Genomic DNA, 1,153,433 nt, shown 5'->3' with positions numbered 1-1,153,433 from the left:
AACGGAATCACTAATTAAACATACCAAGATGCAGCTGACTGATCAAAAATCACTAAGAACTGAGATATCATGAAGGCCCTATTGTGATGCATTTAGCTATATAACTTGTGACTGTGGATGTGCACTGCACATTAAATCTCTAAAGACTGTTTTAGAGACTAGCCAGACTCCAGCGAGAAACTGTTGAATTGGAATTCATTTGCAAATTGGATACAATTAACTTAGGCTTGAATAGAGGCTGGGAGTGGCTAAGTCATTATGCAAGGTAACCTATTTCCCCTTGTTTTTTCCAACCCCCCTCCCCCCATCCCCGCCGCCGCCTCAGACGTTCTTGTTAAACCCTGGATTTGTGCTGGAAATGGCCCACCTTGATTATCATGCACATTGTAAGGAGACTGGTCACTTTAGATAAGCTATTACCAGCAGGAGAGTGGGTCTGTGGGGGGGGGGGGGTGAGAAAACCTGGATTTGTGCTGGAAATGGCCCAACTTGATTATCATACACATTGTAAGGAGAGTGATCACTTTAGATAAGCTATTACCAGCAGGAGAGTGGGGTGGGGGGAGGTATTTTTCATGCTTTGTGTGTATAAAAAGATCTTCTACACTTTCCACAGTATGCATCCGATGAAGTGAGCTGTAGCTCACGAAAGCTTATGCTCAAATAAATTGGTTAGTCTCTAAGGTGCCACAAGTACTCCTTTTCTTTTTGCGAATACAGACTAACACGGCTGTTACTCTGAAACCTAGCAGCCATTTTGTGTTCAGTCTTGTGCAGGCTGTTATAGAAGAGACACACACTTCACTCTCATGGCAGTCTTTACATTAGTTCTTTCTTGCTTTGTTCTGCTAGGGCTCATCTACACTAAACAAATGATTTGCTGGTATAGCTATACAAACAGAGCCCCCTAGTGCAAATTCAGAAGTAAACCAACAGAAGGAGTGTTTCTGCCTGTACAGCTAAACTACCACCTGAATGACATTAGCTATGCCAACAGAAGCCCTCTTCTGTCAGCATAGTTTTGTCCATACTGGGGTTTTTTGCCAGCATAGCTGTCTCTGTTGGCCAGGGGTGTGATTTTTTCACATTCTTAGCTAACATAGCTATGCCTCAAAATGTTGTAGTATAGACTAAGCCTATATTTAAAATAATTAATTCAGACTGAAAGTAGCTGTTTGCCTTTTGTGTATAAAGAAGCAAGTTGCTTCAAGCAACACGTGTTATTAATACTTTTATTAGCAAAGAGACAAATCTTGAAGTCTCTGTTTAGGATCTTGTGCAACATGCTGAACACCCTCCACTTCTGTTGATTTCACTTTTCACTATGTGAGAATCTTAATGTATCAGGCCCTCAGTCCTTAAATGGGCAAAATTCCCTTTGATTTCAATTCAGTAGAATTTTGTCCGAGTAATGATACAGCCTGCCCCTGTGGAAATCAATGGTAAAACTGCCATTGATTTAAACAAGTACAGGAGGGTCCCAGAGTAAGTTCTTCAGGATTTCACCCATAGGTATTAGCAATTTAAAAGTTACTCAACAGTTATAAAGTGAAAAGAGGGGGCTAAAAACACCACGTGGCCATTTGTGCCTTTTAAAATCTCCATCAAAGCTCTTACTCAAATTTTACTCAGCCTTTATGCCACCAGAATTCGCACTGAACTCAACTGGAGTTTTACCAGAGGAGTCAGTCAAAACTAAGCGAGGACTTTAGGATGTGGCTGAGATTTTATATATGTTTGCATGTGTGTTTACATGATTTTATACATTATTATCCATACCCATTCAATTAGGAAAAAATTGAGATATACTAGAGTTTCGTTTTAAGAGAACAACCATGATTTGCATTAATACGGGCAGTAATCTTCACTCTCCAGTTCTGAGAACAACCAGATGGTAAATTTGGAACAGTTAGTAACAGAAAATGTGACCATCCCAAATTCAGGGAGCCTCTTAAAAGAGGATTTGGAAGCTGGAACACCACATACGGATACAATCCCAAAGCAGATCTCACTCTCACGGAAGAAGTGGCTGTGGATAGTATGCACTGCATTAATAGGAAGGCACATGAAGGTCTCTGCCCTGGCATTATTTGGCTCAATTCAGTTCCTGGAAGGAGGAAGAAAAAAAATCTAATCTAAATATGTATAGTGGGGATTTTGAAGAAAATACTGAATCAATGCAAGAGTTGGCTTAATAGATGAAAAAACAAATCACTACATGCAAGAGCCTTGAACACAGTAAATCAGTGTTTTAGGATAAAGACTAAGCAGGTTTATTGGATATATCCGGGAGTCAATCTAAAATTCCCAAAGTGTCCCGTTCCATCATGCCTTAGATCTTATGTAAAGTTTAGGGTGGTGGTTTGTGAGAGTTGTCTTCACTCTGGTTGTTGCAAAGACTGGTTAAGAATTCTGGGCCTGATTTTCCACTACACTGCACCTTGGATAGTCATTTATACCAGTGCAAAGTGAGTGTAAAATGCTACCAAATCAGCATTCTCCACTGCTTTACACTACTTGGTGGTATTTTACAACTACACTTTGCACAACTGAGCTTGTAAATGACCAAACAAGATCAAAGACAGTAGAGAACTGTACATATGGAGTGGATGTTTGTAGGTCTTTAGACTCAGAAAGAAATGGCTAATGGTTGATCCTTCTAGAGATTGGCAAGATTTGAGAAAGAACAGCAAGCAGACTCAGTTGGATATATGTGAATATAAAATACAACCATCTTATGGAATCCTATGTAAATTGGGATTTCCAACTAATATCAAAATTTCCCTGTGCAGCTCAGTGAATGCAGCAAATGAAAGACTTGTGCATAACAACAGCACTAAGGAGTTCTGAACATGTGTGTCAAAAGGAGAAATTAGACCAAATTCTGCTGTTATATTACTATTAAACTGGAATAATTCCATGGGTTTTGGTAGAGTTATTCTGGTTTCATGCATGTGTAAATGAAAAGTGAATTTTGTAAAGTCACTGAAGTCACTGGAAATCAATGATTGTGTTACTGAAAAAAATAACATTTGCATTTCAAGAAGGACAATAGAAGCCACAAAAGGCAAACAACTCCTATAAAGAAGAATGGAAAGGTATTCAAAATATAAAGAAAGCACTAGGAGATGGCAAATTGGATGATTGGATATATCATTAAAAAAAAAAAAGTGAACACAAATATAAAAAAGTAACAGAGAAAACCAAACTTCCCCTTCCAAAATAATACATGCTGAAACATTGTGGTTTGGCACAGAATTTCGCAGCTAAGGCCCAGATCCCATGGAGACCCAATGACTTCACTGAAGGTCTACTGCTCTGCAGTGAGTTACAGAACTCAGGTCTGTAGACTGTATGACTTTAGTAGGCTGTAGGAAATATATTGGCATTTCTTATAAGGAACTAGATGAAGCACCATACGGCTTTATTTAATTCATCTTTAGCGATGAAGGAGGAGTAAATTTTCTTTTACAGGAGTTTCTCCCTCAGCAGAAACTGTACCTCTGCCCTGTAATGACACCATGCTAAAACACATTAGATTTGTCCCCCTTCCCTCACCTACATCATAGTGCCACAATAAGGTAGAATTAAGGTTGTCTGGGATATAATTAATAAAGACAGAAGATGGCAAATTAATAACCTAGGTAGATAAAGTAATACAGGTGTGACGTTAGGGTCCTGATAAGAAATCGATCTCTTTCTTGGCCCCAGTCACGTAAAATATGGGTTGGGGATTACAAAAGGTTTGTACCACATGGCATGGGTACTCCAGTGGCTGCTGCTGCACACGACATCAGAAACTTTCCTTGAAATATGAGATGGCCAGAATCTGATCTCAACTACTCTCGTATAATTTCTCTGGCTGCAGTGGAGTTGCGTTGTATTGATATGATCTCAGAAATTTGACCTGAGGCTTACAAAGGACAAAGCACTAGGTCTTCTATCTGACAAACCCCACAGAGCACTAAACGGAATGGCTGTAAGAAGTAAAGAAGCTTTGGTGGATGTTTTCACAAGTTTATTGAGTGCAAAGAGGTCTCCAAGGAAAAGGGATGACTAATACATAATGACAGTACTTTAAAAGAGACTCTGTCGGGACACACTAGGAAACTACATACTAGTCAGTTTGACATGAATTGTGAGCAAAAGCCTTTGAAATTATTTTAAGAGTCAAATGGGAGAACATTTGGAAAAGCACAGATTGTCTGAAAAGAGCCAACATGGTTTCAGGAAGGGAAGGTCATCATGCCTCACTGGCTTTGTGGCATTCTTCACAGATATTACTGCTGTGCTAGACAAGGGGGATACAGTGTTCGTCACATTGAGTGCTGGGAGTTTCTGAAAGTGGTTTGACAAGTTTCACAGTGGAAATTAATACGCAAGGTGTGGACTTTATGGAATCGGAGAAGACCAGCCCATTTGAATGGAAACAGGCTAAAAGAAAGATTACAGAAAAGATGACCTAAAATGGAAACATTTTAAAGCTGAAAGGAGGTTTGTCATAAGAGAACTGCACAGATTACTGAAGGAACTCTATCTTGGTTTTTAAAAAAAAAAGTAAGAGAGAAAGGAAGCACTTATTAATCCAACAGCACAAACAATATTGCCATATGTTTTCATTAGAATATGTTACAATTATACTTTAAAATCCTGAAATAAAAGATTCTATAAAGAACTTGACAAATATTAAGCCTCACAACACCTCTGCAAGCTTGGAAAGCACACATGGGGAACATGAGATACAGCATTATTAAATAAATAAACTGGTTAGTCTCTAAGGTGCCACAAGTACTCCTTTTCTTTTTACGAATACAGACTAACACGGCTGTTACTCTGAAACCTAGCACTATTAATGACCTTCCCAAGCTCACACACACACTACTTTAGATGTTTGTAATGCCAATAACCCTTGTAGGGGAAATGCAGAGCCTTGCAATCAGGTCTTGTTAGGTATATAAAAGAAGAAATTATTTTTCAATATTTTAAGATGCATTTACTTGAAGTTTTTAGGCCAGATCTTCAGCTGATATAAATCAGCATCAGAGCCAGCTCCATTGATGCCAATGGAACTGTGCTGATTTTCACCAGCTGAGGATTCAGCTCTTGAAGTCAGCCTAGAGGTTCTGTTTGAGCCTGATCCTACAAGGCACTTAGCACCTTCAACTCTCATTGAAATCATTTGGAGTTGAGAGCAGCTCTCACCTCCTCATAGTATCAGGGCTTGAGCAACTGTGTTTATTAACAAGCCCTTTAAATAAAACATAAATACAACTTTCAATTTGGCTTTTGAAATTATACATAGAAGTGATGTTTTGCCAGGGGAGCACCATAGCTACTGACCAGTCAGAAAGCCTGATTCATTTGAAAGGTAATCTTTTGGGAGTGAAGCGCACTCACACTTATTATTATCATCACATTGTTGAAAGGAGTGGCTGCATGTTTCACCCTTTAATTTTGTTATTATCCTACTGCAGTCACTAAAGCCCATGCCTCCAAGCTGCAATTGCAGTAAGCAATGCTATAGCAATTGCCCTTGGTTTTCTGAAGACAGGAGAAGCTTTTGGTGCTGCTGAGTGAGCTGTGTGATGTTTTTCAGACAGTTTGTAATCCTGCCGTCGGTGCATCAGGAAAGAAATGATATCAACCCCTTCCAAGGAGGACTCAACTGTTTTCAGAAATGGCCTGCATTTAAACCCCAAGTTCTGTCACTCGTGAAAGACCATAATCTCGGAGTGTTTTGAAATCACCACTAGGCCAAGTGGCAATGTCATAAACACTAAGAAGCTGGAGTTGCTTATCCCTCCCAAGCTAAGTTAAATCTCTCCTGTGAGTAATGAATCACAGAGTCACAAATTTCACTGTTCATCCTTTTCTGGGATTCTCTTGAGGCTGATTGTAACTGTCCCTTATAGGAGCCATTACTTTCCTCAGACTGCCTATGGTTTTCTTTTTCCCTTCCTCCCTCCCTTTTCTGATGCTTCTTTACCCTGTCTTAATTTTGCTAATTAGCTTTGCTGGAAGAGTTTCACACGAAGATGATAAGAAGGCGGTACTTACACTGTACAGTTGTTTGTCTTCTTCTTCTTCTCTCTCTCTTTTAAGACTTCTGAAGGTCTGACTGAGTTTTCTGTTTGAACCATTAATTGAGGAGCTATAGGGGCATCTGACTGAAATGCTCTGGGCAGTCAAGCAAGGAAATTTAAAAGAAATCCATCTGAAATGCAATAAAACAAATATTTGGAGGGATTTTTGAGGAATTCCAGTATACCCTTTTGCTTTATTAGCTTCATCAGGGCTTGATGAGGCAGGTACATTCTCCAAGTAACTGACAAAACCCTCTTTTATATCATTATTTAAGAGAGAACTCATGGCAACATGATTGCTGCTAACCCACTAGAAAGATTTTGTGTAATGGCTTGTACTGACATTTTCAATTCCCTCTCTTTGGGAGGAGACACATTAAAATATAAACAAGAAATCAGAGTTATCCCTTAAATTGCTAACTTCTGGAACCAGCTATTTGTAGCTAGGAGACAACACAATAAATACCATTAAACTAGGGGGATTTTTTTTTTAATATAACATTGTTCCCATGACTGCCCATGTCTTTCTTTTATGACAAACACCCAGTCACTTTCAAGCCTTGCATCCTGTGAGTTTGATTCCAGTTTAGCAATATACTCACCAGAATGAATAATTGCCAGCAGTGCTGACTGGATTTGTGTACATGTATGACAGAATGCATAACAGTGAGGTGTGGCCAGGTAAAGAAGTTTTACTGGCTCTCATCCGAGATAGCTACAATGCTTGCAAGTTAACCCACGCTACAGTTAACCCAAGGTAACACAATGTGGCTCTTTGTCACCCCCTAGTGGCTAGATCACATGTAGAGTTTGTGCTTTTCCTTCCAGAGGTTGCCAGATTCACTGCTCAGAGATGACCAAACCAAAGGGTACTGTTACAAGCATGGCTTGGAACAGCTATGCTATATTGGTACCTCTCTGAAGATACTCTCTGTTCTCCAGAATCTCAGCTTTCATTTTAAAAAAAGTCTCTCGGGGTTGCAGTTGTGAAGAAAACCTCAAAAAAGTGAAACACGTCCCTGTATAACCAAGGCAGAGATGAGTCTGAGGGCTAATCGACGCTAGAATTGCTGCAGCGGCGCAGCTGTACCAATGAAGCTGTGCCACTGTAGTACCGCTAGTGCAGATGCTCTGTGGTGATGGGAGAAAGCTCCTCCGTTGGCATAACGACTCCACCTCCCTGAGCAGTGGTAGCTACGTCAGCGGGAGAGTGTCTCCCACTGACATAGTGCTGTCCACACCAGCACTTAGGTCAGTGTAACTTACATCGCTAAGGGGGGTGGCTTTTCCACCCCCATGAGCAACTTAAGTTATACTGAAGTAAGCACTAGTGTGTACAAGCCCTGAGAGAGCCAGGAACCATAGCTCTGAGAGGTGCTAACTTGCCCCATTCATCTCATATATGTGTTAACTCAGATACCCAGTGATGCTAATTTAAATGTGGATATTGTTGACTATTCTATTCTTCGTGTAAGAACGTCGGGGAAGATTTGACAATTTACCATGAATGACCTTTCATTTGGTGACACAAGTGGGTGGAGTTTAAAAGATACCACTTCTTATTTTTTTCCCCAGTCAGTAAAGAGTCCAGCAAGCCTAGCAGAGCCCATGTGCATATTTAAACCTCACCAATGGGAAGCAAAACATTACACACAATCATATTTTGAACATCTGCACAATCTACTGTGAGCAGCATCTTATTTTGGCAACTCACATGGGCGGAGCTTATTTTGTGGGTGGACCTTAGAAGAGTACGAACATCTTTTATTCCCAATCCAATTCCTGGTTAAAAGTGGTGGCTTGTACAGGGATTTGAACTACTGTGGACCTCTGAAGTTTGGGATGAGTTTCCCAGACAGAGGTAGTATATAACCTATGCTATGCAGTCTGTGGTTTTTTGTCCCCCTTTTGTGTACCAAAGTACTAAGGGACTTATCTCAGAAGCAGTAGAAGATTAAAATTTGTTCAAGCAACAGAAGCTAATGTTTTTAGATCCTGAGGTCTCAGGTTCAATCCCTGGAGATGACCCAAACAGAAGACTTGTTCCATATACATGGCATACCAAATGCAAGCCAATAAATCTGGACAGTGCTATGTCAGCTGGGAAATAGCCTAGCAGAAGATCTAGAGTTAGGTAAGAACAGGAACATGTTTACTCAGGTATAACACTCACACAGGAGACACTCCTTGCCTTCCACCTGGCTTCCCAGAGTAACTTTATACACTTATAGAGTTGAAGAAGGTTACAGAAAAATCTGGTTCTAAAAAGACATACAGATACCCCACATAAGATACATAAGCAGACTTTCGTTGCATATACCACAGTGCACCATCATGATTCTGTATATACCATATATGTAAATATAATTTAAAAAGCTATTTTAGAAAACTTTAGAGAACTTTAATTTTTTTTAAAGTTACTAATGCAGTTAGGAACTTCTGGATCTGAAGTGGCTCTTTTACACATAGAAATAATGTGAGTTTAAGAGATCCATCCATCCATCTTTATATGTATTTTTATACCATGCTCATCCTCATGGTATCTGAGTGCCTACAAAAGTGGGTCTGAATCACATAATAGAACCAAATACCCCAAATTTTAGGGAAAGTCAAATCTGGAACCAGTTTCAAACTCTGAAAATGAACAAAAATCCCGTATATTAAGAGCCCCCAAAACATTAGGAATGTCTAGAACTGAACCAGAACGTAACAGTGTGGGCCCATTTTCACTTCTGTGCAATCTATCCTTCATTATTAGCCGACATATAGGTGCTGTAATCTCTGTCTAAAAGCGACTTATGGACAAAATAGACAGCTAATGACAATTTCTGTAGATTCTGCTTTCTTCATTGCAATGCATCTTCCACGTGCACTGCTGATATTATGCAACTTAATTAATTCAAGATCACATAGCTGCCTTTAAAAAAAGGGAGGGAAATAAGAAAATGGATGTGTGATCAGCATTTCTGTGGGAAACGGGCTGCATAGTTTTGAACGCATAATATTTCCTGCAGAATCAAAGTATAATCTTTCATGGGACTTTTCCCATTCAATCCCAACCCCTTTTCGTAAGCATTGCTGGAGGAGAAGAGAACCTTATTGATCTGTCTCTAATTAGGGTGGATTTTTGCTATAAGCAAATAAGAAGTCTTCTTTAGTTTTTGAATTAATTTTATTATGCGCAACTGTAGGTAAGTCTAAAGAACCTGCATAGTATGTACAGGTAATGACTGGTTCTGGAAGAACACAGCAGATTGCATTCAGTAGAGAAGAGCTCAAGCAGCAAAATTCAATTCAAGTTTTCAAGCACTCTAGTACTTAGGGGTCTGGACTTACGGTGCTGGCCAGTCCATTATAAGGAAAGGTGCTAATTGCAAAATTCAGATCTGGACCCAGGTTAAGACTTTTGAGCACTCCAAAAGTTCAGTGTTGTTTGGAATTAAGCTTTGGCTTTGAGTTCACATCTAAATTTTAGTTAAAAATGTAGTGTAATTTATTAAATGACCTCCTTGTTCAACAGGGCTGGTTATCCCCTCTTTTCCCTAAGGTGCTTGGTAGTGTGTTTCAGAGGAGTTCATGACGGACTTTGATTTATAATTTTGCCTGAAAATCATGTGATGCTCACGGTTTCAGTAACTGGAAAAAAAGGGGAAGGGAATCAGTCAAATCTCACTCAGAAGGTTTGTGGGCTGTAGTGAGGCTTCTGAAAAGTCATCGCAGAGTTTTTATTTGTAACAAAGTTCAAACCCTGTGTTTTTTTCAGGTTTTGGTCCACACAGCTCTATAGATCTCTCAAGAAGATTTGGTGCAAAGGGTTGGGATTGAACCAGAACTGACCTTACTATGTCATACTGGCAGTTTTCTGATGGACCTTGCCAGTTTCTGCATATTTTAAGCTTTCATTGAAAAAACTTGAGTTTCTTGCACTTACAGCTGTAGAAGAAAACTTCCAAACATGCTCCCAGGATAGTGCTGCCTTACTGAATCTGCAGATGAACAACTGTCTGACACATTAACCATGCAAGGTGAGAACTGCTCCCTCAATTTGGCCCTAACTCTGAAGCCTGAGGGAAAAGAACAATTTAAATCAACTGCTTCACTGCTGACATTTAGTAGAAATATCTGGCTATTCTGGGATTGTTGGGAGAGATTGGGTAGGGCATCACCACTTTCCACACATACAATTATCCTCGTTTTCTGCAAAGGCAAGGTAGAGGTAGTGAGAAAAAGAGAATACCCAAAATGAAGAAAAGCAAAAGGGCAGACTTTGATAGTCCTAGCACAGGTCTTTGTGCTAAGGACTGCATACATTCTCTTTGTGTTCTGCCCAGTGTTTTTGAACTCCCTCCCACTCATTCACTTAGCTGGTATAACCTTGAGGAGATGCAACAAAAGGGGGAAATATTTGTATGGAACCTAAACATTTACATTGCAAGAAATAAGACAAGAAACTGATTCCGCGGTGACTCTGGACAGACCGACTGAAATGAAAAACATTCACTGAATGACTGAAAAGATTCAAATAAAGTAAGGTAGACATTAATGAATTACTATAGTTTGAATTGAAACACGATTCACTATGTGCTAATAAAAGATGAATTACAGTTTTGTCTGGCTAAGACTGAACTCTTATTTCCACATCCAACTCTCACCTTCTTTAATCTAATGTACATAGATTGAAACACATCTTGAAAATTACAGCGAGGATCCAAAGCTCACCGCATCATCCTCTCATTGGAGTCTGAAAGAGTCATTATTTCCTCCTGAGGCAATAAGAAGAGAGGTAACTGTGCAGACAGATGAAATCTTAGCCTCTAGGCTCACACATGCTGGATTAGCAGGCCTATCTATTCAGAAGATAACTCCACAACAAATACAGTGTAACACAATACACAACATAACAAACACGGGATGGAGAAAGTCATGCAATTGGTCAATCCAAAAGATGCTTCAAGAGAGGCCGGAGGTCTGAGTGGCATGCCATTAAAACACATGCACTTTAAAATAGAATCAGGATATCCATCAATCATATTCTACAGCCAGCCATGTAGGAGACTCAGGTTCATTTGCCATTCCTGATCGGCTGCTAATTAGGGGGTGCTGCCAAAGGTTGCAAGCACTGTGATGCCAGTTACCACAGGCCTTGTCAACACTCTTTGACCACCGGTTTAATGGTTAGTAAGGAATCGAAGGAAGCAAAATTGAACAGAGCACTCTGACTCCAAAGTAAGGATGCACTGATTTCATGAGACAAACTACGTGCTGACCAGCTCATATAGCCCTTGCGGGGGATGAGACTATCTTGCAGTACTTAATGTATCTGGACGTGGGAATTGCTGCAAAATTAAAACAAACATTTTGAGCAAACCTGGGCAGATATACCGTTCTGCATCAAAAGTATGCAAAAGTCAGTTTAACATGGTTGCTGCCTTCTGGCAAAGGAAATAAGAAGAAAATAAGGAAAGCCGTCCTACCGCTAACACTACTCTGCCTGTCTCAGCACCATTGCAGAGGTTCTGTCTAGAATCTTGCCTAGACCCTGACCACAGACTGATCCAGACTGCCTGCTACAGATTTAAAGACACAATACACATACCTTGATAGTTCCCACATGACATCAGGGATATTTCAACATTTTATGAAGGAGTTTTAGTTAAAGACAGAACCCATGTGAAATGAAATAGGATCAAATGCTTGCAGTAGTCACTGGGAAGCAAAAGTTTTAACACAAGTTCTAAACAGATACTCCTTTGGTTGTTAAGGAGTAAAATTAACGACGTTTGAAATGATTCCCATCCCCATCCAATTCTCCTTCAGTGAAGAATGTAAAGCAAGGCAACAAAATGGGGGTAGAAATTTAGGGTAAAAACAAAATTAACATGTAATTGAAACATGTAAATTGTCTTTAGTGGCTCACACTGTATTCTAAGATTTCACAAGCAGTTGTCTTTCACACCCCCAGGCTTTTAAGGAGTTGCCCACACTGTTCCCTCTAAGCTGTGCGCGTGTGCACACAGACCCTAAACCCCCCACACACGGCGAAACACCATGCACACAAAAATTTGCATAGAAGAAATTTTTTGTGCACATGGCCTGTCAAAAATTAAAGGGAACACTGGATGAAATACAACCATTACTGAACACAGTTGTCAGCAATGAGTGTAGCTGAAGTGGTTCTGAACATGATTTAGTTGTAAGAGTAAACAAGAACAAACTACGTTCGCCTTTGGGTCAGCTGCAATGACCTTGGTCAACCATGTTCAGCAATGGCTGTATTTTATAATGAAGACAAGGCCCAAATGGACACACTGCATTCTATAATAGTCAACATCGGTGACCAAAAGCACCCCGGAATTCACACCCTACACATTGCTGTAATAATCATTGTGCAAAATATGCCTTGTGAGGTATCAATTAAAAACTCACTGATCATCAATATTCTTTTGTAATGTATGTGCAAATGCATATTAAGAGTTGTGAACATAGGATAAAATTATTACTACAATGTGTTTACAAGTCTGGGGCAGGGGTAAACTAGTTTCTCAGAGATAAAGGCCAAGCTGTTGCCTCTAGACACATGTCAAAGTTGATTGGCAATCACCTGCCAAATGGCCATTCTTTGTCAAAGAAGTGGGGGCGGAAACAGATCAACCCACATTTTAGCAAACAGCATGTAAACTCTTTCACCATGAGACTCCATATCTGCTTCCTCACAGCTAGCATTCACCTTACCTAGGAGTAACCCTCAGGAAAATGCATTTTGAAGGGTGAGTAGATTATAAAAAGTAAGAGGCAAAAGCACCCCAAGTCATCTCTTTCTTTCACCTAAGATGACAAAAGAACCCAGCCCTTTGGCTTTGAGGGGAGCTCCTGACTGTGAACTTGGTCAACCATGTTGCTAGGACCACTTGGTAAGATTTGACCTTGAACCAAGTCTAGCTTGTTAAGTTTTAGCTACTAGAAAGCATTTTTTCTTTATTTGTCTTGTAACCATTTCTGACTTTAATACCAGATACTTAATTCACTTTAAATCCTACCTTTTGTTGATAAATGTATTTTATTTTTAATCTAAATTAATACAATCTTGTATTTAAACTGAACTGTTTGGTAACTCCATTAAAGTAGCCAACTATTGAATATTGACTTTTTACAGGGGCATTAGACCTTTAATGTCTGAACTTCCCAGGAAAGGGCTAGACAGTGCAGAACACGCGTTTTTGGGAAAATTTGAGCTGGGAGTGTGTTGGGAACACTGCAAGTAGTAACCAAGGCTGGTGGAAGCCAGTGTGATTGGAGTGTTGCGGACAACCTGCTGGGTCAGAGTTGCTGGATCATTATATTCACATACAGCACCTAGCATAATCAGACCCTGATTGTTGATGGGGGCTTCTATGTACTACTGCACATGAGTAAATATGAATAATAAGTAATAAGTCTAGGAACCATAAGAACTGAAAACCATTAACAATTTTATCCTAAAAAGTGTAACTGCAGATGATATTCCTATTCCAACCAATATTATCTCATTGTTTCTTTGTATTTCCCTGTCTGCCTGTCTTTTCAAAAAGAAAAGGAGTACTTATGGCACCTTAGAGACTAACCAATTTATTTGAGCATAAGCTTTCGTGAGCTACAGCTCACTAGCTCAAATAAATTGGTTAGTCTCTAAGGTGCCACAAGTACTCCTTTTCTTTTTGCGAATACAGACTAACACGGCTGTTACTCTGAAACCTGCCTGTCTTTTGTTATCTCTTGACTTCTACTTAGATTGTAAGCTCTTTGGATCAGGGACTCCCAGACACTGTGGTGATACAAATAATAAATCACTGTAATAATACTATTAAAGTCTATTTTTTTTAAAAAAAACTTACTAAGCTATAGTGGGTACATATGAAATTGAATGAACTTTTTATTTTAGAGGTTTTTCCTGTGCAATTAAGGAATATTGTTGGAGCCAGTAATATCTCAATAACGGGAATTACTTTTTTGAGCCTGATTCTCCATTACTATGTGCCTTGCATTATCATTTATAGCAATTCAAAGAGAGTGTACAAGGATACTGCATCAGAATGTCTGCATTTTGCACCTACTTTGCATGAGGGTATAAGTGACAACACACGATGTAGGGTAGTGAAGAATCAAGCCCTAAATTGCAGAATTTGATTTTTATTTTTTTACAATTTCAATGGATAATGTCAATGTTTATTTTTAAGCATTATATTTTATTGATTTAAATTTTTACAGTTGTGCACAATTATGGGTTTTAAACATGCTCTCAATTTGTATTTACATTTTCACATTTAATCCTAAGCACCCCTATTTTCACACCCTACTCACTACTGAAATAATATTTATTCACAATATATGTTGTGAGGTATCATATGAAAGCTAATACAGTAGTTATTAATATCACTTTAAAATGAAGGTGTTAATCTTATATGTGAAGTTATGAATTCCCTCTGTAAGAAGTTACAAAAAAATATTTGAACAAGACAAGTATGCGAGTGGATAAACAGTTTTTTTTCCAGACAAAGGAGCCAGCGCCTCCATCCAAGTGCAATCATAGTCAAGGGGCTTTTCATAGGCATATTGGAGGCTGCAGAGACAAACCAATTTGCATTGTAGAAACCACCCATGGGGAAGCAACCAATGGGGAACCTTCTCCATCATCTTTCCTCACAGCAGGGGGACTCAAGTTTGAGAATGATCCCTTTCAAAAGTTCATTGGACTATAAAAGAAAGTGGCAAAGAATCCAAAGCTATCTTTCACCTGAGATGACAAAGGAATTGAGCACTTTCTACTTTGTGGGAGATCCTCTCCAGTGGGGTAGTCAGCCACCTTGCTGGAAGGAAGCGTGGTAAGAATCTTAACAAAACTATAGTGTTTTTCATTTGTATTTTTATAATCATTTCTGACTTTATCCTTATTCTTGAACTCACTTAAAACGTACCTTGTTTGAGTAAATAAACATTGCTTTACTTTTATTCTAAATCAACCCAGTGCTGTTTGTGTTTGGCTTGAAGTGATTATGAACTCCAGTTGAAGCAACAAGCTGCTGTGCTTTTGTTTCTTCATAGGAGCAACGGACCTTATTACGCCTCTGAATGTTCCAGAAGAGGGCTGGACATTTCAGGGCAGACAGTTTTTGGGGAAATTCGGGACTGGGGGTATGCTGGAGTAACTTGGCTAGTAGTAACCAAGGCTGGTGGAGACCAGAGTGTGACTGTGGTGTGACAAGCAGGCTACTGGAGTCAGAACTACTGAACCAGAGCTGGTCAACACAGACACTCAGTGCATGCATATATGCTGGTTGGGAGCCTCCAGAGATGGAGCTACAGCAGCAGAGCATTTTATGGCACTTAAGGTTACAGGACAAGCACTGACACAACCTCTCACTGGTATAAATTGCATCCAGAATGTGGCAGTTAGACACAGGGGGCATGTCAGATAATATTTATTTATTGACAGTAGACGAGATTTAAAAAGTTAATTGTCAACATCACATGGCAAAGTATACACAGTAAATATCCTTAAATCAAACTCTAATACATTATTAAGCAGCATTTTTCTTATCTGTATATTTTGATTATTATTGATGGAAATATTTTGTCCCCTGTGTGTACAGTGAATTGATGTTTGCCAACATCTACATATAAAAATCGAATCCTTCCAAGGGTACCTATATGTTCACCACCGTATTCTCCTCAGAAATAATATCCTGCAGAACTGGCTTTCCAATGGATAATTATGCACTGAATATATAAGTATCTTTTTATTAATTTTAAATTTCTTGGGGCATATCCTGTAGCTGGTATAAATCAGCATAGCTCTATTGAGCAGTCATTGAAGTTAATTGAGCTATGCCTATTTACATCAACGGAGGATGTGGCTCAAGGCTGTCCTCTTAATTTAATGAGTGTCGTCTGCTTTGTATCTCCAAAAAAGGGTAAACAGAAGCACCCAATTGGTACTAGCCACTATATTATATACCTCTCTCACATCTCATCGTACTTCTCATCCTTCCACATGAAATAATCCTAGGGCTTAATTGTTGCACTGAAAATGAGTCCTCAGTAGATGATCATGCAGGCATTTCAGATGGATGCTTCAGACAAGCACAATGTTTCCGGGGAGCATGGCAGTTGTACCATGCTTCAAGAGGAGCAGCATGTGCTTCCTCTCTGTGGAAGGGCAGAAGGGCTGGGACTCTGGACGCTTCTCCTTTTTGAGACGCTAGGACTGCTGTTGTCACTAACTTGGAGCACTCCATGTGAGGGCTGGGCAAAATCTTTCCTATGGAAGCTGCTCCCTCACCTGCACACATCATTAATATTTTCCTTCTCTAGACTTTTCCTACTGGGGCTGTGTCCTTTATTAGCCTAAAGTCGCCAAAAATGAGCACAGCATCCCAAGTCACACGCTGTCTTACCTAATGGTATTATAATATTTTCCATATTATTCTCTACTCCTTTCTTAACATCTTACTTGCTTTTATATTTATTTATTTGTGGACTGCCACTGTATATTTAGCTCAGTAAAGATATCTGCTATCTAATATGAAGCCTAGACGTCTGTTTTCTTCTGACCGCAGGAGAAGCTATGTAACATAATCAACATTCTGTTAAGGAATGGTAGCCCTTTCTCTCTGCAAGGTATCCACAAGCCAACCCCAGTTTTCCCAAATTTGTTCATTATTCATAAACTGTTTAAGAGAACAAATTATAGCCTATGGATAACCCACGCATTGAGCACTATGACGGTTCAGCAAATATGCTGTTTGTGAAAATTTGCATGAACAAAATTCCTGTCATACTAATGCTCACAAACAACAGACCTTAAAAGGGTCAAAAAGCCTGACTCACACCCGAGATTCTTATTTGATCAGAGTTGTTTATGAGCAGGTTTTTATGCTATTCCACCAGCAATAGTTATAATTAATTCGGAACTCAGCAACAGTTATGAATAGTTTAAATAGTTCTTTGCAGCGGGCATTACCTTGCACTTGAATACTCTGTTCTGAACTCCATGATATTGCACAATGTCATAGGAGGATAGGCTCCATGTCTAGTTGGCAGCCGGTATCAAGCGGAGTGCCCCAAGGGTCGGTCTTGTGGCCGGTTTTGTTCATTATCTTCATAAATGATCTGGAGGATGGTGTGGATTGCACCCTCAGCAAGTTTGCAGATGACACTAAACTGGGAGGAGAGGTAGATACGCTGGAGGATAGGGATAGGATACAGAGGGACCTAGACAAATTAGAGGATTGGGCCAAAAGAAATCTGATGAGGTTCAACAAGGACAAGTGCAGAGTCCTGCACTTAGGACGGAAGAATCCAATGCACCGCTACAGACTAGGGACCGAATGGCTAGGCAGCAGTTCTGCAGAAAAGGACCTAGGGGTTACAGTGGACGAGAAGCTGGATATGAGTCAACAGTGTGCCCTTGTTGCCAAGAAGGCCAATGGCATTTTGGGATGTATAAGTAGGGGCATTGCCAGCAGATCGAGGGACGTGATCGTTCCCCTCTATTCGACATTGGTGAGGCCTCATCTGGAGTATTGTGTCCAGTTTTGGGCCCCACACTACAAGAAGGATGTGGAAAAATTGGAAAGTCCAACGGAGGGCAACAAAAATGATTAGGGGACTGGAACACATGACTTATGAGGAGAGGCTGAGGGAACTGGGGATGTTTAGTCTACGGAAGAGAAGAATGAGGGGGGATTTGATAGCTGCTTTCAACTACCTGAAAGGGGGTTCCAAAGAGGATGGATCTAGACTGTTCTCAGTGGTAGCAGATGACAGAGTAATGGTCTCAAGTTGCAGTGCGGGAGATTTAGGTTGGATATTAGGAAAAACTTTTTCACTAGGAGGGTGGTGAAACACTGGAATGCGTTACCTAGGGAGGTGGTGGAATCTCCTTCCTTAGAAGTTTTTAAGGTCAGGCTTGACAAAGCCCTGGCTGGGATGATTTAATTGGGGATTGGTCCTGCTTTGAGCAGGGGGTTGGACTAGATGATCTCCTGAGGTCCCTTCCAACCCTGATATTCTATGATTCTATGAATTACCAGACTAGATCACACCAGCAGTACACCTATGGGAGTATCCTCTATAGAAGCTAGTTCTAGATGCTTTAAAGGAAGATATAAAAATCCACATAATGGACAATTATGGAATAACTTCCTGTGACAGGGCAGCTGCCCCTCATTGGCTGTCAAAGGGTTAATAGCAACCCTTGGAGTGGCTGTGCAGAGGAAGCTTAGAAACAGCCAATCAGGGCCAGGCCGGGCCCTATGAGAAGGGCTGCAGGACAGAGAGGAGGGCAGGCTCTCCCTGGAGGGCAAAGGGAGAAGACCTGGCTCTTAGAGAAGTTCCTGGGACAGAGCAGTGCTGGCAGGGTCAGGGGACCAAGTGGAGCTCCAGCCTCGCTGGCTCCCAGACTGTGGCCTTCATACAGGGGCCGAGTAGGTGCTGGGGCTACAGGGAAGTGGCCCAGGGAAAGCAGGTAGTGACAGAGGGGAAGGAGAGGCAATAAGCTAGCTTTAGGGTCCCTGGGTCAGGGCCCAGAGTAGTGGGAGGGCCTGTGCCACCACCCTTGCCCCGCTGGCGGCTGAGGGAAGTGGCCAAACAAAGGACTGCAGTTTGCCCCTGAGCAAAGGGCTGGAATAGGGGGCTGAAGTTTGCCATTGTGGCGAGAGGCTGGGCGAAGGACTGCCGGTTCCCCCAGAAGGGAGGAGACAGAGTTGGGGCACAGCCGGAGGGCCATGCCCCGAAGAGGACACCATGGTCCGGGAGTGACACAGGTCCCCACAGACAGCAAAGACGGTGGAGAAGCAGTGATGGAGAATGAGGCACCACAAGAGGAGGGGGCCCTACTGATGGACAGAGCTAGTTCCTGGAGCAAACAGGAGGCGCCATCGTGGTGAGCACAACTCATTTTACTTCCTCAGAGAGGAAGTGACTTCTTAACACTGAGCACTTAATGGTTGCCTTTTGTCCTGTAATATGAGAGTTTGCCTTTTTTTTAATCTTGTCTGATATAATGGTGGATGTTCTTTTTATCCATATAAGTGTCAAATCCTGATAAATTCTCAGCCTCACTGAGAAGCAGTAAAACAAGATAAATATTGGCCAAGCAAAGCAAGACTCTCCACTCAACTTGATGGCGTTTCTCTGTCTGGATGTAATGTGATAACTATTAAATGCAGGATCCGATCAATTCCAAAATAGAAGTAAACCCAAAGCCAAACCCTAATTCCAAACAGCCCTGAACTTTGGGAGTGCTCGAAGTCAAAACTTGGATCCAGATCTGAATTTTGCAAATGGCATTCATCCTTATATTGGGCCAGCCAGCATTGTAGTGCCCAACACCCCTATGCTTTAGAGCACTTGAAAACTTTGGACCTGAATTTTGCTGCTTCAGCCCATCTCCGCTGCACAAAAACGAACTGTTTTCTGCTCGAGCCAATCATTACCTGCACAAACTATGCCAACTTCTCTAGACTTAACAGTTAAGCATGATAAAACAAATTCAAAGACTTCTCCTTTTGCTAATAGCAAGAATCCACCCCTATTACTGAGAGGTCAATAAGATCTTTGTCTCTTCCCATAGTGCTACGGAAAAGTTTGGGACTCAGTGGGAAATGCTACTTGAGAACGTATTAGAGTTTAATTTAAAGATGTTTACTTTACATATTTTGACATTTGATGTTGATAATTTGTGTTTTAATGGTTATACAACTTTAACTTTTTGAATCTCAGTGTCTACTGTCATTAAAAGATTGTCAGACACCCACCCCATAATTTTGTGCAACTGTGAAAATTTAAAAGGTTTACAAATAATCAGATCTGTTGAAATAAAAAGAATAAAAATCGAATTCTGCCAAGACTACTATAGATTTTGATGAAAGTCTGAAAACCAAAAAGCGGAACATGGACACATGAAGCCACTGGCAGCTGGTCAGCTGACCGATCAGTTCAACCAGGTCTGTAATTATCTATAGATCAAAGAGACAGCGTCACAGCCATTAACACCTTCCAGAATAACACCTGTCTCAGATCTGCTTATCTTAACAGTTTAAATGTTGATACCATGAATGACTTCCCTCCCAGACAGAAAAGAAATAATAATGGTGGGAAAAAGGGGGAGTGTACACAGAGCCCCTGGCATGGGGGTGAGGAAAAAGGGGAACCTGGTATGGAGGAAGAGGAAAAGGGGAGTACACACACTCCCTTATATGGGATAGAGAGAGGCATAAAGAGCCCCTTTCGTTGTGGGGCAGAATAGGGAACAGTACTATGGTGAGGGGGCCATAGGGGACTCACACAGGCCCCTGTGTATTTGGTAAGAGAGGATTAGGGGGAAAATGGGGGACAGTGGTGTGGCAAAAGGGGAAAATGAAGGATGCAGAGCCCTGGCACATGGCAGAGGGGGAAAAGGGGGCACACACAGCTGCTGGCATGGGGAGCAAATGGGGGACCCTGGCATTGGAGGGGGGGGAATAGGAATCACACACAACGCTTTGAATGGGCAGAGATGCAATGGGGACACATTCACAGCTTGAGGAAGGTGGATGGGAGAGTGGTACACAGGAAGGGTGGAATTAAGGGATGCAAGGAGCCGCTGGTGTGTGCAGTGTGCTTTGCCTATATAGAGGCAGCAAAGCATGCAACCCTTTAGCTTCATATAACTAAAAACTGGAAGTGAATCCAAAGCCAAACCTTAATTCCAAACAGCCCTGAATTTTGGGAGTGCTCAAAGTCAAAACTTGGATCCAGATCTGAATTTTGCAAATGGCATTCATCCTTATATTTGGCCAGCCCGCACTGTAGAGCCAAACACCCCTAAGCTTTAGAGCACTTGAAAACTGGACCTGAATTTTGCTGTTTCAGCCCATCTCCACTGCACATAATCAACTTTTTTGCCAGAGCCAATCATTACCTGTACATACTATGCCAACCTCTCTAGACTTAACAGTTAAGCATGATAAAAAAAATTCGAAAACTTCTCCTTTTGCTAATATTTCTGAGAGGTCAATAAAATCTTTGTCTCTTCTCATTGTGCTACCAAAAAGTCTGGGACTCAGTGGGAAAATCCCATGAAAGTCTTTACTTTGATTCCAGAGAAAATATTATGGATTCGAAACTATAAAAATTTTGCAAATGGCACCTGTCCTTAGAATGGGCCAACCAACACAAACACCCCTAAGCTTTAGGTTGCTGGAAACTAGACCTAAAGTTTGCTGCTTCAGCCCTTCCCTATTAATCATGTGAACCTCTAGTTAGAGTGGTTCAGAAAATGAAATTTTGGAAATTCCAATATTTCTTTTCATTCCAAACTGGGACAGAAAGTCAAAATATCAAACATTTTCACAGACAGAAAAGTTCCAAAAATTTTCATTTCAGGAATGTCAAAACAAAAGAAAATTGATGTTTGATTGAAGGAAAACATTTAATTTTGAAATATCTATACAAAACAAACATTTCAAAATGTTTAATATTTGCTTCTAATTTTCCTTTTAAAAAAGTCCCTGAAATCATTATCTTCTCACTAAAAAAAAAGGGTCTGATGAAATTCCGTATTTCATCAAGAAAATGTTCGACCCGATTTTAAATTTTTCAACTAATTATTGTGTTGTATAAAATTTCCTTCAGTTTACATATCTTTATCATCTCCTTTTCTTCACCTCCTCTCTTCAGTCCTAATCTTTTCAGTCTGTCCTCCCATGGGACTCTGTCTCTAATCATTTTCTTCACTCATCTCTGCACCCCCCTCTATTTCTGATATATCCTTTTTTAAGAGGGGGTGATCCGCAATGAACAGAGTATTCCAGTTAAGAGAGCATCATCAATTTATATAATGGCATTATAAGAGCAATCAGAAAATTTTGCCAAAAACAAAATTTCAGTGAATAAAAGGAAACTAACATTTAACAAAATTTGGTTGTATTTCCCATTAAGAATTTGAGCTTCAGGTTTGAACCAACAAAAAATTGAATTCAGAGAAGGTAGACCATGTGAAATAAAACAGAAAAATATTTACACTTCCTGTAAGATATCTAAACCCTTTAGTGATTTGTAACTTGGCTTGAACGTTTCAAGAATTTTGTATTTTACAAATGCTTTAAAAGTTCAAATAGATAAGCATTGCCAGGGTAGGAATCTTTTTGTTCTCCTATAGCCTAAAAACTCTTGGGTTTTTAAGCTCTCTTTTTTTATTAAATTGAGCACAATAAAATATGACTGAATCCACAAATCAAGCATTAACATTCGGCACAAACAGTCCAGCATGTTTTCTCATATTTATATGGTAATTCGCTCGTGGTTTCAGGTCATTGCCACAATCAGTCTTCATCCAGCTTCATTGGGTTAACACATAGAAGCTTCTGTTTACTTCACTCTTATACTAACAATAGTTAAAAGGCAAGGACACACTATAAAACACACATGATCATGGAATACACATAACACTAAAGGATATTGGGGACTCTAGAACAGACAGAAGGTATTCAGCAGCCACAATTCATAAAACACTAACAGTATCCTTATTTATTTTCATTAATATAGGGTATTAATCAGGAATGCAGATTACTTATAGAAACAAGCTTGTATAGAAACAAGCACAGCATGGGTATTAACAGATAAATAATAGTTAGAGAGTTCCTGCCCAACAGATTACAACCTAAGAGAGATACATCAAAGCCAGGACACACTGGGAAATTTAGAGGTGGATGATGGCAGCTCATTTATTAGGAATAATAACCAAACTAAGAGTTTGTTAGTGCAAAGAGTTCCAAGTACTCCAATCAGGATCTGGGCACCATTGTACTATGTGCTCCACAAACACAGGTAAAGACAGCATAGAAAAATGTGAGATGGAAATAAACAGGTCATTGAGGCTGGTATTTTTAGTGCAGTAGAGGGATCAAGGTGAGGGGACATGATATGAGACCAGGTCTTAGACATCATTTGGTATTTTCTTCTCCCTCACAGGAAGGGTAGTTCTAAGATGGTGGAAAGAGAAAATAAATTACAGGGAGTGAAGCTGAGGAAGAGGCTCTAAAGAGTCAATAGGGAAAAAGACACCCCAAAGTTCTCTTTTAGATGCTAGTGACTATGAATTCTTTAGCTAAATACCTTGATTGCTGTAGTACCTTTTATTTCTGATTTTCTTCTCTTTTGTTTTTATTCCCTCCACTTGACATTTCTGACTTGTTAAGAACGGTCACTTCATGTTGCTTCATGAAGATTCTCTCCTAGTTTCTTCCAGGATCACTTTCTCTCTCTTTTCCACTAGTGTCACTGATTCAGGCACCTGGACTCAGTCTACACACATGTTGTTACTGCGTTAGCTAGAATCATGTTTGAACACAGTTCTGGTTAACAGGGCTCTCACTCAGTTTCCCTAGCCAGCGCATAAAGGATTGACCCATGATAGCATAATTTAACAATAATTTATAACAACTAGAACTGGGCATGTGTTTTTGGCAAAGCCAGTTCTAGTGTTCTGAACCAAAGCCCAATAGCATTATTTCCAATTACTTCAATGGGCTTTGCAACAGGCCCTAAATGGGGATCTGCTTGCGTTCTTGAATCATAGACTATTAGGGTTGGAAGAGACCTCAAGAGGTCATCTAGTCAAAGCAGGACCAACACCAAATAAATAATCCCAGTCAGGGCTTTGTCAAGCTGGGCCTTAAAAACCTGTAAGGGTGGAGATTCCATCACCTCCCTAGGTAACCTATTCCAGTGCTTCACCACCCTCCTAGTGAAACAGTGTTTCCTAATATTCAACCTAGACATCCCCCACTGCAATTTGAGACCATTGCTTCTTGTTCCGTCATTTGCCACCACTGAGAACAGCTGAGCTCCATTCTCTTTGGAATCCCCCTCAGATAGTTGAGGACTGCTATCAAATCTCCCCTCACTCTTCTCTTCTACAGACTAAATAACCCCAGTTCCCTTAGCCTCTCCTTGTAAGTCATGTGCCCCAGCCCCCTGTGCTAGAGATCTCACACAACCCATACAGGGATGCCAAATCCTTGTTAAAACACACATTGTGGTGTATTCATTTGTTAGAACTGTTTGCTCTGCTCTGTACCTTTACATTTCAAAAAATTCTATCAACTGGGGCAGCTGCCATTTCACAAGGTAGAGTCGATGCAGCATGTTATTTAGAATATACACTGTGCGCTCCTTTCTTGTTCTGTGATTTCCCTTAATCTAAAATACAAGACATTCTGAGAGAAAGGATACGGTTGCTCACTTCATAAGGAAATATAACAAGTATGTGCTATACTAATTTTCATACTGCGTGGAGAGCTTAGGTGATTTCTCAGCCTCTCATGAACTTCACCCCCTCTCTAGATACTGCTAAATCATCCCAGCTAGCTATGACTCTTAACCTCAGGGCTCATAAATATATTTCTGAGGAACAATATTTTATCTTTGGAATGTGTCTGATTACACCAAATCAAAAGAATCTTCAAACCATGCTCCCTGTGGAAGATACCCTCACATGTGCTTCATTTTCTCCTCCATCATTGTTGCCCCGAAGCATTCCTCTCCTCATTAACCCCATACAGCAGCCACTAGCCCCTCAGTTTGATGATATGAGGAGCCTGCATCACCAGCCAAAAGGGCAGGAAGAAATAGCCCTATGGTGTTAAGCGTGGAGGTAAAAAGCCACAGAGAGAGACATTTCCAGTGCACAATAGGTTTTATTGGACTTTCAAAACTCAGGAACAATGCCACATATTCCCTGAGCACCATCTACTGACACCTTAACTATTAATATATAGGCAGACATCTCTTATAACATATGATCCCCCGGAGGGTGCTGATCTAGGAGCTCTTCTTCCTGCCCTGCATGTTTCAGCAGGAGCATAGAGCACGTCATACAAGTTTGTTTGCCAAGTTGTGTTGCCTTCTTTCTTGGCTCTGTAATTTTATGAGTAATTGATCTTAAATGGTGGGAAATGAATAGATTCCCCAGTCCCTCAGCCCTATTTCTCTGCCCAGCTGCCCCTGAGATACTTGATCTAAGTATAGGCCAAGAGGGGGCATTTTTGTAGTAGCCCCTTTGTTAAAATATTGACAGCACATCACTAGTTAAGAATGCCCCAGTGTTAAATAGGAGTAACTCCAAGCCAATGGAATTATTCCAGTGCAAAACTTGTACAAGTGAGGGCACAATCAGTCCTATAAATTCCAAAGTGGGTTAGTCTTTTTATCATCTTGTCTAAGGTACTGAATCCCCTTCCCTCCCCTCCCCATTTTCAAACTCCATAATGAGGGGTTGTAGAACTGCCCAGGACATGGCTGCCACCCTGTAGCTCAGCTGCTCATTGCTCTTGACAGTACTAGCTCACATCTAGCGACATGCACAGAACTCCTGTAACCCTAACACAGGAGTAATTCCTCTGCATGGACCCAGTCTCCTATCAAATAGGGCACACTGTAAAGCAAGTTACTTAAGAGCTTGTAAAGGGGAAATTTCTGTCCTCACCCCTCATTCTGCTTCGGGGTCTCCAACATGGGAGGAATCTCATTTGGGGGAAAATCCCCTCTCTCCAAGTCACTGTTTAAGGTTGACCTCCCTGGATAAGATCACGGGCTAAGGATGGACGATCAGACCGTCTATCATCAGCTTTTATCACATTTCTATTAATTATATGTAGATTTTGCAAAAGCAGACACTAGAAAATCCACATTATTTTTGCCACTTCCTTCTAAACTCAGACCTGCTCAGTATAAAGGTTGTGTGCAGTTCATCTTGCAAATGGCAGCATGGAGAGGATCAGCTTTAACAACATATCAGTACTCAGTGAAGGTTGGTGCAATACAGTGACCAGATGAAAGTCTAGATTTTTTTTTAAAAAAATAATACCACTGGATTTTGCAATTAGGACAAGTAGGTAGAAATCTCCTGCACAGATTTGAAAAGATATTGCTCTGCCATGTCCTTTAAGCCCTGAAGTGCTGTCAATAATAGTTACCACTGGTGAGTCACCCTGCTTATTTACTGCACACTCAAAGAGAGCTGAATTGCTTTGCTCAAGTGAACTAGGCACAAAATGCTAACTTCCAAGTACAGTACACTATGTTTCAGAAGTAGTAAAAAAGGAAAGGGATGTGTGGAACCTACCTATGGTACCTACAATAGCTGTTTTTACTTCTATAGGGCCCCAGCCCTGATTCAGTCTTTACTAAGGCAAACTCCCACTGAGTTCAATAGGACCAAGATTTTGCCCAGAGTTATGACTGCACAGGTGTGAAGAGCACAGTGCAAATGAATTAAACAGAAGTGTGCTCTGTTGTACTGCATTGTGTGTATGTGTGTGAGAGAACATGCAGAAGAGAGAACAAGCGCTTTGAGATCTACTGATGAAAAGCAATATAAGAGCTATGTATTATTTTTGAGTGTCTCTGTATATGTATTTTCTGTAGAGTGTAAAAATCTTATATGGTGTCCATAACTGTGCTTCCAAAGAATGTGAGTGTGAGAGAGAGAAATGTGTTTTGTTTGTGTATGTAGGTGGAAGAAAGAACACATATTTGTGCATATTTTCCAGAGTGTTTTCTGTGAGTCTTTGTATATATGGCCAAAATACTGGATTTGACTAATATCTCAGGTGAAGGATGAGCGCTAAATAATGAATTTGTAAGATTCAGAACAATGTAGAGAATATGCAGGGGACCACAGAAGAAGCTTTCAATACAAAACTTTCATAAATCCACATTTTTTCTTATTTAAACACTACTGAATGAAAGAGTGGCATTTTTTTTTAAATGAGACTGCAACAACAAACAGTTTAGAAGATGTGCTATTCATATAAAAGCCAGAAACAATGTCCCCTTTTAGCTCATACAGCTGTTAAACCATCCAGCTTTTCTACACTCATCCACAACTAAAAGTGTTGAGGGGGGAAGCTTTTGCACAACTTTTCGATCACAAAGCCTGCCCTTTATGTTACTCTCCCACTTTGCTGAATAAACTAAAAACAAGACTTCAAAAAAAGGCGCAACAGCAAATTACTGAGCTGAGAAGCCATAATTAGAAAGGAAATGAAGAAAATGGACAGTGGGGTGCTGTAATGTGAAATGTGACATTGATAAATCAAAGGAAACCTGGAATTTGAGTAGTAGATATTTCAACTGATTACAGACGATAGCTTGCATTCTTTGTTAGCGTAGACAATCTTACATGTTCTTAGAGAGATGAAAAGGAGCAAGGGCTGCTATACCATTGAAAACATAATACCCACACAAATAAATAGATTTTCTTTTTAATTCCTGCTAAAAGGAAAAACAGCTTTAAACATAGGTTTGTGCCAAGTGTTGTTTAGGAGCAGTCCAAGGGATCTTTGTGCCTGGTAACTGAACAATTACTTAATTAGGTCTTCCAGAGCTATTTTTTCTGTGGAGGCTAGCACATTTAAGGGCATACCAGTAGCTCAGAAACGAGATGGACTTTAAACAGCAAAGAAAATTAAACAGCTAAACACATGCTGGGCAAAGTTAAAACACTTTCAGCTAAAAAGTGCCTTAGTTAGTATAAACCAGTAGTCATGTAACTTTATGGGGTATGAGTAGAATAATTCGCTGTACACCTTGTTCTGTTGTTTCAATAGCACACTGTTTATTGATACTGCATTTTTCCATCTCGCACAGTTTTAGAAAGTGAAGTGCCTTTATGTACAAAATGTAATATTTGAGTGTGATGTGTCGGTGGGGGGACATGTACCACACCTCCTGAAATGATAAAATACCATAAGATGTCATGGGTGTAGTTTTGGGAGGTGGGGGGGGCATTGCTCCTCCAAACTGCAAGCCTCAAGCAGGCACAGCATTTGCCCTCATATGCAACCCCATTGGTCTGACTGGAGCTACCCCCCCAAATATAGAAGTCAAACTACGCCTATGGATGCGGTTTAACAAACAGGCAAGGCCAACCAAAAACTCTTATTGCCTGACAGAGATGCCAATCTGTGCCAAAAGGGGGCTGCCTTTAAAAACAGTTACTGTACAATGGCATCTGAGAATTGGGAAAAGTTTGTCCTACCTGTGAATTTTTTTCTAGGCCCCTCCATGACGGCGTGTCTTCACAGTGGGCATTCCCCATCTCCATGACAAATGGAGACGGATCAAATCTTTGCTCTGAGCCTGAGCTTAGGGCCACCCTCGGGAAGAACTCACTTAGAACAATAGCTTCCAAAGTTGAAAAAATACTAACTGTGTACAAGTTTAAAAGTGCTACTCAACTCAAAAGGGAGGCCAAAGCCAAATATTTTCTGAGTTTAGCATTCTGAGGAAAAAAAACCTTGAAGCCAGTGAAGAACTTGACACATTTCAATAAAAACCTTTTTGCTCTGTCTCAAATGGAGAGCTGCAGTGTGCCATGTGTGCAGCTGGAAGGCAGAAATGTATGGGGAGTGGTTCCAGAGAGGCAACCCTAAGCCCAGGCCTAGTTTTATTTGCCATAGAGATGAGGAACACCTATTGGACACTTTCTGAAAGGGACAGAACCGAGAAATTACGTATTCCCCTACATTTAGATACCATTGTGTGGAAACCAAACAATTACATTTAATGGCAACGACTATATGGTATCTCTCATTATGACTGCTTACGATTATTGCTATGTGACATGGTAAAGAATCACGGAAAGACTGATTTTCTTTTAACACTGATCAAGGAAGTTTCCTCGGATGAAAGCAAACAGCTTTCATAAAGCTAGCCCCTCAGTTTTACCATAGAGCTTCTAACCAGACCCTTCCCCACTCTCTCTCCTGCCTTGCTCCCTGATACAGATTTAAAAAGACAGTACACTTACTGTATCCTCACATTTACTACAGCATTCTAAAATAATGACCCCAAACATTACACAATTTGCCATGTTAATCCAGTTTTTAGGGCTCCTATGTCTGAAAAGGAGAGGGGGAAAGGAACTCAATGTTTAGCTTTAGCTCCATTTACCTCACTTTGAGTATAAACATCTTGAAGTCTTCAGGACCAGGTAGGAGCCCTCTTACAGATCCAGCTACTTCACCTCAAGCTTTACGTAACTGGTGGGTAAACAGGCTGAAACAAAGGCTATCTGGGAATACACTGCTCATTTTAGAAATGCAGTCTTTGGGAAAATGGCTTCAAATAAGACAAAGCCCAATTTATTGATAGGAAATGTAAAATTTAAACTTTGATTGGGGGAAAAATACATTTTTTCTGCGTTTCCATCATTTCAGACAAAACCGATTCTCTTTAGTTGGCACTAATTGCAAATGGCCTACCGGCCAACACAGAAAAGCTCAAGTTGGAATGAGTGCTTTTATGAAAGCCTCCTGCAGACCTTTACAGAGCACCTCTTGAATGTGTAGGTTGTTCTCAGAGGGCTGAAAATGACTAATATGGTATGGACATGTATTTAGAAAACATTTTAAAAGAGTAATAATAACGCAGAGCATTAGTGAAATATGGGATGCCATGGACCAAAAAGAATGGAAGAAACTAAGGGAAAAATTGTAAGAATGTGGTTTCTCATATGCTCCACTAGATTGAAGAGGAAGAAGATGCAGTCTGACATGCAACAGGAGCAATGATTTACAATCAATAATTAATTCAATTAAATTCTCCTCCTTTTTGTACTTAAATTATCTGTCAATGGACTGCAATGATTTCATTTTCTAATGTTATTCACAAAATAATGTCAGTGAAAAATTTGTGGTCAGTAGCTGGTTTGCAAATACTTCTTTAAACATATTTTATCATTTGATGTCTTTAGATTGTAAGCCCTACCGGATACATATTATCTCTTTTCTTTGTCTTTACAGTTCCCAGCATAATCCGAATGGTTGGTCACTACGAAATAAAATAAAATAATTTTGAAATTCAATCTGTTTAGACTGGAGACATAGGCCATATAATATGTTTTTGTATCCAAACTGTATGGGTGTAGCACTTACAATCAGAATTCCAAAGCAAACATTCACAAATACAATTTTGAAATTTGCTTGCCATGAATTTGGCAATATTTGTTTAAAATGTGCTGTTTCGGTGATCATTCCTACCACTGATCTCATTTGCTAGAATACTTACAGAAAGCAACAAAGGGTACAACACATGAAGTTGAAACAAATGTAATTTTAAAAAATTATTGCAGTATTTGCCAGCTCTGTGCTGAACCTAATCAGATGCAGCATGAGCACGTACCTGAGTTCATGCTATGAATGAAAGAGCAAGAACCTCCTTCTCCTTCCTCACAGTACTACCAGTTGAACTATTCTAGATAGCTAGCCTTCTAATCAACTTGGACTGCCTCTACTCAGCCACAGCCCTGCCTACTTTCCAGTGCAAGGAACTCTCATCCAACTTCACACAGCAAAAATCAACTGAATTCAAAACAGTATCTAGCTCCAAGAATGACGAAGTGGAACAAAAGAAATGATCTTCATGCCAGCTTCTTCGATGGGCCCTGGCCAACTTTTCTTCACTGAGAAATGGGGTCAACCCAAACTTATGCCTATATAACCTTTATATCACCCCACACCAACACATACTTTTACTCTTTCACAATGTGTACAAAGAAAAGACAAATCGCAATAATTCAGTGAGGAAAAAAATACCCTGCATCCAGGAAGAGTCTTACAGAGGGTCACATTACAAGACCAGAGTTTAAATCTGTCAGTTTTATTTCGTGAAGTACCCATGCTGTGTTCTGAACATACACTTGTGCAACAATATGTAAAGAAATATATATTGTGAGTCAACTCTCCACCTTAATGAAAGGATGGGAATGGATTGCCTTGTTTTTACAGCATATGAAAATGAAACAAAAAGGAGTGAGACACAGGAAATGCATTTTATCAGACTACAAAAATAATAAAATGCACAACCATTTAGGAACCCCCCTGCCTGATTCTGGAAAGTCCTCTAAGATTTTGCATCAAGGAACTTGTGAAAGAGCAGTTCAAATCTCTCAGTGGCTGCCATCCTGGATCTTTTCATTTGAACACTAACCATGCTCAGTGAAGTATTAACTACAAATGGACACAGCTTTCAAAACTTCGGAAGTGGCTATTGAGATCCCTCAGTGGGGCTCTGCATAGCTCAGAAATCTACACTGCAAAGTGACCTGCTAGCATCAGGGCCTCAAGCATTTATAGTGCAAGCCTCCCAAGCAACTTCCAAATGTATCAGCAAAAACTGGTTGCCTATTAGAAGTAAAATTACAATAGAATTCTACTGGAAACCTCCTATCTATTTAGAGGATAAGCTCTTCAGGACACGTATGGTTTTTAACTATGTGTTTGTACCATGCCTAATACAATGATTTCAGTTGCAGCCTATAGTAACTACTGTAATACAAATAATAACCTGTGCGACATTTAAAGAGGCCAGTTAAGACAGTGAATTACGTATTATTAGAGGTGATCCTTAGGGCAACTTGCCACTGTTTCCTACATGTTTCTTTACCTAGGTGTAATGTACTTCATATACACTTTTGTTATATACTGTATATTTTCACATTAGAGGATCATAATTAGTTGATGGGCCAAGACCCACTCAGTTACACAAAGGTAATTCTGGTATAAATCCATTAGCTTGAATGGAGTTACTCTGGAATCATATTGGTGTAACTGAGTGGAATTTCACCTGATGTAAATCATTTCCATGCATGATATATGTTTCAACAGAAGAATTATGACCAGATGTCTCTTCAGATTTCAGCAATTTACTCTGAAAAATGGAGTCGGGGGGGGGGGGGTGTTGCTTTTCTCTGATATCTCAGACAATAGACCATTTTTTCCACTCTCATCCTCAGCCCTTTCCCATACATTCAACAGCTAATAAGTTACAAGGAGTCCACTCAACAAGCATCTAATGCAATTTAAAATTGAAAAACCTGGCAAGGAATTAGGTAACAGGTGTCTGGTATCCATCTATCATGTATTTACAGTTGGAAGCATTACAAGTTCAGTCTTTCTAAAAAAGGTTTGAAACTCAATGACTGAAGGAATGTTAGAAAGAGATCCATTCCTTAGTTTGGACAGAATCTGTTTGCCAGTGGCTGCAACTAGAAATGAGAGGGGGCGGGGGGAGGGGAGAACAGTAAATTGCACTTTTAGATTGGTAATCCCGGGACTTTCCAGGCTTGGGAAGCCTCCAGAAAAGCCTTTCAGGCTTACCAACGTCTTCAGGTTTTATAATAAAAAACCTGAACATGATTTTCTTTAAATACTCAGTGTCCCTTTACCCTAGCTGTTGCTGAAAGCAAAAAGAACCCCTCACATCAGATTCAGGAATGTTAGCACTAGTCATTTAGATAAATCAGAGTCTGATTGATAATCACAGCTCTTACTTGTAACTGAATTAATTTATCAGGACATAAACCCTGCATGAACACACACTGAGAGATGGGTAGAATCTCTCCCTGGAGATATTTGCAGAAGTTAAACTGAAGATCTTACATATTTATTACACTGCTTATTCTCTAAAATTAAAAAAATATGTTGCACATAAATAACAGCAGCAGTGGAGGATAGATTTTTTAGAGGTAAAGATATTAACTCTGAACAGAGCCTGGTCAAAACTCCAATTCCAGACACCCCTGACCTTGGATCAAGATTTGATCTGAACTTTGCCACCAAACTCTCTTTATATAATAATCTGAACTAAACCTCTGGATTTGAACAAGCCCAAACTTTTAGCTCTGTCCCTTTTGTGTCTCTGAAGCCTTCCAATCTGCAGTCAGCTGAAGAAGGCCAAATCCTGAACCCCATTATTAAACAAAATTCTCGTTGACTTCAATGTTTGGGTTGCTTGAGAGCACGTGAGTAAGGATTTGTATTAGCCTAAGGAAGGTAGGAATCAGCATGCTTGGAATAGCACAGATAGTACTTGTTCTGGTGGATGACCTCCTCCTTTCCACAGAGATGTAAGTTCTTTGGGACAGAGACTGTCTTTTCATGATGTATATCTACCACAATGATGCCTCAGAGACCAAACCAAGGGCAACTGTTCCTCCACTGTCAGAGTTCTCTTCTATGGCGTCCCAAGGTTCAATCTGCACTCGCCAATTATTTCCACCAATCCCAACAGCACATGTAGGTATGAGAGACAACAATAGCTGAAATGCCATCAGTGCATCGATGGCACCATATTTTACATCTTCTTGATATCAAACACAAACAGCACCACTTCCCAGCTTTCTCCATGCCTAACTTAAATCAGCACCTGGAAAAGCAGCTGGTTAAAGCTGAACACAGCAAGACTGAGGTGACGCTAATGGGGACAGGAAAGCCTTTTGAAGAATTTGTCCACCCAGTGCTGCCCTTCTCTGGATTTCAAAGGGAGCCTCACAATATTTGGTCATGACTGCACAATAGATTGCATCCCATCTTATCATACACAGATTTGGAATGGGTGATCTATACAGTCACATGGCTTGGTCACTGAAATTCATTGTGCATAAAATGTTCAAAAGCACATAAGTGACTTACCCAGCTGCAGTTCCATTGATTCAGTGGAATGAAATCCAGGATCCTAAATAAGCTCTAACAGGTACAAAGCGCAGCAGCCCACCTGCTTAACAAACATATCATTCCTCTGCTCCAAACTCTGAACTGACTCTCCATGATATGGTGTTCAGTGCCTTCCACAAAACTGTCCCTACATTCCTGAAAGACTGCATCTCCTTCCATAATGGCGACTTCGCATGAGAGCTACATTCCACTGGAACCAAGATGGTCAGGGATGCACACCCATGCTACCAGAAGTTGGGAATGGAAGACAGGGGTGGATCACACTATAATTGTCCTGTTTTGTACACTCCTGCTTGAGCTCAGGTACAGGCTACTGTCAGAGACAGGATACTGGGCGAGATAGACTATGGTCTGACCCAGTATGGCATGCTAACCACCACTTGGCCCTGTGAAGGAGTCTACTTCCAGCTTGTGCCACCTAGTGGTCAAGCAAGGCTGTCTGTCTTGTCAACCCTGTTGATAGTCACTCCAACCCTGTACTGTCCCTTTCTGTGGGTATGACTACACTACAAACCTAAGTCGATCTAGGTCAATTAACAGCCACCACAGTAATTACTGTGGCGGTGCATGACCATACTACCCTCCCTGGGTCGGTGATGTGCATTCTCACCAGGAGCACTTGCACTGACCTAAGAGGGGCAGTGTGGGGAGCTGAGAGCCCGGTGTCTCAGCTCTGCTGGCAGCTCCCTGCTTGGAGCCTAGTTGCCCCAGAGGCTCCCGGCAGGCTCCCCACACTCTGCTCCCCATTCCATGCAGGGAGTGAATGAAGCCCAGGGCTTCTTGCCCCTACTGAGCAGGGTCCAGGTGCCCTGGCTTCTTGACCCCCCTCACTCACTCCCTGCCAGGAGCCCGGCAGCCTTGTCAATTTCATGACTCACTAGTGTGAGTGTGAAATACACTCATGCTTCTCACTCCAGCTCCCAGCCCCCCATAGATGTCCCATCCCAGCTCCCAGCCAGGAACAGGGTCCCATCACTCAGCTCTTCAGGACAGTGGCGGGCAGCTGGGCTCTAGCTGCCTGGCTTTCTTGTCAACTCCATGGCTTCTGCCGTGAAATTGACAAGACAACTGTAGTAAGGGACGCAGTGTCTCCATAGACACTGCATCACCCTCAGTACACCAACATAAGCCTTGTCTCTCTCATGGAGATGGAATTATTATGCCAGTGTAGTAGGGCACTGTAACAGGGCACATGCTGTGCCTCTCCGGTTCAGCCCTTCTCCCGCTCCTCTTAGAGACTCAGGGACACTTCAGGTGGCTGCCACAACCGTGCTCTTTATTTGTGATCAAGTCCCCACCACCAGTTTCCAACTATATACAGTACAGGCTTTTTACAACAGCTTGGTCTACCACAGGCCTGGTCAGCAACAGACTAGGAGACTACCGACTCCCACCTCCCTCTGAGTCTCACTTTCCCCTCCTGGTCTCCACCCCCCCTTTTGCTCTCACTTCCTCTCAGCCTTATAGCTCCTGCTAAGGAGGTTGGCAGGTGTGGTCAGTCACCAGGCAAGCATCAGGCTATCCCCCTGATTGGGGCTGGAGTGGAAGGAGCTGATTAAGGCCCCTCTAGCAGCACCCTGCCACAGGCACTTATATCAGTGGGAGGAAGGCTGTAGTGTAAACACCGACATAATTAGGTTGACATAAGCTGCCTTATGTTGACCTAACTGTGTAGTGTAGACCAGCCCTGTGACTTGGCCCTCCATTGGGGTCACAAATTGCGTCACTCCCTCCAGCATATGTAAAGAGTCCAACAAATGCTAGTTCTGCTGCCCAGCAAGGGGTTTCAGGCTTTACCTGACCAAAGTCCCAGAGTTGGGACTCTCTGGGATATGGAGTCTTCCGAGTCCTGAGTCTCTACCATATGTGCCGACCCTGCAGCGTGGGGCATGGGTCACTTGCTAGAGGATTCTCTGCACCTCGAAGTCTTTAAACCACGATTTGAGGACTTCAATAGCTCAGACATAGGTGAGAGGTTTCTCGCAGCAGTTGGTGGGTGAGATTCTGTGGCCTGCGTTGTGCGGGAGGTCAGACTAGATGATCATAATGGTCCTTTCTGACCTTAAAGTCTATGAGACTCCACAGTAGCTCTGGGGCTTGAGCACCTATGGAAAAAAAAATAGTGGGTGCTCAGCACCCACCAGCAACCACCTGCTGATCAGCTCCTTCCCCTCCTGCCCCAGCATCTCTCACCCACCACCGATCAGCTGTTTGGCGTCAGGTGGGAGGTGCTGGGGGGAGGAGTGGGGACAGGAAGAGGTGGAGTGAGGGTACAGCACACTCAGGGGAGCAAGTAGAGCCCTGGGAGAGGAAGTAAAGCGGGGGTGGGAAGAGGTGGAATAGGGGAGGGGTCTTTGAGCCAAGCAGGAGTGGAACACTCCCAGGGAAAGCTGAAAGTCGGCGCCTGTGGTCTCTACTATCAAGGACAGGCTTTTTGCCTCCATCTCTGGCATGGGGTGGATGGAGGAAGCCAAGTTCAGACTCTTTACCAGGTTCCAAGCCAGGGCCCAAAAGGTAGGCATCTGAGTTCTGTACCCTGGAGTGCTATGCGGCTGCCTCCCTGGATCACATCCACCAGCCTCCCTAAGCAAGATGGAAAAGCAAAAAACTGGTAAGAAGTCTTTGACCTTGCAAATGCCCAGAATCCTTTTCCCTAAGCAGCATTCCTGGCAGGTCGTGTAGACCATCAATGGACAGGTGGACCTCTCAGTGTTTCTTCTGCAGAGATCCAGAGTATAGGTCTGCTCACCTCCACTGGCTGCCTGCATGTGAGCTACTCAGTTCCCCTTTTAAGCTCCTCCTCCAGCCTGTGCATGCATTGCAGGCAGGGTGTGGCCCAGCTGCCTTGGCCCACACCTGCCTGCCTGAGAGAAACTTCTTTACCCCTTCCATTCCAGTGTAGGGTTTGTACACCCCATTACATCACCCTAAAACTCCTGTAACACACTTTGCGTGTGCACATAGAAATGCTTCCAGTGGAGGACAGGTGTTCCAGTTACTATTTGGATTAGATTGCACAGAGCAAGGTTAATTGCGGTGTTGTCCTCTACCGTACCAATCTCATTGGGGCAGTGCCAGAGTGGATAGGGTTTACTAGTATAATAGTCTCCATGGCAAAAATATTACTCCCACTACCATCCCACAGTGCATTAGTCTCAGGTTAGCTATTCCACCAGGTCTACTTTCTGAACACAATTACATGGGGCAAATTTTGCCAGAAGCCCTTTACTCAGACAAATAGTGGTCTACACACCACGGAGCAAAGTTTAATTGCTATTTTCCCAGCAATCAACTTTTTCCACAATTTCTTTGATTTCATTCTGATTCTGTCATTAGCATGTCTCAGAAGAGACCATCGTATGAGCATGCTCCCAGAAGACTTGAGACCAATGCATGAGCCCTGGAAAGTCAGGGCTTATTTACACATCATTTGTGTACTGATTTCATTAAATTAGTTTAGAAACCAGTTAAATAAGTGTAACCCCCGATAGTAGGCACTCGTAAACTGGTTTAAGAAAAACAAAACAAGAACGACCCATACACACACTTTTCATCAAAAATATTTCAAGAAACTCTAATTTTAGTGCTTGTGAAATGTGTCGGATTGAAAGGCCTAAAACAGAAGTTCAGTCAATCTTTATCAGGGTCAATCAGCAGGGGTTTAGGTAGTGCAATAATTAGTATGCTATATAGTCACCAACTGCCTCAATTCTGACCTGGAAGAAGATCAACACCTAGAATTGAGAAGTTAGCTCAGTTTCCATGCCCATTCAGACTTTGGCCTCACTGTTGAGATTGATCTGGCAATCAGTGCCCATTGTGTTAGTATTTTTTGTAATATGACCCATTGTCCACCTTGAATTGGACTAATGTCACTAAGTTCCATTTCAACAGACACCAGACTAAAAAAAATGTTTTCATTATTACCAACCAAGGCTGGATTCCAATTTGTTATCTAGAAGTGACAGTCTCTTTGAGCCTGATCCAAAGCCTATTTAAATCAATGGAAGTTTTTCTATTGACATGAATGGGCTTTGGATGAGGCCTTATAACCCACTACTGTTTTCTCCTTTCAAAATCATGGATGAACATCACACTCACAGCACTGAGTGTGAAGTGTCCTGTTAACTAAAAGCACACAGTGTCCCTCTGTAGCCTTCCTCTGAACCAGTCCATTCTAAGCTCCAAGAAGAATCTGTTTACAAGAGTGTAGCTGGCAGTGTACTACGCTGGGAGGAAGAAGTCACTGTGTTGACTCCCAAACTCAAATTATCTTGAGTCATGTTCTGGCATGCTGGCTTGTCTAAATCAACACTGTCACATCTATATTACATCAAATTATAATGCCATCCTAGCCAAACAATAAGGAACAGAGGGCTGGGCGGCTGTGCATTAGACCGTCACCCCCAGATAACATGGTTCAAATTTGGGCTAGGTCACATGTGAAAATAAATTCAGTGATATTTTGGCAGCTTGTGGTTGCATGTCATGTAAGCTTATAGTACAGATATTGGCCAGGGCAACTGTGAACACTAGAACTTTGGACCCTCCCAAGAACACTGAAAGATTAATTTTCTCTTCTAAAGTTTGCTTGTGATAGTATGCAGGATTTCGGAGTTTGAGGGTGGAAAATGGTAAGCTATCCCTGCAAATGGAATGCAAAAAAGCTCAGTTTCTCCTTCTGCCACAGGAGGCACTGATTTATTGTTGAAATGCCTAGTCCACCTGGGAAACTACACTGAAGTCTTGGATTTGTGTGACTAATTCCCATAGAGAGAGAAATAATCCAAAACCCAGATGGGAATATTCATGCAATGGGAGGGAGAAACCCTGTGAGTAGAGATAGAGGTGATATTGGAAAGTAAATTACATATGAGAGTCCTACTGCAGTCGCACTAGAGAGTAATACAGTAAAACAGTTTTAGGTTATATCAGCAAAACATTATTGGGCAAGCAGAAAATAGCCCTTTCCTGTATGACATCTGGAAAAGTGCGTTAATTTCTGGGGACCTCATTACTAGAAAAATTGACAAACAGGAGGGAATTCTGAGAACAGCATTATAATTATTGAGGACAGATAAGGAAAGATTAGTCAAGATAATTCTTTTAAACACTTTTTGGGGGGTGGCAGGGTGAACAAGACAAGAGTCTACAAATATCTGAAGGATGTAAACACCAAGTAGAAAGAGGAATTGTTTTGGACAGTACCAGGCCATATCAGTAAAAGCAATGGGATGAGATTAAGAAAGGGAACCTGTGAGATAAATTTCATTGAAAACTTCCTGATGGTGGACTATATTAGGTTGTGGAATAATTTGCCATGGAAAGACCCATCACTTGAAACATTTAAGACCAGACTGGATAAAATATGAGTAAAAAGTACAGTGCAAAAATCCCTGCATTGATGGGGATTTGGGCTAGACACCCAGTTGGTCTTTTCTATCTCTAACCTGTATGATTCTGTGATTCATAATATATTTGGCAAATGATCACGCAAATCACAAAAAGATATTGGGGTAGATCCTCAGCTAGTGTAAATGGTCACAGGCTCATTTAATTCAATTTACACAAGGTGAGGGTCTCCCCCATTCTATATAGAAGAAGAAAGGAAATATGTTACACTTCCTAGAAATGGTTGAACATATTAAGCAGGGACGATATAATTTAGAGAGGTAGAACATCCCTGACTGTCCTTATAAATAAATCACTGTCAGAATCTTCTGTATGATTAAGCAATTACATTACTCATGAACCAGTATTTCCCTACAAAACAAACTGCAACAGGACCATGGTCTATAAAGGAGAAATTTTAAAATGTGTCTAAACTCTGATTTAGTGCATTTCCAGTAGAGATTTAAATGTAACATTGAGGGGCGGGGGGGAACAAACAGCAAAAAGAAGTTAAATTAGCCCTTACTCTCCCATCTCCTCCCAAAGGCAGGAAATTGGAATTAAGACTAAGCCTGATTCTCATTTATGCTAAGGTAGCATAAAGGAATCATAACAGTCATAACTGTAAATTTACACAAATTTTAGGGACTCTTTACACTGCTAGAGCACCGTAGAGGATACTTACTCTAAATAAGAATCATGCTTTCATCTGTCATTAATCCTTTCACAATGAGAGTTTCCAATGTATCTTTCATCAACAATCTGAGCCTGGGTACAAAGGAGCTAATTTATTCTACTATGACTAGGGAATGTACCTCATACTGTGCTATAGCAGGGAACCTCAGAACCATTAGAAATCTCACCTACCAAAAAGTAAAAGATGCAAAATCTAAGGTCCAAAGAGTATGGTTAAAGGCAGAGTTTTAGCCTGAACTCTCAATTTCTTAGATCTTGTTAGCTTTCCTGATCACTACAGTTATTTTAACTTAGCATTGTGTGTGTGAATATCAGTCTTCAACATAGTTTGCAAGGCAAATCTCAGCTGTGGGGCTTTAACATGATCCCATCTTGGAAGGATGAATGTGACTAGAGCTGGACGTTTAAGAAGTGTGACTCAGACGCAGATGCTGGTAAACACAGTTAGTTTCTACTGCTCCAGTCCAAAGCTGGGATAACTTGGGCTTGTTAACTCTTGAGTTTATTATTTTATGAATTCACATTTTACACTGTCAAAAGTCATACTCCTAGCTTCAGGAGACATGATTTTGGATGTACTGAGCTTTATAACTAAAAAAAGATGTGAAGATGACCTTCAAACCGACTTCTGGAACTTGTTTAATTTTCATTCCATGCCACTTTAAGAACACACACACACTAATTACATACACACACACTTAATGTCATCTACTGATTCCGCGCCCCCCCCCCCAAAAAAACAACCCAAAAATAATTCTATTTGCTGTTTAAAGAATAATTAATCATCCAGTGAAAAGCCTTACCACAATTCCTGACTGTATCAAATCACTGCAGTAAGCCATTTTTCATCACCATCTCTCTGTATTTAGTCATTTACCTTAAAAAGATAAAATGATGCCTGTTGAAAACATTTTTACATCTTGTACAATATGCCACTGCTCAGTAGCTCCTGTTACAGGACTCATGAACAAATTAATCTTGCACATTTAGGGGATTAATTTTTTATATGTAATATTTTACTAATCTACTATTTTATGCTATCTGGAGATGGAAGGAAGTCTTGGCTAGTTGTTACAGTTGAAGCCTAGGGGGTCAAGATTTCTCATTTATATTCCTGACGGAGACACTGATCCTGATACTGACCCCATATAGGATCACTGTGGAGCTCAGTGCAGAATTGGGGCCTTACTGCATAACCCTGGGATAGTTACTTGAATTCTCTGTGCCCTAGTTTCTAAGAAGTGAACAGTGAAACTTAACTGTTCTGGTTTTAATGTGACCTCAATAAAATTTGAAATGAAAAAAAAAAAAAAAAGCGCTGTTGGGAGGGAAGGAGTGCAATAAATAGGAGACAGGTCTGGGAGTCTGTGGAACAGGCTTCTAGTCTCAGATCTGCCTCAGACTCTGCCGGTAAATAATTTAATGGCTCTGTGCCTCAGTTCCCCCCCCCGAGGTAAAATGGAGAGGATACCCACCCACAGGAAGCCCTTTGAGGTAAAAAGCATTATATTAAGTGCTCAGCATTAACAATACCATTACTAGAACTACTAATAATTGTAAAGCACTTTTATATCCTCAGATGAAAGTTTGTTATAAGTGTAAAGTATTATTTTTCTTCCCAGCTAAAAGGGCAGGTTGTCCTCCCTGAGGATGATCCAGCAACATTTACAATGATTTCATAGGTCAATGTGACAGTTGCCCAAATCACTGCAGAAATCTAGGAATATCTTTCTTAAGCAACTAATGGAGGCTTCCTTTCAAGCCCATGTGGCTTTTAAGCTCTGAAAAAAATCTTATTAGCCAGATGAAAAAAATTAGGAACCAATTCTGCGAATCTAGCAGCTTGTAAAGAGCAGAAACACACATTAAGATGCTGAGCTGCACAGCCAAAAGTTTAACACATCAGACCCAGTGTGCTCTAACACACTTAGTCTAACTCTGACTTGCTGAGCTGCTTTAAGCTCTCTGTCAAACTGGCGTGAGCCTTAGTGATTCATTTCACAACCACAAGACACCAGTGGAGGGCAAAGCCAATGCAAGCTGGGAGTAGCTGGATCAGTGAGATATGACTCTTATGTCTAAACAGGGCTTTGGGCTGAGCAGAGTTGGCTGAAAGCAACTCTCTCATAACAAAACAGAATGGATAAGACGAAGCAGCTAAAGCACTTTCTCTGACCCTTTTGTCCTTAGTTGCAAGGGGAACAAATACACTCCACTTTCTTTGTAATGCCCTTCTCATATGTCAGCACAGTAAATGCCAAAAAATATTAGCACTAAAAATCCTTAAAAAAACATAGCAATCTAAACAATCCTGAGAATTGTGTCTTCAAAATTATAAAGTTTTATTAGGAAGCTGTTTTTTCTCCAAAAGTCTCTTTATGGAAATAGGCCTAAAGATTTGGTAACTATTCAAAAATCCCAGTAGTGCCTTTTAAAAAAAAGGCTAGTACAGCACATGCTCTATTTCCTGAACACAATATACATGTTAAGTAGTTCAGTTTAAAATTGAAAGATCGTCTCCCAAGAAGCAGTAATATAAACAAAAATTAACATTATGGAATGCTGGCAATCTTGGGTCTAAATCTGCTTTAAAATACACTAATGTAAATCCCGACTAACCCCAATTAAATCAATGGTGTTACAGTGGATTTACACCACTGTATTTTAGGGCAGAATCTAGCCCATTATTTCAGTAAGAAGTTTAACTTAATAGGCTGGAAGGTTAAAGTACAAAAGCTGGGAGTCTGGAGATCCAATTTGTTTTTCATATCGTGTTCTTGGGCTCTTGACCTCCTTTTGTACAGAGGTGTTGGGATTCTTAATTCCTTAACGTTTTTATAAAGATCCTTGGACGTGAAGAATGAGTGTAATGCAAGATATTAACTGGGAGCCTGGTGGCAATCCAAAATCTGTCTTAGTATTTTGGGGTATATCTGCAAAGCAATTTTAGCACTTGGCCCAGTGATCATCCTTCTGTGCATGAGGCATGCTTGAGTATGTTAGGGAGGATCAATTAGATGATTCTTAGACCACCGTCAGGTTTTCTTTGCTTCAGAATAAGTGTAGTGTGATGTGGTAAGCACCAGGGAGAGAGAAGAACTTTTTAAACGAAAAGGACAATGTTGGCACAAAACAGATGGGTATAAACTGGCCACAAATAAATTTAGGCTGGAAACTAGAAGAAGGTTTCTAACCATCAGAAGAATGAGGTTTCGAAACAGCCTTCTACAGAAGTAGCAGAGGACTGGACTTGATGATTCAGAAGTTCCCTTCCAGTTCTCAGAGTAGCAGCCATGTTAGTCTGTATCCGCAAAAAGAATAGGAGTACTTGTGGCACCTTAGAGACTAACAAATTTATTTGAGCATAAGCTTTCGTGGGCTACAGCCCACTTCATCAGACGCATAGAATGGAGCATATAGTAAGAGGATATATACACACACACACACAGAATATGAAAAGCTGGAAGTTGCCAGACCAACACTAAGAGGCTAATTAATTAAGATGAGCTACCAGCAGGAGAAAAAAAAAACTTTTGTAGTGATAATCAAGATGGCCCATTTCAGACAGTTGACAAGAGGTGTGAGGATGCTTAAAATGGGGTTAGCTTTTTTTAAAGCTACATCTCCATGTATAGTTACTCTGATTGCACATGTAAATGACTAGTTCAGTGCCCAAATAGCCAGTTTACACACAACACTGTAGTTATTGCATGGACAGATATAGGTGTGCAATTATGTAGAGAGACCTCAGGCATCTTTTTCTAAAAATGTACAGCTTCAGGGGTGGCACCACTGGGGAGGCAGAGGAAGCCAAGTGCCTATACAATGGAAGTATTGTGGGGGCTTTGCCCCAGCATAAACTCACGCACATCTGGGGTGGGGGTGGGGTGGGGTGCGGGCGTGCCCCAGTAGAGAAGAGAGCAAGACCCAGAGGGGCTTGAGTAGCCACCGTGGGTTCAGGATTAAGCTGGGGAGCATGGAGCGGTTCCCAGAGGAGCTGGAATGGGTCCAGGCATATGTAGGAACTCCTGGCACCCTCCTTCCAAGCCTGGAGTTGGCTACTCCTCCCCCCACCACACATTTCAATATCTCCCCTCACTACCCCTCCCATCCCTTCATGCCCTCCCCCAGCATTTGCAGGGCACTTCCATCCCCGCCCCATACAGCTTCATGCATTAGCAGCATCCAAGGAATAAAGCATTTCCATCTACTCATTATCTTGGCCACTGTTATCCTGTAAATACCAAGCTAGTGCCAATATTTTGAAACATCTTTTTCCTAAGGGGGAAATTTAATAGTCTGCATTTAGGGCCAAATGCTACCCTCATTATACACATATAGCTTACGTTGATTTCAATGGCTCCTTGCCCTGAATGTCTAACTGCATTTGGATTTGAAGAGCTTAGTTTATTTACAGAGGTTAACATGTTTCACGCTTCAGGTGTGTACTTTACAAATGTAAATTCCTTGACTGACTATTTTTGGGGTGGAGGATGTGGTGATTTATTGTTTTTGAAGGTTAATTTTGAACTGGCTTGTAATTGTAGCACATGGTACTATATTCTTTCCACCTCTGTCTCTCAGTGGGTGGGATGCTGTGAGGTTCCAGGCTCTTCCTGCAGCATGCTGCGCATTCTCAACTGCTGTTGAAATCAACAGGAGCAAAGTATACTACTCAGCACTGCAGGATCAGTCCCTTGTTATTAATTATTCATTAATTATTATTAGTATCATGGCATTGCCTAGGGGATTAATCATGAATCAAGAGCCCCATTGTGCTAGGTGCTGTACAAACACAGAACAAAGTGATGATCCCTACCCCCAAAGAGTTTACAATTTAAGTATTTAGCTGTAGGAAGAGTTCAGGAAGCTTGGGGAGGGATTTCAGGCAGGGGGATGAGCACTTGTTTTCATACCAGTAAGAAACCCCAAGTCTGGGGCTGATAGAAAAGGGGTTGTTGACATATGTGCACGGGCTTTTGTGTTACTGACCAGTTAAACCAGGTTCACAGATACTTTGTGTTGCCAGAGCAGGCACAAGGCAGTCAGAGCATTCTGGCAAATCCATCTCCCTATGTTTTCTGTCACCTGTAGCAGACATCCAATTTTTACTTTAACATTCAAGAAAGCTCTCTGGTTATATGAAAATTGTAATTGATATGAAGAAATTTCCTGGGAGGTGGCAGGTCCCATTCTGTACACTGAAGTCAATAGGGGCTTTGCCACTGAGATCAATGAGAACAGGATCAGGCCAAAATTTGTCCATGTTTTGTACATGGCTCTAACTTACAATTATATTAAGAAAAGGTTTTTCTGGCAGTGAGATCCTAAAGCATTTCCCCCCTGCAAAAAAGTGAGGTGAAACCATAATTCTTGCTTGGAGTAGTAACAAGTGTGTAATAAGGATGTAGTACATTGCATCTGTAGATCTCAAAGAGCTTTGCAAGGTAGGGAGGAGGCACAGAGAGGTGAAAGTGACTTACCAAAGCTCATCCAGCAGGCCTGTGGCAGGATTAGGAGTGGAATATGTCCCCTGAGTCCCAGTCCAGGGGACTTGCCCACTAGGCCACTCAGCTCCTCTCTGGAACAGAGCTCTAAGTTATCTCATTTTCTCTGAGGTAACAAATGTTCTACTACACATGTAAAAAAAAAAGTCAAAATTATTACAACAAAAAAAAAAAAATCACAACAACAGTCATCTGGGAAAAAAATCTGTTGACTTTACATTTCCATCACATTTTTATAACTAACACTTTTGGGCTGATTCCCCCAATACATACTTGTCATGAACAGTATTAGGTACCAACGTGAAGCAAATTTGGATTTTGAACAAGGACTAGTATCAACAGTTTAAACTCAATGGACCAAATTCTGGCATACCTTGCACAGAGATGAACATACCATAAATCCACCCTTGCTGTTTCTGGAGCTTACAGTGGAAGATGGCTGCCACAATTCTGAAATTTCCTGAAAACCACATGAAAAGCCTTCTCCATTGAGCTGCTACAACAGAACACAAAAGAGCACATTGGGTATGTGCAGGTGGAAGAAGTGATCCTCCCAGCCCAGGTAGACAAATTCGCCGTAGTGGGGCGTGAGCTAAGAATAGCAGGGTGGATGTTGTGACTCCAATAGAGACTCAAGCTAGCCAGCTGAGCCCTGCAGATCTGTCAGGCCAGGCTGGGAGCCTGCTCCCAGCTGCAGTGTAGACATACTCACGGGTTGGGTGGATTTGAGAGCCCAGGCCTGAGCTGCCACCCTAGCCACAATGTCCATTTTATTTTTAGAGCTCTACCTCAAGCTCTGCTAATGTAAAAAAGTAATTTGCTTTCTCACTTATACTTAAAAAAAACCTTTATGCAATGGGGAAAAAAAAAAAAAAAAAACAAACAAGTGCAAGAAAGTGATTTTTTTTCTCACTAACTTTTTTACCCTCCTTCCACCACCACCCTGCCTTTTTCCAGCAAAAAAAGGGGGAAGTAAAAAACTGAGATGAAAAAGGTTGAATATATTTTTTGCATTTTTGAAACATTTTTAAATTTGTTTTGAAATTGTTTTAAAATGGGAATTTTCCTATTTCAAAACAAATTTAAACATGTTTCAAAAATGCAAAAAATATATTCAACCTTTTTCATTTGAGAAAAAAAATAATCAAAATAGTTTTTTTATTAAAAGTTTTATTTTTGACAAAACTTTTTTCATCAGCTTTTTTTCGTCAAAAAATATTGAAACCAACAGTAGTTTAATGGTACTTTTCTCTTGTATTGTACTTGCCAAAAACTAACAATATTTTTTTAATTTTTCATACAAAAGTTTGCACGTTATATACAACCCACAAAATCATAGATACTTTAACAATTCAAGACCGACTGAATATCATCCATTTATATACATTAGTTTCCTCAACAATACCCATTACACTAGGGCATAAGTAGGGCCCTACCAAATTATGGTCCATTTTGGTCTATTTCACGGTCATAGGATTTTAAATATAGTAAATTTCATGATTTCCGATATTCAGCTGTTGTCACTCTAGGGTTCCTGGCCCAAAAGCAGGTTGTGGGGGGGGGGGGGCGCGTTGCAGTATTGCCACCCTTACTTCTGCACTGCCTTCAGAGCTGGGCAGCCAGAGCGTGGCGGCTGCTGGCCGAGAGCCCCGCTCTGAAAGCGCCACTGCTGCCCGCAGCAGCGCAGAAGTAAGGATGGCAATACCAAGACCCCTTAACACTAACCTTGCGACACCCATCCACCCCCACAACCACCTTTTGATTTGGAACCCCCAGTTTGAGAAATATTGGTCTCCACCATAAAATCTTTATCGTATAGCGCAGGGATCAGCAACCTCTGGCACGAGGTCCATCATAGGACCATCACAGGATCCATCACCAAAAGACCAGATTTCACAGTCCATGATGTGTTTTTCATGGCCATGAATTTGGTAGGGCCCTACGCATAAGTAAATATAAAAGTGTTACATGACAAACTTTGCAGTGTTAGTAGAAATGTTTAAGATCAATAGGGTTACTAAACCAAATAATTTAATTTTATTAAATATAAATAGCAACTTATGATTTAGGTTTTAGAATAATCCACAGGTGAGTTATTGTTCAAATCTCTACTTTCTGTAGTTTATTTGCTAGAGGGACCTGAAAAAAAGTGAGACTCACCAAAACCCAGCAACAGATCATGGAAGGTTAATTTTAATTGCTTATCATTTGAAAAATTAAGATATTTGCTTATAAATTCATAGAGAAGTAACATTTCACTCTTAAGCAAGTGCTCTAAATTTGGAGAGAATGCACTATTACTTTCATACAAAAAAGTAGAGATTTAATCCCTGTTTTAAATATAAATCTCAATGCAACATTAACTATGGAGGTTCAATAATAAACAATTCACAACAGTCACTGTATACATGTCCCAAATAGACCACAGACAGAAATAAAAAAAAAGAAAATCCATCATTACTGTATCTTGTAAATTGAATACTGTAAGGGGACACTGACCCTGTCATGTCACTGGGGGGCAGGAAATAAAGAATTTTTAAAAGCAATTTATTTTCTTTTCCTCCAGTAAATAACAGAATGCCAATATATCCAAAATTAAAAAAAAAAAAAAAGAAAAAAGCCCTTAAACCTTGCCTTGAAGTCTGTCAGAGTAATTATGATGTAAAGAGCGTCATCCTAAAGTATCATGCACAAGGAGAGAATCAACTACAGTATGAAGATCATTATATATGTCTACCAGTGAGAAAGTGAAGACTCAGTTATGAGAAAAAGCTGAGGCACAATAGCTGCCCAAATGAGAGGTGGGCCATAAGCAAAACTTCAAATCCAAACCCTTTCAAGTTTTGAAGCAGGGAGAGATATGAATTAAAATACTGGCTGGATCTGAACTGCCACCTATGATTTTGGTTCTATGTTGGATCCAGTACCTCTTATCTGGTTCTGTGGCCAATATCTCTCTAGAACAGCTTTTTTGTTAAGGTGTTTGTTATTTTTTACCTTGAAGTTCCAGAAATCTCAGGTGAACTAGCTTCATTTATGAAATTTCTGCAGTTTGAGGCTAAAATCTAACAAAACCAGCACTCAAGAATTTTGCACCATGCAGTCCAAACTCTAGTCTAAAATAATCCAGATCCAGAACCTCCCTAGACCATTGTCCAGTCAAAACATTATAAAAGTAATATACAAATGAAAATGATCTCTAGCTTTCTGTAACCAAATAAAAAACTACTCAAAAGATAAATAGAAAAGAAATAAAATGGACAGTTCAGAAATCTAACTCAAAAGTGGAGTTGATTTTACAACAAAAATTAGTATTTGAAATCTAAAATTTATCTTTAAAAACTCATCTTAAACTGTTAACGATGCTATAATAAGATTTGGAAGGTTTCTGGCATTTTGGTGCAGCTCCTATTTCAGCACACCTTTTTAATATTTGTTTCAGCACCACTGGCTCTACTCAATGTTTTAAAGGTAATTAATGAGCCAATGCTCTAAAAACCCAGACACTTCTCATCTGCCAGTAATAACAATATTTTTTATTTAGGAAATTATACTGTTATTTATAACTCACCATTCAAAACAAAAAAAGTGTAAAATATGTTATTGGCTAAAAAAGGTAATTAAATGGTTGTACATCTGATTACTTTCTGACCTAGAGTTTAATCATTTCTGTGGGCATCATGTTCAATGCCTAGTTATCTGAATGTGGAAAGGCCCACAAAATAAGAGATGGTTCCCAATGAAAACTCTGGATCAGAAGCAACCCTCCTCTCAACATTTGGAGTAATTTGGATCCAGAACCAAACTTTATGGCTTAGGCCAACATCTAGTTATTAGAGTGGGTTGGGACAAAAAGGATTTTTGACAGAAAAAGCAGTTTCCACAAAATCTTTTTGATTTTCTCTCAGGAATGTTTTGTTATGGTTCAGTTCAACATTAAACTGCATCTGCCTACAATGCCTCAAGGGATCTGTAATTTGGGTGTTTCCAGTGATGAGCTGCCAAAATCTTAACCGGTTCCCTATAAAAAGTTCTGATTTAAGGGATGTGCCCCAGTATGTATTTTTTGTACCAACAGGCTTACCATACGTCCGTATTGTCCCGGATGACGATTTAAGAATCAAAGAGCCTGACCTGTCCGGGACAATACGGATGTATGGTAACCCTGCCTTAAGTTTTTTTTTTAAAAAGATGGGCCTGAATTAGAAATGAGCTCCGTTGCACATGTGTGGGTCCCCACCGCTCCCTGGGGGTGTGCTAGGGTGACCAGATGTCCTGATCTTATAGGGACAGTCCCGATTTTCGGGTCTTTTTCTTATATAAGCTCCTATTACCCCCAACCCCTGTCCTGATTTTTCACACTTGCTGTCTGGTCACCCTAGGGTGTGCACATGTGTGGGTCCCAGCTGCTCCATGCCCCCCTCATTGAAGCAGGTGTGCAGGGTTACTGCCCTGGGAACTGCAGGGCACCAGTGGATGTGGGGCCAGCTGCAGACAGGGGTGTGGGGCAGGCCTAGCTGGAGGCAAGGGGGTGCGGGGCTGGCTGCAGGCAGGGCAGGGGGTGTGTGCAGCAGGGGTTGGCTGGATACAGGGCAGGGGGTGCAGCAGGGCCTGGCTGGAGACAGGAGGGTGCAGGGCTGGCTGGAGACAGGAGGGTGCAGGGCTGGCTGGAGACAGGAGGGTGCAGGGCTGGCTGGAGACAGGAGGGTGCAGGGCTGGCTGGAGACAGGAGGGTGCAGGGCTGGCTGGAAGTAGGGCAGGGAGGTGCGGCAGGGGCTGGAGACGGGCTGGCTGTGGGCAGAGCAGGGGGTGTGTGCAGCGGGGGGGCTGGACACAGGGCAGGGGGTGCAGGCAGCAAGGCAGGGCAGGGGCTGGGGGTGCAGGGGGGGCTGGCGGCAAGGCAGGGCAGGGGCTGGGGGTGCTCACGGGGAGAGTGGCTTGGAGCAGCAGGACGCAGCCCAGGCCCAGCAGGGCAGCCGGGGACCCATCAGGCAGCAGCGGGCACCCCAGGGGTCGGGGGAGCAGCAGCAGCAACAGGGCTCGTGCCCAGGGCAAGGTGGCAGCCCACATGGCTCCTGCAGCACAGTGCCCCCAGTGGCCAGAGGAGGAATTGCATCACTTCCCAGCCGGAGCCCATCAAAGCCTCAGTGCCATCTGCAGGGAAGCGGGTTAACAACCAGTTCTAAAACTGCTTCAAAGTTTAACAACCGGTTCGCGGGAACCGATGCAAACCAGCTCCAGCTCACCACCAGGTGTTTCACACCCCCAGTCTGCTATCGGTAGGGGATCCCTGGCTAGGCTACATCTCCCATGGTGCCCTGAAGTTTCCCCTCTAATCAAGCTTGGTGGTGCACCATGGGAGATGTAGTCCAGCCAGGGAGTTCAGCCCATAGGGAAAAATAAGGGTATGAGGGAACTGAATTATAACTCGCATGAGGCAGTGTAGCACCTTTGGAAGATACAGTTTAATGTCCAAGCGACTCAAAACAAAATCCATAAATGTTTCTTAATCTTCTTATTCTGTGGGGAAAAAAAAGATTTCATCTTTTCATCTCGATAGTGATGGACATTCCAATTTTTGCTCAACGCTGTCAGTAAAAGGAAAGAAAACACTGGACGTAAAATCCTCTTCTGTTTTGTTTCCACCAGTAGTGCCCACTTTGCAAAGGTGGGTCAAATCAAACTTCCTTGAGGGAAAGCCTCAAATGTAAACTCTGACTGGACAATTTGAGATGGAGTACTAGCTTTGTTTTCTGTCAGATAACAGTAAACATACAGAAGTATTTTGATACGTGGAAGCATAATTTTAAAAGGCTTTTGATAAGTCAGAAGCGCTTCACTAGAATGGCCTTGGTTCATGTCAACCCTGGATAATAATCCTGTTCCAGCCATGGTTCAGTGCAACTAAAAGAACATTTTGTGAAGACACAAAAAGCCCATGCCCCTGTCAGTTTCAGGGCTAACTGCACTTCTGTCTCTTTTCTGGACTCTGAGCGCACCCCCTCAGATGGCAGGCCTTGTGGGAGGACTGCGGAATTCCACCCCACCTCTCGCAGATTTGTACTGTGCTTTGACAGGGTACAAGGGCACTCCCTAACCACACCCCAAAGGGTTAATGTAGCAGCCAGTGAACCCTGACATATTAGAGGGAACCACTGAAATATACAGGGCTGCCTGGGAGGCAGGAGAACAGCTGGGTGGGAGCTGGAGTCACACCCCCAAGTCTGTATGACTGTAGATTGAAGTGGCCGTTCTTGGTTTGCTACTGCTGTTTTATTCCCTTGGGACTCTTCGTAAGTGCTCATAAAGGTGACCCTGGGAAGACGGGACCACAACTAGCTGAAGCTGTCTGTTTTATTTTTGAGCTGGGAAGTCACAGCACCACACGTGCATTATACCATATCTAAATGAATTTATGAAGACCATGATGGTGGCTTCTAGTCTGGGATCTTTTTAGCAGGTGTAAATAATAAGTCCTAAAAGAATAGGGATATATATAAAAAAAATCTTTGGCGCATTGCAAAATGAACCCCTATAGCACAAAGTGTAAAAGCACTTTGTATTCCTCAGATGAAAAAAGCTACAGAAGTGCAACACATTATTATAATTATTACTCAATCAGCAAGGCTAGAATAAAGCATGAAACTACTACCAGAGCAATTGTGGTGAGGTGGGGGCAGGGGCGAAAGAGAGGATGGAACAGCAGCTGGCATTCTCATTTGCTGCCATTAGTGTGGATCGCATGTCCGTACGTGGAGAATCATTTTCTAATTCTATCTTGGAAAGAGTAAGGGGGGAGTTGAGGGAGAGAAGAGAAAGGGGTATTCATTCCATGTCATTCAGAAAAGACCTATTTATCATGCTGCTGTCTTCAGGGAGTTTGCTTTGGGGTTTTGATTTCAACTATGATACACTAACTACTGAAGGAAAACAAGTTCCTGAATCAGTGCTCTCCCTTTCCCCTCCCAACTCTGAATTTCATGTTAAACGATATTATCCTCTCTCTTTCTCCCTTCTACTCTCAGCCTCAAAACACACCCACATGCCAACAAGTACATTTCTGAGAAACTCTGAAGGTGCTGATCTTAAGAATCGTGAAAGTGTAAGATGGCCTTGATTCTGACTAGAAAGGCTTTAAAGGAATCCCTTTTATTTCTCCAGTTGTAAGCTCGTATTTAGATCAAAATTCAGCTTTACCCCGCCCCCGCTCAATCATTTCAAATGGAAATGTGGAGTTAAAACGTGACAATTTGTTATGGAACTATACTCATTAACAGTAGCTGAGGCGCTGGGCTAATAGCTTTAAACTAACGAACAATGGTGCGCTGCAACTGCCCTTGAATTTATAATTTATGTATCTTTGTTATCTAATAAAAGTATGTACAAAATTTTTTAAAAAAAACAAACATTACTTGTTTACATGCTGTAGACAGGGCCATCTGAAGAGTGACAAGGGTTTGACACTTCCATATGACACAGCAACAGATAACATTTCAGTATGACCACATGGTAGCTTTGTCCCTGGCACAGCCATGTGTCAACTGTGTTTGTCTGCCCCTGCTGCACCATCATGTTTGTATGAGTGCAAGTGGACCAGGCAGCCTCAGCTGCCAGTGTCAGAGGACTGTAGGCCCTTTTCAACAAGTGCCTCTCCAGTGATTAGACAAAAAAAATCTCAGAATTCCATGCAATGTCAAGGTCCATCAGCCTCAGACTTACAGATGGAAGCATTTTCAAGTACATTGGCCTGTTCATTTATTCAAAGTTCAGTGCCTTTTGGCATAGTTACTTTTCTGCTTGATTACCTTGGTGCTGAGGAGCCAGAAATGCTGGTGGAAGACCTGGTGATCTAAAGTCATTCTATCTGATAGGTTAAGGAAAATATATGTTTCTAGGGGCAGAAGATCATCATAGATCAGCTTGTCAAAAATGGAGCAACACTAATTTGCAAGTCAATAGAGCTATGGTGACTTACACCAGCTGAGGATCTGGTCCTATGTTTTTCTAGCTTGTTGACTGGAACCTTGTTAAGGTGCAACTCTAGACCAAGACCAGCTCTTCTCTACTAGTAGAGTAATATTTTTGTGCAGTGGATTGACTTTGAGATACAGGTGCATCAATTTCACACACAAAATCATGCACAATGGTTGTAAATGCAAACGATGAGTTAGCCTCAAATTGCCAATGGCATGTGTAATTATACAATTTTAGCTTGCAATTGTGGAAAATGGACTCACAAGTCAGGTATACAATTGCTATTTTAGTAAACTGAATACGGATCAGAATTACTATATAGTTTTGTGGAGGCTGGTGAAAGAGGTAAATAGTGACCTCTAATTCTGCCCCCATTTACATCTTGTCATCCCCATTGACCCACTGTTCCATGCTGCTTGACTGCTGTACACATGACTTCAGTGGGATTTCACAGGTGTAACTAAGGGCAGACTTTGGCCCTGAATATCTAATTACTGATGAATATGGGCAACTGCCTGTTTCTTACACCCTTATGTACCAGCTGCATAGGATCATCCAATGTCATCACTGTTCCTCCGCTCCCTCCTCTCCTTACTGTATCACTTTTCTTTAAAAGCGAACAGCAAATGCAAAAGAATGTGCCACAAGGACTGGACTTGGTGACTGAAAAATGGTTATGTTTTGCCCAGTATTCTTGTCCTGCTGCATTATCTCCTCTATCCTGCCTTTCAGCACAAGCATGAAACAAAAAACAGAGTTACACATAAAACATAGGCAGGAAGTGGAAATAAAACAGAAGTGCCAGGAGAAAGAAGGGGTTTAAATGTAATATTTTATAAGATATAAATCAGTTCTACAGAGTTTCCCCTTAGAAGGCCATTATAGTACATTAATTGTGATTTTATGCACTAAGTGACAGGGTATATTCCTCCTTGGCATTGAATTTATGAATAAAAGAGTAGCGTCAGTCTGTGTTAAACTCTGGTGATGGCATTTAGCTGAAGCCTTTGGCTACAGAATTTCATTTTTTTAGTTTTATTCAGATTCAAATTTCACGTTCATAACTCAGTACTCCTTAACTAAAGGAAGAAAGGACACTTCGGCCTGATTCTGCTCTCAGTTATGTTGCTGGTACTCCAGAGTAACCCCACAAAAGTCAATGACATGCACCAGTGTAAAAAAAAAAAAAAAAAAAAAAAAAAAAAAAAAAAACAGTAAGAGATCAGAATAGAGTCCACAGACTGTCTAGACTACAGGTTTCTCAAACTGCTGGGAAGACCCCCCCCCCGTGGTGTGTATGCAAACTGTTCTTGCGGGGGGGGGGGGGAGGGTGGTACACATTTTACTCACAGCAATGAACAACTAGCACAACTGATTCCTCCAGACATATCTGGTCCTCATATGGTGCTGTGCATTTTGACGGATTTCTGATAAGGACACAGCAAACCAGTGGTAGAAGCAGAACACACATACACACGACTCATCTCTGTACTCATTCCTCCTGGTGGAGTCGATTCCTCATGCATGTCATTCGTAGCACAGTAAGGTAGTTTACACAGCACCATATGAGGACCAGCTATGTCTGGAGGAATCAGCTTTGCTAGTTATTCATTGCTGTGGGTAAATAAAGTGACCCTACACAGTGGTCTATGCCAAAATACTTGCATAGGAGATGATTCTTCTAAACAGTGAGCCTTATTTCCTTAAGATACTCTCAGAAAAAACTGCCTTAAGCCACCAAAGAAACAAAAACTAATTTAAACAGTAATTAAATTGAAAATCATGAATTTGGAGGCTCGTTATAATAATAGCATGATGTATCATTGTGTCAAATAAGCAATACTCTGAACCTAAATCAAAAATACCCTGCTTTTTAAAAAAAAAAAAAAAAAAAAGCAGAAATCTCTAGCTAACTCAGTTTGTTCATTTCCCCCACATAATTAGCTATCGAATCACTCTCACTTCATTTAAAGTAGCTACTCTTATCCTATTTGCAGGTACTGTGCACTCAGGATAATCACACACTGTATATTCCACAACAATGCAGTGGGAGAGATTGAATACAGGGTCAAAAATTTTTCCACATCCTGTGCTTCCGATATAACAAAAACTTGATACAGATTAGTGTCAAAATACAGTGTTATCTGGTGGGTTTCTTCACCTGACAAAGGACCTGATCCTGCACCATTGACATTAATGGGAGCTTTGCCATTGACTTCAGAAGGCACAGGATCATGGCCTTGTTGCTTTGGTGATCAATTCCTCCATAAGATTCTGTAGCCCTTATTTCGACTATTGTGTATGAAGTTGCAAGTTGTACATTGTTTGCAGCATGAGGCACATTAAGCGCCAGAGGTGTTTGCTGGCATTAAATAGATGTCCCAGCATGGGGCTAAATTGTCACAGCCCTTCTTCAGCCATGCCCACTTCTCCCCTGGCTCCTGTTGCCACCCTGTGCTGAAAGGAGCAGAGATCTCCCTGCTATGAGCAAGTGAGTGGGGAGGAGACAGAGAGACTGAGATGGGGAGGAGCCTTCTTTCTGTCCCCCATTCCCTTGGTCACAATAGCTGGCTGGGCACACAGAGGGGGTAATTTACCCCACCAAAAGGGGTAAATATTACCCCCTTTATGAGGCCACCTGATGTACTGGGATACCGCTGAGCCCACCTGTTCTGCCAGCCTGGGCCCCTTTATCCTGTCTTGCTGAGCCAGGCTCTTAAGCCTCCTCTAGCACACACACTGCAGCTGGATGTAGCCCTGCCTAAGACACAGACATGGAGATCAGCTCTGGGAAGACTCAGCTTAAGGGACTTGCCCCAGCACTCAGGTGCCCACCTCCCTTGGAGTGCAGACCCAAAGGTCTATTGTGAAATCCGCCCCCTCCCACAATGTGGAGGAGGCTACGCACAGCCTCCCCCATTATGAATTGTACAAACTGGGTTTTAGAACAAAAAAGTTTAACTAGAAAAAGAGTAGATTTTGCGTATAAGAGCAAATAGAACAAAGCAGATTACTAAGCAAATAAAACAAAATATGCAAACTAAGCTTGATTCACTAAAGAAATAAATTACATTTCATAACTTCTCACCCTAAATGGTGAATTAGGCAGGATATGGAGTTTCTGTAGCTCAGAATTCCAGTAATTTCCTCTTAGAGACTGGACCAGTGTCTAGTCTGGACTCACCCCTGCCTCTCTCTTCAGGTTAGGTCCTTTGTCCCTTCAGATTCTTTCAGCAGTCCTTCTTCTGGGGTAGGCAATGGAGGAGTCTTGTTTGCCCTCCTCCCCACCCTTAAATAAGATTGACATAAGGCGGAATCTTTTCTTTCACAAACTTGACCACCTTCTCCTTTCAGTGGACAGATACAAGAAGTCCAAGATAATGTTTAGTATCAGCTGACAAGATCACGTGACCTAGTAGTGTCACAGCTACATCCCAGGAAGGAGAGAGATTAGTATCTTCACAGTCTTGTTGTTTCTTCCTAATGGCCCATCAAATCTGATGGCCTGCCATCTGGTGGGTGTCTTCCCAATACACATTAAGTTGTAATTGTTACATAGTCCATATTCCTAACTATAGATACAGAAATGATACATGCATACCAATTGGATAATCACATTCAGTAAATCATAATCTAGCCAATGATATCTTACATGAGCCACCTTGCATAAAGTATCTCAGTTACATCATATAAGCATATTTTCATAAGTATTTAACTCCCCTCCCAAGAAATAAGGGAGGGTAGGGATTAAGAGGAGGAATTCTGACTGAGTCTCTATTCATCCTCTGGTCTGCTCCCCAGGCAGGGCGACGACATGCCATCCCTTACTGAAGTAAAGCTACAATCAAGCCCCTAGTGTGTTTGTTAAGGAGTGCTGCGCTATCAGAAGGGTTGGCCTTTGAAAAAAAAAAAAAAAAAAAAAGACAGTAAAGCAGTTTCTTGAACACTTTGTCATTAGAAATCCCACTGCAGTTTTAAGAAGAGTAGGATGTTAACCAATGATGTGTGAAAATCAAGCTAACTACTCCTGGTTTTGGAGTTTCATATGAACCCTAGAAATTGGCTCTCTAGATTTGCCAAAAGATCCATAAGCCTGACCTGAGTTTCAAAATCTGCACTGTAGCAGTGCATTGACTCACCTGCATGGCACCTCCTGCTGGTCATCTGGTAATTAGCTCTTTTCAGCCTTGGAGCACCCCCTGCTGGCCAATGTCTCACCTGCCTCAGGCCCCATATCCCTCCTGGACGCCAGTGCCCTTTAACTTCAGGGTTCTGCCCCAGCAGTCCTCACGCTCTGGGTCTCCTCTCCCAGGGGAACCCCCAACCCTCTAAACCCACCTTGCTTCAGTGGCTACTGCCAGCCATCATCTAGCCCCTGCTCACTGGGGCAGACTACAGTGTAATGGCCACTCATCACTGGCAAGGGGTTAGGACCTGCTGCCTTTGCCTATCACTGGGCTGTATCTCCTCAGCCCCAGTACCTCTGTAGGCCTTCACCAAGGCCTGGGGTTTTACCAGGCTGGAGCTCCCTCTGCCCTTCACCAGCACTGCTCCACCTCAGCTACCATACTCCCAAACAGCTAGCCCTTCCCACTCCAGGGCTAGAGTGAGTCACTTTTGCTTCTGGCCCACAGCCCTCTTATTAGGCCAGCTGTGGCCTGATTGGGGCTTGGCCCCAGCTTTGGCTGCTTCCCCCAATCAGCCTAGTTGTTCCCAGCTGCAGCCCTCTCCAGGGCTGCTTTTGCTATTGGCTCCCCCAGGCAGCCCTCTCCCAAGGCTGTTTTAACCCCTTCAGGGCCGGAGCAGGGTGACCACCCTGCTACATGCACCCAACCTGTTTAGTGCATTGACCCTGGGTATCTCCTTTACTGTCCCCTCCTCATGCCATGCAGTAGTGGCGGGTTTTTTTAATGCATACTTTTTAAAAAAAATTCTGTCCCCTTTAGACCTAGCTCCTCTTTGCTTTTATCATCTCCTCAGCTCCCAGTCTTTTATATCTTGCTCCTTCTCGCTCTGCTCTTCCTGTATTTACTAGTCTTTGTTTTCTTTATTCCCTCCCCAGTTGCTGGAGTCCGTCTGCCCCTTTTACCTCCCTGCTGCCTGGAAGCAGGGCTGAAGATACTCTTCCCTCTGAACTGCAGGGTTGGAGCTTATGATATTGCAGCGCTCCTACTGCTGCTGCTCACACCTTTTCACTGCAGATGAGAGCAATGTGACTTCCTAGCCTGCACTGTTTGACTGACAGGCAACCCGTGTTCAAGGGGCTGAAGAAGCAGAGGAAAGGCAAAACCACAGAGAACAGCACTTCCAGATTAGGGAAGACAGTCAGGAAAACCCTTGGGGCTAGTCAGAAATCCCTGGGTTTTATTGAAATCAGGGGAGATTCCCAGTTACAACAATCAGCAGGGACACCAAAAATGTCTCTCCAAACATGGATGATCCCAGAAATCCAGGACATCTGCTAACCCTATGGATACAGTTAAACAGAAATAAAACTCCCTAGGGAAAGGTCAGAACTTCTATTAATAGCTTTTAGAAAAGTTAAGTGCCTGATTCTGATCTTAAAACATTTTTACACTGGTGTAACTCCACTGATTTTAATGGAGATACCACTGATTTACACCACTGAGCACAAAATTCGGTCTTAAATGTCCTTTGAGATGGGTAAAAGTTGTGCCCTATTTCTCCCAAACCCTTAGAGAGTCACACACCATAGGTCTAGGGGAGTGCCTGCTGTCAGGAGGCTTGATAAGTGTGCTTTAGTGAGTACACTACCAGCTGCCCGATACCTCGTGCACTTAACTTCCAACTCTGCCAAGCATGATCTGAACAGATGGCTCTTCATTGGATGGCTCAATACACAGGCCCACAACAATGCCCCTTTTATTTATTTATTGTATTTACATACTTTGATTTGAACATGAAGACGTAAAAAGGATTCCTACCCCAGGCTCTAGACAGCCTAATCGATTAATAATACAATCAAATTCAGAAGAGAACAGTAGCAATCAAATGGCTTTTCTCTGAAGGAAAACAGTCCAACTACACAACCCAAACTGCCCTCAAAAGCGCCTGCAAGACTCCCAAACCTAAGCACTCTTCAGATGCATGCCAAAACAGATGGGATTTCTAGCATACTCTACACCAGTGCTACTCAAAGTGGTGGTCCGTGGACCGGTGCCAGTCCGCGAGCCATTGGCTGCCGGTCTGCGCGCGCATTGGAAAAAAAAATTGCTGCTCCCCCACACCAGATAGCTTGAGAAGCACTGCTATACACTGACCACATTGGGTTATTTCAGACCATGGGAGGGGGAGCCAATTCCAGAGTTGAGGCGCCCTGTTGAAGAACATCCAGTCAGCAGCTCACTGTCATATATACCAAAGGAGGTCCAACCAGAGCACTTCCTCCCATCTGTGCTGTGAAAGCATTGCTTCTAAAGCATTAATATAGGCCTGTCTCCACCACATATCCAAACAGGACTTACATTTGGATCATCATTTATAAATCATGTGATAACATTTATAAAGGACACACAGATCCTTTGACATGAAAACAGACATGTGCCCCAAAAATGTTCAGGCCTGGATTTGCGGTTCAGCCCATTGTAGAGAATGGGGCCATTCACAAAATTCAGGTCTGGACTTCGGTGCCGCAGAAGTTTGAAGCACGTTCAGATCTAGGATTTTGTTTCATGCCCATCTCTGAATGGGAGAGGTCATTGTGTTATCACTGTTTGTTCATTCTAGGCTTCTCTGAAGTAAAATTAGTGGACTTTTAATATTGGCTCATGGGAGCAAAATAATCACTGCATCCACCAGGGAGAATTAAATATTCTTCTATTTGCAGATTGTGTTGGTTTGCTTTACCTTACATTTCCTGCATACTGTACACTGACCAGAGTTATTACAGCATATATACATATATATATATATATATATACACACACATACACACACACAAACACACACACACAAAGAGCAGGAAACAGACTGCTAATGACATTTGCAGGGCATCAGCAAAATAAACAAACATACATAACACGCCCATCAGGTGGGCTGAGTACCAGAGTTGGAATAAACTGAATCTGCAGGGAAAGTGCCTTCACAATTTCCCCTTAAACCACACTCTGCAAAACTGCCTAAGCAAAGGAAGCATTCAAAATCAGGTCAGAGTGTGAATGTTTTAATTCATATGAGCCAGACAGGTCAATTGGAACTTCTGTTCAACTGCCTATTTCATCTACATAGCTCATATGAATGTGCTTTTCTTACCTCCAAAAAGACTTTCCTTGGTAGGAATTCAAGCTCCTCCAGAGGGTGCAATTATCATGTGAGGATCAGGCAACTACCTGCCACACTTTATTGCATAATTGAAGGGGGAGGATGCAGAAAATCTGTCTGATCTGATGTGCTTTCTGAGAACAGTGAAAGGTATCCTGAACAGTTAGGGTGTTTTGAACCAAAACATTAGAGATTTATAACTACACAACTATTAGTCCTTCCCTTCAAAGACAAGAGGTGGGGGTGTTCTTTAGAACTCCAAATTCTCATGGGATTTAACACGACTCTGCATGAGGTTCTCTGGGGAAGTGAAGTGTATATAATATGTGTAAGGTCAGGGGCTGGGAATAATGGACTTATGGGGAAAGATTAAAAATGCTACAATGCTTTTATGGGAAAGTCCAAAAGAATTTAATAGAGAAGTAGAACCTTTTTACAGTCCACCCCACCCCTGAGAATTTAATATAGAATTATATCCTGGCTATATAATTGTATAGAATATTTTAAAAAATTATAGAAAGAATATTACTCTCTATTATATTCTATAGGTTTTCATAGTAGTTTCTATGGGGCCATATCACATTTCTATAGACCCTAATATTAAATTCTGTAAGGCTTTTCCATCAGGGAGCCTATTAGCCATGAGGGAAAACATGTTTCCGGTGAGTTCCTGAGCAAACACATCAAGTCATTCATATAATTTGCAGTTGAACAAGTTCTGATGCTCTGCAGCAACTCTGAGAGCCACATCTAGAGTAGAAATCTCACCAAAGGTGAAAAAAACTGAGATAAAAAGACAATTTCAATCCTGGAGCTGCAACAGTGCAGAACTCATTGAGGCTGCCATCTTTGCTCCTCGCCAACCAGAGAGGTATTGCTCTCTCCAAGAGCTGTTAGAGTCATTAAAATTCCCAGATGTCACTCATACACATCTTCTTTGGAAGACAAATTTGAGATTTTATGTACAAAATAAACTCCTTACATGGACGTTGTTTACAGAGATATGACCAACATGGAGCAGTGACTGGAGAAACTGGACATCAACATGATCAAATAGTCTTACATGTTCCACTTTGCTGAAAAAGCCTAAATAAACGTTTATGAGTTTCACACAGAAGACTATAAATGATAATAAACCAAATCCATGTCTAAAATACCAGCATCCGTGAAGTACCTGATCCCATAGTTTTCCTAGAGTATAAATTCCCTCCATGTTAGATTTAGGTGGGCAAAATGACTAAGTGTGTGAGTAAATATGTGACTAAATGTTTCAGGATTTCTAACAAGGGGTCACCTACAATGAACAAAATAGGAAATAAAATTATTGCCTCATCAGAGAAAGAGAATCATTAGAGAAAGAGACCATACATTTAAAGGAAACAAAAAGTAATTTCTCTAGCTGTTAGCCCTGCTACACAGTCCTGCAGAAAGTTGCTGGTATGTGTTAAGAGAATTTTCCATGCAGAAACTAATGCAAATGCAATTCTGTACCTTGCAAAACTCTGAATATATGTTTTAGAAGTAAAGTACATTGCGGGAGGGAGGGATTATTGATTAATCGACTGTTAGAAATCAGGGAAGACAATGAATCTCAGAAGCTTCTGATGAACATTTGCACAAGTGAAAATGGAGTTTGATTAAAAGTTATATTTAGAAGATCTTATTCTATTAGGGTGAGATTTTGGCACCCTTACTCTGATGTTGAGGTGGGAAGAAATTGAGGGATTTTTACACAGACTTCAATGGAAGCAGATTTAGGTCAATATGCACCATTTTTTAAAATCCCATCCATAAAGAGTATTTTAGCTATACGTATTTTCTGTACTCCTTATGACTAGAGTTTGCTGCTTCCCTGCATACGCCCAACAAACTGTGAATGGGCATTTAGATATCTGGAGACTACAGAACGTGAAGCTAGATGACAATGAAGCGATACTGAAATATTAATCTGTTTTAAATTAGTTCAGTATGGAAGAGTCTATCTTAATTAACCAACATCTATTTGCAATAGGAGACATAATAATCATTTAAAGGGTGTAAAACCCAAAGAGGAAGAATAATTAATTAGGATGAGTGTACAGCCAGGATTAACAGGAGTAACTTAAGTAAGGGAAACTTTAGGCTGAATATCAGAAAAAACTTCCTGAGAACGGGCCAAAATTAACCCTCTGGTAATTCCATTGACTTCAAATAAGTTATTCAAGAAATAAAATTGGCCCAGTGAATCTATTAATTTCTGAATCATTTGAAACCTTTAAAACTAGACTAGAAAATGTCCCATACCGGCAGAGGGCAGGACTAGGGCTTTTCCATCTCTGGATTTCATGATTACTTAAAACAATAAACTTGCTGTGCTGAAAAAAGCTATTAATGTGGCATATGGACAAGCCTTTTGGCAATATTCCAAATTTAACAAAGCTGTCAGGCTGCAGACTCACTGTGAACTTGAGCCCTTGTGTACAGCTTACTTTTAGTTGCCATAGTGGCATATGTGCACACACAAAGTGATCAGGTCCAACAACATTTCTAGGGGGCTCTATTTTTTTCATTTTATAGATGGAGATATAGAGGCATAGCATGGTTAAGTGACTGGCCCAAGGTTACACAGTGAGCTGCTAGGAGAGTCAGTGATAGACCCCAGGTCACCTGACTCCCAGCCCCATGCCTTAGCCACATAAAACAACCTTGCTCTTTATATTGACTCTGCTTTAAATGGACCTACCTGATCATAATGAAGTTGGATATAAAAACTAGGAGGAAGTATTCTGAGGTGCAGAGACTGGAACCTCTCTTCAATCTCAGAGATCCTTTAGTGTGTACATGCTAACCTCTGGCTAACGCGCTCCCCTCAACCAAAATTGTCACTTTAGTTACAGCTTTTTAGTTTCGATTTAGTTATTTTTTCTTTGACTAACACTTGTGTACTGGTTTATGCACTTTAAATAGAAAGAATTAAACGTGTTGCAAACATGTATATATTACATATTATACATGAAAGAACGAGAGTTAGTGAACTGTACCTATCCCTGCAGTCAATGTGCATGCCATATTGGATAACAAAATCCTTCTGAAGCATAAACATGACTAGAGTTGAGTGACTGATTGACAGTAAATAATTTATTTGATTCATTTTCCTTCTTTTCACCCATGGGATATCCACTTAGCCAATCCCAATTTCCTTTAATGTATTTGTTTAAAATTATTAAGTGAACATTGATCAAATTTTTTACTCTGTGGTTGACCCCAAATATTCAAAATTCAAACTGTTTTGCTTAGCTAGTCAAGTCACTCAGAGGCACATAGTCAATTGCATCAGACCACTTGTGCATCTACTCCTTCATGCTGTCTCTAAAAGAGCCAGTACCTCTAAAGTCCCATGGACTAGAACCTGGGCCTGCAGAGTCTGGGACTGCTGATGTTCCCACAATGCCACTAGCAGGCCATGCAGGGAGCACCATGGAGAGTAAGGGGCCGCATAAAGTACCACCTAAGGGAGCCAGAGTGACAGTACCTTGCAGCCCTCTTATTGGCCAAGTGCCCTATTTAACCCTGGGGGTTTTCCCAGAAAGTTGTCTGGGCAACCACACAGACTTTGACCTGCTGAGACTCCAGACTTCGCTTTGCCTCCTGATCGCCGATCCCAGCCTGACTCTGACCAGGACTGTTGCCTCCTGACTCTGGCCTGGTACTACCTCTGACTCCAGCCTGACTTTGACCGTGATTTCTGGCTCCTGATTCCAGGCTGGTACTACCTCTGACATCCAGTTTCCGACCCTTGCCTGACTCTGACCCCAACTCTTGCTTACTGCACCTGGCTCTTCCAATTCCTCTGACTCCTGCTCAGTGACTACAATCCCTGATGTTCAGACTCCAGCCCAGCTGTGACCGCTAGGCCAGACCACCTATGCCCCAGTCCCTTACAGTGCCAGATGTTTCAGTGCAGGAAACCCTGCAGTACGCAGTTATGGAAAATCTTGACTATAGAGAAAACTTTTTATAAAAGCTCCAATACTTAGAGGTTGGCATGTGTCTTAAAGGAAGGACTTTCCTTCCAAAAGTCTTGGGGTTTTATTTCGTGTGTTGGAGGTAGGGAAGGGTTAATCTTTACAATCATAATTTGGAGATCTTATTATCCACATAAATATCCATTTTTTTTAATCCTGCTAAGTTCTTGATTTCAGTGTGGAACCCAGTATCTTGTGCTCATGAGTTCCACAGGCTAAATATGCATTTTGTGGAAAGCATTTACTTCCATTAGGTTTAAGTTTGCTTCCTTTCTGTTTCACTGAATGTCCCTATATGCTTGTATTATGAGAAATGGTGTACAGAATGCCCAATTTACCTTCTCTATATCATTAACTATTTTGTAAACCATTACCATATCTCCATGTATGTCACCTCCATCAAGAGAACTGTCCCAGTCCAGTCAAGTCAGCTGGTACTGTGTCTCATTTCCGACTGGATGAATGCAAATATTTTTGGTAAAAATTTAACATTTAGTTTCTGTGAATAATCATCCATTCAACTTTGAAATTCACTATTCACAATTATTTTTGCAAATAAAACTCAGTTCCCCAAACATTTGCAGAAAAAATGTATACATACGCACACAAAAGGGGGAATTACCATGACTAAAAATATTTTGCATAATTCACTCAGCTCTAAATACAACACACTTGAGGGATGCCTAAACTGAGAGAGGAGAAAAGCAAACTAAGGAGCAAGGGCTTGCTCCTACCCCCATCAAAGCCAAGGCAAAACTCCTATTGACTTCTATGCTACAGGATCAGGGCCCCAATCCTGCAAGCACTTACAGACAGAAGTGAAATTACTCATAGGAGTAGTCTCACTCAATGCTAAGTTATTGCATACAAGTTTTTGCAAGATCAGGATCTAAAAGATAGAGCATAGGGAGGAAGAGGAAAGGGGAAGGAGTGTTACCAAAGAATGCTATTAGATAGACTTGTCTCTGAAATGATTTGCACATTTGTGGGTGGAAGAGCATTAGGTTTGATTTCTTGGCCGACGCTGTAAACTGGTTGAAACTTTTGTCACTGTATGAATCTAATTTTGCTGTAGTTTTTGTTCTCTAAAGACCTACCAAATTCAAAAGCTCAACGGAAGCGCTAGTGTGAAGAGAGGAAAATTCCTGTGCCTGGTGAGAGAACCAGAAGCAAGAATCCTTCAAGTGCTAACCTTATCAGAAAATCCAGGGAGGCTTATCAGAAGATATACATCCAGGGGTGTTCAAACTGCCTTTCTGAGCTTCTCCTTAGGCCTGAAAGTTTGATATCATTATGGGACATTTCCAAGGCAGCAGCAGCAGCAGCTTAATCTTTTCACAAGATGTAAATCAGTTTCAGCAATTATCATAATAGATAGTTTGCTCGTGTTTTCTTGCTGGGAAAAAATACCATGTCTTTATAAATTCTTCCGCGCTGTCACATCAAAGCAGCAGGGTTGGCATGCAGATTTGGAGGGGAAGAGAGGCTAATTTGATGAGGGTGGATATTTGATAGAGATATCATTTAAAAGACCATCCTGAATGGTATCTCAAAAGCATTGTATGCAAGGCAGAGAACTGAAATCCTGTGATTGGCAATGAAATGCCTGTAGATCAGAGGTACTTGCCCCTATAGAGTTGGAGAGACACCTCATCATTTAATGGAGTCCCGGGAAGCCAAAATGCTCCGGACTGACATCATCATGGACAATGGATTCCAGTAATACGTGAGGGCGGGATTCTCAATCCTTCTCTGACTGCACAAATGGGGATCAAGATGGCTTAACTCACCTCCTGGGGATGTCTGCTATCATGGCGACAGTCCCAAGTGGAGTAGAGGTGGCACAGCAGTTTAACACCACCATTCCCTCAGCCACCAGCACCGGGGAGTGTGGCCAAGAAAAACTGGGTATGGCCAGAGTGCTCTTACTTCTGGCAATCCCCAGTTGCTGGAAAAGCTTCTTGTTGCCATATGCAGTTGCACATAATTTAGAAGAGCCAAGGCTTCCTCCTAGCCAGTCCTTGTTCTGTGCGGACAACAGCTGGACCAAACTGGAGAATATGGGCCTCAACATACCAAGCGTTATCATTCAGTGGCATTTACAATAGCATAAATTCTCCCTCAGAGGAAATAACTGCTTGAGTTCAGGCACAACTTGTGTGGAAACTGCTGACTTTTTTATGGCAGCCCCAGCACCAAAGCAACGTTGCGATGAAAGTACTGCAATGTTATGCAGACGTCATACCATGAGTTTGTAATTCTTCACTGTTATTTCCTATTAACAGTAGTCCCCACAATGGGCTAGGCACTTTCCAAGGAGAAAAGAAGGCAAATACCCTCTGTTTAGGAATTCACAATCTCCTCACTCATGCCTCCTTCCTGAACTGTTAAAATATAGAGAGGTTCCTCTCCTTTCTCTCTTTCCTCTTCAGATTCTTGGGATACCAGCTGTCTTCCATGTCTCTCTTCTAAAACCATTAGTCAAGAATCCCTTCCCACTCTGTACTAATCCTCATTGTCCACCTATAACTGTTTGGGACCAAGAAGATTACGTAGTTTGGCAAATACTAGACTCTCATTGGGTTCAAGGGAAACTACAATGTCTGACTGGGACGGGTACAGCCCAGATGAATGTTCATGGGAACCTGAAGAACACGTCAATACCGCGGATCTCCTGCATGCCTTTCACCATGCTTATCCTGAGAAATCAGACCTCAAGGCCCCTAGACGGCATCTCAAATGTGTGTGTGTGGGGGGAGGAGAGGTCTGTCAGGCAGAAGGGCCTGCAGCAGAGCTAATCTCCAGACAGCCTCATCAGTACAGCTGGCCTACAGCAGGCTGCCTGATTGTCTACACTACCTGGTTGGCTGGAGGGGGCAGCAGGCCAGCTCTTAAGAGAGCAGCAGCAGCTCCTTACTGCCTGCTCTGTGCTCAAACCCACCACTGTGCCTGCTCCTACGTTACCTGGTTCCTGCAGCTCCTGCTTTACACCCAGCCTTGCCTCTGTCCTTCCCCTGCCTTGACTCTTTCCTTGCCTGCTACCCTGCTCACTACAGTTCCTGACCTTACGTTTGACCCATGTCTTTGATTTCTAACTGCTGACTCCGACTCTGACTTCAGTCCTTGGGGCCCATGCCTGCTCCAACCACTAGGCCTGATGTCCACTCTGACCACTAGGCTAGACAGCCTTCCTTCCAGTCAGCTGACAGAAATCCTCCAGTGATCAGTGTTCTACTCTCTCAGATTGTTCAGAACAGAAGAAGCCCCAGTCAAATCTCTGGATTCTATGAGAGCTGGATGTAGTAGATTCTGGAGGGCAGAGTTGGTCTTACAAAAAAAAAAAAAAGAACAAAATAACCTCCTGTGAGGGAAGACATGAACAATAGTTCCAGAAGCAGCTATGTGTTTATAGCGCAATGAGCAATATGTTCTTACCATATGGAAATGGGTAGGAGTAGAGGAAATGGAATTTAACACAAAAGAAAAAACAAGTAAACATTACACTTTTTTTTAAGGAGTCCATGTGCTAGTGATTATCTTCTGCTATCAAGGGAGGATGCAGAGAAAAGCCAACATCCACTGTAACCATTACAACAGAACAGAACATAGAAGCATTAATGGAAAATTTGGCCAATCTGGCAAACAGTGCAAAATACTTATAGCTCAAGCACCTTATGTTTGTAGTCCTAACACAGACCCTAGTCTAACAACATCTAATACTGGGGAAAATTGTATTTGTTTCCACAGAATCTTGCTTGTGACCAATTCTGGCGAAGCTGTGTTCCCAAGACAAACTTACAACATCATGAATTGGGGAAGTGCCACAGAACAATGACAAACACTCGCTCCTCTGCAAAGAATGTCCCCATTCTCAGCATCCTTTGCAACGAGTCAGATGTGCTGTGACTGCTGAGCTGCTAAGGAATGCACACTGCTCAAAGCTCAAGAATTCAGGAATAGTATATCTTTTTGACAGGCCACTAAAAATGACATCCTAATAACAACTGCAATTAAAATTGCTCCGTGTTGGAAGGACTCCACCAAAGAACATGTAGCTCATGAGAGTCATGGCATTCTCATGGCTTAAAAATTGGAGAGAGCACATATGCCTAGAAAAATAATAAAATACAAGAATACTTTAAACAGTTTCCTTAACTGAAAGTGGTACATGGTAAATGTTTATGCAGTGCTTCTGAAATAAGCTCCAAGTGTAGGCAAGGATCCATCCTAGCAGAAGCTGTCTCAGGATTAAGGCCTTCTTTGCTGAATATTGATATTTTACATAAACTTAATACATTAGATATCCTTTTTGTATATCTGTGTTCAACTGAATTAAAAAATTAAATTGTAAAAAAAATAAAATAAAAAAAAAGATAAAAAGAAGGATGGGATGGCTCAGGTGAGAAATTCAGCCGGGCAGGGCAGGACAGGACAGGCAGTGGGGGCGGGGCGGGGCGGGGCGGAGGAGAAATCTCATGCTGCCACTACCTATATTGTAGATGTTCTGAGGATGAAGAGTTGTTTCAGAGTAGCAGCCGTGTTAGTCTGTATTCACAAAAAGAAAAGGAGGACTCGTGGCACCTTAGAGACTAACCAATTTATCCGATGAAGTGAGCTGTTGCTCACGAAAGCTTATGCTCAAATAAGTTGGTTAGTCTCTAAGGTGCCACAAGTCCTCCTGTTCTTTTTGAGGATGAAGAGGTGACTTTGATAGCCTTGGAGACTAATCTGGCACCTTGTACCAGAATTAACTTCCCATAAAAATGACAAAGGACGAGTTTGGGGTAGTTTATTGCAGTGGTTCTCAACCTTTCCAGACTATTGTACCCTTTTCAGGTGTCTGATTTGTCTTGCGGACCCCAAGTGTCACCTCTCTTGAAAACTATTTGCTTACAAAATCAGACATTAAAATACAAAAGCGTTACAGCACACTATTACTGGAAAAATTGCTCACTTTCTCATTTTTGCCATGTAATTATAAAATAAATCCATTGGAATATAAATATTGTACTTACATTTCTGTGTGCTACTTGAGCCTGTTTTTCACTTGTGAGCCTTGTCTGAAGCCCCAGCCCCAGGTGGTGGGGCTGAAACCGAAGACCCGCCGCCCAGGGCTGAAGCATGTAACTTAGCTTCACAGGGCCCCGGGCAGTTGCCCTGCTTGCCTCCCCGTAATGCCAGCTCTGTACTAGCAACCCCCCTGAACCAATCCCATGACCCCCCTTGGGGTTACAACCCTCAGATTGAGAAACAGTGATATAAACGAATTGAGTATCCCCTGGAAGACCTCTGTACACGTACCCCTGCTTGAGAACCACTGGTTCATTGTACCATGAGCAAGTAGGACAAAAGGGCATAAACAAAAAAAATATTTGAATTAAAGAAAGTTGGGGAAAGGGTTAATATGGATTTGTCAATTAACTGTTAAGAATCGGCTCAGATGTGCTTTGTCTCTGCATGTGTGCACACACAAACACTTGCTTTAGTACCTAGCTTGAATAATAAGGCACAACAGGGCACTCGTTGTATCATAATTGCACTCCCTGAGCATATTGCGAGACATGATTCCTAAGGCAAGTGCCATCAGCTACCTGAGAAGTGTGATTATGGCCCAACAAGGCATGCCCTGTTGAGACTTACTGTAATTATAAAATCTATCTATCTGTAGTGTTACAAACATGGGAGTGGGAGAAAGATAGGAGATGCTTTTAAAAGTCTGTATTCTGGCAGTTAAGGTTTAAGATGTCATACCTGCTGCTGGGACTCACCATTAGCCAATCAGATTGCTCAAGTATCATTTGAAGGACATACTCTGTGCCACATCTCACCCCTATGCTGGAATATTATGGGAATTAGCTACATTTGTCAACGCTCTTTGAGCTCTCAGGAGACAGATGAGACCATGAGTGGTACAGAGTGAATCAAATTACATACCCCTCCCAACATTAAAAAGTCTTGTCAGGTATTCCTGGGACAGCTAACAATCAACTCCTCTCCTGCCACAGAGGTAGATTTTCAACTAATCATTCACAACTGTAGCCAAGAGGCTCCCACTGAAGTGAAAGGTTCTATTCTTGACTGTGCCTTACACTACCTTGGATAAGTCACTCAACCTCTCTGTGCTTCAGCTTCTCCATTGATGAAGGTGGAAATAATAATACCTACCTGAACAGGGCTGCCTGGAGGCTTAATTCATTAAAATCTGTAAATAACTTTGAGATCCTCAGCTGGCAGGCAGCAGAGAAGTGGAAAGTATTATTGTTCAAACTAAATAGGAGATGTGTAGCTGCCTGTTCGTGAAGTGGTTTGAAAACGTAAACCTGTTATTTGTAAAATGGTGCATAACTGTAGTAAGCAAAGTGGAAGGGGAGAGAGGACTTGGAATAGACTAGAAAATATCAGCGGGCAAAGCGAAAGAGCCTAGATTGATAAGATCCATTAAAACAAAAATACTGTTTTTCCTGTAAAGGGTTCCAGGCAGAAGCCTTGTAAACCTTACTGAAAGTGTTGGTTTAGTAATGCCAGAATTAATTGGGGGCACTGGTGAGGGTGTGGACTAATCACAGAGAAATGTAAGGCATTTGCCTCTAAAGCCAATGCCTGTAGGAACAGAATGTATCATGCGTGTTCAGAAAGCTCTTTCACCTTGAATGAAAAAGATAACTTCAAACAAATGAAGTGATTGTGCACAAGTTTAGCTGAAATCTGAGCCCTTTCCAAAACCACACTGGGATTAGGTGCCTTGAAACAGTGCTTGTAGAAAAGAATGCTAACACAGACATTGTAGCTTCATTCAGTTTTGAAAAGGCAGGAGGATTGCATGCTATATTAAATTCAGTGAGCTTTACAGCCAACATCTGGATGCAGGGACAGCTGTAACAGTGTTGTGTAATGGCTGTGAAGAGAAGAATGAAAATGTCCTAGGAATCTGCCCCACAATATATAATCATCAGCCAGTCAAAACATATTGGAGCTAATTGATATTAATCACTAGAAACTTTACATGCATTTTGTAAACACAGCCTATTATAATATGTAAAAAAAAAATATTTTTTTTGTTTTTTTTGCTTTGAAGCACTCCAGTAGGCTTTTTGCATCAGTCTACAGATCAAAATAACTTAATTCTATTACCCCAATTTCTATACCAGCAGGATTGAAAAAATATATTTTGCAATGCAGAAAAGAACACTTGAGTGTTCTAAATTTGCAAAGCCATGCAACCCACTGAAAATGTAAAAAATCAACAATGTTGTACTGTTGCCTTAAATGATGGGGGGAAGGAGGCGGAGAAAGTATGTGTAAAATGATCAACATACTAACAAACCTCCAAGGCACACCAGCGGCTTTTAATATGCAGAGTGATTAAAATATTAAATAATACTAACTGAAATCAGGATATGATGAAATGGTTTTTATAATCGGCTCTGAAAGTTTCTCTCCCAAATTTGTTCAAACTGTTTTGTAGTCAGCTCACAAGCTGCAGAAAACACAAAATATATTTTAATATGACCCTCAAGGATATAAATAAAGCTATGCTTGTTCACTGTTGTTTGATTTTGAGCTTGCTGAGTGAGACCAAATACATTTGAAATGAATCAAGATGTTAAACATCTGCCTCCTGTTATTAGAAAATTCTCTTCCTATTTATAAACAAATGCTTTGTTGGGGTTAGGCTGTGGATTCCATTACTCTGTGGACTTGCATTTCCTTAGCAATTTGAACTACAGGCCACAAGTAAAAGGTACACATAAATCTTCTGGAATCTATCAATGAATGCAGAGGGGGAAAGTAATTAGTTAACAAACAGTACAGGCCATTTGCTTGGTTTTACATGGTTAATAACTCACTGCATGCTACAAGGCATAGCATTAAAGAAAAGAATGTATTCATGATGTTTCACCCAAAGATAGTCTTTGCCCATTTATTTACATTAAACAACCTGTATGTCTGTGTGCTTGGAAATCACAGTTATGTCAAATCCCTACCCCCTCCACTTTATCCAGGCTCAGGTCTCCTTCTATTAATTTGTCCTCATGAACATCCCACCATAAACATGGTAAAAACAGAATTTCTCATCCTTCCTCCTAAATCCACTCCATTTAAACCATCTTCATGGACAGCTCTATTGATATCTCCTGCATGCGAAGTTGCAACCTCAAGAGTAATTTGGATTCCTTCCTTTCCTTCTCGGCTCATATCCAGGCTCTCACCAAATCTTATTGATTCTCCCTCTAATGTTTCCAATACATGCCCCTTTCTCCATTCTCACTGCCAAAGCCCTGGTTCGTGCTACAGTTCTAGTTCACATGGACTAATGTAATTTCTTCCTCTCAGGCCTTCCTGCCTATCCCTTTTTCAATCTCCACTCTATCCAGTTTTCAGCAGCTAAAATACTCTTTTTTCTCTGCCACTACATTAAAAATGCCACTCAAGTCCCTTCACTAGTTTCTTGTCTCCCATAAAGACAGGCTCACTTTTAAGGCCCTAGGCCATGCCCCGCATGTCTACAGCTCATCTCTCTTCACTACCTCATGAACACCCTGTGTTCTAACTACTCGGCACTTGTTTCTCCCTTGGACCAGTCTCTTACTCACACTCAGTTGTGTGCTGTTTTCCTCCACACTGCTCCCTACATCTAGAGCATCCTTCTTCACTCTACTCCTTCCAATCCTGCCTCAAAACCAGCTTTTTCCCATTGGTTTTGTCATGGGTTGCCCCTGGGGTGCCACCTGGAACTGGGTTACCACTGCACCTCCCTGACCACCAGCCTGGGCTCCCTTTACACTGTATTGCTGTGACCAGTCTGTCAAGCCCTCTTCCAGGCTTCAGCCTGCACTTTTACCAGCACACATACAGGTAGGGACATACCCAGCTGCAGTACATACAGATGCTGTGATCAGCTCTGCCTGGAAAGGCACAGCTAGGTCATCTCCTAGTTCCTAAGGCACGTACCCCCTACTAGAGTGTAAACCTAAAATTATACCGTCTTGCACTGCATACCAAACTGTACAGCAGAAGCTCGTGAAGTTCACCCCCACCTCAATGTGGAGAGGAAATATTCAACAGCTTTCTGCCCCGAGTTATGATTTCCAAACACAATGGTTTTAAACAAAACAAAAACAAGATTATTAACTACAAAAGATAGATTTTAAGTGATTATAAGGGATAGCAAACAGATCAAAGCAGATTACCTAGCAAATAAACAAAACACGCAAACTAAGCTTAATATACCACATAGATCAGATATGAATAGCAAATTCTTACCCTAAATGATGATGCAAGCAGGCTGCAGAAATTCTTAAGGGGTCAACTGCACTTGCTTACAGCTTAAAAATCCCAGGTGTTCCTTTCACAGGCTAAAAATCCCTTTAGCCTGGGTCCAGCACTTCCCCCCAGTTTAGTCTTTGTTCCTCAGGTGTTTCCAAGAGTCTCTTTGGGTGGAGAATCAGTGATGAACCATGATGATGTCACTCCCGTGCCTTATATAGCTTTTGCATATGGCAGGAACCCTTTGTTTTGAAGTTTGGTTCCCACACGAGTTAGTGGAAAAACACTGGTATCCCAAGATGGAGTCCAGTACCAGGTGACCTGGTCACATGTGCCTGTAGTGTCAGAGCAGCCATGAGTCAGAGGATGTTTGTAGCATCCTCAGGAAGGCCCTTGGTGGGAGATGAGCTTCTTCTAAGGCCTATTGTTTTCTCCTAATGGCCCTTTAACCTGAATGGGCTCTTCCCAGCCAGTCATCTAGACCAGTGGTTCTCAAAGCCGCTTGTTCAGGGAAAGCCCCGGCGCGCCAGACCAGTTTGTTTACCTGCCGCGTCCGCAGGTTCGGCCGATCATGGCTCCCACTGGCCGCGGTTCACCGCTCCAGGCCAATGGGGGCTGCGGGAAGGGTGGCCAGCACGTCCCTTGGCCCGCGCCGCTTCCCGCAGCCCCCATTGGCTTGGAGCTGCGAACCGCAGCCAGTGGGAGCCACGATCGGCCGAACCTGTGGATGCGGCAGGTAAACAAACCGGTCCGGCGCGCCAGGGGCTTTCCCTGAACAAGCGGCAGACCGGCTTTGAGAACCACTGATCTAGACTGAGTGCATTCTGCCCAGTGAGCATTCCCCATGTGTACACACATTTGTAATAGATACATAGACAGCATTCCTAACTTCAGAAACAAAAAGGATACATGCATAAAAGTAGAATAATCATATTCAGTAAACCATAACCTTTTCAGTGATATCTTACATGACCTATCTTGCATAAAATATATCCTAGTCATGCCATAATAATATAATAATATCTTTATGAAGAATATAGGGTGCAGTGTCACAGGCTTCCTCTCCTAATCTACCTACTACAACCCCCTTGAACTGCCTTAATCACTGCTATAAAATACCAGAACTTACATGCTGTATGGCACTTTTGCTTTAATTCTCATGCATCAATTGCCTACCCCATTCCGTTAGCTGTGTTAATGCTGTGTGTTTGAGTCATTAAGGGCCTGATACAGAGCCCACTGAAGTCAAGAGGAATCTTTTCATGGAAATAAAAGGGCTTTAGACAAGGCCCTTAGACTGTAAATTCCGCGAGATGGGGACCATGTCTTTTTTTCCTCCTCGTTTTAAAGCAGTAAGCAAGTCATGGTGTATTAATGTGTGCTAATAATAGCCTCCTTCATAGAATACTTTCAGTTAGCATGTTCATGACCAAAGAACTTAAGATGGGGGCATGAGTGGATTGGTTTCACTTTCACCATCACAGTGGTGCTTGGTCACTAACAGCCTGATCCCAGTCACACTGAAGCCAATAGGACTGTTTGAAATTCTCCCAGTGGGCTTTGGATCAGGGCCTAATATCACATGAACTAAGGGCATGATCTTCCGTAGCTTCCCTCATTGACTATTGACTTAAAAGGGAGTTGAGAGTGACTCAGCACCACATAGGCTCAGTCACCAGTTGGCTTAATTTTTCCATGGTAAAGCAGCGAGTTAAGAAGTGCATGGGTCCTGGTCTCTCTCCCAACAATCTACATCCTCCCCTTCTGTCATCTGATACGAACGTACAGCATAATAATAGAAATGAACACCAGAATTCAGAGGAAGATCATCATCATCAGAATAATTTTGAGTATAACATTACTCAGTATGATGATTAGGCAATATAACAGAGCTAAGCGAATAATTCATAGAAAACAATTTACTCAGTAAATTTAGCCTTTTTTCTCCTGTTTACAAATTGTTCATGAGAAACTTACTGTTTTCTCGACTTTATTGACTATCTGAAGTTACCGGACAAATAAAATATTTTATGCAAATAATTCTTGGTCTGTAGATTGTCTGGAAGCAGTTTATTGTACTCAATATACAAGTGGGTTTTATTTGATTTTACACAAGTCATATGGCATGTTTCTTTTCCTTGATTAAATGAGTGAAACTTTTAGGGCCTGTTATGTATAAAATCAGGCCCTATATATATACCTGATGTCAGAAATATCCCATGTATAAATATTCAATATATCCTGATGGCTGTTTAACCAAATCAAGCAATGGAAAATATATTAATCTGATATTGATTACCAGAGGCCTCTATCAGCAAAAGTATATAATACATTCTACCAAAAGCATGGCTATAAATATGATTAGTATATTTTTGGAATGACCTACATATGAGTATTATTTTCAAAAGAAGACATTTTAATGATAGTCAATCTGCAGTATATTGCACATGTTAGAAATATATTTGCCATGTCTTTTCAAAAATATATTTACAATAGGTTTCCTCTCTCTGGGTTATTGTACATACTGAGGACTGTCTTGACCCTATATTCCTGGACGGGTGTTTTGGTCTGAGTTAATGCAGAATTTTTATGCATTCTCCTAAGAGGTTTCAACACATCTTTGGTGCTTTTCTCGCTGCATGATTCTGCCTGTTTATCCCACTGTTCTCTTGGCCACATCGTAGGGTATTTTTATCTATCTTAAAAATTCCTGACCTCTTAGCAGAAACTGAAGCCTTTAGTCTGGCTGCATGATTCCACTAAGGTCAGCTTCCCTGTATTTATGGCACTGACCAAAGCCCACTGAAGGCAATGAAAAACATCCCATGGACTTCAGTGAGCTTTGGATCAGACCCTCAGACAGGTTTCAATTCATTCTCTATGTAATTTAATATATCTTTTTGACTCAGCAAGTTTTTGGCCCTTTCTTTTCACCAGGGATCCCAAAAGCAGGAACACTTGCCCAGAGCTTAACGAGAAAGTCATTTTTTTAGCCAGGGTTTGAACCTCAGGCCTGCAAACTGCAGCTGCCTCCTGATACCAAGGCTGTGAGAGTCCCCTTTACCATAATGATGGAGGGCTGGGACTGCTGTTAAGCATCTACTTCCCCACAACAACAACAGAGAGGTTAGCCCAGGAATGTCTCTTTCATTCATGTCACACAGCACCCCATATGTCTATTTCCATAGCTTCTTCCCTGATCCTGACTGGCTCAGAGGTGGCAAGAGCACCGAGGTGAGTCCAAGTACCAGTGAGTGACTGAGAAAGAAGAGTTTGGATCTATTCTTCCATGAGTTGAACTAAATGACATTTTAGCTGACAAGATCCATGTTCAGGCTCTTGCATTATGGATTTCTTGAAACAGTTGATGAATTCACAAATATCTGTAGCAGAGCAGGGAGGGTCATATTATTAGCATCACAAAACAGACTATTTTGGGGGATGATTACTTGTTTGGGGAGATACCCGATTTTCCACCACCCTACAGCCTCTAAACGAGCTGTTCAGAGAGTCCTTGGCATGGGCATGGGGACCAGATCAGGATAAGGCATTTGAACAAGCAAAGAAGCTGATAGTGGAAACATCAGTCATTGGTTTCTTCATCCCAAACAAACCAACAGCTATTAGCACAGATGCAAGTAGTTATGGGTTGGGTGGTGTACTCCTTCAGCAGCATGATGGGAAACAGGCCAGTTGCCTTTTGTTTGTGGACTCACAGACACAGAGCAAAGGTACACCCTCGTTGAAAAAGAATGTTTGACCAGTGTGTGGGCATCTGAAAATTTTTACCAATAATTTTGTGGACTGGGATCGTACAAATACATCAGTGATTACAAGCTCCTTGTGCCACTTATGAATGGGAAAGATCTTGATAAAGCCCCCTTGCATTGTCCATGTTTACTGATGCACGTGCTCAAATTCAACCCTATAGCTGGGTATGTGCCTGGGAAGAAAATACTTGTCGCTGATGCTCTCTCAAGATCTATGGAAACTGTCAGGAGACCCAGAGTTAGAAGATGAGATCCAGGCCTTTGCTGGGGCAGTGGAAAGCCATTGTTACATGGCAAAACCCCTTCTTGAATCCATTCAACATACTACAAAGGAAGACATAGAACTGCAATGCATGCTGGGGTATGTAAGATATGGCTGGGAGAATACTGAGGCTTTCTAACGCATGGATCTAGAATAGTAATTCCCAAGAAAGTCAGACAAGTGCTGGGAGACAGCAAAAGCTTCAATATGGTGGCCAGGCATCAGGAAAGATATCCAGGCTGGGGTATTACACTGCCCATTCTGTGTCAATAATAAGAGAGCATCTGTTAGATATACTGTATGTGGCCTAACAAGCAGTGTTCCAGTCAGGGTAGGATTCTAATTCAGGTTAGGGAGCATAGATTGGATGAAACTGCTGTGGATTACACCAAATCCTCCTGAACTGTTTTTGTGAGATTTTGGCACTACATGGCTGAAATCTCATAAAATGTTTTTCATTGATCTGAACTGGAATTTGTCCTTCCCCCCGCCTCACCTGTACTGGTTTTGGACCTGACCTGCCAAAAAAAATCCAGATGACCTTGGGAAAGTCTCTTGGAGCCTGTAACAGAGTTAATGTGCTGGCTGGGTGAGTGGGTGTTTCTTAGCCCTCACAGATAGCCCCTGAAGGGTGTGGTTCCTCCCAGGAGAAGGACCGCTGTCTCTGGAAATAGTTGAGAGAAAGTTCAGCCTTGGGGAGAGGGAGGCTGTTTTGCAGGAGCAGCAGGAGGGGAGCTCCCTTTGTAACCTCTCCCAATACTAAATAGATGTAGCTCTGAGGTTTATTGAGCCTGTTCCAGTATCATTATTTCGGGGACTCAGCCTGGCTGCACTAACTCACGAATAAGGAGATTGTAAGGTCACATAACAAGCCTAGCTCAAACCTCATTTAAATTAAGAAAAACTCTTCTAAACTTCAATGGTCTGTGGATCAAGCCCTGGATTTCTCGATGTCTTGATTTACTCATTTTTAAAATGGAGAGAACAGTGCTTCCTACTTCCCAGGGGCAGTTTGAAACTCAGTTAACTGATCTTTGTTAAGCACCTTAAGATCCTTGAGTGCAAGGCACTGCTGTTGAAGGGAAAGGTCTATTATTTCTTATATCTGAAATATGAAGAAAATCTTGAACTATAATCTTGATTCCAAATACTCCCCTGTACTTTTGAGGTATTGTCAACATCTGAATCCAGATCCAAATTTTGCACATATCCCTCTATTGTCATAATGGATTGAACCAAACTTTGCGGTGTTTGAAATCCAGAAGAAGATTCTGCACCTTGAGCAAATTTCTAATTGTAAAGGAAATGAGGAAACAGTCTAGGTCATTTGTTGGGATAAGCTATTTGATCTCTTCATTATCACAGTTTATTTGTTCAGGAACTACATTATTACCTAATCAAATGGAAACATCACACTGTTGTCTTCTATCGTCACTTAGATAATGAGGGAGAAAGTTGTGTTATAATAAAATATTGCCCTATTGTTAGACTTAAACAACAATCTCCTCTAAGAATTTCTAAACCTGTTTTCTGTAATGAGAGGTGGCTGCTGCTGCTGCTTTTTCAGAGCTGTTCTTTCCTATCGGGCCAGCTTCTCTAGTCCCGCCTCCCCTCTTTCCCCTCCTTCTCCTGTGCTTCAGCCACCTGGAGCTACAGCCCTTCCCTTGTGGTCCCCAGGGCCTTGGAAACAATGAGCTGTTTGCCTTGGCAAGGGCAGTTTTACTATCAGAGTCGTTACTGAAAAGGGTGTTGACTCCCTGCCTAGTGAAAGTCATGACAGGCAGTCACACACACTCCAGACTTGGTTTCGTGCTGGTCTCAAAATGTGCACCACACAACTCTCACTCCCTACCTCAGCATGGCCAAGCTGCAGGGAGACAGCTGCCCCTGGCTACTCAGTAGTTGCTTGAATCCCACTAAATGCTTGTCAAAATGCCCAGAGAGCTGAAAGTGAGCCCTTTAAATTACATTTGTTGAAAGATCCCTGGTGCCTGTTCCTGCTTTTCATTTTCAGCAGCTCTCTGAAATCATAGTTTGTTTTGCGGTGTTGGTTTGGTGTTTTTAGTTTTTGGTTTGTTTCAGGGTGTGTTTGTTTGGGGCATCCAACCTATAAATCATGGATGATACACATTAAATGGGTTTGAGTGGGGCTGTGCACCATGTATAAGGAAGGTAGAGTTTGAGTGAATGGCCTTTTCACATTGTTTATTTTCTGTACAGTGATACTTCACAGGGGCCTATTTCCTCATGCTCAAAGCTGGATGGATATTTGGCCTGGTTTAAAACCAGGCTGGTTGTGGGGAGGGAAGAGACAGAGCTGCCTAGGTCTGTATCCATGTCACATCAATTCACAGAAGAAACAAAGAGGCTACTGAGAAGAAGAGGGAGACCACAAGTGTTATTGATTGGTTAGAGCAGGGGTCTGGGACAGGAGTCAATATTCCTGGGGTGTATTCCTGAACGGCCTTGGGCAAGTCACTACACTACCTCTATTTCCCCATCTGTAACATGGGGATAACACCTTTGGTACCTCCCGGGAAATTCTTAAATAAAGTTTGTAAAGTATTTTGAACTCCTCAGATGAAATCCCATGCAAGGTATTATTACATGTTTTTAGACAATTTTTTACTTACAAATAAAATACTAGGGGGAGAGGAATATCTAATATTGAGATTTCTATTCCAATTCTTTAAAAAAAAAACACGATGCCTTTCCAAATTTGCTATTAATATGTCCAAAGAAAAGAAGCAGAATATGTCCAAATTCAGATTCATGGGAATGGAATGAATATCTCCATTAAAATGAAAAGGAGGGGAAAAAAAATCTCAGAAGCCATGGCTGGCAGTAATTTTTGGACTCAGTCCTCCGGGCTTGGTGACTCATTCCAGAGATGGACAGAGCCCCTATCATCTACAGATGTTTAACACCTCCCTAACAAAATTTAGCGTCAGCTGGGATGTGTGAACAAACAATATTAAGGAACGTGAAACTGCCTAAAACATCTGCCTTTAGCCAGCGTTAGGGCCTGATCCTGTGAGAGGCTGATGAGAGTTGAAAGTGCTAAAGATCCTGCACGATCAGACTTTTAATTATTAACAAAGACAGAGGTTTTGGAAGTGAACTACTGGCAAGGTAAGTGGTGGAGAGTTTTGGTTTTGTGGAACATTGGTCCACCTTCCATGGGGAAGAGAGGGGCTATATAGTTTGGATGGCCTTCACCTCAGTAGAAAAGGAACCAATCTCCTCGGAGACAAGGTGACTAGAGTAGTCAGAAGGGTATAAACTAATAACAAAAGGGGAGGGTAAGGAGAAGGAAGACATAAGCATCTCTAATTATCTCAATAATCAAGATTTCAAGAAAAAAGTTATTCAAAGACCCAAAGAACATGAAGAGAAGAAATTCTTTAAGTGTCCTTGAACCAATTCTAGGAGCCTGGATAACAAACAAGAGAAATTGGAATTGCTCATTTATGAGCATAAATTCAATCTAGTTGGTATTACTGAAACCTGGTAGTATGATTCACATGGTTGGAATGTTAAAATGAATAATAAGCAACTATTTAGGAAGGATTGAATGGGCAAAAGGGGAGGAGAGTCTATGTCAAAAACAACATTACCTGTTTCTGAGTCACTGACAACTTGGAAAAAAATGATCTTGAAGGCTTATGGATCAGTGACCTAACAGATAATGTACAAGATGGGGTACCAGTTGGTGTCTGCTACAGACCACCAAATCACACTGAGGAACAGGATAACTGGCTCATTAAGCACCTATCTATAACATATCGGGGGGAAAAGCTGCATGATCATGTGGGACTTCAATTTGAGTGACATACGCTGGAGGTCTCAGGCTGCCAGTCCTAAAACATCCTTGAAATTTCTTAATATTATAGGTGACAATTTCTTAACTCACAAAGTATTGCATCCTACACAGGAGAATTCTGTGTTAGCCTTCATCTTGCCAGATAAAGAGGCACTGATCACAGAACTAAAAATTAATGGTAGTTTAGGTATAAGTGATCATGACTTGATCACCTTTACAATGTGCAAACAGAATAAAGTCCAAACCAGTAATACAGTATATAGCTTTAAAATGGTCAGTTTCACAAAGCTGAAAACAATTATGAGACAAATAGCTGGAAGGAAGAATTTAAGCAGAGAGAATGTGAATGACAATTGAAAGTTGTTTAAGAACACTTTACTAAATGCTCAAAAAGCCATTATTGAGGAAGAAGGCTGTGCTGGTTAAAATACCAACTTGGTTAATAGAGCAAGTGAAGACAGCTATAAGAAATTTAAAAATAATATAAAACAAATGGAAAAAAGGGGAAGTTGGTAGTAATGAATATGAATCAGAAGTTAGGAATGGTAAAAAATTGAAGAAAAGGGATACAAGGAGACCTCTATGGCCAGCAGAATTAAGGACAATAAGAATAATTTTTTTAAAGTATATTAGGAACAAAAAAAATTCTAATTATGTTATTGGTCTATTACTAGAAGGAAATGGTAGAATTATCAATATTAATGCAGAAAAGACAAAACTGTGGTTCTGCTCTGTATTTGGAGGAAAAAACAGAGGATCATAGAATATCAGGGTTAGAAGGGACCTCAGGAGGTCATCTAGTCCAACCCCCTGCTCAAAGCAGGACCAATCTCCAATTTTTGGCCCAGATCCCTAAATGGCCCCCTCAAGGATTGAACTCACAGCCCTGGGTTTAGCAGGCTAATGCTGAAACCGCTGAGCTATGTACATATGTAGTCATAGAAGAACACTCTTTCCATTCCATAGTACCTCAGGAGAATGTTAAACAGTGGTTACTAAACATTTTAAAACCAGCAGTTCCAGATAACTTGCATCAAGAGTTTGAAAAGGTCTGGCTGAGGAGTTTGCTGGACCATTAATGGTGATTTTCATTAACACTGGGCACAAGCAAACAATATGCATTTTAATATGGTTATGTATACATCTAGGAACAGAGAATTAATGGAATACTTTCAAGATGGGGGACTGTATCGTGGGAAGCAGTGATTCTGAAAAAGATTTGGGTGTTGTGGTTGATAATCAGCTGAACATGCCCTCCCAGTGTGATTTTGGGCTCAAAAGGGCTAATGTGAACCTTGGGGGCATAAAGAGTGGAATCTTGAGCAGGAGCAGAGAGGTTATTTTACCTGTTTGGCACTAGTGTGACCCCTGCTGGAATACTGTGTCCTGTTCTGGTTTCCACAGTTCAAGAAGGATGTTGATAAATTGGAGACAGTTTGGAGAAAAGCACCAAGAAAAGAATGATTAAAAGATTTAGAAAACATGCCCTATAGTGATAGACTCAAGGAACTCAATCTATAAAGCTTAACAAAGAGAAGGTTAAAGGTTGACTTGATCACAGTTTATAAGTACCAATTTGGAGAACAAAGATTTGATAATGGGCTTTTCAATTTATCAGAGAAAGGTGTAACATGATCCAATGGCTGGAAGTTGAAATTCAGACTGGAAATAAAAGGTGGAATTTTTTTTTAGGCTAATTAACCATTAGAACAATTTACCAAGGGTCATGGCGGAGTCTCCATAACTGGCAATTTTTAAATCAAGATTGGATGTTTTTCTAAAAGATATACTTTAAGAATTATTTTGGGGAGTTCTATGGCCTGTGTGTCTGTGTGTCAAACTAGACGATTGCAATGCAGTCCTTCCCGGCCTGGGAATTTATGAATCTAAGAAATTTCACACATTTTTTCTGCTAATTCACTTTGTGTGGTATTTGAGACCTCAAAATTTCATTTTTCCCAAAATTTCAGAAGCTCTACATTTTATTGTGGTTCTTCTTGCAAAATAACCTTCAGCATATCCAAATTATGTGAGTCAAGTGGTGGGGAACCCTTAAAGGTTCAGACTATAGATCCCTGTCCAAATTATCTGAACTACCCGAGTAGTAGTGCAATGCAATGGAATGCAATGCAATCTTCTGTGTCCACAAAATTCTCAGCAAATATTATTGTCTTTTTATGTGGAAGGACAGGCCTGCTACATCCCACTGGTTTCTCTGATGGATGAACTGTTCCCTAATTTCTAACGTTACAAATAGCCACCAGTCAGGGCAACTGTCCCGCAAAACTCCTAGATCGACTTTCCCCCTTGAAGTTAACAAATAACCCTCTTCCCCACAATCCACCAGAGAGCAGCACACAGTCACTTCTTGCCACCAACTTTTTTTTTTTTTTTTGCCAACTCAGATGGGCCACACCTGTGAGACAAGAAATCAAAACGGCTCTGATCACACTGAGCGTGCTTAGCTAATCAGGGTATGTCTACACTATGATTTTAAAAAAATAACCCTGAGGCTCTGAGCCCAAGAGTCAGGGCTACAAAACTGGAGTGTAAACGGTCAAGCTTGGGTTGCAATTTTACAGCCCCACAGCCTGAGCCCCAGGAGCCCAAGTCAGCTGACCCGGACCAGCGTGACCATGCCACAGTGCAGTGTAGACATCCTCAGGGATCAGAGTAACTGTGATTTCTGTGACCAAGACTCAACAAAGCAATTCAAAATTTTAAAGTAATGACTACATTGTAATGTTTTGCATTTATCCAGCAGTAAATGAAATACACAGACACACACACATACGTTATAGTTTAGAATTTTTCACAAGATTACCTCCTGTTTCCACCACCTTGAAAATAGGCCTATTTCAATTAACAAAACTTTTGCTACTAATATTTCACCCAGCTGTGCTAATGTCATTACCGAGACTACATTAGGCTACCATAACTAAGAAAACCTAAGCCTATGCCAAGCTGCCTGCCTACAACCATGCCATCTTATGTAAGGAACAGTGCTGTGGTGGTGAAAGGACTGGTTGTCACTCTAACTGGGTTCTGCCACCATGTCCCCACTCGGAAAAAGATGTGTTTTTATCTAGCAGTTGCTAATAAGCGGAAGGTAGGTTGGTGGGGCAACAGCCAGGGATGGAAGTGCTAGGACATGTCTTTCCTGGCTGCAGCCCTGCAAATTGCCAAGGGGGAGGGCAGCAGGGACAGGGGCTGCAGCCCAGATGCAGGGGCTTTCTACAGCAAGTGGGTGTGCTAGGGGCTGCACTGTACCTCCCCCTGTGCTCTCCAGGGGTTGGGGCTCAGCATGTCCCAGTGCTTTCTTCCCTGTCTGGACCCCCTGGCAGGGCACAGCTTGGAGAGTGGAGGGAGAGATCCTGTGCAGCTCCGATATGTGGGCTGCAGCCCCACTCCCTGCTACTGCACTGGGATGGGCAGAACACCAGCTGCAGGCACATTTGAAGGGGCTGCAGCCAGAGAGGGCATGTCCCAGCACTTCCTTTCCTGGCTGCAGCCTGGAAAACCTGCCGGCAGGTGGGGTCTTTCTCTTAAAAAAAAGTTGCTAATAAGTGGCATGCCGTTGCCAATATCTGAATCCCATTAACATGGCGGTTCATGGGATGGGATTGGTTCCCAACTTAACTGCAAGTTGCTAATATCAGGATTGCTATTACGCAGAAACTAATGTATGTTAACACCTAGACTGCATGCGACTCCACTGCCTTGTCCAGGTGATAAAAATACCTTTTTCCTGGTGAAGACAAAGCCCTGGACTCACTCTGTGGAAAATCATTTCAAATTACCAGTCAACAAAAGGTGAATAAAAATAATTACCTATCACAAAGAGCTTCTATGAGGCTTAATAAAATGATGCTAAAGAATTCTGAGCTCCTAGGAGTAAAAGTGCCTGAAAGTGCATAGTATTTTCACCTATTGCTAATGATCAGTGTTACCAATCTTTGTGATGTTATTGAGAATCAGGGATAATTGGTGTTTTCCTTAAAACCCCAACTCCTGAACTCATTTTATTAAATGAGAATCTCTGGTTTCATTTAAAAAAAGGGGAAAAAAAAGAGAGAGAAACTGTCTACCCCTTACTGTTGCAGAAAGTCTTGAAAATGTGAATCTAAAAGGCTCGGAACCTCGAATTCAAATAAAAAGAACACAGATTGCAGCATTTTTTTTTTAATCTTGTGATTTCTCAGCCCATTTGTGATTTCTTTTAGAGACTGACTTATGAGTTTTGCACACATGGGGTTCGTAGTATTGCAATCACAAACATCGGAAACATTTGTAATAACCAGAGGCTACTCCACTGATATACAGCAGCTGTTGTATTCCAGCAGTCACGCACTTTTCAGTTGCCTGAGGTACTAATGATACTTCAGTATTCACTGGTTGCTTAGGTATTCCTTAAGTACAGGGAAGTTTAGATATCAACTAATTATAAAGTAAAAAACTGGAAAGATTTTAAGGGTGAAAACTGCCCATCTAAATGACACTTATTTATCTAGATATATTTAAAACATGACTCTCCCTTACTCTAGGCACACACAGAAAGCTGAAATCAAGACATGTTCAGTACCAATTGGACTAGTTCCTATAAACCAAGACCTTTCTCAGCACATCCAGACTAAGACTCTCAGCTCCCCAACCTCTACTACCCAATCGGCCATCACCTACCGGAGCACCTGGGACAATAAATGAGCTCAGACAGGGAAATGCATACTTAAGCATGGTGAAGATTATTCCATTATAAGTGCTACCAAAAACAAAAAATTCACTTCTAGGCTAAACTTTGTCTGCCAAGTTTCACCTTGGAGCTAATTTTTACAGCTCAGTTATATAAACCTCTGAAAATTAAGATTAATGATGGAAACACTGACGCAACCATAATGATGGCAGTGAGGACCATGCTGTGGTAATGCTATGAGCAAGACACTTGGGATAGCCTGTGGTTTATAAGAGAGAAGCCTCTGTAGAACTCCCTGAATGCAAGAAACACTAACTTTGGTATTAGATTAATAGATTTTAAGGCCAGAAGGCTCCATTATGATCATTTAGTCTGACAACCTGCATAACACTGACCATAGAATTCTACCAATGACTTCTGTATCAATCTTCTGGTTGAGCAAGATTCAAGAATTCTTCATATGCCACTTTAGGCAAGATTGGATGGATATGCTGAATCATTCCAGGTCAGGTCATACTGAAGTTACCACAGAATTTTTCAAAGGGCCACCTCCCACCCAGTCCAAGTACACAAATAGGTTTGAGGCCTATGTTTATAAAGGGCGCCCCAAAAATGTGAAAGGCCATTCTTCCTCTGAGAAAGACAAAAACAATTAGAACATATTTTCAGAGGGGCCTCTCACTTTGCAACCCCACCTGTCCCTCCCAGTAACAAGCAAGTTGATTTTGGTTGATCCAGGCCACATTTAGCCTTACTCCTGTATCATGATCAGTGGAACTAGAGTCAGGAGGCCCATGTTCCCCGGAGGGACTGTTACTGAGGGGCCACCAGGAAAATAGAGAATGTGAGGAGTTGAACTGGAAGCAACACAGTGTCAAGGACAAAGCAGTATACGTGGTCTAATTAAGTTCCACTTGTTCAACTTAGCCGGCATTCAGCTTCATTCTTTGCTAATGAAACAAATCCAGCCCAATTTGGAACATGTACTTTTGGGGCCAGTTCTTTTTGCTTAAGTACAGAAATCTGACCTATTGTATCATTGCTCTTAAGCTTTATATGCAGTACTTAATACCACACCTTTTAAATGTAGGTAGTTTGTGCTTCTTTCTGCTCATTTATGGGGATCTGGGGAGAGTTTAATGGAGTTTAAAATCAATTCTTTTGTTCTGCACAAGCACACGTGATTTCAATCTCCTCTTTTAGTATTCATAACTCCTTGCATTTGGAGCCCTGGTAGCTGTTTTGTATTGCAACAGAAAACACCCCAGGAGAGAAAAAGCAGGAGCCAGAGAGCATATGTGTAAAGCCACTCCAGCAGCCAGTATCGGAGATTCCACTGCAACCAGAAACCACCATTATAGTAGACCACACAGCACTGGAACAGCTTTGTTAGTTAAGTAGAAGCTATGACATAACTTGAGCTGAAATGACCAGATTTTCTGAAAGGGAGCTGGGATGTGAGAAGGTGAAGGGGTATTTCTGTGGAATAATTTACATCACATTTTGTCAGATACTTAACACTGAGGGCCAGATTGTGAGAGATTTACATTGATGAGCAATTGCTCACAAATGGCCCCATTAACTTCAATGGAACTGCTTGTGTAATTGCAAACCACAGGCTTCATAAACTGGTCCTTAAAGATCATGGAAGAATCTGTGTAACACCAGGGCATCCTCCCATACTTCATTACCAAACTGCACAGTAAGAGCGCTCCTGTCCTTGTTGTTGTATGGGAATTCTCTCTGCTTTGTAGAAAGCGGGTGAGAAGATTGGTGTACTTTCAAAATCCTTCAATGATTTGTGCTTGGGGAGTTGCCTAACACACACTGGTGATACAGAGATAAGGATACAAATGTTGTACAGGCTGTTTTAGTTAGGCCTGATACTCCATACAATGCCAAATGAATTAAAAGCCTTTCCAAGAGTAACTGTGCAATTTTATGTATATACAAAAGTGTAAGTCTTTAATAAATCATCCCTTCCATGTCTTTTGAGCACTTTTTGTCATGCCATGGTTCTAAGAATTTTCTGTGGTTTGTGGTCATTTGTTTTGCTAATATTCTGGTTAGTTTCCAATCTGCTTGGGGTTGCTGGCCATACACATGTAATTTCTGCTAGAATTGAATTTTTCAAACAGAGCAACTTTATAGCTCTCCTGTGTTCCCTGAGATGTAAATGGAGGTTACTGTCAGTTTGACCAACTTCTACATATTCATAATCTTAAATGTGGGATAGCAAAGGGGTTCTCAAACTGGGAGTTGGGACCCCTCAGGGGGTCGTAAGGTTATTACATGGGGAGTCACGAGCTGTCCACCTCCACCCCAAACCTTGCGTTGTCTCCAGCATTTATAATGGTGTTAAATATATAAAAAGGGGGTCACGCTCAGAGGCTTGCTATATGAAAGGGGTCACCAGAACAAAAGTTTGAGACTCACTGGGATAGCATAACATCAATAGCATTCGCTGGAATGGCCTATGAAAGTGACTTGCAGTTTGCACAGTGTCGTTCAGGGAGAGAATCCATCTCCCTTCTTCCCTTTTTGATAGCTCCTCTTCTCCAGGGTACCATAATTCAGTTAGAGAGGGTCAGAAGGCTACGAAGTTAGAGCCACAAGCTCAAATGCCCTCATTTGAAGGGATGTCACGAGATCTGGTCAAAAAAACAAAATTGACAAAACAGTTTCCCATCAGAAAATGCTGTTTTGTCAAATTTAAACATTTCACAGGAACATGTAGATTTTCACAAAATTTTTGATAGAAAAAGTTTCAAAAATATTTGAATCAAAATGAAGAATTTTGTTTCAAATGTTTTGTTTCATTTCAACTTGCTCATTTTGCTCCATACTGACTTTATTTTGACTTCATAGAATCATAGAATATCAGGGTTGGAAGGGACCCCAGAAGGTCATCTAGTCCAACCCCCTGCTCGAAGCAGGACCAAGTCCCAGTTAAATCATCCCAGCCAGGGCTGTGTCAAGCCTGACCTTAAAAACCTCTAAGGAAGGAGATTCTACCACCTCCCTAGGTAACGCATTGCAGTGTTTCACCACCCGCTTAGTGAAAAAGTTTTTCCTAATATCCAATCTAAACCTCCCCCATTGCAACTTGAGACCATTACTCCTCGTTCTGTCATCTGCTACCATTGAGAACAGTCTAGAGCCATCCTCTTTGGAACCCCCTTCCAGGTAGTTGAAAGCAGCTATCAAATCCCCCCTCATTCTTCTCTTCTGCAGACTAAACAATCCCAGCTCCCTCAGCCTCTCCTCATAAGTCATGTGCTCTAGACCCCTAATCATTTTTGTTGCCCTTCGCTGGACTCTCTCCAATTTATCCACATCCTTCTTGTAGTGTGGGGCCCAAAACTGGACACAGTACTCCAGATGAGGCCTCACCAGTGTCGAATAGAGGGGAACGATCACGTCCCTCGATCTGCTGGCAATGCCCCTACTTATACATCCCAAAATGCCATTGGCCTTCTTGGCAACAAGGGCACACTGCTGACTCATATCCAGCTTCTCGTCCACTGTAACCCCTAGGTCCTTTTCCGCAGAACTGCTGCCTAGCCATTCGGTCCCTAGTCTGTAGCGGTGCATTGGATTCTTCCATCCTAAGTGCAGGACCCTGCACTTATCCTTATTAAACCTCATCAGATTTCTTTTGGCCCAATCCTCCAATTTGTCTAGGTCCTTCTGTATCCTATCCCTCCCCTCCAGCATATCTACCACTCCTCCCAGTTTAGTATCATCCGCAAATTTGCTGAGAGTGCAATCCACACCATCCTCCAGATCATTTATAAAGATATTGAACAAAACCGGCCCCAGGACCGACCCCTGGGGCACTCCACTTGACACCGGCTGCCAACTAGACATGGAGCCATTGATCACTACCCGTTGAGCCCGACAATCTAAGACTTAACTTATTAAATCTTTTAATTCATTGTATTATATTTATATGAATTATATTTAATATTAAATATATACTATTTAATATTTTATAGGAATGTTTTCACATTATCAGAATGAAACACTGACGTTTCCAAAACAAAATTCTTCAGAGTTTTTGTTCAGCTGTAAATTTCAACTTTTCATCCCACTGTGGAATGAAAGGAAATGTTGAAGTGTCAGAATTTCCTATGGGAAATCCAATTTTGGATCAGCTTCTAGATCTCATCCATTTAAATCCCAGTTATCAAATTGATGTTCCCTCACTTTTATTGATGAAGATCAATTACATCAGAAATAAAGGGGCATGAACTAAAGTTGTAGAAAGAGTTATTTACACTAAAGAAAGGAATTCAACAGCATTTTTGCATGAAAATTCCCCCCTCTCATATTTTGGGTCTTTGTCACACATTGAAATCCACATTTGGGCCTTGGTCATTTGAGAGGCATGGTTACATTATCTCTTCCTCCACCACGACGAAAAACAGAAATCTCTTCTTAAAGACTCTTTCTTACCTGTGTTCTGTCTTTCATCCAACTCATTTTGTAAATTTTCAACTTTCTTTAGGAAAAGATATACATTTCCATCCTCTTCTAGTTGCTTTATTAAATATAATTTCATAGATCAATCTAGAGGATGGTAAACGGTAACGGAAGCCCTAGATTACAGATATGCTTGAACCAAAATATTGAATCCCCTTAACTTGTGTATGTTTGAAATGGCTCCTCTATCTTTATAATGGGCCAAACCAAAACTGCAGACCTGAACACCCATGAATGTGAGGATGTTCTAAATCCACTCCTTCTCTTGCATTTGAGGATTGTTAGCTACTTTGTAAAATGTTGGGTTTAGTTAGATTGTTTTTGTTTTTTTAAGGTGCCCAGAGAGTCTCATGAACTGCACTCCAATACATTAAAATATATTATTATATTAGGCAGTGTTTGAAGTAATGATCCTTTAAAACAGCTAAAACAGTGCTAGGGCAGTTACAATCATAAATCTACTGGTTTGCTAAGCTGCAGTACATGTATATTTGATAGATGGGCTGTAAAATGAGGGTACATTCTCACATATGATGTGTGAATAGTTTGTTCCATTATTTATTGCAGTTGACATTATGAAGGGTCTTGGATGGAGCCCTGGTGCTGCAGACAGCGCTGACAGAATGGAGTATGTTATTCAAGGTGGTGTATAAAAAGTTATGGACAAAGTGCCTGAACAAAAGTCTTTCTATTGACTTCATTAGGCTTTGGATCAGGCAACAAGTTCCTAATGTGTGTTATAGGGGTTAGTTTATTAGATCATTGTAACTGATAGTCCCTCAATGCTGACCCCCCCCATCCCCCCTTTCTAGGTGGGGAGGGGAAGAAAAAGTGCGAAGCTAAACCTAACCTAACTGCTCAGATAGCGTAATGATGAGAGCTATAGAAAGGATGAGGTGTGAAAGGACATGAAAAGTGAGATACACTCTCAATGTTAGAGGTAGTACCCCTAGAGCTATTTTGCTGTTTAGGATGGGGAAGCAGTACCTGTGATATAACTAATCTGTGGCTAAAAAGAGGTCTTCAGTCTACAGCATTGTCAGTCTAGCATCTTTTACGGGGCTGAGGTTTTGTTCTTGTCCTGAGGCCTCTTCAAGGGTTTTGTCTCTTCCCTTCCCCTGGGACTAAACAGACCAACATCTTTCATGAACATGAAAATCTTGCACATTTCTTAAGGAAAAGAAAACAAACAAACCACACAGCGTCATGAAGGGATGATATTGCCCTAGTCCTGAAGAAACCTGGGGGAACTTTTAATATCTGAAAACTGCTTTCAAGGTATGATTCAAACTTGTCAAAAACAGGACTTGTGTTTTGGCTGCAGTAAGCAAGCAAGAAGCCGTCAGCTGGATTAAACTAGTTTCTTTATCCGAGCAAACTCACAATGTAAGAATGTGCCATCTCTTCCAGAACAAGAAAGAGAAAGCATCTGACAAGTGACCGGTTAAAAACGTTTACCAGCTACAAGAGAAGAGCCAGCTGCAAAATAGCCATTTTAGGGCTACAGCTGCTTGTCCCTGCCAAATTTAAAGGTCCAGCCTCAGAAAAGCATGTTGGGAAAAAGTTCTTACAAAAGGAGGATGGTGAGTAGGGCTCAGGTAGTCACAAAGGAAGGCACTCAGGGGGAAAGGAATTGCTTCTGGCTTTTGCCTAACTTTGCTGTATTCCATACGCAAATGTAATAGTTTTTTAAAATACTTCTCTCTTCTCCTTCTCTAAAGCTCCCTCTAGTACATTCAATTCAATCTAGTACTTTGTATTTTATTTATTCACTCCTGCAGTATTCGCTTAGCATTAGCTACAACAACTCACACACAAAAGACATGGTTATTAGTAGTAGTACTAGATTACAGTAGTGCCTAGACACCCCAGTTGAGCTCAGAGCCCTGTTGTGCAAAGCACGCCACAAACATAGTGAGAGACAGTCTCTGCTCTAAAGAGCTACATAGGAACACGAACAAAGGATGGGAGGAGAAACAGATAAATGACATGCCCAAGGTCACATAGCAAGTCTGGCAGAGCTAGGGGAAAAAACAGGTCTTGAATCCCATTGCAATGTTCTTTCCACTAGCCATGTTAACTTTCTATTAATGGGAGATGTGACAGAGTAGGATATAAAAAGAAAAGGAGTACTTGTGGCACCTTAGAGACTAACCAGTTTATTTGAGCATGAGCTTTCGTGAGCTACAGCTCACTTCATCGGATGCATAGCATATCGTGGAAACTGCAGAAGACATTATATACACACAGAGACCATGAAACAAAATGTTTGTATCAGATTAGGAACTCCACTTTGTATTATGTGTTGAACTCATCTGAATTTGCCCAGGGCAAGCCTATTGATTAACATTCCAGATTGGGCCCAGGAAAGGCACTTGATTACTTGGTGGAGGACTATCACTGAGAAGCCATCCAAATGGCAATCTGGAGCTATCAAGTTTGAATGACTCGACTACTGATCGCCCCATTATGGAACAATGTTTTTTTCCACACGGGTTTGTAGTTAAGATTAAACTCTCTTTCCCCAAAATAGCTTGTTACAACATAAAATTCAGATCTGAACTTCTTGTTCTTTCATTTTCTATATTCCCTAGGTCTGGCTATTTCCTGGTGTTGGCCTTTTCCTTCGACAGTTTATCAGACCTGATAAATCACCAGTTTCTCTGGGTGATCTCATCCACTCCCATGATTTCAACCACCATCTTTCCTTGAATGACTCAAGTAAGCTTCTCTATCCCAGATCCATCTTGCTTCCCCACCTGTCTCTTTGACATTGCCTCTTGGATATCTCACCATCAACTGAAATTCAACAAGGCTAAAACTGAACTCCTGGTCCTACCTCTGAAATCCTCCAAGTTCCCCGTCCCCATTCTCAGTCACTGTCAACAATACCATCCACTCTCCTGTCAAATGGCTCTATAACATGAGACACATCTTCAGTTCTACCTTCCCTTTGGCCTCACACATCCAGGCTCTGTCCAAATCTTGCCTCCTACAGTTCCAATATTTCACTGTTGTAATTAAGTATGCAGGAGGTCAGACTAGATGATCAAGATGGCCCCTTCTGGCCTTAAAGTCTATGAATCTATGTGTGGAGATATATCTATATCTATCTGTCTAGTCACTTGTTGTTTACATGGCTAGTACAGGTTACAAATTGTTCAACAAACTTCCCCACATCATTTCTGAGATAAGAAATGTATCAAGATATCTTTTATTTAATTATTACAACTTTTAAAAAATTTACATGTCACGTACATAGAGATCAAGTTTTAATTTAAAAAATAGCATACCAGTCACATTTTTCCCCCCTCCAACTGTTTTAGTATTTCCTGGGGGAGACAATTTCATCACCAATGGTACTTTGATGTACCTTAATGGTCATACTATACACAGCTTGCATGGATCAGTGACTTTGCTCATGTACTGTACTCCTCTTCAGTTGTAAAATCCAGTAAAGTGAACAGCTTTGTATGCACCTCCATTGGTGGAGCTATTTGCTTTTATGTGCATCCTCCAGGTAGATCTTTTTGTAAGTCAGCTAGTTTGTTCAGTAGTCTGGTAACCTCATTGTACTGGAACTTATCAGTGTCCTCTTCCACTGTTTCTCAGACACTGAAGTCTGACACCAAGTGCTGAAATAAATTGTTTTTAGGATTTCCCACTGTATACGTCTCCTGTGTTACCTTGTTTGAGGGCTTTTCACTATATTGTGATACAGCTTTTTAACCCCCATTTTCCTTTATTTTTTTTAAATCAATCCCTCATGTTCTTCAGGCTCTTTAGAGCGAGCTTTCCTTCTTGCCTTCCAGCCAAAGAACAGACGCTGGCTTCCTCCCATCAGGGAGAAAGTTATATTTTATGTAATACTTAGTGTTTTAAGAACATTTTATGTTCAAAGCACAGATGTTAACTAGTTCTTCCAGCACCCCTGTGACAGAGGGGGAAAGGAATTATTGTTCCCCTTTTACAGATGCATAAACAGACAGAAAGATGATGAGACTTGCACAGGGTCACACAGTGAGTTCGTGGCAGAACTAGGATTAGAGCTCAGGATGGCCAGACTTAAGCTCGCATGCCCTCCTTTAGACCACAGTGCCTTTCCTTCTGTTTATTTTAAATTCAACAAACTTAATGGGTTTACATTTAAATTGTCCATAAATTCATTCTGTACTCAAAAAATAAGCCTTGTCATTTTGGGGTGGATACACTGTATTTTTCTCACATTACAAAGAGGTTGAACCTTTGCTTTAAATGCAAAACTCAGCTCATTCTTAACTGCACAGTTAAGATGAAGGATGAAGTTATCTGACACCTCTGTAATGTTTATTCTATAAATATCAGGTGCCTCAGAAGCCAGACCTGTGGTTTCATAGAGTGGTGTGCATCAGGGAATAGACCTTCAAGACATTTGCTGTACTTAATACTTGGAGTGATAACTATTCAAAACAGCATTGCACAAATATTAACTAATCAATCCTCAGGAACCAGTTAGCACACCTGTGAAATCGTATTGCCACGTGGGCAAACTGAGGAACACAGAAATTAATCTGACTTGCTCCAGAGTGAGCCAAAAGTGTTCCTGACTCCCAACCCTGCTTTCATTTCTATATGGGTCCTACATATTATGAAATATGAATAGACAAGATTATTGAATCGAATACTCCTCTGGCTCAGTAGATGTGGAAGGCTGCATGGAGCAGGGGAGCTGCAAAGAGGGTCTGCTCTTCTTTGACACAGTGGTGTTCTCTTTGAAGCAGCTCAGAAACATGGAAAGGATTGTTACAAATATTGAGCGGAGCGACCAGGGGAGGAGAGTATGTGTATCCAACTTCCCAATATAGAGCGTTGGAGAGGAACCAACTGCTACTACTACAGCCCAGGAGCTGCACAGAGATGGAGCAGTTGTTCAGTCATTCCATGCCAACCCTCCAAACTATGGTGGGAGAATCTCTTTCCTCAACCTTCTTATATCCCCAGTGCAAAGCTTACTTATAGAGAAAGACAATAGCATGTGCTACAGTAACAGTTCCTTTGGGGTTTCAACAGAAATGAGGTGAAATTCTGCTATGTTTTGCTCTGAGGGGCCTGATAAACCCCTGCAAACCAAAACTGCAAAGTTTCATAAGAATGGCAGTACTGGATCAGATCAATAGTCCCTCTAGCTCAGTATCTTGGCTTCTGATAGTGGCCAATGCCTGATGCTTCAGAGGGAATGAACAGAACAGGGCAATTATTGACTAATTTATCCCCTCTCATCCAGTCCTGCCTTCTGGCAGTCGAGGTTTAGGGGTTGCATCCCTGACCATCTTGATTATAGCTGTTGATGGACCTATCCACCATGAACTTATCTAATTCTTTTTTGAACCCAGTAATACTTTTGGTCTTTACAGTGTCCCCTGGCAATGAGTCCCATAGGTTAATTGTATTGTGCAAAGAAATATTTCCTTATGTTATTTTGAAAACTGCTACCTATTAATTTCATTGGGTGAGCATTGGTTCTTGTGTTATGTGAATGAATAAATAACACCTCCTTATTCACTTTCTCATTCCTTATTCACATTCATGATTTTATAGCCCTCTATCATATCCTCGCCTTAGTCATCTCTTTTCTAAGGTGAACAGTCCCAGCCTTTCTAATCTCTATAGAAGCTGTTCCATATCTCTAATAATTTTGGTTGCCCTTCTCTGTAATTTTTCCAATTCTTATATATCTTTTTGGAGATGGGGTGACCAGAATTGCATGCTGTATTCAAGTGTGGGCTTTATATAGTGGCATTATGATATTTTCTGTCTGATTATCTACCCCTTTCCTAATAGTTCCTAACATTCTGTTAGCTTTTTTGACTACCACTGCACATTGAGGAGATGTTTTCAGAGAACTATCCACAACGTCTCCAAGACCTCTGTCTTGAGTACTAAAAACTAATTTAGAACCCATCATTTTGTATGTATAGTTGGAATTATGTTTTCCAATGTGCATTACTTTGCACTTATCAACATTAAATTTCATCTACCATTTTGTTGTCTAGGCACCCAGTTTTGAGATCCTTTTGTAACTCTTCACAGTCAGATTTAGATTTAGCTATTTTGAGCAATTTTGTATCATCTGAATATTTTGCAACCTCACTGTTCACCTCCTTTTCCAGATCTGTTATGAATATTTTGAACAGAACAGGTCCTTAGGGGACTCCACTATTTATCTCTCTCTATTGTGAAAACTGAACATTTATTGCTATCTTTTGTTTCCTATTTTTTATCCAGTTACTGATCCATGAAAGGACATTCCCTCTTATCCCATCATTCCTTACTTTGCTTAAGAGCCTTTCGTGTGGGTCCTTGTCAAAGGCTTTTTGAAAATCCAAGCACACTATATCTGCTGGATCACCCTTGTGCACCTGCTAGTTGAATCCCTCAAAGAATTCTAATAGATTGGTGAGGCATGATTTCATGATTACAAAAGCCATGTTGACTATTCCCCAACACAGTGGTTCCCAAACTTGTTCCGCCGCTTGTGCAGGGAAAGACCCCGGCGGGCCGGGCCAGTTTGTTTATCTGCTGCATCCGCAGATTCGGCCGATCGCAGCTCCCAGTGGCCGCGGTTCACTGCTCCAGGCCAATGGGAGCTGCTGGAAGCGGCGCGGGCTGAGGGACTTACTGGCCGCCACTTCCAGCAGCTCCCATTGGCCTGGGGCAGCGAACCGTGGCCACTACGAGCCACGATCGGCTGAACCTGCAGACGCGGCAGGTAAACAAACCGGCCCGGCCCACCAGGGGCTTTCCCTGCACAAGCGGCGGAACAAGTTTGGGAACCACTGCCCCAACATATCTTGTTCATCTATATGTGTGATAATTCTGTTCTTTACTACTGTTTCAACCAGTTTACCTGGTACTTAAGTTAGCCTGTAATCACCAGGATTGCCTCTGGAGCCTTTTTTTAAAAAATCAGCATTACGTTAGCTGTCCTCCAATCATTTGGTACAAAGGCTGATTTAAGCAATAGGTTACATACCTCCATTAGTAGTTCTGCAATTTCATATCTGAGTTCCTTCAGAACTCTTGGGTGAATACCATCTGGTTCTGGTGACTGATTAGTGTTTAATTTATCAATTTGTTCCAGAACCTCCTCTAATGACACTTCAGTCTGTGAGAGTTCCTCAGATTTGTCACCTAAAAACAATGGCGTAGGTATGGGAATCTCTTCTCATCCTCTGTAGTGAAGACGAATGCAAATAATTCATTTAGCTTCTCTGGAAAGGCCCACCTCGATCATCGGCCCCACTGATTGTTTGGCAGGCTTCCTGCTGCTGATGTACTTAAAATTGTTGCTGTTAGGCTTTGTGTCTTTTGTAAGTTGCTCTTCACATTCTTTTTTGGCCTGCCTGATTATACTTTTACACTTGAGTTGCCAAAGTTTATGCACCTTTCTATTTTTCTCAGTAGAATTTAACATCGACCTCTTTTAATCTACCGTTTAGCTGTGATGGCATTGTTGTGGTCCTCTTTCTGGTTTTTTTTTTAATTGAGGTATACATTTAGTTTGAACCTTGATTATGATGTTTTGAAATAGTTTCCATGTAGCTTGCAGGTATTTCACTCTTGTGACTGTTCCTTTTAATTTCTGTTTGCCCAGCTTCCTCATTTTTGTGTAGTTTCCCTTTTTGAAGTTAAATGCTCCTGTGGTGGGTTTCTCCGGTATTTTTCTCCTCTACAAGAATGATAAATTTAATTACATTATGCAGCTATTGCCAAGCAGTTCAGCTATATTCACCTCTTGGACCAGATCCTGTGCTCCCTTATGGGTTCCAGGACTAGCTGCTCCAAGAAGCAATGTCTAGAAATTTTATCTCTGTATCCCATCTGGAGGTGACATGTTCCCATCCAGTATGGGGATAGTTGAAATCCCCCAGTTTTATTGGGTTTTCTGTTCTTGTAGTCTCTCTAATCTCCATGACCATTTCACAGTCACTATCACCATCTTGATCAGGTGGGCAGTAGTATATTCCTGCTGCTATACTCTCTTTATGCAAGCCTGGAATTTCTATCCATAAAGATTTGACAGTACAGTTTGATTCATTTAAGATTTGTACTATATTTGACTCAACACTTTCTTTCATGTAGTGTCACTCCCCCACCAGTGCAACCTATTCTCTAATTCTATATCTTTTGTACCCTATTATCCCCATGTCCCATGATCAGGGCTGGCTCTAGGCACCAGCTAAGCAAGCTGGTGCCTGGGGCGGTGCTGCTGAAGGGGCGGCACGCCGGCTGTTCTTGGGGCGGCAGTCCGGCAGCAGCCCTGGCGGCAATTCGGCGGCAGCACTTCTCCGTTGTTTCCTGCGACGGCAATTCGGCGGCGACTCTTCTGACTCAGGTCTCGCCATCAGCAGCAATTCGGCGGCAGCTCCCTTCAATATTCCTGTTCTCTCCGGTGGCGGCATATTTGGCAGTTTTTTGGTTTTTTGGGTTTTTTTTGCTGCTTGGGGCGGCAAAAAACGTAGAGCCGGCCCTGCCCATGATTATCACCATTCCACCTAGTTTCTGTGATGGGTCTCCACATTTAATACCAGGCACTCAAGTTCACCCATCCTAGTATTTAGACTTCTAGAGAGACGAGGTGGGTGAGGTAATATCTTTTATTGAACCAACTTCTGTTGGTAGCTAAGACAAGCTGTCAGACTAATATCCTCGGACGGACATGGTGACAACAACACTGCATATTTAGACTTCCAGTGTTTGTATACAAGTAGTTATAAAATTTGTCAATATTTAATTGTCTACCTTCATGTGATGTAATTGTGTGGGCCTCTTTTTCAGTTGACTGTTTCTCCTCAGTTCCTGCTTGTACGTTATCAACCTCTATCATCACCTCTTTACTAGGACATACAGTATCCAGTTTCATTCATGCTTTCCTACCAGATGTCTCCATCCAAATAGTGTGCTCCTTCGCACCTGTTGGCATTTCTCCAGCCCTTAGTTTAAAAACTCCTCTATGACCTTTTTAATGTTACATGCCAGAAATGTGGTTCCATTTTGGTTTAGGTGGAGCCCATCCTTCCTATGTAGGCTCCTCCTTTCCCAAAAGGTTCCCTAGTTCCTTATACACCTAAATTCCTCCTCCCAAAACCATCGCCTCATCCACACATTCAGACCCTGCAGTTCTGCCTGTTTAACTGGCCTTGCACATGGAACTGGAAGCATTTCAGAGAATGCTATCATGGAAGTCCTGAACTTTAATCTCTTACCTAGCAAACTAAATTTGGCCTCCCAGACATCTGTCCTACCTTTCCCTATGTCATTGGTATCTATATGTACCATGACCACCAGCTCCTGCCCAGCACTGCACATACATTTCTATAAATGGCTCAGGAGGTCTGCAGCCTTTGCACCTGGCAGGCAATTCATCCTGTGGTTCTGCTGGTCATCACAAACCAAATTATCTATATTTCTAATAATTGAATCTGTCATTACTATTACTTGTCTTTTTCTAACAACTTGGGTTCTCTCCCCAGGAGGGGTATCCTTAGCGCGATAGATACCATGACATCATCTGGAAGGAGCTTCCCAACTATGGGATTGCTTGCCTCTGCTCCAGCTTGATATTTTCCTTCCCTGAGATTTTTCTCCTCTTGAACAGCACAGAAGCTGTCAGGCTGGGGGTGGGACTGCTCTACTGTGTCCCTGAATGTCCGGACCATGTACCACTCTGTCTCCCTTAGCTCCTCCAGTTCAGCCACTCAAGAGCCCATACTCAGTCTCTGAAGGCCACAAGTTGCTTGCACCAAATGCTCACATATTCCACTTGCCCACAAAGCAGGTAATTGTACATGCTGCATTCAGTGCAATAAACTGGATAGCCCCTGCTCAACTGCCGGACATCTGCCTGCATTGTTTTTATTCTTGCAAGGCTTTTGTTGTTTGTTCTTTGTTTTTTGCCCTAAATTTAGAGTATGTTTGTTAAGTGGATCTGGCTCTCACACTCCCTTACAAAACTCCCCTCTTTGCTGCTCCTGTTCACTAGCTCTGTCATCCATGTATTTTAACCCAGTACATCAGTTTCGGAGAGATTAAAATCTCATCCTGGACGTGTCAATCAATACAATTTTTCTCCCTCCCTCACTACCCAAATCAAAACCTAATTAAAAACAATTGTGGTTAGCAATAGAAATTTAAAGAAGTAAAGTTATGTTTTGTTTTTATTGGAATTTCACTAGAGGGATAATGAGTCTGAGCATTTTATATTCAATCGCGCAAGGGACTTAGTGTTCTGCTGGATCAGGCCAGCATGCTTAAGTACATACTTAATGTCAAGCACATGAATAATCCCACTGAAGTCATTTGGAATATTCACATGCTTAAAGTTAAGTAGATGTGTAAGTGTTTGCAGAATCATGGAAGAATTTAATTTCCCAGATATAGATCGGAGGACAAATGCTACAATAACGGTAAGGGCCAGATATTCCTGGATGTGATCACTGACAGATTTCTTCACCAAACAATCACTGAAACAACAAGAGGTGATGCCATTTTAGTAGTGGGTAAGTAGCGAGGACCCTTATAGAAGAACTGGTTGTGGAAGACAACCTTGGTGTGAATGATCATGATCTAATTTGGTTTAAACTAAATAGAAGGATAAATAAAAATAGGTCTGCAACAAGGACTTTTGATTTCAAATGGGCAAACTTTAAAAAATTAAGTGATTTAGTTAGGAAAGAACTCAAGGATCTGAATGTGGAGGAGGCTTGGAATTGTTTTATGTCAAAGTTGCAGAAGCTATATGAAGGCTGCATCCCAAGCAAGAAGAAAAAAATTGATAGGGAAAGGTTGCAGACCAAACTGGATAAACAAGCATCTCAAACGTGTTATTAAGAGAAAGCAGAAAGCCTACAAAGAATGTAAGTAGGGATGGATCAGCAAGGAAAGCTACCTCTTGGAGGTCGGAATATGTAGGGAAAAAGTGAGAACTGTCAAAAGCCAAGCAGAGTTGGACTTTGCAAAGGAAATTAAAACTAATAGTAAAATGTTCTTTAGCCATATAAATAAAAAAGAAAACATGGAAAAAGAAGGTTGGACCATTAAGGATTGAGGATGGAGTGGAGATTAAAGATAATGTAGGCATGGCCCAACACCTAAATGAATATTTTCCCTCAGTTTTTAATACAAGTAATGAGGAGCTAAGGGGTAGTGGTATGGTGAGTAATGGAAATGAGGATAAGGAAGTAGAAATTCTCATCCAAGGTGAAAGACAAACTCAAACAGCTTAATGGGACCAGTTGGGGCGGGGCTGGATAATTCCACCCAAGAATATTAAAAGAACTGGCACATGAAATGGCAAACCCAACATGAGCTTGCATTGTGCAGATCTCTCTATACAGCACAAGACAATATTATTTTGGGTTTACACCCCAAAAGAGGTGTGCACGTGAGTGCTGGATAAATCCCTGAGCTGAATCTTCCCCCCTAGAGCTGATTTCAGTCTGTGTCTGCAGCTGGGTGTGGCCCTATCTGTGTGCGTGCTAGAGAGGGCTTGAGGGCCTAGCACAGCAAGGACATGGTGAGGAAGCTGCATCACTTCACTGCCATTTTTGCCCTCTAGCACTAAACATTTACACATCCGGGCCCTGTTCCGCAAGATGTTGGTATGTTTCAGAAAATTTACATCAGGTGCAGCAAAAAGGAAGGAAAAGAGGAGAGGAGCAGATTAAGAGACATAAATGTGCACTTGGGAGATTTTTGACTCCTGACACCTCTTTGAATGTAGAATCAATCCGGGAAACAGATCCAGGAAAAAAAGGTTAGAAGTGCATGAAGAAAATAAGGAGCAAGAAACATCTGACAGTTATGGCACTATATTGCAACAAGTAGAAGAAGGTAGCCACAATTCAGAAAAACATTCCACTAATTCCAGTGTCGCTTTTTGACGTCAGTGATCCTCCAACGTGGCCCAAATTCATAGATGGCAAAACTAGAATAACCATAGTGAGACACGGACCGTTGCAAGCTAAAGGCAAAAGTTTTCCAAGTCACAACATAAGAAGGTTTACAAAAGAAAATTATGTAAGAAAATGGAGAAAAGGTACAATGACACTAGCTCATATATTCAAGTCAAATAAATGCAGTGTTCTGTTTTTGTTGCAAACTATTTGGAATTGATAAGCATAGTCTCGTTGGTGTTCAGGTGGTGTTCAGGAATGGCAATATCTACACAACTCTCAACTCATGAGAAAAAGCCACATTCATATTGGAAATACAGTGGAGAGAATTGGAACTATGCCTGAAAACAATCTCCAATTGACCAGACTTCACAATCATCTCTCAATTTTGAGCAATAACACTTGTGAGGTGTATTTGAAAGAATTGCGGCCATTGTTCTTCACTTAGCTGAACCTAGCATCTCACGGATCTGTAGGAATACTGAATGAGCGTGAAAATGGAAACTTCTCTTGCCAAGTCAAGTTAATGGCTAAATTTGAGCCTGTGATGAAGGAATACGTAGACTGTCCTTCGCTAAAAAAGAAAGACCCCATTACTTAAGCCCTACAGTACAAAATGATATCATTTTGAACTTATTTCAACAGGTAACAGGTACAATTATTAACATAAACAAGATGAAGTATTACTCCTTTATTTTGGATTGTACATGTGATATAAGTCACAAGGAATAAAATGTTATTTTGAGTAACACAGAAGTAAATGAAGAGCACTTCCTATCATTTCTGAATGTGCAGGAAAGGCTCTGTCATATGAGGTACTTCAGGCGTTATCCAGACAAGGTATAATGACATTTGATAATTGCAGGGGACAGGGATATATGATAAGGGGCTAATATAAGAGGGCAGCATCAAGGTGTGCAAACTCGCTTAATTCGAAAGAACAAAAAGACATTCCTTAAATCTAGTGTTGAATGAAGAAGAAAATCCTTCAAACTGGTCGAAAACCTTTTTTCAGTGTTCAGCGAATGTATCTGCAGCTTCAGCTAGCTGGCTAGTTTTGAAATCCTGTGTGAAAACAACATTGAAGCCTCTCCCTGACACAAGGTGGGAGAACAAAATTGAAAGTGTCAAAGCTGTGTGGTTTCAGACACAGAGAGAGTGTGCAATCGGCACTGTTGGAGAGAAACAAAAGATAATTGGGTATATGCAGATGAACTCTCCTCATTTCAGTTCATCGTCACCCCTGTGGTTTGGCACAACTTACTGTTTTAAATTAATATTGGAAGCCAAATATTGGGGTGCTCAACGCTTGGTCTTGATGATGTCAGCAAATTAATGGAAGCTACTCAGACAGAAATATAGAATTATCATAAAGATGGATTTGAAGAGGCATTGTTCACTGCTAAACAGATAGCAGAAGAAATGTCAGTGCCTGTGGAACTAGCTAAAACACGAGTCCACAGAAAGAAGAAATTGTTCAGTTATGAAGCAGAGGATCTAGTTATTGGCAATGCAGAAAAGATATTTTAATTTGACTTCTTGAGTGTTGCTATAGATGCTCTTATGCAGCTGGGAGAAAGTTTTGAATTATTGTCAGAGCACATGAACGTGTTTGGATTCCTGGGTGATATGAAAAACTTTTGCAAACTTTTTCTCAACAAGTGAATTGGAAAAAATTGTGCAGTACCCTGGAATCAGCTCTGAAAAGTTTTGATGGCAGTATTGCTGATGTAGACAGGCACAAGCTTGTACGTGAACTCTGGAGTCTTTCTGGTGTTTTGCTGAAACCTGTGGATGTACTTAAGACACTTCTGTTCATTTTTAGAAGCAGTTTGTCCACAGTGTACCCAAACACGTGTATTGCTCTCCGAGTGTTTCTCACAGCTCCGAGTAGAAAGAAGTTTCTCAGAGCTTAAGTTGATAAAAACTTATTTGAGGTCTACCACATCTCAGGAACATTTGGTAGGACAGGTTACGTTGTCCACAGAAAGTGACATTTGCAAGACACTGGACTTCCAGGGCGTGAGAGAAGAATTCATCAATACAGCACTCCTTTGTTCAGCAGAAAGAAGGTAAGAAAAACACTCACTCTTTTTTCCAGTAATTATCTAGTGACAAGAGTAAAATGCAGGGGAGCACATGACCTGAAGAAAAGCTTTGTGTGGCTCAAAAGCTTGTCTCTCTCACCAACAGAAGTTGGTCCAATAAAAGATATTACCTCGCTTACTGTGTCTCTCCAAGAATAAAATGGGACAGGCAATTTATTTATTTGTTTAGTTATGAAGGTATTCACAACCAATTACTAATTTTAGATTTCTATGCATCATTATTTGCATACTTTGATTACATTGATAATAGAATATTATTAAAGGAAAGGGGACACCCCTAGGTTCTCACATAGCAGGCCTCCAAATTCCTGGCTATGGTCCAAGTACTGGTACTCCTCCTTAGCAATTCATCCATGTTTCCACTTTTTGCAGGATTGATTTTTGATTTTCAGGTCGTTAAGGAGCTCCCGAGGACTCATCTAAGCTATCTTGCAGAAAGAGGTTAAAATCTCCCAACAAATAAATCTGAACTCAGTAGCTTCACAGAATAAATCTGGAAGTAACGTAGTGTGCCAATGAATATTAACCACTGTGAATATATTTACATCAACTGTTCCATCACAATTGCCCAGTAAGTTTATTATTATTGTAGATTTCAGCAGTAGTCAAAGTGGTCTACAATACTCTTAATTTATAACAGTTTAAAAAATTATGGGTTATTGCTAAAGGCAACTCAGTTTCACTCTTATCCCCCACCCAGCTCTTCCATCCTCATTTTCTTCTTCTTCTTCTTCTAGCCAGGGAGACGTTTCAGGAGAAGGGTCCCTTGCATAGCTTAGAGTTCAGGTACCACCTTCCACTAGATTCTGTTCCTTGTGGTTTGAATGCAACAAGTAAAAGCAGAGAGCTACTCCAGTGAAAGCTGAAAAGTCAGTAATACAAGAAAAAGATAAGTGCAGAGACTTGACATATATCCTGAGGCAGTGAATTTGAATCCATTCCTTGATCTGAAGTGCCAGACAACTTTCAGGGTTTTGACATGCCTGTGCTGCAGTAGCTTTTATTGGAAGCGGGGTGGGGGCAAGGAGAACAAAGGAAAAGAACAAGAAAAAGACAGAGCAGCTCACCCTGGTTTGACTTACGCAGTCAAAAGATTTAACTGGGATTGACAAGGCTTAATTGTAAAGGTGCAATTCTAACCCTGCCTAGGACTGTTTTTACCACAGGCTTTGCAGTCATCACCACCAGTTGAGCAACATTGTTTTAGAAAAGGAGAGAGAGAGAGAGAGAGAGAGAGAATGAATGTCCCAATTACAGAATCATTTGGGATTTAAGGGACCTCTAATAGGTCTAGGACATGATTTTAAAAAGCACCTGATTCAGGATGGCCAAATCTCATTGACTATCATTTGTGAAAATCCCACCTCTAGTCCATCTCCCACCCTTTCCTCCTTCCTGTTTCATTGGGACAAGAATCTACAATCATCCTTGGCTACCCTGTGCCTGGTCAAACTAAGAAGAGGTTTTTGTTTGAATTGGCTACTGATTCTCAGATATAGGATTGTACTACCATAATTATCAAGAAACTTGAGAAGATGCTTCCACATTGGCCAAGATCAAGCCATTCTGAACCAACCATGGGCATTTTCATCATAGAAAAACAGAGTACTTGCCGTACAGTAACAGTGTTTTTTCTAGATGTGTTGAGCACTTATACATTCCTTTGTAGGTGTGCACTCAAGTCAGAGACTTTTGCCAGCAATGTCACTAGGCTGCACATGCACCCCACTCCTCGTGCTCTCAAGCAAAGGCATGAAAGGGCATATCTGCTACCTCCCCACCTCGGTTCCTTCATACTGCTGTTAGTAGTGTCCTAAGTAGCAGGAAAGATGGGAGTTGTGGAATGTATATGTGCACGACATGTCTCAAACAACAGTTACTGTGAGGTAAGTAATTGTTTTTTTTCCTTTGACTGATTGTGCACATATACCTTCCACTGTAGGTGAGTCATTAGCAATTCCCTTACAGGAGGTGGGATTTTGGATCTTTTGATAAAGATTGCTACACAAACTTGCCAAAGCTGGCCTCATCATGAGAGGTTTGAATAATGGTGTAATGAGTAGAAAAAGTATGCACAAATGACTATGCTGCTGCCTTGCAAATATCTTGCCATTGGAAAATTACTCAGGAAAGCTGAAGTGGTAGACTGAGCTCTGGTGGAGTTGTTATTCTCTGTGGAGGAGAGAATTTAGCAATCTGGTAACAGAGTTTGATACAATCAGAACTGAAGCGTGAGATTCATTGAGATGATACCGTTTGACCCCTTGCTCTTTCGACATAGACTACAAAGAGTCTGGAAGAAGATCTGAAGGGTTTAGTACAGTCCAAATAAAATGCCAGGGCTCAATGAACATCCAACGTATGCCGTGTCTCTTCAACCTTAGACAAGTGGGGTTTTGGCGGGAAAAAAAAAAAACACTGGAAGGTTAATGGTTCAGTTTAAATGGAAGGATGACACTACCTCAGGTGTAAATTTAGGATGTGACCTAAGGATTACTCTGTCCTTATGAAAGGCTATAAAAAGGAGGCTTTGCCAGGAAAATTTGATGTTCTGAAACTCTTCTTGCAGAAGTGATTGCCACCAAATATGTCATCTTCATAGTCAACTAAGGCAATGAAGTTGTCACAATAGGCTCAAAAGGGAGTCCCATAAGTTTAGATAAAACTTAATTTATATCCCAAACAAGTACCAGAGCAGACATGGGGAGTAAGTGTTGATTAGGCCATTAAAAAAGAGAGAGAGCGAGAGTGTAGTGAATGAGAGAAGAAGGAAAACCAATCTATTGGAGGATGTATTGTCTAAACAGAAGCCAGGTGAACTCTCACTGAATTATCTGAGGAGGCATGATGATTTTAGAGGCAGAAGATGTTTCAGCACATGTATAATCTCTCTGTGTTGGGGTGATAAACTATGGGATTGTGCCCAAATAGAAAACCTCTTCTGCTTCAATGTATATATGGGTGACTGCCTCATCTGGCAATGATGAAGATATGGGAGAAGCAATGTCTAATGATTCCCCCAACAACTCGTCCTCCTCCTTAGGTTCCAGGGCCGAAGGTGGAGGAAGGGTTGCTGTGTGCTGCACAGAAGGATCCTGCACTTCAGAAGAAGGATATTTCCTCCTAAAAGTGGCTTGAGATGGAGTCCTAGAGTCTGTTGATCCACGACCAATGAGGGCATGGAAAAAATGACATAAAATAAGCCATCCATGGTGGAGGACCTCACACTAAAGCTTCTCCATAAGGGACCCAGTGCTGATTCTTAGGTCTGGTATCCAAAGACCTGTACTGGATAAAAGATTTGGGTAGAGAAACAGGTTCCTCACTTCTCAGACTCTGAAGAAATGACCTGTCCTCAGAATAGAGAGGAGCAGTTCCCGTTGGGGTTGTGGGTGGTTGGGGTAGTTGAAAAGTGGACAAAGCCAAGGACAGTGGTAGAGGAGCGTCAGATGGTAGTGATGGTGCCAAACAAGTCATTGGCACAAGCATCAAGGGTGTGAGGCATGCTGATGGTGCGGGCATCTGAGAGCACATCAGTAGTGAGGTATGCGTCGGCAGTGCTGTGTGTATCGGTGGTGTCATAAGTATCAATGGAGCTAGTAGTGCCAGCATGGTCACTGATGTTGATGACATCAGTGATGCTGATGTAATTGAAGGAGGCAGAAAAGGAGTCTATTGTATCAAGGGAAAGTCAAGTAATAAAAAACAAAAGATCTCCCATTAATAAGAAAGCCTGTGGATGAAGGGCACCTCTGGCATACAGATCAGTGCTAACATGCTTATGCAAGCTGAATCAGCTGAGAAGAGGTAGTATTCTGTGCTGGTGAAGACACCGGTCTTGATGGACCCCAGGGAACCAAAGTGGATGATGCTGTCTCAGACAGAACCAGTGACCATTTAAATTTGTGAGGCTTTGAAGCAGTATCAGAAGACTTTGTTAACAATTTTCTCAAGAGAACAAGTCCTTGAATCCCTGCCAGAGTCAGGGAGCTTAGGACACTTTGAATCTGAGTGAAAAGGCGAGATATGACATTTTTCACTCAAACTTGTGCTTCAAGTGAAAAGCAGCTGGAGGGGCACTCTGAGCTGAAGCCAAGTCCCCTGTATCTTGGTCGGGACCTGGCTCAGAAGCAGGTTGCATCACCTCCTTCATGAGGTGAATCTTGAGACGACCGTCCCTCTATTTCTGAGTTCTGATGCGGAAGGAGGTACAAACAGAACATATGTCCCTCATCTAGACAAATTAAACTAGCATGCTAATCCGTGATAGAGATAACAGCCCTGCATGAGGCACATTGTTTAAAACCTGGGAATTTCTTCATAATGAATCCTCCACATACTAAACGCAACTATCACCAAGAATACTATATACTAACTATACCATACTAAATGCTGACTTACTAAACTAGACTATAAGTTAACTACTTACAAAAACAGTTGTTTACAACATTAGCTAACCAAAGCTAAAGCTATGGAAACTCTATCTCTCACCATAGGCAGTAAGAAAGACCTGAAGGGGAGGTGGCAGACATGACTCTTTTACGCCCTTGTCTGAGAACATAAGGAGAGCAAAGGCGCATCGGCCACCTAGTAGCATTGCTGGCAAAAGTGTTGAACTCGAGTGCACTGGGCACACATACACCTACAGTGGAATGTATATGTGTACAATCACTCAAAGGAAAAATGTTTTTCTTAGTTCTTGGAACTGGTTGTACAACAGCTGAAAAGCAACATGCTGTGGGAGGGAGATTTTATGGGCTTCAGTGAATAAAGAAGTTTGGCCAATACTAAGGGCTTTTGAAAATCCCACCATTTCACTGCAATACTGGTGTTCAAGGCCTCAGTGAACAATGAAAGAAACATGCCTGTCTGTTATGTTCTTTAATTCAGTTCAGTACAACATACATTAGATGTAGTGTGAGAACTGTAACTTCTATTGTGGGATATAATAGAAAACATGAGACAGTCAATAGGGATTCTTATTGCCATTATTTTGTTTATATTGTTTGGTCTTTGCACTGTTCTTTAAATAGCACTAGATCCATCATCCCTTACCAACAAAGTTGTGTTGCAGCCAGTAGCAAGTGCTGTTCAGTGTCTGCCTTATGAATGCTATCAGCAAATCAGAGCACCTTTTAGCGAGTGAGGGCTGAAGATGTAGTGCTTCTTGACCTCTTTTCTCCATTTCACTGAGACATTAATGGGTACAGATTCCTCATTGTCTGCCTGGTAGTGCTCTCAGAATCCAGGTTTCCTTTGATGCCAGAAGTATGCAGGAACACTAGCAGGAAACTCAGCCTTTCACATAAACTAAAATCCTTTTTAGTTGTACATTTGTATATAAACCCCCAGCAAAAGCTGTAAATCATTAATCTTACTCTGGGCCACTGATTTAGTAACTGGGAAAGTTGCTTCTTAAAAAGAATATTCTGGCAAAACAATATACAGGGCATTTCCTGGGGATTTGCTGATGATCTGGGAAATAATGTCCAAACAAGCAGCTAATGGTCATTAAGCATTAGGATCTGCATAGACTCAAGATCACTGCTACGACTTTATAAATATACTTCTAAATTTCAATGACCACTACATTCCTGGAGAGTTTTCTAGCAATTGTGTGCACTTGAATGAGAAATGCCTTTCTAGATCTGAAGTTTAGGTAGAAACCAATACAGGATAAAAAAATTTAAAAAATGTTTTAGAAGGGATTTGACCCCCAGGCTTCAAAGGCATAAAACCATTGCTAACTGATAGGGGTTAGAAAGATATTATTTGTCCACTATAGAGTTTCTTGCACCATTCCCTGAGGCATCAGATGCTAGCCATTGTCAGAGATGGGACACTGGACTAGATGAACCACTGGCTTGATCCAATATGGTAATTATAAACCAACCAAGGAAAATTGATTTATAATATGTCTTTATAAAATACCCCAAATTTACCATTTGTGCAGTGTTTTTATTTAAAACCAAAACACCTCCTAAGATAGAAAATGCAAAAAACTCTGGCCTGATTTTCAATAGGCCTGAACATTTACTCTATTTTTAGCCCTGTAGCGTGAGTCCCATGAGCCCAAGTCAATTGACCTGGGCTCCAAAACTCACTACCACAGGGCTTTTTTGTTTGTTTGTTTTTCCGCCCCGTGTAGATGTACCCTTAATTAGGTCCTGAACATGGACCTGAGCCTAACTTTAGGCACCGGGTTTGAAAATGTTGGCCCTCAGTGAATGCATAGTTAAAATTTACACACAATATCACAAGAAGTCAGGAAATGAAAACGTTTCAGTTCCTACTGCAATGTTAACTTTGCCACAATGCACAGATCTTGTGCTGGCTCTCTGCACAGAGATGAATTTCCTGTTTTTCCTAATTAAACGTAGATACATACTCTGTATGTTTTTCAGTGTGTTCCATAACACAGGAAGTGCAATGTGGATGAGTTAAGTAAATTGCTGAAGAGATTACAGCACGGAAATTATGTGCGGTGAATGATGTATTCAACTAATTTAACTCCTTTTTCTGTTCATGAACTATTAATGAACAGAATTCCATTTTTACAAGTTTGTTCGTTATTCAAAAGTATTCAGTAAATGGTTTATATTAACATATTCACTATGGAAAGGGAACATGTTCACAATCTATTCATTACTATAGCTTCATGTAGTCACTATTCATAATTCACTATCCACACTCAGAGAAATTCACCCTGTGTAGAAGTCCAGAACAAGGCCTATGGACCACTTAAGTGTTCAAAATGAGACTTAAATAGACTTACAAGGAGAGTAGGGCAAAAAATATTCAGTGAACAGTACATTTACCAAAAAAAAAATGCATTTTTCAGATTTGCAAATTTGGGTCAGACTGGCGAATAGTTTTGGCTGGAAAAAAAAAATGAAAAAACTTTTTTTGGAAATGTCAAATCATTTCATTTCAAAATGTTGTTTTGAATTGATATTTGAAACATGTCATTTGAACCGAACATAATTTTTTCAGTTCTTTTTGATGAGAAAAAAAAAACCCTTTCAGTTCAAAACCAAATGATTGGGTTTTTTCCCCCACTTTATTTTTCAGTTTAGCCACCTTTGGTGGGGCGCCTGCCCCACACAGAGAGAAGGGGTTAAAAGTAGCACCAGGGAGGCTGCACAGAACCCACTAATCAGGAAAGGGCTTATTAAACCCACCAATAGGGGGAAGGCTTTCTGGAGCAGCCAATCAGGGCCGGCGAGGGCCATATGTAAAGGACTGCTCAGCAGAGCAGAGGGGAGTCTCTCCCTGGAAAGCAAGGGAGGAGGACTGGCTGCCTGGAGAATAGAGCAGTTCTGGGCAGGGGAAGCGGAGTGCAAAGGTGAGTTGCTGGCTGACCACTGCCAGGCTGAGGCCTTGCTACACGGGCTCAGAGGGTGCTAGGGCTATGGGGGAAAGTGGCTCAGGGAAATTAGGCAGCAGGTTGGAGGAGGACAGTAGGTGGCTGCTGGCTATAGGGTCCCTGGGTCAGGACCCAGAGTGGTGGGCCTGGGTCCCCTCCCACCTTGATCCCCATGTGCCAATGAGGAGAGTGGCTGGTATCCAGACTGCAGTTTGCCCCTGAGGGAAGAGACTGGACCTTGGACTGCAGTTAGATGCTGAGGCAAGTGGTGGGACTAAGGACTCCTGGTCCTCCGGAAGGGGGAAGATACTGGAGTGGGGGCACAGCTGGAGCCCAGAAGAGGATGCTGTGGTCTGGGGAGTGATGCAGGTCCAAAGAGTGGAGACAGCAGTGATGGCAAGCGTGACACCACTAGCTGAAGGTGGACTGGAAGGGTTGAGAGCTAATTCCGAGGATGGCCAGCAGGAAGCACCACAGTGGTGAGTCCCACTTTGTCACACCACCAAATCAAAAACATCAATTATTTGCTCAGCTCTACTTAAATGCGTATGAGTGAATTTCACCCACTGTATGGCTAACATCAATAATTCACAAATTATCATCTCTGCTCCTTGTCTGAATTATTCCTAAACCCACTGGCCAGATATGAGATGAGTATGTAGGTGACTATATAGTCACATGTACTCACAGCTCTTTCCTAAAACTTTCTTGCAAACAAAATTCAGTCACACAATTGGTCACAGAAAACTAATTCACAGTTGCTTGTAAACTAACAAATTCACAGTTATTATTCATATAATGTTTGCAATTCCCCCCCCCCCAGCAATATTTACCCAGTTCTAGTAAGGACCTTCTTTTTGTGTTTACTGATTTTTAGTTATCTGTGAAATTTTAACACTGTGTTAAGCACAGCTGTTTGCATTTCATAGTTAATTAGTTGTCTCACACAACGCCCTTTTAAAATTTGGTAGCTATATATAACCATTTTGCTGAAAGGTAAACTGAGGTACAGAGTGATCACATGATGTAAGTAACCAGAGCTGGTGTGGGAATAATATAAAATCTCTAAAAACAGTTTATTTAGTAAAAAATAATTAGCACCATCAATGAGCAATAAACTTGGGCAAAAGCTGGTCTATGGGAGACATGTTAAAAAAATACTCCAGAAAAGCACGTCCTGCTAATGGGAATATCTGCAGTAATTAAAAGGAAAACCTAGTTTGCCAAAATGTGCAAAGCAAATGGTGTGTTTGTAGTCAAAGAAATGAATGATGCAAGCCCCATACTATATGAACTGTTTATTGGAACTCTGTCCCATGTCAATACCAAGGAAAATAAAAGAATGGAAAGTAACTCTGGAATTGAATAAAGGCCCTGTCACAGTTAAACTTGATACTTGACATCCAAACCTGTATATGGCCAGAAAAAAAAGAATAAATCCAAGATGGAAAAAGCAAAAGTACAATTAGCAACATAGAGTGGAAAGAAATAATTGGGTTACTGGGATATCAACATTTGAGTATATATAGAAAGGCACTGTGAAGTCAATTGCTTTTATGACTGAGAGTCTGGAAGCACAGGCTGTATTAGGGCTGAACATTTATGAAGAATTACGACAGATCGGACACAATGGTAGTTGTGTGTGAGATCTAAATGAACCAGAAGAATTTGATTTCTTTGATACAACAGGCTGCATTGAAGAGAAATATCACATGTGTTTAAATTCTGAGATACCCATAGACTGTACTCCACCCAAGAAAATTCTACTTGGGCTCTGCAGGAATTAGCATGCACAGTGAATTTAAAAGTTATAAAAGTCTGGGTGCTTCTGATGGTGGTAGTTTAAAAAAGCCAACAAATCACAGAGAATATTGCTGTGAAGTGTCTCTCAATCTCTATCCCCAATAATTTGTTACACTCACTGGCTGTTTCTTGTCTTGCATTCTTTAGACCTCGGTGCACGTCTCTGTGCTAGACACTGTACAAACACATCAATGAGGCCCTGACCATGACTGGGGGAAGTGGGGGTCTTTTTCTCCCCTTTTGGTTTGAAGAAACATCTCCATCTATTTTTTTGTTGTCTGAAGCCCCAATCTCACAAGGCACGAGTGTAACATTAAGCATGTGTGTAGTCTCAATTAAAATCAATGGGACTACTTGTGTGCTTGACGTTATGCACATAGTTAATTCTTTTGCTGAATCAGGGTCTCAATTGGTCTGTATTTTTAATATATGCCAAAGATGCCTAGACACCTTAGGCCCTTTTTGTTTTGCTGAAATCCAAGTAAATAAATAATACCAAACTGTTAGTTAGCACTTTTCAGTGGATCTCAAAACACTCTACAAAAGAGAGCCGTATCATTATCCCCATTTTACAGATGGGAAAACTGAAGCACAGAGGTGTGATGTGGCTTGCCCAGGGTCACCCAGCAGGCCAGTGGCAGAGCCAGGAATGGAACCCTGGTCTCCTGAGTCCCAACCCTGTGCTCTATCCACTAAGTAATACAACTTGCTATTCTATTGAGGAAAGTGATGATTCTGTAAACTCATATGAGTTTATATAAGTGCAAAGTTTTGTAATCATTATTATTTATTATTATTAGGGAACCAGACAGAACTGTTCATTTCTCTATCCATTTATTCATGTAATTTCAATTAAGCTCAGTACAATTAATTTCTGACTCTTAGTAAAATAGTTTACTTTTCTAACTTTCTTCTGAACTCTAATAATATTTAGCACTTCTACAGCATCTTCCACAGGAGGATCTCAGAGCACTTTTACAAGCATGAAGGGCCTGATCCAAAGCGTAATGACATCGATCTGAGTCTTTCCATTAATGACAAGAGGGTGTGGCTCAGACCCTGACTGTTTAAGCCTCACGTGTTAAGTAAATATCTTCTTTTATGGATTGTGAAACTGAGGCACAGAGAGATGACGTGGCTTGCCCAAAGTCACACAGCAAATCAGCATCAGCCCAGTTTTAAGGTCAGGGTGAAATCTTGAATTAAATTCCTCCCCAGACTAAAGTCCTATGCTGTAATAACTAGACAATTTTGCTTCTCTGAATATAGTAATAATTAGCATTGAATATTTAGAAAGAAAGATATCAAAGGAAACATGGTGTTTATTTCTGAGGTCTCAGTTTTCTGACCATCCAAATTCCTGTCACCTATATTAGATGGGAAATATCTCAAATTGTGGTGTAGATTTCTGTGCCGAATCATGACATTGAGAACAAGAAAACCACACAGAAGCCAGGAAAACAATGCTCAGAGAAGTGACCTGCCTTCCTTACTATTTGATTTGCGGTTGGCCTACAGAAGGTCTATACATTCATTAGCTTTTGGCAGCTGAATTTCTTAATTCAAGAAGAAATTAGGTCCTCTAGAGCACAAAGGTTGCCCCACAAATACAAAATACAAAGCCTCTTTGGTATTTAATTTAATTCTAGCACTTTTGGTACAAGATAGGACTTGGATGATGGGCAGGAAGTCAAATGCTGAAATGTTTTAAAAAAAAAGGCATCCCTTTTTGCATTGGCTCAGAGAACAATGCAGCTATTATGATGATTTAACAGCCAGGGCCTGTTAACATCACTTTGGAATTATTTAAAAAAAGAGAGAGAAGGCTAAATGTCCTTGTTTTAGTGATTTTATTACATTCAAATTTTAATTTTACAAGGTTGCATATACCCATGTGTTGTTTTTATGAGTAGAAAAGATAAACAGCTCAAACTCCAAAAAGAATCCAAATTTCAGTTCTAGTCCCCTGAGACTCAGCTCAGAAGCTTAAAAATAATGATTTAAGAAGTTATTTGCGGCCTTGTTGTGATTGTGTCACTATTCATTTAATGGCATTTTGACTCATGACATAGGGATCCACTGTCAGGATGATCCAGTGACTACATAGCCATAAATCACCATAAAAAAAAGAATATTTTAGGATTGAAGCATGAATGTGGCAGTGGTAGCAGCAAAATATTTGCTATTCTCTGCTCTTCTTTTCCTTATTCCCAAATGATATTTACTACATCCTTTGAAAGTCTTGTATGGTTTGCTTTGAATTGCACTTTTGATACTTTTGGAGCAGTTTAAAGTGAAGGAGCCTGACTTACACTATTATAGCTCAAGAGTACACAATCAACATAAACAGAGAAATACTTGACATAAAAGAAGCAAGAGGGAAGAATCTGGTTTAAGGGCTCTATCGCAGAGATATAGTAAATTTGCACAAAACATTAACACTCTGGAGCTAATACACAAATTACCTATGCATGTATACACACAAAATATATATACATTGTGGCAAAGCTCTGCCCTTGCCTCCCTGGGTCCTGCATTTCCTGGTGGATTTCGCTAGCCTCAGAGGCTCACTGTGACCCTCCACGTAACCCTCCTTTCTCTAGAGACAAGGGTCAGTCTACTGAGCCATTTTCATCATAAGCCAGCAAGGGAGGTGAGGAGAAGTTATCCTTCCTTGCACAGTCTCTGTTGTCTCCCTGTCTCAGTGATTAATCAGGGGGCAAAGGTGGGGGGAGCCTGGGCCCACCCTCTACTCCAGGCTCCAGCCCAGGAACCCTAATAGTATCACCTCTGGTAGCTGACCTTTTAGAAACATGACATGTACAATTCCCTGGGCTACTTCCCCCACAGCAGCCCTCACTTCCTCAAGCTCCACTTCACCCTTACCTCAGGGCCTCCTTCCTTGTGCCTGATATGGTGTGTACTACTCAGCCTCTCCAACAGTGCAACTTCCTTCCACAGCTCCTGACATGCACCCCCACCTGACTGACTGGGAGGCTTTTAACTAGTTTCAGCCAGCCCCTGATTGGCTTCAGGTGTCCCAGTCAACCTAGTGTTCTCCCTGCCTTCTGGAAAGTTCTTAATTGGCCCCAGGTGTCTTAATTGACCTGGAGCAGCTGCCATTTCACTTAACCTGGTACCAGGGATTTGTTTAGCGTGGAGCTAATATATCTGTCTCCCACTACTTTTCTATAGCCATCTGGCCTTGCCCCGTCACAACATGTAAATATTTGTGTGTATTATCATTGCATATGTATTTATGTATATAAGTAAAGCCAAATCCTGAATTTTTTATGCTGTCTTGCCTCCACCTACAAATCAGACAAAACTCAGGACAGATTTTTTTCTTGAAAAATCGGATGCATATGGTAGTGGCAATGTATAATTAAACAATATTTCCGTCCCATTTCAGAAAATAAAAATAAATACAACCACTACATTGGAAGGGGTGATCATTTTTTTAGCTTCCTTAATTGCCTGGAGCAAATATTGTTTGGCAGGAGTCACCAGGTGGCGCAATTACACATACTTTTATGAGTTCTTAGCAGGTTCAGTCTTTGAAGAAATGCTGCATTGTTAATTTTGTGCAACAGTTCCTTTTACAGAGAGCTTTGCAAGCAGCACAAGAGTTTGCTCTCTGCCTTAACCTTTCTAATAAGATTCAATTCTTATGGCAGAGTTGCTCCCTGAGAACTGGGCATGAGTGGTTTGGCTGTGATTCCTGAAAAAGAAGGGGATTGCCAGTGTGCTGTTCAGGGAGTGCAGTGTGTGTAAATAAAACAAGTTATACCAAGAAACTTCTCAGACATCCTGTCACTAAATTCTCCTCCTATAGGAAACAGACCTGCAGGACCCCAACGTCTGCTCTCACTTGGCAGAGGGAGATCACTATTTATGTCTAAAAAGTGTCAGTTGGAGCTAGGGACTGGGGGTCAGGACTCCTGGGTCCTGTCGCCTGATTGCCACTCATTTGTATGGTGGGATAATCTCAGTCCTTCTATGCTTTTATCTATCAGTTTTTGAAATGTGGATTACACCACACACGCCTTTTAGGAAGGTGAGGCTTAGTTAATGGTTGGAAGGTTTTTTAGATTCTTAAAGGGAAGTTGCCATAGAAGCACAAACGATCATTATATTACGATAAGGCAAGGCAGCTCTTTGCCAGCCTTTTTCACTTTTCTTCAAGTAGTGCTGGTGACTGGCTGTCAGGAGTGGGGAGCTTTGATTCTGAAAAGGGCACCAGCAGGACAGCCACAGATGGTACAGTAATACAAAGGGTAGTAACTGGGACCTGGTTGGTGGTCATGTTTTCTTTGATTCGGGGAGATTTTATCTGTTGCCATATCAGACAGCCTCCCACAAAGACAAAGGCTTTGCATCATTTGAACATTGGTCCCTCAAGGATGGACACAAAAGGGACAGCGTGGAACTCTGGCTGTATCTGCCCTTTTCAAAAATGTGCAATATATAAATTTGGTGCATACAAAAGACGCTAAATGGGTGGCAAAGCTCCTTGAGCGACTACATAGCTACGCTGCTGCTAGCTGGTTTGAGTTTAGCATTCCTCCTCCACTGATGCTCAGCAGGTACTGGTAGCTAGTGCAGCTGCAGGGCAGGAGCTTTGATATGGGCTCCCCCATCCCAACCCTCCCCTTTTTTGTAGTTTTAGAGTAAGGATAGTGAGAGGAACCCAGATCAAAGCTAAGTGCTATGATCTTTATCTACAAGCCTGAGGTATGGGCTGCTGGAATCTTCCCTCTTCCACAAGTTTGGAGGCAATGAAGATCCCAGTTTGCCCCAGCTCAATCCTTGCTTTGTGAGGGGAAGAGTGAGGAACCAAGCAACTCCCTTCCCCAACAGGGGGAAAGATCTCAGTGCCCCCTTCCAGAGGCCAAGGGCCTTCTAGCATCCAGGAGAGCAACAGGAACAGAGACAACATCAGCAGCAGGTCCCAATAAAGAGTTGTGAAGGACAGCAGTAATTGATTCTGAAGTGTGGAAGGAGGCCAAGGTAGGCAGCAGCAAGCACCACTCATGTGGAACTCCTGTCAGCCTTTGTTTCCAGGATTGGGTGGTTTATTACTATGCAGTTCAATGGACTTTGGGGACCCAATTTACTTTTCACAACAAAATTTTGAGGTGAAATGACAACATCCATCTTGCAAAGTACAAGGGCAGGGTTTGTAGCTAAGATACAAGTAAAGTTTTTGAGGTGCCATCTCCCCTCCCCTACACACACACACGCCAACAACAATACTAATAATATCAGGAGGAGGGTGGGGCATAGGTGCTAAGAAAACGGTCCCTTATTTTTTAAATACAATGTTGGCAACCCTAGCTTTTTCCCAGTCACCCAGACCTATTCAAACTCTCTAAGCACTGACTTTTTTCTCTACTCTGAGAAATCTTGTGGTCTGAAGAGAGGCCTGGGAATTCTTCATTTCTAGTACTGAAATCCAACACTAAACATTTTTGTGACCTCATGCAACTCATTCCAAGCACTCTGCCTCATTTTCTTCATCTGTAAAATGGGGTAATCCTACTCTCCTACCTAGCCCACAGGTGAACAAAGAAGGATTTTTTTTTTTAAATTGGGGTTGTGCCTTTTTTCTAGTTTTGCTACAGGATTTGTTGGAGATCTCAGAAGATGTTTATTGTGAGCTACTGACATCTAACGGAAGAGGTGGAAATACTGAATCTTCAACAAAGGCTTATTTTCTCCAAAAGGTTAATCAGTCATCAAAGGGAAATAGGTGTCAGCAAAAAACAAAAGCCTTTTAAAAAGCCTAACTAAATAACCCATTCTCCTCTCAGCTGCTGGACTTTCACTCTTCATTCTTCTGGATTTCACTGCTTCTTCTATCTAGACCAGATTTTTCAATGTGAAGAACAAACAACCCAGAAGGCCCATGCACCCCTGCCTATAAAAAAAAAAAAAAAAGTTTCAAGCTTTCTCTACACCTCAAAGAAGCACAAAAGGGTGCAGGAAACCTTTTCTCACCCTCTTTCCAGGTCACCTTTTAATATTTGGGTATTATCCAAAGTCTTACAGTTCATCATCTCCCACTACAGTAGAAAGAAAATGTTAAGATGTTGTTAATTTACATTGATAATATATATCCACTAAATAAGCAGCCTGACCTTTCAGCTTTTCATCAACTATGTTCCAAGTCCCTCAGGTATGCCTATACTGCACAGTTAGCCCAGGTGATTGGCAAAGCCCTACCCATACTACTGTCACCACAGTTTCTGCACTCGCTCATGAGTGTCTGCCATGGTTCTTTGTGCCGAGGTGCTCTAATCTAGGATTCTTTCCTAGTCAGTTGCAGGAGAATTTGTCCTCAGGAGGGAATTGTGGGAAGGGCATTGGAGGACTACCAGCATTTGAGTGATTTTTTTTTTTGCCTGCATCCTCACTGCAAATGGTCAGGCTGCACCCTGAGTTAAACTGTAGCCCAGATTCTAACCCACATCCCCAGCTTGGAAAGCTAGCCAGGCCTTAAAGCACCTCCAAACCCAGGTCAGAGGGTTTTCTGTGTGGAAGGGAAGTGGGCAGGCAGTGACTAAGGGCTTGGGCTAAACGCCACGCTGACTATGCAGTGAAGACATACACTCACAGTGTGGTCAGCCAATGCTAGTTATCTGGTTTCCCCATGATACCACTTTAGGTTCCTTAGAACTGCTGGGAACTTCTCTCCATGGAATCAGTTCTTGGGTGAGATCCAAACCTCTGCATCATGCACTTCTGTTTTTAATCTTCATTAAGGACACTTTTCCTAGTATTTCAGAAATACCCTACAGCATCTCTCAGATCTGTGTGTATAGGCTCACAATACTGGCCCTCAGTCACTAGTATTTTTAGGACTAACTTTTCAAAATTGGCCTTCAGTACTGCAGATACATTTGAACTGATTTAGCAAACTACCTGACTGCAGCTGTAAATTGAGTCTTTAGACATCTAAATGAGTACAGTTACAGACACAAGTAATTGCACCTACAATATTGAAGTCCAGTTTTAGACCTGTTTAAACATTAGGACTAGAGCTAGTCAGCAAGTTTTCACTGAAGTGTTTTTTTCAATAAAAAATTTTCGTGTGGAAAATTTCAACCTTGCCAAAAAAATAAATTTGTTTCCATTGGGAAAAATCTAAATGAGATTTAGCTTCATGTTCGTGCAACCCAAAGAAAAACATCTCGGTTTGCCAAACCAAATCAAAACATTTCATTTCAGGTCTGTTCATCATTAATCTGTGTTCATCTCAGCTCCTGGGAATTGTAGATAAAGTGCATCATGACCCCATTCTTTTTTATGGGATGGGCTTTCTGGTCGCACTACATCACCCAGGATGCACTGCAGTGTCTCCCCTCCCGTTGACTGGTTGTGGCATATCATGGGAGTCACAAGACCAAAGTACATCATGGGATGTGTAGTCTGGATGGAAGAGCTCAGACCATAGAGGAGAATAAGGCACTCAAACTACAACTTCCATGAGGCCCTGCAGCAGCACAATATTTAGGCGTTTCTAAATCAAAATTTTCCATTTCAATTTTTTAAAAATATTCTGACGTTTCGTCCTGATTGAAGATGAAGACAAATTTTGAAATACTGGCATTTCCTGCAGCATGGAGATTCAGCCAAGGGGCTGGATACTTCAGCTTGTGTCTCCTAGGTTTCCTGATGTTCCCATTTGCTAGCCTGACTGAATCAACCCAGTCATAAAATTACTGCTCTGTTTGCTATATCATATACTGGCAGAGTTGCATCTGGAAATGGGGTTTTGCTTTTCGTAAATTCTGGGAAGGAAACCTCCTAAATACTCCGACTAAATCAACAAAAGCCTTAAATCTACCAGCCCCACCAGGGCTGGTGACTGGTGCAGAATGCACACTGTTCACTGCACCCTTGCATAGATACCAATTGTCTGATGTTGAGAAGGGCTGAATTTCTGGTGCCTCTCAAAACCAGGCTTATATCTGGCTTTTGGAGGAATATGATCAGAAGTAGGCTCATGTCTTGCTATTGTGCACAGGATTGTTCTTGCAAGAAGACTCTGACATTTCCCATACATGCAGAATGTGTGTCTTCCATTTTATCATTTTTTGTCAAGAATGTTTTTCAGTTAAGATGAGAATGTTAACTGTGAGACGATTATAATGCATTTCATTTGATAGCTGCTTGTTGCATCTGAATATCCATCTTACTGAACTATCAAACTGTTCTGCTCTGTGATTAGCTCTTATGGACTCAGAACAAGTGTTTCTTGCTGAAAAGCTTTGAACGCTGATTGGTCTCTCTTTCTTTGATCTCCATTATTTCTCTGGCTCTATTATCTTTTTCCTCCTCATTCCTTCACTTAGATTTTTTGTTTACTTACTGTTAAGAGAACTGCTTCAAACTTAGGGCTTAATTATTCAGTGTCATGCATGGCTTACAAGTGGCAAAAAAAATTATGCCAACACCAGGCCCAGCACATTGCTCAGGAAAAGGATGCAATTCACATGAAAACTAGAGAGCTGCCCATATGCGCAGTCCCAGGTCACAGTTGTTCAAATTTCACAGCTAAGTAACAAAAAGGGGGTGTGGCCTTCCATAAAGAGGGAACAGCCAGAAGGAAACAAGGCTCCACCACACTCAGGAAAACATGAAGGGAAAAGGCAGTAGGAGAGTGTGAGTTAAAGATATTCTTGCCCCTGACAAATATATACTGTTGTTTTTCTTTTTTGAAAATGTGTTCATTGTTTTCACAGCAGTAAAATGCCCTTTTCGGTGAAATATATATCTCACTAATGGCCTTGTCATAATTCTTCTTCTCCTCTTTACTTTCCTTACAATGCATTTCTTTTGCTGGCTTTTTATTCCTTTCATAGAATCACAGAATATGGTTGGAAGGGACCTCAGGAGGTCATCTAGTCCAACCCCCTGCTCAAAGCAGGACCAATCCCCAATTTTTGCCCCAGATCCCTAAATGGCCCCTTCAAGGATAGAACTCACAATCCTGGGTTTAGCAGGCCAGTGCTCAAACCACTGAGCTATCCCTCCCCCTGCGCTATCCCTATGGAAAAGCTATGCCTTTCCCAATGGAAAGCAATCCCTTTCCATTGCATTGATTTCATCTACATCATTCAAATAAACAATTTCCCCAACTTTCAGAGGTATTTGGATACAGAAAACGTAGCTCAACCGAGTGTAAAGGTATGGGCCGGCTCAACAGTTCAGAGACATCTGGATCCAAATTGTTGGAGGATCATCCTTATTAGCACAATATTTTATGAAAAATTGATTGTTATTCATTTCACTATGCATCCATTAACAAAATGGCCAGATCCAAGGCCCACACAAGTCCATAGAAGTCCTTTTCTTGACTTTAATGGTCTTTGGATCAGGTCTGAATATCAGCAACCCTAATCAGACAGTTTTAAAACTCCATTGTCTGTCTGAAAATTATTTACCCTAACTACTATTTATTTATTCCTCCTATTATAAGTACATATGAACAATGAATACATTCACAAAAATTGGATTGGTTCATGAATAATTCACAGGGGGTCAGTTCAGAAGGAATATTAGTCTATTTACATAGACTATCTTCTAAATTTCTAAAAGAATTTATTTATTTATATATAGATACACAAATATTTTATTATATATATATATATGTGCGCGCGCACACACACACACACACACACTCACTAACTTCATCATCCAAATCTTTAAATTTTACTGTTCACAAACATGGTGCTTCTTTATTCTTAGAAGGAAATTTATCATCTTTTTTTTTTTTTTGCATGCTGTAGGGAGGCTCTCGTTTTAGCAGGGCAATATGTCATGGATTTCATTGCACTTGGGAACCAAGGAATTTGACCCTTGAACAACATATCAGAAAGTAAAAAATGTGTTCAGATCACAGTTACATGGAGCTAACAATACAGGTGGCTAGGGAATACTTTGAACACTGGCCATATGACCCTACTCCAATTTCACAATGATCAATGTTTTTCCTTCTTTCTGAAAAATACACCAATATTTTGGATTGTAGAAAAAAATTGGAGGAGAAAATAGTAGTAGTTGCCAACCTCAAGCATTTAAAAATCCTGAATCAGGACCAAAGATCATGATAAAGATTAAATATATATATATATAATCAATAAATAAATTTGGGATTCTTTCTGGTTTTTGAGCCTTTATGTTGCCTTCGGGTCACATTGTGAATAAATTCTTGAAAATCAGGAAGGCTAGAAACTTACTTTTATAAAAATGAAAATAGATTTTCACCTAATTAAATGTCTCCAGGAGCAACAGTTTTGAGAAATACCATCAAATATCACAAGACCTATGATAAAATCCCAAGAGTTGGCAACACAGAAATCATATGAGCTGGAAAGTGATAACAGTTGTTCTAGTTGAATAAAAACAGTGGCACAAAAACCCTTATTCACAAATATTTTGTCAATAGGAGTGCCAACTTCCAATTGATTATCAATTACAATATCCAGTATCTGAGAATATTCAGACAGCAACACCAGGTATTTGTGGAAATCCTTGAGAATACTGAATTTTCTACAGATGACTGGATAGTTAATTTGTACTGAAAGTTCATTATTTGCCAGTTATTATCCTGTTTAAAATGTGAGAGTCACTCAATCAGCAGCCAGAAACTGTACCATGTGTCTTAGATACCCAGTCACACAATAACAAATATTTGGAAGAAACAGTTCACAAACAACCCACAGGCTGAAATCTATGTATCAAAACTATACAGCAAAGATTTAGGAACAATTATTGCATTCTCAAGGCAGGATTGCTTTGTAAATGATTTGTGAGCCTAAAAATGGGATTAAACTCACAATGAATATTATTCATAATGAATATAGTCAGTTCCAGTTTGTCTATTTGTTCCAACTTCATTGAGACAACCTGGAATAAAACAGAGATTCTCTTCTAGCCAGCAAGTCCTGCTGATGTTGCGGTCATAAAAAGATGCTTAGCTTACATTATAGATTTAAGATAGTCAATTCCGCTCTGCTGTCAGAATTGGAATATAAAGACATAATTCTTAGTTGACCCGCTTCAGTTTGTCTGAACAAACTTCACAGAAGACAGAACACTTAGATTTGTACTTGGGTGTAAATCCAATGTACACAGCATGCTGTATGATTTATATACTGGCCATCGCTGAGCCAGAGTCTGGCATTTCATTGATATGCCTATTATTTAGATGTATTCAGAGTGGATATGGGATTTTCCCCTGCAGTGACTGTGTTTTTGAAGAGATGCAAAAGCCAGATCTTTTATATTCCCCAAGGTTAAAGCAAAAAGTGAGATGTCCTTTGCTTTTCCAATTCCTTACTCATATAGAATAATTCATCTGCTGATATTCATAAGGTGACTTCTACCAGCAAATGCACTGGTGTCCAAAGGAGAATTTTTAAGCACATAGATAATTGTTTATGGATTTGTATCTGCTTTTATTTAGCTTGCTTAGTAGTACTCTTTCTGCTGCTAGTCTTTAAGAATCCTTTTTGAGACAGGAGCCTGCTCTTTAGGGAACTATACTTTATGTATTTGTACTCCTTGCAAGTCCTGCTATAACAGAATCAATGTATCAAATCAATGAAGTGACAATGCCAAGTAGCCTAACAGTAAAAGTTAGGAGAAGGAGAAGTTTTTCTAACTGAAACTTTAGCAACAAGGAATTAAATAAGTATTTACTCATTTGTGTATGCTTCCCCCGCTCCCTTTTATAAATAGTATGGGAGAAGCTGGGCACCTTTTATGTTTTTTCTCCCCTTGTTTTATTTAAAAATTTCAACAAGAAAACTCTTATGAGAGTTTGAGGCAACATTTCTGAAGAAATTTAGCAGTAAATTATTTAAAGCACACTGGTTACAACTCTAAATTCCCCTCTTCTTTGCTTGTCCAGTGATTGACCTGAGTATTAACAATACAGGGTGTCCCCCTCCATTCTACTCTCCTCTCTTATTGCCTTACACCAGTAGTTTTAAAACTTTTTAGGCTGCATACCCCTTTCCAAATAATGTATTCTACTGCATTCTACATTCTCCCATCTGAGATAGGATCATAATACACCTATGATTAGACTGCAAAGTCTTGCTAAACAAAATGTGCTGTCTGCCATTTTAGGATTTTTTTCACATACCCACCCTCTCCCCAACCCCCGATGAGAGCTTGTACCCCAGTTTGAAAACCACTGCATTTGACTGTTACATTGAGGACTGTACCCTGAAAGGACTGAAAGCACTTTGTAGATTGGACAGGGTCTGACAGTTTTACAGAGTCCAATTGCCCCTCTTTGAGAGGGAGTTGCACAGTATTTCCTGCTGCATCCACCGACCGAAGAGTCTCTCGCACATATTTGCCATTGGCCTCTATCTGCCTAAGAAAATAAGAATCCTGGTCCCCTCCCAGGCACACCACCCTCACCCTGCTGACCCGCTCAAGGATCTCTACACATAGGAACATGGAGTGGAGTTTGATGAACCCTCTCTCAGTCTAAGAATGGAGGCATGAAGTTGACAAGCAATCTGAAAACGATGTTGCCTATTCAATTTTAAGGATGTTTTGGGGAACGATACAGGTTAAAGATCTGAAACGAACGATAAAGTCAATTCTCGGTCCTAGAACTTTGGCAGTGTAGAGAAAATCTCTTTACATTATGCTGTTAGCACCCTCTACGGGTCAAAACACATCGCAGCACTCTTACAGGCAAGGTTGCCAGATTCAAGCAGAAATGAAAAAGTAGTAAGCTTCCAAAAGGGCTGCAGTTCTAATGTGACTCAACATTCATGCCTCTCAAGTTAGAAAAGCCACAGTGTACCTAGGAAGGGGGTGATGGAGTAGAAGTTCAGTTCTAACTGCAAATCACAGATTGATTTTTTTTTTTTTTTTTTTTACAGAAAATCAACCTTGAGTGAAAAAGAGTAACTTGCATGCCTAGTACAGCTGTGCAACTGTCACAAACCTGTCTCTTTAAGTTATGACTCATAATTTTCATGAAATGTTCTCACAGTTCGTGACCCAGTAGATCCCAAACATATGATTTAATCAGGCATTAGTCAAAGTCGAAGTTTTCCTTTCCCAATGTTAGTTCTGATCTATACCACATTGTCAGCTTCTCTGTTCAGTGCTAGGCAGGCACAGCGCACTTGGATGCAGGGTGGGGGTAGAGATACAGGAAAACATGCAGCTGCCAAACTGGTGGATGTGGCCTTTAACGATTCCATATGCATATTCTCAGCCTACAACTTCATATTAGCCTTTTGCAGGCCTCTGGCTCTTTTTCATTCATTCAGGGTAACAAAACATTCACAGACGCATGCTAAATAGATATCATTGAAATTGTTCTAGCCCTTCTAACTGCCTTCATTCAGCCTTTGCGACAAGTGAAGAAGCTACTACCATACGTGCACACATTGACACATAGATCTAATTGTATTTCATCTGCTTGTGACTGCAGCTGAACCAAAACCTCTGTTCTTATCTGCAGTCTCCAGTGAAAAACTCACTTTACATGCTCCTCCCTCCCATATTTAACTTGAAGTGATCCCACAAGTAAGGCTACTTGACTCCACAAAAACATGGGTTAGATTGCTGCCTTATTGAAGTCAACAGAAGTTTCACCATCACCTTCAATAGAGCCAGGATGACATTCAGTATTTACAGATATTTGTACACATTCACAATGGCTGTTCATTTCCCCCATGTACCTGCCCCTTTTCGTTGAACAAATGGCTGGATTATTGCTCCTCCTTCACATACAAACAAGGGTATTCCCTCACAAACAGAAGTATAAATTCAGTATTCTCCATTTGAGATTCATCATTTTCCTCTTTAAAAAAAATTCTAGTCATCCAGTTAGGCAGCAGAAGCTAACCTATGGGCCAAATCTTCGGCTGGAGCAAACCAGAGTAGCTCCAATGACTTCCATCATCTATACTAATTTACCCAGCGGAGGCTCAGACCTCATGTGATATAGGTGACAAATCACTTACCACAGACTGCCAACAACTAACAAATGAAGTTGATAGTGTGCAAGTAACTCATAGGCTGAAAATGGTTCATCCAAACCATTTGACAGAAAACAGACATATCTGCAGAAATCAGGATCAGTTTCTGAATGACTTGCAAACAGAAACTAGGGCTGAGTTAGGCAACACTAACTGCAAAAAATATTTGGCCAGCTCTACATACAACCACACATTAAATTGCTTCCCCCACACTCCCACTTGTTTTCCACAAAGTTGGAAGATTCTGATTTCAGCTTTGTGGAAAGGTCAGGCAGAAGGAGACACTCTAAAGGCAAACATTTGTCTTCTCACACTCACATGGCAGGAAAATGAATGGGTAAAAATTTTTAACAGCATCTCCCACAATTCTGATATATATGGGTTATTCCCTCCTATTTGTAGTTTCCAGGGGCAGTTCAATGGTGTAACACAGCCCTGCTGGCCATGCCCCCTTGCCACCGGACAATTCATTCCAAAGCTGTTTAAAAGCTTTTAGAATAACTTCACATGCTAACCAGTAAACTATGTATAGTAGGCTAACTGGCCCATGAACTGTAGATATAAAAGTTAAATTTTGTCTCCTGGTTAAGAAGCTATCCAGGTACCCTGTGCTTCCACTAAGGAAATCTGCAAGGCAACAACATGGTTTATTTCCTATATTCATGGTAAAATATGATATTCTGATATTAAAATTCTGATCTGATACTGCATTCAAAAGCCTTTTTTCTACTGAATCAATAAGACAATATGCACATATCCAGTGGGGTTTTGAATTTTCAAATTGGTCAAAGGGTGATCACCAGTCATGACAATCAGGTGACAAGGATTTCTGACCGGAAGGACACTCAGTTCATTTGCTTCAGAAACTAGTGCTCAGGAGAGTTCCATGTAGTAAAGATACCAATACTGTGCTAACAGATCGAGGGACGTGATTATTCCCCTCTGTTCAGCGTTGATGAGGCCTCATCTGGAGTACTGTGTCCAGTTTTGGGCCCAACGCTACAAAGAGGATGTGGAAAAATTGGAAAGGGTCCAGCGGAGGACAACGAAAATGATTATAGAGGACTGGAGCATATGATTTATGAGGAGAGGCTGAGGGAACTGGGATTATTTAGTCTGCAGAAGAGAAGAATGAAGGGGATTTGATAGCTGCTTTCAACTACCTGAAAGGGGGTTCCAAAGAGGATGGATCTAGACTGTTCTCAGTGGTAGCAGATGACAGAACAAGGAGTAATGGTCTCAAGTTGCAGTGGGGGAGGTTTAGGTTGGATATTAGGAAAAACTTTTTCACTAGGAGGGTGGTGAAGCACTGGAATGGGTTACCTAGGGAGGTGGTGGAATCTCCTTCCTTAAAGGTTTTTAAGGTCAGGCTTGACAAAGCCCTGGCTGGGATGATTTAGTTGGGGATTGGTCCTGCTCTGAGCAAAGAGTTGGACTAGATGATCTCCTGAGGTCCCTTCCAACCCTGATATTCTATGATTCTATGAATAGTGTTTAGAAAATGGAATTCTGTGGTCATTTGCCCGTTCTGACCCTGATCTTCCTCTCATGGCAAAACTCTCATTGACTTCAACAGAAGCAGGATCAGACCCTCCATTACTTTTTTTGATAGAAACAGATAGTGGAAAAATCTGATTCCATCATGAGGAGCCAAGAATAAAACTCTTGCTGTAGAGGCGGAAAGGTACAAGAAAGCCATACAGACACTCTACACTGGAGACAGAAATGTAGACTAGGACTTGACATGCAGAATAACCACAATGATCACAAGATTTATTGATAACAGCTTACCATATGACAAGCCCTCAGCTAGTAGTAGTCTAATAAAGCAAATGTAATGTCCTCTGTGCAATTAGCTGTGTGGCAAATGCACAGCATAAATTTGGCATCTGGAGCAACAGTAACAAGAACAATGGCAACATCCCAACTCTGGACACTTAACTCCTAGTCTAAGACTGATTCCATCACTTAGCTAGCAAGGATGCAAATTACTTCCCTATAAATTACTTCTACTGAATAAAAAGATTATTGGTGGCATTACAACTCTACATCTCTCTCTCCAATCCAACCAAATTCCTGTCTTTCTCTCCCTCGCCAAAATCCCATCCCCATTTAAAAATCTTCAGCCTTCTAGAAGTCAGTGGCCACCACCCGTGACAAGGCAAGTATTCTAGGCAGGACACAGGTGACTCCCAACAAACATTTTACATTCAAGACAGTCTTAATACATAGTAAACCACTGGCTATGCAGAATGGGTTTTGTATGTTCAACTGCACTCTACACCCTCCATCTTCTGATACCCAAGTGATTCAGGTGTTAGGACCCAGTTCTGTACTCTTATGCGCATTAAGTAGTACCTCCCTGTGCAAATCATAGAGAGAAACAAAGGACTACTTGTCCTAGTCCTAGTAACTCAGGGCAGGTCTACACTACAGCCGGGATTGATGCTCTGAGATCGATCCACTGGTGGTCAAAGTAAAGACCCAGTAAAGATCTGAGACTGCAGATCACTCTCCAGTTGACCCTGTACTCTACTCCAGACGAGAAGAGTAAGATTTTCTCCTATCGACCCGCCTACAGTGTAGACCCCGTGATAACTCGACCTAAGGTACATCAACTCCAGCTACATTAGTATGTATGCGGTAGTGTAGACATAGCCTCAATGTGAGCAATGGTAGTAGAACTGAGCATTTGGAGCCAGACTGTAATATCCTCAAATGCTGAGTAGTACCTTACTTGGCAAGTTGTCCCAGTGAATCCAATTGAAATACTTGAGGAGTAGGATACTGTGACACACTGTGAGTCAGAGTATTGGAATCTATCCCTTAAATGTTTGTGGGCCAGTTTGTAGAGCCCTTACTCATACTAGTGATCAGTTATACAAGCAGTCCGTTTGATTTGAGGATGCCAGAGTCTGGTTCTGTTCTACTTCATATTAGTAAATGATCTAATATAGGACCTCATTTTGCAACCTTTACTCACACTGAGTAGCATTTATATCAATAGTCTGTTCTAATTAATACAAATTAGTTAAATTCTACTTTGTGGAAATGTACGGTACACATTTTCTTTTTCTAAAGTATTTCTTTGTGTCTGTTTCTGTTATAATCCCTCCAGCTAGGGGTAAAACTCAAATTAAGCAAAGCATTGGGAAATTGCCATGTACTTCTGTGACTATATGTTGCATATAAAATAATTCAAACACGCTATTAAACTGTGTAATTTAGCTCATATATAGTTAAAATGTGCAATGTTTGCCAAGTGGCTGTATCCAGCTGGAAAAATCAATTTGTATATGCCAGTTTAATAAAACCTGAAAGTCTTCCCCAATACACTAAAAATGTTATCCAAAGTTGAAAATGTACATTATAGAAAACCAAAGGTGGCTGTAAATTACAGCATAAGTGTAAAGAATGATTCCTTTGCTGCCAGAATTTACATCAATGATTGTTGATATAGGGAACACACCACAGTAAAATGAAACTTTGTACAATTAGTGCATTTGCTCTCCGGGCCATATTCTGGCATAAGAGCTGCATGTGTCTATTTACATAAAACAGACTTAGGGCCTGATTCTTCTCTCACTGGTGTGAATCCACTAAAGGCAACAAATACACCAGTGTAAAAGTGGTAGAGAATTTGGCCTCCAATCACAGTTGACTAGATGGTTCAGGAGGCTGGTAATTCATGTTATTTTTCTGTATTACAATACTGCCCAATGCCCCAATAAAGGCTGGAGTCCTGTTGTGCGAGGTGCTGTACACACAGCCCATGCCCTGCAAGGGGATATTCACATGCAGTTTACTAGTTGAAATCCAACCAAGCTTGATAAGAACCATAAGTAGTTGCTGTATGATGGGTGTTTGGTGGCCAATGTGAAAACCGCCAGGTGCTCCCATGTCCAGTTTCCAATGGCCAGATGCTGACATTACAAAAACTTGCCATAATTGTTACTAACTACCACTGTAACCCACACACCTCCTCAGTTTGGTACTCTGTCCCCCTCTAGTCGCACTGAGATCATTTAGCGGTTAATGGGTCTGTTACAGCCATAGCTAAGAGCCAAATGGCTTTTAGCTCATGCAGTAGAGGCTCGTGCACTAAGCTCCAGATGTCCCAGGTTCAGTCCTGCCTGCTGACTGGGGTCTGTTGCTGTTACACCATTGTTGTCACTCTTCATAGACAGGAGAAAGGACAGAGAAAATCTCATAGCAACAACTACAATCTCCTTCCTAGAAGCGATTCCTCCAGATTAGAGCTGGTGGACAGTGCAGTGGAGTTTAATGAGTGACTGTCCATACCATACCTGTTCTGTGTACAGACACAGGACTTCAGTCTCCAGGGCTGTCTGCCAACACTTTTTACCAGTACTACATCCACATGAAATGTAAAATAATGAGTTAACAAGTTCATCACACCTGGCTCATTACAGTATTCTTAAAACAGAATAGGTATATATATTTAAGGCAGGAAAAGAAACTACTCAACTACAAGACAAAACTAGGTCTAATATAGAACTACATTAACATCAAAATAATTTCTCTCTCTCTTACACTAATGTAAATCAGGAGTGAGTCAGGTCCTGTGCCATTATTCTAACTTTAGTTAGCAGCTCAGAGTCCATGTTGCTCTCAGTAACACCAATGAAATCTAGAATAACTAGATCAGTGGCTCTCAACCTTTCCAGACTACTGTACCCCTTTCACGCATCTGATTTGTCTTGCGTACCCCCAAGTTACACCTCACTTAAAAACCTACTTGCTTACAAAAAACTACTTGCTTATAAAATCAGACATAAAAATACAAAAGTGTCACAGCACACTATTACAGATAAATTGCTTACTTTCACATTTTTACAATATAATTATAAAATAAATCAATTGGAATATAAATATTGTACTTACATTTCAGTGTATATTATATAGAGCAGTGTAAACAAGTCATTGTCTGTATGAAATTTTAGTTTGTACTGACTTTGCTAGTGCTTTTTCTGTAGCCTGTTGTAAAACTAGTCAAATATCTAGATGATGTACCCCCTGGAAGACCTCTGAGTACCATGTACCCGTGACTGAGAACCACTAGTTTAGATCAATGATTGTTACAGTAGTGTTACTGGAATCAGAGTTTGGCTCTAGTCTCTACATTTGTAATCTAAAGCATCTCCAGCTCACAGATGGAGACATGTTATATACTCTGGATGTCACAAGGATTCCTGAAGCCTTCCATCTGAATCATGTGCCTCCTAGAAAACTATTTAATTAAGGGTCCAATCCTGCAACACTTACTCATGAATACAGTCATTACTCTTGTGAGTAGTCATGATTTTTCAGTATCTAGTATTTGCTGTCACCTTTGGTTTTACACAATATACAGTTTCAACTTTATATAAACACCAGACAACCTTGGTATCAGTGAGATTACTCACAAAAGTACAGGACTCGGGATCAGGCCCTAAGTATTCAAGATTACCTTTTATGATTACTATTATCCAACCTATGAGTAAGCTTTCATGCACAGAATCTGTTTCAACTTTTCAAGAGCTGCCAATACTTTTCATTCCACATTCAGAAGTTTTCATGCTAATATATATGCTTTATATCTATGACGAAAATATCCAAGCAGTAGATGGTCAATTTATTACAGCCAATCAAAAAAAAATCTGAGAAAGGAATGGAAACAAACATACTAGAAGGTGGGGGCTAGCTTAATTAACATCTTCTTATACTGTTAGTTGCTTTTCTTCCCAAACTCCTCTCTTCTGAACAACTCAAGGCTTACATACACGTAAAGGAGTTATACCATTTTAACTTTAGCAGTATAATTAACGCTGTACACACTGTTAAACAGGAATACAATACCGTTTATTTAAATATTTTTGATGTTTTCTACATTCCCAAATATATTGATTTCAATTACAAAACACGGAATACAAAGTGTACAGTGCTCATTTTATATTTAATTTTGATTACAAATATTTGCACTGTAAAAAACAAAAGAAATAGTATTTTTCAATTCACCTAATACAAGTACTGCAATGCAATCTCTTTATCATGAAAGTTGAACTTACAAATATAGAATTATGTACAAAAACACCTGCATTCAAAATTAAAACAATGTAAAATTTTAGAGCCTACAAGTCCACTCAGTCCTACTTCTTGTTCAGCCAATCGGTCCGACAAACAAGATTGTTTACACACAGGAGATAATGCTGCCTGCTTCTTGTTTACAATGTCACCTGAAAGTGAGAACAGGCATTTTCATGGCACTGTTGTAGGCAACATCACAAGATATTTACATGCCAGATGCGCTAAAGATTCATATGTACCTTCATGCTTCAACCACTGTTCCAGGGCACATTTGTTCATGCTGATGATGGGTTCTGCTCGATAACAATCCAAAGCAGTGCAGACCAACGCATGTTCATTTTCTTCATCTGAGTCAGATACCACCAGCAGAAGGTTGATTTTCTTTTTTTGGTGGTTCGGGTTCTGTAGTTTCTGCATCCAAGTGTTGCTTTTTTAAGACTTCTGAAAGCATGCTCCATACCTCATCCCTCTAAGATTTTGGAAGGCACTTCAGATTCTTAAACCTTGGGTTGAGTGCTGTAGCTATGTTTTGAAATCTCACATCCGTACCTTCTTTGAATTTAGTCAAATCTGCAGTGAAACTGTTCTTAAAATGAACATGTGCTGGGTCATCATCTGAGACTGCTATCAGATCAAATATATGGCAGAATGCAGGTAAAACAGAACAGGGGACATACAATTCTCCCCCAAGGAGTTCAGTCACAAGTTTAATTAATGTATTATTTTTTTAACGAGCATCATCAGCATGGAAGCATGTCCTCTGGAATGGTGGCCGAAGCATGAAGGGGGCATACGAATGTTTAGCATATCTGGCACATAAAAACCTTGCAAAGCCAGCTACAAAAGCACCATGCAAATGCCTGTTCTCACTTTCTGGTGACATTGTAAATAAGAAGCGGGCAGCATTATCGCCTGTAAATGTAAACAAACGACTTTCTCTTAGCGATTGGCTGAACAAGAAGTAGGACTGAGTGGACTCGTAGCCTCTGAAGTTTAACATTGTTTTGTTTTTGAGTGAAGTTATGTAACAAAAAAAAAATCTACATTTGAAGTTGCACTTTCACAACAAAGGGATTGCACTATGGTACTTGTATGAGGTGAATTGAAAAGTAATATTTCTTTTATCATGTTTACTATACAAATATTTATAATAAAAATATACACTTTGATTTCACTTACAACACAGAATACAATCTATATGAAAATGTAGAAAAACATCCAAAATATTTAATAAATTCCAATTGGTATTCTATTGTTTAAACCTGTGATTAATTGCGGTTAATTTTTTTTAATCGCAATTAATTTTTCTGAATTAATCACATGAGCTAACTGCAATTAATCAACAGCACTACTTTATACTGGTATTTCTATTCCTCTATGGAAAGAGGAATAAACTGTACCAGTGCAACTGCATCCACACAACGGGATGTACTATAACTATAACTGGCAAAAAAAAAAAATAATAATCACACCACTAACCTAAACAGTTATACTGGTACAAAACCTGTGTGTAGACCAGGCCAGAACCTCCATTAGATGCAGTGGACCAAATTTAGAGATGAGGAATGCATGTGGGGACGGAGGTAGCTTGGGAATGGCAGACTGCCTTTGTGACTTTCATCACATAATCTAAGTAAATTTAGACAAAGTCTAAATTAAACATAACACACATGCACTTGGGCCTGGTCTACATGCAGTATTTGTATCAGTATAACTATTTTGGTTCAGGACATGATTATTTCTGTTAAAAAAGTGATATTGATACAACCCCCTGGTATGAATACAGTAATACCACTATGGCTATTCTCCTTCCCATTGGGAATAGCTATGCCAAAATAAAGCACCTTTATATTCATGTAACTGTGTTCACACTTGGGGGGGGCCGGGTTTCCATAGTTATACAAATATAATCAAAGTCATATAACCTGTGTATGTAAACAAGCCTTCAGATTCCCTCGAGGCATACTTAGCCCTAAATATCAGCTATTGCTGAGTATATAGTGGCTACCACATTTGGTTTCACTAACATTGCACTACTAGTTTCTAACTTATATTAATGTGCTTTAGAACAGCTTGAATCTGTGCAACCCAATGGCATCACTGGAACCGCTCAAGTTTACTTCAGGGTATAATTTGGTCCATTGTGTTGAAGCCCTGCTGTTTTTGCAAAAGGCCCTGGAATCCTTAACTTCCCTCTGGATACTTATCAGAATCAGGCAGAAGGGGCTTTGCAACATCAGCTCATCCTTTATTAAAGTTCTTTTTAATCTATTACATAATTTTTGTGCTTAAATGAATCAGTTCTAAACCCATTTATTTTTTGACCTAACTTACAAGTTGCTTTTACCTTCCATTTTGAGAGTTTACATGGAAGCAGGAGGATTGAGTCCTATCATTGATAATAGCTCAGCTAAAGACTGGCTTTTAAACTAGAAAGCCATTATGATGCCAAGCCTTGAATCATGTTAGTTCTTCATATAGTACTGATGAGCACTAAGGGCGACAGACATGAACAAGTGCCAGGACAGCAATCTAAACACAACAGGCCAAAGGAGTAGCATTCAGTGATTAAGCCTGGCCCAAGGGTTTAATCTTTAGGGTTAAAGAAAGACTTAAAATGCAATTTCCAGAGCCAGAGGGTAAAGTCCTGAGTATGTGAAATAAATATTTCAGATAAACCCACAGATTATGAAACAAAGTCTTTCTTTATTAATGATTCTCCTGTAATTTTTTTTTAAAGTAGAGGCCCTAGAAATTGTTTAGTGCAGGAGCCAATCCTGATTTCCACATTCCACAAAAATCACCTAGTTCCAGAACTGATACACATGTAATCCCAGTGGCCACCTACCCGTAGGACATACATCTGAGCACTTTAATATTATCTGGAAAGTTTCAAGCTGAGTGCATTATACATATTTTTAGACAGTAAATTTTGTGGCTCATATCTTTAGTCTGGCTGAATTGCGCTCAGTGTAGGATCCAGGAGTAAGGGGAAAGGTGGATTTATTCCACTTTTAAAGCTCCTTGATCCCAGAGAAAGTCCCCGAAGCTAAGAGTGACCTCAGGACTGTTTTAAACTACACCCTGGTCCCTATTACCATTACAGCAACTGGGGATCATGGTGGCACGAGCAGTGGTGAGCTGGAGCTGGTTTGCACCGGTTCACGTGAAACCGGTTGTTAAATTTTGAAGCAGTTTTAGAACTGGTTGTTAACCCGCTTCCCTGCAGGGGCGCTGAGGCTTTGATGGGCTCTGGCCGGGAAGTGATGTAATTCCTCCTCCGGCCGCCGGGGGTGCTGCGCTGTGGGAGCCATGTGGGCTGCCGCCTGGCCCTGCACAGGAGCCCTGGTGCTGCTGCTGTTCCCCCGACCCCTGGCCCTGGGGCTCCCGCTGCTGCCTGATGGGTCCCTGGCTGCTCTGCTGGGCCTGGGCTGCGTCCTGCTGCTCCGAGCCGCTCTCCCCATGAGCACCCACCACCCTGCCCGCAAACAGCCCCTGCCTGCAGCAACCCCCGCACCCCGTGCCCTGCCTCCAGCCACCCCTGCCCGCAGCCAGCCCCTGCCTCCAGCCACCCCTGCACCCCCTGACCGCACCAGCCCGTCTCCAGCCACCCTTGCACCCCCTGACCGCACCAGCCCGTCTCCAGCCACCCTTGCACCCCCTGCCTGCAGCCAGCCTCTGCCGCACACACCCCCTGCCCTGGCCGCAGCCAGCCCCGGTCTCCAGCCACCCCCGCACCCCCTGCCTTCAACCAGCCCCTGGCACACCCCCTGCCCTACCCTCACCAGCCCCACACCCCCTTCCCTGCCTGCACCAGCCCCTGTCTCCAGCCACCCCCTCACCTCCTGACCTGCCTGCAGCCAGCCCCGCACCCCCTGCCTCCAGCTAGCCCTGCCCCACGCCCCGTCTGCAGCTGGCCCCACGTCCTCTGGTGCCCTGCAGTTCCCAGGGCAGTAACCCTGCACATCTGCTGCAATGAGGGAGGCAGGGAGCAGCTGGGACCCACACATGTGCACTCCCTAGGGTGACCAGACAGCAAGTGTGAAAAATCAGGACGGGGGTGGGGGGTAATAGGAGCCTATATAAGAAAAAGACCCCAAAATCGGGACTGTCCCTATAAAATCGGGACATCTGGTCACCCTAGCATACCCCCAGGGAGTGGCGGGGACCCACACATGTGCAACGGAGCTCGTGTCTAGTTCAGGCCCATCTTTTTAAAAAAGAACTTTAGGCAGGGTTAACATACATCCGTATTGTCCCGGACAGGTCAGGCTTTTTGGTTCTTAAATCGCCATCCAGAAGGAATTTTTTAAATTTTAAGAATTCCTCCCAGGAAAATACGGACGTATGGTAACCATGTTGGTACAAAAAATACATACTGGGGTACATCCCTTAAATCAGAACTTTTTATAGGGAACCGGTTGTTAAGATTTTGGCAGCTCATCACTGGCACGAGAATAACTTAGCCATACCAACACAGTAGGAGTTTTCCCTGCCAAGACTGAATAAGGGCTATAGGATCCAGTCCGTTACTAGCAAGGTCCTACCGATCTTACTTCATATTAAAATGGGGCCATTAAAGTCCCTCCACCCATCTGCTGGAAGGTAGATCAGACTGAGAGGAGCAAGAATATCCATATATATAATTTCAATACTTGTTACTAACTTCTCATTGCTGCTGGTACTGACTGTGTGTTTAATCCAGAATTCCTTCCCATGACACAGTCTCACTGAAATAAAAGGGACTACAAAAGCAGTTCCCCATAAATTAATTCTCTTTAATGGACTATGAACTTGGCAGTGCAGTGAGGATGCTGGCACGGGCATCTAGTTCTGGATCCAGTAGCTGTCCTACAGAAAGACTGATGGCCCAGTGAAGGCCCAAATGCCAAAATTTTCAGAAGTGTCTAGTGATTATGGTGCCTCAATTCTTGGGCAACCAACCTGAGACTCTGATTTTCAAAGAGTGCTGAGTGCCAACCCTGTAAAAACTAGGCTCCCTTTAAGATGTCTCAAGTTGGGCTCCCAAAATCACTACTCACTTTTACAAATCTTAGCCATAATCTTTAGTGGGTTAATCTAAAAGTGTAGAAGGGAGGGGGGAAAAGAGTTAATGAAGAGGACTCTACTGGTGGATTTCTCATCAACAGTAGACAAAATAAAAATAAGAAGTACAGCTCCAAAACAATAGACTTCTAGCCCAAAAGTAGCTCACAGAAAGAAGAGGCCTGGAGCCAAAGAAAGATGTAACCACATTTTTGTGAATAGAAGTATGATCACGTCAGGTATCTGTAGCTATTGACGTTTCTGAGGAGGACTAGAATGCAAGCAATTGTATCATCTCTGAATAATTTCACGTGAGCATCGGATGCTGAAAACAGAATTTTAAATCCTTTTTGCTGCCAATGTGGTTTCTAAACAAACAAATTGAAAACAAATTGGAAAAGGCAGCTGGAAAATCTGCAACAGTATAATTAGTCTGTCTATTTGGCAGAGGAGTTGAGGGGGGGAGGAATTTCTGGAGCTTACATTTACTGACTACTCTTTCTTTTTTACAAAAAGTTGAAAGAGGTTTTGGATTGTGAAGATATTGACAGTTTTGAAAGGGAGAGAGCATGTGGGTCTCTTGCCCAGGTCCACTGGTTGAGAAGCCTTGTTGGGCTGTTATAATCAAACTTTTAAAGATTTGAAGAAAAGGAGGTAATTCTGAAAAAGGCAATACAATACTCTACAGAAAAAAGCAGAAGCTAGAGAAAGGTGACAGAGTTCGGTTACCCAAAAAGAAACACTGAGAGAAGAAACCAGCTGCTGAATTTGAGTCTTGAACAGCGGGGCAAAAAACTCCATCACCCCCATAATACGTTCAGGGAGCACCACCAGGAAGCAGTGGCAGCTGACTAGTTGATCAAGTAGATTTTCCTTTCACTGCAGTTTTCATTTCTATAGCTACTCACGGGTTCTGTACATGACTTAGCCATATTACGTGGCTTTTGTAGAAGACTTAGGCTAAAAAAAGGGGCAGAGGCAAGTAGAAAGCAGGGAGGGGATGGGATAGTCTGGGAAATATATTCTGTGGGTCTGCTTGTTTCTTTAAACACGAGATTGTGTTATCTTCAGGCATTACAATTAATTTAAGGGTTTATTTGATTTAATTTATAGAGTAGTTAAATGTTTTAATTATGTTATTTCAAATCCATCCCATGTCATCCTTGACAGGGGAAGAGCAGCTTTAGTAAACAATTAGCATGTTTCTCATTTTATGGGTAAACTACGAGTGCAGGGATAGACATGGAAGGTCGGATGCTGTCCCTAGTGAGTAAAGGTACCTAGGACATCAATTTGTACACAATTTTTAAAATACACCACTTGAAAAAATATAGTAATATATCAGAGGTGCTGATCGTTCTCAATTGTTAGGCAGATCCAAAGGACCAAATCTTGGAGTCCTTATTGAGACAAAACTCCCATTTACTTCAGTGCATCAATGGAAAGATGAAGTCAATGGAATATTTGTCTGTGTAAGGGTAGAAGTAATGAGGAATAAAAATTTCAGAATTTGTCTCTCTCTTGGTAAAGAAATTATAAAATATATTGCATATGCTGCATGTCTGTCAACTAAATTCATTCAATCTACAATACTTTATTAGATCTTATGCCGCTCCAGAGAAAATTCAAATCTCAAACTACAAAATCTCATGGTTGAAGGCTTCATCAATACTGTAGTCTCCAAACTCTGAAATATGGTCTCCAAGTTACCATTCAAATCATCATCAAAGCCAAACTCCAACATTTCATCCATTTCAACCTTTGTGGAAGCAGATGAGGACTCCAGCAGCACCTGGTTTGACTTCCCTATAATAATTGATCTATATATATAAAAAAAAGTAAGAATTCCCTTGAAATTTCACCTGACAGTTGCAGGAAAACAATTGAGAAAATGCAGATTTAAGATCTAATATTTATTTTTTTGTAAGAGAAATGATCAATGTTTCCTGGACTTGTGTAGACATGGAAAGATCAGGGAACGAATGACCACATTTTCTCTTTGAAAACGGATTTGAAAATGTTTATTTCTGAACTGAAAAAAAAAATATTTGGAGAACCCTGAAAAACAAAAGATAAACATGAGATGAGATCTAAAATACCTTAAGAGTTGTCCAGACCTGAGGACCTCTATTGCTTCACCACCAGACAGCTAGCTATCCAGACCTTTCATGTACTGTCTCTCTCAATCAACTCCACAGATGGTTCTACCCATGTTTTTCTGATAAAAGAAATGTCTTCACCAAAGAGGGGAAATTTCCATGTCTCAGTGTCACCTGCCACACTTCTATATGTAATATGGGGAACTGCCTCCAGGCTTTTATGAAAATGTAACCTTCTCAGGTTATATTGCAAAGAATTCTTAAGATTTTAATTTTTGTCTTAGAGCTGAGAAGACAAATCCTCCAAGTCACAGGTTAACACTAACCACTAGGTCAACCTTCTTCCCCAACCAATTGGACTCTAGACAAATCACCTTGCTGGTGGTCTCTGTGGAGTTATCAAGTCCCTCAATAAACATTTGCTCTGACTCAGTTTTGTTGAAAAACGAAGCTTGGTTTTGAATGTGTGCGAATGAACGCATGTACATCTGTGAGAGGAAACTATTGAGGGAAAGCTAAAGCCAAGCCTGTACCACAAAGCTTTTGCTGACATAGCTATGTTGGTCAGGAGCCTGAAAAAAAATAAAAATAAAAAAATAAAAATAACACCTCCTAGCCAAAATAGCTATGCCAGCAAAAGAGTGCTTCTGTTGGCATAGCTAAGGTCGTTCGTGGAGGTGGCATTACTGTGCTGATAGAAAAAAAACTCCTTTTGTCAGCATAAACTATCTCCACCACATAGGACTCTGCTGGCATAGCTATACTTGCAAAGCATTTGCAGTGTAGACAAGGCTTAATGCTAAGAACAGTTCTGCATTCAGCTCTGAAAGTGAAAGTGGGTAGTATGATTTTTATTCTGGTCTCTTCCAAGAGTTAGTTCCATAGTTCCAGCTCCTATGGAAATCATCACTATACTGATTAGCTTTCCCCGTTGATCAAGGCTCATTATTCCTATGGAACATAGCTGTCATGGGAAAGTGGGGTGGCAGAAGGAGAGAGAGAATCTCTCAGAGCTTATCTACATGGGGACACTCAGGAAAGTTAAGACAAATTTAAAGGTGTGAAGTTAAAGCGAATTAGTTAAAGTGCATTAAACCCCTGTGTGGACGCTCTCCTTCAGAAGTAAAGTGGCCTTAGCTCTCTTTAGCTGTTTAGGAAACACCTCATGAAGAATGAACTAAGCTTTCCTGAGTGTCCCCATGTAAACAAGCCCTCATGTAACTAGTGCCAGTCCCAAGAAGGGGTTTGAATATGAGAACAGGGACCTTAAACTGGACTCTGTATTCAATGCAAAATCCATGCAGAGTGTTAAACTTTGGGGTGATGTATGCATGGCAATCTGGATTGCTAAATGGACAAGCTTCTTTGTTTTGGACCCGTTCAGGATGTGCTATTTTGTGCTGGATAAAAAAAATTTATGCAATAGTTTAAGTATTCTAGAAACACAAATCTTTCTGACTACTTAAGTCAAACGTCTGTCAATGATCTCAACTAAATAAATACTAATGGTGGATGAAACTATTTGGATAGAATCAGAACTACTCTAAACCTTCCCAAAACATATTTTGGAGATATGGAAATGTTCAATTTACGTCTTCCCACATATGCCTCTTAATTTAATGTTTCATTTTAGAGATGGGCCAAAGCCAGAATCAGTATCAATTTCAGGGATTAGGGAGAGCAAAGTCAGATTCAAATACCTGAACCCAAACCCACCCCAATGCTTTTCCTTCCTGATGGGATCTAAAACAAGAAGAGTCCTAATTGCCAGTTTAGCCCGTTCCCCAAGTCCTGCAAGCACCGCTGATCTCACAAGATTTTCTGTCCTCACACCCAAGCCCTAGCCTTCATTCACCTTCTAGTGTAAACTCTAACCTATATTTAAAGTGGATTCCATCACCTCTGCCAGCCCATCAATAATTTTTCCAGGTTCCAGTCAGAACCAGAAGCAGATATGGTAATTACAAAAGCATGACATTACCGCTGAGTCTGGAGTAGCAGCTATTTTTCCAGTGGCAGCTGAGACAGTTTGGCAGTGTTCTGAATGCTTTGCTAAGTTCTGAATCAATTTTCATATTTACATCCACTAAAACAAAGCCCAGCATTGCCAGGCCTATGGCAGCCATTGCCAAAACACAGTAGATCAAATGCAGCTATGCCACAAATGGGTCCAGCTCCTAATCGAAATCTCTCTCTCAGGCTGAAAACGGATGCCAGAGGCTAATGATCATCATTAAAAGAGTTTGTTAATAATGTCAAAGGGTCATCCATACATATACTGGCCTGATATATTATTGTTACACTCCAGTTTTATGCTAATGTAAACTCCATTGGTTTCAACTGAATTAAACGGGCATAAAAATGGATCAATGCAGTCCTGAATCAGAGCCATTGATGGCATTTTCTTATGGGCCAATTCAACTCATTTACACCACTGTAAATAAGGAGCAACGCCACTGAAATCAGTGGATTTGGATCAGTATGAAAGGAGAATCGGGTTTCATTTCTGAAGGCTAGGGCTTTTCAGATGGTAGAAGCAAGTGACATGCAAACACAATGGGTCTTAGCAGCAGCATTTGATATTGTTACTCCAGTACCATAAAGTGAAACAATACAAGACTATTTCAGAGGAAGCTTTGGGTCAATGCCATGAATATTATAGTCTAATTCAACTCAGAGCAGACTGGAGTAAGTAGGTGCAAGTCCCAGGGATAAAACTGGAGTGACCTAAATGGTGTGCTAAAGCAAGCGCCCCCCACCCCTTTCATTATCCCCAACATTCCTGGGACCCAATTCAGTTCTGGCCCAAGTGAGCAAAACTCCCATTAGCTTCAATGGGAGTGACATCCGTTTATGCCAAAGCACAATCTGGTCACCCACAGACCACTGCATCAGTATTACACTTGCTTTGCACACATAGATATGTACTAGTCACACTACATTGCCACTTCCCAACCAATGTGTAAACTATACCATCACTGAATTTGGCCCTACATCTTAAGTTGCAAAGGACTTCAGCGAGTTTCACTGGTATCCTGAGAGTTGAATTGAGCTCCAAGACTTTTGTCTTCTTTTACAGCCTCAGTGCACTGCCATTTTCATCCTTTCCTAAGCAACCGATTCAGAGGGTTGAGGGCAGCTGAAAGTGGGGGGGAGGGCTGAAATAGTTTACAAATCTTAGGAAGTAGCATAACTGTACAACATTTGTAGAACAGGAGCAGTTATTTTATCCCGTGATTTATGCTGAATATCTCCATTTATCACATGGATTCATTACTCAATTCTCTTGAAAGAATTCCTCCTGCCTAAGCAACACTTCAGTTTGTATAAGCCTTCTGTGTTCATTTCCTTTGTGACAATATCACCAAACAGACTGGGTTCTCTGTAATGCCTGTTTCAATGGCTCTTGACTATATCACAGAGGCTGATGGTACTCCGGTGAGACATTGAAAGGATCCTATACCAGTATTCACTCTGTGGAGTGCAGCCAGAGGCATCCCTCCCCAACACCCATTTGGAAAGAACAAAGCATTAATCAAGCCCAGCTCCGTGAATTTATGCACCTCCCAATGCAGTGAAAATAGTTTCTATACATGGTAAATATAGAGGCTCAAATCAAACCCTGAATTTGAATTTCTCTACCTTTGGAAGCATTCTAAATCCAAACCCAGATCAGACTTTTGAAATGATCTGTAAGTAAAATCAAATCCCTGGTTGTGAATTTCCCATGATGGAGTATTTGAAATCTGTATCCAGATCTGGATTTTGTGATTTAAACCCATTTCAAATGATAAAGGAAATTCTTCTGTTTTTAAGCACAGGGTTGTTATCTTGAAATCACCATAATTTTTCACATCTCCATTCTTCTTTGGCAACAGTCAAAATTGGCACTTCAAATAAGTTCCTTACAATCACATAGCACTTGAAACTCTTATGCTCCAACCTAGCCTTCCACCCATCAGGACATTTAGTTACACAGGCCTTGTGAAAAAAAAAGATGTTCAAAAACATCTTTAAGACAGCATGTACAGCCTTCTTCCCTACCCCTCCGGGCTACTGAAACTGTGGCATGTTTTTCCAAAAATATAGTTAAACTTATAACTGATAACTGGATATTATGACACTAATGTCATGCCAATCTAATTTAATTCCCTGGCTGAGGTAAAAAAAAATATTAACATTAACTATCATTTATGGTATGTATATCTATGAAAGCAAAGCCTTTAGTTTTCTGTGTGTGGAACCTTCACATTTCTAAAGACCCTCACTGTGTGTGGAGTTCAGTGGCCATTTTGTTCTCAGAGCTCAGTGCAGACTGTCAGAGGAAGCACAAACACATTGTGCTCCCTCATGGAGACCTTGCATTTGCTCATTATTTTTTTTCTTAATCTAAAAGTAAGAGCATTATGATTGAAAAATTTATGGAAATAAAACTACGTGGGGAACATCTGAAGTTAGGTTGCCCAAGCTGACACTTGGCTAATATGGCATCCATTGGGTGTGTATCACGCTGCCCTCATGTCATCTCTACATCACATCTCCCATTCTACTATGAAAAGGGACTTCTCCTGAAGCAGGTGTGAAGACTACCCTCCAATTACAAAGTAGAATACTTCAGTTCCATAGAAAGAATTAAAATCTATGGTAGAACTGGAGAAGTTATGGGTTAGTCAGCATCCTACAGGCTATGTAAAAAATGCCTTCAAAACTAACTGTTTTCTTTTGGGGTTCTTTAAGGCACACGATGGGGGCAAGCTGTAGCCTCTAAGAGAGCCAGCCATAAGTCAGTCTTGAATTATTCTCTCCCAATTACCCCCTCCCTGCCTCAGTCAGGCTCACATTTCTGTCTGGTCTCTCCCACAGCCTCCTACCAAAGGTCATTTACAATCTTTTCTTAAATGCCACCTTGAATAAGTCACCCCCATTATTGAGTAATCACACCCCTACCATATTATTTATTTGTATTACCATAGCACCTAAGAGCGCATTGTGCTAGGGGCTGTACAAACCCAGAACAAAAAAGGTGATCTCTGCTCCAAAGAGCTGACTATCTAAGTAGTCCGTACAACACACATCTTTACTATGTAATCCAGAAGGAAAACTAATTCAATTTAATAGTAATTGCCTTTTCTTTGAAGCCACCCACAATGTAAAGCCTCAGAGAGAAGTAATTAAATTTACCAGAAGTCAATATCTGACATTTGACATTTTCAGTCTACCCATATTGACTTTTCATATATTCAAGAGCCTGATTCTCCCTTACTTAATGCTAGCTTTACACTGGTAAATGTGAGCTAATCAGGCCTTACACACTTCATATTTTCTATACCATATAGGGCCAGATTTGCTTGTATGCTCTGGGTGATACAAAGCAGCTATAAACCCCACTGACCTCAGTTTTCCATTACTAGGGCAAGCTGACATGTAACCAAGCCTCACAGCCATGTTTCAATCAACATATTAGGCCAGATTCAATCAAGATATAAGGCACAAGTGCATCAAGTAGCTCCATCAATTTTGGTGGAATTACTCCAGATTTAAAGCAGAATTTGGCCTATAGTCTGTTCACAGTTCAGGATCTTAACCAGTTTTGGATTTTTGGCAAACTCTTTTTAATCTTTAAGTGTCATTATCATTTAACAGGAAACAGCCCTAACAGCAGCCTTGAAAGGGGTTAGGAAGTTTCCTATGCTAATGGGCAGTAGAGCAACATGGCACATTAGATTGTTGCTCTTTGCAAACAAAGGCAAGAGACTTGTCTGCAGAAAGCAAGAACCTGCCATTCATTGTACAGGATCTTCCATTGCCAAAGGGAGCCTTTTACAATTACTCCTCACTAAACATTGCCATTTGCTTGTGTTTGGCTTTTATTTGCATTTGCCTCTTGTTCCTGCTGTAGAGGAATAAGCCTGTTCAAATAGGATTTAGAAAGTAATCCTCTCAAAATGTCAAAATTAAATAAATAGTTTCTTAGACACCATTGGGAGTAGAAATCTGATAAAATGCACGCACACACACACACGCACACACACACACACAAGCATGCCCCTTAAGATTTGCTTTCCAGGAAGTTTCTTTGAGGATAAAAGAATTCAGATAGCTTCCTGGATTTGTGCGTCTATCTGTCAAATGACAAATGGGAAAGTAAACAGCATCTCGTCGCCACTCCAAAGCATGATCTGAGAAGAAAGAGCTTCAGAACTGTGGGATTTGGATTGCCTCCCCCACTATTCGTAAGGTGAAAAATTATTTGATATCTAGGCCAGCAAAAGGTCCCCATTCCTTCCTCTCGAAAGACCCATCCTGCTAGCATTAACAAAGGAGGAGATAGAAGTTGCCATGCATATTGAAAGTAATAGAGAGAGAAAAAGGAGACAGACGCAGCAGGTAGGGAGTTGATGATAATGCAGACAAAAAAAGAGGAACTTCTTAAGATTCTTTCTAAGAAAAAGAATCTTGACTATACTGGGGTCTTTTATTAGAATGTGCCTTGCACTTTTTTCTTGCTCTCTCTTCCTGACACTGTAAGTTAGGCTCACGCTGACTGTGACACTTTGTCAGAGAAGACCTCATTGTTATTCTCCCAGATGGTACCGTTGTGACCTGTGTGCACAGAATAGCGCTAGAGTAACAAGTGTGACTGCAACTCTGAAGATTTTGTGGCTACCAGCTGTGCTGAGTGCTAATTATCATTAAAAATGATGCTGATCTGCAACATGGTTTGGCACCAATTACCCTTTTAAAAACAAGAAGAAGGATACAAAGCTAAGCTGATTTCAAATGGTGAGGGGGAGGGAGGCAGGGAGAAATCATGCCCTTACATGAGAAAGTTATGTTTTATGCTCTGCGACAGTATATCACAGAAGGATTCAGGATTTATATGATGTGCTTGGCTCAAGTGTGCTGGAATCTAGGCATATGATTTGAGAGTTCACAGCAGCTCATGGGACTCTTAGAGAAGCTTTTTTTGATGGCACTTTTATAACAGTTACACAGACATTTTACAGATTGCTCACTAGGGCCCATATTATTACTATTGGTATGACTGTAGCACCTAGAGGCCTCAACCAAGATGAAAGCCCACAGTGATAGACGCTGTACATACACAAAGATACAGACCCTGTGCTGAAGCAATTACAGTCTAAATAGACTGGACAGAGAAAAAGGTAGGTAGCATTATTATCATCCCCATTTTACAGAAGGCACAGGGAGATTTTAAGTGCCTCAAGAAGTCTGCTGCAGAATTGGGAACTGAACCTAGACCTTTTAAGACCTAGTCCGGGCCTCATTCACAAGACTGTCTTTCCTCTCAGGGAAGTCTCCCAGTTTACGTGTGCTCTCCACAGTTCTTAGCTGATGCTATCAATATTATCTGAGAATGTTTTGAAGTAAAACCTCAATTAAGATACCATGGGATAGATCAGCCAGTCTGCATATGCGTGGTTGGATTTTTGTTGTTTTATTTAGAACGACGTGTAATTTTTCTCATGCATCCCCACCTTATTTTCACTAGCCAGTACAGTAATTAATCAAATGTGATTTACAATAAATCAGGGAGAGAGGGAAAAGATGTGGCTAAAGCACAGAATTGGCCAGGAGATCTGATGTCCCTCTGCAGCTTTACCATAGGCTTCCTGGGTGACCTTAGGCAAATTGCTTAATCGCTTTGTGCCTCAGTTTTCCCATCTGTAAAACAGGCTTGACATGAGGATGTTATGCAGCTAATGTCCTGGATGTCTGCAAAGCATGTTGAGATCCCCCAATGAAAGGTGCTATCGGATTGCACAGTATTATTTACTCTTTTCTTCATGATAAAGAGAGAGAAAGGTAACCAAAATATCATCAGGATTTTCACACTTTGAAGATCGTGAATAGGACTGCCAACTGTCTTCTTCACATGTGGGTGGTTCCAGAGCCCATGGTGTCTCTCAGTCTCTCCAAGCAGACTGGTATAAATATTGAAGAAGAGCCAAGTACTGAGCCATTTCATATCCTACATGACCTGGAACAGCTGCCCATTAAGATCCTTGGGGGAAGGGGAAGGAACCTATAACCCCAAAAACGGAGAAGAGCCAAAGACTCCATGAAGTCCCCTAGGGACTTCACTACCGATTATCTTATGTGGAAGGAGCTCATATACTGCTGATGGGTGGCAGTGCAAAACCCTGAGAAAAACCAATCTGAATGGAATGAACTACAGCATGGTATGTCCCACTTACTCCTGCTAGGTCTTAGACACATTTCATCTTCCTTGTAAGAAGAATAAACTAGTTTTAAATAATGTGCACATACACATGCACCCACACACTTTAAACATACATTCCCAGGCAAAAAACAGAAACTACATTAAGCTGGCGCTAAGGTTGAGAGTACATCACAAACTTAACAGTAAAAAAAAGCATTACTGGGACATTGTAATTATCCCTAAAACAAACATTACAAACATAGGTAATTCAGAGTTAAGATTACACATAAAAGAAAGCCAAATATGTTAAAAATCTGAGCCACCCAAATAGTAAAATTCCCAGTTAAAGCACTCAAATAACCCATAAATTTAAACTTTTCTTCTTCTTTTTTCTTTTATGCCTTTCCTCCTGTTTTTCTTCGTGAGGGTGGAGACGGCAGCATGGAGAGTAAGGAGGACCAGACCTCCCTTTCCACCACAACAGGTTCCAGCTCCTCCTGGGGGGATTCTCTAGCATTCCCAGGCCAGCTGGGAAATGTAATCCCTCCAGCATGTCCTGTGTCAGCCTCAGGTCCACCTCCCAGTGAGATGTGTGTGGTAGAATTCCAAGGAAGCCTCTCAGGGAGCATCCTTATCAGGTTCCTAAACCACCTCAGCTGGCTTCTCTCCATCTGGAGGAGTAGCAGCTCCACTCCGAGGCACTCCTGAATAACCAAGCCTCTCACCCAGTCTTGGAGAGTAAGCCCAGCCACACTGCAGAGAAACCTTATTTCTGCCTCTTGTACCCATGATCTCATCCCCAAGATTCATCTGGAGCTGTGGAAATCACTGGACAATGTTGGCACGTTAACTTGCCTTTTCAATGTTGCATGGAAGGTGGGTGCTGTACCTCTGGACTGGCAAACTGGAGGGGTGGTCCCGATCTTTAAGAAAGGAGACGAGAGGGTGTGTTCCAACTACAGGGGGATCACACTCCTCAGCCTCCCCAGCAAAGCCTATGCCAGGGTGCTGGAGAAGAGGGTACGTTATTAGGGTCATTAGTGGAACCTCTGATTCGGAGGTCATAGGTTTAAACTGCAATTCACAAATGAGAGAGGAAAACTTACACTAATATACTGTTGAGTAAGTCTGGAGGTCACCCCTTTGCGGAGTGCCCACGTAATACCCTCCACATTGCTGACTCCCCACCTCACAAGGGGGAGAACATCAAGCATACAGAGAGGCCTCTGCATTGCTTATTTGCAGCAGCGGGCTTGCCAGTGCTGAGAGGGGTTCTGTGGCCAAACCAGTCAAAACAGCCACTGGATCTGCACTTAAGATTCATTGGCCTGAAATCCCTGAATAAAAAGGGACCAATTGTTATTCCAGTCCACAGGCTGGCCTGCACTGCAGACTGAAGCCTGTCTTCATGCTGGGGATGGATCCTTTGTGCTTTGTTCAAGGAAGGGTGAATTTCAGTCTAAATGCAGATGGTAATTAATTATTTGGGGGGGGGGGAGTAGATTTTTATTGGTGATGAATGACACTTGGGTCAATGGATGCTCTCTGTTTATCCACACAGCAGTCTGAGCTTGGTTAGCAGCAGTGCAAGCTTCCCAATCAACAGACTTCAAGCCTGTTGTAGAATAACCACCCCTTGGGTCCGAGAAAATAGAATAGTCTCCAAGGCTTGTTCAAGCCTTAGCCTCACTGAAGAAATGGTTAACAAGGATGCCAAACATGGTAGTAGGACACTTGTCTGCGATGAACTTAACTAAAGTCACTGACTCAGCACATTGAAATAGATCAGGCCCAATTCTCAGTGGGTGTAAACCAGAGTAGCTACATTGATTTACAGATCCAGCCTCTCATTTTTGGAATTATTCATCTGGTTAGGTGAAGGTATAGGCAGCATCACACTGCAGCCCAGCTCAAAACAGTTCTTCAGCTCAGTCAGAACATTGTCAATATGTTGACGTTGCCTAGAACTCTCTCTCGTGCCATCTGTACCTATTGGTCCTTTCTAAGCCTTGAGGTGCAGTCAAGTCTGTATCTATATCATATCAACATGAAACCTTACCTCAGCCATGAGGTTTAGCTTGCATTCATATCCATTAAGAACAACACTGGAAAGCCTTAAGAAGCCATAAGGCATTTTCTACTGGAAGGACGCCACAGGATAAATCTTTAAGCAAAAGTGACTTTTTGATAGAGTTTAAGTCCCTTGGCTTAACGTGGCAGGATTTGAACTGATGTAGTGGCTTTGTAAACCTACTAAAGTGATTTTCAGAAACGCTTTATCCATTCACATTTTTTTAAAATCAGGAAATTCATCATGTTGTGCCTAATTTCTCTACTTTTCTGAGGACTACGTCAAGACAAATCTTAAAAGGAAATTAAGGAAGGATGTTATTAGTACTTGTTTCCTAACCAGTGGTTTCTGTATTCTGATGGCATCAGAAATTGAAGGTAAAAGGTTTATGTGCAGATGTTGTGCTGCATTGAGATCATCTATAAAACAGCCATGCCTCAGAAGGCAATTTTGGAAGCAGGAAAAATAAAACTACTGTAGCATGAGAAGATTTTATCCTAACAAATCTTCAAACCTGGCCCCTAAAAATGGACAGTGCAGAGCTGTTTGAAATATTTACAACAAAACACACAACTACTCAGAATTCATTTTTAATAGAAACATTTGCTAAGCTATGTCAATTGTTGGAGCAACAAGTAGGCTCCATTTTCCTGTGAAACAGAAGCTAATTTTTTGAGCATAAGAGTGTGTCTGAGGGAAAAAAGGACCTATTTTTTGAGCAAAGAAGGTTTTTATATTAACAGAAGTGAGAGTTTATGTTTCTGCATTTTCTCAATGCAAAAATAGTCATTTTCATGGTAAATGTGAATAAAGCATGGTAACTTTGAATAAAGCAGAATGCAGGGGATGCAAAAATCAAACAAAATGAAAAGGTGACCAATTTTGACTGGAATTCAGTGAAAGAAAAATTGTGAATCTTGCAGAGTGTTAGTTAGAAGCCAGCTTGTATAACTGGCTGGTAGTAGTGAGTAAATTAAGACAACAGCCTTTCTTCCTCTGCATCTACCTTGCAATCCTTGTAGTATTTCAATTATGAATGAAACAAGTTTGAGTTTTAAGATTAAATTTTGTCAGTTAATAACAGGAAATAACTTATAAAGTAAACACAGTACCACTGTTGCTGTAATCTAACCTGGATGTATTTTCTCTCTTAGTTTTTGCAACTGGTTCCTGTCTATGTGTGAGAATCAGAAAGTCAGAAGGAAATTTGCCATTGCAAGGTGTCCTGTGGGATGTGTGTCAACTTTACGTTTCCTGCTGAAATTTAATTAATAGCACATTCTTTACTTGGGCAGCATTCCCATTGATATCTATGGGATTTCTGCCTGAGTAAGTACTGCAGGATTTAGACCATAAAAGGTAGGGTGCTTCTCCCTTTCTTGTGCATATTAATCAATGTCTTTCATCCTAGAGTACTATGCAATTATTCAGTAAAAACTAAGTTGGCATAACATTGTGAGATGCTCTGGATGCTGCATACTCTGGATGCTGCATACTCTGGATGCTGCAGAGAACAGTTCTATAAGGACTCCCCAGTTTAGATCCACAACATTCATTCCTACCAGAGCAGTGATGTAGTGGCTGTGGAGAGGCTACAGCGGGCGGCGGTGCAAATGTAAACAAACAGTCTGGCGGCCCACCAGTGGATTACCCTGATGGGCCACATGCAGGTTGCCCACCACTGATCTGGTTGCTAACAGAGCATTCAAGGAAGACAAGGCCATTGCAGAGAAGCTAAATCAATTCTTTGCATTGGTCTTTGCTGTAGAGGATGTGAGGGAGATTCCCATACCCGAGTCATTCTTTCTAGGTGACAAGTCTGAGGAACTGTCCCAGACAGAGGTGACACTAGAGGTTTTGAAACACATTGATAAATTAAACAGTACTAAGTCACCAGGACCAGATGGTATTCACCCAAGAGTTCTGAAGGAACTCAACTTTGAAATTGAAGAACTACTAACTCTGGTATGTTTCAGAGTAGCAGCCGTGTTAGTCTGTATCCGCAAAAAGCAAAGGAGGACTTGTGGCACCTTAGAGACTAACAAATTTATTTGAGCATAAGCTTTCATGAGCTACAGCTCACTTCATCGGATGCATTCAGTGGAAAATACAGTGGGGAGATTTATATACACGGAGAACATGAAACAATGGGTGTTACCGTACACACTGTAAGGAGAGTGATCAGGTAAGGTGAGCTATTACCAGCAGGAGGGGGGGGGGGGGAGGGGGAAACTTTTGTAGTGATAATCAAGGTGGGCCATTTCCAGCAGTTGACAAGAACATCTGAGGAACAGCGGGGGTGGGGTGGGGGGGAATAAATATGGGGAAATAGTTTTACTTTGTGTAATGACCCATCCACTCCCAGTCTTTATTTAAACCTAAATTAATTATCCAATTTCCCCCGCCCCCCACTCTCCTGCTGGTAATAGCTCACCTTACCTGATCACTCTCCTTACAGTGTGTATGGTAACACCCATTGTTTCATGTGCTCTGTGTATTTAAATCTCCCCACTGTATTTTCCACTGAATGCATCCGATGAAGTGAGCTGTAGCTCACGAAAGCTTACGCTCAAATAAATTTGTTAGTCTCTAAGGTGCCACAAGTCCGCTTTTTCTTTTAACTCTGGTATGTAACCTATCACTTAAGTCAACCTCTGTACCAGATGACTAGTGGGTAGCTAACGTGAAATTGATTTTTTTTAAAGGCTCCAGAGGCAATCCTGACAATTACAGGCTGGTAAGCCTAACTGCAATACCAAGCAAATCAGTTTTATTAGAATGGGAAAGATTCAGAGAAGGGCAACAAACGTGATTAGGGGTAGGAGAGATTAAAAAGGCTAGGATCATTCATCTTGGAAAAAAGAGTCAACTGAGGAAGGATATGATAGAGGTCTACAAAATCATGACTGGTGGGGAGAAAGTGAATAAGGAAGTGTTATTTACCCCTTCATATATCACAGGCACCAGGGGTCACCCAATGAAATTAATAGGCAGCTGGTTTAAAAGAAACTTAAGGAAGTACTTCTTCACATGGCACAATCAACCTGTGGAATTATTGCCAGAGGATGTTGTGAAGGCCAAAACTATAATAGTTCAAAAAAGAACCATACAAGTTCATGGAGGATAGGTCCATCAATGGCTATTAGCCAAGATGGTCAGGGATGCAACCCCATGCTCTGGATGTCCCTATACATTCGACTGCTAGAAGCCAGAACTGGATGACAAGGTTCGATCACTCAATAAATTGCCCTGTTCTGTTCTCTCCCTCTGAAGCATCTGGCTCCAGTCACTGCCGGAAAACAGGATCTTGGGCTAGATGGACCTTTGGTCTGACCCGGTATGGCCGTTTTATGTTTTTACCCCCTGCTTCCAGTTGGGCCAGAAATACAAAGATGAACCGCTTTCACTCTACTTTGGCAATTTTGATCCCAGTCTCATGAGGATGGTTGTAGAGGTACTAAAAAAGTAAGGGAGTGGGGGAGAACATTAGCCAGACATTTCAGAACCTTCCAAAAGGTTTAGCTCTTGATAAGGCTAGAGGTTTGGAGGGGGTCTTATGTTTTTCAAATCAGTGCTCCCATCTCTAATACATACAGGGTATGGTAATACATCTCATCCCAGAAGGAATTTTCTCTGGCAAGTTAAATGGAAATAAAGGCTTTTAAAGAAAAGGCTGACAGAGCCAAAACTCACAAATGTAAGGCTGTAATGTCTATACACTCTTCTCCCTTATGTCCCCACCTTAAAGGACATTAAAGGGATTTTCCCCTCACTTTGGCTAGTTTGGAAGCTGAGCTGAGCAGTACTGTGTTGGCTGTTCATGCTTTTTGAAGAACAGAAAGGGAGGGAAATGAAAACAGCCTCTTTAAATGAAATATGCCCTTGTCAAAACCATTTAATAAATGAAAATGGCATACCTGTGATGCTAGTTTTCCAGAAGTTCATCAACCTTGCTGTTAAATGTTAGTGTGGAAGAAAAATTACACTCTGTTTATTCTCCACAGTGTGCTTTTTGAGATCAAAGCACCGTGAGTAGGATGGTGTTTTGCATTCAAGAAACACTTTTTTGCTGCAATACTTTTTATATTATCTTTTGTTGTTTTTGTTTCTTTATAAGCCTTTGGAGAAAGACAATCAACACTCCAAGTACTCTGGTACTCAGTGAAATACCAAACAACCTACTTTAAGAACATATGAGATTCAGAGACTCTTATTACTACATTTCAGTTAAGTTCTTCTTAGTTAGGCCCCATGATTGAAAGTAACTTAAAAGCTGTCTTCTATCCCTATTCTTCTTTCACTTGCAATGCTGTTATCCTGGTGTAAAACCAGTCAAATCAACAGTGGTACTCCTGTAAGGGCTGGTCTACATGAGGGAACTAGGTGGACATAATTATCTTGCTCAGGAATGTGAAAAATCCACACCCCTGGGGGACACAATTACACTGACTAATGCTCAGTATAGACAGCGCTAGGCTGATGGGAGAATCCTCCTGGCAAGCTAGCTACTGCCTCTTGGGTAAATGGATTACCTACATCAACAGGAGAAGCCCTCCCATTGGTGTAGGTAGTGTCTTCACTGCGCTGCTGTAGCGTTTTAAGTATAGTCAAGCCCTAACCAAAAGAATCAGGCTCTAAATTACTTACTCAAGCTGTTTGTTTTAGAATAATTTATTAACCTATCAGGCATAATAGATCTTACACAAAACACAGCCTGTTTTGAAAGTTGAAATTTTGATCTGTTTGTAGTTGTGGTCTTTCCTAGTAGTGGGTGACACCCAAGATACTGATATCTTGTCCAGATTAGGAAAAAAAGGTACTTTTTTCAACCATATTAGCTTAATCAACATAATGGAAAACCCTGCTCAACACCAATATAGACATTGTTTAACACCTTTAGCAAGTCAGCTTTGAAATTGAGATGACTAGCACAACTGAGCTAATGTGACTTAAGCATCTCTGTCCGACCCCAAGTCTAGACAAAGCCCGAGAGCTTTAGTTCAGGTATGTCCCCAAAATTTCATATGATTACTCAAGTCTTATTAAATGCATTTGAAATTTTTCAAAATGAAGTTTTTAGTTTAAAAAAGAAAGCAGGGCTTTTTCACTGAAGAAAGATTTTGTTAAAAACTTGACTAAGTTTTTTGTTTCTTTGATTTCTCCAAAATTTTCCATTCTATTTATTGAAAAACTTTTCATTTATTAACATCTGGTTTTCTGGAAACAAAAAACCAACATTATGGATAAAAATAATGGGTCTGTTTTGAACCCTGTGAAATGTAAATTACTTTAATATTAATTTTTAAAAAAAAAATTAAAAGACTATTTATAAATACACACACAATTAATTATTCTGAGTAGCACGTATGATGGGTGCCTTTCAAATGAAAAGAAAGCCAAATTTCTGCTCTAAAGTGCTCACAATCTAAAAACAGACAAGTAAACTAAAAATGAGAGACGGGTGCAAAATATACAATTAATATATGGCATGTAAGTTGTACTGAAATTATTCCTTAAGCTCAATATTGACAATCAATGAGTTTCTCATAGGCATCATTAGAGGTGGATCTTCACAAAAGACTTGCATGTAGCAAGGGGAGGAGCCTTCTCATGTGTAAAAGGAGGCAGAGTAGAAGGAGCATGGACAATTTTGTGTGAGAAGCTGACAATTTAATAGATGAGGTTGACATTCTTGATGGAGCAGAAGGGGCTGAGGAAAACACACACGGATGGATGGATAGGAAAGTGTAGAGTTTGGCAGGGCTTTGAAGATGATAGAGTTTGAATTGGATAATGATAATGATAATAAGAGTTTGAATTGGATAATGTTGAAAGAAGAGATTAAACTAGCTAGAAACATAAAGGGTAGCAAGAAAACATTCTACGAATATGTTAGAAGCATGAGGAAGACCATGGACAGGATAGGCCCGTTAGTTTCCCCCCATTAATGAGGGAGGAAAGATAATAACAGAAAATGTGGAAATGGTGGAAGTGCTAAATGCCTTTTTTATTTTCGTTTTTACCAAAAAGGTTAGTAGCAATTGAATGCCAGTGAAAATGAGGTAGGATATCAGGCAAAAATAGGGAAAGAACAAGTTAAAATTTACTTAGATAAGTTAGAGGTCTTCAGATCGGCCAGGCCTGATGAAATACATCCTAAAATACCCAAGGAGATGATTGAGGAGATATCTGAGCCATTAGCAATTATCTTTGAAACTCACAGAAGATGAGAGAGATTCCACAGGACTGGAAGAGGGCAAATGTAGTGCCAATTTATGAAAAAGGAAAATAAGAACCCCACAGGGAATTATAGACCAGTCATCTTAACTTTAGTATCTGGAAAGATAATGGAGGAAATAATCAAGCAATCAATTTGCAAACAGCTAGAAGATAATAATGTGATAAGTAACATCAGCATGGATTTGTCAAGAACAAATCATGTCAAACCAACATAATAGCTTTCTTTGATAGGGTAACAAGCCTTGCAGATAGGGGGGAAGATGTGATATATTTTGACTTTAGTAAGACTTTTGATACTGTCTTACATGACCTTCTCATAAACAAACTAGGGAAATATAGCCTAGGTGGAACTACTATAAGCTGGGTGCATAAACACTCTCTGGGTATGGTTTTCCAACCGTTATCAGTGGTTCACAGTCAAGCTGCAAGGGTATATCGAGTGGGGTCCCACAGGAATCGGTCCTGGGTCTGGTTCTGTTCAATATCTTCATAAATCATTTGGATAATGACATAGAGAGCACACTTGTAAAGTTTGCGGACGATACAACGCTTGGAGGTGTTGCAAGCGCTTTGGAGGATAGGATTAAAATTCAAAATGATCTGGAAAAACTGGAGAAATGGTCTGCAGTAAACTATGAAATTCCATAAGGACAAATGGAAAATACTCTATTTAGGAAGGAATAATCAATCAATTGCACACATACAAAATGGGAAATGACTGCCTAAGAAGGAGTACTGTGGAAAGGGATCTGGGCTCACAATTTAAATATGAGTCAACAGTGTAACACTGTTGCAAAAAAAAAAAATCAAAAAAAAATCCGAGAATGATATTTGCATCAGCAGGATTGTCATAGGAAGACCCAAGAAGTAATTCTTCCATACTACTCCACACTGATAAGGCCTCCGCTGGAGTAGTGTGTCTAATTCTGTGTGCCACATTTCAGGAAAGATGTGGACAAATTGGAGAAAGTCCAGAGGAGAGCAATAAAAATTATTAAAGATCGAGAAAATATGACCTATGAGGAAAGATTGAAAAAACTGGGTTTATTTAGTCTGGAGAAGAGAAGACTGAGCAGGGACATGATAACAGTTTTCAACATAAAAGGTTGTTACAAGGAGGAGGATGAAAAATTGTTCTCCTGAAGCTCTGAGGATAGGACAAGAAGCAATGGGCTTAATTTGCAGTTTAGGTTGGACATTAGGAAAAACTTCCCAACTCTCAGGGTGGATGAGCACTGGAATAAGTTGCCTAAGAAGGTTGTGGAATCTCTGTTATTGGAGATTTTTAAGAACACCTGTCAGGAATGGTCTAGTTCTTCTTCAAGTGCTTGTTCATGTCGATTCCAATCAGGTGTGTGCGCGCACACATGCACGGTAGCCGGAAGATTTTTCCTTAGCAGCATCCGTCTGGTCGGCCTGGGCAGCCCCTGAAGTCGCACTTTCATGGTGCTCAATATAGAGTCCTGTCGACCTGCCACCCCCTCAGTTCCTTCTTACCACCAGTGATGGTTAGCTGGAACTTCCCTGTGCGCTTGTCTCGACAAGCACATTTAGCAGTTTCTTACATTGTTCTCCATTAGTTTTCCATTGTTTGTTAATAGTTAGTAGTTCATTAGTGTTAGATAAGTTTCCTTTGGAGGGGAATCCCCTCCTACGCTCTCCTGATGCCGGGACATGCCGGAGTGTCCAGGCTTCAAAGCCTGCAAAGCCTATGTCAAGTGTATGCCCAGAAGCAATCCTCATACTTCATGTCTTAAGTGTTTAGGAGAGGACCATCAGAAGGATCGTTGTGCCATTTGTAAGACCTTTTGGCTCAGGACTTTAAAAAATAGAGAGCAGTGCCTGAAAGGCCTGTTGATGGAGGCCACACTCCGCCTTCAGTCCAACCCTGGGTCGACAGATCCTGCGCTGAGTACCTCCTCCTCGGTGCAGAGCGCTCCGGCACCATCAGCATAATCACCAGTGATGGGTAAGGGTAAGGATTCGTGGCACCATCCCAACTCCACTTGCAGCTTACATGCCACACGCAGGCACCATTCGCAATCGCTGGTGCCGCAGAAGAAGAAGAGGTTGGAGAGGGGTCGCTCTCCCTCTGCTAGGCCTAAGAAGCTTGCCGCTGTTAGATCCAAGTTGTGCCACACTAGTGCTGCTCCACCAGTGACAGTCGCACCGACTCCTGCCCACATAGAAGGGCGGTTGAGTCCGTACCCTCTTCGCTCGCCGAGGCTGAGCCGTGAGCTGCACCTCCCTTCGACACTAGAGACGTTTGAAGCGGCCCAAGAACTGCTTCATCTCACAGCACCGTTCTCTCCTCCCAGATGGGACAGGTTGCCAGCTCCCTCAAGGGGAAAGCCTGCTATGAGGGCCCACCAATCTCTGGCCTGGCACCCCACTCCCCGGCACCAGAGCACACCCAGCAGCCACACCGATCCCCGAGCCCTCAGTACGAAAGCTCGGTGCCTAGAAGTACCACTAGAAGTCATCGTTTTCAGACACCTCTGAGTCAGAGTCGGGCTCCTGTGTGTCCTGAAGGAGTAGGAGCAGACGGTCCACGTCAACTCGGGACCAACCTCCGTACCCGGCATGTGGCCCACCTAATGGCAGTCCCTGGCACAATGACCCTTTTGGACTCCCTGGGCTTTTCATCAAAGCCAAGGTCACAGCCAAGGGTCTCATTCCAGGGCAACGTTGGTGGCCTCGGCCTCATTTGTACCCCCACCAGCACCACCGGCACCGGCAGGGTCGGCGGTAGGCCTATTACCAACCTGCACTATCATCTCAATGCCTCTGGCACAGCTGGCACCGTGCCCGGGGGTCCTAGTGGCACTGTCAGCGTCTCCAGCACCAATGGTGAGTCCAGTGCCAATGGCGATTCCAACATCAAGGATGACATCAGCACCAATGGCACTTTTGGCACCGGCAGTGCCTGCATCGGTGTATGCAGCTCCTATACTGAGAGACGTGACACCATCTGGGTCGGCACTGGCCCAAGAAACCCAGGTGCTGCGGGACCCCTTGGGTGTAGAAGGAAGGGAGCAGTCACCCCTCATGGGGGTCTCTTCCTCGTCCTCACCAGATGAGGCATTGGCAGGCACAGCAACAGCCCAAGCCTTGGAGGACAACAAGGTTCTGCAGCAGTTGTTGTGGAGGGTTGCCCAAGGCCTGGGCATTCAGGCAGAGGAGGTAGTGGAGGATGCAGATCCAATGGTGAACATCCTCCCCCCGTCCGGACCTGCATATATTGCCCTGCCCCTCATAAAGACCATCTCTGACACCACAAAAACGCTGTGGCAGACCCCAGCCTTGTTGCCCCCTATGGCTAAGCACAAGAAAAGGTGCTACTTTGTGCCATCCAAGGGTTATGAGCATTTATACACACATCCCACACCTGACTCTCTCATGGTCGATGCTGCCAACCAATGCGAGCATCAGGGCTTCCAGGGACCCACCCCAAAGAATCAGGAGGTGAAAAGGCTTGACCTTTATGAGAGAAAGGTCTGCTCCACTGGAGACTTACAGGTCCGCATATCCAACCAGTAGCCCATCGTCAGCACGTACTCCTACAACACCTGCTCGGTGATGGCTAAATTCACAGAATTGCTCCTCTCGGACTCCCATGCCGAGTTTTCGGCATTGGTTGAAGAAGGGAGACTGATCTCAAGGGCGTCCTTTCCGGCAGCACTTGACGGAGCAGATGCAGCCACCAGGATTATGGCCACAGGAGTGGCAATGAGAAGGGGATCATGACTCCAGGTTTCTGGCCTCCCCTTCAAGGTACAGCAAACCATTCAGGACCTGCCCTTTGAAGGTGAGACTCTCTTCTCAGAGAAAATTGACAAAAAGCTAAACAGTCTTAAAGACTCCAGAGCCACTTTCAGGTCCCTGGGCCTTTATATGCCTTCAACGCAGCAGAAACACTTCAGTCCACAGCCTCCTCAATGGTTCAGTCATCAGAACTGCCAAGATGGCTCCAGAAGGAGAAATCGGAATGGCAGGGCTTCAACCCTACTTCAACCCTCTGGCCAGGGCTTGGGACAATCCAAGTCACCTTCAGGGGCCAAACCAGCCTTCTGAAAGTGCAGTTGAGGATGGCACACCAGAGCAAGATCTGAATCCACCCCACCTTACCTTTTTGTCCTGACTATTCCTTTTCTACCGTGCAGGATCCCGTATTACTTCGGACCGTTGGGTGCTCCACACAGTAGAGAGGGGATACTCCGTCCAATTCTGTGCCCTCCTGCCCTTCCACCTCCCTTCCCCGTCCCTCTTCAGGGACCCCTCTCATGAGCAATTCCTTATACAGGAGGTGCACTCGCTCCTATCGCTAGGGCAGTGGAAGAGGTTCCTCAGGAGCCTAAGGGCAAGGGCTTCTATTCCCGGTATTTCCTAATATTGAAAGCCAAAGGCGGCCTCAGACCCATCTTGGACTTGCAAGAACTCAACAAGTTCATGAAGAAACTCAAGTTCTGCATGGTCTCTTTGGCCTCCATTATCCTCTCACTGGACCAGCATCAGGTATGCCACTCTCAACTTGAAGGACACATATTTTCATATTGCAATCACTCAGCCCCACAGAAAGTACCTCAGGTTTGTGGTGAACGATACCTACTACCAATTCACAGTCCTTCAGTTTGGCTTGTCAGCAGCACCTCAAGTCTTCCCCAAGTGCATGGCAGTCCATCAAGAGAATGAAACCGTTCAGAAAATCAGCCCAGTTTTTCGTGGCAGTGGCGGACAGAATGAAAGGTCTGTCGGTATCGTCACAACGCATCTAGTCATGGATAGTGTCCTGTATTCGTGAGTGCTACAACCTGGCAGGGGTTCCCACACTTCTAGTAACTGTGCACTCCAGCAGGGTGCAGGCTTCATCAACAGTGTTCCTGGCTCAGGTTTCCACTCAGGAAATCTGCAGAGCGGCGAAGTGGTCCTCCATCCATACTTTCGCCATGCATTATGTGATTACCCAGCAGGCCAGAGATGATTTGGCCTTCGGATGAGCAGTGCTCCAATCAATGGAAGACTCCAACCACACCACCTAAATTTGAGCTTGTGAGTCACCTGATTGGAATCGACATGAACAAGCACTCGAAGAAGAAAAAATGGTTACTCACCTTCTCGTAACTGTTGTTCTTTGAGATGTGTTGTTCATGTCCATTCCAATACCCCATCCTCCTACCCCTCTGTTGGAGTAGCCAGCAAGAAGGAACTGAGGGGGTGGCAGGTCGACAGGACTCTATATTGAGCGCCTGAAGGCGTGACTCCAGGGGGCTCACAGGCCGACCCAACGGATGCTGCTAAGGAAAAATCTTCCTGGCACCATGCACGTGGGCACGCACACACCTGATTGGAATGAACATGAACAACACATCTCGAAGCACAACAGTTATGAGAAGGTGAGTAACCATTTATTATTACTTAGTCCTGCCTTGAGTGCAGGGAACTGGATTAGATGATTTACTGAGGTCCCTTCCAGTCCTACACTTCTATGATTCTATGAGGAGCTAAAAGGGAGTGATCAAGGAAGATGATCTCTATTGTGGAAATTTGTATGGTCTAAAGTGGGGTGGAGTGGAAGCAACATGGTGTCAAGTAGTTACAAGAGATGATGAAGGTTGGACAAGAGCTTTCACTATAGGGACAGAGAGAAATGGATAGGAATTAGAGACATCCAGGAAGAAGAATAGCAAGACTTGGATTTGTGAATGGCAAAAAACCTTTTGACCCTGGAAATGTCACATGAAGAGACTCTCATAAGATTCCCAGAACAATTTCTAAAGCAAGCAGTGTGTGTGTGTGTGTGTGTGTGTGTGTGTGTGTGTGTGTGTGTGTGTGTGTGTGTGTGTGTGTGTGAGAGAGAGAGAGAGAGAGAATTCCTCCCCACCCCCATCTTCTTCTGTTACAACAGGGGAAATACGTCATATAGCAAACACTGTTCTGAACATCCTAGAAACTGTAACCTCTGTGTAGAAAATGTATTACAGCATGATGACTCAGTATGCTGTAACTGAGGTTAAATATAATTGATTTATGGTGACTAAGTATGCTTTCAGCTGACCTAACAATAAGCTTCAACTCACTAAACAGTTTCTTCAATGATTTCCTTTAAAAAAATCCCCCAAACTGTGTTAGGATTTTAAAACTACTCTCTAGGGTCCTGATCCTCCTAATGGATCCATGTGAGGGCAAACATCTGCCCATAAGGATCTAACTGGCGAACTGGGACCTCCATGTGGTCAGAATAGCAATCCTTCAAGACGTTATTTTTGTTTAGGCAGAGCATAATCTTCTTCAGTCAAAGAGATGCTAGTAACAGGATCAGAGACTGGGGGGAGAGACCCAACACCATTGTTTCCCCATTTCCTTTTGGATGTTGCAAGGCTTATCTCTTTATTCATTATTAATTGTTTTGTGCTCCACCCCATGAATGATAGGAGTTACAAGAAGCAGATAAAAAATAACCATAATCTTCCCTCTGTTATTAAACTATACAAATTATCACATTTCAAAATCTTTGTTTTAAATCCCCAATAGAAGTGTATGTATATAGATACATAAATACACAGAGATATGTACATAGATATATACTTATGTATTTTCTTACTGCATATTTCATTTTTTTGTACATTAAAGTATTCCACAAAATAGAAGAAGTTTAGAATACACAAATGTAAATGCATTGTTATGTACACATATATCTATGCATCTAAATACATACACACTTACTTTTAGGAGACGTGGAAATTTATTCCAAATATTAACTAAATAGCTCTCTTATTAATTGTTTAGAAAGAAACAGAGGCTTTGTTCATACTTCATATGTTAGTGTGTTCTTTGTATAATCTTCTGAATAAGTGATGAGATACTAAAAGGCTGAGTGAGAGCATTCATATTGCACAACTCCCCAAGGTGTTAAGAATGGCAGATTCAGGAAGTGAGATAACAATAAGCCTGTTGTCGCGTTTAAACACGGCAACATCAAAAAACTAAAAGGAAAAATAACTGATGACCTAAGAAACTATTTATTTACAAAAGTAGAACTATGTGAACAATGTGTAAGAACTTGAAATGTATCTTTAAATGGCTGTTGAATGAAAATTTGTTTTCAGAGTATTGACCCAAATAAATTGAGCAAAATAGGAAGATTCCGATTGACTTCAGCGGAGCCAGGATTTCACCCAGAATATGTAATCGTAGCATTACAGATGAAATTCTCATTTCATAGAGATCCACATTGTTTGCAGATTTCTGCTCATGGGGAGGCCAGTATATGTTACTTGAAATCCTCGTCTACCTACCTTTTGAATGTAGATGTTACAGATCTCATTCTGATAGTGCTTGAAATCCCTTTCACTTGATCAGTGTTCTTACCAATAGCGAACTCCAGACCTATGATGCACTTAAACGCAGGTAGTCATGATACACTGCCCTGGCTGAGTAACCATGAATCAGACTCTTTTGCCTCTTTATATCCAAGTGTAGAAAGACCATCATCACTAGAACCTCTTTCTTGCTCTGCAACTACCAAAAAACTAACTCCCTCCACCCCTCAGCTCCCCCCCTCCCCATATCTCAAATACAGTATCACAATATAACAAAGCCAATTCTGTTCCCTTCATACTTCTGCCCAAGTCCAGGACAACTTCAAACAATTCTAACAACCAGCATGAAGGCCACTGATCTGATAGTCCAAAATAAGGGTTGCCAACAGACAGTCCAGCTGATTGTTCCACAGTGACACCTAGTATGAGAACTTTAATGCATCACAAGTCCTCACTTGTTCATGTTGTTTTATGTACCCTATGGGGCAATTCTCTTATCGAATTACATTCTACATCACCAAGATTGGAGGACCAAAACCAAAGATAAGAGAACGACTCAGACAGAACAAAAAAGAATTCCCTCTGACACTAGCAACAAAAAAAAAAGGCATGGAGACATGTACAAAAGGGAAATGCATAAAAAAGGCCAAACCCCAACTAGGGTCAAAATGTAGGAATCACTGGCAATGATATAACATCATGCTTACAGGATGGTATTTTTGAAGTATCTGCTTCTTTCTTGGCCCTCTTCACTCTCCTGTAAACCTTCAACTATCCTTGTTTAACCAATGGAAAAAGAGAAATGGAAGTTGTAAAAATAAAAAATATATTACTATACGTTGAATGTCCATTAAAACCAGGTTATTCTATAGATTTTTAAGTCCAGAAATCACCATTATGCTCACCTGGCCTGCACTATATGTAGAGGTCAGACTAGAGAATTTCACTCAGTGATTTCTGAAAATCCCTACAGTTTAGAAGATCTGAATAACATAAAACAGACAAAGCCATTAGCTTTCCCTAACTGCTATTATAACAGTGCTAGAAAATTTGTATCTGCAAACAACCATTTGAAAAAACCCTGAAGCTAATGATCTGAATCCAGTTCACTGTCAAATGACTGGCAGTTTCATTCAGAAGTTGAAGACTGATAAATAGTCTCAAGCTACAAATTTCAGATCTTTTGGTGAATATAGACTTTATCTCCCCTCCTCCCCACCCTCTTTGCCTTTTCATGAATCCTTATTCAAAAGCGAAACATTTGTTCAGTTCAGGGTGATTCTTCTCTTTGGAGGGGGGAATAATTTTATCAGTAAGACTCCCTGGTGATCATGTAGACTTGGAACTGTTGTTAATCAGCCTTTTTGACATGGCAGCTTGAATAGCACTTCCCATGATGCTTTGTGCGCCTACCTTAATTCTTTCCTTTTGAACACACCATGACTTGTAAGTGTCTTTTTTCCCTTTGTGTGTCTGAAGTTATTCCTCTCTTAAGTTTAATTGGAAAGGTACCTTTTGTTCCCCCAGAGTAGTCGTACACTAACCACTGAACTCCCTAGGCTTAAATTTCTGGGGCAGCAAGAGTTCAGTTTTCTGATAACTCAACAAAAAAAAATCTCCTCGTGATAGATCTGATCGCTTTATTATTGCTAATAAAATGAGTGAATGTTTATCCTGAAGGGATAGTGTGGCATCAATTTGTGTCAGCAAATAGACACTTTTGTACTGTAAGTTACAATGAGTTCAAAGGAAAAAAATTAAAGGCAGATACACACAAAACACCATGGAACAATGAGCTTTTTGCCATCTACAGAAATTGTTTGCTACCAAATGTGCAAATCATTTGCAACATAGTAGTTAACTCTTATGCTAGAAGGTATACCGTTAAAAGAAATGACAGCAATCATTTAAATATAATAGTTATTTTCGGAATCACTCGGAGGGGGGGGATTACTTCCATATTTGGAAGGATTTCCTCATGCCTATTTTAGAATCTGCTTGTAGTCATCAAAACTAAATATTAGAGATGACCCCAAGCTGAGGAGTTCAAATCAGAATCCAGTTTTGAACTTTCCCATAGGCTGGGGGTGCTCAGACCACTACTAAAATATATAGCAACAGAACCCAGAAAATACCGCATTGCCTGAATTTTGTGCAACTATAATGTCTTGGCCAAGGAAAGACTTTGATGTTTTTCTAATTCTCTTGTTATCTACTTTCAGGCAGAATATTGACTAAGGGGTGGCATATGTACTACTGTCTGAATTCATTTCTGGTGGTAGGTTTCCAGTTTTATATAATTATAGGAGATTCGCAGATCTACTGCTTAAATTTTGCATTGTCTCTGTTTGATGGCCTATTTAGATTTCGTGGATTGTCTCCTCCCACCTTCCGTATACATACTTGAAGAGAAATATTGAAGAAGTGTGTAAATTCTTTCACTGGTCCATCATTATTAAGAGGAGAGTATGGAGTCCCAGTGTAGGTAAGATATGTAAAGACCATCAGTAACAACAGAAACAGCATTCTTGAATTGAGTAGAATGATGTGGGAGAGGGTACAGGCATGTATGAAAGCGAGAGAGAGAAAAAAATATATAGCTGGGTCTGGCAGGATGAAATAAAAATAAGATAAGAATTAAGTTTGGCCAGAGAGCAATATGGATTGAAGGGAAGAAAATGTAATTACTTGGGGGCGGGGGAGAAAGGGGCCTGCAGGAGTGGTTATCCTCCAGAAACACAATTAGAAAAAAGTAGGAACAAGAAAATTTATTATCATCCATACCAAAAGAGATTGTCTAACCTAATGAGGATTGTTTTGTGATGGCCAATATTAGTCCCAGAAGAGTGTGGAAACATATAAGGTTGTAAGACCATCAGTAGGAACAGAAGACTTAGAAAAATGCGGAGAAGAGAGAAGAAGGACCAAAAGTTAGAGTTTTTGTCATCAGGGATCTTACCAGGGATGTATGCGGGATGGAGGTGTAATCTACTGGTAGGTAATCATAAGGGTAGATGGGATTCCATTAGCATTCCATTCTTCTCTTATGACTGATCTGTTTTTTTAAAAAAAGTGTTTCCTAATTCTTAATACAGAAAAAAGTCTTTTTAGGGTAGCTTAAATTTGGGTACTTTTAAATGAGAGAGTTTAGACTGTTTCTTCTTGTTCTCACACTTGTTTTACACTTGTGTAACTTCACTAATTTAATGGAATTACTGCTGGTTTACATCACCATGACTAAGAAGAGAACCAGATTCATTCTGTTCAATATAAGATCTCTTCATATCCTTTATAAACAACAGAGGCAGGATTAGTGTGCACTGTACATGCTGCCCTCTCTCAGAGTTGGAATGGGGAACTATGTAGACACTTCATCCCATTCCCCAAGCATTTACTAGTTCAGGCTCAATCAGACATGAATTAGGCTCCACACTCATCACTGTAGTGCAGACCAGTTTATTGTGTGACTATTCATCACACACTGGGACGATATCAACACAGCATTATGATCCAAGCATGTTTCTCCCCCCTTCTCTTTTTTCCCCTGCCTGACCATGGGACTTTAACAGCCTGAGATGCAGGTAAAACCTGCCTTCTGGGTAACATTCCATTCCACTAAGGGCCCCACAAAAGACAGGAGTCTTACATTCTCAGCAATACTCTTCAGAGGCAACATTTTTTCCCCTATATTCCCAGCCCTGCCTTCTAGATTGTTCACCTAGTACTTCAAATGGTCTGATTCAGTACATAAAACCAAACATGCTTCAGTTTTCTGCCTCATTGTTTCCTATTGGTGATGCATTGTGACACATCATGGTTTTGCACCATTTTGTGAAGTATGAAGCAAAACAAAAGAAAACACTCCCAAATGCAAGCGTGCTATAAGGTTTGGGAAAGGAAGGAAATCTCATCCCTCTCAGCTTGTTGTAGCTCATTCAGGAAGTTTGCAGCGATGTGTTTGCGTTTGTTTTTTTTCAGAGCCTGCAAACAGAAGGCTGTAGGGCCTTCCCTTACGCAAAGCGCACAGTTTGCATGTGTCTGAGATGTGCAATTTGACCTATGCATACAGTCACTGAGGCACACAACACTGAATATTTTCTGACATCAGTAACCTGACCCAATGATACATTTGACAAAGGACGTGTTTACTGGACCTCTTGCACACATAGTATCATTTACATGTTTGCAGAGAAAAGCAACATGGAAGGGAAAGCATTCTGCTTTAAGTGAACTGGCACTCATGAAAAGGAGTCACATCTAGTGACCTAGAGACCACAGTCTGCCATTTGTTCACAAAAGCTATGTCTACACTACAGCTTATGTCAGCATAAATTATGTCTAGGGCCTTACCAAATTCACCGCCATGAAAAACATGTCACAAACCATGGAATCTGGTCTTTTGTGTGCTTTTACCCTGTACTATACAGATTTCACAGGGGAGACCAGTGATTCTCAAATTAGGAGTTGCAGGGGGGATCACAAGGTTATTTTAGGGTGTCGTGGTATTGCCACCCTTAATTCTGTGCTGCCTTCAGAGATAGGTGGCCAGGGAGTGGCGGCTGTTAGCTGGGCATCCAGCTCTGAAGGCAGCGACCTGCCAGCAGCAGCACAAAAGTAAGGGTGGCAATACCATACCATGCCACCCTTACTTCTGCGCTGCTGCCTTCAGAGCTGGGTGGCCGGAAAGTAGCGGCTGCTGACTGAGGACCCAGCTCTGCAGGCAGCAGCGCAGAAGTAAGGGTAGCAATACTGCAACTCCCCCTACAATAATCTTGCGATCCCCCCCCATATCTCCTTTATGGGACAGGACCCCTAAAATTACCACCTGAAATTTCAGATTTAAATAGCTGAAATCATGAAATTTACCATTTTTTTTAGTCCTACAACCATGAAATTGACCAAAATGGACTGTGAACTTGGTAGGGCCCTAATTATGTCACTCATGGCGGGCTGAATAAATGCTATGTCGGCGGGAGAGCTCATGGGGGCTGGAGTAGTTAAACAGCTGCGCCGCTGTAAACTCTCTAGTGTAGGCATGCCCAAAGGTGCAGAAGGGGGATCAGCAATGCGAGTTTTCCCATGAGGCCCTGCCAAAGCACCACACTCCTGACTTCGAGGAGGTGAGATGGGCTCGTTTTCCATTTTCTAGAATCTCAGGGACTGTTAACAAAAGGACTAATTAGGGTTGCCTACTATAAGATATTCTAGGTATTTTTTATGCTTGTCACCTGGTGGCCAATGGGAGAATAAGTATTTACTGTTAGAAGCCCTAATGCTTTGCTTAGCATGCTCCAGGCCTAGGGGGCTGTGAGGAAGTTTTCAAATGGCGGCTGCTTAGTTGTCTATGTGGACCTGTACCAGAATAAAAGGGTTTTTTCAGTTCTCAGTTTTAGGGTTCCGTATACTATACCTACAGGTTTTGTCAACAGAGTTAAAGCTGTAGCATGGACACCATCAATAAAGTACCAGTATAAAGATGTTTGTTTCAGTGGTGATTTGGATGAGAGAGACACATTCACTAGTATAATAGTTTTTTACATTTTATTATGTCATTGAAAAATTTAGTTCAAACAAAGAAACATGGCAGCAGAATTTTTCTAGATAAAGTTGGCATTTTTGATGGGTTACAGCCAGTAAAACCTATGAGCCATTCATACTCATAAGAATAGTAGGGCTTATATCATCTGTAGACAGGAGCCACCAGAAGTCAACATGATCAATCTCTCTTTCTCACTCACGCGCACACACACACACACGCTTACTTTGGGGCATCAGTATTGTGCCATGTGTAGTAGCAGTATTTAACTACTGCAGGAAGATATGATCTCACAGTCACAATCAGGCTAGACATTCCATCTGTTAGAGACAATGGTGCACAGGCATTGTAAGGACAGATAGACTGACAAATACAGGATGAAAGGATTTCCATTCCTGATTCAGTTTCTGGAAGTATCAGGAAGATATTCTGTTTTGCAGAAATGAAAGCAGCACACAGTAGTAAAGAGACAGATATATATTTCTTATCAATGCAAGTTTTCCTCCCTCCTGACCTGAGCAGGCATCAGATCACAAACAGAACCCGCCTTGTCATGTATGAAACAAATAGTTTTCTTAGCATACTTTGACTTCATCTCCCAAGTACATACACAGGCTGTAAGCAATTCATTTGTAAAGTTCCTGTAAGAGTATGGGAAGACAGCCATGCAAGTGACTCAGAGTTGCAGACTGGGGTAGTGTCTGGTAAAATTTAGTAAGTGACACTGCAAGAAATTAGATTATCCAAGGCCGGATTACACCAGTATTACCGCTACAACCGAGTCTGGAATGCTAACTGTCACAGGTGTTGAAAACAGTCTGGCTCCATCCACATTAATTGCCAGATCACAGAATTTATGTGCTGCAAACAGACAATTATTTTATAAATCACATACACGGGAAGCCAGGACTAGAATTCTTATTTTTAAACTCCAAAAGCACAGGCTCCTTCCTTAGCTGAGACTAGTAGCAGCTCCCATGTTCTCTCTGTGGGCTCCCAGAAGGCAACGTCACTCAGAGAGGGAAATATGGTAGAAATCCATTGTCAAGCACAGGTCAAGACAGGACCTGAGCCATGCACTGCTTCTATGAAAGTCATTAGTGGCTCACTAAACTCCTATGGCCAGATCCTGAGCTGGTGTAAATCAGCTCTGTCAAATTACACCAATTGATACCAGCTGGGGGGCCTGTCCCCCTTTCTGTAAGGTTTTCTAGTGCTTGCTCCCCAAGTACTGAGATGCAATGCCAGCTCAGTTAAAAAAACTGAACAATTATCATATATGTGTATGAAGAACAGAAATCTTAGGGATATTCTAAAATGTTCAGCATACTTAATATATGTTCAAACTGCCCTTTTCAAAACAGTTTGATGACTGATTCTAGGACTCTTGCTTATACTATACCCCCAACACATGACCTCTCACTCTCATCTTCACTTCATTCTTAAGTTGAGAAATGATTTTCATACCTGAATATGTTTATCAGTTGGAGTCTGAGCCAGTTATCTATACAGGTTTACTCTAGGGAGCCTATAACCATTAGATCATTATCACATCTTATGAAAAATCATACATACTCTTGTAGCTGTATATTATAAGGGAAACATATGGCGAGACTGCTTCTCCTTAGATTACTATCGGTGAATTGACGCTGTGTGAGCTCCAACTGCTTAAAAGGTTATAACTGATGTAATTTTTGCCATTACAGGTAATTTATGGCTCCTCTGTGTCTGACTTGTCAAATCTTCTTAGAGAGATCAAACAGGGGCTGCTTGTCATATGCATTTATCTAACACTTGTTCCTCCACAAGCTCCAAAATGTAGTCAGTTATTCTTTTCTTAGGTGTCAATTTTCTCCTGCGAGTCTTGTCTCTTGGTCCTCCTTCTAATCCAACCCCCAGAGGCACCTCAGCAGCTAATATGAGCAATTTCTACCATTCTATTGTCATTTTTTAAAAAAGTAATATTTCTCTTCAGCATGGGTTTTAGTCATCTAAAGTGGTCTGATTGGAATGGACGTTATGCAAACAAATATGTTTTGAAGGTTTCATTTGTGCATCTAGCTTTGTTGCTCTGCCCACTTTCCACTCAGCCTTGCATAGCTCTGAATTGTTCTCTGATACTGGGAAAGCAGTCTAGGAACAGTTATTTAAGCAAACAGCCACTTTCAAAATATGAGCGTGTGAATTTTTGTATGAAAGACGAGGAGTTCCATAAATCCCTCCCCAACCCTTCTGCACCCCCAAGCCGTGTGATCTAGTAGATTAAGCACATGTTCAATAGCCAGCAGGTATTGAGTTCTATTCCTCCCTCTCATACTGGCTGACATGAGGGACTCGGGAGACCTGGGTTCTGTTTCCAGCTCCGCTACTGGGCTCTGCGGTGATCCTGGGCAAGTCACTTCCCCCTCCTGCACCTCAGTTTCCCCATCTGTAAAATGGGGATAACGAGGATGACCTTTTTGTAAAGGGCTTTTGAGATCTACTGATGAAAAGCTCCATATAGAAACTAAGTATGATAATTATTTATATAGCACTTCACAAACTCTTCACAAAGCACTTCACCATTTACATGTGAAAAATGTGGGAGCCCCCTGCTCCCACACGTGGGGACTCCACACTGACCTGAGCATACTTGCAGATGGGCAAGCTGATGCGGACGGGCTCTGTGGACAAACTCCATAGGGCTACTGAACACACAGCTCTCCGGCTGGCCCTCTGTGGATCCTGCCTGTCTGTCTCCTGCAAAAACTCGGTGAAGGCTACTACAGCCCCAAGGCTGATGCCCGCCTGTAGAGCTGCTGTACGAGAGAGGAAAGGGCATCAGGGATGGAGGAAAAATGTTATCTTGCTGTGCGTGTCCTGGGGGAGATGGGAGGTTTCTGGTGGCTGTGCTGCCCTCAAGTGCATGGGGCATTGAAAATTTCGGTCCCTTACAAGGCTATCCTCCTCAGCTCTATTGTGGCAATGTCAGTGGCTCTGCCATTCCTGTAGAAGACTCATCTCAGCCCATTTCCCCATCTGTCACTCATTCAGAGAGCTCCCACCCACATGCTAGGACAATAGGAAAGGTACCATTTTGCCCAACATCAGTGCCCAGCACTCCGGCTGCCGTGTTTGGCAGCATGCGGACAGATGATGGGTCCATTGCTGGGGAAGGGAGTATAGTGCTTGGATAGCACCACAGGGTTTTCTCTTCACCTCCATAGCCTCACAACCCAGCCAAGCTGAAACGTCCTCTCAGCTCCATACTAGGATGAGGGCTAGGTCAGGATTTGACCCCTTAATTACGATGCCATATGCCCAATATCACTGGAAACTGAGGCTCATAAAAGTGAAATGACAGGCCTATGACTGACACTGTGGTCTAATGGATTAAGCATAGGAGTTGGAGTCAGAAAACCTAGACCTTAGACACACCACATGGATCCACTAGCCACTCCCCCATGGTGGGGGGAAAACAGCAGCCATGGGATGTTGGCTGTAGGCAAAGGATGGCCAAGTCTTCGCACGTCTTCCCTTGTGCGCAGCGCAGTAGACACACTGTGGGCTGGGGACCGGGTTTGCTCCACTATGTGCATTCGTGTTTGTGTGCAATACAACACGTGTTAAACCTGTAAAAGTTCAGACAACCAGCACCATTCGGACAGGCTCATATTTATGGACATTCTGCTGTCAAAAACCTGCAGGTCTGAGAGTCTCTGCAGTGTGATAACATGTCTGGAAGCACATACTGCACACCTCCAAAGGTCAGAACTTTACAGAACGGTCTTACTATCCGTTTTTACATTAGATTTTTACCTTTCATTTGATGCAAAATGCAAAATAGCGTTCAACAGAGCATATGATACAAACCCTTATGATGAAAGATATGACTAAGGTGAAATTCACCTAGTTGAAATCAAAACCACACAAGTAAGTTGAGTGGGCCAAGTAACTCTGCTGATACATCATTATTTTTAAGGCTGCTGGAGGAGGGAATCATACTGCTGTTGCAACAAATAGGTAATACTCTCTGAATAAGTACAAATGATTGATGGTCCAAGCCACAATAGTTCAGAAATGAATCCTGATTTTAAACACTCCAAAGTTCCAAGTTTTTATGATTCAGTGTTTTGGTCTGGCCAAATATGACAGGGGATGTATGCAAAATTTAGATCTTACATAAAGAACCATCACCACCATCCAGTTTGGGGTGGTTTTGGTTTGGCAATTTTGATGCAGGCCTATCTCTAGGAATGGTTTTAATGCGAGGCACAAGTAGAAGTCAAATAGACGCAGCAATAAACGATAACCCATGTGTATAATATACCTATGATCAGTAACTGCAGCAAGGTGTTAGTAGAACAAAAAAACCCACTAGCAACGGTTTGTCAGCCTCATAATTAGACACACTGGAACCCTATAGGAAAGCTTTCCAGACTTTGTGGACTTTTTTTTTTGCCTCTATATTTTCCAGAAGTTTCTAGATAAACTGAAAGATTATTTTTTACAAAGCAAATTCAGTCAAAACACATGAAAACGATAAGAAGTGGCATAGTAACTTGTTTCTTCACAGTTTTAAATAATTATCACTGTGGTGAAAAAAATGGTTAAGTCTTCCCCTGCCTTCCTGAGATTATTCATCCTCCCTCAAGATCTTCTAGAAAAACTGGATTTTTTCTGACCTTTTTCGCTCAGTCCTATGCGGAGGCTGTATCTATAAATAGGTATATTGATAGAATAGTCTGTTATTTGCATCTTTAAATCTTGAAATCTATTTCAGGGGATGTAATTTCAATCATGCTGAATCACACACATTATCCGGATACTCCTATTACAATGAACCAAAATAATTAACAATGTTTAATGGGTTTAGACTTTAGAGCTAACATCCCATGGAGATCAATGGGGCAGTTTACACTTGAAATCTAGTAAACAGCAGAGCATGGGTTCACATTCAGAAGGATACCAGAGCCAGAAGGTCTAAAGGTAAAAGCTTCAGCTCTGTAGAAGACATTGGAAATTCAAACCAAACAACACACACACACAGAGAGAGAGACCCTGAGTATAGCACGATATTTGTATGACATATATTCCCAATGGTTTTAGCCTCACACAGAGAATATGTTTATTAGGCATTGCTTATCATCACTACCTTATTATTTGTATAGCATCAGTATGTTAAATAGGCTCTTTATAGATAGATATGAAGACAAGGCCTCTGCCCAGAAAAAAATCTTACAATCTACTTTCTCCGATTCTGTTTTGGTAATTCTCTGGCACAGTAGAGTCATCATAGCACATTGTGAAGCAGCGTGCCACTTTATCCAACAGGTTTACAGGAATTGCAGCCCACCCTTAATCAGAACTGAGGGCTGTCGCTCATTTTCTAGAAAGACATATTCACAATTAAATTCTCGGTGGCGGGGGGGGAGGTTGACAATCTTCTATAAAATGATTTTGTTTCTAAAACTTCAATGAATTCGGGTACTCTGTGAGGGATTGAGACCTTACTCTGAATATTCATTTGCTTACACTGCTGATGTAGTAGGTTAGTATAATCAGTAAATCTGTGAGATATCTGTGTCCAGCTCTTAAGCAGACTTTGTTGGTAGAACAAAGCAGACTTCCTAGAGACTGTAAGCACATCTCAGACCTGCAGTCTTACAGAGTTCCTAATATTAACTCGTTAGCCAGTTAAGGGTTTAGTATCAGGTAATGAGGTTGTAATGGTCATGGAATACAAATAGAAAAGTTAGATAAAAATACTCTCTCTGGAAGGTTGCAGTGTAACATTAATTTATTTCTTACAATCTAGACCCTTAACCTAGAACCCTAGCACACAAGAACCAAAAAGAAAGAGAAAAAACAGACTGCTCCCTAAGGCAGAGCAGAAGAACTCACCCCACCTTGATCTAGGCTGGCTTTTCACAGGCTGATTGGCGAAAGACCCAGATTACATGCTTCCCCCAGATCCCCTTAGTCTGCAAGCAGGACCAGGAAAATTCTTGAGACTTTAAAGCGATAGCATATATTTTTAACACAGTTTTCGATATACCACAAGAGTGAGAAAAATTACAGAGAAAGCCAGCACTGGGAAGGACAAGTCAATCATCACAGAGGAAGCAGAAATGGAAAATTAATGAGAGGGTTTGACATGAACTGGCCATGAGGAAGAAAGGGAGAGGCAGCAGTCAGTATCTTGGGGAAGTAGAAGCACTTCTTCGTAACCTTTCCTGATTCTCCCACAACCTGTGTTGAGCTATCATCAGAACTGTCCATGAGGAAGACAGTAAGAGCAGCAGTAGAGGTGGCCACACCACAGATACTGCAAAGAGAAAGGGCCAATACTTCTGCTTTTCTTCTCAATTCTGTTCATTTTGATATCTCACAGTGGGGAAGGACAGGAGTCGATCTGTTTGTTATGTCCTTTTGTCATATCCTGTCTATCACAGCAACTGTACTGTGAGCCCTCAAGGGTAGGTACTGTTTTCTTTGTTCTGTGACTATACAGTACCTAGCACAATGGGACTGTAATCCTTGACTGGGCGTCCTAGATGCTACCATAATACAGATTGGGGGTCTTAGCTGCTACCATATTACAGACAATAAATCAATAACAACTTCCTAATTAGTAAGCTTCTAACAAATATTTCAAAGTGACTTGCCCAAAGTTTAACCAAATAACTATTTGAAGTTTTGACACAGTCCTAGATTACCTTCACAAGAAATCTTGCTACTCTCATGGGGTTTGTCCATTAAGAAGAGATAAAAAAACATCCCCTCAAAATCTTAACAGTCTGCATGTCTTCTGACATCATGGGCCAAATTCTGCTCCCAGATACGCACGTGCAACTCACCAGGAGTTCAGTAAGTGCATGACTATCTGAAGGTAGAATTTAAACCCATACTATTCACATACCTTTCAGAAACAGGTGTCCCTCATTTTGAGGAATAATCACTCATTTTAGTCTCAAAGTTATATATTACCACACAAAATTGTCATCCCCTCACATTTATTATTGGACATTCTTTATATCAGAAATAAAAAATTGTGAATCTATGACTAAAGGAAACATTGTTTACACAGATGAATACCACAGCATTTTAAGTTTCCTGCATATACAATTTGTGTATCCCTCCATTTTGGGTATTTTAACTTTTTGTCACATCTTGCACCCACATTTGGGCTTTGGCAAGTTTAGAACTAGGACTGTTTACCAGCTATGAGTGACATTCTTCGTGAGCAATCCACCAGTGAGAAAAAGAAGGCATATGAGGCAGAGTGATTAGAGTTAACCTAGAAATAAACCTAAACTACATCAAACCTTTTCCTAAAACCTAACAAGGAGTTCAAGTGAGAAACAGAGGAGGAACCCACTGCAGAGTACATACTACAAAGGTAGGCCCCCTCATTCCTATTTCTACCACACTAGAGAAACATTCCTACCTTAAGGGAATGTTTCTTTGGAGTTCTGGGGTTTCTTTGAAGACCAGTAGCCCAAAAAACCCAGCAATGCTTACTTCACTATTAAGGAACCACATAATTAAGCCTGAGAGTACAGCTGATTTATCGTCACACGCAGCACCACACATTGGTAGAAATGTATTATTGCAGTCTCCTGGTGAGATTAAACTGCAAATACAGTTTAAGATTGTTTATTTTGTTTTTATTCCTATCTCTTCTCTTCTTGTTTTCTCTCTCCATAGGTGGACTGGGTTGGTGACCCTTGCATGCTCCTAGCCAAACAGGGGCAAAGCTTGTAATGGTCATGGCTGTTTTAATGTTTATTTTTTAAAATGTAAACACACACACACACACACACACGATTTATAAAAGCATAAAAAGCTGATAGGCTGAAGCCAAAAGTGATGTGGAGACCCAGGTCCACAAAAGTAACCTAAGGGAGTCAATTCAGATCAGGAATTGATATGGGGTTTCCTCAATCTTGCTTGTTTGTGCATGTATATAGCACCCTATCAAAACCTAATCCAAAAGCTAGTGAAGTCAAGGATAAGAATTCCCATGACTTCAGTGCACATTGGCTCAAGTCCTAGTGTGCTGTTTTGAGTGTGTGATAATGATGTTGCCCTATAATGGCTGACCTACACAAAGAATAAGGGACCTGCTGCAATTAGCAGTTAAGGAGTTCTCCGTTAGCTCCAGTAGCAAAAGCCTATGTTGGTGGAACTGAAGAACAAGGTCCATCTGAAGTGCCCAATGCACTCCACAAATATTAAGTGATTTAGATTAGCAACATCTGTGTGAGATAGGCACGTGCTGTTATCCAAATTTTATATATGAAGGAACTGGAGCACAGAAAGGGTATGGATGACAGGTTGGACCTCCCTTTCAGGGTAGCACCAGATATGCTGGGGTCCCACTGAGCCCAGCGGTCCGACCAGCCTGGGTTTCCCTTGCATTGGGTTGCTGTGCCAGGCTCTCAAGCCCCTTTCTAGCACACACCCAGGCAAGGCCACACTAAGCTGCAGACACAGACTGAAATCAGTTCTGTGTAGGAGGATTCAACTAGGGGAATGGTCAGCACTCCAGTGCATACACCATCTGGAGTGTAAACCCCAAAACAATATTGTCTTGTGCTGTATAGAGAGATCTGTACAATGCATGCTCATAAAAATCGCCCCCTCCCTCAATGGTGGGAGATTAGTATCTTCAAAGTTCTATTGTCCTTATTAAATGGCTCATTCAGGCTGATTGAATGATCACTACTGTCTGGTGGGCATTCCCCAAGTAAATACACAGTTGTAATTGTGATGTAGTCAATATTCCTAACTTCAGACACAGAAATGATACATGCATACAAATTGGATAAACACATTTAGTAGATCATAACCTTTTCAATGATACCGCACATGACCCATCTTGCATAAAACATATCTTAGTTATGCCATATTCATATCATAATATTTCTATGAAGAATATGGGGTGTAAATAAAAGTATGATTTGGCTCCTTCACTGAAGAAAAATTCCTGTTACCTTCCATGGTGCAGGGTTGGTCCTAAGAGACTTTCCTAGGGTCATGTAGCAAAGTCTGTGGGAAAGCCAAGTATGGAATCCAAGTCTCCTGACTCTCAATCTTGTTTTACAAGATCAAAACAAAACCATTCCCCAGAAGTAATTAAATTAGGCCTTGAAGACCTCCAGCTGCTTACCTAGATTCTTTAGGCCATGTATGTATTACTTCTCACCTACTTCATTTTCCCCCTTCCATAGGATCTGATTTAACTTTTCTTAAGTAATAGATAAATTACGGTGTCTGCATTATCAACATCTTATTAAGAGCAAGAATCCAGCTTGCTGCCATTGGAATGTTGTAACATTAATCTCTCATTAGTGATCAGAATGAGGTCCAGAGAATGAAATTTATCAAATTCCATTATACAGTGTATCTGGAAGGATGATTAAAATTCATTTCAACAATAGAGTTGCTCATATGTATTTGATGTCCTTTTTCCTTAGAATGGTTAGACAAATTGTATAGCTCCCCACAATGAAATTCAGTCTTGGACAGTATACAATTTGCCCTTATAATAAAAAGCAATATTTACACAGAATGCATTTTGCCTGGAGATTAAATATAATGTGTAATGAAATATACTTAAGTACTTTATAATTTATCCTGAAAGCAAAATGCATTTGACCAAATGTCATACATCATTCCACAGAAGACTAAATGGCAAATACAATCTATATTCCTAAACAAACAAACAAACAAAGCACCACCATCTGCAGTAAGGGAAGCACAGTTAAATACTCAAAAGTCAGAAAATGCTCAAGTTACGTTTGGGTGTCAAAATATAACTGCTCGCCTTTATGCATATGCATTATGGTGTAGACTTTAATTGCATGATCACATACTATTTCTCAAATGCAATCTTTAGTTTACCCATTGACTTAATTTTATATTTTTTATACCACCCTAGACACACATGTAATATCTTCTTCTACTGTGTAGTAGTATGCAAATCCAAAGAGAAACCAGTAAACTCATTTATATACACAGTAAACAAGGGAAGGGTTTTTGCAGACCTACTTTAATCATCATACACCTTGCAATATCCATAGTGAATGAGGCAGGGCTCCTACAGAATTTCCAATGGGATTTTAAAGAAAATCTGTAACTATTTCACTGTAGGCACCAGTAGGATGGCCTGTCCCATGCAAAGTGCACACTCAGGGATTGTTCACACTGAAGTCACTGACCAAACTCCCATGGGCTTCAGTGGTGCAAAATCAAGCCCTGAATAAGGCAAATTAACGTGTCTCTATCCTACTACCATAGACCTCAAGGTGGGATCCATGAAGGGACTAAGGCATTGCAGCTTTTAAGTTTGATTCAAGAACCAGGGGAAGACAGGCATTTGACCACCTAAGTCATGTACGGGGCCTGATCCAGTGGATGTGCTCAGAGGCTGCCTACTGAATCAGGTCCCATTCAAAATCACAGAGTAGGAGGAGCCCAAGTTGTAACTTTTAGCCCAGTTTTTGGACCACTTTCTTGAGAGATGAGAGCCCCCCTGTTCAAATGCCTTCTCCCCCTCTAGCAGAGAGTGGAATTGAACCTGGGTTTCCCACATCTCTGTGATTTCAAATGGGACCCAATCCAGTAGGCAACCTCTGAGCTCACCTACTGGAAAGGGCCCCCGCACATGACATAGGCTTTTGAATGCCTGTCTTCCCCTAGTTTTTAATAGCTCTGGGGCTTAGGCAGGAGATAGGTGTCTGGATGCCTAGAATGAGGCAGCAGTACACATGCTCAGAGGCAAAAATATAGGTGTTGAGGGAATGGTTACCCTGAAAACTTAAACACCAAATGAGCCTAGGTGCCTACCCAGGGTTCAGCGGGAGTTTTTGTGGATCACAGTGGAGTCAAAATCAGAATTTAGGTGCGTAAGTATGGGGTTTAGTGCCTAAGTGTGGGTTTGTGGATCCGGGCCTCAGCTACTCCAGTGAGAGCATAACATGAAAGCTTGCATAGATAGATAGACATCCAAGAGAGTTTAGCCATTGAGTTAAATAGGAGCTGGATAGAATGGGGCCCAATTAGGGTGTTCATAAGACAGGGTTCTTAGTGAGTGAAGCCCATATTTGGCCCATTAAGGCTTGTCACACATAATAACATATCTAATTGCTGTTCCAATTGTTGCACTCTCTTGGCTACAGCAGCCTGGCTTGACTCCTTGCCAAGGAGTTATTATCTTATTTCCATCCAGAAAAGAATTCCTAAAGGCCTAAGGCCCCAATCCTACTGCTGTTAATCATGGAATAGTTCCACTTAGGTCAGTGTTACTGCTTACATAAGTAAGGGTAGCTGAAGCAGGGCCTAGAGGTGTAATATAAAGAAACTAAGCTCTCTTATTAATAAAACATTAAAACTGTTCTCCAATTTGCAAGCAATCACTGAAAAGCAGAATCCTACACCAGACATAAGCTAAGTGTATGTTCATAGAAGGATAATATATATATTTACATTCACAGAGCAACCAGTTGCAGTTTGGGGGCAAAATTCAGCCCTGTTGTAAGCAGATGCAATTCCTATTGATGGCAATAGGATCATTTACACCAGGGCTGCTTTTGGCCCTATGTCTATTTAGTACAAGAATGTACAATAGTACCAGATGGGGCATTGATTTAGTACAAGTTGAAAGCTTTTGTGCGTGAATATTTAAAAAGACTGTTTCTACAATAGCAACTATTTTGGGCTGGAGAACAACATGTGCCAATCTGAGTTGCATAATGCTTTGCGTATCTCAGGGTTCTTTACTTTGAATAGTTCCATACAGAACAGTTTCTTAATCTCTCCCATACAGTTACTGCATGTATAGATCCTCTAACTAACACAAGGATGCAGCATGTTTGTCAAAAGATGCGCCCTGTATTCACTCATGAAAGCACAAGCCAGCCAGTTGGAGTGATTGAGGCAGATCTTAGTTTAAAGAGCCCAGGGGCTCATACTATTTTAGTACAAGGGATTGGCGCACACGCGCACACACACACCCCTCACATTTTTTGCACATTTGGTTTTCATTTGTTTGAAATGGTTTTGTAGCCTAATAAAAGACCTACAGCTTTATATAAGGAAGTTAACTGGTTGTCTTTGGGCAGTAGGAGGCTTTTTCATTTATTACTGGGTTATTTTAAGGGCATTATACAGTGATCCCGTGAGCTCTGTTATAGCACTGATTTGATTTAGATCTTTTTTTAAAAAAAAAAAATTAGGCTGTATTTTATTAAAATACCAAATGTCAGTGTGAAAACAGAGTGTGTTGCCTTTTTTATAAAGTTTCTTCAGCTTGGAATGGAAAGCATAGTTTGTAAACCATTACATCATCCATTATTTTCCCCTTGCGCCTAGTTTAAGCATAAGCAATGTAAACAAAAGGTGCATTGCTCTGGGGTCCTATTCAAGCCCTTCTTCTAGAAGTGCAAAGCTATCTAATTTACCAATCCACTCACACCTTCCAGCAAGGGTTAATTTGCTAGGGTGATCTCACCCTTCAAGGCTTGGACCTGAGGAAGAGAATTTGCCTGCCTAATCTCACATTCTGGCAGTTGGACAAGATGGGAGGTAACTTATCCACCAGTTCCTTCCCTTTCATAGCTCAATTTGGAAGGCCAGCCTTTATTGATCCAATTAGCAACAACTTCTGCATCCTTCCAAATATACCATTAGGGTTTTTTTCCCCCAGTAAAATGCTTATCGGACATAGCACAGGAATCAGAAACACACATATTTAAAAGCACAATGAAATCTTCATATATACAATACTGTAGATATGTTTATTTTAGTGGCTCCTCTCATTCTCTTTGCTACATGTATAAGCACTTACTATATAAGGTTAGAATATTGGAAACTAGTATTAACCACTTTACAGCAGAGTAAAGTACAGGATACTGAATAAGTTGATGGAAAGTATATTGCAAACTTAACTTGCTAGGGTCCAATTTAAAACTTTTTGACTCATTCCTTCTTTTGTATTTAGATTTTTCCATATAATATGTACCGTATCAATAAATTTCCCCTGTAAAGTCATGCCTACAATGCTTATTCAATATGGATCTGCATTAATTCAAATAGACATCAAGGGACAAATCATAGTCTCAGGACACAGCCCTGGTAAGTAGGCTGAGTGGTATGAACTGCGGGGTGGGGGAGAAGGAGGAGGAGGAGGGGCATATGGGGAATGGAAACCTCCCTTCCACCACAAGCTAAAGAACAGTAGCAGAGTTGACCCAGGGACATTAATTCCAGCAGTCGGGGGCTTGGCAAGTGGATCTGCATAGTCCTGGATCCACTAGCCATTCCTTTGCCCCTGCCCAGCTCTATGGCAGTACAAAATCCCTATTCTTGGGTGCTGGGATTTTGCCCTCTAGAGCACAGTGTAAGTGTCCTGCTTCTGCTGCACTTAGTGCTCCGGTCATCACAGAGGCTTTGTGTTCATGCAAAAATACTGTGAATGTTTACCTCAGGGTAACTAACACACACGAGCTATCCTGAGGTAAAAACACAATGAAGACCAGGCATTTCAGTTTTATTGTGAGGTAAACTCGCTAAGGTCATCCCCTGGAGGGGGTGCAGGTTGTTTATCCTGAGGTAAAAAAAATGACAATTTTTAGCAGTGAAGACAAGCCCAGAGAGGCAGGCAAGATGGATTTACCTCAGGGGCAAAATCATGCCTTTAAGTGGCTGATTCTGGGAAGCTTATACTCCCTTGTGAGTCCTGGAGCGGCCTTCATTTCTATCTAGATGTTTATAAAAGAAGCCTGAATGCACGCTTAATTTGTGCCAGGACTGAGCCCCAGCACCTCTCGGCTTGGCAGTTCAGAGCTCCGGTATCTCTGGGCTTGCCGCATCAGTTACGAAAGCACCTAATTGCTTGAGCCCCAGCATCTCTTTCATTACAAATTAAGCACTTCCTGAAAGGGATATCTTCCAGCCTGTTGTATGGTTGTTAGATTTGTTTTGCATTAAAAATTCAGGTCTTGTTTACCCTGTTTTTGGTTTGTCTATTATTTTTTACTTGAAGACTTTACGGACTACAGAGAAAAATGGTAGGATTAAGGGCAAAGAAGGCTGAAAATCCACATCTGAGACGTCCATTGAGTTTTCCTGCAAAACAAGGGAAGACCACGCTTGACTTGACATTCCCGCTATTTATTAGTTTAAAAAAATAAATAAATGAAATAAATAACTGGTATAAAGAAGAAAAACAACCACACAAAACTACTTTTTTCCTGCTGAACATCATCTTTAAAGTAAACTCGAGTCATGCAAATGGATTCCAACTGAAATCCAGATCGAGAGTAAATCAGTGCAGCTTCATTCAGACAGTAGGCTCCTCCGGATGAATGTATGGGGGTGGTGGTACTGAAATGGTTAAACAGAGAGTGCAGTACACATAAAAAATAACACCCCACATACCTGCAGCAAAATAACCTTTTCATTCTGACACTAATTGTGGGAGCTGAAACACTTTAAGTGGGTGTAAGGAGATTCCTGCATAAACATCATCTGTTATAACAAAGGGCCTGTTTCTTCTCCTACTGAAAACAATGGCAATGTTCCACTGACTTCAATGGGAGCAGGATTGGGCCCAAGGTTTCCATGCTGCTTTCAAAATGGAAACCTCCTCCCTAACTAATCTGAATACAGGTCACACAACTGTTTCGCTTTTGGGGATAACGGAAACAACTTCTATTATGTGGACCAGGTTCCACATCTGATATGCCCAGCCACAGATAAAAATCACAAGCATGCTTCTCAGATATTGAATAATATTGTTTAAAGATAGAAATTGTGAGCTGCTAGTCTTTTAAGTATAGTCAGATAGGCTAAATAATCCAGAGGGGTTTACAAGTGGATGGAAAAGAAAGTGGAAACTTCTGTGAATTTTGGTAATAATTCAATTTAGTATCTTATTTTGATAGAGGGCTCCCTCTTCTGGATTTTGATTTAACTGTATTTCCTGGAATCAAAGCTTGGCTGAATAGCCCTGCTATACATTTCAAACATAATTATTACTAGACTTAGGGTGACATTTTCAAATGCCTAAACATGTCTTAGAAGCTCAAGTCCTATGGACCTTAGTCACTTAGGATCTTTTGAAAAACCTAGCCTTAGTGTTTAAGCATCAGGTGCTGTGAAATCTGGCCTGTGAAATTTTAAATGTATTTCTTTAACAAGGCCACTACGTTCTTGTATTTTATATTTCAAATTCACATATAACAGACACAGAAGCGTTTCTAGTTCTTCTCAGGTAGAACTGCTTGAATAGTAAAAATATTTATAAGAAGAGCCAGTCTATATAAAAAAAATACAAAAATAAGTGTTAGCTGCAGGACAATAGAAACTCAGCATTCACAAACAAAAATGACTCCTTAGCCACACTTTTAAGTAAAGATTTAATAGTACAGCAATGATATTTAATACTGATGCAGAGAGGTCTCATATTATTGTATGAGTGTAGCAAAATATAGGCTCAATCTTACTACCCTTTGAATTTAATAGCAAATCTCCTATTGTCTTCAGCTGGAGATGGAGCAGGCCTGTACTACAAAACATTTATCATTTATGAACTATCATCATACTTGATTTCAATGGGTGTCAGACTGAGTCTTTACTTACTAAGCTGCAAAAATTCAGTGATGCACAATGAACCTTCTGGTCATCAGAGTGAATCAGTGAGATCTTACTGTACCTTGTGGTTACTTTTCTTCTTACTTCACTTCACAAATCCTCTAACTGATAGGAAATATTTCCAAGGAGCACAACCTGTGGATGATTATGCCTTTCAGATCAGCAGTCCTAGGAGGGAAGTGTCGATAGAGTGGGAAGCTCCCCAAAACCAAAACTATTGTTCTTTAGCGTTGATACAAATCAAAATAGTTTCATACAGATACAGTCCTAAAATCCTGCGTTACCCTGCAAGAAATTTCCTGCCTTGTGGGGTGAATAGCAATGAATTCCTGCAAAAGACAGACACTCCCTGAAAAAATAGGCAAAATTGTCAGGCCTGGGACTGTATATTCCAAAAATCAACATTTATTTAGGAGAATAATTTTTTCAAGCTGGGAGAAAGATATTTTAAACATGGGCAGGGCTATAATACCCCAATGCAAACATTGCTATGAGGTTGTGGCTATTGATTAGGTTCCTGGCCAAGTGGAAATTCATTATTCTAGGAAAAGACGGGAATGGCAAGAAAACTCTGGATTTAATTGAAAATAAAACAATAGTACTTCACATTAAACTTCACGGTGAAGTGAGTTGCCAGATGTCATCCAACAGGTCAGAGGGAGATCAAGGGATAGAATCCAGGTCTCCTGTGTCCAAGTCTAGTGGCCACACCCTGGACAACTCTTTTTAAAACTGTGGCTATACTCTCAAAAGTGACAATGTAAAAATGGCATCATAGGGTTCCATATTTCAATCATTTCTATAGGAAATTTGCAGTTTACAAGTGAATACAATTTTGTTCCCAACTGCTGGGCCAGACTAGGAGGTTGGCATGGAACTTCCAACTGCCCCACGTGGAGACTTTGGCATTAGTTGAAGTCCCCATATTTCATGGGACAGGGTACACAAATCCTGGCCTCCATATACCCTACAGCACCCAGGAGATGTAGTGGTCTCTGGACATCTAGAGAAGTTGCGCTTTACACACCATCCACCAGTCCTGGCATCCACACACCATGTGGCACCTGGGAGATGTAATTGTCTACATCCGCCTGTAGACCGTTTCCTTCTTCTCCCTTTGTGATCCACTTGGCCAGACTAAGCCAGGGGACCAGGAGGCCAGCATGGACTTCAAATTGCCCTCCTTGTCACTTTTACATTTTTCATGCCCAGTCCCCTGTGAACTCAGGCAGTGTAGGGGTATGGAATGGCTTCCGTATGAGAAGAGATTCATAAGACTGGGACTTTTCAGCTTGGAAAAGAGACAGCTAAAGGGAGATATGATTGAAGTCTGTAAAATCATGACTGGTGTAGACAAAGTAGATAAGGAAGTATTGTTTACTACTTCTCATAACATAAGAACCAGGGGTCACAAAATGAAATTAATAGGCAGCAGGTTTAAAACAAATAAAAGGAAGTATTTCGTCACACAACATACAGTCAACCTGTGGAACTCCTTGTCAGAGGATGTTGTGAAGGCCAAGACCATAAGAGGGTTCAAAAAAGAACTAGATAAATTAATGGAGGATAGGTCCATCAATGGCTATTAGCCAGGATGGGCAGGAATGGTGTCCCTAGCCTCTGTTTGCCAAAAGCTGGGAATGAGCGACAGGGGATGGATCACTTGATGATTACCTGTTCTGTTCATTCCTGCTGGGGCATCTGGCACTGGCCAGTCGGAAGACAGGATACTGGGCTAGATGGACCTTTGGTCTGACCCAGTAGGGCTGTTCTTATGTAGTACCCACTCAGGAATTTACCATTTCCCCAACCAAAAATGCCAAAGGAAAGAGCCAGTCGTTTACTGATTGATTTGCTGGAGAACTGGAAGGTAGATGAACGACAATGTGGCAGATTATGTTAAATCTCTTGATTTTTAAAACATTGTCAAGATTCTGGGAGCATTTGTCTTCTGGTATTTGAAAGCTTCTAGCTGGAAGTACTGCACACAGTGATTGATTCCATGCACAAAACTCAGCAATGGGGTTTCTAACTGCAACCAAAGGACAATCCTTCGGATCCTCAAAGTGTGACAGTCTGAAGAGCTTCTGCATTTCCCATCTCAGCCTGATTCAGCCAGGATGGTCTGCAAGACCAGGAAGATCTATTTCATTCCCCACAAACCTGTTGGGCAAAAAACACCAGGGAGAGGATTAAGTGTGGAAACATTTATAAAAGTGCACATTGATTTCCCTCTCAAAAGTGAAATGTCTTTGGTGTTGGCGACTGACTCTCCTGTCACTCCTCCTCAACTCAGAGCATTAAGCCAAGGCACTCCTAGAAGCAAGGAGCTAACTTTTGTCTCCCCACTGTGATCTGGACATCAGACGACTAGGTCCTTTGTGGTACACAGTATGGCCACTCCCCTGCTGCTTGGTGTGAGTCACCAGGCACTGCTGTCTATCCTCTTCCCCCCTTACAGTAAATCTGCTGGTACAAATGGGACAGTCACCAAAGGGTGAACCTGGCTTTCTAGATTCCACACAGCAACTAGTCCCAGTAAGAAGCCTCCACCTGTTACCCACCTGGGGAAAGTGACTGGGGGGTTATCCCCACTGAACTCAGCCCTTACCCACCAGTCTTATGTGTGTTGGGAGAACATGGATAGGGAGAGAAGTCAATAGACTTTACAGTGACTTAATCCAATAAGAATGTTATTGTTGTTTATGTTTTCAACCACTGCTAATTTCTCACTTCTTGCTGGAATTTCAATGGAATTGTTCTACCCAATGTCTCCTGCAAGGTTGGACTTTCCTAGGATCCATCCCCTGCACTTCTCTGGGGCTTCATCTGAGAACTTTGTGGGGACAAAAGATACTTATCTTCAGAATGGGAGGTGCCTAATTTAATTCCTGTATCAAAGACGGAAAGGAAGACTTTCCCAGTCTGGCTGTGAGATGCAGAGGCTCAGCAGACTCACTCAGTTCCCCAACACAGCCTGCAACAGTTCCCTAAATCTAGGGGACCCATGAATCCACTGATTTCTCTTCATCAAGCCTTCCCTGCCAAACTCATAGCCACACTGAAAGCTCCTACTCCCTCATTCTTTGATGGAAAGTCTTTTCCGAATAGATAGGGTGAGGAAGTCACTTCCACAATCCCTGATTTCTTCAACAGGGAAGCAGAAAATGTCACTAGTTTCCATCTTTGTCACCTTAGTTGCACAATCATTCATCTCTTGGTTTGCACTGTGCTTTGTGTCTCCCAATTGTTTGGTTTTTAAACCATCCTTATGTGGGAATCAACCTGGATATATGTCTTCTCAGTACATAAAAATATTACACACAAATAACTAGATTAATAGACCACTATTAAGATTGCAAAGTCAAGCACTGAAACATTAGGGAACACAGAATTATAGTTGCCTGTGAAACCTTAATTTGGCTCCCTTATGCTAATACATTATGATACAGTCTTCAATAACATGATCCTGTACTGTTTTTTCCAGAGGATCCCTACCTCATTCAGTGCACAGAATGGATGGCGCTCAGTCAGGGCTAGTCCTCACTAGAAGTGCTACGGCAGCGCAGCTGCACCAATGCAACTGCACGGCTGTAGTGCATCTGGTGAAGATGCTCTAAGACGACATGAGAGAGCTCTCCTGTTGACTTAATTACTCCACTTCCACAAGAGACAGGAGCTATGTCGGCGGGAGAAGCTCTCCCGCCAACACAGCGTTGTCTACACCGGCACTTAAGTCGGAGTAACTTACATTGCTCAGGGGTGTGGGTTATTCATGCCCCTGAGCGATCTAAGTTATACCAAAGTAAGTGGTAGTGTAGAAAAGCCAGAGGCAACATGAGGGGGGCATGCGGAGTCATGTGCCCCCCCCCCCCCGATTTACTGCTTGGCTTGTACGGAGCATGCTCACATGGATTGAGCGTGCTCAGTAACACTGCTGAAGCTGGCTGCCCGCGATCTGTCCCCCACACTGTCGGGCCGGCACAGGTCACCTCTGAGACAAGCTCTTAATGAGCAACTACTTTTTTTTTTTTTCATTCCCGTTCAATGTATGGCCCCCGGGCCTTACTGACATCCTGCTCTGAATACAGAATTATGAAGTGCCTCCTTAGCTTTTCTGTGGCACTCATCATTACAGCATCTGAGTGCTCCACAGACAGGACTGATTTATCTCCACAATACCTCTGTGAAGTGAAGTAGTGGTATGTTACTGACGGGGAGCTGAGGCAGCGACAGATTAAGATCGTAGTTAGTGTAAAGAACTACCAGATGAGAATAGAAGCATTTTACACCCACATTGCACTTGGGTAAATGACCATGCAAGGAGCAACATAGGAGAATCGGGGCCAAAAGGTCTGGCATAAACCCACAAAAGCAAGAAAACACACTCTCTCAGGCCTGGTCTACACTGGGAGAGGGGAAGGGGAGGGGGAGAGGGAGGTATCGATCTAAGTTACACAACTTCAGCTTCGTGAATAATGTAGCTGAAGTCGACGTACTTAGATCTACTCACCACGGTGTCTTCACTGCGGTGAGTCGACTGCTGACGCTCCCACGTCGATTCCACCTGCACCTCTCGCTCAGGTGAGTACAGGAGTCGACGGCAGTGTGCTCGGGGGTCAATTTATCTCATCTAGACTAGATGCGATAAATCGACCCCTGCTGGATCGATCGCTGCCAGCCGATCCAGCAGGTAGTATAGACATATCCTCAGAGGGTATTTCTAAGGTGCCTATTATCTTATATAGAGACTGAATGTGCTGAGGTAATGAAGTAGTCCTCTAACACTGCACGATCTGCTGTAATATATGCTGCTCCACGAATGATGGGGAGCCATTCCAAACTCAACCTTTCATGACTTTCATAGATGTAAGTCAGGCTATTATAATTCTATTTGAATCTAAAAAAAAAAAAAAACCCGAAAGGTTAGCAAGACATAATACCTGGCACCTCTAGAGGTCAGTGTAACATCAGAAGTGGAAAAAAATCCCTATCGGACTGCTTTCTGTGTGATTTGGTAGGCCTACATTTATATTGGAATGCAAATTTGTCCAACAATAAGGTTTCAGGGAAAAAGTTTATAATTTTTTGTAATATTATAAAGAGGTGGGCCCAGTGTCAACTATTTCCAAAGACTGTAACTGTGAATGAAGTTTATAAGGGCTCTGTTGGTAGTTAGACATTAGAGGTGTCTATTCTACCATGTGAGCGTAAAATGCTCATTGGTATTAAGGGGAGTTATGGGCATATATCCACCATGGGCCAAATCCTGAAGTCCTTATTCACTCTTTACTTGGCTCTTATTCTGGCATAATTCCCACTGAAGTGTTTTCAGGAATTTTCCTTGAGCAAGTATAACATGCTATCAAATTGTGTGTTGCATCCTCCCCTAGTGGCTAGCCAACTAGAAGGTACCATCTCCATAGAGGCTACCTGTTAATGGAGTTTTCCTTTTAGTCCTCTGCTGTGATGCTGAAGGTCCTCACTTCAAATCCTGTTGATAATCTACATGGGGATGTTAAAAAAGAACTAAGTAAAACTGAGGGTATGTCTACACTGTGCTGGCATAGCCGCATAGTGTAGGCGCAAACTACACTAGGAGAAGGTATTTTTCCATCCAACAATGTTAGCTACGTCATCAGAAGCATTCTCCCATCAACATAGCTGCATCTACAGTGGGGGTTTTTTCAACATAGCTACGTCGGTTAGGGCTGTGGTGTTTTCATGCCCCCGACCAATGTAGCTATGCCGATATAACTGAGAAAGGGTTTCAGGTTTGGCCTAAGAAGAATAGTCCTGATTCTAAATTATAAATTCTGACCACATATCTGCATGAGATATCTCCCAAGAGTTTAGTAAATGAACCATTTGGGAGTGAATCCTGAATCCTTGCACACTTAAAACTCCCACTGAAGTCACTAGGAGTTTTGGGCATGGTAGTTTCATTGCTCTTTTGTCAAGAATTTCAGCTGTGCAAAGCTGTCGGTGTCCTTGGTATTTGGGGTGGTGACAGCTGCCCAAAGTGGTCAGGGTTTGCAGTGCTTTAAGCAATGCTACCCTCCAGAAAAGATGGAACTTGACCCACTGTAGTGAGCATAAGCTACAGTTGACCTTTGAAAGAGCCATCAAGCTAGCTCAAGCTCCTTAACTCCTAATCAAGAGGGAACAGTGTTTTTGCGAGGGAGATAAACATTCATCACAGATGGAGAAAAAAATTCCAAATTTGAACCCAAATGTCATGGGTTGATCCACTAGCCTTTCAGTTCATCATGTTGCCTAAACTATCTCTCTTGCTGATAGCTTCAGATTGTCTTTTATGTATATTTGACGGAGTGGAACACAGCTGTAGTGTATTAAATGCACATAGCACGTCTCTCGGTTAAAGCAATCATATACCCAGATGCAAAATCTAGAACTCAGAGACCTCATGTGAATCCGAGACATGCCTAGGGGGATTTTGGTTTTGTGAGGAATAAATATAAATATTATAATCTGTGACAGATATAATCTCACTCCAGTACTTTCTGCTTTATTTAAAAGGAAAGTTACCTATTTTACTCAGCCCTGCAGTCTGAAAATTCCAAAGATAATAGGTCCTCTCAGCATGAACAAACTGTGAAATGTAGTTGAAAATAAATTCTTAATATAATTGGCATTAAAGAATTCATTTTCAACTACATTTCACAGTCTGCTAATGCTGAGAAATGCTTTTATCTTTGGAACTTTCTGCTGCAGGGCTGAACAAAATTTGGGACACTTTCCTCTCAACTCTTTCAGTTTCCCTGGATGACAGAATCCAGCAGAATGGCAACTGCTTATAAAAAGTTGATATTCAGATCAGACAAGTATATTGTGCTACCTGAACTTGCTCCCTTGTCCCAAGAAAGGGGGGGAAATATGATATGTTGTAAATCCCGTTCATGTATATGGAGCCTGCTGTTTAAACCAAAGATTATGTATTCCTTCATACAGATCACAATTGCTATACTAATAGTACATCACTATGCTATCCAAAAATAACAACTGTTATGCCAACATATAAATCACTAAGGGCCAGATTTTAATTGTCTCATTCATGTTGAATAGCACCTGGCAACATGAAGCACAAAGATAGCATTCATAAAGCACAAAGATAGCATTCAGTGACCTTTGCTTTCTCCATCCCCCAACCTGAGATCCTGTGCCAGGCACAGTTTGGCTAGACCAAAGGCTATCGGCCATGAAGTCAGTGGGAACTGTGGGTACTCAACATCTCTGAAAATCAGGCCTAGGGTCTCCCTCGGCAACCAAAAACTGAGACACCCTAAATTTAACTAGCATCCAATTTTGAAAGTTCTGGCTTGGAGTTCCATTCCCTACCCTATTGCTAACTGTGCAACCAAGGGCCAGTTACTAAACTTATCTAGGCCATTTATTGCATCTTCATATGATGCACAATGAGTTTGTGGAACTCATTGCCACTAGATATCACTGAGGCCAAGAGCTTAGTGGGATTCAAAAAAAGGTTGGACTTTTATGTGGATAATGAGATCATATAGAGTAACAACAGCAAAGAACGAATAAGAATAAAGATCAGAAACAAAAAACCTGATATTTCAGGGCAGAAAGCAACATCTAGCTAATGAGCATTAGGAGGAAACTTTCCCTGTGGTCAGGTTATCTCATAACTGCCACACTGCAGGATTTCATCTGAAACATCTGGAGCTGGCCACTGTTGGAAACAGGCTACTGGATAGGATGGTTTGATCCAGTATGGCAATTGCTAGATTATACTGAGCCCATTACCAAAGTGTGCAAGTGCCTTATAAAAAAAGATTACAGCTATAATGGATCTGCAAAGCATCAGTCTACAACTCCTATCAGTTGCCTTCCCACTGCAGGTCCCTTTCCCCTGGCCAGGTAAGGGAAAAGGTGCCGAAGCAGGAAGTGGATGAGTTCTGTCAGAAGGCAGTGGCCATATGGCAAAAGAGAAGCTGCAGGGAAGCTGAGGCAGTGGCTGCATGGCAAGCAGGGAGCTGGAGAGAACCTGGAGTCAGAAATGGATGCAGAGCCCTTATGGAACAGGCTGTGACTGCCAGATATTACAGCTCTGTGTGAGAGCATTAGTGACTGGACAGGGAGCCAGTGCAGAGGAGCCCCCATGAGAGATACTAACTGAGCCTGGCTTGGAAACCTACAAGCTTTTTGCTTGAATAGAGACTGAACTGGAGAGGACATCGCAGGCACTGGGCCTGAAGAGCCCTGACTTTTGATTAGACTGCCCAGAGACCCAAACATTCACTGCTATTTCTCACTTGAACTGTACCTGTTTAAGCCACTGTACTTAGGGTATTTGCAAACTTTCCATTTCCTGCTAGCCCTGGTGAAATAACCTATCCCTTAGCCATGTGTCTGAGAGGTTACTAGGACCCAGGGCTGGTGCTTGCAAGACCCAGCTGATGAAGTACCACTAGTGCTTGCCTCTGAGTGGTAGTACACCTGGCATGCCACTGGCATCCTAGGGGGTTAGGGTATGGGGTAGCCCCAATAATTACACAGCCAAAACAGACCAATTCCTCCCCACTTCCCCAGAGGCATTTGGTATCTGACCCCTGCACACGCATCCTACTCTGTCATGTCCTCCTCCTCCTTGTTGTGGCTCTGGAAAAGCTGAAATGAAGAAGTTAGCTTTATACTTCTCTGAGGGGGCAGTGAGATGTGATCATTCAAACCTGTCTGTGCCTCAGTATCCTTATCTGTTAAATGTGAATAATACTTACCCGCCTTTGCAAAGTACTTTGAGATCCTTGGATGAATGTACCTGGTACTTGGCCACTGTTGGAGCCTCTGGCCTGAAACTGCACACAAAATATTATTCAAAATGGACAGTTACATATTATAACTCCCTAAATATAAACCAGCCTGCCCTTCATCCAAAACCAATGAGCTCCTACTTCTAATTTGCCTCAAATCTCCCTGAATGGACTAAACACATGTAACCCTTCTGCCCGTCAGAGTTGGCAGCAACAAGGGCCGGGTTCAATATCTAGGGGATCCATTCCAATAACACAATGCAAACCGGCTCGAGCCCCCCACCCAGTGACCTGGGACAAATATATACCACCCCCGCTGGGCACCTCCCAGAGGCAATACTTCCCCTCTCGCAAGCACCTAGTCTGAGTGTAGCAAAAAGCCTTTTAATAACAGAGAGAAACAATGTGGCATTATGTTGGGGAAATACCACCAACAGGATTCATAACACAACCCATGAGCAAAAAAAAACCCACCCCAAGCAAATTGGGGCATGCCCTTTCCCTTTGGTTCTTGAGTCCAGCAACCCCAAATCACCCAAAGTTCCAAAAGTCCAATGACCCAAAAGTCTCTGTCCCTGGTCAGGGCAGCCCCAGAGTTCAAAAGTTTATCTGCAGAGCTTTACCTCCCAACCTGGGTGGAGATGGGGGCGGGGGTAAAAGGCACCTTACATGATCTGAAGCTGACCACCCCACAGCTCCATAGGCCTTCGCTCCACTCCTCTCCGCTCCACCAGCCACCCCACGAACTGCTTCGCTCCACTCTGCGGCCCACAAGCAGCTCCCGCCGTCCCACGAACTGCTCCGCTCCGTGTCCCACCAGCAGCTCCCGCCGTCCCACGAACTGCTCCACCAGCCTGTCCACAAGGCACTCCAGCCGTCCCACAAACTTCTCCACAATATATCTTCAGGCTCCCCCACTACTTAACACAACGCTCAGTGATTTCAGCTCTTTGGTGAATTCAGCTTGTAGTAGAGGAGCCTCAGTACTGGTGCACCATTAGCCCAAAGTGAGCTCAGCAGCATGTAATTAGACTCCTAATGAAATCAAAATTAGCTCTGATATTCCACAGTGGAGAGAGGAAGTGCAATTAGCATGTAAGGCCCTCACCAAGGGGCCCATGCCACCAAGTACTAATACTTGTCCCCAGCCTCTCTCAATTCACACAGTTTTGGAACCCATGACCCTTGCCTAGCGAGTGCTACTTAGTTGATGGTGAGTCCGTCCATCATAACAAGAGGCCAAGTACAGTTCCAAGCACAGTTCCCATAATCAGGGTAATAACAATTTATTCTTCCTGCCCCAATAACAGAGACACTGGGGATCCCACAGCAGCCAAAGCGACCATTTGGGCAGCTATGGCCTCATTCTAGGCGGGGTGGGTGTGCCTATGCAAATGAGATCGGCCCCTGAAGTTCTTTTCCACAACTTGCCACACCTCACCACCAGATGTCAGGGTGGAGCTCATCCTGACACTGCTTACACACAATATCATTTATAAACCAAGAAAGAAAAGAGCAAAGCTCCTGGGAGCTTGCTTGCAACATGAAATATTAGGAACATTTACAACTATAATTTTATGTTCCTCATGGAGTTTAGATCTGGAGAAAACAAAAAACAAGTGTCCTTAAGATAGGCGGACAAAAGGTGAAGCGGTCATTTTGCTATGAAGTGCAAAGCTCTAAAGAGAATGGCATCACCTCCCTTGTCCATGGAGTATTCTCTTTACCTCTTCTGTCCTCCCACTTCTCTAACATATACATACCATCCAAGCTACCCTTTTTGTGGAAACTAGCTGGTGCTGTTGATCTCTGAATTGCACCTCAAGGGCCAGAGTTAGGTCACAACTGGAGAATAATATTCATGTTCTAATAATCATGGATTTTGGAATAATCTAGTGTCCTACTTCCAGAATGCTTTAAATTTTAAAGGGCCAGAAGCAGCGGGATTATGTTACATGGAATGAACAGGGTCCTGGAACTCAGCATAAAATAAACAGGTGCAAGGTGTTTAAAAAATTATAAATATCCCAGGGTATTAACAGTCAAATAAAACAAACGTAATAAAGAAAAAATTAGCCACAAACCATACACCAGAAGAACTTGTTTTCCCTAACTAAGCCCTAGGTTCATCGAGTACCTTTCTCCAACAGGACTTTCACCTGAGTGAGTGCCTTCTAGTAATACTCTCTCTTATATGTTGATTAGGGCCCCATCATACCCTGCTGTTAAAGGGACACTCACACTTCTTGACGTTCCTGTCTTAAGGATGAGTGTAAAGGGAGCAAGTTAGATAAGAAGAAAAGAAAAGGTTAACAACAAGGTCAGGAAAAATCTTCAAAAGGCTAGCACCCTACCACAGGCCAGTGGCGCATTCTGGGAGCCTGCTGTTCTACATCTGGGGAGCAGCCAAGCCATGTACCATCCAGATGACATTAGCATAGGTAATTTGAGAGTGGACCAACCAGCTACCTTGAAAGATCCTAGAGAAGAGAAAGGCATCCCAGTCATTTATAAAGGATCCAGAAAGGGCAGAGCCTTCAAGCCACCACTCTGGAAATTCAGGAGGGCTCCATGTATCCTAACTAATGGAGAACAAGAGAAGAGAAATAGCTCTACAGACCTGAGTGGAGAAAGGCATGGGAAGTTGAAGAGAGCCATCAAGTAGGGGGTGTGGAGCCAAGGCTCTGCCCATTTACTCTCTATTCCCTGCCCTTCCCCACAACTGCTCAGAGGAGGGGATAAATGGGCAAACAGCTTAATCCTAGGCAGCTAGACCTGAAGTCTAGTGAAGAGGGTATTAAATAAAAATGTAATCTTTCTGAGATTTTTCAAAGCGACCTACAAGATCTGAATGCTCAATTCCCATTAATTTTCCCATAGGGATTTGATCACCCAGATAGTTTTAAAATGCCAACCTTCATGCCTTATAGTGCTGTGGATCACAGTAGACAGAAGTTGGAGGGAAAAAAAGAGTTTGCCATCCCACCCCCAAATGGTAAAAATGTATCTGCTTATTGTTTTCTATCACATTGGTCTGTAACAACCTGATTTAACTGAGGCTGGATAAAAAGTAAGTTGACATTTTCTTGTGTAAGTCAGACCACGTCAAAGTGCCTAGAGGCAGTATCATGAAATACTTGTCTCATTGGTCATTTGTATATATTATATATTATCAAACACGTCAAAAGAAATATTTTTTAAAAGGACACAAACCCTAGGGAAAATGTTAAATCTATCAAAACCAGTGAGGGCCAGATTCTGCCACCCTTGCTCACATTAAGTAGTACCTTACTCTGAAAACACTGGTGAACTTAATAGAGCTACTGTAAATATTGGATTCTTTAGATTATTAATGCCTGGTCTCTGCTGAAGGCTAAGAACTCACTGGTTGTTATGGAAAAAAAGAAAAGAAAACATTTTCTTACCAGCTGTAGACACTACTCAACGTGAGTAAGGGTGGCAAAATGTCTCTCTTGCTTGGTAAAATTTGGGACTGTGAAGTATTCATTCTAATGTTTGAAATCATAGAAAAGGTTATTTTAAAAGCTGCAAGATCTTTGGAGCAGGGACTGGCTTTTCACTGTATGTGTGTACAGTTCTTAGCATGCTGGGGTCTTAATTCCTGATGGGGGCCTCTAGGTATTATTTTAATAACAATAAATTATATGGAAAACAGTTGAGAGCCATCAGAAACTAATTATGAATAAAATTAAGGGAGAAAAAGTGGCTTCAGATGTCTGTATGTCAGACAGATATTAAAGGTACCTTCAAGCTCCAATGTGAACATTACTCAAACAAAGGTGCTGGGGGAGCCTACACATTCAACTTATGCAAGTATCCCCATTAAAGTCAATGAGGCTGCTTTCATGAGTAAGGACTACTTGAATGACACCAGTGGATCCAAATTCAGATTCCTTTGGATGTAACTAGATCACCTTCCTTTGCTGTGGCTAATCTTAAGGAAATGTAAGGGTAAGAGGCCCACATTGTTCAACCTCTAATTTAAAAGGAAAGATGGTCTCATCTCCTTATTTATGGAGAAGACTGGGTTTTTTAAATACAGCACACATCTGGCCTGTATGTCCAAAGCTGGCATTGATAACATAAGAAAATGATCATTTTCACATTTGTGTACCACTTTGTATTTTCTTTGGGTGCTGTACAAAAATTAACAAATCCAAAAAGGATGAAATCTGACCTTAGCTAAAGCACCTGTGAGGTGATCAACACAAACCCCTTTCACAGAGTCTTAATAGTTACCTCTGCAGTAGATGCCTGGGGCAGACAAACTATCCTCATTTCACAAGGGAGGAATGAGATCTTCTCATCCCATGTCTACCTCACCTTTCCAGAAAATCTGGTCCTTGCTGCTGCGGTGGGTGGTTTAAAGACAGGTTTGCATTCTATGTTGTGCAACCTAATGGATCTCAAACATGAGTCTCCTGATTAACTAATTTCTCAAATGGCCTCCCAGGCAAGTTTCCAAACTAATACTGCCAGGACCAAAATTCAGAATTGTTTCTCCTGGTCCTTCGAGAGTGGCTTGCTGTCTCCTTCAGTAAACCATTTTTTACAACTATTCCTTGATACTGCTCGACTGAACTGCAATCAGCCTGAACATGTGGTGGCCATCAGCTCATTTCACTGCTCAACAACCATTACGGGATTCTCTGTTCGATATTTTGAAGTTTTCAGGAATAAAGGGCCATTTTGATATATTAAAGGCATAATGTCAGGTTAAAAATCATGTGTCCTATTAGAAACCTGGGAAACCAGGGCATAAAGCTGCTTTTCTACCTCAGCATGACCACAAGGTGGTAGACTGTAAAGCCAGCATCCTTTTATATATAAAAAAAGGTGTCACTGGCCCAAGACTGAACCTTGCCTCCTGGGCCTCAAACAGAGATAATTAGGGTTTCCTGTTTCCAAAATGAAGTATTTTAGAATTGCAATTCTGCAAACATTTTCAAGTTTTTGGCTTTTTGTCCTAATCTAAGATGGAAAATTCTCTGAAAATTCTCAAATTATCACAGAACTGAAATGTGTTTTCCTGGCCAGCTCTAAGTCTGACCTCCTATATATCACATGCCATTAAATTTCACCCAGTAACCCCTGTATGAAGCCCAATAACTTGTGTTCAGCTAAAGGATATCCCCCAGAGAAGCCGCCAGTCTTTAATTCATATTTTATATCAATCAATGGAGAATCTACCACATCCTTTGGTATTTTATTCCAATGGCTATTCACTCTCACTCTTAAAAAAATTGTGCTTTATTTCTAATTTGAATTTGTCTGGATTTAGCTTCCAGCCATTGGTTCTTGTTATGCCTTTCTCCTCTAAGTTAATGAGCCCTTTAGAACCTGGTATCTTTTCCTCATGAAGGTACTTACACATTGTAATCAACTCACCCCTCAATCTTCTTTTTGATAAACTTCAACAGATCAAGCTCTTCAAGTCTCCCACTGTAAGGCTCCAGCTATTCACGTATTTCCAGGAAGACTGACTCAAGTCATGGTGAGAGCATTCTGGTTGACATAGCTGTTGTTGGACAATACCCAGATAAATGAAATTCTGAGGTGCACTCTGCACATGAAGGAACTCTATTCCATACTGCCACACTCACTCCTATATGCACTTACTGTAGATTATGACACTCAGAGACATCCTAGGACAGCAGGCAAGAGAACATCTCACTAGTTCTGAATGTGTGATTCTGCTCAGTGTATCCTGTGAATAATTGTCCCACATTCTGTTTCCTGAAGTGTTTCAATTAATTCCCCACAAGAGCGAGAGACTCTACTCAGAATTGTAGAGAGACTGACCTTGGGATTCAAGAGGGAGTGGAATGACAGTGCCAGGCAAGGTGTACTAACATTTATAAGTCACTGTAGATGAATGGGTCTTTCTGTATCATATTCCATTTTAGGACTGAATACATTGTGTTCCCATCACCCCATTTTGACAGAATATACCCATGTCCACTAGTGTAATAATCTTTGTACAAAGTGTGCCTTGTGAGCTACTATTTGAAAACTCAATTTGCTGGTCATTATTGTCCTCGTAAAATATGTGTGGCCACATTGTATGTGAAGTTATCAGATGCTACTGTATAGTGGTGTTAACACATGTTCCAAACCACAGCCCTGCCCAAACAGAAGTTGGAAAACAGGTCTGTCTCAAACAAAACAATGTGTGTTCTGCTTAATTTGCATTTAAGCAATAACAGAGTCATCAAGCAGGAAAGGAGACAAAGGGCAAGCTAATGCCTCAGCCAGGTGTAAACAAGACCATTGCTTTCTAAGTGACCATTCTTTGACAGGAAAAGGGAGATGGGTAAAAAGAAGCTACATTTTAGCAAAGAAACAGCATGGCATTCCCTTCCACACAGACCACCTGTCGCCTTTACTCCCAGCTGGAAATGCTTCTCAAAGGGGGGGGGGGGGGGGGGACAGGAGTATAAAAAGAAGGGGCAGACATCCCAAGACAGTCCTTCTCCTCTCTCTCTCTTGATTCACTGCACAAGAAGGGACAAAGGAAGCAGCCATCATGCAGAGTAAGGGGTCCTGGCCTAAGAAGTTTGGCCAGTAAGAGTATTGAGAGCATGTGGTGAAAAAAACTTTACTTTGAATTTAACACAGTTTGTTAAGTTAGGCATTAGTTCTGTTTTATCTTTATTTTTCTTGTAACCGTTTCTGACTTTTATGCCTCAGTACTTGTATTCACTTAAAATCTCTCTTTGTAGTTAATAAACTTGTTTTATTGTTTTACCTAATCCAGTCTGTTTAAATTGAAGAGTTTGGGAAACTCTATCTGGGATAACAAGATGTGTACACATTATTTCCATTGATGAAACAACAGACCTATATAAATTTGTATTGTCCACGATAGGGCTGGGTAGTATAGGACATACATTTCTGGGGAGAAAAAATCTGAAGTATAATTCAGGCTGGTAAGAGCCTATGTGTGACTGGCAGACTGCAGTGTGTACGCACACACACACACGGGAGTGACTTGCAAGCTGGAAGCTGTTTGTGAGCATCCAAGATGGAAGATACAACAGCAAAGCATTGTAAAGAGTAGCCCACGTTAGAAGGCAAGCAAGGGCGTGCACAAAAATTTAACTGATTGTGTCCCCTTCCCCCAGCAGGAGTTTGCTCTTCCTTCCCTCCACTTCACCCCGGCAAGATTTTGCTCCCCTTCTGCCCCCAGCCCAATAGGGGCTCGCTCGCTCTTCCTTCCCCCTCCCCACGGCTCCAGGGCTGGAGGAGTTCTGTGCCCCTGATGATTACGGGGGGGGGGTGGGGGGAGACGTGCCCCTTTCTTTCTTGCCTGCAATGGGGGGGGGGGTTGACACACAGCTACTCATTAGTCTGGATTGTAATTCTGGGTACATCACACCCATAAAGACAGTCATGTATTGTGAATACATTTCTAAGGAAAAACAACAAACAGCTAGGCTAAATTTTTTGAGGAGTCACATCCACACTAATTAGAGTCAATTATCTATTTCTGACCTGTGTGTTATACTGATATTCCATACAGCCAGAATCTTCATCAGCCAATAAAATTCCTTCACAATTTTAAAGAGAGATATTAAACATCAAGGCTTAGGTTTCTACTAGGACTGTCAAGCAATAAAAAAAAATCATCACAATTAATCACATGATTAAAAAAATTAATCACGATTAATTGCACTGTAAAACAATAACAGACTATTGTAAAACAATAATAGAATACCATTTATTTAAATATTTTTGGATGTTTTCCACATTTTCAAATATGTTCATTTCAATTTCAACCCAGAAAACAAAGTGCACAGTGCGCTCACTTTATATTTATATTTTATTTTATAAATATTTGCACTGTAAAAATAAAATAGTATTTTTCAACTCACTTAATACAATCTCTTTATCATGAAAGTTAAACTTACAAATGTAGAATTATGCACAAAAAATAACTGCATTCAAAAATAAAACAGTCAAACTTTAGAGCCTACAAGTCCACTCAGTCCTACTTCTTGTTCAGCCAACTGCTCAGACAAACAAGTTTGTTTACATGTGCAGGAGATAATGCTGCCTTCTTCTTGTTTCCAATGTTACCTGAAAGAGAGAACAGACGTACCCATGGCACCGTTATAGCCGGTGTTGCAAGATATTTACATGCCACATGCGCTAAAGATCCATATGCCCCTTCATGCTTCAATCACTATTCCAGAGGACATGCGTCCATGCTGATGATGGGTTCTGCTCAATAACGATCCAAAGCAGTGCGGACTGACTCATGTTCATTTTCATCATCTGAGTCAGATACCACCAGGCAAAGGTTGATTTTCTTTTTTTTTTGGTGCTTCGGGTTCTGTAGTTTCCACATCAAAGTGTTGCTCTTTTAAGACATCTGAAAGCATGCTCCACACCTCGTCCCTCTCAGATTCTGGAAGGCACTTCAGATTCTTAAACCTTGGGTTGAGTACTGTAGGCTATCTTTAGAAATCTCACATTGGTACCTTCTTTGTGTTTTGTCAAATCTACTGTGAAAATGTTTTTAAAATAAACATGCTGGGTCATCATCCGAGGCTGCTATAACATGAAATATATGGCAGAATGCAGTTAAAACAGAGAGCAAGAAACATACAACTCTCCCCCAAGGAGTTCGGTCACAAATTTAATTAATGCATTATTTTTTTAAGAGTGTCATCAGCATGAAAGTATGTCTTGCGGAATGATGGCCAAAGCATGAAGGGGCATACGAATGTTCAGCATATCCGGCATGTAAATAACTTGCAATGCTGACTACAGAAGTGCTATGGGAACGCATTCTCACTTTCAGGTGATATTGTAAATAAGGGGATAGCATTATTTCCCCTAAATATAAATAAACTTGTTTGTCTTAGAGATTGGCTGAACAAAAAGTAGGACTGAGTGGACTTGTAGGCTCTAAAGTTTTACATTATTTTATTTTTGAGGGCAATTATGTAACAAAAAAAATCTACATTTATAAATTGGACTTTCACAATAAAGAGATTGCACTATAGTACTTCTATGAGGTGAATTGCAAAATACTATTTCTTTTGTTTATCATTTTTACAGAGCAAATATTTGTAATAAAAATAATATAAAGTGAGCACTGTACACTTTATATTCTGTGCTGTAATTGAAATATTTGAAAAATGTAGAAAAACACCAAAAAGTATTTAACAAATTTCAATTGGTATTCTATTGTTTAACAGTGTGATTAAAACTGTGATTAATCGAGATAAATTTTTTTAATTGTAATTAATTTTTTTAGTTAATTGCATGAGTTAACTGTGATTGACAGCCCTAGTTTCTTCATGTGGGATTTTAAAAATAGGTATGTGAATTCAATCAAACTGATGCTGACATTGAACCTAGTAAAGTCAGAGAAGCCTATAGCAGTAGCTTCATAGTTGTAGATGTTAATGGACATCAGTTCTTTTTCATCTCAAGCAAAATTATATATATATAAAATCTGTGTTGCACCACAGAAATCCCCGATTAGAAGAACACTGCCTAAGGCAAACCCTAGAGGTGGCAGCAACTTGAAATAAAATCAGCACAGAGAAACTAGGTTGATGCAATATTTAGGAATGGGATTCAGAAGTACAAAGATAAGAACATTCTTAAATGAAGGAGCATGATTCTGAACTGCCTTACATTGATTTTACATATTAAGTTACCCATGATTTACACCACTGTACTGTCAGAATCAGGCCCACAGTAACATTATCTCAGAAACAGCCGACTATATAGGACCAGATTTTATGCTATTCTAATTTACATTGGCCAAAGGGCCAATACTGAAGCTGAAGATTTGCCTCAGCACATAGGTATCTTAAACCTTTCCTCTGGTTATGTTCTCTATGCTGTAAGTAGGGATGGGGGAATGCCACAGAAGCCAAGCCAGCTCCGTGCCACCAGAGGATTCCCCTTTGCATTACGGATGGTCCTCTGAGAGTCAGTTACGCCAGCTTTATGGTCATATTCCACCAATGTGGAAGTGCAAAAGAGCAGCCTCATACCTGAGGATCTGGCTGATGTTTGTTCAAACTTTCCAAAAACATTTAGCTTTGGGCTGAGACAAAGTATGAGAAATTTCAGCCCAGAGGGATCCGTGTTTAAGTTATAAATGACTGACAAGAAGGATTTAGCATGAAATGCCCATCCCAGCCTTGACCAAAACATCACCACTCTTACACTATAATTGTCTTACGATACTGGGAAAAAAAAAAAAAAGTACAACAGGTTTTAGTGACCCTTTGCGCTTTTCACCTACCCCAAAGCAGTTTCTATTTGTCAAGAGTCATACCAGGATTTTAAAATAACCTCAACAGAAACCGCTTTATTTGTCTTGGGAAACCAACAATGCCAGAAGCAAAGTTGGTGAAATCATTATTGGTTTTGCTACAGCTTGTTATGGCTTTTTCCATGACCATGCCACTCCCAACAGTCTGGAATTTTCTTCCACAGCTTGTGTTTACGGTCATCTCTCTCCACGGCAGTGTGCGGGAACTGATTAATGAGAATGGTACAGCCCTTGACAAACCCAAATCCCAACTCTGAGCATGCTGTCCGGACATTTTATTTTGCAATGTCCTGCTTCTGGGAAGATTCTAGAGTGGGCGGAGGCCAGGGGATTGTTTTAAATAGAACCTGAACTCCCTTTCCGCTGGCCACTGCAAACTTCCCTCTTGCTTCCTGACACTTGCATTTCACATAAGGCACCAAGTCAACCATGCTGAGAAAGATGTTGATCCTTTCAGCTCTACTGGCTGTGTTTCTAGCTGATCCGATAAAACCACAAGGTAAATCAAACCATTATAGACTCATAGGATAGGTTCCAAGGCCTGAAGGAAAATACAGTTTCAGGATTTTTGTTATGTTAGTGGCATAGAGCCAAATTAGTCTCTGGTAAAACTCTGTTAATTTCAATGCAAGGATTCAACTTCAAGGATGAATTTGGTCCATGATCTTTCCTCCTCCAACTGCCACAGTTGTCTTCTCTGGGCAAACTTGACCTGGAGCCCCTCAGCAAAGTTTTCAAATGTGGTTGCTTATAGGTAGGCATCTAAATCTATATTAGGCACCTAGACAAGTAGCCTTATTTTCAAAGATGCTGAATACCCATGACACCCATTCATGTCAATTTTGTTTTTCCAGAGACGTCAACTACCCCTGTGTCTGGGGACCCAAGCATGGAGCCGAGCATAAAGCCAAGCATGGAATCAAGCACGGAGACTACTGGAGAGCCCAAAGGGGAAGGAAGTGGAGAGCCCAGTGTGGAACCAAGCTCAGAGCCCAACAGAGAGCTAAGCACAGAATCCACCAAAGAGCCAAGCATGGAACCAACCAAAGAACCAAGCACAAAACCAACCAGAGAGCCATGCACAGAACCTCTCAGTAAGTTAATTCTGACTTTTACTCACCCTTTATCTTCTCCTCTTCTTTTCCCCACAAAAGCCCCTCCATCTTTGCTGCACTGGTGGGGCCAGATGTCCACAGGGCCTTCAGTGGGGTGAGGAGGAAAGGAGGAGTATGTTGGGAAGCCACTGCTTCCCCCTCTGTGCCGATATATTTCTGCCCGATTTTGACCCCCTCCACATGTTGGCTCAGAAGACGGTGGATTTGGATTTCTCTATTCCTTTATTATTGGTCACGTTGCTCATTCTGTCTTACCCAATAAGAGCTACTGCCTTATTATTCCTATGTCCCCTTCTCTAATTCACTGACAGCTAGTCCAGTGTCTTGTCTCAGCTAGGAAAGTAGAAACCACCGCTAGCACAGTTGCAATAATGGGAGCAGAGCTGGAGGCTGTAGCAGAGACAGAAGTCTGCTGGTTTGACTAGTGAGCAATCTCACCTGGCTCGGTGACATGGGAGTAAAGCCACCAGAGCTAAGTTTACACTACTGCCTCCACCCCTGCTGCCACTGAGGAAGAATTATGGATCCCACATTCCCTAGTAAATATATAGTCTTGCAGGCTGAAGCACCCAAGGTGAAATACTACTGACAGCTCCCCCCCACTTGCCCTTTTGGCATGTTGAAGCTATTATGCATGTGTAATGCAAACTGCTGTGTCCTATATCCCCTTGCTCCCTATGTCCATGGTGAACACCTCTTCTGTCTGCTCAGGGTGAGATTTATTGACATCAGAACTCCAGCTTCCTACTAGCAGCACCAGCTCCAAGCCCCCTACCACCTGGCAGCTCTGGGTCGGTGAAAGAGAGCTGTTACCTCTTGCCCTAAGACAGGCCCCATAACACAGAGCTATGGTGAAACCACACATAGGAAGATGCTGAATCTTTCATTGGAAACGATGATTTCTCTGCTAACTACTAACTGACTTCTCTACCCCGAGAGGATGAAATACCTAGACTCACTGGACTCATAGGTTCAAACCCCAGCAAGGTCAACTCAACCCTTCATCCTGCTGAGGCAGCTAAATTGATTACCAGTCATTTTACTGAAGGAAAGATGTATTGTAGATGAGATCCTCTAAGGGCATAGGACAACCTTGTGCCTATTGAAGGCCCCATGGTACTTTTCAGAAATACAAATACTTGACTTGGACACACAACCCAGGACATTTCCCCTATCTCCTTTTCCCAGAGGTGGCTCCATTTCAGTAGTGTTGTACATACAGCACTTTGTGAAGTCCTTGATGAAGAACAAGGCTATTAATTGTGAAATAGCGACTCCTACTGGGGAATGGCTATGGGCTTGGTCTCTATACTCCATAATTCATCAGAACTTTTTCTCATTCATACCTTTGTTTTTGCCTTTAGAATAAATTGCAAAATTAATCCTGACAGAAGACGTGACCAACCCCTGCTGCCAGCTTTGGCTTCAATGAAGAAAAATTCCAATTGATGGGATGACAAAATAAAACTTGCTATAGTTTTAGAAGGTACAATTTGTAGAAAATTAGCAACAATTGGTTGGGTTTCAAGAAACTGCCAATCTATGCCTGTTTATAATTTATTTATCTGGGACAGGTTAGAAGATCGCTGCTGACATGTACCAGTTATACTGTAGCAACTTTCCCCTACCTTCTGCATTACTAGTGGCAGTCTCTCTGGAGTGTGCTATCCCCCTTGCTGTAATAATCTTAACTAAATACATAGAATGGCATTACCATCATGTACAGTGTTATTGTTGCAAATGGCAGCCTGTTTTCCGCTAAAACTGCAGAAGGGGTGGGGGAGATTTTCTATCTACTATCACAATAGTATTTCGTAACACGCCCCACTAACTGTTAATCTCTGCATAAACCTATGTGCAAATCTTGGGATGCAGGTAGGGTGTGAATGTGAGTGAGAGAGAAAGCCTTCATACAGGCTCCAGCAGTGACTCTGAATCCACTTTCCTGCACCACATTCTCACTCATGAAAAGTTTGGATTTTTTTTTCTAATGTTGTAACTGCATTTTTAGTGCAGGAACAGTGGCTTGGAGCCTTCTGGTTACTGTACAGCTGTAGCATAAACTTCCTCACACTGCTTTACCTTTCTGACCAATACGGGCTAAAGAAGATAGTTTACTCTCCTTGTCCCTTCATTCCTTAAGCACTCTACCTGCAAGAGTGCTTGTTATTGCCAATTGTGATGGTAACGCGAAAAATTGTCTTTGGGGTTTTCATTGTTCTTGTATTGTCACACTTAAAGGTAAATAAACATCAGGAATTTTACCAGCTGATGTGCAAGTTAAGCAACAAAAACAAATAGGAATAGAGAAGGGGAAATTAATCCTGGAAGAGATTTCAGATGTGAAGTTATAAAGGGTTATTAGAAACAGGAAGAGTAAATATATAATCCAAATACCTTGCTGGTGTCCCCCTTAATACTTTGGGTATATTTTGTGAGCTGGAACTGATCCTCAAATTATTACTAGTTGATTACAGACAGCAGGTTTGGTGCTGTATAGGACAAAGACACTAGCTCTCCCCTCAGGGACCTTACAGTCAAACAAAACAATATGCACCCATAGTGCTCCCAGAAAAAAAATCAAGGCAGAATGGAATGTTTTAAGAATAACTAACACTTCTTAGCTGAACAGATTAGGGGTTAATAGGCCTCATGAAAAACGGATTTGTAGTGAAGCAAATAAAAAGTTTTCATGCTGTTTTCTAGGTTCTGTTGAGTGCTCATAGTATGTCAGAAAATTCAGATCTGTGGGGTAGGAGGTGGGGGTCTACTCCCAGCTCTACCAACTCATTTGCTGAGTGACCTTCATTTAATGTCTCCATGCCTCCGAGACCCAGCTGTAAAATTGGAATATTATTACTTAGGTATCCCAGCCTGGATGTTGTGAGCCTTTATGCATACATGTAAATCACTTTGAGATGCTTGGATGGAAGATACAAAGGTAATACTTGGTGCTCTGTACTAACATATTTCAGCTCCAAACACCGCTAATATCGGATTCCAGAGTCTGCCTTGGAATACCATGCTTTTCCCCCATGACAAATGCATTTTTTGTTTTACCAGCAAACCAGAAAATTGCTCATGTTGAAATGGGGTGACAGTCTCAAGTCACATTTTTAAGGCACTACATCAACATGGATACATATTAAGTAATAAAAGGACTGGAAGGTGCAGGTAGCTCAATGTCCTGGGGGCATTTCTAGAGCTCCTTTGGCACCTTCTTCATGTATCAGTCATAGGACTGATGGAAAATTGGTTGTTGGCAGGCAATGTGCAAGTAATTCAAACAGTAACAAAATTAGAGTGTTTTTTTTAAAAAAAAAAATTGGGAAAAGTGCTTTGGTTTGAAATGGATAAAACCATCCCATGATGGTACCATACACTAAGGCCTGGAAACAGAAGATTTACATATTACACAAGGTCGGCCAGACCAGCTCTACAACAAACTGCAAAGCACAGTCCAGACTGAACGATTATCCTATTGCATGGGGTGAATGGTCCCCCAAGATGAAGGGATTTTTGTTTCAGAGGTGACTAAATAGGTTGGGGAGAAAAAGGGAGGAAGTCCAGTTCTCAGGGCGAAAATAATGAAGGGCACAAAGTTGTGCACTCCTGTTTACCAGGTCTCACAACAAAAATCAATCAGGGGGCAATCAATGAAACTGAAAAGCAGCAAGTTTAAAACGAATAAAGGGATCTTATTTTTAAACTCAGAATGAATAATTATGCTGCACAACTCACTGACATGACATACTTGAGGCCAAGAACTTAGTGAGACTGAATGAAGAATTACAGTTATATTAATATAGAACAACCATACCCATATCAGACAGGAAATTACAAAACAGAAGAGTGATAAACCTTCATACATCTGTACAAGCTCGCCTCTGCGTGACTGGGCTAAGAAAAACTTCCCATATGGACTCCTTATTTCACACACAGTTCACTGTGAGGTGTCTTGCACATTCTGGTACTGGCAGGATAAAGGATGTTATGGTCCACTGGTCTGAACTGCTATGCTTATTCCTATGTTCTACTGAAAACTCAATGGGGTTTGAGCTGCCCTTTCTAGAATCGGAGGGTGAAAGAAAAATTGCTCCTGTCTTCCAGAATGGGGACACCCAACAACAGGAATGTAAAGGACCTCTCTCTAACTCCCTATTTATAGAACAGTAGCATTTCACAGAAGGCTGTAGGTTAGCTTTACCAAAACACAGCTACCATACTAAACCATCATCTTCTTCCCAAATCCATGTGTGAGGGAACCAGGATATTACACCAGAAGGGTATGCTATCTTTATTTAGCATGTCCAAAATTCTGTACTCCTTTCTACTGAGTATATTTATCCTTATTTCTTCATTCCTTCCGAGCAAATGAACCTCAGGTGACAGATAACTACCTGTGCAACTGTTTTATGATTTTGTGTTACACTGCTAAACCTCTGTGTGAATAATTTGGACATGTGTTCATAAACAGCTCAACGACATAGTCACATGAACTTACACAGTCATAAGCTTCTGCAGATAGGGGAGAAGATATGTAAGTAGCACAAACATATGCAAATTTCACTGGCCTTGTCTATACTACAAGAATTACCTCACTGATTAGAGGGAAAAGCAACAGGTGTAGCTGAACACTGTTTAACGGCAAAGGTGCAGAAGGACAAACTGTTGACCAGAAATCCATAGCTAATACCTATGTGTCACATGCTTTCCCATTTTTTTCACCCTCATGTAGTCTGCATATATTTCCTTCTCTAAAGGTAAAGTGAGTGTTGCAGATTCCCTTTCCCCCCCCCCCCCCCAACAATGTATCAAGCATTTCCCTTGGAGAGCCAAACATAAAGGAATGTCCTTCATTTGAACTACAAGTGGCATGGATAAAGATACCTTTTCAACAACTTTACAAAATATTCAACAGATACTTTCTAGCCATCTTGATAAAATGTATTGCTCAGTACTCCATTTTTCACTCCGGCATTCCTTCATTTTCCATGATGAACAAAATACTAATCATAGACAGACAGATAGTGCTGTGATGTGACAAACATCTAAACAATATTAACATTTGAAATGAGTTATATAAGTGTTCCCTTTTTTGATATGACAGAAGAATAAATAAAATGGGTTTTTTAAATTCTCCACTTTACAGTGTCTGGACAGTGACAGCATCAGCCACCACTGAAATAGCCTCTGCTGTTATGGAATGAGTAATCAGCAGCAGCTACCTACTAACCCTATTTCTCCAAATCAGCATTATTCCCTGCCCACCCCCAACAGGGGCCCTAAGGGAGATTTCTACTCCCTTTGGGCTGCTGAACAACAAAAGGAAATACAGCAGGATCCAAGAATCTGGCTCTGAACCTTCAGCAATAGAGTGCTCCTTAGCACTCTGCTTGGACATTGGTTCCGGGGTGGCTCAATACAAGAGAGCTCTGTCTGCTGGAACACCAACATCACATTCTGTGGGACACTGGAAGAGATTCTGCCCCCTGCTTCAGCAGCATATAGGAAATGTAAACAGCCCACAAGGAGAAGGGGGAGCTCAGTGCAGCTACAATATCAGGTTGCCAGAGGCACCCCCACGCAAGCCCTGGCACATTAATAAAAAGTGAAAATGCCAATGAAACTTCAATTTCAGTTTTTTCCTTGGAAGTTAAGCTATAGCCAAAACTCCTAAGTCAGTCTTCTGTACTACACTCCGGACAGATATACACTTTTTAAAACCAAAAGAAGTGAAAGACTTAGACCCAGGTGCTCAAAAGGTATTTAGGCACCTAACTCCTATTGAAATCAAATACCTTTGAGGATCTGGGCATTGGCATTTGTACACGTGATCAGTTGGTATATTACAATCATTCCATAGTGTACTGCACATGTTTAACATGGTGCATGTTTTTCTAGTAGTTCATTTCATCCAACAAATGAAAGAAATCAAACTGCCCTTTTACTTACCCTATTTGTTTAAGTTTTGCAGAGTGATTTAACAATCCTTTTTAAAAACTGTAGTCCCTCAAAAGGGGATGAGAACGTCACAGCGCACAGATAGAACAGAAGCACGCTTGGCTTGAGTTTCTAATGGAACTTTTTAATAAGGTAGAACACAGTTAACATTTTCCACTGAAATGCAGTTATCTCAATGAATAAATTACTGTATACTCTATTTGGTTAAGACCAAAAATTCCACATACAGAGGATGTACGTGTTTTCACCTATATTTCTTTATCCATTACAATTACTATTCTGAATGATGTACAGATTTTCTTCTTTTCTTGAATTTTTCATTTGAAGGTAAGTTACCACATAGCTCAGTGGTTTGAGCATTGGCCTGCTAAACCGAGGGTTGTGAGTTCAATCCTTGAAGGGGCCATTTAGGGATCGGGGCAAAAATTGGGGATTGGTCCTGCTTTGAGCAGGGGGTTGGACTAGATGACCTCTGAGGTCTCTTCTAACCCTGATATTCTATGATTCTATGTATCTGGCTCTGGCACACAAAAAGAAAAAAATTATTGTTTTGAGAGTTCTCTTTCTTGAACTGTCTCCACTGCAGCATGTGGAAACAATTACTTTAATGACTGTAATTAATTAGATGGCTTAGTCAGAGCCCACTATCGGCTGCACAGTTCTTTGGTAAAGGTGTGGCAACAGACTCTTTGCTTTCGGTCAGTGCCCTTGGCTGATGGATAAGCACGCTAAACTTAACCCCTTGGTTAGCTGCTGCCCTCACAAAACCGCTGTTTGCGGTCATCGTGATGGCTTTTAAAGTGTCTCCTGTCCCAAAGATGGCTAGAGAGCGGCTATTGATTTTTGAACTAGCCACTAGTCTTAAGGCACGGTCAGAGGGCTGGTCTGGCACCACATTAATTCTTTTCATGAGAGAGATGGCTCGATCTTTCTCCCCAGGTCCTCCTAGAGTTTCTAAGATTGACTGAAAATCTTTGACTGCAGATTCACAAGCGAACAGCTCCTTGCCCTTCATGAAATCCTCCAACTGAGGCAGGACTCTCTCCTTCCTTTCCTGTGCTGCCTGCTCCGTTAACACTTTCTCCTTAAAGATAAAGTAGCAGCCACCATAGCTAAGGGAAGAGACATATGTAATTAAAGTAGTGATGTCCAAGTTAACCCTATTGCACACATCTACTTTGATCTCTGTAGGAAAAGCAATGCTGGCTACTAAATTCTCCCGGTCTACTCTGGTCACCTGCAGGAGCTCAGAGCTTTCTTCATCAGATTCGCTGGCACTTAGGTGTCCCTCTTCAGTCAAGTGCTCTGCCAAAGAGTTAACAGCAACTACATCTCCCCGCACGGATATGCCCATCTCTTTCAGCCTCTCTGCCATAGGACTGGACACACTATTATAAAAAGCAAAGATAATATGGGGGTTGCTGTATTGCACTGGTTGCTGACGGCTTGCTTGCAGGAAGTCCTCCGCCTGCTCAATGATGCTTTTGTCGCCATACTGGCCCCGGCCCAGCCAAATATTGTGAAGAGCTTCAGCTTTTCGACCAATTGCTTTCACCCAAGTGTGGCCACCATTTGCAACAACATCTACCACCAGCGTTTGCTTTTCTCCAAAGCAGTCTTCATAAGCAAAGACATGAAGGACACTGACGACCTCCTCCAGGTTCTCTGCTGACTCAATTATGGCTCGGAGGTGTGTGAGATTGGTACTCTGCAGATGGGACTCCTTAATAGCCACCTTCCCCGCCTCCACCCTGTGCAAGAATTTCAGCTCAGCCTTCAATTTGCTGCATAGCTTTGCTCCACCTTCTATACCTCCTTTCTGTGATCTGGAAAGGGATTCTGCTCTCTTCATTAATTCCTTAGCCACAGCGATTCTCTCACAAAGCAATGACTGCACAGACATGTTGACAACATTATTTCTATCAGATGAAAGCAAGAGAGATGATCATTACTACAAGTTCAGTGACAAAGACAATACAGAAAGAGGCTTTTCCAAAACCATACATCAGAGCTTTGCACTGGATTTTGTGCAATGACTACCATAGTTATGTAGCTTGGGCATTAGAAACTGTAACACCTTGGCCAAGCTCTTCAGAAAAGTGACTAATGATATGATGGGGCCCGATTTTCTGCGGATGAGTACTTAGCGTTTTCAGAAAAATCCAGGCCTTTAAAAAGGTGTCTTCCATGATTTGGGGTTCTTCGACTGTCCAACATTCCCCCCCCCCCAACCACTTCTGAAAAACTCAGCCCTCACTTCTAACCTTATTCAAACAATCAGATTTATACAAGCTGCATTGTGCTCTTAAGGCTCCACCCTCTCCCTAAGTTTACACACTGTAGTTCTAATGATTATTTTTAATTGCTTATACTGCACCCTGGGAGCTCATTGTGCTTTACCATTTTTAAAGACAGACAACCTCCTATCTCTAGTTACGTTGTAGAACTGTTGCTAATTAAGCGAGTAAACCTAGAAGACTGTGCCTGGCTGACCTTTAATTACAGAGAGAGTTTCAGATTACAAGAAGGTGTGTAGTACAGTGGATTGACTATAGGCCTAAGATCCAGGAACTCCTGTATGGTAAACTGGCTCTATAACAGATTATTTGTGTGGCATTGGGCATGTCATTCCCCACCAACCCATGCTCCCCCCATCAGTATAATGGGTATAATATTATTTACCTACTTCATCACGGTGCGGAAAGGATCAGTTACTTAATATGGGAAGACTTCTGGAAAAAAAAAATCAGACAAACCAGAGCATCATATATTGCAAGCAGTTTTTGTATTTACCACAGGGTTATACACATACGTACCCCCTACCATTTTCAGACCAGGTTAGATACATACTAGTTGAAGAGAATCAGGTGTTGATGACAGAGACAGCTGGAACCAGACACAGGAACTAGGCACTCCCCCAAATATGAATCTGCTAATGCAGGTTCTGAGCCCAGATTTGTGGAATCTTTAAGCCCATATGCAGTTGAAACCTTCTTACAACTCTCTCTACCCAATATCACCAAAATCTTCCAAGCACAAAAATCCTTATTCAATCCATCATCATCGTCTTCACACGGAATCAATTTTGAAGCACTCTGAGGAGAGGAAAGTGATCAGGAACAGTCAGCATGGATTCACCAAGGGCAAGTCATGCCTGACTAACCTAGTTGCCTTCTATGATGAGATAACTGGTTCTGTGGATGAGGGGAAAGCAGTGGATGTGTTATTCCTTGACTTTAGCAAAGCTTTTGATACAGTCTCCCACAGTATTCTTGCCAGCAAGTTAAAAGAAGTATGGGCTGGACGAATGGACTACAAGATGGATAGAAAGCTGGCTAGATCATCAGGCTCAACAGGTAGTGATCAATGGCTCCATGTCTAGTTGGCAGCCGGTATCAAGTGGAGTGCCCCAAGGGTCAGTCCTGGGGCCGGTTTTGTTCATTATCTTCATTAATGGTCTGGAGGATGGTGTGGGTTGCACCCTCAGCAAGTTTGTAGATGACACTAAACTGGGAGGAGAGGTAGATACGCTGGAGGGTAGGGATAGGATACAGAGGGACCTAGACAAATTAGAGGATTGGGCCAAAGGAAATCTGATGAGGTTCAACAAGGACAAGTGCAGAGTCCTGCACTTAGGACGGAAGAATCCAATGCACCGCTACAGACTAGGGACTGAATGGCTCGGCAGCAGTTCTGCAGAAAAGGACCTAGGGGTTACAGTGGACAAGAAGCTGGATATGAGTCAACAGTGTGCCCTTGTTGCCAAGAAGGCCAATGGCATTTTGGGATGTATAAGTAGGGACATTGCCAGCAGATCGAGGGACGTGATCGTTCCCCTCTATTCGACACTGGTGAGGCCTCATCTGGAGTACTGTGTCCAGTTTTGGGCCCCACACTACAAGAAGGATGTGGAAAAATTGGAAAGAGTCCAGCGGAGGGCAACAAAAATGATTAGGGGACTGGAACACATGACTTATGAGGAGAGGCTGAGGAACTGGGATTGTTTAGTCTGCGACAGAGAAGAATGAGGGGGGATTTGATAGCTGCTTTCAACCTGTTCCAAAGAGGATGGATCTAGACTGTTCTCCATGGTAGTAGATGACAGAACGAGGAGTAATGGTCTCAAGTTGCAATGGGGGAGGTTTAGGTTGGATATTATGAAAAACTTTTTCACTAGGAGGGTGGTGAAACATTACCTAGGGAGGAATGCATTACCTAGGGAGGTGGTGGAATCTCCTTCCTTAGATATTTTTAAGGTCAGGCTTGACAAAGCCCTGGCTGGGATTATTTAGTTGGGGATTGGTCCTGCTTTGAGCAGGGGGTTGGACTAGATGACCTCCTGAGGTCCCTTCCAACCCTGATATTCTATGATTCACATGACCAACTCAATCTCTTCAGGCAGTTTGTCACAAAAAATAAAGAAAATAGCAAAACAATCTCTCTCTTCCACCACTACGACGGCACTTAGAAACTCTTCAAGTACCTTCATCAGCTCCCTATTGCCTATCAAATCAAATTTAATCTCCTCACATCACTCTCAATGTTCTCTTTTCATTTCTAAATGAGTCTTCTTTCCTGCTGCCCCTTTAGCCTGATGCTTCGTCCGGCCATATCTGAAAAAACAGTTCTTCAGTGCTGCATATCACAAAACCCAGACACTTCACAACAGCACTCCAGAGTTTACGTTAAAATAATCCGACTTTTTTATTGATTCCCAGTCTCCCAAGGCATCATTTGCACCTGTACGTAAAACTGACGCGTACACTCAGTTTTGCAATAAATGTGTTGGCTATATGTTTTGATATCACCACACAATTCATAACAGGAAAAATTAAATGCACGCAAATAATCCCATCATCGTCAGTGGTAAGGTCGCACCAACGTGCAACATGGCAGAAATGAACAACAACCAGAGCCGTATACTCCTGGGGGAATTCTGCACCACTGCGTGTGTGCAGAATTTATGTCCCGCACAGATTTCTTTGTTTCCCTGCAGAAATATGACTTTCTGACAGGGAAACTGCAAGGGCTGTCACAAGCCACTCCCTAGCTGCGCAGGTACATTTTTTCAGACATCCACAGCAGCCGGAGAGGTAAATCACCGCAGGGCTGGGGACACCTCAACCAGTGGCTCCTACCCTGAGCTGGGATCAGCTGGGCTGGAGGCTGAAACTTCCTCTTCCCCTGCAAGGAGTTGCTGGGGCTGTGGCAAACTCACCCCCACAAACCTCCCCCAGCTGCAGAAAGCTCAGAATCCTCCCCTGTTTCCAGCCCTCATCGCTCCTCAGCTACAGGGGGAGGGGTCACTGTGCAGGGAGCTGCTCCCCTGTTCGCCAAACCCCCGTGCATCCGATCTCCCATACCTAGATGCCCCCGCCAAGCCTCACCCCGTACACTCAGAACCCCACTACCCAAACACCACCCCATTGAACCTCAACCCCTGCATCTGGAGCCCCAGGCACAAAGACCCCCTGCCTGCAGACCCCGCCACCCCTGCACCCAGACCATCCCCCACTGAGCTCCCTGCACTCAAACCCCACCCTGACGAGCCCCACCCCCTGCGCCCCCCACACCACTGACCCCCAATTAGCTGCACCCAGACCCCCACCCCATTCCCCCAGCACCCGGAACCCGCCGCTGAGCCCCAACCACCTTCACCTGGAAGTCTCCCCCTCCCCCCCGCCGCGGCTACTGGCCCTGCAAGAGCAGAAGCAGACATCACAGGGTTGGGGGAGGGACGTGCTCACCCCACCCCTCCTATGGCCTGACCTCCGGCTCCTTGCTGTGGACACCGCCTGGAGGAGTCACATGGGCACTGGCAGGGAGGAAGCGAAGCCACCATCTTAAACCAGGGCACAAGGAGTCAAATACCCGACTGCTGCTCCCGTACCAAGCAGCCGCTCCCCTTTCCCAGGGCTCGCCCCCTGCTTATTCCCCCCACCCCCCCGGGCGATGAAACCGCTCCACGCCACGGACCCCGCAGCAGCTCGTTACTGCGCGTAGCCAGCACCAGCCCTGGGGATTGGCACCAAGCAGCGAGTCCCCGGGCTTCAAGTGATTCTTCCGTACAACTGTCCCCAGTGCACAAACCCTCCACTAATGCAGGGGCTCTCTGTACAGGGGCATTTAAAAGTATGTCGGAGCTCAGACAGCTCACCGAGAAAGGCCACACAGCCAAATCCGTCTGTCTAAACGGGCTCTTCCGCCTGCCCTTAAGACACGAGCCCAGACACCCCCCCAGAGTGCGGTGCGTTTGGATCCCCGGCGGGTTTTGCCCGGGCTCCCGTCTCCTTCAAGGGAGGGAGTGTCCCTAGTCAGGGAGTCTCGTTTACTGGTGTGTCCCGACCCAGCTGCTATCCTCAGTCTTTCTGCCGATGGTCAACCCCTTTACCGGGATCAGTTTACAGCCGTGGGCTAGTCTCTGAGTCTTCCCCTGCCCGGGAAGGAGGATTTTCCTCTGAAGTCCACCGCGCTCTTATAGAGCTGTCCTTCCTCAGCCTCCCCCACCGCGGCCCGAGCGCCGGGCCTCGGCCGAGCCTGTGCGATACTTACACCTGAGAGCGGGGGGATCAGCTCCGCGGCAGGGGCCAGGCTTCTTCCCCTAAACCCAGCCATGGAAAGCCAATGGCCTGGCCCACTCCGGCCCTTCCCCTTCTGCGAGCTAAGCAAAAACCCGGCCTGGCTGCGGCAAGCTCCACCTTCTCAGCCGCCTGCAGCGCCGCCCAGCGATCCAGGCCAGGCCTTTACTCTAGGGACAACCTGAAACCTCTTCATTCTTACACTGGGCTTTTTATTGACTTGGGGGGTGTATTACAGAGAATTTATCCCGCTGCTACCATTCATACCCATATTTGTTCCATAGCTCTAAAAGCTAACTTCCCAAGAAGGGAATGGATATATTTTTTCTCCTCCTCTGGCTACTAAGAGTTGCTTTAGCATTTGCCAGAATAGGACATGTTATGTACCTCAGGCTGCAACAGATTTCAGAGTAGCAGCCGTGTTAGTCTGTATCCGCAAAAAGAAAAGGAGGACTTGTGGCACCTTAGAGACTAACATTTATTTGAGCATAAGCTTTCGTGAGCTACAGCTCACTTCATCGGATGCATTCAGTGAGACATTCCCCCTCGCTCCCCTGCTTGCCGAAGAATATCACAAATCACTGCCCCCACACATCCTGCCAACCTTTCAAGTTAGTTCAGCTCATGCTCTCTCAGCCAGCCATTCTCCCCCACCTCTAAAAATAACATTCAAAAAGTAAGGGGAAAAACAGATCAGAATAAATGGAGCTCTTAAAATAGTTTTCTTCATTCAAAACAACTTTTTTTGTTACCCTTTAAAATAAAGGGCAGTATTATCTTCGGTAAAAGCGACAGCACAGAAGTTACCCTTTACAACAAGAAACAATTTTATGATTTGTAAGGCCCAAAACAAGAATGCAAGGCTTCTACCTCCACTATGGGAGCTTCCTTATTTGAGACCCAATGGATCACAAGGGCATCTCTGCTCTGCAGTGTTCCAAGGGGTGACATCTGGACCTTCCTGGAATAACTAGTAGAAATATACAAGCAAATATGCATGAGATTCCTTGTGAAATTATTTAGAAAGAGGGAGGGAGGCTGTCTATGCTGTGCTGATACTAAACATCAGCTGTGATCCAGCCTCCAGGGGAGTTCCTGCATCTTTCAGACTGGTTTTAGATCATTTTTTTCCAACTCCAAACCACTCTTGACTGTCAGCATGGCCTCCAGCCTCAGTTTAAATTTGCACCACATCTAGGGTTGCCAACTTCGTAATATTTAAATACCAGACACTCCAGCAGGAGTGCTGGAACCTCCCCTGCCTCTTCCCTCCCAGCTCCCTCTGCCCTGCCTATTCCCCGAAAGCCCCACCTCTTCCCCCAAGGCCCCACCCCTCACCCTGACACCCCACCCCTATTCACTCCTCTTTCCACTCCCCCTCACCACCACCACTGCTCAGGTCTGGAGGGACTCACCTTCAGAGCCAGGGCTGGAATTCTAGCCACCCAACAGGACAGATAGGAGGCAGCCCTGGCTGATGAGTAGGGGTGACGTGGGTGATGATTTGGCACCTCCGCGCCTGCATTTACTGGACTTTGGGTGTCCGGTCAGTCTATCTGACCGGACACTGTCAGGTCCCCTTTTCGACTGGACTTTCTGCTTGAAAACCAGACACCTGGCCACCCTAACCACATCAAAATCTTTCAGTCAGCATAAACAATATTGTGACACTGGCAGGCCAAATACCAGCTCTTCCCCAGGCTGCAGGCATTAGCTAAGACCTGACAACCTGATGCCATCATGGCCTCCAGCCTAAGTTTAAATTTGCACCACGATTAACACCTATATATTAGTTTTGTTCAAAATAGCTATTAGTCTTATAAGAATGCATAGGAGCTGACTTCCCCTCTATCCGGGGGGAGTGTGTGTGCTCGACTTTCCCCCCGCCCCAGGTCCCGCCCCCACACCACCCCTTCCCCAAGCCCCTGCCTCTTCCTCCCCTGCTCTGCCCCCCCACTCCATCCCTTCACCAAAGCCCCTGAGTCTTCCCACCCCTGCTCTGCCCCCCACTCCATCCCCTCCCCAAAGCCCCAGCCTCTTCCTACTCCTGCTCTGCCCCGACCCCACCTCTTCCCGCCCCTGCTCTGCCCCCACCCTGTCCCCCACTCCATCCCTTCCCCAAAGCCCCAGCCTCTTCCTGCCCCTGCTCCGCCCCCACCCCACCTCTTCCCACCCCTGCTCCGCCCCCTCCCCTCACTCCTCCCCCTCTTTCCATAAGAAATAAAACAAAACCATAAGAAAACAGCTGTTTGCAACAGGCAGGAAGTTCTGGGAGAGAGAGGGGGAGAAGTGATTGGTGGGGCCACCAGCAGGGGAGAGGCACTAGGGGCAGGGGGGAGCTCAGCTGCCGGTGGGTGCTAAGCACCTGCTAATTTTTTACCCTGGAGCACCCACGGAGTCAGTGCCTATGTAAGAATATATTTCAACTCTATGAAATGCTTGTAAGTTGTTGCCATAGGAACCAACTCCATGGGTGCGCCGGGGCTGGAGCACCCACGGGGAAAAATTAATGGGTGCTCTGCACCCACCAGCAGCCAAGCTCCCTGCCCCGCCTCACCTCCTCCTCCTTCTCCCCCCTCCCAGCGCTTGCCGCCACCAAACAACTGTAGCAAGCTCTGGGGAGCGGGAGGGGAAGCAAAACGTGGCATGCTCAGGGGAAGAGGTGGGACCAGGGCAGGGATTTGGGAAGAAGTCGGCGCCCATGGTTGTTGCACACATTAATCTCACTTGCAATGTTTGTATTCCATGCTATAAGAAAATACTTAAGCTTTCCTTTATAACTTTGAAAATGTTTACTCTGGACTTGTGAACTCAGGCCTGGGTCCCTTTCCCCCACCCATCCAGAATGACTGTCAAAATAAAATGGGGCAAGGACCACTGCAATCCAAAGGATTGGTTAATGACCCCATCACACCTAGAAAATGCTATGAGCTATGAAGCTTATTCTGGGGGTGTGGAAGCTGAATGAAGGAAATAAAACAAAACCATATGAAAAATTCCCGTCTTTCTGGCTGTTTGAACCCTAAAGGACCAGAGACTCTAAACTGAAGCCAGAGATCCCCAGGAGCTGCCTCCTGGATCTGTCCTGAAAGACATTTTGAATGGACAGATCACTCCAGAAGTAACCTATGTATGGTGTGATTTTTGGTGTAATTGACCATTTATCAGTAAGTTCAGTTCGTCTAGGTGGCAAGATAGACTGAAGGGTGAAGGGGACTGTCTGTGACTCCATGGTAGAACTGTTATAGTGATGCATGAGTTCACATGTGTTACTGACTTGGTGAAATCTAATTATACTGCAAACTGATGGTGTGCTCTATCTGCCTACCTCTGGACAGATTCTCAAAAACAGGGCACTTTCACTCGTGAGCCACTCCAGACAACATGATAAATATAATGGATCATATGATTAATGGACCAAATTCACTGCTACTCTGTGCTTTGCATCATCATTTACATCACTGCAAATGGTCACACAAGGTGCAAGGTAATAGTAAATCAACCCCAAAGCAAGTTGTGGCTCACTTACCTTCCCTGTACAGTAACTCCTCGCTTAACGTTGTAGTTATGTTCCTGAAAAATGTGACTTTAAGCAAAACAATGTTAAGCGAATCCAATTTCCCCATAAGAATTGATGTAAATGGGGGGAGGGGGGTAGTTAGGGAAATTTTTTTCACCAGACAAAAAAGACACATATATATACACACACACACACACAATAAGTTTTAAACAAACAATTTAATACTGTACACAGCAATGATGATTGTGAAGCTTGGCTGAGGTGGTGAAGTCAGAGGGTGGGATATTTCCCAGGGAATTCCTTACTGCTAAATGACAAACTAGAACAGCTGAGCCCCCAAGGGTTAACACATTGTTGTTAATGTAGCCTCACACTCTACAAGGCAGCACAAATGGAGGGGAGACAGCATGGCAGAGACATACACACCCTGTGTATGTGAGAGAGAGAGCTGTGCATTGCCCCTTTAAGTACGCTGACCCCACTCTAAGTACACTGTCTTTTTAAGTAGATCAGCAAGTTGAGACAGCAGCTGCTGCTAGCATACTCACGCTCCTGAGCCCTGTCATGTCCTCCCCACTCTATGGAAATGGGGTAAGCAAGGGGCAGGAGCAAGGGGGAGGGGGACACCCTGACATTAGCCCCCCTCCTGCACAGCAAGCAGGAGGTTCTCAAGAGCAGCTCCAAGGCAGAGGACAGGAGAATCACAAGACAGTGGGGCAAGGGACAGCTGAACTGCTGGCAATTGATTTCTCTGTGTGGCAGCCACCCAGCAGGCTCTTAAAAGGAGTGGGAAGCTGATGGGGGGCTGCCGGTCCATGCTGGTTCCAAGCCCCCACCAGCTAGTTTTAAGGGGCTGCTCTTTCTGCAAGCAGTGGACAATGCAGGTGGCTGCCAAACACCATTATAAGGGAGCACTGTGCAACTTTAAACAAGCATGTTCCCTAATTGATCAGCAATGTAACAACATTAACGGGGACGACTAAGTGAGGAGTTACTGTATCTTCAGTCAATTTGCCACCTTCTTAAAATAACAGCCTCACACCTAGACCTGAAGAAGAGCTCTGTGTCAGCTCAAAAGCTTGTCTTTCACCAGCAGAAGTTGGTCCAATAAGAGATATTTCCTCCCCTACCCCAACCTGCTCCCCCCCAGCCTCACAAATAGCCATAATAGGACTGCAGTTGTGCTCTATTCCAAATCTACCATTTACATGAAGTCTGAGCAATTTTCTTGCTCTTAATAGTCTCTGAACTGGCATAAGAGGCTGGAGGAGCAGAGCAGCTTCCAGGATTGGAGCTTTACTGAAGAAAGAGCATCATGTAACTGGGAGTTAGAACAGCTGTTTAACTGTTCTTTTGCTTTTTTGGGGCATTCACATTACAGCACAACTTTAGAAGTTTTGCAATGCAATGCTAGGCTCTGGCACATCTGTTGATCCACACATGAAACCCTATTTGAAATTAAACTCAAAACAATTAACTTTCTTTCCCCTCTAATATTGTTTAGTCTCTCTGGTGCCAATATCTCACACATTAGCTACCATAAATTTCTGCTAGTGGTTTAGAGGCTGCACTTTTAGAGAATGACATAGCAGTTGTTTCCAAGATTGTTTAGAGGATTATAACCAAGGACTTTGATATTCATGAAGATACAAGACAAACTGCACCAGCTGGAGGCTACTACCACTGTATACTTTCCACAAAACGTACTTCACTCTTGAAGTGCTCTTTATTTTTGCATTTGATAACATGCTCCAAAACTAAATCATCCTCTAAAAACATTTTAAAAAGTTAAAAATACATCTTTAAAAATTTCTAGGCGAAATGGTAAACACATTTTAAAGACTGCATAAAGATTAGGCAATTATTTTAAATTGACTTATTTTCAGTGCAGCTGTCTTGGTACAGTGGCATAGCTTCCACAGTAGGAGTAAGCTACAGGTCAAGATGGAGGAAAAGGGGTGGTGGTACTCTACCAAACTCTGCCTCTGTGAATCATTAAAATGAAATACTGCTCACAGTAGGATGTGCAGATGCTCAAAATATGATTGTGAGCACTCGTCTGAGCTTCACAGGGCTTTGAGCTTAGCCTCCCATTTATATGCCCACACATGCTGCCAGGATCCTTGGACATGCCTCTTTCTTGACTGGGGGTCCGAGGGAAAAAAAATAGCATCTCCCACCTGAGACATCTCACCAAGTAAACTCTGCAGATTCATGATCTTTCCTCTCCTGCTTTATCTGAGGAATGGAATAGTCAATCATACTGATATTTAAATCTTCACTGGGTATTGAGTTCACATCCCTTAGAACTATTGTTCCAGTCTCATCTCTGCATCAATTACACACTGCTCAGACTTTCATAATACAGGGTTTCGGGCCTAGTAGATGGGGAAAGCTGCAGACATATCTTGATTTTAGTGAAGTATTTGACACAGTCCCACATTACATTTTCATAAGTAAACTAAAGAAACGCAGTCTAGATGGAATTACTACAAAATGTGTAGACAACTAGTTGAAAAAAAACACACTCAAAGAGTAGTCATCAATGGTTTGCCGTGAAACTCGGAGGACATATCTAGTGGAGTCCCACACAGGTCTGTACTCAGTCCAGTACTAATCAATATTTTCATTGACGACTTGGAGAATGGAGAGTATGCTTATAAAATTTGTAGATTACACCAAGATGGGAGGACAGGATTAGAATTCAAAATGACCTTGATAAATTGGCAAATTTGTTTGAAATCAACAAGATGAAATTCAATATAGACAAGTGAAAAATACTACACTTACAAAGGAAAAATAAATGCCCAAATACAAAATGGGAAATAACTGGCTCAAACAGTAATATTGCAGCAAAAGATCTCAGGATCATAGTGCATCACAAATTAAACAATAAAATTCAGTTGTAAAAAAGGCCACTATTCTAGCATGTATGAATGGGAATGTTGTATGTAAGCCACAGGAAGTAATTGTTCCATGCTACTATGCACTGGTGAGACCTTAGGTGAAATACTCTGATGCCCAACACTGGATACGCTTTAAGAAAGATGGAGACAAAGAGGCCAGTAAAGAGCAACAAAAACAACAGGTTTAGAACACCTGTGAAGAAAGGTTAAGAAACTGGGTACGTTTAGTCTTGAGAAGAACACTGAAGGGGATACCTAATCATATTCTTCAAATATATTAAAGGCTGTTATAAAGAGGACTGATCAATTGTTCTGCATATCTACTTGTCTTACCTTTACTAATTGGCTTAATCTGCAAGAAGGTTTAGGTTAGATATTAGGAAAATCCTTTTAACTATACAGATAGTTAGGTACTGGAATAGATTACCAAGGGAAGTTGTGGAGTCTCCATCACTGACAGTTTTTAAGATCAGGTTAGGCAAACACTTGTCAGGGACCATCTAAGTATACTATGTCGCACATCAGTGGAGGGGGACAGATTAGATGACTTTTTTAGGTCTTTTCTAGCCCAACATTTCTATAGAGTCTCACCTTTTATATAGAATTAGAGAACAAGATAGCAGTGTGAGAGAGATGCTAGTATGCTGTTCTGCCACAGTAGATGAAGCCTTTGAATTAGTACATTATTCTCTTCCTTTCCAAGTGGCTTTTGAGGGCACTGAAAGCATGAATTTAAGAATCATAACAACCGGCAAGGCAATTCCATCACCCAATTTTGTTTTTCTCTTCAAAAGACATTTGAGAGTGAAATTAGTGTTTCTGAGAGTAAAAGAGTAAGTGAATTGCATTGGGCGAAACACAGTGCAGTCTTTGGGACACAACTTTATTGCTGTAACATTTGTGTCAAGGCTACCGGCTACAGAAGATCCTACTTAAAGGACTCCTAATAATTTAAAAAGAACAGGGGTACTTGTGGCACCCTAGAGACTAACAAATTTAATAATAATTTAAAACATGGTGTTAAGAAAGACCCAAGGAAGAACGTCTGGAGCACTGCCACACGAGTTAAGTAGTTTACAAGCAAGTTTCTGCAGACTAGACCGTGTGTTCTTCACCTGGTTGTTGCTTTCACACCAGCAGCCTACCAAACTAACTATCTGTCCACTCTTTTACATGAGGAAAATGGTCCTGTGTGCCTACTGCTCTTGGTCATTTTACATTTTGATGTCACTGAGAGGTATTAGTAACTTTAGGTAATCTAACAATCCCCAAATAGCACTCACTGAGAATGACCATAGAACAGATTACTTTGTGTACAAAAAATATATTTGTTTCTATGTTTCTTGTGTAATGCAGATTTGGAGTTCTACATAACTTTGAAATTATAGCAAAATTTATCTAAAAATAAAACACTTAAGCACCCAGTTACACACTTGTGAAATTGTGATGCACAATTTCACTGTTGCTTCTAAAGAAGTTGACACAGTGTCCCATTACTTCATGAAAGTCAGATTAACATTTCAAGGGTACTTTACATAGTTAAGCACAATTCGAGGAATAATTTAAGACATCCGTTCTCCTATCTACTGTAGAATGTTATTGATAGTACTGGAAAAATACTGTGTGCTTGATAGCTAGTAGGATCTTTATTTTCCCACATCAACTCAAACAACAGTACTTCAATTCTGAAAAATGCAAGTTCCTGAGCTATGAAACACACTCCAATAACAGAACACCTGTATTAGCAGACATGCAAGTTCAGGGCTCAATCATTCTAGTGTTCCAAAAGCAGAACTCTTACTGAACTATATGGAAAAAGAAAAGGAGTACTTGTGGCACCTTAGAGACTAACAAATTTGAGCATAAGCTTTCATGAGCTACAGCTCACTTCATCGGATGAAGCTCACGAAAGCTTATGCTCAAACTGGTTAGTCTCTAAGGTGCCACAAGTACTCCTTTTCTTTTTGCGAATACAGACTAACACAGCTGCTACTCTGAAACCTGAACTATATGGGAGATCCACACCACACCCTGGAGGACTTGGCTCATTCTGCATTGTATGTAGCAGAGATTTGATAATTCCATGTTTGGACAAATTTCACTGAACCCAATTGTTTGGGCTTTTTTATATTACACTGTAAATAAAATCCTAATGTTAAGTAATATTCATATGCCCTCACACGTGTTTAAAAAAACTAAACAATATCAGTTTAGTTTGGCTGGCAGAGTACATACAGCTTCAGCCTTGAAGCTTTTTACTAAAATGAATGCTTCCTTAATGAAAGAATTATACTGACTGAACTTTATATAGAAAATTAAAGACACTAACATTCTGCACAAAACTGTGCCATTTGTAAGTTTTATTCGTTAGCTTTTATAAGCTTTCATTATAACTTTTATTTTTGTACAATTTCATGTACAAAGATTCCATGTATCAATGGGAATAATTCTTTGTATTAAGATTCCAAGTATCAGTATTAGGACCAGAGCATTTGCACGGATAATATTTAAAATATCGGTCAGACAAACCATGTAGAAATGAGTATGCAGAAACTGCAAACAAAAACATTTAGTTAGCAAAAATTAAAAAGATCCGTGTGAATCCACACAGTCTTGCTGACTACTAGGCTATTGCAGCCAAGTAATCCTTAACCTCAGTTGGAGTCAACCTTCTAAACCCTGCTTCATTACAAATCCCAACTTCTATGTTATCTTCTGTCATTTGCCCTTCAAAGCTTTCCTGTTGAAGAGAAAAGAGAATTTCCTTAACTATATCAATAATTTCATACAATAAAAAAAACGTATTTAAGGTATTTCTCTAACCTTTAGTGTTAAGATAGCTGTGTGAATGGCATCTTCAAGTTCCAAATCTTCATTGTATCTATAAAAAAAAAAGAATGAGATCACAGTTCTGTATGAAGCCTAAAATATTCTCAAAGACCACTAGAATGCTCATGTATTTAGAGGTTTCAGAGTAGCAGCCGTGTTAGTCTGTATTCGCAAAAGGAAAAGGAGTACTTGTGGCACCTTAGAGACTAACCAATTTATTTGAGCATAAGCTTTCGTGAGCTTCATCCGATGAAGCGAGCTGTAGCTCACGAAAGCTTGTGCTCAAATAAATTGGTTAGTCTCTAAGGTGCCACAAGTACTCCTTTTCTTTTTTCATGTATTTAGTGTCTCAGAGATGAAACCTGGATTAGAATTATTCCATTAACCTGACAGTATAGAACAAAACCACTTCAAACTTATAAAAAGATGTTGAATATAACCGGTTTGTTACACTGGACCGCTCCCCTCCTGCCCTCCAAACACCCCCTCATACCCAGGCGGTCAAGAAGTTTGTGCTAAGCAAGAAGAAAATGTTTTTCTTTCACTTTTACTCAAACTTCTAGTATCTTCACTTGAACATTGTATTATAAATATCAGAATGTCTAAAAATAATGTAAATGATCAGAATTTCACAGCCAGATTACAATGTCTAAATTTGGCTAATACATATGTACATGTCAATATTTTAGGACAGTGGTTCTCAACTAGTGGTACAAGTACCTGGAGATACACAGAGGCCTTCCAGGGGGCACATCAACTCATCTAGAATTGGCCTAGTTTTACAACAGGCTACATAAAAAGCACTAGCAAAGTGAGTACAAACTAAAATTTCATACAGACAATAACTTGTTTATACTGTACTATATACTATACACTGTAACCCAAGTACAATACGTTCCAATTGATTTTATAATTACATGGTAAAAATGAGAAAGTAAGCAATTTTTCATTAATAGTGTCCTGTGACACTTTTGTCTTTTTATATCTGATTAGGTAAGCAAGTAGTTTTTATGTGAGGTGAAAGTTGTGCATACACAAGACAAATCAGACTCCTGAAATAGTCTGGAAATATTGAGAGCCACTGTTTTAGGAGTTCAATTGGTAATGCAGAAGCGTTACCTTTTTTCAAGGAAAGTTTTTCCATTCACATAATTTTTTCCCATTGCTGTTGCTTTCCATGCAAAGTAAGCCCCCTGGATAGATGAAAACACATTAAACAAATTACATGAAAACAATTAAATCTAACACTTACTAATCACTCAACTGATTTGTAAACTAAAATACAATAGTTTCTTAGGAAAACTTTTTGGTTTGGATATTTAGGGCTCCTAATATGTATATAAGGCTCTGAAAGAAGAGGTTTTGAGGACTGGCTATTAAACGTCTGCTGCTAAGAAAGTATCTTAAATAAAGGAATATTTCTACTATGTACTTTCAGTTGACTTTTTACCCCTTCCTTGAAAGGTTAATTTGATGAAAAACAGTGATTAAAAACAATTTCAATTTGTGGTTCTTTGAACAGAGGAAGTTTTTACACTATTGGGAAAGATGGGAGACTAACTCACCGGAAAATGCGTGCCTCCACTTTCTATTACAGTAGATAATAGATGACAAATTGCATAGCTGTTTTGTAATGCATTACTTAAATGATATATAATTATTGTTGCCCTTAATCTGAGCAAGAACTCCTTTTAATGTCAGTGGAAGTTGCATGCATAAAAACAGGATAAAATATACACAATCTCACTTTTCCAATGCAACAAAGCCTTTGGAATTTTACATTAATATGTTAGGTACAGTTCAGTTTTTTAGATTCCATCAAGAATCATTACAATGACTAATCCTTCATTAAATACTAGAGGTGTGTGAACAATATATTTCTTGGTTTTCTGCCAATTCTGATAAGTCAAGGGAGGTGGGGGGGGGGGGGGGGGGGAAGAGGAAGAATCAGTTTTGTATCAAACCAGGAACAAAATTTCTGAGAATTCCAAAGTTAAAAATAAATAAATAAAAAATACACTTCAGGTCACACTAAACGTTTTTGTTCTACACAAAATTAAATGTTTTTATTTTGAACTTTTTTAAAAACACTTGAAGTTTTAAAAATAAAATTGAACGAAATTTCAAAATAAGTTGTTTCAAACTGAAAAAGCAAAATTTTATGTTTAAAAGTACTGAAATTAAACATTTTGACTGTGGGGGGGGGGGGAGTGTCTTTTTCAAGTGAACTATTTGGCAAAATTAACATAAATTCATGAAACACTTCAGTGTTGTCAAGTCTGCATTTTTCACCCAAAAAAGTTGGTGAAAATTGAAAAATTTTCACCCAGTTCTATTAAATACAAGTAGTAATTAAAAAAAAGCTTGGTCACAGAACAGTGGATTTGCAAAAGGAGTTTACAGTCCTGCACTGCAAGTGTAAATTAATAATTTTGATCACGTTCCACGTGAAATAGGTGAAATCTGATCGCCTCTTAAGGTAATCAACTTTTTCAGTGTCCAAAGTCTCCCTGCTCTGACGGTATCTCACAAGCACACAACACTTTGAACATCGCTCTACAAGCCAAACGCTCAGTTATTTTACAATTGCAAGATACTTACAGATGGATCAGACTGAAATAGATATGGTCGCCCCTCATTCCAACCACATATCAACAATGATACTCCAAAAGGACGTACACCACTACAGGGAGAGAAAAAAAACCCACAACCATTACTTAAATCTAAAATTATCTATTTTAAAAGTTCTTAAGACCATCCTTAAATGTATCATTTGCTTTCCCAATATTCATTTTTATAACTAAATTAGCCATTATCAAACTCTGCCTCCGCACAATCTAATCAAGATGGATTATTTACTAGGGTTATCTTGTCCATTTTAGCATTGTAATACCCAAGAGAACTTCACTATGAGAATGAGAGAACGGGGGAAGTCCATAGTCCAGAAATGGAAAACATGGGGATCTTTGACCTTCACACTTTCAAGACACTTAACAGTACATTCCACCCACTGCCACATGGACAGTTAGTAGTTCCCCTCTCACCCACACTACAATGACATTTCTTGACAAAGAAAGGTCCTCCCTCCCTTTTAGGCATAAAATGTTTAATTGTCAACTAACAGCAAACACTTCCACAGCATCTTTCACCTCCACATCAGAAAACACCTTACGAACACCATCATGAGTTAGATTAAGAACTATTTACCCAGACTGTGTGTACTCCTGCATCACAGATGCAATCCTCTGTACTAGCTGAGCTGTTGGAATGGGCTCGTGGTAGACCAAGTAATATTGCTGGGCAAGCTTCCGAGCTCTGTGCACAAGTACTCTACAAAAGAGCAAAACCAAAAATTTTAATTATAGGAAAAAGCTAAAACAACTATGACAGTTTAGCTAAAAGTTCTATAATATCAACATAATACTAAACAATTCTGCATTTTCAGTGCCACAGTGATTTAAGGGAACGAATACATGTGTTCCACTGGGATATATTATGCCCCAACTTAGAAGTCACCCTGAGACATAAGGAAATATGAAACCGTCCTTGATTTGAAATAATTTCTATCATAAAAGTTTGATTCTCTATTTTTTATTCAATTAAGTATAAATGTTTTTATATTTATGATTCAATTGTTAAGATATTGTTTGTGTTAAGAAAAAATTTATAACATTATATTACACACCACCAGCACAGTTAACCATTAAGAGACAACTGATGGCTTTAATATTCTTGGGGAAATGGATGAGAGAGAGCTGGGAGATCAGAAAGGCCTATTTGCACCAGTGCCTTCAGTTTTTGTGAATTACAAGATCTAAATGAAGACCAATACAAACACCCTCTCGAACAGAAGGAATGTTCTCATACCTGTAATCCGGACCCATGCCACTATACACCAGGCCTATATGTTTAGTAATTGATTCTACTTTGTGTACACTCCTTTCATCATAGAGGATGGATTTCTGTTTCTTCTCAGTTGCCAACACTACACCATTTGCAGCTGGAAAGAAAAAGATACATTTTTATGTTTATATATTCAATATAAAAAGGTTATCAAACAGCTGAAGCACAAAACAGTTTTGATAGCATGTGAAAAATTTTCCCTCCTTCCCACAGCTTTAAGATTTAGGTTAGCATGTTAAGCAGTCATCCTTGAGAGAAGTTACCCCACCATACATAGGTGCCGCGCATACCTCCTTTATCCCTCTTATTTAAAATGTACATAAGGAAGTTGTAGCAATTGATACATTAGGTGTAACTGTTATGTAAATTAGTTCAAAACTGGACCTACCCACCCAAGGATTAGGAATCAGAGTAAAAATGTTTATTTCTATTAAACCTCCCTCTAAATTAGAATATTTACTCAAAATGTATGTTCTTCATAAATGTATACAGTATTTATATTCTCCTCATCCTTCCCCTTTTTAAAATTGTGTCTCTGGAAATCAACATTTGGAGATATTATGCCAACCAAAGGCAAATAACGCAATTCCATGCCATTTTATAAATCACCTTTCCCTAGATCACAGCAGAGTAACTAGGAAATATGCATTTTCAAATAGCCAAAAGTCTACTGAGATTCTCCCTACAGACAATGCATCATAATAAAACCCAGAGCCTTGAATCTAGCACTGATTAGTTACATCTTAATATACCTTTGAAAATTTCTTATACCTTTAATTCCAACTGATGGGGCCCCTCCAGCGACCGCTGCCAAAGCATATTCAATCTGAACAAGTTTACCAGAAGGACTAAAAAGGAGAACACATACAATTCAGTCATAAGATACTTTGTATGAAAGTAAGTCTGGAAGTCTCACTCACCTCACTCAGGGGTTCTCAAGCTGGGGGTCGGGACCGCTCAGGGGGTCATGAGGTTATTACATGGGGGGTTGTGAGCTGTCAGCCTCAACCCCAAACCCTGCTTTGCCTCCAGCATTTATAATGGCGTTAAATATATTTTAAAAGTGTTTTTAATTTATAAGCAGGAGTTCGCACTCAGAGGCTTGCTGTGTGAAAGGGGTCACCATACAAAAGTTTGAGAATCACTGCTCTAGCTTGTAGAGGACCTGGACTGGTTTACCATAGGTTTTGCTGTTGCAGAATTCTGTCACGAATCTTCTGTGCCACCTAGTTGCACTATATCTGGTGAAAATTTTTTTCTAGAAACCAAGTAAAACGTAAGGAAGCAGGTCCCAAAAGCACAAGTTCCCTTCTTTTCAACTTTACTCTATTCTATTTTCAGTTATTAAAGTAGAGCCTTGCAAATGCACGGGTATCTGCTTTATATCCATGGACCATTTTTGCGGATAACAGCTTGGATGCAGATAAAAATTTTGTATTCGCACAAGGCTCTGGAACAGATGGAGGGATGGAGGCTTCCCACAGCTGCCAATGTGGCTCTCCCCGACATGCAGGGGGAGCTCTTGGAGCCCCAGTCCAGCCATGGTAAGAGCCGAGCGGTCAGCTGGGGCAGAATCGTGGACCCTCCACCCGCCCTCAGCCAGGCGGAGACACAGCCACTGGCTGCTCTCAGCCCTCCTCCCTTCCCACGGCAGCCCGCTGGCCTGGCCGGGGGAAAGGAGAGTGGGGAAGAAGAGGGGGAGGGGTCCACCAATGTGAAAAGTCGACTGGCAACCCCCTCCCCCCCCCCCCCCCAAGGTCACTGCTGCATGGTGACCTGTGGAGCTGTTTAGAGCCCTGCATATCTGTGGATATCAAAGGATATTCACAGCCATTTTTTATGGATCGCACACTGGATGTAGATACCTTATTAATAGAGTCCTGCACATATATAAAAATGTGTATTTGCACTTAATTTAATGGTCTCACTTAGAAACAGGGCATGGGTTCTTGGCAAACAAGAAGCAGAAGACGCAAGAAAGAGACTGTCAAATCTTTTTTTTATTATTTTCATAGTCTGCTTTTACCATACACATTTTTGAAGGAAGGTGTGGGCACCACCACATTACCAACAACTGAAAAATACTTATTCATCCTCGGTCATAAACCAGGGAATTGCTTCGTGTGGGTTTACAAAACTGGCAGTTCAACACCAACCCTTACTGAATGGTGATGAAAAAAATTCTACAGAAGGGTGAATAAAACAAATCACTTGTTTCAGTCTTAAAGTGAATTTGTTTATACAGGGTCAACTCAGTGCTTACCCATTAGGCTTAAAATAACTAGACTTTTTGGAACAACAACAACAACAGGTAGACCTTTATCTAACCAAGTGATTACGTAAACTGAGTGGCCATCCAATGTACTGTTTATCTGATCTTTTGAATTACACTTTAAAACTGGTGCTCTTGTCCTCTCTTTGTCTGTGGTAAAAGAGAGCACTGTACTTTTTGTAGGAATAGAAGTCAGCCCTATGTACTTGGCCAAGTCTTCCCTTCACCCAACCACCCTTTTACAGTGTGCAGCCTTCCAGCCCAGAAGTAGCTGCATTTAAATGGTGCTAAATGTATGTAGTTTGTGCAACTTTTTAGGGGACAATTATATAGATAAAATATTAATATGAGGTTTGTGATCCTGCACCTATGGATTTTAGAAAAGTAACCCAGAGAACAAGAATCTACTCCTATGCTTTTGCCTATGAATTATAAGAGAAGTAAATACCGCAACATGCATTTTGAGTTCTCTACACCTTGTCCTTAACACAACACACAAAAGGGCTATGACCACTGGCAAACAGATCTGTACGTATAATACCAGACAATGCACAAGAACAGATCTGTTTTTGGACTGTGGTAAATGACATAAAGAACAGTCAATGTGATGTAAAGGATTGTAGTATTAGTTTTAGTGTGTGTGCCTCTGTGTATGTGTGTTTTAGAGAAACAAAAGCCAAGTAGATTTGAAGTAAGTTTCAGGAAATACAGTAGCTGTTGTGAGTTAACAGTTTGTAATTCCATTAGGAAATACAATATCCAAACTATGGTGAAACATTCAGTACATTAAGCTACAGATCTTAATGTGTCTAATTTGCACATCCAAAAAAGCCCCCGTAAAACAATGAAGGGGAAATTCTATATTTAATACAGAAATGCTTCATCTGCTGAATTTCAATAAAGTTTAGGTCAACACTGTGCAACTCTAGGGTGCCTCCCTCTCATAAGGCACTTTATATCGCAGCAGATTCCTGCTTTCGGTTTCTGTTTAAAGCAGCTTTCTTAAAAACAAAAGCCTCCTTCCTCTCTTGGCTTATGTAAAGCGGGTATACTTGAGCAGAAATCAAGTTTTACAAGACACAAAGCGAGACAGGGAGGCAGCCCAGCGAGGCGGGGGGTTGGATTTTCTTTAAGTTTGTGTTTAACGTGTCCGCCTTCCCTTCCCACTTCATACGAGTCCACGCACGCGGGGCAAGCTCCCTGCCGCGCGCGGCAGCCAGACATGCCCGGGAACCCCACCGCGGAGCGCGCAGGCAGGGCGGCGCCTGCCAGCCGCAGGGGGGCAGAGGACCTGAGCTGCGCTCCAACCCCCTGCGAAGGGCTCGCGTCCCTGTCCACCCCAGCGCCGCTTTCTCAACCGGTCCGCGGGAAAGCAGGGCCCGGCTTCCCCAGCTGCTGCCCGGCCAGAGAAGCCCCGCGCTGACTCGCAGCCGCACCGCCGCGGGGCCAAACCCGTCCCCCAGGGGCGGGGAGCGAGGCCCCGGCAGGCTGGGGTGCTGCCTGGTTGCAACGGCGCTGAACTCCGCTCACTGCAGTGGCAGCGCCGGGGCAGGATCGGGACCCCGCGACGGGGAAGGTGGGGGGGTCAGCGGCTGAGGCGGAACTCAGGCGCCCGGCTCCTACTTCCCGGTCAGACAGGGCGGCCCGGCTGACAAGTAAAAACCGCCTCGCCCGCCGGCCCCATCTACCTCCCGCGGCCAGTCACCCACCGGACCCGGGGTGAAGATGGGGGAGGGGCGATGACTTTGCAAATCCCCCCTTCTCCACGCTGCCGCCCGGGCCGGGTCAAGCCAGGCCCCGAGCCCGAGCCCCCCGCAGCAGCGTGGAGACCGGTGCCGCTGCTACCTCCCCGCCGCTACCTGAACGTGGTGAGGGAGAAGCTGTAGCCGCGTTCCGCCGCCATCTTGGTCCGAGCGCCGCCGGCCTGAGTCACCTCCCCGCGTACGCCGATGCCGGCCCCTAATTGGCGGAAACTGGGAGGCTGCGCGGGAATGCCTCTTTTTCACGCGATAAATAGCTTCCCGGGGGCGATAGCGAGGCATGCTGGGGCTTGTAGTCCGACGGCGGTGGGGAGGGGTGTGTAGGGAACGCTGGGAAGGGCAGTTCTACGCCCTAGAGCCTGGCGGGCGGGGGAGGAGTAGGAGACGGAGACTCACTTTCCCAGGCTGCCCCGCGGCCTCGCCCGAGACCAGGCGGCCCCTCTGTCTGCGCCGCGAAGGGAAGATGGCGGCGCTGGTGGTTTTCTGGTCTCCGGTTCGTGGGCTTATGCGGCGCTGCTGGGGGCAGCTGGAGCGGAGCCTCCTGCGGGGGCTGCCCGGCCCCCCATGGGGTAGGTAGAGCCCGGGCGGTGTTTCAGCCCGTTGCGTCGGCTCCCCCGCGCCAGGCTCCCGGTATCGGCGGGGAGAGAACTGGGCATTGCCCCCTTCAGAGGTGCAGGCTCCTGAAGCTGCCCTGCCTGGGCTGGGCGCCTCCCGCCCGCAGTCCCGAGCTCCCCGTTTGCAGGCGCTGACCGATCCCGCCCCCCCTGACCGGGCATTATCGTCCCTGCCTCACCGATGGGGAGCTGAGGCACGGCCAGAGCAAGTGGCTTCCCTCGGGAAGTCTGTGGCAGAGCCAGAACTGACCCATTTCCTCTGAGCCTCGGTCCAGTAGCTTAGCAAGACCATTCCCCAGTCCCTGTTCCCTCGCAGTGCGGGCTGGATGCCTGTCTGATCAGAAAGATGGGATTTCTAACCAGCAGTGGGGTGCAGTTCTGGAACAGCCTTCCAAGGGGGGCAGTGAGGGCAAAATAACCTAATGGGGTTCAGTGCTGAGCTTGATAAGTTCATGGAGGGGACGGTATGAGGAGACTGCCTACAAGGGCAGGTAGCTGATCTGTGACTGCTAGCAGCAGCTGTGATGAGACACTGGATGGGCATGGTTCTGAATTACAACAGAGAAGTCTTAAGCGTCTGGCTGGTGGGTCTTGTCCACATGCTCGGTCTAACTCATCACCATATTTGGGGTCAGGTAGGAATTTCCCCCTGGGTCAGATTGCAGACACCTGCGGGTGGGTGAGTGTTGCCTTCCTCTGCAGTATGGGGCATGGGTCACTTGCAGGTTTCATGGTGGATTCTCTGTAATTTGGAGTCTTCAAATCATGATTTGAGGAGTTCAGTAACACAGCCAGAGGTTATGGATCTATTACAGGAGTGACTGGGTGAGGTTCTGTGGCATGCAATGTGCAGGAGGTCAGACTAGATGATCACGGTGTTCACTTCTGACCTTAAAGTCTGTGAGTCTATAAATCCAACCATGGGGACTATTGACATCTGAAAGACTGGATGAGGTCAGTTTACAAGCATGTGTAACCACCCCCATTTTCCTCAACAGAATTGAACCTAGGGAAGAACTAGGCTGCATGGTGGTAGTTGTGCGTGAATAGGAATCTTAACTGTACTTTTTGTGAGTTTTGTAGGTTTGTGGCTTCTATTTTCTTGCGGTGCTACAGTTTTTTTCAGAGATAAATAGGGAGACTTAAAGTTAATGTTTCCTGGTTTTCTAATGTTAGAGTTTAGGGTTTTGAAGTCCAATTTTCCAGAAGGATATGGGAAAAGAAGGGTATTGTTGCATAGCAGAAACCTGAACTGTATGTTAATGAAGTTTTTTTGTAATTTAATTCAATTTTTGTATAGTTCCTGGCTATTCTACCTCTTTTTATAACATTACAAGTTTAACTTTTATTAAGTTGAGATCAGCAGAGCCATGCTTATGTCAATTGCACTATTTTAATTCATCATTTAACATATTTTTTAAAGCATTGGGTTCGATGAACTGAACTCAGTACGTGTAGGCTATTTCTGATGGATTTTTTTTCTTTTTTTCTGAAGCACCAGCATTGGCTGTTCAGGCTCCAGCCACTCTTCCTGATCCACTGGAAGATATTAGGGAAGAAAGTAACAAGGCTCCAAACTTTTTAGATAGCATCTTTTGGATGGCAGCTCCCAAGAAGAGACGTACTATTGAGGTGAACCGCTGCAGACGAAGAAACCCTAGTAAACTTATAAAACTCAAGGTAATCTGTCAGATTTCTATTGGCTTTCCCATCTCATTCATTGCAAATAACTGTTTTTAAATAATGCACAACATGTTTATAAAACATTTACTTTGTGCTCATCATTTTCTAAAGCTCAAAAAAGATAATATTCCTTGATGGTGAGAACACCTTGAAAAACCTCTCTGGAAATTCTCTATAAATATATTTAAAATATTTATGCCACTGAAAGTACATTCTAAATGATACAATCAAAATATGCAACCTTAAACTGCATTTTAAAATAAGAGTACAGTTGAGATCCAAACCAATAAAATATGAAATCTCTTTATACCTCTGTTTGAGTGAAATGCCTAAATATCCTGCACATCAAGATGAGCTTGTGTGTTTTGGAGCCCTGGAAACATTACCAGGCATAATACTTCAGCCATTGACTTCAAAGGTACTTCTTGTGATAGTAAACACTTATCCCAGTGGTCATTTTGTAGTATCAAGTCCTTAACTTTTGGCATGAGTATCTAGAAATTTTGCAAATTAGTAAGAGAACAAAACCAAAACACAAAGTTGATTCACTTAGTTTGGTAAGTGGTTAGTTCTTAATTTTATACTTGATGCGATACAAATAAATGCAACCGTGATATGTTTTAAAGCCTTTGTAAAATGAAATTGCACTACAGTTCTCTACCACTAAATCTTTTGCTTTTAAGTTTTTAAGTGGGGAGAGATGCCAGGTTCTTTTTTTATTGTGATGACTAGTAGGCCTGCATATCTGTAACATTTGAATTTGCATGGAAGTATTACATGTGGTTGCTTGTAGGAAAATCATATATCTCACAAAAATTGAAATGCGATTTAATGGAACAAATAGCTATTGCTCATTACTTTCACCCCAACATCTCTTAGCATTTTATGAAGTTCTTCCCTGTTTGTCCCAACTTCTTCACTTCTAAACTTTCCTTGTTTTGTTATCTTTTAGACAAATATAGATGTTTGTCCTAAATGTGGCAATCTGAAACAGAAGCATGTCCTTTGTGGCTATTGTTACAAAAAAGTTAAAATGGAAACTGGTCTCATAAGGATCCAAATAAAGGAAAAGGAAGCAGGGCCATTTAATGCTCCCACTGTAGAGACTGTAGTCTTATATGAGGGAGAGAAGCCCACAGAACGAGATGAAGGCAAGCGGATCATTGAAAGAAACAGAAAACGTCCAAGCTGGTTCACACAGAATTGATTCCACGGAACTATAGAACTCCATGTTGTCAAAAACAGTTGATACTGCAGGAAAGAAGAAAATGATGATCAAGAACATTCAGTTTTTTAGTTCATTTAATGCTAAGGTGGGAAGCTGTCACCTTTTGGAAAACCTACTTCAAAAACATTTCCTTTATGTGGGATTGAATGTCATTGCCATGTGTGGCAGTGGGAAACATCTGAATGTAATAGCATTGTAGTTGTAAAAACAGAAAATCAGGAACAATTTTATGTTGAGGTATACGCTTATTGCGCGTTAAGTGCAACACTGCTTTAATGCTATACTACTGTAAATTTAAATAATGATTTTTATGTAATGGAATAACGTAAAGTACATTCACAGCTGTAAAATAAAGTATATTAAGTTCTGTAGGGAGAGCTTTTTTTTTCTTTCTTATTTATTTATTTAACTGCTACTCTGAAAAAGTTGTCTGGCTTTTCAAAATTCTTTTGATTAGATGCCAGAATATTAACTAAGAAAAATCAACTTTAACAATGTATGGGGAGCAGGGGTGATTTTCAAGTTGGGTCTCTATGAAATGGAATTGTTTGAGCTGGGAATTTCATTGAGTCTTTAGAGCAAGTCATCTAACATCTCTGTTTCACAAGATGTGAAACAGAAACTTATCTTGGAGGAATATTATGTGGCTGTTAGTCAGTCATTGTAAAGTACTTTAGAATCCTTGGATGAAAGCACAAACATTAATATTAAAGTATACTCACTGGAAACATATTTTGTAAGGACATTAGCAAATGGTAGGCCACAGCCATAAGACTTGATCAGGTAAGCCACAGCTGATTGATCTATAGTTGTCCCAGTTAACCAGGTCCCGACTGTTTTGAGGGCCAGTCTGCATTCTCCATGCTGAACGTTTTTGGGGTGGGAGAAGAGAGTACTTTGCAGTGCATATGATGCATGTCTCAGGCTGTTGTTACTCTCTGCAAGAAGAATGCAAAACCACCCTGCCCTGGCAACTGTTGCTTTCCAGTGCCTTCAGTTACAGCAGTCAACTGAATCCTCACTTTTCCTATTACAGTGGTGATCTCATATTAAGACTGAGACTGATTTACTGTTTAAATGTGGATTTTTTTCCCTGCTAGGTACTATAAAATGCTGCACTTGCTTTGGATTATCTTGAAAATTCATGTGCTCCGTGATGGCTCAGGGAAGGGTTAGTGATCCAAATTTGAAGTCATTTAAGCAAAGGATTCCTGAGATATGGCGCACATCCATGTCCCCTCCCTGAAAAATGGTACATCTCAAGAGGACAGAGTTAAAGTTGCAGAGTGAGGCTGATGTGTACCTTAACTCTTTATTTCTTGGCTTTCAGAGGTTTAAGTGTAGGTGTACTCAGAATTCTGGAAAGGCATGTGACACTGCCAGTTAACCTTAACTTTGTGTTAACTTATGTTTTTTGGGCCATGAATGGGCTTCTACCCTAGCTGATGACCTCTAAACCCAATGGACTGGGATGAGGACAGGTGTAAGGATGGGATATCCTCAAGTCAGATCATGCAGACTGACCTGCAACCCTCAGGCCAGAGAAGGAATGAGTAATGATGGAGGTGAGCCAGCAGTCACTTAGCATGGCCCTATTCAGGCCAGAAATTACTTGAATCTTTTCTTTTGTGTCCAGCCTAAAACCACTCCAAATCCCACCAGGTCTTTCTGACTCTCTAGCCACAGATGAAGCCAAAGAACTGTGGAATTACAAGAGTGCAACACAGAATGGAAGATTTTTTTGGTGCTAAAGATGGAAGGGACGAGAACGTGGAAATGGGGGGGAGGAGGAAGGGGATAGGGTGGAGAAAGTGATTAGATTTTTTTCCCCCCCCCCCCTTTGAGGGGAGATACAGATTTATTTGGGGGAGGGATCAGAAGAGTGAGTTTGTTTTGCCTGTCAGTAGGATTTTTAGGCCACTCATGTACAGAGCCTAGATTTACACCTTGCTATATTTTTGAGTGATGCAATGTAATGGACAGAGGTGTTGCAATAACCTGCTGAACAGAAATGGGAGCTGTGACAATGAAGTTCGAAAATCTCATATAGATAATATATCACAATCTACAAGTTGTATTTGTGTAATCTGAAGTGTGTTGGCCATTTAGTAAAGTCCTGTAGTGGTTTGGAAGTATTTTATTGCGGGGGGATCTAAAATGCTTGTCGTTTGGTGCTTCTAATAATTCAGGTGTATTTTTGAGTCACAGCAGTAGCTCGTGTTTGGCAGAGGTGAATTACAATATGCAGAGAGGGCTCCTGCAAGATCCTTATGTATATTGTATGGCAAGAGCTGATGGTAATTGAAACAAAATACACTTATTTAAAGCACTAGGTGGCAGAGGAGCTCTAGATTTATGGCACATGATAAATAGTAGCTGAAGATATTTCTGACTGATACAGACCTGAAAAAGAGCTCTGTGTAAACTCGAAAGTTTGTCTCTCTCACCAACAGAAGTTGGTCCAATAAAAGATATTATCTCTCCCACCTTGTCTCTAATACCCTGGGATCACAACTCCTCTACATAATACAGTCAAAGGCAGCTTTAAGAAATATGTCTGTAGAAGTGATAGATGTGTAGATAGACAATTTGATAACTACAAAAGAAAAATACGATAGTTGTCATTGAACACAAGCTTATCTACAGTAGTTCACTGTTTTGTGTCAACTCAATTAGGCCTATGCCAAGAAACTTTAATGCCCGGGCCTCTGCATTTGTATATACTTCTGCTTACTACTGGATGGATTATGAAAACTGATCTTGTATTTCAGTTTCCCCTACTACTTTTTTTTTTAATCTCAAATATAGATGCCTGAAAAAACTCTGCTGCCTGTATGCTGCACATGCTTGTCATTGTACTTACACAGCCAAAGAGACCTATAAGTAACAGGTCACTACATGATAGCATTATTGCAAGGAATTTCCTTAGACAAATACAGGTTTAATGATCAAGGTCCAAGCAGCCATCAAGAAGTGGCGGGAATGGTGAAACAGCATGGAGTTCAGAAGGATTGTTCCTCAGAAATGAATTCAGGAGGAGCAGCACTTCCTTATAGCCCCCCTTACCTCTAACCTATACTGAGTCACTGTCAGAATATGCCATCCTGCAGGCCCAAGAGGAAGTGAAATCTCGGAAAGGGACAGGCAGTGGGAGGGGCCAGAAGCAGAGTAGAGACAGGGTCAAGTTTTGCTATTGAAATTGGGGGTTGCCTGGGTATTACTGAGACAGACTTTAATCCACTGTGTTATCTTATTTAAAGGACAAATGCTGAAGGGTTGACACCTTGACTTCTCTTGGACTTCAAACCTGTGTTCTGTTTTTCAGTACAAATCAGATAGACATGTACCTGTGATAATGCTTTGGAAGCTAATGGTGAATCAACAGACAGAGCTGGAAACTGATTAAAGGTGCATGCAATGAATATTTTAAGTTTCAGTCTATGCTTAGGCTGACTAGGGTTTGGAACAGGAATAGCATTAGTATTTTGGGGGGAATGGATTTAAGCGCTCCATGAGATGTGAAAACAGTGACCACCCATCCTACAGCTCTGGTGTGTATCATACTTCATGCTCCTCTGAAGCTTGGTACTTGTGGGGGACATTGCAATAAATCTTGTGGCTCCCGCATTCAGTGCGACATTCCAAGAGTAAATCAAGCTTCTGTATGAATAGAGATAATGGGCAGAACGTCATTACAAATCTTGTATAGTATACAAAACACTGAAAAGTGCAATGATATGATGTTTTATGATATTTTAAAAAATTATTTCTCAATGACCAGAAACATTATTGTGAAGGGCTTATTTGGCGATGTGGCTTACAACTATTTTCTATTATGACATAGTTCTAGACCATGATATTACATGAACTATTTCCACCACAGCTCAGGATTTTGAGCAGACTGTTTGAAAGATGGATTTTGTCATTCTATAATCTGGGATTAATATTAAATACAAAGAATAATGATTTTAAAGAGGCTCTAGCAAGTAGTTTAAGCCCCAAAACTGACCTGTTCTGTTCTTGTAGGAAATGTATAAATATTAATTGTAAATGGATCTAATCATGAAGCCCTTACTCCATCTTCACTTATTCTCAATTCAGGCAAAACTTCTGGGTTTGGTCCAATTATTTGTTTATGTATTTATATATATAATTAATTTAATATATTTCAGAGTCCATAAGCCTGGCCCAACGTTTTGCAAAGCTGCTTGAATGACCTTTCTTATGCATGGTGAAAGTGAGCTATTTCTAGGAGTGGGACAGAAGTCTGAGACATCACCCACCCCTGAAATATTTTGGTGGTTCTGGCCCTATGATGCTTTAGGAGTTCACTGAGACCAGTGAGGGGTTGTGTCCCACCTGCCTTGTAACCCTGGGTGTTTCTGCGCTGTGCAGCTTTGTCTCAGAGCCCTGACAGCAGCAGCCTGCCTATAGCACAGTGACCTCCCCTGGCTTCCAACCTGGTTACTCCAGGCAGGGTGACACCAAAAGCCCTCCAGTCCTGAGTCTACCATAAACCATCTCTGCTGCAGTGCTTTATTTATTTTATAATTATATGGTAAACATGAGAAAGTAAGCAATTGTTCAGTAATAGTGTGCGGTGACGCTTTTGTATTTTTGTCTGATTTTGTAAACAGGTAGTTTTTAAGTGAAACTTGAGGGTATGCAAGATAAATCAGACTCCTGAGAGGGGTACAGCAACAACCTAGAGCCTTTTGTTCAAAATAGACTACTCACCACTTCACGTGAAGCAGAGCTTTATGTGGCTTGAAAGCTTGACTCTCTAACCAACAGAAGTTGGTCCAATAAAAGATGTTTACCTCATCTACCTTGTCTCTCTAATATCCTGGCACTGACATAGCTACAACACTGCATATTTTTCACCACAGTCACTCTTCCAGCTTGGTTGGCCAGGCCATAGCCAGGATCCAATACAGACCTTAAAGTACTTGGTTTCTTTGTCTCCTCAGGTGAAGGATCACTAAAATGTCTCTGTGCTCCCCTTATATTACCCCTAGTCCATTGCCGCAAGAGTGAGGATGAAGCCTGGCTTTTCAGACTCTTCCTGTTCTTCCCTTCTCCCTGTCAACTCTTATGTAAATGGAGCTTCCGTTGTTTAGATTCCATCATGCTTAATTTATGTTGGAGACAGATAGATAGCTGTCCATCATGTCTGGGAGAAAACCTCTTTCTCCCTTTGTTTGGTCACAGACTTTAAAGCATACTATCAGTAAGTACCCATAACTCCTCATATAGTCTTAATACATACATTTCACAATGATATTAATTACCAGTGTGTCATTGGCTTTCATAAAAGGCCTTACTTGATACTTTTATAGTACAGTAATAGTGTATATAATTTGATTCAATTGCCTATTCTTTGGGGTTCAGACCCTCTATTCTCCTCCTGGGGTGCTTGGACCCTGATTGTCACAGGCCCCAAATTCCTCCTGCCTGTTTTTTTGGCCTGCACAAGTGAGAATTGCAGAAGGGAAGGCACCAGTGCTTGGGAGTGGAGAAGGGAAGGTGGAGATAGAGAAGGTGCAGTGGGTGAAGGGAAACTTCATGGGTGGGGGGTAGAGATAAAAATCATAAGGCCATCTTGAATTCTAAAGGACAACTAGGCATCCATCTTGTAAGCCCTTCTTGTCCCCTCCTAGTTGTAGTTTGATGCCATTTTTGTTTTGGTGGGAAATGACAGTAGCTGTCAATCACCTAATCTGCCTAGTGACCAAAGGTCTATATAAGGCAGTGTTCAGATCAGATCGGGGCTGCCCATCTGAGTAGTAGAGTCTCGTGAAGACAAACTCGGTAATTCAGGGTAAGCCATTCACCCCATAAGGGTTACTTGAAATAGGGAATACACATACTCACATGCATCCGATCCATCTTTTAGAGGATCCGCTTACTACACGCACGACGACGCAAAATAGAGAATGGGAGTGATTTAATTTAACAATTTACCTGAAGAAGCACTCATCTGATCCTGTTCCGGAATTCCTGCTTCCACCTAAGGGATCCAGCAGTCCTGGTGTGCGGTGTCAACCTAAGAAGGGAAAGACATCAATAAATCAAGCTGCTAGAAATGGTATTGTAGTCATCATCTGTTTGTATTCATAGCCCCTTGTTTGTTACAGCCTGCCTTGTTTTGTTATATGCCTAATTGTTATTCCTCTAAATTTTGGGAGTCCTTGCAATAAATCCAGTTGTGCCTTTATTTTGTTCATGTTTATGTGGGAAATATATAAGCCCTCAGTGATAGATACGGGTAGGAGACGAATCTGAGACCGAGATCTGGGCCTCCTTTTCATTTTAGCTCCTGTTTCGGTCAACAGGGGACGGGGGGAGGAAGCACCTACAGACTGGAGATGAAGGAGGAAGATATGGCTGCTCAAAATGGAGTGCCAGGGCGGGAATACACCCATCAGCAAGAAGGAGGGAGGTCACTGAAGGAGTAACATCTGCATGGGCCAGTAAAGGAGATCTGGGGAGCTACCACACAGATGGCAAGGGAGGAAGAAGAGGCTGCAGTAGAGAGTAAAATAAATGGAGCATAGGTGCCTGTTCCCATGTGAGTTTTCTTATATGGTGTCTAGGACACCCCTTTCCCTTAGGCCGTGCTGCTCACCAGACGCCACAGCACACATTTCCCTCAGTGTTATGGTTTTGTATTAGATTTTAATGTATGGGAGGATGGAGGTACTGAGGGAAATTGCAGCTCCTTGGCACTTAGCGGGTCTGTCCTCCTTCATCAGTGCCAAAGACTACATGGAAAAAAGAGAAATTATTAAATGGCCAGATGAACCGGCCCAGACAGGAAAGATTTAAAATGAGCTCTGAAAAGAGCCGCAAACAGACTCTGGCAGATGTACTCATGAAGGGAGTTCCATAGACAGGGCCCTTCCACTGGCCTGATTCAAAATAAACAAGAGCATACTTAGCACTAATCATCTGTAGATTTCAACAATTTACAAAGGCAGGTAAGTAGCATTATCTCCATTCTACAAACAGGCAAACTGAGGCACAATGAGGTTATGTGATTGACCAAGGCTACACATGGAGTCAGTGGCTGAATCAGGGACAGAACCCTAATTTCCAGCAGGCCAGTCTGCTACTCTGTGCACTGTGTCTTAAGATGGCAACTGATATCCTATGCCTCAGGATAGCAAAAAATAATTACATCACCATAGCTAAACAGCAGAGTAAAAGAGGTGGTGGAAGACAGAAACCTCCTTTAAAAATTGGAAGTCAAATCCTACTGAGGAAAACAGAAAGGAGCATAAACTCTGGCAAGTCAAGTGTAAAAGTATAATTAGGCAAGCCAAAAAAAGATTTTGATGAGCAACTAGCAAAACACACAAAAACTAACAGCAATTTTTAAAAAATACATCAGAAGTAGGAAGCCTGCCAAACAATCCATAGGGCCACTGGATGATTGAGATGCTAAAGGAAGACAAGGCCATCGAGGAGAAGCTAAATTAATTACTTGCATGGGTCTTCGCTGCAGAGGATGTGAGGGAATTTCTCATGAAAAGCCATTCTTTTTGGGTGACAAATCTGAGGAACTGTCTCAGATTGAGGTGTCATTAGTGGAGGTTTTGGAACAAATTTATAAATTAAACAATAATAAGTCACCAGGACCAGAGGAATTCACCCAAGAGTTCTGAAGAAACTCAAACACGAACCTGCAGAACTAGTAACTGTGGTATGTAACCTATCACTTAAATCAGCCTCTCTGCGAAATGACTGCAGGACAGCTACTGTAATACCAATTTTAAAAAAAAGCTAAAGGGTGACGCAGTTGATAATGTGTACTCGGACTTTCAGAAAACCTTTGACAAGGTCCCTCAACAAAGGCTATTGAGCAGCCATGGGATAAGAGGTAAGGTCATCCCCTGGATCAGTAACTGATTAGAAGACAGAAAACAAAGGGTAGGACTAAATGGTCAGTTTTCAGACTGGAGAGAGGTAAATAGTGGTGTCCCCAGAGGTTTATACTTGGCCCAGTACTGTTCAACATATTCATCAATGATCTGGAAAAAGGGGTAAACGGTGATATTGCAAAGTTTGCAGATTATGCAAAATTACTCCATTTAAATCCAATGCTGACTGCAAAGAGTTGCAAAGGAATGTCACAAAACTGGATGGCTGGACAACAGCATGGTTGGTGAAATACAATGTTGATAAGGCCAAAGTAATGTCCATTAGAAAACATAATCCCAACAATACATATAAAGCAATAGGGTCTAAACTAGCTGTTACCACTCAAGAAAAATTGTGGAGTCATAGTTCTCTGAAAACATCTGCTCAGTGTGCAGTGACAGTCAAACAGGGTACTGGAATGTTAGGAACTATAGGAAAGGTATAGATTATAAGACAGAAAATATCATAATGCCGCTATATAAAGCCATGGTTCACTCACACCTTGAATACTGTGTGTAGTTCTGATTACCCTATCCCAAAAAAGCTATATTAGAATTAGAAAAGGTTGAGAATGGAAACAAAAATGATTAAGGGTATGCAACAGCTTTCATACAAGGAGAGATTAAAAAGACGGGGACTGCTCAGTTTAGAAAAGAGACAACTAAGAGGGGGTTATGATAGAGGTCTGTAAAGTCATGAATGGGATGGAGAAAGTGAATAGGGAAGTGTTATTTACCCCTTTACATAATACAAGGTCACTCAATGAAATTAATAGGCAGCAGGTTTAAAATAAACATAAGAAAATATTTCTTCAGACAATGCACAGTCAGCCTATGGAACTCATTTCCAGGAAATATTGTGAAGGTGAAAAGTATAACTGGGTTCAAAAAAGAATTAGATGAGTTCATGGAGGACAGGTCCATCAATAGCTACTAGCCAAGATGGTCAGGGATGCAACCCCATGCTCTTTGTGTCCCTAAACCTCTGACTGCCAGAAGCTGGGAATGGATGACAGGGGATGGGTCTCTTGAAATTGCCCTATTCTGTTCATTCCCTCTGAAGCATCTGACATTGGCCACTGTCTGACAACAGCATACTGTGTAGATGGACCATTGCTCTGACCCAGCATAGCCATTCTTATGTTCTTAATTACAACCCACCTTGGATATTTTTAAAAAAAATCATATTTTGCCACTGAAGCGTTTTTCAAAAACCACAGTAGACATTCCTTTATATAGGTATGATTTGTGATTTGCTGCTCTAGATGAAGCATAAGTCAATTAACAAATCCTAGTGCTAGAGCTATGGTGACGTCAATTGTGGTGCTGGCAAGCAAAGGAGGAAATAAATAAAAGGGTATCATGTTGTTCAGCGTTCCATAAGAAATACAGGGAGAAGGAGGAGAGAGAGAGAAATTTGTTGTCAATCAAATGAAAGAGGGACAAAATTATCATTGCAGAGACAAGCATGAGAATTTAAGTGTGTGCAATTGGAAGTGAGAAAGATGATAAATAGACTCTGTCCTGGGAATAGTGCTGAGTCACGCTGCACTTCTTGCTCTGACAATTTCCAGATTTAGCTGACTAGATCAGCCATTAATCTATCCTGGTTATTCTCCCTGGGTTTAATTAAGCAAGACAGTGCAGAGCTATTATAGGAGAATATCTGAGTATCAGTCCCCTGAAGGATTTGTGGCCTGGGTTCTCCAGACCATGTAATGCCCTAGTTTGTTGTTACTGAGTGATACCTCCTTTTCTTGAGCAAAGGAGATGCGCCAGACAGATTTTGAGGGAAATCTCTCTAAGGGCTGGAGTGCCACCTATGTTCATACTGAGTAGCACCTTACTTTGTGAGAAGTCCCATTTTCCTGAGTGGGATGATTCACAGAGTAAGGCACTTCTCAACATGAGTAGGGGTGGATTCTGCCACCCCAAATTTTTTTTAAATAAGCAAATCCAAAAATAAATGGCATTCTAGAAAAAGAAGATTTTTCCCTCCAGCTCTTTAGATTCCATTACCAGGGAATAATGTGCCTTAATTTCCTGATGAATAAAAGGCATGATATCCAAGAGAAAATTAAATATATAAGTAGTTAAACTATTTGAAAAAATTACTTTAAAAAGCACATATCATTTTCCTCTAAAATATCAGTTATGGACATGCAAAGACTCCATTCATATCACTTTTCGAGGGTGGCTTAGACCCCTCACTATCAGACTTTCCACTAAAATAGCCCTTGAAAGCTGGAAGAAAAAAAAAAAACTCTGGGATGGGAACTCTCTATAGCTCATTTTCAGCCTTTCTGATCAAAGGGATGTATTTTGCTTTCAAGCCAACAGAGTGTATCTTCCTCCTTTTGCTGATTTGACAGATGCTGGGATCCCTGAATCTGTCATACATGCTTTAGGACCGTTTATCAGTTTCATCTGATGACTGATTTAGATAGGGTAATCTTTACTCCAAATAATTTAATTCAGCCCAGTTTACTGATGATTTAATTATAATGATTATGTCTTCCCGAGAGCATAGTAGTCAGCTTTTCTAATATCCTTTTCCAGAACAGTCTCTATTAGAAGCACAGATGAATTAAGTAAAAAAAAAAATGTTGCTCTCCTCCTCCAGAACTGCCTTTAACTGGATTCTGAACCTTGCAGCTACATACTTCTTTTATATTGGGATCTGGAAATGTAAAGGAGAATCACAACTTCATTTAAAAAAAAGAAGAAGCTTTTAGCCCTCTTCCTTCCAAATGTAAATGTGGCTTCAAATGTAATGTGATTGCCAGTGTTGAAAGTTTGTCCCTGAGTTTTCCTAAAGATCACACATTCAGCTGTGGGACTGTCTCTTTGGAGTCCAGAAAAAAACACAAGAACATAAGAATGGCCCTATGGGTCAGACCAAAGGTTCATCTAGCCCAGTATCCTGTCTACCGACAGTGGCCAGTGCCAGGTGCCCCAGAGGGAATGAACAGAACAGGTAATCATCAAGTGATCCATCCCCTGTCGCTCATTCCCAGCTTCTGGCAAACAGAGAGTAGTGACACCATTCCTACCCACCCTGGCTAATAGCCATTGATGGACCTATCCTCCATTAATTTATCTGGTGTTTTTTTAAACCCTGTTATGGTCTTGGCCTTCACAACATCCTCTGGCAAGGAGTTCCACAGGTGACTGTGTGAAGAAATACTTCCTTTTAAACCTGCTGCCTATTAATTTCATTTGGTGACCCCTAGTCCTTGTGTTATGGGAAGTAGTAAATAACACTTTCTTATTTACTTTCTCCACACCAGTCATGATTTTATAGACCTCAATCATATCTCCCCTTAGCCGTCTCTTTTTTCAATCTGAAAAGTCCCAATCTTATTAATCTCTCTTCGTACAGAAGCCATTCCATACTCCTAATCATTTTTGTTGCCCTTTTCTGAACCTTTTCCAATTCCAATATATCTTTTTTGAGATGGGGCAACCACATCTGCACACAGTATTCAAGATGTGGGCGTATCATGGATTTATATAGAGGCAACATGATATTTTCTGTCCTATTTCTATCCCATTCTTAATTATTCCCAGCATTCTGTTTGCTTTTTTGACTGCTGCAGCACATTGAGTGGATGTTTTCAGAGAACTATCCACAATGACTCCAAGATCTCTTTCTTGAGTGGTAACAGCTAATTTAGACCCCATCGTTTTATATGTATAGTTGGGATTATGCTTTCTAATGTGCATTACTTTGCATTTATCAACATTAAATTTCATCTGCTATTTTGTTGCCCAGTGACCCAGTTTTGAGAGATCCTTTTGTAGCTCTTTGCAGTCTGCCTGGGTCTTAACTATCTTTAGTAATTTTGTATCATCTGCAAATTTTGCCACATCTCTATTTACCCCATTTTCCCAATCATTTATGAATGTGTTGAATAGGACTGGTCCCAGAACAGACTCCTGGGGGACACCACTCTTTACCTCTCTCCATTCTGAAAACTGACCATTTATACCTACCTTTTGTTTCCTATCTTTTAACCAGTTACCAACCGATGCGAACACTGTCCCTCTTATCCTGTGGCAGCTTACTTTGCATAAGAGCCTTTGGTGAGGGACCTTGTCAAAGGCTTTCTGAAAATCTAAGTACCCTATATCCAGTGGATCCCCTTGGTCCACATGCTTGTTGACCCCCTCAAAGAATTCTAGTAGATTGGTGAGGCATGATTTCCCTTTACTAAAACCATTTTGACTCTTCCTCAACAAATTATGTTCCTCTATACGTCTGACAATATTGTTCTTTATTATAGTTTCAACCAGTTTGCCTGGTACTGAAGTCAGGCTTACAGGCTTGTAGTTGCCGGGTTCACCTCTGGAGCCCTTTTTAATTACTGACGTCACATTAGCTATCCTCCAGTCATCTGGTACAGAAGCTGATTTAAATGATAGGTTACAGATTACAGTTAGTAGTTCTGCAATTTCACATTTGAGTTCCTTTAGAACTCTTGGGTGATACCATCTGGTCCTGGTGACTTATTGCTGTTTAATTTATCAATTTGTTCCAAAACCTCCTGTTATGATACTTCAATCTGGGACAGTTCCTCAGATCTGTCACCTAAAAAGAATGGCTCAGGATTGGGAATCTCCCTCACATCCTCAGCTGTGAAGACTGATGCAAAGAATTCATGTAGTTTCTCTGCAATGGCCTTATCGTCCTTCAGTGCTCCTTTAGCACCTCGATTGTCCAGTGGCCCCACTGGTTGTTTAACAGGCTTCCTGCTTCTGATGTACTTAAAAAAAAATTTGTATTACTTTTTGAGTCTTCCGCTAACTGTTCCTCAAATTCTTTTTTGGCCTTCCTAATAGTATTTTTACACTTCATTTGCTAGTGTTTATGCTCCTTTCTATTTTCCTAACTAGAATTTAACTTCCACTTTTTAAAGGATGCCTTTTTGCCTCTCACTGCTTCTTTTACTTCGTTGTTTAGCCACAGTGGCTCTTTTTTTGTTTTTTAATTTGGGGTATACATTTAAGTTGAGCCTCTATTATGGTGTCTTTAAAATGTTTCCACACAGCTTGCAGAGATTTCACTTTTGGCTCTGTACCCTTTAATTTCTGTTTTACTAACCTCCTCATTTTTGTGTAGTTCCCTTTCTGAAATTAAATGCTAGTGTTGGGCCACTGTGGTGTCTTTCCTGCCACAGAGATATTAAATTTAATTATATTATGGTCACTATTACCAAGCGGTCCAGCTATAGGTTCTTTGATGGGTTCACAGCGGTAGATAGTAGTGCCACTCAAGATACTATGGATAGCTCTAAGGTCCCCACAAGTCTTCCCCTGCAGGACATAGGTGCCAACTCCGTGGGTGATCTGGGGCTGGAGCACCCACCAAGAAAAAAATAGTGGGTGCTCAGCACTCACCAGCCACAGCTGTTCTGCACCACTGCCAAACAGCTGATCGGAGAGGGGCTTGGAGGAGGGCAGAGAGCAGTGAGCAGCAGATGGGAGCAGACCTTGGGGAGGCGGTGGAGCGAGGGCGGGGCTTTGGGGGAGGAGGGCAGAGAGAGGCTGGGGCCTTGGGGAAGGTAGCAGAGTGGGGACAGGAAGAGGAAGAGAGAGGGAGGGGTCTTGGGGGAAGGGGCAGGGCCTCAGGGAGGAGTAGGGATGGAATACCCCCAGGGAAAACTAAAAGTCGGCACCTATGCCGCAGGCAGCTGGCTAAGGCTCAGCAGCTCCTTTGTGTGTGACTTGTGGCCACAAACAGGAGCAGCTCAGTAGTGTAGAAACAGCTTGGTTTAGTGGACTAAGAAAGGGACTGAGAGCAAGTAACTTGATGGTGACACCCTCAGCGGCCTTGGTCAAGACACTGAAGCTAACGTTTTCAAACTTGGATGTGTAACTTTAGGAAGTTAATTCAGGCCACATTATTTAGGTGGTGTAATATGGTTTTTAGATGCCTAGATTTATAGTCACAAGTTTGAAAATATTGGTCTTACTATTCTGTACCTCAGTTTCCACATCTGTAAAATGGGAATCATAATTACATAACTCACTATGGGGTGGCGATAATTATTTTCATGTTCTATATTCATCCTTAAACTAACCAGAAGGCACACAAAACCCTCAATGGCTGAGAGATGGTGGCACCTAGAAAGCCGGGACTACTGTTTCTTGTAAAACTTATTTTAAAATGTTGGCAACAGTGCACAGACTCCAAGTAGCTGGTCTCCACTTCTCCTGTGGGGGACTGGCAGGATGGAAACAAATAATTCCCCTAGACTCTCCATTTATAGAGAATTAGTCAAGTTTTGGATGCATGCCAAAGAATCATCATGCTACCCTTGCTCAGAATCCTCAGGCCAGCCATTTGCATAGCGATGGGATCATGGTGGATAGGAATACTTTACAGTTGGGCAGGGTGCAAACATTGTTTCACAGGCCTACCCAGAAGTGCTAAAAGTGGCTCTGGGTTGAAGCGCTCAGAGAAATATTAATGGACAAAGCAAATAATCATTCTGACTGATTATTAGGAAATTACAAACATGGTACAAAGTGGATGAATTTGGCTCCACGTTTCCAGCTGATTCACGGAGGCACTCAGCTCCCAGGGACTCTGCCTTAATCCACGCCTGGTGAGAAATAAAAGACTCAGATAGAGCAAAGGATGATGAAGCTAATCCACATTCTCTCAGTCCCCCTAAATATTAGGGATGAAATCCTGACGCTTTGGCAAAATTCCCATTGACTTCCAGGGAGCCAGCATTTCACCTAAGTCTTCTTCCCGTGAATTAATATACTAATTAAGAGCTCAGCTCTGTGAATTGCTGAACACTGGCTGCAAAGTACTTTGTGTTTTTAGTTCCCATCAAAATCACCTGGAGTTAAAGGCGCTTAGTACCTGGTGGTTCAGTCCCTTACACCGTAGTCATGTATAATTTTTTTTCTATTTGCAATTACTTATGGACTATTTTATCTCCCACCCTCTCAGCCAGCTCCCTGAATACTGTTAGTAGAACTTTCCTAAAGCCAATACAGCTTGCTCATTCCAGGATCCCAATATTGTGGAAAATAATTTAAATAAGACCTTTCATCGTGTGCTTTTTGGACCCCTTATAGATCTTTTCTTTACAATTTGCATTTTCCTTTAAAGAAAGAATCTTTGTGCCTTAGTGCAATTCAAATGCTACAAAAGAATGCTTTCTAACTACACAGCTCCAGTGGGGCAGAGTGCATCATACTCATAACAAAGTCGAAGACCTAGTTATAAGGGGCATCTTGTGTTTGCACAAGGGTGTAACTAGGAAACACCAGAGAATATTTGTAGCTGAATTTTGCTGTTACTGACCAGCTACAAAAGACAGTGGCAGTGTATTGAAATAGAGTTGTAATGCATCACTCATTATGCTGTGACTAATATGGCTTTATATCTTTTTTTAGCTACAGAGGAAGCCCCGAGGCAGTGGGGATTATCAGAAAAGCAGCAGTGTGGGAATGGGAATAGAAGAAAGAGCAGGAGAGTGGCCAGTGCTAGTTCTCTTCAGGGAAAATGTAGATCCCTTTATAGATGCATAGATCCATTATGTGCGTGTAAATGGAAGCATGGATTGTTTGTTAGCCTATACAACCTCCCAATTAACCATGGAACAGGCTACAAATTAATTTCATATCCCATAAAAAAAGAACCAGCTCTGTTTTGTTTCTTTGTTTCCCATTTAGTGTATCTGGCTGTAGTAACTTGCAATTAGTTTATGCCTCAATTTTTTTACACCTAGCAGAAAGCAACATTTTGTGATTAATTAATTTTTAATACTGTACCAATGCATGAAAAGTCCTTTAATTGGCCTACCACATTCTTTGTCGGTGTAAGAAATTTACAGTCACACACTCTCCGTATAGTATTCTAAACAAGTTTAACAGAGAAATTAATTATCCCATCACTTGGCTCAGAACTTCTTTTCAAGTAGATGACTTCATCACAGATAAAAAACCAGAAATATGGATCAACAAAGCAAAGGCGTACAAAATAAATCAGTGGCAACTGTTCCCCAAAAAACATTTTATAATGAAAAGCTTCCAAGTTTTTCTCCCTTTTCTCCCTGTGTCTGACCTACAGTTAACATGTGTTGCTGAATGACAATATGCTCTATGACAAATATCTCTTTGAATTGCATTTTCTTCCCAATTTCCCCTTTTTTTGAGAGATAGGGGTAGTAATTTACTGCTGGTGTAACCTTCCCTGCATTGGGCATTGAGTAGGAGGAATGGAGCTAAGGCTCTGTCCATTCCCTGTCCACTTGCTTCAGTGGACAAGTAGCCTTGTTTACTCCTGTGTGCTTGGACCCAGGGTGCAGGTAACCTGCACAGAGGTGTAAATGGGGGTAGTCCAAGTCACAATCTAGCCTTTACTTTTTTAACTGTAATATAAAACTAACCAATCTGTTTAGGGAGGAAGTCCACAGGGAAATCTGCAGCCACATCTTTGTGAGTGAGGATGGGCCCAGTGAGGTTGAAATGGACCAAAAAAAAAATCAGAAGGGGGCATAGGCGCCGACTCCATGGGTGCTCCAGGGCTGGAGCACCCATGGCAAAAAAATGGAGGGTGCTGAGCACCCACTGGCAGCCCCCCAATCAATGTCTCTCCCTCCCACCAGCACCTTCTGCCCGCTGGTGGGCCCCACCGATCAGTATCTCCCCCTCCCTCCAAGCGCCTACTGCCTGACATGGACACAGATCAGCTGTTTTGTGGCGTCAGGAGGCGCTGTGGGAGGAGGGGGCAGGAGCGATGGTGCAGCGTGTTCGGGGGAAGGGGGGAAACTGGGAGGGCAGAGCTGGGACGAGGTGGGGGCGGGAAAAGGCAGGGCAGGGGTGGGATGAAGCAGGGTGGAGGCGGGGCATTGGGGTAAAGGGTGGTGTGGGGGTATGGCCTGGGCAGAGCCAGGGAGGGAGCACCCCCCTGGCAGATTAGAAATTCGGCGCCTATTGAAGGGGGAGAAGTCTAACTGAAATGTATTTAAAATATTTTAGTGTATTTTTACTGCTTTTATTTGGTTGTAGTTACTCAGACAGGGCTCATCTCTAGGTTGTTTGGTTCAAAGGGTGGGTAGGAGTTCAGGCCAGTAATATTGAAACTGGTTCACCCATCCTTAGAAGCTGTGTCAACTAAACTATAGATTTCTTTGAGTTGCTATTATTCAACCCAAAGTTTATGTGACATATCCATAGAAATGTGCTCATTGGTTTTTTGATTGTTATTGCTCAGAGATTATGTAAAGATGACTGGAAAAACTGTTCTAATGACCAAGATAAAGAGTAAATCATTGAAGTGTCTCTTTTTCAAGATAGAAATATTTCTGGACAGCCGCAGGATCTACTGAAAAGGAGTGTTCCAGTTTCTTCTTTAATCTGTGCCAGATTAAAGTTGAGAACCTACAAAGTAACATTCTCTGAAATGCTTTCAGTTCCCAGCACAGGGTCAGTGAGACAGACAAAACTGCAAGATCTCAATGTGTGGATGAGATGATGGTGTTGGGAGGAGGGATTTAGGTTTATGAGGAACTGGGGAACATTTTGGAAAAGAAGGAGCCTACACCTAACATGACGGTACTATTCAAAAGACAAAGACATAAGTAGGGCTGTCGATTAATTGCAGTTAACTCACGCTATTAATTCAAAACAATTAATCACAATTTAAAACATTAATTGTGAGTAATCACAGTTTTAATCACACTGTTAAACAATAGAATACCAATTGAAATTTATTAAATATTTTTGGATGTTCTTCTACATTTTAAAATATATTGATTTCAATTACAACACAGAATATAAAGTATACAGTGCTCACTTTATATTATTTTTATAACAAATATTTCAACTGTAAAAAACCCCAAGAGAAATAGTATTTTTCAATTCACCTCATACAAGTACTGTAGTGCAATCTCTTTATCATGAAAGTGCAATTTACAAATGTAGATTTTTTTGTTACATAACTGAACTCACAAACAAAACAATGTAAAACTTTAGAGCCTACAAGTCCACTCAGTCCTACTTCTTGTTCAGCCAATCGCTAAGAGAAACACGTTTGTTTACATTTATAGGAGATAATGCTGCACGCTTCTTATCTACAATGTCACCTGAAAGTGAGAACAGGCATTCGCATGGCACGTTTGAAGTCAGCACTGCAAGGTATTTATGTGCCAGGTATGCTAAACATTCGTGTGCCCCTTCATGCTTCGGCCACCATTCCAGGGGACATGCTTCCATGCTGATGATGCTCATTAAAAAAATAATGCAATAATTACTTAGTGACTGAACTCCTTGGGGAAAAATTGGTGGTCTCCTGCTCTGTTTTACCCACATTCTGCTATATATTTCATGTTATAGCAGTCTTGGATGATAACCCAGCACATGTTGTTCATTTTAAGAACACTTTCACTGCAGATTTGACAAAATGCAAAGAAGGTACCAAGGTGAGATTTCTAAAGATAGCTACAGCACTTGAACCAACGTTTAAGAATCTCAAGTACTGTACAAAATCTGAGATGGATGAGGTGTGGAGAATGCTTTCAAAAGTCTTAAAAGAGCAACACTCTGATGCAGAAACAACAGCGCCTGAACCAAGAAAAAAGAAAATCAACCTTCTGCTGGTGGCATCCGATTCAGATGATGAAAATGAACATGCGTCAGTCCGCACTGCTTTGGATCATTATCAAGAAGAACCTGTCATCAGCATGGATGCATGTCCTCTGGAATGGTGGTTGAAGCATGAAAGGACATATGAATCTTTAGAGCATCTGGCACGTAAATATCTTGCGACGCCAGCTACAACAGTGCCATGTGAACGCCTGTTCTAACTTTCAGGTGACGTAAACAAGAAGGGGGCAGCATTATCTCCTGCAAATGCAAACAAACTCGTTTGAGCGATTGGCTGAACAAGAAGTAGGACTGAGTGGACTTGTAGGCTCTAAAGATTTACATTGTTTTGTTTCTGAATGCAGTTTGTTGGTACATAATTCTATGTTTGTAATTTCAAATTTCATTATAAAGAGATTGCACAACATTACTATTAATAGGTGAATTGAAAAATACTACTTCTTTTGTTTTTTACAGTGCAAATATTTGTAATCAAAAATATAAAGTGAGCACTGTACACTTTGAATTATGTGTTGTAATTGAAATCAATATATTTGAAAATGTAGAAAACATCAAATATTTAAATAAATGGTATTCATTATTGTTTAACAGTGGGATTAATCATGCAATTAATCATGATTAATTGTTTTAATTGTTCAACAGCCCTCGACATAAGCTATAAAATTAACATGGCACACATTAAATGGATTAAAAGCTAGCTAACTGAGCAGTGTCAAAATGTAATTGTAAATGGGGAATCATCATCAAGTGAGTGTGTTTCTAGTGGGATCCTGCAGGGATCGGTTCTTGGCCCTACATTATTTAATATTTTTATCAATGACCTTGGAGAAAACATAAAATCATCACTGATAAAGTTTGCAGAGGACACAAAAATTGAAGGAGTGATAAATAACGAAGAGGGCAGGTTACTGTTACAGAGCAATCTGGATTGCTTGGTAAGCTGGGTGCAAGCAAACAATATGCATTTTAATATGGCTAAATGTAAATGTATGTATCTGGGAACAAAGAATGTCAGCCATATTTACAGGATGGGAAATTCTATCCTGGGAAGCAGTGACACTGAGAAAGATTGGGGTCACGGTGGATAATCAGCTGAGCACAAGCTCCCAGTGCAATGATGTGGCGAAAAGGGCTAATGCTATCCTGGGATGTATAAACGGGAATCTTGAGTGGAAGTAAAGAGGTTATTTTAGCTCTGTATTTTGCACTACTGCAACTTCTGCTGGAATACTGTGTCCACTTCTGGTATCCACAATTCAAAAGGATGCTGATAAATTGGAGAGGGTTCAGAAAAGAGCCACAAGAATGATTAAAATATTTAAAAACATGCCGTATAGCGATAGACTCAAAGAGCTCAATCCAATTTAGCTTAACAAAGAGAAGGTTAAGGGGTAACTTGATCACAGTTTATAAGTACCAACTTGGGGAACAAATATTTAATAATGGTCTCTTCAGTCTAGCAGAGAAAGGTAGAACATGATCCAGTGGCGGGAGGTTGAAGCTAGACAAATTCATACTAGAAATAAGATGTACATTTTTAACAGTGAGGGTAATTAACTAGTGGAACAACTTATCAAGTGTTGTGATAGATTTTCAATTTTTAAATCAGGATTGGAGGTTTTTCTTAAAGAGATGCTCTAGGAATTATTTTGGGAAAGTTCTAAGGCCTGTGTTATGTAGGAGGACAGACGAGATCATCACAATGGTCCCTTCTGGCCTTGGAATCTATGAAAGCTGTGTGGGACCTACTTGAAGATACCAAAGCAGTTTCTTATTGAGTCAAGCTACTAAACAGGGAAATCACTGTGAGGCTGTCAGAGCCCTTAACATTCAAAAGGGTGAATCCTCAGCTAAGCCAAGCTCACACTTGACAGTGTGGGGTGGCATAAAAACATAAGAACGGCCATATTGGGTCAGACCAAAGGTCCATCTAGCCCAGTATTCTGTCTTCCGACAGTGGCTAATGCCAGGTGCCCCAGAGGGAATGAACAGATGATAGGTAATTATCAAGTGCTCCATTCCTTGTTGCCCATTCCCAGCTTCTGGCAAACAGAGGCAAGGGACACCATCCCTGCCCATCCTGGTTAATAGCCATTGATGGACCTATCCTCCATGAAATTATCTAGTTCTTTTTTGAACCCTGTTATAGTCTTGGCTTTCACAACATCCTCTGTCAAGGAGTTCCACAAGTTGACTGTGCGTTGTGTGAAAAAATACTTCCTTTTGTTTGTTTTGTTTTGGCAAAGGTGACTAAGCTACCTTTCAACCTCTACCCATCCATGGGTTGGCTGGCTGGCTGGCTGCCCCTTGCATAAGATAGAGAAGCCTTTGGCCTGCTATAACTTACACTGGATGGAACAATCCCATAGGCCAATTCCACCAGCTCCAGATCACATTGTTCTGCCCCCTCCTACGTTGACTCATTTTCTTCTCTATAGTGGAGCACTTGGCCTACCACACTCCTAAGCCTCACTCCTAAGCCTCCAGCAGCTTTCTTCTATTGTGGATGCTAACAGGTGCGAGGCTGTCAACTCACATTGTCCTTTGTTTCCTAGGTCAGTTTTCTGATGGGCGGGGCAAACGCATTTTTAGTAACACTGTGTAGTTGTATAGGTACTAATGCTCAGTGCTGGTTTTTGACTTTATTGGACAGATACTTGTCCCCTGCTAATGTCTCTTTGCACTGCCTGAATAATTCCAAGGAACCTTAAACCTACCGTAAATGGGCAGCTGAGGAGTCCCCCATTGTAACAGAATCCTCAGCTAGCCCTATGACACCTGGGAATGCACCTATGATGGGGCGACCTCCAGTGGCTCACTTAGGTCAGCTTTAGAGGCTGCTATGATTTCCCAGAGTGGTGCAAACAAACTTAATGAGTGCTAGGATCTGGCTCAGAGAGAACTTCCCTCTCTGCTGTAGAAATTATACCTCTAGGTCAGAGATGAGGTGCTGTAAAAGGAACCAAGTCACTGGAAAGATCAAATCAGTGACTGAGAAGTGCAATATGCAAACCCCAAGAATTTTATTCTTGGACATGTGAATATAGATAACGTAGCAAGCAAATAACCATCCAAGAGAACCCTGGATCCCCTGAAAACAGTAATTCTGCTCCAGCTGCCCTGTCTGAACATCTTACAGTCTGCCCTCATAAAGGTGCCTTTACCATATTTGTTCTGAGAAAACAAATGGTCTCTCTTCGGCATATCCCCATAGGCCTTACTTCTTTAAAGACATAGTATTGCATTCCCAGCCTGAGCCTATGGCTCCTGCATAGACTACAGTGAGAATTCCCTATGTTGGTATCACGGACCTTATGGAAATGAAACAGAAGAAAGAAACTATGGGCAAGCAATAGAGAAAGAGACCCTTACCTACAAGGGAATGGCCCAGCACTTGAGAGGGCCAAATTCTCACATTGACAGACCTGCCAACTCCATGGCTTTACCACAGACGGGCTTTTCAGACCCTTCTGGAGTCTTCAAGAAGTTGCCAGTTGACTAGCTGTCATTCACCACTCCCACACCTCCTGGGAAATAATCTCCAGTCAGAGTTCCTGCTCCTGCTGAGGGGCAGCCAGTACTGCAGCAAGCATGGGACTGGGTGCTCAGAGTTGGTTGAGAAGCAGCAGCTGTGAAAATCTTCCTCCTCCTTCTCCTGTTGCTGCTACTCTTCCTCCATATCCCAAGCTGGGAGTGAGAGAGGGAAGAAAAGACCCTACTGCTATTCCCCCTCCCCACCTTCCTCCAAGGTTAAGAACTGAGAGGAAGAAGAGGCCCAGTGCTGCTGCCCACCCCAGGGATGTGAGGAGGCCCCCAGTAGGCTGGGAGCAGGCTAGTGAAGAATTCCTTGCATTGGTCCATGAGAGAGAGGAGGATGACCAGCAGCAGAATTGGCCTTTCACAGAGGTATGCTGAGGGCACTAGGAATTCATGTGCTGGAGGGCAGGGGACTATTTTAATTCATATGCTGGGGAGAAAATAGTGGTACTAATTTGTGTGTTGAGGGGCAGTATTTATATGTTAGGGAGCAATAGGCAGCCCCTAATTTATGTGTGCAGGGGATTGTTAAGGGACAGCATTAATTGAGATGCTGGGAGTGATAGATATACCTGGTGTCTGTGATTTTTGGGACCTCCACTCATCCCACAATCAGGCAGCACTTTAGGCAAAGTAAGTAAATATACGTACATTTAAATTCAATTTGTTGCTGCAAGATGTTGGCAGGTCTGCATGCAATATTGCCTTATTCTGCCAGGAGTCCCATGTCTACTAACGGATCAGGATGCTTTTCAGCATGAGGAAGGAGAACCAACTTGGAATGACTTCCACACCTGCCAGGAGTGTCTTGGTGCTCAGACCACAGGTTAATGTCTCATCCCTGAAAGTTACACTTTTCCCTACCTAACTAACTAGAAAAGGAGAACATAGCCCATTCACAGGCTCATTGATATCCTGTGTGTCTCTGTTCTGCGGCTGTCACTATTATGGTGGGCATTTTTCACAAATATTCACTGCAAATTAAAAAACCAACTTTATCTTCCATAATGAAACTGGCCAAAACAAACAAGCCGTCTCATTTCCACCCTGAATGAAGAATAGGCCCTTAGAGATACAGGATGTGTAATGTTGGAGTTAGTTTCCTTACTCCTGCAATAATATTTTCAAGTTTTAGGTCTCTGTAGTGGGGCCACTGCCCTACTCCAGGAGAAAATGGGTTAAAGTAGGCCAGAGAAGCTGTGCAGATGGGCAGCCAATCAGAAAGGGCCTGTGGGCAGCCAATCAGGGCCAGGCTGAGCCCTATATAAAGGCTGCAGCACAGCGCAGAGGCAGTTTTGCACTGACCAGCAAGGGAGGAGGACTGGTTCCTGGGAGAAGGAATGGTACCCTGGACAGAGCAGTTCTGGGCAGAGTAGCAGCACAGTGGAAGCTCTGGCTGACCCTACCAGACTGCAGGCCTTGAAACAAGGGCTGACTGGGTGCTAGAGCTATGGGGAAGTGGCCCAGGGAAGGCAGGTAGTGATGGGGAGTGGAGGAAGGCAGCAAGCAGCTGCCCCTCAAGGGTCCCTGGGCTGGGGCCCAGAGTAGTGGGAGGGCCTGGGTTCTCTTCCCTCCCCCCCTGCACCACACTGTGCCACAAGAGAGCATGGCCCATGGACCGTGCCTTGTCCCTTAGGTAAGGGACTAGATGCTGGGGCAGCAGGTGGCCATGAAGGCAGGTGTGGACTGGGACTGCTGATATACTCCTGGAAGGGGGGAGAATGGAGTAGTGGGCACTGCTGGAGGGCAGTGTTCTGGAGAGGACACTGCAGTCTAGAAAGTGCCTGGTGTCCCGGTGGTGGAAACAACACAGCCAAGAAAGACACCATCTGCAGAAGGCGCTCCACAGCTGAATGAGCTAATTCCTGGAGCAAGCCAGCAGGAGGCACAGCAGTGGTGAGTCTGCGCTGCATTACAGTCTCCATAAAGGGTTTGTTCTGTTTCTAACTGTAAAAAGGGGTGGGGAATAATATAGCCTCTAGCCAGCCCTCCTTCAATTCACTAAGGTGTTAACTTGTTTCTGATCAGGTACAGCAAACCTCTTCCAGAGGTGCCAGCATCACAAATACTCAAAAATGCAAAATCAAAACAACTGAGCTAGCTATGGTACAACTTTCAAAAACTTAGTCTGTCTAGAATAGTCGTTCTCCAGCAGGTTGCCAGGGCTGGCTTAGGCTTGCTGAAGCCTGAGCCCCACTCCCTGGGGCCGAAGCCCTTGGGCTTTGGACCTGCCTGGGGCAGCAGGGCTTGGGCGGGGCTCAGGCTTCAGTTCCCCCTCCTGGTGTCATGTAGTAGTTTTTGTTGTCAGAAGGGGGTTGCGATGCAATGAAGTTGGAGAACCCCTGGTCTCAAAGAAACCACCAGGGTATGATTTTAGTTGCTAATTGTGCAATTTTAAAAGGCCCTTAAATAATGTTTTCTATATATCCCCAGAAAGTATACAGCAGGAGTGTAGGCTTCTCCGTAACCCCTGCTAATGTTTCTTGACAATGGCTCGGAGGTACCACCTTTGGGGGAAGAGAGAATAAATCACTTCCTGCAAGAGGGGATGGTCCCAGAGCTTGGGCTGTGCCCAAATGTTTATCCACAGTTAAACAGCCCCTTACCCTGAGCCCCGCAAGCCCGAGTCAGCTGGTCCTGGCCAGCCACAGGTGTGTAATTGCAGTGCAGACATACCTTCTGATGAACATGCCAACAGCAGTATCAATTGTAGTAGTCTTGTGATGTAAGCATTTGTCTGCTGGGAGCAGGACTGACTATTAATTCACTTCAATTCACAGTCACGCAACTGACTATTAATTCAGCTGCCAAACAAGTGGCCAGTTTCTCTTTTTTTTTTTAAAGTTTCATGTAGTTAGGTTTGAGTTTTTCTTGATTAGACTTGTCTTTATAACATGTTGTATAACTTAATTCTTACAATGTCAAGTCAAAAAGGAAGAACAAAAAATTTGGGTGTCTTGATCAATTTTTTGGGTCCACCACTGACCTGGTAGGTGACTATGGGCAAGTCATGTCACTGCTCTGTGCCTCAATTTCCCCACCTGCAAAACTGGGACAATGATATTGGCTCCCATTTGTAAAGCGCTTTGAGATCTGATTAAAAAATACTGTTTAAGAGCTAAGTATTGAGCTGGTGAGCCAGCAGAACAGTCATTCAATGCTTCTTACTTTGGGGTGAAGAAGCCAGAAAGGTGGTCAAATCACTATCTTTCTCTGCCTCATCCCTGAACTGTGAATCAGAGAGAGACCGATCTTATGTGCTTTACAAAAAACTAACTTTATGGAGTGATGGAGCAGAAAGATGGCAACACATTTCAATGCATGTAGTATGCTGAAGGACTACTCTGGCTCAGAGCCTGAACCTGAGTGGACAACTGTCCTCAAATCCCATTGACTTTAATAGGAGAGGAGGGCACTCAGAACCTCTCAAAAGGTACTTGGTGTCTTGCAGGATTGAGCTCTTAGTTGTCAATACCTGTTATCCCACTATTCCATACTTAAAGATGCCTTAAAATCTTGGCATGAAGCCATTGCATTATTGTAACTTCCTTTCTGGGACACTGTCTCCTTCTGTTTTGTTTATGGATCTCACTACCAAAACATTAAGCTACACTGAACAAGTGAATTATAAATTAAGGATTTTGTGCAGGAAAAAATAGAGATTTGAACTTCTGTAATGTTCAGGGGTCTATGCAGACTCAAAAGTCTTGGGCTAGCTTTCTATTTATTTAAATAAATATTTAAAAAAAAAAATCTTAAACTATAGATGTGAAATTTGGTGGGTTTAATTTTCAGGGGGTTCTGCAGCCCATACTCATGTTGTTGTCCCACTGGATTTTAATGGGGACAACTGTACTTGTGGGAGTAAATATTGCTTCTGACAAACAAGTGTTGCAGAGCTGAGGCCTGGGTTATCAGCATGAGTTGTCTCAAAGCTTAGTGAAGCTTTCAGTAAATCTGTGACACAACCTGAAACCAAGCAAGTTTTGTCTGGTTTGGGATTGTTATGAAATTTCTCACTGTTCTAGTTTAATCATGTTTCACATCCCGGCCCTCAAATTAGTTAACACTCACTTTTCAAAAATGGTTTTGAAAAGAGGCTGCATTGATGCTGTTTACAGGCTAACTAGAACTGGCTGGTAAAACCAGGGCTGGCTCTACAGTTTTGGCCACCCCAAGCAGTGGGGAATAAACCTGCCACCGCGGCTGGCAAAGGGGAGAAGCTGCTGCCGAATTGCTGCCCCTTTCGAACTGCACCTGCTTGGAATGCTGGTGCCTGGAGCCAGCCCTGGGTAAAACATTTTATAATTGCGTGATGCCATTCATCTGACTAAAAGCAGGTTGAACCATGGAAAATTTGAGGCCAAAAAGTATTGGGTGTTACACATGTAAAGGGGTGTTACACAATCACAGGGTGGTAATTTCAGTTCTCACAAAATGGTGTAAGTTCTTGTAATATCTGCACACATGGTTAATACAGATTTTTTGCAGGATAGTCCTTATTTTGGCTCCACTCTTGCCCTGAGCTCTGTGTGGGCAAACTCCTGCACTTGGTCAGAGACCCAGTGAAGTCAACAAGGCGCTGTGTGCTCACAGGGGTAGTCTTGCACTGGATCAGGGCCTCTGTGGGGACTGTTCCCTACCCTGTTCACTCACTTCACATGATACGGTCTTGAGTGCATAGGGTAGGGAACAGTCCCCACAATGTATTTAAAAAATACCAGTGTCAAGTTAGATTTTGAGGCCCTTTTCTCAGGTCTGTGAAGCTTGCTTTGCACTGGTGCAAAGGAGATTTAAATTCAGTGAATCCAGCTCTGCAGTTGTAGTGATTTCTCCCCCGCACCACCCCGCCTCCTCCACTCCTGGCAACATGGAAACCATATGGTCTAAACAGACTGGAGAATTTGCAGTCTGACTTGATTTAAAACCAACCTCACATTTCCAAGTGAGTTGGAGGGAAGACACAAAATAGAAATCTCTACTATTTAGAAAATTGTCCAGCAGAAAACAGTTTACACCAGTCATTCTTAACATCCCAATCTCAGAACCAAATCTTTGCTGGAATGAAAACAATGTTAAATTATGAACAGCTTGATTCAATATCCAGCTACTTCATAGTGCTTGGCAAAGCTACTGCTCATGAAGATACCCTTAGTGCATTTGCTACTGAATAAGTAATAGATTTTTGCAACACAAATGCACCCTGTGCTCAAGTAATTTTTCTTGAACATTCAGACATTTCTTTTCAAATAGCAGGTTTAGTTTGTTGAAATGATTAAACTTGTATCAGATCTTTGTATTTCAGATTAATCAATATTGTGGTGTTTGATGGACAGAAGATAGGCCCTGATCCAGCAAAGCATTTAAGCATGTGCTTAAAGTTAAGCATGTCTATCTCATTGAAATCAGTGTGCTGCTCTTAAAGATAAGCACATTTGTAAGTGCTTTGCTGGATCTGGACCATGCATCTTTTATGATGGAGGGTATTGGTAGCTGCCACCAAGGGTATCTGTGGGGATTCACAGGCCTCACTGAAGCTGATGGGCATATTAGTCACTTTTCATTCAGCATAAATGAGAGAGCAATTAAATGCCACTTTGTTTTTTTTTTTTGATCGCTGAAACAATAGAAGCCATGGCCAAAATCATGGACAAGAATGCAACTCTGTAGTAGATGCTAAGCCCTGTGAGCCAAGGGGTTTCCCTGGGAACTGACTGCAAATACAGGGGTTTGGGATGCATTGGATTGAAGCTGCTTGTGTGTGCAGAAAGACAGCAAAAAGCAGCCAGGAGACAGCCAGAGAAGCACTAGCAGTGTGCCTTGAGAGGAAGTAAAGAGAGGCTAAGGTCCCAAATATTGGCTAAACTGGCTGCTCAGGCCAGAAGGGTGACACAGCAGTTAAAAAATCCAAGGTCTTATTCTCAGTTACCTCAGTTACACTTGTGGAAATCAGAAATAATGCCATTGAAGTCAATGCTGTTACATCAGGGTAAAACTGGTGTTAGTGAGATCAAAATTAGGGCCCCCGTGTTCTAAAATAGCCAGTGCAGCCACCAGGGTGCCAATATGTTAATCTAGGACTAGTCTATCATGGTGGTCTTCTGAGCCAAGATGGTGCCAGCCATTTATAAATAAAGCCTATCAGGGAAGAGCACAGGTGATTGCACCATCATCTCACCCCAACCCCATAGTCAGCCTATCTTTAATGCATGGAAAAGACATCACTCTCACAGCCAGTTACTAACAGTGTCTCTTTCCAGTCTCTGCTCTGGCAGCCTATTCTTAGATTTAAAAACCTATGCTTAAAGACACTTATTGTAAAAATAATATAAAAGGGAGTATATACACAAAGTAGTGCTCTCTAGGGATGAGACAAAGAAGCAGGACTTCTCCGCTTCTTTCCTAACTCTGCCACTGGCTCTCTAGGTGGTCTTTAGAAAATCACTTAGGCCAAAATTTCCAAACTTGGATGCCTGGAGTTAGGTGCATATGGGCCTGATCCAATGTCCATTGAGGTCAATGGAAAGATGCCCATTTCCTTCAGTGGGTGTTGGATCAGCCCCTAAATAAATGAGAATCAAAGCCACAATTTTTGTAAAACGCTTTGAGAATCTCAAAGCTGCTATAGAAATACCATGGGTTATTTTATAATATGAGGTAACTATCTGCTAGCCAGGGTGCATTAAAATTTTTTTTAAAAAATGGATATTTAAATACAGGTTTAATTTTTTAAAATTTAAACCTATTTAAAAATTTTTTAAGTTGGCATCCTGTTAAGGCCTACACTTATAAGCAATTAAAACCATTTAAATTAAATATGAAAATGAGTACATGCTTGCAAGCTTTTAAAGAAAATCAAACCACTGAACTGATGTCATTGGCTGAGTATCTGGAACCAGAGTTTGTTGAAGTGCTAAACCAGCTTTTGACAGCAATAGCCTCTTCCGCAAATACATGGAGAATATTTTCTTCATTTTAGCTTATTCAACCTGCCAGTTCAGTGACTAGTTTATTCAAAGATAAGAAACTGATTGGGAGCTGAAAAAGCAGGAAAGCCTGTATTCTTCCAATCTATGAATAAAATGAGGAGTGAGGATGATCTACTAGTTCTAAAATCTTGAATGACATGGTGACCAGCAACAATTAGTTCAATTCACTAATTAAAAATACTTCCTTTGTCTAAATCAGTTCATTTTAAATGCAAACCAAAGCTTCCTGCTGATTTAAACTGGAATTAAAATTGGTGATTTAAATTAGTCCACCTGCTGCTAGCACCACACTGCTGTCCCTGAATGAAAGAACAGGATTCTTAAAGTGCTGTGGTATTAGCTGGTTCACTGCACTTCCCATGTTGTGAATTTGGGTCCACCTGGGCCAAATTTGTGGGCAAGGCTAATTTCTAGTTCAAGGGATGGACCCTATTCTCCTGCCTTGGTCATAATCCTGATGTGTGCTGTCCCAGAATGAGAAATCAAGCAGAAAAAAGTAACACCTCCTCAACACAATAATCAAATCCCCAGTTCAATGACAGAGCTGAAAAAATACAGCAACACATCTGAAACAAGATGGATCTACACAGCCATAAACTGGTGTGTCCCATCCAGCTTATTGAGAAAAAATAAAACCTGCCTTCTGACCAGACAAAACCATATCCAAATGGTAGTTCCTCCTCCTCCTCACCCAATATCCATGAATATGGAAAGGGAAAAATAAAGCTTTCCAGCCTTGTCCGCATATGGAGTCCATTTTCAGTGCAGTGTGTGGGATAATAGATGTTGAAGAGACTGTTAATAATAGTTGTGCACCTAATTACCTCAGCACAGCACTAAATGTTTACCCACATTGTCAGTGCATCTGTGTTCTGGTTTCTAATTAGAACTTGCTGTGTGTGTGTCTTCCCGCTCCCATCCCAAATTTTCATTTATCTAAAATAGGAGCTCAGGAAGTGAAATGACAACAAGCACATTAAGTACTGACATGTCATGGCTCTCCAGGGAACACAGATGGGGGCTTCAGCTGCAGCAGGTGCTGTGATGATAGATCACAGCTCAAGCACAGAATTATTGTGAATCGTCTGTATGGGCCTATTGTCTAGATGCCTCTGACTTGGTCACATGCTACACAGGGTAGTGGTGGTGCTGATGGGGGAATAATTCAGTTGATGCTTTTGTTCTGGGAAATGAAAAGGATGTTCTCCCATCACCTTTCTTCCATAATGCAACATTCACTTATAGCTTTCACCACCAGCTCCACAGTCAGACTGTGTTTGTGTAAGTGGGGTGGGAGATGGGTAGAGGAAATAGCCTGATTATTCTTCTCTCAAATATATTTTCTAACCTTCCAAGGGAACGCTGTTCGTTTAATTGAATATAAAATAAATGAGCCAGGTTAAGGTTAATAGCTATTATTGTACATGCTATAATCTAGACATTTTTGTCTGTGTTAATTAAAACTAGACAGGACAAAGTATTAGGTAATAATCCTGCCCTGGTAGGGGGATGGGTAAAATGGGCCACTTGATGTTTTCCATCTATAACTTCCATGAATTAATTGTTGAAATACTTCACAGCTCACATCCCCCAGAGTCCTTGGAGGAACACTGGTGGCCAGTGACATTAAAAAACCACAATCTGGGCCTAAATTAATAGGCATGGTTTAAACCCTACCCCCTGCCCAAACCCCTTTAAATAAATCTTTAGATTTGTCAGTTAATTGGTTGGAAAGGATTCTTTAAAACAATGGATTTGGAGTGAGACATCTTGGGTCATTAATTTTTTTTGTTGAAGACACTTTAAAGTAGCAGCATTTTAGACCAGCTTATGCTTAGTGGATGTACGAGATATGGGTTCGTTGGCTCACTGAATTCCTAGTATTATGAATAGGAGAAGAAAGATGAATGGATCATGTTATTCAATTGTGACCCAATCTGAACATGTGGTGGGGAAAAAGAGGGGTAAATAATTATTGAGGAGGGTAGGAAGAGGGAGGGGTGGTGTTTGCAAGGATGGAGAAGGGAAGTTTTAGGAGGGAAGATAAGTAACTGTATTTTTGCCATGTTAAATTTGCATTGATGGCAGGGCATCTAGGAATTAAACAGCAGAAGATAAAAGATCTGGTGCAGAGGTAGATTTGGGAGTCATCAACACAGATTCTATTTCAGAAGATGCAGTAATGATTTAAAATTTCACCTAAAACATTTAACATTGCAGGAGAAAACAGACTTTACCAATATTCTTGTGGCTTCTCTTTTTTAAAATTCTATTACTGTACATCCTTTTTCCTGTGTGATCTTAAAGATTTGTGAACAAAAAGGGGAGGAAAGATAAAGTAGCCATTAAAAATAGTTAGTTCAAATTTCAGTCAGCTGTCTAGTCCTGGCTCATTGAGAAATGAATGTTGGGGTGGAAGTCAATCCTTCAAGGGACAAGCATGTAGCAAAGTAATCCTCTAGAAGAGCATCTTTAATCCATCTGGCCTATACCCTAATCTGGTTTACCCTATAGTTAGTTTGTAGGACTCATTTAAAAAACTTCATGAACAGCTGTTTGATTCTGAAATTGTGTAGAATTATTCTTTAGGGCACTAGCAGTATTCCTAGATAATCCTTTGTAATCCTGCACTGCTATTCTTCTATTGCAAACTATTGGCATTAAACCAGTAGACTTTGCACAGTATGTGAAGATGGGACAAAGTCTCTTGCTTTGCTCTTCCACTGCCAGAATTATGTTTTTGAAGCTGTTTTGGAGAGGGGGAAATGGTCAACCTGTAAAAAACAAAAAAAACAAAAACAAAAAAAAACAAAGCCCCACCTGTTACTCTAGTGCTATAGATAAAATTTGATGTTTGTCTCTTATAAATAAGTCTTACAATAAAGACCTTAGAAATGCTGATCTTTTTCTTTCCCCAGGTTCAGAGTTCCACCTTGACTTGAACATCCCAAGGACTGGATATTTCTCTCAATTGTCCAAACATCAGGAGGTTCCTCATGGCCCTGCTTCCCCCACTCTCAATGGGTCCCAGTATCCCCTACCTAATATCATCCTCCTGGGAGGAAGTTGAAGTTAGCTAGCCCCAGCCAGCCTCTTCAGGTGCCAATCGGATTAACTTCTTTTCTCCACAGTGTAATCTAGGAGTAGTGTTGTACACGCCTTCCCGCTCTCCCAGTAAAACAGCCATTCTTGTAGTATTTCAGAACATCCGTTTCAAGGCCTTGCTGAGTATCCAAGGTGAAAATAATATCTTAATATTTCAGCCCCTCAAAGGTTCAGTTTTAAACTTTGGTTCTAAAATTGAGCAAAATCCACAAGGAGGTGGGTTTGGGAAAGAGGGGCTTCTTAATGCAGTCAAACCAGTTTGACCATCTCTGCTTAGCCTCTACTTATGGTAGAGAATCAGTTTTCCCTTCCCATGCCTCAGCACTCTAAGGTTACAGTAACATTGCTGAATTCACTCATTTATCCTCTCTCTGATAAAGAGAATACCCTCCCCACTGCCCTCTTTGGAGTGGAGCCTGGATTTTGAAGATTACTTGGATGCCAGCCAAAGGGCATCTGTACAGGATAACAAGAGTCCTGTTAGCTGTAGTTTTGTATACATAATTACATTTATGCTAGTATTTTATGCATTTCTCAGTGTAAATGTAGGGAATGCCGCCATTAATGTTGCTGCAGAGGTGCAGTAAATGTCTGAGAAACCCACACTGTTCAATTGTGACTTTCTTCTGAAGGATTCTCATGACATGTATAGAACTTGTGGGTTCTATATATAGTCTTGCAAAAGGTACCTCTAATTCCTCTGAGCTTAGAATGCAGTCAGTGGACTGATGCAACTGTTTTACAGGATTGCCTTCTGTATTGCTCATGTTAATTGATCATGGCACTACAATTATCTTTTAATCACTGATTCAGGCTAGCATTTTGTTCCTGTGAAATGGACTGGTTCAATTATTCCTAATTCAGACACATTCCCTTAAGTAATCAAGTTGTGCATGATTCCAGATCTTAAACTAATCCAGAACTCTGCTTCTTATTATTGCTGTGTCTAGATTAGGCTTTTTCTAAAAATCTCTACTGTTGCAACAGCAATAGTGGGAGTGCCACTGATTCTAGCATAGACTCCCTGAAATAGATTTTACCATTGTTACCTACTCCCTCTCACACTAGGTCAAGATGTGTGGTATAAACACTGGTGAGCAGTCTACAGTGTTCTCAGACTTGCTAACACTGAGCTGAACTGGTTCTGGAGTGATGGTAGGAGATTTTTCAGAAAAAGTTCCTTGTAGACAAGGCCTCCTAGAGGAGATTCTCAGGCACTGAAATCTCACTTGGTTCCTTCATCTAAGTAGCATGATTCACTAATTATGACTGGAGAGAAAGCAAATTATTCTGTGAAATTCTGCAGGAACTGGATGGTTATTGGCAAAGGGCATCTTCCACTTCTAAATCACTGGTTTGACTGTCCCACAATGGTAGCAACCAAATTTGTGCAGTAGCCTTTGTGAAAGTCAAGGTCAGTGAAAACTAAAAAAAAAACCCCAAACTTTATTTAAAAACTCCAGCTGCAATGTTAAGGAAATTGGTTGACTAACTTACTGAACTAGTGCCAATTATTATGGAAAGTCATGGAGATTTGGGGAGCTACCAGAAGATTAGGGAAAAGAAAACACTATTGCTTTTCAATAAAGGAAAGAAAAGTGATTCTGGTAATTATCTCAAACTTCTATCCCTTCTATATGTAGTGGAACAGATATTTGGGGGTGGAGGGTGGAAGAGAATTCAACATTTAGAATGAACAAAATGGTTTTATAAAGAGAAAATCTTGCCAGATGAATGTACTTGTATTGTTATGATTTTTAAAATAAGTGGACTTAATATACTTTGCTTTTAGTAAAGCATTTAGTACTGAGTCTCTTGAAAGGTTGCTTAAAATTGCCTTGGATAGGAACACATAACTGGCATGAAAACAAAATGAGAGGCTGTAAACAGAATAATGAAATGGGAAAATAACTGGGGGGAAGGTGTCTAGTGGGATACGTCTCCTATTTTAAAAGGTCCACTGAACCTCACTTTTTAGACAGACATACAGGGGACTCAAACTGGGTTTTAGGGTAGCAGAGACTATTTCCCTACTAAAACAAAGTTGTGCCAAGTTATTGTAGCAGGGTCCAAAGTCAGCTTTCCAGATTTGGTGGTTCTAATATTCAAAACTGTCATTTGGATCAACTCTTACATGTCTGAATACAACCTGTAGCAATTTAACAGTCGCTATGAAATATCTGCAGAGAAGTACATATTTCATAGAAGGAGGAAACACATGGTGATGTGAATCATGGGAGTTTAGTTAGATGGCACTAATGCTTACAAATGTGTTGCATGCTATTAGTGACTTTTGGTACAATTGGTTAAATTTCTGGAATAAACTTAAATTGTATAGGATGCTGTTTGTTCTTCCCTAATTAGCAATTTGATGATGATCTGTGTCTTGTTGCAGAAGTGCTCTAAGCCCTGGTCTACATTGGTGGGGGGGGGTCCAATCTAAGTTAAGCAACTTCAGCTATGTGAATAATGTAGCTGAAGTTGACATACTTAGATCAACTTACCATGGTGTCTTCACCACAGTAAGTCAACTGCTGTCGCTCCCCAGTTGACGCTGCTTGTGCCTCTCGTGGCACTAGAGTAAAGGAGTCGACAGAGCACTCGGGGATTGATTTATCATGTCTAGACTAGATGCAATAAATCTATTTCCCCACTGGATTGATCACTGCCCACCAATCCGGGAGGTAGTGAAGACATACCCTTAGACCTAAAGATCATGGTCACATTTGATACTGACTTTTCTTTTTGTGCACTACCATGCTGAATCAGCCCTTCTTTGAATTTACTTCTCCCCCCCACCCCCATTTTGAGGTCAGTCAGATAATCCACTATTATCCCTTAAACAGCCTGTCTAGTAGGGAAGGAAACCAGCAACTGTATTAAAGGTTTCAAAAGACAAGACTTCATAAACAGTACACCAGGATAATCTTAGTCAATGACTCTAGCCATGTGTAGTATTTCCCCTCAGGGCTAGAAGTTTTGGTCATGGACAGCCTCAGGAGGATTTGAAAGGATTGCATGTTATGTCAGATTAGTTTGTGTTCCTTATGAAGGATTTGATTGAACTACTGATTCTTTTAATGCAACGTTTCTAACAAATCTCAATGTACAGGTGTTTTTTTTATTCCACTTATGCCAATCAAATGAGAAGGATTCAGAGCAGAGAGATTTCTAATTTACTCTGCCACTGGTATCACTCACATATGTAACATGCTTTTCTAGGGACATTCCACTGAGACCAATTATACTATACCTTGCTTAAGATGACAGAGCTGTTTACTTTGTCTTATTGAAAAAGATGTACCAGGTAACATGCTGCCATCTAATACCAGCAGATGTCTTGCAGGATATCTGCATTAAAGTTGGTGCAGTTCTCAGCAACACTAAATTTGACTTTTGGTTACTGTACAGGTCTAAGTGGAAGAGCCAGTTGCAAATGTATATCAGTCTTTCCAGTGAATTTACACTGATTGGAAATTTTCCTAATAAGTTGATTAAGGTTTACCATGATTCAGTTTTCTGTACAAACAGGCCTTATTAGTCCAAAGGCTACTTATTGGTTACATCCAAAATATAAATACAAGTGTATATACATTCTTATATTCTGTATCCTAGCAACACTAGGGTTGTAAATATTTTGGCCAATGTGTATAACAGGATCAGGGGTGGGAGACACCTTGCCAACAGAGTGTGACTCTAGAGTAGTAAGAAAATATGGCAAAGAATTCTAAAACCCTTGTCTTTTTATATACTGTAACAAACAAAGAATGTCATAACAGTGGTATTTCAAGTTTCACACAAACAATCCTGCTTTCTCATGCTTTTAAATTACATGCTTTGGGCCTATCACTTCTGCTAACATTAAAAGCTCAATTTTTAAAATCATAGTACACTCAAATCCAGTGCAGGTTTATACTCCTACACCAGTGCAAAATTGGTGAGTGATACAGATTCAGGTCCAATTAGATTATGAGCAAAGCATAGGCCAGTACTAAATAGGATGTTAGAAGGCAGGATACTCTTATATGGTCCAAGAGAACCAATCTGATCACACTATTTAAGATTAGCAGTTTTTGTAATTCATTTTGATATTTAACTCTGGAATTTGTTTGGCTAAAATTTGCCCTTCCATGGGTGCAGACTAGAAGGCCCTAAATCAGGGATCTCAAAGTCCCAGCTCATAGGCCATCTGCGGCCCAAGAACCTCCTCACTGTCACCTGCAGATGAGAGATGCATGCAGACACACTGCCAGCAATGTCTGCTGCAGCCACCCGCCCCCTCCCCCCCTGCCCTGCAGCTCCCATTGGCTGGGGGAGAGGGGCAGAGATACCATCATCAGGTAGTCTGCCATGGAGGCAGTGTCACTTTCCCCCCCCACAATGAATATAAGCCAGTCGAAATACTGAACACAAGTATCTGATGCACACCTTGTTGCAATCCTGAAGGTTAACTGCTCAGTCACTGAGGCCAATCATCAACAAACTGACAGAACTGAAGCATTGGCAGGTGTCTAGCAAACACTAAAAACTCTCTGGCAGGCAAAGAATTGTATTATGTTGTATGACAGTTTTTATTTCTAAGAAATTCAAAATAAAAAATACAATATAAATATTTTCTCTTCTGAACACCATCTTTAGTGACATTATTGGTCTGCTGGGAGGATTTGAGGATAGGCACTGGCCCTAAAGTAAATTGAGTTTGAGACCCCTGCACTAAATTCAGCAGAACACTGAGATATCTAACTCTGATCCTGCACTGAGAACCATGCAGATGGACCCCTGTGCCCACATGGTTCTCAGTTCAGGACTGGGACTTTAAATGTATAAGCTGCATAAGCCCCTGTGCAATTACAGCTCATTCCTAGTAAAAATACTGTTTTTGTTTTTTTAAGGTCCTGGTAACACAGCACAGACTCATCACTGTTGTGCTTCCTGCTGCTTGCTCTGGGAAGTAGCTCCTTTCTAGCCATGGAGCACCCTCTGCTGGTGGTGTCCTGTCCATTGCCTGCTCTGCTCTCTGGGACCCACGTTGCTCCCTGGCTTGCAGAGTCCTCTTTTGGACACAACCCTCCAGCTGTGCCCTACTCGGTTCTCTCCCCTTCCAGGGGGGTGTCAGCAGTCCTCAGTCTGCACCTGCCCTTGTGGCCAACTGCAGCCCCAAAGTCTAGCCCCTTGCCTCAGGGCAAGCCACACTCTGTATCGGGCTATGCTCCTCCATGGCCAGGTGCAGTGTAAAGGGGGGGACCCAGGCCCACCCACTACTCTGGGTCCCAGCCCACAGATCCTCTGGTGGCAGCCATGTCCTGCCCTCCTCCTCTCCCCTCTACTGCTCACACTCCCTAGGCCACTTTCCTTTGGCCCTTGCACTTCTCAGCTCTTTCTTTCAGGGGCTCAGCCTCGCAGGTATCAGGCTGGAACTTTCCCTCTGCTCCCCTGAGTCTGCCCAGTGCTGCTCTATCTAAGGTGCTATCCCTGGGAGCCAGTCCTCCTCCCTTGCTTGTCAGGGAGAGAATCCTGTCTCCTCTGCTTTGCAGCCTTTATATAGGGTCCAGCCTGACCCTGATTGGCTGCCTTTCTGCTCTTCTCTGTTTGGGTGGGTTCTGCGCAGCCACTCCAAGGGCTGCTATTAACCCTTTGTCTGCCAAAGTGGGGCAACTGCCCCACCACAGCCCTGTATCTCTGTAGGTGGGGATCAGTCTCTTGCCATTAAAGAGAGTCCCAAAAAGCTAAGGATACAATCTGGCTATATTCTTCCTCTTTCCATAAATATTAGCTATCATTTTTGTGGTGGTTTTTTTTAAAAAGCTGTTACCTCCTTAAGCAGTTGTATCCACTGATTGTTTTCTGATGCATTGTGATGAACCACACCCTGGCTTAAAATAATAAATGCTCTAAAGTGGATCAAAGGTTGCAGGAAGGTCATGTTATTTAAAGTAGTTAAAAGAAAGCACAGAATAGTGACTCAAATGGTGTGAACAGAGTTTTTTCTGAGGTAAACAACCTATGAATTAAGGGTTTTCAAGGCTTCTAATGTAATGACACTGTGACCAGCGCTCAAAGATTTTTTTTTCTCCCCTAACAAAGTCCCTGGTACAAAATCAAAACCCTAATCTACAATGGAGGTTGCAAAACAATATGAAGGTTATAATACAAAGTGGACCCCCTGAAACAAAAAAGCATTCACAAATAGCACATTACCATTATGGTCCCATGGATGTGTTCTCCCAAACAACTCCTGAGATAGGAGCCTTAAAGTTCCTATTATATTAGCTGAGAGTGTGTCCTTTAAACTGATTTAGATAAACCAGTGCAAAATCCCTGTGTGGACGCTCAAATCAATTTAAACCTTGGTTTAACTCCATTGGTTTTGAATCCAAATTTTGGTGCAACTGTGTGTGTAAACATGGTTTCAGTTTTCAATCCTCATGTTACTCTTCCTACCTCTTTGCCTTCTGTCTGATAAGGCTCCACCTTTGCTAGCCAGGAAAAATCTAACCTTATGTTTTGTTGTGACTGGCTTGATCAGCAGCTCTTGTTTGCTCGGAATGGCTAACTGTGTCATGGCCTGTGTGATGTACCATTGTGGTCTTCCAATAATGAAGCTGTTAACATCAGAAACAGACTGCATTTTCTGCTCTCAAGAAAAAACAAAATTGTATTTTAACAAGAAAACCTAAGAGCTATCACCTAAAGCTGGCACACTTTCCCGTCAAGGACATTTGATACCATTTGAGAAACTTTCAAGCAAGGGATTTTCCCTTTTCAAATACTCTGAAAAGCCGAGGCCCTGTTCAATGCCTTTTAAAGTCAATGAGAGACTTTCCATTGATTTCAATGTGTGTTGAATCTGCCCCCTAAAGAGAGGGAGTTTGAAATAAAGATTTACTTGATTTTTTTTTTTAATGTCGAATGCTTTCACCAACCCGCCCCCCCCCCTCTTTACTTTTTGTCTCTTTGATGTACAACCAAGAGAACCAAGTTCCTGGCATCAGAGCCCTAACCCAAATTATTTTTAAAGTTATGACAGCTAGAAAGGTAGAAAATATGGTAACTTAATTATGAGCCTACTGAACCATTGCAATGGATGCTATTTCCTCAACAAAAATGTTGTTTTGCTATGTGAATTAAGAGAACCAGCAAATGTCTCTTCTCTTTGGAAGAACTTCCTTCTAAGCACCAAAACAGTAAGATCTTTGGGGCAGGAGCCATCTTATTGTTCTGTGTTTGTACCAGGCCTAGCACAAAGGGGTTCTGGTCCATGACTTTGGCTCCTAGACACAATTGCAATACTAATAACGATTCAGAAGGAAAAGCTTCTGGTTCAAACTCACGAAATCTTCCACTTTTTATTGATTTAACATTGCTGTTCCCTGTTGCCAGAAATCCTACATCTGAGGACATACCTGCCATGGGTCAATGTGATTCCAGGAATTGTTCAAGGCTTATGAAATGGGAAGACATGTTAATACTAAACTAAAATGAGGCCTATCGTAGTGCAGGCAGAGACCATCCGTGTTTTCCGACACAGCTTCAGATTCTGTGCATGACTAAACAATATTTTTCTAAAGTTTGACTTGCTTCTTACCCTTTTCAGTAGTTGTTACAATGGGAGTGGGGATAATAATAGTTACTTTGTTTAAAAAAAAAAAAATGCTTGTGATGTGCTGTAACTAGGTAGGCTACAGTGGGTCAAGACTACTAAATATAAAAATAACCTTAATCAGCCCTAATCTCGCAGATGGAAGTGATAGTTTTAATGAACTGAGCCTGTCACTTTGATAAGTCACATTTTGTCAGATTCAAAAGAAAAATGCGTGTAATTTTGCCTTGTTGCAACTCATGGAGTCAGCAAAAGTAGAGTGATTATCTTTGACTTTGATTTTGTCCAACAGCAGATTAGGAGTCACAGCGTGCTGTGATTGCACATTACAGATACATCAGATTTGTTTTCTTATATCTGCGAAGATGGAATGATTTCCAAGCTCCATTTAGGAAGTGAGCTTTTAAAAAGTATGTTAGAGTGTGAGATGTAGTGACAACGTTATGGGGGGCTGGGGAATGATTTAGTGGCTTCTACAATGTCAGTTACTTAGTTTCCGGAGATTTTTTTTTTTAAATGAAGCAGAGCTGATATATAGACGCTCTAAGAGGAAATGGTGTAGGCTGCAAATCCAAGAGTGATGCTTAGAAAAGAAAAAAATGAGTTACAATGTTTCAACAATATTACTTATGGCTCATCATGGAATTTCAGCAAATTTGTTGTGCATTAAACCTCTAGTGTAACAGTTGAGTTTTTGAGTTAACTGGTGTTCTCATGTACTAAAGTGCTGACATGACCTCCTTGACAGAAATAAACAAAAGCCCCGCAAAATAGTATAAGTATGAGTCTGCTGTTTATAATGAATGTATATTGTAGTAATACCTAGAGGCACCATTGTACTAGGCCCTCTACACATGGCAAAGACAGTCCCTGCCCCTAAGAGTTTACAATCCAAGTATATGACAAAAGATGGCTATAACGGGAGAAGCACAAGGAAACCCTGAGACAATTATGACTAGTATAAAAAGGCCACCAGCTGCTTACTTACAGAACACCTGCATTTTAAGGAGAGACTTGGAGGGTAATGAAGTGATGATGCTCATTTTTACAGGGAGACTCCTCCCAGGCATACTGAGCAATAGAGCAGAAAGTACCAAATTGCTTAGGAAAAATTGACAGAAGAACAATAAAAGCTGGCTTTGCTGGCAGAGCAGAGGTGGGAATGAACAGCTCAATAGTGTATAAGAGCCCTGCTCTGCCTATATCATCTAAATTACATAACTGGTGCAACCCCAATAATTCAGACATCTTAGGGCAAAGTGAAAACCTTTAGATAAGGGCGAGTTTGGCTGACTGGTAGCCTCTGAAGCTCCCTAATAGTGAGGGGGGAAAAAGATCCTGAAATCAGTTCAGTGGAAACAGGTCAGGCTACTTAAAATGCCTAAAACTAGATCCACACTATGGTCCCTATTGGTTATAAAATCTGTTTAGATGAGCCGGTTTTGAAACAGTTAGAAAATGTCCACACCATAGACAGGCCCTTAGAATCCAAAGGCCTTGAAGAAGCCACCTGGTCTTTGATTCTCTCAGGAAGTGGTAATAGTTTCTGGAGGGCTTGCAGATTTGTAGGATTAGGGAACTTTATAGGATTTTTCTTTTGGGGGTTATTCAATCCTGCCCAAGACATTATTGGTAGAAAAGATTACTATAACACTCCTTGGCTGTGTACAGCCTTTAAATTTAATTCTCTTTCTTTTCAATTACTTTGTGTGAATGGATATAAAATCCTAGCAATGTGGGATATGGTGAGATTATCCGAAGTTTAGTTGCCATTGTTCCAGGGCTCTGGAAAAGGGCTTAGGAAACTGTTTCCCTGTTGTTTTAAATAGTGTCTCATTATAGGAGGGTGTGTTGATACCCCCTATTAAGATTGTTTACCACTTCCCATTTATAGGATCTGTTTTTCGTTGCTTATGACTTTGCCAAACTTCAACTGTTTGGACTGAAACATTCCATGCCATGTGTCTGCATCTGCCTGAATTTTTTGGAAACTTTCAGCCAAAATGACTCAGATATTTCCAAGAACCAGGGTAGGGGAAAAACATAGTTTTTCCCATGTTAAAAATTCTGGCAACTTTTTCTTTAACAACAATAGTGCCCCCATGCTTTGCAGCGTGGGCTTGAAATTTGGCAGGGGTAGGGACATTTGTGTCAGATGTGTTTTTGCCATCCCTGTGAAAACTTGCCCAAATTTGGCCATGTTGTAAGCCTTTCAAAAATCTCAATTCCCATATGCTCAGTAGAGATGTCTTTGAGTTCTAGCAGCTAAAATCACTGAAAATTCCATCCTCATTGAGCATGTTTGAGCAGGACCGAAGCAAGGCTGGGTGTAAGGCAGGAGCAGCAGGAACAAGGTAACATAGGAGCAGGCACAGTGGTGGTCATGTGCTTTGAGTAGCCAGCAAGCTGCTGCTGCTGGTTTAAGAGCCAGCCTGATGGTCTCTCCAGACACTCAGGTGGCATGGCTAATCAGGCAGACTGCTGCAGGCCAGCTGTACTGCTGAGGCTGCCTGGAGACTAGCTCTTGTGCACATCCTGACTCCTGCAGGAGAAGTGGGGAGAAGAACAGGAACAAGGGTAGGGGAGGGAGACAGATCTGACACGCAGTCAGGGTGTGGAGGGGGAAGAACTGGAACTTGGTGGACAAGGAGACTGGGGACAAAGAATTGGAGAGGGAACGGTGACTGGCTGGGATTGAAGACTGGTACTATGGTGGTGGTAGGGAAGTGGAGAGTGACTGGGTCTCAGACAGTGAGTCTGGAGTGGAAGAGGAGGGTTGTCCTGCTAATGAACCATGTGGATGTCAGTATGTTGCCACATGATAGAATTTGCTTTTTCAGTTTTGTCTTTTAAAAACCTAGGAAATTTACTCTCTCTCTCTCTCTCTCCATTAAAAGAACGTTATTAAAGTTCCCAATTTCCTAGCTAGCTAGCCCTAGTCTCCCCGTCTGGGTTTGCCGTCGGAGCCCCAGTCTCCTCCTGACTCCCAGTTTCTCCCCTCTCCTCACACCCAATTCCAGTCTCCTTGCCCAGTCTCCTCCCCCTCACCATTTCCTTCAGTGGCTCCCACTCCCAGTCATCCCATCAATTCTCAATCCCAGTCTCCTTGCCCAACAAACCCAGTCTTCTCCTCCAAGTCACAGTCCTCATACCAGTCTCAATCTCTCCAGATTCTTTATCCCAATCTATTCCTTTCCCTCTCCTGGGTTCAACTTTTGTCCCCTCTGTGTTTTCATCAAACAGCTTCTTCCTCCATACTGCCTGGGTGCCAGCAGGGGGTCACTGAGACCACAGGAGAGACAGGTTACTTGCTCTCAGTTATGGTTCCCAGCCCAACCCTGGCTCAGAGCAGCCATTACAAGAAAAGTCTGGCTTTACCCCTGTAGTCTTGAGCTAGAGAAAGCATGCTCAGTATCTCTATGGGGATGGCACATACACAGTCTAGTCACACGTAGGAGCTGTGAGGGGACAGAATTAAAATTTTCAGTCATTTTAACTGCTGAACTATAATGTGCAAACTGTGATTCCCTCCCACCTCACCCCTGCACACATAGCCTAATAAGCTGGCCAGATGTGAATGGATTTTCATGGGTATGGCAAAAGGCACATTCTGGACACAAAGGCCACACCCTACCAAATTTCAATTCCCTGCTCCAAAGCATGGGGCACTAGAGCTGTTCAAAGGAAAGGTTGTTAGAATTTTTTAACATGGGCAAAAGAAGATTTTTTTTTTTTCCCCCTAGCGTCATTCTTAAAAACAGCTGAATCATTTTGGCTGAAATTTTCAGAAAAATTCAGCCTGAGGCAGACACCAAGGGAAAATGTCAGCCCAAGCAGATGACGTCTTGACAAAGTCATAAGCAGCTGAAAACAGGGACTTATAATGGGAAGCGTCAGATAACCTTAATAATATGCAGTGTTAGCAGCTCGACCAATAATAAACCAACAGGCCTAAAGAAACTCGGGTTTTCATGTTGTTCAATTTAGGATTTTATGGTGGGTGGGAATGGGTTGCAACTCTTTTGTACATATGAACATATTATGCCAGTTAAACTGAAAAAAGCAAAGAAAAGTACTTTTAAATTATATTAAAAAGAGAGAGAGTGAGATAGCGAGCTTGAAGCAGTAGGATTGTTATGTTCTTATTTATGATGGCAGCTTGAAATTTTAAAGCCATCCTGCCTGTGGCATTGAAAACCTTTTTATTTCTGGGACAATTTAACAACTTAAGTTTAAGTGAGATGTTGCTGGTGCACATAATTTTCAAGAAAGGAAAAAAGTTGTGAAGTCTCAGTATTTACTTACTGCTTAATTTGCTTTATATAGTTTAGTAGGCACTTGCAGCAGCCTGCTTGTGGGTTTTGTTTTTTGGTGGGGGGAGACATACAGGGCTAATTATACTTATTATTTTCATTGACATGTGTATGAATCCTTGATGCTGATATTTTTTTAAATATTATTTACACAATAATAGACCAAAATTGGAACCATGTATCTGACCAACCCACACGTTTTTCTTTGTTCAGATAATATGAGATGGATCCAAACAGCAAAGTTTGAATTCAGGTCCAGACTTCTCCCAAGTTAGAGAGTTCAGATCCAATGTTCTTCTGGTTATTCATCTCCAGCTTACATAGTTTCATAATTAAGCCTCCTCGTCAACTTGCTCTTGGAATCCTCAGATCTGTCCGTTAATTATGTGAGGAATGGCAGGCATCAAAACTATGATATGGACTAGTCCTGGGGCTCTCAAACTTCATTCCACCGTGACTCCCTTCTGACAACAAAAATTACTACAGGACCCCAGGAGGTGGGACCCAAGGGCTTTAGCCCCAGGCAGGGGGCCTGTAACCTTAGCCCCGCCACCCAGGGCTGAAGCCCTTGGGCTTTGGCCCCAGCAAATCTAAGCCTGTCCAGGCAACCCCATTAAAATGGGGGTCACAGCCCACTTTGGGGTCCCAACCCACAGTTTGAGAACCTCTGGACTAGTCACATCTGGAACTAGTTAGGAGCTCACAAGCTGACTGGTCTTAGGACCTCAGAATGAATGAAACAGCTTGATTTAACAGATATCAAGCACCCCACTCACAGAGCCTAGTCCTCATTCAACAAATTATTTTTAGAATTGTAATATATGCAACCCCACATTTCTGGCTCTATCAGGTCAAACCATCTGTTCTCTGCCTTAAACGTTTGTCCCACCCCTGACCTTTGAAATGACACCTGGTAACTAGTAATGCAGTAAGATGGGAGGGCTTTGTGGAATATACTCATGAGAATCTGATGATAGAATTAGAAAGGATGTGTTTTTAAAGGCTTGGCTTTATGCAACAACTGCGAAACATGCCTTCAAGCCATTATTGGCTTTAAAGCTAAAAGACAAAAAAGATTTCACTGGAAGTTTATTGCTTTCCTAGTAAAAACAAAGAATCTCAGCTACATTTTGGTGTGTCCTTTGTCTTTAAAACAATAATGGAATTTTTGGGCGGGCAGATCTATGAACCTGACTGTCTACTTTTTCAGTGCCACTTGCTGCTGAATGGCTCAGTCAGCCATAGTGCTATGATCTGTGCCATAGCTGCCTAATACAGACCCGGTCTGCAACAAGAATACCAAGGGAGTCAGGATTCGGACAATGCTGCCCAGTGCCATGGATAGGCAGTATTGCTGCTCTATCATATGTTCTAGTATGTGGCAACACAGCAGCACACAACACAGACTGCAACACTAAAACGCAGTGACTGTTAGAGGACAATGTCTAAAAGCCTAGCTGAGAGGCTTATCTAGGCACTTGCCACTTGGCCTCATAGACCCTGGGCGCCTCACAGTCATTATCCTCATAATTCCCACCTCTGAGGTAGAAGCATTATCCTTATTTTAGGGAGGGGGAACTGAGGCACAGGGTATTCTAAGTGACTTGTTCACCCAGGAAGTCTGTGGCCAAGCCAGGAAGTGTACACAGATCTCCTGAGTCCCAATCCTGTGCCATAATCAATAGACCATCCTTCCTACCCTGACAGATGTCCACTCGCATCTATAATGCCTTCCCTTTTGACTTATACAGCAATACCATTCACATTTATATAACTAATGGTCTGCTACCATTTTAATTTGGGTCCCGATTTTGAGGTTTGAGAGCATGGGCCTAAATCAGTTCTTCCCCTCCTGCCGTTTCCTTTTCCCCTCAGAAACATGTCTTTTAGTTCGAGAGGTTCAAAACCCAATTTCAAGGTAGTTTTAATTTAAATACAAACAAAATTAAGGCTCTAGCATCAATAGTTTAGGACCTAATCCTGTGATCATTTGTTCCTGGGCATAGTGCTTACTACTGTGAGCAGTTCCATCGCAGCAACAATTGATTTCAACTTCATGCAGATCCAGCTTCTTCTGCTACTCAAGTCACAACACTGTAGAGGGATAATGAGAGGCAAAGGCTTCCCCTAAAGGAATGTGCACCCAAAATGCAGTTATCACACCATCCTGTTCAGTTCCTGCAGTTCTGTTTTGGAGGGAGACTGCTGACAACTATCCCCAGTTATCATCTGGGCTGATGAAATCCCATCAGCTTGAAATATGGAAACCCTGACCATGGCTTTGAAGAGACATTCTGGAAAATATAGCTTGCAGTGAACACCATTAACCAGAGTCAGAGCAGCACTGTATAGGGAAAGGTTTTCAGACCGGTCCATTCTTCCAGTCCCATTGGTCATGCAGAAGCACAAGGAAAGATGATTTGGCTAATTGTAATGTATCCTACTGTAGCATAATGTTTTCATGAGTGGCAGCAGCTAGTTTTGAGAAGTACATTCAGTGTTCATCTGTTTTTCTGACCAATTCTGGATTGCACGGATCAATTTCCAAATGATCAATAAACAGACCTTCTTTCCATGCCTGAAGCAGTTTCTTCCTTAAAATGTACATACCCCTGTTCCACAAGATCTTTATTGACAGATCTGTTGCCAATGAAAACTTGCATGTTTATACACTAAAGTAGCATGAGTGATTAAACCTGTGGTTACTGAGATGTAATGTGCACTCAGAAACGAAACTTTTGTGTGTAGTGCTATTGTTTTGGAGGAAACTAAGAATGTACATCATGCCACTAGGTGATTGCTGCTTTGTTTGACGTAAATTATACACAGGAGCAGTTAAGGATGCCGCTGGGCCAGCGTATGCAGTTCCAAAGCAAAAAACAAACAACTCCCTCTCCTTTTTGCCAGCCAAAACTTGTGAGTCACTGTCTGATAAAGACTCAGTGAGCAGTTTCTGCCAACCTGCAAGCCTCTTGAGAGCCAGCCCGGCAATCGGACCAGCCCCAAGAGAGGCAGGCAGCCAGCCAAACATCCGATTCAGCCTTGAGGGAGCCAGCGATTCATTCCAAGGGAGATGCTAACATTCAGCTCATGCGGAGGCAACTTCTTTACATTGTAGTTCATTATCATAGCTGGTTCTATAGTTAGCCAAGAAAAGTTATACTGGAGGCTCCCTGCACAATTTATTTTTTTTAATTAATGTTTCTCATACGGAGGATCAGCAAATGCTCTACAGTGAGGGTCAATCCAATGCCAGGGAGAAAAGGGAAATATTGAGGCAAAATGTAAAGTGATGAAATGACTCAGTGCCTTCCTGTGTGTGTGGTAAGTCAGGCAGATTGATTGGTGTTGGGGAAGGTTTTTGCAGATAGCTGAGTGACTCAGGTATTACAGTATCCATCCTACAGAGACAAGGTGAGTGAGGTAATATCTTTTATTGGATCAACTTCTGTTGGGAAGAGAGACGAGCACAGAAAAGGAACTCTTGGTTGTAGATCTCAAGAACATGAAGCAGAAGACATTGCCCCACGCACTCTAGGGTGAGTGTCCTGCTCACAGGTTTATGATTATGAATCCTGCTTGTGGCATTTCCCCTAATTAATGTCAGGTGACTTCCCTCCTTTCATTAAAAGTTTCTTTTCTACACTCAGACTCTCCTTGCGAATGGGGAAGTATTGCCTCTCAGAAGCACCCAGGGGTGGTGTGTAATTTTCCCAGGTTACTGGGTGGAGGCTCGAGCTGGTTCTCTGTTGTACTGTTGAAAAGGAACCTCCAGATATTGAACCCGGCCCTCGTTGTTGCTGGCTCCACCTGGCAGAAGAGTTATACAAACAAAGCAGAAGCAAGAGAGGCAACTCACTTGTACTCGTAGGCAACCACCAAAATCTATCATAATACCCACCCTCCAGCCATTACACAACTGTCATTGTTTCTGGTTGTTTGTCAATACCTCAGTGAGAGAAGACAGTCTTTCCTAGCAAGTAGCCATTTCACAAGTGGTGGTCCAGGTCTTCCCCAGTGTCATTAGCATGTTCTTTTGGGGATAAGCCCTGGTTTGATTTTTCTCCTCTCCATTCTGACTCCACTTTTTCATAGCAAGAAAGGCTACCCCAGTCTTTCTGGATGTTTTTTTCTGTGAAGTAAAATGCAAATGCTTCACAGAGTGCAGCACTAGCATTGTATTTTGGAAGCAGGCAGTATAGGGCCAGATCCTCAGCTTGTGCTAAACACTGTTAGAATGACTTTATTGGAGCTACACTGATTTACACCAGCTGAGGATCTGGCCTTTAGAATATTAAATCTGCCCACGCTTTAGAATAGTATTGCTGGTTGTGATTTTGTGGCTCTGCAGCGGAGGAGCTGAAGGACCTCGTGGTTTGCCTCACACTCACAAGAAAGCAGAAATTCCTCTTTCTCCCTTTAAGCGATCAGCTTCAGAGATGGCTTCCTGTTATGTTCCAATCTTATTTGGTGGGTGGGGGTGGAAATTAGGACATTCTGCACCATAATATAATAATTTTTGTAGTATGTTAGATATTTTTGGTCCTAGACTTCTTGATTCTCTACAGTTTTATATTTACCTTTCTAAAGGGATCCTGTCTGCTTAAAGTCAATATCAAATTTGGGCAGATGAGTTTGACATTATTTAAGGTTTTCTAAAGCCTTCCCTAGGCTGAAAATGAAATTGCCACAGCAGCTACATATGTTCAAGGCAAAAGGATGCTTAGTTCTTTCACTTGGAAAATTGTGCTCAGTCCCAGTGCAGGAAGTGCATGTGTGAGAGTGGTAATTCTCCTTGTACTCTCTTCCCCCACCATAGCAAGAAGCTTGACTTAAGTATTGGATTCCACATGCCTTTCTACCTGACCTTGGCTCCTAATCCTGCAGTGAGCTCTGTGTGGGCAGAACATATGCCTGCCAGGAGCGCCATTAAAGTCAATGAAGCTCTGTGGGGGAAAGATAGATGCAACCATGCAGAACAACTTGCAAGATGGGGACCTTTATTTGCTACATGCCTAAATTATTGATTATAGAACATCTTTCCTAATACAGCTTCTCCAGCTCTCCTACAACTTACTTTATGTTAAAATATTTTTGGTGGAAATACATCTAATGTTATCCCCATTAGAAAATACAAGTGGATTTAATTCATTCTCACCCAAAAGAGTTTTGTACAAGATGATTACTGTTGTAATTAGCAGTATAGCCAAAATGGTGAATGGGTACATATAAATATGTATTTTGCAGCTGTGCAGTAATGTGTTATGTATTGCTTGTATTACAGTAGTGCCCAGACACCTCAAACAAGACCAGGTCCCCATTGTACCAGAAATTGTATATACACGTAGCATGAGAGAGTCCCCACCCCCAAGCACTTATAAACAAAACTGACAAGACTGACCATTTCTCCCAAGGCTGGGAGAAAACAAATACATAAGAATGGCCATATTAAGGCAGACCAATTGTCCATCCATCCTGTCTTTTGACAGTGGGTAGTTGCTTCAGAAGAAATAAACAGAACAGGGTAGTTATTGAGTGCTCCATCTTTTGTTGTCCAGTCCCAGCTTCGGGCAGTCAGGGACATCCAGAGCATAGGGTTGCATCCCTGACTATCTTGACTAATTGCCATTAATGAACCTATCCTCCATGCACTTCTCTAATTTTTTGAACTCAGTTATACTTTTGTTGTTCAGACTATCCCGTGGCAACAAGTTCCACAGCTTACATTGTCTTACAACAGCTTCTAGCTCCTGGCTCTGTAGGTTACACCAGCATAGGCTCCCTTACACATCACTAACTGAGTATAAGGAGTCTAAGTGAATCTGAGCGTAAAGCAACTTCAAATTTCAACATCCTACCATCACTTCTGGATGTATTATATAGACACGAGTTTGAGCTATGAAGTTCAGCTTTGGATCCACACACTTCTTTCCTGAGATCAGTGTGGCTCTCCTGGGAGCCATAGGATTTGGGGGGTGAAACCATTTTAAAACTATTTAATTTTTCATACCATATACTTCACTCTGGTACAGAGTGCTTTATTCAAACCAGCTTCCAAGGAAGGTTGTGGAATCCCTGTCACTGGAGGTCTCTAAGAACAGGTTGGACAAACACCTGTGAGGGATGGTCTACATCAGGGGTGGCCAACCTGTGGCTCCAGAGCCACATGCAGCTCTTCAGAAGTTAATATGCGGCTCCTTGTATTGGCACCGACTCCGGGGCTGGAGCTACAGGCGTCAACTTTCCAATGGGCCGGGGGGTGCTCACTGCTCAACCCCTGGTTCTGCCACAGGCCCCGCCTTCCTGCCCCCTCCCCTGAGCCTGCAGTGCCCTCGCTCCTCCCCCCAGAGCCTCCTGCATGCCACGAAACAGCTGATCGGGAGGAGCGGGGGAGGGATGGGGAGGTGCTGATCAGCAGGGCTGCCGGTGGGCGGGAGGCACTGGGAGCAGGGTGGGGGAGCTGATACAGGGCTGCTGATGTATTGTGGCTCTTTGGCAATGTACATTGGTAAATTCTGGCTCCTTCTCAGGCTCAGGTTGGCCACCCCGGTCTACTTTTACTCGGTCCTGCTTTACCACAGGGAGCTGATCTTGATGACTTCTTGAGGACCCTTCCAGTCCTACATTTGTGTGAATCTATGATTCTATTCCAAGAGGGCTATTCCCTGCCCCCAGGTGGATTCATGGGGTGCTAAATTTTGCTAACTTCCTTCCCAAAGGAACAATCCACTGGAATCTCTGAGAGGGGATTTCAATACGAGCTGAAGTGCTCAATATATATATCAAAAGGTGCTTGGTATCTTGAAGGATTTAGCCTATAATAAACAAGCAGCGGTTTGGATTAAAATCAATATGTCCTGTATAGATTCCCAGCAGTTAGTGCAGTCTTTGTTCCATTAGCTTTCTCTTCTTCTGTCTGCCCACAAAACCGACACTATATCTGCCTGGGCAAGTAGTCTGACCTTGAATGAGACAAATCTTTTGATTTAGCTACTGAAGCAGCATGGACTATGAGTACTCAAAACTGCCTACCCACTGCTAAATGTAATGTAATATCAATGAAGTAAACATAGTTAATGTTATCGGAAAAGAGAAAGCCAAGAAAATACATTTTCTTCTGATATTACAGCAGAAGATGTTTTGACCTAAGCAATCTTTGACCGCTTTCTCAGCAAATGAACCAAGGAGATCAGCTGTCAATAGAATAGCCACCTGGAAGGCTAAATGTGTTCAGAGTTAACATTCAGTGGTGGGTCTGATGAATGTGGGAATTTTGGTTATATTATTTTATTCCTACATATGCCTCAGTTTCCCTCTGTTCTTTGTATTGCTCTGCAAGGAGTGCAAGTGGTTAAAAAGCTTTTCTTGGGACAGAGCAGGAGATATGATGTGTTGGGTCACATAAGTTCCTGGGATGGTATGAATGGGTCACTAAAAGACTAGCTGAAACCAACCCATATCAATGGAGGATCCAGAAACACAATGGAAACCCAAATGGCCAGGACATTCTCACTAACTTGACTAACAGCCAAAAGAAAGAAGATTCTCCCGGCAGGGACACAGAGCAAAGGCCCTGAGTCAGAGAGCAAAGGCGAAAGGTGTCAGGTGATGGGGTTGGAGCTGGCCTTCGGGGAGAGAGAGCAGCTCTCACCTGAAATTGACTGGCACAGAGACGAAAAGGGAGACAGACTCAAAAAGAAAAGGAGGACATGTGGCACCTTAGAGACTAACAAATTTATTTGAGCATAAGCTTTCGTGAGCTACAGCTCACTTCATCGGATGCATGCAGTGCATTATTATCCCACTGAATGCATCTGATGAAGTGGGCTGTAGCCCACAGAAGCTTAGAGACTAACAAATTTATTTGAGCATAAGCTTCTGTGGGCTACAGCCCACTTCATCAGATGCATTCAGTGGGATAATAATGCACTGCATGCATCCGATGAAGTGAGCTGTAGCTCACGAAAGCTTATGCTCAAATAAATTTGTTAGTCTCTAAGGTGCCACAACTCCTCCTTTTTCTTTTTGCGGATACAGACTAACACGGCTGCTACTCTGAAACCTGTCATTATGCCAGACTCAAAATGGATTCTGTGGCGGTGTGGATGTGTAGAGCCCTGACGTTACCCAGTCTGGCCTCTCTTAGCCTTTGCTTCTCTATACTAACCTAAGGACTTCCTAATGCAGTATTCCAGTTGACTGCTAAATCCTACTCTGGTTTGAAAAGGGTACCTGATGTGGAGGCAAATATTTGCTGAGGTGCATTGATCCCAGAAGAGGGGAAAAAGTCCCTGAACAAGAATCTGTCTTGGGCAGATGGCTAAGGGAGTGATGAGATATTATGTATCAGTATGTGAAGGATGTAATCATTAAGGAGGGAGATTAATGGTTTAGAGTGGTACAGGTAATATACCTAGGAAAGAGGGGATGAAATTAAGTAAAAACTGTTTATCAGTGAGTCTTCCTGCTAGTGATATCTATAAAACTGTGAAATAGACTTCTAAGGGAGCGATAAAAGCCCCATTGCTTAGGACGGTCATTTAAAACTGGGTTGTACACAGCATTAGAAAAAGAAATCCTGCTTTGGCAGGATTATGAACTAGATGACCTGTAAGGAGTGATTGCTGTGATTCTCTCATATTAGTCATAAACTGATTACCTACTAGAAATATGTAGCATCTACACTGCATGAGAGTATTATTCAAGAGCTGTGAGAGCAGAGAAGAAAATACCAGCCCGCTTTTTAGCTTGTGATTCTGTCACTGTTTTTATTCGAAGTGCCTTGGTGTTATGACATCAATTTCCAGGACTTCTCAGTTGATCCTTTCCAAACATGATTGCACGAGATGTTGCAAAACAGCTTTCCACTCTTTGTGTGCAGGATCAGCTTCTGGCACCGCTTCATTCAGCTGTTCTCAGCAGATGCAAAAGTACTATATTTTGGCCTTCAAACTCATTCTGCACTACAGGAGAGTGAAAGATTATTCCACATGCATACCTGGCCTCATGTATCACCTTGGTTTGGCTGATGACAGATGTGCTGGGTGTGTGTGTGTTAGTGCAGTGCTACTAATAATCTTGTTCAAGAAAACTGCAATAAACAAAGACTGAAACAGCATGGGATATACTTGCTGGACAAAATTAAAGGAATTTTCAAAAAAACCCAAGCAATAAATACGTTCACTGTATCTGGGGCTTTTACAACATTGTCTAAGCCGTATTACTTGAGTGTCTTTCTTGGTTTTGGTGCCATGTAATTGTTTTTTTCCCTTTGGCTTCATCATGTTGATTATTTTTATCTCACTGGGACAAATTCAGATGGAATATGTAAGCTGATATAAGTTGGGTTTCCTGCCAACAACACTCATTTCCACCTACTTATACTCACTTACTAACCTTTAAAGGAGTCTAAGGTGGAGTCACTCGCTTACCAAGGAGACCAGAAGCAGAAATGTTACTTCGGCAGTCACTTCCATATATCCATGTATCTCATGTAGTCAAGACCCCATGGTCCTACGTTACTAATTGGTTGCTATTGCTTGTTCTCCGTGACCTCCAAGGAAACTCCAGGTTACTGCAGGCAGTGATTCAGCAAGCAGCACACTTTCCTTTGGGTCAGTTCTGACCAAACTATGGTATTAGGGAGCACTGGGGTGGAGACAGCAGGCCACTAGATCTGACCTCATCTCGCAAAGACCACAAGGTCTCATGTTAACCCATGAGCCCAAGGCCCATTGGCAAAATCCCAGCTTTTTTACCTCTGGGAACCATTCGTTTTATCCTTTTAATCATACTAGAAACTGGCCACCATGTTGGAACAAATTAAAAACTATACCAAGTATCTCAGTTAGGTACTAAACACTTTCCTACTTAACCCACTGCAGCTTGAAGGTGCTGCAAGGAAGGGAAAAAAAATCCTGGTCTTATGCCAGTTCCCCATGGGAGAAATTTTTTTTGCCTGACTCCCCCCACTCCCCCCAAAGGGTGGTGAGCTAGACCCACTGTATCTGTCAGGCCAGGTTCCCATTCCTAGCTGAGGGTGCGTAAGGTGGGCTGCTGGAATGGAGCCAAAAAAGGCTCGACATAGCCCCTGTTCTAGGTTAAATCTTGGGATCTGGGGAATGCTGGTCAATCAGCACCAGTTGGCCAATGGATGTCAGAGACTCCCAAGGTGGAGAGGAGCTACCTGGTGTCCCTCAGTGAGTGTCTTCCCGCTCACTGCTGGGACTATCCCCTTTCACCTCCAGCCCCATCAGGTTCCCCCACCCTTTGAAGTGGGCAGGTGGCATTTCTCCATCATTTGAAGTCTTTAAATCAAGACATGCTATAGCTCACACAGAAATAGGCTTCATGCAGTAATTGCTGGGTGAGGCTCAACGGTTTGTGTTATGCAAGAGGTCTGACCAGATGAGCATAATCATCCCTTTTGTCCTTAAAATCTATGAATCTGCCATCTTTGTTCCATTTATTATAATTATTATATATTAACAGCAAACAATTTTTCACTTAGATTTTTGTTTACATGAATGTTTTGGGACTGGGCTCTTCTTCATGCAAATGTCTGTAATAACATACAAACAAGGAAATTACTGTGTGTAACAAGAGTGTTCTTCATTTCACTATTTCTCACTTGTTACCTATTCTCCTGTTTCACAAAATAATTCATTCAGTCAGGGAGTGGACACCATGCCTTATGACTCGGATGTACAGCCCCACCACAAATAATTATTAGTGAATAGTCAAAGCAAACAGTTCATATACCACCCATTGGCTGAAAACTCTTCATCTATACTATTTGGTAAATATTTATGAATGACAAATTCATGGAGAGCTGGGTGAGTTCAATATAATTTATGGCCCGGGATAATTTGTTCAGCTCTCATGGTGGTAAAGGTAATCAGTTACAATGTAATCTGGGTTTGGGTTAGGTACAATTTATAACTGATTTAAAAAACAGTGATCGTGTAGTTTTGTAAGTTTCTCTCTCTTTGGGAAAAATGGTAGAATTTATTTGCACATGTCCCTTTCACATCTGTGAGGTATACATCCATAAGTAATAAAAGATCCTAATGCCTTTTTTGGCAGCTTGCTACTTTTTAATTGACTGACTCAACCAGCCAAGATTATCCTGTACAAACACTCTTTCCCTTCTCACATTCAGGGCAGGGGAATTCAGGTTTGAGCTCACTTTAAGACATGCAGCACCCACAGACATTTAGCTTTAACTTTGTCATCTTCATAGATTGGGCTTTTCTCCAAAATAAAACACAGGCCTTAAGCTGCACTTACAAAGCTGAAGAAGGAAGGAATATGCTATATACCAGATCATACTGGTCTTACACTTTTCTCTCTCCCTCAGCACATACTGTAGAAAGGTCAAATCAGGACAGAGATTCATGGCTGCTAGTGATTCTTCAGATTTCATCCATTTTTAACTGTAGCTGTACACTTGTTTTGGGGCTAAATCCAATTCCCAGGAGATTCTATTGACTGTTTTTTAAATGGATAGAATTTTGTCCCTGTAGAAACCAGCTCCTCTTCTGAACTGTGCGGAAACAATCTCCTTTGCCTTATTAACAATATATTGGCTATAAAAGGCCATTATGGTATGATTATCAAATGAGCTACTAGCAACTCCAAAGGTGGTAGGCCAGCTTCATTCTTGTTGGCACATAAGGACCAAAATGGCCGTTTGCTGCGACAGCCTGGCCTGCTGCTCCCCATGGTGACTAACCTAACGGACACCGGTGGCTGTCGTATGATGAGTGAAACTGGAGAAAAAAGGGTGAGGTTTGAGGGTGAACCTAGTTTGGTGTGGCACCAAGGGCTCAGGAATATAAGCTAGGACACCTGTGCTCAAACTTGCAGGCCTCAGCATGTAGCACTGTCCATGCATCATGCTTAATAAAGATCTCTTTCCTACAACTCTGCCACCTTTCTCATTGCTAATGAAAGAGCGCTTGTCCTGCTTGTCTTCTTTGAGGTTTCCACCAGGGAGAGCTGCTGCAGTCCCCAAGCAGACATTTCACTGCTGGAAATCTTGTGCCACCATCTAGGTGAATTTTGCCAATCACTTAAAATGTTTGTTTTTGGATTTGTAAGATTTTTAGCTCAAGCATACAATTATGGAAACAAGTGGGGTTTAATCTAGATTTCCATGTTGGAACAAGAACTTCCATTAACTTCAAGTCCCTACTGTTTACGTAAGAAAATATATTGCCAAATTTAATGTACAGTTTTCTTTTATTCTGACCCTTCTTGGTTTGTGACAGTGACATTATAAGGAGAGATATATATTTCAGATAGTCTTACAATTTTTATTTAACTGTAGGGGTAGTTATAGCTTGGATAAATGCTTATTGATAGTTGTGGTGCAATTCTTTTAGACAGTGAGTTTATCACCATTAAAGCTGGCTCTTTTTCTGATGAAATAATTTCCTTGGTTCAGGGCTACTATCTACAACTTTATACCCATGCAATCAAACAAAACATTACAGTAACAGGTTTTGTGAAGAGTCTGACTATTAGAGAGTGTTTTCTAGCAACCAGGAACTTCGGCTAAGTATTATGTGACTATAGTGAGGGGGCGTAGTGGGCGGAGCCAGGACACCTACACCTGCCCTGCCAGAAGCAGAGAGGTTGGACAGGAAGTATAAAAGGCAGGCCTTGCAGCTCAGTTGGGCTGGAGCTGCTGGAAGAGATAGATGCCTCCTGCTGGGGCTGAAGCAAATCCCTGTAGTGCTGAGGGCTTGCCAGAGCTGCCGACTGACCAGGGTGCCGAAGAGCGGCTGGGACTGCTGCTGGCTATCTACCCCGGGGAGATGGAGGACACCAATGAAACTGAGGTACTGAATGAAGGGGTCATAGGAAGTAGCCCAGGGACGCTAGACGATAGTCTGGTTGGGGTTATTGCCTGAATCCAGGTCAGTGTGTTTTGGGTGGATCACTGCTGACCCAGTGATAGAACACTCTGCCAATGATAGGGCCCTTGGCTGGGACCTGGTGGAGTAAGGTGGGTCTGGGTCCCCCTTATTCCCTGCTGCCAATCCCAGCCCTGGTGTGGCAACCTCCCCACCTTAGGCCAAGAGGCCTGCGCTGTCTGCCAGAGCTAGGATGTCAAACTGTTTGGTGCGCTGCTCAGCCAAAGGGCCTGGGCCGCTTGGCCCCTTGCCCTGCCAACGGTCAGGGCTGTGGACTACCTGCCGCTTGGCCCCACTTAGAGGGCCAGGGCCTTAGAGACTGCTAATCCTGCACCAATCTTTGCCTAGAGAGGGACCTGAGAGTGAGGGTGCATGGCCTCCCTCTGAGATTAACAGGGAGGGTCAGCTATGCATGCCTAGAGTGACCAAAGAAAAAAAAGTCATGTAACTTTAAATATTGGAACTAACTAATGGAAAATTCTAATTTGCATGGGACCTCTAAATATAATTAGATGGACTACAATATTACTATATTTTCTGATGGGTGGGTGGATCACTACAAAAACTAATTTTTCCCCTTGCTGATACTCACACCTTCTTGTCAACTGTTTGAAATGGGCCACCTTGATTACATTGAACTCATTTGCACTACAAAAGTGATTTTTCCTCCCTTCTTGTCAATTGTTGAGAATAGCCCACTTCCACCTTAATTGAATTGGCTCGTTTCCATTGACCCCCCCTCTTAGTAAGGCAACTCCCATCTTTTCATATGCTGTGTATTTATACCTCTCTACTGTATTTTCCACTCCATGCATCTGACGAAGTGGGTTTTAGTCCATGAAAGCTTATGCCCAAATAAATTTGTTAGTCTCTAAGGTGCCACAAGGACTCATCGTTGTTTTTGCTGATACAGACTAACATGGCTACTACTCCTGGATTTTCTGAGTTTATTATTTTTAAGTGTTGCAGGGCTTTGATACATATACTGTCAGAGTGCTGTAACATGCAAGTTTTTTTTAAAAAATAATCTTTTTAAAAGGTATGATGAATGTCATAGTGATTTCACACATTATAGTCAATTCCGAGGTTGTAATTTGGGGAGAGAAATGTGGTAATAGCTGACCTGATCCTGGGGTTGGGGGGGCGGAATATTTGTGGGAGGAGGGGATTTCATGTTTTTTTTTTTTATAATCTAATTTTTTTAACACTGTTTTTAATAATGTTTACTCTTTCTATAAGTGATCGGTAGAGTAATAATGTAGATTCAATATTACTTTAGTTACCATGGATTTATTGTTGCACCCAAAAAATGTTTTGTGTCCATTATACCTTAATATATCAAATAGATGTTAATGGAATCATTGGGCAGGATTTGGGCAAGTTGGGTTCCCATTATCAGATTTTTACCCAATTTACTTTTAAACCTGAATGTTTGATTTGATAGGAGTTGCTCTGGATTTACAGTAGTGTGACTGAGTGTAATCAAGTCCACCATATACATCTTTAGTTAACACTGACATGCAAAGCAAAACAAAAATTAGTTTAATTGTTTAACACCTAGTTAACTGAAATGCCTGAGAAACAGAATAAAATATCTGTTAAATATCAAGCTTCCCATACTTTTCAGTTAAGGGCTGAGATTTTTCTCTTCCATTTATCTGGGTCTTTCACATGAAACTTGCAGCAGAAACAGGGATGACAAAAGATGTTCCTGCTCTTTCCAAGGAAGGAAGAAACAAAGTGGGAAATATTATTTTATAAATCCTCCTAGGCATACTTTATAAAGAAGCAAAAACAAAAAGACACAGCCTTTTTTCCTTTTGTCACATTTAATACTCTTCAGAAATGAATAAGAGATGTTTCTTTGACTGATGTGATAAAGTACAAGGCCTAATCATGTAGGTGCTTCTTATGCTCAACTCTCCTTGAGATCAGTGAGAGCTGCAGGCAGATTGCTCGCAGGACTGGGCGCACAGAATGTTTTTATAAGCTTTCACAGGCAGAAATAACGATTAACAATAATGGCTTGCTTTATGTTCAGGAGCAGAAAAACAATGTCTTTGGTTATGGGGTGGCAATGATCTAAGATACCATCTCTGTACAATTTTATAGCCTCTAATTTATTGTTCTCCAAATAGGCCTGGGTTCTGAGCATGCATTTAGTAGCTTTGAAAATCACAATATTCCAAATGCTCATAGCAGCATCTGAGTAATTGCTTTTCCCTCTCAGAATGCACAGGCTGTATGTTAAAATACTAGAGTGGAAATGTGCTTTTTAAAAACTCTCCAATTTAGCAGAAATGAGTTTTTTCTTTTTCAACAGGCAGCAGAGTTAGACATTCCCAGAAGAGTGTATCTGTTCTTGTTCTTGAGCTTTAGAAGTAGAATCCTTAAGGGAGGGAATGCTACAGTCAAGTTTCTCACCCCAAGAGACCAAATGCTGCCTTTTCTTCTGCATTTTCCTCCAAGGTTTTACAGCACCAGCTGCTCTCTCAGTTTTCATTGCCACACTTGCTAACGATAAGTAGTTTAACTAAAGCAATGAATCATTCATGATGTTTTTTAGAAAGCCCATAGTTATTACATGAACTTCTGATGTATTAATTTTGAAGTTGCTTCTTCTACTGCAAGTATTAATTTGAAAGAACTACAATTAAATCAGGACATGGACACAGCCTGCTTTCTTTGTTTCTTAAAGAAAAATACAGGTTTCTTATTTGAACTCCAATCTGGTCATTTACTATAATATGAAATATACTCTGATGCAGGAGAAAGGACCCTGGTACTTGCAACAGTATGGTACAATGGAAGTAAATTTAAGTAATGGCATAAAATACAAGCTACATATGTAATGGCACACTAAAGTGTATTATATGTTCAGCCACTAGTTGGTGATGCATATAACACCTTATTTAAGCTATCCTCAGCCATAGGGGGCAGAATGTTAAAAGATCTTATACTGAACACATCTTGGCATTGCCTTCAAAAAGCTAAAAAGTTATTTCAACAGCTCAAGTACTACAATGTGAACAAATTCACTATGATCAGTGCAGATGCAATGGCCTAGGTGGTGTATTATTGAAAAACATGGATCTGTGTGGAAGCCAGTTGCATTTTACTCTTGCACACTCACTGAAGCAGAAAAAATGCACAGATTGAAAAGGAGTGCCTGGCAAGCACATGGGCATGTGAGAACTTTTACAGATATCTGCGTGGATTGGATTTATTTATACTGATAACAGACTATAAACCACTTGTAACACTCATCAATGGAAAAGGCCTGGATCAAGCAACGTTGAGATGCCAGCATCTATTGATAAGGTTAATGCAATTTAACCCAATTGCTAAATATATTCCTGGGAAATATCTGGTAGTAGCAGCCACTCTGTCACGGAGCCCAGCATTGCAGTCAATTACCCATATTCTCAAAGATGACATAGGCGTATGTGGATGCTGTGGACGTGTACAGACAAGTGTCAGAAAATAGACTATACCTGCAACCTGGCACAAGAACCTAAACGACACAATGAAAGTGACAAGAGACTACTTTGAGCTACATGAACAATTAAGTGAGTCAAAGGGACTCATGATTAAAGGCAACCGCATTGTGAAGCCAAACAAAATGAGAGGAGAAATCCTAAACCTCATCCATAAAGGATATCCAGGAATAACTAAATGCCACGAGCAGTCAGCATGGTGGCCTGGCTTGGCATCAGCAAGGACATAAAGAATGAAGTATCTGCATGTAATCATTGTAGAACTAGCAGACCAACACAACACAACACAAAAAACCTTGAACAACACCTCTACCAGATAGACCTTGGAAGAGACTAGCTACAGATTTATGCACATTCAGAGACATTACCTGGTCATCATGAACTGTTTTTTCCAGGCATATAGAAATAATGTAATTGGAAAGACGTAACCTGTCTCGGTGTGAGCATGAAACCAAAGTGCACTTTTACTCATTTCGGTATTCAGAACAATAAATTGTGATGGACAATGCACCACAATTAACGGCAACAGAATTTAAGTCCTTCAGAATGAATTCTGATTTTGATCATATTACTTGCATCCCACATACCCACAAGTGAAGGGAGAGGCTGAGAGAGCTGGACAGACAGCCAAGAAAATCTTATAGCAGGAAGATCCATTCCTTTCTCTTCTGAGCTACAGATCAACCCCAGCAGTGGCTACTGAATATAGTTCAGCAAAACTCCTGATGGAAATACCACTCAAATTCCTTTCCCAAATTGGAACAGTAGTTCTATCTCCAAAGTGGCTAGGCATGACGAGATTAGCCAAATCAGATAAAAAGCTAAAAGAGCTTATGAACACTGTTTTATAACAGATGTCACACAATTAAAGAACAGATGGGTCTAGAACCTTGTGACCATGTTAATATCAAACGGATGGAGAAAAAAACGGACAACTCCAACTGTCATGGCGGGGGGGGAGGGAGGGGAGATAGTGCCAAGATCATATGTGATCAAGACTGATAGTGAAGAGTTCAACAGAGAACAGTCATTTGTCTCTTTGTTGAATAGGAGCTTAAGTGGTGTTCTTGTGGGGGTTTTTGTGTGTTTTTGTTTTTTTTTTTTGTTTTTTTAAATAGGCACCTAAAATTTAGATGCTCTGATGTTCAGTGCTGCAACTCTTAAGCCCCTTTGTGGATCTGGCCTAGGCTAGGATGTACTATTCCGCAAGCACATTGACATTTCTTATTTCACGTGGTGTTGGGAAACAAATTAAATAAAAATTTAAACCACGTGTTGGTAGGAGACAGGTGCTGTACTACTCCTTGTATCAGGACTGCAACTGCCAGAAAGAGCGTGTGTGAGAACCTGACTTAGCACATTGACACCATGAATAATTAGTACCCAAGGAAAGGGCAAATGGGAGTTCAGCTGCAGGGCTCAAATGAGTAACCAACGGCCCACAGACCTTACTGATGAGCTATATCCACAGAGCAGCAAACAGTAAGAAAACATGGTCAGAGTGTGTTTCCTACCTTGTCCAAGAAAAGGGAAGTATGATACTTACTTAGTCCTATGTGGTATCAATTCACTCAAGGCAAATTGTATTTGTTCTAAGGTGTTCTGGATGCCATTTCTTTTTAAAAGGCAAATATCCCCCTTAACTGAAAAACTAAAAATAATGACAATAGAATCCACTTTTAAAAAACAGTCATGAATACACTGGATAAAGCCTAGAATCCCCCAGGTTTCTGGAAGCTTAAGACGGCCCCACTAAATCATAGCCAATGAGGCTTTGCCTCAGTGAGACTGAATTGCTAGCTACACCCTTCTATATCCTGTCAGATGGCTGTCATTCCAAATAGAGCTGGATTTCATTATTCCTATTCACTGAATATTCTAAAGCAATAGATTCAGTTTTCTGCTCTATTTATCAGTTAAGATGTACTGGACCAAGATAAAAAGTTGGCAAAAGAATATTAATTGAAGATGGATTTTTGAAAATAAAAGGATTTCAAAGAACTAATCCAACATGCTTTAAGCTCCAGTGGGAAAAGGTCTTCCTTTGAGTGGTATGATCAGGAATGAACGGACACTAAGACCTATGTGCTCATTGTAATAAAAGTGTGACTCTCAGTAGCGCTGGTAAAGAATACAGAACTTCTAAGGCCTAGGCCCAGTCATCTGATCCAGATCAAGTTTGCAAAGGATCACATTCCAGCATCTACCCACCCCAGTTATTCTTATATATTCACTTCAGTGGGGGGGGGGGTCTTTTTATAGTAACACCTCAAAATGCAAGTTGGTATTGCCAATTTTTGTCTATTGGGCCAGATTAAACACTGGTGTAGTTCCACCGAAATAAATGAGGTTAATCACTCTGGTAATAAATCTGGGCCATTTCAAGTTTAGAAATTACACCTGGAACTTTCTTGCTTGACAATTTCAACATAGGTGGAAGAATTAAATACTGCTCCCCCCCACCCACCCCCCACACACATTCCCTCCAGAAAGCAGCCAAACCATATGTATCTTTTTTTTTAAATTTTCTTTTTAAGTGAAAGGGGCTGACATTCCAGAAATGTTTCATCATTTCCCTTTACACTGTAGTTATGCAGATGAGGAAGGAAATACCACTCTACCAAATCTGAGACCAGTGGTCAAAAGAAGATTCCTGGCCTAAGGATTCTTCCCATCTTTTAATGTAATTTATTATTAAGAAGTTACAGTAGCACCCAAAGGTGACACTTCAGATCAGAGCCTCATTATGCTAAATGCTGTATAATACATATACCCTGAACCTCCACCTGGATCAGCATAGGCACATCTCTGGGCCTCATTGAAGTCCATAGGAATACTCAATATGCCTAAAATTAATCATGTGCCTAAATCTCTGCCGAGTCAGTGGCTTATTTTCAGCCTTCTTAAACAGCAATAGGGGTCAAGTTCAGAGGAGCAGTTTGGGCTCAGTTTTGTGGAACTCTGATTCGTATGTGCAATGTTTACTCACATGAGCAGTCTCACTGACTGCAATGGGACAACTTTTGTCAAGAAGAGTGGCCATATCAGGCCCTTAAACCTGACTGGATGGGAAAATGAGACTTAGGGCTGTGCACCGTGGCCAGTCTTCAAATGTGTTTCCATTTCTATGTCCCATAAATTGGATTGAAGGGTTCAAAAAAGAACTAGATAAATTCATAGACAATAGGTCCATCAATGGCTATTAGCCAGGATGGGCAGGGATGGTGTCCCTGGCCTCCGTTTGCCAGAAGCTGGGAATGGGCGACGGGGTGGATCACTTGATTGCCCGTTCTGTTCGTTCCCTCTGGGGCACCTGGCATTGGCCACTGTCAGAAGACAGGATACTGGGCTAGATGGACCTTTGGTCTGACCCAGTATGGCTGTTCTTATATTTCAGTAAGAGCATGAATATCACAAGTATTACCAAATCTAAGAATTCAAAAATCCTGCTGGAGGCCCCAAAAACCATGAGGTTTTTTCAAAAAATACATTTTTAATTCTTTTTATTGCCTTCTGTTTTCTGAGCATTTAGGGTGCACTTGGGTCATAGTCAAGTTTTTATTTTATTTTATTTTTTTTTTAAAGCAAGTTTCTAGCCCTCATGACTGCAGGAAAAAAACAAAACAAAAAACCTCAGAATATGACCCAAGTGAAAACGGAAGGCAAATAAAATTGAAAAGATGAGCTAGCATAGGCCCTCGAGGGGAAAAAACACAAAATATTGTGAGACTTATGAAAAATCATGTGAGTTGGCAACACTAATAGTAGCCACCCACATGACTACTCAACTTCTACAAATATAAAATAAATCTCCCTCTCTCTCTATGGATGGAAGGGAGGACACTTTTGTAGCTCCCAGAGCCTTCCTTGCATATAATGGTCTACCACAGCCTAAAGACTTCCTGGTGGTCTAACGGGAGTATGAAAGCTGGGCTGGAAGAGGCAATATTCTCCTGCTGCCTTTGAAGTCACTGATAGACATGTAGGAGAGGCACTCAGGAGGCTTTTAACATAGATTTTAAATCTACTTACAGCCAACCAGCAAAGAGATTTAAAGGCTATTTTTAAAATCAACTCTTCTTCCTCCCCCGCCCCCCCTTTCCATGGAGGGCTGCTTCAGACCTAGTGACATGCGCTTAGGGAAGCCAGCTGTTTAGGACTGAATCTGAAACCATGGGCCAAACTCTGCTCCTATGCCATGCCACTGAAGTGGATGCCCTGCTTGAGGGCACAGTTTGGCCTTAAAAGTGCAGGTTTCAGCTGCCTCAGGGGCTTTATGTTCCTCACTGCCTAGAACCTCTGTCCTCTTATTTATTTTAGTGTTAAATGTTGACATTTACAGGGTTTATCCCATGCTCAAAGGGCCTGAGGACACCTGGCAATCATTAATTCCAGTTGGTCCTGCAGGTGCTTAGTGCTTCTGAAAATCATGCTCTCAGAGATTTACAATTATTTAAACAAACTTTCAAATCAAAATTTAAATTGATGGTGTTTTAAACGCAACCCCCACCACTATGAATAGTAGGAAAAAATAGGAGTAGTTCTCCCCTCTTTTCCTTCCCTCTTTTATCTTTTTGGTGTATGATGTAGCCAAGTAAGTTCCATTCCAGCCTGTGCATTTGATACCCAGGTACTGATGTTACAACACAGTGAATTTTTTTAAGTCATTTTATGAGGCTTCCGCCCCCTCCCCCCTTTTTTTCCCCTGCCCTAGTTTATAAAGCTTAATGTTCTCTTTCCCAGAAGAAATAATTCACATAGACAAAAATAAAAGATCAAGGCGATACTCCTTTTTGGATGGGAAAGAGCTTCCTCCCTATTCTTAAATACAAAAGGCTCCCCTAACTGACACAGGGACAGTGAATTAATATGGCAGATTAGAGTTTACCAACTGTGTAAGGCAGGCAGTTTTCCACCTCCTGTTTGCATGTTGGGCACCAAGATTAACAGTAGGAGATTGTCCATCTCTGACGACAGCCTGATAATTATGCACAACACACTGTTTCCCTCCGGCCAGGATTAAAAACAACTACAATCTCTCAGGAATGCTCCTGGATGAAAGTGAACATGTCAAGATAGATGAATGGGCAAATTTTCTCAAGTCATTTATCAGCCTGGCCATTCCTTCTGATTAGAAGAACTGTTGAATATAATTTTCCATGTAGAGGATAACATATGTACAGTTCACAGAAACAAGAAAAGATTGCTACAATTTCCATAACAAATGCAAAAAGAGTAGGAGAGATTAGAGTTCCCTACTGCTTCAGAGAAAGTGGTCTTCTATATTATCTTGTCCACCTTGGGCAAGTAGCAGTGACATTGTGTTGTAGGTGAAGCAACAGTGAAAACAAACCGTTTGTCCCAAGAAAGGTGTGACAGGATATACCAGACCTGAGGCCCCCTGCTGGAATCCTTATGGCCTTGCCAGACCCTGCCCCCAAAAAGGGCAATGGAGAGGATCCTCCAAGCTGCTTAGAGTGGCTGTGTGGGACACAGCCAATCAGGGCCCAGCAGCCTAGTATAAGAAGAGGGAGTTCAGTTCCTTGCTAGAGCTGTAGGAGTGTGGCTCTCTGATGCAGCTACAGAACCCCAGACAGGGCAGTGCTGCCAGAAGCCAGAAAAAGTGAGAAGGAGCCCTGAGTTGGTTGCTGGGACTCCATTAGGACAAGGCCCTGAGGTAATAGTGAAGATGGCTTGTGGGCTATGGCGAAGTGGCCCAGGGAATTAGAGAAGCCATGCGACATAGTTAAAGGGACACAGCAGATGGCTATGATCCATAGGCGCCGACTCTGTGGGTGCTTCAGGGCTGGAGCACCCTCGGGGAAAAAACTGGTGGGTGCTCTACACCCACTGACAGCTCCCCACCCTGTCCCCCCCACCCCAGCTCACCTCTGCTCCGCCTCTTCCCCTGAGCATGCCACGTTCCCACTTCTCCTTCTAGCTCCCAGCGCTTGCTGCCACAAAACAGCTGTTTTGCGGCGGCAAGCGCTGCGAGGGAGCGGTGAAGGTTGCGTGCTTGGAGAAGAGGCAGGGGAGGGGATTTGGGGAAGAAGTCCAATAGGGGCAGGGAAGGGGCAGAGTTGGGGCGGGGACTTTGGGGAAGGAGGTGGAATGGGGGCGGGACAGGGGTGGAATCAGGGCAGGGCCAGGGGTGGGGCTGGGGGCGAAACCCACCGGCCCCAGGAAAAGTTGGTGCTTATGCTATAATCTACAGGGTCCCTGTGCTGAGACTTGGAGTAGTGGGTGGGCCTGGGTCCCCCCCCAGTAGCCACTGGGGGGGAAGTGGCCTGGACATTGAGGCACCCCAGAGGGGGAACTGAACTACAGTGGCCCAGCTGGAGAGCTGTAGCCAGGAAGCCCCAAGAGGGTGAAAACATTGTCCCTGCTCTGGGATAGAGTACTGCCCCAAGGCTCCCTCCTTGGAGACAATTGGAGAGAGAGTGCAGGTGCATGCACTTGGCCAAGGGGACGCTCACGAGAGGAGCATTCACCCTGTAACAGGGTGCATCATAAATGATTGATTGCCCTGGAGATTGAAAGCAAAATATAACTGTCATATGCACTGTGGCTGAAGAAAGGTGGGTTTTTTTTGTTGTGTCCCAGCAGGAGAGGAATTGGATGGCTGGATACAAAGACAAGTCATAAATAAAGGATAATCCAGTATCCTACCAAATACATAAAGAAACATGATATAAGGGCATCAAATGATTTTAGGATAAAAAATCATTTAGGCATTGTTCTGGGTCACCATCCATGTTGGACAAAATCATACATTATCATAATATATTCATTCTATAGCTAATCATTCTATCTATTAATCCTGGCATTGTGGCGCACACTGTGGGGAAGAGTAGTGTGATTGCACACTGGACCCTAAAGTAGCTAATATTGGCCTTGTTCAGAAAAGAGTTTATATTTAGAGCTGGCTGAAAAATGGGGAAAATTTTCATAAACTCTTGTGGAAAAATTCATCACTTTTTTTGTTCCAAATTTTCAGAATTTGGAACTTTTTTTACCAGCTCTAATAATATGTAATTTGAATAATGTAGTAATAACACAGATGTGGATCCATGATGCTGCTGCTCTAAGAAGCACAGCCCAGCCCTTGCATCTCAGTGGGAGGGTGGATAGGGTGGCTTCAAGCATCCTGCCTATCCTAGGCTGCTCTGGGGACTGAAGAGGCCGCTGGTATCATCAGAAAGCCATGGAGGCCTGTCTGAGTTACAGTAACCTCCCCAGGCTGTGCTATAAGCTGTAGTGCTGCCTGGACTATCCTCAGCATTGCAATCTGTCCTGAGACACAGCTTCAACCCTGTCCCCAGCATGCCAAGATTTGCAAGGTGGTTCTTGGAAAGCAGCCTTATGACTTTCTTCCACACTGCCTGTGCCTGGGAGATTCTCCCCCAGCAGGAAACAAATCTTTTAAGGCCCCTTCAGACCACTCAGGCCCTCCTACCCAGCATACAGGGCAGACATGGGGGTGAGGATCTCACCCCCTGTGTTCTCATGGGTAGTAAGGGCACTACGCTGTCTCAGACATTCATATTTTCATGTGTAGCCACATTTAATCTAAGGGAATCACCTAAAAATAAATTATATTTTTTAAAAAACCCTGATCTGTTAACAAGAGCACCCCACCAATTAAACATATAAGTAAAAAACCATTCTAAATAGAATGTAAGTAGAAATGATTACACTAAGTACTACACTGAAGCAGTAATGCCCTCTCTAGAGTATAATTAATAACTCTATAGAGAAGCCAAGGTTCTTACTTGCCAAACTGGTCTGTAATCCCTGATAATGTCCCCTCTAGAGTGGTTACTAAGCGATTTGTCCAATGCAGTGTTTGTAAAGCCCTATGAAATCCTGTGTATCTGAATGGTGCCATAAAAATAGCTTTTATTAAAATGAGACATCAAATTTAAATAAGCTTTCATTTAAAAATGTGCACAAATATTTTACTTTTGACTTAAGTCTACTGGAAGGCCAGTCACTGTGACTTCTGGAATTTATACACGGGGGAATTTATTAATAATATACAGGGGAAAGGTCTTTGGTGGTAAGAAACCTGTCACGCTTGTACCATAAAGTGACCTGATTTTATCAGAATTTAAAATCAGGTCATCTGTTATATAGTAGGAGGGATGGGAAAAGGGGTGATGCTTCACAGCTTTATAAATAAATTAAAAGCGTTAATCATAGCCCTGTTAATACACTCCCATTATTAAGATAAAATTGTTTGACAATTTTTCTTTCACACTTAAAATTAATCAAATACAGTCTTGCTAATCCCAAGCATTCAAAAATCCTGACTTAAAAAAAAAAGTTTTAATTTGCCTTCTGGTGTTTTGAGCCTTTATGGTTCACATTTTCAAGCTTTTTCTTGTTTCACTGAGAGGTAAGTGGAATGTCTCACATAGTCACATGACTCCAGAAGTTGGGGCTTCAAAAAACCACCAAATATTGTGAGCCTTGTGATAAAATTGTAAGTTGGCAACTTTGCAATAACAAATATAGCATCAAATTTAGTTATTTTTAAAAATTTAACCTACAATTCAAGTTAATAATCCTAAAATACAAAATTATCCGTTTCTTACCATTTATTTTCTTTTCCATTTCCCAAGTAAAGTGGCGTCTTTCTCCCGCTCTGGCCCCAACAGGGAGAAAAGTGTTTCTGCTCCCACACTCCACAGTGGGAAACACTGTTCCCTATAATTACCACCTCCACTCACATCCTAGGTTAGTGCTGTAAGTGGCTGGGCCCAGGTCCTGCTGGCCTGGCTGATGCCAGTGCTGCTCCCGGTGCCCGGGAAATGCTGCTGCAGCTGCCTGCCCATAAGGACAAGGAGAATGGCTTCCCGGATGCCTGCAGGGTTGCTCTCTGCTGGGAAAGATGAGCGAGGGTCACTCCTGAGCGTAAACTGGGACACTATAAGGACTTGATCCTGCAGCAACTTTTGTAGGTTTGGAGCCCTCTAGCCATTCAAAGCCCTACTGAAGCCATGATGCAGGATTGGAGCATTAGGTGTCTACTTTAAGCCTCCAAATTTCCAGCATAGATTTGAAAAATGAGCCTGTTCTGGAGAAAATGGAGCAGCTGGTCACTCTTGTAGTGTTTTTTGTTTTGGTTTGGTTTTTAATCTGATAAATTCTTTTGAGCACTTTTTAGTTAATAGCTGTACAGATTATTCCTCTACCTGAGGATACCCCTTTTTTAATGATTCTACCCTTTATGTTCTGGGAAATACAAAACTAAATCTTACTTCCCACTTGTGTGTTTTATTTCAGTTGCCGTTTTGACTTGGAGTTTTGGATTTCAGCTCTATTTAAGTGATGAGTTTATATAAAGGGCTTTCTGATTAAAGCCAGACTTCTTTTAATCAGAGCAGACCACATGTTTGTAAGTCATTGATGTTAATAGCTGCCCTTGGGCAGTCATCATATAGAACTCTTGTAACAATCAACAGTCTTATGGGAATTCAGAGTGCTCAGCTCCTTGCAGGATCAGAATTTAAGGGATATATATTTAAATAATCCTGGACACAGGGTGGACCTTCATAAATTACCTGTATAATTGGATCAAATGGGAATGCTATGTTCTTGATTCTTGGACATTGTATAGATAGGGTGACCAGATAGCAAGTGTGAAAAATCAGGACAGGGGGTGGGGGGAAATAGGCCCCTATAAAGTTGGAACACCTGGTTACTCTATGTGGAGATTATTTTCTGGTCACTTGGTTTATGGTAGCTAATTCTTGTGGGGTTTTTTTTTTTGTTCACTAAACATCTTTCCATTTTAAGCTTTGTTCACACACAAACTTGCACCAGTTTAATTAAACCAGTGCAAACCTCTGTCTGGATGCTCTGGCTTCCTTTTGACAGTGGTTTATTTTGGTTTTTCTCTGTTCCTAATCAATTTAAACTAAACTGAAATAAGTGTCCACATAGCCTTTTAGACCATAGCCTTTTAAATGACACCTTAAATTAAGCCAGTGCAACTCTGAATTGGACAAGCCCTTATTCAACCCTATTTTGTGATCTTTGGCCAGATTCATCTCTCAAATAAATCCACTGACAGCAATGGGGCTCACAAAATAAGGATTGAGCCCAAAGGGCCTAATTCTGATTAATATTAAGTAACCTTTCTCTGGCAGTATAAAGGTGTCTTAAAATGTATATAAATTATGCTTGCAATCACTGTAAGACTCCTTTATATTGGCAGACTTGTATAAAGAGGCCTTCATGTAAATGAGAATCAGGCCCTATGTATTCACTGAAACATGAGATCAGTCTTATATGGAGGTCATGATTTATAATGTAAAACTATTATCAGATTGAAAAGATGGCAAATCGTCTCCAATGGGATGGCAAAACCTTAATGCCGAAACATATATAGGGTGATAGTGGAGAGCAAATTGGACACATTTTGCATTGTGCTATAGGAGAAGAAAAGGCCAATGCAATGTCATGATCTATGTGTGTATGGAGAGGAATCGCTTCATGGGACGTGTGTAGAGGAATATTAAATCAGGGGACAGAGGTTATACTTCACTTCTATAAAGCTCTTGTGCGGCTGCACCTGGAATATTGCATTCACTTCTGGCCACCTGAGTATCAGAAAGACATTGACAAAGTGGAGGGAGTTGAGAGCAGAGTAACACAAATGATTAGGAGGCTGAGGGAATGACTTATGAGGAAAGATCATCTTAGTTAAGTGACTTAAGGGGAAAACATAAGTCTACAAGTCGTTAAAGAGTGTAAACATCAAGGATGGAGTGGCAATACTGAATATAATCAAGAGGGTAGTGGAAGGCTAAAAAGAGGGGAAATGGGAGTTTGGGGGGGAATCTGGTATGAACATCAGAAGAAAGTTTTCTGTCAGTAAGATCTAGTCATCTTGGATTTACTTGTAGACTCTAAGGCTAGAAGGGAACATTGTGATCATCTAGTCTGACCTCCTGCACTTTGCACGCCACAGGACCTCACCCACCTACTCCTATAATAGACCCCTAACCTCTAGCTGAGTTACTGAAGTCCTCAAATAATGATTTAAAGCTTCCAGTTACAGAGAATCCACCATTTACGCTACTTTAAACCTGCTGCAGGGGGAGGTGAAAACCCGCCAGGGTCTCTGCCAATCTGACCCTTCTCAAAAATGGCAATTCGTTAGACCCTGAGCATGTGGGTATGACCCACCAGCAAGATACTACAGAGAATTCTTTCCCAGGTAAGTCAGAGCCCTCCCCGTCTAGTGTCCCATCACCGGTCATGAGAGAGATTTGCTACTAGCAGTTGCAGATCTGTTACATATCATTGTAGGCAGTCTTGTTATACCATACCATCCATAAATTTATCAAGCTCGTTCTTGAAGTCAGTTAGGTTTTTTAGCCCCCACAACTCCCTTTGAAAGGCTGTTCCAGAACTTCACTCCTTTGATGGCTAGAAACCTTCATCTAATTTCAAGCCTGAACTTGCTGATGGCCAGTTTATATCCATTTGTTCTTGTACCCACATTGGCGCTTAACTTAAATAACTCCTCTCCTTCCCTGGTATTTATCCCTCTGATGTATTTATAGAGCACAATCATGTCACTCCTCAACCTCCTTTATTTTAGGCTAAACAAGACAAGCTCTTGAAGTCTCCTCTCATAAGGTAGGTTTTCCATTCCTTGGATCATCCTAGTAGCCCTTCTCTGCACCTGTTCCAGTTTGAATTCATCTTAAACAGGGGAGACCAGAATTGCACTCAGTATTCCAGATGAGGTCTCACCAGTGCCTTGTATATGGTACTAATACTTCCCTATCTCTAGGGGAAATACCTCACCTGAGAATTGAGTAATGCATGGCAAGAGACCATTTTGTAAACAATGTCCTAACTTCTGTGTTCAGCTAAACTATCTCAGTTAATGGGCCTGCACTGGTGTAAAAGAATTGGGTCTAATGTTTCAGCTCTATTCTTGACTGCCACCAAAAGGGGAACACTACTATCTAGTTTCAGAGTAGCAGCCGTGTTAGTCTGTATCCACAAAAAGAAAAGGAGGACTTGTGGCACCTAACAAATGTATTTGAGCATAAGCATTCATGAGCTACAGCTCACTTCATTGGATGCAAATTCTAATGATGCTATTGAACCCATGACTAGTCCTCCTTTCAGTGAATATAGAAGATTTCACACTACACTTGAATTCTGAGTCAAGCTATTCCATCACTGAAAACTTCCCTTCACAGAAGCAACTGTCAGAATAAATCTTTTCTTTTTGCATGAAACATCCTCTGGCATAAAAATTCCAGACATCAATTGCATAAGCATGCATGTAAGCTCTCTTTTATTAATCAACTCCAGGTACCTAAAAACTGGGTTACTCCGTTCCTGAGCTGCAGAAAGACCACAGCTACTCTCAGTGCTATGAAAGCAGCAGAAAGTCATGGGCTGAGTTAGGCAGGAATCAAAAACCATCTCCAGCAGCATCCTGCTGCTCCCAGAAGTATTGCTTTTTGCAGTCTATAGTTTTAGAAATAACCAAAAATAAACCCTAACACTAATAGTAACCAATGTGACAATGGCAAGTTACAAAATGAAGCGGTACGTGTTTCCAAACAATCCTGTGTTTATATGTATAATCAAACATAATGAAATTACATCTACTACATTTTTTTGCTAGACTGTCATCCAATGCCTTTTAACATGCAAGACGATTTCAAGTATGGTGTAATCCGTATTGTTATAATTTAAATACACTGGGACTGATTCTCAGTAGTATAAATCAGCATAGTTCCATTGTCAATCGGTGGTATTAATAGAGCTAGGCCACTAATTGTCTAAATTGGAGTCTTTATATATAAATAGTGTGGTGTCAAGGAAGGAGGTGCCTAATTAGAGCTTTCCTTATAACCAATCAAGTCTGAAGATCTTGTCCATTACAGGAAGACCTATCAATCCATTCTAGGCCATGAAGTGGCATTGTAAATGACAGGTAACTTTATAGAAATATAGCTGAATTATCAGAATACAAGGGCAGAAGAAGGAAAAACTACAGTGTCAAGAGCGATATGGTGGGTAGTACTCTGACGGAGACCTTAACCCAACTTAGCCTACTTTTGAAAATGTTAAGTTATTTGGTGCCTCTATCTTTGAATTGAGGCACTGGGCCTCTGAAAATCAGGCTCCTGCATCGTGTTTTCCCCCCCCACAGCAGCCATCCTGGTGGGGAGCGGGATAGAGCCGCTCCCAGTCACTGCTCTGTGCAGCATAGCCAGCTGCCTGGGAGACAGCCTGGCTGGGGAGGGGTGGCAGCAGCAACCCGCTCAGTGCCTGAGCTCAGCTTCCAGGGACAGGGGCTGAGCTTGCCAGGAGGGGGGGGGGGGGGGGGTGTCTCTGGCTCACTTGGCCCTTGTCCCCAGAAGCTGAACCTTGGCAAGGAGGGGGCAGTCTTTCCATGATGTCCCAGGCAGCTGCTCCGCTGCACCACAAAACAGTATCCCAGGAGCCAGAAGAGGCTCTGGCCTTACTCCTTCCAACCCGTCTCTGGCCGCACCCCATATGCTCCCTGCCTGGGCCGGCTGCTGGGGGGGCACTTAACCCACATGCCCCGCTCAATGCGTTGCCTCTACTTTAAAGTGTTGGGCACCCAAAAATTTACACATCCCAAATCACTAGTCACTTTTGAAAACGTAGGACCTGTGTTTGATGTATAAGGTTTTGATAGTTTACAATGTCTGCTTCTGATATAGCTTTTCTTAGCAATCTTTTCTATACGAAAGGTTTGTGAAAAGGAAAGTGCATTCCAAAAAGGAATATTGTAATAGCCCAGAACACGCTAGTGTCACTGTTATCAGATATATTGCTTTGTAGTTCTAATGTAAAATACATTCTTATTTTTAAATACAAAATGCCCTTTTGAGGGGCAATATCATAGAATCATTGGACTGGAAGGGACCTCGAGAGGTCATCTAGTCCTGTCCTCTGCACTCATGGCAGGAGTATTATCTAGACCATCCCAGACAGGTGTTTATCTAACCTGAGCTGAAAAAATCTCCAAATGATGGACACTCCACAATCTCTCCCTGGGCAATTTATTTCAGTGCTTAACCACCCTGACAGGAAGTTTTTCCTAATGTCCAATCTAAACTGCCCATGCTGCAATTTGAGCCCATTGCTTCTTGTCCTCTTCTCAGAGGCTAAGGAGAATAATTTTATTCCTTCCTCCTTGTAACAACCTTTTATGTACTTGAAAACTGTTATCATGCTCCTGCTCAGCTTTCTCTGCTCCAGACTAAACAAACCCAAATTTTTCAATCTTCCATAGGTCTTGTTTTCTGGACCTTTAATCATTTTTGTTGCTCTTCTCTGGAATTTCTCCAATTTGTCCACATCTTTCCTGAAATGTGGTGCCCAGAACTGGACACAATAATCCAGTTGAGGCCTAATCAGCATGGACTAGAGCGAAGAATTACCTCTCATGTGTTACTTTCAACACTCCTGCTAATACATCCCAAAATGTTTGCTTTTTATTTATTTATTTTTTGTAACAGTGTCACTGTTCACTCATATTTAGCTTGTGATCACTGACCCCCAGATCCCTTTCTGCAGTACTCCTTCCTAGGCAGTCATTTCTCATTTTGTATGCATGTAACTGATTGTTCCTTCCCGCGTGGAGTACTTTGCATTTGTCCTTATTGAATTTCATCCTATTTACTTTAGACCATTTCTCCACTTTGTCCAGATCATTGGAAACTTTAATCCTATCCTCCCACAGCACTTGCAACCCCTTCCAGCTTGGTATCATCCACAAGCTTTTCATAAGTGTACTTTCTGTCATTATCTACATCGGGGTGGCGAACCTGTGGCTCCCGAGCCTCATGCGGCTCTTCAGAAGTTAATATGCGGCTCCTTGCCTAGGCACCGACTCTGGGGCTGGAGCTACAGGCACCAACTTTCCAATGTGCTGCGGTGGGGTGTAGGAGGTGCTCACTGCTCAACCCCTGACTCTGCCACAGGCTCTGCCCCTACTTCACCCTTTCCCCAAAGGCCCCTCTACTTCTTGTCCCCTTCCCTGAACTTGCCATGTCCTCTCTCTCCTCTCCCTCCCCCAAGAGCCTCCTGCATGCCACGGGAGGCATGGGGGAAGGAGGGGGAGGTGCTGATCAGCAGGGCTGCTGGCAGGTGGTGGGGAGCCGATGTGGGGCTGCTGACATATTACTGTGGCTCTTTGGTAATGTACAAAGGTAAATTCTGGCTCCTTCTCAGGCTCAGGTTGGCCACCCCTGATCTAAATCACTGATGAACATATCTAACTATCTTCGTACTAATCATTGTTTGCAGTGTTGTTGTAGCCATGCTGGTCCCAGGGTGGAAAGAGACAAGCTGGGTGAGGTAATATCTTTTATTGGACCAATTTCTGCTGGTAGAAGGGAGAAGCTTTTGAATTTACACAGAGCTCTTCAGGGGTGGAGAAGGAGGCTAGAGTGTCCAAGCTAAATACAAAGTGGGACAGATTGCTACGCATAAGGAGTTCACACACATTGTAGGAGACCACTAAAAATGAAGTGGGCAATTAACACCTCTGCAGTCAGAGGACAATGGAGGGATCCTCTACTGTAACAGGAATGTTTCCTTTGTTTCCTAAACAGGAGGATTTGTCTAGGAAGTATATGGCAAAAATACATGCAACATGCCAGTGCTGTGAAAAATGTTTAGCTGAGAGCTAATGTATTTGCTCAGAGGTCTGAGTGAACTTGTGCCTTGTTAAAGCAGCTCTTGTCTGAACTGATTACGCGTGACTCCTGCATATTAGTGAATGGGCAAAATTCAGTTTGTACATCAGAATAAGAGCAGAAGTAGTCCCATTAGCGTCAATGAGGTTACTCAGGGCTAGTTTACAGTGGCAAAGCTAAAGCTTTAACATGCCTCGGGTGGTCGCGGCGCAGCGCTGGGAGAGCTCTCCCAGCGTTCTTAAAAAAAACCCACCTCAACGAGGGGCGTAGCTCCCAGCGCTGGGGCACTGTCTACACTGGTGCTTTACAGCGCTGAAACTTGCTGCACTTGGGGTGTATTTTTTTCACACCTCTGAGCGAGAAAGTTGCAGCGCTGTAAAGCACCAGTGTAGACAAGCCCTTAGTGTCTGCACTGGAGTAAACTAGAGCAGAATTTGGCCCTATGTGCCCAGTACAGCATTACACCTCTCTTGAAAAGGCAAGTCACACATGAAGGTTTCTATTATTGTACCTTTTACAAACTGCAGTGGGGTGGACTGCTGAAGGGACACCACCCTACATCATTCCCAGAGGAAACTGACGTTCTCTAGCCCCAGAACAGATGCAGCACACGCACCAGAAGGGCTAGTTCCCTCATCTGCCCTGCTTATGTGACTTAGGCCATGTCTACACAAGCACTTTTGTTGGTATAACTTGCGGGGGGAAACCACCCCTGAGTGATGTAAGTTACCCTGACAAAGCACCAGTGTGGAAAGTGCTATGTTGGCTCCCACCGACCTAGCTACCACCAGTGGGTTTATTATGTCAAAAGAAGAGCTCTCTCCCGTCAGCATGGAACAGCTATGCAAGTAATCTTTGAGTGGAGCAGCTGCATCGGTAGAGCTGTGCTGCTGTAGGATCTCTAGTGCAGACATAGTCTTGATCTGGAAGGAGTAAGGCCAAGGGCTAACAATGGGGGCAAAAGGGTTCCGTCTCTTCAGTGCATGGCCCTTCTGCTAAGACTGCAAACCAGGGTGCTAATTAAACCAATCTGGGGGTGGTGACAAACTGTGATCTGGAAAACTGTCTACTTTGCTGAGAGGCAATTAAAGAGTTCATACTGTCTTGATACACCTGTAAGCAGTGACTCTTCTGTATCACTTCTAGGTTTCTCTATTTTAGCTACATAGGCCTCTCTGTGCTCCAGGCTTTTCCCTGCACCAAAGCATATTCACTAGGAATGGTTTGTATTTAAATGCAGTGACTTCTTAAAACACACAATTTTGCATGATGAATACATTGAAAAGAAATGACCAATATTATGCAAACTTTTGATTTTTGTAAGTATCATTCTCTTAAGAGACACTTGGCTAGCAAGACAACATAACTTTTTTTTTTTCAGCCTGCCAAACCATTCGAGAGACATACAATGATAGCAATGGATTAATGAACATCCTGGTGCAAAGCCTACCAGTCTCCAAGATGTACTGCCCCTAAGAAATTTAAAAACTATACCATGACATAGACAACTTATACTTACACCCACACGCTACATTTCCTGATCCATCCAGTGCATTATTATAGCACACACTGTTTTTAATAAAAAATGCTCTTGGCTTCTTGAAACAAATCTCAAGGTCGGTTAAAAGGGCAACTGAAGTAGTGTTACCATTTCTGTACTGTTAACCCCTATAGTACTACTTGGGTTTGGGCTATTGTTTGGGAAGAGAAAGATGTTGTACAAGTGCAGTGCTTTTCTCATAGTAATAGACAATATTGCCCATATTTGTAATGGGCCAGCTTTGCATTCACAAGCAAACTTTGCATGTATAGGTATTTGCATGCAATGTATAACCTAGATTTATATGAGCAAAGCAGCTAATTGTGTCCCTGGTTTGAACTGCAGGTGCACATATTCATCAGCAATGTTGCATGCAAACAAGTTCACATGCAAACTTAATACGTGCATAAAATGGAGGCCCTTTAAAAATTTGACTCTATGGTACTGTGGTCCTAAAATTCCACTTGACTTGAGGGGCTTGTCTATTAACTACAGGGAGCTCCTTTTTTAAATAAAAAGGGACAGCTGAATTGTTTTAAAGCTCCAGGGCTGGATGCGTTTCCAAAAGAGATCAGAAGTTTTCTAAAAAAGTTGAGATACAATATCCTGGAGGAAAAAATACTTACTGTAGAAAACCACTGAGGTATGTAGCTCAACTTTTATTAACTGCTTGTCACATATCAAGTGTCAACCAACCAGTTACATCATTTTATCTAACCAACCTTATTGAGAAGTTTTGGTATAGGTTATTGTAAACATTACCAAGGAGCAGGTTCACGATCTTCACTTTATAATATTCCTGTTCTCTGACTATCAGAGGAAAACCACATTTCCATCAGTAAATAAACTTGCATAAAGGGTGGAAATTATTAGCTATGGTAATCTGGCTAACCCAGTAGGAAAACAAATGAAAAAAGGTTAAATAAATTCTACCTAATCCCTGTCCCTCTACCCAAAAAGTTAATGGTGGTTGTAAATGGAAACAACCATACACAGTAGTTAGGACCTTTTTAATCAATTCCCCAAAGGGTTAAATATTGATTTTCATTATGATCTGAAAAATGGAGGCAAGTTTAAAACAGGACACAACTGTCTTTTTCTTCTGTTTCCCTACTGTCCATTTCCATGTCGATTTTAACTCCAGCTCCTACAGTTGCAGTGTTTTTAATGGGTCTATACTAGCGTAAGGGGACTGTTGCCCCCTAACATTCAGTGGGGGTGTTTTAGTTGCTAGCTCCCCATCCTAAAAGGGGGAAAGGTCGATGGGGAATCAGGACCCTGAGACTGACAGTCCCTAGGAGCAATAGGGAGAGGCCAATGCTCCAGGTCAGCCTGAATGACAGGGCGGGCAGGCTAATCAGGGAGTCAGGAGGCCAGGGAGGTCCTGTCCTCCCTGTGAGCTGGAATTGCCTGGATCAGACAGACTGGGGCTGAGCTAAGGAGAAAGCAGGGGCCCAAGCTCAGCTGGGGAGCTGAGCTGTGCCAGATCCAGAGGGACCAGAAAAGCAGCCCAGAGAGAGCAGACCCTGACCTGGGAGCAGAGCTGCAGCCCCAAAGCCAGAGCACAGCCCGGAGAGAGCAGACTTGACCTGGGAGGAGAGCTGCAGCAACCAGAGCCAGAGGGGCCAGAAAAGCAGCCCAGGAAGCAGGTCAGTGCTGGGAGCAGAGTCACAGAAGCAGCCTGCAGAGCAGACCTGTCCTGGGAGCAGAGCTGCAGCAACCAGAGCCCGAGGGGCCAGAGAAGCAGCCCCAGGGAGTTGGAGACAGAGCAGCAGAAGTGCTCAGGCAGAGTGGAGCTGGAGCTGGAGCTGGAACAGTCTGGAGCCGGGTGTCGAGAGTAGCTGGGGAGAGTGAGGGGGGACCCTGGGCATTGGGCCCAGCACAGGGAGATGCCTCAGCCAGGAGGCTCTGCAGGCCAGACTCGGAGGGGGATTGGTAACCCTGACAGGGCGGGGGCAAGGCTGGGAAGAAGGGCCCTGCCACTTAGAGTCTGAGAGCATGTGGCCACCACCAGAGCGAGTGTCCAACCCACAGAATCCCTGCAGCACAGCCAGGGCCTGAGAAGAAGGCCTGGGACTTACAAGGAACAGACTGAACTGCCCGGACATTCCAGAGACTCTGTTTGTGATGTTCCCTCCCACAGAGCAGGTTGATGTGTTTCCTTTAACCTTTCCCATGTTTCCTTACTCTTTAAAATTAATTGTTGATTAAATAACTTTAACTTGTATGTAATGGTCAGTGGGTCAGAGAAGTGCCTAGTGCAGAGAGAGTACCCCGGAGTGGGGACGCCCTAGCCCCTGTCCTAGGTGACCACAGCAGGGTTGGGGGGGTCAAGCCCTACAGGAATCCTGGGCCCAGTCTTGTTGGGGTTAGGAGGATTCTGCCAGAGAGGAGAGTGGAAGGGGAGTCCTCAAGGGCAGGGAGGCCTCTGGGTAAAGGAAGTGGGAGCGAGGACTCAGATCCTTTCGCTAGCCCACTTCACTGGGGAAGTGCAGAAGCCAGGAAAGTTCCCCACAATAGTGGGACTATTCCCCTGCTTACAGTAGGTTAAATCCTATTCACCACGATCACATCAGCTCTCTGTCTTCTTGACATCAATGCAGTATTCATTCCAGTACTTTGGTATCAGATAGGTGGATGTCTGAAAACAGATGAAATAGAAACCTATCATATTACAAGCTAGAGGTAAAACAACAAATACCTCACTTTCATACAATATCTTGCTGAGTGTAAGACTCACTTTTTTCTCATGCTGAAGAGAATAAACTACATTCTAAAATGTTATCAGCTGCCTGACTTAAAATGATGAATGCAGGGAAACTGAGAATTGTCCCAGGGGCTGAGAATTAGGACTCCCTGGTTCTATTCCAACTTCTGCACTGACTTTCTGCATGACCTTGGGAAAGCTACTGTATGTGCCTCAGTACAGTCATCTGCAAAAAGGAGATTAAAAATCAATGAAAAAAGAAAAGGAGTACTTGTGGCACCTTATACTGTGGAAATTGCAGAATATTATATACACAGACACCATGAAACAATACCTCCTCCCACCCCACTCTCCTGCTGGTAATAGCTTATCTAAAGTGATCATCGAGATGGGCCATTTTAGATCACTTTAGATAAGCTATTACCAGCAGGAGAGTGGGGTGGGAGGAGGTATTGTTTCATGGTGTCTGTGTATATAATAATGATATTCTGCAATTTCCACAGTATGCATCCGATGAAGTGAGCTGTAGCTCACGAAAGCTCATGCTCAAATAAATTGGTTAGTCTCTAAGGTGCCACAAGTACTCCTTTTCTTTTTGTGAATACAGACTAACACGGCTGTTACTCTGAAACCTAAAAATCAATGGCATGTCCAGCTCAGAACTTGGTGATACACTGTAGATTGCCCTACCTCAACACACATCCCTTAATTTAGAAACCCAAGATTTTGTGTAGGGGCTGACAGGCTGTTCTGTGACAATCTGCTGTTTTGTTCTAGAACCCCCTGGAATATAATCTCCTGCTCTATGCAGTCTGGGGCACTAGAGAAATTCCCTCAAATAGTTCCTTCAAATGATTAAAGTAAAAATTTTAATCCTGATAACTTTCTGTATGGGAAGTGCCCCTATTATTGGGGGTGGAGGGCACTCTTCAGCACATAGCTGCTGAGGGACTTGTTGTGGGTATAGTGCTTTGAGATCATTGCACAAATGGTGCAATGCACATGTGAATTGTAACTCATGTTTTCTCTGCCACTTACTGTTGGTGTAACAAGAAGCCATTGTTTCATTTTATTAAATAACAGTGATAATATCACACTCATGTGGGATTTGTAGCTCTCATGACCATGTGAAAGATCAGGTGCTTTTCCTGGCTGTACTGTACAGAGCATCCTCTAAACTTATTTATATAGAACATAGTGCTTTTTCAAGGGGGGAGTTCTTTAAGCATTGCAGAAGTAAAAGTTGTGAATTAAGGATGGAGTTACAGCTCTGTTCATCCTTAATTTTCTTGCTTTGGATTGTTAATCTCACAACTGACTTCCCTATAGTTTTCATGTCTCTCCTTTACTTGGACTGCTGATCCTTCAAACTTGATATTGAGTGACTGCGACTACTATAATTCTTCCCATAATAATGTCCCAGTAGCAAGGGAGGGAGACACTTGCTGAGGGACAATAAGTAGCTCATCCCATGGGACTCTCCGGCACCCATTGACCAGCTGGGGTAGTCAGGTGCTGATTGGCCAGTATTCCCCAGCTCCCAGGATTTAGCCCAGTGCAGGGGCCATGTGGAGCCTCTTTTGGCTCCGTTCCAGCAACCCACTTTGCCCACCTGAACTAGGAATGGGAATCCAGCCTGACAGGTCTGCGGGTCTAGCCAATTGATTGTTCAGGGTATCAGGAAGGAATTTTTTTCTTCCATGGGCCAATTGGCTGAGGACCATGGAGTTTTTTGCCTTCGTCCTCCTTGCCTGGATTAAGTAGGAATGCACATGGTACCTAACTAAGGTATTGGGGTGGTGGTGCTTACACATCACAACTCACAGCCAGTTTCCAGTGCAGTTATGAGAATAAAATGAATGATTCCCAGAGGTAAAAGTTGGGATTTTGGTGATGGGCCTTGGGTTCATTGGATAGGATCAGACGTTGTGGCCTTTGCGGGCTGAGGTCTCTATCCTGCTGCACCCTCTGTCCCCCTCACACCAGGAAGGATGCTAGGACTCAGAGAGCTGAGTCCTGGAGGGAAGGTTGAGGAGAGTCTACCCCACATTATGGGCTGTATATGGTAAGGAGCCCTGTAATCAACATAATGGCCACACTAGGTCAGACCAATGGTCCATCTAGACCAGTATCCTGTCTTACAGTGGTAGTCAATGCTAGGTGCTTCAGAGGGAATGTACGGACAATCAGCAAGTGATCTATCCTCTCATTCACTCCCAGCTTCTGGTAATCAGAGCCTAGGGAAACCCAGAGCATGGGGTTGCATCCCTGACTATCTTAGCTAATAGCCATTGATGGACCTATCCACCATGAACTTATCTAATTCTTTTTTGAACCCTCTTATAGTTTTGGCTTTTACAATATCCTCTGGCAGTGAATTCCATAGGCCGACTATGCATGGTGTGAAGTAGTCGTTCCTTAGGTTTGTTTTCAACCTGCTGCCTACTAATTTCATTGGGTGACCCCTGGTTCTTGTTATGCAAAGGAGTAAATAATGCTTCCTTGTACAGTTTCTCCATACAATATTCATGATTTTATAGACCTCTATCACATCATCCCTTAGTTGTCTCTTTTCCAAGCTGAAAAGTCCCAATCTTTTAAATCTTTCCTCATATGGAAGCTGTTCTGTATCCTTAATAATTTGTTTTCCTTCTCTGTACCTTTTCCATGTCTAATGTCTTTTTTGAGATGCAGTGACCAGAACTGCATGCAGCATTCAAGGTGTGAGCATTATATTTTTTGTCTTCTTAGCTATCCCTTTCTTAATGATTCCCAACGTTATGTTCGCTTTTTTGATTGCAGCTGCAAATTGAGTGGATGTTTTCAGAGAACTATCCTCCAAGATCTTTCTTGAATGGTAACAGCTAATTTAGACCCCCATCATTTTGTATGTATAGTTGGGATTACGTTTTCCAATGGGCATTACTTTGCATTTATAAACACTGAATTTCCTCTAGCATTTTGTTGCCCAGTCACCCAGTTTTTTGAGATCCTTTTGTAATTTTTGCAGTCAGCTTTGGACTTAACTAGCTTGAGTAATTTTGTATCTGCAAATTTTGCCACCTCACTGTTCAACTCTTTTTCCAGATCATTGATGAATATGTCAAACAGCACTGGTCCCAGTACAGATCCTTGGGGGACGCCACTATTCACTTCTCTCCATTCTGAGAACTGACCATTTATTCCTACCCTCTGTTTCCTCCATTTTAACCAGTTACTGATCCATGAGAGGACCTTCCCTCTTATCCCATGACTGCTTAATTTGCTTAAGAACCATTGGTGAGGGACCTTGTCAAAGGCTTTCTGCAAGCCCAAGTACAATATTTATCCACTGGATTACCTTTGTTGACCTCTTCAAAGAATTCTAATAGATCGGTGAGGCAGGACTTTCCTTTACAAGAGACATGTTGACTCTTGCCCAACAAATCATGTTCATCTGTGTCAGAGAATTCTATTCTTTACTATAATTTTAAACTATTTGCCTGGTACTGAAGCAACGACCGCACTGGAACCAATTAAATGCGTGCTCTAGGAGAGTAAGTGTGATGGGTGGGTAGTGCCCCTCCCTTGTGTTAAAAATGTAATAAAAGTTGCAGCCTACTGCTTAGTTCCATGGATGCGTCTATGCTCATTTTGCCATTGTGTCCACATCAAATCCCAGCAAGTGGAAGAGCATATACATGCTTTGTATTCTTACTTACAGTGTTAGAATTCTAGCAATACATCTGGCATTTTACTTAGGATAATATGTCTTGGGTATTAAAAATGGAGGCAAAGGTTGAATTGTTCCTGTGTCTAGATAATATTTGGTCTATAGATTGTCTGGGAGGGGAGGAGTCAATGATCTACAGTGATAGGTTCTTTAGAGCTCCCAGATAGGCAGAAGAACATTGGTCCTACTTCCACCTCCCCAGTGGCCCACAGGGCAGGGCAGGAGCACGTGGGATGGGGAGCAGGCTTCACTGTGCTGAAGGATGATAGAACCTGAGTTTGCACAGAGATTATGCTCTGTAGTATGAAATTTGATTACCCCTATGTTAGCTACTGTAGCTACACAGATCTGAAATGATCTTGCCAACTATCTTATTCTAATGCCATCCTAGTAGGGGAGAGAAAAAATAATCTGCAGGATGGTTAATAAATATAACAATTGTAATAAACCCAACCTAGCCCCCAGATAACCTGGGAGGAAGATAATTAACTTGATATAAGAAGTTGTTCCCAATCCCCTTTATCCCTTCTTTTCTCCCACCCCACAATGTGAATTGATATTAATACTCAAGAGATGGGACTACTAAATGCTTCTATAACTGTGATAGTAGGTTACTTCCACTGGATAATCCTGGAATGTAGATAAATAGACCTCAGTGGGGACCATCTGGAACAAGGATGTGGCTTTCCATCCATGTTCTCTCCCCTCAACTCTCCTTTGTATTTACTTTTTCTTTATCTTTTCTATATCTCAGAGTGACTCACATGAATGAAATTCTGGTTTGTTAGTGACTCAACTTCAGGAGAGGAGATCTGAAACTTTTTGTCTAAATCCCATCTTTATAAAGATGGAATTGCAGCACAGACCTCTGCCCAGTGAGCTTGAGAAGGAAAGAAAATTATCTCAGAAATGAAACAGTGATAAAACACTTTGTAAATTTTCAAAAGCAACTAGTGACTTTGAGTGTCAAACTTGAAACACTTTAAAAAACACAGAATTTCCAAAAGTTGTACTCAGTTTTCAGAGAATCAGGTCATTTTAAGGCATCTCAAGTTGGGCACCTAAAGTCACTAGTCACTTTTGAAAATCTTAGCCTAAATGTGCAGAAAGGTCAGGCCTCTAGAACTCTGTTTATACTCTTAAAAAAAAAATCCACTAATTGTTTGAATTACCTCCTATAGACCAAGAATTATTAGTAGCAATGGGAATTTTGCCTGAATAAGGACCGCATGTTTACAACATGAGTCACTGCTATTGTAACTAGAGATGAGCCAGATTAGATTTAGGCAAAAAAATTAGGCTAATGTACTGTTCTGTATTCTTGTCTCATCTCTTCCAAGGCCAGCTGTATTTGTGAATACTCCCACATAAAAGATTTCATTGGATAACAGTAGATCTACACAGCAAGTTCTAGAATATACTGTTCCTCTAAAGACACCAATGTCTGTCGAGACTGGATCACTGAATACATTCTTGGAAGCTATGGGATCAGAATGTAAGATGGTGTGTAAAGCCAGGCTATACTGTACCTAAGATACCATCTTTTTTCTCAGACTTCTGATTATGTAGAATTTGCTTTCTATTTATTTGAAATGAAGTCATGACTATGTTAAAGGTCCCTCCCCAGACAACCTTCACCAAATGAATATTCAATACACCCATATCACTCCCTCAATTTTTGTCATCTGGATACTTTACCAGTAATTGGATGGGGGGGGGGGGAATCAATATGGTCAACTTAAACTCTTCCTTCTCATTTCTGCCCAGTAACTAAGGGGAATAATGGGAATGAATATATTTGAGAAGGAAGACTCTCTAAATATGGCTGAAGTGCTCTGAGATCATCAGTGATCTACATTCTGGTTGTAATCTCTTACCAGCTTTGTCAATGTAATTCCATTGACTTAAACAGGAGTTACTCCTTACTTAGGCTCTGGTTCTGCAAAACACTTTAAAACTCATGAATAGTTCAGAATTCAATAGGACTACTCGTGTGTTTATAGTTAAGCATGTGCTTAAATGCTTTGCTAAATCAGGGTCCTAGGCTGGTGTGAGGACAGAATCAAGCCTTGACATTCTGATATCACTGGTCGCTTGTATGTAACGTTTAATGTGATTTGTTCCAGTTTTGCTGGAACAGTCCCAGTTAGAGCTAGTAGATAATTTTTTTTTGATGAAACGTTGAAAAATGCCGGTTAGTCAAAAACAATGTTTTGCAGAAATGTATCAGTTTCAATAAAACAGTTGGTTGAGAAGTTCTCATGTTTAGAATGGATGATGGAGGAGAGGATAGCCTATAGACTAGTGGGTAAGGCACTCCCCTGGGATGTGGGAGACCTACTAGCTTCTATTCCCTACTCTAGCTGATGAAGATTTGAATATGGGTCACCTATCCCTCAAGAGTGACCTAACCACTGGTTATTCTGGGGTGGGTGTCTGCCTCATATTTTCACAAACAATTTTAAAAAGCCTGTTTCACTTGCATCAGAATAAAGCAAAATTTCAAAACCTCAAAATTTTTCAACGAATTGAATTGTTTTCTGGCCAGCTTTAGTCCTGGTTTTCTGTAGGACATCCCAGAATCTTCTTTTGGGACACCTGAAATGTCCCAGTTTTTCATTTCCCCAACCAAAATGTCTGTTTTCATAACAAAATGTTACACCGAGGGGAAAAAAAATGTTCCATTTAGCAGGAATGGAACAAAAGATCAGCCTGACGAACAAAGTTTGGAGTGAACAGAAAAACTTAATGGTCAAATACTCTATCAAAGCTGTTATTTTGGCTCAAAGCAAATATTAAGTACACTTGTTCTGCATTTCATGATCAAGTCATTCTGAACACTAAGACACTGGTGAAAATCCTCCAACCCTAGGAATATGCACGTCACTGCTGACTTAGAAGCTGGCAGTAGTAACTCCAGAACCCATTTAATATTTTCTAAGTGTACTTTTCTCCCTTGAATGATGATTTCTCAATGCTTACAGATATCACTGTGGTGGGCCTGGCACCTTACCGCCCCTTTGGGGTAGGTAGAGGGGATGGCGTGTTGGAATCTCACCACTCCCAAGTTCACGTGCTCGCCTCTCTGTGGGTGGCTGATGCAGCCTGATAGCCTCCCTCTGCACAATCACCATTTAGTCAGGGTAGTGGGCCCTAGGGGCTGGAGTCCATATAACTCACTCCCAGTGTCATAGCCGTGCAGCCCAGTGGCCAGAGGCCATATAAAACCCCCTTGCAGGCAGGGTAGTGTGGCCTAGCAGCCAGAGTCCATGTAACTCACCCCAAACATCAGGGCAGGGTGGCCCACTGGCCAGGGTCTATATAAATCACTCCCAGCATTGGAGCAGTGTAGCCCAATGGCCAGAGTCCATATAATCCCCCTCGCCAGCAGGGTAGTGTGGCCTAGCAGTTAGAATTCACATAATCACCCCTCACTGGCTGAGTAGAGCAGACTAACAGCTGGAGTCCATATGATCCCCATGATGAGCAGGTGGCTGGGGTGGGGTAGGGTAGGGGGACCTGGGCCCACCCTCTCCACCGGGTCCCAACCTCAGGCCCTGGTAGTGACAAGTTACCCTTGCCACCAGCTCTGCAGGGATCCACCAAAACACACCAAGCCTCAGCGCAGCTCTAACGCTGTTTTCCTCTAAAGTCCCCCAGGTCACTTCCTACCAGAACCTCCAGTCCCTCTGTGTTGAGGGGTCCTCCAGTCTGTTCCCCTGTAGCAATGTGCTCCATCTAGGTGTCAGGGCATGTCCCCGCTTGGCTGGCTTCCGGATCCTGGAGCACAGGCTGTCCCTCCTGGTAGCTGGCAGCATGTCTCCTTCCCCTCTGGGGATCAGTCCCAACTGAGCAGCTCCACAGGCTTTTATACCTGTTCTCCAGTTGGCTCATGCCCAGCAGAGCCTCAAGGATGGGGCTTCCTCTGGTAGGAAGGAAGGGTTAACCCGTGCAGTACCAGTGCAGGGCTGCTCTGCCCCATCACAGTCACCAATATAAGTGTGCTGTGTTTTGATTTGGAAGCTAGTGTCACCTTAATATTTGTCCCTGTATCTTGAACAAACTTCACAGCTACTTTGTGGCCATGAATAGCGAACGCTTTCTCAAGTGTAAGTATACAATGCTCCTTTCTAGTTGACACATTGCTGCAGAAGCAAAACAATGACCATACATTTTTTTTATACAGTGAATGAGTATAATGTGGATTGTTTAAAAAAAATTGAAATCCTAATTGACAGAACACTCATCAGAACTTTGTGGAGCAATATTCTGTCCTCATTATAATACATGCTCCACTTCTTATCAGCAACTGTACTCAAACTGCCTTTGCACAACAGCTGGAGTGTTTTGTTCCCAAGGGCAGCTCTTTTAAGAGAGAGTCATTCACTAACTTGGTCTGATTTGACTTTTCTAGGACGATATATTATCTACAAGCATGTAATGTAGGTAGGAAATGGCATCCACATCTTTTACCGATGAACTGGAAACTGTCGAATTAATAAGTAAAAAGCAAATGTCAGGAGATTCAGACAATTCAAACTCTTTCAGGGCTAATAGACCATGAGGACTGAAAGCAGAGCTGTAAGCGTGAAATTGCTAAGTGATTAAAGAAACAATATGGAACAAAAAGAAAAGTAGGACAGCAGTAGTCACCTCAAAAAAGATGTGGTGGGTCCTCATACTAGATACTGCAGTTACTAGCCACAGGGAAGGATAGGAGAGAGGTCTTAGCAGCCTAAATTTGGTCTCCAGGTAAGAGATTGAAGTCCAGAACCTCTATGGTAGCATTCTCTGAGATGCTCCCAGTTTCATGTGCAGGGCCAGTTAGATAGGCAGAACTGCAGAGTCTCAATGTGTGGATGAGACAATGGTGTAGGGAGGAGATTAGATTTATTAGGAACTGGGGAAATTTTTGGGAAGGAGGGGCTATACAGAGAGGCTGGGCTCCACCTAAACCAAAATAGAAGCAGATTGCTAGCACTTAACATTAAAAAGGTCGTAGAGCTAAGGGCTGGGGGAAAGCCGACAGGTGCAGAGGAGCACATGGTTTGGACATCCTTTAGGGGTGAATCTATTAATAGAGAATCTCTTTGTCCTAGTGAGGACGAGAGGATGGAAAAGGATAAAATACAGGCAGAGTCTGATCAGAAACAGTCAAATAAAAAAGGAGTCCCATTCAATTATATCATGTAATGGCAGACAGCTCAAAGGAGAGAGTGCTTATATACCAATGCTAGAAGTCTAAACAATAAAATGGGTGAACTAGAGTGCCTTGTATTAAATGAGGGTACTGATACAATGGGAATCACAGAAACTTGGTGGAATGAGGATAATCAATGGGACACAGTAATACCAGGGTACAAAATATATTGGAAGGACAGAACAGGTCCTGCTGGTGGGGGAGTGGCATTATATGTGAAAGAAAGCATAGAATCAAATGAAGTAAAAATCGTTAATGAATCAAACTGTACCATAAAATCTCTATGGATAGAAATTCCATGCTCTAATAATAAGAATATGGCAGTAGGGATATATTACCAACCACCTGACCAGGATGGTGATAGTGACTGTGAAATGCTCAGGGAGATTAGAGAGGCTATTTAAAATAAAAAAAATCAATAATAATAATAATGGGGGATTTCAGTTATCCCCAGATTGACTGGCTACATGTCACCTCAGGGATACAGAGATAAAATTTCTTGACACCTTAAATGACTGCTTCTGGGAGCAGCTGGTCCTGCAACCCACCAGAGGAAAGGCAATTCTTGATTTAGTCCTAAGTGGAGCACAGGATCTGGTCCAAGAGGTGAATATAGCTCGACCACTTGGTCATAGTGACCATAATATAATTAAATTTAATATCCCTGTGGCACGAAAAACACCACAGCAGCCCAACACTGTAGCATTTAATTTCAGAAAAGGGGAACTACACAAAAATGAGGAGGTTCGTTAAACAAAAATTAAAGGGTACAGAGCCAAAAGTGAAATCTCTGTAAGCTGCGTGGAAACTTTTAAAAGACACCATAATAGAGGCTCAACTTAAATGTATACCCCAAACTAAACACCAAAGTAAAAGAAGCAGTAAGAGGCACACAGGTATCCTTTAAAAAGTGGAAGTTAAATCCTAGTGAGGAAAATAGAAAGGAGCATAAACAGTGGCAAATGAAGTGTAAAAATACAATTAGGAAGGCCAAAAAAGAATCTGCGGAACAGTTAGCGAAAGACTCAAAAAGTAATAGCAATTTTTTTTTTAAGTACTTCAGAAGCCGGAAGCCTGCTAAACAACCAGTGGGGCCACTGGACGATCGAGGTGCTAAAGGAGCACTCAAGGACGATAAAGCCAGTGCAGAGAAACTAAATGAATTATTTGCATCTGTCTTCACGTCTGAGGATGTGAGGGAGATTCCCAAACCTGAGCCATTCTTTTTAGGTGACAGATCTGTCCCAGATTGAGGTATCATTAGAGGAGGTTTTGGAACAAATTGATAAATTAAACAGCATAATAAGTCATCAGGACCAGATGGTATTCACCATTCTGTATTCTGAAGGAACTCAAATGTGAAATTGCAGAACTACTAACTGTAGTCTGTAACCTATCATTTAAATCAGCTTCTGTACCAGATGACTGGAGGATGCTAATATGATGCTAATTTTTAAAAAGGTCTCCAGAGGTGATCCTGGCAACTACAGGCCTGTCAGCCTGACCAGCCAACTGGTTGAAACTGTAGTAAAGAACAATATTGTCAGACATATAGATGAACATAATTTATCAAGGAAGAGGCAATATGGCTTTTGTAAAGGGAAATCATGCCTCACCAATCTACTAGAATTCTTTGAGGGGGTCAACAAGCATGTGGACCAAGGGAATCCAGTGGATATAGTGTACTTAGATTTTCAGAAAGCCTTTGACATGGTCCCTCACCAAAGGCTCTTACACAAAGTAAGCTGCCATGGGATAAGAGGGAAGATGCTCTAATGGATTGGTAACTGGTGAAAAGATAGGAAACAAAGGGTTGGTATAAACGGTCAGTTTTCAGAATGGAGACACGTAAATAGTGGTATCCCCCAGGGATCTGTTCTGGGACCAGTCCTATTCAACACATTCATAAATGATCGGGAAAATGGGGTAAATAGAGAGGTGGCAAAATTTGCAGATGATACAAAATTACTACAGATAGTTAACAACCAGGCAGACTGTGAAGAGCTACAAAAGGATCTCTCAAAACTGGGTGACTGGGCAACAAAATGGCAGATGAAATTTAATGTTGATAAATGCAAAGTAATTCACATTGGAAAACATAATCCCAACTATACATATAAAATGATGGGGTCTAAATTAGCTGTTACCACTCAAGAAAGAGATCTTGGAGTCATTATGGATAGTTCTCTAAAAACATCCACTCAATGTGCAGCTGCAGTCAAAAAAGCGAACAGAATGCTGGGAATAATTAAGAAAAGGATAGATAATAGGACAGAAAATATCATGTTGCCTCTATATAAATCCATGATACGCCCACATCTTGAATACTGTGTGCAGATGTGGTTGCCCCATCTCAAAAAAGATATATTGGAATTGGGAAAGGTTCAGAAAAGGGCAACAAAAATGATTAGGAGTATGGAATGGCTTCTGTATGAAGAGAGATTAATAAGATTGGGACTTTTCAGATTGAAAAAAGAGACGGCTAAGGGGAGATATGATTGAGGTCTATAAAATCATGACTGGTGTGGAGAAAGTAAATAAGAAAGTGTTATTTACTACTTCCCATAACACAAGGACTAGGGGTCACCAAATGAAATTAATAGGCAGCAGGTTTAAAAGGAAGTATTTCTTCACACAGGGCACAGTCACCTGTGGAACTCCTTGCCAGAGGATGTTGTGAAGGCCAAGACCATAACAGGGTTTAAAAAAACACCAGATAAATTAATGGAGGATAGGTCCATCAGTGGCAATTAGCCAGGTGGGCAGGGATGGTGTCCCTGGCCTCTGTTTGCCAGAAGCTGGGAATGAGTGACAGAGGATGGATTGATGGATTACCTGTTCTGTTCGTTCCCTTTGGGGCACCTGGCACTGGCCATTGTCGGAAGACAGGATACTGGGCTAGATGGACCTTTGGTCTGACCCAGTAGGGGCCATTCTTATGTTCTGAAGTTTAGGAAATGCTACTAATCCTCAAATGCTAGAGAGAATGGAAAATTCGTATATACTGTGTACCGGCAATTGGAAACATAGTTAAGATTTTTTTAGTATCCACATGATAAATCCACTTTGAATGGATCCATGAGTCATACCTTATTTGCTTTGGGCTGAAACTTGCAATACAAAGTCTCAGCCTGGGATCTCTCTCTTTAAATTGTAATAGTTAAAATCTTTAGTTGTATTTTTTTAACAGCACTGTATTAAAAACAGTAAATTTTCTAGGCAGGTTTTAGACACTTGCCTACTTTTTCGGAAAAAACCTTCCTTTATAAAAGGATATTTGTGAACTAAATAGTTAGAAATAAATTAAAAACCTCTGCCCGCCCCCCGCACACACACCCTTTGAACCTCTTTAAGAACCAAACTCAAAAATTTTGAAATTCTAAAATCTTTTTTTTCCTCTTCATTTTAATCCATCTTCACACTGTAGATTATGAATGAGATGAGACCAAAAGTGCCAAAGTAATTCAAGAAAGGTAGCATTAGGTCTAAACCAAAGCCCCAAATCTGAGCTTCCCCAGTCTGGGAAAATTTGGATCTAGATCCAAACTTTGGTTCACATGTATGTCCTTAAGCTGTTTTTACTGCACTTGTGTGTCTTAAAAATATGGCATTAGACCCAAATGTATTTCAGATAAAGTACTTGTAAATTTCGACTTTGGATTAATCCTAAAATAGGGCATTCCCTGATTAGAGAAGAAAAGTAGTATCAGCTGTAGGCGATTGAGTAATAACAATAATAATGGATTACAGGGGCTGACGATTTAGGAAGAGTATCTATATAAAATGTGTGCTGTTCACTAAACAGCTGTCCAAGAATATAGAAAATACATGTCTAGGGATGTTTTCAAAGAGTGACCTGACTCGAGGAAAGATAATTAGACAGACATGCTGTGGAATAAAGTGAAAAATAATTCAAATATATGGGCCAGATTCTGCTCCCATTCACAATGGTGCAGTGTGTTGAATTCAGTGGGATTGCATGTAGTGCTAGTTTCTTACTGATTATTTTCCATCAGAGGTATGGGGGGCTGCCCTCAGCAGATCAGCCCATGGGTCCAATCCCTAAATGCCATATAGTCTTTCCTTCACCCAGGATCTGCAGGGGTCTAGAACTATTTGCCCAGAGTTTTGTGCCTCTGCCCTGGCTCTCTTATTCCAGTGCCCCCACCTATATGAACCCTGACAATGTGGCTTTCTTAAACCCATGCTTCAAGGTTTATTCATCCAGAAGCTGTCCCCAGGATCCCTTAAGGGCAGGCTTTTTTTGTTATGGAGAAGAGGCCACAGAAATGTAATGTGATCTAAGTCTGTTTTGCTTTTGTGGGAGAATATCTGCAAGCCAGGTGGGTGACCTGCCGCTGGACCCTGCCCATGGGATCTGGGGGAAAAGTTTGGGGAAGAGTCTGGATCAAAATGGAATGATCAGGCCCTGTGCACAGAGAATTTGGCATTGGATATACATGCATAGTCCATTATGAAAATGTAGTTACTTGTCACAAAATATACTCACATATACTGTATACAGCATTGAGATGATATTTTCAAAAGAACTAGTAGTGACTAGGAGATGTCTCACCACATGAACAATTACACTGACATCTGTTGGTCTGCTATACATAAGTATGCTCCTGTGGGGCTTTCAGAAGATTTTTATTTTGGATGAACATCACTATCCAAGTGAGACTAACTTCTGACCTCATCTATGCAACCCAAATAGCTTCAATAGAGTTGCACTGGATTATAGCTGAATGCAAGATTTTGTCCATTGAAACCAATACAAATATAAATTGAAGATTTCTGCATCAGTGATTTTCCTGGCTTTGTTTGAGCCTGGGTTTTTACTTGTTCATCTTTTTCAGTTAAAAGAGTTCTACTACTGCAATAGAAAAAGGAAAACAGAAAAAGGATAGTTTTTGAGCTATCATCCAGTTCTTCATGATGGATTTCTCCTTACATAGGCCAAATTCTCTCTTGCAGTGATATAAACCTGGAATAACTCCAGTAAGTCAGTGGAGTGTACTCTGGAACTGCACTGGTGTACTTGGGAGCAGAATTTGGCCTTATTCTCACAAAGGGCTCTGCCACAGGAAAAATGAACATAGATCATACAGGTCAAACTACTAGATATTCTCTGATGAAAGTTTGTCTTTGGGCAGCTGTTTTTGTCTTTAAAGTATTTTTCTCTTCTTATGAGAAGCAATCAGAATATACTTTTTAGGTCTTTAGAACTTGCTGCACTTTAGCATTTCATTTGACAAAATATTTTCCCCATTTTAATGTTCTTTATTATGTAATTTCAAGTGTTAGGTCAAAACCAACTTACCTAAGAATTGGAATGCAAGCACAGAGAACCTGATCGAAGCCTTAACTCTGCCCTCTACAATATTCCATGCAATTTACTCTATGATTTTTAGACCTTGAAAAACCGAGGGTCTGTCTGATCTGCCTGGACAATTAATGAGCCCATATTACTTATATCTAGTAGGGATTGACCCGATGTCCTTCCCCTATTGTTGTGCATGACACGCTGTGCAAAACTTGTTTGTTTATGTCTTTAGGTACTTATATGGCCCTCATTGCTGTAGTATCTCAGTGCCTCACAACCATTACTGGATTTTATCCTCACACTACCTATGTGAGATAGAGAAGTATTAACCTTAACTGATGAGGAACTGAGGCCCAGCGTACATAGCAACTTGCATGAGGTCACATAGGAAATCTGTGACTGAGCCAGAAATTAAACTTGTGTTCTGAGTCCCAGTCTTGTGCCCTAGTCACTAGGCCTTTCCACCTTTGCCTGTCCTCCTCCTGTGATTCTGTGCTGGGTGAAATGACCTGTGTACAGGGCCATATTCTGCTGTGTTACACTGCTGCAAATCCAAAATAATTCCATTACTCCAGAACCACCCTGCTGTAACTGAGATCAGAATCTTGCTCATAACTTGTAAATCCTTTGGGGATGGTTATTTATCAGTAGTAGCTGAAAACACCATGCTGTTGCCCAGGTTGGCAGTTGGGCCAAGTAATCCACCATCTGTGCAATCTCCCTCAAATAAATTGCATTCAGATCAGTTGTAGAGTAAGGGTGGTGGGTTGTTGCTACGTATGAAATCACAGTGGGCCTGGACTCTTGGCATGGCATAGATAGATCCATGCCATGCTGTAGCTGTACACAGCACTGTGTTATGCAAAGTCAAAATGGCTGAGAGTTTTAAAAACTGGACTGTAACAGTGATGGCTGTGAAGTCCAGTGATGATTGAACCTGGTCATATTCTCTCTCACACGCGTGCGTACACACACACACAAATCTTATTATATAGGTAACCTTTCTCTCCTGTACTCTTATTATACAGCTTTTAGTTTTGTTTACCTTGATTGATCAGAGATTACTGGAGGTCACATTATTTTTTGTAAAAGCTGAAAACGATCAGAAATTGTTCAAACTAGAATAACTCAAGGGAGAATACTTGGATATACAGTTCCACTGTGTGTAATAATGAATGAGCTTTTTATGACTATTTTTGTTATGGAGTACTTCAACTCTATTTGTCTTTCCAAAGTATGGAACTTGTTACCACAGAGGTTTTACAAGAATATAACTTTGTGCAGGATAATACTATAAAACTGAAAAAGGAAAAGAATAATTTTAGAGCAAGTATTTCAAGCAGGTAGCATAACAATAGTGTTATCTGAGACAGATAATAAGACAAAGTATTTAAGAATATTTCTAACTACAGGGAAGGGGATTGGGACAGTAAACGAAAAGAAGCAAGAGAAGCCTTAGCTAGGGAAGAGGCTGAAAGAGACCTGCTCTACAATGGCCTGTCTAAAGCGAGTAGAAGGTTGCTGGTGCAGATTGCCACAGCCAGCACCACTACGGCCACCCTTGCTGGTAGTCTCAGTGGAAAAGACCGTGAGCTAAATGGGCATGGAGATTATCTCAATCTTAGATGTAGTCCCCTCAGATTCGGGGTAGGGTGGAGACGGGAAAATCCTGTACTGCTCATCCATCTGGTGTATTTCCCATTGTGGTTAGAGGACTTCACTATGCTAAGCTGTCACCATAAAAAAACAAACCAAAACAATTTTGCTGAGTGAATGAACTCCAGTTTCAGGTGGTGAGAAGCGCATCCCTGTTACAATCCACCCATGCATTTCATGGTTCCCATTGACATAGAACTGTAAAATCACAAGTAGGTGGCAGATTACATGACATATTGGGTCACCTGGTCCAACCTGCTAATGTGGGATTGCTCCTGATAGTAAAGCTCATGAAATCACTGTGATGCTCTTAGTGTGCCCAGTAAGACACCCACCTCCAAAGGCAGATGCTTGTCCCCTCATGTGCACATTCATCCCTTCAGCCCAAATTTATGTTCTTCCCTCTAAAATGCCTCCCTGATGAAGGACCCAAATTCAGGAACAAACTAAGACATAGACACTACAGGCCTGTACCTAAGGCCCCAGCTTCCGGAGTCATGTAACATCAATCTATTTTCATTTTTAAAATAAATGTTTCTAGTCCTCCTCTTTCCACAGACCATGTTAAAAAGGTGCCCTGAGCATAAATGCCACATTGCTATGTTTCTGAATCTGCAGAGATCCTGTAACAAGAGCTCTGATGTGTGAACTGCCCCATTCATCCAAGTGGAGTATTAACTCTGATACCACAGCTCCACAAGGCCCTCGCTGACACCACCGCAGGAGAAGACACTACGGGTATGTCTACAATTGAGCTAAGGGATGTGATTCCTAGCTTGAGGAGACTTACTTGGGCTAGCTTAAGGAGAGCTAGTGTGCTGAAAATATCAATGTAGCCATAATAGTACAGGCTCTCGCTCGGGCTAGACACCCAAGTACATACCCATGAGGCCTGGAGAAGCTTGTAGTGGGTAGCTATCCCATCCTGCAGCTCGCTGTGCTACCACGGGTACACTACTCTTTTTAGCACTCTAGCTTGAGGAGAGCTAGCCCGAGTGTTTCTACATGAGATGGAATCACGCTTCCAGCTCCAAGTATAGACGTACCCTCAGTGTGCGAGAGGGCCCTCACTCCTTATCATGGCTCTGCTGTAGTGCTGTTCACCAAGACCTCCCCCGGCCCCCTCACACACTCTCTCTCTCCTCTGCTTTAGTGGGTGGGGACTGAATCTTCCGTCCTCTGGCACAGAGCGCAGTCAGCCTGGAGTGGTGGTAGGGGAAGAGGAAGTCCCAGCCTGCCTAAAGACAGAGAAATCGAGTTGGCAAAGTTGTAATGCATGTGTTTTGAGACCTCCTCATTACTGCAAGTACTCTCTCATGCCCATGCTTTCCTGATGCAGGACTGGAAAGCAATGCTGTTGTATCAGCCACTGGAAATGAATCTTTTATCCTAATCAGGAAATTTAAGCTTCCTTTTTCAAAACTGAAAATTATAAGTCTAAGAAAAAAATTACTGTAAAGTCAGTTTTCAACAGGATAACTGTAAATAAAGTAGGACACTACCAAACTAGGAAGTGTTACGGTGGGCTGGGCACTGGACTGAGAGCTAGCTGACCCAGATTCTGTTCCTGGATGTGCCTCAGTTTCCAATGCTGTAAAACAGGGATCATGGTACTTTCTTTTGTGACATGTTTTAAGATTGATGGATAAAGAGTGCAACAGAAGTACTAAGAATTATTATTTCTTATTATTACTACTACAGCTATTTTTTTAAAATAGATTTTAAGGCACTCTCATTGAGCAGATCATCACCAAAATAGAAGGGAGTTCTTCATGTTATGGAATTAGAAGAGGTTTAGCTGATACAGGATGGCATTGACTAAAAGGAGCCATGATTTTCTTTCAAACAGCAGGCAGCTTCAATAAATCTGTGAAATTGTTTTAAAGCTGACCCCTGGAAGCTCCTATGTTACAATCAGACCCTTTTTCTCACATTAAATCAGTAATCCTAACCAGGTGAGCAACACCTTAATCTCTCTAATCTGCCACACAACGCCACTGGAACAAATATTTATATAGCTTGTAAATGGGATACAGAACAAATATTACACCCCCGTTCTCGACTGCATTTGTGAACTCTTTCTCCTTGTGAACAGCAGATGCTAACGGGCTTTCTTTTATTAGCAATATGTTTACTGAGGAAGAGGAGCGAGAATGGCATAAAGGTTCAGACAATACATTAAAGTCTGAAGTAATGTATAAGGAGCTCTGTATTACCAGAAATCTATATCCAAAAAGACTTCCATTACTGAGCTATTACAATGAGGGCTTTTAAGCGTAAGGGCCTCATGCTATGAAACCTCCATTAAAGACATTTCATATTAAAAATAAATAAAAGGAACCACTTTTTTCAAAGCAAACTGATCCATCACAACAAATGAGCCGCATCAAAGGTTATATCCTCCTGTGGCACCAGTCTCCATATTTTTAGAAGAATCAGAATCAGTTTGGAGCAGGAGGCAAGAAAAAATATTCTTGTTTTTGCTGGTAGCAGTCCTTAGGCCCCCAGCTCCTTACCCTCCTTCCAGCACCAGTTTCTCTTTATCACCTTCATCAAGCTCCTTTTGCAGCATAAATCCGCTTTCCCCATTATACACTCCTTCACCCTTATTGTATTTATATCCCCTGCTGGCATCAATCCCTTTCTACCCTGGGTTTTTCTCCTTGCACTGGGAGGGAAAGGTTCAGAGCAAGAACCCAATCACTAGTCTAGGAGATAGAATCCAGCAGAGACACTCTTGTTTCCTTCTCCCAAGGTAGGGGAGGGGAGGGGATGGGAAGAAAAGCAGGGAGTCTGGCTATAGCATTTTCCTGCCTTCTATACACTAAGAGCATGATTCCCAGCTTGCATAGACTTACTTGTGCAAGCTCTCATTGAGCTAGCGTTCTAAAAATAGTAGTGTAGCCATGGTAGCATGGGCAGCAATGAGCAGCGGCAAGGGCTAGCTGTGCCAAGTATGAAGCCGTGAGCTCGTGCAGGTTTGTAGTCAGCATAGCTAACCCATACTGCTCCTCACTGCTACTGCCGCTACACTACAGTTTTTAGTGTGCTACCTCAAAAGCTAGCATGAGGATGTCTACGTGAGCTGGGAATCTCACTCCTAGCTCATATTGTAGATGTAGCCAAAGAGAAGAAGGGGAAGCTCAGTCAAGAGCCCTACTTGCTATTGGGAGGAGTGAGACAATCCAGGAGCAGCACCATCAAGTTTGCACAGCCTGAGAGCCCACAACGAGTGCCCTACTACCTTGTCTCCTGGGCAGAGAGAAGTCTAATAGGCAGGCAGAGGTACTGGAGCACCTATTGTACTGCTTTATGCTGCTGAAAGTGGACTAAATCCTAGACGTTCTGGCGGTGTCTGGCCCACATGTCTGGCTGAGTGACAAAAAACAGTTTTTACAGCATTTTTCTCCTGTTAGTCCTGCAGAGCCAGTCCAGTGGAATTATAAGGCTGGTCCCTTACCAACAGAATCCTTCAATACATTCTGAATGAAGAATCTTCACGCTTGCTGATGAGTGAGCTGAAAAAGAGAGTTTGACTTGACCTTCGGAGTCACGGTCTTTGAACTGTGATCAAAAGAAACTGTGATGAGCTCATGCCCTCAAATTCACACAGTAAGAAAAAAAATCTTCCTCATGCAAGTACATATTGTATTCATTTTTACTTCTTTAAAATCATTGGTGAATCAATGTGCAAAAAAAAAATGTGGCTGATATTCGTGAAGTAATACGACATTGGAACAATAAGAGCAGAAAAAATGTTTAGAAGAGACATATGGCCTAACATGCTGGCCCATTTTTGGTTGATCTTTTTCTAACCTTCCTGCTTTCTCAACGTACCCTCTCAATCCCTCCCTTCTCCATAAAACAATCTGCCTTCATCTGTTAAATCAGCCCCTCCATTTCTGCTGAATTAATAATCAGCCACATGTACAGGGAGCCTGAACTCCTGTCACCCTGAGAGGCAGTTCCTCTGGGTCAGGCCAGGACTCCTGCTCATTGACACACCCGTGTTTGAGAGCTCAAAATGCTGCTGACTTCAATGGGAGTGTTGGGTGCTCAAGGAAAGCAGGATGAGGCCAGAATGCTGAGTGTCTGACAGTTTTGAAAATCATCTACATAATGAATAAAACACAGGCAACAGCAATCTGATTAACCCCATCCTGATCAGTTGATGTGCATCAACCCTGTCTTGACTAGGAGACATGGCTTCAAAGGGTAAGGATTGTTTCTATGCCAGTTTGGGGATTGATCTTTCACTGGGAGTTTTCCCATTGATGTGCCTGGGAGCAGGATGATGCCCTAGGACTCCATTCTAGCAAGGCACACCAGCACATGCCTTATCTTAAAGCATGTGAGCAGTTGATTTCTCTTGGCTAATAAGTAATAAGACTGGTAGGGGGTTGATTTTAACAGGAAGGTAGCTGTTAAATTCCAGAAGTTGTGGCTTCTCTAGTTATCCATGTGAGCAATTTATTGTAATTGTGTGAAGTTTTAGTAAATCTGTCACATCATAATATTCTCAAAGTTAGAACACCAATTAAATCATAAATAAATACATATGCCAATTAAAATCAATCAATCATTGGCCTCTGTGTTGAACTTGTCAACCAGTGTGTCCATTTTTGCCAGCTGTGGTGGTATCTTTTGAGATACAGATCCCCTGACTGCACAATGAGGCTACTGAAACCATTGAAGTCACTGGAGTTTTATGATCCAGGATCAATCTTTTCACAAGCATTACTACATTGTTCAGTAAGAAAAAACTATTTGGGTTTTTTTAAATCAGATTTTTTCCTTAGAGAACCTGATTTATTAATAAATAATTTAAATTAAATTAAATAAGATAGTTGGGCTATTTCAGTGGGATTATTTCAGGCTATTAACAAAAACCCTGGTAATATAAACATAACATTTTATGTAAATCTGTGTAGTTTTTTGCCAAGCATGTAAATAGCTAACTGCTCGTTGTTCTGTAGAGCACAGGTATGCACTTCACAAAAGAAGAGTTAGGGGGACAGAGACTTAGAAGGAGGAATGTGAAACCAATGTGTATCCACATATCAAACAAATAGAAAAACTGCAAAAAGTAGGCCATGCAAATTACTGCAGCCGTAGGGCTGGAATTCTTTTGATCAAGATGTGTAAGTGCTCTAGTAATTTAGTACTCATGTAACATGCTCACATACTTATTCGTATTGCCCTTGTTTCATTCTGTTTGTGAATAAGTTATATAATGTTACATTTTGTAACGAAAATAAGTTTAAAGACTAGTCGTGGATTGCATTCTTTCAGAGGTGGGAGATTCTGGTCTCTCTTTCTCTCTTCTGATCCCTGTTTACTCTAGCAATAATAATCCTTGGCCAGATTATCCCAGTTGGGAGAGCTTTATCATACCATCAGATCCTTGGACATGTTCAGTGTGAGGCAGAAAGCCATGGCTGAGGTTTCAGTGAGGTTGGGTGTTTACCCAAATGCTGTAAAAGTGGAGCCTAGCTGATGGTCCAAAGTGGGTTATGCAGTTTTGAGTCCCAGCAGAGAGAATAATCTATAACAAGAGATCACGTAAGCAAGATATGAGAAGATAAGGACATCCCACTTGGACATATGTGCAGTGTGGAGAAATTGCTGCTGTGTACTCTGTCTAAATTATTCACAGCAGAGTGCATATATTCCAGTCATCTCTAATCGTGTTGTTGTTGGACTAGTTGGTTGGTTGGTTGGTTGCTGTTGAATGGTTATACACAATAAAAAAGGCCGATATCACAGCAAAGGGCAAAGCAGTTATATCCATAAGACATCCAACACTGTCAGAGGTTAATCCATTACAGACACAGGGCCCCTCACACTCGAACATAAATCTGAACAGTAAATATCCCACAAAGCCCAACGCATCTTGCCAGTATGACCTCAGTGACGTACATATCACGAACGTAGTATTTTCAGTGTGTCACCAGTCCATTCTGCAGGTACAGATTGTCTGCCAAGGGAAAATGACCCCACAATGGCAGAATGATAGCTACAGTCTCATGTTTGGAGAATTAAAAGTGGAACATAAGTTTAAGCCACTTTAGGTTGCTCACTTATTTGTTGTGCTTTAGGACGGAAGCATGCTGAATCAGGTATTAGAGGCTGATGACATCTCCTCTGCGGGAAGCCAGGCCTACTTTTTCTACAAGTGTAAGAAAAAAAGAAAGAATAAGCCAAGTGCATCACATTTCACCCTTCCCCCACAACCCACCTAGCTCAAGACAAGAGCGTCTCATCACAGAAGATAGCATCTTTTTTCCCTGTAACATTAAAGTGACCTTATGTCTGAGTTTTTCATATAATGTCCAGGTGTTTCCTAAAATCTTAGGACACCTGAAATGGCCTAGTTTTTCATCTCATTAGTCAAAAAGTTTGAGGTTTTTTTTATCACTACACAACAATGGTTCAAAATATATTTATTCTGTATCTCTCAAGTAGAATTTACTCTGTGTTTACCAGGAACAAACAAGCCTGTGGAATGAGAGTTCAGTGTGATGAATGGTGTTTGGAGTGAAGAGAAAAGTCAAATGAGCATAAATGCTATCAAAGCTATTCTTTCACTCAGTGAGTGTTAGAGACACTTGATCAGTGTTTCATGGAACATTAAGTGAGTGGGGGGAAAACCTTCAATCCGTGAAATATGCATATGTTGCTGTTGAGTCAGACACTGGCAGTAGAGAGACCACAGCAGCACCTATTTAAAAAAAAAAGTAAGTTCTTTTGTACAAGGATTTCATGAACCCTAAAAATGTCACACGAGTGTCCTGATTTTTATTTTGAAAATCTAGTTACCTTTCTGCAATATACACTCTTTTGGAGAGAATATGTCATAACATAAACCCAATTCTGCCCTCTGTTACCTGGGCCTAACCCCCATTGAAATCTGTCATTGAAGTAACTTCCCTTATGGGCAGTTTATTCCATAAATATGAAGCTTCTTGTACCTTCCTATGAAATATCTGGAACTAGGCATGTTGGAGACAAGATACCAGATTAGGTGGACCATTGGTCGAATATGGTATGGCAAATCCTATATTCCCATATCAGGATATGTCTCCACAAAGGAGAAATAATAAAAAAAGGACCCAGAAAGCATTGAAATAAGGTCAGGAAATAAAGTGAGTTTCAGCCTGGAAACATGCAAGCTAATATGTCTGGAAGAAACAATCTGAAACATCAATAGCTGTTTAGTGGAGTAAGAAAGTTCCCCAGATGTGTTAGCTTGATTCTTCCACGTTGAATCTCATTTTATTTCCTGACTATATTCTGAACCTCTCTAGGGGCTTGTCTACATGGAGATTTAACACATGGCAAGCTGTGCTGTGAATCTACAGCACTGTAGTCTGCTGCACAAAGTGGACCCTGCTACTGCTCACTAGAAGTTCTTCAGCGAGTTTTGACTTACTGCTGGCCGCACAGCCATTTAGCGCGCAGCAAACTAGTGTGCTGTAGATTAACACCCTGCCTTGCTGCATGCTAAGTCTCCAGATAGACACGCCCTTTCAGCTGACCTTTCAGCTGCCAAAATTCTCCCACTTCCCAAGTGAGAGAGACCCTCATGCCAGTCAAAGCAGATATCCAAATTTTACAGTACACAGGGCACACAATACATTCTGAGGGTGCAAATGAGGAAACCTCACAGTGTACTGTTGCATTAATTGTGAGAGGGTGGCATGCCACACCTCTGCTTTCTCCACAAACACAGACTGCTTCTGAGACCTTCTGTCTTATAAATGTCTCTGGGTAGTTTACTTGGTGTTTTAATCCTTCCACCAATACACGGCAGCATTTCTATATCCTTACATATTGTGTCTCAACTTTCTAACCCCTTTGCCAAAGGCAGGGGAAAGGGGAGATCTGTACTCAGGAGACCACACACAAGACCCTGACCCCTTAATCAGACTCTCCTGACCTTCTATTGCTCTCTTTCTCTTTTATTTCTGAGCAAGCCTTCCTGTGCCTTTTTATACTGCTTCCCTGGTAATGGGCTAATTGGTTCACTGACTCACCAGCGCCAGTCTGCCCTGGTAATCAGGTACACCTCTGTCCCATTGGGCCTTCTCAAGGGGAACCTAATTGGTACTAATAGTGACCAGAGTGCTGGCTCAGGTACTAACCCACAGCACTCTGTCACAGGAATATCTGAAGCTGTCAGGAGGCTGGGGGCCAGAGCCAGAAAAACTAGGTATTATGCCACCAGAGTTACAAAAGCAGAGTGTGAGAAAATGGAAAAGGATGGTTGAGTCTAAATTTAGACCAGGAAGCTTGCAGGGTGGGAGAGGGGAGTTTGAAGTAAGTAGGCAGGCTAGAAAAGGTTCAGCAGCTCACTTAAAATTCAAATAAGAATCTGAACTATGAAACTTTCGTCTGTTGTTAGTTTTAAAGCTGCTTGCTCATTAAACTGCTCTGCTTCTCCTTTCCTTTCCTTTCCTTTCCTTTCCTTTCCTTTCCTTTATTACAGAGCAAATAACATTGTTCACAAGTCCACACAAGAAATCCACTTCCTGGACACTACGGTGCTAATAAGCGATGGTCACATAAACACCACCCTATACCGGAAACCTACTGACTGCTATTCCTACCTACATGCCTCCAGTTTTCATCCAGACCACACCACACGATCCATTGTCTACAGCCAAGCTCTACGATACAACCACATTTGCTCCAACCCCTCAGACGGAGACAAACACCTACAAGATCTCTATCAAGCATTCTTACAACTACAGTACCCACCTGCTGAAGTGAAGAAACAGATTGAAAGAGCCAGAAGAGTACCCAGAAGTTACCTACTACAGGACAGGCCCAACAAAGAAAATAACAGAACGCCACTAGCCATCACCTTCAGCCCCCAGCTAAAACCTCTCCAATGCATCATCAAGGATCTACAACCTATCCTGAAAGACGACCCATCACTCTCACAGATCTTGGGAGACAGGCCAGTCCTTGTTTACAGACAGCCCCCCAACCTGAAGCAAATACTCACCAGCAACCACACACAACACAACAGAACTACTAACCCAGGAACCTAACCTTGTAACAAAGCCCGTTGCCAACTGTGTCCACATATCTATTCAGGGGACACCATCACAGGGCCTAATCACATCAGCCACACTATCAGAGGCTCGTTCACCTGCACATCTACCAATGTGATCTATGCCATCATGTGCCAGCAATGCCCCTCTGCCATGTACATTGGTCAAACTGGACAGTCTCTACGTAAAAGAATAAATGGACACAAATCAGACGTCAAGAATTATAACATTCAAAAACCAGTTGGAGAACACTTCAATCTCTTTGGTCACTCGATTACAGACCTAAAAGTTGCAATTCTTCAACAAAAAAACTTCAAAAAGAGACTCCAACGAGAGACTGCTGAATTGGAATTAATTTGCAAACTGGATACAATTAACTTAGGCTTGAATAGAGACTGGGAGTGGATGGGTCATTACACAAAGTAAAACTATTTCCTCATGTTTATTCCCCCCCTCCACCCCCCACTGTTCCTCAGACGTTCTTGTTAACTGCTGGAAATGGCCCACCTTGATTATCACTACAAAAGGTTGCCCCCCACACCTTCCTGGTAATAGCTCACCTTAAGTGATCACTCTCGTTACAGTGTGTATGGTAACACCCATTGTTTCAGGTTCTCTATGTATATAAATCTCCCCACTGTATTTTCCACTGAATGCATCCGATGAAGTGAGCTGTAGCTCACGAAAGCTTATGCTCAAATAAATTTGTTAGTCTCTAAGGTGCCACAAGTACTCCTTTTCTTTTTGCAGGGAAAGTGTTCTTAAAATGAACAACATGTGCTGGGTCATCATCCAAGACTTCTATAACATGAAATATATGGCAGAATGCAGGTAAAATAGAGCAGGAGACATATAATTCTCCCCCAAAGGAGTTCAGTCACAAATTTAATTAATGCGTAATTTTTTTAACAAGCATCATCAGCATGGAACCATGTTCTCTGGAATGGTGGCCAAAGCACGAAGGGGGCATACAAATGTTTAGCATATCTGGCACATAAATACCTTGCAATGCCGGCTACAAAAGTCCGATGCAAACACTTGTTCTCACTTTCTGGTGACATTGTAAATAAGAAGTGTGCAGCATTATCTCCAGTAAATGTAAACAAACTTGTTTGTCTTAGCGATTGGCTAAATGAGAGGTAGGACAGAGTGAACTTGTAGGCTCTAAAAATTTGCATTGGTTTGTTTTTGAGTGCAGTTATGTAACAAATCTACACTTGTAAGTTGCACTTTCAGGACTAAAAATTGCACTATAGTACTTGTATGAGGTGAACTGAAAAATACTGTTTCTTTTGTTTATCATTTTTACAGTGCAAATATTTGTAATCAAAAATTATATACACTTTCAGTTACAACACAGAATACAATATATATGAAAATGTAGAAAAACATCCAAATATTTAATAAATTTCAATTGGTATTCTATTTAATAGTGCGATTAAAACTGTGATTAATCATGATTAATTTTTAATTGCAATTTTTTTTTAGTTAATCATGTGAGTTAACCGCGATTAATCGACAGCTCTTGTTGTTTTTGTTTTTTGACTTTTTTAAATAAAACATTGGCAGTTGTTCAAAGCAGCTTTGTGATTTGAAATGTTAGAAGTGGACCCAGCTGGATGGATTATGGTCTGAGTGCAGATGAGGGGGTCAAAGATACATGATAAATGCGATTTACCACATGTTGCTAATGTATGTATTTTGTGCCAATATGAACGCATGTATCCTTTCTCTCGCTCACCTATATGCAAAATATTGCTGTGTTACACTGGTGCAACCCCACTGACTTCACTGAAATTACACTGGTGAAACCAAGAACTGATTTTCGCTTTATACTGTTTTGGTCTATAGACTTTCTGAGGGTTTTTTTGTCTTTGCCTGTTCTCTGCAATGTTGTCTCCTTATTGTCAGAAGTGCATTTTCCACACTATTGAAGAGCATTGAATGGACTGTATGGGGTTAGGGCTATTATCAACCACAAAGTGTGGCAAGTCAGGTCTAGAAGAAGTTGGCTGGCCGTGGAGTAGAATGCATGGTGTGTTCCCTTAAGAGGCACATTTTTTTTGTGTTCCAGGGAACTTGGGAAGGCACTGTGCTTTGTGGTGCGATGTGGCTCAGCCCTGACCCTGACATTAGGCTTGCCTCCACAAAGGCAGAACTGAGTGCTGAGTAAGGATTGCTGGATTTAGCAGTGTGTATTTTAGAGCACTTGCACTATTGATTTCTCCGTTTTAGCTAATTCAGAAACATAGAAAAGTTACTGCTGTGAAATTTGTGCTCATTTCAGGTGTCATGAGCACAGGAATTGGTATAACTGGATGAAATTTTAGGTCTCTCTTGTCCACTTTCCAATTTTTAAAGGTTGCTGGTATTGAATGATTCAGAAAGTGGAAAAATAAGATTCTCCCCATGTCCCATGTGTTATAGTGACATGAGGAATCCCTGCCTGACCCTGAGGCAATCCGTTTACAACTGGTCGAATGGGTGTACTGTAGGCAGGCATGTATAGTATAGCACAGCACACAACTTTCTGGGAGATCATTAGGTTTAATTATTTCATTGCTAGATCTCTGTAACTAACTGCAATCACTGTGTTAGGAATCATTCTGTGTGTAATGGCCAGTTTGGTTGAGTGTTGGAGGAGGGTGCTGGGGTGGCCAGAATATGTGTACATATTTCAAATTGCTAGCCATATCCCTGCCCTCAGACATTCATCTGATGCCCTTGCATCATTGCTTTGGCTTCCATAGTTGCAATGCTATTACTGCTTCTAAAATAATTTTGTGCTCTTTAAACATAGATAATAAAATCTTGCTAAATTACTTGTCTCTGGGACCTTCGTTGGCTGCGATGACCTCCTCAGTAATTTGACAGCTTTTCTGATGCTCTCCTAAGATTATATTGATTCACAGGAACACCCTCAACGTGCACACACACTGCTGTGTTAATCTGTAAAATCACATTTGTGTGCACTGAAACTTGTAGAATAAAAATCTGCTGCCTTTTTATATTGGGAGACATTGTATTCCATTTCTATACATTTCTGCAGTTGGAAAGAAAATTTGTTAGAAGAAAACGCACAACATCGAGTTACATCAGGAACATACCAGGATTTAAAAAAAAAAGTTCAATTTGTTGGGCAGGCAGTGTGGTCTAATAGATAATACATTGGACTGGGAGTCAAGAAATTTTGGTTCTATTCTCAGCTCTTCCAGTGACCTGCTACGTGACATTGGGCAAGTCATTTCAACTCTGCCTCTGTTTTCACCTCCTGTATATGTGTCTTTTGTAGGGTCAGGGCTTTAGATTTTACCTCACCGGGGCAGTGACTGTCTCTTACTTTATTTTTGTACTGCACCTAGCACAGTTACATATGTTACTTTTGTGCATTATGTTTATTTTGAATTGGGGTATATTACCTAAGAACTGACATACTGGGTCAAACCAGTGGTCCATTTACCCAGTATCCTGTCTACAAAAATGGCCAGTACCAGATCTTCAGGGGGAGTATACAGAACAGGGAAATTTTGGAGAGATCCACCCGTGTCTTGCTCTCTCAGCTTCTGGCAGTTAGAGGTTTAGTGTCACCCCGAGCGTGGGGTTATATCCCTGAACATCATGGCTGATAGTGATTGATGAACCTATCTTCCATGAATTTATCTAGGTGTTTTTGCTTTTTTTTTAACCCAGTTATACTTTTGATCTTCACACTATCCACTGGCAATGAGTTCCACAGATTAATTGTGCATTGTGTGGAAAAAGTACTACCTATTTTTTGTATTAAACCTGCTGCATATTCATTTCATTGCGTGGCCTCTGGTTTCTGTATTGTGGAAAAGGGTAAATAATACTTCCCCCCCCCACCCCATTCATGATTTTATAGACCTATTGCACAGGTTATGTAATCCCATAATTTAAGGGTGATTAAAATATTGAACCATTTTCCCCCAAGCTTGGCTTGACTTTCTTTCGTTGGTGAGGACTATGCTCATGCCAAGTTTCAACTTTTTCTCCTGTTTTATTTTCTTTTTTAAGATAAATTAGTTGATATAAAATGCCAGAACATTTTTCACAATGGGAAAAGAATATTTTAGAAAAATCTTGAACTAAAAAATAACTAAGCCGATTGATTTCAAGCCTTTCCTAAGAAAAACTACCCTTGGAGTGATACCAACCAGGGTAAATTTCAGTCCTGAAAGAATTGATAGATGATTAAAAATAGGGGCTTAGGTATAGAAACCACTGCTCAACCTTGACCATGAAGTAAACACTACTGGGAACACCTGTGCAAATTTTTTTGTCACTGCCTCAGAATCTATGGAGTCAGGTTGCAAATTAAGTTCTATGTGAGCCTGGCAAAATTGCCACGAAAATTTGCCAGTTTAATCAAAAAACATGCTCACCTGCTCTTCACCAGGATGAATGAAAACACTAATGATATTTTACATGCTGATTTAAAAAAAAAATACTTGTTTGGGTTGAGTGGGGAAGCAGAATTTTAGAAAGCCATCTATCTTTCATCTGTTCTAGCTGAAACCCAAAGCTGATATTTTGCGGAAGTGCCTTCCTTCTTTTCCTTCACCAGATGGATACATATACAATACCTTGTCTGTGGATGCTCACTGGAAACCCCCAGCAGCATTTCTTGTCTATTTTTGGTGAGTTGATTGATGCAGGAGTTCGATGCTAGCACAAATGCGGAACCTACACGGGCGTAATGAGTGCGTGGCACCTTTTCACAGTTCATTAGCTGTGGTTTGCAACCAGTACACTGCCCGTTACAGCTGGAGATCTCCACCTTTCTTTGTCAAGAAGTGCAACTCGTAAAATGCTCTCAGTACTGGGAGCGTGGGGGAGGAGAGAGCGCAGAGATCCCCAATTAGATAGGAAGGAAATTGAATGGTGCGTGGTCCCCAAGAGAGGGAGGTACAGCTGCTAAAGCGGCAACCGTGCCTTCCCGGGCTATCGTTTCAGATAGGTCTCTTTTGTGTGAGAGAAAGAAATTGATGATGAGCACCCATGAGGATAACGGGCTAGGGGAGAGCCATTGGGAGGGATCTGAAAACAATATAAGGAAATGGAGAAGAAGGCAAGTTGGACTCATTTGGCCTGGTGCTGCTCTCACTTACACCAGGCTAACCCCTTTGATTGCAGTAGTTACTGCCCATTTGTGCCAGCGTAGCCGAGAGAGCTGAATCAGAGCCAGTATGTGTGTGGGTGAGATGGATGGAATCCGAGCGTGCGTTTGTTGGATTCTGTGTGTAATCCTGTGCGTGCTGCATTAAATGAGCGTGTCCCGGATTCTATGCGTGAGGGGGGCGGGGAAGTGGTGAATTCCACGAGGGAATTAGGTGTGACTAGGACCTTATGGCTGCAGGGTGTGCACGTGTGTGCCATTCCATTTGCGAGGAGGAACGGGTGGCCGTGAACTACCATGCTCAGGTGTGCGTTGGAGCCCGGATTGGGGGTCTTGGATCCCAAGTCCTATGTGTGTGTGTTACATCTCTGTGTGGGGGGGTGTATTCCAAAGCGGTGTCACTCCTGGAGTGTGCTGGACCACGACACGCGTCCATGCAGGCGTGTGAGTGTGCTGGAGTCGATACGTGCGATGGGGGAAGACTCAGCACAGGCTGGTGGTGTGTGCGGGCGGGGGAGGAGGAGCCGGGGAAGGGCCGGGTGGCGCTGAGGAGTGCGAGCCGCGGCTTGCGGTTGGCTCCATCCGCCGGGTACCCGGAGAGGGGCGGAGGGGAGGGAGGCTGGAGGTAGGGATGGGGGGGAGGAGGAGGAGGAGGAGGGAGCAGGCAGCGGCAGCGGCATTAGCGTTGCAGGCGTACCAGTGCGGCTGCCGGTGCTGCTGGACCGTGGGGCGTCTCCGCCGGGACTGACACCCGCACCCCGCCGGCGCTGAGGGGACGCGGCGCGGGCCAGGCGCTGAGCTTTCCCGCGGCCCCGGGCTGCCGCGCGCCTGCCCATGAGCCGCACGTGTGGGATCTAAAACCCGCCCTGGCTCCTGCGCGGGGGAGCATGATCTGTGCCCGGGCCGGCATCCTCCAGGTAGGGGGCTGCTGCCTCTCCCTCCCTCCCGTCTCCGCCCCCACCCCAGGCACAGCCGCTCGCGGCGGGATGGGCTCTTCTTCCCTCGACTATTAGGGGAAGAAAAGGCCCTGGACGCCCCTGGGGAGGCTTAATTTTACTCCTGGCACAAGTCGGGGAGGCGGGGGGGGGGGGGTAGAGGTAGCTGCCCGCCCCTCCCCCCCATGACAGGTTGTCTCTGCAAACTGGGGGGTGTGGGGGGTCAGATGCACAGCCAGGGTGTTGGTAAAAAGGCAGCAATAACGTTCATAGCTTGCTTGCCTTGGGGAAGGGTGGGCTCTTGTCAATGAGGGAAGGGACCCGGTTGTCTATTAAGACGTGGGCCTTCTGGTAAATGGTCCATGCTGCTGGCTATATTAGCGTGCATGGGCTGGCAGGTCATACAACAAAGAAGCCCCCCCTCCCCCAGGCAATTTGTTTTGTTGGACTGAAACAGGTAGAGATGATTGGCTGAAGGGTTAGGATGGCAAATGTGTAGCTTTGCCTCACCCGTTTGATACAGAACTCAAGATGCAGTGGCAGGGGTTGTGTGTGTGTGTGTGTGCCATGTCATTTGTTTCAGAGCATCTTTCAGTCCCACCGCTGGTTTGGGGTTGCCCGATCTGGGAAGGGAAATGGAAAGCCATATGTATGCTGTGTGTTGGATGCTTGTGTTGATGGGGAGTGGGAAACGGTGGTGTGGATCTTGTTCTCAGGACAGCATGTAGGATGTGTTTGATTATTTGCTTAACCGTTGTCATCTGAATTTCACTAGCAAGCAAATAATGCAGAATTATTGTGAGTTACATGCAATCAGTAGTTGGCCTCACTTTGAGAATGTGAACATAGAGGTTACAATAAAGAGTCCCATACTGGATTTTTGATGATGTTTATTATTATCTGGGCTCCCCTCCCTTCAGTTTCTGGCTCCTTGATAATGCAGCACATTTTTAAACATAAATTGTTTGCTTTTTTTCTCTATGTTGTTCTGAGATATTCGTATAATTGCTACATTTATTTTTGTTATTACATCATAACATTTTAAGTCTTTTATCACTTGTCATAGGCAGTTGAATTGTCACCACTTATTTTAAGTATGTTAAGATCAATGGCATAGCCATAAAAATATAACTTGTAAAACGGTCAGATACTGCTTTTATCATTTAGCATAGCATGTGCACATACAGTTAATTTGGCTTCAATTTGCACCACAGCCTGTGTAATTTATTTTTAATAGTTGCAGAAAAATAATTTGGCCTGGATCTAGTTTTTTGTATCCTTCAATTTAGAGCTGCAGTAGTACCTTTTTACGCTGCACTCAGCTGAAGTGCGTAGAGAAGCTGTACAACAATCACTCAGACTAAAGGAGAATCCTTCTGCTACCCTCTTGTTCATGCATTTAATATCCTGCTATCTGATTCAGTGGGGCACATATCCCTATAGGAAGAGAGCAGCAATTAGGGGATATGGAACTGCTTTACCAAAAATGTCACACAGCAGGCTGTCAGTTGTGCCTTTCTGATCAGTGACCATACTAGGATTGTAGTTATTACAGTAATTCATTTTAGATTGGGGATTCATTTTGAAAATTTGGATTTTCCACTAAGAAGGGATTATCATTCCTCTGTCTAGTGTTTGTTTTTTGTAAATGGAGTACAGCATGTATTCTGGCTGCAGTCTGTACTTGGCTTGTTCCTGTCTCTGAAATACACACATCCCCGGGATACATAGGTGCTATGTTTATTTCCATTTGCCAGCACCAGAAATAAACTTAAAAAGCAGTGTGCTTTTTGTCAATGTACAACATTAATCCTGTGATGGAATTCCCAATCAGGTATGGGAAGAAACAGTATGTGTTTCCAGAGTAACTATTAGTTCTGTTTGTTTGTTTGTTTGTAGTGTTCTAGTTTGAAAATATTGAATTGAAGAGTTGGCTAAAATCAGAGTTTTTGCATAGTCAGGGCTTGAGAAGAGCAGTAAATGAACCAAAATGTGCCATGCACTATCTCTTGTATAACGTATTAAGGAGTGTGTTGCAAACAGACACTTCGGAATTTGGATTCCTAAACAGGTAGAAGGAGTTAAGTTAACATAAGTTAAGTGGCTCCTAAGTAGTTTTTACTCAAGCAAAAGCTGTTAAAAATAAATAAATCCAACCCTAATTTGGACAAATCAAGAACTTCAGACTCATTTTATTATCCTAAATCCACTAAAAAAAGTACAGGTTTCAGAGTAGCGGCCGTGTTAGTCTGTATTCGCAAAAAGAAAAGGAGTACTTGTGGCGCCTTAGAGACTAACAAATTTATTTGAGCATAAGCTTTCGTGAGCTACAGCTCACTTCTATCCCAAACTAAAAATTCCAGTCCATATGATAGATTTTTGCCAGCACTACTAAATTCTCATATGTTGACAAAGATGTACAATTTATCCTGCAAGACAAGCACTTACAATTTAACTGGCATTTCTTCAAACTTAGACATGAAGGTATTCACTTATTACCCATTTGATTTTCAACATCTATATAATATGGCCATTTCAAGAAAGATCTCACTATCCATTAATATCTTAGTTCCCCAATGTCCTTCTTACAGTATCTTAAGGTAATGATGGATCAAAGGAGCTTGTAACATTTCAAATAGTGTTTTTAAAAAGTCCCCTTCAGGACTAGAGCAGGTGGAAGTGAAGAGTGGGGAATTAAACGGTCAGGCTTAAAATCATATAGGGGCAGTTTTTCCCCTCCACTCTTGCAAGGGAAGGAGTGCAAACAGCAGTGGATTTGCGGTTTGGTGGGGGGCACAGAAAGGAGGAATGCTGGTTCTGTAGGATTCTCTCCCTCCTGATCTCAGAAAGGCTAAACATTGCAGGAACTAGACTGCAGCATAGGCTGCCCTCCGGGGCTGGAGCACCCACAGGAAAAAATTAGTCGGTGCTCTGCACTCTCCGGCAGCCAAGCTCCCCTCCCCCACTGCCCCACCTCCTTCGCCCCCCCAAGCGTGCCGCGTCCCCGCTTCTCCACCTACCTCCCAGCATTTCCCGCCCAGCCACCGCCAAACAGCTGTTTGCACGCTAGGGGCAGGGGAGAGGAGAGAGGGGAGGAGTGGGAATGTGGTGTGCTCAGGGGAGGAGGCGGGAGAGAGGTGGAGCCTCATGGAAGGGGTGGAGTGGGGGCAGGGCCGGGGGCAGAGCCGGGGTCAAGTATCCATGGAAAACAGGAGAAGTCGGTGCTTATGGACTGCAGATGGGGAATAGGGGAGCTGGTAGAGGGAGGGTTGGTGTCTGCATTCAGCAACTATCCTTGGCAATGTATTGCCACCCCATCCCTAACTCCATGTGGATCCTTGGACTAAATAAATGCTGACCCTGTCATCTTTAACTAACACAATTCTTTCTGCACAGCAAATTCCCTACCCCTAAAAGGAGTGGCCATCCAGAAGGCATTAGCAGAATGGCTCCTGAGGAGGCAGTGCTGCCATGGAGGTCAGAAAGCAGCATGAAGGCGTAGTGCCTTTGTGGATCTGCCAAGACCTTGGGAGATCTATCTGTTTGGAAGTTGAATTCCTTCCAGTTCTGGAGGGGCAAATGCCACCACTGTGATGGTAATACTAGGTGGAAGCTCATTAGCCTTGTCCATATTGGGAATTAGAAAAAAAATCCCACCAATGACAGTTTCATTGGGAGCCCTAGTGTAGACAGGGCTCCCACCACCACATCTATTTCTACTGCCATGTTAGCTAAACCAGCTTTCCAGTAAATGTAACTAACATGGTGGTAAACACACTGGAAGTCACCAGAATCTTGTCTACACCAGGGCTTTTGTTGGTGCTTCCACTTTTATTTATTTTGTAAAATTCCCGAGTGTAAGCATGGCCAGAGAGTCAAAACCTAGATGAATAACCCTCCTAGAGGATGATTTGGCGTATATTTTTAAAATATATACCCACATTTATTTTCTCATGTGTTATCTATGGCATATCAATCTGACCATTAAAATTCAAAGAATTTGAAACACCTTCCTATTTTATTTTTTTGCTACTTTTGCTTAACTGTTTACTTTTAGTATCTCTCTCAGTTTTGACAATAAAGAGAGGAGTCAATTTCACTTCTTTTTAAAACTTCTGTTTGGTTTTAATTTTTGGTCCATTTTACTATCAGGTTTCCATGGACCAGCACAATCTCATAAACACTGTATGGCAAATACTGTAGGTAAGTATTTATTTTCTTTTTTAAAAACCTCCACAAATACATTGTCATTTGGCATCAGATTTGGTAAACATTTATTGTCATGAAATTTAGAATTTGGGCCAAATTTGACATAACTGTTACCTTGAGATTTATTCTTAAATAGAAAACAGGATATTCTTGTGTCTCTATGCATACCAGTGAAAAACACACGCTGATGTGATGAGAAAAAAGTAAAAGTGCAGACATTAATAATAAAAGGCATGCTGGCCATATATTCCAATAAATGATGTACAATCAAGTCTTGAGCTTATCAAGATGTTTTAAAATTAAGAAGAAAAGCTAGCCAGTTCTTTGGCTTCTTCAGGCCAGGATCATCTTCGTCATACTCCATGAATGGTAGCCAAGTGGTAAAGGAACTGATTTATGAGTCATTCTTAGAGTTTGTCATCTTTTCTATGGCTAGGACATCCTATAATTGAATAATCCATTTATTCCAGATGGGCGGTTTCAGGTTATGCCATTCTGTTGCATTGACCAATGAGCAGCTGGCAAAAGATGACATTTGGGCTTCTTGGGCCTCATTCTTTACTGTGTTGCACCATGTGTATTCAGTTACACCTCTTCGCAGTCAGGTCAAAGTGGGTGTAAAACTCTATCAAATGTTAGCATTCATACCCATTTTTGAGAGGTGTAAGAAAAGAAAATGCAGTCAATCACAAATTCCCTATGTATTCTTTACTGGGGTCAGATGGTGGCCCTGATTTTCCACATGGTGCACGTAGTAGAAAATCATGGCCACGATCCAACCCCAGTAAAGAACACATAGGGAATTTGTGATTGACTGCATTCTTTTCTCTCATAACTGTCCCATTGGTGTCAATAGGAGTTTTGGCTAATTAAGGATTGCAGGTATATCCCATGGGGAGAAAAAAACACCTGTTTGTATTCATTTGTTCAAGCAAAAAAGGATGTGGATGTATTAGCTCAGCTGAAGTAGCCCTGATTAGGAATTTCAGCATGGGCCATGTTGTGCTTAAGCGTTCTGACTCCCCATTTCCTTGAAATCCTAGGCCCTGAGTACTTTTAGAGGCTGTGAACAAGATTCTACTCTTCTTTATACTGGTTCTGTGTCAGGGAAGTTGCTCTTGATTTACACCAGTGTGAGATCTGAATCAGGCCCTCTTTTTGTGATAGAATGAATACCATGTAAAGAGGTAGCATGATCGAGTGGTTAAGGCACTGAACTGGGTACTGGGTGATTTGGATTCTAGTCTAGGGGCTGCCATTAACCTTCTGGGTGACCTTGGCCACTTCGTCTCTCTGTGACTTTGTTTCCCCTCTCACCCTTTGTCTAACTTTTCTATTTAGATTGTAAACTTTTCGGGGCAAGGACTCTCTCTCACTAGGTGTTTGCCCAGTACCTAACACAATGGTGCCTGATCTTGGGTAGGGACTATAGCAGCTATCATAATACAAATAATAAAGTATGGTACTTCTGCATATACTTTTTTTTATGCTGTTTCATTACCTGGCTAACAAGGGAGAACCCTCATGCTCTTGTTTTGAGATTTCAAAATAAATGATCAGCCACACTCATCCTAGACATCAGGGCACAGTAGTATATCCCAGAGTTCTTTGAGAACTCTGTGCAGCCAACATTCCCTTAATGGAGAACATAAGGTTGGTGGGGAAGAAAATGTGTGCATACCGGTCAAAAATGCTGTTGTTGAGACTTTTGCTGAGGTTTCATTTTTATAGATTGAGTAAAGTCGCCTCTCTTTTTCACACATTCTGCATTGGGGCAGGCCTATGCCATTCCCATAGGTACCGTGATGTCTGGTATTCTGGGCATGCATGAGTGGCCATGCTACTGGTAGACCACTGACATTTGGTTAAAGCCTGAAGTTAAATTCCCATCTAGGTCTTTAGGTTGAAATACATGTTTGTCCCAAAATTAAAACCCATTTAAACTTGAGAGTTCTTAACTCCTAAAACAGTAGTATGTACAGAAGGTCCCCTGCACTAAATTGCCTATATTTAGGTAAAACTGAACTTGGATTAAATGAATAATTTCTTACATGTAGTCAACATATCAACACATCTTAAAGAGATCTGATAGAATGATTTGTCATCCATCTGCCCATTCAGGAGTCATCTGGGAAAATTAAGGTGCTATTATGTTATATATTTTACATTTTAAAAATATTGTTTAGTTAACAATAAGATCTTGAAAACTAGAAACTTGAAATCTGTCTTCTTACTGAATTGATTTTCCACTTTGTGACCACACACTGGGCTGTAGAGCCAGATTTTTGGGATCTGGGAAAACTGCAACTCAGTGGAGTATAGGATTTATTGGAGGGGAAATTCATGTGGGATAATCCCAAATTTCACATGGAGCTGTTGTCTGGATGCACTGATCAATGTGCTTCAGGCTTTGCCAATATTAATTTAAAACCACTGTGTGCTATCATGGTATACTTTTGCAAAAGGGAAGATCTCTTTTACTGCTCCTTCCAGCCACGGGTGGGTGAGGAGTAAGAAGTTCTAGCTTTTGTTATTTCCCCCTCCTTCCTGCCATGGGGGAGAGAGAGAGTAAGAAGGAAAAAAAGGAACGGGTGTTGGGATAAAGAGACATTAGGACAAATCCTTCTCTCATGTACACTGGTGCAATTCTATGAAAGTCTGAATTGAGAACAGATTAGAGGGGGTAACCGTCTCCAAATCCTAAATGTGCTTCTGTGCTGGTGGTGCACTCCTTTTTCCTCAAAGGGAAAAAATCCTACTGAAGTATTGTTTTCAAACACACACCTACCACCACTGGTATAACATAAATTACAGGGACTTTGCTAACATATATAAGAAGCAATAAGGTAGGTCAAATTGGGACCTGTCAATACTGATAGTATCCCTTTAAGAAGGTATGTGATTTTATTTTGCAGCCAGTATCCTATTGCAGACTCAGCAAAATGGCAAACTGTTGTTTTGTCACATTTAGTGCTGCACATCTATCATTTATTGGCCATGCAATATTTGGCTTGTATAATTAATTAGGGTAGAAAAGATGTACAATGTACACTCATCATTTTGACTTTATATAGAAATGCTTTCTTTTTTGCATATAAATATATGTTTGCTGGAGGAGAAGCATGCAGTATATGCTGTGTGAAGCAGCATTTGTAAATGGCAAATTTTTGTTGCAACTAGAATATGCATCTGGCAGTAGATGAAATATTTAATTCTGAAGCTGGAACATCAGATTTCCAAACTGATACTGTTCAGGCTTCATGAAAGGCCCATTAGCCATTAAGATATATGCTGTCTGGGTTATGGAATTGTACATGATATGTAGAGATTATGGATGAGATTCTTTCACAAAGCTAAATTATGCAATGTGAATGCATCATATAATTTTAAATAGTAGGCAGTGCTGGGTCAGCACCATGACTCAGCAATACTACATATATGTACTGAGTCATAACAGTAACTTGAAGCCAAGATGGAAAGACTATTATTAAATCAAATTCCATGGTCCAAAATTGAGTGAAGCTCCCACTAAATATGATGGGAGTTTTGTTCAATTAAAGACTGCAGAATCTGGCCTATTTTTACTATCTATCCAAAACTGAACTTCACAAGGAATATGGGCTACTATTTTGCCAGTCCCAAGCTTTGAAACTTCGTTCTAATCATGCTAACATCAGATCCAAAGCAACAGAAATATATGCTGTATTGCCCACTCAAACATTCAAAAATAATGAGTTGGAACACCCCCCTCCCCCCCAAAATCATGAGATATTTTTAAATGGTTGGGTTCTTTCTATCTATTTCTGATTCTTGAGTCTTTAAGATACCTTTTGGTCACATTGTTAATCTTTTTTCTGCAAACGTGAGGACTAGAAACATACTTAAAAAACAAACACCACCACCCTCCCAAAAGCTGAGATTCTCACGTAATCATATAACTCCAGGAGCTGGGATTTTCGATAAAACATCAAATATTGCATTACTTGTAATAAAATCGTGAGAATTGGCGACACTGTTTATGAAGGCCAAAGTTTTCATTCTCTTTTTATTTTTCTTCATTTTTTTTCATTACTTTATTTAATTAAAAACAAAATAGTAAACTAAAAGGGGCACTGTCCACCTAGACATTACAATTCTGTCTGCACTTTCAGTAGTGTCTTGGATCATAATCTAGCATATTGCCACAGTGCCATATGGGGAGAATAAAAAATCTTATTCTGTAGTGTCTTTATAAAGCCAGTAAATCTGAAATCGGAGGTGGCAATGTGGCTATGGCATTCTCTCCTTGCTCCTTCTGTTTCTTGCTGTACCTGGGGCCAATATTTGTGCAGATATTTGTATAAATTAACTGAAGGGATGATGCAGAGAACTGGGACTCCAAATTAAAAAAAAATCCGGAGAATGGCTTCATCACGCAATGAAAACATGGATTAATAATTCTCTTAAACTAAAATATTGTCTTGGTTGTACCTAATAGTGTGATGTAGGCAAAAAACATAATGTCTGTGTTTGAGCAATTATACTAGGACAATCCTAACAAATTATTAAAATATATCATCTCAGCATAAATGTCTTGAATGCTAAAGTATCTCTGGCTTGTGTGTCCAATTGCGTAAAAAGAAGAAGCAGGTGCAGAGAGATCCCATATCATAAAGTGCCTAGGCCAGGCTAACAAATTATTGTGTCTCAAATACTGGATTTTCATATCACTGGAAGGGAATGGGAAAGATTGGGGCATGGTTTCTGCTTTCCCCTAGTAATGAACAATGACTCTGAAGGAAATGTAGGTGGGACTTTAATGGAGGTACAGTAGAATGTTACGGGCCTTTTTGTAGTTTTGCTTGCCATCTCCTTGCTGCTAGGGTTCAGAGGAGGAGGAAGAGGAAGGGGCTAGTGGCAATTCCCAGAGAACGTAAGCAGGAAGAATGCCTCCAGGAGGTCTGGTTTTAAAGAGCAGGTCCTTAATCTCCTTTTTGGAGCTATAGGATCTGCCTGCTGCCCTACCCTCTTTGAGTGTTTAGCGTGAACATTGGTGTTCTGGATGCTCCCAGGTAGGAGTCAGGGATGGGAAGAAGGTTCTCCTGCACTTTCTTCTCTCCCTAGTACACCTGCAATAGAGAGCCAGAATCTGACTTGGTAGCTATACATTTCACCTCCATGTGAATATGACCTTTGGATGCTCAGAATTGGGTTGGCTGCCCAGACTGGGGTCGGAGTGTACCTTGGTGTTCCCCCATTCTACAAAAACTGCTTCTCCTCTGACTTTTGTGGGAAGAGGGGGGAGAAGTGATATCCCAAAAGAGGCTACAGGAGGAGATGGCTGGACTGTAGGAAAGGGCGTTTTCTGTATTTTCAAACTCTTGTCAGAGTGTGAATGAGAATGTGCTGTGGGAACCCTCCACATTTCTTTAAAAAGCAATCCGTGAGCCTTGAATATCATAAAGTTCTCCCATCCCTAAGAACCATTTTAACATTTCACCAAACTTGGTGGAGCATTTCATAAAATACGTGTCATGTCCTTTTATTCTTTGTGCACATCATAATGCACAGCTAATAGAAAAATATATTTTAGCAAGGTGTCTCTTTGTACAAGAAAATTCATCTCTGGCAATAAAAGTTGGTGGTAGGTGGTTGGGTTATGTGTGTGTTCAGGTTTTTATTGTAATATTCTTTTTCCAATGATTGGAAATAAATCAGCTGATGCAAATTTTCTTTTGTGGGAATTATTTGTTAGTAATGTATGATTCTGACTTTTGACTGTAAGGTAAATATGGCCCTTGCAACCTTTTTTTCTTGACCCAATTCTGCAAGTGCTCTATGCACATTATAACTTTGGTGCACAAGTAGTCCCACTAACTTTACTCGCTTGAGTTGTCTTATTGAAGTCATGCACATATGTAAATATTAGCAGGTTCATGGATTGTATGAGGCCAAGTTGTGCTTGCTTTCTTCCAATTCTCTTTGCAGCATGGCGAGAAATACACAGAGTGGGTAAGGCATCATGAAGGAGAGTGCTGATTAACAGTGTACCAGCTAGTAGCTTGGACAGGTTCATCATGAATATGATCAGTCTGGTTGATTTGTGACCTCTTTGATCTACTGTCTCTCTCAGAATCATTACAATCTACTTGCTGGCCTTCTATTAACTCAGAGGTAGGGTAACCAGACATCCTGATTTTATCAGGACCGTCCTGATTTTAGGGGCTTTGTCATTTATAGGGCCCCATTTTCCCCCATCCTGATTTTTTACCATTGCTATCTGGTCACCCTACTCACAGGGAGACCAAGTTCGCCTTGTTTAGTTACTAACTTTTTGAGTTTTGGTCGGATACTTTTGCTCTTTTTTTGAGATCTGTCTTGATGATGTCTTAATTGGAAGAAACTGGTTCTGTTAGGCTTGGTTAATGCAGTAGTTTTCGGATTTCTGGTACTGTTCTTGGTATGGATTTTGGTGGCTAAAACAGAATATGGCAGCTGTGAAGTATGAGATGAAATCCCAGTGCATGAGAACACATATACATTTAGGGCCTTATCCAGCAGTCCTAAAATATGTAAAAATACCCTTGACTAAAATGGAGACTGTCTGCAATAACTATGAGTAAAGACTTCTATTTTCCAAGTTGTGATGAGAGAACTTTCCATATATTTTTGATAATTAAAGTCAGATTCTACTCTGAAAAGAGACTGTAGAATAAATACGGGGTCCCACACTTACTGTGTCCTGGGGATTTTCAGTTAAAATTTGCTAATAAATAAGTTGTTCCCCCCCGTCCCCCAACTGCCAGCCCTTCAAACTCAGCCAAGGACCTGAAAGTCAAGCTGTGTTCTTTCTGGGTTGTGCACAATTGCCAGTAATAGTGAATCTCTAGGCCAAATTCCTACTCCAGGGCCACTTTATTGTCTTCACATTTTGCCTTCAGTTACACATGTAAACTTTATCACTTTCAGATGTGTTATACTGGTATAACAAACAGAAGGCATAATTTGAAGATGTTTGGATGACATACATGGCCCTCTTAATGGAGTTTAGTTGTCAATTCTGTTGACAATGAATGAGGAGGATGAGAATTTAGTTCCCTCTCAAACTTTTTTTTTCTTCTGCAGGGCTGACAGTAATAGAGGGAAGTAAAATCTCTTGTTACTGAAGTCAGAGGGTAAACTCTGAATACACCACAAGTAGCAGAACTGCTGACTAAAAAGGAGCGACTTTTACATAATTGCTTTTTGCAGTGGAACAGCATTTTAGTAGAGAAACTCAGAGCTGATGAGCAGACTTTCTTAGAGATAGTGAACTAATTTTTTACTGTGATGTTCCTTTTCCATCCTTCCTCCCTCTTGTATTGCACTTAAGTTCCGACAATTTGCTTCTCTCTCTGTCCTTTGCAGGGTTGCTGTTGAACTAGGCTTCCTTGTTCATCTTTTACCACATTGCATCTTTGCACTGCTGCTCCTGCTCCCAAGTCAGATCTTGCAGGTAGCAGTATTCAGGAAGCAGGGTTCAAGAAGCCCTGAAAGGTCTTAGCCAAGTGCTAAGTCACAATACAGAATGTAAGACAGAGGCATTACTATGATCTATAGAGAATCCATGAATTATATATTTAAAACAAGAGACATGGCAAATTAGGCACACCTCTGAATTGTTGATCAAGGTTATTTGGTATGGCAGTTGCTAAGACAGTGTAATAATTATGTATGTTTTCTCTGAATACTAGAGTAAAGAGCTGAATTCATCTCCATGCAGGCTGCCCTGAGGCTGCCATAACTCTCTTTTTAAAAAATATCTCATTACGTCCATTTTCTTGAATATATGTATTATTATGCATAGGTGCTCTGATCACCCTAGTCAAGTTGCTGCTGACTCCTTTCCTCTCTCGGGGTTGCTCATCTCCCACACAGAAAGGAAAGAGAACCTGTCAAAAGCAGTCTGATGAAGTGCAAATATAAAACAATTATTTATACAAAGTGCTGCAATATATGTGCATGTGGGGAGAAGGGAATCTTCTAACAGAGTTGACGGAAAATTTTCCAGTGGAACTGGTTTTTGTTGGAAAACGCTGTTCTGATTAAATCAAAACATTTCATTAGGTCGTATCAAATTTGTCTAATTTTGTTATGAAAAATTATAAAAATGTTTAATTTTTATAAGGTTGAAATGCTTGTTTAGACTGTCTTATGTTATATTAATATATTCTTGTACATTATAAATTGTAATAAGTATAAGTCAAAAGTTAAACAAAACATTTTGATCTTATTGAAGCATTTTGATAAGGTTGTTTTGATCTTTTGGAAATTAAAATTTTTCAGAATTTTTGGTTCACAGGAAATGTTGACATTTCTTTGTGATTCAGGATGAAAGGAAGAACAGAAATTCTGACTATTGCTGAGCTCTTTTTAACCGGGATGAATGTGTAAAATTACAACTGTCTTCTATGCACCCTCCCCACCTTTTTTTTTTTTTTAGCCACAGGTCCAATCTCATGCCTGACCTAAGTCCACTGAAATCACTGGCGTTACACTCGAGATGCATTTGGCTAAAGAGGTCTAAAATAGTTGTGATGGGTTGTATTATATTTTCATGGGTTACAGGTGAATGGACTATGGGATTGAAGGCCATAAAGAACTTCTGCTAACATTTCTGTAACACATTCTTTTAAGATTGAGATACCAAAAGAAAACAATAGACTCATAGACTTTAAGGTCAGAAGGGACCATCATGATCATCTGACCTCCTGCACATTGCAGGCCGCAGAACCACATTGCAGACTACACAACCAAGTTAGCAAGTTAACCTATGGGAGGAACAGAACTATGTGTTATCATCCTCAAAGAAAAAAAAAAGATTATGGCTAAACAAAATCATTTTAAATTAGGCCCCTGTTTCCTTTTTTATTCTCCTTTTTTCTTTTTCAGTGCAGATAGCCTTAGAGTGCTCTTCCAGATTTCTGCAGATATTTTTGTGGTAGTTGAGAACAAACATTTTGCTGCTAGAATCCTTTCATCATTATCTCTTTCCTCCACATCCTCATCTCCTCCCCTCTTTTTCAAAGCACCCTGCTTGTGGAAGCTGGCATTTCCTTTTCACAGTACCATGCTTGCATGTAAAACGTTAAAATATTTTGGGTTAGAACCTCAGGTTGTGTAAATCAGCATAGCTCCATTGCTCTGGTCCTTTGTTTCCAATTGAAATTGGGACCCTCTTATGTTCAATTGAAAAGTAAAGGTCCATATTTTAACCAGCTGTGCTATGCTCTAGTGCACTGAAGGCAAGATCGCTACAGCAGAGTGTTCAAAAGTGGGCTTAATCAAGAAGGAAATGTACTGTTTTGACTTTACATCTGCCATGAAAGTGAGAACCAGACTTCATTTTATTGAGCAGGAGAATGATAGCCTTTACTACACAAAAAATATTTTAAGGGCATTTTGCCTTCTACTTCCCATTTCTGTGGTGAACAATCTTAAATGTGCACGATTTTCTTTCATATGCTTCCCTATAAGTCATTCTCATTATATTGTTGCAAGCCCTTATTTATATTGCTTGGTGTATTGAGATTTTGATGTGGAAAGATTGCATTTTTCTCAGTGGGTGAGTTTGCTCAGTCATTCATTTGTTCATTGTTCAGAGCACATTCTTCTGCAGCAGTAGCATAGTTTCATTGTTCTCTTCTAAAGATGTAACATCTAACATAATGAAATAAGAGAAGGCTAATGGATATTTTTTATTGTTCTAAGAGTGGTATTTCTTATAATAAGTCTGTTCTGTTCAAGATATGGTAGGCAAAATTTCAGGAAGGTTAATTTCTTTTTGTGGATGATTAAAATCAACGCTTATAGTGAAAATCTATTTAAATAAGTAGATTCATACTTAAATAAGGAGCTGCTTTTGTTGTAGTACTCTTTTTGTCTTCTGGATAAGCATAAGTTTACTACTGCACTATAATGTGATTAGTTTAAAGTTTTGCCATTTGGTCTGGGCACTGCCCCAGCAGCATACCAGAGCTTGATGGATACCTGCTGGAGGGGCGTTGGATAGACCAATCTCTCATGATCTCTTGAGATGACTGTTATCACCTCTGCCACCTTGTATCAACATCCTCTAAGTATTCAAGCTATTTTGCCATTCCTGTGTTATGTCATTCTTATTGTTCAACCTGTAAAATGCCAGTGTTGTGGCAAGTTTTCACTTGTTAAATGCAGTGAAGCCAGAATCAGATACAAAAAAGTAAAATATTCTTAGTAACGGTTATTTCTCAAAAGCATGGTTCTGTATTTCCCCAGCTTCCTCCAGGCAACTTTATTATTCTGAAAGTATCAAGACTTTTTATACAAGTACAGTTTATTTTGAGTGGGTAACATTAAAAAGTAATAAATACCATATTACAGTCTTGACTTTAATTCTGGTATTACGTAAAATTATAATGTATATTGCAGCAAGCTACTTATATTACACCACAGGTAGGGCCAAATCCTTATGGCAGAGTGCAGCTTGAGTAGGCAGATAAAGTGAAATGAAATCCTCCACGCCAGACCTTGGAATGTCTGTGGAGCCTCTCTATTGAGTCCCTTTTGGCATAAAGGCCCCTTTGTTGCCCTTATGTGTCCCTGCTATGTGGTGATAGACTGGGCTCTGTTTCAGAGATACTTTTTACACTAGATGCACCAAGAAACAAAAGGGACTGAACAGACCTGTTGGCAGTGGTTATGGAAAAGATATGAAGCTACCAAAACTCAGGAACTGATATACAGCAAAGTGTCTTGCAAAGTCCAAGGATCACTTGTATATTCTTATTCCACTTGAACTGTCTGCAGTTGTTGACACTGCTGATTACTTTCTTCTCTCAATTTCTGTGATCTGTTCTTTCCTGGTTCCCTTCGTACGTAACTGACCTCTCTTTTGGTGTCCGCTTTGGTGGAACCTTATCCTCTTTTCTTCCTTTATCTTTGGCATCTCTGTGTTTTGTCCTTGGTCCCCTCCTCTTCTGATTCTTTACCACCACTTCCACTCCTGTTTTTTAAAGCCACCATCTCTGTGCTGACACTCAAAACTACCTTTTTCTTCCTCCAATCTCAGCTCCTTTGTGCAGTTTTGCATCCCACCTGTACTCCTGATCATAGATGCTCCACAACCATTTCAAACTGGGTCTGTCCAAAACTCAGTCTGTTATCTTTCCTTCTAATCCCTCTTTACTTCCTCCTTTCTGTATTACCATTGACACATTCATTTTTTTTTCCCTGGCTTGCAATCTTGGTGTCTTCTTTGATTGCTCCTTTTACAGTCTCTTAATCCTTTCTAATGTCACTAAAAGTTTCAGTTCCTCTCTATCCCCAGTACTAAAACCTTTCCCCATACCCATCTCTAAACTTGCCTGCTGTTATCTTCTCAGTTGGACAGACTGGCAGGGAGACCAAACATTCCTGCAGCGTAGTCTTTCTTCTCTGTCAGTCTCAGCATGTCACTCCCTCTTTGAATCCCTTTACTGCCTCCCTATCTCCTTACCATATGTAATTCATGCTCATTTTCACCTTCAGGCTCCTGCATAATGTCACTGCCACCTACATCTCCATTTCATGTCCTCTCACTTTTGCTTAATAGACCCTATATCCAACTGCTCCTTTCCTCTCCTCCCACCTTGTGGTATTGCAACATTTTTGATGTTACCCCCTCTACTTGGTGAACAAAAAGTAGGTGACTGCTTGAGTGACTCCTTTCTTTCCTCCTTCAAATCTTTCTCTACGACCTACTTCTTCTGTGAATAGTCTTTCACAACTCATCTCTTCACTCCCCTTCTTATCTGAACTGTTGTGCTGTATTTTATCTTGTCTGTGTAAGGCTTTGGGGCAAGGACTGTGACTTATGTTTTGAAAAGGACCAGAGCAGCATGATATAAATTCTTATTGGTCAGACTTTGCATAATGTTAATATACATATTATATTAGATCAGGTGACACCGTATATTAGTAAGAAGCATGGTAATTACATTTTCTAAAATAAGGAAAACCTCATTATCACACCCTTGAATTAAAATGTTGTCGCTGAATAAGCTGCTGTTCTTGATGCTGCTCTGCAACACTTTTAGCGTTTTCATTCCTGCGTATAGTATCACTAATTGATAGGATATTGCTGTTTTCCTTTCCCTGTCTACTATGACTTTGTTTTACTGCTTTACCATGGCATGTGCATGATATAACATTCAGTGGAAGGAAGTGACCAGCAGTAAGCATACAGATACAGTCACTAGCACATAATCACGTAGGGGGGAGATTTTTACGGCTCACGGGGCAGTTAGGCACTCACTTTCCACAGTATTGCCAACCCTCAAAAATCATGAATTGCTCCTCAAAAATCACATGATTGGCTTAAAAATTATGTGATTTTTTTAAAAAAAATCTCAGGTTGGGGTCTTTTTGTCTTCTGGTGTTGGAGTACTTCGAGGATGTGTTTTCAAGCTTTTATCTGCAGTCATGAGGCCTAAAAACATATTTTTAAAAAAAATGAAAACTGAGATTTGCCCATAGTCCCATGAATACAGGAACTGCAAACTTAAGAAAAGCAACAATTATTGTGAAGCTCACAAGAGGTAACAAACTGCTTCCATTGAAACTCAATGAGAGTTGAGTGCCTGACCCCCATTTGTGCAGTTGAATCTCTGTCCTGTAAAATTTGGGATAGGAAGCATTATTTTCTGGGTTTTTTTTAATTTGGCCCTATCTTCACTTTCCTTGCAATTCCCTGATCATTATTATAATGAGATTTTTTTTTACTGAACATGAATGTTATATACTTTTTAAAACACACGTCTTCTCTGAGGGTTAATTGGAAGGAAATCTTTGAAAGCAGGGGGAGAGTCTTTTTACTCAGGCTTTCTGTTCTTAAATATTAAATAAAGGAATCAAATGGAAATAATCCCCAGTGATAATACCGCAGGGAAGGCTTAATTAAGAAATGAAATTGCATTAAAAATGACCCATTGTGGACTGCCAAAAAGCCAAAAGAAGAGTGAGAAATTTGTTAGCAATGTCTGCCCATCAGTAAGAAGTTGCACAGTGTGCAAAACCTGTGCATATGGACACTGGACAGAAAGGTAGAAAGAGATTTTTAATTAATTACTCCTTTTAAGGCCAGGTTTTATAATCAATATCCCAGTAGTAGTCTGTGAAGCTTCTTTAAAAGCTTAGTGGGTCAGGCTGATAATGTCAAGGGACAATGGCCATCGTGGGTCTATATACATGCTTTGCACACTAGGCTACATGATATTTATTTAACCATCACAGGAATTTTGAGAGAATGGGCCATATGCATCGATGGTATAAAGGCAGCTGTAAATAGTGGAAATTATTTGGAGAGTATAATTTGGAGGGTGCAATTATTTAGCAGTGTAAGTGTTCATTAAAAGCCCAATCTAAAGCCCACTGAAGTAGATGGCAAGACTCCTGTAGATTTCAATGGACTTTTAGTCAGGGCCTATATCCCTTTAATCAGTAGGCACCAGATTCTCAAAAGATTTTCATGCTTACACGGGCCAAGAGTGGGCACAACCTGTGAGTCCATGACACTTACCATGTTGACTGTGTGTGTTCATTTCTGTACCAAGCTCTGCCTCTCCTTTGTTTGGAGGTGAAGGGGTCAAGAATTGGCTGGAAGGAAATCAGCAAAGGTTTGGAGTCAATATCTATGTGTGGGAGAGGATATTAAAAACAGGAGCGAAGGCCTTCTGCTGCTCTTTTTTCCTGTTGCCCAGGCTCACCAAATGCATGTAGAGAGAAGCACCTTGGTAGGTCTACACTGTAGCTGGGAGAGTGCCTACCAGCCTGGGTAGACAGACACCTGCTACCTCTGATCGAGCTAGCACGCTGTAAATAGTGGTCTAGCAGTGTGGACATTACATGGGCAGCAGCTTGGAGCTCAGATCCAAGGGTTTGTGCAGGCTCGGACTCAGGCAGCTTGCCCGAGCTGCCGCTTGTGCCACAGTTCTGTTTTTGGTCTGCTAGCTTGAGCAGAGTTAGTGCAAGTCTGTCAACCTGAGCTGGGAGGCGTGCTCCCAGCTGCCATGTAGACATACTGACACACTCCCTCGTCTTGTCTCTGCGGCTTAGTGTGGGGTAGTGGTTTAAGAAGTGGCATTGGAAGAAATCACTCCTGGATTCTTTTTCCCAAGTCTGGAGATGAAGATAATCTAGTGGCGCAAGCTGGGGGACAGGGAGACAGAACATCTGCGTTCCAGAGCGGCAACAGCATGGACATCTTTTGGGGGTTAGAGCCTGGTTTCTCTCTTCTCATGAAAGCTGCATTTCTTTGCTGCCTTTGTCCTATTCCACAGCACTGAGAGGAATTAATGGGTAATATTGAGGACCCTTTATTAGCTGATGGCTCCCTTTAACCAGGAACTGCTATTTTGCTGTCTGCAATACCAATAAAAATAGAAACAACCTATCCTTCAGGTCTGCTGTCTAGTACCAGACAGTTTACTTGATTTGAGTCTCTTCTGGTTCCAGGCTGCCTTGTACATTTTAGCTGTGCGCTGCCACATGCTCAGACAAGATCGGGAGCAAAGCCTGACATCTGATCTAAATCGAGGTTTTCTTGCAATTAACTGTTCAATGTGGAGACAGTTGCACTTGCATAAATGAGGTCTCTAGTTACATTGAAGACAGCTACATCAAAGACCAAATTTCAGTCTTTGAACCACTGAGACACTTGCACTTATCAGGGACAATGCAGATCAAAGAGCACAGGACAAAGCACACAAGAGCTGGGGATAAAGCTTTCTTGGCCAACGGGGTCTGGCTATGGAACAAACTTCCAGAGAAGATCAGGTGAAGCAGAATCTACATGTGTTTAGGAAATGCTGCGAGACTACTTCTTGGAAAAGGCTTATCCACCATAAGAATGACAGCCACAACATTCATAGATTCCAAGGCCAGAAGGGACCATTGTGATTATCACATCTGACCTCCTGTATAACACAGGCCTTAGAACTTCCCCAAAATAATTCCTAGAGCAGATCTTTAGAAAAACATCCAATCTTGATTTTAAAAATTGTTAGTGATAGAGTCTCTACCACAACCCTTGGTAAATTGTTCCAATGGTTAATTACCCACATTGTTAAAAATGTACATCTTATTTCCAGTCTGAATTTGTCTAGCACTACCTTCCAGCTTTCTCTGCTAGACTGAAGAGCCCATTGTTAAATATTTACTCCCCACATAGGTACTTGTATACTGCGATCAAGACACTTACTAACCTTCTCTTTGTTAAGATAAATAGATCGAACTCTTTGAGTTTGTCACTGAGGCATGTTTTCTAATACTTTAATCATTCTCATGGCTCTTCTCTGAACCCTCTACAATTTATCAACATTCTTCTTGAATTGTGGATATCAGAACTGGACTCAGTATTGCAGCAGATGTTGCACCGTCTCAAATATAGAGGTAAAATAACCTCTCCACTCCTAGTTGCAATTCCCCTGTTTATGCATCCTGGAATCACATTAGCTCCTTTGGCCACAGCATCGCACTGGGAGCTCATGTTCAGCAAGTTATCCACCACGACTCTGACATCTTTTTCAGAGTCACTGCTTCCCAGGACAGAGTCCTCCATTGTATAAGTAAGGCGTCCATCCTTTGTTCCTAGATCAGTGGTTTTCAGCCCACAGGCCGCTTGCGGCCTAGTCAGCACACAGTTGCGGCCCATGTGACATCATCAAGGCCATACAGGTAGTATATATATTGTGTAGATGCAGCCCACATAATACATAGAGAGCTGCATGTGCGGCCCTCCATGGTAAATGGATTGAGAACTACCATCCTAGATGTATACATTTACATTTAGCTGTATTAAAACACATACTGTTTGGTTATGCCCAGTTTACCAAGTGATCCAGATCACTCTATATCAGTGACCTGTCCTCTTCATTATTTATCATTCCCTCAATTTTTGTCATTTGCAAACTCTATCAGTGATGATTTTATGTTTTCTTCTGGGGGATTGCTAAAAAATGTTAAGTAGTGTTTACACATTTACACCTCTGTACACTCTAAAAAACCCAACCAAATCCCAACCCTCCAAAAAACTCCACCCCAAGCAGTGTTTTTACCCCAGAGAAATGTCAGAGACTCAGTGAAGTCCAATAGGGACTTTGCTATTGATTTTATATGAAAGGCACTCAGATACTACAGTAATGGGCAGAATTATAAAATGCCAGAATAGGTAGATGGATCGATAGGTCTAATGCCACTAGATTAGTTATTCAATCTTTGCAATCTGCCTGTGTAGCTTCACTGTTTCTGGCCGCATACCTGTCCATAATGTTAATACCTTAAGGAACGGTCCATGGAATAGACTCTAATGAATGGGCATTGTGGGCAAATTTGGCAGCACCCATGAGGACTTACACCAAAATGTACTCAGCCTAACTGATGTCCCAGCACCAATGAGTGACATGAATGAACTATACCCTCCCTGGGGTCCAGTAGAAATGCAGTTGTGTACTTTAGTCACAGATTAGATGCTGAGAAATGAACATAGTCTTTTATTTTGCTATACAACCATATTGAAAATGAAAGAATAAAATATTATTGCCCCTTCTTCTGACCCCAGTGTCACACCCCCTCCCCCCAAGTGGTCGTGGATGTTTGGGGCTTTGCAAATTGGCTCCTCACTGGAAGGGAAATCAGTGTGTGGGTATACTCTAAGGGTAACTTTCTTTATTTACTCACATACACCAGTCCTGAAGTGAGATGGTCAAACAGCACACAGGGCAATCCCTTCCTTCAGGAATTTCAGCCCAACACTAATGTCCAGTTCCTAGGAGGCAACTCTGCTTCAAGAACTGACTCTAATCAGAGCTCAATCCAGAGAGTAAGCTCTCCTGCTGCTACCACAGCTCTCTTTCTAATGAAGCTGTTTCCTCACAAAACCTTACTTAACCTAACAGCAACAGCATGTCTTCCCAAGAGTCAAAACTTGCTCAAACACTAAGAAAATGACCTTGGAAGACTGGTAACAACGCCACCTGGTGATTCCTGCCATGACACTATAAAAAGCCCATATATAATAACTATAGAATTCAGAGTCGCTCCCTTAGTTCATATTAAGATTTACCGGAGGTACAAAGTTTCATGTAAGCCAGAACCCCTCTCCAAAAGGGTTCTTAACTTCATTTTCTGTACTTTAAAGTTAGTGACATTTTTTTTATCCTGCATAAAGGAACCCTGAATTGGGCCATTATTCTATTCAGTGTTTTGTTTAAAGAAAAAGTGAACAGCAGAAAAAGAAATTTAAAAAGAAATTATCCTCAATAGAATGTCTCGTTTATGCACTACTAAGTAAGTAGGCTTTCGCAAAAACGCAGAAAAAATGTTTTGGCATGAAGATTTGCACAACTTTTTAGTACTGTGAGAGCAATACCCTGGTGGTCATTGTGTTCAGTCCTCTATAGTTAGTTACTAGTAGTGCTCTTTTTATTTATTATAATTACAATAATACGTACAGGCCTCAACTGATATATCAGGACCCCATTGGACTAGTGACTCTATAAAGACATAGTAAGACTCTGTGACTCTGTCCCAAAGACAGACAAAGGGTGGGAGGGAAAACAGAATCACAGAGTGGTGAATTGACTTTCCCAGGGTAACACAGCAGGACAGTAAGCAGAACTAGGGATAGAGCCTAGTCTCCTGACTCCCAGTTCAGTGTGCTGTCCACTTTACCACGTTGTCTCCCCTTTCTATAGCTTATCTTGACATTAACGTGACTCTTAGTACAAAAGATGCAGTGCCATAGGAGATTTTTGGAGGAAATGATTTGATAGCATGGAAAACCAAAAAGATAAAAGTAAAAAGAAGTCTGAAAAAGTGGCTCAATTCTGTTATTTCTTTGAAGCAATATTTGGAATGATTTTTTCTGGTTAGATGTGTTATTGAAAAGATCTTTTTTATATAGTGCCAGATACTCAATCAGTCTGCAGTTATGTGAAATCCAACACAGTGAAGAACACTCTGGTCCAAATCTGCAGCAGTCCTTACTCAGGCAATACAACCACTGAAGTTTTGCCTGAATAAGAGCTGTTTGATTTGAACCTTCAAATTTAAAACAAGAAACTTTGTGTGGGAAGAGCACTGTGGGGAGAAAGGGTTGTAAGGGACCTGACCCTACAGCCTTTACTCAGATGTATAATCCTTTTGAAATCAATTAGACTCAGGTAGTCCCAAATAAAGCCAATGGATTACACATGTGAGTAAAGGCTGTAAGGTTTGGCTCAGTGTCTGAAAGGTCTGTTGTTTTTTATAATTCAGCGGTCATCGCTGTGTTTGGGAAAGAGCGGGTTCTATCACTACCTCTGAATAATTTGTGTCCCCAAAGATCTCGCTCAGTGTATTCTGTGTTAATTATGTACACTCTCCCACCATTAGTGTAATGGCTGCAAGAAAATTATTTCTCTTTGCTCTGAGTGGCTACTGCATCCATAATCCTTCTGCATTAAACTAATGGGTGACTTTTGTGTACATAATTTTTCTCTCCATTACAAGAGGGAAGGAGTGCAAGGAGGGATTTTGTCATTGCATTCCTCCATCTGTCTTTTATTGCATATGTAAATATGAGACTCTGACAAGAAATCAAATCAATTGTCGTCTTCTCTATGACTCTGCTCCCTACCCACTCTCCTTACTAGTGAAGTGAGTCATTGTATGTGAATAATAGCAAAACCTAAATTAAAAAACAAACAAACATTTGATCACTTTAGTCAAAGTAAACTCCTCATTCACCAACTGATAGCTAGTTTTGTTGCCTTATGGTCAGTTTGTCTTGCTTCACTTCTCTATTTTCCTATAAAAGCGCTAATATAGAATATATTTACAGTGGCTGGTTACAAAATGGAGTCGTTACTTTCCACGTTCTGTATGTTCATCATTTCAACACCATCTTCCAAGAGACAGGAATCCAAATTCTGTTCTCCATTTACATGGGTGTAACCCCCACTGCCTATTTGTTGTATAGTACCTATTTTTTATAAGGCCATCTGATTTTCTTTAGGACATCTTCTCTAAAACATAAGTCCTAGAAATACATATCTGTTTTCCTGCATAGAAATGTTTAAAGAACACAGAGTATTATTTAGTATTTGTATTATGGTAATCCCTAGAGGCCACAGTCAGGGTGGTTGCACTGCGTGCTAGCATACTGTTTAGCTCTTATACTAACACAGAAGTAGACATGATTCCCTGCCCCTAATATGTTCTATTCTATGATGGGGCTCATAGTTCTTTCCTAGCTCTGATATTTAGGATCAGAAATAGACAAAGATCTTGCACATCTAAGAATTGTTCCTTACACATCAGGCTGCTATTCCTGGGAGGATTTGTGGGGACAGAGGAAGGGAAGCCCTTCCTGTTCATTTTAGGAACCCCATCCAACTCTTATTGATACCATGTAGGCTTGTTAGGGATGAAGGAAGCCAGAAGGGAAATGGAGGACCCCAGAGTTCCAGGCCCCATGCCTTCAGGAAGCATGCACCCAGATCCTTTTTTAAAAATAAACCTATCCTCTAGAGGAATGTACAAGAGCTACAGCTCCTTCTCAATCTCCACCACCAAGTTGATGGTACCAGCACCAACCTTTTATTCTGGAGCTACTTCCACCAGTCCCAACATATCTAAGGCTTTGGAACTGCCTTGCAGCTCGTAATAGTAATACCACATCAAGCAACTGTAATGATTCATTTCTTGTTACTTTGCTCCTCTCTTGACCTAGTAAAATCTGACCCACTCTAAAATCTCTTGGGTCATCTCCTGAGAAAGCTGAAAACTGCCGGAAGGATTTCTTTTTGATTTTCAAGCTATTAAAATGCTCCTGATGGAGCCATATTGCCCTCCTACTATTCTTCTTATCGTTCCTTTAAATGGGGATAGTTTGCATTTGTATTAAGGAGTATCATGGTCAGTGGAACTGGAGTCAGAGGACTCATAGTCCCTGGAGGAACTGTTATGGAGGGGACACCAGTGGAACAAGGAATGGGGGAGTTAGACTGGACACAACTAGCCACATGGATGGAGCAGCCCACAGGGTTTAATGAAGTTCCTCTGGTTTAACTTAACCTGTATTCATCTTCACTCTTCATGAATGAAACAGTCTTTAGGAGCCAGTTCAAACAAAACATTTAAACAGATACTTCATTTTAAGCACATGATCAATCCCATCCTTGCTCCCACTCACATGCTGAAAGGCGTTGCTGGATAGGATGCTTTCTTGAATTGGAGACTAAATGCTTATGGCATCATAACGATTTAAAGCATCTTAAATGCTTGTGCAACCTTACATCCTTAAAACAATTTAATGGTGGCCTTTTGTTCTTTTCCTTTATAAAAAGCAGGAAAATTAAATGTAAAAAATGTTGATAAAGTTGCATAGTTAAAATTTTATAAAGGCAGGAAATGAGTGTGAGGTTTCTCTATCAACCGTAGGCCCTGATTCAGGAAAGCATTTAAGAACATGTTTAAGGTTAAACACATATTTAATGCTTTTTTGGATCAGAGCCTTAATCTGGCCACATTGCACGTATTTTCCTGTCTGTTTTTGGTTTTTATTAAATATATACATTTTATGTAACATATCTAAATTAACAATGTGTGAGAATCTCTGGGTCTTGAACCTCGGTCCACATGGCTCAAAGCAATTCTTGTATCCCAGCTGCCATTTGGCAGCTAATCGGTAGCTTGTGGACAGAGTGGCTAATGAACCCGAATCCTTCCTCGGTCACCGTCCACACCTGGCCCCACCGATTGGTCCAGCTGGTCTATCTAAGCTAGAAAGAGACAGAGGAAGTTGTCCATGCAATTGGGTGAGTTCCTGGTTAGCTGCTACTTCGGATGCTGCCTCCTTTCCTGATACCTGAGTCCTGCTTACCTGACTTGTCTCTGGTTCCTGCTTCTGCCTTATTGCCATGGTCCTGAGCCCTGCCTGTGTTCTCTGACTCCTATTCTGACTCTGACCTTCAGCCCTGGCATTTGGCTCCTGACTCCAGTTCCAACCTTTGGCTCCAATTCCTGACTTTGACTCTAGTTCTGACCCATGGCTCCATTTCCTGGCGCCTTACTGCTGCTGTAACCACTAGGCAAGACCACCCATGTCCTGGTCCCTAGCAGTTTACATGGACAACTTCCTGTTCCTCTTTCTGGCTTAAATAGTGAATCCAGACTAATTGGTGGGGCTGCCAGGAGGAGGTTAAGGACGAGCTGGTCCGAGTAGAAACCACAGCAGGTTTGGACACCTTCATTGACCTTGCTGTTCAGATTGATAATCAGTCGTGCAAGTGGCAGGAGGAGAGAAGAGAGTCATCACAGCCACCTAGGCCATGCCTCCTGCTGTCAAAGATGGTTTAGCACACTGAGCCAGTGCTGGTAGACCTGGTCCATTGGCAGCTTACCCCTGAGGAAAAGGAACAAGGACAATGCCTCAACCATGCTTCTATTGTGATGAACCAAGCCACCCCATCTCCATCTGCCCTATGTGGAGCCCAGCCTGAAGGGATCCAGGAAATTAACCAGCCCAGGGTTGGTAATGGGGGGCTGCCCTTGGCATCACAACAGAGTATATCCTGAAGTCTTCAGCCCTGGAACACATGCTGGTGCCCACCAGTTGGTTTCCCAATTTCAAGTACCAACATTCCTAGACAGTCTCCCAACAAATTCCTATGCAGTGGGCCCTCAGTGACTCAGGAGCAACTGGTAACTTTATGGACATGGCCAAAGCTCAAGCTCTGCAAATCTTCCTGCGGTCTAAGTCTGCCCTAGACCTGGTAGAAATAATTGATGGGTCCCTCCTATCTTCGTGACCAGTGACCACAGAAACCATACCATTGGATGTTACCATTCAAGGGCACTGGGAAATGTTACAATTTAGTGTGGCTCATTCCCCATGTTTTCCCCTGATCCTAGACATTTCCTGGCTGACTCTCCACAATCCTTTCATCCACTGGCAGGAACAAAGGGTCAGTTTTTCCCTTGGAGCTTTACCAACAGCAGCATCTGCTTAAAGCAGGTTTAACCGTCCTCGGGTGGGGGGGCAGAGGGAGACTCAAGTGGGAGTGACTGCCCTGGCAGGGCTGCCCACTGACTCTGCACTCCAACTCCTTTCTAAATATGGTGACTTTCTGATGTATTTGAAAAGAAAAAATGCCGATTCTCTGCCTCCACACAAAGACTATGAATGCCCTATAGACTTGCATTCAAGGGGTGACAAATCTATTTGGCCATATTTTTGCCATGTCAGAGCTTGAGCTGGCCACACTGTACACATACCTCCAGGAAAAACTGGCCAAGGAATTTATTTGCCAAGCCACCTCGCTCTCTGGGGCACCAGTCCTCTTTGTGTATAAAGGGTAAATAAGGCAGGCTCTGCCTCTGTGTTGACTATGAAGTTCTGAACCAGATAACAATAAGGAATAGTTACTCGCTACCCCAATCCCTGAACTGTTGGGTCATGTGAAGGCTGTCTGAATATTCCCAAAACCGGACTTCCGGAGAGCATATAAAAATCAAATATAGTATACCTGTGACAACCTCACATCCCTACCCAATCAACCAGCCACACAATTCGGTTTGGTTGGTCTTTCCAATAGAGCATAAATTAAATTAGGTGGTTTTTATGTCAAATGGTGTAAAAGGACCTAAAAGCCGATGTTCCAGTCAGGGGAGAATTCCTCCAGCACGGACACTGCAGGAGACAGCTGTAAGAATGCCTCCTGGGGACCTCTTTGAAAGCTTTGTTGTAGGGAGTGTTCTGGGAGGTGGGACTGTGGACACAAAGAGGAGGTATTCAGGAGGGAGGGCTGCAGCACAGAGTGCTCTGGCCCACTGGGTGGCAGGGGGAGGTTTCCTTAACTTACATGCTCCAGCTCCCCAGCAGTATCCAGTATCTGTTATATTGTGTGCTCCCCAGCCACTGGAGCAGTTCAGGATTGGAAGGCTGCTAAGGTGACTTAAAGTCCCATCTCTCTGGGCTATTAGATCTCTTAGAGGGCCGGCATAGAATCTCACCTTGGAACTTTAATCCTGTGAGCAATGCAAAGGATGTCATCATCAGGGCTGATGGTTAAGGCTGAAGTTTTGATATAACCTCTGAATAGCTCTGCCACTACTGAAGCCCCTTAGGGCTGCACGAAGATGTGTTCATTGTTTGGGGTATCCACAGCCTTATGCAGCGCAGGAGCCAGGTGCAAAGGAATTTTTATTGATTGTAGCTTTTAGCGTTTGACAGCATTTTTTGTTTTATTTTTAGCCACAGGGATGCACAATGGGAGCTTTTCTCTAAAACTAATAACACCCTAGAGAGATTTCGCTGGTGCATTTTGAGAGACAGCCAGAACTAGGCAATAACACTCCCTGGAGGGCAGCAGTCCCAAATATAGTATGTAAGGTGGGACAGAGACAACTGGAGTGAGAACAGAGAGAAACTGAGATCTCTGGAAGAAGCAAAAAATACTAGCACCAAAAAGCCTCAGTCAGAATGGAGGCTCAGTTGTGCTAGGCACTGTCCAAATGCATAGGAGAACATGGTCCTTGACCCAAAGAGCTTACAGTTTGCTTAAAGTTCAGACATAACCAGTGTGTGTAATGAACAATAGGAAGGAAAGAGAGAGGTGATGAGATCATACAGTTACACAGGCTAGCCACCTTCACTTAGCAGTAGAGCAGGTTGTGAGTTTTCAGTTAAAATGATTTTTGATGAAAAATGCAATTTTCACAAAGTGGATACTTTTCATGGAAAAATTTCAGTTTTGTCCATTTTTTTTTCAGTTTTTGATCTGAAAAATCAGAACAAAATTTGTAGTTTCAGGTTATTTCATCCTGAATTGGTGTGCTACAGTTTGTTGAACTGAACAAAAATATTTCATTTTGAATCAGTTCAACATTACACTACATCTTCCCACAGTGCTGTGATGTCTCATGGGACATGTAATTTGGGTGTTTCACGTGAAGAGGATGTTAAAAGCAGTAGTGAAGTTAGGCGTTTTTAAATAAGCAGGTCTGGATAACTTGCATCTGAGAGTTTTAAAAGAGCTGTCTGTGGTGCTCTCTGGATTATTAATGTTGAGCCTTGAAAATGACAAGACAACCAACAGCCAATGTAAGGAATGTAGTGTCTACACACACGCTGTCTACACATCTAACTACACCAACATAAGACCTACACCTCTCATAGCGGTGGAGTTATTGTGTCAGTGTAGTAGGGCACTTACATCAGCAGGAACAAGGCTGGCATAGTTAGGTCGACATAAACTGCCCTGTGTTGCATCATTGGAGTCACTTGTGGTGGTTCACAGTGGAAGATGTTGTCCAGTCAGGGAGGACAGACAATGGGGAAGAATGAGGGTGTGAAGAACCCATACTACAGCTCCTCTGAGACCCTGTGGCATCTTTTGGCCAATGCAATTTAATTTTGAACTGACTCAAAACAAAACTTTGATTCAGTTCAACGCACTAACCCGAAATGTTCAACGTTGAAATATTTTGTTTCCAAATCTTTTTTCCAAACTTTTTAGTCCTCAGAAAAATTCTGTATTTTGACATTTGGTTCCAAATGAGGATGAAAACAAATATTGAAATATAGGAATTTCCTGCAGGAGAGAAATTCTGCTTTTGCTCAGTGTACTTAGCAATTTGCTGTGAGGGGTAGAATCACCTGGGGCTAATTATTACCTCAGATCAGCAAGGTACTTTAATCCCATGCCTAACTTTAAGCCCATGACTTCAAGGGGACTACACAGGTGCTTAAAATTAGGCAGATACTTAAGTACTGTGCGGAACCAGAGCATATTTCACAAAATCAGCTGCTTCTCTTTTTTTCATGCTCTGTGTGTAAATAGGCTGACAGGGCAGGTGACATATTTGCATCTTGAGACAGTACAACATGTACAGGGCAATGAATATTAAGTATGAATGCTTAATGGACAGATAACAATGAAAGCAGTGGCGTTGTTTAGCATTACCTTTAAGGAGCATGAGAGCTAGTAGCTATAGAAAGAGATGGGCTGTCAATCCTCTTAGGTTCCGTTGGCTTCCCCTGTGACCCACTCTGTAAGGCTGAGCCAGATCCCTTCCAGTCCTAAAGGGAGCATGAGAAACTTCTACATGCCCTTATGGCCCTGTCTGCACTCTCTCAGAATGGTACTAGGGAGTGCAGGTGTAATGGCCACCATCCTAAATTATGTTAGGGATTGAACTTGGGACATCCACAGCTAAAAGTATAAGCCTCTCCAGCTTGAGCTAAAATCTAGTATCTCAACCAGTGAGCTATAACAAACCTGTATCGTCTGTGGATTGGCCACTGGGCGTGAGGAGGTTGTAACACGCAGGGCCAGTGGATTACACAGGCACGGTACTAGGCTACTACTAGAATACTGACAGACATAGCTCGTACTGTAGCTTTTTATAGGCATCTAAAAATATAAGGTTTATTGTGTAACAAGAAAAAAAAATGGAAGTCACAAGCAGCTCTAAGTTAGCTGCATGGATCTTTTTAAAAAGGCGGAAGCCAGGAATGCAGTAGACTCTTCTTAACTGGCACACACCCCGGTAGAAACAGAAATGTGAAAATTAAGTGGCTGCCCTAATTATCAGGGGCTCCCAGGAATACATTGTGCTGGGAGATATTCATTTGCATTTCATGGATGGCTTTAAAAATAAGCATTATGCAAAGCAGTAGAGCAGTCTTTTAATTACAAGCCTCTGCCCACACAGCAACTTTTTGCCATGACACTAGCTGGTGAGGAGTTCTGTTTGGGGCAGGCTCAAGGCTGAAAACAGCTGCTTTTGTGTCCACTAAGCACGCTGCTATTAATCTGCTAATAGCTAATGAATCTTAATGGTGTGTCGCTGCAGCTAGTGACGCGTAGTTTGGTTCTTGTTGCGTGGCAGTTTTGCTGTGTGGACAAACACTCCAAAGTGTGCATTTATAACCTATAAATGAAGGTCCTCTCTTCTCCCATATGTCTGTAGCTACACATCCCACGGTATACTTTCCCATGTGTTCAGGGTTGCACTCTGCGCCTGACTTTTGGGTATTCTAGCCCCCAAGCTGTGCATACTGAAGTATATAGCTTGAACTGGTGAATCAAACTGTGCCTCTAACAGATGACAAAATCACAGTTCTAGCTGTAGTGAGAAGAGGGACTCATAGGGGATGATATTAACCCATTTATCAGCCACAATGTCCCAGCAAAGCAGTGTACAGTGGATATAGGATATGTTTGCTGGGTGCTGTTAATGACTCAGTAAGCTTGCAGTCAGCTCATAAAGTATGCCATTTAAACAGATGAGATGTGCCATTAATTGATTGTTTAAGGTCTTTGAAATGTTCCCTACATCTGTTTCCTAACAATTGCCCCAACTGTTTGCCAACTGTTTGCCCATTAAACATAGTTGGACTTTAGTGAATGTACTGATTTTCAATTGTATAAAAATAAAGTAATTAATACATGTTCTCAGAGCCCTGTCCGTATACGATATTGCAGGCATGTACATGTACATCTGATCCAAGGTCTAAACAGAAATATTTTGCCCAGGAGTTTTTGAGTGTCTAGTCAAAAATTTTCTTTTAGGGTGGGATTTTCAAAAGCACAAGTCTAACTCTGCTTCCACTGAAGTCAATAGAAATTTTAAACATTGACTTCAGTGAGACCAGAGTTAGACCAGTGCTGAGAGCTTTTGAAAATCCCACCCTTTGTTTTTGGTATGACTATGTAATAGCCACACCTGCTGCAGTTGCAATGCAGAAGCACAGAATGCTCTCCTGGGCTGGGGAGAGGGCCAGTGAGAGGGCAGCTCAAGCTGGGGAGGGGGTTTGGAATTCACCCAAAGGGAGCAGTTGGAAAAAGCTGTGTGGGAAGGAGAAGCTAGACGCTGAGCTAGAGAATGAACCCGAGCTGGGATTGGGGGAGAGGTGATAAAATAAAGGAAGAACAGGAGAATAAAAGTAGGGTACTGGGAAGTGAGCAAGGGGAAGCAAGGAAAATAGGAAAGGTTTCAGGCCAGGAGAAGCAGAAAAAAAAATATACCTAGGTATGTGAGCATGCACCATTAAGGAAGGGAGGTAGAAATAAAATCTAGAGACTTACCAGAGAGAGAGTGAGTATCAAGGGGGGAAAAAACTGAAAGGAAATAGAATTGGTGAAAAAGGGAATTGCTCAAAACGCTAGATCAGATGAAAACAGATCTTAAACAGTAAATGAGAAGCTCACTCACAAAGGAGCTACAGTATACGACCAGAGAGAATGACTGTTTGAACATTTATTGATGGAATACAGATCAAAGGTGCCTAATGAACAATTGAGGGCTCATTAGGTGAAGATACGCCACTTGTGGATATACTCAGTGAAAAGAGGTACAGCCACAGGAACATCTAATTCAAGGAGCTCTTCAAGCTGAAGAGAATCAAAGAACAGGAGGATATCAAGAGTGGAGGTAGACTTACAGCCAAGGAGAGAAAAACTTGATCTTATTTTCAAGTGACACAGTATACTGTTCAGTAATTTCTTTTGTTCTTGTTAACAACAATGCCCTTAGCACTAACTGCACAGCATGTACACAATCACAAAGGTTAATGAGTTGGTAACCTATAGTTTATTATAATCAGTAGTAAATCTTTGGTAATCTTGTATATCATTTATGTTCCTGATACAATTTTGGAGTTTTCCCTTATTAAGTTCTAAAAATTTAAAATTATCCCTTTTGTTTTCCCTCTGCCTCTCTTCATAGTTAGCCTACCGTAGCCTAGCCAGGTCACCACAACTATAAATACATTAGTTGTGCCAGGACTTCCGGAAAACCAGAAATTTTTGGATTCACACAATAGGCCTATTACTTTTAGGCAGAGAAATGTGCAGATACAAAAATAAGATTATCTGTTTTATTTACTGTATTACTTACACACTCTCTCTCTCTCTCTCTCTCTCACGCTCAGATAAAACACCTAAGTTAAAAGAACATTACTGAGGTTACAAGGTCAAGCACTCAATAATTAGGAAATGCCATAATTAAAGTTGCTTGTGCCTGAGGGATAGAAATTTTCAAACCAAATGGTTAATGTTTGACAAAGTTATAAACAACTGAAAACAGGGTCTTTGTAATGGGAAGTGTTGGGCAACCTTAATAATAGGTGCTGCTACCCTCCGCACTTTATAATACATTGTTCCTGCTTCGAACTCAGATGCTTTAAATGAAGTTAATAGCAACACCTGGGCTTATTTATCACAAAGCTAAAGTAAAAACTAAGGGCCTATAAATAAATAAATAAATAAAACCATATCAAATAACCTGATTAAAATATGGGTACCTCCATAATCTGATCACAATATGTTCCACTTTAATATGTAGCCTGGACTATAATTGTGGCTCGTGGCCAATCTGAAACTGTCCAAAGCAGAGTTTCAACCAGCTGTGTCTTAACCAAATAAAAATGTCACCTAGAAAGTTTGATAGCTGAGATATAGGCAATGCCAAGATGAAAGAGGAGGATAGAGTTGTGTATCATCAGTGTACTGATAATATCCTGGGCCATATCTCCATATTATCTCCTCCAGCAGCCTCACAGCAATCATGCTCACCAAGCTGCTTCCACAAGAACTTATGTTCACTCCTTATTTTGAAATCTTCAGCTTGTGCGTTGAGGTTTTTATGCATTAAACATGGTCAAAAAAGTCTGTATAATGAATGATATTTGGTCCTTATATAGTACTTCTTCCTCCCAGAACCTTTTATTAAATCTGATTTTCACCCTCCCCCCCACCCCCCAAGTAAGGATATCCAACTGTGTTACAATCCGCAGAGCCCAATTCTGCCTGCTTCTATATGGATATGACTCTTACTGACTTCACTGGGCGATTTACCATTGTACCAAAGGGCAGAATTGGGACCCATGCTGTTATTTTTCTATACTTGAGGCCTGGTTGTCAAGAAGTAATGCATTATGGTTATAAAAAAAAACTTTGCTTGTCATAGCATACTTACAAATAGGAATAAACAGTTTTAATGAGCTGAAGAACTCAAAATACCATTGCATGTATGATGAGTTTATGTAGTGCCCCTGTCAACTTCTTGAGCTGTTTGACAGACTTTTCAGAGGTTTCTGAAAGAAAACAGAAGAGCTTTCTCTGTTAGAATAATAACCCTTTTCTTTCTTACAGTGAATACAGGGGATTTCAGATATTGTAAGTCAAAGGACATTTCAGGTTTCCTGCACTCTGCATCTTTCTAAAGAGTAATAATAAGAAGAGAGCTGCAATTCATTGTGGGATACCACAGAATGTTCCTGATACATAAACTTAAACTGAAGTCTCTTGTTAACACAGATTCATGTTATTTGCATAGCATGAAAATTGAGCTAGAATCCACTGCAGTGAGACAACAGCAGACTGTAATGTAAGGATTTCCCTCCACCAGTCTTAGAAATAACACTGACTATGAAAATAGAGACTGCAAACTTTTAGAAATGCCATATTTCAGACTGTATTCCATGCATTGGCCTGACCTTTTAGTCTCATTATTATAATGATGACACATGCAAGATATGGGAATTAAACCACTAGTTTAAATATATGTGGTGTACATATGACAAGTCCAGTTTGCCTCTCAACCAGTGTTTTGAGGAAAATGATGCTGATCGTTTATATTCTATTTGTTGTAATACTGTACCTGTGCTGATTGGAATGTTTAATTTTAGAGATGTACTTATGAGGTATCTGGTTTCTGGTCCTGGGAGTAGGTGACAGGAAAATCTATATTCTCTCCATTTAAAGTCTTGCATTATGGGTTGACTCTGTAGTGATTTTCTATTGCAATGGAAGCTGAGATCAGTTAATAGCCTGGTACTGTGAGATGCCCAGCACCTTCCCATTGACTTCAGTGGGAATTAAGAATTCTCAGATTTTCTCAGGAGATGCTCAGGTCAACACTAGATTAAACCCAAGTCTTCCAGTAATCCTAGGGGGCTCGAAACAGCAGAGAGTCAGATTCAAATTAAGAGACTTTCCAGGGCATACAACTAGGAAAGCAAGATCAAGAAGCCCATTGGTTGGAGGTGGAGGTTACAGAGGAAGAGAATGCTTGGGGAAGAGGGACTGAGAGGAAGAGTTCATTAAAAAGGATGCGAGAGGAGGATTAAAAATACATAAGGGAGCTGAGAAGTAGTTTTTTAGTGGTTGTGGGGGGGCACTGAGAGGATTGGAGACGTGAATCTAGGAACTTTTTGGTCTTATTCTGCTCTGGCAGAAGCTAAGCTAATTATGCAGAAATGAAAGTCCTTGGCTTGCCTGATTTAGCTGTTGTTTTTCTCCCAACAATGAAGCAAGGCTTCTGGAAAATAAAGTTTTCTACAGGGTTAAAAATAAAAAATAATAAAAATATTGCTTTGTAAAGTTTATAACAGTCTAGTGATCAGTCCTCATAATATGTCACTAGAGCCTTGGTAGAAAAATTGAATTGGGACCACAAATGCTAGGTTCTTCTTTCTGAGAGTCAGATTTTAATTATCTCATTCATTTATGTTTGCTCAATCAAAGGTTTATATTTGTCTGCCTCACCAATCACACACACATACACACATCAGTGTAAAATGACAACAAAACTACTGTATTTGGGTCCTATAGTGAATGTTGAAAAGATGAATGAATGGTATTTGAATATATTTGCAGAAGCAGGTGTAAGATAAAAAAGTCCTGAACACATAAGGAACAAGTGACAGATTTTTAGACTAGAGAATAGTCTTTGCTTGAATGAGCAGCATTTTGTATTGCAGAACATAACGTACTATGGCCTTTTGAGATCTAAGTTAAAAGCTAAAGCAGAGTTGAATTAGCAAATTACAGTACAGGTTTTGTTTCCTATCTGCTTTCAGGATAAACAATATTTTGCTTTTAAGATGTGTGTTCAGCATTAATACTTTTAAACACAGGCTTTATTATATTACCTTAAGAGATTTTGTACTGAAAAGAGACACTTTTTTTCTACAGGGACATACCCTGCAGAATTTAGGCCTTATTCAGTCAAAAATCCCGTTGAAATTATTAACATTTCAGCCTGAATAAAGCATAAGGTTTCCAGGATTTGGCCCACAGAGTCTAAAACTAAAAAAGTGGTTCACCACTGAATATTTTTTCTGAGGATAAAGAGCAATTTATGTCTTAGACAGAACACCTGGGAGCCATGATAAATTATGGGAGTGTTTCTAGTGAATTGAGAGGCTTAGTGTACTTTGGTATCATGGCAGAGGCTAGTTCGATCACAAAAGGCTTAAAAATATGGGATGAATTAGATGTTTTTCAAAATCTCATTTGTAATTTGCATGACAACTTGAGCAAATTTCAAATACCTTCATTTTACTAAATGAAGAAATACCATTCAATATGTATCTTATATAGTAGGTATAAATCAACTTGCCGCTATGTTGAGTGTATATTTTATAAAACAATGCAGAAAGTTAGTGGCTGTACTGTAAAACATGAAATAGCAAATATGAATGTCAACATGTTTGGTATCAGAATATTCAACAGTAACATTATTAGAAAAAACACAGCTAGTTTTGCAGTCCATGGTCAGCATATTTCCAGTATGCACACCTATATAAAGAAGTTTTACAACTTGGGGATATTGAATACACAAAATCTCAGCCTAAAAATGAATTTATTTTGCTAACTTTCAGAAAACTGGCTGACTTTGATTTATCTGCACATTGTATAATGTAATTTAGGCCTATTCTTGAGTCATGCTGAATATTGCAACCCCTATCAAAGTCAGGAACATGCCCTCAAATTTATCAAACCAAACTGGATATACATCTAGCATGAAAACTACTCAGGAATTCACTTTACCCGGTTGTGCTACAATATGGATATTTAATCCTCCCCTGAAAAAAAAAACAGTGAAGTGTTAGAGTGGAAATGGGCATAAACTATGATCCTGATCCTGCAAACACTTTTTTCACAGGACCAATTTTTCCACATTATTTGAGGAGCAAGCCTGTGCCCATCCTGCAATCTGACCAGCTAGACTAATTTGTGTATGTTTTACGTTGTTGTGCTCTGTGCCATATAGGTATTCTGATGGCAGATGGCCTAATCTGAATAATGATTTTTTTGTACTGTTGCAATGATAGTGATTTAGTGATAGTGATAGTGATACTTCAGGGACTACTCTCTGGATGAATATGCCCTTCATCTGTGTGCATAATTCCCACTGACATCAGTGGGAGTTCAGTGCATGGACTGAGGGCAATATTTAGCAGATGCATCAATATGTCAGATGTTCCTACCCCTAAAAGCAGACATGTACATTTTAATGGTAATTGTGTGTGTGTGTGTGTGTGTGTTTTCCAGCAAGGAGGGAGTTAATTCTTTTCTTAGACCTCATGCAGGTATATTGTGTGGAACAATATGATATGGGTGGAGTCTGACGGCACAATCAGGCTTATAAAGGATGTACTGGAAACATAAAAACAGCCACTTGGTAGTTAGAAGGGAGTTCTTGGGGAACACTGGGAGGTCAGAACATTGCACTTTTTAAAGACTAATATATTTTAAGGCTAGAAGGGACCATTCGATCATCTAGTCTGATATCCTGTAAAACACAGGGCACAAAATTTCACCCAGTTACCCTGTATTGAGCTCAATAACTTCTATTTGTTATGGGTCCTTACTGTGGTCTAGGTTAGGTTCATTTTCTAAACATTTTGGTTGCTGCTGTTGTAACCAATGCACCCTAAAACTCCAGGAACAAAACTTTTGAAGAGGAAAACTTTCTGAGTGGAAGAAATGGTTCATCATAATGCTGAACCAGCTGGTCCACTCCACCAACTTAAAACCATTTACCAACCTCTCTGGTTTTGGATATTTGCCTAAGAAACAATTTTGTTTTATTGCTTCTGTGGAGAAATATTATTAAGAAAGAAATAAAATTCCAAATGTATAATATGTCTTTCATCTGTGTGCAGAACTACACTCTTGGTAATAGTCGCTTGTGACACTTAGAAGAGAGAAACGTGATAGCTCTCCACCTGGCTTTTCAATATTTGCCAGTTTACACCAGTTGAGGACTTGTCCCAGTGTCTGTAAATATCAATCAAAGTTTAGTCATTTACTGTATATCCTGTGATTTAGTAGATGGCAGCAGCTGTAAACCATATCTTCAAGGTGAACTGATAAGGTTTGGCTGAATTGATACTAGATGTGCCAATTATACCATAGAAATATGTTGTACTTAACACATAACTATTGTGAGAACTGCTGGAAATCACAGTTAAGGTTCTTCATGTGTTGCAGCTAACTTGAGAGAAACATTTTTTAATAAATTTGAAACTATCATTCTGTACCTAACAAATCTAATTCAATGTTGATTTTTCAGCATTATGTGGAATGTCCATTTCTTTGTTGGCAGCCAATTTTATAACATGATGAAGTTTAAGCAAAGCAGGACTGTACAGACCCACTCATTCCAACTTTTTCATTGTCAGTCAGTCAGTCAGTCCAGTCTGGCTGCAGAACAGAAAAGCTGGGATGAAGACACCCTACATGGTTTGCTGTGGGTATGAAGCTGGTAATAGAAACCTTTGCATTTGGTTTTCAGGGAGAAGAAATTAATCAAAGACATGGGTCAGCTTGGTGCCCACTTAGTGAACTATATGAAGCCCAGCTATCTCTCTACAGGGTCTTGTGATCCCCCTCAGAATTTTTCTTTCTTATTCCATGGGGGGTTGGTGGCCTGATTCCACATGCTCACCTGAGGGCAGTGGCTTTTTCTCTGGAATCTTAAGGACCTCAAATGGATGCTCCACCTCATCTGTGGGGAAATAGAGCACCAGGTAAGAGCCACGGCAATAATCAAAGGCTCCTTAAAAGTGGGCCAGAAGGGAAAAAGGGAAAATATCCCCTTTCCTACTGGAGCGAGCTGTACAGTGAGCATAGGGTGGATACATCACCCTGGAATCCCTCGAGCAGTAGAGAAAGAACCCCTGAGATTTGTTATCACCTATTGGCTAGAGATTATGGACCATCCTAGTTAGTGCATGGTTTCTGGAAAACCCTCAGTGTTTCCCTAGCAAACATGCAAAAGATTATGGGATGCTGTCTACCTATGTTTTTTGTGTAGAATGGTTGCAGCCCACTGCCCTGTGTGTATGTTGGAGTCAGGCCACTTCTTGCCCAACTAGAAGAAAACTGTAGATTAATGAGATAGATTTACTCTCTGTAGAACAAGATATAATATCCAAGGATGTACTCTGTGTGCTGCTACAGAATTCATAATGGCTGCTGCTTTCGTTATAGTCATTGTGCTTCTACTATGTCATTTATTGCTTGGTAAAACCCTGTGCCTTGTGTCTGCTCTAGTGCCTTGCCACAAGTTGATAACCAATTAGTGGTGCGCACACCCCCCCTGTGGTGGTTAGACTCATTATTTCTAAATCCTGTATACTACAGCCATTGAGGATCAAATTGTGACCCTTGAAGTCTGCAGAGCAAAAGGAAATTCCATTTGCTTAGGCCTGCTAAGCTTGCCTCAAAAGCTGCCCATTGCATATTTTACACTTTGAAGTAGAGCCTAGCCTGGGACTAGTTTTTAATCCCGCTCCCATCCTGTCCTGCAATATCCACTCCCACCCATTCCTGCATTGTTTCTTGCGTTTTTATCTCACTCCCGCCCGCAAAAACCTTAGATCCTGCAAATCCCATAAGAGAGACAGATTCCCCCATGCTATTAAATAAAAAACAAGAACAAATGGTCGGTTAATATATTATATATATATATATATATATATAAACAGAATTCAGACACAATTTTTATGTGATAAACTGACAAGCTATTTAGTGTTTTTCTGCAAATTACTTCAGTCTGTATTTTTTTGCCTACCCACTCCCACCCTCTACAAAGTACGTTTTACCCCTTCTCACAATTATGGCAGCAGGTCTTGCAGCACCTGTGGGATCCCAGTCCCACTGCAGGTCTCTATTTTGAAGAATGAAAATTGCTAGGTGTATGCTCTTTGGGGGCAGGGACTGTTATTTATTATATGTTTGTGCAGCGCTTACAATGAGGCTCTAACCTGGTTGAGGGGCATCTATGTGCTGCTGCAGTATAAGTGCTAAATGCTAAAAATATTGGATCTAAACCCCCACTTTGAGGAAGCTCAGATCTGGAATTGAAGTTCCCTTTGATGGACCTGAACCAAAACACCAGAGCTGTACACCCTAAAACTTTCCCAAAGTTTGAAACTGGATCTGGACTTTACAGCTTGTGTCCATCTCTAGATAGAGCTAATTCTTTTTTCATATAAATTGGCACTAACAGAAACTATTGAAATAATTCCAGTTTTTTAAGACAATTCAGTTCCTAGATAAAGCATATTTCTTGTACTTTAGATGCAATTTACACTATTTCAGATGCTATTGTAGTCAGTGCCTTGCAACTCCTGCTTTCATTAAAAGAAAAATGTAGTTTTGCCACTATGTCATATTTTTTTAAACCAGATGAGTTACTGAAAGCTGGACAAAGATGGGCTTTCTGTGTTTATGCATTTTAAACATAGAATCAAAGACTTAGTGATGGAAATGACCTATCTTGTCCATCATGCTGCCAACACAGGCTTGTTCCCTACAGATACCTCCAGAATATTTTTTAGTTCTTTGTCCAGCTTTAAATAACTCAGGCAATGGGGTTTCTATCACATAGATTATTTTCCTTCAGCTGTATTAATTTTCATTTTTTCAGGCTGAGTCTCACTTGAGACCTGATCCAAATCCCACTGAAGTCAGTGGAAAGACTCCCATCGACTTCAGTGGGCTTTGGACCAGACCTTTGGTTATCTGCTATCCAAGGCCCCCATGCTTAACTTTCAGCCAATGAGTAGCTCCATTGACTGCCAATTGGGATTCTCTCAGTCTGCAGCACAAAAAGAGTTTCCATGTGCTCAGGGATTTCTTGTCTCAGATTTCAATGAGACTACATGTATGTTTTAAGTTAAGCATGTGCTTAAGTGCTTTGCTGAACTGAGGCCCACATTTTTAGCTGCTCTAGGTCTGTTCGTATTCATTCTGTCTCACTGGTATTCAGAGCACCTCTCAGTGTAGTGGTAGCCTCAGATTAAATTAATGTCCTGTTTAGAAGAGAGATAAATTATTAATAAAGATGTTAAATAAAAACTGAGCTGAATACCAATCCTGCTGGCATCTCCATGGATATTTCCTCACAACTCAAGCCATGTGACAGTGCTCAGATCCAAGCCTATTTGAATTAATTTTTTTCACTTAAGATTTTATGAGGCTTTGTCACAAATGCTTTAGTAAAGCCCCAATATTTTATATCAGCTCTATTTTTTTGTACTGTAATTTTGTAATTCAGTACAAAAAGTGATCAAATTTGTCTGGCAGGATTTGTTCTTTATAAACCCATGCTTCAATTAAGTGAGAAAAACTCAACATTTTCAAAGTATCCTAGGAAGCAAATTCTGATAACGACCAGAATTGCTAACTGTGTTTTTTTTTTATAATGCACTGTTAGATGGTGTGAGACCGATTATGGTCAAAACATTTATCTTGTGGTGTACAGTAGTTAGATGCAGAGGGCCAACTCAATGGCCTCTCATGCGTCCCCTTTGTATCACTGCATTAAGGCAGCAACTGAGGGTTCCCTTTAGCTAGGGCATTTTGGGGCAGGTTAGGGCAGAGAGGGAAAATGTGCTCTGGCGTTCATGATCAGAAGAGTAACTATTTGGCAGCCATCAACCTCTGGCACAACTAAGAGCAGCTCAGAGGCTGCTTTAACTTTTATGAAGGGCTAGTTCAACCTCCAGCTGTCCCCAGGATTTTGAAAGGAGAAGATGGAGGAAGCCATCTATGTCCCCTTTCCCCATTGGCCCTGAGTTTTATGGTTAAAACTCTGTCCTATGGATTTCCCAGCTAAGCAAAGCTTAATTGTTTCACCTGTCACACATTCAAGGTTTTTTGGAGACATGCTAGATCTACTCTTTAAAAGGACTTACTGGATAATAATGGGACTAATGCTTATTCCAAATAAAGAAATAAATTATTCTAGTCCTAACAGTCAAGGTCTAATTTTGCATGATATTCTAAATCCAGATTCAAATTTCCATTCTGATGCTCCTTTTAGTCGAAGGTTCCAAAATGTCTCTCCAGAACCTCAATTATGATAAAAACATCAAGGTTTTAAGTGGTTATTTTAAAAGTGGTTTTGTATTACAGGTAGTCCTGGGATTTCTGATTCTACATAGTGTACTTCCTTTAAAATTCTAACTGCATCCTTCACAATGTTTGGGGATCAACCATTGTTTCACTTGAGTGGATAAATGGTTTTTCAGGAAGTCTAACCTAGAGAATTAAACCACGGGGGAGGAGGGGAGGCTTGCTGCTAACCTTCTAGATTCCAGTGCAACCATTTAGGTCCTGAATCAGCATGGTATTTAAGCATGTGTCAGTGATGGCAGTCTTCATTGCCCACATTCTACATTTTCAAACAAGCACTTTTGTGCTTTCTTTCAAGTTGCTCTTCATGCTTAGGAGGAGAGGCCTGTAAAAATCCAAAAAGCTCCCTCATTGTCCTTAAAAGTCTCCTCCGCTGTGATGCCTACAAAAAACTTGACAATGGTTGAGCTCCTCATGTTCTGAGACCACTGCCATTCATGCTGACCGTTTTTGTCTCATGGCTTCCTTGTGCTCCCCTGCCTATTTGTGTATCCACCTGTTGTCTTTTGTTTGTCTTTTACATAGATTGCAAACCCCTTTGTCTTTGTTCTGTGTTTGTACATTGTCTAAAATGAATCTCAAACTCAAATGACCACGAGGGCCACATGAGGACTAGTACATTGGCCCGAGGGCCGCACCACTGACCACTGCCCTACTGTCCCGGCCCCACCCCCAATCCACCCCTTCCATGAAGCCCCACCTCTTCCCACCCCTTCCCTGCCCCCATTCCAACCCCTTCCCTGAAATCCCCACCCCAAGTCCGCCCCTCTTTGCCCCCAGGTGCAGGAGGGGTGCAGGGTGCATCAGGGGGCTCAGGGTTGGGGGTTGGGTGCAGGAGGAGTGCGGGGTGCATCGGGGGCTCAGGGCAGGGGGTTGGGGTGCAGGAGGGGTGTGGGGTGCAGCAGGGGGCTTAGGGCAGGGGGTTCGGCTGCGGGAGGGGTTCGGGGGGCGGGTCCGGCCCGGCGCACACCTGGGGCAGGGCAGGCTCCCTGCCTGCCTGCCTGCCCTGTCCCCGCACTGCTCCGGGAAGTGGCCGGGACTGGGGTGGGGTGTGGGGGGCACAGGGGTCTGTGTGTTGCCCTGGCCGCTCTGCCAGGTACCTCCCCCAAAACTCCCATTGGCCGGAAACGGGGAACCGCAGCCAATGGGAGCTTCGGGGGAGGTACCTGGAGGAGCAGCCACGGCAACACACAGACCCCTGTGGGCCCCCCCACCCCACAGGTCCCGGTCTCTTTCTGGAGCGGCGCGGGGACAGGGCAGGCAGGCAGGCAGGGAGCTTGCCCTGTCCCTGGTGTGCGCCGGGCCGGTGCCGCTCTAGGTAAATGCTGGGGAGGCGGGGGGGCTGCAGAGAGCTGGCAGGACACAGAAAATAACCCCATTAGCTCCCATTAGGGCATTACAGTTCCTTACTACCCCCAATGCAGGGCTGCGATTTAAAGCCATAATGATATCCTAAATGGTTCAAAGCTGTAAGGAAATAAACGGAATCTGGAATAAGGAATACAGATTTAAACCAGTGGAAAATAGCACAATAAAAGTGTAACAATTATGAAATGATTTCCTGGATCGTGATGTGACTTGCTCCCTAATCTACCTTACAATCAAGCTCATGTTTGTTTTGGATTATTATTTTCTGTTTCTGTCACCTGAGTGGTTTGTGGGAAACACTTAAAGAACCCATATTAGATTTCAAACTTTATTTTTTCTTTGTTTGTAGTAAATCATGTTGGGATAATAAACAGTCATCTCTTAAAATAGTGACTTGATACTGGCTTTATTGCCTGTGATGTTCTAAAAGTGATCAGATGAGTTTTGTTGTGAAGTTTGTAGAAAGTGCTTTTTAAGATTGAGGTGCGTGAGATCAGCCACCAGGGTGATATAATCACTCTGAGAAAGTCATCCCAGTGCAGAGAGACAGCCCAAGACCTATGCTTCACACCACTTTCAGTGGCAAATTCCACCATTGAGAGCCCAATTATGTGCAAAGTGCTCTGTTGCTCCCTGATAAAAGCTAGCCATGTCACTGGAGCCACTGTGGTGAGGAGAGCCTGCAAATGGATGAAGACTGGGTGGAGCCATGGCTTCCCCCGACACACACCAGGCAGGGCAGAGGGGGAAATGGCAGAATGGGATTTTCAGAGTCACAGTTTGGTTGGTGCCCAGCTCCTGCAGCAGCTCAGCTACATGTTGACCCTTACTCAGGCGAGGGTGTCGCGTTATAGTTCAGTTTGTAATAAGTAAAGTTTCTGGGGTTTTGTTGAGGCCTCTGTCTCCCTCATGTGCGATTTTGTTAGTGATGATAACGAACATTTAACAAAACCAGGTCAGGAATTCTGATTGTTAGAGTTTATTTTTGTGTTATAACTTGGGATCCTGGCCACATTAGAGCTATTTTTAAGTAACTTGGAATCTGAGACTGTAAAATTACCAGCTTCTTGTATTTTCACTTCCAGAACGTGCTCTTTATTCCCATGAAGACATGCAAATCATTGCCTGTACTTAAAAAGAAACAAGGATAGGGATGCTGCTAATCTAAGTGTTTTGTGTATGTGAGAAAGTGATTATGTGGTGTCTGCAAGTTGTAATTTAAAGAAAAAATAATCCTTAATGTTTTGTGACACTTTTATAGAGACAAGAGAGAACTTGGGCTGAATTTATCCCTATAATTTCATTCACTCCAGTGAAGTTACACCAGGAATGAATTTGGCCCAAAGCTTCTCCTTGCTGGTCACCCCTTTAATATAATCTCAATTTGTTCATGTTGTAGTTGCTTTAAGAAGTGGAATAAATTAGTCTGATAAATTAAGGGATTTCAGAGGTAGTGTTGTCTGATGAGAGGATTTCAGGAAAGAGTTCTGTGGGTATCCTACAGCCACCTTAAATTGAATAACCATTGTTTAGCAATGATAACATCTTCAGAAGCAGTGGCTGTTGAATCAATCTTATTCGTCAAATAAAGTGAGAGGTGTCACATCCAAGGGCAATTACCACAGTTCTAACTGATCCTGAGGACAGTCTGCAAAACTGCTTGAGATGCATAAGGACTTGGCATCCAAGCTAGGGAAACGTAAACTCCGGCAAGAGGTTCAGCATGAGATATAATAAAACTAGCCCCAAATCTTTACATGATGCAAAGTGGGAGACTTGGTATAAAACCACACAGTAGCTACAGGAAAGTCAAAGTGCCTTATATGGATCTCTAGCAAGAGAGCTCTAGCCTTCCAGTTGGTGTCAGTGTGTAGATCGTCGTACTGCATCTAGCTACAGAATCAACATTGAAATCTCTATACCTTTTCTATGTGCAGAAAGGCCTTGGAAGGACACTACGTGCACTATAGGTGACTGGCATAGCCCACCAAGCTGCCATCCCTGGCAGGTAGCCTAAAAGGCTGGGCAGTAACTGCATCCTTAACCTCAAGAATAAATGGGGATTGGTATTATTTTAATGGTCAAAAAAGGGTTTCCCCATTTCTGAGTAAGCGTTTGCTAACTGTTAAGGAGCTGATGGCTGATTCCCAAAGGAAAGTCTGTTCTAGCTGACCTGGTTGGTTTCAACCATGCACAGCCTATGAAGGTTCTGTCATTTGCTTAGCCTTGATTAGAATAACAATATGCTACACATTTTTCAAAACATTCTGATGAGCTGTAATTTATAATAGATGGAAACAACATATAAAGAGCTGATATGGTTCAAAAATGTTAGCCAATTGTTTTGCACACTGAAATGAATTCTCACAGGACTCAGTGTGGGCTAGAATCAATTCTGCTATTTGACACAGTGGGAGCAAGTGGGGCAGAGATGTGAATTATAAATTGTACAATGGCATACATAATTAAAGCATATGTCAGTGTTGCTGGATTGTCAGACAGTCAGCAGAGATTGTGGAGTAAGTGCTATGTAACAAAGCTTTTTCATCATCATCCACTTTACAGTACATGTGAGTAGGTGACATTTTGAAGAAACGGTGGGTGAATGTCTCTTGGACACATTTTGTGACATTGCAGGTTTCCAATATAAAAATATTCAGCAGATAATGGGAATTCCCAAGACATATGTGACAAGCTGCATTAGGTATTTTTCCAGTGAGATTTGTTTTCTCATCACGTTTCACCAGAATTTCTCTCTGATTTATATAGGCCTTCAGAAGTCATCTTTCTATAATTCATTTTTAATCTTTAGAGAACTAGTAAGGATTGTCTTGTGGTTAAGGCAAATGACTGGGATTCCAGATATCTGGGTAAAATTTCTGGCTCTACCGCAGACTTCCTATGTGTCCTTGAGCATATTATTTAATCACTCTTGGAGTGCAGTTCTCCATCTATCACAGGGATCGGCAACCTTTGGCATGCGGCCCACCAGGGAAATCCGCTGGCGGGCCGGGACGGTTTGTTTACCTGCAGCGTCCGCAGGTTTGACTGATCGCAGCCCCCGCTGGCCACAGTTCACTGCACCAGGCCAATGGGGGCTGCAGGAAGTGGCGTGGGCTGAGGGATGTGTTCGGATTTCCCTGACGGGCCGTGTGCCAAAGGTTGCCTGATCTATAAAATAGGGCTAATACTTCCTTTCTTGTACCCTTTGTCTGAATTGTCTATTTAGATTGTAAACATTCTGGGGCAAAGATTATATTTTACCATGTGTTAGTACAGCACCTAGCTTAATGGAGTTTTGATCTCAGCCATAGCTTTTAGGCACTGTAGTGCAAATTAAAAATAATAAATACAAAGCATGTTTAGTCTGTTTATGCATAGATTCCAAGGTCAGAAGGGACCATTGTGATCATCTAGCCTGACCTCCTTTGTAGAACTTGTCCAAAACAATTCCTGAAGCATTCTATTAGAAAAGCATCCAATCCTGATTTAAAAATTGCCGGTGATGAGGAATCCACCTTGACCTTTGGTAAATTGTTCCAATGGTTAAATACCCTCACTGTTAAAAATGTACACCTTATTTCCAGTCTGAATTTGTCTAGCTTCAACTTCCAGACATTGGATCGTGTTTTATCTTTCTCTGCTACATTGAAGAGTCCATTATCAGATATTTGTTCCCCATGTAGGTACTTACAGATTGTAATCAAGTCACCCTTAACTTTCTCTTTGTTAAGATAAATAGATTGAGCTCCTTGAGTCTATCACTATGAGGCATGTTTCTAATCCTTAAATAATTCTTGTGGCTCTTTTCTGTACCCTCTCCAATTTGTCAATATCCTTCTTGAATTGTGGATACCAGAGCTGGACACAGTTTTCCAGCAGTGGTCACACCAGTGCCAAATTAAGAGGTAAAATAACCTCTCTGCTTCTGCTTGAGATTCCCCCGTTTATGTAACCAAGGATCACATTAGACCTTTTGGCCACTGTGTTGTGCTGGGAGCTTCTGTCCAGCTAGTTTTCCAGCATGACTCCCATGTCTTTTTCAGCCACGGCTTCTCAGGTTAGACTCCCCCTCCTGTAAGTATGACCTACATTCTTTGTTCTGCACGTAGCTGTATCAAAAAGCATATTGTTTGCTTGCACCCAGCTCACAAAGCAATCCAGACTGCTCTGTATCAGTGATCTCTCCTCTTAGTTATTTACCACTCCCCCAATTTTTGTGTCATCTGTAAACTTTATCAGTGATGACTTTATGTTTTCTTTCAGGTCATAGACAAAAGAAAGTTTAAATAGCATAGAGCCAAGAACTGATTCCTACGGGATTCCACTAAAAACACATGCTCAATGATTCCCTGTTCGTGATTACATTTTCAGACCTATCAATTAGCCAGCTTTAATCCATTTAATGTGTGCCATGTTAATTTTATACCATTCCAGTCATTTTTAATCAAAATGTTTTTCAGTACCAAGTCAAACATGTTACAGAAGCCTATTACATCAACTCTATTACCTTTATCAACCAAACTTGTAACCTCATAAAAAAAATCAAGTTAGCTTGACAACATCAATTTTCCATAAACCCATGTTGATTGTCATTAATTATATTAACAGACCTGTAGTTACCCAGGTCATCCCGTTTGCCCTTTTAAATATTAGCATGCCGTTAGCTTTCTTTCTGTCTTCTGGAACTTTCCTAGTGTTCAAACACTTATTGAAACTCAACATTATGAAATAAGACCCCAGCTTGTTCATGATCACAAGAAATCTGCACAGGAACTTTTCCAGTGCTCTCCATACATGTTCTCTGTAAACCAAGTCCATGAAAAATATTTCTTAAATAACTGGATAATTATTGGTGAGGAAAATGAACAAATTGCATAGTAAACAAGTTGAGATATTTTTGCCGCAAGGGCTCCTTTTGATGTCTATATGCCAAGTGAGCTTCTTTTTAGAAGTCTACTGCTTATGGCTATTCATCACAAATTAATGAGTAATTAAAACTGCTATTGGATAGAAAATCATGAAGCTTTTGCCCTTGGAAACATTGTGCATGTTTTTCTTGCTACAAAAGTGAAACTTATATAAATGTGATGGGTCTGATTCTCTACTCCACTACATCAATTTTACGTTGCTGTCACTCCAGTGGTTTCAAAAGAATTACACTGATGTGAAACTGGTGTAGTGGAAAAAGAAAAGGAGTACTTGTGGCACCTTAGAGACGAACCAATTTATTTGAGCATAAGCTTTCATGAGCTACAGCTCACTTCATCGGATGCATACTGTGGAAAGTGTAGAAGATCTTTTTATACACACAAAGCATGAAAAAATACCTCCCCCCACCCCACTCTCCTGCTGGTAATAGCTTATCTAAAGTGACCACTCTCCTTACAATGTGTATGATAATAAAGGTGGGCCATTTCCAGCACAAATCCAGGTTTTCTCTCCCCCCCGCCCCCCACAGAAACCCACTCTCCTGTTGGTAATAGCTTATCTAAAGTGACCACTCTCCTTACAATGTGTATGATAATCAAGGTGGGCCATTTCCAGCACAAATCCAGGGTTTAACAAGAACGTCTGGGGGGGGGGGGGTAGGAAAAAACAAGGGGAAATAGGTTACCTTGCGTAATGACTTAGCCACTCCCAGTCTCTGTTCAAGCCTAAGTTAATTGTATCCAATTTGCAAATGAATTCCAATTCAGCAGTCTCTCGCTGGAGTCTGGATTGGAAGTTTTTTTGTTGTAATATCGCAACTTTCATGTCTGTAATCGCGTGACCAGAGAGATTGAAGTGTTCTCCGACTGGTTTATGAATGTTATAATTGTTGACATCTGATTTGTGTCTATTTATTCTTTTACGTAGAGACTATCCAGTTTGCCCAATGTACATGGCAGAGGGGCATTGCTGGCACATGATGGCATAGATCACATTGGTGGATGTGTAGGTGAACGAGCCTCTGATAGTGTGGCTGATGTTATTAGGCCCTGTGATGGTGTCCCCTGAATAGATATGTGAGCGCAGTTGGCAACGGGCTTTGTTGCAAGGATAGGTTCCTGGGTTTGTGGTTCTGTTGTGTGGTATGTGGTTGCTGGTGAGTATTTGCTTCAGGTTGGGGGGCTGTCTGTAGGCAAGGACTGGCCTGTCTCCCAAGATTTGTGAGAGTGTTGGGTTATCCTTCAGGATAGGTTGTAGATCCTTAATAATGCGTTGGAGGGGTTTTAGTTGGGGGCTGAAGGTGACGGCTAGTGGCGTTCTGTTATTTTCTTTGTTAGGCCTGTCCTGTAGTAGGTGACTTCTGGGAACTCTTCTGGCTCTATCAATCTGTTTCTTCACTTCTGCAGGTGGGTATGCTGTAGCTCACGAAAGCTTATGCTCAAATAAATTGGTTAGTCGCTAAGGTGCCACAAGTACTCCTTTTCTTTTTGCGAATATAGACTAACACGGCTGTTACTCTGAAACCTGGTGTAGTGGAGAATCAGGCTGATACCTTTCAAAGTAAATGTATTGACCCTTACTTTTTCAAAAGTATGGCATAATTTGAGTTCCCTGTGCTGCCTGCAATATAATTTGAAAATCTGTAGCTTGGACTTCTTGATTTTATAACTGCACCTAATGCGTGCATCTGCATGATTTTCTTCTCTTTTTCAAATATATTGTTCTCACTATTACTTTTTAAAATGCCTGACCAGGTTGGTTTCAGCATGTGTTCATTAATCAAATGTTGTATAGATGCTGTGCTAAAAATATAAATCTCCCCTTGATACATTATTGAAGAGATCTTGAAAGGCAAGTAAGTGTGGCTGAAATTGTAGCAGTAGTTGGTAGCAACCCCTATATTCAGGTTGCTTATCACTTTCCATTGTAAAAGAGTTTTGCAGCCTTTTTTAAAAATGTTCTAACAACTCCGGTTTTTTGCAGCATATTTTTTAAACTCAACAGGGAGAAGGTCCTCGGGCTAGTGAAATGCCTTTTCTTTCCCCCATGAAATTCTGTTCATGTTTTCCTGAGTTAGGAACAGTAACAAATTGTCATTTCCCTTCTCTCACTTGCTTTCCTCAGTAAAATTTTGGTAGAATGCCTAAATAATAGTTGAACAAGATCGTTCTAAATGGCTGAGTCCATGGTGCTACCAAAGCAACAGCAGCACATACTGCATTGGGAGTGCCTAGAAGCTGCTTACTGATGGGTAGTTGAGGGAGAAGCTGGGTTCTCATATGTCCCCAGTGTCCCATCCCCCCTTTTGGGAGCGTTGTACATGGGGCAGGAACTTCCCAAACTAGGATGGGTGGTATAGGGGAAAGGGGAGAGCGAGAGGTGGGCCAGGCTCTCAGCACAACCCCAACCCTCAACCCAGCACTTGTTCTCTGCAGATCATCCCCCTCTAGTAGCACCACGTGAGGCAGGAACCCCCCATCTTCTGGATATGGTGGGAGGAGACCGCTGAGCCAAGCTCCCCTTGAAAACCCTACAGCCCAGCACGTGGTGCAAGGGGCCCATTCCGTCTCTGGGATAATAGCCTTCTTCTGCTAGCTGTTTTAGCTCAAGAAGTAGATGTTGTAGCTCAAGAGGTAGCTGCAGTGCTGAAGGCTCAGGGATCAAAGCATGCTGGTGATGCACGATAAGGGGGATGCTGCAGCTGGGCATAAAGGAATTTATTTTTACCTTTTCCTCAAAAAAACAAAAAGCACACACCTAGGCTCTCATATAAATTAAAAGAAACTTACTAAGGTTGCAAAGTCAAGCACTCAGAGGTTAAGAAATGCCAGTTTTACTGTTGCTCATTCAACCCTAATCCTGACCCCATGTCCATTTCCATTAAGATACAGTTATTATTTATGTGATCACATACTGTTTGTTCCACAGGACTCTTGCCACATTTAATGCACAGTTTATACACACAAGGGAGCAGAATTAAGGTTTCACTGGAAAATCTAGAATGCGGTTGCTGCTGCTAGGTTTTGTTTTGTTTTGTAACAAGAATGAGGTTATTTGCTCATATTATTCAATTATTTCAATTAACAGTTAGGCCAACACTGAGTGCTTTTGAAAATCTCACTGTACAGTTTACTCCCCTTCCTCTTCCAAAGTCGTCTTATTCATAATAGCAACAATTAAAATGTTGAGCCAGAAATTCCAAAAATAAAGTTTAAATTTTTCAATATTTTTCATTTTAAAAACTATCCTGAGGGTGTAGTATTGTCCATGTGTGTTTATACTACAGATGAAATAAGTAAGCAAGAAGGAGAGATGACTTATACATATTGATTCTTTGTTTTCAAAGGCACTTTTCTTTACCCAAGTGATTGAAATAGGTCAATATCCTGGATAAAGTTGTCTTTAAGATAAAATTTGCTGTACATATTATGCATGTTCTGTCACTTTATTGGAATTAGGGAGCAGTCCAAGAGACTGAAACTGATCCTGATTTTTCTGTTTACGAGAGTTTTATGCTGCCATCCATCTCTAAGGTATCAGAGCATCTTCCATGTAAAATCAATAGCAGGACTATAACAAAATCTGTAATGGACTTCATGGAGTCTCTGCCACTTCTCTCTTCAGGGCAATTAATGTACTTTCAAACATTATCGGATAAATATGTTTGTTTCTAAGCATACACTGTTCAGAAGATACGCTGTGACAGCTTCTTTGTCAGGTGAAAAAACTATAAAACTATTTAAAATATCTAATTTTACACACACACACGCACACACACACAAAATAATAGATGGCAATGACTTCTTTGCTGTTAGTATTAGTTTAAATATGCAAATTTAGAGCCAACTCCTGCTAGCTTTACTGACCTGAACAATCCTAATGACTTCCACAATCCCAGGATTTCACAATTGTATTATATCCATGGATTCAGGCTGAGTCACACAACACAGAGAGAGTTTTATCCTGCCATCAGTTTTTACACAAAACTCTCATTGAGTAATCCCATTGTCTTCAGTGCATAAAGTTAAGCGTGTATGTAAGTCTAGGTGCCATTGGGGCCATATTGTCTACCAAAGTTTTAAACAACTCAACTTGGCTGCTTTGAAATTTGAGAGGAGAGGCAGAGGGAATGAAGCTTTATTTCTTCTTGTCTAATTAAAAATGAGTTGCCATATTGTGCAGGCAATGGGAATATTGCTTAAAAATTGATGGCAACATAAGGCCCTTGGGGGAAAATGTTCTTCCACTAAGCTCTGCGACCCAGCTTGCGACCCAGAGTTGTAGAGCACATGAAGTCAATGAGGCTACTCACAGGGCACAGAGTTAAGCATCCATGTAAGCCTTGGCAGGTTCAGGGCTGATGCTGCAAACATTTATGCAAACAAATGACTTCGCACACATGCACCTGTGTGTGTTTGCAGGATCAGGACTACTATTTGCTCCTTTCCTGAGACCTTGTTTGTCAAGTTTCAGTGAGAAGTCGTTTTTCTTGCAATGGAGCTGTCAGCCTCTGAAAATCCGAAAAAAGGTTGCAGAGAAAGAATGAGGATCCCAAGTCTATTTAAAAATGATTATCGAAATATATATCCCTAAGGGATGGTGGCTTACTGTTTTTCTCCTAATTCCTGTGTCATCTTATCTTTATATAAAGATAATTTTATTCAAACTCTCTTTCTCAGGTGCCAGCCGTCTCACGAATTGTCTTTCCTTGTTGTTATGATAGATAATTAGGTAAGAAACTTTGTGCTGCCTTGATGCTGCTCGTGAGAAAGGAAGCAGTTAGAGGGTGGGCACTTCTGCAAATGACAAACATCTTCAGGGCTTCCAGCCTGTGGGTATGTTTGCACGTTGAGTGAGAGGTGTGATTCCCAGGTTGAGGAGACATACCCTCACTACCTCTCATTGAGCCAGCATGCCAAAAATAGAGTGTAGCATAGCGACTAGAGGGGCTACCTGCCCTGAGTATGTACTTAGTGTTTTGGATGGGTATGTCGTCTGGGCAACTAGCCCACCCTCCATTCACACTGCCGTGACTACACTCTGGTTTTAGTGCGCTATCTTGATCAGAGCTAGGATGGGTATGTCCCCTAGAGCTGGGAATCTCACCCCCAACTCAAAAGGTAGCTGTAACCCATGCCTTTCTCTTCTCTCATGTCTGTCTCCTTTCTCTTTCCTGATGTCCTGTGTGAGTCTCTGTTCCTTGTGCATATCTAGCTTATTTCCTTCCCTTGGGTTTTACTATCTCTGTTTATTTACCATGGCACGGATTTTCAAATAAATCTAACGGTGTTAGGCACCTAACTCTCATTGAAAGTCAATGGGATGTGGGTGTCTAACTCCCTTAGGCTGCTTTGAAAATCCCAGGCCTTTCTCCTGTTTGTCTCTCTCCTTCTTGGGTTTCAGGTCTTATTCTCTCTACAGTCTTTGTATCCATGTGCCTTTGTCTGCATGCCTTTTTGTTCCCCATGTTCCCCTTTTTGTCTCCCTCTCTGATTTTTCCTCCATATTCCACTTCTTCTTTAATCCAGAATTATCAACCCCAACCACTCAAAAAATGGAGATTACCTTAGAAATCTTCTGTTTTTTAGGCCCCAGGAGTTCACATTTTCCAACTTTTTTCTGCATCCATGAGGGCTAGAAACTATGTGAGAATTTCAACTTCTTTTTAAAATAATCATGTGACTCCTGAAGCTAGATCTATAAGAAGAATACCATGTATCACGAGGCTTGTGATGATATCATGAGAGTTTGCAACATTGCCATTTATTTTTGCTTTGCTCCTTTTCCATAACTCTGAAATTAGTAACTGCATTTTTAGTTAGCCAGGTATGTAAAATACTGTATTGTCTCTGAATAAACATCTTATCTCAACAGAATGTACATAAGATATAAGGAGCATACTTCCACTTGGGTAAAACACATTGCAGAGGTTAAAGAGCTTGCCTAATATAGCACAATGTCTATTATCAAGATTCCTGTGCAAAATAAAATAATGCTCAGAAATGCTGCATTACAAGAAAATATTTTCATTTTAAATGCATTTAATTTAAAGTTATCTTTAGATTGTTTATTAATAAATTGTTTTACTTTAATGTGTTTTGTCCCATGCTATAAAGAGAGGAAAATTGTCTTTAAAAAGAAATAAATAAGTAATCTGACTTTCATGAAACCTGCTAATGAAAATAATTTACTTGTCAAAATCACTGAATTATTACCAGATCTTAGCTGTATCCTTGTTGCTGTAAAGAGAGAAAATGCAGATTAAAGCAACTACCTGCTACCCATTTCCTAATACATAAATAATTAAGCAAAATTTTTTCCCTAAAATCTGAAAATCAAGGCTAGTATCTAAGGCTTCAGTCTAGCAAAAAACCTAAACGTGCTTAATTATAAGCTCATGTGTAGTTCTACTGACATCAATTTACAAGTTAAGCATGCATTCAAGTGCTCTGCTAAACTGGGAACTACTTCTCAACAGTGTTGCCCTTTGCATGGTCATTTACGACTGTGCAAAGTGGATACAAAACTGTACCAAAACAGTATGGAAGTGTTTTACACCTACTTTGCTCTGAATTAAAGAACTTCACACTGTACAAGACAGTGGAGAATCTGGCCCATGGTCTATATAGTCTTGCTTGAATGCTGGATCAATGGTTTTGCACAGACCAGTTCATGAGAGAGATCCTCTTATATATATGACCTCCCCTCCAGCCCTCGACTGTCCCCAAGTCTCTTTAAAGCCTACTCTTGCTTCCATTGAAATCAGAGCAAATTTGATTGACTTCAGTGGATGTGGAACTCAGACCTCTGTAACAGTGGCCTGTGGATCCTAGTTTGCAAATCACCATCATAAATATTTGGATTCTAAACCCTATATATTTTAGGAAATGAAATGTGAGATTGGTTATAGTGAAATACCCTTTCAAACTATAGATTTCTCTTTTCATCCCTCTTGCTTTATAGCAGTGGTTCTCAAAGAGTCTGGGGCACCTTGGGGGGGCCATGAGCAGGTTTCAGGGGGTCCGCCAAGCATGGCCAGCATTAGACTTGCTAGAGCCCAGGGTAGACAGCCGAAGCCCTGCCACACGAGACTGCAGTCGAGGGCCTCGAGCCCCCTACCCAGGGCTGAAGCCAAAACCTGAGCAACTTAGCTTTGCAGTGCCCCCTTTGGTGTGGGGCTCCAGGCAGTTGCCCTGCTTGCTTTCCCCTAATGCTGACCCTGCTTTTTATATGCAGAAAAACAGTTGTGGCATAGATGGGCCATGGAGTTTTTATATCATGGGTTGGTTTTTTTGGGGGGGGCGGGGGGGAGGGGAAGGCTCAGAAAGAAAAAGATTGAGAAGCTGTGCTTTATAGTAAGATATTTGTTCCTGCATTTAATATTGTGTGGCAAAGAAAGAAAAAAATGCAGGAGGTGATGTTTGCCCATCTATGGGAACCACTTTAACTATACGAAGCTTTGAGAAAATATTAATGGTTTCCTCTTTCTGTTCACACTAGTCCTATTTCTTGGACTGTTCTTGTGTCAGTCACACACTTGATGGTCATTCTGCATGATTTCCAGAGTGCTTTGCAATGAAATGTAACAATCTAGGAAGCCAGTCAAGCTGTAAATTTTAATATTGGGAAGAGGGGGGTGTTCTGATAAACAACATGGGCCTGTGTTCCTGCATAGATAATAGCATGAGAGCTGCAAAGAGAAAAAAAATGATGACTTTCTTTGTATCATAACTTGATGTAATTTGTTTAATGTACTATTCCATCTTGAGAGCTTTTCCTTACATATGTGTATGTTGGGTTAAGATAAGTAGTGTTCATGTGGTTTATCTAGGTGTAATGTGGTCACATCTCTAGCATTTCAGCATTAAATATGCAAAGCCACAGACTGGCTTGTAGGAGGAATTTTGAGCTCTGTGCACAACATCCATACATAGTCATAATGAAACACCCTCCTTATCAGGGTTCAGTTTCTACTAATTATTTTAGATTGGTTATTATACTTATACAACACTTATCTAAAATATACACTGATAGAAATTACATTGTAGAGGGGAAAATAAGTAGGTTTTGAAAAGAAACAGAAAATTTAGTAGTTGAAAACTTGATCACAATTTTTATAATTAACTGATAAATCATGTCGTAATTTTTTATCTCAAGGATGTCAATTTTATGCACAGTAAAAGAGATCTTAAGATAACTTGCTGTTATAGCACTTCTCAAGTCAGATTTGATAAATGGAGTTACACCAGGAATTACTTTGGCCCTAGATATCTATAGTAGCACATACAAATGACACATGCATGGGCACAACAAAGAATTGTGTATTCATTAGTCAGTTGTGCACTCAGATAAGCATTTGCATGCATAGTCAACCATTTGGAATTGGGGCCCATTAAAATTAGAACTAATACTGTGGGACAGTTCCAAGATCTGGCCCTCAGTATGGTGTAGTAACATAATATACCTTTTAAAAAAATCCAACTTTTGTAGGTATTCCTTCTGCAAAGACTATTGTAACTGATGGCAAATGGCTTTGGCAATAGCAGATACCATCAAATAAGCATGTAAATTGGAGATAAGAGTTTGATGCATAAATTAGAGCTGTCATCAGCACAAATTTGGGCATACTGATTTGAAGAAACAGGTTATGCTCTATGAGAGGGGAATAGGTGTCACTGGTTCAAGAACCTCTCTTTCTTCAATCAGCTTCACTCTATACTTTTGAGTAGTGGCCATGCATATCAGGAGCCACAGTGAATTTGCAGAAGACTACTATTTTAGTGCAATTTCACTGAGAGAGAGCATTCTAACATCATAACAATACTCAGCAATTGTAGGCCCTTACAGCCTAGAACAGGGGCGGGAAAACTTTTTGGCCTGAGGGCCACATCGGGTTTCCAAAATTGTATGGAGGGTCGGTTAGGGGAGGCTGTGTCTTCCCAAACAGCCAGGCGTGGCCCGGACCCTACCTCCTATCCAACCCCCCTGCATCTTGCCCCCTGACGGCTCCCCCGGGACTCCTGCCCCATCCAACCCCCCATGTTCCCTGTCCCCGACCACCCCCGGACTCCCCACCCCGACTGCTCCCTGCCGCCCCATCCAACCCCTCCTCTGTTTCCTGATTGCCCCCCCGCCCCGGGACCCCTGCCCCATACAACCCCCCGTTCCCGCCCTCTGACCGCCCCGACCCCTATCCACACCCCCGAACTCCCCTGCCCTCTATCCAACCCCCCCGCCTCCTTACCGCACTGCCTGGAGTACCAGTGGCTGGCGGTGCTATAGCTGCACTGCCCAGAGCACCGGGTCAGGCCGCGACTCTGCAACTGTGCTGCCTGGCCGCCCAGAGCGTTGCACTGCCGGCGCGGCACACTGAGGCTGCGGGGTGGGGTAACAGCAGGGGAGGGGCCGGGGCTAGTCTTCCAGGCCAGGAGATCAGGGGCCAGGCAGGAGGGTCCCACGGGCCGCATGTGGCCCGTGGGCTGTAGTTTGCCCACCTCTGGTCTAGAATCTCGAAGCACCATGCAAACATTAACAAACGTGTTACCCCTCCTTTCAGACCAGAGTTGCTGGGCTTGATACAAGGGGCTTCCACAGAGATGGGTGGGAACAGAAGTTTATCATCAGGTTATGTCTACACTGTAATTGGACACCCGCGCCTGGCATGTCCCAGCTGACTTGGCTCATGGGGATCAGGCTAATGGGCTGTTTAATTGCAGTGCAGACATCCAGGCTCAGGCTGGAACATGGACTCTAGGACCTTGCAAGGTGGGAGGATTGCAGTGTAGCCATGCCCATAGACTGCACAGTGGCATTGAAGCTACTCAAGTGGTTTCACTAGGTTTACATTAGCATCTGCAGCACTTTGACTCAACCTCTCTCCAATGGGCAAGGGCCTGGATCTACACAACCAGTCCAGGATTCATTCTTCCCCAGCCTCACCCCCCAAGTTCTCCCTGCGCACTGGGGTGCAGTGAGCCGCTGTGGAACGAGGCTCGTGGAAGGGTTCCTAATAAAGTGTTTCCCCTGCCCCTTCCCACTCTCTCTCTCTCTCTCTCTCTCTGTGTATAAAGGAACAACACAGTTCTGCTGTGGTGTGGGTCCCTGGTGACTGCAGAGAGAGGAGTAGGATTTTCCTGCAATTGGTTAAGTCTCACAAACACCCCTGTGAGGAGAGAATTATCCCATATTGACAGATGGCATAACTGAGGCTAAGAGGTCAAGAGACTTGTTGAAGGTCACACAGGAAGTCTTTGGCAGCACTAAACTAGACTCAGCGTATATTGTCTCCCAGTATTGTGTTTGAACCAGAAAAATGTCCTTCTATGGTCTTTATAGTAATTCCTTCTCAGCGTATCTCCTACATGACAAACATTTAAATTTTTGGAAAGTTTTTAGATTTTAAGGCCAGGGAGGTACTATTACGATAATCTATTCTAATCCCCTGTGTTACACAGGCCACAGAATCACAACCCGGGGTTTCTGCATCTAGCCCAACAACTATTTCTCAAAGTAGGCCATATCTTTTAGTGAGATGTGTTGCCTTGGTTTAGTGACTCCAAGTGATGGACAATATCCCAGTTTATAAAAGTGAAAGGTGTAATTTTTTTTTCTGAACACAGATTTGGGGTCCATGGGTTGCTGAGTTCTACTTCTGGCTCTGATACTGACTCCCTTTGGGCAATTCACTTCCCCTGTCTGTCTCACTTTCCCAGAACAATATTCTGACCACTCACTGGCAGAGTTAGTATTTTAAAGCAACTGGATTTAAACCAGTGCAGTGGAGATCAGATTTTGCCCTGTTTGTAAACTGGAGATAATATTTACAAACTTCAGACAAGTATTTTGAGAATTGTCAAGTTCCAAGTATTATTCTAAGAAAATCTTGTACTGTTATGATCAAGTCACTGTGCTTTTTTGATATTATATGTCAATATTTGCATATGTCATCAGCTGCTTTCATCAAAAGGCCCAATTCTGTAACTCTGAGTCAGCCACTCAGATACCACAGAATGTGCTCTGAGGAGAAAGTCTGGGCATTACACACATTAAGGCACTTAAAACCACCTTCACCAAACAAGGACACTCCACCAGAAAAGTAGATTGCATCATGGAAGGGCCACCCAAATACCCCAAGAGAACATGATTCAATACAAGGACAAAAACCTCCTTCAACTGCACAACCCTAGTTGTAACCAGTCACCCCACACTGGAGTGCATAAGAGATATAATTAAATAATTACAACCCATACTTGATGGGAACCACACCCTGAAAGAAATCTTTCCCAACACTCCTATTCTGGCCTTCAAACAATCCTGTAACCTCACTAAGCTCATCATCAGAAGCAAGCTCCCCACAGAGTAGGACCACACCAACTCAAAGTGGCACCAGTCCCTGCCAGAACAGACACAAAATCAGCTGCTATATCTCCATGGCTATGATGCTCAATACTCACCACAACATACCTTTCAAGATCCATGGGTCCTACACGTGCCTATCACAATATGTGGTGTACCTCAGCCAGTACACTAAATGCCCCAATAATTATGTGTGTGAAACCAAATACTCACCATGTTCTCAAATGAACTCATATAAAAAGTGATAGAAGACAAAATCGCCTAATCAGCTTTGGGCAGACACTTTTCACAAAATGATCACTCCATATCTCCCACTTAGTCCTTGCCCTCAGAGGACTTCAAAACACGAGTTCAACAAGACAACAACTTCAAAAGACGAGTCTGGGAACTGAAATGCATAACTCTGCTAGACACCAAAAATCACAGATTCAATAAGGAAACTGGATTTATGGTTCATTACAACACCCTGTAACCCACTAAACCTTCTTTATGCTGTGACTTTAGAGGTGTTAACTGCCCACTTCACCTTGAATGGTCTCTTACAACATATATAACTCCTTATCTGTTCCACCCTGGTATTTAGCTGTTATACTCTGAGTGCCTTTCCCAGACCTAGCAAAGAGCTCTGTGCAAGCTTGAAAACTTGACTCTTTCGCCAACAGCAGTTGGTCCAATAAAAGGTATTACCTCACACACACCCCGTCTGTCTTGTATCCTGGGACCAACAGCTACAACAACACTGCAGACAGCTCTTATTCACGTTGAGTAGTACTTTGCTGCCTGGTTAGTCTCATTGGGTACAGTGGGATATGTTTTTGGAGGAAGGTACTACTTGGTGTGAGTAAAGATGGCAGAATTGCACCCAGAAGGTTAATTTGCTATTTCTTTCCAGGTGTAGTTTGGCTTATTTGTACACAATAAATCCTTTCTAGTTCTTCTTTTATTTCTCAGAATTGCTTTGCTGTTGATTCCCTCTACATATGTGCTGCTCCCAAAGCATTTTCCCATTGGATTAATTTGTTTATCCTGCTCTGCACTCACATCAATTCTTCTTCACCCTGATCATCTCCCCAATTGGAATATTATCCCACAGGTGAAACCTGTCTACCCTTAGCGGGGTGCTCTGTCCCATCTCTTTTGATACAGGAAGATATAGAAAATATTCTTTGCTAGAGAAGCAAACTGCGGTAGGAAACCATGATGGCATTATTTTGTATTGTAAACTATTTAAAAACCTCCACAGTCAGCTAAAAAAAAAAAAATCAGAACAATAGAAATGAGAGTGGTGGAAACTTCTAAAGGTCAAGTATATCCTCTTCTACCTTCTGCCAAGATTAAAAGGGTTACCTCTATGTGCAGAGACTGTCACGGGGCCAGATTTTCAAAAGATTTCAAGGGCTCAGCACTTCCATTTATTATTATTATTATTTTTTTATTACTGAAGTAACTAGGAGCCCTAATCATGGACCAGGGACCCATTGTGCTAGGCACTGTACAAACACAGAACAAGAAGACGGTCCTTGCTCCAACATTCTTACAATCTAAGTAAAAAAAAAGAGACAACAGATGGATCTAGATAGACAGGAAAGGACAAGGGAACAATGAGACACTATTGGTCAGCATGATAGGCAGTGGTCTACAAACACCAATGCCTAATTAAGCCAGATTTTCAGAAGACCTTTGCTTCCGTATAGGCACCTAAATACAAGCCAGATTTTCAGAAATGTTCAGCATCTGTTGCAGGTGATGAGCTATTTTGAAAATAGGTCCTATACAGTAGGACCCTCTTATGTTAAAGGTTTGGGCTTTTTAAGTGTGGATTTATTTTTATTTTTACAGTACTGGTCCAAAAACCAATGGAGCTCTGCTGATTTACATCAGCTGACCTGGACCACTATTTATATGCAGTGGTTCACTGTAATTGCAGTTTGCACATTGCAATGCATTGAAATAATTTGGGACTCCCATTTTCATTCACTGTAAATGACGGGCCTGAACCAACTCTCCAGATTCAAAAGCTCTTTCCTTATAAACATATGAATATTTGCAATCTTCTTTATATTTACAGATACAATAAATGCCAACTAACCCAATCTGCCCCCTTTCATTCAATTGTTAATTGGCTGATTCTTTTAGGAAAAGTAGATTTTAATTGTATCAGAGTTGACTTGAAGGGAGGTCCACAGTATATTACATAAAATAGTTCATGATTTGTGTCTCACAGAAGTTTAATTTTTTGAATAAATGCCTTTTAACTTGGTTACAAGGAGATGAACTGTGTAAAGAACTGTCAGTCTCAATTCACTTTGACACAGTGATTCAGCACAGTCACTTCCACAACTTGAAGTCAATTTTTTTTGTGAAGCTTTCTTCTGAATTGGAGCTGCCCAGTTTGGTCCCCAAATGTGAAGTAGGTCAGTCTGTGGTTTCTAGCAAAAATCATAACATTTACAAATCCTAGCACTCCCTCTGTATATGACAGCAGAAGCTGTAAGTCTAATTGCAAAGTGATTCTGTAACCATCAGCTAGAGAATAACGGCTTGATCTGAAGCCTTGATTTCAGTGGGGTTTGGGTCAGGCCATAATAGCAGGCATTGAATGCAATGTAAAGGTGCAAAATCTGACTAATCTACTCCAGTAACTCCTTTCTACCAAACTCAGGTAGTATTTTTGTTGACTTCTCCTGTAACATTTACTGTTTTGACATTACAAAAACAACTGGTTTAGATAAAATAAGGAATGATTCCACTGAGGTCAAACGCAAAACTCCCATTGACTTCTATCGGTGCAGTTTGGAGGCCTTGGTCTCTTTTTAGGGTTTAAAAAAAATGAACATTATGCTTTCTGGACTGTAACCTCAGTGGTTGAAATCCTGGTCTGATTTTAAGTCAGTGGCAAAACTCCCACTGACTTCAAGAGAGCCAGGATTTCACTCTGTGATTTTATCTTTGTCCTACTACCCCACTTTTTGGTATCATGCACAAAACTCCCGTTGAGTTATTGGGAGTTCTGTGTTCAGAGGGCTTGCAGCAATTTATAGGTTTGTCACTTAACAGACCAAACACTTAAGGTGTAGTGACACTGCTGTAAGAGGAATTTTACTACCAGTGATGAAATTGGCCCATAATTTTCAAATGGTTTTGAATGCATTTGCTATGTTCTATTACTCTGCATGAACCTAGCTATTTCTGAAATACTACAGTCATCCACGTTATTTATTTACAACCTACAACAAGCCAGTCTGTTTTAAACTTACCTGTTACTTCTCTCCACCCTGAAGAGTTGATTTTACTTTCACTTATATCTTCTGCTTCCTACTCAGGAGACCTGATTTACAAACTGCGCAACCCTATTCACCTTTGTGCAGGTTGTACGGGGTATAAGTGATGACAGAAAGTGGTTCCATTTAAAAGAAAATGTTTCAATTGCTTTCTCCTTCCTGTACACACATTGGGCCAAATTCTACTTAATTTCATCTCAGGTAAATATGAAGTAACCAAAATCTGTGTCGTAACTCTGAATTTACTTTGGTGTAATTGAGGCATAGGTACTGGAACTAGGGGTGCTGCCCCCTGGTTTCTATTATATGTGGGGTTTACACCTTGGTTCACCTCTCAGCACCCCATCTATAAAAATTCCAGCACTTCTGAGGGGCAAATCCCAAGCCTGATATCAGCCTGAGAGGCTAGTCTGAGTACTGAGGAGATGCCCAAGGGAAAGGGAGGGGCCTCCTAAACCCGTGGAGTGGCTCCATAGTTATTCTGTGGATGCTACTACAGCCCTGTGAGGTTGTGGGTTAATGTGTTATGCCCTAACACAACTGCATTGTATTGGGGAGCCCTGGAGAATCCATGCAGTGCAAGTTTTTGGCCATTCCCTCATCATCTCAGTGGATGCTACCATTCGGGAAGCACCCCTTGCATAGTCTCATGGAATCTAGGCCCCTCTTTTGCGCAGTGAATCACTCCACTTTTTCTGCCTGGAGGAGTTTCACACTCATGGAGGTGGGGGCTGGATTTTCCACTGAAAGCAGAATTTGGCCCACTGTTCTCTGTAAGTCAGTCTTTTGAGCAGGGAAATATTATCAGCAAATCTAAACCACAAACACCTAATATACACTCTTTCACTTCTGTCTCTCAGTTCTCTTATATACCCAAAAGAACTCTATGGCTATCAATCCATACTGATTTTCCTTTCTCTGAGTCACAGCACACAACAGTCTTGCAAAAGGTACATTGTGTTCCTGGTCAAAGTGTCCAGAATCTTACCCATAGCCTTTTCCAGTGAAGCCGCCAGGCTGACCAGCATTTTGTTCACTGCATCATTTGTTTGATTCTTTCCCAAATAAGGGACCTGCTTTTGCCACTCTTAAGCCTCTGTTACATCCTCCCTTCTGCCTGGCAAAGCCTTTTATCTATACTTTACTATATTTGTCAGAATTCTGGAGGTATAATTCATCATAACCAGCATGCTAATTTTTCATAGTTCCAGTTGTTTAATAACTCTCTTCAGATGCAGTCGTGGGCTATTAAAATTTTTCACTTTACCAAGTGAAAAGAGCATTTGTCTGTCCCAAGATGTGACTTTCAACTTCTTTTGTCAATATGGATGTTGGACAGAATTCCTTTTGGCTGCCAAGTGTTGTCTGAGGTTGAATAAGCTCAGTTTTCAGCACTGGGGTTTATTCCAGATCTTAGGATATGTGTCATGACAGCATCCCATTTAAATGAGAATCATTACAATAAAATGCAGGCTGGGGTACTGCCTCTCCCTCAGGTGACCGGAGTAGGAGCAGAATCAAAGAATGCATGGAAAAATAGGTTCCAGGGTTGAGAGTGCCACATAGTCGCAGAAGAGGAAAAGCATTGTTACACAGTTAGGCATCTGCTAAATTCTGCTGCTAATGCAGCTGGAGAGATGGTCTGAGTGCTCCATGCAGGTTTAAGAAGGGCAGATAAGCTCTGTGAGACAGTGTACGTCACAAAGTGGTGAAATATCTCTGTTTGAGATGAAGTTTAGGAAAGAGCTGTGAAACAGTGTCTGCCAAAGTAAGACAGACAAGTGATGTGACTGGAGGCAAGGAGCTGAATATATCAATCAGGGATCCTAATGAGAAGGCCTGGTAAGCCCAGGTATAGTAGGAAGTCCAGAGCAGGAAGGAAACTTTGCAGTATGATGCAGAGGAGCTGGCAAGAAGATTCTGGTCTCCATCAGTGAACTAGTGAACATTGCATGACAGAATTAACAGAACATACAATCATCAAGTGATCCATTCCCTTTTGTCCACTCCCAACGTCTGGCAATCAGAGGCTAGGAAAACCCAGAGCATGCGGTTGCATCCCTGACTATCCTGGCTAATCGCCATTGATGACCTACCCTCCATGAACTTATCTAATTATTTTTTTGAACCCATTTATACTTTTGGCCTTCACAACATCCCCTGGCAACAAGTTCCACAGGCTGACTGTGCATAGTGTAAAGAAGCTCTTCCTTTTGTTTGTTTTAAACTTTCTGCCTATGAATTTCATTGGGTGACCCCTGGTACTTGTGTTATGAGGAGTAAATAACACTTCCTTATTCACTTTCTCCACACCATTCACAATTTTATAGATCTCTATCATATCCCCCTCCTAGTCATCTCTTTTCCAAGCTGAAGAGTCCAAGTCTTTTTAATCTCTCCGCATACAGAAGCTGTTCCATACCTCTATTCATTTTTGTTGCCCTTCTTTGTACCTTTTCCAATTCTAATATATCTTTTTTGAGATGGGGTGACCAGAACTGCATGGAGTATTCAAGGTATGAGCGTATCATGGCTTTATATAGTGATATTGTGATATTTTCTGTCTTTCCTAATGGTGTCTAACATTCTGTTAGCTTTTTTGAGTGCTGCTGCACATTGTGTGGATGTTTTTAGAGAACTATCCACAATGACTCCAAGTTCTCTTTCTGGGGCGGTAGTAGCTAATTTAAATCCCATCGTTTTGTACGTATAGTTGGGATTGTTTTCCAATGTGCAATTATCAACATTGAATTTCAGCTGCCATTTTATTCCCCAGTCACCCAGTTTAGTGAGATTCCTTTGTAACTCTTTGCAGTCAGCTTTGAACTTAACTACCTTGAATAATTTTGTATTGTCTGCAAATTTTGCCGTCTCACTGTTTACCCCTTTTTCCAGATAATTTATAAATATGTTGAATAGCACTAGTCCCAGTACAGATCCCTGGGGGACACCACTATTTACTTCTCTCCATTCTGAAAACTGACCATTTATTCCTACCCTTTGTTTCCTATCTTTTAACCAGTTACTGATCCACGAGAGAAAAATTAAACCTGGTTCCTGTCAGGTGAGGCCTGAGGTTAGGGTTGCCACCTCTGAGGTACAAAAAACCAGGACATCTGGGATGATCCTGTGCCCATAAAACTGGACAGCTTGCAGTGTATACTGAGCACCCTTACAGATTTCCCAGGACAGCTACCTCAAAAAAGGGACAATCGTTGGAAAACCTGGACAGGTGGCAATCTTACCTAAGGTATGTCATTAGCAGAGATAATCAAAGGTGTGACTTTATACATAAGTACAAATAGTTAATTTATTATGGCAAAATATAAAAAAGGAAAAGTAAGGGGAAGAGGCAAAAAAGAGAACAGGGAATGTGGAGAAAGAAGAGGGAAAAAATTAGTGAAAAAATCTGAAAAATGAGTTTTTTTTATTTCCCTCCAAAATGGTCACAGAAAATTCTTACCTTTTAGATTATTTCAAAGTTAGTCGTTCAAGGATCTAGTGTAGGTAAGCATGCAGTGGTTTTGATACTTAAATGTAACTGTCAGAAACTCTTGGTTCTGTAAATGTAAGAAAAGAAGAGACATTATCTTATGGTTTCTGGTATTTCTTTAGGTTGGCCTGGAAATATGGCAAGAGCAATCTTTCTTATTGTACATTATGTCAGTAAATCATTTCAGGTCTCCAAACAAACACCAGCAGTGCAAAGATGCCAAGATTCCACAGATGTGTGAGAAATACCTAGACAGTCAGACACGTGAAGATAAAAAGAATTATTTGAATTTTATGAAACCTCAAAAAAGGCTTGGTTTGGTTTGAGTTGTGGATGAAGGTTCAGGAAGTGCTATTTTTATGTGTCACCTGTCATTAGTTAGTAAAACCAGCCCAAAATGTGACAAACAATATTTGAAAACTCCACATAATCTTAAATTGTTTATTAAAGCAGGTAAAAAATGCAGAATTTTTTTTGTGAAAATATTTCGAATTGTTTTGGTGAAAAATTTTCATCGAAATTTTGATTTTTTTTTTATTATGACCATTCTATAAGATGGTTGAAAAAAACAGAAAAACAATTTTATTGAACTTTTGAAAGTTTGAACATTTTGACCAGCTTTAGTGGTCACCATTAAAAAGTCAGTATTTGACAACAGATATCATGCAGCTACCACAGTTATTTCCTATTCGAGGTGCAGGGGGAAACTTTAGTATCTCAGATTCCACTTCATGCTAACAGCTGGCAAATGCTGACTTTAATAGTGACAGCTGCATGTTAGTTTTTATTTATTTTCCAAGCAAATTCTTCAAACTTTCCTGAAAGCATGAAACAGAAAAATCCAAAAAAAGGACTAATGTGGCACTTGTGAACATTTAATCGTTAACCAACTAGAGTCTCCATCATAAAGAGTTAAAAAACCTGAAGTGCTTGGCACTATCCCTTTAAAAGGAAATGCACTTTGTCTACTGTGGACCTAGTTGCAATTGTACTGGTTTCTAATGATTTTTAGTGGAATATTTGCTATATAGTTACTTGTTCCACACCCATGTTGCAAATTAGAATGTCAATAGACATTATTTGTCTATAGATCTTGTTTCTCAATGTACTATAAACAAGATGTTGTAGTATGCTAAAATGAGATGTAGAAAGAATTTAAGAATAAAACAGAACTGGAAACTATCTTGTCTAATTAGTAACATGATTAAAAGGGGATTAGCTCCTGCCTGTTTTTATAAGAGGTAAAGGAGAACTATGTTTCTGTGAACCAGTTTTTTTCTAATAGTGTAATACTCTTCTGTTGTGTTTGGCAGCTCTGCTGTGAGAGATTTTGGTATCGGCTTGAATACTGATCTTATTACTTTAATCAGTAATTTAACACACGAATGCATCAGAGTTGTTTTTTAAATCAAAATATTTCTTGAAGTTCCATCAATTTACAAATAAGCAAACACATAAACCCTGTGTATACAATGGAATCCACTAGTAGTTATGCTAGTCCAAAATAGTATTGGCATGTCATGTGAAACTTAGGTCTGACAGACTTGAAAGAAAAAAACAATAAAATGCATGAGTAGGTAAATATTGGGTAACTGGATGATTAGTTTGGTGAATGCCATTTTTAAATGAAACAAACAAACAAAAACTTGTATTTATCAGTGTTAGAGACGAAGGGCTAGATTATGATTTTACTTGGATGAGAGGTAACATTTAGATGCACTGCCCCAGGAACAGTCTAAGAAAGAAACTGATTTGAACAGTCACAGTTCCTCCCCTGGTTTCCTCTTTCTGACTTATACCAGTAACAGAACATTTTTCCCTCTGGGCTGGCTCAGCGGGTGTGCTGGGGCTCTGCCCATTGCCTACTCCTATCTGGCCACTGTCTGCCAACCTACACGGGAGAGGGGAGTAGCATCTCTGTGAGGGCTGCCCTATCCCACAGGACACAGACCAGAAGGCTGCACCCCTGCAAGTCACAGCCTTGCCCTAAGTAGTACTATTGATCTTTATGAATAATTGAGATGCTTAATAGAATAGACTAACAGGACACCGAACAATTTTTAAAATTTTGGCCATGCAACTGAGATGGAGGGAATTTTAACAGTGGATAATCCATTTTGAGTATACAGAACACAGATAGCACAGTCGTTCTCAAATTATTGCCTCTAGATCACCAGTCTTTGAAGCCTCTTCCTGGGTGGAACGAAACATGGTGAACCTCAAACATTGTGGAAATGGGGTGCTACTAGGGAGTGGGGTTTGTGTGTGTGTGTGTGTGTGTGAGAGAGAGAGAGAGAGAGAGAGAGAGAGAGAGAGGCTGCGATGTGCAGAATGAAATACTTGGAGAATAAATGAGAGAAAATGTCAGTGGAATAATATGAAGAAAATTTCTCCAGGACCTGCAATTATTAGAAGTTGAAAACATGCAGGCAGAATGGCAGTATTACAAATTGCAATCTTTAGAAATCTTCCTTTTCTTAAGGAAATTTTTTTCCAGTGTGGTATTTATTTCTGCTCCACAGTGATATGGTTTCTGGGCTGATATAAAATTTCTCTTTCTTATTGGTTAAAATACTGAATGTCTTTTCAAGCTGCTCTGACCAGAATGTCATCCATAAAGAGGTATAAATATACTCCCCTTAACTGAGCCACTACCCACACCAGAACCTTGGTGAACTCTCTTGGAACCAGTAATTCAAGGGATAGTGACGATGGAGGGATTGGGCCACATATTTGTAAGGAAATCTTCTGAATCTTTGGTGACATAATCTTATTGGTACATGGCAGCATTGTATATTTCCTATATATCTAGTGATGTTAAGCAGTCCCCTGGGGAACCTGTGTGAGGAATTGATTAGAGTTTCTTTGCGAAATCTGAATTACATTATATGTTTGTTTAGACTTTTGTGAGCCAACAGTGCTCAGACTCCCTGAACTTCTCAGGGTTACACAAATAATAAAATGTGATCCTATGTAGTGTGTATATATAAATTATCATTGTGAAGGAGACTCCACTTCTCTGTCTCCAGAAAGTGTTCTCTGCCTTATTAGGTCTTGCTTGGTTTTTCTGTCCAGTGTGAAATTGACTGCATGGAAAACGAGGTGAAATACACACTCCTGTGATCAATATTCTTCTTTTATTACCTCTAGGACCCACTTGTATGAGACAGTTCTGTATCTAATGGATAAAGAACTATCTCTCTCTCAAGGATGTTACATTTCCTTCTAACCTCTGTCCTGCTTTTAGGAATAAGACTTGGCTGTGATTTATTTTTTAACTCTAAAATGATCTAGTTTAATTCTATCTGATTTGACTAATATTAAGGAGTGTGTAGTCTTCAGCAGTGAAATCCTGGCCTATTGAAGTCAATGGCAAAATTCCCATTCACGTCAGTGGGAGCTGGTATTTCAGTCCTAGACTTTATTATTTACAGGGTCTATCCAAACAACCATTCTGCTGGGTCAGCTTGCCTGAGAAAAGAATTCACTTCAAATATCAGTTGATTTTCTGTGTCTGACATAGTCAGTGTCTTCCAGATTACATCAAAGCCATTTAGATACTCTAGAGAAAGACAGAAATGAAGCCTTGAAATGAAACTGTGACCTTGTTTAGAGTGAATTTTAATATTTTGCCTACAGAAAAAGATATTTAATGCAGTTCATTGCACCTACAAAATGCTGCCATAGCAAGTAGATGGGGGATAGCTATATTTGAAGAATGTCCTATGTACTTCCTATTTTCTCACTGAAGCCCCATTATTAGATCTGAACATTTCCATGAAAATAAATAATTGTCTCCTCAGATGTGTAGCAGGCATCACTCTGGGCCCAGTAGGCCTAGTGGTCAGGCCATAGCCAAACAATCTCTCCAAATCTTGGGGCAACTCTTCCGGGCAGTCTGGGGAGCCTAGCAGCCAACACACAGTTTATTGCACCTCACACTCCCGCCTCCAGGATCTCTCAGGCGACCAGTGAGAGGAGGGAAGGGTAGAGGGACCTCTCCCTCTCCACTGAGTCCTGGCGCAGGACCCAAGGAGGGAGAGGCCAGGGATGGGTCAATCCCTTCTAGCTGCTGCTCTAGGTTAGCCTTCCCTGGGCTGCTTCCTACCTTCCCAGCTTTCTCTTTGTCTCAATAATTTAGAGCTCCACTTGGGGTTGGGGGGCAGCTTCCCACCTCACTCCCAGAGTCCAGTTGTTCTCCCATAGTCAGGAAGAAGGGAGGAAAGAGGGCGGGGCCCAGGTCTGCCAGCCAAGTCTTACTCACGGTCCCAGTGTTCCCCCTGTAGATTGCTCTGCTTCAACAGCTACCGCCTGTCTGCCTTCTTGCAGCCAGTCTCTCATCACTGTTCCCCCAGTCTGCCTGCCAGAGCTGCCTTTTAAGATGGTCTTCTACAGGGAGTATGCCTGGCAGCTGCTATGGGGCAAGGCCTTCTTGACCCAATACTGTCCCACCGTTCCTTTAACCTTAGTGTGGGATCTGTAAACCTCATCACAAAGTGACTATATCCTTTGATATAAATGCTCAGATCATAGCTACTTCAAGCATAGAAATATCAGCTTTATTGTGTTGCCTTTTATAAAATGTCATTTCCTGTCTGCTTAGTGTTCTGCCCTCATTAGGATGTCCCCACTCTGCCTTAATAACTTCCACAAAGGAAGGAATGAAGGGGAATGGTTGTCACTTGTTTAACCTTAGAGAAAATAGATCTTTCTTTTCTATTGTTGTTTACACCTTGTTCTTAAAGCCCTAAATGTCTCCACTATCCTTTTAATCACAGCACTAGAAAATTCTCCTTGGAATAATCTGTCATGCTGATCTTGGTCATACTGTGCTGATCCAAAATCTGATGACAACTTCCATCTTCCGCAGAGAGAAGATTCAGTGAATAGCTCATGGATTGATAATTTTATTTCTTCTTGTATTCTGAAGAAATCATGAGAAACAGGACAGCTGGGAGTGGAGGGGAAAATGTGCCTTTTCTTTTGTGGCTGAGGCTTATCTGAATACTTTAATTTTTTCTCTTCCCTTTTTAATAACCTATAGCTCTTTGAAAGTCTTCTCCACTAGAAAAATCACTTCTGCTATATCCGCACAGCCCAATTGCCAAACAGAGGTGCCTTCATAGGACATCCAAATCCCAAACTATGATGTTCAGATTGGTATTTAGCAGGAAAATGTTCATTTTATACATCTTGGTTCTCACTGGGATATTCATATATGCAGTAACTTAGTTGGATGTCCAAATGCATGTTTGAAAATTAGGTTCACAGTTAAAAACAGACTTGTATGATTCTGCTTTATAAAAATTAGAACTTTTCGGGCCTGATAAAACTCCCAGTGACTTCAGTGATAGCAGATTATGTCTGTAGAAGATAAAGGCAGAATGCTAGCTTCTATATTCAAAAATGGATACGACTTATAAAAGACCCCTATTGATTTTTTAATGGATTTTGGATTAGGTCCCTAATGAGTTGGTGCAGAGAGAGAACCCTATATCCTTAGTGGGGAGGCTAAGGAGTACTCTAGAAGTTTCTTTGGTGTGTACATGTAACTCCCACTACTTTCAGTAGGAGCCAAGTGTGTTTACTAAGGGACAGTTCACCACCCTACCTCCCATATTCAGAGGGGAAACAGTGTTAGTCTGTATCCACAAAAACAATGAGGAGTCCAGTAGCACCTTAAAGACTAACACATTTATTTGGGCATAAGCTTTCGTGGGTAAAAAACCCACTTCTTCAGATGCACGGAGTGAAAATTACAGATACAGGCATAAATATATATTGGCACATGAAGAGAAGATTCTATATTGTGATCTTAACTCTTATTAATGTCAATGGAAACTGCACACACAAATCAGTAGTACAACAGACCACTTATCAGCATTTCTGCCAAAAGCCAGGCATGTTTTTTCAACACTGGATGTACAAATAGCCGCCTATGATCTTTTATTTTCTGGATTTCAAATCAGACTCAAGGAGTTCCAAAAGTTAGTCTAGACTTATCAACTCTATACTTCAGAAGTCACCTGTGCTATCTTGTGCAGATAAACCATTGTCTTAACAAATACAAGACTCCCTCATCTAAAAACAAAAAAGAAGTGGTGGATAGAAAATATTTGTATCTACAGTAACTGGAAGGCAGTATCTCACATCAGTAGAAATATGTTAGATTCAGTCCTGTGCTCACCTGCTCATGTTTCATTTGTTGACTCTGCTGTCAACTTTACCTTTTGATGTTTTTTGTGATATTAGATCGTGTTTTTGTGCACTGCATCTTTGTACCTGGATTACTTTGAATTTTCATCAAACCTACAGTTCAAAAAATTAAAAAGAATTGGATGGCTAAATCTATTGCGCCTTACTTAGAGATGAGAGAGAACAGATGCTCTTAAAAACAGTTGGTAAATTTAGGATCTCTTTTCACATCATTGGAAAATGCAAGTTGCCTAACCACAAAGCAAAACATTTCTTTCTTCTGGGCTAGTTCAAGTAAATCTGAGCTTTTCTGCAAAGCCTTTCTATTGGGTCCCCAGATGCAAAACCAATATTCATTGTATGACATTCTGCCCCAGAGAATTATGTGAAGTTGGTTTAAAAGGTTCAGTCTGATGGGGAATGGATTTAGAATGGATAATATATGTGGAACTGACTGGTGTGTTTGTAGAAGGGGTTAGCATCCTGACTCGCAGAGTTGGTGGCTGCTAATTACCTACCTATTTCGCTGAAGTCAATAAGAGCAGTTGATGTTCAACATTTCTGAAAATCAGGCCAAGGGGAATACTAGATAGAGACTTCCAGGTAAACAAGGGTGTGTGGTGGTGGGTGGGTGGGTGGCACGTGATATACCCCAACCAGGGCCGCAAAAAGGTAGAGGCAGTCTGATTCCCCAGCAGGTCCAAGTTATTAACTCCTCCTCAGGGAATTTCTGCACTGCAATTAAACACCCTTGGCTGGCCTGTGTCAGCTGACTCAGGCTCCAGGGGTTGGGTTGCAGGGCTGTAAAACTGCAGTTTAAGTGTCTGGGCTTGGGTGTTTAATTGACATGTAGACATACCCCTAGAGGCCCAAGTTATTACCACCACCAATCAGTCAGAAGAAAGCAGTTTGTACTCCGCACCATGTGGTATTAAAGCATCAGCAGAAAATGTCACACTAGTAACTTAACTGGTCCCTGGGAACAATAAGAACTAGAGGTCTCCTGTACCTGTCTGAATCAGCCTCCCTCCCTTTTAAAAAATTTAAATTGTCTTTTTGTGGGAAATTATCATTCACGGCAATTGCTGGGTTGACAAGCCTGGAAAGTGAAGTTCTTTGTTTATCCACAGAACAGGTTTGGCCATGGGAGCCTGTGTATAACCTTCATGATCTGATTTTTTCCAACACTTTCATCAGCCCCCAGAGCACCCTTGTTTTTCTTTATAATGCTGAATTCCACCACAGAATCATCTAGCTTGGACTCCTATACTTTTATAAAAAGACACTAATTGATTGATCAGTTAATCACATCCTACTGTATTCTACTTTCTGAAGTGTTCATGAAAGCCCAAGTCAATATATTTTGGCATTCACAACCAGAGTAATTTAAACTCTCTTGATACTAAATTCTATAACAATTAAGTATGTACTAGATATGGGCAAAAATAAAGATGGTTTTGATCATTTGAATGTATTAGTACTCAGAATTTATATAGTGCTTTAGAGCCTCAAAGCGCTCTCTAAAGTTTAATCTTCATTACACCTAGAGCTAAACGAAAATCAGCAGATGCAGTTTAATGTCAAACTGACTCGAAATGAAACTTTCTGTTCAGTTTAACACACCGAAAGTTTTCAATTTCGGTCAAACTGACCTGAAACAAAAAAAAAAGTTTTAATTTTCCCCATCGAAAATAAAAGAAAATGACAAAATTGAAATTTTTACTTGGCAAATTTTGACTTTGTAGAAACTGCATTTTCCATTGAAAAATCATTTTGACAGAAAATTCCTGACTGGATCTAAAAACATCCCTGTAAGATAGAGAAGTCTGTGTCATTCTCTCCATTATGTAGATTGGGAATGTGAGGCAGAGAGGTTACCATTATTTATTCTTATTGTTATTGTATTAAACATCACTTATCATACATAGCATCTTTGAAAAATACAAACATTTAGGGGTGAATTCAGCCCCTGTATTGCTGACCGTGAAAGTCTCTGTAGCATGAAAATGTAAGCTGGGGGCTGGATGTGAGGAATATATGGGCAGGATATCATGGGCTACAAATCAGGACAGAATTTGGCTAACATCCCAATTCCATAGCACAATTGTCTTTCACATAAACAGTAAAGAAAATTTCAGCTTCTCTAGATTTTTCTTTTATTTACAGCAGGCAGAGGTGGCACTGGATTGTCAATCTTTCACATCCACTAAGGATGTTCTTTGGGATGTGTTACAATAATTCAGAGAGCTTTTTTATACAGAACAGAGTGGAGGCAATCAGTCAGCTGAGATTCCCGGTGTGGTATTTTTTCCCCACCGTAGGGCTTCCTTTTTTTGGAAGCATTTGTTCATTTCTGTATCATCCTTTAATATCAACCATGCACAAGCTGTCTTGAAGAAGTGAATGGAGCAACCCAAGTGATATCAACTACTAGTGTTTACTGTGCTGCAAACCTAGACTATGTGTTTATAAGAGTGTCAGAAATTAGTGAACAAAATTATCATGTCATAACGTTGAGCAGAGAATCTGACCCACAGCTTGTAAAATCCTTTGAAATAGAAGGTCCAAATTCTGCACTTGGATGTCCAAAATAGCATTTAAGAGTTAAAAGTCTAATTTTTTAAACAAATTCGTTGTTCAGAATTAGAACGTGAATGACCAGCTAAAGGCTTTATTACTCAAAATGGGGCACATTGAAATAGTTTCCACTGAAATAGTAAGAATGTTAGGTCCTGTCTGCTAAAGTCAGCAGCAGTGAAGTGGTTACGTGTCATCACAATGGGGCACTGGAAATGTAAGGGCAAGATTTTGTACAAACAGGAAGCATTCTGAGTGTTTTAGGGATGAGAAAAAAACCTTAGCTACAGCAAATTTGGACAGGAGCTTTGCATTTTATCTGTACCAATTAGAAGCTTTTCTCTCAATTTCTCTCTCTCTCTCTCTTTGGTAAACAATAAATGTAAACTTGTAGGCTGCAAATACCAATCATAGCACTGAGCAAGGGGTGTCGCGTGGTCTTTGTGCTGCGAATAGATACTTGGAAGTTCTTGTGCCACAGTTCATCAGATAAGTTGAGGAGATTGCCAGCTTCAGCGAAATGCAGCAATAATATATTATACCTGAAGCAGACTGCTTTGCAGGCACAAGCTTCCTGCTTTAATGGCTCATTGCAGTGAGAGAGAAGTAATGGCATTTAGGCAGCACTAAATAAAGTTGTTTATCTTGTACCTTTTCCTCTTTGAAATCTAATATCTTTAACATTCTGCTCTAATACAAGATAGTTTACTATATCACTGTCATACCCCTTATTAGTCCAAGTCTTATTTTCACTGCCCTCGTCTGCACTTGCTGCTTTGACAAAGAGTTGCTTGCCCAGAAATTGAAGTTGCAGATACAATATCCAGCTTTTATGGGACTTCAAGATGAGTGACATCAATTCTATTTTTGGGGAGGTGGATGTAGTAGTTTAACTAGCATTTTTTTTTGCTTAATGTATACAGCTTGTTCTGTCTTAGACTCCATTATTTGTTTTTGGTAAATATTCAATTTGCTTACAGGCATAAATTTACTATTGATCCTTTATAGTCTACCCGCCAGATTAACTCTCCCCCCCACCCCACCCCCGGTCAGGAGCTAATTAGTTAATTACCTACCCATGTGCAAAGCATGACTGATTGAGCACTTTCACCAGCGTTGCAGGTGATGGGAGTTAAGTCCCATCACAATACCCAATAACATTTATGCATTGATTATGGGATATAGAAGAATTGCACCACTTCCAGCATCTACCCACTAGTGATGACTACCAGATATATGCTTAGCATGACTCAGCAATGACATTTTTCTAGCCTCCCCCAGAAGTCTATATTCACACAACCCCATTTAGCATAATTCACATGACCACACTGAAAGTCAAATGGAATCATCTCTGCAAATGCATCAAGCTCCATGGGCTTGTCATAGTCTCTTTTTTGCTGCTATGTAATCCATTCGTAGTTTTCCCAGAACAGAAATGTATCTGAACAGTTTTTTTCCTTGGTAACATAAGTGTCCATGAGCTGCTGGAGTGATTGGGTGCTGTTCATGAAGTCTCCCAGAGCATTTTAAACACAGAAAACATTTTATAATTAGGAGGCAGAGTCTTATTATCTGCATAACTTCATAAAAATAGCACTTAGAAAAACTTTTCTCAAATCAGTCCATTCTAGAAATATTGACAAATATTTTGATTTATTACATGGTACAAACAAGCTCATGCTGTTGTGTGACTACAGGCTTTTGCTATAACCAACAGCAAAAGAGTACGGGAAAATGCATAAAATATATCACCTGGGGCTAAGTATGTCCCAAACTTTCCTAAACAGTACTTTTTTTGAGTATACGGTTGCATTATCAATTATATTTAGTAGACTTCTGCCAATGTTGGTCAAAATTAAATTATGGTTCTACAAGTTTATGGCCCTTATGTGATTTTATGATTTTTTTGGATTGGATGTCCAATAACATTTAAACATTACATGATATAGAAAAACTGCACCACTTCCAGCCTCTGTATCCACCCTGATGATGACCACCTGACATGGGGTAGCAATGAAATTTTTCTCACTGATGGATTACCCCTTAGTCCCCAAAATGGGTTTAGGCTGGTAGATGTAGGTCACAATTCAGATCCCACCTATTTCAGGAGCAGTTGGGGGCCTGTATTAAAAAGTTTTTGTCTCAGTCATCCCATTTCTGGTAGTCTAATGTCTACTTTACAAGAAAAATCACAACTGGCACTCATTGTCAATCTTTTTGGAAGAGGGGCCAAAGACTTGAGGCCAAATCTTTAGCTGGTGTAAACTGTTATTGCTCCATTTAAATCAATGGCCCTATGATAATTTATACCAGCTGAAGACCTGGTACGTGTACACTTAGCTACCCTATCAAGCTAAATGTGGTCTGGGGTCTCTGTCCAGGTCAGCACTGAAGCACACTAGTACAGCAGTGTGGGGAAGCTTGTGCTGCCGTTCCTGTAATTGTTCTGTGGCTAAGCATAGGACTTTTGTTTTCAGGGGTTTCACTCTGGCTCCTTTCTCCAGCACTAAATTCACACATTAAATACAAAACAAAAAGCAGGCAAATAAAAAAAACCAGGAGTGTAGATTCTCACAGCAACTCTAATTAAGCCTTTTCCTACATATATCATTCAGATTACTATTATTTTAGTTTTTATTGAGAACTGTCAGTGTCCATGGTGTTCTACAAACACAGAAAAAGATATGGTTGCAGCCCAAAGGGATTTTACAATCTAAGACCCACAGACTGAAACCATTGTGTCAGCTGAAGTCATTCATAACTTCAGGTGCATGACATCTCTGAAAATCAGGTCCCAAGTGTAAGTTGAACATATCCAGAATATATGGACATTTTTGAAACTGCAGGCCCACTGACCTCTGTTTCTTAGTTCGTAAAATGGGGATAGTGATACTTATCTAGTTGAGGTTTGAAATTAGGCTTCTTTATTAATGTTTAGAAAGATCTTTCTGATGCTCAGAGGCATACCAGTATTTATAAGTGTACGGTGAATCTTCTGATCGTTCAGGACGAAGCAGATTCTTGGCAGCAACAAAAGTACATAGGCCTGCTTGTTGTTTATGAGAAGGCCCAGTTACATCACTCTGAATTAAAATGATACCTACTATATTGCCAGAGCAGTTTAAAGGTGCATTACTGTAAATAAAAAATCTTTCCCTGTGTAAGGCCCCTATTCTACCCAGTTACCTCCTCTGGTGCCACTCTTCTTATGGGTTTGACAGACAGGCCTGGGTTCTTCTGAGTCCTGCCTCCAGCCTCAGCTGAGTGTTTTCTTTGTATTATTCCAATACACAAGTACTTGGCGATGCCTCCACCTCCCACACTCCTTCCTGGCAAAAGTACCAGTGATGCTGCTTGAAAGGAAAACATTCTAACTACTGTTTAACCCTGACCCAGCCATGGGGCTGATAGACTTCCAGGGAATAACATGGAGACATATAGTAAATTAGATAAGATCATTGTATTCAACAAATGATAAATATTAATTAATAATACAGACAAATACTCTTAGTCACTGGTGCCCAATCCCTGACTTACATCAGAGGGGAATAAGACTGTCATGTCCTGTTGGAATGTATACTACCTTGGGGCCCTGGCTGGCTGGTGAGAGCTGTGTATTCAGTAGTAGTAAACAGCAAGTTATCCCACAGTCAGTTCATAGGTGTCTTCCAAACAATGTTCCTGACTACCAAACTAAGGGTTGATGCACTCACAAACCCATGATGTGGATGATCCTCAGGTTTAGATCCTGGTTCCCTCAGCAGCTGTGAGAGGGGTCCGATAGCCTTGGTCGAGGTCCACGCTGTCTTATGCTTGTCATGTAGAATTTTTCACTACCGAAATCATACTGCTTCTGCCTTTGAGGGAATTCAGGGAACAGGCACAGACAATGTGAACATAATTCTAAAATCCTAAATCCTTACTTCTTATTCTATAAGACCCCACTGTAGGTCAAAACAAGCAGGAATGCCTGATTTAACAACAGGAATATTTCTTGCCCTGCGGTAACTATTTTAGCTAGGGAGCTAAAGGACTAATCTATTCCTAAATTAGTTGAGAGCTTTCCCAAATGAAACCTGTAAAGTGAGAATTACTATGAACAGGGACCGGAACAAACTTAGGGATATTGCTGCCAAGTCCTCAGAGGCCAGTTTTCAGGAATGACCCTGTATTCAGGCCTGGGACTACCAACCTCACCAAAAAGCATGTCCTCCCTTCAGTAGAGGACTCCTGTCTCTTTTTCCAACATGGCTCTTCTCTCTTTATCAACTCTCCCAGCAGACTGTCCTGAGAACCTTCCTCGTTGGTTTGGGTAGCTCAGTTTCTCCAGGCTTAACCTGCCAATCTTCCTCACTTTAATCCTTCTCTCTCTCCGCTTACTCCTTAGAGAAGGAGTGCTGGTGGCCATCCAGGAACATGCTGCATTAACTCCTCTGAGCTGGCAGAGGCCTCTTCTGCTCGAACTAGCATCTTTCTTCTCTTCCTTTTTTTTATGAGGCAACTGAGCTGCTGAGCCTGACCTTGAGCATGCTACCTCCTGGGGCAGTGTTCCACTCCCTGGGGTTTCCTTGGAAATCTGCAGTGTCCCTGCCCAAGTGATTGGCACGGAGACACCATGGAAGCCAAGGTAAACCCCATAGGGGGTTACGCCTATATTTCTAGATCTCTGACCATTTTCATTTTGTGAAAATATACTCTAATTGATATCCACTAGTCTCCATTTTCTGATATTAAAATGACTGACCAGTTTGACCTGCCTCCACTTCTCCCAGCTGAACAGAAAGCCAGTGAAAAGAGGACATATAGCTTCAATCCTGAATAGGGTAAGAGTGTAAATAAGGCAGGATCCTTCCAGTCCTGATCCCACAGTCAGAAGGGATTGAGAGGTACCGGTGTGTTAGAGGTAGAGCAGGAACCATGGGCTGAATAATGGGAGGAATACAACAATCACTCTAGGAGAGCTCGGAGGGAGATTGTGTTGGGGAATTTGGGGTGGAAGGAAGAATCTGTCTTGGAAAACTCAAAATGTTGGTGGATCCAGGCTCATTTAAACCTAAATTCATCCCTGTGTAGGTCTAGATATCACCTTTCCCCCCCAACATGCTGTTGCTGTAGCACTGCTAAAGCCGGAGGATGGGTAGATCCATGCCTTCTCTCTTGAAGAGCAAATGAGCCTGTAAACCTGTACATATGCATACAGGATCCAGAATGAGATGGGCTGCTGGAATGGAACACCGTCGCACACCATTTAATGGGGCTTTGGAGACAGGGCTCTTAGTAATACCAGAAATAACTATGACAATGAAAGAGATTTTCTTTCCATCCAAAATCAGACAGGGTAAACATTTTGGACATGAGAACTTATCATATCTGATCAAGAACAAAGAGCTGCATACCATGGCGTACCAATTCCAGTAGCTTGCACGCACCATGTAGTGTTGACAGTAACATATATCAGTTTGCTCTGGTAAAGGCTTCTTCCCCTTTCAGCATTAGAGACATGTAAGCACTTGGCTCAGAGACATTTTGAGGCGTGGGGGAAGAAAACTGATTAATTTTAAGACCTCAAGGTCAGATTATCTACTGCAGCAAAGATTTGCACAGCACAGTAGGGAGATGGGGTGTCAGGGAGAGGGTTATGCATCCTGGATTCTTTGTCCAGCTTCACCCGCACCTTGGCTCTGACTTAGGTTAGACTGAACAATCTAAGGTCTATTTCCTGCTAGGAATATAGCCAGCAAAACTCACATAGGAGGAGCATGGATAGTGAATTTGCATTCTTTCTATTTCCTATAAGATCTGTCAAAGTCTGATTAATATAGGAGAACAGTGCTTGCTTTCTTTTTAACCTTCACCATAGATAACAGAAATTCAGTGGTTTTCTGCGTGTAGAAAATACTGTTGTCACTCAGCCTCTCCAGTCAACACCAGGGGCCAATCCTACACAGTGCTATGTACGCTCAGCGCCCATTAACTTAATCCACATGCAGCATTTTGCAGGACTGGTCCTATACAAGGTGTACCTCATTTATAGGCCAGGTTGTGGCTCATCCTACATGCCATGAGAAGTTAGTAAAGGGAATAGCCCCCTCCTCCCCTTTACTGTCTTGCACCAGTGCTTTCTGTGCGAGAGGGGTAGCAGGGTCCACAGAGAGGCTACAACCCTCCTCACACAGGTGGGTGGGAGGGGGAAAAGAGGGAGCAGAGTCATGATTCTGCCCCCTCCAATATTCCTGGCGGTGAAGCTATGCTGGCATTTCAGGGAGTGTACACTGTGCTAAGAATAGACCTAATGTAATTTTCTTCCTCCCCAGAGCAGTGTGGATATCTCCCTCCCAGGCTGCCGCAGGGCCAGCACACCAATACACCACACTTCCTAGGGACAAGATCGTAATGTCACAATCTAGCCCTGTATTAATATTATCTTTAATAATTTATATTAGAGTTGTGCCCCCCAAATGTGTTAGATGTTGTACAGGCACATAAGAAAACACTGTCCTTGCCCTGAAAAGTTTCCAGACTAGAAAGAAAGACAAGGTGGGGAAAAGGGATGAACCACAAAAACATAGTAGAAGCGTACCTCTCAGAATGCCAGAGTCCAAATGTGGATGCAGTGTGTGACAAAGACCCAAAATGAGGGCCACAAAAATTATGCATGCAGGAAAGTTAAAATACTGTGGGATTCACTCCTTTGGGGTGATAAATACATCTCTCTCTACGTTTGGGGGTCATCCTACTCTATTTCCTTTAGAAATAATTTTCCTCAATAAAAGAGAGAGAACACAAAATTTGTATGGAATGTATGTAACTTTGGGACTAAACTGAGTTCCATCCCTCAAAATGAAAGGCATTTGAGAAGGGTGGTCAATATCTGTTCTTTTTATTTTATTTTATCTGTTGTATTTGATGTCTTTTATATATTTTGCAGGCAGTGTTTTTTAATATAGGTGGAATGTAATCAAATGAAATTATTTTATAATTAAGAATGTCTGAAGACTGTAGTTTTCCTGCTGAATTCTTATTTTTTCCATCTGTTTTCCTTGTCTTGTTCATTTTTGTGATTTGTTGAATTAACATTTTTATGGTGGTACATTTGGTGTGCCAAGGCTCTTTTGTTCATGCTGTTATGAAATTTCTACCTGTGCAAGCTTTCTGAGTCATTCTTGAGCACCCTGAGGAAAAGTAGGGATAAGTATGAATTTTAGTTTGCAGGGTAACAGACTCAAGAGATGCCCAGATTAAAGAGTTATGGGAGATTATTATCATCTTTTTGTGTGAGGATGTTTCTAGATGTCTAAATGTTTCTATGATAATAAAATGAAGAAGCTATAAAAAAGCAAGAGAAACAGAGGGGATCGATTAAAGTTGCAAAATTAAATGTAATGGCCATTACTAAGTATTAAATATAGGTTGAATTAAAATGTTACTAATTTTCTTGTACTGTGGGTTCTTGAAAGTTACATTTATTTTATTGGGAGATATTCTGCAATCCTTAGGAATTTTGCCTGAGTAATGACAGCTGGATTTGGCCCATGGTATGACTAAGGCTTTACATTTTAGTATTTCATGATTATTTCTCTCTGAAGTTTTCCTAAGATTCAAGTGAATAGCTGGTTATAGTTTATGGGAAGAGCAGAGTTCCTCATCTCTACTCGATATTGGACAAAGTATAAGCAGAGAACACAGCTGTGATTTTTTGCCTTTGAATTGTGTTTGATACTAGGTCAATGCAAGTACAGGGCACTGAAATTATCTTCCTTTGCAATGGAAACTCACCTGGTACCACCACTACAAATACATTGGTGGTTTAAATGGAAATCTGGTTGACTGTTGTCTATCGAAACTCTTTCAATCTGACCAATTTCTTATGACGATGCCTAAAGAGCCGGTACTAGTCTGTGTTTGTCATATCTTAGCTGGATGTTTTGTTTCATTTCCCTTTTGGGCTAAATGAAATCTGATGCTTAATCTTTGATAGTCTGAAAAGTTTATTTTACTTAATTAAAATAATTTTTAAAAGCATAATTCACTGTTGTAGCCTCCAAGTCTGCTGTATCATAATAATATCCCTTGGTAGAAAAGAATGTACAGTTAACATATGAATTACTCAGTATCAAAAATTTAAGTAAATAAATTAAATGTTGGCATATGTAAGATCTATTTTGGTAGAAAACACAATGTTCTGTATTTTATATCACTAATGTTGGTTTTGGGATACATGCTGAGTTAATCTCATTGAACTTTTCCCCAGGAATTGATGCGCTTACAATTGCCGGGTCATTATGCTGCTCCACCTGTGTAGTGTTAAGGTCAGTGTATTTTTCTGATTATAAAAACCATCCATACCATTCCATTATAAATTCACTACCATTCATAATGGAATGCGCCAAAGCTCAGAGCTAGTTGCAGCTGCCCCGGTATACATTTAGATATCAAACAAACGCAGTTTAGGCAATTTGAGATCCTTTTACAGCTAAACCTGACAATGCTTCATTTGAAGTAATCTTCTTTACATATTAAGTTCCCATACAAACTTTTTTTTAACAAGCCCTGCACAGGTATATTTATTTTATTCAACCATGCCATGGTAACCATTGCAAGATGATCACAAGGAAGTCCTGGGAGCAGCAGGCTACTATAACATTGCAGTTGCTCACATTCATACTTAAACAAAACACCGAAGGCATCAGCCACTCACAATCATGGGGCATTTTCTGAAATTCACAGATTTTAATCTTGAATTCATTCAAAGTCATCAAAACACAAATATCAGTCATCACAGTATATACATGATGTGAAACTCAAAAGTATATGACTGACACTAGCCGTATAATAGTTGAATCTGTGAGATGCTAAGCATGCAGTAACATACTGTTATTGTATTATACACCTTTCTGAAGAGCTTGGGTTTTCTGAAGTGCTATACGTTCATAAAAAGAGCCAGAATGTGTGCAAGTGCCTTGCTAGTATTATTTCCATCACTGAAATAAGCGCAGTCTTCAGTTACTTACCTTTACATTTTTCTTTGCTGCTGAATCCACAAAATAACTTGAATTCCTGGAAAATACAAAATACTGCCTTATATATAAGCAGGTCATTATGTTCTTCCAATTTCATGGGGACCTGTTCTCTATGCATTGAATTTTGTAATTTATGGTAGTCAATAAAGGCCTTAGACATTAATTATCTTGCTAGGGGGATATTTGTTGCTTGTTCTGTGTGCAAATTAGACGAAGCTCTAATTGCTGAGGAAATATAAGCAGCCATCATAATGACTGGTATCTTTATGTAAATATTGTATAGTACTCATGATTTGAACTCCCTGTAGTTGTAAATGTAGTGGGATTCTGACTATGTGCTTCTACAGCATTTGTAATACTGACAAAGTGAGAAGGAAGATGCAATTAGTTTTAGGAGTTAAAATAAATGGTTTATTATTTTCAAATGGAGAGAATGAGATAGGAGAGATTCTTTAATAACTAAAAGATACAAAAGTAATGTGTAACTACTGTAAGCCAGTAGGAGAATGTGGATACATTTATAAGAATTTAAAACCAATAAACATCTCTTGAGCACAAGAAAGACCCATCTGCAGGGTTATCAACTCTTATCCATTGGTGATAATACAGCCTTTCCCAGAAAGTGACCCTGAAAACAGAGAAACAGATTGCACAATTGCATCTTTCACTGCCTCCTAATATCTTTGCAAACTTGTGCAGACCCAAGGAGTGACTCCTAGAGCTCAGGGTTCACCACCAAGAATTCTGCCACCTGTCTTCAAGAGTTCTACCTTAGGGATAGATAGAAAGAGCATTCCAGTAACTCATAACTGATATGTTGGGGCAGAGTGGTAGAGGTGGTCTTTGAGGCATAGTGGTCATAGACCATTCAGAGGTTTATACTTGACAACCAACAGCTTAGATTGCACAAGAAGGGAATTGGGAGCTTGTGCAGAGCCCAGAACCCATGTGTTGCATGATCATGTCAGCTTGTCACATTTAAAAGGAGAGTGAGCCACAGTCTATGCTAGCTAAAGTTCCTGAGTGACCTTCAAGGGTAGCCCTTGAGCTTATTACAGCCATTCAACCTGGAAGTGGCAAAATTATAGATAACTATGGCCAGGTTCACAGCTCAGAGGGTTAAAGGAAGGGGTTGCTGTATCCTATTAGTCAGAGGAGATATGATTTTCCAAACTATTTAAATGTGATGCACTACAGTTTATAGCAGTTTCCTGTGTTGCCTGCAGTTGCAAAGAACTATGTTTAAGTATACAATGCCTCCTCTCCTCCAGAGATGCTTCTTTTAAATTTCCTTTGGGCCTCAACCTGTGAGGCCAAAAATGCTCAAACCTTCCAAAGTTGTGATGGATGTTAGTGTCACAGATCTAAAAATGCCCTGCTATTTTTTAGACATTTCACCAATAATTTTTTAAAATACATTAAATGAAATAAAATATTTTGCACAATTTCAACTGCTGATCTGTGACTGGGAAATAATTCTCACCATATTTTTCCAAATGGAGGGAGGACCTGTTCTTCATGCCCCCTGTATAAGTAACAGGTTAGAGCAAGCTTACACTGAAAATTTAAAAGTAATTCACAGCTGCCACTGACCACTCTTCCCTTCTGTCCCTGGAATGGTCATTTTCAGTAATGGTGCCCTCCCATCAGTCAGTGGAAGGACATCCCTGGAAAAACCATAGCAATGTATAATCCATCTGTGTAAACAGAGAGATAACAGGTCCTGAGCTACACTGCATATATGTAGAATGGGGTATGCAGCTCACAAAATTCTCCTCCCAACACACACAGTCCTTTACTATTTGAGCTAAAGGAGAATCTTTGTTAGTAGCATTAAGACTAACAGACATAGATTCCAAACAGGTGAGTAAATCCCCTTATATACAGTAGAGGGCAGAGGTACACATTCACACAAGCTGATATATCGCAGGTGCAGTAGGAACAACTAATTTGCAGATTGTATGGATGTGTAAGGATTACATTTAGAAGAAAAAAATCTTAAATCTCCTCTTCTATGCCAACATCACGGCACCTACGTTCTTTTGAAAGTTATGTTTTATCATTAAAATTAATAAATACCACTAGACTAAGAGACTTACTCTTCTTTCACATCTAAAATGGGTTTATTTATTTATACATTGACTTATAACTATAGCTATAGCCTCTGGGTGTATTTGCAAAATTGAAATATAATTTGAGCAATAAAACATACTGTTATAGGCAGTAATGCTAGCTAGCCATGCTACGCCCAATATCTGTCCATCACTTAAAACTACTTACACTACATATCCAAAACTCAAGAAAATACTTGAGTAAATAGATGGGTCATGCTCTGTTGTGTTTATCTTTAAATATATATAAAACAAAACAAAACAAAATACCATAATTAACACCCACCCCCAAAAAATAAACATTCGAAATTTGAATTTGCTCAGTGACAATGCTGTATTTTCCCATCACATCATTTACAAAACTCAAGCACTTAAAAGCATGGAAATGAATAGTTAAGGACATCATAAATCTTACAGTGCCAACATCAAAGCAAACGCATTATTCTTATCAAGTATAAAGAAAAGCATATTTCATCTCAACAGACTATGATTGTCAAAGAGGGCACTTAAATTTTACCTCTGAACTATCTGATATTAATAGAATTGCCATTGCCATTACTGTGGGATAATCCCAGTTTTGATGCTCTGTTTTTGATTGCCTTGGAGGACAGCCGCCTGCGTGTCCCTTCCAATCCTGGGGGAAGAAAGGTACTTTGGAGGGGGGAGAAAAAGGAGAGACACAGAGTCCCTGACATGGGGGGAGGCGGGGGCGGACAGAAATCTGGTATGGGGGCATGCAGATCCCTGATTATGGGAGGAGGGGGGTATGGGGGCACACAGAGCCCTTGGCATGAGGGGAGGAGAGTATGAGGGGCACACAGAACCCTGGGTATGGTGGGAGGGAAATATGGGGGGCACACAGGCCCTGGCATGAGGGGAGGGGGATAGGTTGCAGAACGTTGCTGAAGTAGAGGGGGGTGGCACACAAAGAGCTTGTGGGGTGGAATGGAGGAGTGCAAGGGGCCTATGGTGTGTGCAATGCACTTGGCCTACAAAAGCAATGAAGTTTGTGACCCTCTATGTTTGGTATAAATCCGTGTGTGTGTGATAGAGAAGTGGGTGGTGGTGGTGGGAATACAATACAGATAAATTTGAGCCTTATAGACCAAATTCTCCTCTCATGTAAACCCACACAATCTTTGGGTTTGCAAAGATTCGCTTTTCTATCTGAAGGGTTTTAATTAATATTAATAACTTAACTTTTTGATTTTTGTGCAGGATTTTTTGTTGAGACTGGAGCATTATAAATAATGAACTATGTCCATAGTCTACATGCTATATTATACAACTCTATTTTTAATTCAGGGTTCTAATGGTGGTAAGTACAGTGCAAATCACTTGAGCTTTGATCTTTGGCAAAGAGGTTGTCATGAACGGAATTTATAATATATTGCTACACAGAGGTTGTCATTTGGAACTCTCAAGTTTCCTAAGGAGCCAGATTTACTTTTTTGCAGCAGAAAACTTCCAAAGGAGCCCTAGGCTCTCTGTTTTATGAGAGCAGAGAAATAATTGTAGCTGACACTTATGGAAAACATTCTAAATTGGTGGAATTTTGCTTGCACTCATGTACCCTGCATTCATTTTTAGTTGGAGACTTGCAAGTTCCACAAGACTAGTTCATAGCTTTTCTTGTGAATTCCTGCTGTATTTTTGTAGATGGCACTGTATCTATGTTTGCACAGACCTGTACATACAGTGTATACTGTATATACAGTGATAGATTAATTTTATTACACTTTACACTTTTACTTGGACTTAGATTGTTTTTTTTTTCACCTTGGCTAGCTGCAGCAATGTCATCTAGCTTGTTATAATTTTGCATTGCTTGCCTGGAAAGTCAGACAGTAGCTTAATAATCTGTGTATTTATTTATTCAGTTTATACTGTGTTTCTGTCATATCTTTTTGGATGCATTTATAATAGAAAATTTCTGCCACCGTTAGTCTGTCTTACCTGTTTAGGTGCCGATCCTGCAATTGACTGTGTGCACATTTAGGAGTTCACTCACATGCAGCCTTGTTGAAGTCAGTGGGGCATCACATGGACACAGGGATACTTCTACATGGAGGTATTTGCAGGAATGGTGCTGTCCCCATTCAGGGCAACTGCACCTGTATTCCCCTGCCATGGTCCAGCAAGGGCACCCACTCCCAGGCTTCCGACTCCCCAGCTGTCACCTCTCTTGGCCGGAGATACATGTCTCTCTCAACACTGTGAATACAGACTGCTCTGTCGGCCAATTTTGCTTTCTCTTCAAAGGCTATGAACAGGATAATTACCACAGTAATAAGGTACCCCACAGCTCTTTCTAAGCAAGCACATTTATTCTTAAGGTAAAAGCATCAGAGAGAACAAACACATCCATGAATATGTGAGTCACTCTTTTTTCTAGTTTGGGCCTCTGGTCTGGTCTTCATGTAACAGCAATAGGTTTTTCCAGAGCGCAGCTTCAAAAGGATGGGTCCAGAAGTGAGAAGCTGCCTTCCCCACCTCCCAAATATTTCTTAAGAATCCCACTTACCTTTATTTGTCTAGCATATTGTTTCAAAGAGTCCTTTGAAGCTCACAAAGCTTGTCAGGTATTACATTAGTCATATCTCCTAGACACGTTACATACAATCCCACAATAACATATAAACATTTTCCAATTTATTTGAACATAAGCTTTCTGTGAAGCTCACTTCATCAGATGCATTCAGTGGAAAATACAGTGAGGAGATTGATATACACACAGAACATGAAAAAATGGGTGTTATCATACACACTGTAAGGAGAGTGATCACTTAAGATGAGCTATTACCAGCAGGAGAGCGGGGGCGGGGGGGGGGTGAAGAAAAAATTTTGTAGTGATAATCAAGGTGGGCCATTTCCAGCAGTTAACAAGAACATCTGAGGAACAGTGGGGGGTGGAAGGTGGGGAATAAACATGGGGAAATAGTTTTACTTTGTGTAATGACCCATCCACTCCCAGTCTCTATTCAAGCCTAAGTTAATTGTATCCAGTTTGCAAATTAATTCCAATTCAGCAGTCTCTCGTTGGAGTCTGTTTTTGAAGTCTTTTTGTTGTAATATTATGACTTAGGTCTGTAATCGAGTGACCAGAGAGATTGAAGTGTTCTCCGACTGGTTTATGAATGTTATAATTGTTGACATCTGATTTTTGTCCCTTTATTCTTTTACGTAGAGACTGTCCAGTTTGACCAATGTACATGGCAGAGGGGCATTGCTGGCACATGATGACATATATCACATTGGTAGATGTACAGGTGAACGAGCCTCTGATAGTGTGCCTGATGTGATTAGGCCCTATGATGGTGTGCCCTGAATAGATATGTGGACACAGTTGGCAACGGGCTTTGTTGCAAGGATAGGTTCCTAGGTTAGTGGTTCTGGTGTGTGGTGTGTGGTTGCTGGTGAGTATTTGCTTCAGGATGGGGGGCTGTCTGTAAACAAGGACTGGCCTGTCTCCCAAGATTTGTGAAAGTGATGGTCGTCCTTCAGGATAGGTTGTAGATCCTTGATGATGCGTTGGAGAGGTTTTAGTTGGGGGCTGAAGGTGATGGCTAGTGGCGTTCTGTTATTTTCTTTGTTAGGCCTGTCCTGTAGTAGGTGACTTATGGGTACTCTTCTGGCTCTGTCAGTTTGTTTCTTCACTTCAGCAGGTGGGTATTGTAGTTGTAAGAATGCTTGATAGAGATCTTGTAGGTGTTTGTCTCTGTCTGAGGGGTTGGAGCAAACGCGGTTGTATCGTAGAGCTTGGCTGTAGACGATGGATCGTGTGGTGTAGTCTGGGTGAAAGCTGGAGGCATGTAGGTAGGAATAGCGGTCAGGAGGTTTCCGGTATAGGGTGGTGTTTATGTGACCATCGCTTATTAGCACCGTAGTGTCCAGGAAGTGGATCTCTTGTGTGGACTGGTCCAGGCTGAGGTTGATGGTGGGACGGAAATTGTTGAAATCATGGTGGAATTCCTCAAGGGCTTCTTTTCCATGGGTCCAGATGATGAAGATGTCATCAATATAGAGCAATATAGCACCAGTAGAGTAGGGGCATTATTCCCCCCCGCCACTGTTCCTCAGACGTTCTTGTTAACTGCTGGAAATGGCCCACCTTGATTATCACTACAAAAGGTTTTCTCTCCCCCGCCCCCAGCTCTCCTACTGGTAATAGCTCATCTTAAGTGATCACTCTCCTTACAGTGTGTATGATAACACCCATTTTTTCATGTTCTGTGTGTATATAAATCTCCTCACTGTATTTTCCACTGAATGCATCCGATGAAGTGAGCTGTAGCTCACGAAAGCTTATGCTCAAATAAATTGGTTAGTCTCTAAGGTGCCACAAGTACTCCTTTTCTTTTTGCGAATACAGACTAACACAGCTGCTACTCTGAAACCTGTCATTATGCAAAGCACTGCATTTAGCCGTATGGAGTGGAAATCTATCAACTTCATGAAAAAACTCGTACAGATACAGACAGACATCATCTTCCTTTCCAAATGCAAACAGATGGACATTGTACCAAAAGGACTGAAGGTAAAAAATCCATTACAATCTACATTCCCTACAGACTATGCTGACAGCTTGTGCCACATGCTCTCAGAGAAACTGCGGAACCACCTGATCAACATCCTCTCCAGCGAACAGGGAAAGATTAAGAATGAGCTCTCAAAACTGGATACTCTCATAAAAAACCAACCTTCCACACAAACTTCCTCGTGGCTGCACTTTACAAAAACTAGACAAGCCATTTACAACACACACTTTGCTTCTCTACAAAAGAAAAAGGACACTAAACTAAACTACTACATGCCGCAAGAGGCCACAGCAATTGGCCACAGGGTTCCCTTAACCCACCCAGCAATATTGTTAATCTATCCAACTATACTCTTAGCCCAGCAGAAGAATCTGTCCTATCTCGGGGCCTCTCCTTCTGCCCCTCCACCCCCCACGAACATGATACAGTTCTGTGGTGACCTAGGATCCTATTTTCGACGTCTCTGACTCAAGGAATATTTCCAACACACCTCTAAACAACATACTAATCCACAGAGACCTTCCTACCAACACTACAAAAAGAAGGATTCTAGGTGGACTCCTCCTGAAGGTCGAAACAACATACTGGACTTCTACATAGAGTCCTTCCGCCGACATGCACGGGCTGAAATTGTGGAAAAGCAGCATCACTTGCCCCATAACCTCAGACGTGCAGAACACTATGCCATCCACAGCCACAACAGAAACAACTCTGACATCATAATCAAAAAGGCTGACAAAGGAGGTGCTGTTGTCATCATGAATAGGTCGGAATATGAACCAGAGGCTGCTAGGCAGCTCTCCAACACCACTTTCTACAAGCCATTACCCTCTGATCCCACTGAGGGTTACCAAAAGAAACTACAGCATTTGCTCAAGAAACTCCCTGAAAAAGCACAAGAACAAATCCGCACAGACACACCCCTGGAACCCCGACCTGGGGTATTCTATCTGCTACCCAAGATCCATAAACCTGGAAATCCTGGATGCCCCATCATCTCAGGCACTGCAGCCTGACAGCAGGATTGTCTGGCTGTGTAGACTCTCTCCTCAGGCCCCACGCTACCAGCACTCGCAGCTATCTTCAAGACACCACTGACTTCCTGAGGAAACTACAATTCATCGGTGATCTTCCTGAAAACACCATCCTGGGCACTATGGATGTAGAAGCCCTCTACACCAACATTCCACACAAAGATGGACTACAGCCGTCAGGAACACTATCCCCGATAATGTCACGGCAAACCTGGTGGTGAACTTTGTGACTTTGTCCTCACCCGTAACTATTTCACATTTGGGGACAATGTATACCTTCAAATCAGCGGCACTGCTATGGATACCCGCATGGCCCCACAGTATGCCAACATTTTTATGGCTGACTTAGAACAACGCTTCCTCAGCTCTCGTTCCCTAATGCCCCTACTCTACTTGTGCTATATTGATGACATCTTCATCATCTGGACCCATGGAAAAGAAGCCCTTGAGGAATTCCACCATGATTTCAACAATTTCCGTCCCACCATCAACCTCAGCCTGGACCAGTCCACACAAGAGATCCACTTCCTGGACACTACGGTGCTAATAAGCGACGGTCACATAAACACCACCCTATACCGGAAACCTCCTGACCGCTATTCCTACCTACATGCCTCCAGCTTTCACCCAGACTACACCACACGATCCATCGTCTACAGCCAAGCTCTGTGATACAACCGTATTTACTCCAACCCCTCAGACAGAGACAAACACCTACAAGATCTCTATCAAGCATTTTTACAACTACAATACCCACCTGCTGAAGTGAAGAAACAAACTGACAGAGCCAGAAGAGTACCCATAAGTCACCTACTACAGGACAGACCCAACAAAGAAAATAACAGAACGCCACTAGCCATCACCTTCAGCCCCCAACTAAAACCTCTCCAACGCATCATCAAGGATCTACAACCTATCCTGAAGGACGACCCATCACTCTCACAAATCTTGGGAGACAGGCCAGTCCTTGCCTACAGACAGCCCCCCAACCTGAAGCAAATACTCACCAGCAACCACACACCACACAACAGAACCACTAACCTAGGAACCTATCCTTGCAACAAAGCCCGTTGCCAACTGTGTCCACATATCTATTCAGGGCACACCATCATAGGGCCTAATCACATCAGGCACACTATCAGAGGCTCGTTCACCTGTACATCTACCAATGTGATCTATGCCATCATGTGCCAGCAATGCCCCTCTGCCATGTACATTGGTCAAACTGGACAGTCTCTACGTGAAAGAATAAATGGATAAAAATCAGATGTCAACAATTATAACATTCATAAACCAGTCGGAGAACACTTCAATCTCTCTGGTCACTCAATTACAGACCTAAAAGTCACAATATTACAACAAAAAGACTTCAAAAACAGACTCCAACGAGAGACTGCTGAATTGGAATTAATTTGCAAACTGGATACAATTAACTTAGGCTTGAATAGAGACTGGGAGTGGATGGGTCATTACACAAAGTAAAACTATTTCCCCATGTTTATTCCCCACCTGCCACCCCCCACTGTTCCTCAGACATTCTTGTTAACTGCTGGAAATGGCCCACCTTGATTATCACTTCAAAAGGTTCCCCCCTCCCCGCTCTCCTGCTGGTAATAGATCATCTTAAGTGATCACTCTCCTTACAGTGTGTATGATAATACCCATTTTTTCATGTTCTGTGTGTATATAAAACTCCTCACTGTATTTTCCACTGAATGCATCCGATGAAGTGAGCTGTAGCTCATGAAAGCTTATGCTCAAATAAATTGGTTAGTCTCTAAGGTGCCACAAGTACTCCTTTTCTTTTTATATAAACATTTGCATTTTTAATACAATGAACTCCTAAGATTCTTAAACTTAATTCCATATGGTTTACCTTAATTCAGTAACGTTTGTCCAGTATATAGCAGAAATTTGCCATATCTGTCACGGGGGCCATCTCATTATTTACCTTTAAAACCGCCCTCAAAACTGTCCTTTTGCCAAAATGCCTACAAAACACTTAACCACAGTTAGGCTGCTGGTGTGCTGACATCGCTGCCTACTATGCTGACAAGTATTGTGTCATTGTTTCCTTGTGTTCCCCAGTCTTTCTGTATCCATCTATTGTCTCTTGTCTTATACTTAGATTTTAAGCTTTTTGGAGCAGGAATGGACTTTTTGGTCTGTGTTTGCATAGGACCTAGCACAATGGGGTATTGCCCCATGACTGGGGCTCCTAGGCATGACTTTAATACAAATAGCAATAAATAATGACTGTTTATTTGTATTGTTTGCAAAGCACCTAGAAAAATAGGGCATCAGTTGTGGCTGGGGCTTCTAGACACTATCAGACTACAAATAATAACAAATAAAAATAAAATTACACAAACAAAATGTCAACAAAACTAAAGGGCTCTCCCTCCTCAACCTCTAGAAGAAAAGAACACCTGCACCCTGCTGTAACCACTCCCTCAGGAAAACATGAGTCAATAGATAGGCAGTGTTCCCTGAAAAACTGGCTGTGCTGGGAGAGGCAGTCTGCTGATCAGACACATCAGACTTTGAAAAACCAAAATGACTGATACAGTATGCACATGTTTCTCAGAGAACTCTGAGACTGAGATGGATGTGTCTTCCAAACAACAGATCAAAGAAACCACCAAGAGGGACCTTTTTTTAAGCAATAGCTGTTTGAAAATACTGTCTTTGGAAAAGAAAAGATTGTGAAATAACACATTTGACCTTTGACTTCACAATCTCTGTGACTTTTCTACTGTGTAGTCCTTAGGCAGTACTTTACTACTGTTACTTTAAACGGTAATTTGCAAAGGGGAAAGTGGTTATGTGTCCTTTTCTGTTCTTGTTTTTTTTTAAAGGCCTCAACATATTTTTTATTTAAAATATAGTTCTGCTTACATTCAAAATTTAGGTCTTGTTTAAGTTTGAAGGCTTTTGTGGAGGGAGAATGGGTAGGGTTATGACTCCATGAGTACCAAGGAAATAAAACCTGATTAACACGGGACGAATAATTGTTTTATTCAGCCTGTTTAAGACTCTATTGTTTGTTTGTTAACATCTATTAAGTTAAGACTGAGGGCTTGTCTACGCTTAAAAAATGATACAGCAGCAAAGCTGCATCTCTTCAGTATAGACACTACTTAAGCCAATGAGTAGGTAATCCACTTCCCTGAGAGGTGCTAGCTAGGTCAGAAGAATTCTTCCACCTAGCGTTGCATACATGGGGACTTAGGTTGTCTTAACTACACTGCTCAGGGGTGTGGGTTTTTCACACTCCTGACTGACGTAGTTAAACCGACCTAATTTTCTCATATAGACCAGGCCTGAGAAACACTTAGGTTGAAGGACATCTTTATTAGAGATTGAATATTCACTGCCTTTTCACTTAAGGTCATAGTTATTGCACATTATACCACTGGGGCTGTGATAAATTCACAATCCACATTTCTGACACCTCCAACAAATCTTCCTGAATAAGTAGGGAAGACCAGATTTCACATTCCTCATATTTCTAAGTAATACATAAATAAATTGCAGACTTTCTTTATAGTGTGCATTGTAAAACAGCAAACAAAAGGACCCAAACATTTTTCCCTTTAAAACCAGTCAGTATTTAAAAATATATAGGAGTCAAATAAGATTATATTATTGAAGTATGATTGTCATGTAAGAGTTCCAGCATATTCATGTATTTAATTGGGAGCGTACATTGCCAGTTCATCCTTAGTAGGTAGGGTGTTCAGGTTTTAGTTCTAAAACACTAAAAAACTCAATAGGGCACATTCTCATGTTACCTGTAATGTTTGGCCATTTTAGTGTGCATGTTCCAGCTGTATAGCTGGTTTGAGATGTCTGACTCTATACACAGTATAGAGGAGTTGCCCACACAACAGATTCATTCTAAGACTCCAGTTAAGTTAATCACAACAGCAATGTGAATTCCATAAAACTGCAAGCTAACCCAAAGTGATGGAAGTAAACAATTTTAATACAGTGGGGCAAATCAGTAGGCTAAATAAAAATTACAATGGGGTTGGTGCCAGAATAGAACAAAAGCCCCAGATTGCAGGTTCTGAACCATCTATAGTTCTTGTCTATAATAAAGAAGTACTTGGAGTCAAGTTTCTTTTCTAAGAATGTCATCACTATAACTAGATGACTGTACTTTTTAAATGGTCCATGATCACATCCTTTTAAAATGTATGTTCCTCCTTTTTTACCATTGTCCCTAATCTGATCGTGTAGTCTCGTATGTATATTTAAGTTTATTTAATATGCCATCCTACATTACTTTCTAAGACTTACATTTTTGAAAATGTAAGTCTTAGAAAGTAATGTAGGATGGCATATTAAATAATTTTGGTGCCTCAGTAATTTTGGTGCCTCAGTTATTGAGTGCTCATCTTGAGACACCCTCGCACTTTTCAGACAGGGCTAAGCACCCACCCTCTGAAAATCAGGTCCCTGTAAGGTGTTTCAAAATATATAGCCCATCTTTTATCTATCTTGTATGGTAATTACAAGATAACTAACTTAGTTGTGCTCTATCACTAACCATTGTATAGTACTCTTACATTCACAGCCTTTCTAACATGTGATTTATGTCCCTGCATGTCTGTTGTTTCGCTTGTTTTATTACACATATGTGGTTATAAATGATTTCTTGAGATTGTGCGGCATGTTCTGAAATATTTACGTCTGTGGTTTCAGTCTTTCTTTTTGAAAGGTTAGAGCAATAAGGGCCAAATTCTGCTAGCAAATACCGGTGCATAATTCCCACAGCTTCAGTGGGAGTTGCTGATACAAAAGCAGTAGCATTTACCAAAATTGATGATGGCTTCAGAAATCACAACCTAATAGAAAATGAACTAAAAATATCTAATATACTGAAGTGATTAGATTGATGGTTTTTGTGAGTTTTACTGGGGGAGAGGGGTATGGGTGGGAGTGGATTGATCATGGTAAATGAAAGATTATATGTATGCAGTTGCTTGATTCCAGCAGCTGGGGTTTTAAGAAAAACATTATATATCATAAAAAGAAAAGGAGGGCTTGTGGCACCTTAGAGACTAACAAATTTATTTGAGCATAAGCTTTCGTGAGCTACAGCTCTCTTCATCGGATGCATTCAGTGGCCACTGAATGCATCCGATGAAGTGAGCTGTAGCTCACGAAAGCTTATGCTCAAATAAATTTGTTAGTCTCTAAGGTGCCACAAGTCCTCCTTTTCTTTTTGTGAATACAGACTAACACGGCTGCTACTCTGAAACCATATATCATGAGACTTGTGATAATTGCAAGAGTTAGCAACACTAGGATAGGTAACAAACTGTTCACATATCCCTCATTTCTAGAGACATTACTTGGTGTAATCTGAAAGTTCCCTCTTAAACTATCATTTGAGCAGCTAAAATTGAAATGAAGTATAAAAGTATGTCTACATTGGTGATAAGTGGGATTTTCCCTGGATTTCAGCTAGCTCAATTGAGCTAATTTGATTTGGAAAACAAACTTATTTTCCTAGTCTAAACAAGGCCTAAGTGTCTGGTTCAATCCAGTGCTTTAAAGATCATAAAGAATTTACCCCCAACTCTTGAAAACCAAGCTCATTCTGAACTTCTGCTTACAAGGATGGCTAAAGAGTAACACTATTAACCAATGATCATATTTGCTATAGTAATCTCTCACGTGCGCCTTATGGCTGTACCCATTATCAATAACTTCATTTATATTATGCAGAACTTTAAATCTAACATTTACAAAAATGAAAAATGAGGTAACCTAAGGTTTGTGTGGCACAGAGGTGAACTTGGAATGTTCTCATAATGGAACTTTCTCATACTGAAGGAGAGTTGAATACTATGTCACAGTGGGAAACTGGGGGAAAGTTTGCAATGAAGGTTGTAGGGAAATTTCCCCATTTTGGCAGGAAAATTGTTGAGAATTCCAGTTTTTGCCAGACATTTTGGGAACACAGCACCTTCCATATTCCTGTAGTCTAGAACTAGATCCCAATTCTTCTAAGTCAGTGGGAGGTTTGTCATTGGGAGGTTTGTCATTGACTTCAATGGGAATAGAACTGAAAGTTGAATTTTGGACTTCAAATTAGTTTCCAGCATCCCTTAAGGAAATTGTAGTCTCAGTACAGTAGACGCTCATTAGTAGCAACATATCAATGCCCTTTTGCTATGTTGCTCCTAAGCAGCTATTGCTGTTATGGGGAGTGTCGACAATTCACAGTAGGGAAAGGGTTCCCCAAGGATGGCTGCTCTTAGAAGGTGTTGCTGCAAACAAGTGTCTACTGTATTTCATTCTGTACTCTGGAAAGAACACAGAGAAACTTTTTATGTTATAAAGTATACTGTAAGGACACTTTTATTATTTCTGCATGGTTAACCCTCCCAGATTTTATATTTTAGCCATACTGCTTGAATACCTTTTAATCATGTACCAGAATACATCTTTTAAGGAAAGTATTTGCAATGTTTTCCAGTCCTTGTGTGATAGCAGCCAAGCTTCTATGACTTCTCATTACATTCATTTACTATATTGGCTAACTGTGAGAGGATATAGGTCTTGTCCTACTAATCTGAGGAATATTAACAAATTAATCTCTGATATTAGTTGTGCTCTGCTGCAGAAGCCTTCCTAGTGTTTCATTTGGAGCACTTATGATTGGATATCTGTGTACATGAGTGCAAAGGTACTGAATGTAAGATTATTAGAAAGTCGGGATTAAATAGTCTACATCTACAATGTAAAACCTTACAGCAGTCTCACTTAAGGAACAATAAAATGTCATCTTTACATAGTGCTATTCGCAATGTTGTAACATCAGTAGTTTCATAAGAACAAAATTAAATTCTTAGATTCTTTTATTTGGAAGTGTAATATGTGTATGTTTCAGCATATACCATAAAGAAAACTAACTAGGATTATATGATTTTTTTTATTTTTATTTTTTTTTGGTGGGGAGTTTCTCACTTCCTTTGCTGAACTCCCAGGATTTGTCTCCTAACCATTCAGTCCACATTCCAGTTACTATCTATTGTGGCCCAGGAGGATAGGTCGAGAGTCCCATCAGAGACAATGAAGAGTGCTCATGATTTGCAGGAAAGGTGATTGCTGAGTGGCATGAGCTGTTGATTTTTTTTGCAGCTGTTGAGAGTGCCACCCCTGTAGCATTCCTAGTCTTTGCTGCCTGAGAAATGATATGCCTGCATCAGGAATCAGTCCCACTTATCAGCACAGAATCTTGCCAATTGACTACAAGGCCAATCCTTTCATTTTGCTTCTAACTTGTACAATTATTCCCATCAGTGAAGCTAAATGCAACAGGATACATTAATGTACAATAAAACTACACTTTTAAATGCACAAAGATCAGGAAATGGAAAAATAAAGGTCCTAGTAACATGAATTTGCCCCGTTGCACATATATAATATCTCTGATATATGGACATAGTGGGCCAAATTCTGTTTCTGTTAAGAGATTCCATCCCATTTGAAGTCTGTTGCATATTGTTATATCTCTCTGAGACGTTCTCAGTCTCCTTATAAATGTCTCCAGTAGCAGCGGTTCCACTTGCCCCTGGGTGGTGTGTCACAGGGAAGTGGGGTCATTAGATTACTGAAACCCTAACAGTTACCTGTGTCATGCTGAAAAGTAATTCCTTTTTTAATCTCAGAACTATTTTTCAACTTTAACAACTAGTTCTAGTGACATAGATACATATGGAAATAGCAGCACAGCTTCTTGAAGTGCTGGTTTTCTTTTAAATACGTGAATTTGTAATTGTCCCTAGAAATAATAGTTAAAACCACACTGAAGATGAAAAAAATTATCCATTTATTAAGTGTTATTAGTATTACATTTGAAAGAACATAATGAGTAAGAATGCATACTATATAGCCATTAAAATTCAGAAATGAAAAGTATCTGCAGAACCACTATTCTTAGAGGATTTTGTCACAAAATGTCAAATAGCCTTTGAAACCACAGACTTGTTGATGCATATGTAATGCGTTAGCTAACTTATGCTAATGATGCATATTTATCTGGAGGAATGAGTAGAGCTGATTGGGACTATTTCACCAATATATTTGTTGTTGGAAAATTCCCATTTGCCAAAATTGGAAACTTTTAATGGAAATATCTGTTTCAACTAAACTTTCTTCAGGAAGGTTTCTCAGATCCAGGCTGGAATTTCTGGTGAGAGAGAGAGAGACCTCAGAACAGTCCAGTGGTTAGGACACAGGTGAACAGCTAATAGCCTGGTGGTTAGGGAACTTACCTGGAATGCGGAAGATCCAGTCTAAAGTCCCTGCTATGCCTAATTCAACTTGGGTCTCCAACATCCCAGGTGGTGCCCTGGCTGCCTAGCTATTCTGGGGTTCTTTCTCAATAACCCTTGTTGGAACTGTTCCCTCTGTATAAATAATTAAATATTATTTGGGCAAGAAAGAGACTGACTCTGGGATATGGGAAAACCAGCTTAAAGTCCCTACTCTGAATTAGGCAGACTATCACTTGTGTTTTGCATATCCCAACAGAGTGCCCTAACCACTGGTCTATTGGCTATTCTGGGGTAGGTGGATCAGTCTCTCTGTTTTTCTGCCAACGTTTTTGAAAGATCTCAGTTTTGTCCTGATGAGGAAAAAACGCAAATTCCAAATCCTCAACATATTTGGGGAAACAGAATTTTTCTGGCCATCCCTCATAATGAGCTTGAAACTCTTGGTGTTGGTGTCTCACCATCACAGACTGGTGATTGTCTCAGGTTGTGCCATAGTTATAGCGTATGGATCCTACGCTGAGTGACAGAAACGTTTATTGGGTTTACGTTTATTGACTGAAACTTAGTAAATACCATCACCTTTCCAGGAACTACTCAATAGGTTAAAAATATTGTTTACTGCATGTGAGAAACTATAGGTTTTTTTTATAGACAAATGATGCATTTGCTAGTTACACATTCACAATAAAATTAGATCCAAGTCCTTTTTTGGCCTTGCTGTATAATGGCGTTATCCTCACAGTGAGGCCTGTTTAAGTGAACACACCTTCCTGTTAACATACATAAATAAATACAACTGTTTAAAAAAAAAAATCCAAGAGACTTAACATGGTGTGTAGCATGTGGTTCTACCTAAGCAACGCTGTAAACTATTCTCTATATTCCTTCATTCCTGCCCACTTGTCAAGGGTTACTGTCTTCCTCCCTCTGCTCCTGCTTTTGTACACCTGTCCCTTGCCCCTATTTTGCCTTCTGTATTATAGCTTTAGGGCCCAGTCCTGCAAACACTTACTATGAGGAGTAGTATCCACACTGTGAATGAGTCCCCAGTGGGCCTGATTATGGTATTAAACACTATGCTCTGTCTTTGCAGGATTGGGCCACTATATTGTAAGTGTTTGGGGGAAGGGTATGTAAATGGCTTATCATATTTTGGGTGCTGTATAAACAATAAAACTGCAAACTCTTTGAGGCAGGGACTGTCTTTTTGTTCTGTGTTTGTATAACACCTCGCACAATGGGGTCCTGGTCCATGACTAGAGCTCCTAAGTACTACCACCATAGTAATACTAATAATTAATTATCTTGCTGTTTTTCCAGTTATTCAAAGTAGTCTGCCTTATTAGTCAATAAAATATCTTTCATACTGTATTGTACTTATGGTACAAGGCTGTGAATAGGATTCAGAATTAAAATATTGCTTTTATTCACAGAATTATTTTTCCCCCTCTTAAACTTAAAGCATTTCAGTTCAAATGGATTTGTCTCCTGATCATGTGAAAAAGCCCTTTTTATGGCAGAGGAAACTGTGAAGAGCTCTCTGGTCTTGTATCAGATGAGCTGGACAGCATGTCTGGAGGCGGGTGGATAATGAGAGGAATACATGAGGGACTGAGTGATTTGAATGGCAGAGCTGCTTTCTTTTGGGAGAGAGCAGGTGAAGAGAAACAGCAAATGGTGTCTGAAAGTAAAACAACAAGCAGTGTCTCACAGTGGGCTTGTCTTCACTTCAGAATAAACTTGAGTTATAACACAAGTGTTGCCCCTATCCTGAGTCTTGTCCACACACACAAGCCCTTAACTTCAGTGCAGTGGTGCTTTTCACTTGGGTTGGCTGGCTCGAGATAGAGTAAAGGATAAAATCAAGTGAGAACAATTTGCTGGCTGCTAGCACAACCATTCTGCAGTCTGGGCACAAGCTAATGCCACTGGTGTGATGGTAATCCTCCAGGGCCTTCCCACAATTCTCCTGTGTTCCCAGAAAAGACAGACACACTCTCCCACAGTTACTAGGAAAATATTCAAAAAGCAGCTCATCTTACAGCAGTGCTAGGAACCATGGGATGTGCCCCCTGAAGCCTTAGTGCTGCACATGAGTGAGTGCAGCACCATGGTGGGTGCAGCAGCTCAAGTGTAACTTCACAGTGTGGCTGCTCTCACTCGAACTAGGGTAACTGGAGAGGAATAATTCAGTTTACTCTGCCACGAATACATATCCATTATGGCTGAAGGGGTCATTCGTTTTTTGTGGCAGGAGTACTTTGGATCTCAATCTGGGAAGAGAATTTCTTTTTGAACACTGGCTGGTATCTCAAAGTGGTGGAAATTGTTCTTTATGGGGAGCATGAGCTTAAATGTATCCCTATGTAAACTCCACTGGAAATTACCTCAGCGATGAATTTAGCTGATGGTGTTTGAAAGAGGATGGAGTTTCTATTAACTTAGAAGAGAGTGGATCTCTAGTAGTCTTTGCCCCATCCCATGGCGTGAAGTGTATGTGTGGGTGTGTAGAGAAATGAACCACCATCTGTTTCTCCACAAAATCCCTATTACAGAAGAGCCTGGTTACACAGGGGAACCTCATGTGTATCTTGCATTTACAGCTGTCTCCATAGACATGATTAATCAATAAAAAGTTTGATACATGATATGCATCTCCTGTAGAAAAAATGTCTGTATCTCTTGTTTCACAGTCATGTATGAAGAGACTGTGTTCATTCATTGTTTTTTTTATTCCAGTGCACCTTTTTATATGCCCCTTCTAAGCTGGCATATAAAATTCAACAATGTGTATTCTAAATAATATTCTTTCCTTTCTGCCCCTTCACAGAATCTGTACCAAAACAGGTTCCTAGGCCTGGCTGCCATGGCGTCTCCATCTAGGAACTCACAGAATCGGCGCCGGTGTAAAGAACCGCTCAGATACAGCTACAACCCTGACCAGTTTCATAACATGGACATCAGGAACAACTCCCATGAGACGGTAACCATTCCACGGTCCACCAGTGACACTGACCTGGTCACTTCAGACAGCCGATCTACTCTAATGGTCAGCAGTTCGTATTATTCCATAGGACATTCACAGGACCTAGTGATCTATTGGGATATAAAGGAAGAAGTAGATGCAGGGGATTGGATTGGCATGTATCTCATTGGTAAGTCCTGCCTGCCTTTGCATTTCCAATAGCTTTTATTTTTTAATTTTGAGTGTATTAGCGAACAGTGAAGTAAGGGGCAAACAGAGCTTTCTTGGTCTAACATAGGCAAGCTTATATACATAGTTCTTCAAAGGCCTCTTTGTCCTCAATTGTCACGCAGTTCTGATCTTCTTCTGCCTGAGTAAGCATTGACTAGGATCTTTAGGGCTCTGTATACACCAGAGGTGGGCAAACTATGGCCCGCGGGCCACATCCGGCCTGCGGGACCGTCCTGCCTGACCCTTGAGCTCCCGGCCAGGGTGGCTAGCCCCCGGCCCCTTCCCCGTAGCCTCAGCTTGCTGTGCCGCCAGCGCTCTGGCCAGCAGGGCTGCGAGCTCCTGCCGAGCAGTGCGGCGGCATGGCTGGCTCCGGCCAGGCAGCGAGGCTGCCAGACATGCTGCTCTGAGCGGCATGGTAAGGGGGCGGGGAGCAGGGGGTTGGATAAGGGGAGGGGGTACCAGGAAGGGGAGTCAGGGGACGAGGAGCAGGGGACGGTTGGATGGGGCGGAGGTTCTGCGGGGGGGTGGTCAGGAGATGGGGAATGGGGGCGGAGGGGGGTTGGATAGGTGTGGGAGTCTCAGGGGGCCTGCCAGGGGGAGGAGGTGTGGATAGGGGAGAGGCCAGTCAGGGGACAGGGAGCAGGGGGGATTGTATGGGTGGTGGGGTCCTGGCGGGGGGTGGTTAGGGGTGGGGGTCATGGGAGGGGACGGTCAGGGGACAAGGAGCGGGGGGGTTGGATGGGTGGGAGGTTCTGAGGGGGGCAGTCATGGGGTCGATAGGGGGCGGGGGCTAGGCTGTTTGGGGAGGCACAGCCTTCCCTACCCAGCCCTCCATACAGTTTTGGAACCCCGATGTGGCCCTCAGGCCAAAAAGTTTGCCCACCCCTGTCTACACTGTGGACAGTTTCCCCAAATTTCAAACTGGTTTGATTTTAAAGCAGTTTGAATTTTTGGGGAAATGTCCCCAGACTAGACAAAGCCTAGGATTCCAAGCATCTACCAGTGCAAGTCCTTACTGCAGTGAGACTACTCACACCATTAAGCATTATGCAAGCTTATAAGGTTTTGCAGAAACAGAGCCTTAGCCCTTTGAAAAGCAATGAGCAGAATGTCTTTTCTCTGTATAACTAAAGAATACTTAGATATGAGTAATAAAAATTAGTAACAACGGACACATACTTAACTTCTTTTCTTCAGTACAAAATGAAGATTTTTAAATACTTCATTTAAAAAAGATTGGTTAGGAAATTTAAAATCTTTGCGGAGGATTCAGAACAGATACACTGAGGGCTTCATCCTCCAATGTACTGAGCTCTCAGATCTGATCCAGTGATGCACTTAAGCATGTGGTTAAAGTTAAGCACATGAGTTGCCCTATTGGCTTAAATGGGGATACCTCATAGAATCATAGAAATGTAGGGCTGGAAAGGAACTTGAGAGATCTAGTTCAGGGGTTCTCAAACTGGGGGTCAGGAGGTCACGAGGTTATTACATGGGGAGCTGTCAGCCTCCACCCCAAACCCCGCTTTGCCTCCAGCATTTATAATGGTGTTAAATATACAAAAAAGTGTTTTTAATATATCGGGGGGGGGGAGGGTTGCATTCAGAGGCTTGCTATGTGAAAGGGGTCACCAGTACAAAAGTTTGAGAACCACTGATCTAGTTAATCCCCCTCCGCTGAGGCAGGATCTAGTATACATAGGCCATCTGACAGGTGTTTGTCTAACATGTTCTTAAACTCATGTGCTTAAAGTGAAGTACATGCTTTATTGGATACGTCCAGAATGCTCAGTACTTTGAAGGAGCAAGCCCGAAGAAACATACCAGCAGAAAAAACAAATGTTCACTTACACCAAAAATCACACCTCATGCAGGTTACTTCCAGTCCCAAGGGACCAGTCACTAACCCCAGAGCAATCGGTAACCTAGATCTCATATCAAAGACAAGACCTGTAGCCAATCCTGTAATAAACTACCAAAAGCTTTATTAACTAGAAAAAAAGAAATGAGTTATTTACAGGTTAAAGCAAGCAAACATATACACACAAATGAGTGATCATTTGAATCCTAAGAGTGACAGAGTTGTGATCTGTCAATTCAAAGTATCTTTCAGGGTGAACCCGGGGTAACCCCATGGATCTCTGCTTCAGTGTCACGCTGTCTGGAGTGGCTCACAACTGTGAATGCTTCCAGACAGCGTGACACAACTGTAACAGGATTATGCCACTACAATACAAGAGACTGTCTACTCTGCATTTAATACAGCAGAATCCTGGTCATCGGAGCTGTTTAACATGGTGCACTGGCTAATCAACCCAGATTCCATACCTCCGATACTGGACCCAAGCATCAACCACTGTGAAGAGCTGTCAGTGTACCCCGCTGTTAAAATCAACTGAATATATATGGAGCTAGTTGGGAAAGGAAATTCTACCCCTGACCAGAATGCAATATCCACCTCACCACCCCGGCTGAGTTTGGACCCATCACACATTCCGAAGGTCAGGAAGCTCTGAAAATATTACAGCCACAGCCAGTTAAATGAATCCATGCTGGATGCCAGTACTAATGGACATGGTCAGTGGCTCCTTCAGAGCACACTTACCAGCCTCCTTGAAAAATGCAATAGTTTGTCCAGGGCTCAAGAAGCTGTCAGTCAACCCTGAACGTCAACTACGGTTCTGTCTCCAACCTCCCATTCCTGGTCAAAATAAGTTGGAAAGTAGTAATCACCAAAATATCAAACCCACAAAACCCTAAGCAGTTTTCATCCCAAAAAGGAAAATGTGCCAGGGACTCCCTGAAGCTTGCTGGGAACTGCACTATTGCTGTCCGCTTTACATGGAAGGTGCTCAGATACTGCAGTGATGGACAGCAATATAAAACCCTAAGACACAGAGATTCTAGGTAAATAGTACAATAGAGCTGGGAATGCGTTTTTGTATACTTTGAATATGAAACATAGAATGGTACATTTTTCTGGTACAGCAACCTGACAGTTACCCTTGTAGTAGCTAGTAAATTACAAATTAACTTGTTACACAGTTAATCCATGGGAGGGGAAAATCCATGGATTCTTGTGGAGTAGGTTTTTCCCTGGATTTATAGATTCATAGATATTAAGGTCAGGAGGGACCATTATGATCATCTAGTCTGACCTCCTGCACAACGCAGGCCACAGAATCTCACCCACCCGCTCCTGCGAGAAACCTCTCACTTATGTCTGAGCTACTGAAGTCCTCAAATCGTGGTTTAAAGACTTCAAGGAGCAGAGGATCCTCCAGCAAGTGACCCGTGCCCCATGCTGCAGAGGCAGGCGAAAAACCTCCAGGGCCTCTCCCGATCTGCCCTGGAGGAAAATTCCTTCCCGACCCCAAATATGGTGATCAGCTGAACCCTGAGCATGTGGGCAAGAGTCACAAAGCTTTCTAGAATCTACATCTCCATGGCAGAAGGAAGAAAGTGTCCGGGCCCTTCTGGATATGAAGGGAACATTCATAATGTAAAATGATACATGGCTGGGTTTCTGAGTTAGCAGCCAGCCAGACTGGACCAAGCATACCAAAAAACCTGTGCACTTCCCCAGTCAACTCAATAGGGGATTAGCCCTGCAGCCTGTTGTCACCACTGAAATGACAGCATTGTTAACCATTTCCATCCTGATGATCATAACCAGAAATGCCCAGTTAATGTGGTTGTGTGTGTAGTTAGGGGGTGGTCTTATATTCTGAGCTTCTTTTTCATTTGAATTCCTGGGAACAAAGCTGAAAGTTTTAAACATGGAAATAGTTTAATGTTATGTTGATTCATGAGGTAACTGAGAAACTGTTTGTGCTCTATGGGGATCATGCAGAGTGTTGTGGTATTTTATTGTTGTTTTTTTTATAAAGCTTGGTCCAGCAGCATTAGTATTATTATTTATTGTTTGTGTTACTGTAGCACCTAGGAGCCCTAGTCATGGATGAGGACCCCATTGTGATAGGCAACTGTACAAATAGAACAAAAAACAATCCCTGCCCCAGAGTTTACAATCATTTTCACTTTAATAAATTAGGAAATATCCCTATATGTTTTTGTTGGGTCCTGATGTTGAAATGTTTAGGGAAAATATCTTTTCCCCACCAGCAACACTCACTGAGAAATTTTGGAGATACCTGATAAACCACAAACTTCCAAATAAAGATAGTCCAAACCTTGAAAGGACACAGCATTTGGCAACAAGGAATATCTGGTGGGTAGAAGATATATTCTGATGAAGAAGGTTTCAAGAAGGGAGAAGAGTAAAAAGAGCTACATCATAGTGGACAAGTATTTAGAGAATGAGACCACTGGATGTTTTTGTGAAGGCATATTCCAGTCCAGTAGTTAAAGTAGATTGAAATGGGAGGGGGGGGCTCTCACCATACCAGCCAAGGATTTGGGGATATTCAGGGAGAATGTTGCTTACTGAAGTCCCGGAGAGAAGTAGGAGTGATTCCTCTGCTTTTACAGAAGGGGGAAAAGGGGTTCATGCTCTCCTTGCCCTGCCCCCCTCACTTGAATCCCTGTTCAGATATTAGCTTATGGCAAATTGGGAGCTCATCTTTATCTAAAACTGGTAAAAGATAAGTTTAGAACTGATATCAGAGTTAATCTCCTTCTACAAAAAGGGGTTGTCATCCATGAGGAGAGGTTGTACAGAATAAGTTAAGAAAATGATGGTCATGTAATTAGTGTCCAGTAATACTATTGGGTATACCTGTTTAAAAAGCTACATGGGTTCCAGTGATAACAGAGTGGAGAAGTTAATACATCCCCACAATCAACAGTTGATTTTGTAAATGTGTGTGATAGACGAGCATTAGAAAAATTCATCAGTTTGGGGGAAAACATGAATATGGAGTCTGTTAAAATATAGACCTTGTTTATCCAATCGGCAATGGCTAGGCAGCAAGAACATGTGGATTCCTCTGACCCAAGAATGTGCACTTGAAAGGATATAAAATATATTCTGCCTATGGAAATCAGAGTTTTGTATTGTTGTTAAGCTTGATCTTGAAGCATTGTAACTTCCCGCAAGATTCACATGATCCTTATTTCACTCTTTTTTAGCATTATGTATCAGCTATAAAATAAATTGCTTGCTATGTGTAACAGTAGTGTAACAGTTTTCCTAATGTATCTGTTTGTCACTTCTCAGGAGAACTATAACATTTCTAATAAACACAATCCTCCAAAAATATGGCTTCAGTCAAAACCACATGTAAACACTCAAAAGTGAGAATCACTTCCCTGATTACACAACTCACTGTTTTTATGTGAAACCAATACAAATGTCATTTGTCTGAATAGCTAAGATTTACATATTGGTATTTCCTATATCAATAAAAATGTGTTTTAGTGGAACTCTTGCAACAGGTGGAATATTTGCAGTTACTTATCTGATGGTTTTGTCTTCCTCCTTCACCTCATTTACTGTTAGTATATGTTATGGTACAGAGCCTCTTAGAATTAATATGGACTTCTGGCAGCTGTGTATAGATAAAGAGCTATCTTCTAATTACTGCAGTTGAATTTCAGTCGCTACTATATTTCACTGCTTTCATCATATCAGTATCTGCTGCTGAATGGCTCATAAGAAGTACCTAAACTAGACATGGAAATAAACTTTTGGCCTGATACCTATAAATACTGGTATTAGTCAGTGAATCTATTCGGGGCTAATATTGCGCTGTGCATACCAATAGACATAGACTTTCTCCTTTCAGCAATTTCTTTAGGGAAAACAAAACGTTTTAAAAGTTATTTAATAAAAGGTCTTTATGCACAAACACTTTCCAGTCCAATTTCCTGTCTATATTTTCTTTTAGTCAATCCTTTGCAAGTTTATATGTATATAAAAAGTTCTTGACCTAAATAGTAGTTGAAATTTAGCTTAAACATTTATGATTTTTTTCCCTCTGATCTAGTCTTTGATTTTATTTCCCCCCAAAAGGCAATTCTTGCTTCAGTCAGACATACCTCATTTTTAAGGATTTTGATTAATACACATTTTTACATTTTTCAGATTAATTTGATATTCCAAAGGCTTGATATTAAGCCTATTGAAGTCAATGGAAAGACTAACTTTAATTAATTTTAAAATGGGCTTTGGATCAGGCAATTGTACAATACAATTATTTGTACAATAAATTTTTCCATGCATCGAGTGTGTGCAAGCAGATGATGTAACCCAAGCATTGTACTAGCAACAGCAAAGAAGAGAATTACTTGTGTGATCTAGTGACCTGCATATAGGATTGAGAACCCCAAATGCCTAAATTTAATTCCCACCTCTGATATTGGCTTCATCTGTGCCCGTGGGAACATCCTTCCCACACACATGAGCTGTTGCATATACACTGAGCTTTCTTAATTTTTCCTTATCAGTTTATCCCTCTGGCCCCCAAATTACTTCTGTTCACTGAACACCTTCCAATTTGTTTTGATTTGCGGTGGTGAGGTGCCCAGAACAGAATGCAATGTTCCAAATACAGTCACACCGGGCTCTATAAAGATTCTTTGTGTTTTGATGCCTCTGTTAACTCAACCATTTTCTGCTGCTGTATCACATTGCAAACTCCTGACTAGTTTGCTGTCCACTGTCACCCTGATGGTATGTATCTTTCAACATTGCTACATTTTAATTGTCCTCTTGCCATCGAGTATATATATTTCACATTATTTCACCCTTGCTATTTTAGTTAGCATTTTTACCCAGCTGAATCTTATTTCTTGCCCATATTTAAAATCTTTCAGTGTCCCTTTATATATTGTATCTCTGCCCTATGTGGTGTTTGCATCTCCTCCCATTTTAGTATTCTTAGCAAATTTCATTAGTATGCTACTTCCTCCTTTTAAGGTCTGATCCAAAGTCTATTACAATCAATAGAAAGAGTCCCATTGACTGCAGTGTCTTTGGATCAGGCCTTTGATCCATTTTACCCCTGTGATACCCCACTGTACATTGCCCCCTCCAAAACTCAGTATATTATTGTGTAACATTGCTCTGTGCCTGCATTCCTTCTAGTTTTTCAGTTCATGTGACAGTGTTCATTATCCAGGCTGATTTTAGCTATGTTTGGAATAAGATATTATGAGACACTTTAAATTTTTAGCAAATGCTCTACTAAAAACCAGGCATATTACATCCACCATTTCAGTAAAGGCAATTTTGGAGATGCAGGAACTTTAGAGCTGATAATATTTTCAGTATGAACCTGTAGGTGGGGCAGGGATGTATGGGGGCTGCTTAGGCTTCACTGTAAAAAGAAACCATGGGCTGGCAGTGGCACTGCAGCTAATTCAGAATAAGAGGATAAAGGTTCCAAAGGAAAAACAGAATTTGTTGTAGGTTGTGACACACTCAATCTGGAGAATGACAATCAGGGTCCTTTGGATTTTTTGTTTGCTGGTTTTCCTACCCTGGATCAGGTGATTCAGGCTCCAACTCTATCACTCCCGCTCTTTCCATTGTCTATATCAGCTGTTCTTAAAATAGAACCCTTGTGAGATGGCCAAGAACTGCTGTAATTATGCTGGCTCTGTTTTCTCCAATTCCCCACCCCCAAGTTTTCCTCTTCTCTTCATCTTTTCTCCAGTCTTTATTCTCTCTGCTCTGCTCCTTTTATTGTCTCTTTTCTCCTACCTTTTCCCTTTATGTGTCTCTTCCCTCTCCTCTAACCTACTTTTTCTCTGCTATCTAAGTGGTATAAATGGGGCTACTCATGCTTAGAGTTAAACATGTACTTAAATCTTTACTGGATTGAGGACAGAGTGCTTGTAGAATCAAAAAAAAACAACAAAACCCTAGTTTGTCAAAACTCTTCCCTGTAATAATCTTTGAGAAGACTGAAGCTTACTGTAAATACCAGCTTTGTAATTTGGCCTGAGAATATGTTCTTCTTCGAGATGTCCCTGTGGGTGCTTCACTCCAGGTGCTGGTGAGTCCCTGCTCCTTCGCTCGGAGATTTGTACAGCAGTACCCGCACGGGCCACGCACACGCAGTGCCTTAACAGCACGTATGTGGCCATGACTCCTCAGTTCCTTCTCTACGGTCCCCGGCCTGAGATGGAGCTCAGCAGTCCTGTTTAAAAAATGTTTTCACTTTGGCATAGTTAGTTAGTTGTTAGTATAGTATAGCCAGAATCACTGAACATTCTGAGGCCAGGTTCCTGCAGTAGTGCAGTTCCACTGGGCATGGCAGGGAACTGCTGGGGCAAGGAAACAAGAAAGCCAGGTCAGACTCCCTTCCCTGTGACCTCCTGTAGCAACTGGCACATTTCCCCTCCCCCATTCACACACACTCAGGGCAGTAGAGGGAGCAGAAGCTTCCCCCAACATCAGGGAGGGGAGAGAGAAAGATTTGGGCCAGGCTTCCTTCATACACCCCTGACACCAAAGGCCAGCCCCCCTACACACACACACACACACACACACACACACACACACACACACACACACACACACACACACACACACCCATCTGGAGGCAACACATGGGGAGCTCCTGGGGTGAGGGAAAGAGAGAGCCAGGCTGGAATTCCTGACCACACACCTGACCTAGCACCTGGACCCAGCAACCCATCCCCTCTATTGGAAAAAAGACTTCTCTTGCTGCCAGCTAACATTTGTCCTGTAGTTTTAGTGCTAGATGTCTGTGCTGCATTGTTGAAGGCTCAGGTTTCAAATAATTCAGATGATTCATGAACAGGGGAAGGGTGGACACTTGCACATAATCAAATTTGTTTCTATCTTTCTCTTTACAAAAATGTACATCTCGGGATGGGGTGAGGGTCGTTTTTGTTTCTAATATAAATTTGGATAGTGAAAGGGATCAGAAATGGAAACTGTAAATGAAGACTGGAAATTGTCCCAGAGGATTTTATACTACTTTTACTGGGGAAATTGCAGGTGTATCGTGGAAAGGTAAAATTTTAATATATTGAAAAATCTCCATTTCCATACAGTGCATGAAATTGAGCTAATGAAATAATTACGGATAATTAGCAAATCAGCAATGGGAAAATGTATTGTAGATGGCATTGCCTTTTATAATTATCCATTGCAATCGTTACTGACCTCTTTAAAAGGATTTCCTTTGTAAATCCCTCAAGGGAATGTCACCAAAGAGTTTACAGTTGGTAGCCTGTCATGCTCCTTGCAGAACCCTGTTGCATAAAACCAAAGAAATAACACTGGCATCTGCCCAGTGCTTTATTCTTTCGGTAAAAGTTTAGTTCCTCTTTGAGTGATGTATTCCATTTGAGGTGTGCATGAACCCGAAGATTTTTCTCTAGCAATGTCAGTTGGTCTGTGCTTGCACCCCCTCTTCCTCATGCTCCAAGCTGAGGGCATAAGGGGCAGAACGGACTGACTGCCTCTCTAGTTCCTTTCTGCTGCCCCTGGTCTGAGATGAACCTCTTCAATGTTCACAGCTTTAGCTAGTGTTCTTGTTCTAAATTTGTAGAGAGTTGCAAATAGTTTTAAAAACCTGTTTCTAGATAGGTTAGTTTAGCAATTTTTAGAGCTCTGAGAGTCCCTCCACAAGACACTCTCATGCATGAGATGCCTTATATGTCTGGGATTCAAGATCTGCGTGGCCTGCCTCTGTTGCCTCAGGGAAGCTCGTACCAGCTTCTAAGTACAATATCTGCCGGCCCCTTCTTTGCCGAACCCATCAATTCTGTGAATTTAGATTTAGAAAATTCTTAATGGACTGCTCAGCGAGAACCCAGTCCAATCCTGGCCTATCAGACCCCCCTGTACATCTGGCTGAGGCCCTGAGAAGGGCCCCTTTGAGCACAGTGGTCTCCATAGCTACACAGAGCAGGGTTAAAAACTCTTCCAAACAGAACAGACATGGGGAGGGTAAGAGCAAACACTCATGTAAGAAACGGGAAAAATCTCTCTTCAAATCCTCATACAAAAAGAAGAGCTTGTCTCTGACACCTTCTGAGTCAGGTGAGACTCTACATCACCGTATGACTATATCAGGAGCTCTCAAAAGCATGGTACCAATTCCTTGTCACTGAAAACCAAAAGTGCCCTAAAACCATCTCTGGCCAAAGGGGCAGGACCATCCTCAGTACTGGCAAGGGAAAGAAGGGAGCAATACACCAACATTACTGATGTGCAGAAAAAAGGAGACGTTGGTAGCAAAAACTATTCCTGTCTGAAGCCAGCACTACCAAGAGACAGAAGTCCAGTACACCCTACAGCTCCATGGAGCTGAAGGACTTTATTATCTATATGGACCTGAAATCACGGATATTCCCTGGTCAGTTTGCCGCTCACTTAATCAGACCATGGTATCAATGGCACCACCTATTGATGGCCACTTTCTCCTCCATCTAACAGATGGACAACGGACCTAGACAAGTCATGCTCGTTGGCAATACAATCCATTCTTAGCAATAGTAGGAAAGATTCCACAAGAAAATGCTACACAGCAAAATGGAAAAGTTTCTCTATACAGTGTCAGCATAGTGGACTACGTCCAGGGGTTCTGAGATCCCTTGTCTCTCTGAAAATGTCAGGATTGTGTCTCAGCTCCTTGTGAGGTGCCCTTGGCAGCCATTAGCATCTTTTACCCTGTGCTGGACAGCCATTCAGTTTTTGCCCATCAGATCCCAGTAAGGTTTCTGAAGAGACTTGTCAGAACCTTTCCTCTGGTGCTGAAACCTGCCCCAATATGGTGCCTCAGTCTAGTCCTGTCATCATTAATTCCCCCATTCAGACCTTTAGGCTTATGTTCTTTTGCTCATCTATCTCTGAAGATTGCCTTTCTGGTTGTAGACACCTACCTAGAAGAGTAGGTAAGCTGGAGACCTTTATGGCAGACCCACAAGGTCCTTATCCTAAACTAATTCCAAAAGTAATCTTGGAGTGCCATCTGAACCAGGGCATCCACTTACCTGTCTTCTATCTGAAGCCCCATGCTGCCAGGCAGGAGAGGTAGCCGCCCTCTCTGAATGTCCGCCAAGCTTTAACTTATCTATAGAGGATGAAATCCTTCAGAAAATCTCCCAAAACGGTTTGTTTCCTTTGCCAAATGAATGAGAAGGGAAGCTATGTCCTCAGAAAGCCTGTCTAAATGGATATTGGGTGGCATCCTGCTGTTTGAAGTCTCCCCTCAAGATACAAGGCCCCACTCAACTAGTGCCCAGGTTATATCAGCAGCTTTGCTTTGAGATGTCCCTCTCCTATACAGCTTCAGAACATCAATGTAGGGCTCCATCCATATCTTTGTGAGACATTATGCCTTGGTTCAGGATTCTACAGCAGACACATTTTTTTGGGAGAGCAGTCCTTCAACCTATCATACAGCACGGTTCCTCCCACCCTCATCCTCAATGAATACTGCTTGAGAGTCACCTGGGGTAGAATACAAGTAGGGACCATCACTCAAAAAAGAAAGAAAGGTTACTTCCCTTGTACAGTAATTGGGGTTCTTTGAGATGTGCGATCCCTATCTGTATTCCTCTGCCTGCCCTTCTTCCCTTGTGTAGTGGAGTCTTATCCTGGTGCTATTCATGGTAGAAAGGGAACTGGAGAGGTGGTTGGTTCACACCACCCCTTATGCCCTGCATTTGGTGCACAAAAAGAGAGGTGTGCAGGTGCAGACCAACAGACACTGCTAGCAAAAATCTTCCAAACTCAGGCCCATGGAGCACGTGTACATCTCAAGTGGAATACAGATACGGACCACACATCTCAAAGAACTCTAATCACTGAATCAAGTAAGTAACCTTTCTTTTCCATTCTATTTAAAAGAAGTCTAATCTCAGTTTAGAATTTTGTCCTTCGTAGAATTTTTTTAAAATAGTATTTATCTTCTTCTTTCTTCCTTTTTGCCCTTTGTGACTGTTTAATAGCCTCGCCGGTGCTTAATACTGTGAACAAATCGAGTATTAGAGTTCCGCAGCAGCTCAATCCTTTAGAACGCTGACTTAGGTCCTATCAAATAAGTTCATTTTTTTTAACTTTTATATCCAGACATCATATATATTTATTCTTTCTCACTCCTTTATTTCCAGTCAAAGAAATATCTGCTATTTGGACCTAATCTTATGCGGTGCGAGCACCCTCAACTCTCACTGGGAGTTCAAGGCACTTAGCACCCCCTAGGATCAGCCAACAGATCTGTTCTTTTGATGATGAGTTTTCCTTACTAAATAACTTTCTAAAGTTGGTTTGTAGGTCACAGAATTGTTGTAGAAGATGTTTCGACTACCTTTTACTCCTGGGGGAATTCTGCGCCACTGCACATACACAGAATTTATGTCCCCTGCAGATTTCTTTGCTTCCCCACAGAAAAATGACTTTCTGACGGGGAAGCAAAGGCAAGCCACAAGAGCAGTCATGCATCCCTCCCCAGCAGTAAGTTTCTTGTGCCCATGGCAGCCAGCGAGAGATAAGTCACTGTGGGGCAGGGGGCGGGACTGGGGAAGACCCGGCTGCTGGCTCCTACCCTGCCCTGGGTTCAGCTTTTAGTCCCCGCTGGGCTAGGGAGGACAGGACTTCCTCTTTCCCTGCATATCTGGGGCTGGGTCAGACCCACCCCCATATTTTTCCTCCAGCTGCAGGAAGCTCTGCAAACACCCTGCGTCCTCCACCCATCGCTCCTCAGCTGCAGAGGGAGGGATCCCTGTACAGGGAGCTGCTCCCCCTTCCACCCAACTCATGTGCATCCAAACCCCCTCATACCCAGAACTTCCCACCGAGCCTCACCCCCCACACACTCAGAATCCCCCCATGATAAGCCCCACTCCCCTGCACCTGGAGCACGCCAATGAGCCACCTGCACCCAGTTCCCCACCCCATCAAGCCCCAACCAGCTGCACCTGGATTCCCACCACACTGAGTCCCACTTCCCCAGCATCTGCATCCTCCCACTGAGCCCCCCGTATCCAGACACCCATGCCGAGCTCTATCTCCCCTCACACCCAAGCCCCGCCACTGAACTCCAACTAGCTTCACTTGAACCCCCCTGCAGAGTCCCATTACTATTGCACCCAGAACCCTCCAACAAGCCCCTGTGCATCCAAATTCCCCCCACACCCGGGTCCACTACTGAGCCACCTGCACCCAGATTGCCCCTCACAGAACGCTCTGAACCCACACCTGGATCTGTCCACACTAAGCCCGTCCACATTTGGATCTTGCCTTGCTGACCCTGCCTGCCCACACCTGGTGCATCTGGCATAGAGGGGCAGGCCCAGTCCTTGCACAGTGTCAGGGTTGGGTGCAGCCTCACCACTGAGTACATGTCCCAGGGAGGAGCTGCACAGTGATTTCCCATCTTTGTGCAGCCAGTAGTCTGTGCTCCCCAATGCCATGCTGGAGCCTCCACATTTATTTGATAAATAAAATTTGCAGAATTTTGGAGAATTTTAAAATATTGTGAGCAGAATTTTTAATTTTGGGCACAGAATGCCTTCAGGAGTAACCTTTGTATAATCATCATGTGATGTTTACTAGTCTACAGCTGGTAGGGGGTCTACAGCTGCTTCACCACTTAGGTCTTCACTTGGGAGGCTAGATTCTACAGCCACCGTTGAAGTCACTGTGGGGAGTTCTTCAAATGAAGCAGCTGCATGACTGGACCCTTGAATAGCTGGTAGTATTCATAGAATCATAGAATATCAGGGTTGGAAGGGACCTCAGGAGGTCATCTAGTCCAACCCCCTGCTCAAAGCAGGACGAATCCCTAACTAATCATCCCAGCCAGGGCTTTGTCAAGCCTGACCTTAGAAACTTCTAAGGAAGGAGATTCCACCACCTCCCTAAGTAACGCACTCCCTAGGTAACGCATTCCAGTGCTTCACCACCCTCCTAGTGAAAAAGTTTTTCCTAATATCCAACCTAAACCTACCCCACTGCAACTTGAGACCATTACTCCTCGTTCTGTCATCTGCTACCACTGAGCACAGTCTAGATCCATCCTCTTTGGAACCCCCTTTCAGGTAGTTGAAAGCAGCTATCAAATCCCCCCTGATTCTTCTCTTCTGCAGATTAAACAATCCCAGTTCCCTCAGCCTCTCCTCATAAGTCCTGTGTTCCAGTCTCCTAATCATTTTTGTTGCCCTCCACTGGACATTTTCCAATTTTTCCACATCCTTCTTGTAGTGTAGGGCCCAAAACTGGACACAGGTACTCCAGATGAGGCCTCACCAATGTCGAATAGAGGGGAACGATCACGTCTCTCGATCTGCTGACAATCCCCCTACTTATACATCCCAAAATGCCATTGGCCTTCTTGGCAACAGGGGCACACTGTTGACTCATATCCAGCTTCTCGTCCACTGCAAACCCTAGGTCCTTTTCTGCAGAACTGCTGCCTAGCCATTCAATCCCTAGTCTGTAACAGTGCATGGATTCTTCCTTCCTAAGTGCAGGACTCTGCACTTGTCCTTGTTGAACCTCATCAGATTTCTTTTGGCCCAATCCTCTAATTTGTCTAGGTCCCTCTGTATCCTGTCCCTACCCTCCAGCCTATCTACCTCTCCTCTCAGTTTAGTGTCATCTGCAAACTTGCTGAGGATGCAATCCAAGCCATCCTCCAGATCATTAATGAAGATATTGAACAAAACCGGCCCGAGGACCGACCCTTGGGGCACTCCGCTTGATACCGGCTGCCAACTAGATATGGAGCCATTGATCACTACCCGTTGAGCCCAACAATCTAGCCAACTTTCTATCCACCTTATAGTCCATTCATCCAGCCCATACTTCTTTAACTTAATGGCAAGAATACTGTGGGAGACCGTGTCAAAGGCTTTGCTAAAGTCAAGGAACAACACGTCCACTGCTTTCCCCTCATCCACAGAGCCAGTTTTCTCTTCATAGAAGGCAATTAGATTAGTCAGGCATGACTTGCCCTTGGTGAATCCATGCTGACTGTTCCTGATCACTGTGGTGAGGCTGACTGGCCTGTAGTTCCCAGGATCCTCCTTCTTCTCTTTTTAAAAGATGGGCACTACATTAGCCTTTTTCCAGTCATCCGGGACCTCCACCGATCACCATGAGTTTTCAAAGATAATGGCCAATGGCTCTGCAATCATATCCGCCAATTCCTTTAGCGCTCTCGGATGCAGTGCATCCAGCCCCATGGACTTGTGCTCATCCAGCTTTTCTAAATAGTCCCAAACCACTCCTTTCTCCACAGAGGGCTGGTCACCTCCTCCCCATGCTATGCTGCCCAGTGCAGTAGTCTGGGAGCTGACCTTGTTCGTGAAGACAGAGGCAAAAAAAGCATTGAGTACATTAGCTTTTTCCACATCCTCTGTCACTAGGTCGCCTCCCTCATTCAGTAAGGGGCCCACATTTTCCTTGAGTTTCTTCTTGTTGCTAACATACCTGAAGAAACCCTTCTTGTTACTCTTAACATCTCTTGCTAGCTGCAACTCCAGGTGTGATTTGGCCTTCCTGATTTCATTCCTACATGCCCGAGCAATATTTTTATACTCATCCCTGGTCATTTGTCCAATCTTCCACTTCTTGTAAGCCTCTTTTTTGTGTTTAAGATCAGCGAGGATTTCACTGTTAAGCCAAGCTGGTCGTCTGCCATATTTACTATTCTTTCTACACATCGGGATGGTTTTCCCTGTAACCACAATAAGGATTCTTTAAAATACAGCCAGCTCTCCTGGACTCCTTTCCCCCTCATGTTATTCTCCCAGAGGATCCTGCCCATCAGTTCCCAGAGGGAGTCAAAGTCTGCTTTTCTGAAGTCGAGGGTCCTTATTCTGCTGCTTTCCTTTCTTCCTTGTGTCAGGATCCTGAACTCGACCATCTCATGGTCACTGCCTCCCGGGTTCCCATCCACTTTTGCTTCCCCTACTAATTCTTCCCAGTTTGTGAGCAGCAGGTCAAGAAGAGCTCTGCCCCTAGTTGGTTCCTCCAGCACTTGCACCAGGAAATTGTCCCCTGCACTTTCCAAAAACTTCCTGGATTGTCTGTGCACTGCTGTATTGCTCTCCCAGCAGATATCAGGGTGATTGAAGTCTCCCATGAGACCAGGGCCTGCGATCTAGTAACTTCCGTTAGTTGCTGGAAGAAAGCCTCGTCCACCTCATCCCCCTGGTTCCGTGGTCTATAGCAGACTCCCACCACGACATCACCCTTGTTGCTCACACTTCTAAACTTAATCCAGAGACTCTCAGGTTTTTCTGCAGTTTCATACCGGAGCTCTGAGCAGTCATACTGCTCTCTTACATACAGTGCAACTCCCCCACCTTTTCTGCCCTGCCTGTCCTTCCTGAACAGTTTATATCCATCCATGACGGTACTCCAGTCATGTGAGTTATCCCACCAAGTCTCTGTTATTCCAGTCACATCATAATTCCTTGACTGTGCCAGGACTTCCAGTTCTCCCTGCTTGTTTCCCAGGCTTCTTGCAGTTGTGTATAGGCACTTGAGATAACTTGCTGTTTGTCCTGCTTTCTTAGTATGAGGCAGGAGCCCTCCCCTTTCGCGCTCTCCTGCTTGTGCTTCCTCCCGGTATCCCATGTCCCCACTTACCTCAGGGCTTTGGTCTCCTTCCCCCAGTAAACCTAGTTTAAACCTCCTCACTAGGTTAGCCAGCCTGCTTGTGAAGATCCTCTTCCCTCTCTTCGTTAGGTGGAGCCCGTCTCTGCCTAGCACTCCTCCTTCTTGGAACACCATCCCATGGTTAAAGAATCCAAAGCCTTCTCTCCAACACCACCTGCGTACCCATTTGTTGACTTCCACGATTCGATGGTCTCTACCCAGGCCTTTTCCTTCCATCGGGAGGATGGACGAGAACACCACTTGCGCCTCAGACTCCTTTATCCTTCTTCCCAGAGCCACATAGTCTGCAGTGATCCGCTCAAGGTCATTCTTGGCAGTATCATTGGTGCCCACGTGGAGAAGCAGGAAGGGATAGCGATCCGAGGGCTTGATGAGTCTCGGCAGTCTCTCCGTCACATCGTGAATCCTAGCTCCTGGCAAGCAGCAGACTTCTCAGTTTTCCCGGTCGGGGCAGCAGATAGATGACTCAGTCCCCGTGATGACTCAGTCCTCCTTCTCTTGGGAGCGGTGGTCGTGGAACCCCCATCCCTAGGACAGTGCATCTCATGCCTTCCAATCGGCGGAGTCTCCTTCTGTTCCCTTGCCTCAGATGTATCATCTAGTCCACTCTCCGCGTTAGTACCTGTGGAGAGAACATGAAAACTGTTGCTTACCTGTATCTGCGTTGCTGGTACATGGACGCTCCCCTTTCTTCTTCTGGAGGTCACAAATTGCACGCTTCTACTGATCTGTCAAGCTGACTAACGACATAAGCTTGTCTTGTCAAATGTATACTCTTTACCTGATAATTTACGGTATGTATTTAGTTCAGTTCAACTCAGACACAATATCTAGTTTTCTGTGGTGTCTTCCTCTTTACTCTGTTTTACAGCTGAGTTGACCCAGGCAATAGCAAAGCAAATTATTTGCCTGAGGTCACTCACTTAATGTGCTGAGTTTAAACCTGGGACCTTATTGGTGCTCATCTTCCCACAGCTTTTACCATCACCATTAATCAACTTAGCCTTTGTGAAACTAAAATTTAAGTATCCGCATAAATACCTTCAGCTGTAAGAACCACTTGATTAAAATATACATGTAAGAATTTACTCAGATTAAAATTAAAGCTACTTATTCGTTGCTGGAAAAGTAAACTACAGGAAAGTATTCATTGGTCCCTGTTGATGGAGAACTCTTCTTCCCACTAGGAAAAATATTTAGACAGTTCACTAATGTGTAATTCATTTCATTCACAAAAAGTTTGAATAATCAGGCCAAGGCATGGGGAAACTGCACAGCCCATCCATTGTCCTTACTTTGGCCTCTGCGTTCCTGGACACAAACGATTGACACAGGCCAGAGCCTAAGATTGTTATTGCCCTCTAATGGTATGTAAATACCATTTCTGGTTCTCACTGAGAGTGAACTCAGCTAGCAAACAATTTCTATTCATCAATTAATAGAAATATAAATACATGCAAGATATTGTGGTGTATGTTATTTTTTAATTTTAAAATCAGTGTAAATTGATATGCAGAGTTAGGGGTTCTGGCCCTAAGAGTCTTGGGAAGTTCCAAATGCGGCCCATTGAGTCCTATCAGGTTGCCTACATGGCCCTCAGTCTCTCAGCATTTTAGGTAACCTGCAATAGATTACTGAGAGACACACCATTATTCTAAAATGACTTTGAAAGTCTAGGACATGCCATGTCTTTCAATAAGCCATAATTACAAGCAGTGGACAGCACTTAGCTATCAATCCTTTGATTTAAATGGGAAGGACCTAGGCGCTACCTGTGGAGAGACATCAGTTTTTGTAATTCCTTGTTCTGAATTAACTCAAATGTAACCTTCCCTGCTTGCTGTAAGAACCACTTACACACCTATTGGATGTAATGGTGATGGGTGCAAATGCCTATACAGATCTGCTCTCCATGTTTTGGGAGGAGGGATGAGTGCTAGGTGTTTTTGTTCCCATTCTCTGTCATTCAGCTGGGTGAATTTTATTTTATTTTTTAATTTCGGTATGGTTTGATCCAGGTTGAGTCAGCTGTTGTAATTTTTAAGAGTTTTGTATGATTGTATATTTTAAATTATGTCCAAACAAAGCTAGTGTTTTAAGGCTAGGTGTATTTGCTTAAAATATAAATAACGGAAACACAGCTGATTTATCTACATGTGCTGGCAAGCTATCAGATATAGCACACTCAGTGGAGTGTAAGACATACTTTGGCCTCTCCCTTCACTTTCTGTGCTGTGCTGACGGTCAGCTAACGAGGTAATTTTTTCTGTGTGTAGATGAGGTCTTGTCTGAAAACTTTCTGGACTACAAGAACCGTGGCATCAATGGCTCTCACCGTGGTCAGATTATCTGGAAGATTGATGCCAGCTCTTACTTCATAGAGCGTAAGTACTTTTTCATGCTACTACAGTGCAATTCAGGGAATGTGGAAAGAAGTGAGCTGTTTTACACTGTGCCCATGGTCCGTATGTCCTTCAGGAAGTTTCAAGCATGGTACATTTATACAGGGGTGGCCAAACATACTGACTCTCTGAGCCACATATGACAATCTTCAGAAGTTTGAGAGCCAGGGCATGCCTGCTGGGGCTCGGGGCTTCTGCCCCGCTCCTGCTGAAGTCCCAAGTCCAGCAGGCACACCCCGCAGGGCTGAAGCCCCAAGATCCCCATCCCCTCTGGGCAGAAGCCCCTACCCTACCACCCCCCTGCAAGGCAGAGGTCCCAAGCTCCCCCACAAAGTCTGGTAGGTGGAGAATGCGGGGGGGAGGGAGGGGCGACTCTGCAAGCTGCACTTTAACTGTAAAAAAAAACCCCCATATGGCTTGTGAGCCACAGTTTGGCCACCCCTGCATTTATACATTAGGATGATCGCAAATGGTTTATGGAATCGTGAACAATGGTGCCTACTAGGTCATGAATACTGTGGATATTGACTGATTCAAACTATTTTCAGGCTGATATAAGTAAGCATTAAAGTCCACTTGGCATCATATAGTATGAGTTATACCATTAGTTAGGATTTACATCAACATGTTGTGAAAAACACCCCAGTGGGCCTAATTTTAAATTATTTAATCAGTCCTCATTTAAAAAAAACCACCTCATATTGACTTCATGAGTTGACTGGAGGACTTTATGAGGACTCACTGCCTCCAGACTGCCCTTTTGCTAGTTTTACACTGATGCAACTACACTGACATCAATGGAATTACTCCTGATTTACATCTATGCAACTTAGATCTAAATCTGGCCCAGGGAATCTAAAATATTAGGGCTATCCTGTTTTTGAGTCCCCTGAGCATGTAAGTCACACAAACTTTAGACTCCCTTACACATGGGTCGAGTAGTGTAGCTATAAGGGCGTCTACATTGGCGTAACGGAGTCTAAGGGCTTGTACCTGCTCCCACTGAAGTCAATAGCACAACTTCCACTGAACTCAGTGGTGTGCAGTAGGGCATACATGAGTGTAGAAGAGTCTAACATACATCAATGTACATGTCACCTCTGAATTTTTTCCAATAATCTCCCTTATACTGTTTGGCCAAATTCAGAGATGATATGCACGGAGGTGTAAGTGGGTATCAATCTAAGGTTGACTGGGTGTAAGGCAGTCTAAGGGACTCTTAGACTCAGGTGGTATAATTTACATATGGAGGGGGCTGGGAGAGGTATGTAAGTTAGCCATCTTGGACTCCTCCCTGAATTTGGCCTAAATATCTGGCACCAGCAGGAATTTCTTGTGCCCCCTGCAGGTGTTCTGCGGGTATTCATAGTGTTACAGGTGGGTTGATCAGAGCTCTCTTGCAATGTGAGGCCGCAGGTCATGTTCTGTAGTGCCAAGTGGTAAGTTGACCAACAGGTGGCTGTCTCAAAGAATTGAAGGGGTACTGTTGATATTTCAGTTTTATAATCTTTTATATTTATAAAAAATGCAGCTGAGGGCAGTTTACAGCATTCTGACTGTTATGTAGTGACAATGGATGTTACTACTAAGATTTTAATGCTTCTAATTTCTGAGAGGAAATATACTGTAGTATAACCCAAAGGCTATTGTTTGAAACTGCTTCCTTGTGCTGCAGCTACTAAGCTGTGAAGCTGAAACTTTGTTTTCTTTAAATGGTAAAGTAGAGTTGGGGAACAAGAGATTTAATTTCCCAAGACCTGGACTTGGAGAGGTTCAGCCCATCATGAAGGAGATGCCTCCAGTCTCTTGGTGGGAGAAGGCAGTGGAACTGAGCTAGCAGTAGCTTTCCCATGTGATCCATAATGTGAAAGTAAATAACAGGCGGTGAGTGCAATCCTGGCCTGGCTGAGGTTAATGGGAGTTTTGCCATTGACTTCAGCAGCTCCAGGATTTCACCGGATGAATTCCCCTATCCACTCATATAGGACAAGTCATTATCCTGCCTACCAATATCCAGAGGAAAAGGGAGATAAATGCAAAAGGAGCAGTACATAATAGTACATGATGATATTGGTAACCAAACTTGCTTAACCACTGAGGTATGAATTTAAAGTAGAGATACATGTTGTGTGTATGTGTAGAGATATACACATATCTACATTATATTTAAGGGATACTGCTCATTATTGAGGAGTATATGGAGGCTTTGTGGTTGATTAAAAGCTTAAGTGAAGGTACAGTGTTTGACAGTCTCATCCATTTGATAATCAAAGAAGCCACTGTGAGCCACTGGTTTCCAGTTTTTAAGTTCTGTATGGCAGGGATCTTATCATCTTTTGTGTTTGTACAGCATGTAGCACACTGTGGTATGTTCTACTGAAAACAAATAAAAATATTCATTTAACAGAGTGGCAGTATCGGAGAGATCTGGATTTTTATTTTTGCCATGCATTAAAGGACTTTTTAAGTTCATTTGTCCTTTTAAAAACTGGGGAGAAGGAGGAGAGGGAGAGAGAGCACAATGATATAGCAAGTCACTTTAAAGGTCCCCATTTTTAAAATATATTCTATTCCCTTTACACATCCCTTACATTTGATGTTGGTTTGAAGTCTTTATTTTAGTAATAGTAGTACCTTGTAACACATATTAGCTCAGCTACAAAATCATCCTTTCATTTCTGCTTTTGCTAGTTTTTATGCTTGCATTTATTTGTATATAATTACTTTCTAAGCAGCCTGTTGACCCAACTGTGATACAAAATATGCAAACTTATAGATAATACAGTACTACAGAACAGAGACAGCCAGTGCTGTAAGTTGCAAAGTGCAGCCTGTCAAATTGCCAGAAACAAAAACAAAATGAAAAACAAAATGTTACCAAATGCTAAATAAAATTAATAATGCCTTATATAGGGATCTGAAGGCTCCCAAACTTGGGCTCCAATGCAGAATGAATTTTGACTCTAGTCCTTGAACTAAAAAAGTACTGAATGTTTTGTTCTTGTCTGGGGTAAAATATACTTAATAGATTTTAAGGCTAAAAGGGGCCATTATCATCATCTAGTCTGACCTCAAAGTTAAATGTGTTTCTCTATTGCCAGTAGGACTGCCATGAGATTTAAGCCCAGGACCTTTCACATAACAGCCAGGGAACTTATCTCTGTGCTAGCAGCTAACTTTAAGTAAATAGTTTAGATGAAATTTTTTAACGTTTGCTTATTTAAGCTCAAGAAACATGCACATTAAAATTTGGGAGTTTTGTGAATAATAAAAATTAGAAAAAATGTTAATTTTTCTGTTAATGGGGTTTAGAAAAAGATCAATTATTTCAGCATTTAAAGGGTGAAAATAAGTAATAATAAGTAAATGGGAATACATTACTATTTAAGTGACTTATTCAAGATCACTGAGGGAAGACTGTGGCAGAGCCAGGAATTGCACCTAGGACTCCTGAGTTCCAATCCACTACCTTAACCTTCTTCTCAGCCAAGTTTGTCTTTTTTCTATCAGCAGGGACAATACAATAAACAATCAATCAGCTTCTTTATTACCCTTTTGTTATCTTTAACCCTCTGGTTCCCATTTCCTCTATTTCTATCCCAGTATATTATGTATAACTGTGGCTAATTCTGTACAGTAATCTGAGTGCATTCATATTACTCGTGCATTCATATTACTCACACACACACACACACACACACACACACACACACACACACACACACAACATCACACATTGCTATAGCCATCTGCAGTTGATACTTATTCACAGCTAAAAAAAAAAAGATTAATTCAGTTTCCTCAAGAAGTTTGCGTCTTTGCACTTTTTATGGGTCACAAACTTACAATATAATGTTGAAAGATAGACATGTAATTGTTGTGAGCCTAAGAGAGTTTGCTTCCAAATTACAGCATGAGTGCAAGACAGAACTAGACTCATGTCCTGCTACGACTCAGAAACTAAAAAGCATTAATAGCTGCACAGGCATTGTCACACGACAGCCAGTTTTGCATTTCCGCGGCAGACTGGCAATTTGTTTTTTATGACATCCAGTGATAAACAGCAACTGACCACAATAAATATGAAATGGCTGGTCTTGGAGGTTTTGTGTGCCACTCGGGAAGCATACTTTCTCTGAGTTGGGGCTTGGAGGGCACTGCAGTGAAATAACCAACCTATAATGAGTTTTCCAGGAAAGCAAGCAAGCTTTACTTCATTAGAATTTCTGGCACATTTTTTGGCCTAGACAGCAATACTGAGTGAGAGACCATTTGTTCGAGGTGTAATGCCATAAACAGTACATTAAGTTAGCACATCCCTAAAATGGGGGGAACTCTGACGCAGTTCAAATTTCACTGTCTTTAGCATAGTAGCTGAATGTGCAGTTGTCTTGTTTGAGTGGGTTACTTTTGTTGCCACATGTTTAGTAATGACAAAGGCAGAAGACACACTTCTTGCAGATAGCAGAGATAACAGAGTTTTCTGTACCACTGTTGAGCATGGGAAAATAGCAGAAGATTTACAGTCTGAAGGTCATGCAACTGAACTAGTCAGAGATCTGAGGCAACATGATGCATCTGCCAAAGAGACTGGGAGTATTGTAGCCTAGTACATAGTTAATGTTTAGTACAAATCCCTTTGTTTTTGGAACATAAGCATAAATGCTCCACAATCAATGTACTGAAATGTCCCAACCAAATGCATTTATTGGAGGCCTTTCTGAAAGTATCCCTTTAATTACTTTAGGCAGTTGCTTTAAAGGATATTCTCAAAGTGTGGATAATTAAAGTATGTTGTAGCACAAGGGCTTTCCAAATAAATGAGAGAAAAACGCACTGTCAAAAATCCAAAAAAGCTTTAGTGCAGGGGGATTTATTATACAGCGGTGCCTCTGACTCTCCCATTGGAGATGGCCAGTGGCTCTGCTCCCTAAAAGAACGCTCAGTTTCACTTTCAAGTCCCCCAGCTTTTCTCAAACCACACCCAGCTGCAACTCAGCTAGGTTTGGGGGAGAAGGCCATGACAATATCGTTTTCCTTACTTTTGTGCCCAGTCACAGAGTTCAAGGCAGAAGGGACCACCAGATCATAGTCTGACCTCCTGTGTATCACAGGCCACCACCACTACCCAGCACTCTCTACTAAACGCAACAACCAAAGTTAGACCAAAGTATTCCAGCCCACAGGAGACTAAACTATTATGTGTCACAGGCAGTAGGAGAGATTGAGGTGCAGCAAAGCCTGAGGCCTGCTGCCTCCACAATGCCAGGGAACTGATTAAGTGAAAGATACCCAGATGATCCTGGCAAATGACCCGCACCCCACGTTGCAGAGAAAGATGGGGGAAAAAAACAACCCAAGGTCACTTCCAATCTGACCTGAGGGGAAATTCCCTTCTGACCCCACATATGATGATCAGTTAGACACTGAGCATGTGAGCCAGGCAAGCACCTGAGAGAGAGAATGCTCAGTGCCACCTCAGAGCACTGTCCCCCACCCTGCTCAGTGTCCCGTCTCTAGCTGTGGCCATCTCTGATGTTTCAGAGGAAGGAGCAAGAAAACCCCAAAAAACAATATATTGAGGTGGGGGAGGGGATCCCTTCCTGACCTCTGCAGGTAACCAGCTGAAGCCCTGAAGCATGAGAATTTAAGAATATTGGACATGAACCAGAAGGGACCCCTAGGGGTGCCTGTTAGCCAGGGTTACTTACACCCACATTTCTCAGTAACTCTACTCTCTGCTAGGTGGTATCAGGAAATAAACCAAGGGAGATGCAGCATCTCTGTCTGCTGTATGGCTGGCGTAAATCACACAAAATGCTTTTACTTAAACCCTTCACTTTATTAGTTTCCAGCACTCTCACCAGAATGCCTTTACTCAAAGTCTCTGCTTTATTTAGTCTCAAGCACATACAAACACAGTAGGCTATAGAGCACCCCCAAACAATTGTTACAAACAGTCTGGAGGGGTCTTAAGTGGTCATACGACAAAGTTCCAGTGCCCAGATATCTGCCTGTTGCTGGGGATTCCAGGAGATGTCCAGAAGACCAAATCCAAATTCCTCAGACCTGTCTACCCTTTTTAAGTTAGTAACTGCTACAATTACATCAACAACACATCAATCAAACAAAAACCATTAAGCAAGCACTTTTTAAACCCTTAGTTATACAGATGTGTTTTTGCAGAGTCTGCAGTCTCATGAGTCCCTTCACACACACCAGAAGTCAAATATAGATCGACTTCCTGTTTTTCGCTGACACTTACCCCAGCATATCAGGGAGGATGCAGTCAGTCCCACACCTCATGATTGCTGCTCCTCCCACCCTGACCCAGCTTTGCCTTAGTGATGCGAAGGCTGGTACAGAGGCCTTACAGGTACTACTCTTGGCAGTAAGCAAAATAATCGATATTCCATCTCAATAATTGGCAGTGGTTTGAGCACCTGGCTGGTTGCTAATGTAAGCAGAGTCAGGATGAGCTCTACCCTGACATCTGGTGGTGAGTTGTGGCAAGTTGTGGAAAAGAACTTCAGGGCCTGATCTCATTTGCATAGGCACACCCACTCCGCCTAGCCCATTGCTGCCCAAATGGTCACTTTGGCTGCTGTGGGATCCCCAGTTTCTCTGTTATTGGGGCAGGAAGAATAAATTGTTATTATCCTGATTATGTGAATCAAGGACAGTGGAACTGTACTTGGCCTTTTTTTAATGATGGAGGGACTCGCCATCAACTAAGTAGCACTTGCTAGGCAAGGGACATGGGTTCCAAAAGTCAGTGAATTGAGAGAGGCTGGGGATGGGTATTAATATGTGGTGGTATGGGCCCCCTGGTGAGGGCCTTACATACTAATTGCACTTCCTCCTCTCTCCACTGTGGAATATTGAAGCTAATTTTGATTCCATTAGGAGTCTAGTTACAGGCTGCTGAGCTGAATTCACTTTGGGCCAATGGTGTACCAGCACTGAGGCTCCCCTACTACAAGCTGAAATCACAAAAGAGCTAAACTTACTAAGAGCTGAAATCACTGAGTGATGTGTTAAGTAGTGTGGGGGGGCCTGAAGATATGTTGCGGAGCAGTTCGCGAGGTGGCTGGAGCAGCTCATGGGATGGCTGGCAGAGCAGAGCAGCTGGTGAAGCGGAGCAGTTTGTGGGATGGCTGGAGCAGCTTATGGGGGCGGTTGGCAGAGCGGAGCGATTTGTGGGACGGCTGGTGGGGCAATCGGCTTCGGACCATGTAAGGTGCCCCTTAAACCCCCATCTCCACCCAAGTTGGGAGGTAAAACTCTGCAGATAAACTTTCAAACTCTGGTGCTGCATTGACCAGGGACAGAGACTTTTGGGTTGTTGGACTTTTGGGACTTCGGGTGACTTTTAGGTTGCTGGACTCAAGAACCAAAGGGAAAGGACACGGCCCAGTTTGCTTGGGGTGAGTTTTTTGCTCATGGGTTGTGTTATGAATCCTGTTGGTGGTTCCCCAACATAATGCCACATTGTTTCTCTCTGTTATTAAAAGGCTTTTGCTACACTCAGACTCTGTGCTTGCGAGAGGGGAAGTATTGCCTCTTAGAGGCGCCCAGAGTGGTGGTATATATTTGTCCCAGGTCACTGGGTGGGGGCTCAAGCCGGTTTTGCATTGTGTTGGAATGGAACCCCTAGATACTGAACCCGGCCCTTGTTGCTGCCAACTCTGACGGTCAGAAGGGTTACACAAAAAATGCCCCTCATCATGCCCAGCCCTACCGCACATCCTCATAAGTAACCCGATCATACAAAACTATGCAAAAATGAGGAGGTTAGTTAAACAGAAATTAAAAGGTACAGTGACTAGACTGAAATCCCTGCAAGCTGCATGGACACTTTTCAAAGACACCATAATAGAGGCTCAACTTAAATGTATACCCCAAATTAAAAAACACAGTAAAAGAACTAAAAAAGAGCCACCGTGGCTTAATAACCATGTAAAAGAAGCAGTGAGAGATAAAAAGGCATCTTTTAAAAAGTGGAAGTCAGATCCTAGTGAGGTAAATAGAAAGGAGCATAAACACTGCCAAATTAAATGTAAAAATGTAATAAGAAAAGACAAAAAGGAGTTTGAAGAACAACTAGCCAAAAACTCAAAAGGTAATAACAAAATATTTTTTAAGTACATCAAATTCACAGCCATGGAAAAGGTATCACGAACCATGAAATCTGGTCTTTTGTGTACTTTTACCCTATACTATACAGATTTCACGGGAGAGACCAGACTTCCTCCAACTGGGCGTCCCGACCCAAAAGGGAGTTGTGCAGGCATCGCAAATTTATTGTACGGGGATTGTGGTATTGCCTCCCTTACTTCTATGCTGCCTTCAGAGCTGGGTGGCCCAGAGAGTGGCAGCTGTTGGCCAGGTGCCCTGCTCTGACGGCAGGACCCTGCCAGCAGCAGCGGAGAAGTAAGGGTGGCAATACCATACCACTCCACCTTTATTTCTGTACTGTTGCCTTCCGAGCTTGGTAGCTGGAGAGTGGTGGCTGCTGGCTGAGGGCCCAGCTTGGAAGGCAGCAGTGCAGAAGTAAGGGTGGCAATACCATACCAGGCCATCCTTACTTCTGTGCTGCTGGTGGTCGTGGCAGCTCTGCCTTCAGAGCTGGGCTCCTGGCCAGCAGCCACCTCTTTCTGGCCACCAATTCTGAAGGCAGTGCTGCCGCCAGCAGCAGTGCAGAAGTAAAGGTGGTAACACCGCGGCCGCCCTACAATAACCTTGCAGCCCCCACAATCCCATTTTGGGTCAGAACCCCTAGAGTTATAACACTGTGAAATTTCAGATTTAAATATCTGAAATTGTTAAATTTACAATTTTTAAAATCCTATGACCATGAAATTGACCAACATGAAGCGTGAATTTGGTAGGGCCCTACTCATAAGGTAGGCTCTCCATTCTCCTGATCCATCCTAGTCGCTCTTCTCTGCACAAGTTCCAATTGGAATTCATCTTTCTTGAACATGGGACGTACAAGATGCAGAATGCCCTCACTTCCCATGGGCTTCAGTGGGAATTGAGGATAGAGCTGGTTAGCAATCTTTTTCTCTCCTACAGAAAATGTTGATGAAAATGGAAAAAAAGATTTTGTCTAAATTTTCTATGGAAAATTTTGAGTTTCTTGGGAAAAATCAAAATAAAATATTTGGACCCAAAACTGAAATATTTCCATTTTGAAATATCACTGTGGTGCCTCATGAGTTTTGTAGTCCAGGTGCTTCATGCTTCCCTTCCTCTCTATAGGCCAGGTTCTCTTGTTGGACTGTATCTCCTATGCATTGGATGGGTGCATTATGGGAGATGTAGTCTGACTGGGGAACCCAGCCTATGGAGGAGAATGGGAGCATAAGGCACTCGAACTACAATTTCCAGTAGGCACTGCAGTGGCATTTCTTAATCAAAATATATCAGTTTTTGGCTCAAAACCAAAAAATTGGTGGGGGGCTTACTGAGTATTCAGCAATTTAATGAAAAATCAAAATTTTCCTAAAACTCGGGGGGGGGGGGGGGGGGCGGAGTCACAAGAAATTGTTCTGGCAAAAAGTTTTTTCCTGCTTTCTGTGGAAAAATTTGATCAATCCCTTTGTTTCTATTACATTGTATATGCTTAAAAATGAGTTATTTGCAAATCAAATTTCTCTCTCTCATGTATACAACTTGTTTTGACACTTCTCTCTGTGCTTATGCTGTGCAAGTCAAGGACATTTGTTTATATTTGTTCCTGTCCATGGAAATGGCTGCCTTTGTGCCTCCATGTGAGCTCGGTGACATCCTGCTCAGGCAATGCGGTTTAGATCCCGTGCTACGTGCACTCTCACTTTTGTGGTAGCGCTTTAGGCAATTAAAAAGAATACTCTTGCTGTACGTAGCAGAGATTGAATTGCAGGCTCTAAACATTGGCAAGGGGATAGGTTTAAAGGCTAACTGATATGCTTTTAAAGAGAAATTAAGACCTGATGCAAAGCCCATTGAAGTCATTGAGAGTCTATCTTTCTACTGACTTCAGTGGGCTTTTGTTCAGCCCCAAAGAGAATACTGTTTAATATCTAAAATAATTAATCCAAAACAAAGTGTAGCCTTAACAGTGAAGACAATGGGAGCTTGGAGTGTTTTAGTACCTTTAAAAATCAAGCAAACAATAAATACATTTTAAAAGTAGAGATGGGCTCCTAACCAAGACCCTACAGCTGACCACTGTGAATTTTGGGAAAGTTTAGATACTGTCTGGATATCGATCCAAACTTGATCCACAAGCCTATGATTATATTTATTTACCTTCTAGGAGCTGAGTTCAGATTTCTGTGTTTCTTCTCTTGTGACAGTTGGTGTCACAGGGGCCTAGAGAGAAACAGGGAGCTGCATTCTTTACCAGGGTGTAGGTGTTAGAAGTGTCATCAGTTATTGCCAGGGAAGATCCCTGAATTCTGACCTTGGAAGTTATATAGAAGAGGAAATAATTTTCAAATATTTTGCTTTTTAAAGCATTTACTTGTAATTTTTAAACTTCTCTCATATATTTTATTGGGGAAAATTCTAATCCCACTGAAACCAGTGTCAGAATTACATGAGGCCGGGATTTGGCCCTCAGTGATATAGGATCTTAAGCAGATTTTTGTATTTATTTATTTATTTATTTTTGTATTATAGAAGCACCTAAGGGCTCCAATTGAGATCAGGTCCCCATTGTGTTAGGTGCTGAACATACATATAGTATGAGGCAGTCCTTGACCCAAAGAGCTTACTGCCTAAATAGACAAGACAGACAAAGGGTGGGAGCGGGGACAGAGGTACACCCAGGTGAAGTGACTTGCCCAAGGTCACACAGTAGAATCGTAGACTTTAAAGTCAGAAGGGACCATTATGATAGTCTAGTCTGACCTCCTGCACAACACAGGCCACAGAATCCCACCTACCCACTCCTGTAACAAACCCCTAACCTATGTCTGAGCTATTGAAGTCCTCAAATCGTGATTTAAAGACTTCCAGATGCAGAGAATCCTCCAGAAAGTGACCTATGCCCCACACTGCAGAGGAAGGCGAAAAAACCCCAGGGCCTCTGCCAATCTGCCCTGGAGGAAAATTCCTTTCTGACCCCAAATATGGCGATCAGCTAAACCCTGAGCATGTGGGCAAGACTTACCCACCAGACACCCAGGAAAGAATTCTCTGTAGTAACTCAGATCCCACTAACATCCCATCACAGGCCATTGGGCATATCTACTGCTAATAGTTGAAGATCAATTAATTGCCAAAATTAGGCTATCCCATCATATCATCCCTTCCATAAATTTATCAAGCTTAGTCTTGAAGCCAGATATGTCTTTTGCCCCCACTGCTTCCCTTGAAGGCTGTTCCAGAACTTCACTCCTCTGATGGTTAGAAACCTTCATCTAATTTCAAGTCTAAACTTCCTGATGGCCAGTTTATATCCATTTGTTCTTGTGTCCACATTGGTACTGAGCTTAAATAATTCCTCTCCCTCTCCGGTATTTATCCCTCTGATATATTTATAGAGAGCAATCATATCTCCCCTCAGCCTTCTTTTGGTTAGGCTAAACAAGCCAAGCTCCTTGAGTCTCCTTTCATAAGACAGGTTTTCCATTTCTCAGATCATCCTAGTAGCCCTTCTCTGTACCTGTTCCAGTTTGAATTCATCCTTCTTAAACATGGGAGACCAGAACTGCACACAGTATTCCAGGTGAGGTCTCACCAGTGCCTTGTATAATGGTACTAAAACCTCCTTATCTCTACCGGAAATACCTCGCCTGATGCATCCCAAGACGGCATTAGCTTTTTTTCACATCACATTGGCGGCTCATAGTCATCCTGTGGTCAACCAATACTCTGAGGTCCTTCTCCTGCTCTGTTCCTTCCAAGTGATGCGTCCCCAGTTTATAACAAAAATTCTTGTTATTAATCCCTAAATGCATGACCTTGCACTTTTCACTATTAAATTTCATCCTATTACTATTAGTCCAATTTATGAGGTCATCCAGATCTTCCTGTATGATATCCTGGTCCTTCTCTGTATTGGCAATACCTCCCAGCTTTGTGTCATCTTTATTACTACACTTTATTAGTACATTCCCACTTTTTGTGCCAAGGTCAGTAATAAAAAGATTAAATAAGATTGGTCCCAAAACAGATCCCTGGGGAACTCCACTAGTAACCTCCTTCCAGCCTGACAGTTCACCTTTCAGTGTGACCTCTTGTAGGTCAGTAGCAGAATTCAGAATAGAATCCACATCTCCTGACTGCCCGGACTCCAGTGTCTTTCCACTATTGTAAAAGCATTTCAGTCCACCTGCAGAATCAAGTGTGGATATTCATTAAAAGTTGCTGTATGATTTGAAGTGTTCACTCTATAAATGGGTGTTACTGCACCTATTCCTCATCTTTTTCATTCACTTCTTAAAGAACAGTGTTTTTGACAGCTGTACTGATTCCGATAGCTGGAGTGGGGGAGAGGGTTTGCATGTGGTGGCTGTGCCTTCATCAGATCATACAAATGTCAGAAAAGGTTTTCCTCTCATTTCTATGAGGCTTTTATTTTAAGCAAACTATAGGCAGAGGAGTAGATCCAGAAGCACTCCTGCTCAGTGAAAGAACAGTTGTATCTTCTTCCTTCCCAGACACCAGCTCAAGAAGCAGGACATGAAGTCTGCTCCCCTCCCAGTCCTCTGGGAATCCTGTGCTGGCCCAACCTTCTCCCAGCTGCTTCTCTCCCTCTGAAACAAATAGCACAACACTGAGCTGATCTCTGCCTCCCTCCCGTTTGTTGCTGCCACTCTCCTGGTCTCTCCCACCCCCGACACGCACACCTTTCTTCTTCATATCATTCAGTACGACAGTCAGAGTTTCTTGTTACTGCTCAAGCCCCAACTTTTGGCTAGTGGGGTTTGGGATGGCAGCAAGAAATGGTGACTGGTTTGGGATGCTAGCTAGAGGCTTTTTTGGGCATGAGGAAGGAGGATTAGTGAAGGGGGCCACTCATTCCAGCCAGGAGCTCTACATAGCTCATGGTTTGGGGTTAGTGCTCATGGCCTAACTTCCACTGCAAGATGCAGATGTGGTTTATGGGGAAGACTGTGATGCTTGATCCACCATTTGATGTAGCAGGTGGCTTTGGAGATGACTGCAAAGAGACTAACATCACTCACTCCATGGGAATCCTTCAAGACAGTCTGCTAGTGTCCTGAACTTCCCTCATCCCCCGTATTTGAATTTGTGGGCAGTTGTAAGTGGTCTGTGCCCATTCTCTCCTTCAAATGCTGCTGAAATCTTGAGGTGAGGCCCAAAGGGTCTGATCCTCCACTTAAGTCTTCCAGAGACTCAGGTTCACTGTTGGTTGTTCATTTACCCCAGAGAATGGAAGGATTTAGGTAGTCACAATAGCTCAGTGCTACACCTGGGAGGTTGATGCAGCTGTGAGCTGTGCACTTGCTGGCATTCATGCAGAGTGAGTATGGGACAATGTGAGTTGTACGTGCTCAGTATGGATATTTAGCATTCTTTCTTTAGGCACTCAAATTTAAAAATATTGGTCTACATATGTGACAGACCCAGACCAGTGGGGTACAGGAGTCGGGTAGAAGGCAAATATACTGGCCACTGGATGAACAGTTTTCTGTTCTTGAGTGACCAGAGCAGGGGCTGCTCTAGAGCAATCAGGAATCTGCCAGAACCAATTAAGAAAGGCAAGCTAATCAAGACACCTGGAGCCAATTAAGAACTTTCTAGATTCAATTATGGCAGGCTGGCTAATCAGGACACCTGGTTTAAAAAGGACCTCCCATCAGTTTGTGGAAGGGGGTGCACCAGGAGCAGGGAGTGAGAAGGTGTGCTGCTGGAGGAGTGAAGAGTTCAAGTGTGATCAGGCTTCAGGAGGAAGATCCTGCAGTGAGGATAAAGAAGGTGCTGGGGAGAAGGCAATGGGGAAGTAGCCCAGGAAGTTGTAGCTGTCACACAGCTGATACAGGGAACATTGTGGACAGCTGCTATCCACAGGACCCTGGGCTGGAACCAGGTGTAAAGGGTGGGCCCAGGTTCCCCACATTGCCCCAACTCCTGATCAGACACAGGAGGAGTTGACCTGGTCTGTGAGAAACACCAGAAGGGAAGGTCTAGATTGGAAAGGGATCTGCCCTGTCCCTGACCCACTAGGTGGGACACAGAGACTGTGGGGATTGTTTTCCATTTCCCCTATGCTGGCCAGTGATGAGGCTCACTGAGTGGACGGCAGGTTTGAGCCACTAGCAAGAGTGGCCAAACTGAGGGCTGCCGTGAATCTCTGAGGCAAGCAAATCTGCCAATAAGTGCAGGACCCACCGAGGCAGAGGAGGAACTTTGTCACAATATATATCTATTTTGCAAAGACCCGCTCAACAAATCATACCAGTGATATCCTAATAGTGAAAATTGACATACTATGTATCAGTTTTTGATCCAGAATTCTATTGTGCAAGAGATTCATTTTTACTTTGGCTTCAGCAATCAGGTTTTCAGAGCAACTCACTCTTGTTCAGACTCTGCAGTAGTTGTATAGAAGCGAGAAGAGGTTCTTAGCATCCAAACGATGCAGGTAGTGTGGCTAATGCTGTACTTTTTTCATATGTTTTAAAGTGTAATCTGTTCCTTGAAAAGTCTGTAAATGAATGCTTATGGATGGTCTTCCTCATTAGAGTTTTTGATTTTAATATTCTCCACAGTGGATGGTGCAGTCAATATTAATTTGTTTTAATGGATCAGGAAGACAAGATAACTCAGTTGTTTTTTGTTGTTTGTTTTTTGCAAATGGTTACATTTCTGCTATCAGAGGCACAAGATTATAGATTCATCTACAGTTTGTGTGTTAGCCTTTGCCACTGTTAACTAAAATCCAGTGGAAATTCTGTTTTGGTCTGTGCTATCCAGTACTTTGTTGGAATGTACTGTAGAAGATACAGTCTCTCTCTCTGTTTCACTAAACAAGGAGCCATAGTCTGCCCTTGGATACTCCCATTTGGCCTATTTCTGAAGCAGCTGAAAGCAAACAGTTCCCACTGAAATTAGTGAGAACTGCTTGCATGCAGCAGCTGCAGAATCAAGCCCATTGACTTCATTGTGCATCCAGGTGCAGTGGATCCAGGTGCAGAATTTGGCCCAAGTGGTTTTAACTATGTAGAAAAAATATGAAATTACATAGGATACAAACACAAGGGGAATGGGAAGATGCAGTGAGTGACTGGAGTGATGTCAGCACATTTATAGCAAGGTCATTTTTGCTCTGAAAGGTGATTGGGATACCAGCTCCTGTTTCAGTAGTTTTATTAATAATTAAATACAATGAAAACTCTTGCACCTAAAAATATATATAGGCAGTGGTGAGCTGGAGCCGGTTGGCACCAGTTCGCTAGAACTGGTTGTTAAATTTAGAAGCCCTTTTAGAACCCGTTGTTCCGCGAGGGACAACCGGTTCTAAAAGGGCTTCTAAATTTAACCGGACAAAAGTAGCGCCCTAGGCGCTGACTCCATGGGTGCTCCAGCCCTGGAGCACCCAAGGGGAAAACTTGGTGGGTGCAGAGCACCCACCGGCAGCTCCCTGCCCCACCCCCGGCCCCAGCTCACCTCCACTCCGCCTCCAACCCTGAACGCGCTGCCCCGCCCTGCTTCTCCACCCCCCCTAGGCTTCCCGTGAATCAGCTGTTCATGCGGGAAGCTGGGGTGGACTGAGAAGCAGGCCACGGCTTCCCGCTCAGGCCCAGGGAGGCGGAGGTGAGCTGGGGCCGGGGGGGGGGGCGCAAGGAGGACTGCCCATGCAGAAGCAGGTAACTTGGGGTGGTGGGCGTGCAGGGGAACTGCTCCCCGCCCCAGCTCACCTCCGCCACCCTCGGCCTGAGCGGGAAGCCACCACCTGCTTCTCAGCCCTCCCCGGCTTCCCACCAAACAGCTGATTCGCGGGAAGCCGGGGGCGGGGCGGAGAAGCAGAGCGGGGCAGCGCGTTCAGGGGAGGAGGCGGAGCAGAGGTGAGGTGAGCTGGGGCCGGGCGCGGGGTGGGGAGCTGCTGGTGGGTGCTCTGCACCCACCAAATTTTCCCTGTGGGTGCTCCAGCCCCGGAGCACCCAGGGAGTTGGCACCTAAGGCACCACTTTTGATGTGATCAGTGGGGGCACGGCCGCTCCCCTTGCTCCCCCCCCCCCCCAGCTATGTTCCCCACCCCTAGGAGCCAGAGGGACCTGCTGGAAGCTTCCTGGGACCTGCCCCAGGTAAGCACCTCCGGGACTCCCCACCTCGCCCCCCGGCAGGTGCCTCTGGCTCTTAGGGGAGGGGCGGGGTGGGCACCCACTACGGTGGCCTACGAGACCCTCCTGCCCAGTTCTGGGGGCAGTCAGGGGACAGGGGAGGAAGGTGGATGGGGCAGGGGTCCTGGGGGGGGTGTCAAGGAACGCAGGGGTGTTGGATGGGGCAGGAGTCCTGGTGGGCAACAGCCCCCTCGTGGGGTGAGGAGGGAACCTGTTGTTAATATTTTGGCAGCTCATCACTGTATATAGGTCTGACCTCAACTCACAAATGCAAAGTAATCCAGAGGAATGGTTGCCATGCTTCTCTCAGTTCACCTCTTCATACCCATGCATTGCTGCTGGATACAGTGGTTGATCTGGGGGGCTCAGAACAGTAGGTAGTCTTACATCCCAGATGAAACAAGAGATCAAACCCCAATAGGCCGCTTTAAGGGCAGAGTGTTAGACATTACTCCCTTTTTCCAATGTTTAAGATAATAGTACAAACAATTTGTCATGTTAAATGTTGATGTTTTTAATGTGTTTCTCGTTTGAAAAACCCTATGAAAAGTTGCCATTAAAATAATATGACAAGGCATGGCGTATAGTGTGTGCATTGAAAATAGCATGTTATTGAGCAATATGTAAATGTTACATTAGTATGCAGACTATAAACTTGATTCCTTTTTACACTGAGGTGCTTTTACACTACTCTTTAAAGTGGGAATAAATGATTTATGCTGCTTCAAGGCTCTTTTTACATTGCCAGAGTAGTGTAAAGGCGTTTTAGTGTTGATGAGGATAGGCCCCATCACTTATTTATTACAGGAACTTTGTAGCATTCTAGAACTGTTGGATTCTAGTCCCGGCTCTGCCATTGGCTGTGTGATCTTGGGAAAGTCACGTAATTTCTCTGTGCCTCAGTTTACCTATCTATAAACTAGATATGATGATACTTATCCACCTGCTGAGTGGTGGTCTGAGGATTAATTTGCTAGGACCAGATCCTACAGTAATTACACACACACACAATTCAGTTGGGCTCACTGAGTTTTGCCTGAATGAAGAAGACAGGATTGGGTATGCAAGCAGGTGGTGTACCCACTCACTTTTAAATAAAGTGTATATATACTGTGTAAGGGCTTGCTGGGGGTTGGCTTTATGAGTAATGTATAGCTAATAAATGCAGCCCAAGCCTTCTCCCCTGGCTTGGCTGTTCCTAGTATTCCAGCTATAGAACCCTAAATCCCTCTGACCTAAAGGTCACTTTCCCCTCCCAGAGTGGAGTGAAAGAACCAGACCTGCCACACTGGTCAGCAGGAATCAGTCAGCATCTCCCTGCAGGGTTCCAATATCTGTTCAGAGCAAAAGCACCCTATTAATATTGGTATCATACCTTGAGAGCCTCAGATGAAAGGTTCTTTATACATGCAAATCTTTCAAAATTCCCATCCCCATCCCATTAAAAATTATCATTCCCTCTCGAATCTTATTGCCAGAGCCTTTTTATAAAAATAAACCATCTTAAAATAGATACTTCTGCTGTGATTGTTTCTTAACTAAATTGTTCTAATGATGCTTCTGTCCACCCTTCATCTTTCATTTACAGTATCTACCCTGATCTCATTAAGTTCTCTCCTCTTAAATGATCTCCTGCCTGTGAATTATTCTGACTCTTCAATGTCTAGAGCAGCAGCCTCAGTGAGTCCTCTAAATTTAACCTGCACTATACCCTACTAATCCTTCCATCTCCCTTGCTCATAGGAGCTAGCTGACATATACATGCTTGTTTCAGAAGAGGCTTGCGCTGTAATGTAGGGAGATGATATGTATCTTTGCTTGTCTGGGGATGAGCTGTCACTACATACAAAAAGGCTGACAAAGGAGGTGCTGTCGTCATGATGACTAGGTCGGAACACGAAGGAGAGGCTGCTAGGCAGCTCTCTAACACCACATTCTACAGGCCATTACCTTCTGATCCCACTGTTGGTTACCAAAAGAAACTACACCATCTGCTCAAGAAACTCCCTGAAAAAGCACAAGAACAAATCTGCACAGACACACCCCTAGAACCCTGACCAGGGCTATTCTATCTGCTACCCAAGATCCATAAACCTGGAAATCCTGGATGCCCCGTCATCTCAGGCATTGGCACCCTGACAGCAGGATTGTCTGGCTATGTAGACTCTCTCCCCGGGCCCTATGCTACCAGCACTCCCAGCTATCTTCGAGACACCACTGACTTCCTGAGGAAACTACAATCCATCAGTGATCTTCCAGAAAACACCAACCTGGCCACTATGGATGTAGAAGCCCCCTATGCCAACATTCTACACAAAGATGGACTACAAGCCATCAGGAACACTATCCCCGATAATGTCACGGCAAACCTGGTGGCTGAACTTTGACTTTGTCCTCACCCACAACTATTTCACATTTGGGGACAATGTATACCTTCAAGTCAGCATCACTGCTATGGGTACCTGCATGGCTCCACAGTATGCCAACATTTTTATGGCTGACTTAGAACAATGCTTCCGCAGCTCTCATCCCCTAATGCCCCTACTCTACTTGTGCTACAGTGATGACATCTTCATCATCTGGACACAGGGAAAAGAAGCCCTTGAGGAATTCCACCATGATTTCAACAATTGCCATCCCACCATCAACCTCAGCCTGGACCAGTCCACACAAGAGATCCACTTCCTGGACATTACAGTGCTAATAAGCGATGGTCACATAAACACCACCCTATAATGGAAGCCTACTGAACGCTATACTTACCTACATGCGTCCAGCTTTCATCCAGACCCTACTACATGATCTGTTGTCTACAGCCAAGCTCTAAGATACAACCGCACTTGCTCCAACCCCTCAGACAGAGAAAAACCCTACAAGATCTCTGTCAAGCGTTCTTGCAACTACAATACCCACCTGCTGAAGTGAAGAAATGGATTGACAGAGCCAGAAGAGTACCCAGAAGTCGCGTACTACAGGACAGGCCCAACAAAGAAAGTAACAGAACACCACTAGCCTTCACCTTCAGCCCCCAACTAAAACCTCTCCAGCGCATCATCAAAGATCTACAATCTATCATGAAGGACAATCCCTCACGCTCACAGATCTTGAGAGACAGGCCAGTCCTCACGTACAGACAGCCCCCCAACCTGAAGCAAATACTCACCAGCAACCACAAACCACACAACAGAACCACTAACGCAGGAACCTATCCTTGCAACAAAGCCCGTTGACAACTCTGTCCACATATCTATTCAAGGGACACCATTATAGGACCTAATCACATCAGCCACACTATCAGAGGCTTGTTCACCTGCACAGCTACCAATGTGATATATGCTATCATGTGCCAGCAATGCCCCTCTGCCATGCACATTGGCCAAACCGGACAGTCTGTACGCAAAAAAAAAATGGACACAAATCAGAGGTCAAGAATTATAACATTCAAAAACCAGTCGGAGAACACTTCAACCTCCCCGGACACTCAATTACAGACCTAAAAGTCGCAATTATTCAACAAAAAAACTTCAAAAACAGATTCCAACAAGAAACGGCGGAACTGGAATTAATCTGCAAACTGGACACCATTAAATTAGGCTTGAATAAAGACTGGGAGTGGATGAGTCATTACACTAACTAAAAACTACTACCCCATGCTAATTTCCGCCCTACTATTACTCGCACCTTCTTGTCAACTGTTTGAAATGGACCATCCTGATTATCACTAATACTAGTGATAGCCAGCAGTACTAGTTTACCCCAAAAAGAGGATATGGTGGGGCGGGGTCCTGACCTGAGATGAGTACTGAAGCAGAACGTTCTTTGAGAGGTTGTAGTAATTGCTATTGGGTTCCTAGTGTCCCTGTAGACATTTTGCCTTCTGTCCTCCACCAACAGAACGTCTGTAGGAACCACTTCGGGTGCAGAGCACCTTTTTACACCTTTTCTCCCACCCCCCCCTTATATGGCTCTGGCTTTAGAAGTCATGCTCTGTCTAGAAAAGTCTCACTTAATAGTGTAAGGACATAAATGTTTGCTTTATAGATGTATGGCACAGAAAGACAGTTCTATTTTTCTATCGTATGTATGTTCTTTTAAAGTAATTCTACAATTAGGGGTATATCAAGTCCTTTGTGTTAGGGTGAGGATGTAGCAGAACAGGCTCTTACAGACTTTTTTTTTTTTTTTCATCCATCACAATTTCTGCAGTGAAATTTCACCAACTTCTAGAGAATTAATGCTTTTACGACTGTTAACAGTTGGCAAATTTCTGTCTTTCTAGTTTAGATCGCCTTTGGGTGCTGAGATGTTTGTTTATACTTACTAGCTAGCCTGTCAGCAGGCGGATGCTTTTGAGGACCAGCACCCAAAAATGATCTGATCTAGTAATATGGGTGCTGGTCTTCAAAAGCATCCGCCTGCTGACAGGCTAGCTAGTAAGTATAAACAAGCATCTTGGGTTGTTTTGACCTTGTCTTGAGTTGGGTTTTGCCATGGGCCCTCTCTAATTCAGGGGAAAACTTTTCTGTTTCCTGTTTTGTTTCCTGTGGGTTCCCACTTCTTTCTGACATTAGTTTCACTCTGAGTTGGGGATTAAAAGAAACTCAGAATGTTTAAGGAAGAAATCGGCTGAAACAGTCATGATTTGCCTGGCCACAGGACAGGTGGCAATCACACGAAACCACCAGCTTTTACAGGATTTTTCCCTTACACCACTGTTCAGCCCAGAGTTAATTAAGAGCTTAGCCTGGTAAACCCTGACTAACTTTCAGGTTTCCAAAAACCCTGGATCTTGTTAGAAAAGGTTCCCATGACTCTGATTACAGCTTGTAACAACTCATGGTACTCAGTCAGTTTGTAGTGTGGAATTCTTACAAGATTAGGGCCTCAACTTTTGCTTCTTATTCTGGCAAAACTGCCCTTGGCTTCCACAGCAGTTTTGCCTGGGTAAAGAGTGAAAGACCATACCAGTGTTTCCTAAAATGTGGGCTGTTCCCCTTTAGAGCTACAGAAGGATTAACTGAGAAGGGCATGGACACACATCCCAATTATTATCCAGAGTCTCTTGGGAGGTAGAAAGGGGACACCAAGTAGTAGTGTGTGTGTGTGGTTTTTTTTTTTTGTTTGTTTGTTTTTTTTTTTAGTATTACAAAATATTTAATGTAGAGAAACAAGAAATGGTAAGGCAGCTCTTACTAATTTTCTCTTACCCCTAACTCAAGGCTGTCACTCCCACTAATAATAAACATGGTTTCATGGTTAAGGAGGGTTAACTTTCTGACATTTGGCTTGTCTTTGGATGACAGCAGAAACTTTCTGCAATTTCTTTTAAGCAGCCTGAACATTTATTAACATAACTAAATAAAACTTGCACAGCTATTGCTATATTTTCAAGCTTCCTGGCCATAACATACTTGGTGCTATAGCTTAATACTCAGTAATCTTTGTAACAACTTAATATTAAAAAAATAATTTTATTATCATTTTTGCATCAATATGGAGGTCTGTCCACCACACTTAACTTTAATTTTTAAAAAGCCTCTACTTTTTGGGAAGAAACGCTTCAAAATGTGAAGCAAGTCTGACTGATGCAGAGAGGTCTCTTGAGTCTGTAGAGAGCCTGAATCAATAGCTCTGTGAGGTGTAAAGTGGTCCATTGATTCCAATGGTTATTAACCCAGGACTCATCTGCATACACACATTGCACTGATTTAATTTAAATTCGCTTTTAAACAGTGTTATTTAAATCAGGGCAAACTACTGTGTAGGCATTTACTTTGGGTTGAGTGTGGCTTATTTTAATTTAATTTAAACCTGTACCTAATTCCTTTAAGTTAAATTAATATACATAGATTTCAGAGTGCCTATACAGCCTTTTGCCCTGTTTTAACTAAACTGATTTTAAAAGACACCTTTACTTAAACCACCTTTACTTAAACCAGTGCTGATATATTAAATGTGAACATTCTTAGGTGTTTCACTGCTCAACAAAGCATGTAAGAAAGGAGAGGAAGTAAAGATGTACACCAGTGTTTTCCAAAATGGGGTGCAAAGGACTAGCCTTAGGTGTATATATTAAGATCTGTAGTGATTTAACAGCAGGTGCTTGGGTTGAAAGGTAGGAGGAAAGAATCCATAATTGGTTTAATTTTCCTGAAGAGGGGCTCAGCTTTCTAAAGTTTGGGAAACACTGAACTGGACCCAGAAATATGGAGCTGTTGATGTTTATTAAAAAGGACACTTCACATTTCATCAATGTTGCCAACTCCTATGGATTAGTCACGTGTCACACGATTCTGCCTCTGCTGCAGGAACTCTAGTGATAAAGTGAAGAGCTTCAGCCTGCTCATCGTTTTGCATGCATTATATTCATAGGATTCAGCTCAAGGAGTTGCAGGAGTCTGTGGGACAGGTAGCAAGCAGACCTGTCTTTACTACAGCCTCACCAACCATGCTCTGATTGTGGGAACACAGAGTGCACAGCTCTGAGAGATAACTGTACTCTGGGGAGAAGGGAGCAGAGTGGAGCAGGCTCAAGGTAGCAAGAGGGAAAGGCAGAGTCCAAGAACATGAGAAACAGTGAGCTTAGGCATGGAGTGGGCTCAGGGCAGTGGGAAAGGAGTTTAGGGAGAAGGGTTGGGGAAGATTGATGGCAGGGAGAGGGAGAAGTGGGGGGAGTTGGAGAACAGATTTTTGGGGAAGAGGGTAGGTATCAGGGAGCAGGTGGAAAGCAAGGTCTGGGGACATCAAGGAAAGGATTATTTCGTGGTTTATTGGGTTAATGTTTGTTTGATGTACATATTATAGGTAGCTCCACCATTATTAAGGTTGCCCTACACTTCCTATTATACAACTTTGTTTTCAGTTTCTTATAAAACTTTGCCGACCTTTAACTGTTTGAACTGACGTTTTGCATGCTGGGTGTCTTCCTTGGGCTGATTTTTGTGGTTTAATGTTTTTTTTTTTTTAAATTTCTGCCAAAATGCTTCAGCCATTTCCAAAACCAAGACTAGGGAAATATGGTGTTTTGGCCTTTGTATCAAGGATGTGCCTTTCACTGTCCCCGTGAAAATTGGCCTTTGAAAAACTGCAGTTTGCACATGTTCAGTATAGACATGCTACAGCTCAACAGCTAAATGTCCCAAAGATATTGTCCACCATGGGTAACTTTAGCCTGGGGCTGAGCATGACTTTCCCCTGTAGTTGTCTGGCCACTGGAATTGAGATCAGGGAACCCAGCCCTCCTGTGCTCTCAGTAACCCCCTGCTGGGTCTAGGCAGCTTGGAGGAAGAAGCTGCCTGATTCAAATGCAAATGAGGCAAGAGCCAGACTGGGTGTGGGGAGCAGAGTAGATCTGGACAAAGAGCAGGACTAGAGGCTTTTTGTGGGGGAGAGAGGGCAACTGGGAGTTGAGGTGGGGGGAGACTGGGATTTGGAGCGCAGTGGAGTAGAGACTGGGAATGGTAGGGAGAGGTGGGAGACCAAGAGTGGATGAGGCACTGGGGGAGAGTGGGACCGGCTGGGCAAAGAGATTCAGATGAGGAGCTGGGGCGGAGGGCACGCTGAGATTGGAAGAGGAACACAGGGAGGGAGACTGGGACTGGGAGCGAATGGAGAAGGAAACACTGGTAGTGAAGAGTGACTGGAGCCCAGGGAGTGAAAGAGACAGATTGGTCAAGAAGCAATAAGGGGGGGAACTGGGACTGAGTGAGCAATGAGACTGGGACTGGGAGCAGGGCTGTGGGGGAAGACTGGGAAGGAGGTGGAGAGACTGGTATTGAACATAAGAATGGCCCTGCTGGATCAGACCAAAGGTCTTTCTAGCCCAGTATCCTGTCTTCCAACAGAGGCCAATGCCAGGTGCCCCAGAAGGAATGAACAGAACAGGTAATCACCAAGTGGTCCATCCCCTGTCACTCACTCCCAGCTTCTGCCAAACAGAGGCTAGGGACACCATTTCCGCCCATCCTGGCTAATAGCCATTGATGGAGCTATCTTCCATGAACTTATCTCGTTCTTTTTTGAACCATTATAGTCTTGGCCTTCACAACATACTCTGGCAAGGAGTTCCACAGATTGACTGTGCATTGTGTGAAAAAATACTTCACTTTTTTTTTGTTTTAAATCTGCTGCCTATTAATTTGTTTGGTGACCCCTAGTTCTTGTGTTATGAGAGAGTAAATAACACTTCCTTATTCACTTTCTCCACACCACTCATGATTTTATAAACCTCTATCATATCCCCCCTTAGTTATCTCTTTTCCAAGCTGAAAAGTCCAAGTCTTATTAATCTCTCCTCATACAGCAGCCATTCCATACCTCTAATCATTTTTGTTGCCCTTTTCTGAACATTTTCCAATTCTAATATATCTTTTTTGAGATGGGGGCGACCACATCTGCATGCAGTATTCAAGATGTGAGTGTACCATATATTTATATAGAGGCAATATGATATTTTCTGTCTTATCTATCCCTTTCTTAATGATTGGCAACATTCTGTTTGCTTTTTTGACTGCCGCTGCAGATTGAGTGGATGTTTTCATAGAACTATCCACAATGACTCCAAGATCTCTCGAGTGTTAACAGCTAATTTAGACCCCATCATTTTATAAGTATAGTTGGGATTATGTTTTCCAGTGTGCATTACTTTGCATTTGTCAACATCGGATTTCATCTGCTATTTTGTTGCCCAGTCACCCACTTTGAAAGATCCTTTTGTAGCTCTTGGCAGTCTGCCTGGGACTTAACTATCTTGAGTAATTTTGTATCATCTGCAAATTTTGCCACCTCACTGTGTGTCCCTTTTTCCCGATCATTTATGAATATGTTGAATAGGATAGGACTGGGCCCAGTACAGACCCCTGGGGGACACCACTATTTACCTCTCTCCATTCTGAAAACTGACCATTTATTCCTACCCTTTGTTTCCTATCTTTTAACCAGTTACCAATCCATGAACGTACCTTCCCTCTTATCCCATGACAGCTTACTTTGCTTAAGAACCTTTGGTGAGGGACCATGTCAAAGGCTTTCTGAAAATCTAAGTACACTATATCCACTGGATCCCCTTGGTCCACATGCTTGTTGACCCCCTCAAAGAATTCTAGTAGATTTGTGAGGCATGATTTCCCTTTACAAAAACCATGTTTACTTTTCCCCAACAAATTTATGTTCATCTATATGTCTGACAATTTTGTTCTTTACTATAGTTCCAACCAGTTTGCCCGGCACTAAAGTCAGGCTTACCTGCCTGTAGTTGCCGGGATCACCTCTGGAGCCATTTTTTTTTTTTTTTTTTAAATTGGCGTCACATTAGCTATCCTCCAGTTATTTGGTACAGAAGCTGATTTAAATGATAGGTTCCAGACTACAGTTAGTAGTTCTGCAATTTCACATTTGAGTTCCTTCAGAACTCTTGGATGAATACCATCTGGTCCTGGTCACTTGTTACTATTTAGTTTATCAATTTTTTCCAAAACGTCCTCTAATGACACCTCAATCTGGGACAGTTTCTCAGATTTGTTACCTAAAAAGAATGGCTCATGTTTGGTAATCTCCCTCACATCCTCAGCCGTGAAGACTGATGCAAAGAATTCATTTAGTTTCTCCACAATGGCCTTTCGTCCTTGCATGCTCCTTTAGCATCTTGATCATTCAGGGGCCCCACTGCTTGTTTAGCAGGCTTCCTACTTCTGATGTACTTCAAAAAAATTGCTATTACTTTTTGAGTCTTTGGCTAGCTGTTCTTCAGATTCTTTTTTGGCCTTCCTAATTATATTTTTACATTTCATTTGCCAGAGTTTATGCTCCTTTCTATTTTCCTCACTAGAATTTAACTTCCACTTTTTAAAGGATGCCTTTTTGCCTCACTGCTTCTTTTACTTTGTTTAGCCATGGTGGCACTTTTTTTTTGCTTCTCTTGCTAGGTTTTTTAATTTGGGGGTATACATTTAAGTTGAGCCTCTATTGTGGTGTATTTAAAAAGTTTCAATACAGCTTGCACGGATTTCACTTTCACTGTACCCTTTAAGTTTTGTTTAAATAACCTCCTCATTTTTGTGTAGTCCCCCTTTCTGAAATTAAATGCTACAGTGTTGGGCTGCTGTGATGTTTTCCACGCCACAGGGATGTTAAATTTAACTATATATTATGGTCACTATTACCAAGCGGTCCAGCTATATTCACCTCTTGGACCAGATCCTGTGCTCCATTTAGGACTAAATCAAGAATTGCCTCTCCTCTCTTGTGGATTCCAGGACTAACTGCTCCAAGAAGCCATCATTTAAGGTGTCAAACTTTCTCTGTATCCTGTCCTGAGGTGACATGCATCCAGTCAATATGGGGATAGTTGAAATCTCCCATTATTATTGAGTTTTTTATTTTAATAGCCTCCCTGAGCATTTCACAGTCACTATCATCATCCTGGTAGGTGGTTGGTAATATATCCGTACTGCTATATGCTCATTATTAGAGCATGGAATTACTATCCATAGAGATTCTATGGTACAGTTTGGTTTATTTAAGATTTTAACTTCATTTGATTTTACGCTTTCTTTCACATATACTGCCACTCCCCCACCAGCACGACCTGTTCTGTCCTTCTGATATATTTTGTATCCTGGTATTACTGTGTCCCATTGATTATCCTCATTCCACCAAGTTTCTGTGATGCCTATTATATCAAAATCCTCATTTAATATGAAACACTCTAGTTCACCCATCTTATTATTTAGACTTCTAGCATTGCTATATAAGCACTTTAAAAACTTGTCACTTTTCAACTGCCTGCCATTACATGATGTAATTGAATGGGACTTTTTTTTCATTTGACTGTTTCTCATCAGATCCCACCTGTATTTTATCTTCTATCCTCCTCCTTACTAGGACATAGAGATTCTCTATTAATAGATCCTCCCTTAAGGGATGTCTCTGTCCAAACCATGTGCTCCTCCGCACTTGTCAGCTTTCCCCCAGCCCTTTTTTAAAAAACTGCTCTATGCCCTTTTTAATTGTAAGTGCCAGCAATCTGGTTCTATTTTGATTTAGGTGGAGCCCATCCTTCCTGTATAGGCTCCCCCTTTCCCAAAAGTTTCCCCAGTTCTTAATAAATCTAAACCTCTCCTCCCTACACCATTGTCTCATCCGCACATTGAGACCCCACAGTTCTGCCTGTCTAACTGGCCTTGCGCCTGGAACTGTAAGCATTTCAGAGAATGCTACCATGGAAGTCCTGGACTTCAATCTCTTACCTAACAGCCTAAATGTGGCCTCCAGGATCTCTCTCCTATCCTTCCCTATGTGACTGGTACCTACATGTACCACAACCACCAGCTACTCCCCAGCACTGCACATAAGTCTATCTAGATGTCTCGAGAGATCTGCAACTTTCACACCAGGTAGACAAGTCACCATGCTGTTCTCCCGGTCATCACAAACCCAGCTATCTATGTTTCTAATGATCGAATCACCCATTACTAATACCTGTCTCTTCCTAATAACCGGAGTTCCCTCCCTCAGAGAGGTATCCTCCGTGTGAGAGGATACCACAACATCATCTGGAAGGAGGGTCCCAACTCTGATCGTTTCCCTCTGCTCCAGTTGGATGTTCTCCTTCTCTGAGACTTTCATCTTCCTCAACAGCACAGAGGCTGTCAGACTGGGGGTGGGATCATTCTACTGTGTCCCGGAAAGTCTCATCTATGTACCTCTGTCTCCCTTAGCTGCTCCAGTTCAGCCACTCTGGTCTCCAAAGCCTGTATCCGTCTCTGAGGGCCAGGAGCTCCTTGCACTGAATGCACATATACACCACCTGCCCATAGGGCAAGTAATCATACATGCTGCATTAGGTGCAATAAACTGGATAGCCCCCACTCTGTTGCTGGACTTCTGCCTGAATTATCTTTTAATTCCTGAAGCTCGTTCCTTTGTTTTTATCAGGGGGTGTTTTTGGCTTTAAGTTTAAAGAAGTTTAAGGAATGTTAAGTGTATGTAGTCCCCATCACCCCCCGCTCTAAACTCCCTTGCAAAACTCCCCTGTTAGCCACTTCTGGTTAAGGGTTGATGGGTGCTAACAGGCTTAGGGATCAAAGCCTCGTCAAGAATAGCCTGCCTAGCAGGAATCTGGAATCTGTAACCTTCCTTCTGTACAAGAAATATGCTCTTGGGTAGCACAATTAGTATGTGAGACATAATAACGCCTTCAAGGAGCATGAAGTTTTGTGGCATGATTATCTGGATGGGTGTAATAGACTTTGTCACAGTTCCTCCCCCACTCTGAACGCTAGGGTACAGATGTGGGGACTTGCATGAAAACCTCCTAAGCTTATCTTTACCAGCTTAGGTCAAAACTTCCCCAAGGTACAAAATATTCCACCCTTTGTCCTTGGATTGGCCGCTACCACCACCAAACAAATACTGGTTACTGGGGAAGAGCTGTTTGGAAACATCTTTCCCCCCAAATACTTCCCAAAACCTTGCACCCCACTTCCTGGACAAGGTTTGGTAAAAAGCCTCACCAATTTGCCTAGGTGACTACAGACCCAGACCCTTGGATCTGAGAACAGTGAACAATCCTCCCAACACTTGCACCCCCCCTTTCCTGGGAAGTGTTGGATAAAAAGCCTCACCAATTTGCATAAGTGACCACAGATCCAAACCCTTGGATCTGAGAACAATGAAAAAATATTCAGTTTTCTTACAAGAAGACTTTTAATAGAAATAGGAGTAAATAGAAGTAAAGAAATCCCCTCTGTAAAATCAGGATGGTAGATACCTTACAGGGTAATTAGATTCAAAACATAGAGAATCCCTCTAGGCAAAACCTTAAGTTACAAAAAGATACACAGACAGAAATAGTTATTCTATTCAGCACAATTCTTTTCTCAGCCATTTAAAGAAATCATAATCTAACACATACCTAGCTAGATTACTTAAAGTTCTAAGACTCCATCCCCGACAAAAGCAGCATAAAGACAGACCGAGACCCTTTGTTTCTCTCCCTCCTCCCAGCTTTTGAAAGTATCTTGTCTCCTCATTGGTCATTTTGGTCAGGTGCCAGCGAGGTTACCTTTAGCTTCTTAACCCTTTACAGGTGAGAGGAGTTTTCCTCTGGCCAGGAGGGATTTTAAAGGGGTTTACCCTTCCCTTTATATTTGACAGACTTGAAGGGCCAAATTCAAAGCTACTGTAAGTAGGTGCAACTCCACTGAAATCAGTAGAACCAACTCTAAATTTGGCCCATGGAAAGCTGTTACACATCAGCTTAATGTATTTATGATACATTTTATTGCAAATGCAAATTGGGTATGTGTGCAGGTATGTGTATATTTTCATCATTAATGATAAATCCCCATGTATGTCCTGACAGCCCTGCTTGCATAACAATGATAGCTTCTTTCCAAATGTTGTCTGTAAATCGCTTACACTCATCTGTAGTCAGACCAATAACTTCCAGTGACACTGCCAAGCTCTCAACAAAAGAAGGATTGGCTAATGTGCCGGATGTAATGCTTCAATGAATGCCACACCATCTCTGTGGGGTTTGTCACAGTTTGCTGTGGGTTACTGGGTCACAGTCTGGTGTTTTTTAAAACACCATGTTATACATGATTTAAGAGGAAACAGTTACATGAAACACCTAAATAAACTGATCTTTTTGATCTTGTATACCTGGCTGGTGCTAAGGCCGGATTGAACCGTAATATTATAATACATACAGCTAAATTCTGTGCTGACCTACACCCCCTTAATCCCATGGGATCAGCTCAGAAGCCTTACCTCTGTGGACCCCAAATTCATCGACAGATGTGAATTAAAACTCTCAACATCCCGGTCAGGAAGTTAACTATTACCAGAGGGTATCCTCCTGCTGTGCAGGTTGCTAGAAAGTCCTATTAAGGTCTGTACAGATTTTGACCCTGAATATTACTCAGAGGAGTTTACTGGTATCCTGTGGTAGAAAACTAAGTCATGTTGTTGCTGTACCCTGTGTATAGAGGGGCAAATTAAGATCCAGATTGTCTCATCTCCATTGACATAAGATAAATATCTCATTTTGCAGAAGAGGAAATGGAGTCACAGAAGGTGAAGTCATTTTCCCACAGTCATACCGCAGCTCTCTTGGTAGAATCTGGAATGGAACCTAGCTCTTCTGATTTCCATGCCAGTGCCCTGTCCACTGGACCACCTTTGGGATCTAAGTAGGTATAATTATCTCTGTTTTAGAGATGGGCAGCTGAAGCAGAGGGTTTAAGGCAGGGGCAGGCAAACTTTTTGGCCTGAGGGCTGCATCAGGTTTCTGAAATTGTATGGAGGGCTGGTTAGGGGAAGCTGTGCCTCCCTAAACAGTCAGGCATGGCCTGACTCCCCCGCCCCCCGCTTCTCACCTCCTGACAGGCCTCTGGCGACCCCTGTCCCATCCATCCATCCCCCACTCTCTGTCTCCTGACTGCCTCTGGACCTCCCACCCCATCCAACCCACCCCTTCTCCTTGACCGCCCTCTGACACCCCACCCCCAACCTCCCCCCCCCCCCGCCCTGCCCCCTTACTGCGCTGCCCGGAGCACCGGTGGCTGGCGGCGCGACTGCACCAGGACAGGCAGCCGCACTGCGCAGCACAGAGCACTGGGTCAGGCCACGGCTCTGCAGCTGCGCTGCCCCAGGAACTCGCTGCTCCACCGCCCAGAGCATTGCGCTGGTGGCACAGTAAGCTGAGGCTGTGGTGGAAGGGTGAACAGCGGGGGAGGGGCTGGGGGTGAGCCTCCCAGGCCAGGAGCTTGGGGCCAGATAGGACGGTCCCGCGGGCCATAGTTTGCCCACATCTGGTTTAAGGTCATAAGCAGAGTCTGTGTCGGTGCTGGGATTAGTTCCTACTATCCGTTCCTGTACAATAACTACTAGATATTGGTCAGACCGCTTGATGAGCCACATCACTGTCTGTTTTCTTCTCCCAGAGTTTGCTAAAGCAAATACAGTGGGAGTGGAGGGTCCTCAGCATCTTGCAGGATCAGGACCTGAGCCACAATTGAAAAGGGATTTTTTTCCTCTTTTCCTGTTTTATGTGGCTACTATAGTTACAGCTTGAATGAGCTTCAGCAAACTCAAAGATGTAGTTATTATGACAGTAGCACAAGCCTTGCAATGTCACTGCTAGCCAATGAGGCGCACATCTCACTCTTGTGTTGTGTGTCTAGGCAATAAAGAGCAAAGGTAGCGGGACTGAAATAGCTGCCAGGTAGAGATTATCAAATGATTGATATACAGCTCTCTGCACATCTGATTGATCAACTCTGTGAAAAACAGAGCATGCATGTAAACATTGGTGTATTTCATTAAAGAATAAGGTCTTGTTGCCAGTTCTGTGGTACATAGCCTAGGCCAGTTAAAGTTCCATATCAACTTGGTTGTGTTAAAACTATAGTTTCCATCTTGATTGTCACACTACAGTTTCATTCTCATATGGAAATATAGGGCCAGAGTCTCACCTGGTGTAAATTGGTGTGGAGCTATGTTGATGTACACCAGCTGAGGCTCTGGGTCATAATATTTTTACCCCTAATGTTTATACATCTATTCACCTTAAATATAAATTGCAGTCTTCCAAAGCCTTCGTTATTAGATTCTCAAGTTGAGCAGGCTTTTTAAGCTAAGTTTGTTATATCTTGGCTCTGTTGTATTAACTTAGATGGAATGCATGGGGGCAAAGAGTTAAAATGATTGTTACTGAGTTCGTAAGAGAGTGACAAGAGAGAGATTGAAAGTAGCTAACCACAGGTGCAGTACTTTTTCTTAAGCTGTTTTACACAATAGTACTTGAATTTTTCATATTAATTGACATCTGTTGCCCCGAGACTTCCAAATTAGCACTGAAATTGGCATTGGGAGTAACATCAGTGACAGCTAAGCAAAACAATCTTGTGAATAGAAATTCTCTGAATGCCTAGCTGCAGCAGGTTGAACTCCTTAAGCCCGAACATAAGAAATAATCTACTTTAGCCGAATGTATCAACAGCTGCAGATTACTTTCCCTTTCGGTAGCTTAAACTGTAAAGAAGTTGCAGAATGTATTGCATGGTAGTATAAACAAGGAGCCAGAAGACCAGCAATAACTGAAGCGGTCTGTCCTTGCCTCTCAAAAGTGGGAGGAGTGGGGAGAGTCAGATCTGTATCCAAAGATTTTTTAATCTAAGTGGAGTCAAAAGCAGCAGAGACTTCTTTTATGTTTCCAGTTAAATTGTGTCAAATCTCATGAATACACCCATTCTCCCACCATTTCAGACTGAAAGGGAGAAATCTCATAAGAACAGCTCTTCACATGAGTCTCCTCATTCAAGATGGAACCATCTCAGCAAAAGTCTTATGAGAACCATGTGAGATTTGATGGCTTTCAAATCTGAACCTGAACACTAGTCTTAATTCACCTTTGAACCTGAACCCTAGCCTAAATCTCCAGTTGGGTTCGGATCCTGATCCCAGCAACGGCTGCACAGCATCTCCTATTATAAACACATATTGTTACCTCAAGCATGATCTTGCAATTCCTTGGTATGAAATACACCAGCCCAAGAGTTTGACACAAAAGGAGTTCCAAGCACAGAAGTCTTGTGGGTTTGAGCCCATTGTTTATACTGTATATGGTATGTTAATATATGCAAGCCATATCAGAATGTTACTAACTATAATCAGCTATTAACATTGTTGCCGTGTATCATCTGCAAAAGTATGAAGATATACTGAGAACACAACCACTCTTCTCTACAAATGTAATCAGACTTACTGCTGAACATGGGCCTGTCCTTCTCTTCACGGTCAGATGGGGAAAGGAACCTATCTAAAGAAATAAGGGCAGAATAGTCCTAGAACTTGTGGAAGGAGCAGAGCTAGTGCTACATGGTTATCACCAACTCCTCAGCCAGGAGACAATGGCAGCATACCACCAAATCTAAGGCAGTGATGAAACTCAAACTGCCGTGTGTGGGTTGCAGTCAGGTGGTATGTGGGTTGGTTTGCAGTATCAGAATAGAAACCATTATAAAACACTGATTAAAATGATGAAGTTAGTATGCCAAGTACTTTAGGGGTTAAGATGTGTAACCCTTCTGCCCGTCAGAGTTGGCAGCAACAAGGGCCGGGTTCAATATCTAGGGGATCCATTCCAATAACACAATGCAAACCAGCTCGAGCCCCCACCCAGTGACCTGGGACAAATATATACCACCCCTGCTGGGCGCCTCCAAGAGGCAATACTTCCCCTCTCGCAAGCACCTAGTCTGAGTGTAGCAAAAAGCCTTTTAATAACAGAGAGAAACAATGTGGCATTATGTTGGGAAAACACCACCAACAGGATTCATAACACAACCCATGAGCAAAAAATCCATCCCAAGCAAATTGGGGCATGCCCTTTCCCTTTTGTTCTTGAGTCCAGCAACCCCAAATCACCCAAAGTCCCAAAAGTCCAATGACCCAAAAGCCTCTGTCCCTGGTCAGGGCAGCCCCAGAGTTCAAAAGTTTATCTACAGAGCTTTACCTCCCAATCTGGGTGGAGATGGGGGTGGAGGTAAGAGGCACCTTACATGATCTGAAGCTGACCACCCCACAGCTCCATAGGGCTCTGCTCCGCCAGCCACCCCACGAACTGCTTCGCTCAGCTCAGCTCCGCGGCCCACAAGCAGCTCCTGCTGTCCCACGAACTGCTCCACCAGCCGGTCCACAAACTGCTCCGCGTCCCACCAGCAGCTCCCGCCGTCCTATGAACTGCTCCACAATATATCTTCAGGCTCCCCCACTACTTAACACAACGCTCAGTGATTTCAGCTCTTAGTCAGTTCAGCTCTTTTGTGAAGTCAGCTTGTAGTCGGGGAGCTTCAGTGCTGGTGCACCATTGGCCCAAAGTGAGCTCAGCAGCCTGTAACTAGACTTCCAATGAAATCAAAATTAGCTCTGATATTTCACAGTGGAGAGAGGAGGAAGTGCAATTAGCATGTAAGGCCTTCACCAAGGGGCCCATGCCACCAAGTATTAATACTTGTCCCCAGCCTCTCTCCATTAACAGAGTTTTGGAACCCATGACCCTTGCCTAGTGAGTGCTACTTAGTTGACATTGAGTCCCTCCATCATAACAAAAGGCCAAGTACAGTTCCAAGCACAGTTCCCATAATCAGGGTAATAACAATTTATTCTTCCTGCCCCAGTAACAGAGGCACTGGGGATCCCACAGCAGCCAAAGTGACCATTTGGGCGGCTATGGCCTCATTCTAGGCGGGGTGGGTGTGCCTATGTAAATGAGATCAGCCCCTGAAGTTCTTTTCCACAACTTGTCACACCTTACCACCAGATGTCAGGGTGGAGCTCATCCTGACACTGCTTACAGATGTAATGTGCTGAGAACTGCTGACCTAAGGGATCTGTGCACACATGGAGAGGAAGGAGGCCTGTGAAAGGGGTTGGCAGTGGCATGTCGTGCAGAGGACCTGGGATTTGCCCACACATGCTCAGGTTACTCAGCATTTGAGTTTGTGCTCCCTGGCTCCTTCGCAGGGCTTTAAATCTCTCCCCAGAAGGGGAACATTTGATTAAAAGTCCATGGGCCAAATTCCCCCCTCACTGATGTCAGTATTACACCACAGAGTTTAGTTCTACAAGTTTAAAACTGCAGGGCCAAATTTTTATCTGGAGTAAACGAGTACAACTTCCGTGTTTACAAAGGCATTGCGCCTATGGAGTTTCACCAGCTTGCAATCTGGCTCAGTGATTTTCTGTGGGAGCTTGTCTCTTCCTAGTGGTGTCTCTGTGCAAAGGAAGAATATAGCCTCTGGTTTTCACAAGACAAAGGAAGGGAGAGGAAAGAAGTATACCTAAGAAGCATCATTGACACTTAGTTCTTATTTGAGAACTAACGGATCTAGGTGAGCAAACACAATTAATTATGAGTGTTTCAGTGGGGGGAAAAAAGAGAATTGCTTGCTACTGTATAGATTTAAAGGTCTATTTCCCTCTGGTTAGTTAATGCTAATAGGAGTTACCCAGGTAAATCTCCAGTGTACTGAGAAGAGAATACGCCTCTAAGAATGCAGTTTTCCACTTGGTGGGTAGGAAAAGAATGAATAACTGAACTCTAGGGAATTCCTGTCATTTGATAATTACAGTGCAGAGTTACTCTTTTATTCACTGGTGCTTGTATTTAATAATGCAGTAGGTATTTAATGATGGGATTGAAATATTTCAGTTTGTTGCCATTAATAGTGGCAAAGCATCAGGACTGCAATGTGGAGAGGACCCAAAATGACCACCATATGATGCCAAAGGTGGACCAGAGGCCGGTCCATGAGACCAAAGTTCTATAGATCTCATTCTCCACTACTTTGCACCAACTTTCTGTCATGTCTCTTCCTTGCTTTCATTGGAGTTACACTGCCTTAAAACTGGAGTAACAGAGTTAATCAGACCTTAAGACTATATCTCCACCAGAAAATGTGGCAGACTTAGAGGCATTTTGAGGACAAGTCGGAAGGAACCCAGAGAAGAAAATAGAGGCTTACACCCTTCTTTTGAGCCTTAAGCATCACACTGAGGTTTGGTAATTCTCAGTACAGTCTTTCTGCCACTAACCTTTAAGACATGTACCTAGGGTATTTGCACCTGTCTTGTCTGCCAGGCCTAGTAAAGAACTTCCTTTCATTTACCTGGAGGCAGAGCCTGGAAAGCCCAGAGTCTGAAGCACCTACAATATGTATCCTCAAACTGTTGATACACAGACAATATTACCAAGTATCTAAAAGTGTATCCCAACTGCAGTCAGTGTTACTCTGCAGTGGCGGACAGTACAGTATGTTAAGGAGAGGCACAATCATCAGCCCTAATGTGATCTGCGATCATTAGTAATTTCCCATCTCCTTTGATTTGCATTACAGTATTTGTAATATGACAGCAGTGAACAGTCTTTGTTGTGTGAAAACATAATGTGCACATCTCTTAATCATCCAGAATCACATTCAACTTTGATCATAACAAATAACAGCAACATAGAACAATATGGTAGTGTAATGAGTAATTGGGAGAGAATTTAAGCACTTGGAGCCTACATCTACACCTATCTTGGATTCTCAGGCTACACGGTTCCAACACAGCCTTCTTCTCAAATTGACCATTCCTTTCATTGTTGTCATGGAAATATTAGACTAAAAATATCCTGAGATGTGCATCTGAGATAAGAAACGTGTGTATATTGATTCTGAAGTGTGACAAATATATATATATTTTTTAAAAAACCCACTGTGATAGAATGAATAATAAAGCTAACCTTCTGGTATTTTTTCCTTTTCTTTTCAAGAGCAAAGAATTTCTTATTGATAATATTGACACCTTGTTGCACAAAGCTTTGATTACAAAACCCCCTTCAATGAAATGTAATATAGAGTTTCGTGACTGGAACTAATCCCCAGGAGGAACTACATGTAGTATTTTTATACTACACATCATGATTACAAAACACAAGAAAATTTTTAAGTATTTTGCAGCCACCAAAGTATGGTAGGCACTTGAAAAAAAATAAACAGACATGGCCCCTGGTCCAAAGAATTTATAATCTAATTTGAAAATTGATGTAACAAGTGACAGTAACAAACAATATGGAGGTGGTAGAGTAAGAAAGGATGAAGGGGGACCATCATAAGGTCAGATGGTTAGTCAATTGTGGTATGTATATATCTTGAAAAGGAGACTATTAAAAACAAGTACTGACTTTCGGGGACATTTTTCTGTTCCTATCCAAAACTCATCAATCATGCCTTTTACAGTTAAATGGTCAAAGGACCAGACTAGGAGATTACAATAGGAAAGGTAGGCTTGAGTCTTGGACAACACATCTCTGGGGGAGGAGGATTAAGAACCCCTTTAAATCCTTGCTGGGGCTACTGGAGCCTTGGGTGGGCAGCGGTAAGCAGGTGTTGTGTACCTGCTTTTGCTCCCTCTCAGAGCAGGTGGGCAGGGAATAGGTAATGTCCTGTGTTGGTCCCCCACAATACATCAGCCAGCACAGGGGTGTCATAATTTTCTGCTGTTATAGCAGTTCCAGCAGCAAGTCATATCTTTCTAGAACAAGAGGAAGCAAAAGGGAATTGTGACTCAAAGGTGTATCTCTGAGGCACAGGACCTCCTAGGGCTGCTCCTGAAGTGGGGCAGCTGATGCAGCCACCACTGGTCAGGGTTGTGCCTGAAGGTTGTGTCTGTATATTTTTAATTGTGGCTTTAAGCCTAATGTCGCAGTGGGAGAAATGAAGAGAGATTGCACAGTGGCTGCAGCTCTAGGTGGCGTTTAGCTTGAAGTAGGCACTATGCCTGGGGGAACTAGAGGAATGCTGATCAATATAAGAACATGCAGAGTGCCTGTGCCAGTGCGTCTGCATCATGAGGGAGTAAAGAGAGGACAGATCTAAGGCTCTACCTTTTCCCAACTCCTCCTTTTGAGGGTTTCTCTCTATGTTGGCCATTTAAGGGTTTTATTTAGTTAGTTGCTTTTATTTTTACTGTCATCTGTCACTGTAGTATCTGAGCACCCACTGTAGCACCTCTGGTAGCATTCAGAGCAAAGCACAAAGCTTGTTTTTTTGTTTGGTTTTTTTTTTGGCAAGTGCCAAAATCTGCCCTCATTTACTACAGCATGAGTCTGGAATGGCTGCTTTGAATACTTTGAATACAGATTGGTTTAACTGAGAGAAACTGGCTGCAAGCCTTTACTGGAAGATTCTGAATTAATCCTTTGATGCTCAATGGAATTACTCTAGTGTAACAGGGCAGAATTTGGCCCTAATTCATTGAAATATCTTGCATTTAATTTATCTGTATATCTTGCTGGCTTCATAAATTGGATAGTCCATTTCTGGTGTATTTGAAGGGATGTAATCTGCTCAATTCAACAACAAAACAAAAGTAGTTTGGTGACCTTCACCTGCCACTGAAACTCTTACCAATTTTAGTGATTTTACAATTACTGTATTTTTTTAAAGACTGTTTTTCCGTGTTATGTGTAAGACCCACATAACCCAGGAAATTGACTAACCTAACTGCAGGGGAAATAGTGGAACTGATTACACACAAAGTGCTGTGTTAAATCAACACAATAAACAGAAATGCAATGATTTTTTCCTCTCTAAACTCTTTTTGTTATTGTAACTTAGGAGTTACTTGTAACAAAGTAGGCAAACAATTTCCAGACAGAAGAGTTACTTAAAATTTAATCTGCTTTAATTGTTTCATTTTGTAAGGTGCTTCGCTTCATCTGTTGTCACAAGTAGATTAAATTGGGTTTGGTTTTGTTTTATACAGTGTTTCATGGAGTTTAGGGAGTATTTAGGATCACTGTGCCAAGTTTGGGCTGGGTTTCCAGTTATTATCTAGTCAACTATCACACAATTACAAATGCTTTGACTTCATTTTTCCAGAAAATAAATTGCCTGCTCAGTGATGCTGACAGTGAGGAACTCTTAGTTAAGCTGATTTACATAAGAAACATTACACGCCTATTGGCAATGGAATTTCATTAAACTTAGGATTTCAGCACAGCCCTTGTAGTTTGCTCTTTGTAATGAATTAAATGTCTCTCTCAAATTGGTGATTACTGGAAAAAAAGCCCATGAGGGCTTGTTTACATAGCAAGTTACTGCGCAGCAAGCCAGGATGTGAATCAACAGTGCACCAGTTTGCCGGGCAGTAATGTCCTGTGTGGACACTGCCACAGCACAGTGAAAGTCCTGGTGTGTGGCTTAGTGACTGCACTTTCAAGTAGTAGTATGCCAGACTGCATTCTGGGACTGTCATGCCATAACAGTATCCACTTGGGATGTTACTAGACAGCAGGTTGGTGCATTGTAGATTCGTACCCTGGCTTGCCACACAGTAATTCATTGTGTAAACAAGCCCTGAGATGTTAATAACTATTAGTCCCTACCTTCCTGAACTGGATATGAACCAGCAACCTACTCCACGTCCCACAATTGCATATTACCTAACCACTCACTAACTTTTGTCATATTTCTCTCAATACGCATTCTGTAATTATCCCCACTTGAACCATCTGTCAACATTTGAGAGAAGAGAAATAATGAATCTCAATTTCCTGTTAGTACACTGAGTCTCAAAGTCATGATGATTTGTTGAAGATGCCTGATATGAGAGACAACATGACCCAGTAGATGGGGCACCGAACTGGGGTTCAGGAATGCTTGCTTTAGTTTCTGGTTGGTTCTTTTATTGGTGGTAGGAAAGGAAGAGGCTTCTTGTGCATTTTCAGCTTCTCAGCATACATGTGGAAGGGCAACAAGAGTCTAGCATTCTAATAATTTATTTATAATATTCACTAGTGCTGGGCAGGCAATAGTTTTCCTATTCTAAAAGATTTTTTTGAGATTTGAAAAATTTTCTATCGCACATCATGATGAGAGGTCAAAATCTCTCAATTTCACTAAGCAATCAAAATTAAAAAAACAAATTGAACCGAGTCAATCAAAATGTTTCATAACTTCAAAATGTTTTGATTTAATTTCAGCCTTCTTAATTTAAAGGTTTTTTTATATATTTACTATACCCTAACATAAATTTCAAAATGAAAAGTCATTTTTACCTGAAAATTGAACTTTTTTTTGTTTTAAAAACACCACATTTCAACCATTTCAAAACTTTTTTTTTGCAAAACATTTTTTAAATGAGAGCTTTGTCAAAACCAACCCTTTCCCACACAGTATTGTAAAAAAAAAATTCCCAAATGGATATAATAATCACTCTGTGAATCTTAAAGACTATATGTCAAAATGTGTACAGAAAGAGAGAGCTACCTTTCTTGTACCATCTTAATCTGGCATTTCCTAACTTCTGAGTGCTTGACTTTGCAATCTTAATATTTTGTTAATGTGACTCTGTGTGTATATGTGCACATGTGTGTCATTTCCTAGGTTTTTAAAAGAGAAGACTGAAATCAGAAATTCCATCATGCAGCATTATATTGACACCCGTGTGGTTCATCATCCGGGTTGGAACCTTTTGATCCAGCACATAGAACTCTGTCACTTCAGCAACTGGAGTAACTGATAGCAGATATAAATGGTTTGTTCTCTGTGGACCAGAATTAGAGGGGGATGGGAAACTTTGCCAGTAGGTTTCAAAGATATTTGCTGACAGTAGAAGAATGGCGAGACTCAGGAATCTTAGGGATCCATTACAAGCTGCTGTGGAAGTGTACTCTAGTGAGTGGAGACTCTTCTGCTCATTCCATCCAAGCATGACCCATTGTGGTGTGTCCACCTCCAACCTGGCCCTGTCTCTTCCCCACACCTCATTCCTTATCCCAGCACCATTCTCCTCAGCTAACCAGTGCTAGTCTCCACTCCTCAGGCTTCTCATCCTAGTCTCTCTGCCAGCAAATACTAGTCTCTCCTCATCACGCTCCTTGTTCCTAGTCTTTTTGCCTAGCCAGGCCCAATTCTCTCCTCTCCTTCTTCCAATCTGTGTCTTTTCTTCACTGTATTCTCCAGTCACTCCTCCCATCCACGCTCCATGGCTTCAGTGGCTCCCAGTTCCAATCTCTCTCACTGGCCGCCTCCTCCAATCTTTCTAATCCTACTTTTCCTCCTCCAGCTCCTCATCTGAATCTCTTTGCCCAGCCAGCCCTAGTTTTGCCCTTGGTACCCCTGCTCCTCATCAGATCCTTCTCCCTTCTGATTACACCACTCTGTGGTCAAGTGTCCTTATAAATACGCAATTTGGTCTCAGTTCCTTTTATTTACTGCCTCTTTCAGCAAGGGGTATTTTGCTAACTTGATATCAGAAGCATGCTTGATTGCAAACAGTAGCCTGCCTTCTTCACTTTATCACTTAAACTAAAAGAAGTCAATATGAATGCAACCCCTTTTTTTCCCTAACAGGATTGCCCACGCGATAAACTCTGTTGAAATTTACAGCATTTTGTCCAAAGCTGTGTCACTTATAATTGACTTCCCTTTTGTATACATTATAATTATAATATTAAATTCCATCAAATTCTCCATTTTACTATTGTATCTTGTACATCATAATATCAGAGTTTGGTATTAATTTAATATGATTTTTTTCTTCATTAATTCACAGATGGGGGGGGGGGGGTTGGAATGGAAGTTTCTTTAGCTGCACCGGCAGCACAGTCTTGCAAAAGGCTGCAGCAACTCTCAGTTACCTGAGACTACTGAAGAACTTTAGCCATTAGATCTTGGGTTTTTATTCTCTTAGCCCTTTGTTTTTTATCTTTTTCAAAGGCTTTGATGTCAGAGCAATTCTTAAATAGTAACAGCTCATAATTTTAGGGCCTTAGTTACTGCACAGTTCCAACTGTAATGATCACTGGCAATGACTGCTGTAATTAAAGGCCACACTACGGTAACCTGATCAAACTGTAATATCACAAGGTTGTGTACTGTACTGATTTTATAGGACTTCTACAGTGAACTGCTTTTGTGTGTTATAAAACAGTTATTTTCCTTCAGTTTTGTATCTCTGATTAGGTTCAATTCCCCCTCCCCCTCCCCACATACACTTCCCAGGGACAGCCTATTTATCATCATTTTTTATATCCTTAATATTTTATGCAGGAACTCTGACCAACAACAGCCACAACATTTCTTTTGGTAAGAGATTAAATTGTTCATCAATGCCTGGTCTTTGGATGCTGTTTTTTTTTTTTTCTCTGTCTGTTCAGAAATGCTTAGCTCAGGCTTCGTCATGCTGCTGCTTAACTGAAACAGAAAATGCCATTGGAATAAATTGCAGTCAGATTGTTAAAGTGTCTCATGTCTATCAAACTTCCCTATCAAGCAGGAATGAAAACAGCAAATAGTAAAACACACTGAGATGCCCTGTCTCCCTGCAGAATACTGCTTCTTAGTCTTTTCTAGCAGTTGAGTTTAGGAGGTTTGGTAATCTAGCAGGGGAAACCAGATTAATTTTGGCAACATTACTTTTTATAGCCAAGAGAAAAAATCTGCTCTTCTAGTGGAAGTTAAGCTTCTGAAGTCAGGATGACCTTTGAGCAAGAGAAGAATAGAGGATTATAAGAATGAGTGAAATTCTGAGGGAAGAAAAAAGGCAAGCTTGACAAATAAACCTAAAGGAATGAATGAAGACAACAAGGAAAGATGATATTTTAAAGGGAAGGGACATGGGGAACAATCCTACTCTGGCAGGGTGGTGGTGATGGTGGTGGGGACTATGTGACCTGACAGATCTTTCCCATCTCTAATGTCTTGGCCTTCCCTGATACTGAAGTTGGGTTTACTGGCCTCTAATTGAAAGATTGCCTATGGATTGCCTTTTTAAAAAATCAGTGTTACATTAGCAGTCCAGTCATCTGGTATAGAAGCTGATTTAAGTGATAGGTTACATACCACAATTATTAGTTCTTCAATTTCATATTTGAGTTCCTTCAGAACTCTTGTGTGAATGCCATCTGGTCTGGATGACTTATTACTGTTTAATTTACCAATTTGTTTCTAAACCTTCTCCATCTGGGAGAGTTCCTCAAATTTGTCATCTAAAAAGAATGGCTCAGGTGTGGGAATCTCCCTCACATCCTTTACAGTGAAGATGGATGCAAACAATTCATTTAGTTTCTCTGCAATGGCCTTGTCTTACTTGAGTGCTCCTTTAGCGTCTCGATCGTCCACTGGCTCCACTGATTGTTTAGCAGGCTTCCTGCTTCTGAAGTACTGTACTTTTTTTTTAAAAAAAATGCTGTTACTATTTGAGTCTTTGGCTAGTTGCTCTTCAAATTCTTTTTTGGCCTGCCTGATTATACTTCTACAATTCCTCTTAAGCCTGACAGTGTCTCTTTAATTTTTTGACAGAATCCTTGATGTATACGATAACTGACTAAATGTAATGCTAGGTAACCAAAAGCCAGGTTCCCTGCCATGAAAGCCTGATCATAATCATACAAACTACTGGAGAAAATTATTTTTCATGAGTTTATAGAAAACATTTATTTATTCTACCTCCTAGATGTTCCATACAAATTGTATGTAATAGTCTCCAGGGGAGAGAAAAATCAAAATTTGAATAATTTGTAGAACTGGTATCCTATTTGTATGTGTGGCAGTTCTATTGTGATATTATCAACTTTTGCTGTCTGCTCGGTAAGTAATCAGTTTTACTGCTGAGCTGTTAAAAATCCCGTAGAGAAAATTACAAATTGATAATTCAGTCTTGATTTGCAGTTCTTTAGGGCGATACGCTCAGCCTCACTTTAACACTCTCTAATAAAAACTACTGCTCCCGAATACATAATAAGTGATAGCTCTTCAACGTGAATGATTAATCTCACTGCTGTTCCAATGATCAAGAGTCAGGGATACTGTGGCTCGTCTATTAACTTTTAAAAATGTCCTACTAAAACTATGGCCTCAGTCCTGCATACATACATGTAGTCAACTTTAAGCCCTCAAGTAATGCCTTTGAAGTCACTAAGGTACATATGTGATGTGATTGTTAATTTGAGGGAATTCTGTATGTAGTCAGGGAACAGTGTAAAGAGGGAAGGATGGTCTCCTAGCTATAGTATAGTGAGACTCAGAAGACCCTGGTAAAGATTTCAAAGTGCTTTTGGGCAGTGGTTCTCAACCAGCAGTATGTGTACCCCTGCAGGTACTCAGAAGTCTTCCAACGGGTACATCAACTCATCTAGATAATTGTCTAGTTTTACAATAGGCGACATAAAAAGCACTAGCGAAGTCAATACAAACTAAAATTTCATACAGACAATGACTTGTTTATACTGCTCTATATCCTATACACTGAACTGTAAATACAATATTTATATTCCAACTGATTTTATAATTATATGGTAAAAATTAGAAAGTAAGCAATTTTTTGGAAATAGTGTGCTGTGACACTCGTGTATTTTTATATATGATTTTGTAAGCAAGTAGTTTTTAAGTGAGGTGAAACTTGGGGTTCCCAAGACACATCAGACTCCTGAAAGGGGGACAGTAGTCTGGAAAAGTTGAAAGCCACTGACTTAGGGTATGTCTAGACAGCAAGCAGGATTCTGCGGCAGCGAGCCTCAGAGCTCAGGTCTATGCTCAGGCTCACTCTACAGCACTAAAAATAGTTGTGTGGATGTTCAGGCTCGGGCTGGAGCTTGGACGCTGCACCTTGGGGAAAGGAGCGCCTTCAGAGCTGGAGAGCCAGCTCAAGCCTAAATATCTACACCGCCATTTTTAATGCCGTAGCACAGTCTGTAGACCCAAACTCTCGCTGCCGTGGGATCCTCCTTGCTGTGTAGATGTATCTTAAGTGACTTAGGAACCTAAATCCCACTGACTTTTCAATGAGACTTATGCTCTAAGTCCCATTTTGAAAATGGGATATTTTAGGCTCCTGAATAATTCAGGCGCTTTTGAAAATTTTACTCCTAATTTATTTTTCTGGCTGCACCACAGTCTTTCTGTAGATCAGGCAAGTTAGTTAGGCCTAAATTTTCAAAAGTGTCTTCTGCTTTTGGTGTCTCGATTATTTTGGTGCCCAGCTTAAAATACTTAGGACCTGATTTTCAGAGACCCCGAGCAACCACAACTCACAGTGTAGTGATCTGTGGCCAGAGTGTCAACTGTTAGTGTGTCCTGTCTTTTGTCACAACTGTATTGCTTTTAACCATTTGGCTACTGGCATATGCTGCTGCCTCAGTAGCACTAAAACATTGTCATTTAGGTATTATTTATTTAGATGGGCATTATGTGTATAGTGCTCATATCTGTGGAGCATATCTTAAAGGAGCATTTCTGGGTTCCATAGTGGCCCACAGGTGGCAGCCGTTGCTGGCAGCAAGACAGTTAAATGAGAAGGTATCAACTGTCTGGTGCAGAACTGGAATTCCATTTTGCCCCATGTACCTGTGTGCTAGACAGCAGTGACACAATTAAATGATGTTTGTGGCATGAGATGTTTCTAGGGCCTTTGAATGCACATTTATGGTAGAACAATTTCTCTTTGTTCAGGTGAGAAACTGTAATGCTTTGAAAGTGGGTGTCATCTCTATTATAATCACTGCAATCTAAGCATGAAAAAGTCTGCACTCAGAGCATACACAGCTCCTGACAACTTCAGTGAGGGTCCTGTATACAGAGATGGCAGAATCTGACCCAGAAGTGTGTAAGGTGTTGTACAGAACAAATAGAAAAAAGGTCTGTTTCCCAAAGAGTTTGCAATCTAAAGGCCTGATTCTGCAAATACTTGCTACCAAGCACAGTGCTTGCTAATCTGAGCTGTGCTATTGATTTCAAAAGTACTGTTCATGGAAGTAAGCACAATGCCTGGTGGTAAGTGCTTGCCGGATTGGGCCAAACAGTCGGAGAAGAAATGAGGTATGATAGGGTTTAAGCAGTAGGTTTATTTTGTTCCCACTTTGGCACCTTGCAGTGTGATAAAAACTGTGTACTTATATGGTCCTCATTACTATTGTATCTGAGCACCTAACTGCTGCAACTGCAGTTGTAGAAAGGACTGTGTTAAGTAACTGTTGGAAAAAAGATATTAAGAAAAACCGATCCTGAAAAGCCCATTCCACTACATTATGGGGTTGCTGAAGGGCAGCGGATAACTACAGTATTGTCCAGTGAAAACGTATTTGTAAGGTGTTCATATTGGTATCTATCTGCGGTCCAGTGCAAGACAAGAAAATTCAGCCATTCTTTGGGCTCCAGGATGACTGGAAGGTACCATTTTTTTCTTGTAATAGATCATGTGATGGATCATACAGCAACCATTAAAAGAGTAGCTGATTTCTTTTCTTCCATGTCTTGATTCAGTAGTCGAGATGGGCTTCTTTTAATTTGTACATTCAGCTGAGAGACAACAAAAATGGAAAGAGTACACTGCTAATCCCTAGAAGATTATCATCTTGCTAATGTTCCTGCCAGTCATAGGCGCCAACTTTCTAATGTGCCTGGAGGAGCTCCCTCATGGCCCTGCCCCAGGCCCCACCCTTACTCCACCCTTTCCCCAAGGCCCCACCCCACCTCCACCCACTCTGCCTCTTCCTGCTCAGTTCCACCCCCTTCCCTGAGCATGCCCTGCCCTCTCCCTTTCCCCCCCAGCACCTCCTGCGCACCACGGAACAGCTGATCCGCGGTGTGCAAGAGGAACTGTGATGGAGGGGAAGGTGCTGATCGGCGGGGCCACTGGTGGGCAGGAGACACTGCGGGGAGGGGGAGGCACTGATGGGGGGGCTGCCGGTGGGTGCTCAGCACCCACTGGTTTTTTTCCGTGGATGCTCCAGCCCTGGAGCACCCATGGAGTCAGCGCCTATGCTGCCAGTATTAGCAAAGCTCCTAAGAGTCTGATCCAAAGCCCGTTGAAATCAATAGAAGTAGACTAAGAAAAGATATGGCTTAGCACTGTTTGTTTGTAAAAAATGCTTTAACATAAGAATTGTTATACCAGGTCAGACCAGTCATCTGTCTAATCCGGTGACATATCTCTGACAAGGGCCAGAACCAGCCAGCTTCAGAGAAATCTCATAACGTGCAAATATGGAATAACCTGCCCACAAGTGAAGTTTCTCCCTGACCTCACCAATTAATAGTTGGCTTATCCCCTGAATCATGGGGGGTTTATCCCTATGTTTTTAGCCTGAGGAAATCCTGATCACATTTTGCAGATTTTAGACATAGTTTTACAGAACTGGTAACTGCTGCTCAGAAGAGGTTGATGATTAATCTTTCTCATATAACATAGGGACCAAATAACTTCTATATCTCATGCAAGACAACATGGGAAACCAGCGTTTGAGGCTATCTGCAGTATCCTAACCTGACCATCAGATGGAGACAAATGGCTTCAGTTTTCAGTTCATCTGCCCATTAGCCTTGATGAGCGGACATGATGCGTCCCAAGTGTAATATATTATAAAACTTCTTCCTGGTAACATTTCTAATGTAAAATCATTTTCTATTTTAGCTGAAACAAAGATCTGCTTCAAATATTACCATGGAGTGAGTGGAGCACTACGTGCTACGACCCCCAGTGTCACAGTGAAAAACAGTTCTGCTCCCGTAAGTTACTCCAGCCTTTCCTGCTTCTCTATTATCCTTTCCAGCTACTGTTGTGCAATTTATTGCTTTCCTTGCCTGTCCTTTGTGTTTTTGTGTTAATTTTGATTATGACTTTCTGCTCTTAAATTCTCTGGAATATACTAAAGGGATATCAATCAATAGAGGGATAGTCCCCGGGGAACTGGAATGTCAGCTATGTAACACTCTGGTTGTAAGAGTTAGTAACAGTCAGAGAATGCAGTACTTCCCTCCTGACTGACTTTATGCTACAGATTTAAAGAAAGAGCACACATCCTTACACATCATGAAGTTTCTTCTTTCAAATGTAATAGATTTAAAAAAAAAAAACAAAAAACATGTTCTGTCTCTTTTTAAATACCAGAGGCTACCCCCTGTGTTCTAGATGAGGGATGTCAAACTTTTCCCATCCCGGTCACAAAAACATCTACTTCAGTTTTCTACCATCACCCTATGCCCCAGAATCATTTGTGTTCATATCCCAGGATCCTTTGCAGGCTTTGAGTCAAAAAGACCAACAAGTTGTAACACATCATCAGGTCTTACATTCTTATCTGTTTGTTGTAGGGTATGTGACACAATAACGCATAATATGTTCAAAGCATAATAATGGAATAGAATAGCTTAATACTAAGTAGGAGAAAACAAGTTGGATATTAACCTCAACAGACTTACCATATTGATGCACCCAAATAAAGAGAAAAAAGCATGAGAAAAATGTAATGTGTAGATTCCCCATTACCTATGAACCTCATATCTCCAGTCACTGCTGAAACCACCACTGTCAGCTCAAACTTTAACCCCATCCCCTGTGTCTTCTATGCCTTTGAATTGGCTGTAGCTGCAGCTGAAGCTGGAAACTCAAAGAAACCAGCTGTTTGAACTGAAAACACACATACACCTTTCTAGTGCAAGTTAACAGACCAGAAAGCTCATTCAGTCTGGAAAGGGTTGGGGTTTTTTTGTTTTGTTTGTTTTTTAATTTTAAACTAATAGGTTTCTCAGAGTTGTGAAAGAAGTTACAATGAGGACTATTAGGGGAGTAGCTCCTACTGTCCATGCCATGCTGGAGTCACAATTTGAGCAAGAGGGCCCTGCGTGGCCAAGTGAGGATTGTGACTGACTAGTCTCCTATGTAGTCTGATTGAAGCCCACCAGACTACCTATACAAGCAAAGACCGATGGGCAGGGCCCTTCAGCTTGACCAATGAATTAAATTCAGCAGACCAGATTCACCAGTCTGATCCAGTTGCTTTGTGCTGTTCCAATGTCACAAAGCAGCCAATAAATCAGGCCACAATACAAGTGAAGGCCCCAATTCTCCTACTGTAGCATGAATGCAGACTTTCTGCCGCCATGGGACAGCTAATAGGATCACAGTCTAAGACTGGTATTCATGTTCTGTTTTGCTTGTGATTTCTTTTCCTGAAGTCCCTGCTCAAGAAATATTCTCTTTTGAAGTCAATAAGAATCTTACCAGCAGTGTAAGGGCTAGACCCCTAGTCTAGTGTGAGAAACAATCCTTCAGCGGAGAAGATTGTCTACCTTTATAGGTAAAATAGATACTAGAGATAGAGTTCTGTGAAATTCTGCCTTCTTTGAAGTCAATGGGAGTTTTGCCATTGATTTCAATGGAGTCACAATTTCACCCTTAGTCTCTGGAGCTCAGCAGGATCCTAGTGTGTCATTGGAGGCTGCTTATTTTAGATTAGTAGACTTTTTAAATTTGGCACAGCTTGAAAAGAAGATCACACAAGAGTATATGACCATCTAAAGGCATTTGGATACAAGTTTCCTTCTGGATACAGTATTTACAACTAGCATACTCACATGCTGACTATCCCAAGTAGATTGTCTTAGAGCCGTCCCTGTGGTATTCAATACAAATGCTGCTGACAGAGTATTTAACCAAAAGTTTTAAAAAAATGTCTGATCCCCAAAAAGGAAGCTACTGCTATGCTAGTTGGACATCATTACTTCACATGTCCATTGACTGTACTTTAGACTTGGTGACTTTTCATATTTTTATACTGTGTATGTTTTGTTACCTTTGAACTTATCACCTCACACTCTAAGGCCCAGTTATTGTATTTTTCCTCTGCTGATTCAAATGCCCTGCAGTTCATTTGCCAATTAAAAGTCCTCCCAGGGCGTATCTCCTGTGAATCACCATGATGAATCGGAATATCTAGAATCCGAAAGCTATATCGTTCGCCCAATTCACACACAGTGCAAGCTCTACACATGAATTTAGGGCAGCATAAAGACCCCAGTTAGCTGTTTCAGCTTCGATCTGTATAGCTAAACATTTATGCCATGCTCATTATAATAGTATGTGTGAGTTACACTCAGTAGAATAGAACAACTTGGTGATATCTGTAATATTCAGTTTGTTGCTGCTGCTATTTTTTAGTGATAATGCTGTGGCTGTACATTTGTCTTTACATCAGGTACCATACTGGAAAAATGGACATTTGTTCTGTCAGTTAATTTTTGCTCTGCTCAGTGATTTAAATCATTTTATTTAAAAAAAAAAGTCACTTAAGAGCAGTTATTTCTAGCAGCAGGAAAGCTGCATCAGGCTAGCGGCAAAGGCTGAGAATGTGACAATGATTTAACCTAACTATGGGGCTAGCCCCTTTTGCATTAAAATAAACAGGCGCCACAATGAACAGCATACTGCACAAAAAGGGAAATCCTTTGCCCTAAGAGTTCACAGTCTGGAGACACAGATCGGATACATCACAATTAAAGAAAAAGTGGTGTATGGATGTATAAGCTCAGGATGAATCCCCTCCCCCCCCCCTTAAACTGGTAGAATTCATTAGGTACATACTAGATATATAGAAATGCTGTTGATCTAACCTCTAGAGCTTTAGTGCCACAGTTATGCATAGACACCTCATGGCATTAGTCAAACACACTTAGCACCAGGGCAGAGCCATATAAACTGGAGCTAACTGTTGGGAGAGACCTTCTGAACGTTGTGCTGGTGCAGAATTGCTGCCTCAGCTCTCTTTCCCACGGCAGGGATTACCGTTTGATAAGTTAACTGCCATTTGATGGTGACTGATCATTACTGAGGATTTCTTGCTGTAAATATTTGCATTATTTGCTGTCATGCTGAGTGTGGGCTGTTGATGAACACTAGATAATGAACCGTCCTGTTTCATTTCTTTGTGTGCTTTGGAAGACTAAGCTCTAAACCAAGTCTTTATGATAAAGTGAGTTTGCATATATGAAGGGACAAGTGTCTCATTCTTTCCCTTGTTTCATACGCCATTTAAACACTCTGGTTTGCTTTTCATTCTTCTTACTTCATATCTTATTGTATAAGATGTGGGTTCCCTGAATAATAAAAATAATTAATAATACTTACCTCTTCTACAGTCCTTTTCAAAGTACTTTACAAAGGACAACCAGTATCATTTTACAGATGTGGAAACTGAGGCAAAGAGAAAGGGAAGTGACTTTGGAACACAGGTTTAAAATTCAAAATGACCGTGCCAAATTGGAAAATTGGACTGAATTGAACAAGATGAAACTCAATAAAGACAAGTGTGAGGTACTTCATTTAGGAAGAAAAAATCAAATGCACAACTACAAAGTGGGGAATAACTGGCTAGGTGGTAGTACTGCTGAAAAGGATCTGGGGGTTATAACGGATCACAAATTGAATATGAGTCGTCAATATGAAGAAGCTACAAAAAAGGCTAATATGATTCTGTGGTGTATTAACAGGAGTGTTGTATGAAGACACATGAGGTAATTGTCCTGCTCTACTCAGCACTGGTGCAGCCCCAGCTGGAGTACTATGTCCAATTCTGGGCACCAGAATTTAGGAAGGATGTGGGCAAATTGGAAAGAGTCCAGAGGAGAGCAACAAAAATGAGAAAAAGTTTAGAAGAGTTGACTTTTGAAGAAAGGTTGAAAAAACAGGGCATGTTTAGTCTTGAGAAAAGATGACTCGGGGGCTACCTGATAACAGTCTTCCAATATGTTAAGGGATGTGATAAAGAGGATGGTGGTCAGTTGTTCTTGTCCACTGAAGGTAGGACAAGTAATGGCCTTAATCTGCAGCAAGGGAGATTGAGGTTAGATATTAGGAAAATCTTTTTAACTCTAAGGGGAGTTAATCTCTGGAACAGGCTTTGAAGGGAGGTTGTGGCATCCCCATCATTGGAAGCTTTTAAAAACAAGTTAGACAAACACCGGTCAGGGATGGTCTAGGTTTACTAGGTCCCGTCTCAGTGCACGGGATTGGACTAGATGACCTTTTGAGGTCCCTTCCAGCCTTACATTTCTATGACTTGTCCAAGGTCAGCAGCAGGCCAGAACTAGAACCCAAGTCTTCTGAGTTCCAGCCCAGAATGATAGATCATGCTGCCTCCCTACTTTTTCATATTAACCATAGCAGTAGTAAATCACCAGTACATATTTCACAGGACAGCTGTAATAATAGTAATTGATAATACAGCATCTTTCAGAGCAATAGGTGTGGAAGCATGGGATATGGAGGCAAGAAAAGGAGATTAACTTTCTTATCGTTCTGACACAGCTCAACAGTTAAGGTTATGTAAAAAGGCTTGTGTAAAATACATTATCAGGCCATTACAATTAAGCACACACAAGAATGCAAGTCAAGCATATTTTTTAACATATTTTATAAATACAAGGCCAAATTATGCCTCTTACAAGGTTCCGTCATCCTGGGAAAGAGAAGTGCTGCCAGAGCAGCTATGCCTGAGGCATTGTGCCTACTTAAGCCACAAGGGATATGAGAGAACTTGACAAGAGGAGCCCTTTTCTATATATTTAAAAAGTATAGCCAGAGTTCTTCCTGCTGCTGCCAGTTTGACTTGCAAGGCAAGTGGTATCAGAGTACCCCTTACATCCAGCCTGTTCCCTTTGCAGGTGCACTAATAGGCAGAAAGGGCAAAGAGGCTGGTGTAATTTACTCAGGTATTAGAAAAGAAAAGGGAAATTAAAGGAAAAAAATAATTGGAGCTAAAAATGATTAGTTGGCTGGAAGGGTAAGTGGTTGCAGCAGTCAGATACAAAATGGCACCCATAGGGATGCAGCAGCTTGTCAGTCCAAAATTTAAAAGGCCAGCAGGCAGAAAAATATGCTGTGAATAGTTTCTATGAGAGGGTGAGCTCCCACATTGAGAAGTTTAAAGGTAAGACAATTAGTTCTTAAGAAAGGGGCTGAATTTCCTTTTTTCTAAGGCCTGGAAAACTGAGTGGAAGAAGTTCCCATGATCTTAAAGCCGCAGTCTGGTGTGTTGAAGTAGTCATGCCTTTTTGTTTTCCTTTGATATTGTCTTTCTTTAACAATAGTTGCAATGCTTTTATAGACCTCAGCTGCCTCGTGTGTTTACAGTTTGCCTCTACTGCATTGTAACACCATAAAATGGTACAACATAAAAATGCGTGCCTCTGGAGTTAAAGTAGTTACTAAACTGATTGTAGAATTACTTTAGAGGGTTTTTTGTTTTGTTTTATTTTTAAGTCTCTGTGTCAAAGGTTTTCTGAAAGTGCACAAAGAAGAATACAGGCAGGCATCTCAAAAATGGTGTATGATGTCTGGAATTAAGAAGGTGTAAAATAACTTCATAGTAAACTGATCTGAAGTAAAAGAAAGTACAGTAGGACTTGACTAGGCAACACTTACTACTTAAGTTAGGGAACACTTACTCAGTCACATGAGTAGTCCCATAATGGTTTTGCAGTTGAGCCATTGGTGTAATGTAATTACACTTTGTAGTTATGCTTTTCTATATTCTAGTTACCACTGATTCCTATAACCTGAAGGTTAACTCCATGTCCTTATTACTTATTATTACCATCTTGGTAATAGATGAACGTTTTAGAATGCAGATACATAAAGAACAGTGTATTGACACCATAATCACTCTATCAGATTGTGTACCTTCCATTTATATGGATTGGTGGAATCAAATGGCATAACCAGAGTGTAACTGCAATGTAACTATAGTCACTGCATTATTAATAATAACCTTGTTTCCTTTTCTGTGCATTTCCCATATTTTAAATGCGAGAAGAGATTTTGCTTAAAGGTTAAGAAAACTAGTTTCTATGGTGTTTGTCCTTTTTGTTTGTTTTCACAGATATTACCAGTTCCAGCAGTATTTTGGTCCTGATTCAGCAAAGCACCTAAATACCAATTGACTTCTATGGAAAGCATAAGGAATATCTCTCAAATTGATAGAATCTTTCAAAAAAGAAGAAAATTAGTTAGTGAGATCACTTACTAATGTAGCATTGTATCTAGCTGTGCGTAGCACTGATATACAGTAAATTTAAAATGCATCGACAGATAAAATGACAGGTATACCCAGTTCTGATTGATCTTATTTTCTTTTTGGCCAGTTCAATTCCATGTGGCCGAAACGCCAGCCACTGTCACATTGTGTTATCATACAGTCATACCACTTAAAAGAAGCATGTACGTATGTTTTAATACAGAGCTATCTTGAACTGATGGAATGGAAATACAAAAAGTACCCTCTTTCTGCACCAGCAGTAGTTTCCTTAGTGACAGTTTAGGAAAATGTAGACATAGAGCTGTCTCTGTGGTTTTTTATTGTTCTGAACTAAGTGCAATATGCCTCTGATTTGCAAACTAAAAAGTCACCAAATATTTTGCTACACTGAGTAACTTCCTGATCTGCCTGTATGACTTTTATAGAAAAAAAAGTCACAAATTTCAAACTTGAGTACCTAAGGTTAGGTGCTAAGAAAGGGTAATCAAGCTCCTAAATATAGATTTAGATGTCTTACCATCTACATTTGGGCCCAGTAACAATTTGTGTTTATATCACATGACATCTGAGGAACTCAAAGCATTCTACAACCCTTAATCAAACTTCAAACCACGTACAGGAAATAAATCTAGTCTGAATTGGCTTTGGCTGTGGTTTTAGATTTTTGATGTATTTTACTTTAGGTAAACGCTAAATACCATCCTGTACTCCTAACACACTAAACCACTTGAGTATTTTGTGTGTCTCTTTTGAAGACTGCATATCTGGGAAGTATTGTATGTGTGTAGTACTTAGGCACCTTTAGTTAAACAGTCTGTCTGTTTCCTCAGGATGGCATGACACATTATTTCTCTATCGTGATTTATTTTCAGTGGTGCCCTGAGGAAGACTGATTAGATCGCTCTGAAACAATTGGCACAGAGCATTTGTGTCAAGAGGCAACTTTATTAATGCAGATGATGCGCTGAATGCCAATGCCTTTTTGGGTCCTGGGATGGATTCTGGGTAATATATCAGGGAACAAAAGAATTAGCGTGACACATCAGATGTGTCTCTGGCTAAGTACCAGCTACATGCAGTAAAGAAAAGCCTTATGCCCAAGAAAATAGGACAGTTGGTATGCATAGAGTATTTAGTGTACTAAAAATCAGTGGAACATAATTAATTTGAAATGGAAGCTCGGGAAATGGAAGACTTCCACCAATCTCTTAGAATTGTTGTTCTAACACAGGTTCCACTTGATTGTGCTTAAGCACCTGAAAACTTCATAATCTGTTTTTGTGATGAGGACTACAAACCCCACACTGGAGAAGAAGGGGTTAAGGGCCTGGGTGTCCCTGCCCTGCCACATCTGCAAAGCCTGCACAAGCTGGATGCAGATTTTAAAAAAGGGAAACAGAGCAGCTCAGACAGTATCAGACAGTGGAGGGGAACAATTTTGTGCCCTGAGCTGTTGAACAGAGCAAGTGGGGGCCCCTCACTACCCCTTCCACCTGCAGTCCCCTGCCCCCTTCCTGGCGTTCCTGCTGGGGAAATGGGATTGGGGTGCCGGGGCTTCCCCGCACCCCCCGTCCAGCACTCCTGCTGGGGAGTGAAAGTCAGGGTACAGGGGCTTGCAGGAGCGCCTGGCGGGTGGGGCCCCACAATTGGCCAGGGCCCCTGGCCATGGACCTTGTCCCAGTGGCTAATCTGCCACTGCTTTCGAAGGTCAGAAACTTTAAGTTTGTGTTTAGTTCTTTATTTTATCCTGCTGCAAGAGGGAACATTGGTAGGAAGTGATCCAGGGAGGCACCTGCATAACACCCCAAGGACTGATCTTAGCTTGCTTACCTCTGGGCACTGGATCAGAGCCTGGTGAACAGGGTGGGCCGGGGCTCCCTTACCAAACCTCTAAAGAGGGGACAATGGCAGAAGGCTGTCCCTTGTGGGGACCCTTGTTAGGGAAGATCCGGAAAGTGTAAGGGTCCAGACCCCAACACCCTGATCCAAGGGAAGATCCCTGAAGTGATCCTTGCTTACTTCTGAGGGTTTCCACATCATTAGACTCTTTTTTTTTGTATCCCGAAAGGAGTGCGCTTCAACGTGTAACCAGGCCAAATGGCTGAGTCACTAAAAGGACAGACCTCACACTGGGTCTATTCTGAAACAGGGGAACACCCAAGAGGAAGACAACCTTCCACACCCTGGCCTGACCATTAAATGGCACTGCTGACAAGTATTCCCCTTCACAGGCATAGGTGCTGGAGCGAGGGGTGCTGCAGCACCCACTGGCTTGAAGTGGTTTCCATCATATACAGGGTTTACAATTTGGTTCAATGGCTCTCAGCACCCTCACTAAACAAATTGTTCCAACATCCCTTTTCACAGAGGTGTATTTAGTACCTCATCCCCTGCCATGGAGATAATTGCAAAAGAATGAATGAATAAGTAAGGAAATCAAATAGGAAAGCTTCTCTGTGCTAAATTATTAGATCAAATAATTCTGCAAACATTAACTTATCCAACCAATTCATCTTATGTGAGACTTAACTTGCAGCTGTTCAGGTCAGGCAAGTGCAGCTGAGCAGGTCACACAAAAGACAGGTTTTGGATCACATTTTAGCCTCAGACCGTTCGCACAGCTCCCAGGAATGAGCATCTGCAGGAGCTGATAGCAAAACTATTGAACAACCGCTCTATCCCACCAACCCCGCTGTCCTGATTGGCCTAAAGATCAGTCGCACCATTTCAGAGCTCCCCTTCATTGTAATAAGGGCTCTCCATGTGCCCTCAGATTTTGCTCAATAAGAATACTGGGTACGTAAACACTGCGGGGGCCGGATCTTCAGGTGAAATTAATTGAGTCAATCCAGTTTACACCTGCTGAGGATCTAGAACTATATTTAGTTCAACATGGCAGTGATTTTAAAGTGATTTAGTTGGCGGTGTCATAATGCAGCACTGAGTTGAAATAAACAAATAGAAGAACAAAAATGTGAGGGAGAAAGTGGAATGGTTTCGCCAGTGGCACCAAGGAGTTCATTACACAAACCATTTATTTGTTAATGGGTTGCACTCGTGTATAATATTTCTCAGCCACTGTTTTCCAAATGTCTTCTGTCATGGTGACATAACAGTCACACTAATAGTCTGCGCTTCATATTATTGCCTGCTGTAGTTTAGCAAATTATATTATGATATGTGACTGCACAACACACTGCACTAGTGTAATCATCTTTGCATCAGTATGTACTGTGAACCGGATTCTAATCTGCATTACACGACTGTAAATAAGGCATAAATCCCTTGACTTCCATGGAGTTACTCCTAAATTACACCAGTCTTACAGATCAGAATCTGGCCCAGCACATTCTTGCATGTTAGATCCATGGGTGGAATTCTGCCTGTGGTGACACCAGTGCAAAGCAGGAACATCTTTGAGATTATACATTGTAACTGAGGGCTGATATTTGACCCTCTAATGGAGGTGAAGGAAGGAAGACCTGCCTTCTCAAATTTGTCAGATCATAAGCGGTGAATGGATTTCATTTAACATTGCTTTACGAAAAGCGTAGTTTCTGCTACATTCCCCTTATTTTATCAGTTAGTGTGACTGCATATCAATCCTTGTATACATTGATTTAACTGTCCTTGGATATGCTAGAAGCCTGTGAGCGGAATGATGAAGAGTGTGTTGTGTCCTAGCCATTTTTTCTTGTTTGACTGTCACTTAATCACAGCATCATTTACACTTGGTTGATCTTGTTCATTAAAACAATTCAACTAGTTTAAATGAAAAAACAGAAATATAGGAATTGCCAGACTGAATCAGACTTAAGGTCCATCTAGTCTAGTTTCCTGTTACTGACAGTGTCCAGAACCAGATGGTTCAGAAAAAGGTGCAAGAACTCTGCAGTAGGTAGTGGCAGTGGGCTGTTGCGGGATAACCTGCCCCCACAAATTGGCCTCACCTAATAGTTAGGGATTGGCTTAAGCCCTGAAGAACAATGTTTAATATCCCTTCCAAAATATTTGTTGGCATTCATTATAACAACTTTTTATGTCCGTACAAAAAAGTATTTTTATGTCCATACAAGTTGCAAGTTCCTTTTTGAATCTTAAGTTTTTGGCCTCAATGACTTCCTGTAGCAATGAGTTCCACACTTTAATTATATACTGTGTAAAAAAAAAAAAAAAAAAAGTGTTTTCTTTTATCAGTTTTGAATTTTGAATTTAATTGAATGTCGCTATGCTCTTCTGTAATGAGACAAGGAGACCAGAAGTTTCCAATTTCCCTTCTCTGTACCATTCAGTAATTTACACTCGTATCATGTCCCTTCTTATTTGTCTCTTTTCTAAGATGTTTTTTGGAAATAAAAATAAATTATGTTAGCCAATTCTCCTTTGCTCAAGGAATTCCAAATTACACATTCTCTTTAGAATAGGTAAGATCAGTGTAGCAATGTAGTTGCTGCTTGTTACAAACTGCTGGGTAACAGTAGGTTTTAAAGAAATAATCACACTGTTTGCAGTGGTGCTGTCAGATTTTGCTAGCCAAGGGCCTGATCATGATGACATTTAGGAGTTTCCCTGGTTAGGGAATGTTGAGGAGCACAGTGCAGAGAGAGTATCCAGGCCGCACCATCTTTTAGGCCACGGGTGGTCAGGGCCTGAATCTCCTCTTATTGCTAACCCCTTTAAAATGGTGCATGTTTCTTGGGGGGGCACAGAGGGGGAGCAGGAGCTCTGTCCCTGGCACTTTTCCTGTTCCTCCCCCACCCACCAGTGACAGGTGGGCCCTCTGTAAAGTTAGGCAGAGTCGCCACTGGGACGGGAGACCTCCAATTAAAAAAGGCACTGCAAGGAATGGTGTTTGTGAGTCAACAAGTGATTGAGACGTGATCTCCCTTAGTCAAACCAAAGCAGTAGAGGTTCGAGGCTCTGTGTTGCTGAAGGTATCACATTTTCAGTAAGATCTAAAACCAATGTTCTGTGGTCATTAAAGTCTCCATGACACTTTTCTCAAGAATAGAAATGTTAATTCTGGTGTCCTGGCCAAAACCTAGCTCAAATAACTATGTTCTGTTTACAGACCCACACTTTCCCTGCAATTTCAACTCAGTAAAGCATTCTTCTTCACTTCTTGTCCAGTTTTACTGTAGTGTTGCTATTTAACAGCACCATGATGAGAATTATGGTAATTCATGTTTGTAAAGTGCTTTGAAATTCTAAGATGAACGGTGCTTGTGACAGTCTTTAATCTGACAATAATTCCTCTTACATATAGAAATAAAGCGATAAGGGAATTATAAAAAAGATTTAGCCCTGCCTGTTAAAATTTCAGACCTACATGTCCAGCTAGGGCAATAAGTATGCCAAACCATGGTCATTGGGTTAGAATAAAGAATAGATAGCTCACAGTGGGGAGAGATGCAAATAGGATCTGAGAAACAACTATTTGTGTGGACATGCCTTCAAAAGAAATTTAATAAATTTTAAAAGGTGTACAAGAAAAAGATGAACTCCAGTGTTGTTTATTCAAAGCAGTGAATAAAATCCTAAATGACTTTGTACAAGCTTACAATGAACATGGCAAAACAGATGGACTGGAATACTTCATTTCTGTAGAAACACCGATATTCATTTTGGTGGCATGTGTTTGGTATGAGAATAAGACATCAGAGAAATCTGAAAATTATAGCACTGCAGTAGGGTTGCTAGCTCATGGGATTTTTTCATGAGTCTTCTTATGTTTGAATTAATTGGAGCCCAGCTCCTGGAGCAATGTGATTACATGAGAATCTTGGCTTTTATTTTTGTTTTAAAAAGTAAGTTTCTAGCCTTTGCTGTTGTAGAGGAAAGCTTGAAAATATTAATCTCCAAGGCTCAAACACCAGACAAATAAGAATATTTTTAAATAACTCTGCTCTGTGAAACATCTATGCTTTTTAAACCAATTTAATCATTTTGGGGGCTGGACTCATGATTTTTTTAAATTCTTGAGGTTAGCAGTACAGAGAATGACACCTATCTAGAGATTCAGTACTTGGTCTCAGACATGCTGCACAGAGAAACAGAAGGGGAAAAAACCCACAAGCTCAGGGGACTGAGAATGCGTTGTCTAGAAAGATATTCTTTTGCTTCTTAGCTCCAATCTAAATAATTATAATGATCTAGAAGCCTAATCCAAAGCCGATTGAAGTCAATGGAAGTTTTCCTATTGACTTCTGAGGGCTTTGACTCAAAACCTACATGAGCTTTTGCAGAATTTAGGACTAGATATGATTTGCATACCATTTATTTTGTTTTAATCTGATTTTGCCTGGCTATTCTAAATAAATCTTGTTTTGCTACAACCTGTGTAGTTTTAGACTGTTTGGGAACTTATTGAAACCATCCAAGTTTAAAAAAATATTAGAGGAGGTAGGGAAGGAAAAGTATCTTGAAACTTACCTCATTTGGGATTCCCAATGCAAAGGGCGCTGACTAAGCGGTCCTCTTCTCTAAGGTGGGTTGCAGTCAAGCATTTCCCATACATCTGAAAGCCTACAGCCCTAACATCCATGGATGAGAAACCAGTTTAAGGGGCAAAAGTGACATTGCTATACAAGAGCAAAGTATGATTTGTGTAGCTTAAATGCTGCACGTCATTTTTTTTTAAATCACATTTGAGAGAGCCTGAAAAATGTTGCATAGATAAATTAAAGTGTAATGTTTCTGGCAATGGTGCTGCCAGAATGGTCTCACACCAGTCAGGAGTTGCGTGATAATTCACTCCTTGTTACAGTTTGGAGATCAGGCCATATGCTGGGAAAGTAAAACACCTAGGGTGAAATTCTGCCCCTACTGGAATCTGTGAGAGTTTTGCCATTGGCTTCAATAGGGCCAGAATTTCACCTCTGATTTTCAGGAGTGAAAAGGGAAAAGCATAAACTGTTTTGTTCCTGAAACATCTTTCATTCTTTTCCTCTTTCTCTACCTCCTTCCCTGAGAAACACTTTGTGTCCTAGTCCTGGGGTGGAGAAAAAAATGTTGGGGAAGAAGAACTAAGTAGGTGAATATGAAGGACAAAGGGTAATTCACTGAAGAATGAAAGCGTATAAAATAGTCCATCCACCCTCAATAACTGCAGAAACCCACTACTCAAAAGTCACGTATACGAACGCTAGATTGGCTGCATCGTGTTTTCAGTCACTTATAACTTTCTGACTCTCAATATTCAGGCAGCAATTGCCAAATGTATATGCCAAAAATGCAGTTTTTAGTTTTGTATTTTGTAAGAGTCCTTTTAATGATTTTTTGAAGGTGTGTCCATGCAGTAGCTGCATTTCAGCTCATATTTGCTTCCTGCAAAGCTAAGATTATAGACAAAATAATGTGTTATATTTGGGGGGGAAATATGTGATCATGTAATTAAAGAATGTGTCATAATGCATATGCCCCAGCTCCTGGTGCAATGGATGTATAGGCATCCATCTGTTTGGCTTCTGAGTGCTTCTCTGTATAGTCTTCATGTTCACTTAACATAGTTTTTGTGATGGAATATAGTTATATAATATTGAATATTTTTCTAAATCTATTTTCCAGTAATCATTACTTACTGATTGAAAGATTAAGAGCAGAAGATACTCAAGTGGGGAATTAATTTAGGTCAGCATGTTACACGTCAGCAATGTGAGCATAATAGAAGCTTTGAATCCTTTGTGCATTTTTAATTCTTGGATCTCTTGGAGAAACTTTTTTTACCCCTTTCACTGAATATCTGTCCATCTGTCCCAGCTCTTAACTAAGAATTTCTAAATCTATCAAAAGCCCACGGTTCCTCCTTGCTTGGAATCTCCAGTTTAAGAGGAGGCTAAAGATCCAGTATTATTTGTGTCTTGTAAAATACAATTGAAAGCAACACAGCCCTTTCCACATTGCTTCCTTTTAATTCAATAGGCCTCATTCTCATTTACACTAGGCCCCTTTTAGACCTCTCTTGCAATGCAAGAGGGGGTGTATCTAAATATAAATGATGTCAAGCAGGACCTATGTCATTCTTCTGAGTCCACCAGCTTCGTTTCAATTTTCTGAATTACCTTGGGCAGTTGTAAAAATTGACCTGAGGTCACAAAACTCATAACAGGTTAAATCATGCCAGGTACCAATTTACAGTGAGTTTATGGCATTGGGTCCAGTGGGCTTGAGCTGAACTGTGACAGTGGGATCCCAGAGGTGAAACATTTTGAGTGTTACTAACATTTAGCACTGTAGTGCTAATTTAGCTCTCTAATCTACAACATACTATTCAGAACAGCTACACCTATGTACCAAAAAAGCTGCAGATGCCAACACCACATAGAAAACCCTTGCCTAAGTACCAGCTGCAGACATGCTTCCCTCTGTGGCTGTGACCACAATGGGATATAACCCATGCTAGCTACAATTGTGTTTTTAAAATGTTGTTGTTAGCAAATGGTTCTAGCAAAGTTTTATTCACTAAAGTGGACCAGGATTTTTTGAGAACTGGGACATCAGAAGTGAGAGGAATTTCTTCACATATTCCTATAGATGGGAAAATTCAAAATGTTGGAAGAGAATCATATTCTCATGGCACAGCCCCCAACTTCCCCTATCCTGTTCCCTTTCTCTACTCTTCTCCCACACATTCCTGTCTTTTCTCTTCCACTCCTTTCTTTTTTTCCTTTCTCTCTTCTTCCCCTTTCCAGTCCTCTTCTCCCTTCCCCTTCTTCAGTTCTCTTCTTCCTGGGCATGAGTCTTCCCTCTGTAGTGCTTGGAAAGCCAGGAGGCCTTCTGGAGCTGCTGCTACAGACAATGCTCTGGCTTTTAGGGCTTCTCTCTCCTGATGCCTGATTGTTCCACTGGGGCTGAGGAATGAAAAAAGCAAGAGGGTTGGGGAAAGCTACCAAACTCTGCTCTCATAACAGAAATTTCCTGTTATTGTGACCCATGTACCATTAATTTATAGGTATTTGTAGGACAGCTTGGGTTTCCCAGTGACTGCTGCTTAGTGCTCTACACTACAGCATGGAAGAGGTTAAAACCATGTTGACGTCAATGGCAAAACTCCTTTTGGCTTTAATTTCACCCCCAGATTCAATAGCCATTCTTTGTCTCTCACTCCACAGGCTGGCCGCACTGCCCAGGCAGACTTAGCTCTTGGGAGAGGAAGGAAGGAATCACGTTGCTCTTTAGTGCCTCGCCTGTTGATTAAGAAACGGTTTTGACAATGCTGTGAGGGGCTGGGTGGATGGTGCCTATAATGTAGGATGCAAGTGTATTCCCTAGGGCACTATGCTGTGTTCCTCTAATTCAGTTTCACAGGTTTCCCTAAAAGGTTTGAAACATGCCTTTACATTGAAACTGATACATACAATTAAAAACATTCACATAGCTGATAAGTTGTAATTTAGTTAATAACATATACAAGAAGCAAATCATCAAGCACTCTGCAGCTAATGTTTTGTCAGCAAAGACAGGACTCATGCCTATATCTGACATTTCTTTTTCCCACTGTCGCACTTAATGACTCTTCATTCAAAGCGCTCTTGCTTCTGATATCCAGCATGTCAAATGCTTCCTGAGGGGTTCAGTGATACCTAGGTTACTTCAGAAAACTGACTTGCTAGAGGAGATTGGGACACTGTGAAAAGGTCTCTGTTTGGAGTCCTTGGGCCAAATTCATCCTTTGTATAACACCCACTGTAGTCACAACCAAAGATGAATTTGCCCCCTTCTGTTTTTATCAAGTTCCTTTGGATGGCATTTGGCATTATGAAGACTCTTTCCCAATACCCATTTCACTGTGGAATTATCCAGTCGAGATGGGCTGCGGTAGGCAGCACTCTCAGGATTGGAAAGCAGTGCTCAGGGTTTAGAAGCTTTGGTACGAAAACAGTTGATACTGATAGGTAAAGCCAACAAATAGGAAGCATAGCTGCTTCTTTAAAAGGAACCTCCATGGGCTTCTTGAAATGGGACAGACAGTCTCTTATCCATCTGGTTGGTCTGTAAAGATATGTGAATATTAGAGTAGAAACTGTAAGTATGAAGAAGGGCAGCTTTAATTACCAGCTGGTAGAAAACATAAAAGGAAAATACAGATTTTTCTTCTTCAGAGTTTTCCTCAGCAGTGGCATTTGTTGGAAGATTATGCTTGTGTTGTCCTCTAGGTCTGTATTAGCAATTAGGGAAGATTGTAAGACATTTGGAAGGACCAAGGTTATCAGTTCTGTCTCCTTTTATCAAACTAGATTCTACAGTCTCCCTAGCCTCCTCGAGTCTGATTAAGGTAGGGATCTGGGTAAAAGCAAATTGGTTATGACTCACCCAGACAAGCTGGGTATATTACTATTTCGAGGAATGCATTTAGAAGAATAAGCAGAAGTGGTGTCTGCGTCATTGATTGGCCTGCTTTCTCCCATAATGCTGTGCAGCATTAAAGGAGTATTGTGTCCATTGTTCCTCCTAGGGTATTCGGTAGCAGTAGAGGCCTATCATGCCTTTCATCCTCTACAGCTCACCAGAAGCCTATGATCATTTCTCACGAATGTGGACATTAGTCATCCACATTTTTATCCTCTTCACTCTATACTAAAGTAATGTGGTGGTCCTATAGCTGCTCTTGAAGACTGCCAAGACGCTCCAACTGGTACCTAATGCAGTTTCCTGCCTCCGTAATGGGGCGCTTCTTTGTGATAACATAGCGTCTGCCCTCCAGTCTCTGCTTTGATACTTCTGGCCACTTTGGGGTTCAAAGAGAAGAGATGTTGGTGGTAATTTTTAGCCCCTGAAAGATCTGTGACCAGTTATCTGAAGATGACCTCTAACCATCACCAATTCTGGCCAGTAAGCACTTGTTGGCAGTTCCTGGGACTGAACTCACCAGGACTGACTGCAAGGTGTTCTCACCCAAAGGTCCCTTCTTTTGGAGTGTGAGAAGCTGATCCCTGTGATGGATTCCCCTCCCACAGAATTTTGAATGGATTTATAGCAGTGTAACAGAGAGCAAAATTTGGCCATGAATATCTAAATCAATGTGTGTTCAGTATGGCCTGTACAGGTATCTGAGGGCCCAAGAGTTCCGCATCAAACGTTTGTCCTGTACAAGCCACCACATGGGCCAGTATTTTACCCTTCTGCTGTTCAAACCCTAGGCCTGATTCTCTCCTGCCTTACACCTTGGGGAGTCGTTCTCGCCAGTGCAAAGTGGGTGTAAAATAATAACAAATCAGCGTGGCAACATTTTATTTTACACTTGTTTTATGCAGCTGTGCATGTCTACTCCAGGGAAAGGCAGTAAGAAAATAGATCCTTTTCAGCTTAAAATCCTATCACTGCCTCTGGAATTCTACATATAGCTTCCACTATCCATAGATGTGACCAGGTCGCTCCTCTTTTTCTTGGCCCATATTAGACCCTGATGTGTCATATACTTTTACTCTTCCCTCATTTTTATGCCAAGTTACATCTGAATGACTTTAGGATGGGTTTTTTCATATGAGTTAATCTGCTCCTCACATTTGCAGGAGACCTATTTATAGGAAATTAACTCTGAAGAGTTACCCACAAGCTGAAGTTTGAACTCATAAAGACTAAGTCATCTTACTTTCTTTTACCCTGGAAAGACCTCTTCACATCTGACTTGTTAGCAGTATCACCTGGTCTCCATATGGTACTGTGTACACTACTCTGTTAATTTCAAAAGTGCAGTGAAATTAGCAGGAGAAAAAGGAAAAGGCAGAACAACGGATTAGGGGAGGGAAGTCAGGCAAGGAACTTTCTTGATTCCTGTACAGTGTATACGCAGCTCTGTTAAAATAACAGTAATGGTCTGACTTAAAGTGATATCAGTAAAGAAATTCACAGTGAAGTCTGGCCCTTATCTCACTTTCTGTGCCTGTGCATTGTCGGGCTTTCAGACCAGCCAGTGACTGTACATCCCGGGTGAACTGTTAGATCCAAATAGAAGCAGGTGAGCAGAGGACAAAGTGACATATCCAGCTCCTTCCTTTTCTGTGTCCATTTAATTCAGACTCTTAAGTTTAGTTTTATTTATTTCATTTTAAATTTGTGAGCCAATTTAATGCTCTTGAAAAGTGGAGGAAGATCGCACAAGCATGAACCAAGCATAGTGCAGGCTGCCGTTTGGGCAGGTTTCCCCCTTACCCAATGGTGCCAACAATACATCTCAGCCCTCACCTGCCATCACACATTTTGTTTCTTGTTTTCTTTTGGAGATGTGCAAATTGGGATTGAGTCAAGACTACCAAATGCACTTTTTACTTGTGACCAAAATTAGGATTTGGGTGTGAAAAACAAGTTAATGTAATTATCACTTTTGTAACTAGTCTTTGGCTCTTAAGGCACGGAAATATTTTATAAAAAGAGTAAGTAGATCATAGATTTACTGCTGTAATTTCTGACTTTCTTTCACGTGTGCTATATTGAAGTTGAATACTTTGATATGGTCTTAGAAAACTACTGCATAGCTTGAAACAGAGACTCCTGAAAATATGGGTCCAGAAATATTGAGCTATGTGAGAGACCACTATGTGGTAGTGGTTGATCAATGTAAATGGTGACCACTATATGTAGCAGTCTTACTATACATACACAGCAGACTGCATCCAGCCACAATAGTCAGAAAGGATCGAAGTTGGAATCACCAAGTTTAACACCAAAACTACATCTCTCTTACACTTGAGCTAAAACAGTTTCTTCAGCTGCATGTAACTAAGGGCCAAATATGTTTCTCTGGAGAGAGATGTGTATTACCCACTGATAAGCTATGCCATACAATTTCTTTTAGAGTCATCATGGCCTGTGGTGCAAGTGTGTAGGAAAAATAATATGCTGTGTTATTTTGTAGTTCTGGATGTATAGATATAGTCATGTTTCAAATAAATATTAATCCTACTGCATGTCAGTGGGCCTTTTAGAATTATCATGATGGCCACACAATATACAAAATATAGGCCATGTCTATACTACCAGCTAAATCGGCACTGTTGCCATTGAGGCAGTGGTGTCGATTTAGCGGGTTTGGTGAAGACACGCTAAGTCGATGGGAGAGTACTCTCCTGTCGATGTCTGTCCTCCACCTCCCTGAGAGGTGGAGACACTGCTGTAAGCCAACCTAAGTTACGTCTACTTCAGTTACGTAATTTACATGACTGAACTAGCGTAACTTAGACCAACTTACAGTGTTAGTGTAAACCAGCCCATAAGAAACGCAGTGTGGGAAACACTATAGGGAGATGTTGTCATCAGTGTGGGGGATGAAAATGGAAAACTTTTCTTCAGTTTACACTGCTAATACCATATTTCTAACCATGAGGGCCTATCCCAGAAGGATCTGTAAAGAGGTATTTTAGAAAGCTTTTGAAGTCTTTAATTAGGGACTCAATTCAGTAGCCCTTATTCAGACAATACTCCCATTGATGTGCTTCAGAATTTTTTTTCAGTAAGAGCTGAAAGATTGGGCCCTAATGTAATAGACCAGGAGTTTACAGAATTTGGTTCCATGGAAGAGTAATATTAGGAAAGTATTTAATATATTTTTATCTTCAGTTCATCTCCTACTCCCATTGTGCACACGCGCTCTCTCTCTCTCTCAGCTAGAATAATGGAGAACAAAAACTAAGGACTTGGCCCCTGACCTTTTAAAATTATCATTCTCTGCAGGCCAGATCTATGCTATCTATCTAATCAAACTTCAGTGCACCCCTCATTCTGATTTCTAGAAACTTTGGATAAAATTTTCCAAAGTACTTAAGTCCCATTTAAAAAAGTGCCCCAGGGCCACATTTCCAAAGGTATTCAGACACCTAGTGGGATTTTCAAAAGCACCAAGATCCGTTCCCAAGATCCCCAGTTTAGTCCTCTGAAAACATAACCTTCAGTCAGACAGAAATGCAAACAAGAAGAGCATGACTTGCCAAACAGTTGAGGAAAGAGCACCTGTGTGCACAGCTTTGTTTATGTAAGCAGCTGAATCAAGTCATGCTTTGGATTAGGTTTTTTCTCCCCATTCTCACTTCTTGAAGAATCTACTTTTTTAAAAAAAGTATTATTCCCACCTTCCTAGTACTTTTCTCAATGTATATCTATGTGATATTAACAATTCATATTGGGTGGCATTTATCCCATGTGCACAGGCCAGCATGAGGCCTATGCAATACGTAAAAATAGTCCTTTTATTGTCCCTACACAGAGGGGTGGGTTTCACCCGTTTAGAAAGAATGTTCAGGAAGGATGTTGAAAAATTGGAAAGCATTCAGAAAGGGCTACAAGGAAGATGTGAGGTTTGGAAAACATGCTTGATAGTGAGAGAGTTAAAAGTTTCCATTTATCCAAAAGAAGGTTAAAAATATGAGTTGATCATGGTCTGCAAGTACCTTCATGGGGAAGATATTTCCGATAGACAGTTCTTTAATCTAGTAGACAAAGGCATAATAAAAGCCTGGGATTGGAAGCTGAAGCTAGACAAATTCAGGCTAGAAATAAGATGCTAACTTTTAACGATGAAGGTAACTAAGCAATGGAACAACTTACTTAGGGATGTGACGGATTCTTCACCACTTGAGATTTCTAAATCAAGACTGGATGTCTTTCTAAAAGATATGCTAGAGCTCAGATAGAAGCTATGGGCTAGATGGAGAAATTACTGGGTAAGATTCTAAGGCAGGGGTCTCAAACTCAAATGACCATGAGGGCCACATGAGGACTAGTACATTGGCCTGAGGGCTGCATCACTGACACCTTTCCCACGCTGCCTCCGGCCCCACCCCCATTCCACACCTTCCATGAGGCCCCGCCCCTGCCCCGCCTTTTTCCACCCCCATTCCAGCCCTTTTCCCAAATCCCCGCCCCTGCCCTGCCTCTTCTCCCCCTCCTCCCCTGAGCACATGGCTCCCCGCTCCTTCCCCTTCCCTCCTGGAAAACGCTAAGTGCCGCCAAGCAGCTGTTTGGCAGCTGGAAGCTCCTGGAGGTAGGCAGAGGAGCGGGGACGCAGCGCGCTGTGGGGGGTGGAGTGGCGGGTGAGGGGAGCTTGGCGGCCACAGGAAATAACTTGGGAGGGCAGGAGGGCGTGGGGAGCTTGGTGGGCCGAGCAAATAACTCTCTGGACCACATGGAGCCTGCGGGCCACGTGTCTGAAACCCCTGTTTTAAGGCCTGTGTTCTTCAAGAGGGTCAGACTAGCTTATTATAATGGTCCCTTCTAGCCTTAAAATCTATGAATCACTTCACTCCGATTCCCGGTATGTCTCTGGAGGAAGGTGAAGGAGCTAGATGGTGTGTGGAACATGCTCCCGCCACTGAGTTGAATACCATTTCAAGGGTTGAAACCATTTAAGGGGAAATTGATACCATTCTGAGGATCAAAGGAGAAGTGGCCGGTGGGCCATTCTGCTAGCAGCTCAACTCCCCCATCTTCTCTACTTGTGTGTCAGTGGGCCCACTTCTCCCAGTTTTTTCAACTCCTATTTAAAGTCTTGCAGTCAGCAGATTGATTCCCCATGCACACATCTTCCTATTCCTCCTGTGCTTTCCTCAGCTTGATCCAGAAAGAGATGGTAAAGGATTTATTTTCTTAGCTGTGACAATGTCCCAGTTTTTAGCACCAGCTGGCAAACTACTCTGTTGTGTCCTGAGCATAAAGTCAGCAACAGAGCAATTCCCTTCTCTCCTGCCACTGACACATTTCAAGCAAATACAATCTTTTTAAATTAAAACAGGAGCTGTTCAGGTTCATGAAGAAAAACCCACTATTGTCTAAAAGGTATAGATGGGGTTGAGAAAAAGAGAGTTATTCCCACATTCAGATCAGTGGTGTGCAAGAAAAATGCTGTCCAAAAGTCAAGCCCAACAGGGCCCACTTTTTGAAGATTCTGCCTATTAAACAGGCTCAAATGATCATATACTGTAGCTCTTGCTTCTTCAGACATCCCCTGTACATTTGTCACCGCAGTATTTCATAATTGCTGCTTTTTTCATGGGATTAATAATTATGTTTATGTAACCCGTAAATATAAATACAGGTTCATGGCCATCAGCTGAAGAGTCACTAGAATAATCGAACTACAGAGATTTACATTTCATTTTGTTGAGACCAGCGTTTTCTATTAGAGTTAGGGGCAACATACCTGTCTTTATGAACTGCATTCATTTTTTGTTTACTAAGCAGTTACTGTTTACAGATATTCCACTGAGGAAGTACTCTTTTTATTACCACAAAACACTTACAAGATTACAGTAATTTCTTGCATAGTTTTTCATTTCTGTGAAAAGGAGCTCCCTTGTGGCTGGTTTCTTACTTTACTGATAAAATTGTTTTGATTGATAGTTTCCTAATGAAAGCATGTAATTGATTATCAGTTGTTGATGACAGCAGGAATAACAGTTATTAAGTCAGTTTTCTGTTCAAGAATCATTGGAGGCAGCTATCTCACCATTTTCCTTCTTCCAGCAGATTTTTAAAAGCATCACCAGTGAAGATCCGGTCCAGAGTCAAGGAAGTCGGAGACTGATCAGTTTTTCACTCTCAGGTATGTCTTTGTTTGAATGCATAAAGGTATGAGACCAGAGGGTGGACTGGAGATTTTTAAACCATGAAACAACCCCAATAAACTGTTTAGACTTAGCCTTGAAACTTTGAGGGCCAAAGGTTTGAAGAAAGGAGGCAGAGGTTCACCTGGAAAACATGCATACAGGTGTACCTGTAATTGAAAGCAATTTTACATCTGTAAAATGGGGGTAATAATGCTGACCTCCTTTTGTAAAGCTGATTGAGAGCTACATATAAAAAATGCTAGATAAGAATGAAGTACTATTATTAATTGCATGTGCAAAAGAGCAGCCAGGTGTCCAGCTATCCATTTGTACTTGCAGTTACTTAAACTTACATGCATAATTGTGGCAGCTGCCTATACAGGCCCCAGTTCAGGAAAACATCCCTTTTCATGATAGCACTTACCCACGTGATTAATTTTATGCTTATCCTTAAGGTCTGTTGAAGTCAATGGGACTTCAGCACATCCTTAACTTTAATCACATGCTTCAGCGCTTCCCTGAATCAGGCCCACAGATGTGCGTAAACATGAGCTTGTGCATGCTGTACTTTGGGCTCACAGAGGCTTCTACTTTTCTAAATTTGCCCTTAGATATTAGTATGCCTTCACCTTGACTATCATTCCTGTTTCAAAATTATTATTAGTAGAGTGTTGTGGTAGTGTCCAAGAATCCCAGTCATGGACCAGGACCCCATTGCGCTAGGCGCTGTACAAATCCAGAACAAAAAGACAGTCCCTTCCCCAAAAAGCTTGCAGTCTAAGTAAAACTATAAAGAAAACAAAAAGAGGACTTTACATTTAGAGCAATTAAGTAATGTAAGTAGATAAGTGAAAAAAAGAAAAAGGGAAAAAATACCATAAAACTAACATCCTGGAGACAAATCCCAGAAATTGCCGTACTGGATCAGCCCAGCTAGCTCAATGTATCAGGCCTGCTGCAGTAGACAGTACTAGATGCTTCAGAGAAACCCTATAGTGGATAATTATGGAACTACCTTCCCACAGGGAAAGTTTCTTCCTAATCCCATGTAGTCTGTGGTTTATATGTCCCTTATTTTGTATCCCTATCTTGATATTAGGTTTTAAATGTTTATCCAATCTACGAACATTTACTCAGGCTAACTTCCATTTAAGTCAGTGAGAGTTTGCCTGAGAAAGTACTGAATAAAAACTGAATCATAATCACTGAGTTCAGCGGAAGTTAGCCTGACCAAATGTTCCCAGATAGGATAAACACTTATAACAGATACAAACTCTCATGTTTCAGGGGATTAGCCAACCACTAACTATTTGAGATCAGAAAGAAATGGGAATTTGAGTTACTTCAGTAGGAATTTTTCTCAGTATTCACTTATTTAGGGAATCAAAATTTGGTCCTGTGAGAGGTTAGCTCACGCCTTAACTGTTCAATGGTAACATGAACAGTTATGGCTTTTGTGGCTATTTTATCTTTTATGTGATTATATTAGTATATTTTTTTTAATGTTTTAAAATTTTAATAGAAATATTAGGGGCCTATTTAATTAGACTTAATACAATCTATTTTAAAACTCCAAAGCAACTCTGTAATTACCTTTCAAAATAAAAAAAAAACGTGACTTTTCCACCTCTCTGAGAGGAGTGTCACACTTCAGATTATAGACAGCTGTAAGTGTCTGAGTTCTTTGTCATGTTGGATGCAGAAAGATGAAATGCACTCAGGTTCTCATAATGAAACAGCCGCTTCATTAGAAGACAGTTCATGGTCCAGTGACAGCATAACATATTTGCTGAAGGCACTTTGGCCTATTCTGCTGGTTGATGGATAGATCTTACTGTCATGAGGTTTGTGTGAGATTCCACCTCTATTTTCCCTTTTTTCATTTCATGCTATCGCTCCTAGTTGTAAGTCTGTGTATCACTTTCAGTAATTTTTCTTGAGTTTTAATCTTTACACATTTTGATACTTGTACACTGTTTACAGGGTTTTCTATGGCACTAATGACCATAATATATGAGCACCTCACAAACGTTATTGAATTTATCCTCCTAACCGCTTTGTGAGATAGAGAAGTATTATTACCCCCATTTTACAGAGATTAAGGACCAGATACTCAGAGGGTATAAATCAGCACAATTCATTGAAAATCAATAAAAATTGTTTAGGCACCTAAAACACTTGGGGGCGCTTATGAAAATTTTAGGCAGAAGTGGCAAAATTGGCAGATGATACAAAATTACACAAGATAGTTAAGTACAAAGCTGACTGCAAAGATTTGCAAAGGGTTTTCACAAAACTGGGTGACTGGGCAACAAAATGGCAATTGAAATTCTGTGTTGATCAGAGCAAAGTAATGCACACACTGGAAAACACTATCCCAACTATACCTACAAAATGATGGGGTCTAAACTAGCTGTTACCACTCAAGAAAGAGACCTTGGAGTCACTGTGGACAATTCAGGGCCAGCTCTACCTTTTATGCCACCCCAAGCAGTGAAGCAAAAAAAAAAAAAAAAAAGCAGCCACTGAAGAAGAAAAAATAAAAAAGCTGCTGCCAAAGTGCCGCCGAGGAAGGAAAAAATAATTTAAAAAAAACCCCACCGGAGTGCCGTCCCAAGAACGGCCGGAGTGCCGCCTCAAGAACGGCCGGAGTGCCGCCCCTTCTGATTTGCTGCCCCAGGCACCAGCTTCCTTAGCTGGTGCCTAGAGCCGACCCTGGGACAGTTCTCTGAACCCATCCATTCAATGTGCAACTGCAGTCGAAAAAGCTAACAATGTTAGGAACCATTAGGAAAGGGATAGATAATAAGGTATAAAATATCATAATGCCACTATGTAAATCCATAGCACACCCACACCTTGAATACTGTGTGCCGCTCTGGTCTCCCCAGCTCAAACAAAATATATTAGAGTTGGAAAAGTTTCAGAGAAGGCCAACAAAAATGACGAGGGTTGTGGAACAGCTTACATAAAAGGAGAGATTAATAACACTGGGACTGTTCATTTTAGAAAAGAGACAATTAATGAGGGATATGATAGAGGTCTATAAAACCATGAATGGCGTGGAGAAAGTGAATAAAGAAGTGTTATTTACCCCTTCACGTAACACAAGAACCAGCGGTCACCAATTAAATTAATAGGCAGCAGATTTAAACAAAGAAAAGGAAGTACTTCTTTACACAATGCACACTCAACCTGTGGCCCTCCTTGTCAGGGGATGTTGTGAAGGCCAAAAGTATAATTGAACTTAAAAAAGAATTAGATAAGTTTATGAAGGATAGGTGCAACTCCATGCTCTGGGTGTCCATCAACCTCTGACTGCCAGAATCTGGGAGTGGACGACAGGGGATGGATCACTTGTTATTTTCCCTGTTCTGTTCATTCTCTCAGAAGCATCTGACACTGGCCACTGTCATAAAACAGCATAGTGAACTAGGTGGACCATTGGTCTGACCCGGTGTGGCCATTACTATGTTCTTATGTAATCAAATACTTAACCAAACTGTAGTATACATGGATTTTGAGATTTTCAGAACAGTCTTTGTATGAGATTTGGGTACCAATTTTAGTGGGAATTAGGTATCCAAATCCCTTTGGCACCTATGAAAAATCTCAGCCTGTATTTCCTTTATTCACTAATTTTGTAAGCCGCCCCTCCCCGCCATCATATTAAGCTATTAGGATGTATTCTTTATAAACCCAAGCTGTTTACTGCTCAGGAGTCTATTACCTTTCCAGAGCTTCTGCTGGGATGGAAGTGACTTTCCATAACCTCCAAAACAGGTTTGTGCTTCCCAGGCACAGACCTAGATTCATAGACTTTAAGGACAGAAGGAACTGTTAAATCATCTAGCCTGACCTTCTGTATAACAGAGTCCAGAGAATTTCACTCAGGTACCCTGTGCTGAGCCCAATAACTTGTATTTGACTAAAACATGTTTTCCAGAAAGCCACCCAGTCTTGATTTCAAGACCTCCAGAGACGGTAGTTTGTTCCAGTGGTTAATCACCCTCACTGTTAGAATATTGAGACTAATTGTTCAACTTTCCATTGTATTATTTTCTCTCTGAAGACAATTAAAAAGGAGTTCTGTCTTGCAGCCATTTCTGAATAATTAATTTCTTCTCATTTCATTTATTAATAGACCTACATTCTCCTTTGTACGACTTCTGCCTCTTCCCCTATGTAAATAAAAAGCTCTTCTAATTCTCCTTAGTGCCCCTGGCTATCATGAATTCATTCCCCCTGCTTTTTTTTTTTCTGTCCTTAATATTTTCCCTGCAAGCCTGCTATGACTGGATTCTTGTTTGCTTACCTCCCCACTTTTCTATTTTTTAAAATCTCAGGTCTTTAAACGCCTCCTTGTGCAGCCACTCTGGCCAATTCTTATTTAATGGATTTTTGTTTTTTAAGAGGATCTGGAGTCTGTTCATAGATTTTGAGGCCAGATGGGACCATTTTGACAATTTAGTCTGACCTCCTGCATAACACAGGCCATAGAACCTGACCCAAGAGTTCTTGCGTACCCTGTTGGCCCTTATATATAGGATCTTTTAGGATTCCCCTGCCTTATTCTGCACTCTTGGATTTTAATACTTCCTGTCACTTTACCTTACTCATAAGATTTCCTAATTTCTTAATATTTGCTCTCTTGACATCAACAGTACAGCTGCACCCCTGAACCCTTTTCTTACTATGCTGAGTTCAAGAACCTCATACCTGCACTCAGAGCTTGTCTATATAGAAAGCTAATGTATGGCAAGTTGAGGTGTGACTGTACAGCACACAGGCTTACTGCACACTAACTAGCCAGGTGGAACCTCAACTGCGCACTAAACATTTCCTAGTGTGGTTTGGTCTACTGCTGTTTGACCCTCCTGGGTGTTGTGTTCTGTCCCATTTAGTGGCACCGAGACCACTTAGGGAGAGAGAGAGGAAATGATTCTGCTCTACAGCCTTAGCTAACAACCAAATGGCTTTTAGCTCATGCAATAGAGGCTCATGCACTAAGCTCCAGAGGTCCCAGGTCTGTCGGCGTTACAACAATAGATCAAAGTGCACTGCAGAACTTTTAGTGTATTGTGGCAGGGTCCACATGGCGAGTTAGAGTGTGCCACGTGGGAGTAGGAAGATGCACACTCGTTCTGCTCAAGTTGGAGTGCTAAAAATAGCAGTGTGGCCACAGCAGCACGAGCAGTGGTTCAGTAGGTACCGACGGGCTTGGGTGTCCCCCAAGTTGCCACCCATGCTGCCGCTGCCACACTGCCGTATTTTAGTGTTTAGAAGGGCACTTCCCAGCAGGAAAGGCAGGTAAGTAAAATAGTTCTCTGATGAACTATTAGCAGCTTCATCCATGCTTTGGGATCACGCATTCTCCAGAATTGTTTGTATAACTACTAGGGTGATCGCTTTAAAAAGTCATGGCAGTTGAGAGCTGGATACTGGGGCAGTTCTGGGCCCAAACAGTTCCCATTGCCTTGCTCAGCAATCTTCCTCAGAGCTGGAATTTTCTTTTCCACAAATAGCTTTGTAATTTCCTGAAAGAGAATGACTCCAAGGGATGGAGAAAATTAGTCCCTAAGGAGAGTTTTAATGAATTATAGGTTGAATTGTAGTACATACTGTCCCATTGACCTTGCCATGCTTGTGCAGAATCTTTGAAGTGGTATTAACTAGTTTATAATTTCCAACTTTAAATGAATTGAAAGTATATAGAATTGAAAGACTCTGCTTGTTCTCTCTCTCTACCTGGATTCCCTCCTGCTTCCCCCTGTCATTTTCCCAAGACTTGGCCTGATATTTCCAAATTGATTGATGTGCATAATCTCTTTTGTAGAAAAGTATAATTTATGAATAACCATAAACTGACACATGGTATATGTCTAATGGGTTGGATAATGTGAGATCAAAGATAGGGCCTGGTCCTCAAATTATTAAGGTGCCTTCATTCTATCTTGTGTCAGCCACTGCTCCTCTCACAGACTGAGTTGTATTCACCGTATCATTGCTCCATGCTTCCATTAACCTAGTGCAGGGTTCATATAATAGTAAGGAGAAAGAACTCTTCATAATTGTAGGATTGATTCTCCATTCCGTTCCACTGCTCTTGTGGTAGTGTAAAGCCACGAATTTTAGTGCAGTTACACCACTATAAAACTGGCATACCAGAGGAAGAACCAGGCCTCGTATTTGTTGAGAGAGTTAAAATATAGTTAATCTGATAATCGGTACTTCCACAGCAAGGAGAGAAATAACATCACACACACAAAGACAAGGTGCAGTTGTTCACCGAACGCAACCCCAGGCCTATAACCCCTCTGTGACCTTTGCATGGAATGTTGGGGCCACTAGTTCCATGTAAACACAGATCCGATGACACTCCCTCTGACTATTCCAACCTCCCTACATTGACACAAGCTGCTCTTCCCTTCTGTTAAAGGTTCATAAGCTCTCCCTGTTTAATGCTGACTCAGGGAACTATGGAGTACCACAGAACAACTTTTCTTTTTTCATGTGGAAATAGCAACATTTACAAGTTGATAGAAAGGTCTGAAATCCACTCGAGGTTTTCAGGTGATGCACAGTGCAACTTTGCTATACATCCTGGGAATGTAAAGATTGGGCACTGATTTGCAATGTGCTTAATGGTTTGAAGGTCTCTGTATTTGCACTGTGTTGAATCCTTGCTACTCCATTTGTGCATCAAGTGCACACATCTTCCATGTAATGCCCTAATACTGTTGGTCATCCACTATCTTAGGCAGAATAAGAAACCAGGTGGTTCAATGATGGGATCATCTAAAGATATGCTTGGTAAATGCCAGGGTCTGCCCACTGCATCTGCCAGGTGTCTTCTGGGTTGAAGTTGGATGACAGACTTGCTTCTCCATCTGCCCGGAATGGGTGGTGGGACTTAAGGCGAGTGTGAGACCATGAATGAGGTTGTCATGGAGCAGGAGCTTTTGGTTAGCGAGAGCTTTCTTGTACTCACACTCACTCACTGTATGGTTGGAGGAGGGATGTTTTTGAGGACTGGAAGCCAAGGCAGCAAAGTGGATTTCAGGGTGCCAGTTACAAGTCTCATAGCCGCATTTAGCTGGATAGCGATGAGCTCTGTGTACAAGTTTCTTCCCCAGACAGCTGCGCGGAACTTGGCTGTGGAATAAACTAAAGCCACTGTTGCCATTCATAGCATTCAAGCAGTGCAACCCCAGCTAGAACCTGCTTGCTTTTGGAAGATATTGTTATGACTCTGTTTTATGGGTCACCTGTTTCAGATGTTGATAGATAAAGTTGTGATGAAGAGATAATCGTGGGTGATTGCCTTGCCACAGAAGTTTATGTTCAGCATCTTCTTAGCTTCAGAATTGCTGAGATGGAAAGCTGACGACACAGTTTTTGATGGATTGGGTTTGAGTTGCCAGTACCGAAAACAGTTTTCCATCTTCTTCTGATCAGCATTAAGGGTGTCTTCCGTTTTGCTGGATGTTGAGGCCTGTGTCGCTAATGACAGATCATCAGTATAAATGAGCATCTCAGGCATATCACTTATGTATAAGTTAAAAAGGGATGGTGCAAGTACTGATCCTTGTGGGAGGCTATTGTGCAGGCTCCACTTTTTGCAAACCTGATTTACGAGATGGGCATGGAACTTTCTTCTTTGAAAGCATTGACCTAGTGAGTTGAAATGTCTGGCTGGATTGAAGCAGGTTGGGTAACTTCAGCTCTAGGCCCTTGTGCCAGACACTGCCATAGGCTGATGACAAGTCAATAAAAGTTGTGGCCATTTTAACCTTCCACTGAAAGCTGGCCTCAATATGTGTACCACAGAACTAACTTATGTGCACTAAAATTTTTTAAAAAATTATGTTGATATGCCAAATCATGCAACTTTCCCCTATACATGACATTGAGAAACAAACTATCACAAAAAGTGCCTGGCTGAATTGTACTTGGACAAGTATCTGGAAGATAATTAGTGAAAGCTGATTTGGTTTTTTAAATACTGAGTGCTATGGTCTCCATAGTTTATTCCAGGTAATAGAATTAGGCTGGAAGGTCATTATAGTTACCTGCTCATAAAGAACAATGAGCGGGTAACTATAATATCAAGGGCTAGATATTTTCATTCCTGTCTGTCAATAACCCATATCGTTGGATAATAACATGGGCAATCTTTTCTCTAAGGGAAAAATGTAGAAACATATAGAGCAATAAATATTTCTGTTTGAGAGTCTTTTGAGGAGACATCAGACAAAACAAAATCAGTTCTTAGAGGCTTTTCTCATACTTTCTCATCCTGTGGCTTACATTACTAGCCTCATTCTGTTATTCTGTTCTGGCACTGTTGTCAGCATCCCTTTTTCAATTATGGTTTGGGCTTTCCTGGAGTCTACTGCTGATAGTGCAGTATTCACTGCAAAGCCAGTTGATCATAATGGACTTCAGTAGAATTGGAAGCCACACTTTATTTGAAAGGTGTCTTGTACATAAGAACCTCACGCTCAGGAGGGGCAGTCTATACAAGCTTCCCATTTTTTAAACCTTTGTACAACATAAGGTTTACAGTCTGAACCAAAACATTTTATTTGTGGAATGATGCTACAAAGAGCATGACACCACACACTCTCACAGAAGTACTTTCTAGGGGAGTGTTCTTTCACTTAACCTGGTTTGTATTTGATTAAGAGTATTTGACAGATGTGAGAATGGGATTCTTAAAATACAGCAAGTTTTTTATGGCTCACATGTGCAACAGCTTTTGAAATCTCTGCCTGATGAGCTGAATGTCCCAGGTGCAGAGGTGCACACAGTTCAGGCAGAGACATCCCATAGGGATATATTTATTAAAGGGGGAAACTCTATATCCTAGTAAAGGGAAAAGGAAAGAAGTTGGTAAAGTACAGGCAGGCACTCGTGAGGAACAGTCCAATAAAACAGAGTCACATTGAAATATAACACATGAATGCAAGCAATTGAATATTGACAAAATTTACAAGTGCTATATGCAAATGCTAGAAGTCTAAATACTAAGACGGGTGAACTAGATAGAGTGCTTGGTATTAAATGGGGATATTAATATAATAGGCATCACGAAAACTTGGTGGAATGAAGATAATCAAATGACATGGTAAAACCAGGCAGCAGGTTTACTACAAACAAGAAAAAGTACTTCTTCACACTATTAACCTGTGGAACTCATTCCTATGGGATGTTGTGAAGGCCAAAAGTATAACTGGGTTCAAAAAAGAACTAGATAAGTTCAAGGAGGATAGGTCCATCAATGGCTATTAGCCAGGATGGTCAGGGATGCAACTCCATGCTCAGGGCAGCTCTAAACCTCTGACTGTCAGAAGCAGGAGAGGAAGATGGGTAGATCTCTCCAAAATCACCCTGTTCTGTCACCCCCTGAAGCTCCATGGCCACTGTCTGACACAGGATACTGGGCTAGATGGACCATTGGTCTGACCCACAATGGGAGTTATGTTCTTAAAAACAACCACAACAAAATTATTTACTCTTTCACTTGGGACTATCTTTTATTGGGTCTTATCACAAACTGTCTAGTGAAGCAAAATATTTTTGCCTAGCTCCGTAGAGTTTAGTCCCTACTCTTTGACATAGCTGTACTCTGACATACACTTTGTGTTCATTTGCAAAGCATTCCGTTAGGAGTTCCAATCCATCCAGCATATCCTCTTATTGACACAATTGTACCATTGTTAATGGGTTTTAATTGGTCTCATCTAACATATTGACTCAGCTGTCTCATCAGGTTTCTGTTAAAGTATTAAAACTGTGTGATAATGAACATGTGGCAGATTAGGACTTTTAAACAATCCTCCAAGAGAAATATTAAAAAAATATTTAGAAGAGTCTCCAAAAATGGTTGAATTTATCTTCCCTAACATTTTACATCTCTTTAAGGCAGTGACAGAAAGAAAGAAGCAAAACTGCTATTTATTGCCTTTGTTTCAATATGAAATAGAGTTTTAAATGAAAGGGAATGAAAACTCTATACAAATAGCAGTTGAAATAAAGAATCACACACTGAAATCATTAAAAGGAAGTGGTTTCATGTTCCAAAGGAAGCTAGAAATGCATCTGGAAAAAGAGATTCAACGGGTACAGGCACTAGCTACTAAGGAGTCCTGAACTAATGAGATACAAAACAATCTACAGGTATTTCATGGGCTTCAAAAAGACAAGCAATAATGGGCTATGTGGCCTTCTTCAGGACCTTATGAGTAAATTTGAAAAGAGGCACTTGGGGGTTCCATCTGCATGACTCACAGTAAAGCCCCTGGGAGTTGTGCAGCTAAAAATCCTGCTCTAAGCATGTACTTTCCTAGGTTCTCTTAGAAGAAGCTCACCAGTACAAAGAAGCAGACTTATTTGAAGTCGGTGGGGGGGGGGGGGGGAGCTCCCATTAAGCGGCAATAGTTTAAAAACCATATGATATCATATCAAAACTTCCAAGCCCAGTTGACTAAATTTGGGTGCCTAAAGCCATATTTAGATGAATGTTAGATTTCGGAACCAAACTTTAGGCACTTGTGTTTGAAAATTTGGATTGTATTATATACTATACAAAAATAAAATACATTACATTGTATAATAAAATAATATTGCAATAAAATTAATGTTGAACAATGATGCTTTTATTGTAAAAAAAAAACAATAAAGCATTATATATATACAGGATTCAAATGAGTTCCACCTTTCTTGTGCAGAGAACATCAAAAATATTTACAAGAAATATTTCATATAAGGAATATTGTGCATTTCACCTACTGCAGCTTAACTGAATGTATCAAATAGAATTAAGAGAATCTTGACAAATTTAGCTTCTCCTTTTGCCTGTGGAGTATCTTTGAGCAGATCATGATTTTCCTGAATTTGTTCATTATTCAAATTCAGAATTTTTTTCTCAATCAGTTGATCATGAGTGTTTGAAATTAAACTTTGTTGTGATTGGTTAAATAATTCACATGGTATTAGTTCTGTTCCAGGGTTAGATGAATACACAAGCGCTTTAAATGTGAATATTTCCATGTACAAATCTAAAATTCAGTTTCCACAAATTCTAAAGGATGAAACTTTGAGGTGTTTTCAGCAGAAACTTTCTGCAGAAAGCACACCCAAAAGGAATGTGATCTTGGCTAAGGATAGTTCTTTTAAAAATGTAAATAAATATGCACAGAACACTTTTTGAGAGTGTATTTATTGGGAACCTTTTACAAAAGGAAAATGAATTCACAAAAGGTGACATTTTGGCCTCACTGAAGTCAAGTAAGTGTGTTGCTTCAGTGGGGTCAGGATTTCATGCAAAGGATTTAAGTGACTTGCCCTTAATCATACAAAGTCTTTGGCAAAGAAGGGAATTAGAACTCTTTTATTTTGACTCCCATTCTTGTGCCTTAATTACAAACTAATTTTTACTTTCTCCATAGATGGGGGGATTGTGCTTGTACTTCAGTTTTAAAGTACTTTATAAATCCTAGGTGTTATTGAAATTATTTGTTACGGTTTGGTTTTATGTTACAATGCAAGTAATGTAGAAGTAATGTAGCAGAATTTTTCATGTTCCTCCTTTACTTTTTAATTTGTCATTAGTTCCCCATGTAGTTCTGTTGGCTTTCCAGTGCACTAATTGGAATGTGATTGCTAATCCGAATATTCAACTTTTTGCAGATTTCCAGGCTTTGGGTCTGAAGAAAGGAATGTTCTTCAACCCAGACCCATACCTGAAGATTTCCATTCAGCCTGGAAAGCACAGTATCTTCCCAGCACTTCCTCACCATGGACAGGAGAAGAGATCCAAGATCACGTGTAATACTGTGAACCCTATCTGGCAAGGAGAGGTAGGCAGCTGAGTATCCCCCATTCTCTAGACTGCTCTATTCTGTTTTAGCACTTTGTTTCTAACATTTTCTTAGAACCTGGAAATAAGCCTGATGATATCTCAATCACAGTACGTTAAAAAAAATCTAGCTTCTTCTTTGTTACCAATCAGGGTTTTATTTTTTAATGTAAAAAAGCTTAAATCAATCAACTTGGTCAAATTTATTTTAACTACTGTTAGTGCTCAATAGAAAAGTGCATACATATAAATTTTCTGGGTAACCCCCTTTGCAGCCTGCGTCAAACAGCTTGATCTATTGTCTCATTTGGTTCTAAGGTTAACTTACAATTTAGTACAATCATACGACTGCATACAGCTTCAGCTTCACTTATTTTATCTTTTTCTCGGGCAGAAATATATTTTACCCATACATTTCCAGTGTATTTGAATATCTGTTTATTTGTTTTGTACATCAGATTTTTGCTAAGTTAAGCGCCTGTTATTTATTTGTCTAATACACTACCAAAATACTTATTCCCTAGTTATCGATTCTTGACCCAATCATTTCTAGCAGGCTAGCATTTTTCTTTACATGACTTCAAAAGCATCATGGGGAAGTCTGGCTCATAAGCAATCTATAAGCCTTATAAAAAATATCTGGCCCATAGGTCAATATGGTTAAAATTGTGATTTAACTGATGGTTCTTGTTACATGATAATCCTAAATGTATTAATGCCAAAGGCATAATTTTCTACTAAAATGAATGTTAGATTAATACTTTCCATACATATTGTATTTTAAGGCCATAATTTTAAAAAATCATTATTGAATGTAGGCATCACCCAGCACTGAAAAATATAATTGGATGTTTTTGAAAACTGCTGTTAGACTGATTGAAGTTCTTGTAGTTATGAAAATAGAGAGAGAATATTATGTGAGGTGCTACAGATGCAGCATGCAATCAAAAAGGGATGTGTGTGATTTAAAAATGTCAGTGGTAATGTAAATTAGAGGCAGATTTGGCACATTTGCTCAACACCTGGAAGAAATACTCTGAAATCAACTGCACCTGCTGATTCAGTAAGCACCAGTGAGAACTTAGTGCATTTCACTGTTGCCTGCTGCTTTTAAAGTACACCTGAAACAGCTGCATACAGCACCTCTGTAATAAATGAAGGGCACTAAACACAAAGGGCCTGATTTACCAGTGTTTTCTATTGGGCCAGTTAGTTCCATTTCAGAAAAATGGTAAAAAAAAAATCCAAAACAAATACATGGATCGAAATTAAATATAAACTGGAAAATAGTCTTGGGCTAATCTGTGTTGAGCCCTATGCCAAAGGTGGGGGGAAGAGGTTCAAAGAACAACGACTGCACGCTCCTGCACAGGAGATGGGCAGCATTAGGGAGCACAAGGGCTATGTGAGTGTAGTCATGCTACCAGTACTTGATACCCCAGAGGAGGGAACAGGGACATGGCCTGAATCCTTCATTCAGTATTAACTGGTGCAGCTGGCAACATTTGCTGTGGAGGAACATGCTGTCCCTGTGCAAATAGTGATAAAGTGGCTGTACTCATGGGGACTGAGTGGGATTTTCTGACGCATTCAGTACAAACCTAACTCTGCTCCCATCCAGTGAAGCAAATACAGTTAAATATAATTTACTTTTGCTTTTAGTCCCCTTTGCATTACCAGAGCAGTATAAAATGGCTTTAGTCTAAATGAGACTCACGCCCTCTGAGACTGACTGCTGCTCTGACAGTTTGTCAGCACTCCTTGTTCCTCAAGTCATGCCGGGATGTCGGAGTTTGTTCAGTGACATTCCATTTCAGACAGAGTTTTGGAGTGATGGAGGAAAAACAATGAGATGGCCTAATTGGGGCTTGAACAAAAAAAAAGAGCACAGTGGCTTCAAACTTTTTCACCCAGCCCCATGGTTCTCTTGATCACATGAGAGCCTCCAGGTTCTCATCTTTAATACTGTTAGCCTGCATGACGAAGAAATTCTAAACAATTGTGGTGTCTGTCAGCATACTCCGTTCCTGCCTTCTCTGCAGCCAATGTGAAGACATTTAGCTGCCACAGCCCTTTAATACATTCTCTGTTCCCCAGGCACCAGTGACCTGAAACCTTCATCCGCTTGTCCATGTCTTAGCAATGAAAAACCAGTGTCACTTTCCACTGAATAAAAGTTATTGGGCCTGATTCTCCATTGCCTTTCCCTTTGTGTAGGGAGAATTGGAAATGCTATCAAACCAGAATGGCAGCATTTTATACCAACTCTATGTGTGTTTTTCACAGGTATACATAACTACATAAGAAGAAAATCAGGCCCATGATATGTACAAATCTGGTGTGGGGTTTTTTCCCATGATAATGTTTTAGGTCCTGAATTCATTTTAGCTGAATTGGTTTTTATAAGGTGCTCTGTCATTGTGTAATTGCTTTGTGTAAATAGCAACCAGATGTTCCTTTTTCTTAATTGAATGACAAGTCTAATTTAGGATATTTGCTCACCTCACCTGAAAATTCAGGGTGGGGGTTGAGTGAGGGGAAGAGGACTGTGCAGTCATTATAAATGTCTGAAATCATTCATCAATCATCATGGGGTCTTAAATCAGCTGTTATGCCTGGCCAAACTCATAACTAACCGAGAGCAGAATTTGGCTCAAATTTTGTAGGTGCTATCCACATGCAGACTGTGAGGAAATGATTCATTCACTCACTTACATTCATGTACCCTAATGTTCCCTGGATATATACTATGTTGTTCCATATATTTAACCAGTACGCTTAGATTTCATGCAGTATAGCACCTTTTTATACTTAGTATATCAATGAGCACAGTGCTCTGGGATGAATTAAATACTGGGCATGTAATTCACCACAGGTATATACAGCTGCAACTCTGTGAACTTGAGAGAGATTGCAATCACTGTGAATTTGGCCTTGGTACTGTGCTGCTTTGCAAAGAAAATTTGATCGACATTTTGTGACTATCATTAGCTCACACACAAACTGATATTTCGCTTTAGCCAGGTAGACAGTGTTACCTTTTACCTTTTAGACAGTATTCATGGGATCTTCAGCTTTCATCTGAACAGCCACTAGGGAAAGGCAGAAAGGACCTTGGTTTAATTTCTCTTGCAAAGGTTGCACCCCTAGTGACTGATGCAGCGATCTTTCTGGTCCCCTATACACATACTGTCAGCTTTAGCTTTGAGTCCATGTCCTAGTGTGAATTTTTTTCCCCAGTAGCTTCTAGCTTAGAAATAAGAATGCTACAGGCAGAGATATACTTACGGCTCTGTGTCTGATTAATGTGAGAGCTATAGCACAGGACACAGGAATGGGAGTCTGGAGATATGGATTATATTACCAATTTTGCTTTTGTGCTGACTTTGGGCAATGTTTCTGGGCCTCAGTTTAACCATCTGTATTATTAATATTCTGATAACATTGAGACCTCCCAGTCAAGACACGAGCTCCATTGTGATTCATGCTGTATAAACATAAAGAGACAGTCCCTGTCTGAACAGTTTATAGTCTAAATGACTGGACAGGCAAATGGTGATAGGAGAAAGAAAGTAGTGTTACCTCATTTTATGGATGGAAAATTGAGGCACAGAGAAATTAAGGCCAAGATTTTCAAAAGCAACCAATGATTTTAGGAAGCTTAAATTTGGGGTAGCCAGCATGAGACATCATAAAGGGCCCTGATTTTTCAGAGGATAAGTGCTCAGAACTTTGTGAAAATTAGGCCCCTTTAAAGTATCTGCCTTTAAACACCCCAAAATTGAGGCACCTGAAATCACTGGCTACTTTGAAAAGCTTGGCTTAAGTGATTTGCCCCAGGTCACACAGGAAACATCTAGTGAGATCAGGAATTGAACACAGATTGGCTAAATTCCAGTTTAGTGCCTTAACCACAAACCTATTGTTCCTTTTTAACAATGGGTAAAATATACCTACCTTTGTAAAATTCTTTACGGTCTGCATCTGAAAAGTGTCAATAATGATCATATCTAGTGTGCCGGTGCTTAAGTGTCTCAAAAAAAGGAGTAACTTCCTAAAAAGTGTGACATAGCCTTATATAAGAGAAATTCCCATAGTCTACTCTGTTGAAAACAGAATAGCTGTATCACATTTAATGAGTACAGGAAATACGATGTGTTTTCTGGAATAAATAATTTCAAGGGTGTAGTCAGGGGGATTTCTCTACTTAGTCTAGATTTTATGTATCTGCCACTTAATAATCAAGTCTAAATGTAACATGGAGGAACATCATGTGTTAAATTTCTGAGACCTTTTAGTTCCTAAAGTAATAAATGAAAGGATAACTTTCCCACATGGAATTTTTCCATCTGTCTCAGAAGTAATATTGATAATATTTGTTATTCCATGTTTCATTCAAGAACCATTCAGCTCAAGTTACAGAGAGATATGAGTTGAAAATTTCCTAATTTGATCTGTTTTGCAGTGCTTTATATGAGAGGGCACAAGCAAATGGAAATTTCTTATTAAAATTTGGGAGTAGTATGCAGCATTTTGACACCTGCAGTAGGGCTCTGAGTGAAGTGAAAGAGTTTTCACACATGGGGTTGTTCACAGAGGCATCCTACAACCAAGGTGACATCTCTTGTCACAGCTGAAAAGCCGATTTGTGATTTGTGTCTTTACATGTTCTCAGAGGCACAACATGAAATTCTGTTACTGCAGTATTTTGCACACAGGATTATGGGAATGATGGTCAATTTGTTATTGCAACAATACAAATATGTTGGTAATAGCAATGCTGAAAAAATCTTATATCTGTATTGTCATATGTAAATAACCATATTATTTCCCACTTCACTAGTGCTCATATTCAAAAACTCTGTCCATCTCTTCCTGCTTCTCAACAAAGATTTGATAGATATAATAGCATAGACTGTTGTAATTTGCCATATTTGCACCCGCTGAGGATCTGGCTCTTACTGTACTGTCTTATCTTGTGAACATTGTGAAGTGATTGGCCTCAAACCTGCAATAAGCTCTTCTCTCTTTTCCCCCTCCTTTTTCTGTCTCAGCTCCCCTTTCAGGCAGAGAGGTGTCAGTCCCAAAGGAGTAGCAAACATTCTTGCTGAAAGGGCTGAGCCAAATTTATCCCTGGTATAAGGAATGAAGTCAAAGCCCTGTTTTTCTCAAAAGTCTTCATGAGGACCAAACACTATTATATTTGAAATCTTGGAGATTTTTTAAAGTATTTGGTTAAGACAGGAAATTGCCTTTAGGGTTGATTAGTCATAAGTGTTGGTTTCTCTGTATATGTTGTATTTAATCCTTGGGAGATCAAAGGCTTGATTCTGATCTAACACCTGGTTCACACCATTGATTTCAATTGACTTCAACTGGTATATAATCAGAATCAGGTCCCATCTAAGGTCCTGTACATGTCCCAGACATGAAGCTACCTGGTAGTCTGCAAAGTTCTATGACACTAATGGTTAAGTGGTTCCATCACACTAACAGTATGTAAAATGGAAAGGAAGCCTGTGGGGGAAAAAAAATGAAAATTGGTCTAAAACCAACAAGATGTAATTGAATAAAGACAACTGTAAAGTATTACAAGTAGAAAAGAAAAATCAAATGCACAACTATTACAAAATAGGAAATAACTGGCTAGGCAGCAGTACTATTGAAAATAATCTGAAGGTTACAGAAGTTATAAATTCATGATACTCCCACATCTTGAATAGTGTGTGCAGATTTGATCGTCCAATCTCAGAAAAGATATATTGGAATTGGAAAAGGTTCAGAAAGGGCAACAAAAATGATTAGGGGCAGGGCCAGCTCTACGTTTTTTGCCACCCCAAGCAGCAAAAAAAACCCAAACAAAAACCTTCTGAATACGCCGCCGCCAGAGTGAACAGGAACACTGGAGGGAGCTGCCGTCGAATTGCCGCCACGGGAAACAATGGAGAGGGACTGCCGCTGAATTGCCGCTGGGGCTGCCGCCGGACTGCCGCCCCAAGAACAGCCGGAGTGCTGTCCCTTCAACAGCACCGCCCCAGGCACCAGCTTGCTTAGCTGGTGCCTAGAGCCGGTCCTGATTAGGGGTATCGAACAGCTTCCATATGAGGAGAGATTAATAAGACTGGGACTTTTCAGCTTGGAAAAGGGATGACTAAGAGGGGATATGATAGAGGTCTATAAAATCATGACTGGTTTGGAGAAAGTAAATAAAGAAGTGTTATTTACTCCTTCTCATAACACAAAAAACTAGGGGTCATCAAATGAAATTAATAGGCAGGAGGTTTAAAACAAACAAAAGGAAGTATTTCTTCACACAACACACAGTCAACCTGTGGAACTCTTTGCCAGAGGATGATGTGAAGTCCAAGACTATAACAGGGTTCAAAAAAGAACTAGATAAGTTCATGGAGGATAGGTCCATCAATGGCTATTAGCCAGGATGGGCAGGCATGGTGTTCCTAGCCTCTGTTTGCCAGAAGCTGGGAATGGGCAACAGGGGATGGATCAATTGATGATTACCGGTTCATTGCCCCTGGGGGACCTGGCATTGGCCACTGTCAGAAGACAGGATACTGGGCTAGATGGACTTTTGGTCTGACCCAGTTTGGCCATTCTTATGTTCTTATGGCTCACAAATTACATATACATCAATAATGTGATGTAGCTGAGAATTAGGCTAATATGATTCTGGGGTATATTAACATGAGTATCATATGTAGGACACAGCAGGTAATTGACCTGCTCTACTTGACACTGGTGAAGCCTCAACTGGAATATTGCATCCAGTTCTGAGTGCCGTACTTTAGGAAAGATATGGACAAATTGGAAAGAGTCCAGAGGAGAGCAACAAAAATGGTAAAAGGTTTAGAAAACCTGACCTATGAGGAGAGATTAGAAGAACTAGGCATGTTCAGTCTTGAGAAAAAAAGACTGAGGAGGGACTGATAACAGTCTTCAAATTTGTTAAGGGTTGTTATAAAGAGGATCGTGATCAGTTGTTCTCAGTTTCCACTGAAGGTTGGACAAGAAGTAATGGGCTTAATGTGTGGCAGGGGAGATTTAGGTTAGACATTAGGAAAAACTTTCTAACTATAAGGTCAGTTAAGCTCTGGAATAGACTTCCAAGAGACGTTGTGGAATCCCCGTGATTGGAGGTTTTTAAGAACAGTTTGGACAAACACCTGTCAGGAATAGTCCTTCCTCAGTGCAAGAGGCTGTACTAAATGACCTCTCAAGATCCCTTACAACCCTCCATTTCTATGATTCTATGAAAGAATGTTCTTTTCACAAATCTTTTTTCTCCCTACTAGAATGGAAATAAGGTGGGATGCATATTGATTAAGTTCATCTCTCCTAATGAGATGCCTCTGGCATCATGTTCTCTGTATGAGGTCCTTTCAAAATATGTTTTTAATGACAGCAAGCTGTAAAGTAGCTCATCACGCAGTCAGTACAAATCTTACTGCAAGACTTAAATAAAACCAGGTCCCTATGTCTGCCTTCATCAACCTAATTCTGAGGAGCAGTAGTGCCAGATTTTTCAATGACAGGGTTTTTATTTTGTTTTCAAAGGACTTGGAATGATTGGGAATCACAAGCTTGAATGAAAAAAATACTTGTTCAAGAAATAGTTCACTCTTCCCAAGCATGGTTAGAAAATGCTCTCAGTTTGCAATTAGAGTACTTCGGGGCCATTCAGACTTTAATATAAGACATATTTACAATATTCCTTTCTTAATAACTACAGCAGTTTGGTTAAGCTAGCTTTGTGAGTGTTTTGTTTATTTACCAGTGAGTGGGTAGAGTCTCAGGAATGGGCACCCATCCATATGCCACTAAAAATTGGCTGTTACCTCCATCCAGTGCATTTAAGCTGGTAGAAAGTATTATCTGTTAGATAAGACATAAATCTTAGGTCCTTGTACTTTATAGTTCTAGAAGGATGTCTGAACCCAGATTACCAGCCAAACTATAACTAGGGTACCCACAGTCTGACCTACCTGTAGTTTGTTAGTTGTTACTGTCTTAATTACGTATTTTTGGTGCAAAATGGTGGCTGCTTTTCTGAAGATAGGTGCATTTTAGTGTTGGGTTAAGTGATCTGCATAAATATAGCTATTAATCATTGTTGTAAAAGGGATGCTGGATTAGATAAATGGAAAGAATTATTATAAGAATAATTTAGCCAAATACATCTTGTCGACACCCAACTAACCTCACTACCTTCTAAACATCTTGGTTCAGTTCAGCAGATTGTTTCCTTTTATTAAAAAAACATACAAAAACGGTGAGCTCCATTAATAATTTTGGGTGAGATTTTCCAACGCACCTACATGACTAAAGATCAAAAGTCCCATTGAAGGTCAATGGAATTTATAGTCTTAAATCTTTGAAAATCCCATGCTATGTCACCCAGTGTGCTACAGACCTTACTACAATGAAACCCTTATCAAATAAGGGCTTGATCTAAAACCCATTGAAGGCACTGTGGCTCAGGCCCTTGGTCTTCTTATTGACACCTCTCATGAGAGAGAAAGACAGGGGTGGGGGGCGGGGACAGCGTTCCTATTTATTCTGTGATTCCCTGGCACAGAATTAGCTGTGGAGTCCAAGAATCTACCCTGGCCACAGAATTATGCTCCAGAATCAAAACGTTAATTTAAAAAAAAGTTCTGAGCAAAATTATCAAATCTAGATGGCTAAATTAAGTTCCTAAATCCTTAACTAGGCATCAAAATAAAAACTATGTGATTTAAATCAGTGCTGAACATCTGCAGCTCCCATTGACTTGCTGGGATTTGTTGGCATTCAGTCCTGCTGAAGATCAGGCCATTTCTACTTAGGTGCCTAAATATGGTGTTAGGGAGTCTAATTTTTGCATCCTGGTATGAAAATTTTGGTCAGTGTTTTTAGAGCTAATGGTGAGAAATATAACCTGGAAAGTGTGATTCAGGTATAAATTATTGTTACGTTGTCTTCCAGACAACGTGAAATAATAGGTTTCAAAGGTTTGAACTGCCCCATTCATCCCAATAGGATGTTATCACCCACAGATGCCAATTAAAACATCACATAATTTCACTGATGATCACACATTAGCTAGCTAATGTGCTTATCTTGCCATCCAAACAGCTCCCCAAAGCTCCAGAGGTGCTGACAGCCTTCAGCTTCCTCATCCTGACAACTTCCACAGTCTAACCAGGGGCTTGTCAGTACAAACATCTGCAGGATTTTGCCTTCTGAAAATGTTGGGATGATGTAAATTAAACTCAATTTAATATCTAAGGTCCAGATTGTGACTCCCTTATTCACGTTGAGAAGAGGTTACTCACAAGAATAATCCTAGAGTAAGCAAGGGATTTACAACATGGCTCTAAAAAAATAACAGTAGGGATACTGTACTGATTCAACTGTTCATTTTGTTATTTAATTCAGTTAATCACTCCATTTCAAAATGTAAATAAATCTGTTGCAGAACTTTTTTCTGCCATAGAAACTGAAGAACTTTACCCCACAGAGTTTAGGTCCAGCTTCAACACAAGGGGTGAAATCCTGATTCCACTGAAGTCAATGTGAATTTTGCCAAAGTTTCAATGGTGCCCCGATTTCACCCACCATACACAAAGCCTTGTGTACAGTAGCCTCATTATACAGCACTTGCTAACAAACAGCCAAGCAAAATGGAAAAGATCCAAAATTTATTCAACTGTATACAAAAGTTGTAGTGTGTATAGCTGTAATTTCTGAATATCTGATGATAATTGAAGCGTGAAGGCCCAAGACAGCTCAGATTTCCTTCAGGAACTGATTAAAAGCAAGAAGTAAATACATTAGATTGCTTTAATATGTCATTCTGCTAGATATAAAATTTAACTGCAACTTCTGTTCCCCAAAAAGTATATAATTCTTGCAAGTCTCACACCTCAATGCCTATAGGAGTCCTCCAAGTATTTTTAATCTGTGCTATACTAATAAATATGTAAGCACTACATGGAGGAATGAACGAGAAATGATAATTAACTGTGGAAGTGGTGTTTGAAATTGATGTTTCCATGAGTTCTTTTCTATTGTTAATGGCATTGTCCTGAAATGTGCTATTAATAAAACAAGAGAAGTCTTGCTAGCCTATCTAAGCCTCCAAAGAAGAAGCATTTTTAAAGAGTCTATCAACCACTAACTCAGAATTTTGTAGAACACATGAATTTAATGTCAGGGGAACTTTTTCTATTTTTCGTTTCTATAGCACGCTCATTATAGGCATATAGCAAGTCTGTGCGTGGAGACTCTATCCAACTTTCAAGGCAGTCAATGGAAAAATTCTCATTGACTTCAGCAGGATTTGGATATACGCTGGGAGACTCATCCAGCGAAAGAGACTTTGTGCTTCAGGATAACATAGCACTATTGGGCTGGCTCAGTTGGCCGAAGGGCACTCCTTGTTGCTGCTGAATTTGGGAGCAAAGTGTCCTCTAGTAGATCCTTTATATAAGTACTACACTATTCCACAGTTGTGGACCAAAACTCTGCAGCTTGCAGTAGCGATGCTGCAATGCTTTTTGTTGCTACTGTTTAATACCGTAGTATTTTTGAAGCAGTTATGGGTGTGCTACGGTTGCATTTATAGTAATTGTTTTTCCCTGATACTTTACACTTCCTGTCATAATGTACATTTCATTATATTCACAATATATAGCTGCTAAGCCAATGGAGCTCACTACTACAGGATCCCATAGCTATCCACATTGGCTCAGAAGCAGCACGGTGTGCATTTTGCCATCTTTCCTCTTATGCGGTCACATAGGAACAAGCCGAATTTAGCCCCAGCTGCTTAAGAAACAAAAATTCCCCATGAGTTTGTATAGTTCAGACAAATAGTACAGTATTAGGCAATAATTACAAGCACAGGAAGGTTTTGAATGGTGGACATTTCTGTGTCCTTAAATAATGGAGACGGTGAATGTTGCGGTGCATTAAAAATGTAATTGACTAACTGTACTATTGGAATTGAAAAACCTAGTGATGAAATATTCAGCTAAAAGACTAAATCTGTTCTCACCCATCAAAACTAAATTGTAGTCTTTTAAGATTTACTTCTTCTTACGTCTTCCCTTTGGTATGATAGATATCTCAGATAAAATTTCTGTTTACTTATATTGCATATTCAACTGCAAATCAAGAGCCTCATTCCTCCTGTCATCTATGTTTTAATTTATCTACTCATCATCCGCTACGCTGACAATCTTTTAAAAGAACTAATTTGTACATAAATCCATTCTAAGCAGAGTTAATGGATTTATTCTGATTTATTTCACATTTCCTTTATATTATTATTAAACACTTGTCTCTGTGATTCTCCTCTCTTCCCCCCATGATGGTTTTTACCATGTTTATTCAGATATGAAAATAATGTTGGTGAAAAATACATACTAGGAGTTAATCGTCAAAATCAGCTGACTTCATGTTATAATTATCTTGAACCCCTGGAATGGAATGGAATGTCCCTTTTAAATGGGTGCAGATGTATTTTGCAAAGGCAGCATTTAAAGTGTACCATGAGTTCTGTACCATATGTGAGCAGCACGCACAAAATCCCCATTGCAATCCATTTGTTTGAATAATTTGTGTATGCACAAACCATTGTTGGGTCAGGGAGCAGACATGCAGTAAAATGCAGGTTACACTCTTGAAACCCGAAAATGACACTTGCTACAAGGTGTCTGCAGAGTAGCCCCTCTCACGTGTTTTAAGGAAAGCCAAGGTTAGGGCAACTACTGTAAACATAGAATCCTAGAAATTTAGGGCTGGAAGGGACCATGAGAGGTCAACTAGTTCGGCCCCTCACACTAGGCATGACCAAGCATACCTAGACCATCCCTGACAAGTATTTGGCTAACCTGCTCTTAAAAACCTCCAATATTGGGGATTCCACAATTGCTCTTGGAACCCTATTCCAGTATGTAATTATTCTTAGAGTTAGAATGTTTTCCCTAATATCTAACCAAAATCACCCTTGCTGCAGATTAAGCCCATTACTTCTTGTCCGGCCTTCAGTGGACATGGAGAACAATTGATCTCCATCCTCTTTATGACAGCCTTTAACATATTTGAAGACCATTAACAGGTCCCCTGCTCAGTATGTGTGTGGATTAGCTGGCATGTACACACGAATCTCCCAGTAGCTGACACACTGTACTTCATTCTGACTGAAGTTTCAACAATGTGAATCTATAGAAGCCCAAGGAATAAAACCAGTGCAAGTGAGAGGAGAATCAGAACCCCAGTGAGTATTTTAAAGTGTCAGTTTATGTTCTCAGATCCATCCAAGATCTGACTGTCATGTATGATCGAAAGATCTTCATGTGTACAATAAAAGGTACCCCCTCCTTTTTAAATTACTGAGGAATAAACTACTACTGTACATTTCTTGGCATCAGAACAGTGGAAGAACTTGAAATCTTCTCAGTTTTTCTAAGTTACATAGACGAGTTTACCTCAGTGTCAAATTGTATTTCCCCATGTTCACTATAAGAAATATGTTAAATATTGAGGTAATGTTATTTTCTTATCTTAAGAAAGATGTCCTGGACTGAATAGGCGTTAAGATGACATATGGAGTACAAAGTACATGTCAATAAAAATCCATTAATAATCCTGGGAATAGGTTGGATAATGACTATATTTGGCAGATTCACCGATGTGGAAATATTACCAACAGCTAAATCCATGCATGGAGATCTGCAATGGCAAACACAGCTATGGTACAAGTGTTGTACCGTGGTGTTTAGAAACACAGCAAAATGTTTTTTATTCTAGATACTCGTTTTATGTCACAGGCTGTCCTTGCCTTCTCCTCCATGAGATGGTAAATTGAATCGTCTCTTATTAGTGTCCTGCAGTTATAGGTGCACACTGATAGGACAGTCCTTTTTCTGTCCCCTGAAATTCTTAACAGCTTCTCGTCGACTGAACTCCCCACCACCATTGTAGAACAGATCGAGGAGCGCACAAGGAGTTGGGGCTCATTTATTTGTGTTGTTTTAGCCATTTCTTCATCCATCTGCTGGCTATGCCGTCAGTGGCATGTTTACCTCTTCAACTTAGCTAGCACTCAGCCTCAGGAAGGAGGACAGCTGTCCTCTCCCTGGGTTGGTATTCTGACCAGGGCTGGCTCTACAGTTTTTGCCGCCCCAAGCAGTGAAAAAAACTGCCACCGCGGACGGCAAAAGGGAGAAGCTGCCGCCGATTTGCCGCTGCGGCTGGCGGGACAGAGAAGCTGCCGCCGAATTGCCGCGGCGGTGGAAACACTGCCGCCCCTTTCTAACTGCCGTCCCAAGCACCTGCTTGGAACGCTGGTGCCTGGAGCCCGCCCTGATTCTGACACCTTAATAGCATGGTTAAACCTCCTCAAGAATACACTCCGCTATTCAGAGAAGTTAGCGTCACTGCTGCACCACTTTGAGGCATTGAGGTAGGATTTTGAAGTAGGATCCCATTAGAAACCATCAAAATCAGGTGAGTATAAAGTTGTTTTAAAGAACAGTATTTTTTAATGGTTTTTAAAACTCCCATGGCTTTTTCAGGGGGAAGAGGACATGTTGTTCCCCCAGTGAAGACCCATTCAGTGACCGTTTACATCCCTTTACACCAAGAGCCCCAACCACATGCTCCTCATGTGAGGGGGCTTCCATGGGTACGGGAGAGAATGATTCCACTTTGGCTCTTCTTCCCTTCTCTTGATGCTTGTGCTCGTGGCCACTGGAATGGCATTTCTGTTTTTTCTATCCCCCCTGCTCTGTCCAGCTGGGGGAAGGGCAAGACAGTCCTGTAGCACTGAGATGGCATCTCTCACCAAACACAGGTTCTGCAATAGTATTCAATTTTCCTAAACACTTGTTTTAAATATGAATATATTTATAAGCAAATTACTTCTTTAGCTCTCTGGGGTTAAACCATTTCTCCCCTCTGATCCCAAGAACCCAGAGGGTTCTTCATGGTGCATAATTAACACCATTCCATCATGGCAGGCTGTGCGCTCTGCTCTTCTTGCAGGCCATGGCATCGTGGTTTGGTTAAACTGGGCCAGCTGCCTCCCGAGCGCCCCCTCATAGCCAGGGATCACTCTGCAGGTGACCTGCTTCACTTTCTCCTCTCCTCACAAATAAAGTCCAGATAGGCTTTCATGAGTTCTTTGACAACAGCCCTCCTTAGGGTCTAGTTAAAAATTAAACACAAATGTCTCCCCCCAGCCTTAGGGTAGGCACATTCCCAAACTTCCTTGGTGTCTCAGGGTCCTTTCTGCCTTATCAGGCTACCTACCAGGCCCTTCCTAGCTGAAGAAGTTCTTCTAGTCTTAGGGTCTTCCCTGCAGCAGCCTTTTTCACTTTCTATAGTCTCTTTACTGCTTCCTTTCTTTGAAGCTTCCAGCTGCTCTTTATAGGAGAATCAGCTCCTCCATACCCAGCTGGTACTGCTAATTAATCCTAGACTCCACCCCAAGTGGCTAATTAGATGGGCGCAGGCCAGCTCCAGGCTTCCGACCCTGGAAGGGGCAGGCCACCCCATCACACTCTGTGGTTGCTCCCTCTGTTGAAAAGTGGAGGTGGATTTTCAAATCAGTCTCCGTATCCCTCCAGTCCTTATCATCTCTGGTGAGACTGCCAACAAAAATGCTAATTAGTGCTAGTTGCAGTGGTGGGTTTTGTGATATAGGCATTTGTGCAATAGAAGCTAGACTGAGATCACCAACCCATTTTACACCAGTCCCAATACAGCCATCAGCTTGTAATGACTTTCATTTACTACTGACCTGAGCCAAATTAGAAGAATATACTTTTGAAGAGCCAAAAAGTTTCATATGTGATTTTGTTCCCCCTGCTCTGGGGTTATTTTTTCTGATTTTCCCCTCCTACTGACTTGTACATTTCTTCAGGAGACAGAAAAGAAGTGTCTAACGAATCACAGAATCATAGAATATCAGGGTTGGAAGGGACGTCAGGAGGTCATCCCTTCCAACTTCCTGCTCGAAGCAGAACCAATCCCCAACTAAATCATCCCAGCCAGCACTTCGTCAAGCCTGACCTTAAAAACCTCTAAGGAAGGAGATTCCACCACCTCCCTAGGTAACCCATTCCAGTGCTTCACCACCCTCCTAGTGAAAAGATTTTTCCTAATATCTGACCTAAACCTCCCTCACTGCAACTTGAGACCATTACTCCTTGTTCTGTCATCTGCTACCACTGAGAACAGTCTAGATCCATCCTCTTTGGAACCCCCTTTCAGGTAGTTGAAAGCAGCTATCAAATCCGCCCCATTCTTCTCTTCTGCAGACTAAATAATCCCAGTTACCTCAGCCTCTCCTCATAAAACATGTGCTCCAGCCCCCTAATCATTTTTGTTGCCCTCCGCTGGACTCATTCCAATTTTTCCACATCCTTCTTGTAGAGTGGGGCCCAAAACTGGACACAGTACTCCAGATGAGGCCTCACCAATGCCAAATAGAGGGGAATGATCACATCCCTCAATCTGCTGGCAATGTTCCGACAACAGCCCAAATGCCGTTAGCCTTCTTGGCAACAAGGGCACACTGTTGACTCATATCCAGCTTCTCTGTAACCCCTAGCTCCTTTTCTGCAGAACTGCTGCCTAGCCACTCGGTCCCTAGTCTGTAACAGTGCATGGAATTCTTCCGTCCTAAGTGCAGGACTCTGCATTTGTCCTTGTTGAACCTCAACAGATTTATTTTGGCCCAATCCCTCTGTATCCTATCCCTACCCTCCAGTGTATGTACCCTCAAGCATGAACTGAACACATTTTAAAAAAACTGCACCATCTTTGCTTAGCAATCAGAGTTCTGCAGAGATGCAACCCCATTGCCAAAATGGAAGTAATTGCACAAGACATCAAAGAACAGAGTTCTGCAGAGATGCAACCCCATTGCCAAAATGGAAGTAATTGCACAAGACATCAAAGAACAAATATATCAACTTGTTCTGAAGTTCCAGCTTTTTAATGTGCCCATAGATTTTAGCCAGTTTTGTTTAATATTAATTTTTCAGCAGAAGAAGGGAAAAAGCATAACTCTGCCATGGCAATCTGCCATATACTTTGCCGAGGGTGCCCATTATCTCAAGTTGCATCAGTCATTTTGCATTAGGTCATACCTGATGTGACATGTAAAGCAACACACCCTGCCTGACACAACATTATGGGTAGTTAGTGGATCAGGTTAGTTAGAACAGTGTAGATTTTATTTTCTGCTTGCTATCCACTCACTCACACACCAGGTAGTGGCTATATTCTCAGGGCCAGCCTTCAGCACAAGTGAGACAAGCAATCCCTTTGGGTAGCCTAAGTAACTTTTCTTCTAAGAAACTAAGTAATTTTCTTCATACTTTTAGAGCAATGTTTACTGGAATCAGATGACCAACAAACATCTGAGTCCATGAGTTCTTACTGGAGTCCAGATGGCTCTATAGAATGAAAAGTAAAATTACTGTATTCTAGCAGTGATTTTAAAATCTTCTTGTTCCTTTTCAAATAGCCTCCATTCTTCTGTGTCCAAATCAATAAACAACCAATAAACAAATCATTTTCCTTGCTTTTTTAACCCCAAGTCTGCAGCTGTGTTTCATTGTAGTGCTGAAATCTGTGACTTCCCTTGAGCTTTGCTTAACTGATGTAGTACTGACATTGTTTCACTAAAATCACAGGCAAAACCCATCCAGCCACTTTTGAATTACAGAATAAGGGAGGGGGAATTATTTCCTGTTTGGTTGGTTAGTTTGGTTTCACTTTTTGGAAAGCCTTAAAAATTTGATAAAATTTTGTATCTCAAAAATGTCATGGTTTAGTAATTTCCTATTCGTTTTGTGCATTAGCCCTGGAGAAGGTATATAATTCACCCTCCCGATATGTGTCAGAAGCCTCATCAGCAATATGCTAATAAATATCCATTTTCTGATGTATTCTACATATACTGTCCAAAAACTACCGAGCACCTCATCCTCTGAAACAGGTCAAGACTTCATTCATTCCTCACAGAGGACTGTGGAGACCTGACATGAGCATATGCATTGTTATTTCCTTGTTAAAAATGTGCTTAAAGTTAAACAAACGTGCATGTTTGCAGGATTTGGGACATAACAAGTAGCTCAACTGCTTTTCAGATAATTAGCAAAAAGAAAAGGAGTACTTGTGGCACCTTAGAGACTAACCAATTTATTTGAGCATAAGCTTTCGTGAGCTATAGCTCACTTCATCGGATGCATACTGTGGAAAATACAGAAGACGTTTTTATACACACAAACCATGAAAAAATGGGTGATTATCACTACAAAAGGTTTTCTCTCCCCCCACCCCACTCTCCTGCTGGTAATAGCTTATGTAAAGTGATCACTCTCCTTACAATGTGTATGATAATCAAGGTGGGCCATTTCCAGCACAAATCCAGGTTTTCTCCCCCCCCCCACACCCCCCAAAAAACCCCCACTCTCCTGTTGGTAATAAATTGGTTAGTCTCTAAGGTGCCACAAGTACTCCTTTTCTTTTTGCAAATACAGACTAACACGGCTGTTACTCTGAAACCTGTCATTATGCAAGGCACATAATTAGGTTTATTGACTGGTAGGTGCTTAAAGATCAGCACGTGCACAAGTGTTTGCAGGATCTGGACGGAAAACCTCAGTCCATTGCAGAGTGCAGCAGGATCCTGAAGCAGAAAAGGTGGTGGAATTTTAACACAGAGTGTCCCAATCTTTTGGACTTTTGCTCTGCAGTGTTCTAATGAGATTCTTTGTACATTATTTACAGCCTTCACTCTGTCTTGATGAAGATTTTGTTTAGGTACAGTCTAAAGAGCTACATAAAAGTGCTAAATATACAAATTCAAAAATGAAAGGAAGTGTTCATAGGTATAAACTCCAGTAGTTTGCTACAAAAATGATGAAATTCCTGCAAAAAGCTGAGTTTGCTGGTGGAAATGGTGACACTTTGCGTTAGGTCAAACTTATGAATATCACCAGAAGAAAATTGTTGGGTTTGCACAATTGTAATTGCTTTGAATGTTTATGTTTTCTAACTCCGTTGCTTGCATATAACCCAGCACTCACTGTGCAGGTCAATTTCCATAAATCACAACAATATCAACAAGGAAAACAAGACTCAGCTCTTACTTTTATTAGCAAGTATCTATAAATAGACTACTCAAGACAGATTCAATTCACAACAGATATTCTGGCCAAAGACCTGTGTTGCTTTTTTAGCGCTATCTATTTTTACCTGTTTGTAAAAGGCCTTTGACTGAAACGTCCCTACTGGGAACTGAATGTGATTAGAGTAGTGTATTGGTCTAATCCTGAGGCTGCAGTAGTGACTGCAAAACAGATGGATACTGCTTCACTCCTTGAGGGAATAAGTATTCCTTCCTCCATGCCCCTCACTCACTCTAGACCCTCCCCTAGCTGGCAGTCAGGCTGTGAGCTGGAATACATATTTTCCCATTCACTCCAATAGCAAATATTGACTGTTGTTTTCTTTGTTGATATGATTCAAGGACTGGAGATTGTTTAGCGAAGGGGTCCCTGGGAATACGTGCAGGCAGCAACTGTGGACAATACAGGCTGTGTGAGCATTTCAAGATATTCTGCTACATTTGTAAAAATGATTTACATTGTGATTTGTAGGGTATAGGTGGGATCCATGAAAGCACTTAAACACTTCAGCACCATACTCAGGGAGCCTAAGTCCCAGTTTTGGCTCTCTGCAGCCACGAAGGACAGAAACTTACTATGAAAGCAGAGATTCTCATGTAACCACGTGACTCCAGGAGCTGAGGCTTTAAGAAAAGCACCAAATATTGTGCAACTCACAATAAAAATTGTGAGTTAGTAACACTGAAGATAGCAAATTAATTATTCTTACAATGAATCCCTTCGGGTTATAGCTGAGGTTAAAGGTGGAGCGGTTTGTGGGCACATGTGGGAGCAATATTAACCGGCATCTTCCTGCATAAAGAGTCAATTTTTATTTCAGGTTGTGATCACACAGCTGCCTTCTCTCAGCACTCTTGGAATGAATTATTCATTGCAACATCATTCAGTGTGCACCCAAGGGTACTGCAGAATTCATAATCATGCTCTTTTTTATTCATAGATATGCAGCCTAAGCTGTCATCTTTGCTTCACAAAAAAAGCAGACTAGTTGCTTTTGTGTGACAGTTTGCAAATACTAGACCAACAAAAAGACATCATACTTATTACAGCCAGTAGTAGTTACTAGCATTTTATATTGGCTGATAGGAGTTGCCTTTTGAAAGAGACCACAAAACTAATGGTCCTTCTTGCTCTTCAAAGATATAAAGGGCCAGTTTTGGGGTAATGCAAAATCATCCCATCAGAGGGGTTGCAAGAAATGTTACCAGCTAAGGTGAAGGGATCAGCAAGGTTACCAGCTAAGATGAAGGGGTCAGCATGAAGGGTGGCAGTAGTTAAGAATAGGGTGTAAGTTAGGATTTGGTATTGTTATATTTCCAGATCCAAATATGCCAATCTTGTCTTTAATTAAATACCTTTTAGGGCCCACATTTTCAAAAGTGATTAGTGATTCCGGATGTCTCCGTTTTTAGGGGCCCAACTAGAGACATCTTAAAGGGGCTTATTTTCAGAAGGAGAGTGCACAGCTCTTATACTCAAAAGGCCTTGTTAAGGTGTGTCAATTTGTGTGCCCTAAAACTGAGAGCCAAAATCATTAGCCACTTTTGCGAATCTTGGCCATTGACCTTAATTGGATGAGAACCACAGCAGCAAATATTAACAAAAATGAATTGTGTTAGCACAGTAAATAGGTCATTATTTGGAAGCTACCACCAACCCCACTTTTGTTCTTGGGTTCACTCCTTTAACTCCAGCTGCAATTGATTCCTTCTGGCAAAATTTTTTGCCAAAATGTTCCAGATCTCAAAAGTGCAATTACTCCTTACAGCCACTATAGTTCTTAAAGCATTGTACTCTGCAAGTAGAAGGAGAGTTTGGCATTTGTGGTTGGGGACCGGCAGGATGTACATTATTCTGGAAAGGGTACATGAAAGGTGCTTTGTTTGTGGGAAGTGCTGCTTGATAGATCTGACAGAAGAGAAGATCTGAGGTTTGGAAATGAAGCTAGAAACTATGGTTGAGTTGTGAAGGAGATTTGAGCAGATGTTGGAGGGAAGGAGGCAGGAGGCTGAAGGGAAAACTCAAGACTTGAAGATGCATGTTGGACAAGAGAATTGTGAGAGTAACCTGCTGGATGAGGAAAGTAGTCAGTGGAAGCATGTGACTATGAGAACAAGGCCGAGGAAAAGACTGGCCATCAAAGGAGAAATATTGCTGAGGAACAGGCTCGTTGAGGTGCAAAATGAAGGGGATAGGCAAACAGTAACAGAAGATTGGAGTGCAAGGAAGAAGAGAAGGAAAGAGTTAATGGAGGTAGCCATGGTTCGGAGCCCTAGGAGGATAGAGGATGACTTACAGAAGATTGCAAGTGAGAACAGAAGACAAGACCATTTGCAGCCAGAAAGAACAGAAGGGGGAAAGCCAGAGAATTGCATCAACACCATCAAGAGAAGAAAAGAATGTGTTGTCTGCCGAGAGCTAAGATATGGGATGTGGACCTGAGGCTGAAGAGGCTCCTAATGGGAGCAGGAAACAATCTACTAATTTTTCTTCACATAGAAAGAAATGGTACTGCTAGATTCTCCCTGGGATGCATCAAGGAAGACTACACAAGACTGGGGAAGATGTTTAAACAAATGGAGGCTCACGTGATCTTCAGTGGGATTCTACTTGTGCCTAGAGAAGAAGAGGGAAGGCAAGACAAGATTATGATGAGCAACAGATGGCTCAGGCAATGGTGCTGTAGGGAGGGCATTGTGGTGTTTGACCACTGGGAAGCATTCACAGAGAGAAAGGACTGCTATCATGCGATGAACTCCACCTGACTAGGGAGGGAAATTGAGTGCTGGGAAGGAAGTTGGCACAATTGATTAAGAGACCTTTAAACTAGGGAGATGCTCATCTAATTGCCACACCTGGTTCTAATGTTGAGTGGGAGGAAAATCAAGTAAGAAAGGATACAGCAATGGAGAAAGGAACAAGAGAGGGTGGGAGAATGGACAACAAGAGGAAAGAGAGTAACAGTCAGGTAGGCAATACTAGCAGTAAAATGACTTCACCTAGTTGCGTAAGGAATCTGGGTGAAGCCAAGCAGAAACAACTAAAATGTCTCTACACCAATGCAGGAGACTGAGTAACAAAATGGAGGAAATAGAATTACTGGTGCAGGAAGTGAAACCAGGTATTATAGAGATAACAAAACGTGGTGGAATAGTACTCATATACGTGTACTGGAGTACAGGTATTGAAGTTTATGTGCTGTTCAGGAAAGACAGAAATAAAGGTAAAGGTGGTGGAGTAGCATTGTATTTTAATGATGAAGAAGACTAAAGAAATTAGAAGTGATGGAATGGATAAAACGGAATCTGTTTGGATCAAAAATCACTTTGGGTAAGAAAGTTAACAGAGACCCTCTGGAATAGTGCTTGGGGTCTGCTACAGACCCCCAGGGTCCAATCTGGATATGAATAGAGACATCTTTAATATTTAAATGAAATTAATTCTACTGAGATTATGGAAGACTTTAAATTCCCAATTGTTAAATAGCAAGGACCTCACAGAAGAACTGGTTGTAGAGGACAACCTTTGCGTGAGTGGTCATAGGTTAGTTCAGTTAAAACTAAATGGAAGAATAAATAAGAATAGGTCTGCAACTAGAACCCTGGATTTCAAAAGGGCAAACTTTAAAAAATTAAGGGAATTAGTTAGGGAAGTTGGGATTGAAGGATTCAGGGATCTGAACGTGGAGAAGGCTTGGAATTACTTTAAGTCAAAGTTGCAGAAACTATCTGGAGCCTGTATCCCAAGCAAGAGGAAAAATCATAGGGAAAGGTTGAAGACCAAACTGGATGAGCAAGCTTATTGTTCTCAAACAGGTTATTAAGAGAAAGCAGAAGGCCTAGAAGGAATGGAATAATGGATGGATCAGAGGTCAGAAGATGTAGGGATGAAGTGAGAACTGTCAAAAGCCAGCAGAGCTAGACCTTGCAAAGGAAATTAAAACCAATAGTAAAAGATTCTTTAGCCATATAAACTAAAAGAAAACAGGAAAAGAAGAAGTGGGACCTCTAAGTACTGAGGATGGGGTGGAGATTATAGACAATCTAAGTATGGCTCAACACCTAAATGAATATTTGCCTCAGTTTTTAAGAACAGTAATGAAAAACTTGGGGAAAGTGACAGGATGGCTAATGGAAATGAGGATATGGAAGTAGAAATTGTCACATCTATGGAGGAAGCCAGACTCAAATAGCTTAATGCGACCAAATCAGGGTGCCAAAGTAATCTCCATCCAAGAATATTAAAAGACACATGAAATCGCAAACCCAATAGCAAGGCTTTTTCATGAATCTGTGAACTCAGGGGTCATACCCTATGACTGGGAAATGCAAATATTGTACCTATATTTAAGACAGGGAAAAAAGTGATCTGAGAAACTACAGGCCTGTTAGTTTGACCTCAGTTGTATGCAAGGTTTCAGAACACATTTTGAAAGACAGAGTAATTAAAGACGTAAAGGTAATTGGGATAAACTACAACATGGTTTTACAAAAGGTAGATTGTGCCAGACCAACCTGATCTCTTTCTTGAAGAAGTTAACCAATTTTCTAGACAAAGGAAATGCAATGGATTTAATCTACCTGTATTTCAGTAAAACCTTTGATACAGTTCCACATAGGAAATTATTAGTTAAATTGGAGAAGATGGGGATTAATATGAGAATTGAAAGGTAAGTAAGGAACTAGTTAAAGGGGAGACTATGTGCTGACAGGTCAACTGTCAGGCTGGAGGGAGGTTGCGAGTGGATTTCCTCAAGGATCGGTCTTGGGGCAAAAAGGGGGAATGTGTTGATAAAATTTGCAGATGATACAAAATTTGGGAGGTATTTCTGGAAGAGAAGAGGACCAGAATATCATACAAGAAGATTTGGAGAACCTTGAAAATTGGAGTAATGGGATGAAATTTAATAGTGCAAAATGCAAGGTCATGCACTTAGGGACTAACAACAAAAATTTTTTGCTGAAAGCTGGGGATTTATCAGTTGCAAATGACAGAGGAAGAGAAAGACCTGGATATTGGTCAATCAAAGGATGACTATGAGCCGCCAATGTGATGTGGCTGTGAAAAAGGTTAATACAATCCTAGGGTACATCAGGGGAGGTATTTCCAGTAGAGATGGGTGAGTGCTATTACCATTATACTAGGCACTGGTAAGACTTCGTCTGGAATACTGTGTGCAATTCTGGTCTCCCATGTTTAAGAAAAATGAATTCAAACTGAAACAGGTGCAAAGAAGGGTTACTAGGGTGATCAAAGGAATGGAGAATCTACCTTATAAAGGAGACTTAAGGACCTTGGCTTATTTAACCTAACAAAACAAAGATTGAGGGGAGATATGATTGCTTTCTAAAAATACATCAGTGAGGGAGAACAGTTATTTAAGTTACGGGCCACCAACAAGTTTAGACTTGAAATTAGAGGAAGGTTTCTAACTGTCAGAGGAGTGAAATTTTGGAACAGCCTTCCAAGGGAGCAGTGGGGGGAAAAAATCTAACTTGTTTCAAGACTGAGCTTGATAAGTTTATGGAGAAGACGATAAAATGATATTGTATACAGTGGCATGTGGCCCATCCGCTACTGCTATTAGCAAATATCTTTAAAAGCCAGAGATGGGAATCTAGATGGGGAGGGTGCTGAGTTACTACAGAGAATTGTTTCCCAGGTGTCTGGCTGGTGGGTCTTGCTCACAAGCTCAGCATCTAATTGATCGCCATATTAGGGAGGTAGGGAAGGAATTTTCCCCCAGATCAGATTAACGGAAACCTTGGGGGGGGGGCGGGGGGTTCACCTTTCTCTGCAGCATGGGGCACAGGTTCCTTGCTGGTTTCAACTAGAGTAAATGGTGGATTCTCTGTAACTTGAAGTCTTTAAATCATGATTCGAGGACTTCAGTAACTCAGCCAGAGGTTATGGGCCTATTACAGGAGTGAGTGGGTGAGATTCTGTGGCTTGTGATGTGTAGGTTGTCGGACTAGATGGTGGTCTTGCCTTAAAGTCTATGAGTCAGAAGAGGCCCTCTGTACGACAAATACAGTCATGCCAGGGGACCAGATTATGGCATGGTTGTCCCCTAACATGATCAAAATATTGTTTGATAGATTGGACTTCACTGTATCTTAACTTTTTCTCAGACCAGTGCCTGTCCTTGCAAATAGAGTTACTTCCCTGAGTTGCTTTCAACACACCTTACCCAACACACAATGGCCCAGATCCTCAGAGGTATTTAGGCTCCTAACTTCATTGCCTACCCTTGCAAAGCTACTGCTAATGCGCCTGTACAACGTTAACTTCTCTCCTTGAATAAAAATGGAACTATTGGGATTGGTTCCACTCCAAAGTCAAAGAAATATATTTTCATGTTAATTCTGATTTACGTCAGATTTACGCAATATCACAAAGGGTTAATGACGAGGGGATCATTTAAATCATTAATGCAGTTTGTACTTTCCATTTAAGAATGATTGATCTTTATTTTGCATGTGTGCACACATGTTCTACTCCTTGGAGATTTTTTTGTATTGAAAGTGTCAACAGCCTAATCATTTACAACTTTATTAAATGACAAATTGAGGCATTTACTATAATGTCATTCATCTGCTGGTTAATTCCCCTGTTCTGAATTCCTTATGAGTGTCATGGAGCAGCCAGTTGCCTTGGGGCTATATCAAGCGGTTACAATAGTAATAATAATAACAAAGAATTATACAATTTTCAATATGCCTGGAATACTGCTGATCTCTGCTTTGCAAAACTTACTCTCTTCTCTAATATATTGCAGAAAATGTGTAGAAAGTGTGGACAAAAATATGTACTAGCACTTCTTTTAGTTTTATTTTTCTGCTTATTTGCAATTCTTGCCATATGCACACTGCAGCTTTGCTGATCAAACATCCTGGCTGCTCACGTGTGAGTAACTTGAAGACCTCATTGTCAGACGTGCAGCTCCTTTTGACTTCATTAGAAGTTGTGCGTACTCAGGCTCTAATTCAGCAAAGTACTTAAGTCTGCGCTTAACTTCAAGCCTTAATAACCTGGATTGCCATTGACAGTGGGAGTGTTAGATAATTATTTCAGGCATCTTAGGACTCATTTAATACACTACTTTGATACTGTGTGGACAGTGGCCTTTTAGGTAAAATCAAGCAACAGTCCCATGTTCATTCAAAGCCATTTATACACCGCCATGAGATTCCCTCCCTTTGTTTATAACTCACTAAAAGCAGTAAATCCACTTGGAGCAGAGGTGCAGTGGGGCAAGTCACCATCCACTCCCACACTGGTAGGAATCAGAGTTAGGCTGAACTGCCCCAGAAGTGAATTCCAATATCCAGGAAAGGGCAAGGGCAGCTCCACCAGGAGACGTGCTATTGGGTATTCCTCCTGGGCAGTGTCTGCTGTTAGGGCACCGACTGAGCCTTGACTGTTTTTCAAAGCTCTCCTTCACAGCGGCCAACGTCCCCTCTGGTGCAGCTTCCCTGATTGTCCTAGGGATGGAAAGTGTGCATGCTCTCCAGCTTGAAATTTACCCCCCACTCTCAAGTTTGCATTTAGCACTGTCCAAATGCTTTTTACAGTGCTATGTACACGTGTAAACTTGATTGAAAAATATGTAGCTGAGCACCCTTCTCTTTGAGATCACTGACTCAGATCTGGCCTAGAGAATTAATAATATCTGATGACTCTTGGGGGGCCAGTGTGAAATAAGTTGACAGTATCACTCTGGTTCCTAGACAATGGTCCACGGCACAAAAGCACCACCACAATTGGCACTGTCACTGATGTTGCAGTCTTGGCAAAGAGATGAAACACTGAAGGGGCATGAAAACAAATCTCTCTGCTCTGGAGTTGTCCTGCCAATTCAGGGCCGAGGCACACTGTGGAGGCAGGTGATGTGGAGGTTGTGTCTCTGCCTGTTCTGTACCTGTCCGTTGGATAAAATGAAAACTACAGACTCTCGGGTGGTGAAGCCAGCACCTCGAATTGGGGTAGCATGGGAGACACGATGGGTTTGTGAGTAAATTGCTATCATCATTTTTCACACTTCCAAAAGCAGTGTTCTTGGACAATATTATACTATTATTACTATATGTCTTACACCTAGATATTCACATTGTTTGTCAGCAGAATTGTATTTACTTGCAACTTCTTTTTTCTTTTTTTTCCTGAAAGTAAGGGCTTCACTGGGACTGAATTTGTGGAGAAATGCAAAATTTGGCCCAATGTATTTGGGTCAATTATAATTTTTAGGACAGAGACTGCTACTGTGATATTTGTTTGTAAAATGCTTACCACAATGGAGTTCTGATGAGGGCTGTGGAGCATTACAGGAGTGTAAATAACAAATGTATTAATATGCATAGTTCCTGCTAGTATCCACTCCCTGCAAACTGTAGAGGCCTGATCCTGCAAAGTGTTGAGCATTTCCTGTGAGTTGCTCCTACTCAGCCCCTCTGATTCAGGGCTCTGTATCTTACAGGTTTGGATGCTGGGATCCAAGAGCACATTTTAATAGATGTCTTGTCTGTACAGTAGTTTAGTGCATGGTAAGATGGGGTGTGAATCTACAGTACACCATGCAGTAAGTGGACAGTGCTACCGCACACTAACAGTTCTACAGTGCACTGTGATCTTCTCCCTTTTCAAACAGCAGTAGGTCAAAGCACACTACAGAACTTTTTGTGCAGGGGCGGCATGATCCGTGTGTACAGTTACTACGTGTCCGGCCAGAGTGCTGTAGACTTGCACGCTGGCTTGCCACACACTAAATCACCACATAGACATGCCGTGAATATCTTCTTGCCCTTATATGTATAGACAGATGGAGAATATCTTATAGCCCTTATATAAATCCATGGTATGCCCACATCTTGAATACTGCATACAGATGTGGTCTCCTCATCTCAAAAAAGATATACTGGCATTAGAAAAGGTTCCGAGAAGGGCAACTAAAATGATTAGGGGGGTTGGAACGAGTCCCATGTGAGGAGAGATTAAAGAGACTAGGACTTTTCAGCCTGGAAAAGAGGAGACTAAGGGGGGATATGATAGAGGTATATAAAATCATGAGTGCTGTGGAGAAAGTGAATAAGGAAAAGTTATTTACTTGTTCCCATAATATAAGAAATAGGGGCCACCAAATGAAATTAATGGGCAGCAGGTTTAAAACAAATAAAAGGAAGTTCTTCTTCACACAGCACACAGTCAACCTGTGGAACTCCTTGCCTGAGGAGGTTGTGAAAGCTAGGACTATAACAGGGTTTAAAAGAGAACTAGATAAATTCATGGAGGTTAAGTCCATTAATGGCTATTAGCCAGGATGGGTAAGGAATGGTGTCCCTAGCCCTCTGTTTGTCAGAGGGTGGAGCTGGATGGCAGGAGAGAGATCACTTGATCGTTACCTATTAAGTTCACTCCCTCTGGGGCACCTGACATTGGCCACTGTCGGCAGACAGGATACTAGGCTGGATGGACCTTTGGTCTGACTCAGTATGGCCATTCTTATGTTCCCTTAGTATTGGTTTTGTCCTGGTTCTATGAACCTGCTTCCTGTTGTCTTAGTAAACTTGAACTTCACATGCCTAAGCCACTTATTCCATGTTCTTTTTTTTAATCATAGCAGTTCAGCTTTGTTTCCGTTCCCACGGATGTTCTGGAAATTGAAGTTAAGGACAAGTTTGCAAAGAGCCGGCCGATCATTAAACGCTTCTTGGGGAAACTTTCCATGCCAGTGCAACGCCTGCTGGAGAGACATGCTATAGGGTAAATCTGTTATCTGTGTGACTTTTGTGTTACTGAAGGCTCACACTGCCACTGTGAAAAGGAGAGCAAAGTCCATGGCTGAAACAGCATGATATAATCAAATAATCTTGCTCAAATGAAATTACTTACTTGACAGGGATTTGTCTGATTAATGATGCTGGTTTAAGTTAGAATTTACTTCCTTGTTATAAACTTAGGACTCTCCAGTAAAAGTCCTTGCTGAGTGCAACGGTTTTGTTTTCTGATGAGTCCCAAACCTTGCTTTATTTTGTCTCTACACATGGTTCCGTGAAGCAAACAAACTCAGTGAAAGACATATCTACAAGTACGGAGACAACAAATACACAATCCCCAGGTTTACATGAATACTAGAATAATCTCATTTATTCAAGTTATAAATGTACATAAAACTACCCTGGGAGCATATGCAGCACCAAATGGAAATTAAAATGTGCTTCTCCAGAAGGCATACAGATTTAACACTCTTCACACTCAGTAGTTTACAAACATTGACTAAGCTTCAGATGGGGGCAATGAGCAGATCATCTTTTTTCTAGTTTCACTCTTCTCTAAGGGGGGTTGTGGGACTTTTGGATAAAGTGTGTCTTCAAAAGGGACTGGAAGAAAGAAAGGGTGCAGGCATCGTGACTGCCCAGGGATGTGCTCTAGGTGTATCAACGGCATGGAAACAGGAGTGGGAGGAAGACATGAAGGGGCAGTCAGCTGAGTAGCTCGAAGGGCGAAGAAGAGAGCAGAAAAGAAACAAGAACAGAGAAGCAGGTAAGGGGAGTCAGGCTGTACAGGACTTTGAAGGCAAAGACAAAGAGCTTGAATTTGATACAGAAGGAAAGGGGAAGGAAATGCAGGGATCTGAAGAGGAGTTTGACATGGTCAGATCATCAGGCAGGGAAGACTTGCCACCACATATATCCCAGCAGACCTGGGTTACTAACTTAACTGAATCTTTCCACTGTAGTTGGAGACATTGGCCCCCGCTTCCCAGCTATTCCTTCCCTCATGCTCTCAGACATGCCCGCACTGCAGGTTGAAATAATACAGTGTGAATCACCTTTGAAAATGTCAAGTGTTTGTGAAGGATACAGCAGCTTTCTTCATTCGCTATAGATACTGGATGAGTTTACAGTCTCTGTAACAGTACTTGCTTTCTTACAGGGACAGGGTTGTCAGCTACACTCTGGGACGTAGGCTTCCAACAGATCACGTCAGCGGTCAGCTGCAGTTTCGGTTTGAGATAACTTCTTCTATCCATCCAGGTATTGGCTTCTTCAGTAATGCCTTATTTACAGAGAGCTGGATTTTTTGTTTACATTCTTTTCACCTACAGAGGCTTGAATTCTTTTAGGGCTAGAGTGGGCCTTTAGGCAGGGTCATGAGCAAAGGATAGTACATAAGCTACCCCCCATGGCAGAAGCACAATCCCTGCCCTGCTTTCCCTTTGCTCCTAGAGTGTGAAGTCATTTACTACTGGCCTACACTATTAAAGGATCATCTCCTCCCCTAGAATGACTCCGGGAGAGTTAAGGTTCTTCACACTCCCACATCACCTACTCCAGGGAGGGAGTAGCTCTGCTTACTCCTATCCACCCAGATCCAAGGTGTGCTTAGCCCACATAGATATATAAGGGTGGGAGGAGGTTCTTGGTCATGCTTACTCCCTTTCACAGGGTACATATTCCAAGTCACAGTCTTGTCCACTAATAAGAATTTATTGGCAGCCACTCTGTAAAAATGCTTTTTCTGCTGTGTATTCCACATAGCTCACCACTGAGAATCCATTACGTCAATATCAGAATAGCATAGAGAGATATTGTTGTTGAATCAGGACCTTTCTGAATATCAGCAAGGACTCACATTAAGCATTACTTCTTCAACTGGCCGCAAAAAAAATAGCACCATATAGAGATTCTGATTGTGTCATATCCAACCTTCAGGCACACCAAGTTTTTGCTTTACACGGTACACATGGTTTTAGACTGATTTAGTTCTTGTGTTTGTGACTGTTGTCGGCAGGGGGAAGGGAGAAGGTATTTTCCAGATCATAACAAATTTTAAGTGAGAAATGATGGCAATATCGTAATAGCAAAATAAATAAACAGATGATAATACACAACAAGACAGAGAAAGGGAAACCATGGGATGGAGGAAGAAATTGTTATCACGGTTTTAGATCTCAGTTTCCAGCAGGACTTAACCTTTTACATTCTGTATTTAATCCATCAATATAAGTATCTTGCTTCTGTGATTAACTATGTTTTCACAAAAAGAAAAGGAGTACTTGGGGCACCTTAGAGACTAACCAATTTATTTGAGCATAAGCTTTCGTGAGCTACAGCTCACTTCATGGGATGCTCACGATGTAGCTCAAGGATGTAGCTCACGAAAGCTTATGCTTAAATAATTTGGTTAGTCTCTAAGGTGCCCCAAGTACTCCTTTTCTTTTTGCAAATACAGACTAACACAGCTGTTACTCTGTAACTATGTTTTGTTATTTGCACAGAGGCCTGTGGGTTTGAGTACCCCATGAATAAAATGTTCATTGGGGGAGTAGAGCTGCTTGGAAATTTTCTGATTTTGACATTTTTCCATGAAAATTTTCAGAAAAAAATGCTCTCATTTTTTGGCCTGTTCTAGTTATTAAGCAGTCCCGTAATGATGGTGCCACCTTGATGCTAGATTTCAGTGTGAGGATCCAATGGTACTGCGCAGGGAATCTTTCTGTCCCTCTGTAACAGAGCCCCTGTGAGGCTATGAGTGCTTACTTTGAAAGGAAATAGTTATATTAGTAGTTGGAAAATGTGATCCCTGCTTGTTGTGCAACGCTTTCTCACCTTCGGGGCATAACTGGGCCAGTTGGGTAGTGGTGAAAGCACGTTGGTTGCAACTAGGAGCCTCAGGTTTTATGTCAGGTAGGGAGTAACCCCTGGGAGGAGGTGGGGTGGGCAAGAGTAATGTCAGAAGATGTGTGTGTTGGGGAGGGGATTTCTTCCTCCCAGTAGGGTAGGGTGAAAGTGGAAATGGGGTTCAGTTCCCCTCTTTGGAGAAGTATTAGGTGTGGGTTGGAGTAGCAGTAATGGGGTGTGGGGGGCTGGGAGCAATGGTTGAACCCTTTCTATAAGAATGTGTCCTGGATGGGGATTCCCAGGAAGGAGGAGTCCTGGCACAGGTTGCAGCAGGGAGAGCAGTGTACACACTACCGGGATTAGGCCGCCAATTGTTAAACACATTGTTCAGATATTTCCTAGTGAAAAATCAAGACATCTCAGAATCTGTTTAGTTACCTATCTGTGTAACACGATAATGTATGGTTTTAATTTTCTTGGATTTCTGTGGATGCTTGTGCTCCCACAACCTATGCCCCTGATTCAGTAAATGCTTCTTGTTAGAGGACAAGGTGAGTGAGGTAATATCTTTTATTGGACCAACTTCTGTAGGTGAGAGAGACACACTTTCAAGTTTACACAGAGCTCTTCTCTGGGTCTGGGAAAGGTACTCAGATGTCACAGCTAAATACCCGGTGGAACAGACTGTTTAGCATAAGTAGTTAACACATATTGTAAGAGACCATTCAAGGTGAAGTGGCCAGTTAACACCTCTGCAGTCATAGGACAAAAAAGGGGGGTTAGTGGGCCACAGAGAGATGTAATAAACCATAAATCCCATCTCTTTATTCAGTCCATGATTTTTAGTGTCTAGCAGCATTATGAATTTAAGCTCCCAGGCTTGTCTTTTGAAAGTGTGTGCAGGTTCCCTATGAGGATGAGGACTGAGAAGTCAGATATGGAGTGATTGTTTTGTGAAAAGTGTTCACCCATGGGTGAATATGGTGTTTTTGTCTTTTTATCATTTTCCTGTGTGAGTTTATTTGAGAGTGTGGTGATTTTCTGGTTTTACCCACATAGTTGTTACTGGGGCATTTAGTGCACCGGGTGAAATACACCGCATGTTGTGATAGGCACTTGTAGGACCCATGGATCTTGAAAGGTATGTTGTGGAGGTGGGTATCTATCATTGTGGCAGTGGAATAATTTCTTTTCTTGTTGCACGCAGATGATGAAGAAGTCTCCATTAGTGCAGATCCTGAGTCAGCTGAACTGCAGGAAAGCCCTGTGAACAGCGCTGCAGAGGAAATCCTTGGTGAGCCTCCCTGCACCGACACAGTGACCTCAGAAAGTACAGCTCCAGAGCAGCTAAATGGATGCAATGTGAATGGTGTCAATGTTGATAGCCCTGGGGAAGTCAACCAGAACAGCTTAAATGAAGAGCGAGCAGGAAATAGGGAGGTTGATGCAGGGCCAGCAGATGCTATTGAGTCCTTGGAATCCATCCCAGGGGAAGTGCTGCCTTCCCTGAGTGCTATGGACCTCTCTGAGCAACTGGCTCTGCTGGCTTGCACGCCTCCTCTGGAGACTGAAGTTAGGGAAAATAATAAAGTCAATTCTGTTACTCAGGGACACGACGACTTCTTTTCCAGCGTAGAAGCACTAGATACTGATGAGGTGAGTGCAGACATACAGACTGTCAAGGACCTAGAGAAAATTCAGGATGAGGAAGGGGCTTCAGCCCAGGAGGAGGAAGACAATAAGCTGCAGCTAAGAACAACAGGGAAGAGGAAAAACAGGCCCTGCTCCCTGCCTGTGTCTGAACTGGAGACGGTGATCGCATCAGCATGTGGTGAGCCTGAGACCCCTCGCACACACTACATACGGATCCACAATCTGCTTCACAGCCTGCCCTCAGCACAGATGAGTAGCGATGGAGAGGAGGAGCAGGGAGGCGGCGAGAATGACGAAGAGTCGACAGTCAAGGACACATCAGAGAAGGATGTGGTTAGCGAGTCTGAGACGCTAGCGGCAGATCCTCCTCCTGAAAGTGGAACTGATGAGTATTTCAGCCGGGGGACTGTGCCCCGCAGCACCTCGATTGAGCACCTCTCAGACTTAAATGAGCAGCTGTTGGATGGGGAACATCCCATGACTGGAAGCGAGAGTGAATCAAGTTCCAGACCATATGGGGACAATGAGTGCGACACCTCTTGCTACAGCACGTCCTGCTACAGTACGTCCTGCTACAGTACATCTTGCTACAGCACGTCCTGCTACAGCCCGTCCTGTTACGACAGTAACAATCGCTTTTCCAGCCATACCCGTTTCTCCTCTGTTGACAGTGCAAAGATTTCTGAGAGCACGGTCTTTTCCTCACAGGATGATGAGGAAGAGGAAAACAGTGCCTTTGAGTCAGTGCCAGATTCAGTGCAAAGCCCTGAACTGGACAGGGAGCAAGTGGATGTCTCCGCCCAGTGGCCAGATGAACTCGTAGCTCATGGTGGGAATCCACAAAGAGCAACAGAAACTCTAGAGTCCCCAGTAGCAGGTCCGAGCAACAGAAGAGAAGGTTAGATTCTGAGACTCAATATGCAGAACAACCTTGATTATCTGGATGTCAGCAGAGGCATCAGATAATCGAAGTTGCAGATAAAAAAGGAATTCTCAGTATTATTAATAAATATATGGGAGACGTGACCTGTATTAGGTATTGGGGGGGTTGGATAATTGAGGCTGTGCTGAAAAAAACAAATCAGAGATCAGCATTTCTATCGTCAGTTCCTGTTAAATAGTATAATAATAAATCAAGCATCTTACACATCAGGTCAAAATTAGGATCACCAGTTCTACCAGTCTGACCCTTCTTCCAAGGGATTTTTCAGTGTTACATATCTTGTGTGCTACCGTGTGTCTTACAAATGACAAGAAGATCTGTGTGTGTTTATGAAGGGGCAGATCCTGAACTGGTGTAAATCAACTGATTTACAGCAACTGAAGATCTGGCCCAATATGTGTGTGTATGTAATATATATACAATCCATACACACAGAGAGTATATTATGGAGAAGTCCTAGTATTTTCTAGTTTAGGTTGAGTCCGCTTTCTGTTATAAACCCAATTTACTAACCTTGTCCCCCTACATTCACCCAAATCAACCTCAGATTTCACTTGCGACAGATCGTATTTCCTTGGATGCATAACTATCAAATACAGTTCCTATCACCACATGTCTCTGTAGGTATACTGCATATAGAGATATATCGTTGTCTGTTTATGCTGTCATCATAGTTGTTTAGTTCTTTTTATTCTTGGACACTTCAATTCCTTGTGTTCAGTTCCTCCCTGGCGTCACTCACTTTACTCCAGTGAGTTCAACCACTTGTCTTTTCTTCAGCTTGTGTACTGATTTTTTGAGATTGAAGAAGTACAGGTTCATGCTTGGCTACAGCCACAGAGTGTGCAGCAAAGGGGAAAAGAGGGGTTGTAAAGGTAGTCCTTGTGTTCCCCAATCTTGTGCTAGAATGTTCCTCCAGCCTGAGTTACACTAGCTGCTCACCATGGCTGCACGAGGGATCACCGGCCCCAGCCGTGCCATCCTTCCCCCAGCCACATCCCCTACCCCAACAGAAATAGCAGGGGTGCATGAGTCACTGTGCCACCAGAGGATCTCCCTACCCTGGCATGGTCCTGGATATGCCAGTTTTGGGCCTCCTTCCAAACATTTATGTACTGCATACCCTTAATTATTTGCTCTGTAGTGCAGGATCTAGTCCAAAGAATCAAAATTCCCAGAACTACACAGCAACAGAGATGAGAGAAACACTCAGTAACATGGGCACTCTTCACTGTACATGAGGCTCTTTCGGTGTAGACAGTATTCGTGTGTGTGTGTGTGCAGAAGGGTGCACGTGTGGCTTTTTTGTTTGTTTTGTGGTGTGTGTACATACAGAGAAAGAGAACAGAGGTTGTGCCCTCATAAAAATGGATTCAGCAGTACTCTGATATTAAGCGTCAGATTTCTGGAGATGTCCCTTGAGTATATTTAAAGGGCACTGTAGAATGTTCACTGTGGCTTTACTTTCGCTAGTAGAGAGAGAATACAAGAGAAGGACAGCATTGCTGGTTAGTTCACCATGTTCTTCTAATATTGTGTGAGATGTTTCAATAGTTGATCACATTGTTTAAATTTATTTGGTGGTTATTAAAAGTACAGTAGATATGGTCGCCTTCATCTGCTCCAGGTGACTGACACCCCATGCTTCAGCTGGCTTGGCGTAACTAACTTGACTAGGGGGAGTCAATTATGGTGAGGTAAGTAAAGAAATGCAGACTGATAATCTGGCAATTGGTGACAACTGTAGCGACAGGAAAATTTAACCATTATTACAGATGTGTTTGCAGCACTGCATAGTAATTTAAAATAATTCTACTTTGTATTCAAAGAGAGGGGACATGTAACTGTGAGATGTGTCTATACACTTATTAGAGGCTTTACTGAAGACATTTCAGAGGGGTGTGATATCATGAGAGCACCCAGGTGCGTGTGTAACTTTACCTACATTTTGTCCAGGTAATTTTTTTCATTAGTGAATGGTGCAAGTGTTGTTTTTTTTTTTTTTTTTTTTTACAAAAAAAAGTGTATTAAATTCACACATAAAATTCCCTTCTGCCTTTCCATGTAATATTTATATTCTACATATTGGCAGTTTAAGGGGGAATATATTTTAGATAACTTTTTTTAATTTATACTTTGATGGCAAGATATAGCTCGTTTTTATAGAGTGGTAAGATTTAGACATGAAAGGTAGCTAAACCAATCAACATTATTTGTATGGTTCTGTCCTGTTTTTCTTTTTTTAAACACAGTGGTATAATTTTCTGGCAATATCACAAGCATTAAAGATCACTTTGTTTCTAAGCTTACCTTGGATTTTAACTGTATCTGTTATATACCCGCGGTAAATTATTTATGCTTTCTGGAGTTGAAGGTTTCAGTAGGAAAACTGTTGTCACACAGCTTGAAAAAGTGACCAGCAGTGGGATACAGTATATAATTCTCAAAAAGAAAAGGAGTACTTGTGGCACCTTAGAGACTAACCAATTTATTTGAGCATAAGCTTTCATGAGCTACAAAGATTTTTAAGAAAGGACTGGGGCAAATATTCTCTGAATTCTAGTACCCATGAAGTGCAAAAGTATGGGTTCCAAGTGCTCACATTCAATTCTAACATAAGGAATAATGAGATCCTCCCCACAATAAGGTTGTAGTTCCTGAAAGGATTCTAGTGATGTCACAAATGCTGAGTAATTTATTCACATCACCAGGACACCAGGATGGAAATATGTACAGTTTTCATTTGGATGTATGTATATAGGTACATATTTAATACAATACAGTGTTCAAAAAATCTTCCTCTGCCCCCATCTACAGTATCTCTCAGCCTCTTCTTCTCTTTCTGTACTTCAGGTCTCCCCCCTCTTTATCTCAGGTTCCTTCTTTCCTGTGTCTTCTTATCTTTTGCTCTCCTCACCCCACCTCTCTCCTATGTTTTTGGTCTTTCTCTCACTCTCCCCACCTTCCACTCAAACTTGACAGTTTGAATTTTGAACTGTTTGTATTCTAGTTTCCATGACTTTAAAAGTACAGCAGATGCATGCCTTCTGCATTGCAGGGACTGCAAAATCCTGCCACACCACTTCACATACACTCTTGTGGATTTGCTCTAAAGGAGGCTTTTGTAATAGCAAAGAAAGTAGCTCTCGGCATTTAGCTGGAGTGAATGCAAGGTTGGAGCTGGGATTTTTGTATGGTCCTTCCAAGTTCCTGCAGGAACTCCCAAAACCTTGAACTTGGTAGCATTTATGAAGTACTTCTCAGACATCAATCCTGATTCTCCTCACTTACATTGGTGTAAATCTAGAGTAAATGAGTCCAGAATCTAGCCCATCATTTCTTATTAGGTGCTCAAGCCCAAGATCGGATCCTTATCTGCATTATTTTAATAATTCTTTGCCATGTAAGTTAGTAAAACCATGCCTGGACATATGAATAAGCCATAGCAGCTAATACACCAGGTGGTTGCCTGCCCTGTTTTTTTTGTTTGTTTGTTTGTTTTTGTTGGGTTTTGTTTTTGTTTTTCAGTTCTTTTAGTAACTTGTTTTACAGTAGTGCATTTTAAACCACTTTTTGCCAAAACAGTAAATGAATATGAATATCTTGAATATCTTGTCCATAGGTGATTGTCCTTTACTCCATAATTCTCAGCCAGTCAGCCAGCTTCCTTCCCTGAGGCCTGACCACCATCACTATCCAACTATTGATGAGCCTCTTCCACCAAGTAAGCTTTAGTTTTTTAAATGTATTATTTTTTTCAACCTTTCCTGTTAACCTAAAACAGTGTACAGGTCAGTATGTCTCTAAATAATCTCCTCATCCCTTGCATCCACCTTGTTCCAAACCCACTTAATGTGTCCTTTTATTTTCCTTATTTGGTCCTTACTGTAGGTGTCACCATGTCATCTTGGGCAAGACACACAACTGCTCTGTGCCTCAGTTTCCCCATTTATACAATGGGGATAATAACACTTCAGTGTCTCAGAGGAGTGTTGTGAGGTGGTAAAAGTGTTTTGAGCTCCTCCAATGAAAGGCTGTGTGTATTGTAAGGGCAAAGTAGTCTTATTGTCTTTAATGTTTGTCCTCTAGCCTAATCGTTGCATCCCTGTGGCACATTATGGGTACGTCTACACAGAGTTTCAGAGCCTAGGTCAAGTGTGGTGGGCTTGCGGAGCTCATGCTGTGGGGCTAAAAGTAGTAATGTAGACAATGTGGGTTCAGGCTGTAACCCTGCAAGCCTGAGTCAATTGACCTGGGCTCTGAGACTTACTGCCATGGGTAATTTTTTGCTGTGTAGACATACCCTGTGTCAGCTTCAAAGACAGCTTGGGATGCTGTCTTGTCCTTGCAGCCTTGCTTGCAATGCCAGGCATTCTCAAAATCAGGATTCTCTTTTGAAAAATTGAGACAGGTATCAATTCTTAATCAGAGTGATAAGAGGAGAAGACAGGGACAAGGTAGGTCATATTCTAGTGATGTCACATTTCAATTGCAGTGCCCCCTCTAACAGTTAATGTGAGGGTCTCTGCTCTGAAGCAGAGTGACTGACGTATGGACCTACAGCTTTCTCTATCTGCATGTTTTTGTGCTTCCATATAAGAGCACTTCTGCATTTTACTGGGGAGGATTTCATAGCTTTTAACTTTTTGCATTAGCGTTATTTGTCCAGTAGAGCGCACTCTCTGCCCTACAACACATAGTGTATCATCTTTCGAATTTAGCACATGGTTTAACAGGAAAAAATGCTCAGCATCTTGAAAACTAACCAGGCTTAAAAACAAATCTATTTTCTTCTCAGCCTGAGTAAAGAATGTAGCCATTTGGCCTATGGTGTCCTTAATAAAAAAAAAATCATTTATGCACCAAGTTGTTAGTATTTCCTAAACTGAAAATTCCACTCGATGCTGGCATCAGTTATACAGTAGTGGTGAATGATCCAACTGCCTTCAGCCCCATGAAGTCTTATTAGGGGCACTGTGTGGCCTACCAGTGAATGATGAATTAGGAACAGTTACATCTGTAATAAGTAAATATTTCTCTTCCCCCTAATCTTACCTCACCACTTTGTGAAGGGGAGAAATTTCCAGCTACACTACCTATTAATAGCACACTGACAGCAGCCATGCAAATGAAATTTACTCTAATCCATGCACTGATCGGAGACATTCAAGTTCAGCCCTATGGCTTGATTAATACATTCCACCTCCGTTTTAACACCAGCCTCAAAAGGTAAGTAGTTGCTCCTAATGAAGGCAATTATGATGGAGTTTAATCTATACAAAAGCAAAAGTACAATCATCTGATAGTAATATTTATTTAATAATGCACCCATTATTTTGATATCTACACTATATCCTACTTGTAATACATGTAAAGTATTTTGTCCCTGAATATATCCCTCTTCAATGTGCAGTGCCACATGAATTTTTGCTAAAGAAATTGAATTAAATAATTCCTCAGTTGATATCCATGCAATTCCCAGTACAATCTATGTCATTTTTAAAGCCCATGAGAAGTACAAACTGAGGTCTGATCTGAAGATTTTTCTTTTTCCAGTGTTGCAGAAAGACCCTTTTCCCTTGCTTATCACAACTAAATCACTCTTAAATATGAGAGAGAGAGAGAGACGTGGCAGGGGCAGCTCCAGCCACGCCAACATGCCATGTTTGGAGGGCAACGCCTGCCCGAGACACGCAGTTTGGGGGAGGGACAGTGCCCCTCATGCTCCTCCCAAACCACACCCATGGAGAGAGATTATTCATTTTAATCAGGTCTACAGTGAACAATGTTGAGAGCTTCTAAAAGGAGGAGACACCAGAGTCTGTCCATAGTTATGGTTGAAGATCATTTCCCATCATTACAAGAACAATATCGACTGAACCTTAACATTCCCATAGCCAAATCCATGTGCCTGAAATATCACATGCCAGATTTTAGCTCATGGTAGAATATTTTGTGAGGTTTCAGGAAAATCAATTAAAGGCTTTTGGGAGACATGTAGATTCAAAAAGTGAGGTGGTTTTCCTCTTGTAGTCAGTCTTGCTTGATCATAGCACCAAAACAATTTGACTTCAAAATTTAGTTTATTCTGTTAGTCCTGATGAGAACTTTTTCTTTGACTGAGCTGCACCACTTAGAAGATGTACCACAGACAGGGATGTAAAGAGTAGCAAGGTGACTTTGTCCCTCCGGGGTTGTGGGTCTGCCAGGGACAGGTTTGGCTCATGGTGTAAGTAAGAGTAATGTAATACTCTTACTTATGTGATGTAATGTGGTGTAATGTGATGTAATCTGGTGTAATGTACATAGGGCTGCAGTGGTCCCAAAGGGCCATCTGGCAGCCCAGGATAATTGGAGTGCAGAGCACAGTGGCCTCACCTTCTCCTGATCCCAGGCTATCTCCTGGTGTGCCCCTACTCTGAAGTTATAAGGTGTAGGGCCATAATGTCAGCCCTATATTGCCCAGAGAAACCCTCTGCTAAGGGGTAATTCCCACATGTGGTGATCTGGCTGGTTTTTGGACCCTTTATATCATTGGAGCAACATAAAGGGGCTGGGACGGAGCTCAAAATCATGGCCTCTGTCTATTTGTCAGTCTATACATTTATCTGTGCAGCCATCCATTCATCTTACCACAAATTCTGTGTTGTATGCCATTTGAATTATTTACTCCCCTGTGTGATGGTAATGCTGCATGGGAGGGAAATAAATGCCCATCAACCAACCGTGAGTTTTGTTTATATGTTGGCAAGGAATAGTCACATCAGCGCACACAACTCTCTCGGGCCAGATGCTGTAGCACAAGGCTCTGACCCGTGCCCTACAAGACAAAGACGCCCCGCAGATATATTCTCACACGCTCTCCTTGAGCTTTCACTGTGTCTCCTTTATCCTGACCTGATGTTTCCACTGTGACCTCAAGCACTGGACACATCCAGCTGCTGCTAGGTTTGACTGGATGCTTTCTGCTCAGAGGCTGGATTACCATTGTAGACACATTGTAACATGCTTTCTTCAGGCAGTGTGACATTCGGTTGGGTTTGTGGGTAACACCTACCTTAATGCATTCTGTGTGACATTGTTTTTGCTGAGGTGTGAATGTATGTGTGGTTGGCGTTAGCAAGAGTACAGAATGTGAACTGATATGTCTCAAGGAGATGTCAACTGTTATCTGGGAATTTAGGGTTCTTCAACAGGCCCTGACTGACCAGCGTCCTTCAAGAGTCCCTATAGGCTGGTTGCAGTGGAGGACACATCATTGCCTAGGGTTTACGGATTATACACCGAGTCATGATTTTGTTCGGATTGTTATCTGGGTGCTCCAATCTGGAGTGTTGGGTGCTGGTTAGCCTTTGCCCAGACCCCCACTCAGGTACCCACGTGGATAACAAAGGTATTTTTAATAACATAAGGCATGGCACCTTAGCTCTGGCCAGCACCGTCTATCTCCTTACTAATCAGGCACAGTGTTTGGGGGAAGGTAGCTGGTTGCAGGGAGTTGGATTCTAGATGCAGTAGGAGGAAACACAGCTCTCTGTTGCTTTTGGAGGGTATGAGGGAAGGTTCACAAAGAACCCAGAACCCCTGGTCCTAAGGTGGAACACAGAGCCACAGAGGGGAAAAAAGTGGACTTTACCACTCTTGGGGGTACAGATGTGCTCCAGGAGGGGGAATATATTTTACTGTACAGCTATGTCATCAGCTGATGGATCTTTGTGTAACAATAGTGTAGTTAACAGATCAAATTTGTGCAACTTCACTCAAAAAATTCTAAGGATTTTTATGTAGAATTTGATTAGCTCATTCACTTCTTAAATTTCCTCTTATTCCTAACACCTTTACCAGTGCTCTTGATGCTTTTAACTACCAGTGTATTTCATGCAAGCCAACAAGCAGCCATCAGATGGGTATGGGCTTTTGGTTACACTTCTGGTCAACTTGAACGTAATTTTAACAAGAGACGTGAGGGTGGAAGGCTCAGTATCTTGTTACCAATTTCCTCAGCTATCTGGTCCTTATTAGAGTGGTAGATTTAAAAAATAAAAAAATATGTCCAACCAGTCTGTGATGAGTTTTAGGGAGAGGGCCTTACGCTGCTCTGTATTATCCTTCTGAAAGCTTAAAAAAACCCACTATCAAGTTTATTCTGAAACATAACAAAAAAAGTGAATATAGGACTTGCCACACCAGATTAAATCACTGATCCACCAAGCCTAGCATCCTGGCTACCAGTAACCAATTCCTTATGGTTTTCCCATCCACAATGAATATAGCCAGTTGTGCAATGCTGTATGTGAGCGTTACATAGGGAAATTTTTATGCTCTAAAGCATGTAATTTGATTACTCACCTCAAGAAGCAGAACTATAAGAGGCATTAATGGTTATAGAATTATCCAGTCCCTTTTAAAAATAGTCACTGTGTCTCACTCATTATTGATGGCCTGTGGCAATGAATTCCACAGGGTGACTGTAGGCTCTGTGTGAAGTAATATTTATGTATGTATACTACACATACAACAAACCTATGGAACTTATTGCTGTGGCCAAAAGTATAAACGGGTTCAAAAAAAGAACTGGATGGAGGATACCTCCTTCAACGGCTATTAGTCTAGCCATGATGGTCAGGGATGCGACCCCGTGCTTGGACAACCCTACACTTCTGACTATCATAAGCTGGGAGTGGAAGACATGGTATATCACTCCTTAATTGCTCTGTTCTGTACACTCCCCTGCAGTTCTGGTACTGGACACTGGGCAAGTTCTGGTTCGAGACAGGATACTGGGCAAGATGGACCATTGGTCTGACCCAGTTTGCCAGCTCAGATGTTCGTGTGTATGTATGTACACATGTATCTCATGAGCATCTAGGCTTTCTGAAATTTCTCAAACTGATGGCTTCCTCCTTTCCTTTCTTTTTTAATACTAGACTGGGAAGCTCGGATAGACAGCCATGGAAGGGTATTTTATGTGGATCACGTGAATCGAACCACAACATGGCAGCGCCCCACAGCAGCAGCCACTCCAGACGGAATACGCAGATCTGGTTCAATCCAACAAATGGAGCAGCTCAATCGGCGGTGAGTAATTCTGGACTGAAATTCCAAACCACCACCACCACGAAAATGTTCTAGTTCAGAGAAATGGTACTCATGTTATTCCAAACCAGCATCTGAAATGTTCCTGAAATGACTAAAACGTTCAACATAAATAAGCTATGAGATATATTTGAAGGTACAATGTTGAACAACAATTAGCAGGTCAGAACCTACTGCTGGTGCATGGTTAGCATCTTGCTTTCAAAAAGGTGACATTTTTAGCACTGGCAATTTGGGAGCCCAAAATAAATTGAAACAGTTTTCAGTGCTACTTTCAGGCTGGCTTTACAATGATAAAACACTGTACTTTTTAATTAGTATTTTATGTAGTGCCATAAGTCCATAAGGTACTTTACAACAGGAGGTGGTGTTTAAAAATAGCAAAGTGCCTGACCAAACAGATTACAGTCTAGAGATGCAAAGTGAACATAGTACATTGCACAGAGTGACATGTGCTCAGTCCTCATCCTCAAAGGAAACCTCTACAACACCTTCAAAAGACAAGCCTGGGAACTTAAATACATAAATCCATGTTTTTTAGTGTCCAGCAGAGTTAACAGAGACACTAGTTTTATGGCCCATTGCAACAACATGTAATACACCCTGCTGCCTACTAATGCTCCTTTTTCCTAGGACTGCTGAAGTTTTAATTGCCCACTTCATTTTAAGTGGTCTCCTACAATGTGTGTGAGCCCCTTATACTTAACCATCTGTCCCACCTTGTATTTTGCTTGGGCACTCTAGTTTCCTTCTCCACACCTGAAGAAAAGGAGCTCTGTGAAGTGCAAAAGCTTGTCCCTTCCTCCAACAAAAGTTGGTCCAATAATGGTTTCCCTTCACTTTTCCTCCCACCACTTATGGGAAGGATCAGTCCAGGTAAGGGTGGGAAGGCAGAGCTTCAGTGTTACCTATGAGAACAGAGAGGACAGATGGTCTGGATGAGAATATGAAGAGAAGTCAAGCAATCAGGCTTTGAGTTCAGGCGTCAGCCCACAGCTTTGAGGTGCGTCAGCAATCCGGACCTCCACTCTGCTCTTCCAGCTGCTACACCTATATATCTACCCCAGTCTTATGGGAGCTATTCAGAGTTGGGGTCAGGAAAGCAACAGCTCTAGTTGCTGAGAGCCTCCCTTTGTAATTTTTCCTCCACCAGTGATGCAGGCTGAATGTTATGGATGGTCATACAGTTGGAATTATGTCCCCACTATAGAGCTCTAGTGGTTCCCAAGTGCGGCCAGGTCCATGGATTGGGAAGCATCAACATGTAGCTGTTGACATCAGCAAGGTTGACAAGCTGTGACGGCATGAATGAGATATTTGTTTGAAATAATGAGTGCTAAGGAGTATCCCACTGAAAGACATTTCAAAGCCCTTTGCACAGCTGGAGGAAACCAGAAACACTTCTTTAAAATTAATCCTGAGAGAGGGAGTCTCCCTCCAAATGAGGGAACTTTATCACTGATAGCAATGTCTGTTCAACTACTACTCTACACACACAGATTTGTTACAGTTTCCTTTGTTTCTTTGCATTTCAGATTGAATTGAGGGCAGAAGAGTAAAAGAAATAAATAGCTGGGCAATAAACTTCCACTATTACCTCAGAAAACATTTTCTTATCCTCTGCCCCTGCTTACTGTAATGATATAGTTTCTTATTTAAATAAGCAAGACTGAAATTGTTATCCTCTGATTATAGGCTTTAAAATGGCATGAAGGTTGGTTTGGGTTTTTCTAGTACTTTAAAAACATCATCTGGGGATCATCAGAGTGCCAAGCTAGGAGACAGAGGGAGCTTCAATGGTCCTTCTTTCCATGGCAGGAAAATAATATGGGAGTTCCTCAGATCCTTTGTAGGGAGAAAATGGTCGCAGATGACAGCCATCAGGGAGTTTTCCTAAGGGCTAACTAGCTTTCTGAAAATGTCTGTTGTGCAAAACAGATCATAACCACAAACAGGTCCATGAGGAATTGTCGTCCGCTTCTCTCCAAACCTATCATGCTGGGCACAGAGTGGGCATTTGACTAGCATATGTAGTTTTGTTTATAGTGGTAAGAACTTGCAATAGTTTGTTTTAATTATAATTTTCCTCAGAAGGTGCCAGGCTACCATATTAACGTATAAAGAAAAAAAGACAGGCATTTCTAGAAACCCCTTGCAGTGAATTGGATAGATGTCGTCCGCAGCCATTAAGGGCCTGTGTAAATTACCGTTTTTTGTTGTGCTGTAACTTGAGTTAATTGATTACCAATTAAGCTGAGCTAATGAATACTATCATAAATTTATTGTAGACAGTCACCATTTGTTCCATGAGGTTCAACTCTCTTGGGTGAGCCACAACCAACCAGAACAAACGTTGGTGAGTGTCTAAACTAGAAATGACAATTGTGTTAGCTAGCTCAGATTAATTGGCAATACCCTTAGGCCATATCTACACTTACAGCTGTGCCGCTGTAAGAGCACTTGTGTAACTGTTATGTCGATGGGAGAGAGCTCTCCTGTCGACATAATAAAACCAGCTCAATGAGTGGCGGTAGCTGTGGTGGTGGGAGACCGTCTTCCGCCGACATAGCGCCGTGCACGCGAATGCTTATGCCGGCAAAACTTATGTTTTTTCACACCCCTGAGCAGCAAAAGTTTTGCCAATATAAGTGCTAGTGTAGACATGGCCTAAGTCAGTGGCTCTCAACCTTTCCAGACTACTGTACCCCTTTCAGGAGTCTGATTTGTCTTGTGTACCCCCAAGTTACACCTCACTTTAAGACTACTTGCTTACAAAACCAGACATAAAAATACAAAAGTGTCACAGCACACCATTACTGAACAATTGCTTACTTTCTCATTTTTTACCGTATAATTATAAAATAAAACAATTGGAATATAAATATAGTACTTACATTTCAGTGTATAGTATGTAGAGCAGTATAAACATTTCATTGTATGAAATTGTACTTTGTACTGACTTTGCTAGTGCCTTTTAAGTAGCCTGTTGTAAAACTAGGCAAATATCTAGATGAATTGATGTACCCCTTGGGAGACCTCTGCATACCCAAGAGGTACATGTTCCCCTGGTTGAGAACCACTGAACTGACATCCTTGGTTTACATTTTAGTTTTCCATGTTTTCATATAGTTTGGTTCCTTTCTTGCCACCCATGTTTGGTTTAGGATTTGATCATTAATGATTTCATACACTGCAATTAAGCCAATAATACCTTTGCTGCTCATCTGTATATGGGTATTTTTAGCATTTAGGATATATAGTGAGAAGTGGAGGGGATTTTCATTAGTAGCATATTTCTCCTCACTTGATTCCCAGTGGAGACTAAGCACATTACAACTGAGTAATGGTGGAATCCCATGGTTTCTTAGCACAAAAAAGCCATCTGGTAATTCTTTAATCTCTGCTGTAAAAGAGCCCCATTAAGTAAAAATACTGAATAGACCACCAAGTCTTTAGGAGGCTTCTCTTGTCATGACTATGTTTGTATATGTGTAGCCATGGATATTTCCAGAAATTCCAGCAAAAGGGATACAAACTGGCCATTGCAACAAACTTCACCAATCTGTATTTCAAAAGTGGGAAGCAATTTTTATATTTTACGGCTGGGTGAAATAGAGAAATTATCTCTGTCCTGAAACAGGTTTCAAGATTAGCTCATTCAAAAAATTCAGGTAACTTGGATTACCAGCTTGTGAGAAAAACCTTTTCTTAAGCTGTTGTTGAAAACCACTACTTAGGCTTGAATATTATTTTCAACAATCCTTTAAAAAAAGTTTTGTTATTGTAGGTCAAACCTCATTGCCTGGAACAGTTTTTGGTAACTCTGCTTGAAAATCCTTTCGTGGTGAAGCAACTGTATACAAAGAGCCTGGATGATAGAATTAAAGTCAGCCTGAACTTTTGCCCCAAACTCAAACAAAATGGAACCCAAAACCTTTTGAGTTTTGAAAAAAAGCTCAGTCTACTTTCTTTCCACACAAATCTGTTCACCTTCCCACTTCCTAGATTCATCTTGGAGAAGGAGTGGAAATACCAAAATATCACTAGGAAAGCTTGCTATTTTCGGCCCTGCCAAAACCACAAAGTATTGGAAATCTAGTTTTTAAAAGGAATGCCTGTGAGTATTCTGTTCCAAGGGCCTAATCCTTCATTCTCTGGGTACTCAGAGATTCCCAATGACTTTAATGGACATTTTGCAGGATCTAGACAAACACCCCTATATTTCTTTATTAGAAGAGTCTTCCTCCTTTACTACAGCACTTCTTGTCTTTCCTCCAGTTACTGAAGGAGTTAACAGCCACCGCTGTTCAAATTACATGACATGGTTAACAATCCACTGTGATCTGGTTAAACTGTGCAGAATTTGTGTAACTAGACTTGTCTTTACATGAATAATAATAAATGACACACTAGATAATAGTACAGTAAAAACAGCCTCTGTTGTGGTTTTTCTAAACCACTTTCTTTGACAAATCACTCTGAAAAGGGACCAATTTTCAAATGCATTCCCATAACTTTTGCCCTTTCAAAGTTGTTTTGTTTTTTTTAAACACAATTACATGGGCATTTTCTGGTATTTATATAAGACAATTTTACAATATCTAGACCCAAAAAAAAAAAGCCTGTTTTTGGCATACAGCTAGCATTACTGTGTAAAGTTTGCCAGCAGGGGATTTTCTAACATCTAATTAAATTGAAGCTACAGTTACCATATATATAAAACTTTTGACTATATTAACTACTTTTTTCTTCTCTGCTGTTGCATAAGGGTGTTGTAAAACTCCTACAGTATTGGAGTGGAAAGTTTACTCAATTAGCCTACAGTCAAGTGAATAAAAATTTTAAAAGCTTCTTATAAAGTAAGGGGGGGAAAGTAGAGGTAAATTAATGTAGTTGTGAAATCTACTATAATAATTTGCTTATAAGGTGTATGTTTATCTAAAAACAAAAATCCCCAATTATCTTACTTTTTTAACCAATTCTAAATGTTATTTATTGAGCTATTAAAAGCTACATTAAAGGAAAACTTGGAATACTGAGGGAAATGAAAACTACTGTGTTAGTCAAGTATAAATCCATTAAATTTTCACCCATTTTCCATAATTTAGCCTAAACTCCAGTAACTTGTTGAGAGTTATATGCTGTTGGAGATGCTGTCTTTTGAATGGGATGTAAAACCAAGGTCCAGACTACTTGTCTTCAGAGATGTCATGGCACTTTGAAGACATTAACCCCTTGAGTTCAGGCCAAAAAATCTAACGTGGCATAAATGCATATTTAAAAAAAACAGGAAAAAAAAAAAAGAGAAAAATGGAGGGATACTCTTCATAAGTCTGGAGTCATACAGATGAAAGAAAGAAGAACAGAAACTAGGAAAAAAAGAGAGACAAAGAACCTTGGGCCAAAGATCAAATAGAATCAATGAAGCTACATGGATTTATGCCAGGTGGGATCTGGCCCATTATGAATGCTGAGAGCTAATGAAAATGAGACAACAAAAAGTGTTTAAAAATATCAGGGTGGGGCAGAAGCTAGTTAAAATGATTAAGATAGATATCTATTTTTAAAAATATTTCTCATTAAATAATTTAAAATTTGTCACATTCTTGACATACATTATCAGAATCCCAGGCTGGGGCCTGGTCATGAACATAAAGGTTAGAAGCTATGGAGGTTCTCTCACCCCTAGTCTATCAAATGTTCAATGAATGAGTCACCAGTATGGCTACAGCAGGATTGACTTCCCACATTATTTATCTCTGTTTTACAATATATAGAATTAGTACTGTATACTGCATATTTTAAACAAACACATAAAAGAGAACATCCTTTATGGGACTCAAACCTGCAATGTCATTAACACTCTGGCCTGATCCAGCAAAGTATTTAAGCACCTGCTTAACTTTAAGCCCAAGAGTAGTCTCACTTGAAGTCAAACATGAAATTGCCATAACAGAGAAAAAGGTTTTAAAAGCTTCAGTCCACACCTGCCTCTTCTATTGTCCTCTTTGTTTCCCTCCTTGTTCTCACCGGCTCTGTCCCAGTGCTTAATTTGTAATGAAAGATGCCAGGGCTCAGGCAATTTTTTTACATTCATAACTGATGCAGCAAGCCCAGAGGACTATGAACTGCCAAGCCCAGAGGTGCCAGGGCTCAGTCCTGGCAAACCCTGGCACAAATTAAACACTGCTCTGTCCCCTCCAACCCTTTCCCTTCAGCTTATCATCACCAAATTCAATCCATACACACACACAAAAAAAGCATGGAACTAACAGGACATGTCCTGCCCTTATGTTGTTCACTCTGCTTGTGTGTTACACCACTTTCCTCTTCCCTGTGTCTGTTTTATCTAATAGATTGTCAGCTCTTCGGGGCAGAGATTGTGCATTATTCTGGGTTTGTACAGTGCCTAGCACAATGAGCCTGTTCTCGGCTGGTCTCTATGCACTACCACAACAAACATGACTAATAATAATGATTAGTAAAAAAAGAAGAATGGTTATGGAGCCAAGGCTGTGAAGTGTTGAACACATTGAGCATACTGCCATTGCAATTGTTGGGAGTTGAGGACACTCAGCACATCAGAGGATCAGGCCCTGTTTGATTGATTATGTTAACCTATGACAAATTGGGACTTGCTTCTTCCCTGCCTTTCACCTTGTATAGTTACTGATCCCTGTGGAATGTGGGTGATTTGCACGGTGCAAGACAGGGAAGACTCAGGCCCATTGGTGCTTTAAAAGTACATGCAGATTTTAGCAATATTTTAATTGTTCAAAAGTAGTGATTTTTCCAACTCATTAAGAGATAGAAAGGCATTTTTGTGAGCAGCAAAATGCTTTGTACCATTATTCCACTAAAACGTATAGCTAAATTACCTTTTTTCTTTCGCACAAAATATGCAGGTATCAAAATATTCAGCGGACTATTGCAACAGAGAGGCCAGATGATGATGCTATTGTGAACAACAGAGTCGAGAGGCTCTCCATTGGAGGAGGAAGTGACTCTGAGGCAGACTCTTCCCAGCCAAACTCAGGTATGGGAGAGGAAGCTATTACCAGTATGTGGCACTAGATGGCATTCCATTCTGGGAAACAAGCTGAACACAGTGCCCTGATGAAGACTCAGGCTTCAGTACTTTACAGCAGAAATGGCTAAGTGAAAGGAAAGAGTATAGAGCATGAATAGACCCTGAGAAGGAAATAAGCAAGTGTTAGGAGGCTCCTTTAATGAGTCCTTACTTAGACAAAGTGTTTTTACAATAGATTGGGTTTGAATGTTCACGTATTATAAATGCAAATGGAGAAAGTGCCTATTTTCTCAAGCTTGCAGTTACAGTAGCTACATTGTTTCATTTTGGTGATAGTGTGATTGTGACACAATGGGGGTTGTCAAGTTCCTTCCCCACTCTGAACTCTAGGGTACAGATGTGGGGACAGGCATGAAAACCTCCTAAGCTTATTTTTACCATCTTAGGTTAAAACTTCCCCCAGGTACAAACTATTTTCCTTTTTCTCTTGGACTTTATTGCTGTCACCATCAAGCGTCTAACAGATATATAACTGGGAAAGAGCCCGCTTGGAAACATCTTTCCCCCAAAGAATATCCCCCCCAAGCACTACACCCCCTTTCTGGGGAAGGCTTGATAAAAATCCTCACCAATTTACATAGGTGAACACAGACCCAAACCCTTGGATCTTAAGAACAATGAAAAAAGCAATCAGGTTCTTAAAAGAAGAATTTTAATAGAAGAAAAAGTGAAAGAATCACCTCTGTAAAATCAGGATGGTAAATACTTTACAGGGTAATCAGATTCAAAACATAGAGAATCCCTCTAGGCAAAACCTTAAGTTATAAAAAGACACAAAAACAGGAATATCCATTCCATTCAGCACAGCTTATTTTCTCAGCCATTTAAACAAACAGAATCTAATGCATATCTAGCTAGATTACTAACTAAGTTCTAAGACTCCATTCCTTTCTGTTCCCGGCAAATGCATCACACACAGACAGAGAGAGAGAGAGACTTTGTTTCTCCCTCTCTCCAGCTTTTGAAAGTATCTTGTCTTCTCATTGGTCATTTTGGTCCAGTGCCAGCGAGGTTATCCTAGCTTCTTAACCCTTTACAGGTGAAAGGGTTTTTTCCTCTGGCTAGGAGGGATTTTAAAGGTGTTTACCCTTCCCTTTATATTTATGACAGGGGTTCATCCAGATCAGCCAGGGTTGTGTTACTGCCGACCTGTAAGCTTGGGGGCATCTGTGCTGTGTAGGTTTGACTCACGCCCTGACACAAGCAGTCTGCTCACAGCACAATTATCTTACCCTGGCTCCCACCAGCATGGTTACTCCTTGCAGGGTGTCATCAACAGTCCCTCGTCTCCCCAAATTTAAAACCATCTCCCCTGCAGTGTCCAGTTCCTCTCACTGGACCTTCACAGAAGTTATTGCATTTGCTGCCTTCAAACAGACAGCGTGCTCACCAGCTTGTTAGTTTGGCTGAGGACCCATACTTCATATTAATGTACTGCACTTATATGGTTCTGTAATAAGATAAGAATAAGTTTATTAACAAAGAAGATAGATTTAAATGATCTCAAGTAAGAATGAAAGAGAGGAAAGATTACAAACAAAACACGCCTTCTCATGACTAAAAACTTAATTCTAGCAAGTTACAGTCTTGGTCTAGACAAGGTGGGGGAGGTAATCTCTCTTATTGGACCAACTTCTGATGGTGAGAGAGACAAGCTTTTGAGCCACACAGAGCTCTCAAAAGTTTGTCTCTCTCACCATCAGAAGTTGGTCCAATAAGAGATACTATCTTGACTATCCTGGGACTGACACGGCTACAACTGCCCTGCATACAAGCTTGGTCTAAGCTCATTTCTTACCTATAGTGACTTCAGACTTTAACCCCCATGAGTAAACTCTCTCAATTACAATAGCTCTAATCCCTTGCATTCATCTGGTGATAGCTTATTGCTTCTGCTTATATCTTCCCAAAGTTCTTTGACTCTGTTTCAAGATGCAGAAAGGTTTCCTGGAGATGCAGCCTCCATCCTCCATGGAGATTGTTAAGTGGTTATCTCCCCGACTTGCTCGGCTAATGGATTTGTTTACCTTTCATGTAAATGTCCTTTTCGTTATGTTTGGTCACACCTTGCTTAATTTACATTGGAAACAGTCAAGCTGGAGAAACAACATTCCTTTGTCTAGAACAGGCTGGGTTTAGGCAGTGTCTGCCATGTACATTTTAGGAACACACTGCAATCACCCATACAGACAACACAATAATATTAATGACCAGCATGTTACCATTTTGCATATACCTTGCACAACACCTTTTAGATACAGATTATGATAACAGCAAGTTGGGGCAATGAGTATGTCAGGTGTGATGAGAGTTATGTACTGTGCGCCCACTTCCAGTTGGCAGTGAGGGGCTTCCTGGGTCACAGTAATTTTGATAGTATGGGCCAAATTTGAAAAGGCCATCCCTCCCTTCTGCATGCAGATCTTGTGCCCATAAAATTTTCATCCACATTTTTGCACCTGGAATTGAACTACAAGTGGAAAGCTGAGTGCTTGCGTCACTAAATGCTTGATTGCAGGTGCAAGTCCTATGGGGAGAAACACAAGCACTCAGACTTGCGCCCGCACTTCACTTGGTGCACATAAAAAAAAATGGGTGTGTATTTAGTTAAACTTGTGCCTGCAACACGGGCAGTCAATACTCAGCCCTTCTGAAAATTCACACCTATAGCAGAGTTGCCACTTAATTATGTCTATTATTACATCTAACACCTCTTTTCCTCCTTCTCCTGTGTTTGCATTCCATTACTGGCTAGTCTTTATTAGCAGGAAATAGCCTGCATGACCTATGGTTCAATTCCTTTTATGTCTCCTGGAAGAGGAAAGCCTATTCAGAGTGAATATTTTTTAAAAAAGCATAGATTAAATAGCTTTGTTAAATATTTAGTTTTGTGTATTATTAGCCTGAATCTTTTTCTTTCCTTTAAAATCACTATAAGTCATAACCAAACATACTTCACATGATATATAACCACTTTTGCACTCGTTTGTATTGCAATTTTTATGATTCAGTTTAACTGAACTCCTTCTAATAGTTAATTGAGATGAAAATGGTATATGATTTGTGTTCTATTACTACTTATATTACTTGTAATATTAATTTGGATACATATTTACAGTAGACTTACAGTATTACTGTTACATATATACAGTACCACTATGGTTACTTACATAATAAAATATTAAATTAATAATAATGCTGCCAGGAATCACTCACATAAATAGTGGCTGGATTTGATTTAATATGCCTTTTCTTTCCCTTTTTTTTTAAATAAAAAAGAACCATCACCTGTGGCATGTGCCTTTTTAATGTGTCTTTGCTATATATATATTGTTTGGCTGTGGAGAGAGGAAAAAATGTAGAATTTGGTACTAACTTTTTAATTTAAAGGAAAATCCACAGGGATGCGTGAGTGGCCACAAATAAAGGTGCATTGTCATAGCCTCAGGTGAAATAAATTGGTTTAACTCCATCGAAGTCAGGAGAGCTATATCACAAAGTCTTTTTTCACAGTCTTAAGTGGACAGAATGATACGGTGTAATTATAGATAGAAAAGTGACTAACAACATTATATTATGTAGTTCTGTATTCATTCTCTTGATGACTTCCACATCAGATTTGTAAGTCAAAAACTGATTTTGGTTTAAAAGCATCAGCGCTGCAAACTGAGCCCAAAACCTCATGTGTGTTCTTCCCACTCTAAATTCATTAACAGTAAGAAAGGTTCCACAGTCAGAACTTAGCTGACAATATTGGACCAGATCTTCAGCTGATGTAAGCTAGTGGGGTGACATTGATTTATTGAAGTAAATGGAGCTATGCCAGTTTATACCAGCTAAGGATGTGGCCCAGAATTTGGAACATACAATGTAGAAAGTCATCCAGCTCTCATTGCTGTAGCTGTATTTGTCCTGCAGTGCTAACCTCAAGGGAAAATTTTGTCATTCATGTGAGTAGATATGACTCAAAGATGCAAAAAGAGTGGATGTCATTTTTACATAGTCACTTGGATGACCACAACCTCACTTTAAGATTAAAAAGAAGTCGAGCAATATGGTGGAGTGGGCTTTGATGGTACTGGCAGAGGAAATAAGAATGCTATTTGTGTTGTATTTCCTGTTATGTGTACTAGTCAATTATTTTGCTTTTATTTTCAGAAATTAGGAGAGAAGGGTCCCTTTCTCCAGTGAATTCTCAAAAAATCACCTTGCTGCTACAGTCTCCAGCTGTAAAGTTCATCACCAACCCCGAGTTCTTCACTGTGCTGCACGCAAACTATGTAAGCACCAATATCTCACCGTCTCTCACTCCTGCCTTCTGGGTCAAAAGGAAGAGCTCTGGACCTCTTTTAAGAGTGCACAGTGGGTATGTCTACACTGCAATGTAAGCCCAGGGTTCAAACTCAGGCTCCAGCCTAACCCCTTTTCCATTTACATACAGATCGCACTAACCCAGGGCCCAAGGTGGTGGAGGGTTAAGCCTGAGTCGAGCCAGGACCCAGGGTTCAAGCCCTATTGCTTTGCAGTATAGACACAGCCACATTGGACTCATTCTCTGGGAATCCACCAAAAGTATTTCACAATTCCATAGGCCAACTTTCTTTGTCCTCTTGACAGTCAAGTTTGCTGTACAGTTAAGTTTTCCTACACTGCACCATGAACAAAGGGACAGAGTGGCCACACTTTCAGAGAGTGCTAGGAAGTATGGCGTATGTGTGGTTGGACTCAGACCCACATAATGCAGTGAAAATCCTGGAACCCCATGTTGGGACCCAGGGTTCAACAATTCCTAACCTAGGGTTATAAATGAGTGTAGACACTCAAGCCCAAGGTCTGCTAACGAGTTCTACTAACCCTGGGGTTACATTGCACTGTAGACATACCCAGTGAATCCTTAATTCCCTGACTCAGAACTCGATTGTCCTTTATGGGGAAAAAGACCAGGTTGGATGTAGCATGCTCACACTACCCCCTAGGGAACTTTTGATGGGATTCTGCCTCAGAGAGGAATTCCCTGGCACCTCACAGGCCTGCCCCCACTACTTGTTCCCTCTCAGAAGGTGCAGCATACTCCCCATGCATCTGGCCAGTTCTACTGCCTGGTGCAGAGGGAACTGGGGTCATAGCCCTGCCTCCTGCCCACCCATTTTGCATCCTTCTGCTTAAGGTGTCCAGAAACCTCTACTGGATCCCTCTTCTCATGGCCTTGCACAGAAGCTGGAAGGCTTCTTGCGTCCTCTGCAATTTTTACAGTCAAGCAGCTGGGCACAACCTAGCACTCAGTGAGCAATTACAGACTAGGGGTGATGCAGCTCTATTGGATAAAATAAGAACTGAACCTACATCTAACCCAAACCAAACTTCTCAAAGGTTCAGAAATGCATAGATAACTTCTCTTTCCCATTGTTGGAATGGGACTTCACTTCCTGCTTGCAACTGGGAATGAAAACTGACATGCAGTGAAAAAGGTTTAATTTCAGGCTAACTAGAAGCAGGAAGTCTGCAAAATCTCCCTGGGAGAACCTGTTCTCTAGAGATTTGGATAATATTTGGTAAGATAAACATCATAACATCCCTTCTGAACTTTTTGAGGTTAATCCGTTACTAATGCTAATGGGTCTTCTCTCAAAAGGAACTGAAAGATTTTATAAGCTATCTTGAAACAAGTCTTAGTTGGTACAAGGGACAGCTCACAAGATGCTGAGTCCCAACTTCGTCACGAAAGTGACTAATGCCTACATTTCGTTTACAAAGCTGTCTTTGATATTGGAGCCAGAATAGCCTATCAACACAGTCATATAAATTCCATTTGTGTAAAAATAGTGTACTACATAACTTTAGGCTTAAAGCCATTAAAACATTTTAACCACAAACTCCGATTAAAATTTAGAAGTGTTAATTATGCCAGTGAAATTTGAGTTGGAAAATATTATCCAGCAGTTAAAACTAAAATGGAAACACTCTTGTTTAACACAGTTTTATCCCTTCAGGGACATAAAATATGTGAAATTCTGGGTTTCCCTGGTGCTGCTAAGTGATACTGAAATGGTCAGTTGTAGCAGATCATGATATAACATCTGCTGTGCAGTATGCTAGGACCTCAGATATTTGCATTCAGAAAACTTTCTTAGGTTGTAACATCTTCAGGGCAGAGACCATATCTACCTCTATGTTTGCACAGCACTTAATGCAATGGAGCTTGTAGCAGGGTGGACTCACCAGCGCAGGCGCCTCCCGCTGGTCATTCTGGAGCGCCCTCTGCAGGCTGGTGTCCCGCTTGCTTGCAGGCTCCCATGTCCCTCCTGGACCCCGGTGCTCCTCTACATCAGGGTTCTCCCCCTGCAGTCTCCCCCACAGTCTGGGTCTCCCCTCCCCGGCGAATCCCCACCCTCTATCCCCACCTTGCCTCAGCAGCTACTGCCAGTCCTCATCTAGCCCCCACACACTGGGACAGACTGCAGTCTGTACCACGCATCATCGGCAGGGAGGCTTTGGACCTGCTGCCTTTGCCTAATGTTGGGCTGCCCCTCTGCAATCCCAGTACCTGCTTTAGGCTTTCAGCAAGGCCTGCAGGCTGGGGTTTTTCGAGCCTGGAGCTCCCCAGCTCCTCTGGCCTTTCCCCAGCCTTGCTTCACTCTAGGTACCCTAGTGAGCTCCCACACAACTAGGCCTATCTCTCTCCACAACTAGAGAGAGACTGACTGAGTGCCTGGCTCACAGCCTTTTATAAGGCCAGGTGTGGCCTGATTGGGGCGTAGCCCCAGCTATGGCTGCCTGCCCCATCAGCCTAGCCTTTGGCTTCCCCGGGGCAGCCCTGTCCCCCAGGCTGTTTTAACCCTGTTAGGACTGGAGCGGGTGACCACCCCGCTACAGAGCTCCTACCCTGTTTTGGGCTTCTGGATGCTGCTGTAATATAAATATTAAATAATAAAAATAACAGTTAAAAATGCATTTAAATGCACAGAAGGAAAGAAATTCAAAGTTACTGGGTCAGATTCTTCCCTTGTTTACATCTATTAATGATATTGGAGTCAGCGAGGGGCCTTCAGTGAGCCAGTATGGCCCCAAAAGAAGGTTGCATAGACAGGGAATGGCATGACCGAAATAGCCTGAGGATGTACTAAGGGCAGCCCATTCCTTCAGTAACTTCCATGGGAGCCCCCAGCAGAAGTTAATGCTGCCCTCCCTGATGAAGCCCCTAAAAGAGGGCAGGTTGCGGTAACATCGCCTGCTCTCCTTTTGGGAGCATCCTCCCTGGAGTGAAGAGTTGCAGGGTGCAACAAAGAGTTGTCGGTACATGAGTAATTTACACGTCCCTGTGCCATCTCAGATTAACGTGACTCATTTGGGGCCCTGATCCTGCAGTGAGATATGTACAGACAAACCCAATTGCAGGATCAGGGCTTGTCCATGTTTCTGTGAGATACAAATAATCAGTACTGAACATGTTGGCTTGAATGGTGACACAAATACATTTTTACGAATGTTTTCACATCTGTATGGTATCATAAGAACCTAAGAATGGCCATACTGGGTCAGACCAAAGGTCCGTCTAGCCCAGTATCCTGTCTACCGACAGTGGCCAATGCCAGGTGCCCCAGGGGAATAAACAGAACAGGTAATCATCAAGTGATCTATCCCCTGTTGCCCATTCCCAGCTTCTGACAAACAGAGGTTAGGGACACCATCCCTGCCCATCCTGGCTAATAGCCATTGATGGACCTATCCTCCATGAACTTATCCAGTTCTTTTTTGAACCCTGTGATAGTCTACATTCACACAAACAGTACATCTCTCTGAATGTGTGATCAGTGAAATAAACATAACTGCATGTATTTCAAATGTGTGATACCCCAGAAATATGCACACTTACCCTTGTATATCTGGCAGTTTGGTACCGTTAACTACTGTGAATAGAGGTATGGAATTTTCACATTTCCAGGTGGCAATTGGTTATTTCTATGTGTTCACTTAGAACCTAATCCAAAGCCCATTGAAATCGATGGAAAGATTGCTGTTGATTTCAGTGGGATTTGCATCAGGCCTTAAGGTTGTATGTCATATCTGCTAGCCAAACGCATTTTTGAAACACTGGAACTGATTTCCTTATCCTAGAGTGCCTATCGAGTCTTCACCAACAGCACCTGCTTGAAGCACATGATTCTAAAGATCCGCAGAGATGCTCGGAATTTTGAGCGCTATCAGCACAACAGGGACCTGGTAAATTTTATCAACATGTTTGCTGACACCCAACTGGAACTTCCACGGGGTTGGGAGATCAAAACAGATCAACAGGGCAAGGTGAGAGCATCAACACAATTAATCACTGGGTAAATTTCCCCGTCCTGCCGATCTCACGAGGCTAGATGATCGTGAAAGGTTTCTTGTGAACTTAAAATTTGTGACTCTCTGGTTTGTATATCAGTGAGCACACAGAATATTCCCGACAATAAAAACCTTTGTCTAACGTTTAGCCCCTAGAAATGTCATTCTCTATGCTATCTTCTGTCATCACACAAGGACACTAAGAAGTGTGGTCTGATTCGTGCTAGCATCCAGTATTGTATAATGCTATACCAGGCATTGTTAATCTTGCACCAACCCCCGCCCCCCTCCGTCCCACACACACACACTAATCAAACACTATATTTATAATATTTGACTTAATAATGCTGACTAGAAACACTCTGTCTGAATACTTCTGCCTCATACTTTGGGAGAGTTCAGATTTAGAGCCACGTCTCAGCTGCATGAACTGATTCTGCTCTTACTTTCAGCAGTTTTGCAGCACTGTGACTCCACTGACTTCAGAAGAGTTATATCTGATTTATGCCAGTGTAACTGAGAGGAGAAATGGGCCCTGTGACTCCAGACTCAATAATGGGACTAACCAAAACACCCACAAATGAGGTTGCATGTGGTATGAAGGCAGAACTTTCCCCTAGTTTTCCAGGTGCAAGGCTAAGGAGTTAACAGAATAAGGCTTGATTTTGAGGGGCTGAGTTGAAGCTCATTAGAAGTTGCGAGCACTCAGCCTTTCTTGTCGTCAGGCCCCTCATGTCTAGCTGTTGGTTGTCCATTTAAAAAGAAGCGATGCTGAAATCTAATGGTCAAGTCCTGTGTGACACTGAGCACCATCAACACCCACTAACTTGCGGGTAATTAAGGGTGCCAGCACCTGGCAGGAGGCACTCAGCACCTTGTAGAATCAGGCCCATAGAGCATAATCAGTATGCTCACAACTAGAGTTGTACATTGCACCTAAAAATGAGGGACAAGCTCCAAAAGGGAACTGGCTGGTTTTAAATTACGGTGATACCAGTTTGAATCAATTTCAAGGAATTTGGCAAATTAGTATGGTAGAAATGAGTTACTGTAGTAATACAAGGTATATTGGACTAATAACTCATTAAGCTGTAAATTGTGAACGATCATGATTGCAAAATGTGGCACATATGATACGCACTATTCCCTGCTCAGTTTGTGTGCTGCTTTCTCATCCCTCAACTCTTTCACCATGTTAGCTTTCTGCTTATGAATATACAGTATTCTTTTTATTACAGTCCTTCTTTGTTGACCACAACAGCCGTGCTACCACTTTCATCGATCCCAGGATCCCACTTCAAAATGGCCGTCTCCCTAATCATCTGACTCACAGGCAGCATCTCCAGCGACTTCGCAGCTACAGTGCTGGAGAGGTAACTATAGCATTAAGACCCCTTCCTAAATATATGGTATATCTGCTAGGGAAGTGGTTCTGAACTGGGGGTACACAGAGATCTTCCAGGGGGTACATCAACTCATCTAGATCTTTATCTAGTTGTACAACAGGCTACATAAAAAGCACTAGCAAAATCAGTACAAACTAAAATTTCATACAGATGATGACTTGTTTATACTGCTCTCTATACTACACACTGAAATGTAAGTACAATATTTATATTCCAATTGATTCATTTTACAATGATGTGGTAAAAATGAGAAAGTAAGCAATTTCTCAAGTGTGCTGTGACAGTTCTGTATTTTTATGTCTGATTTTGTAAGCAAGTAGTTTTTAAGGGAGGTGAAACTTGGGGTACACAAGACAAATCAGGCTCCTGAAAGGGGTACAGTAGTCTGGAAAGGTTGAATCATAGAATCATAGAATATCAGGGTTGGAAGGGACCTCTGGAGGTCATCTAGTCCAACCCCCTGCCCAGAGCAGGACCAATCCCAACTAAATCATCTCAGCCAGGGCTTTGTCAAGCCTGACCTTAAAAACTTCTAAGGAAGGGGATTCCACCACCTCCCTAGGTAACGCATTCCAGTGTTTCACCACCCTCCTAGTGAAAAAGTTTTTCCTAATATCCAACCTAAATCTCCCCCACTGCAACTTGAGACCATTACTCCTTGTCCTGTCATCCACTATCACTGAGAATAGTCTAGATCCATCCTCTTTGGATCCACCTTTCAGGTAGTTAAAAGCAGCTATCAAATCCCCCCTCATTCTTCTCTTCCGTAGACTAAACAATCCCAGTTCCCTCAGCCTCTCCTCATAAGTCAAGTGTTCCAGACCCCTAATCATTTTTGTTGCCCTTCGCTGGACTCTCTCCAATTTCTCCACATCCTTCTTGTAGTGTGGAGCCCAAAACTGGACACAGTACTCCAGATGAGGCCTCACCAATGTCGAATAGAGGGGAACGATCACGTCCCTCGATCTGCTGCCAATGCCCCTACTTATACACCCCAAAATGCCATTGGCCTTCTTGGCAACAAGGGCACACTGCTGACTCATATCCAGCTTCTCGTCCACTGTCACCCCTAGGTCCTTCTCTGCAGAACTGCTGCCTAGCCATTCGGTCCCTAGTCTGTAGCAGTGTATTGGATTCTTCCGTCCTAAGTGCAGGACTCTGCACTTGTCCTTGTTGAACCTCATCAGATTTCTTTTGGCCCAATCTTCCAATTTGTCTAGGTCCCTCTGTATCCTATCCCTGCCCTCCAGCGTATCTACCTCTCCTCCCAGTGAGCTGTAGCTCACGAAAGCTTATGCTCAAATAAATTGGTTAGTCTCTAAGGTGCCACAAGTACTCCTTTTCTTTTTGCGAATACAGACTAACACGGCTGTTACTCTGAAACCTCCCAGTTTAGTGTCATCCGCAAACTTGCTGAGGGTGCAATCCACACCATCCTCTAGATCATTAATGAAGATATTGAACAAAACTGGCCCCAGGACCGACCCTTGGGGCACTCCGCTAGATACATGCCAACTAGACATGGAGCCATTGATCACTACCCGTTGAGCCCGACAATCTAGCCAGCTTTCTACCCACCTTGTGGTGCATCCATCCAGCCCATACTTCTTTAATTTGCTGACAAGAATACTGTGGGAGACCTTGTCAAAAGCTTTGCTAAAGTCAAGGAATAACACGTCCACTGCTTTCCCTTCATCCACAGAACCAGTTATCTCATCATAGAAGGCAATTAGATTAGTCAGGCATGACTTGCCCTTGGTGAATCCATGCTGACTGTTCCTGATCACTTTCCTCTCCTCTAAGTGCTTCAGAATTTATTCCTTGAGGACATGCTCCATGATTTTTCCGGGGACTGAGATGAGGCTGACCGGCCTGTAGTTCCCAGGATCCTCCTTCTTCCCTTTTTTAAAGATTGGCACTACATTAGCCTTTTTCCAGTCTTCCGGGACTTCCCCCGATCGCCATGAGTTTTCAAAGATAACGGCCAATGGCTCTGCAATCACATCCGCCAATTCCTTTAGCACTCTCGGATGCAACGCATCTGGCCCCATGGACTTGTGCACGTCCAGTTTTTCTAAATAGTCCTGAACCACTTCTTCCTTCACAGAGGGCTGGCCAACTCCTCCCCATGCTGTGCTGCCCAGTGCAGTAGTCTGGGAGCTGACCTTGTTCGTGAAGACAGAGGCCAAAAAAGTATTGAGTACATTAGCTTTTTCCACATCCTCTGTCACTAGGTTGCCTCCCTCATTCAGTAAGGGGCCCACACTTTCCTTGAGTTTCTTCTTGTTGCCAACATACCTGAAGAAACCCTTCTTGTTACTCTTAACATCCCTCGCTAGCTGCAACTCCAGGTGTGATTTAGCCTTCCTGATTTCATTCCTACATGCCCGAGCAATATTTATATACTCATCCCTGGTCATTTGTCCAATCTTCCACTTCTTGTAAGCCTCTTTTTTGTGTTTAAGATCAGCGAGGATTTCAAGCTGGTCGTCTGCCATATTTACTATTCTTTCTACACATCGGGATGGTTTTCCCTGTAACCACAATAAGGATTCTTTAAAATACAGCCAGCTCTCCTGGACTCCTTTCCCCCTCATGTTTTTCTCCCAGAGGATCCTGCCCATCAGTTCCCAGAGGGAGTCAAAGTCTGCTTTTCTGAAGTCCAGGGTCCTTATTCTGCTGCTTTCCTTTCTTCCTTGTGTCAGGATCCTGAACTCGACCATCTCATGGTCACTGCCTTCCAGGTTCCCATCCACTTTTGCTTCCCCTACTAATTCTTCCCGGTTTGTGAGCAGCAGATCAAGAAGAGCTCTGCCCCTAGTTGGCTCCTCCAGCACTTGCACCAGGAAATTGTCCCCTAAAGTTTCCAAAAACTTCCTGGATTGTCTGTGCACCGCTGTATTGCTCTCTCAGCAGATATCAGGATGATTGAAGTCGCCCATGAGAACCAGGGCGTGCGATCTAGTAGCTTCTGCGAGTTGCCAGAAGAAAGCCTCGTCCACCTCATCCCCCTGGTCCGGTGGTCTATAGCAGACTCCCACCATGACATCACCCTTGTTGCTCACGCTTCTAAACTTAATCCAGAGACACTCAGGTTTTTCTGCAGTTTCATACTTGAGCTCTGAGCAGTCATACTGCTCCCTTACATACAGTGCAACTCCCCCACCTTTTCTGGCCTCCCTGTCCTTCCTGAACAGTTTATACCCATCCATGACAGTACTCCAGTCATGCGAGCTATCCCACCAAGTCTGTTATTCCAATCACATCATAATTCCCTGACTTTGCCAGGACCTCCAGTTCTCCCTGCTTGTTTCCCAGGCTTTGTGCATTTGTATATAGGCACTTGAGATAACCCGCTGATCGCCCCTTGTTCTCAGTATGAGGCAGGAGCACTGTGCTAGGGCACATGATGGTTCTTATTTTTAGCGTTTGACAAGCAGATGCAGCTTAAAAGCATTTGGAATTTCACCCCAGTAATCCCATTTGGCCAAAGAAAAATCTAAACCCTCATATACTGTTCTCCTCCCAGCTCCTTAATCTTAGTTTCCCTGAACCCTGAGTTCTCCTTTTCTCCTCTCAAGTCTTCATGCTATCAGCCCTATATCTGCCACTTCCTTGACACTGACTCTGCTGACCCACTCATTCATGAATTTGTCACTTCATGCCTTGAACATTGAAACTCATTTCCCATGGCCTCCCAAAGTCACTTGTATCCAAATTCCAGTCTGTTCAGAATGCTACTGCACACCTATATATTCAACCTGTATACCCAGCAGAACATCACCCTCAAGATGAAAACCTCCTTTGCCTTTGAATCTGCTACGGACTCACTCACCATGTGTTCAAAGCCCTTTGTGGCCATGCTCCCAACTACCTCCGTGATATCATCTCTTCCTATACTCTCAGCTGCTCTCTTTGCTCTGCCAATTATGGCTTCTTTCCATCCCCCTACCCACATACTGTCCTTTCTCAGAGAATGATCCTGTGCTTCCACTGTCTCAGCTACTGTATATAGCTCAGTCTGTTCACTTCCGTCTGGCATGTATTGGGCCTGATCCTCCACTGGGATAAATTGGAATAGCTCCATCTTCAGGAGAAGATGACAGCCATTCACCACTAATGACAGCCATTCACCACTCTTCATATATTGCTTTCCTATACTCAGACACCTTCTTACTGTAACATCCATCACTGTAACTTGGCTGTGTTCTGAGGTACCTGTAGGACATCCACAAAATGAAGTGACACTTGACTGTGCAAGAGGAAGACTTGGGGGAAAAGAGAAGTACAATAAAGGCAAAGAAAGCTTGAGGTCACATGATGCTGCCCTACCGTTGACAGCAGATGCATTTGGGATAGTGAAACAGAATGCAGACATGAGAGAATAACAGCACCATTCTATCTGACACCTGTCTTTTGCACACTTTAAAATATCCCTTATATCTGAAGGGTTTTAATAGATGGTTTTGTGACTTTTTATCTTTCAAAAGATAGTGGCTTCATATTTCTTTCTTGCTAGAGTATTTATCGAATGACGTGTCAATAGCAGGCTGTAGACATTTGACCCTCTCTAATGCAAATCAACCAAATTGATAAGACAATGGAAATAGATTTTGAAGGAAGACTCAGTGTTTGAAGTTCTGGCCCAGGCTTTAATAAAATCAAGGCATCCAATACAATTATGGCCTGACAGTTCAGCAGCTCACTGTGACACTAGTATCTGATAAGATATTCTCCCTATCATGTGTAGTAATGTGTGCTGAGGTGTGTTTCCATGCTGTTAGATTACTGATGATAGGCTTTATGATACTGAAATCATGTCAAATGATCTTTTCTCTGTTGCATGGAGATAACATTCCCCACTGCACAGTGTGGAGGGGATGACGGGAGCATAAATGCCACTCCAGGCCCAAATGATCGTGGAGGCAGGGATGCTAAAGCACCAGCATTTCTCTCCCACCTGCAGAACTGCACATGGTAGAGGCTTTTTAGGGTTGTGGGGGTGGAGGGGAGGAGGAACAAGTTGGGAGTGGATCACAGCCAAGGGAACAGCTGTTGTATTCATCATCCTCTCCCAGAAAACCAGCAGGAAAATTCCTAGGGGAGTTGATATTGACCCTATCAATGTTAACTCCAGCAGGATCATGCTGTGCCTCCCAGCCCCCTTGGAGAGGCTGTTTTGGACTAGTGCGTGGGACTGGAGGCAACAACATCACTGCTTCTGGGATATCAGTACTGGCAGAGGAGAGAGAGCACTGGAGGGTTGTGTGAATTTTCCCATCATGGGTGAAGAACAACATTTTTCTCAAATGTTCACATAAATTTGTTAACGAATTTGCTTCTGTCATGCCCACTACCCTGACTTAGCAATCAATTTCTGCCAGCACCATACTACTGAATTTTACTGTTTGCAGTGTTGTTGTAGCCGTGTTGGTGCCAGGATATTAGAGAGACAAACTGGGTGAGATAATATCTTTAATGGGACCAACTTCTTTTGGTGAAAGAGACAAGCTTTTGAGCAACACAGAGCTGAAGTAAACCTGACCTGAAGAAGAGGTCTGTGTCACTCGAAAGCTTGTCTCTTTCCCCAGCAGAAAATGGTCCAATAAAAGATATTCCCTCACCCACCTTCTAGCTATAATTGAATTTTGCTGCCACAGCTGGTTCACAAAAAGCAAATCTGAAAGTTGTGCACACAGTAATCCATGCAAGTAGAAGCATTTGCCCTGGAAGTGCTTCCACATTCATCCAATCAGGGAACAGAAACAATGGCATATAACTTACTTGCCAAACCTAACAAACATGTGCAGCTCATATATCAAGGACTGGCAGAGAACTGTGCACTATAAATTCATAAAGTTGTTTAAGAAAAAGAGAGAGAGAGAAAAAAAAACAGATGAAACAGTCTAATACTGTTAAATAATGAGAATACTGTTGAATAATTAACACACTTGAGGAAATTGCAAACTACTCTTAGGTCCTGATGCCCAGTGGAAAGACTCCCATTGACTTTTGTGGGCTTTGGGTCAGGCTCTAAAAGCCCACCCTTTACAGAGCAGAAGACTCTAGCACCAAAACAAATTCACCAAGACCAAAAGGTTTCATGCCACGATAGCTATTGTTAATATGAATGGGATATGTTTTTGTCCTATAAATCATGCCCATGGGGAAATCCCAGAGACTCACTTAGGTTTGAGAGAGAGAGGAAAAACATGTCAAAACACGCTTCCCTCTGGCCACTTGCCAGCTGCTTGAAGTTCCGCTGGCTCCTCTGCTGAGCAGCAAGGAGAGGCCTCTAAACAGCAGGAGAGAAGCAAACTGGAGATTTTAAAGATCTGTCAGCATCAATTAAATAAATCAACTGTTTCTCATCCTCCTCCTCAACTTAATGAAGGGCAATTATGGTCTTTGCACTGAGAGTAAAGGATGGGGATATAATTAATGCCAGTCAGCGTGACTTTATGGAAAATAGGTCTTGTCAGACAGTTCTGATTTCGTTCTTTGATGTGATTAGACGTTTGATAAATGTAACTGCATAGAGGTAATACACTTAGAATTTTGTAAGGCATTTGACTTCGTACCACACAACATTCTGATTAAAATATTAGCGCTATACAATATCAATAAAACACACATAACATGGATTAAGAACTGGCTAAAAATGACAGATCTCAAAAAGTAGTTGTCTGTGGAGAATCATCATTGAATGGAGGAAGGATGTTCTACTGGGCCTCCTTGGGGATCAGTACTAGGCCCACGGCTGTTCAACATTTTCATCAGTGATGTGGAAGTAAATATAAAATCACTGCTGATAAAACATGTGGATAACACAAAGACTGACAGAGTGGTATATAATGATGAGGACTGGGTAGTCCTACAGAACGATCAGGATCACATAGCAAGCTGGGTCCATTCAAGCAAAATGCATTTTAATGCAGCCAAATGGAAAGTTATACAACTAGGAACAAGGAGTGCAGGCCATACCTACAGAATGGGGGACTATATCTAAAAATACAGTGACTCTGAAAAGGGATTTAGGGTGATAGTGGAAAAGCAATTGAACATGAGCTCCCAGTGCGATGCTTTGGCAAAGAGGGCTAAGTTGATCCTCAGATGTATAAGCAGGGGAGTAGTGAGTGGGGAGGGGATTTTACTTCTGTATTTGATGCTGCTGAGACAGATACTGGTGTACAGTTCAGGTGTCTATATTTTTTAAAGGATTTTGAAAAACTGGAAATGGTGCAGAAAAGAGCCACAAAAGTTATTTGCGAGCTGGAGAAAATGCCTTCCAGTAAAAGGTTTAACAGCCTGCAAGGTTCAGTATGGTTGCCCTTGAATCAACACCTCACATTTTAACATCTCAAATGTACTTCTAAATTAAACCTCCCTTATGAGATTGGAATATACAAATATGACTTCCTGATTAAGTCAGCTTTCTTCACCTTCACATGTAAAAAGCATTCTCTGGAAAAAGTAGAGATAATAATTGTACAGCTTTTATTGATGGGCCACTATTGTTTCTAAGCTCTTCTATACAAAGCCGTACCACAACTGCCAACCGACAGACCTTTCCAAAATACACTTTCCTCCTTAATCTGTGCCTCATATTTCATATAAAAACATATTGTGAATATTCTAGAACACCTTCCTATTCCTATTCCACTCCACAAAATTGATTTACTCAAAAATTGTTCACTCCTATTCCTGTTTTTCCATTGCAGTGAAGTATCTTCCTAAAGTAAAGACCCCTATAAAGGCTTTTGATGTCCATTTTTAAGTTTCTTGATCTTCAGTAGCATTATGTAGTTTGTCCTGTAAAATTTCTACAATTTTGGGTGCAAGGGCATCCATTTCCCCCTTTCTGCAGAGCTAAAAGGTCAAGGCTAATCCCAGCTACCCTTTAAAAAACTTAATAGGCCAGATACTCAGCTAGTGTAAACTGAAGTTTTATTGAAGTCAACAGCTAAAGACTAGAGGACAATCTATGTCTAGAATCCTGCTACACCTCCAGAAATCAAAACAGATCAGTAGCAATGGTGAAGTGGCACCATTCTCTCCAGTTGGCTTCCTTTCTGGAATGGCCACTGCCATTGTATGGTGACAGGGCATACTAGATCTTATAAACTTACCTTAAAAAGAACAGGAAGGAATTTGAGCCAAAACCAGTGGCCACGCATGGTGGAGAGGCACTGGAGGGAGTAGCTGGATTTTGCCAGCTATTATTTTGTGAAATATGGCCTTAGTCATGCTTTTGATGTCAGTGTTTGTTATCAGCTTGTCTGTACTGGCAGTTTTCTTCAACAGTTGGAAAAAATCCAGGGCAAAGCATAGCTGATAATCACTGTCAACAGTGGGTCATTTTCCTGATGTAGACAAGGCCCAAACCAGGGAAAGTGTTGGACACGTACTGCTTCTGATTGGATAAACAGAAGACATGCATACGCATGCCTCTTACATAAATTCTTGTTAAGTTACTCATATTCACTTCTGGAGAATATTACCCCTTTCTGTTCTGATATATCTTTTCCTCACGTTATGACAACAATAATTTCCATCCCAGTGTGCCAAATGAATATTTTAGGGCCAAATTAAACAAAAGTGTCCTTAATTTTTTTACTCAAAAAATTGCACAAATAGCTGTTTCTATCTGAATGTGGCATTTGCATATGCAAATGTAATAATGGAATGCAAAGGCCTGTTCTACACTTAAAAAATTTGACTTGCATAGCAAGGTTGATTAGGGATGTGACTTTTTACTAATACTGTTATGCCTGTAAAAGATGCAGTTATACTGATATAAGGCACTTTATGAGGCACTGGTATAAGGCACTTGTAGTTTATATTTCATTGTCAGACTGGAATAAGTTATATACCTCTATGAGCACATTTATACCAGTATAACTGCATTGACACTGGGGAAGGGAGGAATTGCTGCTCTAACTATGCTGGCATAGCTAAAGAGATAAAATTGTATAGTGTAGAAAAGGACATAATGTGCATCCCTTTGCAAACCCAGAATTATATGCCTCTTTGAAGCTGAACAAAAACTTGACTATCAGAGTGCAAAGCCATTCCTTTTTCATGAAAACTTGTGCCTAAATTATTTCTATGGTGTTAATATGCATGTTGTTGATTCTATGTGTAATTTCTTTAGACTGGGACTATGCAGCATATATCACAGCTTTAGAATATGATGTTGAAAACTCTGACCAATAACAGTAAAAAAAAAAAAAAAAAAATCCCTAAACTGAGTCAGTCAATCTCATGATTTTGGATTAAAGTCTCAGAAGTAAAAAGACATAATAAAATTTATTGACTAATATGTAGCTAAATGTCTAGTTACAACATTTTTCTTTCCTTCTCTCATTCTAGGCATCAGAAGTCTCTCGGAATAGAGGCGTTTCTCTGTTGACCAGACCAGGCAACAGCCTAGTAACAGCAATTCGAAACCAGCACCATCATGAGTCATTACCTCTGGGTAAGTAGGGCCTATTTTTTCTTTCTAGTGGGGCTCCTCGGGAACTGGTTTAAGACCATTCAACAGTCATATCCCTTATCTAGCTCTCTACCAACTCTTCCTTAATGAGGAGCCAGGGAATATTATATTGACGGTGATCATATTGTATTACTGTGTGCTTTATTCTGTATGCTGTATTATCACGATTTGATGAGTAATTTTCAGTAGCACAGTTGTCATCATCTCCAAAAGTGTCACTTGTTGCTAGCGTAAAGAAAAGCCTCTGTGGTCTTTATCTATTCCAGCTTACAATGACAAGATTGTTGCATTTCTACGCCAACCAAACATTTTTGAGATGCTGCAGGAGCGTCAGCCAAGCTTGGCCAGGAACCATGCACTCAGGTATTGATCTGTTTCAAGTTACTGTAAACAGTCTCTTTAATCCTGTCCCCTACTGGCTTTGGAGCCAGCAGATAGGGTGTTCCATGGGGCCTGGAAAGAAAGAAATCCTCTCCCTCTAGGCCACAGGGTCGTTGTTATACCACTCCATGGCCATTGCTGCAGCCAGGAAGTAGGAATTCATGATGCTGGTGCTTCTGCACCACATGCTCTGTAAGGGCACAGGCTGTAGATCTGTATAGCAGTGGATCCACTGGCCTCACTCCCACTTCTCCTTACCTGGCCCTACCATTCAAACTCTGCTACAGGGACATCCAAGGAGCTATCTTGGAGTGTGGAGTCCTTTGCATGGACTTCTCATATTCAATTCTAACCCACAGCAGAGGAGAAGGGGGAGCAGGACTGACCCCATAATGCTTATAAAATCAACTGTCAAATAACTCTATGTTTTGTCATTCACATTAATATAGAGCAATAAGAACAAAAGGTCAGTGGGGAAGTCAATGGGACCTAGGCTTCAAAGACACTTAGGTGCTTTGAAAATTTCACCTTTTCTGTGCACAGTATAAATGTGTAGACCTAGGTCCTTCACTATGGATGAGGAGCGTACAGTACAGCTCAGCATTTGCCCAATCTTGAACCTGCTCTTACTATGATGGTCCCCATCATAAACTACCAACATATCAGACAGCAGCTGCCAGTGGCTCCCAGGAGCCCAGAACAGCCCCTGAGATCAGTGGGACACAGGGAAGTCCAGCCACTCCCCCTTTGCATGAATCACATCTCCAAAGAGAGTAGGGATCCTCTAAGGGTATGTCTAGACTGCAATTAAAAACCCAGGGCTGGCCCATGCCAGTTGACTTGGGCTTGTGGGGCTCAGGCTGTGGGGCTGTTTCACTGCAGTGTAGACTTCTTGGCTAGGGCTGCAGCCTGAGGTCTAGGATCCTCTGATCTCGCAGCATCCTAGAGCCTGCAGGAATCCCCAGTCCTGAGGTGAACCTGTTACCCCAAACAGTGGATTTTGGGATGTCCCTATAATAATCTGCCTATCAGCCCCACAGTCTGTTCTTCACAAGGTATGAATTTCCGGAGTTGTTAAGGAAACGCTAAAGGACATGGATATAACCTTCCGATAAAGTGATTGACACAGGCAGTATATCTTCCAAAACAAAGTGTCTTTTTATTCAAGTAACTAAAAATCCCCAATATAGTCTAATCTAAAAATTCTAAATAAGACACAATCCCTTATTGTGAATTAAAAGAGCATTCAAACCAAAATAGCATACAGTTTAAATGATTCTAAGAGAAGCACTTTGCTACAAATGGCCAGTTTGTAACAAATTTCTGACCGCAGTTTTTAAATTATACTTTAAGTTTTATGTAAGTAAAATACAACATACACACACACACTTCAAGCATACACATATTAAGTACTATGCTACACTAAAAATTATATTTAAAAACTGGCAGGCTTACTTTATAAATTCTTTGGTATTCTTCTTTAGTCACTATTGCTGCTCAGCTCTGCTACTGTTGCAGTTTATTCTCAGTCAACTCCTGTGATGGGTTGTCACCCTTGGGAAGCAGTCTGTGAGCCGTGGGAACCTCTGTGGGCTCTAAAACCCCCAAGCTGGGCAGGCCTCTTTCACACTGCTTTGTTGGAGATTCAGGCAGCCTCACCAGAACCTGTTATCACCCAACATGACAGCAGGTGGCTGACGGCAGGTCCCACTGAGTTACCTGAGTGCTTTACCTAAGCCACTCAAGGACATACAGCCAATTTCTCAGCTCCCCGACTTTGCACCCCTGCTGAAATATAAACCCAGAATTATACCATTTTACACTGCATGGGGATCTGTACAATGTAAGCTCATTAATATGGTTTTCCTTCCCCTCGATGTATGAAAGATATGCACAACAAGCTTGTGTTAACCAAGCTGAGACTTTCTCCCCAACACTTCACTCAAAATACACTGGTTAAGATAAAGCATAAAGCAAGTTTATTAACTACAGAAAGCTAGATTTTAAGTGATTATATGTGATAGCAAACAGATCAAAGCAGATTACCTTGCAAATAAACAAAAATGCAAACTACCCTAATATACTCATTAGGATTTGAATTAGCAATTTCTCACCCTGACTGATGATACAAGCAGTCCGCCAAGTTTCAATACACAGGCTAGAAATCCCTTTAGCCTGGGACCAGCACTTCCTCCAGTTCAATCTTTGCTCCTCAGGTGTTTCCAGGAGTTCATCTTGGGGCCTCTCTCCCCACCAATGAGATGTCACTCCCTGCCTTATATAGCTTTTCCATATATCGGGAAGCCTTTGTTCCAAACTCAGTTCCCAGTCCAGTTTGTGGAAAAATACACGTACCAAAATGGAGTTATGTGGTCTGGTCACATGCCCTTGCATGCCTTACTGAGTCATAGAAGCCATTACTTACAGGCTGGCTGAAACGTTTCCAGGAAGGCTCACCAAGTGGGGGATAAGCTTCTCCTAAGGCCTGTTTCCCCTAATGGCCCATTTCCCTGAATAGACCCTTCACAACTAGCTGTCTAGACAGGAAGCATTTTGCCTAGTGGGTGTCACCCACTTGTAACTACATTTGAAATACAGATACATAGTCAATATTCATAACTTCAGATACAAAAATGATACATGCATATGAATAGGATAATCATATTAAGCCAGGGGTTCACAACCTTTCAGAAGTGGTGTGCCGAGTCTTCATTTATTCACTTTAATTTAAGGTTTCACGTGCCGGTAATACATTTTAATGTTTTTAGAAGATCTCTCTCCCTATAAAAGTCTATATATTATATAACTAAACTATTGTATTGTAAATTAAACAAGGTTTTCAACATGTTTAAGAAGCTTCATTTAAAATTAAAATGTTTATCATCTTCTGCCTCCGGCCCCCTCGGCCCGCTGCTGGTCTGGGGTTCTGTTCACCTAGGCCAGCAGCGGACTTAGTGGGGCCTGTGGCTGGGACCCTGGCTGGCAAGGGGCCGGCAGCCAGAACCCCAGACCGGCAGTGGGCTGTGTGGGGCCGGCGGCTGGGACCTCAGACCAGCAGTGGGCTGAGCGGCTCAGCCCCATGCCACTCAGCCCGCTGCCGGTCTGGGGTTCAGTCCGTCGACTCCTGCCAGCCGGGATTCCGGCTGCTGGACCCACTCAGCCTGCTGCCGGTCTGGGGTCCCAGCCCTGCCCACATACAGTGGGTGCCTACCTTCTCCCTGGTTCTGGCCCATTCTCTTCCTCTCTCTCTGCACTGAGTTGAGGGTGGGAGTGCACTGAGCACAGGGCTGGGGGTGAAAGAGCAGGCTGGGGGTTGGGGTATAGGGTCTGGCTAGGAGCTAGAATGAGAGAGGGTGCTCAGGGTTGGGGCAGGAGGTTTGGGTGTGGAGAGCTTACCTGGGCAGTTCCCATTTGGTGGGAGGGGTGCAGGTGGGAATGTGGGGGGAGGGGGATGCAGGATCTCCCGTTTGGTGCTCGGGGAGGGGGGTGGATATGTGGGAGATGCAAGGGTCAGGATGTGGGGGGTGCATGTGGTGTGGGGGGCTGGGTATGTGGGGGGGTGCCAGAGTCAGGGCTGGGGTCATGGGGGGGCGTGAAGGAGTCAAGCAGAGGTCTGGGTGTGCGTGAGGGGGGTCAGGGCAGAGAGCTGGGGGTGTGGGCTGAAATCGTGGGGTGCTCACAGCAGGGGACTGGAGGGGGTATGCCCCACTTCCACCACCCCCCTTCTCCAAGGCCCTGCCCCCGCTTCTTCTCTGCCTCCGCCGGGAGCAGCAAGCACACTGAGCCCACTCCTCCCCCACACCCTCGCAAGGGCCAACAGCTGATCGGCCGGCAGGGAGGGACAGAGAGGAGGAGGAGGGGCAGGAACCCAGCACACTGCGGGAGGGGAGCCAGCAGGACCAAGCTTCTGCCCGCTGCCCCTGCGGGAGGGGGCGGAGAAGAGCGGGCCCAGCCACATGCCATTAAAAATGGGCTCGCGTGCCGTCTTTGGCACGCGTGCCATAGGTTGCCAACCCCTGTTTTAAGCAAATCATAACTACTCCAATGTCACTTCACAAGACATATCTTGAACCAGCTGCATCATAATTACGTTATAATCATATCAAAATCATACTCCTATGAAGAATCTGAGGTGCAGTGTCACAGCTCCCTTCCTCTGTTCACAGATCACTCCCAGCAGCTTCTCTGTCCTTTGTGCGTTAGTTATTTTGTTTCAGTGTTGCCGATATTGTGGCTGCTGCTGAAGCTGCTGTCTGTGCTGTTGTAAGTGCTTTTCTTCATCAGAGCTCTCCTCAGAACTCTAAGCTGTCTTCCAGCAGCTCTTCTTCCTGATTTCTAATCTCTTCATCCAACTTCTCCTGATTATTGCCTTCCTCCTGACTGACTAACTGCCTGCCGGCACTGCTTTTTTATATTGTTCTAACACACATTACCTCATCTTCAGCTACCAGAAGAAACAGCCCCAAACTGTCCCAGGTTAGTTCTCCCATCTCTTTCATTCTGCACATGCTCACTGTTGCTGTTTACCTCAGAGTTATGATTCTGCCAACCCCAACACCTGCTTGACTCTTTACCAGGGTGCTGTCTTAGCAATCCTGGATTCTCTGCCAATTAACTGAACTTTCACCCTGTCTCAATATTGAGCATGCTCAGGGTCTGCAGCATCCATCTGAGGATGGAGTGACTCTTTCTTATTCAGAATTTCTCCACCCTCCACTTTGTCCACCTGATCTCTATTCTGAACAAACATTTCATGGCCAGTTACTCTGGATGTAGAACCACAATCCACCAACTGTGAAGTGCCCAGGAAGATCTGGGCCACATACCATCCCTGCACTCTGTGGCAAGGTACCTTCTTGGTCTCACAGCCTCAGTTGTTTTTAGCCTTGGTGAGACGGGCTTGGGTAAAACAGTCCTTCTGGGCTGCACAGGGGCAGTCCATTCCTTCTCTCAGCCAGTCTTTTGGGCTACATTTCTCTCTAAGCAGAGTGAATGCAGCTTCCCCTCCTGGTGAGGCTTGCTGTCTTGCTGCTCCTAGCCTACTGGCAGTTTGACTCCTACTCCTTCTCTCTCTCTCTCTCCTCCCAACAGGGGAGGGTTTAAAAAAGGTCTCAGGCAGCCCTTAGTTGGAATCAGCTGATCCTAATTGACCTCAGGTAACTCCCTCTCAGCGGATCCTAATTGATCTCTGGTAACCCCTTCTCAGCTGAACCGGATTGACCTGGAGTCACCCCTCCCCAGTTGATAGGGAGGAGGGCCTTTTAACCTTCTGGGACTGTTTTCTTACCCCCCGCCCCTTGCAGCTGTCCGTCCTGAGTTTATCACAACACCAAAAGATACATTTACCATCTAAGAATGAACTTAAATAAGCTAGAGAATGGGCAGCACCAAAAAGGCATTTAGTGCCTCTTTGCTTCAGTCTTTACTAAAAGAGTTAATTTTTACCAGATACTCAACACAATTAATATTGACAACAAGGCAGAAAGAACCAAGCCACGATAGGGAAAGAATAGTTAAAATAATATTTAGATAAGTTAGATGTATTCAAGCCAGCAGGGCTTGATGAAGTTCCCTCTAGGGTTCTTAAGGAAGTAGCTGAAGTAATCTTGGAACCATTAGCAATTGTCTCTGAGAACTCATGGAGAATGGGGTGACTCCTGGATGGGGGCACTAAGCGGAGAAGCACAGTTGTGCATGGGGAGCCATAATTTGTACTTCAGCAATCATTGAATATATTTGTAATTTCATGCGTGCTTTATTCATTAAAAACACAAAACTATTGCAAAACTTTTTCATGTTCATATTCATCAAGTCATTCCTTTTGCTTCTCTAAAGAAACAGAAGAGTGTTATCTCTATACTCTAGTTCACTTCTTTTCCTTGTTCTTTTTTATAGTTTACCTGTTGGCCTCCTTGTTTCATGTTCTACATTTCAGATATATTTTCTGTAGAAAAATAGTCAAATCCTTGTTAACAGGATGTAAAAAATGAAGAGGTGCCCGAGTTACAATGGTCACCACTGAAGAGTCAGCATTTGCTAATGGGGTCCATATAGTTATAGTTATTTTCCACAGGTACCCAAGCATAGGGAAGAACTGTGGTATCTGTGGACACACATTTACAACCCAATGGCCACTATATTTATGCCTCAATGGCAAAAACTCTATAGATCAGATATCTCTGCTTACAATGACCATCTTATTCTTCAGAGGTATTGGGTGAAATACTGGCTCCACTGAAGACAATGGCAATTTCCCATTGACTTCAGTGGCATCAGAATTTCACCCCTTAACTCTAATAGTAGTGCCATGGCTAGAGAAGCCCTATATTTTACAGAAACATAGGAACATTATTTACTAAATTGCACTCCCGTCTTCACTTCTTTTCTCTGAGAACTTAATAATGTGTTTAAAATTCTTTCCAAAGTAATTAAACCATTTGATACCATCAAGGTATTTCACCTGTTCCTTTCATCTTATATAAAAGTGGTGAAATGAAAAAGAAACAGAATGATAATCTTTTGGGGCTAGATCCTCATTTGGTGTAAATCAGCTTCTATCCATTGACTTTTATGGAGTGATGCAATTTATACTAGTTGAGGATCTGGCCCAAGGATTCAATAAATGCCACACTGTGACCAGCATAACAAAACAGAGAACATCCATGTTTTCCCATTGAGATTTCTCTCTGACAATTTTGCTGGCCTTGCTGACTGATCATTTACCTAAGAAGATCAGACAAAGAATTCTTTGGGTGTAAAGGATTAGAAATGCCTCCAGGAGGAATGAAATGCTAATAGATTGAGGGAGAGAATGAAAAATGCCTCCAGTATTTAAGATGTACATTTTTGTAATTGAGAATTTTTATCATTGCCATCAAATTATTATAGACTTTTTTCACTTCTGTAATTTGAGTTCTTATCCCTTACAGAACAGGAAATGCTTTTATCTCTTTTTCAGCAGAGAACAAAATTGACTAATGATGGGGACTAGACAGCTTTGCGGATATGTAATGAGATTTGTAACAGGATACTGAGCCTTTCACCTCTAAGTCACTGCTTTGTTTCCACCTTTGGTCAGTAGTGGCCCAAAGCTACTATCTGATGGCTGTTCATCAACTTTTGTGGAATGGGCTTGTGGATCTTAAACAAGTTCCCAGCAGACAAGTGTTCATTTCATATAGGGCTTGATCCTGCAAGGCACCTAGCATTCTGGCTCCAGTGCAGCAAAGTATTCAAACACACGTATAGCTGTGGGCACGAGTAGTACCGTTTGACTTAATATTGGAATGAATGATGTCCCACTGGACAATTCACATGCTTAAAGATTGCTTGATCAGATTGCTTGACAGAATCCTTTGCACATTGCAGGACTGAGCCTCAAACAACCACCCCTATTGGCACTAATTTACACCCACGTTTGTATTCCCAGCAGAGACCCCGGGAATTAAATGGTCATGAAGAATGATTTATTCTTTTTCTCCTTGAAGTAGTCCTTTTATATTTGCCTTGAGGCATAAGAATGGCCCTACTGGGTCAGACCAAAGGTCCATCTAGCCCAGTATCCTGTCTTCCAACAGTGGCCAATGCCAGGTGCCCCAGAGGGAATTAACAGAAAAGGTAATCATCAAGTGATCCATTCTTTGTTGCCCATTCCCAGCTTCTGGCAAATAGAGGCTAGGGACACCATCCCTGCCCATCATGGTTAATAGCCATTGATGGACCTATCCTCCATGAATTTATCTAGTTTTTTTTAACCCTGTTATAGTTTTGGCCTTTACAACATCCTCTGGCAAGGAGTTCCACAGGTTGACTGCGTTCTGTGAAGAAATACTTCCTTTTGTTTGTTTTAAACCTGCTGCCTATTAATTTCATTAGTTGACCCCTGGTTCTCGTGTTATGAGAAGGAGTAAATAAAAACTTCCGTATTTACTTTCTCCACACCAGTCATGATTTTATAGACCTCTATCATGTTCCCCATTAGTCGTCTCTTTTCCAAGCTGAAAAGTCCTAGTCTTATTAATCTCTTCTCATATGGCAGCCGCTCCATACCCCTAATAATTTTTGTTGCCCTTTTCTGAACCTTTTCCATTTCCAATATATCTTTTTTGAGATTGGACAACCACATTTGCACACAGTATTCAAGATGTAGGTGTACCATAGATTTATATAGAGGCAATATGATATTTTCTGTCCTATTATCTATCCCTTTCTTAATGATTCCCAACGTTATGTTCGCTTTTTTGATTGCGGCTGCACATTGAGTGGATGTTTTCAAAGAACTATCCACAATGACTCTAAGATCTCTTTCTTGAGTGGTAACAGCTAATTTAGACCCCATCATTTTATATGTATAGTTGGGATTATGTTTTCCAATGTGCATTACTTTGCATTTATCAACATTGAATTTCATCTGCCATTTTGTTTCCCAGTCACCCAGTTTTGAGAGATCCTTTTGTAGCTCTTCGCAGTCTGCCTGGGACTTAACTATCTTGAGTAGTTTTGCATCATCTGCAAATTTTGCCACCTCACTGCTTACCCCTTTTTCCAGAGGCACATTGGTAGTCCCATTTGATGGTGGTTACAATACTGCTGCCATGCTCATTGGGTCTGGCTCTGATCTTACACACAGCAGTTTTACATTGATTGACTTCCACAGAAGTCAATCAATTCTTTATTTATAACAGTGTCAGTAAGATCAGACCCAGGCTCATTCTGTTTCTAGATAGGACTTCAGTCCCCAGGACGGTCAATCAAGCAACTTCAGTGAACAGTAAATTCATATGTAGGAATTATTTTAATTTTAAAATAAATAATTGTCCTACAAGTTTTATCATAGACCAACCTGGGACTGAAACGTGTAAAGGATAAGGCGTTACATACAACTCTGTTAAGAAAATGTTGTATATTAGGTATAGCCTCCACAGAGGCGAACTTTGATCTATCAATTATGTCAACTGCAGTGTTACACATAAGCTCTAGGAATAGGGAAATCATCTTGCTCTCTAAAATGTGACTCTTGCTTTGGGAACAGATTGCTGGTATGATTTAAAGAATGTTGTTTTATAGGTTGTTCAGATTTGAAAAATGTGTCAAGCAATAGGGATATTTATTTGCTATCTTAATGAGAAAAGCAAAAAGAAACTAGAGAAGCAGTGAGGAAAAAATAATCCATCCCTATCTTATGGTTTGACAATGATGTGATTTCTTTTCCCCCTCTTGTCATAAATTTTCCAGGGAGAAGATCCATTACATTCGGACAGAGGGTACACATGGGCTTGAAAAGTTGTCCTGTGATGCAGATTTAGTAATTCTACTGAGGTAATCAGTTTGAACAAAAACAGAATTTTGTCACTCATGGTACACAAGAAGCTGGCTAGCTGTCTCCACCCTATTTTTTTGACATATTTTAGGTGATTGACAGAATTTGTTAAATCGAGGCTGATCTCTGCTAGGGCCCTATCGTGATTACACAGGGATTCATTTGTCCTGATAGCTAGTTGGTTTTCATAATAATTCAACCACAATATATGTGTCAAATCATACTTTCCAGAAACTAGTCCCCACTGGTGCAACGAAGTTTACCCTTTGACTGCACTGAACGGTAAGGTTTTGGCTTTAAGGATCAGATTAGAAATGACATTTTAAATTTTCCTGTGGCATTTTGAAATGCAGAAATGTGGTTCCCACCTTTCTGAATAACAATCAGATGCAGATTATAGGAATGTCAGTTATGCCACTGGCAGTGCTATCCACGAGGCTATCTCACATTAAGGAAGAGCTGAGCTACAGTGAAGTGAACAACCATTACTATGTAATGGAGGCAATGGTTTAGAAATGTAGGCAGGGTCTTAGCATCTTTTGGAGCTCCAACGAAATTAGCGCTTTAGAGCCTAGGATAATTTGATTTATGTGGCTCAACACAATGAAGGATTACATTTCTCTGTTGCCCTGTGTTTACACTAAAACACATAGCACCCAAGTTGATTTTAATTGGAGTTACACAGCCCACTCTATCTAATGCAAGAAGTATACGACTTGCTCCCACTACCTATACCTTGATGCAGATAGATGATCAGAGAGCCATGCAATGGCTATAGCAAAATATATGACCAAGACAAATCATAGTCAAAAGGGAAACAATTTGTGTATCAATATCTATCCCCTGTTCTTGCTTTTGACCACTGGATGTTGCTGCTTTTACCATTGCCTCAAACCTTGGCTCATCCATCCAATATGGCACTGTCTTGGCACGAAAATGCCTAATGGAACTCACTTTGTTATTCTAAAATGAAGACTTTGCTTCTTGAGGCCGTGCCTGATTGGGCAAATCGCTGTTTTATGCATCTGTAGCTACTGATCATTATGTTGTAAATAATCATCGAATGAAGAGCTGCACAAACAGATCCTTATAACAGAATTCTGCTGTACCGAACTCTAGTGCTTCTTCCTGTGTAATGAGCATAAACAGGGCCTGTCTCTATCATTTTTCCTTGCAGTCTCTTTGAAGAGGATATTATGTCCTACATACCCCTGCAGGCTGCCTTCCACCCTGGCTACAGCTTCTCTCCTCGCTGTTCACCCTGCTCCTCACCTCAGAACTCTCCAGGTAAATGGAGGGAAAACAACACAAGTTCTTGTGTTTGTTGTGCTTCTCTATCTGATAATCACAGAGGGGTAGGTCTCAGCTGGTGTAAATTGTTGTATCTCATTGACCTCAAAGGAGCTGTGACAGTTTACACCAGTTAAGAATTGGCCCCAGACAATTTTTCTGCTGGAGCGTTTGGTTAATACACAGAATGCTGTCACTTTCATTTGTCTCATGGGACACTGATGTTAGCAGCCTGGTGGGAATCAGAGATTGTCCAAGGAGAAGAAAATATAGTCCTGGCTTCCAAATGGTTAGGGGAGGTTAGACTCAGAAGGGGATTCTGTGTTCTGAGTCTAATCTATTGACATGTAAGTACATTCTTGAATATGGATATTAAATGGCAAAAGCAAAGTGCAAATTACATATGTATGACAAAGCTTTCAGAACTCCAGTAAACAGCTGTAGGCCAAACTTAATATTCAACCAGACAGTGTTTCCAGACTACTGCTTCTCCCAAGATTCATAGATTTTTAAGGCCTGGAAGGACCATTAGATCATCTAGTCTGACCTCCTGTATGTCACAGGCCAGATAATTTCACCCAGTTACCCTGTATTGAGCCCAATAACTTATGTTTGACTAAAGCATGTTTTCCAGAAAGGTATCCATTTGTAGAAGATTGTTTCCAAGTGCTGTGTATCTCTGAAATGTGTCTATGCTACGGAAATTGAGCAGCAGGTGGCTCCCTTTAGCTAAAACACCCAACCCTAATTCAGAAGGAGACTAAATTTCTTTGCACCTCCACCATGCAACTGGTTTGGTGGTCATTTTGAGTGACATCCCAGGAATATGATCTTAAATCAGTTTAGGCTATTTTCAAAGCCACCTGAACTATTTGGACACCCAGTTCCTATTAAAGTTAATGGGAATTGGGTGCCAAGTCCCCTGATGACTTTACAAATATTAGTCTTAATATTTTTGTGGAGAAACACTGAGGTCTTGGCTACACAGGGGAGATCTTTGAAAAATGTCCTATTGTTACCACTGGATTTGCTGATTTCAAGCAGGGATAAACTTCAATGCAAATTGTGCCTTTTAATGTCCTCAGCAGGGATTTGAACCTGTACTGACTACTGATGTAATAGGGGCAGATCTCCAGTTTGCATGAGATTTAAACATTTGACCAATATCCTCACTCATCGGTGTGTTGAGAGACATGCAGTGGCTTTTAACCTTTTTTGTGGAAAGATGGTAATATGACAAATATGACTGATTTGAGTGAATGTACTATTTGTTCATCTGTACTACCAGTTGCAGCAACCCAAAATAACCAGTAATTACTCCTCTTGTGTGTTGTAAAAAATATTCTGACAGAACAAGAGAAGCGTCACCAGGGATTCTTCTTGAATGCTGTATAAATGTACCTTTCTGTTTTAACATCTGAGTCAAATAGTAATGTCTTTCTGTTGCGACAAATGAGTCTTCACAGATACTTTGTGCTTCAACTAAATGTAAAATTGTTTCCTTCTTCTGGAGGCTTTTCTGCCAAATTTCTCCTAAAAGGAATTGTTTTCATTGTCTCCTCTAAAGAGATAGGGAAATGAGATTTCATGGATCCCATTCTCTAAAACTGATTGCTGTGGTGCTCATTTACACAACAGAACTAATCAGCTGCTTTCAGAATTTAGACTTCAAAACAAAACAGGTCCCGAATTGCTGAAAATCTACTGTTAATGTGAAAATGTAAGACTTCTTGCTGACAGAAATCCTCTCTTGTGCCACGAAGGTTTTTGTGTTTATAGCTGAATGTCTTTAATAAACAGAAGGAGATTAGCCCAGAAAAACCCAATTTCCAGCCAGGCCTGGGCCCCCTAGAAGTACTAAGTAGAAGTGCTGCTTTGGATCCAAAGGTTTAATCCTGCCAGATAATGAGATCTCCTGGAAGATGGTGAGGAGAGAGATTTTCAAGAGTACATAGACACCTAACTCCCATTGACTTTCCATTCAAGCCAATGAGAGTTGAAGGCTCAGGAAGCACAAAGGGACCACAACCATCATCCTGGTAAGATGATGCAGCTGTCCAGAAGTGTTGGGAACCACTGAATTGTAGTAACTGATGGCTACATTAATGTCAAATTGAACATGAAAATAATGAGCACTCCGAAATTCTACATGTACCAATAAAAGTTGATATATTTTCTAGCAAGTTATGACGGAAAACACCAGGTGTATGAATAAGACCCTCTTTTAAAGATTTTAAAACTCTATGACTTTTCTCTTTTCCCTTCTAGGATTACAGCGAGCTAGTGCAAGAGCGCCTTCTCCATATAGGAGAGACTTTGAAGCCAAGTTACGCAATTTCTATCGAAAACTTGAAGCCAAAGGATATGGGCAAGGTCCAGGTAAAATTAAGTGAGTATTATGTCAGATGATTAAGATAGTTTAACATGATGCAGCTTAGTCTTGTCATTGTAGTAATGAATCAGGAAATTGATCTGATATATGTGACAATACATCATTATCATGGGACAGGAATGAAACATTAGATGATGTATCTATGTATTTTATCCAGGAAAAATGTGTGTGTACAAACACACACACATATATATGTTAACAAGAAAATGGGCCAACAAGAGGGTTATATTGGGGGGCTTTATTTCTCATGGATCTATTTGGTCCTACACTCCTCCTCTACCTATTTTAAGGATATGTTGGTATTTCTAGCTATACCATGTGTGTTAAGCAGTAATGGTAGAGAAATAACATGTTAGACAAATGTGAATGATATTGGGCCAGTACACTATTACAGTTCTGAAGTAACTCCAAATCCTTTGGATTTACTCTGAGTTGACATGTCAGTGTAACTCAGGGATGAAAATTTGGCCCTGATTGTTGTAGACATTGTGGGCTTGAGTACCTACTGCTACCATTGATTTGAACTGGCAGTGCAAGTGCTCAGCACTTCTGAAAATCAGGCCCTATCAATTGCTTTCTATTCCCCATTGCACCTAAATATTTGTTAGACTAGCTCTTTTTTCATTTTGTTAATATGTTTTTGGGATCTGACCCTGTAATTCTCTATCACTCAGTTATGGAGTTCACATTCCAAACAGCCTGGTAGCTGGCTAGCCTCTCTGCACCATTTTCCATGGCTAGTTATAGTAATTGGCTAAAGCACTGTATGCTTCTAAGGTATTTCCTGGGCATCTGGTTGAATTCATGCATCAGGCTGGCTTCATACCAAACCACTTGTGTTGTGGAAAAAATATCTGAAAACCAGTCAATTTATTCTAGGCAAATGTCATCATCAAACTATTATTGCACTGTCTGAGGAGCTCTAGCCATTGGTTATCCCCTTCAGAGTCCTGCCAAGGCAGACATGAAGAACATTCCAAAAGGACTAAGTGCCATTACTTTTCAACTATATATGAAAAATAAGAACTTCTTGTATAGAGGATATTTTTACCATGGGCCAAGCTCGTAAGTAATCTTTGAAACACTGGGCTATTCATTAAAGATGTTTTGGAGAGTAGATGGGGCCATTTAGTGGATATAGGTAAGGACTGATTCTCCCCTTGCTTACACTAATGTATCTTAAGGAATAATGCCTTGAAGTCCACTGGTGTAAATCCAGTGTGAGATCAAAATCAACCCCAGCGGTGCTGTGACACCATGAAGGTAGAAAGGCCAGAGGCCTATCTGCAACACTAATTTCTGTAGGAGATGCAATGGAGAGCCTTTGGGGTACAGCAAGATTTTGAACCTAACTACCTCTTAGAGGAGAAATCTACCTTTCAGTCATAGAGTAAATCTTAACTAAACAAATAAACAAAAACCAGTAAAAGGCCAAAACCAGCCTTTGCACAAGCAGGCATAATTCCGTAGACTTCAATAGAATTGCGTCCTCTTATTCCAGAGCTTAGTCTGGCCCTTTAATAGCTCCTGTTTACCTTTATGTATATTTGATAATAGCATCTCTCACTCCCCTCCTCAAGAGTTTCAGGCAGTGCTGGTTAACAAGATCATTATTACTATGTTCTTTTGCAGGTTAATTATACGGCGTGATCACTTGCTGGAAGGCACCTTCAATCAGGTGATGGCTTATTCACGCAAGGAGCTTCAGCGGAACAAACTCTATATCACGTTTGTTGGAGAGGAAGGGTAGGGAGCTATTAAATATTGTGAATTGTGAGAGAGCCATTGCATTGCAAAGCCAATATGGCACTGGGAAAAGGCTGAATCTCTCTTGTTGTGCATTAGGTTTTACTTGTTACCTCTGGGGAGGTGAACTGGTCTATATAAAATTAAAAAGAACCCAAACCTTTGTACTACTTCTCCATGCTGAGCACTTCTATAGTTCCTGAGTTCTTCTGAAACATTAACTGATTAAGACTCACCATCCTGGTGCCATGGGTATTATCCCCTTTGGACAGTGGGGGAACTGAGGCACTGGCCCAAGGTCATACACAAGTAAATATCAGATTGTTAATCCTTCCGGTTGTTAATCCCCCTCTTTAACAGCAATTTTCACTGCCTCTTTAAAATGAACCTTTGTTGTGGTTGAAAAAATGTTTTCCTCATTCACCCTAGCTGAAATGAGAAGCATAAATACTATTAGAAGAGCCATTGTTACTGTCAGCTAGAAGCAGAAAGTACTGGAAATCTCTCGAGGCATTTTTTTCTTGTGAGACTTCCTGGCTGATCTGGCAAACCCAAGAGGTTCTGGTAGTTCAGATGAGATTACAGTAATCAGCTGAGTTTTTGTTTTCTTATCCAAAATAAACCTTGCAAACGTCACTCATTGCCACTCCTCACATCAAGAGTTATGCTTTACATGAGGTTTCATCTGCAAACTTTAATTAAAGAAAGGCATTTTGAATCTCTCCATTGTTTCAAATAATGAAGACTTGGAATTCTGTTTTAATTGTGTTGTGTGTACAGTCTCTTAACAGAAACACTGAAAAGATTTAGGGACAAAAAGGGAGATACAGTTTCAGCTCCAAAGATGTTGGGGCAGCTGGCAAAGAGCACAACAATCACTGCTGATTGAATTTGCTAAAGGTAGCAGATCAAGTAAAGGGTTCTGTAGAGTTTAGTTCATCTGGAGACCTGCTAGATAAAGTGAAAACAGAGTAAATCACCAGTCAGAAAGGGGGTTACTTTTAGTGCTGTTGATATTATGGACTTTATTAACCCCTTAATTTGTGAACATCTATGGAGTCAGTGTCATCTAAAAGTTAGAGAAATTCTGTTATAGCAAGTTCTGTCCTTGACTCTGTCGCCACCTTACAGTGTGACCAAGGGTAAATCATTAAACTTTCCTTTGTCTCAGTTTACTCATCTGGAGAATGGTTCTAATATGCTAACAATGGTCCATTTAATGAACTTTACTAGGTACTTTCCCCTAATTCCCAATAACTTCTACTGTGTTTGGCATAGTATCCTGCAAATCATAAAAATCGAATTCATTTACATCTGAGGCCAAATTCACCCATGGTTTATTCTGTTTAATGCCTGCGAAGATCCTGCTGGAGGCACCCTAATGTGGAAAGTGAGGAGGTGAGCAGATTTAAATGGTGCAAAGTGTCCTAAACAACCCATGTACCTGACAATGTGGGGTACATAGGGGGAGCCAGAACAACACAGAAATTGGGCAGCACTGGCTGTGAAGGGAATGTGTTGAATTAATGGATCTCCCAGAAGCCTTCAGTGCAGAGCTCCTGTGAGGGATTTCAGAGAAGCAGGCAGGTTTAATTTATACCACCTTGCACCAGCCATAGCGAATCTAGCCCTATATCTTTATATTAATTGAGCCAGATTTTTATCCAACTGATTTCAGTGGAGTTACACCAGAGATTAATTTGATCCAATCTCCTTCACTTTCATGGCTTTAATCTGACTGCATACTTAAGAGTTAGAGCAGCTAGGAGTTAACTTCAGCCTTATTATAAAGTAGTCTGATCCAGCTGCAGAATTTTCCACCTCCTTTGAATGTATTAAATATAAAAAGTAATGCCTGTCTCAGAAACCATTTTGGCATTAAGTGATTTATGGCTCTAAGTGGTTCTTTCTTATTACTATGTGGCGGTTTATATTACACTAACTATAAAAGCTGCCTAACATTATGGCAGGACAGTCTGTTTTTAATAAATCCATCTCATTTGGGATTAATGCATTCATGAAGCATTTTTTAAATAGTTGAGATAATTGAAAATGGTCTGATTTAAAAGGAGAGTTAAGAAAGAAAGAAAAAAAGAAAGAAAGAAAGAAGTCATAAACCCAGACAGCAAGGCTTAGTTTAAATGTAAATGCCCCTCCCTAAGATACCAAATAAACTTGAAATCACCAGAAAACTAAAAAAGCATATGTCTACCAAGTGAAAAATCACCATACCAGTTTACAGGAGAGAGAGTTGTGTTAGGACCCAGTCTTGTTCATCCTCGACTTGAGAGACCACAACTATGCACTGTAAGAAAGTACCCAAGGTTTGATATCTTGGGACTGGAATGTGCTTCAGATTACATACTAATGCAGGGAGTAAGAACCCTCTTTTACTCTCCTGTGTGAGCTACCCAGACCATGAATCGAGGTCTTCAGAATTAAGCAGGTGCTGCATACCTGCTTATATCCCCCGGCAGAGTAAGGAAATGTGAGAAGCCTTGCCTCGTTTGCTGCCCAGCTGAGAGAAGGGATGTTGTGCAGTAGCAAATTATTACCGCATGGAACAAAGGGGACATAGGAGAAAGCTATATTCAGGGATGTGTCTGTCATGATACCTTCCAGGAATGCTACTTGGGGAATGATGCAGCTTATGCAACATGGCTGGCTGAGGTCTCTTCCTAAAATTAAAACGTAGTCCTTGGAGAGGAGAATTAGCATCAGCAAACATGTTAGAAGTTATTGTCTGCAAGTAAGACATTAGCCAGTGCAGATGCAAAGCATAAAATGCACACAGCTAGGAATGAGACTCATTTTATCTGAATTTCCTTTCCAGCTTGGACTACAGTGGTCCCTCCCGAGAGTTCTTCTTCCTTCTGTCTCAGGAGCTCTTCAATCCTTACTATGGCCTGTTTGAGTATTCAGCCAATGACACTTACACTGTACAGATCAGCCCCATGTCTGCGTTTGTGGAAAACCACCTTGAATGGTAAGGTCTGCCGTATAAATGTTAAGCAGAATGAAACAGTCCAGTTGGATCCACATGATGAAGGGCACATATTACAAATGCTGTCAGTTTACATCAGGTTGCATGTAAATCCCATTCCTACCATTGTCAGGGGGGAGTGAGATTCTTTGGAAATGGGGCAGGAGAAGAAAGCGAGAAAGAGGGAATGTCTGTGTGTAGATAAAATAATAGGGTGTGAAGGAGGAGGAGTTATCAGGCCTCTCACTGCATGCTCTGATGCTAAGGCATTGTTTGTGCCCATGTGTGAGTGCACAAGATATAGTGGAGTGAGAAGATTCAAGGAGCTTTCTTTTATCCTGCTATCCTTGCACTCCTGTGCAGAGGCCAGGTACAATTGCTGTTCTTCAAGTCGCTTGAATGCAAGAACTCGGCAAGCCCAGAGAGGGCTGGAAGTGGAATGACTGTGGCTCTGCCCACCCAATGCCAACTAGCCACCTTGCTTTGTGTCAGGACACTGAAGCCCCATATTGCTCCCTGTCAAAGAGTAATGTTTGTGCTGTGTCTGTACTCCAGGCAGCACTGTGCCTGCCTGTGGCACACCTCCAGGTGCTCCTGCTGGGGTGGAGTATCCCATGCTGCCCCCTACTGCAGGCTGTGCCTGAACAGCACACTTTAGCCCTAAACAATGCTGTAGCCTCTGAAATAGCTCAGATTTTGTGTGATGGGACCAGCAAGAATGGTCTCTCGTCACCTACAGCGTACATGCGGAGAATCAGGTTGCTGCTCAACGTTTGCTTTTATTGTGTGTCTACAGATAGGATTCTGATCTTCTATGTTTACTGTCTGCCTCTTCATCTCTCTGTCTTTTGGGAGTTGTTTTCCTTTTGAAAATTTCAGATGTGGTGCACTGAACTGTGGGCTGCCGATTCCTAGCTTTATTTGTTCCCTTTGAACAGAAGCACTTGTTGGGATTTCATCATGTTATTGACATATCAGTTATTCCTATTGGATGTTTTTCTTCATGGAGGGAATCTCAGTAACTCACATCAGAAGGGTTTTCTTTTTAGTAGAGTATAATACATACCTCATTCAAGTTGTGAGTTCCATATGTCCTTCTGTTCTTGTAAACACTTCCTCCATCCCATTAGCTTAGGGCGAGCCGTAGGAAGTCTCATGCCAGTAAATTGTTCCATTTGGGAGCTGGTGTGTGGTTGCAGTGGATGGGTAATATAAATGCCTTGGATGCAGCAGTGGTGTCTGAAATAAATGTTTGGCACATTGCCACTCCCATGAAGTTGAGTACCATGGGATCAATGATTTGTGATCTGTAATACATATATCAGAATGCCTCCCCACCATCATTCTCAATGAGTGTTCAATTCAGGTATTGCAATGCTTCCTATGGCTGGCCTAGTTTCTAATGGCAGAAACGCTAAGTCTTCCTTCTGCTTTTTAAGCACGGCTGATGAGCTCCAGAGTTCAGTGGCTGTAGCTATGAAACCGATGCATTTTGTTTTCTATGTACTGCACCTTTACAATTTCTAAAAATTCTTCCTGTGAGAAGAGTTTAGCAGCCATTTTGTCCTCAAGTGTGGTACAATACAGTCTGTTGGAGAGGAACACACACTGTGCTCTCTCCTACTTTTCTTCTCTCTCGTTTTGGTGTCCTCTTAATATAAAACAGAGTTAATGTAGACTGAAAGTACTTGGTTGCCCTTTGTGTATAGAAAATATATAATACAGAGACAGACCTGTCCAGCCATCACTGGCCAGAAGGATGAGTCAATCAGGCAAAGGGAAGGCCTTGTGAGTAGCGAAAAGAGTTGTAAACCAAAATATGGGAGGTTTGCAAGAGCCAGGGAAAAATAAACAACAGGGTGGCTGTACAGTGACAGCACTTGAACCTTTGTGGATATAATTAGCTGAAGCCAAAATCTCATAATCAGCCTGATCAGCTGGCTTTTAGTATCGAGATACATTTTCTCTTGCTATGCATTCTGATTAATAGATTGCTATTAATATAAAGACAATATTTTACCTCAGATATACAGATGCAACTCCAGTTAACTATACTGGTAGTTCTGTGCATCCATCTCAGGCAGAATTTGGACACAGCATTTTAAAATCCAAAGAATAGAATGAATCCATTAAGGGTATATAGACTAATATATCTGAGGATAAACCTGCCTGTGGTTGTTTGTGTGTGAGAAGTGGGACTTTTTTTAAAGCTCTCAGCATGGTCCTAATTCGGCTCCCATTGAAGTCAATGGTAAAACTCTTATTACTAAAATGTATCTATCTTAGGGTTTCCTATGGGCCTCCTTTACCATAGTATCTTAGCTCTGGGGACAATAATATTCCTCTGGCTCCCAATTTGTTGTGAAATACCTAACTCACTGATATATATAAAGTGGTTTGAGAGCCTCAGATTTAAGTCACTGAATAAGTGTAAAGTATTAATATTAGAGTCATTTTAAACTTTAAAGTTTGAGGTCAGTCACAAAAATTACACAATCACAGATTGTTTCAGGTCTGGGGTTTCCTTGAGCCTTGTACCTTATTTATGGCAGACTTTCAGTAGTGCAAACAGCTTATCATTCACATGGAATCTGTCCTTGGGCCCCTTTTTCTTTTAGGAAATATTGCAAGTCCCATCAAGAGATACATAGTGCAAAAGGCATCTTTAGCAACAGCTGTTGGAATTTTCTCTTGCAGTATGCTTAAATGAATGCTGATGAGTTTGGGATAAAATATACATAAGAAAATATTAACTGTTGTCCATGCTGGGAGAATTAGAAAATGACATTTTCTCTCCCAGCCAAAAACTTTTAGTTCTCCCCTCAGTAATGGCTTATTTCATGCCTTGTTCCTTGTTCAAACAACATTCCAAATCCAGAATGAGCACATCAAAGCACAGAGTAGTCATGTGTATGCCAAGTGAAAATAGAGACATAGACTGGAAAATATTTCTCATTTATGGAGAAACTGAGATTTAACATTTTTCCTATAAGCTTCCACTGAATAAGACTTTTTTCCAGGTCTCGTGTAAATGTTGTATGCACAAAACTAAGAGATATCACACATACTCATGTTTAAAAATTACAGCAATGGAAAGAAAAGATATCTGAAAGGAATCTAATTAAATCTCTCTCTAGAGTGAAGAAGTGTAATGAGAAAATTTTGGCTGCATGTAGTAGATTGTACCTTGGATCCATAACCATATTGATTCTTCTTAATCCATGAAATAATAAGTAATTATATCTTATCTAGTCAGCTTGTCTAGCTACCTGTCTGAATATTTATAAAGCAACCAATCACCATGGTATATATAGCAGCTGTGCTTGTACAGGCTTCAGAAGGCGAAGGCTTTCCCTGTCTGCTGAAAATAACATGACACACTTGCTGAAGAAGTCCCTCTTTCCCCAAATAAATTAACCAAGTCCAGTGGCATGTGTTTTCTACCATTTTGGTAGAAAGAAAATTATTGTAGGCAATAACCCAGAAAGATCCTCTCTGTGTTCTTGACCAGGTCTGTGGGACAATTGAAGTAGAGAGAGCCAGTGAACAATCCATCCCAGGTTTTCTATCAGACCCAGTGCATGCGGGGAGAAAGGACACTTGGGAATGTTAAAAAGTTCTCTACTGACCTGCAACAAAGTTGGATATAATATTCAGTAAATCGTCTAGTTCTCTATCATAATGCTGCATTCTTAGCAAACAAGTATTAATAAAAGGCTCCCAATAGCCTGTGACAGCAGCTTCTTACTTGCTTCCCTGTTAACATTCCTTCGAAAGAATTTTGAACTGGCTTTCAGTTTTGCAATAGCACTAACTCATTGGGGTCCATGGTCAGTCATTTATTCGTGAGTATACAGAGATGCTTTTGCTCTGGTGGTTTTCCTGGCTTTCTTGTGCTTGTGACATTCTAGATGATGAAGCCCATATGGGGATGGATCAAAGGTTAAAAGAGTGCAGAAAGACACAACACTGATATTTAGCAATAGTCATCTGAACCGTCTGTGGGAAGGCTTTGCAAAAACAGAACGATTATGGTAGGATCAAAGCTTCCTCTATCTTAGGGATGGGAAAACTTATTTGGCTTATTTCTAACCCACTCAAACATTGTACATTTGGAAGTTTAACTTAAGCGCCAACGATTATTAGGTTTGCTTTCCATGTGGTAAAAAGTGGAGGAAGGGAACTTTCTCTCTGTTGCCCCACCTCAAGATGACTCTTCTCAGACAGAAATTTCTGCTTATTCTCTTTTCTTGTTTGATTTTGTGTATCTCACGGCAGTAGAAAACATCCCAACTCTGCTTGAATGGCTTGAAGAAGATTCAGTGTGCCTTCAGCGAGCAACTGGTTTGTAAAGTGGGAAATAACAAGACACGTGCTTGTGTACAAACACACACCTATAAACACACCTTGGAATCATTGCTAGACATAATGGTATGAAATAGTCAATGCCTCTCATTGTGTTCCCTATGGGCCTGATTCTGCCACACTTATTCAGGTGGGCTTTTCCTTACCCTCTGGGTAGACTCCTGAAATCAATGGGACTTTTTAAGGAGGAAGGTTCTAGTCATTATTAGTCAGGGTTGCAGAACTAGACTGCAGTTCTGTAATCAGATCTGTGCAGATGGACAGATACATTTCACCAGACCCAAACAATGGCATGTCAGTGCTTCTTCATTGCTCAGGTGATTACCGAAACCAGATTGCTAATGTAGTTATAATTCAGCCATAATATAATTGAAGTTCTGCTTAGTGGCATGGAACAATTTATCATTTCCTTAATTTTAAGAGTGGCCATTTACTCCCCATCTCCGCTGTCAGAACTCAGTCTGAGAGTTATAACAAGGACCCCCTTATCTTTTCAGCTGCATCTGAATCAGACAGTGAGGATGTTTGCAAAACATGGTCAGATGGAAATCCTGTTTCTTTTTCTGTGTGTGTCTGTTTACAAATGTCTAATACACCCTTAACTGTAGTAACAAGGAAAATCCTAGAGACTGGGCCTGATTCTTCTCTCCCAGCAGTCTCACCCCAGTGTAACACTATTGACTTCAATAGAACTCCCTCATATCACCTTACTAAGAAAACTCCAGCAGGTCTAGAATACTGCAATAAATGAATGTATTGCACCCAGCTTTCAGCAGCAGAGTCAACTTGATTTGAACGTTTTACTATTAAATATATAGGGCTTCTGTCCCTAGATGACTTGAAGTATGTCTACATATATGGCAATGTGTAGAGTACAGACACTGCCCAGCTAGCCCAGGTATAAATAGCAGTGTAGATGGTGGGGCAGTGCTTAGGCATGTAGCATACTGACATGCCAGAATCTTAGGGTATGTACCCTACACGGCTCTCTGTACACCCAAGCAGTGCCTCCCCCATCACCAATGCTATTTGAAGCAGTGTAATGTCGTGCTGCCTTCCCACTGCCAGAGTCTTTCTCTGCCTCAGTGAAAGGCTCTGGCAGAGGGGAGGCAGCAGGGAAAGACTCAGGCAGCTCCCCACTGCGGTGACTTTCCCTGCTGTCTGCCCCTTGTCAGAGCCGCGTGTAGCTACACATCACAGTGTGGACACAGTCTGCTTTTCAATATGGCATGTAGCTACATGTACATTGCACTCTGCCACAAATGTAGCCAAGATCTTAGTTGATCTCTTATCCCACCTGTTTCCGTAATCCATTTCACATCTTATGCTTTAGGATTTTGGTTCACTGTTGTTTGTAAATATAAATCAGAGACAGCAATTAAAGGAACAAAAGATTAAACAATCTCTGCCCAGAGGACCATAACATTTATATGAATAGACAAAAATCAGACATAAAATGTCATCAGGAGACCCAGAGGATGATGCTAACTTAAAACATCTTTGTTTTCAGAATGGGTTAATGACAGCATTTTTATTGACATGATTAGGCATTTGTGGACTTCACAATCACTAGATCACTTGTGTACCTGGATACTGGTACTGCGAAGCCAGGGCTACTTTATAAACATTTAGAATGTGCTAGAAATACCCTGAGACTGAGTTGATCTCTCAGCCAGTTCCTTGCTTTTTCTTGTTAAATAGAGGCTTGTGATGGGATATGCAAACCCCAGACTTGAGACCAATGGGTTAAAGAACACCTTTGGGCATAGCTCAGGGGGAGGGAGGCAGTGGATGGATGCTCTGAGCAGAAAGTATTGCTCAGACGCTCATTGCCTGAGACCTGACAATGCGGACCTGAGCAAACCTCAAGGCTAGGCAGGTGACTGAGTGTGCAGGTTTGAGACTTGATTGAAGATTCTGTGATTTACTCTGTGAAGCTAAAGGAGACTGGGATAGGAAGTGGTCTGGGGGGAGGCAGCTGCTTAGCATCCCAAGGTACAGAGCGTAGCTGCCCCACCATTGGGCCCTGGACCAGAGCCCGATGGAGAGTATGGGCCCTGGCTCACTTACCCACTCAAAGAGGACCTTATAACAACAGGAGCCTTCACCATGGGTGAGATCCCAACCAGAAAAGACCTCCACTATTCAAGGGCCAAGACCCCAAAGTCCCTGTGCTAAAGGGGAGGACTGGAAACCCTTGGAGTGGGAGCACTGAAGTACAGGATTGTGTTTTCAATGGTCAGACGATCAGCCAGTCCCCGCCTGATCACTAGGTGGTGGTGTTCGTGGGTGTTCACCTTCTACAAGGCTGAAGACACTTATGTAGTGGAAGCATTTTGGAGAACCTGAGTGCTGTGAACACCCTCTGTTTGTGCAGAGATTTAAGATGGACCACAGGAAGTGGTTATGGTTTTAAACACAGAGGGCTAAGTCTTGAGCAGCTGTAAATTCGCCTAGCTGCATTGGCTTCGATGAAGATAGGCCAATTTACACCAGCCGAGAGTCTGGTCCAATGTCCCTTCCTTTTCTTTCTTGAATTTGTCCATGGATGTATCCATTTGTATGAGCACTAAAAGTCAGGCTCTGATCAAATTTCCCCACACAACTGTACCAGTTCACATTCCCCTTAACTTGCCACAACCCTACTATTTCAGCCCTGGATTTCTCCTGATTAGAGACTGCCAAGGATGTCAAGCTGTGTTGTTTCTGGTTGTTTGGGGTTTTGTTAAATGGACTAACAAACAATTAGGCTAAGACCCACAAATTCATTGCCACTAGTATCCTACGGGCCAGAGGACACAATTTCATAAATCCAATAAGAACTAACAACCTCAACACTCTCCACCCTCCTTCCCCCCACATCCCACCTCACCCCAGCCCAGGTAGGTGGGAGGGTATAAAAATGGGCCTAAGAGGGTTTGTGGCTGGGAGTCAGATGGATTCTATTCTGGCCTTGCCACTGACTAACTTGGGCAAGTCTTGTGGGTCTATGTTTTCCAAAGCGATGAATGATTTTGGGTGACCAATTGGAGACAGCTTGAAGAGGCCTGATTTTCAAAACTTGCTGAGTCCCCACCCTCAGAAAATTGGGCCCCTTTAAAATATCTCAAGTAAGACACCCGAAACCACTAATCACTTTTGAAAATTTAGACTGTAACCTCACTCTGCCTCAGTTTTCAGCTACAAAATAGGGATATCGATACTAGCATATATCAAATGGATTTCAAGTTGATTAATATTTTAAAGTGCTGTGAAATTCTCAGATGAAAGACACTGTAGAAATCCACAGTATTTTAGGTTACATTACCTTATACATTTTAGTCATTAATTAATGATAAGTTTTAAAGCATTATTGTAAATCTACTAGACAAGAGTCATATACTAGTAAAATAAATATGCAGCCACAGTCCTCTTATAGGACAATTCCACTATCTGAGAAGTCTGTGTTACTGAAGTGCCTTGTTGCTTCCATATTATGATCTCTCCTGTGTCCTAATGTATTTAAATAAACTTTGATTTTCCTTTTAAGGCTGAGGCATGGCAGAATTACATGTAGTACTGCTGGAGCAGCTTGTTAATTATATATTAAGGGTCAAGAGGAATTGATATACACGGAAGGATTAAAGGTGAATTATAAAGCAAAGAAGGAAAAAAATGTTCTTCTTATCGAGCCTTTCTGACAGCCTCAAAGAATTTTTGACGTTTCTGCTTCATATTTACATTGGTTTTGATTCCCTCTTTGACTAGAAGAATTTTCTAAATTCTTTGGAGGACATGAATTGGTGATATCGCTAGACACTGAAATGTGAAATGTGGCAACCCCCGGCTCCCAAACTACATTGTCTAATTTTGCATATATAATGGGCGGGGGGAGGGATAATTTCACCAAAAGATGATGATGGTTTTTTGACTCAAGAGCAAGACAACCTTTTGCAGCATTGTAGGTGAAATTCACCCATTGATGAAATAGGCCATCAAATCCCCTATAGTATATTGCAGTCAGCGGAGCAGCAAGATGGAGGATTCCATGCTGGCTCCATGTATACCGGAGTAGAAGGAAGCATTGGGGTGGGCACTGAATCTGTGCTTACATCCATTGGCCAAAACCAATGGAGGGTGGATGCAGAAGAACAGTTCTCCACCCACTGTCTCCCATTCCAGCCCAGGGTCTGGAATAGTGGAGCTGACCTGTAAGTTGTGGGGGTGTAGTCCATCCTTTTGACCCTCTTATTGTTCTGCACATTTTATTTGGGCTTTGTGGGGGAGGAGGGTGTAAATTTCACCTTGTGTGAATAAAAGACTGAGCTTAATAAAAGAAAAGTGGGGAAATAAATTTCAAACATACAGTAGTTCAGTTTATTTAGGCTGAAACAGACTCATGTGCTTTTGTATTTAATGCAGAACAGGCCAGAGAGGTCAAACCAGAAATTGGTACTATCAAATATATCAAGAAAAATACATAATGAAATACTGGAGTGGTATTGTGTAAGGTTCATAATAGTAACCAAGGAACCCAGTCTTTCAAGGTGCTGAGAGTTGATCAGTGATGTCAGTGGAAATTGAGGGTGGTCAGAGATTTGCAGAAGTCATGCTGTATCACTAATAGTGTATCTGAGACTTGTCATTTAGAATTCTGAAGTTCATAATACTTTGAGTATGCATGCTTCTGTGTTGACGTGTGGATTTTATTTTGCTTATGTTTTTAGCATTGGAAAAACTATCCATACATCCATTCATAAAAGAGGCTTTCTTCTGGACAAATACATACTTGTCATCAAACTTAAGTTTTATATGTTTACATCAGTGAAGTTATTCTGAATTTACAGTGGGACAAGAGAAAGCAGATTATGGTCCTTGTATAGTAAAATACTCCTCAATAAAAGTATAATAGTGTTTACCTGCTTCTGTTAAACAGGTGGCCTTACTGTCACTCCTTGACACCCCACGCAGTCCAGAACAAACATGTCATTGGTTTCAGAGTAGCAGCCATGTTAGTCTGTATCTGCAAAAAGAAAAGGAGTACTTGTGGCACCTTAGAGACTAACAAATTTATTTGAGCATAAGCTTGTGTCAGTTATTGTGGCTTCAGTGTTAGATATATACGTCAGTGACTCATTAGCAATCGAAGGAAAATGTGCAGTCATTGGCTTGTTTTTTTACAGTCTTCTTGCCTAGTAGATGACTGAATCTAAAGATTGTTTTAAGTGACTTTGACTGGTCTGTTTCAACACATGCTGAAGCAACAAAAAACAAATATAAATCATTCTGTTTATAAAATGTCAACAGTTTTCAGATTTCGAACCCCCCAGTGTACTCAAAAGTTTATGTTGAGAATGCTCTGAACAAAAATGCACCTTTGTTGGCTTCAAAAATGGGGGGGAAGGGGAGGAGATAAACAAAAAAACCATATGTCATGAGTCAGTCCAAAATGGTATATATCATAAACCCAGGTTGATTCAGGCAACTGCATACTCTGTTATAGGAAGCAAAAAAGTGAAAATGTCAAATATACTAAATTAGTTCTGAAACTTTTAGTTATTCAGTTGCTACTCGATCTGCATCTTTCCTGTGGTTATCAACAGGAATTGTACTAGATGTCCTTGATTCCCTGCTGCTAGCTCAGAGGAGTACAATTTTCACCCAGTGCAACTAAGTCCAAAAAAGGGCATGATTTCTGAGGAACGCTGGGCGTAGAGCTGAGTGAATAGCTGATTTTTTTGGTGGCTGAACTGAAAAAAAAATCCCAAGATTTGTTCAGGTCAAACAAAACATGTAGAATTTTGATTCAGATTGACATTTTCAAAATGGAATGTCGTTTCAAAACAAAATGTCAAAAGGGCTCATTTAATTTTGACACTTCCCCCCAAAAAATTTTAAGCTGAAACTATTCACCAAATTTGATCTGAATTTGTGAATAGTTTCTGGACCCCAAAAATGCACTTTTCAGTGGATTTACTATTCACCAGAAAAATGTTGCCCAGCTCTAGTCAGATGGTAATTGGTTGCCTTCTGTCTCAGGATTCTACCATGGGAGAGTAGCTATAATTTGTGGTGAAGGTTTTATAGGAGCTCTATCAGTGGCTTCCTGGTGCGTCCACCAAGGCATCCTACTATGCCGTCACCCCAAACAACAACATTCACGTTGGGGACTGCACTGTCATTATTAAAGTATCTTGCCATGCCCCCTCCTTCATTAAACTGCTCTTTTTCTTTAAAGGACTGAATTTGAAATAGCTTTCTTTATGGAGATGTGATTTTGCTTCCTTTGACAGGACTTTTCTTGCAGCCTATCTTACTGGAGGCATTAGAATACTCCATAAAGCCCCTGAAACTCTGCTGACTCATTGTGGCAGATTCAGCTTATTAATTCATCCAGGATATAAGGGAGCAGATCTTTTGAGAGACAGTACCAAGGTGCTAGGACAGAGGCAGTTCTTGAGGGACACAGTAAGGACAACTAAGCTGAAGGAGGAAGCATAGATAGAGGTTTGCATTATTTCATTGTTTTTGCATAAGCTAAGCGCCAGGAACAGCATAAGTTTGGACACTAATTCAATGTTGATGTGATCTGTTGAAAATGTTGTGGGTACTCATTTCACATGTCCATTGTGCAGGCAAAACAGCTTTTTTGGGTAAGATTTCTCTTTAATTTTGGATTGCTGGTATGTAGCATGGTATGTAAAGAAAAAACAGAAAACAGTGCATTGAATGAGCAGAAAAACACTAGAAAAGTAAAGTAAATCAAACACTGAAGGTATACCAGTGTTCCAATGGCCTTTAATGAGTATGGTTCCAGTCTGCTTTGGTAAAAAACTGAAAGTTATGGGTCTGACTTCTAGAAATGTGACCTTTGAGAGCTGAGGTTGCTCAGTACTTATGAAAAATCCGGTTCCAAGAACTTGTGAGGAGGGGTTCCCCTAAAATTATCCAAGGCAGCAGATGGCCCACTCCTGCAATCCTGAATGTTAATGTGGAATTTAACCTGCATACAATTTGAAGGGTTAAGCTTAGTAGAGGTATATTTGCACCAAAGTATTTTTCCCTCTGAAAGTCCTTATTTTTCATCACCAAAATGTGTCTTTTTTAATTTCACTATGAAGTGTAGTTGTAGCCATGTTGGTCCCAGGATATTAGACGGGAAAGGTTGGTGAGGTAATATCTTTTATTGGACCAACTTCTGTTGGTGTGAGAGACAAGCTTGCAAGCCACACAAAGCTCTTCTTCAGGTCTGGGGAAAGTATTCACAGCATCACAGCAAAATACAAGGTGGAACAGATTGTTTAGCATAAGATTGTTTAGTAGTTAATGGGACAGTCTCCCTTGAATCATAGCAGCCAGCTTCCTCCAGGCCTGGAGGGTGCTCAATCTCCCCACTCCACCCCAGGTCCCACTCCCACCCCACCCCTTCTCCCAAGACCCCACCCCTGCCCCACCTCTTCCCCACCTCTTCCCGCCCAGCTCTGCCCCCTCCCCTGGGGGGGGCCCAATCCCTACTTCTACCCCTTTCTCCCAGCACCTCCTGCGCACCGCGAAACAGCTGATCACCGTGGTACTCCAGCTAAACTATCTGTTCCACCTTGAATTTTGCTGTGACACTGAGTACCTGACGAAGAGCTGTATGTTGCTCAAAAGCTTGTCTCTCTCACCAACAGAAGTTGGTCCAATAAAAGATATTACTTCACCCGTCTTGTTTAATTTCAGCTCTTTGCTGTTGTCTAAAATATTTGCACATCTCTAAATAATCTTTGAGGCTCATGATAGTATGTTAACAGGCCTGATGTACCATACCTATTTCCTCACACTGTCCAATTAGAACAAGTGAAGAAATGTTGGTGCCTTTTAAAGGAATGTTACAACTTTACATATAAAATACAAACAAGTTTCATAGATTTTTCTCAGGATAATAGGAAGAGAGAATATTATCAAAGAGGGACTCATGAAATACTCTTTGTCATCTTTAGAGCTTGAACAAAACACTGTAAATTGTGTCTTTATGGTATATATCATTCTGATAGAGCTAGTATTTATGTGCATAGATTCCAGTATAATTGGGCAGAACCTTACAGGGATACATTCTTGTGCCATATAACTGTTCAAAATTCAGCAGTTTCAGGTTCTAGGAACTTGGGAGAACGATTCCTTCCGTTTCCGCACCTCTTGAGTTTCTAAGTTTTAGGTCTGAATTAACCCAAGAACTAAAAGTGAAATTTAGCTGACTGACTTATCCATGGTTTTGACATGAAGCAGTTAATCAGTGTAGGAGTACACAGGCTCCCTCAAAAGCTTAGTAAATCTTAGTAAACCTGGAATGAGTTTTGAGTTTGTGAGAAAACATGAAATGATGTGCCTTACAGTTGTGGGATATACCACGAAGTATGTAAAATAAATCATCGGTTGTAAGAAATTGGGTCACACAAACCTATTGGTGTGAGGCTTATTACTATATGCCCCCTCATTAGCTTCACCTTTGGATGATCAGGAAGACAAAAAAGGGTTCATAGCACACCTAAGAAGGAGGTATAGGGACCCAGAAAAATTATCAAGTGGAACATGTGGTACTCCCATGTGCCTAGGTGTCAGGGATACTATGGGGAGGGGCCCACAGTGAGTGTGATCACCAGGTGATACTCCAAATATTAGGAAGAGAGCAAAGCCTACACCTATCAAACTAAGACTGTAAGACCTCACCCTCAAAAAGAGGGGAGGACTTGAAAGAGGCATGAGGGCCAGTGATATCCTTGGTATTCCCCTCATTAGAATTCCCCCTTAGGGCTTATTTATGAATGAATTTTTACTGTCTTTCCACAACCAATAATTTGTACATAGGGTATTTGCACCCTTTTCTTTTTCTTCTGGCCCTCGTAAAGGCTACTCCTTTATTATGAGATGTGTGTGTGAATATTTAGAACCCATCAAGGTCTAGAGCCAAAAGAGCATGGTGTTTGGAGTTCCTACTGTGTTTGCCTCAAGCACTGGGGCACACAGCACAATAGCAAATATCTAGACAGTTTTAGTGTACCCTCAGATCCCCAGGGATACCATGCTGGGGACAGGGGGTGGTTTTACTGCTAAACTGCAAAATTAGAAGAAACAAGGAATTTAACAAATGAATATAAAAAAAATTTTAACCATTCTATGTAGGTGTAACCTTCCTGCCAACAGAGATTTCTGATGATTGTACAGTAGTTCTGTCACCACAGATTGAAGTTAAATATGTGTGCCAGACTAAACTATAATGCAGGTTGTGAGTTTGATCAAATGCCAGGGTTTTATAAAGATGATCAGATTTACTAACTGATTTGATATGCTGCCCACTTACTATTGTTTTCAAAAATATGACCACAAGACATAATTACTGCAATAAGCCACAACAGCATGTGCATTAGAGCCTATTGGTGTGTGCATCTAGTGCACTGTAAAACACCCATGAAATTAGGGTGACCCTATGTCCCGTTTTGGTCAGGACAGTCCCTTTTTTAAGCCCTGTCCTGACTGTCCCGACTTTTTTTTTTTTTGACAAAAGTGAGCATTTGTCCTGTTTGCTCTTGCCAACTGGCTTGTGCTGGCCCCACGTGGTCAGGCCGGGGAGGGCTAGCCCCATGTGGTGTCCTGTTTTCCCTTTGGGAAACGTGGTCACCCTACATGAAATGCAGCTGTCACTTACTAATCCACACCTTGCTGTGTCTCAGGGATGAGAGTATATGGCTCACTGATTTTATATTTCTTTTACTTCAAAAAAAAATTAAAATGATTGTGGGGCTATTTATGTAATGCGTCCTTCTGCTCTAAAAAATAGGTCCTTGCAAAGTCAAAGGATGGCAAATGCCTTTTCCCCTAGGCTTCTTAATTTTTTTCCTAACAAATTTCCCTCTTTTTCAAAAAAAAAAAAAAAAAAAAAAAGCAGCTCCTTGAGATATTTGATCTCCTTGTGTCTACTCCTGCTTCCCAGAAACCCAGTTGCCCTACCCAGGAGCACTTTGCTACCCTATAAACACATAACAGAGTGTACATATTTAAAAAATTATTACTGAACAAAACACTCCACTGCACATATGATTCTCCCCCTAGGAAGGAGATAAGAGAGAAAAGAACAACATGTGACAAGTGTCAGTCATGTTGCTTAATACAGAAGTCGGGGGTGGTTAGACTCTATGGTGATGAGGTTAGTATAAGAACTTTTATGGAATAGACATTTTGATCTAATTTTCTAGTATAAAACTTAAATAAGGAATGTTGGGCCAGTCCCAATTTAGTTTTTCCAGTAGAAAGTGGCTGGCGGCCTCCAAACCAGTGCTCAAAGGGCAACCTGGCATTTTGTGGGGAAGGAACAGTTTGAAACTGTCCTTTTGTCCCCTCCAGGCCCTCCTTCTACAGTCCCTCTGCACAGTAACACCAACCCACAACATTCAAAAACCAGTCAGGGCAAAGATATCTGGGTCAGGCTCCAAAAATCACAAGATTGGTTTATAAATCATGAGATTTATGTAAATATAATACTTTTCCAGTTCTTTTCATTCCTTTCTGCTGTATGAGCCATTTGGGTGCAGTTGGGTCACTTTTCTCCACATCCCTGACACTAGCAACTTTTTAAAAAACAAATGAAAGCTGAGGTTTTTCACCTAACCACTTGTCTCCAGGAGTTGGGGCTACAAGTAAAACAGTAAATATTGCAAGACTTATGATAAAATGGCAGGAGTTGCAACACTACTGTATATCTTTATTTCCAGCATTCCATTTGCCCCAGATATCTTTGCCCTACTGTTGTGAAAATAATACCTATCTAGCTGGCTATGTCTGCTGAGTATCCTTCTCTCAGAGTACAGTTGTCTAAACTTCACTACAGAAAGCCTGTAGCTCTCATGACCTCTGCTTGAGTGCAGCCCTCTTCATTCAAGTTCTTTTAGCTGAAGCTTAAAATTAATCTGTGCAAATTAACAGTCAAACAGTGTTTGACACATAAGAAATTTGCTTTATGGATTAAAACAAGTTCTTCAGCAGCAGTATAAAAGGATAAGATCATTTGGAATACAGCATAAGCCATGTTATAGTCAGCTCTAATTTAAGCACTACTGTGAAATTTTTGGAAGGTGTAGAAATTTGTAGGAAACTCCTGCAAACTGGTCAAAGAGTAGCATTATTAGAAGCGAGAAGGCAGTTGTGCACAATGTCCTTTTTGAGTGGATGAAGGGTGTCAATAGACAATCAAACCAGAGCAGCTCTCCTACTCATTAATTCTCTCCCTCCTCCCACCATTTCCCATTCATTAACTACTCTCTCTCCTTCCTCCCCTATTTCCCTTCTCTGCTATGGGTATGTTACTCTACTCAGATTCAATCATGTCTTGCAAGAGGGGGAGAATGGGTGTTGAAAGAACAGGGTAGAATTGGTCCTCACATAACCATGCCACTCTCCCCCCACTCACCCAACCTGCCTCTCTTGCTAAAACAAATCCTTACCTCTAATAAGCAATTTACACTTGCTCAGAAAAATAAATATGTCAGCTTAAGGAAGGTACTTTGCCCTCCAGTCAGGCTTTACCTCAACTCTGTTTATTCTGTAAATAAGCCTTGTTTTCTCTGAAGGGGATATCTCACCTAAGTATACCATACCCTAAAACCTTCAGACTGGAGCCAGCACTATGTTCCAAGAATTTCTTAGCAGAATCAGAGCCTCAAACTAGGTAGTGCTTCCCTTGACATTTTACCTTCAGTTTCACATGGCACCAAAAAATTGTCCTCCTCTATGCTCACCTGAGAGGGTATAGAGTGAGCCTTCTGGCAATGGAATATTTTATGCTTATTGTATTTTGAACTTTCACTTTCAAAAATTATGACGGAGAAAGTAAAAAACCAGTTGCATCATTTAGGACAAATGGACCTGACTCTCAATCTGACGGATTACAGTCAACAGTTCAGGCATTTTTTCCACCTTTAGTTGTCTGGCATCTACAGTGCTTTCACTGTTGCTGCTCACCTCTTTAATTGCTTTTTGCTGGAAACATTGCACTGGACCACAAGTGAAGTGAAACAGGTTCTAAACATTCCCAACAGCTGCCTTTTGTTGCTGTTATGGAAACAGCTGTAAGGGTCATATAATCACACTTCTGTTAATAGTTAGCTATATACCATATGCGCCTACTTTTGGCAGCAGGGGACACACAGAAGGCTCCTGTGGAGATGTAAATGCTAACTGGGACCACTGTCATTCTGTGCCCCATTCAACAGACTAAGCACTTGTTCTATCCCTTGAGAGTTGACTGAACAGATATTCATTGCTGCTTTTATTACAGCAAGGCATATGTATCATTTGTGTGCAAAAGGGATCTGTGTGCTTTTCCCTGGAGTGGAAGGAACCGTTTCTTACTCTTGATATGTTTTTTTTTCAGTGATGTAAAATTTTACTAGGATGTCAATCAATTCAAAGGACCTTATGCTTAGAGTGTTCACATTTAGGGGATTCTTTTCTTTTGAACTGATAAACAGCTTCTTTTTTACAATAAAAATTTCCCATTGTGAAATCAGTCTTACATTTTCCCCTCCAAAACCCAGGTTCTAAAGGTTACCTATTGAACAGTAGAGATGCAGCAGATTATCGTCATACACCATAACACAAGATATACACAAAAAGTAACTCAGATTTTTATAACTAGATTGTTCTGACAGGCATGAACTTCATCGCCAGTTTGCGGGGATAGTTATTAAAATTAGTCTTTCACATCTAGGTCACTGATTAAAGTCTGACCCAGGTGAGTGGTGAACAAACATTTTTACTACCGGTTGTTGTCTGGTAATGTAAAATGACTTGAGGGTCTTAAGAGTACTTTACAACAGTGGATACACTTTATGATCCTGATTTTACAGGTAGGCAACTGGCACAAAGAAGGAAATGATTTGGCCAAGGTCACACAGCAAATCAATTACTAAAACTCAGGTTTCCTGTCTCCCAGGCCATAATGCCCAGTGGACTTCAGCTTGATATATACACTGATGTTTGTCTCTGTCCTCTGGTCCATCTAAGACCACAAGCGTTTTCACAGTACAGAGGAATTCCCAGATTAAAAAGCAAACTATTTAACGTACACTAAACTAGTATTACTTTTTCATAAGGGCATATTGCGGCAGCAGTGTCGTTTCCATTTATTGTCAAATTCCATTTCATTTTATTTATAATCTAGTTGGCTGAAAGAGCTATGGATCGCTGCCACATCATTGCATCTGTTTAAACTAGATATGGGAATCCTGAACAATTTGTAGAAAATTGGGCTATAAACTGTTGCAGGGACTCAAATCATAATATTAGTCTTAGTGTGGAAAATAACCCACTCCTGATCGACATAGCTATGCCAACAAAACTCCCAGTGCAGGCCCAGTTATATCAATGGAAGAATGCTTCTCTTGCTAACATAATTCAGGGAAGTAGTGTTGCTACACTGACAGAAGAACTTCTGTTGGCTGCATCTACGCTAGGGGGGTATCATACCAAGTCACAGCAGATCTTCTACTGATAACAGTCGGAGGCTTATTCAAAGATCAAGGAAAGAATGCGGCCCTTGTATAATAACTAAACATTTAGTTAGTGAAGTTAACATTGCATGCAGCATAACTCAGTGGGACAAAGGGATTCAGGGCACTTTTAGGACCACTGCTATTTTTGTTGTTTGCCATTTGCACATGTAATTGCCTGATTTGTGCACAGAATTGCAGTAATTGTGCACATTAATTATTTGGAAAACTGGGCTCTTAAAGTGCCATTTTTATGCCTAAAAGTTCACACTTTACTAAGATGAATGGGACTTAACATCTCTTAAGCTGTTGTTTCAGCCTGTCTGCAGACTCAGGAAGACAGCTCTCTGTTGGTTTTGCATCAGTGACACTCAGTTCATGTTTGGAAAGTTTTCACTGCAACCATAGGGGCTAAAAACACAACTGTTTCTCAATAAAAGTTTGCTTTCTGGGGAGGGGGAACCTTAATCGGTTATGATGGGTTGTATGACAGGGTTCACTCATCATTGTGGTGCCTCCTGCTGGCTGTCTTGGGGATTAGCTCCGCATATTAGTGCACTCTCTTCAGGTGGTGCCTCATCGCCATCACTCCTGGTCTAGGACCCACATCTCTCCAAGGACCGGGGCATCCTCTTCAGCAACACAGCCCTCCGGCCATGCCACACATACTATGCTCCCCACTTCTGGGAGACCTGCAGTCTACTGTTCAGCCACTCCCTTAGAGGCAATTGCAGCAAATTGTCTGGCCACTTCCTCATGGCCCCAGCATCCTCTTTGGCCTTTCCTCAGGGTCTCAGCCTGCAAACCCCAGCAGCCAGCCTGGAGCTGTCTCTCGCTCCCCCAGTCCCTGCTCGCAGCACTGCTCTGTCCAGGGTGCTGGCAGTTCTCTCAGCCCTCCAGTGACACAGCCCTTCCTCCCTGAGCTCCCAGCAGACAACTGCCTTCCTCAGCCCTGCAGCTCCATTTTTATATGGGCTTGCTTGGCCCTGATTGGCTGCTCCCTTCAGCCCTTCACTGATTGGTTGCCTTCTGTGCAGCCTCCATAGGGCTTTATTAACCCCTTAGAGCCCAGTGTGGAGCAGGCACCCCATCAAAGTGGGCATATGAACATCTTAAGCAGGCCAAATTCAGCACAAAGTCCAGATATTTGACACACCTGATCTATAGTATAATGTCCTGCTAAAGATCACAGGAGCTGAATGTGGCAAGTGGTTGTTGGTTTAGAATTTGAGGGCAGCTTATGTGCAATATACCAACTGCCAAAGCCACCAAGTAGTATGGGTACTGCAGTAGATAAATCAAAAGAAGTCAGGAGGAGGCCAAAAAGATGAATAAGCTAAAGTAATGGAGAAGCAGAAATATATATATTTATCTACTGCAGTACCCATACATATATATATATATATATATATATATATATATATATATATATATATATGTAAGCTCCTACATTGGTATGTGTATATATATATTTCTGCTTCTCCATTACTTTAGTTTATTCATCTTTTTGGCCTCCTCCTGACAACTGCCTATTATGCACCTTAAACTATGTGACTGAGAGATTAAGAGGCTTCTTTTGATTTATCTACTGCAGTACCCATATTTAGATAGATAGATAGATGATTAGATTAGATATATCTACATAAGCTCCTACATTGGTATGTTCTGAGTTACACATTGTTTACTGTGTGTTATTTGTATCCTAGGTTCAGGTTCAGTGGTCGTATCCTTGGCCTTGCTCTCATTCATCAGTATCTTCTTGATGCTTTCTTCACGAGGCCGTTCTATAAAGCATTACTGAGACTGTAAGTATATGAATGCAATCAACAGAGACTTGGGCCTCGATCCTGCCATGATCTCTGCAGAAGCAAACCCTTGTGGAGTTCATTGCAGGGCTGGGACCTTAGTTTTCAAGGTCTTCCACTGTTTGTTTTTAGGGTAGATGGGAGGGAGATTTAATAATTTCCTTTTTCCCCCCCAGAATGTGCCCTTCTTTAATATTAACTGTGTTGATTAAAGGGTTAAAAAGCATTGGGGTTAAGCACCCACTTTTGAAAATATTGGTCCACGTTCCTAAATTTTAATATTAGGAAAATGCAGTCCAAACCATTTAAATGGGATATGGGTCACTGAAAAGCATATTTAATTGGACAGTCCACAGAGAAACAATTATTTTCTCTAAACAAAATGAGTTATCTTGCTTGTCACTGGAAAAACCATAATTGCCCAAGCTCCATTGTTTGGATTTTTTTTCAGCCTAAGCATTTATTAATTATGTTTACAAATCTTAATATGGATGTAAAGCATTACAGGTTTCTTGTGGGTTTTGCTCAGCCTGTCTTACACAATGATGCCCAGTAATGTATTACTTTTATTGCTCATTGAACTGATATATATTGACAGACGATAACTCGGAGGAATGTTTATCTGAAATGGTTGGTTAAACCATGACTTCAGTAACTCAGCCAGAGGTTAGGGGTCTATTACAGGAGTGGTGGGTGAGGTTCTGTGGCTGCAATGTGAAGGAAGTCAGACTAGATTATCCCGATGGTCCCTTCTGACCTTAAAGTCTATGAGGATTAATCTGAATTTGCAATGAAGTCTCTTTTAATAAGCTTTTAAAATGCACATCATTCTCTTTTACTGATCTTTAATGTTCTGTAGTCCATGCACTTTGAGTTTGGTGCTTTAACAAAAGGTGTATGTATAAAGTCAAAAGGGCATCAGCTTTTGTCAGAGCTTTGTCATAAGAAAACACTGTACATGTTCTGAGCAGTGAACCATCATCCTGATACGCATAAGGTTATATCTTCCTCGTCATTTCTCTGTCTTGCTGTACAATTAGGCCATGTGATTTAAGTGACTTGGAGTACCTGGATGAGGAGTTTCATCAGAGCTTGCAGTGGATGAAGGATAACAACATCACTGATATCCTGGATCTCACTTTCACAGTGAATGAGGAGGTGTTTGGACAGGTGAGTATGGCTATGTGACAAACCATCGCAGAGTTTGAAAAATAGATTTGGAACTGACATAGTCAAACACAATGAACATCATTCTGTTTGAACAGATTTGTAGTAAATTCCTTTAACCTTTTTTGACTGTTCAGTGCTATTTTCATCTCTTGCCTTTTGTTTCTTATAAGCCGTCTGTTTCAATGCACACAGTTATTCTCAGAGTCTACCGTATACAATACTAGGCCTGGCTTCCCTACAGGCCTCGTCAGCCACACACTGATGAACAGAAGGAATTCTCTAAAGTGAAATATAGCTTCCCTTTCTAGGGTGTAATTCAGACAGATTTGTTATTCGGTGAATGTGGACAAAGGATGTAACTTACATGTCGATGTGACTGAAGGCGGGGGGAGAACAACTAATAGGTGGTGTTTGGTATGGCAACTCTCATCACTACTTTGCCTTGCACCTTCCTATTAGTTGCTATTCCTTCTATCCTCACCTCCTTCTGCACACTGGGCATATAAATTACCCTTAGTTATGTACCCCCAGTAATTATGCTTCTGCCACTTACACCTGATTGTATTGTTTTGTTTTGTTTTTAGTTTGTTTGTTTAACCAACTTAGGCATGAGGCCAAATTCAGCTTTGAGTTACACCAATGTAAATTTAGAATAGCTCTGTTGATTTCAGTGGAGTTACTTTACATTTACACTGTTGTAAATGAGAGTATAATCTGTGTATTTACTGAATTTGGCCCAATGAGATAGTGGTAGGACATCAAAGAGGAGATGTAGGAAGAACAGTTGGAGATGGTAGACTGGACAAAAGGGGAGAGATGAGGATAGAGAGGCAGATTTGGAAATCATCAGCATGGAGACGGTAGGTAACACTGTGAGCGTGGATGAAGTTGCCTGGAAAAAAGAAAGAGAGGACGGAGCCCCAATAGAAACCAATGGGGAGTTAGGGGCAGGATTAAGAGGAGGAGATGCTGAAGGCTAAAGAAGTACCGAAGCCGAGAAAGTGCAGGATGAGGGTTTGACTAGTAGTCTCAAAGGCAGCGGAGAGATCAAAGTGAAATATTGCCCCTGTGACTTTCCAGGGAAGTAGCAAGGGCATAAGCCAGGTTGGAGGAGATCAAGAATAGAGTTGGAGCAGAGAAAGTCTGGAAGCAGGAGTAAACAGTAGGGTCAGCAATAAGGATCTTGGAAGCAGAAGCAGAAATAGAAGAGTCTGCAGAAGGGTATTTTCAAGGTTGAAGTTGAACTCTGGTGTGTCTGTAGACTTGTGGAAAGGAACTAGAGGATAGAGATTGATGACAAGGGAAAGAGGGGGAGCGAGGAAGGACAAGAGGCAAAAACGGAATCCAGGGGACAGGATAAGGGATTGGAAGTATTGGGGCCTCTTCAGAAGAGATAGGATTGTTCTATACAGCCCAGTCCTCAACTGTTTTCTTGGCTTTGAGCAAAATTTTGCGTGACATACAAATGATGATGCAGTGGTTGCTCTAGGAGAAATGTCAGTTTAAAACTAATGCATAAAGACGTAGGCAGACAAAGTTATGCAAATACACTGTACAGAGAAATGAGTTACATTTGTATTTACATTAGTAGACAACGAAGGTAAATGAAAACATCAATGGGAGTTGTGCTCATGCATCTGAGGGCACCACCTGGCTCACTACCTAGAATTAAGCTCTTTGCAAAGAGAAAATGCATATCATTAAATGGGATTTTGTTGCATGCTACAAATGAGATGGGTTTTAAAAGAAAAGATCAAGATATCTGATAGTACTAAAACAGATGAACAGCTTAGGGACAGATTCTGTTAGCCTTACTCATGTTGACTAATACCTTACTTCACAAGCAGACCCATTGACTTCACTGGGATTACTGGTGAAGTAAGGTGACTTTCACTGTGAATAAGAGCATCAAAATCTGGCCCTAATCTCCTTTTGGATTTTAAGGTTTTTTGGGCAGGGACTGTCATTTTTTTGAATGTTTGTACAGCACCAAGCATATTGAGGCCACAATCAGGTTGGCCTCTAGGTGCTACCCCAATATAAATGTTAAATGATAAGTCCATGAGAAGACTCCCATTGACTTTAATGGGTTTTAGGATCAGGCCCAAAGCTGGTCATGGGAGGAAGCAAATATTGAGGGCCTGATATTCAGTATTTAAGAATAACTTCTGTGTGAGCCACATACCATTCAAGCAGACACATGGCAAATGATCTAGCAGAGAGTCCCAAGAATTTGGTGTGTACAAGTCTGGCCAGCAAAATTATAAGATTGAAAATTGTAGACTGGTTGTCAAAAAACCTGTGTTTAAAAGAATATGGTCAGACAACAAAGATCTTGTGGACAAGAAAGTTTAGGAAATGGAAGAATGAAACCTGAATTATGTATTGCTCACAGATGAGTCCAACTTTGAAGAGTTGTTGGATCATTTAAAGTGTGGGTGAATAATATTTTACCAAAGCATAAATCACAATGGTAGCTCTATTAATATTTGGGGGCTGCATCTCAAAGGATGGATAGGGCAAACATAATCTAGAAGGGACGTTTGGGTGCAGCGTGGGATTCTGCTCTACTCCACCAAGATCGCAGCCTTTCTTGCACCTTGTACCTGAAGGGATTGTGTGTCGCTGTCCCTGTGGCAGCACACGAATCCCTCTGCAGCTCTGCTGTCACAGCTCTGTTCACTCACTCCCAAGGGTTCCCTGCACATTCAGCAGCAGGGTGGCCTCCCCGTGTCTGGGGGCTTGTCCTGCTCCTTGCAGTTCAGCCCAGGGGTGTCTGTTCATCAGCTTGAGATACATGGGGGACAAGGAAGGGAATCAGATAATGCAGAGGATCAGATAATGAGGATTTGGATAAATGGGAGTATACTATATAGAGATAATAAGAAGCTGAAGAAATCAGTCATCAGGAAATCTGCATGTTTTGGGAAATCCTGCAAGAGATTTTGGACAATGGGACTCAAGCACGTGCTTAAAGCTAGACATATGCATAACTGCTTTGCTGAACAGGGGCTTTCATCACTCTATCACAACTATGCACTGTCTTCAGGGATGAAATTGAGCCCTGGGGCCAAAGTCTCAGCTGGTGTAAATGAGTGCGGCCATTGGAGTCCATGTATACCAGCTGAGGAGCTAGCCCATTATATCTAACTTTACCCTGGTTAACCTTACTTGCTCTTACTGCTTCTCATTAAAGCTTGAGCTTGGATGAATCATCAAGTGTTTCCATAATTCATGATGCTGCTCTAGGTCCCTGTCAATGGGCAGAATAATGAAGATCACAGTATATATGCTTTCTTTGCAATCTCTTGAATCAATAAACATATAAATCATGTATGTAGCCCATTCATTATCTATAGCAGACATCACTACTATGGCAGCAGAAAACTGAAAAGGGCATAAGGAGGTTCCATCACTTTCTAAATCATTTTTTTAGGGCTTGTCTACGCACAAATATGGTTTGTAGCAAGTTGAGGTGTGAATCTATTTGCACTAGCCTTCCGCAGACTGTCTATGTGGACTCTGCTGATGTGCATTAACAGTTTGTTAATGTGTTTTGATGTAGTCCTATTTGAAATCAGTTGAGCAGCCAACATCATGATTTGTTGACTTAATGTATCCTCTCTATACACATGCACATAATACATCATTGGAAAGCTTATAATGTCTACTTTAAGATGACGTATGACGTGAGGCTGACAAGTGGTGCCATTATCATAGAAACGGGATAAACAATATACCATCGACAATTAAAACTTTGAAATATTTGCATTCGTTTCTGTTAGATTAATGACTGTATGTATTATTGAAGAACATAAAATTGGATTTCTTTGTGACCTCAGAGCATCACGACAGCAATCTAAAGTGTGAAACAAAATAGAATAATGAATTTGAACAAGTATAATTGAACTGTAATAGTGCTGTTTACATTTCTAGTCAGATTCATTATCATCATCTTGTTCATCATTATGGTCTCTATTGAGAGTGTGTGGTCTCCATTGCTTTGGCAAGTACACAGTTCTGTGCAGGGAAGATTGTTCTGACTACAGACACAGTTGATTGTGCAGTGAGCCCCTACTGGTACAGGCACAAATAAGGTCTTGTAGAAGCTCAGAAGCCGCTGGGCCCTTGAAGAATACAGGAAGTAGTTCATCATCCACATTTTTCCATCCATGTTGTAGTGGTGATCCAATATCTTGTTCACCTATGTGCAAAGACATCCAAATCTTTGTTTGCCAATATGCTCTTTAGACGTGCTCTTCAAAACTGTCCTCACATGATGGGAGTTTGGCCAGTGACTTGTCCTTTTTGATGGCTAGATTGAGGTGCAAACTATTCAGATTTCTCTGAGTGTCCTTTTCTTTTTTACTCTGGTCATACATCGCTGCTAACAATTCTCTTGCTGCAGAAATTGCAGCTTGTCTGTCACTCTCTCCCAGTTTGGCAAGATCTCTGGAGCATAAAGCTCCCTTTGTTTTGACAGCATCGAACACAGATTTTTTTCCCCAGTACCAAATAGGGATGAAACAGAGTCAGATACTGTTAACACAGCAGGAAGTATGTTGCAGAAGTCAGGAGTGAGTGCATCACAAATTGCATGCACAAGTATGAAGCAACACTTGTCAGTTGTGCTGATAATGATGCCTCTTTCAATCCACATGCTATATATGTGTTCCAGTTTTGAAAAGTAATGAACCACAAGGACCAAACCTTCTGTGTCAAGTAATTACTATGTTTACTTTGATACCGAGAGGCCCAAAAGCCATATTAGCACATACAGCACGCAGAGGCATCCTTGTGTCCGCTTTCTTACTGTACAAGTCTTGGACTTCAACACCCCACTGGTGATGGACTTTGCTACTTCCCCATTGTAAAAGCCTCCAACAAGAAGGTGCATTTTGAACCATATATTCACAGAGGAAATTTACAAGTGACTGCTTGTTGGATGCCACATTTAGAAACTTTTTTCATGGAGGCAAAGGGTGTCCACCAATCACCTGGTATTTTTTGTATCCAGCCTTAGACCCTGTCCAGTGCTGTCTTTCTGCAGTTTTCAAGGAGTTGTCATATGTCAAAGTCTTTGATTACAGAATTAGCTTTGACAAATCCTTTTAGGACCTTCCCCAAGTACTCAGCAGCCAATACACTGAATATGTGGAATTTGTCTCCAGCCATCATTTGTATCACAGCCTTGGTGTCTTTGATGTACACAGTGGTTTCTTTGCATATGTCTACACAGCAAAGAAAAACCCACTGCTGGTCAACCAACTCAGCTCACAGGTCTCAGGCTGTGGGGCTGTTTCATTGCTGTGTAGACTTCAGGCTTGGACTGGAGCCCAGGCTCTAGGATGTGTGGATGAGCCAGCCATGGGTTTTTCTTTGCTGTGTAGACATAGTTCCATTCTCTTAGCTCATGGATTCTTTCAGCTTGAGCTTCCAGCTGATGTCTTAATTCAGCTTTGTCTGTTCTCATTGTTCCATCAGCATGAAAGAAGAACACAGGCTCAGGTCCTCTTCAGTGCCAAAGAACAGTTGCCACTGAAACATCATCTCTTCATCTTGCTAAGGGCAGGACTCTGCGGAAAACAATTCCTGGATTGATAGCTGCTGTGATTGTCCCTCCATTGTCAAACTTAAATTTGGTCTTCTTGGCCATGCCTGCAAATGTTTTGATGACAGAGATCTTGACTAGGCTGAAGAAGCTATGTGTTCCACCAGAATCAAGTGGACCTGTCACAGATCTCTCCATTTATTCTTCATCCACAATAGGTACATATGCAATTGCTGTGCTCTTTCTTTGTTGCAAGCTTGTGCTTGAAACCAGACCAAAATGGAATCACATGAGTGTGAACAATAGCGATGCAATTTGGTATTGGTAGGACATTATGAAGTAGTAGTCTTAAGAGAGTCCAGGAGAAATCTCAGACATTGTTCATTTATAGGTGACAAGAGTTTTTTTTTCTAAGTGTTTTTTTATCGTGAGACAGTCCTGGATGTGTTCTAGGTTTTTCAGATACTGCACATTGCATACGAGTGTCTGATTGCCTGGGTAGTGCCTGGTTCTTTCTCATGGGTCAGTGATATTTCTTGTGATGCTGAACTATCTGCAACTGTTCTTCAAATACCACTCTAGCCATTGAAAACAAGGTATCTTTCCATCAGTGCTCTCAAAGCTGGTGTCTGTATTACTGTCTCCTTCATGGATGAGATTTCTACCAGCATGAAGTGGTGTATCTCCATTTGAAACGAACATACCTCTCTGGAGTCTTTCTACTTCAGTTTTTGCAACACTAGTGATGAACTGCCTCAGCTCACCATAACTGCAGAATCCATGGAGGTACAGTATGTCAATTCAATTGTGAGACGCGAACTCATGGGTTAAGCCATGCCGCAAGACCTGTGTGCAGTGGTGTGATCATTTTGGAACACTTAAATACTATGCACTCTGCAACTGAGAGACAGCTTCTTTGAATGTCTTCTGAAGGTTGACACCACTGGCTGAATTATATGCCTCTTTATCTACCAACCAAAGGACAAACACCTGCACCAACTGGGGCACAAAAGTAGCTGCCCTCTGTAAACTACAAACACCTGACTTTGGATAACACTCTGAGGCTTTCATTTTGGCTATTTCAGACCGAAGGATTGAAGCAGCATTATACAAAATCACTTGTTCATTTGAAAGCTATTCATCAGGCTCATTCGCCAGAAGAACATCCACAAAACATTTGGATGAGTTAAGTTCCTGCTTCAGATGACTAGCAGCTTGGATAGCATCAGCTAATGTTATTGTGCTGCATGGACAATGGTAGATATGCCTTTCCCATGCTGTTCATAGAATGAAATTGCAGAACCATAGTGTTTTTCTAATCTTGCCTATAATTTGCTGCTAGAATAGCTTTCAGTTTCTACATCTGAGGGACGTAGGGCTTTATATCTTTGTAGCAGCTTGGACAGAAAAGCCTTCTTGTACATAAGAGCATTGTCTATCTCTTCTACTAGCTGATAAAGTGCAATGTCATAATGTGACTGTATTGTTGCAGTGCAACTAGATGGTTTTGCTTTAAGATTCTTTTTACTCAAAGAGGAAGAAGTCATGTTGAGTGACAAAAGCAATCAAGTCTTCTACAGATATTCAGTGCAACATGTCATCATCTTGTTTTTGAAGTGCGACCTCCCATAGATGGGTTGCTCTCAAATGTTCCTATTTTATTAAGTTTCTTGTCTTTCTTGGGTGGTTTTCTCAAGCAAACAGTGCAACAGGACCAATCGCTGGAGGACATGCTTGCTCTGGTGGCTTTAGAAGCAGATGAACATGATGTTCTCTGATCAGATTCAGAATCTGTTTTCTTCCCTAGGTTCAGTAAAACTCTGACATGTGTAACATTCTACTTGCTTGTGTATTTCTGAAAGCAACCCCTGTGACAGAGTATTGGTGGCACATCATCTAAACTAGAAAACTCATCCAGTACCCACCAATACAATTCATCTCTCCTGACTTCTGCTGCCAGCATCACAGAATTCTGTCCAGCACTGGTTGCTTTGACAGTTTTGCATTCTTTCGATTTTCTTGACAAATAACACATTTTTCAAAGTTTGTGAAGAGTATTTTTCTCTTTGATGTAAGCTTTAAGGGGCTTGTGTCCTCAATGTCTTCATATACTGTAATTTCTCTGTAGTGGTAAAATTATTATATTTTTAGCATTACCACCACCACTATCACCATTTTTCATTTTGTACATTGTATACAGACTTATGCTAAATTAGATATAAATTAGATCTATATGTTAGTTTCAAAATTACCATTTTAGAGCACTTCGATTGAAGCCCAGTAAAAAGCTGTGTATTGTCATCTCTAACACTAACACAGCGTGTCACTGAATTAAAAAGTTAATTTCTAGAATATTTGAAAGACTAGTACTGAATACATAGGCAATTACAAATTAATTGCCTATATATGCAGACTGCATTGAATGTACTATATTGTATGTACAAATGGAGAAGCATTACATTAGGAATTCACATATATTTATATCTACCCACTCTGCCGTACAAACTCTGGGCACGCAATCTACTGCTACTAGTGCACAGCCTTCAATATGAGACTCATCTGGTCAGCAAATTTCATTTGAAAATATAGAAAACTATTATAATCACTTGTGACATACTTTGACAATGAAGAATATGCGATGTGAAAACATTTCATGTTAGTATATTGCAATATGTTGATATTTGACATTGTTGCCACATGCTAAACCACTTCATCATTTCTGTTAAAAAAAAATACTTGCCCATGCAAAACCAATACAAACCTTTTAATACATTATCATTTGGACACACATTGGTGTTTGACCAATAAACACCACATTAAGGTGTTGAAATTAACTTAAGCAGTAAAAACTGTAGGTGTAGTCATGTTGCAGTGTTTCTGGAACTGTGCAAAAAAGAAAAGGAGGACTTGTGGTACCTTAGAGATTAACAAATGTATTTGAGCATAAGCTTTCGTGAGCTACAGCTCACTTCATCAGATGCATTCAGTGGAAAATACAGTGGGGAGATTTATATACACAGAGAACATGAGACAATGGGTGTTACCATACACACTGTAATGAGAGCGATCACTTAAGGTGAGCTATTACCAGCAGGAGGGTGGGGGGGAAAAAACCTTTTGTAGTGATAATCAAGGTGGGCCATTTCCAGCAGTTGACAAGAACATCTGAGGAACAGTGGTGGGGGGGTGGGGAATAAACATGGGGAAATAGTTTTACTTTGTGTAATGACCCATCCACTCCCAGTCTCTATTCAAGCCTAAGTTAATTGTATCCAGTTTGCAAATTAATTCCAATTCAGCAGTCTCTCACTGGAGTCTGTTTTCGAAGTTTTTTGTTGAAGGATAGTCACTTTGAGATCAGAAATCGAGTGACCAAAGAGATTGAAGTGTTCTCCAACTGGTTTTTGAATGTTATAATTCTTGACGTCTGATGTGTGTCCATTTATTCTTTTACATAGAGACTGTCCAGTTTGACCAATGTACATGGCTGAGGGGCATTGCTGGCACATGATGGCATATTTCACATTGGTAGATGCGCAGGTGAACAAGCCTCTGATAGTGTGGCTGATGTGATTAGGCCCTGTGATGGTGTGCCCTGAATAGATATGTGGACAAAGTTGGCAACGGGCTTTGTTGCAAGGATAGGTTCCTGGGTTAGTGGTTCTGTTGTGTGGTTTGTGGTTGCTGGTGAGTATTTGCTTCAGGTTGGGGGGCTGTCTGTAAGCAAGGACTGTCCTGTCTCCCAAGATCTGTGGAGTGATGGGTCGTCCTTCAGGATAGGTTGTAGATCCTTGATGATGTCTTGGAGAGGTTTTAGTTGGGGGCTGAAGGTGATGGCTAGTGGCGTTCTGTTATTTTCTCTGTTGGGCCTGTCCTGTAGTAGGTGACTTCTGGGTACTCTTCTGGCTCTGTCAATCTGTTTCTTCACTTCAGCAGGTGGGTATTGTAGTTGTAAGAACTCTTACACAAAGTAAAACTATTTTCCCCCACCCCACCCCCCACTGTTCCTCAGACCTTCTTGTCAACTGCTGGAAATGGCCCACCTTGATTATCACTACAAAAGGTTTTTTCCCCCCCACCCTCCTGCTGGTAATAGCTCACCTTAAGTGATCGCTCTCATTACAGTGTGTATGGTAACACCCATTGTCTCATGTTCTCTGTGTATATAAATCTCCCCACTGTATTTTCCACTGAATGCATCCGATGAAGTGAGCTGTAGCTCACGAAAGCTTATGCTCAAATACATTTGTTAATCTCTAAGGTACCACAAGTACTCCTTTTCTTTTGCGAATATAGACTAATACAGCTGCTACTCTGAAACCTGTCATTGTGCAAAAAATGACACTTTCTCATTTTGGGTACCATTGTTTCACCTCACCTACAGCCGGATGGCACCACTTGACAGCTGCTTATCATACTTCATCTAAATGAACATTACATATCCTTTCAAAGCTTATTTTATGTGGAGGGAGTGTAGGTTAGATACATTAAACTCCAGAAATATGTCCCTTTTTGGAGAATTGCCACATGCCTGAATGGGACGAGATCAGAGTGCATTAATGAACTGTTAATGCGCAGCAGCAGGGTCCACATGGACAGTTTGTCTGCAGCAGGCTACTACAGGGTAGACTCACCCCCCAGTTTGCCACAAATTAAATGTTCATGCAAATAAACCCTTAATTGTTCTTAATGTTTTTAATGTATTGGACTGAATTTGAAATTAGTTTAATTACAAAGTAGATAATTTTTTGCCACATCTGCCAAAGATCATATGCTCAACTGCATAGGTTTCTAAGGCTGATTCCTTCTAAACACTTCTTGTCTGTCTCAAACCTCAGCAATCAAACCAACTAAAATTAACCCTTAAGATGCTATGAAATTCTGTACCCATTGTTATACACTTCCACGTAGCTTTACTCACAGTAACAATTGTTGCTTAAGGGAGCATGTCACATGAGAGTAAAACTTTTGAACTGAAACAGGTAAGTTTTTGAACCAACAGTTAACCAGCTAATTGCATTTCTTGTGTGAGACAAGTTGACTTCCCTGACACTGGGGCAGATTCTGTGTCCTGGCCTGTTCCCTTTGCACTGGTTAGGAAGTTTGCAGCAGGCACAGAGCTGGCACAGCTGGCTCCTAAGTCACCCTCCCTGCAGCTCTTGGTGAGAAAGGCAGGATGAACAAGTGTGGTGAAAGTGAGCTATGTTTTGGCTATGATCAGTTGGTCATTGGTTTCTGGGGGAACACTGCAAGCTGGCACAAGAAGCTGAAGCATTCTCAAGGCTGCTGTAGCCTGTGCTGGAAAGAGGGGCTGAGCAGAGAAAATCAAGGCACCTTGATGTGTCCCACTTCACGAAGTGTGATGTTAGTGAATCAAAGAATCTGAATCATTATCCGGATATGCCATTTGGAATATGTTTTTTCCCCTGCTAATTACTTTAATTTTTCTGATGGAAATGGGAGAGACACCAACATAGGGTGAGCTGTAAAGATGTGATGTATTGATAGGAATGCAGAAATTTTGCTTGCACTGCACCGTTTTGCAAAGCCTGCCTTGAATTTTGAAATACATGGTGATCTCTGCATTGCTACCCCAATATGTATTTCTATTTCTTAGGTGACAGAAAGAGAGCTGAAATCTGGGGGTTCAAATACTCAGGTGACAGAAAAGAACAAAAAGGAGTACATTGAGAGAATGGTAAAGTGGCGTGTAGAACGAGGAGTGGTTCAGCAAACAGAGGCTCTAGTCCGTGGCTTCTATGAAGTAAGTAACAAAGTTGCTCACGCCATCTACCACTCATGATCTGAATGTGACAAGCACAAGGGCAGCCTACTGACAATACCACATCAGTGCACTGTGATGTGGTTAGGAAGATAAGTTTAGAAATGAATGGAATTCTCAAAACCTTAGCAGGCATGGGTAGTAGCATCAGGAGATTGTGTGTTTAATGTTCATGATTAAGGGAGAAGGTAGCTGAATGTGAACTTGATCCTGCACAATAAAGAGTGATGAATGGAAGAAGCAGCACAGGTAAACCTGACCTGCACTAATGAGATTACTGCTATCCAGTCACAACAATATTCCTATCTCATAGTAAAAGTAAAGCAGAGAACATTGCACATAGCTAAGCACCACACTGGTAAGATGAGGACAACACTTAGGCTTTTGTGTCCTCAGACAATTGTACATACTGCCACTTTTTCACCATGCACACTTGCAAGTAAGGGAGGGGGAACTCAGGGTAGGCTTATTACTGTCAGTGCAGACGACCATGACTTGATCTTATTTGCACCCACATGAGGCTTCTACTTGCCAACCTTGTGCACCCTGCTGTGTACCATACAAGGACTTTCAGGATCAAATCCTCTATCTGCTCAGACTACAGAATATAGTCAGTTCCCAGAGTCTTGCCTTTCCTACCACTTGTGCCTGCCAATCAGAGGCACAGAGAACTGGAAGATCACAATCAAGGAAATAAAATAAATTGCTAAGACATTATCCTAGGTAGCTGTACCCCCTCAAGGTTCCTTCCCCACTCTGAACTCTAGGGTACAGATGTGGGAACCTGCATGAAAGACCTCACTAAGCTTATTTCTACAAGCTTAGATTAAAACTTCCCCAAGGCATAAAGTCTTTGCTGTTGGATTAGGTAAAACGCTGCCACCACCAAGTGCTTTAACAAAGAACCAGGGAAAAGGACCACTTGGAGTTCCTATTTCCCCAAAATATCCCCCCAAGCCCTTACACCCCCTTTTCTGAGGAGGCTTGAGAATAAACAGAATGAGCGCAAACCCCTTGGATTTTTAAGACCCAAAAAACCCAATCAGATTCTTTAAAAAATCAGAACTTTATTAGAAGAACAAAAAAAGATAAGAGAACAACTCTGAAAGATCAGAATGGAAGATAATCTTACAGGCAGTCAGATTCAAAACATAGAGAATCCCTCTAGGCAAAACCTTAAGGTACAAAAAGACACAAAAACAGAAATACACATTTCCTCCAGCATACCGAATTTACAAGCCAAAAAAACAAAGAAAACCTAATGCATTTTCTAGCTAGATTACTTACTAACTCTACAGGAGTTGGAGAGCTTGCATCCTTGATCTGTTCCCAGCAAAGGTATCACACAGACAGACAGACAAAAGCCTTCCCTCCCCCGGCCCAGATTTGAAAGTATCTTGTCCCCTCATTGGTCATTTTGGGTCAAGTGCCAGCGAGGTTACCTTAGCTTCTTAACCCTTTACAGGTGAAAGGATTTTGCCTCTGGCCAGGAGGGATTTTATAGCACTGTATACAGAAAGGTGGTTACCCTTCCCTTTATATTTATGACAACCCCATAGAAGTCTCCTTTCATTCAAATAGAATAAGAATTTCTGGCATGTTTGGATAGGATGTGTCCTGTCAAACCACATTTCACTTTCCTTGTGTATGTCATATGCTGTCCTGGCCAGAGGCTGAGTTTGTTGACTAATGAGCTACAACAATATTAGCTGTTAGTATTGGCTTTGGTAACTATGAAAAAATTTCAGTCTATAAAGCATAGTGAACCTGATTCTTCTCTCACTTACCCTGGTGTAAATCCAAATTTATTGAAGTAAAACTAGTGCAGACAAGAGGAGAATCAGGCTCAGTATACAGAATTGTAAAATGATTTTTCTTCTGTGGTTATTTCAGTTTTTCAGTTTGTTCCATTTTCCAGTGGCAGTTAGGTTCCTAGGCTGCCCAAGCACATTTGAAAATGCCCATAGGCATGTATCTGCATCATTAGACACCTAAGTACCTTTGAAAATCTGATCCCCTAGCCACTAGTGGCTGTTCTAAGCAATAAAGTCTTTTTGAAAGATGCTGTATAAAATACTGTAGTGAAGTATGGGTTCCAATTTTTCTTCTTCTGTTGGGGGTTGGAGTGTGAGGAAGTGCAGAATGAGCACATGATTGAGAAGAAGAACTTTCCAGTGATAGTGAGACATACTGTATCCTTAAGGAACTCATCACAGTACGGTTTGACATCTAGCATTCTATACTATAAACTGTGGCTAGCCCTAATATATAAAATGCTGGATCTCAAGGTTGTGTTAATGGGCGTTGCTCCATTGAAGTCATTGGAGCTATGTCAATTTACGTTAGCTGAGGATGTGGCTCCCAGAGTTGCACTGTGGCAGAATTCATGAAAGTGCTGGCTTCAAGAGTTGCACTGTGGCAGAATTCATGAAACTGCTCGACCGCCACAAGAACTGACAAAGACTGAAAAGCTGTATATTTGTTTCTATATTCCGTGTTCATTTGAGTACTGTACAGTTTGTGAAGTGTTTTTTTTAATACCATGAAGAAGATAAACCTCAGTTTAATCACATTTTTCAGAGTAGCAGCCATGTTAGTCTTTGTCCGTAAAAAGAAAAGGAGTACTTCTGGCACCTTAGAGACTAACAAATTTATTAGAGCATAAGCCATGAAGTGAGCTGTAGCTCACGAAAGCTTATGCTCTAATAAATTTGTTAGTCTCTAAGGTGCCACAAGTACTCCTTTTCTTTTTTCTCAGTTTAATCATGCATGAAGTACAAAGGCTGCTATCTTGTAACCATATTCTGACACAGACTAAAAGTTATATAGAAAAATATACCCTACATTTTGCAAATCTATTATGCAGTTGACCATTAATATCACTTTTCAGAAGAGATGCGGTAGGAAGAAGTCCTCTGCACAAACTATTCATTTTTCCTTCTGCTCTTCCATTCTGATCAAATCTCCTCATAGGTCAGCATTGTTTTCAATGAAAATTCTCAGCAAACTCACAAAAGAAGAGCAACTGATTTATCAGCAGGTGATTGGAATCTGACTGTTGACACGGTCACAGTAGGCAGCTAATCATTAGAGCCGTGACTGGGTTTTTCTAAGATAATGCATCTGCTGTACTTCCAGTCCAGAGTGGGCTCAAGAATGGTTTGTGTTTCAGGTTGTAGACTCCAGGCTCGTCTCCATTTTTGATGCCAGAGAGCTAGAGCTGGTGATTGCAGGCACTGCAGAAATAGACCTCAATGACTGGCGTAACAACACAGAATATCGTGGAGGTAAACTATCTACTCATACTTAGTAGGACCTTAATTATTATCAGGCCACATCCTGAGATGCATACTCAGTGTTTGCTCTGTTTTTTCTAAGGGAAACCCCCACTGAATTCAGACGGTTTCTCTCAGGAAGGACTCAGTGAAAACTAAATAAGGACCTCATGATTTGGCTAATAGACATGTTAATACTAGAACAGGTCTTGCAGTTTCAACTCAGATCTTACACAGACAAAATTCCCTTGACTTAATGGGAGTTTTGACTGAGTAGAGACTGAAGAATTTAGCCTATACGTTATTCATATTGAAGAATATGAGTAAAATCCTGGCCTTATTGAGACAATGGCAAAATTCCCATTAACTTTAATAGAGCCAAATTGCGCTCCCAGTTACACTCTAACAAAATGCAGCACTAAGTTAAAGCCCCCAAGTCAAAGTGTTTCTCTCCTTCATTCAGCATCAGCACTAAACCCCCTGCCCTGACTAGTTGGAATTATTTTGTTTTGAACATAGCACATAGTGTGTGCAGGTAGTGTTGAGTAATGGCAAATGGGTTGTCCCCCCAGGTCCCTCGGCTCAGCAACACACAAGAAAACTCAGTGGAGTTGACCTGTCCTCCCCCATAAACACAATACCCAAATTTTGGCTGCTGGCTGACCACCAACTATTCTTATCTATTTGTTGCTTAAGCACTGAGCTACTAGCCATAAAGAGGACCCCTATAATGGTTTTCATGTTTAACTCTTCTGCATAAAGTGTTATCTCAGGTGGTTATTTAAATATAGTTATTGAGCTAGATTGAGCGTGGGTTCATTCTGGCTTTCACTAGCATAATCTCAAGCCCAGAGCTCCTGTGGTGGAAAGTCTGCCAGGGAAGGGCTTGCAGCAGCCATTCGCCTCCAGATGTTGGAGGCCAGTACAACCCCAAAAGGGACTGGTATTGGCCACGAAGAGGATATGGCCCCTTAAAGTGATTCATACCTAGGATGCAGGGAGCTAGGCCAGCACCTTCCTATGCTAGCTTCACTGTCTGGACCATTGATTTAATTTCTTTACTCCTCTTATTACATTGTTTTAAAGAAAAACTATTGAATGTTATCTGCTCTAGATGTAACAATTTATCCAGCTCTACAGCCTTGGTTGTATTTGGGAATCAGAAATATAGCCTTTCCATCAAGCTGTCAGGAGCCATATAGAATATCAACATTAGTCATTTATTTTTAACATGGATAACCATAGTATTTGCCAAAATGTTTTGGGAAAGGCCTGTATACGTGAGTTATAAATGTGAGCTTTGCTGTATGTGGAATTTTGTAGTTTCAAATGAGTTAGCTATATTAAGTTATCCAGAGGTGAGAAGACAAGGGCTAAGACATAGTTCATCAATCATTAGATCAGTCCTTTGGCTGAGGTTTTGTAGCAAGAAAAGCTATCAGCTCACATTTCTTTTTGTGGAAATGTATTGAAATGGTACATCATCAGATCCAGTTCCCACTTAACTTGTATGTTTCTAATCTCTCTGTCAGGTTACCATGATGGGCATATTGTAATACGGTGGTTCTGGGCAGCAGTGGAGAGATTTAACAATGAACAGAGGCTACGGTTCCTGCAGTTTGTCACTGGAACATCTAGTGTGCCATATGAGGGGTTTGCAGCCCTTCGAGGGAGCAATGGTCTGCGGCGCTTCTGTATAGAGAAATGGGGGAAAATAACATCCCTTCCGAGGTATGTCTGTATTATGAATAAAATCTTAAATGCTGTGGAGAAGATGAGCACAACACTTCTATTCAGTGTTTCTGCCAGTTAATGACAGTGAATACAAGAGCAGCAAAGGACAAGTCTCACTTCATCACGACACAGCCACTGAACCTACAGTTGCACTCAGTGAATGGTGGTTTCTTTTGGTATCCTTTATCTTTAGAAATGGGTCAAAACCAGACCTTCACATTTGGACTCCTTTAAATAGTAGGGAATGGTCAGGATGCTAATTCCTCAGATCCAAACCAAATCTTTTTGTGAGATTTCAGAGCTCGTGAGATTTCAAAACATGTCTCTGACTCAGCCATATACCTGTTTCCTAGCCGAAGTCTCATAGGGATTCAAATCTGAACACCTCCATTGTATCTCATTTGTTCCATTTTGTCACCCCACTATTCAGCATGTCATAGACTCGTAGGGCATAAGGGACCACCAGATCATCTAGTCTGAGCTCCTGCATATCAGGGGCCACCAACTACCCAGCACCTGCACACTAAACCTGAATACTAATGTGTATGGGACCATTAGGAAGCTTAGTGAGGACATGGGCTGTAGTCAGTGTGATGGTACCACCCAGCTTTATATATCCATTTTAATCAGCTCAGTAGGTGCAGCTGAATGATTTACCCAGTTTCTAACAGATTGAAGCTTACTCGAGAACTTGCTGAGGCTCTCCCAGACAAGACTGGAATAACGCATGTAGGCTGTAGGAAGATTTTGGGAGAAAGGCAGAGGCAATTGTCTTGGTTTAGGGAAAGCGCCTGGTGTTTATGACATAGATTCACTGCCTGGGCATCTTGTTGGATTCCACAGCTACACCAGTGGCCAAGAATATTTGCATCCATTTGTGTCCAACCATAATAATAACAATAATACCTAGCTCTTATATAACACTTTTCATAAGTAGATCTCAAAATACTTCACAAAGGAGGTCAATGTCATTATCCCCATTTTACAGATGGGGTGACTGAGGCACAGAGAGGTGATATGGCTTGCCCAACAGACCAATAGCAGAGCTAGGAATAGATCCTGGATCTTCTGAGTCCTAGTCAGTGTTCTGTCAACTAGACCACACTGTCTTCCATCTAGGTTGTGACTTATTTTCTTGAATGTGGATGTCACTATGTCTAGCCATGCTTTTGTCTCCTTGAGATTGTACTACTGCAATGCACTCTACATAGGCTACATTTTAACACCATTAAGAGATTTCAGCTAAGGAAGTGCCCTATATGCTTAACAGTCCTCATTCAGGGAAGACCTCTCACCTGTGCTTCAAGATCTACACTGGCTTCCAGTTCATTTCCAGGAGGATATTCAGCGTGTTGTTCTTGCCCTATAAAGCCCTCAATGGCTTGTGACCTGCATACATTAGAGACCACCTCCAGTTAAGAACAGCTGAGGTGCTCCAGCATACAGTCCTTTCAGGAAACTGGGGAAATAAGCCCTAGTTTTATCTGCACTGTGAATTAGCCCTCGTTTCATCCACCAGTGATCAGGCAACCGTGTAAGCTGTTTTGGTACAAACCCCATTTCAAGCAGCGGTAAGCTGCACTGTTGCTAACTGCAATTTACCATATCTGCATTAGGGGTTTGCTCCAGTACAGCTGTTCTGGTGGGTGGACAGGGATGGCTGGAATCAGGGCAAATCCACAGGGTAGACAGGCCTGAGAGGATGCTGTTGACCAGGCATTTTCAAGGAGAATCCTTTGACTCTATCACATTCTTCTTACTTGGTTTGACAGAGAACAAGTCTAACAACTTTCCTGGCATTCTGCAAGTCCCATGTGTTTTCCAAAGTCTTTGAGAGATCCAGAACCATCTCTATAGATGGGCTATAGAGGTGGTTATGGACAGTCCTGATTGTGGACATGAAGAATCACAAAAAGTACAAGTTCCAGGTTGTGCAGCATTTCTGTAGAAATCCATCTACATTAGACTTCTCGATGTGAAGATGAGTGGGTTTTGTAGTGTGTATGAGAAACACCGGGCTGACCTGTCAAGGGCTAATAAGGTAATTTGCCATTTTCTGCTCTGCTTAACTTTCTGTGTTAACCTAGGCATTGCTTATGACCTAGAGTCAGTTAGCCTCAAGATATTCAAGCTAACTGCCTTAAGTTTGTCCACTGATTACTCAAAGTCTCACTCTCCCCCAAAGAAGCCTTCTCTCCAGGTCAGAGCTGCAGAACCCTCTAGAACTTTCTGAGCTCTGTAATCCAGAAAAGTGAAGCAACCATTTCTGATGGGGGAAAAATCCAGGTTGTTTAGCATGAATTACCATCTTTATTATTTAATAATTGTAGAGTGCTCTTGAGTGCATATAGCAGTCAGAAATATATAAAACACCAGGACCAAAATGCCAAAACCTGGACACTGAAAATTAAGCTCCTAAATCCACATTTACTTCTAACTTCACTTATGCTGGTGTGAATCAGGAATAAATCCACTGAAGTCAGTAGAGTAACACCGGTGTGAAACACTGGTATAAGGAATATCAGACCCAAGAAGTGGATTATTTCCATTATGCATGGGAAATGAGACATGGGTTATTTTATTCTAGTCTACATTTATGTATCATGTGTACCCATTAGAATAAAGGCAGCCAAAGCAGAAAACAGATCAGAGATACTGCTCTACTCCCAGACCACAAGAACGTGACTCTGCAGCAGTATCCAACCAGAGTGTGTCTAACTCCTACAGGACTCTGTCAATGTAAAACTGTGGTTTGTTTTTCTTCCACACTGCTGTAGCGAATCAAATGAGATACCACAAACTAGGTAACAGAGTCCAGGCACTTAATGTTATTTATGCTGATTTCTGTTCTTCAGGCCCCAGGTTTACTCTCCCTGTTTAGTATGGAAGACTTCCCTTCGAAATGCAGCAATATACATTGACTCCCAGTGCTTGGTTTTTATTAAGTTTCCCATGGGGGAAAGATTGTTCTACTGTTTAGGTTTATAGCTGGATGAAGATCTGAGAAAACTTCTTCCCATCTATAGCCTTGTTGAAGCAGGGGAGCTCTTATCTGGTGTCATACAGATTTTTGGCTCTCAGCCAACTCCCTCAGTCTCCCAAGATCTTGACCTTAATTCCCCACCATACTTTAATGAATACGAAAAAAAACCTTCTTATATTAAGCCATGTAGCTGTGTCTAAAACTAAGGAAACAACTTCACCTGAAAAGTATGTGAAAAGAGAGGGAAAAACTTTCTGCTACAGCTGCCTGAGAAGACAATGCCCTCTGCTAAGAGCTTGATCCTGAGAAATCTGATCACCTATACCTCCCATTGGGACACATCCTGAAATCCTTGCTCTGTTTCTCCTTCACAGTCAGGCAAAACTCTCATTGGCTTGAAAGAGAATTCTGCCTAAGTAAAAACCAAATAAGGATTTGGCCCAGCGATTTCAATAAGAATTGCAAATAATTTGTACCTGAGAAGATCAAGCCTTTACTTTCTCAATCAATATAGAGAATTAGCTCGCTTTCCCTTGAAAGTGATTTTAGTTCTACAAAGTAATTTATAAGTACTGTACCAGCATATTGTTTGCGGTTAGCATATGCAGATTATCAGTAAATATTTGATCTTACATAAATGATCTCTCTAGGTCCTAGGATATTTATTAGGTACCTATCATCATAATATCCAAAACTGCCATGTAACAATTAAGGTACTGGATGTACAAACAGGCTATAAACTCATCATTTCCCCCTTTCCTAGTGGTGTGTGTGTTAGTTTTGCTTGTTTTGTTATTTTTTTAATCCTGGGTCCTTCTCCTCCTCCTCCTCCCCTCTCTTTCCTTCTTGAGTCCCTTCCTCTCTCCTAATTGCCCTATTACAGTTCAGTCTAAGGGAGATGATTATGGGATATAATATAATTCTCCTAATCAAAGTATAGTTCCTATATTGTTATTCTTTATATTCTCATTATCTATGTGTTTGGCAAGATTTCATGCTGACAATAAAATGTTACTAGGACAGACAAATATCTGAGGCATAAACTGATTCAGATATGTGACCCTTGGAAAACTGGTCCTCCTGTAAAGGAAGCATAAACCGTTTTTGTTGAAGACAACAGAAATATAACCTTAGAGCCCATAAGCAAAAAATTCTTAAGCAAAAAATTCCCAAGAGGAACCATTGAGTGTTTCCCTTCACAAACAAAGAGGAACAAAAGTAGATATTGGTATGGAAAATCTGAGAGATTTGAGGATTGTGGCTGGGAGTTAGTACCTCTCCCCAAAAAAGCAAGGTGAGAGGAATAAGTGGCCCATTTCTGTCTCTCTGGCACTGTTCTGTCAGAAAGCAAACCTTATTACAGCTGACAGGTTAAAGCCATAAGTTTGACAGGGGAGGGTTGTGTGTGCATTTGTTGCCTTTGGACTGTCAGCATTATTAGGATTAAGGGAAGTGACAAAAGAAGAAGAATGCCAAGAGCTTAAAAGCTTACATGTAACTTTTAGAGAGGACATTTAAAAGGCGAGAAGTAGCAATGGAGACACTAAGAGAGATTTAGAGATTCAGACCCCCACAAACTGCTAGGAGTTATAACTACAGACTGCAAAGAAGAAAGAAATGTAAGTTATCAGTTGATAGCTTTTCTTCCTTCAAGACAAGAGCATTATAAGTAGGTCATGATTTAGATTACTTTATCTTATGTTTTCTTCTAAAAGCGTAGGGGTCAGTTTTGTAAAGGCGTAAATACTCTGCTCTTTCGAGTTTGGGTCCTCATACTTGCTGAACATGCTCTCATAAATGTCAACAGGCTAACAGGGCTTGCTAGAGGCTTAACTGAAGGAAGAAAGCCTATTCACAGAATGTAATTATTGTTTCTTCCCTTGCTCATGCAGCATTTCCTCTCCAATACACACAAAGGGCCGAATACTGCAGAATGCTGAGTCTATCCTGCCGTGTTCTCAGTACAGTGACATCAGTGGCCATAGAGGCTGCTCAGCATACCTTAGGAGGTGCTCAGCCCCTTACAGGATTGGGCACAAAGTTAAGGGACTGTGACATTACAGAAAATGTCCCTGCCTCTTAATTGACCTATGTGCTTAGGAATCACATAGCATATCATATAAACAACCCAAGTGCTGAGTTGAGTGCCTTTTGTTTCATCTGGAAAAGGAAAGGGTTTCAACTTTCAGCTGCAAGAAGCAAAAACGAATGCCTTCTCAGCAATACTGAGAAGGAACAGGGAAGACTTATCTTCCTCCTGTCCATCCCCCTCCCCAAACCAAAAATCAGAACTTGTCACTGCATTACATAAGCAGACACTTGACACCCTGGCCCCAGATTTTGGCCCTTGCAACAAAGAACAGGAAATGACAGCTGGCCCACTTACAACACTGCAGAAGGCACGTGGAGAAATTTTGTTCTTAGTTACTGGTGTAAAACTAGGCTGACTCCATAGACTTCACTGGAGTTACTCCAGATTTACATTAATGTAATAAAACAGAATTTGACCCCATATTTTGTCCTTCAGCAATGTATAATACCTACATGGTGGTTGGCCTGAGAGTTATTTAGTTTCCCTTTTTTATTTGGTTGTTTGGGGATCTTTTTGTATGACAGATACTTTTGGGTTAGAGGGTACAAATGTTTTGTTTGGATAAATGTCCAAACATCTCCAGACATTTTGAGGTTCCCTTCCCTTTTTTCCCTCCAATAGTTCCTCCCCGATCATATGACCCCGTAACAATCTGCTATACCCTGCTGTTTACCTGCAGCCCTCCTCTACATAAGCCTTTGTCCTGTACAAACCCATAATCCAATATTTGCTTGTATGTCCAATGAAGGGCCACTTGTATGGCTCTGAGGACATACAGTATGTTAGGTCCTTACCTTCCATTCAAATTGTAAAGGAATAACACAAAGAAGATTCTTCTCTGCCCCTAAATGCTTTTTATGTGTGACACTCAAAAGGTTAATAATGGCTTCAGTTTTGAGGGACTTTGTTTCAGAGAACTGGTAATAGGAAAATGAGTAGGTCTGTGCTCTGAATCTGGCCCAGATGAAGAGTGACTGAAAGTCATCAACATCAGAAGCTTGTTCACTTGACTGAAATGAGTTTGATTATCTCAGTCCAGTTCCTAGTGGACAGGTGTCCACATCACAGTAAACACCATTGCAGGTAGCACTAATCAGCTGCTAGTCTCTGTAGAATCTGGTGACTGAATGGACCAAGGGAACTCAACCACCTTCTAGCTCCTGAAGGGGGTTAACACACATTGGTAGGGCTTAGTGGGGATGGCTGAGGAACACAAATAATGGTGGAAGGCTACTCATCTCTAATGCATACACTACACGATGCACTAACTTGTGAGATGTATTATAATAATGACTTTCTCAAGGTTCATTTATTTCTCTAACTCCTTTGTGTTCCCAGTTCATTTCCAAAGGAAATTGCTTTTATTGCATACTCTCTCAGAGAATAACCAGTTTACAATCTTTTATTCAGAAAAACTAGTAAAAGCTCTTCTAACTGAAATGCTGCAGTGCAATGGAGACTATGCCTCTGGCTGTTTCAATTTCCTGATAGCTTTTAATGATTCACTGTGGGTGCCTGATAATCTCCCCTTTCAGTTCTGCAAGTCTCATGCCAACTAATCTGCCTTCAGCCTGGTTTTTTTTGGTTGGCCTAACAAATGAGCACCAGAGGTTAAGAGAGAGTCTACTTTAGGAAGGGCTCTTCTGCTTCAGTTCATAGTAAATAACATGCATTAAAGGATGAGATCTGAGAGCTGGAAGTAAAACAAGGTGATTGATTCTAAAAATACCACGAGCCAGATTCTCACAAATCACCATAGCTCCATTGGCTTCATTGCAGCTCTGCCATTTACAGTAGCTGAAGATCTGGCCTGATGTGGATATGAAATACCAGACATGAAGAACACCCATCACCATGCCTAGGGCGTTGGGGGGAAAAGAGACACATACGTGCACTCCCTACAGAGATAGATTAAGCACAGCATGATGGATTACTAATTAGCAAAGCTGTTGGGGATATTTGTAAAGGTCAGTGTGTTTCAAAACTAAAAATCAAATAGCATTTTTATGCTGAACTGACTGGAACAATTTTTGTAAGTAATTTAGGGTTAGCCTCCCATTCTTGTGGCCTCCTAGACCCATAAAAGTGTTTTAAATCTTGAGGATTTTTTATCAGAAGGGTTACTACAAGAAAAGGAAATAGTAAAAGATTTAGCAAAGCCAGAATACAAATGGAAATCTTTCTCCTGACTCAAGCGTGATTTAAAACTAGAGTTGGTTGGAAAATGGGGACATTTTTTCATGAGAAACATGTCCCCTATTTTGTTGAAAAACTTCAAAATTTATCAACTAACTTAGATTGTAAATTCTTTGTGAGAGGGACATCTTGTCTGTGTTTGCACGGTGCCTAATCCAATACATAGATTCTGACCTGCTGTACAGCACAGACTACAGAACTTCCCCAAAATAATTCCTAGAGCATATCTTTTAGACAAACATCCAATCTTGATTTTAAAATTGCGAGTGACAGAGAATCCACCACAACATCAGTAACTTGTTCCAATGGTTAATTACTGTCACTTAAAAATATACACCTTATTTCCAGTCTGAATTTGTCTAGCTTCAACTTCCAGCCATTGGATCTTGTTATACTTTTCTGTGCTAGACTGTAGAGCTCATTATTAAATATTAATTCCTCATGTAGGTACATATAGACTGTAATCAATGGGGTCCTCATCCCTGACTAGAGCTCCGAGATGTTACAGTAATACCAATAAAAATAATAATAATATTTAAAACCCATCCTTATAACAAGTGAGCTACAGAAACAGCATTCTGCTTTCTAGAGACCTTCCTCTTTCAGGCACCCAAAGCAGTCGGTTTTGTAGTGTTTCCGGTTTTCCCTCTGAACCTACAGTTGTCAGCCCTGTCTTATTACTCCACTCACAGGGCCAAATTTACCAATACATTCCAACCATTTTATACCTGTCCTCTAGTGCAGAGCTTAACCAGCCACTTAAACCAGATGTATAGCTGCTTTGCATTTCTGGAACAGCAGAAAACAACCAAAGTGGCACCAGTGAATATTACTCTGTGTGAAGTCTGGAGCCTTAATTCCACAGTGAGCCCCACATTTGCACAGGGGATTCACCCACATGGAGCTTATTGCAGGTTCTGTGCCTAATGAAGGATCTAGCTGTCATACAGATACTTTCTGTTAATGCTTAGTTTGTCTCTGTGCGTGTGTCTGTGTGTGTGTGTGTATATATACATATAAATTCAAATTGATGCATGTATATTATTAAAATATCTTCTGGCTCTTTGGATTTTAAGGGCTTTTATTTTAACACTTAGGCTTTATTTAATTAAAGCTTTTTAACCGTTTAGAGGACATAAGTGAACTTTCATCAGAATAAGCAGTGTTTTCTCATTAATATATTTGTTAAAAGTAAATGAAACTTACAACACTGCATTTTTCCATTTGCAGGGCACACACATGTTTCAACCGCTTGGATCTTCCACCCTACCCATCTTATTCTATGCTGTATGAAAAGCTGTTGACAGCTGTTGAAGAAACTAGCACGTTTGGACTTGAGTGAGGGAATTCAGGCACTTCTGGTATTTTCCTGGCTGATGATGTCACCTTCCTTCCCCACCGTCATATGATCTTGGTTTTCCATGTTTTTATTTTTTAAAACAAAAATCAGGATTGACAAAAGCTGTGCATGAAGAACTGCCTCCCTCTAAGATCTAACCTTCATGCTTTCATCCTCAGTTTCCAATGGACTGCTAGCCTGTATGCAATAGAAAAACAGCTGTCTCAAGGTTTCTGTATATCTCCTCATACCTCCATTAATAATAATAAAAATACGAATGCAGGTTATGTTACACTTGACCAAATGTTGATAAATGTTTACTTCCACCTACGTTGATTAAAAAATAAATAACCTCATCAACCATTCCAAGCTTCTATATGCCTGTGTCTTCTAAACAAATCCACAGTTCATCTCACTTCTTACCAGTTGAATTCAGTCCTGGGAGGTGGTCAAGTGTTTCTTTCATCCATCCTTGTTTTTCCTGTCCATATCGTCCATCATAGAGATACCTATGAGTAAAACTGAAATTTTTATACATGGACTCAAGATCCACATCAACCGGAACTGGCCCAGACATATGATGCAGATAAGACATTAAAAAAAACAAACCACCCTGTAATGCAATGCAAAGTATTCCAGTGATTGCTATGGATGGTTACTTGCCAGTACTGGAAAGAACTTGCACTTCAGACATTTTGGGAGGGGCATCTCTATTGTAATGTTTACCACGCAAGAAGCACAAATCTGTGCACACTCAAGAAGGATGTCTCATTACGTAGCATAAAGGAGAAGGATCCCTTACCTAAATATTGTATGTGACAAAGAAAAGGGGACTGAGAAGAATGTTCTGCTCTTGTTAATATCTTTGGGTTCTGTTTACTGATTCTTTGTTATCTGATGTTTAAAACACCCCCTTACAAATGAGAAGTATAGACAATCCTGTCCCTTATATCAGAAGCCATTTATTTCTTGTCAGGCAGGGCTAACTTCTGGTTGTTGTTTTTTCCCTTTGTTGTCAAATGCATACCTCCATAACCTCAGAATTGGTTGTGCACAGAAGGGTTTAGACAAAGTTCTGTTAAATGTGAAGCTGCAGTGAGATTGTATCTCTCTTTTGCTTATACATTTGTAGCAATTCTTCTTGGAGTGAAGCCCAATGACCTGCATGGCCTCATTAGGTACCAAATTAAAGATCCAGTTCTTTTCTGGTGCCTAATTGAGACCTCAAATTCTTTAATTTTGTGGGCTTCATCTTCCAGCTCCAAAGCCAGGAAAGGCAAAGCACACAGCAGCATTCTTGTCTTTGATGGGTATTGCTGAGGCTATTACAATCAAACCCACAACACTGGTTGTCTCCAACTTTTAACCTTTGCTGCCCTTGTTTTCCAAAACTTATTGTGGATTGAAAGTGTTTGTCTTAACTGGGAAAATGTGAAGTGAGCACGATAGTGTCAAAGAATACCCATAACAAAAACTAAGTGAAATATACAGGGTAATTCTATCTTGATACGAGCAACAGCTCACGTGAAATAGATGGCAGTCAGATACCACACCCACCTGTGTCTCTCTTACTATGCTCATTTTGTTGTTATACTTCAGAAAGCTGTCAGAAAGATGTCATTCAACATCCAACACATTTTGTTCTTATAAACCTACCCTTCAGAGAACATAGGCCCAGCCTTTCCATGCGTTTTTACTGACCGACATATTTAGCTATTAATATGCTAATGTGTATATGATTGTTTTCTAATATTTTTGAATGACTTTCTTCTTGATTTTAAAGTTACTGCATGTCTTAATGGTGACAGGTAAAGACATGCTTCTAAGCAGAAATACTATGTTTTGGTTTAATCAGAATATGAATTTTTAAAGTGCTCCATTAATTCTATTTCACTAATATTTGATGGCCATTTAATAGTATTTTTAGTATGTGTTTCTTTTAAGTATTTATTTTAGAATACACATTGTTATTTATTTATTACATTATTTATTAATTTATTTATTTACTTATTTGTATTATGGTAGCCACTAGGGACCCCAACTATGAATCAGGGCACCATTGTGCTAGGTGCTGTACACTTGTGTAAAAACACAGCCTCGGTCCCAGCTCTCATTTCTATGTCATATACTGTGGGTGTTAGCTCTGCAAAAATTATGTAACCTGCTTCTTTATGCCTCTGTTACATCAGGGTGAATTATAGGAGACTGCATTGTACCAGGATTGCCACAAAGGCTCTGGCTCTGATGCTGCAGTGTGCTCAGCAATCTCGACCCCATTCAGTGGGAGCATCTCATAGGCTGGGTCCCAAAGGCCAATTTTTTGTGCAAGATTCCTGTTTCATCCCTGATAGAATCATTCCAAAACAACATGCATTATATTTAATGCTCGGTGTCTTCAACAATACAAGAAAATAAGCAGAGACAAGTATCCATCTGGTTGGTCCCAGGTTGGCCAAAGAAAACTGTACATCAAGAGCTGTCTCACTAACATAAAAAAAGGGGAGGAGGGGGGAATTCCAGCCTTTAGATAACTGTATAGTTAGAATTTTTAAAAATATTTCAAAGCTGTATTTTATTAAAAAAATAAACTATTTTTTGTAGCATAATGAAAGACATTTGTATTTGCACAGACAGCATCTAGCCCCAGACTGAAACAAGAAAGACTCGCTCCTGCATTCCTTCTTCAGATCAGGTTCTGACATGGGCCATATGCTAGGGGTTAGAATAGGTTATAAGTATCTTCATACTTGACAGGTACCGTGTCAAGCAACTTGGCGTTCTGGATAAAGAAAATACATGACATGGCCAGCTTATTTTCCATCAAAATCTCTGGCAAAAGCACTCCTGCATGGAAATATTTCAAAAAAACTGGTTTCTCAGATGATTCTGATGGCATCAAAATAGAAACACCCTGCATATTCTTGGATCAAAAATAATAGTAGGGGAAAACAAATGACTCTTTTCCTTCCTGTCCTCATAATCCTTCTACACATGCTTTCGCTAGACTTGTCACCAAAACATTGAAACTGGGAAAAGAAAACACCATATTTTATCTTTTTTTTTCCCCTCCAGAAACTTCATCTGATCCTACCTTTTTAATTCTCTTCCCCTGACAAAGTCCTTCTTAAGTGATTTTCACCCATTGACGTCTCTGGGATAGCATTTCTGGTGATGGTTTCGGAGTTAAGATCTCACAACAGGAACAACCTATTCATTCTGTCTTATTCATTTATTGATCTTTTCTTTTTTTAAAAAAACGTACACAAGAGGCACTGTTTCCCCATGTTCTTCCATTCAAATTCCACTCCTTACCTATAAACGAGAGAGAATTCTGCAGATCTGCACATTTATCGTAAAAATTTGGATTATTCATGAGAGTCATTTTTTTCTCAGCCCTTCCTCAGGAAGGAATAAAAGGTTTTCCACAAGGAAGACTACTGTGAAGAAGGTTAAAGATGCACAGAACAATCATAACCCATTCAATTCCCTTCACCCCAATTCCCTTCTTAAAATGTTGTGTTCTATCATTATGCTAAAATATGATATCTGTATTGATAGACAGATTTTATGCTGCGAGAAGGAAAGAATAGAAAAACAGATAAGTGTTGTAAATGATAGTCTTTTAAGTTCTGGGGTCCAAAGGCACCACAAAACTGGAAGCAAATAGGCCAGGCTACATTTAGTTTTGCATAGAAACCATGAGTTTTGTAAAGTTATGATGAGAAAATATAAATGTTACCCAGTTTGCTCAAGTGCATATGAAATTTCAATGAACTGTGGTCGAATTGTGAATTTGCAACCTAACCTGAAACCCAGACTGTTTTGTTTTTTCAGGTTTCATCATAACAAATGTTTGATATAGCGCCAGATGGAAACAGTGGAGATTGAAATCATCACACCAGGTGGGGTAGGGAGTAGAGAAAAGGACATAATTTGGAGGGAGAGTCAGCTAAGACCTTTGAGTAAAAAAAAAAAGTTTTAATTATTTTCATATGTATATATACTCACATACATAGATATAACCTGGAGGGTTAAATTCATCCCTGGTGTTAATCCTGCTGATATGGATGGGGTTCCAGCAGGATGAATTTGGCTTTAGAATTCTTTAATTTATGTTGAAATCATGAATGTTCACCCTGTCTTCAGAGCAACATGAACAGGGCTTCCCAGTGAAGATTAAACACTTTCACTCACATGCAGACCAACAAACCTTTCTACAACAAATGTGGTGCTTATTTTATTATTATTATTATTATTATTATTATTATTATTATTATTGCTGTACCTCAGAGTTTGTTATTAAAAAAGACTGCAATATACTACAAACCTGGGATAGGCTTTCCAGCTATCACAAAGTCCAAAAAATTGGATTGTTACTTTCTCCCTAGTGAGTCATGTAGTCCCTTTGTTCTAGTAGACAAACAGATGCCTGTAGATAGTAGGTACTAGGTATAGTAAATATTGTACCATTAGCCAAATTTCCTGCAGCTTCCAATTTATCTAAAAGAAATGTCTATTATTGTTTTGTTAAAGACTTCGTACAAGTCAATGGCAGTAAAAGTCCTCATTATTGGACTGATTTTGCTTATATTGACAGAAAAATGTCACATGATACTCAGGCTGCGCTTTCTATTCAATCATATCACTATACAGGAATGTCAATAAAATCACTTTGTTATGGCATCATGTGTACTGTTTATTAAAAATAGTTTCTTTTGTGCAAGATGCATTTTACTATAATGGGGTAAATTCATACCTGGTGGAGCTCTATTGACTTGAGGAGTTGTGTTTGCACACACCAGCGTTGGATCTGGCCTGTTGTCTGCATTGCACAGTCTGTCAGGCCTTGTGTCTTATCTCTGATTCCCACATGCATAGCACCAAAAAGTGGAAGCACAGAAATGACTGTGGGGTTGATAGCAGCTTCAATGGCCTAGACATGTGCACTTCAGTGTATGCAGATATGGCCCCGTACTCCAAGAGCACCATCCTAGGGCCAGCCCCAGCCTGATAGTACAAAAGTTTGTTTTATTTTTTAGAAAGTATGCTGACAAATATGATGACAAAATTCGACTACTGTATTCTAGATAGCACTGTGTGATCACTTAAATCACATAAATCACATAAATGTAAATGTTGATCTCTTAACAATTGCTGGGCTTGTGGTAAATGATGACATCAACTAGCCAGAGAATGCCCTGGAGCTCCTGCCATACTTTTACACTAAGGTCTCGACACTGCTCTGATTTCAATGTAAATGAAAATCAGGCCCATAGTATTCTGTGACAGCCAGTTTCGGTTAAATGCAACAGAAGCCTTTGGAGAGCACATCAAGACTGCAAATAGCCTTCAGTGATTTTTTGCAAATTATTGATGTTTTAGGGTTTCACATGATAACAGCTTATAGGAGGGCTTAGACTGAAGGAATTTTTATCTCAAGTTTTATAGCTTTAAGCCACAAAACACTAGAGCTGTGTGAGAAAATTTAGTGCCAACAAAAAAATCACTCTTCTGTCTTTGTGAAAAGCAAGCACTTTGTGGCTACACCTTGACCTTTTATCTTTTTATTACATGAAAACAAACGACTGCTTTTCCAGGCTCTTGTATGAGTAGTTTGATGCCCTGCCCAGTGACCCTACTAATGAAACGAGGCAGGGGCAATGAAAAAAAAAATTAAATTGTACACTGTATTGGAGCACATGAATTCTGTCTATTTCAAGAATGGGATCCAGCTCATAGTTCGGGAATTGCTGGTATAAGTTATTTTAATTTTTTTTTAATGTCATATTTAATTTTGCTTCAAACTACTTTTGGGAATGCTGGATCAAGTCTGAAGGATGAGCTCCTTTTCCTCATTTTTCAGTCTTCAAAGCCTTACATTTACCACCAATCTTTAACTAAAGCAGTATAAAATATCATGCTTCCTAAAACCATCAAACTCGGATAAGAGCTTTTCAGGAATGCAGCAGTGGCAACATTGGAATCTTCTGTGAGATTTTGGGTACAAGCTGTGATTTGATTTTAGTATATCTTACACGGTCTTTTATTGACAACTCTGTAACTTGCTAGTGTGTTTGTATTTCTAGAACACTGCTGAGGACAAGCACTGAAAAAAGTACAACTTTTCTGATCAGTCTGCTTTCTCTTTTGAAAATAAGCCTCAAAACTGGTGATGAAATCAATTCACCTCTAGGACCATAGGATTTGCCTTACTTGATCAGACCAGTGCTCTATTGAATCCAGCATCCTGTGTCTGGCTGTGATCTATATCTGATGTTGCAGAGGAATGTGCTATCCTCCTATAGTTCCCAAATCTTGTAATATTGTATATGGGAGAAAAAAGTCCTTTCTAAGTCCTTCAGCCATCAACCTAACTATGAAGAATAAGATTTTATTACTTTTTGGGCATTGAGTTAGGTGACTATAAATTCAAAGAGAGGTGCTCTTGAGGCTTAAAATAAATAATATTATATAAATGGAAAGCATTTTTCCATCCAGTCTTATCCTATAATGGGATATTCCAAGTGCTTCCTCTGAATTAAGATGGTATACTGACTTTTATATGTGGTCCCATTCAACCATGCTCAAATATTTAGTAACAGATATTTAGTGCAAACAATTAATTAAAACAATTGTTGTAACATTTACTTGCAGCACTCAGATTCTGGGTGACAACTGCTGCAAAATAGCAATCCATGTCCACGGGTAGGAAGAGTCCCAGGAAAGGACGTTTGTAGATCTTCCTACAGAGAGCTTAGTCACCTGTTCCGCAAATTATTCTGCTCAAACACTGTGCAAAATGAGAGGCGGTTTAGATAAAAGCTTCCACCCAGGTCAAATAGTAACTCAGGAAGCTGGCAATAATAATGAAAATATGTGCCTAATGCTGCCACTTAATGGATCCGTGCATCTTCGTTTAAACTGCAAAGTGAATGTGAAGACTGAAGAAATTGCTACAGTTGTAGCTGATAAGAAACCTAGATCCCTGCTGTCTTCAGACTACTGAATCAGCTCAATTTTAACAAAAAACAAAAAACCCCATCATGCGGAACTGATTTTCAGAGGTGTGAGCACCCACAGTTCCACCTGAATTTAATGGGAGCTTTGGGACTCAGTACCTCTGAAAGTGAGGCCTTACATGTTGACAAGTTGAATTCAAGAGTACATGGCTGATGTACCTCAGGTTAGTATAACTATAGTATATCAATTTAGAAGAAATAAAAGAAAACACTTCTGCATACAGCATGTAGTCAGACTAGAATTTACAGTTGCAGAACATGGTGTTACATACAGTACTATCACTAGATTAAAGAATGAATTTTATTAACATCTGTAGAACATGCTGAGTTATATATTCAAGAATAAAGGATACTCAAATATGCTTCAGGTATAAACTGATCACCACATTGGTCAGAGAAGGAATTATTTCTTTCACACAATGTTCAAATGAATATGTTCAATACTGGGAAGAGGAGGATACCCTCCTCTGAAGAATTAGTCTGCCAGACTGGAAGGACCAGTGTTCTGATCTACTCAGGCAAATTCTATGTTCCTATACAACATTGCTTGATCCACTTCTTAAGGGCAGAACTGAAAACAGGCTTTCACTTCGGTGAATGCAAAGGACATTCTCCTAAACAAAGCCTGAGAGGCATTATCCTCCACTCCACTTCATTCTCTATTGCTTGCAGGCCAAGTACATCTCATAATAAAGAATGAATTCCTAGAACATGCTACGCTGAAAGGAAAAAAATGTTGAACCATAAGACACTAATGATATCAGCAGAAACGAATGTTTGTCATACTATCTGAGTGTAATTGAGCATAACAAGAGCTCTCCTCTAAATTATATGTGGCTAAAGACTAACACAGAGGCAAAAAAAAAAAAAGAGGAATCACACACAAACTTTTTTGCAGTGCAGTAACTGTGATCAATCTAAATATATCTATTAGCTAGCTTCTAAATGGATGAAGCTATGTTCACATAGGCTGAAGTTCACCTCTCTGAGGCTGGCCAGCACAAGGCTTATGCCACACCATTTACATCCCACATAAGCCCTCTTTTTTAATACTTAAGTGAGACTAAAGTGGTATATAGGCCTTATGCTGGCCCTCTGCACAAGGGTGAATTTCACTTATACGCTACAGTGCTGTTATATACTCCATAGTAGTACATCATGGCTGAGCCATCTACAATATATGCCAGTTGCTAGAGCTATTGTGTAGTGACGTGAAAGGCAAATTGACTTAGTCAGTCCACAAGCCAGTTAAACAAAATGGTTCTTCTGTTCACTGCCTTTCTATTCAGAAGGTAATTCTAATTAATGATGCAGCAAATCCATCTTTCTGTTACTTTAAAACATTGAACTTCTAACAGCCTTCTTTAGGCCTTTCCTACCGTATGGTAGAGAAAGAGATAAACAAATTAAAGAATAGGAGTACTTGTGGCACCTTAGAGACTAACCAATTTATTTGAGCATAAGCTTTCGTGAGCTACAGCTCACTTCTGAAGTGAGCTGTAGCTCACGAAAGCTTATGCTCAAATAAATTGGTTAGTCTCTAAGGTGCCACAAGTACTCCTTTTCTTTTTGCGAATACAGACTAAGACGGCTGCTACTCTGAAACCTAAATTAAAGAATGGCAGGAATTGGAATTTACATATTAGAATGGATTGTATAGATTTATGAAAGAAATCTGAGGTTTTCTGAATGTTTATCCAAACTGGAAGAACCAGTCTGAATCAAACTATGAAAAACTATATATATTGGTGTATGTATCGTAATGTCTGTAACTACGCGCAGGTGCTGGAACTACGGGTGTGGGGGGTGATGCAGCACCCCCTGGCTTAAAGGGGTTTCCATTATATACAGGGTTTACAGTTTAGTTCAGTGGCTCTCAGCACCCCCACTATAAAAATTGTTCCAGCACCCCTGTAATTAAACAGCCACATACAGAAAAAACATGCATCTGTGTTTTGTGCTATGTAGAACAGAAGTCCTTAAAGAACCCACTGGATTTGTGAAAGGACCAGTATTGACCCTTCTCCTCTGGCCAGATTACAATTGAGGTAATTGTATTTTACTTATCTACATTTCTCTTGCAGTTCCATTTAGAAAACACACGTATTCACTTCCAGTTCTGAAGTGTTTTGTGCTGCTCTGTAAACTACTGGACAACTGCTGTTTTGGGCTGGTTTTTCACTCCAGATATGGCTGCATTTCAATAATGGTGGATTGATGGATTGATTATTGTGTGTAGTATGTAACTGTTTAAGTTTGTAAAGTATTTGCGATCTTTCAGGATGAAAGACAAAATATAAATAACAGATCTACTGATACTGATGGAAAACAATGCTGGGATTTGTATGTAAACACAATTGGCTAACTAGTTTCATGGGTATTGGTTGTCCTAAAAATACCACATATAATTTAATAACATATATTTGGAAATAAAGAATAAATATTAGTGAACTGAATATCAAAGAGTATGGTAGGGACATATTCAACTCTAATTTCTACTTGCTGCATCAATAGTGAACAAAAGGTGTCAACATGGCTCACGCTAGAACCCTGCTGGCAAAGGACATGTTGGACAAGGAAGGCGGGGTGGAATATACAATTTACTGCTCTTTAGAAAAGGAGCAACGTGGACCCTGTCTGCCCTATGCAGCCCACGTTGGCCATATGTGCTGTAATGTGCTCTATTTAGCTCTACCATTGAAGAGATGATGCTTTCACATTCTGGAGTAGAATGCAGCCACTTGTCTCCAGAAATTAGGTAGAATGAACATATTACACTGGTACTTTCCTGCTCAATACTGGCTACCTATTAGCTTTTGGGTGCAATTGAAGGCGTTGATTGTGATCTTTAGGACCTTAAATGGTCTAGGACCCTGTTTTCTAGGAAACTGCAACCTGCCTGAGGTGAAAATAAGTAAAGAGGGAACATATGGCAAGAATTAACCATTCATTTCTAGATGTACATATTTTGGAGGTAGAAGTATTCCGGGGAAATAACACCACATTGTCTGGATGTTAATTAACACCCCTAATGTGTACTTTCAACCTTAACAACTTCCTAACTAATAGTTAACTCCTAGTTTTTATTGCTTAACAATAACATTCTGCCCCAATTACCATTTACACAAATTCTCTGTAAGATATGCACTGAAAATGTCAGTCTCTAACACAGCTCTGATTTCTGTTGCTTTTCAATTTTATATTTTTTTTTGTAATTTATTTTAAAAATATTTCATTTTGCAACTCTGACTTGGCATTTGCAAAACTATTCAGTCATCGATTTTCTCACTCACCCTTGAATCATCATTGATCAATGACTGGGTGGTTTAGAATCCTTTCCTATATGTGGGGCCATTACCTCACTAATCTTTTCTGCTGTAGGCTCTGGATATTGGCAGGCAGTAGCAAAGGGTGTCTTTCTGCATTTAAAAGAGACAAATGCTTTAGCAGTGTCTATTTTAAATGGTAGTGTCACAGAAGGTTTTTCTTCAAAATGTACTTAAAGCGAAACTGTAGCGCTTCAGAGTTGTTAGGTAGGATAAAAATGACCATTCCTCTAACTTCTTCCCATCATACTCCATTTCTTATCCACTAGACAACCACCCTTCCCACCAGGAGAAAACTCCAGTTTCCATAGAACTAGACAGTGAAACGGGACTGCCCTACCAAGTTAGAACATATTTAGGAGCATAGAAATTCTCTTACCAGATCAGTCCAGTATTCCTTCTAATCCAGTGTCCTACAATATACAGTAACCAAAAGCTTCACAGGAAAGTGCAAGAAACCCATAATGAATGATTATGGAATAACCTGCTCATTGCAAAAATATTTGTCTAACCCCCAGAAGTCAGTGGTTGGCTAATGGCTGGAAGAAGGTTCATAACCCCTATATTTTTTATCCCATTTAATGTAACTATATATGTTCTCATTATCCATATCAATATCTAATCCTTCTAAAAATGCCTGTTAAACTCTTCGTTTCAATGATGTGTGACTGTATCAAGTTAATCATGCATTGTGTAGTGAGGAAAAAGTATTTAATATTAATATTTCTTGTAATGTATTGCCTTTCAGGATAATTGGATATACCTTGTCTTTGTACTGTGAGGCTAAGTAGAAGCACTCAAATTGTCTATACTAGTCAGTTTGATATATCTGTATCACATCTTTCTAAACAGTCCTAATATTTTCAGTCACTCAGTGTATGGAAATCTTTCCATGATTCTAATTTTTTTTTTTTAATCTCTGGTCCCCTTCTGTTTCTGCTGGAGCACATACTCCAGCTGGTCAAGGCCACTTTATGCCTGTGCAGGATATCTCTTCACCAGCAGAAAGCTGACTGAGGTAGCTCTGCTGCCCCAGTCAAATTGGCATCCAAGGAAGATGGGAAAGGGCTTGTCTACTTAGTCTATAAGCTTTTTGGGGCCGTTTCCTATTATGCATTTGTACAGTTTAAGTAATATCTGTAGGTGCTACTGTAACACAATTAATATTTAGTAGTAGTAATGTAATATTCTGCCTTAATCCAAGCAGATAAGCCACAGTGCATGCTAGTATCCACCTATGGTGTGAGCTGCTCCTTTATATTAGAGTAGCATTAAAGAACTGCATGGGCTGTATTTGGCCTATTGACCACAGTTTGACCCTCACTTATAGCAAGCATTATGTGTTGCATTACAGTTCTTAAAAATGTTGTCATGCAAAGAGGAATGAGCTGGCTTATTTATTTTCAACATAGTTCTGGCCTGGTATCTGGCCAGGACACAAGTCCTGTTTTTTATGAACACACCCACAAGCTGCTCACTATACACATTACACATACAGCCTGGAGCGCTCAGCGTGGAGCAGCATTTCCAGCCCTCTTGATTGTATCCCTAGTCTTGCAATATTTGGGGCTCTGCTTAAAGCTTCAGCTCCTGGAGTCGCCTGATTTCTAGGCTTCATGTTTTCAAGCCTTTCTCAGCAACCATGAAGGGTAAAGTATCAAAAAGCAGAAGACAATAAGAACCCGAATTTTATTATAGTTTTCGGCTTGTGATGTTTTAATCAGTTGAGGATTTGGGGATGTGGCTGTGAGGGGAGGGAGAGGAGGACGCCAGGACTTTTGCACGGGCGCAGTTAGCCACACTGTCACCGCATCTCCTTAGTGCAGGTGCCGCTGTGCCAGGGAGGCAGCTTGTGCAGGAACTGGAGGAGGCTGCTTGGGGGAAACGCCGCTTTCTCGTTCGCTTTCATTGCGGCCCCCCCGCGTGAACGGGCTGAGGCCAGCAGGCGGCTGCCCCCCAAGCTGGGCACACGCGCGCGCGCGGCCACACACGCAACCCCTCCCCCGCATGAGCCGAGACGGCGCGTGCGGGGCCCGGCAGGTGGCGCCGCCAACCGCCACTTCAGCCCTGCCGCCCTTTTTTTTTTTTTTTTTTTTTTTTGGCGTCGCGGCAGCCACGCCCTCTCCGGCAAAGGTGAGGCTGTGAGGGGCGGGGTCTCGGCCGGCCCCACCCCCCTCCTTTCGGAGCGGCGCGTGCGGGCCGGCAGGCTGCCTCCACAGCTGCCCACTCGGCTCTACGGCTCGGGTGCTGCTGGCTCGCGCCCCGACCGTTACCCGCAAGGACAAGGGCTGCGCTCGTCCCCCGCTCCCCGCCATGAGCCCTGAGGAGAAGCCCCCGCCGGGCCGCTCCCGCGGGAGCCGGGCGCCGCCGTCGCAACCTCCCTGTGGCCGGGGCCGCCGGCGGGGCGGCTTCCTGAGCGAGATCCGCACCGCGATCCGCACCGAGCCCTTCCACGAGCGCTACAGCCTCAGCCCCGGCAGGGAGCTCGGCAGGTAAGCGACGGGCCGACCGCCAGACCGCCCCGCTCCTGCGGCGCCCGAACCCCTTCCCAGTGACGGGGGGGCAGCCCGGCTCGCGGAGCCCCCTAGCCCGGTCCGTCAGGCAGCCTCTCCCCCCCGCAGCCCCGGGGAAGGGGTGAGACGGTCCCGGTGGGCTCAAGTGTTGGTGCTGGTGCAGCCCTGCCCGCGGCTCCGCTCTGCCCCGCGCAGCGCTCGCCCGGCTCTCTCCTGATCGGTGCCACTGGCCTGGGCGCAGGTGGGAAAATGCTCCACGGGGCCCAGTATGGGGGGCGCTCCCGCCGGCCGCGCGATTGGCTCTGGTCAGTGTAGACAAGGACAAGTCGTGTTGGGCGCTGTCCGTGCACGGGAGCTTTCTGCCGCTGGCCGTGCCTGTCTCCCCCCCCCCCCCCCCGCGCCCCGAGTCAATGCAAACCACTTCTCCTTAATTTACCAAACCCCCCCCCGGGCGGGGAGGGAGAGGAGAGGAGAGGAGGTGGATGATTGTTGTTGTTACCTGAACTAGGTCAAATGTGACATAAGGAAAAACAGACGATTTTTAGGGAAGCAAGTGGTTAGAGCAGGGTGGGGAAGACGGGTTTTGTTTTGTCTTTTTCTTCAATTATGCTTTTCTCCCCAGTGTGGGATTTTCACCACTCCTCAAAAAGAAAGTAAGTTATGAAAAGTTATGCTCTGGGAAGTGACTCTTGAATTGAGTTCCATGGTTATGGCTCAGCTCTTCTTATATCGAGCTTCCTCAGCATACACATAACATTTTGCATTTTGAACTTGGAGACACTGTCATATTAAAAATAACACTTCCATCTGAAAGTTTTACCACATCAGGGTGTTGATCATATATGACTACTGTCACTGAGAGAGATTAGAGAGAGAAGTTACTTTCTCTTCTTCTTTTTTTAGTTGACTTGCATTTGACAGCACTCAGTGACACATTTGTTCCTGTATAGTCAGTAATCCTTTTGTTTGCCTGGGTCTTTCACACAGCAATAGGGAAGAGAAACACTTCCTTTGGGGGGGCGGGGGGAAATAGGAATGGTTGTAAAATCACAAAAATAGCGAGATGCAGGAACAAGTATAGTTGCTGTTAACTACTTCTAAAAATTTCTTTAAAATTGTCTAGATTTCAAGTTAACTTTGGCATTAAATCTAATTAATCAGAATGAGATCAGCAAAATATAACACGCTTAAATATCTATATAGGGAGAAGGTTTCTATATAGGTCTCTTTAATGTAACAAAGAAAGGTATAATAAGATCCAGCAACTGGAGGCTGATGCTAGGTAAATTCGGGCTAGAGATAAGGCACAAATTTTAAGCAACAGTAATTAATCATTGGAATAGTTTAACAAGAAATGTGGTGGATTGTCCATCACAAAATCTTAAAATCAAAATCGGGTGTCTTTCCAGCACGCTCTGGTTCAACCATGAGATAAGGGCTTGTGATGCTGGCCTTACTGGGTGAAGTTCTTTAGCCTGTGTTATACAGGAAGGTTAGACTAGAACTAGATGATGATCCATCCTGGCATAAAAAAATTATTAATTTAAGGTTAATGGGGCTTCATACCTTTGCCCTGTTAATGGGGGTGTGGGGGAGAAGTAGTGCAGTAAATTTTGTATTGTATAATTAGGACAAGCAAATCTCAACAAGATGCCTTTTTACATAGTCATTTTCTGATCAAAGCTGTACTTTAAGACATTTTTTTCCATGACTGCTGGGACTTGTGGCATTTTTTTTCTGCAGTAGTCTGCAGAAATTTTGGTTCATACTGTCCGCTTTTCAACTCCACAAAAGTCTCTGAGATCTTTTTTCCTCATAATATAAAGAGATCATATGCTTGTTTGTAGATTTAATTTCTTAGCTTAATTCTGAAGATTTTTTTTTTCAGGTAGTGTAAAAATTGAAATTGTTGGATCCTGGATTCAACAAAAGCATATTAATAAAGAGGGAATTTTTGCTCACTGTTGCAAAACAAATGTAGTGAAATTAAAAGGCTCTTTGCCATTTGCGTCCATCTTGTTATTGAAAACGGATGATAAAGCATGCTAAATTTCTTCTGTGTCAGTTCATAAAAGGGGCTTTGGCTCTGAAATTGAATGCTTATTTTTCTTAATGACTTAAGAGTGTGTGTTTTTATAACACTTGTTAATGTGTCTAACAGATGAATAGTAATCTTATTTTTCAGGCAGAAAGCATCCCTTGTGCACACAAACACGCTGTGTTTATTTTAATCCCTGTTTTTTGTGAAGGGAGAATACATTAGATTTGTGTTTCAAAAGATTACCTGGTCAGCTACTGGGTCAGGCAGCAGTCCCACCTTACCTACAGCACATGCTGTAATAAGAAGACTGGTTCAGGAAGAAATACCAAAAGAATTCTTATCTGGTTTTTGTGCTGCCTCGTTCAACACACAGATTGGAGAAGTTCAAGAATGAGAATGATTTTACTAATGTGAAGCTTTCCATATTGCAAGTACTGTTCAGATGACGGTACTGTTGACTTTGAAAGCAAATGTTTATGTTCAGATGTTTTCTGTCATCTTAAAACTACTTGAGCTGATATAGGAGATAGAATTGCATTGCAGACTTTATAGAAACTCCTAATCTTTTTCATCTTCCCTTGTTTGGAATGCTAGTGGCAGTTTTTGTTCATTTTATAAAATTGCACTAGCATGCAACAGGCCTTTTACTGGAAATCGTGGACATATTTATGGCTTGTATTCACTGTATTGTTAGCTCAAGGTATAACTAAATTTTGTCCCTAACCCCGCTCCCATCCACACATAAAAATCTCTAGTTCGAGTTAAGTGGCATCTTTGGGCTTATCTATGCAGTGCATTAGTCCACACCAGAGGGGTATAAATTCTAGTGCACACTAGCATGTCGTGCATTAACTGGTCCATGTGAACGTTGCTGGCGTGCACAAAAAATTCTTTACTGTGCATTAAAGTCGTACTGTTTGAAATGGGACTATATTAATGAATACTGGGAAACTTTTAGTGCATACCATATACCCATCTGGTGAGCCACACCCTCAGACTTGGGGGTGGTGAGTTAAAGCTCCAGTGATGCTGCGGCTGAAACTAGTAATGCAGTGGGGATGCAGCAGGATGAGTTACAACTTATCTGCTAATCAAATCGTTCTGTGCTGGTAATCAGACGTCTGTAGCTTCAGTGATAGCATGACAGTGTTTCGAAGTACGGTTGCTCTCACTGGAGCTAGGCTAACTCAAGTGGCGTAACATGAGTGTACTAAATATTGCAATTAAGACCATTGTAATAGAAATTTCATTGTAAAATGTGGAGCAATATGCTTTTTAATAAGATTTCTTTGTAGAGATGATAAATGGTTTTATAGCTATTACAGGTCTGAATACTTACTGTTTAGATTTTTGTCATAAGCCCATTCTATAGTGAAACCAAAAGTATATCCAAAAAGGTAATCTCAACCTTAATTTTCCTACAGGTTTGCTTTCTTATTTTGTCTAAAGTTCCTTGTAAAGGTGCTGACTTGCAGTGTTGATTTACATAGAACCTGCTCTTTTTGCGAGGAGGAGAGGAGTGTAGCTGTCAGACTAATAGTACTTTTGCAGACAATAATATGCTTATTAAATTTCTAGGCAAACTTATAAAATTCTTAAGTTTATTAATGTTTTTGTTAACTGACCTGTAACTTGCTATGTACCAGATCAAAGCTCATAATTTGCTAATGTCAAAAGCTGTTCCGGCTTCTCAGATTGGTCAAGTGGTGTCCACCCGACACTGTGCTGCTTTCTCATCAGAAAGACGGTTTGTTTTAGTTCTTGCAGTTGCCCTCAGAATTTCCCAGACAAAAGATGGAAGAATATGGGACTCTACAGTAAAATTCTATTGATTCCCTCAGTTCACTTTTTCTTTTGAATAAAAAGGACATATTGAGTCTCAGTTATCATGAACAGAGAATAAGGCTCTAAAGAAGCACTAAGCAGGTGGAACAGCATAATATGGAAACTTGGTTTCACACTCTGGACATTTCAGATGTAGAGATGTGACTTCACGTGCAGACTGACACATGCCTTCATGATAGTACCCAGCTGTACAATGAACTTAACCTACATTAATGTTGTGAGTCTCAATTCTTGGTCCGTGATATTGGATGCTTGTGTGTTTCTTTCCCCCCCAGCAATAAGAACTTGTAACTAGAACACATGCTGTATGTTTGCCACTTTTTTGTCCTATGCCTCAGTTACCTGAGACCTTCTTCAGACAAATATAACAGGTGTGGAACAGACTCTGGGGATGTGATGGACAGAGATAGAAATGGGGAGTGAAGTTGCTGGCAATTGGACCCATCATTTGAAAAGAAATTCTGCGATTAAAACCTCCTTGCTAAAAACCATCTTCTCTCTTGCCCTTAACAACAGAAAAAGTGTGGAGTGGGAGGAAGTGCACTCCAGACAAATAGCACTTGTGATGAATTAATTCTATAGCTAATTTTATGCAGTTCCGTTCCTTTCAGACAATCTCTTTTTAAGCTTTCTAAAAGATGAATATGCTCATAGAAGTCACTATTAATACTGCACCCACAGTGGTGACAGGAGGTTTTGCAGATCACTTTGAGAAAAGATTACTTAAAGTAATGTCAGATTCTCTGCTGCTCCCTAGCAGAACCCATGACAACCCAAAATGTGGGTAAACATATGATGTAAAGCATTCTTGCTTCATTTGCAATTACTAAGACTTTTTTGTTTCCTTTCTGTAAGCCAGGATGTGTGCCAATTTAAATAATGCTAATGATGATGGTAGAGTGAAGAAGTGACCTTGGGCTTTTTAGTTGTGTTATTTCAGAGAAAATCCATTTTCAGTTTGAAGTAGAATTTTTATTTTGAAGATTGTGTAATAAAACATGAATTGTAGACTAAAAATTAGTTTGCTTTTAAACATGTTCTTTGTCATGTTGGAGTGTGGATGTTAGATTCTTTTAACTTAATCAGTGATTTATTTCTTACCTAGTATTCTCCCCCACCCCCAATCTGTTCCTCTCTAACTTGAGTCATCACAGTTACCCCTGTATTAATCATATGGTCCCCCGAGCTATTGCTTTCTCTTGGTTTGTCCCCTTGTTACTATATTTGCAACAGTAAATTCATTTGCTTTCCAAGAATTCCCTATTAAGACTTCAAAGTAAGACTTTGAAAAAAGGGAAAATGAGGAGAATCCAACTTGGAGCTTGTCTGAACACTTGGTAATATAACACAATGCTTATTTTTTAAAGACCTATCCTGATATATCTCTCTAAAAGTACAAATTTATATCAAGTTTCATAATATTGAATCAACTTAGATTGCCCAGCGCATTTTTGTTGGATCTTTGCTCTGGAGTTGCCTCAAGCATGAATCTTACTAGTTGCATAGTAACCAGTTTTTAAGAATTATATTTGTAAACAGTCTAAACGTCTGTGTAACCTGACCCTTTTAATTAAGTGATGCATCAGGCCTCTATCTACCTCAACTGTGCTGTACGTACGTAGCACACACTGTGTCTTATTTCTTTGTAGAGCTTTGTGAATAGATATTGTATTTCCATAATGACAAATATTTTGGTGAATCTGGCAATACCAGTATTTATATTAGACTTCCTCTTTGCTTCCAAAACAGCTTTTGTATGCACTTCAGAGCAGCTTCTTGTGCTTCATGAAATCAATATCTTGTTTTTAGAGAGAGATGAAGTATGACAAACTACTTTGGTCAACAGTTTAGAGCTAAATTATGAGTGGTATTGACTTTGTGGTAATTTGAGGAAAATTACACACTGAGATTATACAAACTGTGACTCCAGCAGTCAGTATTTAAATCATGAGGAGTAAAACTTTTTATAGGGTATTAAAATGACATGCTATTAAAGGGTCAGATCCAAACCCAATGGAAGCCTTCCCATTGATTTTTGGCTCTGACACAAATACCATTAGGCCATGCTAGGTTTGTTCCTACAAAGAACTGATCTTTTGCTGCTGTAAAGGGGCAGCGTCAGCATGGATTATAACTACTTACTGTTGAAAATTAGTTTGCTGCAATACTTCATATTGTAAACATGGCATTCAGATTTGTCAAGTTTACATGTCTTCATTTTGAGGCAATTTAGAGTCCTTTCCAGTGGTTCTCTTAGCATAGTTGATGTCATTCATGATCAGAATTTAAACTTTGAGAGCACTTTTTAATTAACTGGCTATATGGTTAATATATTACGACATTAGCTTTTTAAAAAGAACCATTGTGCATACTGTACATTACTTAGCTCTTTAGAGCGTGCAGCCTTCTGATCATCTCCACATGATTCCCATGGTACCCTTCCCTGCCTGTCCTTTGGTTTTTGTTCTTCCTTTTCTTCCACTACCCCTTCCAAGCATGCATTTGAGTCCATCTCAGGGTGCTTAGTCCATTGGGCAGTTTTTATTCTAGGCCCTGAGCGGCCAGTTCCAAAGGTGCTGTTTGACAGGGATCTTTTAAAAATAGATGTTGGTTTCAATCTTTTAAAATCATTTTTGTGGGATTTTTTTTGCAATGAAATACAATAATGTTATTTTGTAGTTGATATTTTGTTTCTTGCACAATCAAATATTATTATTAATGGTTCTATCAAGTAGCTTTGCATTTCCTGACCCTCTGCATTTAAAAAAAAACACGTTATCATCTTGACATATGTATTAAATATGAAGAAGTTTCTCAAGAAAATATTTACTTTGGGTCTCACAGTGCTTCAAAAACCCACATTGTTACTGTCCATGTGCTTTTGTGAACATCTGGTCAGTCTACTGTACTTCAGTTAATGTTTGCAAATGCTATCTTTGAGGAATAATGATAAATATACCTGATTAAATCAGTGGTTGCAATTTAGATTATTTTAGTGTGTGTGGAGGAAGCCTAAATGTCTATGGTTTTTATTTTGTTTCACTTAATTGATTTTCAGTTAGCAATCCGGGAACTAAAATACTTTCTTTTTCAAAAGGTACCAGGAGTCTACTGCGGAGCTTGCCTTTACGGTACTGAATAAAGTTTTCATAAAAACAATACTTGATGCTGGAACATAATTGCTGTGCTGTATCAGACCAGTGGTCTGTCTAGCCCAGTATGCAGTCTGAAAGTGATCAGTTCATTCCCAGATGCTTCAGAGAAGTACAAGAAACTTCATAGTGAACAACTCTGGAATAATGTGTCCTATGAGAAATTTCTGCCAAACTCAATTTAGAATTGACTTGTATGCTGAAGCAAGACAGATTTTGCATCTTTAATTGCTTGTCATCTAATGCAGCTGTGGCTGTTCTCATCCTTTTTAAATATCTAATTCATTTTTAAGATCTTACTATATATGTATTTGACTCATCTCACCATAGTATTGACCACCCCGCAAGTTTTGTTTTGTGGGGGGAGGATCTTACCTTTTGCAACTGTAAAGAATAGCATGAAACATGGCAGTTTTTTTGGTTTTTTTAAACGTACAGGGGTGGGCTGGGGATAGCTAAGATTAAAGCAGTGTGTGTTGTATTTGGTTCTGAAAGTTCAGAGGGTAGTGTTAATTCTGTTGTAGGAATTGATTCCATGGTTTATGTCTATCTCATGGCAAAGTTTTCTCTCGTGCTTTCAGTTCTCCTCCTGTTCATAGACAATTTGATAGAGGTCATGGTTATGGGGAGAGATGCAGTTTCTTGAGGAACTAGGGTCAGGCTTGTGAGGAGCTACAGATATTAAGAATGAGACTTTTTGAATTGGATTTTGTGTTCACTGGAGCTAGTGTAATGAGTGGAACCAGAGGTGCTGTAATCCTAGTGTCAGTTGCTGAGCAGATGGGCTTTTTCTCATACCAGTTGAAGCTCTTAGGTTGTTTGCCTTTTTTATAGGTAGGATTTGCAATAATCTAATTTGGAAGTCATGAAAACATGATTATTGTGACCAGATCTTTTTGATAGGATAGGGCACAGTGTTCTGGACAGCTGCAAGAGAACATGGGTGTCGTTCACAATCATGGATAGCCAAGAGTACCCCAATGCTATTCACTGACTCTACAATGTTCAGGCAGATGCATTTGACCAAGGAAGATGTCTCAGGACCTTGTCTTCTCCAAACACCTTCTCTTTTCTCTCTTGCTTGGGTTTAGTTTCAGCCAGCTGCTCCTCATCCAGGTATTTGGACAGCTGGCAAAAAGTAATATTGACATCTGAGGCAAGGGAGAGGTCAGCAATACACAAACAACATTCAGCTCTACACCTCAGCCCATATGTCTAACCAGCAACTTCAGACAAGTATTGAATAATATAGGGGACAGGATTTACCCTTGCAAGGCTTAATAGGAGAGGACTCTGGACATGGACAAACAATGGTCCGGCTCATCCTTTTGTGTTTAGTCTTGGAGAAAAGATGATACCTTGGGCAAACAAGTTCCATAGGTTAATCATGTTTTTTGTGGAAAAGTATTTTATGTTTGTTTTTTTTTTTTAAATTTGATACCTTTTATCACATGTCCCCTGGTTATGTTAGAGGGTAATAGGTCTGTTTAACTGCCTCTTTAACATTCATTATTTTGTGTATCTCTGTCATTGCTTTTTAATTTGTTTCCTCTATAAATTAAACACACACAGTCTTTTCAATCTCTATCCATGCCTCTAATCTTTATCACCTCTTTTTGGATCTCATTTATTTCTTCTGTATCTCTGAAATATAGTGAATTTACACCGTTACTTGGAATACTGTGCCAACATTGACTTATCTAATTGCATTAGTAAATATGAGAGTGCTCAATGCCCAGGGGTAGTCAAAAAAGCAGACATTTTCATCAGGGTATCCAGAATAACACAATGGTCTTGTTCCAGAGAGGTTAGAGGTAATTTTAAAAGCCACCAATATGTAGGAATAGTTCCTTCTGTTGTGCACTCACTTTCATTAGTCAACAGTAAAGGTGCTGCCTATTCATTTAGCTTTGCTAGGTTCCTCTATGAATTTCTTTAGTCTTCTATAGTCTGTCTATTTTAAAATATTTGAAGATAAAATTATCTCCCTATTTATCCTCATTTCTAGATAGTTTGTTGGTGAACTGGGTCATCACACTGTTTTTGGGTTTTTTTGGAAAGGGGAAAATTTATTTTCCTTTTTGAGTTATGGTCCTTATGTGTATTCCATGGGAGGGGTGGTGGTGGTGTGTGCTCCATATAATTGAGATCAGAAGATTCTTGCTAACAATATCCTTAGGTCCTCAACTGCCTTTTTCTCTTTGTGTTCCAAACTGAGGGCAAAAGGGGCAGTGCAAGACGCTCTCCAGTTCTTTTCTGCTGCCTGTGGTCTGAGGTAGAACCTCTTCGTTAGCTAGGTTCTGCATCTAACTGTAATTCACTGTAAATAGTTTAAAATGTAGTTTATATTTTTTATAATTCTTAATAGGGTTTGGTGGGTCTACCCCCCTCCCGCCCCACTTCCCTCCTGAGTGCCTAGTTATTCCCAAGATCTGGGGATTCTAAAACTGCGTGTGTTGCCCTCAGGCCTTTCTGGTCAGCGATGACTACCTCAAGTGCCTCTACTGCCTAGGTGAGGCTCACATCCCCTCAAAGTGTGGTATTTGCCAATCCTTCCAAAGTCACATTTGCTAAATTTGTGAGTACTGGGTTGGAAGACTTCCAATGGATTATGCCATGAAGCCTCAGTCCAACCTGGCCTGTCAGATACCCTTGTACGTCAGGTGGAGGCATCAAGAAGGCACTGCTCCAGTGGCCTTCAGCTCCAAGGTTTGTAGGTGTAGAGCAAGGGACTAGCCCAAACGGAGGAAGGTAGGAAGCACTCTCGCAAGAGATGAGAAATCCCTCCTCCGGGCCCTCATCCAATAAGATGGCCTCTTCTCCAATAAAGATGTAAAATGTTAAATGGTTAACCAGTAAGTATTAGTCTTACCGTTAATATATTGCAGTTAAAACAGATTGTATTCCTGGGGCATTCTGCGCCTAAAAATTCTGAGCACAATATTTTAAAATTCTGCAAATTTTATTTGTCAATATCTTGCTGCATAATCACACTAGTTTCAGTTATTTTGGTAATTTTATTTCAGAATACCTGTCAGCAAGTATATCTGTAACAATACAGACACGCACAGATTCCCCCAGGAGCAGAGAGTTAAAGAAACCTCTATGACAACCCAGTTCCTGTTTCTCTGTCTCTTTCCCCCCTCCCATAGCCCACCTGCGGGGTTCCCCCCCCCGCCAATACACCCAAACCGTTCTTTCCCAGAGCCCAAACGTAGGGTCCCCCCAGTTCAGTTACCTGCACCCCATCCCTCCCCAGAGCCCAGCTGCAGGGCCCACCTTCCCCAGACACCCGTCCCCTTCTCCCCCGAGAGCCCAGGGATGCAGAGGGAGAACCAGCCTGATTTTCAGTCCCAGGCTTGCATGGAGTTCCCTGCTCCTTCCCTCAGGGCATGCTGGGAACTGCAGTTGCCAGGAACCCTCTAGCTCCCTCTTCCTCCCCCCAGTAGTGTCTTCTGTGTGCAAACTGGGCTCTGTCGAGTCCAGTAGCTCCTAGTGGCGGCTAGCAGCACTGCAGCCCATTTCTGTGGGTGAAGGGAAATTCTCTGCACACAACGTTAATTTCTGCAAAATTCTGCATTGTGCAATGGTGCAGAATTCCCCCAGGAGTAAGATTGATAAAATAATTTTGTGACATTGTAATACCTAATGTGCACATTAAAAACGCTACAGCAATACCCAGGGGGAGGGGGGCACTGAAGCTTGCAGCGTTCTCACAGCTCGGGGCACCGCTGGATCAGCCCATGCCTGGCAGAGAGGGCACTGCTGGGGGCAGCCTGGCAACCCCGTCCCCTCCAGCTCTGCTTCTCTTGCAGCTGGCTGCAACGGTGGGTCTGCCTGGGAATCACTGGATCTACTAGAACATTTGGATCTGCCCTGGCACTGCTGCTCTCCCGGCAGCGATCCGCCAAATTAGCCGCATTAGGCAACACCTAGTAACTGGGAGAGGGTGTGATCAGTGCAAGGTGCCCAGTCATGCACACGCAAATGATCCCACAGCTCTCCAAGGAGAGACAGCAGGGTGCCGCCCCCCCCAAGCCAGGGGTAGACCGTGAACTTGTTAACAATTAAAGAGTTAACTGATAATTTTAATAGTTTAAATGAGTACTCTTTTAAATGATATTTACATCCCTATTCTCCAACAACCTCCAAGTTAGGTCAAACTCTACACCCCTGTAGGGAGTTTCAGAAGCTCATAAGGAACATGGTACCATTCTCTTGGCTCTGAAGGGCAGAAGTGCCCCAAAACCAATGCTAAGTGCAGGAGCTGCACCGTCCCCAATACAAATGAGGGAATAACAAAAGTAGGTACCTCCTACACTGATGGTACCAATGCACCAAGAAAAGGAGTTGTTGGTACTGAAGACAGCAATGAGATCAAACCGCTGACACCACAGAAAGACAAGCCAGTCTGTTCACTTGCATCAGGGGATACATATGAGGCCCCCAAGGACAAGTCCATCTATATGGTCTTGGAATCCCCAATTCTGTTGGAACCCGTTCTGACTAGGAAGGTCTCTACACCACTGGTCCAGAGCATGCAAGGTAGGGAGAGCCACTCACCAGTACAGTCTACCAGTTGAGCATAATAAGGCAGCACCATCCATAGAATTCAAAACTGCCAGTGCTTCTGAAAAGTCAGGTTTAGTGGGAGATCATCACCACTCCCATAGAGACAAAGGATCAGTCCAGACAGAGGACCCCGAGTCTCATAGGCACCATCCTGATTTCATAAGAGGGATTGTGCACCTGGAGACTAGTGGTAGTCTCCTCCATGGTGACTATCCCAATTTCCATTTGACCTCTCAAACTGGCCTTACTGGATACTGTCGGATCCATACATGCAATATCTTGAATCTAGATGATCCCATTGGGAATCCAGACAACGCTTCGTTTGCAAAGAAGATCCCAAACCTCCTCAAGAACTAGTGGAGGAAGAGGAGGAACTAGATCAGACTGAACCACCAGCCCTAATGTGATTGTCATCGTCATCTCCAGGTGTGATTGTACTAGCTTCACCATCACTGCCTAGTGGTAACAGGCAACTTGAAGATTTACTGAGGAGGATTGCAGACACATTCCGTATCCCTCTGGAGGAATTGCAGGACATCCCTCATAAATTACTCTGCATTCTCCAGAGATTGGTCCCATTAACGAAGCCATTTTAGAATCAGCCAAGACCATCTGGCACACTCCAGCTACTTGTGCCTTCACTCCAAAAAGAATGAAGAAGTACTTTGTGCCATCTAAAGGGCAGAATTTTTATTTATATGCCCTGCTCTGAATTCATTAGTAGTACAAGCTGTTACTGAAAGAAGTAGACAGTGTCTACTCCCCTCTGATAAGGAAGCTAAATACTTAGAACTTTTTGGAAGAAAAATATTTACTTTGAATGTACAGTTTCATATAGCACATTACCAAACCTTAATGTCAGAATACGATTTTATTAATTATACTAAGCTTGAGGAATTCACTAATTCCCACAAAAAGATAGGCTGCAATTCCAAGCACTCACTGAGGGTAAATTGTTAGCCAGAGCATCCCTTCAAGCCTTAGTTGATGCAGCTGATATAATGTTGTTCTTGATGGCAACTTCTGTGGTCATACATTGGTTGTTGTGGCTCTAATCCTTCAGATTTCCCAAGGATGTCCAGTTCATGGTGGAGGATCAGCCCTTTGAGGGGAAACTGTTTGTTTAGTGAGAAGACAGTTGAGTTGCTGCATTCCTGAAAGGACTTAAAGGTAACCCTCTGCTCACTAGGCATCTGTACTCAAGCACCATAGCAGAAATTCCACAAATCATAGCTCTACAAATAACACCCAGCCCCTTAACCCTTTTATTATCAAAAGGGTTAGGAGTCACTCAGGAAGCATTAGAAGGTGCAATGTAGCAAACATAACGTGTCTCTTCCCCCTCCCCCCCCACCCTATAGTCCTTCTAACCCCAGCCTCCCATCAGAAAATATTTTTGATGGATTCCTCCCCAACAAGATGTGAAGGCCCACTCCGCTAGAGCCTAGGCTGCATCAGTAGCCTCACTTAAGATGACCCTCTCCTGTAAAGCAGCAACACGGAGCTCTGCTCACGCTTCTGTGAAACATCATGCCCTGGTGCAAGCTACTATAGCTGACATCCTTTGGCAGAGCAGTTCTCCAATCAGTAGTACAGCGGGGATCTTTGGACCCTTCTTCTCAATGACAACTGCTTGTGACTCATAAGTTTGAGAGGTCAAATGGAAATTAGGATAGTCACCACGGAGGAGACTACCACTAGTCTCCAGGTGCACAATCCCTCTTATGAAATCAGGATGGTGTCTATGATACTCTGGGTCCTCTGTCTGGACTGATCCTTTGTCTCTATAGTGGAATATACAACGCATCTCTTGAAGAGCTAAGAGAGGTGAAGTTACTTACCTTGTACAGTAATTGGAGATCAAGATGTGTGGTCACTATCTGTTCAACTACCCTCCCTCCTTCCCTTCTGCTGCAGTGCGTTTAATGCTATTCATGGCAGAAAGGTAGCTGGAGAGGTAGTCAGTCTGCACCACCCCTCATACTGTTGGCTCAGAGCAGGAGGAGTAAAAGGGTTCAGATGTGGACCAACGGACACTGCTAGCAAGAATCTTCTGGTCTCACACATGTGGAGCACATGCACACCTCCAGTGGAATACTGAGAGGGACCACACATCAAGAAATACAGTTACTGTATGAAGTATAGCCTTTCTTTTTTGCCCGTTTCTAATTTGTGACAGTACATTACTTCTCACGTTGTGATTGATTTCCAAAGCCTCTGTAGAACTTTGTTAGAAACTTTATAAAACCTTTATTCAAATACAGTGTCAGCCATTTCTCCTGCTGCACTACTTTATTGACATGCCTTCGTAGACTAGAGAGACATGATTTTCTTATTTGCCAAGCTGATTTATTGCTACCATATCAAGAGGTCTTATTCTTTTCTAAATTGATTCAACCAGCTTACCTGATACTGCAGTAAGGTTGACTGATGTGTAATTTCCAAGATCACATCTAGTTCCTTTAAGATAGGTACTTTTGTTACTCTCCAGTGCGGTAATTGCGGCAAAACATCTTTATTAGCAGTTCAGTAGCCATTTTTCTTAAAGTACTTTAGTACTCTTGTATGTATATTACACACACAAAATGTGGCAAATAGTCTGCAATCATGTTACTAAATACTGTATCATAGCGCATATGCACAAGGGGTCAGACTTGCACAAGCAACCTTAATTAAGGCATTTTCTGAGTGCTTTATTTTGCAACCTTAATGGTCTGTTAACATAGTTTTCTGTATAATTTCCTAAATCTTTACAAAGACAAAACTGGGGGGAGGGAGGGAGGAAGAAATTCCATTATGTGGCATCCTGTTGGCACCCACATGTAGTCAGAAGGGTTGGAATCTTTAGATCCACTTCACAGACCCCTGCCACTTGAGCTACCAGAGTAACTGATAGAAGATGACAACATATTGCTGCTATCTGGACCAGCACTACACAGGATTTGAGATGCACATTTTGCCAGTTGGTTTCATAGATATGTTTGCTGACAGCAGAGGAATGGTGAAACTCCAGGAATCTTGGATTCCATTACAGGCACTGGAGGAGATTGTGCTGACGTGGTCATAGACTCTTCCGCCCCTTCTTTTCCCCACCCCAGGTTCCCCCTCCCAGTCCCACTTTCCACTCCTCTGGCTCCTCTTCCAAGTCTCCTTGCTTAGCCAGTCCTACTGTCCCCCTCCAGGTTCACTGTCAGAGCCCCAGCTTAGCATGATAAATTTCAGCCTGAATGGTTAAAGTTGGGCAAAGTTTTGTAAGCAACTGAAAAGTCTTACAATGGGAAGTGTCAGAAAACCTTCATAATTAGCAGCATTATGAGCCTCACCTATAATAATCTAGTCCTGAAGATTTACTGCAATCTAATTGAATTGTTCAGCACCATCTCTTTCGACATGTCGGTCTATAACAGTGACTCATTTAAAGGAAGTTTAAAATAACACAGAGAAGCACTACAACAGTAGCCCCAGTGAAGTCAAATTAGCCATGTGTTTAAGTACTTTGGTGGATGGATGCCTTGGTGCCCAATTTTTTGGATGCCTTGGTGAATTTTTTTGAAACTTGCTTGAAATCCTAGGACTGTAAAACAACCTCAAAAGAGGTTGATAAGTATCTGTTCTTCCTGGCATTGCAGGAGTGGCCACTTAGTCAATATTTTGCCAACAGTTAGCACACAGCTATCAAAAATGTTTTCTGTCCCTGCACATCGGTGGAAATATCTGATATTTCTAATTCCACTGTGAGAAAATGCGGACTTAAATCATGCCTGTGATTTAGATTAAGTAGGTCCCATTTAAATAAAGCTGAAAGACTCCCAAGTCTAAAGCTGTAGCCTCTTATTAGTGGAGTCTTGACAGTGTAACTTTTTCTCCACTGAGCTATTTAGTATGGTTAAGTTCTTCTTTGAGAGCTGTCCCTGTGGGTGCTCCACTTCAGGTGTTGATGTGTCCCGGTGCTGCTGATCAGAGGATTTTGGTAGCAGTGCCTGGTTGGGACGCGCGTGTGCAGTAGCTGTCTCACGGTACTGTTGGCGCTTCATCTAGTGCTCGCGCGTCCTGACCCCCTCAGTTCCTTCTCGACCGCCCTCAGCTGCAGATGGAGCTCCAGGGGCGGTGTCAGAAATTTACCTAGAAAAGATTTAGAAATAGTTAAGTTTAGCTCCCAGTAATTAGTTAATAGTTAGTCTTAGGTTTCTGTTGAACCACTTACCCTTTCCCTGTTTTAAAATATATATATATATATATATAATCGGAGAGCTTTCCTCTCCATTTCTATCTCCTTATACTACGACAAAATTGGATAACGAAAATGCCAGGCATCCCTGGTTTTAAACGCTGCACTTTGTGTAAGGATGCTATGCCTGTCTCCAATGGACACTCAGTTGCCTGGGGGAGGTGCACATCCCTCAAAAATGCAACCACAGCAGCAATCTTAAAGCCAGAGCAAGGAGGGAAAGGGATCTCAGACTTAAAATGATCCTTATGGAGAAATCCCTAACGCCACCGTCTCTATCTCAGAAAAAACCCCATCGGGGGATTCCCTGTGTGCCTCCTCGCTGGACAGATTGAGTTCCCTTTCCTCCAGAAAATCAAGGAAGAGGGAGGCATCTCCAACCCACAGAGAACTGTTGAAGAGGAAACTGTCTCCAGCATGATCACTACCCTTGGTGCCGACGGCCAGCAGGGTGAGCATGTTTGATGCTCCAGGCACCTCCGGCACCGTCTGTATTGGGACCTATGCCAGCAGAGATTAGGTGTTGAGTAGTAGGCACAAATGAGCCTTGTACTCCATGGCACCAAATGCCTTGAGGAAGGACACGGTGCCAATACCGCCTCTGATTACAATGCCACCTCCACTGGTACCACATGCTGCAGAGCCAATGCATGAACGCACTAAGTCGGCATCACTGGCATCAACCGAGGCCACACATAAGTTGACGGTACCAACAGGACTAATCTCACAGACGTCTACACATAAGAGCATGGCACCAACGCCCATGGGACCGCGCTCCCTCGGTCAATCAACTGGCACTGAGATATCATTCAAGCCTGGCACACCTGTACTCAGCACAAACTGTTCTCTGGTGCCGACTGCACCAGTACAGATGGACTCACCTAATGCCCCACAATTTTTAAGCGATGGGGAAGATGACCTAAAAGAGGCAGTCTTCTATTCAGGACACTCCTCTCCATCCCATACAAGTGCCAGGAACCAGTTACAGGGACGTGCCCCCATGTCTGGCTTAACCCATGGATGTGCCCAGCCATGCCATTCCCAATGCATTGGGCACAATGGGACCCACGGGCGATCTACAGATCTCAGACACACAGACCTCACACCCCACAGAGGTGACAAATTCACCCTTCTACAGTGACAGCCACTGAGCCCTCGGAGGTGCATGTGGATTCCGAGGAGTTGGAGGATTCCAATCCACAAGACTGCTCACCAGCCCACAATTTATCTTCATCTCCAGACGAGGCGGTAATGCCATCTCTGTCTGCCATCACAGATGACTCAAAACGATTCCAGGACTTACTCAAATGGGTCGCACAAAGTCAGAACATCCCTCTGGAACAGGAGACTGAAAATCAACATTAGCTTCTAAAAATACGACACCCGGCATCCTCTACAAAGATAGCATTACCAATTAATAGCACCTTCCTGGAACCAGTAGAATCAGTATGGCAAACTCCAGCTACCATAGCCCCATACCATATCAGCAAAAGGGCGGATAGGAAATATTACGTGCCCAAAAATTGCGTGGATTTCCTATTCTTGTACCCTCAACCAAACTCCTTGGTGGTGGGTACGGTGAACCAACTGGGGAAGTAACCCCAGTATAAATCTATGTCACGTGACAAGGACTCTAACAGACTGGATTTGTTAGGTCGCAGAGTCTATTTGTCTGACTCTCCAGTTTTGCACGGCCAGTTACACCACCGTACGGGCTAAGTATGACCATGACAATTATGAGAAACTTAATGAGTTCCCTGCGGACATCCCAGAGAACAGAAGGGAGCAATTCCAATCTGTTGTAACCAAGGGACAGCTAGTCGTGAGGACAGCGCTATAGGTGTCCCTTGATGTCACGGATACGGCCGCTCACACGACGGCTACAGCTGTAGTCATGAGATGGGCATCCTGGTTACAATCCTCCGGAATCTCAAAGGGCCTCCAAATTAAAGTTGAAGACCTTCCCTTTGACAGAGCGAAATTATTTTCCGTGAAGACCGGTGAAGTCCTACACTCAATGAAGGACTCTAGAACGGCGCTCTGAACCCTGGGCATGTATACATACCCTAATAGATGGAGGAGATACCAACCTTATAACCAAAACAGGGACACGTTGTCTCTGGCACCAGAGACCATTCGACAATTCGTGCCAGAGACACCAACCACCTCAGTCCCAGTCAACTGCGTCACAGGCACCACCAACCAAGATGCAATTTTGAAGATTTGGTCAAGGGTCTGATCAACCTCCCCTGAAAACCAGCGTATATATTACACAACCTACCCAGATGTTTGGCCACCGACTACAGCCATTTTACCAAGCGTGGGCATCCATCACCACAGATCACTGGGTAGTGGAGATAGGACATTCTAATTATACCATCCCCTTCATCTCCATCCTGCCTACCCATCCGTCTTCCCCGTCCTTCTTCAGGGACCCTTCTCACAAGCATCTTCTACGACAAGAAGTAAACCATCTTGTACAGCTAGCTGCTGTGGGACATGTTCCAGTACAACACAGCGGGTAGGGGTTCTATTTCCACTACTTCTTGACTCAAAAGAAACATGGAGGATGGAAACCCATTTTAGATCTCAGAAAACTCAACGAAATTGTGCGTACCCACAAATTCAGGATGGTCACGCTGACGTCAATGATTCCAGCGCTGGAAGAAGAGGACTGGTTTTCACCTTTCAACTACAAGATGCGTATTTTCACATCACTATACACCCCGCACGCAGACGATTCCTACAGTTCACAGTAGGGAGAGACCACTTCCAATACAGTGTGTTACCATTTGGACTTTCGACAGCTCCAAAACCCTGGCTGTAGTAGCAGCACACCTACACAGACAAGGAATTATAATATTCCCATACTTGGATGATTGTCTATTGAAGGGTTGCACTCAAGCAAAAGCAATACACTTCACACAAACTACTGACACTTTTCCATATCCGAGGGTTACAAATAAATGAGAAGAAATCTACCCTAGTTCTGGTTCAACCACTAGAATTCATCGGAGCTTACCTAGACTCGATAGAAGCTAAAGCTTCATTACTAATGACCAGATTCTCCACAATGACCACTCTTATTGGTAGTCACAAACAGTCCAAGAGGCTCTGCACACGCCTGCCTATAACTATTAGGACACATGGCGGCCTCGATCTTGTGGTCAGGCACACATGACTACACATGTACTGTCTCCAGGGATGGCTGAGAACAGTCTACATACCACGCAAGCACAGTCTAAATAGATTCCTGTCACCACCATCACCAAAAGTCATACAATCACTACAATGGTGGCTAAATCCACACAATGTGTGCGCGGGTCCCATTTCACCAAGACCCAGCATCCATCCTGATCACTACAGATGCCTCACTGATTGGATTGGGTGCACACTTGAACCAACACACAATCCAAGGGAAATGGTCTCCTGTGGCGTCTTTATTACACATCAATCTACTCGAATTATGAGCAGTTCAAAACGTGTGCCAACATTTCCTACCAATAAGAAACAAATAATGACAGACAACGTGCCTATATGTTCAGCATAGACAGGGAGGTGCTCGATCTCTTTCCCTGTGCACAGAAGCCATAATATGCTAGAACTGGGGCATTATCCACAGTATTACCATTACTGTGTCGTACCTCCCGGGGCAAAAGAACACGATGGCAGACACATTGAGCAGACAGTTTTCCCAAGAACATGAATGGGAACTGAACGACAACATCGCACAACACATATTCCGCATGTGGGGGTCACCACACATCGATCTGTTTGGAACATCCGAAACCATAAACATCCAGGGTTTTGCTCATGAGCAGGACTAGGACTGCAATGCCTAGGAGATGCCTTTTTCATCCCATGGAACACGCCTCTCCTGTATGCATTCCCAGTCATACCATTATTATCCAGAGTGATACACAAGATATGGACCGACAGAGCCTTGATCATACTGATAGCTCCAACGTGGCCCAGACAGATGTGGTTTCCATACCTGAACAGCATGGCGCTTTGCACCCCGTACACCCTTCCTCTCTGTCAGGAACTTTTCTCTCAGGATGAGGGTCTTGTTCTTCACCTGAATCTAGGAAAACTCTGCCTGAAGGCATGGCTTCTCCATGGCTCCATCACAACGAATTAACCTGATTTGGAAGAGGTTAAAAAGGTGTTGCTAAACAGCAGGAAACTTACCGTGCGTACCATTTACCTCCATAAATGGAAGAGGTTCTCCTTGTGGTCTCACGACAGATACATACCGAAACTTACAGCGCCAATACATTTGATTTAGGAGTACATGTTGCATTTGAAACAGATGGGGTTATGTATTAGTTCACTTAAGGTGCACCTCGAAACCATAGCTGCTTTTCACCACAAGATAGATGGTTTTCAGCGTTCGTGCATGATTATGAAACACTTCCTCGCAGGCATTCAGAACATGTACCCTAAAGTCTGCAACTCTACACCAGCATGGGACCTAAACCTAGGCCTCAGAGGACTTACCACAGCCCCTTTCAAAACACTTGCTACCTGTTTTCTACTACATTTATCAGTGAAGGTAGCGTTCCTGGTCACGATCACTTCAGCACATAGAGTGGGTGAAATTGGGGCCCTCATGGTCCATCCTCCTTATGCCATATTCTTTAAAGACAAAGTGACTATGCAATGACACCCTAAATTCATACCGAAGGTACCTTCATCGTTCCATCTCAATCAACCTCTTCATCTACCTATGTTTTACACTAAGCCACACGGATCTACACAGGAATCTATTCTCCACACTCTAGGTGGTAGAAGAGCACTAGCATTCTACCTAGATAGAACAAAACCTTTCTGTAAGTCACAGAGACTCTTCATTTCCACCACTGAACAATTGAAGGGTGCAACCATTTCAAAACAAAGACTATCAAAATGGATTTCGAATTGCATCCATTTACGTTACCAACAACAAAATATACAATCCCCTACGGGGATCAGAGCCCATTCTTACATAACGTTCCAATCAGAGAACTATGCCAAGCTGCCATTTGGGCTTCGTACACACGTTCAGTTGAAAGGGGAATATGTAGAACTACCTTAAGTATTTTTAAGGTGTTTGTGTGGAAAGATTAGCAAAGCATGTTGTATTTGAGGTGCTTTTCAATAAGAATCAAATTTAAAACTAACCAGTTTAAAGGCACTACCTCCAGATCTCAAACTTTGCCTCTTTTTAAAAAAAACTTTTTCACTGGTGGCTTTTAAAGTCCTTACTTACACTTGCCCCTTTGTATTGATCTAGTTTGCTAGTTACTGCCTAGTGTAGTGTTTATTTTTAAAAGCAGAGATACAAAACTTCTAAGGGTATTAGAAAATATAATCATAGTCTGAGAACTAATCAGACACTTCTAGGTCTGTGTTTTTTTTTGTAAGAACTGGTTGTATTACACAAAAATTGTTGCATTTTATTTTATAGTTGTATACACAGGGCTTGCAAATGGATTTTTCACCTGGCGAGTGTCATCCCTTTCCATACAGTCTGAGCTTTTGTTTTAAAACAAAGGCTATAGTTTGTTGTGTTAGGTCTTGGCCACTAGAAAGTATGTTTTCACTTTTATTGGCTTGTACCAGTTTCTAACTCTATCCCTTGATATAACTTAATATTCTATTTTCTTTTTATTTTTATTTGTAATCTAAACGAAATCAGGTCTATTTTTGACTTAGTGATTGTTAACTCCAGTTAAAGTGATAAGCTGTCCTTTATGTCTCTATAGAGGAGCATACAAACCTTAATATTCCTCTGAAAAGTCGAGGAAAGGACATTGCAGAGCACATACTTTTGGAAAGATTCAGGGAGGGGGAGGTGTTGGGGTCATCTCTACTGGGTATAACCAGAGCTGGTGTATGCCAGAGTGTGGCTGGGGTGTAACAACCAGGTTGCTGTAATCAGTTACTGAGTCAAACCTGCTTAACACACATTCAGCGTATGCTTTTCTGCTGGCTGGCAGGGTACAGGCTGTGAGCCACAGCAGAATAACATTTAAGGCACTCGGTTACAGGGCAGGCAGTGAGACAACCTCTCACTGGGCTGGATTACACCCCACAACATGACACTCTCCTTTACGGCTGGACAGCTGTTTCATTTATAAAGGGACTGGTTGTGGAGAAATCTTCGGATCTGTAGGCATCTCGGTGGTGCCAGATATTCTGAAGAAGAAGAGGAGACAATTTATTATTCTAAAAGAGAGCTTGCTGACACAGACCATGATCCTGAGTTTTCACCAGATGAGCACCTGGGAAGTGGCTTCTGCCTCTTCCCCCTTCTGATGACTCTCCACAGTTCTGTGACCTGATGGATCGCATGACATCTGCATTGAATTTACCTTCAGTAGTAGTGGAGGAAACCACTTATCTGGTGTTCGACATTCTTGGGGCTGTCTCCAAGAATAGGATGTCGTTACCAATTCTCCATGGTCTGCTGCAGCCTGTTAAGACTGTTTGATCCACTCCTTTCTCTTGTCAGCCTATTTCCAAGAAGGCAGACAAATTATATCAAATATTCTTGGGGTGGGGGTTGTATTTTCATACACACCCTGTATATAATTTGTTGGTACCTGTTGCCAACAATGGTTAAGGTCTGGACAAGCATATTCCATTCCTGCTGATAGAGAGGAGAAAGAGGATTGATTCCTTAGGAAGAAATGTGTTCTCTTCTTCCACTGTTGGTATTAGGGGCGGCAAATTATTACGCTGTTATGACTCTCTATCAGTTCCACCTATGGTAAAAGATGCTATTGTTTGTACAGGATTTGCCAGATAATAAAAGGATGTTGGCTAATGTGATCCAAATGGAGGGTCAGAATGTGGCTAAGTATGCTCTCAGGGCTTCGTTTGACACTTCGGCCTCTTCTGCTAGAACGTTGATTTCTGCAGTTACTCAGAGGAGACATACTTGGCTTCGCTCTTCTCTTCTGGCTCTGGATACTAGAATTAAGGCGGAAGATCTCCCCTTTGGTCTTGTCAGTGAAAAGACATGAATGACTGGAAAAGCTAAAGGAGGCAAGATCAGTGCTCTGTTCTTTAGCCTTGATTCCTTCTACTGGAAGACTTTCTACTCTTTCTTTCCATTATCAGAGACAGTATTATCCGTAGCCTTCCTTGATTTATTTCTTGTCAAATCAAAGATGACATCAGCAGGCTGTGACTTTCCAGAGTCAACAGAAGAAGTCTTTCAAATCAAGGCCTAAATCTCAACAATCTACTTCCTCCCTGTCATCTTCATTGAACACCAAGCCTCAGATTTGATGTGAGGATTGAGAACCAGTCAGCAAGGATCCTTCCCTTCCTCAGTTTGGAGACTAGCCCATTTTTTTCAGCAAATTGAGGTTTATTATTACATCCTTGAAATTACAGAAAAGGGCTATTATATTCAGTATGAGAAACTATGCACTTTCAGTTCCCCATACCGTTCCCTTTTCAAGGAACCCTCTCACAACGCTATTCTACTTTCAGAAGTGCAGAAATTGCTTCTGATAGGGGCTGTCAGGGAGGTGTCCAAACACCTTGAGGAGTCAGGTTTTATTCTAGATACTTTTTAGTACAGGAGAAGAATGCAGGGGGAGGAAGGAGTTAATCCAATTTTAGATTTAAGACACTTGAACAAATACGTTTAGAAGCTTTGGTTCTGTACGTTAATTCTGGCCTTCATAATCCGTTCATTTTAACTGTGAATTAGTTTGCGACTCTTAATCGGAAGAATGCATATTCTCATATTTCTATCAGACAGTTGTCAAAAGTACCTTTGTTTCGTGGTGGCAGGACACCATTTCCAGTACAAGGTGCTCCCATTTGGCCTGTCCTCAGCACCAAGAGTATTGTACAAATTGCCTCTCTGTGGTAGTGGCTCAGCTGAGAAAGCAGGGTATATCTGGATGATTGACAGTTGAAAGCTGCTGTTCCCAAAAATCTATTAAGCCACATCACTTATACAATCACCCTTTTTTTTTTTCCCAGACCTGGAACAACTACTGAAAGTCAAGTTGAATCTGTTCAACTCAACATTTTATTCTTAGGTGCCATATTGGACTCAGAAAAGCCTTTTTACCACAGGACAGATTTTTTTTAAAATAGTGAAGAATATTTTAAACTTTCAAGTATGTCAGAACTCAAAGTAACTTTCTTCCTGATTCTCATGGCAGCTACTACTTATGTAAATCTCCTGGAGTGTCTCGGAATTAGGCCAGTGCATCACTGGATGTCTCAGGTCAATGAGCCAAATCTGGATAATCTTCAAACGTTAGTCAATATTTCTTGAAACTTTCCGGACTCGCTGATGTGGTAGGCAGTCAGAGTACATGTCCTCAGAGACTTCCAGTTCAATCCCCCTTCGCCATCAGTGAGGATAACTTCAGATGTGTCAAACAATGGTTGGGGGGGATAGGCATGTCTGAGTTATCATACAGTTTGAGATCACTGGGTTTCTCAGTAGCGGGGCTTGCACATAAAACATGTTGGAGTTAAGAGAAACTTCGTCTGGCCCTCACATTGTTCCTCCCTCACATACGTGGGAAGGTTGTTCAAGTAGTGAAATAAAACACAGCGGCTGTTTTACATCAACAGATGGGGGTGCTCACTCTGCTCGGCTACATGCAGAAACAATCAGTTTATGGGACTGGTGCATTCTGTGTAACATTTTTAAGCCTGGTGGCCCTGCATTTAGCAGGGGAAGACAACGTAATTGCAGATCTGCTCCGCAGCAAGTTTTCTCAAATGCACGAATGATCCTTTAAGGATCACTTGACTCAGAGCGTTTGTTTCTAGTTAAGGTTGACCAGATGTGGACCCGTTTTGCTACAAGTGTCAACAAAGTGGCACCTCTCCTGCTTGAGAGCAGGAAGAGACAGTCAGTCCATCTTCGATTCTTTCCTTCTGCATTCATGAAGGGGCCTTCTGTATGCTTCCCCCCTCCCCCCTTTTATTGATCCAGAAAGTGGTGACGATGATTTGCTCAGGACAAGGAAAAGATAATTCCGATTGCCCTGGCTTGGCCACATTACCAGAGGTTTACGGATCTGCTTCAGCTTTCTCCTGGGGTCTTCATATGTAATCTTCCTTCTCAGCAACAGAGCAGGATTCTTTATCCAGATCCGCAGTCCCTCCACCTGACTACTTGGGGTGATCAGACTTGACTGTCAATTCTTGAAGACTCATGCTCATCAGTGCAGAAGAATGCATTGCTTCATTCTAGAAAACTATCAGAAAGTGTGTGTGTGTGTTATTTGAAATGCTGCATACTAATGAGGGGGAATCTGTTTTATGTACTTTAGATACAAAGAAAGCTCATGCATATTAGTGAAATAGAACTAAAGGTTTTGGAAAATCAGCATGAGATACACATAATCTAGACAGGGATTCTATGGGGCATACTGTCTGTCCCAAGACTATTTCTAGATTGATTAAACAACATTGTTTGAATATTACATGGCCGCAGAAATTCCTGTACCTACAGTGGTTCAATCTTATTGCACTAGAGGTGTGACATCATCTTTTGCTCGCCTTGAGCAAGTGACTGTTGCTGAGATTTGCAGGGCTGGAACCTGGATATGCACACTCTTGCTAAACATTATGCACTTGATTAGCCTTCAGGGCAGGGGTGGGCAAAATACGGCCTGCAGGCTGGATCCGGCCCGTCTAATATTTCTGTCCGGCCTCCTTTGCCCCCTCACGATCTCAGAGTCCGAGCCACTGAAAGTCCTATGGCGCAACGGGGTGCTCAGGCAGGCTGCCTGCCTGCCTGCCTGCCATGGCCATGCACCGCTCCCGGAAGCAGTCGGCTGCTGCTGGCACGTCTCTGCATGCCCCTGGTGGGGGGGGCAGGAGGCGGGTCTCCGCGCACTGCCCCCGCCCCCAGCACCATCCTCACAGCTCACATTGGCTGGAAACCGGTGATTGCTTGTGGGCTCAGGCAGCACACGGAGACCCGCTTCCCCCAAGGGGCGCACAGAGATGTGCCAGCAGCAGCCGGCTGCAGCCACTTCTGGGAGCAGCATGGGGCCACAGCATACAGGCAGCCTGCCTGAGCTTTGCTGCACCGCCAGCCAGGAACTGCCTGTGGTAAGCACCTCCCAGCCAGAGCCTATGCCTCGCACCCCCACTACACCCCAACCCCCTGCCCCAGGTCAGAACCCCCTTTTCCACCCAAACTCCCTCCCAGACCATGCACCCCCTCCTGTACCCCAGCCCGGAGCCCCCTTCTGCACCAAACTCCCTCCCAGAGCCCACACCCCTCACCCCCTCCTGCATTCCAATCCCCTGCCCAAGCCGGGAGCTCCCTCCTGCACCCAAACTCCCTCCGAGGCCCTGCACCCGCTCCATTAATATAGTAGAAATGTGCAGCCCATGACGACTTACCAAAATCCATGGAGTGGCCCCCCCGTGAAAATTATTGCCCACCCCTGCTTCAGGGGTTGATGCTAGATGTGTTAGAGTGGTTTTTCAATTTCTATTCAGTTCAGGCTCTGGTTCCCCCAGGCTATTTTCAGCACTACTTATCAAACTACTCATAAGTGGGAATTTGCAGAACTACTCAAAGAAGAAATTAAGGTCAGTCCAGTGTTCTTTGAGATGGCTCTGCATACTCATACATCCCTCCCACCTTCCCCCCCCTCTGTCTTTTTGTTCTGTATTTCTGGCTTGGTGGTGGAAGGAGATGAGCTGGTAGAGGGCACTGTGCCTCCTTATATAAGCTTGCTTCAGAACATTCAGGGATGCTGGGGTGCGGGGGAATAAGAGCACAGGCACTTTAACAGACATGGCTTGGAGACCGTTCTCCCGTTAGGCATCTTTGTGCGGCACGCTACCCCTAAGTGAAATATGCAGAGCCATCTTGAAGAACTCTGGTTACAAATAAATAACCTTCACTTCCTGAAATTGATGGATTTTTTTTTCTACTGAAAGGCTCAATTTTTGTAGATACAATATGGTATAGTGAATAAACGTAAAATATATTCCAGTTTGAGCTGTTACTGGTTCCAGCAGTATCCCCTGTTTTAAATGTAGGGAATATCACTGATACAGAGTAAAAACTCTAAATTTGGAACATATTCTAAATGTTCCCACTGTAGTTTCTTTTGAGTTTTCTAAAATATTTTAATTTAATTTTAAATAGTCTAATTAAAATTTGACTAGTGATTTTAATACTTAAATTAAGGATCATCCATCTGATTTAATGTTTTGCTTTAATTCCAGAGGGAAGTTTGCAGTGGTGAAGAAGTGTGTCAAGAAAGATACAGAAAAGGAGTTTGCAGCAAAATTCATGCGAAAAAGAAGAAAGGGCCAAGACTGTCGAATGGAAATAATCCATGAGATAGCTGTCCTTGAGTTGGCGCAATGTAACCTTTGGGTCATTAATTTACATGAAGTTTATGAGACTGCAACAGAGATGATATTAGTTCTGGAATAGTAAGTACTAATCTCATATTGTGGGGTCTGACACTTTTTCCCCATTTTAGAGTGTGTGTGTGTGTGTGAGAGAGAGAGAGATTCTCACACTAAGTAATTTCTTGAATTATTTGCTGAAAATGAAAAATCTAAATACTGTGCACCCAAAAGACAAGAAATTTGAAAACTAATATTTCATTGCTGAGTTGCTATAACCACCTGGTTTTTGGGTCTAGAAGAAAGAATGATGAAATCAGGAATTACAAGCAGTTATGTGGGATCAAGTGACTATTGTGGACTATATCAGTTTCCCTAATCTAGTTGAATTTATAATCTATTTGTAATAGGTTGCCCTGTTTGTAATATGCTTTTAGCTTTGTGGTCATGTGATACACTAACTTCTCTAGATACATTATTTCATTAGAAAAATTAATATCATGTGAAGATACAAGACAGTAGATTCTCTCTCCTGGTAGAAATTGGGGTGGAAGACGCCAGGCATGTGCCTGCTTTGTTCTATAGGCTCAAACATAAACATACTAGTTGGGCTGACTATGGGCCTGTATATCCCTTTTGAATACAACTCATTTTTCCTTGTGCTGACAGCTGCCAATTAGCGCCCCTTCTTATAGTGATGTACATTAACCACTGCCTTACAACATTATTGCAGACAGGTTCCTAGAGAGAGCTGAAACGTCAATTATTTTTCTGTCTCAAGTAGAAATATAAACCTCTTTCAGAAAAGGTTTATTCATTGGATCTGCAAAGTCTCTGCTACTTTCTTGCTAGTCGGACTGAAATAAAAGCTAGTTTGAAGGAAGAAGTTAGCAATGGCACTGTGCTTCAACTACAGCTTCCAGTTTGTATTCTGCCACTGAACATACTCATGGCATCTTGAAGCCCTCCTATTGGAACAGATATTGCTGATGTCCCATTTGTAGTGTGTCTTCTGCACTGGATTGTTCTGCTAATAAGACTGTTCTTTTTCCTGTGAACCAGAGAAGAAGGCAGGTTTTGTAGTTAGGGCCCTAGGCTGGGACTCTCAGATCTGGATTCAATTTCCTGCCCTGCTACAGATTTCGAGTGACTTTCCTAATGTCACACAATTTCTCTCAGCCTTAGTTTCCCTTTCTGTAAATTGGGGGTAAAATATGTGTTCTCCCTCTGCTCCCTAGAAATTTTATCTGTTTAGACTATAAACCCCTCAATGCTGGGACTCTTACTACATGTATATACCCCACTTAGCATAACAGAGTCTCAATCTCTATTAAATTCTCCATAGGCTACTTTAGTACAAATAATAAAAATCCCTTTTTATGCTCTTCCAGTAGGCTTATTCTAGCTGAACCAATGCTTGCTAAATAGCTTGGTGTTGAAGTTTCTCAGATTCCTGTTCATAGGCTAAAATGTGGATTATATGAAATTTGTGATCAGGACCTTACGCTTACCCATCTCCATACATCTGAGCAGCTCAGTTAAATGGAAGAGAGGCTGTAGAAGATCAGTGGGAATTTGTTTTTAAAATAAAAAGTGCACTACAGTAGAACCTAAGAGTTACGAACCCCAGTTATGAACTGACCATTTAACCACACACCTCATTTGCAACCAGAAGTACGCAATCAGGCACCAGGAGAGACCCCAAAAAAGGAAATACAGAACAGTACTATGTTAAAAGTAAACTACTAAAAAGGGTAAAGCAGCATTTTTCTACTGCATAGTAAAGTGTCAAAGCTGTATTAAATCAACGTTCAGTTGTAAACTTTTGAAAGACCAACCGTGTTTTGTTCAGCGTTACGAACATTTCAGAGTTACTCACAACCTCCATTCCCAAAGTGTTCGTAATTCTGAGGTTCTACTGTAGAACCTTGTTATAATAGGTATTTTCTAAAAGTCAACTCTTGTTATATATTCTTTATTTGCACTACAGTATGCAGATTGTCTATGGAGTGTAATTGAGTGCGGTATAGAAAACTGGAATAGCGTCTGTATTTAGTTTATTGCCAGTGATATTTAAACAAAATAGCTAGTTTCAAAATTTGAATCCAACAGGGATGTGGTATATGCTTAGACACCAAATCCAGAAGTAAACAATTGGCTTTTTTTGTGACACATGGAATACAGAACTGCTGGTTTTTTGATAGGAGGAGTTAGTACTTCATTACACATACAAAGCACATTTAGGATTGCAAACTACAAAAACACACTTCCACTGACTTCAGCAAATATATCTGGACACTTTTCTAATGTCAGCATGTTCCAGTGACATGTTGAAACAAAACTGGTCTGAGTGTTAGTAAACTTCTGACCTTCTGGATTCAGAGGATTAATAAACATACAGTTTAGACTGCAAACTCTTTTTAGGGCAAGATACTGTCTCTATACACTCTCTTGTACAGCATGTAGCAAAATGTGGCACCCCTGATCTTAACTGGTTTAACATCCCTTAACATCCCTTCCTTAAGTGGTTTCAGCAGCATTTTTTAACACAAATAACAAGTTCGTTATTTTCATCAAGGTATTTATAATGCACCTGTTGACGTAGTGCATAGGTGCCCATTTATGCCTAACATGATTTAAATAGGATGTAATTAGTTTGTCTAATCCAGAAAAAATAGATTTGAGGTGGTATAAATGTCTAGTCCACTTGCTTTATGGTGGTGACCAAAGTGAGACCTGTTGCCTCGTAGTATTTCAACTTTCATAAGAATCCCAACAAAGTACTGAGTGCAGCTAGTTGTGAACATGTAGCATGAAAAATCTAATATTGTTTCAAGTTTAAAGTAATAGGGTCCACCAGAGTGGAAATAATGGTATACAGTTTTCATATTTTGATCTGGGATCTTCTATCAATGGGTACAAAGTAAACTGACCCTCCCTTCCCTTTGGGTCATTTTTTATGTGGAAAGCAAGGCTTTTCTGGGAGTGGATACTTTAACTTCCATCAGATCTAGTTTTCTAGTACAAAAGTTGAACTGAAGCAAATTGTGTTCACTTTGGCCCCAAATTGCTACTTATGTCTTCCTTGGATGTCACTCCTGCCAATTCATCATATCCGTTTACACACTGATACGTGACTACCCTTATAACTATTGTAAGGGGTCCTTCTAATCTTCTGACATGAAGAGCTCTGTGTAAGGAAAGCTTGTCTCTTTCACCAACAGAAGTTGGTTCAATAAAATATTACCTCACCCACCTTGTCTCTGTAATATCCTGGGACCAACACAACTGCAACAACACTGCATGCAAACAGATAGTGACAGCTAGGCTTAACTGCAGCCATTAGGTTCCAGTCAGGAGCTTCAAATTAATCACTGTGTAGCTTACACATCAGAACACTTTGGCTACACTCTACCAGAAACAGTAATGTTATGCCATTTTTATGTTACTATGTCAATATGGAAATGAAACTTATCTAATTAAAATACTCTGAATTATATGGCTCCTCTAGGTATATCACTGCTGCTGCTTTGCTGTCTCTAAACAACTGATTTTCTAGAAAATAATGTTTAGACAATTTTTTTTATATACTAGGTTGTGCTGGCCGAGTATTTAGACTAAACTTCTCAGACCAAGAACAGTCAATATGTGCCTTATGTAGTATGAAATACATTCTTAGCACTTCATGAAGTATAAAATGAATTCATGAGACTAACTTTTTGCGGTGCAATACACATGAAGACTGTTCTTTTGATATTAACCTGTGCATGATGTATGAATTCATTAAAGTTTAATGACAAAATTTGCATTGTTTTAAGACACAGATAGTTACATGAATGTAAAAGATGACATTTTTCTATAATTGGTCCTAAACACACCTGCGAAATCTGGCCTCAAATGCTGTCTTACGTTTTTAATACTATTTTTAAAGAAGTCAAAAGTAAATAAAATATCCCTTGTAGATAAAGGACAAGGTTTTTAAACTTAAGAGGAAATCCAGTTTTCCATGAAGTAGCTTGTAGAGCTATTTAAAATTTGACACTGCAGATCCCTTTTTCCTCTTTCTTGTACTGGCAAGGACTCCAGTAGAAATATAAAATAAGTATGACACTCATGCAGCATGGTATTTAGCTGCCTTCTTATGTAATTTGTGGGAAGAAAATAAATTCAGTACTTTTTTCATTTAAAAACAAGGCATACTGCCATAGAACTAAAAACTTCCTGTGTGCAAAAAATAACCTAGTACAATAAATATGTACTACCTACTATAGAAAGTGTCCTTTTTATTTCCAATACAGGGATCAAGGTAACAGTTGCCTCTGATATAGGGGTTCCCAAATGTGGTATGCCTGCCCTGGGGGGGTTGCGAGACATCTCTGTGGGGGATGTGGGAGAAATTATGCAACAGTGGATCTTTCTGTCTTTCTTTCTTTCTGTCTTTCTTTATTACATTTTCCTAATAGGCTACTCAGACGAAGCTTCAAAATTCTGTGGGAATTTGTTATATAAAATGTGGTAGTTAGTTTGTTTCAAAATGTACCAATGAGAACACAGATATACAGAGATGCTGACGTACAGAGCCCTCACATCCAGTCACCGTACAGCGTGGGTTCGGTTGTCCAGCAACTGTCCAGTCTAACTGAGCTCAGAACTTAGTCGGGTTTTTTTTAATTGTATATGTCACACTATAAATAGTGAAATATGGACAGATGGCTAAAGGCAGGTAGTGTTAAGAACACACAAAGGATCAGTAATGAGACAGGCAGGTGCGGGCAGCTGGTAGATTTGGAAGGGGTACGCAATAAGAAACGTTTGGGAGCCTCTGCTCTAATACAATAGGATCATAATGTTCTTCTGCATCCCTAGAGGAAAGTCCAAGGTGAAGAGGAACTATAACATTGGTTAACCAGTAGCTGATGCTTCCTCCTTTATCTAATTTGCAAACTACATGAAGTGGCAGTTAAGGTTGAGGCAAAACCATCCACCCAAAACTTTAAGAATGGAAATAAGTCAATGGGAAAAAATTGTATGTTCTTTTCTACCTTCATATAGTCTACAACAATAATGACAGCGAACATGAAAACTACTCCATAAAGCTTTCACTTCTATTTCCAGCAAATGACACTGGAATACAGAAATGTAGGTTGTATGCTGGGAGATGGGAATTGATATATGACTAATGTGCCAGTCAGCAATGTCCTGATGTTGGTATTTGGTCCCTGACCAAAATTTAGTGGTTTAGTGAAAATAGCTGGAGTATCTAAAAAGCTGTTCCTCCCCCCCCAAGCCCTCAACAGTCTCAAAGTGGAGAAGAGAAGCATGCAGATTCAAAAGTCTCTCCGTTCTGATCATCCATGCTGTAGCATTTGTCAGTTGTAAAGAAAGAAATGTCCCCTTGCCTTGTATTGGTCTCTGACACCTCAGTATATAATGTATAATAATGAAGTGGAAAAAAAAGTTAGAGCATGAATGAATGAAATTATGCTCAGAATTCAAATGAGTTCAACAAAAGATGTTGAAATCTTATGTTTGTCATGCAGGCCAAAAAGAACTTCACCATCACAGTGCATTTTGAAGTCCCAACCAGCAGAATTGTTTTGGGTTGTACACTGTGTAATGAATCTTCACCACTTTGATACAGAGTAGTGTTTCTTAGACTCATAAACTTTAAGGCCAGAAGGGGACCATCATGATAAATATTAAGATTCTGCCACAGGTACTTTTAGTAAAAGTCAGGAACAGGTCACAGTCAATAAATAAAAATTCACAGAAGCTGCTCTGGTGGGCCCGGGGACTGCTGCCTCAGAAGTAGTCACGGAGGTCCTGGAAAGTCAGAGAATCTGTGACGTCCGTGACAGAATCTTATCCTTAATCATGATAATCTAGTCTGACCACCTGCACATTGCAGGGCACAGAACCTCACCCTCGTGTAGTGTAGGCGTTTATACTCTGGCTGAGTTACTGAAGACCCCTAATCTTGACTCAAAGTCTTAGAGTTACACCATTTACTCTAGTTCAAACCAGTGGGTGAGCCATGCCCTACACTGCAGAGGAAGGTGTATCCTCTCTTACTTGATTTTCTTCCCACTCACCGTTAGAATCAGGGATGGAGATTACATGAGCATCTCCCAGCCGTCTTCCCCAGATTCCTAGTTTAAAGGTCTTTTAATCAATTGTGCCAATTTTCATCTCAGAAATCTACTTCTGTCCCTACTCAGATGGAGTCTATCCCAAGAGTACAGTTCTCTGTCTGTGAATACCTCCCAGTGGTCAAACGTCCTAATGCCCTCCTTACAGCACCATTGCCTGAGCAGTCTGTTGATTATCATAATCTTGTCTCACCTTCGCTCTCCTCTAGGGACAGATAGAAAGCCACTGACGATTACCCGAGCCTCCATTTCTTTAAGCATCTTCCCCAGCCTGGCGTTGTCTTCCCTGATGCATCCCAGCGAGAATCTAGCAGTATCACTTATTCCAACGTAAAGGACAATAAGTGGATTCTTTCCTACTCCCATTAAGCTCCTCTTCCACCTCAGATCCAAATTTCATATCTTAGCTTCTGGCAGACAGCGCACCCTTCAGTTCTCTTTGTCAGCTCTGGAGATAGCCTTGTTGCCCTTCTTAATAGGGAGTCCCAATCACGTAGACCTGTCTTTTCCTGGTGTTGGTGTAATTTTCCGGCCTTCCCCCTTTTGTTCTTTCTGGCTGCAAGTCATCTTGTCCTGTTTTCTCACTTGCAATCTTCTTAGAGTCATCCTCTATCCTCCTGGGGCTCCAAACTCTGGCTACCTCCATTGACTCTTCCCCTCTTCTTATAGGACTAGTCACTCTTCTCTTCTTCCTTGCCTTCCCATCTTCTGTTACTGCTTGCCTGTCTCTTTCATTTTGCACCTCAGCAAACCTGTTCCTCAGCTCTATTTCTCCTTCACTAGCCAGTCTTTTCTCCTGCCTTATAGTCACATGCTTCCACTGGCCACTTTCCTCATCCAGTAGTTTACCCTCACAGTTGACTTCTTTAAATAATTTCATTAATAAAATTACTTATTTGATCAAAATTGAAAATCTGTAATGGCAGATGTGTCAGGGAATGGAGGAAAACAAGATATATGCTTTGATTTTTTGGCTCACTTTACTCACTAAGGTTCTGGAGCTACTTGGTGAGTTCTGTGCACTGGCCTACGATTTAGACCTATGCCATCTTAGCTGTTAAAATCTTGTTGACATTGGATCAGTTATTCATTTTGGAGTGTTGCCTTCCAAAAGGGAAATTGTAACACCAGGTCAAGAGCTCTCTTTAGGGTGATGCCCGATGAGACAGGAAACAGGAGCTTGAGATTGTGCCAGTAAACCTTACTGTCTGGTCTGGGCTATGGGGAGGAATGGAGTTCTAGCCCCACAATCCTGCAGCTGAAGATACTTGGCCATATCTGTGCTTTTTTTGGTCTTGGCTGGGGCTTTTCTCCCCTGGAGAAAAATAGTTGATTTGAAGATTTTTGCAAGAACAAGACTTAAGGGGGGAGCTCAGCTGGACAGGGATGATCTGATTCCAGCTGATTAGTGCGACTTCATCCAAAGTTGAAACAAGTATGTGAATCCCATTTATCTGCATTGTTGAACAGGAGGGTACAGAAATCCTCTTTTGGAACAGAAACTCTCTAATCTTTCTTTTTTGAGAGGGGGAGGGAACTACTGAAAAATTGTGGTGGGACAATTCTGTCAATACCTGGAGTCCTCAGACTTCCTTGCTCTGTTTCAACCTGGGTTTTAGGACTGGGTATTTATATGGAAACTGCTGGCCTCATTCTGGCAATAGATGAACATTAGATCTAGCTTCCTTTTTATACTCTTGACCCAGTGAGTGTTTGGATACTGGCAGAGATAGATGGAGTTGCACTAGAATGACACACTTTTTCTTCTCTCAGAGGTCACCTAAATTGGGTAGTTATCTGCCAGGGCTCTGATGGACAGGGTACAACAGACTTTTGTTGTCTCCCTTTCTGTTAATTGAGTGTATGAACTCACTAACATAAAATGAGATAAAAATGTATTCACTATTAAACTGAATACATATTTACATTTTAGTAATGATTAGCAATAAGATTTCATTTGAAATTTCAAAAAAAATACTGCATAGTACTTGCTTTCATAAACAAGGCAGTATAGTAGAGGCAAGTGACTCCAACTGCTAAAACTTTTATGTTTTGAAAAAGACTCACCTCTTGAGTTGTTCTACTTCCTCTGAGCCTGTTAGTTAAATTACAGGTGTAGTGTTGAAGACATAAGCATCCAAAACTTGTGCTCATTACTTTTTTTACTCTATCTAAATTGTATTTTTAACACCAGTTCTTATGAAGATTCTGCTGCACTGCAGTCTGTGGTTTGTTTTCCCATGAGCATTTCTTGTGGAGGTAGATGAGGGGTTGGGAGAAGCTCCCAAAACTGTAATTCCATAATGACACTTCATTCAACAAGCTGCAATTTAAAAGGCATTTAGGCTCTTGAAGAGTAAATGTTGTTGTGCTAAACATTTCTGTTAATTGGGTATATGGTACTGTTCTTGATTATTTTTACCGACGTTGAATGGACTTAATATTGCAAAATAAGGTGTAAATCAATCAGTGCTTCTTTAAGTAATGATATTGTGATCTTGTTAATTCTACTTCACTTTACTGCTTTGAAACAATGACTTACACCATCTTGTACCAATAGAGCCTTTTTACATCAGAGAATAAGTAACTGTCTAAATAAACCAACTTGTGGGGTTACACCATGTCTATGTTGTAGACATTCATAGTTAGGAATTGAGTACACTTTATTCTTGTAGGGGTCTTGCTTTAAATAGCGCTTTAAAGTCTGAGTGTAAAAACTTTTTACCTAGTGAAATCAATACCCCCCTCCTACTTCCACCCCTCACATACACACAATATATCCTGGAACATTTATTTGTTAAGGACAGTGAAAAGGTTATACTGTCAATCTAAAACAAAGCAAAAAGGCTCTGATCTCCTCCCCTCTACCCCACCAAAAATAGTACCATATATACAAGATGTCCCCTTTTGCTTCTATATCTCAGTAGTGTCTATATAAGTCGTCGTGTGTGTTTAGACCATTTGACTTTTGACGTATATGCACATATACTTAGAACCATGCATGGCTTTCTGAGCTTTGTGTGGCCTACTTAAATTGTAGGAAAAGAAAAGGAAACTCTCTTGTTGGAAGTAAGAATTGGTAAATGTTAATACTGGACTCAAGCAACTTTATCTTTATTTAGGAGATATATATCTATAATGAATTCATTATACATGTACAAATTGTGTGATATAAATTAGCTATGATAATAATCTGACATTGCTATAAGTTTATTTTAAACATACTATTGTTTTTGCTTCCAAAAAACTGAACTGCAGTATAGCTAGGAAATACATAAAACAATGTACTGTAGTGCAGTTGGCACAACTTGACATGAATAGTCAGTAGACTTTTGTTGGAGTTCATTATGACATTGTACTTCTAATGACTTGTGACTGAATTGGCTCATGGCTAGCAGACTGTTTTTGCTTAAGGGCATCAATTATGCTCACTGTGCCATAATGATACACAAAACAGTCTAGCAAAAATTTCTCCTCTTGTGTTTCTGTAAAGGGTCACTAGTTATTTTATTCAACAACATGTCACAGTGTGTTTTAAATTCTATCCAAATACGTCACCACCATATGCAGAGTGTGAATTGCCTGGAAGAAGTTGTCCTTTTTCTGTCCTCTAAAGTGTAAAAATTAGTATTCAAGAAAAGCTTTGCGTGAATTTTGAAAACATTTCTGCTTCATATTTGCAATTGCTCTTTTATAAGACTTCTGAAATTATATAGCGTGTCCAAAGTATAAGAGAAAATCCCAGCACATTAGGTTTTCGTCAGATACTAAAGGCCAGAATTGAACAAGTATTTATAGACCTAAAGATGCAAATAGGTACCTAGTGTGATTTTTCAAAAGCACGTAGGTGCCTAACTTCTATTGTGTTAAACTTTTAAAAAGTATTAGGAAGCAGGAGGGCTCAGTGTTCAAAAATGTATCTGAAGCACAAATTTTAGCTGGAGTCTTGAACTGCATCTTTACATGAAAATAGTGATGATTTAAAATAAATGCGTTTTAAAATAAATTTGCAACCTCACTTACATGCCTAGCTGAACCTCTGAGGTACTGATCTGCACAAGCAGAATCAGATTTTAAATATGTTTTTGTCCATATGGTTGCACTGATACAACATCTTCTTTGTTAACATAGTTTGCTTGTTTGTACCTTGATGTAGACTCCAATTTATACCAATTCCTAAACAGCGGGGGAGGGGAAGCAGCTCTATAACAAAAGAAAATTTGTAGCAATTGAAAACTTACTCCCCTTGAAGTTAGCATGCCCCTCAGTGACTATTCATGGGTCAGATCCATTCGGTGAGGACTTACAGCAAACCAGAGATCTTTCCCAAACATCACAGCAGATGGAGCTGACTTTTCTACTGCAGTGTGCTTTCTCTGCTGCAAGACAGCCAAGTAACTTGACCTTTCTTGCTTTATTCCCCAATACATTTTTCTGTCTTGATTTGTTTCAATTATAAATGAGTTCCTGGGTTTTGTAACTTTTTGTCATCCTTTGAATTTTTTGAACCTATAATCCCACTAAAATTCAGCCACAGCATAGTTTATTCCATCAGATCCTTCTAGTGATGGCAAAATATGTTGCAAGTCCAGATATTATGAAAAATGTGGAGTAGTGCTGCAACTTTGATTCGGGATGTTTGTAGTTGTTTGATTTATAAGGTCCTCAAAACCTTAGGAAAGCCTAGACTCCAAAGGCAGCTCTCAGAAAGTGGTATTATTCTCTTCATTCCCCTCAAAGCTCCTCTTCTGCAAATAACAAAAAATCGGGAAGGTGCAAGAATGTAGATTTCCAATCATGTCATTTGTATTCTCACTGATGCAGCTAATCGTTGAGTGCTCTGGTACCCTTGGTACAATCAGTCTTCATCTCAGAAGTCTGAGGTAGAAGGCATTTTTGATGTTTCTTAAAAGTCTTAACATGTAAGTACTCAACGGTTGAGAAACAGGTGGACATAGTGTATTTTAGTATTCCAGTATCTTGTGCCTTTCTTCATAATTCAGCCCATCACTATGGCTAACCCAGAGATGTGCCATCAAGACTTTCCTTTCCAGGGAAGGCTTTAGGACTGATCAGTCCCTTATGTGTAAAGACCCAATCCATCTCCCAGTGAAGTAACAGAAGTCTCTGTATTGACTTCAAAAGGAAGTTGGCCTAGGCCCTTAATCTTCTGCAAAGCAAAGAAGTAAATTTCTAAAGAGTGGTCTTATGGATGGTGCTGATGGAAGCAAAGGAAATGGTGAACTTCAAAGGGTATGTCTACTTCAAGCTGGGGGGGGGGGGCGGGGTATATGATTCCTAGTTTGAGAAGACATATTCAAGAGCTAGCTCTTATCAAGCTAGTATGCTAAAAATAGAATGTAGCTGCAGGAGCACAAGGAGCCGGAAGGGCTAGCTGCCCTGCATACGTATCTAGCATCTCTGATAGACACTTAGGGCGTCTGCTTCCTTTTGCTATTTGCACTGCTGCAACTGTATTCTGTTTTTAGCATGCTAGTTTGACAAGAGCTAGCTGTTGAGTATATCTTCTCAAGCTGGGAATCACACCCCCAGCTCAGTGTAGACATATCCTATAGGAGCCTGGCGCATCACTGGATTTTCACTTTGCATTAATATGTTGAGAGCTCAGACTTTGAATATACTAAAATGAGAAAATCGAGCTTTTTATGAATTTTCATATTCTAAGACTTCCATAACTTAGTACCTATAAAAAAAATAGAATCTAATAAAACAGCTCTTGGGTTTAAGTGCTATAATTGCTCTTACATTTCAGTGCATAGATCTTTTTGTTTGGAAATACTCTCTTAATAGAGGAGGATTTTCATGTTAGTGTAACTGCAGTAAGGGGATATTTCTCCCGGTGACTGAGTTCCTGAACCTGCAACCTTTTTTTTCTCTCCTGAATGTAAAAGACTACTATAGTAGGTGGCTTGCCATTTTTGATGACCATATCTTTCTTACTACTTTTTCTCTACAGTTTAGCTGACAACACCAGCAAACTGTATCCTTACCACTGTATATAGGGCCCTACCAAATTCACGGTCCCTTTTGGTCAATTTCATGGTCATAGGATTTTTAAAATAATAAATTTCATTATTTCAGCAATTTAAATATGAAATTTCATGGCGTTGTAATTGTAGGGCTCCTGACCCAAAAAGGAGTTGGGGGGGGATCGCAAAGTTATTGTAGAGGGAGTTGTGTTACTGCTATCCTTACTTCTGCGCTGCTGCTGGCGGCGGCGCTGCCTTCAGAACTGAGAGCGGTGGCTGCTGGCCACGGGAGCCCAGCTCTGAAGGCAGAGCCACTGCCAGCAGCAGCGCAGAAGTAAGGGTGGCATGGTATTGTATTGCCACCCTTACTTCTGTGCTGCTGCCTGCAGAGCTGGACCCTCAGTCAGCAGCTGCCACTCTTTGGCTGCCCAACTCTGAAGGCAGCAGTGCAGAACTAAGGGTGGCACGGCACGGTATGGTATTCCTACCCTTCTACACTGCTGCTGACGGGGTTCTGCTTACAGAGCTGAATGCCCGGCCAATGGCCACCACTCTCCAGCTGTCCAGCTCTGTAGGAAGTGAAGTAAGGGTGGCAATTCCACTACACCCCCTAAAATAATCTTGCAACGCCGCTGCAACTTCCTTTTGGGTCAGGACCCCCAATTTGAGAAATGCTGGTCTCCCCCATGAAATCTGTATAGTATAGGGTAAAAGCACACAAAAGGGCAGATTTGGTAGGGCCCTAACTAAATATCTTATAATTTTGTGAGAAATATATAAACAGACAAAACAGAATGCCAAGAATGGTCTGCATAAATCATGGTTTAACAGGATTTGCTTAAGCCCGTCATCTGCAAGTTGGTGATACTCTCATACAGAGTTCTACATTAGTTCCTGTAAGTCCTAGTATGCAGTTGAAGATTTTTAAAATCCTTTTTTGGTTTGTTTTATGTCTGATAAGACTTAATCTAGAAATTAATGGCTTTAAAGGCTCATTGTAGACTAACTAGACCCTTTTTTATTTTATAGTTCATTGATCTAATCAGTTGTGTAAATTATGTATGTGTCTTTAATTCACATTGCTTAATCAGATGTACATTTTAATCTCTTTTAAAAATAATTCTCTATAAAGAGAACAAATTTACTTTTTTTTAATATTATAACATATGGCACTTAATGTAGTCAGATATTTTTTGAATTTGTAGCCTTATTTTGAAATATAAATCTTGTACTAATAATTATCATTCCAGATTGCTTAGTCCAGTTGTGAATAAAGATTTTTTTTTTTTTTACAGGAAAAAAACATAGAAAATGTCAATGGAGTAAAAGAACAATATTGTAGAACAATAATTCCTTCTCCTTGAGTTCCATTGCTATTACACTGAGAAGAGAAGACTAGAATTTTGTGGTGTTAGGGATTTGTAAACACTTGACATTTTTACTGATGTATCAGTATGTAATTATCAGGGAAAATTTGAGCCTATCTACAAAGTTCATTCACTCACTCTTGCCATCTTTAAATGCTCAGACACTATGGTTAGCATGCTGTTGATATAGAGAGATGATACCACGATATTGAGAGAATTTGCTTGCCAAAAGTGCTTGCTGTAGGCAAGCAGAACTTTGTAAGGCTGATGTGTAAAAGTCATTCATTCTAAAGAATAGTAAATACTACCATAACCAGAATAGAATGAATTGGACACAGTGTCATTTCTTTTGAAATTAAAATGGATTTTTTTTTTCTTCCATAGTGCTGCTGGAGGTGAAATCTTTGACCAATGTGTGGCTGAAAGGGAAGAAGCCTTCAAAGAAAAAGATGTTAAGCGGCTTATGAGGCAGATTTTAGAAGGAGTTTCATTTTTACACAGAAATAATGTAGTACATCTTGACTTGAAGGTAAGTGTGTGTACTTTTCTCATGGAATATGTCCACACTGTAATAAAACACCTATGGCTGGGCTGGGTCAGCTGACTTGGGCTTGCATGAGGGACCCAGAGCCCAAGCTCCAGCCTGAGCCCAAATGTCTACACTGCAGTTTTATAGCCATGCAGTCTGAGCCCTATGAGCCCAAGTCAGGTGACACAGGCCTTTGATTGCAATGTAGACATACCCATAGTTAGTTGTTAATAGGTGCTGACTCAGTGCTATAATGCCTTAGTAATGCTAATTTATAAATAAAAACAATGTGCATATACGTCTATGCACTTCCCAAAGCGCACAGTTCACCTTTTGGGGGGTACAATAGATATTAGCAATTTTGGCCTTACATAATAAGTTTCTGAAAGTTACAAGTGTCTATGAAATATGGACCTAAAATTGCTAATATATGTTGCACAACCAAACAAAGTTTTTAACTTACTGTTGCTAAAAACAAAGATAAGCTTCATGCAGTGCTCCCTCATTAAAGTGGAATTTAAGTATCTTTTTGTGCTCTAGTAACATTTTTAAAAAGTAAATTGACATTTGTATAGACCTGGGTGACAGTTTGTGCTTTGTGAAATTTGGAAAAAATTGGTTAAGACATTGAACATAACTGTAACTGCACTGAAAATAAATGTACCATTCCAGTACTAAGTGCTCACAAAAGGCTGCTAAGCAGCTGTACTTGGATTCATGTGGACTGATGCATTGCATTATGATACTGCATTTGACAACTTAGTATTTTAAAGAAACTTCAGAAGCCACTTAAGTCAACATTTGCCAACTGTTGTCATTCATTAAGCAAAGATTGAAGTATAAACTGTAGTAACTGCTGGCTAAGGCTGACTTCAGGTTGAATAGTTCAACCATGTGATAAAACCTTGACTCAGATTAGGTTTCTTTGGTCAGGAAACTCATTTATGGTTCCCATGGCAATTATAAACTGGTACTTTTTCTGCATAGGTAGTATCATTTTGCATTACTATATACAGTCTGGTGCTACCAGACAGTTATTTCTGTGGGAGTGTTAACTTAGAATTTCCTGAGTTTTCTGCACAATTTTTGATGATGGAATTCATTTTTCAATGGTGGAAAGTTTTTGTTGGTGTGTGTGTTTTTTGTTTTTTTTTTTCTTTCTTCAAAATAAATACCATAGTTTCTTGTCTGGTTTTATCGAGATTATTGTGAGTTGTTGGGCAATATAATCTTTAAGTACAGAATGATCAAATGAAGACTGTAAATGCAACTACTTGGTAAATACGAATGTAGAAATACTATAAAACTACTTCCAGCCTACCCAGAAGTAGCCTAGTTATCTGCATTTATATATTATGCATTCTGATAAGCTTAACTTGTCTACTGTACAGCAAAATCTGATATAATTTGTTCTGGGGATAGCAGCCAAAAATGACAGGGGAGCATGAGAACTCAGGAAGATTAGTCAAAGAGATTATTGGGTCCAAGAGACCTTGCCATGTCAGACACAGAATCTATCATGGCATACACCTTGAATGAGTACCATGCTATTTTAAATTCCTAACAGAAAATAAAATACTTTTGATTTTGTTGATACCTGGCTGACGTGTTGCCTAACCTTTTGTCTCTGGGGAACTGGTTTTACACTCTCTTCCCCAGACTCAGAACACGTCTTTAGTAATATCCTACAATAGAATAACTTTAACTTTGCATACAGTGTTGCCACACACATTTTACCAGAACAATAATGACCAGTAAATTATGAATTTTCAGATTATTCCTAACCAGCATACTTGGTATGAAATTTATCAGAATCTTGTAAAAGGGTTGAACATAGGGGTGTACAGGCTGTCACGCATACTAAGTTTTTTGAAATCTTTTAAAGCAGAGGAAATTTGATGACCTGATCTCAGTGATGTGGATGCAGAAACAGTGAGGCCACGTAATGTGGTTAAATGTGAAGGCTGCATCTTATTTGCCAACTATTGCCAAACTGGCAAAACTACCTCAAACTGGCTGGTAAGGTTGTTCTAGTTTGAGTCTCAACTGGAACCAGTGCCCTCTCTGTCCTCAGCCCAGCGAGGGACCCTGCTGGATGCCTGAGTCCAGTCCCACCTCCTCTCTTCCATGCCAGAAATAGAGTGGTTGAGATGAGAGGAGTCACAAGCTGTGCACGACAGAGGCATACAGAATTACCATGCAATGTGACTGCCCAGCACCAGATCCCAAGCAGTTACTGGGTTACTTAAGGCTTTCTCACCACCAGCTGCACTGGAACCTGCCATAGTTGCAGCAGTTGTAATTTAAATCCCAAATCAGATCTTCTGAATGTTGGATGGAAGGTGGAAAAAATCATTTGGCGATCTTCCATTTTTGCCATATGGGAAAATATGCTTTGACCGCAAACATGGTGAACAGCCTAGTCCCCAGCATCATAGGAAGTCCAGCATACCAGTTTAAGTGTGGGAAAAGTGGAGCTGAAACAGGGAGCAGACAATGGCTACCCTACCCAAGTAGCAAACTGTATCATCCACCAGATGGGAGCCAATCACCTGACCCTGCTCCACCCCCGTCCCCCCAGTGGCATTGGGCAGGATGCTCCCCAGAATCTGGGCCCAGATGACCTCCCCATACCCTGTGGCACAAGGAAGTGGGGGAGGGGAGGTGGAGAAGACCAGCCCTCAAACAGTGAGTGTGAAGGCATGGTGGGGAACAAAGGGGAAGGGTGATGTGGAGCACTTCTTCAGCTGCTCCCTTTTGAAATCGTTCTCTTCCCCCGCCAGACTCCACTGCTCCTGGCCCCACCCCCAAATGGGGGTGAGTATTTATAGCACCATGTAAATCGAACCCAAGTGAATTGGAACTTTTGAGACTTGTCTACTTGTTTATATCTAAGTGAAGCAGCAGCATAAGAACACTTAAAAAATCTCTAGTGTAAACGTCTTCTGATGGTTTGTGAATGCTGAATATTAATTTTTCTGCTATATTCTGTTGCTACTGATTTTGTTTATCTATACATTACTGCATTTTGTAAGTAATGCTACCAGCAAATTTAAAAGTCTTAAACTGAACAACATTGAACGCACAACGCTGTCTGGAAAGCTAGTTTATCAGCTAAAACAGATGTCTCACAATATTTACTATCGGAGATGCATCCATATGGCTGTTTGATCCTGGCCAATCTGATTTTCTTTCTAAATCTTTATTCAGTTTATCTTTGGGTTTGTGTTTTTTGTCTACAGTCCATTAACTCCAAACTCTAATCCCAAATATAAAAAAATAAGTCATCTGTCCCAATAATCATTCAGTGGATACTTATAGTAATCAGTAACAACTTAAAGAAACAGTTTCCTCTCTGATCTCTCTTGTTTTTAGAGTTTTATAAAACTCAGAAGGACTGATCAGATGAGTATATTTACACAAGATATACAATCCCTCTGTTATTTTTGCAGGTGTAAGCATGATATTTGGCCATATACAATACAGTTGGTTATGTCATAATGTGACAAATTATGTAACACCATGATGGGGGGTTGTGCGTCTGAACGTATAGTGTGGCCCAGTGGCAAGAGTCTGTGGGGCCAGTAATAGTGGAACCTGGCCGCTCCCTGCTCCATTGGGTTCCAACCCAGGACCCTGTGACGGGCAGCTCAAATGTGTGGCCTAGGGCCAGAGGCAGATTAGTGAGTAGATGAACAAAAAGCAAGAAGAACGCATCACAAAATTAACTTGTAAGTGTATTTGAATTTTAATCTTCTAGTGTGCTGTTATACTAGTAAACTCTTTTGCATATTTTGTGAAAGTAATGAAGTCTTACTAACATGGATCCTTTTTTACAGTCTGTTAAGTCTTTGAAGGGGGAAAAGACCACTGTTCTGACTCCTTTTCTGGAGAGCTCCATAATGTCTCATTTCATAATATTGGTAAATGAGCTCTAGATTAGTTTTTAAGCTAACAACGCAGTGTGTTTGAAGATCCATTGACACCTTTTCCTTTGGATGGTAATGGTTTCCTAAGGGCGTGCAGGATGGTCCATTTTACAAGCTACAGATCTGGAAATCAGACTTGAGTTCTGTTCCCTGCTCTGCTGTTGATTACCATGTGACTTTGAACTCTCTCTTCCTTCATCCCGAAAGTGGGAACGATAAGCTTACCCAGTAATTTAAAACACTCTGAGATTTACTAAGTATTACTAATTTGTTGGTATTTGGGAGACTTGCTTGCACAGAATATATTTGGCAAGCAATGTGTCTAACTCCGATGGCCAAAGGGATTAATGAATCTGGCCTAAAATGTTTGCCTTATTCTAACACTAGTTTCATGTCTGGATCTCTGGAAGGTTTCCTTTCTTTTGTCTGGACCAAATAAAGAGCTTTAGAAAGATCTATCCAGCTTTTTATGGTGGTTGACACCTCCACATTAGGTCAGACTATATCCAAAAGAATTTAATCAAAACATTTGTCTATATGTGACTGTTATTGTTACAGTTTAGAAGGATTGTCTCTGAAGAATCAAGTTAAACTCTAGTCAGACCAGTCTATGCCACTGACAGCCTCCTTCAAACCATGTCTTTCCCATGATATTTGCAAGACTTCCATTGAGAGACTAAATGCTGTTGCATTTTACGCTGTAGAAAAGTCTAACTTTGAGTTGGCTTACCATGGGTTCAGAGTTGCCTCCTGTCCCTCTTTTCCCCTGCAGGATTTGTTTCTTGTCCCACTGAGTGGTTGTCATATCCTGACTTCAGTAGAGGTTTTCTGCCTTTTTTTTTAAAGAGCAAAATTCAATGATGCAAGATGATTTTATTGACTTGAAATGAAAGTAAATACATTGGATCACAAACTTACAATAAAACATCACAACATTGCTGTACTGCTTTTTTTTTAATCCAGAGTTGATGGATAGGCTTAGGCTGAAGTTTTCTCTCCCTCTCCCCTGTACCCCATCCCCTTTATGCTGGATAAAAGATCCAGAGTAGTTTAAAGAGGCTTCCTTATTTTATATTAGTGTTTGGTTGATAAACTTAATCTCTGGGTGTGGGGATGTTTGTGGGGAGGGGAATTGTGAATGGAGAAGCACGTGGAAAAAGGAGAAAATGTAGGGAAGGAGGAAGAGAACCCAATCTGCGGAGGCGGGGGGAGAAGGGAGTAAGAAATGAAAACCTAGGAAAAGATGCACCATTTATCTGTAAGAAAGAAATGAGAAAACAGAGTGAAGTCAGGAAGGAAAAAGGTTAAGAAATGTTCTACATGCAGCACCATCCTTCATCCCCTGTTTATCTGCTTCTCCTGTAAGTGCTTTGGCACCTTCTTCTATTTATGAAATGCTCTCCCCCAAAACCACTAGCAAAATTACTGCAGTCTTCAGAACAGTGCTGTAACTCCATTCCTGCTATGCCTACCATAAAGTGTCTAATGCAGTGGCTAGGCAAGTGGCCTGTTATAAATGAAAATTAATCAGTCTCTTAGAATGATCAAATAACTACATGAAACTAGAGTTCTTCTTAGATAAAGGTAAAGCATTATACACATGTTGTAATTATCCCCAAAAACAAGCATTAAACTCAAGTTCACAATTAAGGTTAAACTTAAAAAAAATTCAAAAATGTTAAATTTGAGGCTATGAAGTCGAAATAAATTTAATCTGGGACTATAAATACTATTATACACAAATACTCATAATTATTTAGTAATGGCATGGCATCACTACAGGGTAGAATTAAGGTATATAGGTACCCTACCTGCATTTCCATTCTTTTAAGCATAACCTTAACTCTGAATTTCTTGAGTTTGTAATGTTTGTTTACCCTTGAGTGAGTGATATGTAATCCACTTTATTGCCAGTTCAGTGTAGTCTTTATCTAGGAATATCCTTGTTTTTCCTTTTGAATATTAAAAACTTCATAGATGAACGTGAATCAAGAACCCCCATAGAATGTTTACCTGTGATATTTGTAATTATTTGAAGATATATAGTAACAAAATTTCAATCTTCTTTGAACTTTTAGGGCCAGATTCACCAGTACACTTTGCTTTACTTTGCTGAAACAATGCAAAGCGACCAGAATATACTGACCAGTTTTCCCCCAGTTCCTGACCTCCATGTTCCCCTCCAGGCTCTAATCTGTACCTTGCTCAGGATTCACTGTCTTCTCTGAGATAGCTTGGCTTATCTCTGTTTTGAAAGCGGGCATCTTTGCTCTGCATACTTCTAGCTTCGCTCCCATTGAGCACAATAAAAGAGGGCACTTCATGGTCTTCTCTGTAGAAGAATGTTATTCTTCAACCCCGTCAAAGTAATTTTCAGTTACAAAAAATGGCATATTAATAACTATTTAATCCCTAATCTTCAAATGTAACCAATGTACAAGATTTCAGAGTTGTAACCATAGGGAAATTTTGAAGAGTCTGTATTATTCTGTTAAGACCCTTTGGGGCAAAGCAATGGTCTGACAGGGTGCTTAATTTATTAAAAGGACCCATTTTGAAATTTTTGGCTCAATTAATAAACTAATTTCCCTGTCAACACTCAAACTTCTTTTGGAATTCAAGTGTTATAAGTTTGGGGAGGATAAGCTTTATTCTTCACAGATAACAGTGGTTGAATCCTTGCTTTAAGTGCAAAATTCAACTTAACCTGAACTATGGAACCATGACAGGCGCTGTCATAATATATAATAACGAAGGCAAAACTACATATTATGTCCTTGGCTTATCTACATTACCATATATTCCTATTGCCATTACGCATCTTTTGCCCCACTCTGTGTTGTAAGCTATGGCCATCAGTTGCATCCTGTCGTTATTCATATTGTAAACTTAAAAAAAAAAAAAAAATTTTTACTTCGTCCAGTGTACATCACAGTGGGTCCCCAATCCTAATTGGGGCCTTTGAGTGTTACTCTGTGTGTGTGTGCATTAATTCTTGATTTTTAAAAAAAATATTTTATATAAGTTAATTGATATTTCAATAAGACTTAGATTATCTTGAGCAGTATAACTGTCCTGTTTGTAAAAAGCAATGGATGTCATTGAAGAGTAAACTTATTTTGGCAACTATACCTCACTTAATAAAATCCTGATGACTCTTCTTATGAGGCTTACAGTTTTCATGAAACATTGCCAGTAAAAACTTCTCTCACTTAAATATTGCTTTCTCTGTTTTCCCTTTCATATAACAACTCAGTCGCCCACTGTGAGGTGTGTCTAAGGGTATGTCTACACTGCAGTCAGAAGCGTGGCTATCTCAGTGGCTCTCAACCACACCAGACTAGCCCTTTTAGGAGTTTGATTTGTCTTGCATATCCCAGAGTTTCACTTCACAATATTTATATTCCATAAACTAGCAACAAAATCAGACCTAGAAATACAAAAGTTTCACAGCAATTGCTTACTTTCTCATTTTTACCATACAGTTATAAAATGAATCAATTGGAATATAAATGTACTTACATTTCAGTGTATAGTATCTATAGCAGTATAAAGAAGTCATTGTCTGTATGAAATTTTAGTTTGCACTGACTTTGCTAGTGCTTTTTATGTAGCCTGTTGTAAAACTAGGCAATATTTAGATGAGTCGATGTACTTCCTCGAAGATCTCTGCGTACCCCTGGTTGAGAACCGCTGAGCTAGCTTTTTTTTCTAGCTGGCTTGAATAACCATGGCAATGAGACCATGACAGCATGGGCTGTGCAAGCCTGTATGCGACCCTGGGTATGTACCTGAGTGGCTAGCCCATTCTATTGTGCTGCTGCAGCTTCCCTGTTGTCATTTGACCTGGCTATTTCAAAGCTAACTTGTATACATCTACACATGTTGCAGCCACATCTCTGATTGCCATGGCATGGAGATCAGTATATATGCACATTTGTTTTTTTCAATACAAATTAGTACAGAACAAACCAGAATTATAAAACATGCTCCTGTACAGTGCCATAAGCTTCAGCATGACAACCTAGTGCCACTTGGTGAGAGAATTTACTATTGATATATGCAGTGAACATGATCTATGTATTGCCTTCTTTGTGCCAACTCACTTTGGCAAGAATGGAGGAATTTATTAAAGCTATTACAGTATTTAAAACTTCCTAAAGTGTCCTAAAAATGTAGCAGGCATAACTGGCCTGAGCATTTTTAAACATGCTTGCATAATACTTTACTTTCCTACCCAATAACATAGCATCATAGAAGATTAAGGTTGGAAGAGAGCTCAAGAGGTCCTCTAGTCCAACCCCCTGCTCAAAGCAGGACCAACACCAACTAAATCATCCCAGCTAGGGCTTTGTCAAGCCGGCCTTAAAAACCTCTAAGGATGGAGATTCCACCATCTCCCTAGGAAACCCATTACAGTGCTTCACCACCCTCCTAGTGAAATAGTTTTTCCTAATATCCAACCTAGACCTCCCCCACTGCAGCTTGAGACCATTGTTCCTTGCTCTGTCATCTGCCACCACTGAGAACAGCCTAACTACATCCTCTTTGGAACCCCACTTCAGGTAGTTGAAGGCTGCTATCAAATCCCTCCTCACTTTTCTCTTCCACAGACTAAATAATCCCAGTTCCCTCAGCCTCTCCTCATAAGTCATGTGCTCCAGCCCCTGATAATTTTTGTTGCCCTCTGCTGGACTCTCTCCAATTTTTCCACATCCTTTCTGTAGTGGGGGGCCCAAAACTGGACACAGTACTCCAGATGTGGCCTCACCAGTGCCGAACAGAGGGGAATAATCGCTTCCCTCGACCTGCTGGCAGTGCTCCTACTAATACAGCTCAATATACCGTTAGCCTTCTTGGCAACAAGAGCACACTGCTGACTCATATCCAACTTCCCATTCACTGAAATCCCTCGGTCCTTTTCTGCAGAGCTGCCGCTTAGCCAGTCAGTCCCCAGCCTGTAGCAGTGTATGGGATTCTTCCGTCGTAAGTGCGGGACTCTGCACTTGTCCTTGTTGAACCTCATCAGATTTCTTTTGGCCCAATCCTCCAATTTGTCTAGGTCACTCTGGACCCTATCCCTACCCTCCAGTATATCTACCGCTCCCCCCAGCTTAGTGTCATCCGCGAACTTGCTGAGGGTGCAATCCATCCCATCATCCAGATCATTAATGAAGATGTTGAACAAAACCGGCACCAGGACAGACCCCTGGTGCTCTGCTTGATATGGGCTGCCAACTAGACATCGAGCCGTTGATCACTACCCGTTGAGCCCAACGATCTAGCCAGCTTTCTATCCACCTTAAAGTCCATTCATCCAATCCATACTTCTTTTAACTTGCTGGCATAAATACTGTGCGAGACAGTATCAAAAGCTTTGCTAAAGTCAATATATATCACGTCCACCGCTTTCCCCATATCCACAGAGCCAGTTATCTCATCATAGAAGGCAATCAGGTTGGTCAGGCATGACTTGCCTTTGGAGAATCCATGTTGACTGTTCCTGATCACCTTCCTCTCCTCCAAGTGATTCAAAATGGATTCCTTGAGGACCTGCTCCATGATTTTTCCATGGACTGAGGTGAGGCTGACTGGTCTATAGTTCCCCGGATTCTCTTTCCCTTTTTTAAAGATGGGTACTATATTTGCCTTTTTCCAATTGTCTGGGACCTCCCATAATCGCCACGAGTTTTCAAAGATAATGGCCAATGGCTCTGCAATCACATCAGCAAACTTCCTCAGCACCCTCAGATGCATTAGATCTGGCCCCATGGACTTGTGTATGTCCAGCTTTTCTAAATAGTCCTTAACTTGTTCTTTCACTACTGAGAGCTACTCACCTCCTCCCCATACTATGCTGCCCAGTGCAGCAGTCTGGGAGCTGACCTTGTCTGTGAAGACACAGATAAAAAAACGATTGAGTACTTCAGCTTTTTCCACATCATCTGTCACTAGGTTGCCTCCCCCATTCAGTAAGGGTCCCACACTTTCCATGACCTTTTTCTTGTTGCTAACATACCTGTAGAAACTCTTCTTGTTACCCTTCACATCCCTTGCTAGCTGCAACTCTAATTGTGCTTTGGCCTTCCTGATTACACACCTGCATGCTCGAGCAATATTTTTATAGTTCTCCCATGTCATCTGTTCAAGTTTCCACTTCTTGTAAGCTTCCTTTTTGCATTTAAGCTCACCGAAGATTTCTGTTAAGCCAAGCTGGTCTCCTGCCATATTTGCTATTTTTTCTGCACATCAGGATGGTTGTTCCTGTGCCCTCAATAAGGCTTCTTTAAAATTCAGCCAGCTCTCCTGGACTCCTTTCGCCCTCATATTAGCCTCCCAGGGGATCCTGCCCATCCGTTCTCTGAGAGAGTCAAAGTCTGCTTTTCTGAAGTCCAGGGTCCGTATTCTGCTGCTCTCCTTTCTTCCTTTTGTCAGGATCTTGAACTCTATTATCTCATGGTCACTGCTGCCCAGGTTGCCACCCACTTCTACTTCCCCTACCAATTCTTCCCTGTTTGTGAGCAGCAAGTCAAGAGGAGCATGGCCCCTAGTTGGTTCCTCCAGCACTTGCACCAGGAAGTTGTCCCCAACACTCTTCCAAAAACTTCCTGGATTGTCTGTGCACTGCTGTGTTGCTCTCCCAGCAGATGTCAGGGTGATTGAAGTCCCCCATGAGGACCAGGGCCTGTGATCTGGAAACTTCTATTAGTTGTCCGAAGAAAGCCTCGTGTACCTCATCCTCCTAACATTTTTCCGCCACGACCATACCACAGTACAGAATTGGCCTGAAGATTTTGGAGAGGGTTAATGTGCAGATTCTAGAACCACCAGCAGTTGGCTGATGCTTGCTTCTTTCTGTTCCTTCCCAATTCACAGATTGATCTGGGGGCAGAGGTGAAAGTAAGCCAGTATGCTCCGGTACGGTGTACCGGCAAGAGCCGGTGCACTGTACCGGGGCAGCCTGGCTTCCCCAGGGGGGCAATTTAAAGGGCCTGCGGCTCCCAGCAGTGGCTGGAGCCCAAGGCCCTTTAAATTGCTTCCAGAGCCCCGCTGCTGGAGCCCTGGGGTAGCGGCTGCGGGGCTCCAGTGGCTATTTAAAGGGCCCAGGGCTCCCCTGCTTCTACTGCCCCGGCCCTTTAAATAGCCACCGGAGCCCCACCACTGCTACTCCAGGGCTCTGGGGGCTATTTAAAGGACTGGGGCAGTAGAAGCAGGGGAGCCCCGGGCCCTTTAAATAGCCCCCGGAGCTCCGAGCTGCTACTGCTACCCCGGTGGAGGAGGGGAGAGGGCACTTACCTTACAGGGTGGGCTGGGGCTGGCTCTGACCCCCTCAGCTCCACCCCTTCTGGGGGCCAGAGCTGGCCCCAGCGTACCGGTAAGTCACTTGACTTACTTTCACCCCTGTCTGGGGGGTCTTCCAGAAATATAGGAACCTGTGACTGAGTGGATTTCATGGGACCCAAAGATCAACCAGATGGGGACTGTGAATAATGTGATCTTTTGGAAATATCAGTGACAAACATAAGTCAATCTTTGCAAGGAAAATAGGAAAAACTTATGAAAACGAGTATTCCTGACATACTTAGGTCATCAAAACCCTGAAGATCCATAGTCTTGGTCTCCATGGTCCCCTAAGCCTGACTTTGGTAGTACTCAGAAAATATTTTACCATGGAACTTCTTTAATGATTACAAACATAATTTTGAAGGATGACAGACAAGGAATTCATTACTACAGGAGAAAACACACGTTTATCCAAGGTTAGCATTTGACTTACGTGTTGATTCTTAAAGTAAACAGTCCAAGTGCCTGAAAAATTTAACACTTTATGTTCTTGTAGATAGTAACAAATTTAAATGTTCTAAAATAAAATGTTTTTTAGTTCTAATAGCAAAAGCAGAATTGAGGTCAGTCACAATAGATAAAATCGCTGTATCTCAAAACAGACTGTCCGAAATAACTAACATGCTTTTTTATATCTTTAGAGTTGAAGACACTGAAATAAAAAGTGTCTTAAAATGTCAGTGTCTTCTAATAAATTAGAGCTCCACAGTAATAAAAGCAAGTAAGTGATGGCAAAAATATTGATGGAGTCTCCACATACAGATGGTGTTAAACTGTAGGTACTGGTGTATTTTTAGAAATATCCTAGTCTGAGAATGGCAGATGTTTGATTTCTCAGCCATACAGATACCATCCTACTGTTGGAGTCTTATTTTCCAGTGTAAGTCCTTGACTAATGGAGTCTTTAAAAAAACAAAACAAAACAAAAAAAAAAACAGTGCTTTTTTTTTTAAATGTGCTGAAAAATGCATCCTCTTTATTTTTGTGATCAAAACAAAACTGCACTCCTACAATACTATAGTCAAGTATAGATTTGAGTGCTTAAAAAGCCTGGTCATTTCTTTGATTCTTTTGTTTTTCAGCCCCAGAATATTCTGCTAACTAGTGAATCTCCTTTGGGAGACATTAAGATAGTTGATTTTGGCCTTTCCAGAATACTGAAAAGCAGTGAAGAGCTAAGAGAAATTATGGGAACTCCTGAATATGTGGGTAAGTACAGTAGAACCTCAGAGTTGCAAACAGCAGAGTTACAAATTTACCAGTCAGCCACACACCTCATTTGGAACTGGAAATACGCAATCAGACAGCAGCAGAGACAGAAAAAAAGCAAATATATTACAGTAACTGTGGTAAATGTAAACTACTAAAAAAATAGTTTAAAAAAAATTGACATGGTAAGGAAACTGTTTCTGTGCTTGTTTCATTTAAATTAAGATGGTTAAAAGCAGCATTTTTCTTCTGCATAGTAAAGCTTCAAAGCTCTATTAAGTCAATGTTCAGTCGTAAACTTTTGAAAGAACAACCATAATGTTTTGTTCAGAGTTACGAACGACCTCCATTCCCGAGCTGTTCATAACTCTGAGCTGCTTCTTTGGATTTGATGTTGTCTGGAAGTAATATTTACAAAAGAAAGGAAAAACCTTCAACTTTAGACAATCATAATCCTATTAATTACTCTGTAACAATACAAAAGATGGATGCCTTTACCATTTATACAGATCCAAATGCTAGAAGATAGTGTTTCTGTATGGCATCATTAGACATTAATAAAAGTCCAGTACAAATACAGGACCATAAGAAAAATCTTAATACATTAAATTATAGCTTTAAAATGAAATAACTGGAGCCACTAACACCCTTGCCCTTAGCATTTTAAAAACTATAACTTGAACTTATTTGGCAGGATCTTATGTTCTGTGAGTGAAAAACATTTGTCTGCTTTGTTTGCAATCTATAGTATGAGCTGGTCCCTGAATTTTCTGCAGTGCTGTGGAAATGGGGAGACAATTGACATCTGGCTGTAGAACAAATATCCTTCTGGGAAAATGGCTTTTCTGCCATGTTCAGTAGTGAGATCCGCACTGCTATTGGTAGCATATTCATTAATGCTCTGTTAACTGATCCTGGGCCTGGGCGGTGGAACCAAAATGTGGATTTTTATTGCTGTTCACTCTAAACTCTCTAAAATTTTTAGAGCTGTTCACTCAAAGTGCTTGCCAAACTGACATGATAGGAGATAGCTTTGTAAAAGTCTTCCCTTTCCACAGGAGTGGAGCTAGAAATGACCACTCACATTCTGAATCATTTTACTTGCTAGTAGGAAAGATTAGCCAGTCTTAGGTATTCAGAATCCTATAATTTGATTTTTACTATTTTAAATCTGTTACAGATTTTTAAATTTAACTTGGTCCAGATTTTCTTTCAAGTGTTCTCGTCATATTTCAGATTATGCAAGATGGGTTGCATTGTTAAGTCTTCGAAATTTCCTCTTTTTGCATTGTAATATTGGCTTGTAAAGTATGACTTTGCATATAAATGAGTAAATATAGATTTCTATTTGTTCAAAATAGAACTAGAACTTACCTTATGCTTTTTTTTCATAATAGCACCTGAAATTCTGAGTTATGACCCAATCAGTACAGCAACAGACATGTGGTAAGTGTAGCCTTTAATATTTACAACTTTTATGAAATTGAACTTAAAAAGTGTTTACTTTACTCTTTTTTTTTTTTTTTTTTTTTTAATTTAGGAGCATTGGAGTACTAGCATATGTCATGCTAACAGGGATATCGCCTTTCTTAGGAGATGATAAACAAGAAACATTCTTAAATATAGCACAAATGAACATAAATTACTCAGAGGAAGATTTTGACCTTATATCAGAGTCTGCTGTGGATTTCATCAAAACCCTTTTGGTTAAGAAACCTGAGTAAGTTCAGTAAAAAGCAGTCTGTTCCAGAGACTAAATGAGTTCAAAATACTGCTACCAGCTAAAGCATTGTCTGAGTCATTCATAGACTAGAGATGGTGTAAATGTCCTGCAGTAGAACATTAATTTGCACTTCATTACGTATAACCACGTTTTGTGTCTACAAAAAGGCACATTTCCCATTTCTCATAAATGAATGCTGTAATGAGTCTTGTATTGCTAAGACTTCATTATTTATTACAAAATATACTATACTTGGCAAAAACTAAATGAATAAAGTAAAATGTGTAGTGTAGTATCTTTGCTCTTTTGCAAAGTTAGTGAGTTTGCAGTTAACTTCCGAGCCTGTGTGGTTTAGTGACATGTTTTGCTGTCTTTTGTTGGACTGACTGTTAGTCAAATATATTGTTACTTGTGAACTGAGCAGATTTGACCTGGTTGCCATTGGAAGGCAAATATGAAGCCCCACAATGCTGCTTCTGTTCTGAAAAGTATCTGTCGCACTTTATGTATTCTTCCTGTTGGCTCAGCAACTGTCTGCATAGTTCCCTCGGACAAACAGCAAGCAACAGCAAGGATGCAAGTATTTCACAGCTTGGTATAAATCGTTATGTGTATAATTAGACTGCTTCTCTCTGTTTTATATTTCAATGGATTTGATAGCAAGGTATATAAAACAAATAGACTAGAGGATGTAAAACCCTCAGCTATTTTACTGGGCGGCTCTTGCTCCTGATTTTTTTCTTTACAATTGGTGGATATTAGCACAGTTTTGTAAGTCCGTTCCATAGCTGATCTGTCAGTCCTATTTAATGCAAAGTCATATTCCTAGAAAAAGCTGTTTAATCTTTCTAGTTCTTATCCAAGGTCTCGCGTTTAGTGTTCCTCTTTTGACACGCCTTCTGACATTCTTTTGAATGAGCCTTCTTTTCTCCATAGGGAACGGGCAACAGCTGAAGAATGTCTGCAACACGCATGGCTAACACCAAGTGATATTCCAGCCCCTGTGTGCAGCATGAAGAGTACAGCCGATGAGGTAAATACTGTCATCCAAAAAGATGGAGATTCTGCCTCTGAAAATTCTACAGATGCTGAGAAAACTGAAGGAGAGGAATCAATAGTGACAGAGGAACTAATTGTAGTGGCTTCGTATACACTGGGACAGTGTAGGCAGTCAGAAAAAGAAAAAATAACTGAGCAGAAAGCCATTTCCAAAAGGTTTAAATTTGAAGAACCATTGCTGCAAGAAATACCAGGAGAATTCATTTACTGAACTATGTGGGACTTTGTAGCTGTAACTTAAAGGGAATCGTTCCTCCAAAAAAAAGTTCATGTCCAAGTGAATCTCGCATTGATGTGCAACCAACTTTCTAGGTAAAAAGGAGAACGTTGAGGAAAGGCAGCTAAGAAAACCGTGCCAAGCTTTTAACTTCATAGGATGCTTAAACAAGACTTCCAAGATGGCTGACAGGAGTGCAACAGCAATTATAGCTTACTTTCTGAGTTCATATTGTTCTTGATATTTGATTTATTCAAACTTTGTCTTCAGATAGCAGGGAATACTTACTAGCTGTTCATGTTCTGGAGAAGCTGATGGTATGAGGAGTTTCATCAATGACAGAAGAAATGCTAAAAGACTCATTTTTTGATTAATTTGCCATTAGATGTAAATACACAGGGCCAGATTTGCCTCTGACATTCCTTTTTTTACATTGATATAACCCAGTGATTTCAGTGGCTAACTTCTGATTAAGAATGGTGTGAGAAGAGTGAGGCCAACTGAATCTGCACTCAATTTTTTTTTTTAATTATGAATTTTAGAGTTGGGGTTCTTCTGGAAGAGTCATTGTGACTACTTCTCATTCCTCTAATTACCATCTGTGGAAGAGAGAGAGTCCGTAAACTCAGTTGTGTGACCCCATAAGCTGAGGAAGGAACACTCCATTATCTGAATAGAATAAATTGAGGTCTGAGAAGCACCTATCCTTCAGATACAGGGTAAGGTGGTATATCTATGACTGGACAAAGAGTAGGATTGGGCAGCTGTATAGATGTGACACAGTTGTCAGTGAGGATGGTCCCTCTTTAGGATAATTTAGGGACCAACTTGGCAGCAAACTTCTGGCAGGCTCTGTGACGTACAGATGCCAGGACCTCAGATTGAGCCCTTAATTTTCTGAGATGTTTCAATATCAATGCAGTTCCAAAGTTCCATTTTTGTGTAATTGAAGTTTACTGCTATTATCTCATGTACTGTTAACTGTTCAACTATTTATTTTGTTTCCCCATGTTGTTCACAATTCCTTGATAATAAATCCTTTATAAAGTTTTCTTGCTATGACACCACAAATAGGAACTCTCCTAAATTAGATTCTTCATTTCCACAATACTCCAATTTTTTTTCTACTCTCATGCAACACAAACCAGAATGTGCTTACCATTTAATTCTTTGGTACTACCACCCCGAGGTTCCCAGTACTAAGTGCTAATCTCGAAAATTCTGTCTTCACACAAGAGATAAATGGTAGTTTACTAATAAGCACAAATAGGTTTCATTACAAATGTTTGTATGAGGTAGCTGTTAATATGGTTGTAATAAAGCAGGGAAGAGATGTTACATACATAAAGAAGAAAACGACATGAAAAGCAGTGTGACCTAGAGTGAGAAGCTGTGTGTATCTTTCCTTAAGGGTTCCGAGCTGGCAGTTTGTCTGATTGCTTTCAGCGGAAGCCACATCAGGAAAATTGCATCTATAAACTACTATATTCCATCATACTTAGCTTGCTTTGTCCCTGTTGAATTATAATCTGAATATTCATGTAGATAGGGCAGCATCTCAGTCCGTGAAGACCTTTCATATAATGTACAGTAGTTGTGTACTCAAAACTGATCCAAACTGAATAACTCATTCATATTGTAACAGTCAGGTGATTGATTTGTTTGAAGCATTTAGACTTGTACATTTGTTACATTAAGATTACTCCTCCTGCAAACAATACCCATCAAGCTTTTATATCATTAGAGTTAAGTTTTCAAGCAAGATTTTGGATAGCTGTGGAAAAACTAATAAAAACAAAGTTCTAACAAAGGAAGGTTACTTGTGTCCTAGCCTACATTCTAGATTTGTCTTTCTTTTAGCTATGGAAACGACCAACAGTGATCAGATTATGGCACGTTATTTGGTGAACTCAGTGCTTGATCCCTACCAAACGTTGTTGCATGGATTCAGGAGTTGAAGTCCTCTCACAGTATTTTCTGTCCTTATACTTGGATCACGTGACCAAAGCAGCTGCGTTGGTCAGGATGTGTCAACTTTCAAAACTCACATCAAGCACAACTAAAATGACAATTTCTCACCCACACACATAGTGTCCAGGGAAATTTTAACTATTTTTTTACACTTCCTTGACTAACACAAACTGAGCAGTAAGAATTATATGTCTGAACATGTGCTTATACTCTAAATCTACACTGTCTAAAATAGAAGTTACTGAAGAGGGAACATCTGACTTTGCCATGTTCGGATATCTGAATACCAACTAACAGTTTGTAATTTCAGTTCATGGTATTTCATTACATAATCATTTGATGCAGGACCCTTAAATCTATTTTAATTCCTGTGTGTAACTATACGATAGGCTGGTTAATAGCGAAGTTTCAGTAATACAGGTCAAGTGGAGAGATTGAGCTGCATACCTTTTGTCCTAGGCCTTTTAGTTTCTATTGTATGATAGTGAAACTTGAAAACATATTTAAACTAAATGAGTTATGTTTGTTACAAGGCCAGCTTCCTTTGAATTGGCTGCGTTGAGATTTCCAATGTGCTGCATTTTTTGTTAACTTTTTGTGCCTTAAGGTGGATTTGTACAATACTTTTTAAAATCATTCTGAATTTGTATAAATGTATGTAAAAGTTTTGGTTTGTAAGTTATGAATAAAGCATGTTAAGTTGGTCTATATAATGGAAAAAATAAAGTTTCTATTAATGTATTATTGAAGTGCTGTGAGCCAGTTCCACACACAGCTGAAGCTTTCACAGTTATTTCCATCCCATTATAAATCTGTACAGCTGTAACTGCAGTATTGCTAAGGCATAGAAAGGATCTATTCAGATTATTTGGTATTAATGGTGTGTATTTCAGAGACTCACTATGACAAGGTACAAATCTAAAAAAACTGAGCACGGTTTCAGGTCTGTAAAATGGAATGGGGAAACCAGTTCCAGTCCAAAGAATCAACTTATTTTTACAGATCAGTGATGTGTTCTCATGCTAAGTATCTCAGCAGCTTCCTAGGGGCACAGGTACCATGGTGATATCTGAATAAATTTTGTAGCATACCAACCATGGAGCTGCCTGGAGGGATCTGTCAGAAGAACGTGGTGGAAAACAAATAGCTTAGTTGACTTTTAGAAATTTAGATAATGCTTAGCAATTTTAGGTCTCTGGTATTAGAGGGTTGCATTGATATTCTGGTCTGTTCTGCCATATAGTAAGTACTGTGTATGCTATATAATAAACAGTAAGAGGTAATAGTGGCATAAAGGAACTGGAGCATGGCTGGAATAAACCAGAGAGAGCACATAGTAGTGTGTGTTGGGTTCGAGACCAGACTTCAGAGATACAGAGCGATGTCTCTACTTGTTTTCTGTAATTACAGCATTTGGACAGAATTATAGCCATTAAATACAGGAAAGACCTAATTAGATAATCATCTGCTGCTGGCCAGTGAAGAGTGTTATACTAAAATCTGATAAGTCCAGGCATCTTAAACTACTAGCTCTTGGCATACTGTCACCTTCCAACCAAGGGTCCCAACACTCTATTAACATTCGTGAATTTTAGCTTCTTCATAACCCATGAGTTAAGTGAGCCTTGCACCCATTATACAGATAGGGAAAAAGAGACTGAAGTGAATTGCCCATTCTCTCATAAAGACACTGACAGAATTGGAAATAGAACCTAAACTGTGTAACTCATAGGTGCAGGAACCAGGGGTGCTGCTGGACACCCTGGCTTGAAGTGGTTTCCATGATATACAGGGTTTACAGTTTGGTTCAATGGCTCTCAGCACCCTGGCCTCACTCCTAGTCCCGTGTCTTAGTGTCAAGATTTTTTCCACAGTGACTTAGCCAAAGAGGCACCTAGTAGGAGTATGTACTGCTCCTTTAAGAGCAGAGCACACACTAGGAAGAACCAGTTGGACAAAGTCAAGTCAGCTTTGCCAGATATCTAGCTAGGAGCACATGACTCTCCTTTGTCTTTTGTAACTCTTGTTTTAGTTTGAATAAAGCCTTACTTTTAAGAGTCCAGACTCTGCCTCCTACTTATGAATCCACAAAACAATTCATGGTACCAGAGTGAGGAGACAGAAAGGACTCTGGTGAAGGAATAAAGGGATCATTTTGGAGATGGAGTAACTAAAAGCTCCCCAGGAAGTGACGCTGTCAATGCAGCAGATTCTGGAAGAGATTCAAACAGAGTTTTGATACCTATGAATGCAAGCAGCTGGCTTTGGTGAGAAAGAAGATCAGCAGAATATAGCAGTCTTCTCACACCACTGCAGAACTTGAGGCAATGGATGTCTTTAGCAGCATGCAACTAAGGCAGAGAAAGCAAGTTACGACACAATTGTGCAGAAATATGAAGAGTACTGCATACCTCAAAAATGAAACATTGTAAATGTGTAAGTTTTACCTTAGAAGACAAAAGAAAGGAGAGTCCTTTGAAGAATCCCTAACAGTGCTGAAGCTAATGAGCCAAACCCGCCAGCAACTATGGACAGCTGACATTCAGTTATAAGGGATCAAATTGTAACAGGAATCAGAGATCCAAAGCTGCATAAAAAACTATATTGGAAAATATGACTTTGGATAAAGCATTAATGCTGTATCAGGGTGGCAGAAATCACTCTGAACAATACGAATAATGGAAGAAAAACAGGACACTGCCACTCTGGATAGAGTGATGAAAGGGAAAACAAGCTGACAAGTAGTAAGTTACTACACAAAAAACAAGCAGGGAAAAAGCAAAGCAATATAGTTTGCAAGGGGTAGCTTCAAGGATTGCACAAGATGTGAACACAAGCACAGACCTAAACAATACCCAGATTTTGGTGAACAGTGCTATATTTGTGGGAAATACAATCATTTTACCAGAGTCTGCAACTAGAATCAACAAGTGCAGAAGAGGAAGCAAAGCATTGATGGTGAGCAGTAATGCTGACAGCAGAACAGAAAAGGAGTTCTATCTAGGAGCTGTATCTAAAGGGAAAGGAACAGGTGAACGCACAACTTCTTTAGAGACTAATGGAACTCTTAACCTATAAACTGGACACTGGTGCTCAGGTAAATGTTTCAGATTTTTAATATTAAAAGGTTGAATGAAGAAAATAGGGAACATAGTGAGCAAACAGATTAAACTGAAAGCTTATAATGGGGAACTCATTCCTACTAGAGGTATGTGTATACTAGAAGGGAAGGTAAAAAAAAATCAAATAGAATTGCTAAACTTTGATATAGTTAAAATGGAATAAAGCACCTATAGTGGGTTTAAAAATATGCCAAGCCCTTCAGCTGATACAAAGGGCCTACGGGGTAGAGGAGATAAGGGACCGTCCAGAGCATTTGATATAACTGAAGCAGCAACGTGGGGAGACAGAACTAGTGCATGTCAACTTGATAAAGAATTGTCCTATCTCAGAAAAGATGTGGAATGAATTCACTGGGACTACAGCTAATGATGAGACTTTACAGAGGGTTATTAGGGCTGTTATTGCAGGGGTGACCAGGATATTACATACCAAGTCCACATTTCCAGTTCAAAGCAGAACTGTCTGCTGATGGCATATTATTTAGAGAGAATAATAGTGCTTAAGTTGTTACAAGCTGGCATGCTCACAAGAATGGCACGTGGGTATGGAGAAATGTAAACAAAGAGCCAGAGCGATACTGTACTGACTATAAATGAACAGTCAGAGAGAACTGTTAGGGTGTGAAACGTCAAAAATACCAACAAACAGAGCAGTCTGCTGATTCAGCTAGTGCAAGGACTGAAGCGGTGCCTTGTAGAGCTAATAAATGGTGCAGAGCACCTGAAAGATTCATTGAGCACAGCTAACAAAGTTGAGTGTCTTATGGTATTTGTAAAGAAACAGTTGGTATATATGTTACATTGTTTGGAATTGCTTTTGCCGGAAAGGGGAGGTGTTAGGAGTGTGTGCTGGGCCTTTATCAGCAGAGCACATGCTAGGAAGAACCAGCGGGAAGAATTCAGCTTCACCAGATATACAGCCAGGAATCCATGGCTCTCCTTTTGTCTTACGTAACTCTGTTTTAGTTCTAATAAAGCCTTACTTCCTAGAGTCCAGACTGTGCTGCCTCCTTATGAATCCACAAGACACCACAGCGCCCAGGGCTGTTCGTGGAAGACTATTCTGCAGTTTAAAAGGACACTGTCAAGTTAAATTGCTCTTCTGTCAATTTTCTTATTTACTAGTATTTCAAATAATACAAGTGACTGACGAAAAGTACAGGAAAATGCTGCTTGTTTGAGAGGGCTGTCAGTGTAGCTTGTTTCCTGTGTTGTGTGGGGTTCTCACAGAGCAGCACCCAGAGCAAAGCATTTTTTTTAAAATGATATATTGAAAACACACAGGGGCAGGGGAACCCAAAACCACTTAAAAAAAACCACGCTAAAGTTGTTCATTCTTGTGCTTTCTTTTAGAAGCAGGATTACAAAAGCTACCTCATTTACTACCATGATTTTGATTCCGTGCTGACAATCTCTCTCACACCCTCAAAGCTGTGTATGGTGGTGATGTCTATACATAACTACCTCACAATCTTAGAGTTGCCTCTCCATGCATAGTGATTGTACAGCCTCAGTTTCGCCATGAGACCTAGTGGCTGATAATCACATCTGAATGAAAGATTGGGGCTTGAATGGGAAGGTAGTATGGTACAAGAACAGGTTTCTGTTTAAACGCCCTCTCTCCAAGCATCCCTTGCACAACGTCAGTCACCTTACAAACAGTACAGCAGAATCACACTAAGATTTTGCTTGTCTGAAATAGGCATCTGTAATAGTTTGTATCATTCCTTTGTATGTACTACTGGGTGTGCATCATTTCTCTTTTCCATTTGCAACAGTATTCTTCAGATGGTGTCTTCAGCACCATGAGAAAATTGTCACTTATGGATGTTAGAGAACTTTGCAATACAGTACTTACAAATGTTACTGACCTAGGGATTAATAAATATGTAATTAAAAAAATTCTCACTCTGTGAGTGTCTGCTAAGCCTAGAAATATTTAGCTACCCTATTTAGGACCATTATTTCAGAACTGTATTGAATTACAAAAATCCCTGAAGTTGTAGGGTGAAATTAACTGGAAAAAGTCAAGTTCAAAATATTAAGGGTTGGTGAATTGTATATAAAATGCATTTAAGACACATCAATCTATAACATCATAGATATATTGGATCAGATCTAAACTCCACCTAGTTCAGTATCCTATCTCCAATAGTGGCTCATAGCAGAGGCTTCAGAAAAAGCTATAGCTAAATGAATGATAATTTGCCCCCTCCATTAGCTCTAATCCTGATTGCTAATAATTAGATTGGTTTAAACCCTGAGGTTTAATTGACTTTCCAGAATTTGTTAGCAATAATAATCATGCTCACACACTATATACATATCCATCCCTTTTTGAACCTTATTAAGTTCTTGGTCTCAATGAATTTGTGTGGCTATGAGTTCCACAGTCCAACTATGCATTGGGGGTAGAAGGGAAGTACTTCCTTTTCTGTTTCGAAGTTGACACTTTTTCACTGCATTTACTATTCCTGTGTGGTAAGACTGCTGCAGCCACACACCAAAGTAACATTTTGATAATGTTCTATTTCTATAAGATGCTACATGCTACTCAAGAGGAAAAGAAAACTATAAGGAGGTTAAATAATAAATGACTAGAAGAAACACTGAGGATTTTATGATAGGTAAGAAACAAGGTGAAGCTCCACAATCATTTACTTACTACAGTCTACCCTAGTAAAATGGGGGGGAGGGATAACTTTTATTCCTTTTAACGGAATGCTTCCCTATGGGTTTGGGAAACCATGCTGGTAACGAGTCAATTGTCTGCTTGTTTGAGATGTTGTGATTATAGCAGATTTGGTCATCCTGCCTTTTGGTCTTTGCACCTTTGACCCTCCCATGCCCCAGTGATTTGCTCCAGGAATGCTGCCTCAGCACTCTAGCTACAGCCTTTCACAAGAGACACCTGCATCCCTCTTCTGATTTAGATTACAGCTCCCCTCCAATTCACTATGTTTAACCTAGCAGGTCTGACTAACATCTTGCCCCCTGATCTTTGCTCTCTCTCCAAAGGCTAGGACCAGGGTATACCAGCAGTTATAAGTGACCAAACTGCTTTTTCAAAGCAGAGTACATTTATTTAAGGGCAAAAGCACACACAGAAAACACAAAACAATAAAACGTTTTCAACATACCAGAAGTTGTTTTTCTTCTCGGGGGGGGGGGGGGAGGGGAGAGGTTGGCAAGTTCAAGTCCTTCCAATGCTTCAGCAGGGTTGGCCTTCCTTGGACAAAAGGTCATATCTGTTTGTTGAATCAAAAGGATTGCCCCTCTGTCAGGTTAAACTCAGCCTTCTATACCAAAAGCCCTTTTGTCTTCTTGGGCCTATGGTTCCTGCCTGAATCAGGAGCTGTTTACAATGCCAGGGACGCCAGTAATTATCCACTATTTTTTATTCCTAGAGGAGCTGTGGTAACTCTCCCCCATGGAGTAGAATTAGAAAACAATGCCTAGCCCCCAACAATCCATAATGTTAATACAATAGTTCCCAAAGATACTGCATGTTGACTGCAAAATCTTTCACGGTATGACCAGAAGTTTTTCTTATGTGGATTATTTTGTTGCAGTTTTCCTGACGAGTAGTTCCTTGGGGAGGGAGCACCTGTCTGCTTTGTGAGCTAGTGCTGGCACAATGTAAGAAACTCTACTGAACTGTTGGGACATCTACTTAGTGGTTTGCTTCTGTCTAGCAAATCTCCAGGTGAAACTGAATTGGCATGCTTGGTGGACCAAATGCCATGGCCTTTTTATAACAACTGCTTTGATATTTAAACAAAGCTGATTCGTTTCACTCATAATATATTAAATAGGGAAAAAAACAGTTTGCTGACAGAGATTTATAAGGAAGAAGCTGAATTAAGATTTTGAAAACCAGCCTGATTCTCTCCTGTCTGACACCCTGTGCAAAGTGGTGTAAACATGTTACCAGAGCCACTTTGCATAGGTGAAAAGGACTACAGAAGAGGTACAAAGCAGTGTAGCGCTGGACTCCAACTGGCGATGGCAGTTTGAGGAGGCTATGAAGAACAGAAGAGCCATAACTAGCTTATGAGTGATATTAACATTGTGCCTTAGACCTAACCTGTGACTGGCACCTCATTATACAAACAGTAAGAGGCAGTCCTTGCCTTGAAGAGCATACAAGATAAAGAGCCAAGAGACAAAGGGTGGAAAACAGCAGAATTAGCCCCATTTAACACATGGGGAACTAAGTCAGATATTAAGTGACTTGCCCCGTATCACACAGGAAGTCTGTGGCAAAGTTTGGAATTGAACACAGATCTCCTGCATTTCAGTCTCATGTCTTAGCTACAAGAATGCCATTCCTCTTTGAGAGATGTGGGCCTGAAAAGGCACCCATGTTATATTACTTAGCATTTATATGGTGTTATATGTGATCAAAGTACTGTATAGACATTAACTCATGACAACACTGTAACCCACTAACCTGCCTCTGTCCTATGATTGCAGACATTAATTGCCCCCTTCATCTTAAATGGTCTCTTGCAACGAGCTATTCCTTAGGCTTAACAATCTGTTCCACCTTCTATTTAGCTATGACAAGCTGATTATCTTTCCCAGACCTGAAGAGCTCTGTTAGCTCAAAAGCTGGTCTCTCTCACCAACAGAAGTTGGTCCAATAAAAGAAAGTACTTCACCTATCTAATTTCTCAAATCCTGGGGCCAACATGGCTACAACAACACTGCAAATATTAACTAGACAATCATCCATGTCCTAGTCAAGCAAACAAATATGGATATAAATATTTTATCATCCTAGCAAATTATAGTTACAAAGAGACCATAAATATTAATACAATTGCTTCTAAATAAAAATCATCTTGCCTTGATCATCAGGCTGTTTGTCGTGCTACCTCCCTCCTGCAAGGGTTATAGATTCTCTATGATAGAAGTTAGTAAGATCCTGCACTGGCATGAGGAAAAAAACCCCTAGAGAATAAACCCATCTTAGTAGAACTGATAGGAAAGGGAGTCTAGCATTTTGCAAGACAGTGTAAGATGAGGAGTTGGTTACTTTGGGTGGCAAAGAGTGGATTTTATTTTACCGGACTAGTGATTGTCACTTCTAAATGCACTGTTAAAAGACTGGGTTAGAAATAAAAACTAGTCGGTGGCCAAGGCCTGGATTAGGTTTGTTTAGCAATTGCCAACACAATATAGTTACGATGCATGAATTATTTAACAAAATGAAGTAGCAAACCTAGGATTTCTGCTTCAGATTCTCTTACTTCACTCTAAGGAAAGCCCAAAGGAGGGGGTGTCATGCAGGAGCCTTTACTGAGGTTATCTTGTCTTTTAGCAGCTGCTAGTTGTTTCAAGACTTTTTCCCAGTTCTTTTGGCTTCCTCCTAATGCACCAGTGTCCCTCTCTAAATTAGCAGCTGTGGGATGGGCTGTGCCTAATGGGAGCCATATGTAGGAATCAACTGATTGGATAAGAAGTCAGGTTCCCTTTTTTTTCTCCTCTCCAGTACATGCAGGGGAGAGGAAGCTACTGCTATGACCCTATTCTACCTCTTTCAAGATCAGCAGGTATGCAAGTTTATGTATATTGATAAGTTTGTAATGGGGGAAAAACCAAAAGTAGGGCTTTTAAATGTAACTGAGACACAGCCTAGTTTGCTCCCAATTGTTACACTGCAGTTACTTGCCAGTACTTACAGTGTCCCCAAGGCAATCTCCATTCCCAGGCTTTTAAAAATATGATTTAGAGGAAATAGGGGGTGTGAAGGAATAATACATAAGGCATGGACTGTTGATAGCCCTTAAATGAACATATATTCATTTATCAGACAAGATGGAGGGACCATTCAAATTAAAGGGAAGCATTACCAGAATCTTACAGGGAAATAAAGGGAACTTAGTTTGTTTTAGGGAAGCAGGATTCCTAGAAACAAAGGTGGTAAAAATTCCTAGTTTGTCCTCAAAATCTGTGTGAGAGCCCTTCCTCCAGGATCCTGGATAACAAGGTGGAACCCATGCACCATGGTGTTAACCCATTCTGATCCAAGAATAATGGCTCTCCAGAGACCCTTGCGAAGCTACAGCTGGAACATAGTGTACATCTTGTCACCTTCTTTAAAAAGAGAATTTAAAGGCGATGGGATGATCACAATGAAGATCTAAAGTACTTAAGCCTGGGATTTTCAAAGGGGCCTACGGAAGTTCGTTGACCAACTCTCAGTGATTTAACTTCCTAAGGCTCCTCTTGAAAATTCCAGCATGAATGAGCAGAGAATGGTGATAGAAAAGAGTGGAACTGTTCTGTGTATAAGTACAGGGCATAACATGATGTTATACATGGAAATAGAGAGGAACAGTGTAGAATGGGGTTGAGACTGGAGTTTGGTTTCCTAAACCATTTCATTCTAAGAAGTCTTCAGTACCCCTTGTATCTGTGGCTATGAAAGGGTCAACTGACAGAAAGAGAGGCTGGCTCAACTGTTTCAAAATAGCAGTATGAACTTTGGATGGCAATATTTAAATTCTCACATAGTTCTTCAGAGTTTAGACTAGGAGGGATTGTTTTGACTCATTCACCAGTCCTACTGAATGTCTCAGAAGTGCCTGTCTTTTCTTTCCTTCTATTCCTGCACCCTGAGGTGCAGAGGATATCCATCAGTTTCTGCCATTTATTTTGGTCTTGCGCTGGTCTGTTCAGGCTTCTGAGTGTCATGCTGATGAATTTAGCTTCTTTCACTACTGTTCTATGTAATGTTTCTCTAGGTTACCTCTCTTGCCAGTTGGTATCCATGTTATCACTTAATGTGGAAGTCAAAATGATGGCATCCTTAAAGCACGTCCTAAATATGACCATCCTTTTGCCACGTTTGATGCTTTAAGTTGGTGTGTTCTGCTTAGAATTTCTGACACTGTAGTAAACTTTAATAGATTCTGAACATCTTCTGTGGCCATTTACTTTGGAATAAGTTGAACTTCTTATCAATTGCTGTTGCAGATTTCCATGTCTCTGCTCCATAGAGTAGGACAGATATGATGCCAGTATTAAAAAAATTGTATTTTTGTATCGGTGCTGATCATGCTACTTTTCCAAATCTTTTCAAGTTTATGAAAGTTGTTTGCTGCATTTGATATTTGTTGCTTGGCATCTAGCATGCTGTCACTATCACTGCACGTCTCACTCCCCAGATAAGTAAAATGACTGACTTCTGGTGTTTCTCGGTCTACTTTGGTGGTGGTTTTTGAAACACTGATAGCCATATATTTTGCCCATAGTCTGCCTTATTTACTAAATGAGCTATAGGAGTGCAAATATTTTTTTAAAAATTGCAAGTCATATTTCATTTTTAGTAAATCATATAATAGTGATTTCTCTCTCCAACCTAAGTCTCGTTGTCTTTCCTTGTAAAGATAGGTCAGTGAAGGTTTGGCTACTGACTCCCTTCACCTAAAAAGGGAAAACCACCTATTATTTGGTTTATCTGAAAATCTTAGTTGCCTAGATTTAGAAAGCAAATCAGCTGTCCACATTTGAGGTTCATAATCATAGAGAAATGCAATTTACCAGCAAGAGTCCTTTTTAAAAAAATAAACCATAGCAGCACATACAAAATATAACAATACTCTGGAACAGTAACAATATTGTAAAATCTTTATTTTGGATTTCTACCATACACACACATAAAAAAGAATGAAATTAACAATACCAACACTAAGCTCAGTGCTAGAGAAATAATTGAACTGTAAGATTGCGCACTTAACTGAAATTGTCCATTTGTGACAATACTGTATGTACACAGTAATATGCAACCAATCAATAAATCCTCAAGTGACAGGATGTGCAAAGCAGCTGTCTTTGTTTTTCACCCCTCCTGTGTGTTGGTGCTCTCCACACACGAATGGTACACAGGAATATTCTGACCATCCCTGAGTTGCAAGGTGACATCCTGGAGACGCCAACTGATACAAATCAAAAGAGCATTTGACTTTAATTGACCAATTTCATACTGTGGTGATGTCAAGTATAAAAACACTAGGCAGCAAGAACGAAATCATTTAGTGTAATTAAATGTGCTTAAAAAAGGTTTGCAAGTATAAACCTTTAAAAGACTCTTTCCTTGATGGCTTAACGGACCAAGAAACTACATATCATGGTTCTGCAAGACCAATAAAATCCTGACAGAGTGATGGCGTGTGGGTTTTTTTTTTTTAAATAACTTCACCTGTCTTTTTCCTTTTACAGTCAGCCACTTCTGCCTATCAAGACTGCAACTAGGTAGTCCTTCGCTAATCTCTGGTATTGGATCTAGATCACATTGCTAAAGAATTATCCTAGTTAGGGAAGCTTTGACATCACATTGTTACTGAATGTGATTGTTGATACAAGTATAGAAGCCCATAGGAGGAGGCAAGTATGCAAAGAGAATAAAATGACTCATTTAGAGAGAGAGAGAGCGAGCTGTACTTCTGGGATATGCAAAGGTGCACCCTCTGCTCTTCAAAGTTCTGCTCCAAGCCCCCTTTCTGAGAGGACTATCAGTGTTAACCCGCCAGCCACGAAGAACTTTTTCCTCCTCCTCCTTCAAGTATTAGTCCCTATGGGCGCTCCACTGTAGGAAGCGCACCCATCTGTGCGCTCTCGACTAGAGAATGCAAAGCCGTATCCGTGGACCTGCACCAAGCAGAACCTTGGGCCTCCACTGGCCCAACTGTGCCCACTGAAGTAGCAGGCTGGCCAGAATACAAGAATTCCACTTTGTGAAAAATGTGTGAGGTTTCAGAATGTTTCCATTATGATGCAGAACAGAACAAAAAGACCTGTCAAAATTTTGACGGGGGGGGGGGAACCCAGAATAGCCAGGAGGTTAGAGCGCTCATCTGGGATGAATCAGGAAGATCAGGGACTTGAACCTGGGTCTTCCATATCCACGCAAGTGCCCTAACCATTGGGCCACTGGCTATAGGGGATTGTTCACTCTCTCTGGCTTTGATCAGAAATTCGATCCTAGGGCTAAGAAACCTTTCTGATGAAAACTAGGATAACAGTAAATTAGGTAAACAGATAACATTTCTGCAAACAGTTCAGCATTTCCTGAAAAAACATTCTGTCAAAGTTCCTGAGCAGCTCTAGTCAGCAGTAGCCATTAACTTAAGTGAGAGTAGTGTCAGGCTAATGCTGATCACTTTTGAAAATCCCACACATACCGTAATACAATTAGGTTGCTGCACCTTTGTATGATGAATCTATGGTCACTCCAGGTCAAATCTGCAAATACTCCTATTTTCAAAAGTGACTTTAGACACTTTGGGGCCTAAGTCTCTTCTTTAAAAGTGATTTAAGCTCTGAAGCATCTGTCATTTTTTTTAAAATACCACCTGGGAATCTAAGACACTTTTGAAAATTTGACCTTCAGTGTCTTGTCATTGCTGTTTCTCTTTCTAGATTCTAGACTGTAAAGGCTTGTCTGCACATTATCAAGAACCATGTCAGGTAACTCCAAATATAATATAGCTATTTCCAACAATGGCTTATGCTGTTGAATTTTATGGAGCAGATGAGACCTGTGTTTGAATCATTGTGATCTGGTTCAAGGACACATTCATGTCTCATCTATTACAAAATGGAACTGTGTCAGGAACCAATTACGTTGCTACCATTTGCTTTGCACAAAGGGGCACAAATGTGGCCAAATACTTGTGTGATCAAGTTTTACTGGCATGAATGTTTCTGGGAAATATATTTTAAGTTTGCACATGGGTATGTTTGGAGAGTGAATTTAAAATTCAATCTATCTTAGGACCTGACAAGACGAACAGTTAGTGTATGGCAAACTGGAGTGTACAAGTCTGGTGCAGCAGCATGCCACACGCTGTCTGTGTGGACTCCGCTACTGCGCCCTAAAAGTTCCCTAGATCAAAGTGCAGAATGAGGGTCCACGTGGACAGTTAGTGTGCTGTAGATTTACACCCCAGCTTGCTGCGCACTAACTGTCTAGATAAGCCCTTAGGCACTTATATACAGTGGTGAGCTGGAGCCGGTTCGCTAGAACCGGTTGTTAAATTGAGAAGCCCTTTTAGAACCCGCTGTTCCGCGAGGGACAAGCGGCTCTAAAAGGGCTTCTCAATTTAACTGGCCAAAAGCGGCGCCTTAGGCATCGACTCCAGGGGTGCTCCAGGGCTGGAGCACCCATAGGGAAAATTTGGTGGGTGCAGAGCACCCACCGGCAGCTCCCCGCCCCACCCCAGCTGGCCTCCGCCTCCTCCCCTGAACACGCCGCCCCGCTCCGCTTCTCCGCCCCCCCCACAGCTTCCCGCGATACAGCGGTTTGCGCGGGAAGCCAGGGCGGGCTGAGAAGCAGGCGGCGGCTTCGCACTCAGGCCCAAGGATGTGGAGGTGAGCTGGGGCGGGGGGGACGCGAGGACGGCCGCCCGCGCCGCAGCAGGTAACCGGGGAGGGGAAAGGGGGGCACAGGGGAACTGCTCCCCGCCCCAGCTCACCTCTGCCACCCTCGGCCTGAGTGGGAAGCCGCCGCCTGCTTCTCAGCCCTCCCTGGCTTCCTGCCGAACAGCTGATTTGCGGGAAGCCGGTGGGTGGGAGGGTGGGGAGAAGCAGAGCAGGGCGGCACGTTCAGGGGAGAAGGCAGTGCGGAGGTTAGCTGGGGCTGGGTGCGGGGCGGGGAGCTGCCAGTGGGTGCTCTGCACCCACCAAATTTTCCCCGTGAGTGCTCCAGCCCTGGAGCACCCAGGGAGTCAGCGTCTAAGGTGCCACTTTTGATGTGATCAGTGGGGGGAGCGGCCGCTCCCCCTGCTCCCCCCCTAGCTACGCGCCCCCGCCCCTAGGAGCCAGAGGGACCTGCTGGATGCTTCCTGGGAGCTGCCCCAGGTAAGCACCGCCGGGACTCCCCACCTTGCCCCCCGGCAGGTCCCTCTGGCTCTTAGGGGTGGGGTGGGCACCCACTGCGGTGCCCACAAGACCCTCCTGCCCGGTTCTGGGGGCAGTCAGGGGACAGGGGAGGGGGATGGATGGGGCAGGGGGCGGGGGGTGGGCCACGACCCCCTCATGGGGTGAGGAGGGGAACCGGTTGTTAAGATTTTGGCAGCTCATCACTGCTTATATGGCCCCATTCACTTAGTATCTGATATGCAAGTACTATTATCTCCTTTTTACAGATGGGGAACTGAGGCACACTGGTTAAGTGACCTACTCAGTCACCTGTAAGTCCATGGCAGAGCAGAGATTTGAGCCCAGGACTCCCCAGTGCTAGGCTAGTACCCTAACCACTGAATTTTAAATGTGGGCTTCACAAGAATTTTCAGCTACTCTTGATAAGTCTTATCTAGTCATGTAACCGAGACAATCCCACACTGCCAGGTGCAGCGAAGCAAAACTGCTTTGATTTTGGAGATCTAACCACAAGACACAAGGAAAACTGAACTAACAAATGTTTTTCTACCAACCTGCAAGAACAGAGAAATGCGGAAATTGTAGATTGTTGCGGATTGAAGAATTTCTGAACAAACTTGCTGAATAAATTATTGGTTCCTAATTATATTTCTTGGTTCTAGAAATCTTTTTGGCCTTTAGAAAGAGGGGGTTGGGGTTTAATGCTGAAAGCCCCACATCCATGAGACAACCCTTAGCTCACTTCACTGGGTACGTCTGTGCTGCCCCTGGGATAGAGCCTCCCAGCCCTGCTAAACATACTCCCGGTAGCCGGGGCTCAAGCTACCGCGCTAAAAATAGCACAGTGGATCTTGCCACTCGGGTGGCAGCTCTGGCTCTCAAACCCACTTGACCGTCTGGGTCCAAGCGCAGGTGGTGAGCCCGTGTCTCTGCAAAATCCGCAGTGCCCACAGGGCTGTTTTTAGCGCACTCACTTGAGCTCCACTAGTACAAGTCTGTTTACCAGTGCTGGAAGGCTCGCTCCCAGCTGCAGCGTAGACATACCCATCACGTCGTGGCATTGCTGTGGTCTGAGAAGAGTAGAAGATATCGCAGGCCTGTGATAAAAACTAAGGACAACCAGTGTTCAACCCGATGCCCAAATATCTTTGCATTTTCTCTGTGTGTGAAGGGGAAGAAGGGGGTAAATTAGACTAGTGGGCCAATTATGCACTCCAGTATACTGGGTTACAGTTAACAGAGGACAGTTTTCAGCACAAAGGTCTCGATCTAATGTCCTCATACTTTTGTATTCTTTGGATAAGAAATGTAAATTATTGAATAGATATTGTCACTTCCATAATGACTGCATGTGAACACAATATTTCATAAGCTCGTCAAAGGCAGATTTCTTCCTTATTTCCATAATCTCAGCCATTTTGATGACTATAAACCAAAAATCTGGCCCTGCTGCCCTGGATTCTCCTCCTACCCTGAACACTCCACAGAGTACCCTTTTATTCATACTTACCAGTTAAGGGAGAGGTCTCTTACTGAATTGGTACGGAGATATCCAGCTGATTTTGTTCCAGATACTGGTATCTTTATCTGCAGATATAAAAGTTAGTTGAACACTTTTTCAGTGACTGATGTTAGTGAAATGAATGTTTTATTCCTTTCTTAGTCAATAAGATAAAACTGAATCACTCCCAAAATTTTAACACAGATACGTCAGCTTTTCAGCACTTTCAAGAGTTTAAACTTTTTTAATGGGGTGTGAGTGTATTAATTTTGTCATACACAAATCGGTGTTAAAAGAATGTTCCTGTTATGACTGCAAGCGTATAAAGAAAGTCACTTACTCTGAAATATTTGAGCTAACACCCTTTCTTTGCAAAGCGCTAGGAGATCCAGGGATGACAAGTATTACATAAGAGTTTATTATAAGAAATACAGGCACGAAGGCTGGGATATTGAAAGCTACACTCCATTAAATTAATGGAATTGGGTATTAAAACCCTGCAGCAGCTTTAAAAATTCTACCGTTAACATACTGTAACTTAATAAATTAGGCTACAGCTGCAGTATTGCATTTCTGCTAAAACATTCAGCATGGCTGAAGAAAATAAATGTGCTCTGTCTATTCTTGATAGACCATCAAAAATGGCAACTCCAAGCCTTCTCAAGCAGGTCTAGCTGGCAGGAGTTGGGCATGCTCTGGAGGTGGTACAATAGCCCCTGAACCATGCAAGACTCTCTGTCATGCTGTAGCAACCCACTCAGGCTGATGAAGGGTCGATTATTCACTGGTTTCATATCTCCGATGAAATAATGCTCATCATTATAGAGGGCACTGAGTGACATGGTGGATAAGAAAGCAGTTGGTTGGTCAGAGGAATGAAATGTGACTTCATCATTAGTCATTTAAATCTTTGTAACATTCTTAAAGGTGACTTACAAAGGAAAAAATGAATTGGAGATTGCTGGATTCCCCTCTTCTGATCTATGTAAAGAAAGCTTGACGGTTTTTGTCTATGCTTTTTATATTGGAAATTCAGATCTTGCCTGGAAGACTCTAAGGGCAACTGGAGAACTAGGATATTCATAACATTACAGATATCATGCAAGTGGATCCTGATTTAATTGAAAGGGAAAGTGAATTTTATTCAGTCTGTTTAGAACTTGCTGCTTTTTATTTTCTTGGTTAACACCTTTAACTCAAATGCCCTACAGCCAGCTGGAAGAAGATATTTGTCAAAGATTCAACACCCTTGCTCCTTTCATTAATGGCTTTGAAAACTCTCAGGATGCAGCTGAAACCTCTAGCAAAAGCAGAGTAGACCAGACTAAATACGCTTGACCTTTTTTTTTTTTTTTTTTTTTTTTTTTTTTTTTTGCCACTGGCTATCTACACCAGAGGTTCTCAACCACGGGTACACGAAGGTCTTCCAGGGGGTATATGAACTCATTTAGAGATTTGCCTAGTTTTACAACTGACTGCATAAAAAGCACTAGTGAGCACAAACTAAAATTTCATACAGACAATGACTTGTTTATACTGTTCTATATCCTACACACTGAAATGAAAGTACAATATTTATATTCCAGTTGACTTATTTTATAATTATATGGTAAAAATGAGAAAAGTAAGCAATTTTTCAGTAATTGTGTGCTGTGACACTTTTTTGTATTTTTATGTCTGACTTTGTAAGCAAGTAGTTTTTAAGTGAGGAGAAACTTGGAGGTAAGCAAGACAAATCAGACTCCTGAAAGGGGTACAATGGTTTGAAAAGATGGAGAGCCACTGATCTATACTGATACAAAGGGCAGGCACAGCATAAAAAGGGATCTTTAACAGTCTGGCTTCACTCTGCTTCCAACTAGTGTAAGCTGTGATGGTGCTAGTCATACTTCACAGTTGTGCAACACATCCACACCAGGACTAACATTTTCAAAAGCACCCTCAGTGACTTATGTACATAAGCTACATTGAAAGTCAATTGGTCTTAGATGCCTAAGTGACGTAAGTACTTTTGAAAATTGTATCCTCTGGCTTTTTAGTGGCATAGCTACTCCAGTAGCTAAAAACCCGAAGGTAGGCAAGGCCTTATGTAAAAATAAAAAACAAGCAGGAAAAAAAAATCCTTTGGGGTGGGGATGGTGAACCCTTTATACATCATAAAGAAGCATCAGTGGGTGCAAACACCATTTATTTTCCTGTAAGAAACTACTTAGCACAATAGGAAGGAGTAATTCTTGCTACTTCCTCCTCTACCATATTTCAAATCAAGAGACTTAGATGCCTTTGAAAGTCTCACCCTAATAAGCACTCATCTATGGGGCCTGTGCACCTAATTCACTTAGTTGCCTTTGAAAAATCTCCCCCTCACTCTCCTCCCCACCATTACTATACACTTAAAATCCATCTTTCACAGCCTTGTTTCACTGGCAGGCAGGCTCCCTGCTCTTACCTGTGCTCTGGCCATGTCAACGCGATTACTCTTGTCTGTCAGTCTGATGTTGTGAACTTTAAGAGGGGGAGCTCCCAGTGCCTCCAAGGCTGCAGGGTCATTCTTAAGCTGCTCAATAGCCAGCTGATAATACTGTGTCCTGGCAAAATTTTCTAGATCAAAGAAAAAGACAGTTGTGGAAATAAGTCACTATGGGGTTGAAAAAAACAAATAAAAGGAGACCTAAGTGGGGAGTAAGATTTTTTTTTTTTTTAAACCAACTTCTGTTGGTGAAAGACATGCGCTTTTGAGCTATAACTTGAAGAGCTCGGTGTAGCTCAAAAGCTTGTCTTTCACCAACAGAAGTTGGTTTAATGAAAGCTATTGCCTCACCCACCTTGTCTCTCCCAAATTGGATCAACAAGGCTACAACACTGCAAATAAAAGAAATGACACCCCCCCCACACACACACATTCTATAATATTATACATACACACACAGAAAATCCTCTAAAAAAAGAATTCAACCCTATAAATAGTAATGATTTCTAAATCTGAGACTTTTACATTTGTGGATTGCCAAAAAGAGAATCCCAGGTCTGCACTACCCCCTTTCTCAGTGGTGACAGCAAACCGTTCTAAATGTGGGGAAAACAACTATTGACTAAAAATGATCCCAACCCCTAAATCAGAAACATTGCAGCAGAAGGAAAGTGTTATTCTGTAGCAAATTTAGGTGAAATAGGCCCTGGATTTAAGACCTTTCAAATGTCCTGCACATATTAAGAGTGGCATTAGGGGCAAGTTTCCATGCTTTTCTGACACTTGCAGAGCAGTAGGAGGTGCACTCAACATTCTGAATGGATTCTAAACTTTATAGGGAATTCTGGAAAACATGTAGGAACTGAGAGAACTTCTTACATTGCTCTAGGATGGCAGTAGCAGCTGCTGCTACAGAAACTTTGTTTTAGGATTAAGCGAGGTTTAAGCAAAAGTCCCGACAACTAAAACACAAGTGGAGGAAACATTAATTTTAAAAGGGTATAATAAAACATATACAGTTGTCACCATCAAAGTCAATGTGCTCCCAGCTACTACTTCACAGTATGTGCAGTATAACAGCAAGGAACTACAGAGAAATAGTGTGGCAGCTGAGGTGATAACTGGAAAATATTCTTTCCAGTGGTGACCAATGTATTAAAATAGAACTGTTGGGGGGAGGGGGGAACTAGTGGCCCTTCTAGTGCTAGAAAAATCTTTAAGCAAACTTTTCAAGCTGTGCGTGCTGAGAGCGGGATTTTCAGATGTTCTCAGCACTGGCCTAGCTTCACTCTCACTGACCTCAATGAGAAGAGGGTTAGGCTAACACGGAATACTTTTGAAAATCCCACCCTGAATATCTAGTTCCTACCTTAGATTTAAAACAGAGGACTCCAATCTTTTGTTTGTCCACCTCTTTATATTGCTCTGGGAGTGCAACGGGGTTGGAGGCTGTCCCCAGTTGACAAAGAAGACATAAATTAAAATATGTCTAGCCCAAGTTCTCCCATAGCCACTAATGAGGGCAGCAGCTGGCCATTTCCTGAGGGAGGACAGTCTCTTAGGGCAATGGATAGCAGGCTGCTTTCAAAACTTTGAGGCCATCCCCAGCACAGAAGCAGACTCTGAATCGGGAAGCTGCAGCCAGTCCCCCTTCACCCTGCTTCTCAGCTGTGCACAGTAGACAGTGGTATCTCATGAATATCTTGCCTGAAGTATTAACATAAAATGCCTAACTGTGTGTGAACTTGTATATCTATAGCATCAACCCAGAGCAGGGGTTTCTAAAGGGCACAACAGTTGGCTATAAAGATGACTGTTTATCTCCTCACAGAGAGCCTGAAATTAGAGCTCAGTGGTTTGTAGTTACAAGAAACTTCCCGATTATTGTGTGTCTGAAACTATTTCAGCATGACACAAAACTTAAATGGTGGGAGCAGTAGAAGCGGTTGGGTTGTTTTCTCCCTGGCACTGTCTTCGGAGCTCTGACAAAGCAAAGAGAATTTTTGTAGAAAAGGTCCAGAACAGGAACAGTTATACATAGCAGATATATAAGGAAGTGATGTAAACCACTGGGTACAGCAAAGAGAGAAGTCAGAGGATCCTAGAGTCCAATGCTACTCAGCTATTAAATGTACAACATGAAGGAAGTCCCAGAACTTCCTTGCACTTCAGTCATCTTGGCTGTACACATAAAGATGAGGAAGGGGAACCAGAACTTCATTGAATCCACATGATTGGCATTGGTGCTTAGTTCTCCTGGGTTAACAAGCCTTTACGGTTAGAGATATGAAACTGTATTAGCTTGTGAGTCAAAGTAGCAGCTTCTGTTTCTGTTTGATGCTAATGAAGAGGGTAACTCTCATTAAAGGCTTACTTTAGTGATTAAAAGCCCAGTTGGCTTGTAATCAAAATATCAGAAAAGGTATGTGGTTATCAATATCACACCAATGCAATGGTCCTTAATAGGCTATGCATATTTCATTTGAACACTGCATCAGACAATGGTTTTAATGATGATCAACAGCCACATAAATTAATTGGATTGTTCAGCTAAATGATTTGGGAAACTAAGGAGGAGTTTTCACTCACTCTGCTAATGAAAGTAAATCTATTTCAAGAGATGTTAAGAGAAAATGCTAATATTCCTGTTAAATCCAGCCTCTCTATTTTAAAACCTGTCAGACTTCTCAATCTGCCTGAGTTGCAATTCAGAACTCAAGTGCATGAGTTGTCTGAAATACAAGATGGCTTTCCAACGTTGTCCAATTTGTTGTTAAAATATGTCAAATGAAGGGAAGGTTTCACAACTACTGAGGGCTTCATAAAGGGGTTTGGCCACTTTATGCAAGGCCACTTGATGCAAGGCTAGGCCAAAAACAATATAAATTGATTGTAACTACAGTAGAACCTCGGAGTTATGAACCCCAGAGTTATGAATGGACCAGGCAACGAAGCACGTCATTTGGAACCAATCAGGCAGCAGCAGAGACCAAAAAAGGCAAACGCCGTACAGTATTGTGCTAAACGTAAACGACAAAAAAAAAAAAGTTTAAGAAAAAATCTCACAAGGCAAGGAAACTGTTTCTGTGCTTGTTTCATTTAAATTAAGATTGATTAAAAGCAGCATTTTTCTTCTGCACAGTAAAGTTTCAAAGCTGTATTAAGTCAGTGTTCAGTTGTAAACTTTTGAAAGAACAACCATAATCTTTTATTCAGAGTTACAAACATTTCAGAGTTACAAACAATGTCCATTCCTGAGGTGCTCAGAACTCTGAGGTTCTACTGTACAAGGGAAAAGCATGAGACCCGGAGGACTAGAGCGGTCAAATAAGTGGAAACCAAGCCTGTTGCTTCTGGACTACTAAATGTCTGGAAGTCACTAAAAAAGAAAATCCAATTGCTTGAACTAATAACGTTAATAATTCTCAGCCAATTAAATGTAGCAAGTAGATCTGTCTGTCACCTAATTGACAACATCATCTCTAGGCTTCCTTCTAAGTAAGGCTCCAATCCTGCAACATGCTGAGCACTCTTAACTGCTGTTGACTGTCTTCAACAGATGTTGATGCTCAGGACCTCACAAGATCCATTTTGAGGGAACGGCACCATAAACTGGATGTATTACAATTCTAACAGGTTCACATTTCCCTATTTAAGTGGTGGTCTCCTGCCCTTTCCCCCACATTTCCCAAAAATGACCATTTTTAAAATCTAATTAAGAATAGAAACCTTCATCTGTTTTTAAATAAATCCTTCCGAGACTAAAGTAACCATGCTTCAGAGAGAACTAGTATTGGAATTAAATTCTACAGGCTACAACATGAGGGACATTGCACTGGCAGGTGTGATTAATAAAATCTTTTAAGCTCTGCTGCTCTTCCCTCCCATCCATGTTTATCAGAATCTGAACTATTCTTATTTGTCAACTGTACAAAGGGGAATGATGTGGAGAGGGCAGAAATAAGGTTGCTAATAGCAACAGGACTTACTTTGCATAAGATAATACATCACAGCACATCCCCCACCACTTAACAGCCCCAGATAAATAGCCATTTGCTGTAGTTTTCTTAAAGAGGCTGGCATTTTTCCCCCTAGAAAGAGAAAAAAAGAGAGAGAGAGAGAGACACATTTATTGTATGAGGAAAGCTAAGAGATTGGTTTGGGTTTTTTTGCCAAAGTTCTTTCAATATCCCAGCAAAATAAGCCTGAATGAAATCACCGCATGTAGCAATCAAGCGCTCTCTGGGGCCCCACCGTGCATCCAGAGGAAATCTGTGATGAGAACGGAGCAAACTGGGCACCTAAGCAGGACAGAATATGTTTATTCACTTCCTTTTGCGATGCCACCACTTCACTAATTGCCAAGAAAAAAATGACCTCCCTGGTGTGGCTGATGGCCAGAAACACAGCATATTGTTCTCACGACTTACCATACATACTCAGTAACACAGTGCAAGTATTCAGGTTTGAGGGGCCAGATTTATCCCTAGTGTAACTCCACTAAAGTAAATATGCTTGCACCAGAGTCAGTTTGGCCAGAAGTCTTAAGCTACAGAGCCAAGCTACAGCACTGCCAGTAAATATAATGACAGGTTTCAGAGTAACAGCCGTGTTAGTCTGTATTCGTAAAAAGAAAAGGAGTACTTGTGGCACCTTAGAGACTAACCAGTTTATTTGAGCATGAGCTTTCGTGAGCTACAGCTCACTTCTGCTCAAATAAACTGGTTAGTCTCTAAGGTGCCACAAGTACTCCTTTTCTTTTTAGTAAATATAATGTTGCTGAGGTTTGAGTTTGTTGGGGTTTTTTTTTTTTTTTAAAGCCACTGGTAAACAGGAAGATTCTTGCAATCCTATTCTTCTCTAATCCTTTTCCTTTTACCATCCTGCCCATTTGATGAGTCATGGTTGTTGTATCTGTCTGAATGACACAGTAGAGTAACAACTACCTCCTAAAGAGTCAACTTAGTAGTTCTCTGGCTTGGCTACCGAAGAGAATTGCTAAATCATATGGCCAGGAGAATCCTATCTAACACTCTTCCCCAAGTCATTCCTTCAGCACAGGATGGGCCATAAACAAGCATCTGAATAGCTGTTTCCTAAAGTGTTTCCATCACAAAAACGTGATAATGGACTGTTGGGGAGGGAACGGTCTGAACCTCATTTCAAATGTCAAGCAGTCTTGTTGACCGAAGTGTGTAAATTTCTGAAGTTAGTGTGGATGTTACTACTGGATGCTGTGATAGGTTATAAAATTAGTGGTCTTAAAGGTTTCAAGCCCAAACCTTTGCCCTGCTGAAACTCTGCAAATGGACTGCTTGGCTAAAGCTGTTTAATGAAGCATAGCACAAAGCCAATTACAGAAATATGATTGAGACAAAGCCGCTTAATACATCTTATGAAAATTGTCAGCATATCTCCCAAGAATGCATTAGTCAGACCTTGCTTCACCTGAGGAACCACAGTTTCAGAGGGTGGAGTGACAAACAAAGGAACTCCTTTCCACACTGCTACGAGCTAGTGTGTGACATCAGCATGATGTCTGGTACGTTCCGTGTCCTGCCTCAGAGATTGATTATTTGCCTGAATTTCCTATCCTATCCCCTCAAATTTTCTAGCTGAGGGAAAGGAGGAATTTAATAATTAACCCAGATATCACTTTTGTCTATTGCCTAATGTGCATAAACAACTTGTAATTGTGTATTGTTACATTGTACCATAGCATTTTAAAGTCATCTTTGCCAATTAGATCACTATGTTGAAATGTAATTTCTTACGTGGAAGAACTGTCCTGAAATCAGAATATTACCTACTTTTGTAGCCACAGCACTCTACAAGTCCTCCTATAATATATATCTTCAGAAGAGCCCTCTTAAGTAGGCAAGTATGCTCACCATTTTACAGATGACGCAACTAAGGCAGAAACTTCATGTAACTTGAAGTCCCCATAAGAAACCAGTTTCAGAGCTGAGAACAGGCCCCAGGTCTGCACTCAGAACATTAGAGCATACCAGAAATTCCAGCCTCTCCATCCTCCAACCCTGCCTATCTCACCTTTCCCATGCAGGCTGTTGCTGACTCATTCGAAGAGACAATGGATTTTTGTTGGTTTTGACTCCCCTCTCTAACTCTTGTCCCCTTCTCCTGTCATTGCCCCCCTTCTCTAGCTCCTCTGCCTGCACAAGCGAGCCCCCATCTCTTCTTCTTCCTGACCTATATTTCCCCTAGTCTTGCTCACTTTTTCCCTCAACCTCTCATGCTACTCAAGTACCTCACAGAGAATGGAGATAATAAAATTCTTCTTGTTGAGAAGTGGTAATAGAGGATTCACAAGGGTGTACTCTTCTGAAAGGAAAAGCAGAACTTCTCCCAAATATATTTCTTAATGCAATTTTCTGCAAGAAATACCTCATGGTGTATGTTTGTGTAACTCACATTTCTTATTATGGCCGACTTGGTGTGCTACCCAGTTGTTCCCATCAGCCTATTAGGATGTTTGCTCAACCAGACATACAATAAAGCTGTAAACTGGCCAATGCTACCACTATTTTAGCAAAAAAAAAAAAAATCTGTCTTTGATCTGGAAAGCTGATCATTGTGTAACATGCTGTGACCTGAGGCATTTGTTATGTTCCTTTCAAAACCGTGGCCTAGAACTGCCAGGCATAATTTTCTTCTTGCAGTGAAATTCAAGGTAATAGTATACAAATGTCTGTGCCTAGTGGGCACTGTTGATAGCTTGCTGAGGAAAATAGAAAGACACTGAAATCTAGCACCAGTAAGCATCATAGGTAATGCATAAACCTAACGAAGAGCTGTAGTCAAAGGATCTGCTACTTGCAACCAAAATGTCTGTGGTTCATTAGGCATCACAGTCCGATCAATTCTCAAACAAGTGTTATGGAGAGAGAGAGCGAGAGGCATCCATGTCAATTAATGGGATACTTATTTTATAACATCTGCTATAATGTTCACCGTTCTTTACACCCAGTGGATCTGGTTATACATCTCTGCTAGGTCGCAGTCTACACAAACACTAACATTTCCCTTTTGTGAACTTCGAGGAAGCAAGAGGCTCAGCTGCTTAAATATCACTAATGATTTAAAAGATGAGATTCACAAATGCCACTTGGCAAGAGTGAATTATGAACTCAATAGTTACTGCAGCCCTCAATCACAACATCTATCTGAGGAACTTATATTCTCCCCCTCCCCCATCAGCAGAGTGTCTGAATACTTCACGATCTTTAACGGATCTATCCTCACACCACCCCTCTAAGGTAAGGAAGTGCTACTGCCCCCACTTTAGACATGAGGCACGAAGACTTAGCTATGTCGCACAGGACCTATGGCAGAGCGGAGTTTCCCAAATCCTAGCCTAGCACCCTAACCCATCCTCCCACACACATCTTGTCTGTTGTGATGATATATCCCTGGGACAGTAAGTTACAGTAGGAGATTCAAAAGGCCAAAGCTAGCTAGTTCTTTTTACTTCTGGGGGAATTCTGCACCACTGCACGGGCGCAGAATTCTTAGCTTCCCTGCAGAAAAATGACTTCTGAGGGGAAGGAAAGGGAAGCCGCAAAAGTAGTTAGCTGCCCCTCCCCAGTAGCCTGGAGCAGCTGGCAGAGATGTAAATCAGCATGGAGGGGGTAGGAGGTTCACATGTGGGGAGATGACAATCACTGCCAGGGAGTGGGACTGAGCGGGCATGTGTCAGAGAGTGAATGAAAGAGACCCTGGCTCGCTATTGCAGCACACCCAGCGTGGAGGGGCAGGGCTTTGAGGTGTTTGGAGGTAGGAGGAGGCAGGCTCTGTCCCCTCAGGCAGAGCATAATGTAGCAGCCTGTCTGCTTAGTTGTTCCCATTCTTAGTGAATTCCCCCAGGAGCATAAAACACATTGTAAATGTTTTAAGGCTTCTTTACATTGCCAGAGTGGTGTAAAGGTTCATAATTGTAAATGACAGTATGGCTTTATAAACTGTGAGTTTGATACCCCAGCCCTCACTAGCTTTTCAGTTGCCTATGATGTAATGCTGAGCTAATGGCTGCATATATGTGTTGGCTAATAACAAGAAATAAAGGATCAGACCTAGCTCCATTACTGTTAGACAGTGGATTTGGGTATTTCCTCCAATGCTACCCACTCCCATTCTCCATCCATTGTACTGTAGTTTAAATAAATTACCAAAATAATTAAAATTGGCGTGATTATATTTATATTATTTTGACAAATAAAATATGAAGAATTTTGCAATAATGTGTGCAGAATTTAATTTTTTTTGGCCCAGAATTCTCCCAGGAGAATCTTTTTAAGCATATTTTAACAAGTCTCCAAAGAGCTGAAAAGAGAATTCTGATCTCACTTCCTCAGGCAGCACCACAATTCAGTCAGCTACCATCTACACTGTAAGTGTATTAGACCGTAAGTTTCTTGTCGTGTTGTCAGCTGATAGATGGTGTGATCAAGGCATGCACATGCAACAGGGGCTTTTAGAGAGAACTTTTCAATAGCAATTCAGGAATCTGTTTGTTGGGAAAACTACATCCTGCTGTGCCCCTGTTCTGTGGTAAGGGTGTAAATTTCCATGAAATTTTATTATTTCACTCACCAGGGGTTAATTTCCTTTCCCTAATCAGGATGACTACCTGTGAACTTTTGGGCTAAAAGATCCCATCAGAACATTTTACACCCTTAACCAAGCAACAACTGGTGACATTTTAAGTGTGATCTATAAAATACAAGTGAGAAATAGGATTTTGGGTTCCTGAACATGTATTAAGATATGAATATTAACAAAGACCAATCATCAGGATTGTCATGCTAGTTCTGCTAGCTATCTGGTTTTTTGCTAAGATTAATGAGGGGTGTGGAGGGAATCGTGCTTTGTGGAAAGTAGCAAACAACTTGGGAACCCTGTGGTCTGTAAAGGTATCTCGGAAAGAGAGAGAATGTACATGTCATTCACAGCACAGGGAGTAACAGTAACAAGGCGGAAACAGTGAGTTTCTGAGAATCTAAGCCGGCCCTATAAGCACAGCAACCTGAAGTTAGGATATTGGCAATGAGTATTTCTACTTCACTGTTACCGTTCATTTTCTATAAAGATGTCTTCACAGCTAGGGTAAGAATCTGTTAGACCACTAAAGGGCATGTGAGTCAGCTTGTGAAAAACAAATGCAGATTTCTTCACAATTACTATTGAAAAGCACAAGTTCCAAGAAGACTGACACAAAAGGAGGAAGTGACCTACTTTGCAGGAAGAGTCTTTAATTTTAATATCAAGAGGAAAGCTAGGTTGAGATTCATGCACATGAAAGAATACCGAATAGGCAGTATCAAAAGAATGGATGTATGGCTCTCACCAGAGAACCAGTCTGAAAGCACAGCCTTCTAATTGCTGGGCAACTTTATTTCACACAATAAAAATGTAATGTAAAGATCCAGGCCCAAGAGATGGTGGTGGTTAGGGTTCAGTTTGAAGCTGAGACCAACTCAGGTTTGGAGTTCTATAGCACTGAAATATAATAAGCCCAGAGTGGTGACAATTGCACAAGTTCATTTCAGCTCTCTCAAATGGTGGAATTCTCTCAAAAGCAGTTGTTCCCATGAGACTTTGGCTTGTTTTGAATCTGAGCTGGAGGACCTCTAGAGAGAAAGATGGTTGGTTTCAGGGAGTCCCTGACACTTGAGGAGGTTTAGATTTTAGACTCTGATATATATATGCACCTCTCTGATTATTTATTTAAGACCTTATCTTTCTATCCTCATTGAGGTTGGCCGAACATTCCTCCTCCTCCACAGGTGCGGTAGAGAGTAGCATTGAAACAAAGGGCACTTTCACCAGGGTGTGTGTATATAACATCTTATTTGTACATGTCTCAGATTACAATCACAAAAACTCAGAATCTTAATTCTTTGGGGACAGGGGCTATCTTTTTACAGTTTATACAGTTATTAGCACAGTAGAGCTCTGATCCATGACTGGGGTTCCAGGAACTAGTGCAATACAAATATAATAATGGAAGCAATCACACTGAAGACTGAGGGGGCAGCACAAAACCTAATGTAATCATTGCATTAATTCTCCGACCTGCTCATTGGCCCCATACTTGTGTGGAACACAAGCATACATAAGTGTGCCATAAATCCAGTCAGCCAGAAGTTTTTATACTTGGAAACAGTGCTGTTTTAAATGAGCAGAGTGGCACCTGCACTTTCTCTGTGGCCAAATGTTGAGATTTGAGGCATTTGGTGTCGGAAATCAGGTGACTTATTTAGGTGCCCAAGTATGCTCTGAGTGTCTACATTCAGGAAGCTGACGCTATGTCCTACTCATTTTTTTGAAAATCCCTCTGCCTCTTCAATTCAGCAACTCTGAATTAGAACTTGATCAGATTACAGAGTCAACTTTTGGGAAAACAAGTCACTTAGGTATGGAGGACACACAAGATCAGGGAGATGACCAGGAAATCTCACATACTATACATCTCCTCATGTATTTCACTCTTACCAGCTAGTGACAAATTCAGCTTACCCAAAAGAATGAGATTGAAATAACTGTCCATGACTCTTGTAAGACGAAACAGTGAGTTGTTTGGTATGTACAAGGCAGCTGGGTCTGATCCGGTTTCTCTCCCAATAACATGTCTGGAGACACCGGGCTTCAGAGATGGTTTGATGGTAATGCCCACAAAATACTTTCTTCCACAGTGTTGTCACTAAACGGGGGAAGTATAAGTAGATACAATAGGTCTGCTTCAACAGTAATATTTTAATTCACTGTTTTTCCACATATCTTCACTGATATTGTGCTAGTGCATTTTGAAATGCAAATGCAGACTTTGCACAAGTTACTTACCTTGAGCAAAAGCTCAATCACTTAAGTTTACAGACTATCAACATGAAGAGTAACAAGGGGTGGTTTTTTTTTTAATTCTTCCCCATCCCGTTTCGGGAGGAGTATTTTTGACATTTACAGAAATAGATATGCTGACTTGACTTTGAAATACTCTTACCGGGATCCACAGACTCTTCTCTAGAAGCTGAAAATGCTTCCAAGGGTTAGCTCTCCATATAACAGGGAGATAACTAGACCCCAATCGGTGAAAGGATTGTGTGCTCTTTCTGGTGAATTTTAGCCTATTTTCTGCCTTCTATCTCTAGTTAATTAACTGTAATATCTAGAGTAGCCAACATAATTATTAAGAATTCATAATAGCCACCCATCCCTCTATCAACTCTTGCAGATATAGCACACCTAGGGAAATGCACTAAAATATAGGAGCATGAACGCATCATTAAATAAGCTAAAGATGGGTTTCTTTTCCATTTTCCCCTCCAACTTTTTTAGCTTTCTTCCTCCTCCCTCCCTCAACCTCTTCTCCTTTATGTGCACTTTCATATTCTCTCTCATCTTCATTTATTTTTATTCATTGTCTTTCATAACCTCCTTCCTCACCTCCCCCACCATTACCTGCTGTTCCCTCTCTTTTATTTATATATATGTGTGTCTGTGTGTATGTATGTGTATATACATGTATGTTATGCTGTCTCCTTTCCTTTTCTTTCCCTCAGCTTTCTGTATTCACACCATCCCCCATGTATTCACTCCTTCCCTAGACTACTCTTCTATTCTTCCTCATTGGCTTTCTCTCATTTCTCAACTTTTTCTTTCTTCCAGTGCTACCTATCCCCCTTTCCATTCACTGTTGTGCCTTCCCCCCTCCTTAGTCTTGCCATGCCCCAGGTTACCCTTCTGTAAAATGGATTTTGTCTACCTCAGTGGGGACAAGGGACCAAATCCTTCTGGTTTTTCTCCCAAATCCCACTGATGCACAAAGGTTCCATCTCTAAATTTGCAAAGTGCTTTCAGATCCTAAGATGAAAGGCTTATGTACAGATTAGAGCGGGAGGGGAGGGGGGGTCCACCGTCGACATTTCTGAAGATAAATACATCTACCAGTTACCCAGGTTGAAACACTATGGATATACTGTAAAGACCTGAAAATAGGATGTGTTACAGGAGAAGCAGGATAATTATAGCTGTAGTGTGACCCATATTTGCTGTTATTAGAGAATGGCATTATAGGTTAATACCTACTAATCTGTCATTAGCAGTCCTAACTGTGTGCTTCTGTTTAAAAAAAAAAAAAAAAAAGAACATTAGCTTCTTGTGTTTAAAGGTGAATTACAAAAGATTTAAAGAGTAAGATTTCAGAACAGGAAGAAAGTACCTGTTGTAGTCAGATTTTAAAATGTAACTGGTATGTGTACTTGAACAATATTTGAGATGTTTACCTGAGAAGTCTAAGGTGCAGACTTCCTGGTTTCTCTGCAAGCATGTGTGACATCACAAGAACCATACCCAAAGCTTTGAAAGAATCACTCTGTTCTAAACTCTTAATTTAATTCCCTAAATGCCCATGAAAACTGAACAGATACCAACTTGCCAGGCACGTCTATCACAGAATTAGCTAAACATTCCTGCCACGTATTGGCTCTAACAAGAGCCAGTGTCAAAGCACAGCTCTCAAATTACCATAGGAAACTTACTTAAGAAAATGGTGATTATGTTACTTTAGCAACTATCTTGTGCCGTAGATATGAGAGGAAAAATACTGCTTAACAGGAGCTTGAGAGAGATGGTCTGTCAAGCAAGGGACACTTTCATAATGTGATGTATGCATACATCTTATTTGTCCACAGCTCCCTAGAATATGATCACTGAATCTGCAAGACGAGTGATAATTTAAGAGTTCGTAAACCAGTTGAGTGAGAAATCAAAGAAGCTGCAGTGCTTGGAATGCAGTAATAGCTATTTAGTGCTCGGATCTGCTCACTGACTAGCCATCTGTGTCCAATACACAATGTGCTACATATACTGATCCAAAATTAAAGGCATTGAGATGCATATATTTTTAATTCAGCAAATACAATCCCAATATGGAAAAATATATAAACAGAAAAGATTTATAAATTACTGTAAAATGATAAATTTTACAATAAAGAGCAAGAAAAACTGAAGAAATTAAAAATTACATATTTCTTTTGGAGAAGTGCCGAGAAGCACCAACAAAAGATCCTGACTAAAGCTGGTCAGGAACTGTCCAAAGAAACAGCTTTTTAATGGAAGATATGGATTCATCCCAATCAATATGTTTGATGGAAATGTATCTATTTAGACAAAGTTCCTATGAAACACTGGCAGGGGTCCAACAGAACCCTGCCTAGTTTGCTGCTGGAGACCCCAGGGTTTCCAGGGTCCCTGCTATGGAATCAGGACCCTGGAAGCCCTGATTCAATACTAGCTACATCTATTACAGAAAAAATAGGATTTAGCAAAAATAGAGCTTAAATATACTGCAATTTAAAAATAAGTCGAAACATCAGCAACATGACATGGTTAACAGGGAATGTGACCTAGAAACACACTACTCTAAGCAGAGAGGCAGCTACTCTATCATATATTTAGAAAATTCCTCTACAACCTCAGGTTCTTCGTTCAGACAGACTGAAGTTGGGAAGTTCATAGACTGAGCTTGTGAGATCAGATGTGAAGGTCAAAGAGGAGCAGGAAAGTGGCAAGGAAACTGCCCCACACACGTCTGGCCATTTTTCACACGCTCAACATCTGTTGTCAGTACCTTGACTTAATCTAAAGAATGACATAACTTCATTCATGGATCATGTAAGAAAAAGGGTGTGTTGGTTCTGAGTCAGCTTCTCTCCATAAAAGGAAGCATTTCAGAAATGTATTGTTACATTATTTTTATGGCCTCTTCATTTATTCGTTGAATCTTAAGATACTTGTGTGGCCTCAAATGCCATAGTATCTAAGCAACTCATAATCTTTAATGTCCTCACTACACCCCTATGAGTTAACTCCCCATTTGCAGATGGGGAATTGAGACAGAGAGACTAAGGGCACACCTATGTGGCTAGTGGCGGTGAGCCTCCGCCCACATTGACGAACCCAGATTTGTGGAGCATCTAGCAATAGCTATGTAGACAACATATTTAAGTTGCATCTTGGGCTACAGCTCAGGCTCTGAAGCTTTCTTCCCCCGCCCCTCCACCCCCCCAGCTATTTTTAGCACCGTAGTGCAAACCCAATTTTGTTGTCCCAGGCTCGGAGGCTAATGCAGCTGGGGGCTGTGGAACGTACCCTCAGTGACTTGCTCAAAGTCACACAGGAAGTCTATGGCAGGGGCAAGAAATTGAATCTGGGTCTCCTGGGCTAGTGATTAGGACAGTCACACTGGGCTCCTCCTTCCTCTCCCGCAATGACGCTTACCACCCTGCGAAAGACGCCCCTTGCCGAACAAAGACAGAGTTCACTTTTTACAGTGAAGTTACATGAGGCAGATGGGGGCCGACCCTCGGCTCCTTGATGGAACTATTACAATTTTACCCCAGCCCAGGATCTGACCGCCAATCTAAAGTATTACAGTCCTGTTTCGGGGTCTGCAAACAGCATGGCACATTCTTAAATATTGTAAGTGGGTAAGATTTTCAAAAGTGGCAAGTGAGTTGTGGGGCCCCAGTTTGTGGGTGCTCAACCTAAGATATCTTAAAGGGGCTTGATTTTCAGAAAGCACTGAACAGTTTGAAACTAGGCCCTTGACACTCTCTCAAGTCAGGCACCCAAATGTAGTTGCATTTGAATAGGCTAGCCAATGGCATTTATTATTCCCCTTATATCAATGCTATAAAACTTCCAAGCATTTGTTTCTTGGGTTTTAAATGTTTGTTCATCATAAATTCCAGTATTTACAAATAAGTTTGTCCATAAGGTGTGTTTATACTCTATTCCAAAAGAACATTTAAGTTAGCTGGAAATCATTCCTTTAATTACAGTGGAAGAGACTCATCCCCACAGACATCCTAAATTGAAGACTGTACAGGAAACACTTTTGTTTTCCACCATAAAGAGATAAATATTTCCATATGTATGTTTTCTTATTTTTCCTGGTCTCCTGTTCAATCCCATACTGCCATCTCCGCATTTCTGCGGGTGCAGAGAGCTGAGATGGTGATACAATCACTATAGAAAATGTTGTTTTAAAAGATCTCAAATTAGATATGAAAACATTTGATACAAAAAAAGAAGTGTCTGTGTCCCATTAAGTATTACATCTATTTGTGCCTTAGGTAATTCATATGGAGGAAGTGGAGGTTGGGCAGGGAGCTGTCAGGACTCCTGGGTTTTATTCAGTTCTGGTTCTGACTGACTCTCTACGTAGCTCTGGCCAAAATCTTAACCTTTCTGTGTCTTAGTTCCCATGTGTAGAAACGGGCATACTAATGCTTACTGTTGGGATTGTTTGTGAGGCTTCTGTGTATGTAAAGTGCCTTGAGTTCCTAGAAGGAAACCCTTTTGAGTGTGAGTTGTTTAAGTATAATATGTACATTATAAAGGGACACAACTGCTTGCTTCAGCAGCAAAATATAATAATTGCCCATGGAGGGGGGAGGGAAATGGGACACCTTGAAAATAAAAATCAAATGGCATGGAGGTGTGTTATTAAAGGAGCAGAATAATTATAGTAGCTGTAGTTCTGTACTTATTAAAGAACTGACGAGCCTGTAAACACTTTGTTACTAATCAGTGACTATGTTTCTTAATTGTATTCCTCTGTAGACAGGCACAAATGCAAAGGTGGGGAAAACAGTCACACCTTCTTTTAAGTCAGTTTGGAAGCTTAATGTGTTTGTTTTTTTTCATCGCTTGGTAATCTGTTTGTGTACTTCCTGCTATTATCTCTTCCAATTGGTTCTTCCCTAATTAATATAATCTAGCTCTTATATAGTACTATTTCATCAGTAGATTTCAAAGATCTTTACAAAGGATGTCAGTACCATGAGCCCCATTTTACAGATGGGGAAACTGAAGCACAGATTGGTGATGTGACTTGCACAAGGTCACCCAGCGGTAGAGCCAGGAGTAGAAACCAAGTCTCCCCAGTCCGAATCCAGTGCTCTAACCGGTGGGCCACTCTGCTCTAGGGACATAAGAAATAACAGGCCATATTCAGACATGGTGGAAGTAGGAGCAACTTCATTGAAGCCTCAATTGATTCCAGTAGAGTTGCATCTGTTTATATCACAGCAGAATTTGTTCTATTGTGTCTTGTCTTCTTCCTGTCTGAGTTTATACAGATGACAAAAGAAAATTGGGGGCGGGAAGCAATTGTTTGCCTGCTTCTTCAAAAAAAACCATACACTCTCTAAAGTAGACAGATGCCTTAAAACCAGATCCAGGGCATCAATTCATCTTTTGGGTTCAGCTGAAGCATATAAAACACTCTCAGGCTCTGCTCTAGTGGTTTTTGACATTGTCAGGGCCCATTCAGTGAACTACTGCCTTCTAACCAACTTGACAGCAACTATTGTTCTACATTTATTAATACCACACGTGCTATCTTCAGAATGACATATTCCAAGGCCAGGCCTCAGCTGTGCTCAGCTCTTACTGCAACAATGTAAGACAACTGCGCAGGCCTCCTGCTGATAAAATAAATAAATAAATAAAATTAAAATAACTGCTTTTAACATGCGACTGACTCATCTTTTTACATTTCAATCACTAATTTCTTCCCAGTGCCTTGAAATTCTGAGCATCTCTTCTTATAAGAATTCTTTCTTGGCTTCTCAAGGCAAGGGTTCTCTTCAGTCCTTTCAGGGTTTGTTTGTATGTTTAAATAAACTCAAGTTCCAGAAATGTGAATCTACAAAATAATTAAACTTTAGAATATTTTTACCCCCTTTTATTTTAATGTAGATGCTTTTCTACAAGGATCCTAGTCTCTGCTACAGGTTTTTTTTAATTCAATGAATTGTTTACTTTATCAATAATCTGTTGATGCACATCACAGACCCAGAAGTGTTTGGTTAGCAGCAGGGGGAAATCAATAACGTCAAGCATTTGGCAGCTTTGTGCAGAGGAAATCATTTGTATTCTTGGTTTAGATCGATGACCCTGGGTTTTTTTTTGCTGCTCCAACAGGAAATTACAATTTCATTTATTTGGATAGTGTCTTCTGCAATACACTTGCACATGTTCAGGGGAATACAATACAGTAACCCTAGTAGTGCTTCTGTGGTGATGTTTTGTTTTAATTTTAAAGACAATGTATTCTACAAACTATACTACACTTTGGTACACAGATCTCCAAGCTGCAGACACTTTTTGTTTTATCATGAATATTCTTCCAAATAATCAAAGTATTGGAGAGACTTCTGAGTTTCTAAAAGCACTATCCAAAGGTGAAGAAAAGCCCTTTAGACAGGATTTAATAACTAGCCAATGAATTACACTGCATGCAAAGCAACATCTTTGCAAGTCAGCAAGATGCTCTAGTATTCCAGAATGTAACCTGCCATCCCCTGTGATAAAAATTTCAGTTGCAATCCTTTCACGCTAGTCAGACCAACTGATGCCAGTGTGGATGAGTAATACTGGTGTTCACTTGAAGTGTGAGAGAGAAATTTAGCTCTGAAGTGTTAAGTTCAATTTTATGAAAACACCAGTCTCCTCTAGCTACCCTACATATACACTAAACACTTAAAACCCTGCTGCTCTTGCCAACGTCTTACCCCTACTTCCCATAATGCTCTTCCAAAGAGGTAAAATTGTTGGAATCTATGGTAATAAGTAAAGCACCAACACTTATGCTTGACCAATCTCTTAGCTTTTCCTCTCATCAGGTTTGTATCAGCCATTTCCTACTAGGTGCTGAAGTTGGCTGACACAGTTGCCTCCCCCTTTCAGCCTGTGTTCATCACTTTCCTGCAACGTGAAAAGACTGCCAACTCTGACGTTTGGTATTCCCAGGCAACGCCCAAAACCGAGTACTCTAGCTTGTAGTACAATAGAATGGTATTGCCTTACTGGCAGGGCTGGGTTCTCCTTGCACTTCACTCTGCCCATGACTCATGAAAACAACTTTTGACTCTGAAAAACACTTTTATAACCTTGGGAATCTTTTATCTGTTCAACAGGTTGGATCAAGATTAGATAGAATAAAATATTAATTGTTAAACATAGCCCCCACCTTCCCCATTTACTATGTACCTTACTGCCTTTTTTTCATCTTGTTTGTAGCAGCCCTTCTATGCTCCCTCTTCTTCTGGCACAAAGTAGAAATACTCGTTTTCAGGTGGTATTTCAAAATTATTATTAGTTATGTCATGGCTGGCCCCTCCTGATGTAACACACCAGTTCCATTCTCCTTGGAGAATGCAAACTGGAAGCAACACACTGCTGTTAATCCCCTATTTTGTTTGTTGTAAATTCTCAGGCCTAAGGCTGGCCACCCTGATCCCTCTCTAAGATGGTTTAATAGCTTGTAGTAGAAGGGTAGTCATGTTGACCTTATTCCCTCCCTTAGGGCTCTAGCTTTTCCAAGCCTTGCCAGCTCTTCCATCATCCAAAGTTAGAGCACCCCTTACATCTTCTCAGTTTGCAGCATGCCCACACGCACTTGCTCTCTGCAGTGTCCAGCTGCTAACTGACAGAACAAACAGGGGTTCCACTTTGAGGAACAAGCCTGGTATCCATTGCTCAGCTGACTCTGTTCTATTAAGTGTATTAGCTCTGACAAACTTACAGCGTGTGTTTCTCTTCCCCCTTGAGATGTCACAAGGACAAGGTCATCCTTGCAGGTTGTACAATGCTGATTGGAACCTTTCAACATCACAGCTAAACATGTTTTAAATTGGGAGGGTGAGAGGGGAGAGAAAAGGGAAAATAAATGGCTCATTCCATAAATATGAACGGGTGGGTTTGGTTTTATGCCTATGACTGATAGAGCAAAATTAGGATTATATAAAAAAGATAATGAAAAACTGTGGAGTGACCGATAGCATTGTGTATGCAAAGAGGAGTGGATTTTCTGCCCACAAAAGAGGCCGCTCTGTTATAAACAGTACAGTGTACACCATAATCGAAGTCTCTTGAAGTGGTGAAGGGTGTGTTTTGTGACTAATGCATTTCACTAGTGTGACGAGCCACTTTCATCATGCAGGTTGACTTTACTAGATAAGTAATTTAAAAAAAAAAAAGTTAGTTTCCAGAGCATGTACCATTGCCCTTTTAAGGCTGTGTTTCTCTGCATGCAGAAACTGGTTGGGAATCAAAAATGCTGAAAAACCTAAAAACTGCACTTTGCTTCAAAACAGAAATTGTGTTCTCTCTAACCCATGGTCTTTGAGGTTTTTCCTCAGGAGCCAAAACGTGTATCTCATGTGGTTGGTGTTTACAAAAAAAAAAATATAATTCCATATGGGGAACAGAAACTAGATTACACTGCAGGAAAAGAGCTTTAGTGCTGCATAGTTAAAGTTGATTCAAATGAAAAAATTAGATCAAGAGCTGCATACTGAGTTTAGGGAAAAACAGATTACCATTTGGCTCAGTTCTCACATTACAGCTGAGAGCCCAGTCCTGTAATTGTCACATGGTCCCAATTCTTCTCTCTCTCTCTCTCTCTCTCTCTCTCTCTCATTTATTCTTGATTTATACTGGTGGAAGTGAGCACAATCTGATCCTGTGTTTGGTAGGAGAGTGTTTGCAGGAGGCAAGCCCTTAGCAATTTATTCAGTTATAGTTAGTTATACGATGAAACGTAAAAAAAACAAAATGTGTTATACGCTGCTCCTGCCACCCTTTCTCTCTCTCTCTCTCTCTCTCTCTCTCTGCTTCTAACCACTAAGCAACTAACTTGTACTCATTGTTTACATTTACAATATTTATAACTAAGAGCTATATTTTGCCATGCTTACTTCCACTGTGATAGCACCTTACTCCAGAAGGGGTCCCATTGTTTTAAATGGGACTCATCACCTAGTAAGGTAAGCCTCTGTGCATGAGAGAGTGGCAGTGTAAGGCTTATATGCAGAAAATGGTAACAGCAAGATAGCGAAGTCTGCCTGTAGATGTGCAGGGCCCGATTCTCAGTCAGTCTGTTCCCGTGCAGAGCCCAAGAACGGGGTTGGAAACGGGGCAAAGTGGGCTTTAAGCTGCATTTTCCCATTGCCAGTACTCTGATCCAGTATATTCAGGCTTGGGGTTGCTCCAGCTTGCTCTCTGCAACGCATAGGCCCAGATAGCCAGAATGGAACGCACCCCTCCCCTAGGCCATTTTGCTTTCCTTCTACTCTCCACCTCTGACAACCTCCTATGCCAAGGGCTTGGAGTTGGGCTAGCAAGGGCTGTTTGACACTGGCAGGGGAGCTCCTTTAAGTGGAAGGTTTTCCCCAGGGGGTATTTATTGCTTTTTAAGGACCCTTTATACCAAAAGGTATAGTAGAGATTGGCTCCACAATGTCTGGGTGTCTTGCCGGCCCATGCCCATAAGTGGCTATTAATCACCATATACAGTGTACAGTATTGCTGAGATAAGTGGGAAGAAAGCAACCAATCATTTTTAAAGTAGCCAAAAAGCTACTTTATTTTAAGGGGGAGGGAGGGAAACCATACCCAAATCAGCTCATTAACAGTGATTCAATATGTGCCATTGGTACTTTATGGGACTGAGAGTCTAAGCTGGTACACTGTTGTAAGTAACAACTTGCTCATTAAAAACTGATAGGAATGTTTTAATTAGTCCCATGGTCATGACAGAAAATTAAATCTTTCCTCCACTATCCAGCAGTTACACGTGTAGTAAGGGTTAATTATCCGGTAGGAGGCAAACCTGGCAGATGTAGAATTCCACCCCCCAGGAAATGGATACAATATCATTTTTGATGGGCCGATCCTTCTTTAGTCCAAATAAGCCACTGATTTAATATGAAGTCAAGTGGTTTGAGCTCCCTCCTGGCTCCTGCTCCCTTGCATTGTGCCTGAGTTTTCTCAGCCAGGATGGTTTGATTTTTAAAATGCCTCAGCTGTACAATTCAAAGCCCAAAGTGGCATCTTATTGCCAGAAAAGGCAATCACAAATGAGAGCAACGGAACAAGAGAGAAGGCTCTGTGATTTGTAGGCTAAGAAGAGCAGAGGATTGTTAACCTCTAGAGCTTCAGGGGAACAGTGAAAGAGCAAAGCTTTATTCAGGTCTGGCCTTAAACACAAGCAAAGCAAGGGGATGGTTTGATCCCCATGCAAAGAGTACAATGTTTTACACTGGCTATCCTATGAGTCCCAGAGCCCAGGTACCAGCGCAAATCTGAATGTCTACAGTGCAATTTTATAGCCCTGCAGCCCAAGCCCCCGTGAGCCCGAGTCAGCTGACACAAGCCAGCCACAGGTATTTTTATTGCAGTGTAGACACCCTAGGGGGCTGGATGTTGCACACACTGTGGGTCTGATCCTCTGGCATGCCCCAAAAGCACAGAGTGCAAGTCAAGTGATGTGCAAAGGTGGTTTAAAGCTCTCCATTGCACTGTCCTGATCCCCGTGCTGCTCTAACTTACAAAGGCCTGCAACAGACGCAGGGCCAGAAATGCAGCCCAGGATCAGCACGGTATAGGGGTGTCCCAACCGTATCCCCTTCTCTGTAGCCATGTCCCCTTCCCTCTGCTGCATTAGCCGCAGGGAGAGGGCAAGGCATATGTCAACTGTATGGAACTGCAGGATCATCCTTGTGCTCGAGTGATTTCTGCCAGGGGACAGTTTAAAATGGGTTTATGGCCTGAGTATACTCCCGGAGCAATGCAAAGCAGCCTGAGGACCTGGCCTGGTATATTCAGTGTCTAATGCATAATTCTGAGACTGTAAGCTCTTTGGGGCAAGAACTGTCAGTTACACTGTACAATACACAGTGGGGCCATGACCTGGTCAGCCATTAGGTGCTACTGCAATATAATAGAGTAGGCTACTGGATGTATTATTGTTAAACTATCTAATTAAGGATTCGTATTTACAGAGTAAGGACTTGTCTACACTTAAAACATTGCAGTGGCACTGCTGTAGTGCTTCAATGAAGTCACTACATATACCAACAGGAGGGGTTCTCCCATTGGTGTAGGTTCTCCGAGAGGCAGTGGCTAGGTCAATGGGAGCATTCTCCTGTCAACCTAGTACTGTCTACACCAAGGATTAGGCTGGTTTAACTGCATTGCTGAGGGTGCGGATTTTTCACACCCCTGATCGATGTAGTTACGACAACCTAATTTCCTAAAGTAGACCACGCCTTAGTCAACTTCCACCTTTTGATCAAAAGGAAAGTGGCAACAACACAGGGCCACAAGGGTGTAGGGCACAAAGAATGGGGAAGACGATCCTCAGGGATTCAACAAAACCACTCATTTCCTCAGCCATAGGCAACACTCAACACTATCACCCCTGCTGTACGTGTGTTTTACCTATGCCTACTTTGCAGCAGGGCTAAGTGTTAGTAATTATGACTAAACATCGTGTTTTGAAATTGCAAAAGTCCCATTATAAACAGCAGGTAGCTAACAACAGAAAAAATCCCCAATTTTGTCCAACCACTTTAAATTAATTGAGGAAAAAAAATGCAGATTTTTCTCAAAATTGAACTTCTCCAGGTATGCAGAAAGAGGGTAACTGACTAATTAGTAATTTCAGCCTCTTTCTTCTAAATACAGCTTCCAACTCCTCAATATAACTTGCATACTAGGAGTCCTGGGTGTCTGACCCTTGCTATGTTTGCAATAATGAATTAATCTACAATGGCCCATATGTTATTACTTGTTTGTTTGCCGTTTATTCATTATTCATGAATTAGCCTACCTGAAAATGCATGCATTTTTTTTTTTCTAGAGGCAGCTACTTGTTTTCAATGTTTGCATGTGTAGCATTTTGCTTACAATGGGACACGCAGTACAGGAGTTGGAGTTTTCAAAAAGAAAATATTATTCATGCTGTAGACAAGATCTTGTAAAAAAAAAATATGAGAGGGTAAGACAGACAATGCAGGGCAACTTTCAAGATAAGACTAAACAGCAGTAAACCCTTGCCACCACAGTACACAGCATTTACCTGAGTGTGTGTTCAGCACCTGGCCCAATCCTGATTGGGGCCTCTGAGCACTACCAAAATACAGATTATAGAAAATAATAAAACAGTAGCCCTTTAAAACACCAATAAAGTATCTTTCATCCATTGATCTTAAACCCCCTCATCAAGTCACTAATCACCTAAGCCTCAACAATATTCTTTGAAACTTTAGACCTACCCTATTTCTATCAAATCAAGCTCCAACTAATCAATTGTATTCCTTGCTCTCTGCTTTGTTTTTGACAACAGTGCCTTCTGGTAACAACTTACTCTAGCTCCTAAGTAGGTATTTCAACTATTAGTTATGTCCCACAGTACATATTACATCACCTTTCCCGAGAGACTTGTCTGAACAGTTTCCCTTCTCTTGCTTTATCCCTTTCATAATGTTCTTCACATTCCTCTTTCAATATTTGCTGTTTCTCTTTGTGATGGCATTCAGTCGATGGTATTTAAGAAAAGGTTACATAGCAAAAGGGTTACTCTTGGAGCTGGTTTCCTCCACTCTCGGAGGGAGAAACGGTAGTGCACAGCTCTCATAAAAACTCAAGCAGTCGCTGTTGGTTTGGGGACAGGAGAGGTGCCAACATACAACAGAGTCTGTTGTTTTCCCTGAGAGAGCAACTAACTTAGTGAACAAAGAACAAAAATAGACTTCATATCCAGCATGGTCTGGTTGGGACTGGGAATACAGATACCTGTATTCTATTAGTAACTGTGCCACTTGGCTACTGTGCTCTTTGCTTGTCTAGCTACAAATATTGGGCCCAATACAATGGCCACTGAAGACAATGGTTAAGATTTCCATTCACTTCAACGTGCATTGAATCAGTCCCTTTCTGAGGTTTCATTAATTAATATTTTTGAAGTGCTTTCAGTAGCTCATTGGATGAAATGTCTGGTTCAAAGCCCTCTGAATTAAATGAGTCTTTCCATTCACTCCAATGCAGACTTTGAATCAGGCCCTGTAAGAGCCATGTATACAATAAACTTTTGGGGCAGAGGTTAAAGGAACTGGGTCTGAAGCCGGGGTGGGAGGAGGGGAAGGAAGGAAAAGATTTCCCTTCTGACCTCCAGTGCTCAGATCTGTAAACTTGAAAAGCTTTAAGGGGGGGGGAGGATTGTATGTCAGGTGATGGTTTTCCACAGACATGGTATAGTAGACTGGGATTATCCTTCCCAGAAGACCAGTAAAAAAAAAGGCTGAGCACGCAGTTTAAACTTTTGATGAAAGACAAATGGCAGAAAAGTGAGCTGTGATCTAGCTGCCATGCAAAAAACTGCATATTTACACATGCCAGTTCTAATGTGATTTCCTGATCTGAGTAGACTGTTTATTAGATTGATCTATATCTTACTGTGTAGATTTCCTGAGAATCAGACTCCATATTGCCAACTTCAAGATATCAAAAATCGTTTTGTTTTGTTGTATTTTTTTAAAGATTATATTGTGTGTTTTAGGTCAGTCTCTTGATTTTTTTTTTTTTTTTTTAACTCCTCCTGCCCATCCCCAGGTGTGTGCATGTGACAATTAGTGTTCCCCACTCTCCCACATGTACTGGATAAGGTGATTTTGACACCTGCTCCAGGAGCTCATCCCCCACATCTGCCCGTCTCCTGCCCAGCAATTAATCCTGTCCTCCAGCCCCCCTCAGTTCAAACCCCAGCATCACCACCTCATCAGTTCAGCCCCCCACCCCATCAACCCCCACTGCCCTCAATTCACCCTCCCAGCACTCACTCCATCTGCTCATAACCCAGCATCAATAGCGCCCTCTCACCCTCGTCAGCCCCCCCCCACACCTCTTGGCAGGCCACAGTTCAGCCCTCCAGCCTCCCCTCTACCCCTCTTAGGGCTCTTCACCCTCCCAAGACAGGGGGCTGGTCTCCCACTTCTGGCGCTCTCACTGTAAGCTCCACAAGCAGGGGATAGGGGAGGCTGACAGCGGGAGCCCCAGCTGCCTGGAGCTGACAGCAATTTCTAAGTAAAATTAAGCCGCGCCTGAAAAAAAAATATCCAAATATTTGAGAGCTCTATCGCAAGATCACTCAAGAGGCTTAATTTTACTTGGAATTTATTGTGAGGGACGTGATTTCTATCAGACTTTCCTCCTAAATAAGAGACCTTTCCATACTGGTCAGGGAAACCATTATAAACAAACCCTGCTAGCACTGATAATCTGTGTTTTTAAAACACAACTGTGCTAGGGATCTGATCCAGAGCCCACAGAAGTCAACTGGAATCTCTCCATTAACATCTGTAGGCACTGCATCAGGACCTATTTGCATTATCTGATTGATTAAATCTAAGTAAGGATACGAGTCCATCACGGAGGTCATGGATTCCGTGATTTTTGGTGACCTCTGCAACTTCAGCCCTACATGGCGGGGCTCTGGCTGTCAGCCCCACAAGGTAGAGCGAGTCCCAGGTGGCAGAGTTCCAGCTGTCAGAAACTTCCACCCAAGGAGGCGAGGCCCTAGCTGTCGGCCCTCCCCCGTCAGGGCAGCAGGGCTTGGACTTACATGAACTATTGTTTATTAACAGCAACCCCTCTGACTTTTACTAAAAATAACCATGACAATATCTTAAGTTTTAAATATATTATAAAATAAATATGATCATCTTCTATTGCTTCATTATTTTCCATCCTCTAGGACCCCAAAACACTACAAATACAGCAAAATGCTGTACAGTAGATGCTTAACTTGTGAGGCTATGTTCAATAACTGAAGCATCCTATGTACAGAATAAATTGCACACAACCAACATCCTCAATAAATTTGGCCTAATCCTTTTTATGCTAAAGATTAGGGCAGATAACTAAGTGGTAAAATACCAGACGTTAAAATGGCGAAACGCTAATAGTGTTGAATCAAAGCCTGGTGTACTATTGATGTTACACAAATAACTTAGTTAAAAGAACAGGAAATTATTAAAGCACATGGGAAATCTCCACTGATTATCCAGGTGGGACAAGTACCTCAGAAGTATGCAACATCATAATGAATACTAGAAGTCAGTGCAAGCAGGGACTAGTCTAGTTTCACCAAAAGAGTATGATTAATGCTGGATGGTGTTTCTTTTAGAATACTTCCTTGAAGTAGAGAAGGCAAGAATTATTGGGAGGTTCCATTTTCACATTTACTGTAAGAATCAGGGTGGTCAGAGGTTTCACTGATCATCTCCGCTAGCGTCCTGGACCACCTCAGATGTCCTGAGGATCCTCTGGATCTTTGTATATTTCCATGTGCCCCAGAATCCCCTTCCGCAGCCGAAGAGATAATCAGTGGGGAACTGCACAAGGCTGCAGAGTTTTTTCCACTTAGCTCTTTCCCCACCCCTCACCCCCACCCCACAAGTTTCTGAAGCAGGAGGGAATGGTTTGGTTCCCCCCCCCCCTTTTTTTTTATTTCACTTTTTTTTGTGATTACCTATCACCATGACAGCTAAGCAGCCTAGATTAACAAACTCCTTCCCATCCATTCCCTTGGGCCAATTACTTATGCCCTAACGAGAATGGCTTAAACAACATAAATAAGACTAACTGGACAAAAATCTGGGAAGGAGGAGGTTGGGCCACTTTTAGAAAGAAAATGCAGAGGGGAGACGAGTCAAGGGGCAGAAAGGAGAAGAGAGATTTTATTCTTCATCTCTTCCTGTTATATCTTTCCCTTTTTTCCAAACCGCTTTGCAATTCTTGAGCTACGGTCACTACACATAATTTGACAAAACCTAGGCTCTTTCAAGTTACGATGAATTAATGCTTCCTACCAGGGCATTACAAGCTTTCTAAGGTATGGACAACTGACAGGTTAGCAGTGGTAGTAACCACAATAACAAAAAATTAGAAAATACCCTATGTCCACCCACACACGGCAATGGAAAATAAAACTTGTTATAGCTGAGATCTCAGAGTACAGTGCCTGTGAAAACTACAGCTTCTAGCAAAAGCCTATGTTGTTTGCATTTCCTTTTGTTACATTCGATTGCTAGGTATTTATTAAACAAAACACTCTCTTAAAGTTGCAATGTTTATATTTAACATTAATAAAATATCAAGACATGATTGCTTCAAAAATCCATTGCCTGAGGTCAAAGCCTAGGAAATGGAAAATGTAATTTCAGAAAAAGATGAGAGCAAGTGCTGAGACGTGAATTTATAATCACAAGTTAGTACGACTGACTAACACTTATGTAAGATAATTGTTTTGCTATTTAGACCTGATATTTGTATTTCTGGAGCTAAAGTTCAAAACTAAGCTATGTTTCCACTTTCTCTAAAAATCAGAGGGGCTGTTGGATTCTGGAAGAAAATAATTTTTTTTTTTTTTAAAAAAGCAGGGAAATAATGCTGCGTGACAGGTACAAAAGGAGATTGCAATAGTTAAAGGATCTGTCCCGTCTAGAACCATATGAACCTTTGAGTTCCGTCTAGTGTTTACTTACATTACAAAAGAATTGCCGCACACTGGTACTATCACCTTTATTTGTATTGAAATCCATGTAACATACATACAGTATTCTAACAGATCAGGTTTGTTTCACGATGTGTCAGCACAGGATTATGTGTAGCTGTGACTCAACGTTGCCATTTCGGTTGCACCATCATGATGAAGCAAACGTAAATATAAGATCAGGATGTTGCACTCGTCTTTTCCCCTTTCCCACCCTACCCCCTTTATTATTATGAGGTTGAGGAAAGCATTGTTTGTGTATCTCTTTTTGGAAAGGTATGGGGCATAAAGGCCATTTTCTTTCCCTTGTGGGAGGGGCAATTGGTTCGTGTGGGTTCCCACATCACCACTGCAATTACTCAGCGCAGCTTTCTGTGTGTTGGCAAATTCAGGGAGCGTACAATTCATGGACAGCAGGAACGGACCAGTGGCTGGGGCACTGGTCTAAGACTTGAGAGACCAGGGTTAAATTTCCTGCCCTTTTATAGACTTCCTGTGTGATCTTGGGCAAGTCACTCATGCCTCAGTGCCCAATCTGTAAAATGGGGATAATACTTTCCAACCTCACCAGGGTGTCGTGCAGTGGTGAGCTGGAGCCAGTTTGCGCGAACCGGTTGTTAACCCACTTCTCTGCAGGGGGCGCTGAGGCTTTGATGGGCTCCGGCTGGGAAGTGATGTAATTCCTCCTCCGGCCACTAGGGGCGCGGCGCTGCGCTGCGGGAGCCATGTGGATTGCCGCCTGGCCCTGGGGTTCCCGATGCTGGCTGGTGGGTCCCCGGCTGCTCTGCTGGGCCTGGGCTGCATCCTGCTGCTCAGGCTGCTCTGAGCCACTCTCCCCGTGAGCACCCACCACCCTGCCTGCTGCACCCCCTGCCCTGCCTCCAGCCACCCCCCTGCCTCCTGTCTACAGCCAGTCCCTGCCACACCCCCTGCCCTGCCTGCAGCCAGCCCATCTCCAGTCACCCCCGCACTCCCTGCCTGCAGCCAGCCCCTGCTGCACCCCCTGCCCGTACCAGCCTGTCTCCAGCCACCCCTGTACCCCTGCCCGCAGCCAACCCCTGCCCTGCCCGCAGCCAACCCCCACACCCCCTTGCCTCCAGCTAGCCCTGCCCTACACCCCTGTCTGCAGCTGGCACCATGTCCACTGGTGCCCTGCAGTTCCCAGGGCAGTAACCCTGCACACCTGCTTCAATGAGGGGGGCAGGGAGCAGCGGGGACCCACACATGTGCACACCCTAGGGTGACCAGACAGCAAGTGTGAAAAATCAGGATAGGGGGTGGGGAGTAATAGGAGCCTATATAAGAAAAAGACCCTAAAATCAGGACTGTCCCAATAAAATCGGGACATCTGGTCACCCTAGCACACCCCCAGGGAGCGGCGGGGACCCACACATGTGCAATGGAGCTCATTTCTAGTTCAGGCCCATCTTTTTAAAAAAAAAAAAAAAAAAAAAAAAAACACTTTAGGCAGGGTTAACATACATCCATATTGTCCCGGACAGGTCAGGCTTTTTGGTTCTTAAATCGCCGTCCGGGAGGAACTTTTAAATTTTAAAAATTCCTCCTGGGAAAAATAGGGACGTATGGTAACCCTGTTGGTACAAAAAACACATACTGGGGCACATCCCTTAAATCAGAATTTTTTATAGGGAACTGGTTGTTAAGATTTTGGCAGCTCATCACTGGTGTCGTGAGGATAAATACATTAAAGGTGGTGTGTTGCTCAGGTACTATAGTGATATATCTTAGACAGACATTCCTGTGAGCTGTGCTCTTCTCATTCTGAGACCTAAGCACCAATCAGACCTGCAGAATTTCCAGAGGTCCAGACAAGCCAGCTCTTTCCTGGGTTGTGTATCACTGCATGTGAGGGCGGACAGGCAATGTGACCAATTTTTTTTACCCACTCCTGTGTATTAGGTGTTGTTTAAATCCACCACCTTTAAATAGCAGAAATGCGTGGTGACTGTACCACCTGCCATCCTCCACCAGATGCTTCCTATGAGTTTGGTGCTGCCCTTCAAACCATGGAAGCAGGTATAGGCTTTTTAAAAAAAAAAAAAAAATTCAGCTATTCGGTAGCCAATTTTACCTCCATTGTGTCGGAGCAGGGCTGAGGGTCCTCGTTTAGTCTATCTGGCCCCTGAATGTTATTGCTGCTCTTAGGAAATACAGCTGTCAGTAGGTTTTTCTGGTTGCAAATATATGTTCATTAAGGACAGAAAATATTTAATTAAATTTTAATTCATAAAGTGAATACTACGAGGTTAATTATAGCTTTTTAGAGGCAGTGTATGGGATTTGGAGAGATTACCTTCTAGTGTTTAGCACAAAGTGCTGTCTCTTCCGCAAAGCTCTAATTAGCTGGCTTTTTTTTTTTTTTTTAATAGCCAGTTTCCAAATGATTGCTCAGTAGCTCCCACTTTGTTCTTCATCAGCAGTTTCCCTAGCACAGCTGCTTCAAAACAGGAATATCCCTCCAGTTTGCATTGCAGGGACCAGACAGATTATTTATTACAAAAGGTGCAAGCTAATGGAAGAGCAAAATGCAGGCCAGCCTAGTTCAACACCTGCAATTGTCTCGAGAGACTACTTCTAAATAAATAAATAAAGGAAACAAACCAGAAGCATGAAAAAGAATAGACCCTTTGCAGATACGGGCAAGCAGCTACTCCAAGAGCACAATTCTCTTCTGCAATCTGCAGTGGTCGTCTCCAGTTGTCTAGTCTGCTTTCCATACGTATGCCAAACTCCAACTGTCATCAATGGAAGATGAGCACATGTGAAGAAAGCAGCATTTTGGAGCGGAGATCTATTGTGTGACTCTGAAGAATTTTTCCTCTAATCCTTTAGTTGTCTTCAACCCACACTTTTTTTCTTTTTTCAAAAGGTTAAAAATTTGACTATCCTTCGATTGCCTATACTTTACTGGAAAGTAGCCAGATTTAATGTGCTGGATGCCTCAAAGAACAAGGGTAAGAGGGTCTGTTCAGCACATCATTAAAGCAAGGGCACATTTCCTACCCTAGGAAAGATCTCTGTAAACATATGGAGTAGCTTTTACTTAGATACCAACTTCACGCTGTGTTGGTGATATCACATGCTCCAGGAAAACTCACTGCACACTAGAACCAGACTACTGAAGTCTGTTTCGCTCCCCATATTTTCAACGTTATGCTACCAAATGAGTTTTAACAGCAAGTTAACACTCAAAAATTTTACCCACTAATAACCAACAAAGTGCAATAGGTGCTTAGATGCATAAATCCTATTGACTTTCAGTGACGGCCAGCTACTAAATGCCAAAGCCACTTTGGAAAATTTTTACCACTGCCCCTTAACATAGCAACTGCTTTGCTGCCCATGTGATGCTTACCCAGCTGGTGGATCTCTTAATCCATGTGGAGTGCTATCCATATCACAAAGAGCCACCACAACTGTTGGAATCTCAGTTGAGAGGCCCCAACAATGAACAGATAGATACAGAGATACTTTACATGGCTATAAATAGTCCCCAGACTAGGTAAGAGGCATGTTGCTCGGGCAAGGTGGGATAGCAGGCATTGTCACCGCCCGGCGGGTAATAGTTCTGCAGTTAAATGGAAGCCTCCCACCCAAAGCTGTAGATCTTTCATGAGGACTAAACTTACTTGCGTGCAAAACGCACCCCGCCTTACGACTCTTGGTTCAGCAGGGCACATGATGTTCCAGCATACTGTATGCTGGTGACTTCAAGTGGAGTGGGAGCTGGTGAAGTGTGAAGTTAAGACTAAGCCAAGGGCTGGGTAAATTAGCAGCGTGCTATATGCCTCTCTCACTCTGGTTATTGGAGGGATTCAACACATTACTGGACTTTTCAAATCCTACATTGTTAAAGGATCCTTCATCTAACTCTGCATGTTTGGGGGGTCCATGAATGTGCGTGTATAAAAATGATTTTTTTTTCCTAGCACTGAACAATGGTTTTAAGCTGCACTTATTCTGACTCCTATGTAGTAACACAGTGTCTGTGCACAATGGGCCATATCTTGATGGCCTTATTCACACTCATTCAGTCCAGTGGTCTATTTGTGGGGTTAAGAATAGCAGCATGTGTGCCTCCCTATGAGAGTGGGTGATACAAAAGCACTGCTATGTTTGTAAAGGACCAAAGCCTCACCCTTCTCTTGTCTTGTGCAGTTCTTGAAATACAAATGTTATCTGATGATAGTTTTTCTGAAAATTTGATCAATTCCAAGTGGGTGCATGACAAGAGCAAATAAAAAATAAACAAACCTAAGAAGCGTTCTGTAATCCCTTATAACTTGTAAAGAGCCCCCAACACCTGTTGGGAAACCATTCTATTTCAAAAACTTTCCTTATGTTCTCTCACAGTTCCCCTGACTTGTTTAATTAAAATTACTAAATTAAACTTGTATTAGAAAAAACAGACACTTGGTTGCTTAGGGATTCACATCCAGTGGCTTATTCCTTTCACGAAACCTAAATCACGTCCATTGCATCACAGCCATCACCACAACACCTAATGGTGAATTGTAACCGCAAATAGGGAAACAAAGATTCTGCTTTCAGGAGCATCAAAAGGGAAATACCAACAGTGATCTAGGTAGGTGTAGAACTGTCTTTAGGAATACACATATTTACCTGAGACAGCAGTCTCTGAAGATGAAATGTTGATGTTCAACTGCAGAAAGAAATCCGCAGATTTCTGTGGCAATAGGAACTCTTCAAGTTCCAGTACTTTGGTGCCACCTAGTGAAGAGATTTTAAAATGTTATTCGCGTCCATCAATTATCTCCTTTTTTAAAAGCAATAAATGAAATACTTCAAATCAGTGTAAATACAAATGAAGATTAAAACAAGAGAGAGAGATGGCAAACAGCCATGAGTATATCACAAATAAAAATTAAATATTCATAGGATAGTACTCTCACCAGGTTAGTGAAAGCAAAAAATATAAAACTTAACTGTAAAACAGACTTGGGAATTCGGCACAACTAGGCACTAATTTTTCCTTCTATTAAAAGAAACATGCACTATTTAAAAAATTGCTTGTCCATGGGCATTTCCCCTTCACTAGAATACCTCCAAAGTAATGGGACAAAAAATCTTAAAGCTCTCCAGGTTCTTGAGCAGGGGAAAGCTTCGTTATAACCAGTGATCTCTCCAAGGACCAAAGCATATTAAGCACTTAAATAAGCACTATTTTGTTCTGAGTCCAACTCGTCTTGCTGTCAGATAAACTTAACATCCATATATTAATACACATAGCTTGCAAGCTTGCCATTTATGTCAAGCCTAACACAGCAGTAGGATTTTCAGAGGGATTTGTTCCCTTTAAAATTTTAATCCAAGCCACAAACTGCAGAGTGTGGTTTTACCATGGACATTGCTGAAAAATAATGTAAGGTGAGATAAAACATCTAATCCTGAAAGAATCCCAAAGCCTTCTGTATTACATAATTATACTATCCTATAGATCACACTTACACATCGAGCTATACGGAGACTTGCTAATATAATGTAAAAGATGCACAGTGGAAGTGATTCACTGTCTGGTCAATGGCAGATTGGAGGATTGCACTGAACAAGCCCTTAAAGAACTGGCCAGCAGAAAGAGCACATTACTGACCTTATTAAAAACTGATTCAGTAGGGCCGAGAGCAGGCAAGCCAAATTGCATGGGATCCAAGGAAGTGTTTAAGGAGCAAAAGTAGAGCCACCAGGTCTAGACATTGCTAAAGATGCTTGAAGGCAAAGGTGGGGGGGAGGGGGATGGATTGGATGGATGAGGCAGTGAATGGATTTGTTGAAGACTGCAGAGAAGGGCTAGATGAAAGAAGCTGACTGTCAGAGGCAAGGAAGGGACAAAAGAAGAAGCAAGAGGTTGACAGACCGGAGAAGGTAGGGCTGAGTGATTACTCGAACTAATACTGGCCTTTTTGCATCACAGTGGAATTATGGAGGGGAAATGGTAGCATTACTGGACTGTACATGGAGAATACACCATCGTACATTGTGGCATCTTGATTAGAGTGGGAAGTTGGGATGGGGAGGGTCAGACTTGCTTTGATTGTAAGCTCTTTGAGGTAGGGACTGCCATTTCTTATGTGTTTGTACAACACTGAATACAATGGGGTTGGGGCCTTTAGGTGCTACTGCCATATAAATGTAAAATACTAATAAAAATGAAAGACACTAAAATCACTGGCCTGATGGTCTGTGAGCCGTATGCAGACGGTGGGTGATAGTCTATGGTCCACACACAAATATATGTGGTGTGGAGCAGATGGCAGTCAGTGTTTCCAGTTTATAGGCAGAGGTAGGGCAGGGACATGAGGTCAGACTTAAGGTTTTGTTAATGGGCAGTGTGATCACTTGCATGTTTATTTCAGCAACTCTGTGAGGTAATTTGAATACAGATTTAACTGCCATTAACTGCTCATTTTCAATTACTGTTTTTTAAGCTGCAACAACCCTTAGTACACAAACACAAATGTTAAGTAGCAACTTGATCAATTTTTAAAATAGTCTTGCCTGTGATATTACTGCGTGTTCTGATTATACAACTTGGTGACCTGTCCAAATCATGAGTCATATTGGGCCAACTCCACTCCAGTGGAGCTCCACCTACTTACATGAACTACTTGCATATAGCCCAATATATGTAATATTGCTTTTCCATGCAATCAACTAAATTTATTTTTTTTACTATATGGTCTTCTTGAAATCAATAACCTACTATCCTACTCGCTAAAATGGTATAACTAAAAATATATTTAAACTGAAAATAGCAGCTCACTCAAATCAAAGCCATTCTTACTGCTCTCAGAATAGTATTCATACAACTGTACATGAAAGATGCTAAAAGTGTATCTGAAGTAAATTGCAATTGTCCAGTTCTCTGAGTCCTGAAAAGAGCAATTAATATGGATTCTCCTTTGCAGAACTGCTACCATTCTATGAATAATAAAAATAGGGTTAGTAATGTCCATATCCCTTTTTTGGCTACAACATCACTTTAAAAAGTGTTTCTTCTCCTAAGAAAAGAAAATTAATTTAAAAGCCTTCAATGTTAATATATTTATTTAAAAAGCACCCTTTGTTCCTAAGAAAATGTTTAATGTATTTTGATCCAAAGGCAGAACATTTTCATTAGTGTTCCCACTGGTACATTTGTCCTTTCATGTCCATGCATTAAGGCTCTGTTTAAAACCTGTCTATACCCCTAATCTGCCTGGAGAGCTTTTTCTGGATATTCAAAGCTACACTCAAGCCTATAACAAAAGGGGGAGGGACACGAGACAGAGAAGTGTTATGCATAAAGTTCAACACAGCCTTCTCACATAAACACACACAAGACTCTAAAATACAAGGCATGGCATTTCCACATCAAGCAGTTTCTCCAGACAACTGATTTATTAGGGCCTGTAAAAGCACCTTGAATCTGAGGTCCAGATGCATTCATTCAGGTCTATCATTGCTGCAATCTATCCATGATAGAATAAAAAATGCTCTGACTCTCTGATGTGGGTGTGATGGAGACCTGCTAAAGGGCCCAGTGATGCTATCTAAGGCTTAGGTGACAAGTGCATAAACCAGATTACCAGATCCTTCAATTCAGAATCTTTGTACTTGCTTCTATATCTGCTGTGGAGCAACTACTGGCTTAACAACAACAGGTGAAATCCTGGCCCCACAGATGTCAATGGCAAAACTCCCATCAGCATGAATAGGGTCAGGATTCCAAACAAAACTAAGAGCATAACAAACTTTAAGAAATTCCCTGGCCACCTTGAGCTACACACTTGCCCACTCAATGCAATACTATAGCGAGCAGTAGAGTTGTGACAACAGGGATAGAATTTCCTGCTACCAAAGCACTGTCCCCTACCCCAGTCTCCCTTAGCTGACAGCAGTATAGGCCCCATCAGATGAGGATGAGCAGGAACTGAGTGGGACACTGTTTTCCCACCTCGTAAAAGTTTGAGATATCCTCCCCCCCCCCCCCCCCCCAAAAAAAAATTCCCATCCTGAATCAAATTCATGAAAATTTGAGGGGAAAAAAAGTAAAAAAAAAAGTAAAAAAAAAAAGGCAAAACCAGTTCAGTCAAACATTTTTTGGTTTGAATTTTGACCAATTTTTTTATTCCAATAAATTTAAAAACAGTCATTTTTGAACTGGAATTTGTCATTTTGACATGTCAACGTGTTTGTTTTTTTGTTTTTTATGTGTGGGGTTTTTTGGGTTGGTGTCTGGTTTTGTTTTTGTTTTGGCACCACCCCCCAAAAAAAATTTCTGGTCAAGATATTCTCGAAAAGTTTTGGTTTAAACAAATCAGCATTTTTCAACAAAAAGCCATTTTGGCAAAAAATTCCCAACCAGCTCTAGTTTTGACCCACCTGATATAGCACAATTTTGGAGGAAAAGATTAGAGGACATGGAAATCTAGGACCAAATTCTCTGCTGGAATAAATGGGCACAAGTCAACTGACTTAAATAGTTTTGCTCACTTGTCATAGCAGAGAATTTTGCCAGCCCAGCCTGGACAGATGCATGGATAATATTTCACTCTGAAGGACACATGACAAAGGAATGGTAAATAAATAAAATCACTGATTTTGTTAAAAATATTAGAGATGGAGTGAAATACAAAGTGGCACTGCAATACACCTAGAGGCCTAAACAGGTGTTCAACACTGAATAAGTTATTTCTTTTCAAATATACTGTAAATTACACAGGTTGCCATTTCATGCCAAATACAAACTTAGAACAGAGTGAGTAAATCCATTTCATAATACTGGATACAGACCCTCAAACTAGTCAGCCTAGGCCTGCATTAGTCTCTGGAGTTGTAGTTTCTCCTCTACACAATCATGTTAAAAGGAGCTAATGCTTAATTATGTGCATACACAGAAGGATAAGTACCATTGAGTCTAGATTTCCTGAGCATTTAATTCAAGTAGTCTTTTAAAACTGACTTAGGGGTTGTGCAGGTCTCAAGAAAATGTAAACGTATACTCCCCCTTGCTGCACACACTTATTAATAATGGGAATTGTACTGGAAGGGAAAAATATGCTCTAGCCCCACTTTGGCCAAATGTAGATTATTTCAGGTGCACGCTTTTTACATGTGTGTTATATACACCAATCAATACCTTCCAAATTATATTTTGCTGGAAAAACTTTCCCCACAGCCTTATCAGAATGTATTAGATCAACTGTACCATGTAATTATAAAAAATGAATAAATTAGGTGGTCTTATTCCATATTAATCCCATCAATGTTCTATTTATTCAGTGCGTTCTGCCCTGCCCTGTCCTTTCTGGTATTACTATTTATAATCCTCAGCTCCTCCTGCCAAAAACCTGCACCACCACTCAGTTTCCTTGTAAATTTACTTCCTATCTGGGCTTGCATCTCGGAGGCCAGAAAACCAATGCAATGTTGTACAACAGGACCAAAAGTGTTGCAAGGTGGAGACATTATTGTCCATCTCCCCCCCCCCCCCCCCAAACACATACAGGAATGTCAGGTAGTGGCTTAAGCCTGGGAATTGGGAGGTCTGAAGTCTAGTCACTTATTTTCCCAGTCTATAAAACAGGAATACTACTCTTTCACAGGGGGGTTTTGAGACTTAGTTAACATCTTTAAAGTGGTTTGAACTACCCAGCTGGAAAGTGCACTAGAAGTGCAAAAAGAAAAAGGAGTACTTGTGGCACCTTAGAGACTAACCAATTTATTTGAGCATAAGCTTTCATGAGCTACAGCTCACTTCATCGGATGCATAAAAGTGGAAAATGCAGTGAGGATGTTTTTATACACACAGACCATGAAAAAATGAGGAACGGGGGGCGGGTAGGAAAAAACAAGGGGAAATAGGTTACCTTGCATAATGACTTAGCCACTCCCAGTCTCTATTCAAGCCTATTTCCCCTTGTTTTTTCCTATTTCCCCCCGCCACCCCACCCCCACCCCGTTCCTCCAACGTTCTTGTTAAACCCTGGATTTGTGCTGGAAATGGCCCACGTTGATTATCATACACATTGTAAGGAGAATGATCACTTTAGATAAGCTATTACCAGCAGGAGAGAGGGGTGGGGGGAGAAAACCTTTTGAAGTGATAAACACCCATTTTTTCATGGTCTGTGTGTATACAAACATCCTCACTGCATTTTCCACTTTTATGCATCCGATAAAGTGAGCTGTAGCTCACGAAAGCTTATGCTCAAATAAATTGGTTAGTCTCTAAGGTGCCACAAGTACTCCTTTTCTTTTTGCGAATACAGACTAACACGGCTGCTACTCTGAAACCTGTCATTATAGAAGTGCAAAGTATTACTAATGATGGAACTAGCTCTGTCCTTGCATGACACTTAGGGAGGGTTGAACGTCTTTCAGAAGGTAACTTTGTGCAACAGCTTTAAAATGTTTTAAAACTCCTACCATTTCAGAACCTTATTACCAAGGACACTACAAAGAGAGAATGTGTCCTAGTGGTTTTCCCAGGACTGGATTAAAGTACCATCAAGAATAACCGGAACCTGTACTTTAGTAAAGTTTGCTTGATCACGGACAGAGCTTTTTACCTTTTAGATTTCAGTCTAGGTTTGTTTCTCCTTTTTAATGGTGTCATCATTAAGTGGCTATTAGGAAGTTGCCTCATGTTTATGATGGAAGTACAGTATGCAGTAATCATAGGAGCCTATTGTTCAAAACACAACCATATACAAACACTTCCCATGGGCTGTAACTCAGAAGAATGTATTTATTAGCAAACTTTTTTTTTTTTTTTTTTTTAAAAAGCTTTGAATCAAGACAGGTCTTTTCAGTGCTAGACCCACTTTACAAACCATAAATTCTCCAGTGTGCTGATGTGAGACTCTGCTTCAGTAATAAAATTGTTTGTTCAACTAAAAAATTTCATCCCATCAACCTCCACTGCTGGTTAATCAGAAATCAAAATGAAATAGCTATAAAATGATGCATGCGTTTCTCTTAAACTATATGTCAAACGTCGAATAAAAGCATCAAGACCTGTTTCCAAATCTACCCTCTTCTTAATTAGGGAACCTGGCCCACTCAATGTCTGGCTACTCTGCAAAATTGGGCAGTTGAGTACAGCAGACATCATAGCAGTTAGCCATGTGGTATCTTTGTGGTGTTTTCCCACATCTCCCTAATTCTCAAGGCAGAAAAACAAACAATGTGAGCTCTGTACAAAACCAGAACAAGACATTCAGTTTCAGTGATCCACCATTACAGTTAGCCTCCAGCCCATTATAAGGCCTCACTCTACATTTATTAAGCAGGAAATGTGTGAAACAGAAAAATGAATAAAATACTGTTAGCTATTCTTGTAAAGGAATTTTCATCATATAGGGGAAGACAACAGGTTATTTCATCCTCTGAAATGCTAGTTTTTATTTGACGCTTTCTTTACATTATAACGAATCTTTCAGTTCTTATCTCCTCTTGTGCTTTCTCTAATAAAAAGAACCATAAACAGGCTACTGAGAGAATTGGGTTTACATCTGTAACTAAATGGGACATACAGGCTTTCTCTTCTAATACACTTATTGCTTGCCCCCTCAAGCAAAGTCATCTCTGTAAACGAGACTGTATTGCAGAACAGTTTAAAAACTATTTTAGTGCATAGTAAAACAGCTGTCTGCCAAAGATTTCTTAACGTAAAGCCACCTTGTAATTCTCTCTCTCACTCACACACTAGAGGTGGCAAAAACGGACAATACCATCCGATCCCCCTGATTATATACTTCATGTTATCAGTACCAGCTTATTCTCCTGATGATATACTACATATTAAGGCGTTCCTCTATACTGTCCCACCTGTGCATGTTCCTTCCCTCCCACTCCACTTAAGAGATTGTTGTCTACACTAGAGCTTTTGGTTGGGTGCCTATAATTTTTATATAGGCACTCAGAGGGATTTGTTCATAGTCATGGCTCAGCAGAGGCTGAGCATACGAAGAATCGCAACCAAGACAAATGTTTGTCTCCTAGACCAAAGATTTGTTGAGTGTCTACACTACAATTTATAGACATATTACTTAGCTCGAGCTAGCTGATTGGCAATTAACTTTAGTTATCGCATCTGGCTAAATAAAATACACACACATAGTGGGTACAATCTTCACTGCAGCTGGGAGCATGCTTCCTACCTTGAGTAGACACAAATTTTACTCTGCTCGAACTCGAGTGCTAAAAGCTACATACTCAGGCTGCTAGCCTGAGCCACCGCCCATGCTACTCCCAGCAACACTGCCGTTTTTTTAGAGTGCTAACTCCAGTAGAACTAGTGTGTGTTTGTCTACTCAAGCTGGGAAGCCACTTCCAACTGCAGCGTAGACATACTGACACACACCTAAAGCTGCTAACTAACAAATTTATTGCAGTGGTCTGTTTCTTCAGCAATTCCAGATGAGTTGCTTCCACTGGCTTACGGAATAAATAAATCTTGTACCTTTTGTTATTGAGAAGTATATCCCTATAGATCGGAAGGGCGGGGAGGTTCATTTTGTTTTGGGTTTGGTTTTTTTGTTGTTTTGTTTTAACATTATGAGGAAATGGAATTTAAGCTTGTGTTTAGTCATTTCAACATGACAAAAAATTTGTGTGCAGTGTGATCTTTTGGCTTTCCGGCAAAAAGAGACAGAAGTAGGAAGTCTCTCTGAACTAATGGAAAAGATTAACCCTTTACTGATATCCTGACTAGGACAAGTTCTACATTGTTACAGGTCTGTAAACCCCCCTTTCTCCCTCCCTCCTGCTGTTTTAATGGAGTTGGAAGTAGTTAAGACCAGATTTTGGCCTAGTATGCAGTTATAAAACACACAGGCCCCTAGCTACAGGCCACTTATGCACATTGGTGTCATTGTTAGTGATAAACAACACACAGCATTTGACTCCCAAATTTGGAGGGCTTTTTTAAAAATTTATGTTGAAAGTCTCTAGAAAAAGCTCTGTGATCATCATTACCCAAAGAGTACAATGCCTGATCTTGAAACACACATCAAAGTGATGAGTAAAAGGTTGGGGTTTTTTTTACATTTACGGCTTTAGACTGATCATAAATATAAAGGGATTTTCAAGGGATTAAAGATTCACTTGTCAGCTGCTGTGCCCTTTAATAAGCCTCTTAACATCTACACTGACAGAAATGCATGCCCCAGTTTTGCAAAGGAGACTGCCTCTGTCTGTTTCATTGTACTGTTACAATGTCACTGAAAAAGGAGTAAATACAATGTTTGCTTCCTGCTTTCGGAAATATTCTATAAATAGATTTTCCTCGGGCATGGGCAGCGGAACAATTAGCTCTTTAAACACTACTAGGGCTTTGTCTACACTGCCAATTGAACAACAACACTTTTATCGTTCACAGGTGCTTTTAAAAGCCCCCACCCCCAAAAGACAAAAGTTTTGCTGTGGCAAGTGGCAGTGTAAACGGCTCAGTGTTGACAGGAGCGCTCTCCTGTCACAACGCAAACCCCACTCGTTGGGGGTGGAAGTATTTTCTTGGCAAAAGTGCCAACAAACAGTGTTTACGCTGCCAGACTTTTAGCAACACGGCCATGTCGCTAAAATCTGTGTGGAACTCAGTCAACTTGGGTTCAATTCCCAGCTCTGCCAGAGGTTTCCCATGTGACTTGGGCAAATCACGTAAGCAATCTGTAAAATGGAAATAACTACACTACTTCTCCTATCTTTTGTAAGCTGATTAGGGCAGGGTGTCTCTCTCACCATGTGTTGCTATAGCACGTAGCACAATGGACCCTCAATTTTGGTTGGGGTCTCTAGGTTCTATAATAAAAAATAAACAAACACTCCCTTGAAATGTTAACTAGACAATGTTTTTAAACTATTTTAAAAACAACTACCCATAAATTATGGAATCACCAAGTACACACTAAAGTTCACCCATTCAGCCACACTACTTGGATTGCTTCCCATCCATCTTAGCTCCTGCATTTCTACACTGTAAGGTCTCCAGGGCAGGTGGTATGCCTTCATACACTTCATACATCTTTTGCATCATACGCTAATAAGAGTGACATAATAGAATAAATAAATGGATTTTTGACAGGATATAGCTATTTCTATGTGATTACTTTTCTGGCCTGGCACTTAAACACCAAATAGTTTGACATCTGTGATTTCATAACTGGAATAAACAAAGTTATGAAAACTAAAAGCAAACATGATATATTTTTTCATTTCAATACCACTGCTTGGCAGCTATACGAAGATTAAAAAATATAGTGGAAAAGAATTAGATTAGATATTTAATAATTCTTTTCCATATCTATCTTCCTGCCAATACAGGATTGTTCCCCACCATATGTTTTCAGGTGTTTTGTCCAGCCTAGTTATAGAAGTTTACATTCATTTCATTTATATCTTTAATATACTGCTCAGTCCAACATGGTCTTGGATGCTATTATGCACTAAGGAACTTTAAGTTAAACTGTTTATTTTCCTTGTTTCAAATAAAAGACCCAGTAGAACTGGAGCAGCTACTGTATTCATATAGGCTCTGATCCAAGCCCACTGGAGAAATTGGGAGCCTTTCCACTGATTTTACTGGGCATTGGAGAGGCCCATAATTCAATACAGAAAATGAAGACACTTCATATAAGACCTAAAGAGGCTTCAGTCAGCAAAGCATAAAGAGGATTAGCTGTCTACAATCCAAAGGCATATTATACCACATACTGTACCTCTGAAACAATTGGCTACCAGCCTTTCACTTGTACAGAGATGAAGGGTCATATTAATTCCTGGAGCAATGCCACTGAATTCAATGTTACACCAGGAATTAATTTGGTCTGGAATCTGCATTAAGTTAAAGGCTCACTCAATAGGGTAGAGGGTGAATTCATCAGCGGTGGAGGAAGATATTTATATATTTGCTGTATTTATAGAAAATAAAACCTCCTTTTTAGCTGCAATTTAGTCCTAGAGAGAGATCTGCGTAGACTGAGTTGAGATTTACAGGTTTTTCCATATTGCATTTTGTGTGTGTTCACCTTCCTGGGATATCATATGTCTATTTTTTCCACTTACAGAAAACAAAAGGGGTGGTATTAACTAAAAATCTACATTTAAACCTCAGGAGCAGGTGGGAAGTACAGTTTTTCAAATCTGGACACCTTTAAGTGGCACAGTTTTGAAAACAGGACTTAAAGACAACTTCAAAGTCATAGGTTTATTATCACAGTCTTGCATAACTGGGCAAAAATTTTGTAAAGTAAACTTTAATCCAGAACAAACGTTTAAGGTCAAGTTATAAAATATACAATAAAGCTAAGTGTTACTGAAATGCTGACACAATGCTACAGCAGTGCTTTTGAGCAGCATCATATACTCAGAGCAATTCTAGTTTTGTTTTAAGACTGTTGAAAGCTGTACAGCATCTGATCTAGGATTACTTTAAGTGTTGTGCTAATTTAAACAATGCAATTCAAAACAAAAGATGTGGTATAGTAGTTTTAATTCTTCCAACCCTGTTAGATTTATAGATGACTTTATAAGCGAACCAGACATTGAGCATTCCAGAACCAGACTTTCGCTCACTGCATATCTGTGGGAAAGTGTTCATATGGCACCACTTTGTTTTAGAATGTATAAAATGTGCCATAACAGCTGAATAAAAGTAAATGGGCTAATGTTATTAAAATTCCGTAATTTACAGCAGTGCCAATCAATGATTAAACTCCGTTTCTAATGATTCTGTCAATAATCTCACTATATTACCCCGTCAAGCTGACTAGATATACCCTATATTGTATCCTTTGGAAACCATTTAGGGCCAGTTTTGCCCCTCAGTCACAGACAACTCTTGCAGCCAAACAGGTGCAGTTCTGCTATGTGGTATGCAGAAAGCAGAAGCTACTGGTTATGTTCACCCCCCCCCCCCCCGCCCCCAATTCAAGGAGAAGGACACAAATCACAAGGAGGCTACTCCAGCTGTGAGGCTGGACTGGCTCCTCTAAGCTCCACTGCTTGTAGAGGAAGGACTCCTTTCCTCCAGTCCAGAACATTGCAACACGTAGCTGGCCAGGGCCAGGATTGTCAGTCAACTAGATCATGCAACCAGAGGAATAGGCCAGTGTTCATTACAATAATTCAGCAAATGGAGACAATCAAAAGCTGTGGACAGTTCCAATTCAGGGTCTGTGAACTGTGTTGCATTTTCCAGATTTTCAGGGAACCATCCTGCCCTCTGAGCCATTGCTGAACTGTTTGGTCATTAGGATTATATATTTTTCAAATGCCATTTCTATGCTTTCTGGTTGTGAGGGAACTTTAATGAAGTAAACTTCAGGTCCTGCAGGGCCAAATGCTGGCCTGTAAGTGGTTGCTGTCACACTGAAGTCAGAATTTGACTTACTGATCCCACTTGTGGCCTGAATTTGGCCCACTGAGTATGCACCAACCACCAGTGGCTGCAGTCAACAGACTACATCAGCAGCTACCACAACCGCCACTGGGAGCCACTGAGCCAAACATCTACGGAAGGAGCTGTGGAAGGATCTGCTGGCAGTAAACCATGATATGCTTTAAGGAAAGCTAGGCCATGGGGCACAGAGGGAGAGAGAACTAGAGCGGGCCTTGTTACAGGAAAGGAGGCCAGAGCAAGGAGCCTGCCTGGGAAAAGAGGCCCTCGGAGCTGCTCAGATTGGAGAATGGCTGGAAAATGGCTGTGGGGAAGAGTAAAGGGGACTTCTTCCATAGGTGACAACCCCTTATTAATCTGAGAGAAAGCAGAGAGGAGGACTGGAGGGGAGATGGCCTCACGAACAAGATGTAGCCCACGCTATGAAAATGCTTGGAAACCCTTGCTACAGGGAACTGAACACAGGGTTAGCAATCAGGTCTTCAATTCTAAACCCACCTCTGTCGCTGACTAATTCTGTGACCTTGGATACCTTGTTTTAACGCTGTGTGGCTCAGTGTCACCACCTAAAAAGTGGGGGGCAATGCCTTCCTACAGCACAGGGTTGTCTTCTACAGTTTAATTAGTGTTTCTATAGGGCTTTGAAAATTTGAGTGTTGCTATTAGTGTAACTATCTATTATAGTGCATTAGGAATTTAGTTCTGTTCTAGAGACCTGTGCAGAAAATGAGCGTAAAGAGAACATTAATGTCTAACAGGGCAAAGAGCACCAGGAGGGTGTATTATATGAGAGCATCCACCTTTCATCTTAATAATATTAAACTCAGAAAACTAATTACTTACCTGCCTCACAGGGTCATGATTCTTGATTAATATTTATAAACTACGTTAATTCTCTGATGGAAGATACTATACAAGCACATATTATGAGCAATCCAGTGTAAAAATCAGTGCCAATGCTATTACTCACACAGGTTGCTGGAGGTATATTTATTTAGTTTCACATTTGAAAGGAGAGGTAGCAGACTAAGGCTGAGGAAAGTGTCCATTTTAATCCCACTTGTCCTGCAGGAGGGGAGAATTTTGTTTTGGTTTGCCGGGGATTTTTAAACCAGAACTCCAGTGTTGAGTGGAATCTACCGTGTAGTGCAGAAAATCCCCTGCAAGACTAGAGGAAATTTTAGTGTCTGAGGTGAAATCCTGGCTCCACTGAAGTCAGTAGCAAAACTCCCATTGACTCCACAGGGGCCAGGATTTCACCCCAGGATTGTCCTTGTTCATGCCTTCCTATAAATGTATGTGGCAATTGATGTGTAACTCTTCTTGTGTTTCAGGGTTTCCTACTTACAGTTTGGGTTCAGGAAAAAGCCTCATCAGACCGGGGCTAGTGAACCACAATGCAAAGTGAGCTGTTCACCCACAAAGTATTTTTCTAGTACCACATACGTTTATAATTGATAATTCCATTAGGGTAATTAGTTTGGGACTTGAGCCTGCTCCCATTTAAATCAGGAGCAAAACTCCGTGACTTACATGAGAGCAGGATTGAGATCTTTGTAGATGTGTAATTGGAAACAAGTCCCATGGTTTTAGTAAAACATATATACATTCTGCTACAGTTCAGCTAACCTACCAAAAACATTTTGAGAGACAAGGTGGGGGAGGTAATATCTTTTTTTGGACCAACTTCTGTTGGTGAGCTTGTCTCTCTCTCCAACAGAAGTTGGTCCAATAAAAGATATTACCTCCCCCACCGTGTCTCTCTAATATCCTGGGACCAAGACAGCTACAAATACACTGCATGCAAAAAACATCATAGCAGTTTTAGTGGAACCTATACTGAATCCATCAGTGGAGAGAAGGAAACACATTTGGATCTAGACAGCTGATGTGTACTCATGCAAGCCTGGAACACATGCTTGTGTTTCAGAATTGAGGCCCCAGTAGGCATCCACAACAAGTCAACTTGCTGATCCAGTTGCAGCCTCCCAAGACAATTCTTTGGATACTATGATGCTAGAACATTTTCCCATTCTTTAGTAACCAAGCCCTCGGAGACACCCATAGTACATCCACACTAGATTGAAGATGTGCGAGTTAGTATCACAGTTATTCGCAGTGACATGAGCCCAGTTATCTGCTGTTGCCAGCACATCAATGTGCTCCCTGTACTGAACTCAGAGATGCAGAATTTTAGAAGTACCCAGTCCTTGCAAACTATATCTTAGCAGGCTTTCCAAATACCTAACCCAGGAAACACCATATTGCAATAGATGAATAGTCCATCTAACATGGTATCCCATCTCCCACAGTAGCCTACACCAGGTGTATTGAAGATGTAAAACCCTGACAATACTAAATCATTCTGCCCCGCCCCCCCAGCAGCTTTCTGTTCTTACTGATGGGAAACCTTTAATTGTGCCATACAACATGCTGCACAACATTGCATTGCTTCAGAGACTGAATGTAAATAAACAGCTGTTATTCCTCTTCTTGTATTGGCAAAGCACCAAAAATAATTGAATATTTATAACAGCAGCAGACTAACGAGTTTTTTGGGAAGCCAGGATGAAATTGTATCTGTAATGAGAATACTTATTGATAACCCTTAAGCAAGAATTCCTCCCCAAAAATGCAGCTGAATTCTGTGTCCCAAACATCCTTTATAACTACTCCGTGTACAATAGTAGATTAAATTAACATCCGTTAATTATACTGCATTCCTGGTGTAAGCAGTCGGTAGCATAACACCATTGACTGCAATATTTTACTCCTGCTTTAAGGCCAAATGTGACTCCTATTGAAATCTATTGGAGTTTTGCTAACAGGATTTGATACTTAAAGAAGAGAAGGAGAATCAGGCCCCCACTATTGCATACTGAGCTACCACGGCATTCCCAGGTGCTAACGATGTTTAAGTACTGACATTTCAACCAAATATGCATGTTTGGATGCAATATGAAGATATCTTAGGGTTTTATCCATTATAGTCAGTGGGACTTTTGCCTGTGCAAGGACATGATCGGAGCCTGAATCTATAAGCAGAACTCTGACCCTGTTCCCCCTCAACCTTAAAGAGAGACTAAAATAAATTGGTTAATTTATTTTAGTCTCTAAGGTGCCACAAGTACTCCTTTTCTTTTTGTGAATACAGATTAACATGGCTGCTACTCTGAAACCCCTCAACCTTGTTACTTTATTTCCAGTTTACAACAGCTTTAAAGGACAGAAAATCCATATGTGCTGGGGTGTTTCATATGTTTTATGGTGGTCCCTGTTCTGAAAACAGGAACAGAATGAAGAATCTCCTTCCCCATTTAGTTTGATGAGAGTTTAAAAAATAATTTAAAGTCCTTATTTTAAACAGGAAAATAAGTCCAGCTTCAACAGTGTGGGAACTGTCTCCCTCTGCAGGTCTAATTTAAAAAAAAATTTCAAGCACTATAAAAGATATTTACACACACAATACAACTTCACATTAAATAAGAAAAATCCTACCCCTTCCCTCCAAATCTGATACATATTTCTCTTCTAGAGATGAACACCTATAGTCTTCCGACAATCAAATCTTATAATTATTTGTATTGCTGCAGTGCCTAAGAACCTATATCAGAAGCCAAGATTCAGTGTGCTAGGCACTTCACTAAAAAGGAACACAAAGACAAGATCTCTGCCTCAGAGATTTTATAATCTAGGACTTTGCCAATACACATATGAATAGATCAACAGACAAGGGTGGGGATGACATAGGAAAACAAGGAAGTTGCTTTTTTTTTTTTTTAAACTGTGCTACTCAAAACACACAAAATATACTTTGCACTTATACTGGTTTTGACTAGAAGTTTCATATTTAACCAAATTTCAAGAACTATTTCATAGCGACTATATATCATTCCAAAAATTACCCCATTATAGTCTACCGCATTTTAGTTTTTCTACATCCAATATATCAGGGGTTCTCAAACTTTTTCTTTCTCAGGACTCCCTAACAGGCTATAAAAGCTGCATGGCCCACTTGTGCCACAACAATTCTTTTTCTGCATATAAAAGCCAGGGCCAGCGTTAGGCAGTAGCAAGCAGGGCAATTGCCCAGGGCCCCAAGCAATAGGGGGCCCTGCAAAGCTAAGTTGCTCAGGCTTCGACTTCAGCCCTGGGTGGCAGGGCTTGGGGTCCTGGACTTCAGCCCCATACTGTGGAGCTTTGGCTTTATGCCTTGGTCCTGCTTAATGCTGGCCCTGCTTGGTGGACCCCCTGAAATCTGCTCATAGTCCTCCAGGGGGCCCCAGAACCCTGGTTGAGAATCACTGCAATATATAATAAAAATGTAAGAGGAAAAAAGTGTGAGTTGAAACAGCTTAAAAAGCCAAAGACAGGTCTAAAAAACCCCACCCATAGGAGAAAATCCACACTCCACTGAAGTTAATAAGAATTTTGCCACTGACTTCAGCCCAGGATTTCAGCCCAGATATGAACAGATCCAAACTTCAGAAAAGCATTAGATTCAAACCTAAATGTTGTAGCTCAAGTCCTACGCTAAACAAAGTCTCTTCCTACACCATTAAAACGTTTTCACACAGTGACCAATCCTATGAAGTATTGAGGGCTGGATCCTGTACTATTCAGGTGAATGCAAGTTATCCCACTGACTTGAATAGGTGCAGGATCAAGCCCTGAGTACATTCAGCTCCCACTGAATACACTTCAATGCCCCAGTCCTGCTCTTATTGAAGCTATTAGCCAAATTTCCACTGATTTCAATGGGAACAAGATCAGGTCCTTTTACTAAGAATAATACCTATCTCGCTTCCCGCTTCTCTCTCTCTCCCCCGCCCCCCCCCCAAAAAAAAAACCCCCAACACCACAACGGAACAGTTTTTTTCCCCTCTTTGCTCTATTGCTGTGAGAAGTAAGGATCAAATTCAGAGGCTAGTCTAAAAGGCTAGAGTGATCTGCTTGTGTAACGTATACATACTCACACACCCTTAGATTTAGTCACTCATTTATACATAGTTACCAATGTGCATTCACACTTCCCCCACCCCTTTCCCATTACATGTGAATTTAGGTCACAGCACCTGAGTGAGTCTAAGGGTGTGTCTACATGGGGATAACAAACCTGCAGTTGGTTCGGGTCAGGTGACTGGGAGTCAGGCTCCAGGGCTGACAAATTGCTGTGTAGACGTTCAGGCTTGGTTTGGAGCCAAGATCTTGGACCCTCTACCCTTGCAAGACCCTCCAGCCCAAGCCTGAAGGTCTACAGAGCAATTTTTAGCCCCTCATTTGACCCAGGCCAGCTGCGGCTGTGCCACGGGGCTTCTATCGCAGTGTAGGCGTACTCTAAGGGAACACAATCTGGCGTGAGAGAAGTATAACAAGAAAAGCAATTTTTAAATTTTATTTTATTCTGTTTTTGCTCTTCAGCATGTAAGTTACACCACCCTAAATTCCATTACAAGCCAGCGAGTCTGTGTCATTAGCGTAAGCTGGAATGGAAAGGTGCCTAACTTGCACGATCTCTTTATTTTCCATGTGTGTACTGATAATGGGGTGGGTTGCAGCTGGAGAGCTGGACAAAGAAAAGGAAAGAATGACACACAGCACTGTAACTTTCACAGGCACACAGGCATTGCCATACTGGACCAAACCAGATCCGTCCACTATCCTGGCCTCTTGACAGTGGTCAGCACTAGATGCTTCAGAGGAAGGCGTAAGAAACCTGCAGCAGACCCCCTCACACCCCCAATTAAGTCCCCTCTTCATTGCTAATATTTAGAGTGGAGTAAGCCCTGAGGCATAAGGTTTAATATCCTTTCCAGAATTTATTATCAGTATTAATTATAACTCTGTGTATTCTTAATATCCATATTAATGTCCAATCTCTTTTTTGAATCGTGTTAAGTCCTTGGCCTCAGCAACTGCTAGTTTAATTTGATCTAAAACACAGTGGATGGTTACAATTTGGATCCACCAGCTTTGACTATGTCTCTTTACAGCGGTAGCCTAATTTTTCCTATTTTTTTAAAAAACACCCAAATAAACTTAAACCACCACATTTATTGCAATGATATTGCAACGGATGTTTCCAGCCTTGGAGTACTGATGCTAGATGCTGCATAACACAAAGAACTATGCAAACTTGTTGGTTTGATTGAATTAGATCATAGAACTCCGAGCCAAAGAACAATGCATGCATTTTTGTCTTTACTATTGCATCCATATACGGTATATAACTCATCACCATGCATGATAAAATGTAAAGTTGACTCTGCCTTAAGTATTAGAGATGCAGTCAAATCTCATAAGTCAAGTTTTATAAGTTGGTCACTGCAGGGATCTTGGAGAAACCTTATTTCTCCCATCAACAGGTGCATTGTAGGCAACCAGATTAGGAAGAGGGTGTTTTGCCTTCCTCTGGAGCATCGTTTTTTGGGCTGCTGCCAAAAAACAGGATACTTTACTGTGTCTCAAAGACCTCTTGAAGCCAACTGGCAGAGAGCGCAGGGGTGCAAAGGCTCATAAGGATCCTCTGGGTCAGGTATTTACATTCTAGTTCACCAGAGTGCCTCATGTAATGTTTCTACTGAAAATCTGGCCATTGTTATCTTTGTGAAATGTTTGTGTGGATAATACATAAGGAGATAGGTATGTATATATTGGAAATTATGTTCTCAGGGCCTCATCGTAAAAGGCAGGTCACCTAGAGGTGACCTGCCTTAGGACTGATTCCACTAGACAGGAGATGGGAGAGCTTTATCTCCCTGGCTGACCATTGTATGTCTTACAATGAGAGTCTATTTGCATACAGAGTCAAACACTAACGAAGAGATTGCGGGGACTTCTAGATGAGATGAAATGAACAGGAAGAGGTGAACAGCGTGGAGTGGGGGGCGGGGAGGTCTGTTTACAGGCAAAGAACAAAGGACTTGTTTAATATATCTAGGAGTGTAAAAAGATGCCCTGGCATCCTACATCTGGGTAGGCAAGTTGCCAGCAGGCTTAATCTGATGGAAGGAGGGTCTCAGCCATCCTGGTTGCAAAACCCTGTGAAAAGGACTTCGGGGCAGCAGCACCTTAGCAGACAAGAGGACATCTTGTTAGTTTAAGCTTTAGAAGGAATGTTACCATTTTATTTTATATGAAACCCTTTGTTTCCATTCATCCTACTTGGTATCATTTCAATCTATGTTCTTTGTTAAATAAACAGTCTTGTTCTCACTATAAACATTGTCACTCTGTCAGAAGTGACTCACAACCACCGCCAAAGTCAGAGCAAACTGTCTAAAAGCAGGGCAGAAACCCCAAACTGGTTGTATAGTCTATACCTAGATCTCACCAACCCAGTAACAAGTGTGTACTCCTAAAGCACTATAACAGTCTTATCATGGAGTCATGGTCCCCTTGGGCATACCGATCTGACTTAGCAACCAGGCAAGCTGAACTATAGAATCATAGGAAGGGACTTCAAGAGGTCATCTAGTCCAGGCCCCTGCACTCACAGCAGGACTACATATTATCTAGACCAGTGTTTCTCAACAAGGGGTGTGTGGCTCCCTGGGAGTCCGCAAACCCTTTCAGGGGGGCCGCAGGGCCCAGTGGCTAAAACCCAGAGCCCAAACCCCAGCACCTTCCGCAGGGCTGAAGCCAGGAGCAGCGGGCTTGAAGCCCCGATGCTCAGCACATGCCACGGGGCTGAAGCCGGGAGCAGCAGGGCTGAATTCTGGAGCCCCGAGTCCAGGTGCTCCCCACTCGGCAGAAGCCCTGAGCCCATGGGCAGAGTTGGGGGACACAAAAGTATTGCCTCCCTCTCCCCAAAACTACAGTGCAAGAGCAAGGCAGTCCCAGGGCAACTCCAAACCCCACTCTCCCTCCACTCCTTCTCTCCCCTACCCAGGCCAGGCTGGAGGCGGGAAGCCAGAGCTGGGCAGTGCGGGACGACTGCTGCTCTGGCTGGTGCCAGGGAGCAGGCAGCCGCAGCGTTCCTTCGTCTCCTGCTGGTGCAGGGGGAAAAAGCTGCTCCTCAGCTCTCAGCCCCCTTTGCTCACACAGTCGGTAAGAGCCACCTGGGCGGGGGGATCCAGCTCCGTCGCTGTCAGAGCCCTTGGGGAACAGGAAGGGGAGTCCTCCCAGCACACAGCCCCTAGCTACCCTCTTCCCTGCACCCTGTGCTACCCCCCTACCGACATACAGCCCCTAGCTACCCCCTCCCTGCACCCTGAGCTACCCTTCCTGCCTGCATACAGCCCCAGCTCCTCCCTGCCCACATTCAACCCCCTAGCTACTCTCTCCCTGCACCCTGAGCTCCCTCCCACCTGCACACAGCCCCTAGTATCACTTTTCCTGCACCCTTAGCAACCCCCCTGCCCACACACAGCCCCTAGCTACCCCTCTCCCTGCACCCTGAGCTGTTTTCAAACTTTCTGAGCTGAACCCCCCTACCTTTGAGTTATAATTTTTGGTTCCCCCGCCCCAACAACCCCGATGGGTGGCCTGCTGAGGTGAGTCAGAGGGTGGAGGTGGCGCTCCCTCCCTGCAGAGCTGGCTTGAGCCCCACTGGCCCCTGCCTTCCCAGAATAGAAGTCAAATTACACCTATGCCCAAGTCTCCACCCCCACCGGGCCCTGGAGTCTTTATACCATGTTGTGGGGGACCTCAGAAAGAAAAAGGGTGAGAACCCCTGATCTAGACCATCTCTGACAAGTGTTTGTCTAATCTGCACTTAAAAATCTCCAATGATGGAGATTCCACAACCTCCCTAGGCAATTTATTCCAGTGCTTAACCACCTTGACAGTTAGGAAGTTTTTCCTAATGTCCAACATAAACCACCCTTGCGGCAATTTAAGCTCATTGCTTCTTGTCCTCTCCTCAGAGGTTAAGGAGAACAATTTTTCTCCCTCCTCCTTGTAACAACCTTTTATGTACTTGAAAACTGTTATGTCCCCTCTCAGTCTGCTCCTCTCCAGATTAAACAAACCCAATTTTTTCAAACCCTTTCCCTCATAGGTCATGTTTTCTAGACCTTTAATCATTTTTGTTGCTCTTTTCTGGACTTTCTCCAATTTGACCACATCTTTCCTGAAATTTGGCGCCCAGAACTGGACACAATACTCCAGTTGAGGCCTAATCAGCGCAGAGTACAGCGAAAGAATTACTTCGTGTCTTGCTTACAACACTCCTGCTAATACATCCCAGAATGATGTTTGCTTTTATTGCAACTGTGTTACATTGTTGACTCATATTTAGCTTGTGATCCACTATGACCCCAGATCCCTTTCTGCAGTACTCCTTCCTAGGCAGTCATTCCCCTTTTTGTATGCGTGCAACTGCTTGTTCCTTCCTAAGTGGAGTACTTTGCATTTGTCCTTACTAAATTGCATCCTATTTACTTCAGATTAGGGCTATTAAACGATTAAAAAAATTAATCGTGATTAATCGCAAGATTAAGAAAAAAAATCACAATTAATCACAGTTAATCACACTTTTAAACAATAGAATACCATTTATTTAAATATTTTTGGATGTTTTCTACATTTTCAAATATATTGATTTCAATTACAAACACACAATACAAAGTGTACAGTGCTCACTTTATATTATTATTTTGATTACAAATTTTTGAACTGTAAAAAACAAAATAAATAGTATTTTTCAATTCACCTCATACAAGTACCATAGTACAATCTCTTAATCGTGAAAGTGCAATTTACAAATGTAGAATTTATTTATTTTACATTACTGGACTCAAACAAAACAATGTAAAATTACAGGTCAACTCAGTCTACTTCTTGTTCAGCATGTTCTCTGGAATGGTGGTCAAAGCATGAAGGGGCATACATATGTTTAGCATATCTGGCACATAAATACCTTGCACCGCCGGCTACAAAGGTGGCATGGGAACACCTGTTCTCACTTTCAGGTGACATTGTAAATAAGAAGCGGGCAGTATTATTTCCTGTAAGTGTATACAAACTTGTTTGTCTGAGCAATTGGCTGATCAAGAAGTAGGACTAAGTTCTGAGCATGCTTACTAGATCGAACTCAGCAAGGAAGATAGGGACTAAGTCAAATGCCGTACAGAAGATTATTATATCAGCAGAGTTACCTTTATCTACTACATTTGTGATCTCATAAAAAAAACTAAGTTAGTGTGACAAGACCTACTGTCCTTTATACTATGTTGATTGGCATTAATTATGCTGCCATCCTTTTATTCTTTACTCATTTCATCCCATATCAGCCTAACCTTGATTTGCCCAGGACTTTGAGGGCAGACTAACTGGCCTGTGGTTACTTGGGTGACCCTATTTACCCTTTTTAAATACTATGATTGACACTATTCCTAAACTGCCAGTAAAACAACTGTGTCTACACTAACACTGTGACATTCCAGCTGGTTTAGGGCAGTGTTTCAGCTCCTGGGAGATATTTTCTCCTGAGTGTGGGTGTGCCAGACAATTCTGCACGATGTGTAACAATAGGAAGGAATCTACCTGGCCTCATCTTTACCTCCCCCCTTACTGCATATATACTTCAAAGACTGTAAGTAAAGTAGCAGGAAGCCCTTTGAAAGCCCCTATCTGCTCCAACGGTGGTCCTAAATGTAGACGGATATGGATGGAATACAGGATTAGGTAGCAGCCTTCTAGCCTGCTTTTTTCCTGTCTCCATGGTGCTCAGCCACAAGGGGTCTATAGGCTTCTGGTGAGTGGGCAAAACAGACAGTTTGAAAAAAACAACAAAAAAAAAAGCTGTGGGGGGAGGTAGGGGAATATAGATGGGCAGAAAAAGGAGGGGCTACTGCTGGGGGGATGCCAGGGTGGTACGAGGGGACATGGAGGATGCCCAGTCTCAGAGATTAGAAATTACCTGAAGGAGTTTACAAAATTGTTCTACAAAGCAGAAACAGCCACAAATGTTTCAACCTCCTGTCTGTCTATCCATTTTCTTGGCCTGTTATCATTAGGACAGCTGAGCACCTTATGGCATACCTGATTATAGCCAGATAAAGTATGTTTCTGCAGTAACAGTAACCACATAAAGATAAATACCAGAAACAATCAGTCTGAAAAGACAATAATATAGTGGCAACTGTAGATTACTATGTAGTCACTCTACCAATGAGTGCCAGAGGCTGGGACTGTACTTTAATGTTTGTACAGCACCTAGCACATTGCAGGCAATAATAATAAATTATGGTGTTTGATACCAAACATCCAATAGTTTACCCCTTTTATAAAGAAACCAGATTGTGTGTATATTATACAGAATATGTAACAAACACATAACATTAATAAAAAAACAATGTTCTCTATCATGCAGCCAAAGTAGTTCTAAAAATAGGATACATTCCAGAAACAAAGAATAATAAAAACAAAAGCTCATGGTGCAAACAGGCAACACTGCTACAATTTGCTCACAGTGGAAAATAGATTAAGATAATGTAACACCAATTTAGTCTAAGCCTTGTCTGAATTAGTAAAGTTACATACATGGGCACAGAGGACAGAGAATTTGCCAAGAGGAAAGCCACTCCTGAGAAACTATTTTTTAAACCAATTCCAAATTACACACACACCTCAAAAATGAAATGCTGCCAGTTTACACCTCTAACAGGCAAGTATTCACAAGTCTGATCAGAATGAAATAATGATTAGGGCCGAGTGAATAAAATGATAAATAATTCAACCTCTTTCTTATTGTAGTCAGTATATGAACAGCTCACTATTTCCTTGAATGTACTGGTTATTCAAAGTTATACATACTTCTTAAACTATAGATTGCTCATGAAACAGTTTAGTGCAGGTGTAGTTACTAGCTGAGATTGGTTATATAAGTCACATCATATTTTTGTTCCCCAACTGGGGATGAACCTGCAAGCACTTCTGGATCCCATATTCACACACACAGGTGATTCTGACCCGAGCTCTTCTATGCCACTTGGGCAGACTAAACAGCCCACTACAGACTGAGAAAAAGTTCCCTTGGCACAGGAGCAATTTAGAGCAAATATAGGCCTTGGTCTAGGTGGTACACTGCATGCAGGGCTGAAGATAAATCAGGGTAAGATCAAGGTGTAGTGCTGAGCACTAGAGGAGATTCCAAGATGCAGCAAAGGGAGAGCTGCCATATATTAGAGCAATCCTAAGAGTTTCTCTAAGGGTTTGTCTTCACTGCAGAGTTAACTAGAGTTATCTACACTCGAGTTACTCCTGTGGAGTTAGCCTAGCTCAAGTGCCAGCAACCACACTCTGAAATAACACTTGAGCTACCTAGATTGATTGTGTTAGCAGCTGATGAAGTCATAACTTGAACTTTATAGCTAAGGCTATGTTTAGGTCATGGAGGTCATGGAAGTCACAGAATCCGTGATTTACAGAGACCTGCATGACATTCTCTGCTTCAGCCCCAGGGGCCGGCTGAGGGACTGGAGCTGCCAGCCGGGAGGGCCCCCTGCAAGGTTCCAGCGACAGGAAACAGCCTCCTGAGGGGGCCCTCTTCAGGGTTCCAGCAATGGGAGACAGCCTTGTGCTGTGGGGGAGGGGTGGCGCCTTGGGCGAACGGGTAGGGGTGTCCCATTTTCTCTTTGGGAAATATGGTCACCCTGCAGCTCTCAGCCGCTGTGGGTGGAGCCCCCCGCAGCTCCCAGCTGCTGCGGGAAAAGGGGAACCCTACAGCTCCCAGCCACCACGGTGGCAGGGGAAACCATTGAGGTGCAGCAGCAAAAGTCACAAACAAGTCACGGTTTCCATGAATTTTTGTTTATTGCCCGTGACCTGTCTGTGACTTTTACTAAAAATAATCATGACAAAATTTTAGCCTTATTTATAGTCTATGCACCTCAACCGGCCAGCCACCTTGAGTTAAGGAAATCACTGTACTCAAGGGTCTCAAATTAGGGACAACAATCAAGTTATAACTCAAGATAACTGCAGCAGTATTTGGTTCCTGTTTTCTCTGCAGTTATCAGCCCTCAGGACTGCTCTACCTTATGCGGGAGGCCAGAATTGGGGAGGTGCAAACGTAAAGCCACTGTCTCCTCCTGGCCCTGTGCTTTCTGTGCTGTATCTCTTAAGAGGTATGACAGCATTTGTCCTATTGTTTTGAAAAACACCTTTACTAGAACATTCAGGCGAGTAGAACTTTATCAACTGGAAGTTTGTGAAAAGTGAACATATGAGGCAGGAACAACGTTGCAATGATCTAATTTAAAATTTCAAATAATCACAGAAATCTTTTTGGACTAATTTGCCCAGCCCTTCTATTGCTACAATAACCTGTACAGAAAATGTGTCTTGAAAACAGGCTAGTAAATTGACTATACATGCCACAATTCTCAACAAACAACAGGAATACTCTTTTTAGATGTACCATAGATCAGTGGCCATGAGCAGATTTCAGAGGATCTGCCAAGCACGGACAGCATTAGACTCGCTAGGGCCCAGGGCAGAAAGCAAAAGTCCTGCTGCATGGGACTGCAGCTCTGGGTACCAAGCCCCACCACACGGGGCTGAAGCCAAAGCCTGAGCAACTTAGCTTCACAGTGGCCCCTGTGGTGTGATGCCCCGGGCAATTGCCCTGCTGGCTACCCCCTAACACCAGCCCTGGATTTTATATGCAGAAAAACAATTGTTGGGGCACAGCTGGGCCATGGACTTTTTATAGCATGAGGTGGGGAGCCCTCAGAAAGAAAAAGATTGAGAACCCCTGCCATAGATGATTTAATATTTGCTCCTCCGATAATGAGGTTTTGTTTTGGTTGTTGGCTTTTTTTGTTCTTAAAGTTACAAATGTTATTTTGCTGTTTGTACATCTTTTGCTTTGTCATCCACTGGATGATTACCATGGACTCCTGAAGGCTGCTGCTAACATCTATTTCTAGGCCATTCTAACTGACATTCCTAGATATAAATCACAGACTTATTTAATATAAATGGTGAAGTACTCTGTTAAAATGACATGTTCTGCTTCTAGAGAGGGATATGAATTATGAAATAATACATACAGTAATTACCCATGCAACCTCTTTGAGCAACTCCAGCACTGCAACAGGAAATTAGAAAAAGCTATAAATTCTGATGAAGGGTTTTATTTTGCTTCTAATCCTGAAAGCTTCTTATCTCTATCTTCCACATTTATTTCTTTTAATACACAATATTTCAAAAAAGAGTTTGTCTAACCAAAAAAATGAAATTTATTAAGCTCCTCTAACCTTTTCACCTCCATCTATACATACATAGATATCTCAAGAGGATTTCCAGTTAGGAAATAAATGCAACCATTTAAGCTGTTACTGTACTAGGTTAATGTAATGTGACAGATTTTAAAAGCTGAAATTAGTATTTATCAAAAAACCCACTAGAAAAATAACATGCTGTGATCATTGAACAAGCAATATGTACACTAAACAAGTAAATAAAACAGAAAAAGCAAAGCAGAAGAAGCTAAACAATGGGAAAGGTTTTTTTCTTAAAATGCACATAAGAGAAAAATGCAGGGGGTTTTCATGTTTCTGTGTCACCACCATGTATGACGTGAAAACATAGCTTTGCTTTTGAGAGATTTTAAAGTTAAAATGGGGAGGAGCAACAGCAAGAGAAAGAAAAGACTCAATAGGTTAGGAAGAAAGGAAGTAATCCTTTGCACCTAAGCATGGACATTGTAGTAGCTTACGTATGATGTATACCAGGCTTTAAAAGATTAAACTTGCAGCATAAAAATGGTCAGTTTTGGATTGGCAGTAGAAATCCCCCTCTAGTGGTCACACTGGGGTTTATAATGAGGTGGATCAAATTAAACAGTCATTCTCCCCATTTTTCACTGGAAATTTTCAGAAAGAAAATCATTTTCACAATATAACAGAAAAATATATTCCAAGACCCTGAATCTCCACCCACACCACTGTAAATCAGGAGCCATTACAATAAAATCAGTGAAGTTACAACAGTGTAAAACTTGTGTGAGATTTGGACCTTTATGCCCACTTCAGTATTTTTGGTTCCTTGGGTATCCATTTTTAATTTAACAAATGACCATAGCGTGATAGGTTTTTTTGCTTAATAGTTACCTTCTAAAAATCAACACCATAAGCAAGGTTTCTTTTTTAAAAAAAAAAAAATTAAGATTGTCCTGGGAACCTTAATCTTGAATTACTTTAAAAAAAATTATTGTACTGCCTTATGCTCTCAAAATGCTAGACTAATTGCTTCTAGGGAACGTAGGACTCTTCTATTACAATTACGTTTCCTATTTTGATGCCACTTCTATATCCCAGTTAAATTATCACAATTTACCATCTTTTTTTTTTAATAATCACCTTTTTATAAAAAGCTTAATTTCTCTTGAACAATGCCAAGGTTTTCCTCTTAATGCAACAAACAAATCTCCATTTAGGAACAACACACTTCCCATTCACATTGCTGTAAGCCCTTAAATACTTTTCACTTTCATTTTTAAATTAAGTATTTCAGCATTTACTAGTATGAACGAGACTAAAAAGCAGCATGAGCACAGGTAAACACCACAACTTTTAATTAATATTTTCTCAATATTTAAATTTAAAACATAATTAAATGAGAGGGAAAGAATCAATATAATGCATTGGGGGTGGGGGTAATGAAAGTGAGTAAGGAGTTCAGCCTGTCTCATAATTTTACACACCTAATGCTGGTCTTAAAGTGCAGGGGCAATCTGAAGGAGGGAGATTTCTAGCGAGTGAAAAGTGCTATGCACAACTGACTCTTACCAATGAATTGGGGAAAGACACTGCCTTAATCCCCAACAGAGAAGTGCCAGATCTCACAGATTTGGGAGGAGAGCCTCCCTTCCTTTTGGCAGAGCTAATCCCTCTCCCAGTGGGGGAAGCAAAGATTTGGCTGTGTGTCTCAGAAAGATATTGACTCATTTGTCCAGACCTACCCCTCGTTCAGATTGTCCCCGCAACCTGGGACTCAGCAGTCTGCGTGTGTGTGTGTGTAAGTAAGACTCTCTGTTCCTCCCATCAACCTAGAGTCTCGGTCAGCAGCAGCTCTGCGCTGCCTCCAGACGCACGGATTCAACCTGTTTTAAAACGGATACATCACACTCAAACCAGACCTCACCGCTCGCGCCGCTTCCTCCCTGTATACACGCGGGCGACCAGCATGGCGAGTGGGCAAGCCCCACTCCACTCAGGAGGAGTCCCCAAAAGCCTCCTTGCTCCAGGGGTTAGTCCTCCCCCCGCCCCGAAAGGAAGAGCCCCCCCATGCACTCGCGTGCCTCAGACGCTGTGTGACCCGGGGGGGCTGCTCTGCGACTTACAGGCGCGACTGCAGCAGGAAGCCGAAGCAGGCAGGAGAGATTCACGCTTCCTCCATGGGAGCCGCCATATTGTAACTGGGCAGCATAAACAGTAACTTTATTGGTGGGGCTCCGCTGCAGGACGCACAGGCAAGCGGCTGGGGGCACTTTGCAGCCTGCTGGACTCAGCCTGGGAAGGGAGCCGCGGTACAGAACCGCCGGCTGCGGCTCACCCAGCCTCCAAGCTGCTGGGGAAGGAGCGCGAGCCGTCCGGGGGGGGGGGGGGGGTGTGAACCTTTAAAACTCCACGTGGAGGGCGAAGGGGCTTTGCTTAGTCACAGCCCCTCTCCATTCTAGGCACGAGATGGGAATTTTTGCTGTGTCTGTCTCACCCCCCCTGAGACTGAAGGTGGGATCCCCCCCTCCCCGTGTTATAGTGTCTGCCCTGGGGATGGGATGAGATTTTGGTATACGTCTGTCAGTCTGTTCCCTATCTTTAGCGATGAGTTAGACGGAGAAGGATTTTGCTGTGTGCATGGCAGGCTCTCTCTGCTTAGGGAGGAGGGGAGAAGATTGTACTGTGTAGATAAATGTCTCCTTTGAAGCAATCTCCTCCTGTGTTTTTAAACTCCCCCTCAGTCAAATTATTGTCACAGCATGAGAGAACAACCACACAATACATGGTGACTAGATTCCGTAACAGTGCATTTATGGTATGGATTTTATTGGGTTAGTTTTTAGGTTTATTGGGTTAGGCTGAGATATTCAACATATTTTTGGAATTTCTGGACAGAGTTCAGTGTACATAGGAACCCCCAATCTGTTGCAATTAAAAACCCTGCAGTCAGAAGAATTAATTCTGGAAAGTTAACCAATTCTGGGCTTTGTATCTTCCCATATTTCTTTTGGGACTTCTAAACGACTAACCTATCTTTTTAAAAACTGAAACTTGACAAGTGAAGAAAAATTGACAGTAGGTGCAAACTGAGATGACATAATATATGTAGCGATACTGGGCTCCTACTTATTCTCTTTTCCTTCCATCAGCTCAAAAAGCAAGGAGATATATAGGTTATGTAGCCTAATCTATTGATCTCGCAGGGTTAGATATACATTATAATACAGTGGTTTTTGAGGGGTCAGCCGCTTGGTTGGCTACAGTAGAGAGCTTGTAACCAAACTGAGGACCTAAAGGTGCACAAATGGAACAAACACAAATTACTGCTCTTTCTGTGATTAAACCCTTTATTAGCCAGCTAAACAGTAACACACATTGCCATCTGGCAAAGAAGATAGAAACAATACCAAACTACTCACACCATTCTTTGTGGCAATACCAGAGAGACAGTAGGTGGACATTGCCATGGTGTCTCTCACCATAGTTAGGCCAGAGAACATCTTTTATATTATGTTTCGCTAATGCCCACTTCATCTTATGCATATTCATAATGGGTTTGAGCCCCTTTTCCTTATTTGAACTTCCATACCCCACTTTGTTTAGGTTCCCCACTTTGATAGGTACATTTATGCATTTATGTCACAATCATTAGCATTGACACCAATCAGTTTTAGGGTGACCAGATGTCCTGATTTTATAGGACAGTCCCGATTTTGGGGTTTTTTTCTTATATAGGCTCCTATTACCCCCTACCCCCGTCCTGATTTTTCACATTTCTGTCTGGTCACCTTAATCAGTTTCTATAGCATTACTGCAGTTAATACTTGTAAATTTCAGTTACACAAATTCCTTAAAAATACTTATAACCCATTTTTGCAGTCTCTTACTTCATACCAGTCAGCTGGCTTACTGCACTTTATCTTTTGGTTTTGACATCACATGCCTATCATTGCTCATGTCAAGCCTCAGCCTAGGTCTTGATTAGTTATCCTAAGCCACCTTACAGGCCCTCAGCCTGCTGGTTTTCTACTTGCGTTCCAGCATTAATCAATGTTTACATACTACGTATATAAGCCACAGTTACAGAATGTTTTTGATTTCCTACTTATACCAGTGTAATTCAGGAGTGTAACAGTTAAAATCTGTGGCTTTACATCAATATAAAACTAGTGTGAGTGAGAGGAGAGTAAGCCCCCCGCTACATAGATTGGCATTTGTTTTCAGATGGTCTTTTGTGCTATATTTGTTGATGTTGCATGCTTAAACCCAAATTCAGTAGTGGCAGTCTTGAATGTTTGCAGTAATAATTATTGAATGACACTTAAACTTCATATATATATACTGGAAAAATATAAAACTGATTATATAAACAGAATTATATACATATACACACACACAATCTCCAGTTTTATCTGGTACTGCAACCTACTCAGTTGTTCAGTATTGCACAGCTGCCTGAGCTGTGCATTTTATTGTATTTCAACAAACAAATTCTTTTAAAAGCAGGTTAATGTTAGATGTCGGGCCTCTGACTGCCTGTTCATAGCTTTAAAAAAACACTATAAGAATATAAATAAAGAGTCTCTCTGCATACTCACTGTCCCTCTGCCAGAGATGCAGAGTTTAAATAAAATTAAACTGCCCTGAAGGTCAACAGAATAGCAGGAGACAATTCAGTAGTCCAAGAACCCTCCATAGAGATCACCTGCTACTTGTAATGGTGTTTACTTGCAGTATGGTATTCAGCCACTGTGGCCCAGATCCACAAAGTTACTTAGGCACATAAGTCCCAGCTTTAGGCTCTACTACAATTCACAAAGCTCCTGCTCAGCTGCTGGCTAACACTGAAGACTCCTCATTCGATGCCTACATTTCCAGTGTAAAAGTTCTCTGCGTGCCTAAGTGTCTGCCTTTTGGCGTGTGTTCTGCTGTCTTGCTCAAGCCACCTAAACACACATCTCCCACCTAAGCTCTAACATTATCCATGAACAGGAGGAAAGACAGTCAGGCAAATACCTATCTTCCTTGCTAGGCTCGATCTAGTAGGCATGCTCAGAACATGCCTACCACAGTAGGTGCCTTTCAAAATCCTTCCACAGGAGGAGGAAGAGGTGATTCCACTTTGGATAAATCATTGGAGCAGGGGGACTTCTGTGGGAATGGGTGTCCTAATCACCCACCTATAGTATAAGTCTTTCTCTTGCATGTTCTCTCACTCTGGCCCAATGACTCTTTAAGTATTTAATCCAAACTAGAAGAGCTTTAAGGGGAGAGACTGGGGGAGTGCCACATTTGATTAGACTATTCCATAGCTCAAGGGTTAGTGCACATTTCTGAGACGTGGGAGACCCCCTGTTCAAATCATTTCTCCCACCTCAGGCAAAGGGGGGAATTGAACCTAGGTCTTCCCCATCCTAGGCAAGTAATGTAACAATTGGACTAAATGTTATACGGTGGGTGCTGGTGGCAGCACTCTCCTCCTCCTCCTCCTGTAGTTATTTGGTGTGGTGTGAGAGAGGCGCTTCTTGCCTTCCCATAAGAAATAACTTAGGCACCTAAACCATCTGACTTCAGGAAAGAGATTCCTGGCTGTGAGTCACAGGCAAAAGGAGGGAGCCTGGGCTTAGGTGCCCAGCTCTGTGACAGGGGTGGGGCTCAGGGCACGCCCTTCTCATTGGCATTTCCCACTGGCTAGCTTGGACAGCTCCTTGTTTAGGGCACTGGCTTTTGTGGATCTTATTTTAAGGTGCCTATCTCTCCCCATCCATTGTAGAGGGAGCCTAGGCACCTAACTCAGGCTTTGTGGATAGCAACGTTGTTCCTGTGATTTTCTAAATAGGCATTGTGACACTGTGTGTCACAACACTTAAGTGGATCTGGGCCTGTGGGAAACTGCTTGTCTCTGTGAGCAAATACAGACTTCCAGTCAGGATTTAATCTCTGCTAAACAAGACAAGGGAGACAAAGACAAACGCACAGTTTGAGTTCCAGTTATGGCTTTAATAACTGCCTCCTGTTTAACCAAACTGTGATTCCATATATCATGACAACTACCAGCCTTTGGATGTCCAATTCTAAGGTCCATCAAGGGATCTTCATTAATATCTGCTGTCATCGTGGCACATAAAAGAAGATACCGTTTTTAAGTAGCCAAATCCCAAATATGTAGGGCTTCATAGATTAAAATGAATGTATTGAACTACATCTGGAAACCAACAGAGGAGGTCCTTATAGGCCCTTAAATAAGTGGGTAACCATATTCTTCACTAGTGGCTGGTTCTGGCCTTTATGCAAAATAGGTACAGTAAAATATATTACACTCACATGTAGAAAAAGTAACGGAGTACATACAACAATCCTTCATTTCAAAGCGAGCATTTTAAACCTAGGACCAAGTCTGTTCAGACAAGTATTTAAAAAGTATCAGAACTTCCTAAGTCTAAACAGATCTCAAAAACTCCTGAGAACAGGTGTTTCCACGGTATTTTGTTACTTTTCCTGGCCAGAACTCCCAGAACCAGAAACATGCAAAAATGGGAACATCACAGAGTGGCTGGCCCTTTTAGGAGGATATAGGACCACAGCCCCACCTGTGAAACAATTAGCTTGGGCTCCTTCAGTTGTGAGAAGCACTAAGGAAGGAGACAGACCCTCAGGGAGGAGGATCTGGCCCCATCTTGAGAAAGGGATGTTCAGGATTTCATGTATTGGACCCCAGAAGGGAATGTTTCAAATATCTAGACTGCGTGAGCTCTTCAAGGGGCCCTGAGCAGAAATGGAAAGTGAGGCAGGGTGCTGCAGAGTAACTCCGGGCCAAAAAGGGGCACTTAGGAACTAGTGACCCTGCTACAAGGGGAATCTTCTTTTTAACAAAAGATCTCCAAACTTTTTCAAATCTCCAAAGAGACCATTAAATTCCAAATGAAGGTTCAGATCCAATCGTAAGTGCCTATCCCACATACATTTATGCACTTACAGTACTTAACTTTACTCCTATGAATGTTTGACGTCAATAAGACTGTTTACAATAGTCAAGTTAAGCAGGTGCAAAAATGTCTGCAAGAATGTCTGCCTTATTTATCTCTACCCTTTGCCATCCATGTTTTAAATCCAAATTTATCTTTATCTGTTTCACCACTGTAACTATGAAGCAACTTTTACAGTCTGATCAGAATTTAGACTGTGGTGTTCTAATTACTGTAGAGGAGGCTTGTGAAATCATGAATCTGAGGTGGCAACAAGCTTTATTTTTCTGAAGTAAGATGACTACTACTCCAGACATTTCCAAGCATCCTCCCTTGCTACTACTTATTGCATCATGCATTTTTAGATCTTTGTCACATAATTGTAATTGCCACCAGGCTGTTTACTAAGTGATTCAAGTATTTTTAAACTCTTCTTACAGAGCCACTTTCTTACCTCATATAGCTGGTTGCCGAATTCTTGTTATATATTTCAGTTGTAACTTCTGTTTCTGGTGTGGTGTTCTATTTAGTTTAATGGTACCTGTGTTTGACAGCTTGTTGACATCTCTAGGACATGATGACAAGTTTTCTCCATTGAGAGGCCTCCAACAGCTGTAACCTAAACTGCAGGCCCTGCAAGGATTGCAGGTGTCAGTCAAATCCTAAAAGAAAAGGAGTACTTGTGGCACCTTAGAGACTAACCAAAGCTCATGCTCAAATAAATTGGTTAGTCTCTAAGGTGCCACAAGTACTCCTTTTCTTTTTGCGAATACAGACTAACACGGCTGTTACTCTGAAACCAGTCAAATCCTAATCACTTCAATAGTGATCACACAGCTTTTTACAATACTACTCTGTTGTTGCAGACAGAGGGTATCACAGAATGAGAGGGTCACTAGTTACTGCCAGAGAGTTGATTAACACACCTGAGGCTTGCAAGGACTTACAACACCCACAGGGCTTGGAGGGAAAGGAAAGGGAACAGTGAGTGGGAGGAGAAGAACAAGAAAGCCAGGAGAACAAGAAAAAAGACAAACCAATGAGACAGAAAACAATGAAAAATGCATGAGGGCTGGAAAGAGCTGGAGATAATCCGTCCTATTGGAAACTGGTCCTCTGCTCGATCACAGACAATGGATGAGAGCCTGAAACTCTTGAGCTTGTCTATGCACAAAGTTGCACTTCTTTAACAATACTGGTAGAGTTAGTTATACAATCCCCCTAGTTTGGACACCGTTATACTGATATAAAAGGTGCTCAAATAAGCATGGCTTATTTCGGTATAGAAATGGGAATAAGTTATACTGGTATAGGGCACCTACATATTGATATAACTGCACTGACACTAGGAGTTGTATTGGTTTAACTAGCTCCAGAAAAAAATATCACACCCTAACCAGCATATCACTACAAAAACTGTTTAGACCAGGCCCCCTTTATACAAAGGGAGTTTTGCCTGAGTTAAGTGGTTTAGAAGGCATGGCTCCAGAAGAGCACATTTAAAGCTTAGCTGGCAGAAGAGATAAGGGAGGCCCAACTAGTCTCTGGTAAGAAAAGATAAAAAAGGAGAAGTAGAAAAGAAGGCAAGTTTATCATGCTCTTTTGAGCATTAAAATGGTCCCTGATCCCTCCTGCATGATTTCAAAACACAGTCCTTCAGGAAACTAAAGTTGCAATCACATTTCTGAGCGCATGGAGAAACTCAAAGTACATTACCTCTACTGCTTCCACTAACTTATGTGGAGTTACTGGACACTGGGGTTAACAGGAACAGAATTTGGCCCTTAGCTAAAACTCTGTAGTCATGGTTCAGATCCTCAAAAGTATTTAGGCACCTAAATTCCATTGATTTCAGAGTTGGGTGCCTAAATACTTTGAGGATCTGGGCCTAAGGGCCCATGTAGTCCTGTAAATATTAATACAAAACATGAAAACCATTCAGAAGAAGCAGAGAATAGACTGTTGAACTCAGGAAGTTCCATGGCATTTAGAATCCAACTATTGGTGTTTGGCATTTGGAGCTTTTATAGCCATCTGACATTTAGCCTGGATCCTCAGTGCAAAGTGGGTGGGTTACTAGCCCCAGTGAAAGCAGCAGCTGGGCATTAGCCTACAGCCCCAGGCCGGCGGGGGTTGAAAGGACCAATAAACTCAGATGAGAGGCTTTAATTGTGTGTAGACAGGATGAGGGCAACATTTGAGTTAACTCAGCAGAAAAGAAATGAGAGGCCGGTTGGTGAGGGGAGGGTGACAGTAGGAATGTGAGGGACAGCTGATGGTGGATGAGAAGCAGTTTCCGTAGAAAAGGAAAGAAAAGAGAAGTAAAGTCTTCCCTCCCGCATCTCGTTATAATGAGAGGTTGTGTCCCACCTATCCCATGCCTATCCTAGGAATAGGTTTCTGTGGAACATGCCAGCCTGAGCCAGGCAGAGCTAGGCTGAACTGGGTTTGCAGTTTCATAGGTTGTGACATCCCAGCAATAGCACTGCTGGCTTGGCTCAGGTGCCGGTGGACTGGCACCACTGTCTGGGGTGGGCAAGCACAGGTTCTGCAGATGCAGACTGAGTGAGGCATTGCAGAGCTGGGCTTGCCACAGGCTACTGGAGTGTGTGCCCGCCTGGGCCAGGCATTGCAGGGCTCAGCTGGCTTTGCACGGGTTCCTGTGGAAGGTGCCTGCCCATACATTACAGGGCAGGGTTGAGTTTGCTCAGTCGAGCGGGAGGATGTGCCAGCCTAGGCTGGGCAGGGCTTGCTCATGCTCCCATTTCCTTCGGCCCCATCAGCTGCACCCCCCACGTGCTTTCCCCTTGCTCACCCTGTCTCCTCTACAACTTAAAGGAGTCACGGAGCGCAGCGGTTTCCAGCAGCCCCTGCTGAAGGGATTCCGCTTGTCCCCATTCCGGACCGATTTCTCCTTCCCTGACCCCTAGCCAACATGATACCCTTTCGCTTCGCCCTTTCAGCCCGCCCTTGCTTCTATCAGACGCCTGGGAAAGGGGGCGGCGCCTCGCTGGCAGCAGGAGTTGTGTAAGGGGAGAGTGAGAGTGAGAGCAGCACATTGATGAGCTGAGAGTTCGTTGTGTAAGCAGGATCTGCGGGGCACTGCAGAGGGGTAAGCAAAGATCTCTTCCCTCCTCGGTTAGCTAAAGAGGGTGGCAGCGTTCATTCAGCCCCATTAACATCATTAGGATGCTGGGGGTTGTTGCTGGTTGATTACGCTGTCCCTCCACCCTCCCCAAAATTGTTTGCCATTGCCACCATGTAGAGTTCCAGGTTTGGGGTTTTGGATGGGAGGATAGGAGGCTATTCCAGTAGCTCATGCTGCTTATTGATTTTGTAATCCTCATGCACCCTGCAAAAATGAAACCAGAAAACAAAAACTAATTTTAAAAAGGGTGGGGATGGGGAGTGAGCTTGGTTGGAAAAACTGTGAGATCCAGTGCCCTCTGGAAGTGGAAAGGAATATTATCTTTCCATGTTGGTAGTTTAAAAGAGTGCACCATACAGAAGGAGTGGAGTGTGGTTTAGGAGTTAGAAGGCTGTGGTGAGTCAAGTTTTCTGGATTCTATTCCCCTTAGTAGCATCTGACCTTGGCCATAGCGTTGCTGAGCTCCCAGAAATCCCTTGAAGTCAGAGGCAGCTGCAGGTGCTTAGCATATCTCAAAATTTGACAAATTAACCTTACTGCCTCCCTACTTATCCTATTATCCCCATATGTAAAATGGGGATAATACTCCTACCCTAAGTCTTGTGAGGCTTAACTTATTTTGTGAAGCGCTGGGAGATGGTCAGCTGAAAAAGCCGTCTAGCATTGGGAAGTGTGGTTCTTTTATTACATTCTCAAACTTCAGTGGAATGTAGAAAGAATATGCACGTTGGTTCACCCTTTTGCTCAATAATCTCAAAGTATGCCACCAAACAGTAAGAAATGAAGGTTTACAACACGTGTGTGTTAAGGCACCTCCCCAGTTCTCACAGGGAGAAAGTGAGGCTCAGAGTCATTAAATACCAGGCTTGACATCACATGGGAAGTCTTTAACAGAGTCAGTAACTGAATACAGACCTAGTTCTCAGTCCTATGCTTTAGTCGCAAGACCTGCCTCCTCTTTTTTAAAAAATACATTAAATGGCTAAAATTCAAAGACTTAATACAAATCAGATTTAAATAACTCAATTATCGAAAAATGTGCCGCTTTGCTTCTCCTTTCTATTTAAATTGAGAGCGGTGGTACATCCCCTCCCAGGGTGTGCGTTCACCACCACCAACATCCATCCCAGGTTACGGTGTCAGGCCCTGCCCCTTCAAGTGCTTACACACAAGAGTAGTGAGTCCCACTGACTTCAGAGAGATTACTTGCGTGCACAGTTTTGCAGGACTGAGGCCTAAATTATTTTTTTCTGGACTACCTTTGGAAGAAATCGAGGAAAAGTCTTTACTTTCTCTGGTTATGTAGGTGTTATATTCAGAATTTTGATTTTGGCTTGTTGCCTCTTTAGAGGCAGGAAACACAGAGACTGAGAGCCGTGGTGAAGTATCCCAAGGGCCAAACTAGATAACTCTGCGCTTTATCTTAGCAGTTGTCCAAAACTAGATAGCTGATTAGTATCAACTAGGGCCAGTAGCTCATTGAACAGATTGTCAACAGGAAAGAAAGGCAGAAGACAGCACTAAAATATGAAACTTGCTGCACTACTGCACTAGCTCACCTCATTTAGTGCCAGATTAATATCCTGATGCCAGGAGAGCCAGTGGGCATTGCAGGTGCCCTGTCCTGTTTCTGTGTTACAGATGCTAACACTGAACAGCACAAATGCCAAGGTCAATAAATATGGGTTTGCATATCTTTTTGGTGTGTTCAGATAAATATGGTGGAAAGAGGAAATAAATTGACTCTTTATTTCACACATCAGGAATATAAAGTTATAACCCACATAGCTGGGCGGGGGGTCAAGGTACTGCTACCCTTACTTCTGCACGGCTGCTGGCGATGGTGCTGCCTTCAGAGCTGGGCAGCTGGAGAGCAGTGGCTGCTGGCCGAGATCCCAGCTGTGAAGACAGCGCCATCACTAGCAGCAGCACCAAAGTAAGGATGGCAAGGTGTGGTATTTCCACCCTTACTTCGGCGCTGCTGTCTGCAGAGCTGGGATCTCAGCCACTCAGCTCTGAAGGCAGCAGCACAGAAGTAAGAGTGGCAATACTGCAACCCCCCTAAAATAACCTTGTGATTCCCCCCTCCCCCGCAACTCTTTTGATGCAGGACCCCCAATTTGAGAAATACTGGTCTCCCCCATGAAATCTGTGTAGTGTAGGGTAAAAGCACACAAAAGACCAGATTTCACTGTCCGTGGCACGTTTTTCATGGCCACGAATTTGGTAGTGCCCTAACTATGTAACTCTTTGACATGTGTAGAGCAGTGGTTCTCAACTTGCGGCCCAATCAGCACACAGCTGCGGCCCATGTGACAGCCTCAGGGCCATACAGGTAAGTATATATATATTGTGTGGATGTGGCCACATAACATATAGAGAGCTATGTATGTGGCTCACGATGGCAAATAGGTTGAGAATCACTGGTGTAGAGTGCCAGGGTGCTAGAGCTTCTCAACATAATAGTTGTATGAGTTGTTGTTCGTTTTTTAACATGGGCAGAACAATGTATTTTTCCCTAACTACCTTCCTGGAACTGGCTGAAGTATTTTAGCTGAAAACTTCCCTGAAAGACTCCACCTGAGGCAAACACCCAGCACAGAAAGTTTTAGCCCAAATGATTTAGGTTGTAAGCAACTGCAAACAGGATCTTATAATGTGAAGAGGCAGGCAACCTTAACCATAGGCATCACTGCCTATAATATTTATTAATTTACCCTTAAAATTACCCTTACTTTGGGACAGGGAAACTTCCTTTCCACTTGAGAGCAAGTCTGTTTGGGAACTTTCCCTGTTCATGTTCACATGTGATTGGTTTCCAAATTGATTTCTTTTTCCTAGACCAGCCCAAGTAGCTTCTTTAAGAAATGAATCCAGAGAATGTTTGGAATCAACAGGAGGCTTCAGTAGGGAATTGTTTTGGTAAATGCTATTCCTAGAGGAGGGGCAGAGCACACTGCATGCAACCACAAAGAAGAATCTCTTTTCTTTCATTTTCTCTTTTACTTACCTTTTCTGCTTATCTTCCTGTTAATTACTACTTTCAAAATTGCATATTGCAGATATGTGTGTTCCACTGTAGCTTAGGAGACCTAAGGCAATTAAGAGCTTATTATTTAGCAATTAAGGATCAAGCCTTAAATTCCAAGGCATGTTGTCAAGCGTTAAGGCCCCACATTTACAATTTATTTGTAATGAGTTTTGTAGAAAAAATATGAAACTGACCTGTCTGGTCTCATTTTTTGAGTGGAATGAAATTTTAAAAAAAGGCAAACATAATGAAGAATAAATTAGATTTTAAAAATTTGTTTTTGTAAGAACACAGGGAAGGGAATTTCTATTTTTAAATATGTTTTAACCAAATAGTTCAGCCAACCTAAGGCATGTTTAATGTGCCTGTTACCATGGTAACTACACATTAAGCTCCACATTAAGGGTTGCACTTGTCTGTAAAGAACCCTGTCCTTTACCACTTCTTGGCTCAGCTACTCTGAAACCTGTCTTTAGCTGCTGTTTTCACTTTTCAGTAATCCCTTCCTTTCCTCATAAGGGTTTTATTTTTGTTCCTGCTGTTCTCTTCCTCCTCCCTCTCTTCCCTCCCCCTCTCCCCCCGGATGAAAAGCTGTAGGGGAGAATATAAGATTGTTAAAGAAGGAAGGAAAACCCAAGAAACCTAAAAAAGAAAAGGAGGACTTGTGGCACCTTAGAGACTAACCAATTTATTTGAGCATAAGCTTTCGTGAGCTACAGCTCACTGATGAAGTGAGCTGTAGCTCACGAAAGCTTATGCTCAGATAAATTGGTTAGTCTCTAAGGTGCCACAAGTACTCCTTTTCTTTTTGCGAATACAGACTAACACGGCTGCTACTCTAAAACCAAGAAACCTAGAGTAACAACAGCTGAGCTAAAGTTGCGGGGCAGGATATAAGGTGCTTTATGGACAAACATAGGCCCCAGTCCTCCAAGCTGGTCCACTGAAGATGAAGGGGCTCCACACAGGCATCTGGTGCACGGATCAAGTTACAGGATCAAAGCCTTAGTACTGCCATTATTCTGGTATTTAAACGGTTTTCCACTGACTCCAGTAGGCATAGGCACCGATTCCGTGGGTGCTTCATGGCTGGAGCACTCATGGGGAAAAAATTGTGGGTGCTTAGCACCCACCGGCAGCCCCACTATCAGCTCCCCTCCGGTGGCCCCGCCGATCAGCTCCCCCAGCCCGCTGCAATCAGCTATTCCCTGACGTGCAGGAGGCTCAGAAAGAGGCAAGGTTGGGATGGGCCCTTCGAAGTGGGGGTGGGGCCTGGGGCAGAGACAGGGGGAGCACCCCCTGGCACGTTAAAAAGTCTGCACCTCTGCCAGTAGGACATAGCAATTCAGGAATAGGATTGGAGGACTTTTAATTTGGCATTTGGTGGTGCATTTAGAAACCACTCTGGTTTGGTCTTTTACTTTTCATCAAGCTAAGTTGTTGACATTTCTCCGGAGTGCTCACTGCCCACTTAGCTGAAAGAGTGAACAATATGTCTTTATGAATCAGCAGAATTCTTTTGTATGCTTACTCTTAAGGGCACATGTCAATATGTAGAGAACAGACTTTTCATACGAATTAAATCACAGGTTCATAGAAATTAGAGACGGAAAAGGCTAATTAAATCATCACCTCTGTGCCCTTATTAATTACTTCTAGAGTGCCAGAAGTATGTAAGGCACTTTACAGACAAGTATAAATACAAACTCTCGTCCACAAAGAGCTCAGAAACTAGACAGTAGTGATGTATACACCAAGCATGGTCCAGGAAAACCGTGAAAACCAAGAGCTCCAGAATTTTAATTTGGTTGCCCCAGGCACCCAAATTCTAGAAATGCATAGCTGTGGAATAAATAAATTTTTTTCTATTTGAATAGAGAATCAGGACTTTCTATGCACCATGCTTTTGTTAAACTGTTATAATTGTTCCCAGGCTCTTTTGAACATTAGCATGTGAATAACATTCATATGATCTTAACACCTGAGCAGACTATGACCCGGTGGGTAGATTATTGCTACTCAGACTAAAAGATTCTGCGTTGGCACTCCAGCAAAGCATAGAAAGGGGTGAATGAGGGGGAAAGATCAGGGCTACAGAATAATGTGTTCTGTGTTAGAATATGCAAACTTCCAATGGTACCCAAGTGGTTACCACAGTATTGTCCGCTCTCTTACTCCAGTAGCATAACCCTTTTGATGAGTTTCCATTCAAAGAGAACCAAATTCTGTATGTCTTACTCTCCTGAGTAGTCCCATTGTTCTCAGTGAACCTATTTGTGTGAGTAAGTCAAGAATGATTTGGCCCATAATCTGTACATTTGTTTATCTACTATGAATAAAGATTTGGTAGCATTTGGTATAGAGTGTTTTGTTCAGGAGCTCAGCCAGACTGTTAAATTGCTGTAGGTCAGGTTGTTTTTTTTTTTTTTTAAATGCTAATATGACTCTCCGGTCAGTTGTGTAGGTCTCTAAACATGCCAGTGGTGCCACATTACTTGTATTTTTGGGAAATGCACCAGGAGTTTGAATGCCACAAATAGAGTTACACAACTCGGCTGGTATGGAAGTTTTAACATGGTTTGAAGCCACAGATTGTAAGTGCTGTAGGGTTGCATGCATTTGTTTGAGCTCAGTTTTCAATGTTCATATTATTTACAATCACATTTTCAGAGGTGGCCACAGATTTTGTGTGCCTCAGTACTTAGGCACCCAACTCAAGGCACCGTGGGCCTGACTTTCAAAAGTGTTGGAGCGTCCAAAACTCCAACTGAAGACCTCACGAACACAGCACATCCAAAAATCCGCTCTAAACTGTCTCATCCAAACATTGAGATAGCCAATAGCTCTGGCCACTGTTGAAAATTTTGGCTTTAAGGCATTATTCATTTGTATCTGTAACCTTCTTAAATAGCGGTAAGTAACCAATAATCATGTTTGGAAGCATATCTTGCATTTATTATCCTCCATATTAAAGAAAAATTGCTGTTGCTCTGCTCAGCACAGCATTTTCAAAGGTAAGAAGTATTCCCATCTATGTAATGGTGGCATTGCTAATGAATCCATAACCTTAGTAGCTAAGTGCCAGTAAATAAGCGTTGTCACCTTGAATAGTCAGTGGAATGTGGTTTGAAAATAGTGTTATTCTGATGGGTGTTCCTGAGCCACTCCTGGTGATGACCAGCTTGCTTTAAAATAATAATATTTGTGATAATATCAGAAGGAGAGCCTAGAAGAAGAAACCATAAAAACATCTGTCTGCTTTCATATTCGTCTGCTATAATGATCCCAATAATAATGTTGGGGCTGGATTGTGTCTGGTGGTCTGTCACTTTGCAAGGGGAACAGGAACCATATCCCTTCCTTTCCATTAATGTCCCTCCTCAGAGGCTGGGGACAATATGGTCCTTTCACTGCCCTGAGCACAAGATTCTGTGAAGCTGTACCTAAAACAGCACTGCCATGGTCTTTCTCCTTCTGCACTGGGCTGAGGACCTAGGGAAGCATGTGCTGCACCTCTTCGAAGGAAGAGTTGTCTTCCCTTTGTGCTCCCCAGAGCATACCTGAGTGGAGACCCTGGCTGTCAGAACTGTTTCTGGAACAGGGCACCTTAACATTTTCCCCCAGCATGGCCCTTTAACTGTGAATCGCTTTTTAAACTTGAATGGGTTGATCCTGCAAGGTGGTGATCAACTCCTGGGAGCTGCTGAATCTCCTCAGCTCCCTGTGAAGTCAGTGCAGAGGGTCACCACATTACAGAAATGGACTCGACATTTCCTTTGCCTGGCCCTTAAATCCCTGCTACACCAGGCTGCTCACTTGTTCAGTCTCTTCCTTTGGGTTTCCGTATAGCCTCTGTCACAAAGGCTCTCGCTTTTCATTGAAATGGCTGCCACCAACAGGAGGGAAAAGGAGGTGGGGGGAAGTGCAGTTTACAAAGGAGATGTATGTCCTGTCCTCCTGTGTTCTACTTTTTGTTTTTTTAAATGCTGTTAGGCTTTCCGACAGCTGGACTGAACTAAACAGGTATAAATCCTTACAGCTCGTCTTGGGGAAACCCGATTGTTCCGGAAGTCTGGGAAAAATTTTAGCCTATATTGTAAGACGTGCCTGATACAAACAAGGAATGAGGGAGACAGCAAAATAAAGCTGACGCAGGGGCAGAAATGTCTTTCATGCTGTTACAGGACAAGAAGTAAAGGACATGGGAAATGCCTCTGAATGAGTCAGTCAGTCAGCTTTAGTAATAGAGCTGCTAACATTAGCAGACTGCAGAGGTCGTAGTTTGTTTTAGGTAACAGAAGTTTAATTGGCAAAAACAATTGTGTCTTTAAATAATACCTTGCACTTCTATACTGCCTTCTGACAAAGCATCTCAAAAGGCTTGAGGAAGGTTTTATTGATTCAAATAAGAGCACCTGGGCCTCTTTCTCTGTTGCTCTTTGTCTTATGTAATCATGTATGCCAGTAGTTCTGAAACTTTTGTACTGGTGACCCCTTTCACATAGCAAGCCTCTGAGTGCGACCCCCCCTTATAAATAAAAACCACTTTTTAATATAAATAACACCATTATAAATGCTAGAGGGAAAGCAGGTTTTAGGGTGGAGGCTGACAGCTCGCAACCCCCCATGTAATAACCTCATGACCCTCTGAGGGGTCCCGACCCCCAGTTTGAGAACTCCTGATTTATGCCAGTGTAAAATGGTGGATGAGGTAATATCTTTTATTGGACCAACTTCTCTTGGTGAGAGAGGCAAGCTTTTGAGCCGCACGGAGCTCTTCTTCAGGTTGATAGTGCTTTATGTCCACTTTGTACTGAAGTAAATGGCTGCACAAGATGCAGGATGGTAGCAAATCAGCCCCTCTGTCTGAGGCTCTAAGCACCTTTGACCTAATTTTAAAAGTTCAATAATTGATAAAGTATCACAACTTCTTCTTCTTCGAGTGCTTGCTTATGTCAACTCCATTGTAGGTGTGCACACGCTCACGTGCACAGTCGTCGGAGATTTTTGCCTTAGCGGTATCCGTAGGGCCGGCTGTGTCGCCCCCTTGAGTGCCATGCTCATGCACTAGTATATTAGATGTTGCCAGCTCTACACTCTCTGAGTTCCCTCTTACCACCCATGGTGGTCAGTTGGAGCGTCTTTCCTTGCTCGTGGAGGACTTGCAATTTTTCTTATCTTGGACTTCGTGCCTTTAGGCTTTGTACATAGTTATCTTTTGTGTTAAGTATCTGTTTATTGTAGAGACTAACCAATTTATTTGAGCATAAGCTTTTGTGAGCTACAGCTCACTTCATCGGATGCATACTGTGGAAAGTGTAGAAGATCTTTTTATACACACAAAGCATGAAAAAATACCTCCCCCCACCCCACTCTCCTGCTGGTAATAGCTTATCTAAAGTGATCACTCTCCTTACAATGTGTATGATAATCAAGTTGGGCCATTTCCAATCATACACATTGTAAGGCGAGTGATCACTTTAGATAAGCTATTACCAGCAGGAGAGTGGGGTGAGGGGAGGTATTTTTTCATGCTTTGTGTGTATAAAAAGATCTTCTACACTTTCCACAGTATGCATCCGATGAAGTGAGCTGTAGCTCACAAAAGCTTATGCTCAAATAAATTGGTTAGTCTCTAAGGAGCCAAAAGTACTCCTTTTCTTTTTGCGAATACAGACTAACACGGCTGTTACTCTGAAACCTGTTTATTGTAGTAGTTAGGTCCCAGCAGGGACTTTGCCCCAAGAGGGGCATGGCCCGGTCTCTGGGCTTTAAGCCCTGAGAATCCTGTAACAGGCCTATGTCTGCTTGCGACCCCCCACAGCAGCTGTCTCAAGTGCCTGAGGGAAGCGCACGTTAAATAGAGGTGGCAGATTTGTAAGAACTTTCCACCTTGCACACAAAAGGAGAGTGACATCAGGCTCAGAGCCCTCCTTATGGAGTCCGCCCCTCTGCCCAGCACCTCAGCATCGGTGCGAAGTGCACCACTGGTACCAGGGGCCCACCTGACACCGCTCTACGTTGCTGGTGCCAAAGAAGAGGTCTAAGAAGCATGGCTCCCCAGCGCCGACCAAAAATGGCGAGTTAGCAGTAAGCAAAGAGCCTGTCCCAAACCGTCCGCCTACCCCGGAGCCCCGCAGTCAGCCCTCTCTGGTTGGGGACGTCAGCCTGGTGAAAGGTCCTTCTGCAAGCAGGACTGGACCAACTCCCCTGCCGGCACCGATGCCTTCAAGAGCCCAGGTGTCGAAGGAGCACAGGTCTCCACCTGCGCAACCAGCACTGCCAGTGCCACAGGCTTCGTCTGAGGCTCCCCAAGAGGGCAAGTCAGCCGATAAGGCTGCTGAGGGAGCAGAGGAGTGCCACCAATCCCTCGAGACGATGGCGCACTCTCAACCTCCGTACCGCTGGTCGCCAGTGTCATCATCAAGATTAGTGCGGACTCACGGTCATTCACCGGCTACAGGGTTGTGGTGGACATCGTGTCTACACGGCTCGATGAGAGGGAGACACCGGTCCTGCTATTACCAATGCTGATCGCCATCCCGAAGGTCGTCGTCCCGGTGCCAGTCCCAGTCACGGACACCGTGGGAACAATCTCCTTCACACCTCCAATCTCCTCAGCGCCAGACCCTCGCTGCACCATCGGTACCGGTCCCCTTGGGTGGGGCACTGGTCTCCGGTGTCAGTGGTCTCTAGGCAGACCCAGGCCTTGACAGCCCCTCCGTGGTCTCCAGAGGGGGGCTCCTCCAGAACTGAGGGCCGCTTCAGCCCATCATCTCAACCTCAGCGGCGAGATTGGGCATCCGAGCCGGCAGCAAGGCAGTGGCAGACAGGGCAGTCACCTGCTCAGTGGCAACATTGGAACGCCTGGGGGGTCCCAGTCATGACGATGCCCCCTTTGATCCATTTGTTGGCTGCCGCCACGGAACAGCAGCCACCCGGGCCTGGTACTGGAGGCACACCTGGTGGCCGAGTCTCAAGAGGTTGTACTGGCTGAGAGTGCTGCAAACCTGTGACTACTTAGTTAATAGCTAAAAAAAAAAAATTAAATACCCCACATATTCAAGGGTAACCAATGCCCAGTGCTTTACCCCATGAAACACCATTTTTAAAATTCAAAATCTTTCTTCTCATTGGCTTATGACAAACTCTCTGTACAGAGCATTCGAGATATTGGATTGGAAGCACGCTCTGCAAACATAAATTGTATTGTGTTATTTAAGTCATGCATATCACGGCTAGGCATGAGGCCAGCGCAGATCTGCCTTTACAAAACAGGTTTCATAAGTATATAATTATTGTTACTTGTTAGACTTGCTAGCAATGGGAGACACAAATGAGACATTGTAATATTGTGCTGTAATTATATGCACTGCATGTGGGTACTTAGGTCATTGCTGTTTTACAGAATCCTGCCTTAGATATCTTACTATGTAGCCTCAGTCCTCTCACACATGGTCAAGCTTCTGTAGATAACGGATGTAGCAGAACCACAGTGGTTCAAATTATGTAATTGGTTAATATATGTGATGATCTCTAAAAGCACTCCATTCATATTCACTTACTTTGCCTAGAATTAGATGGAGACAGCAGGGAAGCAGAATTTCCAAGCATTTCTTCTCCCCCATAAAGGCTCCCATTCACTACTTTTCTCTTTTCCTATCCTTTCTCATTCTCTCTTTCGGGAATGTCGTAGTTAAAATTGGAGAAGACCTTTAAAAAGAGAGTGACGTACATCACCTTGCAACAGCAGAGCTATAGATCATCTTTAGGCTACATTTCCTAAGCTGGCTGCCTATAATAGCACCAACAAAATGTGTTAGCCCTCAATATTGTGCATGGAAAACTCACCCTTGTGCCAGTCAGAGGACATTTGTACATGCAACCAGGTAATTGTGCAAATAAGGGCCTCTTTGGGCATTACAGTTACCTGGTGTTGCATGTAGAAAATGTCCATTTTCACATACAAATATGTGTCTTGTGCTCACAATGGATGTGCCCACAAATTTTGTGGCTGCAGTTTAAGCAAAAACGTGGCTCATAGGGTGCCAGACCTTTAGCAAAAGTACACTACACCATTAGTGCAGAATGTTCTATCTTATAGTACAAGAGAGCTGTCATTTTAGGGAAGAAAAGTAAGGAGCATGAACATATAGCATAAAATAATATCCAAATTCTTTTACCTAGTCTGTCCCAGGATGTAGGGGATCGTTATCAGAATATTAACATTGTTTAAAAGAAGTCAGTAGGTACAGTGAAGGGAGTGTTTTGTGAATTGCAATATGTTCTCCTTTCAACTTTCTTTCTTATTCATGTTCTTAATTTTGGAAGTTGTGGGAATAATTTGAGTCAATGTAGAATTTCTCGTTCACTCTCTACAGGACCAGACTTGATGGATAATTATTAGAACTGTTTCGCTGGGTGCAATTTTGTAGTGTAATTGCATGGGGCTGCTGATCAGGATAAGCATGCTAGTCTGCAGGGAAGTGTATAGCTGTACTATGGAATCATTTTTCTTTTTCATCTTTTATGCTTTCAAAATAGTGTCAATCTAGCCCGTAAGTGTATGTATTCAAAATTTCATGCTCACATTCTGGGGTGCTCCAAAACTCTGATTTGTCCATGCAAATAAGGAAATTAGATTATCTGGCTACTTGATTTGCATACAAAACTGCAGTTTTCTTGTTCAAGTCTAAATATTTTCAAGAGCTCAGACCTAACCCAGGCAAATTCAAAGGTTGCTTTTGAAAACGTGTCCTGTTTATATATAAAATTGTTCCTCCTAAAAATAGCATGTGGATATAATGTGGAGTGATATACGGAAAGCAATGTACTTTTTAAGTATCTTTTTAATCAATGTATGAAATATTTAATTCACTCTATTATTTATTTCAGTGTGGTAGCCGTGTTAGTCTGTATCCGCAAAAAGAACAAGGAGTACTTGTGGCACCTTAGAGACTAACAAATTTATTTGAGCATAAGCTTTTGTGGGCTACAGCCCACTTCATCGGATGCATGCAGTGGAAAATACAGTACATGGCAGAGGGGCATTGCTGGCACGTGATGGCATGTATCACACTGGTAGATGTGCAGGTGAACGAGCCTCTGATAGTGTGGCTGATGTGATTAGGCCCTATGATGGTGTCCCCTGAATAGGTATGTGGACAGAGTTGGCAATGGGCTTTGTTGCAAGGATAGGTTCCTAGGTTAGTGTTTTTGGTGTGTGGTTGCTGGTGAGTATTTGCTTCAGGTTGGGGGGCTGTCTGTAAGCGAGGACGGGCCTGTCTCCGAAGATCTGTGAGAGTGAGGGATCATCCTTCAGGATAGGTTGTAGATCCTTGATGATGCGCTGGAGAGGTTTTAGTTGGGGGCTGAAGGTGACAGCTAGTGGCTTTCTGTTACCTTCGAGTCAGCAGCACTGCTATGGATACCCACATGGCCCCACAGTATGTTAACATTTTTATGGCTGACTTCAGCCCCTAACTAAAACCTCTCCAGTGCATCATCAAGGATCTACAACCTATCCTGAAGGGCGATCCCTCACTCTAACAGATCTTGGGAGACACCACACAACAAAAACATTAACCCAGGAACCTAACCTTGCAGCAAAGCCCGTTGCCAACTCTACCATGTACATTGGTCAAACCGGACTTTCTCTATGTAAAAGAATAAATTGACACAAATCAGACGTCAAGAATTATAACATTCAAAAACCAGTCGGAGAACACTTCAGTTTTCCTGGTCACTCGATTACAGACCTAAAAGTCACAATATTACAACAAAAAAACTTCACAAACAGACTCCAACGAGAGACTGCTGACTTGGAATTAATTTGCAAACTGGATACAATTAACTTAGGCTTGAATAAAGACTGGGAGTGGGTGAGTCATTACACTAACTAAAAACTATTTCCCCATTCTAATTTTCCCCCTACTATTACTCACACCTTCTTGTCAACTGTTTGAAATGGACCATCCTGATTATCACTACAAAAGGTTTTTTTCTCCTGCTGATAATAGCTCATCTTAATTGATTACTCTCCTTATCGTGTGTATGGCAGCACCCATTTTTTCATGGTGTGTGTGTGTGTGTATATATATACACATATATCTTCCTACTGTATTTTCCACTGCATGCATCCGATGAAGTGGGTTTTAGCCCATGAAAGCTTATGCTCAAATAAATTTGTTAGTCTCTAAGGTGCCACAAGTACTCCTTGTTCTTTCTATTACTTATATGGCTTCTAAAGGCTCCCTCTTGTGGCTGATTTAACATGTGGCAGTGTCTTTAGTTTCTCAGGGTAGCCTAATAGATAAAGAAGTGATGTATCAGAATGAACAAACTGATTTGTAATCTAACCAGACTGCATCTGGTAGATGACTTATAGACTTAAAGCTTTATGTAAGCCAACAATGTGAAAACTGTATGGGGTTCTAAAATTGGGAGGGATTTAAATAACCCCTATTGTTATAGTTTTCCTTTTCCCCTTCCTCCCCCCCCCCCCACTTTTCTTTGACAATTGTCAGTGTTACTAGTTCTATGAAAGTTAATGAAGATAAAGATTGTCCATTGCTCCTTCTAGGTGTCCTGGGGAAGTGGTGGACTAAGATACCTAGTCTTTGAAATAAGATACACATGAGCTTTATTCTGTGCATACACGTTCCCTTAATGATAACACTGACATATAAAATTTCACCTCACCCATTTCACCTTAACTCTGAGCCAGAACATAAAGCAAACTCATTCCCCTACAAATTTATATTGGAGTAGTGAGAATGTTTTCACAGAAAACAATTTTAAATTTGATTTTTTTTAAATTAAAAAAAGTCAACTTTCTGACTAGCTGCAGTCTATTCAAGTACAATGCCAAGTATATGAAGTAAGTTGCCATTGTTCTGTTGGCTTCAATAGAGCTACATTGATTTACACCAGTGGAGGATCTGGCCCTTTGTTAGTATGTTTAAGGGGATTCTGCAGCTCTTGGCAGTAAAGTGTTTTGTTCTTTCTTTTGGGGGATTCTCAAAGTCGATCAGTCTGTCATAAAGCTGGGATCCTATGACCTTAAGTGCACCAGAAAGCAACAGATATTATCTATCAGATTAGTCAGCTAAGGCCTTTATTTCTTAGTAGAACACATACATGTATGAGTAATCTCACTGATATCAATGTGATTACTTGTGCTTAAAGTTAACGCTCTGTGTATTTATGTGATCAGGGCTCACGACTAGTTTAACTGAAAGAGTACATAAAAATGTTTTCTCTTGTTTCTTCGGTTTCTTTATTTTGTGCATTTTAATGTACCAATTGAATAGTTTATCTGAATATGAAAACTTTGCTGTAGTCAGTTTTCCCTGATGATTGTGTGGGATTTTCTACAACAAAAGGGAAGAGAAACATTTAAAAAATAATATCTGGCTCTTGTATAGGGCTTTTCAGTAAATTTCACAGTGCTATACAAAGAAGCTCCATATAAGTTGGGGAAACTGAGGCACAGAGAGGCAAAGTAACTTGTCCAAAGTCACCCAACACCAGTGGCAGAGCCAGGAATAGAACCCTGGTGTCTGGAATCCCAGTCCAGTGATCTATCCTGTAGGCCACACTACCTCCCTAAAAGGGAAATCTGGGGTAAAACCCCCAAAATTGGCAGAGGCACTCAGGTGCAGTTGTACTATCTGAACCTGTTTTTAACACATAATAATATTTTTAAATGACCATTATTATTTTTATTTGTATTACGGTAGTGGCCGGTGAGCCCAACTGAGCTTGAGGCCTGGCCCCCCTGTATTAGGCAAAATAGAGAAGGGAGAGCCCCTGCCTCGAGGAGCTTGTAATCTAAATAGGCAACACAGATGAGAGATGGGAGGGGAAACAGACACACATGGGGGTGGAAAGAGCTTGCCTTCCATTTTTCAGCAGGTCAGTTGCAGAACTCTGGACAGCTCCCAGGCCAGTGTCCTATCGCTGGAGCCCTGCGTGGATACAAAATGTGTATCTGCATCTGATCCGCAAACGTGGTCAGTAGATATCTGCAGACTTGCAGGGCTCTACCTATCTCGTTGGTTCCCAAACCTTTTCCTAAGGTGACCCACCAACTGCATTTTCTTTTCTTTTTGTGCATGGCCCACCCAGGGTCCAAACTGGGTGGGGGGACGTGTTCATAGGCCAGTGTCTTTTGCCACTGCCACCGCCTCTTTGCCCTGCCAGGGGTGCATTGACAATCTGCAGTAGTACCCTCTGACTCAGCACTACCCCCCTAATCCTAGTCCAGTGCAGAAGGAAGGCTGGGGGCAGGGGGTGAGAGAGGAAGCCTGCCCCACACTCAACCCATAATGGCAGCTCCTGTTGGTTGGGGTTGGCCTGGCCCCCCGTTCTGGGCATTATGGCTTGGCGAATGGGGTCACAATGCTACTCACTCAGGTTTGGCCTGGCCACCCCTCCATGTCAGCAGGGTGGCCGGGCCAAGTCTGAGTGAGTGGCATTGCGACTTGGCGCATGGCGTCCAGAGCAGATAGCTGGGCCCAGCCCCACAGGATAGGAGCTGCCACTGTGAGGTGAGTGCAGGGTGGGCTTGCTCTTTAATCCTGCCCCCACCCCCTGCTGGGGCCTCCTTTCCACACTGGGCCTGTAACCTAGCTAGAACTTTCCTGCCACCCACTGGTGGAATGGGACCCACCGTTTGTTCTGTCCTATCCACTACTCCTCTCATGATTTTGACTAGATGCTACGGTGACAGTTTTCCTTTGTATAACATTGTCCAAAAAACACATGTGCAGATATATCAGTGCTTCACTTTCTTGAGGATAGTAGGAAGGCTATTTGTTTGAAAGTTGCATTAACAATAAATCAGCAACAAGTGGGAAACAGGAGGTACTTAATTGGAGTCTAAATTATTACATGGTCAGTTACATGAACATGGATGTCTTATACATGTAGATCACAGAAACTTAAACTCCAGTAGCCTTATTGCTCAGTAGAGAAGAGAGGAGACGTGTGCCCAGTACACGGATCTAGCAGAGGGTATCAATCCAAGCTGGATTTTACAGTAACGTATTTAGAATTTATGCTTCTTGAGTTTTGTGGTTCAGGCACGAGTTGTACAAACTTAGCAGTTTCCTTATAGTCACAGGAATGGTTGGAGCCTCTGAAATTTCTGAATTGTTACTGTAATGCCCATGACATCAGACTCCCCATGGTACCTGTGAGTTTGGCCAGGAGAAAGAGATTCTACAAGTAGACCCTCTCGTGAGTCTCCTTTTCCATTCCTTCAGCCTCCAGTTCATGTCTGTTTCTGCCACAATGTTAATAGGAGTCCTGTGTGTATATTGAAGGGACACTGACATGTATGGGTGAAATTTATGCAAACTTGCCCTCCCCCCACACACATTTTGTGTTGGGCAATATGTGGGGTGGACTTGTCCTCTGACAAGCCATGAGAAGGCTGCGGAGCTTCAGCACAACCCCTCTGTGTCTGCTGTTTCAGCATATGGGCTGGAATAGCAGCTGGAACCCCTTGTGGTACTTGCAAGGGTGTTAGAGCCACTGGATTCAGTGGAGGAGCCTGCTCCATGTAACCTGCCAGCACTCTGTGGGCACCTGTTTGGGAACTGATGGTTTCTGGTAGCTTATTCCACTGCTGAGCCCCCTCAAGGAAGAGTGTCTTATTTCTGGATCTCACACACCTTGTTCTCTTGTTTATTATCTGAGTTGTCCCAGAGGAACTCAGCTGTCTCAATGTGTCATGGATGAAGATGCGGTCATTGATGTAGCCAGATCCTGCCCTGTTGTTTAGCTGTGAAAATCAGGATGTGAACAGAGAGCCTGTGGAGGAATCCAAACACCAGGGTGATGTGACCACAGTGGCCAGTCCTATTAGAGAGGTGCGCTACTGCATTCTGTAGGATCTGGAGGATCTCCATTGCTACCATCTTCAGTGCTAGAAAATAAATTTCATCTGAATACACTAGAAGTGACAAATGCATGAAACTTTTTTTTTGAGAGGTGAAAGATAGCATTTCTTGTCACTCTATCTACCTGCCTGTTACTCCTTGGTCCAGCCGCACCCAGAGACCTCACACCACTTTGACAAATGGTGGAGCATGTCTTTGTGAAATTAGCATCTCAGCTAATTCTTCAAAGCATTTCCCCTTTGGACTGGCATTGCTTTAGTCCAGCTTGGGTTTAGTTTGATCATTCTGGTCTTCAGGCAGGTACTGGTCTCTTTGCGATAGCACTGGTTGATTCTGAAGAGAGATGCAACTGGTGTATTGCTGGCACCATAGCTGGTGATGTCTTGCCATCTCTCCAATGCTTGGAGTGCTTATCTATGTTGAACCCAACTAGAAAGTGGTGGATCAACTTCAAAAACATCTCCACACACACAAATGCAAAATGTGTTTGCAAAAATGGATGTAGGTCTTGCAGATTTAGGAGAAATGTCTCATATATGTTTGTTGTTGTTGACCCAAACTGGCTCAGCTTCCATGTTATGTGAATGCAAGCAGTGTATATAAATCAATTATAAGCAGCCTCTTAGTTAAAGGATGCTGATGTGAAGCTGTTGTAAGCAGGATTGTTTGTCTTCCAGCCAGAATTTGTATAAGGCATTTTATAATGCAGAGTACTTCGTGGAAGCTTAAAATTACATTATAAAACTAGTTAAAAAGAGAGGTTTTTTTATTACTATACAAATAGATCTATTTGTTAATCTCCTTCTCGTCCTTTCACCCTAGTCAAGGCCTAGTTCTTCCCTGAGATGGCTGTAGGGGCCCTCATTAACTTCCATATAAGAAGTGGATGTATATCCAAGAGCAGAATTTGGCTATAAACTTTAGAATCCAGCCATCTAGTCCAAGGCTTCTGCTACGCATTCTGATAAAGGGTGGAACAGTCATTTAGTCAGCTTCTCAGATTAGGGCAGCATCTCTCATTGCTTCATATTAGTTTTTGAACATTTTCCCCATATGTCACAATGATGGTGGAATGGACCTCAGTCTGTATTGACAGTCTAGACTGCCTCAGGAGAGAATTGAGGGTATAAATGGTGGTGAGGAAAGTGGGGTTCCGGAGGTATGTGTTTTTAAGATTGTTTTCCACCCTTATGATCTGCCTCAAATATAAACATTGGAGACAGCTGATGTTTCTAATTAGTCATACTTATTATTACAAGCATTTATTTGGCACCTATTACCATGGTATTACACGGCTAAAGATAAGACACTCAAAATTTTAATAATACAGACTCTGCTGCCTGCAGGTTTGCCAGTCAGTCAGAAGCCTATGGTTTAATCCATTTGGAAGGCTTGGGCAAAGAGGTGTATCTATAAACTTTAAACTAGTCACATGCATGTTGTGTAAATGGTCATTAATAGCCAGGAAGGAATAATTTGCTCGGTTTCAAAGGCCACGGTTACAGATTACTGTCTGCTGACAAACCCATGCAAGAGCAGTAGTGTGGGCTCCAAAGTGTCAAAGCACTCCTACCATAACCCGTGTGCTTTCCATTAAGCTGTCATAGAATTGAAGTTTCATGGCCTATGAACAGAGCAGATAAAAGCATAAATACTCTTGCTGGAAGGTTTTAATGTAATACTCCTTTATTTCTGAGAATTCAGAATGATAACACGCAAGGACCACAAAACAAAAAATAAGAAACAGCCGTACACGCGCACACGCACACACACACACACAAACCCCCTTAGGGAAAACATACAAGGGTGTTTAAACAAATGAAAGCTGAAAATCCTTTCCATGGTCCGGAGAGAAGTTCTGCATGACTTTTATTTTGTGTTCAGTTAACATTTTAAATGTATGTTGTGGGGGTGGGGCAGGTGTAAATTAATTTCCTGATTATCTCTTGCTTCCAGAAGTGCTTTAGCCATATCGCTAGGGCACAGCAAAGGTGGATCAAGAAACGGATTCTTTACATTGCATATTACTGTTCAAACAAAATTTTTTGTGTCGTCTTTCATTTTTGCGTCTGCTTTTTATATAAGTTTAATCTTTGGTTTAGTTAACATTGCTGTGAGCTCTATACCTCTTATTCAACAAAGTATTGAGCATGTGCCTAACTTTAAGCACGTGAATAGTTCCCTATGGGGCTACTCAGTTGACTTCACTGGGATATTCATGCTTAAATACCTTGCTGAATTGAGGCCAGTAAGCATGTCTGCTCTTTTTAAAAAACTAACAAAAAACTACAAAATGCTGTGACAGTCCTAGGTAGTAATAAAAAATGACTACTAGTCACTTCTGCTTCTGCTTTATCTGCTCCAATTAGATTAAAAAGCAGCATTTTTACTATAACTATTGCATAATATTCCATTGTTTCACTGGATTCCTACGATTTACTACAGAGAGAACTGCATTTGATCCCTCTCTGAGGGGAAACTGTAAATAATGTATTGGAAACTTTGCCAAATGAGAGCAGTCTGACTGCCAAGTTCCTAAGAAAAATGGAGGATTCAGGAATAAATTGAAGTCAGTCATTCTCTTACAGGCACCAGCTGGAAAAGGATAAATTCTGACACTCAAAAGTTCTGGGCCGGATTCTCAATGGCACAAAGTCCACTTAGTAAAGGTGCCTTAAGATAGGTGTAAATGACCTTCATACTCAGTTTAAGGCCTCTTTATGCTGCCAGAGCAGTGTAAGATGGCCATAATGTGAATGAGAATCAGATCATCTGTCTTTAAACGGTAAAATGGAAACAAAAATATGTACATCAGCACTGAAGCTTAAGAGGGTTACAGATTTAATATCAAGCAAGCCCACATATGAAAGCCATGCAAAGGGAAATTTGGGACAGAGTGGAAAAATAGTGAGTATTCTGTGGGAAATATCTGGGAATCTGAGAGACCTACTGTCAAGTGCGCAAAAAGCTAGCGAGCACCACTAGTCAGATTTTTAAGCTAAATGATCACGTGATAGGTAACCTTATGTGGGAGGTATGCTAATCTGTGATGCTGAAGAAGTGTGAAAGTGATGTAATCATTGAAAATAGCACATTAAGTAAGATGAGGATGGAACAACCTGGGGGGGGGGGAGGGGCTCATATCCATGTTACATTGATCCAGTTTACATTAATTGCAAAATCTTGATTTATGGTGCTGAATTACTCATCCCTACACATTAGGGACAAGTAACTAAAAGCAACATTTGAAACCTGCAGGAAGGAAGGGTAAGACATTTAAATGCCAGACTGTTGCTGAAGGTTCTAAGTATGTCCAGGCAAAATGCGCCTGCTGCACTCCTGAACTTTCTAATGATTCAGTGAGGAGGCTTTATGGCTGGAGAAATGAACTTGGGGCAAAGAATTAAGAACATCTGCATTTTAATCCTATCTTTGCAATGGCTTTATCTGTGATCTTGGGGAAGTCACTTAAAATGGAGAAGAAAATTCACTCACTTTTAAGGTGTTTTGTAAGAATTAGTATTTGCACAGCACTTTAAATGTGTAAAATGCAACAAGACTGCTTAGTATTACTATTACATCCAAGTAGAATGCATATGTTGTGCTACTAAATTCTTACTAAATTCTGCTGCTGAATATTCCTTGTAGCTCCAGCTAGAACAGTGGCTCTCAACCTTTCCAAAGTACTATTCCTCTTTCAGGAGGCGAATTTGTCTTGTGTACCCCCAATTTTCACCTCACTTAAAAACTACTTGCCTACAAAATCAGACAAAATACAAAAGTGTCACAGCATACTGTTACTGAAAAATTGCTTTCGTTCTCATTTTTACCATATAATTATAAAATGAATCAATTGGAATATAAATGTTATACTTACATTTCAGTGTATAGTATCTATAGCAGTATAAACAAGTCATTGTCTGTATGAAATTGTAGTTGGTACTGACTTCGCTAGTGCTTTTTACATAGCCTGTTGTAAAACTAGGTAAATATCTAGATGGGTTGATATACCCCCTGGAAGACTTCTGTGTCCCCCAGGGGTACACACACTACTGATTGAGAACCACTGAGCTAGAATATGCCTATTATACTCCTGAATTTTCCATGTATATTCCAGTACTACGTACCTATTTGCTGCTGAACAAGCCAAGTATTTCCCAGTGGGAATGTCAGTGGACATCATGAGCACCGGAAGTGCCTAGAAAGAGCAGCAGAAGAATTGATGGATAACAGTAGCTCTGCATGGAATAATACAGTCCCCAGCAATTTATCTCAATGAGAGAATTGGATTGTTGTCGATGAAGAACTAACTGAAGATACTGCTACCAGTGAATAAAAAGATTTGTTTTCCTTCTTTCACTTCCCACCATCCCATGTGGTTCCTTCTCCCAATTACGGGAGTCATTTTTAACTCACTGCAATCCTGCAAAACCTCATAGTCCAATTTGTAGCCACCATTCTTCTAGCTCACAACAGCCTACAAAAGAAGTCCTATCAGCGGTGACTGTTAATAGGCTAGAGAGGTTACTGCTGAGCAATGGAAAGTGCTCCTTCCTTACAGGTTCTGTTGTTCTTTAGTCTGGTTATAACCTTCTTAATAGCCTTTGTCTTTCACCAGGTCACTTAGAGGAGAAGGGTGGGGAAATAAATTTTTGATGCTGTTAGAAGTATCGCCGTGTGATTTATTCTATTTTTTCCAGTATGGTAGAAGCAACAATATCACAGTAATCCTTTAACATCAGGCAAAGCTCTTGTTATAATAAAAACAAAAAAACTAGGGTAGGTACCAAGGTGGGTTGATTTAGTCAAAGCAATTCAAATCACTGATTTTAATCACACTTTAAATCCGCAAGTAGGAGACCAAAGGCATGACTGCCCTACCTTGACTTGTACTTTAAATCAGCTGGGTCTTTCTTCAGTGGCTATGACTCCAGCATCTCTCTATTGGTTTTTGGAACCTGCGGTAGATGTTTACTCTTCAGATTATGTGATGAGATGATTTCCAAAAGTTGTGTTACCCTGCAAAAAGGAATGCTAAGATTCTTGTTTAATCAATTTGGGTCTAGGTGCTAAATATTGCTAGACTTGAGATAAAATGGTGGGAGTTGGCAACATTGGTTAGTAGGCACTTATATTTATGGATTACATTGCAGTTGGTGTTTACATCACCAGATACTTGGGGCATTGTATTCCTGCATTCAAACGGTAGAAAGAAGGGCAAGTAAAGTTATGATCTTACATAGTAGCCTACTTCTGAGTTGTGAAAAATGTCTCACCATTTCAAGGCATTACTACCTGCTAGAACTGATTTTTTTTTTTTTTTTTTGGTCTATAGAATTTCCTCTATTCATTGCATTGGAAATATCCCAAGAATAAGTATTTATGATTTCTTCCCACTGAGGGAGGAATACTCACCCTGAGAAAGGGCATTCAGGTCATGTTTCCACTATTTTTGCTATGGTGCTAGTAATGACTATCCACACATGGGTAGATTCAGGTTCTCAGTTTAAACAAATAGCTCAGAGCACTGATATTTGTGTTCAACCCTATGTTGGACACACCTGGTCCCATGGCAGGTAAATGCCCAAATATCATGAGATTTATTAATAGGTAATTTCATATGAGAATTTGCAGTGACTAGTTAACCAAATACAACTCACATCAGATCAGACTATTTGCTTCTTTACTGCTTGACGAATACAGTGGACTGGATTAATTTAAATCACTGTCAATCATGATTTAAATCAGGAGGCAGGAAACTTCCATTTAAATTATCAATTTTAATAGTGTTTTGCATCTGAACTTTCAAAATTATTTTCATAAAGAGAAGCTGATTCTCACTGATTGACTGGTATCCATTAAAACATGTTGATTTGTAACTAAATATAGCCTTTACACTGAATTTGGTGCTTCTTTTTGCCAACCAGGAGGACACATTATATTTATACACATTCGTTTAAAACTTACTTAAGATAGCTTAACTTATATTTATTCAGATTCTTAATGTTTCTCATGTTAGAAAATGGTGAATGATGCATTTTTTATTTACTAGATGATTAATTTTTTACTTGTGATTTGCATCAAGCTCTATTTGTATAGAAATTCAAATTCCATTAAAAAATATACCCAAAAAAATAATGTTAAGGGGTTTTTAGGTTTTTTTTTGTTAAATAAAACTACCTTAAAAGTGCTGGATAGCTAAGAAAAAAGTTTATCAAAACATGTTATTTACTTAAAATGAAATGATTTATTAAACAAAGGCAACGTTAAGTGTAGTTAATGAATTGAACTGATTGTGTTTTGGTCACCATGTCTTTCAAGATTTTAGAACTAGTAGATCTTGCCCTTTCACCTAGTTTTTATTCATTGGAAGAGGCAAACAAGATTTCTAGCTTTTTTTAATTCCCAATCAGTGTCTTAGCTGTGAAGGAACTAGACTGTAAACTGAACTTGTTGAAGGCCTTATCTATGTTACAAACTTTGTCAATGCATGTTACATTGGCATAAAACCACCATGATTAGTATATCACTCATGCGTATGTATACTTGGCTTCTTGCATTGGCACTGTGCATACTCACCAACAGTGCCTGTGTGAATGCATGGTGTCGTGCACCATGAGTAGGTATCCGAATATTCAGCTCGCCATTGTCTGGTGCACTCTCTTTAGAAAATTATGGCAGTGCATGGTGGGGCAAAAACAAATCATGCAGGGATGACTTCTTTCTCCATCCCATAATGCCATCCATATCCCATAATTTTCATGCCTCTCGTAAAAAGCCCACAAAACTGTGCAGCACTTCTCGCTGTCTGCCATCTCTGGCAGAAGCATGGAGCCCACGCAGCTCTGCACTAGTATCACGAGCGATGCAAACACAGGACAACATATCCTCCAGTATTTGCAGATCTGCAGGAAGAACTGCAGCAGTGGGGGACATGACAGTTTCATGGAAGACAGATTGCTGTGGGACATAGTGAGAGCCAGTTCAAGGTTTTGATGGCATTCATGGTGCAACTGCATATGATGGAGCACTGCTTCTGGGCCCGAGAAACAAGCACTGGCTGGTGGGATCACATTGTAATGCAAAGTAGCTTGGGAACTTAAAATATATAAGGCCATATTCCTTGATTTGTGTGCCAAGCTCACCCCAGCCCTCCAGCACAGGAACACCAGAATCAGAGCTGCACAGACAGTTGAGAAGTGAGTGGCAATCACACTGTGGAAGTGTGCAACACCAGCTTGCTACCGGTCAGTGGGAAATCATTCTGGATTTGGAAAATCCATAGTGAGGGCTGTTGTCATGCAAATGTTTAGGGACATTAATTGTCTCCTGTTACACAGGACGCTTGGTAATGTGCAGGACATAGTGGCTGGATTTGCAGCAATGGGTTTTCTGAATTGCGGTGGGGTGATAGATGACGCACATGTCCCTATTTTGGCACCAGCCCATCTTGACACAGAGTACATCAACAGAAAGGCCTACTATTCTATGGTTATGCAAGCGCTGGTATATCATTGGAGGATGCATCACCGACATTAATGTTAGCTGGTCAGAGAAGGTGCATGACACTTATGTCTTTAAGAACACAGAAGTGCTTAGAAAGCTGCAAGCTGGGACTTCCTTTCCCTACCAGTGGTTTACTATTGGTGATGTTGAAATGCTAATAGTTATCTTTGGGGACCCAGCCTATCCCTTGTTCCCCTGGCTCATGTAGGCATACACTGACCCCCTTTGATAGCACCAAGAAAAGAGTCAACCACCAGCACAGCAGGTGCAGAATGACAATTGAATGTGCCTTTAAGTAGATTGAAGGGATGCTGGCATTCTTTACTCACAAGATTAGAGCTCAGTGGAAAAAAATATCCCCGTGGCAATATCTGTCTGTTGTGTCCTGCATAATATCTGTGAGGCAAAGCAGGAGAAGTTGCTGATGCGGTGGAGGGCGGAGGTGGAGCGGCTGTCTGCTGATTTGGAACGGCCCAGCCACAAGGGCTATTAAAAGAATTCAAGAGTGAAGCTATGTGGCTGAGGGAGGCCTTGAAAAAGCACTTTAACAGTGAGCCACAGTAATGTGGTGGACTGTGCTCTACCTGGCCCTGCGGTTTTGGGGGCTGTTAAGTATTGTGTGGTGCTTGGTGCACATCTATGAATATAACAGTCGGTTAATGCACCTATTCATTTTGCAGTGCTTGCTGTTCATTCACAATTATTACGCTCTTTGTCACTGATCTTCTGAGTTCTGTCGCCCTGTACAATAACAAGTAGTGAGCGCTTACAGTACCGCTAGGCATTCTGCAGCATTTGTTGTGAAGCAATAAAGATGAATTATTTACCAGAAACAGATTTTTATTAGGTACCAAAACCAGTGCAAACAAATTGCAATTAAAAAACAAATATAATTTTAAAAAATCTGAAATTAATGGTACAGCACTTAACAAGGGGAAAGAGCATTCATGTCCATTTCAGTTCATTACGGCTACACATACACCAGCCGTGGCTGTCAAAAGTCAGCATATGTGAAGCTTTGGTTTCCTTACTGTCCCCCGCGGTGGAGCGATAGGGGTAGGAGTGCCTCCCCTGATGCCATGTAAAATGTTGGGGGTGTAGGGCTAACTCTACAGGAGAATAAAAAACAGATAACAGGTCTGCCTCTGTTTGTTTGTTTGTACCTCTTTTAGTATGGGGGAATTCATAAAAAGTTGATACTCGTGTCCTGCTATGTTGGCATTGGGCACTCCATTTAAACATTGTGATGGGAAATGCATTCACAGTTCCCTTCCCCTGTATCAGGCTCACAGTGCTTGACTAGACTGTAGTGGAGTCTCTATCGGATCCGGGTTCATAGCATAGCTGGACACCCCTGCCCCCGATCGCATGCCCTCCATCCTCCTCACTGTTCAAGGTGAATATCTGTGTCTTGAGCTCCTTAAAGGTATCCATGGTGCTCTCAGAGTGCTGGTGGAGTTTCTGCCAAATATGGCATGCAGCTTGTTGTAAAAGCAGCAGGCCTGTGTCTCAGCAGTGGCTTGACAGTTGGCCTCCTGGTCTGATATGCCTGCCGCAGTTCCTTCACTTTTATGCAGTACTGCTGCAGGTCCCTGTTGTACCCCTTCTCCAAGCTGGGCAATCGGGAAAAGATATTACTGTATTGCCATAACATGGTGCTTACAGTGGCAGGAGATATATTTGAGTGTAGATACATGCACCACTAGGTTGCCTCAAGGTGACTTATGTCAAGCTAACTTTGTACAGTAACTCTGCACTTAACGTCCTCCCGCTTAACATTGTTTCAAAGTTACGTTGCTGCTCAATTAGGGAACATGCTCATTTAAAGTTGTGCAATGCTCCCTTATAACATCATTTGGCTGCCTGTTCTGTACACTGCATGTAAGATTTTGTGGAAGAGCAGCGACTTTACAAGGGAGCATTGCACAAGTTCCTCTTCTCCACCTCCTCTCCCTCCCAGCGCTTCCCCCACTGCCAAACAGCTGTTTGGAGGCACTTAGGACATTCGGAGAGGGAGGGGGAGGAGCAGGGAAGCGTTGCATCTCCACTCCTCCCCCTCCCTCCCAGAAAGTCCTAAGTGCCGCCAAACAGCTGTTTGGCAGCTGGGAAACACTGGGAGGGAGGGGGAAGAGTGGGGAAGCTCTGCATCTCTGCTCCTCCCCCTCCCTCCCAGAAAGTCCTAAGCCTGCCAAACAGCTGTTTGGCGATGCTTAGGACTTTCTGGGGCCGGGGAAGCAGCGGGGATGTTGTGTGCTCCGGAGAGGAGGTGGAGTGGGGGTGGGAAGAGGTGAGCCTGGAGCATCCCCCAGCAAAGTCGGTGCCTGTTCTTCTCTGGGTAAGCTGCCACTGCTGCTGCGAAGGTGTTTCCTAGTGTCCTTGCCTGCAGCGGGCTGTGCCTGTGTGGGGTAAGCCAGGGGCACTTCCCAACCACAGTACAGTACTATACAGCATATAATGCCTTTTGTCTGCCCCAAAAAAATTTCTTTGGAACCTAACCCCCTGCGTTTACATTAAATCTTATGGGAAAATTTGGATTTGTTTAACATCGTTTCACTTAAAGTTGCATTTTTCAGGAACATAACTACAACATTAAGTGAGGAGGTACTGTAGTATAGACCAGCCAAATAAACTGAACTTGAGAATATATTCTCTTTGCAGCTGCAGAAGAGGCTATTGCTATCAAAAGTTGGTTTAGCACTTGAACAAATTATGGATCCAGATGCTTAGCCTTTGACTCCTCTTAAAATTTGGAGGCAATTGTGTAATGCTTAATATTATTTTTTGTATTTAATTTAAACAATTTAATAGATTTTTAACATAAGCTGTCAATTTCAAATTTGCTTTTAAATAGTTTTTTTAAAAAAACTGTATTTAAATTAAATTAAAAAACTGAGTTAAATTTAAATTTTTTTTTTTTAAATTTTCATCACTGATTTTTATTCACCCAGCTAGGTACAGAGTGCAGCCGGTATGGCAGGAACTTTCTCTTTTGTCACTTCAGCATTTAAAGGAAAACTATACCCATTGGCCCAGAATGAAGGTTTGAAATAATAAGAGAGAACCAGTATCTCGTATTTAAATAAAGGTTTTCCCCTAACAGTAACTTATCCAGATAGCCAAGGCATACAGCTCTGTTCCATGGAGTATAAATTGATGTTATATGTGAATGATGCCCTTTTGTAGATTCAAGCCAAAAACTCCAATTCCAGCCCCTTTGTCACTAATTCAAAAATTCGGATTAATATCTGGTTACAAAATACATTGGGGGGAAACTAGAACTATTGGGCAATTTCCTGGTTGTCGTGTAGTGAGGCTTTCTCTCAGAGGAATTTCTACAAATAAACTGATGCAAGTACGTACCTAGGTATAAAAGTACTAAGAAATATTAACAAATTAGTGAAGATAAATGTGGATCCTGTACTTTCTCAAATAGCTAATTATATTGCTAGGGGACATCCTCTCTCCCGGAGTTTGTGGGGAAGAGTTAACACAATAGGAATCAATATTCTGCCTCAGGTCCTCTATTCTAAGTGGGCCACCTGTGTGTGTGTGTGTGTGTGTGTGTGTGTGTGTGTGTGTCCCTCTGTCTTATTTAAAGAATTTAATAGTATTATTAGAGGCTTCCTGCAGGGCCTTGCTCAATGACCACAACTGTAATTTTAAAAAAATCCAACTACCTATAGAAGGTTTGGGCTCCCAGACGAAAACTACTGTTTGGCTTTTATCATGTCACAGATGTCTAACACCCTTATACTTACGTTGGTGGAAAATGAACATATGTTCATGCATCCAGTTCCCCCGGGGGTGCCCTCCGTTCTTCTTTTTGTCTGATGGAGAAAAACAAGGTGCCTACCATGGTGGCTGTGTTGTCAAGGTTCCTTCCCCACTCTTAACTCTAGGGTACAGATGTGGGGACCTGCATGAAAGATTCCCCTAAGTTTATTCTTACCAGCTTAGGTTAAAAGCTGTCACCACCAAAGTGTTACACAAAGAACAGGGGAAGTGCCCACTTGGAAACATCTCCCCCCCTCAAAAAAATTTCCCCCCAAGCACTACACCCCCTTTCCTGGGGAAGGCTTGATAAAAATCCTCACCAATTTGCATAGGTGAATATAGACCCAAACCCTTGGATCTTAAGAACAATGAAAAAGCAATCAGGTTCTTAAAAGAAGAATTTTAATTAAAGAAAACGTAAAAGAATAATCTCTGTAAAATCAGGATGGTAAATACCTTACAGGGTAATCAGATTTAAAACATAGAGAATCCCTCTCGGCAAAACCTTAAGTTACAAAAAGATACAAAAACAGGAATATACATTCCATTCAGCACAGCTTATTTTATCAGCTATTTAAACAAAACAGAATCGAACACATATCTAACTAGATTGCTTACTAACTCTTTACAGGAGTTCTGACTTGCATTCCTGCTCTGGTCCCGGCAAAAGCATCACACAGACAGAGAAGACCCTTTGTTTTTTCATCCCTCCAGCTTTGAAAGTATCTTGTCTCCTCATTGGTCATTCTGGTCAGATGCCAGTGAGGTTATCTTAGCTTCTTAACCCTTTACAGGTGCAAGGGTTTTTCCTCTGGCCAGGAGGGATTTAAAGGTGCTTACCCTTCCCTTTATATTTATGACAGGTGCCTACCATGGTGGCTGTGCTAAGGGATCTGGGCTATTCTGGCTAAGAGGTAACCTTTTCATCCTTGCTTGCCATGCAAAAGCACCTATCTGAGGCAACTCAAACTTGCAAATCGGGAACAAACCTGTAATCGGGAAGAACTGGCTGAGCAGGGGCATCACATGGATTTTCCAATTAATCAGTCATGAGGGTGTTCCCCTTTTCTAATGCTAAAGCAGCGTGATGACTTGCCACCCTTAGTGGAGTGGCAGTACATACAACACTTAAGCATATCAATTTGGTCCAGATACCCGGATACTGGGAACATTAGAAATGCTTCATAAACTCCCCAGGCCCATGTCCACGATGTATATTTTGTTAAGGAAGAGGAATTCCATTAGTCTGGAGTTCTTTGTGAAAGGGATTTTATCACAGCCCTTAAAAGAATCCCAATGACAGAGCATAGTACATAATGTTAAAAATGCCTCTGTGGATCTCAGGCTGTGCTTGAGGCAACAAAAGATTTTATTCAAAATGTACTGGACGTCACAGAGTTTTGCACAAGATACAGGCCTTATCCTCTGGTGTTGGAGCTGTGACAAACAAGAAGAAACCCTGAAGCATATGCTATGGGACAGTCAGGCACCTGTGAACAGAGGTGGACACGAGTTAAAACTGCTCAGCTTTAGCAGCCAAACTGCAGCTGAAAATTATATCCTAAGTTATTTACCTGCTAAACTGGGTTTAACTCTGGCACAGTGTCTTTGGTTCTTGAGTAGGGTTGCCAACTTTCTAATCGCACAAACCCAAACACCCTTGCCCCGCCCCCTGCTCACTCCAACCCCCTCCCCCACCTTCACTCACTTTCACCGGGCTGGGGCAGGGGGTTGAGCTGCAGGAGGGGGTGTAGGATGCAGGCTGCAGGAGGGGGCTTTGGACATTTCTGCTCTCCGAGATGGATGGCGGCCCCAATCACGTTATCTTTCTTTGTTGTTGAACAGTTTCAGGATCTGGTGTGTGAATGGCCTGAGAAGAATAAAATACAAGCAGTAGTAATGCTGGCATATTGATTCCCGTTATCTACATAGAAGTGAAGCCTCTGTAGGCTACATTGGCTGCCTGTTAGTTTCTGGGTGAAGACTGAGGTGTTCTTTTTAATCTCTAAAGCCCTAAAGAGCCAGGAACCCGCTCTGAATGGCTAGTTGCTATGACAACGGGTTGCTTAGTAACAGAATTTGTTACAGGGTTGGAAGCTTCTTTCTTGCCTGTGCCAAATGTGTCTACTTTGGGGAGGTCATTAATTTTACATGGGGCAAAATTTGGGAAGATTTTCAAAGGGTAGCTATAGGTTTCATGTGCAATATCCTATGCATCTGTTGAAAAATAGTATTTTGTCTCTGGCAATGGAAGTAGAGGCTCAGATCCCTCCTTCCCACCCCTTCTGGACTGAAATATAGTTCAGCAGCTAGTGAGGGAAAGGCACTGCTTGGGAGTTAAAAGCCTACAGAGCTTTCAGGAGATCTTAGCAACCATGGGAGCAGTACTCATGCTTGCAGATAGAACTGAGATAGGAGATACCTGGAAGCAGTAAAAAATATTAGCAGCCTCAAACACCAGTTGCCTTAAAAACAGCTCCCAAAACTACATGGACACATCATATCCGTGCTCTTCACCAGCTGGTCTGTTGCCAGAATTCTGCCATCATTGCAAGGGTGAAAAGAAAAGGAGTACTTGTGGCACCTTAGAGACTAACCAATTTATTTGAGCATAAGCTTTCGTGAGCTACAGCTCACTTCATCGGATGCATACTGTGGAAAATACAGAAGATGTTTTTATACACACAAACCATGAAAAAATGGGTGATTATCACTACAAAAGGTTTTCTCTCTCCCCCCACCCTACTCTCCTGCTGGTAATAGCTTATCTAAAGTGATCACTCTCCTTACAATGTGTATGATAATCAAGGTGAGCCATTTCCAGCACAAATCCAGGGTTTAACAAGAACGTCTGAGGAACAGTGGCGGGGGGGGGGGGGGGAAGGAGGAATAAACAAGGGGAAATAGGTTACTTTTTATAATGACTCAACCATTCCCAGTCTCTATTGAAGCCTAAGTTAATTGTATCCAATTTGCAAGTTAATTCCAATTCAGCAGTCTGAATTAAGTCCAATTCAACAGACTCGTTGGAGTCTGTTTTCGAAGTTTTTTTGTTGAAGGATAGTCACTTTGAGATCAGAAATCGAGTGACCAGAGAGATTGAAGTGTTCTCCGACTGGTTTTTGAATGTTATAATTCTTGACATCTGATTTGTGTCCATTTATTCTTTTACGTAGAGACTGTCCAGTTTGCCCAATGTACATGGCAGAGGGGCATTGCTGGCACATGATGGCATATATCACATTGGTGGATGTGCAGGTGAACGAGCCTTTGATAGTGTGGCTGATGTTATTAGGCCCTGTGATGGTGTCCTCTGAATAGATATGTGGGCACAGTTGGCAACGGGCTTTGTTGCAAGGATAGGTTCCTGGGTTAGTGGTTCTGTTGTGTGGTATGTGGTTGCTGGTGAGTATTCGCTTCAGGTTGGGGGGCTGTCTGTAGGCAAGGGTGGTTAGTCCTGGCTGCCCACACTGTATGTATGGGGGTACTCTGTGGCTGCGTTGATACATTACAGGAGCTTCCTGGGTGTATCAGAAGACAAAATTTGGCCTTTACTTGCAAATATTTTTTTCTTTAGCTGATTTCTCAAATAGAAAAAATATTCTGTTGTACCATATCGGTAAGGCATAGCTCCCCACTGTTCACCAGTTGTGAGCATTTCTGTGGCCTCTATGCTTGCTAGCACAGAATGTATTGTAGGATTTCTGGGCAATATACCAAGTGATACCCTACTTGCTGTGTCAGAGGACTTGAGTCTCATATACACTGCCCTTCAAGTATAAGTGTAATTTACGCCCACAGTACACGGCTCTGGCAGTGGAAAATGGCATTATCGGAACATTAGTGTAAATGCGAATCAGGCCCAGAATGTGTTCAGAGGGAATCTTGATTATTTCAGATGAGTTATGCTGGTGATGGTCTTTCTGACCTCATCTCTCTATGGGCCAAATAAAATCAAGTCTGGAGCTCAACAGAATCTTTGTTCCCTGGTGAGTCGAGCTAGTGCATCACATGACACCCTCTGGTAACTGCACATTGCTGTGATTCTAATGGAGACTCTTCCAACATCAATCATTTCTTGCTTTATATTAAAGCAAAACAGTATGTCGGAGCACTTCACCAGATGATACAGTACAGACAATAATAAACATGAAATGAGCCACATCGGCAGTCACAGCAATACATAAATAGAGGCGTAAAACCCAGATGCAACATACACAACGTGAGAGTCTTTAGTGCCAGTTGATAGAATTTCTTAGTAGCAGTTGACCTCTAGCATTGTCAATACGGTTAGAAAATGCAGTCACAGAAACAGATTGCAATGAGAACCTACAGCTGTGCCATGTTGTGTTATGATCCCATCAGACAAGAGTCACTGAGGAAAAGATGAGGTTTTAGGAAAGATTTGAAAGAAAGTAATCCTATAGCAGAACTAATCAACAGATCTTATTGCACCAAGGCAAGGAGAAGGGGAGAAGACAGAGCGATGAAATAGAAGAAGCAGAATGTCGGGTGAATAAGCATTATTATTCCCAGGGGAAATACTCAGCCACTCAAAGGCTAAATCATCACAGTGAGTCAAAGGCAAAGCAGAGAATAGAACTGAGCTCTCTCTACTCCTGGTTCAGCACCCTACCACTGGACCACACTGTCTCCTGCTCGTGCTCCTTTATGATAGTAGGGGATACTGCCATTGAAAGTGCTGTGTTTTTCAGTGAGAAGGAAAACTGAGGTCATGACCACTTGTCATTAAAGAGATTGTGGTGCTTTTCAGAAGAGTAGAGATGTCACCCCAGTATTCCAGCCAAATTATAAATTAGGTCATTATCTTTTGCATCTCTAAAATTCTCCAGCAGTTTCAACTGGAAAAGGGCATTCTTCACTTCCTGTCCTAAAGTTTTGTGAAACATTGTTGTGCGCCTAGTTTCTTCGTTTCAGTCCAGAGAGAGCTGCATTGCAGAGGCTCAGGGAGTGAATCCTGAATGTAATTTGTGTCAAATGTTGTTAGTTTTGCAAAATGTTTTGGGATCAGTCTGGGCAAAAGGTGCTATATAACGAGATGATCCCTGTCCTCTCTAAGATTTGCCTATCCATTTTGGGGAAAGAACAGCTTTGTACTGTGGATCTGACATACTGGCTGTCAGTTACAAGAGTCTTCAGACCCCAGTCCTGTGAGGTGCTGATAATCCTCAAATCCCATTGACTTCAATAGGATATGAGTGCACTCAGCCTCATGCAACGTCAGGCTATCTTTGGCGAGCTGCCTGGATGCTAAAGTGTGGGTTTATAATGCAGGGGAAGGGAAAAATATTAACAGAATGCTTTTTTTTCTAGACTTGTTATCTATTTTTGTTTTGTTTCAGGCTAACAAAATGTTTGGCACTGTGGTGGTGGGGATCGGAATTGCTGGATCTGTGCGGCTAAGAGACATGCTGAATCCGATGCCTTCCAGCCCTTCTGAGCATCTGAAGCTGGTTGGCTTTGTATCCAGGTTAGATATTTCAGTTGTGTGTTTTAATGAACACGGTGTAGAGATTATTTTTGCCCCCCACGTGCTCTCTCCCTTTTAGGTATATAACTTTCCAGGCTCATCTTAGAAGATACATTTCTCCGATATAATAATTCAAGGAGGTCTGCTGTGCACACAGTAAATGCGATTTATGTGACAGCGCTTAGTGTCCATAGGTTAGGTTGATTAATGATTGCAGGAAGCTTTGCAAAGCGCCTCAATGAGCTCATTCAAGCAGATCTAGGACTCAGTCCTGAGAGATGCTGAGTGTCTCTAATGAGGTGCTTTGCACCCTCAATTCTCACTTCGCTCAGGGAAAGCTGAGGGAGCTCAGAGCCCTGTAAGATCAGCCCTTTAAAAGAGACTCAAAATGTAACCAAATGACTGAACTCTGCTGTAGGATGGCACAGGTTTTAAGCAGCTGCACTGATGGGCCAGTGTCTATAAGTAATTCATCTGTAGAACTCTGGTAATGCGACTCTGCTGTAAAATTTGTCTTTGAAGCCAGACGTGGATTTTTGAAGAACAAATCCTAATGTGGGCTGTGCAATAAGGTTACCTGTCATTTATTCTCAGCAACCATGTGGCTGAAACGTAAGCAAATCTGCACAACAGTGCTGCTATCTCAGAGCATTCCTATCAGGCTTTCTGCACTATAGCAACAAAGCATAATGGTTTAAAATAGTTATGTGGAACATATGGGGATCTCAGGTTGTGGATGTATTTTCCAGCTATATTTAATCATATCTGTTTGAGACAGAAAAGACCTATTAGGCCATCCATTACATCTCCTTGCCAATACAAGCTTGTTCCGAGAGCGTCTTTTCTAGTGCTAGATCTACTATTGAATGACCCAAGCAATACTTGGCTTCCACCACTTCCATTGGGAAACTGTGCCAGTCTAACACATAATTCAAAATGCTGCTACAGAGGTAATTCTCCTAGCATGTCACTTTGACCATGTCACCCTTCTCTTTATGTCCCTCCGTTGGCTTCCCCTTCTCTAGTGCATCAAACAGAAATGACTCATCTTCACTTTCAAGGCCCTTCATGGCCTATCCTCAACCTACCTATCATCTCGCATACACTATTAAGATGTTGACTCCTGCCTCTTCTCGGGCAACAATGCCAGGCTTCACCACCCAGCTGTTAAATTTTCAAACAAGCATTTATGTGGGGTTTTTTCGCTGCCACTCCTCATGCTTGGGAAGAGCTCCCTATAAACATCCTTCTCATCTCTCCTTCAAATCCCTCCTTAAAACTCTCCTTTGCCATGATGCCTACAATGATTAGGCCACTGGTATACTGTGACCACTGTCCATCAAACTGACCGATCTTGTCTCACTGTTTTCTTTTACTCCCTTGTCTGTTTGTATCCACCTGTTGACTCTTGTCTTGTACTTAAGCTGTTTGGTGCAGCAACTATCTTTTTGATCTATGTTTGTACAGTACCTAACGAATTGGGATCTTGGTCTATGACTGAGGTTCCAATAATAATTGGGGAGAGCGGGCTGTGGTTGTGATGTTTTGTTTTTTATTTCTTTCTGTTGAACAACTAGAAGAACGCTGGGTAGCATTAACGAGGTCAAGCAGATTGGCCTACAAGATGCTCTGGGAAACAAAGAGATCCAGGCGGCCATCATCAGCACTGACAACAAAAGCCATGAGGAGAATGTCAGGTATGTGTCTCTCTTTTCCTCTTCTCTGCTTGCTACTTCCTTAAATTAGGCACTGCCATGCAATGGAATGTGCTGTATCAAAGAATTAATTTGTGTCTAGAAACATTCCTCTTCGTTAGCAATGTAAAATAATCCCCATATTCTCAAAGTAAATGTGACTGTGAGGTTTACCCTCTTGAGGTAAAATGAGACAGGCGCTCTGTTGCACACCTGTATTAGTAGTGTCAGATTTACATGTATTTTAGAAGGAATACAAAAACTGGATTCAGAAAATACCACTTCCTTCAATCCCTATTCTCCCCTCCCCACCAACTGGTTCCTGCCACTCTCATCCATGCCATCTTCTCCCTAGTAACCTGTATTTATGAAGCACCTGCCTTAGGATCTCATAGAGCTTTCCAAACATGAATTAATTAAGTGCCAAAAAACTTTGTGAGATAGGGTAGTATCCTCCTCATATGGACCTGTGGTACAGAGAGACTAAGTGACTTGCCCAAGGTCATGCAGGAAAGTCCATGATGGAGGCAGGAATAGAATCCAAATCTGCTAGGCATGGGACTTAACCAGCTTGGGCTGGAGCCCAGGCTCTAGGACCCTGCAAGGTAGGAGGGTCCCAGAGCATGGGTTGCAGCCTGAGTCTGAACGTCTACACTACAATTAAACAGCCCCTTAGCCCGAGTCCCGTCAGCCCAAGTCAGCTGGCATGGGCCAGCCGCGGGTGTCTAATCGCAATTTAGACATACCCTAAGAAAATGCCTTTTATTACCCCCACTCTCAGCACATTCATTCATGCTATTTCCACATCCCTAGGGATGGGGTTGGCTGCTAGAGTAAAAGTGTTTGTTCAGAAGAAGAGATATGAATAAGGTAGCATCTTCTGAAGACCTGTTTCTCTCTCTCTCTCTCTTCTTCTAGGATGTTCTTGGAGGCTGGGAAACATGTCCTTGTCGAGTACCCCATGGCACTGTCCGCTAGCACAGCACGTGAGCTCTGGGAGCTGGCTGAGCAGAAAGGTGATGATCCTTAATGTCAAAGGTGTAACTAGCTTTTTACAATGACGTTAGATTACATCGGTTGTGGTAGTGCCTAAGAACCTCAAACAAGGCATAGCACAAGGACACTACTTGCTCCAGAGAACTCCCAATCTAAGATTTAGATAGGGCTGTCAAACAATTTTAAAAAATCACAATTAATTGTGAGATTTAAAAAAAATAGTTGTGATTAATTGCAGTTTTCATCACACTGTTAAACAATAATAGAATACCAGTTTAAATTCATTATAAATATTTTTGGATGTTTTTCTCCATTTCCAAATGTATCAATTTCAATAACAAAACGGAATACAAAGTGTACACTGTTCACTTTATATTATTATTTTTATTACAAATATTTGCACTGTAAAAATGATAAACAAAAGAAATAGTATTTTTCAGTTCACCTCATACAAATACTGTAGTGCAATTTCTTTTTTGCGAAAGTGCAACTTACGAATGTTTTTTTCCCAACATAACTGCATTATGTTGCATTATGAATTATGTTTTTTTTTTTGCAACATAACTGCACTCAAAAACAAAACAATGTAAAACTTTAAAGCCTACAAATCAAAGCGTGAAGGGGCATACAAATGTTTAGCATATCTGGCACATAAATACCTTGTAGTGCTGGCTACACCAGTGCCATGCAAATGGCTGTTCTCACTTTCAGGTGACATTGTAAATAAGAAGGAGACAACAGTATCTCCCATAAATGTAAACAAACTTGTTTGTCTTAGCGATTGGCTGAACAAGAAGTAGGACTCTGTGGACTTGAATGCGGTAATTGAAAAATACTCTTTCTTTTGTTTATCTTTTTACAGTGCAAATATTTGTAATAAAGAACAATTTAAGGTGAGCACTGTACACTTTGTATTCTGTGTGGTAACTGAAATCAATGTATTTGAAAATGTAATAAACATCCAAAAATATTTATAATAAATTAATTGGTATTCTATTATTGTTTAACAGTGCAATTAAAACTGCAATGAATCGTGACTGTTTTTTTAATCTAATTAATTTGTTTTGCATTAATCGCATGCATTAACAACGATTAATTGACAGCCCTAATTTAGACAATGTGCAACAGGTGAATAAACAGACAAATGCGGAGGACAAGATGACAGTCAAGACAGGTGCATTTGCATTAGTAATCACAGTGATCTCAATCCCTGCCGGCACTAGCACGGAGAATGGAGTTAGCTAGAAAGATCCATCAGAGCGTTAATAAAATGTTTGAAGAACAAAAACCCAACCTTGTGAGTAACCATAGAACCCTCCTGAACTTTCTTCCCCTTGGAAATAAAACCATAAACAAAACCTTAAGACTGTGGCTTATATGACAGGTCTGTGTATGTTCATGTGTATCACCCTCATTTCTTCATGCCTTCCTGGGCTGTAGTAGCGCCTATGTTTAAAACAAGGAAAGAGGGTCCATAGGAGACATTTCTAAGCAAAGCAGTCCCATCGCTAAAATGGTAAGGGGCAGATTGTGGCCGTGGAGGGGAGCCTATAAGAAAGTGCAGTGTGGACCTCCACATTGCATCACTCCGGCATGGCGCTGCAAGAAGGGGCACGCTGCCAGGCAAGAGCAAACTACAGCCACTTGGACAGGGTGTGCCACTGCTCACTGACATCCTTTTGTAATCTTCATTTAGCAACGTCTGTGCTAAAAGACTGGAGCTGAGAATTTCACACCTAGCTAGCTCATAGATGAGCACCACGTATCCCTGTGTTATGAGCCAGATGGGTCCCCAAGTAAGCACAATTTATGCCCTTTCCGTCCGTTAAGCAGTAGTTCTGTCTGATTGCCTTGGAGACATCCCAGTCCAATGGCCATCCCAATTAAGTGCCAGACCCTGACAACCTCATGCACATAGGGTACCGTCTTACTCCAGGAGCAGTCCCATTGATTTCAGTGGAATAAGGTGCTCCTCAGCGTGACTAAGGTTATCACAGCCTGGCTTGTAAGTACCATACTTTGAGACTGGGACTATCTTTTTGTTCTGTTTGTACAGCACCTAGCACAGTGGAGTCCTGGTCCATGCCTAGGGCGCCTCAGCACTATGGTAATACAACTAAATAATGCACATTTTTTAAAAATAAAAAGTGGCCTTGGGAGAGTGAGAGGATAGAGGAGTTAGGGGAAAGAGGGTCAGGACTTCACTCAAGCTTCATTTTGAAGGCTAGAGCCTCAACTTTCAAGGCACTGTATTACGGTCGGTTCATTCACCCAATTCCTATTCAAGTCAATAGCTAAAATGCTGCCATTTGTTTGCTAAGCTTGCTGTTACTGTGGACTGTAGGTGTGGCCCCCTGAGAACAATGAGCCAAAATTGGATCCCTAGTGCAATGTCTTGATGATTTGTCTTGGCACCATTCTGCCAGCCACAGATAAGGCTGTTTGAAGTGTGCACATACTGATGATGGCTAAAAGGTTTACTGCCTAGAAGTGGATTTGGATTCATGCAGAAAGCTTTTAGTAATCCCATTTGATCTTCGTTTTCTCAATGACAGGTAAAATCCTCCATGTGGAGCACATTGAACTTTTGACAGAAGAGTACAAGCAGCTGAAAAAGGAAGTGGCTGGGAAGGAGCTTGTGAAAGGAACATTACATTTCACAGGTCAGTTGCTAAAGAAACTCAGGTTGCCTGTCCTGCTGAGATGCCAGCCACTTCAGACATTCATTCATTCACTCACTCACTCACTCGCTCACTCGTGTGAGGGCTTGTTCTGTAGTAGTTTGAATCATGGAGTCAGGACCCATCCAGTGAGACCTTCAAACAACCGTCTCCCTCTACTGGCAGTTGCCTGTGTCAGGGAGAGGTTCTGTTGCCTGCTAGACACTGGGGAGTGAGTTTGATGGAGGACAGCAAGCCTATTCCCTCTCTAGTATCTTCACAGCTGTCTCCTGCTCTCTTTCTGTGTTGGAGTATCAGTGACCTGGGGAGGTCCCTTTAGCCCCCTCATCCTCACCTGGTCTCCAGAGAGGGTGGAAAGCTGCTGAAAATCACTCCACTCTCCACTGAGGGACCCCCAGGCTCCTCCCCTGTTTTTGTCTTCTAAGAGATGGGAGAGATTAAAGGTTTCATTCCCCCATCCCCTTGTGTGAACTCATATCCTAGTGCTCCCCAACATATCCTTAGGGTTTTCCTGTACATTCATTGTATCTATGTCTGTCTTCCTCTCTACCTTCAGATGGGGATCTGGGTGGCAATTATTTTCCCATGCCCTCTTCTGCCCGCCCATCTTCATCAGCTGTAACAGCTGGCTGGGTAGGTGATGGCTGCCTTTCCCCAGCAATGCTCTTTGCTGCGTCTTTGCTGCCCTCTGTTTGGCTCTTGGAACCCTGGACAGAGCAGCTCAGGCTGGAAAAGGGGGATAAACAGGCAGCTTCAAGCTTCCCACCTGGTCCCAACAGACACTCCTAGCAGGTTTCTGGGCCGTTGGCCAAGACTGCAGAAACCGGAGATGGTCCTGGCCCAAATGGGACAGATGGCACACGTATGCTATAGTGGAAGAGTTTCCTTGAGTTATCAGTATTTGAGGAGGGCAAGGGAGACTTGAAAGGTTTATTTGATAGAATTCAACCTTTAAGAACAACAGCAAAGGAGCAGCATATCCTGTTGCGTAGCTCACCAAATGTTCCTATTCAGCAGACTGGATTCACTGAGCTCCCAACCATGAGGCTCCCATCCCAGACTGACCCTCAAAGCTTTCCCTTTGCTGGACTCCATGCAGCTGATTAGGGTGGGAGTTCCTTTCCCACTACTCAAGTCCTTTCATTCTTATTCCTGTAGGTGGTGCCTTGGATGAAGAGCGATCAGGCTTCCCAGCTTTCAGTGGAATTGCCCGCCTGACTTGGCTCATTGACCTCTTTGGAGACCTCACTGTCACCTCAGCCACTCGAGAGGAACAGAAAGAAGAGAGTTATTCCAGAATGACAGCACATTTTCAGACTGCAAACAAGAAGTGAGTAATGTAACGATACAGGAGCAGATGAGCCATGCTACTTAGGTATCTTCAGCAGGAACTCAGCACCTTCTCTTCTTTGCACCTGTACAGCTACTTTTATGCAAGAATCAAAAAGCACTCTACAGACACGAATGAACTAAACTTCACAACACTCCTGTGAGATGGTTAGATATTATTTGCTCCATTATACAGATGGGAAAATTGAGGTGGGGAGCGTTTACAAGACTTGGCCAAGGTCACACTGTGAAACAATGGCAGAAATTGGGACTAGTACCCAAGGATTATACTCCAAATCCTTGCTCTAACCTCAAGACCGAGTTCTTCCATGTTACATTAATTACTGCTCTTTGAGCCTGTTACCGGAACACACCATATATAACCCTTCTGCCAGGTGATGATGTCAGCAACAAAAGGCTGGGTTCAGTGTCTAGGGGTTCCCCTCAGCATTACCAAACAGAGCCAGCTTGAGACCCAACCAGTGATACCGCTGCATGACACTGCCAGCTCTCCAGCTGTTCAGAGCTGTCACTGCTTGCCAGCGTTGCCGCTTCTGCCTTCAGCTGCAATGCTGTGTTCAGAGCTTCCTCCGCCTAGCCCTGCCCTAGTGGTTTCAGCCCTTAGCGATTTCACTGCGCAGCAGAGAACCTCACTGCTGATGCTCCCTCTATGTTGTCTTGCACCACGACACTGTGAGTGCTATCAGGGCTAAGGCTCAGGCCCTAAATGAGTTTGTGTTTTTAGCTGTAGTGATCACTGAGAAGAAACTAGGACTCTCAATTGAGTCTAGTCAGCTCTACCTTTAAACTCTAGAGGCGGAGGATAAAATGGTTTTTAGGACCCTTTAAAGAAATCCACACCACCAGGTAGGAACATCTGTCCCCACCTCCTCTGACTTTCACTTGGATTTGGCATCTACTTAGCAGGGGATGTTAATTTAGGGTGACCCCTCAATTAGGGCATATTAAATACAGTTCTGCTGCCCTTTACTCATTCAATAAGCATAACAACATTTCATTACCGCTGTGTCTAAGACTAAAGTGAATTGTAACCCAGTGTGAAGGGTTAGACTGAGCTTCTGGGATGTCACCTGATGTACTGGGGTTTCACTGAGCTCCTCCTCCCCCACCAGCCTGGATTCCCTCTCCCTGTTTTGCTGAATTAGGCTCTCCAGCCTCTTGCAGCACACACACATGCACAGGTAGGGCCACACCAAGCTGCAGACACAGACTGAAGTCAGCTCTGTGTGAGGGGATTCACCCAGCACTCACATGCACACCCCCTTTGGGAAATCCAAAATAATATTGTCTTGCGCTGTATAGAAAGATCTTCACAGTGCAAGCTCATAAAAATTCATGCTCTCCCTCAATGTGAAGAGAGATGTGCAGAACTTCTTCACCCCCCCCAGTAGAAATTGCACAAACTGGGTTTAATAATAAGCCAAACAAATTTATTAACTATAAAAGGCAGATGTTAAGTGATTATAAGGGATAGCAAACAGAACAAAGCAGATTACTGAGCAAATAAAACAAAACACGCATACTAAGATCTTAGAGACTGGTTTCAAGAAGTAATTCCTCAGCTAAATGTTATTTTAGGTAAGTTGCAGAGTTTCAGTAGCTGAGAGTTCCAGTTATTTCTTCTTACAGACTGGACCCCTGCCTTTCCCTTCAGTTTAGTTCCTTTGTCCCTTCAGGTTCTTTCAGCAGTCCTCCTTCTTGGGTAGGCAATGGAGGAGAGTCCCAATCAACCCCCTCCCCAGCCCTTAAAAAGGATTTACCTAAGGCGGGAATCCTTCGTTTGATCCCCATCCGCCTACAGTGGAAAAGTACCAGGTGACTCAGTCACGCGTCTGTCACGTGTCTCTCCAGGGTCATAGCAGCCATTACTCGCAGGCTGTTTGGAGCGTTCACAGGAAGACTAAGCTCTTTCACAGTCCATTGTCCTTGCTGATGGGCCATCAGCCCTGTCTGACTCTTTCATTGTTGGGCCTGAAGGGCTAGTATTGGCCGTCACTCAAAGTAGCACATTTGAAATACAGATATATGGTCAATATTCCTAGTTCCAGATACAAAATTGATACATGCATACAAATTGGATAAGCACATCCAGTAGATCACAGGCTTTTGAATGATACCTTACATGAGCCCTCTTGCATAAAGTATATCTTAGTTATGCCATATTTATATCATAACCATATTTCTATGAAGAATATGGGGTGTAACGTCATACCCAGAATAACCAAAAGTGATCCCTTTGGCAAAGCTGGTCTGTCTCCTGATCACTCAGACAAAATAGGTGTGTCTATGCAAATTTGATCTGCTCCTCAGGTCTTTTCCCAGGTCATCAAAAGACATTAGGGGAGAGCTCATTCAGGCCGTGGCTTACATCTATATTGAAGTTTTAACACATTTTAGATGGGCATTTAGTGTTAACCAGTGATTGAAAAAATGGAATAACCCTGTGGCTTTATTTCTTCCTAAATGTCCTTTGTTTTCTACTCTCTCACATTAGACCTCTGACATGGATTGAAGAAAGGGGACCAGGGATGAGACGTGATAAGAAAATCAGCTTCTGTTTCAAAAGTGGTTGCCTGGAGAACCTCCCTGAGGCCCCGAGGTCTGCTGTGGGCCTCTTCATGCAAGACCAGAACCTCTTTGCCAAAAAACTGTTCTGCCAGGTCTCCAGAGAAGAGCTGGCTGCTGAGAAGTGGCGCGTCCTGCGGTGCCTGGACCTCGCAGAGGAGATTCGGCAGCACTGTGAACGGCCGGCGGAAATCCATTCCTAAGGCCCCTCTTTATGAGAAAGGGACTGTGGTAGTCAGAGGCTGAGTAGAGCTGCAGCTTAGTGTTCCCATAAAACAGCTTGTTGGCAGTTAACTTCTATTTGGTTGGGTCTTACCATTAATATCCGTGGGGCTTCGCTCAGAAGCTTGGGCCCCACAAGCGTTTTAGGCTGTATGAGATATTTAACATGGCAAACTGGATGATGCATTGGGCTGTCCCCAGTGCATGGCATCTTTCCAGTCAAATTTAAAGCTACCAGGAAAAGAGCATTCAGACATGTTGCTCCCACAGAAGTCAATGGGAGATTTTGTCATTGACTTCAAGGGGAGCAGGCCCAATGAGACTGCAGAAGTTACAATTCGTTAAATATAATTTTAGTTCCTTCTTCTTTTTAATATATATGAGAGCAGGGGATTTATAGCACTGTCTAGAATGAGGCATAGAGCTGCTCTACAAGCCTCTCTGTCTCCGAAGGCCTTATAGCACCGCACGCCTGACCTGCAAAACTTCTCATATTCCAGTCCTGTCCCTTCCCTGAGAAGTTGCCCTGAATGATATTTTGCATATTGGCTGTGGGCCAGATTCTGATATTTTACACCAGTGTAAACCAAATCCATTACTTGCAATGGTATTTACACTGGTTTAAACACAAAATAAATTAGACTGGAATCTGTCCTCTCACTGGGTATTATGCCAAGATCACTAAACTGATTTCTCTGCTGCCTTATGGCAGGTTGGAACCCAGTTTTCCAGAGGCGAGAGGTTAGTATAATACATTAACCCACTGCATCACCTGCCCCTTTCCCATAACCAGTCCTTGGTTCCTCTATTTTTGAGCACAGTGGCACTGAACGCGTTCTGTTCTCACACTGAGGCATGCTCGTAACCACTATTAATGTTCATGAGAATTCTGCATGTGACTCAGTGTGAGAATGGACCACTCTGAATAAATGAAATGTATTAATTAAATTAATAGACACTATAAATAATACATTTATAGAAACAGGGACAATATAGTCATGCCAATTATAGCATGGTGTTAGGAAATAGAGCATTTTTGCAAATGACAACCATGCAACTGTGACGTTATTTTATTTGTTGTTTTTCAGTAGTGCCCAGAGACTCCATAGTGCTAGTTGCTGTACAAATACATGGAAAGATTTGGTCCCTGCCCTAAAGACCTTGCAGTCGTGAAAAGCGCCAAGTCCTCAGCATGCATAGAGAAAAAACTGGAGCAATACCTTTGTCTCCCTGTATTATATTCTAATTACAGTGCACATCTGTTATAATAGCAATACAACCCTCTTGAGAATGTATTGTTGTCTCCCAAATAATACTTCATGGGAAGCCAGCAGCCCTTATCCACATTGGCACTGGAGGAGTAAACTCCAAAACCAGGTACACATATTATAAATTACATACAATATAATAAATATAAAATAATGGTCAAATAAAACTTTAACGAAACTCCTCTAAACAGCAGGTATGGTTCAGTTAGAGATTGGGGATGGGCAGGATGAGGTATGTTGGTTGGTTGGGTTTTTTTAATCCAAATCAGGTCAGCCAGACTTAATTAGTAGTATCTTTATTTTGAGGTGCTTCTAAGTTGTGCCTGCAAAATATGGGCCTGATCCAGTGCTCATAAAAATCACTGGAAAGTCTCCCTTTGACTTCATTGGACTTTGGATCAGGCCTTTAATACATGTGTGCACAAACTGGAAACCTGTGCCTGCAGAATATGCATTGTGTAGCCAAGTGGATACCTGAGTACCAAACATGTATTTTGCACATGGACATACTTTGCAGGAGCAAATACAATGCCGTCTTTGGGAGGAGGGAAATTGTATCCTCCCTAGTTTTATGACACAAGGTGTGGAGTCCATCCTGATTAAAAATAGAATTAAAATCTTCTGCTATGGATGTTCGGCAGTGCACAAACTATTTCTGGTTTTGTGACAGGAAAAAACGCTGTAGATGCTAGAGTTGATGACTCAGTCCCTCCTTTCCTAATCAGGTCACACGAAGTGCGTTTGAAGCGTTTTGCAGATAATCCTGATGCTTTTAAAAAAATACATGCTGCAGGGGAGTGTCTTAGACAATCTGGAAAAAAAAAACCTCAACAGGGAGGCAAAACACATAGAAGAGATCAAAAAAACTGTACTTAGCACTGAAGTAGAGTTTTTGTTTAAAAAAATAACCACCCCACCCCACCCCATGCTAATACTTTGTAATCTTTGAGTGAGTGAAAGCTTTAAGGTGGGATTTTCAGTGTTGTCCTATCTGTGCTCCCATTGAAGTCAATGGGAATTTTACCATTAAAATTCAGTAAGACAAGAGAGAAACCAATGCTGAGTAGTCTTGAATGTTCTGCCCTTAACAAGCACTGTTATATCTTGCTTGTGAACTCATTCTGTAGAAGCTCTTCCAGTTATTACCGGCTTGTAGTGCCAGGTCAATGTATATGAAACACTACCCTGCCTACCTTAACTGAAACTTCCCTTGCTATGTTATTGGTGTAGTTACACATGTACACAGGGGCTAAGTCGGAAGCTACATGCATCTGAGTCATTTTTGCAAAGGGATGTGGAGGTGTTAAAATGGAATTCTTCATGTTGCCCTCAAAGGGTGCTGCCTTAGAAATGTGGGATCTTGGTACATTGACAGCCTTCACATGTTCATTTCTTGCTGTCACGTTTTTTTCCATCTTCTTGAGATGAAGGCAAAAGGCCTTTGATTAAAGAAAAATATAAATAACATCAGTGTTTTTTAACAAGAAAACTTACCTAGTGTGAAGACTGAAGCTGACGGCCAAAAGGGACACTGTCAATCTTAAAATATTTTTTTAAGTTGTTTGGTTTTGTTATCTTGCTTTGCTATTAGTAATGCTGTGGAACATTACAACTGAAATCTGATTTCTTGACTTGACTTGCAACTTATTATTTTTTTGCTAATATTTGTGAAAATGGAGGCAGACTTGTGACCATTCTGGATTACGCATGGCAGTCCAGTGACCTGCCCCTGCACTGCTCTGAGCACTCCCTTTGCTGTGCACTGCAGTGTCTGATGCACTAGAGTTGCTTTGATGTCTTCAGAGATGTGAATTTGCTGATGTATTGTGGTGGTTATATCTACAGGTGTTAATGAATGTGTTGCATTCACGTTAATAAAGCTGTTGGAGTTCAGCATGTTCTCTGTAGTTTTCATTATCCTTCAAGTTTAACAACTCCCACTGCTTCCCCAGTAAGGCCCAATCTTCCAAGGTGCTGAGCTACCACTCGTTACGTACTCAGCAACCTCCAAAAACTGCCTAAGGTGTCAGGCCTGGAGAAGACAGCGTCAGCTCTGGCCCAATTGGCTGCTGGGATGTGAAGCTCAGCTCACAGCTGTGTCCCTTGATTAGAGAAACTACAAAAACCCAAGGTGGCCAAATGGCACCGGGAGATGGTCTGGGGATAGGACAGTGGAATAGCCTCTACACTAGACCTGAGCCTTCAGAAGAGACCAGGGTGCGCTCCTTCATCTTGATGCAAAGGAAGACTGGGATTGTGTGAGCACCCTGCAGGGAAAGGGATTGGTATTGTTTGGTGTCCGTTTCAGTTACGGCCCCCAGACATAAAATATGTTTGAGAGACTAATTCTCTTCCAGGACAAAGACAGCCTGGCGGGCTGTTTTGTGTTTTCTTTTGTTTTGTTGCCACCTGTCTTCCACTCATGCAAAGGAATGATGACCTCAAACTACAGGGAGGTAGAAGGAGCCCTATTAGAGTATTCTCTCCACAAAAAAGACACAGCATAGGTAGCAGCCCTGACTTGGTGGGAAGGTAGCTCAGTCCTAATGTCCACTCAGTCTTTGACCTCTTGGCTGAAAATGCCAGTCTGTCAATGATGGGAGTGTTTCTGGTGCTGACAGCTATCTACTGGGCTGCAAAGTTAAACCAAACTAATTTCACAGAGGCTACTAAACAACTATCAAGACTGTAACTTTTGGTCTCTCCTGACTTGTGCTGGATTTGAACTGGCAACTTCTAGCTCATTATCAAATGGAAATTTAAATCTCAGACAATTGGCGCTCATGACTACAGTACAGTGATTGGCTCTCCTACAGAGACCTAACACGCTGCCACTCAAAAGTGGACACGGTCTCATGGCACACACCTCTCCATCTGGGTCTGTCCATCAGTTCCCAGATTTTAATGTCTAATGCTTGGAAGTTGGCCTTCAAGGTGTCTTTATGGGTCGACCCTTACAGGACGTTCCATGCTCAGCTGGTTGTAGAGCTCCACTTTCGGTGTACAGGAAACCTCCATGTCGACCACATGACCGACCCAGCGAAGATGAGCCCTGATGAGCATACTCCCAATGCCAGGGATTTGGCATCTTTCAAGGACTTCAGTGTTGGAGATACTATCCTGCCACTTGACGTTGCAGATGGGCAGAGAAGGTGGAAGCTCTCCAGCTGTCTGATGTGGCATCCATAGAGCATCCATGTCTCTCAGTCATAGAGGAGTGAGGTGAATACAACAGCACAATAGGTTTTTATTTTGGTTCAGAGGCAAACTCCACGCTCCCTCCAGAGCCTGACGAATGCCCTGCTGGTCTTGCCCAGGTGCTGAGTGATCTCATAATCCAACGTGGAATTGTTGGAAAGTATGTTATCCAAGTAGCAGAATTTCCTGACTGAGCTGAGAGATGTGTTGTCAATTGTGGTGATGGGATCATGGTGCTTGTAATGCCAGTGGCCTGGTGCTGGCTGGTACATAACCTCTGTCTTTTTCAGGCATAGGCAAAACGGTCCATGATAAACTGAATATCCTTGCGCATGTGTGCAATGAGGGCACAATTGCCAGCAAAACAGGAGCTATCTTAATAGCTGTTCAATTACCTTGGTGTGGGCCCTGAACCGCTGTAGATTGAATAGATCCCCATCCAATCTAAACCAGATGTGGATGCTGCTATCAAAGTCCTGGAATGTGAACAAGAGCATGGCTGAAAGGACAATGGCAAAGAGGACTGGCGCCATTAGGCATCCATATTTGGTGCCATTGGTGACAGGGAAGGCTTCTGATGAGTCACCATACTCCATCACCCTGGCCATCATGCCATCATGAAATGAGCAGATGACAGCACTCATCTCCTCTGGGCAACCACATTTATGAAGGAGTTTCCATAGGCCCTCACAATTCCCCATGTCAAAGGCCTTGGTCAGGTCAAGAAACACCATGTACAGTTAGTTGTTCTGTTCATGAGCCTTCTCTTGTATTTGTCTGGCTGCAAAAATCATGTCCATGGTGCCACAGCCAGCACAAAAGCCACACTGTGACTTTGGATACACTGACTCCACTAGGTGAGAGATGAGCATGTTGAGGACAACCCATGCAAGGATCTTCCCCACTATAGACAGCAGTGATAGTTCACAATGGTTGTCACAGGTAGGTATACTTCCCTTCCTTTTGTATAGATGGCCTATGACAGCATTTTTATATTCTTGGGGCACGGTACCCTGTTCCCATACAGTCTTAAAAAGATTGGTGAGTTTCCTGACCAGGTGAGCATCTCACATTTGTACACTTCAGGTGGAATGCTGCCAGGGCCTGGAGACTAGCTTATGGACAGCTGCTTGATGGTCTTAGTAACCTCCTCTAAAGAAGGGTCTATGGACAGCTCCTCCAGGATAGGATGCTGCAGGAGTGGCAGCTGATATGGGTGCAGGAGTTGTATTCAGAGTTGTGCGTCTCCTAGATGAGCTACTGACCTCAGCTAAAGAGCATCATCTGCCTATGGGTGTAGTGATTGGCCCATGCTTGTGTATATAACGCAGGTTGCCAGCATAAGGCATATACTTCATCACCATCCTCTCCGCATCATATGCAGCAGAAGACTTTGCTGCGACCCCGGCAGGGAGAGTTAGGGATTACTCACACTTACCCAAGGTGTGACCCCAAGACTAGTGGAGGGTGGGGACATCACATTCTTCCTGTACAGACCTGCCCACTACCCTCCCATTGTATGGTTATTACCTCAAGAACAGGACATGAACTCAAGTTAGGTAAATCTCCAAACCCAAGACCCTTTAAATCATATTCAGTATGAGCTAACATCCTGTTTTTGTCATTCCTGTTAATGTCACAATCTGCCTGTCTATTGTACCCAATGTAATCTGTGCCATCCTGTCTGATTACTGATGTGTCACTGTTATTCACTGATAAAGGTTAACACACACACACAAACCTGTCACTGAGAAAGAAAGCCAGATTACCTTAATTGTATGAATAACTAATTTTCTGAATAAGAGTTTTATGATCATTGACACATTTGTCGCATGCTAAAGGTGATACACAAGTGAAAGATAAAATAATTACTTTTACAAAACGGCTGAGTATCAGGGAAAAGTTCCTGACACAGATCTATTAAGCTGAATAATACTTTTCCCTAGGAAAGTCCTAGATGACCCATCCTTTGGGACTTCTAACACAGACTAGAGAATGTATTCATAAATATGTTGTAGAGAATGATTCTGCATTGTCGGGCAATAGACTGAACTCATGCATCTTTTCCTTGTCTCTCTCCGAATGATTCAAATTCACTAATTAACATACAATAAACTAATGCATCTTTTCCCTCTCTATTCTGATGCAAAATTACTAATTAACATACAGTTTACAGTTCTTAAAAGAAACCCCCATACTTCTCTCTTGAATGGCTGAAGCACTCGAAAGTCTGTTGTATAAGCTAGTCAATGCAGCAGGACCATAACAGTAAAAGAGAGCATCTCATTGCTTGGCACGCTATGCTGTGCCATGACAGAATATCTGGGTTGGAAGGGACCTCAGGAGGTCTAGTCCAACCCCCTGCTCAAAGCAGGGCCAATTCCCAATTTTTTCCCCAGATCCTTAAATGGCCCCCTCAAGGATTGAACTCACAACCCTAGGTTTAGCAGGCCAATGCTCAAACCACTGAGCTATCCCTCCCCCCAATGATTTATTCCCCTCGGATTTATTCCCTTCCCTCCCCTAGGATGATTTATTCTACAGTAGTTTGGCATAAGCGAACTAAAGGTATGAGAACAGGACATTAGCTCAGGTTCAATGTGTCATCAATTGACAATATTTTGGATCAAATACAGCTTTGGTGAAATTAGGTGCAGCTGCATTTAATAGAGCTGCCCTAACTTTACATCAGGTCTAAACTTGACCTTTGTCTTCACTCATATCTCCTGTCATAACAGGAAACTATTATCCCGTGACAACCAAACCTCTGTGCCATCATCAGTTATATTGTGAAAAAAGGGGGCTCCATTCTGGCACATGGATCTGACCAATATGCTGAGCTTATTCCAGGATCGGGGCCAAAGACTGTAATCTCTTCATAATGGGGACTTTGGGCCAAGTATACAAAGATACTTAGGTGTCTAGTGGGATTTACAAAGTCACCTAAGTGAGTTAGGTGCTTAACCTGCTTAGGCACTTTTATAAATCCTGCTAGGTAGCTATCTACTTCTTAGGGCACCTAAATACCTCTCTAAATCTGATCCTTTGCCTCCTCTTTATATGTAAAACACAGCATATGTTGAGCACTGAAATAGTAATAATTAATCATTTTAAATTTCCTTGGCCTAGCTAGATTGTTAGTGATTTCACTTACCTCAGCTCTGTTGTCCATAACAGGGATGACAGTTCAAAGTCTGCACTGCAAAAGGATAGTCAGTAAGGGGGTGTCTCACCAAGAGCATCTTTTCCAAACCAAACACACTGATAAGTAGAGAGACACAGCTGAGGCTATATAATGCTTTGGTGGTCAATATTCTGACCTATGGGACTGAAACATGGCCCCTTCCTGTCAAGATTAAAATAGGTTGGACACCATTCAGATGAAGTGTTTCCAAATGATTGAAAACATCAAATGGATGAATTCAAGTTGAATGAGGAGATCAGTTTTCTAACTATAAATGGGTCCCACTCTCTCATACACTTCCCCAATGCTCTCTAAGGTGGTGTGGTCATCTGCTCCAAATGCCTACTGCCTTTCCAGCAAGAATCCTCTTTGACTTTGACCCAATGAAAGCAGGATGGAAAAGACGCCCTCCCCTGGAAGACCTAAAGCACAATGCCTAGCTGGTGGCAACAGTCACCTGCTTTTTCAAACATCCTACCCCATAATGTGCCAGATTTGGCTCAGGACACAATATCCTCCACAAGCACATAGTATGTTCGGTGGCTTCTATTCTGTCCAAGCAACAGCATGAGAAGTAACCTAACCTGCACCTTGGTGTAGCAGGGAGACTCTCAGAGCTGTCTGACTGATGCATAATTGGCTACAGAGGTTTGCAAAATTGTTTTAATGGCATGTAGATCCAGTTCAAGTGATGTTAGAGAGATGTCATGTAAATTGCATAACGGATAATTCATTCGCTCAGCCAAAGGCTTTGCATATTTTTTCTAGAATCTGTGTTACAGTCTAAAATGGAATTCCCATGTGGGGGCTCTTTTCTTTGTTTCTGGGGGTGTCCCTATACTGTGGATTATCAGTTTCATGCTATGCGATTTCTTTTGCGCATGTGTGTCCATGATTGCAGTCTATCTGCTTCTCCTGGTTCAGGGCTTCTTGGGAATTTTAGTAGCTCAAATCATTTGAGCAAAGGACTGAACTAAATCTTGTCCTATGTGCTGTTTATTAGATGGGATTGTATCCTATTTAAAATTAATGGATTCTGAACCCCAATTGGAAATCAGGATTTCTACCCTTCTTGCTTCTAGTCCCTTTGGTACTCTTTCTTTCAACAACCTTAACAGCTACAAATAATATGTCTGAAGTATGGTACCCATAACTAAACAAGTTCCTATGGAAACTCAAGACAAATATGTGAGGACCTAATATGATCACTATCATACTTGAGAAAGAAAATGATTTTTGTTGTCTGTAGCTGACTGCCTGATTCCCACTTACAACTGTCATTCTCTCTAATAAAAATTATAATTAATTGTTCCAAAAATTTTTTAAAAAAATTCCTAATTTCTCTTTTTATTCTTGTCTTTTAGGCTTAACCCTCGAAGACTTATATACATGCCTAACTTTACGCATTGCAAGTAATCCCCCTGAAATCAATGAGACTACCCACAGTGTAAAGTTAAGAATGTGCATAAGTATTTGCAGGATCAGGTTCTTACTTTGTTGTCTCTTTGACAAAAAAAAGTTCATATTATACACTTCCCAGTACTGTTTTCTTATTTTAAAAAACTGCTTCAGTATGGTTTCGTTCATGCTGGTTCTTTGTACTTGCATTTTTTGGTTTTAATAAAATTGCTGCTTTGAAAGAAAAAACATACAAAACTAGCCTTGTAAATTAATCTACATTAACATTGCCTGATCCTATAGCCACTCCATTCCCCGTGGTCTCAGTGGGAGTTCAGAATGGATAATGGTGGCAGGCTCGGGCCTCTGCTTGTATTAAAATAGAATTATCCTTAACAATAAGCTAATTCCCTAATTGTGATGCGCTGCCCTCCTTTGCCTTTTGGCCTTGTAGTTTATCCACTTGGGAACCATGTTATTGACTGGTAAAATAAAGGCTTTCTCTCTTCATCCAAGACCCCGAGCTGTGGCCCTTAGATGTATCTAAACATTTAAATTAATGTCTTTGTTGACTCACATCTTGTGAGCAGTCTGGCAAAGGAGGAATTTAACTAAAGTGAGGATTAGTGACCAACTCAGGAAGTGTAGGAGGTGGCATAGAAAAAGCATAGAAATAATAAGCAGGCAACTGAGGCTGGCGTAACTGGTGGAGCAGAGAGGATGCTGCAAGGAGGGAGTAATACAGGGCACTGAATAGAAAGAATAGGTAGAATTAAATTTGATGTGGTACAGAGGAGGAAAGCATAAAAGGATCCCAAGAGGGCTGTATGCAATATGGGAAGCTTAACCGGCGAAGAAAAAAGTCTTAGTGGCCACACTATGGCTGCAATTTTCAAAAGTGCCTGAAGGTGTTAAGAACTAGAGATGGTCAGAAAATGGGCTTTTTCCACAGAAGATTTAGATGAGTATTAAAAAAAAATTGTTGTCATTGAAATTTTCCATAGAAAAGTTAGACTTTTCAGAAAAAAAAATCATAAAACAAAAGTTTTCATCAGAAAATTGAAAATTTTCAGTTGGGAAATGCTGCTGTGACCTCTCATGGAAGTTGTAGGCTACTTCTCCTTTATAGGCTAGGTTTCCAGGTTGGACTACATCTCCGATGAGGCACCATAGTCTCCCCTCATGGAGAAGATAGGTTGATGCGTCATGGGAATCCCTGGCTATGATGCACCATAGGTAAGGCTGCAAGTTTGTCACGGAGGTCACTGATTCCATGACTTTCCATGACCTCTGTGATTTCTGAAGTGGCCAGTGTGGCTTACCCAGGGGCTGCCTGAGCAGGGGTTGGGGGTTGAGGGCTCAGGGCTGGGGGTTGAGGCATGGGAGGGGGTGAGGGCTCTGGGTGGTACTTACCTCAGGGGGCTCCCCTGGCTTACCTCATGGCCAGGCAGCTCTGCACACCATTTCCTCTGCCTGGAGGCACTACTCCTGCAGCTCTCATGGGCTGAGGTTCCCAGCCAATGGGAGCTGTGGAGCTGGCGCTCTGAGGGGAGGCAGCTCACTGAGCTGCCTGGCCATGCCTCCGCCTAGGAGCTGCGGGAGGGGGATGTTGCTGTTTCCAGGGAGGTGCAGAGCCAGGTAGGAAGCCTGCCAGCCTCACCAACTTCCCCACCCAACTACCCTCCCCAAGACCAGTTGGGGTCCCAGGCTTCCCCCCCCAACACCAGTGGTGACCCCAGGCCACCACCACCCCGCTCCAACATTTAGTTAGGGGTATATAGTACAAGTCATGGACAGGTCACGGACTTTGAATTTTTGTTTACTGCCCGTGACCTGTCCATGAATTTTGCTAAAAATACCCGTGACTAAAACGTAGTCTTAATCAGAGGAGATGTAGTCCAGCAGTTGAGTCCAGCCCGCAGAGGAGAATGGACACAAGAGGAAACAGAACTACAAATCTGAAAAGGTACTGTGGCAGCATTTCCAAATCAAAAATACTTCCGTGTTCAGGCATTTGAGTTTTCAATGAAAAAAATCAAAATTTTGCACAGAATGCAGACGTTTTTTGTGAAAAAATTTTAGTTGAAAACCCAATTTTCCTTCAAAAAAAAGTTTCAGTGGAAAACTTTCAACCAGCCCTATTCAGAACCCCCACTCCTCCTGAATTTCAGACTGACTGCTGTTATCTCTGGCTCTGTCTACAGGGCCTCGCTTAGCCCCGCTCCCTCACTAGCATAACACTTCACATGGTGAGGACAACTGTGTAAACAGCTTGCCCTCCATTTGGGATTCCTCCAAACAGTATAACCTCTCGTGCAGAGAGAAGGGAGGTTTTAAACCAAATGAAAGGAAACAAGGGCAAGAAAAATGTGAACGCTGGAATAGTGTCCACTGCTGTCAAGCCAGCCCAGTCTCGGGCTGTGAAATTATGTACTGAACCTACTTTTCTGGGCTATGTTACTCTCCTGTTCAACACCCACACAGGAGCGGGCTCCATAACTCCCAGGATACAAGAAAGGAAAATGCTGCCTGAGGTCAGAGAAGACCAGACTCAGGAGGCAGCCAGAGGCCACTGATGACCGGTTTGAGGTGGAAGCCTGGGAGCTTGCTGTGGAGAAACCAGGTAGTTTGAGAACTAGCCATGGAAGGCTGCGTGCCAGGCAGAAACATCTTGTTGCTGGCAAGGGACCATCAGTAGCTGGAGCAGGAGGGGAGAGGACGGCAACCAGTAGGCAGCAAGGTGGAGACACTATATCAAGAGTCAGTTACTTCTAGACCCCCCGTACAGGACTTTCTTAGCGACTGGGTGAGGAGCTATTGGTTAATCTTTTGCCTGTAACTGTTCAAGTAATTGTGCCTAGGGTACTTGTACCTTTTATTTCTGGCAGCCCTAGTAAAGAAACCTCTGCTGCTCGAAGCATGTGAGTGTTTATGGGAACTCAGTGGATGGAGCCTGAAGATCATAGTCTTTGGAGGGCTGACAGAGCTTGCCCCTGAGAATGTGGTATGTTCACCATGCTACCAAACATCTAGACTGGTGCACCATAGCACTCTCAATGACTCCCTGCAGTGGCATTTCTTAGGACAACATAACAGGAGAAAAGAAGCCAAAACCGTTTCTTGTTGGAGTTCTCTGGGACAAGATATTTCAGGCCTCCTGGTCACCAGGAACAGCGTGACTGTTGACCGGAACTCCACTGGTGATGTTAACTTTCTGGGAGATAAGTTCCACTACTGCTCTATAAGACCTTCAGTTAAGCTTCTGATCTAGCAAGTAAAATTTAAATGGCAGCTCTAGCAGCAATGCTGCAAATAGACCTTGTGGCCTGGTTCTCCAGTCCCTGCATTATGTGTAGTGGTTTCCACACACCTTAAACTCATTTTACATAGCTGTAAGTGACCACACAAGATGCAGGGCAGTGGACAATCATTGAGGTGAGGGAGGAGTTCTGTCCAGAAAAATATACACATAAAAAAAAAAATTTAAAGTTACATCTCACTGTGGCATGACAGTATCCTAAGATGCAGGGAAGATTTCAGCTCTTTCCTATTCTTAGTGGTATCATTACAAACCCTTAATAAGGTTTATGTAATCTTTGCACACATAAATGAAGCTTTTAGTGTACTCATGTTCATTTTCCAATTATTTATAATAAAATGGCACTCACAAAGGCCTGGTAATTGAAAATGTTAAATCCTGCTGGTTAGACAGCACATAGAATCTTAAACACATAGAAATGCAGGGCTGAAAGGGAGCTCAAGAAGTCATCAAGTCCAGACCCCTGCTCTGTGGCAGGAACAAATAAACCTAGACCATCCCTGACAGGTGTTTGTCCAACTTGTTTTTAAAAGCTTCCAACGATGGGGACTCCACAACCTCCCTTGGAAGCCTGTTCCAGAGCTTAAAATGCCGTTATAGTTAGAAAGTTTTTCCTCATGTATAATCTAAATCTTCCTTGCTGCAAATTAAGCCCATTACTTCTTGTCTGGCCTTCAGTGGAAAGGGAGAATAATGGATGGCCGTCCTCTTTATGATTCACCCAGGTTACAACCTGCACTAAGCCATAGCCATGGAGCGGCTGCTGCTATACTGGCCATCAGTGTAGTACCCTTTCTTTGGAAATTCAAGACACAAGCTATGATACGTCAGTATCTCAGAATACCCTAAGAACATAGTTTGTCATTTCTTAATTCATAAAACACTCACAGTTTAAACGGGTTCTTATTCAACTCACTGGCTATCTTAGTTTTTGATAGTGTGCTTTTGTTTTTAACCAAACAAACAAAGGTAACTACTCTTCACTGTCTTGTACCTCCTGTAGTCATTCACACCTGTGCAAAGTGCACGTGAGCTCCTACCATATCCGAAGTGTGCTTCATAACACCGACTTTTCACTCACTTTGAATAAGTGTAAGTGACTGCACAAAGTGCAAGGCGGTGGAGAATCACATGTCGATATGGAAATATGGTGTTGATAAATTGTCAGCTGCTTCTTTGACCTGCAGTTTAGGGAAGGGGGGCTCCTGTAATGGGACCTACAAACCCCATACTGAGCAGAGGCAGAAGGAGGAGGGGAGCCTCTCCTGCCTACAAGCAAGCAGCCTGACTACACCCCCAGGCACCTACCACTAGTGCCAGTCAGGAAGACTGGCATGCACAGCTGCAACCAATAGGGGAAAGAAGGCTTGCTATAAAAGGAGAGAAGTTAGAGCTGGAAGGGAGGCAGAAAGACCTGGGATAGTGAAGCCACAACACCCCTGCACCAGGCTGCCTCCAGAAAAGCAGCCAAAAGAGACTGATGCAGACCACTAATTATAAGCCAGGAGCCACGAACTGTCCTGACCAGGGGCTAACCAAAGAAGGCCAGTTAGGAGGCAGTGGAGGCCCTGCAAAAGACCACCTCCAGGACTGGTGACTGCTCCCTCGAGATCCCACTCAGAGGAATGAGATTAGCAACCCATCAAAACGGGAGACATGGGCCAGTAGATTATAAGGGAGAAATCAAAGGTGCAGGGACGTGTGTGGGGGTCCAAGGTGTAACAAAGGTGTTTCATGGGGGAACACAATACAGTGACCCCCAGACAATGTTCACTAGTCAGAGTCTCATTGGAACTCTGCCCAGATGCAGGAATTAACCAATACAGCAAATAGATCCTACAATTGCAGAGAGCCTAGTAAATTGATGCCCGCCTGGTGGTTATGGAATAGAGCTGACAAGAGGAGGATCATTCTGGTTTGTGGCAATTTTCTAGGTTTTAATATTTTTTTCCTTTCTGCATTAGAACAAACCCCAAACCTTTCAATCACAGAAGTCCCTGCTCAGCCTGATTCAGAATGGACTTTTTTTTAACTCTTGGATCACACCAAAGCAGGTGCTACAGGGACCTGAACCAGGGTTATCTATGTACCAGGCCAGTACAGTAATCACCTAGCTGTAGAGTCAACTGCATGCTTGCTGTGAAATGTTTTCGCTTTGATGAAATAGCAGAGTTCAAAGATTATGTTCCAACCAGTCCTGCTCTGGAGACTGAAATCCTCTATTTTATCCCCACATCATGTATAGCTGAGGCAGTGACCCAGGCTGCTGTGCCAAAGTGCCTCAAGCATGACATGGAGGGGCCATCGCTATAGGGTTGTTGATTTTCATACCTATTCAGTCCCTATGTCACTGTCAGTTGCAGTGATGCTTTTATTCTTTGGACAGCTGTTCTCCAAGAACTGGAGCTAAGACTACCAACCCCTTTCACACAGGCTGCCAATCAGCCATCAGGGGGTAACCGTGTTTGATTACTGAGGACTTGGGCTGGATTAGAAGCAATGAGCCGAAGGGGAAAGGCTCGATCATCTATTACCACTACCCTGAGCCCGCCAGCTGTCAGAGTCTAACTGAGCATATATTTGATAGAACGATCATAGCTGCTTTTATAGGAGTGAAGCACAGTATAATCATGATTTTTGTACAACACATCGCCCCTACCTCTGGTGGCCAAGCTGTGCTATTTAGGAACAGCCTTATGTTGGGGTAGTGCAGAACAGCACTGCTCTTGAAGAACCTTGGGAAGGAAATGCCTCCTCAAGCTCCTTCGTGCACAGGGGCCCCTGCTGCTTACATCCCTTTGTGGCGTGCAGCTTAGTCCCCCCAATTCCCTGTGCCAGTCCTGCTTTGTGAGTTATTGCAGAGTGGCCATGAATCCTCCTCCTCCTCCGAGCCCCTCCCTGCTCCATTTGTGGTGCTAAGCTCCCCTTCATTCAGGGACTGCAACCGTGCCTGACCCTTGAACTGGCCACACAAGATGTATGTTCTCCCCCTTCCTCCCCATGTACATGTGTGAGGGTAAGGCAACATTTGACGAGTAGAATGCAGTAGAGATGCTCAAAACGTGTAACTAGAACTAGAGATAGACCTAACCCACAAAGTTGGAATCCAAACTTTGGAGGCATTTCAGTCTGGGGTTTGGGTTCATGCATTATAGAGACAAGGCTCAGGTATGCAGTCCAGGTCCAGATCCAAATACCTGGGGTGTTCAGTGCAGGGATTTGGTGTACACCACAAGATAAATGGGACCAAAGAAATCTGCAATGGTTTAAATAGGAGAGTAGATTATCCCCCTATTTATTGTTATATTTATTAGCAGCTTTGGTGGCTTACAGCTGAAAAGCATTGTAGGGGAAGTATGGTTGAGAGGGGAATTTAGTGAAGTCATTTAGGTGATCTTTTGGGGTCAAATCCTGGTCTCATTGAAGTTCATGACAAATTTGATTTAAGTGGAATCGTGATCTGACTCATAGTGCACAAGTAGGAACCTGTTCCAAGCAGTAGCATTAGCATTTTCCAAAACTTTCCAGCTTGGCATGGGAATGATATGCTGGCTTGTGCTCTGCAGACTCTGCTGTTTTTGTAGATTCCCTCAAACTAGTCACGCCAAAACTGCCAACAGCTTTTCACGCAAGAATTTTGGTTGCCAGGTTCACAGTTTGCTGGGCACTGTTTTGTCAAACTATTTAAGAGCATGCTATTATTTTCAACTAAGTCGTTACGTTCATTGAGCTCTTTTTTTCTAGGTTGATAAACAAACTTGTTCTCTGATTAAATAATTACACCACAACTGGAAGTCAAGAAGCCTGAACCGGACAACGTTTGAAACCTTGGAGTCAGATTCTCCACAGCCTTGCACCTTGTTTTGTCAACTGCCTTCTTTCGAGGTGGGTGTAAAAGGCTAGTAAATCAGAAGAGCAACATTTTTAGATTTGCTTTGGTCAGGTCTGAATGAATACACAGAGTGTGAGGCAGTGGAGAATTAGGCCCATTATGTAATGATTTTTGTTGTTGGCGCTGTATCCACTATGCATTTGGAACCCAGTATTCTGACAGGCATGATGCAGAGAGGCTCAAAGTACTTCAAAATCATCTTGACGCAGAGCTCACTTGCCAAGAAGAGCTTTGTAAGGTCCCAGGATTGCGCCCCTCCACTTTGCTTTGAATGGGGCGTTGGGTGCTTGTTGCTGATCTTCCCTCCCCCCTTCAGAGTCACCTCTAAGTACTCTCTGCTGCTGTTCATGTTTCACAATGGCTACACATTTTCCATCCAACCTGTGAAATGAAGGGCTATTTTAGAAATTATCATCCTTCTGAGAATCACAAAGAACAGACCAAAGCAAAACTAACCCAAAAGCGGAGCTACTTTGAGTAGGAGAAATAGTAGCTGGCACCCAATGGGGATGTGAATATGCTCCCTTTGTGCTGTTCTGTTTGTTCCTGTGCTCAGGAGAAGGGGAATTTTTTTATAGTCTCTTTAAATAAATGTTTGTCTGAGGCAGGGACATTTTCAGTATTTGTGAAAATGGGGAAGTGACAGAGCTGGGAGACACTGTGCAAACATCCGTAGGCAGCTCTGCCAGCATGCCTCAGTGTTTACTTGCAAGGCTGTCCTCCCCCTATTCCACTTCTGTTTTTTTCTCATCCTGAACTTCATCGGCCTATTATACCAAATTGCACCGTGGGTTTTTTGTTATGTTGACAAACACCTGCTGGGATTAAATTCAGAGACTCATATCTGCTTGTCTGAGAAATCGTGTTTCAACCCAGACAAAATGCTAGTGGCAATTAAATCACTGCAGTACCCTGTCCTCAGTAATAAAAAAAAACAAACCATCTAGAATTCAGCCCACAGGAAAGATGCATGAGATATATATGTTAAAAGATGAAGCAAACACTTTAGGTTTGATTTTGAAATGACTTAGGTTCTGATTCTTCCTTACATTGGTTGTAAACCTGTTTAAATGGAGCTACGTCAGTCTATAGAGAGGAAAATCAGACCTTCAGATCCTGCAAGTGATCTGTACTGTGAGGGCCTGACCCTGTGATGTGCTGAATGCTTTCAACTCACATTTACGGGGGAGCTGAACGTGTTGAGCATCTTGCAGAATCCATACTCCAAGGCCACTTTTTGTGTGATCTACACTAAAAATGCTGGCAACTAGATTTTCCTATCATTTACATAAACTCCTAAATAATAGACTCAAAGTAGCAGGAAGTTTTTATGGAGGTGGCATAAGTCAGAAGGTGGTAGGAAAATTGGAAACAGGAAATCAGGTAGCAAGAAGCAAATAAGGAATACAAATTTGTGAACAAACCAACCCCTCTAACTTAAACGGGTATCAAGGAAAGGCAAAGGTAAGAGCTGAATATTCCCCTGGGTTGCTGTGGCTTAGACAACCAGCAAAATACTAGAGTAGCATTTCCAGAGTACATCTAGCAGAGTATTAAGAGCCCACCCACTGAGCAAGTATAATTTTGTGCTTGCGTCAGTCTAGACTACAACATTGTTCCCTAAGACGTTGGTTTATATAACACACGTGTGGTCCAAGAGATAGGGTGCTAGCCAACAATTCAGGAGACCTCAGTGCTGTTCTTGGCTCTACTGCTGACGTGCTGTGTGAGGCTGGACAAATCACTTCATTTCTGTTTCTCCTTTGTCTGTCTTATCTGCTTAGATTATACATTCTTCAGGGGAGAGAGAGGCATGTTTGTACACCCACTGAAATAAGACAAATTATTGGCACTTAGACAAATTCAGATTACAACTAAAGTGCACATGTTTAACAATGAGGGTTATTAACCATTGGCACAATTTACTGAAGGTTGAGGTAGATTCTCCATCACTGACCATTTTAAAATTGAGATTAGATGTTTTTCTGAAAGATGTGTGCTAGCTCAAACAGGAATTAATTTCAAGGAAATCCCCTGGCCTTTGTTATACAGGATGTCAGACTAGATAATCACAATAGTCCCTTCTGGCATTAGATTCTATGAATCTACAGTGCTTGGCACAAGCTCAGGGCCTCTGAGCACTACTGAAATAAGTAATAATGTTGTCTCATTCACAGCACCAGTAATGCTATTATAACATAGATGTCTCCACAGAGGCAGACAACTGTGTTAGTGCACAGGCCCTAAACTACAGTCCCTGTATATAGGGGAGTGACTTGGGTACTTACCAACATATTCCTTCATGTATCCCCAGACCATCCAACCATTTCAGAGAAATATTGACTTGACAAATATGCATGTAGTTAATCAGAGATGCCTAACTGAAATCAGAACAGAGGCAGACACTCTAGCCTAAATTCTGTTCTCAATTACTTATAAAATCTCGGGTTTACTCCTGTTAGCACTGCTGAGCGTATTCAGCAATGGAGGAGTGTGCTGGATTCTCCATTAGCTCTCTCCTTGCCAACTTCAGCTTGAGGCGGCCAAAATTAAATTCCTCTCTTCCCTCATCTCTGTCCCTGCTGGCAGCGTTGCCATCGTCCCTGTCACTTGGGTGAAACCCTGCCCTTTCTGTAGCTGTGCACATCCAGACCATCTCCAGATTTTACCACTTTGTTCCTCCAGAACATTTCCAAGATCCAGACTTCTCTTTCTGCCCACATAGTTAAAACTCTCATCCAGGGCCTCATCACCTCCCATCTTCCTGACTACTACAGCTCTAGCCTTCCTTATGCCCACCTCATCCCTACTGGGTCCATTGCAAGCACTGCTGCTGAGCTAATCTTCCTGTTTCATCACTCAGCCCAGCCTTCCTCCCTTTCTGAATCACTCCACTGACTCTGCTCTCTCCACGGCATCTGATTGCAGCCTTCTTGTGTTCATTTAGAGCGCGTCAGAATTCTACGTCTCCCTTCTCATTGGTTCCTGCATCTTTTCCCATTGCCACCACCTCACTCACCCTATTAACAATGTCAGTCTCTATCACCTGTTTATCCACTTCTCCGACAAGAGTTTTTGTGCTTTCTTACATGCTGCTTCTTATGTATGAAACAGCCTGCACAATTTAGTTGGTTAAAGCCACTATCTTGTACTCCAGCAAATTCCTCAAGACCCACTTCTGCCATGATATCTAAGGAAAATTGCCAACTGATAATGACTAGACAGATGGCCCATAGGGAATTCTGATATTTGTTTATATATCTGTCTTTTAAAATCCTTTAACCTGCTTTGGTTAGCACATAACCAGTCTATGTAACCATGTTTTGCTGACACTGCTGCCCTCATCTTCTGTTTCCCCTCTGATTATTTGTTAAATCCACTTTACTTCTGCATTAAATTAGACTGGAAGTTCTTTGACTATTTCTTCCTGTGTTTGTACAGCGCCCAGCAAAAGGGGTCTCTGATCCTAATTTTGGCCTACTTTAATATTAAGAATAAACTGAGTGAATGTGTGGGGTTGTATTGCAACTTTGCACAAAACCCTGACTGATCTCAACAGGACTTCTGAATACAGAGCAAGGGTAATCTAGTAACCTTAATCTGGTCTCTGAGAGACTGAGCATGAAACCACACCATGGGAGTCTTTCAAGGTCACTTTGACTCAGGGGTGCTGGAACAATTTTTATAGTGGGGATGCTGAGAGCCATTGAACCAAACTGTAAACCCTGCATATGATGGAAACCACTTCAAACCAGGGGGCAGCACCTATGCTTTGACTATAACTGTGCTTCAAGATTACTTGACATTAGGAAGTGCATAAGGCTGAGAGAATACGTGGTGATCTTTCTTTTGTAGCTTTCATTAAGAAAAGTAGATTTATCCTTTTACAACTCTGAACGTACAGTATTAACCCCACTGTTTGCCAGCAGCCTAAAGAAACTGGCATCTGAAAATAAGTCAAGGCAAGAGATTGATGTGGGAAAGGAAACTAAAATGGTTTAGATAGGTGGATTGCATCCTGCAGGCCAGCAATACATAGGAGAAGAGAAGGAGGGATACATTTCTCTCTCTTTCAGAAGCTGCATTATATTTAGGGGGGTTATTGTCACAATTTTTGAGTTTTATAATGATATCAAAAATCAGGATTGCTGGGGCTTTTTCTTTGTATATAGTACAATTAGTAATATATGCTACAGGAGTATATACTATAATGATCAATCTCTTTATAATATTCCCTAGTGCTCTTTAATGCAGTACTGTTTCAAACAGCACTATGATAAAGCGCACTAAGGAACCTTTAGTCCGCACTAGCAGGCTCTATGGACCATCTAGTGTGCAACACATTAGTTCACTTCAGAAATCATACCCCTACAGTCCGCATTATTGATCCATGTAGATAGCCCTCAGATATAAGTAATCATTTTCTAGTGTTTTTCCTGTGTCTATTGAATAAACACCACTTTCATTTTTTATTGGTGGTGTTTTATCAGTGTTTATCCATTAACACAAAAAGCAGAAGCCCTAATTATAGTCAGAAGCAAATATGAGGAAGCCCTTTTAAAAGTGTGGTTGCATTCTGAAAAGTAACTGTGCTAATTGCACCAAAGGCTTCCATGTTTATTGTCCCTCCATGGCTTCCAGATCAAATATGCTCAGTTTAAAGGTTCTGACTGCCAGCAGACTCAAACTAGCCTCTCAGGAAACAGCTGAGTCTTTCATTCTTGTCCATAATCACTGCTAATAATAGGGATTTGCAAACCAAATTATACTCTCTGTCAGGGGCAAGTAACAAATGATTCAGAGGAAGGTGCAAGAAACCCATAATGGACAATTATGGCATAACATGCCTAGAGGGGGAGTTTCTTCCTAACCCTCATCAAGTTGTGGATGCATTAATAAATAAATAAATTAAATAAAATCCAAGGACTGGTCACATGCTTTCCTTTGATTGCCAGTTTAGCAAATGATCACCTCTACTGATGCTAATTTCCACTGGGTACTTGTCTCTTCTTCAGGGCATTTGAAAAGAAGAATGCACTTCTTCCTTTTACTATTTAAGTTCATCCAAATGATTCTCAGAGAACACATGCAAATGGTTTGACAAAGGTCTCCGGGCTCAGTTGGCTATATGTAAAAATCACATGCAAAAATAAGATCTCAGCTTGTGGGCTGTCCAAAAAGAGAGAACTAATCATTAAAAATCTCCCAAAACTGTGTGGGCAAGATGCAGCATCAATGTGTTTTACTAGCTCTACAGGTGGTGGAAGTTTGCTGGGCCAGCGTTTGGTGTCTATGCTTGGCTGTTTTACTGACATTTATATTTCTGGCAAATGTTTCATGACAAACAAAAAATAGACTATGGTAACCCACTCTATTCATCTTCCATCTTTTGTCTGTCATTCTAGACATACTGGCTCCGAGAGCTGGTTAAAATTAAAATGAGTGAAATAATAATCCTATGAATAATGGCCTCTTCTCTCTTTTGTCTCTCCCCTCCTCTTCCCAATGAAGGGCTCTCTTTTGCCTACAGCATTTATAAAATATCTCTTTTTTTCTTCTTGAAATGTTAGATTATATTTCACATGAAGCTTTGTTAGACTGCTCTTGCTGTCTGCCTGTCTCTCTTTCTCTCTCTCTCTCTCTCACACACACACTCTCTCTCTCTCCTTGGCTTCTAGTACTCCTGGATTCAGAGACACCAGCAGACTCCCACTCTTTGGGTATGCCTACGCTGTAATCAAAGGTGGGTTGCAGCTTGGGTAGACATTCCCATGCTAGCTTTAATCAAGCTAGCATGACTAAAAATAGCATTAAAGTTGTGGCAGCACCAGGCATTGGCGTGGTATTCAGGGTTCTGGGTTTGCTTGACAACCTTTGCTGATGCCCGTGATGACATGTCTTCACTGCTATTTTTAGCGGTGCCGTCTAGACTAAAGTTAGCCTGGGTAATGTCTTTGGTTGCAGTGCAGAGATTCCTTTTGTGTAGAAGGAAGGGAAATGTCACCTTCAGCTTGCCTGCTATCTCTTCGTCAGTGAGAAGTCTGAGCAAACAGAGATGGGTGGTACTAAGCAAGGATTTCATTGGTTCCCATGTTAGCCTCATGTTATTCTACCTGAAAGCCTGGTGCAACCTTTACTCCTCACTACTCCATGAAACATTTAGCACCTGCCAGAGTCCACATTGCATAGGAAATCCTGTATGATGGAAATGTAAATATGTTTAATGGGAGACTTTGCTAATCCCACAAACTATGTTTAAATCACCAATAATAATATAAATGGAAACACAAAATAGCAGGTTCTTCACAGCTGCTCCTACAGCAAGAAGGGAACCTCTACATTTAAAGGTATAGTATACACAATGCAATATTTCCTTTCTGTTGCATAGTTACATCTCTCATAGTCAAGGACTGTGGTTTCATTTCTGGAGCCTGGACCTGGGAGTCAAGACCAGAGATAGCTGTAGGGCTCTGTGGAGGACGTAGCCATGAGACCCGATTTGGGAAAAATTCAAAATGAAAAGTTAAATCTCAGCTTTCTTTTAAATAAATCAGTAAATTCTAGCTCTTGTCCATGTGCAGATAGCCTTGAAATGCAGACCTGGAGAGCAGCTTCTTTTGCTCGGGGCTGAAAAGAAGCTGCTCTCCAGATCTCTAGCAGGAAGCTGTGTGAAGAAAACCTAAAGGTGGTCCTTCCCTGTGTCCCCCCCCTTTTATGTAAAGTGAATTACTCGTGTTTGAGGTGTACCCCAGGGAGTCATCTCACTGACCTTCCTCAGCATCCTCAGCTCAGTTGTTGTATAATGGTGCAATTTATTGTCTGCAAGGGTAAGAGCAAACACTTGTTTTGCAGATATGACCCAAAATGCTAAGGTTGTCCTGGTTCAAGGCTCTTGGGTTCCATCTCTCCCACTGATCGCTTGTCTGGTTCTGCAGCCATTCCCTGCATGAAACTCCCATTGAAATCAATGGGAATTCTTGGCACAGTAGGGTTGCAGGACTGGATTGTATATGAACTTGGGCAAATTACTGATTAACCTCTCTCTGCTTTCATTGACCTATTTGTAACATGGATGTGCCACACTACAATCATCCTGCGTATGATTTACTCCCTTAGAGATATGTGAAATTGTCTTCTCATTTAAGACAACTACTTCTCCTCCAAACAAATGTAGTGTCCTAGAATCCAGTTTGTCAGCAGCAATTTTATACCATCTGCCAGCTGCTGGAAACATTTTCATCCTCTGTAACTGAAACATAGCAATACACCACCATCGTGATTCTAGGAGCAGCTCTTAACAGAATTTAAGTTAACAGAAAAATGTACTGTGGATTAATTGAAGTTGTCAAAGAGGAACTTCTTCACTTCACAGGTGAGGCTGACAAATGTTCCCCAAGGAATTTCCCCCCAGCTGTGGATTCCCTCCCATACTAACTAGTTAACATACTACTACACACCATGTTTTGGTGAGGTGTCTATCCCAAAGTAATTTCTGTGTCCCCCTGGGTACAGCAGAAGTTATATGGCAGTTCCTTATTTGTCTACCCATTTTGTAATTGAAAAATGTTGCACGAGCAATAAGGATCTAATGCATGAGCAATAAAATTGGTTTTCGGCATCACTTATTGCTAATGAAAGAACCTGGCCATATGCCAAAAATGGCTGAGCACAAATGTGTGTAACCTTTCCAGTTTACGTGGCAAGCTCACCATATTTTCAAAGGTTTCAGAGTAACAGCCGTGTTAGTCTGTATTTGCAAAAAGAAAAGGAGTACTTGTGGTACCTTAGAGACTAACCAATTTATTTGAGCATAAGCTTTCGTGAGCTACAGCTCACTTCATCGGATGCGTACAAATTCAAAGGATTTCACTGTATTCCATCTCACTGCTCAACCTAATGTTATCACCCTCACTCCCATGTGTACACCCAAATGAAGACAGCTGCATGATGTAATTATATAACTCTGAACATTCTTGATATCCATATAAATATACAATCCCTTTTTACATTTTGGTAAGTTCTTGGCCTTAATAACTTCCTGCGGTTGGCGTTTCAGAGCTTAATTGCATGTTGTGCGGAAAAATATTTCTTTTATTGATTTTGAATTCCCCATCTCTTAATTTTACAATATAGGGAGAACAGAAGTTCCTGATCTGCCTTCTTTATACCATTCAGTATTTTATATACTTTTATCACTTTTATATACTTTTATATTGTTCATCTCCTTTCTAAGGTAAACGATTACACTCTTTTCATTTTCTGTTCATATAAGAGATTTTTCATGCCCTTGATCATTCTTGTTTGTCTTCACTGAACCTCCTCTAGGTCTACAATATCTTTTTTGAAATGGGGTGACCAGTAGCATACAGGTTTCAGAGTAGCAGCCGTGTTAGTCTGTATCCGCAAAAAGAAAAGGTGATTTAGTCTCTAAGGTTCCACAAGTCCTCCTTTTCTTTTTTCAGTAAGATATACATTCTTCCAGATGGGGCCCAAATTCAGCAAATAATTTTTGCACATGCTTAACTTTAAGCATGACTATTCCCATTAGGCAATGGGACACCTTGCATGCTGATATATTCTGCTGGATGGAGGTTTAATAAATTTTGATTACCCAGTTTGCTTATGCTATATTCTCCAAGGGTTTGTCTCCACACTTCTTTTCAGTTTGTTTTATTATCCACGCTAAAATAGACATAGAGGAGACTCATTATATCAATAACTCAATAGAAGATGATGTTTCAACGGAGTATTTGGCTTACTTTGTGTGAAAGTACCTCTTGTTCTTTTCTCCTCAAAATGGTTTCTTTTCCCCTAGAGGAATCTTTGTCTTGTGAACTAATTCTCTTTCCTCTAGGCAATCCTGAAAGAGAGGATATTTGAGGAGATGAGTGTGGAGGGGGAATTTATTCACTTTATCTATGGAGAACCTAATAATGCAAATATTGTAAGGGATTTTGAAAGGGCTGATACTGTCTCTGCAGCAGCAGGCTGAGCTGCTACAACATTAGGACTCATCAGAGACTAATGAATTGATGGATAGCTCTGTGTCCCTTCCACTTTGTCAAACAGATCACACTGGGGATAGAATGAGAGATAGGAAGACGGACAGGCCCATGAAGCAGCTTCTCTGCTGAGGAAGCTCCTGGGATCTGCCCCAAAGAATGAAAGGCCTGAGAGAGAGAATTGGCTTAGGTTTGAAGGGAGAGGAGGCAGCTCTGGGGATCCAGGCAAAGGAAGATGAGGCCTGAGTTAGTCCTGTGTGTAGAGCCATTCTTAAAGGGACCAGGAAAAGCAGCCTGAAAAGGGAACTCTGTGACGATGTATGTGGGAAACTCAGTCAACAAGCTGAGTTAATCAGGGGGCTGGGTTAGGGCTCATCCAGGATCATTGGCCCAAGGATTAGAAAGCTCTCCCTCAGGACTGTTGCAGGTACAGGTCTAAGTTCCAGCATGAGGAGAAGAGAGTCTGGGGTCTCTAATTATCAAGAGCATTCAAAATTGGGTTCTATGCTAATAATGGTATCTGCTGTTCTGTATAAGTCTTTTAATTGCACTGCCCTGCATTCCCTCTAACCTGTGGCTGATCTTCTCTCTGACAGACTGTGAGTAAAGCTCTCTCTGCTTGTTTGGGTACATTTAATTCCTGCATGAACCTACCTAGTGTTAGCTGCCCAGAACATAACATAAGAACATAAGAATGGCCATACTGGGTCAGACCAAAGGTCCATCCAGTCCAGTATCCTTTCTACTGACAGTGGCCAATGCCAGGTGCCCCAGAGGGAGTGAACCTAACAGGTAACGATCAAGTGATCTCTCTCCTGCCATCCAGCTCCACCCTCTGACAAACAGAGGCTAGAGACACCATTCCTTACCCATCCTGGCTAATAGCCATTAATGGACTTAACCTCCATGAATTTATCCAATTCTCTTTTAAACCCTCTTATAGTCCTAGCCTTCACAACCTCCTCAGGCAATGAGTTCCACAGGTTGACTGTGCGCTGAGTGAAGAAGAACTTACTTTTATTTGTTTTAAACCTGCTACTCATTAATTTCATCTTGTGGACCCTAGTTCTTATATTATGGGAACAAATAAATAACTTTTCCTTATTCACTTTCTCCACAGCACTCATGATTTTATATACCTCTATCATATCCCCCCTTAGTCTCCTCTTTTCCAAGCTGAAAAGTCCTAGCCTCTTTAATCTTTCCTCATATGGGACCCGTTCCAAACCCCTAATCATTTTAGTTGCCCTTTTCTAATGCCAGTATATCTTTTGTGAGATGAGGGGACCACATCTGTGTGCAGTATTCAAGATGTGGGTGTACCATGGATTTATATAAGGGCAATGAGATATTCTCCGTCTTATTCTCTATCCCTTTTTTAATAATTCCTAACATCCCATTTGCTTTTTTGACTGCTGCTGCACACTGCATGGACATCTTCAGAGAACTATCCACGATGACTCCAAGATCTTTCTCCTGATTAGTTGTAGCTAAATTAGCCCCCATCATATTGTATGTATAATTGGGGTTATTTTTTCCAATTACTTTACATTTATCCACCTTAAATTTCATTTGCCATTTTGTTGCCCAATCACATAGTTTTGTGAGATCTTTTTGAAGTTCTTCACAGTCTGCTTTGGTCTTGACTATCTTGAGCAGTTTAGTATCGTCTGCAAACTTTCCCACCTCACGGTTTACCCCTTTCTCCAGATCATTTATGAATAGGTTGAATAGGATTGGTCCTAGGACTGACCCTTGGGGAACACCACTAGTCACCCCTCTCCATTCTGAAAATTTACCAATTATTCCTATCCTTTGTTCCCTGTCTTCTAACCAGTTCTCAATCCATGAAAGGATCTTCCCTCTTATCCCTGACAACTTAATTTATGTAAGAGCCTTTGGTGAGGGACCTTGTCAAAGGCTTTCTGGAAATCTAAGTAGACTATGTCCACTGGATCCCCCTTGTCTACACGTTTGTTGCCCCCCTCAAAGAACTCTAACAGATTAGTAAGACATGATCTCTCTTTACAGAAACCATGTTGACTTTTGCACAACAATTTATGTTCTTCTATGTGTCTGACAATTTTATTCTTTACTATTGTTTCAACTAATTTGCCCGGTACTGATGTTAGACTTACTGGTCTGTAATTGCCAGGATCACCTCTAGACCCCTTCTTAAATATTGGCGTTACATTAGCTATCTTACAGTCATTGGGTACAGTAGCTGATTTAGGACAGGTTACAAACCATAGTTAATAGTTCCGCAATTTCACATTTGAGTTCTTTCAGAACTCTTGGGTGAATGCCATCTGGTCCCGGTGACTTGTTACTGTTAAGTTTCTCAATTAATTCCAAAACCTCCTCTAGTGTCACTTCAATCTGTGACAATTCCTCAGATTTGTCACCTATAAAAGACGTCTCAGGTTTGGGAATCTCCCTAATATCCTCAGCCGTGAAGACTAAAGCAAAGAATTCATTTAGTTTCTCCGTGATGACTTTATCGTCTTTAAGTGCTCCTTTTGTATCTCGATTGTCCAGGGGCCCCACTGGTTGTTTAGCAGGCTTCCTGCTTCTGATGTACTTAAAAAACATTTTGTTATTACCTTTTGAGTTTTTGGCTAGCTGTTCTTCAAACTCCTTTTTGGCTTTTCTTATTACATCTTACATTTAATTTGGTAGTGTTTATGCTCCTTTCTATTTACCTCACTAGGATTTGACTTCCACTTTTTAAAAGATGCTTTTTTATTTCTCACTGCTTCTTTTACATGGTTGTTAAGCCACAGTGGCTCTTTTTTTAGTTCTTTTACTATGTTTTTTGAATTTGGGGTATACATTTAAGTTGAGCCTCTATTATGGTGTCTTTGAAAAGTGTCCATGCAGCTTGCAAGGATTTCACTCTAGTCACTGTACCTTTTAATTTCTGTTTAACTAACCTCCTCATTTTTGCATAGTTCCCCTTTCTGAAATTAAATGCCACAGTGTTGGGCTGTTGAGGTGTTCTTCCCACCACAGGAATGTTAAATGTTATTATATTATGGTCACTATTTCCAAGCGGTCCTGTTATAGTTACCTCTTGGACCAGATACTGTGCTCCACTCAGGACTAGATCAAGAGTTGCCTCTTCCTTTGTGGTTTCCTGTACCAACTGCTCCAAGAAGCAGTCATTTAAAGTATCGAGAAATTTTGCCTCTGCATTTCATCCTGAGGTGACATGTACCCAGTCAATAGAAATCCCCCACTATTATTGAGTTTTTTATTTTGATAGCCTCTCTAATCTCCCTTAGCATTTCATCGTCACTATCACTGTCCTGGTCAGGTGGTCGATAATAGATCCCTACTATTATATTCTTATTAGAGCATGGAATTACTATCCATAGAGATTATATGGAACATGTGGATTCATTTAAAAATTGTATTTCATTTGATTCTACATTTTGTTTCACATATAGTGCCATTCCCCCCCGACCTGTTCTGTCCTTCCAATATATTTTGTACCCCGGAATGATTGTGTCCCATTGATTGCCCTCACTCCACCAGGTTTCTGTGATGCCTGTTATATCAATATCCTCCTTTAACACGAGGCACTCTAGTTCACCCATATTATTTAGACTTCTAGCATTTGTGTACAAGCACTTTAAAAACTTGTCACTGTTTCTCTGCCCTTTTCTGATGTGTCAGATTCTTTATGTGAATGTTTCTCGTCTGATCTGGCCCATACTTTGTCCTCTTCCATCCCCTCCTCCTGCCTAAAACCTAGAGAATCTCTATCAATAGACTGTCCTCTAAGAGAAGTCTCTGTCCGATCCATGTGCGCCTCTGCAGCAATCGGCTTCCCCCCATCTCTTAGTTTAAAAACTGTTCTGCAAACTTTTTAATGTTAAATGCCAGCAGTCTGGATCCACTTTGGTTTAGGTGGAGCCCATCCCTCCTGTATAGGCTCCCCCTATCCCAAAAGTTTCCCCAGTTCCTAATAAATCTAAACCCCTCCTCTCTACACCATTGTCTCATCCACGCATGGAGACTCTGAAGCTCTGCCTGCTTACCTGGCCCTGCACGTGGAACTGGAAGCATTTCTGAGAATGCCACCATAGAGGTCCTGGATTTCAGTCTCTTTCCTAGCAGCCTAAATTTGGCCTCCGGGATGTCTCTCCTACCCTTCCCTACGTCATTGGTACCTACATGTAACAGGACCACCGGCTCTTCCCCAGCACTACACATAAGTCTATCTAGATGCTTGGAGAGATCCGCAACCTTCGCACCAGGCAGGCAAGTCACCATACGATTCTCCCGGTCATCACAAACCCAGCTATCTATGTTTCTAATGATTGAATCTCCCATTACTAACACCTGCCTTTTCCTAATGACTGGAGTTCCCTCCCCTGGAGAGGTAACCTCAGTGCGAGAGGATACCCCAACATCATCTGGAAGGAGGGTCCCAACTATGGGAAGGTTTCCCTCTGTTCCCGTTGACTGCTCTCCTTCTCTGGGCCTTTCATCCCCCTTAACAGCGCAGGAGCTGTCTGTCCGGAGGTGGGACAAATCTACAGTGTCCCGGAAAGCCTCATTAACATACCTCTCTGCCTCCTTTAGCTCCTCCAGTTCCATCACCCTGGCCTCCAAAGCCCGTACACGGCCTCTGAGGGCCAGGAGCTCCTTGCACCGAATGCACACATAAGACACCCGCCCACAGGGCAGGTGATCATACATGCTACACTGAGTGCAATAAACAGGTTAGCCCACACTCTGCTGCTGGGCTTCTGCCTGCATTTTCTCCTCCCGTTACCTCGGTTACTAGCTAGCTTGAATAGTTGGAGCTCCTACAGAACTTGCCTCTAGGGACTGTGTTGCATTGTCCCAGCGACTGAGGCTGTGTCTACACTACAACCTATGTGGGCATAACTTTTATGTCACTCGGGGTGTGAATAAACTGCCCCCTTGAGCAATATAAGTTACACCAACATAAGCACTCACATGCACAGTGCTGTGTCGATGGGAGAGCTTCTCCCACCGACGTAGCTTCTGCCGCTCGTGGAGATATGGGGAGGTGGGGGGAGGTTATGCCAACGGGAGAGCTCTCTCCCATCAGCATAGGGCAGCTTCACCAGAAACACTGCAGCATTGGTGCAGCTGCAGCTCTGTACGTATAGACGTGGCCTGACTCTATCCAGTTTCTGCGCACCGCTGCTCACATCAGTGCAAGTCTAGGCCTATGAGGGACAAGGGGTTTGTTACAATTTTTCCAAATGATTGCTCTTTAACATAATGTAGCATTGACCTGAACTTCTTTATATGGCAAAAATATAGGGAAGTAATTTAGAGAAGCAATGGAAAGGTGTACAGTTTGCCCTTATATTGTAGGCAGCGTGGGGCATGTACTTGTCAAGGTGGCTGGAGTATCTGGAGAGATACTCCAATAGAGAGTGCATAAGAAGAGAGTTAGGATCTCTTAGTACATGTGTTGGGAGAGACACACAGGGACTTAGCAGCTGAGGGAGCTGAGAAGATGACAGCTCACTAGACATGCCTCCTTTTAGAGCGAGGCTATGTCTACACTACATCATTTACAGTGGTGCAGCTGCACCGATGCCGTGCTTCTGGTGAGGATGCTCTAAGCCAACAGGAGAAAGCTTTCCCTGCAGCTTAATAACTCCTGCCTCTGTGAGAGGTGATAGCTACGTCGGTGGGAAAAGCTCTCCCACCAACATAACACTGTCTAACACCGGCACCTAGGTCTGTATGCCTTAGGGTGGATTATTCATACCCCAGAGCGATATAAATTATACCAAACTAACGTGTAATATAGATATAGCCCAAGCCTTCACCTGAACAGGGAAAATCTTAAATCAATTCAGACACTCTGAACTGTTTGTGCTCCAGTCTGTGCAAAAACATCTAATGAAACTAATCAAAGATCCCACTGTAGACAAGGCTTTGTTCCCAAAGATGGGCTGGAAGATGGAAATTAAATGAAGTACCAGATTTAGTCACTACCCTGTGTAACTACACTGTATATGAGTTAAGGAGGGATCGACAACCTTTGGCATGCGGCCTGTCAGGGAAATCTGCTGGCGGGCCGGGATGGTTTGTTTACCTGCAGCACCCGCAGGTTCGGCAGATCAGAGCTCCCACTGGCCGCGGTTTGCCATTTCACGACAAAATTTGTGTCCAAGTTCAGTAAAGACACTCCCAGACAACTAGTCAAGGTTTGGACTTGGTGGAGGACTTTATCTCTGCATGTGGAAGAGGCAGACTTGGTGGTGCCTTTCATAAGGCATCCTATCAAAGTCCAGAAGTAGACACTCGTCCATAATGATGGAGTGGAAATTGACTGTGTCTTCCTCTAAGCCTGAGGAGAAAAGGGTTAAGATAAAGCTGTGTTGTGTGTGGTTTGATATTAGAAGTGGCCTGTTGAATTTATATGTCCTGGTTACTTAAATCATGATTCTGGGAAGCAAAGTATTGCTCAGTGTAGGGTTTGGTTAATTCCAGGGCTTTTCAGTCGTACGATGATTCAAGTAGCACTAGGGATTAGTCTATGAAGCTGGTTATAAACTGGTCGTGGAACTGTGAGAGATAAGATCTGACTAAGGTTGTGTGAAGGTATAGGAAAAATAAAGGAAGTCGATAAAGAACTTTACACATGCTGTCCATCTTATCAAGAAATAGTCTGTCAAAGTAATGAGCCAAAAGTCTTCTCACAAAGTGGTAAATGTATTCCTACCCTAATATACAGGGGAGGTCTTTCTTTATATCGGCTTGTTCAAATGTTATGTAATGTTAGACAGGAATCTTTACAGAGGGTGTCTGTGGCTATTTTAAACGTGTGACTTCCTTTTCTGGCTGTGACTCTCACTCATGAGACACTCCTATGGGGTCAGTATAAAATTGCAGTCTGTTACTGAATATGTAGGGTTTTTCCTAGAAGAATGGGTCTATTCTTTCAGCGTGGAGCCAAAATTGCCCTTTGCATATATATTTAAGTCTGGATTGTTGATGACTTGTTTTTTTGCAGCAATTTGATAGACAATGAATTTACTAATTCTTTGAGGTGTGAGCTGCTACAGTATTGGAGACTAATGAATTGATGGATAGCTGAATCCCTTCCCCTTAGCCAATCAGATCACATTGGGAGTAGAATTAGAGATGGCAGAGAATTTGGGGGACTGGTGCATGAGGCAGCTTCTCTGATTCTCAAGGGAAAAGGAGAAACTCCTGAGGATCTGGTCCAAGAAATTAAAGGCTCAAGTAATCAGACAATCACCTAGAAGAATCAGTCCTCTGGGCTTGGAGACAGAAAGCAGTATGGGGATCCAGCCTGGGGAAGTTGAGGCCTGAATTGGTCCTGTGTGTAGAGCCATGAAAAAAGTATCCTGAAAAGGGAGCTCTGCAAGGAAGTCTCTGGGAAACCCAATTAACCAGCAGAGCTAACAAGGCAGCTAAGTTAGGGTGCAAGGCACATTAGCCTGAGGGGAGGGAGTAGGAACAACAGCCATAAGACTATAGCAGGTGTTGGCTCAGAGTTCCAGTTTGCAAAGGAGAGAGCCTGGGATCTGTAATTATCATTAGCACCCACACCTGTGTTCTACTCTAATAATGGTATCTATTAGATAAGCTTACTTAGTGCTTAACAGTGATCAGCACATGGCTGAACACCAGCTGGCCTCAGCTGAACCCAGACAAAACTGAGACGATGCTGGTGGGAAGAGGGAATCCCCTGTAAACATCTGCAAAGTCATTTCATTGTTCTGTCAAATCCCTCCTTAAAACTCTCCTTTGCAGTGATGCCTACAAAATATCTTAACAGTTAGGGTAGTCTCAGCACGCCAGCAGCCTATCATGCTGACCATTATCATCTGATTGTTTCCTTGTACTCCCTTGTCTGTCTCTGACCTTCTACTTAGATTGTAACCTCTTGGCGCTGGGACAGTCCTTTTGTTCTGTGTTAGGTGCTGTATAAAATATAATGGGGTCCTTGTCCAGTGACTAGGGCTCCTGGGTGCTACGCCAATACAAATGATAATAACCTATAACAACCACAGCCATCAAAATCACTTGCTCCCCAGATAGTTGAATTGGTCTGCAGCTTGGCATCCCCCAGGACTACCACTGCACTCAGATACCCAAATAGGCACAATGACACAAACTGTGTCCGGTCTGAAGAGTGTGCCTGATTCTATCAGACTCAGAGCTAGCCACTAAGACCCAAACTCTTGTTATATCCAGACTGGGCTATTGCAATTTTCTCTCTAGCTTAAGAGGCTAATGGAACCAACAACGGATAAACTAATCTCTCTCCAATCTACTCCTTTCTCCTTATTCTTTGATGCCCTCCTTGTTACCCCTCTCTCCCACTTCTGCCCCTGTTCCTGTCACTCCATTCTCCATTCCCTTGTCTCTCTGTCATTGTGAACCCCATTTTTCCTCTTGCCATTTCCCGCTCCCTTATTTTTTATTCTTGTTTTGTTCACTAAATAAACATCATATGCATGTACTGATCTCCCTCCTTCTCCTCCCACCCCACCCACAAAAAAGCAGGAAGAGAAGCATCCCCAGAAGAAGCTCAGAATTCACCTTCTATTTCTCTCTTGCCATATTGGCTTGCTTCTCCTGAAGATCATTAACTGACATATTCTTCAGATAGCCAGAGTCCAATCTCTCTATTGAGTTTTCAGGGTGGGAGGAGGAAAGGATAGTGGTATTGTGACATCAAGGCTAACTTAATCAAGTAGTGTTCTATTACTCTATTTCATTTGCATACTGCAATTCTACTGGCTGAAATGACCCAATCAACAGTACTGTAGTTGGCACAGTGAAACATAAGCACAGCAAAGTGGTTTCGGATATATCTATAGCCTCCAATGAAGCTGCTGGTCTGATTCTTGACCTTTTTATAATATAGTTCTATATTGGGTGAAACCTTGCTGAAGCTGGTGTGCCTAGCAGCCCCCCTTCATTCAGGATAAATGTAAGATGCAATTAAGCTCCTTTATGAAATAATATAGTTGAAACAATAGGAGCCACTGACCCAAGTGTAACCCACACGCCTCCTGGGCACCAAGATCACTTAGAGATTAATGAGTCTGCTACAGCCTTAGCTAAGAGCCACATGGCTTTTAGTTCATGCAGTAGAGGCTCATACATTTAGCTCTCAAGGTCCTGGTTTGATCCTGCCCACTGTGGTCTGTCGGCATTACACAAGCCCCAGGTCACAAACGAAGAGCTCAGCTATGTGGACAGAGTGCAAATGCAGGGGGCTGGAGGGTGTTGAGAAAAGGGAATAATGTGAAGGAGGGAGTGTGTGTGCCAGAAACTCTAAAGAGGAAGACAAAAAAGGCAGCAAAGAGGTACCAGAGAGTTAGAGAAGCACTTGGAGCATGATCCTGAGAGAACTTGTAAGCAGAGTGCTGGCTTTAATAGGGCTTGGAACTGTGAGCAAAGAAACTGTCTCCTGTTGTCTGATTCCTACTCTGTTCAGGGAAACAGGACTTTATATACATTCTTTGTCAATAAACAGGATTGCATCAAAGAAATACCTGACTCTACCATCAATTTTCTGTATCTAGTGGAAACAACCCGCAAGATCCCCGAGTGTTGGTTAATCCTTTTGACCCGAGCTGTTAACCAATTGCCCATACACGTTTCTCAGGGTTCCTTGGCTAAAGAACAGAATATTAGCAGTTATTTTCAGTTTTATTACTAAAATAGATTAAAAAGTTAAAATTGAAAACAGAAAATAATAAAGATGGTTATATGATGGTGTACTAGGTTAAAAGAATAAAACAAGATTAAAACTTATAAAAATAACCAAATCATTGTAAATCACTGAGTTGCTCCTTTGGACTAAAGAAGCACCTATTAGCCTGCAGTCCTCCCTCCATCTTGAATGGTACCAGGCATAGAAGAGCTGGTTCCCCGGATATAGCCTCACAGCTCCTCTGGGAAGTTGGTAATGCACAGGATTTGGGTTCTCATACAGTGGGATGCTACATTATCATTTGGACTATGTCATGACAGCATCCCAGCAGCGCATTATTCTGTACAATGAGCCCTCTGTCTTGCTCTGTGTCACTTATGCAAAATGAGATTTCTGACCCTTTTCAACAGAGTAATGTTTTTGCTGTAAACTTCAACAGTTAAGTGAAATAATCATGGTTCTGCTGGAGGTAATGACTAAATGTCACTGTGGAGGCTAATAATCACAGAGGAAAAGAACAATGACTTACATGCTATTCTTTTCTGCCTGGGTCTGATTGTAGTTGCTGGTGACACATTACTTGCTAGGCAATTAATGATAATGCTTCATTATCACATATGTTTGCAGCATCCTGAAACCTAAGGATGCTGATTGCAATTAGCACTCATGTAGAACTAACTGACTCTCCAAAGAGGAAACAGTCTTTGTCTTTGCAAAGCAGCCCAGATCTTGTGTGAAAATCTGGCACTCCTCCACTTTTAGTAGGCAGTAATTCTTTTGCAAAAACTTTCACCTCTCTGGGATAGAAATATAAGTGACATTTTTGAGTTCCAGTAATGCTGCAGCCTAACTTCAAACTTTTTCTTTGTGGCATCCAGATAGAGTGAATGGAGACTCTGCAAGCAAATTCATGGTATAAGCATGTCTGCTAAAGCTCATGCCAGGTGGAACATTGCACTTGATTGATTGCATCTGACTTTCTCCTGATTATATGTTGACAAGAGTGACAGAACAGTGTCTTGTGGTTAGGTGAGCAGCACTTAATAGGACAAGTTTGGGAACACTATGCACGAAACTAGACTCAGCTGGTAGCAACCACACAAACTGATAGTGATCCTTTAACAGTAAGAAACTAGTAAACTGGATTTTTGTCATTTTGTTGTTCTGGAAATAACTAATACTATTGACTGCTGTTAAGTTATTTTTGTTCTACCTACAAAAGCCTGAGCACTCAAGCCAATGCCTATTGAAGTCAGAAGCAGGGCCTATATTAAGTATGTGTGGTGAAGGATTATTTCAGAAGCAGGTGGCCTAGCTAAAACAGATGGATTTCAGCAACAATCTGAGCTAAAAAAAAAAATAAAGCCTCAGTGCACAAAAACCCAACATTGAGTCATTATCTCTCTTCAATACAAAAATAGCAACAGTTTGGGAAGTATTTCATTCCCATAAGAGTGACGATGGCATGCTCATTAACTCAGATATTTGATTATTAGGACTTAGCATTTATGTGCAACATTAAAGCTCTTGTTATTTTTAGCAGATGTGAATTACAACATTAAATCACACTTTTAAATTATTTTAAACACATGAGCAGTATGTTACCTTAGAAATACACCAACTGGGCTGGAAATAAGAAAATAGAGATAAAACAAACCCACTTATTTGTTTTATAATCTTTTTTTAGTGGAGGAATTCTTTTTAAAAATAAAATTGTGACAGACAGTACCCCTGTGTTCATCCTTTTTACAATACCATGATACATTTTGTACAAAGTATGACTTGTGAGGTATCATTTGAAAACTCATAATCTGCTGAACATTATTGTCCTGATAAATGTGTGGCAACATTGTAATGTAAATTTATAAGATTCTCCTGTATTACATTGCTGTGACATATTCCAAACTTAGATAAGCAGCCCAAACCAGTTCCTCAGACAAAAAGCTAGGTAGCACCTCAGCCAGGTGTCAGCATAATCTATTGAACTATCATCTATTTAAATGGCCATTCTTCAGCAGGAAGAAGATTGTAAGCAAGAACTTTACATATTGGAAATAGAACTGGGGGTTCCCATGTAAACAGACTGGTTGTCAGATGAACCCCAGCTGGAGATAATCCTCAAAGAGGGAAGAATGGTACAAGAATAGAGAACACACACACACACACCACAAATGACCTCTCTCTTCCACTGTTCTCTGCTCACAGCAGCAGCAATGCCTGAAGAAACAGTGAACAGGGGGAGGGTTCCTTGTCTGGAGGCTTCCAGCCAGTGAAGACTAAAGAGCATATAGTGAAAAAAACTTTTGCTTTGAATCCATTTAGCCTGCTAAGTTAAATATCAGTCTGCATTTTATCTTTTATTTTCTTTGTAACCAACTCTAATTTTTATGCCTTATTACTTGTAATCACTTAACATCTATCTTTCTGTAGTTAATAAACTTGCTTTACCTAACCCAGTGTATTTGGATTGAAGTGTTTGGGAACCTCCACTTGAGATAACAAGGCTTGTGCATATCATTTTCCATTGATGGAATTTCTGTGAGCTTGTATTGTCCAGGAGGGTGCTGGGCAGTACAAGATGCACATTTCTGGGGGGAGGTCTGGGACTAGGAATTTGCTGTATGGCACCCTGCCTGAGTGGCTGGCCAGATCATTCATGCAATTCAGCTGGGAGTGATTTTTTTGCATGCTGGAGGCTGTGTGAGAACTGGCCAGGAGTGATTGTTCTCAAAGCAAAGCAGTGTAAATGGCACCCTAGATTGAAGAATTGAGTGGACACAGCTGTTCAACAGTCCATATTGTACACTGAGGGAATACATAACAGTCTCTCCTGTTGAAGCTGCTGCACTCTGGATCAATAACAAAAGGGATATTGGAATAAGGGGGGATAGGACCATGGCTCTCCACTTCCCAGGCGAGTGCTCTAATCACCAGACTGAAGAGTCATTCTCATGCTTGGGCCCCTTTCTCTCAAGGGTCATTTGGGCCAGTCCCCCTGTGCCAATTGCTTAATTATTTATCTACAGTGTTCCATCTTAAACAGGAGAGATTGAGGGAGTCTCCCATCAAAATATCCTATAGTCCAATGGTTAGAGCCCTCACCTGAGGTGGCAGATTCCTGTTCAAATTGCTTCTCCCCACAGGACGAGGGAGACTTGAACCAGAGCTCTTCCACAATGAGCACTATGGTCACTAAGCTGAAAGTTATGAGGGAAGTGATTGTCATGATCCCCTCCCTACTCTCCTGCCTGTTTTTTGTGCCCTCTGAGCTTGCCTACTGCATCTGGTCCCGCACAGAACTTACAAAGCTGAATACCTATCTTCCCCTGCTTTGTGAATTACTGAGGCTTAGGCAGGAGATAGGTGCCCGGAAACACGTAGAGGGAGGCTGTCGTACATGTGCCCAGAAACAAATGTCCAGGGCATTTTTACTACAAAAACATAGGTGCCGAGTGAGTTTAAGTGCCTGCAGGGTTGTATGCATTGCAGTGGAGCCTAAAACTGGCACTTAGGTGTCTAACTCCTTTTGTGCATCCAGGCTGTGCTAATTAACATGTATTAAAAACCTAGTGTAGAGAAGGTCTAATGCCTTGGGGAGAGCCTATGCTTTTAACTCAACCAGTTTAGTGTGTGCTAACATCACAATTTAAATCCTAGTCTAGACAAAGTTGTGACTGATAGAAGACTACACTCTCCAATTTAACTTGGCTGCAGGGTGAAGCAAACATAAAAAAAATTTCACCACTCTTTGCTCATTAACAATATCAATAAAAAGACCAGGGCCTAAATAGACTGAACTACGCTCTCTGTTAGCAGAGGTCCCAAGAGGGAAAGTGTAAGATATATTGACCAGCAGCATGAGGGAGGTAGGCAGGGTGCTGTAGATAAACAGAGCAGCTAACTTCCAGGGTTATCAGTCCAACACTTTTCATGAGCACTACATCTATTTAACCTTTTAAAAACTTAGAGTAATTCTTTCCTCTTATTATGTTTGGCAGGTTGGAATTTATTTTCTGGACTACAACACAAGTTGTTGCTGCCTTTTAAACTCTGTGCTTCCCTTCCCCTCTAGCAGCTAATCCAGCATTTTTTATAGCAGCCTCACAGGAGACAGAATGTCCCATCTGCCTGCTAACAAGATAAATTGCTCTGATTTTGGTTAAGAAGAAGAGAATTTTGAGGAGGAGATGAAAATTGGGGAAGCCAGTTTTACTAATGAGGTTGAGAGCAACTCCTACTCCAAGGATTCAGATAAATACTGTTTATTTTAAAAAATCTGTTTCTGTAGCATGTGAAAAATCCAGTAATGGAAGATGACTTTGTGAGTCCCTGTTCCCTAGGGTGGGCCAACACTGGGTCACCAAGATACATTAGAGAGGACATGAGATTATAACATGAGAGTCTAAATAATTGATGTTAGCCTGGAACTGAGCACTCTGAAGACAGGTCTCACCCCCTATTTTCACAGCTTCCCCCAAAACCCTAGTACTAGAACAATGGTTTCTACATCCATTTATCTCTGAGTTGCTGTCAGCAAAGATTCAGTAGATTGTTGGGTATAACACACTTTGTCACTCATAGCTAATTAATGTTTATACAGTCCTTTGACTGCCTTTGCTGGCAAACATTGTGTTGGCCAGATTTTCAAAAATGCTGAGGGCCCACTTGAATGGGAGTTGAGGCTGCTCAGTGCATGTGTTATATCTATTTTGATTATTTATCATCTCTTGGCACTGTAGGCAGTCATCTGAATTCCTTAAAGTTACTTTAAAGATATTCTGAGGATAGCATGGATAAATTCTGTGATTTCAGGTCACAATTTAGGGACCATTTCAGACTTTCAAAATGTTCTGAAATCTGCTGGTCCTTTTAATGTCCTTGAAGAGAAATGATGCTCTTTTCAATCTCATTCATTGTGTGTTTTAATCAAAATTTAGAGAGAGATTTTCAGACATCCTTTTTTCTCTGCTATATGAAAGATAAAGCGCTTAATCTGAACTCAGCTCGCCTTACTAGAAGTCAGAAATATGATTTTTAATTTGAGTTTTTTTAGTCAATTATTTTAGCATTATTCGTTTCTGTCCTTCATTTAAACATCATGTAAAAATGTTTGGTATGGAAAATGTCTCGGAGTGCACAGAGTCTGACTTGGATAATTTACTGACGTCACCATAGCCGGTAACTTGAATTTTCTCTTTGTCTCTACTTAAACCACTCATACAGACAAGGCAACAATGGAAGAAGCACCAATGATCTGCAGCCTTGGACTAAACTGCACACAGGTTCTGATTCTGTGGCTGGATTGGCATGGAGTGCTTCCATGAACTTCAATGTGAGTTATATGTACAGAATGGTTATAGGATTGGGTCTTTGTTTGGATACTTCTTACCCATTTTACTTGCATTCTGCCCGCTAACTTAACTTCATCACATCTACTTTTAACACTGCAACTCCAACAGCAGTTTTCCACCATAAGCCAGTTTTTCCCCTCAAAAAATAATGTATTCCAAATATTTACCCTGTTCCCTGAAATGAAACAGGCTGAGCTCCTTCTGAAGAGCTAACACAAATGGGAGAGAGGAACCTAGATTCTGTTTCTGCCTGTGCCTCAGGAGATTGTGCACTACATCTCAGTCATTTACACCTGTGAAAACACAATGGCAGCAATTGTATTCCATCAATGTCATTAAGGACCTGATATATCTTAGAGATTTTTTGTTACTGGTGGTGATGAGAGAGAGGGAAAGACCCCAGTATGCCTCTGAGCCCAGTTTAAGTTTTTAGGGCTGACAGTTAGAAAAGACAGCTTTCAGCTTGTGAACTGAGCAGCTTTGATACAGCACTCACTGAGAGACAGTAAACATGAGAAGTCAAAGTACCATTTGTACAGTCACTTTTTAGACTGGAACTGTGCTTTAATCAGGTACTTAATGGGAATGTATTTATAGTAAGTGTTTCTTCCTCTATATTTTGCCCTCCATTTCTTTCCCCTCCTATGTCTCTTTCCTATTCCTCTGCTTTCTACCCTCTTTTGACCTTTCCGCACAAAATTCTGGTTCCCTCCTTTTCCAGCTATTCACTGTGTCATATATCCTAATCTCCAGTAGAGGTTTCACCAAAGCTCTGCTCCTGGGTCTCTTTTTTTAATTATCTAAAAAAAAAATTAATCACTCATCTTAATGCTCCTGGTTTAGACTTTTAATAAAAAGAAAAAGTGACAATCTACCCAAGCCACAGGGAAAGCAATGTTCAAAGCCTCTGACTGATGTATGATCTTTAAAGTGCAGCTGTACTGGAGATGTTTATGCAATTGGAGATTTATTTTATGCTATGTACCATTCTGACTTGTTTTTTATTATACTCATTTCAACTTCTTCATTACTGATGTCAATACTACAAAATAGCATGAAAATCTATTTGTTAAGAAGTTATTAAGCACATCCAAAGATTATAAATAAAGATGTGTGCAAGCCCCAAAGTTTTCATCCAGATCTGAACTGCCCCAAAGTTTCCCCCCGCCCCACCAGCTGATTATACAGAAAAAGGCAGTATGGGGGTATGTAGACAGCTGAAGTCCCTAGAGAATTTAACACAATTCCTCCTATAGAATTTTTAAGCTTATTCTGATGCTGTTGCAGTTAAAACTCCCACTGATTCCAATGGAAGCAGAAACTGTCCATTGCTGAGTACTTTTGAAAATCCTGTCCTGCATCACACATTGACATAAGCACTGTGGACAGCTCCAGCTCTAGGCTTTTTCTGCACCAGGCAAATCTTAAAAAATGCAAACATATATATCTAACCACAACCCGTCCCCTCCCCCAGCTACCTGCACTATAAGCAGTACCTTAATTTCTCTTCCCCTGCCCCATAGGGCTCAGTCCTGCTACCACTGAAGTTGTTGAAGGTGAGATCTGTTCCAGTAGTGCGGGATGAGGCACTTAACGTTCATCTTTCATTCAAAGCATTTCTTTCCACTTGAATGTTTTTTAATTTGAATATTACTTTACCTGATTTTATTCTCTCTGCCACCATGCAATGGACAGTTTGTATGCAGTTTATCAATACAGTCTTAGGCTCCGACTCGCACCATCTGTGACCCTCCAATAGCCCCTGACTTTCCTATCTTTGTGGCCTCTGGTTCCTGTCCTCTGACCCTGTGATGACCTCCAATTGCTCATCTTTTCCCCTTAGCTCTGCAGTATCCCCCCTGGCTGCCTTTCTCCTCAGAAGCCTCTAGTACACTCTTATTTCTTAACTACTTCCTCCCTCCTACAGCTGATATTGGGATGAAAATCTCTCAGTGAAAATCTCTCAGTGAAACTGGAAACTCAGAAAAGGAGCCCAGGTGCATTTGAAATCATAACATTTGTCAGAAAATTCATGACAAATACAAGTTCTTGCTTCTCGGAGGTGAAAATAAATCACGTCACAGTAATTTCACCAAAAAATGAATTGGTTGGGTTCTGAAAATGCCTGGATTAATGACTGATGGGGTGTTCACCCCATACTGGAAAGGGGTTAAAAGCAGCCTAGGGAGGCTGCACAGGGAGCAGCCAATCAGGGTCCAGTAGGCTCACATAAAAGGGAGCTGCATGGCTAGAGACAGTCAGTGCTGCAGGAAGCTCCAGGAGAGAGGACTCTGTTCCTAGCAGGCTGCAGGAAGCTAATACCTCGGACAGAGCAGTTGCTCAAGAGGACTGGGGGAGCAACAAGGAGCTCCTGGTTGGCTGCTGGGACTTGCAGGCTGGAAGCTCTGAGAATAGGGTGAAGAAAATGCTGGGGCCATTGGCAAGTGGCCCAGAATATTGAAGCAGTATTGGCAGAGAAGTGAAGGAGAGGCAGCAGGAGGCTGATATCTACAGGGTCCCTGAACCAGGACCTGGAGTCGTGGTGGGTCCATGTCTCTATCTTCTCCCCCTGCCCATTCACCACTGGAAAAGTGGCTGGACTATAGAACTGGGAGATTCCTAGTCCCCCTGGAAGGGGGAAAACATGGATGTTGACACAGCTGAGGGCCGAGTCCATGAAAAGGAAGCTGCAGTTCATGGGTGGATATGGGTCTGCGGGTGGAGAAGGTGGCAAGAGAAGCACTACCAGCAGAGGGTGCACCAGCTGAGAGAGCTAATCCCCAAGTCAGCCAGCAAGAGGCGCCGCTCTGGTGAGTGAATTCCATGACAAAAATATTGGTGTGAAATTTCAGGAAAAAACACTTGCTTTTGGACATCTCCTACCTTCAATGCTCCAATAACCCTCCAGTTTTTCTTCTAGTCCTGTGACATGGATTATTGCCCCTTCATTCTTTCTGTTCCTGCACCCTTCCAGTTGGCTCTAAGTACTACATTCTGTCCTTGCAACACTCCAGTGACCATCTAGCTATTGTAAATTTATGCAGTGGTACCTATCCTACCTTAGAGTATCTCATTCTACAGTCCAGTAAGCCTGGCCACAGCCATTATTGAATTTAAAATATTAGTCCACATTCACTAACCTGCCAAGATATGCTTGGCACAGGAAGGGAAAGGTTGATTTCAGGGAGTTGATTATGCCTCCCTTATTCACTGGCTGCCCTGGCCTTGGCTAGTTAGATAATTATGGCACCCATTCTAGCTGAGGAGATAATTGGCTAACTCCCAGATCCACAACTACAAAGGCAGAGCAGATGATAGACAGTGGTGTACCAGATCTACTCATCAACCATGCTAACCTTTGCTGGGATCTCAGTGGAGTTCATGACCTCTGTGGCCAGCCAAAAGCTTCATGCACCTGTAGCAGTCTCCATCCAGACAGACTTAACGAGGTCCACAGAGATCAGTTGTGTGATTGTAACAGCCCATCCCATATCCCATCCAGTTAACTGTATTACATAGGCCCAACCATTCGACATGTGCATCTGCTGAAGAGTGATGATGAAACACATGGGATGTGATCTAAGATGACCATAGTGGGGTGTGCATTCTTTCCAATGCAAGGCAGCCTTAATGGTCTCATTATAGCCTTTGCTGCCATGTGCTGTTGTGGGGGGGGGCATATACTACAGTGGTTAGGCCTCTAGCTAAATCTCCTTTCAAGCTACTCTGTACTCCTGGAGCACTGCTGCTAGACAGGGTAAGCGTCCATGTCAATGACAATATCCGTGCTCTTGCTTGTCCACTGTGTAGCATAAGGTCCAACAGCTCAGCATCTGACTGATCACCATATTTGGGGTCAGGAAGGAATTTTCCCCCAGCTCAGATTTGTAGCCAGTGTGCCAGCTTATCCCTATTATATTCACTGTTTTGCATTACATTCTGCTTTATTATATTCAGCAGTAATGCAAGGAACCTATAGGCTTGTATCCTGTAAGACATTGGCTTCAGCAGTTAGCATGAGGCTTGAGGCCTATGAACTTTGCCATAGATAAACTTAGGTAACTCATAAGTTTTGGGGAACTGGAAGTAAAGTGTAGGGGGAATTTTGTCCATAATGACATCAGCAAACCATAGAACATGAACTGACACCAGCTTCTGGAACATCCAACCGCAAGAGTGCCATGGCAACGAATTGATGTATATGATAATGGGGTGAATCATAAATACACTAACCTATAGAAGGACACCTTAACATTGGTAAGGGGAGGAAATACAAATAAGGAAGAGGGGAGAAACCCCTATTGAATATGTATTAGACATGGTAACGTCAGCGTAACATATTATAAAAGTGGCATCCCACTGCAGTAGGAGAGAGAGATGTAGTCTGTGGGAGGGGACAAAATGATGGCCACTGGTGAAGATGAGGAAGGTGACAGTGATGAGGAAGATAATGGCTAGGTTGTTCTGCATTTCAGGTTGTTCTGCAAGGGATGGTGTGAGTATGGATGTTCAGATGTACTTTCTGTATTATCTCTACCTACCTTACTGAGTCAGAGTGTGTGTGACTTGCTAAATGTATTAATAAATTATTTATTCGTAAATATAAGAGTTCCTATAATGTGAGTGTTGAACTTGTGCACATCGGGGTTCCCAACTATATAATAATTTTAATAATACCAGGCCTGATCTTGGGACAAGAACCTGTCAACCCTCAGTGATAACTGGGAATTTATATTCAGTCTATAGATCGGGCTACAGATTGGCAGAGACTCTGGGCAGCAGGCGAGGTTGGTTTCCTCTGCAACACGGGACACAAATCACTTTCTGGTTTGAACTAGAGTAAACAGAGGATTTTGTATCACTTTAAGTCTTTAAATCAAGATTTGAGGACTTCAGGAACTCAGCCAGAAGTTATGGGTCTATTACAGGCGTGGGTGGGTGAGGTTCTGTGGCCTGTGACGTGCAGGAGTTCAGACTTAGATGATCATAATGGTCCCTTCTGGTTTTAAAGTCTATGAGCTGGAATCTGAAGCTGGACAAATCCAGATTAGAAATAAGATGGAAATTTCCAACCATGAAGGTCTAACCATTGGAACAACTTACCTAAGGACATGCTGAATTCTCCATCAATTGAAGTCTGTGAATAAAGATTGAGGTAGAGAATGTCTCTTTAAAATATATATATCCCAACAGAAGTTATGGGTTTGAGACATAATTTCTGCATTGCAGGCCAAAGAACCTCATCCAGTAAAGTCAGGCTAGATGATCGTAATGGCCCTTAGTGGCCTTAAAATCTATGCATCTCTGGCTAGCTGCCAAGGGAAGAATGGGTCCAAAAATTGTTCAGATGGAAAAGTGAAAGGAAACAGGAGATAAAAAGGAGAGAAAGAGTTTGTAGTATTCTTATAATGAATAATAAGAATGTCCAGTTATTGTTGTATTACAATAGCGCCTATGGGTGTCAACTGAGGTCAGGGCCGCTTTGTGCTAGGTGCTGGACAAAAACATAGTAACAGATTGCAAACTCGTCAACTTGCTATCTAAACAACCAGGACAGAAACATGCTGGGATTGGTTTTATTCCCATTGTAAAATGTCAAACTGAGCCACATCTGGGTTCAATTTGCAGTTCTCTTGAGTTCCAGTCCAGTGCCCTTCCTCTTTTCTTTCCTTGGTTGTTTTCTTTTGTCTTGTGAGAATACTGGATTTGGAGTCTCCCTCATAATTCCAATGAGCTCTGTCCTCATTATCTCCTGGCATCAGTTAAATAACAGCTAAACTAAAGGAAAAGAGCTAAGTGGGACTAAGAACCCTGGCTGAATATGGTATGTAACTGTCCTTGCTGTCAGATTTTCACAAACCAACCATGAATTTATAAACAGGGCCTTGGCATTAGCAGAGGAAGATGAGAGCAATAGCTGAAAGATGTACTTTGCCCTAGTTCTGTCTGAACAGCTGTACAGGTTATGTAATTAAGCTAAATTGTCCAGCTCAGTTACCATTTCCTTTCCTGCTCAAAAGGCAGAAGGCTACATTTCTGTCAGGGTATGGTTGTTAATGAGAATTAACTAGAGGGTGGCACATTTAACATATCTTCTCCTGCAGAGTATGACCATAAAAGAAGTGACAATAGGTCATATCAGTGGGAAAAACAAATCAAAAATATCATTTATTTTGATTTTATATTGGTATTTATATAGTTCCTCTTGAGCACTTTAACAGGGGATGGGAGCAATTATAAATAAAGTATTTAATTATTTATTATAAGTTGGGCTTTAGCACTGGCTATTAAGAAGTGTCAGGCAACCTTATTATATGTCTGTTTTTGAGGCTGTTTGGGCAGAAATTTTCCATGACAGATTTCTGGAACACTTCAGCCAAAATGGCTCAACTGTTTCTGAGAAGAAGGTTTGAGGAAATAGATTGTTTTGTCCATATTAAAACATTCTGGTGACCTTTCCTTTGAAAAGCTTTGGTGCCCCCAGGCTTTGTAATAGGGCCTTGAAATCCGGCAGGTGCTGTCCTTTGTACAAGGGGTGTGATTTTTTTATTATTATTATTATTAATTTTTTTTTTTGCTATCGTCATGAAAAATCCACCCAAGTACAAGTTGACTGGGTGGGAGAGAACACTGAGATCAGATGAGGAGCTGGGAGCAAGAGAGACTGGAACTGGCTGGACAAAGACTCTGACCAGGAGCCAGGAAGGGAGGTGACAGGATATGGAGCGGGAAACTAATATTAGGTTAGGACCCCAGGGAGGGAGACTAGGATTGGGAGCTAGTTGGGATGCAGGAGAGAGACAGATCAGCTGAGGAGCTGAGCAGGGAAAACTTGAACTGGCTGGGCAAGGAAACTAGGAGTCAGTCAGAGAGTCTGGAGGGGTGATTAGGGTTTGCTGGGCAAGGAGATTGGGATTGGTATGAGAAGTTTGAGGAGTGAAGGAGACCAGGGCTGGATAGGTGAGCAGAATGAGACTGGGAAGAGAAACCAGGGGAAGGGAAGAGACTGGATCATGACAAGGACAGGTTGGAGGGGACTGGACAGAAGGGGTCACACTTGGGAATGATCAGAAGAGTCTGTACCCACTAGAGACCATTCCCCTCTGGGATCTGGAATGGAACTGAGTATTCCTGAGCCTCACCATTCCTCTGCTATCAGCAAATATCTGTGAAACCCACTGGCAAAATGTCCCATTCCCTTCTTTTGGCTGGTCTACATAGAGAATAACTGACTATTGCTATCAGTTACTCTGATAACAAAGGTTTCAACCCTGCTGATGAACCATGTGGATGTGAGTATGGTGCCACATGATAGAATTTTTGGATTTTTTCAGGTTGCTCTTTTGAAAACCTAGGAAAGTGTGTGTGTGTGTACATGAGAGAGAGAAACACAGACACTTTGTTAAAACATTATTAAAGTTGAAAAGAGAAGCATTCAAAGTTAGGAAATGCCAGAATTAAGGTTGCCTGTGTAACTTGGCCTGTGTGTGTGTGCACGTGCATTATGATACAATTTCTAATTTATTTATCACATACTAAGTTTTCCACAGGAGCCATGCCTCATTCCGTGCGCAGGCTGGACCTACTTTGGAATGAATCAGGGTTGTGTAGTAACGGAGGTTGTCATCTGCAGAACCTTTGCTTCATTTTTTGCAGACTTTAGAATCATAGAATCATAGAATCATAGAATATCAGGGTTGGAAGGGACCCCAGAAGGTCATCTAGTCCAACCCCCTGCTCAAAGCAGGACCAAGTCCCAGTTAAATCATCCCAGCCAGGGCTTTGTCAAGCCTGACCTTAAAAACCTGTAAGGAAGGAGATTCTACCACCTCCCTAGGTAACGCATTCCAGTGTTTCACCACCCTCTTAGTGAAAAAGTTTTTCCTAATATCCAATCTAAACCTCCCCCATTGCAACTTGAGACCATTACTCCTCGTTCTGTCATCTGCTACCATTGAGAACAGTCTAGAGCCATCCTCTTTGGAACCCCCTTTCAGGTAGTTGAAAGCAGCTATCAAATCCCCCCTCATTCTTCTCTTCTGCAGACTAAACAATCCCAGCTCCCTCAGCCTCTCCTCATAAGTCATGTGCTCTAGACCCCTAATCATTTTTGTTGCCCTTCGCTGGACTCTCTCCAATTTATCCACATCCTTCTTGTAGTGTGGGGCCCAAAACTGGACACAGTACTCCAGATGAGGCCTCACCAGTGTCGAATAGAGGGGAACGATCACGTCCCTCGATCTGCTCGCTATGCCCCTACTTATACATCCCAAAATGCCATTGGCCTTCTTGGCAACAAGGGCACACTGCTGACTCATATCCAGCTTCTCATCCACTGTCACCCCTAGGTCCTTTTCCGCAGAACTGCTGCCTAGCCATTCGGTCCCTAGTCTGTATCGGTGCATTGGGTTCTTCCGTCCTAAGTGCAGGACCCTGCACTTATCCTTATTGAACCTCATCAGATTTCTTTTGGCCCAATCCTCCAATTTGTCTAGGTCCTTCTGTATCCTATCCCTCCCCTCCAGCGTATCTACCACTCCTCCCAGTTTAGTATCATCCGCAAATTTGCTGAGAGTGCAATCCACACCATCCTCCAGATCATTTATGAAGATATTGAACAAAACCGGCCCCAGGACCGACCCCTGGGGCACTCCACTTGACACCGGCTGCCAACTAGACATGGAGCCATTGATCACTACCCGTTGAGCCCGACAATCTAGCCAGCTTTCTACCCACCTTATAGTGCATTCATCCAGCCCATACTTCCTTAACTTGCTGACAAGAATGCTGTGGGATGATATGTAAGGAATGAGGAATGAGGCAGGGATTGTGGGAAGAGAAAGGATGGTTTCATGGTTAAGGCAGTTGAATGCTGCCCTGGAGAATTGGATTCTCTCCCTGCCTCTGCCACAGAGTTCCTATATGATGCTAGGCAAATTGCTTAAACAAAACTTTTTCACAGCTGGTCAGTAATTGCATGTTCCTCATTTTCCGGGTGCCTGACTTGATACCCTGGGATCTGATTTGAAGAAGTGCCGATTGCATTCCCAGCTGTAACTGAAGTCAGTGGGAGCTGTGCTATGAACATGTAAAGTACTACATAATGCTAAGTATGCTGAAAAATCAGGTCTTAGGTGTCTCGGATTGAGCACCCAAAATTAGTTGATACTTTTCATATTAATCTTGCTGTGCCTCAGGTTCCTATCTGTAAAATGGGGATAATACCACCTCCTAACATCCCAGAGGTGTTATGAATATATATATTTAATTCAAGTTTGTGAAGAACTTGGATACTATAGTGATGAGCACCATAGAAAAGGCCATAAAGAAACTAATAATTCTGTATTTGGGGCAGGGTTCAAGTAATATGCTGTATATAGGGGTCACTGAGGATAAAAACAAATAGTGAATAGCTGCTCAGTCAGTGCACACTGTCCATTCTGTGTACTGAAAAAGATGGGTCCTGTGGGAAAAAATGTGATCATGTAATTAAAGGCTGTATCATAATGCATACACACAAGGGGGCTGAATTAAGGATAAACCGGTAACCTTAATTCTGACACTTCCTAACTTTGGAGTGCTTGACTTTGCAACCTACATGTTCTCTTTGTTGTTTTGTGTGTGTAATTATTCTTTAGGTGCCTGGCTGTCACACTAATATAGTCATAAAAGTTAATGATAGAAGAGTCTCATCAAATCATATAATTCTTTGTCCCCCAAATAACAGGGCTTCCACCACTCCCTGGAGAGGCCATTCCATAGCCTAATACATATGACAGGTTTTTATTCTGATATTTCATCCTAAAACTTTCCTTTCCTAATTTCTCTTAGTTATACCTCTGTGCACCATTAAATAATTCCTGTCCACGAGCCAGATCACTCGTATAATATGTCACCAGGCTGTGCTTCTCGCCAGCTCCAAAGCATGCACTGCCATGCCCAGTCTTTTCAAGAAGGTGTCTTTCTTTCACAGAGGTTACCACACAAAACTCTTTTTAACTGAGTCGTTGGCCCCAGGCTTCAGGGCCACCACTCCCACGGGTCTCTGGCACTTGCCTCAGCACAAATTAAACACTGCCCAGAGGTGCCAGGGCTAAGCCCTGGCACAAACTAAGCACTGCTGGCACGCCAGTTCCTGACAGCTTTCCAGCCTCACTCCCTTCCTGGAGCAACAGCCCCAGGACTGCTTCTCTGGCCACGTGCTCCAGGATCCCACCACAGGAGCTAGCTCTGTTCCAGTGTGGTTTTCCCTTCCCACCGCTCAGCCTGTCTTAGCCTTTCTGCCTCCAGCTAACTACCAGCAGCCTTTCATAGGCCCTCGTGTAGCCCAGACCTCTTTAATTAGTTGGATTTGACCTCGTCCAGGGACACTGGGCTTAGTCTATCCACAAGGACTAGCTACCTTGTGACATGGTCTTTCATATGGAGGTGAGGGGGTTGGGGGAGGGGGGAGAAGCTTCAGGGCTGGATGGCCTAAAGATACCTGTGCTTAGGCATAAGGTACAGGATGGGGCTAACTTCTTCATCCTCCAGCAGGCTCTGGGGATATAAATTAGTCAGATACTTTCGTTCCTGCATAACATCACCTGTTGATGTTTTGTTTGCATTGATATGCTGCAAAGACCCTGGTAATCTTACACATTTTGGTTGGTTTGGATCAATTATCCTAGTAATGCTCATAGTCTGTTTTATTTAAATGCCTGTTGAATCCCTATAGAAAGATATTGTCAGTAGTGTTTAATTTTCTTCTACCTTTCCTTTCCTCTTATTCCCATGGTTACTGTTTGATTAAGCTTTCATCAGAGAACATTCAGAAGAGCTGATATTGCTAGTCAGATTATGACTGCATTTAACCCAGTTTGGTGTGGACCCTATTGATGAGGTCAGTTCATACAGACTTTTAGGCCTAATCCTTCAGTCCTCATTCAGGTACAACTCCAAATTGAAGTAGATTTTTAGAAGTATAAAGTAAAGTTTTGGGGTATTAGGATTGCAAGATGTGTCACTTTATTTTCTTGCAAATGTCTTTGGTGTAGGCATATGATACCTTGGTAACTATTGATGGAAAAATTTTGTTATGCAAAAAAAAGTAAAGAACTTTTAAACTTTGCTAATGATATTAGATTATTAAATTTAGTTACAAAAAATCAATATAATATCCTTTTAATTTGTGAGGTTCAGTTTTTGCATTTTGCACAGCTTAGAAAATGAAAATACAGTAACTGGTTAAAAGATAGGAAACAAATGGTAGGAATAAATGGTCAGTTTTCAGAATGGAGAGAGGTAAATAGTGGTGTCCCACAGGGGTCTGTACTGGGACCATTCATTTTTGCATTGTTCAACATATTCATAAATGATTTGTAAAAAGGGGTAAACAGTGAGGTGACAAAATTTGCAGGTGATACAAACTACTAAAGATAGTTGTGTCCAAAGCAGACTGCGAAGAGTTAAAGGGATCTCACAAAACTGAATGACTGGGCAGCAAAATGGCAGATTAAATTCAATGTTGATAAATACAAAGTAATGCACACTGGAAAAACATAATCCCAACTATACATACAAAATGATGGGGTCTAAATTAGCTGTTACCACTCAAGAAAATAGATCTTGGAGTCACTGTGGATCGTTCTCTGAAAACGATCCACTCAATATGCAGCGGCAGTCAAAAAAACTAACAGAATGTTGGGAATCATTAGGAAAGGGATAGATAAAACAGAAAATGCCATATTACCTCAATATTAATCCATAGTACGCTCACAGGTTGAATATTGCATGCAGATCTGGTAACCCCATCTTAAAAAGATATACTGGCATTAGAAAAGGGCAACAAAATGATTAAGAGCATGGAACAGCTTCCATATGAGGAAAGATTAATAAGACTGGGATTTTTCAGTTTGGAAAAGAGACAACTAAGGGGGGACATTATAGAGGTCTATAAAGTCATGACTGGTTTGAAGAAAGTAAATAAGGAAGTGTCATTTACTCCTTCTCATAACACAAGAACTAGAAGTCACCCAATGAAATTAATAGGCAGGAGGTTTAAAACAAACAAAATGAAGTATTTCTTCACACAATGCACAGTCAACCTGTGCAACTCTTTGCCAGAGGATATTCTGAAGGCTGAGAGTATAAATGGGTTCAAAAAATAACTAGATAAGTTCATGGAGAATAGGTCCATCAATGACTATTAGCCAGGACGGTGTTCCTGGCCTCTGTTTGCCAGAAGCTGGGAATGGGTGATACGGGATGGATCACTTGATTGACTGTTCTGTTCATTCCCTCTGAAGCACCTGGTATTGGCCTCTGTTGGAAGACAGGATACTGGGCTAGATGGACCATTTGTCTGATCCAGTATGGCTGTTCTTATGTTCTTAGTTGCTTTCACTTTTTCTTAGCACTTTTGCTTTTAGCAAAAAAGCAGGGGGAAAGAAGAGACTCCATGTGAAGTGGCAGAGGATCTAAGGAGACTTGATATCTGGCATATCCAGATACCAACAAGATATTTCAGGATAAATTAGTAATAGCTCAATTTATAGATGCTCAGTTGGAGTTGGATTTGCAGATCAAGATCAGTGAAAGGTGGCCAATGCTGTTGGTTGAAACTCAAAAAAATAGAGTTGTTTCAAAAAGACGTAACCTTCCTGGGGCACAAGATAAGCTGAGAGGAAGGTGACTTCTACTGACAAAAAAAGAGGCAATGCAAAAATGACCAACTGTCTAGATTGTCTCAGATGTGCAGAGTTTTAGAGGGCTCCACTCCTACTACAGAAGGTTTGCTTGTAGATTTACCAATATTGTGAAACCATTGTATAGGTTGGGTGTTGCCAGAAAACCGTTTCAGTGGTCAGTAGAGTGGGATTTAGTATTTTCAGAATTGTAACTGTTCCTACTTAGCCTACCCATGTTTCAAAACCTCTTTCATTATTAGACACAGATTAGGGGAAATATTGTGTTTACAGATTGTGGGAATTGTTGATACAAGAACATCTGAGATGGTACCAGAATTTCAACTTGGCTGCCCCCAGAAACAGAATGTAGCTGCCGAAGCTGAGGCTGGAAGATTTTGTGACAATAACAGAATCCCCACTGGAATACAATTGGTGAAGTCTATCCCAACGGGCAGACTCCACAGAAACAATAGATAAGTGGATACACTGACGGAGTCCATTTGAAATCATCCCTTCCCAGTTGGCTGCAAGTATAACAGACAGGGAGGGAAAAGTTCCAAGGAGATTTGGATGGGAGCAAAATTGATCTGGGATGGTGACATTGTCCTGAAAAATACTATGTAAATAAGAAATTTAAAAATATACAAGCTTAATTCTTTTTTTTCCTGGGACGTAAGTAATTGAGGATGTCATTATCTTAAGCTTCACTGAGGATGATGTGCTGTGTTAAGATGGGGGAGGTTGTTATGCTGAAAGGTGCTAATGGTTGCCATGGAGCTTGGTCTTTGGATCAATCTCAGACTTCTTAAAGCCAATGGGTGTGCTGAGCACTCTTCTTTTGGGCTCAGCAGAAGGAGCAATCAAGCCCATTTACAATCAAACCCATAACAGGTGGAGATGGGGGACCGCGTGGCAGACCAGAGTTGTCATGTGAACAAAGGGTATGTCTTCGCTGCAGAAAAACCAACCAACCCAAAAACACAACCCATGACAGCAAATCTCAGAGCTCGTGTTAAATGACTCAGGTTCATGGTACTAACACTCTGAGGCTAAAAACAGCAGTGTAGATGCTCCTGACTGGGTTGTTTTTAGCCTTGTACTGCAAGCCTAAGTCAGTTGATCTAGACTCTTAGATTCACTGCCACGTGTTTGTTTTGTTTGTTTTTTTTTGCAGTGTAGATGTACCCTGACAGGCTAGGGGATTGTTTTGCAGTCGAAAACCCTGGAGAAGGAGCTGTGAGTGTGACCTAGAGAGGAAAGTGAGACAGGGATTCTTTGGCTCAGAGCTCGCTAGAGAGGCAGACATGTGGATTTCTGAGCAAGGAACTGCCTGCTGTTGCTTCTTTCTACTGTTCGGGGAAAGAAGACTTTGTGTACATTTTTTGTAAATGAACAAGATTACACCAAGAATACATATCTAACTTGAATAATCTTTCTCATCCTAATGGAAACCACCCTGCAGGGCCCTGTGTTTTGGCTAGCTGCTTGGGCCAAAAGGGGCAACAGTATTTTTCATTTGTATCTACTGTCTGTTTCTAAAGGTGGCTTTGTACATTCATAGATTCCTAGGCCAGAAGGGACTATTGTGATCATCTAGTCTGACTTCTTGCATAATGTAGGCCATAGAACTTCCCTAAAATAATTCCTAGAGCATTTCTCTTTAGAAAAACCTTCAATCTTGATTTAAAAATTGCTGTGATGGAGAATTCAACATGACCCTGGCAAATTGTTCAAATGGTTAACTATCACTGTTAGAAATGTATGCCTTATTTCCAGTCTGTATTTGTCTAGCTTCAACTTCCAGCCATTGGATTGTATTATACCTTTCTCTGCTGGATTCAAGATCATTTATCCCAGATTAAGATTAAAAGAGGTACAAACTTCAGGGCATAAAATGTTTAGTAGCTGGGTCAGGAAGGAATTTCCCATATGGTACAATATTCCACTCATGGGAATGTTTTTACACCTTCCTATGAAGCATCTGGCATTCAGTGACAAGATTAGCACTCCTTATGCAGGGCTTCATGAAAATATAATGGGAAATTAAAACAGTTTGAGGGTGAGCTAGATGCCCCAAACTCGCTTCCATTTACTCCACGGAATGCACAGTAATCAAGCCCACCTCCCCACCTTGCTATCCTGTGCCCATTTCCCGTAAATAGATATTCGTCCTAATCCTTTCTTCGTGTCCACAGCCCGTTTTATTTTTGTGGCTTGTCCGCTTCTCCTGCTGTAACTGAAAAGCGTAATCAAACTCTTCTGGGTTACACAGTGTTCTCGGGCACATACCCATTGCTGCTCAGCGGGGGCGGATTTACCAGGAAACACACAGGGCCCGGGCGTGGGGGCCCCAGGGCCCGGCGCTCAGGCGGCTCAGCACCGGTGCCCCCCCGGCGGGGGACTGCTCGGTGGGAGGGGGGCGCACCCACCCACAGCCTCTGGGGAGCGGGCGGGAGGTGCAGGGGGCGGAAAGGGGGGCCGGAGGGCTCAGGAGGCGCACCGGGCAGCCGGCCAGAGTAGAAGCGGGGCTTTGAAGGGGGGAAACCGCCGCTTCTCTCCGGCTGCGCGGCTGCCCCTGCTCCTCCTGAGGCCTCCAGCCCATGCTCGCAGGGCTGGAGTTAGAAAGGGGCCGGGGCTAAGTGGGCCCCGGCAGCCCCTAAAGCCCTTGTGTTCTGGCCCTGCCTGATGCGGGGCAGGCGGCTCGGAGAATCACGGCCAATGGGAGCTGCGGGGGGCGGTGCCTGAAGCGCGGGGCCATGCGGGGCCACCTGAAGTCCCCGCACCTGCACGCCCGCACCAAATGGGAGCTGCCCCTGGTAAGTGCTCCTCACCCCAACCCCCTCCCAGTACCGGCACCCCACCCCTGACCCCCCTCCCGCACCCTAACTCCCTCCCAGGCCCTCCCCACCCAGCCCCCTCCCGCACCCTAACTCCTTCCCAGTCCCGGCACCCCAACCCTGACCCCCCTCCTGCACCCTAACTCCCTCCCAGGCCCTCCACACCCAGCCCCCTCCTGCACCCTAACTCCCTCCCAGTCCCTGCACCCCAATCCTGAGCCCTAGGAAGAAAATGCAGAAAAAATGCCCCCCCCGCCATGGTGGGGGTGGTAAAAATGAAAAATGAAGCTGAGCACAGGGCCCCACTAAATCCACCACTCCACAGCAGTGCTAATCCACTCCTGACTGGGATTCTATCTTGGCCTCCTCAGCCAGAAGTAAGTGTGTGTGGGGAAGAGGGGAAGGAAATGTTGTAATACAGATTACTGGCTGTGTGTCCTTTATTTAAAAATGGAGGAACTTCCTTTCTATTATCACCACAAATGGAAAATGATTCTGGACACAATTTTGTTAGAATCTAGCACAATTTATGTAAATTTATATTAAATAATTATTTCACTAAAGTGAAGGGTCAATTTACAACTTCACTAAAACAGAAATTGTAGAAATGAACATAATTCAATTGATATTTGATTTCATTTTAAAATCAAGATTTTAGGAACATTACAACGTGTAATAAGTTTCTCAGTTACCTGAAGGCCATATGCCCCCAATGTTCTGTAATTGGTTACATAATGTTTTTCAGATAACTGTATGGCGGTGAACCTTTGTGAAAAATCTTAGCATCCTGGTCAGCAAAGCAAATAATAAAAGATCAGTTACAATAACTCAGTTTGCTGGAATAAAATGATTTGAACTAGTAGGGGATGGAGTGGCACTGAGTGAACAAGCATGATTCTCTGAAGTCAGTCTTGGGAGAATCAAAGAGTAAAAACCATGTCCTGAACTGTAAGGAATAATGGGCTTCATCTAAAACCCACTGAAATAAACAGACCCATCAACTTCAATGGGTTTTGGATCAGACCCAATGTGAGTAAAGTACTTCTCCCATCCCCAAAGGGATTTCTCTCCTTCCTAATGCAATCTTATACAATCTTTTCCATTGAGACGGCTGTCCTTTTGTACAACAGAGTTTTTCATATATCTGCACTCCTGTAGTACCAAATGCTTTATTATCTTGACTTGTCAGGATGGCTTTGTGTGTGGTTTCATAAAGTAAATTGACCTTATTAAACATAAACGTCACCACCCTAAATTAGATCCACATTGTCTAGTTATCTGAACATTCACTGTAGCGTGCTGTGTATTTGTTTGATTCTATGTGTAAGGATGTTTGGGTGAATGAGCAGTTGTTAGAGCAACTCAGTTTACTCCCTTATAATTATGGGTCTGAGAGTTCCCTATTATCCAATCCTTTAGTCAGTTGAGGACCAAAAAAAGTCTAAGTGACCAGTTATTTCAATAAGAGGTGTGATAACTCGATTTTTTAATTTATTGGATACCAAATAAAAGGCCTTAAATACTATTGAATACAGATCCAGGTATTAAGGAAGCAACACCATTTGTTGACAATAAGCATCTGATTTGTATGTCTACACTACGAAATTAGGTCGAATTTATAGAAGTCAGTTTTGTAGAAAGCGTTTTTGTACAGTCGATTGTGTGTGTCCCCATACAAATGATCTAAGTGCATGTAGTCGGCGGGGTGTATCCACAGTACCGAGGCAACCGTCGACTTGCGGAGCATTGCACTGTGGGTAGCTATCCCACAGTCTCTGCTGCCCATTTGAGTTCTGGGTAGAAATCCCAGTGCCTGATGGGGCTAGAACATTGTCGCGGGTGGTTCTGGGTACATATCGTCAGGCCCCCCTTCCCTCCCTCCTTCCATGAAAGCAAGGGAAGACAATCGTTTTGCGCCTTTTTTCTTGAGTTACCTGTGCAGACTCCATACCACGGCAAGCATGGAGCCTGCTCAGCTAACCGTCACTGTATGTCTCCTGGGTGTTGGCGGTACTGCATTGCTACACAGCAGCAGTTTATTGCCTTTTGGCAGCAGACAGTGCAGTATGACTGGTAGCCGTCGTCGACGTAGTCCTGGGTGCTCTTTTAACCGACCTTGATGAGGTCAGGGGCACTTGGGCAAACATGGGAGTGACTCAGCCTGGTCATTTCCCTTTTAAGTTTCGTCTCATGGCAATTGAGTCCTACCCGCAATGCACTGTCTTTTAATCAGCAGCCAGCAGAAGATGATGGCCAGCAGTCATACCCCACCATCTTCTGCTGAGCACCCAGGAGATGACGATGGCTAGCGGTCATACTGCACAGTCTGCTGCCAGCAAGATGTATAAAGATAGATGGAGTGGCTCAAAACAAGAAATAGACCAGATTTGTTTTGTATTCATTTTCTCCTCCCTCCCTCCATGAAATCAACAGCCTGCTAAACCCAGTTTTGAATTCTATCCTTGAGGTTTTGAGTTCTATTATTGAGGGGGCCATTCTGTTTCTCGCAAAGCCACCCCCTTTGTTGATTTTAATTCCCTGTAAGCCATATCGTCAGTCGCCCCTCCCTCCGTCAGGGCAATGGCAGACAATCGTTCTGCACCTTTTTTCTGTGCAGATGCCATACCACAGCATACATGGAGCCTGCTCAGATCACTTTGGCAATTAGGAGCACATTAAACACCACACGCATTATCCAGCAGTATATGCAGCACCAGAACCTGGCAAAGCGAAACCGGGCGAGTAGGCGACGTCAGCGTGGTGACGAGAGTGATGAGGACGTGGACACAGACTTCTCTCAAAGCACAGGCCCTGGCAATGTGGGCATCATGGTGCTAATGGGGCAGGTTCATGCAGTGGAACGCCGATTCTGGGCTCGGGAAACAAGCACAGACTGGTGGGACCACATAGTGTTGCAGGTCTGGGATGATTCCCAGTGGCTGCGAAACTTTCGCATGCATAAGGGCACTTTCATGGAACTTTGTGACTTGCTTTCCCCTGCCCTGAGGAGCAATAATACCAAGATGAGAGCAGCCCTCACAGTTGAGAAGCAAGTGGCAATAGCCCAGTGGAAGCTTGCAATGCCAGAGAGCTACCAGTCAGTAGGGAATCAATTTGGAGTGGGCAAATCTACTGTGGGGGCTGCTGTGATGCAAGTAGCCAATGCAATCAAAGATCTGCTGATATCAAGGGTAGTGACCGTGGGAAATGTGCAGGTCATAGTGGATGGCTTTGCTGCAATGGGATTCCCTAACTGTGGTGAGGCCATAGATGGAACCCATATCCCTATCTTGGCACCGGAGCACCAAGTCAGCGAGTACATAAACTGCATGGGGTACTTTTCAATAGTGCTGCAAGCACTGGTGGATCACAAGGGACGTTTCACCAACATCAACGTGGGATGGCCGGGAAAGGTACATGACCCTCGCATCTTCAGGAACTCTGGTCTGTTTCAAAAGCTGCAGGAAGGGACTTTATTCCCAGACCAGAAAATAACCGTTGGGGATGTTGAAATGCCTATAGTTATCCTTGGGGATCCAGCGTACCCCTTAATGCCATGGCTTATGAAGCCATACACAGGCAGCCTGGACAGTAGTCAGGAGCTGTTCAACTACAGCTGAGCAAGTGCAGAATGGTGGTAGAATGTGCATTTGGACGTTTAAAAGCGCGCTGGCGTAGTTTACTGACTCGGTTAGACCTCAGCGAAACCAATATTCCCAGTGTTATTACTGCTTGCTGTGCGCTCCACAATATCTGAGAGAGTAAGGGGGAGACATATATGGTGGGGTGGGAGGTTGAGGCAAATCGCCTGGCTGCTGGTTACGCACAGCCAGACACCAGGGCGGTTAGAAGAGCACAGGAGGGCACGGTAAGCATCAGAGATGAAACTGGTTTTCAAAGCTTGACTGGCCGGTGTGAAAGTTCTGTTTGTTTCTCCTTGATGGAAACCCCCGGCCCCTTGGTTCACTCTACTTCCCTGTAAGCTAACCACCCTCCCCTCCTCCCTTCGATCACCACTTGCAGAGGCAATAAAGTCATTGTTGCTTCACATTCATGTATTCTTTATTCATTCATCACACAAATAGGGGGATAACTACCAAGGTAGCCCAGGAGGGGTGGTGGAGGAGAGAAGCACCAGGAGGGGTGGTGGAGGAGGGAAGGACAAGGCCACACAGCACTTTAAAAGTTTAAAACTTATTGAATGCCAGCCTTCTGTTGCTTGGGCAGTCCTCTGGGGTGGAGTGGCTGGAGGCCCCCCCACCGCGTTCTTGGGCATCTGGGTGAGGAGGCTATGGAACTTGGGGAGGAGGGCGGTTTGTTACACAGGGGCTATAGCGGTGGTCTGTGCTCCTGCTACCTTTTCTGCAGCTCAACCATACCCTGGAGAATATTAGTTTGATCCTCCAGCCTCACCATTGAATTCTGCCTCCTCTCATCACGCTGCTGCCACCTTTCAGCTTCAACCCTCTCTTCAGCCTGCCACTTACTCTCTTCACCCCGCCACCTCTCCTCCTGATCATTTTGTGCTTTCCTGCACTCTGACATTGTCTGCCTCCATGCATTCGTCTGTGCTCTGTCAGTGTGGGAGGAAGTATGAGCTCAGAGAACATTTCATCGCAAGTGCATTTTTTTCACCTCCTAATCTTCGCTAGCCTCTGGGAAGGAGAAGATCCTGTGATCCTTGAAACACATGCAGCTGGTGGAGAAAAAAAAAGGGACAGGGGTATTTAAAAAGACACATTTTATAGAACAATGGGTACACTCTTTCACGGTAAACCTTGCTGTTAACATTGCATACATAGCACACATGCTTTTGTTCCAAGGTCGCATTTTGTCTCCCCCCAGCGCATAGCTAGCCCCTCCCTGTGGGTAATAGCGGGGAACATTTCTGTTCAGCCACAGGCAAACAGCCCAGCAGGAACAGGCACCTCTGAATGTCCCCTTAAGAAAAGCACCCTATTTCAACCAGGTGACCATGAATGATATCACTCTCCTGAGAATAACACAGAGCAATAAAGAACGGATGTTGTTTGAATGCCAGCAAACATACACTGCAATGCTTTGTTCTACAATCATTCCCGAGTATGTGCTACTGGCCTGGAGTGGTAAAGTGTCCTACCATGGTGGATGGAATAAGGCTGCCCTCCCCAGAAACCTCTTGCAAAGGCTTTGGGAGTACATTCAGGAAAGCCGCGAATGCCAGGGCAAATTAATCATTAAACATGCTTGCTTTTAAACCATGTATAGTATTTTAAAAGGTATACTCACCAGAGGTCCCTTCTCCACCTGGCGGGTCCAGGAGGCAGCCTTGGGTGGGTTCGGGGGGTACTGGCTCCCGGTCCAGGGTGAGAAACACTTCCTGGCTGTCGGGAAAACCGGTTTCTCCGCTTGCTTGCTGTGAGCTATCTACAACCTCATAATCATCATCTTCCTCATCCCCAAAACCTGCTTCCGTATTGCTTCCATCTCCATTGAAGGAGTCAAACAACATGGCTGGGGTAGTAGTGGCTGAACCCCCTAAAATGGCATGCAGCTCATCATAGAAGCAGCATGTTTTGGGCTCTGACCTGGAGCAGCCGTTTGCCTTTCTGGTTTTCTGGTAGGCTTGCCTCAGCTCCTTAAGTTTCATGCGGCACTGCTTTGGGTCCCTGTTATGGCCTCTGTCCTTCATGCCCTGGGAGATTTTGAGAAATGTTTTGGCATTTTGAAAACTGGAACGTAGTTCTGGTAGCACGGATTCCTCTTCCATACAGCGATCAGATCCCGTACCTCCCCTTCGGTCCATGCTCGAGCTCTTTTGCGATTCTGGGACTCCATCATGGTCACCTCTGCTGATGAGCTCTGCATGGTCACCTGCAGCTTGCCACGCTGGCCAAACAGGAAATTGAAATTCAAAAGTTTGCCGGCCTTTTTCCTGTCTACCTGGCCAGTGCATCTGAGTTGAGAGTGCTGTCCAGAGCTGTCACAATGGAGCACTCTGGGATAGCTCACGGAGGCCAATACCGCCTAATTGTGTCCACAGTACCCCAAATTCGACCCAGCAAGGCCGATTTCAGCGCTAATCTCCTTGTTGGGGGTGGAGTAAGGAAATCGATTTTAAGAGCCCTTTAAGTCGAAAAAAAGGGCTTCATCGTGTGGGTGGGTGCAGGGTTAAATCGATTTTAACGCTGCTAAATTTGACCTCAACTCCTAGTGTAGACCAGGGCTTACAAAGCTTATTTTGATCTACCTTATTATATATGTAGTTTCTATCCAGGGCCACTAGAAGAGGCTAAGGGGGGCAAGAACATCTCAAAAGGACTCTAAAAGCTCCTTCACTATAGAACTATCCCTGCACACTTTAGGCAGACAGAACTGCCTCTGCTATCAGTGGGTTTGGCCTGAGGAAAGACTGCAGGATGTCTCCCCTCTCTGTTCAGGAGTTACTTCAGTCAGCACTTACATGTAGTCACGTACTGGTGTGGAACTCAACAGCTCTTTAACAGTGGACAACACCACAATGCAACAGTTTAGAACAGGAAATATAGTACCCTCTCCAATCAAATCTGTAGTGGGAATCTGTGTATGGTATTTGTACTCTACACGCCCAAAGACCCTGTCAATGCCTAACAAATACTACATGGCTTATTTCAGCAGTTTACTGTTTACAAAGTTCCTAAATATGTATTTACACAGTGAGGTGAAGAAATAACTACATCTTAATAGTCAATGAATGGATATTCATCCTGCAGGCTCTGAGGGAGTGGTCATAGTTATTCTGGTTAATGATGCTCATTTTTTAAAGGTGCTCAAAACGGCTTTTTCACAGTGGACCCCAAAAGGCTTTTAAAAAGCCATGACAATCAACAAAATAAATGTCATTCTAAAGCTCAGTGAACAATTCCTTGTTTTACAACTCAGACCTGTATTAGAGATGTGACTTCTGTGGTGACATGAGTTATATTTCCCATGTCCATTCCTGAGGGATAGCCAGTATTTATTTTTCAGTTCAATGACAGCTTGGTTCTCTTTCCTTGCTCATTACAACAGGGGAAGAAGGAATTTGCTGGTGGGCATTAGCTAATAAACATGTGGCCAGTAATTCCTGGTGAATTGATGCTGTATGCCTAGAGAATTTTCCAGCTGTATTTAATGAGCTCTCATTTCTCAAACTGAAAGGTCCAGCTGGGATAGGAGGGAGCCTTGGATTGTTAGGGAGAGAGAGAGATTCACAGTAGTAAAAACACCAGCAAATTAATGCTACTTTAAATGGTGAAGGAAAGGACCAGTTAAGCAGCTCACTTGATTTCTTTCTATTTTTGTTTAATAGCAGACCTCTAATGCCAGATTCTCCTCTTGCACCAGTTTTACGGTGGTATAACACCATTGATTTCATTGGATTAATTCTGATTTACTTGGATGAAAGGAAAATCAAGCCCCCAGAATGTAATTGATGACCTGGAAAGTCTTTCCAATTTCTGCTTACAGGATGAATTCTCAGCCCAGACAAGAAAGCAATCTGAGATAATGTAAATAGACTGTTCTGGGGATTTTTTTCCCAGAAGGTTTGTCTTATCAGGCCTCAGGAGAATAGCTTTACATTTCCATTATACCATCATGTGCTTGAGGTTGCGTTCTCTAGTCACTTCCACTGGAATGCTAGGACAGCTCTCTTGGGTTGGTGAGATATACATCACATTGTTTTTCATTCCATCATATTTTCAGTTCTTAGACTCACCCCACAGCCCCTTTTCCTCCTCTTTCTCCAAGAATTTTCTACCAGAGAGAGGGACTTTAAAATGTTTTTAATCAAGCTACTGCTGTACGTAAGGATTCAGCAGCTGGCAAAGATAAGAGGACTGGATAGATTATGGCAGGATATGCTTTCTCTTTTTGTAGTTTGCTGTATCTGCAGAACATGAACTTTTGCCCGAAAGGAATTTTTGGCATTATATTTTTTTATATAAAAATGATGTCTTTGACACTGCTTCCATATCAATTGATAGGTATACACTGTATAACAGATCGTTTGTGCTCACTAGGCTTTGTTCTACTGTACCTTCCACTTCAAAGTCTCACTCCCCTCCTACTCCCTCTTCCTTCCTAATAATGCAAGGCTCTCGTGATGGACTCCCCACTTGTTTTCTGCTTCCACTTCACTTCCCCTAAAACCATCTGCCCACTGCTAGAATCATTCATCTGTTCTTGAACCCGCTGTCATAGTTTAGGACAACAGTGGATGTATTTTCCCTCAGGGGTCCAGCAAGTGGTCCCACTCTCGGGTTTGCAGCTTCTCAGCCATTGTCTTCCTTGGTGGAGACCTGCATCTCTCTTGATTCTGACGGGGATATTTCCAGGCTTTGCAGTTCCCTGCCTATACCGTGTTCGTCTCACCACAGACACTTGCCCAAGGATGCTTGCTTGCTTTCTCTTCAGAGATGGTTAACAGCTGTAACTGTTATAAGGTACCACACAGCACTTCCTATGCAAGCCTACTTTATTCTTAAGGAGAAAAACTATTAAAAAAAACTAAAAGAACCTACATGCATGCTAACAAGCTTACCGAAGTTCACCCTAAGATGGATTCTGGCAGAAGTAGTCCTTCAACTTCCCACCCAAGGCACTTCCTTGTGGTTACAAGTTCATAACTGCTTCAGCTCACAACAAGCGCACAGTTGTATGAGATCTCAGTAGGTCCAGTCCTTCCAAACCTACCCTAAGGATTGAGGTCCTCCATGGACCAGAAGTCTTGTCTGCTTGCTGGATCAGGAAGAAGGCCCTCAGTCAGTTTAAAACCAGGCTATTTACCCAACACACCCTTTCTTTGTTGGTCCCTGGAGAATCCAGTTTGAATTAATATATGCATACCTCTGCAGGCGGTGGCCTCAAAGGGTTGATAATGGAGGAAGTGCATTAACATCCCCTTCTCCAGTAGAGAAGGCATGTACAATGTCACTATAACACATACGCATTTGCATTTTTAATACAGTGTATCCCAAAGGTAATAGCCCTAATTCAAAACATTCAATGAAGTAGTAATTTTTAATTCCATAAGGGTTGTTCAGGGTATTACAGGATATAGTCAGTCTGTCACATCATTCCACAGCTGAACTGCACCCCTTTCCTGAGGCCACCTCTCTTGCTGACAGACATCCAAATGACCTTCTCTCAATCCTGCCCACTGGTAAGTCCCCGTTCCCTCATTAAGGCTATGTCTCATTTCGAGAGACCTCCAGACAATCAGTCTCACTGGTAGGCCCTCTCCTCTCTTAGTGAGATTTGTCTCTTTCTGATAGACTTTTGATTCTCTCCTTAAAGTCATCTTTCATAGTAATACACTTCTAGGTCCTGATTCTCCACTGCCTTCCACTTGTGCACTCATTTACAACTGGTCAAAGTCAGTGCATAATGTTACCATTCTGATTTGGAAGCATTTTACATGACAAAATAAGGAGCAAGGCTGTGGAGAATCAGTCCCCTAGCAATACCATGATTACGGCTAGCCCCTGATCCTCCCGAAATCCTTCTGCCATGCAAATGCTTGACCTCGCAACTGGGACTGCAAAAAACGAGCCTGTATTTGCAAAGAGCCCATCTTTTGTAAGCAGCTTGGAGAGCTCTGGGTCTATAAATGCTAAGTTTGGGTATATTTACTATTTGAGAGAAAAAACTTCATCTTGAATTGGAGAAAAATGAATATAATGGCATCTGATATTAATATGAATATTTGGGTTGTATTGTGCAGTATGATTAATCAGAATGCTTCATCATTCTGTATGTTGAATAATGTTATACTATACTTACTGCTCCTTAAAATATTGTTTGCTCCATTTTTTTTAAGATGATGGCCAAGCAACCAACACTGCTAAGAGACTGAAAGGCACAATGAGTATGCAGCACTATGAAGAGTTTAACACAGCCATGTTCTTCAGGAACATCCAAGAGGTTTGCCAATTAACACATAATCCTTCATCCTTAACTTCATTTCAGATAGGTTGGGTATTTAATTTCAGCAATTATAACAAACTGTAGGTGTCCCAATCTTCTATTGTGCCCTGCAATTTTAATAAAGAGGCTGGCATTGTATAAAAAATTAATATCTGCACACACTGTTGCTAAAATACATGCAGGACAAATTTATTTGTGCTGATTGGTGCAACTGGGCTCAATAGTATCTTTTCCTATCAAAATTAAATTGAATGGAATCTAAATAGTGACATTTCAGTTTCACACTGGACTAACATGTGGATCAACTCCCCAAACCTCCATGTACTGTGTTTCAGGTATAAGTGTATACTGCTTAAAGATGTAAAACAGCTTGCTTTGGGGTAGGGTTTTCCTAACCATCTAAGTAAGTTAGAAGCATAAGTTCCATTGAAAGTCAATCATATTGATGATGGTAAGTTATTAGTCAGTTACAGTGATCAAGATAAGAAATTAGTCGTCACTATTTGAGCAGTCTGATGGTAATTTAGGCCCTGATCCTGCAAATGGGACTACTGTTGTGTGCAGAGCTGTTCATATTTGCAAGTGTCTGCAGAATCCAGGCTGTAGGTAAAAAGGAAGTGTGGGGGGGTGGGGAGTGGAAGAGTTCCACAACCTAGGATTGAACAATGGGACTTTTACTATATCTCTTTAGCCTAATACACTCCCATCCAAGCTATTTCAGCAAGTGTCTTGTATGTGTTTTAAAGATGAGAGGTTATTTATATTTTTTTTTGTTATAATCAACATTACCCAAAGAAGAGTTACGTTTACATCTTTCTGAAACAAAAGCTTAAAAATGTACTTGTACAGGAATGTTACAATTTTTAACAACAAATCTCGAACTAATGACTGGTTTTTCTTCGACAAAATTAAGAAGCAGTTTTACTCGTATAATTAGGACCATCTTTTTTTATTCTGTTCACAGCACCTAGCAAAATGGGATTCTGGTCCATAACACAGACACCTAGGTGCTATGCTAATACAAATAATTCACAATATATAATACAACACAAATAGGGAAATGAAAGATAATATAGTATCAGCTGTTTTCATAGTAGTGGTTACCATATTTATTTTACACACAGCCCCTGTGAGACCATATATTTCATAATGGCTTTAGGAACAACTATTTCAGCATTAACAAGAGTACTAATATTAAATAAAAACATTTTTCTGATAAGTGTTAACTTTTGTTCTGTGGGTTTTTTAAACTTGTTTTTATGCCCAGATATTGGCAGAGTCAATTGTTCTCTGAAGTGCCAAACCATTTAAACATTGTCTTAAGAGACAGGGAAATCAGAATGTGAATTACGGATTAAATTTTATTTAGAGAACTTGCCCAGAAGAAAAGGCTTGTCCAAGTCAGCTGTTCTATTTGATTGGTGCAACTTGTGCCTCCTAGATGCTTTGCTGATGCGTTGTAGTGTGGTAGAAGGAAAGTGTTCATTTATCTGATAGACAAGTTGAAAATGTTTTTTCTGAAACGCATGCTTTCACAGACGACAAAAATGCTACATGCTGGGCTAAGTGAATTTCTATTAAATGTAGCTGACTTGCACCAGGGCTGAATCTGGCCCCTCGAGTCCAAACTAAGATGATGGAAGAGCACTAATACCACTTGATGGAGCCTAGGTAGGGTTTATATGAAATCTGAAACTTTTTATTCCTGTGCCCTGAGCTACTTTTGTTCTTTCAGTTTAGCATTTGCTTGGGAGAGAATATTATGATTTTGGATATCAATATCCTTCTCTACAAAGATAATTTCCATCAAGTGTAATAGATACCCTACCTCACTCATAGTGTATGTCACTATGTAACTAGGCTCTATTTGCTTCCTTTCAAGCCCAGAATTTTCTCCCCCTCAGGAACTATATCTCCTGTTGACAAAGTATTGTCCGTCCCTTTTCTTTTCATGAGAACATAAGAATGGCCACGCTGGTCAGACCAATGGTCTCTCTACCCCAGTATCCTGTCTTCCAACAGTGGCCAATGCCAGGTGCTTCAGAGGGAATGAACAGAACAGGTAATCATCAAGTGATCCATCCCCTGTCGCCCATTCCCAACTTCTGGCAAACAGAGGCTAGGGACACTTCAAAGTATGGTTTTGCATCCCTGCCCATCCTGGCTAATAGGTCCATCAATGGCTATCTTCCGTGAGCTTATCTAGTTCTTTTTTGAATCCTGTTATAGTCTTTGCCTTCAAAACATTCTCTGGCAAATAGTTCCATGGGTTGACTGTGCTTTGTATGAAGAAATACTTCCTTTTGTTTGTTTTAAACCTGCTGCCTATTAATTTCATTCGGTGACCCCTAGTTATTGGGTCATGAGGAGTAAATAACACTTCCTTATTTACTTTCTCTACACCAATCATGATTTTATAGACCTCTATCATATCCCCCCTTAGTTGTCTCTTTTCCAAGCTGAAAAGTCCCACTCTTATTAATCTCTCTTCATATGGAAGCTGTTCCATACCCCTAACAATTTTTGTTGCCCTTTTCTGTACCTTTTCCAGTTCTAATATATCTTTTTTGAGATGGGGTGACCAGATCTGCATGCAGTATTCAACCTGTGGGCATACCACAGATTTATATAGAGGCATTATGATATTTTCTGTCTCATTATCTATCCTTTCTTAATGATGCCCAACATTCTTAGGGTTTTTTACTGCCACCGCACATTGAATGGACGTTTTCATAGAACTGTCTCTTTCTTGAGTGGTAACAGCTAATTTAGACCCCATCATTTTATATGTATAGTTGGGATTATGTTTTCCAATGTGCATTACTTTGCGTTGATCAACATTGACTGTCATCTGCCATTTTCTTGCCCAGTCACCCAGTGAGATCCCTTTAACTCTTTGCAGTCTACTTTGGACTTAACTATCTTGAGTAGTTTTGTATCATCTGCAAATGTTGTCACTTCACTGTTTACCCCTTTTCCCAGATCATTTATGAATATGTTGAACAGCACTGGTCCCAGTAAGGACCCCTGGGGGACACCACTATTTACCTTTCTCCATTCTGAAAACTGACCATTTATTCCTACCCTTTGTTTCCTATCCTTTTACCAGTTACTGATCCATGAGAGGACCTTCCCTCTTATCTCATGACCGCTTACTTTGCTTAAGAGCCTTTGATGAGGGACCTTGTCAAGGGCTTTCTGAAAATCTAAGTACATTATATCCACTGGACCCCCCTTATTTTACCAAGATAAAACTCCTGACACCTGATTGATCCTCACTCTAACTTTGGTGTCAGTAATGTATATTGGGTTATTTAGAGAATGAAGAATACCTAACAGCTGGCTGTCAGCCACTCAGGGCAATGTACATGGCCAGTGGACTATCATCTGGAAGTGCACGCAGAATTAGCCTTTGAGGCCAGCAAAAAACCTTAGGTCATAGGCCCCTAATATCCTTCTCCAAGCCTTTCCCTGTGCGTGCTTTCTCTCTCCGCTGGCTTTTCCCAGTCCCTTCTCTTCTTTCCAGTTCCTTCCCAACTGCCAATTCTGCAGCCAGAATTCTCTCCGTATCTCTCTATTGCCACAGAGCTCCCATCAATGTATGCAGGAGCACCCATCTTCCACTGAGGAATGTAACCAATATTTTGTTAAGGAATATGTCATCTGCAGATGCATTTGCACCTCTAATAACTAAATTGCAATATGAGGCACAAACATGTTTGGTGTCTCTCCAAAGCATATCTTGTACTTTACATGAGATTATAGAAATTTGAGAGGTACTCCTTGGGAAACTCTACGCCACTGCATGTGTGCAGAATTCATGTCCCCTGCAGATTTCTTTGCTTCTCTGCAGAAAAATGACTTTCTGGAAGAGCAGCTGGAAGAGCAGTCATGTGCCCTCCCCAACAGCATGGGTGTGTCATTTTTGGACACCCAGAGCAGCCGGCAGAGAGGTAAATCACAGTGACCAGAGCCCCTGGCCGGTGGCTTCTCCCCTGCACCAGGTTCAGATGCTAGTCCGGACTAGGGGCGGGAGAAGATGAGATTTCCTCTTCTCCTGCATGGAGCAGCTGGGGCCAGGGCTGGGTCAGACAGCCACCCCCCCAACCTGCAGGAAGCTCTGCACAAGCCCCCCACTTCCTGTTCCCCATCTGCCCAACCAACTTGCATCTAATCCCCCGATACCCTGCTGGTGAGCCTCCCCCAGAAACCTCCCACCCTGCTGCGCCTCGCCCCCTGCACCCAGAACCCCCCTGCACCCAGACCCCCACACACTTCAATTCCCACCTTGATGAGCCCCATCCCCCTGCACCTCGACCACCCCCAACCACAAGCCCCAACCAGCTGCAGCTGGACCCCCATCCCACCAAGCCTCACTCCCAATGCTCCTAGACCCCCTGCTGAGTTCCCCCATACCCAGACCCCTCCAGCAGAGCCCCAACCACCTTTACTTAGACCCCCCTGCAGAGTCCCATTACCTCTGCACCCAGAATACTACAGCGAGCCCCTGTGCATCCAGATCCCCCGCCTCATCGAGACCCCCCCCACTGATTTGCCCCCACCCAGACTGCCCCACCCAGAACCCTCTCATCTCACACCTGGATTCCCCCCCCCCCCCCGCCCAAACCCTTCCACACTTGGATCCTGCTGGGCTGAGACTGCATGCCCACACCTGGCGCACTCATGGCCCACTCTCACTCCATCTCTTCCTCGAGGCTCCCCCACTCGCTCCTCTCTGCCTGTTTCCCCCAAGGCCTCCCTGCCCACCTGCTGCTTGCTCCTCTTCTCCTAAGACCGCCCTCACCCCTCTCTGCCTCTTCTCCAGATGCCCCCCTCCTAGCTTCTCTCTGCCCCTTGCCCTGAGGCCTGGCCGGCTGCTCCTCTCTGTGGTGCGCGGGAGGCGCCTAGGGGGAAGAGGTGGAGTGAGTGCAGGTCCCTAGGGGAAGACACAGAGTGAGGGTGGAGCCTGGGGGTGATCAGGGCCACAGTCTGGGCGCTGGTTGCTCCCACAGCTAGAATAAAATTAATAAAATTAATTTATTGACAAATAAAATGTGCAGAATTTTGCAGAGCTTTAAAATATTGTGTGCAGAATACCGTTAGGAGTATAGAGGGAAAGTGAGTTTAAATTGTAATGCAAGTGCAGGACAGAGCCCTGTTATTGAAGACTATTGAGCCTATATTTGATTTTAGACAGTTATGTATATGCATTGCTTCTCATTTCATGTTAAGGATTATGGGCCAAATTTTCAAAAGTGGCCTCTGAAATAACTTGGATCTGATTTTCCTAGCTGGTGTGTGTAACCCACCAGTCAGGATGTTAGATGTCCTCTTCTATGTCCAAGTCACAGAGGCTGCCAGTCTGTTACAGCTCTTTGCTAACTTTTTAATTTAAATGGCACAGACTCTTGCTTTTAGGTCAGAGACCCCTGGTTCAGTCCTTGATGTTGGCCAAAATGGTGGCCATCACTTTGCAGTTACTATTGACTTCTGACAAATCCAGGCCAGGGTATCTCACGTTGGCCAATGAGTAAGGCTACGTTTTAATCACGGGTATTTTTAGTAAAAGTTATGGACAGGTAACGGGCAATACACAAAAATTCATGGCCCCCTGACCTGTCCATGACTTGTACTATAAATATCCCTGACTAAATCTTAGATACTGTCGGGGGCCCCCAGGGCACCACGGCCGGTCCGAGACCTCTGCTCCAGGGCAGCGCCCTGGTCCCCTGCTGCTCCGACATCTCCTCTGGTCAAGCTGCTTGGGGCCACCAGAGCTGGGGCAGGTGCGGCGGGCCCGGGGACTTCCCCAGCTGGCCAGCCCTAGGGTCAGCTGCACCGCTGCTGCAGACGTCAGGGAGGTCCCGGAAAGTCACGGAAACCCTAACCTCCGTGACAGACTGGCAGCCTTACCAATGAGAAATGGAAGATCCAAAATCAGTGGTTCCTTTTGAAAAGTTGTTCCTAAATTCTTCTACAAGGTACCTGAATCCTCTGAGGATCTGCAGTAACATCCAACACAACAGGGGGTTCTCAAGTGTACTCATTACTCCCACCTACAGAACATGGCCCCTGAACCCCAGAGGCTGCCTGAGGGAAGCTTTCCGCGAAGGCTTTTGTAATCTCCCACCCATAACCCTTCCAGGCCTGGCACGGGGCAGCCGCTGCCATTTGGCTGAGCGTTTCTAGTCTAGCCTAGGAAAATCTGCGGCGTTTTGGACACCAAGAAGCTGGGCAGCAGGAGGCTAGGCCCGGGGGCTGGTAACCCTCCAGCCCCCAGCGCGGGGGAGGCTGCAGGGCCAGCTCAGCGGGAAGCAGAGGGGGGCTCGGGTCTCCTTCCCCCCCCAGGTGCCTAGCAGCTCCCGCCCCCTGCGGCCCGGGCACGGCCCCATCGCCCTTCTCCGCCCGGGCAGCCTTGGCCCGGGGCTGCTCCCGGCCCAAGACTGCGGCGGCTCCCTGGCCAGGCAGCGCCGCGGGGCGGTCCCGGGGGGCGGGTCCCCGCCGCTCCTCTCTCCCCGCCCCGCGGCTCGGGGCCTCTTTGTGCCGCTCCGGCCGCCCTCGCCCGGATCCGCTCCCTGCTGCCGCCGCCGCTGCTGCTCCCGCGGCTCCGAGCCAGGCGCCCCGCACGGGACCGTCCCCCCGCAGCTGCTGGCCGGGAAGGCGAAGGGCAGCCTGACTGCGGACTGACCGGCCCTGACCTCCTCCCCCTCGCTAGGGGATCGGCGTGGGCGTGGCTCCCCCAATCTCTCCTGGTCTCCCCCCTGCCAGGGGATCCCTCTGTGCGCCGCCTCGCCCCCAAACCCCGGGGAGCTGTGCCAGCCTACCGCCCCCGCCCCCCACAAGGCATCGCCTCTGGGTGTCGCCCCCCACCATGCTCACCCCCTGATGCTCTTCTTACATCTCCCCCCTCCCCCAGTGACAGTGATGGGGCTCGCTCTGCTGACAGCTTTCATGTACATCTGAGAAAATAAGGCTACAGAAAGAAGAGGCGAAATGAACCGTTTCCAGCAGTGGGTCATATTCCTGCTCTCCTTGTTTCTGGAGGTAAGATTGAAGATAGAAGTATATATTTTTTAAATTTAATAAATATTCTTCTGTTATTTGCAAATAGATTTTCTGGTGATATATATTAAAAAATCTTTCTTAGTAATGGCATTTATGTATTCAGAGATTGGTCTGATGACTTTTAAAATGATGGCAAATCACTTAGTGCAGAAAGTGGATCTGTGTGGTCATGTCTCCCCCCACATCTGGCCTTGTTTTCCCCCCCCCTCCCCCCCACACCAGGGGATTCCTCCTTTGTGTGTATATTACACCTCTTCCCTTTTTCCCCTGTAAAGATCAAAACTTATAATGTATTTTGTGCTGTCAGCCTTGGAGACCTTGAATACATTTTCATTTTTGATTCTTGAGTGAGTAGTTTGAGATTCCAGATTTATTTTTCTCACTCTGGGTCTCTTGTCCCACATCTTTCTTTTTTCTTGTGCAGATGTGTATTTTTTTTTCCACCCAGTAGAGGGGAACACTAACCTTTTGAGAGAGAAATCTGTCTGTAGTCAAATATTAATGATGCTCACAAGCTGTAACTGTACAGATTGGGAAAGAAAAAGCTTTTAGTCCCCTAGGAGCCATGGAAAACTCCCACAGGCACCTGAAAAACTTAAAAAGCAGCATTGTAGTGGGACTGTTGTGAAATTATTCTCTGTGCTGAAATTGACTTGATTTTGTAGGACTGAGTTTGCTAGTTCTTTGTGAGGTGCAGCAAGGGTGGTGGTGGAAGGAGTGTATACAGGGAATACTGGTATGGTTATAGTTATGGGCCAATAAAACTATTCTTGGCTATACAAAATCTACAACTGGCAATTTAGAAGCCCTAAGAACTAAAGTTGTTATAATTATTAGTATTCAGCTGTATGCTGAGGGAGGGCAAATTTCATTTGTATATTATTCTTGTGTTGGAATTGGTTCATTGACAGACATATTCTGGAACACTAACTGCTGAACACTACCTTGTCTTAAAGCACTTTGGGTTGGTTAGCTTCTTAGCTAGGTGTTAAATGCTGCACAGATTCACTCTTGTGGAAATGAGCAGATTTCAGCTAGCATTGGACTGGAAGATGTATCCAGTTTTTGGACTGGTGCCCTTTTGTTGATGAAATGCATTATATAAAATGGACAGTTGCCAATATTGTATCAGAATGAACAGGCCAGAGAGAGTGAAGAATACGCTATTTTAGACTTCCTGGATGACTTTGGTAGTTTCGTATTTAGCTTCAGCAGTTATAACAAAAAGGGGAAAAAAGTGCAGCTTATGTTAATTTTAAAAAGTTATTTTAGGCCTTGTACTTATATCACAGAGCTGGAAGGGTGGCTTTGTAGGAGTGAGATCCACATGCTTTCGATAAAAGATCAGCTGTACTCATTTCTTGTTTTGACTTTTGGGGTTGAATTCAGTGCACCTAAAAGCATAGCATTACACTGATATGAACCAGGCTTGGTGCAGGCATATTGCCATGTGTAAGCTGCCCTTTCACAGCTTTGCCAATGCACTTCAGTCTCTTCCTTATCAAATACTTCCCTGTTCAGTGTATTTCATTGATTTCCCGAGACCCAAGTGGTTTACTTAAATGTGCTTTTTGAACACTTGACCCTTTGGATGCTGTCTGGTAGTTTAAAGCTTTGGAAATGTAGAAATGATGTAGTTCTCTATGCTCGATAGTTTAGAGAAGGAGTATGTATGTTGCAAAAAGAGAAAACTGATTGGAAAACTACTAGTATTTACCTAATGATGCAGTGTTTCAGGAAATGGATATTTTTAGAATCCGTGTTCTTTCTTTTTAGGTTTATGCCACCCACTTAGATGAACTATTCTTGGTATATTGGTCATTATGCCATCCATAATTGTCACACTTAAGGGGAAAAAACGGGACAGGGGATGGACAAAATCACATTTGGTATAAGTGGATTTAATTCTATTAAAATTAACTGGGTTGTGCCTTTTTCACCAGCTGTGAATCTGGTTCAGTGTCTTCCATGATAACTCTTGGACTCTGCAAAAACTCACCATAAAGTACAAGAGGCAAAATGTGAATAAGAGGAAACAGACTTGAAGACCAGCAATAAAATAAACCAGAAAGAGAATTGGTCTTCAGAAAATGTGGGATGTTTTGCACATGCAAGATCTATTTGATTAGATGTCTTTGGTCCATAATACATGTTACATTGGGAAAGATTTGGTGTGCTTGGAAAAGTAATTTGCCTAAATCCTCTTTGGATATACCCCCATGTTGATTTTATTTAAGGTTTTATATTGGTTTTAATTGTTCTTCTTTTAATCTGGTATGTTTGTTTTGGATTTGTTGTTTTGTAAAGCTCACGATATTTTTATAGCTTAGGTGCTGTATAAATAAAATGTATTGTAAATTGTTATCAGTAATAGCATGTAGGAAAAATGCTCAAGCTTAAGAACTGTTGAGCATAAACCACTGGATCAAAGAAATGTGACTTTTTTTGAGTGAAACTTTTGAAATCTATGGTAAGGTACACTGACTGCCTTATGACTGGTGCATGAGATTGATTTGCTACATGATTCTTTTACCCAGGTTGCAGCTTCCACATGAGCTAATATATTATTTAAAGTAGTGTGAGCTGTGTCATGCTTTTTTTCATTCAGCCTTTTTTGGGATTCCCAGGCCATTACCACAATAGAAATAATTGTAGTAATAATAATACATACTTAGAATTGATTACTGTCAAAGCACTTTACAACCATTAACTTATAAAGTATTTTTATTTATTTGCTTAAATAGCACAAAATACACCCTATAAAACATTTATATATCTAAATAATAAAACAATATTTATATTTAGGCAATCCAAAAAACACAATGTGATTACAAATGAATATATATTCAATCTCAGATACTAGTCCCATATCTTCTTAAATGTCTCTAGATGTTCTTCAAAGTTAACGTTAGCTAATTCATTAACCTCACAACACTCCAGTGAGACAGATGTTGTTATTTCAATTTTAAAGGGAGAAATTGAGAATGAGAGCTTAAATGACTTGCCCGAGGCTAGTGACAGGGATCAGCATCAGAACAGAGATTAGAACACTGGAAATTCCTGGCTCTCTGTGCTGTTTGCAGGACCAAGCTGCTCTGTAAAGCAGGGCTTGAAATGTATTTGTCATGGAAATTTATTGCAAGTAGAAATGGCGGGGATGGACAATTAATTCAGAGGTTTTTCTATTTGACAAAGGGTTCCCACCATAACTAGAGAGACATTTACAACATCAATCACTGACTCCTTTCTCCTGAAAAAAATATAAAAAATAAAACAAACAAGCAGTTCTTCCCCCAAGCAGAGATTTCTAGAGCCCCAAATGGGGAAAGAGCCAGAGATTTCAAGAAGACTTCTAAATTCCATTGAAATCAGTGAATCTGGGCTCGAATGACTTCATTATTGTCTGTCTATTTAACGGGGAAGGCACTCGAATACTACAGTGGTGGACGGAAGTGCAAAACCTAAGGCAGATAGCTACACAAGTAATTTAAAGGAGTACTTGTGGCACCTTAGAGACTAACAAATTTATTTGAGCATAAGCTTTCATATGCTCTAATACATTTGTTAGTCTATAAGGTGCCACAAGTACTCCTTTTCTTTTTACAGATACAGACTAATATGGCTGCTACTCTGAAACAAGTAATTTAGGATCCCACAAGAAGTGAATGAACATTGCTAAATGTACATTTATCTTTCTTTTAAAAATGAACCCAGTTAGTCAAAAGTCAGTTTTATGCCACAATAGCAGTGTGTACTATGCAGAGGTCCTTGTGTCTCAAAAATCTTATTTTTCCAAAGAGCCCAGATGCACTCTTGAAATCCATGAGCTGTTGGGGCATTTATATAGCCAATCGTATTATCTGTTGCTACAGCTGTGGCCCCTGTAACAGTCCTGTACTTTGTTTGTTTTAGTTTTATGTGGGTCATCTTTATAGAGGGATGAAAAGTGGGTCTAATGGGAATATTTGTTTGACAGTTCTGGAATGTATCGTGTTACCCTGCCTTTATTTCTTTAGACACCTAGTGGCTTTTGGGCATGGGTGCTCTATATATTTAAAATATTATTTTAATAATGAGTCACTGCCTTTAGGACATTGTTGAAAACCCCCTTGATTAAATTAGGCCTTCTGCCAGCAAGAGCAAAGGTATAACATCATCTACTTGTGGGTTATTTCTCAGGACGGGTGTTCATGTCAGCCTCTGTAGCAGGCTCAGGTCATTGTATTTATGAACCTTGAATTCATTGGTGGGGAAGACTGAATTGAACATTTTAGGATCTACTTTTGCTGAAGGGTATTATGTTAGTTACAACACTATGTAGAGGAGATGTTCTATAGGTGGCTCACAGGATCTAGGTATACTATTCCCAATTCTGCTGGTAGTCTGCTGTGTAGTTTACATTTTCAAAAGTGTCCTCTAATTTTAGATGCTTCAGTTGGATGGTCAACACAAGATCCCCTAGAGCCTTATTTTCAGAGCAGCTGAGCACCCACAGGTCCCACTGTGGACAGTTGAAAGTGTGAGTGGAAAGCAAGCCGTAAATGTCTCAAGTTCGCCATCCAAAAATGGAGGCAGTCAGAATGTGTGAGCTCTTCTGAAAATGTAAGCGCTGGCATCCGTGTACATTAGGGTCTCCCTCTGTAAAATATGTATGATGATTGATACACGCTATGTCTACTTGATAGGTGTATGGTGAGGTTAAATTAATCAATCTTTGTCAAATACGTAGAGATCATCAGATGAAAGGTAGAGTAAAAGAAGAATGAAGTATTATTTTTTTGAGTACAAGGGAAGAGTCATAATTTGTTGATCAAATTGCTTTAACTGTAAATAAAAAAGCACAAATTGCAAGCTTCTTTCCATTTGTGTAATTGCTGTCTCATTTTTTGCATAGACTGAAATGGGATTCCGGGATGTAAGGAAAACTTAATAGTTCAGGCTGTTCATAAAACTTCTGTACCTCCCTTTATGTGAACAAAAATGTTAGCAAAGTCAGACAAACCAGACTAAAAAGCCCTTTGCTCCATTTAGATACAGGCAAAGTTCTTAAGGTTGAGGGTTTTTTAAACCACAAAGTTCTCGTTGTTTGTACTCATTAAATGGTGTGTGTGTGATCTCCATGACAAATGATTGTCAATAAAAGACCACTGATATTGACCATGTGCTATTAAAATCACGTGGATAAGAAGCTTTATGTGGTTGACAGCATATGGGGAGGAGGAATGGGGGGAATGCTTCACATGCAGAATCCACTAAAAAGGACTGCAAAGAGCATTTTTCTGTCCATTTTTCCTGCATGACATGATAACACCTGTACCATGTGATTGGAAATGTTACTGCAGATGTGTCCACTGACTCTTTCCCATCTGTCTGTTTCAAGATGTTCAGGGACCCAGCAGCATGAAAATGGTTTTCTGTGTCTCCTTTCTCTCTTGCTGTTGATTGGAAAGTAGCTGTTGCATCACAGAGTGAAGGAAGAGAGCCGCTTAGTATGAGTTATTGTTTTGTGATACAACCAGTGCTGGCAGGAACCAAGTCTCCCCTGTCTCTGGACAGCAGTGAGATCTGCAGTGACTTACAGGCAGGCTGCTTCAGGCTGCACACTGAGCCCCTTTATTACTGTCAGTGAGAACATTTCCATGTTAATTGCAATAGTGGTACAGCAAGAGAGAGGTTCTTGAGACCCATTTGCCTGCTGTACAGAGAGGTTGGAGAACTGGTCCCAGGGTGGATATGCCTGCTGTGAGTTTTCTTTACTGTGTGGGTTTTTTTGTTTTGTTTTGTTTTGGTTATATCACTGAGTTGGTTTTTTTTATAGAGAGCTGTCACAAATGCTTAGCACTTGTCATCATGCTTTCTATAAAGGGAAGTTGCACTTTCTCTCTCTGACCCCCCCACCCCTTTGCTCTCCTTACTTCCCACTTAGCTGATGGAGATTCCCATAGTTTGCATGCACTCATCAGTTTAATATTGTCTTTTGTGTCTGTGGCAATACAGCATGTCCCCTCCATTCTTCCAGCATGCAGTAGCCTTTTTGTGAAGTTGTAGTTTATTATGCTGACTTCAAAGATCTTTAGCAAAGTTTTCAAAACCACAGGATTTTTTTTTATAATTAACGTACCTCTGCGTTTCAAAATTGTCTTTTTTTGGGGACAAATTTTTGATTGGTTTTAAAAAATAGTACTCCAAGGCCAGGGTTTTCCAGGCCTTGACCTTTGAAAGGTTTCCTGTGAACAAGTGGCAAGGGGAGATAATGAAGGTCTGAATAGTGAGGAGTTTAATATTTTTTTTCCTGCCAGTGTTATCTTGGGACTATCAGGAATGTCAAATTTGGGCTTCTCTAGTTTTATTCTATTTTATTTATTATTTATTTATTCATTCTCTGTTTTTGAATGACTCAGTACACACAGATGGCTTTCTCACACCTTAACTGAAGGGGCAGAGATGCTGAATCTTTAACAAAGATGTCCTTCCTCCCAATTGTGTATTAAGCGTTAACGTTAAATAGCTGTTAACAAAATACAACATTTTAAACAGTCTGATTAATAATATCTTTCTCTTAATGGCCCAGCTTTCACTCTCTTTAGGTTTCATAATTTCCCTACTTCCCAAGTCATCTACCTAGTTGTAAAACAGACAAGACCTATGATTGTAATGGAAAAAAATCCTACTTTTTTGCAGTAAGTGGGAAGAAGGCAGATGGGAATCCATAAAGCAGTGGAAAACAAGAATTGGATTTGTGCCCCTTTTCACTCCAAGTCATCTTTAAATAAGATTAACTTTTCCAGAGTGATGGTTACTTTTCCCACATTGCTCACCCCATGTGCTTCAGTACTTATAGCAGGGGTTCTAGTGACCTCTCTGGCCCTCCCTTCCTGCATAATGAGAGAGGGGTCCCAGCTAGACAGGAAGGGGCTCTGATAGTGATTGCAGGATGGAAAGGATTTAGAATCACAGTTCTGGACTACAGCTGATTCTGGTCCCAGCATTCCTGTGGCATAGCTCTTCATTAGTCCCATGGGCTTCTTTTTGAGTCTCAGTAAGAACATGACGTTTGAATGAGGGAATCTTGCGTTGATTCTTTTTCTTAAGCAACCTTGTAAGGCTGCCTAAGAAACCAAAAGCCCAGCACTGGTGGTGTAGCATTGTGGAGAGGTCAGGATTATCAGCCTGTGAGGCTTCAGGGCAGCATGAGGCATAGGTGCAACCACAATACTGACACACATACTACTTCTACTAATAAAATAACCTTATGCCTGTGTTGAAGGTGGTCCAGACTCTGTTTGAGATCTGCAAGGTTTCTTTTGATCATTCTTACAATTTTGCTGATCACTTGGGTTAATAATGAGAACACTTTTCCATCTATAGATCTCAAAGTCTGGGTAGGAGTTATTCTGTCCATTTTACAGAAGAGGAAACAGAGGCACAGACTAGCTAAATGGTTTGCCTACCTTCACGCACTAAGTGAGTGACAGAGTCAGGAATAGAACCCAGGTCTCTTGACCCCTAATGTAGGGCCCTGTCCACTGAGCCACACTGCTGTTTTACAGCCAAGGAGACTGATTACAGGGAAGAAACAATCAGGCACTCAATTCCAAGGCTTTCGGACAATGAAAGCAGACATTGTTCGTCAGTGCTGAAAAGCAGCAACAAAAACATACATTTATCAATACACATTCTGACCACCATCCTCTGCTATACTGTAGCTCTCTCTAAGCATCTCTTTTCTGCATTTAGAAAAATAATGGATGTTATGGATCACTGTAGAAAATATGCTTGCTTAATTTGAACAGGAACAATCCCAGTTTATAACATTTCAATTTTTTAATTATTTCCAGAAAGGAAAAACATCTCTGAATCCATGGAAGTGAGTTTTCAAAGTGCTGTGCAATGATTTGCCTGCCCTCCAGCTTCTGGTGTTAATGGACATCTTGCAGCTAAATCGTTGCCCACCACTTTGAAAATGGCTCACTCTCCCTCAAGTTTCACGTAGGAGGAAACAAAGGTAGAAGCACTGGGTCTGATCCTACATTTCTTGCCCGCCCCAAACTCCCACTGAAACAGAATGATTTTACCTGCCTTAAAGTAATATATTTTGTGCCTAGGTGGCTATATTCATTCCCAGCCTATTAAAATTTTGAGATGATGAGCAGAACCCTCCAGAACAAGGACAGGCCTACTGTCTCAGGGGAGGGTGAAGCTGCAGAACTCAGTATTTAAGTGACTGGGAGACAAAAGATGAACAAACAGTGATGGGTGCGGAGATCATAATGAAATGTTCGGCTCTGGAGCCTGAAGACTATCCCCATCAAAATTATGGCATGATTATCCACATCACAAGCTTCTCCATGTTGCCCTGCCAACATGCTTCCACTCTGACCTACAAGAACCGCCTCTAGGAAGGGAGGGTATTTATTATACATGGCTCTTTTTCTTCTTAGGCTGTCTCTCTGTGGGAATTGCTAATAGGTGTCACCTATGCTGGGGTTTCTGTGAGCTGCACATTATCTGTTGGTGGTTGGACTGAAACTGGCAAACTCATTTCAGATACAGAAAGTAATATAATTGAAAGTTTTTTCTTGCAAATGTAGAAAGTCAGTTCAGACTCCTGTTTCTTTGCAGTTTCATTGTGCCTGCATTAGCCGTTGATGCAAGAAAGCATTAGCCGTTGATGCAAGATCAGAGCAGGATGACGCAAGCAAGAGTTTTCTTTCATGCCCCTGGGGGAAATCTGACTTTCCCATCACTCAAGATAATCAGCCCCATCCCAGTGAAATGAGATCCAGAAACTCTCTGTCGGCCTTCCCTGAGCTTGAGTTCCCGGCTAGGGGCCGTACCACGCTCAGGACAGCATGGAGCCTGAGGACCAAAACACTGAAGGAGATGGAGTATCAGGTTTCAAATTCTGCCTGCAGATGCAACTGTACAACACCATTGACTTTGACTGGGTTGCATGGAAGTTACTGAGAGTAGGTTCTGACCATCAGCATGCTACTCTGATATTTTTTTATTAGTTAATCTGGGGTTTAAAAATCTATTTTTTAAAAGTCTAACACAACCTCTAGCTATACTGAGTGCTCAATTAACTGACAGGTGTCCTTTTTGGGATCGATAGAGATCACAAATTGCAACAGGTTGGGTGCTAATGGTGCAGAGGGTACCTGTTACTGTCAGTCCCAGGCTTTCAATAGTTGCTTTATGATTCATGCTCCTAGGCAAGCAGCATGATCCAGTGAATAGGGCACTGGATTCTAGCCTTGGCTCTGCCACTGACCTACTGGAAGGCTTGGGCAAGTCACGTCATCATTTGCTTCAGTTTCCCCATCTGTTAACGTGGATGAAGGGATTTTTTTCTTTGTACAGTGCTTTGAGATCTGTACATGAAAAGTACTAAGCATTATTGCCTATCATGATCCCACAGACCTTCAGCACTCAAAGCTCTTATTGACTACAGTGATTCTGGCCCACTGCAGACAGCATCTTTCATGCCAGGATCTCAATGTGTTGGACAAATGTTAATTCATTAAGCCTAGCAATATTCAGTGAGTAGGCAGTTGTTATTACGCAGATTGTTTACAGATGCGTACACTTTTACCAGAAGACTGTAGAGGAGATTTTAAAATCTCAATAAGGGACATATAATGTGTACAGTATGAGGCCTATTGTAAAATGCGCTAAACCTTCTGACAGATTAAATTTACTGATCAAATATGATGCATATATTTCCCCCCTTACTATGAGCTTTTAACTTTGAACAAAGGCTACAGGAGCCCTCAACCTATATCCTTTACAGTTTTATATGGTGATTCCTAAACATAGACTCCACAAGGGTGCCTACAGTATCAAGGGCATTTGGATTAAGTTTAATTCCACAGTAATCTTGACCTCCTGATTTTATTGGTGCCCTAATCCTGGGTCTCATCCAAACTCTAGTAAAATCAGGGGAGAGACTCCCATTGACTCTGCTGATCTTGGAACAAGCCACCTGAGAGGTGCTGAGCGCCTGCAAAACCTATTGACTTTGCTAAAAATTGTGAGTGCCCAGCAAGGCCTCAGCACCTCTCAGGATTTGACCTGTTGCAAAGTGAACTGTGCACCATGTGTATTGTGCAGAGTCATGTCTGTTTTTCAGTGTGCTGGTTGGTGTTTGCCAAAGAATCAAACAAACTCCATTAATTTATTTATAGCACCACGGCTAGAACGCCGAGGCATTAGTGAATCAGTTCTTCTTTTCTGCACCTGTTGCCTGCCAAATCTGGAGAGCAGTTAAAACAGTTCGCTTGAGTGAGAGAGGGTTATTTTAAACAGTTACGTGCTCCCTGGTTGTGATTAACGTTACATAATCACTACGACACAATTCTCCTTATGCAAAAAAGATTATGTAACAAAGCGATTCTGTAAGCAAGTCCCTGGTAAATGCTAAGAATAATTTGTGAACGTGCATTTATTTCTTTTATATATACAATGCTTAATTTCTGTAAACTTTGGGTGGTAGGCCAAAGCACAGGACAAAATTCATAGTGTCAGATTATTGGGGCATATTTACTCCAGTACACTGTAGTGTGGGTAGCATTCTAACAGGACAAGTGTGGTGTTCATTTATTCTATCTTAATCTGGTGGGATCCTATCTGACTCAAATCTTATACAATAAAGTTTAAAATCGTATGGCTCATTAGTTGCTACTGGTTTTCTCAATTAGCCCTTAGACTCTTGTCATTTCCCAGGCTGCCAGCCACATGAAAGTTTAGGAGGATGTGTAGTTTAAATCCCTGGAAGGACAAGAAAACCTGCTTTGCCTCACAGAGAGTTGGGGAGCTTTCCTCTTTCTCTTGCAAATTTGCCTAGGTATCCATTCTGTTTTACATGGTGTGACACAGGGACTCTTTGGCAAAGAGGGCCCCCTGTTCTTGCAAACAACTCTTATCTCAGACTTGACCAAGTCACTACACCAAACACATGTCTTGCAGGGTATTTATCCATGAGGGGTAACATGTAAGGTATCTACAGAAAGCTCATGACTTACCAAGGCTCATAATCATTGCAAGATGTATGTATTGGTAATATTTAAGGAATAATGTGACTGTACTGAAAGTATACTTTAGGAGCTTGATATAAAAGTTAGTCACCAGGGGATAGTGTGTCTCATGATGGCCCACACATGCAAGAGGGAGTTGTCACCCCTTCCCTGGTGAGCTGGTGAGTAATGCAAGGCTTAATTGTCTAGTCTTGCTCCATCCCCAGATTATCAGTTGGAAACCATCAAAGACAACTGCAAACAATCAAAACCATTTGCAGTGAAAAAGGAATATTACAACAGACTGGTTTGCCCTGTCTGTGAACAGAGACAAAAGACTATATATCAGTATAACAGAGGAGGGGGAAAGACCCCGTGCATCGTTTCACTGAGGAGACCTCTTGGGGAGCAGGGACATTCTCATGAAAAATTGGATCCTCATTCCTATGAAGCCAGCCATCCCTGCAATAGACTGAACTTTGTGTGTGTGTGTTTCGGGGGGGGGAGACACCTATTCCATTAGATAGGAATGGTAACTATTGGTAAGTGCAGCCCCAGGTTCATGTTTCATGATTTTGTTTTGTATTGTAACCATTTGTTTCCACCGCTGTCTCGTTTTGAGTAGAATCTCTATTCTCCCTCTGAAATAAACCTTCTTTTGGTTTATTATAAGTATTCACAAGTGCTATGCATTATACACGAGTTGTGATTTAAGGTCAAACTATTAAACTGGAGTGCACTGTTCCTTTGGGGGCACAGGATCTGGGATTTCTGAGAGTGGTCAGGGGCACTCAAGGATTGGGGTGCACCTATTGTTAACCTGCAAGGCAAAGTCAGGGTTGGCATAGCTTGGAGGGGAGTGCTTGAATGGCTGACAGGCTGGTGGTGTGAGGGAGCTGGCAAATAGTCATCACAGGAAAGACTCCCTCTTACTGAAAGCAGGGAATAATAAGGTGACTCACAGTCCTGGCTGCCCCGAGCACCATCATAGTTGGCAGGATCTGTTACCTTGTTTGCTAGCTAACCACACACCATGCACTTATAAACCGGTTAGTGAGAGATCAAAGAGAGGGAAAGTTAGAAATGGAAAGAAAGGTTACAGTTTGTTTTATTTTGGGAAAGGAAACAGAGCAGCCGAAAAGGGAGGATGAGCAGATAACTATACACTAAGCCCACGAAGAAGCAGCTGGACCAGTTGTGTGCAGAGCACTGCTTATTTGTCACAGGAAGATATATGCATGGATTGAAAACCCTCCTCATGGAATATGACAAGCATCACGAAGGGCAGCCAAACTCCCTGAGTGTGCTTAAAGACTCAGGGAATCTGCCTAATACCACCACCAGTGTGTGACACCCATGGAGCTGGACAAGGCCAGGATAGAGCTTTGCAAGCTGGAACTAGCAGAAACAGAGAGAGAGTGTGAACACCAGTAGAGGATAGCAGAAGTTGAAGCCGAAGAAAAAGCGAGGCATCACACCCTGAGCATACTGGCCTTACACAAGCTGAGTCCTCAGCCCATGGGTAATACTCCCCAAGGATCAGTCAGCTGGGACAAACTCTGCCCTGCATAGAGAGAGACAGATTGTATTGAGAAGTATCTCATCACTTTTGAAAGAAGATGTGAGCTGCACAAGGTTCCAGAGGAAAAGAGAGTTCCCAAGCCAATCTCCACGTTGTCTGGTAAAGCGCTGCAGGAGTTTAATGAGATGGACATGGGGGAGGCATTGAAATGTGACAAGCTTAAAACAGCTGTGTTGCAAAGATCACCCCCAAAGTGTACCGTTTAACATTTTGAAACCTCAAAAAAGCGCATGAGAAGTTGAGTCATTGAGAATGTGTGATTTAATGAAAAAGTAGACAAAGGGGAAAGGGGTAGAGGATTCTGACCAGTTGTATGATCTCTTTGCACAGGAACGTTTCCTGAGTATATGTACTGAAGAAGTCAATGGCAGTTCCCTGTCACTGTACAGAAAGCAGCTGATATTGCTGACTCCTATGTCCAGGCCAGACCATTCAGTGAGCACAAACCCCAGAGAGAGAAGCAGAAGCCTGGTGTAAAGAGAGCCCCCCATTTATCCTCGGGAAAAGGGGAAGGCAGTGTGATTCCAAGCATGCCCCACCCCAGAACTGATCCCTTTCTGGGAATCATAATTACAGGGCCCTAGTGCAGGCATGTGCCCAATAAGGAAAGCAGTGGTGAGTTCTTTGAGCAGGAGAAAGAGACCAGGTTCATTGGAGAGCTCTACAGGCAGCTTGTGGTGCCCAAAAGGTGCAGAGCTATTAAGGTTGGCACATGATTGTCCATTTGCTGGTCACTGGGGGAAGGAAAGAACTTTTGAGAGGCTTAAGAAAAATGTTTGTTTTTATAATCCATATTCAGGATTTGGTGAAGGACTATCGTAAGGCACGTGGCTTACGTCAGAAGCAGGAGAAACCTACCAGTATCAGCAAGGCTCTGTTGCAGCCTTTATGTGTGATTAAAGAAGCATTCATGAATATCATAGGGAAAAGATACATACTAGTGGTGGTTGATTTGCCGCTAGATATCCAGAGGCAGTCGTCAAGTCAAAAGTGGAAGCTGGGACAGTTGCAGATGCACCGTTCACTATATTAATCAGTGTGTGTTTTCCAGAAGAAATCCTGTTGGATAGAGGCTCAGATATAATGTCCCTGATATTGAGAGAATTGTGGAAGAAGTGTGGGGTAAAATAGTTAAAATGTGCCCCTTACTACTCAGAGGCAAATAGTCAAGTTCATGCTAAGAATGCATGTGGACAGAAAGTGGGAGATTGGAATGTATCATTGCTGTATCTATTATTTGCTTGCAAGTGAGTATCCGGAGAGTCCACAAGGTTTGCCTCGTTTGACCTCCTATATGGGAGAAAAGATCAGAGGGTCCCCTATATCTTATTAGGGACTCCTGGGAGGTGGGCCCTGAATGAACAGGGGAGCCCATAACTGAATATGTAACCAGGTTTAGAGAGGATTTAAAATGCAGGATTGATTCAGTGCAACAAAGTCTCTTAAAGTGCCAGGCTATACAAGAAGAGTGGTCCAGCAGGAATAATTTTAAAAAGACATTTATTAGGGGAGAACACATTTGTCCCGAGCTCCAAAGGGTGGAGTCTGTTGTTGACTGGCCTGTACCTCAAACCAAGGGCTGGGTCCAGGCCTTCATAGGCTTGGCAGGTTGTTGTTGTTGCAGATTTGTGGAGGGCTTCAGATAATGTTGTACCCAGTCTCACCTCCCACCTGCCTCTCTCCACTGCCACGTTTATCCATCTCAGTCCTAGGGCTTGTCTACATTTGAAACAGTACAGCAGCCCAGCTGCATTGCTTCAGTGTAGACCCTACCTATGCCTACAGGAGGGGTTCTCCTGTTGGTGTAGCTAATCCACCTCCCTGAGAGGCAGTAGCTAATCTTCTGTCAACCTAGCGTTTACACTGGGGGTTAGGTTGGCATAGCTATGTCTCTCAGGGGATGTGGATTTTTCATACCCCCTGATAGATGTTATGCTGATGTAAGTTCCCAGTGTAGACTAGCCCTGAGAAGTAGCTGTGGGGAGATGTCACATGGGAACAGAAGCTGGGGTCATGGGCTGGAGAGAGCTGGCACATTGCTGGCAGAATTTTTGAGCAGAGAAATCAGGGACTGTAGATGGGTGATGGCACTTGAAGTTTTCTTCAGCCCACTGGGCTATGAGAGGGTGCTTGGAAAATTAGGGATGTACAAAGGGCTTCAGGAAAGGGAGAGGAAGGCTCCAGCTGGAGAGGAAGCAAGTGAAAGGAGCTGAGTTTCCTTAGCTCCTGACTCTCATCTTAGAACCTGAGTTCTAAGTGCTGCAGTCCTTGGTACAATTCTTGCCTGGAATCTGCTCTTTTCTCACCGCCACTCTTCTGATCTTCCCTCCTCCCCACTTTTTTTTTCCTTTTTAAACTATCTTAAATACTGCTGCTAAAGGTGTAATTTTCTCCATCACTTCAGACATGTTCCCCTCGCTGCCTTTAATCCCCTTATTGGCTCCTCATTTTACTGCCTCAAATTCAAGTTGTTTATCTTCACCTTCAAGCTACAACATAATCCTACCTCCGCCTACAGCTCTGATCTCATTTCCTTCTACTCCCCCACTTGCTCCTGATGCTCCTTCCAGTCATCTTGTCTTACAGCTGCTTTCTTCTGTCTCATTTAATATGTGACGCCACAAATGCAGAGCATGTGGCTTGGCATAATCTCCTGTTTCCTGGCCGTCAGGCCCCCTCTCTCCTACTTCAGATTTCTCTCATGAAACTTCTTCCAGGGATCTTTTCTTCTGCCTCTCTCCACTGATTCACTTTTGTGTCTTTCCATGCACCCTTTCCCGCCACACACCCAGGCACTAGTGATGCAGACCTTGACACATCCTCTTTTCCCACAGACCCCTCTGTTCTTCTCCCCCGCTTCATAGAATGCTCTCTGTCCGCTGATCCCCAAGACCATACTCTTTTTGCATTCAAATCCCTCCTGAAGGACCACTTCTACCTGACACCTGTAATAAACTAGATGATTGATACCACGGAGGTTGATAGGTAAATGGAAATAGTCTGTATATGCAACAGAAAAAATATATATAATAAAACCTACATCATCTTATCATTGTATGATCTTGTCCCTCTCCATGTGACATCTTTACTTCTATGTTCTATTTCCCCTGTCCTCTTTTTTTGTTTCGTCTCTTATGTATTAGGGCAGAGACTGTGCCTTCTTTTATGTGTCAGTGCCAACTTACACAGGAGTTCTCAAACTTTTTCATTATGTGGATTATATGTTACTAGGGAGAGACTGACTTGTAGGCCAACACTGCTTCCTTTTGTGATTACCCTTCCCGTTTGTGATAGCAATTGCTTCCATGGGAAAGTAATATTAGAAAAGTATTTTAATGTACATTTAGCTGTTGGTTAATGCAGTGTAGTAGCCGGAAATAAGGAGGAGGAGCTGTCACCATGTGACCAGCTTTCTGTGAACCACTACCAAGTGCACCATGAACCTTCAGCCTTCTGCATTGTGGCTACCGCTGGTAGAAAAAATTGTAATTGTATTATTTGTTATCTATTTATATGGTTTCCATCACCACAGTATGTGAGTCTCTCACAAATATTAGTGGATTTATCTTCATAGTGCCCCTTGTGACGTAGGGAAGTGTTGCTATTCCCTTTTCACATATGGGAAACTGAGACACAGAGAGAAGTGACTTGTCCAAGATCTGTTGCAGAGGTAGGAACTAAACCTAGATCTCTAGAGTCCCAGTTGAGTGTCTTAAGCACAACATCTTCTTACATGACTGCTTTCCAGTATGTCAAATTACACAAATTTTGTAGCTATACATCTAAACAAAGTTCACCCTTCTCAGGAGCATTTGCTCGGAAGAGGTTTAAGATGAGCAAGGGGAATGGGCGGTGGCACCTGTGTAAATGTGAAATCCATTCTACTCTTTGTGGACACATGAAATTCTTGTTAACATCAACGGGAATTATGTTTATATATGCAGAAGAGAGCAGAGGCAAAGAACCAAATTCATCCATGGTGTAAATCCATTAAAACCAATAGATTTATACCAGGCATGGATTTTGTGTTTGATTCTCATTACTGTTTATATGAGTTATGCCTGAGTGTTGAGATGAGAATTATATCCCTAAATTACTTTTGTCTTCTTGTGGGACTGTCTAACATCAAAGCAAAAGAGAGAGAATTACCTACTCTTTGTGTTATCTGTTGTTCTCTTGTTCATAAGAGGCTCAAAGCTATATGAATGCACATATTAGTGCAATGTTAGGACTGAAAATTTAACCTCACATCACAAATGTCAGGAAATTCAGGGAAGCCCGCCCTACTTGCACATACGTAGTACATTACAGACTTTAACTAGATATCACATAATCCTCGGTGATGGTAAATATAATATGTACAATTTATAATAAATTATAATGGAGCTGCACGTTTTTCTACAACGTTGGATGTACCTGTGTAGCCTTTTATAATGAAAATGCCAAATAATTAGAGCCTTCTATTCAAACATAAGGCTGATCCTGCTATCACTGTAGTCAGTGGCAGCACTCACATGGACTCATCAGGAGCATAACTAGATCCATATTCTGAAGTTTAACCCAAGTCCTAATCTGTGATTTACTCTATTTCAAGAAAGTGGGGCCCCTTGAAGGATATAAAACTTCTGAAGGGAATATGGTTCAGATGAATAGCTCTCTAAAGGTTAACCACAGAGTAGTGGCGTCTGAGCAAGCCCTACATATAAGGAAAATTACACGCTTTTACAAAAATCCCACCATCTGGAAGTGCCTTTTGGAGACAAATTAATAACTCATAAAAGTTCCCTTTTGAAATTTTCCCACAGTGAGTTTTTAAAATAACATCTTGAAAAGAGTGGGAACAGGGGCTCTTTGTAACAGTGCTTTCCTTCAAACTCTAATGTTTACATACAACGAGGTATTGAAGATGCAATTAATATTGGGTTTCATAATATTGCTTAGTCGATGCTTGCAAGCCTAGTTCAAAGCAGTAAGAATGGCAGTTATAATTATGTTGTCAGCATTTGCAATTCCTCTAGCAACAGTAATGAAACTGAGACAAAAGAACTTGAACCTCCTGTGTTTGACCCGATGACTGGTGGCCTGATCCTGCCTTGAGGACTGTGTGGATGTAAGGATATATTCACATAGTCCTTGAGGCAGGAATGGGGCCTAGATGTATAAAGTTCTTCATAAAAATGAATGACTTTTCTAAGTTCTTTGATCTCCCTAGACACATCCCTAGTAACCTGTTCCCGAGTTGCAGACCACAAAACATGTCATGTTGATTCCAGAGTTAATTTCCAGATGACTCTTGCAAGGCTTTTATATGCTTTTCCTCAGGACCGAGTCTTTTTAAATAATTTTTTTTGGCTCAGGTGCCTTCCTTATTCATGGCTGCCATTTCTCCTCTGAATCGATTTATCTAAAGTATGTGAAACCAGCTTGTAGATCTAGCATATTTCTTCATGGTGTATTCAAACCTAGCAATGAAGCAAAGAGCTGATCAGGCCGTTATGCTGTAGAGCTTGGTGACCACTAACAGTTAGATTTTTATGTGAGACAGAATTTTTAAATTAATAATTGTACTTCAATAGTATCTTTCATACCAGGATCTCTTGGCACTTTTAAAGCATGAATTAAGCCTCATTGCATGCCAGACACATAAGTGAGCAGAATTATTGTTCTCAGTGGGCAGATGGAGACACTGCATCCCAGAGCAGTGAAGTGACTTGCACAGTATATCAGTGGCAGAACTAGGGATAGGACTTTTAGAATTCTTCACTCTAGTCCTTTGCTCTAATGATTAGGAATGATTCTGTCTTCTAAGGCTTAATCCTGCAAGGCACATTACTTTACTGGTCAGGGGCCAGTGTGCTCAGCACTCTGCAGGATGGAGCCTGAAGAGAGAGACCTCTCCATGTAATTCTGGAGGTCGATAATAAAAATCCCAAGCCAGAGTTTTCCAAGGCAGGGAGCATCCATCCAAATAACCTTGAGTGTGGTCCCAAGTTTCTCAGCATGGGGCTCCTTTCTTTGTCTAATTGTCAAAGTGGCATCACCACAGAGTTGCAAAATGTTTATGCAGTGTATTTTGACAGTGGGGAATTTGATATTAATAGAGAGAGAGTATGATTGTTACACTGTCTGCTTACCCAAATCCTTTAGTTTACTCGCCCTTTCAGATACTTACTCCTCCTCCCACCCCCTTCCCCCCCGAATATCACGAAAGTTCCAAAGTGACATGTAGGACTATTATTGTTTGAGCTAATCAAGTCTCTGATTATTAGGGATGGAAAAATGAGTTCAGATAGAATAAGAACTCTCTTAAACCTTGACCTCAAACCTACCTTATTGGAGTTCTGAATAAATGTGGAGAACTTGTTGCCTCAGCATATCTGGCTTGTATCCAGTGCTGGAAGCAGGCGCCCTGAAATACTGCAAGAACAGCTTCTCCTGTGAGATTTCTAGCCCAATTTGTAAGAAACAAAAAGTTCAGGTAAGGCTGGGAATGACCTCTTGAACGTTTAGGTGCTTAGCCAAAGTATTACCATTTGGAAATCACCTGTCATTATTAACTATGTTGTCACTTCATAGACTCACTGAAATATATATTTAATAATTTGTAGCTCACAGAAAACTTCAGTTTAAAAAACCCCAAACTGACAAGGTTACATAGTATTGAATGCTGCGTGGTGTGGTCCACTCAACCAACGGGGCTAACCTGGAGTAACTTATTTCAGTAATTTTTGGTCCTACTAATTTACCATTGTGCCTTTTGTGTGTGCGCGCACATGTGTGCACAATGAAAACTGCAGAGAGCACTGTGACACTTCTGGGGGTACCCAGGGTTGTGAGGCACTTCGTTACCACCTCCCCTTAGTGTGAGGAATTCTAGTCTGTGCCTGCCATGGGTCAGCTCAACCAGCTACGGGCAACGCAAGCACTCATCTCTGGGTCTGCCCACAGGCCCTGCTGGCACTCTACAGTTTAGTGATTGGTGCACTCCAACCCTCGAGCCCTACGTGCGTCTCCCTGGAGTGTCCAGCCCCTGTGCCACTGGACACTCGCGGTATTCATGCGTTCACTGCTTCCAAAGAAACAGTACAGCTTAGCTTACCAATTTCACCTCAGATCCCTGCTCCACTTAACTCATAACACTTGGGTTTGTTTCTAGTAAAATCAAGAATGAGTTTATTTAACAAAGCATGGAGATTCAAGAAGTAGCAAGTAGAAGTACTGGAAACAAATGATTACATATAAATAAAATCATAACAGCTATTCTGGAGCCTAGACTTAATCAGCAAGATACTCAAAATCCATGAAGCACTTTAGAGCTAGGCTGGCTGTGACCCTCCTTTCATGAGACATGCACGCTGTCAGTTTTCTGCTTAGGTGAAGAACTAGATGTGTCCCCTTGCACTCCAAGATGTACCAGAACAAGCCTTTGTCTTTGTTCATAAACAGAACATCCCCTGCTGCTTGATTCTGCCTGTAGATTTTCTCCCTTGTAGATTTCACAGTCTCTTAATTTGCACCTGGATATGTATACACCTAGGCATACAATACATAATACACAAACAGCCAGACAGGGAAATAGGTGTCTGCCTGAAAGGCACATCTCTGATGTATGTTACCTCCTTAATCTGCCTTAACTCCAAGACCTTCAGAACATAATTTTCAGTATAGATACGTAACTACTTAAATATTATCCGTATATACATTTTGCAATGATTATCATGACCAGTGGGCTACTGGCTCTTGGTAGAGACCGCACATGCCACCCTTTGGTGAAAGATTATGAAGATAGCTCACCCAGGGATCCTTCTACAACATTATACACCCCCTATGCCCTCTGCCAGCTGTCACCCAGGAGTGGTCACAAGGACAGTGTCCAGTAGATGTTTCCCTTTCTTAAACAGAACCTAAATCTGTCTTATAGAACAATTTTGTTCACCTTTTTGGTTAGAGGCCGTTTCTACTAGGTATTCTCCTCTTAGTACGTGCCCCAAGCTGCCATCAATGATGGGAGATAGATACACCCATTCATTACGAAATAAACAGAGGGCCTGACGCTGAATAGCAACTGTAAAATTACCCATAATCTCTGTAACATATTGAAAAGAACATAGGATGTAATTATCTAGACTTTCTCCCACATACTAAGAGAGTAGTAATCCCATCATGTTTTCAGGTTCTAATAACAGGAATTCCTTTCCCTGTGAGTCTGATGCTTGCGTGTGTGTGTGTGTATATATGTATACATCTATATACACACAGATATATATCTCAAGTAATCAAAAGTAATATATTGTAACTTTTCCAAATGTCTCCAACTTTGGGGGATCATATCGAGATTATTATTATTATTATTATTATTTTGGCTCTTTCTGACTTCTTAACTAAAATCTTCAAAAATCCTTCGACTCTCTGGATTGTGTCTTGATGTAGTATGCTTGTTGGTAGATCCCTGCAAATCCGCGGATATCCACATCTACGGATGCAGCTGTGGTTGTATTGTTTACCATCTTTGCGGATCGGATGTGGATATAATTATTCAGATTCAACGAATACCGGTGAAAGTTCACTTTGGCTTTGTCTTGCGTTGTCAGTTTGTCAGCGCGAATTGAAATTATCACTGCATCACCCCTCTGCACTTCCTTGCCGATTGACTCGAGAAAAGATTGCAAACTCTGTATTTGAAGAGCCAATGGAGAAAGAAATTCAGAAGAAATTAAGTGCTGGTGCATATAGTCTGCAGGGAAATGAGAGAGGCAAATCACCAATTTTCAGATTTCTTGTTGATGAAAACAGAGATACTATGGCTAGATGTGTTGCATGCAAAAAAGCTTTTACTAGTCATAAAACCGGTATGTCAAACTTACATAAACATAAATGCAGACTGGAATCGAGATCCAGTTTGCTGAAGAAATTCACCAAGAAATGGGTCGCTATCACACAAGACGTGAAGACAGCTGTGTCTCAGGAATTATTGAAGTCGTAGCAGCAGACATAAGAACTTTCGAGGCAGTCTGCAGCGAGGGATTCCTAGCATGTTCGTAATGTTTGATTAACATGGGTGCCAAATATGGTCAAATGGATGCTGGTTTGCTAATACCACATTCCACAACATTAGCCCAGCATGCCACACTGATGGCAGAAGAAAAAAGAAAACAAATCTCCATGGAGCTGAAAAACATTATTGGCACAGTGGGTGGAGGAGTTACCCTCGATCTGTGGATGGATGATTACAGAAAGGTTGCCTATTTGGGAGTAACTGTTAACTATATAGAGCCTCAACAGTTCAGAATAGTGGAGTGGGTGCTTTGTGTGACTCAGTTTGACAGCAGGAAACCAAAAACTACAGAGAACATTCATTTGGCTGTTATTCGGGCACTCAGAAAACTTGATATACACAGCATTACCAACCAGATGGTTTTCGTTACAGACTGGGGAACGAACATGGTTGCAGCCCTCAAATCCTATGTGCGAATGAGCTGCTCAGCGCACATTATAAATACCATACTTCAGCATGCTACCAAACTGGGAAACTGGAAGGAGGAAGCAGTAGCCGAACTGATCCACGCAAGCCAAAATCTTATTACTTCAGGAGATCTGGATTTCAAAGCAGACTGCAAACGTCTCTGAAAGGAGGTATAGAAACATGATGGAACAGCAAACTACTCACATTTAAGACAATCAAGGAGCAGTGTGGGACAGAATATATGAAATTTTGACACAAAAGGGGGATACTCAACTCATTGCTAGCTTTGTCCTCAACACCCTGAGCATCTTAATAGAGTTCCTGGAGCCCTTCAAGGAAGCTTCAGATGCACTAGAGCAATCATCACAGGCCACTTTCCACTTTGTGCCCATTTAGAGCAAAACACTGAAAAAGCATCTCCATGCTTCTACCACTGATGTAAATAGTGTAAGTCAACTCAAATCCAAAGCCTGGCAATGTCTCATTGAAATGTTTGAAATCAAACCTATACACAGAGTCACGGTTTTTCTGCATCTACAAATGAAGGGATGAACGTTTTTTCACTGAAGAAGAGAGACAGGCAGTTTATCGTGAGATCAAGAAGCTTGTCTCATTGCGGAAGAAAAATATTCCTGCAATGAATCTTATGCTTCTTTTGTCAGCTACACAGACACCATCACCAAAGAAGACAAAAATGGTCACATACAGAGTCTGCGGATTTGCATAGTGAATGGGGAAGTGAAGATGAAGTGTCAAAGTATGTCACCCTGAAGCTGGCAAATAATTGCTACAAATCAATTGCTGGAGTGGTGGAGACAACACAAGCACAACTTTCTCCTTCTCAGTTGAGTTGCGCTGTTTGTGCGTTCCATCCCCGCATCCAGTGCACGCTCTGAGAGAGTCTTCTCAGTCTCTGGTTACACAATTAATGAGAATCGTACTTCACTTAAGCCAGAAACTGTGGATGATTTCATGATTTTACACAGTAATTTGTCAAAGAAAATCAGCTGTCCCAAGAAAGACATCTAAGACAGAGTCCCACAGTTCAGGGCTGGTAGAAGTCACAAGGTAAATAGGCAGTTGACTTTTTTATTTTGTAGTTCAGTTTGTGATTTTGAACATTATTGACTTGAGATGTTTGTTGTTACTTTTATGTAAAAGACTATTTGTAGCCTATTGTATAATAAGGTTGATGTTTAAAATAATAATAACAACAATAATAATAGCATGTGCATGTATTAAGCCATATAGCTTTCTTATACAGCACACATGCGCGCACACACACACACGCTCCTCCTGAGAGGCACAGTGTGATAGGGTGTGGATACAGATACATATAAAGGTGGAGTGTGGAAGTTAATGATCACGGATGCAGAGCTACATTTTTGTATCTGTACAGGGCTCTGCTTGTTGAAATCGCAAAGTGTAAAGTTCTGTCCAAGGGAAAAAATGCTGAATTTCTCCTGACTGTTGTGAATAAATGAAAGTGATGAGTATAAGTTTCTAAATAAGTCTCCCTTGTATGCTGTCACTGTGCCTCAGTAGGTCACGGTTTAGAATGCCAGATATAGGACAAACTGCTGTGAAATGGGGGAGATTCACCTCAAACTGTTGGTTATTCTATCATTAGCTACACCAAGTCAGTAACACATATAAACTTCTGTCTCACCACATTGGCTAACAAGAAGTTAAAAATCCAGTCTACTTCCTGTCCCAAACAAAGCTCATATCCCAGTCTGTGGAAAGATACGGGTACAAGATGGAGTCCAGGGTCACATGAGCATATCACATATCCTTACATGACTTGCTGACTCACAGGGGGTAGCCGTTGGTTATATCCCTGCTAAGGCATCCACAGGAATACTTACTGGGTGGGATGAATTTAATAGGTTACACAGTTACTGTTTTTACATGTTGTTTTGCATTCCTAGTCTCCATGCCCATTTGGTGCTTTTCCCCTCTGCTGAGACTGCCAGCAAGGTTGCTAACTAATCAGCAGTGCTGATTGTTTTTGTGATGTGGATAAGATCCCAGTGTGGGATTATCACAGCCTTTTCTATTTGGATCTCCAATCTATTTGGAGGCTTCATAGGGTTTTTAAGATGTTTTCCACCTGTTCTTCATCTGCTGCTTATTGTGTTTGTGAAGCATGTGGCCCAGTGGCTAGGGCACTGGACTGGGACTCAGGAGACTTGGGTTCTGCTCTTGGGTCTACCCCTGGCCTATGGAGTGAAATTGGGCAAATCTTTGTGCCTCTGTTTCCCCATTTGTAAAATTGGAGTGATACTTATCTCCCTTGTAAATTGCTTTGAGGGTCTTATGTAAGAGCTAGCTAATAGTGTTATGTAAATAAAACTTTACCATCGATGGACTATATATCATTTATTACATAGATTTCCACCATTACCAGAAACCAAACAAAATGATTTTACCCCGTCTTGTAGTTAATACTAATGCCCGATAGGGTAACGGTGATGTCACCCTTGTGTAGTACTGGCTCTGACTAAGCTGTAGTGTTCTAACTTGTTTGGAGGGTACCTTTCTCTCATGTAGTCCGTTTCAGAAATAGTTTTGTTAATGCATGTAAGGAGCTTTTATATTTAATCAGATTTGTCTATTTAAAACTCTGGGTATAAATTAGCATGATTTTTTTTGTTACCATTTGAGGGTTCATTATAATCCCTTTTATATCCCTGAGAATCCTTCAGTTTCCCTCTGCTTTAACCGTCTTCACCCCACTCTCACGGCCTCAGGTCACAACATCCATCTTCTCAGCCAGAAATGACCCAGATAGAGATTGGCTTTGATCCTGTCAATGCTGTGCTTTAATGAGTGAGAGGCATTACATCTAAGCAATCTAGAGTAATCTCCCCCGCCCCCATCACAGCTGAGTATGCTGCCTCTCTGTCACTCCCGACCATAGAATTTGGTGCTTCAATTTGCAGAATTTTCGTGGACCTTTTTCCTGTCCAGATTCATGTAGTTTTGCTGTAAGGTTTAGATTCAAGTGAATCCAGAAGTTCAAAGCAAAATTCAGCCTAAATTACAACTCAAAATCATGTCGTCCCAGGTGTGACTTCCACTCACCCAAGTTTGTCAAGGTTTGTGAACCAAAGCACACCTGGCCAAAGGTTCTGATTTGTAATGAGTCCTAAAGTCAAGTGAGTGTCATCTGGCTTTGGGCTTTGTTGTGAAAGTTTCATAAGAAGCATTGTCACTGAGCCACCAAACCGGCCCAAATGTAGGTCATCGGCTCATCATCATTGGGAGTCTTTAAATCAAGATTGAATGTCTTTTTAAAAGTTATGCCCTAGTTGATGCACAAGTTATTAGTCTTGATAACATTCACCTCTGAAATAGGGAAGAACAAGTTCCTCCATTATAGGAATGACTGGGTGACATTTTGTGGCCTGTGTTTTGCAGGAGGTCAGACCAACCTTAATCAGTGAGACGATGATTTTTTTTTAATACTCTTCTTTCACTAAATCTAGATGGCAAAACCCTGAATATCTAACATTGTAATATACTCTGCATATCTTTTCAATTTAAAGACTCGACTCAATAAAAAATATATCCGTGCAGGGTCAAAGATGAGACCAGTATGGAATACCTTTTGTAATTGATGTATAAAGCATTATTTAATTAATGCTTCATCCCTGTCACTAAGATACGTGGCAGGAGTAAAGTTTCATTTAAGCAATAATTATGCAGTGATTATACTGAATGATATTTCATTTACTCAGTGCAGAATAGGAAATATAGCATTTTACTGTCAAATTTGTTGTTTTCAGTTATTTACTTATGGCAAGGTCAGCAGACTGAAAATAAGACCTGTCTTTTTTTATTTTTCTTAAATCTGTTAGAATTGTTTCAATGCTCTTTTCCACCCTTAAACCAAGCCAAATTCTCCCTCCGTTATTACAATATTCATGAATGCAACACTTGGTAATCGTACAACAATCCAGCAAGCATGTGTTTGCAAGATTCTATCTGCCAACATTCAAAAGCTATAAATAGGGACCTTTGGGGAGAAAAAATAAGTCTTTTGGGCTAAGAGTGCGTTAGGAGGGACAAATAGGTCAGTATTTTGCTGAAACGTAGGGTTTGTCCCTTCTATACAGGGAGAGCTGGAACATATTGCAAAATGGAAGCATAAAAATAATCTTTTTAAAAGAAAACTGATTTACTTTCAAACTCCCAAGTAGCTGTAATAAACAATGATAAGAAAATAATTGCTTTGGGCCAGTTTTTAACAGCCTCACTTATGGCTTGTCTGCTCCGGAAAAAAGTCCAGAATAGCTATTATGGAATAGCTATTGCTACTGGAAATGAATTAATCTAACCTGCACAAAGGCAGAATGTGCCCACATGGGGAGTTAGTTTGGGATAACTATTTTGCTTTAAATTCATATCCTAGCTATTTTTCACTAACTTCCATGTGAATGTCCCATGTAGAACAGCCTTTACTCTTAACAGCACCTTACTCTGTGTGATCCCATTGACCTTAGCAGAGATAGTCATGGAGTAATGTGTTATTCAATGGGAGTAAAGGCTGAAGATTATGAAACCTATCTTGACAAGTGTGCTTATTTACACCTCAGGTAGTTCCACGGATTTCCAGGAGGTTGCACAAAATGTAGATGAATGTAGAATTCTTGTCTTTTTAAACTAGTGGGGTCAGTGATGAGAGAGAGGGCCAATACACCTGAAAAGCCAGTTTTCAAGGATTTCCTTGAGTATGCTTTGGGGAGGAGGTAGGTAAATCATTAGACTGAAGGACTCATTCATGTTCAGCTGGCAAATGCTCGGTGCTCTCAGGTGGTATGAGTACAGTACTGGTACCATGAAGCAGATTGTGATGTTTAGTCATGACAATAATTTGTCACAAAAATCTCATCATATGACATGTAGGTGTTTTGTTGTGTGACTTTTAGTCATACCGAACTATTGTCTTTGAGCATATTCTATATAGCTTCTTATATTGTGCTTATCACTGTAGTATCTGAGCTCCTTGCAATAGTGCATTGAGCAGTGTGCTAATATCCGTCATGCATTGTTTGTTTTCTTATCCTCTGTGCTGGGGAGAGAAGTGTATGCTGTGTTTATGTTACAGAAGAAAAGGTCAAAGATATGTGCCTTGCCCTTGGAGTTGAAGGTAGTGAAGTTTGTAATTGGCGTTACTTCCTGGTCGAGTTCATTCCATGGTCTTGAACTGCCTCCCAGAGAAGGTTCTGTGTCCTTGTTTGTAGAGGTGTGGTCATATGCTGTGAAGAATAGGTAGAGCTGTGGGTCATCTGCATATTGCTGGCACTTAAGGTCTGTTCACCTAGTGGCTGCATATAGATGTTGAAAATGACCGGAAAGAGATTTGATCCTTATGAGCATAAGATATGCTTTAGTCAAACACAAGTTATTGGGCTCAATACATAACTGGATGAAATTCTATGGTCTGTGTTATACAGAAAGTCAGACTAGATGATCATAATGGACTGTATTAGCCTTAAAATCAAATATGCCTAGCATTAAATATTATAAATCAGGGTTCTAACTGCTGGGGCCAAAATGTCAACCACAAAATGTCCCATAATGATATGTTTGGGGCCAAATGTGATGCAACAGAAATGTGTGTAATAACAATACGTTTGCCATGTCAACCTGCAGCTAGATCTGTCAGAACCATATGTCCAGGTCTTAAAAGCCATGGGGTGAAGGCTTGGATCCAGGAGTAACTTGGTCACTGAGATGCCTACTTTTCCTGTTTCCTCAAAAGAAATCCAATACATGCACTCTGGGTCACCTAGCCCTTTTGAATTTTGATTTACACAGCATTCTGCTGATGAATTCATGACCATGCTCATTGATATGAGAGAGGCTGTTTGTATGAGCATCTCAGTTGCATAAATGACCAAGAAAACCTCTGATATATTATGTGGTGCGTAAATGAAAGCAAGATTGGAGTCTTAGTTTAGAAGTGAGATAACTGAGAGAGGAGATGTGGTCTGGAGGCCTGAGCCCAGGAATTTGAGTTCTAATCCCAGCACTAAATTCTTCTGTGGCCTTAGGCCTCAAGCACTTCAACTCTTTGCCTCCGTTTCTTCAACAATATAATGGAGATAATAATATTTTACCTGACTCCAAGGAATGGCGTGAGGATTGTTCAATTAATGTTCATGCAGTGCTTTGACTAGTAAAAGTGCTAAATAAGTGCTAGGTATCACTCTACAAGCCTCATATCAGTGGAAGGGTGAGCAAGAGTTTAACTAGGTTTAAAAAAATCAGATTAATTGAGAACCAAATGAGAAAATAAGCTCTTGTTTATTACATGTGGCCCAGAAAATCAAGTAGTGAACTTATCAGAGCAGACAGGATGGAAAACCACCGCTTCTATTACAATGCGACAAGTGGTAATGCACTCAGGTTTAAATCCCAAATGAAAATATTTGTAGACTCTCTGGACTAACACACTCCCGGATTGCTGTTCAATATTTGTTGGCAGTCCATTTCAGGGGAAGGTTGCAGAAGCATAATGCCATGTCGTTCTGGGCTGTGTTAACATCATTTTGTTGTAGGTCAGACATGGGAGTTAAGTATCGCACTCTGCTTGGCAATGGCGAAGCCTCAGCTGGAAAATTGCATCCAATTTTGAGCACCACACTTAAGAAAGATGTGAACAAACTGGAAACAGTCCAGAACAGTCCACAAAAATGAGCAGAGGTTTAGAAAATGTAATCTGTGATGAAAGGTTGAAAGAATTTGGCATATTTAGTCTAGAGAAGAGAAGGTTGAGGGGAAGCATAACAGTCTTAAAATATGCAAAAGGTTTGTTATAAACAGGATGGTGATCAATTGTTCTCCATGTCCACCGAGGGTAGGACAAGAAGTATTGGGCTTAGTTTGCAGCCAGGGAAGTTTAGTTTGGATATTAGGAAAGCCTTTCTAACTACAAGGATAGTTAAGCACTGGAACAGTTTACTTAGGGAGTTTGTGGGAACCCCGTCATAGGAGGTTATTGGAGAGGTTAGACCAACAGCCGTCAGGAATGGCCCAGGTGTACTTAACCCTGCCTCAGCAGAGAGGGCTGGACTAGATGAGCTCTTGAGCCCTTCCAGCCCTACATTTTTATAGTGAAGGTTCATTTAGATACAGTGTTAGAAAAGGAACCAGGAAAAGGTCCTTTTGATGTTCATGATTCCATCACTGAATCTCTGCTCCCTCAGTTGGAAAGGTAGACAGGGTAGTAAGGAACTAGGAAGGTTTTGGTTAGACTCTACCTAACTCCTTGAGCTCATGTGATCCTAGTTTTTCCCTCCTAAATCCCCTGCAGTGTTTGAATAAAACATGAAAACTCTTCAGTAATGAGTCCAGTCAGTTGAAGGGAGTAGCAGTGCCGCATCCCTATTTATATTTTCTAACAAACCCTACTTCTAATGAATCCACTTCCATTTTATTTCATTCTGTGTGCGCTATACACCACACACAGCTTCCTGCTCCAGCAAAAACTGAAGACAACTGATTTTACAACCTCTGAGCTTCCTGCTGTTCATTTTATCTCACATCAGTCTATGTGAATTTCTTCTTATCAGGGACAGATGCACAGTTTCTGTGTTATATAACACACAATTGCTTGCTTTCCCCTCTCAACACCTAAGGAAATAACCTAGATGATTATAAAAGCTTTTGTACCAGGTTCATTTTATTTTAATTGACCGGTAAAAGCAACTGGTATATAAGCTGCTTGCTTCAGTATCCCTGCCTAAGCCACTGGCCAAACAAAATTACTGGCTCCAGACAAAGAGAAAGAATAGTGACAACAAGAAGAATTGGCTCTGAGAAGACATCAAATGAGTGCCAGCAAATGCTGTGACCCCCAGTGTCTATTTGCTGGTTGTTCTGAACTCTTTGTTTGACATTTAGAAATGTCAGCATTTTTTTAAAAATTTGTTTTACAATATTTTCTGTTACGCTGAAAACATTTTTGCAACATCTTTGGCAACTCTGGAAACTTGCCAAGAGCATCAAGGGCCACTCTACTTAATTTGCATGCCTATTTACATCAGGGTGTTTGTTTTTCAAATTGACAGTATGTCTATTGTAGTCTCTATGCACATATAAAAAAAAACCTCTATAAAATCACCTACTTACATTTATCATATATGAACTAATGTCAACAAATGATGTTAAAAATCCTCTTCTGTGTTTATCTGCGTAACAATTTTGCCTTTTTCTGTTTTATGCATTTTTAAATTTCTGCTGGCTATAGAGACAGCCAGCCATTATGTGTTCAGTGTAGTCTGCCTAGGAGTCACACAACATGTGCTCTCTCATGTAAGGTGAAATTCGCCACTATGCATAAAACAAAGCCTATACAGCACATATGCTCTAATTTGAAGGCATATGCGGTCTGTAGGCCTTTCTGGGCCCTCTAAGTAGGGGTGATTTTCACTTGGGGACTTTACTGTTGTTCTTCTTTCTTCTGTTGCTCTCTTAATCTAAAATAAAAGTAATTCCGATTGAATGTATTTGTTTGCTCTTTGAGTGTAGAGAAACGGATAACAACAACCACTAAATTAAGATATCACAACCTTCCTTAAACCACTTTAAACTTGAGAACATCTACATGAATTAGTAGGTCATACAACGTGTCCCCAAAATCAATTAATTTATCCATTGGCTCAACACAGACCAAAGTGAATTCTAGCCTCTTGGGTCTTCTGTTGAAAGTTCTATACACCCAGCCCCCAGATGTATAATTCTGCCATCAGCTAATTTCAGCTGCAAGTTGGAGTGTGAAGAAATAGCCTCTTAAAAACACAGGAACCAAACCATAAAGGGCTTAAATACAGCCGGGGGAGGAGAGAGGGGAAATACGGGCACATGACCATAAAATTGGCTTATGCTTGTATCTCTCTAGATAGATGAACAGATTTTTTTTTTTTTTTTTTTTACCTATAGTTCACCAGAATGAAAACCCAGCAATTTGACCAGCTATTTTTATTCATAGTTACAGGCTGACACACACTGAATTTGGCCTCGGGGCTGCCTCCCTAGTAACCCTACCTCCTTAGTAACACCAGGCTGGAGCCTAATTTATGGTTCTAGAGAGTCCCCTCTCCCTTTCCATTTTGGAAACAGTAAAATGAGCTTTTCAATTTTGCATGTGAAATTAAAAGATATTGCGATCACTCTCTTCCAGAAAAAGCTTTCAGCCAGTAAAATATTCCTGAAACACTGTCATAGTATGAGCGTTCTGAAAAATGGCTAGCCAAATGTAGTGATGTAAAAATTCAGTAGTATTCAGAGCAAGATGGATAGTAGGGGAAACGACGTAAGCGGTCTTTAGGGAAAAAAACCCCAGCTCAGAACAGAGCTTACTCTTTTTTTTTTTTTTAATCACTCATAAACATGATCCATTTTAGTTTAGTAACTTGTGTACTTTATTTAAAAGACAAATAGCTTTCCTTTCTCTTATGTCCTGTTAAACCCTTTAATAAATTATTAGGAAATAGGCGAAGGGTTTTCAAAATGTGGCCACGGACTATAGATAAGGCTGCATGTCAATCACAGAAGTCACGGATTCCGTGACTTTCTGTGACCTCTGTGACTTTTGCAGCAGCCAGTGCGGCTGGTTGAGGGGCTGCCCGAACACTCGGGCAGCCCCTGGGCCAGCAGCAGTTTGGGTGTGGGAGGGAGCTCAAGGCTCGGGCAGAGGGTTGGGGTGCAGGGCGGTGCTTACCTGGCCGGGGGAGGCTCCCTGGAAGTGGCCGGCATGACCTTGCAACTCCTGACCTACGTGGAGGGCCCAGGGTGTTCTGTGCGCTGTCCCTGCTTGCAGGCACTGCCCCCGCAGCTACCACTGGCTGTGATTGCTGGCTGTGAAACTGGAGCTCGGCAGGGGCAGCGCATGGAGCCACCCGACCTTCCCTCCCCCTAGGAGCTGCAGGGACATGTGGAGCCGGGTAGGCAGCCTACCAGCCCTGCCAACCTCCCTGGTTGGTCCTGGGCCACCCCCACCCCTCCCAGCACCCACGATGCCCCCAGACCACCCCTCCCCCCCCAGAGCACCCGGCTCTAATTTTAGTTACGGGTAAATAGTACAAGTCATGGTCAGTGAATTTTTGTTTACAGCCCTTGACCTGTTCAGGACTTTTACTAAAAATACCCGTGACTAAAACATAGCCTTAACTATAGGTGTCCTGTTGAGTATTCAGTGTTACCAACTCTCACAATTTTATTGAAAGTCTGGTGATTTTCTTAAAGACCCAGCTCTTTGAGTCATGTGATTATGGGAGCTTTCCCTTAAAAACAAAGAGGGTGCTAGCCCCTGTGGTTGCAGAGAAAAGTTTAACATTTAAATTATGTTTGGTGGACAGGACTTAAGTCAAAATGAAAATATACTCTCTGAAGACTTCCAATTAAGATGCAATCAAGCTGTAAAGTGCTTCTAATTCAGCCACTGTTCCTTTCAAGTATGAAATGCTACCTCCTGTGCTGGGTTGCCTTTTTTTTAATGAACAATGTGCTGTCCCAAGTGCAGGCTTCTAGGAGTGGCTGTGATAATTAGCCGGCTGGTCACCTGTCCAAAAATATTCTGACTTTGGCTTCTTTTGTGAAGGACCAATGAAAACTAGTCTGTGAGCACACAGCCCTCCAAGAAATACATGATTAAAATGAAAATGCAACACACCATTTCCCTGAGACAAATCTTGTCCTGGGACACTCTCTCAAGGCAGCTCTTACCATTTTTAAGGTTGCTAGAGGGAGGAAATTAGGCCAGGCTTTTCCACAATCACCGTCACCCAACTGTTGCATGATAGTGTCTGGTGGTGGTTCTTACTGCTAGAGGGGGAAAACGGGGTTGGTCCCTGAGTTGCATAGCGTATGTGGAACTGCAGGGCTCTTAACTTTGCAGAGCCTCAAGAAGCTGCTTGCTTTGTTTGTCAGCTTCAGGGCTACCTGAAATCTTATTTATGCATAAGCTAAAAGAGGTTTCCCCTGCATTTAGAGCTTCCATTCTTCTTCGTTATGATGGCTTCCCTCATTTTAGTTAGGCCTGCAGTTCAAGTATCATCTGCAGCACTTGCCTTATGACCCATTGACAGGTATTTAAATAATTAATATTTGAAATATTAAAGAAGAAAAGTTAGAGGTGCACAGTTAGCAAGAGTGATTGATTGTTGCTGCTTTTAATTTATTATCATGTCACTGTATCTTCGTAGTAGAAAAAACTTTACCAGTTATGCTCTCTCATTGAGAGGAAAGTTTTAGGGCCGAAGCCAAAACCCAGTGAAGTTAGTGGAACGACTCCAGTAGATTTGAGTGGGTTTGGGATCAGGCTATTTCTGTACTGAGGCGGTGTCCACAATGGTAGTTTGAAAACATTTCCCATTTCTACCCATGTTGCTTTTTCATTTTGTTACACTGCTTTGAAACTTTCCAGTTGCATTAGTAAAAATGTGCAGAGCCCTGTAAATCTGCGAATCATTTTTGCAGATTGCGGATCGGATGTGGATACAAATTGTGTATCCATGCTGGGCTCTAAAAATGTGTCCTATGTGGGGGTATGAGGAAGATTGTCTCACCTAAAGCTCTGCCCACCGTCTAAGATGAAATCATGTTTGAAATCATTTTCACATATGGTTGCAGCCTGGGGTGGTTGTACCCCCATCTAGTACAGTCACAAATCATATTACAACCTTGTTCAAAAACCATGCTACAGACTGCCCCAGGGAGAGTACGGTACCATTTCAGCTAGTTCTGTTGTTTGGGAAAATAAACAGGGACCAAAGTGATCCTGTCCATGCTGGACAGGAAAGCTGTGCTAGGAACAATCAGTTTTGTTGAGTCTTTCACAGTTCAAGCTGTAGTTTAAACAGAGCCTACCCTGTGTCAACACAAGATGTGGGGCCATGTTTGACAACGTGTTACATATGATTATCCTGCTGAATCCCCACGGCCTTCAACTGTAGTTAAATGTAGTTTAACTACTGGTATAGGCAGAGCCAAGCCCCATTCAACACTCGACAGAGAATGCGTGATTGCCCCCTCTTGCATTGGGTAATGAATGTGTCTATAAATCGGTGGCCCATTTGCTAGCAGAGACTGGGCCTAGGTCAGAGTAATTTAGTGTCGTCTTTGTGCAGCACAACGTACCATGCTGCAGCACTGTGTTCAAACACGGCAGTGTCCTGTCTGTGCTCTAATGCTGTTTTTGTCTTGGCAGTGGGGATGGAATCAAATTGTTTGAAACCTAGTGTAGATGGGCTCTTAGAAAGAAGAGGTTGGAATTTTTGTACTAAATATTACATACTGTGTAGTTTGGATCCTGCAAACCCATACTCAGGCAAGTAGTCTTTACTCATGTGAATAGTACCATTGAAGTGAATTGAAGTCCTTGCCTTAGTTAGGGTTTGCAGAGTGGGCCCTACAGTTCCTTATTAAAGTTATTTATTTCTTGATTCTGTTTCATTTCTGTATCATTTAATTTTCCATGCATAAATGAAGCTATAATTTTTCACTTAATTGCTGCTTTTGGATACCTGCACGCGTGCGCTCTCTCTCTCGTTGTGTGTGTGTGTAAGCATTGGCTGTCCAGTATTAATTCTGCATTGCCTAATCTGTAATCAGTTAAGTATAAGGCAATCCCTGGTGGTTGGTGATGGTGCTGGCAGTGTCACAAGTACAGGCCCCCAACTAAAGGCAGGGGGGAAATGTGTACGCTTTATCAGAGCCTACCCATTGCCAATGGGCCCAGCCAGAGCGCCACAAGCCCATCACCGTGTGAAAAAAAATTCAGGCTAAATTGTGGATGTTTGAGTTTGACTAAATGTTATTTGTATAATCTTGGTGATATCTTTGTACCTATGCAACTATGCAGTGTCCAGATCTCTCAAGATTTACCTGGGCCAATCAGAAGCAGTTTTAGAACTGAAGCAACATCAAGAATCTCTCTTGATTCAGAGTCCACTCTCAGTGCTGATATTATTGAAGAATTAAAGCAACTTTGACACCGGTGGCCATCAGGGAGGACCAAAAAAGATTTAATGGTGAGACACTCTGAAGATTCATATTCTGTCACCTCTGAAGATGAAAGAGAGTATTAAGAAGGAATATGTTCTATGCAGATTTGGACAATGTTATCTAAGAATTGGAATGCTGATTCAAAGAACCAATGACATTTGTTTTATGTTCCATTTAGTCCTAAAATATGTCTCACTGGAGCCTGAGGAACTGAAGGAACTATTCAAATATCTGGTTCTCAAGTATCTTCAGGCTCTTTCGGAAAACTTTTCATGTGAAATGCTGTATCTGAAAAAAATCTTCAAGACTACTTTTGGAAAAGAACTTGAACTGCCACCACCAGTTAATGAGATTTACAACAAAAAATGCAACTAATTTTCAGTGAAGTGTGTATAACCCTATGAATTTTTTTCACATTGCCAGTGTCTGTGGCAGAAGCCAAAAGAAATTTCAGCAAGCTGGCACTCATCAAAAACTACAGATGATCTTCTATGGCACAGGAATGCTTAAGTCATCTTGCTGTTTTGTCTGTTGAGTGTGAACTCACAAGAAATATTGACTTTAGTGAGGTCATGCATGACTTTTCAATGACAAAGGCCAGAAACATAAAGTGATAAGGCTTATCTGTGCCATTTCAGAAATAAAATATTTTCTTTCTTTAAGTAGGTGGGTGAATTGGGATGGGGGCCCATGTTATGGGTTTGTCCTGGGTCCAGTGAAATGTTGCTTGCGGCCTGCACAGGTAAGTACTTTCGGTGTCACATCCTTCTTAGCTAATCCTAAACCATTTTGCCTCTTTGGCTATTATTTACAAAGTTTGACTGGGACACTTTTTGTTCATTAGAAATTTACAGTTACCTTGTTCTTTATTCAGGTAGGAGAACAAAATACACACCGATGACAAATTTGAAACTGAACTTTATTTAGGGGGAAAAAATTGTGTTAGACATTTCAGCACTTAAAATAGAAAGAAAGATCTGTTCTTTAGCTGTAAAAATGTGTTTCCAATTTGTGAGCTCTCATTAAACATATTTTTCTGCTTTACTTGCTAAGAAGTCTGCGAGCCTGATATAATCAACTGGTGTTTGACTGTTTAAATGGGAATGAAAAGGCAGGCAGAAAAGTTTAAGTGGACATTCAGTGGTCTTGATCATGCCAATCTGTCCTCTTCTCCTTGAAACTCAGATTCGTTGCTTGCCTTTGGCATTCACTCTGGCTGAAATACCTGCCTCCTGGAAGTACGATATCTTGCCAGGACTGAAATCAAATCATATTGTTTTGTCATTAAATGGGCAAGGTTGAGTACTTTGGAAATCAACAACAGCTGTAGGTTCTCTAGCTATTTTTATTTGTACTGTAGCTATAATTTTTCTGGTGTGTGCGCGCCAAGGTTACAGGAGGAAAAGAAAATAGGTCCCCTGGGAAGATTCTTTTCCTCTGGAAAAAAAAATCCCCCCCCTCCCCCCCCCAACAAAAATCCATGAAAGACATAGCAGACAGAGCACTGTAGCAATTTGTTCAGCATTACATGTGCCCCTTGAGTTGGTTGTTAAAGTGACTTTCTAGAATGTTTGCCACATAAGTACCCCATTCAGGCTTGGTACCTCATTACCTTGGTATCTGAGCTGTAACATAACTAGCAGAATCCACAGACATTCCTAGTGACACCTGTGTCAGCCTTTCGTAAAGTACCAGATCTAGTGATCTCTAGATTAGTGGCAGTAGAAAAATTTTATTTTAATTTGACTGTTTTATTTAGGTTTAACGTTCCCAGCTATGGGCCTGGGCCAAAATTCATAGAAGCCAATGGAAGATAGTGACTTCAGCAGGCTTTGGATCAAGCCCTAAAATCCAGCAAAGAATGCACAAGAAAATTAGAAATCAGATGCCCTTTGAGAGTCCAACCACAGGGATTTTCTCTTAGAAGCATCTGAAAGCAGGATAATCATTCACCGAGAATGACAAGTCAGAGCCAACATTTTAAAGTTAAAGGTCAGCCCGAAGTGTATGTATTAAGTTATTGCATTAGCTGAAATGATTAATTTTTTCCATATTCACTTCTGTAACCCCACCTAATGATAGGCCTGTGTATTCTGGAGGCAGAGCTTCTTGTCTATAGCTGATGTGAGGTGTTGTTGCTGAGGGACTGGAACATGGGGATGGTTAGGATTTCCTGGAGTTCAGTGGAAGCACTTATTAGAGGAATTACCACCCCTCATGAAGAATGAAGATGTTGTCCTTAGGTCTGGGGGATAGCAAAAAGCAGCAGTTGGAAGGTGCAAAGGGAGAACAAAACTTTTTTCCAAACTGGAGCTTTATCCGAGTATGTCTACATTACAAAAAAAAAAAAAAAGCACCCCACGGCAGTGAGTCTCAGAGCCTGGGTCAACTGACTCAGGCTTGAGGCTGAAAATACTAGCATAAATGTTCCTGCTTGGGCTGGAGTCCTGATTCTGAAACCCAGTGAGAGGGGAGGGTCTTGGAGCCTAAGCTCCAGCTCGAATGGAAACATCTACACTTCTGTTTTTAGCCCCATGAGCCAAGTCCGTTGACCCAGATTCTGAGCTTATTGCTGTGTTTTTTTGTTTTTGCAGCATAGATGTTAGTGACTAGGATGTCCTTTCCTAATGAAACAACTCTGCAAATGTAGACATGGGTGGCTGGAAGCTGACCTGTTCTGTTACAGAAGCGGGAACCCTCGCTGATGAGGTTGCATTGCAGTTATCTTTCCCAGGCAGCCATGAAAACATCTACTTGAAGTCAGTTGGAATTTTGCCATTGAGTTCAATGGGAACAACGTAAGGCCATACGTGTGTACTGCATGCAGGTGTACTGTGTTTAATTAATTGGAAGAAATTTATTTGGGGAGAAATATTACTTTCATTTATTTTAGGTTGGTTGCTTGGGGGGAGAGGGGAGAGATCAGGTCCAATCCTGCAGCCTTTAGCCAAAACACCCAACATCTTGAGTGGATCTTTTGTAAGAAATTTGTGTGAATTATTACAAATTATTTTACGAATCTTGGAATGCATTAGTATAGATCTGTTTTACTTTTATGGAAGGTGAACAAGAACAGAGCAAGGCATCAGTTGTTCTTTCTCAGTAACCTAAAACTTCAAGATCTAAGCGCTGAGTCTGCCAGCATTTATGCACATGCTTAATTTTACTACTTTGCGTAGCCCTATTGAGTTCACTGTAATTTTATATTTCTTTTTTTTTTTTAAAAAAATAGCAAGTTAAGTGACTTAGGGAGTCAGTGAACTGAGGGGTGAGTTCTCTGATGCTATAAAATGGCATAGCTCCATTGACTTCAGTGCAGCTGGGCCAACTTACACTACCAGAAAATTTGGCCCTGTGTCTGAAAACAATGATTTCCTGGTTGTGTGAGCAATTAGCTTGAGAACTGAAGAGAAGGAGCCACAACTGAAGCTTGGAATTTGTGAAGTCCACTCCAGAGCCATCCATGGTCAAAGGGGTGGGATTAGCCTCTTCTCTCTTGCTAATGGTCTTAATTCTGTCGGGGAAGAAACCTGACTGGGACCTGGAGGGAACATTTAAAGACCATTGGTTTGTGTGTTCTACGTTCTTAAATAAATCCCCAAAGTTCTGTTGGAGATTTTGGAGCATGATTTTAATCTGATTTACACTAGTTATACAGCTCTGCAGCTCCACTGACTTTAATGGATTTACACCAGGGGTAGAGCAGAATCTGCCCCAAATGTACTGGGTAATTTTTTTTCTTGCTGTTTTATATATTCTTTTTTAAAATCATTTATTATTTATATTACACTCAGGATTGGGGCCCCATTCACAGTACAACAACACACAAAGACACAATCCCTGTCCCAAAGACTTGGAAACTATTATCTCTAATCTCTTTTCTTCTGCTGTCCCCTACCCATTTATAAATCTTCCCCCCACTTTTCTTAGTCCCTTAATATCCTTTGTCATCTTCCTCTTCTGCCATTCTCCCCTTTGCCATTTCATCCTGTCTCATTCTTCTCTCCCATAAGTGTTATTACCATCCACAAATTCAGCAGTTCCAGTTTGCTATGTTATCTACCTGCAAGATGCTGTCTTTCAGGGATTGAAGCATCATATTGTTGGTTCAGTGTTGCCGTAATATAGTCTTATAGTCTGAAGCGAACCATGCAGAAGACTAATATTTTGGAGAGCAGTGTACTCTGCGTCAACAAACAGAGCCCTGAAGAGAGAGACAGCAAGCACAATTCATGTCTACTGTAAGAACGTAAGAATGCCCATAGTGGTGCAATCACCAGGCCATGGGTGGTCAGACCTAGTGTTCCAAGCATGAGTCATGCCTTGTGGTTGGAGCCAAAGGTCAAAAACAAAGACAGTGTTGGGTACCAAGCTGAAGGTCAGACCCGGAGGCAGCGTCAGAGGTCAGGCAGAGGAATAAGGCCCTGGAGTAGGGCAGGAAAGCAGGATCTGGGACAGGAGGACAGGAACCAGGAGCAGGTGGAGGCAGGAACTGGGAGTAGGCAGTAGCAGGAGGGGTCTGTAGTAGCAGCCACCCAGAGATTCCTCTAGTTCAGTGATTTTTCGACCTGTGGTTCGCGGACCCCTGGGGTTCCACAGACTATGTCTAAAATTTCCAGAGGGTCCGCACCTCTATTCGAAATGTTTGAGGTCTTCAAATGAAAAAGGTTGAAAACCACTGTTCTAGGTGCTCACACAACTTCTTGTTGTTCCTGGTTTATATAGCACTCCTCAGCCAATTGGGGAGCAGGGTGTTTCCACCAATTGGGAGTTTTGGGGGCAGGGCCCTCTGAGAGCTAACCATTTGCTGGACCCTTCCCTGGTTACTCAGGTGAGCTGCTGGATGGCAGTTGAGGCCTGAGCACTGCCTAGGGACCAATAGGCCCGGATTCAAGGCCCAGGATCCCTCATAATTGGGTCAGACCAGTGGTCCATCTAGCCCAGTGGTGGGCACCTGCGGCCCGTCAGGGTAATTCACTGGCAGGCCGCCAGACCGTTTGTTTACATTTGCACGGCCGACTGCAGCTCCTAGTGGCCACAGCTTGCTGTTCCCGGCCAATGGGAGCTGCGGGAAGCAGCATCCAGCACGTCCCTGCGGATTACCCTGACAGATGTAGCCCTCTCTGAAGCATCTGGCACTGGCCACTGTCAGAAGAGAGAATGCACAGAACAGGGCAATTTATCGAGTAATAAATCTTGTGTCGTCCAGTCCCAGCTTTTGGCAGTCAGAGGTTTAGTGAGACCCGGAGCATCCCTGGCCATCTTGGCTAATAGCCGATGATGGACCTATCCTCCATGAACTTATCTAATTCTTTTTTAGAACCCAGTTATATTTTTGGTTTTTACAACATCCCGTGGCAGTGAGTTCAACCGGTTGACTGTGTGTTGTGTGAAGAAGTACTTTTGTGTTTATTTTTAACCTGCTGCCTATTAATTTATTTTAGTGACCACTAATCCTTGTGTTACATGAAGGAGTAAATAACACTTCCTTGTTCACTTTCTCCGCACCATTCATGATCTTATAGACCTCTGTTATAACCCCACTTAGTTGTGTCTCTTCTAAGATGAAAAGTCCCAGTCTTTTTAATGTCTCTTCATATGGAAGCTGTTCCATACCTCCAATAATTTTTGTAGCCTTCTCTGTATTTTTTCCAATTCTAATACATCTTTTTTTTGAGATGGGGCAACTAGAACTGCGCTCAGTATTCAAGATGTGGGTGTACCATGGATTTATATAGTGGCAATATCGTATTTTCTGTCTTTTTACCTGTCCCTTTCCTCATGGTTCCTAATATTCTGTTACCTTTTTTGATTGCCACTACACATTGAGCAGATGTTTTGAGAGAACTATCCACAATGGTGCCAAGATCTCTTGGAACTAATTGAGACCTCATAATTTTATATGTATAGTTGGGATTATGTTATCAAATGTGCATTTCTTTGCACCTGTTAACACTGAATTTCATCTGCCATTTTATCACCCAGTTTTGTGAGATCTTTTTGAAACTCTTCTCAGTCAGCTTTGGACTTAACCATTTTGAGGAATTTTGTATAGTCTGCAAACTCTGCCACATCACTGTTTACTCCTTTTCCCAGATCATTTATGAATTAGTTGATCGGCACTGGTCCCAGTAAAGATCATTCAGGGACCCTGCTATTTACCTCTCTCCACTGTGAAAACTGACCATTTATTCCTACCCTTTGTTTTCTATCTTTTAACCAGTTACTGATCCATGAGAGGACATCCATCTTATCCCATGACAACTTGCTTTGCTCAAGAGGTTTTGGTGAGGGACCTTGTCAAAGGCTTTCTGAAAATCCAAGTACACTATATCACTCTTGTCCACCTGTTTGTTGACCCCTCCTCAACGAATTCTAATAGATTGGTGAGACATGATTTCCCTTTACAAAAGTCATATTGGACTCTTCCCCAACATATATGTGTGTGATAATACTGTTCTTTACTACAGTTGCAACCAGTTTGCCTGGTACTGAAGTTAGGCTTACTGGCCTGTAATTGCCAGATCACCTCTGGACCCTTTTTAAAAAATGGGTGTCACATTAGCTATCTGCCAGTCATCTACAGATGCTCATTTAACTAGTAGGTTACTTACCACATTTAGTAGATCTGCAATTTCATATTTGAGTTCCTTCAGAACTCTTGGGTGAATACCATCTGGACCTGGTGACTTATTACAGTTTAATTGCTCAATTTATTCCAAAACTTTCTCTACTGACATTTCAGTCTGGGACAGTTCCTCAGATTTGTCACCTAAAAAGAATGGCACAAGTGTGGGAATCTCCCTCACATTCCCTGCAGTGAAGACTGATGCAAAGAATTCATTTCACTTCTCCGCAACAGCCTTGTCTTCCTTGAGTGCTCCTTTAGCATCTTGATCCTCCAGTGGCCCCACTGATTATTTGGCAGGCTTCCTGCTTCTGATGTACTTTAAAAAATTGCTGTTATTTTTTGTGTCTTTTTCTAGTTGTTCTTCAAATTCTTTTTTGGCCTGCCTGATTATGCTTTTACACTTGACTTGCCAGAGTTTATGCTCCTTTCTATTTTCTTCAATAGGATTTGACTTCCCATTTTTAAAGGCTGTCTTTTTGTCTCTAACCATCTCTTTTACTCTGTTGTTTAGCCATGCTGTCATTTTTTGGGGGGTGTTCATGTAGTTCGAGCCTCTGTTATGATGTATTCAAAAAGTTGTCATGCTGCTTGCAGGCATTTCACTCTTGAGACTATTCCTTTTAATTTCCTTTTAACTAGCCTCGTTTTCTGTAGTTCCCCTTTTTGAAGTTAAATGCTACTGTGGTGTGTTTCTCTGGTATTTTCCCCCCTACAAGGATAAATTTAATTACATTATGGTTGCTATTACCAAGCAGTTCAGCTATATTCACCTCTTAGGCCAGATCTTGTGCACACTTAAGATTAAATCAGGAATTGCCTCTCTCCTTGTGGATTTCAGGACTAGCTGCTCCAAGAAGCAGTCATTAATGGTGTCTAGAAATTTTATGTCTGCATCACATCCTGAGGTGACATGTTTCCAGTCCATTGTGAACACAGATGACCTAAATTATTCCTATGGAGTTGCCCCCTGCTTATCCCAGGGTTGAATTGTATCCAGGGTCCATAAATTCTACCCAGCTGTCATCCTAATTAGAGCCAGGCAACTATTTCAGGTATTTTTTCTGTTTGTGTTTGTTTCTAAGCTATCGCTGCTATTTCCATCTGTTAATGTGGACAATGCACTGATGAAATCCTTGATACTTTCATTCCAAATAAATAATTGTCTAGCAATTATAGGTTTATAAATTAAATATTGCTGGCTTTATTTCATGCTTTTATCCATCCCTAGCAATACCCCAAGGCAGAGCTCTCAATCTTTCTCAAGGGTGGATCACATCTTAATGGAGAGAGTGTCTCATGCACACTTCCCCTTCCCTTCACAGTTGTCTAACATCCCTCTGGGAACTACAGCAATTGCTTGCCCTGGAAAGATAATCCAGTGGAGAGCTCTTAGCTGTGTTCATTGAAAAGTCTTTGTTCTTTCTGAAAAAAGTTAATCACACCATCCCATCCATTTTTCCTCACCACTTCATCTCCCAATCCCTTACATTCTGTTTCTCAGAAATGGAAACAAGAAGGAGATCTAACACCATGTGACCAACCATATCTCCACAGACCTCAAACAAGGGCTTTGTAGACAACTTGCGGTTTACAGATCACAGCTTGGAAATCTGTGTCCTAAGCTTCCAGTGGCATTCCTTGGTAAACACGCTTTGTAATTCGTAGGTTGGCTGCGGAGCCCTAACCCTCAACGGGACTGTTTCCAGTATGCCCATAAGATCCATTTATTATGAGGGTAGGGAGTAGGGAAGGGGCTTAATTTTCTAATGAACTGATTAGTTGGCATTTGGATTTGTGGCATTACATAAACTGAACAACATGGGAGATGTGTAAATGGTTATCTCCATTTAGAATGCCATGTTTCGTACCTGCAAGATGAATGGACTGAGTTTAGAGGAGCAAAAAGCAGGTCAGGTAAAGGCACGAGTGCCATACCATGACTGCTACTTTAAATCAGATGGATCTGTTCGCAGTGGCTATGACTCCAGCATTTCTACATTGGTTTGGAACCTGTGGTAGATGTTTACTCTTCAGATTATGTTATGAGATGATTTCCAAAAGTGTTGAGAACCCATGAAAAGGAATGTTAAGATTCTTGTGTAATCATTTGACTCTAGTTGTGAGGACTTTAAGAAAAACACCAATTTGCTAGACTTGTGAATTATGGCAAGAGTTGGCAACACTGGTTAGTGGGTATTTATATTTGTGGATTACATCACAGTTGGTGTGTATAACACCAGATGTTTGAGACATTGAAGACTTGGCATTCAAAGTGTTGAAAGAAAGACCGTTAAAGTTGTGATCTTGCATAGGACCCTATTTCCTTGTTGTGAAAAATGTCTCACCATTACTAGGCATTGCTACCTGTCAGAACTGATTTTTGCTATTGAATTGCCTGTATTCCTTTCATTGGAAATATGCCAAGGGTACCCCCGCCCACACACACACCCAAAGAAGGAAAACTCACTCCTAGGCAGGGCCTTCAGGTCGTGCTTCCACTATTTTTGCTATGGTGCTGCTGCTGATTATCCAAATATGGGTAGGATCAGGTTCTCATTTTGAACAAATATTTTTGTTCAACCTTATGTTGGCACACCTGGTCCCATGGCAGGTAAATGCCCAAATGCCATAGTCGCTTAACCTGAGAACTTGAACTGACATGTTAACCAAATACAAATCACATCAGATCAAACTATTTGCTTCTTTTTAATTGCTTGATGAATATAGTAGACTGAGTAGGGTGAATTAATTTAAATCAAATCAATTTAAATCACTGATGTTAATGATGAATTAAATCAGCAGGCAGGAAACTTTTATTTAAATTGTTGATTTTAATAGTGTTTTGCATTTGTACTCTTTAGTTTCCTAAAAAAAAATTAATTCTGATTGGTTGGCGACCGTTAAACATGTTGATTTGCAACTAAATTTAGTCTTTACCCCAAATTTGGTGCTTCTTTTTGCTAACCAGAAACATATGCTATATGTATGTGTATTTATTTAAGCAATTATATAGCTTAACTTACATTTATTCAGAATCTTCATTTTTATATTTTTATTATGTTAAAATGGTGAGTGATGTATTCCTTATTTACTTGATGATTAAATTATTACTGGCAATTTGTATCAAGTTCTGTTTGGATGGACATTCAAATTCAGTTAAAAATGCACAAAAAAACAGCATTTTTTATTAAATAAAGCTACCTTAAATCAGACTAGATGATCCAGTAGTCCCTTCTGGCTTTAAACTCTATGCATAAATGTGCTGGATAAATAAGAAAAAGTTGATCAAAATATATTTTACATTTAAAACTAACTGTTTTTATTAAACAAATGAAGTATTATCTGTAGTTTAGTGAAATGAAGTGATTGTTTCTGGTCGCTATGCCCTTCAAGATTTTAGAACTAACCAGTCTTATCCTCTCACCTCATTTTTATTCATAGACTGGAAGAGGAAGACAAGCTTCCCTGCTTTTTCCATTCCCAGTAGGTTTCTTAACTTTGAATGAATTAGTTGTTTAACTGAACTAATTGAATAAACTGAAATGTAGAAATAGTTGCTCTGCACCTGCTGTCAAAAGCTGGTTTAGCACTTTAGCCAACTCTGGTTCCAGATGCTTAGCCAGTGACTTCCACCAGTTCAGTGGTTTGACTTCCTTTTAAACATGGCAGAAAGCATGTACAGCTTAATATTCTTTTTTTACATTTAATGTAAATGATTTAACTAAGTTATAATAAATTTAGGCCTTACTTAGATTGTCAAATTTAATTTTAAATAGGCACATTGTGGTAGCGTGGAGGGCACAATACTAATGACAGTTAATGCCATTCTCCCTGCAGGGGACAGATGATAGTCAGAATGCAGCTGGGCTTACTATTCAGTGTAAGGCTGGTAAAATCTGACCATTATAAAAGCTCCACCCTTGGATACCTTATATAGGCAGAATAAATAGAATAAATATCAGGCTCATAGTGCTAAAGCATCTAAACTCTCCATGAACTGACTTTCACACATCAAAATGGCTTCCATGAAATCTATTTGACCTCTCTTCAGTGTTCATATGTTCACTTGCTTAATACACATGGGGCCCACGTAATCTGATTTACAGTGAACAGACACTCATAACCATGCATAATGGGATTCAAAAATAAACTCCTTGCAAGTTCAGAAGTGGGCCTGGCACACATACCTCTCAATGAACCATATTAGGTTGTCTGTCTATTCTGTCAATATTAATTTACTTAAAATAGTTTGCATGCTCTATTCTTTGTACTGGATGTATGTGATTGATGATACAATCTTTATTTTGTACTGTGAGATTATGAAGCCCATGGAGTTATGATCCTATAACTGAAATTTTGGAATAAATATTTCAGAAACAATAGGAAAAAAGCTTCACTGGGGTAAAAAATCTTTTGACTTTTGATGATTATTCATGAAGAAAGACATGGGGAAAGAGTACATCATCAGATGAAGTGTCAGGAATGATAAATAATGTTGGTAGGAAGAGGACAGAGAAGAGCTGTGATTATGTAGCAGCGCACAATCATGTCAGCGTCCTCTCTCCTGAGCAAATGAGAGAGAAAGAGCACATAACATGAACAGAACAAAGCCTCTTAGTTCATGGGACCATCAAAGAAATTCTCCTTCCTTTAGCCTAGGGATCGGGAACGTTTGGCACACGGCCCGTCAGGGTAAGCCCCCTGGCAGGCCGGGCTGGTTTGTTTACTTGCCGCGTCCTCAAGTTTGGCTGATCGCGGCTCCCAGTGGCCGCGGTTCGCTGTCCCAGGCCAAGGGGGGAGCGGTGAACCGCGGGCAGTGGGAGCCGCGATCAGCCAAACCTGCAGACTTGGCAAGTAAACAAACCGGCCCAGCCCACCAGGGGGCTTGCCCTGGCAGGCTGTGTGCCAAAGGTTGCCGATCCCTGCTTTAGCCTTTGGTGGGTTGTCATAGTTTAACTAACCGATGTCTGGCACACTAGCCATTGTCGTTGGCTTGCTCTCTTCCTCTGTGAATGCGTGAGATAGAAAATCAGGCATTGAATCCATCTAGTTGTACTTGACCTTTCCTGAGCTTTGGTTTAATTATTATGGAAGATGGAAAGTAGCTCCTGAAGACTTAAATGCTTAGTGGTAAAAAGGAAAAAAAAAAAAGGGGGAGGTCCATTTTTATTCTCAGGGTGGGAAAATGTAGGCGCAAAATCTGCCTCGGAAACATGTAGCCAGACATTCCAGTTTAAACCTTTTTAACAAAGGAACTGAATGCTGGAGTTGTTCAGATAAGAATGGGAAGAACTTGAATTTAAACTCTGATCTGAATGATGCAACCTTCAATATGTGAGTACCTCACACCTCAGGGTCAGTGCAGGAGGTGGAACAAGTCTCAGGCAAATACATTCAGTGCAGTTCCTGGAGGACAGCGAGCGAGGTTTGTATTCTCTGTACTTGAAAGTGACTCTGGCCACACTGGACCATGTTTATTATTTTTCTTTTCATCACAATGGTGATGGCAGTGATGTAAACAATGCTGCCTCACTTCATTACCTGCAGGGAGGTAAAATGAGTTCAGCATCATACAAAGCAAGGAATCTTGTTCCTGAAAGGGATAATATCCATTTTAAAGAGACTGTGGGAGGGATTCGTGAATAGCCTAAATTTTCGTATGTTTTTACTTTTTCCCTTACATTGCTGTAGAATGATTCTCCCACCTTTATCCTCCCTTTTTATGGTTTGTTTTATAAGGTGGGCCCTGAGTTACTTGAATTACTGAATTACCCTGCCATAATTCTTCCATGCACATGTGAAAGGAAGTGGAATAATCATGGAGGTTACACTCAATATTATTGGGTAAAGAACCTGTTTACACGTCAGCATTCCGCTTTTAGGTCTCTGCACCTTTGTTTTCAGTGGAGGCAACTGGGATCTCTGGTGCTGTCAGTGTGTAGCATGTTGCTCCTGTAAAAGGAAGCCCTGTGCTTTTCTTATAGCTCTGCCATGTTGGGATGATGCAGCAGGTGACAGTTAAAAAGAGCACAGAGATGGCTGCTTGGGAGTTCAGGTGAGTGTTGGACTCACCCTAAGACACTGTGAAAGATGAGTCCCCCCGTACCTTGACCTACTTACTCTGTGTGTGCGTACACATGTGTTTTGCTTAACCCCTAACGAGGCTGTTAGTAAGCTCTGTCTAATGAATGAACCCAGTATATGGTGAATCTGCAAACCAACTACCTGTTTGCATTGGTCTAGCAGAGAAATTTCCACTTGTTCATCACAGTCTGTCCAGTTTTTCTCATTTCCTTCTCCCTCAGTACACCCAATGGCCACACACAATGGTTACCTTCCCTCTGGCAAGGATATTTGGCTGTGGCTCTGTTGAGAGACTATCTGTGCTGCTGTGTATTTTAGCCAGAACTAGACTCTGGAGTAACATGATGTGCTCCCTTCTTCTCCAGCAGTTGGGCCCCTGCTAGCCAACGAGACTGGGACCTAAATTGGATCCTCCAATGTGCACAGTGTTGTGTTGTCATTAGACCATCTGTGTGGATCTTGTTCAGCTTTACTACACAACAAAGTAAAACATCAGGCAAGAGGATGGTGCAATTATTTTGTTGTCCTTGAAACCCATTAATATCTTGTTTAATCTTCCACACTTTGGCCATGGAAGCCTGTGTATAAACACCATTTGATATGGTTTGTGCATTGAGAAACCACGGACAGGATTTACCTCATAAAATGGATTTTTCAAGTGCCTTTTTCAGCTCGCAAGATTATAAGGTCTTTGTATGTATGGTCAGTCCTATCAAGAAGGTCAGAAAAAAGAGATGCACTGATATCCACGCAAAGTGCTGCCAAGTTCAGTGGACCATAGCAAATTATATTTGATGACTAAGATGAAAACCAAGGTCCAGGCCATTTCTACTCACTAAGGATCCTATGGCACTTTCACAACTAGTTGGTTCAATGTCCTCATGTCCTGACTAGATTCTAAGTAGGCTGATTATATTCACAAACCTAAAATTTCAATGAGATACAGTATAATCATTCTGGTTTCAAACAGATCAAACATTATTATTCTGTTCCTGTCCTAAAATGGTTTGTGGTATTGCTATGCCCTGGAAAACCACTTTCATGTTCTCTCCCAGAGGTGGCTGCCTTTGAGAACAGAATGAAGCAATTACTATAAATATGTGGTTTATAAAATGCTTTGAGACCTTTCAAAAAGTTGTTTGTAAATATAACTTTCCTGCCTGGATGAAACATGTGCAATACTAAGCCAGTTTCACCAACATTAGAATGGAGAGAGACAGTTTTCTTTGTCAAATTCTAACTCACAAATATTATCCATGTTTTATTTTTCTGCTTTATGTTTTAACCAATGGTTCTGTTGATACTTACAGAATGTTCATACTTTCTGAAGCTTGGCCAAATTCAGAAAATACCTGTTTGTTGTCTCTGAGGTGCTGGGTTTCTATAAATATAGAAATTCAGTCACTATCTCTAGGACTATTCATTTAAAATTCAAGAACAGGTAACAAATAAATGGCCTTTCCCATTCACTGTTGAACATACACACTCCTTAATGCATTTCTCTGTCAACCCATTCATAATACCAACCTATTGGCTGAAAAGGCTTTTTGTGTCCTTGTGCCACTGTCCAGGGTTCTGAGACCGCAATTCACTTCTATCTGGAGGGTCTTTGTTTCACTTGAAAGAAAGGCACTGCATTTAATTAGGTTGAAACTGAAAATTGACTAAGATCACATTGCAGCATGTGTCAGGTTCTACTTTTGACAGATATGAAGGCAACAGCCTGGCACGATGGGGTGCTGCTCATCCCTCTGAGAAATAGCAGAGGCAGTCACTGATCTCTCTCAAGTCTTCTATCCGCTTGCGGGCTAATAGTGGATAGTCTTCCCTGTGGCAGACATGTTTGATGTAAACCAAAGCAGCAGTAAAAAAGCAATCTGAGCCTCTCCAGTACTCCTACTACCTCTCCAGTACTCCTACTATCAGTGTCTGTTCGTTAGGTTTGGTGATCCCTGTGTGAGACAATTGTACTCTTGCTTATTCATACATTTTGGAAAATGTGGATATCTTTTTCTGAAACAATGAAGAAGAGATTATATTCAATTAAAATTATATTGCTCTAGGATTGAAATGTATTCACAATTAGTGCATAATGGCAAAGAAATCAGTGATGCATCCTCTTTAAATGAAATTGCATTTAAAGACTGTTGTATCCTTTATATAGGAAAAGCTAATAGATTTAAATGTAATGTAATGCTTTCTGATGCTATCTAATGCTAATTCACATTAATTCCAAATACAAATGATGATGATTAATGTCACTACTGTGAGCACCAAAGGAATTACTAAGTACTAGCTGCTTGTGGTAAAATTGTATTGTTGCCAAACATGGATTAATGATGTTAAGGTAGGGAATCTGCTTCGGTTGTGAATCTTGTGTGAATAATATCCCCATCTGTCTGAGAGAAGATCCAAAGAGAATGGCAAGAAACAGACAGGTCTGTAATATAAAGTGTAAAAAGACCTGAGTCATGTGATTGGCTAATGTTGGGGCTTGGCGGATTCAGCTGTATGTAAGGGACAGTGTCTCTTCATAGAGCTATTATTCCTACTAGAATGAGAGGACGAGACTAATCAGGTTTCAGAGTAACAGCCGTGTTAGTCTGTATTCGCAAAAAGAAAAGGAGTACTTGTGGCACCTTAGAGACTAACCAATTTATTTGAGCATGAGCTTTCGTGAGCTACAGCTCACTTCATCGGATGCATACTGTGGAAACTGCAGAAGACATTATATACACAGAGACCATGAAAAAATACCTCCTCCCACCCCACTCTCCTGCTGGTAATAGCTTATCTAAAGTGATCATCCAGTTGGGCCATTTCCAGCACAAATCTAGGTTTTCTCACCCTCTGCCCCCCCCCCCCCCCCCAAACTCACTCTCCTGCTGGTAATAGCCCATCCAAAGTGACCACTCTCTTCACAATGTGTATGATAATCAAGGTGGGCCATTTCCAGCACAAATACAGGTTTTCTCACCCCCCCCCCCCAAAAAAAACCACACACACACAAACTCACTCTCCTGCTGGTAATAGCTTATCCAAAGTGACCACTCTCCTTACAATGTGCATGATAATCAAGGTGGGCCATTTCCAGCACAAATCCAGGTTTTCTCACCCCCCCCCCCCCCACAAACTCACTCTCCTGCTGGCAATAGCTCATCCAAACTGACCACTCTCCCCACAATGTGCATGACAATCAAGGTGGGCCATTTCCAGCATAAATCCAGGTTTTCTCACCCCCTTCCCCACACACAAACTCACTCTCCTGCTGGCAATAGCTCATCCAAACTGACCACTCTCCCCACAATGTGCATGACAATCAAGGTGGGCCATTTCCAGCATAAATCCAAGTTTAACCAGAACGTCTGAGGGGGCGGGGGGTAGGAAAAAACAAGGGGAAATAGGCTACCTTGCATAATGACTTAGCCACTCCCAGTCTCTATTTAAGCCTAAATTAATAGTATCCAATTTGCAAATGAATTCCAATTCAGCAGTTTCTCGCTGGAGTCTGGATTTGAAGTTTTTTTGTTGTAAGATAGCGACCTTGATGTCTGTGATTGCGTGACCAGAGAGATTGAAGTGTTCTCCGACTGGTTTATGAATGTTATAATTCTTGACATCTGATTTGCGTCCATTTATTCTTTTACGTAGAGACTGTCCAGTTTGACCAATGTACATGGCAGAGGGGCATTCATGTGCCAGCAATGCACATGAATGCCCCTCTGCCACCCGTACCATTGTGATACATGACCAAAACACCTGCTGCAGTCACCAATCACTTGTTTGATGAGCTCAGTAGCTGGGAAGCTTGAAGTTTGGTCACCTTTGCCCTCATATGTTAGAGCCACTAGCTAGGAAATAAGGATGAATTTCGCCAATTCAAACAAAGCTAAATGAAACCACACTTCCTAGCAGGTGGTTTCCCCCCATAGTGACACTGAACAGTGCAGCCCTGATATCGGGAAATCCATTAATCTGGCAGGTGGGATTCAGCTTCTCTCCTGGCCTGTGGAAGAGCAATATTTTCTAGTCTACATACCTGATCCTTCCAGCTGCCTGCATGCAGAATTCCCACTGATTCCAACAATCCATTTTTAAGAAACAGCTTGTGCTTCGGAATGGTTTCAGCTCTTGTTTAGGGTTCTGAGTGAATGGGGTTCTGGTCACTGATTTGATTTAAAGCTCAGATTCCTGCAGTACAGTGATTCCCAGCCACTGGCATGTCTGTCAGTATTGGTTCTTTAGCCTGTAGCGATTGGCTGTCACCACTTGGGCCACATTCTAGAGTGCAGGTACCAGATGTAGAAGAAATTTCTGCTGCCCTAACAGACAAAAGTGCAGCAAACCCATGAAAGTGACTTCTGTGAAAGGTCTCCTTATGGGATCATGTATAACGGGGGCAGGAGGAGTTGATCCTTGGCTCAAGTATGGAACCACCTGGTTGGTACACAGCATGTGGAAAAGCAGCATGCCTTCTCTGCTGTGCCTTCTGTCCCCACCTCCTCCACCTCCAGCAAACACGCACACTCAGCAGTAGCCAGTCATGGCCTGACTGCATGGGGTCCTTGTCCTGAACATATGTTGGACTGAGGATTCCTTCCCTAAGCCACGCTGGGCATTGCTCAATTATTCAGGCCTTCAATGAGAAGATTCTGTTCTGGTCTTCTGATGTGCTTTTATTGCCCACTTCCCATTCAGCTGTGGAAGCTTTAATCTTCAGCAGAGCCTGCGGCGGCCATGAGAATGGGCTTTGGAACAGCCCAGATTCTATTGCAGTTTTGCGTGTGCCCAGCTGAATGGGAGGTGGTGGGTACTGACTGATGCAGTCGCTACAAAATGCTAGGAACCGTTTCTGGAATTGTTAATGTGGCAGGTCACGTGGCTAAATTCCCACTTGTGCTCAGTATTCACCCTGCGAAGTCCTCATGATCTTGTGTGTAGAGAAAAATTATACTGCTGCTCCCTGCACTTTGTCTGGCTAAAAAGAAGGAGCCAGATCCTCTGTTGATGACAATCAGTGTAGGTCCACTCATTTAGCAATCAGTCGAGGATGAGGATCTGGACTGGAACAGATTTCACAAACTAAATGTACCTTCAAATAAAAAAACAATCTTTTGCTTCCACCCACAAAAGATTTCTTTGTTCACCGGTTCCCTCAAAAAAAAAATTAATTGCATCTTTATTTGAAAGTGTTTTAATACCTCTGGAGAACTTCTTAGTAGTCCTCTTGTTTTTCCCTCCAGTCCCAGTAAACACACTATGAGTGAACGTGTTGTATTATCCTTTGTGCCCAATGGAGCATTGTTCAGACTGACCTGGTATTTTTGAATTCACTGGTGAATCTGAAGATAATGATGTGTGGTGTGGAGGAGGATCCTGCTGTAGTATTTCTGTAAATCTTGCACGTTGTAAGTAATGATCCACAGAATAGCTTCCGACATTTAACAAGCAGACTGCCTGCTCTCGGGTGGCATTAAAAAGAGTTAGTATTTTAGCAACTTCTTTTTTTCCCTATTGTTCTTAATCGCGGAGTCATATGAAGAAAACTGCTTCGGTCTGTGGTAGAAAGCACGTTTCCTTTCTTAGAGGAAACCTAAATGAGTTCAGTGATTTTTAGGAAAGCAGAGCTTGCAGTTCATGTCATTACCCCCTGTTAAAGAAACCAGTCAGTAGCAATGTGTCAGAGAAGCAGATATATGATGTCTCCTCATCTATGATTTTTCAGTTTCTCTAAATACCACAGTGTTGAGAAATGGTTCATGCAATCTGGCTAATATACAGGCCATTAATTCTTTGGAATTGACCTATACTCACCAATTAAGCCTGCATCATTCATTTAAAAAAATGAACACACTTCTATATTTATTTACATTTCATGATAGTGTGGTCAAATTGATAAAGGACATAGAATAAACTATTTTACAGCCAAAATGGGAAGAAATCTTGTGTCATAAAAGTTAAAACACCAGCAGGGTCATAAGCAAGACTGGTTTTAAATCACAGGTCTCATTGTTTGTCTCGCCATTGGCGAGTGGGCGAGTAGCTTTTTCAAGACCTAAACGAAACACAAGTTCTTTGGGACAAGGACTTTGTCAGTGCCTAGCACAATGGAGTACCAGTCTTGTTTTTGGTATTTCTTGGTACTGTGGTAATATCCATATTTAATAATAATAATAATTAATAATACAATCACAATGACTTTCCTTGACTGAATTCATCCTGAGGAGAGGGGTGCTGTTATCTACCAGTTGCTGAGGGCTGTTTTATTACTGGTTTATTTGTTGTTTGTAATACCATAGTGCCTAAGAGCCCTAATCAGGGACCAGGATTCCATTGTGCTAGGTGCTGTACAGACCCAGGACAAAGAGACAGTTCCTGCCCAAAAGAGCTTGTGTGGGCATTCCATACACCATTGTTCTTCCCCTTTTCCCCTGTTGCAGTGCAGCCAAGCGGTAGTCATGACATGCAGCAGGGAGACATTGAATGGTTAAAAGGGAGTAGTTGTCAAGTTGTTCCCCCCCCACACACCTTTAAATTTCAGAGAAGCTTCATGTCCAGCAGGGAATAACCTACTTCTCCAGCTCCCTTGAACCACATGGCTACCTAGCTGGCAAGTTTTGTGCCATCCATGTGACATGATTAGAGTCTGGAGCACATGACTTAAAAGGAGAGGCTGAGGGAACTGGGATTGTTTAGTCTGCAGAAGAGAAGAATGAGGGGGGATTTGATAGCTGCTTTCAGCCACCTGAAAGGGGGTTCCAAAGAGGATGCATCTAGACTGTTCTCAGTGGTAGCTGATGACAGAACAAGGAGTATGGTCTCAAGTTGCAGTGGGGGAGGTTTAGGTTGGATATTAGGAAAAATGTTTTGACTAGGAGGGTGGTGAAGCACTGGAATGGGTTACCTAGGGAGGAGGTGGTGGAATCTCCTTCCTTAGAGGTTTTTAAGGTCAGGCTTGACAAAGCCCTGGCTGGGATGATTTAGTTGGGGATTGGTCCTGCTTTGAGCAGGGGGTTGGACTAGATGACCTCCTGAGGTCCCTTCCAACCCTGATATTCTATGATTCACATGACCAGCTCAAATCTAATCCTGATGTTCTATGATTCTATGACAATTTTATTTGTTTAACGAAATAATTTGCATAGTTGCATATAACCATAAACATAAGCTCACGGTCAACAGGCCCTGTCCTGAGCAGTGGTGAGGATCGGGCAGGGCATGGAGCTGAACAGAATTTGACAGCTGTGGCTGGAGTTGGGTAGGTGTGTGGGTGTTCAAGGGTATCGGAGGCCATAATTGTATGGGGTAGAAAGCTGGAGGTAGCTGGGTGGAAGGCTGTTGGGATTTTTAGCGCTGAAGGGCACATGGGTGTTGGGGCTCCTGGAAATGATAATGGTTTCACAGAGTTCCTGGGAGTAAAGGGTGCTGGGTGGCAGGGGCCTTCTAAGTGGCAGGGGCTTGGTGTGCTCCAGGGGGCGAGGGGGCTGATGGGAGCAGGGCATTAGGGATGAGGCTGGGGGTTTGTGCTTGTGAAGCCTGGAGCAGGTGGCTGCAGGGGGAAGAGGCATGGGCATCTGAGGCCGGACTGAGGCCCCCCTCACCTTTTATTGCTGCCCCTGCCAGCTTCCCATCCCTGGCCCTGATCCAGCACTGCCTCAAGTGGCCAGAAAAGGAGAAACTGAAATTGAAGACCTGCTGCCTTCCCTGCTACTGAGCCAGGTGTGTGAGGGTTAGGCTGGGCTGCAGGAAGTCATGACGGGGCTGCAGTGTAGCTTGTGCTCACAAACTGATCATGAGTCACAGGGTTTTGGAGCCTGCAGGGAGAGCTCGGGCGATGATATAAGAAGCTCCTTTTTGCAATTTTTTTCAAGGCTGGGCAGGAGGGCAGAGCTGTGTGGGAGCCTGGGGGCTAAGGACACCACATCTGCTTGGCCACTGAGCCCTGCCTGCCTCTATGCATTGGCCTTAGCACAGGGAAGGCTGGGGTAGTAGGAGGCAGGGGTAGGGGGAATTGGGGAAAACGTTGCTGCTGGGCCTGCGTTCGGGCCTGCTGCCTCCTGTTGTCCCAGAGCTGCTCCTATGCCTGGTACCAGCTGCAGCACTTCCCCCACGCTGCTGGCAGTGGAGGAAGCCCCTGGGCAACAGGCAGGAAGAAAAATTCAAATACAAAATAATTTATTTTGGCTATTTGATTTGGACAATTAATTATGAGGTTTCTTTTATTTAAATAATGTATTGTAATCACTGGATAATTGATACGGTTATGTCATTATTGAAATGATAGGAAGAAAGGAGAATGATTTAAAATTATTTTTTATTTGCTTTGAATGTGAGTGAAGATGATTTTTTAAATAATAATACATAAGGGTTATAAATGTCATTGCAACACTGAGCTATCGAATGCTCTGCTAGGGCTAGGGGGTTTCCACAACGAGCAAGGTGGATGATACTACAGGATGGCTGGGATCAGGGAGGAAGGGTGAGGTGGAGAAGATGGGAAACTAGGAAGGGAGAGAGTCAAGATAGTCGTAGGAAATGGATGGCCCTTCCCCTCTCTCAGGGATGAGAAGAGGGTCAGTGGAGTCTGACCTGGGAAGGGTTAGTTAGAGTATTTTTGAATGCACCCCAAACTTAACTGATTCATTTTACACAAAGTGTATGTGTGTGTGGGCAGGTGGATCTTTAGTTCTCCTGCTGCAGGAATGGAGTGCAGCTGCATGTTGTTTTCAGTCCTCGCATCAGTCTGAGGAGGAAAATGGGGTCAGTTTCAGAAGGAAAGAGGCTTAATTTGTTCTTAAGTTGAAAGCTGTGGTCCTCCTTACAGGGCCCAAAGCCTGTCTCTGTTAATAGGTGGCTGGCATGAGCCCTACCACCTTATCAGTGATCATGTGAGACAAGGGTCTTTTCTTCCAGTCTTAATTGTTTAATCTATAGTAAATGGTCTTCTTGGGCAAAAATTCCTCTAAGAGGGATATACTAAGTGCACATGAAAGAGAATAACGTTGCTAGATTGCAGAGAGCAGTCTCCTTTCCACATACTTTACCATGCACCTTGAAACATTTACAGATTTTATTTTTGTTGTCGAGAAATAAGAAAATATCCCAACCCTGTTTGTTGACTTTACTCCTTTCCTAGCTCTATTCCATCTGCATAGAGATTACATAAAGATTATCACTTCACTTCTGTAGACTAATGTCTAATTAAATGTATGGTCATATGAATGAGGTAGTCAATTTCAATTGAGGATGCTTTAGAATTGTTTCATAAATGACCTGTAATGCTGACTGGCTCTTAACTTCCCTTTATCTTTGGGGTTTTTGTAAAGCCCTAAAACCCTGCACGGAGATAAGATCAGACAGACAGTTCCCCGTCTCTGTCTGGAGCGCCACTGACCTCCATGGACATCTCCATGCAGAGTTCAGGGCCTAAAGGTGTATATTACAGTTCAAGATGTCTGAGTTCACAATAGTAGTATTTATTAAGATTGTGAAATCTTTGGGATCAGAGACCTTTTTCTTGTCTGACTACATCATATTTATTTGATGCCTGTATTTATAATAAATTATGATTGCCCTACATAAACAATAACACCAAGATGATGATGGTTTTTCTTTCTTTCCAGTGTACAGAGGCCAAAAAGCATTGCTGGTACTTTGAAGGGTTGTATCCTACATATTATATGTAAGTAGTCATCATTTTCTTCTATATGTGTTCAGTTGCTCAGATTTCACTCTCTTGATTCTTGTGATAGCATCGTTTCACTAGTTCTCCAGTAATCCTAGAGTCTTCCAGAGCAGAGAAGAAGGTTCTCAAGTAAAAAAGAAAGCGGGGGCAGGGGGAAATGATTAAAACAAAACAAATCTAAACTTCCACATCTTTTTTTATAGCAGACAGAAACAAAAAAATAAAATAATAAAGCACAAGTACATTTTCCCCACTTTTCAGGCCACCTTTAAGCTGAGAGAAGAATAAAGGAGTTTATAAACAAGTCTGTCATCAGAATGTTACAAGGAAAGGTGGCCAGTGCTTTATGAGGCAATGATCATATCTTTTTTGTTTTGAACAAGGAGCAAGTAACTGGGCAGGATACCAAGCAGGCTTTGAAAATAAATTTGTCTCTGTGGTATTACTGTTTGTTTAGTCAAGGGAACTGAGGTTATTTGTTACCCAGAGTGTAGCTGCGTTATTGATGGATGGCATCCAAGTTTACATCAAGTTCAGTCGTAAACTAGTCCTGAGAAGTTCACTGTTTTCTAGATTGGAAAGTGCCTGTGAAGCTGGCCACCTGCTTTACCAGCCAGTTTGTTTCAGGAGAGATTTGGTTTTAGGATTGAATGTTTCATGTCTTTTGTGACAGGGTCAGGCCAGATGGCTACAGGAGAGTAATAGAAGGCAGATATATTAGCCCCAGGTTAAGTAGGTCCCTTTTCCCTTGGTAAGGTAACAGGGAAGGTTCCAGAACAATCAGGAACCTTCTGGAAACAAGACAGACAGGCTGATTAGAACACCTGCAGCCAATAAAGAAGCTGCTAGAATCAATTAAGGCAGGCTAATCAGGGCACCTGGGTTTAAAAAGGAGCTCCCTTCAGTTTGTGGTGCGTGTGTGAGGAGCTGGAAACAAGAGGCACTAGGAGCTGAGAGTGAGAACGCGTACTGTTGGAGGACTGAGGAGTACGAGCATTATCAGACACCAGGAGGAAGGTCCTATGGTGAGAATAAAGAAGGTGTTGGGAGGAGGCCATGGGGAAGTAGCCCAGGGAGTTGTAGCTGTCACACAGCTGTTCCAGGAGACACTCTAGACAGCTCCATTCCACAGGGCCTTGGGCTGGAACCCGGAGTAGAGGGCGGGCCCGGGTTGCCCCCAAATCCTCCCAACTCCTGGTCAGACACAGGAGGAGTTGACCTGGACTGTGGGTTCACGAAAACGGCCAAACTGAGGGCTGCCATGAAGCTCCGGGGTGAGCAAATCCGCCAATAAGCGCAAGACCCACCAAGGTAGAGGAGGAACTTTGACACACTTTGTATAGGGTTTTTGCTATTCATGTACCAGGTGAAATTATCAGAGAGATGAATGGGTACTTGCATCCTGGATATGGTGTATATAGTAACATGGGGAGCAAAGATGTAAGTACCCAGATTATTATTGTTATTATTTGTGTTACAGTATTGAGTACAGATCCAGCTGAGACCAGGGCCCATTGTACTGGGCACTGCAGAGAAACATAGTAAGAGATGGTCCCAACCCTGGATGATGATGGTGATGACACCTAGCTCTTAGCTAGCGCTTTTCATCCAGAGATCTCGAAGCACTTTACACTATCATTATCCCCATTTTACATATGGGGAAACTGAAAGAAGTGAAGTGACTTGTCCAAAGTCACACAGCAGCTCAGTGGCAGAGCTGGGAACAGAATCTAGGGTCCTACTCATAGAATCACGCTGCATCTTCAGAACCTTCCTTTTCATAAGTCTAAAATTTTGAAGATTAAAGCTTCCACAGCTGAATGGGAAGTGGGCAATAAAAGCACATCAGAAGCCCAGAACAGAATCTTCTCGTTGAAGGCCTGAATAATTGAGCAATGCCCAGTGTGGCTTACGGAAGGAATCCTCAGTCCAACATATGTTCAGGACAAGGACCCCATGCAGTCAGGCCATGACTGGCTACTGCTGAGTGTGCGTGTTTGCTGGAGATGGAGGAGGTGGGGACAGAAGGCACAGCAGAGAAGGTACAACAGGTACAAGCTGTGTACCAACCAGGTGGTTCCATACTTGAGCCAAGGATCAACTCTTCCCGCCCCCGTTATACATGATCCCATAAGGAGACCTTTCACAGAAGTCACTTTCATGGGCTTGCTGCAGTTTTGACTGTTAGGGCAGCAGAAACGCACAATTTCTTCTGCATCGGGGACTGCATTCTAGAATGTGGCCCAAGTGGTGAGAGCCAATTGCTTCAGGCTAAAGAATCAATACTGGTAGACATACCAGTGGCTGAGAATCACTGTACTGCAGGAATCAACTTAGTTCCACCTGCTTCCACCCCACGGGTGGTTGGATTGCCTGTTTTGCCCCTGTCGGTCTGTGCCTTTAGGTAGGTGAACACAGGCTGCTAGCAGCAGTGGAGAAGAAGATGAGAGTGCTACAGCAAACTATAGCATCCCTGAACAGAAAGGGAGCTTAAACAAATGCTTATAGTTAAGGACCATTGAAGTCAATGGGATGTAGGCACAAGCTTAAGCGCTTTCTTGAATTGCAGCCTATACTTGCAAAACTCCGTTCTTTGACTTAGCACCAAGTGGGTGGGAAGGATGGGTGGGTGCGGGGAACATTCCTAAAGATTTGGGGGAAGGAAAGAGATGATCAGCTGGATTCTATCATTTGGATTTTATAACTTTGTTGGGCACTTGCATACTATCGTAATGAATGTGGGATAGATGGATAGGTAGAAGCGATAGGTGAAACGTTCCCTAAGCAAACTCATCCTTGCTTATTATGAGGGACTTGGGATAAAAACAGTCATTATGTTGCATAAGAACAAGCCTCCCTTCTATTCTCCACCCCCATTTCATCTGCCCGAAACAGAAGAAAAACACTACAGACAAGAGCAGCCAGGAAGATAGGCAAGAAGCAAAGCTCTCTGAAGTGACACACAATATTTTACATGCATGTTAATCATCCGTGATCTAAAATACTAACTGGTATATGATGTTTGTTGGGATCTGACTGTCTTTTTAGGTGACAAAATGTTCAGAATTACTCATAAGCTGTTGGCCAGAATAGATGGGTTAATTTAAATAATTTAATTTTCTTTCCATCCTTATAACAACAGGAGTTTAGTTCCACCTACATTTAATTTTTTTGCAGCAATACAGGAAAGAATCTGAGATGTTATAAAAATTCCACTGTACCTTAACATTCAGGAGCACATTATTCACCATCACACCAGGGTTCCACTTATGTTTCTGCTCACGCACAATCATAGCAGACTGTCGTTTTCCTTGTTAACATGAGGTTCTATTTGCTCTCATGTTTGGTGTTGGCTCAGTCTGCTTATACTCCAGGTAAATTCAATGTGAACTGGTGAAAGCCTCGGTTACGTACACAGACCAAACAAGAGACTGACTATTTGCAATAACGAAACTGACAGATCTCCCAAGTACAAGGATGCTTCCTAATGATTTTTCTTGAGGCAACCAGCATACCACCACCTTTGTGTGCTAAAATTGATTATTCTGTGGGGAGAAAATGCATTTATTTTCTAATCCATCAGTGACATTAACTGGACTTGTAAACAACTCACCACCCCCAACGCTGAAATGGAGTCAGCTCATACATTATGCTGAGAATTGTAAGAGAAACTGTTCCATTTGTAGGTGGTGGTGGTTGTTTTTTTTTTTAATTGTTAATAGACCTACTCAATTGTTGGGATTCTTCACATGTCCCTGTGGTGGGAGAGTGGTGGACACCGTGCCATTTAACCAGATGATGATGGATCATGTTGATCATGGTAGTGCCCAAGGGCCAGCCAAGAGTGGGACCCTCACTGTGCAAAGCACTGTACAAACACAGAGTAGTAGACAGTCCCTGCTCTGAAGAATTTATAATCTGAATAGACAAGATAGAGACAGCTTAAGGCCAAGGGATAAAACACAGCAGCAGAACAAACAATATGATGGCAGCAAGCATCATCTTAGTTCAATAGTTTTTTGGGGCAGGAGGGTGGGGGGCATGATTCAAGCAGGAGGTTGTGGGGGTGGGGGGATTACCTAACTAAACGGAGGGGGAAAGGTGAAAGGAGAGGGAAGGTTGAAGGGAAGTGGGTGATGGGGCGGGGCAGGTTGAAAGGAAGTGGGTGATGGGGACAGAGCAGGTATGGAGTGAAGCTGAGATGAAGAAACGGAGAGTTGGAGCAAACAGCCAATCAGCACAGGGCAGAGAGCATATAGTCAAAACTGCAGAAAATTATGTGATAGCATTGGGATCTGAAGGTCACTGCTTTGGCTGCTTCTGTAACTGTTCCTCCTGGCTGGGATCCGTGGCTGGCTCCTTGCTGCAGTTTTTCCTCAAGACCACTTGACTAGAGGAGTGGAGGCACCATATAAGTCCTAGTGCCCCCTGAAGGGGGTCTCCTCTACACAGTTTTAGGTCACAGGACTGTTGGGGAATGGGGATTGGCTACAGCTGGGCTCCATTTTACTCCCTCGCCCCCAATGCAGCAGTCCTTAAGAAGAGAACTGGATAGGCAAGCTCAGGTACATAATGAATTTAATTGCATTTTATTCCAAATGATCTAACAGGACTGGCTTTTCCCACCGACCTGACTACCACCTCTCGCAGAGGCAGGAGTTATTAAGCTGATGGGAGAGCTCTCTCCTGTCAGCATAGAGCGTCTCCACCACACGTGCTGTAGTGTAGATGTAGCCTTAGGAATTGGAATGAAGTCATCATTTTATTTCAGATGAGCCAGCAAACACTTATGAGACAGGAACAACTTTCAGTCCCTAATGAGGGGTGTGGGATTGGAACTGGTGGCTCAAAGGTGAAATGTGCTGCACCCTAAGAGTACTGCACATCTGAAGGACATTGCTGTTGGGAAAAAATGGCACGGGAAGAGATCTCACACAAGAGTCAGTAGTTGTTTGGCAAGATACATAAAAGACTTGTAGTATAGATCCATTGTGTGCAGGAAGATTTGTAGATTACACTACAGAAAGGAAGATGCTCAGATTGCCCTGTCCGTACAGGTGTCCTTTGCCATTGCCAGCTGGGATCATAAAGAGGTTTCCTTCCTTAGTGAGAAAGGCCTTCATATTGTTACAGCTTGCAGAACAGTTAATGGTAAAGCTAACAATACAGCAAGCTTCAACCGCTGTAGGGGAATCTGGATTATGTTTTGATTATGGCTATTGAAAAGGAAAACAAGGATTTGGCTTGTGGAGAGCTTTCAATAGATTGAGACAGAGCAGCTGGTCGTTAAGCGGACATTATTTGCCATAACGGGAGACGCAAAGGAGCCAAGTTAACAATGACCTGCAAAAGAAAAAAATTGGGTTTGTTCCCTATTTTGTTGCTTTATGATGTCTAGATATGGCCTCTTTGTTAAAATTGTTGAATTTGCTGCTGGTTTTTTACATTAGAAATTCATCTTTTGTCTATTGTTTCAAAGCTGTTGGTGGCTGGAGACCGAGCAGAATGATGACATGGAAGGATGAAAATCTGATTAATTGAGAGAGGAAGTGATTTTTATTCAGATTAAATGCTTTTAATCTATCTCAGATGCCGGAGAAACATTTTGGGGGTGTGGGAGCGAAAGTGTTGTTAAAGATTTCAATTCAGAGATGAGAAGAATCACAGCCAAACATCTCTGAGACCTCCAACAAGTTGTTCAGCCAAATCAGGGAAAAGCAGATATATTTTTATTGTGTAATAAGTAAGAAATAAAAATACTTATTGCCTGCACCCTGAAAAGAAATTCCCAGTTAAAGAAACCCCAAAGCAATAACTCTTTTCTTTTAAAAACTCCAATAAAAACTTGAAAAACAAAAAACAATTTTCAGGGCTTCTTTGTGCACCATGAAGAGGATGGCTGTCCTACTGCTGACCTAAAAAATAAAAAAGCACTCAGCATTTTAGCCCTCCATTCAAACCATTAGCCTCGCTGCTGCTTATCTTCCTGAGTCATATGCCAGGAAGGCCAATCTATTATTTTGCTCTGACTTGAGTAAGGGTCTTATGTGGCTCACTGGTAATCAGAAATGCATTGACCTTTGGATTCCAATTCTGCCCCTTTGGAGATATGCATAAGTATCCCTGACTCTGTTTAATAGCTAGATTGTGACTGTGTCCATAGGAATGCACAGAAAAGTGGGGATGGTGGGGGGGAGGGGAGACTGAACAAGGAACCTTAGCCCAGCCTTAACCCAGACATACCTACAGCATAGACAGAGAGATGAGTTATTCTGAACATTTCTCTTATCTGAACAGAAAGTGAGATCTGGACACAGAACATTTTTGTAATATGCCAGTTAATATTATAGATCACAAAAGACTGACTCACATGTCAAATGTTCTGTGTCAAATGGTGCTTTTATCTGTACTGTTTTTTCTCCTGTTGCTGACAAATGAAGTGGGGGTGGAGGGTAGGCAGAAGGGTGTTTGCTTTTTACCTACTTAGAACAGTATGATGGTGGTGATCCCAGGTCTGTCTTTCATTACAAGCAAGAGTATGTTGTAGGTAGGTCAGACATATCATATCTTTTCCCTCTTACAATCACTGCCATCATATCAGAGCACCTAGTAAAATGATCTAATCCCAGTGACTGAATTCAGCAGATCCTTTCTGAGCATCTCATGTCTTCTCCAGAGTTGACAGTATGTTCTGTAGAGCAGCGCCATCTTTTTGCGGAGGAAGTGGCATAGGGTGTGATCCTACACTTTTTGAGGCAAATGAAGGGACTGCCACTGATGTCAGTAGCCATTGGATCAGGCCCATGGTTGGGGAAATGTTTGGATGGGAGGGAGGAAAGAAGCAAAGAGTAGTGGGACATCAAATCTATCCTCTATCCTTCTATCCCGCAGTGGGATCCAGTAGTGCATATTTCTGTGCCTTTCCAGAATCCCAGTGAGGTAAAAATTACGGCTTTCTTTCAATTTTCTTTTTACCAGCGGCTTGCTAAATTTCCCCAGAATTACACAGTAAAACACTGAAGGTAGCATATGAAACATTATCTAATCCTACACAGGTTATGAAGAAGTACTACAAAGACTGGCCTTGATCCTACAATCAGATCTGCTTGTGCTGACCTCTGCTCCCATGTGTAGTCAATGAACTCAGTGGGCCTCTGCCCAGGTGCAGGAGTTGTCTAGCCCATCCAAGTGCAGGGTTGGGACCATGGTTTGCTTGATACAAGCCATTAATTTGCCCCTTATTGTAATCAATAAATTGCTTATGTAAAAAAGGCAGATCAGGAGGCAAAAGCTGCAAAATCTTCAGTGATTTAAGGTATGTTCAGTTTTCTAACTTTGGTGATATCCAAATTTGCTTAATCAGACACTGTTTCAGATCAGCCTGTTGGGTTACAGCTTTTTGAGCTTGAACCAATCAGAAGCTACAAAGGGTGGTAGTGTGACAGGTGAGTATAAACTTGATTGGTAATAACGTGTTTAGTAGCCAATCTGTTCCTGTGTGAAAGACCCACTCAAAAAAACAGAAAATTACTTACATAGTGAAATCAAAACTGACTATTGATGAAGTGGTGTCCAATCTGCAAAGAAAATAAACAAGAATAGAAAAAATATTTTTTCTTGAATTTCTTTCAGTTGTGGTAATCTTAGGAGTGTCACTTGTAGGAGTGACTTGTATCATTAGTAGATACACTTCTTTCTGTAGGAAAGTGTTTTATTTATTTTAGAGTTGGATGCCCCTTTAATATTTGTTTCTCCCACATAGGTTAGTTTAGTGCATATGTAAAATAAATTATTGCATATGTACACAGATCATTTTTCAGATTGTACATGTCAACTTAATTTCCTGTTTTTTACCTGTTTAGATTCTAAGAATTTGTCTACACTGGCAAGTGAAAGACAAAACTTTTGTTGTTCAGAGATGTTAAACACACACACACCCGAAAGACAGAAGTTTTGTTCACGACAAGTGCCGGTATGAACAGCGCTTTGTCGGCAGGAGCGCTCTCCTGCCAACAACACTAATGCTGCTCGTTGGGGGTGGAAGTTTTTGGCGGCAGGAGAGCTCTTTCCTGCCGACAAACAGCGGCTACACTACTGCACCTCTTCGCAGCACGGCTGTAGCGGCACAGCCGTGTCACTAAAAGCTGCGTAATGTAGACCTAGTCTCAGCATCAGATTCCTTCCAAAAATAAAAAAGCAATGTTGTGAACAACATGAAAAAACAAGCAAAACGATGTTCCTGCAATATGTATACAATAATCCATGTACTGAAGTTTGTTTTGTTTTGAAGTACATTTACTACTGATTGCATTTATTTCTGTGCATATTTAATTGCATAATCAATTTCACATTTTTGCACCCATTTTCTCCATTTTTGCCTGCAAAGATGTCTAATTACTGATTACATAGGAATGTAATTTAGTTCTATTACGTTGTGATTCAGTTGGTTTCCATGTTTGCTCAGCTCTGGAATGTAAGCCTGTAATTAGGTATTCTGCAGGTGGAGTCAATCAAGAATATTTATTTCGCGTTACCAAGTGCCTGAAAACGAATGCCAAAAACAATATAAAATCAATTATTTTCTATCGCTAATCTCTTGCTGTTATTACTAGAGCACTTCAGAAAGTAGATACATTCTCAAAGATACATACAATAACAGTGTGTCAGACTTAGAGCAAATCACTATCTAAACATCGTCTGTTGCATTATGGGGATTACTTAATATGCTCTGCATCCCGTGACTGTTTACTGCTTTTAATTGTTGGGCTCTTTCATTTTACACTTAGCTTTCCAATGACAATTACAGCTGCATGAAATGTCAGCAGGTGTGTGTTTAGCGAAGTGATCTAGCTTCAGATTTCTCCTTCATTTGAATTGAAAAGAGCCTGCAGGGGTAAAGAGACGCTGTGCAACAGCTAGCATAATTTCAGATTTTTTTGAATGGCTGGCACAGTACACAGACATAGACCTGGATTTGGGCCAAAGACGCTGATTTAGCCATAAATGATTACATGAAGGTCTCAGATGCATTTTCAGTTCAATTCAAGAGCATAAGGAGAGAGCTTTCCTTCTTCTAGATAAAGTGAAAGTTATCAGGTAGTTTTTATTTAGAAAACCCCCCAACCTCCTACACTCTTTCACAGTAATGATCCAAGACACTGTGATGGTTCTATTGTAAGATTTAGTGTTCTGGACCATTAAAGTTGAATATTGTCTTTTTTTTTTTTTCCCATAAGGGACTTGGTGGCTTGGTGCAGAGTGAATTTCTGTGCATTCATATCTTAAACCAGGGGAGTAGATGGCAATTTGAAATGTGTACACCCATTACTCCCCCATTCCCCGCAGTATGTTCATAATCTCTGAAGGCAGACATACCATTAGACTCAATATGATTGCTAACCCAGCGGGTGCAGTTTAAGACAGAGAGAGCTAGTGATGTGACCGTGAGAGGCCTGATGATTAAAAAAAAGTCCTTATTCCAGTCGTCATTAAAAATTTACATTCCCACCTCTTGGAAATTAAAAACTTTTCATGGTGTAGAGAATATAAGCCTGCCCAAACCCAAGCCTTAAATAAGCTACCTTCTCTGCTTTGTTCTACTAAGTACAGGCCTGCAACCTGTGCAAAGAGACACCTATAGATAAGTTTCATGGTCCAAATGCTGCGTCCCCCTCCAAGGATGGTCAAGGTTCAAAACACAACAGAACTTGCTGTGTTCTGTTGCATGGTGGTATTCCACACCTTTTACAGACAAGGAGAAGCACTCTACTGTGGCTGTCTTCACGAGCATGGGAAGAGGTAGTTGGGGCCAGCGTAGACTGTGGTGTAACCATGGATTCATAGACCCATTGGTTTAGAGTAGCAACCACTGAAGAAGATGTGCAAATCCCTCCCCCCAAAAAAAGTTTATTTAAGCCCCCTCTGGAAGGCCAGTTAATTTGGGCTGTTCATGAAAAACGATCAGCTCTTGCCTACCATCATTTTTCATGCTTGCATGAAGGACAAGAGCCAAATCTCTTCTCATTGGAGGGATTTTAGTCATGTCAGAAGCAGGGAGAAGACTGAAATGAACAATACTGTTTGTCTATCAATCTCTGTTTTTGCCACACCATAGGCTAATTCACTGAAAATTCCCCTCCTTCCTTTTATGTCCTTGTAATTACCTAGTAAAGTACCGGCTGACTTATCAAGTACAGTAGGTGGACAGAATGTATCTCCCTTGCTGTCACGTGTACTGTACCTCGTATTTTACCTTTTGAAGTACTGCTTTTCCACAGAAGTTACGCATACATTCAGCTGTGAAGCAATTACGGTATATTCATTATGTATATTTCAGCAGCTGAGATCAGGGCCCCATTGTGCTAGTGAGTGACAGCCCCTGCCCCAACTAACTTGAAAACAACATATACAAGACAAACTAGGGGTGAGAGGGGAAATGGAGGCATAGAGAACTGAAATGAGTTGCCTGTGGTTGCACAGAAGACCTGTGGCAGAGGTGGGAATAGAATCCAGGTCTTCCGATGCCCAGCTCACTGACTTATCTAGACCATTCAAAGGTATCTGGTTTGGGGTGTCTCTATTCTTGAGTGCCCAACTTGGACACCTAAGGCTTGATTTTTAAAGGGGCTGAGCAACCATTTCTCCGATTGACTCAGTTGGAGTTGTGGATGTTCAGCTCCTCTGAAAAACAGGTCATGTATATGTACTCCACCACTGAAATGCAGCCAACAGTAGGGTTGAGAGCAGCAATCAACTGGTGCCCAGATGCAGCACAACTGTCTAGAGAAGGTACGCTTTGCCAATGGCACCAGGGTCTTAGGGCTACGAAATGTGCTATAGGGGCAGACAGGGCCTTGATGTTAAAGACTCATCCCAAAAGATATAAAACAATTTTGGGCCCAGTCTTGAAGTCCGTTCTCAGGCAAAATTCCCAGTGACATCAAGATTGGGCTCTTTGTTTCTATTTTGAGAAGCAGCCCCACAATGTACCTTTTCAGCAGAGTGCTCTAGCAGCATGGAGTCCTTGGGATAACCTCTCCTCCGTGTTTGTACAGCTTTCCCTTCCACTTGACTTGGTTCCTTCCCTATGTCTTTGATACACTGGGACTGTACATTCTTATCAGTTCAAGCAATGCTTTGTTTCAAAGAACACTTTTTACTGTGAGCCCAAAACACAGAATAATATACAGAGCCAGCCGATAGTAGAATAAATTCGGAAAAATACTCACTCTTTTACATATTTCAGCTATTCACCAGTCTGTCTGTGGGAAAAAAAAATATTTTATTAACCCCTGACCCTTCATATCCTTAGGGTATGATTCTGGTTTGATGACAGTTTTACATAGGACTTACTCCTAATTTACAGGAGTCAGATCAGAACCAGGCCACTATTCTCTGTCACTGTTGTCTTTGCTTATCGGTCACATTTGTTGTTTTGCAATCTGTAACTTTCATCATTTTCTCATTTCATTAACTCACTTGGTTTTTTCCACTCAACATGGCTACCGCCTGGCAGGGTGAGTTCCAGACAGACTAGATCCTCTTGGGATTTATTTAAGTAAATGCATTTTCTGACTTCTTTTCATTAGACAAACATACACGTTTTTGCTACCCGTCTCCATCTCTCAGCGGCAGACCAGAGCCTTCTGTCTGAGCTGCAGTAAGTGTGATCATTGAATCACCCAGTGTAAACATGGAAAAGCCCTTGTAGTTCATCCAGTCCATCTCCCTGCCAATACTAGTGTCTTGTCCAGTCTACTTTTAAATTTCCTCAGTGATGGGACTTTCTCTACTTCCCTTGGGAGACTGTTCCACAGCCTCATCGATGCCACTTTCCAAAAATCTTTCCCTGACTTCTCCCTTTCTTAATTTCATTCCATTACTCCTAGTTAAATTCCCTTTCCTATCCTAAATAATTTCTCTCATTCCCTTGATGTTTTTCACCCATCTGTAGCCTGTTATCATGATCCCTTGTATTAAAAAGAATCCCAGTGAGCTTTACAGACCTTACCCATGATAGGCACAGAAATCATATACATCTAACGCTGGAGTGCAGCAATCTCTGGGGTGAATTTTGGGCCTTGTCTACTTTAGAAAGGGTTTGCCAGTGTCATGGAGACACAGCTTTTGCTGGTATAGCTTATACCAGTTTCCTGAATGGAATAAGCAAAATAAACAAAAGGACTTTTTCGCCATTGTAACTATGTCTACGCTAGGGTTTTTGCTGGCATAGCTATGTCAGCTAGGGGTGGGATTTTTTTCACACTCCTAACCAACATTGCTATGCTGGGCAAACTTTTTAAGTGTAGACTCCTACGCGTAAGTGTAGACCAGGCCTCAGAAACTGTTTAGCAACACATTACCCAATAACTTAGAGAGAAGTGAAGGAGAATGCTATCCTCATTTGAAATCAGTGTTGAAAGAGGCTTGCAGTGAGAAATATTGGTGGGGGAGGAGCTCTTTTGTAACCTTTAATCTAGTGACTAGAGTACTAACCCAGGATGTGAGACCCCTGGATCAAGTCTTCCTTTCCCTTGAAGGGGAGAAGGGATTTAAACGGGGATCAGCCACTTCTCAGGTGAGTGCCCTAACTACCAGACTGTGGGATATTCTAATGTGAGTCTCCCTCAGTCTCTCCTATTGAAGTTATTCCACTTCAATTCAATACTTAAATATTCATTGGGCCAGTGAAAGCGTTAGAATGACTCTATAGCTGAGTTCCAAACACTGATAGCAAAGGATTAGCTAGACTTCTGCAGGACCTTAAGAGCAAATAAAACATTGATTTTTCAATATTTTGGCACAGCTGTCAAGTGGTGGGAAATGTTAACAATTGCACATACACTACCCTGTTGATTTAAGAACATTCTGTATATATTCTTTTTTTTAATCAGTATTAAATATATCCCTTTTTTTTTCATGAGGAAAAAGTGAATGTTCTTGTGGTGCCAGGTGTTTTAGAGATTCTTTCCTGAATCAATATATTAGCTCATATTCAGAGAACCAAGCAGAAAGTACAATAATTGTCCTCAGAGGAGCTGCCTCAGAAAGCTTAATGGCTATTTTGAAATGGAGATTGACGTACAGGGCCTGAGTCACAGAAGGCCCTCACCCTGGCCTCCTTTAGTGCACAGGCAACTTTGTGCAATAAGCATATGTGCTTTTTTAAAATATTATCACCTACACACACTGTGCATGCAGGGGACAGAGTGGATCTGGATAGACCCATGGAACGTTCCATCTAAGGAGCTCAACTGCTTTATAAACATTCTAAATTAAGCCTCACTTCCTCCCTCTTTTTCTCCCTGGTTTACAGGTAGGGGAACTGAGGCACAGAGAAGTAAAAGAGACACTGCCAACTTGCAACCTTGTCAGTTTAAAAAGAAAAGAATTAAAAGTTGTTTTGGGCATTACAGCTAGCCTAGAGACCCCCGTCAATTCTTGTGGTTTTAATAACCATAGTTTCCTGTTTTAAAAATGTGTGTCTGTCCCCGTTTGCTGTGTGGAAAAACCCATCCAAACGAAAAGGGAAAATGACTAGCTAATGACTATACCAGGGGAACAATGAAACTGACTATACACAAAGGGCTGTCTCATACTAAAAGTAAGCAAGCTGAAAGAATAAAGAAAAAATATTTTTCTCTATTCTTGATAGTTTCTTCACGTTTTAGTGGCAGCACCTAAAGATAGGCACCTCGTAGGATTTTCCAAAACAGCCTAGGTGCCTGACTCTCATTGGACTTGGCATCTTGGGATGTTTGAAAATCCCATCTAAACACCCAGTTCCAATAGGAGTTTGGCACCTAGGCTCTTTTAAAAATCCTACTAGGCACTATCAGCTGGTTGATGTTTCAGACACCCTGGCTTGCCCAAGAAACTTCTGCAGAGTCATTGGAAGACCGTTCTACCACCTTCCCTTGCATAACAGCTGCTCTTTGTGTATTTGAAATTCTCTGACATCAAATAGCATCCTCCTCTTCTCCTTAGCCATAGCATGTCATCTGCTCAGAAATAATCCCTAAGGACAAAGGAGCCAATTTTCAAACAGCAGAGCCTGAAGCCTATGTGCATTCACCTGCATTTGTGAATGCAGATTTGTTAATTGAGCATGTAAATGGGTAATTGTGCATGCAGTTAACCAATTGATTTTTTACATGCAAACGTGGGTGCACAAGCATAAACCTAGCTTCTACTTTTTGAAAATTTGGCTCAAATTAAATTCATACATTGGGCATATTAAAGCAGTTCAATGCAGTTGCTGATTATTCTTCTCTTGTCTTATCTGGATATGGCAATCTGAATCATATTCCCATCCAAGGGCAAATTTTGTCCGCTAACCCTGTAGGCTGTCCATGTATCACAGCTTCCAAGTTATCTCTGTCCATTTTTTTTTCATCTTAGCATCTGGCTACTTTTCTTGCTGCTGCTGGAAGTGGCACCCGTGAACATGTGTGCTGGCTTCAGCATTTGTGACCTTTTCCTTACCCTTTCAGTGGATAGTGCTAAAATATTTTCAAAACTGTTTTTTCCATATAAAATGCTAGATTGACATGTGTTTATAGGAGAAAGTCTGCTAGTTAAATGCATGGCATGGGACTCTTGGCTTTTTGAAATCCACTATTGAAAAATCTTGGCTGAGAGTTCAAGTGTATCACTTTCTTTTTTTCATTTAATAAAACTGTATAAACTAAATGATGATTTTTCCTGAGTCTTTAATGGGTTTTTCTTCCAGGTTTCATTGGAGAAAAAGCTGCATGGAATGAACTTTGTGGGTTTTGGGATCCCCCACCCCCTCCATTTTTCTTCTAACAGCTTTGCACTCTAAGAAGCCAAAATAATGTTACGAGTCTTTTTTAATTTGCAGATATGGTAATAATACAAGGAGGCTTACTCTGCCAGTTGCAAAGGATCAGTGATCTCACTGCTGTGATCCCATACTTCTGGTCTGTTGGCAGTGAACAAAATCCAAACGGCTTGACATTCAGTGTCTGCATTGTTCATGTGCTGGAATGAAATGCAGCAATGCTGCTTTCCTCTGCAACAGTGGTTTTCAACCTTTTTTCATTTGCTGACCCCTAAAAAATTTCAAATGGAGGTGTTGACCCCTTTGGAAAACTTAGACCTAGTCCGCAGACCACAGGTTGAGAACCGCTGTTCTATGGTAATGATAACCTTTCGTGGACCCCTTAGGCATAGTCTGCAGACCCCCAGGGGTCCAAAGACCACAGGTTGAAAACCACTGCTCTTCAACAAGCTCCACTGTATAAAATTAAGTGCTCCAACCAGTCATCTTAGGAGGCTTAAAAGGGAGCATAGAAGAAGGCTGTTTGAATAATGTGCAGCAATATTATGAATGGCAAAAGAACCCAAAACCCTATACAACAGGTCTTAACATATGAACCAGTAACTGAATACTGCAATCCTTAGCAAGTACTTACTCAAGTCAGTTGGACTGTTGCCTAGGTCTGACTGTAGGAGTCGGATACGGATTACTATTCACAGAATGTGTGTGTGTGTGTGTGTGTGTGTGAAACTTTGTATTAAAGTGACAGTGATGCCATGGGTCTGATTTTTACACCGGTGTAAGTCAGGAGCAACTCCAGCGACATCCGTGGTGTAAGCCCAGGATCAGTTGAGAGGACAATCAGGCCCTCTGTTACTATCTATGGTGATATTGATGCTGGTCCTTTACAGCCCCAAATTAGCAGTGTTTCCACTCTCCGGAGCAGTGGTTCTCAACCTGCGGGCTGCTTGCGGTCCAATCAGCACACAGCTGCAGCCAATGTGTCATCCTCAGGGTCATACAGGTAGTATATGTGTTGTGTGGATGCAGCCCACGTAACACACAGAGAGCTGCAGATGCAGCCCACAATGGTAAATAGGTTGAGAACCACTCACTGCTTTGAGAGAACCCCAGCTGTGCTTTGTACCACCAGCGCAACAATGTAACATGTTTCCTTCCAGATTTGTGAGGTCAAAAATGATGCCACTGGCCATGAATCTAATTACATCTGAGTCATTGACTTCTCTGTCTCTTTGTTTAGATGCTGTACTGTCAGTTTGCAATAACTGGATTTGATAGAGATTTTACTGTTGAGTTTATATTCCCCCCTTGGCGCCAGATTTTGATATGATGCATTTCTACTTTAAGTGACAAAACCCTCCCTAAATGTCCTTTTCTCTTTATTCCTATGTAGATGTCGCTCCTATGAAGATTGCTGTGGGTCAAGATGCTGCGTAAGAGCCCTCTCAATCCAGCGACTCTGGTATTTTTGGTAGGTTAGGACTTTTTTTCTGAACATGGATCCCATGCTTGCCTCATTTTAAGCAAGCCCTATAAACCACCACATTTCCTGCCTGGGTATTTTATATAGTTAACATTTAAAATATATATATATATAGGCTGAGATTTTCAAAGCTGCATAGGAGATTTAGATGCACTGTTCACATTTAACTGAATGTGATGTCTGCATCTGAATCCCCAAGGCAGTTTTGCAAATCTCAGCCATTATATTCAGGATAAACACTTTCTAAATAACAGAGCCAAAAGGGAATTTATGAATGTTGGCTTGGTGATGTGGGACCAAATTCTGCTCTTCTTTACACCAGTTTAGAATTTGGCCCATCACGTCCACTGGTCTATGCTGCCACGCAACTTTTGTACCTTCAGCTCTTCTCTCCATCAGCCAGAAGGGAGCCCTGCAGAGCAAACCTACTTAGCATTTGGGTGGAGAGAGCAGCATTTGGGTTGTTCAACAGTGACCCCTCTGGTCAGTTTAAGGAATGGCATGGCTATGCTCCAAATAAATCCCCTCTGGTACACCTTATTCCAAAGAAGGGGCACGTGGACCTAAGTCATTTATTTCCATCAATATTATTTGCAATTCTGATTCAAGGAAATGTTAGGTGAGGTAAAGAGGTGGCAGAAGGGTACAGATGAGCCCATAACCCCAGAGTTACGGGAAGAAGACAGTAATCTCCCAGCTCTGCTGGCATAATCACTATTGTTCCTGTAAGCTAATAAGAGAAAATACACTGGAAAACCACTGTATGAATAAAAACACTCCTAAGAACAAAATCTCCTCCGTCACTATAGAAATAGCAACTACGTGCTGCCATACAGAGGTATCTCAGTGTGTGCGGTCCTGCTTTCAAGGAATAATATTTTCAGAAAATCCTGATAACAGCATATGGTAGCTGATGGTTAGAGGGTAACGATCTTGGTTTCTCTTATCTATGAATCTTTGAACAACCCCAGCTCCCTGGGGCCCTGCACTTTAGATGGATGCCATCTCCAAGTTTGACTTTTCCTCCTCCTTTGGCTCAGGTTCCTTCTGATGATGGGCGTCCTGTTCTGCTGCGGAGCTGGTTTCTTCATCCGAAGGCGGATGTACCCTCCGCCACTCGGAGAAGAACCTACTTTTAATGTGTCCTACACCAGACAACCAGCCAACACCGCAGCAGGTTAGAGACTACTTATCTGCTAGCCTAATTTCTTCTGTGTGCACAGGAAATGTTTTAAAACGGTGTGATTTTAGCTAGGAGTAGCTGTTGCACTAGTTTAATTCACCACAGGTGATGTGGGTTCCAATTCCGCTTCAAGTATGTTGCACCGGTTTTGCATGTACACCAGTACTACCGAGATCCAGTAGGAGATAAGAATGGGTCAGACCAATGGTCCATCTAGCCCAGTATCCTGTATTCTGAATGCATCCGATGAGGTGAGCTGAATGCATCCGATGAAGTAGCTCACGAAAGCTTATGCTCAAATAAACTGGTTAGTCTCTAAGGTGCCACAAGTCCTCCTGTTCTTTTTGTATTCTGACCGTGGCCAGGTGCTTCAGAAGAATGAACAGAAAGGCAATCACAGTGCTCACAGTTCTCTTTCAAAAGAATTTTTGCATTTCTTTTACTAATCCCTTCTAAAGCATTCTTCCCCCACTGGTTTTGTAACTTATCTCCATGAATGCAAACAAGATAGGAAAACAGTTAATCACATTGCAACATACGCAGAGCAATAGTCAAGGCCACATTAGCAATGATGTCCCTCTTTTATATGAATAATAAGGAATGGTTTCCCATAGTTGGTACAATATACTAGAAAATACCTTTGCCAGAATGAAACAACCAAATATTTTCCTTCTGCAGTATAACCTAACTGTGGTTTTTCCATTTTTGCCGTGCCCTCCGTGTTACGGAATACTGCTTTAGAAGTGGAAAACGCTACTTCTTCCTTATCAGTCTTAGCATTTTTCAATTGTCAAACTATGATTTTGAGGAAATCTGAAGGATCTGTACAGTAGTGGATCAACTAGCTCCTCCATTCCCCCCAGCCTACCCCTATTCTGTCCCCTAAACAGTCCCACCCAGAGAGCCCTTCAGAGGGCATGCATGCTCTGTGGGACTTCTTGAACCCGGTCCCCTCCAGTTACGAGACCCTCTCTAGCTGCAGATGATGGGTCTGCAGCTGTACCTAAATTCACACCCACACATACCTGTCACTCTGGCAGCCACAACGGAGACACTTTTATATACACCCTGCTCACTGCCCACACCACTCCATATCCATGAGCATCAACATACCTGGTGAAGAGATTTTGACTCCTCTCCCCCTCCCTAAGGGTACATCTACACTGCAGCTACGGGTGTGAATGGCTGCTCATGTAGTCATACCCATGCGAGCTGGACTCTAGCTAGCTCAAAATAGCAGTGAGGATATGGTGGTGTGGGCTTCACGTCAGCTGCACAAGCGACCCACGAAGGTCAGACAGACTTGTGCACTCCATGCTAAAGCCCACACTGGTATGTCCTCACTGCTATTTTTAGCTAGCTAGAGTACCGCTAGCACAGGTACGTGAATGCGAGCTGCAAATCACACGCCCAGCTGCAATGTAGACATACCCTAAGGCATCCCTCTGCTCCCAACCTGGAGTACATTGCCTCACAGATAGAGCTGGCTGCAGGATTATTATTCCATTTCTTGACAGCTTTCTAGGTTTCAAAATTTGTCGTTCTGCATTGGAATGAAACCAAAATGTTTCCAACATTTTCACAAAACAGATATTGTGTCAAAACATCTGTCTTCCAATTGGAAAGGTCAGGGTTTCATTTGGGGTCTCTCTTTCTCTGAAAGTGACTGGAGAGTCCACTCTGAACCTCAGAAACTTTCCTGATGAAAACTTTGTCAAAATTTATACATCTTCGCAAAACATTTCAGCTTCAACAAAGCAGCATATTTCAATGAAAAAAGGTTAGTTGAAAATGTTCCAACCAGTCACATAATCACAAACAGCAGGTCACACAGAGAGTTTAAGTTCAGACTTTCCAACCTCTCCCATATCCTACTGTACACAGATACACTGCATAAGTTCTGGAAATACCCCTGCTCAGTGTTATCCACATCCTTATGCATATGCATACATACTCTCTTTCAGTCAGAGAGCTAACTGTATCATATAAAAGGATTCCCCCTCACTCATACTCACAGACACTCTCCCTTTTATTTTTATTTTTCTCTTTAAGGTATTTCTTTCTTTCATTTGTTAAATCTGTTAAATGCATAGGACATTCCATTCAGTGTGAAAAAACACACACTCATATTTTGTTTACCAATCACACTTTTTCCTAATGAGATAGTTTAGGTAGTTCTTTCCTGAGATGATAGGAAAAGATTTTAAAAAAAATATAAGTCTTGGAAATAACCCAGAGGTTATATATAAATAGGGAGCATCACATGGCTGGATTGGCAAGTATGTTTAATGATTCTTAATGATCCACACATGGCAGAAGTCATGTGGAAATAGAAAATAGCTATCTAGTTAAGTCTTTTAATGTCCTACTTATGCCACATGATTTTAATTTTTTTAAAAAATCTTAAGGTCTGATCAAAAGCCCGTTGAAATCAATGGGAGTCTTTCCCATTGGCTTTGGTGCGCTTTAGATTAGGTACTTACAAATTAAGTGCTTTCTCAGTCTCTCTCATATGAGTCTCAGTCCTAGCTACTTTGAATTCTTCTACATTTCTGACCATGCTTGTCCTTTAAAATAAAGCACAACTCGGGCCTGAGAGGTGCTGAGCACCTACGACTCGCATCAAGTCCAATGGATTTGTGGCTGCCTAGCACTCCATTTTTGAAGGTCTAATGGGCTTGAATAGTTCTGATATACTAAACAATAAAAGTAAACACCTGGGATTTGATCCTGCAAGAAGGTCAGGATTCAGCCCTTATTTTGCTATTGGGTTTATTGAAAGTATCACTGATCTGAATACCAGTGTGGAACTAAATTGGTTACTATGATGTAGTTGTGCAAGACATTTTAACAATAATAATTGCAAAATGCAAGGCGTTCCCTCACTCCTCGCCCGAGTTTCCTTTGTGGAAGGAAAAGTGAGCAAAAATGCTGAAATGTGCAAGCACCAGCTTTGTGGCAAAATACTTAAGAAAAATAACACTGCTGTAATCGTAGACATAGGCCCAAACACCCCTGCACTTTAGGGAAGTTTGGGTTTGGATCCAGTTCCCAATCCAATCTCTAGGGCTCGACTCCATTTTTATAATGGGACCAGTGGTTACATTGGATAGAAACGGGGCAGGAGCTTTCATTGCCCAGCAAAGGAAGAGAGGAAGCTGTCTGGGAAGTGCTACTTACCCAAGGCAGGATGGAGAAGAAGCGCTCCTATCTGTTTACAGGGAAGGAGTTGTGCTCCCAACTTGCTTCCCCTAACCTTAACCCCTGAATGGGCCAAATGCAAGATCCAGACACTGCAAAGTCCATGGATGTTTGGATCAGCAGTTTATGGCTTAGGCCCATCTCTCTTTGATACTTAGGGAATAAAAACTCACTCTGAAAAAGCATTAAGTAGTGTGTAACGCTTCAAGGTATCTCTGGGTTCCATCCTGTTGTCATACTGAATACCCAGGCCACTAAGGCATGGAAATTGGTGATCAAATGGAAAATGCATGGGGGCTGCTTTCCTTACAGACAAAGTAGGAAGCAAGGCACCAAGGAGAAACTGCTGCTCCTTGACCACTTTGTTCTGTGAACTCAGCTTTGGCATGAAAAAAGAGAGAGAGGAAAGAACTTGATGTATTCCCACAGACAAACCCTGCAAAGTTCCTAGGGGGCATAACTTTTTAATTGCTGAGACTATATTCAGTAGATTTTTATTGATCAGAAATTTTGGAGTCGTCATGGATAGTTCCCTTAAAAGATCTGCTCAATGTGCAGCGTCAGTCAAAAATGAAAATGGAATGCTTGGAACCATTAGGAAAGGGGTAGATAATAAAACAGAAAATATCATAATGCCATTGTATAAATCCATGGTACATCCACATCTTGAATACTGCATGCAGTTCTGGTTGCCCCATCTCAAAAACAAAAAAAATTTAGAATTGGAAAAGGTGTAAAGAATGGCAACAAAAATGACTAGGGGTATGGAACAGCTTCCATATGAGGAGAGATTAAAAAGACGGGGACTGTTCAACTTAGAAAAGAGACAGTTAAAGAGATTTATGATGGAGGTCTATAAAATCATGAATGGGATAGAGAAAGTGAATAGGGAAGTGTTGTTTACTCCTTCACATAACACAAGAAGCAAGGGCCACCCAATGAAATTAATAGGCAGCTAGTTTAAAATAAACACAAGGAAGTACTTCTTCACACAATGGACAGTCAACCTATGGAACTCATTACAGGGAATTTTGTGAAGGCTAAAAGTATAACTGGATTTAAAAAAGAATGACATAAGTTCGTGGAGGATAGAACCATCAATGGCTATTTGCCAACATGGTCAGGGACGTAATTGCATGTTCCATGTGTCCCTAAACTCCAACTGCCAGAAGCTGGGACTGGACGACAGGGGATGGATCACTCGAAATTGCCCTGTTTTGTTCCTTCTCTCTGAAACTTCTGGCATTGGCCACTATCAGAGATAGGAAACTAGTCTGACCCAGTATGGCCATTCTTATCCTATTATGATCATTATGATATCTAGAGTTTGAAGCCTATCTCCAATCATTCTTAATGGGAGTATAATGTCTCTGATTCTCTGGGTACCACATAGTTTTTCATTTGATCATAAATTTCCATGTTGTTCTGGGCCCAGATTTCATTATTGGCATGTGATGAATGAAGTGCCTTGTGAATTCGACATTTCTTAATCTTACTCAGTGCTAAGAAATCCTGTCCCATAATATTAACGAGACTTGTATTGACTTCAGCTGGAGCTGGATTGGGCTTCACACTTGTCTATCTTAAAGGGGGCTTGTGAGCTTGAGATGCAGTCCAAGAGGCAACACCATTCAGTACATTGTAAAATACCAGGTGCATTTTTCTGTATCTTGGAAGATTTTAGACAAAGATCTTGGTTTAAAAATAAAGTAATAAGAAAAGCAAACCCCCAAAGCTATTTATTTGTAATTGTAGCATATCTGATGGGGGCAAACAAAATCAATGTCGGCAAATTAGTACCAAAACCTCTCCCAAGAGCAGTTTACAAAACACAAAATGGAAGATGGATCAGGCCCTGAGAGGAGATAGTTAACCAGCAGCAGGTCTGGGCTGTTCAGCTTTTCTGGGTGTACTGGCTTAGATCTCTTGGGGCCAGTCTGCCCAAGGAAGAATCACAGATGCACCTGAAACAGTGTGTGTATTCTCGCATAGAACCCCACCCTGGCATGCACAAATGCCAACTGACGTGCTCATACAGCATTTGGCAGGCTCAGCTGATAGGTAGGTACATCCAGTGGTCCCTTCTTTGAAAATGTGGCCCTTGCTGTTTTTGTCATGCTGCATGGATCCAGACAGAAGGAAGTTTGATTATTATAGCTCTAAACTGCCTGTGATCCATTGCAGTGTGAATTCTTGCACCACTGTAAGGAGGCTCCATCTTAAAGAGGTATTTTTACTCAGATTTGGCTATAATATCATCTTTGGTTAAACTTGCTAATTTTCAGGTAGCTATCACCAGGAATCTAGTTTATTCCCTTAGGAATGAAGGTTTGCTAGTGGGCATTGTGCCAGGGGAGGGGAGGAAGGGCTTGTGGCAGTGAAGTAAATGGAAAGATGGATGAAGCCTTAGAACGTTTGCCTAGAATCAGTACTATCTAATCCCATCTTTCTATCTGCCACGCAGAAAACTCCCGACCCCCAGCTCTCCATCCTGTCTAGTGATGGTGGTGGTGTTATTTGTTACCATAGTGCTGAGGAGCTTCAGTTCCCCATAGTGCTAGGCACTCTACAAACATAACAAAAAGACAGCCCCTGCCTTAACATGCTTACGATCTAAGTATGCGACAAGAGACAACAGATGGATATAGACAGATCAGTGGGGGAGTACAAAGAACAAGGAGACAAAGGTACATGGATACATGTCTGTCTGGCAGACTGCCTGGGAGCCACAGGCCCTGGAAGCCTTGGGTTCCCCCAGTTCTGAGGCATGCGGACAACTGCAGAGCCAGCTGGACACGCTGGCAGGTATCCAAATAGGTTTCCAATAGGACTTGGGTGAAATCGAACCAGCTCTGCAAAGCAATTTGATTTTACTGAATCTTCAAATTTCAATGGAAAAAAAAATGTCATTGGAATTTTTCCTACCAGTTCTGATTACTGCAATTGAGAGGCGTTGTGGGTGGGGCACTGGATTGGGACGTGGACATCCTAGGTTCTGTTCCTGGCTCTGCCACTGGCTTTCTGTTTGAGCTCAGACAGATCACTTCACGTCTCTGTGCCTCTGCCTTCCACCTCCAAGCCATCGTCTGTTTAAACACTTTGAGGCACGAACTGTGCAGGGGTGCTGGAACAATCTGTATAGTGGGGGTGCTGAGAACCATTGAACCAAACTGTAAACCCTGCATATAATGGAAACCACTTCAAGCCAGTGGGTGCTGCAGCACCCGTGTACCCTTAGTTCCAGCACCTATTGGACTGTGTATTACGAAGTCTTTGTATAGCACCTAACACAGTGGGCCCCTGATCTCAGCTGGGGCCTCTAGACACTACTGTAATATAATACTAATCATCATACTTTCCAGGCAGTAGCTTGGTGTTTGACTAATGCTTCTTTTTCACCATATTCAAAATGCTGCTTTTAGTGACTTATTCTCCTTTGTCATTAGGTGTAATGATTTATTAATATGTTCTTTGATATTACTTTGGTTCTGTGTTTACATTTTTTTCCCTTTGAGCTAGTTGAAGTTTTGTGCCTAAATGAACTGACAGAATGTCAATGGAATCAAAGTTTCCCTGGGCCTAGAGCAACCATGTTTGTTCTCTGTTCTCTCTGGCCTACGCTAATTGCTCATGTCAAAGATGTTGCAATTAGGTTAGTGAAGAATCACAGAACAGCCTTATTAGCAAGCATGTTGGTATTAATTGGGCCCTTAATGTTTGCTGATCTGAATGTTGTTTCTTGCTGACACAGCTAAGTACATTGATACATGTTCTAGGGTTTCCATCTAATTTTTCTTGGGGATATGTCCTTACTGTATTCAAACAGTATCCGCAGGCAACTGAATATAGAGTACATGCGTTAAAGGCTCTGAGTGTAGGCTGAGATCCTATGGTGTATTTTCTCTACAAAGTGAATTTAGTGCTCCTAACTGGTGCAGGTTCAACAGCCCTGGAAAGTGAACACTTCTATCCACAGAAGAAGCAGTGACTGGGCAAGCATCCCCAGTGTGTGTGATCTGGAGAAAGCACCTTTAGGGGGTGAAAGGTAGTTCCATCTCTGGGTCCATTCAGTCCTTCAGTTGTCTTCTGAGACTCCCAGCCAGGATGCTAGTAAGTGTTAGGGTGATTTGTTATGGTGTCAGCCGCTGCCCACTGGACTGAGACCACCAACTTGACTGGTCAGCCATCAGATGGAAACAACTTTTGTGCATTGTCTTGGCCATGTGTCACATACTTCAGTTAAAACCTCCTATGTATAATTTGCCTTTAGAGAAGAGCATATTTGTGCTTTCCCCAGCATTGGAGCAGCATCATACTAGCCTGTCTTTTGTAAATTTACCGTTGCCTTGTAAATTAATGTATTTTCGCTCCATTTCTTTTAGGATCACAGCAACCAGGGATGCCATACTACACGGATCCAGGAGGACCTGTGATGAACCCCATGGCTATGGCTTTCCATGTCCAGCCCAACTCCCCACCAGGGAATCCAGTGTACCCACCTCCACCCTCTTACTGCAACGCACCCCCACCCCCATATGAGCAGGTGGTGAAATCCTCCACGTAACAACTCGGCAGCTCTGTTACCTGACTGTGTGAGAAGCAGGTGCCATTGCAAAGTGACTGGGGTAGAGGGCCTCTGCCCGTCCGAACACTTGCTAGTTCTCTATCTCTCCCTACACACACTCCCCATTAACATTACTTGCAAGGGATGATTTTTTTTGTAGTAGGGGGTGAATTTTCATTTTGATGTATTCAAAATTAAAGCAAGGTCTTTTAAATGCTTTTAATGGAAACCTATATTTAAATCCAGTACGTTTTCCCTTTATTTATTGTTTCAAAGGTGTATATTAACGCATTGTGGCAAAATACGGTAGCAGCTTTATGCAACCACAAAGTGATGCACACTCTCCTAAAACCCGGTACATGAATGTGGTATTCTACTAGAGTAGAAAGGAGAGAAGGAGTGAGTTGGAGGAAAGAGTCAGGGTTAGATATTTATGAGAAGTGTGACCACCAACCTCATGGTCTGTGGTTTTCTAGGAAAGCTCTGTTCTGAGACACAGAAAAGGGACAGGATGTTATGGAAGCCATTGAGTGAGCGAGGAAGTCAAGTCATGGCAGTGGGTTCTGTTTGGAACGAGTCCCACTTGAGAGCTTCACTTCTATAAAGGATGTGGGTCCAAGAAATCATGAATGAGCAGGTCTGCAATGTCTCCACCTGCACCTGGACTCTGAACTTGCCACCTTAAGCCTGGCTCCTCTTCTCCTTTTGACACTTTCTGGAGAGGGTTTTTTGTTGTTGTTGCCAAGGATGAGATTGTAAAATATAGTTGATGATCTAAATGTTACACAGACCTGCGTGTGGCAGGGAAAATGTTATCAGCTCCCAGCTACGTATCTACACTTGTAGAGAAACTACTTAGAAATATTTCAATACACAAGAGTTTTCTGCCCTAAAGTTAAAATGGAAAAAATGGGAACTTAGGCCCAGATCCTCAAGGTATTTAGGCACTGAACTTCCATATGGGCCTTGGGTCCCAATCTTGCTCCCTTTGAAGTCCCTGGGAGTTTTGTCATTGACTTCACTGGGTGATGACTGGGTCCTTGTTCCATACAGCACGTTAGCTCACTGGTTTTGGTTATTGTCTTATAGCCACAGAGAGAGCATGAAAGGGTGTTGTTTTCTCCAATCAAGAGATTTGAAAATCTTCTCTTAACAATGCTTTAAGCGCAGTAGCTTACTGGGACATATGTTTAAGGGTTGCTTCTGAGCCTAATGCATGGACACTTTGGCCATGCAACTACCACTTGCAGACAAGTCCCTATTCATCATGCTGAAAATGTCCCCATTTGTATTTGCCTCATACTCCTCGGAGGTTGTTTGAGTGGCAGTGGCCACTACCCAATATCTTCAAACAAACAAAACCTTTTCTCCTGAGGTGTTTATGAATGGTTGTTTTTGCAGATATTTTCCCACTTATTTTGATTGTTTCCAATTAAAGTATGGTGCTTTTTATTGCTGTGAGAACTGAAGAACCACCTCAACTATGAGCTTCTGGCACAAGACCTATAGAAATGTTTATTAACTTCCAATTAGTTACAGCGGGGCCATCCCGTTGGATGCCTGAGGGTGCCCATGTGTAACTGAGCACATACTCCCAAGACATCTGCATTGCACAGATGTAGTTGAGGGACTTATTTAGCCTACAGAGCCTTTATCACTGGGGATAATTTGTGAGAATTTGGTTCTCAGAGTTTGCAGGGCTAACAATCAGAGAACAACATCTTTTTGCTTGGAAATTGCACACCTGAAGTACAGAAAATACTGAGCACCGATAAACCCGGGAACCCCCCCGTCCTCTTTTTAGTCCCTTTTCCGAGTGGAACTACCCTTCAAAGGATCAAATCCAGCAGTCCTAACTCAGCCGCAATTTCTGTTGAGAATAAACACTTGTGTGACATCTGGAAGAAAATACTTTCTGGGCCCATTCCAGTACAACCCTGACAAACTGGGAGGAACTGGCCTGCTATAAATACACTGAAATTGCATCCATTTGAATTGTGTTACATTCACCAAAGCCCGTTGTGTGTAATTTACCAGTCTGGGATTTGAGCTAGAATCCTTAGTCACAGAAACACATTTCATAGACTCCAGTGGATGATTTGCAGGCAGTCATAAGGGGCCAAATCCCAGTTCCACTGGAGTCAAGGGGAGATTTGCCATTGATTTAAACTGGATCAAGATTTTGCCCAAAGGAAAGGATTAAACTTGTTTAGCAAATAAAATATAAGCAGAAGATTCCTGCCAGGAGCAGTGGTAGCATTTCTGTTACCCTTCGCACTGGGTTTCATCTCGGCATATGACTATTAGTCTTGATTTCAAGAAGAAATAAATGAAGGGATAAAGATGACAGGTTAAAAATGCTAACCTGTTAGGCTGGACTGTTTTTGTATTTTCTAAATACAGTCTTTAAAAGGGCTTGTGTACACAAACATTTAGTTTGTGGCAAGCGGCATTAGCCTGCTGCGTCATAAGTGTCCGCATGGACACTGCTGATGCACAGTAATAGTTCCATAGTACACTTTGATCTACCGGCTTTGAAACGGGCGTAGGTCAAAGGGCATTAAGGAGTTGTTAGTGTGGATCAGTGCGGGGTAGATTCACACCCCCAGTTTGCTATGAATTAAATGATCAAATAGGCAAACCCAAAGAGCCTGGCTATGTTTCTAAGCCTACTTACACTGGTGTAAACCAAGAGGAACTCCAGAAAAGTCAATTCTGTTCGTCTGGTTTGAGATTAGAACCAGGCCTTGTGTTTGTACTTGCACTTATAGTAAAGTCCATAGGAAGTTAAATCAGATCATATCCGACCATATTGGCTCACGTTCAACATGTGTTTTAGAAGTGGTGAATGTGACACTCAAATCCCTTTATCTTTTTAGGGTAAAAAGAGATACTTGTACTTACTGAGACTGTAAGATTTCACGATACATGGCAAAGCTCATTCCTTTCTGTACTGCTGTGTTTAGTGCTATATTCCAACATGAAGTTTGACCTGATCTCTTGCTTATCCTTAGAGTCTACTTTGCAGATTAAAAATCAGCGAATCAAATTCTGATATTTTCAGTTGTTCTTTTTCGCAAATTTAAAAGGGAGTTGGCTTTAAATAACAAACCAAACCTTCTGTGTGATATTTTTGATTGTCTTAGTGTGTCATATTGGGGTGATGATATAAACAAGAAAGGCAAAATTCCTCTCTGCTCTACCCAACTGATCTTGACTAAGCTAACCTATCTGAATCTAAATTTACTGTAATCTCATTATCATTGCACATCTCTTGCTAGCACCGATCACTATGGTATCCAAGGTGCCACATCCTGCAAACACTTATATGCTTAACTTTAAGCAAGGAGGCTTCAGTGTGAGTACTCGGGGGCTGAAAATTAATATTGCACATAAATGTTTGCAGGATTGAGACCTAATCACCCACTGTTGAGATCTCCTTGTTGCCCATATGGTTTTTCCACACAGACTTATGTGCCTACACGGAATATTGGAGGGGAAACCTGCAGTGCAGACCTGAGAGAAGACTCTTGCACTTAGTGAACTCTCCTATTGCAGTCTTACTCATGGGCTTAATAGAGCTAAAGCCCGAAGGACTCATTAGATAAGCTAGTTGGAACTGTATAACACAGGCCAGAGGCTTCCACCCAATTACCCTTGCATTGATACCAACATTGAGAAACACTGAAGAAAAAAATATATTTCAAAAGTATTGCAGCAACAGTATGGTGTTCTGAGGATATTACTGTTAAAATATTCTTCCTGGCCGGAGCTCGTGGTAAGGATACAGCAGCTACTCGTGGGTTTTGATGCAGGCCCTATGAATATTTCAGATATATGTACTACATGGTCAAAAGGCCCAATTACCTGCAGTGCTCAATTGTATGTATTTTCTAAACTAGTGTGCACACTAACTGTAACGCTGCCGCCAATCACATAATATGGCTCTGTATACACTGTATTTTTTTTTTAACTGAATCAAGGGATTCTTTTTCCTTTAATGGACTAGGCCCTATGATGTGAGCAGATAGGTGTCGTTAAACCCTTTTAGATTATTAAATGTGTCTAAGAGAACTGATGTTTTCCCGATAACATTGGGTAGAACCCTTTTCCAGTGGACTCTGATGCTGTGTATTGAAATTCAACTTCTGGTGAAGTTTTTCTGTGATTCAGTTGTTTCCTTTATTAATGTTAGGGGATTATAACCACCTCTTACAATGAAGTCAAACTCCTGTTCTAGTGAAGTTGTTTGGTACTTAATTGAAAACACAGCAGCACTGTAGGTAAATCTAGGACTTGTTTGCAGATTGCGTGCATGCTTTTCCTCTGATATGTCTCTTTTGGTTTCTAGGTTTTTATTTTGTTTCCCTTTATTTTCATTTTTTAAAAAAGAAAAAAGGGGAGAAAAAAGAAACCCTATAACTTTTGATAGGGTCATGTTTCATATATATTCCAAATAAAACTGATCTGGGTGTGTCTATTGCTTCTTTTGCCCACCGTGGTTTGGGAATGGTGGCGGAGGGGGAAGTTAGCCCTTCTACTGCCTGCGGCTTCTGCTGTTAGCTTAGAATGGGTCCAATAGAAAGTTCAATTTAAGTTGCATTCTGTTAAAGCAACAGAGCACAGAAAAGGGCAATAAAAGTGATTAGGTAGCGAGAGGGAGGGATGCATTTAAAGGATTTCTTTATTACTAATGGAGAGCTGAACCCGTGCTCAGTTCTGTACAAAACAAGAACATAGATGCCGAGATACGCCATAGAGGCCCAGATACTTCGGGAGCTTTGTGATCCTATTTCCAACCTCTCCCCCTCTGCTTAAGACTCTGCATATTGGTTAAATAGAAATAAAGGGCTGTGAGCCTCGTTCTCCTTTGCCTTGAACGTTCTGCAGTTGTTTATCCCACATTAAAGGGAGAGAGCATTTTACTTCCATTTTGCATCAACATAATTGACTGTGAGAAGTAGTGAAGAATCAGGGCCTCCAGGGAGTTACATGATAAAAGCCAAAGGGCCTGAGTGGCTGCTCTGCTACATGAATTCTGTGCTTCTGTAATTCCACTGCAGTGAAAGAAGTCTGGCCCGTCAGGCCCTACAGCTTTGTGAAAGGATGTAAAGGTTGCTCCAAGGAGGTATAATAAGGACCACGGGGATGAAATTAAGGTAAATAATGAGGCAACGCTGAATAGGGAATGCTCCCTGATAGTGACCAGCTGTAGACTAGTTTCCTAGATGAAGAGGTGAATACTCCATCTGTGCACAGAACATTGAAAGAACGGGCCAGTGCTGGCCGAGAAATAAACCTACATTTGCCTAGAAGACCTTTTCCACGTCTGGCTCCTGTGATTCGCTGAAATGACCACAGTTCAATGCAAGTGTGAAAGCCAAAGCTTACTGCTGACCAATAATAAAACCAATATGCTCTGGTTTTAGGCCTCTAGCTGAAAAATGAGCAGGAGCGGGTCTGTGCTTTGATGGTGGGAGCAGCAGCTCCTCCTGCATCACAGGAAAAGAAACGTTATGAGTCGACTCTTAGGGCTAGATGCACAAGGGCCATTTGGGCATAGCACTGCTCAAGTGTGAGGTGTGGGCCCGGTGTCTGGACTTAGGTATCTTATTTCATGCCCACAATGAGAAATGGAGGAGCCATAGGCTACTTATGGGTCTGGCAAGGCAGCACCGAAACTCCAGTGTGACTGTAGCCTGCAGTGAGATTTACAAAAACCGCTTAATGTGGTCATTGAAATCAATGGGAATTAAGCCCCTAACTGGATTAGCAGATTGTTTGCATCTTTAGGAGTGTAAGTACCTTTGAAAAATGCATCCCTTACATGTGTAGCTTGGCACGGGGGGGTGGGGTGGGACCATACATGTGCTTATAGTCTAACAAACAGCTGAAGAGTGTAAACAGCAATGACAAAGTGGACTTGATCAGGGAATAACTAGAAATAGCAGGCTGAAAATTAAATTTTAGATCGAAAAGAAGAGGGATCTAGCCTTCCCTAAGGAAAGCAAAAGTGACAGAAATGAGGCAAACCTACGGCCCTCCTTCCCAGTCAGCTACCCCGCCTAAACACGTTTGTCAAACTTACATTTTTCTACCAAGCAAGGCCTCTGCCTTCAGCCACCCAACCAATGGTGCAGCTACATCAGAACTCGGAGATGTGCTCCCCAGCTAGGAGTAGCAATTTGGGTGGGCAACAACAGACTGTGCTAGCTCATCACGTGAGTGGGGTCAGATGCTAAGGGCTGGAGTTGGGGGGGGGCAGGACCAAGGGAAGCGCAGGACATGGGTGAAGCAACAGAACTGGGGAGCAGAGCAGAGCCTGAAGCTGGGGTTCAGGGCAGGACTGGGGCCCAGTTGGAGCTAGGACCCTGGGGTGGAAGGGCACCAACCCTTACCACTCAGCAGGCACCAGATGACAAGGCTCAATGGGTACACAGGCTGGGGAACCCTGACAGGGCTCGTGAGCTGCCTGGCCTGCCCAACTCTGTCTTGGTGTCCATCTGCCCAGTGGGCCGTGACCCGCTGTGTCCATCCTGCACCACGTGCTGTTGCCCAGGTCGTGGAGGGGGGACTGGGTGGGGTGAGTCTGGGGCCAGAGTAGGGCCAGGCACCTAGGCATATGACTGGGCAACACTACCCCCCCACACCGCCCCCAAGAGTTGGGTAGGTCTAGGTGCAAGGTGAGTGCTGCCCAGCTTGACATAGTTGAGCTAGCATGTAAATATAGCAGTGTGAGCATGAATGCATGGCTAGCAGCCAGGGCGAGCCACCCAAGAGAGGCGGATGGGCCTGCAGTCCGGCATATAGCCTGTGCTATCACAGCCACACTGCTATTTTTAGGCAGTAGGTGCGCAGCCCTATCACCTGTAGGTCTACCCAAGCTGAGCGGCCCACTAGCTGTGCAGTGCCCTGCTACCCCACAATCCAGCTCAGCTAATGCGCCAAGTGACGCAAGAGTGGCTCAGGTCCCAAGAGCTTATCACATTCTGAGGGCGCAAGGCAGATTCCTTCACCACAGCAAGAATGGAAGGGCTGGGGCTGACAAGCCCAAACTGGGTTATGGGACTGAGTGAGCACACAGCCAAGGTGTGGTACCTGCCTCATGAGAAAGCCTTGGCTCTCTGGTTCCTCTTCTCTAGTCCTGGATTTGGGGCAGTCAGTGCCAGGAAGGAGAGGGCTTTGGGAAGGCAGCGATGGGAATCTGAAGTTTGGGTGTGAGGCCAACTTGGGGAGCGGCAGAATTTGACAAGAGGTTGTGGGGGAAATTAGAACTTGGGGCGGGGGGGGGGGCCGGTACAGAGGGTTAGTCGAGGTGGGTAACAATGGGTGTGACAGAGCCTTTTTTGACAAGCTAAAGCCTGCAGAGGTGGGGAATTGAGCCACCCCCTTTTTGTTGGTCATGCACATCCCCCCTTTCCCCCCCTTTTTTTTTTAATGCTAGAGCCTTACCAGATCGCATAGCTACTGACTAGTCAGGCACAAAGATATCTTTAAGAATGGCAGCTCAGCGGTGTTGACCACATTTGGCTCCACTTCAGGTGATGGAGAGGGGGTGTGTGTGTATTTTATATAGATACGTAGATATAAAAGCATATGTGTACAAATGAAAGCGGGGGGGGGGGAATGATGACAGGAGCAAGGTCATTGTAGCTCTTCCCTCTCCCCTACTAGCCACTGGTGGAAGCATTGTCAGGGTTTTTTTTAGCCAAAGGACACCTTGGGCATCTCTGTCCAGCCTCCCTGCCCTTTGTAAAACATGCTTATTTAGAAGATTAAAATGTCTTCATAGTTGGGCTCCAGACAAGTGCTACTCAAAGACTACAAATCCCCAGGGTCACCCCACTGAGGCGGAAATAGCCCCCTCTGGCTTTAAAGGCTTCACCCAGTCATTTTTTTTTAGACCTGTGACCTTTGACTGAGCCACGCTAGGCCTTCATGTTCCAGCTGCAAACCCAGGGGGCAAATGACATATGTAGGAATCGTCAGAAAACCAGTAGGGAACAGCTTGTCAAAGGCACTGTAAGCTTTGAACTGCATAAAAACTCTTGCTCCTGTTTTGGACAGAAAATCCATTTCAACCCCTTAGCCCCGCCATCTCCTACTTCCCCACATTCTATGACTGGAAGGAAAGAAGCTTTGGGCTCACTGAAGCACAAAAGCAATCACAATAAGGCATGTTCATCGTTAATGGTCCTGACTTCTCATTACAAGCAGGAACATCTGATGCCTTGGCCTTGTTTCTTCTCTTTGGGTCTCAGAGTTTGGTAGTTGAATGGGGGGGGGGGCCGGGAGGGGAAGGGGTGACCTAACTGCAGTTTACCAGTATGAATGACCTTGATTCTAGCACCAAGGTAATAAACTTGTGTAACCCTAACATTCCCCACTGTGATCAGAGACCGTAGGTAAAGTTCTATGTGTGTGGCTGAGTGTAAAGTGATATGTAAGTGTGCTATTCTGCTGTGGCCTACAGGCACTGTTTGCCAAACTGGACTGGTATGTCGTCTGTAAAGCGAGGTCATCCCCCAAACTGGAGAAGAGAAAGTTCTTTAATCACACTATGCATCTGGGCCAAACTTTCTTGATTCCTACTCTCCCTTTGTCCTCACCCCTTCACATCCCCAACTGGGCCCTGTGGCTCTCTACCACCCTGCCCCCCGCCCCCCGTTGCTCTTTGGTCCACACCACACTTTCATAACCTGGAGCAGGGCCACTAACCATCCCGGTGAAGTACACTCCTTATCTTAATGTCCCCAAACACTATGGCCAGGCCTTATGCAGCAGAAGAGGTGAGTAGGCTTTGGAGCACATTGTGTGAGCTCATTCCATATGCTGCTTGCACACTAAGCCCATCATCTTCAGGGCACCATAACAGGAGAAATAGTTTTAGTCCTTGTTGCAATAACCTCCCCCTTTCCCTCTCACAAGTAGACTGCAATTTAGGAGGTCAGCAAGAATGTGTGTGTGCGCACACATATACGAACACCCTTCCCCCCCCCCGCAGAAAGTTGGAAGGAGGGGGAAATGGGTGCAAGAGCTAAGCACTCTTCCAGCGCTAAGCAAAAATAAAAATGGTGCTTCTGTCACACCTTCTATCCAAAGTTCTCAAAGCTCCTTGCATGTTTTTTTAGGAAAGCTATGGAGAGGGCAGTCAAGTTCATCAGAGATGGGAGCTTCATAATGTTTTGTTTTCTGCTTGTGCTGACCAGCATCTTCGCGCTTGAATGCGCAGTTAACATACCTTGGCCAAGGAGGAGAAGAGGAAAGCCCCTTCAGGGCCCTGCTGCTAATGGGATTGTGAGTGCCAGCTGGCAGGAATGCCCCTATGACTGCCAATGAGACTTGCCTGAGCTCACCCTTCCCTCACTTGCCTTCCTCTGAACTCTGATCTCCAACTTTTAGGACTGATTTCAATTGAATTATTGCTAATTCACATCAGTGCAAGTGAAAGGAGAATCAGAACAGGTGTTAATCTGGCTCCTGCTTTAGGAAGGGGTGGCAGGAGTTTCTTGCCCTGGTCAAAGGAAAAGAACCCTGTGCTCAACTGCTTTGTATAGTCCGTTTACCACCTACAGGGACATATGTTACACCCCCCCTTCATATTTTTATTATATATCTCGTGCACAGTACACTGAACCCTTGAAGGCATCATCTTCTTACCTGGCAGGATGATACTGATCTTACACACACTTGCCTTTTCACTCTCCCATTCGCTCTACCCCAAAGTCTAGTACAGGCATGGCCAAATTTAACCGTGGTGTAACTCCGCTGACTTCAGTCATCTTTTATCAGGGCTCCATTTGTCCTGTTAAGAAGTAGATCTAACATTACTTACCTATTCTTCTAACTAAAATTCCTATTTAAGTCCATGACAGGGAAAAGACAGTGACAGCCACGCCTGTTCTCTTTGGAATTCCCCCAGTAGCAGGCTCACCAACTCTACCATTTCATTATCACTTGAGGAACAAACAGTGCAGGGACAGGTGAATTTTCAACCCCACTGCTTGTTATGCTAGCGTGGAAAAACTTTGGAGGTGGAACTATATATTGTTCAGAAAGCAAATAAAAAAAATATGAAACACAAAAAAAACCTTGTGGTGCTGTTTTAACTAGAACCTCCTTTACAGAGCATGGACTGCTGGGGTGGGGGTTGGCAAAAGAGCTTTAAAAATTGTTTGCTAATCTTGTCCTTGCAAACAAACAGTCTATAAACTAAGGGCTGGTCTTCACTGTGAACTTACACTGGCATACCTACTGCTCTCAAAGATGTGAAAAATCCATACCCCAAAAGACATAGCTATACTGCTCTAACTGCCGGTGTAGACAGTGCTGCCCTACCTCCCGCCTCTCGGGGAGGTTGATTTCTTACACGGACAGGACAACCCCTCCTGCTGTAGCATTTCAAGTGTAGACGAGCCCAAATGGGTACATTTTCAAAACACTATATATGGATTTAACTTTGTGATTCCAATTATAAACAATGGAATTTGTGCAGCTGAAACTCCACAGAATACACTGAAAAATTATCAGTAGGCTTAGCAGTTATTTCTAGTCAGGGCTTCAGCTACAGTGGGAAAAAAGACCACGCATAGTCAACCTGTGGATCTTCACACAGCACACAGTCAACTTGTGGAACTCTTTGCCAGAGGATGTTGTGAAGGCCAAGACTATAACAGGGTTCAAAAAAGAACTAGATAAGTTCATGGAGGATAGGTCCATCAATGGCTATTAGCCAGGATGGACAGGGATGGTGCCCCTAGCCTCTGTTTGCCAGAGGCTGGGAGTGGGCCACAGGAGATGGATCACTTGATGATAACCTGTTCTGTTCATTCCCTCTGGGGCACTTGGCATTGTCCTCTGTCGGAAGACAGGATACTGGACGAGATGGACCTTTGGTCTGATTCAGTATGGTCGTTCTTATTTTGTGAGGCTTACGTTAGAGTATTTGTATACTGGCAGGGGACATACGCTGCCCTTGATCCAAGCATGCAACTCTTATTGATTCCAACAAGAGTTTTTCACACCGCCTGAAGGCAGTATATGGAATACAATAATACCTGGCTCTTATATAGCTAGCGCTTTTCATCAGTAAGCCTCAAAGCATTTTATAAAGGAACTAAGTATCATCAGGGCCCTTGAGAACAGTTCTTAGGCTATGGCAGTTATTGTTCCACCCACATAAGCATGATTTTATACCCTAGCCTCAGATCAGGCTAGGGTGAAAGGCATTTCGGATTAGAGAGTTTTGTTAAAAAAACAACAATGTGATTTTTACAATTAATGAAGAATCTACAGATTTGACATACAGAACAAGGAGAGATGGAAAGTAGGTTAAGGCAAAAGTGCTCTGGGATGATTTACAGTCGATAAAGGTTTATACTGCTTAGGACTCTAAACAGACTCAGCAATGCTGAGACCTCCCATGTCATTATGGGGCAGGTTATGAAAGTCAGTCACAGCCTTATCACTCTTGGGGAGTTCCTATTCCATTCAATACAATTACAACCCCCTGGAGCAGTTCAGCTAACTAATTAGCTGGTATGGATAGTAAACCATTCCCATAGACTGAACAGCGTGTGCGCACAGGAGAGAGGTTTTTACAAGTTAAACACCAGACTAATGGGCTTTTACTACCACCGATGAACAAAACCACCAGCCCTTCCTCCCGCCCCGTCTACACAATGACCTTCTTGGATTTTAACATCACTGCTCTTCCTTTGCAACAAACGGATCATTAAATGTGGACAAAGCAAACTAAATAATGTAAAGACATTTTAAAGTTTTAGCTCCACGTGGTTTCTGGAAACACAAGTCTAGAATTTGCTGTTTAAAAAAAAAAAGCACCCCTACGCACCATATGCCCCTTCCTATTGGCCCACTGCATTCCCTGGAGCTCGCATGAACGACGACAAGGGTCCAGGATAAACGACTTGGGGGGCAGAAGAGTCAACCCCAGCATTCAGTAGTGTGTTTCCTACTTTACCCAGCACGTTGCCAGTTTAGCTAGTGTGCAAGAAGCCGAGGCCGCAAAACATGCTGTTGACTTCACTCAGCAGCATCGGGCCAACCAAGCCACAGGCTGGCTGCTCTCTTGTTCGTTTTTTGACTAGTGAATTGGAGGTTTGGCAATCAGCTGTTATTAAACGGCTCTAAGGTGTATTTTTTAAACTATCCAGTGACTATTTTGTTATACAGTAACTCCTCACTTAACGTTGTAGTTATGTTCCTGAAAAATGCAACTTTAAGCTAAACAATGTTCAAAGAATCCAATTTTCCCATAAGGACATCTTTGGGGGGGCAGACAAAAGGCATTATATACTGTACTGTACTGTGGTTGGGAAGTGCTCCCGGCTTACCCCACAGAGGCACAGCCTGCTGCAGGCAAGGACGCTAGGAAGCACCTTCGCAGAGGCAGTGGCAGCTTACCCAGAGAAGAACAGGCGCCGACTTTGCGGGGGGATGCTCCAGGCCTGCCTCTTCCTGTCCCTGCTCCGCTCCAGGCCCACCTCTTCCCACTCCCACTCCATCTCCTCTCCGGAGCATGCCGCATCCCCGCTCCTTCCTCCCTCTCCCCCAGCACCGCCAAACAGCTGTTTGGCAGCGGGGGAAGAGGCGGAGAAGAGGAACTTGTGCAGTGCTCCCTGGTAAAGTCGCTGCTCTTCCACAAAATCTTACAAGCAGTGGACAGAGCAGGCAGCCAAATGACGTTTTTCGGGAGCGCTGCACAACTTTAAACGAGCCTGTTCCCTAATTGAGCAGTGACGTTTTAACTTTGACACAACATTAAGTGAGGAGTTACTGTAATCCACATTAGGCTCCATCCAGCCAAAGTTATCTCCCAGAACTGCCAGACCGTATGTAGTAGCGAATGAGGCTTACAATCACAAAGTGAAAATCCCTTGTGGAACACCTCATTATCTGTTCCACGCCACCCTCGTCTGAGGACGACGTTTGCTCCGCCGTCATAATGGGCATGAGATGAAAGAACTAAACAGCACGACCCACAAGAAGTGCCGGGCTTGTCAGGCAGCTTTGCATCCTGCATCCGCAGAGCTGTTTGCTGTGATTATTCTGATGGGCTTCCACTTCCACATTGGACATGGCCTCCAGTGGTACACTTTGCAGACACTATCCCTTCCTCTGCTCTCCGATCTCCTCACTGCCCCCACTTCCCCTTCTCTCCTCTACGCTCACACTCATGCCCTTCTGCCTCTTCCCTTCCATTCTTTACTCACTCTGCCGCCTGCCTGGATCCCTGTTGTGCCCAAAATCCTTCCTCACGTTCTTCCTCTCTACCCATACAGCCAGCCAGCCAGCCACATGAGCCTCCTGACACCTTCAAAAAAAACTGAATCAGGGGCATAATCCGCCCAACGATTCGGCAACAGATGGCGTAATGGGCCATACTGGTCGCTGTTCTGACATTTGCACAGGATGGAAAGCCAGTGTTTTTCAGTTGTGAAGATAGTCCTAGGATCTTATTGTGGGGTGCACTGATCATTCGTATTTATGTCAACATATGCCCAGAAGGCCAGTTGAGTCTTGACAAGATCACAGTCACACCACGCTGATATTAAATGTGAACTAAATTATTGTTAGCAGGAAAAGTGGAGGGTGGGGAGAGGCTGGAGGAGAGAGAGAAAAGATGATGACAAATCTGCAGCACCTTCTCTTTTGAAGGATTTCAGTGCTCTCTTTAAACTAGGGGCCCCAAGTTTGTCCTCAGTGCTGAATTACCCCTGGGCTCACAAGGCCAGAACTGGGCTCCATGTTACCCCTAGGGAGGGCTGTGCACATTGCATAGCAACACTGCAGGATAGCTTTGGGAAAGAAGTAAAGAAATAAACCTTGTATCCAAATGAAACTGCGGGAGTGTGGGGAGGTACTGCTTAAAGCAGGCAATCTGGGGTTATGCAAGTTGGGATTTGGCTGATATACTTTAACTGCAGAAATCTTAATAAAACATAAAGGAACCTTCACTTCCAATAAGCCCCTTTTTGCAGATGAAGGCACTTATGTAATAAACATTGTAAAACACTAGAGTGTAGAACATCCAGTTTAGTTCTATTCCTCGGGAATCCCGATGCAACACCACTTCCCTCTGAATGAAACAGAAAAATATTATTAGGTAACGGATCCTCAACGGTACATGCAGCTGCACTGTCTTCAGTGGGCCTATGCTGATTCATATCTGCTGAAGAGCTGGTCCTATAAGACTGTTTGTCCTTTCATTGAAACTACTGGAGAGGGAGGTTGCTCAACACAAATCTGCATTTTATTTTATTTTATTTTTTGCATAACAAGTTTCAACCGCAGGTCACTGTGATAGTTTAACTTTTGTTTATTAATGCTTTTGTACCTCCCCAACTGGCTAACATTTACAGCTCCTATTATACGGGATGGGCTATCAGGCTTGTTGAAATTCAGAAAAATGAGAGGAAATGAGTTGCTCTCCTCTCATTTCAGAAGTGGTGCGCCTTCCTAATTACCAATAACCAGACACTTCTATTCTCCCAGCCCTGCTCTCCCCACGTTTACTTATATGTTGTAAACTGTATGCTCTTCAGATTCCTTCAGAGGATGTGCTTGTTATAACCAAAGAGCACTAGCAGGGAAAGTGTAACTGCTGTCACAGTTTCACACTTTGCTATCGCATGAAACGTTGAGAAATGCTGGTATGAGTAACACACTCATGGTGTCTACTGGTATGTGTTTAAGGAACTAAGAAATACTTTGCTTTTGTTACTGCTGTAGGAAGGGGACTCCAAGCAGCTCTGTAGGGCAGGAGGACCTATAGTCTCAAAAATTATTAATGATTTTGAATGCCTCAATTTTCAGGGCCCAACTGAAAACATCTTAAAGGGGCTTCTCTTTCTGAAAGTGCTGAGCCCCTGTGTCTGACAAATCAGGTCCCTCTAAGCCTTCTCAAACTGAAAACTGAGCCACCACACATCACTTCTGAAAATTTAGGCCAGTTTCTTTAAACATAACTTCTAGAGCAGTGGTGGGCAACCTGCGGCCCATCAGGGTAATCTGACTGGGGGCCGTAACACATTTTGCCAACTTTGACCGTCCGCAGGCATGGGCCCCCACAGCTCCCAGTGGCCGTGGTTCACCATTCTCGGTCGATGGGAGCTGAGGGAAGCAGCGGGCTGCAGGGATATGCTGGCTGCTGCTTCCTGCAGCTCCCATTGGCTGGGAACGGCCACTGGGAGCTCCGGGGGCCTCTGCCTGCAGATGGTCACCATCAGCAAAATGTTTCGTGGCCTGCAATCAGATTACCCTGATGCGCTAATGGGCCACAGGTTGCCCGCCACTGTTCTAGAGGATGGGGAGAAAAATGTTTCTTATGAAGAAACAGAGAAGTACAGCACAGAAAAGCTTTATGTTTTGTTTGAAAATTATCAGCTCATTTAAGATATAACTATGTATTAACCTGGTCACTATACTACACCGGACTCTCATTTGTCAGGTCAAGTGGAACCTTATCCATAGTCACACTGCAGAAATAGCGATGCTCTTGCCGTTACTCATGCACAAAAGCTACAAGACTGGGACTCACACAAGAAAACAGCTTTTGGCTTACAACAAAATACTCACATCTGTGGACAACACCAAGAAACATGCAAACACTTGATGAAAGACCTGAAGAGAACAACTGCAAAAAAAGAGTTCAAAACTTAATCTCTCTTTTCCCACCACCGAAGGCATCACTTAAATAAAACCTGGGCATGGCTTCTGATTCATGCTTTAATGACTTGTGGTCCTTTGGAGAAAGAGGTGTGAAGAGGGATTTCCTTGTCCCTTGTTTAGGCTTTAAAGTTGGTTCGGTATCAGAGGCACTAGACAGTCTTGTCAGTCTTGACATCGAGTTTCCATTGCAACAGACCTCTTAGCTGTCCTGTTCCACTTTGTTTTCTCTCCTCTGAGGTCCAAGTTCAAATGCTGGAAACTGGGAAGTCTCTGGTACCAATATGTCCGATAGGAAATGAATAGCTCCCGCCATGCCTGAAACATACAAATAGATTTCTTATTACAATAGCTTAAGAATTTAAAAAGTCAGTCAGTCAGAGTTCAAACCAGATACATCAGAACCCATTTTAAAACCTCCATCCAGCAGTCTGCTCTGAGCGGGGAGAATCCTTATGTCCACATGGAGACCCAAAGCCACTGGGATTTTGCAAGGGTGCAAGTTTTCACCTTTATGGATCCAATTGCAGGACTGAGGCCTTAAATTATGCACACTATAGGGCACTCTGAATCTGCAAAGAGTCTGGCACATTTTGGACACCACCTCAACCTATAACAATAATCAAAGTGCCTATTCTCCTAATTTAGATTGTGTCTGTGATACTGCACCTCATATTCTTCATGGTGCTATTATAAGATTATATCATAATGATGTATTTTATGCAAGATGGGACTTGTAAGGTGTCATTGGAAAAGTTATGATTTTCTGAGTATGATTATCCTATTTGTATGCATGTATCATTTGTGTATCTGAAGTTATAAATATTGACTGTGTATCTGTGCTTCAAATATACTTACATCTGGGTAATGCCCACTAGACAAGATGCTTCCAGTCTAGATAGCTGTTGGGAGGCCTATTCAGGGCAATGAGCCATTAGGGAAAACAACAGGCCCTAGGAGAAGCTTCTCTCTCACCTGGTAAGCCTTCCTGAGAACACAGCCTGTAAGTAATGGCTGCTAGGACTCTGCAAGAACATGTGACCAGGCCACATGATTCTGGACTCTATCTTGGGATGTCAGTATTTCTCCACAAACCGGTACAGGAACCAAGTTTTAAAACGAAGGGTTCCTGCCATATGCAAAAGCTATATAAGGCAGGGAGTGACCTCATCTGTGGTTCTTCCCTCCCCACACAAGAAGTTTCCTGGAAACACCCGAAGAAAAAGACTGAACTCAGGGAAGTGCTGGACCCAGGCGAAAGGGATTTCTAGCCTGTGTATGAAGACCTGAGAATTCCAAGCTGTGAAGCTAATGCAGCTTATGCCTTAAGAATCTACAAGTCTTCCTGCACCATCAGTTAAGGTGAGAATCTGCTATCCATATCCAATCTGTCTAGTATATTAAGCTAAAGTTGCATTTTTATTTGCTAGGTAATCTGCTTTAATCTATTTGCTATCACTTACAATCACTTAAAATCTATCCTTTTGTAGTTAATAAATTTATTTTATGTTTTAATCTAAACAGTGAGTTTGGAGTGAAGTGTGTGGATACCTTAGCACAGAGGGGCTGTTGCATATTCCTCTCCACATTGTGTGTGTGTAGGGTGGGGGGAACACTATGAGCTTGTGCTGTACAGTTCCACGTGCAGCGCAAGACGGTATAATTTTGGGTTTATGCCCCAGAGGGGGTGTGTGCCTGGGGAGCTGAGAGTTACGCTGGCTTTAGCCTTTCTACTGCTGGTACATGCAGTGGCTGGTCAGAAAGCCTGCATGCAACTGCAGCTGGGTGTGTCCCTACCTATGTGTACGCTGGTGAAAGTGTAAGACCGGGCGCGTGTGTGCAGCTTGTCACAGCAGCACAATGTGATAGGCTGGAAGGTCAGAGGGCTCAGCGGTACCCCAGTTCCAGGTGGCACCCCCGGGGGAACCTGTCACAGCGTCTCCAAAGGGGAAATTCTTGATTAAAATTAAAAAAATTAAAAAGTCACTCTTCTTTTCTGAAGCCTTGTTTATCATAATGTCACCAATTCCGTGCCACTGGATAAGCAAAGTATTAATATATTTATTGTTATCAGGAAGGTAGTGCCCAGAGGCCCTAATCAACCTCACAGCCCAATTGTGCAAGGTGCCACACAAATACAGGATATTAATGTAAGTAAAATTTGGATTCCATGAATGATAAAAGAATCTCAGCATTTTAGAGTGACTACTGCTATTCTACAAAGACATGTGCAATGTTTTCTAAATGGAGTTCTGCCATTATTGATGTATGGTATGTAATCTTGTTAATGTTACAGCTTAACCACTTCTTAAAACAATTTTTAAATGACCACCGTAAAAACAAAACAAAAAGAATTCTGAATTCAAACCTGTTGCATTTCGATTTTTTTAAACTTGAAACTGTTTCTTTACCTTTTCCAGAAAAGAATGATACGTTAGAGGCTGCTGCAGAGTTCTAACAAGGAAGGAGCTCAAAGGATGTAAGAGGTAAGTCGCTCAAAGTGTGCTACAATGGATCAGAAAGCCTATGGCTGTCAGAGGAATTTATACATAGGGAGTATATGCTTATTTATTGTCATAGCATCAGCCTATATAATCTTCAGTTACTGTACGGTAGTTCTTTATTGAAGTATCTCCTAATGTGGAACACAGTCTATGATTCAATCTGAATGCCCAACAAGAAACATAATGGGCATGTAGGTATTAGACAATTTTTAAAAAACCACCCCCAAAAATTCTATAGCTTTTCTCCTCGTTCCTCCCAAGAAAGAATCAGTCAGCATCTCCACACATGGTTCCAACATCTAACACTAACCACCCAGTTCCAGGCCCCAGTGGAACTTTAGCATATGCTTAAAGACATGCTTAAATGTTCCCCTGAATAGGAAAGTTTTCCTGATTCAGAGTCTCGGATGCTCAATACAAAAATAATATATTAAAAACTCTTCTCTTCCTACTAGGCCCAATGATCATCCTACAATGTGAACATGCAACTCCTAGGGACTTTAGCAGAAATTGCTCATGTGTGAGAGAGAGAAAGCGCGAGAGAGCACGCACGTACGCACAGGAGGGGCAATTTGACTCAGACTTGAAAAAACTGGGTTAGAGAGAAAAACAAAAAAGAAAAATTGCAAAATTCCTTCAAATTGTAACAATTTTTTTGTAGCTGTGGGTCACATTAACCTCTAGACAGCCTTGAGTGGCTTTCTTTCTGCATCACGTTTTCAGTGAGTTTCTAAGCTTCTATTCTACAAATAACTCCAAGGGTGACTTTGCTTCCACCACACATAGACACAGTCACGACTGCTGCAGAAAGCAGCAGTTAATTCAGGGCACCATATCAGAAATACAAACACTATAATCATATTCTTTACCCCAACTGCATTTGGAAGAGGTGCATGCAACTGCTGCTCACACAAAAGCCCTTAGCTTGCATTACTATTCTAAAATACATCCCATTAAATCCTCTGTAATTCCCCATACTTGTGATAGGTGGTGCATTAGGTTCACTTTCAAAGGCAAAGATTTTTAAGGGCGAAGATTATTGTTCTGAGTTTACAGAAGATAAGGGATTTACAAGAGAGCGTCAGAAAAATATAATCTCTACTTTTTTACTTGTTCGTTCTAGATATATTTAAGTGACACCAAGAAGACCTTTAATCAAAACACGGCATTTCTTTTCTTTAGCCGTGTGGATGAATTTGGTTAATATTGGTGCTCAAGAAAGGACTAACAGAACTAAGTCTGGCCCTAGGCAAGCCTAACAGACAAGTTTTCTTACATGCCTCTGTCAAAGAAACAAACTACTAATCTGCAACACTGTTACTGTGGTCTGCTGCTCGCTCAGTAATTATGATTTACAGGGTAGTTCTGTGATGCACAACAACTACCCAACTGCCCAGACTCATGCTTGCTTATGACCCAAGAGGGTTCCAAACACAGGAGAGGTTAATGATTAAACCAGTGCCCCATCAAATACCCAGTGGCGCCAGTTTTATACTAAAAATGTGTAGAATGCAGCTTTTAAAAGGTTTCTCCCCAATAAAGGAAAACGTCTCAGCTTTTCTGACTCCCAGTCACGTGCCTTACCACAAGATAGTGCTTCTTCCTAATACAACCCAGCCTGCAACAACAATACTTTACCTTCAAACAGAGAGTAGGGTCGGTCAGGAATCCGACATCCATGTGCACCGTACTCTAAACACCACTCCGCAAACTGGGAGAGAGGGAAAAAGAAAAAAGGAAAACAGAGTGGCTTAAGTGTATATGTGTACAGCTGCAAGCTTGGACAGCAGCACATAAAGACAACTTTTAATATATAGAAAACGCAATGAGGCTCAAGCAGAGAAACAAACTGGAATCATTATCCAAGATTAAATTGTCCTGCCTCAACCAGGATAGGACTTCAGTTAGTTTTCAGGAAACTGAAAATGCAGATTAACTGAAATCCACTACATGGTGATATAGTTTAATTAGTGGGGCAGAGTTTACTTACCCTTTTCACTGAACAACTTGGGGAGGGGGGAAGAAGGAAAGAAAAATGCTGCAAGAATATATTTGTTATGTCAATTTCAAGGGCAAGCAGAGGATGCACCATAATGGCACCAATTTCTCCCTCTCCCTGCTAATGTATCCTTGTGGTCATGAGTAATGTCCATTAATCACATTTCTGTGTCCTTACACTGCTCACACTTCAATTTAGAATATTTAATATTCAACTGCTATTACATTACGAACCTTATTTTGTCCACCCTGAGCATTATGGTAAATCGTTATAAATACAGTTGGATCATTAAGATTGTCAATCTTTTGTTTTCAAGAACTTTCCATTTTCTGCCACAACTGGGCAGAGGGCGCCAATGAAAATTGTATCGTTTTCCCATATGCTTAACAGTAGTTGGTATACTTTGTATAGGGAATGCTACAAGTACTGGGCTAACATTAATTACTTGCAAATTGCATTTGGAACAATTTTAACAGCAACGTCAGTTTAAAAGCTTTTATGGGCCTGTCAGAAGCAATATGTGGATCCCGCCTATTCCCCTGATGTCTCCATGCACTTTGCTTTTCTAAAATGTTTCAGCTCCGAGTCCTTTATTACTGGACCAGTCCTGCAGAGCACCTATCTTTTTAAAAAATTTCCCCTGTAATTTGAACAGGCTTGCAGAGAATAGCTTTTCCTTCACAGCAGAGGTCACCATTGCTCCATTTGTACGAGAGTCTAGCTATAGGATACTTTTTTTTGTCATTTGGTTCTACTGCACGCAACGACAACAGTCACGAGACCAGACCAAAAATCAATTAATCAGAAGCAAAAGGAAAGTCTCACCCCTATTCCTCCCACATATTCCTGAAAAATAACTCCTTCATTTAATGAGAGGCGGGTGATGCTTTTAGAAAAGACTAAGTATTAGTACTCATCTCAAATAATTTTTAGACCCATTTCTGCCCTCAGTTATGCAGGTGTGACTCCCACTGAAATCTACAAATTACTCCCCCTGTAATGGAGAGCAGAACTGGACTTTTGTCTGCAAAGTGTTTCTATCCTTAATGACTTCTCATGGCATCCATGAAAGGTAAAGTATCATCATTATTCCGGGAATGGAAGTAGAGGATAAGTGACTTTCTGCAAGACTCTGAGGGGAATTGGTATCAGAGCTGGATTATAATTCAAAAGTTCCTAGCTCCAAGTCGGGGGCGGGAGGGGGAGGGGGGGGAAGAGAAGGAAGAGGGCGGGGAGAGAGAAAGCCAGGCAGGCATGTTAATCAAGAAAGCATCTTAGGCTGCCATCTACCCAGATGGACTGTTCTAAAGAAATTCCTTTCTGACTTCAAAAGTCCCGTTTGTGTTAAAAATGCTTTTACCTTCACTGAGATTCTGTTTCACGCTGCTAATTAGGTGACTGAAGGGGCGGAGGATCTACCTCTGATCAATATTTAGTCTTTCCATTTTATATTGTTACAATGTTATTAACCAGAAAAAAAATTTCAACAATCCCAGATATACAAGGCCCAGAAGATCAGAGGTACCTACAGCCACTTGCAGACAAGTTTATTCAACTAATGGGACAATCTGTTGCAAGCCCAACAAAAAACACACTAAATAACTAACTGTGTTATTGAAAGATTGAAGCATTCAGGCAAGTGCTCTCTCTCTGACTCAGTAACCCCCTGCTGTCTTCCAAGTCCCTCTTATTGGTGCACGAAATAGCCAACAAGCAACTGTGCAGTTATCAGATTCTTGGGTGGATTCTCTGTCTTCAGCCTCATGCTTTCAGTGTGATCAGATACTGTGGTGACAGAAGCCATACAATTATTTAAATAGATAGCTGTAGGTAACCAGTGTGACTGGACATCTTGTTGCACACTGCTGCATACAGGAGAGATTTTACAAACCGCCTTAGCACGTTTGAAAGTCTATCCCTTAAATGTTTAAGATGGTATCAGATCCTTGGAGACTCCAGGACGCAAAGTGGCTGTAATATATTACCAGACATTACAATCCTTCTGTCCTCCCACAAAGGGCATACGACAAAACTTAACCTGATTAGAAGAGGAGGAGGATGGTCCAGGGGTAAGGGCACTAGCCTGGGAGTGGAAGAACTTGGGTTTGACATCTTGTATGGCCTTTGGCAAGTCAGTGTCCCTGTGCCTCAGTTCCCCATCTGTAACATGGGATTAACAGCACTTCCCTAACTCACAGGTGTGTTGTGAGGATAAAGATAAATTAGAATTCAAAACAGCACAGAAAAGGGCAACAAAAATGATTAAGGGTATGGAACAATTTGCATATGAGGAGAGATTAAAAAGACTGGGACTATTCATCTTAAATCTATAAAATTGTGAATGAGGAAGAGCACTGGTTCTCAACCAGGGGTACGTGTACCCCTGGGGGCATGCAGTGGTCTTCCTGGGGGTACATCGATTCATGTAGATGTTTGCCTAGCTTTACAAGAGGCAACATAAAAAGCACTAAAGAAGTCAGTAACTAACATTTCATACAGACAATGATTTGTTTATACTGCTCTATATACTATCCACTGAAATGCAAGTACAATATAGTCAATTGATTTATTTTATAATTATATCGTAAAAATGAGAAAGTAAGCAATTGCTCAGTAATAGTGTGCTGTGACACTTGTGTTTTTATGTCTGATTTTGTAAGAAAGTAGATTTTAAGTGAGGTGAAGCTTGGGGGTACGTAAGACAAATCAGACTACTGAAAGGGGTACAGTAGTAGTAGTCTGGTAAGGCTGAAGGCCACTGGTGTAGAGAAAGTGAATAAGGAAGCGTTATTTACCCCTTTATGTAACACAAGAACCAGAGGTCACCCAGTGAAATCAACAGGCAGCAGGTTTAAAATAAACATAAGGAAGTTCTTTACACAATGCACAATCAACCTGTGGAATTCATTGCCAGGGGATGTTGTGAAGGCCAAAACTATAATTGGGCTCAAAAAAGAATTAGGTAAGTTCATGGAGGATAGGGTCCACCAATGGCTATTAGCCTAGATGGTCAGGGATGCAACCCCACGCTCTGAGTGTCTCTAAGCCAGTGACTGCCAGAAATTGGGACTGGATGACAGGGGAATGGATCACTCAATAATTGCCCTGTTCTGTTCACTCCCTCGGAAGCATCAGGCTTTGGCCACGGCTGGAAATCAGGATACTGGGCTAGATGGACCATTGATCTGACCCAATATGGTCATTCTTATGTTCTTAAAAACACTGAAGGATTGTGAGGCACTCAGACATTATGGTGACGGAGGCCATATAAAAGTACTTAAAATACATTGCGTTAGACCTGGTCAAGACAGATTGACCTACAGACATTACACATTCTACGTGACTGCTAGTGATTTATAAAATAGTTTAGATCTACATCTCTAATGCCACTGCCCTTCAAACCATGCTGCCTCCTGAGACGAATCCAGAGCCGGAAGACAGGAAATCCTGAGGTCTGATACCAGCTAGGCCTCTGGCTTGCTGGGCGTTACAGTAAATATCAGAGGATACAAGCAAACAGAGCACCAATAGTTTTAAAACTTCCAACTGTTCCACAATGAAATTAATTGGAATCTACACACAGCCTCTGTACAGATGGCCACTGCTGATTTGAAGACAGTTGGGAGACTATTTTTCAAGTTTCCTCTTGACGTATTTTAAACAGATTCAGACTGTCTAATTAACTTCAGTGAGTTAAGGCTCATAACATCCTTGTGAGATAAGAAAACAGAGGCACAGAGCTCAGATGACTTTCCCAAGATCACAAAGGGAAGCAATATGTCAGAGCAGGGATTAGAACTCAGCAGCTCTCAGAGCAGTATTTACACCATGGGGCTCTCAAACCCAGCAAAAAAATAATCAACTCATTTTATATACATTGAAATCTAATCCACGCAATTCAGAGTTCTAGAACCCCAAGGTAACAATTAGTGTGAAAGTCAATGAACCAAAGTATAATCATTACAGAGCACTGAACAGTCACTGCTAGATCAGCTGTCTCCTGTAGCGGATATCACAAGGGAATACCTATAGCATATTTTTAATACCACAATAGAACACTGGTTAGCTTTGTTTAGAGCAGGTATCATCTTTTCAGGCCACTCCTATTTCTGATTCTAAACACTCCCTACATTTTGAGAATTAAATAAAAGTTACAGGTAGCATAGAAATATTATTCCTTTTTATTCTATTAGGGTATGTGACGTTTGCAATTAATCACACAGAAATTCATACATGACTGTAGCCAGCAGAGAAGCAGCGATGCAGTAAATCCCACCTTGCAAGCCCGGTAGAGATACTTTTTGTCCTCAGTTAGGTGATAGAGAGATAAGAAGGAGTAGCCATTGCCAGCGGTCCCATGGCAGATTCCATACCCTTTCCTCAGTAAACCTCTCTGCCAGATGACGTCACTGCAGTCCATGGCATCCTTCAAATATTTATCCTCTTTAAAGGTCTATGGAATAAGAAAAACACTCAATTTCAACCAACCTACCCACCAACAGAGAAAGGGAGTGGAGAATGGGGCACGTTTCATCCATTCTCTAGCTATTTATAATCCACCCATCACAGCAATAATTTTCCTCTCTCTTACCAGACTGCTTCCCCTCCTGTGCAGGATAAAAGAAAATGAAGAGGACTTTATGAATCTGAAAGCATGACCAACAGAAAACACAAGATCGGGATCTTCAGTTCTAGATTCTCTCTATAGATGATGAATGTGGACCATCTCAAGAGTTCTCACTCTCTTTTTTTTACTACTCCCCCCCCCTTCAAGTTGTGACTGCGTTTGATTTAAACTTGAAATACAAAAGGGTTATTCTAATTAGATTCGTGTAACAGATGGGGGCACAAGGGGTTTCAGCCCCAACCCTTCTGGTTGATGTCATGGGAACTGCTGGCCAAGGGCAGGTCCTCCCTGTTTCTACATTGAAACTGGGTCAAAGAAACGCTTTACATTTCATATTACCCAGTATGGCATTTGCCTCTTTACCAGAAGCACACCAAAGAGCAGTAAATTGCCTTGACTGGAGATTACTGTTCGCACCGTAGTAGCTCTGCGAGGCACTAGCCCCATTGTGCTCGGGACCATACAAGCAGTCCTCCCAGCATGACCTTCACTTGTGTTTCAGACACCAAGAACCCACCCTTGCAGACTTTACTCACACCCAAAACTCCACCTGAAGTTAGGTTATGTAGTCCATCAGGAAAGCAGGGATTGAAACAGATGGTTTTCACTGAGACACCAGAGACCTGTAGTCTTAAGCAGCCAGTTTCTGCTCCTTCTCTATCTGGTCTCACTCAGATCAGCAGCAACACAAAAAAGGGATGGTTGACACACTTAGAGTTTTAAAAAGCCTTGATCTGTCAGTGGCTGTCATAAAGCAAGTGCATAGTACCATCAATATGAGGTGTTTGGTTTGTTTGTTTGTTTTTTTTAAAGTTTCAGGGAGCTTTGTAAAATACGACCAGCAAGGCAGAGAAAACATCTCACTATCTGAACAGCTTTTCTATTACCACACAAGGACAGTCCAGATACATGACTTAACTTGAAGTTTGGGTGATTGGTTCTAATTTCCAAGGAGCTACTGTCCATTACCTAAATCCCTCTTACTTTACAGTATGGAGTACGATCTGTTGACTCTCCCTTCAATTACTTTTTATATTGCTCTTTAAGAAAGGAGACTGAGAAGTAAAAAGAAGCTGATTATGTGACCTGAACAAGACAAGGTAGGGCCAAAGAAGTGTCTGCCAACCAAAAACATTCCTGATCCTCTCAACTCCTCAAGATATACAGCATTTTGGGCTGAGAAAGCATCACATCGGGAAGGGAAAAATGGATTTCTGCAGTGTCCAGTCACTGTTCCTCTCACACTCCAGAGCACATGCTCCTGTGGCTTCTGTTGCATTCAGCAACACTTTAAGAGGTTTACAGTTCAAATTTCAGGTAGCAATGCATGTAATTATACAGATAACCATGAACGCTTTTCATCAGCCCACTCAGAGACCAAGCAGAGAACCTGCCAAGGCGGCTTGTCAAAAACAGGAATCAATTTGCATAAATTTAATTAAACTGGTCGCTTACTAATGTTCTGTGACTCAGAGCTCCGGAACCTGAAAACAACAGCAGAACCAGTGAGGATACATAGGAACAAAGACTATGCTAGTGCTAAATTAATGTGATAGGATACGTGTTATATTTGTCAGGCATCTGGGATCTTTGTAATCTGCCATCAGCAGTAAGTGCTACATCTTAATAATACTACAATCCTAAAGTAAAAGGTGGTTTAGAGATATTGATTTTTAAAATCAAAGGCACCTTTAACATTCCGAATAAAGACTCAAAGATTACAGACCAAGATTTCAAAACTAGGAGCCTGAAGATCAAGAATCACCTCTGTAGACATACGGATGCGTGAGGATGTGTGCACACATGTATAAGAGAAAGACTTACCTTATAAGCTTGCATTAGCATATGGATGACTCCCGGGGCACCATGGCACCAGTGGACTAGTCTATCAGTTTCATTGCTTAATGATGATGGATAGTTCCCAGATCTGAATTTTTTATGACGTACATAGTCAATGCTCGGTTTCACCAGCTCCGTCAGGGTCTCCTGATCCACGTTTGAAACTGGCTAAGAACAAAATAATCACTCATTAAAATGCAGTTCTTTACTCTGTCCATTCGATTTTGCATACACAAACACTCATATATAGAAACTTCCATGTACAAATCTCAAAGCTTTTTATAAGCATTTCATTAATTCACCCTTACAATACCCTTACGAGAAGCAGTATTATCCCCTTTCTACAGATGGATGAATTGAGGCACGTTGGGTGACTTGCATCAAGGGGACCCAGAATGACTGTGGCAGAACTGGAATAGAACACAAGTTTCAAGACTCCTAGACCTCTATCAATGCCTTAACATCAAAAGGGAGCACTTAAGGAGGAAGGCGGTTTGGTTATTTATAACACACACACTTTAAGACAAAAGATATATAAGCCCAGTGTGATTTTAAAACAATGGCCTAACTACATGCAATACATGCTTCCCCGAGGTGAGGTGTCCTTTATAAGGCAGCTGTCAGAGTACTGTTGTGGCCAATGACCCATCTTTCTAAATGTTTATGAAGGTGAAGTATTTTCATCATAAATAAAGCTTCCTAAACCTATGGACAGCTGAAGAAAGTAAAGAAACTGAGTGGCAGGATGTAACACAGTCAGCCCAACAGTCGGTTGGGAAGAATCACATCCACAAAACAGACATCAAGGACCAGATTTTCAATATTTATTTAGGTGCCCAGCGTTGCAGGTAAGTGCTTTTGAAAATCCTAGTAGGTGCATTTGCAAATCTTTAGGCACCTAAATATCTTTGATAAATCTGGCCCGAAGTATGCTATTCTTCCCCTAGATACTCCCCATGACTTTGCATTAATGTTAATAGGATTTACATTCTTGCCATAGAGGAGAACATACCCACTGAGTTGAATGCCCACTTCTAGGTGAAGTGCTGATACCAGTACCTTTATACTTAATTAGCAAGTACAGTACATTGTGGGGTTTGCAGGTGTTCCTAATTAACATTCCCCTCCCCTCCCACCTGCTTTATGGGATTTTTCACAATAAGGCTCCACTCTTTTCCAAGCCCACATGATCTCTGAAATTCCTGAAAGCCTTGGGAGTAGCAGGTACCCAGTAATTGAGTCAGTGACAGGGACCTCATCATTCTTTTTAAATTATTGCCCACTGTGCTCAATTTTATTACAGTGCTTCTGCAGATCTGCATTTAATAGGACCCTGCTGCAATTCACACTCCTAGAACCAAAGGAGAAGACTTTAAACATCTACAGCTTTCAAATATGTTCACCTTGAAACTGCAATATCTATTTACTTTGTTTTTTTCTTATGTCAGACAAGGAATGTTTACTTTGCTGGCCTAGTTAGTTATAAGTACCAAAGTCAGCTACTATGCTATCAGTGGGGGGCATTATTGTTTCACCGGTAATCACAGGTACTTACATAAATCCATCAGCTCTCTATACAAACACAGAAATGTAGGGCTGGAAGGGACCTCGAGAGGTCATCTAGACCAGCCCCCTGCACTGAGGCAGGATTAAATATCTCTAGACCAGTGGATCTCAACTTGTGGCCTAATCAGCACACAGCTGTGGCCCCTGCAATATCCTCAGGGCTGTAACTATGGTCGGATGTGAGGGGCACCTGCCCCGGGCACTAAGCCATCGAGGGGATGCAAACACGGGCCCCACACTTGGACCACAACAGCAGGTGGGCAGGGCGGGCAGCACAGCTGAGCTTCCTGCAGTGGAGGTAAGGTAGTGGGCATGTGGGAGGTCAGGGGCTAGGACTGCAGGAGGGGGTTGCAGCTGATGCATAGGGGACTGGGGGCTGGGGGAAGTCCCTGGATGGGGGGCTAGATAGTAAGGCATAGTCCTAGGTGGGGAGCTAGGTGCATGGGAGGCAGTCCCTGGGTGCGGGGCTGGGTGCTGGAGAAGACAGTCCCTAGACAAGCTGTTCTGCCCCAATACGGCACTCGGTCCCTGCAGAGCAGGCACGTGTGCCAGCACGCTGTTGGGGGGGGGGTCTAGATACTGGGGAGGCACTCCACACCACGCAAGCTCCCCATCTTTACAGGCAGGTTCCACAGCTGTGCTCTCCGGGTGCTCAGCTCAGCAGCAGCGCAGAAGTGAAGGGGGCAATACACCCAGCCATGCCAACCTTACAGTACATTAATTAATTTTAACAGTTAATGTTTTGACTTCTTTTGCTAATTTAAAATGCTCTTAGTAGACATTTGCCAGTGTTGAAATGAAAGGCACTGTATCAATTTGAATCATAGTGCTGTCAGATAACAAATACTAAACCTAATTTTTTGTAGCTGTAGAGGTAGTATATGTGTCGATGCAACCCACATAACACAGAGACCTGCATATGCAGCCCACAATGGTAAACTGGTTAAGAACCAACGCTCTAGATCATGCCTGACAGGTGTCTCTCTAACCTGTTCTTTAAACTCTTCAAATGACCAGGATTCCATGATGAATTCCTGGAGAGAAAAGAAACTTTTGAGTGAGTGGTGGTTCACACCTAGATCTAGATGGTGCTGCAGTGTCACAGAAATGACTCTCCAGTCAAGAATCTTAGGGCTAATCAGTGCCTGTGATAGAAGGCAGGAGTTCTGGTAGCTAATGTGCCTTCGGCACAGTCTACACTACACAGTTAGATCGATGCAAGGCAGGTTACATCAACCTAGCTGTGCCTGTGTCTACACTTAAATTAGGTTCCCACGGATGTAAGTGCCCTTGCATGCCAACTTAAGACCACCACCTCCCTGAGTAGCATAGAGCCACAGTCAATGTACTTAGGTCAATACAGTCTGAGTGTAGACACCAACTTACTTAAGGCAACCCTAACTCTCCTCCAGCAGCTTTCCCACAATGCCCCACACTGTCCTCTCTGGTCACCAGTGTGAACTCTGCAGTTGGGGTCACTGAGAATGGAAACGCATTCCTTCCCCTTTAAAGCCCTATGAATTTTTGAAATTCCTTTTTGTGATTGCCCAGCTTGGCAAGCACACCTAGCAGCTCTCCGTTGTTATATGCAACTGCCCAGCTGACCATGCTGGCTACACACACCAGACACACACCTGGCTGGAGCAGACAGGAGATACTGGATCTCCTGGGCCTGTGGGGTGAGGAGGCTGTGCAGGCTGTTCCAAACCAGGTGCAGAAATGTCAACATCTACAAGCAGGTTGCATGGGGGAATGCAGGAGAAGGGGTCTAACAGCAGCAGTGCCGCATGAAAGCCAAGGAACTGTGGCAGGCATACCAGAAGGCCAGGGAGACCAACCATCGATCTGAGGCCAAGTCACAGATCTGCTGCATTTACAAAGAGCTGCATGGTCATACTCAGCAGAGACCCCACCACCCACAACAGCACTGTGGATACCGACAATGAGCCAGAGTCACAAGCCCCTGCTGTGAACAGCGAGGAGGAGGAGATGGTGGCGGATGAAGAAGAGGAGGAGAGAGTACGGGGGACAGGCAACCTGGGGGGATCCAGCTGTGCAGCAAGCCAGGACCTGTTTTTGACTCCACCTCAGCCCAGCCAGTCGAGCGTGGATGAACCCGAAGCAGAAGAAGGAATCTTGGGAAGCGTGTAGATATTCAGTTACAGGGAGGGCACCCCCAAAGTAGCAGGACACATCTTTGGACCTTTCATTAATTTACTCATGCTGGAAGAGACAGTGGTATAACCGAGAGAGGTGGAGTTGCTATCTGCTTTTCATTCCTACTAGTTAGGCAGGGGGCAGGCAGAGCAGATTGTTTACATGCACAGGGATGTCCCATGAATCCTCCAGAGAGATCTCAATGAAACTTTCATGGGGGTATTCTGCAATCCTCTGCCAAAAGTTTCTAGGGAAGGCTGACTTCCTACGCTACTCAGTGAAACTTCAGCAGGCACCACTGCAGTACACGGGCTAGCAGCATACACAGGCCCAAGCAGCTTCAGGATGCCAGCCGCAGTTGTGCTCTCTCTACCTTTGCTACCCTCAGGAATGAGGCATAGCTAAAATCACCACGACCCTGTGCAAAACGGTGCCAGTATCCAGTGCCCCTACCCTATGCTACTAGAATCATTCAACTGAGCAATTCCCTCATTTCCCCAACCCTCAGTGGGCCACACTCACCATGGCCAGGGCTGTGACTGGTGCCACGCACAAGCAATCCCAAGCAGAACCACAGGCGCTGACTCCGTGGGTGCTCCAGTGCTGGAGCACCCACGGGGAAAAATTAGTGGGTGCTCTGCACCCACCGGCAGCCAAGCTCCCCTCCCTGCCCCACCTCACCTCCTCCTCTGTTGCTGCCTCCTCCCGAGCGCGCCGCATCTCTGCTCCTCCGCCTACCTCCCAGCGCTTGCCGACACCACACAGCTGTAGCAAGCTCCGGGGGGGGGAATGGGAACATGGCACACCCAGGGGAGGGGGCGGGGCCGGGCATTTGGGGAAGGAGTAGGAATAGGGCCAGGGAGGGGGCGGAGTTGGGTTGGGGACTTTGGAGAAAGGGGCAGGGCTGGGGGCAGCAGGAGGTCGAGCACCCACCGGCGCCAGTACAAGTCGGTGCCTATGAGCAGAAGTGAAAATCTAGTGCTTGAAACTAAAGGGGAGCAGAAGGGGGGAGGGTGATTTCAGCCTCTTAAGTTTCGTTTTCATAGCGAATACACTGACAATAAATACCTCTGTGTGTTTTATCTGCAGCTGCTGCCATTGCAGCCTTCAGGGTCTCCCCCTCCAGAGAATGCCTGGGCCAGATAAGGTGGAGAAAGGAGAGGACTCAAGGTGGCATGTTCAATGAGATCCCACAGGCCAGTGCTACATCAGACAGCAAGCACAGGGCCTGGAGGGTGAACACTGCAGACAGCCTCGAGGAGGACAGGGTAGACAGGAGAAAGGCACAGGAAAAGGAGAGGGAGATGCACCAGGAAATAATGGATATCTCAAGCAGCAAAATACAGATGTTGTAGACCAGTGGTCACCGACCGGTCGATCGCGATTGACTGGTCGATCCTGGAGACTCTCCCAGTTGATCACGATCTCCGGTGGTGCAGCGGAGCTGCTGCTAAGGCAGACTCTCTGCCTACCCCGGCGCCACGCCGCTCCCAGAAGCGGCCAGCGCGGCCCCCTGGAGGGGGAGGATGGGGTCTCCGTGCACTGCTCCTGCCTGCAAACACTGCCCCCACAGCTCCTATTGGGCGGGAATAGGGAACTGTGGCCAATGGGAGCTGCGGGGGTGGTGCCTGCAGAGAGGTGTAGCGCACAGAGCCACATTGGTCCCTTCCAGGAGCGGCATGGGGCTGGGGCCGCCCGAAGTAAGTGCCACCCGCTTCAGTGGGCAGGTTCTGAATGGCTCTGCAACATTAAGACCAGGTACAGCATGAGTACAGGAGGCCCAGTTATGCTAGCCCAGCACTTCTCTTCCACCACCCAACCTGCAGCCTCCTGGAGCCAGCACCCCCAAACCCCCTCCTACACCCAAGCCCTGCCCCAGCCCTGAGTCCCCTCCCAAAGCCAGCACCCCATACCACTTCCTGCACCCCAACACTCTGCCCCAGCCTGGAGCCCCCTCCTGCACCCAAACTCCCTCCCAGAGCTTGCACCCCCTGCCCCAGGCTCAGCCCAGAGCCCCCCCCCACATTGTGAACCCCTCGGGCCTCAGCCCAGAGCCCACTCCCCATCCCGAACCCCAACCCCCCGCCCCAGCCTGGTGAGTGAGGGTGAGCAAGCAATGGAGATGGGGGGGGGGGGATGGAGTAAGGGGGGTGGAGCCTTGGGGAAGGGGCAGGGTAGATCCTGGGTTGCCCTTAAATTCAAAAAGTGACCTTGGGCGTAAAAAGGTTGGAGACCACTACTGTAAACTCTGGTGGACCTGCATGTTCAACAATCCCATGCTCGCCTCCTCTGCAGCCCATTGAGAACTCAGTATCGGGACCTCCCTAAAAACCCCCAACATTCTATGTGGCCTTACGGGTCTCAGCACTACCCTTACCACTCCACCCTGGAGAACATTAGAAGAATCACAGCTTCACATACGCTGACCTGAGAAAGGTTTCAGAGTAACAGCCGTGTTAGTCTGTATTCGTAAAAAGAAAAGGAGAGTGAGTTTGTATGTGTGTGTGTGCTGGGGGGGGGAAGGGTGAGAAAACCTGGATTTGTGCTGGAAATGGCTCTACTTGATGATCACTTTAGATAAGCTGTCACCAGCAGGAGAATGGGGTGGGAGGAAGTTTTGTTTCATGGTCTCTGTGTGTATATAATGTCTTCTGCAGTTTCCACGATATGCTATGCATCCGATGAAGTGAGCTGTAGCGCACGAAAGCTCATGCTCAAATAAACTGGTTAGTCTCTAAGGTGCCACAAGTACTCCTTTTCTTTTGACCTGAGAAAGCCATGGTTGGTATATGTGTAGCTGGAATGGATGTGAATGTTATTTCCCCTTCATAAGTTCTGTTCTCTAAATTTATTAAGTTTTACTATGTTTTTAACATATTTGTTTTTAAATTGCCTGGGATGTTTTTGCACTGATTTTGTTACAGAATAATTCTATTATTTAGAACATAATTCATCTATTAGGTCACAACATATGCTGGATGATGCTCATCAGTTCTGAAAGCAACCAGTTACCTGTTACTGCACAGTGTCACTTAACGCATAAGATCATTCACACACAAAAACTAATAGGTGCACGGATAATGTTATATCTCTACATGTACAGCTATCACCACACAATACATACCACGCCAAAAAAAGAGCAGGGCCAGGTACAGCACACTACCACCACACACACCACTCTGGCTCACTATTAAAATGGTCTTTCAAAGCCTCCCTGAGCCGTATAAGCTCAACATTGAGCTCTTCTAATAGCCCTTGTATCTGGCTGTTCAAATTCAACAGAGAGCTGCTCCACCTCTGCCCTCCACCCCTGTGGAAACTTTCCCCCCTTTCCTTCACAGATCTGATGCAGGACACAGCAGGCAGCTGTAACCACTGGAATATTTTTCTCATTGGAGGTTCCATCTTGTGAGTAAATAATGCCAGTGTCCCTTCAAACAACCAAAGGCACACTCAGCTGTCATGGGGGGGGGGGGGGGGGGGGAGAGAGTAGCTTTCTGAACAGTCCTGTATTCCTAACACTGCGAGCATTGTGCACCTTCCCTGACCAGCCAGAGTCAGAGAAGCATCCCTGGTGACCCACCAGCAATTGCATAACAATAGAAAAGTAGCCCTTTCTGTTGATGTACTCTGTGGCAAGGTGGTCTGGTGTCAAAATAGTGATATGTATTCTGTTTATCGCTCTATCGCAGTTCGAGAACCCCACCGCTGCAAATCCATCCACTACGTCCTGCACATTGCCAAGAGTCACAGTCCTGCGTAGCAGCAGACAATTAAGAGCCCTGCACACCTGCAGGACCACGGCCTCCATGATGGATTTCCCAACTCCAAATTGATTCCCGACTGACCAATAGCAATCTGGCGTTTTAAGTTTCCACTGTGCAATCAACTCCCGTTTCTCCACTCTCAGTGCAGCTCTCATTTTGGTGTTGCTGAGCTGGAGGGCAGGGGCCAGGGGGAGGCAAACTCTGTACACACATCCAGGAATATGGCCTTGCTTATCCGAAAGTTCTGTGTCTCTGCTCATCATCCCAAACCTGTATCATGATGCGATTCCACTAGCCAGTGCTTGTTTCTCAGGCCCAGAAGCGGTGTTCCACCGTGAATCCCACCAACAACCTGGAATTGGTTCTTGCCATTTCCCATAGCAATATGTCCTCCAAGGAATCGTCATGTTCCCCACGGCTCTGCAAACACTGCGGGATCGTGCGCCCTGTGCTTACAACGCTCATGACAATACTGCAGAGCTGTGCAGGCTCCATGTTTTTGTCAGAGATGATGGACGTCGAGGACAGTCATGCCGATTTGTGGGATTTTGAAAAAACAAACAAACAAACAAAAAAAGTGCAAAAAATATGGCGATACAGATGACGTTATGGGATGGAGACAGTTGCAAACTGGGAAGTTGACCCCGTGCTCCCAGTCACCCTGGCACAATTTGTTTCAGCCCCATCATGCATTGCGAAAGCTTCCCAAAAGACAGTGCGCTGTATGGTGAAGAGTTACACACTGGGATACTCATGGTGCACTGCACTCTGCATAGATACAAGCTCTCTTGGTGAGTACACAGCACGCTGACACAAGGAGCCAACCATGCACATGCACAAGCGATGTGCTTACTATGGCAGCTGTAAGTTGCTAGTACAGACATGGCCTTAGACACACAGTCTCAAGCTGTGCACAGGAGTGTAGCCACTGGACCACCTTTTGATTGTGCCAGCAGTGTGTAGTCCTTGTGCCACCTGAGTGCAATTGTATTCAGTCCTCATGCAGGGATACACCTGCGGAGTGAGACTTTTTACACCTTTCTTTCCTTGCTTGTGCTCCCATTTAGGTCTGTGCAAAATCAAGTCCTTTAATTTAAGTTGACCTTTCTTTTAAAGTTATGATCCAGTGATAGGGACATGTGTTTCTATTGAATGTTGTTTCACTCAGACCACAATAACGGCAGCAAGCTAATAACTGGAAAGAATTACTGTCCTTTAGTACAGATACAGCAGGAACTAAAAAATGTACCAGCAGAGCCCTCTATGGTACACACAACATATACTGACAGGAGTTTCCCTGTTGGCATAGTAACACCACCTCACCAAACAACATTTGCTATTCCAACTGAAGCACTCTTCTGTTGGCACAGTTGTGTCTGTACTGGGGGCTTCACTGGCTCAGCAATGTTGGCTACAGGGCATTGTCTTTCCAGGCCTCTAAACGACACAGCTATGCTGACAGAACTTTGTAGTATAGACCCGGCCTGAGATCATAAGCTCTTTGGGAGAGGGATTGTCTTTTTGTTCTGTATTCGGACAGGACCAAGCAAAATGGGTCAATAAAAATAACAAATAGAGTAGTTATTAAAGACACAAACTTACAAATTAGCTAAGAACTGTTAGATGGAGAGAAAGAGGTTTATTTAAATGATTAGAGGAGGAGACTTGGCCTTGAGATTCCTGGCTCAGATCTGCCCCGGCTCACTGTTACTTAACACTGCTGTGCCTTGGTTCATCCAGCTATAAGGAGGTATAATAATACTTACTAACCTCACAGTGGCATTGCAAGGAACAGTTTGTAAGGGGTAGAGATCTTCAGATCACAGGCAGTATGTACAAAGTAGGATTATAATTAAAGAAATAAAAAACTCCTAAGTTCTTTGCCAAAAAGTTCTCCTAGTATTGGCAAAAGCCCACATATCTTGTTCCCGCTGCAGGAAATAACTCAACTCTGAGTCAGTCACGACGTTTAGTGGACAATGAAAAGGCATAAACCTAATAATGTATAAGTAAGTTTTGTAGTCATTGTCAAAAGCAGCAATCTTTCAGAGGAAGAAATTATAATTTTGCCTAGATTTATGATCAGAGTGGTTGCCACTTATAACCAGCAGTATTTGACAGAATTATTTCTGTTAATTAGCCACCTGAAACAGCAAAGAAAGAGGAAAGGGTTGGAAAGAGGTAGTGATTTTCCTAAGGGAGGGGATGTTATCAGGAGGGTCAATGGGGGACAGGGGAAGAAAAGGGGAGCAAGAAAAGATGAGGATTCTCGAGGAGGAAAAGTGGGAGGTCAAGGAGAGGGCACAGTAAATTATGGCACTCAGTCTGAAAGGCAGCAAATTCCTTGCACTTGGCGGGGAAAAGGGTGTTCTTCATGAGCAGATAAGAAACTTGATATTACCCGAGGCAGAACAAAGACTGCCAGCACCTTTGGAAAGTAGAACGTGGGGGATACATTAGACTTTGCAGCCCAACAGCCACAATGTTGTACAATGACATTTGCTGAAATTATTTCCAGATCTCATCACTAATATGAAGATGAGGCATATGCTGCTTATCTTCAAATGTCAGCTTCGCCTTTGACAGTCACTGTGGGACCTGGGAGGGATGGCATTTGAGGTGCAGGAAAGCGGTGAAAGTACAGAGGACTGCAAGTTGGTTAAGAACAACAGGCAGGGCAGAGTTGTGGGCAACAACCCAAGGGAGTGGGGAACATCAGAATAAACCAGGCTAGACATCAACAGGATGAAGGTGCTTGAGACAATGTAGTTTTCTGGAGTTGGGAGATGGTGGAAAATACACTCAAAGTGGTGGTTGGTGTAGGCGAGATCAGGGAAAGGGGAACGGAGCCATTTCTGATGGCAAGATCAATGCTGTGAACAGGAAAACAGGTGAGAGAAATGATAACTGAAGCTTAAGAGCCAAGAGACAAGTTGGAAGAGTGATGGTCAAGAGGGTCCTTTAACACGCACAATGAAACCCTCAATAAGGTTCAGACTTTACTAAGTTTTAGGGGCCATTATGTTAAGTGAATGAAACTAACCACTTTTTTCATACAAAAGAACCTTACCTTGAAACACTAGTTTACCTACCTGCATTAGCATGTAATAGATCCCAGCCACGCCATGGGCTGCTCCAATGTACTGCTTCCTGTGCCATTGGTACAACAGAGGGCAGCGTTCAGTCTTACGTTCCTCCTTTGAAAAGTTTTTACCCGACTCAATAATGGCATCTACCACCTAACGTTGAAATAGAACACACACTTGCCATTAATATCGCTTTCATTTATACAGAGAGGAGTATTTTACAAAGAATTGTAAGGCAACACTAGAGAAATGTATTCAAGAATATGAGGCATTATACAGGTCTACCTCTGCACTACAAAATATTCTATTTCCTTACCCCATCAAGACTTAAGTGTCAGGAAAACTGCAATTTTTCTGTACAATAAAAAGCTCTAACCTTAATTTGCGCTCCCTCCCTTGTGCATGTGTATTATAATACAGTCTTTAATTACACAGTCACATACTATTTTTGCCAAAGGATCCCTGCCTCATTTGGTGCACAGGACAAACCTGCGCTGAGATCAACAGGGTTGTGTAATGAAGGAGGCTGTTGTGTGTAGGTCACCTGCCTCATTGGTTGCCGAAGTTGGAAGGTGTGTAGTGAATGAGGCAGGGGATGCAGGATCAGAAAGGATGGGCTCAAGATTAAGACAGTTGAATGCAGTCCTGAAGAATTGTCTTCTAGCCCTTAACTAAGACAGACAACCTTAATTCTGGCATTTCCTAACTTTTGAGTGCCTGAATTTGAAACCGCAATGATGTTCTTTTAACATAGCTTTTGCGTGTGTAATTTCCTAGGCTTTTTTTGTTTTTTAAATAAAACTGGGGATAGGGAGGGGATTCCATCATGTGGCATCATACTGATACCCACGTGGTTCATCAACAGGGTTGGAATCTGCAGAGCCAACACATAGACCTCCGCCACTTGAGCGAAGGGAGTAACTGATAGCAGCAGCAGATGTGAGGGATAAGACTCTTTTGCCAGTGGGTTTCAGACACATTTCCTGACAACAAAGGAATGGGGAGACTCAAGAATACTCAGTTCCATTCCAGACTTTGGAGGGGTATGTTCTGTAGTAGGCACAAACTTTTCTGGTAATTCCCCACCCTGACCCCAGCATGTCCCCTTCTGCTCAGTCCCCTCCAACCAGTCCCACCCTGGCTCCTTATTCCGTCCCAGATTTCTCGCCAGTGAGTCCCAGTTCCCCCCTCCTGTTTCCTTATCTGATCAGTCTCTCCCCCTCACTGTGGCCTCTAGTCCCCCCGCCCGCTCCCACTGGGCTCTTCACCCAATCTCAGTGTCTCAGCATCTCCACCCAGGTCATCGCCAGCTAGTCCTAATTCTCCCCCCACACCCCAGTTCCTCAGCACGTCTTCCCTCCACCCGCCCTTTCTTTCCCACTGGTTCTCAGTCCCAGCTCCTCTCCAATCTCAGTCTCTCCCCAACATATACTGGGCCCCAAATTTTCACAGGGACTACAAAAGGCACATCCCTGAAACAAAGGCCACTCCACCTGCCAAATTTCAAGTCCCTGCTCCAAAGCATGGAAGCACTAGAGCTTTTCAAAGAATTAACCTTACAATTAAGGTTTCGTTTAAAAGTATAAAATTTTAAAAGTTGAGCTGTATACTTAAGTATTGCTTTTGTTGTAGAAGAATTCACAAATTCTGTATCCTCTTTCCTTTCATTGCATCTAGTTTTACTACTGTTTACATGGATTACTAAAGAAACAAGTTAGACTGACAAGTGAAGTCCTTCATGGGTAAGAGCTAAACAGAGAGGACCTGTTTCTGACCTCATGTTGGTACAAGTTAGGAGTAACTTTACTGAAGTTATAATCAGGTCCCAAGTGTTTCTCCTCACTAAACTACTCTGTGAACTCTATTTTGCAGGTTAGGTGGAAGTTTACTTCATATTTTTTTTCCTATATTTGAAGTGAAGACACAGATATGATTCTGCCTCAAAGACACCGTAGTACCTGGCAATATGAAGTTTCCTACCTCTTTGATAACAGACTGAGGTACAGTGTCTGGACCAATTTCTGTATTCAAATAGAGCAAAGCATATAGGTAACCTGCTCTGCCATAAAGAAGCTCATCTGGAAGTTCAGAGTCTGTGCTTATGACCGTTCTCTGGAGCTGCAAAAGCCTGGGTCAAAAAACAAAAAGAAAAGAAAAACTGTACCTTCTCCTTAGGACATACTAGAGTTCTCCTTCTGTGTACAGTATGCTACCCAATCCAATCAAGAGGTAATGAGAGCTTGCTAAAAATGACTCACACATTTTGTTTTTGACTCAGGGAATGTAATTAGGTTTTTTTAAACCTTTCTCCTATGGTAGTTTTTGATTACTTAATAATGCTTTGTGCAATCATAGCATTTTTCATCTGCAGGTCCCAAACTGAAGGTGGGGGAAGTATTATATCCCCATTTCAGATGGGGAAACTGAGGCTCAGAACCATTAAATGACTTGCCCAAGGTCACAACACAAGACAGTGGCAGGTTCAGAAACAGAACGCAAAATCTCCAGACTTTCAGCTTTGTGCTCAATCCACTAGCCCTCAGTGGCCCCTAAAATCATCTGCAGTTTACCGAGCTGCTGCACTTTAAAAAGTTTCATACAGTACAAAAACATTGCATTTCGACAACCCTTTCAGCAATGGATCTCGAAACTCTTGACAAAGAATAATTCACCTTACAGCACCCTTGGAGGGTAGGCAAGTACTAGATGGCAAACTGAGGCTCTGAATGCAACTTGCCAGAGGTCACATGGCAAATAAGTGGCAGAGGTCAGAATACAACCCAGGAGATTTTACTGGCTCTGACTTGGGAATAAAATTTGCAGTTACCAGACAACTAGACCATCTTGGGCCTTTGACACGCTAAAATCCCAACTTCAATGTTCCTGATCACTGAAATAATTTACCAAAGGGTTGCTTAAAATTTCAAATAGCCACCAACTGAAGGGCCAAACTGTGAAACTGTAATAAAAAAAGTCTCTGGGAATTTTGCCTGAATAAGAATCTCAGGATTTGGCCCATCATTCGTAGGTTAAAAAAATGTAGCATCAAATGCTTGACAAGGACTTGCTATTTAACGGAAGGGCTTTGTTTGACTTGAGGGATTTTTTTTATGGGGCCAGATTGACAGCCCCGGGGAGCGAAACCCTCAATCCACCCACAAAAAAGGTACAAGATGGGGAGACAGCAGCAGCACACCATGCCTCAACCATGAAATGGGAGAGGAACAATCAGTTTCCATGCCAGCTCAATCCAGTCTTCTCTGTAGAATTGCTCAGTTGAAACTGTGTGTGTGTGTGTTTAATTTGAATAGGACCATCTGTCCCCGGATTTAGACCAAAACCTCAATTCGTATAGCCAACAACCACCTTTGATAACTATTAGCCTGTGCTGGATGTGAACCAGTGATTTGATCTTGCTTTGGTCTCACTACAAACACTACAAACTATCCATTTGCAAAAAAGGGCTTTAATTATTAACACTCTTTGACATATCATTGATATATCAGACTTAAGACTCATATTAAACTGTTTTCTTTTTAAAAGAAATATTGCAAATATTAAATTTGAGCATGAAAATGTGTTCATATCACACCACCGCGTGACCAGTTGCAAGGAAAAAACTGAAGACGAAAGGCAAAACAAAAATCATAGATTGTTGCACTATTCATACGATACCAATCACTTGGATATCTGAGTGTATATAAACATACACCCTTAAAAAAAAGGGAACACCTAAAACTAATTACATTTTCATGTTTCCTCCTGAAGATAATTTTGATGCAAAGGCTAATTAGAATAGCTACTGCTCTTAATCTTATTTCACAGAGACTTTATTTTCATGCTTTGTGAAAAGAGTGTTACTACAATTGCATCCAGAAGGGTATCTGACAATAAGATTTACTCTAACGTAAGGGCTGTGTTTTAAACAAGCAAACGGATATTCATATCAAAGTGGCAGCAGAGATTAATCTCGCTAGGATCCTGGATAAGAAAGAGACGGATTAAACTTCTAAATATAAAACTGTATTGGAAATACCAAAGTGGAGCCAGGCCTCAAGAGTTAATCTGCAAACTCTAGTACAGTAAGGTATACAGGCAGAATGCTAACAGGTGCAGTTGTGGTGCAGAATGGAAATTGCACCACACACCGGTTCTTATAATCCCCAGTGGGACATCAAGGATTGGAAAACCTCCAAAAAAGCTCTGGATCAAAATTTCCCAGGACACAGGTATAAAAGTAAGACATCTGTTTGATGAAAAGCAAGAGCACATTTCCCAAGCCAGCCTTTTAAATTTTAAGGCGCTATTGAAATATGAAACCTCTTGCAGTCACTTATTAAAATACTGGTCTTTGATCATATATAAAGGGATCCTTAGTAAATTTACAGTCTTTTCCACTATCACCAGACACTTACTTTGTGATGCACTCCTTAGACTCACTGTCAATCTTTAGTTTGTGGTACACTACTGCCCCGACTGCCAAGGGTCCAGCATCACCACAGAGAAAAGTAACCCTGCGTCCATTCAGATTACGAAGTATTCTCTTCGCATAATCCAGGGATCGCTGCAAGAACTTCTGGTCTTTTGTGACGCGGTATAGTTGTAGGTATAAAAGGGCTATGCCTAGAACAACCATCGACAAACAAAAACAGAACAAGAAGATATTTCCTTTTCTTTCCACTTAAATGGCATTTTTCAATTACCTGTTTCTCCTTCCCTCTGAATCAGTTCCCCAAAATGCTAGCAGATACCTGTGCTGTTAACAAGATGTAAAATCAAGGCTCTGACCACTAGTATCTGTTACAGATCCCAGGGAAAGAGAAAAAGATGTCCTGATGTTTCAATTTGGATAACTACAATGGCCTAAAATTTATTTATTTATTGTTTAAAAGACTAGAACTCAACTAGTCACCCAATTTCCAGAGAGTGAATGATCAGCACTTTTGAAGAATTTAGGCTCAATATGCCTGTGTATATACAAATACAGTACACACATTATATGATAAAATGAATCCTTCACTGCATGTGTAATTTGTTTTAAGAGAGCCCTCTGATGCACTCTTTGGCTGTTATGAAAAGTCAAGTGTTCAGCTGTCAATGCTGTATAAGACTTACATATATTCCACAGTCAGACAAATTAAAAGAACTATCATTAAGGTGCTTTAAAGGTAATTACAGATTTTTTCATCCTGCTCCGAAGAAGTCTTCTATTGGAATAGCAACATAAAGGCGTTGGGCTGCACTGCTGTTTGAACTTAGAAAAAAAAACATTTATATGAGCAAAAATATGACCATGGGTGTAATTCAGTGCAAGGCCCACTTAAACCCCATACAGAGGCTGTACTGGGGGGATACCGGTGGAATGGCTGTGCAGGGGTGCCTGCACATCCCCTATCCACCATGGAAAGGTTCTCTGTAACATCCCTGAATAAGCTGGCACAGAAGACCACAATGAGGGTGGGCTTCAGAGCCACATTTACACTGATTCAGTGGCCCCAGTACCTCCAAGCAGTTGGAGCAGAGGGCCTGTGGCTACTATCCCAGTCCATGGGCTAGAATAGTAGCATCGGGAGTGGGGGGGCACTGCACTGCATCCCTGCACTGTGGCCCAGTGTTGTGGGGACTGATTGGATTTCTACAATCAACCACTCTTCTCTTCATACATAAAGCCCAAGTATTTGGGCTCTATGAAGAGGGAGTGGATTTTAAATCACAGGGCCCAGGTCTGCAAACCCTTACTTGTTTATTAGCCCTTACAATGGATTCACTGAGATTACCTGAATAATTAAGCACAACTCACAGGAACAAGGGTGTGCAGGATCTGGCCCTAATACGTTGCCAACTCTTACATGAGTTTCATGTTACTTGCATCTCTTCGTTATTTGGCACCAACATCACACCCTATTCATCACAAGATTTTAAACAAGCTTTTATGAAGAATATTGCAAGGTGCATTTACTGTTCACCATTTATGCTATTTGTTTACTCTTGGCACTTGTCTCAGCTTGGGCAGAGAAACCAGAATAGTCATTTTCAGTGTTGGTGTCACTTTCTGGTTTTCATACGCTGGCACAATGCTGCAGGAAAATGGTTACGTTTGGGAAAAATCCTTTTTGCTGTAGTATTTAAAAACAAAGTAATGGGAAACATTCTTTCTCAGATTAGATTTTGTAAAAGCTTAAAATAAATAAATAACTAAATCTACATTTTGGGTTACCGCAGTTGATAGGCCCTTTCAGAATGGCAAAAAATACCTTCCATTACATCGCAATACCCAACTATCTTGTCGTTCCAGCTCATGAGGAGTTTGTTTCTTTTATTCTAGGACTCATTTTATTACACTTGAGTTGTTTAGTCATAACACCTCTCTCGTCAATCACTGAATGTCAGAACACTGTTCTGCTAGATTTCTTTTAAAATGTCAGTGTGAAAATTGTCTGCTTTCACTCAAGCGACACAAAATTACTCCCATTTTTAGACTTTAAAATAAACTCATACAAGCTGCCAGTTGTCTACAATTTCTCCACACATGCACCCACAGCACCATCTGTACAGAACATTCAGCTTCCCTCCTAGGACCATCGGGAAGAAAGAAAAGTAAAGTGCTGCATCTCCATGTCCTGAATGCGGGCAAATCCTCTCCCAAATTTACCACTGGAGAGGTTTTCCCAATCCAACCTTTCATGTACCCACATGACATGAAGGTAACAGAATGAATCCTCACAGGAAAAACTGCAAACATGCTGTACTAAAAGCATTACTGTCTGCAGATTGATCTGGGCAGGGCACGAAGAGTGATCCCACTGTAGAAAGAACTGGTTGCACTTATGGATATGTCTACACAGCATTTTGGCTTGAGCCTCCCAACTGGGATCGACGGGAGGGCTAGCAGGGCTTGCGCTAGTGCTCTAAAACTAGTTGTGTAGACAGCACTTGGAAGTTGTAGCTCAGGCTGGAGATGGGGCTCTGAAGCCTAGGGCGGGGTGTAAATGCAGATCCTGAGCTCCAGCTTGAGCCGCGACTTCAAAGCTGTCTCCATGGCAATTTTTAGAGCAATAGCGTGAGCCCTGCTCCCACTCACTCCAAAACACCATACAGACATACCCAAAGAGGCCAAGACGGAGAACTCTTCTGGCAACTAGAAGAGCTATATCTGGGTTAACTAGAACAATCAACCCTGATGACTGCGTTCTTTGCCACGAGGATCAGGCTGGCTAATTCACATTTGGTCCTTGCACTTGCATAGCACTTTTCATTTTCAAAGCACTTCACAACATTCACTTATCAATCCCCATGACACTCATTCAGCCATTTGTCCAGCTCCACACAGAAAAGTGTGGAAGACAGAGCAAGAATTCCAGAGTCCGGGGTGCAAAAACACGCCACTCTCTCACCCTCCTGGTTTTAGAGTTGTTTTGCCATTAGCCGAGTCATGAAACACAATTCAACTCAGTGGACGAAGGTGAAAATATTCTGTGTCAGTAAAACATTTTTTAAAACAAAAAAATGTGAACTCATCTTCGAAGATGCACTGTGTTTGCAGTCAGACTCTTCAAGTACAGAAACCAATTTTTTCTCTTAGGGCCAGATCCAACGGCCATTAAATTCAACGGGCACCCTTCCACTAACATTGACAGACACGGGACCCAGACCCTCACAGAATATGCCTTGCACAGACCTACCATAAGATTATGATGCAATTGCCATTTCTGTCAGAACACAAAACCCTCAGACCGGAATGGAAACCATCAGGGGCCGCAATAAGTCAATTAACTGGAAGTGTTCTATTCAGATCCCAGACTTCTCACCTGTCCAGCCAGTATACGCAGAGCAGTCATGTGGGTCTGCTGTCTTTAGCCCCTCTTCCATTTGCTGCAGCAGGTCTTTGATTTTACTCTGGATCCGTCTTGTGAACTGAGAACGGATCTGAAACCAGGACAGAGAAATTTAAGGAGAGGGGGGTGAAAAGAATTCAAACTGACTTGGAAAAATCAAGCCTGCTGCTGGCGAAATTTTTCTTATGCTTTAGCCAGTTAGACTGTACATAACACATAAGCAGTGGGAGCTGGTCCTTAGTGTCCTCATGCAGTTTATAGGCCTTAGCCTAAGAGGAAAAACATTGTTATCTAGTCACGCTTGCATACAAATATTAAAATAAAGTTCTTTCAGATGCCCTTCATGTAAATGTAAAGAATTATATGGATGCCATGGTATTAATAGCATTTGTTTTTAATAATAACCCTATGAACTTATATGCTGCCTTTCACCTGAGGCCAGGTCTACACTATAAACTTACACCAGTAGAACAACATTGCTCCAGGGTGTGAAAAAGCCACACCCTTGAGCAACGCAGTTATACCAACCTAGCCCCTGGTGTAGACAGCGCTATGTCAAGAGGAGGGTTTCTCTCATCAATATAGATACGGTCTCTCGCAAAGGCGGATTAACTATGCCCATAGGAGAAGCTCTGCTGTTGGCATAGTAGCACCTTCACTGAAGAGGTGCGGCTGTGCCGCTACAGTGTTTTAAGCGTAGACCTGCCCTGAGGATCTTAAAGCACTAAACAAACCTGACACTACTCCTGTGAGGTAGGTAAAAAGTATATTCAATTTAAAAGTGGGTAAATAAAATCAAACAGAGATTAAGAGAATTTGCCCCCAGCACCCAAGAAGCCAGTACTCTGCTCCAGGTCTGTGCCCATCATCAGCTAGTGTAGCAGAGTGAACTCAAATATGAACAGAACCCCTGATTACCAGGTCCCTGCTCTAATCATTAGGTAATACTGCCTTCATGGATTGAACTAGTGCGCCAGAAATGGTTGACTGGGAAAAATAAAGGTGCATAATGGCAGAGATGAGAGTGAAGGCTTCAGTTAAATGTTCTATTTTAATGAAATGCTCAAATAGCTCAGAAATTGTCCCCATTCCCATTCCTGTTAATAACAAACCCCACACACAACAACAATTAAAAAACCCTCCTCTCCTGGTCTAAAATCCTGATTATTCCATGAAAGAGAAATCTGTAGGAGATGCAATTCATATTTTTCTTCACTCCTACCTTAACAAAATTTGATGTTATATATATCAATCATGTATGGGGGTGTTGTTAAAGGCAACTTCAATAAAATATGAAAAGGTTGAAACAAATTAATAAAAAAAGCAAAGAAGTTGTGTGAAAGCAGCCATTACAACTCAGCTTACACTATCATGGCTAAGTGAAAGGTCAATAGATAGGATTTTCGGTTTCTGAAGTTTATTTTTAGGCAGATTGCAAATCATTAAATGTAATACAACTTCTCGGGTGAGTACAGCTGCTCATGTGTTTGCACGACCAAATCTTGTGTGCACAAAGCATGTAGAGTGGTAGTTTTCCTGCAAGGGGTATAGTCTTCTGTACGAATCCCTGTGTAGTATGTTCATTACAATTGCTTTATCATAACATTCCAGGCACTTAGTGCATGACTGGTTTTATTTTTGATTAGGGAAGCTACGTGCAGATGTGATGCAGTATAATCTGGGATCCTGCATTATCACCACCATTTACTCTGTCACTAATGGTATACAAGAAGATACATTATGGAGTACTGCAATAGTTCGCAGTTAATGGAATAATCAATTATCTATAAAGTACTGCCCTGTTGACTTCCATGGGGACTACTTCTGTAAGTAAAGTTATTCATAGTTTCCACATTCAAAAGGTGAACACTAAGCATCCTATAAAAATGTACTTTTATAATACAAATTCTTTTGGCGATTTTTTTCGTCATCGAAAATTAACCCCCTCCCACAAATGTTAAAAATAGTACGTAGGTTTGGATCTTTAAATAATATAAAGTACAACTGTCCATTTTCGAGGGGGGAAAAAGAAATTGATAATCCTTCCAATCTTTGATTATGGACAATTTATTTCACCGACAAGTCTTTATTGTGTTCTTACCAGACAATCTGGTAGATCAGTACTTCACAGCAATGGTTCAGACAGTATGTCACTCAAAAAAATTTGAGAAGGGGCTTTCATTTTCTTTTCTGATAATCCTTTGATGATAAATATGATGACCCCAATAATTTCTTATTAGACATTCAGATGTACATCTCCAGGGCGAGGGTTCAAATCCACCAGCCCAAGCTGGTAGTCACCCAAAGCTATTCGCAACTGACAGCTGTTCAGTGACCTAGGTTTGGTGGTCACAGCCATTTCCCATTAGACAACTGTAGTGCAGCCCCAACACAAAGGGTGGACAAGGATTAAAACCAACATTTTCACAATGATATAAGGAGACTAAACTGTTCTCTCTCCCCTTGAGGTGGCCACTCCAAGGACCAAGGCATACTGGGGGAAGAGCGAGGAAAGGTGGTACTGATGCAATGCTCTATACCTCTTCTGTGGAATAAACAGAGTGAAATGGAGGACTTCACTCTCAAAGGCTATTAAACTACTGAATGCTAAATGGACAATAAATAAAAATAAGAGAATTTAAATGGTCTTTAAATTACTGAGCACATTCCAAGACAAGGTGGGTGAGGTAATATCATTTATTGGTCCAACTTCTGTTGATGAAAGAGACAAGCTTTCAAGCTACACAGAGCTCCTTGTCTCTCTAATACCCTGGAACACAATGACTTCAACAAAAATGAGAATATTCCAGTCATATATTACTAAATCATGCTGTCTTGCATGGCAGGTCCCTCCAATGGAGGTCAAATTGTTTAGAGGAGGGACTAGGAAGTAAGGACACCTGGGTTCTGTTCTGGACCCTCTCACCTGGGTAAATAATTCAACCTCTTTATGCTTAAATTTTCCCTGGCTCTAAACTGAGGATAATACCTACCACACAGCTTGATAAAATGCTTTGAGAAGCGAAGATGAAAGGTACTATGGGCTTTACTCTGATTTCACTTAAACTGGGTTTACACCAGTGTAACACCATTGACCCCCGTGGAGCTACTCCAGATTTACACCAGCCTAAGTGAGAACAGAATGAGTATCAACTGCTAGTACTATTCAAAGCCCTGCCCAAATACTTACTACATTTTTCTTTTTTTGGTTGCTCTGAAGGTTTAACAACTGAGCAGGTACATTATTTGTTTGATAATATTTTACCCCAAGTTTTAGGAACACATTCGTTTAAGAATTCCATTCCTTCAATCCCAATCATTTATTTTGGTGCATGTCACTGAACTTAAAAGTGCGTGGATTTTCTGCAGAAAAAATTAAATTTGTTTAGAAACAATCCTGCTTTTAAAAAAAAAAAAAAAAAAAAAATCTATTCTCGGTTTTACTTGCCTGCCTTTAAAGACCTACCCAATGTGAAGAAACACTCAGAAGCTCCACTCCTGCAAGCTGAGACATGCGGTCTAGCCCTGTGGCCGGATTAACCCCATTCACTTTTGCACTGATCCGCTTAATGAAAGATACTGGGATGGGCAAGTGTGGGGAAAGATGGATTTTATATACATTTCATTTAGAAAATGTGAAAAAAACCCAAAGATTCTCATGGTAGATTTACAGCTGAGAAGAACGTGTACTATTTTGTACATAGCATAAGCAACATATTCATTTTTATGACTATTATTCCAGCTGGTGTTCATCCTTTCATGCTGGCTTCCTACCATGCCTATTTCTGGTAATGGAATGCACAACTGGGAAATCTAACTTCTAATAGCAAGGTATTAACTTTATTCCTGGTTTCCCCTGAAGTGTGCTGCACAAGGGGATGACAAAGTATCAGAGCAGAAACGGCTCTCTTCAGAAATACAGTTTCTGTATTACACCTCCTCTGCTGCTGGTGAAATAAACCCATGCTATCTTCCCAACTGCTACTCTGTTCTCTATATATAGAAAAAACAATTCAAATCCACCATGACCTGTGATTTTTACTTTCAATTATGTGGGAACTGAAAAAGCTCTTTTCAACCTGAAACAATAGAAGGCCAGGAAACATAAATACGTAATTCTGCAGATTAAATGCTGCACAATGGATTCATAAACCTGATCAGTTTTCCATTGCTGGTGGTGACCTGTGTGTGCACGTGTGTATGTATCTATAAATAATGTATAGTGTGCATGCACACAGAACCTAACCCAAACTCTCTGAAGTCAATGTGAGTCTCAGGTCCGTAGACAGTAAACAACATACAATTTAACTGAATTTTGGCATATATGAGAACCATAGCTTGTATGTCCTTTCATGTCTACATGTTCCACACCTACTTTTGTTAGCCCAAAGACTTCAAAGTCAATCTAAGGTCAAGTTCAACAACAAATCTCATTAAAAAAAAAAACTAAGGTATGGTCAGTTTAAAAAAAAAAAGTGAATGGGAGGTTACTAGTCATACAATTATTTGTTCAGTTTTCTTATATTTGTAGAGCTGGAGTCTAAAAATTTCATATGGCTTGGAAGAAAGAGTCTCCCTCTTGCTTAAATAAAAGAAAGGAAAAAGAAAAAAAGAGCTTGATGTTATTTCATGGAATTCAAACTAAACAGCAGGAAAGGCTCCGTCCTGTACTTTATGTACAATATTACTGGCAACTCATTAGTTTACTCCTTGGTACAGGACCAAATCCTGCATATTAATTTCAGCTTTTTTTATGTTTTAAAAAACCCCCAAACCATTGCAAATTATCTAGTATAACAATACAAGAGTAAGAGGGCTAATCCATCACTGCATTCTATGTCCAGCTATGCTATCTGAGGTTACAGTAACATAGATCAATACTTGCTGAATTATCCTCATATTGCAACCGTAGCTGATTTTGAATTTGTGATTTTTATGTCAAGCCAGCCACCTGACTGGATCACGCAATAGTCAACTTCTCCTTTCCTTGAAATATCATAGGTCATAAATACAGCCACTGGAAAGTCTGATGGTTTGAAGGAATACTGTCAGCTTAAAATCCAGTAAATTTAAAGGAGCAAGTAAGTTAGCTTCAGGTGCCACACTGTCTATTTAAGGTGCTCATTTGGCCCCATCACCACAGCATGTGAACACCTCAATCTTTAGTATATATATCTTGACAATGCCCCTCTATGGAAGTGAAGTACTATTTATTTATTTTTATATTTTACAGATGGCAAATGGAGGCAGAGAGACACTAGGGGCAAGGTATTTAGGTGCTTTTGAAAAACCCATTAGGCATCTATCTGCATTTTTAGGCGCCTAACTCCCACTGAGAAACCAAGTGCCTAGGTGCTTCTGAAAACCCCACTAGGTGTATATCTGCATGTTTAGGCACCTAAATATCTTTGTTAACCTAAAGATATTTGGCCCTAAATGGACTTCCCCAAGGTTACACAGGCAGAGCAGGGAACTCAACCCAGGTCTCCAGATTTGCCAGCTAATTCTCTAACCACTGGACCACTTTTCCTTTGGATTATCAGCCCCTCAAGCTCTCTGCAAAGTTTTGTGGTTTTACAATCACATTTCATCTTTTACGTTTTTCTCTCCCCTGATGATGTGTGACAAAAGCAAAACCTCACAAACAAAAGGAGAAACTTACTGACTATACAGGGGAAAACAATGAAACTGACTATACACAAGGTCCTGTCAAGTGAACAAACAGAAACATGTATTTCCTTCTCATCTCACTCAGTCATTTTACATAAAAAGATTTCAGTCAGAAGTATGATTTTTAAGTTGATGACTTCTTTTTAAAACACACATACTTTCTATGGCTAGGGCCAGGCTATCCTGCAACAGACCACTTTGGAAAAGTGAACTTCCAATAAGCACCTGATTAGAGACAAAAGGCAAGCAAGGGTAGAAAAATAAGAGAGGGGATGGGAGGGGAGCAATGCTAGCAAGGAAGAAGAGAGAACATACACACTCTGGGTGAAATTCTAGCCTCACTGATGTCAATGGGAGTTTTGCCACCGACTTCTATGGGGTCAGGATTTTACACTTTATGCTCAGGACCCCATGGTTATCTAAACAAGTGAGATCCCAGGTCCTCTTTCAGCCCCATACAGCCTTCTTGGAGTCTCCTCTTCTCACCTCCATGGAGCTCCTGCAGGAGCAGAAGTAGGGTCCCAAAGGGTTCTGGAGGACTTAAGGGGGAGCACTGCTCCCTGCAATACCAAGACAGCAATCAGCAGAGAAGGCGATATCTTTGCCCCAGTGGGCCCTTGTCTCACCTGGGTGGATTAGTTTCAGTTTTGAAATGTCAGCCAAGTTCAGTCTCAATGGACTATGCTGCAACAGTCATGTTATAAGTCACTGATTCACAGAAGTCCTATGCTCACGGCCTCCCCCAGCATCCCTGTTGTACTGTATTCATGCACAGTTAGATAACTGGTACGCTGTCCCTTTAAGACAGGAACCGGAAGTGACCCTGAGACACAGGCTTTGTGTGTGTGTGTGCACTAAACTGTGCTGCTGATAGTAGAGTGTGTACTGGAAAAACCTCCTCAAATAAAAGGTCTGCTTAGTTTACCCTGTCTGTGCGGATCTCCATTCCTGTGAGCAGTCTAAATGAAGACAATACACAGGCGTGGCAGCATTCAAATTTATTGTATTTTTTAAATATAATTTTGACCGAGAACATTGATGCTGATTTTTAAGTATTTTCTCCAATTTTTAATCATTTTACAAGTTCACAGTTGCAGGAAGTTATCGGCATTTAGGGCAATAATTATTTAATGACAGTAGACATTGAGATTCAAAAAATTAAAGCTTTATTACTGTTAAACTGTCAACTACATATGTTAAAAATACATAAAGTAAATATCCTTAGCAAACTGTAGTTCTCAAACAGCATTTTTCCTACTTTGCCGATATGTAAATTTTGATTATTAATGGTGCAAATTTTTTTTAAATCGGTTTGCATGTCTACGGTGAAATTGATGCTTACCCAAAAAAAATAATAATAAAAAAAAAAGTCTAATCTTTCCATGTCTAACACTACACTTGTGGAGCAGAGTGAGCGCTTGTCTACACACAGTTTGAGCACCTTGAAATTTTTGTGTTTGGATAAGCCCTTGAACTCTGCTTCTGGACATGGAGAAGAGGTGAGTTGTGAATGAGGCAGTGTCTAGGCTAGGAAAGGGAGAGATGTTTGCTAACATGTGCTAATTAGCATAACACCACTTAGCAATGTTGATCGCAATCATAGTTGCCAAGAGGTTTTTAACTGGAAGAAAAGCCTCAGAAGCAGACCTACTTTGCCAAGGCAATCGTTGCCAGTTTTGGGTTAAAATTCTCTTAAACCTTGGATGCAGGCGTAATGAAATGTTATCCTTATTGTATGATTAAAGGGCAGCAGAATTGTAGTTAATATGCCCTAATCCAGGGCATATTAAATGTGAATGTAACTCTCATTCACTAAGCATGGGACAGCAAGCAAAATTCAAGTGATGGACAGAGGGTGGGGTGGGAGGATAGGTGTTTCTATCTGGGGATGATGACCCTGTTTCAAGGTCCTAACTGCCATTTGACCCTCCCTCTCCAGTCTTTACAGAGAGAGCTAATTAAAACGCAATTGAGAGTCCTTGTTTCTTTGCAGCAATCACTAAGAGCTGAAAACACTAAATGGAATTGCAGCTAAATGCTGCGTGATAAGAGATGCAACAGCAGCGAAGTCACCCCCCTACCTAGCAAATCCTAGAATTGTGATTACTTTGGTCATGGTGCTGTAGGATCAGACTAAGGACACAGCAGAGCAGTGGTGGTGGTAGCATCATTTATCCCTCACGCAGTGAGTGGAGGTAAGCCACATGAACGAACCTCTGGACACCCAGGATTGACTGACCTCAGACAAGAAATTGTAAGCGGGGTGTGGTGGAGGGAAAGGGGGAGTTAAATGGACCTTGGATTTTCATACTGCACGTTGGGAAACTACAGCAAAGAAACTGCTCAAGAGATCGTGGGGTGTTTTACTTATTGTTACCATACTTCTGAGTCACTGTTGCTGTCCTTTTCCCCAAATCAAGCGGAGTTCCCTCTCCCCTCGAAAGTCTCCTTTTGTTATGCACAAACTCAGTGCTTGCGAATGGGGGCATACGGCCTTATTGGAGGTGCCCCATGCTGTATTCAGTTTTCCCAGGTTTCTGGGTGGGGCTGGAGCCATTTTGTTTTGTAATGCTAAAAGTAACCTCCTCAGACACTGAACCTGGCCTTTGTTGCTGCCAACACCACCTGGAAGAAGGGTTACACCAGCTAACACATTTGGTAAACACACCTCGTTTTTCTCCTCTAGACAGGGCCATATATGCCACATCGCTGCCTTGGAAGGCAGGGAGCGCCTTCCTCAGAGCACAAATAGGCCTCAGCACCTGCAGAATCCAGCTAGGTGATGTATCTCTTCTGAGTTCTGGTACCTCTGTGACTCATCATTTAGCAAAATCCTTTTTTTCTGTTTTTGTATTAACTTACTATTCATTTTTGCATCTTTGACTACAGCTGCTTTTCTGAAGAAAAAAGGACAGACAGACATTTGGCATTGTCACCATACAGCAAATGAAGTTTAAGGGAGATCTAACAACCCTGCTGCAGTTCACTCCAATCCCTATGGAAACAAACTCCAGTTCTGCAAAAGCAGTCCTTATTGAACGTTCTGAAACACTGACCTCAGAACACCTTATCCTGTTTTCATTGATCTAACATTCATTTTCATGCAAGCCGCATAGTTAGAACTTATGTAAACATCAATAGCTATAAGAAAAACAACTCCACATGCTATTTTTAGAACAAGTTCTTACATTCATAAATCTTATCTTTGGGGAGAAAAAAAGGGCCCCCTGAACACTGGTTCTCCACTTGTGAGGTAACTCCCTTCTCTTCAGGTGTCAGTATATTTATGTCTGCATCTGTAATTTTCACTCCATGCATCTGAAGAAGGGGGTTTTACCCAAGAAAGCTGATGCTCAAATAATCTGTTAGTCTTTAAGCTGCCACCGGACTCCTTGTTGTTTTTTTAGTTACTTTGGGTGTTTAACTCAAGATGCCTTAAAAGGACCTGATTTTCAGAGAGTGGGTGCTCAGCAATTTCTGTAAATCAGGCCTCTAAAGTGCCTTAAGTTGGGCACCAAGAAGTCACTATTCACTTAAATTCTCAATATTTTCAGAACTGTATAAAACACCAACAACTTCTAAAGGAAGTACTGGAGTATGAAGAATAAATCTAAGGTACTTGGGTATGCAAAACGGCCACTTGCCTCATAGTATATTTTGGTTGGCATGTATTATTACAATAAAACCGAGATTATCCAAATACATTTATTTACTTAAGCTTACAGATAATGGAGGGAATTATAAATGTAATGACTAGATTCTGGGTGACATAACCCCAAGTTTTTAAAAACAGAGGTTGAGATAACTGGAGGTTACACTCTAATTCTTCTCAAACACTGTGAACATAAACATATACACAGTATGCATACAGCCAAAAAGTTCTCTTACAGCCCAAAATATCTTGCATCTTGGAAGTCCATTTATTTTCACCACCAATAATTCACATAATTGAGTTTGTTTAACCAACCAGTCAGAACAAGATTTTTCTGACTATCAGCTCTGTAAATTCAAACTGGGATCTGATGAAGAGCAGGTAGAAATCAAGCCATGCTCTGTCTTTAACAATTACTACCAGTAAACATTCTGAAATCAAAATTTAGGGTTTCATCCACGACAGGTACAAGGGCCAGTCTTTAAGCACATGTGTAAGTCCCAAAAAGGAGACAAACCATATGCTTAAGTATTTTCCTGAATAAGGATAGACGGAAACACATGCATACATGTTTTCCTGAATTGGAAGCCTTAACTTGTGATGATGGACAAGGAAGAAAAGAACACAACTGTTGTTTTTCTAAGCCTGAGTGGGCTTTCTAGTCACATTTTTTTGTTTTTAGTTAACGTTATCTGGAAGAGCCACAAGGAGCAAATACATGTTCTGCATTGCTTGACTATATTAAGCAGCACTGGGCTTGAATGTAGTATCACAGAAATGTTTAACCAGGCCAGCCCAGGAAATGGCCTTTTGTCCTGATTAAGCAATATTATTACAATCCCATCAAACCACTGGACCATCCCATACATTTAGGAAGACACACACATGTACACTAGAGGCCTGAGCCTGCCTCCAGTGAAGTCAGTGGTAAGATTCCATTTAGATTCAATGAGAGTAGGATTGAGCCCTAGGAAAAGACAGAGCCTGCTGCCCGAAAAGACAGAGCTGTGAGATGCCCAACATAGCTGACGCTGAAGGAGTAAACAGCCAGGCAATGATGGTGATGCACTTCACAGACTTTTTGCATGTCAAGGAAGGATTGAAAAACCATTTAAAGGAACAAATAGAACTAGCATTATACAGAGACACAGCCAAGGAACTAAACGCCCCTAAAAATCACATGAAGATGTCCCCATTAAAACGTCACATCCCCATTAAGCAGCAATCTTTGCAGTTAAGTATCATTAATGTCCTACTTAAAAGTCATCCTAATTAAGTACAGTGTCTAAGTATATGGGTTGTGAGGACACATGCAACATTTCATTACGATATTTTTAAATCTAATGACATAGATCAGCTAAACCAACTCTTAGTTATTGAGTGGATTTTAAAAAGCAGCTACCGCATATGCTCACTGGTCACTTGTCATAACTTTTCTTCAGCACTGTCACAATATTATTTAAACTTCATCATGGAATCATGAGGGGACGGAGACATGGTGATGACCTGAAGTTAAAAAAAGGATTTTATTGCAGGATGAAGCGGAGCACAAGAATTGATACTATTGAGCACTGGAACTCTGTCCATAGGGTAGATCTACAAGTCTGGTGGCATGCAGAGTACAGACAGTGCATGCCCTGCTAGTATGGGTACAAACAGCAGTGCAGAGCGTGAGGCACATCTTAGACACGCAGAATAGAGTAGAGTGCCCTACACATCTGAATCTCAATGTATGAGCCCTACGTGGCTCCCTACACACCCATGCAGTGCCTTCCTTCCAAGTCTACACTGCTATTTTTTGCCGTGTAGTGTCCCACTACCTCCCCAATGCGGCAGCTGTTCCACACTGCAGTGAAAGGCTTTGAGAGGGAGAGCTGCCAGAGCTTTTCCCTGTCACAGAGGAAGGCTCAGTCAGAAGGGAGATAGCAGGGAAAGGTTCCAGAAGTGGGGAAAGACTCAGGCAGTGGGGAGCTGCTGTAGCCTTTCCCCACTGCCTCTCTTTGCCAGAGTCTTTCACTGTGGCATGTAGCTACGTTTACCCTACACACTGCTGCAAATGTAGGCAAGGTCTTAATGTGCTTCTTCTATCACTAACATATAGGCAAAACTGTTAATAGGTGAATCTAAAAATATATATACATTTATAGCTAAAAAAATGTGGAACCTTCAAGTTTAATTTCTAACACTTTTGTTGCTAAAGAGACAGTTAAGTGAAATGAATGAAAATTAAATGAATGGAATATTGCATGTTGGTCCCAGGTTATTAGACATTTCCCAGAACTGAAGAAGAGCCCTGTGTAAGCCTGAAAGCTTTCCTCTCTCACCAAAAGAAGTTGGTCCAATAAAATGTATTACCCTGCCCACCTTGTTTCTGAAATATTGCAGGCTGATTATTCCTGAGGGAATTCTGCACCAAAAAATGAAGAATTCTGAGCACATTTTAAAATTCTGCAAAATTCTGCATATTTTATTTGTCAGAACACCACAATATAGTCACGCTCCTCCTGATAGCCCTGGCGGCCAGGGCTCCTGCTGACAGTGTGAGACCCAGCTGCCCAGGGCTGACAGCAGGCAGGAGTGCTGGGGGAAAGTCACAAATTCTGCAAGAAAAAAATAAAATTCTGCAGGGAACACTGATTCTGTGCAAATTGTGCATTGCACAGTGGCACAGAATTCCAGCAGGAGTAGCAGATGCATTTTGCTATGAATTAGAGAAGACCCTTTGTTTGGACTCTGTAGCCCTTTGATTCACTTCCCCTGTGCCCCTCGTAACTTCCAACAGGTTTCCACTTCCAATATTTTTGGATCCTTTGATAGTTGAAATAATAGCTGTAAATTTCTTTGAATGTTAAGCCAGTCCTATGCAGGGTGGATGGATTTAAGTCAGCAAATAGGAAATCTTGATTTACAATAATCAGTTTTAATCTAGTTTTGCATATGTACCTTTTAGTTAAAGAAAGGTTGATTCTTATTTGTTGGTAGCCATTCAAGCATGTTGGTTTGCAACCAAATATAGCCATTACAGACTAAATTTGGTACTTTTATTTGCTAACCTAGTAGGATATACACTATATCTATCTCTATTTGTTCAAGCAATTACATGGCTTAATCTGCCTTAAAATTCTTAGTTCGTACATTTTTATTAGAAAATTGTGAATGATGTATTTCTTATTTACTAGAAGATTAATTTTATTTCTGTTTGGGCCAGGCTCTGTTTGGATGGAAATTCAAATTCAATTAAACAAGCACAAAACCCAGCATTTAATTTTTTTAATTAAATAAAACTACTACAAAAATACATGTGCTGGGTACACAAGAAAAACAATTTATCAAAACAAGTTTTGCATTTAAAACTAACAGGTTTCTAATTAACAATAATTATTTTGTCTCCAATAATTACATGGCAGTGATTTGACGACCTGTTAGTTAAAAACTAACTGGTTTACTAAACAAAGGAAGCAGTGCTGCGATGTGGGCAGTTAGTCGCGCTTCATTGCTGGGGGAGAACTCTCCCGGTAATAAAAAATAACCGCCCCGAATGAGGGGTGGTAGCTTTATCGCCGGGAGCCGTAAAGCGCTGTCTAGACTGGCACTTTTCAGTTTGTTTACATTTACGGGAGATACTGCTGACTGCTTCTTATTTACAACGTCACCTGAAAGTGAGAACAGGCGTTCACATGGCACTTTTGTAGCCAGCATTGCAAGGTATTTACATGCCAGATATGCTAAACATTCATATGCCCCTTCATGCTTCAGCCACATTCCAAAGGACATGCTTCCATGCTGATGATTCTCGTTAAAAAAAATAATGTGTTAATTAAATTTGTGACTGAACTCCTTGGGGGAGAATTGTATGTCTCCTGTTCTGTTTTACCTGCATTCTGCCATATATTTCATGTTATGGCAGTCTCGGATGATTACCCAGCACATGTTCATTTTAAGAATACTTTCAAAGCAGATTTGACAAAATGCAAAGTAGGTACCGATGTGAGATTTCTAAGGATAGGTACAGCACTCGACCCAAGGTTTAAGAATCTGAAGTGCTGTCCAAAATCTGAGAGGGACGAGGTGTGGAGCATGCTTTCAGAAGTCTTAAAAGAGCAACACTCCGATGCAGAAACTACAGAACCCGAACCACCAAAAAAGAAAATCAGCCTTCTGCTGGTGGCATGTGACTCAGATGATGAAAATGAACATGCGCTTTGCTTTGGACCATTATAGAGCAGAACCCATCATCAGCATGGACGCACGTCTTCTGGAATGGTGGTTAAAGCATGAATGGACATATGAATCTTTAGCGTATTTGGCATATAAATATCTTGCGATGCCGGCTACACCAGTGCCATGCAAAAGCATGTTCTCACTTTCAGGTGACACTGTAAACAAGACGCAGGCAGCATTATCTCCTGCAAATTGTAACCAAACTTGTTGGTCTGAGCGATTGGCTGAAGTAGGACTGAGTGGACTTGTAGGTTCTAAAGTTTTACATTGTTTTATTTTTGAATGCAGTTATTTTTTGTACATAAGTCTACATTTGTAAGTTCAACTTGCATTATAAAGAGATTGCACTACAGTACTTGTATTAGGTGAATTGAAATATACTATTTCTTTTGTTTTTTACAGTGCAAATATTTGTAATAAAAAATAACTATAAAGTAAGCACTGTACACTTTGTATTCTGTGTTGTAACTGAAATCAATATACTTGAAAATGTAGACAATATCCAAAATATTTTAATCAAATGGTATTCTATTCGTTTAACAGTGCGATTAATTTTATTAATCGCTCGACAGCTCTAATATATATATCACACACACACACCCCTACCTTAACTCTCCACCCCACAATCTATACAAGCATAGATTAAGTTTATCATCACTTTTCTAAAATTTTTACATATAGTTTAAATCCAAATCACTTCCAATGTAAAAAGAACACTTCAGCTATGTAAATGACTGACCTATAAATCTATAAAAAGAAAAGGAGTACTTGTGGCACCTTAGAGACTAACAAATTTATTTGAGCATAAGCTTTCGTGAGCTACAGCTCACTTCATCAGATGCATAAATCTATGACATTTGAAAAGGTTAGCTGTGTAAGTGATTAAGTTAACCAGATAATTTGAAATAGCTTTGTTTTCACATCCCAAATTCAGAATTCCAATGTGTAGATTTATAAAACAAAGTTTTTATGCAGAAGTTAGCCCTAACTGTCTCACATTTAACATGACCGTTTGAAGAGCTGGCCCTTCTCCAAAGTGGATGAGTTTTATATGGCTAACTTGACAATTTATGAAGTCAAATGGATTGCTTGATAATACAGTGACTTCTGTGGCAACTGAAGTACCCCATATATTTGCAGCTGTCATTATGTGAGTCACATAGTTCTTACTCACCATACCACTTGTGTTGTACAGATGGGGATCATGCAAAACACTGAGGTTTTCTTCATATATTTTGATTTTTACAAGCCTTGGTTTTTTTTATTTTTTTACAAGCCTTTGATTTTTACTGTAATCCTGCAAGTCACTCTATATAAGCAGACCCCTGAACCTCTGTAAAGACCCACAGTCTTCAAAGTGGGGTCTGTCTATGTTACAGGCTAGATGCCTATATCACTACCTCCACCCTCAAAAATAATGACATGAGATCCCAGATATAATGCTGAGGCCAAATGATATTCCAGGAGGGCCCAATAAAGTCAGAGATTGATTTCCTCCATCCCCAAAACCTGAAACTCACACACACAGCAAAATCTCATGAGGAAAAGTATACTCACATAATCTCCTGACAAAACCAATTTACGAATGAAAAACAGAAACAGTCGGGGAGTGGGGGGGGAGGAAGCAAAGTAACTCCATTGACTTTAAAGCAGCTTAAATCCATCTAATGGGACTACAAATCTGACTCCGTCTTTTTCCAAAGGAGGAAAATAAGACAGTTTTCGACTTTTAATTCTTTAAAAACGGAACACCTGCTTTGTAGTAAATAATAAGGTACACAGGTGACTCAAAATACTTACAAATAAAGCTGCGCACTTAGCTACCAACTGTCTCGCTAATCAACAGTGAATGCCATGTGTGACAGATAAAAATACACAGGCACTGCAATTTAGCATGCTCCATTATAGCGAGACTGACAAAATGAAACAAATTCCTAGTGTAAATCTAGAGCTAGAAATTCCTGAAGCATGAAACTGCAGTGGGAGAATTTCACTGAGTTAAGGATTCATAAAATTCTCAAATGAATCAGAATTTGAAATGTTCTATGATACAGTTAATATTTTCTTCCCACATGCATTTTATAAATGTAGGTTTCAGAGTAGCAGCCATGTTAGTCTGTATTCGCAAAAAGAAAAGGAGTACTTGTGGCACCTTAGAGACTAACAAATGTAGTGATCCGATGAAGTGAGCTGTAGCTTATGCTTAAATAAATTTGATAGTCTCTAAGGTGCCACAAGTACTCCTTTTCTTTTTATAAATGTAATTATTTTAAAACAAAACAGAAGCAAAAATCTTCCTTCATCACATTTTCCAAGTCACGTTCTCATTTTTGTGATGCTCTCAGCTTCTTCAACTGAATAAGCAGGTATGAATGCACATTTTCTCTAAAACCTGGACAGAATGTGTAGAATCTAAAGTAGGGCTAGTGTGAAAAGATGGATCTCCTGTCCTGCAGATGATCCACTTAACACAGAAACACTTGGAAAGTTTTCCCTAATGCAATAAAGATATTTAGACAAACCAATTCCCCCTCCCGCATATTGAATATATTTAGTATGTGGTCCTACTTGCAAAATTCATAAAATAAATTAGAATTTATAACCCTGGTTTTATGAAGATTTTTTATTTATATTTACAAAAGTCTCTGGGGACATCCAGTTTTAATTCTAATCTCAATAACATTACATCCCCAAGACACATTTTCCTTCTCTTTTCAAAGAAGAAATTATGCCTTTGAATATACACACACAAATTCCACTCACAGTAGAGACTCAGAGAAGGATCAGAATTTGGCCATTAAAGTTAAGGCACTGATCCTGCAAATCACTCTATGCACATAGCCCTACAGTGGTACTGTGGATGCAGTGATATAGGAGCAGTTTGCAGAATCGGGACCTAATTGACTTTGGTGCTAGTGATTGAAAAAAAGATGACACACTAAAGAATCGAGAGTTCTATTTATCTACAAATTCTGCATGTGCAGCCACAGTGCAAACTTCCTCTCAGTAGGTCTTCATTGTGTCTTAATCCCGACCTGAAGGGACTATTACTATAGACAAGAGAGTACTCCAATCTGTGAGTCCATTCTCATTGCTGATAAGATGCCCAACACAGATGCCAATTAGCATTTGATTGTTTTGGCAGGTGTTCTGATGCCAAAGGTTTCTTTTTTGGTTAAAGAAGGAATCCTAGCCATAGGAGCACTACCACTATCCTATATTTAAAATAAAGCTACATTAAAGTGTCAAGATGATTATTTAATATCACAGAAATTCAGAGTAAGTCACCATGTTATCCTTTACTCACCCACGCGGGTCTTGCATGATTCTCAGAACGGCAAGCTGTTACTCTTACATCCTACATGAGCTGTTACCAGTTTTAAAATTCAGTAATTCGCAGTAAGAGCAGAGGTAGAACCATCCAGTGGTATTGAGAAGAAAGTATTCAGTGATTAGAGTGGGAGCCTGGGACTCCCTCAAAAGCTCAATTCTTTGCCCACTACAGACTTCCTGTGTGATCCTGGACAGTCATTCAGCTTTTCTGTTTCTTCTGTAAAAATGAGACTAGTACTTCCCTATCTCACTGGGGTGCTGGAGGGATTTATGCATAGTAGACTGTGAGGTGCTCAGATACTAATGTGACGGTGGCCATATCAGTACCTAGAGATCTTCTCCTGATTAAATATTTTGGCAAAAGTGCATCATTTGATGTAATCACAAGGCAAGAGACTCATAGAATCAATTAAAAAATTACAAAAAGAAATTGTCCTTAATGTGTACATGGAAGTAGCCATAGATTAAAAGGGGGAAGGAATGGCTCAGCAATTTCTAAAGAGTGAGTGCGAACTCCATCAAAGACAGAGAAATCCATCTTTTCTAAAAATAGCATAGACTAAAGGCTTGGCTACACTGTCAATGTGCGGCAAACCAGGGACACTGCCACAGCACAGTGAAAGTCCCACTGCACCATAGCAATGCTCATAGAGGACGTTACTGCACGGCAAGCTAGCGAGCTGTAGAGTCATACTGTGGCTTGCCGCATAGTAAGTCACTATGTAAACAAGCCCTGAGAATACTGTGGGGAAAACTGGGCATTTGGAAGGGAAGTGACCCAACAGAGGCTCTCTCTCTCTTCCATTCTCTGCATAACTTTATTAATGAAATTTTGATAATTTCTGAGCTGTAACATATACAGTAAAAGCTGTTTTATCCAGCATGTTGGGGAAATGGGGGGTGCTGGTAAGTGAAAAATGCTGGTTAACCAAGAGAAGGAGTTTGAGTGCAGGAAGGGTGCGGGGCTTGGGCTCAGGGAGGGGGCTCAGGGCAGTGGATTGGGGCATGGGATGGGATGCCGGGTGCTCAATCTGCGGGGTGTTCACCTTGGGCGGCTCCTCGCACTCGGCGACCTGTCCTGGTTACTCCTAGGCAGAGTCACGGCAGGCAGCTCTGCATGCTGCCTCCACCCGCACGTGCTGCCCCCACAGCTCCCACTGGCTGTGTTTCCCAGCCAATGGGAGCTGTGGAGCTAGCGCTCGGGGCGGGGACAGCGCACAGAGCCGCCTGCTGCACCTCCACCTCGGAGAAGCCAGGACAGGTCGCTGCTTGCGGGGAGCTGCCCGAGGTGAGCGCTCCCCAGATCTTGCTCCCCGCACCACCTCCCGCACCCCAACCTCTACCCCAAGTCCCCTCCCGCACCCAAACTCGTTCCCAGAGCCCGCGCTCCGCCCCCCCTCCTGCGACCTAACCCCCCACTGGCCCCACACCAACCGGACTATAAACCGGAATTTCAACGAAGATCAGAAATGCCGGTTTATAAAGCTTTCCGGATGGTGAAGTGCCAGATAAAACAGCTTCTACAGTACATACACTGAGGGCTGCAGATAGGGCTAGTGTTTTCAGTCTTACTCTGAGGCCTTGCCTTCACTGCAAATAAAAGTATGTTCCTACCTTGAGTTAAGAGTACACCTTTTTTCTTCAGTGAAGACAAGAACTGAGTATTCTTATTTTTGTGGGTTTAAACTAGAATCCAAGGCTTTGTCCACACTAGCGGTGGGATATAGGGTACATGAAATGCCAGTGAAAAGCAGATTGCATCCACACTATGGTGTGTATCTACACACGGCAGGGAAAGGCTCCGGCATGGTGGAGGAAATGGGGAAAGGCTCTGGCAGTGCCTTTTCCTGCGGTGGAGAAAAGAACTGGCAGCTCCCTAGGGCACGGAAAGCATCCAGCAGTGGGGGAGGCAGCAGGACGCTACACTGCTGAAAATAGCAATGTAGATGGGGCAGACACTGCTTGGCTGTGTAGAGGGCAGTGTAGGATATACCCTAAGGCTCTGATGTATCTTTACTCTCCTAAGCAGTGCTTCACTGTCTACACTGCTATGTATAGCTATGCTAGATGAGGTGCAGTGCATGCACGCTACATGCCACTACAAGCATTGACATAGCCTGAATCGGCTGTGAGGGCGGGCGAAGCGCTGTGTAAGGCATGTGGTCAGAAACAAGCAGGTCATTCATCCAGTTTGAAACCTGAAAGTCTTCCTTTTGGGTGGTTTGTGCGCCGGCTGGTATTGAGACAAAAGCGAATGTGGTTTTATCCAGCACTGGACAGGGAGAGGGTACCATTTTGAAAAATGCACCGCCCCGCCACCCCCAGTCTGAGCCGCACGCCAGGTCTGTCAGTGGGGGTGGGGGCAGCGGAGCAACGTTCTCTTAAAAATGGCATCCTCTGTGTGGTGTGATCTCGCATGCACATACGTGCGGGGTCACACCAGCGGGATGGGCTCGCACCATTTCTGGAAGTATTGGAACGTCCGGTATTCTGGGGATGGGTGAATGGCGACCCTAGTAGGAAATGGTTAATGCAGGTAAGGTGGGGGTAAAAGGACGAGGGCCTATGGGGGGCTGGGGGCACTGCTGTGAAATACAGCTCAATGCCAGTGGGCAGGGAGCAGACGGGTGCAATGTGCTGCATGGGGGCGGAGAGAGGAGTCGGTGCCCTGTGAGTGTGGCAGGGTGGGAGGGAGGCACGATGGGGTAGCGGAGGTAAGCGCGGGGCTGGAGGACGGTGGCAGGTGGCTGTGGGGTTGTGCAGGGTACAGAGGGGCGCGGAAGTGGCATGCAATGGAGCCAAAGGGAGGGGAGCCCCAGCGCTGCGGGAGGAGGCCCTGGCAAGGCAGGCGGATGAAGTCCCAGCACTGTGGCTGGTGGGCGTGGAGGGGCACACGAACCTTTGTCAATAACCCCCCCTCCTCCCCACGTGGCCACGCGCCTTCCTTCCCTGCCAGCGCGGCCCCCTCCGGGCGCTGCCCCGTCTCACCCTCCCTCCCTCCCTCCCTCAGCCCGGCCACCAGGGGCAACGAGCAGCTCCAGCAGCAGCAGCCCCCGCCGGGCCCCAGGCGCGGGCGGCAGCTGAACGTTCCAGAGCCCGGCGGGGTTCTAGAACACTGGAAGGCAGCCGGGGCGTTCTCGAATGCTGGCTGGGTGGGAGGGAGGGAAGCAGGCGCCCCCCCGCCCCCCGGGGCCCAGCGCGCGCGCTCGCTCGCTCACCTTCCCGTCCGGGCCGAAGGGGAGGGACTCAGGCTCTTCCCCGACTGGGGGGGGCGCGGGGCCCCGCTGGGTCTCCGCGGCCTCGCTGGGGCTCGAGGCGGCGGCGGCGGCGGCTCCGTGGAGCTGGTAGTCCGGGTAGGGGTTGCTGAACGCCCGCTCCTCCATCTCCGCCTCGCCCCCCAGCTGCAGCTTGAGTCGCTTGGACATGCTCTCTCCCATGGCAGCCTGCCCCCGGCCCGCCCCCTGCTGCACGGCGAGCCGCTGGGGACACGCGCCCGCCCCGAGAGCAGCAACGCGCTCCCTGCTGCAGCGCCAGCGCCGCGCCAAGGGCTGGGGCAAAAGCCGCTACTAGCGCCGGGGAAAACGCGCCCTTGCCTTGATAATAACGCGCGGGCGGGGGCGACTTGCCTAGCACTTAACACGGCTGCTGGCACAGCGGGAAGGTATCAGGGTAGCTGTGCCCCCCACCTCTGAGAGGCAGAAAATACCAACTTTAAAAATAAGGAAGCAGGCTGCCGCTGCTGCCGCCTGCCACAGAACAGGGCTGGGAGAAGAGGCGCGCCCCGCCCCGCTGAACATTAAGACATGATGGGCACAGTTTCCTCCCCTTTCTGCACAAGACGGCACGATCGAGAGGAAGCAAGGGCAGGCACAGTAAGAAAGCCTCCCGCCCATCAATCGTTGCCAGGAAAGCTCTTCTGAGAGAGAGCCACTTTAAATCCACCGAGCCTTGCTCGCACGTCCAAAAAACCCATCGGAGTTCTTCATCTTCTCCCGCTCTGCTCCCCAACCCTTCCGAAAAATAAATCAGGCTGTTGCTGCGAACACCACCCAAGACTGCAAAACTGAGCTCCTTCCTGCTGCCTCTGTCTCTCTGCAATAGGGAGAAATCCTCTCCCAAATTATTTTACATAATAACCAGAACCACCGAGGGGAAAAAAAATCCAAAGTATAGGCAGTAAATGATCAGTTCCTTCATCAGTGTCATCCGAACCCTCCAGCTTGCTGCAACCATCCGGAGAGAATGAGAAAAACGCTATAGAACTAATCCCTGACCCTGATAAACATGCACGTAAATGGTAAAGGCTCTGCCCTTCCTTTACTCAATGCATTGATATTCAGCTTTCATTCATAGCCCATCCACCAAACTGATGACAGCAGCAGCCTTTCTCCAATCCATAGTCACAAATCCACACTTATCGAATCAATTTTATAAATATGACAAAGAACTCCTGGACAGAGGGGGATGAGGAAAAGCAGCCTTTAATCTTCTTCCCCCTCAGTTTCTAATTTCCTCCTTGCAGTTTATTCTTCCTGTGAAATGTGTGTCCCCCTTGCCTTGGATGAAGGAGGAATACATTTTGCATGACAAGATCAGGGGGGAGGGCTGCCTGCACACTCAACTATTTCTAACGGTCAGTTGAGCTGCCAGCTTTCACCAGGCTGTCACACACCCAAACCAAAAAGGAAAAAAGGACCTACAGCATCTACACATATACACATGTGTGAAACAGTCACACATGTATGAACAGATGGTGGTGCTGGCATTTTCCTAATTCATTGTATGCTTCTTAATTTAATAGTCTTAGCTGAGCATTTTTGCCTACCCCAATCTCCATTTTATGTTCCTCTTGGCTCACTGTTTAGTTTCACATATATGTTTCTTTTTTATAGACAATCAGCAGCAGCCCATAACAGGTTTCAGATAACATATTCTGGTTTGTTTATTTATTATATTCAAACTGTGTTAAAGCTTTGTGTGGAAAAAGAGACTGCCTGCCAAATCCCAGTTGCTTAGTATTGGAAATAGAAAACAGATATCTTGGAGACAGTGTGTCAGCTTAACTGTATAAAATAGTGCAGATCAGCAAGATTCTACTTGTGTGTGAATATATTTATGCACATATAAAGATTATGGAACCTCAACAATTTTAAGTAATGACAGGGTTACCTACTATGAAAAACTGATTGAATTTTGCAAATGAGCAATTAATGGCTTGACCCTGCAAGGTGAAGAGTGCCCTCAATCCCACAGAAGTGCATGGAAGATTAGTACACTCAGCACTTCTGAAGAGGAGTTCACCACCTCAGAGGTTTGAGCCTAAAGGCCCTGGTATACTTAAGCATGTGACTAAATCAGTATCTATTCAGGCAAGCACTTAAGTACATGCTTAAAATTAAGAGGTGTAAATGAATAAACAATAAAAAAATTGAGTGTATCACAAAATGTACTCTATATTTATTTTGACATTGTTGATTTTATAACACTTCATAATATACAAATATTATTTATGTCCCAAGGGATCCCAGTCATGGATCAGGGGCCCCATTCTGGTTGGCACTGAACAAACACATTACAGAAAGACAGTCTTTGCCCTACGGAGCTTACGCTTTAAATAAAGGTACTGTAGAATATCTTGTAAAAATCTGGACATCTAGATCTCATTACAGCAGTCTCCTGTTAAATATTTACTAATAAGTGGATAAACCAGCAGTTTTGGTCGTAATTATGAAGTATGCAGTTTGTCAAGGTTCTAGTCCATGACCCCAATCCTGCATAGATTTACTGCCTTCAGTGGGAATATTCAGAGTGCATAAAATTAAGAATGAATGTAAGTCTATGCAGGCTGGGGGTGCTAGTTTGTATGTATTTGTACACATGCATGGGTAACAGCAATAGACCCTGTTCATCTGCGGGCAGGACTGAATCTAGACCTCTGAAGCTTAGTGTATGCGCCTCTACTGCATGAGCTAAAAAACTAGCTGGCTCTTAGGATAAGCATAGATGCTGGAACTAGGGGTGATGTCGCACCCCCTGGGCTTGAAGTGGTTTTCATCATATACAGGCTCTCAGTGCCCCCACTATACAAATTGTTCCAGCACCCCTGTAGCTAAGGATGTAGCAGATTCATGGATCTCTAGCTAAGCTAGGTGCCACTAGAGGGGAACAGAGCACCACACCAAGAAGGCAGAGGTTACACATGCACATACCTATGTATATATAGGTATGTTTGTGCACATAGCCATTATCTTGTGGTATAATATAGACTTTAGAAAACATTTTTCCCTTTATTTTTTAAAAGTTGAATTTATGACAAAGTGGAATTCCAAACGTATTGTGTGTGTCATAAGAAAATATCATCTGTTACCGCATATGATCTCTGGAAAAGAAATTAGCCATCAAAATCTGTAAGTTATATAATTGAATATGGTTATCTATATTCAGAGAACAAAACCTGGACCAAAGAACTAGTCTTGTTTACAGAAAGGCCTGTTTTTTCATTTATTTCAGAAGTGTTATATAACAAAGGTCTAAAACTATTTCAAATCTTATCATAATGTCTTCAGTAAGTTAAAACATCTTTGCACATGCACAGTGCCCTTGGAAATTTATTCAACACCCGCTAGTGTGGAAAACCATTTTTTAAAATCCAAATCTTCTTTTCATAGAAAAAGTGATTTTTCTCACACACCTTCTTTTGCCCTCGCTGTTGTACCTATGCATTCTGGGACTTCTGAAGCACTTTTCCCATAATCCTCACCACTCTTGTTGGAAATAGGATTGGGGGTAATTCTTAAATCTGAGGCAGTACATTTGTACAGCTTTCATGCTTGCGACTTCCTGTCCACACTGGGGAGAAATCATTCTACAGTGCATCAGATCAGCCTCAGCTGAGCTAAAGATTTATTTTCTGCTATCAGCTGATATAACCAATGTTTGTAAAACACTTGGGACAACTGTTGAAAAGGTATTATGGACTCAAAAATGTTTCAAGCGGAAGGTTTTCTTTGCATTCCAGTGGTTTCTTGCAGCATTTTTCATGTAATGTTGACAGGGTCTGTGAGGAAATAGCAACTCTCTCCTTCCTCCTTTCTTTTGTACCCAAACAGCTGGATATACTTTGAAGGCTTTTAAAACATTCTTCAGTTGATAATTTTTCTTTTTACACTAACAGGAAAAGTGGACACAACACATACTTGAATATTCTCCCTTTGATGCCAATGCACACAATTTCTGCAGCATTAATGGAAGTTACGGATAAAGGGGGCAGGGACAATATGTATCCCATTTTTTCCCTCATTGGACAGGGGAAGGGAGTTGTTCCCAAAACAAGCACCTAACTTAAATCACACTCCTGGGCTTTCCATGCATCTTGTCTCTTCTGTGTCTGTCTTTTAGATTGTAAGCTCTTCAGGGCAGGGATGTCTTTATGTTTTATATAATTCAGAACAAATAATAAATAGGGATAATGGGTCATTTCATGTCATTTAAAAAAAATCAGAACTCCCCACTTATTTTGCTTAGAAATTAGTTACATAACATAACTCAATGAATGCATTTCCACTGAATGCATCCGATGAAGTGAGCTGTAGCTCACGAAAGCTTATGCTCATATAAATTTGTTCATCTCTAAGGTGCCACAAGTACTCCTTTTCTTTTTGCAAATACAGACTGACACGGCTGCCACTCTGAAATAACTCAATGAGGAGTTCGGCTTAAGAAAAGAAAAATCGATGGGATGATATGGGCTGATCATCTTCTGATAATTTTTGCCTAATGATTAACACATAAAGTCTTCACATTTCCTTCCTCTAGCCTTGCACCTACTACTTTTGTTTTTGTCTTCCTTGCTGCATTGTCTGATCTAGCTTTTTAGGGAAAGTGCCATGTCCTTTCAAAATGTATAATAAAGTGTCTCATTTTTTTTGGATAATGTATAAATAAGAATAGTAAATTAATAAATCAGTAATGACACTACAGTTTCCCATATATTTTGCTTGTTGATCCCATCGTGTTTAACACATGATCATAACTGACAGGGATGGAAAGGGCCTTTCGCATCATACGGTTCACCCCCACGGGCTAGTACACAATTGTGGTCAGTGCTAAACCCACGAGTGTTTCATCGTACTGAAATCCGATGTGATTTTTGTTATCAATATGAACAACCATCAAGAGCCTCCCAAAGAACTGGCAGCAATGTTTCTGTTTTTAATGATTCCTTCACTAGTAGTTTTCATTCTTGCTGCTCCATATTTTCTCCCGGTCTTTGTGTGACACCCTCTCACATATACAAGCAACAAACCTCTCTGTGTTTTCTTCAGCAGGGACAGGATGATGAGTATGTGGGCTTCAGCATCTAAAGTAAATTACTTTGCAAATTCTCGGAAACTAAAGATGAGATTAATGTCTGCTCCTGCATAACTCTAAATATAGCTTTGATGAGCTTCATCTGACAGCCGTTGGCAGTGGTCAGTAGGGTGGGGAGGAGTTAGACCCCATCAAACACCCTCCCCCTCAGTTTCAGAGTCACTGACGTTAATTATGTTGACCATCCCCTTCCCGACTCGTGAAGAGAAGTCTGCATTTTTATGATCTTTACCAGCTCAATGCAGTACTTCAAAGCAACGTGGTTGCAGGGACAAATAGCACTGCATGATTCAGGGATTATTCCTTCATGGATTGTATTCATTGAAGGACATGTGATTCATCTGTAGCTGGAATGCATGGGCAGTGGGTATAATAGGCCAGGGGAGGCTAAGCCTCCCCTAACCCAGGCCCTGACCCCATCCTCTCCCCCAGGCTGGCAGGAGCTCAGCTCTAGCTGGAGACCAGCAGGCCACCTGGCACTGGGGGCGGCCGGCAATCCGGGGCGGTTCGGCTGGGGCTTCTCCAGCCGCAAGCTGGGGGGGAGGGTTCTAGGGGCTCTGGCGGATGGGAGCAGAGAGGAGTGAGTGGGGCATGAGGTGGGGAGGGGGCAGGGAGGAGTGAGCAGCAGACAGGGCCCCAGGGGGAAGAGGCCGAGCAGGGAGAGGGCCTCGGGGCAGAGTGCAGGTGGAAGGGCGGCAGAGGGGAGGGGCAGGGCCACAGTCCAGGCACCAGGTCCCCTTCTGAGTGTGGGCTCAGTGTCATTGGTGCCATTGTGAACCTGATACTGTTGAAAAGTTAGAGTGAAATAATACAGGTTCCTTGACCAGCCATTTTTTTAGTACCTGGAAGGCCTTGCCGCAGGCCGCAGGCCTCAGTCCACTGGATCTTCCTTAATGAGGCATCCTTTCCTAGGTCTGTTAACGGTACAGCTATTGTGGCAAAGTCGGGTATGAACTGCCTGGAGAACCTTGCTAGCCCCAGGAAGCAGCATATTTGTTTCTTCAAAGAGGGGATTGGGCATGCTGACAAGGCCTTTACTTTCCCTACTAATAGGCGTAACTGTCCCCCACCCACAGTGTATCCCAGGTAAGTGAAATCGCGAAGGAACGGCTGAGGCAAATCACTTCCCAGTTGGCTAATTGACATTTAGCCAGGTTAGCTATCAGCCAGCCTTTTGGACCGCCATTAGGACCACTGCGAGGTGTTTGATGTGTTTGTCCTAGATTCCACTGTAGATGATGATATTGTCAATATAAGTGGCCACATACTGACTTTGTGTGTGCAATACCTTATCCGTTAATCTCTGGAATGTAGCTGCAACCCCATGCAGACCAAATGACATGGTTCTAAACAGGAATAAGCCTAGGTGTATATAGAAGGCCGTCTTCCCCCTGGATTCGAGGGCAAGAGGAATCTGTCAGGACCCCCTAGTTAGGATGAGGCTTGATATATACCTGGCAGCCTCCCAGACTCCCGAGCAATTTGTTGACCTGAGGCATGGGATAGGTGTTGAATTTGGATACAGCATTCACTTTTTGAAAGTCTGTGCAGAACTGTGTTGAGCTGTCCTGTTTGAACACGGGCACTATTGGACTTTGCCATTTACTGCATGACTCGTTGTCAACCCCCATGGTCAACATGCACAGTTCTTTTTGCACAGTTGCCCACATTTTTCTTGTTGCACAGTTGCCCACATTTTTCTGGGTAATGGTTGAACACTTTCTTGCAGTTTCTGGCTATACAATGGAACACTAGGTGTCGCTAGGTACGATGGAACCTGATGGTGCCAAAAACAGGGAGGGAAATATACTGATGAGCTTGTGTATCTATTGACAGGTTTCAGAGTAGCAGTCGTGTTAGTCTGTATTCGCAAAAAGAAAAGGAGTACTTGTGGCACCTTTGAGACTAACCAATTTATTTGAGCATAAGCTTTCATGAGCTACAGCTCACTTCATTGGATACATATCTACTGTTCCTGTTTGGGTTTTAAGTCTTCCCTAACTGATAGGGTCCCCAACTGGGAAATGTCATGGCATGGGGGCTGAGTTTGGGCTCCAGAGGGAACAGAGTGATGAAGAGTCCCTCTCATTCTTTCCACATCTTCAGTAAGTTGACATGATATATTTGGGTGGCCTTCTTCTTTCTAGGCTGGCAAACTTCATAATCTATAGTCCTGACCCATCTCGTTATTTCAAAGGCCCCTTGTCACAAGGCCAACAGCTTGGATTCTGACACAAGTAGCACGTCCCCAGTTGGAATTCTTGGATATGAGTTCCCTTGTTAGAGTTCTTTTGGTCATATTGTGTCTTCAACAAGTTCTACTTTGCAAACTCATCCAGGGATTTTAGCTTCTTTTTTAATTGTAATACATATTGTACTGAGTTGGTGGACCTTGACTTCTGTCCCTCCCTTGCTTCACAAATCAGATATAATAGTCCCCAGAGTTGTCTCCCATACAGTAACTGAAATGCGGAAAATCCTGCAGAATCTTGGGGAATTTCCCATATGGAGAACAGAAGGGAGGGTAGGAGCTGATCCAAGCAATGAAAATTGGAGGCCACAAACTTCTTTAGCATCCCTTTCATGGTTTTATTAAACCCATCAGTTTGTGGCTGATAAATTGAAGTTCTTGGGACTTTCACCTTGCATAGTTCCTTCGTTAGCTGTGACATAAAATTAGTTCTCTGGCCAGTGATGATCTCTTAAGGGCTAATACTTTCATCAGATCAGTGGCAATGACTGCTGCCTTTGTGGAGAGGAGTAATGCCTCAGGGAGGTTAGCCTGCAGTGATCACGAAAATATTGCTGCCCTGCCATGCTTTCTTCAGCAGGCCTATTAAATCCATCCCCACTCTTTCAAATAGGGTCCCTACCATGGGCAGGGGTACTAGAATGGCCTTAGGGACCTTCCTCAGGCTTGTCCACTGATATTTAGGCATGAAGCCCAATAGTCCCACACTTCCTTGTGGACATCAGGCCAACAGAATCTCAGGGTCACCCTTTCCAGTATTTTTTCCCCGCCTGATATGTCCTCCAGAGGGTACTGCATGGGCCAGCTTTAACACTTCCTTTCAAAACTTTTTGAGAACAAGGAGTTGCATCCTGACTTCCCCAGTCTGTGGGTCTTTCACTGCCCAGTATATTTTTTCCCTTTGCAATCTGAAGTGTGGCCACTGTTTCAGTAGTCATGGTTCTTGTACTTCATCGTCGACCTGGGCGAGCTGTTCATAGGGCCAGCTCAATGTCAAATCAATCCACTGCTCAGCGATGAAGTCTTCTTGGCTCGAGAGCAGGTCTGCATCAGGAGATGGAGTATGCTGGTCCTTAGCTCAAGCCCCCGTGGGACCTGGATTGGGCCATTAATTGTGGATGTGGAGGTCCCTTCCTGTGGTTGTTGGGTGGTCCCTTCCTGTGGTCCTGTGATGGGGTTGGGACCATTATCTGGGTACATTGATGTTCCTTCCCCTGGGTCATTGTCTCCACCAAACCTGACCAACTCATGGGTGTCTTTTTTGTTGTTTTCCACTTTTCCCTCTTTTCCCACTAGGGACCGCCCTCATCCTAATCCTATTAGTTCTTGGAAGAACTTCCATCTCACCCAGTTATCATGAGGTAGGCTAAATTTGGGGCCACCCCATGTGACTAGTATCTGTGTAGTTCTGGAGTGTTAATCAGACTTGCCTCATGGGACTTGCATCTCTATCGATATGTAAACAGACCTCTCAGAGTAGGGTTATTGTGTTATAATTTGAAATGAATCTGAGGGTCACCCCATGCCAAAACCACTGACCAAGATTTAGCAATGTCCATCACAGTGGTGGTATAATTTACCTGGCAGGTGAGAGCTGGGAGAGTGGGGGTGTTACACCATGATAAAAGATTATCTAATGGTAGCCAAGATAATACAACTGGTTTTAAATATATATAAGATGGGGATTTTATTTAAACTGGAACAAACTGAACTGGATTCCACCTACCTACAATAACATCAAATAGATGAAGGATGTACATAATAAAACAATTTATAACGACTCTTATATGTCTATACACACACACTATAATTTATTACTTACTTATTACTAACTGTATTTAACAAAATATAATGCTCTAAACAAAGAAATATCTATCTCTTACCTTATAAGTTATTTATTATTATTAATTATTATTATTATTATTTATTATTACAAAGTTCAAGTTTCCCCATTCCCCAAATATCTCACTGGGTACTGTCTAATGCCCAAGTCCATCTTTGAGCCTTAAGCACCTCTTTACCTTCTTTGAGCGATGCCTCAGTATGTAAAAACTCATACTGGCCATTGGCATTGTAAGATTCAGGAGGTTCCTGATCCTGGCATACACTCACTTGCTTAGCCAACTCTCCAGAAGAACACCACACATATACAAATTTAGGACCTACTTCACAGGCTTTTACAACTCCTTCCCATCATTCACAATTTGGATCCCCCAAAGATTTAGTGGGTGCCATATATTACCTTGAATAAAAATTGACAGATTGAGATCATTTTTGACCTCCATCACACACTAGTTTGATCTCTAGTTCTGTACAAAAAGCAAACAGACAAAAAAACACCTAGGAACTTTTTGAAAGACAGTTAGTATTTTCAGTTAGTATTTTAACATTCTGCTACTAGACAAATCAGAGCTGCTGCTGCCTAAATAAGGCATGGAAAAACAACACGGACCAGATCTTCAGTTGGTGCAAGTCAGCACAGTTCTTTAATAGAGAGTTAGGACAATTTACAGCTGGGAATATGAGACCATATATTTTTTCATTATGCAGAAAACATGGTCTGCCAGACAGATCTTCTCTCTCTCAAATGCATTCCTGCTCGGCTAGCAGTAATCTCGTCTCCATCCCTTCACACAATCTTGCCATCCTTTGTACAAAAGCCTACTCATCTGGCACTACTTCTAGCTAGAATACCTATCTCATATTTCTCCACCTCAATGACTCTCCATCTGTACTGATACTTTAATTCATGTGAAAACATCTCTCTTTTCCCTTGTCTATACTCCTACCTCTGATTTCATCTAATATGGGAAAGAAATGTAGGGATACAGTTTGTCTGAAAGCCATCATGCCAAAAAAGGGCCTGAAGACAATGGGACTACTCATGGTAGTAAGCATCTGTGCTCAATAGTAAGTATTTGCAGAATCAGGTCCTACATTTTCATTATATTGTACTTACAGACTTTGGACCAAATCCAGCCCTTTGTAAGTGGATTCAGCTTCAGCTGGTGTTGAGCCCACTTATGCAAGAGTTAATCTGGCCCATATAATATACTGTGTTGCATTTTCATAAACAGCACATTCTTTGGCTGCTATGAGTAATTGGTTTCTATTATGGTTCGATCTTGCTACTTGAGAGCTTGTATGTCTCATTGTATGGCTTGTAAATCACTGTGATATTCAATCACTGTATAGATGCTTTTAATAACAATTCCATTTAATGTGGTGTTGCTTGGGAACCCAGATATATATATATTTTTGCACATCTTTGAACTTCTGAGAGAGAGCAGTGTCATCAAATGCTGGTACTGTATTGCTTTGCGTACATTAATATGAAATGATAAGACTGAGCAGCAGTTGTTGAACTTCAGTCTATTTTTAAAGAATAAATTTGTTATAGTCACCCATTTCATCTCCTTGTCATCTCACCCTTAATATTTCACATTCAGAGGAATACAGTTAATAATGCAGTCACCTGAAGATACCCTTACATATTCTCTTGGTGTCTTGTTAATTGTAGCTATGTTGAAAATGAAACAATTATTCAATGTTATTAAAAATGACCACTTGAATATCATTAGTTTAGCAATATATTTTTCAGGAGGGTTATTTCCAGCCACATCAAGTTTTGTAAGGAGGTTGAAACTACAAATCAACTATTAGAAAATAAATATCACATGCTCAATGCCATGTAGCTGGTGGAAAGGGCAGTCTTCTATATATTTATGCACATCTACTTACTGCACAATATCTAAAATAGGGGTTCTCAAACTTCATTGCCCCATGATCCCCTTCTGACAACAAAAATTACTACATGACCCCAGGAGAGGGGGACTGAAACCCTAGGCCACTCGAGCCAAATAGCCCCGGGTGTGGTGGCCAAAGCCCGAGTGCAGGGGGGCCAAAGCCAAAACCCAAGGCTTCAGCCCCAGGCAGGGGGCCTGTAACCTGAGCCCTGTTGCCCAGGGCTGAAGCCCTCGGGTTTTCGTTTCGTCCCTGGGCAGTGGGGCTTGGGCTTCAGCCCCAGACTCCAGTAAATCATCAGCCCCGGCGACCCCATTAAAATGGCCCACTTTGGGGTGCCGACACATAGTTTGAGAACCACTGATCTAAAACAAGCTCAGGATTACAGAGGCTTTACAGAAGTTCTCTTTGTGTCAAGAATCTACCTGTGAGTAGGGTTTTCAAACTTCTGGTGTTACCTCATGGGTTTCATTTTTTTGTTTTCTCTTTCATCTCTTGAATCTTCTTAGCATATGCATAATGCTCCTCAGGTGCCATGTGACCAGGATTCATCACCAAATTTGGTCTGCTGGTTGGATCATCAGCTTCCCCGGGCTGGGTACTGATGGGGAGTGCGACATGAATGCTGACCCACGCCTCCTATCCTGTGAGTGAAATAATATTAATGTGGCTAAAGAACCAACCTCAACCACTGCCTTGAGTTAGGGATAGAAATAAGACCTGGGCCTGACAGTCATCAGAAATAATGGTCTTGATCCTGGGAGGCACAGAACAGTCTTAACTCCCATATACTCTGATGGGAGTTGAGTGTCCTCTGCATTTTGGAAGAGGTGCTCACCACCTTACAGAATTGTGCCCAATGTTCAGTCACTTTTTCTCACACAGGAACAGAGTGTGGGATGAGACAGAAGAGTTTTTAATATGATAGACAATCCAAATGTAAGCAGTCTTAAGCAAAGAAGTTTAACATGATTTGCAAGTGAAGGAAGCAGTAGGGTGAGAGAGAGAGAGAGAGAGAACACATTGTGAAGGAAAATGGGGAGAATCTGTACTGGGAACAGTTGAGGTAGGATTAAAAGAGTGGCGGGGGGGAGGGAAGGGAACCAGTGGATATCAAAGGGCCATCCTGTTCCTATTCAAGATGGTGAGAAAACTCTCACTGATTTCATTGATGCAAGATCAAGAAAGTGTATGAAAGAAATGCTTACCTCTCTTAGTGAAGGTGAAAGTGCATGGCAGGGCCCTGCAGATAACAGGTTTGGCACTGAGGATGAAATAGACTGATAGGTCACATGTTTAATTAGAAATCTGTATCAGGAAAGGGACAACTTACAGTCTGCAAGTGGCTAAGGTAAACCAAAAGCTAAACCTCCTTGTACATCTGAATTGATTACTGCTAATTGCATTGGGAGCCATGGGAATTGCATGTATTGTGACTGAAAACAATAAATAAATTTTCTAACATATGTTATGGACTCGTCTCTGCAACATGCTGAGTGCCTCTTTCCATGGGAATTGCAGTTTCATGAATCTTGATGAGAAATGAGGTTGCTGCAGACCTTGCTGAGACACTTGGCAGGATTACACACATAATGTTTATGCTGCTTTCCCCATTTTACCTGATATTTGTAAGTCACAATAGAACCTCATTCATTCCCATGAATAGAAATGCATAACACAGTAGCTTATTCTGAGAATTAACACAAGCACATTTCATTCCTCACTAGTGGTCTGATGCTGCAGTCTTTATTCACAGGAAAAGAGGCTGCATGATCAGGCATTTAAAGCCAAATCTTCACAGAACCCAGCATGAGAAACTGATCTGCGCCCTGCAGAGAGGCACAGGGGGAAAGTGGTGAGAGGAAAGACATCTTCCCTCCCAATCCTGCTGGGAGCCACTCCGCAGAATATTCTTCAACTTAAAATATTCTTGCTTGTCCCTAACACAGCCCTGGTATAGGAGGATCACAGGATCCATAGACAAGACACCAGTCTCCTGGCCTAATTATGCAAAGCCCCCACCTGCCCTTGCCCTGTGGGAGCCATGCAGTGGGTGCATGCTCTACATCATCACCCCAAATCAGCCCTCTCCCTTCTTCATGGGTTCTGCTGCCTTAGGATGGGAGGATATTTATGACAGCAGAAGTTGGGGTGGGATTTTTCCCTTAATGATTGCAATTTATAGTGACATTCTTAACGGCATGAAGGATTTTTCTGAATCTTCCCAAATCTTGTTTTTTTGATTGCTTCTTATAATCCTTCTTGTAATTACAAGTATATGTGCCAAGCTATCGTCAGTGATAGCTAATGCAGTGTGAAGTAGAAAAAAGATGTATATAAAAACCTTTCATTTCATTTTATAACTCGGAGGGAGATTTTGGTTTGAAGTGAATTCCCTGTTCAGATAGCTTCCTGATTGGTGTTTTATTCCTCTACCTTTTTTCCTGGTATTTGACTTGTACAAATGCTTCCATCATTCTGAATTGAGCTCCTAGCTCTGAACAATGAAGGAGAAAACATACAACAGAAATTTAAAAGCAGTGCTCTGCTGGAAGCCATTTAAATTATGTCAGTTTGACATAAAATAAAATATTAATAACAGATTTGAAACAGTTTTCCTAAACCATGTATGGTTAGACAATATCATTATGAACAGGGTAGCTATGCATTATACACCTGGTGCTGCTGAAGGGTTAATGCAGGCTCTGAGAACGCATAATACAGTTCAAAAGTTTATACACTGGGACACTAACAACAAATATTCCTCATATGTTGAAGAATTTGGGCCAAATCACTGCTGAGGTAACTCCACTGATTTGGATTCCTTTATCTATGAAGTCAAGTTAATAACTTCCACAGTAAAAGGTTATTCATATTTGTGTCATAGTTTCCACTAGGGGAAACCAGCTTCACCCTCTACCATACATTAAAAACTATAAATATAGTAATATAAAACTGCTGTCTTTAGCAAATCAAATCGTGTTTTACTTGTACCTGCAGCGGGCAAATAGATCAGAATAACTTCGTTGTGTGAACTGCAATTGAATCTCCTTGTTATATTAGTGCTAGCATTATGTCTGCAAATGTCAGAAATAATGTAAACCTTTATTAATGATAAGGGCCTACCCAATTTCTATGAAATTCTCCCATTGATTTCAATGGAAGTTGGATCAGGCCCTGAACTTGCAACTGAGCACTTCAGCTGTGTTGAAAAGTAAATAAAACTGTATCCAGTGTGACTCAGGTGTTCAACATTCATTCTTAATTTATTAACCAGGATGCAGATTATAAAGTTTTCCAAAGCTGCAGTGTACTTAGGGTTGCCAACTTTCTATTTGCAGAAAACCGAATACCCTTTCCCCGCCCCCTGCCCCGCCCCTTTCCCCAGGCCATGTCCCTGCTCACTGAATCCCTCTCCCTATGTCGCTCACTCTCCCGCACCTCACTCACTTGTTCATTTTCACCAGGCTGGGGAAGGGGGTTGGGGTGTGGGGGGAAGTGGCAGTGAGGGCTCCAGCTGTGCGTACAGGCTCTGGGGTGGGTCCAGAGATGAGGGGCTTGGGGTGCAGGAGAGGACTCCAGGCTGGGGCAGGGGTGCGGGAGGGGTGAGGGACACCTGGCAACCCTAAGTGTACTCAATATTCTAGAATCATGGGGCCTAGAGAGACAGTTCCGGCACTGGATCACTAGTACACTGCTCCACTGACAAAAATAAGATCAGAGTATATTGAATGTACCTTCATTCTAATTCCCTGCACCATTTGTGAATGCTAATATATGAGAATACTCTAGCTCCTCCAGATGAAGGATCCATGTAAAAGCAGCTGTTCCTGTGTTTTAGTCTGTATGTATGCAAATTCCAGTAGGGGCTCCAGAAGAGCAGAGAAGGATTTCGTTGACTAGCCTGGCATCCACAGCAGAGCGTTGAGGGCTGCTCAATGAGCATACATGCAGCTACAGCAAATTTCAGCACCCCACCTGAAAGCTGCCAAGGATGGAGTCCAGTGCTGCCCTCTGCTGCACTGTGCATGGGGAAGCAATAAAGCAGAAATCCGTGCAGAAAGGAAGACTACATCATGGAAGAGGAAAGGAGTTGTATCATGCTCTCTTTTTTCTGGGAGCCCACAGATTCCCTTCTGTGTAAACACTATGCACCCGGGGTTCTGCAGATTTTAAGGGAGAGATGTAGGTGCCCAATAGGTGGATGGAGACTAGTGGTAGCTAATCACATGCACCTCTGTGCAATGTTCTTTCCTTAAGAACTAGTGGATTTCCCAGAAGACAGAAGTAATTCCGAGCAGGATTGATTTGACAGAAGGATATGCTCCTCCAAAGGCAAGGAAATCTTTCCCCACAATTCCTCCCATCTTCACCTTAATATTAACATTTGGGGGTATTCGTGAAAACTTGCAAATTTTTTTGTTAATTATAGTGATAATTTTACATATGCCATCACACTTTCCTTCTAGATAAGAACTATAATTGCAATGCAGTTTGTATTATGGGAGGTTACTGGGTAGCACATACCAAAGAGGGCTAGGTCTTTGAAAAGATTATAGTAATGATATAGTCGTACCGAAGGTAGAAGCCATGGAAAAGGGGACTTCCAGAATGGTGTTCCTTTCACAGCAGCGAATGGCTGTGTTTGTGCACATGTGAATTTGGAAAGCAGCTATGGAGAATTATTTCACCAGGAAGAAATAGCTTTTGTAATGCATTTAATGGAAAGTCCTGTTTTGTTACGTAAGGAAACACAAGATTTAATGATATAGTTCTTCCTTTACATACATACTATGTCCATATTCATTATTTCAGTGGTTCTCATGCTTATAAATTGTAGTTACTATAAAGGTTGATTAATCATTATCATTAGAAGCCCTTGATTATAACTAGTTTTTAAAAAAGTACACTCCTAGCTACAATTTGGCACATGTAGTCTCACACTACTGGGGAAAATAGCTAGAATTATCTATTTAAAAATATAAAAATTACAGTCAAGGATAATTTTGGTTTTATTTTGCTCTCATGTACCTCTTAAATGATTTGATGAAAAAGAAACAATTCTGGATGAGAGATTACTGTTGAAAATGCTTTTAGTATTCTGAAAATAAGAAAAAAACTGGTGCCTCAGCATGTATTATAAAATTTTCATTAGGATTTTGAATACCTTTAGCACATATCATTAATCCTGTACAAAGGCACATGCCAGGCCAGCACAGCTGTAGGTCAAAGCTGTTCCAACTTCTCGCATAGTACTTCAGATTGTTTTTAACATATTGCCACTGTTTTCAGTCAGTCAGAACATTCTGAAACTTTAGACTGCTAGGCTGAAATTTCCAAGTCTTCATCTTTGACCATTGGCACTTTTCTTTTTTAAAGGAAAGTATGCACAGAAACAGTTCAGCATTTTCTGAGTATGAGAAAGGTGGCAGAGAAAAATGTTTCCTATTTCCTATAAAAATTGTTTTTGCAACCTTTTTTTCCCAACAGCTCCATAGCCAGACTGGCAGTGGAAGCTATTTTAAAATGTTTAGTTGGAAATAGCCCTCAATAGCCTTGTTTACAATAGGATTTCCTAAAGCTTTGGGATCAGTCAAACTCATCACTGCTAGCAATGGTGGGAGTGCTTGCACAGATTGGCCACGGGCATTTTTATCTTCATGTTCTTCAAAGCTTAACTCTTCCCAAATGCTTGCCCAAAGACATAGGTTTCACAGTGTGCCTGAAAGATCAACAAATTTGGGTTATTTCACTTCTGTGGAAGTGAATCCTACAGTTAACAGGCCCTCATGTGGTTTGCCCTACCAATAATCACCTCTCTTTCAAACTAAGGGACTTCCGCCTTGAGGGTCTCTGCTAACCACAGCTGCATCACATCAGAAGAAAAGCCAGCCATTCAAGTTGTGAGGTCCCAAACCATTTCAGGGTTTATAGGTCAGAATCAACACATTAAACCACACCTTCAAATCAACAGGTGTTGGTGTTGTGTACTCACACTGAGATACATTGCTTAACAAACAGGCTTCTGAATTGTGCACGAACTTCAGTTTGTGAGTTGATTTAAGATGTGCAGCCTTAACAGTGTTACAGAGAATTAATCTTAGCAAGGGGAGGAATCAGAAAAGCCTGGAGAAGGGAGAGATTGCTAAGACTGGTGTTAGGGTGCAGAGTGGATCAGAAGCTGAGGTGACAATGTTTATTACTGTGGGCATAGGCATATAGAATTCTGAGGGCAGTAGCCAGTCAGAGCAGAAGAACTTATACATATTGGGCCAGATTCTTGGTCCTTTGTGTCCTATATGTCACGTGTATACCACTCTAACTCCCAGCCCTTAGCACAGTTGGAAGACTTGCGTGGCCTCTACACTGCCACACTCTGGTTATCTCCAACTACTAAACTGTCCCTTGGGCCCATGGGACAATGAGGCTACCCTAAATTGCGTCAAGGGTCAAACCATAAAGCCACTGTTTGTTCCTATCTCTGGTCCATTGCTGATAGGGTTGCCAACTTTCTAATCTCACAAAAACAAACACCCTAGCCCCGCCCCTTCCCCGAGGCCCCGACTCCCACTCACCACATTCCCCCCTCCCTCAGTGGCTTGCTCTCCCCCACCCTCACTCCACTTTCACTGGACTGGGGCAGGGCCACTTCTGGTGCGGGAGGGGGTAAGGGCTCTAACTGGGGGTGCAGGCTTTGGGATGGAGCCAGGGATGAGGGGTTTGGGGTGAAGAAGGGGGCTCTAGGCTGGTGGGTGGGGCCGAGGGATTCGAAGTGCGGGAGGGAGCTGCGGGTTGAGGCAGGCGGTTGGGATGCAGGAGGGGGCTCTGGGTTGGGGTGCAGGCTTTCCTCAGGCAGCTCCCGGTCAGTGGTGCAGTGGGGCTAAGGCAGGCTCTCTGCCTGTCCTGGTGCTGGGCTACACCCTGGAAGCGGCCAGCAGGTCTGGCTCCAAGATGTGGGGGCCAGGAGGCTCCGTGCACTGCTCTTGCCCGCAGGCACTGCCCCCCAGCTCCCATTGGCCATGGTTCCCAGCCAGTGGGCGTGCAGAGCCGGTGCTTGGGGCGGGGGCAGCACGCGGAGCCCCATGGCCCTCCCCCCCAGGAGCCAGACCTTCTGGCCACTTCCGGGGCACAGTCTGGGGCCAGGACAGGTAGGGACTAGCCTGCCTTCGACCCACAGCACCGCTGACCGACCAGGCTTTTAACGGCCAGGCATTCCAGTCGAAAATCGGAAGTCTGGCAACCCTAATTGCTGAGCACAGCTCAACCAGAACCATGAATTGGACCCTCAGTGCAGAACTGGATCCTGAGTGAGAGGGCTGAGAAAACAAATACATCTGAGTATAACAACAGCTGCAACTTGTTTCCTGTTAATTCAGTAGTAGCCATTTCCTGGGCTAATAAACTTCTTAACCTTCAGTCTCAGAGTTTACTTGCTATAAATACCTTGCCCTTTTACTTCAGTGTTTATTCAGAACAGGATATAGTTATAACTTCATTGGATTTGTTGGATGAATATGACTCAGCACGCTCATTTTTCTGAGGAACACTAAAACTTTCAGCTTCCTGTAGGGACTTGATATTAGTTCCATGCAGAATCTTGATGGTTGATGGCAAAGCCTTATAATGATAAGGTCTCTTGGCTTCAGCAAAACTCTTTCTGTTATTGAATAAAGCTGGGGTTTAACACTTCACAGGGGGAATCTACTCAAACATCTTGAAATTATGTTTTCCATCCAGACATGGTTATTTTAATGACTGTATTTCCTCTTGGATAACTTCAGATAACTGCAATAAATTTTAGGAATTGCTGATCAAATATATTGCATTAAGCTTAGAGGGATTATTATTTCTCAACAGTAGCCAAGAGATACCCATACCAACTAACCAGAGGTGGCTGATTGCTGCAGGTAGTTACAGTAAATGGCACAGTACCTCTCTTTCCTTCAAGCTCAGAGTCCTTTTCATCCTATTTTGATTTTACTAGCAAAAAGGAGCCTGTCAAAGAGGCAACGTTTCTGCATGTGATCTCCCAGTTTGTCAGTGTTGGTTTTTACTCTAGAGAGCATTAAGTTAGCATTGCTAAAATGACTTCGCTTTGTCCTTTGTTCTAGTTGAAAAAGAAATGTTTCTCCCTTTTCTGGCAGATCAAGCCTTGGAAATCCATTGCCTCAGGTATTTTGAATCTTTTTTTAATTTAACCTTGTTTGTCAGGATTTTTGCCAAGAGCCTAAGGGTGCAAAAGGATCTCAAGCACGTCAGCTGGGAATAAATTTTAAGTTCAAAACCAGACTGAACTGATTACGTAGGTATGAGGGAGTTACACAAATTAGTACATTTCACTTCCAGCCAGGAGTTGACATCATTATCGGAGCAACCCTGACAGCTTACACTTAACAGAATTGCTAGATATATGCTGTTTGCCAGTTTTATACATACAGAATTTGTGTGGATTCTGCCTAATGTTTTCTAATGTCAGCAAATGAATGCCAGTATAGGTTACTCAAGCTAATAGCAGGTACCGGATCAGAAAAACTAGCTTTTAGCGTAGCAGTGTGTCAGATACACAGGGATCATTTCTTCTCAGAGAGATGATCATATTTTAGATCAAGTCCCTATTCATGCAGGGCTCAATTGTGTCATTCGGGCACAGCCCATAGTAAGGGGGGCAAGGAGCCACACTATTCCCAGGGAGCACTGGGAAGCATTCTGCCTCCAGGAGGTTAAATGTCTTCTGTAGTTAATGGACATGCAGATGATGCACACCTGCTACCCTCGCCTTTTGTGAGGTGAAGCTGTACAGTTTTCCTTAACTCCCTTCTACACCCATTTTCACATGCTCGAAGCCTGCCTGTCTATCTCACCTGTCATTGTGGTATTTGAGCTCGCTAGCCATAGTACCAGAATACCTGATTTTCTTATCGTAAATACCACTACGTCACCACCCCTTGCACAACTTAAAAAGGTAAACTGCGTGTGTGTGTTGGGGGGGGGGGGAGCATTGATGGGGGGGAGGGGGGAAGAAACCAGGGAATTGGAATCTTGGGACAATTGTTAGGGAGAGCTGGTGCCTGAGGCACCAATGGTTTGGGCCATGGGTGAAACATCCTCTGGGGATGTCAGGACTGAAGTGTTGGGAGAGCAGGGGTTAAGGCATATGGTAGGAAAGTTTACAGAGTCTGAGCCACAGGTGGGTGGTATGGGGAACTGGGGCCTGTCAGAGCATCAGGAAGTAGTTTTTGGGGGACCTGCACAACACATTTGGAATAACCTGATAATGCACTGACAGGCCAATAAAACCTTTATACTGTGGCAACCCACCATGGCTCCTCCCCATGTACCTGGTCTTTCAGAGGGGGGCACAGGGTCTGGGGAGATGAAATGCTCCTGTCACCCTTCCTCCCCTCCCTGGGGCACTCATGCAAGGGTGGTACAATCTAGTCTATAGAAATCCACTAAATAAGGACCCTTACATTCTCCCAGAAGACCATCCTGCATCTACCTTAGGAAGCTTTCCCTATTTAAAATGTTCAATAGCTTCTAATACTACTTTACCAGAAACATGCTGACCCACACTGTCACTTCGTATTTCAGGCAATTCTGAAAGCTAAAGTTAAGTGCTTAGCTGAATTGGGGCCTTTGTATTTCAGGCAATTCTGAAAGCTGAAAGTTAAGTGCTTAGCTGAATTGGGGCCTTCTATTCCTATTTCTGCTCTTAGTTACACCAGGGCCACCCCACTCGAAATTCATTCAATGCCTCTAGACTGCAACAAACAAAGTCATTTGTTCTGAGGGAGAAATTCGTCCCTGTGCAGAGAACTCACCTACAGCATCACTGAAGCCTTATTTTGGACTTTGCATTTGCAATGTACACTGGGGCCTTCCCTAAACCCCTGCACACCTTATGAAACACCAGGAGCCCTTCCTCAACTTTTAAGGCGTGGAGTTCTTTCCCCAGCCTGAGTGTCTCTACTGTAAAATATTCAACTAGACTTTGTGTCCCATACTGATGCAGTGGATTCTTCCTTAGGTGCACAGTTTATTAGCTCAGTAAAAGTATCTACCATAATTGCTCAGTATGCTATTTCCAAAGGCTTAAAATTAGACTCAAAACCAATGTCCTTTGGAACAAAGGGAAGACAGTGCTCCTCAGAGAGGCCTATGTCCATGCTGAATTACCAACCTTAGTTTCAGGGCTGTTCACAAAAAGGGATGAGATTTTTTTATAATCAGAAGAGCGCCATTGCAGCCCCATTTCTCACCAGGAAATCTTTGTGCTCCAAACAGACGAACCATTTTGGCTCAGACTTTCCAACATAATGCATTTTTGGCAGAGACCAAGAATGGAAAATTTAATCCAGAAAGGGGACGGTTCAGAAATGTATGAACAACAACTGGATGCAGAAGGTAATTGTCAAGTAACCTTAACTATAAGAGTCACTGCGGCTCTTGCTCTAATTAATGTTACTCGTCGAGAAGTTTGATATTTCAGACAAGAGTAACCAGTGCAGAATTAAACTATTCAGGAAGTAGAATAAATCACAGTCTTCAGGCTGCAGATTGCCTCATTAAGGAAATAGACTAGCCGATTTCAATAAATAAAGTACAAAACCCTGTGGTGAGAACATAATTGTCAGAGTTACCAACAATTGCTGGAAGCAGGCCCAGGGTTTAATTATATTACCCTCCCTGTTCACCAAGCCTCACAAGCACAGTGACTGCCTCTTTCCTTGTGAGATACTGCCACAATAGAGATCAGTGGAAATGTTTGAGCTAGAGCCCTGCTGGTATAAAAGGGCCTTCTCCATTAAGGCTTCTTGCCTTTGAAATTGACTCCCCCTGGGCCCCGACACCATTGGTCTGACATAGACTGTTTGCTGACTTTCAGGGTTCACTGCAAGTCCCATCTTTTCTCCCTGGCCTTTAGGGAGGGGGAGCTTTGTCAAGGTCAGGATTGGGGGAAGATTGAATTTGGTGCTCATGAAAGGTGTTGGATTGGCAGCTCCGGAGACTGAAATCCTTCATCTATAGTTACAGCTCACGCAGCCTCAGTAAAAGTTTCCCTGTGGTACACCGCCATGGAAAATCTCCTCAACCCTGGTGTAAAGGAACCACTTCCAAAGATGAAAGGATAGATCAGTCTCCATACCCATTAAATCCTTGGTCTCTCTGTTGAAACTACCTGGGTCATCTCTGTCCACTGGGAACTGGAACGAAATGACTGACTAGTTTCACACAGGTCAAACATCAGTCTTCAGCTTTCAGCAACTACTGATTCAAGGCACACTTATACCGGTGATCTCGAGGTGAAATACTAATACAACATACAATGGAATACATGTAGCCTGTAGTTGCATCTAGAAATACATTTCAAAGGTAGCTTGCTTATGAATCAAAGAATATTAGGAAAAAACAAGTCGTGCTAATTCTGAAAAATAAAGATTCACTTGTGGGAGACAAAGGTAGATAAGCCTCTTAAAAGCTTAGTTTTGTAATCCATTAAGGTCAGTTTACCATGGTAACACAGTTACCAACAGCACACAATCACATGGTATTCCTTTTAATTCCCAGCTGTTTACATTCACAAATCAAAATAAGAGAAATATATCGAGAGAGGGACTTTAAAATGCAACTGAAGGAGTCTGGGTGACTCATAGGATTGGTAGCAGGATATGAAGCCTTCTGAGAACTAAAACTCATTTTCACAAAAATAAAACACTAAAAGAGGAAAGGTTCAAAAATCAAGGAGTGATTTAAAAAAGGGATAAAGCTCAGTCCTGATTGTATGCATGACATAGGCAATGCAGGAAATGTATAATTCTTGTGCCCACGTATGGCTGACTTTATAAAATTTTTGGCAATAAAAATCATCTTTTTAGGAAGCTGGACCTGAACTTTGCATTATGGATCCAAATTTGGCAGTTCGAGTCCATCTCTATGGATGTGTAATGGAAATTAGTAGGCCATAACTTTTACTAACGAACAAGGGGAACATACAGGCAAGAGCTTGTCAAAAAATTTCTATTGAAACTGTTTATTGACAGAAAAGTAAGTTTTCAGGGTATACCACATGATGCTCCCCAGCGGCTCCATCAGGGGGGAGATAGTGGTGCATTATGGGAGATGTAGTCTACTCAGGAAGCTTAACCAATAGAGGCACCTGAACTGCAACTCCCATAAGGTGTATCACAAGAGAAAATTTGGAGTTTGGGTGAACATTTTCAGGTTTGATTTTTTGCTGAAAAATGGAAATTTTCCATGGAAATTTTTCTCTTGACTTGCTCTAATACAAACCTGTCAACTCAGAAATATCTGTAATAAAAATTGAGGCTCATGTATGTGTCAACTCATAGTGTGGAAATGCAAATTAACTTGACAACAATGGGTTGTCTTTCTTTTATTGTTGTTGCAATCATGCATTCATTATGGCCACTTAATGCAACTTGGCTATAGACATTCTCCTCATGTTTTAATTTGGCTGGCAAAATGTGAAACCACAAGCAGCGTAAATTTTCAATTCCACCTAATATATCAGAGGCATATTATAGCAAGTGAAGGGAGCGGGAGTAAACGGGGCAAAGAGAAAGATTTTGGGAATATCATAATTCTAGGCAACATTTGTTGCAGGCACTTTCTGGTTGAGATGGGACAAATGAGATGATCTTAGTACCATACTCTGGGAGCTGTGTTAAATTAGAGTCATGTGTGACGCTGGACTTTTTATACTTCAGCTGAGAATGTTGGATTTTTTAATTGTATATCTTTTGTAGTTTTCTACTCTATGGTATGTAGAAATCTATGTAATCAACTGTACTATATACACCGACTTTCTGTAATAATAGCCCTGCAATTTTGAAAGGTCAGTAAAAAAAATAATCAGTTGGTCTACCAGTATATGGACTCAATCTTTCAAGACTATTGTGTGAAGTACATTTAGTATAGGAGTTAATATTTAGATAGTCCCAGAACCCCATTTGTAAACTGCTGGTGCTCCATTGAGGATCTGTCTCACTCTATCTAATTATTAGCTCCTACACTGAACCTTCACATCGTACAAAAGGTTTCCTCATTGTTATGGAAAACCTCTAACACAAGAAGGTTGACACAGAGCATTTTGGATGGTCTAATGGAACTGTGCTGATTTACACCATCTGAGGGTCTGGCCCCAAATGGCTGGTTCTAGAACCTGGAAGAAACTGCCACAGTAAGAATGTCAGAAGGTGAGTGAGTGCTCTCATGCTCTGTTTAAATTTTCCCGTGTTAAAAGTTTCCCTTAAAGATGAGGAAACCTTTTGTATGATTCAAAAAAGTGATAGTTACACTCACAGAGACAAACCATATGAATGCAGCACTGCTTGAATTTGAGATGGAAGGCTCAGTGGATTCTGCTTGGAGGTCAACGATAATGAGGACTGAGGTCCCTCCACAGGAACTTTCTCCTGTGCCAACACTTTCTTTCTTCTTGCAAGGGAAGGTGAGAGGTGAAAATTCCATTCATGATAACTGTCCTAGCGCTTTATTTTCTTATCTTGTCTTGCAACAGGCCTCATCTCGGTTTCTTTTTTGCAGCAAAATAAGAAAAGAAAGATCATGGTGCATACTGATAACACTGCTTTGGTTCCAGCAACATCAGCAGCCCATTATATTTGAATAGAAGTTGCTACCTATTTAACGCTGTGTCTATACTACAGATCTTACCGCAGCACAGCTGAACCACTGCAGCTGTGCCAATGTAAGGTCTCCCATATAGCTGCTCTATGCCGATTGGAGAGAGCTCTCTGGCAGCATAATTAAACCACCTCCAACAAGTGGCAGTAGCTATGTCGGCGGGAGAGCGTCTCCCACACTGGCACTTCTGTCGGTGAAACTTATGTCACTCAGGGGTGTGTTTTTTCACATTCCTGGCCAACAAAAGTTTTACCTACAAAAGTGCTAGTGTATATATAGCCTAAGTCATCAAACAGGAAAGAAGCATTGATATATATAAAAAGCTGGCTTCCTAATGGAGGTGTTCGGTCTGGTCCACGAAGAAGGCCCATTGAAACCAAATGAGCCATTGTGGAACATCAAGGAACAAAGGCTTTGTTAATTGCATTCCTCCCCCCTGCAATGGAGAGGAGATGTGGGCTCATCCCATCAGCCTGAACTCTGATGAGAAGGGAATAAAAATCCCGAAGAGGAAGAAACTGTATCTCTATGCTGCTTGGACTTTGGGAGAACAAGATTTCTGTGCAGAAGCAAGGGATCGCCAGCTGCCTAACCTGGGTTAGCCCTAAAGGACTTGAGAGTTTTTCTTATTGTAGACACTTCTATTACCTTTTGGAACCTAAGACTGTAACTCATTTGTCTGTGTATGTTTACCTGCTTTAACCTTGTATATAATTTTATTATTTCCTTATCCTAGTTAATAAATCTTTAGGTAGTTTATTATAGGACTGGCCACAAGCCTTGTCTTTGGTGTGAAATCTAAGGTGCAATTGACCTGGGGTAAGTGACCAGTCCTTTGGGATTGGGAATAACCTGAATATTGTTGTGATTCTTGGTGTAAGGGATCATCTGTTACAAAAGCAAGCTTGCCTAGGTGACAAGATACATCGGTGTACCCAAGGGGACTGCCTGTGACTCCGTGGTCTGGGTGTTATAGTGCCTGAAGAGTTTACACTTGATACTTGGTTGATGAAATCTAAGTACGGAGCTCACAGCCACTTTGCGGTTTGTGCCCTGATTTTAACAGTCTGCCCCAAGGCTGGTACTCATGCTCTTGAGCCACTACAGGGTAGCATGACACCAGGATTACTGAGAACATCCACAATTACATTAAATGAGATAATATGTTTATTTTAAAAAGTCACAAACCAACCATAACTAACATGGGCTAGGAAGAAACTTTCCCTATGGGCAGAATATTCCATAATCATCCACCATGGGGTCCTTGCATGTCATTTTTGCCAGAGATAGGAAACTAGACTAAATGACCACTGGTCTGATCCAGTTTGACAGGTCCTATAAGATGATGGGTAGCATTTTCAAAAGTGCCTAAGGGACAGATTTTTAAAGAGATTTAGGAACCTAAAGATGCAGCTAGGCGCCTTGTGGGAAAATATTGAGACTAGACTTGGGGTGTGGGGAGAGAACTGGTATTTGGATGGGGAGTCCCAACAGTGAGGCTAGGACTGGCTGGGCAGCAAGACCGGGATGAGGAGCCAGGGTTGGTGAAGAGATGGAACTGGGCCCAGGATAGGTTGGAGAGGATGGGGCAGAAGGGATCATCCTTGAGGGGAACAGACAGAAAGACCTGTGCCCACTAAAGAACACTCCCCTCAAGAGCTGGGAAGAGAACCCAAGGTTCTTCAGTTTCGACATTCCCCTGCTATCAGCAAATATCTGAGAAACCCACTGCCAAAGTGTGTGCCTCATCTCCCTCCAGTACTGGTTGTTGGGATTCCCTCTGAGACCTTTTCCAGTTGGCCTATCCGGAACACCTTGTCCAGTTCTGGGAGAACACTTCATCCAGTTCTCTGGGATCCAAAACACTCAGTTTGACTCCAGATTTCATCACTCAGGTTCCTTTATTTGGCATACAGCAAAGCTATTCTGAGTTGATCAGACTCAAGCATGGGGGTGGGTACAGGGGGTGTGAACTAAAGTTCAGTTAATGGAATTGTTTTACTATAAGTCTGTAATACTAAATTGTTCTTTGAATTTGTTTTGTTAGAATGTTATGGAAGTTAGATTAGTAATAGTAGGATTATTTTATTTAGCCTCATTTTACTATAGTAGAGGCCTGCTTTTAATATTGTTTTGCTGTTCTTTGTGTGAATGAGATATGTGTGGTATGTGAGCAAATAAGAGAAAAGACACCAGCAACAGATGGGCCTAACTGCAAAAAAGGGAGTAAAGAGATAGAGACGCCAGTTTCACCTTGTCCTGATGGCCGAAGAAGAGTAGATTAACAACCCTAATGTGCAAAGTCATCCGCTTTAAATCAAGAACAAAGGAGACGGAGAATGAACTGAAAACGAGTTTCGATCATAAATGATTACAGCATGACACAGCAGGATCCATAGACTAACATGAGAATCAACTCCTATAAAAGACAGGCAAGAGCCAGAAGGCTTTGGGTTTGTTCTGCAAAAACAATGGAGCATTAATACGCGTGTCCGACAGAGGCCCAACTCCCACTCATGTTCAGTCTAGCTGGCCACTAGACTGACTCAAGCAATGATTAGGACTGGTAACTATAACACCAGCTGCAGAACCTTTTGTGTGTGTGTGTGTGTGTGTGTGAATATATGCATATCCTTACTGATTTTAATACTTGTTTAGCATTTTAAATAAAGGCGGTGTATTGCCTTGTCCCCTGAAAAAGATTCCATGAGTTTTCATAAGCATAACAGGTGTACCGCACTTCCAAACCTATACAGAAAACCTCTTCCTTTATATACATTTACACACTACATTGCATCACGTGTTTTTGGATTGGCTTGGTTACTTTGTACAAACCAATTCCTGTGTAGCATGCTCTGTCCATGCTTGACCTACTCTGTACCTCACCTCTACAGTTCTAACTTATATTGTTCGTAGTCAATGGTTTCCCTGAGTGTTCTCTCTCTTATTTTAGCTGGCTCAGACATTCTGTCTGTTTAGCTTACTGACCTATTTACTTATTTAGCACAAACATTCTGTTTTCAGCCTAATGGTCTGATTACTTCCTTAATTCTACCCTCCACGAAATGAGGCATCCCTCCATGTGTTAATTATGTCATGTCAGGCCAGGCCTCAGCTACACTGAGCCACATAGTAGATGACAACCTACTACCGATATCAGTTAGTCTCTTCGCTCAAGTGACAGAGGTCTGGGCACTAGATATGAAGGTTCCAACCCTGCTGATGAACCATGTGGGTGTCAGAATGAGACAATAGCCTTTTTCACTAAACAACCCTGATTCAACCCCAGAGCAGGTCCATCTTGCACACTGGCGTTCTGTGAGCAAAATAAGGTAATCAAGTAATTAAAGACTGTTTCATAAGACATATGCACAAGGGGGCTGAATTAAAGTTGCTCAGGCAGCCTTAATTCTGGCATTTCCTAACATATGAGTGCTTGACTTTGAAGCCTTCATATTCTTTTAGCGTAGCTGTTCTGTGAGTAATATCTATAAAGGATAGAAGGAAGCTCTTTGAATGGCAAAGCTTGAACTGACCCCCTTGTCCTATCTTGTAAATATCTGATATATTATTCTGATCAGATTCTTAACTGTAAATCAGAAGTTCAGTATGGCCTTGATCCTGCATCATTGAAGTCAATGGGAGTTTTGCCATTGAATACAATGAGTATAAAATCAAGCCCTTTAACAGTGGGCTAGGGCTTAATGGCATATTGAAACACACTAATAGTTTCTTTGTCAATAGGCCACATTGTGAGCTAGCTCCTTAGTCAACTGGTGAGCACTTACTCATATGAGACACCCCCTTTAAATCAAGGGACAATTCATGTAATTGGACTACTTATGTGAGTAACAGCTCACTAATGTGAGTGAGTGGTTCACAATCTTGCTCAGTGTGTTTTTTGGTGGTGATGTTTGGTTTGGTGGTGCGGTGGACCCAGACTCCTCCTCTACTGCCGTGTACTTGTGTCTGTGCAATTCCACTAGAGGGCACTTAGCCCACAAAACCACTTCACTGCACTGCACAGTGCAAAGAAACTGCCAAAAACTCGACCTTCCTATTACTAAAAATAATAATGATATGGGATGGAGCTTTCACCCTCAAAATCCTTTACAGACATTAACTAATTAACCTCTCATGTTTGAACATTCCTGCTATAGTTGGAAGATCCTGGGGGAATTCTGCAGTAAAGATTCTAACTCATCCCATTAAAATGTAGGGCAAACCATAGAATGCAGTCACCTTTACTCACCACTGAGTGTTAAAACATTGCTTTAAATACTTTAGATAGCACTTATTAACAAACAGGAGTGAAATTTACCTCTGTGCAGATGGCCAGCACAAGTCCTTTATATTATTTATGTCCTACTTAAGCCCCCAAAATAGGACTTAAGTGGTACATAGGCCTTTACATAGGAGAGAATTTCATCATAAGGTCCTGATCCTGCAAAGACTTTTACATATGCTTAACTTTATGCAGCGTGAGTCCAATAGGAGCACTCACTGTGTGTAAAGTTAAGTCCATGCATAAATCTTTGCAGGATCAGCTTCTAAATAGATACATATTAACAAATGCTCAACTTCTATTCACTTCAGTGGGAGCAGCGGGAGACCATTGCTGAGCACTTTTCAAAGTCTCATCCCTAATTTTTTTTTTTAATTTCTTCTTTGATTATATTTTGATGAGATGTGATTTTTATTTGATTGAATATACCAGCTGTAACTAGCACAGCTATTCCTCTGAAGGATGGGTATAGTGAGTATGAAACAAACATTTTCGTAGTTGAGTTCTACTGATTAAGTTTATCCTCCTCAATTAGCAAAACTGTAACAAATCTATTTTTTAAAATCACACAATTGCCGTATAATGGACTTTGAGAGATCGTAAGACACCACAGGAAATAAAGGTAATATGTGATAACTGATTGCAAATCTAAATGAACTGGAAAGGATTTTTGTGCCATTTGAAGGAGAAAGAAACATATCATGAACTGGATAAGAGGACTTGAACGAGGACTGTTTATCAATCAGTCAGAATCACCCTAGTATCACTTCACTTACAGACTAGGAGTGGGGCTTTTCCAAAGCACTCAGTATTTGCCTCTCTCTGCTCCCACTGAATTCAATGAGCATACACACATGCTCAATTGTCTTTAGTGGGAGTAGCGTTAAGACAATGTTGAGTTTCTTTTGAAAATCCCACCAGATGATACAAATTATGGCAAGGTTTGGACTAAGAGAAGTTGAAAAGGAAGTGGAAAATGCCTGAGTGACAGACTGAAAGTATAAGAGGAAATGAGGAAGCTTTTAAGCAGCTGGGAAATGGAACAATTTGGAATGTGTTGTGTCCTGATCTGGCTTCAGGGAATTAAAAGTAAAGGCTTTTTCGAGACTTGGGACTGGGATTGTTAATAGTGTACAAATTGTCCACCAGAGAAGTTTCTGTGAGCTCTGTAAGGGGCTTGAGGGTACTCAGCACTTCACATGGAGAGTTTACCTTTTACAGGTCCAGGGCCCAAAACGAGGGTATTCCCAGGTAGAATATCTTGACCTAAAATCTATGTAACTTTAATCAGTGTAAACTAATTAAAGTTAAAAATAAAGTTCAAAATTAAGCTAGAACATTCCTTGTAGATATTTACATTTATTAATATAGGTTATTGTATGTGTGCAATACTGGAAAATCCTAAGTCTCATAGAAAAAAGATTATATCAATACAAATAAATTTTGTGTGTATGTATATCTGCATGTGTGTGTATATTTGTATATTTTAGGGGAGCTGCCTCAAGAAGGAAGACATGTCAATCACTGGTCCTGAGTTCTATTCTCATTCTGTCACTGATCTGCTGTGCTCCCTGGAGCAAGTCACTTCGTTTCTCTGCCTCAGTTTCCCCATCTGTAAAATGTGGATAATGATACTTCCTTGTAAAGCACTTTGAGATCTAAGACTGAAAATTGCTATAAGCAGTAGTATTATTTAAACATTTTGTATTGAGATGAGGCAATTCATCCTGTGCCAGAATAGAGTATTAACAAGCAGGCATTTATGTGATTTCTGAAGTATAGTGAAGTAAGATGACCTTTGCTCCATCTTAGTTATTGTTCTATTAATGTGCTCATTGATCTCGAGACTTTTTTTCCAGAGATTATATTTTAAAAATAATATTGTTTTGCTACAGGTACTGCTTTCCAGTATAGAAATGCTGCCCTAGGTATCCTTGTGTTTTTGCTATACTAGTATACTGTTTCACAGCATTCACTCCTCCATGAAAACAGAAAGTACGTGAGTTTGGGCTTTATTTATTCAACTGTTCGCTAGACCCAGGCCCATTTTATGTTGCACTGCAGTGTTTCATACACTCGCCTTTGGGGCAAGGTACAAACATCCTTCACAGCAAAGCAAGTTCACAGCTGAGACTCCTTTTTAAATCCAACCAGTGTTTAAATATTCATTGTAGAGTAATATAGGTTTGGAGGAAAAGTGTTTGTACCACATAAATAATTCTCACTGCTTCTTCTGAAGTATATTACAATATAGTACTGTATGTTGATTTCACGCTACCTTCTCACAGTCTGCGGGGCTCAACGTTTTTACATATTATTTATTCTTTCAATAGATAGTGTCCCTATCACATATCTCTACGTGAAGTTACACTAACCATTTAAAAACACGCTGTAACCTAGCCCAATTGACACAATGAGCCAGTTTTTCTGCTGCTGTATAAGTCAACGTAGCTCCAAAAGAACTACCCTGACTTATGCCAGCTGAGGATGTGCTACACGATCAATACTAATAACTCTCCTGCTTGGTGCAAGGGGTGAACTATCTTGATGGTTTAAATGGAGGCCTAGCCCTAGTGCTAGCCCTCTGTAGAGGGATGAATTTCATACAGTAAGATTAGTGTTTACAGTTTGCAATAAACCAATCTATTTATTTCCTGATGTCCTGATTTTTGTGGGGGGAAGAAAGTACTAATTTAATCCTGCAATTTAAAATTTGACACTTAGGTCTTAAGTACTGTAAAATACTCTAAATTGATATTAGCTGAACAACCTCCTTTCCAAAATCTCTTTTTGGAACAGGGCATTTTAAATTGTTATAACTCAAACCACACTAACGATAAACTCACCCTATGCAGGAATCCACTATAAAGGGTTGTTGTACAGCAGTTAAGTCTCATTTAAGCATTATATTGAGGTTTCAAATTGTACTCCTAAATTTCAGTGCAACTATTTAAAAAAGGAAAACAATGCAATCATTTCTAAATATACCTTAAAGTGGAATTAATTTACAACTTATCCTTTAAAGCAGAGACTGAAGTCTGATGTGAGTTACTTCAGAAGGCGACTAGCTGATGCTGGAGCGTATTCATGGGGGGGCCACATCGTGCTTCCCACAAACAGAAGGGCCCTTACATACACTGATCAGGGGTTCATCTATCTCCATACTACCATCCCCCTTCCAAACGATTCTCCATATTTTAGTGGGAGGTTCATACTGGGGAAGTGGGTGGAGACTGGACAGTGCGCGGTATAGAAGAGTGAGCTGGATCGGGGGGCAGAAGGATTCACATCGTCCTCCTTCTAGCACCACAGAAAGTGAGTATAACATATAATACAGCTCCATCCTTTATTAGCTTTTCTGCTAGCCGTCCCACTACCATGGCTGTCCTACCATTGCCCTGACTTCCCATGGATCTGAAGAGATCCACACCAATCCTGGGGGACCTACCCGGTTTAGAGATAGGCCTTTTCTGAGATGGAGCTTCCCTCTCTCACAGCTCCCACAGGTTTTTTTGATGGGTGGGGAAGCTCTGGGCTTACTTTACTGCAACTACTGATATTGTCTGGCTCCATAGCTAGAGTTTTCTAGAATATAAAACGCTTGAAGAGTGAGGTAATGCTGTTGCATTGTCTAGTTTACAGTGTTTGCACAACAGGGGTTTTTGGTAGGGGAGATCTAACAATTCCCCTGTGACCATTGGAGATCTCCTGTTTTGGAAGAGGGGAGATACGCTATGGGAAAGCCACACTTTGCCGTGAGGATAGCAAATTGTTATTATAGGTCCAAACATTCCCTTCTACTGCAAAATCCCATGGTGGTAGTGGGGGAAATAATCCAAAAACTGCATGAAGAGATGCTTTCAGAGGCTCTGTCTGATGGTTTTCTTAAAGAGGAAGAGTTCATGGAAACCCTATGGTGAGTGCATGTTACAGGTGCAGTTCTGTCCTGATCTACAGAGGATCTGAATTGTTACAGCCTCCATCCAGAGAGGCTTGGCTCATAAACTCAAACTGTAGCAGCTCTAGAGTTCCTGGTCCAATTCCTATGTGTTGGCCAAGATCGTGGCTATCACATGGGAGGGGTACAATAAATCCCATGGATCCCAGTAAATCCTAGGTGATGGCCTCCCTCACTTTCTGGAAACTGTTCTTGGTTGCCCTTAGGAGCTGTGCTGACACTGGCTACTTCCCTTGTGGTTATTCATTAGGTAGACCTACATTTAGCATCACAAACCATCATATAGGTTTCTGCTTGAAAATTTCCCCACAAGGGGCAACTGATTTCTAGCTTTGCCGCATCAGACTATTCCCAATGTTGCAGAGCCCTGATTGCATAAAGTAATTTAGAGGGGCTTTGGTATACTCCTGGGAAGGGTGGGGGCAGTATGCAGCAAATCTGCTGATCTGCTGCAGTGCTGTGCCCCAATCTTCATCACATGTGAGTCTTTTCCTGTTTTCCGCCTTGTTAGAAGAGAGAGTATCCATCCCCCATTTTAACATCCACTGCAGTAATTGTCACAAATAATACTTTGGTAACAATCTCTAGTTCCTTAGGGTGTTTTGTTCCTCCGTGAGAAATTGTGGGTTGGAGTTGCGTGTTGTTTTCTTATTGATGGATGTACCTCTAAAGTTCTGGGGTTTTAGTTCAGCTCAAGTTCCAGGTTTTTGGGTTTTTTTTTTTTTAAACTAATTGGTGCAGGTCAGAAAACTTTCACTTCCTTTCATCAATCACCAGAGGTCAGAAGTTCATTTTTCTGCCTTCAGGAACCAACTGTAATATATTATCCCCCAAATCAAAGACCCTCACACTTCTTTCTTCATACAGTTCCTAAGACCCAAGCTTTTCTTTCTGTCCCTAAAGATCTTGTTCACATGATATCCTGTTTTGGAAGAGGGGAGATATGCTCTAGGGAATTATGATACAAGATGAATGGATGACCTTGAAAATAGAAATGGGACGAAATTTAATAGTACAGAGTGCAAGGTCATGCATTTAGGGACTAATAACACATTTTTTTGCTATAAGATGGGATGTATCAGCTAGAAGTGACAGAGGAGGAGAAAGACCTGGGTGTATTGTTGATCACAGGATGACTATGAGTCAATGTGGACAATATTGCCCCACTTCACAGGGCTGTGGTTGGGATAAATCCATTCAAGATTATAGGGTGTTCAGATACATTAGTAATGGGGTCCATAGAAGTACCTAAGATATTGAATGTCTCCCATGTCACTTCCCCATGGTCCCTGTTTCCCCCACTGTAACAAATTGAATTGAAATTCAAGGTGAAAGCCTAGGGCTGAGCACAATCAATTAGCACACTTATTGATTAAAGGTCTTAATACCTTCTATACTGGGTGCTACAAGGTGTTTTAAAACACATTAGCTAAAACTTTTAAACTCCCATCACCACCTTTTCCCTAGTAGATAGGAATTAGGGTTATTGGTCTAATCTAGCCTCCACTGAAGTGAATGGGAGTCTTCCCATTGATTCCAGTGGGCATTAGATCAAACCCTAATATACCAGGAACAGTGGATTCTAATGCAGTTAGCATTCTGACAAAGATGTTATAAAGATGTGATTGGGATAATTGTTGCCTACAATGCCTATTTTATATTCAAGTTTTATTCAATTATGTGTGGATCCTGGTTTCTCTGAGCAAACTGGCTGGTTTCTGCTTTCTTCTCCCTTCTCATGCTAATTTCTGATGTTCCTTTGAACTTAACTGGCAAATAACTGTCAAGATGTAAGTTCTCTTTGCTTACATCTTGAAGAAAATAATGTTCCTTTGCACAGTAAAGACCCTCTTCTGTTAGGGGTTTCTCAGCTGTCTTTCCCCTTGCAGTGTTAGAACAAAAATCTCTCTCCTCTTTTCAGTCAGTCTCAAATAAATGATGACCACATTTTCACCATAATTCCAGTATAGCAATATGTCAGTGAAAACACAATCCCAACTATACATATAAAATGATGGGGTCTAAATTAGCTGTTACCACTCAAGAAAGAGATCTTGGAGTCATTGTGGATAGTTCTCTGAAAATATCCACTCAATGTGCAGCAGCAGTCAAAAAAAGCGAACATGATGTTGGGAATCATTAAGAAAGGGACAGAAAATAAGACAGAAAATGTCATATTGCCTCATGGTGTGCTCACATTTTCACTACTGTGTGCCAGTGTGGTAGCCCCACCTCAAAAAAGATATACTGGAATTGGAAAAGGTTCAGAAAAGGGCAACAAAAATTATTAGGGGTATGGAGTGGCTTCCATATGAGGGGAGATTAATAAGACTGGGACTTTTCATCTTGGAAAAGAGACGATTAAGGGGGGATATGATCAGAGGTCTATAAAATAATGTTGTGTTGAGAAAATAAATAAGGAAGTGTCATTTACTCCTTCTCATAACACAAGAACTAGGGATCACCAAATGAAATTAATAGGCAGCAGGTTTAAAACAAACAAAAGGAAGTATTTTTTCACACAATGCACAGTGGAACTCCTTGCCAGAGGATATTGTGAAGGCCAAGACTTAACAGGATTCAAAAAAAGAACTAGATATCCTCCATGAACCTAAGGCCATCGATGGCTATTAGCCAGGATGGGCAGGGATGGTTTCCCTAGCCTCTGTTTGCCAGAAGCTGGGAATGGGTGACAGGGGATGGGTCACTTGATGATTACCTGTTCTGCTCATTCCCTCTGGGGCACCTGGCATTGACCACTGTCGGAAGACAGGATACTGGGCTAGATGGGCCTTTGGTCTGACCCAGTATGGCCGCTCTTATATTCCTATATATAATTTGATTTCTGGAGCGATGGTATTCCTTTATCACCCCAAGAGTTTTCCATTTCAGTGCGTGCACAAATCATGAGTTAGGATTAAATCTATGTTCTAGCTCATACTGCAAAGACCTTGAATCACATTTCAAAAGATATTTCATGCGGTAACCAGGCCTAGTGCAGAGGGGCAGCACAAGACCTGTGTACTGCTTACATTTTCACCTGATGGAGTGGCAGTCAACGGGCAACTAATCTGTCATCACTTTATGCTGCTATCTGATATTGGAGTACTACAACAGTCCTTCCATATGTCTGAATAAAAAGATGTGTCTTTCTCAAAGAATCTCTGTACATAAAGAGGTAGATGAATAAAAAATTTCAGGCCCCAATTCAACTAAGCATGTGTCTAATTTTAAGCCTGTGTGAGTAGTCCCACTGAAGTCAATAGAAAAAATGTCCAAAGTGCTTAAGTGACTTTCAGTTGAACTTAGGCTCAATCACGTATTATAGTATTATTATTTATATTATGGTAGTGTCCAGGAGCCCCAACCATGGACCGAGACCCTATTGTGCTAGGTGCTGTACAAACGCAGAACAAAAAGACAGTGTCTACCCCAAAGAACTTACAATCTAAGTACTTAAACATTTTCCAAAACGTGCCCAATGGAACTACTCACATGTGCTTAAAGTTCGGCATGTGCTTAAGTACGTTGCTGCAAAAATGCACCCACCACGAACACCCATCGACTTTTTTGTTGGTAACAAAACATGAAACACTCAAAATCTTAGCATATCTGTACCATAATAATTGCCGAACAGTTTTGAGGGGAAAAAATAATGTTTCATAGGCAAACCGTGGGGGAAACAAACTAACACACATTGTTTGCAATAGGAGACAACAGGTGTCTTTTATACAAGCTGTCATTAATGAAGAATAACTTCTGTTTTTAGTGGTACCATGATCCTGAGATGGATCTTTCTTCTATGAAAAAAGAAAAGACAGACCTGGTTATTTGCTAAAAAAAACCAAAAAACCTAGAACATCCAGCAGGTTATGAATATAAAACAAAATATATGTGTAGGTCAATGCAAACACTTTGAGGCTATTGAACTTTCATGAGATTTGATTGTGTTTGGGAGACAAAGTGGAAATCTACTGAAATTGTTTGGTTAGCTTTAACATTTTGCAACATAATCAGACATAGTACATATTGCTATATTTTAACATTTTTGCTACAACACTCAACTATATTTTAATATTTAATAAAGACACTAATAAGTTTATCCAAATCCCCAAAAATTAATTTTATGACATTTTGTGAATATTACCTTTGCATTAATGTTGAGGTTTTCCCCCTCGAGTTTTTTTTCTTTGAACAAAAAGCCTTTAAGTATTAAAAGAAAACCCCCTTTTTTGCAAGTGCATTATTTGTTGAGGCAGAAATATATGTTCAAATATTTATAACTGAGGCCTTTTTGAGCTTTGCAACATATTAATTGGCATTATGAGGCTATAACCCAACTACTGTATAACATTAAAATAGTGTGATAGCCTTTATATCAAAAATTATAAAGCCTTTTATTATATAGTTATGAATATCAAATTGGCTTTTGTGATAACAAAATAAAAAATTAGTCACGTGACACACAACATAGGACAACATACATGACAAACTTACAAGTAAAGACAAATGGTACCAGAATTGGTACCATAAGGCCATGTATTTTGGAAAATGAAAAGGTAAAGCACAGGGTTAAACATTTAGTTAAGCAAGATATTACTTTTTTGTTTAAAACTTTTAATAAGGCTTGATTAAAAATTCCTGTTAGGTTATTTGCCAACTTCGTTGTATTAATTTAGTTAACTTAATGCAGTTTCCATTACTTTATGTTACCTTTACATTTAAGGATATTACTATAAGGGAACAAGGAAAACCCATGTTTCACATATTAGTGGCTAGGATTAGAAGCAGAGTTAACATTTCCGTTGCTTGGCAACCATATCTTCAAGAAAGTTAAAAGTACCATTAGCTATTGCATTCCTGAAGGGTTAAAATAATTAATCAGATTTATTTAAAGTTACCACCTCAAGCATTTTGATTTCTATGTTTTTTTCCTGTTTCTCCATTTCTTCCTGTGACTGGGGTTTCTGTAACAACTGTAACGTCCAACTTTTAAAACAAAGAGGGAAGAAGTGGGGAGAAAGCAAGGTAGGATGGGAGAGAGATCTGAGCCAAGAGAGATTCATTAACTGTGAGTTCATTCTAAAGTCTGAGCAGCAGCAGCGAGTTTAGCAAACTGACAGAGGACATAAAGGAAAAACTTGACTTGTATGGAAAATATTTGTGAAAGAAGGTTATATTATTAGCTCTGAGAAGGAAGTGGGGTTCTGTGGGTTAGAGCAGGGGGTCTGGAAACTCACACCTCTGGTTTCTATCCTAGATTTGGGAGGAGAGTGAGAGTTACTACCACTCCCGCAAAACCTGAATTTATTCCCCCAGTATCTGGTGCTTTTGTCTGCATGCCCAGTGGATTACCGGTATACCCTTCCCTTCTGCAGTTAACTATTTCTGGGCAACTCCACGCATTAATGGATCAAGTCTAGGTGTCAACCTGCTCACTCTCGGTTTATTATTTCTATACCATCTTTCTTCCAACCCCCGCGAACAAATCACAGCCTCTCTCAAGATGCTCTGTTAACCGTACCATTTCCTCATCCATCTTATCTACCAATCTAGTCAAATCATTGGATAATTCTTCTCCCTCTGTGCTTACTTCTCCCATTCTTACAGGCCTCACTCTAAGTTTCTGCTTACATTTTGCCAGAACCTGGTTCTCATCTCATACGGCGGTGGTTGCCTCGCCCATGGACTGTCTGGTGACTGTTGCTTTGGGTCATTCCATTTTGCCAGGGCCACCTGTTTCCATTTCTGTCCCCATCCTTCAGGCACTATATAAGTATCCAAAGCCTGTTGTTGCCCACCTAGATTTATAGTAAGGGACAACACTTCTCTTTTTTTGCAGATTCTCTACAGCTGTTTCCAATTTATATCCTGTTCCTGTGCCTGCTGTCACATATCATGCATCTGGCCTGCTTGCTGCCCTGCTAGCAGAACTTGCATTTTCCAGTGCTCCCTTGCTTCTTCTGACTCTTGTTTTGTTTCTGTTACTTGCCCCACCAATTTTGTGGTGTGTTGTCTTAGCTATACAACAACCATGGCTGTAGTTTGCAATATTCTACATTTCTGACCCTTATTCTTCTTCAAGACTGCCTCTTCCATGCCCTCACAGATTCCAGTCCATGTTTTCCCACTTTCTTTTTTGACCTCATATGGACCGCGCATGCATCTATACCCTATCAAATTCTGCAGGGATTTGTAGAGTGGAGGGATTTCCTAGCTCCAAGTTTTCTGCCATCTACAGTTGTGACCTAAGAGCGGGCAGCTCACCACTTACCAAATCAGCAGTCAGGGTCACCAGTGTTGCTAGTGCTGTCAGGTGTGTCTGTTCTTTGCTCCTCTGCTGTTCGTGGAGCTCTAGTGTTGGCTGCACCAGAATAGCTTGCAGCTCGTTGATTCAGCAGGCCTCAACGTTAATCACGAAGAAAGACCACAGGTTTGGTTGCGAAGGCACTTGTCCAGGTTTGTTGTTGACAAGGTACAATATCGGTGCCCCAGCTCAATGGTACAGGCACGCTATGTCCATGACAAGGTACCAGCTCAGTCAGCATGATGCTGTCCCCTAGGCCAATACAAAGATGCCCCTCTTCCACTCTTCTTTTATACCTTGATACAAACAAGTTACATATAACATTTCAGATGCTTTTCTTTACCACCCTGTACCTTGCACCTTCTAGCTCGAACAAAACATCCTCATCCATTATCCTGTCATTCCATCCTTATTTTACAAAGGGTCGGGGTGTTGTTGTCCCCCCATCTCGGGAATGTGTTTACATAGTTTCTTAAGAGAGCTGTGTGCTTTTGTACCATCCCCTCTGGTCAGGAATGTGCTTACTTGGTTAGCCCACTTGGCTCACAGCCTACTTTGGTTCATACTGTTAGCCATGCCTAGGGCTCCAGCAAGGCCTACACTATGTAAAACCAGCTATCCTGACATTGGAAATGATAGTTGCATTTTTTAAATTTTAAATGCCTCACCACATTATATATAATTTTTTATGCTTTTCTTGAAAGGAATGAAGAAAACTAACAATGTTATTTTACAGTGAAGTATTTTAAAGCAATTTACAATATTTCTTACCAATGCAATCTAAATAGTTCTGAGTAGGCTGGAAAGTAAATCACCTCTACACACCATCCTTTTCTCCTGTGTACTCTGGGTGAAATCCTGGCCCCGTTTAAGTCAATGCAAGTTTTTCCATGGACTTCAATGGGAGCAGGATTTCCTCCTTTGTATCTATATTAATGTAGTCAAAGGTTCTATTTTGAACATACTAATTATATATATATTCCTCCAAGAGAGGGCACTATTAGCCTTTCTATTAACGTTCTCCAAAAACTCTCCTAAAAAAAAAAATTATCTAAAATTTTTAAAGCTATGTTATCAATAAGTACTGTAATATATGTATTACACACATATTAGACCATATATAGAACTCTATAGGTTGCCCAGCTCTTTGTGATGAATCACTTGGCTGGACTTTACTAATTGCTACTCCTCTTTCATTCAGGTGCTGCCTGCAGGAGATCTGTTTGTCTGAAAGATGTTGTCAATCACACTGGTAAGAACTGTTTCCTAGTTACATCCTCTAGATTCAACTTGCTCGATTCCACTGGGTATTTTTGGTCTCCAAGATCAATGTGGGATGTCACATGCCACAGTACTTGCTGTGCTATCATCCACAGGGACATGAGAGAACTCTGAATTCCACGGCATTTGACAGTTGAATTATTAAGACCCATAGGCCTAGATCTCCACCTGGTATAAACTGGTGTAGCTCCAAAGAAGTCAATGGGACCAGGCCAGTTTGCAGCTTATTCAGTACTTTAAGTGTAGTTTATGCATTTACATGGTGGTATTTTACTTCGATCATCATTATTTTTTAAATGTTAGCTGTGAAACAAGAATGAAAGTCACCCATATAATCATCAGCACCCATCTAAGTGTGCCAGAGACAAACAAGTCCATTCTTACTGTTGTGGAACTTTAATGCACATATCACTGTCAAAATTACTCCAAAATTACAGTATAAAAATAATGTTATATGGTCTGCTTACTATATTAAGCAAACATAGGAGGACTGCAACTTATGAGACTGATTCATCACAGCATTGATCCAGCTTTACATTGATGTAACTCCATTGAAGTCAATGGCATTACACTTATTATTAGTGTTACCATAGCACCTGGGAGCGCTAGTCATAGACACTTGAATTATATAAGTACACCAGCATTAAACTAGAGTAACACAGTAGGGAATCAGGGCCTAAAGGCTAACAGGAATTACAGGTTACTGTGTATATAGAAACAGTTTTTAAAGCCTTTATTTCACCTTTTATGCAGAACATGAGCAAAGACCCTGCTCTGCATTATGGGCTATCAGTATGCAACATTTTATATATTTTTTTAAAATCATACCATGTTAAGATGTGCTAAAACCCTACAAGTTGCTTTCATTTTTTAAACTAGCTAAACTGCTTTAAGCAATCAATAATACTTTACGCTCCCATTTAAAAATTAGTTTTAAAGCACAGGGCTTTCTGCTTTGAGAGCATGTGTGCTAAGCGTCATGTAAGATGAATATTTAAAGCTGGATTCTAGCCTCCTGAAGACTGGTCTAAACCAAAACCCAAGAGCCAATCTTCTCCCCTGCCCCAACACTGGGAAAGTTCAGATCCACAACTGGGGTGCAGTCGGTGGAAGGCAGGGTACCTCGCTGCCTGGGTCCAGGGAGGGCCAGTCCACCTCATTCAGTCTCTGGACCTCGCTTGCTGTGGGAATCATTGAGGACTGTCAAAGTATGGCTCAAGCCTGCACTCAGGTGGAGCTGTAAATAGTCATTCAGCCTACACTCTGGTACAGAGCGGGGCAGTAAACAAAGTTTCTCAGCTCCAACCTGTACTCAGGTGGGGCTGCAAATAGTTAAGGAGCCCAGGTTCTGGTTCAGAGCTGGACTGGAAACAAAGTCACTCAGCCTGGGCCTGCAACCAAAGTCTGTTACCTCAGGCTTTCCTTCAGCTAGCCTGAGGGAGCAGGAGACTTGGGTGGCAGGGGGACACAGGCCCTCCCACTCCACTGCATCCGGCCCAGGGCCCTAAGGGTGGCGGAGGGATCTGCCACTGCGTCAGCAGGGATCCAAGCCGCAACACGCTGACTCACCCTCTGCCAGCGTTGCAGCCAAACAGGGGTCTACTACCCCTGGGCCACTTCCACCCACCACCCTCCCTGGTCCAGTGAGGTAAGGTGATCGGCGGGAGCCCCAGTTGCCTGCAGAAGCTCTGCCGGGATTGGGCCAGCCAGTGGTCCGGGCCAGCCATCTGTCTCCTGCGGGGTTGGATCATCCCGGAGTCCGGGTCAGTCATCTGCTTCCTGCGGGGCTGGGTCTTCCGGGAGTCCGGGTGGTCCAGGCCAGTTGTCTGCTTCCCCCGGAGTCCAGTCAGTCCAGGGTCCAGGCGGTCCAGGCCAGTTGTCTGTACGCTGAGGGCCTGCTGCCACCTCCCAGCGAGAAAGCTCAGGGGAAGCACCTTTCCTCTCTAGTGGCTGGGCCCCCACTGAGCTGCTGGGTCCTGTCTTTATACTTCTGGCCCTGCCCCTTGGCTTCTGGGGGCAGAGCTAGAGGGTAGGGCTCTGCCCACAAGGGGGTGGAGCCACCCTCTTCCTCTGTGTCGGGGGTGGGGGGTGCGGGGAAGAGACAGTCCACCTCACTACATGGGGTCTACGGCATCAGTCCCAAAATTGCATGGAGGGCCGGTTAGGGGAGGCTGTGTCTCCCCAAACAGCCAGGTGTGGCCCAGCCCCTGCCTCCTATCCAACCCCCCACCACCCACTTCTTGCCCCCTGACGGCTCCCCCGGGACCCCTGCCCCATCCAACCCCCCTGTTCCCTGCCTTCTGACCCCCCCGACCCCTATCCATACCCCTGACCCATGACCACACTCCTGAACTCCCCTGCCCTCTATCCAACCCCCCCAACCCCTTTACCGTGCTGCCTGGAGCACCAGGTCAGGCCACGGCTCTGCAACTGCGCTGCCCGGCTGCCCAGAGCATGGCATGGCACAATGAGGCTGTGGGGTGGGGGAATAGCAGGGGAGGGACCAGGGGCTAGCCTTCCAGGCCAGGAGCTCAGGGGCCGGGCAGGAGGGTCCCATGGGCCGGATGTGGCCTGCGGGACATAGTTTGCCCACCTCTGCCCTAAATGGTATGTACTTTTGTATATTTTGTGGGAAAGATTTAAGTCCTTAGCACAAGCATGTACCTAACTGGCCACCATTATGTTAATACGGTTGCTAACAGGGCTAATGTAATTGTACAGTTGGCTAAAAGGAGAGATGGTTTAGACCCAAATGTCTGACATGAACACCCCCAAATTTTGGTACCATCAAGATCAGAAGAGCCAAATTTGATAGTGTAGTCAGTCAATAACAAAACTATACAAATGTACGATGTTTATAAATAATCATACATATGCTATTTATCAACTCATTGCAGGTTCTTGACCAAAGTGGGCTACACAGAAGTTTCCCTGATGAATACTTCTCTTTCATTAGGGGGTTGGTGTGATTTGTGAGTGAGACAGATATATTCAATTATCCCCTTACATTAAAATAACCCCAGTATAATGCCACTTCCAATAACAGAGCACCAAGATATAAATTCAGCTAGAGCTTTAAGCCAATAAGGTCTCATCGCATACTTTCAACACTTAGAAGACAAAGCGAGGAATGCAATGTTAGGGGATCTGAAGTGAGCTGTAGCTCACGAAAGCTTATGCTCATATAAATTGGTTAGTCTCTAAGGTGCCACAAGTACTCCTTTTCTTTTTGCGAATACAGACTAACACGGCTGTTACTCTGAAAAATGTTAGGGGAGTGCCTCAGAAAACCACAGACCCAGCTGAGACCTGAGAGCACACAAAAACTAGGAAACAGTGATGAGGATTTTATACCCCACTTTTATGTAACTTTTTGGATACCTAGCCATATTTGACCAGGTTCCATGACCAAAACAAGATT

At 41.9% G+C, this 1,153,433-nt stretch overlaps 9 protein-coding genes and 6 long non-coding RNA genes across 55 annotated transcripts; 7 read left to right on the top strand and 8 right to left on the bottom strand.

Moving 5' to 3' along the window:
• Positions 1–150,830: 150,830 nt before the first annotated feature.
• LOC122464639 lies at positions 150,831–154,849 on the bottom strand. The gene is made up of 3 exons (XR_006288845.1): positions 154,728–154,849; positions 151,153–151,158; positions 150,831–150,844 (listed from the first exon to the last, which is right to left on the bottom strand). It is a non-coding gene; the product is annotated as an uncharacterized LOC122464639 (long non-coding RNA).
• Positions 154,850–178,363: 23,514 nt separating this feature from the next.
• On the bottom strand, positions 178,364–195,671 carry LOC119565352. Of its 2 annotated transcripts, XR_005223943.2 has the most exons (7): positions 195,641–195,671; positions 194,985–195,062; positions 191,659–191,730; positions 190,739–191,125; positions 187,900–188,388; positions 184,814–186,393; positions 178,364–184,698 (listed from the first exon to the last, which is right to left on the bottom strand). It is a non-coding gene; the product is annotated as an uncharacterized LOC119565352 (long non-coding RNA). The 2 variants fall into 2 exon arrangements; XR_006288844.1 differs by lacking the exons at positions 190,739–191,125; positions 194,985–195,062; positions 195,641–195,671 and having other exon boundaries at positions 191,659–194,978.
• A 16,849-nt stretch (positions 195,672–212,520) lies between these two features.
• C2H7orf25 (chromosome 2 C7orf25 homolog) lies at positions 212,521–219,127 on the bottom strand. 11 transcript variants are annotated; one of them, XM_027821810.3, is made up of 3 exons: positions 218,970–219,117; positions 215,104–215,149; positions 212,521–214,336 (listed from the first exon to the last, which is right to left on the bottom strand). In XM_027821810.3, exons 2-3 carry the CDS (start codon positions 215,106–215,108, stop codon positions 213,052–213,054), a joined length of 1,290 nt encoding a protein of 429 aa, XP_027677611.1. In that variant the 5' UTR covers positions 215,109–215,149; positions 218,970–219,117; the 3' UTR covers positions 212,521–213,051. The 11 variants fall into 11 exon arrangements, with proteins under 11 accessions (XP_027677611.1, XP_027677615.1, XP_027677612.1 ...); XM_027821814.3 differs by having other exon boundaries at positions 215,100–215,149; positions 218,970–219,116; XM_027821811.3 differs by having other exon boundaries at positions 215,104–215,146; positions 218,970–219,091.
• Positions 219,128–227,766: 8,639 nt separating this feature from the next.
• Positions 227,767–236,440, bottom strand: PSMA2 (proteasome 20S subunit alpha 2). Its single transcript, XM_037890004.2, has 8 exons — positions 236,285–236,440; positions 232,925–233,001; positions 232,118–232,250; positions 231,458–231,580; positions 230,852–230,933; positions 229,370–229,443; positions 228,245–228,302; positions 227,767–228,161 (listed from the first exon to the last, which is right to left on the bottom strand). The coding sequence occupies exons 1-8, from the start codon at positions 236,326–236,328 to the stop codon at positions 228,045–228,047; spliced, it is 708 nt and encodes a 235-aa protein (XP_037745932.1). The 5' UTR covers positions 236,329–236,440; the 3' UTR covers positions 227,767–228,044.
• Positions 236,441–236,450: 10 nt separating this feature from the next.
• Positions 236,451–240,081, top strand: MRPL32 (mitochondrial ribosomal protein L32). Its single transcript, XM_007059367.4, has 3 exons — positions 236,451–236,754; positions 238,295–238,479; positions 239,435–240,081. Exons 1-3 carry the CDS (start codon positions 236,466–236,468, stop codon positions 239,687–239,689), a joined length of 729 nt encoding a protein of 242 aa, XP_007059429.2. The 5' UTR covers positions 236,451–236,465; the 3' UTR covers positions 239,690–240,081.
• Positions 240,082–350,965: 110,884 nt separating this feature from the next.
• On the top strand, positions 350,966–688,133 carry HECW1 (HECT, C2 and WW domain containing E3 ubiquitin protein ligase 1). 4 transcript variants are annotated; one of them, XM_043540541.1, is made up of 29 exons: positions 350,966–351,189; positions 434,107–434,164; positions 453,686–454,010; positions 472,901–473,008; positions 520,294–520,388; positions 543,149–543,224; positions 554,923–555,092; positions 582,917–583,059; positions 584,233–584,333; positions 587,128–588,471; positions 592,139–592,240; positions 597,444–597,594; positions 604,518–604,648; positions 608,861–608,982; positions 612,818–613,003; positions 614,266–614,400; positions 623,806–623,911; positions 624,196–624,292; positions 633,545–633,628; positions 634,807–634,916; positions 637,188–637,308; positions 638,944–639,057; positions 641,891–642,043; positions 661,614–661,712; positions 662,753–662,882; positions 674,051–674,197; positions 677,388–677,502; positions 679,023–679,221; positions 687,726–688,133. In XM_043540541.1, exons 2-29 carry the CDS (start codon positions 434,138–434,140, stop codon positions 687,835–687,837), a joined length of 4,803 nt encoding a protein of 1,600 aa, XP_043396476.1. In that variant the 5' UTR covers positions 350,966–351,189; positions 434,107–434,137; the 3' UTR covers positions 687,838–688,133. The 4 variants fall into 4 exon arrangements, with proteins under 4 accessions (XP_043396476.1, XP_043396478.1, XP_037745931.2 ...); XM_043540542.1 differs by lacking the exon at positions 350,966–351,189 and adding an exon at positions 416,639–416,840; XM_043540543.1 differs by lacking the exon at positions 434,107–434,164 and having other exon boundaries at positions 587,128–588,135.
• On the bottom strand, positions 687,898–692,705 carry LOC119565351. 2 transcript variants are annotated; one of them, XR_005223942.1, is made up of 4 exons: positions 692,591–692,702; positions 690,926–691,146; positions 688,258–688,343; positions 687,898–688,032 (listed from the first exon to the last, which is right to left on the bottom strand). It is a non-coding gene; the product is annotated as an uncharacterized LOC119565351 (long non-coding RNA). The 2 variants fall into 2 exon arrangements; XR_005223941.1 differs by lacking the exon at positions 690,926–691,146 and having other exon boundaries at positions 692,591–692,705.
• Positions 692,706–700,169: 7,464 nt separating this feature from the next.
• On the top strand, positions 700,170–760,107 carry STK17A (serine/threonine kinase 17a). Its single transcript, XM_037890001.2, has 7 exons — positions 700,170–700,671; positions 727,751–727,963; positions 741,770–741,914; positions 754,270–754,396; positions 755,794–755,842; positions 755,937–756,116; positions 757,056–760,107. The coding sequence occupies exons 1-7, from the start codon at positions 700,493–700,495 to the stop codon at positions 757,387–757,389; spliced, it is 1,227 nt and encodes a 408-aa protein (XP_037745929.1). The 5' UTR covers positions 700,170–700,492; the 3' UTR covers positions 757,390–760,107.
• Positions 711,323–845,286, bottom strand: LOC102933943 (cytochrome c oxidase assembly factor 1 homolog). Of its 22 annotated transcripts, none has more exons than XR_006288840.1 (11): positions 837,485–837,731; positions 837,104–837,244; positions 809,415–809,522; positions 807,393–807,526; positions 787,886–788,069; positions 781,339–781,440; positions 777,329–777,480; positions 774,889–774,965; positions 720,525–720,672; positions 717,744–717,865; positions 711,323–716,424 (listed from the first exon to the last, which is right to left on the bottom strand). XR_006288840.1 is itself a non-coding variant. In XM_043540527.1 (11 exons), the coding sequence occupies exons 6-11, from the start codon at positions 787,914–787,916 to the stop codon at positions 756,525–756,527; spliced, it is 588 nt and encodes a 195-aa protein (XP_043396462.1). In that variant the 5' UTR covers positions 787,917–788,069; positions 807,393–807,526; positions 809,415–809,522; positions 837,104–837,244; positions 842,781–842,959; positions 845,142–845,286; the 3' UTR covers positions 756,114–756,524. The 22 variants fall into 22 exon arrangements, 19 of the variants coding, with proteins under 19 accessions (XP_043396472.1, XP_043396473.1, XP_043396462.1 ...); XM_043540527.1 differs by lacking the exons at positions 711,323–716,424; positions 717,744–717,865; positions 720,525–720,672; positions 837,485–837,731 and adding exons at positions 756,114–756,665; positions 765,629–765,713; positions 842,781–842,959; positions 845,142–845,286; XR_006288839.1 differs by having other exon boundaries at positions 711,323–717,865.
• On the top strand, positions 767,455–773,790 carry LOC122464637. Its single transcript, XR_006288842.1, has 3 exons — positions 767,455–768,046; positions 771,918–771,965; positions 773,645–773,790. It is a non-coding gene; the product is annotated as an uncharacterized LOC122464637 (long non-coding RNA).
• Positions 810,571–826,668, top strand: LOC122464638. The gene is made up of 3 exons (XR_006288843.1): positions 810,571–810,674; positions 822,525–822,594; positions 826,612–826,668. It is a non-coding gene; the product is annotated as an uncharacterized LOC122464638 (long non-coding RNA).
• A 30-nt stretch (positions 845,287–845,316) lies between the features above and the next one.
• Positions 845,317–891,852, top strand: BLVRA (biliverdin reductase A). 2 transcript variants are annotated; one of them, XM_007059364.4, is made up of 7 exons: positions 845,317–845,438; positions 879,056–879,183; positions 880,761–880,880; positions 881,796–881,893; positions 884,429–884,536; positions 885,713–885,884; positions 888,399–891,852. In XM_007059364.4, the coding sequence occupies exons 2-7, from the start codon at positions 879,065–879,067 to the stop codon at positions 888,670–888,672; spliced, it is 891 nt and encodes a 296-aa protein (XP_007059426.2). In that variant the 5' UTR covers positions 845,317–845,438; positions 879,056–879,064; the 3' UTR covers positions 888,673–891,852. The 2 variants fall into 2 exon arrangements, with proteins under 2 accessions (XP_007059426.2, XP_043396458.1); XM_043540523.1 differs by lacking the exon at positions 845,317–845,438 and adding an exon at positions 847,743–847,809.
• Positions 859,765–868,535, bottom strand: LOC122464636. The gene is made up of 2 exons (XR_006288841.1): positions 867,294–868,535; positions 859,765–862,323 (listed from the first exon to the last, which is right to left on the bottom strand). It is a non-coding gene; the product is annotated as an uncharacterized LOC122464636 (long non-coding RNA).
• A 52,584-nt stretch (positions 891,853–944,436) lies between the features above and the next one.
• On the top strand, positions 944,437–1,048,683 carry VOPP1 (VOPP1 WW domain binding protein). Of its 4 annotated transcripts, none has more exons than XM_043540520.1 (6): positions 944,437–944,481; positions 954,323–954,426; positions 1,018,910–1,018,968; positions 1,035,168–1,035,245; positions 1,036,298–1,036,434; positions 1,044,024–1,048,683. In XM_043540520.1, the coding sequence occupies exons 1-6, from the start codon at positions 944,466–944,468 to the stop codon at positions 1,044,203–1,044,205; spliced, it is 576 nt and encodes a 191-aa protein (XP_043396455.1). In that variant the 5' UTR covers positions 944,437–944,465; the 3' UTR covers positions 1,044,206–1,048,683. The 4 variants fall into 4 exon arrangements, with proteins under 4 accessions (XP_043396455.1, XP_043396457.1, XP_007059435.2 ...); XM_043540522.1 differs by lacking the exons at positions 944,437–944,481; positions 954,323–954,426 and adding exons at positions 960,604–960,777; positions 961,346–961,473; XM_007059373.4 differs by lacking the exons at positions 944,437–944,481; positions 954,323–954,426 and adding an exon at positions 960,812–961,473.
• A 9,775-nt stretch (positions 1,048,684–1,058,458) lies between these two features.
• Positions 1,058,459–1,110,649, bottom strand: LANCL2 (LanC like 2). The gene is made up of 9 exons (XM_037889983.2): positions 1,109,370–1,110,649; positions 1,089,249–1,089,366; positions 1,085,856–1,086,063; positions 1,083,421–1,083,568; positions 1,081,447–1,081,593; positions 1,070,850–1,071,032; positions 1,068,675–1,068,851; positions 1,064,038–1,064,110; positions 1,058,459–1,060,213 (listed from the first exon to the last, which is right to left on the bottom strand). The coding sequence occupies exons 1-9, from the start codon at positions 1,109,586–1,109,588 to the stop codon at positions 1,060,098–1,060,100; spliced, it is 1,389 nt and encodes a 462-aa protein (XP_037745911.1). The 5' UTR covers positions 1,109,589–1,110,649; the 3' UTR covers positions 1,058,459–1,060,097.
• Between the last annotated feature and the right edge of the window lie 42,784 nt (positions 1,110,650–1,153,433).

Source organism: Chelonia mydas, chromosome 2, assembly GCF_015237465.2.
Source record: "Chelonia mydas isolate rCheMyd1 chromosome 2, rCheMyd1.pri.v2, whole genome shotgun sequence".
NCBI lineage: Eukaryota > Metazoa > Chordata > Testudines > Cheloniidae > Chelonia > Chelonia mydas.
Note: the sequence above shows the minus strand (reverse complement) of the source record. Positions and strands in the feature narration are given on the sequence as shown.

What these genes read in the sequence shown, in the direction of transcription:
- PSMA2 (XM_037890004.2), bottom strand. Translation starts at nt 236,328, where the DNA reads ATGGCGGCGGAACGCGGCTACAGCTTCTCCCTCACCACGTTCAG. An exon ending in CAGGAGTACACACAGTCTGG is followed by an intron (nt 230,934 to 231,457) that starts GTAAATAGTTCT and finishes CTCTCCCTGTAG; the next exon opens with TGGTGTACGTCCTTTTGGAG. An exon ending in TATTTCAGTCTGATCCATCT is followed by an intron (nt 229,444 to 230,851) that starts GTAAGTATCTTG and finishes TCATCTATCCAG; the next exon opens with GGGGCTTACTTTGCATGGAA.
- MRPL32 (XM_007059367.4), top strand. Translation starts at nt 236,466, where the DNA reads ATGCTGGGGCTTGTAGTCCGACGGCGGTGGGGAGGGGTGTGTAGGGAA. An exon ending in GCTGCCCGGCCCCCCATGGG is followed by an intron (nt 236,755 to 238,294) that starts GTAGGTAGAGCC and finishes TTTTTTCTGAAG; the next exon opens with CACCAGCATTGGCTGTTCAG. An exon ending in GTAAACTTATAAAACTCAAG is followed by an intron (nt 238,480 to 239,434) that starts GTAATCTGTCAG and finishes GTTATCTTTTAG; the next exon opens with ACAAATATAGATGTTTGTCC.
- HECW1 (XM_037890003.2), top strand. Translation starts at nt 351,160, where the DNA reads ATGATCTGTGCCCGGGCCGGCATCCTCCAG. An exon ending in CTCACCTCAGAACTCTCCAG is followed by an intron (nt 634,917 to 637,187) that starts GTAAATGGAGGG and finishes TTTCCCTTCTAG; the next exon opens with GATTACAGCGAGCTAGTGCA. An exon ending in ATGAGGAGGTGTTTGGACAG is followed by an intron (nt 662,883 to 674,050) that starts GTGAGTATGGCT and finishes TCTATTTCTTAG; the next exon opens with GTGACAGAAAGAGAGCTGAA.
- STK17A (XM_037890001.2), top strand. Translation starts at nt 700,493, where the DNA reads ATGAGCCCTGAGGAGAAGCCCCCGCCGGGCCGCTCCCGCGGGAGCCGG. An exon ending in TAGTACATCTTGACTTGAAG is followed by an intron (nt 741,915 to 754,269) that starts GTAAGTGTGTGT and finishes TTTGTTTTTCAG; the next exon opens with CCCCAGAATATTCTGCTAAC. An exon ending in CTTTTGGTTAAGAAACCTGA is followed by an intron (nt 756,117 to 757,055) that starts GTAAGTTCAGTA and finishes TTTTCTCCATAG; the next exon opens with GGAACGGGCAACAGCTGAAG.
- LOC102933943 (XM_043540527.1), bottom strand. Translation starts at nt 787,916, where the DNA reads ATGGACAGTTATTTCAATCTCATTCTTTTGG. An exon ending in GATGTATTATCTTATGCAAA is followed by an intron (nt 777,481 to 781,338) that starts GTAAGTCCTGTT and finishes TCTTTGATCTAG; the next exon opens with AAAATTTTGCCAGGACACAG. An exon ending in TTGACATGGCCAGAGCACAG is followed by an intron (nt 774,966 to 777,328) that starts GTAAGAGCAGGG and finishes TTATATCTGCAG; the next exon opens with ATAAAGATACCAGTATCTGG.
- BLVRA (XM_007059364.4), top strand. Translation starts at nt 879,065, where the DNA reads ATGTTTGGCACTGTGGTGGTGGGGATCGGAATTGCTGGATCTGTGCGG. An exon ending in GGAGCTGGCTGAGCAGAAAG is followed by an intron (nt 881,894 to 884,428) that starts GTGATGATCCTT and finishes TCTCAATGACAG; the next exon opens with GTAAAATCCTCCATGTGGAG. An exon ending in AGGAACATTACATTTCACAG is followed by an intron (nt 884,537 to 885,712) that starts GTCAGTTGCTAA and finishes TTATTCCTGTAG; the next exon opens with GTGGTGCCTTGGATGAAGAG.
- VOPP1 (XM_043540519.1), top strand. Translation starts at nt 1,002,805, where the DNA reads ATGAGAGGACATCCATCTTATCCCATGACAACTTGCTTTGCTCAAGAG. An exon ending in CAACGAATTCTAATAGATTG is followed by an intron (nt 1,002,958 to 1,018,909) that starts GTGAGACATGAT and finishes CTTTCTTTCCAG; the next exon opens with TGTACAGAGGCCAAAAAGCA. An exon ending in TTGTATCCTACATATTATAT is followed by an intron (nt 1,018,969 to 1,035,167) that starts GTAAGTAGTCAT and finishes ATTCCTATGTAG; the next exon opens with ATGTCGCTCCTATGAAGATT.
- LANCL2 (XM_037889983.2), bottom strand. Translation starts at nt 1,109,588, where the DNA reads ATGGGAGAGAGCATGTCCAAGCGACTCAAGCTGCAGCTGGGGGGCGAG. An exon ending in CCTTCGGCCCGGACGGGAAG is followed by an intron (nt 1,089,367 to 1,109,369) that starts GTGAGCGAGCGA and finishes TCCTGGTTTCAG; the next exon opens with ATCCGTTCTCAGTTCACAAG. An exon ending in TCTAAGGAGTGCATCACAAA is followed by an intron (nt 1,083,569 to 1,085,855) that starts GTAAGTGTCTGG and finishes TTTTTGACCCAG; the next exon opens with GCTTTTGCAGCTCCAGAGAA.